The sequence below is a fragment of the Trachypithecus francoisi genome, unplaced genomic scaffold, assembly GCF_009764315.1.
Source record: "Trachypithecus francoisi isolate TF-2019V2 unplaced genomic scaffold, Tfra_2.0 Lachesis_group12, whole genome shotgun sequence".
In the NCBI taxonomy this organism is placed as follows: domain Eukaryota; kingdom Metazoa; phylum Chordata; class Mammalia; order Primates; family Cercopithecidae; genus Trachypithecus; species Trachypithecus francoisi.
Window position 1 is genome coordinate 33,019,546 of NW_022681457.1, and position 1,153,433 is coordinate 34,172,978.

The window sequence follows — 1,153,433 nt, forward strand, 5'->3', positions numbered from 1 at the left end:
CTTAAGTCTGTATCTACAAAGAACCAGCATCATCTTACACAATCATAATAAAATAATCACACTCAAAAAATTAACATTAATATGATATAGGTGACTAACACACATCCCATATTCAATATCCGTAATAGTCTCAACACTGTCCTTAATAGCTGTTTATTTTCTTCTCAATCCAGGAGCCAATCAAGGATCATACTTTACATTTAGTGTCCTTTATTCTAGAACAATTTCCAAGCCTTTAATTACCTCCCTCCCTCCGTCCCTCTCTCCCTCCCTCCTTCCCTCCTTCCCTCCTTCCCTCTTTCCCTCTTTCCTTTCTTCCTTCCTTCCTTCCTTCCTTCCTTCCTTCCTCCTTCCTTCCTTCTTTCCTTCCTTCCTTCCTTCCTTCTGTCTTTCATGTTATTCATGTTTTAAAATAGTTCAGGCCAACTGTTTTGCAAAATGGTACTCAGTTTACATTTGTCTGATTGTTGCTGAGTGATTAGATTTTGGTTGACCTTTTATTTTTTTGCATGGCTCCAACACATTAAGAGAAACATGATGTAAGTTTATTCCACTATAGATGATACTGTATTTTCTCATCTGGTGAATTCCACGTCCACCAGATTTTCCATTGTAAAGGCATCGTTTTTTTTTTTTTTCCATTGTAGTTAATAAATTATGTGGAGTGAAACTTAAAAATATGAGACTATCCTGTTCTCAAAATATTTTCTGTCACTGGTAACTATGTATTTTATCTTATATGCAATCTTTGTTCAAAACTTTACATTTACCTCGTAAATATCCTGAGTTGTTTGATTGAATCATGATCCAGACAAAGCTGAAATATTTTATTTCATTAAAACCTTCATTGATACATATTTGTACATTTTTATTGGGTACATGTGATGTGTAGCGATCAAGTAGGGTATTTAGAGTATCCATCACCTCAGTGTTTATTGTTTTTATGTGTTGGAATATTTCCATGTGTTGGGAATCCTCTTTTTTTTAAAATCAATTTTGAAATATACAATACATTATTATTAAGTATAGTCACCTTACTCTGCTATCAAACATTAGAACTTATTTCCTGTAGATAACTGTATGTTTGTACTCACTGATCAAACTCTTCATCCTCACCACCCCCTACATGCCTTTATCCACTTTCCAGCCTCTGGTAACTATCATTCTACTCTTTACTTTCATAAGACCAATTGTTTTAGCTCCCATGTATGAATAAGAACATGTGATATTTGTCTTTCGGTTCTTAGCTTATTTCATTTAACATGGCCTCCAGTTCCATCCATGTCGTTGAAAATGATAAAATTTCTTTTTTCTTTTCTTTTTATTTCTTCAACTGTTATTTTAGATTCGGGGGTACAACTACAAGTTTGTTACATGGTTATATTGCATCATGCTGAGGTTTGGGGTACAATCCATCACCCAGATAGTGAGCATAGTAGCCAATAGGTAGCTTTCAATCTCTGCTCCCTCTCTCCCTCTATCCTTTTGTATCCCCAGTGTCCATTGCTCCCATCTTTATATCCACGGTACCCAATATTTTGCTCCCATTTATAAGTGAGAACATGCAATATTTGTTTTTTTTATTTCTGTGTTAATTTGCTTAGGATAATAGCCTCCAGCTGCCTACATGTTGCTGCAAAGGACATGGTTTCATTCTTTTTTATGGCTATGCAGTATTCATGGTGTATATGTACCAGGTTTTCTTTAACCAATTCACCATTGATGGACACCTGGGTTTATTGCATGTCTTTGCTATTGTGAATAGTGTCTCAAGGAACATACAGTACATGTGTCTTTTTGGTAGAATAATTTATTTTCCTTTGGGTATATACCCAGTAATGAGATTGTTGGGTCAAATTATAGTTCTATTTTTAGTTATTTGAAAATCTTCAAACTGCTTTCCATAGTGGATAAAATAATTTAAATTCCCACCAATGGTGTATAAGTATTCCCTTTACTCCACAGCCTAACTAACATCTGTTACTTTTTTTACTTTTTAATAATAGCATTTCTGAATGGTGTGAGATGATATCTCATTGTGGTTTTGATTTGTATTGCTCTGATGATTAGTGATAATGAGCATTATCTCATGTTTGCTGGCCATTTGTATCTTCTTTTTGGAAGTGTTGGTTCATGTCCTTTGCCCACTTTCTGATGGAGTTAATTTTTTGTTTGTTTGTTGAATTGTTTATGGTTCTGACAGATTGAGGATATTAGACCTTTGTTCAATACATAGTTTGCAAATATTTTCTCCCATTCTCAGGTTGTCTATTTACTCTGTTGTAGTTTCTTTGCTGTGCAGAAGCTCTCTAGTTTAATTAGGTCTGACATGGTAATATTTTTATTGCAATTGGTTTTGAGGACCACCCATAACTTCTTTGCCAAGACAGATGTAGAAAAGGGTATTTCTCAGGTTTTCTTCTATAACTTTTATAGTTTGAGACCTTACATTTAAGTCCTTAATGCATCTTCAGTTAATTGTTGTATATAGTGATAGGGCAGGATCTAGTTTTGTTCTTCTACTTATGACTATGGCATACGGCATATGGCTAGCCAGCTATCCCAGCACCATTTGTTAAATATGGAGTCCTTTCCCCATTTTTAATTTTTATTGATTTTGTCAAAGATCAGATGGTTGTAGATATGTGGCTTTACTTCTAGGTTTTCTGTTCTGTTTCATCGGCATGTGTGTTGTATTTGTACCAGTACCATACTGTTTTGGTTGCTGCAGCTTAGTAACAGTTTGAAGTCAGTAATGTGATGCCTCTGGCTTTGTTCTTCTTGCTTAGGATTGTTTTGGATATTTGGGCTCTTCTTTGGTCCCATATGACTTTTAGAATCATTTTTTCTAAATCAGTGAAAGATGATGCTGGTAGTTTGATAAGAAATGCTTTGGGCAGTATGGCCATTTTAATGATATTGATTTTTCCAGTCCATAGACATGGAATGTTTACATCAACAAAAGACCCACAACTCCCAGGGACCCACTAGTACTCTGAGCTTGGTGGAGTCAGAGTGGATTGTGGCATATATCTGCAGGTGTTTGGTGATGCAGTGGCTCAAGGGCCACAGATGTGCAGCTGGTGTGGTGCCTACAGTCTGGGTTTTTGGGTTTTTTTCCCCAGCAGACAGTTGTGGGCTCTATCCAGTTTGCACTCTCCTGACTGGGTCTCGCTCTGGTGTCTGCCCCAGGAACAGGCCTGGCCAACTAGTTTTGTTCCAACTCTTCTGTGGTCAGATGGCTGGGCTGTTCCAGGTGCTCCAGGCAGGGTGGTTGGAGGGTTTGGGGGAAATGGGGGTATGTGGGAGGGGTGGTTTCCTCAGGTAAAAGCTGAGGCTGGTCAACAGGCTACACTCATCCCAGATCAGTCTTGTGGAGGGAGGAACATCCAGCTCCTCTGCAGGCACACGAACCTGCACTTTACTCTTAGTGAGGACTCCACTCTCACTCTCAGAAGAGCTCAGGCTACAGTACTCAGTTCAATACCCCTGGCTGGTTTGCTTAACCTCTGTGGCACTGGAACCAGGCCTGCAGCTTTGTTCATTGGTGCCTTAGGGCTGAGCACCAGCTATGCTAGGGGAGACTCCACCTGTTCCCAGGCCACCAGCAAAACATGCAGGTCAGGGAGTCGAGGTGTGCTGTGCGCGCCCTCTTGCGGGAGCAAGCAGACAAACATCTTAGGAGGGGCCCGCGGAAAAGGATGTCTGTGGATCAGGTGCTGCCCTGTTCTGGTGGTTTCAGGCAGTCCTACTTTCTTCCGGCCTGGCAGTCAGCAGGAGCTAGAGTCACTTAGAGCAAGATAGAGAGCCTTAGGAATGCGTGCTTATGCTGCAGCTGCCCCACATGTGAAACCTTCTGGGCTCCACATAGGTTTGAGCTCTGACTTCTGCCTACTCTCCAGGCAGTCCCCCTTGCCAATTCAAAAGTCTATCAGAGTGTGGGATCTCTTGTAGCTAGGATCCTAGATGTCTACACTGGGAATGTGGGGCCCCAGAGTTCCTTCGTCGTTCACCCCTGTTTTAGGACCTGTTCAGGACTGGGGACCAGTTCAGAACTTGAAACCAGTCCTGGTGCTTGGCAGCTCTGTGCACGCTTCCCAGTTTCCTTCCTTTTCAAATTTGATGTCGGCATCACCTCTCTATTGACTTTCAGTGTTTCGTTGTTGTTGTTGTTCTTTCGAAAGATCCGTTTAAAGTGTGATGGTGTACTGAATATTTTGGTTTCTCTCAGTAGGAGAGGCATTTCCTGGCTGTGGTTAGTTGGCCAATCCTTCACCTTTCAGGATTTCTTTATTCTAGTTTATTCTAGTTTTTGCTTTTTTTTTTTTTTTTTGAGACGGAGTTTCGCTCTTGTTGCCCAGGCTGGAGTGGAGTTCAATGGTGCGATCTCTGCTCACTTCAACCTCTGCCTCCCAGGTTCGAGCGATTCTCCTGCCTCAGCCTCCCGATTAGCTGGGTCTACAGGCACTCGCCACCACGCCCGGCTAATTTTTGTATTTTTAATAGAGACGGGGTTTCACCATGTTGGCCAGGATAGTCTCGATCTCCTGACCTCGTTATCTGCCCGCCTCGGCCTCCCAAAGTGCTGGGATTACAGGTGTGAGCCACTGCGCCCGGCCAGGATTTCTTTTTTCTATGGTAGAATAGCATTCCTTTGTATATATACAACATTTCCTTCATCTACTCATCTGTTAATGGACACTTAAGTTGATTTCATATCTTTACTTTCGTGAATAGTCCTGCAGTAAATGTGAGAGTACAGGTATCTCCTTAATATACCGATTTCCTTTTCTTTGGATAAATACCAGTAGTGGGATTGCTGGAGCATATGGCAGTTCTATTTTTAGTTTAGTTTTTTTTTTTTTAGAAATTTCCATACTGTTACCCATAAGGGCTGTACTAATTTGCATTCCCAACTACGGTATATAAGAGTTTCCTTTTCTCTGTATGCTCACCAACATCTGTTGGTTTTTGTCTTTTTAACAATAGCCATTCTTACTGGGATAAGATTATATCTCATTGTGGTTTTGATTTGCATTTCCCTGATGATTAGTGATGTTGAGCTTTGCTTTTAAACTTATATTTTAGTTCATGGGTACACGTGCAGGTTTGTTATATAGGTACATTGTGTGCCATAGGGGTTTGGTGTACACCTTATTTTATTTCCCAGGTAATAAGCATAGTACCCTGTAGGGAGTTTTTCGATCCTCTCCCTCCTCCCATCCTCCACCCTCAGGTAAGCCCCAGTATCTGATGTTCCCTTTTTTGTGTCCACATGTACTCAATAGTTAGCTCCCACTTATAAGTGTGAATATGCGAAGTTTGCTTTTCTATTCCTGTATTAGTACACTTAGGATAATGGCCTGCAGCTCCATCCATGTTGCTGCAAAGGATATGATCTTTGTTTTTTTGATTTATGGCTGTGTAGCATTCCATGGCATATATGTACCACATTTTCTGTATCCCATCTACTCTTGAAGGGCATTTAGGTTAATTTCATGTCTTTGCTATTGTGAAAAGTGCTGCAATGAACATGTATGTATATGTCTTTATGGTAGAATGATTTATATTCCTGTAGGTATATACCCAATACTAGAATGACTGTGTTTTATCTACCAGCGAGTTGGATACTTTTGTGTGCTTTCATGATGGTAAATATCCTTTTCCTTCCAGCTGTAAAACTCCCTTAAGCATTTTTCCATAGGGCCAAGCTTGTGGTGATGAATTCCCTCAGTTTCTGCTTGTCTGCAAAGTATTTTCTTCATTATGAAGGTTAACTTTGTTGGGGGTAGTATTTTGGCTAGCAGTTTTTTTTTGTTGTTGTTTGTTTGTTTGTTTTTTGAGCACTTCAAATATATCATCTTTTTCTCTGCTCACCTGTATGGTTTCTGCTGAGAAATTCACTGTTAGTCTGATGACGTTTCCCTTGTAAATGACTAGATGTTATCTCTTGCTGTTTTTAGAAATCTCTTTGACTTTTGACAGTTCAATTATAATGTGTTGTGGAAACCTTTTAAAATTGTACTTATTTGAGGATCTTTGAGTTTCCTGTATCTGGATATCTTAAACTTTTATTAGGCCAGAGAAGTTTTTAGCTATAAGTTAATTAAATAGGTTTCCTATTCCTTTTTTTTTTTTTGCTTTCTGAGACACCCCAAAACTTGAACATGTCATCACTTTATGGTGGCCCATATATTAAGTGGACTTTTTTCTTTTTAATTTAGTTTTTTAAAATTTTTGTGTAACTAGGTTACTTCCAAAGACTTGTCTTCAAGTTCTGAAATTATTTTATCTGCTTGATTTAGCCTGTTTCAAATGTGTTTTGTATTTTATTCAATGAATTCTTCCATTTTAGAATTTGTTTGGTTCCTCTTTATGATTATCTATCTCGTTGGTAAGTTTCTCATTCGTATCCTGACTTATTTTTCTAATTTCTTTATATTGTTTATCTATGTTTATTTTTATCTCAGTCAGTTTCTTTAATATCATGATTTTGAATTCTTTTTCTCTGGATATCATGACTTTCTTTTTCATTGGAATCTGTTGCTGGAGAATTATTGTTCCTCTGAAGGTATCATGTATTCTTGTTTTAAATTTTTTTCCCTGTGTTCTTATATTTATATTTGTGCATCTAGTGTAACAGTTGCTTCTTCCAATTTTTTGGATTGGCTTTTGTAGGGAAAGTTTTTTTTCCTGAAGATGTATCTATGGTTTTGGTTGGGTAGGGTACTTTAGCTTTGATTCTGGGTGTGTGCAGTAGTGGAGTCTTCATATAATTCCTTCAACTGTAAATAGCATCAGTGGTGTTTGTGATTTTCCCAGTGGCTTAAGCTGCAGTAGTTAGTGGTAACAACTTACAAACTGTTATGGAGGCATAGAGCTTGATGAAATTCCATTAAAAAATTTTAAAGACACATATTCATAATGATGCTGAGAACTTTCTGTCTCTTGAGTGAGAATATTAAATTTTTTGCAATTGTTTTTGTCCAACAACAGCATAATTCTGTCCAGTGACCATGAGTTCACTGCCTTTGTAGAAAATGTCATCGCTTTTACATTTTATTCTTCACTAAGTAAGTAATGGGACAAATTTTCTAGTCAATATTTTCTTACTCATAAGCATCTTACTATAGGTTACAAATATAAAATAAAGAAGAAACTAATGGAAAATGTACCTATGTATACAAGTTTAACATTAAAATTTGGAAATTCTGAGCAATAACTATCTTTGTGCTATAAAAGTCCTAGTTTCCCTGTCTACATGGCATCTGAAAGATGGAGAGAACTTTAAGATCAGGGCAAAAGGAATTTTCCAGTAAAACAGCAATGTAACGACTAAAATTATACTGCTTTCATATACACAGATATAATTCAATGGCCTTTTTTTTTTTTTTTTTCAGAATTCAAGGCTAAGGTAGTAAATTCGATTGACCACCCAGCTTTTGCTTGAATATCTCCAGTGAAGGAATGCATACTCTGTCTGAAAAAGTCTTCCCTATTGTCAAATACTTCTGTCTAAAAGTCATATTTTTTTCTTATCTTCCCTTAAAACCCATAACCCTCTAAATTCTATATTTTTACTAAGTTTTCTGTGAAAATTTACCATCTAGTTTCTCACCTATGTAACAATCTGTAAACCACTGAAAAGTATGTTCATAGATCCCCTTGTCTTTCTAGACCACACATTTTCAGAGCCTTGCTCAGGGATTTGTAACAAACTCACACATCTACACAGTCTATATTGGGGCATGAATCTGTGCATTTGGCTAGGGTAAGATGTAATAGAGAGAGATGGGACTGGGGCAAGATGGAGAATTCATACCTTATCTGAACAGGCAGCAGCTCCCAGCTTCAGTCAATTGTTGCCAAGGGGAAAATGTGGGCCTCTGTTGACAGATCTTTTAATTCCACTCCCAACCCCAAAAGCTAGAAATTTCATTTGTATGATAAATCTCCTGATTTCTAAATATTACCATCCATTGTAAAATTTGTTCAGTGCTGAACAAATAAGCCAAATAAAACACATTCAAATGGTCAGATTCTGCTCTTCAGCTGCCAGTTGTGACTTCTACTTTAATCAATCTAAAGGCCAAACTCATCCAGACCCCTTGGATTCTTCCTTTGGAAGTCCTGTATTTTCTTAAAATATAGTCCATGGAGTTGACATCAGTCATGTTATGGTGCTAATATCCTAAGACTGTCGCTACTAATAATTTAGTCCAGATTTTATTCTGTCAACTAATTTTATCATGAGTACTTCATTTCAATGTGGTTAACTAAAATATCCAAATTTTGTTCACATAATTTGCTACGTTTTAAACATAGCAAATTTCTCCCCAGTAGTACAAAATTCACTTGTTTTTGTTATTTTTAAACTTTTGCATGGCATTTGCATATTTTTAAGTAAATATATTTACCTTTGAAGAAATAAGAGTTTTTAATGAGTGAACTCTAAACTATTTAATTTTTATGGGTATAACTTACAGAAGAAAGGTTGGGTGGATCACAGCAAAATGACAAATGTGTGTATTACCCAAACATGTCATTGAGAAGAAGCAATGCTTTTCCTTTTCAGCTTTATAAGGAAGTGGAATGAACATTTTGGTAAGACAGAAACATGTTGTTTAATTTTGTATTTGGCAGGATAGACTGAATCTCAGTCTGATTATGTGATATAAGCTATTATAATATCCATTAAAAAGTCATTCTGCTAATGGCAACAAATGTGCGAATGCTGCTTCTTTTACAAATGATGAAATACTACTATAATAGTTGTTATTATCTCATTAGCTAGAATACCAAGTAGTTTTTGTTTTATGTATTTTAAGAAATCTGTTGCTAATTTAAGATCACTCTCCCCTGGATGTGAGTAAAAATTCCGAAAAATGAGTACTTTTATTTTCTTTTTGATCACAATTAATCAGTCTATTTAAGGTGTTCAATACAAATTTGTTTTTTAAGATGAAATTAATAAAACATAACATCATACCCAAACATGACTGGCTTCAATACCATTTTCTAATAGATTTTTCAGTAGTGTTTACTTTTTAGTAACACCTACCAATGAGCCCTACATTCTCATTTCATGTTGAAAACTAATTTCATTTTACATTGTATTTATTAAATATTTGGTCATGGATATTATTGCAAAGCAAAATAGTGATATTATTTCACACTCTTCCCCTTTCCCTTGTCTACTGTTAAGACTCATTGATGTTTGATATTGGGACTACAGGGGATTAAAATCTGATGATCTGGCATAATGAAATGCATGATAATGAAATTGGACAATTGCAATTCCATTTAGGTTCTGAAATTTAAATTTTACTTTCATCTGTTGATATATTCTCCTACATATAAAGAAAAGCACGTTACTCTGAAAGCAGCATAATCATCAGCTCCAACAACAGTTTTTTTTTTTTTTTTAAGTCACATTGAGTGCTATTTTCCTTTTGTCTTTATAAGTGTTCCATGTTTTGGTGAACATAATACTATGATTATTAAAGCATTTTTATGCAAATCTAAATTTCATATCAATTAGCAGTCAGGTTTATAAAAGAAAACTATGGGTCTCAAATTATGTATATAATGTTATAATTGATGTGGTATTTTTTCATATCACCTTTTCATTATGTTGGGTGTTTTTTTTAAGTGCTAATAGAAAATTGCACACAGAATGGACTTTGGGGTCTGAGTGTTTGGATTGACAAAGAAGCATATATTACTTTCCTAAACAGCAATTACTGTCAGTCCTTTGCACAAATATGTGAAAGTACTATGTCGATGATTAGAAGTGAAAACTGTTAAAGGCATAATGAGACCAAATGACAATTCCAAAGTAACAAGATTATAGGATATATTTAACAATCTTGTTTTCTATTTTTTTTTTTTAACAATCTTGTTTTCTAAAGGTTAATTTTAAGACAAAAAAAATTGTGTAATTGTTTCATTTAAAATAAAAAATGTAGGGAGTCGATTGTCCACTGCTTGAGTCAATCAAAAACATTTTTCCTGAAAAACAATATAATGACCTGGAGAGGAGGAAGCATGAAAAACAGAATATGTTGGCCATTCCAAACATTTGACTGTGTTGTTACAAAATGACTCAAAAGTTCTGAATGCTTCAGTTTACTTTTAATCAGCAGCATTTGTACAAATTGCTGAGATTTCAGAAGTTTCTAAGCATAATGACCCAGAACTTGAGAAGCTCTGACATTTTTGTAGTGTATACGTGTGCTTCTAGAAAGGAAAGCAACAAGTGATATGGCCTCCGTCAAGTTCTCTGGATATGTCCATCACAGTAAAGCCTTCTGATCTCAGTTGGTCTGAGAACGGCTTGTCATGAGTCCACAATAAGAACAGAAGTCACGTGTGAACATTTACAAACTTTTACGGCACTTTGACATTGCCGCTATATCCTAGCATGTGATCAGTGGGATTGTTTGTCAAATATAGTTATAAATAATTGAGTTCATTTTCTTTATATTTTGCTTTACTTTTTCACTTCCTTTTGTAATGCTTTATTTTTATTGCTTTCCACAAAGTGTGCAGTGGATTGGAAATTAAAACAAACATAAACGATAGCTCTTCATCACAAATAGAATGAGAAGCACTGATCTAAATGCCAACCACTTGGGGAGTTGTGTAGTCTGTTACCTTCTATTCAGAATCCATCATGAAAGTCTCTCACTTTCAGCGACTACACCGAACTACTAGATGTTGGTTTCACTAATGCCAACACTGGTTAAAATGCTAGTTATTAACTTTTTAATTCACCATTTCTTCCTGGTTTACCTCAGGTTATTTTAGGGCAATGATGGAAAGCACCCAGTGGAGTCTGGAACTAGGCTGATCTGTGTTCAATCCTGTCTTGGTTACTCATTGTGGAGCCTCGACTTTCATGTCTTTGTAATGTCCACAGTTTCTGCCTCACAGGGTTGCTCTGAGAATCAAGTGAGGTAAGTTATGCCAAGTACCTGGCATATAGTGGGTGCTCAATGATGGAGAAGGCTTTGCCTTTTATTTTCCTTTCTCCTCTGAACACAGCACACAATGGTCAAGGGTTTTAAATACATTACTGAAACTAGCTCAGATAATCCTGACCAACAGTTTTTACAAATGTTTGCTGATCTCTCGGTAACATCTTTTAAGAGGAGTACTACATTTTCTTGCTTCTATAAAGCTTTTTATAAGTGCATATTGCTATGCACACACACCAAAGGAAAGATACAAATCTGTTAGATTTTTTTTTCTCTACCTGCTGAGCCCTACTGGAAAGTTATGACAATGGACAAGGGGATAATATCATAAGCCATTATTATTATCTCATCAATGAAATGATTTACAGTGATCATGGGGTAAGCTGTGTGCTAATAATGAAGTCATCCCATACAATTTATAAAAGCCACATATGGTGATGCACCACTTCCTACTGTTTTACATCTATTTATAACTCAATTATCTGATGTTATTGTTAAACAGGTTGTTTTCAGATTGAACAGTAACAGAGCTAAGCTGATGGCAAAAGAAACGAAATATGTGAAAATGTGTTTAGTTTATTCTCTTATGTCTCTATCTACAGCCCAGTGCCTAAATCTGTATGATTTTAACTAGTAGTTTGTGTTTGGTTTACAGATTAAATACAGTATTTACTTTCATTTTATACTTGCATGTGGAAGGGTTTTTAAATCTGGTGCTATTAGTAACATGATTGTGTTGTTAGATCCAGTCGAGGAATAAATTAGGCTCATTTAATATCACTTCTTATCTGCTGCTAAGATACTGTTTCTGAAATTATCATTACGGTGAGTAATGACCACAAAAGTGTTAATGCCCTCAGCAACGTACCTCACTTACTTCCTCAGTGACTCACTGGAAACCTAGGTAGCCGTATTTTCAATTGCTATTTCTTATATTCCCTTCAGTTTGAGCACTGTTATAAATGCTAGTTTTCCTTTAAACTATAGTGTGTGTGTGCACGCGTGCACACACACTTGCATACATGTGTGATGCAATTACGTTGCATACTTTTTAATAGTATTTTAATAATAATTACTTTGAAAGTTAAGGAATTTATTTTGTTTTTTTTCTAATTTAATCCTGTTATTTTTTGTTGCCCTACCAAATTATTTGGCTTTGATGCAAAACAATTAACAGTACAGTATTTGAATGCCATGGGAATGTGCTGGATAAATATTTCCTCAAAGAACATTGTGGCATACTGAAAATAAATCAGACTAATCATTGGTGTTCTACATTCATTCTACTGTTAGGAAATTACTCCTTGTAGTAATATATGGTGTAGGTTTGGCTTTAATGTAAGTTGACTTGAGGAAATACAACCAACTTTGTTATAAAGACACATCATTACAGGTACTACAGTTTAAGCAGAAAAAAATGCCTTAGGAGAGCTTGATGCTGTTAATAACACCAGCTAAATAAAGACAATATTACAATCCTTTATACGAGATTGCATCTAACAATTTTGTGTTTGGGGAGTGTTTAATAAATTCAGTAAATGATCTGTAAGATCCTCAAAGTTTGTGTATAATCTCTCCCAAATTAAGGATGTTTACAAAGGAAAAATGTCAGTGATCTGTACCCATTTTCAAAATGAATAAATGAGTTAATTAAAAGTTTTAGTACTTTAAAAAAAAATCTGTTATGTATTTAGGCTATTTTCTGTCAAAAGCAAAGAGATAGCTATCATTTGACACTTTTTTTCCCCCCACATGCAGAGTAATGGTCGAAAAGAGTGATGTGGCCCCTGGTGTCCATGGAGTGGTCCAGATTCTCTTTATTCATCATCATAGCCGATTGGAAGCAGGTACATGGAGGGTTGTAGAATAAAGTACGGTTACCATCCCTGTAGGGAAAGGTCTCAGACCCAATGTGGAGATGGCAATGAACTTAGGCATCTCATGCTCTTTGTGGTGTGACTTCAGGAAGGCACATGGTGTGTTCACTCCCACCCTGGGAAACTTGGCAAAATACATGAGGGCCTTCTACACACCAGCTGAGCTCTGGGTCACCCTGGGCACACTTGACATGGGCTATATCAGTGGTGGTCAAGCCTGCTGCTGTCATTTTCTACATGGACCATCACAGACCTGCTTAAGACATTGTTTTAATTAATAAACTTCTTTTTTTTAGAGAAGTTTTCAGTTCACAGCAAAATTGAGCAGAAAGTACAGAGAGTTTCCATATTCCTCATGTCTCCCTACACACTCACAACCTTCCCCACAACCAACGTCTTGCATCACAGTGGTGCATTGTTCCAACAAACCTACATTGACATGAACTGGTAACCCAAACTCCATATTTGTATTAGGGTTTACTCTTGGTGTTGTACATTCTGTAGGATGGACAAGGGTGTAATGACACATATTCGTCACTGTAGTATCATACAGAATAATTTCACTGCTCTAAAACCCCATAGTGCTCTGTCTATTCATCCCTCTCTCCCCACTAACTTCTGGCAACCACTCATAGTTTTTCTGTCTCTATAGTTTTTCCTTTTCCATAACATCATGTAGTTGGAGTCATTCTGTATTTAGCTTTTTCAGATTGGCTTCTTTTACTTAGCAATGTGTATTCAAGTTTTCTTTATGTCTTCTCATGGCTTGATAGTTCATTTTATTATTTTATGGCTAGATAGTTCATTTTATTTAGTGCTGAATAATATTTTGCTGTCTGGATGTACCACCATTTACTTATCCATTCACCTACTGAAGGACGTCTTGGTTGGCAGTTATGAATAAAGTCGTAAACAGCAATGTGCTGGATTTTTGGAAACATACATTTTTTTTTTTTCAGTTCCTTTGGATAAATATCAAGGAGTGCAATTCCTGGATTTATGGTAAGAGTATGTTTAGTTTTGTAAGAAACTAACAAACTTTCTTCCAGAGTGGCTGTAACCTTTTGCATTCCAACCAGAAATTAATGAGAGTTTCTGTTGCTCCACAGTTTGATTATTTTAGGAAATATGTAGGGGTATCTCATTGTTTTAATACTTAAGATGCTTTGAAAGATTGATAATCTTCTCACAAGTTAAGACACACATGAAAAGATGAACATTTGCTAAAAGATCTCCAGGTCTAGAAAATCAAGACTTTTACCACAGTAAGATTTAATTGTTGCATTTTAAAGGAAACTGTTGTAACTACAGGGTGGTTAGAAATTATTGGGAGAAAAAAAGAAAACTGAAAATGCTAAAGTATCAACCTAACTCCGTTTCAAATGCTCAGCCCTAGAAAAAGAGGCCGTTTGGGCTCTATTTATGTGGTTGTGGCCATTGGTTACCCATATGTGTTTGCCAAAAAAAGACACCATGGGAAACAACACTGCAGAGAGTAAATCCCTAGAATGTTTAAGGCTATGTTTTATGGTAGTATGTATGGATTGTATGTTATCTTTTCAATATGATTGCAATATTATTAAAATGATAATTTAGCAGTGAAATTTTACAAATGCAAACTAGCTAACTGGATTGTTTTTGAATATGGCACACACAAAGTTGCTACAGAAATTTTAGAGGTCCTATTTTAAAAGTATCATACATGAAGACTAAGCTATGCAAATTGTGTTAACACTACTATCATTTTAAATATAACTCATATTCTTATTAATCAAACTTCCCATGTTGAATCAAAATCATCACTGTTTCAAGGTACCTGATGATAATTGAAATTTATTAAGACATTAAAAAAGCAAGATGTCCTCTTAAACTATACATAATTATCTGTTGGCTAATTATTAATTGGCTCATTATTAATTTTTCTAGAAGCAAAAGAGTGAAACTAGCATTCTTGGCTTAATTTTTTATTTATGAGAAAGGTTTATATTGGGTTAACAAAAGGAAACTACATTTTAGAGCTATAAAATTATTTCAATAGGACCGTTAATCGTCCTCAAAATAAAACAGATAAAGTTTACTGCTAGCAACAGCTTGTTTTGTAATTGTCACAAGGGAGCATTTTTCCTAAACCCTAATTTCAATAGATATTGGTTTAATTTATCAGAATGTCTTATATTTGTGTTTTCAGGTAAGACATTAAGTTATTACTGAAACACAATGGTGTCTGAGTTCTTATGTATTACAGACTGAATGAGGAGATGGAACCAAAATTATATCTCATTCTAGTGAAAATGACAGCAACATTTCCTTCTTTAATAGCATCCCAGGGGAGGCCCAAACTGATTTGCACTCTGTTCTCTATTTGTATAGTTAATTAATCCAAAAGAAGCATTTATTAACTTTAATTTTTTAGTCTATTTAACTTTAATTTTTAAAGTTCCCTATTAAGATTGCATATTACTTAGCAGATGAGAACAAAAGAAGTGGATGTGGGAACTGAACTATACTTAATAAGGACATGCATTAACATATTCTCAACTATGGAAACCTATAGCTTTTTATTCTCCCTCCTTCTGTCCCTCACTCTCCTTCTCCCTCCTTTTCTCTTTGTATGTAGATGTATGTATATAAGGGAAAGGACAGTAGAATAAAATGAAACTGGATGTTGTAATAGTTTCCTATTGCTGCTCTGTCAAATTACCACAAATGTAATGGCCCAAAACAAAGCAAATTCATTTTCTCACAGTTCTGGAGGCCAGAACTCCAAAATGGGTCTTACTGGGCTAAAATGAAGGTGTTAGCTGGGCCGTCTTCCTTTCTGGGGGCTCTGGGGTGAAAGTTTTTACTTGACTTTTAATATAGTATTAAAATGAGACTACAAAATGGAATTAACTGTTAGAATGACATTTTAATGTAATACCTTGCCTTAAAATTATCCTTTTACCAAAGGTCATGATTAAATAAGGGTTAAGATTCAAAGGTTGGACATTTGTACTGTGATTTCAAATTAAAAATCTTTTTAGATTTAATCCATTAATAAAGTTTAAAATACAAGTTATGTTATCTCAAGTTATTGATAGTAGAATAGAAACCCAGTGACCCTGCTGAACCATATTCTTCTTGCAACTAGAAGTTTTGTAAATGCAGATTCTGTATTGCCTGTATTCTCTATAGATGCTGACCTGAAAAGTCACATATAATGAGAGCATAGCAGGAGTAGTAACCTTGTCATTTTTCTCAAAGTTTCAGCCAATAGTTTCTGGATATCAGCAATAGATTCAACAGATAGAAGAACAAGTGATTCTCTTAAAATTCTGTGACCTCAATAGAGTGCAAAAGTAATGAATGCATTCCTCAAGAGAGGTGGTGCGGTTGAAGTAGCAGCAAGTTTAAATTTGTCTGGCAGCACTGGATAATAGAAATTTATTCTGATTCCATACCTAAATGAATTTATTTGCTGTCTGTTTGCAAATGTAGTACATACAACAAGTCACGTGTATGTGACAGTTGATACATAGATTTGACAGAGGGTTCATACTCTGGTATAGTTTAGTTAATTATATCAATCACTCTGTCATACTAGAATTTTTAAAATTTGCAAACATGTCATTTTAGGAATGAAATACAAGAGAGCAGCATTGAATGGTGGTTAAAAAGAACTGACTCTGGAATCAGACTGCTTATTTTAAACCTAGTTGCACCAGTTACTCATGATTATTTTGTCTCTTTATACCTGAGATTCTCCACCTGCAAAGTGGACATAATAATAGGTCTTATTTTTTAGGGTTATTGTGAGGAATATATAAGAAATAAGTGTGAACAATGTAGCAAATCTATACTTGAAAAGCAACCCAAAATATTAACTACTGTTTGCATATATAAACTGACTTATATATGTTTAATCTAGAGTTATAAGACAGGCAAATTCATGTTCAAGAAAAATAGTTAAAAGTTTTTCCAATTAAATAAGTTGCAAAACAAGAAGTAGATTTTGTTAGTTTCTTGTTTTAAGCCAACATCAACTTTTAGCATGAAAGCTTCAAAAAATAGAAAAATAACTATGATTTTGTTAACTGTAACTTGCATAAAAATACCCAAAGAATTCAGCAAAGAGACTTAAGATGTTCGAAAATTTTATTAACCAAACATGTATATTGTAGTATTTGAAATTTTTAATGTATTAAACTTTGGCTTTTATGTTAAATTTAGCTTTCATTTTTATAGAACACAAATCTAAAAAGATATTTGCTTATATAAACTGACTTTAAGTAGTGTAACTATTATATTCTTTCTGATGCCAGGCATAAATATTTTTAACACCTAGCACTGTATCCAAGTAGAAAGTGAGATTCTAGTCTCAGTTATAGTCTAGTTATAGTGTGAACACTTCCAAGTGCATGTCCTCTGCCAATTGATCACATCAGGGAGCCAAATGTACTGGGTCCAGGAAGTCAGTGAAAGGAGACATTTGTTGTAGGGATTAGACACTAATATCTGGGCACTTCAGCAGAATGTACCAGAAGATTTTTCCTGAAAAGGAGAAAATGGTCTTAGTAAAAATTATCCTCAGCTACACAATGAGTTATCTGTATATGATGCTGTACTATATACATCTTTTTCCATGTCTCTTTGACTAGGCTGTAAATAACACTTTCTTATTTGTCATGAGGATTGATTTCTCCTTTATGATTTTGTCAGTCTATGTTTTTATTTTTCTTTTCCTCATGGTATGATAATTTTTTCTATTGTTATTAATGAGTGGTTTCCTTAAAACGTACAGCAAATTTGCAGTCAGGAAAGGATAAAGTCATGGAACCAATGGAACACAATTTGGACAGAGCTCTGGATTTCAGTCCTCATGGTACATGATGATTTTGAGTTATGCTGGAGTTCCCAGACTCTGCGCCGCATGTAATATGTAGCAAGGGAGCCTGATGTTTAGATGAAGAAAATAATAAATACAATAAAATAATGTAGGAGGAAAGCCACGACAGAAATCCTTTATCATTATTTATAATAGTAAGCCATTTTACAGAGTCATACTGCTCCAAACAACAGAGAGCATGAGTGAATTATGGAGGTATTGTGATATCTCATGGTGTTGACTATGAGTTTTTACCATGGGTTGCAAAACCACATATCATGCTTTTCCTTGAAGCGTATCATTATTTTTTGTCTTCATAGGGTACAAACTGGTGTTTTTATCTTCATGGTACATGTTAACATTTGAGCTGGATGAGGAAAATATGTTCTTTGAATTGTGCATCCTCCTGATGAAACTGTGGCTGTCAGCTTAAAGTTTATGTTGTCATTATTGGTCATTTCAGTGACAAAGAAAACCTTTCTATGGAAAATTCACAGAGCTTTGGGTCTAACCAGGAAATGTGATTGCAGAATACTGAGACTGGAAGAAGTATCTTGTACATTGTGTTGATCATTGTAAAATCAGAGTTGAATTAATTATGCAGACTTGAGATGAAAATACTTTTGATGCATGAGACTTCCCAAGATGCCAGCTTTCTGTTATGTATCCGGTACTTCACTTTTTAACTTATTTAACTCTTGAAAAAAAATTCATGCCAAAACATTTCTGTTTGCCTTAACGGACCATGTCAATTTCCACCTTATCTGCAGTAATGTTCTCAAATATTAAATTTGACTGCTTAACCTGTGTCAAAATATTTCATGAATAATATTCTAACAATGTAACAAAGAAGGCTTGTTCCATTTGTTTTAAGTCTCCTTCTTCTGGATACCCCTTCAGCTCATCTCAGACTAACTTAATTATCATTTGTTTCATGTAGTTTTCTCAAGGGGTAGATTCTTTCTTTAGCTAGTGAATGCCTTCCCTCATTTACTCAATTATGCCTTCAAATGTACACTACGTAAGTCAGATCACAAATACCACTTATATTCGATAGCATGAATTGACTGGTATTTACAAATAAAATATTTATATAATGTAATTCTGTTGCAAAGCTGTGTATGTTGCATGACTTTGTTGACTTTTTGTTTTGGTACATTTTCACTATAGCTAAGGTGATCATATAATTTATTACTCCCATCAGAACACTTACAGATTTAAAGAGGGAGCTATTAATAATTGTGCCAGGTCAACAGATGCAAACTGAGACAATCCCAGGCAAATTATAACATAGAGCAAACATCTGCAAACTATGTCCCATGGACTAAATTCAAGCCACTTTCTGTTTTTCAACAGCCCACAGGCTAAGAATGATTTATGCGTTTTTAAATGGTTGGAAAAACACCAAAGAAAAATATCTCATGACATGTGAAAAATGATACCAAATTTAAATTTGAGTTTCTATCAATAAATGAAGTTTTATTGGTATACAAATATATCAAATCACTTATATATTATCTATGACTGCTTTCATACTACAATGGCAGAATTGAATAGCTGCAGCATACCATATTGTCTAAAATACTGTCAGAATCTTTACAGCAAAAGGTATACTGATCCCTGATGTAGAGTAATCCTAACCATTTCCCAAGTTAGTCTATTAGTTTCAATAAGACAAGATCCTTTCAAGCTCTTTTTTTCTAATAGTGCATGTGAAACAGCATGCTTAAAAATAATCTTGTATGTTGCTAATGCTGATGTTGATAATGATATTTCTAGTGATGTATTTATCTACTCTGTAGTTTCGTATTGAGTAGAAACTCCCCCGGTCACATTTTTTATTCCATCACAAAGTTTGCAAGATCTTTTAGTCATTTGACAACATACTTTTGCACGTAAATATTCAAGTTGTTAATTTTGATATGAATTGAAAATACGTTCTTCTTCAAGAATCGGTTTCCTAGTGTTTCTATTTTCTCTAACAATAAATTATAGTAGTGCTTTAAATCAGTTTTAGTTTTTGTCTGAATGCTTTACAAAGTGTGGGGTACAACAATATTTTAAAGTAACTTATTTCTGTGTCTCTGGTACCACATCAGAGGGGTTATAAGAATTCTTCTACCTAATTGTTCAGTAGGCCAGATGGATGTGTCCTTTAAAGTAAGTTATATTTGTTGTCTAAGTAACAGGTCAATAGCTTTCTTAATGATAGGCACTGTTGCTCTTGAGCCACTTGCAAAATTGTTGTTTATTAAATCTACTTAAACTTTGTGGTTATTGAGACTCTTCACCATCTTTCAGATTAGGTTGATTCTCTCAGCTGGCACATATGATACATTTTGAAGAGCTACAGAATATAAAACCCATGTAGTTATAAAAAGTAAATTAATTGGTGACTAAATTACCAGTTGAATAAGAACAAAGATATTGTCCTTATACATTTTGTTTACCTATTAGATATCCAAACATTGACATTTTGTGAAATATGGTACTACAGTACAGATCGGAAATGACAGTCAGTGTGATCTGGAAACATGCTAGAAATGAGGTCTGAATTAGTTTTCTTTTGGTCCTGAAAATATGCCATTTGTATCTTTTCATTTCTAACACTAATTACATATTCTTCATATTCTAACACTAAAAAAGGTTCTTTTTAGTGTTAAAAAGAACCTTTCATGTATAGGGTACTATAGAACTATTCAGTTCATATGCCAACCCTAATTAAAACCTATCTGAGAATGCATTAAAATCTGGCCCAACTGCTTAACATCTCTTAAAGCACGCACCTTTCAATGAAAAACACTGCACCCTCCATTTTTTCCTTTTTAGTTTTTGTTGTCTAATTAATGGAAACCATTAATTTGGAGGGATGAATTAAAAATGGAATGAATAGTATAGGTTTTGTGCAACTCTCTAAAGATTATCTATGCCATAATCAAGGGGAAAAATGCTTATTGCAAATGTCCTGAGATGACGGAACTATATATTTAGAATCACTAAGTCTGTGGCAACTAGTGAAAATAAAATGTATGATAAAGATAAAATTAATGAATGATAAAATCCAAGCTTCAATGATTGAAAAAAAAAAAATCCTAATTTTGGGTCCCAAGTCCATGCTAGTCAATGGAAAATAAAAGTCTTCCTTTTTTTTTTCTTTTTTTTTCCTGTTTCGGCAAGGAAAATTACTGAATTAAAATGCTTTACATTTTATCCAATTTGTAGTATGATGATGGGACTTGGTTGAAGAATAGTTCTAGTAGACATTATAAACAATATGATAGAAATACTGAGTCTTTTGCTACTCAGTGATAACCAAAAGAAAATATGACTCATTGAGTAATCGAGAAAGAAAATGTGTCTATACTTTCCATGAGGGCAGAAGTGTGAGCACTACTGTCTTTTTACATCTGTGCCAAAGTTGTTTGCCTTACATACCAGAAGATAACTTTGAGAAGGAGTCCACAGACAAAAGTCTGACCCCTGCAGATAGTAATTCTCAAGATGATTCACAAAACAAGTCATTACCTTAGCTTTGCACAGGTCCTCTATTAGAGGCTAAAACTGCAATGGTCTACGTTATTCCTTTAAAGAGAATGAACAAATTTTACTCCTTGTTGATTTGTCCTGGGAATTCTCCATCAAGGAATTTTAGAGATGTTTAGGATGGAAATACTTAGTTTCTTCTCTTGGTTCTATCTTTAGTCATAAGGAATACATTCTTTGTATGCGGAAAGTCTCTGAGTAGATTTACATTTAAATCTCTGTCCTGAAACGTCCTTTTGAAGCAGCTACATTGTCTGGAGTATGTATCCTGGGATTCGTCGTCATGCGCCAGGAAAATTTAGGACATGGACACACACAAGGAGTTTAGGAGCAAAGGTTTAATAGGCAGAAGAGAAGAGAAAGTAGAAACAGCTCTCTCCATAGAGAGAGGGATCACTGAGTGAAAAGGGCCGGTTGGTGGCAAATGCCCCAGATTTTATAGTCCAGTTTGAAGAGGTGGTGTCTGATTTACATAGGGCTCACAGATTGGTTCTATCAGGTAAGGCATTTACATAGTGCATGGGAAGGCTGGTCGCCCCACCCTAGTCTTATTAAGCAAATAGACTTTCCAGTTGATTGGTGGCACCTTGTCTGCTCCTTACAGTTATGTGGCTGACAAAGAGAGGAGAAGATGGAGCTGCCATCTTGCACATGTCTAGTTTCGAGTTCCTGCGGGCATTCACCCGTGCATGCTCCCAGCTTGCTTGTTTATGTCTGCTGCTCCACTTTACAGGCTGCTCTTCATTAGAAAGGAAAATAGTTTGGGGCTGCTTTTCCTTAAAAAGAAAAGCCTTACCGAGGACTCCCACACCCTTGCTATCTGCCTAAGTGATTTCTTAACTGCTATATCACTTTCAGCTAAAATACTATGAAGAGCTGGAACCTGAAGTGTTTTCATGGAAAACCTATCTTGGAACGTGATGCAATACACACCAACATTCTATAGTCTCTGTACTCATTCCAAGATTGCTCCTGGAACTTCTGAATAAAAAATTCTTTATACTAGTCATTTATATATAAATGGAAAAGATAATGTAACTCAATGATGTTGTACTTTCATAATGAAAAACATATTGTCACACGTTTCTTCCAATGATTAAGCATTTTATTAAAGACACAATGTTGATTTCAGTGATATTATGACTTATTAGTTAATTTTTTAAAAAATGTATGAGAATGTCTCTACATTCTCTTCTATTTCTCTGGGTCTTGAACATTTACCAAGATTGATATGGATATATAACAATGAAAACTGCTTAAGAGTGTTGTGGGGAAGGCAGACACAAAGTGAAGCTCAAATTGCACGATTCTGAACGCATGATTTAAAAAGATAGGGCAAAATGTGTTTTTACTTTTTCAAAATTATAGTATTTGCTTTCTATTTTGACTTTGGAAGTCATGCTATTAATAGGACAGCAAGAGTTTTCAGAAAATGGAATTCTCATATACATGATATATTTCACAGAAGTTAGAGACTTTCTTGTCTTCATCTTCTCTAGCATGAAACCTTGAAAAAACAAAAAACAGAAATTCACTTTACAAAATGTAATAATCCTTCAAACTTACTAGTTATGGTAGAAACTGGATGGCTGTTAATCAAGCTAGTTTTCTTTTCTGCTGGGTTCGCAGCTAGGCTTCAGTGTTGAATTATTCTTGAAGTTGGATATGACAATGGCCATGTGACTAATGTCTAGCTCACTGGTCCACATGTTGTGGGTGAAAGTGATGCATCCTACTTCTAATCCTGGCTCAATAAATCAAAGAGAATTTAAAAAGTACAAAAATTGTTGAGCTGAAAGAGTTGGAAATGTAACTGCCACTACATTTCCAAAAATAGAATGTAAAATTGAAGTAGCTTTTGAGGAACAAATGACCATGAGACCTAGCTCTATAACAAAGGTAAAATTAAGGGTGCAGATTCCTACTGAAACAGGAATCAGGATTTCAAAGCCTCTACAATAGCAAAGGAAGGACTAATCTTCCATATCAACCTCAGGTGTGTCTATAGAGGATAATGATCAAGGAAGATATTTCAATAGCCTGTAGGGAGGGGGCCAGGGAGAGCAATGGATGAGGGAGAGTTCCCAAAAACTAGACTTAGTCTAATAAAGGAATTTTCTCCTCTAGATGTGTAGGGACCCTTCAAAATGTTTCCCTGCAAGATTTTATAAATTCTTGCCACAGTCACGTGTTTTCCTCTTCTGAATGGAAGCTTTTAATGGGGTTATTATATTATTTCACTACCTTCATAAATTGAATATGTGATGTGAAAGTAAAGGGTGGAAGTGGAGTTGCCAATTAATGAAGAGCCACATTTGGACTTAATGAAGAGTTTTCACATCGCTAGAAAAGACTGGACTTTGATCTGGATGTGGTCACTGAATAGAACTTTGAGGGAGTGGAAGAATGTGTTCTTTATGTGAAAGTAAAAGAAAAAAGGATATTTAGTGACTAAAAACAGAATGTGAAGAGACTGGATACATTTAACAAAATCTCTTTTTCCTGTGTTTCTGATACACATCTTCCAGCCTTGACAATAGAAAATTTGGCCAAAAGTCTGAGTGTTGGCCTATTGAATTGATATGGTTTGACTCTGTGTCCCCACCCAAATATCATGTTGAATTGTGATTCTGAGTGTTGGAGGTAGGGTCTGCTGGGAGGTGATTAGATCATGGGGGTGGACTTCCCCCTTGCCCTTCTTGTGATAGTGAGTGAGTTCTCAGGAGATATGGATGTTTAAAAGTGTATAGCACTTCCCCTTTTGCCCTCTTTCTCCTGCTCTGCCATGGTAAGACATGTTTGCTTCCCCTTCACCGTCCGCCATGATTGTAAGCTTTTTGAGTCCTCCCAATCACACCTCCTGTACAGCTTCCAGAGCTGTGAGTCAAATATACCTGTTTTTTTTTTTTTAATATAAATTACCCACTCTCAGGTAGTTCTTTTTAGCAGTGTGAGAATAACCTAATGCAAGAATGTAGAGATGATATATGCCATATCTAAGCCTAGTCCATTAAAAACTCCCTGTATGTTTCTCTATTCTCTCCTTCTTTGCCTTTAGTTAGATTTTAAATGCCTAAGTTGACCATAGAAGCCATGTTTTGAAGATAGCAGAGGCCCCATCAGCCCGAGTCCTTGAATACTTGCATGGAGGAGGAAACCTCTCACCCCCACTGTGGTATTTGGCTTTTGTGTAAATGAGAAATGTCCATACAGATAAGCCACAGAGAGCTCAGCATTATGTGTTTTGTAAGGTAGAATACCTAAAAAATACGATAGTCAAAATATACAGTTTTTAAAAATCCAACTGAAAATAGTATTTCATAAGATAAAGAAATCCAGAACAGTTTATTGCTAATTTTAGTTGAAATTATGTTCAAAATTATAAAATTTTGCATTGTGTTATTATCTCAACAACTAAACAACTATTCTGTTTTTAATAGTATTTCTGTTATTGATGCTAAAAGCTAAGGGAATTAATTTCTTATATTTTGATGTGCTATGGTCTTGAATGTTTGTTTCCCCGCAAAATTCATATGTTGAAATCCTAACCATTAATGTGATGATATTAGGAAGTAGGGCTTTGGGGGATGATTAAGTCATGAAAGTGGATCCCTCATGAATGAGATTTGCTCCCTTATGAAAGAGGCACTAGAAAGCTCTTTCCGGCCCTTCCACCACATGAAAAGTGAGAAGTCACCACCTATGAACCAGGAAGTAGGCCTTCCTCACACATCAAATTTGATGGCACCCTGATCTTGGACTTCCCAGCCTCCAAAACTGTGAGAAATAAACTTGTGTTGTTTGTAAGCTACCCCATTTATAAACAACGGAACTGAACAAAGTAAGACACAATAGAGACATTTTGTATAAATTTCTGGAAGGAAATAGAACACGAAATTGTGGAAATTACAATATTACACATAAGGTTGACCACTTGTATGTTAGCAAATTCTTTAGTGGACTGAATAATGTCAATTAAAAATATAAAGGCAAAAAATGAGTGCTTGACAATAATTAAAATTGGGGAAGGTTTCAGAACAATTAGAAGAGTAATTGGGAAACACCTTTCTTTATGGCAAGAATGTTGGCATCTCATAAGGCTCAGCTTCAGATCTGCCACCACCTGAACATCCCAACTGAAATTTTGGCCTGAGAAGAAAGCAGTCAAGACTTTGTGACAGGTTCCATACCTTGATGTATTGCTTTTCTCCTCCTTTCAGTTTAAAGGGCCTCTGATTTGGCAAGAGCTATACATATTTCCACATTTCCTCTGTAGTAACTTCCTCAGAACCCAGCTAGTAGTGGTACTACTTTTTTTTTTTTTTTTTGATGAAGTCTCGCTCTGTTGTCCAAGCTGGAGTGCAGTGGCACAATGTCAGTTCACTGCAAGCTCCACCTCGCAGGTTCATGCCATTCTCCTGCCTCGGTCTCCTGAGTAGCTGGGACTATAGGTGCCCGCCACCATGACAGGCTAATTTTTTGTACTTTTAGTAGAGATGGGGTGTCACCGTGTTAGCTAGGATGGTCTCAATCTCCTGACCTTGTGATCCGCCCTCCTCAGCCTCCCAAAGTGCTGGGATTAAAGGCATGAGCCACCACACCTGGCCTAGTGGTACTAATTTTTATACTGCTGAATCTCTATGCTGTATTGTATCTCTATGTTTATTGATCATTTGTTATGTGTCAGGCACTGCTTCTAAATATTAAAGAAACAGTAATGAAGAAAACATACAAAAATCCCTGCCATCGTGGATCATACTCTAATGGAAAAGAGAGAAAGTGAAAAAAGATAAATAGATAAATTACACAGTGTTATAGTATTAGTTACAATTACTAAGGAGAACAATAGGGCAAGGAAGGGGGATACAAATAACCGAGATGGAAATGAAAATTTTAGAAAAAGTTTAGAAAAATTTCTAAAAAAAAAATTTTAGAAAATACAATAACATATTTCTCTGATTTCATTGAAAATGTGAAATTTGAGTAATAACCTGAAGGAAGATTTCTGTCCAAGCTGATATACACAAGGTTAATTCGAAGAAGAAGAACAGGCACAAATACCTGAGGTGGGAGCATGCCTGGCACATGTAAGGAACAGTAAGAAGGCTGGAGAGACTGGAGTCAAATGTGATAACAGAAAGACGATAGGTCACATAGGACTTTGTGATGAATAGCAAAAAGTTCCACTCAAAGTGACATGGAGAGATATTAACAAGTTCTTAGCAGGGAAACAATCTGACTTGACAAGATTGCTACAGCTCCAATGTTGAAAATAAAGTGAAGAAGCCTCAGCTAGAATTAAGGTGACAAGTTAGGAGGTTATTACACATATCTAGGCAAGATATAATGGTGGTTTAGACAAGAAAAGTGAAAGTGCCTAGAAGTTATCAAATTCCAGGTGTAATTTGAAGCTAGAGTTAACAGGGTTTTGTAATTGATAAGATGTGGCTTCTGAGAGTAAGAGAAGAATCAGAGATGGAGTCAGTCCAAAATTTTTTTTTTGTCCAGAATGACTGAAATAATTGAATTATCCCTTACCTAAGATGATGTGTCAGGCTGTTTTTGCATTGCTGCAAAAGAATACCTGAGACTGAATAATTTCTAAAGAAAAAAGTTTTAATTGGCTCACAGTTCCGTAGGTTATACAGGAAACATGGCTCTGAAATCATGCTTACCTTCCTGTGAGGCCCCAGGAAGCTTCTGATTATGGCGGAAAGTGAAAGGACTGCAGGCATGTCCCATGGCAAGAGCAGGAGAAAGAAAGTGGGGGTGAGGCCCCAGACTTTTAAACAACCAGATCTCCTGGGTGAACTGAGCACGAACTCGCTTATCATGAAGGGATGATGCTAAACCATTCATGAAGGATTTGTCCAATGATCCAGTCGCCCCCCACTAGGCCAGAATTCCCCAACGTGGGAATCACATTTCAACATGAGATTTGGAGGGGACAAATATCCAAACCGTATCAGATAGGGAAGTCTAGAGGAGGAGTCAGTTTAGAGGGAAATATGAGGAGTTCAGATTTGACATGTTTAACTGTGGGATGTTCTCTAAACATTACAAGTAGGGATGCTGAACGGGAGGGTGGGATAACTGTTTAGAGTACAGCACAGAATTTTGGGCCGTGATAAGGATGTGGAACAGCATACAGATGCTGTTTCAAGCTGAGATATTGACTGATATCACTTAGGGATTGAGTGTAGCGAGAAAAGACAAGCAGTTTGAGAACAGCACTCTGACATTTAGTTATATGAAAGAAAAGGAGGAACCATCAGAAAGAATCTGAAAAGGAGTGGTCGGAAAGATAGAAGAAAAATGAGGCACACAAGGTTTCATGGAAACCAAGTACAGAAAATGTTTCAGGGAGACATGAGTAATATATCAATCTTACCAAATGCTGCCGACAGGTCAAGTAAAACAAGGACGGAGAAATTATGTTTGAAGTTAGAAATGTGGACATTAGGAATGACACTGAGTTTTACCAAAGTGATGGGGACAAAAACCTGATTGAAGTGGAATCAACAGACATCGTAAGAATAAATAGATGGAGGAAGTGATTATCAACTTTTCATTTGATGGATACAAGTGATAGTATTTTCAGTATAAATTAAAATGAATTTTACTATCTTGACATACATTGTTGCAAATGAGGACTCAAGCTCATAGTTATCAAATATTTATTGCAATTTATAAAATCAGCATGAAACTGCCACATTGCAAGATCAAGCTTCAACGTCATCTCTTTTGTGAAATCTTTCCTGCCTCCATCAATTAATTGCTGTTTGTCGTGCTTCTCAAACACTTCATAAATACATTTGCAATACTACATTGTCTTGTAATAGTTTATGTGTCTGTCTCTTCCATTACACTGTGACTCCCTCATATTTATATAAAAGTACAGTGTTTGGGCCAGGCTCGGTGGTTCACGCCTGTAATCCCAACACTTGGGGAGGCCAAGGCAGGTGGATCACAAGGTCAGGAGTTCAAGACCAGCCTGGCCAAGAGGGTGAAACCCTGTCTCTACTAAAAATACAAAAATTAGCCAGGTAGGGTGGCAGGCGCCTGTAATCCCAACTAACTACTCAGGAGGCTGAGGAGGCAGAATCGCTTGAACTCAGGGTGGGTGCCGGAGGTTGCAGTGAGCCAAGATTGCACCACTGTATTCCGGCCTGGGTGACAGAGTGAGACTCCGTTTCCAAAAAAAGTACACTGTTTGGTAAAAGTATGCATTCAGAAATGATTGGTGAATGAACGAATGAATTTATATCACATTTTAAGTCAGTCTAAATGATATAGTGGAAACAGAAAGGAAATTTATTGTTAAGGATTACAGGTAAATGCAGAATTCTCATTCATTTTTCCCAAGATCAAAAGCCTGGTACTTCAGGAAAATGCATATTTCTCTGAGTGTAACCATGCACTGTCCCTCTTATTATAAATAAAATAAAAGATAATAAATGTGCCATCCAACTATCATAATGCTTTCATATTATTTTGTTTCATATTACCAGTTTTTAAACTCTCATTTTCTCGTGATAACATTCAGATTAGCAACCCAGTACGTACACAGATAACAGATGATCTAGGTAAAGTTTTTTCCTCTGGGACAGAAATCTGGAATTTGGTTCCCAGATTTTTTTCAGAACCTCCATGTCCTCAGAACTTACCAGTGCTCAAACTAACATTATGACAATTTTATTTTAAAAGAGAAACAGTTAGCCTGCTTTGAAATACTGGATTGTTCAGTGAAGCTACTCTCCTAAGGGTAATTAGTTTTTATATTAATTTTTAATATGACCATTTTATAGTTTGCTGTCACACATGATTATGTTAGTGGTGCTGAAATAGAGTACAAGAAAAATATCTATTAAAACTAAAATATTAACTGTGTATATAAAGTCTTTCATGTCACTCTACACAATTAATAAACAATTGTAGTGGAAGCCAAACTACTAGTAAGAAAACCCTGACTAGAACTATGTACTGGAATAAATTTATAGGTTTAAGGTAATATGCTATCTCTATTCTAAATAACATTACAGAAATATTTTTATGATGATAAATTTGTATTTGCTCATTTTTATTCTTGTTCTCAAAAAAGAAACTTAAAGCAAAGAAAATCTTTGTATATTTTTTCTACTAAGAAAGGTTGATCTTGAGGAAGAAAAGTTAAATCTGTCTATCTGTCTTTCATCTCTATCTCCCCAAGTTGAAATTTTATCTTTAAAAATATTAACTTTAAAATTTATATCAACTTCACTATAATTTTCAAGACTATATCAAATAAAATACAACATTTGGGTGAATTGTTTAATATATTTATTTTAATGAGCAGTTAGAGAATTTGGGTATAGAAGACAATAAAGCACATTCCCAGTTGTGTGTTAAATCTGTCTGTCTATGGGGTGAGACTGTTTGTTTATCTCTATGGGGTGAGTCTCCTTCTTCTTGAGAAAAGTTGAGGGACAAGTAAAGGGGACACTGTCTTTCACCTTAGTTACAAGACCAGCCACATGGAGGTAAAGCATGAAGTGGGCTATTTAAGATCCGATCGCTGATTCTAGTCCTTGGATCTTGGATGGCATTTCTGGATCTGCCCTGATGCAGAAGGGAGACTGCTATGAAGGGTGAGTCCCAGGCCAGGCAGCATTTACCACAAGCTGATTGGAGAGCCTTTAAATGTTAAAGGAACATCAGTGGTATCCTGGCAGTACTCCTCATGGGCATGTAGGAGTGGTGGCCATGGGGTGAGGCTCCTCTGCCTGTAAAAAGGAAAGGAAAGAGTGGGAAAGACTGTATCTTGTGGTTTAAGTGCCAGCTCAGCTGCAGTACAGTAGAACACGTAAGGTGACATGTAAGAACATGCCAGTAGATATGTAAGGTTTCCTGACTCAAGTTTCTGGCTCTCAGGTGGCACTTTGTGACCCATTCAGAGCCCAGGGAGCTCATCACCCTGAAGGAAGGGAAGAAGCCTGGCTGTCTTTACCACCTTCTGATTGTGGAGCTCCAGGACCTTGAATGAACATAGGCAGTAGCCAGGTAGGGGTTACAGTGGGTCTTGAGCAAGACCCACTGCTGTGCTGCCTTCAGGTCTGACCCAGTGCAGTCCCAGTGGTTGTGGCCACAGAGGTGCTTATGTCACCTCATCCTCAGCTACTGGCAACACAGAAGACAGAGACAGACTCCATTTATTTGGGAGAAAGTGAGGGAAGGGAACAAGACTATCTGCTTGGTTATCCAGAGAATTCTTCCAGTTCTTATCCATGACCACCAAGGTGGTATCTCTATGAGAATGTAAGAACCACAGTGTTACTGGGCTTAGGGTGCCCCTTAATGAAGACACAGCTTACATCACAGCACCCAAGTCCTTTTAAACATCTGAAAAATATTCCCAAGAAGGACTGGACTGCAAAGACTATAATAAATATCTGATTCTTCAATGCACAGACATAGACAAATATCCATAAGCATCAAGACCTTCCAAAAAAACATGACCTCACCAAACAAACTAAATAAGGCACCAGGGACCAATTCTGTAGAAACAGAAATAGGTGATCTTTCAGACAGATAATTCAAAATAGCTGTGTTGAGGAAACAAAGAAGTTCAAGACAACACAGAGAAAGAATTCAGAATTCTATCACATAAATTTTAAAAGGATATTGAAATAATTAAAAAGAAGCAAGCAGAAATTCTAGAGTTGAAATATGCAATTGACTTACTGAAGAATGCATCGGACCTTTTCAATAGCAAAAGTGATCAAGCAGAAGAATGAAGATAGGTTATTTGAAAATAGACTATCAGATGAGGCAAAAAAAAAAAAGAAAGAAAGAATTAAAGAAAAATCCCCAAACGATTTAGAAAATAGCCTCAAAAGAGCAAATATAAGAGTTGTTAGCCCAAAAGAGGAATTAGAGAGAGAGAGAGATAGGGATAGAGCATTTATTCAAAGGAATAATAACAGAGAACATCCATAAAATTAGAGAAAATTACCAATATTCAAGTACAAGAAGGTTATAACCAAGTATATTTAACACAAATAAGACTACCTCAAGGCATTTAATAATCAAATTCCCAAAGAACAAGGATAAGGATAAAGAAGGGATTATAAAAGCAGTAAGACAGAAAACAAAACAAGAACAACAACAATCCCATACACAAATAACATACAATGGAGCTCCAATCTGTCTGGCCACAGACTTTTCAGTGGAAACCTTACAGGCCAGAAGAGAGTAGTGTGATGTATTCAAAGTGCTGAAGGAAAAAAAAATTACCCTAGAATAGTGTATCTGGTGAAACTATCCTTCAAACATGAAGGAGATGTAAAGACTTTCTTAGACAAACAAAAGCTGAGGGATTTAATTAACACCAGACCTCTCCTACAAGAAAGGCTAAAGGAAGTTCTTCAAACTGAAAGAAAAGGATGTTAATGAGCAATACAAAATCATCTGAAGATACAAAACAAACTGCTAATAAGAAGTACACAGAAAACCCCACAGTATTATAGAACAGTAACTGAGGTGTATAAACAACTCTTAAGTAGGAAAGACTAAATGATGAACCAATCAAAATTAGTAACTATGACTACTTTCAAGATAAGGAAACATAATAATATATAAATAGAAACAACAAAAAATTAAAAAACTGGGAAGACGAAGTTAAAGTATAGACTTTTTATTAATTTACTTTCTTTTTTGTGTGTGCAGTGTCAAGTTGTTATCAGCTTAAAATAATGGGTTATAAGACAGTATTGCAAGCCTCATTGTAGCCTCAAATCAAAAAACACACAATGGCTACACAAAAATTTAAAAACAAGTAATTAAAGCACACCACCAGAGAAAATTATGTTCACTAAAAGGAAGACAGGAAGAAAGGACAGAAGGAGTAAAAGACCACAAAACAACCAGAAAACAAATAAGAAAATGGTAGTAGTAAGTCCTAACTTATCAATAATAACATTGAATGTAGATGGACAAAACTCTCCAAAAGACTTAGAGTGGTTTAATGGATAAAAAAAAAAAGGAATCAATAATCTGTTGCCTTCAAGAAACATACTTCACTTATAAGGACACACATAGGCTGAAAACAAATGGATGGAAGATGATATTGAATGCCATTAGAAAACAAAAAGAGAGAAGGAGTAGTTATATTTATATCAGACAAATAGATTTCAAGAAAAAAAACTATAAAAAGAGACAAAGAAGATCACCATGTAATGATAAATGGGTCAATACAGAAAGAGTATATAACAATTGTAAATATATATGCACCCAACATCAGAGCAAACAAATATAGGGCAAATATTATTGGAACTAAAGAAAGAGATAGACCACAATACAATAATAGCTGGAGACTTCAACACCTCACTTTTAGCATCAAAGAGATCTTCCAGACAAAAAAAAAAAAAAAAAAATCAAAGAAGAAATATTGGATTTAATCTACATATAGGCCAAATGGACAAATAAATATTTACAGAACATTTCATCCAACAGCTGAAGAATACACATTATTTAATTCAGCATGTGGATTATTTTCAAGGACAGACCATATTTTGTGTCACAAACAAGGTTTTTCCTTCTTTTTTTTTTTTAGATGGAGTTTCGCTCTTATTGCCCAGGCTGGAATGCAATGGCATGATCCCAGCTCACTGCAACCTCTGCCTCCTGGGTTTAGGTGGTTCTCCTGCCTCAGTCTCCTAAGTAGCTGGGATTGCAGGTGCCCTTCACCAAGCCCAGCTAATTATTTTATTCATTTATTTATTTTGTAATTTTAGTAGAGATAGCTTCTCCATATTGGCATGGCTGGTCCTGAACTCCTGACCTCAGGTGATCCGTCCGCCTCGGCCTCCCAAAGTGCTGGGATTACAGGCACGAGTCACTGTGCCTGGGCCACAGACAAGTCTTAAAGTATTAAAAAAAGATGAAATTGTATCACGAATTTTCACTGACCACAATGGAATAAGACTAGAAACCAATAACAAGAGAAATTTTGGAAAACCATACAAACACATGTAAATTAAACAATATGCTCCTGACGACCAGTGAGTCAATGAAGAAATTAAGAAAGAAATTGAAAAATTTCTTGTAATACATGTTAATATAATCACAACATATCAAAATCTATGGAATACAGCAGAAGCAGTATTCAAAGGGAAGTTTATGGCTGTAATTGAATACATCAAGAGAAAAGAAAAATTTCAAATAAACAATCTAATGATGCATCTTAAGGAGCTAGAAAAGCAAGAGCAAACCAAAATTAGTAGGAGGAAATAAATAATAAAGATCAGAGCAGAGGGCGGAGCAAGATGGCCGAATAGGAACAGCTCCAGTCTCCAACTCCCAGCGCGAGTAACACAGAAGACCGGTGATTTCTGCATTTTCAACTGAGGTACTGGGGTCATCTCTCTAGGGAGTGCCGGACAATCGGTGCTGGTCAGCTGCTGCAGCCTGACCAGCGTGAGCTGAAGCAGGGCGAGGCATCGCCTCACCTGGAAGCGCAAGGGGGAAGGAAATCCGTTTTCCTAGCCAGGGGAACTGAGACACATAACACCTGGAAAATCGCGTAACTCCCACCCCAATACTGCGCTTTAAGGAAACAGGCACACCAGGAGAATATATCCCACACCTGGCCGGGAGGGTCCCACGCCCACGGAGCCTCCCTCACTGCTAACACAGCCCTCTGCGGCGATCTATCCGCAAGGCAGCCTCGAGGCTGGGGGAGGGGCGCCCGCCATTGCTGAGGCTTAAGTAGATAAACAAAGCCGCTGGGAAGCTCGAACTGGGTGGAGCTCACAGCAGCTCAAGGAAACCTGCCTGTCTCTGTAGACTCCACCTCTGGGGACAGCCCACAGCTGAGGTCCAATAGGGAAAGCAGCGGGGGCGGTGCAGAGGCGAACGACTCTGTCTGACAGCTTTGGGGAGAGCCGTGGATCTCCCAACGCGGAGGTTGAGATCCGAGAACGGACAGACTGCCTGCTCAGGTGGGTCCCTGACCGCTGAGTAGCCTAGCTGGGAGACATCCCCCACTAGGGGCAGTCTGACACCCCACACCTCACAGGGTGGAGTCATCCCTGAGAGGAAACTTCCAAAGGAAGAATCAGACAGGTACACTCGCTGCTCAGCAATATTCTATCTTTGGCAACCTCTGCTGCTGATACCCAGGCAAACAGGGACTGGAGTGGACCTCAAGCAATCTCCAACAGACCAACAGACAGTCCTTCTGACTGTCAGACGGAAAACTATCAAACAGGAAGGACACCTATACCAAAACCCCATCAGTACGTCACCATCATCAAAGACCAGAGACAGATAAAACCACAAAGATGGGGAAAAAGCAGGGCAGAAAAGCTGGAAATTCAAAAAATAAGAGCGCATCTACCCCTGCAAAGGAGCGCAGCCCATCGCCAGCAACGGATCAAAGCTGGTCAGAGAATGACTTTGACGAGATGAGAGAAGAAGGCTTCAGTCCATCAAACTTCTCAGAGCTAAAGGAGGAATTACGTACCCAGCGCAAAGAAACTAAAAATCTTGAAAAAAAAGTGGAAGAATTGACAGCTAGACTAATTAATGCAGAGAAGATCATAAACGAAATGACAGAGATGAAAACCATGACACGAGAAATACGTGACAAATGCACAAGCTTCAGTAACCGACTCGATCAACTGGAAGAAAGAGTATCAGCGATTGAGGATCAAATGAATGAAATGAAGCGAGAAGAGAAACCAAAAGAAAAAAGAAGAAAAAGAAATGAACAAAGCCTGCAAGAAGTATGGGATTATGTAAAAAGACCAAATCTACGTCTGATTGGGGTGCCTGAAAGTGAGGGGGAAAATGGAACCAAGTTGGAAAACACTCTTCAGGATATCATCCAGGAGAACTTCCCCAACCTAGTAGGGCAGGCCAACATTCAAATTCAGGAAATACAGAGAACGCCACAAAGATACTCCTCCAGAAGAGCAACTCCAAGACACATAATTGCCAGATTCACCAAAGTTGAAATGAAGGAAAAAATCTTAAGGGCAGCCAGAGAGAAAGGTCGGGTTACCCACAAAGGGAAGCCCATCAGACTAACAGCAGATCTCTCGGCAGAAACTCTACAAGCCAGAAGAGAGTGGGGGCCAATATTCAACGTTCTTAAAGAAAAGAATTTTCAACCCAGAATTTCATATCCAGCCAAACTAAGTTTCATCAGTGAAGGAGAAATAAAATCCTTTACAGATAAGCAAATGCTTAGAGATTTTGTCACCACCAGGCCTGCCTTACAAGAGACCCTGAAGGAAGCCCTAAACATGGAAAGGAACAAGCGGTACCAGCCATTGCAAAAACATGCCAAAATGTAAAGACCATCGAGGCTAGGAAGAAACTGCATCAACTAATGAGCAAAATAACCAGTTAATATCATAATGACAGGATCAAGTTCACACATAACAATATTAACCTTAAATGTAAATGGACTAAATGCTCCAATTAAAAGACACAGACTGGCAAACTGGATAAAGAGTCAAGACCCATCAGTCTGCTGTATTCAGGAGACCCATCTCACATGCAGAGACATACATAGGCTCAAAATAAAGGGATGGAGAAAGATCTACCAAGCAAATGGAGAACAAAAAAAAGCAGGGGTTGCAATCCTAGTCTCTGATAAAACAGACTTTAAACCATCAAAGATCAAAAGAGACAAAGAAGGCCATTACATAATGGTAAAGGGATCAATTCAACAGGAAGAGCTAACTCTCCTAAATATATATGCACCCAATACAGGAGCACCCAGATTCATAAAGCAAGTCCTTAGAGACCTACAAAGAGACTTAGACTCCCATACAATAATAATGGGAGATTTTAACACTCCACTGTCAACATTAGACAGATCAACGAGACAGAAAGTTAACAAGGATATCCAGGAATTGAACTCATCTCTGCACCAAGCGGACCTAATAGACATCTATAGAACTCTCCACCCCAAATCAACAGAATATACATTCTTCTCAGCACCACATCGCACTTATTCCAAAATTGACCACATAATTGGAAGTAAAGCACTCCTCAGCAAATGTACAAGAACAGAAATTATAACAAACTGTCTCTCAGACCACAGTGCAATCAAACTAGAACTCAGGACTAAGAAACTCAATCAAAACCGCTCAACTACATGGAAACTGAATAACCTGCTCCTGAATGACTACTGGGTACATAACGAAATGAAAGCAGAAATAAAGATGTTCTTTGAAACCAATGAGAACAAAGATACAACATACCAGAATCTCTGGGACACATTTAAAGCAGTGTGTAGAGGGAAATTTATAGCACTAAATGCCCACAAGAGAAAGCAGGAAAGATCTAAAATTGACACTTTAACATCACAATTAAAAGAACTAGAGAGGCAAGAGCAAACACATTCAAAAGCTAGCAGAAGGCAAGAAATAACTAAGATCAGAGCAGAACTGAAGGAGATAGAGTCACAAAAAACCCTCCAAAAATCAATGAATCCAGGAGTTGGTTTTTTGAAAAGATCAACAAAATTGACAGACCGCTAGCAAGACTAATAAAGAAGAAAAGAGAGAGGAATCAAATAGACGCAATAAAAAATGATAAAGGGGATATCACCACCGACCCCACAGAAATACAAACAACCATCAGAGAATACTATAAATGCCTCTACGCAAATCGACTAGAAAATCTAGAAGAAATGGATAATTTCCTGGACACTTACACTCTCCCAAGACTGAACCAGGAAGAAGTTGAATCCCTGAATAGACCAATAACAGGCTCTGAAATTGAGGCAACAATTAATAGCCTACCCACTAAAAAAAGTCCAGGACCAGATGGATTCACAGCTGAATTCTACCAGAGGTACAAGGAGGAGCTGGTACCATTCCTTCTGAAACTATTCCAATCAATAGAAAAAGAGGGAATCCTCCCTAACTCATTTTATGAGGCCAACATCATCCTGATACCAAAGCCTGGCAGAGACACAACAAAAAAAGAGAATTTTAGACCAATATCCCTGATGAACATCGATGCAAAAATTCTCAATAAAATACTGGCAAACCGGATTCAGCAGCACATCAAAAAGCTTATCCACCATGATCAAGTGGGCTTCATCCCTGGGATGCAAGGCTGGTTCAACATTCGCAAATCAATAAACGTAATCCAGCATATAAACAGAACCAAAGACAAGAACCACATGATTATCTCAATAGAGGCAGAAAAGGCTTTTGACAAAATTCAACAGCCCTTTATGCTAAAAACGCTCAATAAATTCGGTATTGATGGAACGTACCTCAAAATAATAAGAGCTATTTACGACAAACCCACAGCTAATATCATACTGAATGGGCAAAAACTGGAAAAATTCCCTTTGAAAACTGGCACAAGACAGGGATGCCCTCTCTCACCACTCCTATTCAACATAGTGTTGGAAGTTCTGGCTAGGGCAATCAGGCAAGAGAAAGAAATCAAGGGTATCCAGTTAGGAAAAGAAGAAGTCAAATTGTCCCTGTTTGCAGATGACATGATTGTATATTTAGAAAAACCCATCGTCTCAGCCCAAAATCTCCTTAAGCTGATAAGCAACTTCAGCAAAGTCTCAGGATACAAAATTAATGTGCAAAAATCACAAGCATTCTTATACACCAGTAACAGACAAGCAGAGAGCCAAGTCAGGAATGAACTTCCATTCACAATTGCTTCAAAGAGAATAAAATACCTAGGAATCCAGCTTACAAGGGATGTAAAGGACCTCTTCAAGGAGAACTACAAACCACTGCTCAGTGAAATCAAAGAGGACACAAACAAATGGAAGAACATACCATGCTCATGGATAGGAAGAATCAATATCGTGAAAATGGCCATACTGCCCAAGGTTATTTATAGATTCAATGCCATCCCCATCAAGCTACCAATGAGTTTCTTCACAGAATTGGAAAAAACTGCTTTAAAGTTCATATGGAACCAAAAAAGAGCCCGCATTGCCAAGACAATCCTAGGTCAAAAGGACAAAGCTGGAGGCGTCACGCTACCTGACTTCAAACTATACTACAAGGCTACAGTAACCAAAACAGCATGGTACTGGTACCACAACAGAGAAATAGACCAGTGGAACAGAACAGAGTCCTCAGAAATAATACCACACATCTACAGCCATCTGATCTTTGACAAACCTGACAAAAACAAGAAATGGGGAAAGGATTCCCTATTTAATAAATGGTGCTGGGAAAATTGGCTAGCCACAAGTAGAAAGCTGAAACTGGATCCTTTCCTTACCCCTTATACGAAAATTAATTCAAGATGGATTAGAGACTTAAATGTTAGACCTAATACCATAAAAACCCTAGAAGAAAATCTAGGTAGTACCATTCAGGACATAGGCATGGGCAAGGACTTCATGTCTAAAACACCAAAAGCAACGGCAGCAAAAGCCAAAATTGACAAATGGGATCTCATTAAACTAAAGAGCTTTTGCACAGCAAAAGAAACTACCATCAGAGTGAACAGGCAACCGACAGAATGGGAGAAAATTTTTGCAACCTACTCATCTGACAAAGGGCTAATATCCAGAATCTACAAAGAACTCAAACAAATATACAAGAAAAAAACAAACAACCCCATCAAAAAGTGGGGAAAGGATATGAACAGACATTTCTCAAAAGAAGACATCCATACAGCCAACAGACACATGAAAAAATGCTCGTCATCACTGGCCATCAGAGAAATGCAAATCAAAACCACAATGAGATACCATCTCACACCACTTAGAATGGCAATCATTAAGAAGTCAGGAAACAATAGATGTTGGAGAGGATGTGGAGAAATAGGAACACTTTTACACTGTTGGTGGGATTGTAAACTAGTTCAACCATTATGGAAAACAGTATGGCGATTCCTCAAGGATCTAGAACTAGATGTACCATATGACCCAGCCATCCCACTACTGGGTATATACCCAAAGGATTATAAATTACTCTACTACAAAGACACATGCACACGTATGTTTATTGCGGCACTATTCACAATAGCAAAGACTTGGAATCAACCCAAATGTCCATCTGTGACAGACTGGATTAAGAAAATGTGGCACATATACACCATGGAATACTATGCAGCCATCAAAAAGGATGAGTTTGCGTCCTTTGTAGGGACATGGATGCAGCTGGAAACCATCATTCTTAGCAAACTATCACAAGAAGAGAAACCAAACACCGCATGTTCTCACTCATAGGTGGGAACTGAACAATGAGATCACTTGGACTCGGGAAGGGGAACATCACACACTGGGGCCTATCATGGGGAGGGGGGAGGAGGGAGGGATTGCACTGGGGAGTTATACATGATATAAACGTTATGCACATGTACCCTAGAACTTAAAGTATAATAAAAAAAAAAAAAAAAAAAAAAAAAAAAAAAAAAAAAAAAAAAAAAAAAAAGATCAGAGCAGAAATAAAAAATTTAAAATGAATACAACACCACAAAATATCAATGAAACAAAAATTATATTCTGAAAAGATAACCAATATAGACAAACCTTTAGTTGGATTGATAAGAAAAAAAGAGAAGAGCCAAATAAATAAAATCAGATATTAAAAACAGAGATATTACAACTGATAACTGATACCACACAGAAATTCAAAGGATCATTGGTGGCTAATATGAGCCACTACATGGGAATAACTTTGAAAATCTAGAAGAAATGGATAAATTTCTAGACACATAAAACCTACCAATGTTGAATCATGAAGAAATTCAAAATATAAACAGATCAATAGCAATGAGATAGAAGTTGCAATAAAATGAATTCCAGGAAGGAAAAGTCAAGGACCCCATGGCCTTACTGCTTAATTCTAACAAACATTTAAAGAACAACTAATACCAATGCTACTCAAACTACTACAAGAAAATAGAGGGGGAGGAACTACTTTTGAACTCATTCTATGAGGTCTATTTTATGCTGATACCAAAACCAGATGAAGACACATTAAAAAAAAAATTCATAAGCCAATATCACCGATGAATATTGAGGCACAAATGCTCAACAAAATACTAGCAAACTCAATTCAACAACACATTAAAAACATCATTTATCATGGCAAAGTGGGATTCATTCCATGAATGCAAAGATGGTTCAACTGACATAAATCAATCAATGTTACACATCATATCAACAGAATGAAATACAAAAACCATATGATAATCTCAGTTGATGCTGAAAAATGTGATAAAATTTAACATCCCTTCATAATAAAAAACCTCAAAAAACTGGGTGTGTAAGGAATATATGTCAACATAATAACATCCATATACAACAGACATATAGCTGGTATCATACTGAATAAGGAAAAATGGAAAGCCTTTCCCCTAAGCTCAGGAACATTATAAGGATGACTACTTTCAATTGTGTTATTCAACATAGTACTAGAAGCCTTTACTAGAGCAATCAGGCATAAGAAACTAATAAAGGCATTCAAATTGTAAAAAAGAAGTCAAATTATTTTTTGCTGATGATATGATCTCATTTTTGGAAGAACCTAAAGACTCCACCAGAAAAACTTAGAATTGATAAATATATTCAGTAAAGTTGCAGGACACAAAATCAACATACAATAATCAGTAGCATTTCTATATGCCAACAGTAAATGATCTGAAAAAAAAAATCAAGAAAGCAATTCATTTACAGTAGCTATTAATAATTGAAAATACCTTAACTTAACCGAAGAAGTAAAAGATCTCTATAATAAAACCTATAAAACATTAATATTAGAAATCAAAGAGGACACCAAAAAATGAAAAGATATTCCATTTTCATGGATTAGATAATTAATATTGTTAAAATATCTGTACTATCCAAAACAATCTGCATATTCAATGCAGTCTCTATCAAATTACCAATGAAATTCTCTACATAAATGGAAAAAAAATCCTAAAATTTATATGGAACCACCAAAGACCCAGAATAACCAAGAAATCCTAAGCAAAAGGAACAAAACTGGACGAATCACATTTCCTGACATTAAATTATGTTACAGAGCAATACACATAGGCTATACACATAGGCCAATGGAACAGAATAGAGAACCCATAGATAAATTCATACATCTATGGTGAACACATTTTTGACAAAGATATCAAGAACATACATTGGAGAAAGAATAGTATTCAATATATGGTGCTAGAAAAACTGGATATCCATATACAAAAGAACAGAACTATGCCCCATAACTTGCCATATAGAAAAATGAAATGAAAATGGATTAAAGACTTAAATCTAAGACCTCAAGCTATGAAACTACTACACAAAAACTTTGGGGGAACTCTCCAGAACACTGGACTGGGCAAAGATTTCTTGAATAATACTGCACAAGCATGGTCAGTCAAAACAAAGACAAATGTGATCATATCAAATTAAAAAGCTTCTGCACAGCAAAAGAAAAAAATCAACAAAGTGAACAGACAACCCACAGAATGGGAGAAAATATTTGCAAACTAACCACCTAATAAGGAAACATATAAGAATCGCAAAAAACTCCTTAGGGAAAAACACATTTATCTGATTTTTAAATTGGCCAGAGATCTGAATAAATATTTCTTACAAGAAGGCATACAAATGGCAAACAGGTGTGTGAAAAGGTGTTCAACATCATTAATCATTAGAGAAATGCTGATAAAAAATACAGTGAGATATTGTCCCACTCCATTTAAAATGGCTTTCATCCAAAAGTCAGGCAATGAAAAATGCTGGTGAGGATGTGGAGAAAAGGGAACTATTGTACATTGTTGGTGGAAATGTGAATTAGTGCAACCACTATGGAGAACGTTTGTTAAGTTCCTCAAACACCAAAAATGGAGCTTCCTTATGATCCAGCAATGACACTCCCAGGTTGATATGGGTTGGCTCTGTGTCCCCACCCAAATCTCATTTTGTAGCCCCCATAATTCCCACTTCTTGCAGGAGGAACCTGGTGGAAGATGAATGAATCTTGAGGGCAGGTCTTTCCCTTGTTGTTCTCATGATAGTGAATGGGTCTCATGAGATCTGATGGTTTTAAAAATGGGAGTCTCCCTACATAAGCTCTCTTTTCTTTTCATCTGCTGCCGTTTGCCAAGATGTGACTTGTCTTCTGCCATGATTTTGAGGCCTCCCCAGCCATATGGAACAGAAAGTTCAGAAATTTTCAGTCTCGAGTATGTCTTCAGCAGCAGCAAAAAAAAAAAAAAAAAAAAAAAAAAAAAAAAAAAAAAAGGACTAATATATATGGTAAATTGGTACCAGGGGTGGGGTGCTGATGAAAAGATACCCAAAAATGTGGATGTGATTTTGGAACTGGTTAACAGGCAAAGGTTGGAACAGTTTGGAGGGTTCAGAAGAAGACAGGAAAGTTAGGAACCTCCTAAAGACTTGTTGAATGGCTTTGCCCAAAATGCTGATAGTGATATGGGCAATAAAGTCTAGGCTGAGGTGGTCTCAGATGGAGATGAGGAACTTGTTGGGAACTGGTGTCTGGTGTAAGGGTGACTCTTGCTGTGTTTTAGCAAAGAGATGGGTGGCATTTTGTTCCTGCCCTAGAGATTTGTAGAACCTTAAACTTGAGAAGGATGATTTAGGGTACCTGGCAGAAAAAATTTCTAAGCAGCAAAGCATTCAAGAGGTGACTTGGGTGCTGTTAAAGGCATTCAGTTTTATAAGGGAAGCAGAGCATAAGTTTGGAAAAATTGCAGCTTGACAATGAGATAGTAAAGAAAATTCCATTTTCTGAGGAGAAACCCAAGCTGGCTGCAGAAATTGCATAATTAATGAGGAGCTGAATGTTAATCCTCAAGACAAGGAGGAAAATTTCTCCAGGGCATGTCAGAGGTCTTCACAGCAGCCCCTCCTGTCACAGGCCCAGAGGCTTAGGAGGAAAAAGTGGTTTGGGAGACTAGTCCCTATGCTGTGTACAGTCTAGTGACCTGGTGCCCTGTGTCCCAGCTGCTTTAGCCATGGCTGAAAGAGACCAACATTGAACTCAGACCATGGCTTCAGAGGGTGCAAGCCCAAAGCCTTGGCAGCTTCCACATGGTGTTGAGCCTACCTGTGCACAGAAATAAAGAATTGGGGTTTGGGAACCTCCGCCTAGATTACAGAAGATGTATGGAAACGCCTGGGTGCCCAGGCAGAAGTTTGCTCTGGAGTGGGGCACTCATGGAGAACCTCTGCTAGGGCAGTGCAAAAGAGAAATGTGGAGTTGCACATCATGGAGGCTGCATTAGAAGAAAAATTTATTTTTCTCATTATCCTTCCAGGTTACTTGGCTGAAGCCCTGTAAATTGGACTGATGAAAGACAAATTAATGAGAGAAATTATTTATAATAAAATAAAAATGTATTCTACATACATTTTATATATCATGGGAGTCTTCATAAGGAAATAAAGACCCAAAGAAACCATTAAATCTGAGTGTTTTTATATTATGTTTGATGAAGAATGAATGGTTTTGAAAAATGTGGTAGGACAAAAAGGTATATACTAAGCATAGCCAATATAATTTGAATGTTCTCTCCAACTCTCAAGTTGAGATGTTATCCAAGTGTTGGAGGTGGGGCCTGTTGGGAGGTGTTTTGATCATGGCAATGGGCTCCTCATGAATGGCACGGGCCATCTCCTTGGTGAAAAGTGAGCTCTTGTTCTGAGTTTACATGAGATATGGTTGCTTAAAAGTATGTGGGACCTCCCTCCTACTCTTTCTCTCACTTGCTCTTGCTTTCACCATGTGACATGCTTGCTTTCCTCATGTAGTGTGTCTGCCCCCACTTTGCCTTCTGCCATGATTGCAAGCTTCCTCAGCCTCTTCTAAAAGCTGAGCTGATGCCAACACATGCTTCCTGTAAAGCCTGCAGAACTGCAAGCCAATGAAAACCCTGTTTTTTACAAATTACCCAGTTTTAGATATTTCTTTAAAACAATGCAAGACTGACCAAATACAGATAATTGGTACCAAGGAGAGGGGTGCATTGCTGTAAAGATACCTGAAAATGTGGAAGTAGCTTTGGTACTCATACTGGGCAGAGGTTGGAAGAGTTTAGAGGGCTAAGAAGAAGACAGGAAGACAGGCAAAGTTTGGAAATTTTTAGAGACTGGTTAAGTGGTTGTGACCAAAATGTTGAGAGTGATATGACAGTGAAGGCAGGTTAATGAGGTCTTAGATATAAATGTGGAAATTATTGGAAACTGGAGCAAAGTCACAAGTGTTATGCCTTAGCAAAGAACTTGGCTGCAATGTGCCCCTGCCCTAGGGCTCATGGGAAGTTAGAACTTAAGAGTGATGATTTAGGGTATCTGGTAGAATTTCTGAGCAGCAAAGTGTTCAAGAAGTCATCTGGCTGCTTCTAACAACCTATGCTCAGATGTTGGAGCAAAAAAATCTTAAAGTTGGAACTTACATTTAAAAGGGAGTGGAATATCAAAGTTTGTAAATTTTGCAGCCTGATTGTGTGACAGAGAAAGAAAAGCCTTTCTGGGAGAGGAATAAAAGCAACTGCTTACCATAGATATTTGCATAACTAAAGGGAACCAAGTGTTACTATCCAAGACAATGAGATAAAGACCTTGAAGGCATTTTAGAGACCTTCATGGTAGCCCATAGTAGCCCCTCCCATGATAGCTCTGGAGGCTTAAGAGGGAAGAATAGTTTTGTGGGTCTGGCCCAGGGTCCTGCTCCCCTGTACAGCCTTGGGACACTGCTCCCCACATCCAGTCCACTTTAGCTTCAGCCTCAGCTTAGAGGATCCCAGGTATAACTTGGGCCACAGCTTCAGAAGGTGCAAACCATCAACCTTGACAGCCCCCTTGTGTTAAGCCTGTGGGCACACACAAGATACAAGAGTGAATAAGACTTGGCACCCTCTGCCAAAATTTCACAGGATTTATGGAAAAGACTGGGTGCCCAGGTAGAAGCCTGCTGCAGGGGTGGAGCCACCACAGAGAACTCCCATTAGGGCAGGGCTTAGGGATAAGAGAGGCCCCACTCAGATTCCTCACAGTGGAGCTGTGAGAAGGGGGCTATTACCCTCCCCACTGTGGCACTACCTAGTGAAGCTGTGAGAAAAGGGTCACTGCCCTCCAGACCCAAGAGTATGGGTAGTCCCACCAGCAGCTTGTACTCTGCACCTGGAAAAGCCGAAGGCCCTCAACAACCTGAGAGAGCAACCTTTGGGGCTGAACCCTACAAAGCCACAAGGGTGGAACTGACAAGGCCTTCAGAACCACCCCTTGTATCAGTGTGACCTGAATATGGGACATGGAGTCACAGGGGATTATTTTGGAGCTTTAAGATTTGTTTTGAACTTACAAGGGGTCCATAGCCCTTTTCTTTTGGCTAATTTCTCTTTTGTGGAATGAAAATGTTTACCCAATGCTTATTTGCCAATTTTATCTTGAAAACAACTAATGTATTTTTGATTTTGCAAGCTTATAGACAGAAGGGACTTACCTTGTTTCAGATGAGACTTTGGAATTTGGACTTTTGAGTTAACGCTGAAATGAGTTAAGGCTTTGAGGGACTGCTGAGAATGGATGATTGCATTTTAAAATATGGGAAGGACATGAGATTTGAGAGGCTAGGGGTAGAGTGATGTAGTTTGAATATCCCCTCCAAATATCACGTTGAGATGTAACCCTTAGTGTTGGAGGTGGAACTTGGTGGGGGGTTGTTTTGATCATGGGGAGGGGTCCCTTAAGAATGGCTTCAGCCAGTTCCTGATGGTAAGTGAGCTCTTGCTCTGAGTTCACATGAGGTCCAGCCATTTAGAAGTGTGTGGCACTTCCCTCCTACTCTTTCTATCTTGTTTGCTCCTCCTTTCACCATGTGGTGTGTCTGCTTTTGTCATGTGATGTGCTGCTCCCACTTTGCCTTCTGCCATGATTGTAAGCTTCCTGAGGCCTCCCTAGAAGCTGAGCTGATGCCAGAATTTGCTTCCTGGAATGCCTGCAGAACCATCAGCTAATAAAACCCCTTTTCTTTATAAATTGCCCATGTTCATGTAGTTCTTTATAACAGTGCAAGAATAGCCTAATACAGTAGTAAACTGGGGGAAATTTACCGAGGCCTATTTGTTCACATTCCTTTAGGCTTTTCTTGTCTTTAGAGATAAGGATGTGCCTTTCCTCTGATCATAGAGAAGGCACTTCTCATAAGAGGGTCTCATGACCCGAGGAAAAGTGGGAGGACAGAGACTCTTGCCAGCACCTACCACTTCGCAATGTATTCAGCTTAAAATCATTATGCCAAGGTGCCATATCATGAAGTAGTGTGAATCCCATCAACGTGGTGTCCTTACCTGTTTCTGTGGCATGACTTTAGCTGCACATTTGCCTACTGGCTGCATTTCCTATCTTGGTACCATCCTACTATTGAAGTTTTCCATCATTCAGAAGTTTCTCTGGAGAGCCATTCAAGAAGCTTCCAATAAATTCTTTTTTTTTCAAATTGGCCAATCTTTCTGTTGTTTGAATCCAGAACTGATAGAGTATGTTATGTGAGAATACACTGATATTACAGATTTATGAAAAATCAGGAACCCTTAAAATGAAGTTTTAGTTTTATCTATTTTTGAAAACATTTTAAAATTTTTCTGGAGGCTCAAGTTAAAAGTGTTAAATTTCCAAGACCTTTTGGACTTTTTTCTTTTTTTTAAATGTTACCCAAAGCTTGTAACTAACAATTACAGAAGATCTCAATCTTTATTTTTACGGTGCATGTTTAGAAAATGGCAACCTAATCAAATTCAGATTTTATTTTATTATTAAACAATTTCAGCAATTGACTAGGAGAATTCATTTTTAATATCAAAGTCACAGAGAAATGGAAGTTTTATCTTTTTCATTGCATTCTGTGATGCAATGGAATGTTGTCATATTTTCCTGAGAAAAGAGTATGATATACCATTGTAGAAATTTAATTTTATATGAACAATAATGAAAGTTTTAAAGAAACAGGAGGAATGACAACTTGGAAGACGTAGGATAACAGCCTTTATTCATATCACTAATTATAATATGTATTTACTAATTGTAAATGTGGAAACCGAAGCAACATTCCAGAGCTGACATTGCTTTTTATGATAGATCCAGGCAACAGGAAACACACATGCACACACACACCCATACACACAAAAGAAGCCTTTCTTAGGAGAAAATATACATTAATCTCTCTCTTTCTTTCCCTTCCTCTTTCTCTTCTTTTCCCCTCTGTTTCTTTTCTTCTTCCCTTTCCTTTCTTACTTTCAATTTAAAAGTGAAATCAGCTTCCCAGAGAAAGGCTTAGAGAAATGGGTGCCTTTTTCTTCAGTTTGGTGATGGTGTTCTAAACATCCAGATTAACTCTACCAGGTAATTCTTTTTAGACAGCTCTTTGGAGGCCACCTAAATCACATTTTATTGTCAAATAAGTGGATGGATTAATTAATGAATGAATGCCACATGAACATTTCAGGTTATCTGAGAAACGTTAAGGTCAACCACTTTTCAGTGTAAATTAAATCTGATTTTTAAAATTTCCAAAATCAACAAATAACAGGTTCTTCTTGAAATGATACTAGCCTGAGAATGTGCCTCAACATAAAAATTGAAACCATTTGATAGTGTTTGGCCGTGTCCCCACACAGTCTCATTTTGATTTCCCACATATTGTGGAAGGGACTTGGTGGGGTGTAATTGAACCGTGGGGGCAGATCTTTCCCGTGCTGTTCTCATGATAGTGAATAAGTCTCGTGAGATCTGATCATTTTATAAGGGGGAATTTTCCTTCACAAGCTCTCTTCTTTTCTCTGCTGCTATATGAGATGTGCCTTTCACTTTCCACCATGATTGTGAGGCCTCCCCAGCCATGTGGAATTGTAAGACTGATAAATCTCCTTCTTTTGTAAATTGCCCAGTCTCAGCTATGTCTTTCTTTATCAGCACTGTGAAAACTGACTAATATAGCAAATTAGTATCAGGAGTGGACTGCTGCTGAAAATTTAGCTGAAAATGTGGAAGTGACTTTGGAATTGGGAAACAGTCAGGGGTTGGAACAGTTTGGAGGGCTCAGAAGAAGACAGGAAAATGTGGGAAAGTTTGGAACTTCCTAGAGACTTGTTGAATGATTTTGACCAAAATGCTGATAATGATATGGACAATAAAATCCAGGCTGAGGTGGTCTCAGATAGAAATGAATAACTTGTTGGGAACTGGAGCAAAGGTGACTCATGTTATGTTTTAGCAAAGAGATGGGTGGCATTTTGCCCTTGCCCTAGACATGTGTGGAACTTTGAAGTTGAGAGAGGTGATTTAGGGTGTTTGGTGGAAGAAATTTCTAAGCAGCAAAGCATTCAACAGGTGGGTGACTTGGGTGTTGTTAAAGGCATTCAGTGTTTTGTTTTGTTTTGTTTTTGAGACAGAATCTCACTTTGTCACTCAGGCAGGAGTGCAGTGGCAGGATCTCAGCTCACTGCAACCTCTGCCTCCTGGGTTCAAGCAATTTTCCTGTCTCAGTTTCCCAAGTAGTTGAGATGACAGTCATGTGCCACCACGCTTTGCTAATTTTTATATTTTTAGTAGACATGGGGTTTTATCATGTTGGCCAGGCTGGTCTCAAATTCCTGACCTCAGGTGATCTGCCTGTCTCAGACTCCCAAAGTGCTGAGATTACAGGCATGAGCCACTGCACCAGGCTGGAATTCAGTTTTAAAAGGGAAACATAGTATAAAAGTTTGGAAAATTTACAGACTGAAAATGTGATAGAAAAGAAAATCCCATTTTCTGAGGAGAAATTCAAGCTGGCTACAGAAATTTGCATAAGTAATGAGGAGCTGAATGTCACCAAGACAGTGGGGAATATGTCTCCGGGGCACATCAGAGACCTTTGCAGCAGCACCTGCCACCACAGGTTTAGGAGGTTTAGGAGGAAAAAAATGGTTTTGTGGACCTGGCCCAGGGTCAATCTGCTGTGTACAGTCTAGGAACTTGGTGCTCTGCCTCCCAGTTGCTCCTGGTATGATTAAAAAGAAGCCAAGGTACAGCTTGGGCTGTTGCTTCAGACAGTGGAAGCCCCAAGCCTTGGCAGTTTCCACATGGTGTTGAGCCTGCGGGTGCACGGAAGTCAAAAATTGAGGCTTGGAAACCACCACCTAAATTTCAGAGAATGTATGGAAATGCCTAGATGCCCAGGATGAAGTTTGCTGCAGGGGTGGGGCCCTCATGGAGAACCTCTTCTAGGGCAGTGCAGAAGGAATATGTGGAGTGGAGCCCCCACACAGAATCCCTACTAGGGCACCACCTAGTGGAGCTGTGAGAAGAGGGCCACTGTCCTCCAGATCCCAGAATCGTAGATCCATCAACAGCTTGCACCATGCACCTGGAAAAGGCACAGACACTCAATGCCAGCTGGTGAAAGCAGCCAGAAGGAGGGCTATACCCTGGAAAGCTGCAGAGGCAGAGCTGCCTAACGCCATGGAAGTCCACCTCTTGCATCAGCATGACCTGGATATGAGACATGGATTCAAACGAGATCATTTTGGAGCTTTAAAACTTGACTGCCCGTGTAGCCCCTTTGTTTTGGTCAATTTCTTCCATTCGGAATGGCTATATTTACCCAATGCCTGTACTTCCATTGCATCTAGGAAGTAACTAACTCGCTTTTGATTTTACAAGCTGCTCATAGGCGGAAGAGACTTGCCTTGACTCAGATGAGACTTTAGACTGTGGACTTTTGAGTTAGTGCTGAAATGAGTTAAGACTTTGAGGGACTGTTGGGAAGGCATGATTGGTTTTGAAATGTGAGGACATGAGATTTGGGAAGGACCAGGGGTGGAATGATATGGTTTGGCTGTGTTCCCACCCAGATCTCATTTGGAATTCCCACAGATTGTGGGAGGGACTTGGTGGGAGGTAACTGAATCATGGTGGCAGGTCTTTCCCAGGTCGTTCTTGTGATAGTGAATGGGTCTCATGAGATCTGATAGTTTTATAAGGGGGAGATTATCTGCACAAGCTCTCTTCTCTTACCTGCTGCCATGTGAGACGTGCCTTTCACCCTCCACTGTGATTGTGAGGCTTCCCCAGCCACATGGAACTATAGGTCCAAAAAAACCTCTTTCTTTTGTAAATTGCCCAGTCTCGGGTATGTCTTTATCAGCAGTGTGAAAACTGACTAATATACCATTATACAAGTTCTTATGTTACCTGACGAAAGAGAGCTAATTGTCTATCATAAAACCATAAAAGCTTTGTTAATACATTTTGAAACCTGAATAATGAGAGAATAGGAATTCTGAACACACATACTAGTTTATCTATAAATTAGAAATATATGTTCCCAGGAAAAAATTGCTTATTCGAAATTAGAAAAAAAACAAAACCCAGTCTTTCTCCTTGTCAACATTTAAAGTTATTAGACAGTAAGACATTCCAAAGCATAATTTAGTTGTTTATCAACAAGAAAAATGTATTACAAGACATTAATTTTATTCCAGATTTTTAAAAAATCTGCTTTTCTCCATGTCAGTATTTAAAGCAGGTGCCATATTCTGATTAATTAAATCACAAGATGTTCCTTATGCTAACGTCTTAGCAAATAAAACTTAAACAGAAACTCTTAGTTGCACTGTTGTCATTTCTTCTACTTTAAAAAAATTATTCAGAACCCCACATGGCCAGCTTGCAAGCTTATTTTCCAGATCACTGACAGCAATGCAATTTTGTATCTGTGTGTGAGTATGTGTTTTGTTTGGAAAAAGACATCAGCTTGAAGCAGTTTCAAATCTCTGGCAATGATTTCTTAAGGAGTATGTCAAAAATGAGCTCTTGAACACATTTTTGCCAGGTCACTTGCCAAGTACTTGGTAGGGAGATGTCAAGTTTCAGGGCAACCATAATCCACATTTATAAAACTACTTAGAAAACTATGTGAGCGTTCTGTGGATCTTACTAAGTATTTTTAGAACAATCAAGAGAATTTTGTTCCTTAGTTTTAGCATATGATAGTCCTCAACGAATATTTTATAAGTTTTTTTTCTCAGATATGGTCCCCAAATTTTCTCAAGAAATCCACGTGCTTGAATACTTGTTTAAGCACAATTCAGAACTGCAGGAGGTCTAAGTCTGCAGTGGCTTAATATAAAGGTAACTTTTTTTTAATGTAAAAAGGTCAAAATTAATGAAGAAACTGGCAAATTCAAAGTTCCACCAAGGAATAGCCCAGTGCTTTTAGCAATCCATTTGAAATGAAGGAGGGAAACCACCCTCTTTAACATTTTCAAGTTTTGAAAGTCTAATGAACCATGCTACCTACTGTAGTTTCTACCAAACCAAGATGTGTGCTAGGACTGGGCTCATTAGCATTAAGGAGAAGCAGAACACTCAGTTCTGGCTATAGCTTCTTGCAATGTTTTCATCATTATAGTATTTGGTTGACAAAATACTGCTATCTCAACTGTTACTTCATTTTTCTTACTGTTTTTGATATAAAATTCCTGTTATACCATGAATTAAATGTTCCTGAGACAAAAAAAAAAAAAAAAAAAAGACTTTTTCTGTTAATTCTTTTTAACAAGTGCCCAAAATATATTATTTTTTCAACAACGTGGATTCTCGAAGCAAGGTAGTTCTTGTGACTGTTTACTTTCTCTTTCATATGTCCCAGACTATTGGATTATGGTTTGTGAGATAAGGAAGAAAAGGAGTAATTAAAACATAGATTATTAGATATATAGGTAACTTGGTCTTTTTTTTTTTTTTTTTTGAGTCATTAAAGTAGGAATTACATTATCAAAGCTCAAAATGTTAGCAATGAATTTAATTCAATGGCTTTAAAAATTTGTACATCTCGTCTGGGCGCGGTGGCTCACGCCTGTAATTCCAGCACTTTGGGAGGCCAAGGCAGGTGGATCACTTGAGGTTAGGAGTTCTAGACCAGTCTGGCCAAAATGGCGAAACCTTGCCTCTACTAAAAATACAAAACTTGGCAGGGTGTGGTGGCACGTGCCTGTAATCTCAGCTACTGGGGAGGCTGATACAGGAGAATCGCTTGAACCCAGGAGGCGGAGGTTGCAGCAAGCCGAGATCAAACCACTGCACTCCAGCCTGGGCAACCGAGCAAAACTCTGTCTAAAAAAGAAAAAAAAATTATGTCCCTTCATTGCAGAGAATAGGTTTTGCTGAAATGAAAAACCACTAATTATTTGGAACACACTTTTTCAGGTTACTGGATTCTGATTCTTTTGGAGCCTCTGTATTTTTCATTATATTTGAACTCCTTTTCAAGCTGTAAATAAATAATACTAAAGCAAAATATTTCTGGTCTACAGATATGGGAATAAATCTGACGGGTAAAGATTCCATTGAATTCTCCTCCTCACTCTGGAAGCCAGTTTTGCTTCCATTAGTACATTAATTTCAAGGTTTTTGATCTATAAATGTGTATGTTCTTTAAGTTATCCTTTTATCTGGTTGTATTATCCTATCAGGTCCTTCATTAATGAATTAACATATTCATTTCATAAGTGTATGAAAATCACACTTTGTATGTTTTTTAAACTAAGTGGTGATATCCATAGGATTTGTATTATGCTCATATTTTGAAAACAAACTACAAATGTATTTCTTAGGTTGCATATAATTTAATTTCTAGAATTAGAATCTTTCTCTTGTTCTACTGTCCCAGCACAAACAGATGTTCATGTTAGTGTTTCAATATAAATGGGCTCAAACAACATCACTCAGATTAGAATCAGTATTCTGTTGTGATTTTTTTTAAAAAGTGTGTATGTATTCTGATCTCTATTTCCCCCAAAATTCTGTTGATTGCAGATGTCTGAGGAATAGTCTTAGTGGATTATCCCAAACTTGACACATCTTTTACAAAATGCTATACAAAAAGAAGATATATGTGATTATGACAAGATTCTCCACTAGGTGTGACTGGTCTAATACAACCCAAGGCTGTGTGTCTAAAGGTAACTGCATTGTGAGTTTCACATTTCCAAAGTTTTAGATGACATGTACAATCTGATTGGCCTTTAAATCTCATATCCTCTGCAGGTATTGGAAAATACAAGGATGTCATAAATATCTATATTTATATTTAAAATGTGCTTACATTTATATAAATATATAAATAAAAATACACAAATAGTTGTTTATAAAGCTAACAATGTGATTATATGCTTTTTTTTTTCCTAGGTAGTGTGGGACTAGAAACAAATTTGGAATATTTTTCATTGCATATTTGGCTGAGATCTGCCACTTAGTTGAAGTATAATCTTCAGCAAGTGACTCAAAATTTCTGAATCTTGTTTTCATCATCAATATGTGACAATAATATTTTCTCCTTTAAGTATTTGAAAGTGTTGAGAAAACCATAATAGCAACACTTGCAAAAGTGCTCCATTGTAAAATGCAAGGTAGAGGTAGTTGTGAGCCTTTGGGCAAAACTATAGTTGCCACAGTTGTCTCTGAGATGAAGCACTTTTCTTAGACTGAAGGAAATCCCTGGGAGAGATTGGTCTAGCCTTTGGATGACTGTGGGTAGAGCTTCTGGGGAGAAGAATGAAATGTATTCCTTTTTTCCTTCTCTCTAGGAATACTGGAAAGCATTTATTTGTTTGCTAAATTGCTCTCTTTCCACCAGTGATATCAATACTTAAATACTTTTTAGTAAGTTTGGAATTCCTAGAAAAACAGTGAATGTAAAAGTGAAGGTGTATGCTTCTTGGAAAGTTCAGAGGGAGTACATTGACTGATGTTTGGATCAAATCCCTCTAACTTGAATGAATTACCTTGGAAAATTATCTCTACAAATTCTTACTTACATTTCTGACTGTCAGGTTAAAGTGAATAATTATTTTCTGTATACCTAGATGTGATTTGGAAGCATCTGTGTTTTGCCCTATTCTGTTGAGAGGGAAACTAGCTCTGTTTCATGTGCTGGTTTTCCATGTCTGATACTTGATGTTTCTGTTGCTGTGATGTAATTTATTCAAGATACATAAGATAGATGTTGAAAAGGGAAGAAGTAATGAAGCTGTGAGGGAAATCAGACATTTATTGAAACGTTTCCCGTTTTTTTTGTGGAAGGAAGGCTTTGGTGTATATGGGTTTCTCAGAATAGCAATGATACCTATATTTCAAAATATCTTATAAAACCAAGCATGAATCTTTTTTATGGTTTGTTGTTTTATCTACCACGTTGTTCTCATTTATTCAGTTGACTATCATAGAGGAACAGATATGGGCAAGAGGGCTTAAATAATTCATTTGGCGTGAGGTCTCATTTGTGTATTACGGTTCAGTATTTACAAACTAAAGGTTCTCAGTCAAATAGCATGTTTTACTTGGAAACCAAGGTATTTTTAAGGAAATTGCATCTGAATGCCTTCAGGTGTCCATTGTTTCATACCCAGCTGTCTTAAGAAATTACACTCTGCCTGGCTCTTACAAGCATTTGAGTTTTCAGTTGTTTAGCCTGTAAGATCATCAGAATTTTATCATCAGTCTCTGTTGCTAACTCTGCTGTATTTTACCTGGTAAAGGTTCTAAATAATTAATAATAAAATGTTTCCAGAAAATTTATTTTTAGTTTAGATGTAGTTCAGCTCATCAAACCTTTTAGGAATCAGCAACAGCAAGAAAGAAAATAGTGTGGAGTCCTTTGAAACTGTAGCATCTAAAAATTTTACCCTGTACTGCTTTAGAGTAAGCAGAAAGATGAATGTAATACAGGAAATAAAGAGAATAGCAGAAATATCTTCAAATTATTATTTCTTCCTTCTTTCTCTTAAACTAATAGAGTTTTAAAATGAGTCAAATACATATTTTAATTGATAAACTGAGTTTATATTCACCTATTGGAAACAGTACAACATATTTTACATCAGGTTATGAAATATGGATGTTTTACTAAAAGACAGGAAGAGCTTTTTCCAGTCTTTAAAGTAAATACATATTCAAAGAATCTTAAGGCATACCATTTATTCATATTCATATCTATTGAAATACTGTACATCCACATACTTCAATAAATAGTTAAAAACCTGACCTCTTTTTAAATCATTTCTGGATTTCAAAAAACAATTTTTATTGAAAAGATTAAATAGGTAACTTTTGGCTGTGTCACAAAGCTAAGCACAATGGATAAATTAACAATTATTCAGTAAATTTGATCATTGTAGATGATTAACTTTGATAATTCAGTTTTTCAGAGTATTTTGACTTCAAACATAGGGGTATTTATATATATATATATATATACACACACACACACACATACATATATATATATATATATTTTTTGCCCTGAATTATCTGGGTAATTTTCTCAGTTCTCCAGTCTACTTTCTAGATATAGCTTAAACGTTATGATGAAGCATTAATTTTTCGGTTAAGTTATAAACCCCCCAAAAGTGGCTTTACGTTTGAAATTGTCTCTCTCAAATCTCTTAGTGTCTCAAAAACACTCACATTACTATAACTTGGGCAATACTTTTTATTATATAATTGCTGCATAATAGGAACTTAATGGTATAATAGGATTTACGTTTCAAATGTGCTTATTGTAAAACATAATTACACCACTTGCCGTTAAACTAAGAATGCAAATGTGTAAGTTAACTACCCTAACACTCTGATTCTTCCTTCCCTCTCATCCTTTCTTTCTCCCTACCTTCTTCCCTTCCTCCCTTCCTTCCTTCATGCCTTCCACCCTTCCTTTTTTTCCTCTTTACTGCCTTTCCATTTCATTCTTTTTCTTTTCTCTCCATTCTCATTTTTAAACTGCTACTTATTTTTCTTTCTTCCTTCTTAAAAAGAAAAGGGGGCAACAAAAGGAGTCCCACAAATGGAACTTGTAGAAAATATAATCCTGAAATGAACAGCTAACAAAAATTGTTATAGATTAAAAGATAAATCAATTTATAAAACTGCTATTCTGAAATTGCAACAATCTTGTACAGTCAGGACTGATAAAATGGAGTAATCAGACATTTTATATGTCCATAAATGTAAAATCATCTACTTGAACATTATATGCAATACATTCACACAATAAAGCAAATACTGTAGCCTTATTTGACAATATTGAACTCATAAATACTCATGATTTCACTCTGTCCGAGGGCCTAAGGACGAGGAATGCTGCTGTGATACAGAAAAACATAGTGAATACCTCCTCTATTTAAAAATGTCACTCAAGAAAGTCTCTTCTAACATAAAGGCAAATACATATAGCTACTGAGCTATGACTGTACTTCTGTCACATTCTATGGTAAAAACACCAGACTCCACAAATTCGGAATCATGACAACACTTTGAACTAATTATTTGGTTCATCCATAGTTTATACCTCAATTTACCTACAAACCTTACAAAGAGGAGGTATTTTAACTCTAGGAAAGCGGTCACTGAATAATACGCATTCTTGATCTGTTTCTTTCTCCCAAACAATGGTACTGATGGTTAACATTTTCTGTGGTAGCACCACTATTTCTAGTAAGTAGATTATTATGGAGTGTGCCACTTTAAAGCTGCAATACAAAATCATATTTTGTAGTTTATTCACCAATTCCACAAAGAATATTTTTTAAAAGCAAATAAATAATATAGTTAAATGTCATATTTGTTCTGAAAACTCTTTTTTAATGTATCAACCAAAATCATGTCATACATTTATTATAGTTAGTAGACTTACTAGCTTTATGCCTTATTATTGCGATTTTGTGGAAAGATTATACTATGCCCCCTCATTTAAGATTCACTTTTCTAATTAAAATTGATTTATGGTGTACTTTGGGACAAAGTGTTACTTGAAGAAAAAAAAATCACAGTTTTTAAGCCATCCCTGCTAGGGCAACATAGTAGATATCTCAAATATGTATAACCACTGCAAAATTTCTTGTCTCTAATTTTATTGTAGGATCTTTGTTGTTATGACTTGTAAAAGGGGACTATTTGTAGAAATCTAGGTGTACTGAAATTGATAACTTCATCAAATCCGTAAAATGACTTTCAAGGTGATGGTCTTTCTTTAGTAAAGAGTGAAACCATCAAACTATTCCTGCAATTTAATGTTTATAGTAACAGCATTTTCCTTCAAAAATGTAGTTTTTGTTATTTATAGTAGAAATAATTTAACATTCATAATATTTTGATAATTAGTATATCTTAAGATATTCTCATCATTGGTGTTTTGTCTTTATTTGATCACATCTTACATATATCATGTAAGAAAAAAATAAGGGATGGTCTTTCTTGGTTTTACTTGTTTGAGCTGAAATGGCTATATAGAAAGATATTTTTGAAGAATTACCTATTTTAGTGATTGGTCTGCGACATACCGATATAGAATGTCTGTTATAATATATTTTGGAACTTTTAAAATATATAACATGCATTCCAGACTATCAACTGAGTGATACTTTCAGATGGAAAATATGCAAAATGCTCCTGTCCACAGGAGCACTGCCTCTGTCATACTAACTTAGCTGCCACAAAACAAAATTAATGATGAGTGCTTACCAACTCATGTAGTATTAGGTGATAAGACTTTGTGCCCTTTCTGACAAATCATCTTAAAATTTTTGGCTTGGAATAGTGAAAGGAAAAGATGCTGTATTGCTAGGCAATCCTTTGAGTGGACTGTGCTGTCTTTTTAAAGGAAATGGTTTCCCACGGTGGATCTAACATTTATCTACAACTAAAGAAATCATATAGTATATTTACTATACTGTTATTAAATTGTTTCTCATCACAAGAACTGAGTTAGTGTGGGGCAAAATTCACAAACCCCACTGTCAGTGCAGAAAGAGATTTTTACAGTCCAATAGCTCCTTCATTACTTAGAGATAGTGTATGGTTTAACTCTCATTTTGGTTTATTTTTGCTTTCAAATTGTAAGATTTAGCAAAACATTTTATATTAGTTGGAGACAAAGAGAAAAATATTATTTTATGAAGGCACACTCATGCTGAACTTACAGGAAAGAGAAGCAGAGCTGCACAGCCAGTTATATTACAAGGCTCATTCCTGAAACCTGAATATCATGCGAGCAGAAAAATCTAGATATGTGTTATATTTTGAAGAAATAATCTGAAGGCAATATTATTTGCTTTTTTATCAAAAACGAAAAATGCATCTTTGTAAATGTGGATTGACTCTTATTGAAACAGGGAACTGAATGCTTGTATTGCAGCCTTAAAGAATCACATATTCACTGCAATATTCGTTTTTGTAAACTACAGCCTGCAACCTAGCAGACCATGACTGAATGCTTTTTAAAAGTTGTAGATTACAAACATGAAATCACAATTAATATCCTCTAAAAGTAATTTCAGAGCTTTCACATCTTAAAAAAAGGACAATGTGTACTGCTTCACAAGGTAATGTAGCTAATCAAAAAAGAGTAGAATTAAAGTATTTACATAATGAGCAATTCTACAGAAGGCGATCATCCCCATGTAAGCACTGCTGATTATATCCCACGCTGCTTTTAACAAACTGTACCAGATTGGATCCAGCCATCAGCACTTTCAGAGAATCCTTAAAAGCCTTTTATGGGTCTTTAAATTTATTGTAGAATGGCATTCTTCAGGTAGAATATGCTGGTGAAAGAGGACAGTGTCAACACAAGGTACCAGCAGGAGAAAAGAACATCAGCGTTCCCGGTAATTCCATACTGGGCTGTACTTGGAGCTGGAAAGAAATGAAAAAGATTAAATCAAAATCTAATTTGTGTCTTCCAGGATCTTGACAATAATCAAAAGGTAGCTGGGTGCATTGGGGAAAGCACTGACATTGGAGTCAGACAGACTTAAGTTCATATCTGATTCTGCTATATGACAATGTGTGGGCTATGTGGCTAACTTCTCAGAGCTTCAGTTTTCTGAGGGCAAAATGAAAATAATAGAAATAATAGAATCCACCTCACAGGGCTGTGGTGAGAATTGGAGATGAAGCAAATACAGCATATTACATCAGCTAAACACATGCTAAGTACTTAAAAGCTACTAACATTACTATTCCTCTTATACATACTGTAAATATTTGTATTAGTGGACAACATTCATGCGTGTATATGTAGCTGTGTTTTATTAGCTAAATACTGTACTAAATGCTAGAAAAACAAGAATATTGTCCCTTCCAAGGCCTTTTTTTTTTGGTGAGAAAAGATCTTCAAACAATTATAATACAATTCTGGGAATATTCGAGTTGCATGTGCATACTGCAGTAGCACAGACAAATTGTGCTTTTAAATATGCCTGGGCAAAGGAGATTTCAAATACAGTTTTACCAAAGGAGACTATCATGTGGGTAGAAGAAACAACATATTCAAAGGCATAAGAAAAGGACAGAGCAAGGTGTATCATGTAGAATGTAAAGGTAGATTTAGTCTTGCTGGACCATGAAGTTTGAGGCCTGAAGTGGAGGGAATTGAAACTAGACCTCTAGACATGTAGAATGACCTCTACTGTAATGAAAAAGGGACTAGGTTTTTATACTGAAAGACATTTTGAAGAATTTGGAGAGTTGAATGTGTGACTACATTTACACATCAGAAAGATTACAGTCTTATATATGGGGAAGTTCACATGGTACTTGGCTAACGGTTATGTTGAATTTTCACTGAATACCTGAAGATTCATCACGTTTGGGATATTGTTGGAGTGTTCTGAAGGGGTACCACTTTGTTTATGAAAGGATAGTTGCCTATTTGTATGTAAATTATATTGTGCTCCAGAAATTAAATGTTACAGCCGTGTTTGGACTTGTTTGAGACTGATTCTCATTTACCATCATAATAATAGCAATAACAAGAAACCCACCAACATATTTTAACCACCTTTTCTTAATGAAACCTGGATTTCAAGCACTATTTCCTAGTAGAAATTGAATAATGTAGCAAAGAAATCGACTACTTCATTTCTAAATTTATAACTCAAATCCAGGAGCAGGTTTAGTCACACTGAGTTTGAATTACCAGCAGATAGTTTTAATGAAACTGTCACAAATGACTATATTACTCTGTAACAAGAAGAATAAATTGTGTTGTTTACACTTCCAAGAAATTAAAGGGGATGAAAGATACATTGGTCCCTGCAGTGGGAAGTTTCCTTGACAATGCAATTATTGATTCCAGGTGAGTGGGATTTGAGCCCTGAGACTACTATTTTCTAATAAACAGAGAGCAAAATTAACGATTTAATGTATGTATATAATTACAAATGAGTTTTTTTAAAATAAAAAGATGAAGAAAGTAAGCCTATTGTTGAACAGACAGCTTTTCAATTTCTGATGCACACAAAGTCTAATTTAAAGCTATGGAACTCCTTATTTTCCCTCTTTCAAGACCTAGAAAAAATCTTAAAAATATAAATAAATCTTTATTTAGTATATGACCTTCTCAATAACAGTTATGCTAGAATTGTTTTTCAAGAAAGCTGAGTGTAATAAAACTTGTATAATGGTAAAGGACCAATAATATGTAAAGCATATAAATGGTTTCATAAATAAGAAATAAAATTTAAAAGCTAAGCATAAAAAGCAAAGGTGAATTATTTTTGTTATGACAAATTAAGTAGTAACATTAAATGAGTAGATTATCAAGTCCTCTCAAAACTCCTTATCCATCCTTTAAAATGCATTTTTGGGCAATCTTTCCTGGATCCCCTCTCCTTCTCCAACAAACTGAGCTGACTACCCCTTTTGTGTCATGAGACCATGAAATATATATTATATGTTATGTAACATCACACTGCATTGCAAATATTTGTTTACATATTCATTTCTTCCAACAGATTTACACTCTTCTAGGTCATGTCTTATTCATCTTTGTGTTTCCAAACATAAAATCTGGCCAAGTGTGGTATATAGTGGATGCTCAAGAAATGTCTAAGTAAATGACTCAATCAAATGAATGGGTCATAATCAAAATGAGTATTTCTGTCCTACATAATGGAATCTCTTCTGCAGCAAGCCACATGATTATAGGCTAGAAAATGTACTATGTAGCATTCATTCATTCATTCATTCAGCGAGTTTTAATTGAACTAGGTACCAAGCACTCTCCTAAGTGCTGGCAATGCAGCACCTAATAAGATAGGTATGATCCTTTTATTACTTAATTCTGCCTTCCCCAATGTAGTTGTATCTTCTTCCACTCAGCCTCCTATTGTCTTAAACATAACAAAGATATTACCGATAGCATATTTTAAATTTATTACTTTACAATTAAAATAGCATACATTTTTTCACTGATGCCACAAATGTATATACTTTTTTTGTGTGAATATAATACTTATATTAGTCCTGAAATAAACTAGAAACTGGGGGATGAATTATTAGCTTGCAGTTGTTACAAGTGATAGACTGTGGAGCAAACGTGAATAATCAGTAGACCAAAACACAAAGATCTAAGTTAGTCACCATAATGTGAGATCAGATACCTAATGCCAAGTTACATGTCATCAATCATACTCTTTAACTATCTACTGAATATCTATTATGTTCATGGGGTTGAATTAAACCTCACATAGGCAAAGATGAATAAAACCCAATCCTCTCTTTCAGGAAGAGCTTATTCTAGTTGGGGATATAAATAAATAGGTAAATACAGAACATTAGGGTATATGGAACTTGAAGGATAATATACAAACTTGGGAGGACTCCCCAGGGGGTCATGGCAGATAAGTAATCTAGGCAACAGTTACAAATACAATTATTTTTTACAAAATGCAATGATATACATATGTTAGTACACACATATCTCATTTTTAAAATGGCTCTATAACATTCCATTGTTGGGGGATGCTATTGTTATGCAACCTTATTCCCATTAGCTGGCATTTATTATGTGTGGTTTGTGTGTGTTATGACTGTTTGGCTGAATTATTTGAAAAACAGTGCTAATGATACTAAAGGTAAGGGCCTCAGTATTATTTGGGTCAATAGATTTTCTTAGGTTAAATGCCAATCTACTATTTGATCTTAAGAAAATAACTATTAGCTATTAGAAATTAGCTTCAAGACTGGACTGAAATATCACTTAGAAAAAAACCTTCAGAAAATCCCATACGACAACTTAAGCATTACCGCCTTTCCCCCATATTACTTAGTAACTGGTAATATACTTACACTCTTAACCTGTTTAGGGCAAGAATGTCTTGAAGGAAAGATATATTATATATAACTTTTATCTTTGATACTGAACACAGAGTTTGGTACTTAATAGGTGTTCAGTAAATGTCTGTGCTTCACATCCATTTCCCCCAGTTACCACAAACCTAGAAGGAGACAAAATACCTTGACTTCTTTTGTCAGAGAGTATCATCTTTTCCTTTCGTATTTTTGCTGAATCTTTCTTCTTCTTTTAGTTTCAGGCTCATTATACTTTGACCTGTACAGGTCAGACTACCTCTCTTAAGTATTTTGAGCAAGAAGACAGATCATTAAGTGGATAATATGGGAACAGAGCATGTACTGAACTTTATAACATCATACTCTTGCCACAAAAGACTGTCAGCATAGGTGAACCCATAGGTCCAAGCTAGAAGCCTGAATTCCTTAGAAGACATCTCGTTGAGCCTCTGGGATGGCCAGACCTGTTGAAGGATCTCTGCCAAGTTTTTAGTTGCTTTTCAATATCATGCTGCTATTTACCTTAAGTAAAATTAGGCAGGATAGGCCGTGTGATCAGAGATGTATCTGGGCTATGGCAAGGGCTTTAGTTTCATTCTAAGTGACATGAGAAGCCATAGGAGAGTTTGATTATTTTTAAAGGATCACTTGGCTACTCAGTAGACAATAGATTGTACTAGGAAAGGCAAGAGTAAAGCCTATGCTGACCGGGTGCAGTGGCTCATGCCTGTACTCCCAGCACTTTGGGAAGCCGAAGCCGGTGGATCACCTGAGGCCAGGAGTTCGAGAATAGCTTGGCTAACATGGCGAAACCCCGCCTCTACTAAAAGTACAAAAAACTAGCTGGGCCTGGTGGCATGCACTTGTAGTCCCAGCTACTCAGGAGGCTGAGGCATGAGAATCACTTAAACCCAGGAGGTGTATGTTGCAGTGAGCCAAGATCGTGCCACTGCACTCCAGCCTGGGCGACAGAGCAAGACTCTGTCTCAAAAAAAAAAAAAAAAAAAAAGTAAAGCCTATGCTAGCTCACCTTCAAGTGTTCCCCATTGTCTGTTGAGTGAAGCCAAAACTTTACAGCCTGGCATTCAGAGACCTCTGCCATCTGGTTCTAGTCAACTTATCCAGACTCACACCACTTCTTCACTCTAGTCACACAAGCCATTTTCTGAGCACATAGAGTGTTTCATTACCCCATGTCCTTTGCACATGCTACCTCCTTAAACCTAGATAGCCTTCTTCCTATTCCTCTTTCCATATTAAAGTCCTGTTCATCCTTAAACATCAAAAATACTAGTTTTTCCATGAGGCCATCCCCAATCTAAGAAAAATTATTAGTCTTCTGCTTATACCTAACTTCAGAAATGTTTTCTTTCTTCTTAACTTATAATTAGGTATATATATGTGATATATACATATAAACATCTTGAAGTTATGGAACATTCCTCCCTATATGTGTATCTGTATCTTATATCAAATGTGTTCAACTGATGTTTATTGGATTGGATGTGAAATAATATTCCTAAATATGCATGTGTCTAATTCAAGACCATTTTGACAGACTATCCTATTTTAATAGTTGTTCCTATGATTTCTCACCCTCAAGACAAAGTGTTTAATGAAATTGTCCTATTTCTTTCTTATGACCTGCTTAATTGTTTTTGAGGAGAAGAATGAAGAAAAGAGAAGAAAAGTTTAAATTGAGAATGAGAAAGAAAGGAAGAGGATAAAAGAAACAAAAGGTTGAAGTTTTAAAACAAATACAGAGAGAATACCCAGCCCTTGAACAATGTATTAGATTGTATTATATTTACCATTTTATTGAAAAAAGAGAGAAAGAAAATAAAATGCAGTATGTAAGGGAGATTGATTCTGTTTGCAGATCAGAATTTAAAACAAACAACAGAACAGGCTGTCATTCTTTCTAGTTCTTAGTAAAGCTAAGACATTCTAGTCTTTAAATATGACATTGTATGTAATATATGAACTGTAGAGCTGGATGACATTGGTTCAAGTTCCAATTCCACGTCTTTCTAACTGTACTAACCTAGGCAAGTTTCTTAACTTTGCTGAGTTCAGTATCTTCATCTGCAAATGAGGATTGGTAGTATCTCAAAAGTTATTGCAAAGATTAAATGTGTTGTTATGTATAAACTACCCAGTACAGCACTTAACAAAGCATAAACACTCGTTCAAGGATGATCTAAACACTCCTCATTCACTTATTCCTTTAACAAATTCAGTGTGTGCTATGTGCCAGGCACTCACAGGCAATGAGCAAAGCAGAAATGGTTCCTGTTCCCCCAGAGCTTTCTGTTTAACTTGAGATGATTTGCATGGAACACGTATATTTTATTTAACTTTTTTTTTTTTTTTTTTTGAGGTGGAGTCTCGCTCTGTCGCCCAGGCTGGAGTGCAGTGGCCGGATCTCAGCTCACTGCAAGCTCCGCCTCCCGGGTTTACGCCATTCTCCTGCCTCAGCCTCCCGAGTAGCTGGGACTACAGGCGCCCGCCACCTCGCCCGGCTAGTTTTTTTGTATTTTTAGTAGAGACGGGGTTTCACTGTATTAGCCAGGAGGGTCTCGATCTCCTGACCTCATGATCCGCCTGTCTCGGCCTCCCAAAGTGCTGGGATTACAGGCTTGAGCCACCGCGCCCGGCCTTTATTTAACTTTTAATCTACACTTGGTTAAATCAGTGTTTCTCTGGTCTTGCAAAGATGTCTTTCATTTTTGCTTACAAAAATATTAATTCTTTATTTTTTCTTGACTTTGGGAGGATTTTTATTTAATGCAATTTATAGCTAGATAATTGTCCAGTCTCCTCTGATTTACAATTTCTTCAAAGTCAGAGGGTATGACCTCTTCCTTTTCTTCTCTTTAGCCAAAGAGAACAGTATGGTGAGCGAAATTTAGAGAATGGTTTCATGGCTGACCTAATGATGAGTTTGTTTTTAGAGAATCTGTCTCAGGTATGAAGCAAAAGTGCCCAGGCTGAGTGGAGTGCAAGCCTTTGAGACTTCTTCCCATTGTCAACAGGAAGATCTATTCTGGATTTTAACACATATCTTATATCTTTTCTAATTATGATTTTCACTACCAGTTACCACAGCTGCTGCATATTATTTTCTGTTTTGGCAGTTTTCCCTTGTATTGCTCTAGTTTGTATTTTGAGGCAACAGCAAATGTAACTATGAAATATTTAGTTTTGGTACAATACGAATTACTTGCCTAGAAATTTCCTTAAATTACTCAAGGTTTAACTAAACTAGCTTTAAATCATGTTTTTAAGATTTCTGTTGCAATCTTAGAGTTACTAAAGCTATATTAATTCTGCTTCTGTAAGACAAAACTGGCCTCAACTTACATTTTCCTGAGGAAGCATATACCTTAATGGGAAGCAAATGATTTACACCCAAATAACATTTCATGCAAAAGAGGGTGATTAATGTGTACTCAAAATAGAGAACACATACGTTTACTGAGAAATTAAACACCATTGATTAGATCCAATTGGCAGTGTGATCCTGTTTCATTACATACTGTGGGAGGAGTTTGCTCAAAAGATAATTAAATCCTCTCTGAAGCAATATCCACCCCTTTCCACCATCAGCAGCTGCAGGGGATATCCGGAGGCTCAGATTACACTTCCTTTTTTTTGTATCACTTAATTTTACTTAAACACTGGGTAGAGATTAGGAGAGAAAAAGAAGCAGATGGGATATGCTTTTCCACTGGCATATAACTTTGCATTATGGTATCTGGAAGAATCAAGCAGGTCTCACACAGGTGACATAATTACATTCCTTTCCATTATTTCTGGTGAAATCAAATGGTCCATATCCTAAGATGAGATATGCTGAGTTATAGATACAGCACCGACATGCTATATCTTCTCATGTATGGGAGATGGGAGATCTCCTCCCATCTGTGGCACAGCGATTTCTAGGAAGAGAGCTTTGTTTGTGTGAATATTGCATGCTCCTGTACTGTAGACCTTCTGGGGTCTTTTTCTCCCCCTCAACTTTAGGGTTGAAGAATGCTTGAGTAGCACAGTTGTCATGTTGTAGGGACCAATGTAGAGATTTTCTGTTTGTTTGTTTACTAAACACATCTTCATTGTGCCATGTCTTCAGGAGTGCAGAGAGGTAAACATTCCATGGTCCTCTTTTCAATTAGCTCTCAGTGTGGTCGAGTAACAATTTATGATTCCCTACCACAGTTACCTCCTCTTGCCTTTAGGGAAAGAATGTTAAAATTGGATAAATGGCTTCAGATTCCTGTCAGTCAGCTTTCCTGTTTGTCTTCTTTAGAAGAAATCAGGCCAACAAGTGCACACTGGTGTTCTTTTCTTGAATTAGAGGCCAAAGGTCATAGAAACATTTGTATTTAGATAATTATTCTAACTTTTTTTGTTTTTCATTTGATAAAAAAACTGAATGTCTATCTTCAGGTAGTTCCATCATTTTTGACAGACTATAACTTGATAAACATAAAAATAATCATTTTTACAGAAAATCTCTCTATATTTGTATTATAAACAATGAGGTGAATGGGTAGAGAAATCACACAATTCCTTTCTCTCTCTTTCTGACTAGTGGCATTTTCCTGCCAACTTATTCTTAGCGACTACAGAGCTATTTCTCTGGACGACCAGCGTCCTTGAGTTCCATTCTGCTTGCTCAATAACCATTTTGCCAAAGTTCACGATATACCCTCCTATCTACTCAGCATCAATTACATTAGGGATTTTAAACATATGTTTGCCTTGGTTATTACCCACATTCAGAAATCTGCCTGTTTCTAGATGAATGCTTTTATCTTCATATAGCCAGATGAAACTCTCCAAAACTATTACCTCTAATTTGAGGTAAGGAGAATAGGAAGTAATCGTCCAAATAGAAACAAATTTTGCTGTCTTTTGTTATCCTTCCTAGTTGCTGAAATAAAGTCTCAAAGCTTGAATTGTTCATCAATATCTTCTAAATGTTTTGAATTTTTTTGTTTACTCTATTTTAGAAACTCAGAAGTAATTTACATGAATATATAGTAGCTTTGAAGTGTGTTGTCAAATACAGGTAATTTTGTATAACCCTGAATTGTTCTTTGAACTTGATATGGCAACTCCTACCAGGCTGGTTTGCAAATGGGTTTCTACATAAGAGTCTTGACATATTTTGGAGTGTGTATGTGGATGTGTGGGTGTGTGGATGTGTGTTTTAAACTCTGTCTTTGTTGTGTGAAATATATTTGCACAAAATACAATACACATTGCCCTTACTATACAGACTTTAGCTTGGGCCTCTAGGGCATCATTTAGTTGAAGAAAAGAAGGTTTTACAGAAATCAAAATAGAAATCCAGCTGTGTTCTTAAGGTCACTAATAGTCACTGCCATCAGCTGTGTCTTCACTGTGACACTGCTAGTGTGGTAAAAACATGGGAGAAATTGGAAACTAGAAAACATTTTTGCAAGTTGAATGTGTTTTTAAGATCTTATACATGTGGGGATGTGGGTGTGAAATTATTTAAGTTTTTATATAGGGTGTCTAAACGAGTTTCATGATCAGGTTTTCTTGTTTACTACATTTTATTCTTCATATCTTTTGTGTTAGGAAGGTTACCTAAACTAGCTTATTTTCTGGAGTCTGCAACACTGTTCTTTTGGCATTAATTAAGGATCATGAATTTCATAAGGCTTGATCATTTCCATTTTTTGAATATTCCGTTTACCTTTAAATTTTGTCTGCCTGTTTGTTCTTCGATTTTCCAGTGAAATGAAAGCCAGTGATTATCTGGCCTTGTAGTTCTGATTTACTTACATTGTTCCACTTGTTACACTCTAGATTGATTTTGAGTTCCTCTCAATGATTCTCTAATCATTGCCATTATATTTTGGCTATTTTAAAATCCTTGATAAAATCCAAATGACTTTGCATGGAATGTAAGATCTTCTGTAAACTTTCTACAAGCTACTTTTTCAGCCTTATACCTGATACTCTGCCACACTTTGCACATGTGTCACCCCAGGCAGAAAATTCTCCATTCTCAGGACACATTGCTGCACTTGTGTATTTGCAGTTTGCCTTCATCTGAGATGGGTTTCTGTGTCTGTATGTGTTGAAACAGTACTCATATCTCAGTGCCCATCTCAGATAACACCTGCTCACAAAGTTAGAACCTGAAAAAAGTCTGAATACTGGGGATCAGTTGGTGCCATCCTTTAGTTTTACAGATGAGGAGGTGAGGCTAACAAGGAATGAATGATGGGCTTAAATTAGGTGCAAAAATAAGACAAGGACTCAGGTATTCTGATTCTCTGTACTTCCATTTCTATGTAACTTCCCTGAATTATTACCTAACTCTGGTTAAATTATCTGCCAAGTCCCCTTTTCTCCTACTGCTTCTACCTATACTTCACCTATATTTTACCTATACTTTATCACTCTCATGTGCATCTTCTTCTACAGAGTCTAAGTTTCTTGACTACTTTTGTATGACTCATAGCATTTGATCAAGTGTTCGGCACCATCAAACTATTTATTACAGAGAACTGAAGTATAGATACATTGTTTAAATTTATGCATTAGGATGAGGTTTTACTATAGAGCTCAAGAAAAAAGAGACAGGAAAGATAATATCATCAATCGAGGACTTGGAAATATTGACCACCACTGTAGAGTAACATTGGTTCTGAAAAGACGAATCTTGTCTTCTTGGACGTCTCTCAAGACATCATATAATAAATATAGAGTTATACCTTTACAAACATATAAACACACACCCAAGAGACCTGTTAAATAATTGCTGTTGTCTGTGAGTTCTATTTGAATGTGTTTTTTATGGGTGGAGGCCATATTTCTTAACAATCAAGCATAGGAGGTATTAGCTTAGCATCTTGGCACCTCAGTTTTCTCAGTTGAACAAAGGGGATAAAATTATCCCTCCTAGTGTTATGATAAGCAAATGAGACAACTAAGTGAAGTGTTTATTGAAGTGTTGATTAAATTTTCTTAAAATGGTAGCTTTAGAAAATGTATTAGTGTTTACACAAGAAGTACCAATGTAAGCCCCTACCTTGGCCCAGGAAGAAATGTTCAGTTGTTGACAGGAGAGTGTGTGTATCTCAGAGTTCTAGAAATTTGAAACAGTAACAATGACACCAACAGTATATGTCCCTTCTAAAGCATAGCTTTAAAAATGCAGATCAGAAAACTCCTCCACTAAACAAATAATGCTTAAGTATCTATACATGCCCAGCAATCACCTGCTATTCCTGCTATTCCTCATGTACTATTCTGTGTTCCAGGGTAGAGTATTTTTTTTTTTGAGGAATGCCACTGTGATGTTTTACTGGATAGTCATGTTGACTCTTGTGTTGAGATAGACCTTTCTCCTAGCAAACTGGAGAAAAGAAGCAAGTAATGTTACACAGCTTGATTAGTTGTAGTTCACAGGGGAAAAAATGTGGTAGAGAATGCAACTTTCAAAAACAGAAAGAAAAATGGTAAACCACCTGTGCCTAATTTTTTTTTTTTTTTGAGACGAGTCTCACTCTGTCGCCCAGGCTGGAGTGCAGTGGCGCCCTCTCCGCTCACTGCAACCTCCGCCTCCAGGGTTCACACCATTCTCCTGCCTCAGCCTCCCGAGTAGCTGGGACTACAGGTGCCCGCCACCACGCCCGGCTAATTTTTTGTACTTTTAATATGTAGCTCCTTTAAGATCACAATGGTCTGAACAAACCATAGCCTTTTAGCTCCTTGGGTTTACAGTCCGTGCCTCTTTTACTTGGAATTGCCTTCTTCTACTTCCTCCCAATTCTCCCACCTCTACCTGACATATTTCTCCTTAAGAAGCAAGTTCGGTGTTACATCTATAATAACCAAGATCTCTTCCTTACTTCCTCCCTCCCTGGAAGCCTCATTGTAACTCACGTTCTCTCAAGGTCTTGCTTAGGTACTTGCTTCCTCACCTAGAGTTCGAGTTTCTAAAGAGCCAGAACCATATTTTTTCATCTTTCTTTTCCTCTTATTTCTTCTTCCCCAGAGTCTATCACAGTGACTGCATATAATAAGGGCTTAATAAATAACTGCTCTTTTTATTTCCATATGAGATACATTTGCAAAATACACTTGTTTCACACAATTTTTGTATTTTGTCTTACATCTTCTCATTATGTTTCTACTTTAGCTGTTGCTATGACAACTGGTTGTGTGCAGGGCAAACAATTCTAAAGTATATTCTACAGGACTCCTCAGAGGGTCCCTAGTAGGATGGAGTCCAGTTATGCACAGTTAGTACCAGTTCAATAGTGTATTCTTGAACTGGCTTTCTCTTCTTCCCTTCCTCCCTATTTTATTTGTTCCAATCATCCACCAGTGTTCCTTGAAATTCCTTCCCAAAATAATCACCTACAAGAAAACTGCTCGTTTTAGGGGTATCCAGAGAAAGACAATAAGCTTGTACAAAGAAAAGGAAAACAATACAATTGTAAATATTGTGTCTACTGCAACTTCATATTTCCCTACATTTCATGGTGCTTTGCACATAGTAGGTGCACAGAAAATTAATTTGGATAAATAAACCTGTTGAAAGTAAACAGTTATCTATTCTCTTTGCCACTATTCTTCTTGGCTCTTGATAATTCTCTCAGTTAGTGCCACTTTTATGAGGTTTGCATTAATTATACTGTTAGCAGGCACATACTTTTAATAACAACAACAACAACAACAACAACAACCCAGGTCTTAAAATCTTAATTAAATGGTTTTTTTTTTCCTCATAGATTTTATCCCAGGAATATCACCCACTGTTTTACACTGTCATCATTTTGGTTTCTGCTATACCAGCAATACTGCTTAATGAAAGTTTTGTCTCCTCTTGTATTTCTTAAATATTTAAAGACACTCATAGTTCTTATTTTTTATTATGATTTCAACTATAAAATACTCCTCTCCTCTACAACCTTGAAATTTTCTTTCCTCAAGGCTCTATTGCTGCCTAAGATTATCCAACTTGTAAAATGGGAAAATGAGAAATACAACTGCTGTGGAAGGACTTTGGGGACAGGCACACAAAAATCAGATACTAGGGAATTCTAGTCCAAAGAAGAGTCCAGAAAAGGATGAAAAGAAAAAAAATTAAAAAACATGCACAGTGATGCCAGTACTGAGCTCAGACACTAGTCAAGATAGTGAAAAAGAGAGAGAGGCGTGCACTTTTAAAACCATTACATCAAAACACCTTACCTCTGGCTCAGTTTCATAGATATTGCAAATTTGGCCATTTACATTACTGTTTAAAATCGTTTTTGACTGTAATAAAAATAGTATTCCCTGCATTAATAAATGTTTCAGTTTATTAGCATTAAGTTTATATCCATAGTTCCTTCAGGCACAAAACATTAGGAAAAGTTTTGTTATTTCATGACACCTTTATTTTATTGAGGGATGCCTCTACTTTAGCAGTACTTTCAATTATACTTAACCTTAATATATACATTTAAACATGTGATTGGAAAATTGATCTTTGAGACTTACATTAGTCAGGAAATTATAATTTAGGAGTAACTGATTTTTAAAGCAGTAATCATATTATTTATTCAACAAGTGCTATGGAGTGCCTACTATGTGTTAGGCATTGCACTCATACATACACAAAGATGAACAATACCTAATTCTTAGCTTTTAGGACTATGAAGTCAAGTAGAAAAAACAAAAAAACATTCGGCCGGGCACGGTGGCTCATGCCTGTAATCCTAGCACTTTGGGAGACCGAGGCGGGTGGATCACGAGGTCAGGATATGAAGACCATCCTGGCTAACACGGTGAAACCCCGTCTCTACTAAAATTACAAACACTTAGCCGGACGTGGTGGCGGGCACCTGTAGTCCCAGCTACTCGGGAGGCTGAGGCAGGAGAATGGCCTGAACCCAGGAGGCGGAGCTTGCAGTGAGCCGAGATCCCGCCACCGCACTCCAGCCCGGGCGACAGGGTGAGACTCCGTCTCAAAAAAAAAACCAAAAAAAATTCTACTCCAGAAAAAAGGAAATGATCTTTACAAAATCATATGTTATTATAATTCCAGGGTTAAAAGAAATTTTGAGAGAATCTATTCTCCTTTGTCAAAGCATAACTAAATCAGAATCTATTTAGATAAAGACATTCTAGGCTTATGTCGTTTTATAGCCAGAAGACACTCAAGTCTGGAGAGGAAAGAGCTACACAGATAATTAATGCAAGTGTCCAGATTTTAAGTTTAATGCCCTTTCCAGAATATTGCACTGCTCACATGAATTTATTTAGTATTTTGTTTCATGCTTTTATAACGCTCATTGCTTATTAATATTAAAGTAGCAAATAGGAATCTTAAAATGTTTCTAAATATAATATGATCAAAATAATGCCATAGTCTAGTAAATTATCCAAACTCGAGACCCCTCTTTAATTAGACATTTCAACCAATAAAATACAAAATGAGTTTGTTCTATATACATGCTGGAAGTGATATAATTATTTCTTGAAATATTAAATGTTGGAAATAATTTCCAAGATCTATAGTCAATACATACTTTCTTCACATCTTTCATAATGTGCTCAAATTTGAACTTTTTTAGCGCCTCAAGCATATGGAGCTCATAATAAATATGTATTGATTCAATATTAGTGATATTTTAATAACCACTATATTAGAAATCTGCTATGAATGGCTAATTTATTTTTGTAAGAAGAACTTGGCCTAGAACCAAGAGTAGGCATCTACAACATTCAGTTATATGACTAGACTGTGTCTTGATTCATCAGTTGCTAAAAGGTACACATGAAATCAGAAAATTAGCATTCAGATATCTCTGCGTAAAGTTTAGTTGTTGGTTTTGGTTTTAATTTTTTTCCAGTGAAGGAGCAGCTCTGGCTTATTATTCAAGCTTCAGGTCAGGGCTCGAAAACTTGAAAAGTGGGAAAAAAATTTAAGAGAACCATATATTCCTAGAAAGCAAGGTATAGTTTAAAAACAATAAATGTGTCAATTTGGTTTTTGCAGAGTAACTTCTGTACTTCCTAGCACACTAGCATCTAGGAGTAACTGCTAATAAAATAAAAAAGCCACATTTAAATACATGTGTTCTAACATACATTTTTCCATTTCACACTACCTTTACTTATATTCACAGTTGATAGTAACATTTGACATCATTCTAATCGCCAAGAAAAATTCTAAAATTCTCTGCAAGTTTATGTGCAAGACTTAAAAAAAGCAAGCATTAAAAAGCAACCATACATTTTGATGTGTTCTTAGAAACATATCATTATAAAAAGGTTTGGGCTACATAATACATAATTGCACTTGGGTGTAATTTTTTAATCTTTAAATTAGAAAAGACAGATGATTATTTTCTCCCTTCACCAAAGGGAGAAAAAATGTTAAATGTTAATATCTCCTTGTTACACGTTTTTTTTTAAGACAAAGGGATATAAGAAGGATATAATAAGCACTGTGAATATTCCTGCTAAGCTTCCTGGAATCTCCTCCTATATTAAACTATATCTTATCTATACTATTTAAACTATTCTTCTGATATTCTTCACATGTGAACAAGATAATATTTTGCCTATAAACACCCTTCTTAAAATACATATTGCACAACTGAATTGCATGTGAGTTTGTTTTTTAAGTTATGAAACAGGTATCCTGAGTCTGTAAATACAGTTTGATTTCCTGATCACTGAAATACGAAAAGTACAGATTCAAAAAGCAATTTTTGGCTGGGCCCGGTGACTCACACCTGTAATCCTAGCACTTTGGGAGGTCAGTGCAGGAGGATCCCTAGAGGCCACGAGTTCGAGATCAGCCTGGGCAACAAAGCAAGATCCCATCTCTACAAAACATAAAAAAAAATTTAAAAATGGTATGTGTTGGCATATACCTATCACCATAGCTACTTAGGAGGCTGAGGTGAGAGGATTGTTTGAGCCCAGGAGGTCAAGACTGCTGTGAGCTCTAATTGTACTCTAGCCTGGGCAACAGAGCATTTCTTGAAATAATTTTTGGTCCCAAGAAAATAAAATGAAATTTTTTAAAAAGCTATTTTTAAAACATAAAAAAAAACCTACAAATTTGTGGAAGAGAAAAATGAGTGTCATTATTTCATAGATACTAATTAGAGACAAATGTAGTTGAATGTTGTTCATTTGAAGATATTACCTTTTCATTACTTCACTGGTAGAGATTAGAAGTCCTTTTTCAATATTTCACAAAATGTGGGAAAAACTAGTCTCTTCTACTTGCCATAGATAACTTACTATTGCAATTCCTGAGGATACATAATTCCACTGTTAAATACAAGGTGGGATAGCGATCACATTATAATTATCAAGCATTTGGGCACGGCATATAAAGAATTGGCCAGAATTATTTTTTGTTAATCTCTTCATTTAATTCTCTGACTATATCATTATGACCAACTCCTCCTCACCCACCTCACCCCCTCTTTTTTTTTTTTTTGCAAAAGTACTTGCATTTAGAGCATTTTGAGTATAAAGAATTAAGACCTTCAACAAAATACTGCAGCATTGTGAGCCTCAAATTTCTATAGAGGCTATAGTCACACTATAGACTACTGTGAATGTTAGAGGAGACAATGTTTGTGCCTGTGCTTTGCAATGTACACATCGGTTTGTAAAAGCAATTTGAGACTAAAGCATAACTCTCAGATGCTAATAGTTAGGACTTTAAAGAAAAAAAAACCTTTTAAAATTTGTTGTCATTTGATAAACAAATTCTCACCATTGAATGGTAAATCTCTCCATGGTTAATTAATTCAATCATAGACATAAAGTTAAGTATAATGACCCAAAATGAATGCATTTGGGTAAAATAAAATCATCCTCACCTACAGGCTCAGTTTTATCTATTTGTAATTTGTATGATCATATATCTGACTGACAAAATTATCTTTATTATTCATTTGTTCATACGTTTGTGGATTCATTTAATAAATGAATTTAGTATCTACTTGTGCACAGAATTACCTCAGTGTCACAGGAGATAATGCACCATGGTCAATGTGGTAGGAAGAATTCTAAAGATGTCTTTCCTCCCCAGACATTCCCACCCCCTGGTTACTCAGTCAAGCACTAATCTAAGTGCTGTAGTGAAAGATTTTGTGGATGTAATTAAAATTCTGAGTTAGTTGATCTTAAAATTTGGAGATGATCTGGGTGGGCTTACCCCAGTTACATGAGGTCTTATAAAAACAGGCAGTTTTCTTCACTGGTGGCAAAAGTCAGAGATTAAAAACCCAGACAGGGATCGGCCTTTTGTTGCTAGCTTCAAAACTGAGAGGGCCCCAGGTGTTAAGAAATGCAGGTGACTTTCAGAAGCAGAAAGCAGTCTTCTGCTGACAGCCAACAAGAAAATGAGGACCTTAGTCCCCCCACCACAAGGAACTGGATCCTAAAAACACAAATGAGCTCAAAAGTAATTCTTCCCTAGAGCCTACAGATAAGAACCCAGCTGAGCTGACACCTTGGTTTCAGCTTTGTGAGACCATATGCAGAAAACCTAGTTAAGCCATATTGCACAAGACTTACAGACCTGAAAGCAAATTTGTGTTGCTTAAAGCCACTTGATTTCTGGTAATTGTTTCATAGCAATAGAAAGCAAATGCAAGTTAACAATCTGTTTCATATTGGGGCCTGTCACATAAACTGTGGAAAGGCATGAAGGGTTAAAGAGACAAAAGTTAGAAATTAAAAAAAAAAAAAAAGACATGTCAAGATGAAATGACTGAGCAGCACACATAATATGTGCTCTTAGCTTCAAGAAGAGTATTTCACAGTGGGCTGGACTATTCTGAGAAGTTCTTCCTGGAGCAGAAAGGCTGAAAGCATGGAAGAGGTAGGCAAGGCCGAATCTTTCTTATGATTCCAAATAAATCTCCCATTAAATTGTCTATCTTTGAGTTTTTGTTTAAACTGAAAGCAGCATCAGAGATGACATTGTATGGATGACATTATATAATCCTATGCTATATCTGTTACTCATGTTTTCTACAAACCTTTCCCCAACTATTAAAAACAATAAAAGCAAAGGCTCCAATCAGAGACTCCAGGCAGGGGGTCAGTACTATTATTCCACTGAGTTGGAAGGAAATAATCATCATCCACTTATAAATCTGGGATTACTCCAATTTCATGCTGAGCCCTGAATAAGATAATACATACATATATGTAATCTCTATACAGAATACAGTAAGAAAGCTTGACCAGAAGACCTGTGTGCACCCCTCCACACACTTTTTTAATGTAAAATACCTGAGTCGGAACACTTCTCAATGAATAACTAATCCTGGAAAGCATATAACCATGCTCATTTTCTAACTCTTTTTGTGGTCAAATAATAAATACAGACGATACAGAAAACAGGAACCATGACAAATTTGGACAAATGTAATTTAGAGACAGTGACAGAAAGCTTAGTCAAGCTTAATGCTCACAATCCATAAAGCAAAAATCTGGACAAAAAACACCAAACATTCCCCTGAGGCTCATGATTACATAAGAGGGTCCCTTGGGTCCTTTGGTTTAGCACTACCTCCTCTTTTCCCAGCAATCACACTCCTACAGCTAAAAGACGTTTGGACTATGACACTCATTATTTATAGCAGTTATTGAAACTGCAAGACTACCTACATACATATACGCATACACACATAGTGTAAAAGATAATGAGTAATGCCTTAGCTCATCTTATTTCTCCAAGGTTGCAATTTAATTATGTTTCCAATGGAAGAAAAAGGCACACACCTCCCCTTAAAGAACACTTTTTTACATACAAAAAGTAAAGCGGACGTATTTATTTTACTTGTGCCATTTCTCCATTTAAGCTGCTAGTTGCTACTTATCATGCATGAAGAGAAGAATGGATGAAGTGAACAAAATGTGGATTTTTGTAGTTCTTGCCATGTAAAGTTACAGGAAATAAATTGCACAGAGAAAAGAGTAAACATAGAAATAACCTAAATCTTTTTATGTAGATGAGGTAGAAAGACAGTCTCCTTTAGAATTGCTCCTTTAGATTATATAGCAATTTATGTTAAAAGTCACGATGACAAATCAGCCTGTAATTTATTTTAAGAATCAAACTAGCAAGATCAAGTGTACTGTAGGTGGTATTTCATCTTATCATATTAAAACAGTCTTCCCAAATGTAAAAGATAATCTCAACTGCTGTGTTCTGTAAGCAAGCAGAAAATTATGTAAATCTGATTTCCTTACTGTGTGCTTGCTATCTCTTTAAAGCTTACTAAATCATATCCAGATTTGTAAACACAAAAGCACTGGATCCAAGATACATTTGCCTTTAAACACTCAGAATGAGAAAAGGTATTTTGCAGGGCGTAATTGAAAAATTCCTATCTTTTTTCAAAAGCTAACAAATCAACGGTTATGTGAGATTTAAAAAACACACAAAACATCACCCCTTAACTTATTAGGGGCTTAATTGCTTCCTCATAATGGAGTGTGACAATGTGATTGCAATAAGAATAGCACCTGCTTTGAAAATCCCATATCAAAGAAATGCCAGTAAGGGAGCAGGAAGCTCACACAGCAGCCATGTTGAAGTTCCTCTTCATCTATATTTTAGCTTTCACTGGTTCTTACCTTCTGTCCTTGAGGTCTCTTTAGGCTCATTGCCTGAATAACTGGTGTTTGCTTTGTTAGCTCACCTAAAAATGTCAGTACATGTATGAATGCTCACCTTGGCGATGTCATAAGCATAAAGGCACATATATGTAGCTGGATATTTCTCTGAGCCAAAATTTAGAAACTTCCTTCTTTTCAAACACAGAAATCTTCTACATGACTCAGACTGTAATGTGCTCTGCCTGTGTGCTAGAAGACAAACCTGTGATCCAGATTGCGCAGCATGTTAAGTCAATAGCCATGCCAATAGCACGCACAGACTGTCCTCATCCTTCCTGTATTCTGAAGAAGTAGTCCTTTGATGTCAAAGTTAAATTCATTGTTACTGTGGATTTGCATTTGCATTTACCTGCATTAATACACTCCAATCTATTTGGAAATATGTATCTAATCTTAATATACATCTTTTCACAACTAATTTCTTACTTTATATATTACAGCAAGGCAGGAAATCCTTTACTTTTTCTATGAAGAGTTAACCAATAATAAATCAACAAGTTAAAAGATATTTAAATTACTAGCTATGTTTTAGTTAAGAGAAATGTATAGTATTTTCTGCACCTTTAAAAAATGAGAGTAAGCAAAACAAACTCTTGTTCTAGTTCCTGTCCTATAGTAAGTAGTTAAATATTTGTTTATTTATTTATTTTTATTTTTATTTATTTATTTTTTTGAGACGGAGTCTCGCTCTGTCGCCCAGACTGGAGTGCAGTGGCCGGATCTCAGCTCACTGCAAGCTCCGCCTCCCGGGTTCACGCCATTCTCCTGCCTCAGCCTCCCGAGTAGCTGGGACTACAGGCGCCCGCCACCTCGTCCGGCTAGTTTTTTGTATTTTTTTTAGTAGAGACAGGGTTTCACCGTGTTTGCCAGGATAGTCTCGATCTCCTGACCTCGTGATCCACCCGTCTCGGCCTCCCAAAGTGCTGGGATTACAGGCTTGAGCCACTACGCCCGGCCTAGTTAAATATTTGTTAAGTAAGAATGCTATTCAACACATTCAGTAATCAATACAATATAAATTTTGGTTCTTTATTAAGGAATTGTGCCAACTGTAAAATAGCACAATATTCCATTTTAATTCTAGCATTCTAGAATTTTAAGTGATAGACCGAGACAATCACAGGATATGCTATGAGCCATACAAAGAGAATGACCAACAAATACAGTAGGACCAAGAATAATGAGAGATGTGCTCAAAGGAAGCTATGCACCCGGATATAAGACACACTGAGAGGCTGATAACACACACACACATGCACACAAACACACACACACTCTCCTTATGCATAGCAACATTTAGAGGCACACAAAGACACTTACTGAAAGGGCAGCGGAAGACTGAGAATTCTGATTATGGCAGAAAGTGAGGTGGACGGGAAACAGCCCCCAGTTTACATGTTTACAGGATAATAAAGACTGCGAATGCCCTTTTGTAGTTTCACAGCAGAAGGTACAAATGGCAATGCCAGCTCTGGGTGCTTGCCTTCTGGCTAGATGACATTAAGCTGAGGTGCATATGTGGCCTGTGGGCTGAAGATTTCACACTTGCTATAAAGGCAGTCTGTGTTAAGTCTCATTCTAAATAGTACCTGTGTAATAATAGTGTTCAAATCAATGTTTCACACAAACAAAAACTCATATTCATTTATCTATAAAACTGCTATGTTAAGGCACTGAGTATAAACTCTAATAATTAAATTCAGATGCTAGGGACATGATATCAATGTGCTGTCAGCAAAATGCGTAGCTGAAAGATAATGAATAATTTCGTATTTCAGGACCTCTGGAATCTAGAACAAAATAATCAGAATAGCTGATTCTTATATTCTTAGACCTACCATGTTTAAGTCTGTTTTAAAAACTTTAGCTATACAAATTTGTTACATAAATGTATTTACTCCTCACAACAGCCTATATTATTTTCTCCACTGTATAAATGGGGAAAACTGAGACACATAAATGTTGGAGCCTAGATTTAACCCAGTGAATGCGATTTTAAAATCTTTGTTCTCAGGTACTTTGCAATGCTGCCCCTCAGAGATAAGCAACAAATGTAGAGGTTTAAAAATTGTTAAAATAATATCCACCATTAAAGAAAATACACAAAGAAGCAAATTTTAAAACTCCCTTTGGATTTTCTCTAATAAAAAGGAAGAAAAGAATACTTTAAAAATCTTCATCACCTACAGGTAGCCTTTTTAAAGACTTTTCTTTCACAAACAAGTCAGTATGAAGTTAGAAGAAACCCTGGTATGATCAATACATAATTTTTTAGTTCTTTGATTAAAAGGTTACATCGGGATAATTTTAGAGTTCTTATTACATTTTTTTTTCATAAACCACATTGACTAGAACTGCTGGTGGTACTGGCAAACATACCTATATTTACTCTCAATGAACTTAAATTCCTGAAAAAGTTATTTCTAAAGAAGGAACTAGCACGTAGTATTTAAATGGATTATTTTACATGTCAGGAATTCAAATCTCTATGTACTATCAGCAGTTTTTGTTATTTTTACAAAAGGTAAAATTAAAAAAAAAAAAGTCCGAAAGATTAAGCGAAGTCTAAATTACATTTCATTTCGAATTCAAATGCTTGGTGGGGGTTGCACAGTAAAATTCTTATCGATAAAAGACTGGCTTGAATCAAACTTCTTTTTTGCTAATAGTCTGAGCCAAGTCACCCAGAGCCAGTGGTCTCTGATGCTTCCAGAGAGTCATCCATCAGAGGCTTTCTCCATCTGTTAGGTCCAGTGCACAGTGCATTCCATTTTGTTCTCACCCTGGGACCTTTCCGGCCAGTCCTAGATCCATCCATACCTCATTGTTCTGCAGTCAAATAGTGGCAATTAAAACATTGGGTAGGGATGACATACTGTGGTAATGGTTAAGAAGGCCCTTCCACTTTTAAAAATCGCTGTTTTGTGATACTTAACATTTTCTCAAAATAGTATTCATATGGAAACTTTGTGTTTGCTTTCAGTTCAAAGTGCCTCTGTAAGAGAAATATTTAAGAGATGTATTTTGTTTTAAAGTAAAAATACACTTTGTGGATTACCCACACTTATTTATGAAGGACTCACTGCAGGGTGAGAGGAAGGAGGATAATTGACACTTATTATTCAACAAATGTGTTGACTGCCTACTATGTTCAAGGCCTTTTGCCAGCCCCTGCCTCTCTTCTCAGAAAGGTAATTGCCTCCTAGGGTAGATAAGCAGAGGCAAAAATAAATGTTATATAATTGAAAAGTGCCAGCCTTCCCTCCCACTGCAGAGTCCCTGGTACTGCAGTATGGAAGATGAGAGAATCTTCTTAGAACAACTGGGCAACTCATCTTTGAATTTTTGTTTCTGTTTGGCACCGTCTGGCAAACTATAGCCATTATAGCTCCTGGATCCAGGCTCAAAGACACTTTTCCTTTCTGCTCTTGGCTCTATGGTCTCCTTTAGACCTCAGCTCCTTTCTCTGTATTGCCTCTGTAAACCTCAGTGTGACCTGGCCTCTGCTGGGTATTGCCCTAACATATCCTTCCTCTGCAATTCTCTGCTCTTTTGCTTGGGGCTCAACTAGGTGACTGCAATATGTAATGTGCCTTTTTCTCTCTTGTTTTTATGTAAAATTAAAATTCATGGTTTTGATTTTTTAATGGTACTGAATTAGTTAAAGCAGTCATACTGTATTTTCACTCAAAACCTTTAGATTATCCAGACTTTCCAACATTCTTACAGCATAGAGTTGGCTATGAGACATCCACATTTTAGCTTGGCAGTACAGAAAGTGTATAATTCACATTTTGCTAAATTTTCTGAAGTGGTATGTCTTATAGCTTTTTTTTCTTAATAGATGTGACTCTCCATATAAGAATTAAAAAAAGAACTTTTTCTTTATGATCAGGCAATAAATATGTATTCCCTGGCATTATTTAGATGTATTCAAATCCCACAAATACTGATTGAAAATCAAGTAAAAATGTATCTGGAAATACCATGAAGATATAAATCATAAATTCAGTTTATTTAACATTATAATATACAAAAAAGGACAGTTTGAATAAAGTAAAAAATGGCTATAGCTCCCAGTTTTTCTAACAAAGTGTACAATAATGGAAGAATAAAGGAGATGAAAGATGTCTATTCAGGCTAAAGCTCATCTGTAAGCCCTAAAAACAGAGTGAATATTTTGAATTGAACTCAGAAAAAGGAAAAGTCTATAGAAATTCCACACTTTTAATTTGGATTTATTTATCTGAAGGAAAGAGGATCAATATTTATTTATTTATTTATTTATCCAATCATCCATCCATCCATCCATCTGTTTATTTATTCATTCATTCATTCAACAGATGTTTATTAAATATAATGTATACTGGGTAATAACCCAGGTACTTCCTAGGAACTAGGGATATAGCAATGAGCAAACAAATTTCTTGCTATCATGGGATTTATATTTGGGGCAAACAAATGAACAAATAAAACATCAAGTAGTGATACATTCTAAAAAGACAGAATAAGGGACTAGAAAGTGAATGGGAGGGTAGGGTATTCTTTTATGTATGAAAATAAATTTAGAGACTTTTGCCTAGAGATGTAAATAAAGTAATTCTTTGCACAGAGATTTAAATAAAGTAATGAGATGAGCTATGAAAATAATTAGGGGAAACTGTGAAATTGTGGTAGGCAGAGAGCTGGTTAGTTCTAAGGCCCTGAGGTAGGAGCATGCTTGGTGTGTTCAAAAGCAACAACAAAACCAGAATGGTTGGAGCAGAGTAGGAGAGTCCACTGAGAAAGTGATTGTAAGAGATGATGTCGTAGATCAAGGGACAACATCATATAGGACCCAGAGAGAACTTTGGATTTTATTTTTAATGAGATGGGATTCTATTGAGTGGTTTTGAGCAGAGGAGTGACATGTTCTAAATATATCATTCAGGCTCTTTGTGGTAGAGAATAGATTAAGTTAAAGGAAGATGGGAAGCAAAAGAGACAAGAATCCATAGCAATGGTTCTAACAAAGAGATAATAGTGCATGTGTATTAGCAGTTGCTCTTTTTTAAAAGAAATTATTGTATTGTACAAATGTAAGGCATAGAATGTAATGTTTTGGTATACTTACACATAGTTTTTGCTATGGTTTCAGTGTTTGTGTTCCCTCCAAAACTCATGTTACAACTGAAGGAGTGCAGGAAGTTTTACACCAAAATCTGGCTCACTGGAATCATGAGTATTTTGATTTAAAAACTCTGAGAGGTCAGTAAGCTCTAGAGGGGACTTTTCGCTTATCTATGTAAAGATGAGACTGAGGCACCAAAGAGAACAATTGTTCCTCTTCCCCTCCCTGTTATTTCATTATCCATTAAAGGAACAAAGGCTAAAAAATATACCCTTTTTTAAGATAAAGACTGACTCCAAGGATCACTTCAATTCCAAAGATAACTATTTACAAGTCAATTTCTGTTCCTTGATCCAACAATTCATCCAGGCAATCAATTATTGCCACTCAATATAATTATTCTCCTCCCCCACCTTATAATCTGTTTTACCAGGATCCAAGCCCCCATTCTTGAGCAGATATATAAGCTCCTGGATGTTGTTGGAAGAATCCTCTGTGATTCTCCCCATGAATATGCTTAATAGATTTGTATGTCTTTTTTCTTATTAATCTGTCTTATTGTGAGTTGATTTATCATTGAAACTTTGGGGGGTCAAGGGCCTTGCCTCCCATAAAACTTTGTCTCCAATGCAACAATATTAAGAGGTGGAACCTTTTAGAATCTGTAATTATGAGATGGAATTCTAGTAAAGAGATTAATGACTTGTAAAAGTGCTTGGTGGCAGGTCTGTTCCCTTTTGCCCTTCTGCCTTCTGCTGTGAGAGGATACAGCAAGAAGGTACTCACCAGAAACAAAATGATAATGCCTTGATCTTCCCAGCCTCAAGAACTGGAAGAAATAGATTTCTCTCATTTATAAATTGTTCAGTCTCAAGTATTTTATTAGAGCAACATGAATGAACTAAGATAATAGTGAAATGGTTACTGTAGTCAAACAAATTAACATATCTATCATCTCACATAGCTACCCATTAGGGCATTGTTTTTAAGGAAACTTCAAACTGGACACCAGTCCCTGTGCTTCACGCTGCCCCAAAATGTCCCTGGGCAATAAAGAAATATGATTCCTGAAGCACAGTGTATTAGTTCATTTTTATGCTGCTGATAAAGACATACCTGAGACTGGGAAGAAAAAGAGGTTTAACTGGACTTACAGTTCTACATGGCTGGGGAGGCCTCAGAATCATGAAAGAAGGTGAAAGGCACTTCTTACATGGCAGCGGCAAGAGAAAATGAGGAAGATGCAAAAGCAGAAACCCTGATAAGACCAACAGATCTTCTGAGACTTAATTACTACCACGAGAACAGTATGAGAAAAACAGTCCTTATGATTCAAATTATCTCCCACCAGGTCCCACAACACGTGGCAATTATGGGAGTACAATTCAAGATGAGATTTGGGTGGGGACACAGAGCCAAACCATATCATACAGTGTGTGAGTGTGTGTGAGAGAGATTTTCTTTCTCTATAAGCTTCAAAGTTTATTGTTACTGGTAGTAAACTGGTATTTCTCTATGTTTCAAAATAATTTCATAAACAAACAGAAACAATTGGGAATATGTTTTATTAAAATATACTTTTACATATTAATAATTAAAGTCGCATTGAGGTTGTGAAATCAGTAATAAGCTAATAAGTTAGAAACAAGCTTTGTTTCAATGACTGGTCAAATTGTGTTTATATGCAGTTAACCCTTGAACAATACTCATTAGAATTATGTGGGTCCACTTACAAACAGATATTTTTTTCGATAAATATATTGAGAAACTTTTTGGAGATTTGTAACAGTTTAAAAAAACTGGCAGACAAACTGTGTAGCCTAGAAATATCAAACAAATTAAGAAAAAAGTATGTCATGAATGCACATAATATATGAAGATACTAGTCTATTTTGTTATTTACTACTATAAAATATAGACAAATGTATTATAAAAACTTAAACTTATGCAGACTGTGCATAGTGCTACTCACAGTCCAGGAAAAATAAATAAATGTAAAGATGTAGTATTAAATGTTAACTACATAAAATTAGCTGTGATACATATTGTCAAACTGTAACAATTTTGTAGCCACTTCCTGTTGCTATTGTGGTGAGCTTGAGTGATAAGCATCTGCTTAATACACTGTGTGATAGTAATCATCTTTGTGGGAGAAATTCATCTCTCCAATAAATTGTGTATTGCAGTAAAAAGTGATTTCTTGAGGTTCTTGTGTTAATTTTAACCATGTTTAGTGCAATATCATAAGCTTTGAATAACACCACTGGAGTCACAAGAAGTGCCATAGTGATGCTGGAAGTGCTTCCAAGAAGTAAACAAAAGTCATGACATTATAAAATAAAGTTGAATTGCTTGATATGTACTGTAGATTGTACTGCAACTGTGGTTGACTGCCACTTCAAAACAAACAATCCAGTGTAAGGATTTTTTGTTACTGTAGTTAAAAAGACAAGAGGGAATTATTGAAACCATTATTATATCTACATCAGCAGGGGCAAAAACATTGTACTTTTTGCAAAATACCTGTTTATGTCATATTGAAAATGTAGTTTTTATATGGGTACAAGACTTCTATAAGAAAGTCACATCTTTAGTCTCTAATATGATTAGAAAAGAATTGGAGTTATTACATCACAATTGGCAAAATGAAGGTGAAGGATCTAAACATAGAGAACTTAATACCAGCAAAGGATGGTTTGATAATTTTAGAAAGAGAGTTGGCATAAAAAATGCCAAGGTAAAGAGAGAAACAGGTTCTGCAAACCAAGAGGTAGCAGAAAAATTCTCAGATGCCGTTAAGGAAATCATTAAGGAGAAAGGATATCTGTCTGTACAGGTTTTTAATGAGCACAAAAGTGCCATATTCTGAAAACAAAAGTCACAGAGACATTTATTAGTAAGAAAGAGAATTGAGCAGCAGGATTTAAAGCAGGAAAGGATAGGCTAACTCCCTATTTTAAACGAATGCAGTTGTGCTCATGATCAGGACTGCTCTTATGTATAAAGCTGCCAACTCCTGAGCCTTAAAGAGAAAAAAAAAAAAATACCAGCTACTGCCCATCTTTTGATTGCACAAAAGAAGGCCTGGACAATGAGATCACTTTTCCTGGAAGAGGTGCATCAATGTTTTGTCCCTGAAGTCAGGAAGTACCTTGCCCATAAGCGACTACTTTTTAAAATTCTTTTGATGTTGGGCAATACCCAGAACTCCATGAGTTAAACATGGAAGGCATCAAAGTGGTCTGCTTCCTCCTCAACCCGATTCTAACTCAGTCTCTACATGTGTGGTGGGTCATGAGGACCTTTAAAACTCATTACACACAGTACTCTATGTAAAGGATTGCCAATGTTATGGAAGACAACCCCAACAGAAAGAATATCAACAAAATCTAGAAGGATTTCACCACTGAAGATGCTATCATTGTTGTAGAAAAAGCTGTGAAAGTCATCAAGTGAGAAACAACAAATTCCTGCTGGAGGAAACAGTGTCTAAATGTTGTACATGAATTCACAGGACTTAAAACAGCTGCAATCAAGGAAATAATGAAAGAGATTGTGAATATGGCAAAAAAGAAAAAAAGGTGGGGGTATGAAGAGTTTCGAGACAAAGATCTTGGAGAAATTTAAGAACAAATAGATACCACACCAGAAGAATTAGCAGAATTAGCAGAAGATGACATGATGGAGATGGGTGCTTCTGAACCAGTGCTAGACGATGAGGAACAAGATGCAGATGAATCAGTGCCAGAAAACAAACTGACACTAGACAATCTGCCAGAAGGATTTTGATTATTTAAGACTGTTTTGATTTTTGCTTGTTTGTTTGTTTTTATAATATTAACCCTTCCATGACACAATCACTGAAACTAAAGCAAATGGAGAAGAAAGCATTTGTACCATATGGAAATATTTTTAGAGAAATGAAAACAAAAAAATCAGACAGAAATTATGTTGTAGTTCTGTAAGTTACATCACGTGTCTACCTCTCTGCCTTCTCGTCTATCTCCTCCACCTCTTCTGCCTCTGCCACCCCTGAGGCATCAAGACCAACTTATTTTCCCTCCTAAGCCTGTTCAGTGTGAAGATGATGAGAATGAAGACCTTTATGATGATCCACTTCCACTAATAGTAACTATACTTTATCATTCTTATGATTTTAAAATAACATTTTATTTTCTCTAGTTTATTGGATGAATATAGTATATAATACATACATAAAATATGTGTTAGTCAACTGTTTATGTCATCAGTAAGACTTCTAGCCAATAGTAAGCTATTAGTTAAGTTTTTGGGGAGATTTTCACCTGTGTAGGGGCTTGGGGCCTCTTCATGTTGTTCAAGGACAAATGTGTATTCTTACCTATGCATTCATAGAGCTTTAAATATAAGCTATAATCATAATCCTATAAACACTACAGGCACATAACACCTGGCTCAGAAAAAAAGAATAATTTTTAAGAGTATGAAATATGTTTACTTGAATTTAGTTAATTAGTAAAAATAATTATAAAACCTAATGATTTCATTTATATGAAATATCCAGAATAATGGCTGGGCACGGTGGCTCAGGCCTGTAATCCCAGCATTTTGGGAGGCCAAGGCGGGTGGATCACGAGGTCAGGAGATCGAGACCACTCTGGCCAACACGGTGAAACCCCGTCTCTACTAAAAATGCAAAAAAAAAAAAAAAAAAAAATTGGCTGGCTGGGGTGGCAGGCGCCTGTAGTCCCAGCTACTCGGGAGGCTGAGGCAGGAGGATGGTGTGAACCCAGGAGGCAGAGCTTGCAGTGAGCCGAGATTGCACCACTACACTCCAGCCTGGGCGAAAGAGTGAGACTCCGTCTAAAAAAAAAAAAAAAAAAAAGAAATATCCAGAATAGGCAACAATATAGACACAGAAAGGTTAGTAGTTGCTTAGGAATACATGGGACGAGATGTTTTTAGGGAGTGATAGCTAAAGGGTAAAATATTTATTTTATAGGTAATATGTTCTAAAATTGGTGTGGTGATGGTTGCACAACTCTATAAATTTACTAGAAACCACTGACTTGCCTATTTTCAACGGGTAAATTGTATCGCATGTAAATTATAACTCAATACAGCTATTATTCAAACAATGATTATAAAACTAATGGATGAAGTCTTACCTATAGTAAGTAATGGTCACATTGTAAATTAATGGTGCTAAGAAAAAGCTAACATATCAGCAAGTCAAGAAATTCAGGTGCTTCTATGCTAAATTTCTTATGAAAATATTCACAAACGTTCTACTTTGCATTTAGAAATGTTTTGTTCATCTATGTTTTTATATTCTTTACTTGGAAAAATGTGAGTGCGGAAGAGGTCAGGTTAAGCATGAAATCTTTGGAAGGAAGAAAGGGTATCATTAATTGACTTCACCATGAAAATTAAATGCCTTAATTTGTATTTGTCTAAGACACATTTAGAAAATTTGTTTGAAGTGTCAGCTGTGCTCATGCTATATTTCAGGCAAGAAGATCCCTCCCAGGTCAGACATTGAGAAAGAGAAGTATGATTCTTTTCAAGCCAAAGGAAGGAGAGCTGTATTAAATATGCACTTCATGAAGCAACACTGCCTTTTAGTGGCCTCTCAAGAATTCTTATTATTAGCAGTATCTTGCAGAGATATTTTCTCACAGGGGTTGCATGGTTTGCTAGACATTGTTCTTGCATGTTTCTATTAGCTACAGCTGCTGCTCTATGGTTTAAACCAGTTACCTGCCAAATTACAATGCTTGTTGAGAGTTTTAATAGTAACAGATCAATTCATGTAAACTGTTTGGATGGCTTTGAGGATGTATATATATATATATATATTCTTTATAAGCCCTTAGTCAAACATTGTTGAGGTTGGTGGTGTACAAATGAAAAAATAACAGGCGTTCTGATATCTGGGGCTGGCTATGCTTAAGTTTGGCACCAAGAATTAATGGACCTTTTGTTTCTTGTGAAAAAGTACATTGGTACTTACATACATACTCCTAGAATCTTTCCTTATTGTAATGCAATTCTATCAAATTATAATGACACTTCAAATGTGATGAATCCCAGAATCTTCATTTTTTTGGTGTGGTGCTGAAAGTTACTTTGCATAATAATAAGCTCTCTAAACAAACATAATTGCCTTTTCATCCCACTGAAAAGAAGAAAGAAGAACCACTTTCAGGGCAATAAAGAGAGGTTTTCGGTGTTTTAGGATTTGTTTGTTTGTTTGTTTGAGGGGCATTTTTTAGGTCGAAAAAGCACTTAGGCGTAATAGCATTTTGTATTTGTTTAGAGCACCGAACAGGGAAAATGGCCTTAGTAACCTTAGTTGTGTTGTGATGAACTGGTCTTTATCCAAGCTCACAGTTTTGGTTATCAAAGAAACCTAGAAATTTTACACAGACTATCAAAAGTGAGATGGGGCCAGACATTCTTGAGAGAGAGCACCTGGCCCCATTTGATCCTATTATGGCCAGAACTTGAATATGCTGGTCTAGAAGGCTGGCAAGCCTCACTAGCCAGTGACCAAGTGGTGGAAACCTGCCCTGCTCTTGGTACACTCACAGGAGGAGCAAGCTATACTGGCCAGAGGCAAATGTGGACAGGTGCTTACTTAAGTGTCTGACTGAAGCATATTCTTTTTGCCCTATTCTGATCAGTAAATAACTGTTCACTATTCCCAGTCCAAAATTCAAAATAAAACCAAAGTTCCCCCGTGATCTTTTCTTGGTGAGTAAATTCCCCAATCCTTTTTTCTCTAATCTTCGCTTCTGATTCCACTTTCTATCACTATTTTTATTCTTCTCGAGACTACTCCAAATAATTGTGTTTTCCACACAGTATATAGGGAGGGGAGTAATAGATTCTGAATAGAGCTCTGCATATTAAAAACCAACTCATTTACAAATCCCAAAACTGAGAAAGGTGGCGGGAAAAGTAAATATTCAAGTAGGAGCAAAAGTGGAAGGTGATACTAGAACTCAAATGAAATTTCACCGTATTTCCTTTCCTTCAATAACATTTTTGTTTGTTTGTTTTTGTTTTTGAGACATCATCTGACTCTCTCACTCAGGCTGCAGTGCAGTGGTGTGATTTTGGCTGCCTGCATCCTCTGCCTCCTGGGATCAAGCAGTCCTCCTACCCTAGCCTCCGGAGTAGCTAGCACTACAGGCACATGCCACTAAACTCCGCTAATTTTTGTATTTTCTGTAGAGACAGAGTTTCACCATGTTGCCTAGGCTGGTCTTGAACTCCTGGCCTCCAGCAATCTACCTGCCGTGGCCTCCCAAAGTGCTGAGATTACAGGCATGAGGCACTGTGTCTGGCACAAATTTTAAAATACATAGAAGATAGAAAATACTTCTCGTCAAAACTGATTCCATATGCTTGCCTTACCATGCTTTATTAAAGGTTCTAGATGGGACTCTGGCTGAGGGATTCTTGTTTTCTTATTTTAATCATTCTACTGGTCTCTCTTCTCTCTTTTTCCACATATGCCTATATCTATATCTAGATATCTATCTAGATATATATACACATACAGGCTTTTGTTTCTCTCATATATACATATACATAAATTTTGGTCTGTTCTTGTTTTTCTTCAGTCTCATGTAATTTTTCCTTTCACAGACTTCCTTAGCACTTCTGTTCATTTCTTAAGGAAGATAGTACTTACTGCATTATTTTATTGTTTTATTGTATTGCTATTTCATTACCCATTTTTGTTCTCTGACTTATGAACCCATTGAGTATAAGTGTCACATATCATCATCATTGTTTTATCTTCAACTACCACCATTTGATATCCTAGCATGTATTAAATATTTTCAAATGAATAAAAGAATGAGTATCTTCACTCAAAATATATTGTATTTTATTCTCTAAGCAAATCAGTACATTATGCTAGTGGTGAACACCAAAACTGATGATTTACTGTGATGTGAGAAATACTGAATTACCAGTAAATTCTATAAATTCTCATGAGCATTGATTCAATTTACTCAGCCAGGTATAATCTGCATTCATTACCAACAACCAGAACCTGCAATAGATCAATAAAGTAATTGCTATTTGATGAATATGGTTTTATTGGGATTAGAGATCTATTTCCAACATATAAATTCTACTAATTTTCAGCACATAAAACTGGCCCGCGATATACCAACAAAATGTTATAAAAATCGACATTTTAAGGTCACTTCTTGTTACTTTTCTTAAATGCAGTTATTATATCACTTATGGATAAGGATTCTATTCAGGAAAGGATACTGTTGACTCCTTTAGACATTTGCCATTCAATTTGGTACAGGCATCAGCAGCATCAACGGCTGGGACCTTGTTAGAAAGGCCTACTCTTAGGTCTCGCTCCAGGCTACTGAGGCAAAATTTGCATTTTACCAAGATGCCCCAAGTGAACCAAATGCACATTAAAGCTTGAGAGACGCTGCCTTAGGTGTTTATTTCTGCCATCGAAATTAAAATTGTCATATTTATAGAAATGAAAGAACAAAGTCTTGTATGTCTGGTTTTAGATCAGTCCTACAGTCTCAATCATCTTAACTGATGCGAGTGAGTAGCTTAGAAAGATTTTGAATATTAATGCTTCCAAATGATCAGACCCATGAAAATGTATTGGTCACTCACAGATCAAAACAGGATAAAGCAATCAATTAAAAGATAGCATTTATAGGGTGCTCACACTGTGTAGAAATGTAGGTGAGGCTTTTGGTAGTTATAAATGACAGATGTATTTCAAGGCATGTCTAACTGAATAAGGAGACATACGTCCAAAACAATTATCAGTACAAATGAGGCCCAAATGCACTTCTCCCAGGCATAATGCGTGGCCATGTGGTGAATCACATAAACAATGTGTGGGTGGTCAACAATCACTCCAAAGTAAAGTTATCAACTAATGCGAAACATTAGTGTGGCTGGAACAGAAAATAATTTGCATATAATCTGGTGTGGTAGGTGGTTATTGGCCCCAATCCTTTGGCCGTTCCTTCTTCCATATCCTTCGCCATGTACTTTTTCAGGGTCCTCCCACTGTGGGCAGTATGTATTTCCCTGCCTCATGACTTTGAATTAGCCATGAGATTTGCTTTGCCAGATGCCATGACATAGAAATGGCAATCTGTCATTTCTGAACCTAGACCACAAAAGAACTTGGTGAACTATGATGATCAAGAATGTATCTAGTGAGGCTGGATGATGAGTGATTGGATCATTCAGAGTTTTATAGACAACAGTAATGAAGTAAAATTTTATTTTTAGTGACATGAGAAGGCATCATCAAGGGTTTTTAAAATCCCTTTCTGCTCTGTATTACTATCTGAGTAAATGTTATCACGCATATTAGATTTTCAGCTACTAGAAAACGGGAATTTATGTTATTTATCATGGAATGTTTCCTGCTAAGCCCAATTTGGTTGTTTGGTAGATACTTCAAGGGGTAACTGCGGTGGTTTCATGTATTGTTTTGTTACCAAGAACACTACATAGCCAAGCATTTACCAAAGAAGATAGTTCAATCAGGAGGGGAGAACCCTGCAAAATTATAGAAGATTAATTTTATTCTCACCATAGTTTGTACTTTTTTATTCCTTGAAGATATAAATCTACATTATCCACATTTAATACTATCCATGCTCAGCGCAATGTTGACTTCTGTAAATATATCAATTGGTAGCTGAAATAGGTGAATGTACTTTGTAAAATGATATTTAAAAAATATTGCTGGTGATTGCATCCCATAAGAACCTGAATCATAAAGGGAATACATGTTAGGAAACATATCTCTATTACTCACCCTGAAAAAAAAAACCTCTCTGTAAATGCATTTGCAAATACTAACTCCACATGTTACATGAAAATTTAAATATGCAACATTTAAAAACACAATGGTAAAGAAACATTACTTTTTTTTTTTTTTTTTACTGGATTTCAAATGTTTCTTCTTTATCATTAATGAACAACACAGGAAAATTTTTCCATCGTTAAATAATTGGACATTTTCAACCGGGTGTGGTGGCTCACGCCTGTAATACCAGCACTTTGGGAGACTGAGGTGGGTGGATCACTTGAGGTCACGAGTTTGAGACCAGCCTGGAAACAGGGTGAAACCCCAACTCTACTAAAAATACAAAAATTAGCTGGGCATAGCAGCATGCACCTATAATCTCAGCTTCTCAGGAGACTGAGGCAGGAGAATCACTTGGACCTGGATGGTGGAAATTGCAGTGAGCCGAGATTGTGCCACTGCACTCCAGCATGGGAGATAGAGTGAGACTCTGTATCAAAAATAAATAAATAAGTAAATAAATAAAATAAAAAGAGAATAAATAAATAAAATTGAACATTTTCACTTCACATGGCAAAATCCTAACAACTTTTTTAAAATGCAGGGAAACAAGAATTGGTCATATTGAAAAAGCTTAAGACAAACAGGTGAGTGTAACTCCAAGACAACAGTAGTAATCCCTCTACTAGACCTTGTTTTGAGAGAAGGTTGCTGCTGACTTTGATTGTTTTCAGAAACAAATGGAAGGTTATTGAGGACAATCGTCTTCCCAAATATTTAAGGGTCCAAATTTTCAGGGATAATCCTGTGCTCACATTGCCCCTCTGTTCTAGACTCTACTGTGCTTAGGTTACTTTGTGGATCTGTACACTCAGGCTCAGCCAGTGGTGGAGGATAAGTGGAAAGAGGGCAGAACTGATTATTCTGCCTTTGAGTAGATACTTGTTCACCTTGAACCTTCTGGTCAATCTAGGAGTAGCGTCCAGAAAGCTGGCAGTTTTACCAATTTGTGTTCTTCATTCACTTCAGCTGTCTAAACATTAGACTTATTGATGTATTTCATCATTACAGGATGATTTTATAAATTTTTTATTGCTACATAATATATGGGCATATTTTGGGGATACAATAGGTGTTTATTCACTCTTTAAGTGTCTTTATAGTTCTTTCCTCTATAAGGAAGCCTTTGTTGACCTCTCTAGAGCCCAGTGATCCTTCTGCCTCATAACTGTTGTAGCCTTTATTTCCTGTATTACTTATTTGGCACCCAACAATACATTGCTATCTAATGCCTTTTACTTTAAATGAATATTTAAACTTTTTGTTATGTTTACTTTTTTAGTTACATGTTACCTTCTCAGTGAAAGGGTTGCTGAAGGACAGAGGCACTTTCTTACATATCTTTGTGTTTTCACAGTACAAGTGTAGAATAGCCATCAAATGATTATTTCTTGATCAGATGCACAATGAATGAATGAATGAATGAATGAATGGCTTTGTAAGCACTATTCATTAATTCTTTCATTAAGTTATCAGGTACTGAGGATACAAACATACGTGTCCTCCTAAAGCTCATATTCTAATTGGAGAAAGCTCATATTGTTGTATTTTAATCAGTTGAATATGCTTTGCCTAATGTTAACAGCTTTTTTATAATTTCTGAGAAACATACTTTAGTTTTTTCTAATAAAGTAATGCTCATTTGATTTTAACAGTTTATAGAACACAATAATCTACAGCCAAGTCGTGATTAACTGAAGTCCAGATTTTCTAGATTTTTCATTAGCAATTTCCACTGCATCAGAGGATAAAAGTGAGAAGCTAATTTCCATTACATTGTAAAGAATTGTTGTAAAGTTGATAGAGAGTTGAGAAACCTAGCCTGATTGATTTATATGATTCTTTAGCATCACATGTGTGTGTCACTTATGCATCTGATTCTTGAACCAATTTTTATAGGTAACTAAGCATTGTGTTCTACATGTACAGATCTCACTGATATGCATAGAGTAACATATTTTTCTATCTTTGCTACCATTGCCATGTTATAATTTTAGGAGCCATAAGCCCCCCAAAAGTTAAGCTTTGAACTTTTATATGTTTTGAAGATATGGAGATTGTTATGACCAGAAAATGTAAAAAGAAAAAAAAAAGCCTTATCATTTCAGCCTATTTTTAAAAGGTTCTGCTCTGTAGTTTGCTTAGTATTTGCAAATACTCAACTCCACATTAGAATGCAGATGCACTTTTAGATAATACTTAAATGAATGGGCATGGCTATATTGCAATAAAATTTTATTTATTAACATGGAAATTATAATTTCCAGAAGAATAATATCCCAAGGGTGATGGGAGTGATATTCAGATTTCAGTTTCTATTTCATGTCAATATCCCACGACACGTGGGATATCATTCTTCTTTTGATATAAGAAATCCATTTAAAAATCTAAAAATTGTTTTTAGCTCAAGGGTCAAACAAAAACAAGAGGTGGGTGGGCTGGATACCTGTTTATTTACATATTTTCTGTGGCTACTTTTCTGCTACTGCTGCAAAATTAAGTCTTTGTAGCAAAGTTAAGTATTTGTCAGAGAGACTTTAATGCTTGCAAAGCCAAAACTATTTACTATTTGGCTCTTCAAGAAAAAATTTGTCAATCCCTGGTTTAGACAATAATATATTTCCATCAACAAACTATAGGTAGTCACATGACATGATATGTAAAGTGCAGTATAACACAGTTTTTGTCCAAAAGGCAACAAACTAACATTCTAACACATTAATATTCTTGAAATCATGAATATATATTTTGAGCAACTACTCTGTGCCAAGCACTATTCTAGACATTGGAGATACCACAGCTCAGGCATATAAATGGACATAATCTCTGTACTCATGGAGTTTACATTCTTGAATGGGAGCCCAATAATAATACATAAACATGCACACACATAATAAATAAATGCAATTTACAGACAAAATAACTTCTACAAATATTCTTGGCTTCTGAGCTAAACTGGAAATGACAAAGCAGTAACACTAATACACTTTTAGGGTTACCCAAGAAGGGTTCTAGCAGCCTGCTCATTGAACCTCTAGTTGGGGTTAAGACTTATCATGAGGAAAATCTTAAATCTTGTCTTCTCAGAAACTGCAATACATCAAGGAGAAAATACAAATTTAAGGTCAGAACACAAGCTCAATCCTTTTTTTTTTCTTTCTTAAAATTAGCTTACACTGTCAAAATTGTCTTAAAGCAAAGATTATAGATAGTTGGACAATATAGTTAGAAAAATTTGGAATTTTCTATGGAACCCTAGAGATAAAAATATAAAATCTCTAAATATTGTTACACTTGAAGTTAGTTGAGGATTTAAAGCTTTAGAGGAACAGATTGATGAACTATAAAAGGTTGACTTAGAAATGATGCCTGAAGATACAGTGAGTTACCTGCTTAGAGTCTGACACAACTGACACCTGAGTCTCCTAACTCTAATAAAGTTCTCAAAACAAACAAAAAAACTTTAATCTAAACTGCAGACACCTGAGAGGAAATCAGTTTATGAAGCTGGGAAAATAAGACCTAGAAAATGCATGAGACTTTAAGTAAAAATAGAAAGCCCCAATATGCGTCTTCTTACTTTCCAGCAAGCAATTGGTTGCCTGATGGAAACTTGCATGGGAGAAGGCCAGTGGTCAAGTACAATTCTGCAATCTTAGCTATGTGACCTACTGGACATTCCCAAGGACATTTAGTAAATGCTCTATTGAGTGTGATACTCTGGTGCTAAACCTCTGTCACAGAATTACCTAGCTTTCCATTATAGGAATTACAAAAAGAAAGAGGAAGAAACTATAACATGACTTTATGTTCAAATTCTTCATCATATTTCTTACATATTAAATTATCCCTTTTTAAGAAATTGTCAGAAGGGCACAAATGAAAACTATTATTGTTTTTAAAATAGTGAAGACATCTCAGAAAATAAAATTTAAATCACATTGCTGTAGAGAGTTATGAGCATGGAGGACTTCGTGTGGCCTTTCTAGTAGCCATGTTGCCTCATTTGAGATGAACTCATTGGAAGTCATTTAACAGAAAACCATGAAGAAGAGGAAATAGGAGGCATTTCAAATCAGTTGTGTACAAACAGATTTCTGTTTACTTTGTTCTGAGATAACCGTCTCAGAAAACAAAGCTAGGAGGTTTCATGTTGTTTTAGAAGAGAGAAAAAAGCTACACTTTCTTAAATGTCATGAAATAGTAAATTGTTTCATAGAATTATGAAACATGCCTTTATAATTATTTTGAGTAGGTAAGATGAATTATTTTTGACAAGATTGACTTTCAAGAATTGTACACAATACTATTGAGAAAGGGAAATAATTCAAAACTCACAATGTTTTAAATGGATTATATCCCTATGACCAATTTAAGTGGAAATTTAGTTAGCATGTCTAGATTTTAATTAAAGTTGACAATATTAGACTGTGTATGTTCATAATAGAATCTGGTTACTCATATTCTTTTACTTCATTTTTCTTTCCAATATACATTTTAAATGGAAATACATTAGAAAAGTGCATAAATTGGAACCATACAGCTTGATAAATGTTCGCAAAGGAAACCTGACCCAAGCCCCTGAAGCCACTATATCCCACTTCTAGTAACTAGCCTTATTCATGAGAATAACCACTATGTTGACTTCTATTGGTGCCAATGTTTTAAATTTAAATAAATAGACTCAAACAATACTGTAATATTATTTTGTGTCTGGTCAACTTTCATACAATATTATGTCTGTGAAATTCATTCATGATGTTGTCTGTAACTGGAGTTCATTCATTCTTATCACGGTATAAGATTCCACTGTATAAATATACCACAACTTCTTTATCTGTTCTACTGCTGACAGGTCCTGTTAGGACCTGGGCCACACAGCAGGAGGTGAGCGGCAGGAGAGGCAGCCAGCATTACCCTCTGAACTCCGCCTCCTGTCAGATCAGTGGCTGCATTAGATTCTCATAGGAGCGTGGAACCTAGGGGTCTAGGTTGAGCACTCCTCATGAGCCTCTAATGCCTCTGAACAACCTTCGCCAAGTCCATGGAAAAATTGTAAAAATTGTCTTCCACGAAACCGGTTTCTGGTGCCAAAAAAATTGGGGACCCCTCGTGTAATCCACCCAAAGAGGGCAAAGAACTGCTACCAGAGAGATCTTTACGAATGTCCATTGATATAAATCATTTCCCAAGTCAAAATATTCCAGTGTCTTAGGATATATCAAGGCTCTTAGTCCCATATGATGCTGTGAAGAATATGGTTGCTGCTTTCCATGCAATTACTTGACTTTACTTGCCTTTCTGTGAACAGCAAGGGAGTACAACCCTTCTGTACCTAGAGTGACTTTACCCTGATCTTTTCTACCTGCTGGATTCTTCTCTTCCTTTAAATCTCTATTCATACGTTAGCCATCTTTGAAAAGCCTTTCCCGACCTTCCTAAGTACAGTTAGTTTCATCGTCTGTACTGCCCAGTGTTTGAATTTATCTCCCTGTTTATACATTTTCTCCCTAAGGAACTATGAAGCATTCGCTATGCTTTCTTCATCTTTGTGTTCATAATGACTAGAACGAGCTTAACCAATTGCCCAGTATAACTTTATTGAGTGAATGAATGAATGAAATATTATTTTCTATAAATCCTCTTTCTTTTCAAAGTAGTTTAAACAACAAAAATTTTATCATGGAAATTATTTCTCCTACAATAAGAAAAAACTGAAAGAAAAAGAATAAAGGCATACATTTGTTCTGGGGACTGGAAGAGGAAACTCTTCAATATACTTGCATTTTTTATTCTTTCACAGGGTTGAATGAAATGGGAAAGAACAAACTGACTTACGAGAAAGACTGTATAAACTTTTCTTCTACCACTTGACCAAGGGAAACACTGTTTTCCAGTCATTGAAAAGTTATTTAGAAATTTTAGTGTTTGGCACCTTTGTTCAGTGTTAAAAGAAAAGGATGGAAATGAGACTTAACAGAGCTTAGAAGAAGAGGCTACTTGAAGTACTTGCTCTGAAAGAAAAAAAAAAGAGAGAAAGCGAGCATTATTGCTTGTGTCCTGACAGATAAGAGAAGTTCTTGTAAGAAGTAGCTGAGGCTGGGTGTGGTGGCTCATGCCTGTAATCCCAGCACTTTGGGAGGCCGAGGCGGGCGGATGAGTTGAGGTCAGGAGTTGGAGACCAGCCTGGCCAACACAGCGAAACCACATCTCTACTAAAAATACAAAAATTAGCCGTGTGTGGTGGCATACACCTGTGGTTCCAGCTACTTGGGAGGCTGGGGCAGGAGAATCTCTTGAGCCCAGGAGGTAGAGGTTGCAGTGAGCAGAGATTGCACCACCGCATGTCAGCCTGGGAGACAGACATAGACTCCATCTCAAAAAAAAAAAAAAAAAAAAAAAAGTGGCTGAGAGAGATTAGAGAAGATGATGCAACATTCTAGAGGCAGAAAGCTCTGAGAACAAGCAGTAGGGCAAAGTCTCCCAATAGACTCAGGGCAGGCTTACCACAAACATAGTCTGACAAAAACACAAAGGAGGTCAAGGTGCTCCTCAACTTAGATGTAATTTATACAATTAGGTCAAACTGTACCATAGCAAACATTGTAGGTCATATCAGAAAGAGCTTTCTGGAATCTTTGATTTCAGTGACAACTGCACAATAAAGGGGCATAGGATAAAATCTCATTATTTCTCATTTCTGCCTCTTTCAAGAGGCTTGTAATATGGTTTGATGCCACATCTTTGTTAAATTTACTTGAGTTGTCAAAGAGGAACCTGAGGCTGTCATTGAGATGGTATGAAAGCACAATGCTTTCATACTTTGTGTCCAACTTACTTTGAGGCATGATGACATAATCTGCGCTACTCACAGGAAGTAACAGATACTTCCTACAGTCAGTGGCTCCCTCAACTCTATGAACCCTAACCTGATCATATCAGAATTCATTTTCACTATTGCAATATCTAGGTTGAGAGACGTATAAGAGTTAGTGCAAAAGTTCATTCATATGAAGATTTTATTGTTTCACAGTAGAAGCTAGCCCAGTTAAAAGTGCTCACCTCATTTGATTTGACACTATTTACACTGACTAAAACTATATTCAGTTGTGCCTATATTTAAAGTTTTGCAATTTTTTCACAATCCACTTTTATGGAAAAGATAAAACAAAACTGCATTCAGAGCTACTATTTGGATAGAGGGGTCAGCTTATTGATGTTCAAATCTGAGCATAGATGCTACCTCTAAATTTTTTAATTTGGAAAACAGTTCTTGTTGGTAGTACTCACTTTAAGTTACATTCTGTGAACAATTACATAATGTCAGATAAAGAGAACTATAATTTCATTTTAACAACTAAATTTAAGAAATAAATTTTAGGTTCAAATTATTAAATTATGTGCTAGTGTCATTTGAGTCACACTTTAAAAGTTTAAAACAGAATTCCATGTACATTATATCACTTAACTCTCAACAAGTTTTCAAAGAAATCTTTATTGTCTTCATTTTATACATGGTAGAACTAAGCTTTGGGAAGATTCATTGATATGCTCGAGGTTATATGATCATTACATGGACTCAGGGATCAACCTCATGTCTTAGAACTCCAAATCCTAGACCACATTGTTTAGTATGTTCTTGTGAGGCTGGATTTTTATAATTTTTCTTGGTCTTCTCATTGAGTGATATAAGCCATGAATTTTTTAATGAGTAAATTTATTTTTTATGTTCATCTTTTATTTTCGCTAATTTTAAGACATTTTTGGAATTTTATATAGATTTTTTTTTTTTGAGACAGAGTCTCACTCTGTTGCCCAGACTGGAGTGCAGGGGTGCGATCTCAGCTCACTGCAGCTTCTGCCTCCTGGGTTCAAGAGATTCTCCTGCCTCAGCCTCCTGAGTAGCTGGGATTACAGGTGTGTGCCACCAGACCCGGATAATTTTTGTGTTTTTAGTAGAGACGGGGTTTCACCATGTTGGTTAGGCTGGTCTCGAACTCCTGACCTCATGATCTACCTGTCTCGGCCTTCCAAAGTGTTGGGATTATAGGTGTGAGCCACAGCGCCCGGCTTAGAATGTTATTATTTACAAGCAAACTATCTGTTATTAATCCAATGCCCAGCAAAATCTGTGGCACAGCAATGTACAGTATTACAAGGTAATTGTAACCCTCTAATGTATCATTTAAATTGTAAATACTATCTATAACTAAAACATAAGACACATCTTTTAGAGGGACTACTAATATATAATATTAAAAAGGATTTAATGTCAATAGGGTTTATCTTTGGGTGTTGAAAATAAAGGTAACTTTGGCTGGGCATGGTGGCTCATGCCTGTCATCCCAGGACTTTGGGAGGCAGAGGCGGGCAGACCACTTGAGGTCAGGAGTTTGAGACTAGCTTGGCCAACAGGGTGAAATCCTGTCCCTATTAAAAATACAAAAAAAAGTAGCCTGGCATGGTGGCACATGCCTGTAATCCCAGGTACTTGGGAAGCTAAGGCAGGAGAATCACTTGAACCCAGGAGGCGGAGGTTGCAGTGAGCCAAGATCGTGGCACTGCACTCCAGCCTGGGCAACAAGAGCAAAACTCTGACTCAAAAAAAAAAAAAAAAAAAAATCTGTAACACTACTGGGTGCCTCTTAGTTGCACTGGTTCTTTCCTGGGATCATTTTTTCACTGTAGAATTAGCTAAAATAAAAAAAATCCCAGAATTTTGTTAGAATATGCTAGAGCAGTTTAAGAACTTCTGACATTATGATATTAAAGCTTCTATTTTGAACAAACCTGTCTGTCCTCCCTAAGGGAGCACTCAAGTACTCTGGGACTCGGAGGGGCATCTTCCAAGTGTCTCATTGGTGTAATTGATTGACAAATGAAAAGTGATTACTAGTCTGGAGAAGAGGAGGTTAGAATATGACCTTTTTCTGAATTCCAGTACTCTCGAGATTACACCTGTCAAATATTTTAAAAACATAGAAGACAATGAGGAGGCTACACTATTGCTACCCAGAGTCAATGTTACCTTTTTTAAAAAATGTGTATTTTTTCACACTGTAAGTAATATTCAATCATTAATGATTATCTGGGAAGCATAGAAACAAAAGAAAAAGTTCAAGTGATTCTCCTGCCTCAGTCTCCCGAGTAGCTGGGATTACAGGTGCCCGCCACCATGCCCAGCTAATTTTTTGTATTTTTAGTAGAGACAGGGTTTGATCATGTTGGCCAGGCTGGTCTCAAACTCCTAACCTCAGGAGATCCCCCTACCTCGGCCTCCCAAAGTGCTGTGATTACAAGCATGTAAGGTGGTATCACTGCTTATTCCACAGGGACTAGCTGTTGAAATTGAGGCCAATACTGTGCATACAGCAATGGACAGAGCTCTGTTCTTTTCCTTGAGGACACTGTGTGAAAATTATGCCACCAGTTTTATAAAAGCAAGTATTTAAATTTCCTCTGAAATAGGATATTTTAAATCTGATTAGGCTCATTAAAAATATTAGAAAATCTTATTCTATATTCAAGTACATATTCCTGAAAACAATGAATCCCAAGTGGGATTTTATTTTTGTACATGTAATCTTCACTAGAGCTTAAATTCTTTTAGGACAGGGTCCATATCTCACATACTTTTGCACCCACACCTTTTCCTCCAGCACTAGTAGGGATTCAAACTTAATAGCTAAATTAGATGAATAAAATTCCACTATAACGTCATGAGACAGTCTTTCATGTTACATTGCAAATAGTTGTAATTTTACTATGAGACAAACAGTAGTTCCTGATACTTGATAAATTGTTCCATTTGTAAACTCCCCAACACACATATCCACACTCATACACATCCATTCATGATTGCCATGAATCTCCCTTTTTTTTTTATTTTTTGAGCATCTAATCTCATATCCTTAGATTTTCCTAGTGCAGAGATGCAAAGGTAATCCTCAATGAAATCACTACACATTGCATTTGACAGAATATCTTAGCGGTTTTCTTTTGCTTACAGTTTTAACAAGTTTTCTTGTTAAAGTAGCAATCTACATTGCTACAAGATTTGAAAATGATTTCTGACTTTTACAACTAAAGTGTTGAAGTTTCTTATTTAATGTTCCAGATACAGCAGGGGCTTCCATGTGTCAAGATAAAAGGATTGTTTCTAGACATGCTTAGAGTGAGAAAAGATTATGTGAAGATAGCATTCACTGGAAAAAATATGGACTTGAGTAATCATTAAATCCATGTCCTTTTCTCAAAGTCAAATAAAGTTCCTACTGTCTCCTGGGCAGTGATTTTGAAGCCTTTTTGGGTTGACATTCCCCTCATTCATTTGTCCTTACCATAAGGTTATGCTAACATTTCCAAACACCTGTGAAATTGTGAGATTTCATAGAAATAAAAGTAGTTATTAATGAACAAAAATTCAGTCAATTCACTTAAAATGACTAAAAAATGTGCATTAAAAAGTACAGTAATTGCAGAAAAAACCGCAACAGATAATAGTGCCACCTCCAACAACAATGTAACATGTACTGACAACCTTTATAAAAATACCTATAACAAATTTATTTCAGTAGCATAAACACAGAAATAGTCCTTTGACTTCCAAGAAGATGAAATAATACATAGGTCATGAATACATAAGTTTTATTTCTATAACCAAAAGTATTTCACTACTCCAAGAAGTATTTATGAGGCAAATTACTGGAAGACTATGGAATTAAATTTGGATTTATATAGCATCTTTCATACTCCAAGTGTCTCAATAGCTTTTTGAGAGTACAGCAATGCAGTGACAGTTGAAAACTGAAGAAGCTATTATACTTTTAAGGGCAGATGATGTAGGCTTGAATTCAGAGACGTGTTTTATGGATTCAGGGAGCAGAATATTCTCCAACTAATCTTCTATACTTTCTGTGTCATCTTTATGTTCTACCTGAGTTGCAACCAAGGACATGCAGTGGGGTCTCAGTGAAATAGCTCTTTTAATTATATAATAAACTGTCCCTGGCTTGCAGGGACAGGGTTGCAATATTAGGTAAACCTTGGATATAGAGTTTGAAATTCTCAAATACCTTGCCCTGTGATAAGTAAGCCATAATACTCAGCATAGCATGTTTAGTGTAAAATGTCATTCAATGCTCAAGATATAAATAATCTTGCATTTAGTTTCATAGGAAAACAACAGTGACTAGTCCAATTATTTATGCCAAGATGGGCAACAAATAGAAAAACCAGAGACCAATCAACTTATCATTGGTGGAATTACAACTTTTACCAGTCTGGAGAAAGACCTGAAATAACACCAGCAGCTTTTTCAATAAGATGTAGGGAAAAGAAATACAAGCAAGTGCTATTGCCTTCGATGATATTTTATACTGCAGAATTGTTTGTGACTGGAAAGTATCGTTTGTGTCAGAGAGAAACTCCTAGGGAAATGAAAAGCTAATAAGGATCAGCATGAACTCTGGAATGGTTCTGAGCAGATTGTTCACTGACGGGGAACAGTACTAAATGGAGAAAGCCCTACACTCAGTTGTCAAAAGATTAGAGATCAGAATTGTATACAAAAGAAATAACCTCTGCCTTTTCCTTCGCTCTAAACTGAGCCACAATTACGCTGCAAATGTTAGTTTCACATTTACCCACAAACACTGGCATCTAACTGCCCCAGTGGTTTTACATTTTTTCTTCTCTCCAGCCCTAATTCAAGAGCTCACTTTCTTATTTTTGAACTTAAATCTTTTTCCATAGACTTAATGTCTTCATTTCTCAAGAATATTCCCAGTATTAATTTATTCTCCACCCACCTTAACAGCAACTCTCTGTTCATTGGCATCAAATGACAATTTAAATTACTTTACAATAAATTAAATTAATTTAAATTAATTTAAATTTAAATTACTCTTAGTTGTTGCTAACTTGAGGCATTTCCTGTGAATTTTTGTTTTCAAGAAATTTTTACTAGAGTGGATTTTCTGCTTTTCTCCTTTTTAGAGCTTATGGTGACATTGTCTATTGTCATTAGTTCTGGATCCAACTTTTTTTCTATTTAATTCAATTCTTTGTCCCATTACTTGATGGAAAGATTCTTGGATGTCAATAATATCTTCTACATAGATACTTGTCAAAGCAATTACCTCCACTGTGACATTTTTTTTCATCTTCTGACATCCGATCATGTCACTTCTTTGAAGTGCTTCTTAATTTGCTTCTGAGACATGGATAATTTACGATTTATCCAAATATCCAGATTTCCTTGTGGATTTTTAAAAATTTCCCTTCCACTCTTACAATGTGGATCCCTATGTCCTGAGTTGGGTAGAAAACACTCAAGTGGAAGCATGGGAAATGGAAAGAGTATAACATTTGGGACCAGAAGATCCAGCTTCAGGTTTTGGCTCCATCACTTACTAATAATTATGTAAGCTTGGACAAATCACTCCTTTCTCTTGACTTGCTTAGAAAATGACTCATAAGATGTTCCTACCTATACCACAGATTGGGGGATAAAATGTAATAACAAATGCATAAAGGTTTTATAAAATACTATAGTGGACACTGGAGGTTTTATCTTGCCTAGCATCTTTCCTCAGGACACCATTATTTCCCACACATAACTTGTGGGTTGCCCCTATCCTTCTCCAGTCCCAGCTTGGGGGTTGGCATACTCCCCAGGTTTGGCCAGGCAGATCCCACGGAAATCACTTTAGGGATGGACACAGATGTAAGTGAGCAGTAAGAGTGTCTACCAAGGTCTTACATTTTGAATACTAGTTGGAAATGATTCATTGAGTCCAATTATGGCAATCTGAAGATGCTATTCATTATTTCTTCTACTTAGTCTCCAAGAACCAGTTCTTGTACAAATATGTCAATATTTCCTACAATTCTAGGAGAAACTCAGTATTTAACTAAAAATACCAATAGTGCTGAGATTTAAAAACCCCGCCCTTGAGCCTAATACATACCTATACTCCCTTACTCCTAACTCTCTGAATAAGTATTGAATGACTGAATGACTGAATGAACAAACGTAGGAGATCAGATCAAAGTCTAATATCATCAAGCAGCTTGTTCAAGTTCACCCAGTAAGCTTTAAGCAAAGGTGGGACCTGAATTAAGATCTTTTGACTGGCCAGGCACAGTGGCTCATGCCTGTAATCCTGGCACTTTAGGAGGATGAGGCGGGTGGATCACAAGATCAGGAGATCGAGACCATCCTGGCCAACATGGTAAAACTCCATCTCTACCGAAAATAAATAAATAAATAAATAAATAAAGCCAGATGTGGTGGCAGGCGCCTTTAGTCCCAGCTACTCAAGAGGCTGAGGCAGAGAAATTGCTTGAACCCAGGAGGCGGAGGTTGCAGTGAGCTGAGATCGTACCACTGCACTCCATCCTGGCCACAGAGCAAGACTCTGTCTCAAAAAAAAAAAAAAAAAAAAAAGTCTTTTGACTATCAGGCTGCTACTTTCATCAGTATTTTATTGCATTTTTATGTCTCCAAGTTAAAATTCTTAATTTGTGATTTATCACTGTCTAATTATATACTTGTTTTTTTGTCTCCTTTCCATCTTCTGTGACTCATAAGCCGAAAGACATAAGACTTCAGTTTACAGTGTATGTTTCACTGCTATATCATGTGTTGCTCCTTAGATATGCCAGTTGGTTCAGAATTTCCAAAATATATAGATAGTCGTAACATGCACTTTTTCGACAAAGTCGTGTAACTGTAATTATTTCTGAATAAATGGGAACAAAAAATGATATAGAGCTATATAACCAAAATTTCAAACTATAGTTAAATTAGATGACTTCCAAGATTTCTTTAAGGTTTAAAAATATAGTTAAGTACTTGCTTAGGTATAACAAAGAGATATGTATGTTGAGACTCTAAAAGCACTCTGAAAAACCTGGTCCACAGAAGGGAATCATTGCTAAGTTACAGTAAGGGCACTTTAAAAAAATTTATTTATTTATTTATTTTGTAGTGATGGGGTCTCACTGTATTGACCAGGCTGGTCTCAAACTCCTGGTCTCAACCAATTATTTTGCCTCAACCTCTCAAACTGCTAGTATTACCACAATGAGCCATCACACGTGGCCTCAGTAAGGGTACTTTCCCTAGAATGAAGGATTTATCCTACTGCTGTGTCCCTCTTTATTCATAGCACCAGTAGAAAGCACATTATTCAGATAACAAGGCATTCCCAGGTCTGCTCAGACTATAAGGGTCCTGACTATTTTGAAAGGCAGGTAAATGTACCTTAATCATTTTTTTCTTCCCCACAATGGGTGGCTCATGGCGAGTCATCATGACATACTTGTAGGAGAGTTCTTATGTTGTAATTACACAAACTTCTATGGAAAGTTCAGAAGCAAAGAAAATTCAAAAAAATTCACTAATTTCTCATAAGACACACATACATCAGTACAATTAGCACCAATGGATATGTTATTTTAATTTTGCCATATATCGCTACAGGGCTAAGTCAATTTCTTTTATTCTTTTTGATATTTTCTGCGCATTTCTATGCCTGCTTTTCCACAGTTTTAAAAATGTTTTTATTTTGGCATGCTGGTAATTTGAGTCCAGTTGAGTGAAATGGAATGAAGAACTAACTTGTCTCAGTTTGCCTGGGACTTTACTAGCTTTAGTCTTGAAAGTGTCCTGTTCTGGGAATATGGTTGTTGCTCACTCTATGTTGCTTCTCTGATTGGTATCTGTTGGAAATACTATTACCTTCCTCTGACTTCTGAGAGTCCTCACATCTCTTCCTTCCTTTTTCTCTCTTCATCATTCAGCCATTGGGTCCTGGGATTCTTCATTCACAAGGCTTCTCACTTCTACCCTTTCTCTACCACATTCTCCACCCCACCCCAACAGTGGTTCCACTCACATGTGGCCTAAATCCTCCTCCGTTCTCCCCACTACCTGGCTGCCAGAATAATATTCATAACGTACCACTTCATCTTGTCAATCCCCTGCTTAAGGGCTTTCAATGATGCTTTACTGCCTAAAAGGTAAAGCTAAGATCCAAAGAATAGTATCAAGCTTCTACTTCAGTTTTCAATATTTTCTCTCAGCTCTGTCCTATGTGAATTCTGTCATAAAGACAGATCTGCTCATGACACCCAAATCCACTTTTAATTCTTTCCGTCACTCACCGCTTGTTTGTCATCCTTGTATGATTCAGGGATTATGCAAGGTCCTAGGAAAAAGAGGAAGCAAGAGAGACAGCATCTCTCTCCTTATACAGATTAGTGTTTAGCAAGTTTCTGTATTGCGAATTCTCCGAGGACATTAACACTTTTATACAGAAATACTTGGACCTGACTTTTTAGAAATTATTTCTTTTTGTTCTTACAGCAACTATGTGAAATAAGACATATTTTTAGTTTTCCTATTATTATTTTTTTGAGATGGAGTCTCACTCTGTCGCCCAGGCTGGAGTGCAGTGGCACGGTCACGGCTCACTGCAAGCTCCGCCTCCCGGGTTCACGCCATTCTTCTGCCTCAGCCTCCCGAGTAGCTGGGACTACAGGCGCCCGCCACCACGCCCGGCTAATTTTTTTATATTTTTAGTAGAGACGGGGTTTCACCCTGTTAGCCAGGATGATCTCGATCTCCTGACCTCGTGATCCACCAGCCTCGGCCTCCAACAGTGCTGGGATTACAGGCATGAGCCACAGCGCCCCGCCAGTTTTCCTATGTTATAAGAAAGGTAAGGCTCAAAGAAGTTATGTCTCCAAAAAAATCACACAGATATACAAGTCTTTTATCCTAGATCTGTTTGACTGCAAAGTTTGAGCCCTTTTCCTTGTACTACATTCCAGGATAATGTGAATCTCATGGCTAGGCTGAATGCAAATTCCATTGTTCCATCAAGGTATAGCCTAAGAGCTGACTGCTCAATAAGTTATTGCTTACTGCCATTATATTCTGTAAATGCTCTAAATTCCCATAAACTCTTATTGTACATACCCTTCCTTTGTCATTAAACATTGTCCTGTTTTAACCTACTGTGTATTCGTGCCTTGCAAACTCAAATAGCTTGTAGGCTCTTTGATAACTAGCAGTAAGCTGCATATTTAACAGTAACCTATATAGTGCCTGCTATAGTTATACTTTTCACATAGCAGGTCCTAATTAAATATTTATTTTTGAATGTCAAATTGCATTGCTATTTCTGTATAATTTCATTCAGATTGTGTCTTTGCTGGTCAATTTTGATAAGGCTTTGACCATACCAGTAATCCATACGCATCTTGGAGGTTGGAATTCCGTCTTATTAACTTTGTGAGTCCAGTTCCTATCACAGTTTCTGGCATCTATGGCACATAATACATATCCATTAAGTGGATGAATGACTAAATTAAGGAATCTGACTTCTTCATGGTAACATGGGACACACTTTTCTAGGTCCTTCTCCAAATGTTAATCAAATACATCTTTGACATATAATTATATTGAACCCAAAACTTGGTCATTTGTTAGCTAAATGACTTTAACTTTTTCTTTATCAGCTTTCATGCCTCAGTATCTCCTAGCTTCCATATGTCTCTGACAAAGTTATCTCTTCTCTGCCTCTTTGATCATGTCACCCCATTCCCCAAAACCTTCCCCTGACACACAAATCAAACCAAGTTCCAGAGTTTGAGCTTCAAGTTTTTTATCAGTTCTGGCCATTAAAAATAAACAAATAAATAAATAAACAAAATAAAGTTCTTGTCTCATTTACTGCTTTCCATTGCTTTAAACATCTTTCTTTAAGTAAAAATTAAGTTCTCCCCTACCATCTTTTAGTCGATATTTTGGAAAATACTATTCCAACTTGCGGATGGCTTTTCTTGCAATAACAGCTAACTGAACTTTAAAAGAACAGCTTTAAGATTTTCTCTTCCATAAAGTCTTCTCTAATACTTTAAGGAAAAAAGAAAAAAACAAAGTCTCCCTATAGATTCCAAGATAATGTCGCAAATGGTTCACTAATCTGAGATGAAAGTAATCTCATATTTTAATTTTTATTTTCTCCTCTAATATGAGGCTTCCTGATTAAAGTTTATAGTTCTAAGTATGTCACTTCCACACTTAATAGACACCAAAGACTTTCTCCTGCTCATCAACTTGGGCTAGCATTTAAATCCTCTGATGATCTAGTCCTAACTTATTCTTTATGTCTTACCTACCATGCCATTATCCATGCAAACTTTCCTTTGTACCCATTTAAGTTTTTGTTTGTTTGTTTGTTTTTTTATCTTTATCTCTTTGCTCTTACTAATCCCTCTGCCTAGAATGGCCTCCTTGTCCCGTGTCAGTAAGTTCAAATCCTGCCCATCCACTAACATCCATGCTAAAGGCCGTAACTGTGTCCTGCCAGAACCCTCAACCTGAACACCCCAATTATTTATTTGCACAATTTACTACGTTCTGCATTGTATACTTATGCATGAGGCTATGCCTACCTGCCTCCTTGCTTAGAATTCTTTTAGTTCCTTCCCATAGTGATTTCCTCATCCTTTGAATATTAGCTCAATCATAACTTCCTCAGAATCCTTCTAAGAATACCCAAACGGGTCAAATATCAGTACTATTGACAATCACAGTACCGTGTATTTGTTCATGGTATTTGTCACAGTTGCAATTTATGTTCAGTTGTATGATTACTTCATTAATGTCTGCTTCTACTTCCATATCTTTTAGTGCTATAAAAGTCAGCACCATATCTTTTCTGTCCCTTCGATGTACATATTACTAAGTAGGCACAGAATTGTTATTATAGTAGACAACTAACATTAGTTGAATAAATGAATGAGCAACATATATTTCAGGCTGGAAATGATGTTTTCTCAAAAAATTACATATTGTGAACCATGAATTGATCAATACCAGTAGCATTTCTGTGGTGGGACAGTGTTGCTGACATCAGTCCAAGCACAAACTCTGCAGTCAGACTGGACTGCTTCAGTTGTTACAGACATTGTTTGTGTGATATGGATGACAGGGCCTGGGTTAAGGTAAGGCAAACAAGTCACCTAGGGCTAGGGTACAAAATTTAAGTGGGTTCTTACTCACAGCTCTGACAGTGACTCCCATCTTACATTTTGTACCCTAGGCAGCTACGTTTTCTCACTGTGGTCTTCAAGCCCTGATGGGAAATTTTATTAATCTCTGTATGCCTTGGTCTTCTCAATTATAAAACAAGGATTTAAAAAACTGCATCTATCTTATAAGATTGTTTTGAATATTATATGAGATAATATGATCCTTAGTGTATCTTCTGTAAAGGGCTTCTCAATAAGTATTAGATATTTCACTCACTGTCATCAAGCCTATGATAGGGTCCTGAGGTAATGAACTCTCAGGTAGGTCTAGATGGTATGATAAAGCAGGGAAAATTTTGAAGTTATCTGGAGAAAGATGTCAGAAGACACTCCATAGTTGGAAGAAATATATATGGACATCAGGTACAAGACAAAGAGGAGAAAATGCCAGAAACAAATGAATGCTTTTGCCTACTTTGCAATTTGCCTGGGCCTGAACAAAACATATTAATGATAAAAATAAAGTACAAAGGTTTTTGTTTTTCGTTTAGTTCCAGCTGTATACTTTTAACAAAAAACTTATCCCACATCATTGCCAAATAATTTATTATGAAGCTGGCTGGTCTCTGAACATAAAATGCACCTGTCTTGTGTTTGTCATGTATGGTGAACTTTCCACTCAGGGCTTACTTGGCTTCTTTATTATTGAAAAACTGTTGTTTTATTTTCAATCAATGGGTGTTCATCCAGTGTTACCTATTTGCAATATCAACTGTAAAACTCTTTAATGGATAATAAACCTAATTGTCTATTGTTATTCTCCATGAAGGGAAGCTGTTCCAAGTCTTTGGCCAAATTAACAAAAATATCATGAAAATTTTTTGCCAATCTGTCATGTCACGGAAGTTTTCTTTTTAAAACATCATACATTATCCTAATGCATACTTTTTAAAATACTACAGATCACTTCTAAATGATTGTCTTTAAGATTTGCATAATTAGCCAAACTAAATTAACACCTTGAATTTGGTCATGATTGCCAAATTTGAAGGTCTTACTTTCATTTTTGTTGAAGAAGTTTGAACTCATTTATTCTCTTTATAAAGGCTGAATGCATAATCAGTTTCTAATTTGAATAAGCAAACTGGCCGACAAAATTTTGCAAATTACTCTAATAAGTTCTCTTGGTATTTCCCACAGAAGGCTGAACAAATGTTGATAGAGGAACACACTGTTTGCTTATGTCTAATCTTCCCATCTGACTTGTATAAATGTCACAAATGAATCTCAGACATGTGCCCAATATCAAATATCCATACGATGGCCCTGGAAAGAGGCAATGTACATTTATGGCTGATGAAAAGATGGACTTTTAGCTTGAAACAAACTTATTACTGGGGAGAGGAAGTATAAATGAATGGAGAGAGCTGTGAAGAGGTTGAGAGAATACAGCCAAGGTCATTTTCTCTTTAAATGCTCTGAGGTAGGCATTGTTATAAAGGCTTTTACATAACTCTTCTTATGTAATCTTCACAGGCCCCTTAGTCCTTGAGGAAATGGGATCTTAAAGAGGTCAGTCAACAGTCCAAGTTGCCACAGTGGCAGAACAACTGGCAGAACAACTGGCAAAACAACTGGCAGAATGGGATTCGAACCCTGTTCTTTATCATCCCTGAGATTTTGATTTTAATTACTAAATCATACATGTATTTAGATAAATTAATTTATTCACCTTTATCCTTTTTAAACTAAGTGCTATAAAACTATTAGCACTATTAGAGAACTAGATAATTGCATCTACAACTTTAAATAAAATCCACTTATAAGTAAAATCAATGATGTAATCTAACGCACTGAGCGGGAAATAGTCTGAAACTTGTAATTGTTCCTTAAGTGGCAATGGCCTAAATTTGTTAGAGATGCCTTTTATTCTTCTCTCTCAGGATAGAACAACTCTTTTAAGATCAAGTAAAGATTTTAAAGCTGGTATTTGGGAAATTCAACAGACCCTTTTAGAAGAAGGGCCCTTTCATGATAGCATGCCAGGTAGAGGGCAATGGAGATGCAAAGAGGAAAATCAAGCACTAATAGGTGCTCCCAAGGTAGTTTCTTTTTGTAGTGCAAAGCAGGCCTTAGAAAGCAGGACCTTGCCCAGCAGGATGACCCCCTACCAGCCTGGTGACTGTGAGCATCAGGCCAATCATAGAAGAAGATACTTCAAATGATTTTACCTTGGGAGTGGAGGGAGAGAAGCTTTTGTAATAAAAGCCAGAGATTACACTGGAAGTGCAGTTAGAGGAGCCATTAAGATGTGTTGAAAACAATAACCCCAACAATTTCTTTATAAGAGAATATAAAGGCCACTGAAAAAAATCATTTAGATGCAGCTTCTTAAAAACAATCAGCCAGTCAAGTGATAAACATGTTTTGGTACCAAATTTCATTTATTATTGTGTTTCTCAAAAGGAATAATTAATTTGTGTTGGCAAAATTAAGAAGACTTAGAAAGATATATTACGGACGTATGTGTGCATAGTTTTGTGTTTATAGTTACATTTGATAATACATAACTGTACAAGAAAATCAGAGGAGAAAGGAATGGTAAGAAAATCAGATGCAGCTAGCTGTGAGTATGTTGTAAGAACCTGGGTATTTCTTTTGTTCTTTTGTTGGATCATGCATTTACTCAGCAACTATTTATAGAACACTACTCATGTACCTGGCACTCCTCTAGGCACTGGGGCAGTTTGGGTTGGTTGAACAAAGAAGAGATAAATGTCTGTTTTCATGTAAATTACAGCACGGGCTGGATGGGAAAGAGCAGTAAACATAATACTTAAATAAAGCATATGCATTTTATGTAAAAGGGTGACAAAAGCTATGGGCAAAATTAATCAGTAAAAAGGAGACTGGGAAATGCAGGGAGGGGGTGGAACATTTTTAAATAGGGTACTGTTCTGTTCATTAGGGAGATAACTACATTCTTGTTCATCTTCCATCTACATGACAGAATTGCTCTGTTGAAGTTTTGCAAGGTCAAATGACTCACTTTGTCTAGTGGAATGGGAGCAAACATTTTGTGTGTGTCACATTTGAACAGATACCTTTGAGAAGTTTATGATTCTCCAAGTTCTTTCTCCTACTGTGGCAACTACTGACAAGATAAATGCGTAGAGGTTCCTGAGTCCAGGGGTAAGGAAACAAGAAGCAGTGGCCTGTGCAACACTGATGTAATGTGAGCAAGAAATGCAAAACTGAAAATTCTGTTACTACACTATTACTGCCCATCCTGGTAAGTATAGAAAGTCATAGTCAATTTTAAATAGTTGCTACAACTGGGCTGCCAATTTGTTTCTTAGGTTGCAGTGAACAAGTTTCCTAGGACACTGTCTTATGCATTTCTTATTGTGAGACATTGAAAGTAAATTCATAGTTCAAAAGCAAAGCAAGTCTACATGGGGACAAAATGATGCAGCCACATATTTTGTACAAGGCTCTGTGCTAGGCTCTTATTAACCTTCTAGGAATTTAGAACCTAATTAGAGAGAAAGGACCCCAAATGATACAAAAAAAAATAATAAACAAATGGAGCTTATGCTAGATTAATTGTATCATCAGGAATCCAGAGACAAATTGATTTCTCAGGGCTGGTGCATTTCTTCATGGAAAAGGTTGGAGTTAGACTCATCTCTTTCCTGGGCTGCTGCTGTTACTTTAAAATCCCAGTTGGATTTTGTGACATCTGCAAAGACTCCATGAAGTTAACAAGATTAAAGTCTAGTTTTAGTACTCTGTCAACAGCTTGCTATCTAACCTCTTCATGAAGGAAAAGGGGGAAAAAAAAGTATCTGAAGTCAAAGTTGACTCAGTGTTGTATCATCAAGTCAGGGATGCAAAAGTGCCACATGTTGCTAGGCATGAGTAAACTCTGATTTTAAATATGCCTCACAATGAATAAGAGAATACGGCAAATCTGTTGGATTAGGAAAGACTGCAATGGTTTTTAGTTGTCATTAGTACAATGGTAAGCTTAAAAAAGAAAGTAAAGTGAACTGAAAATAAAAATAGCTAGAGAGCGTCCATCAAAGGACAGAGTTATGAGAACCATAAGAGAAGTAACAAACAATATCTAATCGAATTATAGCTTTATCCACATGAATACCATTCCATTTTGTTTTAATTTTGCCAAAATAGCTAAAGTAATAATTTAAAAATACCTGTTAAAAATGAAAAATGAAAGATTGAGTTTTTATTACAGAGTATCCTATCCTCCCAAGAATGCAGTTCTGTTGCAAAATCTGGCCATACAAAACCTAGATGTATATCAATGAAAGAAGTTTCCCCACCATAAAGCACAGAAAATGAGGAGGACCTGTGAACCAACTCGTCTGGGAAAATCCACTTTCCATAATTAAATATAACATGCTGCCTCACCCCTGTGTACATTCTTGACTAGACAGAACAATTCACACTGTGAACTGCAGCCTCTTGGTGTTGAAAGAAGTCTACACAGTGCAGTCGAATATAATAACAAACTGAAACCTTATCTCAATTAGTTGAAGTAACAAAGGCAGTGGTACACAGTTATGCAACAGTAGAGTTTGGCTGTTCATTCCTTCTTAAGAAAATCTACATCAGTTATCTTCAGAAATGTATTAAAGATTCCAGGTAGAGAATAGCATTGAAATCCTTTACTGGATTTCATCTGGAAGTCTAGGTCTGAGGATGCTTGGATGCCATTTCAGACTTTTCAGAATTTTTTTTTTTTTTTACTTTTCAGAATTTATACCATTTATTTCATTAGATATTTCAATTTCCTGCACCTTCTGCAGTGTTAATATAATTATAGTATACAGAATGGAAAACAACAATTAAAAATTAGAGTTTCAGTGAGAACAATAGAGACAAAAACAGCAGAGTCAAATATTTATTGAGTTTTACTCTGTGCCAGCCACTACACTAGATGCTGAAGATATAGCAGTGAATATGACAGTCTCTGCCCTGATGGAGTTTGCAGTTTTTTCTGTGTGGCTGCTAACTTGATTCTAATTTATCTCCTTAATTATTTCAGTATCTGAGTAGTGTTGCAACCTGCAGACAACTTGGTTCTTTGTTCTTAAATCCAGCTCTGCAGAGTGGTCTAAAGATTCAGACAGCATTTCACACAAGATTGTCAGCTCTGTAGTATAAATTGTGGGTTAACCTTGAGCCGGCTCTTACACAAATCTGGAAAGCTTTCTCATAATTTTTATGGATTTTTGTTTTATATGTCATGGCCAGAAGATTTAGTCTCTGTCCATTGCCAACATTTATGTAGCAATGTTAAAAACATATTCACATACATTATAAAGTTAAATGAATGAAAAATAAAACAAAATTGGTCCATGTTTTCTCAGAAGTCATGCATTTTGGCTCAAAGCTGAAGGTTGGATTATTTTGTGAGGTTAGTCAGTAGGTTAAATTTAGAACTGGAGTTATGTGAATGAATCCCGAGGCTGTGTTAGAAGTGGTTAAGATGTCAGGGAAATGTACCTGAAGTCTATTTGTTTGCTAAAGTAGATGTCATTGTATAGAAATGAAAAACAAGGAAAAAATGAATGTCTAGAAAGTTATATAATCTGCATTACACATGTTATCTATCATTTGTGCTTGTATTTCAAAGTCAAATTTCAAAAACGCTTTAGTAACAATATCCTAAAGGATTCCTTCATTTTTCAGTGTCATACTTTTTTAAAAAGAGGTTTTTAATATGAGAGGAAATTTTAACTAGTGAACTAATTATTTTAATTTGATAGAATTTTTCTCACTTGCATTTTTGACAATTATTTATGACTATAGATAATTAGAGGTTGTATGTCTTTCAGAATACTGTAAACAGCAGCATAGACATTAGCTGAACCACTAATTTCAGCTGAGGATGAAACACTTTATACTTTTGGCCTTTTATAAAATATTCTTCTATTTGAAGCAAATTGCTTGTCAAAATCATAGCTATCTGCCCAATTGATATCTGGCATTGCAAATGAGCTCTTGACTTATATATAGCACATTTAAATCCTAAGTATTTGGTGGTAACCATTGAAAATTGTCCTCATAAATCAAACTTCACTGGCTTTGTATATTTTAAATGGAGTCATAGAGCACATTGTAAATAATAAATTGTTATTACATTCTAGTGAAAAATCCTGTGCTTTTCAACATGCCTAATTATTGCATCTTTTAACATAGCTAAAGGTGGAAAACTTACTTTATTTTCCAAAGACAAGACAATAAAATAGAGACAGATAAAAACAGATTCAAATTATTCAAAATAATGTTATACAAAGATAATATTAACAACTTAAAATGATCCAGCAGTATCACTTGCCTTTTCCTTAAACCAAATTTAATGTCTTTGGGGAAAGAAATGGTATATATATTTATATGATTATTTTGATGCTTCATTGGTCCTTTTGATTTATTTTGTTAGTTTAGTCAGTAGTGCTGTGAGCTATGTCTTAACTCTAATTATTAACGAATTTTCTTATTCATAGGTGAGTCTTGCATACCTGATGAATCCGCCAGTATTAAAAGTACTACTACTGAAATCATGCAAATACATTTATTGAGACCTTATCAACCTTGGCATGGAATTAGATGAGCAAAAAGCTGAGTTGAATTGATGAAAAGAATCCCAAGTCATTAACTACTAATGATGGAGCTTGTAAAGTACAGCATCACTGGGGAAAGCAACTGACTTTCCTCAAACACATCATATTTTTATCTGAATTTCAATACTGCTTAAATATGTACTTCATTATAGGGCACAACTAAAATAGAAGGGCACCTGCTAAGTCAGAGCCATAAAACAGATCTACAGCCTGCTGGCATGTGAAATTTCTCTAATTTATATTTTTTATGAAACTACCCTCACATTATGTGGTTGGCAGCATAAATAATAAAGCATGTTACTTAAGCAATTTTACATTTACTGTATTAGTAAGTAAATGCAATGGCCACTCTTATTCTCAAACAATAAAAACTACCCAGCCTTTTCATGAAAGATGATTGCAATTTTCATTGGCCTGTATATGCAATAAAAAGCCATAACTCATCAAAATTTTAGCTATTTTCTCTTAAGATAGAAGAGCATTTTGCTTGAACATTGAACGTGATATTAAATATTCATGAAACTGAATAGCGTTTAAGTACTAAGTAAAACTCTCAAATTCTTTTCAACTAGATTGAAATTCTGTTTGAACCAGGTAAAAACTGCCGCTAACCTGAAGAGGTGTTCAAAAACATCGTAAAGAGGTTGTACAATATGTTCAAAGTGCTATAGTTATTTGGGATTGATTTTTCTGAAAAGCCTGTTCCTCCTTTGAAATTGATTCATGATAACAGCCTCCATTTGGGTCAAACAGTATTTAACCGCTTGTAAATTTTAATTAAATGATTTGTCACTTTGAACACATAGTTTGTCATCTTGCAACTAAACGATGTGTCTTTATCAGAAAATTACTCAGGGGGAAGGCATTCATCTAATTTGTCACTTGGACACCCATTAAGATAATTTGGTTGTTGCATAGGGATAAAGTTGAAATTTGTAAAATAGAGTGCACCACTTTTAGAAAGCAGGATCACATTGTAAACTACTAAAAAAACATAATTTTCTCTGTAATTAAATTCTAATAAGTACTTTACTTCTGGTCATTTTTCATTAACAGATGTTTAACTTTGTGAGAAGAGAAAATCTTCCAGTTGAATTTAGTATCTACAGGAAAATAGGGGGTTGCAAATGAAAAGCAATAAGCTGAATGAGAATTATCTTGGGGAAAAAGTCCTTTCATCAGAAGCACTTATATCACTGCAGATCCAGCTGAGACCTTGTCTGCAGCCTGGTTAACACAATCAGAGATAGCCTGGGGAAGAGTGAAAGGGACAACTTATGAATTACTGAGGAAATAGCAGAGATCATAGATCTTTCTCTGAAGAAGGGTATATCTGGTGAAAATGTAGATATTAAAATATATGAATTTTTGTGTCCACAAATTATCAAAAAGGTAATATGCCTCTGAGAGGCTCAAGTCAAGCATGCTAAGTTAATTCAGTAATCACTGTATATAAAAGTACGGTTGATGTTTTTCCACACTGAAATAGTGGTGACTATACTTTGTTAATATAACCCAACAAAGAGTAGATATGTTAACTAAAATTACAAAATATGGACACGTAAATTTATTTTTGAACTGAAAAGTAAAGTCTTTTTAGTCCTCCTAATCTCAGATAGTCCTGAAAGGCTTGGCCATATCAAATGTTGGCGTGAAATAAAGGGACTGTGGTCCTTACTGGTCATATCTTTTTTCCAACCAAGGTCTAAGTTTCTTGAAGTCAAGGGCCAAACATTAGATGTTAGTGTTCCTCTTTAGGCTCTATACACTCAGAATGCATCAACATCATCTGGGCAGCTTTCGACGAATTCTGAGGCTCAGACTTGATCTTTTTTTTTTTTTTCTACCATAGAAGTTATTTTATTTTTTGCATGTTTATTACAGATACTGATTTCACAAAATGCAACCCTTTTATCTGTTAAGTACTTTGTGGCTTAAGGAATGGTCACTGACAATATGCCTCTCAATGCTGACCTTTTATGTGAATGACATGAGATGCTATTAGGCTAGGACATTCCTAAAAGAGTTTTCATAAAACACTAATATAAACAATGAAAATTCAGCATCCTCCTTCTTTAATGATATTTATGAATTATATGCTTATTTTTTAGAGATAATCTAACTTAAGGATCTATCTCTTGAATGTATATTCAGACTTCATATGACTACTGCTATAGAGAGAGTTTTGGAGAGATGAGGGCCTTTACTGCCTGATCTTTGTCAGTTTTATGGCCAGGTTCAATTGTTCTGTAGTAGGGCCAGGCCTTGGTATTTCTGCATTCTGTTTTGCAGCCAAGGTTAAGAAGCATTGAACTAACATAGGCAGTGTTCAAATAATGTGTAATGAAAGGTGCAAATGTCATACAAGATGCGAGAAGGATCTGCTTCTGTTAGAAGAGTCAGCTATAGTCATTCAGATTTAAAATTCAACATCCTGAGTTTCTTTCTAACTAATACACTTTAACTTTCCCTCACCCTACCACTACCAACCCACCCAGCTGTTTATTTTACTTTGATTTCCCGTTTGTTTCTCTCCTCATTTTGTTTAATATATTCAGGCACATTTACTAATTGCTATTGCTAACAATTTTCCAGCTAATGCTGTTTTCCATCACATATCTTTTTATTCCATTCATAAATGCTGGAAAAATCTTTATAAAACACAACTCTCATCAAGTTATATTCCTGTTCAAGAATCAATTCCTACACAGCTTACTAGCTATATTAATGTGACATTACTATTCCATTGTCTTTATTAATATAAGAAGACTCTTGCCCAATAAATAAATTAAATGCTTTGTTCATTACAGGGGCTTTCTGAGAGACACATCAATTCTTCAATAAAACATCAATGGTTTATGTCCTAAGACTTTTTGAACTCCTCATCTCAAAATCCTCAAAAATATTATCTTGCTATGTTCGCCAATCTTAAATTATTATATTGTGATTTTACCTAATCCTAACCAAGTCCCACATTTAAAGATGCACTTTGGCTCACGCCTGTAATCCCAGCACTTTTGGAGGCCTAGGTGGGCAGATCACTTGAGGTCGGGAGTTCGAAATAGCCTGGCCCACATGGTGAAACACCATCTCTACTAAAAATACAAAAATTAGCCAGGTATGGTAGCATGTGCCTGTAGTCCCAGTTGCTCAGGAGCCTAAGGCCAGAGAATTATTTGAACTCAGGAAGCAGTAGATGCAGTGAGCCAAGATCACGCCACAGCACTCCAGTCTGGGCAACAGAGTGAGACTCCGTCTCAAAAAAAAAAAAAAAATAAATAAATAAATAAATAAAGATGTACTTTTAACCACATATTAAGTCTCAATAAAATCTGACCTTAACTTCCCTGCCCCTAACAATACCAAATCATTTAAGGCAGTCTCCTATGCTACCTAGAAAAGCCACAAACTCAGCACTGTCTTTATCAACAGAATGTGTCGGTGACATTTGAGGAGCCAGTATTCAACAGTCCCTTCTGCCCAACAGAACAACGTCCTGGCATTACTTCTCAGTCTGGTGTTCCTGACCTTCCAGAGGCTGAACCCCAGCTGTCTTTCTTATCTTATTCTCTATTCTTCCCCTTTACCTTCCCTGTGTTCCAGACTTTCTGGGCAAACTTCTAATCTCTGCAGTCATCTAAAGTCTTCTGATCACATGTTGTCCTCTCATACTGAAATCCCCCTTCAGTTTAGTTTTCACTAGAACCAACATTTATAGGAAACATACAACTAAACATTTGAGATTGGGTGATGTCTATGATCTCTTTGTGTCTTTTTACTTTAAGATCTATCATTGAGTCTGTACAGGCAGTGATAGAAGTAGATAGAAAATTGTCTGGCTGGCTATCATTTGCTCCTAATTTGGAGATATTTACAGACTTGAGTTTTCACTTGTACCTTTCTTCCACTGTTTATTGATAGGCCTGCCTAAATACAGCCTTACTAAAATCTCGATGTATGAACTTTTTGATTCTCCACCCTCCAGGATCATGATTTTGGTGTGAAAGATGAAATTCAATTGGGCTACTGGGACTTGTGTCTTATAAAGACATATTGATTTTTTCTTAGTACTCCAAGATATTTCAGGGACTTGAAAATTGGAAGCAACTTGATTTATCTACAGCTACATTATCTTTCCAGGCACTAGAACCAAGCTGACTGATCTATAGAAGTTCCCTTGGTCTCTATTTGTTTAGAAAAGGTGATGCATCAGAAACCTTTCCTTACACTGTATGATAGATGGTGGTGGGAAACAAAATCTATTTTTGCTTCATTCTGATATTTGCAAAGAGAGTATGTTTATATTCTCTCAGTGAGAATTCAGACCCAGGTATCACTTAGACATCCATTCAATAAAGTAAAAAGAAATTATAAAACATAAACAGACAGAAATAAAATTAAAAGTATAAATATAAAATATTACATAAAAGTATATATATAAAATATAAAATAATTGGATGTTCTAACACTAAAAATTAAAAGACTAAAGATGGGATAAAGTTAACTATGAAACAATGGGACAGAAAAAAGTGAACCATGAGAGAAATTCAGAGTGAGAGTGATAAAATAATTTAAAAAATGTATGTACCTGAATATATGTGTAGTTAAGAAAAACAGAGGGTAGTTTGAAAGGCTTCAGCAATTGTCTAAAAGAAATTTCACCAGAAGTAAATGGAATAACAAGTAAGTAATACCTGGTAAGATAACAGTTGAGACTTTCCCGGGATTAAACATATAAGTATTAAGATTGAAAGTGCACATTCAATACCAGTCAGAATAAATGAAATTAAATACTTAGATATTTTATAACATTGTAATGAACTTGCAAAGAAGTATAAGAAGAAGATCTTAAAAGCTAGCAGAAATAGGACATGTATTACCTAAAAGGGAATAACAATTTAGAGCGACAGCAAATTTCTCATTAGCAACTAGTGGATGTCAGAAGATAATGAAATTACAGCTTCAAAGTACTGAGGGAAAAATCAGCCAATGAACCTGTCAACCCAGAATTCTACATGTCATAGAACAACTGGGAGTAAAAGAGTTAATACTATACCTGCAACTTGGTCTTTTTTATGGAGGCTATCCAGGGAAAAATGAATGACCCTCAGTGTACTTCCTTCTAACCACACCAATGACCTTCAACAGACCTCTATGTAGTATAAAAATAGTATTTACTACAGACAGGGAGTCTGTATTGAGAACATATATTTTGTAGGATATATTTGTTGTAGCTAGATTTCTTATTGTCAATGAGCCTGGATGTACGGGGCATGGCTTTCTGGAGAATGGGGAGCAGTGGGTGGTAGTCATCAAAATATTCTCCTATCCTTGTAATTATCAGAGTATAAAACAAAAGAGCTCCAAATTCCTAATGGCTTCCTTTGTGACTAGTGTGCATATATTGCTTAATACTGTTCTGTGCATCAGAAATGAAAACACATCCCAAAGTAAGAAAAAAAATTTTTGGAAGCTGCATTTGGTCTTTAGTTCCTGTTGGAAATAAATGTCTTGCCTGAGCCTGCTGCTTGCCTGTACCTTTTGAATCATTAATAAAGTTTGGCACTGGGTAAGATCTATAACGTGCAGAAGTGCTCTTTGACAGTTCAACCCTTTGGGTTAACACAACTATCATTCAAAAATCCTGGACAAATTTCCAGGCATACCTAGGAAAGTTTGTCACCCACAGACTTGCACTGAAGGAAACTAAAACTACTTACTAACAGAAAGAAAAGTTAACCCAGAGGGAAGGTGAAAGAAACAATGGAGAACACAGAAAGTGGTTTATTTTTGTAAAGTTAATTAACTGTGGAGTAAATAAAGAAAACAGGAAAATGTGTGTGTGTGCATGTGCGTGTGTGTGTGTGTGATTAAAATGGCAAAATAAAAATTTAAAACAGCATGAGGGAGACTGTGTCTATATGTGACAATGAGAGAGGAAGTTGCTCAGGGCCAGGTGGAGTGGTTCATGCCTGTAATCCCAGCACTGTTGGGAGGTCGAGGTGGATGGATCAGTTGAGGTCAGGAGTTCAAGACCAGGCTGGCCAACATGGCAAAACCCCATCTCTACTAAAAATACACACACACACACACACACACACACATACACACACACACAAATTAGCCAGGTGTGGTGGCAGGTGCCTATAATCCTAGCTACCTGGGAGTCTGAGGCAGGAAAATTGCTTGAACATGATAGGCAGAGGTTGCAGTGAGCCAAAGTGTGCCACTGCACTCAAGCCTGGGTGGCGGAGTGAGACCCTATCTCAAAAAAACAAAAATAAAAACAAAAACAAAAACAATAAACAGAATAAATAAACCATACTAGGTTTTCCATCTTGCTTGGGAAGAGGTTACAGAATATTTACTTACACTTATTTAAGCTTTGTTAGAAAAATTTGTAGTTAACATTGCATGCTCAAATGTTAGAGAAACCACTAAAAGAACAGAAATATGAAATATATAGCTTCCACATTAACAGAGAAAATATTTGAAATAAAAAGTTAGAAATTCAACAAGGGTCAGGTAAGAAATAAACAGAAAAGAACATGTAAAATTTAAAAACACAGCATCTATCTTAAAATACATATTCACTATAGGTACATATAAACATGGTTAGAAAAAATACAACCTAAATTCAGGATGGGGTGGTGTAGGAGACTAGGATAACGGGCACTTCAACGCTACCAGAAAAAGAGATTGGAAGCAAATAATAGCAAACATTAACATTCATTAAGCCTGATTGGTGCAGACATGCATTTTACTATATTATTCACGGACTTCTCTGAATAATTGAATAACACGCTTTTAAAAAAATAAAGTATATTATTTTCCATACATGGCTATTGAGTATTTGAAAAATGTTATTTGAACCCCATTGAATAATAGGCACTTCCTCAAAGAAGTTAAAACATATTTGCAAAATTTTCAAAGTTTATGTCACAAAAGATATCTCTTCCAAATAAAAAGGAAATATAAAGAATTATGTTAATCTGAGATTTTCATGATAATAAAACATACTTGATATATTTATATGCTAACAATATGTCACTAATTTTTTTCATGTGTGTGCAACAAATGTTATTAATAATATTTTCCCATGTAAACTTTTGGTCAAAATTACAGAAGTTAAAAAAACAACAAAAGTTATAGCCACAATTTTAGCATATCTAAGTACAACGTTCATTTAAAAATTTTAGAAGTAGCATGAGAGATTTCACACATATTTGCTTAAGCCAGAATAAAACATTCCTGAGAATGTCTTTAAGAAAAAACAACCCCGTCTCTACTAAAAATACAAAAAAATTAGCCAGGCGAGGTGGCGGGCGCCTGTAGTCCCAGCTACTCAGGAGGCTGAGGCAGGAGAATGGCGTGAACCCGGGAGGCGGAGCTTGCAGTGAGCTGAGATCCGGCCACTGCACTCCAGCCTGGGGGCAGAGCGAGACTCCGTCTCAAAAAAAAAAAAAAGAAAAAACATTATTCTTTATTGGATTAAGGGACTAATCTCAGCTTAAAATTTAGGTCAATTAACAGCTTATATTCCTTCTTTCTCTCTGGCAAAAATTTATTATCGAACTTATTTAATTTATATTCTAATAATTTAGTGCTACATTTTATTCTCATTTTTTTCTAGAGACTATATCTTCAGTAATGATTTATTTCATTGATGTTCACTTGTATAAAGCATTTAGGCTTTGATATGCAAAACTGAACTTAGACTCCTATCATAGTAATATGTGTTTGGTGTTTATAAACTTGATTTATCTTTTGAGAGTTCTGCCCAGAGATTGTGGTAAGATGGTTTTCTGATGAGTGTTTTTTCTTCCTTTTACATTTTTCTTTAAAGAACACTTAAATACTCTTAACATGTGTCATGTTTTTTTTAAATAAAATTAATCTTATCAATCTTTCCTGATATCAGACCAGTTTATCTAAAGAAAATATGAGTTATCTGATCATATTATAACTAAACAGCAGGAAAGAAAGAAGTTGAAGAACCTACTGAAGCTTTAAAAGATTGTAGAATTGTATCTCGACTTGCATCTTTCCTTTCTACCTTCAATTGTCATTTTTGACAACAAAAATTAACATCAATAAAATAAACAATATATGACTATTCATATTTTATCAGGTGTGTAAATAATTTAACCTTTTCCAAACAGAGGTCTGACCTTTGACCTTGGCTTCTAGGAGGTAATCTTGAAGTAAGGTGTGGGGTGGGAGCTTTAAGTCACAACAACCATGTGATTTAGGCTGTGGGTTTTGAGTCACAGGGTATCAGCTGGACCTCCTGAGGGTCTGAAAACAGATCAGCCATTTAGGTGGCCAACTGTGTCTACATGATGGAGCCTCAACAAAGGCTGTGGACACCGAGGTTCAGGAGAGCTTCCCTCATCTGGCAATACTCCAAGAATGTTGTTACATATTAATACTGGGACTACATGTTACATATTAATACTGGGACCCCTGTGTAGACAATGGAAGCTCCATGTTTGGAACTTTCCTGGACTCTGCCCGTCTTCTTTTGGCTGATTTTAATGTGTACTGTTTAGCTGCAATAAAGTATAACCAGGAGTACAATGGATTTCAATTTCTTTGAGTCTTTCTAGAAAATTGCCAAAACTGAAGATGGTTTTGGGAACCATTCAAAGTTATACCAGGTAAAATAAAAATATTTAAGGCATGCTCATGCATGCAATTATAAGTTTATATTTCTTACCATAGCTTGTCTACAAAGGAAAAGTATTGTTGATTATACATTTAATATGTACATGGAGAAGAATATTGTCTACAAATCAATTTTAATTTTAATTACATATTTTGATGAATATTCCACATATTTAAAAATTGCTTAACCAGTGCAGTTTAAAGTGTTTTAAAAAAGGCAACCTTGCTTAATATTGATAACACAAGGTAACTGGTAGATATTTCAAAGACTACTTTTATATGTGTTTTAGCAGTAATTTTGTTGACTTTCACTGGAAATCCACCTTTACAGCAGAAAATTTGGCAGATGTTTTTGTTCAGCAGGGTTTTTTTTGACAACTATGTATGAAAAGCTATTTTTTCACCTTTCACAGGGACTGGTCAAAGGCTGATATTTGCTTTTGGTGACATTGCGTTAATTGTCTCCCATGAGACTGCTAGGGTGCTGAAGGCAAGTTAACATTTCCTGACTCTCACCTCCTCCTGAGTCCGTGATTCCTGCCTTACATTAGTACTGTTTATGCCTGCAGCATGGCTGCCTGCTACCTTCTCTGCTTTGCTAAGACTTCCTCTTTCACCTTTTACTTAGTCATGTCTACTGAGTTGATGAGAAAAAGCGTCCAGTTGCTTTAGTTTAGTTAGTGTGGTTGATGTTAGATGGGGAGTGGGGTGCTTTAAAGAAAGAGCGGGTTTGTAGAAGGTAAATCTCTTGCTTGAAACTCTGTGGCCCTTTTGTTTGATGCCTTATGTTCACTTAGCAGATTATTGCTGCTTCATTATAGTTGTTTTCTGTGTACATTTTGGCCTTTGATCTCAAATTACTTACAAACAGACTGAGCAGATATCTTAATAGTCAGACAAGAATACTTCACTCTTGGATTTTTTAAAAAAAGATACATAAAGCTTAAAACCTGTAGGAAGCCAGAGGGAATGAGGAATTAAAAAAACGCTATGATCTTGTACTTTTCTTGTATTACTTTATCAGTGTTTTCTTTCCCAATAAGCCAAAGATTGTCTCTATTTAATTACTTTTTCATAGATGAATGTATGTCTTTCTCTCAAGATGTCTTTCTATTTTGTTCCCTTCTACTTTGTTCTGTAGGAAATGACACTCCCTCATACCACTGATTTTGCTATTAAAAGACACAGTTACTGGTGTGTCTGTGCACACATGTGTGTACAGAATGAAGGTACTAGGACTGTTCTAAAATAGTAAAGGCTAAACATAGTATTCTCTTGATTAAAGTCCTTCAAAATCCCCAATAGCAAGTGCAAAACCTCAGATCCTTGGCATGACATTTAATGCATTTTATGGTCTGGCACTTAGACCCACTTTTCCAGCCCCATAAGAAAGAGTTCACAGTCACAATAATTATTTGTGAATACACTGACACGCTCCACTGTCATACAAAACAACATTTTTTGTAGTTGATAGGTTAAAACCCTGAAAAGGATTTTTTCTCTTTTTGCCTTCTTAGTGGCTGTCTCTTTCTCCTTTGCCCGCAACATCTTGATATTTTTATTTGGACACTGCACTCTTCTGTTACTTTGGGTAGGACTGGTCCCCTGCCTGACTTAACACATCACCATATCCTATTCCTCTGGACATAGTAAATAGTTAATGGACTTATTTAGGTCACAGAATGAAAGCAAGTCCCACAATATCTGTAGGAGAATCTAGAAGCAATACTCTTCCCCTCTTGCTTATCCCCAATGGTACTGTGTTAGAATAGGAGGACTGTAACTGGGTTATTACTTTGCTACTATGGAGAAGGAATTAGAGTTTTGTGTGTTAGTAGTGGTGCCTGAGATGAAGCTGATACCATGGACAATAGATAGGGAAAAAAATATGATTCAGTGGCACATAGAGTGACACTGTATGAGCAGTTACATCAAACTTCACCTGAATTCAGTGCCTCTGGGTCTATGCAGTTACACAGACAATATATTCCTTTTCTTAGGCATTTTAAGGTTTCATCTGACACTTAAATGTATAGTCATTACAGTCTCACAAACCACTGCTTAAAATTTATGCAATGTGCAATATAAGTATAAAAGTTACTTTATTAATAAAAGTTTTTATATGAATTAGGCAGAAATGAACATTTCACTTCACCATTATAGAAATCGCATAGATTAATGAACCTCACCGGGCTTTATGAATTTACAAATCTTAACTTATGGCAAGGGCTGATGAGCCGTGCTCAACAGTCAACGCAGCACAAATGTTTTTCATTGTGCTTTTTTGGTGGCCTGGATTCGTTTCCTACTGACTTATTCTTGTCCACTCCTTGCTTCACCTGCTGCATCTCTCTTACTCACTTATGCACTACAGCAAGATCCTGACAGGGGACTGAAAAAACAAATCAGAAAACCAGCATCCCATTTTAGCTGGTTGGATATAATCCAAATAAATTCACTATCCAGTAGAATCAATCAGTAGAATAAAGTCATTATAAAAGTATGTCCCACTTGCTTGTTTTCTCTTCCAGACAGGCTAAATATTTAATAGGCATCTAGGTGTTATTTATTCGTTTCTATTAGGTCCTTCTGACACCCAATCCTACATTGTGATGGGCAATTAAGGTAAATATACACTTAAGGGAGAAAACTTTGCTTCTGGGAAACTGTTTTCACACCAATCCCAGTTCAATTGAGTTACGGCTTAAACATCTCTTGCATAAAATCTTTATTTATAGGTATTAGATATACTTTAAACTATTTGTATTCTCTCATTCATGAGAAAATCAGAGCTTCTGGTTTGTAGGGAATCTTTTTTTCCCTGACAATATGCAATTAATACTGTTATCGATTTTGTTATCTACTGTGGTGTTGTTGCTTATTAAAGTTTCTTAGTAGTTCCGTGATTGCTTGCCTGAAATAAATCACAACTACACAATTGTTTAGTATGCTTTAAATACTTGTACTTCTTTTATGTGGTTCATATAAATTTTACTTGGTTATGAAATTTTCATGGAGGGCTCACTTGTAAACATTTTAAGGCTTTAAAACAGTGGAAATTGGATAATTAGTATAGCCTGAAAACAATGAAGTTGATAAATTACATTTTAGCCAACCCACGTAATTACAGTGGCCATGTTTCTCTAACTCCTAATAACAACAGTAATAGTAACAGCCAATACCTATTAAAAGTTTACTATGTGCCAGGCATTGCTGTATGTTCTTTACTTGGAAAAATTCATTTAAGCCTCAAAACAATCCTTTGAATTTGGCAGCATTATTTTCCCAATTTTGGAGATGAAGAAACTAAGCCATGGAGGTTAAGTAGCTTGCTTAAGGCTTGATGGTAATAAGTAACTAACAAGGAAAATTGCAAGTCCCAACTTCTTTTTTTTTTTTTTTTTTTGAGACGGAGTCTCGCTTAGTGGCCCAGGCTGGAGTGCAGTGGCCGGATCTCAGCTCACTGCAAGCTCCGCCTCCCGGGTTTACGCCATTCTCCTGCCTCAGCCTCCCGAGTAGCTGGGACTACAGGCGCCTGCCACCTCGCCCGGCTGGTTTTTTTGTATTTTTTAGTAGAGACGGGGTTTCACCATGTTAGCCAGGATGGTCTTGATCTCCTGACCTGGTGATCCGCCCGTCTCGGCCTCCCAAAGTGCTGGGATTACAGGCTTGAGCCACCGCGCCCGGCCCAACTCCCAACTTCTTACTTTGTTCTGTCCACTACTCTTCCTCCTTTCCTCTTTCTCCTTTTCTCTCTCTCTTCTTTAGATAGCATTCATAATCTTCCAAGATTCTCTATGATTTGCTTATTAATTGTGTTTATGGTTTGTCCCCTTCTGCTAGAAAGGGAGCTCCATGAGGGCATGAATCTTTGTACTACAAGTTTAGAACAGTGAGGGCAAACAGTAGATAAGCAATTCGTATTTACTGAGTGAATGAATGAAGTTATAGTATTAATATTAAAACACATGATGTCTGTTGTCAGAGACCTTACTTCTATCTATACCACTATGCTGACTCAGAATCCACTGACAGAAAAGTGGAATTGTGCGCCCCCAAGAAACAAGAGGTATTTACAATAATAACTTATTTTACAAATCTTGGCCACACTAAGAATTATGCTTAATACCTTACATACCTAATCTTTAATTCTCTCAAAGAACCCTGAAAAATAGGAATACTTGTTCCTCGTTTATAATTAATAAAACAGGGGCTCAGGGAGGTGAAATAACTCACCTAAAAATCATATCACTATTAAAGATTGGATACTGAACTGATCTGCACTTTTCACATCCGAATTGTAGTCTGATTCTGACATTAGTCCCTTTATTTTATATAATAGCTAATGCTTATTAAAAGATAAACATCTTTATAAATGCTTTGCATGCTTATTTTATATAACGATTTCATTTCATAACTCCATTATTAGGCCTTTACCAGGCAAGGAAATGAATGTATCTCTTGCTTGAGGTCACATAGCTGGTCAATGGGAAAAGCATTCTGGAAAGCTTAGGCCCAGGTCTTTCCATGCTATCCTTTCCTGCCTTCCTCCAGAAGATCCCCAAAACCTGGCATAGTGGGTGCTCAACTGGTGCTCACCTATTTGAAGGAACTGAAAAAAATATTCTGGTAGGTTTAGCTTCTATAGACAAATACTTTTAAAAACTGTAATCTCTTCTCTCTACTATAGCCATTCTCTTTACACAATGATTTTTCAGGACCTAAATTGTTTCGAGTACTGCAGCTCTTCTGTTGGCTTTGTCCACATGTATTGAGTATACATGTGAATCTCTTTCCTTCCTCATATTTTCCCCTTTAAAATGGCAACAATGGTAACATTGAACCATACCTATTGAATATTAAAATAAAACAAAATTCTTGGGTCAATTGGTGTTCTTTGGAGCATGACTTTATATGAATAGTCTAGATAGTTCCACCAATTAAGACTTTAGTAAGTATTGCATATTGATTGTATGTTCTTTCAAAATACAACCACTTGGTAAACATTTTTGGTAACAGATGATACAGAATATTTGGCACTGATTTTCTTAGTCTCTCTCTCATTTTATGACTTCAAGCATTTTTTGAGATGCTGTTTTTAAAATATGAACTTTTAGTTTAATTATTTACTTCCTCTATTTCTATTGTTTGCCTGGTGCAGAAACGCTTTTTAGTCACTTTTTAGGCTAAAGTTACATTCATGCCTTTGGTTTAAAATTTATTAATTTTCCTTTTTTTTTCTTTTTTATTCTCTGAGCTTTATTTTTCTCATTTTCTCTGTACTTCAGTTTTTGAAAACTAGCCTAATTCTGAAGACCCAGGAGCCCAATTTCTACAGCAAATCACAAACCACTGAGCTTTGGGAGTAATGTACCATCTCATTACCAGCACTAGATCTTTTGATATTGATGAAACACTGAAAAAAGAGCAATGAAGATTAAACCCCTGCTTATTTTTTAAAGCACTGTTAGCTCTTCATACTGATACCTCTCTACACTAAATAGTCAAAGACAGAAACAAAACCCACACCACAAATAGCTATTCATCTTCATTGCTGCCAAAGCAGAACTATATTAATTTTAAGTAACTAGTTTTGGAAATAGTAACAAAAACGTATTTTGGGCTGAATTGATGAGAAACAACTAGCATGTATAGAATTTTTTTTAACATGACAGAAAAAAAAATCTACCACAGATAATCTTTCTAAACAAAGTGGAACAAACTCTTAGGTGGTGGGAAAGCTTGAAGAAATATGTTTACTTGGCTCAGAAAATCTTTTCTGATTAAAAAATACACATACACTTGCCAAGAAAGCAATCACTATTTTAAACAAACCCCAGGATCAAATGATATGACTAAGATTTTTTTATGTTCTGCTTTTCCATTTTTAATTCTCATTTCTTTAATTTTCCATAAGAATTCATATCATTAGAGGGTTTTGATATTGTTTATTATGAAATAACAATGTTGTGATATTTATTACTTTTAAAAGCCTCAAAATAGCAAGTCTTCAAACTGCACAAGGCAAATAGAAGTTATTTTTATCAGGTTAATCTCAATGCCTGATTCACATATGTACTTCCCTTAGTTCCTGTGAGCCTAAGTGTTATTAATTCATTAGTATCAAATGTGCATTAATTCGGCAAATAATTGACACCTAACTATATACTGCCTGTGTTAGATGCTGGGGACAAAGTCATGGATGAAGCACTACTTTGATGAAATTTACATTTTAGTTGAGGAGGGCAAAGACAATTAAAATACAATAATTATTCTGTATAAGTGAAGTAAAGAAATGAATTAATCATTAATCAGGGACGGGAAATTAAGAGTGGTAGGTGGGATGCAGCTGGAAAGTGGATAGTCAGGATAGGGCACACCCATTGGGGACATCTTTGCAAAGACTTAAAGAAGTCAGTGAGAGGCCATGTGGATATTTGGAGGAAGTTATGTTGCAGGCAGGGGAACAGCCAGTATATTAAAGGCAACAAGACAGAGTCCACCTGGCATTGCATTTTGTAGGAATAGCACAAAGCCCAGTTTGACTGAAGAAGAGTGGCAAACAGAAAGCGAACTAGAAAATGAAGGCAGAAATGTGATGGTGCGAGACCATGTAGGATTCTGTAGACTGTTTTACTCTCAGTGAAAGGAGGAACATCTGGAGAGCTCTGAGGAAAGGAATGACATAATATAAGTTATATTATAAAAGTTAGGAATAGAGTGTATGAGGGCAAGCATAGTAACATGGGGCTCATTTAGGAAATAATGGAATAATTCACAATAGAGATGATGGTGGTGTGAGTATTACAGCTTAAGCTACAATGACTGAACTGCACTCCAATGAGGCATTTGTGTGTGTAGGCACGTGTGCATGTATGTGTATGTAGATCTATCCATACAAAGGTATCAAACTTGGAAGTCATATGTGGCTCATAGGTTTTATCTTCAATGCCAACTCTTATGCATTGGTAGTGGCTGTCAGGTGTGCCATAATGAGAGTCTAATATCATGTTTAGGCTCAGAGGGAAAGAAAGAGTTCCATAATTATGAAAGGCAGCATTGCAGCAGTGATGTCAGGTGTGTTCCATCTCTGTTCAAAGGCAACTGTCAGTAGTTGATTTTAAGTAGCTAACACTTTCTGACTTTTGGTTTCAAAACACATAAAATAAATGAAAATGCCTAGCATTTAACAGTAATTTCTATAATAGCAGTATCTAAAAAGGTTTTTAAAATGTCATTTTCACTAAGGATTTTTTTTTTCACCTAGATTCCTATTCCCTAGAAGCAAAGAGTGAAAAACGTATAGATTATTTTCTGTATTCTCTGGAAAATAACTGGTATGCCCTTGAGGAGTATAAATTTGAAAACCATATGGGTTTTTTAGGTAAACTCAACTATTACCATATTCTACTTATTTTACTTAATCTACTATGGATTTTAGGCCTTGATTGAGAACTAGTTTGCAATATCAGCTTTTCATTCTATTACAGCTTTTCAAATAGGCTTTATCTACACCAATTTTCATGGTGATTTTGAACAATCTAAAAGTGACTACATTCAGGCACACGAATAAATAGCAGCTGGATGTTAACCTCTGGTATGATTGGAATACTATTCCCCTTCATGCAAGACTTTTTAAATTTTTTTCATCTCCAGGGTCAACTAATTTTATTTATTGTTATTGCCTGTAACCCTTCCATATATAAGAATCTCCATATACATCTGTATAAAATAAAGCCTTGAAAGTGTTCCTTCAAAATAGTGATCATTTGCATTTGGTTGGCAGTACAAATTTATCTTTCTGTATAATGCTTCTACTTCTTTAAAAAGGCAATATCATAAATGAGATTATCCCCTTAGAAAACAATCTCAGACTAGAATAAATCAAGATATGGGAAACTTACAAATAGCCTTTAATTTAATGAATATTACCAGAAAGAGTGTGCAACTGAAAAGTTCTAAGACAATAATTTATTGCTGAATTCACCATGTAGGTTTTCCTTTTAAAAATGTATTATCAGCCTCCATCCAATAGTATTAATAGTCTTCCATGCTTTTGTGGCTGAGCAAATTGGCATAAGATCATATAAATCTAAGTATTCCAGTCTAACTCCTTCTTTACAGGGATGAAGAAACTGAGGCCCACAGAATGAAGGTGATACCTGCAAAATCAGTGAGTAAAATGCAAATACAAGAAAGTACTTCCAACTCACTGAGGGCTCTTTGTGATACTACACTGATTTGGTTCAAATTTTTCCAAATTTGAATAGAACATAATAAACCCCTAATATTTGGAGATGATAATTTGGGTATTGTTTTGGCTAATAAAAATATCTACAGAGTGTTTTCTAACAGCAGACACAAAAGTTACTAAATAAATAATTGTTCCCAAGCTTGAGGGTATTCCCATGAGATAATTGACCTTGATAATTTTAGTCTTTGCTTAGTTTAGATAATTGTGTGTGTGAGGAAGTGAAGAAAGGGAGAAACGCAAATTCACCCTACTTCTTATGCTCCTCATCTTTGGCCATATTGTTTTTATTATAAAACTTCGTGGGTTTTTTTGTAACTTTTCAAACATAGACTTTATTGTTTAGAAAAGCTTTAGATTCCCAACAAAATTGAATGACAGACACAGAATTTCCCATTTACCCCTTTATCCCCTATGCATAGCATCCCCCATTATCAATGTCCCCACCAGAGTGGTACATTTGTTCCAACCTATGAATCTCACTGACACATCATTGTCTCCCAGAGTCTACAGTTTACATTATTATGTTTTTATTGTTGGCTTTTAAGAGTTCTTTACACGTTTTGGGTAACATTCCTTTATCTGATGTCTTTTGCAAATATTTTCTTTTTTTTCCCCCTTATAACTTTCATGGTGAAAGAAGAGGGCAAAACTCAACCCATCTCTTTAGACTTGGGAAGAATATGAAAGGACCAGGAGGGACAGCTTTCCTAATAACCTAACTGATGGTTCACTTACTGTAAGCACATTCTCAAACAAGGTGACAATCAGATTCAAATATTGTCTTTGAAACACAAAGTAGATCTTACCCTTTTTATCCTTCTATTGCTAGGTTAGCTTCTACTGTTAGAAAGTTGATTCTTAATGTAATATTTGTCTAAGGGTCTATCATAGAAGTCCTAAACAGGTATTTCAGCCTTTTTATGTTCCTAAATGCAAACCAGGAAAGAGCTAGAGACGAAAGCAAATATGTTAATTTATGTAAAGTATTTACATGGTTCCTGGCAACAATAACAAGTCAATAAATGATATTAATAATAATACTAATACTGTAAATAGTATCTATCAAGGCTATTTTTCTTATTATTTTTAAAATTCATGCAGTCTCTAAAATCTTCAGTTACTTGTTCCCCTCACAGTGTTCCATACTACAAACTGGAGACACCGATCAAGCAGATAACTGTGTCTACTTGATTGTCTGAAACAGCAGGCCAATATAGCAGTTGCAAGCATCTTGAGCAATTCTATTCCATACAGAGAAATAAGAAACCGAGAGGAAGAGACACAATACATAGAAGATTTTTTGCACCACTTAAATTGCTTAAAAATGAAAAAAGACATATACAGTCTTCTTTTTCTTTTCAGACTACATCACATTTTTAGGACGTAATCCCTGGTAATCAACATGACAGCCCAACAGAGCCGAATCAGGAGTTCTTGCTGAAATAATCCTACACACTAACACTTTGTCTAATGTCACAATAACATCTGAAGATGCACCTTTTTCTCTATCTACTGAGGGGCCACTTTCTTTCCTCTTTCCCTCACAGCTGTCTCCCAGGCAGATGATTTTAGTATAATATCTGTAATCACTCGAGAGCTCTTTTCTGATGTGTACTTTGTTCTCTGAACCCTTTAAAGTTGTAGCCTCTCTGATTATTTTGGTCCCAGAGCTTCATGCCTTTTACACATTGTTATTCTAAATTCCACGAGTCATTTACTTGCTCATAATCCAGATCTTTCAAGCCTCTTTGAGTTTGCACACTCTGTTCCACACTATTTGTCTCCATTTTTGTAACATTAGCCAAATTGACTAATATGAAGTCTGTTCAGCATGGTTCAAAGTGAAAATAATGTGCTAGCTGAAGAGTAAATATTACTGAGCTATGAATGATGATTTGCTCAGAAATTTTGCTTATGAGTAGTTTGTTATGAAGCACACACACCCTAGCATTAAATAGATTTGTTTTTAGTAAAAAATGAGCAAATATTTTCTTTTGTATGCATAATTCACTTTTCCTTTAAATTTATGAAGTTTATTGACTTATTAATTTTCTTTACAATATAATACATTTGCAACAATTAATCCTATATTCTTCCTCTTTGAAATACACATTTTCTAAAAACATGTTGATGATGCAGTAGATAGGATAAACTAGCTTACTTGGTAGCTTTTCCAACAACCTTCTAATGTTTTTTCTTGTGCTGTAGAGGCTGGAAAGTTAAAAAATGACATTCCCAGACTCCATCGGAATTAAATGTCCAGAGGTGATTTATATTCCACAATTCCGATGTATATGCTTAAGACTTGTTTAGCAAGGAAGGATGCAGTGGTGGGTGGGTCCCTTTTGCTCATGTGAATCTTACAGGTATGGGTGTGGGTCTCGAGTTCACAGTGCTGGTTACTGCTTGCTGATCTCAAGAGTCTAAAACAGGTTTTTTTCTAGAGGCAACAGTTTTGTGATGGACTTCCTAAGTTATCCAGCTTCTTTATATTGGCCAAGGTAGTAGTTTCCTTGGTGAGAAAGTACACAATGTTCTGGGAGCTAATTCTGGTTAGCCTAGAGCCTGTTATCACAGCCCTTTCCAAAACAATTTTGTCAACTCTAATGCCTTGTAAAAAGTCATTTTCTGCTTATGAGACCAGAGCAGTTTCTGCAATTTGACTCACAACCAAACTGTTTCAAGTTTGAGATCCTGAAATCAGGTTTGAGGAACTGAATATTTTTGAATCGTCTTCAAAGTTATCATTCCACTTTCCAGAGTTCTTTTCCAAACAGTGCAATAACTTTCTACCTACATTGCCATTCAGTAACTCACAGAATCAGATTTGTTATCCAATTTTTAGCTATATTAACTAAATATCCTTGTCACCATGTAGCATGAGCTACCTATATCTCTTCTTCTATTATAGTATGAACAGACGCACCCTGACCTCACTGACTTCAAACACCATTCAGATAGCCCATCTGAGATCCTTATCTTGGACTGTCTGTTTCCTGCAACTACTAATACAAGCAGAAGTATTATACAATTCAAGACGTAATAAAATTAGAGGTTTTTCTTCTCACAAAGATGATGGTGTGGTATGATTGAAAATACTATACAATTTGGAAACAAATTGACCTAGACTTGAAAACTGGCTCCACTATTTTACTTACTATTTGTGTGGCTGGAAAATTATTTGACCTTTTAAGTCTGTTCTCTGAGATTCAAGTACCTCAAAAGGTTCTTGTGAAGATCAAATGACTTATGCTCATAAACATAGCCTGTTTTTCCTGTTGAAGAATTACTTCTTCCCCATTGTATGTAGCCTTGGTGGACGGATTAAAGATAAATAGGTTCTACCATGTAAGCCAAATGAGGCAAATATTCCCTTTCTCTGTCTCAGGCAACATAGGGAGCAGGAATAATGGCATATGTTCAGCGAATTGGGAGCTCTTTCATGAGGTTTTAAATCTCCCAGGTAGATTGGAGGTTATTTATTAAAACAACCAAGGTAGTAGCGGTGGCCCAAACAGTTTCATGCTGAGATTCCAGTTTTCTAATTCTTGGCCCTCCGGTGTTCCCTTGTTCCCTGCCCATTCTTAGGGCTGCTTCACCAGGCTCTTATTGATGTTGCAACTCCTAGGATAGTTTTCTAATAAATCCCATTTTGTATAAGTTTCTCGTGATGGTTTCTGTTGTTTCCCACACAAAAACACTGATTGATAGAGTATTTTTTCCTGTTCTAAAAAAGAGAAAACGAAACCATGAAAAGGCTGTGTTACTAATACATGGCTGTGTTAATAATCCACATAGCTAGTAACCAGTAGAGTCATGATTTAATGTCAGGTCTTTCAGACTACAAAATCTGTTTTTCTGCTTAAACAGAGCGTTTTTCTTTCTTTCTTTTTTTTTTTTTTTTCCTTCTTAAACAGAGTTGTCTCACTAAGCCCAAATTTGTCTAACTGGCCTTATTTCCCCGGAGTATACCCTGGAAGTTTCCATTCAAGCCAATCTAAGTTACTTTAAATTAGGAAAGGCAGAAAACAAAAGCTCAAACCTTTGTAAAGGAGGAGGATTTGCTACATTGTTCTCAATTCATCACAGAAGAGGATGAAACTGAGTGACTGCACTTGCTGGAGAGAAAAAAAGTCTTTCCCCTGCTCACCCCAAATAAAGCATTAACCTTATGTTAATCCATGAATTAAATTGAATTGCATTATCACTTAGTGCTAATCTATATAACCCACTTAAAATTTAATTGTATGACTCATAGTTTGAATAGATGCATGCTATGCATTATTCTTTACTTTACATTATAACATCATCTTGACATTATCAATACGATGTCTATAGAAGACACTAATTTCTTGTTCTGAAATACAGAAGTATTATTTTTATATTCTTCTGCAGGATTGTGTTCTTTTAGCTTATATTAATATCATATGAAATCCACCCAAAGGTAGCAATAACAATTACATATTTGTCTAAATTTTGAAATACAAATTTAGGACTAATATGCATTTGGTACCCACCTAACTGAATACGAAATCTCATGGCTTTGATGTAAAGAGTGCTTATGATAACATGCTACAGTGTACATGGCCAAACACATTCTTCAAAAAAACAACATAAAAGATATAAAGGCTGACATAAATAAATATTATTCCTCAGATTGTTCATTGATTTGTTTTATATTCTAACACAACATTTATAGGTACATTCTTCCTTGCTGGCAGACCCATTGATTCAAACGTAAATCCCCAACAATCTAAACCATTCTAGGTAATGCCATACCTCTTGCCTGTGATTGGTTTACAAAGGAGCATGTGACTCAGTCTTGGCAATGATTGAGTCACACCTTGGCAATGACGTGAAAGGGAAGACTGCTGAGGATTCTGGGGAATGTGTCTTCACTGATGAAAAGAAACACAGAAGAAAAAATGGCTTCTCTTCCTTTGGTCATTGATGTGTCTGCATGGAAAGCCGTTGACTGCAAAAGTCAACTGGGATTTTAAGGGCTGTTCACAAAACACAGCTGAAACACTGGACAGAACTGGTTCCTTGAGTTGCTGAATTAACCCACTCTAGAACTCATTTCTTGTTATGTGAAATAATAATGTTTCCTTTTTGCTTAAGCAAAGCATCTTAAGCATCTTAATGATACACATAGTTAAGTATTTCACAGGAGTTCTTAGCACAATTACCATGGCAAGTGCTCATCTAATGTTTATTAAATAAATACAATTGGCCCTTCATATTTTTGGGTTCTGAATCTATAGATTTAACCACCCAGAGATCAAAAATATTTTAAAAATTGCACCTGTACTAAGTGTAGACATTTTGTCATTATTCCCTAAACAATAAAACAACTATTTACATAGCATTTACATAGTGTTAGGCATTGTAAGTAGTCAAGAGATAATTTAAAGTGTACAAGAGGATGTGCAAAGGTTATATGCAAATACTATACCACTTTACATCAGGGACTTGAGCATCTTCGGGTTTTGATATCCAAGGGAGGTCTGAGAACCATTCCCCTGAGGATACCAAGGGACAATTGTACTGAATGCAAGGAGGTTAACATTAGCTGACATTATCACGGACTTCAGGACACGTGAAGGAGTATGTATTCATTTGGGCTAGAGATGAAAATAATGGAAGTGAAGCAAGTAATGGATAAAATGAAAGTAGTATGACAGAGAAGGAGGCAAGAAAAGACACATTTTGGAACCTCCAATGACCACCTCAGGGCTTGATTTTTTTTTTTTTTTTTAAATGAAAATACGACCTCACAGCAGAGCATTTATTCTCACTCTTCATGCTAGTGTGAATGTCATCCAACTTTGCCATGACCAGCCTGGCCTCTCCACATTTCCAGCCTGTGTGTACCACAGTAGCAAATGTTCTCTCATTCCCAAAGGGCTATGTCTTCAAAATGGATAAACAGAAAATAAATGTATAAAACAGAAAATAAGACAAAAGAATGTGCCTATTGGCTTTTTCTTCTATCATTTCATAGAGTGCTATGGTTTTTGAATGTATGTGTCCCTCCAAAATTCATATGCTGAAACCTAAGCACCAAGGTGATGGTATTAGAAGGTAGAACCTCTAGGAGGTGATTAAGTGATGAGGGTTCACACTTCATGAATGAGATTCATTCACTTATAAAAGAGGCATCACAGAGCTGTCTCCCGCTTTTTGCCCTTCTAAGGTACAAGGACACAGTGCCATCTTGGAAGCAGCAGTGAAGCCCCTACCAGACATTGAACTTACTGGCACCTTGCTCTTCCATAACTATGAGAAATGCATTTTTATTATTCATAAATTACCTAGTTTATATCATATGAGAGCAGTAGGGATGGACTAAGAGATAGGGCAAGGGTGAAACACAATCAAAATGCAAGTAAGAGTTTCAGGTATAAGAAAGAAGTAGAGACTCACAGGGAGGGAGCCTGTCTGCCTCTGTTACGTATCCCTTGGGCACAGGATAAATTTTCTTTATAATGGAAACTTCTGAACCATTTACAATAGTGTCAGTACCTCTTGAAAGCCATCAATTAAACGTTTATCAAAAAAAAAAAAGACCTTTTCTCCATTCTCATTATAAAGGTCTCACAGTTAGCTAGGTACTTGATCTTGAAGCCCGTATCTTCAAGAGTTTATAATAATTCACAATCTCAATTTCTCTCATTTCTTCACCATCTATGGCTCGTGGTTCAGCTCTTTTTACCTCCCTTCCCTAAACAGTAAGTAGCTTCTTGTTATTTTTTTCTCAGGTTTATCTTGAGTTTTATACACATGGATTTGACTCAGATTTTTGTCTCTAAATAACTTAGCATAAAATATTTACTGAATATGTACAAGACACAAAGATGGTTTGGTTAAATAAAAGGATGCATAAAACTTTGACTTTGTTTTCAAGAATCTCAGAATCCACTGGTAGTCAGATATTTAAACAGTTCTAAAGACAGACATACTGTTATAAGTGCCATAACAAAAATATGTAAAAAATGAAAACAAAAGTAGCTTGCCTCTCACCATAGTCTATAAGGCATCCTTTATTGGGCTTCTCCTTTTATTTCAAATTTGCTATGTTCAAGATAGAAATCACCATCTTTCCTCCAAAAATTGTTCTCCATTGTGATGATTCTATTTCTCCTAGCTGTTGCACAGTTAGCTTAGTCACTCAGGCTTGAAAGGTGGGTATTCTTTGCATTTTTCTTAGATTCATACTCCCTATCTGGCCATTTACTAAGTTCTGTTAATTTTTCTTTTGAAATATCTCTTTTATCCTTCTGTTCTACAATCGTTACCATCACCCTACTCCAAAATTGGATCACTTTATACTTATATTCCTGCAATTTCCTAGCAGATGTCTATGAATCCAGGCTCTCCCTCATCTAAATCATCCTGTGTACTTCAAAGTCCCACCGAATTCTGAAATAGGGAGACGTTGACCTCTAATGCAACAATCTCTACAAATCAACCCAAAATGTAGATGAATACCCATCTACTACCCAAATACTTATTGATGGGAAGCCAAATTTTTCAAAAAAACTTATTTTGTAGATTAATTTAATTGATAGAAAAATTCCCCTTGTATTGGTAAGTCTGTATCTTTCTTGCTCTATTTTTCTCCCTTGAATCCTTGTTTGGATTCTCTGAAATATAAAATCTCATCAAGCCATTGAAGAAAACTATTTTGGCTTTTTAAGTCCTATGTTTTAAAAACTGGTTGAACATACACTGGTTCCATAATTGAATCTGATATAAATTTTAGACCTCTATATCTTGATTTCCCTCCTATTGGTATTTTACACTTTTTAGCATTAGGTAAAATATATTGTTCAAATACAAAGACAATACTTCACAATTTCTTTACACTGATTTTTCATTATTCTGCTCGTCAACCGAATTCAAGCATCTTAAATATTTCCAGTTTTTATTGTGTCAAAGCAATACTTCGCTCCCTGACTTCTATCTGACTTTAAAAGCCATCCAGAATTTATGTGTTTTGCTCTAGTCCAACTTATTTATCTCAGCTACCTAAAGCATATCCCATATTTGCTGGGATGGGATCCTTTCCTTAGACTCCTCTTTCATTCACTCACTCACATTTCCAACTCTTTTCTTATGTTTATCCTTTTGCCTGAAGTGACTTATCTTTACCTAATTATCTTCTCTTTCCTTGAACACTCAGTTTTAGACAGTATTATAAAGAATTTCACCTCATCCAAAGAGAGGTCTGGCTTTTGCCTTCAGCTACTGGGAGGTGATCTCTAGGTTCCTGCAATGTCCTGCCTGATAGGAATGCTTTCATTTGCTAGTGTGTTTGGCTACTAGACCATTTAACAATGTGATTTATGATGGCGACTTTGAGGCCATGCTATATCACTTCTAATCTCATGAAGAACTGATGAGTAAAGGTTGCCTGACTTTTGTGAGGGGCAGGAGACTAGAGGGCAGCCAATGCCGGCACTGCGTGATTAAGCCCCAGTAAAATCTCTGGACACTGAAGGCTTGAGCCAGCTTCCCTGATTGGCAAACTCTGTGTGTATTGCCACACATTGTGGCAAGGAGGAGGTAACACCATCCACGACTCCACAGGATGAAGACAGCCAGAAGCTGTGTATTTGGACCTCTTTCAGACTCTGCCCTATGTATCTATTCCTTAGGCTGAGTTTTTGTATTCCTTGTGATAAATCATGACTATAATAGTTTTCAATTAGTTCTGTGAGTCCTTATAGTGAATTATCAAATCCAAGTTAGTCATTGGAATACATTAAATTGTAGCCAGCTGGTCTGAACTGCGAGTGGTCCTGAGGACCCAGGAACTTTATGACTTCTGTCTGAAGTGAGGACAGTCTTGTGGGGAGAATTCTCTGAAATTGCATTGTTGGTCAAACTCATTACACAGACCCACTTCCTTCTTGAAGCATCCTCTAAGTACTATTTCCCTCACTGATATTCCTTCCCTCTAAATATCTATATATTGACAGTTCACCCTTGAACAGCATGGGTTTAAGCTGCACAGGTCCACTTATATCTGCCTTTGTCACTCCTGAGACAGCAAGAGCAAATCTTTCTCTTTCTCCTCCTTTCAGCCTACTCAACACGAAGATGACAAAGATACAGACCTTTAGGATGGTTCACTTCCACTTAATAACTAGAAAATATATCTTCTTTTTCTTACGATTTGTACTAACGTTTTCTTTTCTCTAACTTACTTTGTAATCGAAATACAGTATATAACACCCATAAACTACAAAATATGTTTTAATTGGCTGTTTATATTCTTGGTAAGGCTTCTGGTCAATAGTAAGCTCTTAGTAATTAGGTTTTGGAGGAGTCAAAAGCTATACACAGGCTGGGAGTGGTGGCTCATGCCTGTAATCCTACCACTTTGGGAGGCCAAGGTGGGTGGATCACTTGAGGTCAAGAGTTTGAGACCAGCCTGGGCAACATGGTGAAACCCCGTCTCTACTGAAACACAGAATTAGCTGGGCATGGTGGCACAGGCCTGTGATCCCAGCTACTTGGGAGGCTGAGGCCAGGGAATCACTTGAACTCGGGAGGCAGAGGTTGTGGTGAGCTGAGCTCACACCACTGCACTCTGGCCTGGGCAATAGAGTGAGACTCCATTTCAAAAAAAAAAAAAAGAGAGAAAAGAAAAGTTATACACAGATTTTTGACTACACAAAGAATTGCTGTTCCTACCCCTGCATCGTTCAAGGGTCAACTGTGTACTGAATATCACAAAATTTGTCACAGACATAGATTACTGGAGGTAATGTATTAAGCTGACTTTACAATAAGTACCAACAAAGGTTTGGATTTGGGTACCATGGATATTTAGTAATCTCGTAACTTCTGACATCAGAAGACAATAAAAGAAGGAGACAGCAGACTATATAATGCTGTGAAAAAGTATAAGAAGAGAGGATGGTAGTGATACTGGCAAGAAGTCATCAATCATTTTCTTAAAGAACCACTGTATTAACAAAATAGTTCAACAGTTCTGTCAACATTTTTTAAAGCACTTGCTAGGCACTGAAAATGTGTCATCAACCCTCCAGGGATGAATAGCTGATGATGGCATTTGATCATTGTTGCATTTTTTTTTTTGATAGAAGTTTATTTCAGAGGCTTCATACCTTGGGAATGGGTATCTGCCTTTCCCACATCTTACAATTTTATGTGAGAAAGACTGTCTATATGCTCTGCCTGTGACTGGTAGTTTTCTTTTTAATTATTTTTTTTCCTATTTCTTTTTTGCATGAAAGATGCCAACAGTCAGTGTGGTGACCCTATCAAGTTTAACATAAATGGATAATTCTGAGTGATGTGAGATACTCTAAATAGACAGAGAGAAAACAGAAAGAGTGGTCATGAATAGCACATGAGTACAGCAACATGGAAGCAGGAAATAAGAAATCAGAAGGAATAGAGGAATTAAAAGGGCAGAAATGGGCTCACATTGGCTTCCAGAACTAGAAGGAATTGGAGGAAGATATTCATAGGAACTCAGAAAAGTTCTGAAATCCGAAATGGTGATGGGTTGATTCTTGGCTTGAGTACAGCAGCAGGTGGTAGAAAAGGGGATAGAAAGAAGGAAGGTAGTCATCGGCCAGAAGTTTGATATCCTTTCCTTGTGGAAAACATCTTGCCTTTTGGTTTTATTTTTACTTCTCTGAGAACTGTAAGGAGACCAAGATTCATATTTCCTTGAGCTAAGATTATGACAGATTACATTCTTTTTTTTTTTTATCCCTAGATAATGCTTTTCAGAAAGAAAAACATCTCAAATAGGCATCCTGGAGGGCCCTGAAGGACCCTAAATTGGGACAATTCTATAAAAACAGGATGTTTGATTATCTCTTGTTCTGCTAAAATCACACTACAGAGCCTGGCTGAGCCAGGGGGATGTGCAATAGATCAGTGACGAGGCAAGAATTCATGATCCTCCTGCTAGAGTTCTATGATAACCTATCAATGGGATAAATGTGTAAATCTCTACTTTTTAAGCAGTCTTCATATTCCATGAAACCCCTTTGTAGCTAGTTAAGCCACCTGCAACTTTCTTAACATCCATTTTCACTAGTGGAAAATTGATAAATCAAATTAATGCATTAGGTTTTGATGTGCTTAATCTGATTTCTGTTTGAAACATTGGCATTTATGAATCAGATATGCAAAGTATGGTGTGTCCACTTTCCATAACTTTATCCCTCTTCAGTGTACTAGAAATAATTGGGCCACGAGTTTATTAATATTGAAATTTCCAGTACAAAATGCATCTCTATTTGAAGTGATGCCAGCTAGTATTTTACTGGTAAGTGCTGATCAATTGGTGGACATTGTTTCTATTCTTGATTTTTTAAGAAAAGAGAAACTACCTTTTCTGATTAAAAGAGATGCAGTCATTCTGTAAGCAATGCACACAATCTTTACAATTTCCTGTGTTCAAGTAGTCTTTTGAAATTATAACACATGTGTGTATATCATAAATATAGATAAAAATATCAGCGTTCATTCTAAATTGCTTAAAACATGTATTTATCTGTTAAACAGAAACCTTTACTATAATTCCATAGGCTTTTTTTCAAATATGCTTTTTTTTTCTAAGACGATTTAAGGAACTTTTTGAAACAGAGTTATTGATCTCTCTTATAAGATCAGATGAATAAATTATTTCCAAGAAAATTGATTCTCAGGATAGAATTGGTACGTTGCTTCTCTAAATTGTGGTGGTTTACGAACTCATCGTGTGTGTTTTCAGCATATAATCTACAGTTTTTGAGAAGCTAAATGGAAAGAATGATGAATTTTTTCCATAAAATTCAATTTTAGAAACATAACTTAAAAGGTTTATTTAATATGCTGCAGATGTAAACATACGCAGCATATGAAAAGATGATGAGACATAGATCAAACAAATATTTCAGGTAAAATAAAACCTAACACTTGTCTTTTCTGATTAGAACTTCCCTTTCCATTTATTGATATCTATTTTAGTCAAAACAGGTTGCAAAACTATGTATCTTCTATGTTTTAGTCAGGGTAGGATGCTAAATTATATTCTTAAAAGACATCATTTAGCTTTTTCCATTGCAGACACAAATGTATGCTGAAATAAAACATAGGAACTAATAGCTTCCACAGGCTGTTGCATATCACTAAAAACTCAACATGACTTCATTAATACTTGCTGAATTGGAACTTTTTGTAAGTCTGAGCCTGTTCTGTCTAACAAAATATACAAACAAGAAAATATGAGCTCATCTAATAGTTGAAAGGTTATGGTCATCTAGTAGACTCTTTTCTTGGAATGGTTTAGCAATTCATCGCTGCATGTATTCAGATTAATTTGATAGCATTAAATTATAATATTGTAAAACATGCCTATATCTCTTTTACACACTTCCTTCTGGTTTGGGAAGGATTCTGTAGTAAGATAGTGTGATGGACTAGTTGACTTCCCAAGGCCTATTAATCTATGAAGTGGAAATTAATATCCTTTTATTCGAGAAGCCTAGTTTGCAATTATCAGTAGAGCAGATATTGTGCTTTTCTTCTGGATATAAAGAAAAGGGATGCGCATATCATGCTTCAAGAGGTGCAGCAATATAAGTAAGACTTTTTCACTCTGCTTTACTGCTACCCTGAGGGTAAATTGCTCGGGTGTGCAGCTCCATCCTGCAATTCCTCCAAATATCAGAAATGAAAAGCACAGCTATGAAAGGTCCAGGCTTGGCTCTCCTCATCATTAAGTTATGGGAATGTAACTCATACAGCTGCTATGGCTACTTGCTGTCTGCCAGATCCCCTTGTTTCCATTTCTTCTGCTCACTGGATATAGCCAGTCATTTCCAAGAGCCAATTTGCAGTTGATTATGCAATCTGCCAAGCCCAATCAATGTGCATACTCATGACCACTCATAAGATCATTTGCCTTAATCATAGGAGATCTGAAGGTCACTACTTCACTATAGGGAATATATTCAATAGAGATAGTTGTAGGGGTGCCCACTACCCAGCTGCCTGCCAGGTCTCTTGGTTTCCATCATTTTCATCTCTTGGAGGCAACCAGTTTTATCCAAAGTCGCTTCAAAGGCAAATCCATTTCCTACCAGGGAGAAATCCTCTGTTGACTACTGACTTCTGAGGCAGCAAGATACATGAAAAGACCTTGACAAAAATTCAGAATTCAACTTTCTTCGTTTTCTCTCTTTTTAAAAAAATTTAAGTGACGTTAGTTTTCAGCAAGAGTTTATAATTTTCCATGTGACAAAATGAACTCTCATTAGGTGTCTAACAGAATGGTCTTCTAAAAATCAGGCCTCTTGTTGGGATTTGTTGGACTCATTATATCTTTCCATGTGTATAAGCAAGTTTTTACATTTTACATTCTGAAGTTTCTTTTTTAAAATGGACCAGGTTACATTTCAACACATGCTTGAGGATTGTGACTTATAGATCTTGGCAGTTTACGATCACCTAGTGCAGAGAAGGCCAAGATGTACCACGTGTTCTGCCATTCTTCTTCCTCTTTTCCTTGCACATAATTATATATGTATATATTGCACATAATTATATATAAATATACATGTTATGTATAACATGTATATACAACTGTACATGTTATATATATATTATTATATATATATCTTTGTGTTTAACATATGCTGGGAATTATTATAGGCACTCAAAATGTGACAAAGAATACAAAGCTCCTGACCTCATGATTGCTTATAATCCCCTGAGGATAGAAACATTATAATCTTATCCCAGTATCATTTCTTTGTGAGCCCTGACACAGCCATGTGATCCTTCTTAACCTTTGCACCAGATGTTCACTACCAATCAATAAGACTAGGCAGGGAGAATGAGACCCATTTGTCATTCGTGATCTAGTGCAACCTATTGGTAATTGAAAAATAATTCACCCACAAAATAAAATGTGCACCACATTTTATTGAAACACCTGAATTTAAATATTTCACCATAATAAATGTAATCAATGTATAGGCCAACAACTGTTTAACCTGCTCTTACCTCAACACTGAGTCTTATCGAACTGCCAATCATAGCCATCAAAATAATGTGTGATGTGCTTCTCTTTATTGAATTAAAATTCAATTTTAGAAACACAAATTAAAAGGCTTATTGAATGGAGGGTATTTTATGAATTCAAAAAATCAAATGTAATACCAAAATAATTAGTTTGTACAGTTTCTTTATGATCTCTCTCCTGTATATATAAATATACCTCAAGAAAATTATCTATGGTTAAGTTTTGTTTAACTCACCATGTCATAAGCTAATTAGGTTACAATTATGTTGGATATATTATTGTCAATGACTGCTTCATTTAAATAAGCTTTTTTCTAGTTACAAGGGTCAGGTCAGGATCAGAATGAATAAAGCTATGTATGGCCAAATTAATGACCTATAGAATCATCTAAATGAAAAAAGGACAATAATCACTTTCTTTATTTCATCTTAGTCTGAACTTTCCACCAGGACTCTAGTTTTTATTATTTAACAAGATTTAAAAAGTAAAAATTCAGTTTTAGATAAGTGTAATATCTTGATTTTTGGAATTAATCAATTTCCTCACATTACATAAGTGATCTTCTTTGCCTGTGTAAACTTTTTGAACTTCTAAACATCAGATGAAGCGCCACTTTATCCTCAAAAGCACGTAATATTTGTAATGATAATAGTACAGTTGCCCCTCGGCATCCGTGGAGGATTGGATTGAGGACCCTTGGTAATAACAAAAATCTATGAATGCTCAAGTCCCTTATATAAAATGGTGTAGTGTATGCATATAACCAATGCATAGCCTACCATATACTTTTAATCATATCTAGATTATTTATAATATCTGATAAAATGTAAGTGTTCTTTAAATAGTTGTTATACTACATGTTTTATTTGTATTATTATAATTTGTGTATTGTTATTTTTTATTTTTTGAAAATTTTTTATCTGGGGTTGATTGAATCCACAGATGCAGAACCCACAAAGACAGAGAGCCAACTGTATGTTTAAACATGCTAATTTGAAACATTGTATTGTAACTTTCTTATGTGGTCTTTAAAATTGTCACGGGTTTTTTCTTATTTCACAATAAGATTAACATTAATATGCAAATAATACCAAATAATGAATATCAAGTTGTCAATGTATCTATTTATCGTATACACACATGTGCAGGCATGTGCGTACACATAAACATTTCCGTTAGACATTTAACAATAAGTTGATATCTGATAAAGACATAACTTTTTAATAACTTGGCATATATACACAATTGATTTATATTTCTAAATGATGGGATCTTTTCTTTAAAACTAATGCATTATTTGTTATGCATTAATTGTGATTCAGTGAATGAAATGAACTTTAAATCTTATGAAGCAATATTTTTAACATAATTTTTAAATGCAATTTGGGGTGTGAAAGATCCCACAGTTTGAAATATTGATGATAGACCCAAATATCATTTTCTTTGTTATAAAATGGATTTACCCTGAATTGGAAAATGTGAAACCTAGTTCTATAACCTGACTGCTACCAAGAGCTGCATGACCCTAGAAAAATCATTGAGATGCTGCAAATTTTAGTTTACCTATCTGTAAAATAAAGAATAGCAGATTTCTATGGGCCCTCTACAAATTAAAGGTATCAATGATTCTATGTCGATACAAGTATGTCCACTCACTGGTGACATGTCAAAGAATGACAAAATCTGCAATGATGTGAGAGTGAAAAAATAATGTTCTTAAAATTATAAGCAATAAGAAATTTCATGCAGCATAACTACAGATAAGAAGAATAAAATATATGTAAAGCTCTTTTATGTTTGCCCTCGATAGAGTTTATTACATTATTATAAATTGCACAAAATTATTTGTTGAAATAAAGCATATTACTTATATATTCAAAAGTTAAACATTGATAAACATCTTGCTGTGTGTATGGAACTCTACTGACTTTTTTGTCCAACTTTCTGAAGGCAAAATACATTGAAATAAACAAGGAGGAAATAAAATTGATTCTACTTAAACTTCAAATAATTGGAAACATGAATATATAACTAGATGTGCCCAACAGTTATTTGGTCATGTAGGAAAACATTTTAAATGGTCCATTTTCAAAGCATAATAAATCTAAGTACCAGCAGCCAGCCTGCAAATGTAACAAACTGCATGGCTCATGAACCCAGAAGATCACAATAAGCGAACAGAATGTAGAGAAGGGGTCAGCCCATAAAAGGGAAGAAAGTTTCATTATTGGGAAATTGAAACACGCAAGGAAGGGGACCTGGGTATAACCTTATGAGGGAGACCTTATAATGAAACTTAGGTGATGTCCAGGAAGATTGTAACCCGATAGTACTCGACCAGTGAGGAGCTAGGGGAGGGACTTGCATGCGAGGAGATAAATTACCTGCTGTAACTGCCTCAGGTGTGCCTGCCTACTAGACACTCGATCTTGCAAGAGCGCCATTAAAAGTCTCATTTCTACTGTTTTTCATGTCTCTGAGTACATTCTTTGGATTTGGATGGGTGAAAATGTGTTTCTCACAAATCTGGGGGCTTGTCCAGGATCTCTGTGCCTTCATGGAGTGGGACTCTGGCAGAGAGGGGAGATGCATCCCACCCGATTTAGGTGGCCCACTCTGGGCTTCCTGGCTCCCTGTGGACCCCATAGATAAACCCAAGACTGTTATTCAGGAGGCAGCAGTGGCAACACAAGGAGAAAAGCAGGCAATGTGGCAACCAGGCAACCTTGTGCATGAGCCGAAGTAAGAAAATTGGACTGTAAGCCCTGCTTGGGGGTTAGGCATGTTCATAGGTCAAGTGTGTGCATGATTGAGATGTATCCTAGACAAGAAGCAAGTGCAGAGTCCCAATCCACGGTTCTGTTCTCCCACAAGGGAAATGACCAGAGACAGACGGGGTGATTCTTGGGGTCTGCAAGAAACCTCCAGTAGGGAGGGTTGAGTACATGAGGAAAAGCTCAGACACAGAAACTGATCGAAAAAAGGAAACAGAAATTCTAGGCTTAGGGAACAATAGAAAGAGGGAATCAAACAGAATGTCTCTGACATTCCCATGTGTAGTCCATTGGGGAGAACCCTGCAGGTTTGCAGGGACAACCCTCAAACTAAGGACAAGGAAAAGTAAAAGATAACAAAGTATTGCTGTTTTATCTGGTCCAAAGACCCACTTGTAACCCTTCAGTCTTTTGGCCTGAGTTTGGCTCAAATGAGGTTTGGGTATGCCAAGCTTTAATTCTCCATGCGAATAATAAAATCCCATCCTCAAAAGAAGAGATAGGTTACACTCTCTGCTGGATCAAGGAATTAGCACCCCCATGTTCCCTGTTAAAGAAGGAGTAAAAGAGCCTAGTAAAAAGCCCTCACACAGTGAAAAGCCCTGGGACCCCCTATCATGCTTACCCCCTCCATACATCTCACAAAACAAGGAACAGGAAGATCAAGGGGCAGCAGGAGGGTTAGAGGAAGAAATACCTGGAGACCATGGGGGAGCCGAACCAACTACTTCTTTAAATCCTCATCCAAACTTAAGAAAATAATTAGAACAGTGTAAGAGGGATGTTAAGAACTTCCTTATCCCTTCCACACAGCAGGCATCTAGCATGTTTCCCCTTAGAGAAGTTCCCACAGACAGGGAGAGGTTGGCTTTGTAAGTGCTCATCTTACAAGTATTGGAATTAGAAATTTCATAAAGGATATAAAACCACTCCTTGATGATCCCCCTCAGTTTAGCAGACCAGCTGGACCAATTCCTAGGACCCAGCTTTTACATGTGGGCTGAAATGATGTCTGTCATAAATATCCTGTTCACAGGCGAAGAAAGGGAAATGATTAGGAAAGCAGCCATAACCATCTGGGAAAGGCAACACGCTCCAGGCAAGAAGTCTTGCCAGCTGAACAAAAATTTCCAGATATTGATCCTGAATGGGATAATAGTGATCCCAGGGACTGGGCCCAAATGTGGGACCTCGGGGAACTAATAATTAAAGGAATCAAAGAGCTCACTCACAGGACACAAAATGTCTCAAAGGCATTCGAGATTCAACAAGAAAAAGAGGAAACACCCTCTGCATTCCTGCAGAGGCTCAGAGATTAGATAAAAAATAAAAAATAAAAATAAAAATAAATACTCCAAATTAGATCCAGAGGACCCAGTAGGGCAAGACTTCTTAAAGGTTAACTTTGTAACTAAGAGCTGGCCTAACATTACAAAAAAATTACAAAAACAGATTGATGGATGAAATGAGAAACTGATTGAGGAATTACTGAAGGAAGCTCAGTCAGTCTTTGTAATGACAGAGGAAGAAAAGCAGAAACAAAAAGCAAAAGTCATAGTTTCTATTGCAGAAAAGGTAGTCCAAAAAAAGGCTAGATCTAGATTCCCCTCAAAGGAGACAAAGGAATGACAGATTTCAACACAGAGAAAGAAGAGAAATGCAGGGGAAAACTCCTAAGACAGTGAGTAAATGTTAAAAGTGTAGAAAGCCAGGAGTTTTAAAAGAAAATGTCCTGAATGGAAATAAGAAGAAAAGGCATCCCCCCTCATAACCATTAATGAAGACTAGGGGCTTCAGGGGTTCCTTCTGAGTGGTCCCACCAGGAACTCTTAATAAATGTGAAGATGGGACCTGAGGAAGAAGAAGTAACATTTTTGATTAATACTGGAGTGGCTTGCTCCTCCCTAATTCACCAACCAAGGGGTACAAAAGTCTCCAAGGAAAAACTGACAGTATTCAAGGTCAAAGGGGAGGGATTTTAGGTTCCGATATTCAAGAAAATGTTAATTAGATCGAGACCAGAACAAACTGGGGGGTCACTCTTATATGTTCCTGAAGCAGGAACTAGCCTCCTGGGTCAAAACCTAATTGTGAGATTGGGATTAGGATCTGGAATAGAGGAAGGACAAATAAAAGTAGTGATGGGCCTCCTAACAGAGGAGGAGGAAAAAAATTAATCCTTTTGTGTAGGTTAGGAAAGGCAAGAGAGGAGGGTTAAAAATCACACCCTTACAGATTAAACTAAAACAACCAGGACAAGTAGTTTGCAAAAAACAATGTCCCATTTCCATTAAAGGGAAAAATGGTCTCCAACCGGTAATAAGTGGATTCATTGAAGAAGGACTATTAGAACCCTGCATGTCATGATACAATAACTACAATTCTCACAGTCAAAAAGCCTAATGTGTTATAAATTGGTGCAAGATCTAAGAGCTTAGACAAATTAAATTGTCCAGACCCGCCACCCTGTGGTGCCTAGACCCTACACCCTCTTTAGTAAGATAGTCCTAAAAATGGAAGTGGTTCAGTGTATTGGATCTAAAAGACTCATTCTGGGTAGTCCCTTCTACTTTAGGAGTAGTGACGTCTTTGCTTTTAAATGTGAAAATCCTATAACTGGGAGAAAAACAACAGTATTGCCAGACTATGTTGCCACAAGGTTTCATGGAAGCCCCAAACTCATTTGGTCAGATCTTAGAAAAAGTCCTGGAGGAATTCCAACCTTCCAGGTTGTTACAATATGTAAATGATCTTTTAATTTCTGGGGAGAGGAGGGCCAAGGTATCAGAAACCACTGTAAGCTTACTTAATTTCCTAGGAGAAAGGGAATTGCAAGTCTCTAAGAACAAATTGCAATTTGTAGGGAAAGAAAAGTTAAATGTTTAGGACACCTGCTTATAGAAGGGAAGCAGAGAATAAATCCAGAGAAAATATCGGGAATAGTGGGTCTGCCTTTGCCTAAGACAAGGAGAGAACTCCAAAAATTTTTAGGTTTGACTGGCTACTGAAGGTTATGGATTGATTCATATGCTTAAAAGACAAAAATTCTGTATCTCAAGTTACTGAAAAAGGAACCAAATCCCTTGCAATGGTCCCTAGAGAAATTTCAGGCAATGAAAGAGCTAAAGCAGGCCCTCATTACAGCCCTGGTCCTGGCCCTCCCATCTTTTGAAAAACCATTCCATCTATTTGTAACAGTAGACCAGGGCATGGCCCTTGGGGGGCTCACTCAAACTCAGGGATGGAAGAGGCAACCTGTTACTTTTGTCTCCAAGCTTCTCCATCCTGTCTCTTGGGGGTGACCCAAATGTAGGCAAGCAGTAGCTGCCACAGTGCTGCCGGTAGAGGAGAGTTGAAAGCTAACCTTTGGTGGGGTCCTAATACTAAGCACCCCACACCAGGTCAGGAATATATGAAACCAAAAAGCCAGGAAGTGGTTAACAGATTCTCAGATTCTAAAATTTGAAGCCATAATAATGGAAAAAAATGATTTGGTCATACCTACAAATACTTGCCTGAATCCAGCCAGTTTCCTATGGAAAGGGCAGGGGAATGAAAAACATAAGACCGTAACTGCTTATATATGATAAAATACAAAACCAAAGTTAGACCAGGCCTTAGGGATAAGGCTGTTTGTGAGTGAGTCATCCCAAGTGATAGATTAAAAAAAAAAAAATGGTTATGCTGTCATTGATGAAAATAAACACTGCTTACATGAGAAAAGTAAATTACCTAATGGCTAGTCAGCCCAAACTTGTAAATTATATGCTCTTAACCAGGCCCTAAAGCTCCTTGAAGGTCAAGAAGATACTATATATACTGGTTCTAAATATGCCTATGGAGTGGTACACACTTAAAAAAAATCTGGACAAAGCAGGGTCTAATAAATAGCAGGGGAAAGAATTAGTACATGGGGAACTGGTCAAACAGGTCTTAAAAAGCCTCCTGCTTCCAGCAGAGGTAGCCATAGTTCATGTAAATGGTCATCAAAAAGGGAACACTATAAAAGCTATAGGAAACAGGCTTGCAAATAAAGCCGCTAAGCAAGCCTCCCTGAAGGCAAAATTTAGACTATTTAGCCTGATACCAGACATCCCTAAAGAAGTATTACGGTCCCAGTTTACCAGAGAGGAGAAGGAAGAATTAGACAGGATAGGGGTCACTCAAACTAAAGATGGGAAATGGGTACTTCCTAATGGAAAAGAAATAATAAAGAAACCCCTAATTAAAAAACCAATGTCTGTATTACACAAAGGGAGTCATTAGGGACCCTAGGCTCTGTGTAATGCAATACTTAAGAATTATGGGTGTATCGGGATTTATACTCTCACTAAACAAGTATGCAAAAGTTATATAACTTGTCAAAGGATAAACAAAAAGGTAATTAAAAAACAGGCTATGGGAGGAAGACCTCCCAAACTAAGACCATTTCAAAGCATTCAAGTAAATTTCACAGAAATGCCCAAAGTAGGAAAATTAAAGTATTTACTTTCCCCTTCCAACAGCCACTGCTGGGAATGTGGTCAAAATAATGTTAGAACAGATTGTACCTAGATTTGGCCTGGTGAAAAATACTAATTTGGACAATGGGAGTCACTTTACCTCAAGGGCATTAAGGGAAATTATAAAAAGTTTACAAATTAGATGGAATTATCACACCCTTTGGCATCCCCCTTCTTCTGGAAAGATAAAAAGAATTAATCAAACTCTCAAAAAGCATTTCACCAAACTAATCTTAGAAACTAAAATGTCTTGGACCAAATGTCTCCCAACAGCACTCCTTAGGATTAGGACAGCCCCCTCCCCCCTAAAAAAGACTTGGAATTGTCTCCCTACAAGTTATTATATGGGTTCCCATAGTTGGGCAGAGCTACAAATCTCCCTACTATGGAAACCAGTAATCAGTTCTTAATAAATTATATTCTGGCCATAACTTCCACCCTGTCATCCCTTAGGTTAAAAGGACTGCTGACTCAAATCCAGCCTCTTAAGTTTGTGGTTCACCACTTCCAGCCTGGTGACTTGGTGCTAATTAAAACTTGGAAAGAAGATGAGCTCCACCCAAGCAGGGAAGGTCCCTATTAAGTGCTCTTGGCTACTAAGAAAGCCATGCAAACAGCTGAACGTGGGTGGACTCACCATACTTGAGTCAAGGGAGTGAGAAAAGAGACCCCAGGAGGGAAGGAAAAAAACCAGTGGAAAGGGCATGGGTCACCTGAGGAACTCTTAAAGTTAACATTGAGAAAAATCTAAAAAGAAAACATGAGCTGGCCCCATTTCTGAAAGTTAATATGGCTAGGATGGGCTACTATACAAAAAGCAGCAGGTCAAAATGGAAACTGGCAGGGACTCCTCCCTACCCAATCAGGTTGGTAACTAATGTATCCAAAATGATAGCATCCCAAAGTATAAAATTTAATGCCTTCTAGGTCTTACCCTGTGGGAATTTGGAAAATCAGAGATAGCTCTGGCAGGTGGATAAATATCTTTGCCCTGTTACAGCAGGGCATCACCCTGCCCCAGCTGGGATAATGTATGGTGGACTACCCAATTTCAGGGTTGGATAGTAAACATGGGGTGGGTAACTCCAAGCTGGACACCCTTAAAGAATAAACTGCACCTGTCCAGGGGCTCCCCGCCAGATAACTGCCAGAATTTAGAATGTATTCCTACATTCATCACCTTTAACAATCCAGCCATTCTAAATCAAGAACCAAAAGTAGCATCTCGAGTATATGGGTGAGGGGCAGACATCACAGGGGAAGACTCCCTAGGGCTATTTGTTCTTAAACTAATTAAGAACTCAACCTCCCATTTGCCTGGAAATATTCCAACCCCAAACCCTAATAAATACTTTAATCCACCAAATAATAACTGTAAAAGGATAAAAATAAGGTAATGGTGAACCTTAGAAATTGAGACAGGGTAGGGGATGTGAATGCCTGAGTCAAATGGATCAAATTTTCGGTACAAGCCCTCAAGAAGAGTAACTGGTATGCATGTGCTGTGAGATGACCTCAGTCACAGGTGGTTCTGTTTCCCCTAGGATGAGATACCAATCCTAAGGGATGCATGGAGAAATCAGACTTGTAAGAGTCTGTCATTGCTCTTTCCCACATTGCAGAGGTCAGATCCCAGAGTAATCCCTTAGCTCTCTATAGGAAATACGAACCACTCCTCTTGACTTTCTAGGCAGGGAGCAGAGTTCAGTAAGTCTGTGGGATAACTCTTGACTTGTACCGACATCCGACACACCACTGGTGAGTCAGGCAATGGCAATTACTCAGCTCTCCATATACCCTGGGCTCATGTCTGGTGGTATTGTGGGAAAAGGAACCTTCATAACTTGTTACCATCCAACTGGACCAGGACTTATGCTTCAGTCCAACTGGCCATTCCCCTCACTCTGGCGTTCCATAAAATACCCAAAAATACACATGGCCGCTGAAACTGGAGAGATCTAACAAATTCTTTTGATCCCAATATATATGTGAACTCAATAGGAGTCTGTAGGAGGGTGCCTAAAAAATTTAAGGCCTGAAACCAAATAGCTGGTGGGTTTAAGTCAGCACTCTTCTGGTGGTCAACTGTTAATGAAAATGTGGATTGAATTAAATACATCTATTATAGTCAACAGAGATTCATCAGTTATACTCGGGATGCCCTCAGAGGAGTGGCTAGCCAGTTAGATGCCACCAGCCAAATGGCTTGGGAAAACAGGCTTGCGCTAGACATAATACTAGCAGAAAAAGGGGGCATATGTGTTATGTTGGGTGGGAAATGTTGCACTTTCGTTCCCAACAATACTGCCCCAGATGGGACCATCACAAAAGCTTTACAAGGTCTGACAACTCTAGTCAATGAACTGGCAGAAAATGCTGGAATTAATGACCCATTAATGGGTTGGCTAAAAGGTTAGTTTGGAAAATAAAAAGACATGGTAGCTTCAGTCCTTATATCTCTCATAATTGTGGCATGAGTCTTAACAGCAGTGGGATGTTGTCTTAGCCCTTGTGTAAGGGGACTAGCACAGAGATTAATTAAAACAGCTATTAATAAACAAATGCCCATAACTTACCAGCAAAATAACCTGCTACTATTAAAAGCCAAATTAAACTCACTCTCCTATAAGGAAAAAAGCAAATAATTTCTAGAGTGATTCAAGAACCAAAAGGGTTTAGATGAAAATGAGGCCAAAGAAAGTAAGTAGAGAAGAGGAGGGAATTTGAAAGAAACTATTTTAAATGGTTCATTTCCAAAGCATGATAAATCTAAGTAATGCCAGTCGGTCTGCAAATGTAACAAACCACATGGCTCATGCAGCTAGAAGGTCACGATAAGCGAATAAAATGTAGAGGAGGGGTCAGCCCATAAAAGGGAAAATTTCATTATTGGGAAATTGAAACTTAAGCAGAGAAGTGGATGGGGTATAACCTTACAAAGGGGATAATGAAACTCAGGTGACATCCAGGAAGATTGTAACCCCATAGTACTCGACCAATGAGGAACTGGGGGAGGGACTTGCATGCTGGGAGATAAATCACCTACTGTAACTGCCCCAGGTGTGCCTGCCTACTAGACACCTGATCTTGCAAGACTGCTATTAAAAGGCTCACTTCCGCTATTCTTTGTGTCTCCGGGTCCATTCTTTGGGTTTGGGCGGGTGAATATGTTTTTCTCATAGTCAGAGAACAAATATTTTGAAAAAGGAAGACGCACTCAGACTGGAAGGTTGGTACCTTGATGTACTCATAGTTTTCTCAGGTTGTGAACTGTCTCTCAAGGCATGATTTAGTTAGTAAAACTCTTGTGGCCTGAAACTATGTTAAAATGGTGTAAGTCCAGGGCAGACTTCCAGGGTTAGCTTGATAATTTTGCAGATCCAGGCTACAAGGAACTTTTAGAGGGTGCCTTGGAGAAGAGATGGTAAGACAGCATTTTGACTGCTTTTTGCTATTTTAACTGCAGTTGACACCAGCATTTAGTATAATATGCTCTGCAAACTGGATGTTCACTAGTAAGAAAGGAAAGGCAGTATTCCTTGCTCAAGTAAGTTTTGAGAATCCTGAATTAAACAGGTTATCATGCTCTTAACTGCAGAAGTTCTCAGAATCTCTAATATTAGTTTTTCATGTATAAATTGAATTTTTAAGACAGTGATAGCGTATTCAGGGTCTCCAAATCTAGTTGACCAACAGAACCATTTTCTTTCAAAATATGTTATAAGACCAGCATTTGCTATGAAATATATACATTCCCTTCTGTCTTCTAAAGCCTTTGTTTCACTATTACACATCATGTACATTATATTCAATTGTGCATCAGAGACTCAACTAAACATAGGGGAAAGAGTGTAGGCTTCTAAGAGCCCAGAGACTTCCTTAGAAGTTCCACAGAATTGAAGCATTATTTTTACTTATTGATTCTATGTAGATCAATGTCAGGATGTTGTGAAATGAATCATCTGATAGGAACTGCTTTTATGGCTGTGTTGAGATAAGCTGAATCAAAGAGCAATATGTTCTTTTGTTAATGTTCTGATGGTCACAAAGTATCAGCAGCTGTGTTGGCACTGAAACGATTAGTTAAAGACACACAAAGTCAATATTAAATATAACTGATCTGAATAACTATGTATTGAGAAAACATAACGAGACCCATCTTTCTTTATGTTCAAACTTAAATTGGCCAAACTCTATGTCAGAATTTTAGAATTAAAGTCAAAGAATACATCCAGTTTAGGTTCATATTATAGAACCTACAGTATAATTATATTCTGAAAACTTAGGCAGGTTTGTTAGAAATGTGTAAAAAGTTAGATATACTGAAATTTTAGATGCAAGTAAATGATACGATGCATGAGAAACTCCAGAATATCTTGTTCACTTACAGTACTATGAATAGTCTTTATTCTCAAATAAAACCAATATTACCCTCTCAACATACAAATATGTCTTTCTTTCTGTAGAATCAAGTGTTATGTTTTTAAAATAACTGTCAATTACATTCAAATGGACCTTTTCTGATATGAAAAATTCTCTGTTGGGAATATTAAATGTAAAAACAGTTGGCCCCTACAGTTTACTTAAAAAGTATATAATTTTTAAAAAAATTAATATAATGCTTTACTAAACAAAAGTGAAAATGGAAGCAGATTATCTTGTGATAACAGGACTGTACTCAAGGAAAAAGAATCTGTACTCTTTCTTGTTTTATATTTCCAACATTTTAAATGTTATGCTATCTAGTTTGAGTACAGTGTATGTATCACATTCAACTGTGCACCACAGGCTGAACTAAAGACAAAATTTGCACAACATCTGTTGACAGGAAAACTTTGCATAATATTCCTAAATTAAGTAGCACTTAGAAACAAAAGCATAAATACTAACCAAAGTTCATTTATTTATTTTTTGAGATGGAGTTTTGCTCTGTCGCCCAGGCTGGAGTGGAGGGGTGTGATCTCATCTCACTACAACCTTTGCCACTCAGGTTCAAGCAATTCTCTGCCTCAACCTCTCGAGTAGCTGGGATTGCAGATGCCCGCCACCACGCCTGACTAATTTTTGCATTTTTAGTAGAGACAGGGTTTCACCTTCTTGGTCAAGCTGATCTTGAACTCCTGACCTCGTGATCTACCCGCCTTGGCCTCCCAAAGTGCTGGGATTACAGGCGTGAGCCACCGCGCCCAGTCATACTAACCAAAGTTTTAAAATGTGTAAATAAAACAAGCTATAGGGATAAGATACAGTAGAAACTAACATATTTACCTTAATTATAAAGAAACTAACCATTTTACTACATATATAACATCAACAAGAATAATTATCGTACACTAATCAAGATGGCAGATTAAAGAATTTCTCCTGACAGAACAGTTTATGGATACAATTATAGATACAATTTAGAAAGGGTTAATTTAGATGCATCTTACAGAAGTCAATTTTAATTCCTTGTAATTATGCTACATATAATAATTCAAAAACTTAAAATACGAGATTTTTTGGTGTTAACTGGGCAGCATATTTAGTTCACCAGTTTGCTGAATATGTTTTTCTACCTATTTTCTGTTCGAAGAATACAGAAATCTACCCCTACCTCCACCTCTCAAAAAAGTGAGTTATGAGGAAAAGTATAGAGGGTGGTTTACATCTTGGAGAATGTGCCATTGTTTATGATCTGGGTCTCAGTTTTGTGGGACCAGAAACCTATTTTGTCTATGTTCTTGAGTTGATAAAATTGGATAAGGTACTCTTACTGCATAAATTCTGAACAGGCTAAAGAATACATGCTATTTCCTAAACATATAATAAAAACTCTGGTGGATCAACATCCTTCTCCTGAAGGCAAGCCAATATTAAATCTGATGTCTATGTTTATGAAATACATAGAATTTGTAGACATTTTCTTAAAATATCTCAAAGTCCTATTAGGTATATGTTTTCATCCTGCTTTATTTTTTTTTCTTTTTTTTTTTTTATTGTTTTGCTCACTTTTTTTTTTTTATTATACTTTAAGTTCTAGGGTACATGTGCATAACGTTTATATCATGTATAACTCCCCAATGCAATCCCTCCCTCCTCCCCCCTCCCCCTGATAGGCCCCAGTGTGTGATGTTCCCCTTCCCGAGTCCAAGTGATCTCATTGTTCAGTTCCCACCTATGAGTGAGAACATGCGGTGTTTGGTTTTCTCTTCTTGTGATAGTTTGCTAAGAATGATGGTTTCCGGCTGCATCCATGTCCCTACAAAGGACGCAAACTCATCCTTTTTTATGGCTGCATAGTATTCCATGGTGTATATGTGCCACATTTTCTTAATCCAGTCTGTCACAAATGGACATTTGGGTTAATTCCAAGTCTTTGCTATTGTGAATAGTGCCGCAATAAACATACGTGTGCATGTGTCTTTGTAGTAGAGTAATTTATAATCCTTTGGGTATATACCCAGTAGTGGGATGGCTGGGTCATATGGTACATCTAGTTCTAGATCCTTGAGGAATTGCCATACTGTTTTCCATAATGGTTGAACTAGTTTACAATCCCGCCAACAGCGTAAAAGTGTTCCTATTTCTCCACATCCTCTCCAACACCTATTGTTTCCTGACTTCTTAATGATTGCCATTCTAACTGGTGTGAGGTGGTATCTCATTGTGGTTTTGATTTGCATTTCTCTGATGGCGAGTGATGACGAGCATTTTTTCATGTGTCTGTTGGCTGTATGGATGTCTTCTTTTGAGAAATGTCTGTTCATATCCTTTCCCCACTTTTTGATGGGGTTGTTTGTTTTATTCTTGTATATTTGTTTGAGTTCTTTGTAGATTCTGGATATTAGCCCTTTGTCAGATGAGTAGGTTGCAAAAATTTTCTCCCATTCTGTAGGTTGCCTGTTCACTCTGATGGTAGTTTCTTTTGCTGTGCAAAAGCTCTTTAGTTTAATTAGATCCCATTTGTCAATTTTGGCTTTTGCTGCCGCTGCTTTTGGTGTTTTAGACATGAAGTCCTTGCCCATGCCTATGTCCTGAATGGTACTACCTAGATTTTCTTCTAGGGTTTTTATGGTATTAGGTCTAACATTTAAGTCTCTAATCCATCTTGAATTAATTTTCGTATAAGGGGTAAGGAAAGGATCCAGTTTCAGCTTTCTACTTATGGCTAGCCAATTTTCCCAGCACCATTTATTAAATAGGGAATCCTTTCCCCATTTCTTGTTTTTGTCAGGTTTGTCAAAGATCAGATGGCTGTAGATGTGTGGTATTATTTCTGAGGACTCTGTTCTGTTCCATTGGTCTATATCTCTGTTTTGGTACCAGTACCATGCTGTTTTGGTTACTGTAGCCTTGTAGTATAGTTTGAAGTCAGGTAGCGTGACGCCTCCAGCTTTGTCCTTTTGACCTAGGATTGTCTTGGCAATGTGGGCTCTTTTTTGGTTCCATATGAATTTTAAAGCAGTTTTTTCCAATTCTGTGAAGAAAGTCATTGGTAGCTTGATGGGGATGGCATTGAATCTATAAATAACCTTGGGCAGTATGGCCATTTTTACGATATTGATTCTTCCTATCCATGAGCATGGTATGTTTTTCCATTTGTTTGTGTCCTCTTTGATTTCACTGAGCAGTGGTTTGTAGTTCTCCTTGAAGAGGTCCTTGACATCCCTTGTAAGCTGGATTCCTAGGTATTTTATTCTCTTTGAAGCAATTGTGAATGGAAGTTCATTCCTGATTTGGCTCTCTGCTTGTCTGTTACTGGTGTATAAGAATGCTTGGGATTTTTGCACATTAATTTTGTATCCTGAGACTTTGCTGAAGTTGCTTATCATCTTAAGGAGATTTTGGGCTGAGACCATGGGGTTTTCTAAATATACAATCATGTCATCTGCAAACAGGGACAATTTGACTTCTTCTTTTCCTAACTGGATACCCTTGATTTCTTTATCTTGCCTGATTGCCCTAGCCAGAACTTCCAACACTATGTTGAATAGGAGTGGTGAGAGAGGGCATCGCTGTCCTGTGGGCTTCATCCCTGGGATGCAAGGCTGGTTCAACATTCGCAAATCAATAAACGTAATCCAGCATATAAACAGAACCAAAGACAAGAACCACATGATTATCTCAATAGATGCAGAAAAGGCTTTTGACAAAATTCAACAGCCCTTTATGCTAAAAACGCTCAATAAATTCGGTATTGATGGAACGTACCTCAAAATAATAAGAGCTATTTACGACAAACCCACAGCTAATATCATACTGAATGGGCAAAAACTCATCCTGATTTAAAAGGAGAAACTGAGATTCAGCGAAGTTAGGTAGCCTCCTTAAGATCACACAGTGAGTGAATCACAAAGTCAAATGCACACTGAGGTCTTAGGCAGCCCATTTTGATACTTTGCTTCCAAACTGAGATGTGTAGGAATATCTTTTAAAGGGAAAATATGAAAAAATTATAGACCTGAGACTAGGTATGCGTACCTGGGATTTTGAAAACTTGCTCATTATTCATAGCTAAGGAAAGGTCTTTTAAAAAATATCTAGTACAATGATTATTTAAGGATTATCTAATAAAAAAGATGAAATTTCAATTTTTTTTCACAGAACTTTTGGATCCCTAAAAATATGGGTAAGAATGTGGGGGTGGAAAACTGGCTTAATTTTTAAGTTTGTAGGAGTTGGAGTCAGATGAACTCTGATCATACTTATTAGTTCTCTCAGCTTCAGTTTCTTCTGTGAGTTGGGATGAAAATGACCAGTGTTAGGGTTGTCATGATGGTTAACTGAGAAAATGGATTTAAAATTATTTAACACAGTGTCTGTCACAGACTAATTGCGTAATAAATAGTAATGCCTTTTGTTTGGATTCCACTGCAATGCTGACATGCTGTGGAGACATGCTGACCTCCCGCCACTGTCATAAAATTGCTGCATAAGCATGGAATCAGATGTAGTCTCAAGAATCCATTGCTCTTTTCGAAGCAAACTCAGTTGCATTGTGCCTGCCAGAGAAATCTGTCTTGGACAGGGCTTAAGGGAGGGAGAGAATAAATAGTTTTGTCTCAGTGATTCCTACTGGCAGGTTATGGACTAATATATACATTCTTTAATTACAATAATTAATTAATTAATTAGATAGTAATTCAGGTCAAAAGCCTAGAACCCTCTTTTGGTTATTCAGAATTGTGTTTAAGTCTTTGCTCGTTACGCTTAAAGGGAAGACTGATGTTCCAAATAAGTAGTACCTCATTTCGGCTCCTGTGCACTACCTACTGTGAAGCCTGTCTTGTGTAAAAACATAAAATCAACTAATTTATAGCTTCTATTTAGTGTCATAGGCAAGGCTGGGTCAGGGAAAGACAACACAGGACAGCAGATGGAGAAAATGGGAAGGTGATTTCAAATATGACTTAAGAAGGTACAAGTTACCCTGCTTTTACTTGCCACCAGTTGCCTTCTGTCACTCCACCCCAATCCAGCAGGAACTGAAGGTTCATTAATCTGTGATTAGATAAACCCACTGAAAACTTCTGTGTTTGCATGAGATCCATGATTTTTGCAAGTTGCCGGAGTAAGAGACAAGTTAGCTGTGCCTTGTCACTCTAGGGAATCTTAATTAGCAGCCTGTTAATTTGGGAATTTGTAGAGTTCTTTTCTCTTACTTGAGCTTCTTTCCCAGGGACTCTTACTAGGGGTCAGAGATTTATGTCTTCCTCATTCTAAAGTCCTAGATTCAATGTAGATATTTCAAATACAAAAGCATTATATACCCAGCTGAATGGAAAACGGTCAATTTAACTAAGTTTATAAGGATACCAGAGCAATTTCACAGCTGATTCAGACCCACAGACTTTTTGTACCCTGTTTATAGGAAACTCATAGAATTTAAGAGATGAAAGCAAAGTTTAAGATTATCTAGCACAATCACTCCACTATAGAGAGTCTGTGTTACCAGTGGAATGAGATTTGTTGAGTACAGGGGCCACATCTTTTTCATCAATGTTTCCGAATGAGTTGAGACATGCCTGAAGCCCTAAACATAATTGACTTGATTTCAGACCTTTTGAATAAGTAAGAGTGTCCTAATCACACTGTACTATATTTCTTGAATACATCATCCTATCTCACTCAGTCCCAAACAAATGGAAATTTAAATACAAACAGATTGTGTGGCATAGTATGTTTCAACAACCAGGAAACAGGACTACATTTTTCATTTTTCAATTGTCAGTAGGTATGAACAGTTTCAATATGTTACTATTAAGTCTATAGGAGCAACTCTTATTTATGGGATTAGTACAAATAATAGTCTGAAGAAATGTTGCTATAAGAGGGGAGAAGATATTACAAAATTCACACACAAATCAGTCTATGGAAAGAACACTTGTGAGTCTTCAGCAGAGAATGCAGCCCAGAAGTGCCACCTAGTGACTGCATTCTGCTGGCTGTGAAAAGCATGGTTGTCAACATGGGGGATGAGATTTGTACATATTAATATTTCAAGTCATCTTTAAATACATAACATAAATATCTATTCATAATTTTCTCTGCTCTGTCAAATTCAGAAAATAAAATGAGTAATGAACTGAAAGCCTTTGAAAGCCCCAAAGTCAAAAATAAAAACATAAGTATCAAAGTGCTTTGCTCTTACAGGTGTACACACATGTCCTTGGTTCTAAATAAATATGATAAATAGAATTTCTAGTGCATGATGGTATTAAAAAGGATATAATACATTCCTGACTCCACCATTGTATTTTAGGCTTATATTCTAATATTTATTTTTATTTGAAGCCCAGTATGTAGCACATAATATACACTAGGCAAGGAATGTTGAATTAGTGAATGCAAAAATGTTATATAAATCCTTGAATTTAAGGAATTTCAAGAGAGAAGACACTGGATTAGAAAGTGGACAGTTCCAATTTGTCCTCACTCTCTACTCAACCACTTATGATGACTACCTTTGTGTCTGAGTATAATCTCATTTTAAAATCAGAGTAATCATGAAATCAAGGAAGTTTGGTGGTTTAAGTGGAGGAGAGTGGTAGCAAAAGAAGTAAGGCCAGAAAAGGGCCAAAAAAATTGCTATGAATGAAATACAAAGATTGGTGAAATGTACCATCATTTCTGCTTGGTAGCAGAAATTACTTCTAATTAAGTAAATTTTAAGTAAATAAATAATCAGAAATTACTTATTCATGGTGTGGGCCTAGTCAGGTTGCCATCATCAATTGTAAAACGGATAGATAAAATGCTGCTATCTTCCTCCCCTCTACCCTCCTTCTCTCTTACACACATACACACACAGAGGCACAATACTTTTAAAAGCCAAGCCTAACAGTAAAGGTACAGACTCACACGCTCATATGTGTGCTTGCCTAATGACTGTAATGCCCTGTTGAGCCAGATACAATAAAAAGCAGTAAGTAAACCTGATTAGTATTTCATGAATTGGAAACATTTTGATTGCCTGGCTGCATGATCAGAAGCATAAAGTCCTTATGCTCTTATGCCCATGAGCCAGCCAATGGTCATTTGAAAACCACAAAAATCTTTAAGACTCAAAGTGTGATATGAAAGATGGCATGTGTTGTTGTTTATTTAAATGAACAAAAGATGGTTGGTTCGCCTCAGGAAGAAAACTGGTTAGCATTTTACTGAATAGAAGTGCCCAAACAGGGCCTCCCTGATAATTTTCCTGGAGCCAATCAGCAGATAAGTTTGGGTTGTTGGGTTGTTGTGAGGATGGGAGAAGAACGTAAATGAAATTCACATATGCAGGAAGATCCTAACATTATGCAGGAAGATCCCTAACACAGAAAATATTTGCTGAATTTCTGGGTTGTTGGGTAAGTTGCTCAGACTCTCTGAGCTTCAAATTCCTTACCTGTTCATATATTGTAAGATTATTTTTGAGAAGCAGATGTTTGTTGAAAATACTTTTTAAACTATAACTCACTTTGAAATATGAATATGAGTATTACCACCTTCAAACAAAGCACAAAACAGCCTTGTCTATTTGCACTTGCAAAATATGTACTTAGTTTATTTAAGGTAAACAACGGGATAAGGACACAAAGTGGGCTGCTGATGCTGGCCAGATGACCAGGCAGAGTCCAAGCATTTGTATTTTTGGATTTAACAATTTATATGGCAACAGGAAGGATCTCCTGCCTACTAATATCCTCACAAGGTGCCTGTTTCGAATTTCCGTCATTAGACATAAATTAGGGTTAAATAGGAAGCTTCTTTTAAAATACAAATAGCTCTAGGAAAGTGCATATTTGCAAGCATGCATCAGTTTAGCACTGATCTACTAATAACAGCTGGATGAAATTTGCTAATTTTGAACTATAGGCATTATTTGGGATCCTCAGTATAGTGAGAAGCTCTGGGCTAGGAGGATTGACAGAGAAAAGCAAAAATCAGAGGGCTTACATTCTAAGTAATTTTACCTTATTCTTCTAAATGCAAAATATTCATTAAAATCATTTTTTTCATTTTCTGTTTGCTTTTATTTCAAAATTAAGACCAACTTAAAATATATGCATTCCTACTGAGAATAACCACAAGCAGGCATTTGCTTGTTGGCTTTTACAGGATCCTGTGTCCAGGAAAGAAGCTATTTCCTACATGTATTATTGAAAGACTAATCATTTATTAGAGCGAAACTCATTAACTCTAATTGTTTCAAGATTTACTTGCATTTATGATTCTTTCCTGTTATAGATGTCTTCGCTAACTACCAGTGGGCCAGTTGGGATTTATATTTTACATTAAGATCTTGGCATCTTCTTTTTAAATGGGTGTGTGTGTGTGTGTGTGTGTGTGTGATATCAACCAATTTGTTTGATAAAATATTGTAACATTGTTGGTAATATGGCTTGATAAATATAATCTTTTCAATGAATATCATTACCTTTTTAATAGTAAAATAGTTGCTTATAAACATTTACTATAAAATTCAATATTCTAATAGCTTGTACTCTAGACTCATTACTTGAATATTGGAACAATTCAAGGAGGCTTGGTAGGTTCTGAGGGAAAATATTAGATGTAGAAAAAAGGAAGTATTTGTTCACCTGGTATGGCTTACAGAGTGATGACCATCCAAAGATGTTTACATTCTAATTCCTGAAACCTGGGAATTTATTACATTATGTAGCTAAGGGGAATTAAGGCAGCAGATTGGATTATGATTAGCTGACCTTAAAATAGGTAGATTATCCTGGATTATCCAAGTAAATCCAGTGTAAACACATGTATTCTTAAATGCAAAAGAGGGAGACTGAAGAGTCAGTGTCACCATGATGTGACATGAGAAAGATTTGAGTGACCATTTCTGGCTTTGAAGATGGAAGAGGAACATGAGCAAAAGAACACGGACAGCTTCTAGAAGTTGGAAAATGCGGAAAATACATTTTCTCCTACAGCTCCAGAAAAGCACACAGCCCTGCTGACATCTTGATTTTAGTCAGGGAGACCGATTTTGCACTTCTGACCTCCAAAACTATAAAATAATACATTAGTGTTGCTTTAAGCCACCATATTTGTGATAATTTATTACAGCAACAAAAGGAAATTAATACACCTAGGAAATCGTTCATTCACCCATCCATTCTTTTATTCAACAAATCTTATGTGTTTCCTAAGTGCAAGACACAATCACATTCATCTTATCAGTGTTCAGCCAGTAGGGCTGTCTTTTGTCAACTTTTATTTTCTTTCTTTCCACTGGTAAACCAGAAATAATTAGGTGAGGAAGAAATTTTTCCCTTTCTCATAGGGATTTTGGGGGGAAATTCTATTTTCCATCAGCCTTTGGTTCCCTTCCTTTTATGCAGATATATTTTGGAAATGCTCTCCCATTATAAATCTGGCCTCTATGCTGGACTTGCAATTAATCAATGTTTATTTAATTTAAAATATAAATTATAAAGACATGTATTTCAATTCTTCTGATTTTGCATCCAGCTGAAATCCTCCTCACATTAACTCACTCATTCATTTATGTATTTATGTGGTGAGTTCAGTTCTTATCATGCTGCACTCACTCTTTCAGACACTGTACAGAGAACGATTTTTTTTACAAGGAACAAAAAACTTCTTTTCTGCCCTAAAGAATCTTGCAATCTAGAGTTGTGGCAAACACATACCTCCAAATATAATGTAAGGTATTAAATATTTTGGCAATTGTGATACCACTGCATAATCAGATAGTACAAGATACCTGGTATATACTTAATTAGGACTCACATTTATAAGTATATATTATTTTATGTTTATAAAGCAGAGTAATAGTAATCATCAGTCATTTTAATACTTATGCTATATAATAATCATTTGATTTAACATATTAAAGACGTGTGATTAGTACATGTAGTGCTTGACTTTGAAGCATTGATCTATATCTCTAGTGTCATGTTACTTTGAGCCCAGAGTAAATCATAAGCCAAATAGCCTAAAATAATATTTTGAGACAGAGCTGAAGATATGTTAAGGAAGAAAGAATTGAATAGTGAGAAACAGAGATTAGAAGGCACCCTACTTTTTTTTATCTTTTTAAATAATGAGCATCATATTCTAAATTGCATCATAGGTTTTCTGCTTTACTTTTATCTGAAATTTAATCAACGAATTATGGATAATTATACTTAATATCAGAATTCATTATATTCAGTCATATTAATTAGAATTTGAAATATATTCTGAGCTGTCTCACATTTTTTATACTCTAACAATCAGAGAATAATGGAAGCTTGATTATTTTAAATCAGGAAAAATCCCTACAAACCTTAAAATAAGTTTTGTAATAATACCACAAGTTTAACACCTATTTTGTAGGAGCTGATTTCCCAGGTTGTAGGGAGATGCTTGTTCTCAGGTAAACATTTCCTAAGTGATAACACCAAGCTGGTAGCTCGATACTGTGCTTTCATAGACTTTGCTTGATGTCTCCTCACTCTCATTCTTAACTTTCTTACTTTTACAGAATTATATCTGCACAATACACACAGTAATAGTACTCTCCTATTCAAAGTAAAACAAAACACTGAATCTTTTGTTCCAAACAAGAGGATAAAGTCCAAGACATTTGGCATGACATTTATGGTACTTCCCCTATCTCGGTTGGTACCCTACCATCCACAGAGAGAGGTGGGAGTCATCCTTGTTTTACTGTCTCCCTGTCCTCAGAATCAAATCAACAAGCAAGCCCTGATATGTTTGCCTTTTCAATAATTCTTGAATCAGTCCCATTCTCTCTTTCCTACTATCACTATCACATATGAAGTTTTCATCATTTCTTTCCAGGCATTATATAATAACCTTTTCTGATGCCAGTCTTATTCATGTTAATTAGTCCTTAATCCTGACTCTCAGAGTTACATAGGAAGCCTAATAATCAGCCTATGCCTACGGGTAAGTAGACCAAGCTTACAGCAAGGAACACAAGGCCCTTCAGTGGTCCAGCCTGTCTACTATCCCAGCTTCACTGCACTTTCTGCTCAGTTTACACTCCAGAAATTATTTGAAGTTTCCCTCAAACACACCATATTCTTTTATGTCTCTGTCCCTTTGTCCACATTGAACTGTTTGTCTAGAATGGCTTTTGCCTAAACTACCAAATTCATGAATCACGTCCTCTAGAAAGCCTTTTATGATATTTTTAAAGCTGTATCTGAGTTTGAAGAGTGCATTACACATATTTCTCTTATAGCACTTATTGTATTATATAAATCTGTTTTGTTTCCATGTCCCTCTCATTCATTGAAATGTGAGATTCACGAAAACAAATAGTGGTCTAATCACTTTTGCATATCTGATGCGTGGTTCAGTATCTGATACATTCAGATGCTCAATACATTTCTGAGAACTGACAGAAACTACAGAAAGTGACTTACTCCCAACTTCCACCAGTTTCCCCACTTTTCTAAAGCTCTACCTCTATGAACCACAAATAAGTGTGTCATCCATTCATCCGTCATCCATCCATCCACCCATTCATCCATCCATCCATCCATCCATCCATCCATCCATCCGTGGGTAATCAGGTATATGCATTTGGTCTAGTCATTAAGATTTTCAAATTTTGTTTAGTAAACATATAGATAAATCACCCAACCTTCTTGCTATTGAGTGATTATTTGATAGTTGAATATTTTCACCCCTCTCTATTCCCAAATGAGTTTTATTAGAGTACACTACCACAATCTATGAGATTCCTTTTATGCTCTAATTCTGTGGACTACTTATGGGTTTTCAAAAGCATTCATTCACTCATTTATTTATTCATTTATTGAGGGAAGATAACCTATTGACAACTGGACTCTTTTTTAGCATAGAACTTGGTTGTTTATTATCCTATTTCAATTAGCATAGGAAATGCTAGCATAAAAAGCATTTTTAGAAACCTCTATTATCTATAAACTGCAAGAGAGTGAATATTGGTAGTAAATTAATTTTGGTAGAAAATTAATTTTGTTTTTTATTGTATTGTCTTCTTTTTAGATGGGTTTTTTTAAATGATGAAAGTTAGACACAACCTAATGTAAAGCAAACAGTGTTATGCAGCTTTTGTCAGGAAACTAACTTCTGTATTTATTTTTTTGGCTCAAATGCTTTGCTAAGTGGTTCAGCATTTTTACTGAAATCATCTGGCATACGTGGAAGAACTGCTAAATACTAAACACTGTATTAGACAATAAAGATACAGAAATTAAATCAGTTTTTACCCCTAATCTTCTACATTCTCTACCATTTTGACTTTTTAAGTATTTCCTTTGCTTGCTGTGGTACTCCCATTTCTTGCTAACTATGCCTAATCCATGAAGATTGTGTTCATAAATGTAAATATTTCCCCCAGGCAAAATTATCTGATTTTTCTTTAGTCTGAAACTACAGAATATATTATATTAACTAATGGTTAGTTATACATATGTCTGTCTCTTTTATAGATTATAAACACCTTTAAGATAACAACCTATGCTCCTAGTACTCAGTGCCTGATACAGCTGTTACTCAATAAAACTTTGCTAAATGACAAACTATATCCTTCACAGGAAACAGGAAATGGAGCTTTCTGGGGTAAGTTAAACAAAAACATTTTCCTTTTTTAACAAAATCCAGTAAACTAGCAAAGTGAAAAGTTATTTGCTAAGTACATGAATCAGATAGCATTTATTCAATTTAAAGTGGAATTTGTTTACATAATGTGGTATCTTGTGGTGAATTTAAATAATTCAGTTTACAAACACTAAATTATGTTTTTTTCAAAAACAGTTCTGCTCTGGAAAATGAGGCAAACATTTGATGATATTATTATAGGCATTACAATATTGGTTTGGACGTATACTTGTTCAGTGACCGTTGGTAAAAAAACAATTGTTTCGGTTTTTCCCTTGACTGTCAACGGGAACTAGATTGTTTCACAGACTTAAAAATGATCTTAAAACACACATAGGTACAATTTGCTTAATAATAGCCATTTTAAAATAGTGACACTGTACAAGTCCAACTGAAGAGTCTACACTCACTTTTTTTGGTTTATTTTTAGGTATAGACTAATTGTATTTTAAAACTACTTCTCCATTTGTCTAAAGACATATAAATAAAGCATTTGTTTTACTATGAATAACAACAGCATTCAGTTAAAGATTAAATTATTTTCAGAAAAAAAATTTTTAGTTGAGGACTGCTAAAGATTATTTCTAGGGACAAAGTAAGGACAAGTGCTAGGTGGGGTATCTGTGGTGCATTAAACAAATCTTTAATTTTAATCTTCTGCCTATAGACTAAAAATGCTTAGACAAATTAATGTTTATTACATGTTTTGAATCTATATGAAGCTAAGTGAATACAGGTAGGACTACAATTTTAACTTTTTAGTTTATTAGTTTGATGCTTTAGAGATAATTATGACCTAGGAGTATAAAACCAGCATTAGGGCATTATTGTGAATTTAATCTAGATTGGGAAGTTCAGTCTTGAATTGCTGGGATCAAGGTCATAGAGTACTTGTGTAATGTATTCAGACAGACAGGCTACACAAGGCAACCCAATAAATACTTTTAGGATTAATAGTTTGTTTTATTCAGAGTAGATACCCTTAAGCTCCTTTCTACTCTTTAAAATAAAAGTCCAACATAAATATTAAAGTACACTTCAAAGATGATCACAAGAATGTATGTTTGTTTTTTCAAAAAGTAAATGGAAATTGTTTAGGTAATTTAATAAGATCATACTGGTTTATTAAGAGAGGGTAGGCATTTTTAGCTTAATGACCATTGTCCAGAATAACTTATAGTCCAGCACAGCAATTACAATAAAGGTAGTATGAATTTTCAAATTCACCGTATATCTCATTCATCGTGAAAAACGCCCCTTACCTTTCAAACTGAGACTGAGACTGATCAAATAATAGTTTTCTTTTGTTCTTATTACATGCTGTATTTCATAGCCTTTTCTTGAATAATGATGTTAATAATTCAATTTTCATTCCCTTCATTTAAAACAGATTCTGACTTGTCAAGAATATATAAAGCATAAGTTATGACTTCAGGACCTTCATTTCTTCAGAACTTATGAACATAAATGATATAAATCCACTTACTTCAATCTATTTTCAGTGTGTCCAATATTTTCATAACTATATCCACTTTATCTCTGCTTTAACTCTCTGGCAGTAATATTAGGAAATATGAGATCTGTGCTGAGTTATTTTACATTCTCTTTTTCCACTTATGTAGAAGCAGTACATGGGGTAGTTTGCAAATCTAATATTTATTATCTCCTGAATACTTTTGTGAGAATTTTCATTTACTATTGTCATTTAGATAACATTTTTTAAAGCTTTGTTTGAAACAACTGGAACTTTTAGTAGTTTGATTTTATTCATAGAGTAAATTATTTTCCCACCTGCCTTTAATGTTCTTCTGCTTAGAGTTATATATTGCCAAATCCTTCTCCTTTGTATCTTGCTCAACAGACTGCACATTCTTTTAAAAGCTTTTGTTTATCATTTATACCACTCTTTCAATCCTGCTATAACCACATACTCTTTAAATCCTTGCCTAACCAAACTGTTCCCTGGAGGCCTTTAACAAATTCACAATTAATGAAGGGTGAGTTTCATTTATAGCTGCATTTGTTTTTAATCTTTCAATTCAATTCAACACATATTTATTAAATTTTCCTACAATAATCATTTTTAAAAGTTTATATTATCTTTTCTTAAAGATTGCAGTGCTAAGAAAATCAATTTTAGACTATTTTTCACGCATTCATAGTTTCCAAACATTTAACTCTAGCAACAAATTGACCAATTTTGGGACATAATGGCTGCTGCTGGGGATTTTAGAAATCAACAATTAATAGGTCTCAGAGTGCTTGAAAGGCTAAACAGTCCACATTTTTACCTTTAAGCACATTAGTAAACTTTTTCCATATCTGGGCATCATGAGGAGGTGTGCAGTGTTTGTGTATTTTTCCCCCAAATTTAACCTACACTTCTATCATACTGTGTACTAGGAACACTTATAGTTATTTTGCCAATATTGATTTACTCAATTTTCATAATAACTCCATGTACTAGGTACTATCCTTACTGTACACCCGCCCCATTTGACAAACAAAAACCCTTGAGTATACAGTGGTTAAGTAACTTGACTTGAATTTTTTTCTAAGAAGCCCAACCATGGAAAGCTCTTTTGATATAAATAACATACTGAAAAATAATCTCACTATACCTATTATCAATAAAACTTTTTCCAAAAAATGAAGTCAGCAAATATGCTATTACTGAATGCCACCAGGTACCACTTCTTAAAATATTTTGCATTCTACTATTCTTTATTTGAGTAGATAAGAAAGGTACTGTGTCCTTTTAATTTATGAGAACTTCAACCAATAATTAGGGCAATGGCCAAAAAGGAAAGTAAGAACTTATCCAATCTTTACTTCACCCACCAGGTGACATAGATATATGGAAATTACTTAATAGCCTCATTAAAAGTGATAGAGAAAAGAAGATCAAAAAGTTTACTAGCAAGATTATGATCTCATATGAACCTGAGATTATATTAATCTATAGGGGACAAAGGCATTAGTAGGAATCACACCTAATAAGTCTTTATAAGTTAAAAGAAAAATTAGATTCACATGATGACTGGTTCTAATTATATTAATATGACACTCAACTTTGAGAGACTGTTAACTCCTATAAAATGGGAAACTGTTATTAATCACATAACTTAAACTTTGTATGCATCAACTATAAAATAATTTTAAATAGATCACTCAATATGCTTCAGTTTGAGAGGTTATGAGAAAGTATTCTATAATTTGACCAGAAAGCGTTATATTATGAGATTCTTTAAATATATAATCATAGACTTAATCAAACATGTTTCATTTTGGGGTGGGGGAAATTCATAATCATCTAAAGCAATTTAAAGCATTTTTGATTGATTACAATTTGAGATAGAATTTTTTTCATTTCTAAAACACTTAGTTTCTCAGATCAGCAAATCCTGTTTTAGACTAAAATTTAGTGCCATTTCTGGAATGAGAGGAGAAACAACTATTTAACTAACTTATACCTCTTTATGGGTAGGCAGCATCAACAAATCCTTTAACTCAGCAGTTACAAGAAATCCCTATGAACTTTTCAAAGTTGAATAACTTTAGCATTTCCACTTTCTTCTTCAAATAGCCAGCAGCCAACATTCAGAATGAACTGCTAAATTCCTATATAACGAGATAAAGGTTGTTTCTAATATCAATTGCTTTTATCTCGATTTCATGTCACTCAGAAATGTTCACAGTTGAAAACAGCTTTTAAAAACACACTTATAGCAATGGCCTATCTTTTCAGAGTATTTGTGGCAGAATTAGGAACAATCTGAAAATAAAGCCAAACAACTGAAATAAGTCCTTTGACTAGATAGTTTCAAGAGACCAAAATCTCCTACTATAATATTGAAAGAGTAGAAGTATAGGTTTTTCCCTAGCTATTGTTCCTTTTAGAAGCACTAAATGCCTTCTTGCTTCGTAATGATTTTATAACAATGTAATACCAAACCATAGTAAACAGTTTTAATAGCTACTCCAAAAACCTTGTAAACTCTCTGCAGCTCTGTTTGCAAAGGCATTGCAGAAGCGAATCACCTTGCAACTATTCTACAATGTGACACATATTTACTGCATATGCCCTACAGAATGAAGTCGAAGATGTAAACTTCAAATCAGGGTCAGATCACAAAATCCAACAGAAGGACATATCACAGATAGACGAGGACAAGTAACAGACATTAGAGCAGTACCGCAAGCAGGCGGCCCATAATCAACTTGGTTTATTTCTATAATGATGAGAAGGTCTTGTTTAATGGAAAAAGTACCCAGACATACTTTGAGAATGTATGTGGATACTGACCTGGACTTGTGACAGGACTAGAGGTAGTAGGTTCAATAATTTCTACAAAAAGGGAAAAGGAAAGAAAAGAAAAACATTTTGTGTATTAATCATACATAAAAGACAAACACTCATGAGACAATCAACAGTCATGCAACATATACACAGATGGTCTTTGATATGAAGACTTCCCTGACCGTGGACACAACTGACCAAAATCCAGTTCTGTGAAGTTTACACAACACCCCATCACTGACTTTGATATTAGGCCATCTTTCATTCTGAGGCAACATGTAGGAGTCATTTCCATATCCTAGACTACAGCTTCAAGCTCTGCTGTACTAAGGTTAAAGACATGCCCTTAGAGTTCCCAATCAACAGTTTACAAGGTTTCCTTATAGTAAACTATTAAAACCTACATGTAGAATGTCTTCCTCTTAGAGAAAGGATGTCAGTTCCTTAAAAAGTCTTTCAATCATGTTGTTTCTTAATATGTTCCAGAAATAAAAAATCATGGATAAAGCTCAAATTGCCCCAAAATAACTTTTCAAAGATAAAATCTCAAAATTTACTAATGTACCTACCAAACTTGGCCACATAGAGGACCAATTATGTCTGCTTTTATGTTTTTATGTAGAAGGTAAATATACACACACATGCATATACCCCTATACATCTCACACATATACACACAAACATGTACATGTTTTAAATTACCTGGAATATATTTGTGTGCCTACACGGTACTGTTGGCTAGGTCTCAGGCAAATCAAAGGATATCTGTGTCAGTGGAATATCAATATAATTTTCCAGCAAGTATCTAACAAATAAATTCGATGGTGTTTTAAACAATGTATATAGTTGTATTTAAGATTTCTATTTTTAAACTTATCTTTTTAAAAGAACTGTTTCTTTTGAAATGTTAAATGATGGTGGTACTGAAAGTAGTAGTGATACAAAGACTAAACACCATCACCGGCAATCCTGAAGGATATTAACAATTTCTCTGAAGGAATAAAGCAAATACCAGAAAAACATTGCATTTTTGAGAAACTCTAATGTAGTAGCCTGAGATCCTTAGTTCAGCACTCATTTCACATAGATAATCTACTTTCTAACTTAGTTGATAACGAAATTCTATAATAGTAAGAAAACCAGATTAGATTCTTAAAACTTCACACAGCAAGTGTGGCAGTGCAAGATAAAAGCAAAGAATTTTATGTAAAATCTTGCCTCTGGCACTCTCCTCTGTTCAACTATGTTCCCATGACATACAAGAGATGTTGCAGAGCAAAAAACATACAAACAAACAAAACTTCAACGCTTCCTTCTTTAAAAAAAGAATTTCCAGTCCCTTTGGAACTCTTGGTTTTTCTCTGAAAAGACAGTGGCAATGACCAATTCCAGTTAATAGTGAACTCACATTCCTTCCTTTTTTAGTCGAACTATTGGTTTGAGTAATAAAACCCTAGTTTAGCAGTGGTTATAAAATGAGCTGTACAAAAGACATCTTTTGTGGGTATGTGGGAGACTAAGTTTACATGTGTCCCATTCTGCAGGACTGATTCTTTGGACCCTTTTCTGACTGTTCTGGGCCATGGATCATGCAAGATGGCCTAGCTGACAGCTGACAGGATCATAGCCTAAGTCACAACAGATCTGGCATGAAATAATATACTTTTGAAGAAAGATATTCTCAAATGGAAAATAATTAATTGGATAACAAGCTACAATTAAAAATTCAAAAGTCCAGTCATCTATCAGACATTGTGATTTGTTGTTATTGAGAAGTAGAACCTTACTAAGGCAAGTCTGTATTAGATTACTTAACGATATGAGAATTGTTCCATTTTCCATTTGCAAGGATAGCAATTATTACATTCACAAATAATATTTAAATTCCTTGTATGTGTTAAGCAATATTCTACGAGCTGAAATCATAGGTGCTAATAAAACAGTTAGAAATGCCAGGCCTCTTGGAGCTTTCTGACTATAAAATGTCAGGTTTCAAAACATTAGAACATTCTTATCCCCACATTTCATTATTTATAAAAATTTAACAAAATTTTAAACAAAAAAATTATATCAGAGAAATGATGTTCTAATGAACACTGTTCTTTTGGTGGGCTAGCAATAGTCTCTTAAAATTTTTTTGTGACTATTATACTTTTATTTTTAAAAATGAACTTCAAAATAATTAAAATTTATGTTAAATTAGTTTAATGCTATATAATACATCTTAATTTATACTTAGAGTGTGCACTCAAATGAAAACATTTTATAATTCAAAAAAATGAAAGCATAAAGTAGCTTGACAGGTTGAAGCTTAATCAGAATATCTATTCATGGGAAAACTACATTTAATGGGACAGTGAACAGGCTTTTCTATGTTCAGTAACTTGGACATGTGATCTTCAATTTCCTCGACTGTTTCGCTCCCATTGTTTTCAATTTCTAATGCTGATTTGAGAGTTCATTGAAAAAGACGGGTGGCATACAACTACAACTTCATCTCAATAAAAGGATGGTAGAAACAAATAGCTATCCCAATGAACGAAGCTCTTCTTTGTGCTTGCTTATGTAGAGCTAAATTGCTTATGTAAAGCCACATTGTCTCATAGAAAGGCTTTTAAAAGAATACAGGAATTTACTGCATAAAAAATTATGTTGAATGCAGGATCCACTATATAATTCCAGCTTCACAGTCAAACCAAGATTTTTTCCCCACATAGGCCAAGATAAAGTAGAATTTCTGGTGAGGTAATTTTATGTAACACAAGAATTGAGAATGGAGATGTTGGTTGAATTGGAGATTCAGGGTTGCACACAGGGCTAGATGAGGATGAAGCAGAAGAGAAACCAAAGTGAGATCAAAACAAAGAGATTGGGAAAAGCTGGTGCTACGGGCATTAGATGATGAGTCAGCTAGATTGCTTGATGTGAGATAGTTCAGTGAGTTAGAAAGGACTCAGATAAAATAGGGATGAGATCTTAAACCTAACCAATTGTTTCACTGCATGGTAGAAAGGAAGTTAATTAATCTTTCCAATCCCCAGTGTCATCGTTTATCTAATTTGGATAACAGTTCCTATTACGTAGGGTTTGGAAGGATTAAAGATACTGTACTTTATATAAACAACCAAGTGACAGTGAGTAGCAGTAGTCGTTTTTTATTACTGCTTATAGAAGTGAATGGACAAATTTGCATATGAAACAATGAAGAAGAAATTAAGTAGAGTGTTAGACTCAAGGGAAAATTTAACCTTACCAAGTGGAAGCAAAGAAGAATGGCATGAGTAAGGAAACTATATAAATAACAAAATTCTACCTACGATGTAGACATTGATTTTTTCCAACTATAACATGGTGAATATATTGTGTTTTAGGGTAATTATTTGTGCCGTGGTTTGCATATGGTACGTTTTGCTTCACCAAGTTCCATGTTGAAATTTGATGTCCAGTGATGGAGGTGGAGCCTGGTGGGAAGTGTTTGGGTTATGGAAGTGGATCCCTCATGAATGACTTGATGTAATTATCTCAGGAGTGAGTGAGTTTTCGCTATTCCTACAAGAAGTGGTTGTTGAAAAGAGCCTGGAAGCTTATGCCTGCTCCCTTTTGCCACATGATCTCTTCACACACTGGGTCCCTTTTGCCTTCTGTCATGAGTGGAAGCAACTTGAGACCCTCATAAACACAGATGTTGGTACCATTCTACTTGCACAGCCTGCAGAACCATGAGCCAAATAAACCTCTTTTCTTTGTAAATTATCTAGCCACAGGTATTTCTTTACGGCAACATAAGTGGACTAGGACAATTTGGGAGTCATATTTGTTGCTAGAAGATAACTATAGAATCCAGAGTATTTTTAACAGTTCTGATTCATGTAAAAGTTTAGAGTATAAATTTATAGATCAAAATCTTAAAATTTTTGTGAAGGACAAATGTACTCCTAAAATGGGAATTTTGTGCCAAATTACAGGCAAGTATTTTTAACACATACAAGAAATATTTAAAATTAAACTTTCTCCCTTTATATCCCTAAACAGATCAGAATGATCCCACTGGCTTAATATAGTCAAGCTCTTTTGTAAAAGAAAATAATGATATTTTATTACTTAGAAAATACAGTGCAGGTAATAGTTGAAACTAACTAGAGCCAATAAATCTGCTATAGATTTCCTTACACTATTCAGAGTTCATTGATTCAGTATTTCAGAAACTACTCATTGAACATGAACAGCTGTTGTAACAAGTCATTATTATAACTACATTAATTACAATTCTGGGAATTATCAAACTCCTACCGTGTAGCAAACACAGTCCTAAATATTTTACATATGTTTTACATAACTAAATGTTTTACATAACTCACTTACTCTCCTCAGCAACTCTATGAGGTAGATACTAGCATTAATTCCCCTTTTACAAATAAGATAATGGAGCACAGAGAGGTTAAATATCTTGTCCATAGTCACACATGTAATAAGGAGTAGAGATGAGAGAAATACTATGCTAGGATGTCTCAGCATCCCATTCTCTACCTTCCAGAAAAGACATCTTATTGACATTCATTATATCTATAATTACTTAAATGGAGACATTTCTATGCAAGGGATCATATACGACTTCAATACTAGTAGCTTCCTCAATAATAGGGTCTTTTTATTAAAGGTAGCTAATAAATGAATAGTTTTTGTCACCAAAACTGGAAGAGAGGCAAATTCAATGTTAATTCCTGGAGATTTCTATCATAATGGACTTTGCAGGAGAAAAGAGTTTACACACAATTTTCCAAACTTGTTCTCACATTTTAAACCAACACCGAATATAGCTATCTGCTTCTGTATAAGCCCTGATGCCATAGAGGGACAACTCGTCTGATAGTTCAGAGGATGTTAGCGTAACAGAATTACACGATTAAATAAGCTCATCATCACTCGCCATCAGAGAAATGCAAATCAAAACCACAATGAGATACCATCTCACACCAGTTAGAATGGCAATCATTAAGAAGTCAGGAAACAATAGATGTTGGAGAGGATGTGGAGAAATAGGAACACTTTTACACTGTTGGTGGGATTGTAAACTAGTTCAACCATTATGGAAAACAGTATGGCGATTCCTCAAGGATCTAGAACTAGATGTACCATATGACCCAGCCATCCCACTACTGGGTATATACCCAAAGGATTATAAATTACTCTACTACAAAGACACATGCACACGTATGTTTATTGCGGCACTATTCACAATAGCAAAGACTTGGAATCAACCCAAATGTCCATCTGTGACAGACTGGATTAAGAAAATGTGGCACATATACACCATGGAATACTATGCAGCCATCAAAAAGGATGAGTTTGCGTCCTTTGTAGGGACATGGATGCAGCTGGAAACCATCATTCTTAGCAAACTATCACAAGAAGAGAAAACCAAACACCGCATGTTCTCACTCATAGGTGGGAACTGAACAATGAGATCACTTGGACTCGGGAAGGGGAACATCACACACTGGGGCCTATCAGGGGAAGGGGGGAGGAGGGAGGGATTGCATTGGGGAGTTATACATGATATAAACGTTATGCACATGTACCCTAGAACTTAAAGTATAATAATAAAAAAATAAAAAAACAACAACAACAAAAAAATAAGCATCATGAACTTGTAAACCTCTATTCTGTTAAAACAGTAGTTTAACCAGAAATTACTTAGCTTTCAAGAACTTTGTTGTTTTTATATTGATTGGTTTTTGAGTTCCTGTTTTGTCGTTGGAGTCACTAACTTGGAAGCAGTGAAATATTCTTCATGAGGTGCCAAGTAGGCTTTTCTGATGAGCAACAGCAAAGGTCCTCAGTGAGATTTTCTTATGGGTCTCATTATGTGGAGAGTCAGAGTGAGCATGCCAAGGCTAATGGTGGAATATATCACTGTGGGCTACTGCATTACTGTGGGGAATGGCCTTAGCAAAGGGATAGTTTTAATTGTACATAAAACAGAGGTGAAAAGAAGTTCACCAAGACAGACATTTTCAATAGTTATGTGGGAAAATAAGGTATCATGTAAAATAAGATTTTACTTCTTTAGTAAATGTAATATTGGCCAGATAGAAGGAAATTCTATTAAAACAAGATATTGAGGAAACAATGTGCTACAAGAAGGAAACATTTGTAATGGCCGTCTCTATAGACCACATTAATTATTGTTTTATAACTCTGCACACACAATATATTATTAAAATTGTTCAGTATCAAACCATTTCATTTCTATGTATTTTGGAAGGTTACATTTGGTTTCTAGGTTGTTATTTTATCTGTATGTTATTATACAGTAGAGGTGTGTGTGAGTTATCTTTTAGACCGTTGAGAGATAACATGATTGTGTTATTGAGACATAGCAGAAATTAATCCTTTTGGTTGCCACGGTTTCATCTGAAAGCTCTGACTCCCAATCATTGTGGAATGGAAGCAATGTCATTTTCACAGTAGAATGAGAGTGGGTTGCCCTGGAATGACCAAGGTTAGTGCTGATGAAGCCTCAGAAGACACGCTGTGAGCAAAGTTAGACACAGAAGGCAAAGAAGATGACCCTTACTTTTCACCTTTATGAGAAGGCCCATAAAGTAAACGTCAAGCCTCTTAGAGCACTGGAATAGCAGAGACTTTGTGCATGGAGTACAATTTAGAAATCACACTTTTGCCCTAAGCAGAAGAAATGCATGATCTGTGAGCATTCATGTATTTATAGCTAATATCAGAGGCCACAAGTTATGACTGTCTAATACAGACAGCACTGTCCTGGCAGTCAGAAGACTCAGATTCTATCCCATCTGGTGATCTTAGGTGTGTGACTCTAAGCGAAGCTCTGGATTTCACTTTTCTTATATATTATTAATAGCTTATAATAGTTGGTTCAAACACTTCACTAGGTTACTTTTGTTTCCATCACACGGTTATTGTTAAAGGATGGTTTAGCATAGTGGTTAATAATAGAGTTTCTGGAGGAAACTTACTTAGCATCACATCCTGGCTCCAATATTTAGAAGCCACTCATTTTCTCTAAGTTTGTGCATTTATTCAATGGAGATAATGATGATATCTAACACTCAACATTGTAGTGAGGTTAAATGAGACAAGGCATACAAATCACTTAGCACAGTGACTGCCTAGCAAATAAGCATCACTCTATAAATGTTAGCTTATGTTCTGTTTGAAATTACTTTAAAATCATCACAGCATTATGAATATTTCATCTTTTAAGTGACTATCATATAATTTAGCCTTAAAAGTAATTTTTTTCCTCCAGAAAACCATTTCTATTAATCTATTAAATGGATTGCAAAATAATATTTCTGAATGTTTGCAAAGGAAAGCCTACAAAGGAAAACATTAGCTGCAATCGGCCACCAAAATTTCACTGTGACTTAACAAATGTGCAAGACAGACTGCATTTATTTTGCAGAAGAAATTTTTTGCCCTACATGAAGCTATTGTTTGGAGGTGTTTGAGTAGGTGTGTGCATATGATGGAGTAAAGGAAGATTCACAGTGGGCTAAGGATTACAGTGTTCCTGTAAGTATCTCTATATGCATATACTGCCAGTATTCTTTTGAAGAAAAAGTCCAGTGTCAAAACTAAGAAAAGATGCATGTTTATTATCATCCTGGTAAGTATCCCAAGACAGTATAAATATTGCCATACTTAATAGGTCAAAACCACTTTGAATATAAAAACATCCTCTCAGTTAATCAAAAGCCAATTCTGTTTTGAGTTAGAAAAACATCATCTGTAGTAAAAAAGAAGCACTAATAACAACTGGTGCATTTCTGTGCTTGATAAAATTAATAAAATAACTTTATATTTATATTCAAAGTTGCTCCAATATATTTTCCTACCAGATGAGATTTGAAAGAACAATTTAGAAGTATTTTGGTCCAGGCTATGAATTACAGCCAACCGAAATGTTTATCCCAGACTTATAGGAATGTTTCTATCTACTTCAGTAAATAGAGCATTAAGTCAAAAGCGCATTGAAGAACTTTGGGTTTTAGTGAATATTTCATACAGCACTCTGAGGCTAAAGACTGACTTTCATCATTGTATAGATACTAATCTCTGGAAAAGATCTGATGAGAGTGTGGTATTATTTTCTTCCATTATCACAGAAGAATAAATGTCTTAGTTTTCAGCAAACTCACTTGGTTTTCTCTCTAATACAAATTAGAATGTAAATAAAAATAAAGGGAATGTGGTCGAGGATACAAGATTCCAAAAGAAACTAATAGGTTTATAAAAGTCCATTGTATTGATGCCATGCAAAGAAAGACAGGGCCTAAACACCTGGTAATTAAGAGTTGGACTGTTTATTTCCTTATATCTAGAAAACCCTCATTAATCCCAGGAACTGAATTACAACCTGTTAGCTCTTTATAATTCTTCCTCATGTATGATTATAGAGAGGAATGGCTTTTAGTTATTGCTTCTGATTTTTTTTTTGGCTAGAGTTTTGACAGATTTCCAAGGGGTTGGCAAAAGACCCGATGCTTTGAAACACCCATTCCACAGATTTAACGCATCACTCATCAATTGGACATGCTGAATCTGAAAGGGGATTTGGCAAATTCATATCGACACTCTTACTAAGACTTAGTCATGTGACGTATGTCGTTAATGCTTGGAATCTGTATCAGGCTGTTACTGTATTGTTATAAAGAAATACCTGAGACTGGGTAATTTTTAAAGAAAAGAGGTTTAATTGGCTTATGGTTCTGCAGGCTATACAGGAAGCATGGCACTGGCATCTGCTTGGATTCTAGGGAGGCCTCAAGGATCTTTTATTTAGGGTGGAAGCCAAAACAGGAGCAGACACATCACATGGTGAGAACGGGAGCAAAGGAGAGAGAGTGAAGGTCGGGGAGCCACACACTTTTTGAAGACAAGATCTCATGAGAACTCACTATTGCAAAGACAGCACCAAGCCATGAGGGATCCGCCCCCATGACCCAAACACCTCCTACCCGGCCCGACCTCCAGCATTGGGAATTACAATTCAACATGAGATTTAAGCGGGGACAAATATCCAAACTATAGCAGAATCAGGCAGACCTGGTTGTAGGTCTCTGCCATAAACTATATGTATATATAAATAGGATAATCAAGATGAGAGATCTAGCACAGTGACTGGCATACACAGGGAGATACCAATTTTTGTATCTCTCATTTGTGATCTGGGTCCACAATTTCTGACATAATAGAAGAAAGCCCTTAATTTCTAGCAGTCCTTAGGCCTTATTTGAGCAGTACATTTTAGACGACTGACAAATAAAGAAGTTGAAAATGAGTAATAAAAAGGCAGCTTGAGGGTGGAAGACAGCTATCCCTGGAGTATTGGCTTTACATTTTGGGGATATATAAATAGTAAGTTGAGCTGCTGAGCAGCATGAAATGGTCTACGATGGCAAACTCTCTGACAGCGAAGGATGCTACAGGACATGCGTTATAGGCACTAAAGGAAGTTTCATCTCATGCAGTTTCTGTAACCCAGATGAATAAGGATAGATTCCACATGGAACAGCAGGAACAGAACGGACTGTCAGAATATGTGCTACCACAATTGTCTCAGTGCTGTCCTTGAAGCAATGTAGCAACAACACAGCTTTCTGGGAAACCAATGCCAGCAGAAAACCAGGCCTGCCAAAAGTCAGCTGTACTACTGTCTCAGCTAAGAAAAAATACCAAAGGCCAGGAGCAAAGCCATGAAAGGTGACCACGGAGGCTTTCCTACAGAAGAGCTGCTTGATCATTGCCACACTGACAAATCAGATTATTCTGGACTTATTTATTCCTTTTTAAATGCACCTTTTCAGTGTATTCCATCTTCCTGACACTATTCTGAGTGCTGTTGATACAAGAGTGAATAAGAAATTCTCTGTAAAATGTACTGTAAGGGAGACCATAAATAAAAACAACAAAACAATTACATAATTGACACTATTGGTGGGAAATATGGTAGGAACTATGAAAAATAAGTTCTGATGATAGGAACTGTGAAAAATAAGTCCAAGGTACTTCTATGATAACAGTGTTGTAGGAACTATGAAAAATAAGTGCAAGGTGCTTCAGAAGCATGAAGCAGGGGAACCTCTCATGGTCAAGGTGTTGGAAAAAGCCTCTCTGAGAACAGCTGTAGTAAACCTTAGTTTCCATATTCGAATCATATGCTCTGTCCAGGCTAGTGACAGACAACACCAGAAGGGGAAGTCAGATGGATTCTTTGCTGGTACGAGCTTGTTGACAAGTTTAGCAACAGTACATTCTGTACTAGGCAATGCTGTTGAGAATATGAGATGTTGACAGGGCATGAACAGCGAGGTACTAAGGTAAATGATTCAAGCTAGAGGCAGAGGATGTTACAGCCTGATGACATTTTAGAGTGTATTCTGATTCCATCACTTCCTCTTATAGAGAAGGAAAATGAAGCTCCAGCAGATACAGTGATATGCCCAAATCATACAGTCAGTATACTGCAGGGATGGAATTAGAAGCCTGGCCTTTTCACTCCCAGTCGAGTGACAATGAAGAACAAAATCTTTGCAATGTTTCACCACAATAACATTACTCTAAATATGACAAATCAGAAAGAGCCATGTGGTTTTAGCAATATGCCAGGGCAGGTGGTATCATAATGTCACTCCCATGATAACATTTGCTCCTTATAACTCCATGATGCAATGAGAGCAAGTGAATACAGATCAAGAGCTCCACAAGCAATTTTTCCTGACCCAACCAATTCTGGAACACATTTAACTTTGGAAAATTTGCCACTCTCTCTCAGACTGACCTGAACAAGTACAACTGTGTGTACGTATATACAGCAGAACGTAAAGTGAATACATACATACACATACATATGTGTGTGTATGTCATATGAGTATGTACATATGACATGAAAAGCCACTTTTGCTTATGTAGTTCCTGTCTTTCTCACTAGACTGTAAGCTTCATAAAGTCAGGAACTGTTTTACTATTTTATTCTCAATAACTGAAACAGTCTTGGCAAATGGTAGGTGCTCAGTAAATATTTACTAGATAAATGAAAAAACACATGTACAATTGCAAATATGTACGTTTTGGTGTGGACATCTGTACATACTTACATCATGTGCTTGTAACAACCCCACAAAATCTGCTGGAACAGGAGGATTCATGGAGAGTAGTGACTCACACGTCCCAACGAAACATTTTCATAGTTGAAATCAGATCTCAAGATGGTAAGAGTTCTATTACGAAGTGCCAGTGAAAGTCTCAGCTTGATCTACATATAAAACCTTTCTTAAAAAGTTAAAGCAATTTCTATTATGCAAATTAAAATAGTAGAGTCTGACCAAGTTATGTGCTTCCCTGACCATAATTTTAAATGTTTTATTCTCCCCCATTTAGTTACAAAATGATTCCTTATCAACAGACAGAAAGATAATGTGGGAGGGCATAATGAGTTGGACATAAGTGTGTCCTAATTGCACAATTCACTGTACATACATAAAATAAATATGTGATTTCAGTAAAGTTTGATTTTAGAGAACAAACTGGTATCAAACTCAACACATCTAGGTTTTGCTTGGTCTAGATATTCCAGTAGATATTAATATAAAGACATTTAATAGTCCCCTTAAATTTATCTGTTTGAGAAAAATCTCAGTTATGACTACTTGTACCAAATTACATCTTTCAGTGAAGACAGTGATTCTTATGCACACAACATTAAACTCTTGGGAAATGAATCCAGGAAAAAGTACTAAGTGGTTAAGTTGGATAGAATGTTTAGCCTTTAAAATCATATGAGGTTTTAGGCCTTATATGAAGTCAAAACAGTTTTTTTTTTTTTTAAACCTTATTTGTTTGTTTGACTTCCCTGGTCCTCTGCAGCTGAGTATAAGGAAGATGCATTCATTGAGGCAACTGCCAGAAACCAACCTTATCTAGATATTGCCTTGCAAAATGCAGTTACTTTTGAGATTTTCTCCAATCTGTAGGCTTTCAGTTCCATCTAGCTCACTAAATATTTCAACTATTTGTTTAAATAGTATATGTTTTAAGTAATATCTGTTCATTGTTTATTTATCTAAATCATTTAAGTAGTATATATTTTTTGTTAAATTAATATTAGTTTTGCATCAAAAGTGTCTGGGGGCAAGGGTGATAGGAGAAAAAACATATTTTTGATAGAAGCTGGAAACCTTGGGTTTGGGAACAGGTACTGTCATTTACTAGTTTGGTAATTTTGGTCTAGTCACAAATGCTTTGAGTTCCACTTTGTCACTGAGAAAATCTAAGTAATATCTGCCTATTTTATCTCACAGTGGTGACATTGAGTACGTTAAATACTTTCTCTGGGCTACAGTTTACTAACCTATAAAAGAGGGAAAACAATAACTTGCCTCATGAGGTGATTGTGAAAATGAAGTAATTTTTGTAAAGATTTTAGTAATTTTAGTAAAGATTTTAGTGGCTGGCACATAAAAGACATTATAATGTTAGTAGTTATTATTAATGTAACTTCAACAGATTATATACACATTATGTATTAAACAGTACAATTATTATCTCCTGTCTGACAGCCCAGTGTAGGAGATTGTTGGGGAGATGGGGGAGAAGCAGTCTAAGTAGCTATAGATGAGATGGTATCAATGAGAAGCATTTATAATTCCACTGAGGTTCAATTTACTTTATAAGAATACAGCAGGTCCAGTGGAAAGAATGGAAACTTGGAAATCTACCCCGGTTCTGGTTCTGTGGATTGTTAATTATGCAGCCTTGAGCAACTTAACCTAAACTCTTTCTGGGCTCTTTCCTCCACTAAAACTGAGATGAGAATTCAGGTTTCCTGACTGCCTGGGCAGGTCTCTTGCTTTAGCAGCTGATTGACTGCTGGCTCAATGAAGCATCTCATTCATTATTTCATGCCAGAAAGACTATTAATTATTACATGCTGAGTGCTATGTTAGATGACTGAGAGATAACAGCCTGTCCCCAACCAAAAAAACAAAACAAAACAAAAAACAGAAAAGAAAAACAAAAACCCCAAAGAACTGCCCCAACGAAGCCCTTCATCTAGTAGTTGGGGAGTGGTGTGGGATACAAGGTCCCATGCTGGACTTAGAGAATAAGTAAGTCCCAAATTTGAAATTCAGGATCTGTTTGTCTGCCTTTGACCAGCCCCACCGAAGGAACAAGGGGTGCTTTATGCTTCTTAGATAGAGGCAACCTACATACCTCTTCTTTTTTAGGAGTTTTTCTGGCTTTCATAGCAACTTCCACATAGGTTTTGTGGGCAAGAATTGCTCTCCTGAACTTCCCTAGCTTCGAGGTGATTAAACTCCTTTGGAAGCCAATGCCTTTTGCTGATTTCAATGTGTCAATATCCTTTTAAAAATCCAGTCTTATAGGCTGCCCACCGTCTTCTATATCTTCCGTCTTTCTATCTCTGTCTATTGTGCTGTCTGACTCTGTCTCTCTCTTTCTGTCACCTTCTTGAGCCATATTCTTAACTCTTCCTTTTTTTAGCTGTGTGGGGACTGTGATGCTTTTCAGAATATGATTCATTGTGTGCCAAATCTCTCAATATTTCTATTTTCTATGGATTTGATAAGCGACAAGGAGCAGGGCAAGACTGGCAGCTGCCTCTATAGAAAGAACTCATGCCCGAGGGGAAAACTCAGGCTGTGTGTAGAGAAGTAGCCCATTGAAGCATAACTCTAGCATTGGTGAGAATGGAATTTCTCTCTAACTCCTCCTATGAACATATTTCTATATTTTGGATCCTAATTAGCTGTGTAATTTTGGCATCATTTGCTACTTTCCTCTCTGTAAAATTAGCAATCTAAATATATGATATCCATGATGTAATCCAACTTGGAAATATTATGGCTCAACCATTTGTATGGTTCAAATGGTTATATCTGTGGAAAGAAATCTGCGTCTGATAAGCAGACAAGAGGTAAACTACCAGAAGGAAAAGTAATATTTAGGGGTTTTTTTGTTTGTTTTAATTGACACAATAGCTCTTTGGTCACAAGTGTTTGTAATCACAAAGTTATATAACCAGCCTTTGGTTATAGTTAGTGTAAAGGTGATTTGATCAAACCTTTTCTTAAATCTACATACATAAGGAATATCCATGGCAAAAACAATTTCCAGAAACACTCATTTATTCAACAGAGGGTAAAATGAAAATTTGACAGTGAAGAATAAAGCAACTTGTCGTACCTATTAATTAATGCATTTATCTATTCAAAAGTTGATTGAATACACATGATATGCCAAGTATTATACAGTGTGCTAGGGTACAAAGATAAATAAGATAGCATATGCTTTCTATTGGGCACACAACTATTTAAAATAAAGATAAAAATATGATAACATAAAAACTTAACATTTTACATAAAACATTTTACATAAAATTTAACATAAAAAATAAAGAAGGCATATAGGTATTTAAAAGTGGTGATGATAGTAGTACGTGTACATTGAGTACACGCCAGATAAAATTTTAGGTGATTCAAACACATTAACCCTTTTAATCTTCACAACAATGCAGAGAAGTTGGCAGTACTATTATTATCATCATTACTAAAGAAAAGTAAACTAGGCATATGGAAATTGACTACCTGTACAAAGCGACATAGATAGTAAGTGCCATAGTCAGAGTTCAAATAAAGAGGGTCTGGACTCTGGAGCCTGTGTGCTCAACACTTAAGCAGTGATTCTTATAAGGTATTGGGTAAGGGGTGGCCCTCAGTGTAACTGAGTAGAAAAGAAAGCCTGAAGGACTTGAGGAACAAGAACAATGTAGGTTAGACCTGCATTATCTACTATCAGTTTCCTATATAAAGAGGCACCCTATTGGTTGCCACCTCTATATATCTTTTTTAGCTACCAATCAGGCCACAAATTTAGATGGACCATAACGATGTAAAAGTAGAGAGAGGCTAGCAAGTTGGTTTGAGCCGCTAATCACTGTTCAAGTTGCTTTTATTTTTAAAACAATTTTTTTTTTTTTTTTTTTGAGGCGGAGTCTCGCTCTGTCACCCGGACTGGAGTGCAGTGGCCAGATCTCAGCTCACTGCAAGCTCCGCCTCCCGGGTTGACGCCATTCTCCTGCCTCAGCCTCCCGAGTAGCTGGGACTACAGGCGCCCACCACCTCGCTCGGCTAGTTTTTTTTTTTTTGTATTTTTAGTAGAGACGGGGTTTCACCGTGTTAGCCAGGACGGTCTCGATCTCCTGACCTCGTGATCCGCCCGTCTCGGCCTCTCAAAGTGCTGGGATTACAGGCTTGAGCCACCGCGCCCAGCCTTAAAACAAATTTTCTAACACTTATGACCTTACTGAACTGGGGGGCAATTGTGTCCACCAAATTCCTTTTCTTCCAGAAAGTTTTGATGTTTTTGTTTCCATATAGTTAAAGTAGGAAGAGGAAAACCCTTTATGAATAGCTCCCTATTAACCTCTTCTAAGTTTCTTTCATTGATTTTACTGCCAATTCCAAGCAATAGTCCCTTCTCTTGCTGTCTGGTACTCCCCATCTAACTTGTTCATTTATCAAGAGACAGAGACAATAGACTGGGAAGTATTTGTTAGGGGATAATTAATTGGAAACGAGAGCATGTGTATTTTGCAATTTAGCAAAGTCACCGGAGTGGAGCAGGGGTAGGCTCTTTCCGCGACTCACAGCCTATTCTTGTGTCTTTCCTGTTGGAGAGAAGGTCTTCTAAACCCTGGGCTCACAACATTGTAGCTTTAATGTCATTTGAAGAAAATTAGAAATGAGAATAGCCCACCAAAGAAACAGAATACAAAGAGAAAGATATTTCGAGATGTCAAAAGATTTATAATATTTATTAATATCCTATTAATAAATAGGATATTCTTTCATATCAGTGTGGCCCTAGACAGAAGTGAAGATTTCATGCACATCTTGAAAATTGACCCAGCAGAGAAAAATAAGAAGGCAGGGGAGAGCACTGCTTTACCAGTTCTATGCGGCCATGACATCTGTGGTTGCCAGCTTTTGAGATGACTCCCAATGATCCTGGTTTCTTGGTATTCACATCATTGTACTGGGATCGGTGTGTCTGACCAGTGGCATGTGGCAGAGGTGCTGGTATATAGCTTTGCTCTGAATTAAAAGAGTCACTGCAATTTGTGTCTTGTGTGCTTCACCCACTGCCCACCACGTCTGATCAGTAGCCTGGAAGAAGGCTACTGTTGTGAGCAGCTCTATGAAAAAGTCCACATAGTGGGAGACTGAGGTTTCCTACCAACAACCATCCTGAGTGATCTTGGAAACAAATTATCTGGACTCATGAAACCACAGCCTTAGCCATCATGTTGATTACAGTCTCATGAGAGACCTCGAACTAGAACCACCTTGGTAAGCCACACCTGAAATCCTGACCCACAGAAACTGAGATACCATGTTTGATATTTTAAGCTGCACAATTTTGGGATACTTATTATGCATCAAAATGTAACTAATACAGCTCCATCACTTATTTTCTGGAGATGGGGCTGATGCTGTAGGCACAGTGAGCCTTTCTGTAGCTGGTAACTTCTCTGAACAGCAACATTTCTGCTGCTTTGGGCACAACACTTCTCTGTGATACCTTCACACTAAGTGAGGCACCCTCCATGCTGCCACCAAATGCAAATAATTATAATAATGGATCTCTCAGAGGTTCCGTCCCCAAGGCTAAATCTGTGCTCTACAAATTTGTCAACCTTCAGAAAAAAGGAAATGAGATCCTTTTAGGCATTGGGTTCCAATCTGGATTTGACTTCAGCTTCTTGTCGCTGTTTCAAAGACATCTTACATTCTTGGATATTCTTGACGTTTGAATCATGTGTCAAGATGTTGTTGATTCTAGTGATGGCAACGTTTCATCTCATATGCATAGCAGATTGTTAAAACATGCCGAGGCTGTGGTGCTCCTTTCCATTCTGCCGTTCCCAATTTTATTGTCACTTCAGAAATAAACTACAACATATAAAGGAGCACTGAGAAGGCGGCTTTAAGAGCCCTGGGGTAGAGCTAAAAGCAGCTCCCTTGATTTTATGTTTGAGCCATCTGGTGCTTACATCAGCTACCACTTGTTTTCAAATATATATTATTTGCGACTTTGTAGAGCTGAATAACACGAGCCCCTTTGGTACAGCAAATATTGTCAACGTACAGTGATTTAAATAAAAGAAAGAGCTAGTCATTTCATATGAGTCTGTGTGGATAGAGGTTGATAGTTTCCCTGTATTGAGAACAGGAGAGTTCTTATACTTAGAGAAGTGTCTACAACTTTATCCTTCTGGACACCAGAGTTATAAATTACACATTTTCAGAGAAACCACCTATGTCTAAGCCAAAGGCTAGCATTTATTGAGTGCTTACTATATCCTAAACATTATGCTAAGCAATTCAAGTATTTTGTCTAATCGAGGCCTATATATTAGTCAGAATACATTACACAATACTTCAGATCTTAAACAACCATAAGATCTCAGGGAATTAACATAACAAATGTTTATTTATTGCCATGCTGCATGCATATTTGTATATCCCTCTGAGACCAGATTAACCGTCTTATTAGTGTATTTTCCGGAAAGAACAAAAGTTCTCTTTGTTCAACTTGGTGGGGAAAGAGAGAGTGTTATGCACTGATTCCTCCATGCTTTGGCACAGAAGTCCCACACTCAAAATTGCTCAAAATTTCATTGGTCAGAAAAAGTCACATGATCTTGTCTAAAATCTTCCCAAGTGCTTCTGGAAGGAAAGGAGAGCCAAAACTGGCCAAGCACTAGACTCTCTAAATATTTTTTAAAAACATATTTATTTTTAGATGAGGAAACTATGGCACAGCACAGTAAAGGGATCTTCCAAGGTCATTTACCTGAAAAGTAGTGAAACTGGATGAATCTAAACCTGGATCTGTTAAACCCCAAAGTCCTATGCTCTTAAGCACTGCATAGAGAATTCCAGTAGTGATTGAAGAGAGGGGGAGAGTCACATAATATCTACCTTGCCTGAATAACATTCTTTCATGGATTGTTTTAAATATTTATTTCATATCCCCTAGGTGAGTGAGAGGAGAGACCCTGTCAGCAATTGACTGCCACTGAAAGCTCAAGCTCCTAGTATAGAGCCAGGCACATAGCAAGTGTTCAATAAACTTCAGTTGAAATCTACTGAATGCATGTCTAATCTGTGCCAGGGCTTACATACCAGGATCTGGAGTGCACAATTGAATAATAAGGATGTTTCCAATGATCTATACTTCCTTCCTCATTTATATGGTAAAATGGCAAAAGTAAGCTATATTATAAATCACCCATTCCTTCCTGAGTTTAACAGCATTGTGGGCAATCATTTCTACTGTCCAAGTCCAAATGGTGGAGTAGACAGTCTTTGAGTTTTTTTAGCCTCACTATCCTTTGCCCATCATGTGTTGTGAGGATCCCCCAAGTTCAGCACAGATTAGCTTTCCATTTATGATCATTTCATTCTCATTCTTATTGATATACCTTTCCAGCCACTCATAGATGTTTTCAGTTGTGTTGATCTATAAATGGCATAATATTTTACAGTTGACACTATGTTGTGTCCTTAAGAGTGCCTTCCCTTATTAGTTCCCAGTGCTGCCATTTCCTGGAAGCAGCATTTCTTTAAAGGATCTTTCCTAACTCACACTTGCCCCTGGCAGGGTTCAGAGTTGACTTCTTTGTTACTTACCCATTTTTTTTTTTTTTTTTTTCCTGTCTACTGCTCCAGACTTGAATCCAGCCCTTCAGGCAGGGACACTAGGATCACAGGTATAGAACATCCACACTCTCATTCAGGCTGTAAACCTGTGTAGACCCACAAATTCATACTTCCTTCCATATACTACCTTGTGGCCATGGTCAGCCCCTGCACTGGCTGCTGAGACCACAGCCTAGACTACTGTCTAAGAGTTTCCTCCTAACATCAACATTCCGCTCCTTATCTAGATCACTTAGTAAGATAAATTGAACCACAATTTTCCTTGGTGTAGGAAAATCTACCCATAGGATAAAGGCAGCAGTCAAATTGTAGGAAAGGATTTAAGGAATTTAGTTTCTTTCTACAACACTGAAAGCTGCCAAATTATGAGCAAGATAGAGTTGGGCAAGATATGAGTTAAGCCCTATGTATTCACTGTTTTAAGTGTATAATGCATCTCTTGAGAATAACGTAGAATACCTACATCATGGGCATTATGTTGTCTCCGAGACCAGCATTATAAAAAGAATTTAGTATAATATAGTATGGTACTCTACATTTTATGCTCTTAAGAATAATTTCTATAGATATTGTTTATAAGTACTTAAATAACTTTGCATATTCCATCGGGATTGCCAGTGGAATTTCTCCTACCTTAACACAAAAATGCAAGCATGATTCTTTTACAATCATCTTCATTTCATCAAAAATGTGAACATTAAAAGTTTCTGGAAAATATCAGATTCAATTAAAGACAATTATGAAAGAAAAATCAAACATACTATAGTTTTGGGGGACTTTCAATCATACTTTCTCTTACTTTTAAATAAATAATGAGACAGGAAATTGAGAAATAATGGCCTAATGAACTATTCATATGGTTAAATGTTTCGAAGGCATATTCAGACAGCCATACATGTACGTATACACACAAATGTTTCTAGTATATGAATATGTACACAAAAAATATAATCAGGTAAATTCAGTGTGATATATAAAACAAAGACTACAAATCAGGATACCTGGGGTCTTGTCTTTTCTTGCATTTATTTATTTTTAAGATCTTAGGTAACTTATTTAACTTTGTTTAGCCAGCTATACAAAGAAAAATTTAAATCAGGGAAAATAACATATTTATTAGTGTTCCCTTTCTCACCCATGCTAGACAGACTAATCAATCACAGTGCTCTTTCCTGCTGGCCAGGATGTCAGTTTCAAAACACTTTTCAGTATTAGGGCTGCACAGAGACTCCAATTGATGTGATTTTATACCTAATATAAAGTCCATTGGCCATGCTGGGAAGATGATCTTAAATATTTCTTCTGTAATTTCATTTAAAAAATACACCTCCTTTTCTATTGAAAGGGTTTGGAGCCTAAAAATAATCCATTCATATTCATGTGCATAGTAGCAAAACATGGGCCCAAAGTGTGAAAACTTCTATATCTTTAATTAAAAATAGTCTTTCTTCTTCTTCTTTTTAGAATACACTATATATTGACGAAGACTCTTTCCTTGATCTAACTAGGGTCAGGCTTCTCCTAAGCCCTATAGGCCTCGACTTTGGCATTTTTTCCTTTTTGCCCCTGAAGCACCTAGTTGTAGCAGGAATCTTGCTCAGTTAGATTGGAGAGAATCTCTCACTCTTCATATCATCATTTGATATCTGATCAAATTCCTAATTGCTTATCTTCCCCAGGTGATATGTAATCACCTGGTCTGCCTTTAGCGAGAATATTATTAGGTCTGTTTAACCAGACACCTTCCTTAACTCTAATGTTTTCGCTTAATAATTTTTCTTCTACTGATTCTTATCCTGTGGCCCTTCTATTATATATATATATATATATATATATATATATATATATACACATATATATTTATTATATATATATATATATATATATAAAATATAGGGACACTAGGATCACAGGTATAGAACAACCACATTCTCATTCAGGCTGTAAACCTGTGTAGGCCCACAAATTCATACTTCCTTCCATATATGACCTTGTGGCCATGGTCAGCCCTTGCACTAGCTCCTGAGACCACAGCCTAGACTGTAATATATTAGAAGAATATATTCTATATGTATATACAATATTCAATAGGTATATACAATATTCTATATGTATATACATATAAAATATATTCTGTATAGTCTCTCTACATAGAATTGTATATATAGTATTGTATATATGACATTATATATTCCACACTATATTCAGAATTGAGCTCAGTTCCATAATGAGGTCTCTTTTCCCTCTTGCACTAGTTCCTGAATAAAATCTGTGTTTACTGCTTTAACTACTGCCCAACTCTGGTTTTTCTTTGACTCTGTAAGTAGGCAAAAGTGTAATTTGCTTTACAGCATATTCTCAGGAGAATTCAGCAATTGAAACTGCCCAATCCCTCGACAATGCAGAGAAATGGCATTGCCAGGAAAAGACATTTCTTTGCATTTGACCTAAATAAATAGGGACATATAGAGATCTTTCTATTCTTAAAATTTTTAACACAGATTTTATTTATTTACATTCTATTTCCTTCCACAGAAAAATTGAGTCAGCTTGTAAATATGTAAAAAAGAAAAAAAGGCAATTTCCTGCTTCTTTCTTTTATCCTTCTATTATTAAAAATTCTGAGTATATACTTTCTAGAAATAAGATTATATTTGAATTACATTTCTTACTATAGTAAATGTTTATTAACAGCAAGGGCCAAAATATCTTAACTTTTGATTCATATCTATCCTCTTTTTGAATGACCAGTCTCTCTAAGTTTTTCTGTCTTTAAATAATAAGGCTATTTCAAGCATTTTAGAATGAATAATTAACTGCCGAGCCTGAAATCTGTCTGGTATCAAAGTATTAATGCCTGAATTAATTTTCAACTTATAACTGTTTTCATTTACAGCTACTTCCTTGGTAGTTATTTAAAGCAATTTTATCTTCTCCATCTGTGGCTTACATGTTAATGTATTTCATTTTAATGAACACTCTTTAAGCTGTAGAAGTAGGACAGACACTATCAGAATGTGTCATGAGTGGAGAAATCTGACTCAAAGATGAAATTTTTAGATAAAAAGGTTTAAAAAGGCTGATACAATGGAGATATTTTCAATTCATAGCTGAGAAATGATTCATCTGAAATATATTGCTCTAACAGTATCCATCCTTTTTTAGGAATTAAACACAGATAATTTCACATCTGTTTGTGCATAATTTTAAAAAATTTTACCTGAGACTGTGGTTGTTCACATGAGCCAACCTGGAAAAAAATTTGATAGGTGATGGCTTTTAAAGTAATTTGCTATTTGCCTAAACTCAAATTTGTCTGTGTGTGTAGATATAGCACTAATATTTTTATGTTATTAGCATACTTCTAATAATTACACTTAAGTACAAAATCTTTTTCTTATTTAACATATTTCCTTTTGATGATAGAAAATATCTTCATCATAGAACATTTAAAAAATGAGAGTTAATAGTAAATTATGCTTACAGAAAAGAGTTTTTTAGTGCAATAACTAAGTCAGCATCCTAAATGAAGATCCATTGCTTTAATTAATATTTTTGAGAATTAAAAGAAATAAGTTTGTTGTTTTGCTTTCATCTTTATACCTTTCAGACATATTAGATACTAGAGTAATTAAATAAAACTGGGTTTATTACTTTATAAATAAATTTACTTAACATTTTAGCCCCCAAGATTTCTATTATAGAACATTGATTGTTTTACTATTATTGGAAAACTGGGCACCAAAGAAGTGTAAATCAGACAGGTGTCAATCAAGTGCTAATCATAGATAATATTATTTGCTAATTGGATAATATTATATTGCAAATTGGAAACACCTTTTTTTAGAATGGAATATTAATATAAAAATCAAACAATGGTATTATTCTCTTAGCACTTTGGTTAGCAGGGGCCAATTAGTTCTCTATCAGTAGGCTACCTGTTCGGCCTGGGTGTATTTTTCAGTTGCCAGGATAGAGAACTTCTGCATTAAGGAAGAATGAGACACTTAATTGTTCAAGGGGTGAAGAGTTTGCAACCAGAAAGTCTTCTATTATATTGGAATTTCTCACCCTCCTGCACCCTGTTGTTGCCCTCAAGTTCCAGAAAACACAAGATAGAATATTAAGTTTCTATTCCTGAATAGGATTTCTTCACAGAACCTACTCTCCTCTTTTGTCTTGGTAGAAAAAATTGGACACTCTAGAATAAAAACTGGAGGTCTAATTTATTATTTCTCTTAATCAAAGAATACATTTTGAGCATGAAGATCTTTAATTTCTTCTCTAGATTTCACCAATTAAGTTGCTGGAATCCAGGGTGCCTTGCAGGTAGACCCTGCTGGAAGATTAGAAGGAGAACACTTAAAGGGGATGCTTTAGAGCACCAAAGGACCACAAATCCAAGAACCTTCAACTCATGATCAGTAACCCAGTGAAAAACTCCAAGAAGTGATCCCCAAAATACTCAACAGTCTTACTTTTTTTCCATCCTTTCTGAGAGTGCTCATTAAAAGGAATCTATTTTCCTCCAATAAATGGGTAGTTGGCATACCTGCCTTCCTGAGGAGCAGCCACTTGGAATTCAATTTGAGACAATGAGTTACTAGTCTTTTGAGTAACGGATTGAGAACCCCTAGTTGGCCATTGCTGCCGTGAGTCCCCCTCACTCCCAAATTAGAGATTGCCTGTGTTTTACATCAAACCCTGGTTTAAACAGCTAGCCATTCTTTTTTTTTTTTTTTTTTTGTTGAGACGGAGTCTCGCTCTGTCGCCCAGGCTGGAGTGCAGTGGCCGGATCTCAGCTCACTGCAAGCTCCGCCTCCCGGGTTTACGCCATTCTCTCGCCTCAGCCTCCCGAGTAGCTGGGACTACAGGCGCCCGCCACCTCGCCCGGCTAATTTTTTGTATTTTTTTTAGTAGAGACGGGGTTTCACCGTGTTAGCCAGGATGGTCTCGATCTCCTGACCTCGTGATCCGCCCGTCTCGGCCTCCCAAAGTACTGGGATTACAGGCTTGAGCCACCGCGCCCGGCCACAGCTAGCCATTCTTAAAGCTCTGCAGGCAGATAAGTATTCCTTACATACCAACTCTGATGAATTGATAGTAGATGTTTGGAGGCAGTAATTGGGCTAAGTAGCAAAGAATTCCAAGTAGCAATGTGTGTTGGGAGAGAGGACTGGGAAGGGGCTGCCCACGTGTCATGTTACCCTTCCTGCCCTAAAGGGTAATTTCCTTTCTGAATCTTGGTTCATGATCTTACTTGTTACCTAAAAATAGACATTTTTAGAACATTTACTACTTGCACAGGATATATAAAGATGACATGCATGTGTTCTCTGCCCATAAGGAGGAAGAAAATTAACTTACTACTCTAAAAAGTTGATAATTTGATAAGAGCACTGCTGAGTATGCATAGAGCATAGGATTGGCCAGTCTCTATCTTCAAAGTTTGACATTGTGTCAAATTATCTTTCTTTCATAAGTCACTTGAGAACATAAGGTCAGCAAAGATCCACTGAAAGATAATAAACACGCTCTAGTAAGATTGTATGTGTTCCATCTTTGAATGGTTGGAAATCACTTTTGATACCCCTTTGTTGTTTCCTGTAATCCAAGGAGTTGAGAATATCTTCAAATGTCCTTCACCCTCACTGAAGTCATTTTCCATTCACTGGTCCCCAACCTGTTACTAATATATAGGTTTGAGGAAGACATACCTGAGAATTTCCTCCAGATTTTTCTCAGGTTTCTGTTTGGTAATGTTATTACATATCAGCTAGCAAACTTAGTAAAAGGTACTTTCTATGATGTTATGTAATCTAAAAAAATATGAATATACTTGCCACTACTAGATCATAAAGGATGGTATGAACTTCTGAACTTGGCATACTTAGAGAATATTATTTAATATAGCATGATATGTCATTTACTAGACCATTCTCTTCAAATGAAAATAGTTTGAGGATGCATTCTGAGCACTCAGATTCATCAAACTTTAATGCACAATGGTAATCTCTCTGTTTTGCAAGGAAATCTGGGGTTTCCCTGCTGCCTTTTAGCATTCGAAGCATATAACTCACATTTTTATAAAATATTTCTGCAAACTTTTCTGCCCTACGTGTCTAAAACAATTGGTTCATTAGCTAGTTAAGGTACTGGCCAGACAGAAAGTAGAAAAAGTTTGCTGAAAAGAGAGGTACACACAGCTCAGTTAAAGAGAAAGAATTTCTTGAAGGTCTGAGGAATTAAAACAATGTGACCATTAAGTCAAACTGAATGTTATGGTTTACTCAGCAATTTTAGAAGCATTTGCTATGATAATGTATTTATCCTGGTGCACACATTACCTTGGATATACACAACATTCTAAGAAAATCCATCAAAGTGCAACAATTTGTTATTCATGTTGGCGACAATGTTTTCAAATGAGTTTTTACCTATTTTGTAATGACACACACACACACACACAAGTCCATGGAGACACAAAAACTCACTCACACTGCCACACTCAGAGAAAATAAAACACAAAGAAAGAGAGAGGGAGATTTATACTCCCAAAATACACCGTGACTGGGAAGGGAGTGGATATATTCTTTTTGAAGGCAGCTATAAATGTTCAATTAACCTATTTCTCATGTCTTTTATTATGACCACATATGGTGACAAATGGGTCTAACAAGAAGGGTCACAGAATAACAGATGTGTAAAATAGCAAAATGAACCACCTCAACAGAAATTTTTATTTTGCGTGAAGTGAATAGGAATGTGGAGATTGCATTTTGTGAAGTACGAAAATGCCCTTAAATTAGAAAGGCTATGAGTTGGAATGGTTTTAGAAACGTTCTATGGATTTATTTGAAGTATTCATGAAAGGCCTTTCCCACTACAGCCACCTAAATACTGTGAAGTCTGATAGTCTGTAAAGATTTAGCCCTTTACCGTAGAGATAATTCATCTTGCACATTTTGTTTTGGAACACAAATGCCTTTGGTTGGCAGAGCACATGTGAGAAACAACCACAAAATAACTGAAGGGGATTACAGGGAGATAGGAAGGCAACAGAGCCTGCCTTGAATCCTGAGTAAACTGCCATGTGAGGGCTTGGAACTGGTAATACTTAAGGAGTATGGTGAAGTCTGGGAAATTAGGCTTTCTTCCAGACAAATGTTAGCTTTGTGATAAAGGAAGTGTGGGAGAAGAAGGATGTCAACTTTATGTCAACTTTAGAATGCTTTGAAAGTTGACAATGAACATCATGCACTTGGAGAAAATAAATGTGAGGGAGAAACCAAGTATTGAGAAAACATTTCTAATATCTCTAGTTGTTTAATCTCATTGAACTAAATTAATCTGCTCACTACTTTAATAAGACAAATTCCTTATCTCAAGAGCTTTTTAACTTTTTACTTTGCAGTAAATTTAGACTTAGGGAGAAACTGCAATGATGAAGCTAAGTCCTACTGTATACCCTCCACTCAGCTTCCTTTAAGGTAAAAATCTTAAATAAACATGGGACAATTATCAAATATAAATTATGAATTATCAATGCAATTTTCAATACTAAGCAATTAACACTGGTGCAATGTCACGAACTAAACTGTGGATTTAATCAGATTTCCCAAATGTTTCCCATAATGTCTTTTCTCTATTCCAAGATCCAATCCAGGATACCGTATTGCATTTAGTTCTCATGTCTCTTGATCTCCGCTAGTCTGTAATGTTTCTTCACTGTCTTTCATTATCTTGACACTTTGAAGAGTACTGGTTGAATTTTTGCAGACAGCCCCTCTATTTGGATTTCTCTGATGTTTTCTCATGATTCGACTGAACGTATGTATTTGAGAGAGGAATACCACAGAGCTGATGTGCCCTTCTCTTTCTAGCATATTAGGGATATATTACATTAATGTGTCTTACTTCTGGTGATGCTAACCTTAATAATTTGGTTAAGCTTTTTTTTTGTCATATTTCTCCACTGTAAAGTGACTATTTTTCTTTTTCCATACTCTACTCAGTATCAGTATCTACTCAAACCAGCTCCACACTCAAAGGGATAGGAATTAAGCTCCACCTTTATAAAAATATTATCAAAGAACCTGTGAACATATTAAAATTGCCATAGTAATTAATACATATTCATCAGGGAGATACATTGGGGATATACTGATACCTTATTTCTCTTTAAAATTTTGCCTAATTTATTTGGGATATCATTATATATCAGTAAATATCACTTGCTGCAATTATTACAATGGTGTTCTGATGGTGTTTCCGTATTCCCTCACTACTATATTTATTAATTGGAATTCCTCTGGAGGACTATTCCTTCTATGTCATTCATATATGTATTCAATAGTTCATATCAGTATGGACTCATGGATATTTATTTTATTCTTTCAGTTATAATACAACACTATCAATATTTATTTTGTAGCTTAAATTGTTCCAGTTTTGTAGCTTAAATTGTTCCAGTTTTGGTCATTTGGAGCTCTTCAGATTGTGTCTGTGTCCTTTTGATATGCACCTCATCCTTTCTTTTTTTTTTTTTTCTTGAGCACTTCTTTACATCCTAGCACCACCAGATGCTCTAGGCTCATCTTGAATTTTCCCTGCCCAGACCCAGAATTAGCCATTTCTCCAAAGATTCCTGGTTTCTATTATTGAAGAATGGTAATAGAGACCAAGTTCTGGGTACTAGTTGCACTAGTCACTACTGGGGAGTCAGTGCTTCTAGACTTCTCGGTAGATAGTGTTAGGGAAGGCATGTATGTATACCAGTACATGTATACACATATATTTATGTTTATTTATGTATTTTCTCTCTCTGTGTGTATATATATGTACACACACATATGTTTATGTGTGTAAATATGTATACATATATATTCATATGTATGCATATATATGTATATAGCAACATGACTTCATATTGATATCTCCAACTCCAGTCAAACACCATATGGTTCATTCTAGCATTTTGGCTTTGCTTACTTTTAATTTCTTTCTTAGGCAGTTGGAAAGCTAATTTTTATTATCCATATTTTTCTTATTTTTCAACCCTAGTATACATGTAATATTAGTTTCAGAACTGTAAAACATAATCCAATGAGAAACGGACTTACCAATCATGATACAGTTATTTTTAATCTTTAGTCTTACATTATCAGATCAAAAGATAATTTCACAAAGTTACTTAGATCAGCTCCTTTCTTCCTCATTTTTCAGTATGGTTATGTGATTCATTTGTTACACAGATTCATTTCTCAGAGTCTGCATTCCATCTTGTGTTTCTTTAATATCCTGTTTAATTTTTTAAAGTTGTATAGAATAAAGTTCACTCTTTGTGATGCACGTTTCCATGGGTTTTGACAAATGCACACAGTTGTATATCCACTACCACAGTACCATGCGAAATAGTTCTATCACCACAAAAGTTCCCAGAAAGGTCCTTTAAAGGAAAAAAGTTTTAAATGACACTTTAAACTTTTAATCAAACTCCACTCCTAAAACATGTATGTGAAGTGCCTGCCAGGTTGGACTTTGGATTTGCTCTAGATGGAATATACTATTTACAGGCAATCTAATACTCAGCAGAACATCATCATCTGCACACACTTGTCCACACTAATATCTCTTGAATCACAATATAGTTTATATTACCATTCTGGTAAAAAAAAATCTTCAGGAATTCCAAATGCTCTGCCTATTTCTTGTTCTTTAAAAGCTTCCAAGATCTTAGTTCAGACCTGCTTTTTCAACCTTATATTCTGCTATTCTCCCTTTGCCAAGTATGTTTTATCTCAGTGGTTCTCTAAGTGTTGTTGAAAGACCAGCTACATCATCTTCACTTCAAGTCTAGTGTACATGATTGTCAACTACACAGATATTTTCCTAGTCACTAGTCCAGATCATCATCATCATCATCATGACCAGGATAATAACTATATTTGAAATGCATCATTCATGAGGAACTTTTTTGTTCCTTTTATTTGCAACTGACAATGATCCTGAGAGATATTAAAGGCACCTATTCTTATAGTTTCCACTTAAAGATGAGGAATTTCAACTTCAAAGATTATCTCAAAGTTAAAAAGCTAATAAGTAGCTAGGACTTAAACTCAGATTTTCTCCTTCAAATTTCTTACTTTTCCCAATGTCTACATTGAAATCCTTTGGTGCTATCAGGAGAAAAAACAGATAAACTAACGCCCATTATGCATGGCCTTAATATAACCCAGGCCCTGTATAATTCTCCATTATATATATTTTTCCAACTTACTGTCATTAAGTCAATTTTCTAAGAAAAATGCTATCTAATATCTAATCTAATATCCCAGATTGGGATATTAGAATTCTGAGATGCAGAACAACTTTCCCAAAGTCACCCAGCATATTTCAACTCCAAATTGTGTGAGTACAAATTCCTTCTTTCCAATAGAGTCATATTGGGTTTTGGTTAAGGTGATTAGAATTACTCTTAGCTCTCAAATAAACATTTTATATCTCATGAAAGTGATCATTTTGCATTTCTTAAAAGGCCAGCCAAGATTCTAAACGACATTAAATGAGAAAGGATGTATGATATACTTTACATAGTGTGATACTATATAAAGGATAAGCTTCATATCCATTGTCTTCCCTGAAGTAGGAAAGATTTTCCTGGAGTTCACCTTCTATCTCTCTAAGGAAAGACTAAAGGGAAAAATTCTCAAGAGCTTTAAGAAATAATGTATCTTTTTATATCTAGGTAGAATTGAGTTTCAATCAGGCTCTACTTCACACTTGCTCAGGAATTTGGACAAGTTATTTACTGTTTCTGAGACTCAATTTTATGTTCTGAAAAATTGGGAAACTATTCCATAATGTTGCATTAAGGACCAAATAATATGATGTACATAAAGTCCATAGCACATCCTAACCATGATCATGAAATCAGATATTAGAAGAGGTAACTGTCAAACTCACTAAACCATTTAGACAGTCCCAGCCTTCTGCTAGCCAATAAGGAGACCAAGGAAGTTTAAGAAGCTTATCATAAACATGATTAAAGCAAGCCTCTAACAAAGATCAATGTCTTATTAATTTTGATTTAACATTCAAATTTCAATTTTTTTATAGCCCATGTTATTATACATCTAGGTTTGCCTGCGACAATTCTCATATAATTTTAATAGGGCCTAGTTTTACTCTAAAAATTTCCACAGTTTGGATGATAAACTATGAGATCACTCTGCTTAAAAGGGATTTTTTTTGGCATTCACTAGTTCTATTGCATTTTGCTCTTTAAAGATAAGTAGACGATACTTGCTGAACTGTATAAAATTATGTACTCACTTGAATTTATGAAATGCCAATCTCAAGCCAAATTTGAAGAGATAATTCTAAAATTTTGTATCATGAAAATAAAACAGCTATTAAAACAAATAGTCATTTGAAATGGAAATGTTTAGAGTGCTAAGTATTTTATATCATTGTTTCTCCATGCATTTTGGTATTCAAACAGCTAAAGACAACCATAAATCCTGAAAGCATGAACATTCAAGAGTCCTGTATGGCCAGATAAGTTGAGTTCTAGAGTTTTTGGAGTTGAACAGATGGCTTAGGTGTCCTTTTAGTATCTGCTCTGCCTGCATCAAAAGGAGAAAAAAGGGACAAAGTATTCTTTTAAGATCTTTCTTTCATGAATATGCATAAATATAGCATTCATGAATCACTGAGATGTAGGAGACTGTTAAATTGCCTTTTTGCTACAGTTTTTTTTCTTTTTTTTTTTTGTAAAGAAAACTTATGAGTCACCATACTTTTGGCTCAATTGCAATTCCTTTTTTAGAGGTCATTTTTGAATCTCTTCCACTGCTGTTATGTAGGCTGGAATCAAATGGAAGCATGAAGATCAGCTAATAATGACTTATTAAAGTTCTTTATGTTGCCCTGTAGCCCAAACCTTTCTAATGACAATGTAGGTGTCGAGGGTTTAATTCAGATTGTCATTAATAAACAGCAAAGATTATCAGGCAAAATAATAACAATAGACAGTGAAAAGGAAAAATAAACTTTCTTAGTAGAACTTACTCTGCTCTATTACCTATTGTATCACTATCATTTGAAAGCGTGAATTTGCCCTAGAATCTAGAAATATCTTATTTCCTTCTTTAAAACACTGGACATAAATCTTCAGGTATTCCTTGGTATTTTTCCTGGTTCTAAAACATGAAGAGCAAATATATTACATTGCTTACCCTTAACCCTGTCACACACCTGACAAATCTTAATGATCTGGGCTTTTTCCTCATCTAATACCTCATCGTCATTTTCATTCCAACTTGAAAAGCAGGTACTTTCAATTAAGTGGCACTAGAATCTTGATGAAATCAGTAAGCCTTTCCTAGCACAGATTTGCTAAGGCAAAAGGAAGAATGTAATTGTTTAGTTCTCGCCTTTTAAAAATGTAGGAAATTAGTTGGACATTTAGCTTGTTTTTTTTTTTTTCTATTATTGAGGGCTTTGTTCTCCTCTCCTTTACATAATTTGTGTAGGTAAAAAGCACTGATTTAATCAGCTTTTGCTAGGTTATTCTGTTATAACAATCAAGGTCTAAGTGACTCCAACAATAAAATTTATTTCTTGCTCATGTAGACAGTTCAACTGCAGTTTTACTCCTGTTCCATGTGTCTTCCTCATTCTAGGATCAGGTTCATATCTGGCTCATGCTCTTCTCATGGCAGAAGGAAAGGCTGAGACATAATTATTAGTAGTTCTTGGAGCCTGTGCTAAGATGTGGTGCACATCACTTCTGCTATTTCATTGGCCAAAGCAAGTCAAATGACCACCAATGTCAATAGGAAGAAGGTCTTGCATATCATTTAAAAATGGGTATAAATGTGTAATCCTCTTATGGGGAAGTAAGTGGGTATTTGTGAATAATAATAGAATCTTACATGGCATATATTTGTTTGCTTATAAAAGAGTGTTTGTTCTCCATGAAATATATTGGAATAGAGAGAGAGAGGACTGACTGCCTTTTACTTAAGCGCAATAAGATAACAGTTCAGATTTCCTGCTGACTCTGGGATATACTTAATCTCCTGGAAAGACACATCTATGAATTTTGCTTGTGAGCTGGCAGATAAATGGACGGTGTGTGAACCCAAGATAGGGCTGATTTTTCCCTCAGTGTTTTTATGCTGCTTTGCACCTTGACTCCATGAGCTAGATCAGAGAAAGCCCACAGAGCGTTTTTGCAGAATAATGTCACAAATGCCCACATAATTTTAATTACAGATCAAGCTTAAATGGATAATTTAAAATATGCTCCAATCATACAGAGGGAGAGTAAATTATCATCTATTATTGACTGAAAGAACTAGAAAGACAAGTAAATGGTTGCTAGGCCCTTTGCTATCATTTAGAGAAATAGAAGAGCACAAAAATGGTAAAGCCATGAGCCTGCAGATATGCAAGAGAAAGATGTCTTTTTTTTTTGTCGTTGTTATATTTGTTTTTAACAGAAAGAAGTTTGGAACAAGTAAAAGAAAAGAGTTTCACTGGAAATCTTGCCTTTCTAGTGGGAAAGAGGGTGAAGACTTTAATAAATAAAGCTAACATTTGTGAACTGGAAGTGATGGCTGAAAAAAAATAAAGGAAGAATCACAGAGCTCTGTGAAAGTCTGGGGAACTTGTCCCAGCAAGTTGACACAATATCACTTGAAAATGATACACTGTTGGTGTCCTTTGCCCTGACTATAGGTGACAGATGACTGGAACAGAAGAGGCGTACTGATCAGGGAGGGAAAAAACAAAAACAAAAAAACCCATCCTTCCACTCTATCATTTCAAAATAAATATGTACGTATGCTTGGAAATGGAAGGATAAAGGCAAAAGGCATTCTACGTTTTTATCAAATGCCTTTACCCACGCTACACAGAGCTTTGGCATTACCTGTGAGACTGTTAGAAATGCAGACTCTCAGGCCCCAGCTCAGAAGTAGTGAATTAGAATCTGACTTACACAAGATCTCAGGTGATCTGTTTGCATTTTAGATAAGTTTGGGAAGTACTGATCTAGGATGACTAGCCCCTTGCTAGGGAATGTGTATATGTTATTTTACATTATCATCACCACATACACTCATGGTATTTGTTTCCAACATTTAAGAATTAGAGAACTTAATTTCATAAACTGGGCAAAATCATACATATGTTAAGTAGTGAATTAAGGATTTGGACCCAGTTCTGTGACTCCACAATCTTTATCTTCCCCATTCTGCTCTTTTCTTGTATTTATTTTTGTACCCATGAAAGAAGAAAAAATAAAAGCTCTGCTTCCTTTGGACCTCAATTTTTTAAAAGTCAAAACCCAGAGCTTCCTTTACTCATATTTCCGCCCTATCTCAATCTTCTCTCTTCCTTGTCTCAATCTTCTCTCTTAGTGTTGATATGTACAAAGATGTGCTATATACACTAAGAAAACATCAGAAATTTAATCACAATTCTTGTTGATAGTTCAAAGAAATAAGAAAATGTTTTATAAATGACTATGTTTTATCAATTCTGGATGCCAGTCATTTTTATAAAATTGTCAAAGCAACTAGTATATGGATACGATTGACTATTTATAATTATGTTTCACAAGGATAAAACTGGAACTCACAGATCATTTAATCACTGACTCAGAGCTATAAAAAGATTTAGAGATAATCTCATCCTGTGCCCTATGACATTAGGTTACTTTCCAAGGTCACTTATTTCAGAGACATGGTTAAAACCCAAGTATTCACATTGCCAGTGTAGGCTTCATCTTTTTCTACTATGTATCATACTGCTTCAAAGAGGAAGTTAAGAGTAACTATCAATTAGAAATCATTAAGTGAGTACACAAATTTTGCATGATATTTGAAGGCGAAGAACCAGTACTGAGATTCTCTTCCCAAACCAGTCAAAGGCCCATTTCTTGAGAGGTAACCAGATAAAATAAAATGGTTGTAAACCAAACACTCCCTGATGGTTCCTGGTAGGAAGCCATGTTTCCCCAGCTTCAAGCCTTTCTGTGAATTCTGTCCAAAACAGGGTTGGATCAGATTCTTACTGAGATCCTACTTGACTTAATCCTTGGCTTGGGGTTACTAGGGAATTAAGACATATTCAAAGGAAAAGAAAAGGAAAAAATAAGCAGCTGGAGTTTGTGTGCTTGTGTATGCTTCTGTGTATGTATACACAATAGTTTAAGCCTGGCTAAGACTTTTATGATTCATGTCATTTCTTGTAAACAGACTTCATCTCAGTTCTTAGTGGTTTTTCAGTAATAAGTTATTTGCTTAGCAGGGAAAATAAGTGTTTCTCTCTGTGATTGCCAAACTGGTGCTGGTCTTTCTGCAGAGCACATTTCCTCATCAGGAACTCAGGCCCTCTAAATAGGACAGAGCAATAAGTATTGGCATGCAGACAGGAACCTGCAGAGAGTGCCAGCTGACTCTTCAGTTTCTTCACCAGGTACAGTGCAGAGACAAAAAAAAGAAACAGCACACAGCTGAAGGAAGAAAGGGATATGAAATAAATATGATAGATGCAATGGAGGTAAGATATTGAAAAGCAGAGAATAATATCGAGGGCGTCAGTGGAGCCAGACTAGGTTGGAGAGGATAATGTTCTTAGGAACACTTTCAATAGGAGCCTTTAACAGATTTATAAAATTCTGTTAAGTTTTTCTAAATTTCTTTTTTTATTCTGAATAATTTGCTAGTCTCTTCTTGCTGATCTATGTGCACATGTAAGTCAAAGATTAAAAATACATGCCCTGATTTAAAAGAATGTCTGACACACAGAGAAGGCCATGTGAAGACAGAGACAGAGATTGGAGTTATGCTGCCATGAGCCAAGGGATACCAACAATTGCTGGCAACTACCACAGGCTGGGAAATGGGCATAGGATAGATTCCCCCTCCAAGCTTCCTGAAGGAAACTACCCTGCCAAAACCTTGTTGGATTTCTTTTAGCTCCAGAACTATAAGAAAATGCATTTCTGTTGTTTTGAGCCACCTAGTTTGTAGTAATTTTTTATGACAGCCCTAGCAAACTAATATAGATATTTAGGCGAATGGATTTCTATCAATATGTATAATTTTAAAAGTATCCTAATTTTTAATGTCATTAGAAAAATGTATCAACAAGCTAAGGTAAAACATTTTATAGTGTTTTCTGTATTTTATGTATAAGTAAACTGAGGCACAGAGAAGACAGCAACTAGAAATAAAATTCTTAGCTAACTTTTTAAAAAAGTGTTTACTTAATGTTATTCTCCATCAGGTAATTGCTATGGTGGTCTGTGTGCATCTTCTCATTTATTCATAGAAACACTGCTCTTCATGAGATAAGTATTTCAGTCTCTAGATTAAGTAACAGGCTAGTAAGTAACAGAGTTGGACCTGAAACCAGATTTGTCTATTCTAAGTCCATGCTTTTAAACATGGGTCAGCAAAATTTTCCTGTAAAGGGCCAAATAGTAAATATTTTTGGCTATGCAGGCCCAATGATCTCCTCAGCAACTTCCCATTTCTGATCATGTCATTATAGATAATACCTGAGCAAAAAATAGCAGTGTATATGGGCTGCTGTAAGAGGATACCATAGACTGGGTGGCTTATAAATAATAGAAATGTATTTCTCATAGTTCTGAAGGCTGGGAAGTCCAACATAAAGGTGAATTCAGTGACTGGTGAGGGCCCGTTCCTCATGGGTGGCACCTTCTGGCTGTGTCCTCTCACAGTGAAAGGAGTAAACAAGCTCCCTCGGGCCTCTTTTGTAAGAGTACTAATCCTATTTATGATCTATTCACCTCCCAAAGGGCCTACTCCTAATGCCGTCACCTTGGGGCTTAGGATTTCAACATATGAATTTTGAGGGAACATAAACATTTAGACCATAGCAGAAGTCTAGAATAAGATTTCTGGTTTTTCGCAGAAAATTGGAGGAGAAGAGCGAAACTGACAGAAGAAAATACATCTCGAGTTTTAGACCAATGCAGACCCACATTCTTTTCTTTTCTTTTCTTTTTCTTGTGTGTGTGTGTTTTCTTTTTATTTTTACCTCTATTTCCATCATATTCCAAAAACTATCTGCTTGAGATAAAAATGGATTAAGTATTGCAGCGTTTAAGGCAATTTTAAAGTGTATTTTTATATAGATTCTGCTATGAATGTGGTAGCTGAGTATTAGAAAAATGTCTTGAGGGAAAACTCTTCTAAAAATAATATTTCTAGCAAAAGACAGAAATGGTATAGGAATTGGTAAGCATTTTCTGTTACCTATACTTCAATCTAATAGCCTGTGCTTATTTTGAACAGTTAATTGCTTTTACTAGTAGTGGTTATTTATATGTAGTAGTGGTTATTTATACGTAGTTGCTTTCTGATTTCATGATACTTCGAATAAAATTCAGGTAAACTGCATTTGCTCTACTATTGCCTGATTTCTATATAATAGAAATATGCAGAATTGATTTTTCTCTGTTATTCATTCTAGATTTCATCTTATAACTGATTTCTGCATTGTTCAGCTCACAATAAAGTATATCAGTGCAATATATACTAAATGTTGGTGTCCCGCCCCACCCCAAATTTATATGTTGAAATTCTAAAGCCTAATGTGATGGTTATGGAACTGGGATTTTGGGGAGCCAATTAGGCCATGAGGGTGGAGATGTCACTAATGAGATTTTTTAAATAAGATGGACCCCAAGGAATTTTCTCAGCCTTTTTCTGGCATGTGAGGATACAACCAGAAGTTAGCAATCCGGAAGAGGGCCCTCACCCTAACCTGACATCTTAATCTCAGACTTTCAGCCTCTAAAACTATAAGAAGTAAATTTCTGTTGTTAATAAACTACCCAGTATATGGTACTTTTTATAGCAGCCCAAACTAAGACAATCAACCGATGCAATGTATAAGTTCAAAGATTCACAAAATGATAGCATTTATATCCCATCTATTCAATTACTCTGTGTATCAAGAGAAAAGACTTTTGTTTATTGTCAATTGAATTACTGATTTCCTTAGCTGTTTTAGTAAGGTCATTTTATTAACCCCTCTGTGAAATCGGTGTATTAGAGGCCTTTTAAAATCTCCTTGATGGGGGATATGCATTCTATATCAGAGAGCCCTATCTTAAACCACAAAATATGATGAAATCTAGTGCAGAATCATTTCTGGTAAATTTACAGACCATGTGCCACTGTTTCTGTTCTTTTACCTATGAGAGATTCTCTTGACAACCAGGGAGAGAACTTGGGAAAAGCAGGAAGAAGGCTAGGCTTCCAGGAGTCCCTGAGGACCTTGGAGGTTATCCATGGTTCCAGATGAGCAGACTCAGAAAATAACAAATTTGTTCATTACTAGTCAATCAAGTATTTATTGAAGTTACCATGTGACAAGTTCTGGCTGAGTATTAAATTTCCAGTGGTAAATAACACCAAAATATGTACAAATGTAAACATGAATAAACACCTGAAAATAAAAATATATGGAAAAAATACACATATATATATCTATATACACATATATTATGTATATATACATATGGTGGGTTATATATGTGTGTACATTATATATATGTGAGTATATATGTGTTTATGCACATATAAAACAAAATTATAAGAATTATGTATGTGTGTGTATGTGTATATATGTATACATATATACACGTGTGTGTGTGTATGTGTGTATAGGTATGTATTAAAATATCCTTGCCTCAGGGGCAATGATCCTTTTGTAATTTTTTTTTTTTTCTGTGGAGACAGAGTCTCGCTTCATTGCCAGGCTGGAGTGCAGTGTGACGATCTCGGCTCACTGCAACCTCCACTTCCCAAGTTCATACGATTCTTCTGCCTCAGCTTCCCGAGTAGCTGGGACTACAGGCGCCCGCCACCACGCCCGGCTAATTGTTTGTATTTTTAGTAGAGACAGAGTTTCACCATGTTAGCCAAGATGGTCTTGATCTCCTGACCTCGTGATCCTCCCGCCTTGGCCTCCCAAAGTGCTGGGATTACAGGTGTGAGCTGCTGAACCCGGTCAGCAAGGATCCTTTTTAAGCCTACAGAAACCTTGTCTGTTGTTAGGGATAATATATAAATTTTAGAATCTTAGATAAATAAGTGAATCACTTCACATAAGAAAGGAACCGAAAAAGAAAGAAAAAACTTATCATCTGGTAAGGAGGGGCTTGAAAGAACGGGAAAGAAGGAGTAGGAAACAGAGCCAGCACAGCTTGAGCTTAGATGGGAGAAAAAACTCTATTTGAGCAGTTAACATGAGGCTTAGTGCATTTCAGGGATAAATACATCCATTATTGTTGTTGAAATAATCTGGCATCTCTTCTGTAAAAATATCCTTTAAAAAGTTCAGTAATTAGACTACTGCTTGGGCATTGAAAGTTTTAAAGTTTATTTATTTATTTTGTAAAACAAGACAATTCAGTTTAGTTGGGGTTATACATGGTTCTTGCCCTCACTAAATGCAGAATTGAGATAATAAATATCTGGTGCTTAGACTTTATTTGGTTTGCTTCAGGAGAGAGCTGCAGTGTGACTTGCTGGCAAAAGAAGACAGAAAGTGTCATTATACGTGAAGTCATTGAGGGATTCTCTTCCTTGCTGAGTTGTAAAGGGGTGACTTGAACCATGTTTCAAATGACCTTTAGGAGAGATCAGAAACAAGTGTGGCTCACCAGTGGGGTCACTTCATTTCCCCTTTGTGACTTAAGCACTGGGCTTCTTTTCCAGTGGTAGTGGTTACAGAGTAACAATCACTGAATTATATAAAACAAGGTTCTGGCTTCATTTCTGCCACTAACTAGTTTTATGACTGTGATCTATTACTTAATTTCTTGATGCCTATTTCCTTAAAAACAACAAAAAAGTTTCAATGCAAGATAATTTGCGAGTCATTTTCTTATAATCTGTTGACACACAGAGGACTTTTCCAAGGGGAGTCCATGATTTAAAAGAATTCTAGGAGATAATCCTTTAATAAATTTTTATGTGTTTTTAAACAAGAAGCTGTTTCTAATTTGTTGTATAGGCTTGGATTTTTTTGTACATGGCATTTTCTTTGACAAGTGATGCATGGTTATACCCCAATGCCACAGATACTACTGTAGAACTATAAATTTGTGCTCCTTGCTTAAAACTATAGCTCATTGGGAGTTTTTATATACCTTAGAAAAACTGCCTATGGTACATTAACTGGACTGTTTCTGTATGATTTTAAAAGAAGTAAAATTACCCACATTTATACGTTGGAAAGTGACATACGGCTACTGCCCAATAGTCAAGTCTATCTTTTAGGTATAAGATGTAATACAAAATCACTGTATTGTAAATACTTCTCTTATTTGTTAATGCATACTTCCAGTGGTCAAATTATTTTATACTAGGTTAAATTTTTCCTTAATAGTACTTATAAACTTACAAAGTTTGTTTATACTGGGTCCTTATTATTATTATTATTACTTTCTAAGAAAAATGTTCTGAAATGTTACTGGATATCTCTAGCCATTTCTTTCCATTAACCACATGAAAGCATAACAATTAAATTTTTCCAACAAGTCATTATAGTTTATAAGAGAAAATTAATGTAAGTTTTAACCAAATTGAAAAAATGGAGAATTAACAAAGTATTTCTCTTGTAGCTTATGGCTTAGTCAAAAGCTTTTGTCACTGTTGTTGTTGTTATTGTTTGTATGGTTTTATCTTTTTAAATCGATAGAAAAAGGCACCATGACTGATGTCTATCTTTGATTCCAGGTATGTGAGCCAATTGCAAAATTAAACCGATGGTATACAAAAAAATAAAAGCAAGTTTTCACCTTGAACTCTGCATGAAACATAGATTAATGGGTAGAGAACTCAGATATGTTGTGAAAATTCGTATTAGAAAGTAGGACACATTTTAGCCATGAATAGCATTTTATCATCACTTCCTTCTTATTCATGAATATATTTTGGGACAGACATATCTAAAGTTTTCTGAGAGTAAAAATGGAGAAGCCATATGTGTTTATTTGCTTCGCAAAGCATATTCAGGAAAGGCACCATCACATTATTTAATCAGTACAGGACTATTCTCACAATTCTCTGAAGCACAAGTACATCTATTATGAATCATAGTCTGATTTACCATTTTTTAAATAAATAGCAGTTTTCTGTATGATTGACCAAATTGATTTTGCCAAGATGCAAGTCAAACAAAGTAATTGGCTAAAACATGCAAAACCAACAACAACAATATCATCACCAAAAAGTTTTTAAAATGTTCCTGGAAGTCCTGGCTCATGCCTGTAATCCTAGCACTTTGGGACGCTCAGGTGGGTGAATCGCTTTAGCTCAGGAGTTCAAGACCAGCCTGGGCAACATGGCGAAACCACGTCTCTACAAAAAATACACAAAAAAATTAGCCAGACATGGTGACATGCGCCTGCAGTCCCGGCTACCCATGGGGTTGAGGTGGGAAGATGGCTTGACCCCAGGAGGTCAAGGCTGCAGAGAACTGTCATGGTGCCACTCCAGCCTGGGTGACAGAGGGAGCCCTTGCCTCCTTTTTAAGCTAATTTTCACACAATATCAAGTATAAGACTGAAACCAGGCAGGGCTGACAGATAATTCTTTGTTCTGTAAATTTATACCATATTTAGGCCATATTTTGGAGTTTTAATTTTTCAAATTAGCTCTGAGTATTAGCCTTTGTCTTTTATATTAGAATACTGATGATTTCTGGGTTTAAATAGGCTTTATTTAGCCCTACCACAAGTTATTTATTAGAGTTTAAAACTCTAACATGCCATCTAAGCATTGCTGATCCCTCTGATCTCTGTTCCTTTTTCTTAATCACAACTACAGAAAGTACCCATTAGTCTTGCAACACATAGCAAGTCTAAACAAAGGCAGAAAGCAGGCTGTTGAGATTCGGGGAAATTCTAATTTTTCCTAGGGAAGAGGACAAGTAAACAGCTGAAATGTAAGGCTCTGTTCAGATCAAGACCACGTCATTATCATCTGTTTCACGGGGTTTCTATTTCTAAAGTGAGCACAAACTCTTAACACATACTTATTTTCAGTATTCTGAACAGAAAATAATATGCTTAACAACAGTACCCTGCACATTAACTCTTTTCTCACTATTGAGAAAAGCAAAGCATCTGGTGTTGCCAATTGCTAGGCATTTTATATCACGGCAAAGTCCTGCTTAAGCATTGATTACCAGCATAGGGGTCAGCCATGTATGCATGAGGTCTAGAGGCTTTAAATAGCAGACTTGTGGGTATATATTCATTTAAATTCATCTCTATGTGCTCAAGTTTATTTTGCAAATGCGTATAAGTGTACTAACCTGCTCCATGTTGGAGTTATTCCTATGGAAACAACACTAGTTAATAAATGCCTGATTCCACGTATCATTGTGCTAGACACTAATAACTGAATAAACATAGCACCTCTGCTTCTGGTTTGTTACATCCTTAAAGGTACCCTAGAAGACTAATCAATGAATAGTCGATACAGGGTGACCATTTAGATCGGCTTTCTAATATCATCTTGAAGGCAATTTTCAGTTATTGTGAAGACTGGCAAGGAAAGTACTCCTGGATAAGCCTAGTTTAAGAAACCTCCAGAGGCAGAACTCTTATTAGGATAAGGGTTTTGCAGAAAATCCCTTTGTGCTGGGGAGCTTCCCCTCCCACATACGAAATTACATGATGACATTGCCTCTGGTTTGGAAACACTGTGGGTATGCTTAATGTGGGTATGGCTATTTTAGGTTTGATGTTACACTAAGGGAAAGGAAGCGGAGATCTAGGATCTGGTTAGCTACACGAACAGATAAAGGGAAGTCACAGAGGAAAATTGGAGAAGGAACAGGAATGAATTTGAAGATTGATATGATGTATGTATCACTCAGAGAAATGGGAGTAAGAATTATTGAATATTATGCATATTTACTCCTATTGGCAAAATTGCCATTTTTTTGAGACAAATTAATCAATGTTGATTTTAGGCTAATGCCATTAAATGTTGGATTTCTTTATCTCCCCTTCTTCTGATTCCATGGTCACCAAGCAACCTTCTGATTGTGATCTGGTGTTCTTTACAAGTCTAACTACAGAGAAAGAATCCTACAGACTTCAACAATTTTCTGTCCTCAGACAGTGATTTATCATAATGAATTAATAAAATGACTTCTGACTTTGATGTGGCTTCTCTTGTAGTTCACTTATAATATGAATATTATAAACCAAGTCAATTTCTTATTATAAATTAATAAATTGATATTCCAGGGTCTACTCAGAATATATGTTGTAGTCTCATATATTTTTTAGACAGTGTCAGTCTGTCATCATAGTCTGCTAAGTCCCAGGCAGATGACAAGAAAGACTCTCTAGACTTTTGAAATAGAGGCCCAGAATCTAGATTTTGGTGACCTAAAAAGGCCCTTTTGGGACTCAACCAGAATTCCCCTAAAGCCTAGCTATTTAATGGAGTGTGGCCCTTGAAAGGGTACACCTACCATTTTTATCTCTATGTATCTGCAGATTATTGGGAGACACTCCTTTATGGGTCTCTCACACTGCTGCATGCTTTGCTGTACCTGTTTTGTTGGGAATGCCAAAAATGAAAGACCCAAGTAGAGGATAAAAAGTAAATGCTTTTATTCAGGCCATTTTTCTTACAGGATGAAGTCATGTCTTCCTCTGAGAAAAACAGCAGGCTTACTTAACTGGCTTCTGCAAAATACTAGATTCCCTAAACTCAATATTGTTCTCTTGTAACAGAAACTACTGCATGTACACGCATCCATAATGGCCAGCCAAGCTATCCCTATGGAAACTGAGTCTTAGGAAACTGACGCAAACATGTTGACTTTCTGCCTATTGTTTTTGCTGTGAGAAATAAAGCTTTATATCTCTGACCCAGGAGTCTTGTGTTTTCTACCAGCATCCATGAGATTGTGGCAAGCTAACAATATTAGCTTGTAAGTAGGGTATAATCTCAGATGCTTTGCAGTTATTGACTCAGATTTCTACAGTCTTTTTTAGCACAGTTGGAAAAAATACAGTATTAGGAAAACTGAGTTCTTACCAAGGCTCTGCCATTAACAAATTATGCCAAAGAATAGTTACTAACTTTTCTTTCGGGGATAATTTCTTCATGTATAAAATGAGGAGAGGAGAGAGGAATGAAGTAGGTGATGGGAGTTTATAGATTATTAGTGACTTAGAAACAGCATTCATGTCTTAGGAATTCTTTGTTATTGTCCCATCATTACAAGATACAGCACATACCAATAAATTTATGTTCTATTTTAGCCCAAGGGACTTGGGAACCTCTCAGAAGCCTTAATAATTTATTTCCCTTAGCCCATACTTATTCTACATCAAGTGATGTGCATATGTTCTGTGTTCCCTTATTCAGGGAAGACAATTAACTTCTCATTGAACTCAAAATACATAAACCATTTTGATTGTCCCTGGGTCCATTTAGTTTTGATAATTCTTAGGTCCCTATTCATTTGGGGTATTATGGAATGTGAACATCTTCAGGAGAACAACTATTTGTTTGTTGTTTGAGACAAAATAATTCTGAGACTAAATCTGTAATGTGATAATTTTCAGGGAAGAAGAAGAATAGGAGAATGTGGAACACTCATATGTGTTGCCTGCATTATGCCACTTTCACCCATAAACTCAGTATAATGCTAGCTGATCTACAGAGAGAGGAAGGAATATACACACCTCTGCTAAGGGAGGAGCTCATGCTCCCTACTATCTAAATTGATTAAGAGCCTGGTAATTTATATATTGCAACATTGAAAAAGCCAGTTGCTTCTGTCTCCAACCAAAGCAGTAGAGAAATAGTTACAAAGCATCAACCTTGACATCAAAGAAGACTAATGCACTTGCTGTGGGAAGTCAGTGAATTTTGAGGGCGGAGACAAGACTAAGGGTATTGCCTTTCCAACCAAGCACACCAGTTCAGATCTCCTCAACGTAGCTGCTCTTTGGCTGAGAGAAAACAAAGAGGATAGTAAGTGAGGCATTGGAACTATCAGCATTCAAAGCCCTTTCTACTTAAAAATCTTTCCCGGTCGGGCGCAGTGGCTGGTGCCTGTAATCCCAGCACTTTGGGAGACCACAGCAGGCGGATCACGAAGTCAGGAGCACGAAACCATCCTGGTTAACACGGTGAAACCTCGTCTCTACTAAAAATACAAAAAATTAGCCGGGCGTGGTGGCGGGGCCCTGTAGTCCCAGCTACTCGGGAGGCTGAGGTGGGAGAATGGCGTGAACCCGGGAGGCAGAGCTTGCAGTGAGCTGAGATCGCGCCACTGCACTCCAGCCTGGGCGACAGAGCGAGACTCCATCCCAAACAAACAAACAAACAAACAAAACAACAAACAAAAAAGCTTTCCCTAATGTTATTAACGAATTAAATTAACTGTATTGGAAGGCTAGCAGGTTTTTGAGCAAATTGTTTTGTCAAAGAAACCACAAGCCTTGTCTACTATTACAGATGTTCAACCTTTAAAGATGTCCCCAGTCTGCAGCAGTACAAAATGGGCCATGCAAGCTGCTCAGCCCCAGTGCTTTCTTGATAAGTGATCCTGGAGCATAGTGTCCAAGAAACAACTTCCAGAGGACACAGGCAAGAGCCACAGAGGACAAAGAACTTGAGAGTTCTTCCCAGAGCACAGAATGAGTGGCTGCCCATGAAGTTATCTAAGGAACAGATTATACTGCTGGAAAAGTGAATCTTGACTCTTTCCACTGGCAGGATCTGATCATTGGTGTGTAAGTGACTGCTGTTCTTTTTTTTTTTTTTCTCCTCCTCTTCTCAGAATGAGAGTCCTATTGCAGTTTTCTGGTTCATATTCCACCATAGTATGTTGGGCTTGTGTATGACAGAAAACACACATACATACACACACACACACACACACAACTTGTTTTAACCGAAAGATCATCAGACAGCATGTCACATTCAGGCTGATGAAGAAGAATGTGAATCACTCAGAGATTCTAGTCCTCAGTTATCTAGAATCTTGATGAAGAAAGCATGGTTTTCTATCTTTGAAAGGAATGAGTGTGTTCTATACGGACAAGGAAAGGCATGCCTAGATATTTGCATCACAAAGGGGTAGACTGTAGTAAAGACTACTGGTTTTCTTTTCATATCTATTATATCCTTTCCCTATAATAAGATAACCACAATTTTTGGCAAAGAATGCTAGCAAAGAACAAAATTTCTAACTTCCCATGCAGCTAAGTGTGGCCATGTAGGTAAAGGTTAGTGGGACATAAGTGTAAGTGATGTCTACAGATTTGGGGAAGCATTTATAAAGGGAGGGGATGAGACCTTTTCCTTCCCTCTTTTCTTCTTCCTACAGTCTAAAGTATAGGTACGATGCTTTGAACTGAAGTGGCCACCTTGGACTAAAAAATAACCCTGGGAATGAATGTTACAAACTGGAACAAAATCATAGAAGGGAGCTACGTCCTTGATACAGTGATGCTATTCCAAGTCCTGAACTGGCTATTGCGGGCTTCCATGTGAGAGAAAAATAAAGTTGTTTCAGTCATTGTTATTTTGGGTTTTGTCACTTGCTACTGTTTCTAATTCTAACTAACACAGATGCTTTAGAGAAGTTGTCTAGAAAGTTATTCACAGAATTGTAATTTTTTTTTGTCAGTTCTTTTCAAGTCCCAAAGGATTTTAATGTTAATGAATAAAAAATGATAAATTAGTTCTTGGAATATTCCTGCCTTTTGGTGGAGGGTCTCTAAGCACTTAGGTTCGATAGAATTTTAATGGTGAAGTAAAATGTAGATGAAATAATTTGCTTTGGTTTCTAGACCTTTGTTTTAGACATTAAGATTTCAGGAGTTTTCTTAAAGAAGTCAGGCTAGAATTTTATAGCTTTAAGGGATCACCTAGGAAGAAGCCGGTAACATGGCTGCAAACTTCAAAAAGCTGTCAACAATGTTGGAGGAGCAGCCAACCCACTCTGAAGTGAGAACTATAAACAGAAACCCAGACGACTATGTATCTCCTGGTCTTTTAGAAGGGGTTGGTTACAATCAATACATATAGTAGTGGCCATAAAGAACTGAAATCAATATTGGGTGATTTTTAATCTAGCTATATACATGCACATGCACTTTAAACAGTCATTTCAAAATATTATAATAGGTTCCAAATTTTTTCTGTTATCCATCTATGTGGTAATCAGACCAATTTGTAGTCTGAAAGCATCCTCTGTCTAAGCTTGTCTCTTTGCTGAACTCTCCTTTGTAAACAACGACAATAATAACAATAACATAACATAATATTTTCCAAAACTGTTAAAAGCTAGGCCTATCTCACGTTGAATTCGACTATTGTTAAATCACAAAAGATAATAATGTTGTCCTTTATATTTGAAGATAATGATTCTGAATCACCATCAGCAGAATACTCCCTTGGAGCTATTTTTTCGCCAGTACTGATACACATTCTCTCTGAACTCCTGAAGTCATGATTATCTGTATCAAGATATAGCAGTGCATTACATTCTGCCTTTCCTTATTCTCTAATTGAGCCTAGATACTAAGTCTGATATTACATGAGCCATACTAAATAAAGGCTGCTATACTTCTCTCCTAATACTTCTCTTTTCTCACACCCATCAGTTACTAGGGTATAATACACATAAACATTTTTATTATACCTGCTGATTAACAGTGATGCTGGATTTGTGCTAAGCCATCTCAGCTCTCTCGTCAGGCTCCTATTATAACCAATTTTAAGATGGTAGGCTGGGACTAGAGATATAAGTTATTAGAAATGAAAGCCAAACAAAATGAAACAAAAAACAACTAACATACAAAGGCAAGTTCTTCTTTAGAGAACTTATTTCTTCATTGATCTGGGGCTGGTGACAGTATATACTATGGCTAGTAATTCATTGGCTAGAGCAAACTGTAGCTGAATTGGTAAATTATCTTTATGGGGTGGTTTCCAGGTCACCAAAATCAGTTTTAATATTTATTAATCAGCTGTTATCATGCCATTATCAATCAGGCAATTCTCTAATCAGACGACAAGTTGTTATACATCTATATAGAGAAATTCTTTATGGATTTACTCAGGGGCAAGACTATTTAACTGTATTATTTTACTCAGAGATGAAAGATTTTGCTCATAAATGTCTTTGGGGGGCTTCTTGAAACATCTTGTATAATTTGAAGGAAAAGGAGATTAGACCAAACAAATATGGTATGAATTAATGAATAGACTAACAGTGTACTCGAAAAAAGTTAGGGAAGGTTATATTAGAAAAAGGTTAAACATTTCATTAAATAGCTCAGTACTTATTATCTTACTATTTGATCAGCTTAATAAATCAACAGTGATTTACACTTCCTTTAAGAAAAAATTGGCACAAGTATATCTGATTTTCCAGAAATATATGAGGAGAAGATAAATAAGTGCACTGTCTGTGGAGTACCAAAAGTCATAGAGAAGTTAAGGCAGGGACTAACAGTAGGCTTCATCTTAGTAACTGGGATTATTTCACATGCATTATGACACATCTTATGAACCAAAGCATTACAGTATTCTAGTAATCACTGTTCATTTGTCACTCACATTTTAAAAGCTAGCAATAGTACATGAAAATATGTTTGTGGCTCATATCATTTCTACTACATTTCCTTGCAAGTCCACTTTAGAAGCTATCATGTGCCCTTCTTTTCACCCAGCTCTGTCCACTTTACCTGTAATTGTCCTCTGTTTTCCAGCCACATGGGATTTCTATTATTCACTTATACTAGTCATTCTTTCTATCACCCCTAAGAATTAATTACATTTTGTGATAATTGCTTGTGTTGCCAACCTCCCTTTCAAAATTGACAATCTCCAAAAGGTTATGAATCAAGTTATTTTAGCTCAACTTTGTATTCCCAACATAGCATGTGACTTGGCATATAGATAATAAACTGAATAAGTAAAAAAATACTTAAGTTTTAAAGTTATGACATTACTGGTCAATCTTATGTTCCAAGCATGCAGCCTACAAATGTGTTTTTTTCCTTTAAATAACTAAGAAGTTAGGAAGAATTGAAAAATAAAACAATGCAACTACTTAAAAGATATATATATATATAGTAGCGGAGAGGATGATATAAAAGGGAACTGATTCCACCTATTTCAAAGCAGTTTGACATATAAATTCCTCCTCCCCTGACTCTGGTCAAGTTAGAGGAAAGATAACAATAGATTTGAAACCTATTGTGATGTTAATGTGCAGGCTTATACGCCCTAATATGTGAATGCTTTTTATGACCAGGTTATACGTTTTTCTCTCTTGGCTTCATAGAATAAAGACACTGCAAAATAAGCATCCTCTGAGGTCTCATACCTTAGGAATAAATGAATAATGTTGCTTAAAATCTACTGTGGAGTGGGAATGAAGCATAGTAAGAGTCAATTGTAAGAAAGAAACGGTTTGTGTTGCAGCAAATTTAAACAGGAAATGTGGCATGCATGTGACAATATTTAGGTAGGCATGAGTTTATAATAGAGACAAAATAAAATCCTAATTTTGTCAGAGGTCATTATATGGATTTGGAGATGCAGAATAGAATCATCCTTACCTCAAAATAAAGTGAAGAAAACTATATAAATAATGGGGGGGAGAGCATTGAAGTTATATAAGAGGGTAAAGAAAGGCCATAATGTATAAATCCTTACCAGGAGCCAGGCACTTTATGTCTATCTTATTTAATTATTCTACCTCTATGTGAGCTAGGTATTACTCCTTTAGCTCCATTTTACAGATGGACTAATGAAGATAAGTGAAGTTATGTAATTTGTCTAGAGTCATGTAGGTTGCATGGGGAGAAATTGTGTTCTCCTTTATAGCCACTCAAATAGATAGTGGCATGCTAAAGCTGGCTTATACCAGCTTGTAAGGCCAATTGAGAAAGTTGTAGAAATTCTGCTATTTATTTATTAAATACAGCCATTATTAAAATTAAATTCTATAAGTTTAGAATTAATAAATGATACTAAACACAAATGCAATAACTATTCAAACCTCATTACCTCCAAATTACTTTACTACAGTGTACTATTATTTATAATCTTCAGGTTACTTACATCCCTGTTTCTGTATTGTAGAATATTATACAATGGTGTGTGATATGGCACATCTCTTCCCAACTCTGCATTCAGTAACATCACTTGGTAGTTTGAAATCAGCCATGTTGGGAATGTTTATACCATGGAAACTGGCAAAAGGTCCAAGTTACAGGTTGATTTATTGCTTAGTTGATTGTAGAGACTTAAGAAAACAATGAAGTGAATGTTAACAGGGATTAAACGTAATGTGTCATGTCTGTGGCCATTACATTAATGTCGACACAAAAAATTGGGGAAATTTTCTTGGAGTATTCCAAAACTATTCTCTGATTCAGCAAAAAATTTGCACAGGTTATTTTCGTCTAACTCATTATCATAAACATATGATCTCTTACTCAAGTTAGAATAATCCTCTTAGGTAGAATACAGCTCCATGTGCAACATCATGCATGTCACATATATGGATTATAATCATAGGGTGGTTACAGATACAAGATTCTGCCAAAAATCAGTGAAAGAATCTGTGAGAAGCAACTGACTATATGGAATTTACAATAAAGATAATTGCATATTTTATTATTATTTGTAAGTCTCATTATACACATTTTTTTTTTTTTCTAAATTTGAGACCGGGTCTCACTCTGTGGTCCAGGCTGGAGTGCAGTGGCATGATCTCGGCTCACTGCAGCCTTGACCTCCTGGGCTCACGTGATCCTCCCGCCTCAGCATTCCAAGTAACTGGGATGACAGGTGTAGGCAACCACACCCAGTTAATTTTGTTTATTTTTTGTAGAGATGGGGTATTGTCATGTTGCCCAAGCTGGTCTTAAACTCCTGGGCTCAAGCAATCCACCTGCAACAGCCTCACAAACTGCTGGGATTACAGGAGCAAGGCACTATGCCCAACCTATACACATCCTTTACTTCAGTTAAATATTTAACAATTCACCACTAAATGTATCATAGTGAAGCCATAAAATATTACTTAGGAAGACTGAATAGAAATATGGAGAACTTTTTGAAAGGTATACAATTGAATCTTTTTTATAATTATGTAAAATAAACACATGGAGATGGTATGGTTATGTGAAGATGAAAGAAGTTTTGTGAGGAGGGTAGATAATGTACAATTGATATACAGTACAAAGGGAAAAACTATAGAAAATATAAGTGTTTAACATAACAATGATGCAGAAAAGCATCTTGTAATGTTTCTTCATGCCAGTCTCATAAAATATTTTAGAAAGAAAGGGAGGGATTTGTCATAGAATACAATCCTATACAGACCTACAGAGTATTATTTTGCTTCATAACCATATTTTTTTTAACTCTTGCCCCTAGAACTATAAAATGCAGTGTGTTTCTGGCCTTTCCTTCTATCTAATAGCAGCATATTATTTTGCCTTATTTTTTCTCATTAATTTTCATTTCCTCTAAATTTTAGTACACATATGGAAGGAGCAGACCTCATCTTTCCAAAGTCAGAAGAGATTCTTTGGGGGAAACAAAGTTTTCTCAAATCAAAACAAATATGAAAACAAGGAAACAAAATGCGCTTTGGGCAGCGAGTTCTGTGACTAAGATAATATTTTAAAAAAGTAATCCTGCTTTTCCCCAGAAATGTATGAGAAAATCTTTCTTCAAATTTCAAGCACAAGCAAGTTGCCTCCCAAATTGGCCATTTGCACTCCAGGGCTAAAGCTAAAAGCGCACAGAATTGCCTGAGTAATTCAATTGCAGGCAGAATCAATGCAAGTGTGAACGCTGCCCTGGTCAAAGGTTGGCCCTTAGGCTGCAACTTAAATCAATTTTGGGTAAGCTAAGTTTGATTACATTATCGGTGATGAAGCTTTCAAAAGCAATTTCAGGCTTGCCTATTCAGAGGCTGTTTGGTTCCGTTCTGAATTTATACTCCTGGTTAGAGAAGCATCTATCTGTCTCTTTTGGTGATGATTAAGTCCTGGAGTTGAGGAGAAATAAGAGGAAGAAAATAAGAGGAAAGGATACAGAAAGTAAAAATAAATAAATAAATAGCAGGTAAGAGCCTATCACTAATGTGAGTCAGTAACTTAAAATAAAAAACTTTAAAAAATATATGACCATCACCATAATAAGAGGGAGAAAAGAATTAAGGAGCATAGTAACCAGGAAACTAAAATAATAAATGGAAAGTTTCTCATGATGGTGATATGTGGCAGCCTTAGATTGTTTTAGCATGTGAGGCTCATTCTTTCAGGTGTTGCTGGCAGGAAGAATGTTAGAGAAATACAGAAATTCATTTGCAGAATGAAGCAAAATGGGTGTAAGAAAGGATGTCAAATATGGCCTCCAACAGGCACATGTTAACTTGAGAGAAATGAACCCTTTCAATGTATCCTTTTCCAGCAGAGTCAAGCCTGCAGAGTTGATGTGCATCTATCGCTTATGCAAGTTTTCCTAAAAAACGTGTTTACTTAGTTAATGTTAGTCAGTTTGATTACAGTTATTATCACAGTTTATACACAGATCATAAACTACAGTGCTCCCAAGGAGTTATAATTTTTTTGAGAAAAAACAAATTTCCCTATAGTTGTGGTCACTAATTCTTAGAGCATATGCTATTATTCTGCCAGTTACAGGAAAGCGTGTTGTTAGTCTTGTCTTAGAAAGTATTTTAGAAAACTTGGAATTCCTTCTAAGTGGACTGATTGTGACTTTAGTGGTTCTTCAACAAGAATTACGATCTGCCTCACTAATTAAGCAGCTCCACATATGCACTAATTGGATTGACTCAAAGAAAGGAACTGAAGATTGTGCAACTATCTAAAAACACATTTTAGAGCTAGGAAACTGAAGTTGCTTCATTTCTTTAAAACTGTTGGCCGGGCGCGGTGGCTCAAGCCTGTAATCCCAGCACTTTGGGAGGCCGAGACGGGCGGATCACGAGGTCAGGAGATCGAGACCATCCTGGCTAACACGGTGAAACCCCGTCTCTACTAAAAAAATACAAAAAACTAGCCGGGCGAGGTGGCGGGCGCCTGTAGTCCCAGCTACTCGGGAGGCTGAGGCAGGAGAATGGTGTAAACCCGGGAGGCGGAGCTTGCAGTGAGCTGAGATCCAGCCACTGCACTCCAGCCTGGGCGATAGAGCGAGACTCCGTCTCAAAAAAAAAAATAAATAAAAAATAAAAATAAATAAATAAATAAATAAAACTGTTGAAAGAGAAGTCTTGCTTAAATATAACCTAAAATTTGGAAAATCCAACCTACTATAAATGCCTGGCCAGGGCATAGGCGAAATAACATTTCCATGCAAGCAAGCCTTGCTTGGTTTATTCAAATCTTATTTAGCCATATACTGTGTGGATAGATAATTTGTATCTCTGCAGAGAAATCCCAATTGAATTACATTTATAAAGAAAGGAAATCCAGTCCACACTGAATAGACACATTCAATGAAGACATGCCATTTCAGTCTTTTCCCTAGCAGTTTTATGGATACTAAAACTGAATTGACAGTGCTTTGGAGAAAGAGTGGCCCATTGAAATATTATTGCTTTCACAGTTAATTCCTCCTCTTTTTACCTTAATCTGGAACATCAGAATGGCAAAAAAAAGAGCCAATTTCAATTTACTTTTTCATTTAGTGGAGCACCCTATTAACTATGTTTCACTCTAAGGAGAAATAGGAAGTTTAATCATAACGGTACTCAGAACTTCATAATAATCATTTTGTTCACACATATTCCTGGCTCTTTTATTAGGGGTCATATTTCCATTTTCAGAGAAAAATCATAGCACAGAAGTGAAGGTGATACAGTGGCCCAGACTTTGCCACCTTATTATGTGCTCAAACCATTGGCTCTCACTTTAGATGGAGTCATAGTTACAGAGAACACAGTGCATGCTGGGGAAGTATGCTACAAGAAACTTCTCAGAAGTGCTGGGAAAGAAGTATCTCACAGGACCTCCAAAAGGCTTTGTGAGAGAAACGATCAGGAAAGGCACACTGAAGAAAGACTGTTGACATGTTTTCTTTTGATTGGAAATGTTGGCATGTTTTCATTTTTACAAAGCCCTAATAGGCACAACCCCATATACTCAAGTCACATTTTGGCCTAATTAGTTACAGGATTAGAGCTGTGTGAAATAAAATAGCAAGCAAGAATGTCTATTCTAGTGCCTTTTTCATAGGTTACTGGCCAAGATTGTTGCAACTGTGAACATAAAGGAAATTTCTCTGGAGAGTAAAATTCTGTATAGAGATGACAAAATGATTAGACCGGCAGTGCTCTTGAGCTAAGTTTTATGGAAACTCACTACAGAGACAAGCACATTAAAATGCATTTTTCTGTCAAATAAAAATAATTTTGAGTTCAATAACAAAAATATACAGAAGTTGAAAGTATTGGCAGCACTTCTACTTTGTTAAAGAGTAAGTTTAACTTTAAAAAATAACAATCAATACATACATACTATGTTTTAAACACAAACAGATTTCTTAGGATCTGAAAACATTACAGCTGAAAGGTAACTTGGAGACTAGTTAGTCTAGTCTCCTCATTTTATAGATTGGTATGCTGAGGTCAGGCAGTTAATTGCTATGGAGCTCTCCAATTTAAGGCCAGTTTGACTCCAAGGGCAGGGCTTCTAGTAAAATGTTGTGATTAATTTGGAAATTCTAATTTATTTTTCTATATCTTTTTGGTACCTAATCCTCATAAGCAAGCCATATTTCAAGGCTGATCAATGACAACACCAAATACCAAAGCTTCCTTTCCCTTCTGAATTTACTGACCCTTTGTCAGCTGTGGGAAATGTATGTGCTGTACCAGTAGCTGTCAAATTGTCTCTTAACCTGGGAGAAACACATCAGTAGAGTAATTAATCTTGTACAACCTTTCCACTTTTTTTTTTTTTTTACTCATGACAAGTGAATGCTTATGTGCATGGCCGATTTAATTAATAATTCTAATAAAAAGGACAATATCATAATGATATACGTAGTGCATTAATAAATGAATCAAAGAACCGGTGCTGCTGATTTATCTATCCAGTGAAATAAAGTTACACAGTATTTCAGGTTATATAGATCTGTGCTTGCCTGTGTTTACCCTTCAACATTTGAATTATACATGAGAAGGACAGCTAAAGAAACTAGCATTTAATAGGCACTTGTTTTAGACTAGTAGTGTATTGGCGATTTTGCACGTCCTCTCATTTAATCTTCACAATAATCCTACAAAAAGAATTTATTTTCCTCTATTTTATAGGTCAGGTGACTAAAGCATCTACAATCCTTCATGAAGGATTATAGTTTTAACTCAGATCTGCTCGACTCAAAGCTTTTGGTGTTCCACCTGTGTAGTGGGACAAGCATGGGAAAAAGAGTAGTAAAAACGAAATTCTAACCCTAGTTATATTGCTTGACTTTGGACTCTGACTCATCTATTTGGGCTTCAGTTTCCTCACCTATAAAGTGAAAAAACTGGTTTAGACAAGAAGTGTTCAAAACAAATTATTTGGAACTGTATGATATCTTGGGAGGCTTCAAGGCCGCTATGTAATGTGATGGGTAGGAAAATAAGATTTGTCTCCAACTTAACCAAACTAACTCCAGTTTTATCTTTGTCATACATTAAGAGTTCGCATAGATTTTATTTGGTTTGAATAAAGGGTTCCATTGCTTAAGAAAGTTGGAAGAAAACTGACTATGTAAAATCTGAGACATCTTCTAGCTCCAATTTCTGTGCATTGACAAACATAACGTAACTAAAGCTCCACATTGACAAATGAAACGTAACTAGAGCTCTGCTAACTGATATGTGGTTTTCACTAGAGGCAATTTGGTGACTTGGAGCACCATAAACTTCAAGTCATTCTGACTGCTTCAGCCTGCTGGTTATTGTCTCTCCCATATGCCACTAAATGGCCATTTTGTGTTTATCTTCTTGAAAATACATACACGTTCCAGGTATGAGATTGGGGAGGAAAAATATTCTCTTGCTTTACTCATACTCCACTTCAGCAAATTTGTGTATATTCATGATTTGTGTGATGGTTATGTCTGTGTGTGTTATTTTGTTTGGTAGATAATGATTAGATAGGCCTGTATACCCAGATCACATTCTACCTACAACTGCAAACCTACTTTTTGTTAAATATTTATTACTAGAACATCCAGGAAAGCCTTCTCATTAACATCTCAAAGCTGCGAGGATAAAGCAGATTAGCTCACACAGCACTCTGTCTTCAATAATCACCAAGTCTAAATTTATTACCGCCTCTTTCAACCAAAATGAAAACCCTATCTCCTTTAAGTTACAAGAGGAGAGATAAATTTCTATCTAAAATATGAGTCATTCACATCTGTGGTATCACCTTTCAGGGTTCATTGTAATAGGCAAAAGTAACAGAACCCGTATCGTTGCTTACTGGCATGTGGGAACATCTGAAGCAAGCAGAGAGCTGAAATATTACTTGCAGGGACACAGCTAGTTTCATATTCAACAAATCAGTTGAAAGGTACTGTTCGCTTGCATCGGTTGAAATCTAACCAGGGAAAAACTGCTACATTACTCTCATTCTTACTTTCTTCAGTAGACTCTTCCATTTCCTTTTGGATACTAGCTACTGACTTCTTTTTTTATCTGAAAAGAAGAGATCCCCATCACATTAAACAGGCTGGGAAGAAATTTTCTCTGATATGAAAGGAGACATTCCGGAAAGTTAAAAGGCCCTGACAGCATAAAGCGTTTAAAATTAGGACTTCATTATTGTCTCCACAGGGCTGCTAAGGCAGGGAAAAGACAGTTTTGATCAGTCCTTTGAATGTTTTACGTGTAATATTTCTGAGACAAATGTTTTGTTACTTTGAATAAATGCATACATGAGTAAACACACACACACACACAGAGAGAGAGAGATCCCTATAGCATCATTAGAATCTGTAGAACCCATATTACAGTAAAGGATTTGACACTATATTTTTAGGAACACCTGAGAGGGGAGTTTAGCATCCACACATCATAGCAATATTATCATTATCTATTTTGGGACTTTAAGCAATGAGTCTTTATCGATAGTGAGACTCAATTTGTACCAAATATTTCCATGTATTAGGTCTCAGGAGAGGGTTGTATTAAACTAAGGCTGTGTGAATTCTAAGCACTTTGCTTATGCAGCTTTCTTCCACCTTAATTAATTCTCCTATTTCCCTTTAGATGGCAAGTCTTTGAATACGTGTCCTATAATAAATATTTGTACTTTTGTGGAAGTGAGAAACAAAGTGTGTACAACATGTTTTACTTACAGAAATGACTATGTTGTAGTGATTACTGAATTCCCACTTAAGTGATAGTGTACATTTGATGAATTGAACCCATAGATGGCAGGATGGGACCACTCAGTTCATAGTCTTTAAAGAACAGACTTGGAAGAAACATTTTTTTTAGTTGCTCATGTTCGGGAAGCAAAAAATGCACTGAAAAATAACAATAAAATAACAAATATCTTTGAATCTTCAATTTTTTATTTAATAAGAATTTTGCTATGAATGGTTGGCATACTGTTATCCATTATAAATTTTGTTAAAACACTTCTTTCCTGAGGGCTAATATACATTGATCTGCAGAATATTCTCTCTGTCTTTCCCTCTCTTCCTTTCCAATTTTGTACTTTTTACAATGTAGAAGAAATCTTTCAGGAATTTTTGGACAGAGAATCTAGAGGATGACAGATCTTCATTGTATACTAGCTTTCCGGTAGTTTTTCCACCATAAAGTTTGCTTTCTTTTTCTTTTAGAAAACACACATTTTTACCTTAAGTAATTTAAAGTAATTCTATTGATGAAATTACTAAAACCTCTACTTAAAATTATAGGTTATCTTACAATTACTGCCTAAAGCCTACAGGCCATGGAAGATAAAGGAGTTTAAGGTGTCTTCACGTTAAATCAAAAATTTGCTTATTTCCCTGGGACCCGAGAAAGATGTGAGAAAGAAGCGAACAAGCTGAAAATGATGGAGACTTGCAGAAAACCAGAAAACATTGCAAGTTCACTATAGTATAGTTCATCAAATGCTAGGATGTTGTATCTTTGCAGGTCAGGGAGCTGCTGATACACACACAGCCGCTAGGCCATATTAATCAGAAAGGAATACTAATCAGACCAGCAGCTAGACATCAAGGCATAACATCAGCCTTGTCTTCTCCTTTTCATAGCCTAACCTCAGAAAAGAGCAGTTTCTTATCCATGTCTCTATTTCCTCATCTATTTATTTAACCTTAATCACAGAAATCTGGCTTCTACTCTCAGTTTTACACAGAAACTGCTCTGGCAAAGGTCACCAGTAACTAACCACCCTACTGTCAGAGACAGTGGTTGACTTTCAGATGTTCCCTGAGTGGATGTAGCACAGGACAGTGCTGACTCTTCATTCTTCTTGAAATGGGCTGCTCTGACAGATTTCACAGCACTCCACAGTGCCGGCCCTCCTCTGGCATCTCCATTCACATTGAATTTGCTTGCTTCTGCAGGACGCTTCTCTTCCTAGGCTCACTCCTTGATGCTAATTTTACTTGGATTTCTGTCCTTGGTAATCTTTCCACTCTACATGGCTTCTATGAGAAGTCTCATTTACTCTCATGGCTGAAACTACTACCTCCATTCTGATAACTTTATCTATGTCTCCATTCTGGACTTTATACCCAGCTACCTATTAGACATCGCTTCAAACTAAAAATGTCTAGAAATGATCTAATTTTTTCCTTTAATTTCTACCTCCTCCTAAGATCTGAAGGCCTCAGTTCTTCTCTTATGCACTTATTCTGGCTAATTTCATGCAAACTAAACATTAGGAGTTACCTAGATCCTTGCAACTCCCTTCCTTTTTTTTTTGCCAGATTTGGTCATTAATGGCTATCTCTTAATTAGCTCTCAATTCTCTCGCCTCTGCTATTCTTTTTGGTGTTACTATTATTATTGTTATTTTGCCTTTAGCATTAAAAGTTTACTATCTGGGTTTAGCAGTTCACAATGCATAAGAGTGTCTTTTGGAAACCAAATCTGTTTGTATCATTCCCTTGTTAAAATCCTTCCGTAACTCTCCAAAACCAGGATACAGCCAAAACTCATTTCAACTCTCTCATCCTCATCCCCGCCAACTTGTCTACCCTCATCTCTCAATACTCTCCTTCTACCTTTTATTCCAGCCATATTAAAGTACTATAGTGTCTTCAAATGTATTGAATTGTTTCATATTGCCATGTCTTTACATGAACGGTTCCGCACTAGAGTGCTTGCCTCTCGGTTTCTTCCATCACCATTCCCACACCCAGGCTCAACCTAATCACCTTTACCTCAAGGGGCATCTCCTCTATATTTTTCTCTGAGTCATTGAGACTGACTGAGTTGATCATTCTCTCATTTGTGCCACTATACTTTGTGCACATGATTGTTGTTGAATGAGCTCCTGAAAAGTTCTGCCCCAGAAAACGAGATAGTCATTGCTAAGATGATGTTTTCAGTTGTACCTTAGCTATAATTCAAATAGTGGTATTGGCTATTCTACATGAAAGTTATTTCATGACCCTTAAGACTACAGTAAGAGCATCTTCTCTGCCCCATTATGATACCACTGACCATATTGCATTATAGTTGCCTGCTTGCTTGTTTCTCACCTCTCACTCATCTGAGAACTCCTTCAGGATGGGGTTCCAGTCCTACTAACCCTTTTCTTTCCAATGTCTAGTGCTGTGCTTTGCTGGTTGTAGGCATTGTAGATAAAAGCTTAGAATCTGAAGCCGGATTGTCAGGGTTTAAGGTTTTGCTTTGTCACTAACCATCTGGCTTCGGCCACATTTATATTCTCTAAGTTTCCTTTCTAGAAGAGGAGAATTACAGAATCTAGCTCTTTGGATTGTGTGAGAATTAAATGAACAAGTTCATATAAAAAATAAGAGTAGAGTCTGTTTCAGAGTAAGCTAACAATGTGCTATTTGTAATTACAGTCATATTGCCTTTTATCTGTAGAGGTTACAAGTACAAATTCTACAGCTAAAACTCATTCACTCATTTATTTATTAACTAATCCATGCATTCATTTACTCAATGTTTAATTCATTTATTCACTAAAGATTTACTAATTGCTTATTAAATAGCAGGCGCTGTGCTTGGTGATATGGGAAATAAAATAACTAATCAGACATTGATCCTGTCTTCTTAAAGAACTTATAATTTGATGGAGAGATGGAATACATATAAAAATAACTATAAGACGAAATAAAAATGCTTAGGGCAGTAAGAGCTTCAGATGAGGTCGTACAAGTGGTTCTGAATATATGGTCATTTTTCCAACCTCCCAGGGCTATGTTCATAATTACATATTTTGCCTTTGTTAACAAATTAATCAAATTGTACGTACTTAATAGCACCGCAGCATACAGCAAGTCAATGGCAGAGAGAGATGATGAGAGTCTCTTCTGAAGGCACTACGTTTAGAAGCCTTTTCAGCACTATATTATTTCCAGACATTTGTGTTAACATTGCCAGAGTAAAACAAATGTTTACACAAGTGGAATTTGTTCCTAATTTTTCACATTCATTAATGTTTCAGTTTTGAAAATCAGAATGTAATTTAAAAATTTAAATAGCAAAACTTAATATGTTATTAAGCCTTAAATTTTTCTTTACTTTGCCGTGTTAATTCATTTATTCTTTCAAGTGCTTGAATATTTAAACCATTTAAAATATTAATAATATACCAAAGAAGTATCAATATTTACATTAAATTGGAATTCACACTGCTTTATAATATTTTCAGTGGTTTATATTATTCATAATTTCACTAAATAAATCATCCTCATGGAAGGAACTTAAGCAAGCATATTATACTATAACTATTTCATGGCAAGCAATGTTTTTCTTTCAAATTGAGTACTAAAGAATATTAGGATGGGATAATAAAAGATGTGATATAAACTGATATATTTTATTTCACATCAGAATTCTTAAATTATGGTAATGTAAAGCTCATAAATCATGGAAACTTATTACAGTATATTTTTAAGTTGTAGGAACATCATATATCCCATCCCCATTTCTGCAAAATGGAAATGATAGCTATGATGAACTATATAATATTTGCATTTTTCAGAGACAGCTTACTGTAACAGGATCATAAGACAAATATACATTTGTCAAGTTACTACAAAATATTAACTATAAGAGATAAGGATAATTCAGATAACTTTGTGGCACTGAAAACACAGTATACTCTCTCTAGTCTTCTTTGAACATTTTGAGAAACATTTGATTTCAAAATTAAGAATAATTTGTGGCTGCAACAATTTGTTGGTTACTCAGCTTCTAAACAGCAGTAAAATTAATTATAGGAGGAAACATTCACGGAGGTTTCTATCCTTTTACCAGATCCTTGTGTTGTTTGTGCTTCTTTTCTAGTTTTTAGTCCTTAGGAAGTAAGATACATTAGAAATGTAGTATTTATTTGAATAAAATCTTAAGTTGTATTTTAAAATACAATTTTGAGTAAAAATATTACCTACATGGATAAAATATTTTGTCCATGATCATTTACTTGCTGTTTCATTTTATGTATGGCTTGTGAAATTCTGGCTATCCCAAGATGAATGTTTAATGAAAACCAACCAAGAGTAAATTCAAGCCATGTTAGTCTATACTTCAAGATTATGTAATACATTTAAAAAACAACAAAATCTCACCAAATCTACTGACTTCAGTCAAAGACATTTTTTCAGTTAGCCCTATTATTCATGTATTTTTTCCTTTCTCAGCTCTAACATATTTTTTATATACATGTAGACTTCCACAGGGATTATAAAATCTTTGGACAACTATATGATTTGGGGGCAAAGTTTCTATGTGTAAGGAATGTGTGACATATAAGGAAAGTGTCACATCAGGTTGAGTTTTAAAATGAATGTGCTCTATTCTTAGGTTTTATCTCTACTGATGGATAGGGGCCCAGAGGCCCCTGGGAGCATTTTGGTACCATTGCATTACTTACGGTTGAGAGGCAGGCTCGCATTGGTTGTGCCTAGCTTGTTGGCGGCCACACAAGTATAATTGCCGAAGTGCTCCTGTGTCACATTGGTAACAGTGAGAATGGACCTTGTGCTAAAATTTTGAATAATAATTCCTTGTTGGCCATTGAAGAGCCTAGAAGACAAAATAAGCTCTAGGTAAATATGTATTGTGAATATCAGTTTCATTTTTATCTTAGCTGGGGTTGCCATGGCAACCCATAGACAATTCCACCACGCTGACGTTAGCATATAACCTGATAATGGTGCAATTTACATTTCACTTACATTAGTAGATTTGGGGGAAGTGAAGTTGCATGTCAGCTGTAGACTGTTCCTGTAACAAACTGAGCTTGGATAGCTACATGTCCTATTTATGCACTGTTACATATTTTAGGAAATAAAACACACCACACCAATAATATCTCTTCTACTGCAGTCAGGAAGGAGTTTAAAGGAAATAAATATAAAGATTCCACCGAAAGTACAAACTGATGGTTTCTACGTAAGCTGGTATGTCTGGGTCATTTCAAATATTATTAGATAACTCCATTGAAAGTTAACCCTACAACTGGGATAGGATGCTTCTGAGTTCAGAGTCAACACCACTTTACTCTTGTACGACCCAGACAGATAATTTCCATTAAACCTAGAAAGAGACAGCCATATAGTATTGGAGATAGCATTTAAAGTTGAGTCCCATTACTGCCACATTTTAGTAATGTGCCAGGGAAAGTCTTTAAAACTCTCTAGGCTTCAGTATGGGATTCAGCTATACCTAAATTCACACTAATAGTCCAACAGTCTCTGGATTTACCACCAGAGGCCCTCACTCTGAAATAGGCTGGCATGTCTTCACCATTCTCAATGCATGTTGTACCTACTTCTGCTTCACCCTTTTTCTGAATCTGTAGCCTATCTCTTGTACCTTCTATTTCTGCTATTCAAATTCTTCCTTCCTCATTTAGGTCTAACCAAAGATTTATCTCTCTTTTTCTAATTTATCTTAAAGGACTCTTATCTCTCTCTTTGTATGTTTCATTTGCACTATTCTCTCTAGCAGTTTCCATGCACACAAGCCTTTTCAAAACAAATAAATTGAATAGTTTAAAATTCCTCAAAAGGAGAGGTTAAATGAACATGCTTTCTCTGATATTTGAATCCTACAAAGCACTTAATAGTGATATCCTAGGTACATGATAAATAGTACAAAGATCAATGGTGTCCAGGTGATGTTCCCCCAACATAGGCATTGGTAAGCCCGCTTCAGTGGCCTCTTCAAGAAATTCTCTCTCTAAATATAAATTTTCTTACAATGAGTATGTCAATTTGATACTAACTTCTCCACAATTTACCCATAGTTTATTGCAAAGGAGCTACACTGATCACAACATAGGCTATGTAAACTGATAGTCCAAATGACATGGTAGTTTTTTCTCTTTAATGTGTTCAAGTTTTTGTAGTTTTTAATTATGAAAATGCTAATAAATGGCATCCTCTGGGAGTTCAATTTGAACTCCTTTGCATTATACTATGTGGCTTGCACCTGAATTTAGATGAAATATACTATAGTTAAATGTAGATTAAAATGAGCAGTCATACTTGATTACTCTGGGAATTACTTGTATTTCATGTAATAGCTGAATTTGGCTTACCCCAAATGCAAACTTTAATCAGATTAATAAAACTTTGAGTTACATAAACATTGAACAAACTTTAGCTTGAGCAATAAATTTAATGATATCCAACTCTGACATAAGATAATAGGGCATAAAATATCATGGATATGGCAGTTTTTATTCTTCTGTCTCACATTTCAAACCTACCAACATTTACGCTAAATTCCCATAGTCATTATTATATATTTTTCTGCATCACATTAACAACTTTATTTTTAGCTAATCAGTGCTCTGTGAAAAAACAGTTTCATTGACTTGCAAGCTTCAGTATTATGACTTAAATCAATTCACCCACATCTTTATTATAGACACATTCTCCAGAGGACTCAGAAACTTTCCAGACTACTAAATCCCTGCTGTGTTTCATTGACCAAAACCAGGACGATTTTCCTGCTGAAGAGTTGAGAGAGAAATTAACCAGGGCCTTCAACTGGCTAGATCCAGGGGAAAGACTTGAGGAAGTAAATTCAGATACTCTATGACACTATATGCTTATGTTCCTTATGGCTGTCTTTCTGGGTGAATTAGCTTCCAGTTCCCTGCCCTTAAATGTATCTGAAGGCACAGCCACAGATGTTGCTGAATCATGCAGCACATCCATACTCCGTATGTGTGGGCCCATTTTGGGCTTCTGGCCAGCAGTACCGTGTGCATCCTTACCAGAGTGGAGCATTAATGCTCCAACACCTGCTACTCAGATCAGTCAGGCAGGTTATTATGGCCAAGAAAAAGAAAACTACATTCCCTGAGGGAATTTTCTTCCCTCTAGGGAAAGCTACTTTTCTGAAATTACTAGAGAAATCTAAAGCTTACTTTCTTCTGTAGTTGTGTGTTTTAGAAGGGCCGACTCCTCAAACACCACATGAAAACCTCTCTTCATCTGGTAGATGGTTGGAAGAAGGACTTTTGCAAAGCTGACTTTGTGAGAGAGTGACTTCTGATATGGTGTATGTGTCTATAGAGAGTGTACTTTTGTGATTTTCCTGCAGAGTTCTGGGGTATGAAGATGGGCTTTCTCAATTATTCAAATCAATTCTGAAAATATTCATTAATTTGCTTCAAAGATGAGCTCTATGCTGGCTGAGTGACTAGGGACAAGACTGGGCAACCCATGATCTCTGTGCTTGAGAAGCTCAGAGCCAAGGAGAAGAATCCAGCACATAAAAGGGTGTTGACAACCGAAGGGTGTTTTAGTCACAGTGGGGACCTTGTTAATATGAACGTATCTACCCTTCATTACTGGTTGTATACATTTGAGCCACACTTGGAAACTCCAGCCTGTATGACCCTAATGTGATTCACTCCTTGACTAAAACCAAATTATGATAAAAGAGCTCTCTAATTGATGACGTTTTTCTTTACATAATTGATTTGTTCTAATATGATTGTCTATAACTTTGTTTCTGTAAAAAGAATCATTCTTATATTGAGTTAGATTAAACAAGAAATATGCTTTCTTATAGCCTCTGTTGAAATCCGCCCCTCCCTGCCAACAAAAAACAAAAAAAGACAAACAAATTCTGTGGAGCTCAGAGTTAAATATGGCATCCATTTCCTCAGCATAGATCAGTACTATATGGTGCCTACTTGGAAATACCTGGTCATTTTTCTTCATTGCGTTTTTATCATAGGGAAGATAGTTATAAGATCCTTCTATTTCTGTGGACCCTGCTGTCCTCTACTCTCTGACACCAATGGAAGTTTGCTTCACATTGAGAACCATAACTCTCACTCCCCTTCTCCTTTCTGGCTTTTGCCAATGCCTCATAAATCTGTGAACTGCAGGCTATTTGCTTTGCTAGCAGATGCTGTCAGCTCATAAGTGACACAGCCCAACCCACTAACTAGTTCTGAATTAGCATAGTCCCTTATATTTTCTAGTGTCAGTCAGAAGTAGCACATGGAAAGCCTGCTGATAACTAGGGGTACACATATTTCTTACTCACAAAATGGACACAAACTTTACAATCATAACCTCCCTCCAGGCAGCAGCTATCTGGGACCACCAGAAGACAGCCTGCAGCAACATCACCCCAAAAAACTGACCACATAGCCATCAGTACCGATTGCTAAGATTGCAAAAATATTAGTATATGGAGCAGCCACACTGGACCTCATTCATTTTATATATAATCTAGCCTCAATCCACATTTTAAGACTATTGTTCACTCTCTGTCTTTCCAGGTCAGAATAACAACAGATATCTCTAAAGAAACCAACTTGCAGATGAAAACAGCCACAGAAAGACTTCATTCCTAATGTAGGAAATATATATTAAGAAGTATCAGACAACATTTTAAATATTAGAACAACTTAGAATAAGAGTGAGGGAGGCATTCTCAAATAATGATAAATCTTGTAGAGACTGGAATTCACTTTATATGAGTGGGCAGATTAATACGGTCTTATTAATCAATCTTTGCTATTAGATGGTGGGGGAAGTTAACCCTTGAATCATAGAAGTTTTATTTATGAAGACAAGGAATGTTAATGTCAGCAATGGACTGTAGGCTTGCAGCATTCCAAGATGTTGTGTGAACTAAAGATACAGCTCAAATTATAACAAAAGAGAAGGATTTAGAAAAAGCCATGAGTGATGCTAGAATTCTTATATGGACTTAACAGAAATGGGGTTTTATTTGGTTATCAAATTATGATTAAATGCCTTCTATGCTGAAAGAGAGTTAGGAACCATAGAGGAAAAATATGACATAGTTATTATCTCAAGGACCTTAGTTCTATCTGAAAATCTGAAGATGACATTAAGATAGCATACAGGTCCCTTCCACAACACATCTCACAATGCCTTTCCCAAGGATGGAGTTTTATATATATATATATATACACACACACCACACACACACACATATATGTCTCTCTTTCTCTCTCTCTCTTTCTGTGTGTTTGTGTGTGTGTGTGTGTGTGTGTGTGTGTGTGTAGGCTCTGAATCAGAATGTATTTCTAGACTTTTCAGTGTGACCAGCAATGCTTTATGTATGTGGGACATTTTATCTGTTCTCAATACATTTATGGTTGAAGTAATCTCACACTAAAAATTTGCAGCATTGTGGCCGGGCATGGTGGCTCACGCCTGTAATCCCAGCACTTTGGGAGGCCGAGGCGGGTGGATCACTTGAGGTCAGGAGTTTAAGACCAGCCTGGCCAACATGGTGAAATCATGCTTCTAATAAACATACAAAAATTAGCTGGGCGTGGTAATCCCAGTGGGAGCCTGTAATCCCAGCTACTTAGGAGGCTGAGACAGGAGAATTGCTTGAACCCAGGAGGCAGAGGTTGCAATGAGCCGAGATCATGCCACTTCACTCCAGCCTGGGCGACAGAGTGAGACTCCATCTCAAAAATTAAAAAAAAAATTCAGCATTGTACACAATAATGCTTGTTGTTATGAGTGAAAAATTGACATGCAGAAAACTTTAAGCATGTTGAAATGTACATATCAACAAATCTTCACAGCAATCCTAGGAGGTAGTTATTATTAGTCCCATTTTATAGATGAGAAAACAGACATTTAAGAAGATTAGGTTAATTTATCTTGCACCATCTGATAAGTGGCAGAATCAAGATTTAAGTATAGGTCCTCTGACTACTGGTGCCTTCCCAAAGAAGCAATTGACATTCAAATCGCTAAGTAGAAACCAGGATATTGTATCTAAGTTTGGAGAGACAAATCAGAAATCATGGGTACTTCAAGAAAATCGAGTCAAGTCAGGGAATGAAACCAAGGAGCTAAACAGCCAAGTGGCATGTGGCACCCATGACAGGAAAGCCAGGTTTGATCCAAGAGGTGAGTCTATGGGTAAAAAATTAGCAACAACAACAAAAATGTTATCTGGATATATCTCTGGACCAGAAGCCTCTTGACTATGTATTTGGGGCTTAGTCATGTCTTTCAGTGCAGCCTGTTAGAGCAGTTGTGTCCAGTTTCCCATAGTCAGCCTCCCAGGCTTCTTGCAGCCTGAGATGAGAAACGTACAATAGGTTCTCTCCTCCTTCCCTGCTCAAACTCTCTCCAACATACACACACTCTATCAATTACTGTTTGTTTTTCTTCCTCGAGGTTCACTAAATATTTGGACTGAAGAAAGTCCCTCCTCATAGTGTATATGCAGAATATAGTCAAGAATGGAAGAAAAATGCAACCTATCCAAATGACAAGAAAGCAGCATTTTAGAGTAATTCTAAAATTCTCTCTAAAGTTCAAGTTCTAGTGATGGTATGAGGTTACTGTATTCTGCTTGGCTTGGCCAAATCATCATCATAACATCAAATACTTCTTTTTCTAACATCATTTCAGTTTTAAGTTTTCATACATTTGTGTGATTTTTGATTAATGTCCCTCTTCCTTATTAGAGTAAAACTCTGTTAGGGCAAGGTTCCAGGTTGATTTTGTTATTCATTGTATTCTAAGCATGCACTATAGTGTTAGATAGTTAATAGGCATAGAGTAATTGTTGCGTGCTTGTCTGAATGAATTTTGTTTTTATATTTTTGTAATTCTTAGTTTTTTCATCTGTGAAATGGGAAAAATGAAGCCAATCACAAAGTGTTAATGTTAAAATGTTTTTAAAAATATTTAATGTGTAATATTTATGCACATATATGCCAAATGCAGTAGGCACTAGATTATGATAGGTGTTATTGTTCAATGATAAAGTCTGTTTCTTAGAACAGATACATTTCCTCTCAGCTGGCAGAAAAATATTAAATATTGAGCATTCAGGAAATTATTTTTAAAGAAAAGATCTAGGAGAGTGACTGAAAAGATCATGGCATCATGATTTCAAGATGTGCCAAACTCAGTATCAATTACATGTGCATCATCAATCTCATCTAAGCTTTTCACAGATTTAACAAAAAAGAAAAGTGAAAGGGAGGAGGAGGAGCAAGAACTACCAGAGAGAAATGAAAATTTATGTGCATATGCTGCTATGGCAACCTACTGGTTTATGTGCTGCTTGATACTTAAGGCTTGAAAACAATATGATATCATTTATTCCTAGGAACAGGCTGAAGAATATCATGCATCACTGTCTTAGCCCCAAGGGGTATCTATCTTTAGTTGTGTGTTTGAATAAATTAATGTTATTATAATATATTAGACACTTTAATGAATCTAGACTTTATTAAGCTATTTAAAATGTATGTCTTGTTTACTTTATCAATTTTAATGAAATTAATACTTTTAGATTAGAGACCTTTGGGCTGCTTTCCTTGTGACGGTTTGATTCGCATGGGAGGATATTCCCTTTTAACCCTACATTAAATAAACAATGGCTACAGTACAGATGTCAAGCCTCCCTGACTGCTGTGAGTTCCTGTATCCCTGACAACCTGACCTATGACTGGATTTCTCCCCACCACTTAAACTATTTTTCTAATATCAATATGCCCATGATTTTAATGTAAAATATTACCCTATAATATAACAACACAACCATTTCTCAGAAACTATATTCACAAAGAAAAAATCCTGAGAAGACAGAATTGAGCAACAGAAATAAACTTCCTTTCTCTAATCGTGTATTGGGTTTACAATGTCCTGCAATCTAAGGTGACAGGATTCATTTGTACTAATAGTCTCTCACCAATTTGAAAGTGTGTTAAAATAAGAATGGCTCTATTTTATATTTAGTAAAAGGTTATAACGCAGTCTTCCAAAAGAGTGTATCATTCATGCCAAATACCATGATAAGTGTTGGGGACATGATAGCGAACAAGGCAGAATCCTCATTTCCAGGTAGATTAGAGCTTAGCAGGAGAGATGAAAAAGTAAAATAAGTTGTGTTTAGTGTCATAAGTGCTTGTTAGATGTGAGTCCATGAGGGTACATTTGAAGAGCTCCCTCCCCAGGTAGAAAAAAGCTTGTTGTGGTAGCTTTCCGGGAGAAGGTGACATCCCCATGGAGACTAAAGGACTAGGTAGCGGAAGGCTGCCAAGCAAAGGCAACCAGGAACGGTATGTGTGTGGAAGGGGCTTACAAACGAAGGAGCCAACATTTGAAGAGTCCTGAAAGAGAGAGCTCATATCACAGTCTGGGAATGGAAATATTTCAGGATAGCTACAGCTCCTGTTGTGTGAGGGTAGAATGGCAAGATTCATAGCCAGAGAAGAATACGGGGGCCAGAACGTGAAGAAACCTATATACCACCCCCTGTTATTAGGATTTTATTCCAGGGACAGTGAGGAAACACCGACAGACTTCATACATAAAGTCTAAGATCAATTCTTTATTTTAGAAAGATCATCATGCATTTTAAAAACACGAAGTACTTCCAGCTGTTTATGGGCAGACTCTGCGTGTGCAGTACTAACTTCTTGATTCTAGTATGTCCCAAACCGAAGTAAGTGTGGGCCCTCCCAAACCTTTTTCTTGTGGTCCAGCCTCAGCCAGTGGCTTCACTTTTCTCTTGTTGTCTAGATGGAAAACAAAGAATTGTGTTCCAATTTTCCTTTCCTTATATCCAATTAGTCACTGAAATAGGCAAATATTACCTTTCTTCTCTCTTGCTTTTTAATTGCATATCCAGTACTCTAGGCCATATTTAAACTTTCCCATTCATTTCTCCCAACTACTCTAAGAAATATTTTGTGAAGACATACAAGCTGCCAGCAAGCATACACAAAATGCTCAGCTTCACTAATCATCAGGGAAATGCAGATTAAAACCACAATGAGATACCGTCTCACACCAGTCAGAATGGCTATTATTAAAAGTCGGTGGCTCAAGCCTGTAATCCCAGCACTTTGGGAGGCCGAGAAGGGCGAATCACGAGGTCAGGAGATCGAGACTATCCTGGCTAATATGGTGAAACCCCGTCTCTACTAAAAAATACAAAAAACTAGCCGGGTGAGGTGGCGGGCGCCTGTAGTCCCAGCTACTTGGGAGGCTGAGGCAGGAGAATGGCATGAACCCGGGAGGCGGAGCTTGCAATGAGCTGAGATCCGGCCACTGCACTCCAGCCTGGGCGACAGAGCGAGACTCCGTCTCAAAAAAAAAAAAAAAAAAAAAAAAAAAAAATCAAAAAAGCAACAGATGTTGGTGTGGATGTGGAGAAAAGTGTATGCTTGTACATGGCTGGTAGAAATGTAAATTAGTTCAACTTCCATGGAAAACACTATGGAGATATCTCAAATAAATAAAAACAGAGTTGCTATTTGGCCCAGCAATTCCACTACCAGAGGAAAACAAATAATGATATTAAAAAGTCTCTTGCACTTGTACGTTTATCATAGCAGTATTCACAATAGCAAAGTCATGGAATCAATTGAAGCATCCGTCAGTGGTTGATTGGATAAAGAAAATGTGGCACATATATTCAGTGAAATACTATGCAGCCATATAAAGAATAAAATCATGCCCTTTGCAGCAGCATGGATGCAGTTATACGCCATTATCCTAAGTGAAATAACTCAGAAACAGAAAATCAAATACTGCATTCTCACTTACAAGTGAGAGTTAAAAAATGGGTGCACATGAACATAAAAATGGAAACAATACACACTGAGGGTTCCAAAAGTGGGGAGGTTGGGAGAGGAGTGAGGGATGAAAAATTACTTATTGGGTACAATGTTCACTAGTTGGGTGTTGGGTACCCTAGAAACCCAAATCTCACCATAATGCAATATACACATATAACAGCCTTACACATGTACCTGCTGAATCAAAAATAAATAAATTAATTAATTAAATTAAACTGCTGCCACACACATAAAAGAGACTAGATTGTTTTAGTACTCCTGAAAATCCCTTCAATATCTTCCCAACACCTCTGGAATCCAGTCCAAATGCCTTGTAACATTTAAGACCCTCAAAGTCTTTCCCTAAGGTGCCTTTCTAGCCCTAACTCCTGTTATACCTGATTTCATATCCTGCACACCAAGACATTTAAAAGCCTCTGCATAATGCTTACGTGACATTGATCATGTTCTTCTCTTGCCCATGATTATTCTCAACTCCGTGGAATGTTTGGATATGCTACTCATCCTTTGGCATCAAGCAAAAATGCTACATTTGCCCTGAAGTATTCTGTAACCCTTTTATTTGAGTTGAATGGGCTCTTACTGTGCACTTTCTCAGGACTTGGCTTAGGGTTCCCCGAAAATTTTCTTACTTAGTACTTACTTCATTTTGTTGATTTTTATGACAAGTCCTACAATCTAAGTCACAGGATGCAAATGGAGGTGGCCCACTTTCATCTTTGTTTGACTGACCCAGTGTTTTCAATATAATAATATGTGTCTCACATGGGCATGTGCTCTTCAGTTCTCAGCAGTTGAAATGCTTTCACTTATTTCATATATTTATTTACATCTCTGGCCTTGAACGTTAAAATCATCACAAACGTGGTAAGAGTTGTACTGAGACCACATTGGTTATTAAAAGAAATATCATCAAATGAAATAAATAAAAAAACAACATAACACTACATAGCGAAATGTAATAATGAGATAACACTAGAAATGCAAGTTTATTCAATTCAGGAACTTTTCTTTCCTTTTCAATTTATCTAACAGATTAATGAAAAAGTGAAACTTTTCAGTTTATCTCACAGGTGAATGAAGAAATGAAATGTGAAGTTAGAAGAGAAGATCACTTTTAATCTGAAATAGTAATAAGGTTATTTCTAGTATTCTTCTAAATCAAAGCACATAACTGCCTACTGTGGTAAGAACCACCTTGTGAATGATAACATAAAAGCAAAAGAGAAACAGAATGTACTTCTAGTCTCTTCTGAATAATCAAAGTTGTAATATAAAATCTAGAAGAGAGATATCCTGACATAGGAGTCTGGAAATTAGGTCTGTGCTTTCCTTCAAGTCATTTCACCTTCAAAAGATACAGTTTTTATTATTATATTAATCTGGTTAGAGATATACAAAGAATTAGTAAGATAGTATGTAGTGAGTTGTAAAATATGTGTTATAAGATAGCAAAGTCAGCATATAAGGTAAAGTTGCATGTCGTTAAAATGAATCTTGAAAATTCCTTAAACTTCCTTGTTTCAAACTACTATACTTTACGATAGTTTCCAAAATGGAAAGCAAGTATCTTAAAGTAGAAATAAAATGACTAGTTGGAGTGTGAGAAAAAAATAACAGAAGGTCCATTTGTATTGTATTCTTATCTCATTTTAAAAATTTTCTCTGTCACAGGTCATTTAATACATGAATACACTAGTTCAGAAATGCATAACCATAAGTAAAAATTGGTATGGAAATATTGTTAGTTTTTGCTAAATTTTATATTTTACTCATAGGAATATATTTTTTAAAAAAATGTTGCTGACCCCTGCTTTACATCACTGTTGATGAGTGAGCACTAGATACAGTAGTTGGCTTTGTTTCAGAGCCGTGTTCCGTTAAACAAACATTTTCAACTTTGAAACCTCATTAAAAATAGAGAGACGCTCGCACCAGTTAGAATGGCGATCATTAGAAAGTCGGAAACAACAGATGCTGGAGAGGATGTGGAGAAATAGGAATGCTTTTACACTGTTGGTGGGACTGTAAACTAGTTTAATCATTGTGGAAGACAGTGTGGCAATTTCTCAAGGATCTAGAACTAGAAATACCATTTGACCTAGCCATCCCATTACTGGGTATATACCCAAAGGATTATAAATCATGCTGCTACAAAGACACATGCACACGTATGTTTATTGCTGCACTATTCACAATAGCAAAGACTTGGAATTAACCCAAATGTACATCAGTGACAGACTGGATTAAGAAAATGTGGCACATATACACCATGGAATACTATGCAGCCATAAAAAAGGATGAGTTCATGTCCTTTCTAGGGACATGGATGCAGCTGGAAATCATCATCCTCCACAAGCTATTGCAAGAACAGAAAACCAAACACCGCATGTTCTCACTCGTAGGTGGGAATTGAACAATGAGATCACTTGGACGCAGGAAGGGGAACATTACACACAGGGGCCTGTTGTGCGGTAGGGGGAGGGGAGAAGGATAGCATTAGGAGACATACCTAACGTAAATGATGAGTTAATGGGTGCAGCACAGCGACATGGCACATGCATACATATGTAACAAAGCCGCACGTTGTGCACATGTACCCTAGAACATAAAGTATAATAGAAAAGATAGAGAGATGCTCACCTTATCAGAGATATATGGGAATGAAGAAGACCAATGGAAGGAGCAGCCAGGTTCATATCTCCCATGGTATGTGTTTTTGAAGCAGTAGAGTAGCAAGTCATGCCATTTAACCATATGTGCTATCTAGCTTTTTCTCTCATCCTCTCTCTCTCATGCAGCACTCCATGCTTAAGAATTGACTCTATGTAAGTGAATTAATGTGAATATTTTGCAAAGCCACCACACATAATAAAGCCTTGAAAATCATAATCTGCTATGCAAATGTAATGTATTCATAATTTTGACATAAATAAATTGCATGAAAACAGTAAAGAAAGGGGAATCAAAATTTTCCTACATACCAAAAAATTTTAACTCATTTTGTTGGTTTCCTCAAAAATATAAGAAGGGGAGAAGTCCTGCAGCAAAGTGAATACTCGCATAAAATTTATAGCCTGCTTAGACAATCAGGTAGTAAATATTTAGAATAGAAAAGAGGAGAGGAATGGTCATTACTCTATTATGATTTCTCAAGTTCATGTTACCATTGTAAAATCCAGAATGAAACAAATCATTATCTAAAGTGAAACTTAATATTAACCTTACTGAAAAAGGTCACCATGCCTCTGTGTAAAGTGAACATGGCATATTTCTACATGGTTGACTTTAGGTATTTTCCTATCTATTCGTTGGTACCTGCATACATTTTGTACGTGTCTATGCATGCATCTTTTATGCACATAGATAACTAACCCTTCTCACCAGGGCAAAGTGATAAAGATCATCACATTTTTTTTTTCTATAGCAGCGTTACAAGGAATGACTTAAAAGTGAATAAGCTGAAGTTTGAAATATGTGCTTAAAAGTCAAGATACTATAGGCCGCACACTGCCAAATGCAAAACTTTCCATTTTTTAGGTACACAGCTTTTAAACTAATATATTTAAAATTTTAATGTTTTATTATATACTTCTTTTTCATTCCTGGGAGTAATTTATATGTACCTCATTTACAACGTTTTCATCCCTATATTAAATTACAATAGAGGAATAGGAAGGAAATACTGTTGCAGCTAAAAAATTCCAAAAAAGCATTTTTATAATTAGACCTTTGCCTAAAAACAAGAAAAGTAAAATACGATTTTTAAAATCTATTCAATTATTTAATATTTTATTTTTAATTGACTAATAACTTTATATATGTATAGGGTATAATGTGGTGTTTTCATGTATGTATACATTGTGGAATGACTAAATCAAGCTAACATATCAGTTGCCTAAAAGCCTGAGCTTTTGCCTACAGCAGTTAAAATGGTCATGAGAAATCAGAAAGTGTGTATTTCTAGACCTCAGGCTTGAATTTGAGGTAATCTAGAAAAAGAGGAGGGAATTCAAAGCTGCAGACAAAATAACAAAATTCTCATCTAAGACAAGATGGCAATACCATCTTCACAAAGTAATACAGATCCACTTTTTAGCAATACCTATTGAAATGCCAGTATATCACAATTCATGTTTGTAGCCTTAATCCTAAATGAATGTACCATTCTCAAACAATAGATTAATTGAATTTCATATCACCAAAAACATTTGCTTAATGATACTTTCGATGTTCTGAAATTGCCTTTTCACTGCATATGCATATAAAGAGTATACTTCTACTTAACAACCTTCTATATTATTAAGGAAAAATGTTTAAATATTTGACTCTGTTTATAACTCTAATTTTCTCAAGGCTTAAATAAATACATAGTAAAATTAAGCCCATTGATACTCCTCATTCCAGGTGTGCTGAAAGAAACTGTGATGTTAAAAAATGACTACCTTCTCCTAAGAGGTAATATTTTAATAACTAGTATATAACATTAGCCACTCTCATGGTGGAATAAACTAAAAACCAAATAACTAATATTTCTAATGTAAAAAATACTTAGATCATGCATGAGAGAGATAGTGTGGGAGCCGTTTTTGATGATGGCATCAGATGACTTTCACCTCTTGATATTTATGTCCCTGTGCTATCCCCTCTCACACTGACAATTTCAGGGCATCGAAAGTCCCATTAAGCAAATATTTTTGATGACATGAAATCACATTGAATAAAGTCTCCCCATGTAATTAATAATATGTTACGGATATGAAAGAGTATAACTTTTGAAACTAGGTTATAAAGGACATGGCAGCTTCTATCTAGCTCTCTCCTGGATCACTAATACTGGATGAAGCCCGTTACCTGTGGGGACATCCACGTGGCAATTAACTGAGTCCATCTGCCAATAACTAGCACTACTTGCTTGGTGTGTGGGTCAGTCATCTTGGAAGCAGACTCTCCAGCCCCAGTTAAGCCTTCAGATGAGCAGCACCAGGTGACATCTTGACTGCAATCTTATGGGAGACACTGAGTTATAACCACCAGCCAAACTGCTCCTGGATTCCTGACCCACACAGGATGCTTGAGATAGTTACTGCTTATTGGTTTTAGCTGCTAAGTTTTGGGTTAATTTGTTACCCAGCAATAGATAACTAACAGTGGCATCAGAAACAGGGGAAAGAACATGGGTCGAGAGGTTATCACATCTAAAATGTCTTGACGGTCACGCAAAGCTGAATGCTCTTCAGGTCAAGTCTCTTGTGCCTCAGTTTTTTCAACAGTAAATTGATGATAGTAAATCTTATCTCACAGAGGTCTGAACAATAAATGAGATAAAAGAATTCAAAGAAACTGGAAAGTGTTTTTTTTTCTCAGTAACTATATATTTCTTTCTTTTCTTTAAATTGTGCTTAATTTTACAGTCTTTCTTTTAAGGGGTTTTAAGCTGATTGCTGTTAGCACACAGAAATGGACTTTATAGGATGTTGAAGAACTGCAGGCAGAGATAGGGCTATGGATGTTCAGGCACTGCCTCTGTTTTTCATTTGTGTTTGTTTATGTTTATCTGGATGAAGAGCTGGTTTTGAAGATCTTGATTTAAGATAAATGAATATTTATAAACATTCTCTCACATAGAAGTAACGTGATCGTATAAGTTATTTCTGAGTATTTATGTAAGCCTCAAATAAAAGAAAAAGTCTCTAGGAAACAAAACTCTAGATCATACAGAAATAAACTCTGTTCCTCTCTGACAGGGTCTCTGACAGCTTCATGTTCCCAGTTAAAGACCTCAGAGGTCAAGAAATCAACTCTGAAACATGCTGTATCTGTTTCTCCTGTATTCCTCTTGACTCCATTTTTCTGTGTCCTTGACTAAATAAATTGGGAAATTATAAGTGAGTGTTTGTACGTGCAGTTTCTTTTTGCAGATCCGTAAACAACTTGGAATGCTTTTACTCTTGGTATTTCACATTGACATTTCAAATAAGTTTTGATAGACTCTTAAGGGCCTTGACCTACATTGGGTGCCATAGTATAGGGGTTAAACCCATGGACTCTGCATGAAGATTTATAAGACTTCCTGGATTTAAATCCCAGCTCTGCCACTAACTGCATGAACTTGTGCAAATTACTTAAAAGCATTCTATGCTTTGGTTTCCTCAGGCAAAAGTTAAGAATCATATTTACCTTATAGGTTTGTTATAAGAGTAAAATGGGTAGCCAGGCGCGATGGCTCACGCCTGCAATCCCAGCACTTTGGGAGGCCGAGGCGGGCTGATCACGAGGCCAGGAGATCGAGACCATCCTGGCTAACACGGTGAAACCCCGTCTCTACTAAAAATACAAAAAATTAGCCAGGCATGTGGTGGGCGCCTGTAATCCCAGCTGCTGGGGAGGCTGAGGTGGGAGAATGGCGTGAACCCAGGAGGCGGAGCTTGCAATGAGCTGAGATCTCTCCATTGCACTCCAGGCTGGGTGACTCCGTCTCAAAAAAAAAAAAAAAGAAAAGAAAAAAAGAGTAAAATGGGTAAATATTAGCAACTTAGAACACTACCTGTCCAACAGCAGGTGCTTGCTAAATAGATAGCTTTTTATTTATTTTTATTTTTTCATTTTTTATTTTTTTGAGACAGAGTCTTGCTCTGTCTTCTTCTTTGAGAACCACTTTTCTGGATATTTGTCCATATAGATAATTACAAACTGAAACTTCAGTTTCATTGCTGGAGTGTAGTGGCACGATCTCGGCTCACTGCAATTTCCGTCTCCTGGGTTCAAGCAATTCTCCTGCCTCAGCCTCCTGAGTAGCTTCGGGACTACAGGTGCCTGTTATCATGCCCGGCTAATTTTTTTTATTTTTAGTAGAGATGGGGTTTCACCATGTTGACCAGGGTGGTCTCAATCTCATGACCGCGTGATCCACCCGTCTTTGCCTCCCAAAGTGCTGAGATTACAGGCATAAGGCACCGTGCCTGAATAGCTTTTGATTTTGATGAAGTAAATAATTGAATGGCCTGGGCGTTTATGGTGAATCTACATAGTGAGTGCAACCATTCAGCAACCAGAATCCTTCTCTTTCCTACTCCCTACGTATACTCAACTTTGCTTTACTTTAGTTTTGAAAGGAAATTATTCATTACCACGATATTTGAGAATTTGAATATTGCCTCAAATATATCCCTAAAGATGATAAATGTATGCTTCACTCTGAACTGAAAATATGCTTGCCTTTCACAAGTGCATTTGATTTTCACAGCTGCATTTTTCTAGGTGTGTGAGTGTGTTGGGGAGGACATTGATTGGGGAAAATCAATCTACTTTTTCCTTTTTAGCAAATGGTTCTGAACTCCTTTGAAAATCTAATAAAAGCTGTAGTCCATCTCTACAGCAGGAAAAAAAAATCACTGAAGCTATGATTGTGGGTACCAATTGGCCCTTTTCTATATTTACTATAGGCCAAGAAAGTGGACCGAGGATTATTGTAGCTTTTTTTTTTTTTTTTTTTTGACAATGGTTGCTGAATTTAGAAAAGAGAAAAAGGGAGAGCAGAAAAAAAAAATCCAGGACATTGCTTCAGAAAGTATTGAAACAAAATGGCCTTTAACAAAGAAGCTCTGACTGTTAGCTTTTAAGAAATTAATGACACAAATTAAAAAGTGACTTTGAAAGGTATGTAAAATAGTCTGTCAGTGTTATTTATACAGTGTTTTGTAGAGAACCAGGGATTTGGGGGACTCCTGCAATGATGTCCTAATTTATAGGAGGGTTGTGAACAGGTAGAATTGAGACTCCATTTACCCAGCATCTACTAGAGAAGTGCTGTTTTCACAAATATTACTTCTTGGGCTTCCAAATAAGATTGTACATGAACAAAGAGTTGCATAACTTGCAAAGGACTGAGAACCACTTTTCTGGGTATTTGTCCATATAGATAATTACAAACTGAAACTTCTCAACCTGGGTTATCAAAATCTGAGAAAGGCTATATTGGCAGATGTACAATATTGTAGGGTGAAATGAGAGTGACCACAGACCAGTTTACCTAATTCTCAGTACATAAAAATATGGAGTCTTCTACTAAGCACAAAAAGGCAAATTTAGAATTGGTAAAAGCATATAAATTAGTAGAAAGAATTTAAAAATTGAACAACTCAAATTATAGAACAAGTTGCATATAAAATAGCTAAAAATTTTTTTAGGCAAAACCAGTCAGAAGAAGTGAGACAGTTCTGGGGATATTCTCCCTTATTATTAAGATTAATTGTAAAAAGGGATATTGTCTTCCACAAATCTTTTGATTCCAGTTCCAGAAAAAAATACCTGCTGGTATCACATACATTCTTATCCTTTGTGGTAATATCTAAGTCCTTATATAATTTCACCAGTTTTCTGTTCAGATATTTAGCTGAAATTTATTATGAGCCATGACATAAGTAAATGATATCATTTGGAGGTGTCCCACCCAAAATCTCATCCTGGATTTAATCTGAATTGTAATCCCCATGTGTTGGGGGAGAGAGCCATGGGCGGTGATTAGATCATGCGGGCAGTTCCCCCATCCTGTTCTCATGATAGTGAGTGAGTTCTCACAAGATCTGATGGTTTTATAAGGGGGTTTTCCCCCTTTTGCTCGGTACTTCTCTCTCCTGCCGCCTAGTGAAGAAAGACGTGTTTGCTTCCCCTTCCACTGTGACTGTAAGTTTCCTGTGGCCTCCCCAGTCGTGTGGAACTGTGAGTCAATGTAAACCTGTCTCCTTCATAAGTTACCCAGTCTTGGGCAGTTCTTTATAGCAGCATGAGAACGGGCTAATACAGTATGTAAACTCTCCCTATGTGTGTGTGTGTGTGTAAACCATATATGGTATATACACACACACATGTATGTGTATATACAGGATATATATGGTATATATGCCATATATATACACATACACACACATGTTGTACAGTATGGAATTGCCAACACTTGGCTTTTTTGACTTTGAAAGGGGGAATTCCATATGGTTTGACCTAGCATTTGCTTGAATATATTCCTCCCTAGTTTTGATGCAGAATCTATACAGTATAGATAATTCCCTCTCCTCTGTATTATAGACTCCAGTTTACCCACAGGGGTCCTGTGACTTTTTTGTTGGCTTGATAACAGCATTCGAAGAGGTCTGAATGAGCCTACTGGTTGAAAATAAGGAGAAAGTTGCCAAGTCCTGTCTTATCTTATTCAGTAGCTCTTGCCAAGATTTTTGGGTCTTCTCAAGGGAGTAATCACACAGAGTTGAAATTAGAGCAACCCTAAAATCCCATTGGTTAGTCCTTTAGGCATATATTTTATCTCCTCTACAGTCTCTTTAGTGACAGAATATCTGGAACACAGTGTCCTATACAACAACATGTTAAACTATCTTGTGGGAGAAGAAGGCAGGTGAAAGGATTGAGGCTTATCAAGGAAGCCAGGCAAAGACAGCAATTCCTATTGCTTTTGAAGTGCTCTTGTGGAAGCTGTACTGAAGTCCTTTAAGAGCTGGTTTACTTCCCAAATAAACTGAGTTGCCAGCAAGAGCAATGGTGGGGAAGAAATGAAATGCATCAGTGATGGGGGATTTGCAGGCATTTCTGAGATCACACAAACCAAAGTGGACATTTCTTCTGGATGCTATTAGCTACTCATCCCTCCCACATGGGCCCCTTCAATTTGCTTGCTGGAGAATCATTCAAGCCAGTTAAAGAAATTGCCTAAAGTAAGTATCTGAAACACAAACACATTATCTCAAAGTGCTTAGAACATAGTAATAATCACAAAGTCCTTACTTCTTCTCTCCTTTGTACCACTCAAAGGCTGGAGGCGGCACACCCGCACCTTCGCATCTTATCAGGCCACTGCGTCCGGGGGTCACGGTGCCAGATTTAATTTCCTGAATAGTAGGAGCAACTGCAAAAGAAACAAACAAACAAATATTAGTGGATAAGTACAAATAATCCTCAACAGAAATATGACACACATATATTTTTATTCCTTCTATATTTGAAGCAAACTTATGCCTGATAGACCAATGCATCATATTTTCAGTGTTTTATGCTTCAAATACAAGACTAGTCATTTTCAGCTTCATTTTTCAAGTTGAGCAATAGATGAATGTTTTCAAGGAGTGCAGAGTAAATGCAATACATTTTGGCCTTCCTTCCTATTGGAAAAATGGCATTGGTGAGGGTAACACTTCATCTGTACTCCAGTCCAACTCTACTGCAATAATAGTTCTCATCTATTGAGTGATCACAGGGAGCCAGTCACTGGGCTAGGTGCTTTACATTCTCCATTTTCTCACAAAACTACTCTAAGCTTGATGGTATTATCTCAATTTTACAAATGTAAAAACTAAAGTTCAGAGATGTTAAATGAATTGTCAAGGTCACACAACTACTTAGTTGCAGAATTTGGCTTTGAAGTCAGACATGTTAACTCAAAGCCTGGGCTCTTGACATATTCTGTGTTTTTTCCTGCCTCCTCCCTATACTTTAGTAATTTAGTGTTTTTTATCTTTAATGTAGTTTCTTCTGTCTGAATGCTGTTTTTCCCATTTCCACAGATCCAAGATCCATTTTAGGCATCAGTGTCTCCATGCTCTTCCCTATTGCTCTAGCAAGAAAAAGTTTCCCCTCCTCTGCGTATCTGGATCTCTCATATCATGAACGTTCTATCATGTATTGATAGAAATGTATTGCATTGCATCATGTACTGTATTTATGGGTATGCCAGACTTCCTTTTCAGTTCCTTGAAGGCAGGGATAAATATCTGATTCATCTTTGTATATTCCAAGATTTTTGCATAGTGCCTAGCACAGTATGATGCTTAAAAACCTTTTTTGTTGCAGCATAACTTTTTTTTTTTTATCCTTCACATAGTTATTCAGCTGTCAACATGTGCCAGCCATTTCTCAAGGAACAAAGCAGTTAATTGCCCTGAGGTGATGAAGCTTATATTCTAGATGGGGTAACAAATGGGGAGACAGACTATAAGCAGCAGATGTCGCAAATAAGTAGTTTAAATAAAATGTTAGAAGGTGATAAACAATACAGTAAAATAAAAACAAAAGCCTTATAGTTGCAGGGCAGGGTAAGAGGAATCAGAGAAAGGAATGGATTGCAGTTTTCGATAGGATAATCTGAGTAGGCCTCATCGAGATGGTAAAATTTGCACAAAAACTAGATGTGGATGAGTGAGTTAGCTACGTGGCTATTTAGAGACAGAGCCTTGTAGGAAGAGGGAAGAGCTTGCAGTAAGACACTGAGGCTGAAGCTCGCCTAGTTTGTTTAAGAAATAGCAAGATTGGTGTGACCGACACAAGAGAAAAGAGAGCAGGAGCAGATAGGAACAATTTTCAGTGGATTCCAAGTTCATATCAAAGAGAAACAAAGGATGGAAGATTGGATAGGACCTCTTGGGTCATTTCAAGGAATTGACTTTTATTCTAGGACAAATGGTGAATCTCAGCAGAGTAGAGATGAAATCTGATCGGTTTTTTGAAAAGATGACTCTGGCTGCTGTGTTGAAAAAAGACCATAGTGAGGCTAGGATAAAAGTCTAGGGATAAAGTAGGGAATGCAGTAAGCAAGGCAAATGAAGGTGGGTTGCTCACGTCAGGGTGGTAGCAGTGGAAGTGGTGGAAAGTTATTGGGCTTGTGGTCTACTGTGAAGGTGGAGCTGATAAGATTTCTAGATAGACTGAAGTGACATAGAGAAAATAAAGAGGAGTCAAGGGTGATGTAATTTGGCTTGAGTAGCTAAAAGGTTATTGACTGAGATGAAAAGGACTGTAAATAGAAGAATTTTGCAGGGGGCTGGGCACAGTAGATCACACCTGTAATCCCAGCAGGTTGACAGGCTGAGGCGGGTGGATCACCTGAGGTCAGGAGTTCGAGACCCGCCTGGCCAACATGGTGAAACCCTGCCTCTACTAAAATTACAAAAATTACTCAGGCATAGTGGTGGGCTCCTGTAATCCCAGCTACTTGGGAGGCTGAAGCAGGAGAATCGCTTTAACCCGGGAGGCAGAGGTTGCAGTGAGTTAAGACTGCCATGGCACTTCAGCCTGGGCAACAAAAGCAAAACTCCATCTCAAAAAAAAAGAAAAAAAAAAAGAATTTTGGAGAGAAACATTAGGAGTTGTATGTATGCATCTTTTCATAAATATTTCCCTTTCTACCAAGTTTTTAACATACTATAATTCATATTTCAAATAACACTATAGAAAATTATTCAACAACTAGAATCTTGAAGATACAAAAACTGCTTCATTCAGAAATATGGCCTAAGTGTGCACTGTGGATATATTTTGATTTATTTGGAAAGCAATGAAAAAAGTACAGTGTTTAATTTTTTTTTTTTTTTTTTTGAGACGGAGTCTGGCTCTGTCACCCAGGCTGGAGTGCAGTGGCGGATCTCAGCTCACTGCAAGCTCCGCCTCCCGGGTTCCGCCATTCTCCTGCCTCAGCCTCCCGAGTAGCTGGGACTACAGGCGCCGCCACCTCGCCCAGCTAGTTTTTTTTTTTTGTATTTTTAGTAGAGACGGGGTTTCACCGTGTTAGCCAGGATGGTCTCGATGTCCTGACCTCGTGATCCACCAGTCTCGGCCTCCCAAAGTGCTGGGATTACAGGCTTGAGCCACGGCGCCCAGCCAGTGTTTAATGTTTTATCAATATTCAGTGAATACTGAATATATAGTTTTCAACATATGAAAAATTATTGCACTTCTATTTCTCTGTGGTGTTTTTATTCTTATTATTTATAGTTCTAGAAAACATTGCAAGGAAAATATTTTTGTTAAAGTACTTGCTAATAAATTGGTGAAAATTAATGAAATAATATTTCCAAAAAAGTTTGCATAAGAACTGCTACAAGATAATATAGATACATACATATACACAACACACATCTAGTTTTATATATATAATATCATATATGTATAACATTTATAATGTACATATATGTATATACACCCTTATATATACATATTTATGTATACATGGGTGTATACATATATGTATATTCACAAACACAATACAATAAATCATTTCATAATTTAAAAATTATTTTGTTAAGCAAAGTTTCATGTCACCTACAAAAGTCAATGAAATATATTAAAAAATCTATAAATAAAACTTCATGTACTTGTCAATTATTAAGACACTGCTCATAACAGGTACAGGTAAGCTTGCATTTTCACTATTGTTCTCACCTGCTTTAATCTCTCTTTCCTATCACACAAACAGGCCGTAATCTTTTATGATATCTAACTATTATTGAAGATGAAATAACCATATGCAACAGGAGATCCATCACAAGCTTCTATTGATAACCTGGTTAGTTTAATTACTCTCTTGTTTGTCAAGGGGGCCATGACTCATTATAAACAAAAGCATGAAATCCGGAACATTGTGTGAAAACCCAGGCGTAATGAACCGAAATCAAAATCTAATTCATCATTAAAAGGCTTTTGTGCAGTACAGTGTACATATGGCTCAGCACGGTGCTTTACCACACAAGTTAAAGGGACATGATCCTGTTATCTAGGGTTTCGTGGGCTGCTATGATGGACACCGAAAATGGAAAGACACCTAAAATGTCATATGAAAAATATGGATAAAGAATGAATAAAAAATTAATAACATTAATAATATGCACAAGAAAAAGTCCTAAGAGCGTTTTGCAAGGTAGAGTTAAACGTCCAAGTATTGTGGAGTAATCAATGTGGGGTGAAGATTCTCATGCAGATATCCCTTTGTGGTTAAAATTATAAACTTGAACCGAAAGCCTCTATTGATTTTACTTGGAAACATAAAAATTCTTATTACATATTCATATTACTGTGCATCTTTTGGAAATAACTTATTCAAAAAGAAAAAGATTCATCCATTTATTTATTCTTCATTCCTTTGTTGATTCAACAAATATTTGTATCAGGGATCACATTAATGAAAAAAAATAATAATATTCCTGGCTTCACAGAGCTGATACGAAGTGATACAAACTAAGATGAAAACAGAGCAGGGTGAAACAAAAAGGAAGCGCAAGATATGTTATTTACTATGTTGCAGTCTAAGAGATCCTTGATGATAAGGTAATATTTGAACAAAGAATTAAGTGATGTGAGCAAAGGAATTGTTTAGCGATTTGTAGAAAATTATTATAATAAGAAACAGGAAAGGCAAAGGTCCTGAGTGGAGAGCATGCTTGAGGTGGAAACAAGTTTAACAGGATTAAGTTTAACACACTGTTTTAGAAATAGCAAAATGGCAATCATTGCTTGAGTAGAATAGGTGAGAATAATCTAGAAGAGGAGGTGGGGCAGGGGCCTGGAGCCCAGATTCTATAGGGTCTAGCAGCCCATGATAAAAGCTTGGAATTTTATTCTAAGCTGCTAAGATTTTGCAGATTTTGAGCACAGTGACATGATTTAGTTAAAATCTTATAAAGATTATTTGTCTGTTGTGTGGAACATGGTCTGCAAAGAGGCAGGAGAGGAAATGGGCAGAATAGCTATGGGGTTGTAGTAATCCTTAGGATAATGAGAAAGTCATTGGCCAATGCATAGAAAAGGCAGAAACTGAGGAGAGAATGCAATTAAATAGATCATTGCTCACACTGGACCTGAATCAACTCATTTTAGTTAACTGGCATTGACTGAGCATTTTCAGTGGATTCCAAGTTTAGAAGATTCTGAACCCTATTACTCTGTATAAATAAAAGAATTCTATGTGTACAGACATGTCTGACAATGCCCAGAGAACTCCTTTCTACAGTACTTCTTAGAAATTGTGATGTACACGTAAGTCTTATGAATCTTTTATTTCGGGGTCCCCAGTCCCTGGCCCTGTTAGGAACCGGGCTACACAGCTGGAGATGAGTGGCAGGTGAACAAATGGGGCTTCATCTGTGTTTACAAATGCTCTCCATAACTCACATTACTGCCTAAGCTCCACCTCCTGTCAGATCAATGGCAGCATTAGATCTTCATAGGAGTGTGAACCCTTTTGTGAACTGCACATGCAAGGGATGTAAGGTGCACACTCCTTATGAGAGTCTAATGACTGATGATCTGAGGTGGAGCTGAGGCACTGTTGCTAGCACTGGGGAGTGGCTGTAATACAGACTAAAGTTAGCAGAGAATTATACACAGAGACCATAACAAATCAATTGCTTGCAGACTCATATCAAAACCCTATCAGTGAGTGGTAAGCAACAATTAAGCTGCATCTGGTGGCAGGCTTTATAATGGCAAATAAGTTGAGGTATTTCAATTGCACAGCTATATCTGGTGGCAGGCTTTAAGTCAGAATCTGAGACTTTAGTCTGCATGTGGCCCACCCATTATTTTATTTACCACTTCTGTCCATGCCTCTTTCTTACACTGCATACTTGTCTCAGCCACGGTTTTGGTAAGCCCACAAGCTAACCCTAGCCAAAATGAGTAAAAACCAAACATCACTGGAGAGCTTCTTTGAAAAGGGGAAAAGACACAACAACCCTAAGACTGCCAACAAAAGAAAGCTGAATTTAAAAGAAAATACCAAGAGTCCTACTGAAATTACAGGTTCATTGTAACAGGTGATTCACATTCTCCAAGCCCACTTTGTATCATATGTGGTGACTGGCTATCCAACAAAGCCACAAAACCTTCAAAACTGCTTTACCACATGGAGACCAAGCATCCTGCATTAAGACAAGCCTTTGGAGTTTTTCAAAAGGAAAAAAATGTAAACATAAAGAACAGAAGCAATTATTGAAGGCCACCACTTCGTCAAATGTGTCTGTACTAAGAGCATGATTCTTCATGAATAACCACATTGCTAAAGCTAAGAAGCCCTTTCCTATTGGTGAAGAGTTGACCCTGCCTGCTGCTTAGGACATTTGTCGTGAACTTCTAGGAGAGGCTGCTGTTCAAAAGGTGGCACGTGTTCCTCTTTTGGCTAGCACCATAACTAGATGAAATACCAGAAGATATTAAGGCACCATTGTTAGAGAGGATTAATGAGTCACTGTGGTATGCAATCCAGGTTGATGAGTCTACTGATGTTGACAAGGCAACAATACTTGTTTATGTGGGATATATTTTTCAGGAGGATGTTCAGAAGGATGTGTTATGTGCACTTTTGTTGCCAGCCAACACCACAGCTGCAGGACTATTCAAGCCTCTGAATGATTACAAATCGGGAAAACTGAATTGGTTATTTTGTGTTGGTATATGCGTGGATGGAGTTGCCGCCATGACTTGATAGCTTTCTGGTTTCAGTATTCGGGTCAAAGAGGTCAATTCTGAATGTAAGTCTACACGTTGTGCCATCCGTAGAGAAATGCTAGCTAGCTGGAAAATGTTACCTGAACTAAAATCATTTTGCAGAATGTGATTAAAATTACCAACCACGTTAAAATACCTGCCCTCAACTCACATCTGTTTCCACAGCTCTGTGAGGAGATGGACACAGAGCACACATGCTTTCTCTTATACACAGAAGTGAGATGTCTTTCTAAAGGTGGATCACTGGCCAGAGTTTTTGAATTATGAGAGCCACTCCAGAGATTTCTTTTAGAAACACAGTCACCAATGGCAGCACATTTCAGTGACACAGAATGGCTCATAAAATTGCTTACTTGTGTGACGTATTCAACCTGCTCAATGGACTCAACATTTCATTTCAGGAGAAAATGACAACCGTGTTCAAACTGGCAGATAAAGTGGCTGCATTCAAAGCCAAACTGGAATTATAAGGGCGACAAATGAACACTGAGATTTTTGACATGTTTCAAACATCAGCAGAGATTTTGAAAGAGGCTGAGCCAGGACCTTCTTTCTTCCAACTGGTGCATGATCATCTAGCTCAGCTTTCAAAAGAATTTGAGCTTTACTTCCCAATCACAAAAGATACCCGAACTGGGAAGGAATGGATCCGTGACCCATTTGTGAATAAGCCAGGTGAATCAACTTTGTCCCTGCCAGAAGAGACTCAATTACTTGAGATTGCAAATGACCGTGGCCTTAAAAGTATGTTTGGGACAACCTCAAATCTCCATAGGTTCTGGATTAAAGTCAAGGCAGAATATCCTGGGTTGCCACAAAGGAGTGAAAAACCTGCTTCCATTTCCAACATCCTATCTTTGTGAAGCAAGGTCTTCTGCAGTCACAGCCACCAAAATGAGATCATGGAGTAGACTGGAAAAGCAACACACTTCGGGTGTTACTGTCTCCCATCACCCCCAGATGAAACTGTCTAGTTGCAAGAAAACACACTCAGGCTCTCACTGATTCTACATTATGGCGAGTTGTATAATTATTTCATTATAGATTACAATATAGTAATAATAATAGAAATGAAGTGCACAATAAATTTAATGCACTTGAATCATCCTGAAACCAACTTCCGCCCCACCCCACTGTCCGTAGAAAAATTGTCTTTCACAAAACCGGTCCCTGGTGCCAAAAAGGTTAGGGACTGCTGTCTTTGTGGACACACCCTTTTCCAAACTTACGTGACCACAGCATTCTAGAAGGTTTTATTTGAGCATTTTGTGGGTCTGATATTTCTTGGGATATATTCTGAATATTTCGAATTACTGGAATAGTGGATCTCTAAGCTGTGTTCTACATCATAGGTTATGCGGTCCATGACTTTTAAGGTGAACTGTAATTCTGGCTCAAGAGGTTTCTAAGGGCTCATGAGCTACAATATACTCACAGATTTCATGTAAGGAGAAGGCTTCAATTATTTGTGCCATAAGGATATGGTCATTTATTTCCCTGGAACAGATGTACCTGACAAAAAGTATAACTAATTAAATCTCCAACTGGAGCTGTACAGTAAAAAAATTATAAATATGTTTGGCCAAGTTGTACAAAACACTCATTTTCCACTACAATGTTCCATGTTTTAAATAATCATGTGGGCTCTTTCTTAGAAAATTGATCAAATGAAAAAATCTGAGTGATTGCTTCCAAGTCTATTTCTCCTGCCACTACACTCCCTCCATTGCTCTGTGAATTTTGGCCTGGCACCGGCAGTGTAAGCTGTTTTTACTGGGAGTAGGGCTATAAATTTATGCATCTTCATGTGTTTATGTTTCCAGAACTGTTTTTCTTTCTGTAGATATAGCCTTTTTTTCTTCTTAGATGTAATCTTTCAATAACATTAAAGTGGCAAGGAAGGTGAGTGCTAGAGTCTCTCAAATTCACCAGTAGAATAGCATCCTTTGGAGTGGACTGTGAGCTGAAGTAATTGCAGAGTGGAAATAAAATCAATTTCAGAGGAATGTTATTAGAAAGATGTGAGTAAGAGCAAGGAACAGGTGTTGGAGAAAGTCAGCAGTGAAAGGGTCAACACAAGGTATTTAATACCTGTGTAGTTAGAGGCTCACAAAGGAGGAATCTTCCTTTCTAATTTGCTCAGTGGGATTATTTCTTTGCATTGTTTAGCTAGTCATTTCAGGATGAAGATAATGAAGAGTTCTTCATCCAAAACTCCAGGCTCTGTGGGTGCAAGAAACAGAACCTCTGCACTTGGCACCCAACAAGCCTAATCAAGATTCATTTTCTTAGTTACATGACAATGGCTACAAATATCTTCTTCCTCTTGTGCCATCCTCAGTGGGAGCTTTAGTTATGTACAGGATATTGTTATCATTAAAAACGAGTAAAATCCAACAATTATTTTAATATACTTACTAAGTTGAGGTAGTTGAAAGGAAACTTTAGAGTTCCAGTGGCAAAAGAATTTGAACACCACCCTATCCCTTAAAATGATGGATGATTATGAAGATGCCATGTTAAAGAACTGCAACAATAAAAAAGGGTGCCCAGAGAAGAAGAGTAGTAACATGTTTCATGTTAAATACTGCAACAGTATAAATAACGTTGCCCATAGAGAAATGGTGAATTTAGAGTGCAGAGAAGAAATCAGTCCTACAAAACCCATATGGTCTGAAAACGCTGTGGAAAATAAGCCTGTTGACCTTAGTCTGTATTTAGGATTTACATACTACATTAAGGCAGCCTGAGTCAAATGGACAGTCTTTGGAAAAATTTTAAGATTTTCAGTATCTCACGGAGAATACATAATATAGGATGTGTTCAATATATTATTGTTTCATAGCAGGCCAATTATAGGTAGTTAAAAAATTCTTACTTGAAGATAGGTTGAAACTCAGGGTGGGGAACAGTGACAATCTTTCAAAGATTGTTATAGATCTCACAGAAACATATCACAAGGTCAAAGAGCTCTTTTCATGAAGCAAATATGTCTTTGCCTAATGAATTAATTTCACCTTAAAAGAAGTTAATATTTTAAAAAATCAAACTTCCAAAATATAGTTGAATCACAATCTTTATAACTTAAAGACTTTCACATTGAATTAAGCCTCTGGTCAGCATTCACCGGGGATGAAAGTAATCAAGTTTATAATGTACCTCCAGCTTCCCCCACACCTTAAACATTTACACAGTGGTGAAATAATGTAATAAAAAAAGCACTGCTTTTCAGTCCAACAAACGTGGCTCTAACATTTACTGTGTGAGGTACTTAACCCTTTAAAATCCCAGTTTTCTCACCTGTAAAATAGATAGCACTTACTTCAAAGGATTGCTGTATGGAGAAAATACAATAATTCAAGGAAAATGTTTCCTACTGCTTTGCACTGAGTTAGTTGTCAATAAAAACATTAGCTATTATTAAATTAGCATTATTACTGGAGAATAGAGTATTATCGTCCTGCTTCCTTTAAGTGCATGGAATCATGATAAGACATGGGCAAAAAAGAAAAATGAGTTTTTAAAAATTCATTGCCTTGGTACTGCAAGAATGTGATTAATTTAATTAAAACCTGAATGAGTATATCACATTTTACTCTCCCAGAATTCCATCCATAGCCTACCTTTATAGCATAATCAAGAAAATCTTTTCTGAAAGGCAGATGTGGTAAACCTTGCATTCCTCTTTGAACATGAAATAAGAGGCTTGGGTTCAATGTGAAAAAATGTGAAAAGCATATGTAACACAAAGGCATCCTTTCCGGGAAAATATGTAATTGTGGTGGTACACTACTTGGGCATATAAAAGATCACGTCAATTACATTAAACATATGATGAGGTCATTTTCTTTTTCACAAAAAAGACAATAAGTGAAATTTTACATGTTAACTGGACCTTAATGTTTTTTAAAAATATTTAATATCCAATGTGACAGAGTACTAAGCTGTGATCTTTGATTCCCTTGTAATTGAAAAGGTGCAGAACAAAACAAAATTATTTGGTAAAAAAATTTTCAGAGAGCAGAGATATATGATTACATACGAATTCTGATTTTAGGAGGATGAATGAAGTCTCCAGCACTAACTCCTTACACCCTCAATAACAATCTGTCCATTGTTTCAAACTACTATCCTAAGAGATTATTTTCCTAATATCAAGTTTAATGTTATTATATTTAACTTTTTCAAGGAGTTGAATTTACTAAGCTAGCATTAGTCATTTACATCGTGGTAAAAATGATCTGATATTGTGTTGATTATGAGTATGTGCATGTTAGAGGCCATTAGATGATGGATGGATGGATGAGTTACCTGTGACTTATGAAGTGAATAAAAGTGCAGTAAGAAGAGAAAGGGTTATATTATTAGTAGTTTGTTGGTGCTAAAGCAGAATTAATTCATATTGTTCTTTTGACAACGGTTAGCACTGGTTAAATTACAGCTTGAAGTAGCTGTCTCCTTGCAGTCAGCAATGCTCACTCCAGTGATGCATCCACTGTAAAATATGTGTGAAATTTATTGGGCCATCAGCTGTATCAACAGGAATTAAATGGTTCACTGTTTTCCTAGCTGTTTGCCAAACTTTCTTTCTTTCAACTTATTCATGATCTGATCTCTTCTCTGTTGTCAGTCATGCTGAAATTATAGCTATATGTGATTGATTTGGATATATTGGACAAGTTTGCAAGTATTGTAAAAGTTGGGATTCTCTGAATGTATCTCTATTCTCAGCAAGCACAGTCTTGTAAATAAAATTGCCCTGCAGTACAAACCTTACAAATCCTAAAACATTTGAATGCATTTTTTCTAATATTGAAGCTGTTACAAACTTCCTTATATAAAAAAGTATTTTTAGTGAATCTTCAAAAAATAAAGATTAGAAAAGCGCAGACTCTTTAGATCTCTGTAAAACATTAGAATATTGCTTGGAATTTATTAATGAAAATATGTTTCTACTTATATTAATCACTCAAGGTATGGTGTTAGAGCTTCCATGAAGTTTATTGTTATGTTTTAAGTCATGTTACACTGTTAAAGACTAACATTGATCTCTCAAAATGTGAATAAGCCAGGTTTGTATATACATTCGAGATAGGTGAAGTCAATCAATTGAAAAAGTAATGGCAGTAAATATACGTGGGGTAACAGATGAGGATAGCATTGGTCGGATCTTCCCTTAGGCCAGTCCTCACTAGATCATGTTTCCCTCTGCTCTCAGAGCCAGTTTCCTCCAAAGATCTAATAATAAATCCAAAGGTAGCAGGGAGCCTTGGGGTGGTATGACTTCTGCGTCTCAGAATAATAACTGGATCTGATTTCTTAGCTTACTGAATGGTTTATTATTTCTTCTTGTTACTATGGCCTTCAAAAATCTTAAAAAAGAACATTTTAAAAGTTGATTAAAATTCATTTATTAGAATTGTTTAATTATATAAATGAATAATTCATTTTGTTAATATATTCTAAAGAATTACTTTCCAAACACATTGTCTTATAAAAAGAAAAAGAAAATTTTCAGTATCTTGAAAGGAAAAGAAACAAATAAGATTTATGTCATAGAAATATAGTTGTAAACTACCCGTATCTCCGTGCCTCTACCCAGCCTTCAATTACGTGAGTGTCAGAACTTTAGCAAGACTACAGAAAATATGTTAAGCGAATGACATTTTCCAAAACTACAGATATATATTCCCTAGTAAGAAAATGAACATTAAACCACTTTCACCCCCCCCATTTATTTTGACATGGCAATTGCCTACTCAAATCTGCATCTTGGAGGATGTAACGTGATAATATTTCTGTATGGTTCAAAGACTAAAGCCACAGAGGTAGTAACTGTGCAACCAGTGTGCTTTATCCATAAACTTGCCATGAACTTACAAACAAAGAGGACAAAAAAAAAAAATCCTAGTGGGAAGTGATAGTAGTTGTAGAGTTGAGAGGTACTTGTACAGTTGTTTTTTTTCTCATTTGAAAAACATAGTTTTGGACCCTTCTATTTATGAAGAAAGAAAGCTAAATCAGAACATGCACAGTAAGTAGTAACTAAGAGCAAAAGAATGAGAAGACAAAGTAGGAGAGACATTTTACCTGTAAATAGTGTATCTTAAAGAAATCAGAAGATGTAGGAGGAGGGGTGGTAGGAAAACTGTAATTTTCAGAAAGAGTAGTATGGGTTTACTTGGGGCCAAGGATGTTTTACAAGAGAAAAAACAGTCATCCTTCCTAAAATGATTAAATAACATGGTATGAGAAAACTCTGCCTAATAGCAAAAGTAATTTGACAAGTGAAGAGAACATCAAGAAAGGAAAAGTCTCACTTACAAAACAGAAATTCCATGTCAGCAAGAGCAGCACATGAATAAATTATTAAAGAATATGTTTGGGTTCTTTCCATTTTGCTCAGGAATACATATATATTTTGCTCTGAAATGCAGCTGATACTCTCCTTATAATCTCAATCTTATTTAATGCCCTTTTAGTCAAAGTCACCAGATCCTGTCTATTACTGCTCTGATCCTGCAAAGCTTATCTGTGCATTTGATGAACAGTTACTATTACCAGTTCATCAATGTCATTAAGAAACATTTCTAAGTCTTGAGAGATGATATAATCTTGTTGGTTCTGCCTTTAAAATACATATGAAATCTTATATTTCTCATCACTCCTATAGTTATCATGCTGGTGCTAGCTAACATTACTTCTTGCTTGGAATATTTCAGTAGTCTCCTAATTGGTCCTCCTGGCTTTGGCTTTTGCTCCTGTTACAAATCATTCTCAGCACAGTAGCCATAGTGTTTCTGTTAAAACAAGACAAATCCTACATCCTTGCTACACACAACTATGCTTTACTTCCCTTGCTTTTTCAGAATAAAAGCCAAATTCATTACAATGGTTTGTAAGTCTCCAAATGATCAACCCTCTTGCCACTTCTGTGACCACACCTCTGCCCATTGTCTCCCTTGTCCAATCTGCTCTAGCAATATTGGACTGTTTCAAATTGGTGGAACACAAACCAAGAGCACCCTTACTTCAGAGTCTTTTTATCTGATACTTCCTCAGTCTGGAATAGTCATCCCTCAGATATTGACATGTCATTCTTGCATCCTCATTTCCTTCCAGTCTCTGCTCAATGTCCACCTTATTAAGGAGGTGCTCCCTGACCTCCTATATAAAATAACAATCCTACTCCCTTACTCTTCAATCCTTTCCTTCTTAACTGTCCTTATTGTTCTCCATACCAATAATCTCGATCTGACATGGTGTATATTTCCTTCTTTATTGCTAATTGCCTCTCCTATCTCATTGGAATGTACACTTCACAAGGGAATAGCCTTTGTGTTGTTGGCGATGTATTCCAAGTCCTAAGACCAGTGCCTGAAGCATAGTAGGCACTCAATAAAAAATAAAATGCTATTGTTGTTTAAAGAATAAAGTAATCATGAAATTATTTGTGTTACAGAAATGTTGCACATTTTCATGTATGCCAAAAAAGATATCATATTTTCATTCCCTTTTGCTGAGTAGAGCATTTCTGTAGCATTACCATTTCCATGTTTAAAATTCCCATTATCATGTGCCTCTAAAACAAATAATGCAATGTCTGCATATATGTTGCTTTCACATTTTTGATGTTTTTCTGTGTATAATACCTTGTATTTTTCTTTATACTTACATGAATACACAAAGACACACAGACACACACACAAACACACACACACACACACACACACAATTGACCTTTTGTATTCATGGGTTCCACATTTGTGGATTTAACCAAGGAGGGCTTAAAAAAATATTTGAACTAAAAAATAACAATACAATAATAAAGCTACAACTAAAAACAATACAGTGTAACAGCTATTTATATAGCATTTATTTAGTATTAGGTGTTATAAGTAATTTAGAGATGAGTTAAATTATATGGGAGGATGTGCATAGGTTCTATGCAAATATTATGTATGCCATTTTATATATAAGGAACTAGAGCATATACAGATTTTTATCCTTGAGGAGTTCTAGAACCAACTCTTCATGGATACCAGGGATGAATGCCTATATGTGTTTAGTTGAATATTTATTTTATGTCTTATTTTTCTATATTTTATATATACTTAAATTTAACATATTTGTTACAATACTTAGATATGATAAGGCAGGCATCCCCAAACCCCAGGCAACAGACTGCTGCTGGACATATCGTGTGCTTCTAATATGAATAATGCAATATCTGCATATATATTGCTTTCACTTTTTTGATGTTTCACTGAGTAATAATACCTTATAATTTTTTTTATACTTAAATGACTATACACACAGCTGCATAGAAGGAGGTGAGCTTCAGGGTAGCAAGCATTACCATCTGAGCTCCTCCTCCTGTCATAAGAGAAGTGGCATCATATTGTCATAGAAGTGTGAACCCTATTGTGAACTGCACATGCGAGGAATGTATGTTCCTTATGAGAATCTAATGTCTGATGATCTGAGGTGTAACAGTTCCACCATCCCCACCAACCCCTCAGTCCATAGAAAAATTGTCTTCCACAAAACCATAAACCACCCTGGTGCCAAAAAGATTGGGGACTGCTGTGATAAGGAACAGATTATCTGAAACTAAATGGTTAATGCTTAATTTTTATTTTATATGTTATGAAATATCACATGTAACACTATATAACTAGGCACTAAAATACTATATATCTGGGCATCAGAGCTCTAGAAAAAATTCAAGTAGTATTTGTCTATGGCTCCCACCAGTATATTTTGACTCAGAAAGTAATCACGGATCACTTTTATACTAATGCCATTTTTTTAGTCAGCTATATACACAGTGATATTGTGTGACAAATAAACACTACATTTTAGTGACATATAACAATTATTATCTATTTCTCACTCCTATGTCTCTGACATATCTTTAAAGCCCATTAGCCAAAGCAGCCACACGGTCAAGCCTGTCATCAATGGAGTTAAGAAATACTCTTCATCTACATTTGGAAGGGAAGGGGAGTCAGTATTTTCCAAAGAATTGTCCAGACTATTACTTAGAGGTAGAGTTTTCCAAAGTTATTCATTCTCAAAATCTCCTATGTACCAAAGCCAAAGAGGGCTCTATGGGTCTGCCTTGAAGAGAAAGTTTGTTTTATCTTCTGTTGAGAAAATAAAGTGTCTAAAATGAATTGTGGATTCCCAGTAATTCAATGTGAATAATATATGAATGAAGATAACCATAGAGAATAGAGCTGCTTGTGAAAACGAAAATGACAGCAAGTAATATACAAACCAAGAGTCTGCAAAACTAGCATCTCTGGAAGGTGTTATGAGAGCTCACAAGAGAGGGTGACGGAAACTCACCATGGGAGGACTTCCCATTTCTTCAGTGACCACACAGGGAATGTATTTGAAAATTGAAAATTACTTTCTATTTTTACATGTCATCTATTCACTCTACTTTTGTTCTGAATTATTGTCTCTTCTTTTAATAATTTATTTACTCAGTGCTCGAGGTCAAGGATAGATTAAAATGGTTCCTGCCTTAGAGAAGTTCAAGGGTTTAGTGGAATTATGAACTAGTTGATACTATGTCATAATCTTATGGGTTTCCCTAAGACTTGGTCAAGTATCAGAAACATAGGTGATACTTTAAAAATGTTTATTGAATAGGCCGGGCACGGTGGCTCAAGCCTGTAATCCCAGCACTTTGGGAGGCCAAGACGGGCGGATCACGAGGTCAGGAGATGGAGACCATCCTGGTTAACACGGTGAAAACCCGTCTCTACTTAAAAAAATACAAAAAACTAGCCGGGTGAGGTGGCGGGTGCCTGTAGTCCCAGCTATGCAGGAGGCTGAGACAGGAGAATGGCGTAAACCCGGGAGGCAGAGCTTGCAGTGAGCTGAGATCCGGCCACTGCACTCCAGCCTGGGCGACAGAGCGAGACTCCATCTCAAAAAAAAAAAAAGTTTATTGAATAAATGAACACAATAAATGCATGCATTATGTCTATAAAATATTACAGTTTTATGATCTTGTTATAATTGATCCTCTAGACTTTTTAAAATTATACTTTAAGTTCTGAGATACATGTGCAGAACATGCAGGTTTGTTACATAGGTATCCACGTGCTATGGTGGTTTGGTGCACCCATCAACCCTACATTAGGCACTTCTCCTAATGCTACCCCATCAAAACTACGTTAGATATTTCTCCTAATGCTATCTCTCCCTGAGCCCCCCGCCCCCCGACAGGCCCCAGTGTGTGATGTTCCCCTCCCTGTGTCTATGTGTTGTCATTGTTCAACTCCCACTTATGAGTGAGAACATGTGGTGTTTGGTTTTCTGTTTTTGGGTTAGTTTGCTGAGAACGATAGTTTCCAGCTTCATCCCTGTCCCTGCAAAGCACAATGAACTCATCCTTTTTTATGGCTGCATAGTATTCCATGGTGTATATGTGTCACATTTTCTTTATCCAGTCTATCATTGGTGGGTATCTGGGTTGGTTCCAAGTCTTTACTATTGTGAACAGTGCTGCAGTAAACATATATGTGCATGTGTCTTTATAGTAGAATAATTTATAATCCTTTGGGTATATACCCAGTCATGTGATTGCTAGGTCAAATGGTATTTCTAGTTCTAGATGCTTGAGGAATCAGCACACTGTTTTCCACAATGGTTGAACTAATTTACACTCCCACCAACAGTGTGAAAGTGTTCCTATTTCTCCACATCCTCTCCAGCTTCTGTTGCTTCTTGACTTTTTAGTGATTCCCATTCTAACTGGCATGAGATGGTATCTAATTGTGGTTTTGATTTGCATTTCTCTAATGACCAGCGATACTGAGCTTTTTTTCATATGTTTGTTGGCTGCATACATGTCTTCTTTTGAGAAGTGTTTGTTCACAACCTTTGCCAACTTTTTGATGGGGTTGTTAAAATAAAAAGAAAGTCAACAGCAGCTTGATGGGGATAACATTGAATCTATAAATTACTTTGGGCAGTATGGCCATTTTTATGATATTGATTCTTCCTATCCATGAACATGGAATGTTTTTCCATTTGTTTGTGTCCTCTCTTATTTCCTTGAGCAGTAGTTTGTAGTTCTCCTTGAAGAGGTCCTTCACATCCCTTGTAAGTTGTATTCCTAGGTATTTTATTCTCTTTGTAGCAATTGTGAATGAGAGTTCACTCATGATTCGACTCTCTGTTTGTCTATTACTGGTGTATACAAATGCTTGTGAATTTTCTCACCACTCCTATTCAACATAGTATTGGAAGTTCTGGCCAGAACAATCAGTCAAGAGAAAGAAATAAAAGGTATTGAAATAGGAAGATAGGAAGTCAAACCGTCTCTGTTTGCAAACAACATGATTGTATATTTAGAAAACCCCATCACCTCAGCCCAAAATCTCCTTAAACTGATAAGTAACTTTGACAAAGTCTCAGGATACAAAATCAATGTGCAAAAATCACCTCTAGACTTTTTTAAAAAATTGAATAGAGTTAAATTCCAATAAGTTAAAATTTAATGTGGATAGTCTTACAATGCTCGTGTAATACATAACTGACAAGTGACAAATACATTTCTATTATATGACCAAATATTGACATCAATGCCATTTTTCTCATAATTTCCATTTCTCAGAGCATTTTTTCAATGAATAAATTTTAATGAAAAGGCTATGGAAATAGTGTAATTTCTGTGTACATGTCACCTCTAACTTAATGTAAAGCTCTTAATTTCCCTGAAAATGTTATACCTTCTAGACATACAGAGCTATATTTTGCTCAAATAAATGGATATCCTTGTTAAGAAAATAAGCATTCATTGGACTAAAAATCTGTTATTAGCTGAATCCAAAATGTATTTAGGAGTTAAAATCATTTACTCAGTTTGAATGTAAACTGCAGGATATGATTCAGCTAGAAAGTTACTCTATGTGTACTGGGCCTATTAGAAGAAGTTTATGTGTTTGTTTATAAAAGACACAGGATGAATGATTCCTGAAAAATGTTAGAAGCAACATGTCCTGCTTCTCCTGTCATTTTGGTAAAGTGTTAAAGGGGATTCAGTGTCTTAATTTGAATTTACCATTTTAAAAAATAGAAATTGTAGAAGGAGGTATAACTATATTGTAAAAAGTGCAAAGATTGGTCAAGATGATGCTCCCCATTGGGTCTATCATCTGAAAGCGCTCTCCAATGTGTTCGGCTGTGTGCCTCATAAAATAGTGGTCCACTATGGGTTTATGTTCTTCTTCCTAAAGTAATCCGACAAACACTATGGTTTTATGTTCTTCATCCTAAAGTAATCCGACGAGGTAGCCTAGTAATAGTATTGTTTGTTTTTATGTGGGTTTTGAGTGTGTGTGTGTGTGTGTGTGTGTGTGTGTCTTGTTGGCTCTGATTCCTCCAAAATAGAAATCAGCCTGCATTTGGTAACTGAAACAAATGTTTCCAGTGTGTTTTAAATGCATAATTTATAAAAATCAAAAATTGCAAAACAATGCAAAGATTCCACTGGCATTCATTTAGCTATGGAAAATATGCAAAAACACTAGGTAGAACAGGTTTTGTCTTTTAACATTTTAATGAGCTTTGGGACTTTCATGCATATTAGTTATGTTGGCCTAATTACTCATTATCATTCTAATGTGCATTTTATATTTAATTACAATGCTTATAAAGATTTGGTATGGACAGTAAATTATTATAACTAGCATGTGCATAATGATTATGAACTGAATTTATTAACTTTTACACCAGCATTCACTGTTGGTAACTTTCAATTTCACCTTGGTGATTAACCACATTGTCTGATTATACAAATATTTGTGTGGGAATTAATTATAAATGTCAAAATGCAGTGTCCACTTTTTTGCATTTTGCCAATTTTTATCAAATTTAATTCGTTTCCACAGCTAAATTCATTACTATCTAAGCTCATTTCAAAAATATTTAAGTAAATATTATTATTTCTTTCTTAATTACTTAAAATATTATAGGTGTGTTAGCACATTCAATAGAGAGCCTGATATCAGATGATTAGAAGCTTTCTGCTAGGGTAAGTAAAGCTAAGTAGCTTTCTGAGATGTCAGCTAATTTACATTCTAAACACAAAAATATGCAGCTTTTAAAAATAATTCTCACGCTTTGTAAATATTAAGAATAGTTGTCATCTATCAACAAGAATTCTCTTCCCATCTGGCATAATGTATTTCCAAAAGTGTTAGATGTTATTTCTTTGGCGAGTTGTTTATATTAAAAACACAAATAGCTCCATATTCATTTTCCATCCTTGAAATTTACTATAATGCTTTACCAGTGGGTAATCAATACATATTTATTGATAATTCGGATGGAAATATAATACTCTTATAAAAATTCACATTCATTTAGTGAAAAACAAGACTAACTAGAATTTAAATATGAATGAAACCATAACTTTATTAGTTGAGGTCTACAGTTTTGGACCCCAGATGATCTTATTCTTGACCCAGGTAATATTAGCTTTCGGTGGACAAAAGAGGATATGAAAGACAAAGATCATACAAGAATTAACAAGAAAGATTTTTTCGAAAAAATCTTTTTGTTGGCCGGGCGCGGTGGCTCAAGCCTGTAATCCCAGCACTTTGGGAGGCCGAGACGGGCGGATCACGAGGTCAGGAGATGGAGACCATCCTGGCTAACACGGTGAAACCCCGTCTCTACTAAAAATACAAAAAACTAGCCGGGCGAGGTGGCGGGCGCCTGTGGTCCCAGCTACTCGGGAGGCTGAGGCAGGAGAATGGCGTGAACCCGGAGGCGGAGCTTGCAGTGAGCTGAGATCCGGCCACTGCACTCCAGACCGGGCGACAGAGCAAGACTCCGTCTCAAAAAAAAAAAAAAAAAAAAAAAATCTTTTTGTTTTTCGTGAATTGTGAATATGGACGTTCATACACTATAGCAATTAAGGGGTTTGCATTAAGGAGTAATTCAATTAGAATCTTAACTTATGACCAGTCACTAGCCGGATGCTGGGCAAGTATGTTAATGTTTTAATACTGTAATTCCTGCCTCTGTAATACAGGAATAACAAAATCTACTTCAAAGACTTTTTGTGGCAATTAAATGAGGTAATTTATATAAAAAATGAGTACAAGGAAGGTACAGCATATAACAAACCCTTGAAAATGAGGTGCTATTGCATAAATACTACTATCACTCTGATTCAAGTTATTGGCAGAGAACTGTAAATATGGAACCTACATCTTCCTAAAATCCTTCCGTATCAGTATAATCTCTTTCTTGATGTGTGTGTATACATATGTCATTATGTATGCATGTACATATACATTTATATATGTGTATATGTAAATATATGTGTATATTTTAATAAAATTTTTATTAAAAGCAATTAACTTGTCATCAGCTGACAATTTTGCATATCATAATCTCCAAAATAATTACATTGTTTACTATGTACCCAAATTTCTAGTTCACCTTTAACATTACTCTTATGACAACATCTATAGATGTTTATATTTTAATATGATACAAACTGATTTTATTGAACTTCTATGCTATTAGTACTATTTAACAATAAAACCATTGTATAAACTCTTGTATTATTTTATATGCATTATATTATACATTTACATAAAAATATACACTGAATATTGATTGATATAGCATATTATTACAGCACCGCTATTAATAATTACACTATTATCTCCATAAGTACATTATAGTCTCTAAGGTAAAGTTTATTTCTTAGTTATCACTTTATCCTCTAAATTACAAAACATTTATTGAGGATTTACTACACACCAGTTATACCTTAGCAGCTAGAACTATGCCTTGAACATAATAAATATTTGTCATCTGACTGAACAGATGAATGAGTTATAGTTTCCCTACTGTACAATCTGTTAACTTATGGGAAAGCATTTCCAAAATTATTTTTCTTTCATAGACTGTGTTTACAGGCTAGATAAAAACAACAAAGTGATAGGTAAAACTTCTATCAATTCATTAAGTGATTTTACGGCAAGATTTTCTGAATAATTACTGTTATGAATTAATAAGTATTTTGTTATTAAGTAGATATAACTGCATATGTCTTTAAAATATCTCTAGTAAGATTTAATTCTATATACTTTTTACTTTCAAACTGAGCTCATGCCAAATTACATATTGTTTGTGTTAATTTAATACATAACACTCCCAAGTTTTACTCCATTTCTTCGTCATCCATGAATTTCACCTAACTTGCCCAATTTCACTTATGAGCTACACACATTCACAACTAGTTTGTATGTTTTCTATACCTCCTTGCCATCAGTAGACGGCAGAGAAATTTTTTTGTCATCTCCTCAGTAATTACATATTACAGTCCGTTGGCAGTCACAGATTTAATGTTTATGGTTCTTAATTTAAACTGAGCAATTCCAAAAGCTCACTAATTGTATTGTTGGTAATTTTTCTGTGGCCTAAAGTTCCATCTTTTGTGATTATGTTCTGGGAAGAATGGAATGGAGGAGTTTGAGTCTAAAAGTGGGAAGATTGGCTCAGTTCAGTTCAGAAGTCAAGGGCTGAACTATGACAGTTTCAAAAAGACTGGAAAATCCTGAGGGAAGAGAATAACTAAACATGGAAACTGGGGAGAAATGTTTATTCACATGGAAAGTTAAAGAGAGAGGAGCGATTTTCATTCAATGTCTTTGGCTTCTCTCTACCTTCTTGCTTACTGCCATCCAAAGAAAAAACAACAACTGGTATTTGCAAGAACATGAGAGGAAATGGGTATTTATAGATTGGCCCCTTCACTTTCTTTTCTCTTGGTTCGCAAGCTGCCAGCAGGATATAACTATCTTCTCAGTGTCTCCCTGGAGGAAGTTGTACAAAAGCAGGGAGCCCATGTGGGGTTATTATGTTTTTCAGCCAAGGCTGCGATTTCCAGTTGTGTCTATGACTGGAAGATGGGTTCACTTCTACTGAGTATTACAATCCGGTGTACTGGGCCAAAAACCTTGAGACTTATAAACAAGGAGTGGAATTTAAGGAGAAAAAAATAGCATTCATAGATATAGGTTTTGGGATGGACCTGTGTTTTATGGACTTGGAGTTACAGGTACACCATGTGGATTATTTTATACTTAGGTGGCTATCTTTGAATTGCTCTGACCAAGAATGCAGCTTTAGGTCTTAGGTGTAGGCCACGTGGGATTTTCACACTAGCTTATGGGTCTTTGTTCTGGGAGAGTAACCATTATTCTACAGGTGAGCAGATAAATAATATAGAAACAGAGTCGTTTTGTACAGGTGCAGCCTGAGCAAGCAGGTGGGCCATCTCTGATATTGAGCAAAGAGCAGGTGCACCCAGTGGGTGGCTCAGCAAAATGTTATTGGCAGAATAAGCCAGGCCAACCATGGCCAAATTCAGGCAGCAGCAGGGGACCTTGGCAGGGACCAGCCAAGCTGACTTTAATGTGTAGGCTGTTGATGCTTTGCTACACATGTGTAGCCTAATGTATAGGCTGCTGATGCACATGGCCTGGTAACATAGATGAGGTAGCACTCTTCCATATTGTTATTATGTTTTTCAGCCAAGGCTATAGGATGGAACTCCAGATCCTTTTAATCAAAGTGATCCTTATTCCTAAATAGGTAGAAACTGCTAGTTCAGCTGCCACAAATTCTGTTTCTCTTTTATGCCTTGAATTGATTTTAGGACTAAAATAAGAGAGTATGAAGGGGTAACCTTAGAAACATGAGGCCTGTCCACAGGCTATTTAGAGTCCCTCCACATTATTGTGGTCTCAAGTTGGGTCTAGACTTACTAAATACATAGTCTTAGGAGATGGCTCTGCATTGCTGAAATCCAAATTGTGGCTTTATTCATAGAAGGTTCTTAGATATTATTAATAAGTAAAATTAGAGCCCTTATTATTAGAATATTCCATCTCTATGGATGAAGGTTGAGAATCAATTCAATAATACTACTGCACACTCAAAGGTTTAAGAGGCAGTTTTAAAGGTGTAGGCAGGAATAAGAAATCAGGTTTGCTCAAAAAGTCAAGAAAGAAAATGCTTGTTTCAGTCTTATAATTGAGGAACAACGATCAATGAAATAGAAGGAATCTGGGCTGATTAAATGGTAGAAGAGAGATCTGCACAAAAATGGATGAAATCTTAGTGGCCAGTACAGATAGATATTAAGGGGAACACAGGATAATGGAACCTGAAAGACAAGTATATATAGGAAGAAAATAATATGTGGTCTCCACTGTTCTAATCAGGATATAAGAAAAAGGAGATACACATTATTACTGGTTCAAAGCAAACAAAGAAGGCTCTCCCGACTTTAACCACCGCCTGCACTTCTGCCCCACAAGCAACACACACAAACACAGAAAAATAAAACTAAAACAATCTATCACTTTGGCTGCAGCTTTAATATAACATTGGAAGAGAGCCAGAAAGGATGGGGGAGAACAGTCAAGACATATTGCAGCCATTGAGGTTGAGGCATAGAAACAGTTATAGTAGCAGAGACCAAGATGAGAAGGGTTTGAGAGAAGTATTTGAGGCAAAATGGAGAGAGTTGGGGATAGACTGGATCTGAGGGAAATAAAAGATGTAGATGTTAAAAAATTCCTCTTGAATTTGTGGCTAGCACAACTGGCTGGGTGATCGTGCCAGTCCACACTGTAAGTGGTTAACAATAGCAGGTGTCTGGTAAACCTGACTTCAGTTTGAAAACATATGGAGTTTGATATGCTCTTGAGAAGAGTCAATATCAAATGAAGAGATGTGTAAGATGATCTAGGGCTTAGAGGAGAAAGCTAGCTTGGGGTTATGAATACTTGAGTCACCCATGCAAAAATGTTTAATTGAGGTCATGGGTGGGATGAGATTTCGAGATTACATGTCCTTACTTTTAATATACACCTTAAGAATGCTTCCTATTGTCTATATTTTATCATATTTTAGGCTCTAGATCTGGGATAGCTATCATTTTATAAAATCATGTTTATAAAGTTAAAAAATATCAAGTAAACACTCAAAGACAAATCAACAATAGAAGTAACTCATATTTTTAAATTACTTTAATCTTTCTCATATACATATAATAAGCTATACCATATAGCAATAGATAAATGTTGCATCCTTTTAAAATATTTTTGAATAGCAGTCGTAAGAGAGGTATTGTTAGGGTAGACCCACAAATAACTAAACATTTTGTTAAAAATGTATTACAGTAAGTCCTGATGAAGAAATACTGTTGACTTTGCCAAAATGGAAAGCAAATAATAGAAGGAATTAAAATATCTAAGAGACGTGAAGAAAGTCATTTCTATTTTAACTAGTTCCAGGGAAATTAATAATCTGATGGCTCTTTAATGAGTATTTCATATCTTCCTCGTCTTTATTAAACCACTTCATTTTTATGTTGTGTCTTTTAGTTTTAATTTTTATTCACAAAATGGCAGAAACAGTTTTTGAAGGCCAAAGATAATGAAAGGTAAATTAAATTCTATGTGATGAGAAAAACACTGAAAGTATGGAATTATTATTAGGGGCAAATTAATCGTGAATTGATAGATTGACAGGAAATAGCGCCAAATCATTACCATCCAAAGCAAGCTTCTCCACTGGAAAAGTTCCATAAGATTCTATCAGGTCCTCCTGACTGTTTTCTAACAGGCATTATCAAACAATATGCTGCAGACATTCAGGGTGTATTTGTATTCCATTTTAAGAAATGCCTGTACTATTGTGGAATGGCTGTCATATTGTTTGCCATTTTTTCATTTGCAAAATGTTTATTTTCATAACTGAATGCTATTCAGTGGAGACCTTAATAATAACCATGAATTGTGTTCCACTTAGCAACAAGCTAGATGGTGGTTTGAAATGTTCTTGGAGGTCCTTAGAGGAATCTTTTGCCACATACCCAAGGTATTGTTTTGATAATATTAATAGTAGCCCAATACTTTGAAGTCATGGAAAAGACTGGGGTAAATATGTGTAAAAATCCTTACAAGTATTTATGCATGGAATAAGAATGGTATGAAGGGACAATTTATTGTGTAAAATTTATGGTATGAAGAAGACCAACAGAGGTTTATACTAGCTCTCCCTTTTTAAGGTAGAGAGTAAAAAATAGGATTTAACATTTCCCAGAATCATGGGGTTCTAGTACGATAGTGTATGAACCTTAGCACATATCATTGATTTGAACTATTATAGTTTGGTCTTCCCTACCTTCATGTGCATGTGTCTATCACACCAAGTATGCCAGGATATTATTACATATTTTCAAGTTCCATATTTATTCAAAACAAATATTCATTAAGTAACTTATATGTCCTAGAACTTTAGGGTATTTATGGATGAATAAAACAGATTCATCTCCTTTCAAAGAGAGGCTTTTACCATGTTATTGTTTCAGTGTATGTTCAATTATATATGACCATAAAAAGCTTAATATCCTAATATAAAATTAAAGGAGGGGGGGTTAGTTTAACTGAGATGGGTTTTAAAGTGATGATTATTTTATGTATATAATTTGGTATCATGCAATCCTATTTCTATAGATAGCAAAGCAGCAATAACAGAATAAAGTCTAAATGTTCCACTGCTTAGAGGATTATAAAAAAATCTATATAAAATTTGTATATGATATGTAATTATAATTAGAAGCTAGAATAGGGAAGCAGTCACATTGATGTCATCATGGTTAATCAAAATATACTATGTATACAGTTCTCTAAAACCTTGAGGAGGAGAATAAAAGTATAAAAAGAAAAGAAAGAAAAAGAGGATGAAGATACAGAGCGTGACAAAGAAGCATCATTGGCGGTAGGCATGGAGAAGGCATGCAGAGGTCACCTAACTCACATTACTGGATATCTCTGGGCATTATGAATGCAATCTCTCCTCAATCACAGAGTCCCTAGCTGAGCACCAGTGATAATAATTAATCTATACTAAGCATATACTACATGCCAAAACAGTACTAAATTCTCTAAATGCATTATTTTATTTAAAAATCCCATATGTTTGGTGCTATATTATTTTTATCGTTTAGATGAGAAAGCTGAAGCTACAGAGGTTAAGGAATCTTCCCAAGCTCACTTAGCTGATAAGTTGGATTCAAATACATAATTGCCTCACTCAGACATTCTCATTATACTGACAAAATATGGATTCTTCCACAAGCACTTTAAACATGGCTATCTCTGCTCAATTAATTTTAGAGAAAATATTATTTTCATCTCAATTATGCCACTACCTCTTCTTTGAATGACATCCTTCCACAGAGGCATTATCATGCCCCTCAGTGTGCTCACATCATATGAACCACTTGGGACCTATTCATGGGCATCATGTCATAGCTTTGGAATGGATTTACATTCTCAGTCTTTGAGCAAGTTCTCTAGCCTCCATAAGCCTGTTTATTATTAGTAAAATGGGAATGAATTCTTCCTTGTAGAGTTGTAAAGATTAGAGAATATAAAAATAAAGCATTTTGTGAGTGTCTGGCTCAAGAAAGGAACTCAAAAATAAGAATTTCTGTTTGAAACTTGATTCTTCAAGTAGGATGTGAGCTGCACAGTGATAGGGACATGAATTGAGCACGTAGTCTATGCCAGGAACTATTCTGAGCACTTTTCATGTGCCAACACATTTAACCTTCATGACAGTTCTGTAAGTACTATTATGATTTCCATTTTACAACTAAGGCAAAGAGAAGTAAGGTGTCTAAGGTCATATTCTAAATCATTACTATCTTATGGGTAGTAAACCTTTGCATTTAATAACCTTTCACAGTCTCAGAGAAGAACAGTATTAATATACTGTGGCATCTCCCATGTTACCCATGTGTCCGCAGTGCTAGCTGTTAGTATTTTCTAAGTCCCCTTTAAAATGCCCTTTTCCCCATATTCAAAACATGTCACTAGATAATAACACAGTGTCTTAGTACTGAGAGAAAAAAGTTATTTGTAGTTTTTAACAGCTGTACTCATATTCATTTCACCTATCACAAGGAAGAAGAATAAAATAAAATAAAGTAAGAATAAAATAAAAATGAGAGTAGGCCTATACCCCAAATTCATATACTCACATGAGAGCTGCCATTGTGTCAAAGGAAACACACATTGATTTTTTTCTGTCACATATGCTGGTGGCCAGAGTACAGTGTAAGTAAACAGAAAAATAGACCATCCTTGCATAGAATATTTCTGCGTATTTGAAGATGAACAGATGTTCAGGGGAAAAAAAAAAAAACAGGACGCAAAACAAGTTCCCCATGCCCATGCCCAATCACAGGCTTTGTCAACTAGGTAAGTTTGTGCTTTCTGATTTTCATCAACTGTAAAACAGAACTGCAATTACTGAGCAGTTTTACAATTCTTCAACGTGCAGCTACAAAGAGCTGGCTCAACAAAACCGTTTCTCATCACAAAGGTTTGCTGCTCCTATCCCTCTGTTGCTGCTCTTACTGAAGATGTTTTGTCAATATTTTCTCAATCTCTGTGTTACAGGCAGCTTGTGGGTGAGTCTGCATGATGGTCTTGAAGTATAGTGGAAGAATATGTGTGTGTGCACCTCTGCACATGTTTGTAGGAAGTTTGAAGGTGAGGCATAGTCCTTGGACACCAGTATATTAAAACATTTTCTCAGAATATACACTGTGCTGCTGGTGAGGAGAGAAATTAGAGTCACCAGTCATTACTCACTTGTGTTTGGGCCCCAGGCATTTGCGACCTGCCAAGTAATGTGGTATACGCCCAACATGGGCACATGTCATTAGTGCACCTGAGTACCAGAGGCAGCATGAATGGAGATGTACATTTCATCCAGAGTGTCTTCATGATGCATTAGTAGAGGGGTGGAGGAAGGGGATGGGAAAACATGAAACCAATCAGGACTTACAAGGAGAAAAATCAGGCCACTCTTCTTGACACACACTTTCTCCTTTTACTCCCAAGGATGATTGTTACACTTTTTGCCAACAAATATCCATGGATCGAAGCACAGCTGCTCTGCTTCTTTTCTTGAATGGCTAATTTTAGCTTTATGTGTTGCCTGCTCTTGCAAGTCATATTTTCCTTGCCATAATTATGATCCTACTAAATGTTCTCTATTATTCTCTAAGAACTAGTAATATTTGCAATGTGAATGAACTGCTCTCCAACCAACAGTTTCTGGTATGGGTTATCCTGTGCAGGAACAAATTATGTGTTAAATGCATTCGACTTGGGATTCTGTTGGTTAATGTGTGGCCACACTGCTGTAAACAATAAGACAGAAAATCTTGGCCATGAAGATGGCTGTGTAGTATGCAACTTTTGGCTCTGTAGAGACTCATGGGGCACCAACCTCTCATCTGCCTGCAACATGGAGCTCCCTCGAAACTGAAACAAAGGATACCTTGATATCTCAGAGTGTTAAAGGGAATTATTCCCCTTCATACCCTTCTGTGGCCTTCCCTACTGATTCAAGCCAGGGAAATAACAAGAATGCAATATCCTGGTATCTGTGAATGATAAGAATTTCCTCTCCTAACAAAAGGAATGGAACACGATAAGCAGTTGGTAAGTGTTAAGTCTTTTTAAATGTTCTCACAAATCTAAATCTCTCCCAAGAAGACAGTCACTTGAAAAATAAAGTTCTTTATTAATAACTCAGTATCAGACTAGAGGAAATTATCTCAATAGCTGAATATAGAAGAACTTAAATATTCAACCTCAGAATGGAAAATTAAGAAATCATTTATTATTTATTAAAAATTGAGAGCTTCTGACTAGAACACAATGTCTAACCACTCTAACTTGGAGTGACCAAATATCTTCTCTATTAATAGATTGAAATGAATGGCTGAAAACAAACATTATTCTTATTTCTTTTTGTATTCCCAATACTTAGGAATTCTGGACACTGTTGAGTAAGAACTCAATAGAGGCTTATGGGATGGATGGTGAATGACTCCTCACCATTGGACAATTAACCAAAACTTCTGAAACAAAGAAATTCCTACAAAATTTTTAGAGAAAACCAGCTGTAAATTCTGCTCATGTTGATTTTGCAGAAAGCACACAACAAAGTCTGTAAATCCACTAACTCAGACCATGTTTCTGAGGACACTGCTCTTTATGACTGTATAATAAATGGGAGTGCACAAGTCACCATTAGCACAGAACAGATTGTTTGGGTAGCAAAGACAGCAGCTGTCACAGCTTGACAGCTTTCTTGTTAGTGCATCAGCTTTACTGACAGCCTATTTGATTGAAAACCACTGTTCACTGACAGTGTGTTATAGCTGATATACATATGTATCTCATGAAAAATGACACAGTTGCTGAAGATTCATGAAAGGTTGAGAAGGTACAGCTCTATGAACTACATTAAAAAAGAATGAATTTTCCATAAAGCAGGTCCCTCAGTGTATAAAAATATTTTGTGTACAGAAAAACATACACAAATGCATGAAAAAGTATGATAGTGACCCAATGGTGGGTTTTCTCTGTATTCTTTAAGCCAATCCTCCTGTCATGGAGTTCTATTTGCAACCAAATGAGACCGAGGTGAACACAGAACCCTTGGGGAGGCACATTCATTCCATTTCTTAAATCTCTAGACTGTCAAAGGATGCATACGGGTTAGGGGAGGATATCACCTTCTCAGTTTTGAATTTGGGGTAAAAATACCATAAGCAGAGTGGGAATGACATCAGTAAGCAGAACTAGTCATGCATAATGCAAGCAGGTGTGGTACACACTACCTAGCACAGACTTGACAGTTCACTTCAATGCTGAAAAGCTCCTGTTTCAGCAGCACAGGGCCCCTGTCTGAGTAGAGATGTGGAGATAAGAATAGTTCAGATATTCTAGGGTTACTTAAAGAGTGACAAGAATGACATCTTGTTGGAACAAGAAGCACCAGATTTACTCATTTGGTCTTCTCTGAAAGGTTCATTAATTTATGTTCCCTAAGCTCTTCCTTAGGATGATCCATATGCTTGGGGCCTTGGGAAGTATGGTGAGTTAGTACATTTACCTGATAGCTCTGTCCAAGTTCCCATTTGTCATCATCTCATATTTTGGCAGAGTTTCTGGCCTCTATACAAAGGAGAGACAGGATCAGAATAACCAACACGCCTGTGGGTCAGGGGAGTGACACAGCGACATTCAGACGTTCACTGGGGTAGGTTGGCAGGGCTGTGCCTCTCATCATTGCCAAACTCTCAGCTGTTTATTATGTAAGTGCTACTAATAATGAGTGTAACATGGCCAGGAGAATAAAAGTGCTTAAGCCAAGGGTAAAATGTTTAACCATGGAAAACAGATAACTTATAAAGCTGATAATGTTAGAAAGAAAGGAAGAATGAATGAAGTGTAATTCATTGAATGTGGAGAAAGAAAGAAAAGAGAAAGAGAAGGACAGAGAGAGAAGAGCAAAAGGAAGAGTGGGAGGGAGAAAAAATTGCAGGGGAGAGAGAAAGAATAGAATAAAAGAGATCAACTTTGTAAGAATAAAATATTTTAAAGGTGGTTTGAGATCACAAATCAGTGAAGGAAGCACGGTTTTTGGTGCTTTGTTTAATTCGTTTATTCATTCGTTTACTCAGTAGACTCACTAGAACTAATCAAGTAACATGTTCTTTCTTTGGTATTTAGTGTGTAGTGGGAAATCTAAAAATGTTTATTCTATCTTGGCAATTTATAAATATATGTCCTATAAAAGTTAAATGTGTATCTCCCTTATTTTTTGTGTTCTTTATTTTTCTGAGAGCTGTAGCAGTAAGAGTCTCAGGCAGGCAGTTACTCTTTTGTCTAGGATTGGGCCTGTAAGTATCACTGAGACTTTTAGGCAGGGCTAAGTATATTCAGAAGTGAATAAAGGAAGTTCATAATAAAGAAGGTGAATAAAAAGACCAGACAAAGGAGTAAAACCATGAACTTGGTGCTACCAATCACTTCAAATAGACAGAGCAGCTATTCTTGCTTTGGGCACACAGGTCAGCCTGATGAAGTAGGCAGCCTTGTCTTCAGTGTGATACAAAATGGCATAAAACCACATAAATCCCCAAATATTTACCCTTGTCCTCCTCTGATCTGAAGTTTTTCCATGCATATTCTTGCCATGATGTTAGGCTTGTCAACAAATCTATAGAACACAGTTACCAGAGTACATTAATGCAACCTGTTTGGGCAGGAGAGACTTTATGTGTCAGCCAACATCTTCTCAGTGATGGTGATGATATTGGTGATATAGTGGGAGTATTTTAGTCCAGAAAAAATGATTTGCTGGAAAATTAGTAGTTAAATTTTGGAAGACATTGCAAAGATAGGCAACAAAAGTTGCACTGGATACATAGTTCACTGACTTTTCAATTATACTAGGCTAAATTTATCTGAAATAAATATATCAGCCTTTATGTTGACTCTGTGTTTCCAAGACCCACTCTTAAGAAGCAGGATGGCTAGAGGAATTAGCCTTAAAGAGAGAAAAGGATATTGCTATTCTTAAAATTTTCACCACTCCAATCATGATCAAACACAAATGTATATTCATGTAGGTGGTTGCTGCAATTTGTAAACTCTAAGCTTCTTCAAATTCAGGCTCTGAAATATTGTAATTTTCCTAAATCCAATAAGACTTCAGAAACAATCCAGACTTTTCTGGTGGTAAATAGAATGTCTTCAGGACTAATATTTGATATGATCTGGAATATAAACAGTTAATAGAAGTCATTCATTAGCTTTCCTATGGATTTTGCAAAAACTGCATCAAATTTAAGTGAACAATAAACAATTGATGGCAGTTTTTATTACTTCTAGAAAATATGATATTAACTTCCTGAGGCAAAAATTTTACACTGCCACAGAGAAAGGTACCCAAAGTAATGGAGGAGCATTCTTTTCTTGTACAGCTAAGATCTCATTCCATTGATCTGGTAATGGAGAGGTCCTTGCTGCCCAAAAGTGTTCCACTTTTCTTTGGAAGCAAAAACTAAAACCACTACACGGGTTCCTATGGGCTGCTTCTTTGGCCTTTGTGACTCCCTGACTGACTCTTCTATTCTTTATTTGATTTTATTTCCTCTCTAGTCACACCAGCTTCACCTGTGGGTTTTGGCACTAGTTTTTCCTCAGGGTTAGAATACTAATCCCTAGATTGCCACCTAACCAGCTTCCTGCTTCCTTCTAGTCCCTGCTCACATATCACATTCTCACTGAGTCCTACACTGAAAACATCATTAAGAACATAATTCCTGGCGGGGGGCGGAGCAAGATGGCCGAATAGGAGCAGCTCCAGTCTCCAACTCCCAGCGCGAGTGACACAGAAGACCGGTGATTTCTGCGTTTTCAACTGAGGTACTGGGGTCATCTCGCTAGGGAGTGCCGGACAATCGGTGCTGGTCAGCTGCTGCAGCCTGACCAGCGTGAGCTGAAGCAGGGCGAGGCATCGCCTCACCTGGAAGCGCAAGGGGGAAAGGAATCCCTTTTTCCTAGCCAGGGGAACTGAGACACCAACACCTGGAAAATCGGGTAACTCCCACCCCAATACTGCGCTTAAAGGAAACAGGCACACCAGGAGAATATATCCCACACCTGGCCGGGAGGGTCCCACGCCCACGGAGCCTCCCTCACTGCTAACACAGCCGTCTGCGGCGATCTATCCGCAAGGCAGCAGCGAGGCTGGGGGAGGGGCGCCCGCCATTGCTGAGGCTTAAGTAGGTAAACAAAGCCGCTGGGAAGCTCGAACTGGGTGGAGCTCACAGCAGCTCAAGGAAGCCTGCCTGTCTCTGTAGACTCTACCTCTGCGGACAGCGCACAGCTGCAGTCCATTAGGGGAAGAGCGGGGGCGGTGCAGAGGCGAACGACTCTGTCTGACAGCTTTGGGGAGAGCCGTGGATCTCCTAACGCGGAGGTTGAGATCCGAGAACGGACAGACTGCCTGCTCAGGTGGGTCCCTGACCCCTGAGTAGCCTAGCTGGCAGACATCCCCCACTAGGGGCAGTCTGACACCCCACACCTCACAGGGTGGCGTCACCCCTGAGAGGAAACTTCCAAAGAAAGAATCAGACAGGTACACTCGCTGTTCAGCAATATTCTATCTTCGGCAACCTCTGCTGCTGATACCCAGGCAAACAGGGATGGAGTGGACCTCAAGCAATCTCCAACAGACCAACAGACAGTCCTTCTGACTGTCAGACGGAAAACTATCAAACAGGAAGGACACCTATACCAAAACCCCATCCGTACGTCACCATCATCAAAGTCCAGAGACAGATAAAACCACAAAGATGGGGAAGAAGCAGGGCAGAAAAGCTGGAAATTCAAAAAATAAGAGCGCATCTCCCCCTGCAAAGGAGCGCAGCCCATCGCCAGCAACGGATCAAAGCTGGTCAGAGAATGACTTTGACGAGATGAGAGAAGAAGGCTTCAGTCCATGAAACTCTCAGAGCTAAAGGAGGAATTACGTACCCAGCGCAAAGAAACTAAAAATCTTGAAAAAAAGTGGAAGAATTGACAGCTAGATTAATTAATGCAGAGAAGATCATAAACGAAATGACAGAGATGAAAACCATGACACGAGAAATACGTGACAAATGCACAAGCTTCAGTAACCGACTCGATCAACTGGAAGAAAGAGTTTCAGCGATTGAGGATCAAATGAATGAAATGAAGCGAGAAGAGAAACCAAAAGAAAAAAGAAGAAAAAGAATGAACAAAGCCTGCAAGAAGTATGGGATTATGTAAAAAGACCAAATCTACGTCTGATTGGGGTGCCTGAAAGTGAGGGGGAAAATGGAACCAAGTTGGAAAACACTCTTCAGGATATCATCCAGGAGAACTTCCCCAACCTAGTAGGGCAGGCCAACATTCAAATTCAGGAAATACAGAGAACGCCACAAAGATACTCCTCCAGAAGAGCAACTCCAAGACACATAATTGCCAGATTCACCAAAGTTGAAATGAAGGAAAAATCCTAAGGGCAGCCAGAGAGAAAGGTCGGGTTACCCACAAAGGGAAGCCCATCAGAATAACAGCAGACCTCTCGGCAGAAACTCTACAAGCCAGAAGAGAGTGGGGGCCAATATTCAACGTTCTTAAAGAAAAGAATTTTCAACCCAGAATTTCATATCCAGCCAAACTAAGCTTCATCAGTGAAGGAGAAATAAAATCCTTTACAGATAAGCAAATGCTTAGAGATTTTGTCACCACCAGGCCTGCCTTACAAGAGACCCTGAAGGAAGCCCTAAACATGGAAAGGAACAAGCGGTACCAGCCATTGCAAAAACATGCCAAAATGTAAAGACCATCGAGGCTAGGAAGAAACTGCATCAACTAACGAGCAAATAACCAGTTAATATCATAATGACAGGATCAAGTTCACACATAACAATATTAACCTTAAATGTAATGGACTAAATGCTCCAATTAAAAGACACAGACTGGCAAACTGGATCAAGAGTCAAGACCCATCAGTCTGCTGTATTCAGGAGACCCATCTCACATGCAGAGACATACATAGGCTCAAAATAAAGGGATGGAGGAAGATCTACCAAGCAAATGGAGAACAAAAAAAAGCAGGGGTTGCAATCCTAGTCTCTGATAAAACAGACTTTAAACCATCAAAGATCAAAAGAGACAAAGAAGGCCATTACATCATGGTAAAGGGATCAATTCAACAGGAAGAGCTAACTCTCCTAAATATATATGCACCCAATACAGGAGCACCCAGATTCATAAAGCAAGTCCTTAGAGACTACAAAGAGACTTAGACTCCCATACAATAATAATGGGAGACTTCAACACTCCACTGTCAACATTAGACAGATCAACGAGACAGAAAGTTAACAAGGATATCCAGGAATTGAACTCATCTCTGCACCAAGTGGACCTAATAGACATCTATAGAACTCTCCACCCCAAATCAACAGAATATACATTCTTCTCAGCACCACATCGCACTTATTCCAAAATTGACCACATAATTGGAAGTAAAGCACTCCTCAGCAAATGTACAAGAACAGAAATTACAACAAACTGTCTCTCAGACCACAGTGCAATAACTAGAACTCAGGACTAAGAAACTCAATCCAAACCGCTCAACTACATGGAAACTGAAAACCTGCTCCTGAATGACTACTGGGTACATAACGAAATGAAAGCAGAAATAAAGATGTTCTTTGAAACCAATGAGAACAAAGATACAACATACCAGAATCTCTGGGACACATTTAAAGCAGTGTGTAGAGGGAAATTTATAGCACTAAATGCCCACAAGAGAAAGCAGGAGAGATCTAAAATTGACACTCTAACATCACAATTAAAAGAACTAGAGAGGCAAGAGCAAACACATTCAAAAGCTAGCAGAAGGCAAGAAATAACTAAGATCAGAGCAGAACTGAAGGAGATAGAGACACAAAAAAACCTCCAAAAAATCAATGAATCCAGGAGTTGGTTTTTGAAAAGATCAACAAAATTGACAGACCGCTAGCTAGACTAATAAAGAAGAGAAAAGAGAGAGAATCAATAGACGCAATAAAAATGATAAAGGGGATATCACCACCGACCCCACAAATACAAACAACCATCAGAGAATACTATAAATGCCTCTACGCAAATCAACTAGAAAATCTAGAAGAAATGGATAATTCCTGGACACTTACACTCTCCCAAGACTAAACCAGGAAGAAGTTGAATCCCTGAATAGACCAATAGCAGGCTCTGAATTGAGGCAACAATTAATAGCCTACCCACCAAAAAAAGTCCAGGACCAGATGGATTCACAGCTGAATTCTACCAGAGGTACAAGGGGAGCTGGTACCATTCCTTCTGAAACTATTCAATCAATAGAAAAAGAGGGAATCCTCCCTAACTCTTTTTATGAGGCCAACATCATCCTGATACCAAAGCCTGGCAGAGACACAACAAAAAGAGAGAATTTTAGACCAATATCCCTGATGAACATCGATGCAAAATCCTCAATAAAATACTGGCAAACCGGATTCAGCAGCACATCAAAAAGCTTATCCACCATGATCAAGTGGGCTTCATCCCTGGGATGCAAGGCTGGTTCAACATTCGCAAATCAATAAACGTAATCCAGCATATAAACAGAACCAAAGACAAGAACCACATGATTATCTCAATAGATGCAGAAAAGGCTTTTGACAAAATTCAACAGCCCTTTATGCTAAAAACGCTCAATAAATTGGTATTGATGGAACGTACCTCAAAATAATAAGAGCTATTTATGACAAACCCATAGCTAATATCATACTGAATGGGCAAAAACTGGAAAAATTCCCTTTGAAAATGGCACAAGACAGGGATGCCCTCTCTCACCACTCCTATTCAACATAGTGTTGGAAGTTCTGGCTAGGGCAATCAGGCAAGAGAAAGAAATCAAGGGTATCCAGTTAGGAAAAGAAGAAGTCAAATTGTCCCTGTTTGCAGATGACATGATTGTATATTTAGAAAACCCCATTGTCTCAGCCCAAAATCTCCTTAAGCTGATAAGCAACTTCAGCAAAGTCTCAGGATACAAAATTAATGTGCAAAAATCACAAGCATTCTTATACACCAGTAACAGACAAGCAGAGAGCCAAATCAGGAATGAACTTCCATTCACAATTGCTTCAAAGAGAATAAAATACCTAGGAATCCAGCTTACAAGGGATGTAAAGGACCTCTTCAAGGAGAACTACAAACCACTGCTCAGTGAAATCAAAGAGGACACAAACAAATGGAAGAACATACCATGCTCATGGATAGGAAGAATCAATATCGTGAAAATGGCCATACTGCCCAAGGTGATTTATAGATTCAATGCCATCCCCATCAAGCTACCAATGACTTTCTTCACAGAATTGGAAAAAACGGCTTTAAAGTTCATATGGAACCAAAAAGAGCCGCATTGCCAAGACAATCCTAAGTCAAAAGGACAAAGCTGGAGGCGTCACGCTACCTGACTTCAAACTATACTACAAGGCTACAGTAACCAAAACAGCATGGTACTGGTACCACAACAGAGATATAGACCAATGGAACAGAACAGAGTCCTCAGAAATAATACCACATCTACAGCCATCTGATCTTTGACAAACCTGAGAGAAACAAGAAATGGGGAAAGGATTCCCTATTTAATAAATGGTGCTGGGAAAATTGGCTAGCCATAAGTAGAAAGCTGAAACTGGATCCTTTCCTTACCCCTTATACGAAGATTAATTCAAGATGGATTAGAGACTTAATGTTAGACCTAATACCATAAAAACCCTAGAAGAAAATCTAGGTAGTACCATTCAGGACATAGGCATGGGCAAGGACTTCATGTCTAAAACGCCAAAAGCAACGGCAGCAAAAGCAAAAATTGACACATGGGATCTAATTAAACTAAAGAGCTTTTGCACAGCTAAAGAAACTACCATCAGAGTGAACAGGCAACCTACAGAATGGGAAAAAATTTTTGCAACCTACTCATCTGACAAAGGGCTAATATCCAGAATCTACAAGAACTCAAACAAATATACAAGAAAAAAACAACAACCCCATCAAAAAGTGGGGAAAGGATATGAACAGACATTTCTCAAAAGAAGACATCCATACAGCCAACAGACACATGAAAAAATGCTCATCATCACTGGCCATCAGAGAAATGCAAATCAAAACCACAATGAGATACCATCTCACACCAGTTAGAATGGCAATCATTAAGAAGTCAGGAAACAACAGGTGTTGGAGAGGATGTGGAGAAATAGGAACACTTTTACACTGTTGGTGGATTGTAAACTAGTTCAACCATTATGGAAAACAGTATGGCGATTCCTCAAGGATCTAGAACTAGATGTACCATATGACCCAGCCATCCCACTACTGGGTATATACCCAAAGGATTATAAATTACTCTACTACAAAGATATATGCACACGTATGTTTATTGCGGCACTATTCACAATAGCAAAGACTTGGAATCAACCCAAATGTCCATCTGTGACAGACTGGATTAAGAAAATGTGGCACATATACACATGGAATACTATGCAGCCATCAAAAAGGATGAGTTTGCGTCCTTTGTAGGGACATGGATGCAGCTGGAAACCATCATTCTTAGCAAACTATCACAAGAACAGAAAACCAAACACCACATGTTCTCACTCATAGGTGGGAACTGAACAATGAGATCACTTGGACTCGGGAAGGGGAACATCACACACTGGGGCCTATCATGGGGAGGGGGGAGGAGGGAGGGATTGCATTGGGGAGTTATACATGATATAAACGTCATGCACATGTACCCTAGAACTTAAAGTATAATAAAAAAAAAAAAAAGTTAAAAAAAAAAAAAAAAAAGAACATAATTCCTAAAACCCAACCTCTCTTTACATTCTCTACGTTACTCTTTTTTCCACAATGCTTATTGTTTTCTAAAATATAATTTACCTTGTCTTGTTTTCCATTGCTTTTAATGCCAGTTGTTTATTGCCTGTCTTTGCTAAAGTGAAAGCTCCGTGAAGCCAGGGTCTGCTTTATTTATTCATGTAAGTTAAGACTGTGAGACAATGTCTGGCATATGATAAGCACTCAATACATAGTTGTTGAATAACGATAATAGGTGTGCGAGATCTTGAGAATGCTACTTAAAATACATGCTTCAATTTCTACCTATTTCAAATGAAAATGATGTCAACTATGGTAAGGATTAAATAGGAAAAATATTAAATTGCATTACAGCAAGCCTGGAACAACATTTATAAGAAGTAATTATCCTTATTATTAACCTTGAAAGGATCTTCACTGGGACCAGAAGCCTCCTGTGTCATTTCCAGTACTAGAGAGATGCTTATCCAGGGGCTTATTTCAATAACTTCCCCAGGCTACTATCTGTTCACATATTTATTATAAATGAAGTATTCTGAAGTCTGCTGGAAAGGAGTATTTTTTCCCCTCAAACAATTTCTCTCTTTACATATTTTTCTACTGGCTTTCCTACTTGCTGTCCTCACACAATTTACACATTTACACAACTCTAAACTTTTTATAATTTTGTTACCTTGACAATCTATATCAAGGTGTTCTTTTTTGCACCCTCAAACTCAAATCGGAAACCAACCTATGTAAAAAGTCAGGTTTGCATCATGCTCTTCAGTTTTGCTTTTTTCAGTTCTAGAAGAAGTCTTTGATTATGCTCTATGTGGACTTATTTTTAGAGGAACCACACATATTCTGATTTTGAATAATGCAAGTACTTTCAGAGTGCTTTGCACATAGTATGCATAGTATGTACTCACAAATTTGTTGACTGTTAGGTAAACAAAACTTTATGATACAGTTTAAGAGTGACAGCTCAATATACTAAATATTCAGGACAGCAGTAATCCTCTCAAACAGTTTAATCTTTGAATGCAGAAAGAAATATAAACACTTATATAGCACTTATATTAGTGCTATTTATCAGATACCAACATTTGTTCATATAATATAGTCTTAGAAAAACAACATACTCCTAAATAAGGGGATTTTTCTCATTCTCACAGCAGAAAAATAAAAAACTTCTCTCAATAATTATTTTTCATAATGCAGTAACGAATAAGTGAAATAAGTCATTACCTTAAGACTTTTTCTGTTTTTAAAATATTAAGTAGAACCAGTTTTGAAGTTCTTGGTAAGATTTAACATCTTTTGAAGGAAATGACTAAGTCTAAAGTTTCTGGACGTTTGAAGAATATACCGGAAGTAAGAGGCTAACATTTATCTCCACATTGTCTGTAGTTCTTTGACAGATTAGGTACAGTAGGAAAAATGAGTATTAAATTTCAATCAGAGTTAATCAGCTGACATATATTGGGCTGTAGAAAAGTTGAGTAATGATTGGGAAGTTCCATATTTAATCACTGCTTGGCTGCCTGGCACTGCATAGGTCATGGATTCTAGACAGGTATTTTTGGATTACAACATTCTTAGGGAAGAATAATTACTTCTCAGAATTTTATCCTTTCCCTCTATTGCCCCCTTACCTTACAGAAGTGGAAATACTAGTGACATTTTGCCCCGAAATGTGGAAGTTTACCATGACAATATTTTTGTCTTTCCAAACTGGGAGGGATTTTTTGCCATTTCCAGCAATATATGTAATGTGCTTGTTTATGTATACATATACACACATATATATATAGTTGAATACATATGTCCATGAATACACATATTGTTTTACACATATACACACATACATGAACATACACACACACATTCATATACATGTCTATGAATAACACAATTTTTTAAAAACAGTAGTTCATTTTCTTTTCTTTGATCTCCCAGGGGATAGTGCATATGAATTAGAAGGCCACTTGAACTGGCATAATATCTCCTCTGGGAAAAGAAGCATAGTCTAGAAATTTATAACTGGCTCTGAATATAACTGACCTGAACCTTTGTTACTTAGGAAGTCTGCCAGAAATATCCAGAAATTAACTGACTATTTTTTCCTGAAAACTATAGAACATGACAATTAAAAGAAAGATTGGTCTTAGGTTAGAACTTTTAACACATTAGTTCATCCTGGCTCCCCTAATTTAGAATGTGTACCAGAGAGCAAGACAATCTGTTTGAGGAATGAAAAAATAATTAATGAACGTCACATATTTGAAAAATGGCTTCTCTCTTTATGTTTGAAAATACATGTATTATTTCTCAGCAAGCCATAATTGAGTCTGTTTATCCTTGACCAGAGGTAATAATAATAGATAAGTCTCAGGGAGAAAACTGATCTTTTTTTTTTTTTGCTGCATTACTGAGAGGGCTCTTCAGGGACTTTACAAGAGAAATACTGAAAAGTTATCAATGACATCAAAAAAGGACAACTTATATACAATTGAATTAACAATTCTAATATAAATTATTGTCCCTGCATAGATTAATATTTCTAATAATAATTATTATTTAAGAAACAGACTATGAGTGAAAACACTAAGAAAATAGTGAACTATGGATATAGTATCTCATCTTTGGTAAAAATAATCTTCATGTTTAGAAGGTGTTGACTCGAGCCATGTCAAATTCACATTACAGAAGAAGATATGCCAATGGAATAGCTACTTTATTGGTAAAAGCAAAACCAAGAGAATCCTTTATAGTGGCCCTAAAGTGTTCGTGGCTCTTTGGACTCAATCCCACTCATTTTTCATAAACTTTATTCAGCCCTGAGCCTAACCCACAGGAAAGTTTCATTTCTCACCATTTTCATTCTTGAGAACCAGCTGGGTCCCCAAATACATTTGGTAGGGTTTCTAAATGCTCACACAAAGTAATCGGTCTTTTTTCAACTCAGGGGTCCTTAACATAGCCTTACAAATAACTGTGAGAAGTTTGATCTGCCGAAATTTTGCTCAATTCATAGAATTTGCATTGCTCTCATCTCTAGCAAGGAAGGAAAGCACTATGTCTTTCCCACATTTTTATTCATATTATTATTGGTGAAGAAATAGTCATTTGACCATAATAAACATCTGAGGCCACACATAAGTAGATGGTGTTAGTAGATGAACGATGTTAGCAGATGAACTATCTGCAAGCCATTTTCCTTTTTGCTTCCTCCTCCCTCCTGACAAGCCACAGTGACCATTCAATGATTCATGTGAGAGCTGTTGTTCATTTGTCAGTTTCCACATGGTAGAGATAGATTTATACTGAGTCTTCTACAGTTTCTCCTTTATTCACCTTTATGACTAATGTCACTATTTGTAGCTAACAGTGAAAGAAACCAGGAATTGAACACATGATCTCAATCTTATTAACACTAGACACTGAACTATAGTAGTCACTTCATACCCACAAACATTAAACAGCCTGGCTTGTGACACTGTGTAAACTTATTATAGTATACATGTGGCCACACCGCTGACATATTTCCCTGAAATCAAACTTTTATATAATAGCCCATTCAAATATTATCCACAAAAGCATAAACAGTAAGGAAAGAAGGTAAAAGTCTCTCTCTCTATATAGTGAAAAGCAATGGAGGACCCTTTCAATTCCAATGAAACATAATATTTAATATATCCTACTAGTTTTTCTTGAGCCAGAAAAATATGCAGTCAACTGGCCCTGTCCCCATTCACAGTTGTTTATAACTTTCTTAAAAGAATGCTTTGGGGTCTAAAATATCTTATAAATCATCTTGGCCTAGAAACAATTTTGCTCAGAAAATTCAATTCAATACAAAAACCAGAACAGTTTCTGAATTACCTGACCACAGGGAAGAAGAAAGCAGTTCAGCTATTTAAAAGCATATATGCAGGGAAACACAATTTTTTTTTAAAGATTAGCATGGCCCAGGAAACAAACAACTTGAGTGTGAGCTATCCACAGATGAAATCCAGTAATTCTGATAACGTCAAAGAATGTTCATGTTTATTTGGTCCTGTTCTCTCATTTTAAAGATGAGAAAACTGAGTTACACAGAAGTTAAATTATTCATTCAAAGGACAAGCATAATGTTAAAACTGCCTCAAGATGTTTCCGTCTTGTAAAATTGTACAGAGAGCATTCCAAAGGGAATTAGGAGGCCTGGATTCTATTTCTGGCTTTTCTAACAAGATGAGACCCTAGGCAAAGCACTTAACTGCTCAGTTTCCTCATGTGGAAACTGCATGTAAGGGTTAGAGCATCTCCAAGGTCCCTTCCTACTCTAAAGATCTATGGTTCAATCACAGAAATTGCTGGGTTGTTTCTTGTTCCTTTAGTTTGCTTTTCCGTGGGCCTTTAAATGATGCCCTGATCACAACTCTTCTTGCTGATTGCTCACAGGACTGGATTTGGAAACTTACTTGTGTCTCTCTGGCTCATTTGTTATATATCTCTGCTGTGTTCAGTTTTCACTATTATCTTTCCATAATGAAACCTAAGTCTTCTTTTACTTCTTCATTCATTCCATTCAGTTCCATACTTCAAAGTGATTTCCCAATGACTCCTAAAGACTAGTTAAATGCTTTCCCTGATCTTCTTGGTTAAAATTGATTATTCTTTTTCTCATCTACAATTTCTGAATTTTACCATTCTCTGTAGTTATTGATATATGCAGAAATATTCAAGAAGCATGTGTAAAAAATGTCCAGTTTTACTTTTAACAAAAGTAATGACAATTAAAATAAGATGCTATTATTTTACCTCTCAAACATGAAAGTATTAGGAAATGATAATATGCAATACTAGTTGTATGTGCAGAAAGAGCAAAACTTTCATATTCTGAGAGTATAACTTTAAACTAGCATAGCCTTTTCAGAAGGACAATTTGGCAACACATATCAGAAGACTTAAAATGTATATCTGATGACCCAAGAATTCCAATTCAAAGAATCTATCCTAAGGACACAAACAAAGATGTACAAAAGAGCAAAGTACATGGATTATCATCATAGCATTATTATATAACTAAATTGGAAACAAGCTATCTAGCAATAAAATGCTGTTTTAAATAGTGGTGCACTTCTACAAGATACCATTTAGCTATTGAAAACCATGCTCATGAGGCTTGGTTAATTACCTAGGAACAAGATAAAGTATATTAAAGCAGGAAGGGTGAAAAACAGTATGCAGAAAATGTGTGGAAACATAAAATCTAAATTTTTTAACTGTGATTCCTTTTGAATGAATATTATTTTTCTCTTTATTCTCTGATTTGTAAAACTGACAATGAACTTATATTATACAAAAAGAAGAAGTCAGACTATAAATGTGGAGAAACATTATGTTCTCTTTGGCAGAGTTTCCTAGTCTTGTCGGTCTGAAGGCTGAGATAAATGCCAGTTAAGAACTCAGAAGTCTGCAGCTTCATTCCTGTGTCTCTTACGTGTGAGCTTAAGACAAGTCAGATAACTTTTGACACTCAGTCTCTACATCTGTAAAATGATGGGATTGGCAAAAGATGAACTCTTTTATATTCTTAATTTTTAACTACATAATTCCATTAAATACCCAATTTATGGAAAAAGGAGAAAATACAAGGAATTATACCCTTTCATATGGAATATGAAACAAAATAAGTAACAAAAGTGTGCAACAAGGTGTTGGTGATAATAGAGAATATTTTATCCCTAAATCTGATACTGCAGATTTGTATGTATCTTCAAATAAAAAGAAATGAAAAGATGAACTGCAGAAAAGTCATGGTTCTCCATTTATACTCTTAGAGGTGGAAAAATTCAAAACGATTGAGTCAGCCCATATGGAAATGCTGGGATGTTCAACAGAAATTTCAGTGACCCCTGAATAACAGGAGCTGTGATTGCCAGCTCCTTTCTGGTTTGAACTGGAAGTTATAGCTTACACTATTTATGGTTTAATGACTCCATACAGATGGGGAAATCAGATCAAGTGGAATCAGAACTTTGGATTCTAATTAGATCCAGCTGTTCCATGGAAGATGAATCTTTAGGACTGAAAACTAGTAAGAACAAGTTTCACATTTTAAAAAGTACATTGAACCTGCGAAGATATAAATGCAGAAATGACCAATTTTGAAATGTAGATTGCATTTGTCTTATTATAAACAAACTCTGTGTTTTTATCGCTGCTCTCAAGAAAAGGCCGTACAAGTTTTCTCCCTGTTGTTTGCTCATAAGCGTATTTGTTTTCTTTCTTTCTTTTCTTTCTTTTTTTTTGACCTTGATTCTTTCAAGAAAACTTGCTATCCATAAAGGTTTGTTCTTTAAGTTGTATTTTTGTAAATTTTGATTAAAATAAATACAATGACATCACCATGTGCTCTAAAATGGAATTGTGATTTCGTAGTGTAAAAGATAAAACAAAATTTTAAAAGTAAGTGTCAGCCAAAATCTGCTATATGGAGATCTAATTTTGCTTTGTAATGACTTTGAGGCACCAGTGTTTTCATACTGTTATTTAGAGAAGTAGAATGATAATTAGATAACATATTAGTTTGTGCTTTTTTCTGAGGGAAATACTAACATTGTATACATACCATATACCTAACTCAGTCTCAAAAATACTTTTCTAAAAGTAAAACAAACAGAAACCCATAACTATGTTGAATATAACTTTATCTCTTTTCTTTTCTGATGTATACCATTCTTTAGTATAGTATCTGACATATATTAGGAACTCAAAAATTTTTTTAACTAAGATAAATGAAATTAAAGATATAATATTTCCGATTAGTGAATGAAATGTGAGATGTAAAATATATTTACATGATCAAAGAGTAACAATGACCTATATATGGGGGATTATGCCTTTACTAAGCTCCACTTGCTTGTAGAGAGTGTGTATGGTAGAGTGGACATTACACTTGCATTGATGGGAGAAATGATTGAAGCTCAGTTCCAGGATCAGCATGTTACTTGTATGATCTTAAGAAAAGTCATTAAGCTTTTTGTTTGTTTGTTTGTTTGTTTTGTTTTGAGACGGAGTCTTGCTCTGTCGCCCAGGCTGGAGTGCAGTGGCGCGAACTCAGCTCACTGCAAGCTCTGCTTCCCAGGTTCATGCCATTCTCCTGTCTCAGCCTCTTGAGTAGCTGTGACTACAGGCGCCCACCACCATGCCCGGCTAATATTTTGTATTTTTAGTAGAGATGGGGTTTCACCGTGTTAGCCAGGATGGTCTCGATCTCCTGACTTCATGATCTGCCCGCCTCGGCCTCCCAAAGTGCTGGGATTACAGGCGTGAGCTACCGTGCCTGGCCAAATCATTAAGTTTTTTTTGAAACCAGACTGCTTTTCCTCAAAGATGTATGATAATATCCAGCACACGGGATTGTTTTGAGGTCTGAGTAAGAAATGTAGAATCTATAAATAGTATTATATTGAGTTACTGCTCATTGCATGTACCCATTAAAACCTTGCTTCTCTTCTTTTGCTCTCATCCTTTGTTTTATCTTTAATATCTTTCAGTTGCTTTAATTAAAATAGTTTTCATTCTAGCCAGGTAGCTCAACTGTCATTTCTCTCTGAATCCTATTCTGATCCCCTAATCATATGTGACTTCAGTATCTTTGTCAAGGCATTTGTCATATTCTATCCTGGACATGTTGAACTCACTTATGAATGTATATATTCTGTATATTAGTATATTTAATAATAATAATAACAACAACAGCAGCATAAGCAGCAGCTAATATCAACTAAACATTTACTAGGTGCCGAGTACCGCACTGAGTATTTTTCATACATTATTTAATCCTTACAATTTTGTAAGGTGCCAGTATTACTTTTGTTTCAACTTTCCATATTGAAATTTATGTTACCCAACAAGTGAATAATTCCCTGTAAATTTCTTGAGTGTGTTTACTAAATTCCAGGAATTATACTAAATGCTTTATGCCCGCTCTTTTGCTTCAAGTATATAACAACTTTATGAGGTGGGATTTATTTATATTTTATAACTAGAGAAACTAAGGCTCAGCAAGGATAAGTAACATTCCCATAAAACCCGTAAATGACCAGATTAAAAACCAAGATATGCCCAATTCCAATTCTAAAATCTGCGTTCTTCCATTATCCAAAAACAGCAATGTCTATTTCTGCCAATTGCTTGAGAAATACTTCTTTAAAAAGCTGTATTACTTCTCACACAATTATTTGCATGATGTCATAATATTAATCTTTATCGTTTTTTACACTATCAACTTCTCAGTCTTTGGTAAAAAGTAATTTGTTTAGTCATTTTAGTTTGTAAACGGAATAAAATGTTTTCCAGTTAATTCCAGTCTTTTTTCTCATTTTTTAAACCAGAAGTCAGTAACATGGTCAAATCTAGCCATCTATGTTTATAAAGAAAGTTATATGGAAACACAGCATAGCCATTTTTTATAGACATGTGTGGCTACTTATATACTACAATATTAGCATTGAGTAGTTATAACAGACACCATAGGGCCAACAAAGCCTAAAATATTTACTATTTTGCCCATTATAGAAAAAGCTGGCCTCGTGGGTGGCTCACGCCTATAGCACTTTGGGAGGCTGAGGTCGGTGGATCGCTTGAGCCCAGGAGTTGGAGACTAGCCTGGGCAACACGGTGAAACTCGGTCTCTTCCAAAAATACTCAAATTAGCCAGATGTGGTGGTGTGCGCTTGTAGTCCAAGCTACATGAAAGGCTGAGGTGGGAGCATCGCTGGAACCCAGTGGGCGGAGGCTGCGATGAACGGAGATCATACTACCGCATTCCAGGCTGGGTGACAGAGTGAGACTTCATTTCAAAACAACAACAAAAAAAGTTTGCCACCCTCTGTTCTAAATCATCTTGGGTTCTTTTTTATGGTCTTATCCTTGGTAAATTATTTTCTTCTCTTTGCACTTAATACTTGAAATCATCTTGTCAGACACAGGAATTCGCTGACTCATTGACCTCCCTGCCTCCATCTCAAAGTAGATTCACTGATGCCAGGTCTGGGAACTCAAAGGTCTGACTTAGTTAATGCTTAAAAATGTTTTGTTTTCTTCAGTTTTTTTCTGTATTTAAAGCTCAAATGTTTTTCAGGCACATAATTCATTAAAATTTTAATAAAGGGATGAAGGAAGAAAGAGAAAATGGTGACTGTTAAACAGTCTATGAATCTATACCTCTTTACTTTCCTTTTAATCTACAGTCTTTACCTAAAATACTTGTTGGAATATTTATGAAGACATATACACATGCTTAGAAAACATGAAGCAATTTAAAATATTTCAAAATAGCCTAATATTCATGTGCACAAACTTTTCTTTCTTAAAACTGAAAAGTTACATCAACAACTTAAAAAGCTTTCCATTTCAGAAATTCTTAGCCATCTATGTGTAGTAAATGGGAGCTCTTTTTCCATCTCATCTCTCTTTACTTTGCTTGCTTATTTCTTTGTATTAGATTGAGGTCTTTGATTTTCATTTATTGTGTTTTTTATCAATTGACTGTACACCCTTATCTGATTACTAGTCATTGTTCTAGTCTATCTGAATTTACAAAATAAGTAATATTCATTTAATGTAGATATTTATCACTGAAAGAAAAAATCTTTGTATGCCATGCATGTTACTATTACTTCTATGACCATCACAGCTGCTGCTTCTGTTGATGCTCATGTTACTATTACTTCTATGACCATCACAGCTGCTGCTTCTGTTGATGCTGGCATGCCCAGGTACTGTGCTATGGTTTTACATGTGATTTTTTTATCATGAACATTTCAAGATATATATTAATATTTTTCATTTGAAAATCAGCAAACCCGGAAGTCTAAGATCTTTAATAAATTGCCAAACTTACATAGTCAAAACACAGAGAAGTCACCTTCAAAATCCATGGTTTCAGGCTCCAAAGTCCTATTCTTTCCACTTCATGACACCTCAGATAACTCTCTTTATTATGAGAAAACAATCATTATATAAATACGGCTGTGTATTATTCAAACTTAAAAGAGATGAGCGATGAAGGAATAAAAAGATGGGGAGGAACTTTCAAGCCATATTGATAAGTGAAAGAAGCCAGTCTGTAAAGGGTACATATTGGTATGATTCAAAGTATAAGATATTCCAGAAAAGGATAAACTATGGAGTCAGCAAAAAGGTCAGTAGCTGTCAGGGGCTCGGGGCTGGGTGTAGGGAAAGAACAGGTGGAATGTAGAGTATTTTAAGGCAACAAAACTATTCTGTATCATACTGTAATGATATATGACATTATGCATTTGTCCAAAACTGTATTATGTACAATACCAAGAGTGAACCCTAATACTTGGTTAATATTAATGTGCCTATACCGTTTGATCAACTGTTGCAAATATAGTACATGAAGACAAAATGTTAATAATACCAGAAGCTAGGGGTTGGAAGTAGAGGGAGGATATGAAGACTCTGTATGCTTCTTGCACAATTTTTTTTCCTAAAGCTGCAACTGCTCAGAAAATAAAATATGTTCAAAATAAATAAATCATAAATATGATTGTGACTTAACTCACACTGATATCATTCATCTGTTATGGGTTTTTGGAAAGTGAATATTCTGTACCCTGAACATATTCAGTGGGGTGTGGAAAGGCAGTGCCAGTGATAAGATAGAACACAAGATTTATCGTAGGTTAATATCAAATAGGTCAAGTGATAGATAATTTCTGAACTCATTCTGACAGAAACGACAAGTGATACTTTTTAAAACAAGTGGATACATTTTACAGATAAATAAAGTTTTGACATTATGGGTTGCTAGTTTTCAATGAATACATAAATTTGGGAGGTCTGTCTAATATATGGCTTTAGCAATGGAATACTAAATGTTTTCCCACTGAGAAAAAAATTTCCCTAGATGAATAATGATTGAAAAGGCAACACATTTTGTATTGAGAGAGTCAGTGGTGAAACTGAAGTAAAATCACCCAGCAGAGCCAGTGTATATACATTTGAATTTTGTGTTTGTCAGTAGAAATTTCAGTTCTGTTTTTGGCCACATCCAGTTGAAACTCCTCCTGTCGAATGAAAACTACACAGTTTTAATTCTATTTAAAGAAGAATTTATTAAGTATGCTTGTATTCATTTATTCAAAGAGATTTTATTGAGTATCTTTATTTTGGCAGAGTCTAGAACTAATTGCTGTGGAGGAAGGTCTAAAAGAAATTATATTTGTGCTCTGAACCATTAAGAAGCTTACAAAAAAGTTAAACAGCTATCTGAAGCAAGAAAAATAATAGAATATTCTAGAAAAGTGTATTTTAGAGAAGTGATCAGGTCACATGTATGAAATAGTCAGGGATACCTATGAAAATGAAACAATTTATACCTAAAGCCTTCTGATAGAGTAAAAATTAGACTCCCTATATAAAAATTACATGGACACATTTACACACAAATATTTGCATCCAATTTTAGGACATTTGTGAACTGCCTTTCTTCCTACAGTGAATGCCCCTTTAGTATTGGGAATTCCCCAGCATTAATATATGCACATGCAGAATACAAATTTTGCCGAAGGAAGAAATGAGTACCTAATCACAAAACCATCATCCTAAAGGACAGAAGTATCTGGTGAAGCACCAATTCTTGTTTTGTGACATACATTACTTGATAAGGGTGGGTTGGAGGGGGATAGATAGAATGGTAAACAGGACAAACCTGTCCTTGTTCTCATGGAGTTCTATAGGTACTCAGAATCCACAGTCTAGAAGACACTGAGAAATTTACTGTGCAAATGATTGTCTCATTCGAGTTGTGAAAGGCATCACAGAGGGAAAGTAACAGTTGCCACAACAGTCTATCACAGGACATCCTGACTTAATCTCATGCCAAGGTCTTCTAAACAGTCACCCTAGTAAGCGTCTGCTTAGTAACAATAAGTGTCATTATTATTAGGCAGATTCACATTATTACCTTTTTAAAGTGGCTAATCTATGTTGAATTCTACGCTAACCGCTCTCTGTATTTTATTAACCCTGCAAACAACCTCATAGAATTTCCCTCCATTTATAACTGAAGAAAGTGAAGCTTGCCCAACTTCAGAGTATTTAGGAGCCAGAAATGAGTTCTTACTTGGGCATAATTGACCCCAAAGTTTATCCCCACAGCCCACTTCCCAATCTGCAGTGTTAATTTTAAGTATCAGCTGCAGTGATATAAAAATGGAGTCATTATCATAAAACTCTTATGCTATAGTAAAGAAAGCAGAATTTACCAATAGAAGGAAAGACAGTTCTGGTAGCCCCTATTCTCCTTCTAACAGGAAAGAATCCCTTAACCTCTCTGAGCCTTGGTTTATCTATATAAAATGAGAGGGTTGACTAGACTCAGGCTTTCTACATTGTTAAAATTATGAAAACTTTTATTGTTAAGCTTCTACAGACCTGACACAAGGGGAACGCTCCTCAAAACGCCAAAAGAGAGAATTTGATGTTCTATATCTATGGATAATTTAAGTAAAACCTTCAGAGTCTCAATTATCTGGATGCATCTTGTTAGGCTCTTGGATCTTTTGATTTTGATTTCCTAAATAATTGCAACGTATCTCTAATTCATTTAACACATGGGTTGGGTGTCCCAAAATTGGCCCAAAGGTCATAATATTGCAGCATGGATATCTAATAATACTGTTTGGCTTCAAAAATAATAGCTAGGATTTGTCACATGGAATAAAGAAAGATGCAAGAGTATTGAGCAAGGAACCCCATGGGCCACTGTAGTTTGATAAAGGAGATCTGAAACAGCAGTCCACAAAGAATGTCTTGAAATAGCTTTACACTCAGACAGTGAATCACAATAGTATAAAGAACTAGTGAATTCTTTAAAAGGCAAACAAAACCTCATGTTTCTTCACAGGAACCATCTCTGGGAATGGGCTCTAACAATGGTTCAAAGGGATTCTATCTCGACCTTTACAAAAAGTGTAATAAGTGTTGGAAAAAAGGCTCAAGATCAAGAATAAAATAAAATTCTCTGTGAAACATCAGTTCTTTGGGGAATTAAATTCTCATTTTTGTCTCTAAGCATCACACTAATAAATAACATGAATGCTCACTTTGTCATTGAGTTATGTCCCTATGAAACCAAATCGGAAGTCACAAAGATGCTCCAAAGTTTGGTTGCTATATTTAGAAAGCAACATTTAGTTTTTTTCTCATTGGAAATATCCAACATGAACAAACTAATTTGGAAACAAAAAATCATTCAGGAAAGCATATTTTAATAATGGCAAACATAAAAGGCAAGGAAACATCGGGGTCTGGCAGGAGAAGGCAGCAGATGCCAACAAGTAGGAAAACAAACTTACAAACAGCAAGCTGGGGACGCTAGCCATGAACTTTACATATGCCAGTTTTGATGGTTTGATCCTCCCTGGTGACTGCCCTCCTTTGATAACAGATAATGAGGAAAAAGTTTGTTACAACAAACTATTTGCAATACTTAACTAGTGTTTTCATAATAGAGAAAAGAAATGTTTTCAAAATCTGTAGCTAGATTTGGAAGTAAATTAATAACTATAGCAGCACAGCAGCAAAACTGTATATCCTGGTACTCTTGTGTAGTAACATTAACCTAAATAGTTTTAGTGGCTTGTCCAAAATCCCACTGCTAAACATTCTTTTTTTCTCTCTGCCAAATGACTTATCTTTTTAATAACAATTCAAATGTCATCTCCTTCCATGATCCCTGTACAGCTCCAGCCAAACATAATTAATTGCCTCTTGCTCTATGCATTCAAAATATCATAAGCATACCTGTATTATACTGAATGTTGTTTTTACAATCTTTTATTCTACATTGGAGGGTGAGCTCCTTGGGGCAGGAATTGTTCATTTATCACTAAATCCAAAATATTCAGCATAGTGTGTGACATATAGCAATTGCCATCAGTTAAGGTTTTGTTTATTTGTTTAGTGAAAAATTGATGTATGATTATATTCTAAATAAAATGAGCTTCTTTCTGTTATCTAGATGTTTTATTATTTATTCATTAATTTGGCAATAATTATTTTCATCTTTGTGTAGAAATAAACTACATTTTTTTTAACTGGGCCAAAGAATCCAGAGATCCGCATTTTCAAGTCCGTGCCAGAATTATTTGCAAAGGTGCCAGATTTCTCAATTGCTTAATATGGGCCATGTGTTAAAGAACTGCTGAGTTGTTTATTATGGCAAATGGTGTCTATTGCACTTTCATCTCATGCATGTAATTTCTTTGTCTTTTGGGTGTGACATTTTTAACTTAAAAGTAAGTCTCTTTAAAAGTTAAATAAAGTAATACTAATAGACAATTAGAAAAGGGTACAAATAAAATTAGATGGTTTCTAGAAAGTATATACCGTTATCTTAGATATTTTAAAATATCTTCGGAGATCTCGTTGAGGAACTGCAGACTGCAGTCCTTCTTAGAATTTTTAGAATTTCTTAGAATTTTCATATTTGACAGTTATGTAAAAACATTATTGCAGGTCATAAAACTATTATTCAAACTAATTGTTGAGTAAAACTAAAATGTAAAAAAAGGAGTCTCAGTTGAAGAGGAAATACTTAAAGGTCTTGATTACTATTTTTGTGTCATAACTGTTAAGATTATGAAATCTTGGATTTTCTGTAATATGCTTGATCTGATCTGATAAACCATCATTGGAGGCAGTGGACCCCATGGAAAGACTACTGGGCTTGAGGTAGAAAGACTTTTACTGAAGTTCAGCTTTCTTACTAGTTCTTTAACCCTAGTCAAGTACTTAACTTCTCTGAGACTGGATTACAAATTGCTTTGAATCTTCAGAGGTTTTTGATTTTTTAATCTTCAGGGTTATTTCAGCAAGGCAACCATAAAGAGTTAAGTCAATTGTGTCTTGTACAGAGGCAAACAAGCAAACAAACAAACAAACAAACAGGATTGAAACTCAGTCTGCTCTTCAATAGCCAAATTGTGAGTACTGATGTTGAATGCCCCAAGATGGATTACTCTTAAGTGTAAAACACAAAACTATAAAAACTCTGGAAGACAACCTAGGCAATACCATATTGGACATAGGAGTGGGCAAAGATTTCACGACAAAGATACCGAAAGTAATCACAAACAAAAGCAAAAATTGCCAAGTGGGATTTAATTAGACCTAAGAGCTTCTACAGAGCAAAAGAAACTATCAATAGAGTAAACAACCAACCTAGAAAATGAAAGAAAGTATTTGCAAACTATGATCTGACAAAGGTCTAAAATCCAGCATCTATAAGAAACTTAAACAAATTTACAAGAACAAACGATCCCACTAAAAGGTGGGCAAAGGGTATGAATAGATACTTCTCGAAAGAAGACATGCATGTGGCAAACAAGCATATGGAAAAAAGCTCAATCTCACCGATCATTAGAGAAAGGCAAATCAAAACCACAATGAGTTGCCATCTCAAACCAGTCAACAGATGCTGATGACATTATGGAGAAAAGGGAACACTTATACACTGTTTGTGGGAGTGTAAATTAGTTCAACCATTGTGGAAAGCAGTATGGTGATTCCTCAAAGAGCTGAAAACAGAACTAACATTCAACCCAGTAATCCCATTACTGGGTGTATACCCAGAGGAATATAAATCGTTTTACCATAAAGACACGTGCACACTAATGTTCATAGTGTACTATTCACAATAGCAAAGATATGGAATCAACGTAAATGTTGATCAATGACAGATTGGATAAAGAAAATGTGGCACATAGTATCATGGAACACTATGCAGTCATAAAAAAAGAACGAGATCATGTCTTTTGTGGGAACACAGATGAAGCTGGAGGCTATTATCCTTAGCAAACTAATGCGGGAACAGAAAACCAAATACCACATGTTCTCACTTGTAAGTGAGAGCTACATGATAAGAACTTACGAACACAAAGAAGGAAACAACACACATTGGGGTCTACTTGACGGTGGGAGGGGGGTGAGAGGAGGGAGAAAAGCAGAAAAGATAGCTATTGGATAGTGAGCTAAACACCTGGGTGATGAAATCATATGTACAGCAAGCCCCTGTGACATGTTTACCTATATAACAAACCTTCACATGTACCCCTAAATATAAAATAAAAGTTTAAAAAGAAAAAACGTCTCTTTACAGAGTTTTATATCCTTAGGTCTGCACCTGCTCATAGAAATTATGTTTATGTAATTCAATCAATGTGTTCACATAAACTAGATGAGGCCCTGATTCTGACAACAAAAACAAAAACAAAACCATAAACCATAGCTGTGGAATTCTACACATGTCTAACAGATTACTAATTTTGAACATCTTGGCTTTTATTATTATTATTATTATTATTATACTTCAAGTTCTGGGATACATGTGCAAAACCTGTAGGTTTGTTACATAGGTACACACGTGCCATGGTGGTTTGCTGCACCCATCAACCCATCATCTACATTAGGTATTTCTCCGAATGCTCTCCCTCTCCGAGCCCCCTACTACGTGAAAGGCCCCGGTGTGTGATGTTCCCCTCTCAGTGCCCATATGATCTCATTGTTCAACTTCCACTTATGAATGAGAACATGCGGTGTTTGGTTTTCTGTTCCTGTTAGTTTGCTGAGAATGATGGTTTCCAGTTTCATCCATGTCCCTGCAAAGGACATGAACTCATCCTTTTTTTATGAGTGCCTAGTATTCCATGGTGTGTATGTGCCACATTTTCTTTATCCAGCCTAACATTGATGGGCATTTCGGTTGGTTCCAAGTCTTTGCTATTGTGCACAGGGCTGCAATAAACATACATTGTATGTGTCTTTATAGTAGAATGATTTATAATCTTTTGGGTGTATACCCATTAATGGGATCCCTGGGTCAAATGGTATTTCTAGTTCTAAATCCTTGAGGAATCACAAGGAAACAACAGATGCTGGAGAGGATGTAGAGATATAGGAATGCTTTTATACTGTTAGTGGGAGTCTTTTATAAGGCACATTACAGCAGCTGGATCACCACATCAGGGACAAGTTAATTATGCTTTAATTTAGCTGTATAATGTAAAGGATGAGTATTCTACATCTAGTGCAAACTCTGTTTATCCATTCTGCAAATAAACTCTAGTAGAGATGTTTATCTAAAGGACGGACAAGTGAAAATGTAATAGAAATTATTACAATTTGTTGACTTTCTACCCTATGCCACAAATATTATGTATATTTTCTCTAATCCCTTTGATAGTTTTGTCATATAAATAATATGACCCCCGTTACAAATAAGTACATGTTCAAAGTCAGATAATCAGAATGTGAAAAATGTAAATTATAACACAAATTGACCTGATGCTAGGTTCTGTGTCCCTTCTTTCCATACTACCATCTTGCCTAACTATATTAATAGAGCTGAAAATATTTCTCTCATTATTCTGTTTCTTAGTAATTCTACAGCTTCAGGCTAGGTGCTTAGAGGAAACTGTATCATGGAGGTTAGGATTTTAGCCTCAGGAACCACAAAGATGGTTTTACAAACCCAACTCTGCCACTCATCCACTGTGTGACTGGAAAATGATTTAACCTCCCTTTGTAGACTTAGACTGTTATAAAGATTAAATGAAATAATATATTTAAAGTTGTTAGCACCATGCCTGGCACATAATAAATGGTCGATGAGCTTTTTATGGGAAGCAGTATCATCTAGTACACCAGTGAGCAGGTTTTTAGAGTTTGAAGAAATTTGTGGTTTAAATCCAAGTTCTGCCATTAACTAGGTGCAATACCCTGATCAAAGTATTTGATCACTCTAAACCTCAGTTTTCCCCATTAGTAAATGGAAAGAACATCACGGACTATCTCACAATAATTGGGAAAGAATTAAAAAAACAAACATAATAACACTGCCAGTAGGGTTTTGAATTATCCACAAGCATAGATGCTTTTGTTATTATCATTCTCAGATTTAGCGGCATCTAAAGGAATTTGGAAGTAGTTAAGCACGGAGAACAGAATTGAAAAGCAGCTATTGAGAATAGCTCCTCCCTCTATTGTAAACTTGCAAGTACTGAGGCATATTCAGGCATTATCACACCTTAGATTTATAGATGAACCTTGGTTCCACCATTTATTAATAAGATATTTAAGTTTTTGAGCCTCAGTTTTTTCATCCGAAAAAGAATATTAATAATGGATATATTGCATAATTACCCTGTCCATCAGAAATGACTTTTAAAGTACTAAGCATACAGAAAATTATAACACAAATGTGATTATCTTTATAACATGTCAAAATATATATAATCAAGAATATATATATAATATTATAAAATAGAAATGGAAATGCACATTGAAAATATTTCTATAAAATTATATTGATGCAAAACCCCTCAGTATCTCATAGATTACTTTTAAAAATGCAACTAAAACTAGTTCAGTTTTATTAAAATTTATACGTACACATGACAAAATTTTCATTTATAACAGAAACACCTAAAATATATCAAAGTATTGCTATCCACTAATATCTACCCACTCTCTGGAATTAATTACTTCTACCAGTTTTGTTTTTTAGTCTCTCTCTCTCTCTCTCTCTCTCTTTCTTTTTTCAGACGGAGTCTCGCTCTGTCCCCCAGGCTGGAGTACAGTGGCACGATCTCTACGCACTGCAAGCTCCGTCTCCCGGGTTCACGCCATTCTCCTGCCTCAGCCTCCCGAATAGCTGGGACTATAGGCGCCCACCACCACGCCCCGCTGTTTTTTTGTATTTTTAGTAGAAACGGGGTTTCACCGTGTTAGCCAGGATGGTCTCTGTCTCCTGACTTTGTGATCCACCCGCCTCGGCCTCCCCAAAGTGTTGGGATTACAGGCGTGAGCCACCGTGCCCAGCGTTTTTTAGATTTTTTTTTATCGTGGTTACCTGTGCAACTTGAAATAGCATGTTATAGCAGTTTCTACATCTTAATTCTTATGTTATTATTTTATATTTTTAATATTTGTACAATGCTTATTTTTAAAACTATATTTGCTTCTTTGTCTGTATGCTGAATCTAGTAATTTAATTCAACAAACTCAATATTTGCAATTTTATGAATAAATATTCTTAATTACAAAAGAAAAAATGTGTTTTGCTATGTCATAAAACCCTTACTTCTGAAGAGACATTCCAAAATGCCAAAGTCTACTGGAATCCCATTGAATTATTTTTGCATTTCCTTTGCTTTTGTCAGTTCATTCAGTTGTCACTTTTTAATTTATCCCATGCCATCTTCTTTCTGATAGCCTTTTACAATTTTACTGGAGTACCTCTTTAGAAAATTGAACTCAATTCTGTCTTGGCCTATTTTTAAATATCTCCATGTGCCTTCATACGTGATTGATAGTTTGGTTTTATGAAATTCTAGGACCAAAAATATTGTTTTATACTTGTTCATGCATATTATTAAAGGACTAGGTTCATGAATTTGGGCAACAGTTATAGCTTTTCTCTGTAGGTGGATAAACCTGCTTCTCAGACTTCTCTCTTGGAAAGGTAGCTGTCTCTCTTGAGAGTTAATTATGGATTCTATACAATCAATATACTGACTGGTCCCTTCCATTTTAGAATGCATGAGTGTAAAACTGCCATACGTACTGGGGCCCTTAAATGTCAAAATAAGAGTCGGTTTTAGTTCAATGATGGAAACATCTAGTGTACTTCCCTCTCAAGTATAGCTGACCTCCTTTTTGTGTGTGATTTAATTTGTATTATCATTTCTTCTATTCACATATGGCAGTTTCAAAAACTACTCCTTTCTTAGATCCCCACATCTGTACCATAAGCTCACTGTATGTAGAAAATTCTCTTCTTAGAATACAATGCCTTCACACTGAGTGAAAGTATGTGGGATGAACAAATGGAGCACCACCATGGCAGCTGACCTACAAATAGTTCTTTCGTTAATTACCTCAATGTTTGCCAGAAGATTCTGAGGTTAGAACACGATGTTTCTGAATTTGGACATGATAGTTCCTATCCCTGTAATTTCTGTTATTTTCCACTTCAATCTAATTTTTTCTAATATTTTTTCTTGTAAGATATTTTACAATTTCCAGTTTTCCATGGCCTCGCTTTCCTGACCAAGACTATTATGATTTTCTTAAGTTTTTTACATATCTTTTTTTGTGTGATTTCCATGGGGATTTAGAAGAGGAGGGAGAAAAGTGTGTCGGATTTGCTATTTTGTATTAAAATAAATAATATTAAATCAATTAAATTTGTTTTTGAACAGAAATTATAATGAAACCTTGTAAAAATTCATCAGTTTCCTTTGCCTTACTATCAGTCAAAATCCTTCCAGTGCTATTTGGCCTCTTTGAGGGAAAAAAAATATATACATATATATATCTTTGGAAGCGTTAGAGTATATTTTACAAAATATCTCTTTGTGTTTCTGACACTCTTTTTCCCTTGATCTGTTTAAGTCGATCCTATTATTGCAGCAGAATAGTAGGCTGTAATTTGGACTTACTTATCTAGATAAATGTAAGTTTCTAGGATAGATAACCTTTAATAAGAAGGTATAAACATACATGTTCTATTAAACCTTTCTTTGGAATGACTATCCAAATGTGGAAATGACTTAAGTCCAACAATATCAGGCCAAAGGAAAATAATTTTCAAAAGGTTAGGTCAGCAAAAGAAAATTTAATAACAGCATATCAAATATTTACCAAAGCTATTTGCAAAGTTAAATCATTCATGAAAATATATTAAACACTTTTAAATAGATTGACTTGCATGTGAAAAATGAAGGACACTTAAAAGTGTAATATTCTGCAATAATAAAGCTAATTTTTCTAAAACTATAGTTTTCTTTACACACCATTTTCATTCATCTTAGCTGTCTGTGGATAAAAATACACTTTACTTCAGTTAAATTCTTAAGTTCAATGTACTTCCTATTGACTTTAAATTATAGAGAACTTGTGGAGTTCCTGCAAAGAAAATAGAGGTATGTGTTAAACATGGGGAAATGGGCAGGGTTACAATATCCCTGAGAGATTTCTATTAAGCCTGTGCCATATTCATTCTATAAACATGTGTTGGATCCTGCCATGTGACAAACAGGAGGATAGATGCAAGGACTACAACATGATTTCCCCACTTGAGAAACTCACCTTCAGCTTTGCTTGAATACTTGCAGTGATGTAGCACCCACAACCAATAAACAGCCTGTCCCAATATTGAACAATTCTAAATTAGAAAGATTTGTTTACCTTACATTGCGCTCCATCATTCTTCACTAAACTCTTAACCATTCATTATAATTTTTTCTTTGAAACTACACTGGTGTTTATTCCTCTTTTCATACAGTGGAGCGTCATTTATTTGGAGACTGATTATAGCTTCCTAAAGCCTTGTTTTTCTGGAATAACTATTCACAATTAATTTAATTGTATCTTATAGATAGAACATGTGTTCTAGACCTCTTATCGTTCTAGTTATCCTCCTCTAAGAGTATGCATTTTGTTTTGAACCTCAATTGGTTCTTTGGTGCCTACAAGATAAAGTCAAAATTCTTATACAGGGCTCATTTATTTCTTAAATGAGTAAATGTGTTTGTTTATTCGACAGACCCGTGCTTTATGTCTTGGATTCAATAAAAAACTAGAGATAGACTCTACCTTCAAGAAGTTAACAGTTTAGTCGACTGTCTCATTCCATGTTACCCTCCACTCATATTAAACACTATCACTGTTCCTCCATGTGAATGCACAAATGAACGTGAATACTTCAGAGAATCTGATTTTCTAAAACTTACCATCACTCAAGAGCATTATATATGACTCACTTGCAAGCGATAGTTCTAATTTTTTGCAATTTTTCTATTATGAAAATAGTTAAAACACTTTTTTAGGATTTTTCAAGACCACTCCTAACAATAGTCATCTGCATTAAAAACATGGGTCTCAAATGAAAATAATTCCTTTCTTGAAGTCGCATGCTAAGAAAGCCCTTGGTTGCAAATGTGTAAAAAAGACCCATCATGGAAATAGAACAGTCCATTGTTTTAGAAGCTAAAGCATAGGCACTCAATCAGCATTAAAAGAAAACATACAAACACCCACCCTGGATCTGTTACTGCAGATCTTTTATTTCAATTGAGGTATAGAAAAGGCAGTGTTTTTGGACTGCCTTGGTGCTTTGACTGAATGGTGCTTTGGAAACACCATTCAAGCCTTTCACAAACATTCGTACCATGTCCATCGCTAAATATTTCAAGTCTGAACTGCAATTATATTGGGATTTACTACAAATCTATCTAGCAGTATGACTACTCAGTAGTAAAAGCTCACTCTCCTTTTGTTCTGTAAATTTATTGCAAAGTATAGATCTTGTTGTTTCTTCAAAGGTTTAACATACCAGAAAAAGTTCTGCAGACAGGGCTGAATAACTCCTGGATTTCCTCATACTTTAAAGTATAATTTTGAATGATTTTTTTAAGTTTCATTGCAAACCACATTCCAACCCCAGATTTATTTTTCTACTAAAGCCATTCTATCATTTTCCAACTACAAAAACAGTCAGAAAAGTATCTCATGACCTCATACTTAGCCTATTTCCAGTTTTCTGCAAGCATCTGTCTGTATATATTAATAAATATTTTGTCTGGTATTAACATTTCTACCATTATAGTATACTTTTCTACAGGAAAAAAATTATATCTGGTCATAAAATGAAGTCCATAAGGCAAAAGAAATGTGAGCAGAGCTGTACAGAGAAGGCAGTGCGTTTCCCCCATGTTACACCTGCCCTAACAGAACAGGTAAGTAAATAGAATCTTAGCAAATGCAAAAAATCACATAATTTATTCCTTGGTAGGTGTAAGGTTAGAAACATGAGAGTTTAGTCTTCGATGTGACTCTTGTGAATCAGTTGAAAAGTAAATTCTGAATGTTTTTAGTAATTCAATACAAACTGCCACAATGACAGTCAAATCTGGTTTCTCAGAACAGTAGTGAATTAAGCTCTTCTGTGCAATTATGCAATAAAACCACGGTCTGTGAAATACACAGAAGCGAGACTGTGAGTGATAACTCTAGAAATATGACACCAGATGGAAAAATCAGTGTTGCAATCTGGTGAGATGAGGGACAGAGCACTTGATGGGATCAGGAGATCTGGGTTCTAGCTCCAATTCTACACCCTGGTGTCTGGTGAGAGACAGCTGTGTAAATGGGGAAAAATGTAGTACAGAGTTTCTGAGAGAGTCTTAAAGAAAATAGTCTTTTACTTCGTAATTTTGTTCAAGGCAAAGAGGAAGCCAGAATAATATGTCTCAACAGTGTGTTGTTTGATCAAATCTTACTAAAATTTTTAATTTACCATTGAATTTAGTATAGCAAAATTACTAAGGGCACAATCTCCAAAGCTTGACTATTGGCTTCAAATCTCTCCTTAACCTCACTAGCTTTGTGAGTATGGGCAAGCTATTTAACCACTAGTGTCAGTTTCTCACTTGTAAAATAAGGGTCATATTAGGTTGCAAAGAATTAATATTTGCTCAGTGCTTACAAAAATGTTTGACATACTTTAGGTACTGTACACATTTTAACTATTACAGATATTGTTAATACATATACATATGAAAGTAGCATATAATGCAGTCATAATACATACAAATGTATTACATCAGTTTATGTTTTTTCCCTTTTTTTGCCAAGATACTCAATTTTTTCTGTTATCTATTTTTTGTTTTTAAACACATGCTAGGAACTAAGAGTTGAAATCATTATTTTCATTTGGTTTAACTAAATATTTTCCTGATAGGAATATCTTTTGTGTGTGTCATCTGGACATGTTTGAACAACTCTCAGATTATCACAGAGGTTCATTCAGCTGGTAAATTGTCCATTACCCTTGTTCTTCTTTCTCGTAGGAGAATGCATCCATATTTGGCCAGAGGAAACTGAAATTTCTTTTATTCGAGGAAGAGCCAGGTAATTAAAGCCTGTGCCATTCCCTAGGTAGCAGTGGAAGCAGCCATTGCAAGCTAGAATGTCATTTTTTTGTTACTGCCAGGTTGATAGAGGAGGATAGAGCCCACCACTTTTTAGTACAATGATGAGCAAACAGGAGAATTAAAAGTTAAGGTTACGGCTCATTGGATAATTATTCTTTGTTTTTAATTGATAGAATATTTGCCTTTGAGAAAGAAACATCGTTAAAGGTTCATTAGTACTGAAAATAGCAATTCCACAGGTCTCAATAGTGGGAAGATACAACTTGACTGAGAGGACTTATATTCACTTCATCTTGGGGCCTAAGGTGCATCCTTTGCCTAGTGCCTGAAAACATCAGATATCTAGATGACAACTGATATTTCCTGGAAACCCAGTAAAGGAACAAAAAATGAGAATGCCTTCTGTAGAAGGGTTGTCATTTATCCCAAGGCAGGGGAGAAAGTCTTGTAGACAGACATACCTGTGATTTTGGTGAGAATATAAGGAGGGAGAGCTAGGCCGGGAATGGAGGGAATGTTCCCAAGAGCAGCCTGCTTGGTGTGAGCTAACATCTTGACATGTGTCAACATATGTTGACTGTGTTGTTTTATATCATTCCTGATTTTTTTGGTTTGCTTGTTACATCATTTATCTGCTGAGACAGGTTTGTGAAAGTCTTCCAAATGACTGTGGATTTGCCTATATCTCCTTTTACTTACATCAATTTATGCTTTATATATTGTAATATTGTGTCTTTGAGTACATGTTGATTTAGAATTATTATATATTCCTAGTTGTAGATACCTCTACACATTATGTAGACCCCTCTGCACATTTATGAAAAGAGAGGGACACATTATGAGGTGTCCCTTAAAGTCTAATTTGATACTAGTAAAATTACACCAACATTTATTGGTTCATGTTTCTTGATCTATCTCTTTCTATGCTTTTAAATTCAATGCAGGATCCTGCTATTTAAAGTGTGTCTGGACAAACGGTCTTTTAATTAGAATATATATTCTATTTACTTTTAATGTATATAATAAAATGTTTGCATATCCAGCTATCATAATTCTACTTGCTTTTTAAAATCTACTTATTTTGTGTTCGATTTTCTCTTCTTTTTACCTTCATTAGAGTAACTAAATATTTTTATTACGTTATTCTTTCTCAATAGCTTTTTTAGTTGAGAATATTTTACTGTCTTTTGATTTTTTTTTTCTGGATAGTCAAGTTTGCAGCCTTGAATTACTAAAGTTAAATTTCAATTATTACTTTTACAATTTCACCTACAATGCTAGAACCTTAGGACGCTTTAGTTTTACTATTCTTACTTTTTTGTCATTGCCACCATGTATTTTAATCCTAGGTAACTTTTTTTTGAGACAGAGTCTTGCTCTTTTACCAGGCTGGAGTGCAGTGACGCGATCTCGGCTCATTGCAACCTCCGACTCCCTGGTTCAAGCAGTTCTCCTGCCTCAGCCTCCTGAGTAGTTGGGATTACAGGTATGTGCCACCATGCCCAGCTAATTTTTTGTATTTTTAGTAGAGACAGGAGTTTCAACGAGTTGGCCAGGATGGTCTCGATTTCCTGACCTCATGATCTGCCCACCTCGGCTTCCCAAAGTGCTGGGATTACAGGCATTAGCCACCACACCCGGTCAATCCTAGTTAACATTTTAATATTCTAAAACATTATTACTAGTATTTGATATGGTCATTATTTGCTTATATATACTACATATTTACCCTTTCCATTATTCTTCATTCTTTCCTTCATTTCTCTGTTACCATTTGTGATTATTTTTCTTCTGCCTGAAGAACATTTTTAGGTTTTCTTTCAGGACTCATCTACCAGTGATGAATTATTTTGGTTTTGCTTTATCAGAGAGTATTCCTATTTGTTTTTATTTTTGAATAATCTTATATGGAGTATATAGTTCTAGTTTGTGTTTTTTAAGCAATTTAATGTTATCTTTCCATATTCTTACAGATTTCATTGATTTGTTAAAAAATTTGCTGTCTTATTAATGTTCTTTTGAAGATACTGTGTCATTTGTGTGTGTGTTTGTGTGTGTGTGTGTGTGGTTGTTTTTAAGATTTTCTCACTGTCTTTGTTTTTCAGAAGTTTGCCTATGAGGTACTTAGCATAGATGTCTGTGTATTATCTTTCTTCTGCTTCATACAATTTTTTTTGTTGTTATTGAAACTTTGAGTTCATGTTTTCCAACAATTTTGAAAAAATCTTCACTATTATTTCTTCAAGTATTTCTTCTGGACCAACATATTTCTCTGCTTAGAACTCCAATTATCCACATACAATTGCTACTGTGTGCACTATGACATATTTTTTTCTGTATTTTTTGTATTGTTTTTCTCTTTGGCTTTACTTTGAATATTTGCTATTGACTTGTCCTCCAAGTCACTAATCCTTTCTTCTGCTATGTCTGCTATGTTGTTAAAGCCACTCACTAATTTCTTAATTTCTGTTTTATATTTTTCAGTTTTAAAATTTCCACTTGATTATTTTACAGATTTCAATAAGCTGATACAATTCTCCATCATTTCATCTATTTACTTGAAACTATTCATCATAACTACTTTATACAAACTATTAGTCCAGTTTCTGTGTTATGTGTGGTTGTATAGCTACAGTCTTTCAATCTCTTGATTTTTTTCCATCTGTTTCTGTCATTCGGCATGATATTTTCTAATTGACTGCTCTACATAGTGTATGACAACTCATACATGCTTTAGATTACGTTATCTTCCTCCAAAAATAGTTCATCTTTCTCTTGCTAGAAAAATAGGGTGAGGGACTGATAACTTTAGTCAACTGTAACTAATCTTGATTAGGTTTCGGTTGAGATTTTCAACATTGTCTTTCGTTGCCTCCCACTCAAGGCCATAGTTTCTGGGTTCCAAATGAAAGCCTGACTACTTACCCTTGGTAGTTCAGAAATATAAATCTTGTCTATTTGGCATAAAAATATTGGTGAAAGCTCTATTTGGTTTCAGCCTTTCCATTTAGTTTCTTAATTTCTTGTCTTGTTCATCTTAAGAACTGGCATATGTTTAGAGGGAAAATGGTTGTGTGTCAGGCTTAATTCTTCACCAGTATTTTCTTTCTCGGATCGTGAATTTTTACACATCCATTTTGTCTCCTCAGTTCTGAAAAAATTTCAACAATTCTGTTTTTTCTGGTCCATAGATATGTCCCTGTGTTCAAATTGGTATGCTCAGGCTCCTGCCCTCAACCTCAAATCAGCAGATGCCTAGAATAAAAAAGGCTACAGAATGCTGACTCACAACACACACACACACACACACACACACACACACAATATTTGCCTCACTGGCTTTTTGATGCCTTTAAATAATTTTTTGGTGAATTTCATTTTGAGCATGAGTCTACCTCAAAGTACTTTGTCACTGTTGGACACTGAACTCAAAGAAGGTAAAATTTTAATATGTGAAATATACTTATTTGTATTGCTATATTTTGATACTTCAACTATTCAGTAAAAGAACTTTTTTTTGTTTTTTTTTTGTTTTTGTTTTTGTTTTGAGACAGAGTCTTGCTCTGTTGCCCAGGCTGGAGTGCAGTGGCCGGATCTCAGCTCACTGCAAGCTCCGCCTCCCGGTTCCCGCCATTCTCCTGTCTCAGCCTCCAGAGTAGCTGGGACTACAGGCGCCCACCACCTCGCCGGCTAGTTTTTTGTATTTTTTTATTAGAGACGGGGTTTCACCGTGTTAGCCAGGATGGTCTGGATCTCCTGACCTCGTGATCCGCCCGTCTTGGCCTCCCAAAGTGCTGGGATTACAGGCTTGAGCCACCGCACCCGGCCAAAAGAACTTTATATTATCATCACTATTAGGTTTGTTAGTCTACTTGAGGTTGATGGGACAATATGATAGGGAAAGGTGAGACTAATTCCACTTGATTTGTTGTGGTTCCAGAATATAAGAGACTGTGGTCCTGTAATGTATCACAACCTTGCTCCTGGTAGTAGAGGGCTAACTCACTTGGAGACACTGGAGAAGACCAAAGAGGAAGAAAAAGTGAAGATCAACCTTCAGACTGCCCTTGGTAAACATCATCTTTAAGAGGTAAAAAGGGTAAAATGAAGGAAACTGGCAAAACCTGGGTTATACTTTTAATAATGCACTGAAATAAGGGAAAATTGATAGAAAGAAAACATAAATGATAGAGTTTGAAAGACAAAATATGTAAACAAAGAAGAAATAACAGCAGTAAAATTATAAGGGGAAAAAACCATTTTAGGGTATTATACTCAAGTAATGATTTCCAGGTTATTGTTCATAAGCCAGCCATCTTGCCAAGTTCATCACAGTCTCAACTCCATCTTGGTCAGCCATCCTTTATCTTTCATCAGATTGCCATTACAGTGTCTGTATCTGATTGTCTGATAAATACCACGGCCAGGGTTCTTCTCACTAGTCTCTATTCTATTCAACCTTCTTTGACTGCAACTTTACTTTGGCAATCATGGGTCCCCGGTAGCAACAATTAATCATACTTTTCAGACATCATTTTCTTTAACTACTCTCACTGGGTTTTTATTATTTTTGTTTAAATTTTGAAGGCATATTTTATTTCTGTTTTCTCTCTCTCTCTCTCTCTCTCTCTCTCTCTCTCTCTCTCTCTCTCTCTAAGAGACAGCTCTCATTCTATTGCCCAGGCTGCTCTCAAACTCCTGTCCTCAAACGATCCTTCTGCCTCAGCCTCCCAAAGTGCTAGGATTAGGGTGTGAGCCTTCACACCCAGCCCTACTTCTGTTCTCTATTTCAACCATACTAAAAACTCTATTATTGAAAGTAACATTAGTGATATGGAGCATGCCAAATATCTGCAATCATAGTTAAGTATATTCAAAGATTGAAGGCTTACCAGTTCATTACTGGTTTCTGGATTTAATACATTGCTGTTGAGAAAATTTGGGGATATAAACCATAGTCACAATGTTATCACTTTTTTTCTTAAGTAAGAATGCTTTGGGTGAAGACAACATTAAATTAGTAAAATTATTGTATTCATTAAAAATTAAAACGTGACATCTTTGTAACATTTAGAAAGATAAGACACTCATGAGTAGCATTAAAAACATGCATCCCAAAAATTATCTACTCTATTAAGGCAGAGACCAAGTCAGTCTTGTTCACCACTGTATATCCAGATCGTGGCAGAGTGGTGTATTATAAATCCTCAATAAATGTTGTTAAATCAATCAATAAATGCAAGGAAAATGGTGGTGTCGGCAGGGTCAATTAATCAGTGTGCTAGACTCCAAAATATCTAAACGTCCTTAAAATGGGGATATGCTCTGTGATTACCCAATAAAGGGATGGAGTGCTCAATGTTTGCCAAACTTGAGTTTCAAAATGGCACCTTGTGGTAAGCACTTTGACAGACTTAAAAAAAAAAAAAAAAAAAAACAGTAAACCCAGGGCTATTCCTTGAAACAAAGCTAAACTGACATCAGAAACATATAGTTGGTGTCAATACATTATAAAATACTAAAACTAACAGATCATGAATGACCTAGGATGAGAGTATGTTAAATTGGAAATTACTGGAGTCCAGCATACAACACCTAACAGCTTGGCAGGACATTGAAGACATTGTGGGATTTGAACCCAACAAATGCCACTTAGAAACTGTATCCGTGGCTGGGCACGGTGGCTCACGCCTGTAATCCCAGCACTTTGGGAGGCCAAAGCAGGTGGATCATGAGGTCACGAAATCGAGGCCACCCTGACTAACACGGTGAAACCCCATCACTACTAAAAATACAAAAACAAAATTAGCCTGGCATGGTGATGGGCGCCTGTAGTCCCAGCTACTCTGGAGGCTGAGGCGGGAGAATAACATGGATGGAGTTTGCAGTGAACCAAGACTGAGCCACTGCACTCCAGTGCGTCTCCAAAAAAAAAAAAAAAAAGTATCCATATACTATGTCCAGGACATCATCCTATTATCATACTAATGGATATCTTTATAAAAAAGTTAACCAGGCATTGAAGTGTAGACAACAGAGTCCAAATATATTATCCTTTGTTCACACTTTATCAATTCAACATTCAACAGAAATATGTTTAATTCCTTTTTTATGTCTGATGCTGAAGATACAGAGAAAAATATCAATACAACTTGGTTCCTGCTTTTTTGGAGCTTATGATTTAATATAAAAGACAGCTATGAAAACAAATTACTCTAATAAAGCATTATAGGATCTAGGATGGTTTGTTCATGAATATCAGTTCCCTCAAAATTGGAAACATTATTTATCTTAAGGGAGAATATTTTTTCCCTTAAATATTGAAAGAAAAGTATACCAAAAATGCAGAAATCCTCAATCAATTTTAGTCTCAAATAATCTATGTTAGGACACTAATGGGCGTGTTACATTTAACTTGTGACGATATATGAAGCAATCAAATCAATGCTTGTAGTAATTATATAGAGCAGAAGCCCATATGCATTTATTTCTGTTAACGATATGGTTTTTTTTACTAACGAATAAATATTTGTCAAGCTTCTACTATGCTCTAAACACAGATTTATGGAGCTCAGTCTTTATGGAGAACATAGACATGTGAACAAATTACAGAGAAATTTAGAGGTTACTAAGTGTTAGAAAACACTTTTGTACATTACTTTTTTGAATTTTTACAATTAAATATTACTATTAATTTTATATTAAAATAAGAATACCATTGTTAGTATTTAATGTGAAAAATAATCTCTCAATATTTTCTTTCTTAACACTAAAAATGCAGCTTTGAAAATTGTATTTATTTATCAAAAATCATATGCTGGGTAGCATCATTTATTTCTTCTATTATCAGACAAATGAGTGACCTAGACATATTCTTCCCCGGTTGTTAATACAATATGTTTCTAAAACTATCTGGAAGTTTCACTTCTTTCCACTCAAATGCAGACATCTATATAAAATCAACATCTATCACCATTTTAAATAAGTCAAAGAATGAGTTATGTAATTTGCCACCTGCAGAAATACCTTGAGAACTGCAAAATGAGCATTAGATCAATGAATCAAATATGCGAGACAATCTCAATCCAGCACACACTGATACTTCCCACACATGTATTATTGCATTCACTGGACATTATCTTTACAGCCTACTGAACTCTTCCTTCCTCATAAGAGATGACATATATTTTGTTGCCTATGCTGTTTAGACTTTGTATTACATTAGCTATGTAACAATTCTATGTAGTGAATATTTTCATAAGCCTTTTGGCTCAATTTAAATATTCTGTAGGCTTTTGCTGGGAGGGCACACACACACACACACACACACACACACACACACACACAAACGTATACAGTACTTAGCACTGTATTCTAAAATGTGTGATGTTCCAGTTAGCCTTTTCAATGAGTTAAGAGTATAAATGTGTAGATGAGACTGGCTTCAATGAAGAATGTTCTTTCTATCACATTCTTTGATGTCACTCAAATGTAACCTTATCAGAAAGGGCTTCTCTGAACATGTTATGTAAAATAGAGTTTCTGTATCACTTTTTATCTAATTTTTACTTCTTTTCTTTGATAGTACGAATCACTACCTGGCATAGTATATATTTGTTTAACATATGTTTTCATCCAACAGAATGTAGGCACCTTGAAACCTGCCTGTTTTGTATTCTTAACTACTCTACCTAACAGTGCTTGTAACATTCCAACACTGAATAAAGAAAAACTGAATATACACAAGATGTTGTATATATTGCATACATATGTATGTGATAGATATATATGTGATATATATATGCAATAAATAAAATGTATGTTTATTCATATATACATGTATGAATTCTTAGAAGAAATATTTGAAGCAGGTATTAGCATGCCCAGTTAATAAAAAGGGAAATAGCGTTCAGTTAAGTAAACCTTCAGGTATAAAGTTAAGTGCCTTTGAACTCAGGTCTGGTCTGACACTAGACCTACCACCCACTTTGCATGAATACCCAGGAGTCCTTGCATAGAAATATCCATGGCATTCTGAGTGTTTCTATGGGAGCAGTACAAGAATAATTTCCCATTCACCACTAGATCAGCATGAAGAGAGAGAAAGGTATATATAGATGTAGGTATATAGATATAGATATACACATATATAGATAGATATAGATATATGTGTATATCTATCTCTATATATGTTTCACTCTCTCTATATACATACATAGAGAGAGACAGAGAGAGAAAGAGAGCATGCATGAGGAAAAATCTGTTCTTGGCATCTGGGTTGATGAGTTTGAACTTGGATTGTAGTTTTCAAAGGGATAGTTAGAAACTGATATGTACTACTAAGAGGAAACCTAACATGAATAGGGTATATAGAAAAAGAAACCAAATTCTTGTTCACAGGGACATAATTTCAGTCTCTCTAGTTCTTTTTTGTTGTTGTTGCTGTTGTTGTTTTTCCTTAAGAGACATGGTCTTGCTCTGTCACTCAGGCTGGAATGCAGTAGTGTAATCACAGCTCACTGTTGCCTCCAAACTCCTGGTCTAAAGTATCCTCCTGCCTTGGCCTCTCAAAGTGCTGGGATTACAGGTGGAAGCCACCTGCCTGGACCGACTTTAGTTTCAATACAGATACTAAACAGGTATTTGACTTCCAGCATGCTACCTACCAAATTTTATAGAATTCAGTTATTATGTTTGCAATATAAAATAATATTTACAATGTAGGATGACTATGAGAGTTAAAATAATCTTATTTTGTATGTGTTTTGTAAGGTCTACATTTCTTATTGAAGAAAAGTGTTCCAAGCCACTAAGGATATTTTTTGTATGTGTGAACATACTGTGAATTAGGGACCATCATTATTTTGGAAATTATTATTAAGAAAAATATTCTTCTATTATGCCTCAGAGGTTTTGTGGTTTAATTATGAAAATACGGGGAGTCAACGCCTTCTAAATTTTAATCCTCAACTAAAAACGATTATCAGCTGATAAAAAAATGATCTTGTGACCTCATTTCATATCTTCGCTAAACCTCAAACACCAGTATGGTACAAACAATAGAAATCCATACAAATATGGTAGTAGTGAAATGAAATGATTGCTGTAAGACAAGGAAACAGCAACAATAACAATGAGCTATGAGTGAGTTTCCATGCAGTAGGTTTCCTTCAACCATTGTTGGGTGTCAGAAATTTCTTCAACCATTGTTGGTTGTCCTGCTTGGTAAAAATTTTCCAGGCAGATATCTCCACCATACTGCTAATCATTATCTCTTCTCAGTGTAACCCAAAAAGTGTGTCATAAGACTTTGCTTACTACTCTTTTCTTGTCAGATACAGCTGTCTGATATAACAGATCAAAATGTAAAATAATTTACTCTCTAAGCCCCCTTTATAGAACATGGACAAAAAGAGAGAGAAGAAGGATTTGAAAAAAATTCTGAGTGAAGGAGGACATTTTAAGCAAACAGCTATTAGAATGCAAATGATAAGTGTCATGACTGGCAATCACCAAGCATATTAAGATTAAGGGTAGCTCATTTGGTAGATTTTCACTGGAAGGAGTGTAAGTTGCAGTTTAAAGCTTGGGCTTTCCAATCAGACATATCACCTCCCCATTACGAAGTGTATGACCAACTATGTGTGAGTGACTTGAACTTCATTTCTTTCATCTGTAAAATGGATATAACGATATCTACTCTCTTGGTTTATTGTAAAGATTAAATGAGATAATATATGTAGACTGTTTAGCTCCAAGCTGGTGCATTGTTGGCCTTCTATAATGATGGTCATTATTCTGTCCCACATGTTCACAGGGCAGCCCTCTGTTTCCATTTCCATCCTCCATGATTCGTTGATGGTGACAGGAGCCATTTTTCCCACAATCTGGTCTCCGGATAGGATAAAATCGTAATTTACTACCACCCAGACAGCATTATCTTTACTTCATGTTTCTTAATGATTAACAATCAATTACAATATCATCCTTTAAATCCAATTCATAGCACTGTCAAATGATTATGTACTATAATTAAATTAATGATATTGAACTTTAATTTGAGTTGCATGGCTGCTTTTATTTGATTTCTGCTATACTCACTGAGTGAACACGGGGGTCTTGTGTAAAGTTATCATATTTATTTTACAGCCACAAAAGAGCAAACCCTTAATATAATTTAAAAAGATAACCACAAATAGAAATATTTCCACATGAGCCCATTCGGAGGTTCACATTTGCTATTCATTAATTTAGGCTTTGACAATTTAACATAAATTAAAATAAAAGCCTGTTTCACAGAGCATGTGTTTCATTCTTCACTGTCTCAGCATGACCGCGCTGATTCTGGGGTTTAGTAATGTCCTTAAACATAATTTACAAATGAGAAAGTTAGTGAGGCTGGAGGAATGCATGTATAACTTGCAGTCTAGCTTCGTATGACATTAAAATCTTGTTAATCTGAGACTGGAGCCGTGAAGGAAGAATCAAGATTATCAAGCATAAATCAACATTTGCCTTATAAAATGTAATGGAAAATGCTAATAAGATTTACTATTAACAGGAAATTGGATTTAACTTATCTATTTTAAGTCAGTTTGAACAACTGCCTCAAAATTTGTGTCCTGAGATGGACTGAGCCTCAGATTCCACTACTTTATTTTTTATTTTTTTTATTTTTACAGAGCACATGCAGATACATGATGACAGATCTGTAGGGCATGGTAAAAAAAAGAAGAAGTATGTACACACCTCCAAAACAATGTACGTAAACAAATTACAAAACATGCATAATTGTACTTACACTACAAGGAAAGAAAGGAAACTCATTGTTTATATTGAGTTCAAGGTAATCAAAAGGGGGTGAAGGCAATTTTGAATCAGATAATTTTCATATATGTATTTGGAACATCGAGCAAGTATGAACATATGTAAAATCAATATATTAATAGCTTTTCTCTTTACTACATTACAATGAAGCTTAGCTCCATTAGTTTCATCACTCAATTATATGTCATGGTAAAAATGTGATTTATTCTATAATAAAACAAGTATAATGCAGTAAGTAATGAACTGTTTGTTCAGAATTTATCTTAAATGCTCACATGTGGACACTCCCTGAGTGACTGGCCATCAACACATTTAATAATAATCCCTCACTAACTTTTTGGCAGGTCCACCCAGAACAAGTCTAGTTTAAATGGCTACACCAAAGTATTCAGTTGTACATGCATATAACACCCATGAGTGGACATTTCCTTCCACTATGAACAGGCTATCAGGAATGTGCCACTTTTGTCTTATTTTTCTTTTTTTTTTTTTTTTTTTTTTTCTTTTTTTTTGAGACGGAGTCTCGCTCTGTCGCCCGGCCTGGAGTGCAGTGGCCGGATCTCAGCTCACTGCAAGCTCCGCCTCCCGGGTTTACCGCCATTCTCCTGCCTCAACCTCCCGAGTAGCTGGGACTACAGGCGCCCGCCACCTCGCCGGCTATTTTTTTCTATTTTTTAGTAGAGACGGGGTTTCACAGTGTTAGCCAGGATGGTCTCGATCTCCTGACCTCGTGATCCGCCCGTCTCGGCCTCCCAAAGTGCTGGGATTACAGGCTTGAGCCACCGCGCCCGGCCTTGTCTTATTTTTTCAACATTTTGTTCAACAGTTACTTGTTGGTTACTAGGCACAGTATTGAGAGCAGAGTAGGAATTAGCCCATTACTAGAAAGTAGAAAAAAGTCTTCAACATGATGTATTCAAGCAGAGTTTTTAAAATGGCAAATTTGCGGAACTGGGAGTACCTCTTTGGGCATGGGATACCATATTGAGAAAAGTAAGGAAATGGGAGTTTCAAAGGCAGCCGAGCAAACAGAGGCGGCATCAAGAAGAGGCTAAATGTGCCAGTTCAAAGGACTAACACTCTATCCCAAAGAATGTGGAAAACCACTGAAGATGTTTAAGCAGGACAGTGACGGTATCAGGTTTGTGTTTTGTAAAGATTGCTCTGGAAGTGACGTGGAGGAATTGGAAATGAAACAGATCTGGTTTGGAGTTTCAGCCGTAAGTTTGTCCATAATTTTGTTTCTTGTCTCTCTATTGTTCTATTTATCTTTCCTTCTGCTAACATCACATTGTATAATTATCCATTCTTCTTTAGGAATGGATAGAGTCTTCTTGAATTCTTGCTTTTTCATGTTAATTTTAGAATCAGTTTTTAAAGTTCAGCAAAATACCTGTTCAAATTTTGAATGAAATTGTATTTAATGTACAGATCAATTTGAGGATAATCAATATTTTTACTACATTTATAATGAGTTTTCATATCAAAAATATAGTATACTTTTCACTTAAAATCTCTTAAATTCATTTTAATAATCTGCTTTTTTCATAAAAGATTTGCACATTTTCTCTAAGATATAATTTTACATATATTTGCATTGTAAATTAAATGTAAAAATTATAATTTCTGTTTCTTGCTGGTTTATTCAGCATCACTGCTAAACTCTTATTAACTGAAATAATTTTTTTGATTTTACAATACACAACATGATATCATCCATAATACAGAACATAAATCATTCACACATAGAAGCGATCTGGCAGCTTTTCATTTTCCTTTTTCAGTTCTTATACTTTTTATTTATTCTTCTTTTTACTACAATGGTAAGAGCCTCTATTGAAAGGTTCAGTATGAGATGCTGATGTTCAAGTCTTTTCCTTGATCTGAAAAAGAAAGCCTATGATTTTTCAATATTAAGATGTTTAATGTAGATATTTTTATATGACGCTCATCAGGTTAAGTCCTTTTCTCTTCATAGTTTACTAAGAGATTTTATGATAAATGTTGTTTTATTAATTTTTTTCTTGAATCTATGAAATGACCTGTGGTTTCTCTCTTTTAATCTGTATTGTAACTCAACATTGTACTCCTAAGTTAAAATCAACATGATATTTTTATACATTGCTGTAATCAGTTTGCTAATATCTTGCTTAGAATTTTTGAATCAAGTTTTTAATGAATTTGGTCTATAATATTATTTCCTTCTAATCTCAAATAATTTTAGTTATCAAATTATTAGAGCCTCATAAAATTATTTGAAAGCGTTCTTTTTATTTCTTTTTTAAAATTTTTCTTGAAGAGCTTGTGTAAATTTTAACAATCCATTCCAGTAACATTAGACAGAACTGTCGTATAAGAACATCTGAGCTTTAAATCATATTTTTGGAAAGATATTTTAATCAACGATTCCATATCTTTAGTTACATAGGATCATTCTGATTTTTTATTTCTTTTTGAGACTGTTAAATAAATTATTTTGAGCATTTTTTCCATTCCATTGCAATTTCCCAATTTATTGATTGTTATTAATGACCACCTCTTCATATCTGCTTAATCTCTATAGCACCTAGAATTCTGTCTCTATTTCATTTTTAATTTTCTACTTTCACAAGATGCCACAAATAAACATTAGACTAGTATCCTCTGAAGTTTGCCTAATCTCATTTTTCTATTTTTAATATTAAAAGTAGCTTTTAATTTCTCCTTTTCCACTGTATGTTCATTTCTGTTTTAATTTTTGACCTAAGCTAGTCAATGGGTTTACCACTTTTTCCTAATGTTACAGGGCTGTTTTACTATATTTTAACACCATTGCTCTCCTTCCGTCTTCAATGTTGACTTAACACTTCAGCTCTAGCCTGCTTCATCCCAGAGATTAGACATTTTAAAATATATAATTAATATTTATTTAGGTTTACTCATTTATTTGCCAATATATTATATTTGCCTAGTATCTTTTCCTATATAACAGATTTCCATATGGCTTCCTTTTGCCAGAAGTTTATGTTTTAGGAGTGTTATAATATATATCGGTAAAAGGCAGCCAAGGCTGCAGTAAGAAACATTCCGACAATTTCTAGGTGTCAACATAACAAAAATTTACATTCCTGTAAAACAGGCTGTGGGTCCGGGTGACTCTCCCGTGCATAAGTTTTCCATGTGTTGGCACAGCACTTCAGACTAATTTAAAAACACTTGCATATTAACATACACATCTGTGATTATGGAGTCTGTGAACTCAGTGGATTTTTAGATATCAGCATTTAGGTGTTTTTATTTAAAAGTGATGTGTGTCATTAACATTTCTTTATCCAATAACATAATCAACTTCAAGGCGGTAAAAAAATACGAGGTTCTATTCCTTCTATAACAAGAAAATAAGATTTTGGTGTTCAATGAAAACATTTATGTCAAAAGGTAAAAGTCATTTTGTGACAAACTCTTATTTGTTTTTTGTCTAAAGATCTTTTCATATATTTCTACATAAAAATAAAATGACAGTTGCTTTATCCTAAAACACTAAGAGTATTACTATGATTCTGTCTTCGGGCATTCATTGTTGCTGCTGAGAAATCAACAGTCAGTATATTTGCTATTGTTTTACAGGTCATTTTTAAAAAAATTTTTATTTTAACGTGTTTTGACATTGCTTTTTCTTTGGTTTGTTTCAAATTCAGTATGATATATATTTGTGCATATCTTTTTATTTTTAATCCTGGTTGGATTTATAGGAAATCCTCAGTTTCAGAATGAGAATTTTTAAATAAATCTGGAAAACTGAGTAATTTCTTTCTTTGAATATTGCCTATTCCCCATGACCCTGTACTCTCTAGTATGCCCTAATATGTCCTTATGGAATTATACTTTATACATTTCAGACATTTACACTCTATTCTTTAAATTTCTTCACTTTCTTCCTTAAATTCTGTCTCTTGGTTTCTCTGGCTAACATTCCATTTAATTTTTTTTTTTTTTTTTAGACAGAGTCTCGCTCTGTCACCCAAGCTGGCGTGCAGTGGTGTGATTTCAGCTCACTGCAACCTTCACCTCCAGAGTTCAAGCGATTCTTATGCCACAGCTTCTCAAGAAGCTGAGATTACAGGCATGAACCACCATGCCTGGCTAACTTTTGTATTTTTAATAGAGATGGAGTTTTGCCATGTTGGCCAGGCTGGTCTCAAACTCCTGGCCTCAAGCAATCCACTCGTCTCAGCCTCCCAAAGTGCAAAATGCTGGGATTATAGGCATGAGCCACCACATCCAGCCACATTCCATCTAATTTTGTAATATCCATCTTCCAATCTGTTAATCCCCTCTTTAGCTATATCTAACACATATTTTATTTTTTCATTGTAAGCTTTTTAATTTTAATTATTCTAATTTTCACACTTGGAAGTTCTATGGAGTGGAATTTTCATTCAAAATTGCTTATTGTTTGCTCATATTCAAGGTTCACTCTGATTTCTTTAAACTTATGTCTGATAATTCTACAAAAAGTTTTTGTAAAATTTATTTTTCTTGTCTGTTGTTTTCACTGATTCCTATGCAAGTCTAAGTGTTTTGTTATATGAGACAGGGTTTTTAAGTCTTGTAATTTTTACCTCAAAGATATTCATTTTGCATGGAACTTTACCTGCAGTGTTATTTTTGAGGCCTAGATTGAAGTTGTATTTTTTCAGAGATTTATCGGGTTTTTGTTTTGTTTCTGTTTTGTGAGTTTCCTGCAGATTTCACTTATTTGGGACAAGAGTAAATTTAAATAACGCTTTCAGATTATTAAAATATGTGGATATGTGGCTATGATATAGTTTCAATGTTTGTCCTCTCCAAATCTCACACTGATATTTAATTCCCAATCTTGGAGGCAAGGCCCTAGTGGGAGGTATTTTGGTCATGGGGGCAGATCTTCCATGAAAGGCTTGGTACCTTCCTCTTGGCAATAAGTGAGTTATTGTTGCATTAGTTATCAGGAAAACTGATTGCTCAGAAGAGCCTGGCACGTCCTTCCTCTCTTTTGCTTTCTTCCTCTTTCCATTTGGTGATTGCTCTGCCATGAGTGAAAGCAATCTGAGGCCCTTACCAGAGACAGACACCAGAGCTACGATTCTTGTACAGCCTGCAGAATCATGAGCCAAATAAACTTTTCTTTTTTTTTTCTTTCTTTATAAATTATGCAATCTCAGGGATTCCTTTATGGAAACTCAAAATGGACTGAGAGAGGCTGTAGACTTATTTTGGGTAAATTGAGGTTATAGGTTTTCCAAGGAGAATTTTTCCATAAAATCAGAGCTAAACTTGAGGCAGGAAATATTCTTTGCATCTTCTTCTGAGACATGAGATGTATTTCTTGTTCATTCTTATACTAAAGGTATGGCCCTTTGTGGGGATCTTTGTTTAATGTGAAGGGATCTCCTCTAGTTTTAAAGATCCCCGGACTTTATCTTCTTCTCCTTACATCTTTCACAGTCATCAAAATGGGTGTTCAAAGACTCAAGAGTATACTAGATACTCTGAGAGAAAAATCATTTTTATACTTTCTTACGTCTTAGTGGTTCTCATTTCAATTAATTTTACAGCTCAGAACTTGTATTTTTTCTCAGCAAATTACAACGATGCCTTTAAAACATACTTTGGAAATTTTATGCAGCATTTTAGTTGTTTAAGTCCAAAGTGGTTTTCTGGGTATCTAACATATTGTACTTCAAAAGGAAAAATCTCCCTCAGGTTTAGTTTCAGTTTTTTTTAACTTCTCAGGACAAATACTTAATTTGATAGCATTCTTTCATTTTCTTCATAATAAAAGACTATTAAAATTACAAATTTGCCTCTGAGTACAGCTTTCCTTAACTCTGGGTTGTTTTGATATTCAGTGAATTTGCTTTTCCTATTTCTAAACTACCCCCACCAAAAGTTACTTAGGATTTCTTTTTTTTTTTTTTTAATTTTCAGGGGTTTGTGATCTTATTTTTGTGTTTTGAGGATTTAAACTTATACTATTAAATTTGAATAAGAAATTATGACTCATACAATTTCCGCTTTGGAAGATGTATTGAGTTCTTTGAGGTTTGGTAGATAAGCAATATAAAAATTCTGTAGATGAACAATGTTTGCTCTCTGAGGATACCAGATTTAAAATGCGGGGCCGAGGTGGGCAGATCATGAGGTCAGGAGATCGAGACCATCCTGGCTAACACGGTGAAACCCCGTCTCTACTAAAAATACAAAAAATTAGCCAGGAGTATTGGTGGGTGCCTGTAGTCCCAGACACTTGGGAGGCTGAGGCAGGAGAATGGCGTGAACCCGGGAGGCAGAGCTTGCAGTGAGCCGAGATCTTGCCACTGCACTGCCACCTGGGCGACGGAGCGAGACTCTATCTCAAAAAAAAAAAAATAAAATAAATAAATAAATAATTAAAAGATTTAAAATGCGTATTAATTAAATATTACTAATATTATTAAAATTCTTTATTTTCTCATTCTTTTCCTATTTAATCTTGCAAAGGATGAGGGTTTTTAAGTAAAACTTTCTTTAAGCATTTGTACATTTGTATATATTTTTAATGTCTTTCTAAGAAGACTTTATGTAAACACACACAACACATACTAACATATGTTTGTGTGTATGTATGTATCTATTTGTGTGTGTATGCACATTCTATATTATTACATCTATAAATGTTTACTAGTATGGATTGTTAGGGAAGAAACTTCCATTTCCCTGACCTCATAATTCTATATGTAGAGTCTCTTTCGAGAATAATCTCCCTGCCCTGTGTTGCCATTCCAGTGAGAGGAAGATGAAGTATCAGAGTGTTAAATTGGAAGAAGAAATTAGGAATGCTGCCTGGTGCTTTCCTTGTTTAGAACCATCCTTCTCAGGAGGCACCTACATGGATTCCCCTCCATTCTCCCGATAATATGGTTGGCTTTCAATTTGTCATATTCCTGCTTCTATCTTTCAGTTGGTTATAAACTCATGAGGGAAGATTACTAGGCTTTGTATTGTGTTCTCTCACACTTCACAGTTAAAAAAAAGTTTAATCTGTTTTCATTTATTTTGAATTACTACAATACATCTTTATTAATTCTTTAAGGTATTTTTTCTTCATTTTGCTTTAGGTTTGTCTGACACAAGCAATATATCATTGTTTATTATATTAGTATATAATAAATACCAATGTATTAAAGCACAAACCCAGTAATTTTTTCCTTTAGTGTTCAATTAATCATGTTAGTCTGTTATATTACGGATGTTTTCTTTCTTTCTTTTTTTTTTTTTTTGAGACGGAGTCTCGCTCTGTCGCCCAGGCTGGAGTGCAGTGGCCTGATCTCAGCTCACCGCAAGCTCTGCCTCCTGGGTTTACATTATTCTCCTGCCTCAGCCTCCCGAGTAGCTGGGACTACAGGCACCTGCCACCTCGCCCGGCTAGTTTTTTGTATTTTTTTTAGTAGAGACGGGGTTTCACCGTGTCCACCAGGATGGTCTCCATCTCCTGACCTCGTGATCTGCCTGTCTCGGCCTCCCAAAGTGCTGGGATTACAGGCTTGAGCCACCGCGCCCGGCCTGATGTTTTCATTTACTTTTCTGTTTTTGTGCGTGTTTCAACTTTTATACTTCATGGATTTCTCTCCCTTTTTGACTACAAGTAAAAAGAAACTTCTGCTAATGTTTCCTGCATTCATTTATAATAGGATTTATTTTTAGCACTTAGTGATATTATTTATGTTTCTTGGATTATCAAATTCAATAATTGATTGAGGTTACTATTTTTTTTTTTTTTTTTTTTGGGAGACGGAATTTTGCTCTTGTTGCCCGGGCTGGAGGGCAATGGCGTGATCTTGGCTCACTGCTGACTCCGCCTCCCGGGTTCAAGCAATTCTCCTGCCTCCCCAGTAGCTGGGATTACAGACATGCACCACCACACCCGGCTAATTTTGTATTTTTCGTAGAGATGGGGTTTCACCATATTGGCCAGGCTGCTCTCAAACTCCTGACCTCGTGCTCTGCCCGCATTGGCCTCCCAAAGTGCTGGGATAACAGGCATGAGCCACTGTAGGTCGAGGTTACTTTTCTTCAGCGAGTGAAAGATAACACAGAGCACGCTTTCATTGACTCTCCATGTGTGTGCCCCACTTCCCCTTCCTCCCCACACCAAATTTATTTTTCTCTCCATTCTTCTATTCACCTAAATCTGTCAGTTACTGCTGTTTAAAAAAGTATAATCTTGGATTTCATATCCAGATCGTTTGTATTCAGTTTCTAAATGTATAATATATAAATGTGAACTAAATACTTTTTTGAAGAAACTTATGAAATCTTGTTTATGCCAATTTTTTGGCATCACAACTGAACTTAACTGGTTTCAAAAACTATTGTCAAAAAAGTTTATGTCAGAGGTTAGTGGCCAGATGCTATTTTAAATCCAATTGTGTTTCTGAGCAAAATCGTAAGTAGTCTCAAAGGCATGAGACTCATAGAATTTTTTTTTCACTATGACTCACAAAGTTTGCAAACATAAATTTGGTGGGCTATGCTTCAGATAGGAGGGAAAAAAAATCCATTATCTTTCTACTCTTCTCAGGAAGCTTTTTTATCATTGCTTTCAGCCAAAAATTTTGAAGTAAGACAAGATGCAAAATTTGTTATTGTATTCATTATATCTGGGCCTATATTCTTGACTGTAGTAGTCAGAGGAGGCTGAACTCTGGGAACAAATAGACTCAAACATACAATGAGGCAACAAAAAAAAGTTTGGTTCCCACTAGCCTAAAAGTCCATAATAATTTAGTTTAGTGAAAGGTGGAGAGTGAAATGGGGTAGGAGTAAGGATATTCTGCTGCACAGAATCATTCAGGGGCTCACATAATGGCAGCTTTGTTATCTTCAACATATAGATTTCAAGGTCACCCTGAAAGCTAATGGGTTACTATTCCCATTAGCTAGAAAGTAAAATAAGCATAGCAGAGCATGCGTGGGAAGTTTTATAGGCCATGCCTGGAAGTGGCCCATGTCGCTTCTGCTTACATTTCTTGCACTAGAACTCAGTCACAGGGCCAAAGCTAACCCCAAACCAGGCTAGACAATGTAGTACAAGCAGTAGGTGCGGGAAGAAGGTGAAAACATTGTTCGATAAATTACCTTTACCCCATTGGATAATCTAGAAAATTCTATCAGGACACTGAATTCTTAGAATTACACAACTTGACTCCTAAAGAATTCACAAATCATCAGCTGTTCTCAGCACAGAACAACTCATGAGAGACTACATCCTCAAGTGAATTACATGGAGCTTCAAAGTCCTTTTGACATCCACAGAGAAAAACAGAAGGGTTTGCAAACCCAATATGCTCACAAAGATGAAACAGCATTAACAAATGTAGCATTTCTGAACTTCAGCTAATTACTGCTATACTTCCCGCCATCCTATTATGTAAATGTATACTAGCTGGTTATATGAAATGTGGAAAACACTCTCAACATCTGTTCTAGGATACAGAACACTTATTTGTTTAGACTAGGTCAAATTACGATTTATTGCAGAAAAATTAATATGCATTAGGCTACTATGTCTCATATTACTTAAAAATTTATACTTTTTATCTAAATTGCTCACCTAAACCTTTAAACAACTGGGGAGGATGCTTAAGATATTTTTTCTTTATAATTGCCACCGAACTGCTTTTAAGTTCTTGGTAGACTGAATATATATGGTTCTCAAGGCATTAAGAGTAGAGTAGTGAATCTTATAAACACGGAACACACCCACAGTGCCCTAAATAAAATTTTGTTATCGTCTTTCATTTTATCTATGAAATACACAACTGTTTAATGCCCCTGGCACAGTGGGCATTTTGTTTTGTTTTTATTTGTTTGTTTTTTGCACTGCTGTTAACTTTCTGTGTAGCAGCAAGTAGGCCAACTGCATGATGCTGGGATTTCATTATGTTCACTATTAAACAAAAGCTCTTATTTTAGACAGCATGTGAACAAACCTATTTTGGTGCAGCATCGTTCTAAAGGATTATCTATTGTGATTGTTTTCTCTATTCACTAGGAATCCTATCTTTCTTGGTTCTGCACTTTCAGTGTCAGCCATTCTGACAGCTAGCACCTGTGCACATTCTGGTTATTGAAATAGTTTCTTTTAATACACAGTGTTCCTCTCTTTTCATCCTGCAGAGTTTACTATCTTTCTAAAAGTCTCCCTAGTTTACACAGTTTGTTGAGAATAATTAGGTTCCTTTTTCAATTTATATGAAAGCAGGCTAGTACAGTGAAAGCAGCCTCAGACCTAGAATTAGGATTTTAAAGTTTCATTCTGATACCTTACATGAATTAATTTCCAAAGCTACCTAATGCAAAATATATACATCTATGAGATGAAGAAATTTGGCAATTTTGTGAACAATCTTCAACTGTAGAATTCTAGGTGTGCATATTTTATATTTATTTATTTATTCAATCAACATACATTTATTACCAGTCACTGTACTAGGTACTGGGAATAATAATTTGCACTAAGTCTTCTCTTATATTAACTCAGTTAATCTTCATGCTCTCATTTGATAGTTGAAGAAACCGGCATAAACAAAGTTTAATGACTTGACCAAGTATGCATGGTCGTAAGCGACCCAGCTTGGATCTAAAGCCAGGGTGCCCAGCTACAGGGTCTGACTTCGTAGCCACTGTATTACATAGCCTGGAGGAGTTTCCCTTTTCATATATATATATATATATATATATTTATTTTTGAGACAGAGTCTTGCTCTGTTGCCCCGAGCTGGAGTGCCATGGAGCAATCTCGGCTCACTGCAACCTCTGTCTCCCAAGTTCAAGTGAGTCTCCTGCCCCGGCCTCCCAAGTAGCTGGGATTACCGGTGCCCGCCATCACGCCCAACTAATTTTTGTATTTTTAGTAGAGACAGAGTTTCGCCAAGTTGGCCAGGCTGGTCTCGAACTAACCTCAGGTGGCCCACCTGCCTTAGCCTCCCAAGAGTTTTCCTTTTTAGAGTTCACAGGCTACAGAGGAAGGTTGATATGTAAAGAAAATGCTATTTTCTAATACTATTGATATACAAAGTCATTGGCCTTGCACCAGTCATTCCTGTTGTTTTAAATGTATTATGACGAAGCTCACAACCAATCTTTAAGGTGCTTATAATTGTCTCCAGTTTTTTTTTTATAGGAAAGCTGAGCCTCTGAGACATTAGCTAATTTTCCCAATATTCCATAGTTATAAGTGACTGAGTTAAGATTAAAACTCCTGTCTACCTGATTCCAAATCCCATTTTTGTTATCCTCTTTCACACTCCATTGCATAAACAGAATTTCTACTTTAAGGTTTTCTGAAATTTATGTCTTCATTACTGTACTTATTCTTCACATGAATTACATTTTAAAGGATGAAAAGTTTGCCCAGATTTGCCAACAATGCATAAGAGAACTAAATTATAATCCTTATTAATTTCTCAAAGAATTCACAAAGCAAAAGTCTGAGATTATCCAGAATCATTTGACACTGAAGCCTAACAGTGGCTTTAAATCTTTGCTCCCTGCCTGTTAGGTGGTGAATTCACGCAATCTCTAAAAAGCTTAAATAATTATAGGAAAAACATCAGAATGTCAGGAGTAGGTGGTACCAGAGAATGATTCCTCATTTTCTAAATGGGGAGATTGAGACCTAGATTTAAGTTTTTTGCCCAAAGTTGTACAATTAGTTAAGTAACTGAATTAAAAACAGAATTCCGATCTTCTGCCTTTCTCCTCTGTTTTATTTTCATTATCCTGTAATACCTAAACTCATAATTTTGTCATCTAGTACATTTTGAAAAAGCAGTTGTGCCCATTGACTTATAGGTAAATATAGACTGAATAATTCAGTATATTTGGTGAGTGATTATTTGGCAATCCATATATTTAAAATGTTTCCAAGGTGACTGAATAAAATTCATTACAAATCTTCAATATATAGATGTCTTTCAAAAGTTGGTTTAGTATCACTATACGTGTGAGTAGAAATAAGAGGAAAGAGAGGGGAGGAAACAATATGGCAGTCACAAATAAATTAACATTAAATAAATGTAATATAATAAATGTAATTAAATACATGTAAATAAATTAACATTAAATAAATGTAAATAAAATAATATTAAATATCATTAACATTAAATAAATGTTAATGAGGGTGAGAAAGACAAATAGAGAGAATAGATAAATAAGAAAGAAATGAGTGAAGACAAGCTAGCAAGCTTGAATGTACGAAGGATGTTTCCCCACAATTTGGATGCTTTTGTTCCAAATTTATCTGCCATAATTCTTGTACATACTGCTATTATTTATACTATTTCTACCATACTCTTCCCCTAATCATTCCACTTCTCTCCCTTCACACACATATACACATACACAAAACACGCAAACATGTGCATTGTCAGATATAAGCATATTTGGCAATTCCTCTGAAGTTTAATAATGATGATATGGCAAAGATCCAAGGGGATTAATTCAGTGTCGTTCATTCTATAAATGGCTTTCACATATTGGTTTAAAAGCATTCAATCCATAAATTATCTTGCTTAATGTACTGAAGCAACACTTTTTTTCTGGAAGCACAGAGGAAACATGCTGAAAAAGCTGGATTTAGATAAATACAGGTTATAAACTATATGTTTGTACTGACTAAAGTAATGTTTGAAACTTCTAGATCATTTTGAAGAGTATATTTGGCAAAAAGCACCCTGCAATGATTTTCAGGGTTTGGTCCTTTGACTGCTTATTAGAACATGAATCTAGAGGAATACACCATCACAAATGCACACATATGAGTTATATATATCACACACACGTGTGTGTGTGTGTATATATATATGGAGAGAGAGATTGAGATTTGTCGTTGTTTGTTCTCTCCTGACTTTGACTTTATCCCTTTTTTCAGTTTGGCATGGAGTCATTTTCAATCCAGAGTATTTTACCCTGTTAGAAATTGCTTTCTTACTGTGAGCTCATAGTCAAACTTTATTACACGTATCACTTCATGTATATTTTTTGAAGCGATGATTCCCAGCCTAAAAAGAACTACAAACAAAATAAAATAAACACAAGCTCCCACTAGCAAAATGTTTTGCTCCCGTATTAAAGGTAAGAAATTGTTTTATTTTTCACTTGTAGAAAAAGGAGAAATAATAAAAATATGCATATTTCATTACTACAGAAGCGTGTTGATGTTCCATGAACAAAAGGCAAAAGATCACTGATAGACCCTTAACACTAAAAATCCTCTTAACAAAGATAAATGTATGGGAGAATACACTTAAGTTAAACTGGGTATCAGACTCATTAACTAAAAATAATCTTGGCACACTAGTCATTAATTGAACTGTATGTCTAACATTTAAAACAAAGGTCCAATTATGTCTCCCTCAACAGAAAAAAATCATCTATTCTTTAACTGCATGTTTAATAACAGTTTTACTTCAACTGAGAGATTATAGAAATCATAAAATTAAATGTTAACTTTTTACACCATGAAAGTCCGAAGGTAAATAAAAAGTGTTTAATTCTTAGTTTTTTTTTCAATTTTGTTAAGAAGTATTTTACTTAATATTTTTCGGGCGATTATTCATGTTTCTAATATTTAATGTTCAGTTCTTTTCGGAATTTTTCTTCATATTTCTTAGCTCCTCATATCTCTTTTGGCTGGCATTGTTCTCAGTATTATCATTTTAATCTCTTCTCTTACTCTTGCCATGACAAAACAGAAATCTTCCAAGTATTCTTTGTGAATGTAAACAATACAAATATTTAAATTCAAGTGTTTAATATTCAGATAACCTCTGAGCGGTTCTATCATGTCAAATGTATTCTTTTTTCATTATGAAACACTGGATCTAAGTATGCCTATGGAGTTTCACTAACTCTCACCTCATCCGGTCCTGCTTCCCTCCACAATGCTTAACCTTCTTTTCTGTTTTGTTTCTTGGTCTAACCCAGCCCATTGTACCTGACTAAAAAAACAACATTCTGTCCCATAACTCTTATGAAGCTAAGCAAATGATGTTTCTTCTGTCTGGAAGACTGTTCTTTCCTTATTATTTTTTTTTTATAAAAAAAGAAATCTGTCAAATTCAATTTAATCCTTTAAACTCCATCACTAAGGCCTCTTAGAAGCTTTCAATGAAACCCCAAGGCCACATTTGTTGTATATCTTATATCCTTGCATAACACCTTATGATTGGTTTATCAAAGCACTTGTCACACTGTATTAAAACTATGGGTTTCTTTTGTTTTTCTCCTTTCCTGGATAGTGAATTTTGAAAAACAGTAGCTCTCGTTGTAGCACCTTGATTCTCTTATAGTAAGCAGTAAGTAAATAACTAAGTGAATATATAAATGGAGATGTACCAAAGTGTGTCATGATTAGAGATGGTATAGGAACTAATACTTTATTTAAAAGACAACTATATGCCTTTTTATGCCCTGAGTTGTTTCAAATAAGGGTTAATTAGCTTAAAAAGAAACATAAAATACAGCAGAGTATCCTACATTACAAGCAGATATGAAAGATGAAGTAAATGAAAAGTAAAGTTAGGGGCATAAAATGGATCCAGAAATAAAACACTAAGGTGATGCCTATGAATTCAAATAACACTGTTTTCTTCTAGTCCCATGATAGTATCTATGACCTACTCAAACTTTGAATACCGAGATTTTCCTTTTATTCAAGGTGATGGCCATTTGTCATCTGCAATTTCTTCTAGTCTTAAGTGTGACATATTGCCTAAATTGCCCAAGGTTTTGGAGAAAACTTTAGGAATAGCCTTAAAAAACTGGTCATTTCCCTAGAAGCCTCCTCCTCTTACTCCCTAGTGGCTTCTCATTTCAAGCTTCCATATAACTGTACTAAGTTATACTAATTGGAACATTCAATTCCACATGTTTGGAGCTAGTTATAGTGGAAGATAACGTGAATATTTGCATAAATGAATATGTAGCAGATGCAAAATAATGCACAAATATTTGCCTGTAACTTCTTGGATAAAAGATTTAGTTCACAGTACACCCAAAAATGACTTTACTATTTATTTGATCATAGGAAGAATTAATCAACTCTATTTTACTGAAAACGTGTACAAAATAATTTCTGCCACCAAATAAAATGGTCAGTATTTAGGTCTGACTTTCATGAGTAAAAATTGAAATAATGTCTAGAGCTCTTTTCACCTTAGTCTGGTTGGCTCTTTGTTTTTTTCCAATTAGCAGCTCTCTTTACTTACATCTGTTTTGTTCTTGAAAATCAGGGCAATTATTAAATGTTTTAATATCTCTGCATCTCAATTTTCTTATCTATAAAGAATGGAATTAGTGCTGCTTCTCTCTGAGTAAAAACAGTATGCAAATTTCAGGTTATCTTTATTGAATCCACCTGGAAATTTTGGGGAGAAAAAAATAGTATTAGAAGTATATTAGTCAAGACACCATTTACTAATTTTCCTGGGAGAAAAAAATTTAATTGTGAGGCAAACCTAATATCTTTTCTTGATTGTGCCTAGTAGAATGATTCACCTGGGGGACTCTAATCTGTTTAACCCTTTATTTATTCAACAACTATTTTTGGACGCCTTTCTATGGACCAGGTACTACTTGAAGTAACAGGAACGCATCAGTACATCAGTGTACAAACGACAGCAAAATCCTTTTCCACATAGAGCTGATGTTCTGGAGTCAGTTCACTTACATTCACGTATGTGTATATATTTGTAACATTTACAAATTTACAAATATATATAAATAATGTATTACTACCCTGAATTTACAGAAGTGATAACTGAAAGTCAGAGAACTAAAGTACCTCACCCAAGGTCTCAAAGGCCGAGTAAATTATGGAAGAGTAAGTTATCTGTTAATAATTATAGTAAATTATATCTGACCATAAGTCCCACATTTCCAAAACTGGCACTCTTAACTGGAAGAATACATACAAATAGAGTGGAAAACAGATGGCCTCTGTCACAAGACTAGGGAACCCCATTCATTTTACTATTATTAGTAATCTTCATATTAAAGGGGCAGGTCTTCCATTCCTTGCTGATTTCTTATCCCTCGGATTCTACTTTCCTACACAGATCTATATTACTTGATTCATCACACTTTCTAATTTTTTCAAATTCTATACTTCACTTCTAAAAATCAGCTTTTTGATTTTCATTCTGATCTTCCCTTTTCTAACCAGATTTTTCCTGTGTCTTGTTTTGTTGTTGTTTGTTTTTCAATTCAACTTAATCCATGGGCTTTCTGAGACTCATTCATTCTTTCATTTTGTAATTTACAATTACAGCTATGAACCTAGTGTCCAGTAGGCTTCTGCTAAGAGCAGAACATGAATGTAAATAAAATGGGAATCTTTCCAAGTCTAAATCCACTAGTTCCCTTTGGCTTAGCTAATCAAATGTTTCAATTTTTTTTCTCGTGTGTGTGTGTTTACATGTGTCACAAGGTTTGGTTACGATAATTTTCATGATCTCTTCTCATTATTTTAGTTTTTAAAAAGTGGACAGGAAATACACACATACACAAACACATAAGGAAAAAGTTACAGGTAAAGACATGGAGAATAAACACCTAAGATCCTACTACTTAGAAATAACCCATTGTATTAATGTTTACAAATTTCTTTCTATCTGTAGTAAGGCTTTCTGTGAATAACTCAAAATGAACTGATTTATTCAGCCAACCAAACAGTTCGATCTATATAATCAATTATATATTCAATTATATCAATTACCTCACCAAACTGCTATGTAATTAAATTGAATAAAAATCCACAGTGACAGGCATGATGTTATTTATTGTATATGCATATTTTCTATATATAGTGAATGTGGCAGATGTATTAGACAAATAATAAAACATTAAACATTTCTAACTTTCAGGGAACCTAAATCTTCTCAAATTGACTTACCACATAACTGAATCTACCAGAATTTATGAAAATGTATTATATTTCATCTTGAACCCCATTTGGGAAAAGGAACAAAGTTTTTCTTCAAATTATAACTCAGGAACCTACTGTAATTCCATGTGTACAATCAATATTGATTAATAAAGATGAAAGGAAGGGCCGTCTGAACCTGGCATGATACTATCTTTAGGGAATCTTCAGGTTATTAGGGGATGTGCAGTTCCATGCTGGTAACATAGACCACTGTGCTCAATTTTGGGCTTTGACAAACTAAAGTTTGTTCAGTAGGCTTTGGCTAATTTCCTCTGGGAAATCAGCTCAGCAAAATCTAGAAGTAGCTCTCAATTTTTGACTTTTAAAGGGCCAAATTCACAAAATTAGCACTTTGCAAACCTTATCATAATCAGAAACATTTTCAGACATACTCACGATCACATTTCCTTCACACCTGAGATATCATTTATATATGTGTGGCATCAAAATTAAATACAATTAGTAGTAAACAAAACCAGTATTAAGCACAGTTTTTCATGGAACATTTGGAAAAGGGTGAATTATCAAAGGTATGATTCAGGGAGAAGCAAACGACAAAACTGATTGTTTAAAATCATTTAAAAATCCTGTTGGGTCTACTTTCTTAATATGAGACAAGTTAATATTATGTCTGCAACAACATGTTGACTTATAACTGTACTTATCTACCTGAAATTTATTCTTAAAAACGATAGCCTGTGTCATGATTTAAAAAGCACTTCCCTACTGTTTTAAACTTTTTCCCCTTTCTCCTGCTGTTTTCCCTCTTAAGTTAAAGTGATTAACAAAGTCTTCTTCCCTACCTATTCTAGAGTCTCTGACACCCTCATAAAGCCACTAAAGCACCTTTGTTAGCTGGATGGAATGTCTTCAGGCTCTACCTCAAATGTTCCAGCTCCCATTTTGTATTAGAAGAGAATTCTGCATGGCTCTTTCACATTTCTGCACACTTTGTAAGCAGAGACACTGACAGCTTTTGCTCCTATCTTTTCAGTCTTGGAAGACAGAAGTAGTTCTCCCTATGGAGTAAAGGGCAGATTTGTTTACAATCCAGTTTAATAAGGATAATTTCTCCCTCTATGGCAAAGGGCAGGTTTGTTTGCTGACATTATATATTTTAAAAAAAGAGTTTTCTAAAGCTCAGGGTGCTTCAGCTATGACATAAACCCACCGTGTACAGTGGTCACCTAGCCCTCATCTTATCACCTTGTAGCAACTGGGTCTTAAGGAACTGATGCAAGAAAATGACACTACTCTGATTACTGCTATTGCTATGAGTAATACACTGCCTTTTGTCTTTGTCCTCTGCATCCATGAAACTGCTGTAGACTCTTCAGCATTCCTGGTATCTGGTATCCCCAGTTTCTGTTCTTTTGCTTTATGGATAGATTCTCGTCTATCTATTTAGTTCCTTACTCGTTTCTGCCTCCTTAAGTTAACTTTCTTGGTCTAAATTTCCTACTTGCCTAGGAAAAAGAGAATCTGATTAAATAAGTGGCAACAAACTAAAGTCAGAGGAATAAAAAGTGTTAATTCAGAAACAATGGTGGCTTATATATGGAGTATAAGTCCCATGCAAATCTGTACTGCAGCTGGGTTTTCAATTTCATCCCTATCAGAGACATCATTTTAAACACCTATTGGGTCTTGGAGTTCAACAGGATTGCTTGGCTGGGTGCCTTGTTTATTTGACATATTTTACTCTGCTTTTTCATTTCTTAGTGCTTGCTGCTAAAAATATTCTTTCCTTAGTAGATATATGTCTCTCTTCCCTCCCCTCAACTTCCCAAGCCCTCAACCCTCAAACAATAAAATCAGTATACACATATTCAGAAAAGCATGGCTAGTGATAAATGATCAGGAATTTTTACTTGTTTGTTACCTCTTATTTCAGAGAGTTCCAGAGGGATGAGCAGTAGCCCTCTGCAATAAGAGTCCTGAGAATCAGTGGGAACCTGTTAAAATTCAGATTTCCAGGCCATACACTCCCCACCCCAAGGATTCTGATTCAAAATGGCTGATGTGGGTTGCAGGAGTTTTCCATTTTTAATGAGTTTCTTGGGCAATTTTGCTACAATTTGTTTGCAGAACACTCCATGAGAAATCCTACTCCAAAAACTGCCTCCTGACTTGGTATCATGCACATTTGTGCAGTATAATAGAGACAGTTCAACCCCAAGTATATAGATTAGTCACTGACAAATGTTAGTTGATGACAGTGATTTGTTCTGGTGTGCAGCTCAACTGTTAGGAGTGTTTTGAAAGTTATTTTTTGGTCCATGAGACTGAAAGACTCATATTAATATGAAACAACTGCTAATTAGCTTTAACATTTCTGGATATATTTGGAACAATTTCTTCTGATCTGTGGCATAATACCACATGCACATTATTAGCAAGGACCATATACAGAAAGACAAGTAAGTAGAATTTTAAAAATGAAAACTATAGTTTGTAAATACTTTGAGTAAAACACAATTATCCCAAAGGTATTTTATTTGAAGAAGTTAAACAGTATGAACATTTTTTAGATAAAGATTTAGGGGAGATTTTTGAAAAGTAAAAAAGTAAAAACAGTCATTGCTGTTGAGATCATAAGATATACAATAGGATGTTACCGGAAAATCATCTTATATCAGTGTGGTGGGAGCATTGAGGAAAAGTGTGTAACATACTAGCACTGATGGTTCTGCAGGTATCCAATTTATATTCTAACTTCCTAACAACAATGCTTACGGAAAAATTCTTTCTTCACTTTTTTTTTTCCCAAATGAAATAGAAATAAGTCACCCAAGTAACAGAAGTATCATACTTCAGCTCTTTTCTTTGAGTACAGACCGGTACACTTCATTTTCATCAGGTTTGATTGGGAGTTACACACTTAAATTTAGTGTTAGTGCACTTCAGGTAAAGCTCATGAGGAAAACACCAGCATATGGCTACAGTGCTTTTGAGGTAAGGATACCACGGTTTAGAGTGCCAGAGACTAGGAGAATATTAAACACATTTCACTCTGTACATCAAACTTAATTATTGTGAGTTTACCTGGGACTATTGTTACATTAAACAATTTAACCAACATTTCAACATCTACCCGTCTTCAGTGTTAGTAGGTGATTTTTACCAGTAGTCCACCTCTTAAAAACAGCAACACAAATTTCAGTCAGAATTTTTCAAGGTGTTTTATCTTTTCTCAGAACTTATCTTGATAAAAGGTGATGACACTTACAGTTGACAACAACTTTTACTTTCCTCACATCTGGGAATGACACATCATTTTCCGCACTGCATTCATATTCCCCAGCCTGGTCCCTTGTAATTCCATAAATGTCCAAATATTGTCCATTTTCAAATGGTTTTGCTATAAAAAAGAATACAGCATGTTTAATTGTAGCTGCCTGAGGCTTCATTCAAGTAAAACAACAATTTCATGACTTCCTACAAGATATTGCTGACAAAACAATTCCAAATGAAACTGAGGAATTATTAAACCTTTTGTTCTTCTACGTTCAGAGGGAAACTCAGAGAAAAAAGCAGAAGCAGAACAAGGTATATTGTAACAACTATTTCCCCAGAACAGGATATACATGTGTTCTTTTTAATTGATTGTGGTCTTCTAACCTCTTCACACATCAAATAGACTCTGCACATTTCTGTAATTGAGTTCAACAACCTCTGAGCAGTGTAGATGAAATTCACTAATATGACTTGGTACATATTGACTTTTCTACTGTGTGAGCTAGCAACTTGACACTTAACCTAACTAAATGTTGCTTTTCTTTTGGGGGAAATCTCCTACCCTTATTCAAGGATTCAAGTCAGATGTCTTGAAAAAAGTATAGAGATATATTTAACCATTGCTATATTTCTGTTCCCAAAATTACTAATGCTGCCAAGAAAGGTACAGTGTCCACACTATATATAACTCACCCAATGAATCTTGGAAAAAATCATTATGACTCTCTAAGGGTTAAGTGTTCATAAAAGCAAACTAAGTTATCTTTATTTTTAAATATTCATGGGAAAACATTCTATGTGACCAAAAATAGCAGCAAAATAGAAATATAAAGATGTAATAACAGATGAAAGACTACCCACAAATGAATGAGATTTGAGAAAATAAAGTGTCCTTTGTTTAATAATGGAATTTTTGTTTATTTGAAAGCATTGGGTCATTGAGCAGGATCCTAACTATCAGAAGTATGGCAAAGGTAGAATAAGCTTTTGTGAATTTCAAGAGAGGAGACCCTTCCACCTCCTTGCATAGGCCTTGAAAAAAATCACATTTCAGTGCATATCAAAGGGAATTGTGGAATGAAGCAATGCTACTATTAAATTGTTTGTTTTCAGAGTCAATATTATTTTTATCTTCCCCTTTCTATCTCGCCAAAACCATTGTAATGATATAGAAATTGGAGAACTAGTAAGAAGGTTCATTTTAATGAAACAAACAAAATAAATTTTAGTTATGGCCCTCCAAATTTAAAGTCCATTCCAATTATTTCCCCCCAACGTTCCCCCATGCACTTCTGTGTCTGGGTCTTTATTAACTGTGGCATGGTCTGCCCTCCAGGTAACTATGAGTTTGCTAATTGAAACCTTTAGTGTTTAGAATATATATGATTACATCGTTTTTCCATTTATCTATCTAATCCTACTTGTACAGAAGGGGAACGTAAAACTTCTGAAGTGGTAGTTGGCTCTTTTTGTCTTATTTTCACTATTGTAATGAAGATACTCTAAGCTTAAATGTGTCTGTAAAACCTATTGAAATATATATATATATATATAAACTTCACATCCAAGAATTTATAAAATAAAACTTAAATTATAAAGTAAGGATGGTATGAAATATAAATTAAACTATGAGGAACACTGATATACTATATCAGGTACTTTAAGCCATTTATTACTTACATTCACCATGAATCAGCACTCCCAGAAGATGTGTTTTAAGCATTCTATTGTTTTTATACAAATAACTTTTGTTTTTTTCAGACTCTCTGATCTCACTCTGTTGCTCAAGCTGAAGTGCAGTGGTATGTTCGTGGCTCACTGCAACCTCTGCCTCCTGAGTTCAAGCGATTCTCCTGTCTCAGCCTCCTGAATAGCTGAGATTGCAGTTAGGTGCCACCAAGCCTGGCTAATTTTTGTATTTTTAGTGGAGATGGGGTTTCACCATGTTGGCCAGGCTGGTCTCAAACTCCTGACCTCAAGTGATCCTGCCACCTCTGCTTCCCAAAGTACTGGGATTACACGGGTGAGCCACCATGCCTGATGGCTCTTTTACCCGAACTCATTCTTGTCTGTTCTCATCTGATCTTACCAGACTTGAATTCCAGATTTGGAACTTAGAGTTGCTTGCCCAGGATCTAAACCCTGTAGTTTACTAGTTGTCTGTAATTTGCTTGGCTGCCTCACTGTTTTTCTTTGTTTGTTTGTTTTTGCTGTCCTTTATTCTCCTTAGAAGTAATTTAGCGTAGCTCTGAGCCAATCCTGTCTTCAGATCCCCTTACCCATCACTCCCCTCTGAAGGGGAAAGGATTTTGGCATGGTACTTTAAAATGCAAAGCAGAGCATTTCCATTTATACATGCAGTATAACTCAATTTACCCTGTCAATGGAGGAGAAAGACAAGGCTAAAGGGGTATAGAAAACTAAAGACGTAAGAATCATGACTAAAACTATGACTTTGCAATGTTTATGAGGGATAGGTACTATCTTAGATATCTATTATAAACCTAGACCTTGTGATATGTTTTTAATCCCCTAGTGTATCGCTTATAAATGTAGATGAGATATAATCACATTGTGATATGGCTGCCTTCCAGTAGTCATAGGTTTTGCCATTCTCCACCAGTGCAGCAACAGTCTCTGTTTTGCTCATCTCTGTTTCCTTAGCTCTAGTGTAATGTGTAAAACATCCTATACTTTATAAATACTTATTAAAAAAAACAAACACATTGATTAATTTAATAAAGTCCTGTAAGGATTGAGCATGGGGAATCTCAACTAAACACCTACATCTGAGGAAGTTGTCACTTGTTTTTCAAAATCATGAAGAACGAAAAGAACTTTAAGAAGAGTTGCCATTCTTACTGACATCTTTAAGTGAGAGATGGTGGCAGGAGTTAGAACAGGCTCTGGACATTACCTTAGATCCCTTTCAATATTACAAAGCCTAACAAAAACAGTGAATACAATTTTGAAGAAGAAAGATAAGTACCGCCTATAATCTGAATCACAGTTTTCCTTTGTGCATAATCTCTTCCAAGTATAGATAGAGTTTTCTCACAAAATAGAGAACTGAAGAAAGTCTACAAGCCTTCAGTGATGCCACTATTATCACCATCTTCAAAGAGGAAGCTGAGAAATAGTAAATAGCTATACTTTAAAATATCTTTCTGATACTTATTTCTGATAAGAACCCCAGCCACAAAGAGTTCTGTGTTGGCCACTAAATGATATCTAGATTTGGTTTTACGGTTTGCTAAGGCATTTAACATACTTTATGTAGCATTTAAAAACTGTTTGTGAAAGCAGCAATATTCCTCTAGAGCATCTGTGTGTTTCAGAAAAAAAATTACAAAATAAATCTATCTTTCCTTAATTTCTAGCACATGATCCTTCACTAGTTTTACTCTCACATCGCTGGCAATTTCCATTTACTTTTGCAAAACCCTTCACATCTTCACATTCCCCAAATATTGTTTCTGTTCTATGACCTCTTTCTTTTACTCAGTGCACTCTTTCAGAGGATCTTGTTCTTGTTCATTCATTTATATTTCATTACTCTCTTAATATTGACAAGTCCCTGATTGATCTATTTAGCTCATACCTATGAATTTGGGACACATATATTTGACTGAACATCCGCACTGAGATGTCCCATAGTCATCTCAAGTCATCATAACCATAACCAGATTTACCTTTCCTGCCATATCTGCAGCTGCTTTTACGTTCCAAGTATCAATGATTGTTTTGATCATGATCTAATTGCTCAAGCCAGAAATCTTGGCATTAACTTTAGTAATACTTTTGACTTTAGTCATCCGTCGGTACTGTATCCTGTCAATTTTGCCTCCTAATTCTCAAACTTATTCTAGGAGCCTCTGTGTTTCAGCCCTGAATGCACATAATCATATATGCCAATAATTGCCTACTGCTTTGTAGATCCATTTCAATCATTTTCTAAGAACTTACTCAGAAAGTCGCTCTACTTTACAAAGCTGCCCTGCAGGAAGATATACTGTTAGGGTCTCATTGCCATGTGTTACTAGATGATACTGTCTAACTGAAGATATAAAATACATTTGGGATGGTTCATTTACATTTAAAATTGTAATTATTTTCCATTAACTTGTTAACTTGTACACCAGCATATTTGGTATTAAACAAGTATCTCTTTTATGCATTGTACTATATTTATCATACTGTGTGATAAGGGATGTGGGCTTTAAAACTGGATTATGTGAGCTCAAGTCTCAGCTCTGCCATTTATTAGCTATGTGGCTTTACACCAGGTGTTTAACCTTTAGTGTACTCATCTGTAATGTGTAAGGATAATAACAGAACCTGCCTCATATGATTGTTGTGAAGAGTGAGTTAATACAAGTAAAATACGTAGAACACTGTATCATACATCATAGAAATTTAAAAATTATATTAACTATTATTACAATGTACAGGTTAGGCATGCTAGAGACTGATTCAGATAATTATTGTTTCCATGCTGACAGGTTACTATATTCAAGTATTGATGCTTCTGTCTTAACTTGGTATTTAATAGAAACCAGAAGTGAGAATAAGGAAGTCACTCAAGAAGGATTTATAGCAATGACCAGTACAGTTCTCATATCACTGTAGGAGCTCAGAAAACACATCTTTCTTACACATCTGTAGATGTACATGGTTGCTCTTATGTTTGGGAATCACTTTCTTTATGCCTGAATTCCTAAAGACAATGTAACTTCCCTGATTCACTTTTCTCCTTTCTTAAACTATGTATACACAATCCTTGAATAGTCACTGGTCCAGAAACAGCATTCAAAAATGGCTTTCAACGCTTTCAACTTTCAATTTCAATGGCTTTCAACTTTGGGTTTCAGATGAGAACTATAGCCTGAGATAAAGTCTCAGTTGATCTTGACTTCCAGTTGCTGCCTTGAACACTCTACCCTTCAATTCACTCAGCTTTCTTCTTCTCATCCTTTATGTCTCTGCTTAAACATTATCTCCTAAGAGAAACATTTTCTGATTTACTCACTACCCAGTGAAGGAGCCCCACATTACATATAATTCCAATAAATTTAGCAAAGCAAAACACAAAAGCCTGCACTAATTTTGCATGGTATGTACATACTTGCTATTACTTATTTAATTGTTAGTAACTTTTAAAACATTTATCTTTCTTGTTATAAGCTCTGTGATATAAAAGGCTATATCTTATTCCATGTCTAGTATGGCTCTACATTTGTTGACTGTATGATTAAAAACAACTGATATGGTTTGGCTGTTTTCCCACCCAAATCTCAACTTGAATTGTAACTCCCAGAATTCCCACATGTGGCAGGGACCCAGGGGGAAGTAACTGAATCATGGGGCTTGTCTTTCCTGTGCTATTCTCATGATAGTGAATAAGTCTCACGAGATCTGATGGGTTTATCAGGGGTTTCTGCTTTTGCTTTCTCCTCAGTTTTCTCTTCCTGCCAGCATGTAAGAAGTGTCTTTAGCCTCCTGCCCATAATTCTGAGGCCTTCCCAGCCACATAGAACTGTAAGTCCAATTAAACCTCTTTTTCTTCCTGGTCTCATGTATATCTTTATCAGCAGCGTAAAAATGAACTAATACAGTAAATTGGTACCAATAGAGTAGGGTATTGCTGAAAAGGTACTCAAAAATGTGGAAGCAACTTTGGAACTGGGTAACAGGCAGAGGTTGGAATAGTTTGGAGGGCTCAGAAGAAGCCAGGAAAATGTGGGAAAGTTTGGAACTTCCTAGAGACTTGTTAAATGGTTTTGAAAAAAATACTGAAAGTGATATGAATGATAAGGCCCAGGCTGAGATGGTCTCAGATGGAGATGAGGAACTTGTTGGGAACTGGAGGAAAGATGACTCTTGTTTTAGCAAAGAGACTGGTGGCATTTTGCCCCTGCCCTAGAGATTTGTGGAACTTTGAACTTGAGGGTGATGATTTAGGGTATCTGGAGGAAGAAATTTCTAAGCAGCAAAACATTCAAAAGGTGACTTGGGTGCTGTATAAAGCATTCCCTTTTAAAAGGGAAACAGAATATAAAAGATGAGAAAATTTGCAGCCTGACAATGAAGTAGAAAAGAAAAAAAAAAACAGAACAAAACATTTTTTAAGGAGAAATTCAAGCCAGCTGTAGAAATTTGCATGAATAGCAAGGAGCCGAATGTTAATCCCCAAGACAAGGGGGAAAATGTCTCCAGGTAATGTCAGAGACCTTCACTTCAGTCCCTTCCACCATAGGACTGGAAGCCCAGGAGGAAAATGTAGTTTCGTGGACTGGGCCCAGGGTCCCGTGCGGCGTGCAGCCTAGGGACTTGGTGCCCTGTGTCCCAGCCACTCCAGCTGTGGCTCAAAGAGGCCAATGTAGAGCTCAGTCTGTTGCTTCAGAGGGTGGAAGCCACAGGCCTTGGCCGCTTCCACATGATGTTGAGCCTGCAGGTGAAGAGAAGTTAAGAATTGAGGTTTGAGAACCTCCGCCTAGATTTCAGAAGGTGTATGTAAAATGCCTGGATGCCCAGGCAAAAAGTTTGCTGCAGGGGTGGGGTCCTCATGGAGAACCTCTGCTAGGGCAGTGTGGAAGGGAAATGTGGGGTCAGAGCCCCCACACAGAGTCCCTACTGGGGCACTGCCTAGTGGAGCTGTGAGAAGAGGGCCACTGTCCTCCAGACCCCAGAATGGTAGATCCACTGGCATTTTGCCCCATGGACCTGGAAAAGCCACAGACACTTAATGCCAGCCAATGAAAGCAGCCAGGAGGGAGGCTCTATCCTGCAAAGCCACAGGAGCGGAGCTGCACAAAACCATGGGAATCCACATTTTGCATCAGCATGACCTGGATGTGAGACCTGGAGTCAAAGGAGATCATCTTGAAGCTTTAAAATTTGACTGCCCCATTGGATTTCAGACTTGCATGGGCCCTGTGACCCCTTTGTTTTGGCCATTTTCTCCCATTTGGAATGGCTGTATTTACCTAATACCTGTACCCCCATTGTACCTAGGAAGTAATTAGCTTGTTTTTGATTTTAGAGGCTCATAGGTGGAAGGGACTTGCCTTGTCTCAAATAAGACTTTGGGCTGTGGACTTTTGGGTTAATGCTGAAATGAGTTAAGACCTTAGGGGACTGTTGGGAAGGTATGATTGGTTTTAAAATGTGAAGACATGAGATTTGGAGGGGCCAGGGGCAGAAGAGTATGGTGTGGCTGTGCCCCTACCTGAATCTCAACTTGAATTGTATCTCCCAGCATTCTCACTTGCTGTGGGAGGGACCTAGGGGGTAATTAAATCATGGGGGCTGGTCTTTCTCATGTTATTCTTATAATAGTGAATAAGTCTCATGAGACCTGATGGGTTTATCAGGGGTTTCCGCTTTTGCTTCCTCCTCTTTTTTCTCTTCCCACCACCATTTCGCCTCCCACCATTTTTCTGAGGCATCCTCAGCCATGTGGAACTGTACGTAGGATTAAACCTCTTTTTCTTCTCAGTCTCAGGTATGTCTTTATCAGCAGAGTGAAAACGAACTAATAAACAACATAATAGAAAATTCAGAAAATTTGACATTTCATTAGAGAAGATAGAATAATCTTTTTATTTAGCCAATGATTGATCATATCATAAATAAAAATTATATTTACTTTTAAAAAATTTTTATTATTATGTGTAAGGAACCACATACTCTCTTAAATTCTACAGTTAACCTTAAACTTATGAGGTAAATTCCATTACATAGAATACGACTATTCTATGTAATGGAAGACGTTAAAGAGATTAAATATCTTGCTAAAGAACCCAGTGACATATATGAAACCCAGAATTAACTTAAAAACCTACATGCCTGATTTGTAAAAGACTGACAGGTTACATTAATTCTCTCATTTGTGAATGGCTACTTAGCTCACTAAACTAAGTTAGAACATGTGTGTGTCATTCTTGCTCTTAGAACTATACAGCACTATATAAATGTTAACTTAATCTCTGAAAGATGCTATTTGTTCCTATATCAGTTGTCTATGACTGCCATAACAAATTACCACAAACTTACTGCTTAAAACCAGTAAATTAACCACATGTCAATTTAATATCTGAAAAATTATATTGGTACTTGTATTAGTATTTTATTGCTGCCATAACAAATTACCACAACTTTACCAACTTAAAATCCTGCAAATTTATTTCCTTACAGTTCTTTAGGTCAGAAATCCAGCAAAACCTATGGTAACTAGAAAAATGGGACCTCCAGAGTTTTACACATCCTACTCGCGAAAGTGATTAGCTTTTATGGCAATAGGAACATTGCAGATGTGAATAATGTTAAGGACCTTGAGGTAAGAAGAGTTTGGGGAGGGACAATACTAATTCCATGAATTCTTAAAAGTAGAAGAGGTAGATAGAAGAGTGAGTCAAAGAGATGAAACATGATAAAGGCTCTACCAATCATTGTTGATTTTGAATATGGAGGAAGTGGAGCATGAGCCAAGAAAAGCTGTGGCCTCTGGAAACTAAAATGTCCCTCAGCTGACAACAAAATTTAATTCTCCTTTATAACCTCCAAAAAGGGATACAGCCTATCAACACCTTGCTTTGAATCTGATGAGACCACTGCTGAACTTCTGACCTACAGAATTGAAAGATAATAAATTTTCACTCTTTTTAACCACTAAGTTTGTAGTAATTGATTATAGCAACAGTATAAAACTAATACAGCATCTCATTGAATTAAAATCAATGTGTCAGAGGTGCAGGATTCTTTTCTGGAGATCTGTTTCTTTGTTTTTCAGGCTGTAGGGAGAATTAAGTTTCCTGCTGTTGCAGCAGTGAAGTCTTCATTTTCTTGGTGGCTGTTAGCTGATGGCCATTTCCAGCTTTTAGAGGCTACAAGCATTCCCTGACTCATTTTCCCCTTTCTCCATTTTCCAAACCGGCAAATGTTGGGTCAAGTCTTTCTCCCACTTTAAATCTCTACTGCCTGTACTCCAGTCTCAACTCTCTGACCACTCTACTGTCTTCTTCTTTCACTTTTGAGGATTCATGTTATTAAACCGAGCCCACCTGCCTAATCTAAAGCAATTTCCTCATCTCTAGCTCCTAACCTTAATAACATCTGCAAAGTCTATTTTACCATGTAAGGAAACGTGGTCATATATTCCGAAGTCTACGGCATGGATATCTTTGGAAGCCATTATTCTGCACAATTTTCTATCAGTTTTCCTCAGACTTTGCAGTTCTACTTGCATATACAAATTTTAATTTAATTATAATATTTTCAAAGGCAATAGGTAAAGAAAGACATGTGGTGTAATTTTTAAATTGCTGAGGTTATTAATCTCTCTGAATAATACAAATGAAGTTCAGAAAAATACATGTAATGAAGACATTCATTTTGAAGCAAAAAAAAAAAAAAGAATTCCATGACACTATACCACAAGTCTATCAAGTAATGTAAGTCTGGGAAGTGTTGTCAGAGCACAGAAATAATGGAGTTTATGGAGCAATAAGAGGGGGTATATGGGTAGATGAAATTATGGAAGTCAACTACTGAAATGATTCTAACAGGTTTCTAAAGCAAATAACAATAACTAGTAAGAAAAACCTCAAGCTTTTGATTTGATTTTTTTTTTTTTGGTTACACATTTGTCATAATCTAGCAGAGAACACTGAAGGAAAAATTTTAAATCAGCTCAAAATCAATTGTTTCTTTTCTTCCTGCCTTCCTACCTGCCTTCTTTTCTTCCATTTATACATTCATTCAATGGATATTCTGACAAGATCTCTGACCAGTGAATCAGATTGTTTCCCTTTCAAAGTTTATTGGGAAACAAAAGTATAAGTGGGAAATTTCAATAAAGTATGATAACTACTACATTTGGGGTAAATATAGGGTGTTATGCTGTCATAATTGCACTGTCATTACTTGAAGATTTCTGAACATTTCGTTATGCCAGAATATTAATTTCATAGCATCAGACAGAAGTGACTCTGGAGCTATAAAGAGAAGTTATTGCCTAGAAGGCCTTGTATTCCATGTAAAGAATTTGGATTATAAATTGAGGAATTATTAGAATAATGTAAGTTAAAAAGTATTAGAATATTTTAAAGCATTACATTTCTAAATATTATGTATTTTTAAATATTACATTTTAAAAGATAACTCTGGCATTCAGATCACTATTATATTTAGGAACAATGGCCAGACTTACCTTCTTGCCACAAACCACTAAAGAATGAGCAAAACTTGTTTAAAAAAAAAAAAAACCCTTTCAGACATTGGACAGTGAGAAGCATAGAACTTTGATCTCTAATGGAAAATAAGTAAACACAGCGACTCCCACAATTAATATTCATGGATTTCTATCTCATGCAATTTTCAGACACCAAGCTCACATAGGTGGAAACTAGAGCCCAGTGGTCTTGCATTGTCAAGGAAAGATAGATTGGAATTCAGGTAGACCAAGGGGATGGAAGTAATGGTGCAGGTTTTAAAGAGAAGGAACTCATATAGACAAAAAGCTACGGAAATCTACATGTGTTTTCTTATCGTTGCTGAGTACTAGGCTGTACTTGCATAGGCAAAAAATCCCATAAATCTGAAAACAACAACAACAACAACAACAACAACAACAACTGGTCATTTGTAAGATAGACAATTTCTAGAGCTCAAACAAGGTAAAGAGACATTGATCTTTGATCAACAAGAATATAATCATCAGAGACCGATGGAGATTCCAAAGGGCTAATGCCTTAGTTGTATCGCTGAATAAAAGCCAGAATAAAGACTCCTTTTGGCCTACCTTTAAAGCTTAATAACAAGGTTTAATGGACCAAAATAATTTGCAGTGACACAGGAGCCTATTTAAAAAAAAAAAATCCAACACTCTTTAAAGGAACAAAACAAAATCTAAACCCTTAACAACACAATGTCCAATATCCAATTTTAAAAATGACTAAACATTTAAAGAAACAGAAATCTTTGAACTACAACTAGTGGAAAAACAGTCAATAGAAAGAGACCTAGAAATGGAAAAAATGGAAATAAGAGAAAAAAATTAAATAAGTGGCTATAATTATGTTCAAGTCTTTACTAAATAAATATAATGAAGAAAGATATGGAAGATAGAAAAAATGACACAATGAACATTATTTACAAAGCAACCCAAAATATATGATATTAAGTATTAATTGGAAGAAATTAACAGTATATTAAACACCAAAGAAAAAAATATTGTTAACTTGAAGGCACAGCAAGAGTACATAAAATTTCCAAATTGAAGCAGAGAGACAAAAATACTAAAAACCAAACAAACAAATAAAAATACAGAGCCTAGGTGATATATGGAATAATAAAAAAATCATATATAAATATTGGGGTTCCCATAAAGGGGACAGAAAAAATATATTAAGAATTAAAGGTTGAATAGTTTCTGAATTTGATGCATACAACAAAATAGCAAATATAAGAGGTTAATCATCTCAAGGAAGAGTAGACAAAAAATAATAATCATACAAAAGAACATAATAATTAAATTGCTAAAAACCAGAGGAAAAGAGAAAATCTAAAAAGCAGCCAGAGATAAAATATACATTCTACACTAAAACTAAAATAAGAATTATTGCAGATTTCTTGTTTAAAACTATGCAAGCCAAGAGAAAATATAATCTCTCTCTCTCTCTCTCCACACACCCTCACACACACGCACACACACACACACAAGATTTCAAAGCGATATTGTAAGCTTTGACCTTAACAAGTTGGAAAAGAAAGAACAAATAAAAGCTAAAGTAAATAGAGTTATGGAAATAGTAAAGATTAAAAATTATTAACATTGAAGATGAATAGTCAACAGGAAAACTCAATGAAACCAAAAGCTAATTCTTTAACAGATCACTAAAATGGATAAATCTTAACCAGCCTAATAAAGAACAAAAAGAGATGACACAAACTACCAATTATCAGAAGTGAAGGAGAAAAATATTACAGTTCCTAGAAAAATTAAATAGCTATTAAGCTAATATTAAGACAAACTACTTGTCAATTAATTTAGCAGTTTAGATTAAGTGTACAAATTTCTTGAAAAACAGAAATTTCTATATTAATTTAGAAAAAATAAAAAATCTGAATATTTAGTATACGAACGCGCCACTGCACTCCAGCCTGGGAGACAGAGTAAGACTCTGTCAAAAAGGAACGGAAAGGAAAGAAATTGATTTTGCAATTAAAAGATCACTCACAGAGAAAACTTCAAGATCACATCTCTTAAACCTTTAAGAAATAAATAATACCAAACCTACACAAATTCTTTCTGAAAATGGAGTGGGTTAATGCTCCAATTCATTTTATGTCACTATTATCACATTATTACCCTAATATCAGAACTAAAAATATGAAAAGAAAAAATAATACCTCCTAAGAACATTGACACAAAAATCTCTCAACAAATTTTTGGTATACCAATCTAGGGATATATTAATATGATAAGACACCATGATCAAGTACAGTATATTCCAAGGTTGAAAAGATGATTGTGTAACTAAAAAAAATTAAACTATATAAATCACTACATTAACAACAATAACAATATGTGGGTATATTAACATGCGGATAATTCACTGAAAAATTCAACATTTATTCAATATTTTAATTTTTTTTCATAAAAATTGAGATTGAGGAGAATTATCTCAACCTGCCAAAGACTTCTATGAAAACTTACATCTGACCTCATACTTAATGATGAAATGATGTTTTCTTACTAATATGATGATGAAGGCAAGGTTATCCACTCTAACCTATATCTCACACTGTATACATAAATTAATTCAATATGCATCATTGACTTAAATGTGAATCATATTACTATATATACAATTAGAACGAAACAAAGAAGAAAATCTTTGTGACTGGGTTGAGCTAAAGGTTTTTAGATATTATTCAGAAAGCAAAAGTATATAAGGAGATACTAATAAGTGAATTTCATCAACATTTTATAAAAACAAAAACTTTTGCTTTGGAAAAGACATCACTAATTACATAAAAGGAATGAAACATTTTTAAACTACATGTTAGACAAAGAACATGTATCCAGAATGTATAACAAATTTTGCAAGTCAGTAAAAACATACAACCCAATTAAGAAATGGGCCAGGTGGGGTGTGGTGGGTGCCTGTGGTCCCAGCTACTCAGGAGGCTGAGGTGGGAGAATGGCGTGAACCCGGGAGGCAGGACTTGCAGTGAGCCGAGAACGCGCCACTGCACTCCAGCCTGGGAGACAGAGCAAGACTCTGTCAAAAAGGAACGGAAAGGAAAGGAAAGAAAGAAGGAAGAAGGAAAGAGAGAAAGGGAGAAAGGGAGAGAAAGAGAGGGAAGGAAGGAAGGAAGGAGGGAGGGAGGGAGGGAGGGAGGGAGGGAAAGGAAGGACAGCAAGATGGTAGAATAGAAAGCTCCAGGTATCATTCCCCCAGCAAGGACACCAAGTTAACAACTATCTACACAGAAAAAAAAAAAAAAAAAAAACACTTTCATAAGAACCAAAAATCAGGTGAGTACTCTCAGTACCTGGTTTTCACTTCATATTGCTGAAAGAGGTACTGAAGAGATTTTTAAAATAGGTACTGAAGAGATTTTTAAAATAACAGTCCTAAATCACCAATACCACCCCTCCCCAACCCTCTGGATGAAGCTGTGTGGTGGACAGAGCATCTGTGGACACTGGGGGAGGGAGACCACAGCAACTGCAAGGCATTAAACTCAGTGCTGTCCTGTTAGAGCGGAAAGGAAAACCAGATCAAACTCAGCTAACGCCCATCCACCGAAGGAGGATTTAAACCAGCCCTAGCCAGAGGGGAATTGCCAATCCCAGTGGTCTGAATTTGAGTGCCCGCAGACCTCGCAGCTGACGGCCAAAATGCTTTCAGTCTCTAAGTAAATTTGAAAGGCAGTCTAGGCCATAAGGACTGCAACTCTTAGGTGAGTCCTAGGGATGAACTAGTCCCAGACACACTGGACTGGGAGGCAAATGATATATTGAGATACCAGTTGGGGTAGCCAAGAGAGTGCTGGCATCCCCATTCCCCTAATCCCAGGCTGCCACAGTTTGCTGCTCCAAAAAAAATACCCCTTCTTTCTACTTGAGGAGAAGAGAGTAAAGAGTGGAGAGGACTTTGTCTTGCACCTTGGATACCAGCTCAGCAACAGTAGAATAGGGCATGGATCAGACTCCAAAGGCCCCCATTCCAGGCCCTAGGTCCCAGATGATATTTCTAGGCACATCCTGTGTCAGAAGGAAACCCACTGCCTTACAGGAAAGGACCCAATCCTGCCAGCATTCATCACCTGCTAACTAAGGAACACTGGGCCCCGAATAACCAGCAAGGATACCCAGGTACTACACTGAGGGTCTTGGTGAGCTTCTGAGATTTGCTGGCTTCAAGTGAGACTCAGTACATTGTCAGCTGATGATTATGGGGGCAATACTGCTTCGGCTTGGGAAAAGCAAAGGATAAAAGTTAAGCGGTCTTTGTTTTGCACCTTAGGTCCCTACATTGCCACAGGGGTTGGAGCGCCAAGTGGGCTCTTGGACTCTCTGATTCTAGGAGCTCCCTCCTGAGTGGCATTTCTGGACCTGCCCTGGGCCAGAGGGGAGCTCACTGACCTCAATGGTGAGTTCCAGGTCAGGCAGCGTTCACACAAGCTGACCTAAGATACTCTAGGTCTTAAGGGGACACCAGTGGTAGGCTGAGAGTTCTCCTTGTGGCCAGGGTTGGTGGTGGCTATAGGGTGAGGCTCCTCTGCCTTTGGAAAGGGGAGGGAAGAGTGGGAAGACTGTGTCTTGCAGTTTGAGTGCCAGTTCAGCCAGAATACAATAGAAGATCAGGTACACTTCTAAGGTTTCTGATTCTAGTCCCTGACTCTCAGATGGCAGTTCTGGACCCAGCCAGGGACTGGGGGACCTTGCCACCCTGAAAGAAAGGACATGGGCCTAGCTGGCTTTTCCGCTGGCTGACTATAAAGCCCCAAGGCTGTGAGTGAACACAGGCAGTAGCCAGGGAGTCATTACAGCAGGCCTTGGGAGAAACCCAGAGCTGTGTTGACTTCAGGTCTGACCTTATGCAATCACAGTGGTAGTGGCCACAGGGGTGCTTGTGTCACTATACCCCCAGGTTCAGGTGGCTCAGGACAGAGATGGTGATTTTATGTTTGGGAGAAAGTAAAGGAAGAGAACAAGAGCTTCTCTCTGGCAGTTCAGAGAATTTTCTCGCATCTTGTCCAAGACCATCAAGGCAATTCTTCTAAGAGTCTGCAAGAACCACAGCATTACTGGGCTTGGAATGCCCATAAAGCAGGAATAGCTTAGATCACAACACTGAAGTCCTTTCAAATAACTGGAAAGCCTTTCAAAAAAGGATGGCTACAAATAAGCCCAGACAATGAAGGCTACAATAAATATAATACCTAACTTTTTAATGTCCAGACACTGAAGAACATCTACTAGAATCAACATCATCAAGGAAAATATGCACTCAGCAAATGAACTAAAAAGGCAACAGGTACCAACCCAGGAGAAACAGAGATATGTGCCCTTTCAAACAGAGGATTCAACATAGCTGTGTTGAGAAAACTTAAATAAATTCAAGATAACACAGAGAAGAAAGTCAGAATTCCATCAGATAAATTTAATTATGAGATTGAAATAATTAAAAAGAATCAAGCAATAATTATGAAGCTGAAGAATGTATTTGGTATACTGAAAAATACGTTGGAGTGCTCTAATAACAGAATGGATCAAGCAGAAGAACAAATTAGTGAGCAATCTACAAATTCAATGCAGTCCCTATCAAAATACAAATAACATTCTTCACAGAAATATAAAAACAAATCTGAAATGTATATGGAACCACACAAGATCCAGAATAGCTGAAGCTAGCCTAACCAAAGCAAACAAATTACCTGACTTCAAATTATACTATAGAGTTTTTATTTTATTTTATTTTAATTTTAAGTTCAGGGACACATATGCAGAATGTGCAGGTTTGTTACATAGGTAAATGTGTGTCATGGTAGTTTGGCACACAGATCATCCCATCACCCAGGTATTAAGCCCAGCATCCATTAGCTATTCTTCCTGATGCTCCCCCTCCCCACAGGTGCCCAGCATGTGTTGTTCCCCACTATGTATCCGTGTGTTCCCACTTTATAAGTGAGACCATGCAATGTTTGGTTTTCTGTTTCTACATTACTTTGCTGAGGTTAATGATTTCCAGCTCCTTCCATGTCCCTGCAAAGGATAAGATCTTATTTCTTTCTATGGCTGCATAGTACTCCATAGTGTATATGTACCATATTTTCTTTATTCAGATTATCACTGATGGACATTTAGGTTGATTCCATGACTTTGCTAGTATATTATAAACAGTGCTGCAATGAACATACAGGTGCATGTGTCTTTATAATACAATGGTTTATATTCCTTTGGGCATATACTCAGTAATGGGATTGCTAGGTTAAATGTATTTTTAGTTCTAGGTCTTTGAGGAATTGCCACACTCTTTTCCACAATGTTTGAACTAATTTACACTTCCAGGAAGAAAACAGGAGCCTCTTTCTGGCAATTCAGAGAATTCTCTGAGGAGTATTTTGTGGAGAAAAGCATTCCTTTTTCTCCACAACCTCACCAGCATCTGCTTTCTGACTTTTTAATAATAGCCATTCTGACTGGTGTGAGATGGCATCAACTCATTGTGTTTCTGATTTGCATTTCTCTAATGATTAGTAATGTTGAGTTTTTTTCATGTTTGTTGGCCACATGTATGTCTTCTTTTGAGAAATGTCTGTTCATTATACTACTGAGCTATAGTAACCAAAACAGTATGGCACGAGTATGAAAACAGACACATAGACCAATGGAACAGAATAGAGAACCCAGAAACAAATAAACACACCTACGGTGAACTCATTTTTGGCAAAGGTGCCAAGAACAGTGGGGAAAAGGCAGTCTCTTCAATAAAGGGTGCTGGGAAAACTGGATATTCATATGTAAAAGAATGAAACTAGACTCCTATCTCTCACCATAGAAAAAAATCAAATAAAAATGGATTAAAGACTTAAATTTAAGACCTCAAACTATGTAATTACTACAAGAATACATTGGGGAATATCTCCAGGGCATTGGTCTGGGCAAAGATTTATTTAGCAGTACCCTGCAAGCACAGGCAGCCAAATGAGATCACATCAATTTAAAAAGCTTCTGCACAACAAAGGATACAGTCAACACAGCAAAGGATACAGTCTATTAGTTGAAGAGACAACCCATAGAATGGGAGAAAATGTTTGCAAAGTACCCCTCTGACAAAGGATTAATAACCAGAATATATAAGGAGTTCAAACAACTATATAGGAAAATATCTAATAATCTGATGAAAAACTAAGCAAAAGACTTGAATAGACATTTCTCAAAAGAAGACATACAAAGAGCAAACAGGCATTTGAAAAGGCAATCAACATCACTGATCATCAGAGAAATGCAAATCAAAACTATGGTTATTACAATCTCACCCCAGTTAAAATGGCTAATATCCAAAAGAAAAATGCTGGCAAGGATATGGAGAAAAGGGAAACCTTGTACACTGTTGGTGGAAATGTAAATTAGTGCAACCACTATAAAGAACAGTTAAGAGATTCCCCTAAAACTAAAAATTGAGCTACCATATGATACAGCAATCCCGCTGCTGGGTATATACACAAAAGAACGAAAGAAAACCAGTATATCAAGGAAGTATTTGTACCCCTATGTTTGTGGCAGCACTGTTTACAATTGCTAAGACTTGGAAGCAACCTAAGTGTCCATCAGCAGATGAATGGATAAATAAAATGAGGTACATGTACACAGTGGAGTACTGTTAAGCCATAAAAAATGAGATCCTTTCATTTGCAACAACGTGGATGGAACTGGAGGTCGTTCTGTTAAGTGAAATATGCCAGGCACAGAAAGACAAACAATCACACGTTCTCACTTATTTGTAGTATCTAAAAATAATAAAAACAAAACACCAAAATTTGTGGTCATGAAGAGTAGAACGATGATTAACAGAGATTGGGAAGGGCACTGGGGAATTGGGAGAGAGGTGGGGTTAGTTAATGGGTACTAAAAATTTAGAAAGAATGAATAAGATCTACTATTTGACAGCACAATAGGGTGACTATAGCCAATAAAAACTTAATTGTGTATTTCAAATAGCTTAAAGAATGTAACTGGATTGCTTGTAACTCAAAGAATAAGTGCTTGAAGGGATGGATACCCCATTCTCCATGATATGCTTATTTTGCATTGCATGCCTGTATCAAAATATCTCATGTACTCCATAAATATGTATACCTACTCTTTACCCACAAAAAAGTTAAAAAAAAATTTAAATGGCCAAAATATTTGAACAGATACTTTATTAAAGAAGACACCCAGATGTTAAATAGGTGCATCAAAAGATGCTGCACATAAGTAGTCATTAGGAAAATTCAATGCAAATTCAGAATGACATTCCACTGTATATGTATTAGAATGGCTAAAATTTACAAAAAGAAAAAAAAAATTAGTGCTGTCAGGAAGGCAGAACAACTTAAATTCTCCTACACTGCTGGTGTGAATGTGAAATGGTGTGGTCACTTTGGAAAACAGTTTGTCAGTTTTTCATAAAACTGGACATTCATTGACCATGTCATCTAGCAATCTCACTCCTGTATAAATAAAAACTTAAAATTTCAACAACTGTGTGAATGATTATATTAGCATTACTGACAATTGCTAAAAACTGGAAACTGTCCAAATATCCTTTAATGCATGAAGGATTATGCTACATTCATTTGCCAATACATGCAATCCAATTTGCTAATAAAATTATTCATACATATAAAACATGGATGAATCTAAAACGTGTTTTATTGTTTTCAAAAATCCATAAATATTTAAATTTATTTTATGTAAACACATGCACGAAATAAAATAGATTCAAAAGGCTACATATTGTATGATTTAATTTATTTAACATTATAGAAATGGCAAAATTATCAACGTGAAGAATAGATCAGTTGTTCCAAGAGGGTGGATAAGGGGAGGCTGGTTTAGTATTGACAGATAGCTGAGGGAATTTCTTAGAATTATAAAATTGTTCTGTATCTTGGTTATGTTCATGGATACATGACTATGCATTTTCAAAAGCCATAAAACTGTATGCTAGAAATAGCCATTTTTACTTTCTGTAAATATAAAGGCAAAAGCATATTGATATACTACAACACATCTACAAAAATGATTAAATTTTAAAAGATTTACGATATCAAATGGCAATGAGGATGTGGATCACATAGAACAGTTTTTCCTAAGAAATCACATCAAAATGCTTCTCTTCCAATCCTTGTAGTTCTACAGGGAGGGAGAGAGTTTTAGGAGTATTCTAATTGGTTCTTAGTTAATCATTTATTAGAAGTTCTATAAAGGTGATGTGAATTACAACTCACTTTGCTATCTGTTTCTTTAGGATTCAGCTGAAGGTTCATTTTAACATCCTATTATATTAGCTTTGTGACTTGGGGCCCTCTTGAGCAATATATTCTGTACTCCCAGGTCTGTCCAGAGAATATAACTTTGACTTTTCTGGCATTTAATTCTTATCATAAGTTCATGTACAGAAATAATATTCATAAAAAATTAAGTGAGGAAAATTCATTTATTTCTTTAACTATTTTAAATTTTCTTTTCTGAATATATCAGTGATATGGTTTGGAATTGTGTCCCTGGCATCCCTGCCCAAATTTCATTCACATTGGAGGATGGACCTGGAGGGAGGTGACTGGATCATGAGGACAGATTTACCCTTTGCTGTTCTCATGATAGTGAGTGAGTTCTCATGAGATATGGTTGTTTCAAAATGTGTGGCCCTTCCATCTTAACTATCTCTCTCTCTTTCCTGCCTCCATGTGAAGATGTGCTTGCTTCTGCTTCAACATTCCACCATGATTGTAAGTTTCCTGAGACTTCTCAGCCATGCTTCCTATACAGCCTGTGGAACTGTGAGTCAGTTAAAAGTGTTTTCTTCATTAATTACCCAGTCACAGGTAGCTCTTTATAGCAGTGTGAGAACAGACTAATACAGCCAGTATATTATAAAATGATTCCTTTTGACTGCCTTATCTTGGCACTTCATAAAATTTTCTTTAACAACTGTTGCTTTGGTGGTATACCAGTTTTCACTGAGAAACATTATAAGAAAGGCTTTATGAAACTTCCTATTATATTTTTATCAGAAAAGTTATTGAGGTCCTTTTCTGCCATATCAATGTGTCTACTTGCTGAGGACCTATGGTAAAATTATTTGTGCATTTTAGCACTAGGAAAAGGTCTACCTTTGACATCCTGATTTCATTTTATATTATAACCCTATAAATTAGTTGTTTATAAAATCCTATAAAATAGTTGTTTCCCTTTTTGTTGTAGGCCACTAGGAAATATAAAGTCAACATGAAGGAAAATATACCTTTGATGTCTCCATCAAAGGAGTGTTTTGAGGATCATTAAGTTATATGTAGATAGATCAGGACATCATAAATAAGAATATAAAGACACAGATATTTGGAAGATATCTGTAGTATATTGTATACATGTAGTATATTGTATACAGAAAATATCTGTAGTATAAGGTAGCAGAACTATGCTAAATTTAAATCAATTAAATTATTTCCTATTAGATATTACTGTAAAATTTTGGACCTTACCTTATTTACAAGAAGAAATATTTGCTAAACAGGCAAAAAGCAAATAAGTATGGTATCTAATAGAAAAGCTATAATAATTGTCACACCACCTTGACAATTCAAGATAGCACTTAAGTAACTCTTCACAGTGAAGCTTCTAAAAACCATTTAGCACCTGAAGGAAGTATACCAAGAGGTAACACAAAATGTATTCTTATAGATGTCTTTGTAAAAAACAAAGATATTTTATAACAATATAGATAAACGAGTGATCAAGAATGTGGGCTTCAGGGTTTCATATCATCTGGGGCAAAATTTTTAACCTCTGTTAGGGTCAGTTTTATCTTTGAGTAAAGGAAACAGTACCCATTGTATTAGTTAATTCTCACACTGCTATGAAAAACTACCAGAGACTGGGTAATTTATAAAGGAAATAGGTTTAATTGACTCACAGTTCCACATGGCTGGGGAGACCTCAGGAGACTTACAATCATGGCAGAAGGCACCTCTTCATAGGGCAGAAGGAAAGAGAATGAGTACCAGGAGGGGAAATGCCAGATGCTTATAAAACCATCAGATCTCATGAGAACTCACTATCATGAGAACAGCATGGGGAAAACCATCCCCATGATTCAATTACCTCTACCTGGCACTGCCCTTTACACCTGGGGATTATTACAATTCAAGGTGAGTTTGGGGTGAGGACACAGAGCCAAATTTTATCATTCTGCCCTTAGCCCCTCCCAAATCTCATGTAGTCACATTTCAAAACAAAATCATGGCCTTCCAACAGTCTACAAAAGACATACCTAATTCCAGTACCAACACACAAGTCTAAATCCAAAATCTCATCTGAGACAAGGCAAGTCCCTTCTGCCTATGAGACTGTAAAATGAAAAGCAAGTTGGTTACTTCCTAGATACAATGGAGGTACATGCATTGGGTAAATACACCTCTACAAATGGGAGAAATTGGCCAAAACAAAGGGGTATATATCACATGCAAGTCTGAAATCCGATAGGGCAGTCATTAAACCTTAAAGTTACAAAATGATCTCCTTTGACTCCATGTCTCACATCCAGGCCACGCTAATGCAAGTGGGAAGCTCCCATGGCCTTGGCCAGCTCCAGCCCTGTGGATTTGCAGGGTACAGCCACTGTCCCAGCTGCTTTCACAACCTGGCATTTAGTATCTGTGGCTTTTCCAGGTACATGGTGCAAGCTGTTGGTGGATCTACCATTCTGGGGTCTGGAAGATGGTGGTCCTCTTCTAACAGCTACATTAGGCAGGGTCCCACTGAGGATTCTGTGTGAAAGCACTAACCCCACATTTCCCTTCTGCACTGCCCTAGCAGAGCTCTGGCCCTGCAGTAAACTCTGCCTGGACATTCAGGGGTTTCCATATATCCTCTGAAATCTAGACAGAGGTTCCCAAACCTCAGTTATTGAACTCTGTGCATCTGCAGGTCCAACACAACATGTAAGCCACCAACGATTGTGGCTTGCACCCTCTGAAGCCCCAGCCAGAGCTATAGGTTGATCCCTTTCAGCCATGGCTGGGATGCAGGACACCAAGTCCTGAGAATGCACATGACAGTAAGTCCTTGCACACAGCCCAGGAAATCCTTTTTGTCTCTCAGGCCTCTGGGCCTGTGATGGAAAGACCTGCCATGAAGACATCTGACATGCCCTGGAGATGTTTTCCTCATTGTCTTGGCAATTAACATTTGGCTCCTCATTATTTATGCAAACTTCTGCAGTGGGCTTGAATTTATCCTCAGAAATGAGTTTTTCTTCTCTGCAAATTTCCCAAACTTTTATGCTCTGCTTCCCTTTTAAACACAAGTTCCAATTCCAAACCATCTCTTTGTGAATGCATAAAACTGAATGCTTTTAAGAGCACCCAAGTCACTCCTTGAACACTTTGCTGCTAGAAACTTCTTCTGCTAGATACCTTAAATCATCTGTCTCAAGTTCAAAGTTCCACAGATTTCGAGGGCAGGGGGAAAATGTCACCAGTCTCTTTGCTAAAGCATAGCAAGAATTGCCTTTATTACAGTTTCCAACAGGTTCCTCATCTCTACTGAGACCATCTCAACCTGGACTTCATTGTTTATATCACTATTAGCATTTTGGTCAAAGCCATTCAACAAATTTCTAGGAAGTACCATACTTTCCCACATCTTCCTGTCTTGTTCTGAACCCTTCAAACTGTTCCAGCCTCTGCCTGTTACCCAGTTCCAAGGTTGCTTTCACATTTTCGGTTAACTTTATAGCACCACCCTACTCTCTGTGGTATGTATTAGACTGTACTCATGCTATTGTAAAGAAATACCAAAGACTCAGAAATGTATAAAGGAAAGAGGTTTAATTAACTCACAGTTATGCATTCCTGAGGAGGCCTCAGGAAACTTACAATCATGGTGGAAGGCACCTCTTCACAGGGCGGCAGGGAAGAGAATGAATGCCAGCAGAGGAAATGCCAGATGCTTATAAAACCATCCAATCTCATGAGAACTCACTCACTATGACAAGAATAGCATAGAGGAAAATACCCCGATGATTAAATTATCTCCACCTGGTCTCACCCTTGACACATGGGGATTATTAAAATTCAAGGTAAGATTTGGATGGGGACACAGAGCCAAACCATATCACCTATCTTCTAGGGTTATTATGAGCATCAAATGTAAAAATACGTATAAAGCACTGTGGAAAATACTAATAAAACTGAAATTTTAATTTTACCCCATCAAAGGGGGTAGAATGTAGAAAGGCCAGAAAAATAATCACAAAATCCAAACTGTATGAGAGCAGTGAGAAATTTTCATTGTTAAAAATTTATTGAAAAAATAAGATTAAAATTGTGAAACATTGTTCAGTGCCTATGGTATTTTTATTTAACAGTTAAGGATTGTGTTGTAACAACAAAACATAATTTTATTTTGTAAACCAAAACCTACAGAGCCAGAAAAGCAGTTTAATAAAGTTGGAGAAACAACACATATGTCTCATCCTATAAGGTAAAGATCATATTTATTCAATATAGCACTCACAGGTCCTTTCTCACTGCTATCATACATTTTGGATTTTGTGACTTTTTTTCTGGCCTTTCTACATTCTACCCTGTTTAGTGGTCTAAGAAGTGTTTTACCTGGATAATACATAATTCAATTTGCAATGACAAGTTTAGCCATTGTTTTTCCCTTAAAAATTTAAATTGCAAAAAAAAAGCAAAATAACATATTTATTATACTGGGGAAGAACTGCCTCTCCTCCACCATCCAACACACACACCTTGTTCAAGAGAGTAAATTATGAAAGGAAAGTGCCTGCAAAAGTACCGGCTGTTACTGCTTATATGGTTGTTAGCAGCTAGGTTCTGTTCTGACCAGGCTGAATTCATTACTAGCAATGTATTATTTACTGTCTCTGAACAGAACCATATGTTATTGGTCTGCACCATGTGAAAACCCTATTATGTTCCATTTGTAAGCATTATAACTTATCTGAATATATTTGTCTACATATGCTGTAGCCTAGTAAGATAGTTTATCTTCCTCAAGTGACAATAGTTCCAGCTACAAAAGTTTCAAATGGGTATCAGAAAATACTGTCTACATTTCCTTTACGCCTGTAACTCACTGTTACACATTGTATGTCTCACAGCATATCTGTTTTTATTGTTGCATTTGCACAATAAGAATCCTTTTGTTCTTAGTATTACTTTTGTTGAGTAAACCTCAGTCACAGACATTCCTTTTCTGCCTTATGAAAGAGCCCGGTGACTATACAGATGTGTACAGCTAATCCTATTTATGTGCCATATCTTACTGAGTGTCTGTACATTATTCACAATTTCACCAAGATCAGGAACTTAATCTACAAGTATTGTTAAGGTGTACTTAATATCTAATAGTGTTCTGCTTCTAAAAAGAAATATGATTCTTTATTAAATGCTATTTGAGTAACAATGCTTCAGATGCTGTTGTAGACTCGATTGGGTAGCCCTGAAATTCATATATTAAAGTCCTAAACCCCAGTACTTCAGAATGTAACTATATTTGCAGGTAGGGTCTTAAAAAGATAATTAAATTAAAATGAGGTTATTAAGGTGGGCTTAATCCAATATCACTGGTATATTTATAAAAAAAAGGAAAACTGAACACAGGCCATAGGCATGGAGAAAGATAGTGCTAACACACTGGAAGGAAACAGCTATCTACAAGCCAAGGAGAGAGACCTGGAGCACATTCTTCCCTCATAGCTCTCAGAAGAAATCAACATGACCAAATCTTGATCTCGGACTTATAGCCTCCGGAATTGTGAGACAATACATTTCTGTTGTTGAAGCCATCACATCTGTAGGACTCTATTTTGGTAGGCCTACCAAATCTATACAGATGTCATATGAAAAAAGTAAAAGTGAATCGTGGCTGTTAGAAGGTATTACTGACATAGTTTGGGTATTTGTCCCTGTCCCAATCTCATGTTGAATTGGAATACTCACTGCTGGCGGTGGGACCTGGTGGGAAGTATTTGCATCATGGGAAAGATCTCTCATGAGTGGGTGTTGTCTTCATTATAGTGAGTTCTCCTGAGAGCTTCTCATTTAAAAATGTCTGCACCTCTCCCTGCCCCCACCACTCTTGCTTACTCCTGCTTTCAACTGTGATGTGCCTGTTCTCCCTTTGCCTTCTGCCATGATTGAAAGCTCCTTGAGCCTTCACCAGAAGCTGAGCAGATGCCAGCAGCATGCTTCCTTTAAAGCCTGCAGAACTGTGAGCCAATGAAACCTCTTTTCTTTGTAAATTACCTAGTCTCAGGTATTTCTTTATAGCAATGCAAGAACGCCCTAACGCAACTATTGATATTTAAAATACTTGAACTAAGACATATTGCCTTATTTTATTGATTTCATTTTTTTAACATCACAGTTGTTGACTTTTTATTTTATTTTGTTTTACAAAGTTTAAATATGTATTTTTATTATTTATCCTCAAATAGCACTGAAAGTATCACAGGATATATAAAAAAGCCTGCCATTTTTTAAATACAATCAGTTTTTCTGTAGAAAAAATTTACAATATGTAAAAAATAATCATATCAGTAATTCCATCTCTTCTTCTCTCATATTTCTCTTCATCCTTATTCTTATATTTCGTTCTCTTTCCAGTAAACTAGTTATCCCTTCTGTATGCTTAAGAGTCTGCCTATTTGTACAAATCCCTTGATCCCTCTTACAAAACTTCAGCCAAGTCTAAAGAAAAATAGTATCCATAAGGTTTTCTGTTGCAAGCAAAAAAATACTGTTTTCTTCATATTTGAAGCTAGAGCTGAGGAAATGGATAAGCTAAGGGTTTGAGTTATAAGGTGTTAGGGAAGAATGTTAGAGAATAAAATTGTGTCACTCTCTGGGGAAAGAGTTCTAAAGCATTTTATATTTTTTCTCTAATACATTAACCCTTTGGTTTCTGTGAAAGAATCATTTGGGTTGGCCCTTCTCGAATTTGAACCAACATGATGATATATGAGGCTTAATAAAAAGGTCTGTTCTTAACTCTCTACACTTGCTACAGCTGATAACAGAGAAATAAAAAGTTTTGTCTTATTCATACATAACAAATGTTCATTTCATTTGTCACATGAAAGAATAAAAGATAATTAAATGAAAGAACAATAGAACAAATAAGCAAGGAATAAATATACAAAAAAATTAATTGCCTGGCCTGTCCAGAATGTAATCATTACTGCATCTGCTTCTTGCCACTCCCCCATATATCATGCCCTGTTCTTGGTAGATCTCAAATTGATGGCTAAGAATGTATGCAAAGCGATTGTTATCATTATATTCTGGTGATGTCACACTAACAGTGATAGACAGACCTTCCATGGTCAGTGAGTTTCCAGATCTTTGAAATGTTTCTGGACAGACTAGACAGATTCCAGTATTTTTTTTTATTATTATACTTTAAGTTCTGGCACACATGTGTACAACATGCAGGTTTGTTACCTAAGTATACATGTGCCATGTTAGCTTGCTACACCCATCAACTCATCATTTACATTAGGTATTTCTCCTAATGCTATCCCTCCCCCAGACCCCCACTCCCTGGCAGGCCCTAGTATGTGATGTTCCCCTCCCTGTGTCCATGTGTTCTTTTTAGATGTAAAGACCAATGTGAGATAAGCAGAAACATTAGAGTACTTAAGATTCAAAAATTTCCAGTTTTACAAAATAGTATGTTCTGATCCTGTAAGAGTGCATGTGCTCAACATAATGGATATATCTCATATAATGCCCGCCCACTCATTATGAAAAAGAAACATTAGCTGAAAAGGTAGTTGTGATAGAGGTATACAAATGGAATACAATCTAATTTTCTGTTAGACTGTTAGATACTACCAAACAATTGTAAGGAGGAAATGACAACTATATTGAAGAAAGATGAATACAGAGATGATAGCCAATAGCAATTTTTTTTAAACAAATAAAGTAAGTGTTATCAACATTTTCCATTGTACAATGTTGTGATAGGTATAGAGGAATATATTGCTTGCTGATAGGAATTCATTGGCTCCACAAGAATGAAACAAATCGATTGACTCTATCAATGCCATTTTACACACAAAAAAGTAAAAGGAAACTCCTTTGAAGCCATAAGTGCCTGTGTCTATATAGCTAAGTTAGTAGTGTACCAATGAGCCATACATATGCATGGGTGATGGGCATCAAAAGCTTCATCAGCTATCAAATACATCCACTGAGGGTTTTTCTGTGTCTAAAATTCATCTCATTATTAATTATTCTTTTAGTTGAAGGCATGTTTTCCCTAGAAACTCTTCCTTAAAATGAATATGCTCAAACGGAGAAGTAACACATATAAACCTGTTGGTACTTTTTTCCCTTGAGGCCTAAAGACAAGTCCTAGTTCCACCATTCTGTAAGCCTAAGCAAATTACTTGGCCTCATTTCAACAGGCATGAGTTTGTTTCTTTGATAAATTTGTCAGACCTCAGGAACTCACAGGGAGAGAAGCAGATATTGGGCAAAATAAAGCAAAATCAGGTTTTTAATGAGGGTTACTGAATAGACTTCCAAACTTCAAATTTCATCATAATTTGCCTAAATGGGGAGCATTATTTACAATCCTTGCTTCCTGTGGATTCTTTCACTACAGAAAATTAATAGTTAAAAACTATTACCTTTACTTGGAACAATGAGGCCAATAATCATTTCTCCAGAGAAAACATCAGCCAGCACTGCAATATCCTTTCAAACATAACAGGTACAAGCAAGTCAGGTTAGAGAAAAGTGTTAATTTATTTATAGCATGACAGACAGAAAATCAGAGATGCAATAAGTTTGCACATTTCAACACAAGTCATTGACCCTGCCAAAGATTTAAGAAAGTAGATTTATTTTATAAGCTATGAAAATAATTTTACTCTTAACACATGCTTGGCAACCCACCTACCCTGAAAATTTCTGGCATTTACACCATTTTTTTCTTTGAAAACTTAACAAAAAGTTGATCCCTTGCCCTTGATTCTCAAATCATACTCTGGGAAAAACATGCCTTCAGCTAATGATGGAGGTCAGTTGCAGAAAGACTGAACAAGTTATACAGAATGTTTTTTAATGGAAGATGTGGTTGGCATTCGGTCAGTCAGTAAATATAAACAGAATGACAAAACACTCTGTGTAGTCATTACTTTAAAGGCTGGGAATATATGGGTGAACAAGTCATCCAACGTCCCTGTTCCCATTGGTACAAAAAATAAAATGAAAAAGTAAACATAGAGTAGAATATCAGATAATTATATATGCCTTGCAGGGAAGTAAAATAGAGCAAGTTTTCTAAAATTTGGCACTACTGCTATTTTGTGTGTGTGAGTGTGGTCCTGCACAATGTAGGATGTTTAGAGTATCTGTGGCATCTACCATTAAATACCAGCAGCAGTCAACACTCACTCAATAATTTTCTAAGCATTTAAAAATAACCTGTAGGAGGCCACATTGCCTCTGATGGAGAAACGCTGAAGTAAAATGATGTGATAAAGAGTGACTGCCTGCTCACTGGATGAATGCAATTTGATGGTCACTAAAAGCCATTTAAGTGGAGACCTTAGTTTCATCAAAGAGGCTTCCAAGTTAACATAGGGAAAGAGGAATCTTGGCAAAGGGAACAGTTAGTGCAAGTCAGTCCAAGGCAGAATAAGAATAAAAAGACAGAAAGGAGGCAAGTAGAGGAAGAGAAACATGAGATAAGTGGAAAGTAGAAGTCAATTCACATGTAGATTTTAACTAGGGTAAGAAGTTTTTATTTTATTCTAAGCATAAGGAAATGACATTGGGGGACTTTTCAACAATTAAGTGCTATTATCTGGTTGTACTTTTAAAAGATCACTCCGGCTTCTCTCTGGAGAATAGATTGAGGAGGCATGAGCAGAAAATGGAAGATAAGTTAGGAGGTAGCAACTCACAAACTGAGATGATGATTGCCTCAATTATTTGCAAATAGAATATTTTCTTCCCATTCCCTTCCCTTGTACATAGGCCACTTCCTCCCTTTTCTATCCTTAGAAAAACATTTTCTTATCTTCAGAAATATGGTAAATTATTTTAATTTATTTTTATTAATTTAATTTATTCATTTATTATTTTATTTTTAAGTAAAATTAAATAGCATTAAATGATTGAAATGATATATGATCTCTGTCGTTAAGGGTATCTTATACTTTTCAATGAGCATGTTTCATATGATAATATGTCATGTATATCATTTTCATTTCCTACAGTCAAAAATAAAGTTTAGAATTTGCTAACCTTGTCTGTGTAACAGCAAGAAACAATGGGAATAAATAGCCGTTGAATTTAGATAGGTGTGGGTTTTTTGTTAATTGGCCTTGGGCAAGACTTTTTAACATTGCTTTATTTCTTTACTTAGCTACAAAATATAGGAACTATTGTGTTGTATGGGTCAGAAAAAAATTGGCATACTTTGTTTTTTTTGTTTTTTTAAAAGCTTTATTTGGAAATAGCCATAATACAATAAGCTGCACACTCTTAAATGCAATTTTGTAAGTTTTAACACAGGAATACACCCATCGACCTCACATTCAAGATCAGGAATATATTCATCACCCCTAAAGGTTTCCTTGTGTACTCTTGCAATATTTCCCTTTTGTTCCCCACTGTAAGTCCTACCTCCAGGCAACTACAGCTTCTTTCGTCATCCCACATTAGCTTGTTTTTCCTAGTATTTTATATAAATGGAATCATAGAAAATGTACTTTTCCTACATAGTTTCTGAAAAAAAAAACTGCTGTAATTTTTACCTTTGTTCTTCTGTATTATGTCTTTTTCAGCTAGCTACCATTAAGATTTTACTCCACTGGTTTTTAGTAATTTGACTGTAATGTGCCTGGTTGTGGTTGCTGTTGTTTTAATCTTTATTGGGCTTAGAATTCATTCAACATCTTTGGTCTCTTCGTGTTGTAACATAAAAATATATTTGGTCTTTGTCCCCAGTTTCTAGCACAGAGCTCCTAAAACCCTTGGAATTTTCTGAGTAATAATAGTGTCACTTGTCATAATGAGACAACTTTTGGCTGGCCCCTGATAGATTCAGGTTGGGGGCTGCTCAGCTCAATTAGAAACTTGGAACTTTCAGCTCCACCTGCCAGTCTTTGGAAAAGGGCAAGGGGCTAGAGAACGAGCTAATCATGAATGGCTAATGATTTAATCAATCATGCCTATGTAATGAAACATTCATAAACCCCCCCTATCCAACAGGGCTCATGGAGCTTCTGAAGACATCGACATGCCAGGAGTGTGGTGTACCTCAGCTCCACAGAGATGGAAGTTCCTGTGCTTGGAAGGCTTTCAGACCTCACCCTATGTACCACTCTCTCACTATTCACTCGTATTGTTTATAACAAATCGAAGTGCCTTCTTGAGTTATGTGATCCTCTCCAAGAAATCACAGAACCGGAAGAGGGGGAAGTGGTAATCCCCTATTTGTAGCCAGTTGGGCAAAAGTACACGTGTCCTCAGATTTGTAATTGTTGTGTAAAGTGGGGGCAGTCTGGTGTAACTCAACTCTAACTTGTGGTATCTGACACTAATTGCAGCTAGAGTATTAGAATTGAATTAAATCTTGGACACCCAGATGGTGTCAGATAGTTAGAAAAGTATCACTGGAAAAGATACCTATATTTGGTGTCAAGAAGGAAAAAAAGTCATCTCACCAGGCTTAAGTTTTTCATCAAATTTGGAAAATTTTCTATCTACATTTCTTATTTTAAAAAAACTTATCTCTCTTTCCTCTCCCTATGGGTCTCCACTTACATAAAAATTGCAGTGTTTGAAATTGTCCCACAGCTTACTGATGCTGGATTCGTTTTTTAAAATTCTCTTTTCTCTGTTTCATTATGGACAGTTTCTATGGCTACATTTCCAAATATATTAAATTTTTCTTATTCAATTTAATCTACCTTTAATTGTATCCAGTGCATCACACCACACATTGTAGTTTTTATCTTAAGAAGTTCATTTAGGTCCTTTTAAAAATAAGATGGATAGATAGATAGATAGATAGATAGATAGATAGATAGATAAAGATAGATAGACAGAAAGAAACATAGTTCATGTCTTTTTTTTGTATAAACAGAATATAGGTATAGAAGTGATTTTAACGGTGCTTTTAACATGTCAGTTCTGGATCAGTTTTGATTAACTGATTTATTTCCTCTTTATGGATCATATTTTCCTGCTTCTTTGTATGCCTAATGATTTTTCATTGGACGGCATATGTTGTTAGTTTTATTTGATTGGTTGATAGATACTCTTGTATTCTTACGAATATTTTTGAGCTTTGTTCTTGTTTATATTTATGTCACTTGAAAACAGTTTGATCTTTTTGAATCTTGTTTCTAAGACTTTTTCACTGGAACCAGCACAATGCTCAGTCCAGAGCTAATTATCCCCCGTTACACCAGGCACAGTTATGTTTACATCTTTTGGGTGATTCTCCAGCCTCAGGTATTTGCTTCATATGTCACGGAATACCCTCAGCATCTCTCTTTTTTTCTCTCTCTCACTCATTTTCTTCTTTCTGGTACTTTCTTGTGATCTCTAACCACCTTGCTTCCTCTGGAGTCAGCTTCACCTCCTTTCTTCAGTGAGGCTGCGAGGCTCTACTTGGGTTTCACCTCCCTAACCCACAGCCTAGTTTCTCTCTCAAAGCAGTAAGCTGAAGCAGCAGCGTGGTTCTCCCTTGTTTCCTGCCTCTGATGAATCATCATCATTCACTGCCTAATGTCCAGTGTCTTCCAAACTGTTTCATATATTCTTGTCAATTATTTGGTTATTTCATTGCGAGAGAAAATCTGGTATCTATCATATTACTCTTTGGCTAGAAACAGAAGTCAATATGTATTTTGAAGATCTGATCGATAGAAGAATTTCAATAACTAAGGATACCTAAAATTTACTATGTATCAGACTTTTATACTTGGTCTTCTAGAAACAGTAGAACTAATACTAGGTCTTTTATGTACATTGTGTTATCTCTGATGCCCTCTCACCACTCATTCTTTCCATTCCTCTCTTTCGGAAAATTTTATTGTTATATAACCCATTACCTTGATCCATCATTGCAGATACTCTTGGATTGAAATTTTTTCCATGCCAATAAGAGTCAAGGAAATGAGTTAACTGTACCATCAGCATTCATCAATTCTGGAGCTCTTTTAGTTTTCCACTTAATTTTTAGTATAAGCACATAGTTGCATCACAAATACAAAGCATATGCTGAACTTTAAGATTAATAATTTTCTATTTTAAGCAACTGCTATTTTCAAATTAAAAAATACTTTTCAAAGCAAAATGCTAGTCTTCTCAATATTTTGATAATTTATTTCCAGAATCCACCCTCAAGAAATCTCTGCAGACTGGGCTTTTGTCATTATTGTTATTATTCTCTTTGAAAACACTGATGGATCTAAACTTGCTATCCTTTTCCTCCTCTTTCTCTTTGATACACACTTGGATTATAGCATAGTTTCTAGTTTTTATTTTGAAATCTTGAATAGAATAATATTCTATGCCAAATGAAGTCAATATCACTGCTCCTCTTCAGTGATAGAAGAATTGACTTTATCTGCTCAGCATCTCTCTACTTATACATAAGTGACATTAGTTTTTGTGTCTGTCATCAATCTGGTTGAAAAAAATTAACGAAAATGCTATCTTCAGCAAGTGGACATGTGCTGAAGAATATATCAAAGATAGCTTCTTAATACTGATGCTTGGAAAGAATGCTGGATGACAAATTGCTGCTGTTGTGAGTTATTGGAGTTAGTATTTAGAAAACTTAGACAGTACTTACGTGATCCTTATTCAAGTACAGCTGTTACTGTCAAGTGTTAGCTGGAATTTGTTTTTTTTTTTTCTGTGAAACCCAGATTCTAAGTAGTTCTTTTATACTTTCTGCAAGTAATCATAAAGTATGGATTTTTTTTATCCCCACCCAGTTTTAGAGTGAGTAAGAAAAAGAGAAATTCTGAGAGAGCCTTCTGATTTTGCTCTGTGTATCACACAAATACAACTACTTCTTTGCTCTGCAGGGTGCCACATGGTAACTGCATTAGCCATGATTCTTTGCTTTCAAAATGCTAGGAACTCAGTTTAAACTAGTTAAACGAAAAGGGAAATTTGCTGTTTTAAGTACTGACGAGTCCCAAGTTAGGAGCTGGTGGTAAGAACTCAGACATTGTTATCAGAATTCACAAGCTCTACATTTCTTGATAATGCTTTCTTTTATGTTGTTTTTACTCTCAAGAAGATTCTCTCTATGTGATTGTAAAGATAGATCCCACATCACCAGGCTCATATTATTCTTAATGTCTTTAATCTCAGAAAGATTGAGGCTCTTTCTTTCCAGCATCAATATCAATTTCCCCCCCAAAGCTTTGATAGGTCCTGCAGTCACATGGCCATCTCTAGGGCAAGCAGTATAGCCAAAGGAATGAGATAATAGGATGAAGTCCCCATCTCATGTTCATCTTGGACAAGACCGAGTAGACTCAGCCTATCCTAACTACCAAGAGCAGTTCCCCAATAGATACTGACTTCCAGAGAAGAAAAAATGAATGCTACACATGTAACAAACACATACCACTAATCCTTCAGGTACGCTCCCCTGACATGTGTTACTCTATGTGGCCTAATATAGTCCATAGCCTGAACCCTCTTAGGTTCAGCAAATATGGGACCTTTACTGTGGTTAGAATGTGATGGAGAAATACAACATCAGCAAGAAGCCAGAATTCTTGATAAGTTGTTTACTTCTGTCCCTTATCAATAATCAATAGCTCCAATAAGGTACCATTTGTGAGATGAGGCTAGATTTTATTTTCTGCCTCACTCTATGAAACTTTGTCATTTTGTCCCCTATATTCCTACCTACTTCCTTTCAGATTCCTATCTGTATGCTCTTCTATTTCTTACATTTATATTTTTTGATGTTAAAAATGTTAAGGTGATTTCTAAGTGTAGGTAATTTTAATATACCATAGAAAAAAAGCAAATAAGTAATAACCATTTTGAACTAAACATCAATTAAATAAATTCAGAATATGCCAAAATATTCATAAACTGATAAGCTGAATTGCTAAAGCTTTGATAAAAGACTGCATTAGTATTCACACTTCAAACATTTATTAGGAATTACTAGTTTACTAATATATCAATAATCCATGGAGAAAAAAATCAAGAAAAGTACTTATCACTCATTTCATTTTCAAGGAGATGCAGACTGACTTGGAAGACGCACAATCACCAAAACAAGCACATATACAAGAAAGAACAGAGTCAATTTTCTTCTGTGCTGTGGTCCAAGTATAACATAGAAAATAAATTCATAAAATGGACAGAAGTCCTCAGAATGGAGTGCACTGGTAGGAAAAGCAAGACTTGTGTAGTCTGAAAGAAGAGAACTATATTCATGGAGGGCATTTCAGGCTAAGGGCAAAGGATGAAGGTATAACACAAAAGCAAAAATGATCTTATTCCACATGTGGTTAAGGACAGTCCTTAATCTGCTTAAGTGCAATACTGAGTTTATGTTAAATAACAGTGAGAAATGCCCTGAGAACTGCTGGTGGGGTGCAAAGTCTTGTAGGTATGAAAAGTTAGGAAGCAACTGGAGAGACTGGAATTAGAAAGAGCCAAAGTTTGGCACAACAAAGTTTGTCTAAGCAAGAAGTCATAAGCCTGGACCACTCAATAGGGGAAAGGTATATAAAATCCATTCAGGCAAGTCCTCATATAGGCTCGTGCTTTGCAACAAAAAGGAGCTTAGAAGAGTTTCTGATGTGAGCAGGCAGACCAGAATTACTCAGTCAAAAAGGAAGGCACTGACTGAAGTGGGTTGCTTATATAGGGAAGGATCCAAGAGACCAGGGTGGGTGGAATGTTGATTTATTTCAATTCAACTCAATCGATACACAACCAACATCCAGAAGTAAGAGACATGTGCAAAAATTTTGGAGACACAGAGGAACAAAACAACACACTGGGGTCCAGGCAGAGTAACTGGAAGGGTAAATTAGGGAGATGAGGAAACTAGAAGCAGGACTGCCCTTGCTACTGAGAAAACTACTGCTGAGGTTGTTTCCTAGTGACTGCTGTGTCATGACAAACTGAAGCTGCATGTGGGTAAGATGGAGACCACAGACTTACCCCATTAGAACAGTTCTATATTCTGACTTTCGATCTTTTCTTAAATGTTCTCAACATATTTTTACGACACTCTTTCAAAAAATCTTTCAACAAAATCTAATGTTGTTTTTCTCTTTGGATTTTCAAGTAGGAACTTTACTGGTGATGTGATTTTAAGACAATTTTCATAAGCTCTCTGAACTTCATATTACTCCTCTGTAAATAAAGGAACATTGATTGCCTCTCAGAGTTTTTAGCACTATATAATGTAAAAATATATTATAGTAAGCAGCATAGAGTTATACAAGGTATGTGCTCATTAGTGTAAGTTGTCTTCACCTCTTCACTACTCCCTTTCTTCAAAAGTTATTCTTTCTGTGGTGATGGTCCTCCTAGGAGGGAAATTTGATAGTCCACCTGGGAGAGGAGGAGAAGGATCAGGGAGCTGGGAGCAGGAATTTCTTGCAGTATTGATGTGATAGTGGATACCTACCATCCAATTCTGACAGAAGAACATGATAGAGAAGAAATGTAAACTTTTTTTTTTTTTTTTTTTACCATGGCTTAAAATCTTTTTGTGGTCTGGCCATTTCTGTGACCTCTGATTCTGCTTGCTCACACCCTCTCCTTTTTCTCCTCTGCTCCAAGCACACTGGCCTCCTCTCCTGTAGCCAAACGTAAGACTCTCCTACCCTAGGGACTTTGCACAGGTTGCTGCTGCCACCTTGCATGCTCCTTCCACCACCAGTTGAGTGCAACATTTCTCTCTGCCCTTACAGCTTTGTTCCAATAACACCTTCTCAGTGAGGCTCCTCCCAAAAAAGTTTTTAAATTGAAACATTTTCTTCCCTGCTGCACCATCCCCAATCTACTTTACCAGGTTTTATTCTTTTTCACCTAAACTAATCATAATCAAATTGAATCTAGTTTAGCCACCTATATTATATAATGTATTATTATGCTTATTATTTATCTTCTGTCTTCTTTACTGGAGTGAAAGCTCTAGAAGAAGCTTTTTTTCTATTTTGCTCACTATTTGTATCCCACGCTTTGGCACATGGTAGGCTTTTAATAAATACCTGTTGATTAATGAAGGTTGTGATTTACAGTAAAAATCTGAGAGATTAACAAAACTCATTAAAAGATGTAGCTGATTAGTTTTTGTTGTTGTCGTTGTTGTTTTTAGACAGAGTATTGCTGTTGCCCAGGCTGGAGTGCAGCAGTGCAATCTTGGCTCACTGAAAACTCTGACTGTGGGGCTCAAGCGATTCTCCCACCTCAGTCTCCCTAAGAGCTGGGACCATAGGTGAGTGCCACCATCATGCCTGGGTAATTTTTGTTTTTTTGTTTTTGGTAAAGATGGGGTTTTTCCATGTTTCCCAGGCTAGTTGAATAGTTTTAATGAGAAAATAATCTTTTTTATTGAGAGACAATAACTTATGAGAGTTCAAAACTAACTTTGAAATAAATTTGATAAAAATTAATCAAAGTAATTTCAAAGTGGGAAAATGACTGCTAAACCTGGTCACTGAAACAGGGGATCAGAAAGATTAATATGGTGACAGATACAAATTCTAATACGAAGAGGCAAAGGAGATCTCCTTTAAAAACTGGTTTTTACAAGAAGATACAAACAACCTTGAGTCATTAGTTGGAAAGATAACTAGAACATGTACAAGTGTTTTGGAGAAAATATTATTTGTTCAGACAAGTAGATGGTAAAAATAAGAGCAGCAGAGGGAGGTGCTTTGAGAGTTGATTACATGGATAGTGAAAACAACACGAAATGATTTGGAAAAAGAGACAATAATCAGATACCACAGAAATAGATCTACATGTCTAACCTGCAATTCATGCCAAAATGTTAGCAATGGTAACCATGACTTTCAAAAAATGAATTGTCTGAGTAAAACTTATAGGACTTCTGGCTTGAGCTAAGATTTCTGAATGATAGTTTTCAAGTTATATAAGATGCAAATTACTATCATAATTTTCTTGAATATATGTATTTATATATACATAATTTGACTTTTCAAATATATATATATATATATATATATAATTTGCATGGGCTGCTGCTGCTGCCTTGCATGCTCCTCATTAAAACTATTCAACTAGCCTGGGAAACACGGAGAAACCCCACATATAAAATTTGAAAAGTCTGTATGGCTTTCCATACTCTGCAAACACATTTTTGAAAGCCATTTTAAATTCACTTCCACATTTTCCAAATCAGTATCAAACAGACTATTAACTTCTACAATTAATATGAAAAGTCATAAAATATAAATAAAAGTTCTTCTCAATATTCAGAAACATCTGTTTTAATTAGCTTTAGTAGAAAAATTGTTTGGTATTTTAAATCTAATAGTATTCTTGAGACACCCCTATAGTTTTCATAGGCACATATGCTACTGTGTAGTGAAGCATTCGTGTGTGTGTGTGTGTTTGTGTGTGTGTGTGTGTGTGTAACTTGATTATACAAAGAAATTACCATGGAAAAGAGAGCTAAAGATCAATAGCAAGTAAGAAATTGTTTCATTTTGTCACTACTTGGCTTTTTACTTTTTTTGTTCCTAACAAGCATTGAGGCTCAGAAAGCAAGAATAGAAACTTGTGGGACACTCATTAAAACAGCCTGTTTCTCCAAAAAAAAAAAAAAAAAAAAAAAAAAAAAACTTGTGGGATTTTGTTCTTAAATGGATTAGTGCTTCCAACAATTTAATGAAGATAAGATCAAAGTTATCATTCTTATTAACAATATATTCTAGGTCCAGAAGGTAAATTTTACATAGTGAATTTTATGTGGTATGTATTCTACAGGTTCTCCTCTCATTTTTGAAAAATAATGACATATTTTGTAGAATAATACGTAGAAATCAACTCTGAGCACTGCTCTTCCAGAAGCTCCCTCTACTCAGAGTGGCTCTACTACCAAATGACCATTACTGTATGATTACATGATGGTGGAACTCAGCTTTTGTGATTAGCACTTAGGGTGAGGAGTATTCACCCTGGTGTCTGAAATTATACTTTTCAAAAACCATTCTAGGTCTTTTAAAAAAGGCAGAGACAATGTAAGGGATATGTTCAAAACAAACTTAACAGAACTATTGCTAATAGAGATAATTATTTTGGTTAAGAGCAGTAACCGGAAAAGGACAATTTCTTTAACATAAAGACAAGTTTTTTCTTCCTTTTTAAATACAAATTTCCTTTAAAAAGGACACATCTTTTTTCTTGGCTGTTCACCAGTAGAGCAGGCAAAACTGGACTTGCCGAAAGTGATCATTGCTATTACATTCCTCTGCAGGAGAAGATACAACACTGACATATTGTTTTCATATACAGCATCTTCTGACTCCACATATTTGCTAGTGCATAACAATTACACAGCACTGATATAAAACTATCAGGATTTAGTTTTAAGGTAGTTTAAGTTTGGGATTAGTACTTCAAAAACTTGATATCTTCCTTCATTCACCAGTGATCAAAGGGGAGAGTCAATTTAACATGGTCACTTATTAGACTTCTATTTGCACCCTTATTGTGAAGATATTAATTGATTCAAATTGAAGCCTCCAGTTTTCTTGAGACATTGGTGTTTATTATCAATGACAAAGAATTCACATTTCAGGCCGGGAGTGATGGCTTACATTTATAATCCCAGCATTTTGGGAAGCCAAGGCAGGTAGATCTCTTGAGTCGAGACCAGCCTGGACAACATGGTGAAATACCATCTCTACTAAAAATACAAAAATTAGCTAGACATGGTAGCACACGCCTATAGTCGCAGCTACTTTGGGGACTGAGGTGGGAGAATCGCTTGAGTTTGAGAAGTAGGGGCTGCAGTGAGCTGAGATTGCAGCACTGCATTCCAGCTTGGGTGACAAAGTGAGATCTTATCAAAAAAAAAAAAAAAAAAAGAAGAAGAAGAAGAAAAAATACATTTCACAAGTATATAAGAAATTGAAGATATCTTGATTTTCTATCATGGACTCAGTCTCAGCCAATGTGCTCCATTTTATACTAATCAATTAGTGCCTTAATTTGCCACATTCAACGCATTACTGAATGCCGTGTGTGTGTGTGTGTGTGCACGCACGTGTGCACATCAGCTTGTGTTCTTTTTAGAGGCATTCACGTTGACATTGATAAGATGCAGGTGTCTCCTGCTAGTTAGCTTCAAACCTCTATGAGGATGCAGTGCTTTTAGAAGAAAAAATCAAGTTTTTTTTCCTGACACTTTGCAAAGATCTGTCCATTTTATATTACTAAAAATATAAATTGATATGACTGACACATAAGTACTCAAGAATGTTCAATTTTCTATTTATGCTATTGTACTAAGAAATACAGAGCAAATCAGAGAATGTGGAATTTCACAAAATGTGTTTTTGACAATGGGAAGGATACTACAAAATACCTACCACCAATAAAACTCCATTTTATGGAAAGTTCTCTTAATAGAATTATGGACAAAATGTTTTTTGATTTTCAAATAAACCTGGGAAGTACGAATTAAACAAAAACAAACCCCACATAATTCCTTATTACTGGACTTCCAGAGCCTTTAATATGCTAATGTGCATTGTGAGTCTCCGAGACAGGTGTACTCAGCTTTTCTCAAGTCAAATATGGTCACGGGATAGCTCTTTTATTTTTCCTACAGATCATCTACTGGGATTATTATTCCAAAGAAAGCACTCTTCAAAATGCTGCACAGTGTGCTGATTTTAGCGTCAGAGATTACAGTGAGATTTAAAAGGCAAGTGTATCTACATTTTAATACTCAAACATCTGATATATCTGCTGCTCTTTGGAGAAAGAAATATTGTCTTTAGAGAAATGATAAGAATCAGTGAGGGTTTTGAGGGTGGGCGTTGCTCAGATTGTTTTTGTGGGAATAGTTTGCAGATGTGCGTTTTAGCATCTGAGTGAGAACATTCCTCCAGTAAACTTGAATTACATATATTAGCCAAATGAGAAAGAACACTCTTAGAATTTTAGTCTGTATTGTAACTGAAGTTTACTCTGTTCCAAATATTCTCTTATTTGCCATCATGCCTGCAGTTTGTTAAAATTGTAAATGTCACCTGCCCAGATTGAGTGGAAGTGATCTGATGTATTATTTATCTTCCAGCTTCATACCATACTTTCTACTGAAGAGCCCAAGGCTCTGAGAACTCCAATAAAGCAAAAAGTATAGAAGTTAGTGGGGGAGTGGAGAAGCTAGGATAAGTAGAATGAAAATGAGAGACCCAGGAAAAGTTAGAGTAAATACAGGCAAATTCATCAGAGCTCATTTGTTAAAACAGCAAAATATAATACAGTAGTGATATAATTGTAGACCAAAATAAAATGGTGCAGAATTATATATGTCATCTAACTGCATGTATAGTACTGATTCCTAAAATAATGCAAGAAACTTGATGTGCCACATCTTCCCCCCACCACCAAATGGAAAACTTGTTCACTGATTTCAACCAGTATGTTGAAACTTCTCGATATTGGAAACCATTAAATCTTTCAACACTATTCAGATCCAGACAATCTGATTATTTTTCATACTTTATTAATCATTTGAAATGCTCATAAAACACCCCAGGCTTCCTCAAATTATTGCAAGCAATTGATTCACTTATTGTAGTACAGGAAGGTTGGGACTGATGCATTCCAAACATTACCTAGGACCCTAAGGATGGGGCAGAGCACAGAATAAATAAGAAAAAGCATTTGATTTTTCTCTCATGTTCAACATTTTCACCAAAAGAATAGGACTGGCAATTATTGGCTGCAGAAGTAAGACCCGCAGAATGGTTTGTTTATAGAGCTGGTTGGCCGAAGCCACATGGTCTCAGTTCAAATTCTATCTTCATTCCTCCCTAGCAGCGACTTTGGGCAAGATATTTAACTACTCTTAAGCAAGCTTCAGTCTCCTTATTTGTAAAATGGATACAAGAATACTTACATTGACAGAATTGTTGGGAGGCTATTGACTTATTTTATATAAAGTGATTAAAATACTGCCTAGCATGTAGTAAGAGCTTAATAAATAATTGTTATCATTATTTTGATTACTCCAAGCAACTTTTCCCCTTTATTTCTCCTATGTTAAGAACTCTTCTACAATGGCTTATCCCTTTCTGTTTAATTTTACTAAAGTAAAAATAAATGTTGATTGAACTATGCTTCGAACACAATCTATCACCCTATCTTTCTTTTTTCTCCTTATTGTCACACTTCATTAAAGACCAGTCTCCCTCATTCCTCCCAAATGCATTCTGCCTTTCTACTCCTGTAATCTGACTCTTACCACTAGTGTACCACTGAAACACCTTTCATTAAATTCATTAGTGCCCTAATAATTTTAAATGCAGTGGGCCTAGTCATTGTCTTGTCATTGCAGTCTTTGATCATCTTAAATGCTTTCTTCTTGCATTGTCCTCTTCAGTTCTCTTGTCTCTGCCTGCTCTTCTTCACTCACCTTAGCTTTTTGTTTCCCCTCCATTTCCATTTAATTACAGTCATATTTCCCCAAGGCTCTACTCTCAGCATCTTTAAGTTCAATCAACACACTTTTTACCTGGAAATCTCTGTTACTCCTTTGGTTTTAACTTGCCAGCTTCCAATTTTTCTTCACTAGATGTGGCCTGTTTCTTAATTTTCAGTTACCAGTTACAGTGACACGTTCCTATGGATGCCACACTAGAACTTGTATCTCAGCGTGACTTTTCCATTTCTTGATCCTCTGATTCATCCTTTAAAAGGCTACCAGGTTTAGTATTCATCTTTCAAGACACACTTAAAATGGAACTTCCTTTACAAAACCCTAAGAGCTCCAAGATAAATTTTATGACTATCCCAAACTTTGCTTGAGTTTCTTTCTTATTCATGGTTATTTTTACCTCTATAGCGATTTTTAACCCACCACTAACTGTAAGCTATTAAGAACACAAAATATATCACGCTAATTTTCAAAGTACTTCAGAAGTGGCAGGGTGAACCTGAAATCTGGTATTTAATGAATGGTTGCTTAATTGGATGGCTGGTAAAGGGAGACATTGTCTCTTAAAATGGCAAATGACATGCAGTGATTACATGATTATACAAAAACTTATAGGGGCATAGTACAATTACAGATGCTGGAGTGAAAAAATAAACAAGATTCTAGTAGCTATGATAAGAAATGCAAAAATGAATACACATAAACACACACATATACACATATATAGTGGGTATACATATAATTAAGTATATAAAATGTAAAAGTACCTAATTATATAAAGAGTTATAAGCAATAGATAAAATAGACTTTTGAATGGTATTTCAGATATTCCATTCTCTGTGCTACTTTTGTGATGACAGGTACTAGAGGGCCACAACTGAAGGTGATGCATCCTAGAATAATATCAGGTGCTTAAGAGCATTTGAAAACAAATTAAATTGATACATATGAATTAAAGGGTTAGGAAGTACTGAGAAAGTCATCCACTTTGTAATCATGCTGTAGACTATAAAAAGTCCTTACCTTTTATTGAAATGATCAATTAATATTTAGAGAAGATTTACAGAGTTCCCAACAATATGCTTCACAACCTCCCTAGATTATTGCTTTAGTATTTTCATTACTCTCAGTGTAAAAAGCTCAAAATTATCAAGTACATTGGCCAAAGCCAGACTAGCCAATTAGCTAAAATAATTTTCTTGTTTTTGAAAAGCAAGTACTATCTTCTAATTTTTAAAATTATATTTAAAAGTTTCTTATTGATTATTGTCTATGAGTTCAGTAATACTGTTCATTTCTTCCCACTTTGATGTATTTGTTGAAAATGTTTTGATGAATTTTATGTCTAAAATGGGTCTGGAGTTTGACATTTAAAGATTTTGTATACTTTCACAAGAACTTTTTTTTTGTTTGTATATATTTAGAGATTTTGAAAATGTAAGCAGCACCTTTGATTTTAAATACCTACTTTACAGTTAATCATTAAATTACCATTTAAAATGTACTTTTCCCCCCTAAGTTAGAGCAGCAATAATGGAGAAAATTATAATGTGCTGCAGTAATTATTAATTGATTAAAGGCTTTATAATTGGCACTGAGTGCAGTTTCTTGAAAAGGCTTATTTCCTATCTGAGCCAACAAAAGCTGCCACCTTTCAGGGTTCCTCAAGTTATGAAGTAATCTGCTAGTTGCCTTCAGGAAATAGTTTGAATGGAGTCAGAAAAGTGCTCCTGGATCAGAGTTTTCCCAGGATATTACCTTGTGATGAGGAAACTCAACTGTAACTAGTTCTTCAGATTAATGCTTTCCAATATCTAGTATAATAAAAGAACTAAATATTTGCTGAAGAATTGAATGCATTTTTAGATATGCAGAAGGAGAAAAAATGTGGTTAACTATCTGCCTCTTTCACAATTAAGAAAAGCAAAATTCTGCAATTCTATTCCAACCAAACTAAAAATGCCAACTGGTATTTAACATCATGAAGGCACATTTTGGATGGGCTCTGTAAGAGGAGTCAGGAAAGAACACTTGAAAATGCAATGCAGTAAAGTTGGGTGCTTCCTAAAATTGTTCTCGAATATCTGGATGAGAAGAAATCAGAAACCATTCATGCATGTTTTAAGCAAAAAACTTTTATGTGTAAAACCAGTCTTTCAGCGATAATAAACCTCAAGCAAAAGTAGAGATGTAACCTGAATTTTAAAAGAAATCCTTTTGATTTTTCAACTTTTGAAAAGGAAAATGAAATAGATTCAACCATATTATATCCCAAAATGTCTGTTAAACTCTTACCTTTGCTCAATTAGTTTTTCAATAGTTCTAGACTTACAAATTCTGGTCTTGATTTCCGTACATATTTTACATTCAAACACCTATTGGACAGAGGTGAGAAAACAGTCTTTTTTTCTTCTTTTTTTCCCCTCAGGAGGGAATGCTAATGTTGACTGACAGTCTAGGCCTTAGTTTCATCCCTCGAAATGGAGATTAAGATGTAGACATGCTTTTGTAGCAACAAAGGAAGAAAGTAATGAGGCAGATAGGAGAACTCTCTCACTATGCAAGTTGGTCATTTACCTTGCCATTAGTTTAAAGAATTTGGAGGTATAAACATGCCAAACAAAATAGAGACTAAAACTTATTTTATATTTTTCAGTCTTTGTTCTTTCAGGCAAAGAAAAGACAAAAAAGATAGCTAATTTCCTTACATTGCTGTTTTCCTGAAAAAGGTGAAAGGTGGATCCAATAACTGTTTCTCCACGGGTAATGCCCCCTCTTTCTTCCTGACCCAATTTTGGGATCTCTCTGGCTCAGGTTTTTAGTCCTCACGGGTGGCAGGAATTACAGTCGGTTTAGGCAACTGTGTCTCTTCCCAGAGCCAGCACCTGCTGAGTACTTGAGTTCAACTTTCCTATCCATCTGCATAACTAAGGAGGAAACAGCCCATGCTGAAGTAATGAAGTGTCATCCTTCCGCCCACTCCTTCCTAGGTTGCTATTATCCCATCTCTTCGTCCCTGAAATGAACTTCTAAAAAATCTGTTCACTTCATTTTTCCTCTCTGCAAAGCATTTTATGGACCTCAGTCTCTACTTTCAGTTACTAAAAAGACCAAGCAGCCGGACTATGACCTAGAGACATTTGTGAACAAAGTGGAATCTGCTCTGGCCCAGCAAGTCCATCATTTCTCAGCCCTGACAGATGTCATCAAGGTCTTGTGCCCAGCCCTACAGCTGAAAGAGCAGGTTAGCAGACAAATAAACAAGAAGAAACGTCCCCAATGACAACTGCAAATAAAGATCTGCTTGATTGGCCAGACGCGGTGGCTCAAGCCTATAATCCCAGCACTTTGGGAGGCCGAGACGGGCGGATCACGAGGTCAGCAGATCGAGACCATCCTGACTAACACAGTGAAACCCCGACTCTACTAAAAAATACGAAAAACTAGCCGGGCGAGGGGGCGGGCGCCTGTAGTCCCAGCTACTCGGTGGGCTGAGGCAGGAGAATGGCGTAAACCCGGGAGGCGGAGCTTGCAGTGAGCCGAGATCGCGCCACTGCACTCTAGCCTGGGCGACAGAGCAAGACTCCGTCTCAAAAAAAAAAAAAAAAAAAAAAATCTGCTTGATTTGACACTCAGCCTCTTCCTCTCCCCTCCCCAGAGAACTTTGGGCAACTGGTGGGCCTAGGTAGGGTCTGAGCTGGGTCAGGCTCTGGTAAATGCCAAAATGAAGTCATCCGGGGCCAGAGCAACTGGGGATGGGGGTCAGAGTGACATGGGACACTACTTTCCTTTTCCTCAGTTGTCGCCCTCAAGGGAGGAAGGAGCTCTTAGTGAAGGAGCTCTTAGTAACCCTTTTATGTTGCCCTGCTTTCCATCAAGAAGGGAATGCTCTCTGGTGTAGAGTTTTCTCTTGGTAGCATCCTTCCTGTGTGGGCTAGCTACTAGTGGAGGGCTCCCTGGGGTTGTCCTGGCTCTGAGGGGGAGCCAAGACAACCCCAGGGAACACAGCTCTCTGCTGGCTCTAAACCTTCCACATCTTTGGTTCGAGCACTGATAGGTCTTATACTTTAAAAAATGTTTCTGGGACCTCTTTCTTCCTTGCTGTCTTCCTAGGGATCCAAGAGGATCCCTACTGTTTTCTGTTTTAAATGTTTATACATTGTATATAACAATAAAGAGAAAAAAATCTACATAGTATGAGTTCATTGTTTTCTTACTCAATTTAAATTATTACCAAATGTTTATTACTAAGGACCAAAAAGAGCCCCAAAGTGACTAAACACAAAACAAACACCCTCCAACCTCCATGATGGTTAATACTGAGTGTCAACTTGATCGAATTGAAGGATGCGATGTTCCTGGGTGTGTGTGGGGGGAGGGGTGTTGCCAAAGATGATTAACATTTGAGTCAGTGGACTGGGAAAGGCAGATCCAACCTTAATCTGGGTGGACACCATCTAATTAGCTGCCCATGTGGCCAGAAAAATGTCAGGCAGAAAAAAACGTGAAAAGACTAGTCTGGCTTAACCTCCCAACCTACATCTTTCTCCTGCGCTGGATGCTTCCTGCCCTCGAATATCAGACTCCAGGTTCTTCAGCTTTGGTACTCAGAGTGGCTTCCTCGCTCCTCAGCTTGCAAATGGCCTATTGTGGGATGTTGTGATTGTGTGAGTTAGTACACCTTAATAAGCTCTCTTCTATATATACAACAGTCTTATTAGTTCTGTCCCTCTAGAGAACCCTGACTAATACACCCCCACCAAAAAAAAAAGGAAAAAAAAAGGAAAAAAAAAAAAACCCTCTTGAATCATTTTTACTCCTTTCCAAAAAATGAGTATTTCCCTCCTATTCTATCTCTGTGCAATTGCACATTTAAAAAAAATTCTAGGAGTATCACAAACAAAAATTTACTTTCATTTCATGGCTCTCACAAAATCGGGAAATTGATTCATTAGAGCAATAAAAAGTTTATTGGGCACCTACACTGGTAAAACATACAGCTAAAAATCACTGCCTTCATGAAGTCTACAGAATTTTTTTGTCTTCCTGCTTTCTATTCCCTATAGGTTTTATCTTTATAAATCATGTCTCTACTTATACTATTAATTTGCCAAAAACATTTACTAGCTTTTAAGTTTTACTTAATGAAGTCTAGAATCCCTATCATGTACCTTAAGCATCCTCATGTTCCCAAAACACTCCTTGTACATTACCACTTCATGACACTGCACTGCAGACATTCTTCTCTTCCACAATCTCTAATAGAGAAAGATTATTACCAAGTTCAAATTCTTCATGATACCAACTTAAATGTGTTCTATTTAGATCTGGTCTTTTTCATCTGTGACTTCCCTAGAATTGTATTTATTACTTAACTTACAGAATTTATATCATTCAGTTTTACAACATAGCTATTTATATCCTTATGTTCCTAATATGTTATAAACTTTTGAAGGCAGTCAAAATATTTTGTTCTGTGTCACAATCATTCTTCTCCATTTTGGCCTCTAATGGAGAATATAGATAGTTCCCAGTAAATGGGGAATGAATTACTCCATTATTGCAACATAATATTTGCATTATTCTTTAGGTTTGCTGTGCTACTCTATATCTTTTATGGTTGTTAGATACTAAGATGAATATAAATATGATCAAAGAGAGGAATATATGGTAGTAGTGAAATTAAATACCAAGTTCACCTGAACAATATGAAGCTAAATTTTCCTAACAAATCACCACTCACATCCTAGGAATGAAGTTGTAACCTATGGAAACAAAATGAACTTCTTTATCCCACAAAGATGGTTCCTGAGGCCTGTCTGCTGAACACAGGAAACTACAGTGGGGTTTGGGTAGCTGATATGTATTCAGCTAAAACGTAATTTTCAAGATATATTATTTAACATTATTTCTGGCAAAACTCAAGGGACTATATCATTGGTTTTTCTGAAAACCAGGAGGAATGCAATTTAATGAAATTAAATAAATTAAATAATGAATATTGCAATTGTATCTGCCATCTTTTGCCAATACTGATTAGTCTACTTTTACTAGTACTTGCATTGCCTTCATAAGTAAGGAATGGGGATATTTTAAATAACAATTCTTATAATCAAGTTAGGCTTTGGAAATTTCAGAGTTGACAAGAAAATATTGATTTTCAGGTATTATTTTGTCAGGCTTCTGCTTTACTTCAGTGTGACTCTGTGGAGTGAAAGTGACACCCTGCAGAGGTTGGCTCAAGTGTCTGATTTACACTCAGAAAATGGGAATGAGTTTAGTCACCAAAAAAATTTTGATTTAGTGATTTCTTCCATTTATGGTGTCTCAGGCATTCAAGCATTTGATTTCATTTTATACCAAATCTTAGATTATTTACTACTGCTCTAAGAAGAAGACACCCAGAGTGTAGGGTTGATCTGTTTATTATCCATTTGGTCCCTCTTGAGCTGGAAGTTTGGCAATTGTAGCTGCAGAACATGGTACAAAGTTGCATTAAGAGCTTAGAGAAGATCTTAAATCATTTTAAGCAATATGGTACTCTGTGTAGCCATGGATATTGCAAAAATAATAGCAATGACAATGAATATCACAATTGTATCTGCCATCTTTTGCCAATACTGGTCAGTCTTAATGCATGTGATATGTGTTTCCTCCTATCAACCTAATTCTCCCATTCCTTTGTTTCATTTATGCTTCAGTTTGTTCAGGTGGATCTTTCTGGAAAAACTCCTTAATCTCTCCAAATATCCATTCATCTTTCCTGCTAGTATTTGCCAAGCACATACCATATACATTTTGCTATGGATTAAATGTTTATGTTCCCCCAAAATTCATACATAAAACCCTGATTCCAAATTTATGGTATTTGGGGTAAGGCCTTTGAGAAGTCTATTAGGCCATTCTTTCATTGCTATAAAGAAGTACCTCAGAGTGGATAATTTATAAAGAAAGGAGGTTTAATTGGCTCATTGTTCTGCAGGCTGTAAAGGAAGCATGATGCTGGCATCTGCTCAGCTTCCGGGGAGGCCTCAGGAAACTTTAATCATGGCAGAAGGTGAAGGAGAATCAGACACTTTACATGGCTAGAGCAGGAGCAAGAGACAGCAAGGAAACACACACTTTTAAACAGCCAGATCTCATGAGAAGTCACTCACTACTGTGAGGACAGTTCTAAGGGCATGGTGCTAAACCATTCATGAGAAACCCACCCCCATAATCCAATCACCTCTCACCAGGCCCCACCTCTAATACTGGGGATTATAATTCGACATGAGCTTTGGGTGAGGACAAGATCTAAACTATATCAAGAAGTAATTAGGTCATGGGGATGGGACTCTCATAAATAGGATTAGTGTCCTTATGGAAAGAGACAAAAGAGAGATGATCTCTCTCTTCACCAGATGAGGATTCAGCAAGAAGGCATGCATCTACAAATTGGGAAGAAGGCCCATACCAGGAACCAAATCAGCCTAAGGATCAACAGGCCAGATTGCCTCTTCCCAAAGCCTTCATGGTGGGGGCTCTTGGAGCTATAGGAGAAAGATCCCTGTCCAGTGGAACCCTGGGAATGTGACCCTCACCCAGAAAAGCTATAGAGACAGGATAACTGCCCCAGTGGGTGCAGAAAGTGGGAGTTCTGCCCCACTGGGTTTGGGAGACAGGATTTCCACTCTAGTGGGTCTGGATGGCAGGGCCACCACTTCAAGTGAGTCTGGAAAACAAATCATTGAGCTAAAGGGGACTATTCTCAAGCCTTATATCGCATGAAGTTTACATGCTAGATCTTGGCTTGCTTGGGAATTATCACCCATTTCTTTCTCATTTCTCCCTTTTGGAATGAAAATGTCTATCCTATGTCTGTCCTGCCATTGTATTTTGGAAGCCCATAACTTGTCTGTTTTCATGGGTTCATAGTTGGAGGGAAATTTTGTTTCAGGATGAATTAAACCTTCAGTCACACCCGTATCTGACTTAGATGATATTTACATGAGATTTTGGACTTTAGACTTTAGTGTTGATGTTGGAACACATCAAGACTCGGTTATTGGGATTAAATGAATGTATTTTGCAAGAGAAAAGGACATGAATTGTGGGAGGTCAGAGGCCAGATGTTATGGACACAATATTTGTGTTCCCCCAAAATTCATATGCTGAAGCCCTGACCCCAGTGTGATATAGAGACCATAAAGTCATGTGGCTGGCACTCTCATGATGGAATTTGTGCTCTTAAAAGAAGACACAAGAGAGGTTATCTCTCTCTCCACTATGTGAGGATACATCAAGATGATATCCATCTGCAACCCAAGAAGAGGGCCCTCACCAGGAACCAAAATGGCTGGGACCTTGATCTTGGACTTTCCAGCCTCTGAAACTGTGAGAAAGAAATGATTTTTATTCAAACCACCCAGTCTATGGCATTTGTAAAAGCAGTCCCAACTGACTAAGACATGTTGCTTCTTAAGCTAGGATCTATGGAGGATCAAAAAAATGTAATACAGAATTATTTTTCTCTAGGAAAGCAGAATGTAGTTTAATAGAAACATAAAATAACAGAGGTGCAGATAGTACATCAATCTAGGAAACTGCAGTTACTTGTTTTTTTCAGGAAGATTTTTATTTGGATAGTTAATGATTCAGCTGTCATTGATTTTTTTTTTTTTTCAAAGGCAGCCGGAGAAAAAATTTCCACTAAAATTTGTATAACTATATCAGCCTCTTTGTTAATAAAGAATTTTAATTTTAACTAATGCTGAATATGTTGAATATAAAAATGTCTTTCAGTATGGTATTTTTAAAAATAATCTCATCTATACCGAAAATGGAATCTTATTTATAGAGTCCCTTTAAATGCTATTGTTGTTCTCTCAGGCTCTCTAATAGGGCCCTAATAACCTTCAACATCATCTCCAAAGGGTCAAATCTTTCCCAGGGTCTCTGTGTCAGTGTGGCTGAAGATCAGCCTGCAATTATAGAGCTCTGTTGCCTTTCTGAGTGAGTTTCTGCCCTGAAATTGTGTAACATGCTTATGTTTCTCATTTACCTAATTGGTACTTAGGTCTTATGTATTGAATTGTCCTCCCTTAGTCAGATAATTGAAGCAGTAGACTGCACTCTTTGCTCCTCTTCATTCAAGCATCACCTCTATACAGGGAATTGCTTATGAAATAACTCAATGTTTTCTGACAAGAATTGGAAATATGATCTGTCTTGTAGTTACTAGCCCTCCCTTCTGGTTAATTTTGCAATTCTCTCCCACTCATGGCTTAGATGACCTGAGGATTAATTATTTAAAAAGTGCTGATAGTGTATTTTTATATCTAGGAAGACAAAGTTGTCAATTAAGCTTTAGCAGATAACATTTGACCTTATTTAGTATTATGTATTTTTTAGCCTCAGACTACATGAAGTTTAGGAGAATGAATATGATAGCTGTAAAGCTCTGGGGTCCAAATCCTTATTCTGCTCTTTAGCCATAATTTATCCTCTGTATAGGAAGGGTGATAATAGTATGTTCATGACAAATAAGACATAGATGTAAAGTGCTTGGTAAATGTAGCACACAGCAAGTACCCTGTAAATAATAATAATAATAATAATAATAATAATAAGCCATGCAGGTTTAAAAGCAATGTATCCATGTCATAATATATCCACATTCACATCTATGTATCTATCTATATCCACATATACCTATATTTCCATATCCATATATCTGTCTCAACATATATCCGTATTTGAGTCAATACTATATATTTATATCAACTATACATAGTTTTCATTAGTGCCATAAGTGCAAATTTGTCATCTTTCTGTTTTAAAACATAGGTTGGAAAAATTTTTTTGTAAGAAGCCATATAGTAAATATTTAAGGCTCTATAGGAGTATAGGACATATGCTCTTTGTTGCACCTACTCAATTCTGTTTTTTTTTTTTTTTGTCAAAACAGCCATTAACAATATATAGACAATGAGTTCCAATAAAATTTTATTTACAAAAAGACTTGACAGGCTGGATTTTCCAGCAATCCATACTTTGTTGACCTTTTTCTAAATCACTAGAAGATTTCCACAGAAATTTCCAATCCATGTATTTCCATATAATGTTCCTAGACCCAACTAGTAAAGTAACCAATGCTTGTCCATTATGAAGTTTTACTGGAGAAATGAAGGGAAATTAGAGCATTATAATGATTTTTTCCCAAAATATAGATTAATTTAAACAGATTTCCTTTATACTGACTTTCCATCCTTTCATTTGTGTTAAAACATTTACTTGAGAAATTAATGCTCACAGATGAGGTGTTTTAAGTGATTCTACTTGATTGCATAAAAATCTGGCTCTATTCACTAATATCACTACTTCTGGACAAACAGCAGAAAACATATAGTCAACTAAGGTAGTTCAGAATTATAATATTAATTTCTGAAAGAATATACATGATTATTAGATTATAGAATTGCACTTCTACATTGAGTAGGATATTTATAGCCTTTTATTCCCTTAATCTATGCATAAATTGCCACTCTGGCATACCTCATATATTCCAACAAGCAAGAGGCACTTTTTGAACACTTCTATTATCACTATTTCAAAGAAAGCCTGTATGATTTTTACCGCCCTAACAGAGAATGTTCTTTTTTACATAAAAGTAAATAATCTACCTTCCTGTAAGTTACAGAATATCAATAGCTTGTGGTCTACCATCCAGGATCACACATGAAAAATTGAAATTCTTATTCACATAACACATTTTTTGATGTCTGATAACAGCTTTCATCCACCCAACAAAACAGATCAAAATAAAAGACCTCCATTTAAAAAGATAAATTTTTTCCCAGTTCCTTTGATTTTTCTTTCAACATCCAATACCTATTTTTCATCCTTACTCCTAACCAATGACTTTATTTTGTAATTCATTGAGAAAATATAATGACTCAGTCAAGAAACATCACAAGCTCTGAGAACCACATTTGCATGCTTATCAGCATTTCTACTTCTATATTATAATGAAAATTTTAACATTTCATTAAAGATGATAAATTAAGTCATGAAAGAGGAGATATACCATGTTCATGGTTGCATTAATTGATATCAAAAACTGTCAATTCTCCCTATTTAATCCATGAACTGTTGCGGGCTTTTTGTTGTTGTTTTGTTAAAAACTTTCCAACATTTTATATATATTTAAATAAAAGAACAAAAGTACAAAAAGTGCTAAATAAACTTTTAAAAAGTAAGTAAGTGCATTATTACAGCCAAGGTATGCTACAAGGCCATGTTATTTAAAAAGTATGGTAAAAGTATGAGGGTAGAAAACTATCATAATGAAAGTGCATTATTTACTCAAAATAAGATATCACCATATAGATCAATAGACAAGAATAAAATATTATATGGTGTTTGCGAAGCTACTTTACCATATGAAGAAAAATATGTTAATTCCTCGCTTTATTTTATATACAGAGATCTTGATGGATTAAATACATAAATGTAATATATTAACACATGAAGCTAATAAAAGAAAGATACAGCAAAGAATACTTGTGATCTAAGGACAAAAAAACACAAACTATAAGGTAGGAAAGTTATGGCTTGTGTACATCAGAATTAAGGACTTTTGTTCAACAAAAGAAAATTTAAGCAAAATTATACAGATAGTAGACTCAGAGGAATTATTTCACATGTCTAAGAGAACTAAAAAATTTATATCTATCATGTACAAACAGTATCATCAAGACCTCAATTAAAATACTAAAATTAAAAACAGGGAAATCGACAAAAGTATTAAAAGAAAATCTTCAAAAGGATAAATATGAATAATTAGTACTGTATATTAACAGATGTTCAAATTGACTGGTAACTAGAGACATTTCAATTTGTAAAATGATATACAATATTATACTCATAAGTCACTGACTTTTATGTAAATTTAAAATTCCCAAATAATTCTACATGCATTATATAAATTCATTCACTCTCACAGATTTATATTAAACACATTGGAGTGGGTGGTGTGAGGCAGGTGAAGTCAAGAGGACTGAGAATAAAGGATGCAAGGGAAAGTAAAGAAGAGCCTGTGCTTGGACTAAACCAAAGACAGTGTGCTATGAACTGAGGAACAAAAAATATTACCTAAATATTGTGTACTGGCGTTTAAAAAATAATAATAGGAACTATAATAATTACAGAATTGTAGTAGGTTTTAATCACACTTTAAATTTTCCAAGAATACTTAATTATAAAATGTTTGTGAAATTAAGTTTTAGAAAAGAAAGTTTGTGCCAACAATGGTGGGAAAGATGTCTAAACTACTTTTTTTAAGGAACTAGTAAGAAACTGATTTAATTAAATCCTGGAAAGACTTTTTGTAGAACCAATGCATTCCATTCAAAACTTTAAGAATAGTTTTAGGGAAAAGAAGAGACTTTGAATATATTTTGATTTTTTGACATAGTCATTTGTGACCTTAATCCCAGGAATTTGAAGGTAAATATTACTGATATGCAAATATTACTAGCAAGAGATATTGTGATACAATCAATCAAAGATTATAGGAAAGATATGGTATCTGATTTCAAGCAATGACTAACTTTAGAGACAAGGTAGGATTGGAGGCAGACAATAAAGAAACTGGGAATGGGAAGACATGAGAAAATTAGAGTTGACTGAAAGGGACTAGAAAGTTTATAAGAAAGCAAGCTTCTTACGATTCAGGATTCGTGGTAAATAAGAGAAAATGGCTGTGAGTGAAGAAAAAAAATAACATTTTTTTAGTGTCCTAAAATAACATTACCTTGGTTTATACAGGTTAAAATTTAACACAGAAAAAAAAATTGAACATAATTTAATGGAATTCATGATTTTGTCTATAACAGCACAGTACTGTTGGGGCTCAGAAAATGAAACCGCAAAGTGAAGTCTCAAGAAGTAGCCTCAGAAGCAAAGCTTCTCTCTGACCTTCTCCTGCCTCTTTCCTCATACCTCATTCTCCCTCATCTAAGCCACAGAAACTAGAATCTTTCTTTCCCAAGGCAAGTCACAGAAACTAGGACCCCTTTTCCCCAAAGCCAGCCATAAAGTCTAAAAATACTTTAATCTTGCCCTTGTCTTTTTTTGTAACAGCTGACCATAGAGAAATTAAAATCCTCATTCCAAAGGCAGCCTACCCCAGACCTGAAAGGAAGGAATCCTGCACAGAAATGCCAAAAAGTATATGAACCGACAGGCATTGCTGAGTTTTCCCACTCAGTCTGATCATATTAGATCACTTTCTTTTTGCTCAATCACATCCCTACATGGCTATCCATAGTTCATTGAAACTAAGCATAAAGATGGATTATTTTCCTGTGTCTTTGGATCTTTACTCTGAAGGCTCCTGTGTCATGTAAAACTCTGATCAAGCACATTATGCCTCCTTTCTTGTTAACCTGTCTCTGGTATAGGGGTGTTGGCCATGACCCTTTTTATGGGGAGAAAAGGGACTACCTCCTGTCTTCCCCCACAGTTATGGTGACAAGGATGGAATGGCTGAGACATCTGACTCACTGTAGAACTTACAGATGAGGTTCTGGGACAACAGGCAAAAAGCCACCAAAAAAGGTAGGAACTTTTACCAAGGTCAAGTCTCATGGATCTCTGTCTGTTGTGCCCAGTGGAGAATGGAAGGTAAGAATTTCTCTTTCTCTGTTCCTTTACAAATTCAGGTTAGCAGGAGAAAATTATTTGTTGGGACTGTGACTCGTGAAAATTTGTTTTTGGGCACTCACTTGCTATTGATCCTCTCCCCTCCCACGGACAGCTATTGTTTACGTATTAGTCTTGTTTTGTGTCCTAAGAACATGGGTTGGCTTTTTACCTGTTGGGGACATATAGATTATTCAGTTTTCGTGTGCAGACAGCCAACCAAAAGTTTAAGGGGCCCCTGTAAAAAGATTATGCCTGGGTAGAAATGTGGGTTGGACCTCATTTGCAGCTGGCATATCTACCGCTACTAGCTATCAAAAAGATAACTAAGTCTCTTTTTTCTTTTAGTTGTCTTTGGTGGTAGCTCTGGATCTTGTGAGGACTGCTTCTTTGCACCTTTTTGGAGCTGCCTGGTATATCCTTTGTTAAGTTACAAAAGGCTTATTGGTTTGGGTTATGAGTCACTGAAAACCAAAGTGACTCAGATACCTTTGGTTTAATGGAAAATAATAAATAAAATTAAAAGAATCCAGGAGTATTTGCTGTTGTTCCAGCTAAAATATGATAATAAATCTGAAGGGATTTTTGTAAAGGGCTGTATGGTCAGAAGTTTGCTTAACTAAAAACTGATTATATAAATGTACATATAAAATATATATTTTTAAGGCCTCTTTATTTCTCTCTGTTAGATTTTGCTTCTCCCCACAGGAACTTTTCATGCAACTGAACCCCTTTTTCTAGAACCCATACTAACTATAACTTTTTTAGGAAATTCCCCAAACTCATTCCTCTATGACTCATTCTCCTATTTCCTTCTGCCCCTTCTTCCTTTTGCCACCTTTGTTATCCACTTCCATCTGTGGGCCAATGGATACAAAAGAAATGAAACAAAATATTAGAGATTTGGCTATCAATAAAAGCAATTTGGGGAGACTTCTACTAACCCTGAGACCCTTAAGAAACACAGAAAAAAGTTTCACAGATCAATTTTGGGGGTCTTCTGTTTTCCTTAAGAAGCCCCAGGAGACGTGGACAGGTTCCTCTCAGGTCTACAACTCATCTCACTTTTATATTGAAAGCCCTGAGCTCTTTGGCTCTGTAGGGTACCAAGGATTACTTTACACTGTAAGAGAACTCTTGACCTTTGGATATGTGGTATATAACAAGTCACTGAGGGGAGCCACAATTTGAAAGGTAACTAATAGCAGTTGCAATGGACCATTGTTACTACAGGAGGCAAACTCTTTGTATCATCCTCATTCTTTGCATGTTTAGAAAAGAAAAGCCTTCCATTTCTGACTGAGCCAAAAAAACACTGGCAGTAAATGGCAATTTAGTACCAGAAAGAAAATATTGGCTAAGTTGGTAAAGAGGCGCTCGGAGACAAAGACACAACAAGAAAATTGACATGGTTTTGGCACTTGGAGGCTGTTGGAGCACTCAGTACTGAGGAATGGGGATCCTGTGGGTGATGAATTAGACATGCAGTGGGCTTTGAATTATCCACCAGCCTTAAGGGGTTATCTTTACATTGAGGCACACTATGGGAAGGTAGTGCAGCCCAGCCTCATGATGTTTCCATCTTGGGCTTTTGCCTTGGCTCTGGGGGACCTGGGACTCAACATAAAAATAAGATACTTGATTTCTGGAGACCTAGGTGCTCTGCTTTACAGTTATGCTACCTTTTACATGTATAGGCCTCAGAAGTAAATCAAATTATATATAGGTCCTATTTGTTAATGGGCTCTGCCCTGAATTCAATAATCCAGTTAAGGAGCAAAATTAAAAAGCCGCATATCTAACTATATTGGTATCTAAAATAGTACTTTCTGGCATTCAGCTGTTTATTTTAAACAGGTTTCCGAATTTTCTCCTAAGTTCATCTGTATGTCTTTCTGTAAAATCCAGTAGTGAATTCTCATTATTTTATGTTGTCTGTGCACCTATTTTTGAATCTTTCTCTGTGTCTCACCTGACACACCTGAACTTAATTCTTCCCACCCCTTCACTCCCTTATCAAGGCTCCCGTAGAGAGTAGCTACCTTGATAAGCCTATGAAGTCAAGGATAGAGTTTAAGGTCACTTGAGAAAAGTCTCAGGACAAAATTATTTAAAAAATGTAACAAATCTAGTTTGAGCAGATGAATATATTGTCTGCTCAGTTGAGCTTTAGAAACATTCAAACCTAAAATTTAGTTCACAACCTCCATAAAATTGATCTGTGATAAAAGGCACTATGCTCTAAGACTTTCCTTTGAGATAAACTAAAATAGAAACTAGCCTAAATGTCTTTTAGTTTATGTGATCTGGGATAATCTTTGGTAAATAAAGCTAGTTTTAGAATAAATTGTAGAATAAACAGAAATGTCCTTAGAATTGTAAGTATGTTTTTGCCTGGGTTTGCTAGTCAGATTGAATTATGCTGTCTCTTCTAGATGCTTTAAGGTCATAAACTATAAATGCAACAGTCATAAAAATAAACATTAAAAAAGTTATTTTTGATTTCTGTGCAATTTCTAATATTTGCCTAATTTATTGGTGAACCATAGGAAAGAGCAAGCCACTGGCCTCCCCAGAGCTTTCCATGCATCTTGCTGTGAGCCAATATCTTTAGGTTTAAGCCTCTGGATTCTGGGATCTGTAAGACTGGAGACATATGTGTATCCACAGATCCAGAGACAGTAGCCGTAGGACAGAGCCAAGGCTAATATGGACCTATCCTATGTCCAGTGTGTCAGAGGCCTTGGTTGGAACAAAATTGGCTGATGCAGGGTTAGGTGATTGTGCTTTCTCAAAAATAATTTGAATGGCTAGCTTTGATTTCCATGAGCAACTAAAACATAACTGTTAAGAACAAGTAAATCAGGCAAGCGTGAATGGATAAACATTTATAAATGAACCTGTCATAGTTTCAAAAATATTTTAGTCATTTTAAATCATGTTGCTTTAAATTAATAATCATAAAATGTCTGAGTCATTTCTAAGTAAAGTAAAATACTGAAACAATTATTAAGCATAAGTTTGTTTATATATTTCAGCATCTGGTGTTTATATGGCATGAAAAAGCTAAATATATTTGGGTCTGTTAATAAACGTGAAAATTGTACTTTGTACGTGTCTGTTTTCAGAAACTGCAAAATGAGAGAACAATGGTCCAAAATTGCTTAAGATTGAAATTCAAATTTAATATATCTAAATAAAACTACTAAAAATCAGAGAATTTTGTAGAGAAGATACATGAGAAAAGCAAAATATGTTTCTGGTGAAAAAATTTATAAAAAATAAAAAATATGTGTTTCAATGAAAAAAGTAATTTACCTAGTTTAGAAGATATTTAAAGATTGACTTGAAATAAATAAATAAATTGAGGGAAAATGGTCTTGATAAAGATAAATAGATATAGAAAATTAGAAAAAGAAAAGGTAATAAGAGAGGATCTTGTATAGTTAAACTAAGACAAAATAAAATTATTATAAGTGTTTTAAAAGTAAGCCTTATATAAAAAGTACACTGATATACAAGGCTATAATTTGGTTTTCTGTTTTAAATCATTTTAGTTAACTGCAAAACAAGAGGAGAGAGAAACAAATTTGCTGTGCCTCATGTTGTCTTTATTAGCTCTTTTGTTAAATGAATGACTATTTCATAATAATCTGTGATGTTACTTGATTGTTTTGAACGTTTATTTTTGACAAACTTCTCAAAATCAAATTTCAAATTCTAAATTTAGTCTTTTTGACATTGAACTAAATTTTGGGCATTCCAGGAGCGTCTTTCAAAGTACAGAAGAGATTTATTAGGCTTATTTGCTAGGTCAAAATCATACAGAAGTAATGTCAAATAAGAAATAATGTGTAACTTTCTTTGAGTTATATTTGTATAGATATACTATTAATAAGTGTTTCAAAATTGTATGAGATTCCTAAAAATCTGATTCATCTGGGCATATGTTATCACTCTTATCTATAGCTATTTTGTTAAATTGTTTTAGCTCACAGAAAATAACCAAATTTCCTCGTCAGTTGCATTTTTAATGTTGGTCATTTTAAGTCTCATTTTCCAGAGTTAATTGGCTTATTCTGGTGTTTCTTCTAAAAGATAATTACAAACAACTATAATATTAAAGAGTAGTGCCTTCAAAAAAGATAAAGACTAACAAATATTTTAAAATATAGACCTCTGCCAATGATTTTGAGAGTATTCAATTGGACTGCTAAGAATTTCAAAAACTCCAGTGATAAAACTGGTCTCATAAAACTGCTAGCCTAACATGAGACTGAACTGATGATATATTATGATTTTTAATAAGTTTTTGTTTGAAACATTGCTGATTCTTTTTATGTTTTGTTTTTCAGAGTTAAAATAAGTTATTGTATTTTAAATTATCTATAACTTGTAGCAATTTGGTAATGTATACTTTTGGAAACACAATTGAAACATTTGGCTTTCTTTCTACCTGATCCCTCCAGAATTTGAAATCCATTTGTAAGTACTCTTATTTTATGGAAAATACAGTTATTTGCCTAAGTTCAGTAAGAATCTGTTAATTTTTGTAAGACACACACAATTGGAGACTCTGGTTAGTTTACCAAGGCTTTGACTGGAATGTCAAATTTTCAGATATGAGCAGACTACTTTGAGGGATCAAGGTTGACATTTATGGAGCCAATACAATGCCCATTAGAATAACTGGCCTGGTACCTTGTCTACATAGTTCTCTTTTGAGATCCTTGGTCTTCTAGTTAGTAAAGAAAGTCACTTTCTGATAGGCCCAGTAACCTCAGATATTTTGAGGACCTTGAGAAAGATGAAATTCACCAAATGCATACACACCCTGAGAACAAGTCAAATTCTTGGCTTAGCTTCCTAGTTTGAGAGGTTTTCACAAGTTCAATCTTATGTTTTTAAGAAAAAATTTCGGCCGGGCGCGGTGGCTCAAGCCTGTAATCCCAGCACTTTGGGAGGCCGAGACGGGCGGATCACGAGGTCAGGAGATCGAGACCATCCTGGCTAACACGGTGAAACCCCGTCTCTACTAAAATATACAAAAAATTAGCCGGGCGAGATGGCGGGCGCCTGTAGTCCCAGCTACTCGGGAGGCTGAGGCGAGAGAATGGCGTAAACCCGGGAGGCGGAGCTTGCAGTGAGCTGAGATCCGGCCACTGCACTCCAGCCTGGGCGACAGAGCGAGACTCCGTCTCAAAAAAAAATAAATAAATAAATAAATAAATAAATAAATAAAAGAAAAAATTTCATCAATGCCAACTTAAAAATAACCTATATTAAATATCATTATTCTTACTGCACTTTATGCAAATAATCAGCCCAAGCTGATTAACTAAATTTACTTTACAAAGAAATAGTTTTACCATAAATACCTTTGGTGGAAATGGGGAAATGGAAACAGAGAAAAATTATGCTGAAGAAGAAAACTATACTGCACTTATTAGATTCTAGGCACTGTTGCTGAGTGTTATCATTATTTGAACTGAATTCTGAACTTTTTGTTTTTTCCATTATATGACTGTGACTCTCTGGACCAAGGTTTATAAGTTTTATCTCATCCTTCTTCCTTGAAATCATTAAAATTAAAACTTCTCTCTTTTTTGAGGTCCTACAAACTAAGGTTAAACAATTTGATATAAACTTCAAATAAATTACCACAATGGCTTATGTATAATTAACCTTTGTGCCTACTGCTGTATTGACTACTCATAACATTTATCTGATGCAAACTATAAAGCAGGAAAACCTGTGAGATTTCCACTGTCTACTCTTGTTCCATCTATACGTGCTTCCAGTGCAACATCTAGAAATCTTGGCTGGCTGCTCTCTGGACTAAAACAAACAAACAAAAACAAACAAACAAACAAAAACCCCTGAGTTTTATAGTTTGTTCTAACCATTAAGCTTTGTGTTCTTCTTTCAGGAGAAATTCCTCTTATTAAATATTTGATTGCTCACACTATATAGAGACCTGACTTTGGTGGATGATCTACATCATCACTGCCTGAGTGAGACTCATCTGTAACTGATTTAACTGGACTAACATATTCTTGAGACTGAGAGACTGATTCAGTGGCTTATGAGACAATCTACCACCTCAGTCTCTGGACTGTAAAACTTTTTGGGAAAATTTCAAACCAGGAAATGATGGGCCTCAGAAAACAATAACTCAATGTGAAGGCTTAAAAAGCAGCCCCTAAGAAGTGAAGTCTCTCTCATCATAGAAATCATAACCTGTTGCAGTGAGCCGAGATTGTGCCACTGCACTCTAGCCTGGGTGACAGCAACACTCCATGAAAACAACAACAACAACAACAACAACAACAACAACAAAAGAGAACATAACCTGTTTTTTCCCAAAGCCAGCCATAAAGCCTAAAACTATTACTCTAACCTTGCATCCTGCCTTTCTGTGTAACAGCCGGCCATAAAGTAATTAAGATGTTCATTCCAAAGAGGTCCTACTCCAGATCTAGGAGGAAGAAATGCTCTAAAGAGAGGCCAAGAAGACCTTGCTGAGTTTCCCCAATCGGTCTGGTTGCATTAGATCATTCCCTTTCTACATGTCTGCCCGTATTTCATTGAACCTAAGCATAAAAATGGATAGTTTTCCCATATCTTTGGATCTTCATTCTGAAGGCTCCTGTGTCATATAAAAGTATGTTCATACAAATATGTTATGCTTTTCTTGCTAACCTGTCTTTGTCACACAGGTGTTGGCCATGACCCTTATGATGAGAAGGAAAGAAAACACTCTTTTCCGCTCCTGTAGATTCATGTGTCAGGCTTTATACAAATGTTTAATTAATGAATAAATAAAATAATTAAATCTGTTGTTTAAGGCTGCAAGAGGCAAGAGTTCAAGATTACCTAGAGGAAACTGTGAGATTTCTAACACAGGATAGCAAACTTAGATAGGTGTTTCAGCAAATCTGAAATACTCTTTAAGATTATCTGGTTATAACTGACAGTTATGAAAAATTCTTAAAAATCACATTTTTGAGTAAAATAAAGTGCCAATTATCTTCAACTGCTCATTATGTCGGTCCTTAAGTGACTATCATTTGAGAAAGCTTCTTTTTTTTTTCTTGTTAACTCTCCCTGGAAATTAGCTTCCAGCATCACAGCTAAATGTGTGATGTTTTCCTCAATGTATCTTCTTTTTTTCTGCCACTTCTGTCAAAATAATCACACAATGTCACCTTACTTGAAAAGAAAATTTATAAATATGTATACATATACACACACATACACACACACACACCCGCACACACACACGCACACATACACACAGATTTCTAAAGTTTCCAAAAAGAAATGTATGAATGTTTTCTACAGTTCCCGTTCTCTTTTAATTGCATGGCAAATTCCCTCTCTCAAATGCCTTTCAGGCAGCCTGGATATTAGCCATCAAAAATGGAATATTGGCTGTCTCAATTATGTAAAAAGCTTATCTGATTCTAAGGGTCACTGAAGTTTTCAGTCCTCTCCGGAAAATAAAGGATATAGCTAGTGTAAATGATTCAGTTGCATTACTGGCTTTCAAAGAACAATTAAATTGAGTGTAGGAGGGAAGCTATCTTACTTAAGACTATTTCCTCTAGTGAATAGTAAAATACATCAGCTTTTTATCATATAAAGGGGCAATTGACTTAGTGACAAATAGACACACTGGAAAAGAGCTATTCTGAAGTCAGTCATATAAATCTCATTAATAAAAAAAAAGGAATAAAGGATGAAGTATTTCCTTTATAGATATTTACTAGACAGGATCAGATATCATAGATACGCAGAACAGTCAATCTTCTTCCATTAAATCCATCTCAGTACAGCACAGGATCAATATTAAAACATAAAAATAAATGTAGAAATCACTTAGTGTTTCTTCTGAGTGAAAACAGCCATGTGGTGAAAATTTCTTTCTTTTTTTTTTTTTTTCTTTTAAGACAGTCTTGCTCTGTCACCCAGGCTGGAGCGCAGTGGCGTGATCTCAGTTCACTGCAGCTTCCACCTCCTGGGTTTGAGCGATTCTCCTGCCCCAGCCTCTCAAGTAGCTGGGACTACAGGCATGGGCCACCACGCCTGGCTAATTTCTGTAATTTTTCGTAGAGATAGAGTTTCACCATCTTGACCAGTCTAGTCTCAAACTCCTGACCTCAAATGATCCACCTGCCTCAGCCTCCCAAACTACTAGGACTACAGGTATGAGCCACCACGTCCAGCCCGTTTTTATATAATAATAGAAACAATCAAAGAGAAGAGGTAGAATGGGTGGATTTCTCATTTTTACAATAATCTTGAATTCTTCCCCACCCATATCCCATCCTTCACCTTTCTTTTTTAACATTTGTGTTTGATTAGAGTTAGAGGGATCTGGCTTCCAAAGTTTTAGAGAAAGAAAATAGAGTTAGAGAAATTAAAACTAATTTCTATCTTCCAGGTTCTTTCAAATACAACTGTATTGGACAGAGTAAGTCTACCAATATATTTTTTAAGTTTGTGGAAGACTTCTGATTTTGTAAATACTTTGATGTTGATTATTCTATTTTGTCATTAAAACAATTCAGTTGAAGAAGTGTAACTTTCCTCATTTAGATATAAGAAAACCAAATCCCAAAGATGTTAAATACTTTGCTCAGCAGTACAAGGTACAATAGAAGAAATTTGAGAGAAAATAATTATTTTGACTCCCAGTCTAGTGTTCTTTCCATTTTCCCTACTTTACCATACATACTGGCTGACAGTATATGATTACTTTCTTAAGTAAAGTCCTCTACAAACTCAGTGTTACAAAGTTTCTTGATAATTAATAATGTTAGTACACAATGTAGTTCCCGATGCTTAAATTTGAAGTTCATTTCTGATGAAACATACAAATAGGTCTGCATTAATTCACTGAGTGTGTGTGTGTGTGTGTGTGTGTGTGTGTATAGAGAGAGAGAGAGAGAATATATATTTACTCAATATATAGATATATAGATATACAGATATATATCTTCACTTTTGTTCTTTTAATTTAAAGGTAGACTGCTATATTTTCTTAGGTTTTATACAAATGTCAGCTTCCAAATAAAGGGAGAATTGTGATGATATATTCAGACCTTATTAATGACCTATGATACCTGTATCCTGAAGAAAACATATAAAAAGTTCAGAGGTTATGCCCTTTGGTTTGCATATTTACTTATAATATTTCAGTGGGCTTATTAGCTTTTAGTTAGCTAATGCCAATGACATTTATTTCTGCTTCTTAAAAAATTGTATTATAATTAGTGGAAAAAATATACCTAAGGAATATTTGGTGCTCACATGATGGCATAATTTAAAATAAATGAAATTAAATAAATTTCACTTTAGCATGAAAACATGGACAGTGTTTCTGAAGCTCTAATGCATAGAAGGACTGTGGTCTATAAAGGACCGTAATATGTTTTTTATGAGTCACACAAGAGGAACAAAAAATAATTAGAGACTGATCAAAGAAAATTATCTGAAGAAAATAGTCAAAACATTTCCACAAGGAGAATGAAGCCAAACTATGAAATAGCGCTCTTCATAAATCAAGTAAGATCATAGTATTTTTTGTTTTTCTGGAAATCATTGAGAATTTGTTAACTTAAAATAAGAATGATGCTTTCAATATGTTCTATCAAAACACACTTACATGACCAAAACTAACAAAAAATAGTGTTTATAATCACAGCATCTTGAATGGAATGTTCTGATGGAAGAGGATGGAAGAGGATGTTTAACTAAGAAACAGTTTTTCTTGTTATCACAATTACTGACGTATCACAATTATTCACTGAATCACCATTTAGTTAATGTAATCTTGAATAAAACACAGTATAGAATATTATCTCCATGTAAAAATACTCAAAATTTATTTAGGTAAACTATTCAACCATAGTGCCTCTTAATATTTTCACTTAATTTACCAAAACCTCAGTTGTTGTTGGTGAGTACAATGAACATGATAATATCAGTATATCTTTGTGTGTTATTACAAGAATATGCAGTATAGCATATCTGCAGCATTTACATCATATTTGCTCTGATAATCATACTTAGGAAATGATAGTTATTTATTTCATTAATTTTGAGCTCATGTCTCTGACATCCTGTTTTTGACAGCTGGTTGGGCCCTTTAATTTGCATTTGTGTTTTCCTTCACTGTACTTGGCCTGTCTGCCCGTCTCGCAGAAGCTACTCTCATCTTAGGTAAGAACATCCAGTTCTTGCTCCATTTCATGGAACCTGATCAGATAGTTCCAATGTCACTTTTTCATTTTTTGAAGAACAATTTCTGTTCAATATTTAGAAGAAGCAAATAGTTGTGTTGGATATTTTCTCCTCCAGCATTTTAAAGCTACATTATTTTGTTGTCAGATTACTGTAAAGTACCAAAAAAATGCTTATTTTTAACATGTAATGATGAACACAGAAGCAGTCACTATAGCCCTGTTGACTGTTTAATGTCCCGATTTACAGACACATATAAAAATGCCTCACAATGCTACAAAAATCAGTCTCTCCTGATGAAATGGTTTGCTCCCTTCTTTTGGATAATAAATCATTGTGTTATATTCTCTTTGCCCTATATACCAGCAAAGTCAGATTTTGATTTTTACTGAACGGCTACTGATTTCCCCAGAAAGTATGTATGTATTAGTGCATTTTCATGCTGCTGATAAAGACATACCCAAGACATATATAGAAAAGAGGTTTAATTGACTCACAGTTCCACATGGCTGGGGAGGCTTCACAATCGTGGCAGAAGGGAAGGAGGAGCAAGTCACATCTTACATGGTGGCAGGGAAGAGAGAACTTGTGCAGGGGAACTCCTCTTTATAAAACCATCAGCTCTTGTGAGACATATTCACCATCAAGAGACAGTGTGGGAAAAACCCACCCCCTTGATTCAATTAATTCTCACTGGGTCCCTCCCATAACATGTGGGAATTGTGGGAGATACAATTCAAGATGAGATCTGGGTGGGGACACAGCCAAACCATCTTATTGTATATTACTTAATTGTTCATATTTTTAAAGAAGCTTTAGTTTTATTTTACCCCAAAGATTTTTTAAAATGTCTTCATCAAGTCTCCACGGTTCTGTGTGTGCACATGTATATAAATTGATTTATATGTATTTTAGAACAATATAATGAGAACAAATGCTATATATTCCATCTATAGAACTTAGTTTATGACTAGATTCACAGAATTGAAGGACTTTGGAGTGCAAAATACCTTAGTGATGATCTTATACAGGTGTACTTTCATTTTAGGGGTGAGAATATCGTAAAATATTTGGTATGAATCTATCATTCTTTGTTTTGTTGTTTTTGTTCTTTCTTTAGCCTTCATTCCTTTTTTAGCCTGATATTACACAGAGTAATATCCCATATGACTGAGTAATTCAGTAGTTTCAGTTTTTATGTCCCCTTCAATAAGAGATGAACTCTTAGCTAAGGTCAGTAATGAGCATCCCAAGATATGTTATTTTAATCTGAAATTTTAAATTTATTTATACAGTTTACTTATTTCACCTCTAAAGCATATAAATAGTGCTTATGATAGTTTAGATTTCAGTATAATTTGAACACTTCAAGAAAAGTATTTGAGTCATAGAACAGTGAATGATCAACATTTAACACAATGAATCCCTGTTAAGGGCATTTAAGAGGCTCTGTTGAGGATGTCTCTGAAAATCAATACTATAAAATCACACATTTCCCCATTGTTTGACTTCCCAAATCCCAAACAGAGACCTTATTGATTTTGACAACTTTTTTTCTCCCACTGTATGTTTCTTGTGCTTTCTCTACCCATTGAATGTTGGTCAAACAGTGACTTTTACCTTACTACCCAGGAGCTATTCAGCCCAGAGCTGCTTCTCTGGCTGTCAATCAATGGAGGCCCACAGGCCTCCCAGGTAAATGTACCAATTCCAAGCTCCTTTTCCAAAAAAAAAGAAAAAAAAAAAATTGCCTGTCTGGTAAGTGACTATTGGCTCAGAGCAGCATGCTTCCTGAAGGGAAGGCCAGACGACACATTTTCTCTACCAATAGAAAAATGCAGTCAAGGATATACCCTTTCAGAATTCTGTCTAAAATTATTATTGACATAGATATGGAGGATATTATGTGAATGGAAAATTTATTGTCACATGAAAATATGAAATTTTAAAGTCACAGAATTTGTTGGAAATGTAGTGGTCATCTGGGTCTTTGGCTAATTAGATTGGCAAAATTAAGAACATATTGATATATTTAAATAATTAGTTGAAGAAGAAATGCAGAAACATTTCTCTATAGGAATTATACAATATGCTGGAAGTACTAACCAGAAAATAAAAGTATTGGCCTTCTAAGATGCAATAGGAGTCCATATTCAGTGTAATACTGAGAAGGAAATAAGTTCTTTAAATAAGAGATGGAGTCCTTTTATAATTTCTATAAGGGGTCACTAAGCTGTTTTTGTAAAATTCCTGGTAGTAAACATTTTCTTACTTGCAGGCCATAGGTTTTCCATTGCAACTACTCAACTCTGCTCTTGCCACATGAAAGAAGTCACAGACAATACAAAAACAAATGAGTGTGACTATGTTCTAATACAATTTTATACACAAAAATAGGCAGGGAAAGGAATTTTTCCCACATGTAGTTTGTTGACTCTTGATCTAGAGGAAATACACAATTTTGGTTTTACTGGCCAGCTAACTAGGCAAACAAACACATAAAGATTAATATATGATATAAGATTATCAACTATCATTTTTGCATAGGGCTATTTTTATTCTAAGTGTATGCCATGTTTGCCTCTTTTGCATGAATCTACCTTTGGTTTATGAAATAATGGTGAGAACAGATAGCAAAATTTTCTTTAATATATGTCTTGGTTAAATAAAGACCTTCTCCACATTAAAAGGAAATATCTCCCTGGTCTATAAATCAAATACCATGGAATCAATCAGTAATGTACCCTCTCACTGTCATAAATGGCAGAGTTCACTTAGGCAACATTCCTGCCTAATATTCCTGCCTATAATATTATTATAACATTTATAATAATAAAGATTATTCAGTCTTTATTACTATTTCCAGGAAAAGGGGATTCACTACTTAACATGGTTTCAGGTCTATGTTTTAGCTCTCTATGTTGGAAATTCTTCCAGAAAATCATAGTCATTTTGATGTGAAAATTATTCTACAATAGTAAGCCCATGAACTGGAGATTCTAATTCTACTTTTTTGCAAGTCCATGTAGCTAGTAATTTACATTCTCTACCTTCCTTTAGTAATGATTAATACCTTGGGTTTTGGGGTCTATCAGAATTGAGTGTGAATTACGACTTAGATACCAGTTGTAGTCCTTGGGAAAATGATAAAATACTAAGAGTCTCAGGTTCTTTCACTCAAAAATGCAAACAATACCACCTGTAATATAGGTATTTTTTGAGGTTTAATTAAGAAAATTAATATCTTGCCTGGCAGACAATAGTAGTCACACAAAGATACTGTTGATATCGTATTGCTATCAAGGGTAGTGAAAGAAGAGCTCAAATCATTACCTAAAATTACTTAATTATTCTGAGTTTTATCATTCATTCAAAAAAATACATATATATATATGTAGCATGTACTATATGTAAGTATAATGAGGATCGAGGTAGAAATACATTCACCTCTTACAGATCTTGCACTCTAGCAGAGATAAAAAATGGTGTTGACTACACCCATATGAATCCTTAGAAGTGGCAGCAGTGAGTGGTGTAATATATCTCAGGAGTCTTTTGCCCATGTCTCAATACTTAATTCAGAATGGTAATAATCGTCCTTATAATTAGTAATTATAGACCTAGACACTACTCTTTCCATCATTTGCTATAAGGAATCAGTGATACTAAGACTGTCTTCTGCCTGGGGATTCTTAACAAGATTTCTCCTCTGATTTTTCTAGTGGTTATATATTCCCTTCTTTATATTGGGAGAATGAGCTGCCACTGTATCTTTAATAGGTCCATATCACTTTTCATGGGTAGATTTCTAATTGTAAATGTCTTAGAGATGAAAAATAAAAGAATAATTTTAAAATAATAAAATCGAAGAGCAGTGTATAACTACAATTTGTGAAAGACAATTTGAATTGCACATCTTAATCTAGGCATGTTTGCTATTTAGTCTAGACATTGTGATTAAAGATGATTATGTCAGGGCGTTGAAAAGCTTAACATGTGTCCTTCTTCAATTTAGTGGGGTTTGGAGAAATCATATTCTATTCAACCCCCTCACATCTGATTAGTCCTCCATCTGTAGGAAGAAATCCTAAAAAGTATAAATTTGCAGAGCCAAATAAAGGTTGGAATCCAGTTCCACTGCCAAACTACCTATATCAGACTTTTAATTTTACCTTATCACTTTAAGATTACTTTATTAGACTAGTTGTGGACACAAAGTATCACAGAAGCAGCATTTGAGAGGTTCAATACAAATTTAAGGATCTAAGAAATTCATCAAGTATATCATACAAACATTTTTTTTTTTTAGTTATAAGCTAAAATTGTATTTGAGTATTTTTCTTATTGAGAATGAGCAAGTAAACTTGTTACAGTACAAATTGTATTCAACAGGTATGCAGACAGAAGCACTTTTTTTTTTTTTCTAACTATCTGGCAACTACACTCAATAGCTTTCTTCCTTCTTCCTGATTAACTCTGTGAATCCAACATATGCTCTGTAACATTTCAGAATGGTGATAGAAGCAGCTGGCAATATGTGACGGCTGGAGAGCAGAGGAACACCTGGGAAGAGAAATGCTGACTTTTTCGAAGACTGCACCTCCTGTTACAGACCACAAGGAAAGGAAAATGACGGTGATTTCTTTGAGCAATAAACTGCCAGGTGACAGTCCCAGTCAGCAGCAGCAGACACCTGGGGTGATGAATTGAGCATAAAGCACACACGATTTCAGGATAAAGAAATGGAACGGAACTAAGAGAGAGAGAGAGAGAGCACGTACTATCAAAAAGAGGAGACTTGAAGCTTTCCTGAAAGAGCTGCCGTTGAGGAACTTTGTGTTCCTCAGAAGTGGCAGGAAAGGCTCCAGTAGCAGAGCTGAGGAAGTGGAACCTAATGATCAGCACACAGTACCCACCTCAGAGGTGCTGGGCTCCTCATGCTCTCTGTGTTGGTCAAACAGAGTGCCTCACTGAAGGCCTCTACATCGTGGGCTTACAAAGAAAATATAAACGAGGAGAGGGAATCACTTCAAAATTGCTACTATGTCCGTTTTCTTGTATGATACATTAGAGTTTCAATGTTTTGCAATTGCTTATGGTCCATTATTAGTATGGTCCTTTTAACGTAAATATTTTTGGTGAAATAAGGAAAAATCCCCTCTTAAGTTGGGGAGGCAGTTTAGATGAACAAAATTAGCTATGCATCAATTACTGCTGAAGCCAAATGATAGCTACATTGGGTTGTCATACTATTCTCTCTCTTAGAACAGCATCCCTATCTGGAACCCTAAACAGCAGTCCAACAAATATCCTATTTTTCTTCTCTACCTCACCACAAAACTCCCCATTCCCACCTGCATTCCCTATTCAGCTCATCCAGTTTGGCTCCAGTTCCCACAGATTCACTGAAACTGCTTTTATGAAGGTCAGAAAGGATCTCCATGCTGCTAAATATAATAGACACCTTTCCATATATCTTATTACATCTTTTGTTATATTTTAACTCATTAGATCACTTTCTCATTACTAAACCCCTCTTCTTTCTGAGCTTCACTCTTCTAGGTCTTCATCTGTCACACTGGAAACTCTTTCTCAGTCTCTTGCTCTTGTCTTCAAAGTCTTCAGATACTGGCCTTGGGCTCTCTGCTGTCTGTCTACTCTGCCTGCTTGGGACAGATTTACATTCATGATTCCAAGTTTCATTTATTGTCCCGACCTCTTCCTTGAGAAAAAGCTTCATATATCCAATTATTCACTGACATTTTCACTTGAGTGTCTAACATGCCTTACAATTAACATAGCAAAACAGAAATTCTGATTTTTCTTTCAAATATCCTTCTCCTCTCCTCTATGCTGCCCCATCTCATTTAATGACATGCCTATTCTCCACATTGATGAAGCCAGAAAACTAAGAGGCATTCCCCATCTCCAATCTATCAGTCTTTTGGTTTTACCTGTACAATATTATGGGATGCCCCTAGTCCTCTTCACCTCTACTGTCATTACCCTCAAGTCAATATCTCAGCTGCTACTGTAGATTCCTAAATGATATCCCTCTTCTGCTTCATGCTTTCTCTGCAACTCATTCTCTACATAGCACTAAAAACATCTTCTAAAAATTAAAATTAAATCACATCATTTACATGCTCCAAAACTTTCTATAACTTCCTTTTGCATTTAGGCAAAAAAAAAAAATCCTAATCTCTCACCATGGTCCATTATCCATATTTGATCTGTCCAGCCCCAACTAACCTTCTCCAAGCCCAACTTAAGTTGCTCCCTTCCCCTCCTCTCAGTTTGTTCCATGACCACTGACTTCAGTCTTAGAACAAAACAACTTTTGTCTTGTCTTCAAGCAATTTAAATGTTGTTCCAATCAAGCAACTTCCTGTCCTTAAACTTCAAGGCTCACTTTAAAAGACAACTCTGCAAAAATACATCATTGTTGTATTGTTAATGTGTAATTTTTTCACTCTTCATATTATGTCTCTTCCAGCAAGATTTTAAACTCCTTGATGGTGGTAACTATATTTTTTCCTTTTATTGCTATATACTTAAATTCTTGCACAAAGTCTGACATAGTTAAGTGTTGAATAGATGAGTTTTGAAGAAAATAGATGCAAAATAAATATTTGTAATATAACTTTTATGTAATGAGTTAAGGGTATTTTATTTGAGTAATCTATTTTTACAAAACATGTTAAGTCTAGATTGAACTCCTTAAGCCTCAGATTTATTTGTCATATGATGAAATTGAGTCTCTGTGTTTTTTAATACATGAGAGATATCCAAGAAAAAGTTACACTAGCAAGGAGACTTATTGATCACCCCAGGCTGCAGAATCTAGTGAAAATAGTCAAGTTCTGGCTGAAACGTGTTGGTTCTATCATTTGTTGCCTGATGGTCACTTTTTAGTCAGTCATTGTTCCTCTTCACTTGTATCTGAAAATTCGAAAAGTGTCATCTAAGACTGTTTTGAAAGGGTAGCACTCCTTATTGCCTTATGTCACATTTTAGTAAACTAATCTGTAGGGCAACTATATAATGTGGATTAATATACTGAATAAATAGCATTGCTTTTACAACTTCCCCTTAAATCAAATGCCTCAAAAAAACCCACATCAGGCCTCTCCTGAGTTAATCAGCGAGGGTTGAGAAGCCATTTTATCTCTATAGATATGTGTTCAAAATCCATAATTATTTCTTGTCATGTCACAAAAGAAAAAATGGAATCTACTTCCATGAAATACCCAGTTGTAATCAACTCCACAGAGAATCTTGCTCTGGGCGTTCTTTCCTTCTCTTCAACTGGTTCTTTTGTACTGTAATTGAATTGAATTTGCTCCTCTCTCCTTTCCTCGCAGACAGCTTCTCATTTGAGGGCTCTGAAGATGTATTACACTAATACATCGTCAGAATGACAATGCTATGATGATGCATGGGTGTAATACATCTTCAGAGCTTCAGCACAGTCCAGAAACAATACGGCTGGTACTGAATTACATTCAAACCTAATGCAAAATGAACACTAAAAAAAAAAGAAAAAAAAAAACTGGCTAACAGGAAAGGTGAAAGAAATCCTCAAAAACAAACTGGTTTAATAAATTCCATAATCCTATATATTTTGAGGGTAAGTTCTCAAGACTTTAGAAAGGTTTGTTATTAATTTATAAATTTATGCAATAATATTCTCTATAAATTTCTGAAGATTACAGTGAAACAGAGCCTTAGACAAAAAATATACAATGAATCTAGTTTTTTAAGTCATGACCTCTTGGGAAAAATTTACATACAGCATTTATGTGAAATAAATGTTGCATTTTACCGCTTTTGTCGATCTGTCAAAATTAGTCTTTCACCATTTCGTGAGATATTTGTATTATGCTGGGAGACACTTCATGGGTGTTGACTCTCTTCTCTCTGGACAAAATTCCCTTTGAGACATTTTATAGAGAGTCAAAGTGCTGTCTTCTGATAGAGAATACTCTTCATAAAATTTTTGAAACTTTAACAGGCCAAAATTGGATGGCGTAACAACCTAAGATTAGATAATTTGCCAAATTAATAATAATAAGAAGAAAAACATGGCATCATCATTAATAGCCCTCTTGTCCTAGTATCCTTTACAACTTTTTACTTTGGCTTTGTTTAGGTTAATAGTTATATGGAAGTCTCGGAGAGACTTGGTTCCTTTATTCTGATGCCAACCGCTCAGGAATCTATAGCTGTGTGAAAGATTTTTTTCTTTTGTTCTTAATTTTGATAGGCTTTTTTCTATAGCACAGAATGAAACCAGATTTAAAAAACTCTTAAAAAATGCAACCCTTCTCTAATATATTGTGTTTCTTGTCCTCCCCTGTCATTACCCAGAGTTTATGAAATCTGAATAAGTAAAAATTTTGTTTTTAGAAGCATTCTGGTGATTGCCCAGTAAACATTCGCCTTTCATACTTTTTATATAGCAAAAACAAAATACAAAATAAAATTTCACCAGTTTAGAAGGGCAATCATTACCTTGAATTTACCCGATTTTATCACATAAGAACACAGTATTCATCACCATCTTTTATTATCTATCCTCAAACAACTTCTATGTAAAAAATGAAGAGAAATTTTAATAACAATAGCTAAAACATTAAAGCTCTTAATTTTGGATGAGTTTTTTTATTTCTAACTCTTTGCCTGTAATATCTCTTGTGTAACAACTCTGTTACGTTGCTGCTATTATTATCATCTTCATTTTGCAAATGAAGAAACTGAAGCATAGGGAGCTTAAGAAATATATTCAGGCTAACACATGCAGTGAATTGCAGAGGAGGAATCTGAAACCAGGTAACCCAAGTACTAACCATAGTCCTTTTAAGCACTATGTAATGCTGCCTTTTCAATAGGAGTTTAATAATTATAAAAATGATATTTATTCTGTAACTTCTTTAGAAAATGATCTAGTCATGTAGGTCATGAATATAAATAATTATTAGTCTTATTAATGTTTAAGATGAACCAGATACATTTATTAATCACATTAAGATTTTACAATATTCTAAAATATCTTTTCTTGTAACAAATGTTTATTAAATGCCTACAGTGTAACTGTAATTGCTTAAAACATGTAGTTTCACTTGCCGAATCTTAATGATTTAGCATACTAAAAGTGATGAATGATTATAATTAAAAGTTTAACATAATTTTACTGATATATAGTCCAAGATTATTATAATCATTATAATTTTCTACTAGTGATGATTATTCCTAATTATGGTCAAGTTAACCAAGAAAAACATAATTTTAAAATGAGCTGTTGCACAATTAATATTCCATAGCAAAATACTCATTTTGAGTGAAGAAAAAATTGATATAGTGCTCTATTACACCAGGGGTCAAAACTCTTCTAATAATAATTTACTACAAGCCAACCATGTGCTCTTTTCTATAATTGTCAAGGACACATTGGGTCTTGATTTTTAAAAAATCATTATTAAGCTATTTTCTCTTTCTTACTCATATATATTTCAATAAGGATCCAAGTACAATGCAAAATTCCAGTAGGTTTTATTTGTGTATAAAATTAGCCTTGATGAATACAACTTTACATTTATGGGTGAGAGCAATCAAATTATACCTTCATTGGCTATGGGGTTCAAATGATCAGTACAACTTGCATTCAAATTAACATCATGCTGTTTTTCTCCTGAATGTATTGCATAGTTATAATATTTCACAATAATACTAGTTAATATGTGTTAACCTATGTTAGAGCAGTGCCTGGGCTATTCTAAGTGCTAAACAAATAATACTTAATATAAGTATTAGATGGGCTCATTGTATACACTGGTAGTACCTAATGTTCCTTCTGAATACTTATAGTACCCATCTAATATTATGAATGGACTTTCCATCTGTAGAGTCCCACCTCAGCATGAATTAGTGTGAAATTTATAACCAAAGTAAAGGTTGCATTTTCCAAGATAATAGCTTTTTTTTTTTTGAGGCGGAGTCTCACTCTGTCACCTAGGCTGGAGTGCAGTGGCCCGATCTCGGCTCACCACAACCTCCTCCTCCCGGGTTCAAGCGATTCTCCAGGCTCAGCCAACCAAGTAGCTGGGATTACAGACGTGTGCCACCACCCCTGGCTAATTTTTTGTACTTTTAGTAGAGATGGGGCTTCACCCTGTTATTCAGGATGGTCTTGATCTCCTGACCTCATGATCCGCCCGCCTCAGCCTCCCAAAGTGTTGAGTTTACAGGTGTGAGCCCCCTCACTCGGGCTTTTTTTTTTTTTTTTTTTGACAGAGTCTCACTCTGTCACCCAGGCCTGAGTGCATTGGGATGATCTCAGCTCATTGCAACCTCCTCCTTCTGGGTTCATGTGATCCTCCTGTCTCGGCCTCCCAAGTAACTGGGATTACAAGCATGTGCCACCATGCCTGGCTACTTTTTGTATTTTTAGTAGAGACGGGGTTTTGGCATGTTGCCCTGGCTGGTCTTGAACTCCTGGCCTCAAGTGATCTGCCCACCTCAGCCTCCCAAAGTGCTGGGATTACAGGCGTGAGCCACCGTGCCTGGCCCAAGATAATAACTTCTAAACACGCTCCTAACTTGTTTAGATATGACCACTTATGTACTTACTACTTTCTCTATGCATGCAACATGATATGAAAATCACTAAGGGAAAGACTCTTGAAAAAATCGAATTCACAAAATGCAGACAGTCTAATGTTAAGCATTATCTGCTCTCCAGATTCAGTCCACCAAGGGGAAACATAACGTGGCATGTTATTTTTTAAATGCCCCTGCTCTCTCAGAAAATAAAATTCCATAAGAAAAAGAAAGATCTTTTGTGAAATGTTTGGTGGGTTCCCGCTTTTTGTTTTTTTATGGGTAAGCACCTTCCTTAAAGTATTGTGGATTTTTTTTTTTTTTAAATAATGATTCATCATATCATGAGGTCCATTGTTTGGCATTATATGTGTCTTAAAATACTAGAAATTTTCTTTCTTTATTCAAATCACAGGTATTAACAGCTCTGAATTTAAAAATTAACATAGCTCACCCCTTACTGGTTAGAAGTAGAGGGGACTTTGGAAACAGACAAATAAAAGTTAGATGTATAAGGGACACTCTCAGAAAAAAGAGACAATTTTAACTGCGTATATAAATTATTGGTGTGTAATCTTATGATGAAAGTTTAACTTGCCATCATTATGTAGATTCATTCATTATATAATTATCCATTATGTAAGGTCATTATGGAAATTCACAACAGCTCCACATGGGATGCAACTCTGCAATGGAACTAGAACCATAGTTTGTAATCTGAAGATCTGGTATTGTTGAAATGTCATCAGCATAAATTGCTGGTTTTACTGAATTTTTTTTTTTCTACTAACATCAAAGAGTAGAGTGTAGTGTTAGGATTGCAAACCTGAAGCAAGGTTCGTAAAGAATTACAGTGTTTGGGTGAGAGGCTGCCAGCATGGAAGAAGTACATGTACACAGTCTCTTCATAACACACTTGGTGTTGGACCAGCTCTCAGTATTTCTAAGAAGGCTTCCTTTGAATAAAGAGGAAAGGCAATAGAATTGAGAGCACTAATAAGAAATAACGCTTTCTGGTATATAACTGCAATGACTTAAACTATTTTCATAATTAATTGAAACAATAGATCCCAGCAGTGTTCATAGATTTTAGCTCATAATTTTCATGTTTTACTGTCTCCTAGTTTTTCAGATAATTAGGAATTAACATTTGCTGTCTTAAGGCTGTATTTAAGATAGCTACGGAAGTTTTAATATGCTAAATCTATTTATCTCAGCTGGGAAACAAAACTTAAGACCTAAACGTCTTTTAAAATATCTGATGCAGGAGTCAGCAAATATTTTTTAAAGGACCTGATAGTAAGTAACTTAGGCTTTGCTGTCCATATAGTCTCTGATGCAACTATTCACTTCTACTGCTGTAGAGTTAAAGCAGTAACAGACAATAAATAAAGGAATGAGCATAGTGATTTTCCAAAAAAATCTTTACTTACAAAAAAGACAGCAGGACACTTTGGCCCAAAGGCTTTAAGTTATTGATCCATTGTCTATAGACTATTTTATTTTGTTTACTCTGTTTATTCTGAAGTAAATCTCATTGAACGGTTTCAACATCTTTAAAATCTCCTACTTCAGAAACTATTTTGTATGCTTGATTGACAGTTTACAATATTAAACTTATAACTGAGGTATATCCATGGCAATACTTGTGAAAAACATAGAAAATACTGCTTCTTTATCTTTCTAAATTTCTATACTTTAATCCACATGATTTCCAAATATTGCCATATGATCCTTTTAAGCCTCCCTCAATGTTAAATAATGACTGACATCTTTTATTAAACTCGGTATTCTAACTTAACCAAAATATCCTTCAGAAATAAAGAAAAAAAATCAAAACATTCTATGATGAGGAAGACTAAGAGAATCAGTCTTCAGTTGAACTGCCATAAAAGAATGGCTATAAAAATTTTTCTAAATAGAATAAAACAATGAAAGAAGGAAACTTAGGGCATCAGGTCGGAGTAAGAAAAATGGTAAAAATAAAAAAGATAGGTCAATACAAAATACTTTCCTTCTCTTGAGTTTTCCAAATTTGCTTGACAGTTAAAAACTATAGTACATTATCATCATAAAAATACTTGATCATGTATGCAGAGAAAATATTTAAGATGCATATATTTTAAATGGGGTAAAGGAATGTAAAAGGCACTAAGTTTTCTATACTTTGCTGGAACTAGTAAAGGTTGGACATCCTTAGACTACGGTAAGTAATGTGTTTGTAAGGCAACACATAGAGCAATTACTAAAAAAGCTGTACAGAGATATATTCAAAAACTCTAGCGATAAGATAGAGTTCTAAAAACTGCTCAAGTAACCCACAGGAATGCAAGAAAAAGAAAATACAGAAACAAAAATGAGAGGCAACAAAAAGAAAAAAAGAAAAAGAAAACGTCAGACTTAAGTCCTAATTAATCAATAATTAAATTACATGTAAATGGTTTAAATACATCAATCAAAATAGGTTGGCAAAGCAGATTAAGGAATGTATATGTTGTATCAACTATAGGCTGTCTTCAAGAGACTCACTTAAAATATGACAATATCTTTAGGCTGAAAAATAAAAAGATGGAAAAGAAACATGATTATTCATAGCAGCTTTATTTGTTATAAACAAAAACTGAAAGCAATCAAAATATTCCATAATATTTGAATGGGTTAGAAAATTGTGATGCATTCATATAATGAGATACTATTCTGCAATAAAAAAGAATAAACTTGATATACACTATAACTGGGAAAGATCTCAAGGACATTATGCTGAATATAAAAAGCTAATTTTAAAGGTTATGTACTGTATGGCAGTACATAACCTTTGTACACTTACATGTAAGTGCCACTTACATGGCATTCTATAAATGACAAAATTACAAAATTGTAAAATAGAATGTTAAATAATGAGTGACATCTTTGATTGAACTCAGTATTCTATCCTAAGCCAAAACATCATTTGGCAATAAAGGAGAAATCAAAACATTCTCTAATGAAGAAAACTAAGTTTGTCTTTAGTTGACCTGCCATAAAAGAATTGCCAAAAAAAATTCTGTACACAGAAATAAAGCAATAAAAGAATGAACCTTAGAACACCAGGAAGGAAGAAACAAAAATGGTAAAAATAAAAAGGGGATTAGACATGGTGCATGGGGGAGGGATGCATGCAACTATAAAGAGAGAATACAAGAAAGATCTTTGTGCTGAGGGGATAGCCCTGTACCTAGATTTTGGTTCTGGCTACATGAATTAACTCGTGATAAAATGGTATAGAACTATACACAAACATTGCACTAATGACCATTTCCTAGTTTGATGTCACACATGTTGTACAAAAATTGGGGGGTCCTCCTTCCACAGTTGCATAGTACTTTATGCCACAACTTGTGTGGAGTTGACCCCCTGAAGAGTAGTAACTGGCTTTATTTGTCTTTGGTCTCATGGGACAGGGGACTCCTTGTGACGAGATATCTGTTCATCTTCATGCCCCATTGGGAAAAACTGGGTGAAGGGTACATGGAAACTCTTTGTACTAATTTTGGAACTTCTTGTGAGCCTGTAATTATTTCAAAGTAGAAGGTAAAACATAATTTATATTTATTTGGGTTAATTTATGTAAACACTCTGAGTATCATGTCCATCTGTACAAGGAGTTTGGTTTTGAGGGTTAAGTAAGATAAGTACACGAAAATAACTCCCTCACTGCGTATGGCATGGAAGGTAAAGAAAAAGTTAGTTGAACCATATTGGCTAAAATTGATTGGTGTGAGCTTTATGTTAATGGGGTGTAGCCATATTAAAGCTATGGATGTGAGAAAACATCAGGAAAAAAAAAAAAATACCTGCTTGTGTGAATACCTCATTATCTCCATCTCAATTTTTATCTCTAGTTCCTAGAAGCCATGTAGGAATCAAAGACAAAGAGGCGCATTCATTGGTTCAGCAAAGTTTACAGATTCCCTGCTTTGTGCCAAGCCTTGTGCTAAGCCGTGTAGTATAAAGAAGAACAGATTATTTCTGAACAAAAGGAGTCCTCTGGCCCATGAGATCAAAGACAAATAAAGTTAATTATTACAATTCAGAAAGTTAATTCCACACAAGTGGTGACATGAAGTACTATATAACCATGGAAGAAGGAACACACAATTTTTCCTGGAATGTTTAGGAATGATTTTTTGAAAAACTGAAGAATAAATAGGAATTTGTCAATTGAATAAAAGGACAAATATATTCTTAGTAGAAGAAACAACATATTGAAAGGTAGAAAAATCAAATTTCTACCTTGACTAGTAGGATGCATATTTATTTTAGGTGAGCGCAAAAGTAATTGTGGTTTTTGCATTGTTGGAAGTTGCTGTTTGATACTGGAATACAAGCTTAAATAAATGTGGTTATGTTATAAATAATTTTAATAAAAATTCTTTTTTTTTTTTTTTTACTAATGACTTATTACTTGGTCCAGGAACTGCTAACGAATGTACAGCGCAGTGGTGGTTCAAGAAGTTTTGCAAAGGAGATGAGAGCCTTGAAGATGAGGAGTGTCGTGGCCGGCCATTGGAAGTTGACAAGGACCAATTGAGAGCAATCATAAAAGCTGATCCTCTCACAACCACATGAGAAGTTGCCGAATAATTCCACATTGACTATTCTATGGTCATTTTGCATTCGAAGCAAATTGGAAAGGTAAAAAAAGCTTGATAATGGGTGCCTCATGAGCTGACCGAAAATCAGAAAAATATAGTTGTTTTGAAGTGTCATCTTCTCTTATTCTATGCAACAACAACAAATCATTTCTCAATTGGATTGTGATGTGCAATGAAAAGTGGATTGCATACAAAATCCGGTGATGACAAGCTCAGTGGTTGGACTGAGAAGAAGCTCCAAAGTACTTCCCAAAGCCAAACTTGCTCCAAAAAAAAAGGGCATGATCACTGGTGGTCGGCTGCCGGTCTGATTCACTACAGTTTTCTGAATCCCGGCGAAACCATTGCAACTGAGAACTATGCTCAGCCAATCAATGAGATGCACTGAAAACTGCAACACCTGGAGCCAGCATTGGTCAACAGAACTGGCCCAATCCTCTGCGACAACACCTAACTGCACATTGCCCAACCAGTGCTTCAAAACTTGAATGAATTGGGCTACACAATTTTGCCTCATTTGCCATATGTACCTGACCTCTTGCTAACTGACTACCACTACTTCAAACATCTCAACAACTTTTTGCAGGGAAAACACTTCCACAACAAGCAGGATGCAGAAAATGCTTTCCAATAGCTTGTTGACTCCCAAAGCAAGGATTTTTCTTATTTTATGCTGCAGAATAAACAAGCTTATTTTTCATTGGCAAAAGTGTATTGATTTTAATGGTTCCAATTTTGATTAATAAAGGTGTGTTTGAGCCTAGTTATAATGATTTAAAATTCACGATCTGAAACCACAATTACTTTTGCACCAAGCTAATATGCCTCCACATCTAAGTTCTTCATTTACTCCAATCTTCCATATTGTTTATCTCCCATTATGACACTGAATTGCCTCACTGACCATGAAAATACTTACCCCAGAGGTATCTATATTGTTTGTATCTTATTTGACCTGATTGACATTATTCACTACTCACTATTCCTAAAAAGGTTTTCATCTTTTGGGTCCTTAAAATCATGGCATTCTGATTCTGTCCCTATGCCTTAGATCACTTGTTTGAAGTCTCCTTTATAAGTGAACAATGACTGTTTATTAAACAAAAGTGAGCAGTGTCGAGTGATTTATTTAAGAAATAAGAGACCTGAGTCTTTCTAAATGTGAGCAGGATAGGGTCAGTAGAAAGGAAAAAGTTAAAAACATAAGAAAAAGAGAATATTTAATAAAATAAGGATCTGCCAAATAGGAAGAAAAGGAATCTCAAACATGGCAGGAGAAAAAGAACATAAATTGAGCATCCTTTATCTTGAGTTAGGCAATAGCCTTAATGCCTATGATAACGTAGTAATGCCTTATCAAAACATTAAGCATATGGAAATTAGACAAAAGAGTTTGAGACATATAGCTTAGTGTTGTGCTCACATGTTTAGCTTCAGAGCCAATAACACCTTTGTCAATTAATAAAAGCCACCAGGCTAAAGGATGAACATGTCTGGATATTCCAGTTACCAAAGAATAGAAAGAAATGAACTTGGAAATAGACATCAAAATAAATAGCCACAAATAAGTGAATATTTTTAAACGGCTTTCACCATGCTTCTAGATATTTTATCTCCTTGATATGGTTTTGATCTGCATCCCCACCCACATATGAAATTATAATCCTCAATGTTGGAGGTGGACCTAGTGGGAGGTAACCGGATCATGGGGGGAGTTTTTCATAAACAACTTAGCACCATCCCTTTAGTGCTGTTCTCATGACAGAGTTCTCATGACATCTTCTTGTTTAAAAGAGTGGAGAACCTCCCCCTTCTTTCTCTTGCTCTTGCTTTGTCCTTGTAACATGTGCAGGCCTTCCCTTTGCCTTCTGTCATGATTGTAAGTTTCCTAAAGCCTCTTCAGAAGCAGAAATTGCTATGCTTACTGTACAGCCTACAAAATAAGGAGCCAATTAAACTTCTTTCTTTATAAATTATGCAGTCTTGGGTATTTCCTTATAGCAGTGCAAGAATGGACTAATATAGAAAATTTGTACTGAGGAGGAGGGCATTGCTATAATGATACCTGAAAATGTAGAATTGACTTTGGAACTGGGTAATGGGAAGAGGTTGGAAGAGTTTGGAGGGCTCAAAAGAAGACAGGAAGATGAGGGAAAATTTGGAACTTCATAGAGACTTGTTGAATGGTTGTGCTGATAGTGATCTGGACAACAAAATCCAGGCTGATGGGGTCTCAGATAGAAATGAGGAACATATTGGGAACTGGGGTAAAGGTCACTTTTGCTACACTTTAGCAAAGAGCCAGGCTCTAGGGATCTGTGGAACTTTTAACTTGAGAATGATGATTTAGGGTATTTGGCAAAAGAAAGTTTAAAGTAGCCAAGTGTTCAAGAAGGAGCCTGGCTGCTTCTAACAATATATGCTTCTATGTGTGGGCAAAGAGATGACCTGAAACTGGAACTTGTATATTTTAAACGGAAGCAGAGCATAAAAGTTTGGAAAATTTTCAGCTTGGCTATGTGGTAAAAAACTAAAGCCCATTTCAGAGGAGCAATTCAAGATGGCTGCAGAAATTTGCATAATTAAAAAGAAGGCAAAGTCTGATAGAAAAATGAGGAACACACCTCAAAGGCATTTCAGAGAAGTTCATGACAGCCCCTCCCATCACAGACCTGGAGGCCTACCAAGGAAGAATGGTTTTGTGGGCCACCAGGGCCCAGCTGCCTTATGCAGTCCTAGGACATAGCTTCCGGCATCCCAGCCACTCCAGCTCCAGACATGGCTCAAAGGGGCCCATATAAAGCTCAGGTCGCTGCTTCAGAGGCTGCAAGCCATAACCCTTGGCAGCTTTGATGTGGTGTTAAGCCTGTGGGTGCACAGAGTACAAGAGTTGAGGCTTGGAAGCTTCTGCTTAGATTTCAAAGGATGAATGGAAAAGCCTGGATATCCAGGCATCTAGGCAGACGCCCACAACAGGGGTGGAACCTTCATGAATAACTCTATTGGGGCAGTATGGAGGGCAAATGTGGGGTCAGAGCCGCCACACAGAGTCCCCACTGGGGCATTACCTAGTGGAGTTGTGAGAAGAGGGCCCCAGAATGGTAGATCTACCAACAGCTTGTACCTTACACCTGGAAAAGCAGCAAGTACTCAACATCAGCCCATGAGAGCAGCCATAAGGACTGACCCCTACAAAGCCATAGGGACAGAGCTGCCCAAGGCCTTGGGAACTCAGCCCTTGCATCAGTGTGTCCTGACTGTGAGACATAGAGTCAAAGGAGATTACTTTGAAATTTTAAGGTTTAATGACTGCAGTGCTGGGTTTCAGAAAAGCATAGGGCCTGTATCCTCCCATTTTTTTTTTTGGGGGGGAGGCTGATTTCTCCCTTTTGGAATGGGAGTATTTACCCAATGCCTATACCCCATTGTATCTTGGAAGTAACCAACTTCTTTTTGACTTTACAAGTGCATAGGCAGAAGGGACTTGCCTTGTCTCAGATGAAACTTTGAACTTTGGACTTTTAAGTTAATGATGCAATAAGGTTAAGACTCTGGGGGACTGTTGAGAAGGCATTATTGCATTTTAAAACGTGAGTAGGACATGAGATTTTTAGGAGGTGTCAGTGTAGGAATGATATGGTTTGAACCTGTGTCTTTGCTCAAGTCACACGTGAATTGTAATCCCTAATGTTGGAGGTGGAGCCTAGTGGAACTGGTGGGATCAAGTGGGTGAGTTTTCATAAACGGTTTAGCACCATTGCCCTAGTCCTGCTCTCATGATAGAATTCTCAGGAGATCTGTGTGCTTAAAAGAGTGTAGAACCTCCCCTGACCCCCTTTCTCCTGCTCCAGCATTGTAAGACATGCCTGCTTCCCCTTCACTTTCCACCATGACTATGAGTTTCCAGAGGCCTCCCCAGAAGTAGAAACTGTTATGCCTCCTGTACAGCTTACAGAACTGTGATTAACATTTTTAACAATATAACTTATTTTATTTTATTTTATTTACAAATTACCCAGTCTCTGGTATTTTATAGCAATGGGAGAACGGACTAATACTACCCTCCTATATTTTCCTTGAGATAAATATTTTTCTTATTAGTTCTAGCACTCTTTGCATACACACAGATTACAAGCTCCGTGCCAGGCTTCTTGTTAGATAAAGCCAGACAAAATATCGTTTCTATCCCTCACCCTGAAGTTATTTAAGGTCTTACTGTGGTTTAGCGGAGTATCATAGGATGTAGCCTAGACTTCTGAGTCTTTGATAATTTTACTATAAAGTAGTTAAGTAAAGTTACATTTTTAAAGCAAAAAAATAATGATTCTAACTCCAAGTGTATGGTATAAAATCAATTGAAGTTAAATGAAATGGTTGTTTCCAGAAGTAAGGCAGAAAAGATAAGCCTATTGTATTTTCTTATGCCAGAAAGCATAGAAGTAAAGAAAATGATGGGTTAACGTCATAAAGACACAGGAGACAGATTTAGTGTGACTCCTACTGGTCAAACTAGGGACAATTTGACCAAGAAAAACATTAAAGATTTTCAAAAATGCAAATCAAAACCACAATGAGATACCATCTCATGCCAGTTAGAATAGCGATCATTAAAAAGTCAGGAAATAACAGATGCTGGAGAGGATGTGGAGAAACAGGAACACTTTTACACTGTTGGTGGGACTGTAAATTAGTTCAACCATTGTGGAAGACAATTTGGCAATTCCTCAAGGATCTAGAACCAGAAATACCATTTGACCCAGCAATCCCATTACTGGCCATATACCCAAAGGATTATAAATCATTCTACTATAAAGACACTTGTACAGGTATGTTTATTGTGGCACTATTCACAATAGCAAAGACTTGGAACCAACCCACATGTCCATCAATGATAGACTGGATAAAGAAAATGTGCACATATACACCACGGAACACTATGAAGCCATAAAAAAGATGAATTCATGTCCTTTGCAGGGACATAGATGAAGCTGGAAACCATCATTCTCAGCAAATTAACACAAGAACAGAAAACCAAACACCGCATATTCTCAATCATAATTGGGAGTTGAACAATGAGAACACATGGACACAGGGAGGAGAACATCACACACTGGGGCCTGTCAGGGGCTGGGGACTAGGGGAGGGATAGTATTAGGGGAAATACGGGTTGATGGGTGCAGCAAACCACCATGGCATGTGTATACCTATGTAACAAAATTGCATGTTCTGCACATGTACCCCAGAACTTAAAGTATAATAAAACAAAAATGGGAGGCCAAGGTGGGTGGATCATCTGAGGTCAGGAGATGGAGACCAGCCTGGCCAACATGGAGAAACCCTCTGTCTAGTAAAAGTACAAAATTAGCCAGGCATGGTGGCACATGCCTGTAATCCCAGCTACCCGGGAGGCTGAGGCAGGAGAATCATTTGAAACTGGGAGGCGGAGGTTGTGGTGAGCCGGAATTGTGCCATTGCACTCCAGCCTGGGGGGCAAAAGTGAGACTTCGTCTCAAAAAAAAATAAATAAATAACAAATAAAATAAATAAATAAATAAATTGTGAATCCACGAGTTCATGCCACAAAAATAAACAAACAAATAATAAATAGGAGAAAGGGGAATTCTACAGTAGAATGTCAAGTGCTAACTAGTAAAAGCAGAAGGACTGCCCCATCTAGAAAAAATCATCAGTTTGATCATCAGAGTGAAGGTTGAGTGCAAAAGAATCATCAACAATGTCAAATCTAAGGGCAGAGTTGACATAGAGCAGATATTTGGATGTCATGGTCTTAAAATCTCTCCCAGACTGTTTATTGGTAGCATAAGGAAGAAAAAGGAATAAACTCTATGGTGTGGAAAGCAGACAACACACTGATTAATTGAAATTAACATCACAAATGAGGGACACATGAATATTATGTGACGCCGGATCTGATTCCCTGAGAAGGATACAACTTCACTTACTTCTGTACCGACATAACTAGAAATCTCATGAGAAAATATGAGACAACCCACCAAAGAGAAATATTCTATTTAAAAAGGGGTCAATGTGGTGAAACCCCATCTCCACTCAGAATACAAAAATCAGCTGGGCATGGTGGCGTACGCTTGCGATCCCAGCTAGTTGGGAGACTGAGGCAGGAGTATCACTTAAACCCAGGAGGTGGAGGTCGCAAGGAGCCAAGATGACACCACTGCACTCCAGCCTGGGCGACAGAGTGAGATGTCATCTCCAAAAAACAAGGAAGGGTGAGGAGTATATACATTGCTGAAAAAAAAAAAAAAAAGTCTATGTTCAGTAATGACGACTGAAAAATATATTAGAGGAGCCTAAACTGATATGTCAACTACATGTAATACAGAGTTCTGGGTTGGATTCTGTACTAGACAAAAAAGCATTCTATAAAAAAGACTATTGTATCAGTTGACCAAATTGGAATATGGATGATTAATTGAATAAAAGTATGATACCAATGTTAAATTTACTGAAATTAAAAATTACTATGGCTATGTAAAGAAAATGTCTGTTCTTCAGAAATGAATGCTGAAATATCTAGAGATAAAAATATCTAGAGATAAAAAAGGCCAAGATGTATGCAACTTGCTTTCAACTGATTCAGTGAAATATCTACATGTTAATATACTTAGTCTAGCCACAGAGGAAGTGATGAAGCAAATTGACAAAATCTCGATGAATCTAACTGGGTAAAGGATACAGAATATTCTGTTTGATTTCTGTAACCTTTTAAAATATAAATTTGAATTTAATTCTCAAATATAGAATAGAAAAAAGAAATAATCGTTGATAAGGTGAACTGTAAGGAAGCTCACATATCCAGAAACATCTCAGGAAAGGTGGGTTTTTTGTTTTTGGTGAAAGTATAGTTGAGCTGCAAGAGTTAAACAGTAGAATGGCAACTCTAGCTGGCTCCAGTGATGTTTGTGATGTGGTTGAACACACAGCCTCATTTTCTGTAAATTAGGGTGAAGCTCTATGGAGCTGATTTTTAAAACTGGAACTGACCATGAGTGAGTCAGCAAGAATTACCATAGGCCCTGGTAAAAACCCTAAATCAATCAGACACATACAAAAACTAGTCATTACTTCTCATATTGACATGAGGCATATCTATATGTTTTCATTTATTTATGTATTTATTTTTACATCTGCTTTTAACACTAAACATGTTCACATGTTAACTGCTGTTTTGGGACACATTTTCTTTCATGATACAGCAAAAGAAGAGCTGAGAACATGCAAAATATTAATGTTTCTTATGCAAAATACAAAGAGATCAATGAAGTTCATAATTTTGAATTTTGCTTTTAAATATAAATTAATAAGTCAAAAAAGCTAATAGAATCATCGGACATGTTCCTTAAAGCAGGAACTCCAGTGTTGTGGGTTTTTTTCTTTTTCCTTTAGGTGCTGTGCATTTGAATGTAGATCATTAATCAATTATAATTTGAAATGATTGTAAGTGTTTATAAAAATATCTTCCAAGTCTAGTTATTCATTGGATAATCGTTAATATTTATGTTAATTTTACTCATTTGCTCAGCATGGCAGGATCAGAAAAACAAATCTATGCACAGTTTAACTTATAAACCCAATCTGTCTTCTTTCAGTTTCATGATGTTATCCATTATCATTATTCTAATAACTTCACTAACCAACATTCCTATTTAATTAAACTAAAATGTATCCAACCACTTTATAAAAGAAGAATGTGCATAATAACAAGCACTGCAAAGCAGGACAGTTAAATCCATAATATTAATCTTAAATTATATGAAGATAGAGATTATGTGTTTCCCTCTTACAAAAATTATATTACCATATCAGATTTAAACTCCTGGAAAGATGATTAAGAATCAGCTTCACATTTACATATTAAGTTTTACTTTTTAAAACACATTTATGCCTATTGTACTTTTTGAGTCTCACATTAGTTGAGGATTATTTTCATGCAATTTTTGAAAGTAAGAAACTAGCTGGTGGTAACCACAGCTAAGAGATGTGCACAAGGATTGGCAGATTTGATGAATAAGGAACTTGTCTTAAGAACACACGTATATAACTCCTTGTTCTGAATTTGCTGCACTTATACCCCATGGAGAGTCCTGCCATGAATTTAGCACTCACATATCAGTTTCATGTTTTTTCAGCGGTTCTAGAGAGTTAAGTGTTGGCAGTCAAGAGCGCACTCATACTTCAGATATATTGTAGGGGACATAATGCATATTATATAAACATATATTGCAGATATATTGATTCTTTTCTCACATAATACCAATACTAAGCATGTGGTGTGGGTAAGATTCATTAGACACATTGCACAAATGAGTAAACTGAAAATCACTTAAGGGTAAGTAATAGTAAGAAAACATTAGCAGATAAATTACATGTTTCAATTGTGCTCGTTCTACACCTATATAAAATATGCCTTTCTGATTTCATTAAAAGCAGCTTCATTGCACCAGCCTTGCTCAAGCTATTTTCACAAAAAAATGTGAAACTAATAAAATCTAATTTCATTCATCTGAAATGAAGTGGGGTCTTATTTATTAAAAATACCACGCTGACTTCAGGGTGCACCAAAAGCTATGTAGTTCAAAGTTAAATTTCACACAACTTGATAATTCTGTTAGCATTGTGACTTTGAAAACAGACCTGTTTTGATAATGACTCTGATCAACTTCCTAAAATTGACTTATAATCTCTGTGGGAGGATGTGTACTATAGCAGAAGTACTGGAAACCTATAAACATGTTATATATTTCATTTCAACTAGCTATGCAGTTCTGCACAAGCTATATAAACTCTTGGATTTTTAGATCCCTCATCACTAAAATTTAATTCTAACTCCAAAATCTTTGATTGGAAGCTGCAGTTTGAAATCAGACCCAGCAAACTCATAATTTGATTAACTTTATTCTCCCCTGATTACTTTAGCAGTTCATGCTGACCTATCAACATGTGAATGCTGATCGAATAAATCCCTTACACATTTAAATGATGATATTTCTCTTGTGATATTTCCATTTGATCCTTTTGTCTATTTATTGGTGATTATCCAGGATACAAAAGTGAAAATAACCTTGACTAAGAATCAAGAGACATAGGTTCTATTCTGGACTCTGACCGAAAAGTATTCATTTAGCTTTGTTGTTGCTGTTGTTTTTTGGTTTTTTGTTTTTTTTTTGTTTTTGAGACAGGGTCTTGCTCTGTGCCCAGGCTGGAGTGCAGTGGTGCGATCTTGGCTTACTACAACCTCCATCTTCCAGGTTCAAATGATTCTCCTGCCTCAGCCTCCCGAGTAGTTGGGATTATAGGCATGCACCACCACACACAGCTAATTTTTGTGTTTTTAGTGGAGATGGGGTTTCGCCATCTTGGCCAGGCAGGTCTTGAGCTCCTGACCTCAGATGAGCTGCCCACCTCGGCCTCCTAAAGTTCTGAGATTACAGGAGTGAGCCACTGTGCCCAGCCCTTTTAACTTTTATGAACTGCAGTGCCTTTAGGTATGAAGGGTAAGTATAAAAATATACATTTTGGCCAGGTGCGATGGCTCATGCCTGTAATTCCAGCACTCTGGGAGGCCAAGTTGGGCAGATCACTTGAGGCCAAGATCTCGAGACCAACCTGGCCAACATGGTAAACCTCATCTATACTAAAAATACAAAAAAAAAAAAAAAGTAGCCAGATGTGGTGGTGCAATCCTGTAATCCCAGCTACTCAGGAGGCTGAGGCAGGAGAATTGCTTGAACCTGGGAGGCGGAGGTTGCAGTGAGAATGGATTGCACCACTGAGCTGCAGCCTGGGTGACAGAGTAAGACTCTGTCTCATAAATAAATAAATAAATAAATGTATTTTCCCTACCACAAGAATAAAACACAAAAAATTAAATTGACTGTTAAGTTCTGAACAAGTGAGGTTACAAGAGAAAAATGAACAACCCAAACAACACCAATGCCTTCCTACTTTACCTGATGGGGAGATGTGTCGCCAAGAAATGGAAGGCTCTGGTTTCCCAGTGGCCAAACAAGTAAGAGTGACGTTGGTGCCTTCATTGATGGTCATATCACTTGAGATGTCATATATCTTAGGAGGAACTGAAATGACAAAATATGCAGTGGTTAGAAAAAAATATATAACATTTTGTTGAAGTACATATGATTAATTCCATAATATCATGCAAGAAAGGTATGACGGTGAAATGTATTTATGGCCTATGGTCCTCACCTGAAAGATGGATTCTCTAGAACCTCAAGACTTTCTAGGTGTTTTTTGTTTACTTTTTTTTTTCTCTAATTTTTTAGAAGTTAAATACCTCAGGATAAATGGAACATTTAATAACAAAAATGTTTAAACATTGATTAAATTAAATATGTATTATGAGTAATTTGTATTAAATAAACTAGAATATAACCAATCAATTTATCCATGGATCCTCACTGTATGATGTTTTCCTTGTTGAAATGGTTAAATAAGAGTGAATATAGAAGAAGCTTGAAATAGCAGAACGGTTATTCCTACATACTGATTTAAAAGCTGGGTGAGTTAGGACATGTACATGATTGGGAGGTAAGATTTCATGGTCACAAAGGTATTTTTGGGTTTAATTTTCTATCTGCCAGGTAGTAGGGCTAGATTTTCTCAAAATTTGTGTTCTAAGGAACACAAATTCTAAGGACTGTGAAAGGTGGATACAAATAAAGATTTCTCATCAGTAATGACTGGCAAATACTGATTGAAACAGATCACTTCAAGACTTCTCATCCTTTGTTATGCCCTTTTGCACTGTAAATCCATGAGTCAAGGGGGAAATATTATATTGCATTTTCTCTGATGTATTAGACTATTAAAGTTTTTATCGCAGAATTTAATCACATAATACATTTGGGAAAAGTTGGAGAGAAAAGTCTCTAAACTAACTTCCAGGATTAAATTTCTATATTCTCTGAGAAATCAAATGTCTCATTGAATCCTCAAACAGCATGAGTATAAATCTCTATTGGCTAACTGCATTATTTAGAGTAAGTTATTTAATTTATCTTAGCCTCAGTGTCTTTATCTGAGAGCTGGAACAATAATAGTACATGTCCTATCCGGCTGCTATGGAGACTAAGTAAGTCAGTACATGTTAAAGGACTTAGAAAAGTGTCTGACATTAGTGTTAGTTATTATTATTAGATGCCATTAAACACACATACGGTGTTTGAATTTTGTTTTAGTAGTGCTCTTTTCCTATGCCTTAAAATTGCTCTCAGAAATTCTTCACTTTTGTAGTGTGTATTAGTGACCTATGCCATAAATAAGTTTGGGTTACTTTATACAATTTATACTATGTTACTATTCCAGCTCAAATATAAATAAATGGCAATTACACACCTTGGTAATTATTAGAAAAATAAGATTTTTACTGAAATCTTTTAAATTGTTCCCTTCTTTGGTTTCTTTATGCAAGAGATATATTTTCATAGTTCCTTTTAAAGCTAGTAACTAAAATCTATTGTGACGATATATTAAATTACCCATACTTTGAATTTTTTTTGACTCTTTATGGAACCAAAACTCAGCCGCAAGAAAATCAAGGATGATATAATTACAAATATTAAGTATTTGATTATGTGTAACTGTTGATATGATTGAGGAGAAGGCTTGTTCCTAAGTAATATACCACTGTAACTGTTTCTAAATGACATAGTTTAATTGGCATTTAAAACACATTATCATCAAACTCTTCAGTGAGCTTTTCTCAGGCAAATAATGAAAATTTTGAAACCATCCCAAACAGAGGGGTCTTTTCAGCTTAACTAAAACAGAACAAAAATTAAAAACATTAAAATACCGTAGAAGGAAAGTACAAAAAACTGCATTACACTGGTAAATAGGAGAGTTAATAATAATACATTTACAACATTAACCTAAAAGTATACTTTAGATATTTAGTTGTAGACATAGGTTTGATTTAATAAACTGTAAAGCACATGTGGACATATATATATATATATATATATGCATATGGACAGATATACATATATAGATGGTCACTGACTTACGATGCTTCAATTATAATGTTTTTACTTTATAATGGTGTGAAAATAATATCCATTCAGTAGAAACCCTATTTTGAGTACCCATACAACCATTTTGTTTTCACTTTCAGTATAGTATTTGATAATCTACATGAAATATTCAACATTTTATTATAAAACAGGCTTTTTGTCACATTATTCTGACCAACTGTGGTTAAGTGTCTGAGTACGTTTAACGAAGATTAGGTTACGTTACAATGTTCAATAGTTTAAGTGTATTAATTGCATTTTCAATTTACAATGGGTTTATTTGGATGTAACCTTATCACAACATGAGGAGCATCTGTATTCATAAACATACATACAGTGCATAGCAGTGCCCGCTATTAAAAAAATGTAGTACCTTTTTCCTTTATATGCAATATACTATGTAGGGCTCTTAGTCTCGCCTAGTGACTTTACTTATTTATTAAAAATATAATTGATTTAAGGTTAGACAGCGATATGTATATCAAGAGAAATAATGAAATGCCATAGGAACATTAATTCTATCCTCGAAATACCATTATTTTGTCAATATTGTCTGATCATAAAATAGTTTAGTTGGATCTTTACACATCTACATATATTTAAAGTGCTAAACATTATGCTAAACTAATATTCAGCACTAGTATTTGACTATATAGAGAAACAAGTCCCTTAGAAATAAACTTAGATTTGACATTTAACTATAAGAGATTGTGTAGTTATGGGGAGAGTGGTAAATTCCAGGTGTGACATGTCATTCTCAGCGATTGCAATTGCCTTCCAGGACCTCATAATTCAGGACATACAGGGAATACACATCTGGAAAGAGGATGTTAGTAAGAGAAAATCCCTCTGGCAAGGCTGCTCTCCCCAGAAATGCATCACCTGTTGACAGCAGATGCTGTGTGTAAGAGGGCCAGTGAAATCCTTCACATGCATGGTGGTTTGTGGAGACAAAAACAGGTGTTGCTTTGCTGAATATCCAAAACTATTGCATATTCAGTTTAAAACTTCCAACTTTTACTGACTATCATGAAGGGAATAATTCTCGACCCAAAGTAAATGCAAAAGTTTAAAGGCATATTACTTGCCATCAATAAATTTAAATTAAAAGAGGGAAGCGGATAGGTAGTGCCTAAGAGAGGGCAAATATTTTCCACATTTTCCTTTCCCATTTTACAGGAGTAAAACAAGTTCAATAGGTATACCTTCTGGGTTCAAATCAGTAGATATTAATTTTGTGTTGGCTTATTTTAAAGTCAATTACGTAGAATAGTTTAAGCACAAGGTTATTGAGTGCAGACTATTTATAATAGAGAAAAACTTTCTTTCTTTTTTTTTTTTTTTCGACACAGTCTCTCACTCTGTCTCCCAGGCTACAGTGCAATGGCTCAATCTTTGCTTGCTGCAACTTCCACCTCTTGGGTTCAAGCAATTCTCCTGCCTCAGCCTCCGGAGTAGCTGGGATAACAGACGCCTGCCACCGCACCCAGCTAATTTTTGTATTTTTTAATAGAGATGGGGTTTTGCCATGTTGGCCAGGCTGCTCTCGAATTCCTGACTTCAGGTGATCCACCTGCCTCTGCCTCCCAAAGTGCTTGGTTTCCAGGAGTGAGCCCCCACACACCAGGCCAGGAAAACTATTAATAACCTTAAGGTAGGACTGCAGAAATGGTGGTATAGAGAATTGGTCAACTGGATGATGATAACAATTGTCAGCTCAGTTGCCAGAATAAGGTGTGGTATTGAGGAGGGTTTCGGATGGTCCCAGAGCACATCAGCACATCAAGCTAAGCACTTGCATAGAAAACACCCCCCCCCAAAAAAGGAGAGTTAAAAATAATGTACTATTCTAGATGTGTGCCGCTTTTCTATATATCTTATTTCAGACTCACTCACATACCTTTCTAAATACTTAAAATAATTTATGCAAAAAGAAGCAGATGTATTTTATCAATTCAACCATTTTTTAAGCTATTAAATAACTACAGATTTTAAGAAGTATTTTGAATTGTCATGTACTTTAAGTATTTATGACCTAGGACAGAGTTATAAAGAAATATATTAATGAGTGTAAACTCATTTACTATGCTGGAAATAATTATTATAATATCATCCTCACTATCTTCATTATATGACACCATAGAAAATGAAAAGGCAGAAGTCCTAGATTTCGTACTAAATCACAGAATATCTCCTAGTGAAACTCTAATAAGGGGTATACAAAACTTTACAACTGTGTTCATAATTAATTGTTGTGTATTACCAGTTAGAGAGATCTGAGAACACTGGAAGCTTTCTAAGCAACAGAGGTTGAAAGTAGATTTAAAGGTTGTGTTGGGTGAAACATATTTTAAAACCTCCATATCCATTTAAATGAACCACTCTTGGTCCCTTACATTCATAACATGCTTTGCCTTTAATTGTTCACTGGCCTAAAATTCATCTACTACTTAGCACCTGGTCTTCAACTTTTATTTAGTTGCTTCCACAGTGAGGAGATAATGCATATTTAGATGTATCTACATATTTAGATTCTCTAAAGATAACTTATGTCTCTTGTTAGTTTCATTTTCACCAAAAAATGTAGGCAATTTGACTTGCTCCACACACCTTCCTTCTTCTGAGCCCATCTGTGGGTGTCTTCAGGCCAGGTATGAGTCACCTTCAGTAAGAAAAATCTTAGAATGCATATCCAAACCAGATTCTAATGACCTTCACACAGGCTACCATTTTGGAGTATTCCCCACTGTTTGTATGATAATGAGCAACTGAGTTTGTGAGTGCATGGCATTATTTTCTTTTAATGTGTACATATTTTCTGATGTATAGAAATAAATTATTTTGTTTGTTTAATGAGCGGTCTTCAAAGATAAAACTTTCTTTCAAGAATTCATTATGCTGCCTGCAACATGACCATTAACAAACTGAGAAGCCAGCATCAGGGTGACTAATCTGGATATCATAGGAATCATATAAGCACAGGGTATTTTATTGTATTAAAAGTTTTTATCTAAAAAAAAATCTGTGCAGATGATTTTAGAAAGAATAAATAAAATAGCACCTGAACTAATATTAACTTGCATGACCGTGAGGTCATGATGATATTAAAATCCCTTACAGGATGCATTTGACAGTTATTTTAACTGCAAATACAAGGCATAAACTATTTGGATCTGGACAGTTGCACTGACTCACTGGAATCAATTAAATGCCCTATCGAGCTTTTAAGCTGTAAGAGTCCGTGAAAGACCACAGTGCATACAAATCCATTTGGAGGCCTTCTTTGGGCTGCCAGGGCTAAAAGGTAGATGGAATATTTATTTAATCTGGCTCACAAACACTCACAGATTACTGAAAAACATCACTTCAGCATTTATTGTTACCACGATATTCTGGCACAAAAAACACCTGTTTCCTCAGTCAGGATATGAAATCAAAGCAGTGTTTTATAGGAGAATGCCCTGAATGTCCTCTCATTCATACTCTGAAGTTGTAGGCTCATTACCAAAAACCTTTAAAAGTTGTTACGTATCTATTTAATTATGCACATGATTATGAGATCTATTCTCCAAATATGTTCACTAGGACAAATAAGTAAAATAAAAGTGATGCCAACTCTTTGATGTCCTCTTCAATCCACCTCTCCCCACGGTGACTTCTCATACCTCAAAAATTTACCACAAAGAAGAAACAGTGAAATGTACATTACTGAGTGAATTTTCAAAGATCAAAATTTGATCTTAAAAAATTGTATCACTGATGACTTTGATGATCTTAAAGCAAAATAGATGTTCCTGGGTCTGCTCTGTGGCCAATGTTTGTGTCCCTCCCAAATTCATTCATTAAAAATCTTAACCCCCCAGGTGATACTCTTAGGAGGTGGGGCCTTGGAAAGGTGATTAGAGCATGAAGGGATTAGTGCCCTTATAAAATGGACCCCACGAGCTAGGTCACCTCTTCCACTATGTAAGGACTCAGTGAGAAAGTGTCATCCATGAGAAAACAGGCCCTCTCCAGTGCCTGGATTTTGGACTTCCCAGTCTCCAGAACTGTGAGAAATAAATTTCTATTGATTATAAGCCATCTAGTTTATGGCATTTTGTTATAGCTGCCTGAATGCACTAGGACAGTATGTGTCTTGTTGAAATAACTATTTGCATCCCTAACTCTCTGCCCCTTTCCACTCCTCTACTCATTTCTTGTGATAGTTTTCTTTGCAATCCATCATTATCATTGGTATTTATTTCTTTACTTGTTTATTATCTGTATCTCTTCATAGAACCTAAGTAGAGACCTAGGGTAGGGAAATTGTTTGCTTTATTCAACAGCATATTGCCAGAACCTGAGAGAGGGCCTGATACATACAGTTTATTCAACAAATATTTCATTGTCCTTTCAGGTGCTAAGCTAATACTTTGATGTCTCAGTGAAGAGATCCTATAAAATTATATACCATTACAAGAAAGACATAATATAAATTCTGAGAATACGGTGAATATATAATTATAATTTCAAGGGTCCTGTGTGACTTTTTCATGAATTCTCTGAGTTTAGGGATGAAATATTCCTTCTAAGTCATTTAGAAGCATAATATTTTCTTAGTCCTTTGCCTACTATAGTTTTTGCCATGCAAACCCAGAGAAGTAACTGGACAGTAATCATACACATTTATTTTTAACAGAATGGTCTGTCACATCTTAGGTAGTCCTATGTATGTTGGTCACAGTATTTTTTTTTTTTTTGAATCTTTGTAAATTTAGAATCAAAAGAATTTGTCTCTAATAGTATATATGTGCATATTATTTCTACCTTTTTTTTTCCTTCACAGAGTTGGAGTCTGGGTTAGTTTGGATGAACTATATTTCTGAAGTTTTCCAAACTGCTTGAGTCAACAAGCTAGACATAACTATAAATCTTGGGAGAATTGGCTTTTTTTGCACTCCCATATCTGGTAATGGCTGGCAATATCAAAAGAACATTCTTCCTTTCCCTGGGCTGGCACTTCCCTTTTCAGTCTTGGCCGGCCCCCAAAAAGTGAAAGCAGATCTACATTACATAACAAACCTCCTGGAAAAGGTGTTGTTCTCAAACTGAGATAAGAAATTGTTTCATGCTTTTTTCTCTAAATTGGTTTGCTTGTGGGTTCTTGATGGTTTCATGGTCTGCATCTCACCAGCAACATTATTTTCTCCAACTGATAGACTATGACTGACTTGTCATAGTTTATGACATTTCAGAGATTTCTATGGCTTCTCCCCTCATTCCCTCACTCAGAAATGGTGATAACAGGAAAAAGATACCAAGCATGAGTTTTAAATTCAAACTTGCCAATTTCATGAAATACCTAGTGATAAAATATGCCACAATAACTTAGGGGTAAAGAATATGTATAAGAAAAATGTATCTGTCAAACTTCAGTTCAAACTTTGAATTATGTTGCTTACCTTAGTGTTTTCTCTCATTTAGGATACCTGTACATGAGTTTTTCTCAATCTATTGTGTCTTTCATGGGGTCAGCTATAAAAAAAAACTGGCAAAATAGGCAGTGAACTATTTTAATTCATCCATCCATCCATCTATCTACCCATCCATCCATCCATCCATCCATCCATCCAATAGACATTTATTAAGCACCAACTCGGGGTGACTAATCTTACATCCATCCATCTATCCAATAGACATTTATTAAGCACCAACTCAGGGTGACTAATCTTAAGGAGTCCATGTCTAAAGAGTTAGAAGGATACAACATTTCTAATCACAATGCAGAGTCATTAGTCCTACAAAGACTTACTCCCAAGGTGTATTGGAAACACAGATTTGTAACTCTAAGTCTTCCTTATGGAGACAGAATTGAGGGGATGCTGATATTGGATAAGACTTTTGGAAACAGGTGGAATTTGAACAGAATTTGGTGGTTTAAGACAGTAGTTTGCACACACAGCTAATCATCAGGGATAACCAGATGAGTTTTTCATCATTCTGGGATGGGAGAAAGGTTGATTCAGGATACTGTAGACCAATAGTATGTAGCAAGTTCTATAGATTTTGGAATCGCTGATTTACAGAACACCAGAAAGAACTCTCCTTAAAATTATCTCTCCTATATTTAAAATCTGCACTCTAATTAGGAAGGCCTTTTTTTTTTTTTTTTTGTGATCCTCAGAACATTTATTTGCCTTCAAGGAACTAATGTTAAAATGTAACTATCCCTACAAGAGATAATGACTTATTAACTGGCATCCATTTTCAAACTCACTGAGAACAGCACAGTGGGTGCAGAGGGGCACCATACTGGAAGTAGGGAGATGCAATAGGCAACATTTTACCATTGTGTTCTTTTCCCTTGAAAAGGTCAGGAATGGTTCTAAACGACAGTGATCAAGACGATCAACAATAGAGAGAAGAAAGTAAGACTCTGAGAGGAATGAACCTTACAGGTTATGGAATTATAGAGAAATTAAAGTGGAAATTACTTTCTTCTATTTTCTATTTCTCTCCATCTCCTCTGAACTCTCTAATACATGGATTATGCAAAGGCATAATAATTTGCCAGTAGCAAATAAAAACATACACTTACACATGAAACACACGTGAAGTAGGTCTAGTATACATGAAAATTAAATGTGATAAAACGAACTTTTAAAAGGCTACTGGTTTTAGAGAGCTTAACATTTATGTAATGATTTTAACATTTTTGGTTGCAGGCAAATTTCCCACATACTGTACAAACATTTTATTTTGAAGACAAAAACACAACATGGTTACACAAGAGTTTCAATATTTTGGACTGTAAATATTTTTATTTATTTTTTATTCGTTTTGGCGAGACAATAACTAGCTAGCCTCTGCACATGAGTGTTTATACACCAGAGTTCAAATCCCTGCTGTACCTCAGGCTAGCTTCAGCTTCACTTGCTTGGATGATTCAAAGATATAAAACACTGCTTAAAATCAGGACCATAATAGCAGCTACCCCCTCAGGCAACAACAGCAGCATCAAGAAGACCGAAGTACACTTATAGTCGTGTTGTATATCACAGGGAATCTACAATGCCTGCATAATTCAGTCTCCTCCTTAGTAGAAAATGGTCACAAAATAGGTAGGAAGAACACCGCAATTGAAATACCTTACAGCACACTAACGTGGGTAGCCTAGTGAAGTATAATTCTTAAGGCATCAACTATATAACTTCAAAATCTTCAGTGATGGTAACATTTTATTAAGAATTAATAATGAGGTTTCTTTTTTTTTTCCTGGAAACACTTTGGCAGTATATTTTAAGAACTTAAAAAATTTCTATTCCATTGAGCCAAGGACTCCCCTTCCAGGAATTTATATTAAGGAAAGCAAGTACCTTCTTTCAGTGTAGTTACTATTCCCATAAACCTGGTGGCCAGCTCCATTTGGAAATGTGCCAACCAATACCCTCTGGAATGGCCCAAGTGAACTTTTTTCTTGCCTCATCCTTGGCAGTGAACTATTTTCCATATAAACCAGAGGAAATAGCCCAGCTGTGTCAAACTAGAACCCAGCTGCCTTCTTTGCAAACATTTCCCATAGCTAAAAGCTTGCTTTAGGGTTTTTGAAAACATGAGAGAATCCAATGTCTACCCTTGGAGTCACAGAGTTATAATGTAACACCTGGCTCCTGGTTTCATAAGGTAAGCCTGCTCAGGTTCAGTATACATATTCCTTGTTAGACTCAGGTTTCTCAAAATGTGTTTTAGCAGATTTTTATATCTAAAAGCTGCTCTGGTGTTTTATGCATTTGCGGAGGAGATGTGTCATTTTAGCACCATTAGAAAAATAATTCCTTCTTTGAAATACTCTGATTTCTTTGTTCTTTGTAAATAATATTTATTTTTCTAATCATGAAGATAATATAAATTCACTGAAAAGAATGTAGACAAATACATAAATAGTAAGGAAGAAAAAAGTAGCGTATTAGGTTGTAATATCTAAAACTGCTCTTTAGTTAAAAACAAGTGGATATTGGCAATTTCATATAGTTCAATTTAATATAATGCCACCATTTAACAAGAATTTTGATATATTTTACTTTTTGTCTTTGTGTTCATATGTTTATATAGATCCTAGAGATTTCCGTAAGATCCAATAAGCTCACCAGGGAATTGGTGCTGAAACCTTGGCTGGAAATAAATAGTGTGCCCTTCTCAACACTATTTATAGTGACCCCTTCTCAACACTGTGATCTAGAAAGGGAGTGAGAAGGTAGTTGGATAGGTATTCAAAATAGGACACTGTGGCTTTCTGCCTTTCTTACTGGAAACATGTCTAAAAAATGTTACGCACAGCAAGGGTTAGTATTTTTCGAACATTTACTGTGAGTAATATACTGAGAGACTAATCACTTATTTGGAGGGGGCAGGTGTGGTTTTGTCTTAGGGCAAAGTTCTACATGTCCAGGCCAATTCTTCCTTCCACCCAACCATCTACTTTTGTGATAGCTGGTTCGTGTGGTGGTTCTATCAACACGGCCATACATTTTTAACACTCCACTAAAAATAGGATCTCTCCCCTTCCCTACCTCATATTCAATTGGAGTAGGCTCTTGGCTGCTTCAAACAATAGAGTTGTGGAAGAAATAATGCTATTTGATTTCCAAACTGGGAAAACAAAACAAAACAAAACAAACAAACAAAAAAACATTTGTTTCCTGTACTGTTCTCTGAGAATACTCACTCTTGGAGCTTTGGCCCACTATGGTGTCACCACCTTGGGGCCACCACGCTGGAGAGAACATGTGGAGACACCACATGTGGTCGCCATATGGAGAGACTGTGATAACAGAAACAGAGAGAGAGCAAGCCTGGGAAGCACTTCAGCTCATCTAAGCCCTGACTGCCTAAGTCATCCCAGTGAGGCCTCAAATATCCTGTCTAAATTGCACAAATTGCAGTCTTCTGAGTAAAACAAATAATTGTAGTTGTTAAAAGCAACCACTTTTGGGCACAGTGTTTAAAAGAATAAAGAAAACTGGAGAACTTATGTGACTTCACAACTTATCTTAAAGCTACTACAAACCCAGTGTGGTGTTGGTATCAAATAGACAATGGAACAAAATAGAGACTCCAGAAATAGATGATACAACTTCCCATGACGGTCAAGTTCCTGATTACTTATGTTAAAAACAAAAATACCTAATGTTATGGATAAGTAACATACATGAGTAATGTGAGTCAAGACAAAGTATACATACATATTGTGATAGATGGGGCCAGTAGAGAGCACTTGTCTAAAGAGAGCGGCTACCACTGATAATTTCCATCCTAAAAATAGAAAAGTCTAGGCTTGCTAGATCTTAAGACCTGAAATTTTAAATTTTTTTATACCTTCCAATCTCATCAAAATATCTGTGGATTAACCTGGCACTAACCCAAATGACACCTTTATAGGAATTAGAAAAACATGAAGACATTTTATCATTACATGTTGGACAATTTTCTTGATATAAAAGTCTACATGGTTTATGAAAGGAAAGAGTGCCTGCAGATTTGTGTGTGTACAAAATTTCATCATATGCTGAAAGCCCTGCATGGTCTGGATTCGGCTAGAGAGCCACAATCTTGCCATCTTTGCCTCACATCTTGGCAAGGCCTTCAGACTATTTTGGCTTTGAAAGACTCAAGGAATTCATTTTCACATTATGTTGTTGGTTTTATTATAAAAGTTGTACATGATCACACTAGTGTGTGGTTTCTCACCTGTCACGAACTAACCATGATTATATTTACAGAGTAACTGCCTTAGAAAGGTCTAGAGTCTTGCCTTAGAAAACATTCTGAGAATAGGTTTTAACCAGAAACTTAATGAGAAAACCATGATTCATGTTAATATTCTGCTTGCAAAAAAATAATTAGCATCTATACTTTTAACTCTCATGTTACCTTATCGACTTTTCACAAAAAGAACCCTTTCCTTAGTTTTTAAAAAATAATACAAACAAAGGTTATCATGCAGTTATGTGCCAAGAGATAGTAGAGTCCTATGGTTACATGTGACAGTTCTCTCTGAAATTGGATTAAAAGATAATTTGCCATGTGTTGGCCCCTAGATCATTAGTCACAGTGGTCTAAGTGCATTCTCTTATAATTCAATATCAAAGACATTGCTTTTACGGCATTAACTATATTATATTCAAAATTATATAAATTATTGAAATGCTATGCCTACTGCCAAGATATAAGACAGTTCACATGGAAAAAAAGGTTGTGTTCTAAATTATTCATTAGAAAAAAAGGCAGTCTTTTGACAGAAATTGTTTTATACTGGGGCTAGCTTCTGGGACTTATATTTAAATATAAATCACAACAACCCAAAATTTCAGATATTCTTAATTCTCTTTAACGCCTTGATTTCCAGCAAGAGGATTAAATGTTATATATTATCTTAGATCTACAGTTAGATATGTATTGTATTGAATACATGTGCGTGTGTGGGGGTGTGTGTGTGTGTGTGTCTAGTAACATCATTATGTGCCTTTGTTTATACTGAGACATGATAATAATGGGGAAAGTCTAATTATAGGAAGGTTAATCTCAGAAGATCTCTCTCTTACAGATTTATATATTATTCATTTGGTTAGAAAATGTTTATCATTTGCTATGCACCAGGGACTGAGATAGGTGCTATTGATTTAAAATGTAATAAAAGAGTTGTTTTCCAGTAGCTTATATGTTATGGAAGAAAATAAACATTAAAATAGATTAAAAATACAATTATATCAAGTTATATGAGAAACATATACATAAAATATGTATATCTAAGGAAAATTCACCCAACTCAAATAAAGATAGAAAGATGGCAATGGCAATACAAAGATTTTTTTGGAATATATTGTAACTATCCAAATGGACAAAAACATTCCAGGTTGAGTTATACACATATGAAGACTGGATAAGATGAGGGCCCATTCGGAGACCCTGTATTCATCCTTGTGGCTGTAATTGAACTACTTAGCTAGTCACACCTAAAATTATTTCCTTTATTCACTTTCAAGATATGAACAAATGTATCTTTTTGTAGATATTTCTGGAGAAGCCAGATGAATGCGGGAACTATTTTATATTGGTCTCTGAGTAGTTTACAAGATCATAATTAGTACACAGTAAGTGCTCAGAATGTGTTTAATGGGAATATTTTTGTCAACTCTAAATGTTCCTTGTTTGGAGATTTAGTCTTTAACACATTCATGTAAAAAGTAATTCTCCCTCATATTAATTACTACTTTTCGAGGAACAGAAATACTTTGCCACATCTCCCTTTTGACTAAAAATATTCATATATTGAAAGTGAACTAGTCTCTTGGGTATTACGTAAGGAACACTAACATGCTTTAGCTTCTCTCAAGTACTAAGTGTGTAACATATGTTCATACCCCAGATAAAAAGTATCATGTATTTTTATTTTTGTTTTCTTGATGCTATCTGATTCTGTTTTTAGAAACTTTAAAAAAATGTGGTTAAGACTGAAAAGTGTATTTTCTTGGGCACTCGTGCTTTGTAGCTACCTCTCCAACCTTCTGAACTTCCTTGTTTTGAACACTCCAGTCTCATCACTTGATAAATCCACCAAAAATAAGCCAAACCAACCCCTTCTTGTTTCCGAAAGGTGGAAAACCGAAATATACTGGTAAAAAGTTAGTTATTTTATTCTGTATTTTTGCATATGCCTGTCATTAAAACCTTTTATTCACAGATATTACTATAGTGGAAGGATGGAAAAGTATAAATTATATCTCAATATTTGGTTTTTAAGGGTTGAGGGGAATGAACATCAGGGATTAGCTATGTCAAAAATAACCCAATTTACCTTTTGAGTAGGTTAATTACTTACCAAGAAAGAAAATTATATGAACATATTGAGTGTTTGACAATTGTTGACAGTTTAAGCAATAAAATAGAGTAGTGTGGACAAGTTGCTCACATAGGCTGACAGAGACCTAACTGGTTACGCCACTACAACTTGTATTGGTGGTGGATTCACGTCTATATGGAAGGAGAATGTCAGCAGTGCTCAATAAGAATCTGTATTTGGCTGTTTTGTTTTCTCAATTTTAAATAACTTGGATGGATCTCTGGGAGACACGTTTACTGATAAAACTATACCAGAGGTCAGGTGTTCAGTTTCAGTCATTACAACGTGCTAGTGACACACAGATGTTATTTTGCCATTAGAGGCCAGACAGAATAGTAAAGTGCATAAATGCAGTACTATGTTAGGACACTGATGATGGAACCAGGAGTGTTTACATAAATATAAAAAATGTAAGGAAGGAGAAGAATGTTTGCATTTGCTTGTGAATTTGTTCTCAGTTGATCTAGTAGAAAAAATAAATAAATATGGTAGACTTTAGGTGATTATAATAAAATATCTTAAACAAGAAGTCTCCTAACAATAAAAGAGACTATTTTATGAGAATATAAGTTCCTTGTCATCAGAAGGTTTCCAGAGACTATGGAAGAACAGTAGGATTAGAAATGGGATTACTACACTGAATGGATGCTTGAGTCAAACAATACTGTTGGGATTTTTCAACTGTGCATTCTTTGAGTATTTGCTGCAATACATACCTTTGTGTATGAGGAAGTAAACTCAAGGAAAATGTCATTAGAGGGCCTGGTTTTTAGCAACTGAAAAATGAGATCTGAGGGAGGTAAGTGATGAACAAAAAGCATTTGTTGTTCAGGACTGGCAATAGGACTGGTAGACAACTGCGGAAAAGGAGGAGAAAAATAAGAGGGGAGGCAACAAAAATGTAGATAAAATGAACAAGTCCATAAGAGGAGAGAAATGGAATTTCTTCTTACATTTCATGTATAGTTTTTCCCTTTCTTGAAGTATTTTTAAACAAAACTGTATAAATACAAAGTATGCACCAACAATGTCAACGTCGGGTGCGCTTGTGGAAGGTAAAGGTTGGATTTTCAGGAATTTTGTGAGTTGCATTTTAAACATATTCATTATTTAAATTAAATCATATTAAAGTTAAATTATATTAAAAGCAAAAATTTTAGAAACTCAAAATGTCACTTTCTCAATATTTTATTACATTTTACTGCTATGTGTTATCTTGGATTATTTGCATGTATTGAATCTATATGGTAGAAATGGTCTGCTACTGCATATCTCTCCTCAACTTTGTATTTAGTGATATCAATCTGAAAGTGGCCACAGTGGCAGTATTTACAGCATGGAAATTGGCAAATGCTATAAATTATGGCTTTTCTTTTGAGATATTTATCAGCAGCCTACCAACCTTTACCTATACAGAAGATACATTTAAAGTTATTCATTTCATAAATACTGAAATATTTCATAATAATAGAATATTTCATAGTGTTCCCATCAGATATTGAGACCATGAAGAGGAATCAAAGGCAGGTCTTGCCCTAAAAAAGTCTAGAATGTAGTTAAGAGAGAAAATGAGAACATCAGTAACTATAAAGTGGAACATCCTAAGAGTCATAAGAAAGGTTCAGAGAAAAAGATCATGGTACTTCAGGTGAGAGAATGACTAACTTTAACTGGAAGTAGGTAGAAGAGGGGCAGGTGGAGAGGAGAATCAGAAAATACTTGATGAGAAGAAATTTGAACTTGGCTTTGAATAAAGGAACAAATGTGGACTTGGGAGGATGAATAGAGAATTGTGAGATCAGCATTTGGAAATAAACAGTTATGTAAACATATAGGACATATTTGCCGATCAGGCAGTTTAGCTTTACAGCTAAACTTGGTAGAAACAAGATTAAAATGTTAGGATGAGAATAAATTATAGAGCACTTTGAGTTAAAACATTGCTAAAATAATGGACACAAAAACAAACATGTAGTAAATGGCTAGTTAGTGTATTCCCTCTGAGAGCCTGAAGTTTCAAAGGCCTAAATCAGTTCTTGTTTAATTCTTGGAATGGAAAGAACATTTGATTAATATCTTTGTGGGAGGGAAAAAAGAGACTACTTTTTGCAATTGGAAAACTCCACGGCTGGTTTTATATTGGTTTCTCTCTCTATGATATGAATATCCTATCAAGTGTTTATACCTAAGTAAATTTTTATGAGTTTGTCTGCATTACAGAAGTCACAGTGTATGCATCCAGACTGATTTGTTAGTATAAATAGATGGAAATATGTTTCTCAGTTGATGAGTAACATAAGAGTCCTTCTCATCCTGTTTCGCCAAACAGCTAAACCCACACACTTTCTTCCACACTTCCTCTTTTTTTCCCACATTTATCTCTGTATTGTTTTTAATCCCCAGAGATAGGATGACCACCTGCCTTTCCAACATATTGCAAAAACAACAGTGACTATGGTTGTTTTTTTCTAGTTATTTTATTGAAAAATAAAAATGTACCAAATGGCAGCAGAGTCACCAGCTGATAAGGTTTTTGTGTATATAACACTGTGCTTTTGATAGGGAGTTGGCAATACTGTTCTAGGATTTTAATATCAAACTGTTTCCATCAGGCTGGAAGCTGTAACACTCAAATGGTACCTTCAGGAATTGAGTTGTATGCTTGCTACTGTAAGGTACTTTTTGAAACGGGACGTTAAACACAATTTATAGAAGAAAAAAGAATTTTTCTTAAGTAGTAGAGAAATATCTTATTTATTTCTAGGTGTTGCAAAGTGGCTAATTGATTACCAAGCTCACTTTCCTCTTCTTGGCATACAACTAAATTATGATTCCCAGATAAAGTTACTTATGATTGAGTTTTAAGCAGTGGAATATGAGAAGTGTGTGCTCTTTCCAGGATTGGCTCACATAAACCTCCCAGGAGTTATCCTCCTTGCTATTTCCTTAGAAATTGGAAATCACATATTGAAGATGGCATAAATGCGAAGTAAAACAGAACTAGTCTCTAGAGAATATGGGCTGCCTGTAGGAACAATTGATTGGGATTTTTTTTTTTTTTTTTTTTTTAGACGGAGTCTCGATCTGGAGTGCAGTGGTGCGATCTTGGCTCACTGCAACCTCTGCCTCCCGGGTTCAAGCGATTCTTCTATCTCAGGCACCTGAGTAGCTAGGACAACAGGTGCCTGACACCACACCCGGCTAATTTTTTTTGTGTGTGTATTTTTAGTAGAGATGGGATTTCATGATATTGGCCAGGCTAGTCTTGAACTCCTGACCTTGTGATCCGCCTGCCTAAGCCTCCAAAAGTGCTGGGATTACAGGCGTGAGCCACCGCGCCCAGCCTGGGATGTTTTATTAGCAACAATAAATAATAGGCCTACACCGTTTTATAAAAGATATCTACCAATAGTTAGAGAACTAATTTCGATGCTATATAGCCTACTCAAGAGAAGACTCAAGATACAAAATTTCTTAACAAAAATAAAAGGAGGAAAATATTGCCAATTCATTTCATGAAACTGACATAATGTGACATTAAATATAGGCAAGAACTGTACAAGAAAAGCAATTTCACTTATAAACACAGAAAATTTTTAATTGCAACATTGGATTCATCAAGTGAATCCAGTAATATTTATAAAAATGTTGCCTAAGCAAGTGTTCTTATCCTAGGAATGAGGAAATTATTTAACAGCTTGTAAATTTAATACTTCAATTCAGATTTAAGGGGTGTGTGTGTGTGTGTGTATATATATATAAAGTCATGTCAATAGACATAGAAAAAGCATTATATAAAAATACTATAATTTATAACAAAAAGTTGCAAGCTAGGGATAGTTTCTTTCAAAATATGACTAAAAAGATACAACAAAATTCACAATGCTCATTATCTGTAATTGTGAAATGTTAGGCATATTTCATTAAAACTGAAACAAGGTAAGGAAGTTCACTTTTTCTGTTTCACATTATAGTAGAGATCCTAATCAGTTCAGTAAGATTTAGAAATAAGTTAAAAGGATAAGTATTAAAAGCAAAGGTGCAAACAAGTCATTGCTAATAGATAACTTGTCTTTTTAGAATATTCAAGAGAAGATACGTACTATTGGAGTTGATAGGACAATTCAACTGGATTACAGAAAATATGTTAACTCTTCCTCCCATAAATCTATAAATGTGATACAATTACATGAAATTCCATTTTATTTAGATAATTAACAAATTCAACCTTTTATTCATATTGAAGAGTAAAGGATCAAGAGTAGTCAAGAACAATCCTAACAAAGAAAAGTAAAAGAGAATAACTTATCCTTTCAAATTCTCAGTGCTAATTATAAAACCCCGGGAAAAAATACAGCCTAGAATAAAACTGGCACCCACAAGAAAATTCACAGCACTTACAGAACAGACACACACAGGTTTTGAATATGATAGCGGAGTATTACAAATCAGTGTAGAAAGATTCAGTCAATGGTGCTAGGCAATTGGCTATGCTTTGGGAAAAAAAAAAAAAAAAACAAATGAATTTGGACCTCATATCATATACATAAATAAGTTATGCATAGATTAAAAGTCCAAATATTAAAATCAAAATTTTTAAATATTTTAATTATATAGAATTACCTTATAGTACTGAAGTAGGAAAAAGAGTAAGACATAAAACACAAGCCAGATGAAAAAGATTGGTAAATGTGACTATCTTAAACGCAAACAGGCAAACTTTGGTATATGTGAGATACCATAAACTGATTTAAATAAAGCCACACTGCAGGAGATATTCCCACAGAATTTAAACAAACAAAGATTAGTATTCTGAATATATAAATAATTTCAACAAGTCAAAATGTTAAAAAAAATCTACTAATAGAAAAATGGATAAAGAATATGAATGCAAATTTCAAAAAAGGGGAAACTTTAATGGCCAATTATTTGAATTATTTGACAAGAAGTGTACCTTTACTTTTAGTCAGAAAAATTTAAATTAAAATGTCACAGCTTGAAATTCATCATATTGGTGACATTTAAAAAATTAGGTAATACCAAGTTGATGAGAAAATGAAAAATCGGCCGGGCGCGGTGGCTCAAGCCTGTAATCCCAGCACTTTGGGAGGCCGAGACGGGCGGATCACGAGGTCAGGAGATCGAGACCATCCTGGTTAACACTGTGAAACCTCGTCTCTACTAAAAAGTACAAAAAACTAGCCGGGCGAGGTGGCGGGCGCCTGTAGTCCCAGCTACTCGGGAGGCTGAGGCAGGAGAATGGCGTGAACCCGGGAGGCAGAGCTTGCAGTGAGCTGAGATGGGGCCACTGCACTCCAGCCCTGGCGACAGAGTGAGACTCCGTCTCAAAAAAAAAAAAAAAAAAGAAAATGAAAAATCATTACTGAAAACAATATAAATCTGCAAATAATTTGAAAACAGCAAATAACACTGAAGATACACATATATCTGTACAATTTCACTTCTAAGTATTTGAATACCCTAGAGGAAATATTTAGAAATGAAATTGTAGAGATTTGAAAGTGTGGTCCTGAATCACTGGGGAGCTTTTTACAAATACAGATGCACTCAGATTAACTAAATAAAAAGATGCAACTTAACAAGATCTGTAGATAATTTATATCTACATTAAATTTGAGAAGCATTGCCCTGGACTAAAGCAGTGGTTCTCAATATTGAATGCACATTAGGACCACCTGAGATTTTCTCAAAATATATCAATTCATTGGCCCCACTGCTGAAAAAATAGAATTTCCATCTATACTGAAGAACTTCCCAAATGATCCATTTCATTGTTTATCCATGGAATCTCTGTACTAGAGAAAATCTCACATATGTACAAGGAAATACATGAAAGATTATGTAGTTTCCAAAAGCAAAAATCTGAACAAATCCTAATTGACTATGTGTTTATAAAATGTTAGGTTGTATAATATAACCTTCAACTGCAGACATTCTCAAAATATATCAATTCATGGGCCCCACTCCTGAAAAAATAGAATTTCCATCTATACTGAAGAACTTCCCAAATGATCCATTTCATTGTTCAACCATGGAATCCCTGTACTAGAGAAAATCTCACATATGCACAAGGAAATACATGAAAGATTATGTAGTTTCCAAAAGCAAAAATCTGAACAAATCCTAATTGACCATGTGTTTATAAAATGTTAGGTTGTATAATATAATCTTCAACTGCAGACAAAATGAGTTTACTGGGTCCCTGTGTATCAATATCAACTATTCTGAAAAATAAAATGCTGAGTGCAAAAAGACAGTTGGGAAAGAATTGTGCGGTATGAAATTACGATACCATTTATGAAAATATATGTCAATTCTGTACTATTATTTAAAAACTAAAAGTTCAATCCTTTCGGAAAGGAGCAGTGTTTTGTTTAAAATATACTGTGAAATGCAGAGCTGCCTCAATTTAGACCAGGTTGAACTTTGGGGATCATTTCAAAGGCCTCATTTGGTCCCAAAGAAATAGTGCATTTCTGGGTGTACATGTAGGTCACAGATAAGCCAATCTTATGGTCATTAAAATCTAGCTTTTGCAGCAATGCTGATGCTAATGTTGCTCTCCTAACTGGATATTAACATAGTTCTATATTCTAATTTTTAACATTCAGCTGACCTGAATTCCCATCCAATCTCCTGCCATCTCTACCACCACACATATTCATACGATTTTCCTTCCAAGCATACAGAAGTCCCCTCTGTGTACTTTCCACTCCCATCTCAGGAGGCACTACAGAGCCTGGGTCATGTTTCAGCCATTGCAAAATGAGTCATCCTATTTACATACCTGGACTGGAAGAGTACAAGGTGCTTTTTAGAAAAAGATAGTCTGTTAATGTGCAGCACTATCATCAACTAGGTCTTTTGTGTGTGTAATTTTGGAGGTAGTGATAGACAAAGTCATTTCTCTCTTTAGGAAAAAGAACTCAGAAACAGGTTTTGATTTTGTGCATTTTCATTAAATTCAAATAATCTAGAAAATTGAGTGAGATCAAAAGCTACAAGAAAGGCTCAAGCAAGCTGGATGCGGCATAGCTTGTGGTGACCAAGATTTTTTTGTTGTTGTTATTTTGTTTTTGTTTTCTTCACAGTGAAGAATGACTTACAATTAAGTGAAATAATTTTTCAAAGTGAATTCTGCAGCAAAAACTCCTTAATTTTATCCAACGGAAAGTTTACAAATGCCTATCATCTACAGGTATTATGTTCCCTTAAGGCAGGAGTCATACTTCTTTACAATCTCTTTAGAGAGCCAGGGGTATAGAAGTACAAAAAGACATCACAAAAGAGGGAGGTAAATTGCTTAGTACCAAATAAGGGGATAAAACTTCACTTCTGGAGGTGTCAAGAGAAGCAATTTGGCCTACAGTGCTCAGAAAGACTTTTTAAAAGTTTTAAGTTTTATATAGGGGCCTGATAAAGATTACTAGGGACTTAACGGTAGGAACTATGGGTTGGTCATTTTTACAGCACATACTTACATAACTGAAGCTCATTAAATATTTGCAGATGGTGAGAGACAGGATTTATATCATTAAAGAGGAGAAGAACTTCAGACAAGCCAGTATTGCTTGCAGAAATACAGATGGGAATGCCAAAGGAGAGCAGGAAATATTTCTTGAATACTTAATATGTGTGAAACACTGTGCTACATACTTCATATCTATTACCTCATTTAGCAGTGCTTCGCAGTACCACACAGTCATGCTATGAATTAGGAATTATTAACATAATTGTAAGAGAAGAAAAATCCGAGACCAAACCGACCATAAGCGGCAAGACTGGATCTCAACCCAATACTGTTTTTCCCTAAATCTTATAGTCGGTATATTAAACATGCTGCCTGCTCACAAGGATCTAAGCTATTGAGTCATGGTAAGAAGATTCAAAATGAAAATATCCAATATGAAATCTAAGGCCACGGTGTTTGGATTTAGGCTGCTTTGAAATTCTGGTGCTTACTGTTTGTTTGACATTGAACAAACGACTTAAATTTTATGATCCTCTATTTCCTTCTGTAAAATTTGGATAGTTAGAGAAAATACATCATAGTGATTTGGAGGAGAGTGCATAAGGTAATAAGTATACAGAAATAGCACATTACCTGACATAAATTATGTACTTGATAAATGTGTGCTTTATAGAACTAACATTAAATGCTGTTGGATTGAAGAACTTAAGCAGTCTTTCCTGTTTTCTTTTTTTAAGTTTCAGAATGGTTCTGAATAATATATACATTTCTCTTAATTTATTTAGTTGTCTTTGTTTCCTTCTAAATAACATTCTCTGAGCACTGACTCCTTTTCTATGGTTAGGTAGACTGCATCATTAACTTAGTCACAAATTCTCTATTTCTGCAGATCATTTTTATTGAATATCTTTAGAAAAAACAAACAGAGCTTATATTGTTTAACCTGCATCACTGTAGTATCTAGTTGCAGAAGGTACTCAAGCATAAAATCTGTATGTTTTTATCAGAGGTATCATTCCTTGTCATTAAAAACGTTTATGAGTCTTTAACATTGGCCAATAGATGGCTGATATTAAAGGACACAAAGAGCCAAATATTCTCACCCTTCCAGACCAGATACTCTCTCCTCATACAAGACGAACAGAGCATAGCCAGGTGAGAGAACGTGCTGTAGAGAGCCAGCTCTCCTGAAGCTATGACTGGCTTTTTGAGAGTATCACTGATCCAGACCTTTTAGAGAGTAATATCAGACTTGATGAAGCAGAGAGTCCCTACATTTAGCCTAAAGACAAACAGCAACTGAAGAAATACAGAAAAAATCTTCAAGAGAAAGTTCACGGTGAATATACTCTTAAATGATAAATAAAAGATACAGAGGCTAAATTTTAAAAAATGACTAAAGAGTACACAAAGAAAGTATACAAAAAAGAAAAGTGACAAAGCTAAGACATTAGGTGAAAGTAAAAAGTACAATTGCATGTAATAAAAGAACAGGATAAATAATAACTAGCATTAATTATATCTTCATTATGTACCAAGAACTATTCTAAGTACTTATACATATTAAAGAATTACATCTTCACAATATATGTGAAACATTTTCACTCCTATTTTGCTGATGGGAAGACCAAGGCAAACTCATTAACTTGCTCAGATCACTTAATTGTTAACTAGAGATCTAGGATTCAAACTGAGCTGATCTGAGTCTGAAATCTAATATTCTTTTCCTCCAAGGCTCTACAGGCAGAAAACAAAAACAGTTGAGCTTTATAAAACAAATCTTGGATTGAAGAGGAACATATTTCTTGGAGAAACCTTAGCTTCTCACAGAGCTGAGGAAGAGTGTTGATACTTTACTTACCCTCATAATCCCTTTAATCCCCTGTTTTGTGAGGGCACCTATGAATGCATTCAAAGACTGGGGTGTAAACAATTTATATAAGTAGCCAAAGCTACTATATGAAGACATTTACCCCTCTGAATTATTAAAATTATATCCTCACATATCTGCCTTATTAGACTGTGAGCCTTTTGAGGGTAGAGGAAAAGATCTTGTATTGAATGGTGTGTTTTTCTTTTTTTTTTTTTTTTTGTTATACTTTAAGTTCTGGGATACATGTGCAGAACGTGCAGATTTATTATATACGTATACATGTGCCATGGTGGTTTGCTGCACTCATCAACCTGTCATCTATGTTAGGTATTTCTCCTAATGCTATCCCTTCCCTAGCACTCCACCCCCCGACAGGCCCTGGTGTGTGATATTCCCCTCCCTGTGTCCATGTATTCTCATTGTTCAACTCCCACTCATGAGTGAGACTATATGGTGTTCGGTTTTCTGTTCCTGTATTAGTTTGCTGAGAATGATGGTTTCCAGCTTCATCCATGTTCCTGCAAAGGACATGAACTCATCCTTTCTAACGGTTAAATAGTATTCCATGGTGCATATGTGCCACATTTTCTTTATCCAATCTATCATTGATGGGCATTTGGGTTGGTTCCAAGTCTTTGCTAGTGTGAACAGTGCCACAGTAAACATAAGTGAGCATGTGTCTTTTTGGTAGAATGATTTATAATCCTTTGGGTATGTACCCAGTAATGGGGTTCCTGGATCAAATGGTATTTCTGGTTCTAGATCCTTGAGAAATCGCCACACTGTCTTCCACAATGGTTGAAATAACTTATACTCCCACCAACAGTGTAAAAGTGTTCCTATTTCTCCGCATCCTCTCCAGCATCTGTTGTTTCCTATTTATTTATTTATTTATTTGAGAGAGACTCTCACTCAGTCACCCAGGCTGGAGTGCAATGACACGATCTCGGCTCACTGCAAGTTCCGCCTCCCGGGTTCACGTCATTCTCCTGCCTCAGGCTCCCGAGTAGCTGGGACTACACGTGCCCACCACCACTCCTGGTTAATTTTTTGCATGTTTTTAGTAAAACGGGGTTTCACCGTGTTAGTCAGGATGGTCTCGATCTCCTGACCTCGTGATCCGCCCGCCTCGGCCTCCCAAAGTGCTGGGATTACAGGCGTGGGCCACCGCGCCCAGCCACAGAAGCTCTTTAGTTTAATTAGATCCCATTTGTCAGTTTTGGCTTTTGCTGTCATTGCTTTTAGTGTTTTGATCATGAAGTCTTTGCCCATGCGTATGTGCTGAATGGTATTGCCCAAGTTTTTTTCTAGGGTTTGTATGGTTTTAGTTCTTAAGTTTATTATTTGCAGAACGTCTGACATACTGTAAGTGCTCAAAAATCCTAGTTTGACGCTCTCTCCATCCCTCTTCCTTATCCCTGTAACATACTGTTCATGTCCTCATATTCCACTTTCAATCAAAATTATTTGTTTTCTTTCTACATGATAGCCTCTGTGCACTTATGTTTTGCCTTCCTCTTTATTAAGAGAGGCCTCTGTTCCTATCCAGCCTCATCCCTTCACTTGAACACTAAGCCCATTCACTTTAACTACTCAAGGGCTTCATTTCACTACTCCTCCCATTCTCTCCCACATTATCCAGTGTTTCACCTTTATTAGATCATTCCCATAGCATGTGTTATAGTTCCTCAATCTTTAATAAAAAATAATCAGAAACAGAAAAACAACAAAAGACTTCTTGAGCAATCTTTTCTGTTTACTGCCTCATTTTACAATGAAATGCCTCAAAATAGTGTTTGTAGTCATCATATAATTTTCTCTTGATTTCTTTCTAATTACACTTTCACCACTACTACTTCCTGCAACTACCTTCTTTCCTACCATCCCACAATGAAGCACATTACTTAACCCAGTGACCGGTTCTCAGCTCTCATCTTACTTAGTGTATTACTCAACGTTCAGAGTAATTGATCACTTTGTTCCCCTTGAAACTTTTTCTCCGCTTTTCTGGACATCACACTCTCCTGGTTTTCTACTAACCTTTACTGGCCTCTCTTTGCCAGTCAGCTCTGATGGTTTTTTCCCCTTGTCTCCCTAGTGTCCTGATGTTAGAGCATCTCAAGCATAGATTGTTGGACCTCTTTTTATCTACATTACTGCTTTAGTGAGTCCATCACATTTTATGGTCTGAAATACCAACTAAAAAGTCAACAACTCTTCTCTGAATTGTAGACACAGATCTCCCTCATTTCTTTTCTTTGGGTTCAAGATTAGATGTACAATTCCCTGCTCAGTATATTCACGTGGTTGTCTGGTACATATCTCAACATGTCTAATGAAAACGCTTGTTATTTCCACTTAAGCTATCTATCATGGTCAGCTTTTCTTATCTCAGTTAATCATAACTAGTTTTTCCAATTTGCTCAAACCAAAATCCTTGAAATCACCCTTGGTTTCCCTCTTATTCTCACACTCCACATCTATTATCAGAAAATCTATTTGCCTCTAACTTTAGAGCCTCCCAACTTCTCCTGCTGTTGTCCATGTCCCAGGCAATCAGTTCTCAACACAGAAGTCACAGTAATTCTAATAAAATAAATCAGATTGCATTGCTTTTCTGCCCAAACACTCCAATAGTTTCTTATCTGTTATGTCCTGCATTCTGTTGTTAGCAGAAATAAGGACATTAAAGGTGATTCTGATGAGGGTTCTGAAAGAAAAAAAGGAAGACAGTAGTGCAAGCTATCATTATTTTAGAAAACATATATATCATTAACATAATGTTAGTAGAAATATGAACACTAAAGACGCTCTGGTAGGGTCTCAGATGAAAATGAGGAACATGTTATCAGAGACTGAAAGAAACACGGTCCATGCTACGGAGTGGTAAAAACTTGGCTGAATTGCGTTCTAGTGTTTTGTGGAAGGTAGAACTTAAAAACAATAAACTTAGATATTTAGCTGAAAAGATTGCTAAGCAAAATGTTGAAGGTACAGCTTGGATTTTCCTTACTGCTTATGATAAAATGAGAAAGGAGAGAAATAAACAGAAGAAGAAATTATTAACAGAAAAAAAAATAACAGAACTTAAAGATTTAGAGAATTATCAGTTTACACATACTGCAAAAAAATGAGAAAGTGTGTTCTGGAAGGGACAACAAAGGTATGGCTAAACAAGTACTCCATAAAGAGATTGCCCCTGGATTTAATCAGCTGTCTCTCCAGTACCCAGCACAGGAAAACAGGACTATTCATATGTGAACATGCTTCATCCTTCAAAAAAAGAAAGCATGACCTTGAAGGTAATTCAGACATCATCAGAGCTTCCACTTGCACCACAGGCCCACGGCATACATACCCAGGAAGCAAGACTGTTTACTTCTCAGAGAGGGTGGGGCCACCTTCTAGATTTCAGTAGCCAAACTGCGCCTTAAAGAGTCATGGGCACTTTGGGAGGCCGAGACGGGCGGATCACGAGGTCAGGAGATCGAGACCCTCCTGGCTAATACAGTGAAACCCCGTCTCTACTAAAAATACAAAAACTAGCCGGGCGAGGGTAGTCCCAGCTACTCGGGAGGCTGAGGCAGGAGAATGGGGTAAACCCGGGAGGCGGAGCTTGCAGTGAGCTGAGATCCGGCCACTGCACTCCAGCCTGGGCGACAGAGCAAGACTCCGCCTCAAAAAAAAAAAAAACAAAACAAAAACAAAACAAACAAAAAAAAAGAGTCATGGGGGCAGGATAATGCTTAAGGCTATGGAGGTGATGCTGCTGCCTTGTTCGGCCTGGAGAGCAGAGCATCTGGCCAAAGAGGAGTATTCTTAAGCCTTAAGATCTAATAAAATGCCTTGATAGGTTTTAGAATGGCTTAGGACTCATCATGTCTTTCTTCTTTCTGATTTCTCTCTCTCGGAATGGGAATGTTTATCTTATTCCGAATCCACTGTTGTAATTTTAACACACATAACTAGTCTTGTTTCACAGGTTCATAGCTGGCAAGGAACTTTGCCTCAGGATGAGGCATACCTCTTGACTCACCTATATTCTATTTAGATGATATTCAGATGAAATTTTGGACTTGAAATTTATGCCCAAATGGGTTAAGACTTTTGGTGCTGTTAGCACAGGATGAATATATTGCAAGTGAGGACATGAATTTGGGGAAGTGGGACAGAGGTAAGAATTTTGTGGGCCAAATTGTGTTCCCCTAAATTTATATGTTGGAATCCTAACCTCCAATGTGACTTTGAGGGTTTGTAGACAGGGCCTTTAAGGAGGTCTTCATGGCTGGCCCGTAATCTAATGTGACTGATGTCCTTATAATAAGAGGCAGAGACATCAGACCTCTCTTTCTTTCTGCATACACACAGAAAAATGGCCACGTAAGGACAGAACCAGAATGTGGCTATATATGAGTCAGGAAGAAAGATACCACCAGAAACCATCCCTGATAGCACCTTGATCATGAAGTTTCATAAAAATAAATATATTTTGTTAAGTCGCTCAGTCTTTGGTATTCTGTTATGGCAGCTCAAGCAGAATAACATACCGTCACACTCAGAGCCAGCGGTATAGTCTGTCCAATGGCTGACAATGGCCTTCCTCTCTACATCCTGTTGCTTTTCCAGTATAATCTATTACTATTTTTCTACCAGCTCCATTGGTTCCTTACTCTTTGGCATTCCCATGGCTCAGGGGCTATAACTTGCAGTTCCATTTATCTGGACTCTCCCTTCAGATATATGCATAGCTTTTTCCCTGTACTTCTTTTAATTCTTTGTCCGAATATAACCTTGTCAAAAATGATTTCCTTGAACATTCTGTTTACAAATTTTACCTTCCTACCTTCCTTGATAAAAAAAAAGTCTTCATGGAACGTGCCACCTTCTGACATATTATATAAATTACTTACATATTTTGTTTCTTGTCCCTTCTTACTAAAATCAAAGTTCCTTGAATAGAAATTTTTGTCCATCTTGGTCACTGTTCACTTCAGTGCCTAGAATAGATTCTGTCAGATAATAAATGTTTAATAAGCATTTGGTAAATTAATGGAAATGTATTTATATTTTCTTCTCTGCTAGTCAAAGAATAATGACCTTCATATTTGTACTTCTAAGGCCTATATGGTAAATATAAAATATTTAATACTTTCATTAAATATTTTTATTAAATATGAATAGAATAATAACAAAATAATAAATCAAGGTTGATAACAGGGAGAGGAATCAGGGGTCTAGTATACAACCCTACTATTTCTTTCATTTCTGACATTTATATAAAGTTGTTATTCTGTGTAATATTTGGAGATAATTGCTAGGAATATGACATTTATCTTAGGTTGTGTTTGTTTTTTCATGTGTTATAAACTTGATAATAAACAGCAATAACAGGTCCTGTTGCCAAGCTTGCCAACTAATGTGAATGTTGCAAGGTGAATTAATTAGTAAGAACAGATGTCATGCATGCAATACAGTTCTAAGAGATCCGCTGGCCATGGTCCAGTAGCTGGCCTCTAAGTACAGACTGCATACATAGACATCATCCAGTTTAGGTTCACATGTGGAATCACCGAGATGTCTTTGCACTGTTTTTGAATATCACTTTCAAGGATAATAACACACCAATATAATTTTTGAGATAATTGTAATGTTGTATTCAGCTAGGTATTTCATTGCAAGCTCATTACAGTTTGCAAACAATATTTACAGTTTCTTATATTTCTTTTGTTAAATGCTTAACTACTTGCCTGCTGTAATGTATAATAGGCAAAGAACTGAAATGCAAGTGCACCTGGTTTATTTTAATAGCAAATTTTTATTCATGATCTCAGTAATAGGCATAGGAAAAGTAAACAGAAATTAAGTGGTTAATGAAAAAATAATGACTATGGAAAATTTGCTTTTGCAAACTGCTTAAGTTCTCATTATCCAAATAAAAATGATTGAAAATAGTCTCAAAATGAAGTAAGGATTTCAATCTATTACCTTTCTTAACATCTGCCACACGTTTACCAAAAAATTCCCATTATTATTTCTAAAATTAAGCAATATCTAACTCAAGAATCTGAATATTGCAGTGGGCAATAAATGCAAAGTGTATTATGAAAACCATGTCACAATAAACAAAACCTCTGCTTTTTCCATTGGACAGGTTAGTTCCCTGGCCAATACCTTTTTAATCAACTGTTGATTTGGTCTGACCATGAAGATATATTAAAGTTATATTAACATTTTTAAGAAAATATACTACAAAATATTACAAAATCTAGCTCCTGAAGTTAAGCACCATTTGAATTTTAAAAATATCTTAAAGTTCTGTCTTTCATACTGTAGTTGAAATCCTTGTAAAGCCCTATGATAACAAAGATTTTTAATACTGTAGTATAAAAAGTATCAAATGAGTGTGTAGGTCTATAAAAAGTAAGAAATAATTTCAATTCAAAATCCTTTTGAAAATTCCTCCTACCCACCATTGTAAAAAAAAAAAAAATCTAGCATGTATTTTTCTTACTTTACCTACAGGTTATTGATGTCAGAGTCATAAACTGGTTCAGGAAATTGTTATAATATAGGCAAAACTTCACATTAATAAAGAAATTATTATTTTCCCAAAATTGTGGTAAGCTATTTGTATACATTATTCCATCTAATACTTACAGTGGCCTTATAAGGCAATAATCTTATCTCTAATAAAATGTTAAAAAGTGGGTAATCTCCCCAAGTGTTGAGACCAGTACATGTCAGATAAGGCCTCAGACTTATCTGAAATGAAATTGTCTTTTGGCACTAAAAACTTTTAATCCCCATCCTACATCCTAGCATACCACACAAACTTAAATACTGAACAGCATGTCCATCTGTTTTTAAAATAAATGCTGTATGGGACATTTTAAGAGTAATCAGAAAGAATTTCATATTGTTTTTGTGCAATAAAGCACTGAAATATCACTAAAAAGACTTACAGTTTAAAATGCAAACCTTCCATCATTTATGGACAGAGAAACTGAACATTTTATGTAACAGATAAAAGAGAAGTCAATCAAATAAATAACAACAAAAAATAACAGTGAAACACCCTGAAAAAAGACTGATCAAAAGTGTATACAGATAGAAATTACAATGGCCAAAAGTAGAAATAGAAGAAAGTGATACTACATTCCAAATCTAATGATTTAATGAATTCCTCTTGAAGAGGAACTGAGGTTAATGGAAATTGTTCATGCTTAATTTAGCTGCATACAATGCTCTGATTTTTTATTTTATTTGGATTTAGCCTCACTTTATGCTTTTTCTGCATTTATAAAGTCTAAGGTAACAAACCATTTCAGATTTTTTTAAAAAATCAACATTTCAACCCAGGAGATACAACTGAGGACTGAAAATACAATTCCAAAATTTGGAGGGGACAAATCCAGTAAGGAGTTTCTTACTGAAGTTTTTTCTTACTTCCTACCTGAGTAACTTTCACACTACAACAGCTCATCTGCAACTGAGAGGGAAACAGTGAGTACCTCCAAAAAAGCTTTCTAAGCAGATTCTTTTGTATTTACTTCTGTTTTCATAAATATAAAAACGCATAAAAAAGAGATTGGTCATATATTTTCCACTCTCCAAGAAAATATCTACTATCTCATTCTTATACCTACACACATATTTTACCCTTTAAAAGATTTTTAAAATATCATTTATGTCCATCAGTAAATAACTGAAATGAGAGGATAATAAGAACAGTTATTGGTCCCTAATGTATAAAACGGCACATGATATCATACAACTTTTTGCAGGAAAAAGTAAAACATACCAATCCCTCCCCCAGGATCACCACCACCAAACACCAAAAAGTTGTAACTCTTAGGAGGGAAAAATCACTCTGAAATCATTTTAAACATGAGGAACTGAATCCAATGAAAAGAGAAGAAATAAACGTTCCATGAGTTTTCAAACTTTATGAATTTCACTATCACTTTAAATTATTCAGTAGCTACTATGGATTTTTTAGGTTCTGTTTTGAATAACTCAAAATTGTCTCTCACCCTCCTATAGGTATGCATGGTGGAGATGAAAACAAATATTTTTGAGTACTAACTGTGATTTAAATATATTATTCAGGCCGGGCGCGGTGGCTCAAGCCTGTAATCCTAGCACTTTGGGAGGCCAAGACGGGTGGATCACAAGGTCAGGAGATCGAGACCATCCTGGCTAACACGGTGAAACCCCGTCTCTACTAAAAAATACAAAAAACTAGCCGGGCGAGGGTGGCGGGCGCCTGTAGTCCCAGCTCCTCGGGAGGCTGAGGCAGGAGAATGGCGTAAACCCGGGAGGCGGAGCTTGCAGTGAGCTGAGATCCGGCCCCTGCACTCCAGCCTGGGCGACAGAGCAAGACTCCGTCTCAAAAAAACACAATAAATAAATAAATAAATAAATAAATATATTATTCATTTCTCACAGTCATAAATAAATAAATAAATATATTATTCATTTCTCACAGTCATTATGCCAGGTAAATATTTTCCCTGTTTTATAGATGAAGTAAGCCTGAGAAGAGAGGTTTGGGAGCCTATCAGTCCCACAGCTGGTTCAGGCCTACAAGTATATTCCACATATGGAGCTCAAAAGAGTCTTTATTATACGTTTTACTGTAGCTGCATGATTTTTGAATAAACAAAAGAACGTACTTCACCTGCTCTGCAATCCAAGGTAATACTAGTTCTGAACTTCTAAAAGCAGTAAAGTGAAAAGGAATAGGATTTGTTGCATAAAATCTTCCCTCAGCTCCTTGTTACATATTATTTCAGAAAAAAAAAAAAACAATAGAAAATGAGAGATTTTTTTTCACAGTGGTAGACACCCAAAAAAGAATATGTGATTTTCCTCCTCTTAAACTATCTAAAGCTTCTAAATCAACGCATACCAACATAGCTCAAAGTAAACATAAATGACACTAACAAGACCTGTCTATCTGTAGCTTGTTTTCTATATATGCCAATTCATTACTGGCTAGCAAAACCTAATAAGAGTGTGTGTATTTGGTTTTATTTTTCCATTTACATGATTAGATCCTTAGTTGCATTGTGATTGAGAAGCATCCTTTTAAAGTGCTTTTCCTATTGCTTATTAAACATACATCTCCATGTGTGCAAAAGCAGCATGGAGGGGGCACTGATAAGTGATGGATACACAGGAAAGAAAATGACTATCCCTCCATTCATTGCTTCCAATTAATTCGTGTTGCAAAAGAGTGTGTGCCCTTGTGGAAAGTGGTGCTTCTCTGAGGTTTTGATTAACCTGCATCATAACACTTCTCCCATCATTATTACACAAGGCAGTTAAGTAAACAGACATAATAGGCCTTGGTCTCGTCTTTAGAAATTTACTGCCGTGGAAATTCAGCTAGCTATCTCCTTTATCTTGCTTTTCAAAGAGTGATTTAAGTGCCACCCACATGGTGAAACAACAGTAAGCTAAGTTGCCACAATCATTTATTCACAAAATATTTCTTGTGTGTCATCTATTTCTTAGGCTTTGTATTAGGCACTGGGGTTATAAAAGTAAATCAAGTATGCCCTTCAAGTTTTTGCAAAGTAATGAATACAGATGATCAAAAAGGACTAATTAAACAACCACAATCTAAAAATTCTTTACTTTATCAAAGGTATCCATAGAAATAGTGGATAAAAGTAAACAAATAAGAATGTCTCTACTAACTATTCTCTGAGTTCATAGTATTATTATATAGGGCATATAACTTCCTGACAAAATGAAGCTAACATGTCCTGTGTGTGTGTGTGTGTGGGCGTGCACATGCGCATGTGTGTGTGCATGTGCACACATAGTAATTCACATGCTCAACATTCTAAAGTGACTCCAGTGTCACTTGGTTACAAGTACATGAAATTAATATATGATTTCTGAAAGTCTTACCAACCTGTAATCCTAACAGACAAATTGCTTTAAGTGAGTCAAAGAAAAAACATAAAAGTTTTGCATGCAGGGAAACTAAACCATCTCAGACAAATAGTAATTATCTCTTAAAAGATTTTCAAAAGATTTTTATTATCAGTGAACTGCAATGGTTGATCCAGATGAAGTTGATTATAAACCATGAGCTGCTTATGTTGGAGGAAATAATATATTATCATTTATTCAAGCTAGCAATCTCTGGGTGCACAATCTGCACTCTGAATTAACTAGCAATGGCAGACAGCAGAGCAGCTTTGGGGTAAGGAAGGGGTTAAGCTAGACTTAATTTATGCTTTGGTTAAGCTTTCCTTTGTGTTCCAGGACTTAATGGCTACTTTCCTACTCATTTCAAATTATTTAAAAAGTGCCTAATTATACAGTAATGACATTTTTGAAATCATGGTTTTTCTTTTACACAGAGAATGGAATTGACAGGATGGTGTACTTCCCCTACACGATCTACAGTATTCATTTGAGCCACTAACCTTACAGTAAATCTTGCAATTTTCCAGTCAGATAATCTAATCATCACCATGAATAGAACTGAAAGAGTATTAATACTGTATGCCATATCAAATGTACAATATTGAAACACACTAAAAGCTTTTTAATGAGTTTACTGAAAGGCAATATTGTTTAAGATTTGTCAAATTTGTTGATATGGTTTGGATTTGTCTCTCCTCCCAAACCTCATGTCGAATTATAATCCCCACTGTTGGAGGAGAAACTTGGTGGGAGGTTATTCCCCTCCCTGTGTCCATGTGTTCTCATTGTTTAGCTCCCATTTGTAACTGAGAACATGCAGTGTTTGGTTTTCTGTTTCTGTGTTAGTTTGCTGACAATAATGGCTTTCAGCTCCATCCATGCCCCTGCAAAGGACATGAATTTATTCTTTTTTATGGCTGTACAATATTCCATGGGGTATATGTACCACATTTTCTTTATCCAGTCTACCATCGATGGGCATTTGGGTTGATTCCATGCCTTTGCTATTGTGAATAGTGCTGCAGTGAGCATACATGTGCATGTATCTTTATAAAAGAATCATTTATATTCCTTTGGGTATATACCCAGTAATGGGATTGCTGGGTCAAATGGTATTTCTGGTTCTAGGTCTTTGAGGAATTGTTACACTGTCTTCCACAATGGCTGAACTAATTTACATTCCCACCAACAGTGTAAAAGCGTTCCTATTTCTCCACAGCCTTGCCAGCAGCTGTTTTTTCTTTACTTTTTAATAATCACCTTTCTGACTGGTGTCAGATGGTATCTTATTGTGGTTTTGATTTGCATTTTTCTAATGATTGGTGATGTTGCACTTCTTTTCAATGTTTGTGGGCTGCATGAACGTCTTCTTTTGAGAAGTGTCTACTCACGTCCTTTGCTCACTTTTTAATGGAGTTGTGTTTTGTTGTGCTTTTTCTTGTAAATTTGTTTAAAATCCTCATAGATCCCAGATATTAGATCTTTGTCAGATGGAGAAATTGCAAAAATTTTCTCCCATTCTGTAGATTGTCTGTTCACTCTGATGATAGTTTATTTTGTTGGGCTCTTTAGTTTAATCAGATCCCATTTGCTGAGCTCTTTAGTGTAATTATATCACGTGTCAATTTTTGCTTTTGTTGCAATTGCCTTAGGCGTTTTCGTAATGAAATCTTTGCCATACCTATGTCCTGAATTGTATTGCCTAGATTTACTTCTAGGATTTTTATAAATTTGGACTTTACATTTAAGTCTTTAATCCATCTTGAGTTAATTTTTGTATAAGGTGTATGGAAGGAGTCCAGTTTCACTTTTCTGTATATGGCTAGCCAATTTTCCCAGCATCACTAATTAAATAGAGAATCCTTTTCCCATTGCTTCTTTTTGTTAGGTTTGTTGAAGATCAGATGGTCATAGATGTGCAGTCTTCTTTCTAAGTTCTCTATTCTGTTGCATTGGTCTATGTGTCTGTTTTTGTACCAGTACTATGCTGTTTTGGTTACTGTAGCCTTATAGGATAGTTTGAAGTCAAATAGCATGACGCTTCTAGCTTTTTTACTTTTTGTTCAGGGTTGTCGTCCCTATATGAGCTCTTTTTTGGGTTCCATAAGAATTTTAAAGTACTTTTTTTTTTTCTAAATCTGTGAAGAATGTCAATGGTAGTTTAATGGGAATGGCATTGAATCTATAAATTCTTTTGGAAACTATGGCCATTTTCATGATATTGATTCTTCCTATACATGAGCATGGAATGTTCTTCCATTTGTTTGTGTCCTCTCTGATTTCCTTGAGAAGCAGTTTGTAGTCCTTGAAGAAGTCCTTCACTTCTCTTGTTAGCTGTATTCCTAGGTATTTCATTCTCTTTACAGCAATTGTGAATGGGAGTTCATTCAAGATCTGACTTTCTCCTTGACTATTGTTGGTGCATAGGGATGCTTGTGATTTTTGCACATTGATTTTGTATCTTGAAATTTGCTGAATCTGCTTATCAGCTTAAAAAGCTTCCAGGCTGAGATTATGTGGTTTTTACATACAGCATCATGTGATCTGCAAACAGAGACCATTTGACTCCCTCCCTTCCTATTTGAATACACTTTATTTCCTTCTCTTGCCTGATTGCCCTCACCAGAACTTCCAATACTATGTGGTGGAGTGGTGAGAGAGGACATTCTTGTCTTGTGCCAGTCTTCAAGGGGAATATTTCTAGCTTTTGCCCATTCAGTATGATATTGGCTGTGGATTTGTCATAAATGGCTCTTACTATTTTGAGGACTATTCCATCAATATCTAGATTACTGAGAGTTTTTAACTTGAAGAGATGTTGAATTTTATCAAAGGTCTGTCCTGGGTCTATTGAGATAATCATGTGGTTTTTGTCTTTAGTTCTGTTTATTGATTTGTGTGTGCCGAAACAGCCTTGTGTCCTGGGGAGGAAGCTGACTTGATCATGGTGAATAAGCTTTTTTATGTGTTGCTGGATTCAGTTTGCAAGTATTTTATTGAGGATTTTTGCATTGATGTTCATCAGAGATATTGGTCTGAAGTTTTCTTTTTTTGTTGTGTCTCTGTCAGGTTTTGGTATCAGAGTGATGCTGGCCTCATAAAATGAGTTAGAGAGAAATCCCTTCTTTTCAATTTTTTGGAATAGTTTCAGAAAAAATGGTACCAGCTCCTCTTTGTACCTCTGGTAGAATTCAGCCATAAATCTGTCTGGTCCAGGACTTTATTTGGTTGGCAGGCTATTTATTACTGTCTGAATTTCAGAACTTACTGTTGGTTTATTCAGGGATTCAACTTCTTTCTGGTTAGGCCTTGGGAGGGTGTATGTATCCAGCAATTTATCAATTTCTTCTAGATTTTCCAGTTTATTTGCATAGAAGTGTTTATAGTATTATCGGACGGTTGTTTGCATTTCTTTGGGGTCAGTGGTGATATCTCCTTTATCACTTTTTATTGCATCTATTTGATGCTTCTCTTTTTTCTTCTTTAGTAGTCTAGCTAGCAGTCTATTTTATTAATTTTTTCAAACAACTAGCTCCTGGCTTCACTGATTTTTTTGAAAGATTTTTGTGTCACTGTCTCCTTCAGTTCCCCTCTGATCTTGGTTATTTCTTGTCTTCCGCTAGCTTTGAAGTTTGTTTGCTCTTGGTTCTCTAGTTATTTTAGTTGTAACATCAGGGTGTCAATTTGAGATCTTTCTAGTTTTTTGATGTGGGCAGTTAGTGCTATTAATTTCCGTCTTAACACTGCTTTAGCTGCACATGAGAGATTCCAATATGTTGTCTCTTTGCTTTCATTGGTTTCAAAGAACTTACTGATTTCTGCCTTAATATCATTATTTACCCAGGAGTCATTCAGGAGTAGGTTGTTCAATTTCCCTGTAGTTGTGTGGTTTTGAGTAAGTTTCTTAATCGTGAGTTCTAATTTGATTGTGCTGTGGTCTGAGAAACTGTTTGTTGTGATTTCAGTTCTTTTGCATTTGCTGAGGAGTGTTTTACTTCCGCTTATGTGATTGATTTTAGAGTAAGTGCCATGTGTTGATGAGAAGAACGTATATTCTGTTGTTTTTGGGTGGACAGTTCTGTAGATCTGTATCAGGTCCACTTGATCCAGGGCTGAGGTCAAGTCCTAAATATCTTTGTTAATTTTCTGTCTCAATTATTTGTCTAATATTGGCATTAGTGTGTTAAAATCTCCCACTATTGTTGTGTGGGAATCTAAGTCTCTTTTTAGGGCTCTAAAACCTTGTTTTATGAAACTGGGTGCTGCTATATTGAGTGTATATATATTTAGGTTACTTAGTTCTTCTTGTTGAATTGATCTCTTTATCATTTATGTATTGCCCTTCCCAAAGTTCTTTTTACTATATAACACTGACTGCCAAATATTCTAAGTTTTAAGATTCTGATTAGTATCATCTGCCTTCCTTTCAGGTACAGAGGAAACAATTCTCTAGTCAAATGTGTTCTTGGTAAAATCCATCATGAACATCCTCTTCCATCCTCTTCCTCCCCTTTTTTCACTTCTAATTTTCCCTATCCATTTAAGTGAGTCAGTGATCACTGATAAATTGGATCATGGTTGAAGTGATAAAAGGTTTAACATATTACTCTTTCATAGAACTTAGCTACTTTTCCACTATCAGTAAATAACCACCCGTTATGTCCTTAACTTGCTTTTTACACAAATTGAATTTCCAGGTGCATCAATAAAATCAATTCCTTTCAAACACCCTAAGTTTTTTATTCCAAATATCCGCTGTCTTACTTATTTAGGAAATGAAGAAAACACAGTAAAATTTAAGTATTTGTTTATGTACTTGCTGTTTGGTCGGAATTCAAATTCTTGACCAGAAAACTCAAAGAGAACTCAATATGTGAAATCCTAATTTGCTTTCTTATTATGCTGGCTTTTGTATGCTCAACAATGGCGTGCCTTCTTTTCCCTCAAACGTTCTATATGATTCCCCTCCTTTTACACCAGCACACATGCACTTTCACCATCTTAGCAGAAAACCTTGTGTATTAGTCCATTTTCATACTGCTATGAAGAAATAACTGAGACTGGGTAATTTATTTTAAAAGGGGGCTTAATGGACTCACAGTGCCACATGGCTAGGGAGGCCTCACAATCATGACAGAAGGTAAAGGAGGAGCAAAGGCATGTCTTAGGTGGCAGCAGGCAAGAGAGCGTGTGCAGGGGAACTGCCCTTTATAAAACCATCAGATCTCATAAGACTTATTTACTATCATGAGAACAGCATGAGAAATACCACCCCCATGATTCAATTACCTGCCTCCTGGTCCCTCCCATGACAGGTGGGGATTATGGGAGCTACAATTCAAGATGAGATTTGGGTGGGGGCACAGATAAACCATATCACCTTGTTTCATACAGTCAAGTAGGAAATTGCTCCTCTTCCCATTCCACAATCTACCAATTAATCTGCATCTGTGCCCACACTCTCTGCCTTCTTGACTATTGCCATGAATAAAATATTCCTGGTTCTATCAAAGGCCAACTCTTCAAACTGTGTTTGTATTACATCCCTTATGGCCTCTCAAAAACTTTCCCGTTAATATTATCTATTTTTAATCAATAGTGTCACTTCTTTTTTTTTTTTCTGCTATCTCTTACTAGAAAAAAAATGACAAAAACTATCCTGACTCCAATCCCTCTTCACTTAGCACCCATTCTTTTATTTGCCTCCACAGCAAGTCAACTTGCCAAGTTTTTAATAGTTGCATTCTTTCCTCAGCCCGCTCCAATCAGGTTTCTGCCTCTGACATTCTGGCAGAGTTTCTACGGCTGAAGTTTACCAATGGCCTCTGTGTAGAAATTGAGATGTGCTGCGCTTACTCCTTTTAAAGAAAAGACTTACTCATGAAGTTTCCAGGGGATGTGGTGAGCAGACTGCATCCAGCTATCAGCTTCTCCAAGTTTGGTCTCAGTCACCTGGCTCAAACAGCCTATGTTCAATGGTTAAGCAAGATGGTAGTACAAAGTGATGGCCATTTTGCTGACATGGGCTAATTCTGGTGGGCATTTTAGCCTGAGAACTTCCCCACCAGGTTGGAAAAGCTTAGTTAGACGTTCATCACAACTTAACATTTTCCTCTGATCAGTCTTACTTCCTTCCTCCTTTCCTTTCACAGGCGCTATTCACTAATAAATATCTTACATGCACACCCAGCATTTGCTTCCAGAAAATCCAACCTGGACAGTCAATACCAGGACTAGATCAAGAAAGCAGGCTGGAAGATGGGGTTTAGATTTTGGAGCTAGATTATTCGCCACCTGCAGGCAATGATGACTCATCACTAGTAAGGAGGAACACAGACTGTGCCTGGCAAAAAGTGGCATCCAAAGGAAACTTTCACCTAGTAACCTGGTAGAGTGTGAGGATATATTGATAGAAACAGCAGATGTTGCTGCTGTTATTGAAATGTATGAAAAATATACATAAAACTTTATCAGGATTGGATGGCTATGGCTAAGCACTGCTGGTGTTCTACAGTCATGTTGCCAAATACAGTAGCCACTAGCATGCATTACTATTGTGTATTTGAATTGTGGCTAGTTTAACCTATATGTATTGGGGCCAATAGGCATATGAAAAAATGCTCAGCATCACTAATCATTAGAGAAATGCAAATCAAAACCACAGTGAGATACCATCTCACACCAGTCAGAATAGCTATTATTAAAAACTCAAAAAATAACAGACACTAGCAAGGTTGTAAAAAAAGGGGAACACTTATGTACTGGTAATTGGGGTGCAAATTAGTTCAGCAATTGTGAAAAGCAATGTGGCAATTCCTCAAAGAACTTAGAATTACCATTCGACCCAGCAATCTCATTACTGAGTATATACCCACAGGAATATAAATCTTTCTACCATAAAGACATATATACATGAGTATATTCACCACAGAACTATGCACAACTGCAAAGACATGGAATCAACCTGAATGTCCACCAACAGTAGATTAGATCAAGAAAATGTGGTACATATACACCTTGGAATACTATGCTGCCATTAAAAAAAATAATGAGCTCATGTCTTTGCAGCAGCAACAAGGAGGCCATTATCTAACTAAGCAAACAAATGCAGGAATGGAAAACCAAATACCACGTGTTCTCACTTATAGATGGGAGCTAAAATTACAAGAACACATAGACACAAAGAAGGGAACAACAGACATTTGGGCTTACTTGAGGATGGAGGTTGGGAGGAGGGAGATGTTCTGAAAAACTACCTGTAGGTACTATGCTTATTACTTGGATGACAAAATAATCTGTACACCCAACTTCTGTAAAGCGCATTTTACCTATATAATGAACCTGCACATGTGACTCTGAATCTAAAATAAAACAAAAGCTTTATAAAAAGAATAATAAATAAATAAAAATAAACTGTATGTATGAAATCGAAGCAGATTAATTTTTTAAATAATAAAAGCTCTAGAAGAGTGACAGTCAAAGAATCCTGACCCACAGATGGTTACAGAGATGTTAATAAAACACGGCATCCATAGGAGCAAAACAAAAAATGTTTTGTTTTGCTTTACATTTTAATATGTTACTACTAGAAGTATTTGAAAGTACCTATGTGGCTCACATTATATTTCTATTGTACAATCGAGCATTATAGAACAAAGCATTTGGATTAGGTATAGGCAATTGAAAGCTAGATGTAGAAGCCAGTGGGCCTTTTATATTTTATATAAAGAAATCAGCATCTGTTCTAGTGAGGGGCTAAAGAAAGCTGAGGCACAATTCTGAAACTAGGATGACTCCTAGAAATACAAAAAAATGATGTTGGTGCCAGTAACAGCTTATTATCTTCTCATGATAATAGAATTCTGCCAAGCAACAAGTCCCACCATATGCATAGAACTATTCAGCTTTTCTATTCTTGGAAAAGACCTAGTAATTAGATGATGGGAAAAGAGATGTCCAACAGTAAAGACTGTAACATCAGTGGCACTGAAAAATGAATCCAGTTATGCATCAGCTATGATTGGAGAGAAAGAAAAAGAAAACTAGTAACATAAAAATAAATGCCATGATAGACCAACTAGAACAGTAATCCTCTATTTAGTATCCTTGGAGAGATTCAAGAAGGGTTTGTATTTGTAAAATAAGAACAGTATGTTATGAAAAAGGAATGATCATAGAATAAGAAAGAGCTCTTGGAAATTAAGCAAGTATTTACTAAAACTAAAAATTGAAATGAAGAATTGAAAGATAAAGTTGAGGACATTTTCTATAACATGAAAATAAAGAACAAAGAGATAGAAAAGAAAAGAGAATCGTCTTGGGAAGTATAATATTTTACTAATTCCATAAAATGCTCCAGAAATAGATGCCAGTGTATGCACAACTCATTCTAGAAATAAGTTAATGCAAATCTATGTCAAAGGGGGAAAAAAGGTGAAATTGAAATGCCAGAATTGCCCTGGTAGACTCTGGAGGAAGGGGATAACAGGGTCAGGAAAATGCTAGGATGAATATTCAATGTACAGTTGAAAGACCCTGTGGATGAAGGCCAGAAGACACCAAGGCTATTTTCTATGTGCTAAAAGGATGACACAGCATCAATAAAAATTCCCCGATAGCTCTCTGGGCAAGAACCAGAAGGGGAACAGGCTGTTACAGATTGTGTCCCACTGATGCCAGTGTGGATAATAAGATTTCAAAATATTAGGAACAAAGGGGCAATGTTTCATTCTCAGAATCTAATGGGGTTGCACTTTTATTTTTTGGTAATGAAAGCTATATCAGAGTGATAAACAAGAAATTGTGACCCACAGATGGTTATGGAGATGTTAATAAAACACGACACCCGTAGAGACAAAATAAACAGACTGCCAACATGAGCACTACTCAGATTTTAGCAGCAAAAGAACTCAAAGTTAGATGACCAGGAGATTGAGGGCAGTCACAGCAATAAACATTCATGATCTCTTTCCCAGTTTCCAGACCCGAGCCAGTTTTCAGACAAAGAACCCATTCAATGCAGATGTGGCGCTGACTAGGAGTAAGGAGCCTACAATTATACGGCAAATGTACATGATAATGATTCCTCCAGTCCTTCCCTACAGGGATTATGGTCATTTGATTGGGGAAATTAAATGCCTAGGTAATTTGATGGCTGTTGGACATAAGATTTAAGTTGAAGTTGATACCCAGAGCCTATCATCATGGTCTCCTTGTTGGAGTAGGACAATATAGGGGTCATATGACAGACGATTAAATGAAGTTGAAGTTAGGGTCCACCTTATAGGGTATCTACTAACAGTCATCTCTCTTGTCCTCAAATATACAATCAAGAATGACACTTGGGAGTTGGATCTTTGGTCACTTGGGTCAGAGCTATCACACAGCATGAGGCCAAGTGAATATCCCTGAACTTGCTCCTTCCATCCTTCAGCAAGGAGAATAAATCAAAATCACTATTTAATCCTGGGAGTGGGAGATGGGGTTAGAAATTAGTGCCACCCTTATGGATTTCACGAATGTAGAGGTATTTGTTCTCATAATATTATCATTTAATTTACTAGTCTGAACCCTGGAAAAACAAGATGGATTCTGAAAGATAACTACAAGCTTAACCCAGAAATAGTCCCTTTTTGCATCTGCCATGCCAGATGTAGTATATTGCTAGAGCAGATTAATATGGCCTAAGGAACTTGGTATAAAGCCTTTATTCTGGAAAATGTGTTCTTTTCTATCTCAATCAGAAAAGACAATCAGAAACAGTTCACATTTACATGGATTGAGCAACAATATTAATTTATAGTTTTGCCTCAGGGCTATGTTAACTCTTCTGCCCTCTGCTATAATATAGTCTAAAGAGATCTGCACCATCTGGATAACCCACAGTACTTCACATTAATCCATTATATCAATGATATTATATTGATGATGCCAGATGAGCAAGAGGTAGCTAACATTCTGAAGGCCTTGGAATAACACATGCATTCCAGAGGGTGTGAAATAGAACTTGTGAAGTTTAAGAGGTCAGGCTGTTCAAAACTATTTGAAGAGTCCTAAGTGAAGAATAAATACTGCATTTTGTACCTTCTAACACAAAGAAGGGAATACAATGTCCTAGTGGGTATTTGCATTCTAAAAGGTAAGCTATTCATTTAATACTTAGAAGTGTACTGGTTGACACAAAAGGTTGAACAATATTTGAGTGAAACCAGAGCAGAAAGGGCTCTGAAGAGGTTCAGGCTAAGGTGCAACAGCCCCACCACTTGGGCCACATAATTTGGTGAAGCCTACAGTGTTGGAGCTATCAGTGATGGGAAAAAAAATACCATATGATATCTGTGGCAAGTCCTAGTGAAAAAAAAAATCACAACACAGGCCTCTAGGGACTCGAAGATATCATGACATTTGCAGCAAAACTGTATGCCCTTTGAAAACTATGTCCTGGTAGAAATGGAGCACCTGACCATGCAACACCATGCTTTGTTCCACCATATCCATGATAACCTTGTTACACCCTTTCTTTCATTCTGGGTAGAAGCAACTGTGAAAAGAAATTGAAGAGATAAATAAACTTTCAATGTTTAGAGAATATTTGCTTTTCTATGTAAAAAAGAAAACATGTTTTGCATTTCCAGGGTGATCCTTGCTGCCAAAACTGATAAAAATTAACTTGGCAATTTTGATATATTTTATCCTCTATTCTTAGCACACTTTTTTCTTACTTCACAGTATCTCAGACCTGAGCCTATAATCTACGGACAGGTTACCTAAATTTCAAGAAACTTACAGCTTCACACCAGAGTTTCCAGTCCGTATTTTGTTTCTTCTTCCATATTTCCTGAATTTTTATATCCTTAAGAAAAGGCTGTACAGATAAAGTGTTGAGAAAACAGTAGCAATGATAGCAGATTTACCACCTGCCCATTTACTGCCTGCAGATTTATGGCCAACACAGCCTATTTTGCCATCTGGGTCAAAGTCATATTTTCAGTGGAAATATTTTGGTAAGTTATTGCTGGCATTTTTTACATGCAGGTGGTGATCACACAGGTTTTATGGCACTTTCATAACTGTGCATCTGACTGAAGTGCACAGAAGCTGATCTTTTGTGAATGTCTACAGAAGCAATTCAATGAAATAAAATGCAGTCTATTCATTACATTTACCAGTGTGGGAGGAACTCCTTACACATGAAATATAATCCTGAGAAAGGTGCCAAGTCATCTACCCTGTTTGTTTCCAGAGGATACACTGTGGTACCCAGGAAAAAAAAAATAATTGGCTACTCTTGCACACTGAGGCTAGTGATACCAAGAGAGTTTCAGAGTTGATGGTGGATATTTGTTCAGAACAGGACAAAAACTGGTTAATTTTGATACATTAGCCACTACCATTATCTCATTTTTTTATTGAAAGCACGGGGCAGTTCATTTGTTTCTTTTGCTAAACATATAAAAATATTGTGAAGGAGAGAAAAGATCAAAAAAACAACTGGAGAGTGAAAGAGGCATGGGACTCAAAATCAGAAGACCTGGATTCTTATGAAAATTATATAATGTGAGAGCCATATAATCTTACCCATTTTATTGAGCCTCACTTTTCTCTTTTGCAAATGGAGAAAGGAGGTGATGATATGAACTACATACTTTTTAAAATTTAAGTATAATTTACATGCACCAATTCAGCCTTAAGTGTTCAAAGCAATGAGTCTTGACAACTGTAAACTATTGTGTAATCATCATCCAAAAGAAGTTATAGAACATTTCCATTCACTCCAGTGCCCCTTTCCAGTCCATCTGTTCCTCTCCACACATAGAAGAAGCAAGGACTTCTGATTTCTGTTATATTAAATAGTTTGGACTATTTTGTACTTCATACATGGAATCATCTAACTTCTTTTGCCCACCAGAATGTCTGTAAGATTTGTCCACATTGCATGTGTCATTGATTTATTCTTAGTTATTACTGATTATATACCTGAATAATCAACAATTTACCCATCTATTCTCTTATTTATGGATATTTGAGTTGTTTTTAGCTTTTGATTTTTATGAATTAGACTGCTTTTGTTATTCATGTACAAGTTTTTGTGGATATGTTTTCATTTATCTGGGGTAAATATCTGGGTGTGGAATTTCTAGGTCATAATGCAGCTGTTTTTAACTTTGTAAGAAACTACCAAAAAATTATCCGAACGTATGGTACCATTTTAAACACTCACCAGCAGCTCTAATTGTTCCACATCTCTGCCAACACTTGGTATTATCAGTCTTTTTGATTTTAGTCATTCTGGGGGATGTAAAATAGTATTTCATTGTGGTTTCAATTTGCATTTTCTAGATGGCTAATGAGGTAGAACTTCTTTTCATATGTAAATCACAAAGAATTTAGATGTGGTTTAAATCTCCTTCAGAAAACAGTCTGAGTTCTATTCTCCTCCTCTGTTTTCAATAGGCATTTATAACTCATCTGTGTAGCTTTTAAAATCTCTGCATGCTTTGATCCCACTTCTACACATTTTCATTCGGAAGATCTAGCATGAACCTCTTTAAAATATGATTCTGATTCACAAAGGAACCACTGGGTTATGCTCCAGGTATCTGACAGGTTTTTAATACTACTAACACATTTATTATAGCATAAAAGGGCAATATAAAAATAATTAAGAACATCAACTTTATGATAAACAAGACTAGATACTGAATCCTTGTCTACACTTCCTCTCTATGGAATTTTGTGCAAGGTGTGGGATCTCTCTAAATCTCAGCTTCTTAATCTATAAATTGAGAGAAATTACAATACTTACATATCTATGAAAAGGATCAAATGTGATTATGCATGTAAAATGGTTACCATTCTAGCTCATAATAAACACTCAATCCATATTCGAAAGAAGAAAATATGTATAGATAGATAGATAGATAGATAGATAGATAGATAGATTATATAGTAAAAAACTAGCTAAACAAGTTAGAATGCCTAATTTTAGTATTTTGACATGTATCCCTTTTACTACTATTATTTAGCCTATCATTCACTTCAGATTATCTCCCAAAACACCTTTCTTACATTGTTTTACCTTGCTCTCACATAGAGAATTTTCATTGCCCCAGCTATTGGCATTCTCAGCTTTCATATGCCACAAAGAAGACACATGATAGAAGACGTGCCTCTATTGGCTGTTTGATTTACCAGTGCCAGGTCTTCTGGATACTCTCTGGTTTCTTCCCACAGTTCCCTCTTTCCATCTGATGTTCTGATCTAAAATTGTTTGGCCCTAGTTTCTGGATTCTCAGTTTTCTTTTCCCTTCCCTATATACATTGAATGAACATATGCAATCAAGTGTGTTCTCTGTCACTCTGCTCTGTCTTTCCCTATTTTTTCAACTATGAATCCATATATCTCTACTCTAGTAGCACTCTCATGATGATATAGTTTTGATTATCAAAATAAAGTTTACTTTTCTTACCACAATAACCATGATTCCACCTGCTGATCACTCCTTTCACTGAATCTTCTCTCTCTCTTTTAATGAAAACATCTGTCATTCAAGACTCATTCTGGCTTTGCATTTCGTTTGTTTTGTTTTACAATCAGCTGCTGCTTGCCACTTAAATAGGTCTTTTTTCCTTTACCTGAACAATTTGCAAATAACATGATGTACACTTTCTGAAAAGAGATGTAAGTAGATTTCCATTTCCTTAATATTAATGTGAGCCTATGGAAGTAAGGAAGAAAGATTCTTCCCCTTTTTACTGTGAAAAGAAGTGTGTTTGCACTGACTTGGTTTGAACCTCACAACAAAGTTTTTGTCATTCATTTGTACTAAAATATACATTCCAAGAAAAAAATTGTTTTTGAATTGTTAAATTTTTGCTTACTGACAAGGGCAGGGATGGCTAGTTACCTACATAATTACATTTCTAAAATGTTAAAATGCAATGACTCCTTTTATGGAATACTTTTTAACGCATTTGTGAGGCCTAGGGATAATGACAAAGGTAAAAAGAACATCCATTAAACTAACAGGGGAGTGATGTGCAAATAACATTTTATTAATGATGAGAATCAACATTTCTTTAGTAAAGAAAGGTGAAAACAACTAGTGTTAAATCATAGGGCCTTTACCAAGCTATTGCTTTTAAGCTTATACTTTTGCTTAGAGCAGTTGCCACTATTGGCTTTTCTCCTTTCACAGTGGTTTCCCAAAACATGAGACTTGTGATAAAATCTAGTTTGGTATGGCTTCCCAGTAAATAGCCAATGACTTGGCAGAAAAAAGAAAAAAAAAAAAAAAAAAGCTTTTTTTTTTCTACTCTATTGTGTTCTGTTTTATGAAAAAAAGAGCAGAGAGAAAAATAAAAAGTCTTTCCTTTTAAAAAAATAAAGCTTTTTACTACAGATAGAAACAATCTCATTCACCATTGGTGGGTAAAATTTGATAGATTGCTGATAATTCTCAAAAGAATGACTAGCTTTCCATTTGCCAAAGAATTAAAGGGTCTACAACTCTTACCAACAGGAATCTCGTCACGTAACTCTATTCAATCAATGAAAAAGCTGAAAGACTCTTGGTAGATAATCATTCTTTAATCTCTAATGCCTTAGATTTTTCCTTACAGTTTGTGACTCAGTGTTTTCATGGAAAATACCAAAAAAGAGAAGAATAGGACTGGTATTTGCTGAATCCCTTTCCTCAGTGTCTCATATTTTTTATTACTGTTCTCAACTCGGAAAATACGGAAATTACAAATAAACAGAGCAACAACACAGTTGCTTTCTAAAACATTTGTTTCCAAAATTAACTAGATAAGGACAAGAATGTGTAACACAGAATTTTTGTTTTTTTTGTTTTTTTTTCTAAAATTATGCTCCCTCCTTGGATCAGAATTTTATGTAACTATACCAAGAGAGAGAGACAGGCATGAAAAAACAGCATGATATCTTCAAGGTTTTTTTCTTTATCCCAATTGACCCAGATAAAAAATACAAATCCTATGTCAATGATAAAGATGTAAAAAAGAGAAGGAAAAAAAGAAAATGGAACCAAATGAAAGGTCAGGTGAACAGTTAAGTAAATAAATATTTTATTTCTCATAGATTCTGAAAGAATTCAATAATTTCTTTATAACACATCTAAAATCTCAGAATCAACTAAAGAGTAGCATTTGCTTTTAAAGCCAGAAGAATATTTAAATTACAGCATTATCCCACATAATAATGTGTAATAAGTGGTATAGTAAAGATAAGAACTGAATATTTTGGGGTAATGGGAATAGAATAACTAATTAGTTGCTCTTGCTCTGTATTGTAATTCTTTACCTCTATTATTCTGCAACGAAGCTGTGAATTTCAGAGAAGGAATGTTTTTCTTGATGTCCAAAGTGTTTAGTTCAGTTCTCTGCTCAATGTTAGTATTTAATAAATGTTTAAAAATTGTTTTTAGCCCTGAATTAATTCTACTCTTCATCCCTTCATATGGCAAGCAGGGGTAGGAATAGGAAAAATTAAGGAAAAGGATATAATAAAGAAAAAATAGCACATGTATTTTAGGTTCCCGGGAGTAAGTCAGAAACACACCCTGTTGTTGCTACATAGGTTTTTGACCTTTTGTTTTTCTCCCATGACAAAAATATAGGTTCTCTTTCCTTTCTCATTTTTTCTTTGTCTCCCTCTCTTTTTCTTTCTTTCATGTTCACTCTACAATCCACACAGCTCCTCACAATTTCACTGTCTTTTCACTCTACTTCTAATAAGTATGTTGGTCATGTCTGTGGGATACAAGTCCACATTGCTTCGTCTTTCCTAGTAACCTATGCCTATTGCCATCAGAGACCAAATTCTTGAGTTTCTCACTTTCTAGCAAGGTACACCTGCTGTCCTGCACTCCACAGGAGCTGCTGTTTGTTCTGATTCTGTGTCGTTATTTACTGCCTGCAGTGTGAGCTGTGCTCCTTCAAGGAAAAAAAGGTTTGGCTTATGTTTTCCTCCCAATCAATGCACAGTGAACACTACTGACGGCTGAGCCATGAGACAAGGCTGAGGGCAGAGAGTCAAGGGCCTGTGTATGTGTTTCAGGGCAGGTTCATTTCCCAGGGAAAAAAGAGGAAAACACTATCACGTTTGGAATTTGTGTAACATTCGTATAGTTTAACCCTCCTTTTTCATCTCACAGTCTCTTGCTACTGTCTAAAGTCTGAATCCAAATTAAGTTGGCAGGGAACCTTCAATATACTTTGTGATTTTTTAATAGGTCTTGAGTTTGCAGGATACAGGAGTTTTTCTGGAGTTGGCTATTATATGAAATCAAACTGAAATTAATTAGTATTAAATCCTCAATAGCTTTTTGTTGTATCATACGTTCCTTTGAGTTTTTTCCTTGAAAAATTAAACTGAAATCTTCATTTCTTTTGAGATTTAACAGATATTGGATGCAGCATATCTCTGGCATCACCAACCAGTAAGTAAAAGTCTGTTCCATTTCCAGCAATACTCCAAATCTCAATGCAATAAGCTCCTATCAAATTGATGAGGCAGACAACCAGTCTTTTTCAGAGACACCACACTCCAACTGTTTCCAACAGGGGGTTCTGATATATAATCAGAGTTGCTGCCTACAGCTCGGCGATATCTCAGGCCTAGACTCTAAGGTCCCGAACACCCGTTTGGTTTCTTGACCGCGTAGTAGTCCAGCCCAAAATTTAGTGCTCACTTTTATCAAAATTGAAACGATCAAAGCTTTCCTCTCTCTTTAGTCAGCTAAGAAAAAAAAAAAAAAAATACAACACAACCACGAAATCAAAAAACGCTGTACCCTTTAACAAGCTCTTTCAGGATTTTCACAGCATACTCTTAGGGTCCACAGTGAAATGTATAGTTCCATCCCAAATATTGCAGCACAATCCTTCTCAATGTGATTTGGCCAGGGAAATGTTAGGCACAGCCTTTTATTACTTAAAATAACTACCTCCCCCAAGTAGTTTGCATGTATAGTCTGCCTACCTTTAACAGATCTCCTTACTCACTGGGAATTTTTTTCCAGTAACCTCATTAATCTTTTCCTCTGGTCTAATCTTCTTTAGGGACACTAGCCCACGACAAAAGAGTTACATAAATCAGACCCCAATTGTGGGTTAAATTCAAATTTTCTTCCACAGGACTCTGGGGCCCCTATAGATCAAGAAATAGGACTTTTCACCTTTATCAGGGTCTCCAAACATTTCAAAACATCAAAAGACCTCTGGGGCAGGGATGGTAAAGTGTTACTGCAGTGTTACTTTTATATCTGACTCATTTATTTATTATTTCATTCATTCATATAGCAGGTAGTTCCTTAATATCTACTTGGTGTCCAGCATTGCTCTAGACTAAGTTGAAAAGTTTTCTATAAAAGGGGCTAATAGTAAAGATTTTCAGCTTTGTGAACCATTATATCTGTCACAACTATTCAATTCTGCTATTGTTATAAAGAAACAGTCATAGACAATATGTAAATTAACACACAGGAGTGGCTGTGTTGAATAAAACTTTAATTAAAAAAAAAAATAGACCTTGTATCAGACTTGGCCTATGAATGGTACTTTGCATTCTTGATACTGGTGATAAACCAACAACAACAAAAAGAAACATAAACCTCTGCTGTATTGTAACTTACATACCAGATATGTAAGTAAAGCAGTTAGTTCAATGTTAATAAGAGTCAAAGAAAAAAAACAGAGCCACAAAGAAGGATACGGAATAAACAGGTAGGTCTGAAAACACCCATTTCATTAGGACACTACTCGACTTTGCTCCACATTGAAATTTCCATCTCTCAGCCACTTTGTAAACTTCGTCAAGTTTAGCTGTTGGTTGTTATAATTCAATCATTTGTTCAGCAGATATTCACTTAGTATTTATTACATGCCATAAATATTAGTATTTATTTCACGCAATACATAACACCATGTGTACCATTTGGAGATAGGAATTCTGGGAATATGTTAACCTGTTAGATTAGAAAACGTTTCTAAAGACTGACTCCCACATTTCTCAATGTAGCCTTCGACATGAGTCCATTGCATGAACTAATGAAAATAGAAACTATAGTAGCCTTTTTGACTGGATGGGTCTATGTATAAAGATGTAAACAGAAAAACAGTATGCTGTCCTTTAGGACAGTGTGTTTTAGGATGGCCAATTGTTGCTGGGACAGACACTGGAAATTGTATGCTCCTTCAAATCACCAAGTACTCAGTATCACTGTGCTTGGCACTATCAAAGGATGAAGGTGGGAATGTGATGTGGTGTCTGCGCCTAGGGAGTTTTTAGAGAAAAAAATTGCAAATAAAGCTGTTAGATTCTTTGAGTGGATAAAAGCTATCCTAGTCTGGGGTCATTCATGTTACTCATTACATTCCTCATCTTTACATACACAATGTATTGTTAAACTTCTATTCTGGATTAGAGTTCAGCATTTTAAAAAGGGAGAAAGTTATACCTGACATATTTTCATGGAGAACCTACTGTGAGTCAAATACTTCTGGGCACATGGGGTTATAAGGTCGAGCAAGAAAAATTGTTTTCTGTCATCAGAGGGCTCATTATTGTATGTGAGACACAATCCTGTAAGCAGACAATTACAGCACGATGCAACAGGTGCTGTGACATACTATTACTGGATGCTACAAAAGCACAAAGGGTGTGAATGTCGGCTACAAGACAGTGGGAAGATCGAACTCATGTTGGTCCCTGCAGATATAGGAGGATTTCTATAGAGAGGAAAGACCAAGAATATTTTGGGTTGTGACAAAATAATAATAATAATAATAATAACAACAACAACAACAACAACAAAAGCAATGAGGCAAGAATGAGCATACTGCTTTTAAGTGTGGTGTCCATGGAGTGTTGTGGGCTGAGTGGGAGCCCTGGTTTGAAGGAAGTAGGAAGTACTGACTAGAATGCATTTTTTTTTAGATGGTAAGAGGAAACAACTCTGGGTTTCAAACGGGGAGTAACAGAATGAAAGTAGGACTTTAGGAGCACTGGACTGATGTAAGTACGCAAGACGGATTAGAGATGGTAGAAGCTTGACTGAGAAAAATCAACTGAGCACCCCTGCGATAATCATAAGCCTAGATTAGTGAGAGAGTAATGGAAAAGGAGAGAAGGGCAGAAGCTGAAAGACAGTTCAAAGGAGGAAATGACAGGACTCAACGACAGACTGAATACTAGGTTTGAATGAGAGGGAAGAATAAAAGATAGCCTGGAAGAATAGTGATACCGGTGACAGAATCAACATAGCACTATGAACTGACAACCAGACGATCAAAGTGACACACCACTTGTGCCATACATCTGAAAGCTCTTCATCAGAGATACAAAGCTGAAAGGAAGGTTGTCTCTAGATTTTTCTTGCTTGGGAGTATACGGGTAAATGATGAACTCTTACAAAAAGAAGCCCTCTAAGGCACTAGCTGATGTGACCTCATGTGTCAGACCAAATTAAAGGCCCATAGAGTGAGGGTCAGCTCTGATGTCTGTACAATTTAGAACAGCAAATAGACATCAGATTCTCCTTGTGAAGTCTCATCCAGGTCACCTATAAACCATAACAAAACATCAAATAATAATAGTTGGTAGGTCCTCAATAAAGATTTGTTGAATTGGTCTGAGGATAAGGGAATTAACAAGTCAGTGATGAGCTGATTTACCTCTTTAACATTGGACAGAGTGGAGAAATAACAACTTTAGCAAATCACACAGTCAAGTCCCAATTAGGCAAAACAGAATGGCCTCTTCTGAAATTCAGGTGTAAAGTGCATTGCAATGATTACATAAAGAATCATGGAGAATTTCAAACAGGGAAGCCTGTTTTATACAGAATTTGTTTCTCTACTTAAATGGTTAGCTTTGACTGTATAGTGTTGACTACAAACCACATGTTAAGAACAGATAGTATTATTAAACATCTATGTATGTATATATTTGGGAACTCAAAATGGAAAGAATCAGTTATCTGTGATGTCCTGAAGTAGCACTGATACATAGAAAGAAAAACATCATGAAAAATAGATCCACAAATCTAAAGTTGTGATACAGAGAGAATGCATTTTTATTACTTCATTCAACCAATAAGGAAAAATTACATTTTATTCAATATGGGCTACTATTTTTTGAGATCATCAGAAAATAAAATTGCTACTTTTTGTTATGTATTTACTCACAGTAATATAAATATAAGTCAAATGCATTATGAACATCATTTTTTAAGTGAGAAAAGTACTTTTTGCACCTGGCATAACAAGATGTTAGGACTTTGCTTTGCAACAGTAAAATAAAAAAAGATTTTGTAAAATTCTGAGTTAGACTATCAATGGTCTCTTCTCAGGAGTTAGAAAGAAAAAATTATACACTGTGAAAGAAGAGAAAATTTATTTCTCCATGGCTGGTCAAGCCTAGAATTCTCTACAGAGAGAATCTTTCTAGGGGAAAAAAAGTATTTTTATGAGCTGGAGGCAATGGAGAAGGAAGCAGAGCAGCAAACAAAACCAATGACAAATGCATTTTGAGTTGGTGGTTCTAGCAGGCTGGTACTTAGTGTGGTTCCCTATTCTGTCTCCAGCAATACATAAAGCTGGGTCAGTCTTTCAGCACTTGACTCGGGCTTCTGACTGCACTAGACCTGATGTTACAAACCAGATGCACCAAATGTATACTGTGTTTTCTATAGAGTGAGCTGAAGCGATTTGGTTCCAAGTGCCATTTTTCATATGCTTAATTATTTTGACATTATTTTCAGAACTTTATGTTCATTTCCCTTTAGAACCATAGCACTCTCACTGCAGCATAAGCATAGCATTTAAACTAGGTTTCCAATTAGTCTGCATCTTTATGAATAACTTGTCTTGCTCTGCCTAAATTATTCAGCTTAGAGTTGTTTCTGAAATCATGGATTATTTTTAAATTAATTGCATAATAGTGCCAAGCACAGGGCCTAGCATATGGCAACAATTCATAAATGTTTGTTGAATAAATAAATGAGTTTCACTTCAGTCATGGATTTTGGCCTACCTTTTCATAATGTTAACCAAATAAACTGCATTGTATTGGAATGTGAACCCACCTACATTAATACTGGTATTTGCTTCATAAAACTTGCTTTGATTCATGGTTTAAGGATTTGAATTGGGAGTAAGAAGAAATTGTTATCTAGATCTTCACTTACTGGTATGACAGTTATTTTTACTTGTCAACTTCACTGGGCCATGGGGTCCCCAAATTAAATATTATCTCTGGATGTGTCTTAGAAAGATATTTCCAGATGAGATTAGCATTTGGATCAATGAACTGAGCAAAATAAATTGACCTCCCCAGTGTGGGTGGGCACCATCCAATCCATGGAGGATCTGAATAGATATAAAGGTGGAGGAAAGAGGAATTCACCACCCCCTCATTTTTTTTTTCCTCCCTCAATGGTTAAGCTGGGACATTTAATCTCATTTACTCCTGCCCTCAGACTGGGTTTTATACCATTGGCTCCACTGGATATCATACTTTCAGAATCAGACTGACTTATACAACTGGCTTTCCTGGGCCCCCACTTTCAGAAAACATATTGTGGAAATTCTCAGCCTCCATAATTGTGTGGGCCAGTTCCTACTGGTTGCGCTTCTCAGGAGAATCGTGACCAATACAGCTAACAACTGTTTATTTTACTCCCTTCTGAACAGGAGAAGACCTGGGCTTAAAGTTATACAACTTGGGAGTAAATATTGGCTTCTAGCATTGCTGTGTTACAATAACAGAGTTCTGTTATCTTTGAAATCGTAATAATGCCTACCAAACACTGTTGTTTCAAGATTTTAGGAGATCACACACACCCACACACACCCCCCCACACACACACCCCCCCACACACAGCAGTTATCTGTTGCTGTATATGAAAACACCCAACACTTAGTGACTTACTCATTTTTGCTCGCAAGTTTATGGAACAGCTGGGCAGTTCTGCCAATCTGGACCAGGCTTGACTGATGGCAGCTAGGCTTTTTTCCATGGTCTTTGCCTGGTTGTTGGCTTACTCACGTGCCTCACAGTTGGCTGGCTGCCAGCTACAGTGATGGGGTTAATAGGGTTATGTGTTTCTATCTGTCTTTCTACTTATCTCATAGTATGGCAGAGTTCAAGACAGAGAACAAATAAATGTCCCCAGTTCTCTTCAAAACTCTGAACTGACATCATGTTGTTTCTGCCATGTTCTATTGGTAAAAGCAAGTCACAAGGGCAGCCAAGATTTGCAGAATGGGAAAACAGACTCTAACTCTTATCCGGAAGAACTGCAAAGTCACGAGGATGAAGGGAGCAGTAGAAAAATTGCACTCATTTTTGCAATCTACCATAACAAAAATTGTTACTATATGCATACGTTGCAATAAATCAGATTTTTTGTTATTATTGTCTGCAACCTCTCTCCTTCCTTATTATACTTTTTATTTCACTCTCTCCTTCATTTTATGTTTGCAATTTCATGGTTCTAACAAAAGAGGATGCTCAGTATTGATTAACGAAATGACTCTAGTTATTTCCTGTCAGTCCCCCAACCTATGTATATCAAGAAGTAATCGCAAGGGATTGCTCTTGCAAATTTCTTGAATCTTGCAGTTTCTGAATCTTTCAGTATCCTACTGCAACCAAGGAAGGTATAGTAGCATCATGGTTAAAGAGACAGTCTCTAGACTATTTTGTTTTGAATTATAACTCTATCAATTTGGAACTATGTGACTTTGTGCTAGGAGGTTTATCACTTTGGTACCTCGGTTTTCTTGTCTGTGAAATGGAGTTAGTGAGGTACTAAAAAGATTAAATGAGATTGTACACTATATATACATATATATGCCTAGTCTATAGTATGTGTGTGCACATATGTGTCTTTTATATTAAATAATTAATTTGTTTCAGTGAGACATAAAATCATAAGAATTCTGGCCTCTCCGGTGATTAGCAGACAACAAGGCAAAGCTATTGCAGGGTGACTGATGAGGCTCCCTTATTATCTCATGCTGCCTCTACCCCCTAATCTCTGACTATGTACTGTATGTTATTGACTTTGGAGTTAAACTCAAATAGACAAAATCCAGGCAAGTTAAATCTACATGTTATTTTAAAGAAAAGTTTAGACATATGAGAGGCATTTGGGAGGCTGAGGAGGGTAGATCACCTGAGGTCAGGAATTTGAGACCAGCCCGGCCAACAAGGTGAAATCTGGTCTCTACCAATAATACAAAAATTTGCTGGGCATGGTGCTGGGTGCCTGTAGACAGAAGAACTGCTTGAACCTGTGAAGCAGAGGTTGAAGTAAGCCGAGATCACATCACTGCACTCCAGTCTGGGCAACAGAGTAAGGCTGTCTCAAAAAAAAAAAAAAAAAAAAAAAAATATATATATATATATATACACACATATATTTGAAGTCAGTACTCTTAGTCTTAGCACAAGCACAGCTTGGGGAAACAATGAAAGCTGGTGGAACATCATTTCTTCTTGTATATATTAAGACTATCTAAGAAAGAATTGGGACTATGGAGATTTCAGTTTTAAAACAGAAAGAAAAGATAATTTGTATAAAAAAAAAAAACTCACTCTAACTCACTCTAAACAAAATTACACTTATATTTTGCCAACATTTTATGTATGCGGTACTCCTTGCTATTGTTAAACAAAGAACAATAAACAAAACCTAACCATGATTCCTCACCTGCCATATATTTTTACCTGCTACTACACTTCTGAGAAAAAGCATATGGCAAAGTCAGACCTCATGACTAAATACCCTTCAGAGGCACATAACTACATTTAAAGACATTTCTAAGAAAGAAAGAAGGAAGGAAGAGAAGCAGGGAGCAAGAGAGGAACGACAGGAGAAAGGGAGGAAGAAAACAAAAAATCAGAAACAGAAATCGTACCTCCATGTATTCGGCAAAATTTGAATTCTGCCAAACTCATCCTTGTATTAGTAGTATGTTAACAACTAACTGATCTAATGCTGTTTATGGTCAAGTCACCTTTTCCTCTCACTTTGCATCTTGGACAAATACTAGCCTATTCGCAAGTAACTCCATGATTAGCAATTTCAAGAGAGCCCTGTGACTCTGTTTTCAGATGGCTTTTGAAGAGTAGCTGATAAAAATAGTAGAAATAATAACTATCATTTCCTAAAGGACTTCTCTATATGCATGACACTATTCTAGGCATGTTACTTATATCATCCTCTTTCCTAACAACTGTCTGACAAAGTAGATATTATTCCTACTTTGCATATAGGAAAGGTTCAAGTTGGCAGCTGTTAAGAGGAGGATCTAGGATTCAAATATAGATCCCTCTCATTCCAGACCTTGTGCTTTCAATGTGAAAATAACTTGAACACTGACATTGTATTTCTCTGTAGACTTTTTTTGTTGCTGTTAAAATACACTTTGTTGATGTTAAATACATTCATTCTTTGTCCTATCCAGAACATTCAGTCACGTTTGTTGTCCTCTTTAACTCTCTCCACATTCTCTGCACCACTCTTTTAATAACTGAACTCTGATTGAACACAGCACTCTATCTACCCTATAATAAATAAAGAGTAGATAACCTTATGTTTCCAACATGAAATGTTCTTTCAATATTCCTCCATTTACAATAGCAATCCCACCTCCCAAACCCCCATTAGCACAACCTTAATTAACGTCTATTTAAAGCAATAAAGCAAGGTCCATGAAATAGATATTGAGCTATTGTTAATAGCTCACAATTGGGTACTCACCTAATTAGAACAAATACTAAAATATATAATCTAGTTCCCTTATTTCTTTGCTGGAAAAATCAATGAAAAGTACATTTTAAAAGTAAGATAAATTTGTATTCTTCCTGCTGTTCTAACTATATTAATGCCAGATCTAAGACTATTAATTAAGAGTGAAAAAATGTATTTTTCTAAAAGTTTTATAATCCCCGATAACACCCCATTTGTCCACATTATTTGAAGTACATTGAAAAAAATAAGATCTTATTATCCCAGTTTCTAGGGTCCATTTTTTAATTTTCATCCAAATACAGTATATAATTAAATAACGGATTTTGACTAAAAGTTATTTAGAAAATCATAAGTATATGCTTTTGAGAAAAATTTCACTTTTCAAGAAAATAAAATTGGATAATACAAAAAATCAAGAGGTTAGACACCAAAGGCAAAATGGCACTGCTCTGCCACACCGCTCAAATGCAGCATAAAATATGTTTTCAATATAACCATGTAAGAAATCACATCCTTATATAATTTTGGAGCTATATATACTCTTTTGGAAATGAATTATCAAACTATAAATGATCTCTTTCTATAGAAAGATGCATTTAAACATACATTTTTAAAATGATTAGGGAAAATCACTACTTGTGCCAAGCAAAGAACTCCTAGTTTTGACTAAGGTAAAAGTCATTGATACATTAAGATGTTGATAATCCCATTAGAAAGTTCTTAAGTTTTAAAATAGAAGGTTACATCTAGTTTACTGATTAGCTAAGTAGGAAATATAAAGGCATAATGCAAATCTTTGGCAGTGGGTGTGAAGTGTTTTGTTTCATTCAGAGTAGTCTTGAACTCTACTCTGTTAAACATCTTCAAAATGACATGCAGTTGGTTGTTAATAACATTAATTAAATTCTCAGATGAGAGAGTATATCAAGCAATGAGACATCACATAATAGTACAAAAAGCCTAGAAAAAATGGCCTGAAATTAATCAAATGAGATTTAATCTTCAACTGCAAAGGCCAATATTTGATTAAAAAACAGATCCAATAAAAGTTGAAGTAAAATTAAAAATCAGTTTCAATAAAGAGATATTTTGAACAGTTAATATAAAGTTGATTTGATATTCTGTAATGGAGTTTGAGAAAATGTAAGCTGTTTTTAAAACAGAAATGAACTTGAAGTTCTTATAGTAATCATCATCTAAAAAATTTCAGTGCCTAGCTGACCACATTGGGCAAGTTGAAAAGTTATGTGCATATTTGTGCCTTAACAAAACTTCTATGATCATCAGACACTCATCCAATAGAAGGAGAAAGGGGTCTCATGAGGAATCCTTGAAGATAATTGAAAAAAAAAAAAGAAGTATAGCTGGATGAAAAGAGACCAGCATTTTTTTTTTTTTTTTTTTTTGACAGAGTCTCACTCTGTCACCCAGGATGGAGTACAGTGGCATGATCTCAGCTCACTACATTGCAACCTCCACCTCCTGGGTTCAAGCAATTCTCCTGCCTCAGCCTCCCAAGCAGCTGGGATTACAGGCATGAGACACCATACCCAGCTAATTTTTTTTTTTTTTTTTTTAGTAGAGATGAGGTTTCACCATGTTGACCAGGCTGGGCTTGAACTCCTGGCCTCAGGTGATCCACCAACCTTAGCCTCCCAACGTGCTGGGATTACAGGCGTGAGCCACCACTCTTGGCCGAGACCAGACTTACAATGAATTTCAACACATCCTTCAAAGGTACCAGGGCTTTCTAAAGAAATAATAAAAATTAAAATTATGGAAAGTAAAATCAAGAGAGCAAAAAGAAGTGGCTTAGATAGAGGAATATAATTTTGATTACGATAAAACAGACTGCTTCTTCATTTGCAAAGTTGGGCATATTATTTGCAAATATTCCAGAGGATTTTATTTTAACCAGGACATTTAAACTACTCTCCACAAAGCAATCTCCATCCTTATTTCTAAAAAGATTTTACTATGTTTTTGGAGAAAATCTATTCACTTCAAAGTGCTTCTTTTGCAATAGTCTTAGAGCTTTCACATTGTTATTCTTTGAAGGACATGCTGAAACTCGAGTTATATAATTACAGCTTTACAAAATAAGTCCTCTATTTTGAGATTCTTAGTGGCGATTTCTTCTTACTAGTATTAGAATAATGGAAACAGAACATAGCTGCAGGTGACGATGTAAAATAGATACCAAACAAGAATGTAATAAGGCGTTTCCGTTTTTATCAAATGTGATTATATGCATTATCTCCAGAGCGGATTTATCTTTTTCTGTAAATATAATTCCTGGAAGTGCTTGCTTTACAGGACTATGGAAGTGGGCTCAGTTTGAGTTTCCCTATCATACCTGATTTAAGTGAATCAGGAAACATTGTACATCAAAAACATCTGTAGGATTATGAACAGTGAGCAAAATATAGTTCAACAGCTGCAAATATGCTTAGAATTGTGCTGCCATAAACACTCTAAAGTGTTCAGAATTACCACATCATTAGAGATATGTTAAAAGTCAGTATTTGTATATGTTCCAAAGTTATCTTTTATTTCATCTCTAGAATTGAAAAAAAATAAGATACATCCAATAAGTAGATTCACCCAATTATTGTGGTTCCTTCAAGGGACTTGTCCTTTTTCTACATCATTAATAAGTTTCTGTGGTATATCAGATGTGGAAACAAAAGCTTTATTCTCTTTCCTCATTGTTATACTACAAATAAATGATTTCATATTCTTAGCTTAATTTTTACTTTAAAAATGTAGACTTCACTCTACTATATAAAAGTTATAATACTCAGAGTAATCAAAACCTAAAAAATTCCAGTGGATAAATGACCATGTGGGAAACTTGGAATGCTATAAATAGTTTTGTGTCACAACAAAACCTGTGTCACGACTAATTTTACGAGTCAGGTTGGCTGGACCATGGCACCCAAATATTTGGTCAAACATTATTCTAGCTGTTTCTGTGAGAGTGTTTTGAAACGAAAATAACATTTAATTGGAAAAATTTTAAGTAAAGTAGATTGCCTTTTATAGTATGGGTGGGCCCCATCCAATCAGCTGAAGGCCAGAACAGAACAAAAGATTAACCTCTCCATGCAAGACAGAACTCATTGGCACCAGCCTTTCATCTTGAACTACAACATTGCTCTTTCCTGAGTCTCCAGCCTAGCAGGCTACCTGAAGATTTTGGACTTACCAACCTCCACAATCACATGAACCAATTTCTTAAGGTAAATCTCTTTCTCTATATATACATACACATCCTATTAGTTCTATTCCTCTGGAGAACCTTGACTAATAAAAACTGCAGGACCATCAGGCAGTCACCCAATAGAAGGATCAAGAGATCACATGAAGAATCCTATGAGAAGAGGATTATATAAAATATAAATGTCTCTTCAATTTCTGCATAATAAAGTAATTTTCAAATATAAATTTACATATAAATCTATTTTATTTTCAGATGAAGTTAGGTCTCCTAGGCATGGGAAAATATAGTTACTTGTTATAATTCCAGTATTCAATAAACAGCTTTTTAAAGTATATAACCAAAAATTAAATTCGATTTACTAGTTCATTGCACATCATGTTGTCAAACCCCAAATTTGAAAGACTGAGGCATAGAAGCATTTATCCTGTGTATAGCAACAATTATCCAGTCACTTCCTGCCTTTTCAGTTATGTTTGTACATATCTTTGCCACTGGGGACAAATACACTGTCGTGTCAGTCTAATGTGGTGGTTATGAGTACCCATTCTGCAGCCACGCTGCTAGAAACGTTAGGTAGCCTCTCAAACCTTCCATTTCCCCATCTTCAGAATGAAAAGGAAAATCTCCACTTCACAGGGTCATTATAAGGATAATGTATGCAATGTTCTTAGCACAACATAGAAATACAATTCTTGCTTTTAGTCTCTTTAAAAGGCAAGGATAGTGTCTTAAAAGGCAAGAATACATTTTCTTCCCATAGATGACCTGGTTTAGTGCTTTTTATATTGTCAATTAGTTGGTAACTTTTGGCAGTAGTTCCCAATTATTGTATGTTGGTGATATGCTAGATTGAATTTTTAAAATTCGCTCAAAATTCCTTCAATGTAAGTATCTTCATTTTTGGGTGAGGAAGCTGAGGCTCTGATCACACACCGCTACTTAGCAGTAGAGGCGGCATTTAATTCAGTTCTAAATAAAAACTGTGCTCATTCTGCCTTGCAACTCATTGTCATTGCCTATTAGATTATTGGTAATAGACATTTGTTAGCTCAGAAATCACATGGGAAGTTCCCCTTGACCACGATATTCTGTTCTTTTATTTCCTTTTCATGCTGCTTGACGATCTGGCTTTGTCACACTTTGGGAGCTAGAAGCCTGGCTATTCTGGCTTGTTAGACAGTGGAACAGAAAGAAAGGGAAGGTTATAAAAGTGTCTTCCCTGGTGATTCTTTTGAAGGGGAAATCCACTACCCATCCATTGAGCTTAATTTTTAGATTCATCATGCTTAGACAAGATATAAACTCAACATGGACAGCATCTATCTTTCAGTGTCTGTTTCCAGGAAGCTGGAGATGTATTTTGTTTGTTCTGAAGATTCTTTAAGCTCCTTAAGTCTAGGATCTTAGCCAAATAAGGAGCTACTAAGAAATTCCTCTAAATCTTTAAAATGTTTTTCATTATAGTTAGTAAATAAACAGTATAGATGGAGAAATGTCTCGATCTATACTGTTAAAGCTGTCTTTCAACTTTTCATAGAACACTTTCTTGCAGGCATTTTAGTTACAGCATTGCTACAGATTTTGTGTGAAAGGAAATCTTGAAAACATTATTCTAGTTCTAAATAGCAATTCCAGTGGGCAGTGAATTCCTCTACTATCAAACACCTTTCAAATTCAAGGAAGTAAACCATTTGATTTCTAAGATGTGCCTAACAACGTTATTATTAAATTATCATCATTATCTTGTATCTTAACTTAGCAAACTCTGTTATGGAGTCTATAAACATCTTTTGTAACCAACGAATATGTTTTTCTCCAATACAGAATGTTGTCACCAAGTTAAAAGTGAGATGACCCTATTATCATTGGGGAGATAGAGGATTATAACACTTTCTCATATTCAGAATAACAGCACTATTTTTTTAAACTTAACTTCTTTGGGTAATATTTCTGCCTTTTTTATTTTGTAAAATTATTTTACATTTTTAAGGGAAAGTAATCACGGCATTGCCTCAAGTGTCACATCAGGTACATCCAAATGGCAAATGAATGTCGTTATAGTGCCCATTAGGGAACTCACTTTGATTAAAGAGGACATCCATGCCCAAGGACAGCTGCTGTCATCAGTTTCCAGGCTGCAGCAACATTCTATCTGTGGCAGGGGATGGAGAAAGGCTTGTCCTATTGCACAAAAACACGGGCTCTCTAGATCTTTGGAGATAAATAGACTTAGCGATGGAAACAGAACATTAAATGGAAAGGCAAGCCAATAAAAACAAAATAACCTGAAGTATATCTGGGTGAATTTAAAATAAGCCCATTTCCCGTTAGGCAATAAGAGAACAGAAGTCGAGGATATTGACTCTTGTGCACTGAAATGGTATCACACAAGGTGATTTTCCTACTTACATGCTGACTGAGACAAGTCCACTAAGCAAGGGGTTGTCAAAGGCCGGGTCTGTATCCTCTATCCGTTCCTAGTGTTAGAAGGGCTTTATCTCAGAACAAAATAGATTCTGAAACTTAAGTTACATTTTGTTATCACAAGAGACAGCTTATAACAATCAGGGGTAGTAAAACATTTGTAACAGTTTTAAAGAGGAAATGAGAAGAAAATAGTCTCATCAGTGAGATCCAAAATCAACTCCAAAGCAAGGACTTATGAATATAAATTTTAGTTTAGCATTTAAAAAATTTGAAATTGGCCTATTTTTATATCTCATTGTTTTTCTAATTAAAAAGGCATGAAATTCATTATCTATTATGAACAGAATCACTCCATTAATTCAATATTCTAGTGAAATCTTAACATGTCTAATTGGCAGGAAATGTAAAGTTCAAAATTTGTGGAGGTGACAGCGTGCTAGGGATATAAAATAGCTCTCTGCCTAGATTTGCTTCAGTTTCTCCAGAAAGCCAGGCTAGCCTTCTTTTAATTGAACTGGAGAGGGAGGGAGAGAGAGGATGTCAGACCAATCCCAATGATAAGTGTCACATCCAATTGCCACCCTTACCAGAGGGAATAAAATTAGGTTAAGGGGACAGGTTGTGTATTTTTAAAAATTACCTGCCATGCATTTTTCCCCAAATGTCAGGTAGCAGCCTCTATTAGAGGTATACCATTAATCAAACTAATGAGAACTATGGATGTAACCATCCCTTAACAAAGACATAATGCCTCAATGGGGAAAAGAATAGAATGGAAGAATTTTATGCAGTGGGCCTTCTTTCATAAACATTTGTGTTTGAATCACACCACGGTGGCCAAATCAGGACCTCCTGATCCTTACAACAGTTTAATGTTCCCTAACAGAGAGGGTCATCACACTGAATCAAAATCAGTTTTACTTACAGTTTAGGGGAAAAAATAACATTTGATTTGCCACAGTAAGGCATTTCAAAGCCATTCTTAATGACCTAAATCTTACTGGTGATCCTTCAGGTTTTGAAGAAGCTGCTAAAGAGACAGGAAGTATTTGTAGGAAACTACGATCCTGCCAACAGTGTTAACATGGAAGCTGTCCTTGACCCGTTTGCACATGTTGAAACCACTCAGAGTTCTCCTGCCTTATTGTTCAATCTAGACTAGCAGGTATGGCTAAAATCAGGATACTACGCTTCAGGCTTCATAAGAAATAAGTTTCTCACCAGCCCTTTCAAACAGCTCAGGGTGACTTCAGTAGAAGAGAGAAGTCAGATCACTAATACATGGTGACTGGCCTTGGCCCAACCCTTGGACAGAGATTGTCTTGTCTTCGTAGACATCCTGGTGGACATCCTTAAACAGACAGGACTGCCCAGGGGGACTATCCAGGATATAGTCAAGAAAGTGCCTTCTACAGGACTTCAGATTTGCAGACAGAAATTATTTCAGGTTTTGAACACATATATTAAAATATTTTCTTAGTATGAGTTAATCCGAGGTCAAGCCAAATAGAGGTTTAATGTTAGGTTTAATGTTAGGAATAATAGACAATGATTCTTTTTCAAACTAATCAGAAATTGTTCTTCATAAATAATGACTTACATCATTTTAATTGCACAGTATGCAGTCACAAGGAAACATTTCCTGTGTTAATTTCTACATAATGCTCAGAAAGTATAGATTAATTTTTGTCTTTATTTTTGATAATTAACTATAGAATTCTATATATCTACATAGAATATATTTCATGAATAAGTGCATAAATATGAAGGCATAAATAGTAATCAATATGTGCATAAATAAGAAGGCATAAATCACAATAAATTTAGTAAGTAATTAAAATTATTATTATATCTAAAAAATCATATCTTGAGATGGGTAGGAGAAGGTAAGAAAAAAGAAACAAAGCCCCACATAATGGACTCCATGAAGACTTTTTTTCTCAGGGGAAATCAGGCTGCCCCAATTTCTTCACCAAGTATCACCAAAATTAAGTAATACTAATGAAACTAAGTACTTAGAAATAGTATTTATTGAGCACTGACTATCATGCCTTAAACATTTAACATTCAGCTCAATTTTCACAACAACCCTACAAAGAGGCAATCTTCTTACCTCCACGTTTAAGAAAATGAGAAAACTAAGGTAGAAAGAGTAAGTTGATTCAATTCACAGAGCAAAAAGGACAACAGAATCAGATCTATCTATCTGTCATCTATCTATCTATCTATCTATCTATCTACTTATTTATTTTGAGATGGGTTCTTGCTGTGTCACTCATGCTGAAGTGCAATGGCACAATCACAGCTCACTGCAGCCTCAAACTCCTGGGCTCAGGGGATCCTCCCATGTCAGTCTTTCATGTAGCTGAGATTACAAGTGCATGCCATGGCACCTGGCTTTTTTTTTCCTTTTTTAGAGATGGGGGTCTCACTATGATGTCCATGCTGGTCTCAAACTCCTAGGCTTAAGCTATTTTCCCACCACGGGCTTCCAAAGCCCTAGTATTACAGGCATGGGCCACCACCCCCAGCCAAGACCCAGATTTAAATCATGTGGTCTAACCCCAGGGCCTCTGTTATTCTCTCTCCTGTCAACCTGCAAGCCAGAAATGTTATTTTTCTCTTCCTTTCTCTAGGGCTGCCCTCTGAAGTTGAGCTGAATGGAAAGCAAGTTTCCACCCCAACCTAATCAAAATTCTGGTCATAGAGAAGTGTTTAAATCTTATTCCTTTTATAATACCAAGTACCTAGGAGTCCTATCAGCCACACCTATCTAACTCAACAAGGGGTCTTAACTACTTGTATGATTGTTTCCTTTGTTCTTCAGCACTACAAATACACACACACACACAGACACAAACACACACACACATGCAGGTTATGGAAGTTAAAAGATTGCTGACATATTTTCTAGGAATTGTTTTCCCGGAGAAAAAAAAATGTGAGTAAATAGTAAAGCTGACTCTCTCATCCTCAGGTTTCACTGCATCCCAAACCCCTGAAGAACCCAGAAATTCCACATATATTACTTTCTAGCTGTTCTCTCTTTTCTTTACCACCCTATATATCGTCCTAGTCCATTCAGGCTGCTGTAACAAAATGCCTTAAAATGGGTAACTTAGAAATTTATCACAATTCTGGAGCCTGGGAACTGCAAGATCAAAGTGACAGCAGATTCTGTGCCCAGTGAGGGCCTGTTCCTCATAGACAGCGCCTTCTTGCTGCATCTTCACAGTGTGGAAGAGGCAAACAAGCTCCCTTGTGTCTCATTGATAAAGGGGCTAATCTAAACCATGAGGGCTCTACCCTCATGACCTAACAACCTCCTAAAAGACCCATCTCTTGATGCCATTACATTTGGTATTAGGTTTCAACTCATGAATTTGCTAGGGACACAACTTTCAGATTATAGCATATATTTAAACATTCAAGCATTGAAATGTTTTCTTTTCCCACAGTACTTACTCTCCAAAATGAATTTTTCTCTTTCCTTCCACATTACTACTCTCTACATCACTCCAATCAAATCTCCCCATCTCCCAGTATAGACCATTTGACTCAAGTAGGCTTGGGATATCAAGTCAGAAGCACTGAAGTCAAGAATATTTTACTATACTGGGGAAAAACACCTCATTTCATCCCCTCTGGTGTGTTGAGATGAACTGTTAGGACTGTTTATTGATATTTATTTAATGACAAATAGAAATTGCATATATTTACAGTGTACAACATAGTGTTTTGAAATGCAGGCACACCTCATTTTATTGCCTTCCTTTCATTGCACTTTACAGATAATGCATTTGCTACAAATTGAAGGTTTATGGCAATACGGTGTCCAGTGAGTCTATCAGCACCATTTTTCCAAAAGCATGAGCTTATTTCACGTCTCTGTGTCCCATTTTGGTAGTTCTCATAATGTTTTAAACATTTTCATAATTATTATATGTGTTATGGTGATTTGTAATCAGTGATCTTTGAAGTTACTCTTGTAATTGTTTTAATTGTTTTGGGGCACCAAAAGCAGTGCCCATGTAGGATGGCAAGCTTAATCAATGAATGTTGTGTGTGTTCTGACTGCTTCACTGACTAACCATTCCCGAATCTCTCTCCTCCTCAGGACTTCCTATTTCTTGAGACACAAAAATATTGAAATTAGTCCACTTAATACCCTACACTGACCTCTGAGTATTCAAGTAAAAGGAAGAGTCACATGCTTTAATCAGAAACTAGATTGACTGAATCAGATTAAATCACTTTAAATTAGAAACTAGAAATGATTGAGGTTAGTGAGGAAGACATGTGTAAAGCCAAGATAGGCTGAAAGCTAGGCCTCTTGCACCAAAGAATTAATCAAGTTGTAAATGCCAAGGAAACATTCTTGAAGAAAATTACAAGTGCTACTGAAATGAATACACAAATGATAAGAAAGCAAAACAGGCTTATTGCTGATATGGAGAAATTTTAGTGGTCTGGATAGATCAAACAGCCACAACAGTCCCTTAAGCCAAAGCCTAATCCACAGAAAGGCCCTAACCCTTATTAACTCTATGAATGCTGAGAAAGGTGAGGAAGCTACAGAGAAAAAGTTGGAAGCTAACAGAGGTTGGTTCAAGAGGTTGGTTCAAGAAGCTGTTTCCATAACATAAAATTGCAAGGTACAACAGCAAGTGCTAATGTAGAAGCTGCAGCAAATAATCCAGATGAACTAAATAACATCGTTGATGGAGATGGCTACACCAAAAACCAGATATTAAATGTAGATGAAATAGCCTTATATTGGAAGATGTCATCTAGGATATTCATAGCCAGAGAGGTCAAAACCTGGCTTCTGTGCTTCAAAGGAGAAGCTGACTCTCTTGTCAGGGTCCAATGCAGCTGGTGACTTTATGTTAAAGACAATGCCCATTTACCATTCTGAAAATCCGAGGGCCCTTAAGAATTATGTTAAATCTACACCACCTATGCTCCATAAAGGAAACGACAAAGCCTGGATGACAGCACATCTGTTTACTGTATGGTTTACTAAGTATTTAAGCCCACTGTTGAAGCCTACTGTTCAGAAATAAAATTATTTTAGAAATATTACTGCTCTTTAGCAGTGTACCTGGTCATTTAAGTGCTTTGATGGACATACACAAGGAGATTAATGTTGCTTTCAGGCCTACTAACAAAACATCCTTTCTGTAGCCCATGGATCACGATGTAATTTCAACTTTCAAGACTTATTATTTAAGAAATACATTTCATGGCCGGGCGCGGTGACTCACACCTGTAACCCCAGCACTTTGGGAGGCTGAGGCGGGTAGATCATGTGGTTAGGAGTTTCAGACTAGCCTGACCAACATGGTGAAACCCCGTCTCTACTAAAAATACAAAAATTATTTGTATTACAGGTGTGGTGGTGCACACCTGTAATCCTAGCTAGTCAGGTGGCTGAGGCAGGAGAATTGCTTGAATCTGGGAGGTGGAGGTTGCAGTGAGCCAAGATCGTGCCACAGTACACCAGCCTGAGTGACAGAGTGAGACTCTGTCTAAAAAAAAAAAAAAATTCATAATGCTATAGCTGCCATAGACAGTGATTTCTCTGATGGATCTGGGTAAAGGAAATTGAATACCTTCTGGAAAATATTCACCAATTTAGATATCATTAAGGGCATTCGTGATTCATGAAAGAAGGTCAAAACATCAACATTAACCAGAGTTTGGAAGAAGTTGATTCCCCCCTCATGGATGACTTTGAGGAGTTCAAGACTTCAGTGGAGAAAGTAACTGCAGATGTGGTGCTAATTGTAAAAGTACTGGAATTCGAAGATGTGATTGAATTGCTGTAATCTCACGATAAACCCGAAAGATGAGTTTACTCTTATGGATGAATAAAGAAAATGGTTTCTTGAGATGGAATCTACTCCTGGTGTAGATCTTGAGAACACTGTTGAAATCACAGTAAATAATTTAGAGTATTACATACACTTATTTGCTAAAATGGTACCAGAATTTGGAATTAACTCTAATTCTAAAACAATTTATATTGGCAAAATGCTATCAAATAGTATTGAATACTATAGAGAAATATGTTGTGAAAGGAGGAAGAGTCAATCTATGTGGCAAACTTCCTTGTTTTATTTTAAAAAATTACCACAGCCACCTCAACCTTCAGCAACCACCCCCCAACAACATGGAGGCAAGATCCTCCACCAGCAAAACGGCTGCAACCTGATGAAGGCTCAGATGATTCTTAACATTCTTAGCAATATAGTATTTTTAAATTAAGATGTGTACCTTTTTTAAGATACAATGGTACTACACACTTAAATGCTACAATATAGTATAAATATAACTTTTATATGCACTGGTAAACCCACAAAAATGTGCCACCAATTTATTGCAATATTCACTTTATTGCAGTGGTCTGGAACCAAACTGGCAATATCTCCCAAATATGCCTGTATGTATACTTTGTGGAATGTCTAAATAAACTAATTGACATATCTATTACTTACACACCATTTGTGTGTGTGTGATAAGAACATTTAAAATCTATTCTCTCTCTCTTTTTCTCTTTTCTTTTCTTTTTTTTTGAGATGGGTTTTTGCTCTGTCACCCAGACTGGAGTGCAGTGGTTTGATTTTGACTCACTGCAACCTCGACCTTTTGGGCTCAAGCAATCCTCCCACCTCAGCCTCCTGAGTAGCTGGGACTATAGGCATGAGCCACCATGCCTGGCAAATTTTTATATTTTTGTTAGAGATGGTGTTTTGCTATGTTTCCCAGGCTGGTCCTGAGCTCCTGGGCTCAAGCAATTCTCCTTCCTCAGCCTCCCAAAGTGCTTGGATTATAGCATGAGCCACCATGCCCAGCCAAATCTACTGTCTTATCAAGAAAATTTCTTAATTGTAGGGCAAAATAAACTCCTACACAGCCCTTTTGGAACATTTTATGCTATACAAATTAGAATTTCTGCTAAGTTAATAAGCATGTATCAGTGTCTGTATGTTATTCATTTATCTCATTTATTTTGGGCAGAATGATGAGAAATTATTTCTACATACTTTTGCTTTTTATTTTGTAATGCTTTTGTTTTTCTTTTTAACTTGGGAGGAGCAGTTCAGTGGAAAAGATTTGGAATTACATCATTCAGATGCTCCAATATTTAAGCAATAAAGTGTCTAGAGAATACAATCTTATTTATTATTTTGAGGTGCCATTATCTATAAAGACTTCAACACTGGTTTTTGGAAATTTCCTCAGTAAATTAATGCTTAAAAATAATCCCAATCCTGAAGCACTCAAGGCAGAGACTTTTTTTGTGCACTAAGAATATAGTTTACAGTCACTTCTGATTCAGGATTTAGAAAAGGGTAGTCTCATGGACCATGTGCCATCAGACTACCTGTATTTATCAAAATCATTCACCTCTGATGGTTTCAAGATGAGCATCTGTTTCCTGTGGGCCTTTGAAAGTGCTGAGTCGGGCTCTTTGAGTAGAGATGGAGTTTTCCTAACAGATAGCTTTGGCTATCTACATGACAGCAAAGGAACATTTTGGCAGGAAACCACACAACACAGCAGAATACCCTGGTTTGAACAAAATGTTTTTATGCAATGTGTTACCAGGGGAATTGCTTTGCATGTTGATATTACCACCCACATAAATGATCCCTAATTTATTTCCTAACCAGATGATATTTTTCTTCCTAATATTTTACAAATACATCCTAGGCCTACTTTCTAAATAATTTAATAAACAGTTTTGATGCCTTATACTGAACCAAGATTTTTGAGCACTGCCAGCAGGAGGTGTGCTAAAAAATGCAAATTTTCTTTTAAAACTTATTTTATTTTTTAAATTATATTTACTATAGTTATGCAAAGCACACTCGTATTAGGAAATAAATAACACATTTTAATTCATGTATTTATAATTTCATTCAACACAATTTTATAAGCTCCAACTATGCACAGGGATCTTCACAATGAGCAACACATTGATCTTGCTTAGTAAAAGAGATTTTAATGCAAGGTTAGACAAGAGAAATATGGGTAATATACCACAGTAGCTGATTGGAGGAAGAGATTACGTCTCATGAAGAGGGGCAAGAGAATAGTTATAGAAACTGTAGCATTTGAGTTGGATTTTAAATTCTATTTACATCTTTGTTTGCTCATTAAAACATTATGCAGTTATAGTAAACAGTTTTATAAGATAGCAGACTCTGTAGTTAAACTGTGGATTTATACTCTTAAGTTTACTGATTAATTAACAGTTTTCTGAGTTTAGACAACTCATGTAATTCACTTCCCTTACTTGTAACATTAAGGTAAAAATAGTTCCTTTTACACAAGGTTCTTGGGAAGATATATATCCTGTTTACACATGTATTCAGGAAATAGGATAGCAAAGTATAAAGGGCATAGACTTTGGAATCAGAAAATGCTATATTTGAATTATAAAGCTGTCCTTTACCATGTAGCTACTGACAAATATTTAAACTTTTTCATCTTTTAGGCGAATATAATAATTCTTACTTCCATAAATTGTTGCAAGGAGTAAATACTAGGTATATGTGCCCTTAAAAAAACAGGCACAAAGTCAATGCTAGATAATAAGAGATTATGCTGGAGACAGACAATGGGCCTACATGTCACAGGACCTTGAAATCCAGGTAACGTAAAATGGTCTAACTCTATAGACCAGAGTTCACAAGCTGGCAGTTTGCTTTTCTTATTCTGTCAGAACTGTGTGAGAACAGCAGATACAAATATATTTTATTTGGCCCATACAGTATCTTAAAAAATAGAAAATTTAGTATATTTTTTCGTCAAACATTAAAAAAACCCATATTTCAATATGAAAAATATGAAAACAATCAGCTATACCTAAGTACCTTGTAAGCCTTATCTGGAGCCTATGCATGCCACAATCTCTAGCACTCCTGATTGTCTTATTCTATTCACTTTACTTATTTTGTTACTGACCTGGCCTTTTTAGGAACTTCAGTGTGCAACATTTCCAGACAATAGACCACAACTGTTTTGCTTTGTTTTGTTTTAACAGAGAATGGTTTGTACAGATATTTTCAGGAGTATTACACCTTTGCAGTTTGCAGATTTCAATTAAAAAAAGACAAGATTGGAGGCAAGTGAAGGTTCTCAGTAATATAGATGAGGGATAAGTAGGTTTGAAGTTAATGCAGAAATGGCCAGGAAAAAAAAGCTGATATGAAAGTTATTCCAAAGGAATAATCAGAAGGAATCTGCTAACTGACCAGAAAGCAAAATGTACAAAGAGGACAAAAAAAAAAAAAAAAAGAAAGAAAGAAAGACGTATATCTAAAGAATGGAAAATGCACATAATAGAAACAGGACAGACCAAAATATGTCTGGAGATCACAGAGATTTAAATGTGTAGTATACCGAATTTGGATATTTCAAGTTAAAGAAATTCATAGTCATGAATCATAGGGAAAATCCATGTTGACCCTCAGAAATATTTGCAGATTCTAATCAGTGACAATAAACTGTGAATTTTCAGGGAAAGGATTGGAATATTATATTAATATATCTATTTGTATAATTTCAGAGCTTGGTAAAGAGTATGTCCTCAGTAAGTGTTCCTTGAATTAAATTACAGGGAATATGCATAAGTTTTTATCAATCTTGAGAATGTTGGTATATTTTTATAGATGCTACTCATAATTTGTTATAACTAAAAGGTAATAATTTGTCATTTTCAAATGTACAGCATAACAAATTTTCAGATACAACTGTGCTCGTTAATTATTCCATGTAAAGAGATGATATATAGGATTTAATGTGACATTGCTTAATAATTAGGTGATTTATAAACTATGTTTAGAAGTTCATTAAAATATATATGTTAGTGTTGACATTTTACGAAGACAATTGTGTCCAGTATAATGGAGCAGAATTCTTCCAAATCACGTCTTTGTCTTGAAAAATGCCATGGGCTATGTAGCACACTAAGGATTTGCTTCATTCAGAGTAGTTAAAAAAGGCAGAAATTAGAGACTCTCATTAGAGAAAATTGAGGCTAACTGGATGTATATTGATTCTCTTTAATTCATCCTTCTATGACTATGAATTTGCAGGCTTTCTGTCCTCAATAGACAGATCCAGAAAGGGTCAAGAGACAGTGGAAGAAAGCAGCCATAAAGTTTTTGTTATAAAGTTTCTGATATTTATTTACAAAATTTTCAAAAGTTGTTTGTGCTGTTATTTGGGCAGGATTACATTTATAAAGCAGTTCTCACTTTGGTTATTAGCATTGCTCGACGTCTGTTTTAATATGAATGTGTTTAGTTCAGAGCAAAACGGATCAACTATGAAATGTGCAAAACAAATTTTAGGCTTGAGTTGAAACTGGTGGTTTTCAGCCCTCAGCACAAAGAGCAGAATAATTTCCAGGTGAGATGTTGTTGATTCTATATTCTTGTTTGTTGAGGATTTGATTTTTATTAAGCATGTTTCATTTAAAAAGTTAATCTAATGTCATGTATATTTACTTTTACACATTTTGTTTGTTTTGCTTTGCCCTATACCTTGCCAACCAGGCAAACTCCTACTCATCCATTAGAACCTGTCTCAGGCCCTATGTTCTCTTTGAAACTTTCCTTAAATCCTCTTCCATCAAAATATTTTGGGTACCTTTCACATACTTCTATTTATACATTTAGAACACTAACTGTAAATTACTTCCCCTGTGAGCTCTCAAATTACTTTCCCTAACTGTGTGCTCTTATACTTCGGGCCCAATTACATTAATCTCTATATATTCCCATAATCTAGTACAGTGACTAAAATACAGTAGGTCCTCAATAAATAAATTTTAAGTAAATTAGTGAATAAATAAAAACATATTTTTGTACCCCACATCTAATATAGTACCTGATATTTAGAAGAGATTAAAAAAAATAAACAGATGAACTCAATACTGTAAATCAATTGGCCAGCCAAAAGGTGATGATATTATAACTGTATTAGTGCACTCTGATGCTGCTATGAAGAATATTTGCGACTGGGTGATTTATAAAGAAAAGGGGTTGAACTGACCCACAGTTCCGCACTGCTGGGGGGGCAGCCTCAGGAAACTTACAATCACAGAAAGCAAAGGAGAAGCATACACCTTCTTCACAAGGCAGCAGGACAGACAGAGAATCACTGCTGAGCAAAGGGGGAAAAGTCCCTTATAAAACCGTTAGATTGTGCGAGATCTCACTCACTATCATGAGAACACCATGGAGGTAACCACCCCCATGATTCAATTACCTTCCACCAGGTCCTTCCCAGGACACATGGGGATTATGGGAACTAGAATTCAAGATGAGATTTGGGTTAGGACACAGCCAAATCGTATCAATAATCTTAGGTATCAAAACAATGTCCATCCATACCAAGACTCAAGCAATTGTGGGACATTCTGTAACAGCACAAGGTCAACTATATAAGTCTCTGAGTTCACCTTTTTGTTGACCTGTGAGTTTTGATGCTTGAATTTAAGATCCTCTACACTTCTTATCCTTAAATACTCCCCAGTGAGTATAAAGTTTAGGTATGTAGAAGTTCTATAAATCACTTTCATTGCCCAAAGTCCCTCTAGAAAAGTCTAACTCTGTTGTATATTTCCCCATAAGCAGTCTGTCAGGTCAAACTGCAACCCGTTTTATTTTCTTCCAATAAACTCAAATCCCTGACCTGCCAAGTTCCTTGTAAGGAAATGTGGCAATTAGAAAGCAAAACAACTTTTATTCAATCGATATGCATTTGCTGACAAATAACTTTGTATAATCTATGGTTTTCCCTGATGAACCATGAGGAAACTTTTTTTTTTTTCACCAGTGAGGTTATTTGGAAAACCCTTAACAATTTTTTTTCTTACAAAAGGGAATAAATGAATCTGAAGTCTCCCTTCGTCCTAGGAGAAAAGCAGTTGATTTATGAAGTGGAAATAGGTAACTCAACTCTGGAGGAGGCTGCCATAGCCATTTAACCTCTGAAGAAAAATAGGAATGTATATAGGACATGTATATTGGCATTTGGAAGATGTTGAAAAATTAATTGAAAAAGAGGTTTCATATCGAGACCTGGAAAGTATTGAGAACAATAAGCTTATTATTTTGATTATGCTTAATTATTTTTATGGTACAGTAACCATAGCTTTGAATTATGCATTCTTAACAGTCTTAAAATTAATAATGTTCTGTTGAATTTGCATTACACTTTTCTTTTAAGGTACTCAGAGCATTTTAGAGGATATTTATGTCACCATGAAAAAAATCATTGTTTTAATAGATGATTTGGGTGGCAATAAGGTAAAATTATTTCTATTAGGAAAGGTTGAATTTAGAAAAAAATATATTCTCAGCACCTTATGTTGGAATTTGTTAGAAATTTCAGACTTAAATATATAATTACGGACTGTGATTCTAGTAAGCATACAAATAATTGCATTCTAATCTACAGCCGTACCACACCACTCCTCTGCCTGCCTTCAAAAATGCCTTCTTACAGTTCTGTGTCTCAGCATGCTTTATTTGCTATGTAGACTTTACTTCTTAATCTCACTCCCATGAGCCCTTCTGACTGAGATCAAGAATGGGGCAGGAAAAAATGCAGATATTTATTAAGGGCCTATGTTCAAAATATGGAGGCCAAAATAATTAGTGAAAAATAGTGTCTATTTTCAAGGAGTAGATGGTCTACTGAGAAGACAGTCATCTACCCAAATAAGGGCCCTACCAGTCGATAGATACATAAGGAAACACAAGTTTATAAGGAGCCGTCTGTACAGAATTGATAAATTATGAGAGGCAGACTCTGCTTGAGAAGGTGCCATAAAGGAAATCTTCATGAAAGAGTGAGTTATCCTATGAGTAAGCACATGATGGCAGATGGAAGTGTTATACCATTTACTTATTTATCCATTAATTTCATCCATTTTATTTATTCATTTATTTGACAAACGTGTTCTCTATTGTATGTCAGACACAGTGACTAGAAAGATATAATTCCTTGTTTAAAGGAATTGCAGTCTAATATACCTCACAATATGGAAACAGAGGATTTTTATCTAACAGCTCTTGGCATAGGTAGGAGAATGTTTTGAACAGGAAGTGAAGCAATAGTGAGATAAACAGAATTCCAGCGTTATTACAAATGTCATCTGTCTACCCATCCATTTATTCTTTTGTCCATGTTAACATTTATTGTCTGTCATTATGCTCATTGTTGCATAAAAATACTCTACAAACCCCCAAGTTCTAGCTCAAATTTCAGCTGTTCTATGAAACATTCAGGATCTAAGGAAACCCTTACTGCCATATGAATTATTTTCTTTTTTAACAGTGTCAACCTCACTAGGATCTGCTGGCATGTGGTTCACATTATCATGAGTTAACTCAAGATATATATGTTTTCATGTATCGTGTTTATGTTATAATAGAAGAAGCAAAGGACTTTGGTGTTCAAAGAGATGGATTTCCATTCTCATTCCTGTATTTGCAGGCCCTTTCAGTTTGGGCAGGTGTCCCAGACTTAGTTCCTTTGTATGTAAAATGTAAAGAGCAAATGATATTGCACTGGGATGACTTGCAAACAGGAAATCATACTGAAAATGACAGTGGTTAGTGATTCTTTCCATCCAACTTCTGAGTGACTCTAAATGTCTAATGTTGAATTTGAATACAATATAGATTTCATTGATGTGAAAGATAACATGAGTATTGGGAAGATTTCTATGTTAGCACTCAAAAGAACTACACTATAATCTTGGTTCCAAAAGTGTTTATCACTGTTTGTTGTAATTTTCCTGAGCCACCCTTTTCTTACCTGAAAAATCTGACCCGTGAATAGAACAGGCGCTGTGGCTCAGGCCTGTATTCCTAGCACTTTGGGAAGCCAAGGCAGGAGGAGTGCTTGAGCTCAGGAGTTTGAGACCAACCTGAGCGATATGGTGAAATCCCATCTCTACAAAAAATACAAAAAAAATGTGGCACACATCATAGTACCAGCTACTTGAGGGTCTGAAGTGGGAAGATCATTTGAGCCCAGGAAGTCAGGTTGCAGTGAGTCAAGATCACACCACTGCATTCCAGCCTAGGTGACAAAGTGAGATCCTGTTTAAAAAAAAAAAAATTGAACCACAATCCTCCTTGGATTCATAAGAGAATGTATGTGAAAAATGCTTCATCAATAATAAAGCTCTATAGAAATATATGGTGCTGTTATTATCTTTTGACTATGATACATTAATTCTATTTAGCTTGGCTTCAACAAAATATACATTTTCTTTCTATCTCAAATATTGTATAAATTCTATACAACCCTACAATTTCTAGAGAATCTAACTGATGGGATTTTTTTGAAAGACTTGCTATAGAAAGCCTTTCTTCTTTCCTTTTTGCAAAGCTAAAGAATCTTGCACGATTTCCTTTCCCTGGGGATATTCTCCAGGGCATTCAATTTGGCAGGCTTCACTTTTCTTTTCAACTCTCTAACACCAAGTGTTGTAATTTGGCTTTCACTTTTTTCTACCCTAATTTCCATTTTCCTAAACATATTTTCCCTGGTGTTCTATTGAAGCAGTGATCATCACTGGTCACTCTGCAACAACACAAACACATTTTTGACTACTTCATCCTTTGGGTTTATAGCCTAGACAGCTACTATTGAGACAGCCTTCTCCTACACTTATCCAAAGCTCACAGTGAAATATGCTGTTCTCATTTTTGTTCTTCTTTTTAAATATTCCTTTCTAAAACTCAGATCTCTATCATTCAGAATGCTGTTTCTAGCTATTCTTGCAGGTAAGTTTTAAAAGCCACTGTGGCTTTTGCATTAGATTAAACAGACTGCCTACAGAACAATGCATTTGTGTAGCCGTTTCTGAACTCATCATGTACAACTTGAACTTCATGGGTTTTAATGGGAAATTATTACAGTGGAACCTTGCTAATTTATGATAGTGATGGAGAGTCCTATTTTAAATTGCCAAATTTCTCAGTGATAATTGAAGAAACTAAAGAGAATCTAAAGGAACTTAGCTGACATTTTCCCCCTTTTTCAGGCTTCCTACTTATTCTCAATGGGACATCAAATGCAGGCTCCTTATGGAAAACAAATGAACAAACAAAAACACATTTAAATCTTAATTATTAAATACCTAATGGTTCTCCCAGCAGACGGTTATTGGGTAACAGTTATATAACACAAATATACTTTCATGAAAATAAAAAAATATATTTTGTTACATTTCAAAATATCATTTAATTGCCGTAAACTAAATACAGGCAGTATTTAATTGAAGATCAGCCCTCTATTACAATTTTTGTGGGTTTTTGAAACCAAAAACTGTACCTAAATACAGCATTCCCCACCAATGCTGCTCCTATTTTCCAAGTCCCCATTATCTCATGCCTGGTTCCCTGTAACTCTTACTAGAAGGTCATTCCTCCCTGATTTTGGCTTTGTTCCACATTGGTGTGTTATCAAATCAACAGTGGAAGAAAATCCTATTAAATCATATGTCCTATGTCACTTGGTCATCACCCTCCAATGGATCCCCAACTCACTTAGAATACAAATAAAAAACTTCTGACGGCCTGCAAGGCCTTGTATGACTTCTTGATACCTCTTGCCCTCATTCTTTGATCTCCTACTTCTCTCTTCCTCACTCTGCTCCAGGACATTGGTCTCTCGGCAGTTTCCAGAACATTCTGAGCATGCGCCTATCTCAGAGCCTGGAAACTTGCTGTTCTGCTGGTCTAGTATGTTCTTTCCTTAAACGCTGCATGGCTTGCTCTCTCACCACCTCTGTGCTTTACACAAAAGTTACTTTCTCAATCAATTGTCCTCTGGCCATTCTTTCTAAAACACATCCTAGTCCTCTTCTACTTCCTGCATTTACTTTTATTCATAGTAATTTCTAGCATCTAACCCAGAAGTCTGCAGACTTTTTCTGGACAGACACACACTATAGAGTTTTGGTTGCAACTGCTCTGCCATTGTCTTTAGGTAAAGCTAATTTACCTAAAGGTAAATTACCTAAAAGTAAAGCTAATTTACTTAATTTAGGTAAAGCCATTGTAGGGCTTTAGGTAGGGCTGCCATTGTAGCACTAAAGCAGCCATAGACAATAGGTAAATGAAAGAACATGACGGTGTTCCGATAAAACTTTGTTTAAAAAAGCAAACAGTAGGGTAAATTCGGCCTACAGACTGAATTTGCTGCCCCTAGATCCAACATATTACGCATTTTACTTATTTTACCTCCTGTCAGCTTTTTGCCACAATTGGGGATGTCAGCTCCACTAAGACAAGGGTTTTTAGTTCACTGCTTTATCACCACTGTCTATAACCATACCTGGAACACAGAAGACGCTCAACAAAATTTTGTTTAATTGTTCAGTAAAAACTTTTTATTCATCCGTCTAAATATCAAAGTAACAGTTCCTGAATGAGGACAATAGCATTAGAGAACCTCTCATTGCACCTGAGAGAGAGTGAGAACTTCTCTTGGAGAATAACCCAAGGACCATCTGCCATACTCATAATGATTAATAAAAGAAGAAGAGCTGCCAACAGTCTATTTCCAGATCCCTACTGCTCTGCAAATTCTTGCAATATGACTGAGCATTCCATTCCAAATTCTGCCAATCCAGGTGATACGTGACCCTGTTATCCTTACAAATGCACCAAGAAACTCATAGTTTTATGGTATATGTATTCTTGTGTGACTGGTGCAGGGCAGTCAAAATTCTCATCATTAAAAGAAAAAAAAAAAACTGTTCACAAAAGGGGAGTTTTTAAGAGACAATATACGCTTGCTTGCTTGTTTTATAGCATTTCTGAAAACATGACTGTGCAAATACCTTACAAGGTAGGAGAGATCATTTCACAGCACAGCCATACTTTTTATTACTATCTCTTTACAGTGTGTTTTTCAGCAATCTATTCACAATCGTTGCCCAGTAGATCCTGTGAATCAGTTGATATTGTCCAAATATAGTGGGAGGTCATTTTTAGACCACTTTATGTTTTAGGAAACTATAATCCAAATTTATTGTGTGTTTCATTAGAGTGATTCTGTAACTCCAAAGTCAAATAAAATTATGTTTGAAAAATCATTATATTAGAAGTCAGATTATCACAAAATACAATGATAGATAGGAAGACTTACTTTAAATTTACTGTGCGTAAAACAATGAGCTTAGTTTGCTGGGGCTGATAAATACTAAAAGCAAAACAATATGAAGCTTAAATCCCATTCTTAAGGAATTACAGAAGGATAAGTTTTAGAGTTAAAAAATCTTTAGAGATTTAAATTACATCTCGTCTCTTATGTACATATGAAAAAATAAATCCTTAACCAGAAAGGATAAGCAATTTCCCAAGTCATAAAGCATTTCTGTGATCGGGAAAAGTGAACATATGGCCATGAAAAAATTGGAGATTATTTTTATAGAATAGCATATCTACATAATCAAGTTAAAATAGTATAATTGGGCATCCAATGAAACCAGCAGTGAGAAGAGGCCATTGAGATGACAATTACTAGTTTGCTAATGATTAAAAGCTAAGAAGTTACTCTCTTTTAACTACTGCTTATTTTCATCTCACCATAGGGAAACAGTGATTACCTGTAAATGATAGAATATTTTATTGGATTTGTATATTGAGAATAGTGTTTCATATCACAGTCTCTGGAGCTAGCAGCCTGGCTTTGCAACACATCTAATAACTGTATGATCTTGGGCAAGTTCCTTCATCTCTTTGTGACTCATACAAAATGTGAATAATGATGGCATCTACCTCCTGGAGTTGCCATGAGAACTAAATGTAAAACACTTAGAAGAGTGACTGGCATAAAGTAAACACCATACACTATTATTACAGTCTAAGATAGGTGGACTGCACATCTCTTTGGAAGAGTTCAGAGTACTTCTGTACTTTTTCCCTAGGGATAGTTTTGGTCTCTTTCATGGGAAAGGCTAGGAGATATTGAAGTGCCTATATGCACTGCAAACAACCAAGACTAGAATAAGATTCCTAGACTCTGCAAACAACTAAGACTAGAATAAGATTCCTAGACCCAAAATGCAGTTGTCTTCAGACTTATTTCTTTCTCTTGCAGCCTCTTCAACACCAAAGAATGCAGGAGAAATAAATCTGCATGCATCTCCAGCCTTGGTTTCATTAGCACAATTCAGTAAGTAATGAAAAAGGAATAACTTGTGCTAAGAAAGATGGCTAACCTTTATAAATAAACTGATTATTTGCAAGCATAAAATGAAATTAATTTTGGATTATTACAGGGGAGACATGAGTAAACTACAGTTATTAGGAGCATAATGCAGTCACATTAATTCAAGTTAGTGAGTAATTATGACTGTTTCCATTTTTCTTTTTAACCATTTAAGAGGTCTTACTCAACACAGTAGAACAGAATGAAACAGATTTCACTCTATGAAAAGAAAAACCATTTTTTTTAGATAGGTGACCCCTGCCAGGAGACATTTATAAAAAAAAATCCCACCATCTCTTTGAGGACATTATGTACTTTTTGCACACACAGGAGTAAAAATCTGAAGAAATAATTTCATTGTTTATGACAGAAGACACAGTATTTCTTAATATGTTAGATAATTTTTTTACATTTTTTGTTTATTTTTCTTAAGTTGTGTGTAATCCATATTGTTTTGCTTTTTTTACAATGTGAATAATAATCATGTTTCTGAATGCTTATTATAGGGAGATTTCCGTATCATTAAAAACAAACTCTTTAATCTTCACAACATGCTGGCAAATTTATTAGAAGAGGAAATTTGAACAAAAAGAAATTAAGGACATAACAAAAAAGGGGCAACAAAGGGAAGTGAACCTAGGTTTTCTGACCCCATAGCTGACACTCCTAACACTTTGTATTACAAAGCTGTTCTCAAGTTATCATCCCATTGCCATTTCTAATAATGTCATCATTCTCCCATTTTCAAAAAACATCATGAGATAACTACCTCACTCACTCCCTATTTCCCTAGATGTCTCTTACCCAAATCTGTTCTGGACTATTAGATATTACAAAAACATCATAATTACTTCCTGAGGTAAATCTTGGCATTACCTGTAAGTTCCTTTGCTCTGCATTTGTATTAAGGAGTTGGTGGCTTTCCTCTCCATTCTGTGTATTGTCTCTTACTCTCGATTTTATTGCATCAAAATTAATTTGCTGATGTAATTCTCTGGCTCTAAAGGAGGAGTATATCTTTTCGAGTGCAATGCTGGGCACATCACATGCCATCAAAAATATATTTGAGGGCTAATATCCAGAATCTACAGGGGACTTAAACAAATTTATAACAAAAAACAACTCCATTAAGAAGTGGATAAATGCATGAACAGACACTTCTCAAAAGAAGACATTCATGCAGCCAACACACATATGAAAAGAAGGTTAATATTACTGATCATTAGAAAAACGCAAATCAAAACCACAATGAGATACTATCTCACACCAGTCAGAATGCTGATTATTAAAAAGTCAAGAAACAACAGGTGCTGGTGAGGTTGCAAAGAAAAAGGAATGCTTTTACACTGTTGGTGGGAATGTAAATTAGTTTAACCATTGTGGAAGAGAGTGTGGCGATTCTTCAAAGGTCTAGGAGCAGAAATACCATTCGTTCCAGCCACCTCACTACTGCATATATACCCAGAGGAACAGGAATCATTCTGTTATAAAGATACATGCATGCATATGTTCATTGCAGCATTATTCACAGCGGCAAAGGCATGGAATCACTCCAAATGCCCATCAATAATAGACTGGATAAAGAAAACTTGGTACATATACACCATGAAACACTATGCAGCCACAGAAAGGAACAAGATCATGTCCTCTGCAGGGACATGGATGGAGCTGGAAGCCATTATTGTCAGCAAAGTAATACAGGAACAGAAGACCAAACACTACATGTCCTCATATAAGTGGGAGATGACTGATGAGAACCCGTGGACACAGGGAGGGGAACAACACACACTGGAACCTACTGGGGGAGTCATGGGAAAGAAGAACATCAGGAAGAATAGCTAATGGATGCTGGGCTTAAGACCTAGGTGATGGGTTGATCTGTACACCAAACCACCATGGCACGTGTTTACGTATGTAACAAAATCGCACATCCTGAATACATACCCTGGAACTTTAAATAAAAGTTGAAGAAAAAAAATATGTGAATACATAAGTAATTAAAAGAGTTAATACTGGACACACTTCTCTTTGTTTCAATTAGCGTTCCTACACACAGTTATTAAGTTTCAAAAGCAGATGGCTCCTCTTCATTTGGGAATAGAAAGTACCAGTGTTCCTGAGCCCCTTAGGGAATATAACTTTGAGTGGTCTGGCAACCACCCAAAGTGTTGATTATACATAATGAACAAGAGGACTGTCCCTTATTAATAAGATATTAAAATATCATTTCTTAACATTTAGTAGGTATTAATTAGTTTATACATATTATCTTATTGAATCTTTCCACAACATTTTAAGTTGGTATTTTTTCATGCTTTACAGATTTAAAAAAACTGAAGCTTACCAAAGTAAGCAAATTGCCCAAAGTCACATATCAGAATTCATGTACTATGTCACATCTCTGTGACTAGAAAATTTGTTTATGTGGCAGTAAATTATATTTTCTCCCTTAGAGATGATGGGCACTCATTGGTGAATCCCCCACATGGTTGTCAGGGGACTATCTTAGGGAGAGGTCACCTGGGTCCACAGGTTTCATGGTATCACCTCTTGGTATCACTCATGCTAAGTGATCTGCAGTTGCTAAAACTGTACAGCTTATTCCACTGTGGAGCACACAGGCATGCGGTTCTTGGTCACTGATGAACCCTGCAAGGAAGGTTTGTCCCGATCCCCACTGAATCTCAACAATGTCCCACGGTCTGAATGGTCTAGCAGTGGCTAGAGTTTAAACTTAATAATAGCATGTGTAATTTACTGGCTTTCACTGCAATCTGATTACATCTAAAAATTAGAAGGTCGTCAGAGAAAAACAAGAAAATAAATTTCTCTGTAAGAGAATTGTGACTAAAGTGATTTTTTCTGATACATTGATAAATGTTGTATAGTAGGTGAAAAGGTGGCAGATGGCATTTTTTATATCCTTAATTTATTGACATTAAGGGCCCTGCAGCCTTCAAAGCACCTTCATCTGACAGAAATTAAACAAAATTCCAAAGAAAAGGGCAACACAAGACAGGAGCTATTTCCAGGGCCAAAATAGAACAGGAACCACAATAATAGACAGAAAAATCCTTCCAATAAGCACACAATAAATAAAACATCAAAAAGACAAACAGAAGAACTCAATTAAAGCAGAAAAGTTTTCAGTCTTCCCTGAAGGACATAAATATTATTATTCATTATTTATACAATGCTCTAGATGCACATGGCTTTATATAGCAGGTTGAATATCATATGAGAAACAAAAAACAGTGTCCTTTGAGGTTTCTGATTTAGGCACAAATGGAGAAGAAGGGGAATGTATAGGCTATTTTGAAAGAAGAGAAGCACACACTAAGAACAGTTCAGTGAGGCATTTTTTTAGAGAGGACAGTTTCTAACAAGTTTTTCAATGAAAAGAAGTTCAAGGTCAGATCACATGCTGATTAAAATACAGAAATCAGTGGTAAGGATAAAATGATTAGAACTTTCCAGTGGCCTCCTGATTGCCATCTTACTTATTTAACTATAAAGTAGATCACATCAGAAATATTTTCTTAGCCATACCTGAAGGCCTTCAGTAGAGCTTTTCTAACAATTGTGTAATCACCTAATTCCCTGTATAAAAATATACTTGGGTAGGCACATGCACACATATGTATATTGCAGCACTATTCACAACAGCAAAGACTTGGAACCAGCCCCAATGCCCATCAATGACAGACTGGATAAAGAAAATGTGGCACTTATACATCATGGAATACTATGCGGTCATAAAAAAGGATGAGTTCATGTCCTTTGCAGGGACATGGATGAAGCTGGAAACCATCATTCTCAACAAACTAACGCAGGAACAAAAAACCAAACACTGCATGTTCTCACTCATAAGTGGGAGCTGAACAATGAGAACACATAGACACAGGGAGGGGAACATCACACACTGGAACTTGTCAGGGGGTGGGGGGCTAGGGGAGGGATAGCATTAGGAGAAATATCTAATGTAGATGACAGGTTGATGGGTGCAGCAAACTACCATGGCACGTGTATACTTATGTAACAAACCTGCACGTTCTGCACATGTATCCCAGAACTTAAGTATATAAAAAAAGAGTAGAATGCCATTGAATTCTATGAATATCATATTAATATTTTGTGTATGCTTTTCTTGTTTCCAATTTGTGACTCACACATAGCAATAAAGAACTATCCTTGCTAATAAAAAAAATCTATTTGTATTTAAAATATCTTGAGTGGGTTCTGTTTCCTGCATTAAAAAAAGACATATACATCTTAGATATGTCTTATGAATAGCATTATTATAGTCCATTGTTCTTCTGTGTTGATTGTGTTATTTTCAAAATGCCAAATTTAAAGTATACTATACTTTTCCCAATTCTGGTTTGAAATACCTTCCCTTTCAACCATATGAACAAACACACAAAAAAGGCTGTAACAAAAGACACCTTTCCCTTTACTTAAAGGAAAGGAAAATGAGGAAAGAAAAAAGGCAAGTAAAATGTCCATAGTACTCTTTCACGGGTTACAAAAAAATCTACCTGAATAATTTAAAAATCTCTAATTGAATAATTGCAACTAAGAAACACAAGAAGAATAGTAAAATATCTCCTAAGTAGACCATTAGCAATTTAGTAAAAGAAATCCTGGTTTCAGAGGAAGTATTGGAATTGTTTTTGACATGATGTTCCATAACATATCATATTAATCCATTATAATGTCAGTAAGAATATCCTATTCAAAGCATAATGAAGACCAGCCACTTTCCCAACCATTTAATTCTTTTAGTTTCAATATTCAAAAAATGATAAAAGGCGATAGTTATTGTGAATAATGTAAGCTGTACTTTAAATAATGACATAAATATCTGACCCTACAAAGTTTTTCACATTTTAATTAAAATGACTGATATTAAATTGTTTCAGCAAAAATTTTTCCCAATATTTTGATCCTTTAAACATGCTACTGTGTAGTAATTCCATCAAAATTACTGGTAGTTATAGATTCTTTCTGAGAGGACAGGGTAACTTTTATGTTTAGCTTGTAGTTGGTTTTATGGTCAATAAATAATATTTATAAGGGAAAACCTAGCATATCTTAACAGCTGTGTATGTTTTATAAATAAATGTGGTAAGAAGTGATAGTATAATGTGATGCTCTCTGAATTCAGTGTGAGACGATAAGAAAGGTTCTATACCAAGAGCTATGAATTTATTAAGTTATTTAACCTCTCCAAACTGCAGTTTTTATCTCTGAAAAGTGGGAATATCCCTACTTCCTTTTTGTTATTGTGATTAAATGCAACAATGTAGAAGAACATAATTTGTGAGGCGTAAAGATTATCATATAAGTACGAATATTATTGTGCCTTCGAAAGGGAAATTACTGAAAAGAAAGATACATTATCCTGGTCGGGTACTGTGGCTCATGCCTGTAATCCCAGCACTCTGGGAGGCTGAGGCAGGTGGATCACTTGAGGTCAGGAGTTTGAGACTTGAGTTCAGGAGTTTGAAACCAGCCTGGTCAACATGGTGAAACTCCATCTCTACTAAAAATACAAAAATTAGCTGGGTGTGGTGGCCCGTGCCTATAATCCCAGCTACTCAGGAGGCTGAGGCAGGAGAATTGCTTGAACCCAGGAGGCGGAGGTTGCAGTGAGCCAAGATTATACCACTGATCCACCACTCTGGGCGAAAGAGTGAGACTCCGTCTCAAAAAAACAAACAACAACAACAAAATGAAAAAATAGATACATTATCCCCTTTACCAGGGAGAGATACTGGAATGGATAGCATTAACCTAAATTGTTTCATTATTATGTTGTGTAGCAAATAATGGAGGAATTGGGGTTGTTTACATTACAGAAATAAATACTAAAAAGGTAATTAATAGCTGTCCTATAATATTTAAAAATTTGGTCAAATTGAATAAGGGGTAAGCTTCTCTTTTGGTGTCTGAGAGAATGATATGTCAACTAAGACTATCATGATTATAACTGCCGTACTATGAAATAGATTCCTGACCAAAATCAAATACAAAATTTAAAAATCTGACCAATATCAGAAATGTCAAAAATACAAAATATTATATTGTATGTTTATTAATTAACTGGCTCAACCACCTCTACAATATTTATTTTCTATGAAGTAACTAGGTATTCTTTGCCTAGTCCTTTACTTCATAATGTCATTTTCTATAGAAAGAACATAAAGATTTTGTTCCATTTTCTCTTAGCAACACTGTTCAAATTTAATTTTATTATTATTAATTTTGGAAAATACATTACTGCACACCAACTTATCATTGATTTTGTCCAGAAATTATTTTAGGATTATTATCAATTTTTGAAAAAGCTCTATTAGTTTACTATCAAATATGACCTGTTTGATATCAAGTCTTTACTCTTTGAATTGAGGACACCATTAAACAATTTGTGGTCAATGTCTTTCTTTTAGTGGCACATATACGTTTTATATAATATTTGTCAATGTCAGTATACCATGTCTAATCAGAAAGAAATATAAATCTCTCTAGTGTGTTTTTTAAATCTGCTACTCCTCATTACTTAGCATAATATTCCTGGAAAATATTCTCTTGGCAATAACTGAAAGTAACTACTATACATAGAACCAAGTGAATTACATTTAAAAATCCCATTAAACCTCAATCAAATGAATCCCCAAATCAATTTCCTTTTAAGTGGCCACTCCAATATCTTCCAACACAAGGGAAAAGGTAGAAAGAAAGAGCCATCTTAAACACTTGAGGTAACATACTTTACCTTAAATTAGACAGATAGATGATAGATAGATATAGATAGATAGATAGATAGATAGATAGATAGATAGATAGATGGATAGAATACATACATATATACATACATGGATTTATATTCATATAAATACTTTGCTAAAGTCACTTCCAGGAACTTGCAAGCTGTTCATACAAAAACGGGCCTCTGAATCTTAACTTTAATTACTTAATGGAAAATGCACTTTCTGTTACCAACTACCTTTCTAGGTATTTTCTAACCTCTTAGTCATATCAAACTGCTTCTAGTATATTGAAAGCTATATCCTATTTCTGAAACACACTTCTACTCCTCCCTCTCGCTTACATCTGCACTTTATATTCCTTCTTTCCTTTCTCACTGACCTAATACTCTCTCTCCCCATCCCACTTCCCACCTTCTCCCTCTTGCCACTCTCCCTGTGAATATCCCTTACCCCCAATATGTATGTACATACTGGAAGACAGGCCCTTTGTAAGGCTCCTTCCTCTTCAACCTCCATGATTTACAATGACCTCAATTTCTCTTAGGAATAGATAATCAATTCCATATCCTAGTTAGGAACACCTCCTCCCGAGTGCTCTCAAACATGCTCTGTGTTCACTACACTACACCAAAAATTATAATTTGTTTATCTGCATCTTTTACCTATTTATTTTCTATGAAGGCAGAATCCTTTCATGACTTATTCATAGATTAATATTCAGTATCAAGTATCTGGATTAAATCTGTTGTTAGGTAAGTATTTGGTAATGGATGAATAGATTAGAGGGAGGAATTCTAGATGAATTAAGTAAATGAGTTATTTAAGTCAACTAATACAAGTCTTCAAAACTTTGATTATATATAGAGCTAAACTGATAAATATAGACAAATATGGTGAGCCTATAAATTAAAGCTATACTAGAAAATAAATGAATAATTGTGAAATAGCCCAAAATACTAAAATATAGCTATAAGGTTTAAAATAAATCTTAATAAAAAATGTAGCAGGGAAAAGTGATTATCTTACCAAAATTCTGGAAAACAGACGGATAGTCCATAAGGGAAATGCAATTAGTCTCACATTTATTTAGTGTGATGGATACTGATTGCTAGATAACGTTGACAGTGCTACACAAGGCTTGTTATTTTGAGGTAACAGAATATTACGGAAAAAGAAGCTAAACAGAGTAGAAGTTGGAAATTTGCCCAAACAATATTTGTATAGATAAATATTAAAACATAGTAACAACCATATGGAGTATATATTCAAGTCATAAGAAAATGATTGCTCTAAAGAATAATTATTATTTTGACTTCTTATTTTTCACTTTCACTTAATACGGAAAATACTAACATTTTTCTGATAATCTGTGATATTTAACAGTGTTCTTAATATATAGTAATGAGTTGCTTAAACATGTTTGAATAGCTTTTTTTTCCCTTTTTTTTTTTTTTTTTTTGACAGAGCCTCCCTCTGTCACCCAGGCTGGAGTGCAGTGGCACACTTTGGCTCACTGCAACCTCCGCCTCAACAGTTCAAGTGATTCTCCTGCCTTGGCCTTCCAAGCAGCTGGGATTACAGGTACAGGTTACCACAGCTGGCTAATTTTTGTATTTTAAGTAGAGATGGGGTTTCGCTGTGTTGGCCAGGCTGGTCTTGAACTCCTGACCTCAGGTGATCAACACACCTCAACCTCCCAAAGTGCTAGGATTACAGGCGTGAGCCACCACACCCAATAGCTTTTATGAAGTGTTTATAAATTGAGTATCCTGAAACTATTAGGACAGTCAAACCAAATCACTTGCTTTAAATATTTTCAGCTATTAGAATGTAATATTGATGAAGACCTGCTACAAAAAGCTATAATTTATAAAATATCTATTAATTTTTATCTAAGGAATTAAAATAATGCATAATTATGTTAGGTTATGCAATTTATAATTATAGAAATGATCGGTGGGCTCTTCCCTGGATACTGACAAAGTCTAACAGATACTAGTTTGAAAAGAATGATCTCTGCTCAAAGAAAAACATCTTAAAATTTAGAAATTGGTTGATGACATTGAAAAAACTGGCCTATATCAAATTTATACTTTACTTGCACTATAATTACAGCTTGAAGGTGGGGAGTGCAGTTAAGTATAGCTGACTCATATTCCTAATTCCAGAATTTGGTATTGTAATGTATTAAAGATTAGGTAATAGTTTTATTATTCATTCTGTTACACTGTGTGAAATTACGTTGGCCTAGGGCTAGGTTGAAAAATCACGGACCTATGAATGTGACCATTATCTGGCTCTGTAAGTGTCTTTTTATTCATTCAAATCTGTGTGCTCAAATTTGAGTTCATATCACATTCATGAGATGTATTTTTAATGAATGTGCTAACCTGAAGGGGTGAATGTTCAAAACACTGCAGAGCCAACATACACCCACAATGAAATAAACTGAAAGATTTTATATGTGCCTTGCCTTAGCAGTTTTGAAAATTCACCCTGAAGGCTAGAATACCTTGTTTGTAAGAATTTCAGCTTTTATACGAATACCTGGGGATAAGAGAGCTGTGAGAAGCAAGTCTAATGGAAGTTAAATTCTGTTGCAGGATTACATTAAGAAGAGGAGCCGAGCAGAAGTTCTCCTCTGTTTTTGAGATTTGTCTCCATCGTGTATTAAGAATATCAAATGCCCTATTTATCATCAAAGTTTCAGCAACTTGGGAGTGCAGAATATATCTTGTAAAGAGACACTTATGTAGGCTTACTAATGCAGGTGACATATTATATGCTGAGATGTAAAAAGACATAGCCCTAGGGGTGATCTCAGAAGCGAGTGACCTATTCATTCTGGAAAGTCTCATCTCTGAAATTCCAGTACTTCTTCAGATTCAAAATTGATAGAACAGCATTTCTAGCAGACTGTTTGTGTGGACTACAATGTTTCGGATAATATTTTCTTGTCAGATCACCTCTTATCACACCATTTTAAATATCATGAGAAAAGTAAACAAAAAAAGTGATTTTGAGCCACTTTTTCATGTGGCATCCCAGTTGTGGTAGTGACATAATGTTCATTCCAAGCTCAAAATGTATATTAGGCAGCCCTGTCAGTTGCATACATCCTATACACATTGTACATTTGCTGTTAGTCATTAAACAGCATGCTTTATCTTGGCATATCAATACATGACAAGTTAAACTGATTTGCACTAGACAAATTGATTCTGAAACAGGTAATGAAAGTTTAAATCAAATTGTTTTCACCTTCTTTACTGTTAACAAAATAGTTTTTATTGAGGCACAGATATATTGTTCTTTTATTTGTTTCAGAAGAAACTTAACTCTCTGTACTATTTACCTAGGGTTCTTTGTTCTATTAGAGCTCATTCATGAATTGAGGTTTCCAGTAACTTGAACACAAATAATCAATTTCTATTTGAGATTAACTGAAATATCAATTTCTCCTTTCTGAGAAGAATTATGGGAAGTATTATTCACAGAGCCCCTCTTAATATTGCTTGCATAGAATCAAATACTTTCAGCAGACCAACCTTGGACTTTTAGGCTGTTCAATCTATAAAATTTAGTACTCTGGCCAACTAAATAATACAATGGAAATAAAAATAAATGATGACAACATAGGAAATGTCATAAAATTGGTGAACAACTATAGTCCATTCAATTGCTTAAAAGCTTCCAAAGTAATCTTATGATAATATTATGGTTAAATACTGTCTAAAACTTGCTTTGAAGAGGTGTTACATGCAGGAAGACAATGATGTTTCTCTCTAAGTACACCTAAGTGGTAGGCTGTGATTTTCTGAGGTGGTTTTGATACATTCTGCTGAATTAACTTTCAGTCTTTAGTTTCCTTTTCTTTTTTTTTTTCTTTCTTTCTTTTTTTTTTTTTTTTGAGACGGAGTCTCCCTCTGTCCACCAGGCTGGAGTGCAGTGGCGCGATCTCTGCTCACTGCAAGCTCCGCCTCCCGGGTTCCCGCCATTCTCCTGCCTCAGCCTCCCGAGTAGCTGGGACTACAGGCGCCCGCCACGGCGCCCGGCTTCTTTTTATATTTTTAGTAGAGACGGGGTTTCACCGTGGTCTGGATCTCCTGACCTTGTGATCCGCCCACCTCGGCCTCCCAAAGTGCTGGGATTACAGGCGTGAGCCACCGCGCCCGGCCCCAGTCTTTAGTTTTCTAAGCCATGGTTCTACAGACTATTCTAAGAATTAAAGGAGCAGTATTGTGTCGTAGACATTAACTCTGTTCACTGCGTATTTCTGTGACAAGCCAGTTACAAGGGGCCATGGAGGTATTATGGGCAAGGAGGTGTTGTGAGCAGAACTGATGCATGCCACTCCCTGTTTAGGTGGAGAGCCTCTAAACTGCTCTCACTTTTCCCTCCAGCAAAGCAAAATGTGGCTGCTCTGTCATCCTGCATCTCTCAGTTACCATGATGAGCAAAGCTCCTCTATTCACCATGTTGGACAAGCAACATGAGCAAGAAATAAAACTTGCTTATTTGAAGTCACTGAAAATTAGAAGTGTCTTAAAACCACCATGTAGTTTAGCACATTTTGACAGATACAGGTTGGATTCGTTTCAAATTCCAAGAGTATGCTCCTGGCCATACTGCTGAGAAGAGCAGTTTGTGTGGAACTCAAAAGAAGTAGGCAATAATTTATGGCAGTTAAGATTTTAATGGTACAGTAGCCAACATTACCACAAACACTCATTCTTGTGTGTTGCCATGAGGACATTGTTGTTCTCTCTCTTTTTTTACTTCATTTCTTGTTTATTTTTCCTAGTGAAAATGACATAGGAAGCTAGTGGAACCCATACTACCCTTAGACTTCACTGATGTTTCACATTCAAAAACAAAATGACCTATATTTTATGACTCAGGCATACTCTTTCTTGTTCTACCACTCAGTTCCTAAACTGGAAAATGGCAGAAATTGGGAGGTAAGTTGAAATTGAATCCCTAAAGGTGTAGCAAAAAAAAAAAAAAGACAAATAGGATATTTTGAGGTTTTTGTTTGATTCTAATAGAAAAGTTCATTTATCTACGTGAATAACATTTATGTTTGCAAAGTAATTTGAGTTTTGGGATTGGAAAACATTTAAATATATAAATACTTACATGAAATATATAAAGTACGTGGAAGAACATTATCTCTAAGGCTTGTTTTGCAGTATGAAGTAGCTAAAATATTGGTTAACAAAACAAAATGTTTAAAAGGAGAAATTTTATTGTGGCATGAGATAGTAAAAACGTTTTGGAATAAAAATATTAGGTTAAGTTCCTGACCTGCAAATGGCTCACTATATGACCCTGGACCAGTTAATGTATAGAAAGTATTCTTTCCTTTCTTTAAAACATAGGAAAATGGCATCTTCTCTAATTCAGAATGTAATGATATAAAATTAAAATAATGCACATAAAAACAATGTGCATTCTAAATAATCTATGTGCAAATATGCTAGAATATTCATACTTTATTGTTGTTAGTAACTTTTTCTAGTTTTCCTCTCGATTTACTCACATCCCTCCTTCTTTCTTTTTTTTTTTTTTTTTTTTGAGACGGAGTCTTGCTCTTTCGCCCGGGCTGGAGTGCTGGAGTGCAGTGGCCGGATCTCAGCTCACTGCAAGCTCCGCCTCCCGGGTTTTACGCCATTCTCCTGCCTCAGCCTCCGGAGTAGCTGGGACTACAGGCGCCCGCCACCTCGCCCGGCTAGTTTTTTGTATTTTTAGTAGAGACGGGGTTTCACCCTGTTAGCCAGGATGGTCTCGATCTCCTGACCTCGTGATCCGCCCGTCTCGGCCTCCCAAAGTGCTGGGATTACAGCCCTCCTTCTTTCTAAATAAATGGAAAAACATTAGTAGACTATGATGGGTAATGCCACCAGTGAGTCAAGCTGCAGTGGGTGTTACTGTAATAGTTCACATTCATCATTGCTATGGTTGAAAATGTGCATTTGGATGTGGTTGAATAGTTCACATCAAAACAAAATCTCATCTGTATGACAGAAACTCTGTTGTGTTGGACTTTGAACATAATCCAAAATACTCAAGACAGTAGCAAAATTAGGCATTTGGAAAAATCAGAGTAAGAAAGGCATTTTTCATGCTTATTTGCTTCAAAGGATGCTCTGATTTTGTTAATTGCCTCAAAGAGTGCTTCGATTTGCTATTTTCTACAAACAGTATTCTAATCTAGTTTATCCTCTGAGTTGCAGCTGTGTTCAAGTATCCTAATAGGTTTGGTGCATGCTGAACTATTCTTCTGCAATTAATTCACTTGGTTCTTCATGCGAAATGATTTACACCTATTTAGAACTAAATTGGAAGCCATTCCACTCTTGCTTGAGAAGTTATTAAGACAGCTTTTAGATGACATTAATTTGCACTTAGACAGTACCTTTTATCTAAGGATCTCAAAGCACTCTATGAAAGTGCATTATCATTAATGAAGAAAAATAGAAGAATTGAACACTGTATTTAGGAGTGATTTGCAAGGTAGGACATAAAATAAAAATGCATTCTTATTTTTAGTTGTAAAATAGTAATGGTACATATTATCTTCATACTCAACAACACAACTTCTTATTTTCTCTCCCTGTCTAGCAAGGTTTGTGGGTCTCTATCTTCTTCAGCTACAAACTGCCATGGTCATTCTCATACATACAAAGCAACATCGCCTGGGTTTTCTACTTTATGGTGTATCTTCTTCTCTATTATTTACTCCTGATTTTTAAATATCCCAGCCTTATATTATTATTAGTCTGCTCTGAAAAGCAGATAGGATGTGAATTTACTTTCATTAAAATGGGTTGAAGCCAGGTCTGATTCTTAGATGTGTTAGCATCCTTAGATATTCAAGTGTCTTCAAATAAAAGACAGTCACTCAAGACACTAAGACTTGAGTTTTCATTTAGTATCATGATATCACAAGTAAATATTCCGTAGACATTGATTGCTGAGGAAACTTTTTGGTTTCCACAGCAAGCTCTTTTTCTTTTTGAGACAGGGCCTTGCTCTATCACCCTGGCTTGAATGCAGTGGCGTAATCATGCTTCACTGCAGCTTCAAACATCCCAGGCTCAATCAATCCTCCCTCCTCAGCCTCTTGAGTAGCTGGGACAACAGATGTTCCCCACTACACCTGGCTAATATTTTTTAAATTTTTTCTAGAGATGGGATTTTGCCGTATTGCCCAAGCTGGTCTCAAAATCCTAGGCTCAAGCAATCAGCCCATCTCGGCCTTCCAAAGTACTGGGATTACATGTGTGAGTCATTGTGCATGGCCAAGTTTTTCATTTCTATAAAAGTATACTTTTATTACATCACAATTGCAAATACAAATAAGATGATACACCTTTAAAAATACCAATATTGTACATACAATTTTATGAGTTTCAAGAAAAATAAGTCCTGGACCCAATTTGTCCATTTTCTCTCTGCAGTGTTTATTTGCTTTAATTGTGCTGGAAAGTAGGTCTCTGCTTAATACAAATCTCTTGAACTAAACTTATAACTTGGGTACAGAATGGTCTTGCTTCTCTCTATAAAAGCAGATGTCTGGTCATTCTGAGTTTTTGGAATTTATCCAATTAATGTTGTCAGTAGCAGTGGCATTTGATGATCAGGGCAGTTGAAGCCTTGCCTTTAACAGGTATACTGAAACTGCTAAAAAGTCTTCATGTGAATCAGAAAAGGTGCAGCTCAGTGATAGAGATTACAGTTTGATGTGAAGATAGGGGCTAGATTTAAGATGTTACCCTACTCTTTCAGCCAGGCATCCCTGTGAAGCAAACAACCTGAACAATGGAATGTTTCAGTCCTGGTTTCGATCCTAGAGACTGAAAATATCTGTATTTCAGAGGTCCTGTTTAACTACTTGAAACACTAAGCCTCAAGATTTTAATAAAGGATATACTCAAACATCCAAGCTAACTAGGATCCTTCTCTGGAAAATGACTTCTTGCTTGAGTATTGTCTCTATCTTTTTCTATTCCAAGTCAGAAGGAAAAAAATGGAAAGACTCAATGAAGGTAGACCATTTTATACAACTTTCATGGGGTTGTTCTTAAACCTGAGCTGTTTCCCATCAAATAAAGGTATAGTTATACTTCCAAACAAGTGATTTTCCTTATTTAGTCTTAATCTCTCCTCTACTCAGCTTCTATACTCTGTTTCTCCACTGAAATTGGTACTATATATGGTTCTCATTTTTTTAAGCTAATGAAGACAACAAGGAGCTTGGATTTCCTTTGGGAGGGTAGTCTTAAATTTTTTAACATATTGACTCTAAAAAACACATAGTTCTCGTATATATTATAGAATGCTTTTCTTTGGAAAAGTCCAGTATAGTTCTATAATGTGCTAATTTCATGATTCTAAGCTAACAATATAAGAAACATGGGCACTTTGGGAGGCCCAGGAAGGTGGATCACTTGAGCTCAGGAGTTCAAGACAAGCCTGGGCAACATGGCAAAACGCTGTCTCCACTACAAATATACATAAAAATTATCTGGCCATGGTTGCACGCTCTGGTTGTCCCAGATAATCTAGGGGCCCAGGCAGGGGGATCGCTTAGGTTGAGGCTCCAGTAAGCCATGATGAAGCCACCACACTCTATTCTGAGCGACAGAGTGAGACCCTGTCTGAAAAAGAAAGGAAGAAAGAAGAGAGAGAGGAGACAGAGAGAGAGGAGAAGGAAGGAAGGAAGGAAGGAAGGAAGGAAGGAAGGAAGGAAGGAAGGAAGGAAGGAAGGAAGGAAGGAAGGAAACCAGTCCACTATTGAGTATTAACAGTGTTAAGTGAATTCTTTCAGTTGGAGAGGAAAACTCATAGATTGGAGTTGCCTGAGCATGTATGTAGCATGTCAGGGAGTGGAAGAAACTGAAGTTTTTTATATTCTGATCCCATATTAGGGCATTTGGAATCATAATATGTTCATTGATGGAGAAACATTGCTTCTAAACTAAACTCTGAAATAGGAAGGATGAGTGATGGAATGAGATAAATCAGACCTCTGTTTTAGAATTCCCATGCTACCTGAATTTTGGAGGCCGGTTCAGAATTAGAAGATACTTAGAGAAAGTATAACCTATAGGATGATGATTACAATAGTTTTTTTAAAAATAGCAGCAATGGTGTGGATAGAAATAAAGTTAAAAATAACAGCAGTAATGGTGTGGATGGAAATAAAATGTAAAACCTGAGCAACAAAGACTGTACAGATTAGGAGGTAAAATGTGAGGATTGGGAGTGGGAGCAAAGGATCAAAGAGCATTCAAAGCAAAGGTAGGTAGCACGCAGGCAGCTCCATCTGAAAGAAAAATCCACCAAGGAACCAGAATTAGCCATGTATGGTCTTAGAAGGAGGAGCTATACTAAACTATAGGGAAGCTAGAGTTGGCTAGAGTTGCCATAACAAAGTTGCATGTACTTAAACAATAGAAATTTTTTTTTTTTCACAGTACTGAAGGGTGGAAGCCTGAGATCAAGGCATGGGCAGGTTTGGTTTCTTCTGAGGGCTCCCTCCTTGGCTTATAGATGGCCACCTTCTCCCTCTGTCTTCACATATTCTTCCCTCTGTGTTTGTGTCTGACCTGATCTCCTCCTCCAATAAGAACACCAGTCATACTGGACTATGACCCACTCTTATGATCTAACCTTAATTATCTTTTTAAAGATGCTGTCTCGAAAATACAGTTACATTTTGAGGTACTGAAGGTTAGGACTTTAATGTATGAATTTTTAGGGGACAAAAATATACTGCCTATGATAAAAAAAAAGAATAGACAAAGAGTAAAATTAGCTGTGGTTTTAGTCTTATTATTTATACGTTTTATAATAAATACACATTACTTTTATAAAATGAAAACAATAAAAAATTACTTTGAGTTCATTTGCTACTTACTGCAGACGTCCATATCTCAAAAATGTGAACATTTTGTTGAGCCACTCCAGCTCTAAGGTCTGAATGCTTAGTCCTTGATGGAGGTGTTCTTGTAAATTTTATATTATAATTGAAGGACTACAGTAAAATATACCATGGCATGTCACGGCCTGAACTTTGTTTAGACTTCATTTAGTGATATCAGGCTAATGCTTTATTGTCTTTGGTCTTCCTAAGGTTAGAAATGACTTCAAAACCATCCTCTCCTGGTAATAATTTCAAACATGGAAAATGCTGACTCTTACTATTTTACATTTGTATGGTGCGTGGAGGGGAAAATCTTTGAGTAATTTGAAATCAATAAATAATATCAAATCAAATCTGGCCAGTTTCAGTGCTCAATTTATTCTTTAACCTTTTTTGCAAGTTTTATTACAACATACCTGTATAAATTTGCTTCCCTCATGAAATTTTTTTAGAAAAGATTATCCATTTCTGAATTAAGTGCTTTCATTATCTTTCCCAGCAGTGATTCTTACACTTTGGCATTAATTAGAATCACCTGAAGGGCTTGTTAAACCAGATTGCTGGGCCCCACCCCTAGAGTTTCTTATTCATAGTCTGGTGTGGACTCCACTATTTTTGCATTGTTAACAAGTACTCAGGAATGTTGTTATTGCTGGTTCAGCGACACTGAAAACTGCTCTGCAATAATGTTTGTAACAACAAAATCAGATTATTCCATTTTACTTTGAAAAAGTATTTTTCATCATAAAAATAGATAGTTTTAATTAAACGTATTTGTCACCATTATGAAAAATAATAAATAGCTGGAAATCATCCTGATATGCATGGTATCTCAGAAGATATGAAATTAGTTGCAGTTACCATGACCAAAAACCAAATCATGGAATTAACAGCTCTACAAAGTCAATGAGTATTTAAAATATTTGTTATGCACCTATGTGTCACCTTGGTCTTAGCCACACTAGTGTGGGAACAATAAAAAGAAACATAGAGCTGTATAATATCTATCAGTGAATTTCTTTAATAAGTGATATATGTGGGTCGATGAAATAAATATCTGTTCCCAGGTTGCAGTGTATGGGATTTAGATCACAAAGCTGAAAGCTTAAAAATAGCAACAAGGACCAGCCTGACCAACATAGAGAAACCCTGTCTCTACCCAAAATACAAAATTAGCCAGGCATGGTGACACATGCCTATAATCCCAGCTACTCAGGAGGCTGAGTCAGGAGAATCACTTGAACCCGGGCGGCGGAGGTTTTGGTGAGCTGAGATCGCGCCATTGCACTCCAGCCTGGATAACAAGAGCAAAATTCTTCCTCGAAAAAAAAAAAAAAAAAAGCAACAAGGATAATGCATGCAAATCCTATCTATTTGCCATCAAAAAAATTATGCAAATGTGTAAAGGATCATGCATAGGGAGAAGTATTTCTTTTTGCTTTTGCCTTAGAATTGAGGCTAAGGACCAAATTGAGGATAAAAGATGCTACTCCCCACCCCTATTTACCATTATAAGAAGAGGACTAAAGGAAATGGATTAGTAGCCTGCAGATAATTCGGTATTTAAGACAAGATAATACTTTTTAAAAACTAAGGTTACCTTCAAGAAAACAAGACATGCCAGCATAGTGGCTCAAGCCCAGTTACTTTTAGGGAGGCAAATCAACCACATATTTTTGGAAATGTGGACTTTGCTGTTGACCCTAATACTGATAATTTAGGTGGAAAGCAGAATGAATATGCGATGATAATTACACAATGAATTCCCTCAATCAAGAGTTTGTTAAGACCTCTAAACATGCAAAAAAGTTGTAGTTCACCCACACATTACAGATAATTTTTCTCTACGAAAAACAACATAACTTTCTTGCTCTTTACTAAAGCGTTTCACAAAAATCTTAGAAATGCCAGGTTTTTAACATGGCATTCACAACATTTCTTAGGACTGAATAATTTTTTTTTCCTGTATGTTCAGATGGAACACTAAATAATACTTAGTTTTTTTGAAATTAAAGATCTATTTACAGACAAAGTGTAAAAGGACTAAAACTCTTCTGATGGCCCAATTTAGAAACATTAAACCAGCTAATGTAAACCTCAGTATGAAGTTATTTCCAACTCTTGCTTCAGAAATTGAAGCTTTCATATAAGTTCTATAGTAAGACATATCTTTTCATAGCAGTCAAATATGTTAACCTTAGTATTTCTTGTCATGAAATATTTTCAAATTACCAAGATAGCTAATAATCTAAAATTGATTTCCTTTCTGGTACTATTTTCAGAAGTATGTTAACTGTAAATTTTAAGATTTCATAATGGAGAGACATTTAAGGCCTTTTATTTCAAAATGCCCCAGGAATCATAGTGGAAAGTTTTGAGGATAGGTTTTCACAACAAAAAATGATAATTTTATTGCAGAGAGGCATATAATTTAAATATTTTATTTATATGCTTCCTATATATTAGATTTATTACTCGTATTTCAAAGAAGCATGATGGCATCATAAAGTACAATTTTACTATCCTCTTAGGATTAAAATAATATTTTTATACACTAAAAATTATATTTCTAGAGACAAAATTATGATGCCCCCAATTACTTACAAAAACAATTCCTCTAAGAATATATGCAAGCCAGCGTTAGCAGGAACAAAGATTCTTTGTTGATTTTTTAATTTGTTGCTCTCTGTTCAAATTTAAGACAACCTTTGGTTCTAGATGAATTGTCTTTCTGAAAACATTTATTTTTTTTAACTCCTTTGAAATGAACTCCAAACACTTCGACACAGATAGAAAACCTTGCAGTTTCAATGAAGCTTTTCAAAGTACTCGTTTACCCTCTGGCAAAATATGATTTTGCCGCTTCCTACCAAGATAACCTACTGCCTTCAATTCTGACTGTATGCATATTTCTCTTTCTACCCTTAAATGCCTTTCGTCAAAAGAGTAAGAGCTTTAGACCAAAGCTCTATGATTATAGCTATGAGCATTTTCTTAGAGCTCACATTTACTTGCCACAATACAGAATATAGAGTGGATAGGAGGTTAATATTTAATCATTAATATCGATTAATATTCAGACTCAATTTCTGATGTGAAATTTGGCTTTTTGAAGTTTCATGAAAATGATAGGCAACATATTCAATAAATGTAATAATAATGGCAAATACTAAAAATGGCAAAAGATGAGTGGCGTATATGCTTTTATATAAAAGCAATTTATTTTATTGACTCATCTTACGTTGGTATCTCTCTCCTACTTTTTACCTACACAGGATTCTCAAGAAAGTTGTGGTCAATCAAAATCCTTCCTACAGTGTAGTATGTTTCGAGCTTAAAGGAAATTCTTCTAGAAATTACAAAGATCATAGGATCCCCAAATATACAAATGTTTTATGACCGACTTTTTTCTGAGACAGTGTCTGATGCAGAAAGAAATCAGAAAAAAAGGAGAATGGTAATTAGAAGAAGACACTCTGTTTCATAGCAAATTCAACTTCTAATAAGAATAATACTGATAGGTTTTTCCTTATGTACCGGTAACATCACCAAGACTTTTGACACTTGCGTGCAAGCTCCCTAAAGTGTCGGAAATCTCAGTTTAAAATAAATTGCAATTGTTAATTGTTTGGCAAGGATCAACTCAATTAGGCTTTTGTACAGATTTCTGCATCTATATTTTCCTAACGTATCTGTTAGTGTGCCTATTTTAAAATACAGATTATTTAAGCCAAAATTTATACATAAACCATTTTAAATAAAGATTCTGCAAGGTACATTTGCTCAATTTGTTTTCATTTGATTATTGACTGTTAAATTTGAAGAAAAAAGTCTTAACGATAAAAATGTAAGTAGGAGAGAATATTGCTATAAATGTTTCCTGATTATGAGTATCACATGACTTTCCCCTATTGTAGTCATGTGGCAGACCACAAGTGAGTTTCCAACTGAATTATTTGAGGCATAATATATTCTTTCTGAATGTCTTTCCTCTTCAACCAACTGCTTTTTGCTTGTGGTTTTAAGGGTATGCACTTAGTCTTGCTATTTCAGCTACATCTGTGTACTATAGAAAGCAGCCAGTTCTTAGAATGGTTGATAAACTGGTTGACCTCTGTAATTTACATTTTAGAGAAATACATTTGAGCTGCAGATGTTTCCAAAGGTAGAAAATCTGTGAAGAAAATTAATCTGTAACTGACAGATGTTTTCATATTAATACAGTTTGGGAATATTCTCTTCCAAACATGTTGCCTTCCTGTGAAATTCAAGAGTGCTGTTATCTCACGTTTCTAGGCTCTTGAATCCTACAGCATGGCACCAAAATGGACTGTCATCTAAATAAACAGACACAAAACCTGCTTTGCAGTTAGAAGGTGCAATTTAAATTTGTTGACTTTTATAATTGCTCCATTCCATTTAATTCAGTTAGTTGTATAACTGCTGATAAAATTTTCCTTAGTCCTGTGGAAGGCAGAGTGAGTTACTTATATCAAAACTCAAAGTCAGTATAAACGTTGGCAGAAGATTTCATCCTGTTTGGGCATTTTATAGCATCTTAGGAAGTTATCTTTCCCCTAAGGGTTTTATTATTAATGGGAACTGCCCACGTGGTTTGAGGGAAGAATGGACTTCCTCAATTAGAAGACCTTTTAAGAGAGTTAACAGAAAATTTATTTTTTCATTTAAGGGAGAGAATGTTTCCCATAAGAACACTGAATCTTTCATGGCTGACTGTCTTGCAAACACAATGTGTAAAATTTTTAGTTCCTTAAAAATTAAACGGACACTTTGAAATTTAATAAGGCTTAAAAGGGACCCATCTTTAGTATTCCTGTTTTCTCACCACCCAGTACTCGTGATAACAGATTATCAGCACTACCTACTAAAAAAATCTTCATCTCCTTCAGACTAAAAAAAAAAAAAAAAAAAGCATGTTGAGGTCTTCCCAAGGATTCAATTTAAGTAGTTTTCACTCTATATCTGGAGGAGTTTCCTACCATTTACTGGCTATGTGATTATGAGTAATTTCCTTTGCCTTCTGAAGCTTGGCTATTTCATTTGAGAGTCATGTTACCTACTTTGAAGGTGGTACAGACTGGAGAAAATATATGTAAAATATCTGGTATGGAGTAGGTATTTAAAATGATCCTTTGAAACCATTTGTTTATTGCCACAATATTTACTTTTGCTTAACTCAATTCAACATACGTAAACTTCAAAAGTATAATTTCCACTTTGTGGCTGTTTGGCCATAACATATAAATCGTTTGGGGCCTCAGCTTCTTCTATCAAAGCATTGCTTCAACGATTGTAAATTATACACATTAGCTTGCTCATCAATACCACTATTATAAGATTTATTCATAATAAAATATATTTCCTCTATTATATTCCATTCAGACCATAAAACTGCCACCTTAATTCTATAATTCTATACATTATATACAATGATAAAATGACTTCAATAATTTCCTCTAGATTGAAATACCTGTTTTACTATATAATCATTATATACATCAAACTTCCACTGTTGTTTGATATGTTGTCATGTTGGCTAATTTTAGAAGCTTTGTTAAATAAATAGAAAAATAAAAGGCCTGATTTTCTTGCTCAATAAGAAGTTATGTTACAGCTAAATAACTGAATACAAAAATTTGACCATTTGAGAAACTCCCCCAAAAGAGATAGTCTAATATAGTGAAAATTATAGATTATTACACTAAAATATACTTTTTCATGAGAAAAATTAAAGGAGCTATTTTCTTTTGTTTTTATTATTATACTTTAAGTTCTAGGGTACATGTGCACAACATGCAGATTTGTTACATATGCATACATGTGCCACGTTTGTATGCTGCACCCATTAACTGGTCATTTACATTAGGTATATCTCGTAATGCTATCGTTCCCCCCTCCCCCCACCGCATGGCAGGCCCTGGTGTGTGATGTTTCCCACCCTGTGTCCAAGTGCTCTCACTGTTCAATTCCCACCTATGAATGAGAACATGCGGTGTTTGCTTTTCTGTCTAAAGGAGCTATTTTCTTAAAGTTAGTATTGACTCAGCTTGAAAACCATACAAAACACGAATTGTCATTGTTGTTAGAAACAAAAATATTTAAACAAGATAAAATTTCTGATATGAATAAATGGAAAAGTTAACTACAGCCTTATTAACATGATTATTTTTTACTTTCCTAGATAGTATGACTTTTTTGCATCCTTAACCATAACACTATCCTACCTTTATGCTTTTTCTCCCCGGCGCCCTTTAAAGTCTACTGAAAGCAGTTCAGCTCATTCCCTCCTTACTCCATCTCTTTCCTGACACTGTGTTTAACTGGTTATTGTTTCCTCCACTTGGGTTGTAAGCAGTTCCTTGTGTTTGTTTTTTTCCTTTATTTCAAGAGTGATATTTTGCCTCATTTCTTGGGTGGGATATGAACATTGTTCAAGGCATTTCCATTGTTCTCCAAACCATATATCATTCACTGTAATTAGACCATATCCCCGTACATACACACAGACTCATCCACAGTCTAAATTCATACCTTATCACTGTACATGTAGATCATTCAAATATCAGTTCATTTGATTGTTTTATAAAGCTTCTTAACTGATAATTCTGTTATTTGATAGACCAACAAAAGCAAATGCACAAATTACTAAAATTATAGAATTTGAAAACTGAAGGGATGTCTTAAAATTCATCTAACTGAAACTCAAATATCGTATGCTCCTTTATCCCCAATAAGAGACAAATTTCTCATTAAACATCTGTGATATACCAAAACCTGTATTTGGCATGCGGGGAATTGAGAACTAGATGACATACTTGCCACTTTCATGAACCAAGTACATGAAGAAAAGTTACACTAAAAAAGGTAGTTTAATGATTCCTCAGAATGAGACAAGAAAACCTATCAACAGGCAATTGCATCAAACAAATCAAAGCTGTTGCCTGCTAGTTGCTTTAAATTCACACGGACAAAGGCTGTACTTGTTTTTGATCTTATTTCTTCTTGTAAACACTTTTCTCTATGTATTTTTTCTAGGTGTATGAAATAATCTGAAATAATGTCTAAGGGTTCCACATTTACAAGCTAAAATCAGTGCCAGGTGTTTTCTTAATCCTATTCATAAACCTCAGAATGACTTTGAATCCTTCTGCTTTGACTAAAATGGACTTAAACTATAGAATTGTGAGTTTTTCTTAGCACAGATAATGGTAACTTTAGTATGACATCTCCCCACCTGGGTGATTCTAAGGATGTCACAGAATAATAAGCACAGTAAACAATTAGCATCATCCAACAAACAGCCCTCAAATGGTCTGTGGCATCTATTTGTCCTTAGCTCGAAAGCTAATAAGAGCCAGGACTCTCCAAGGTACCTTCCTTTTCAGCTTCAAAACTAATTACACTTTCTGCATTTTAAAGCATTGAAGTACTTATGGCTAGAGAGAACACTCACATTATTTTATAATAGAACAAATTAAGAAACTCTGCATAAGTGGGCAGGATGCCAGCTTGCAATTCTCCCAGAAGTCTTGACTCACACATCAATGTTTCTTGCAGGGTATCTACTTTTTTTTTTTTTTTATAGTTTTTATTATAAGGAAAATTTGCCCGTTAGCTGTTTTTTAAACTTCTGTAACAAAACACAAAATTAGCCATGCTAATTTTGTAAGAGGATCTGGGTGAATTAAAAAAACACATGAAGTTTATACATAAAAGTTGAAAGGAGGCAATACAAATTACCCTGGAAAAAGGTTCACAAGTCATTGATTAATCACATTGAGCACAATATTTAATGTGCACAGAAACATTAGAAAATAGAGAAGTACTCAATATTTTAGAGAATAAATTTTCCTTGATTATACACATCAGCATTATTATGATTTATCCAAATATTTGGTAAAGTATTATAAGTTTTTCTTTAGATAGTTATGTGTTCTAGGTTTACCTGGATATTTTTCACAACAAAACAAATGGGGTATTTATAATCAGTATGGAAATTTATGAAATGTATTTTCCCAAAAATGTCTTTATACTGTAAATTGAGTAATATATAGAAATGCTTTTAATAAGCAGGCAGAAGGCTTGGTTTAAAAGTGTTATCCTTAGAAAGCTAATTATATCTTGCAATGAAGTTTCTATATCAAAAGACGACAGCTTTTTCACTTATGCACTTCTGGGAAAAGACTATCAACCATTAATAGTCCTTATGACAAGCCTGAACGCTAATATTTGTAAGCTTTGAAAGGAGTTGCTAATTATACACAAAGGAACAGAAGGTGTTGAAAACTATAACAAAAGGGCTTAGGTTGGTCCAGTGAAGTTTCCTGAATTCAAAACCTGCTAAACATGTTCTCCTTTGAGAATTATGGTTATTAGTTGTTCCTTAATAAAAATGGCAAATGAAGATATTAGTGTTTGCTTTAGAAATACTAATTTAAGAACAGTAAAACCTAAAATTTCTATTGTATTCTTCTTCCATAGTTTTAACTTAGGTATTCCATGAGAATGGTAATAGTATGTTACCCTTCATGACTTCAGATTATATATTAAATACTTGGCTGGGCGCGGTGGCTCAAGCCTGTAATCCCAGCACTTTGGGAGGCCGAGACGGGCGGATCACGAGGTCAGGAGATCGAGACCATCCTGGCTAACACGGTGAAACCCCGTCTCTACTAAAAATACAAAAAAAAAAAAACTAGCCGGGCGAGGTGGCGGGCGCCTGTAGTCCCAGCTACTTGGGAGGCTGAGGCAGGAGAATGGCGTAAACCTGGGAGACGGAGCTTGCAGTGAGCTGAGATCCGGCCACTGCACTCCAGTCTGGGCGACAGAGCGAGACTCCGCCTCAAAAAAAAAAAAAAAAAAAAAAAAAATAAAAGCTTAACAACTTTTCAAAATGTGAATATTTTTATTTTCTTTCTTATTCTCTGTCCCAGTCATGAAGTCAGGGACAAATATCTAGTCTCTTTCCTTGTACTAGGATTTTTTAACCTTAATTTTTATTTTTTAATTTATTTTTTCTTTATTTAATAAATGGTAATTGTACATATTCATGGGATACAGAGTGATGCTGCAATACGTATAATGTGTAGTGATCAGATTAGGGTAATTAGCATATCCATCATCTCAAACATTCATCATTTCCTTTTGTTGGGAGTGTTCAATATTCTCCATCTAGCTTTTTAAAACTGTATTATTATTGCTAACTGAAGTCATTTTACAGTGGTATAGGACACTGGAACTTATTCTATTTTGTTGTTGTTTTTACTGCAGTGTTTCTCGCCCCCAATTTGAGCTCCATGCTTTCTCTTTGTTATTAAAGGATAAGCAATATATAGTCTCCTGAAAGATCAAGTGGAAACATCCTTCTCCATTTGGAATTACTGCAGGCTAATCTCCCCTACTCCCACCTGGAGTCCTGCTTGCATGTCTTTTATTCCTACAATCCTGCAGCAATGGATAGTACCAAAGAAAGCCAGTGGAGCTCAAACTTTTTAAAGGATACACACACACACACACACACACACACACACACACCCCTTTAGAATAACTAGCTCATGTCTGAATGGCTTGTCTCTGAATGGCTCCATAATTTATTCTTCAACTTGCCACTCTCCTATAGTAGAGGTTAGATGACTCTATTATCATTAATTTTTCTTCTAGCCTATCTCTGAATAGAAAAAGAAACTAATTTAGAATGGGGAAGTCAAGAACACAAGACTTTTTGGTATGTGCTTGAATACTACAATTCATTTCAAAAGAAAACATCCGTAATAGTTCAAGAATAAGGGGAACCACATTGAAACAGGAATAGGGGTTCTTTGAAGCACTCTTCTAAAATGAGTAACAATTCATAATGACAATATTTCCATTTATTAAGCAGTTACTAGGCAAAAAGCACTATAACAAACACTTTACATGGATAATATCACTTCCTTTTAAAACACCACTGAGATACATGTGTTATTTTCCCCATTTGACAGATAAGGAAAATAAGACCAAAGAAGTTAAGTAACTATTAAAATATTGTTTGACAAATTCAATCAAGACTCCAGGCTACCAATTACCAAAGTTAGCTAACTTATTAAATACAGGTTTAACTTGCTAACTTGTTAACTTCATAACACGCTAACTTGTTAATCCTTCTTTAACAAAACTTGAAGTCTTTCAATAAGTTTTATTTTTAAAAAAAGTGAGAGAGAGCTGGGCACGAGGTGGCTCACACCTGTATTCTAAGCCACTTGGGAGGCTGAGGCGGGAGGATTGCTTGAGCCCAAAACTGAGGATATAGTGTGCTATAATCATGCCTGTGAATAGCCACTGCACTTCAGCCTGGGCCACATAGTGAGACTGCATCTTCAAAAAATTAAAAAAAAAAAAAAAAAAAAAAAAAGGAAGGAAGGAAAAGAAAGAATCCACGCTATGAAATAATCTATACACAATTTACTAACATTTATAGAAAATATCTATGAGTAGTCTGTAGGTATACCCATGGCATGATTCTATTGTTAACTACCATGTGTCCTCAATAGGACATTTTAGAAGCCTTGGATAGGAGTGACTAGAGTAATAGCTACCTTTAAGTTTTAATTTAGGAGCTATTTTATTCTCTACTCATGTGCCTCAATTGTTCCAAGTTTTTGTCATTTTTGTCATTATCATTATCATCTAACCTTAATGAGTGCTTACTATTTCCTAGGTACAGAGCTTTTCAAATATTATCTCATTTTATTCTCATAACCATCCTTTTAAGTAGGTTATTTTTCATTTTTATTGAGATTATCCAAGCACCACAAAATTTACCATTTTGGGTGCACAATTCAAAAGGTTTTAGCATATCCACAGTTTTGTAAGCATCATATTTTCACCACCCCCAAAAGAAATGCCATTCCCATTAGCACCTACTCCTCATTCTTCCCTTCCTCTTGCCCCTGGTAACCACTAATTTCTTTTCTATCTTTATAGATTATCTTATTGTAGACATTTCATATAAATGGAATCATACAATGTGTGGTCTTGGTGTCTGGCTTCTTTCACTTAGTGCTATATTTTCAAGATTCAGCTATATTGTAGCATATCAGTACATTTTTTTCTTGAGGCCAAATAATATTCCATTGTATGGCTCTATCACATTTGTTTAACCCTTTATCAGCTGATGAACACTTGGATTGTTTTCACTTTCTGCCTGTTATCAGTAACACTACTAAGAGCATTCATGTACAAGTTCTTGTGTGAACATATATTTTCAATTTACCTAGAAGTGAAACTGCTGAATTACATACTAGCTGTGTTTTTTTGAGAATTTGGCCACTTTTCTTTCACAAGAGCTACAGTATTTTATATATTAGGGTACCAGTTTTTCCGCCTTTTTGCTAATACTTCTTATTGTTCAACACTTATTGTTATAGATATCATACTGCATGTTAAGTGGTATCTCTTTGTGGTTTCAACTTTTATTTCTCTATTAATGATAACGTCTAACTTTTTTTCTTTTTCTTTTTCTTTTTTTTTTTTTTTGAGACAGTCTGACTCCATGGCCCAGACTGAAGTGCAGTGGCACAATCTCGACTCACTGCAACTTCCTCCTCCCAAGCTCAAGTTATTCTCCTGCCTCAGCCTCTGGAATAGCTGGGATTACAGGTGCATGCCACCATGCCTGGCTAATTTTTTGTGTTTTTAGTAGAGATGGGGTTTTGCTATGTTGGCCAAGCTGGTCTGGAACTCCTGACTTCAAGTCATCCACCTGCCTGGGCCTCCCAAATGTGTTTAACATATTTTTATGTGATGCTTGACTATTTACATAGTTTATTTGGGGAATTTTCTATTCAAATTATTTGACCCTTTTCTAATTGAGTTATTCATCATTTTATTGTTGAGTTGTAAGATTTCTTTATATATTTTTAGATACCAATGCCTTATCTAAGATATTGATACAAATATTTTCTCCCATTCTGTGTGTTATTTCACTTTCTTAAGAGGATCCTTTGAAATATAATTGTTTTAAATTTTGGTTAAGTTTAATTTATCTATTTTTTTTTTCTTTGACACTTGTGCTTTTGTTGTCAAATCTAAGAAACCATTGCCTAAACTAAGGTACTGAAGATATACTCCTATTTTTTCTTGTAACAGTTTTAGAGTTGTAGCTCATACCTTCAGATTTTTCATCATTTTGAGTTAATATTTTTTATATGGTATGATATAGGGGTCTGATTTTATTTTATTTTTCCATTTGGAAATCCAGTGGTTCCCAGCATCATTAGTTGAAAAGGCTATCTTTCCCCCATTGAAAGTCTTTCCACTCTTGTCAAAAATCAATTGACCATAAATACGAGGGTCTGTTTTTGGATTTTCCATTTAGATTATTATATCTGTTTTACAAATGAAAAAAATGAAGCTTGGAGAGGCCAAGTAACTTGCTAAAGATGACAATCTAATAAGCTGGGATTCAAAGTTGGTTACCCCATCTGCTGTATTCGTAAGCACTGTGCTGTAATGCCATGTTACAGGTATAATCTTCACTGATATACACTGCATTGATTCTTTTTTTAATCTCACAGGTAATAAAGTAGTTGCTGAGTATTCGTCTCTGTTCACATTTAAAGTATATATACATATATCTGTTATAGAAGATATATATACTACAACTCAAAGTATTACTGTCCCTGTTTTCCATTTCAAAACATGTCTGTTTGACAGAACATCAGATTCTCCATTTCCGGACAAGACTATCTAGTAAAGACTAGGTTCGTTATAACACAAATCTCAGATAAACCAGGACAAGAAGCAATGTTCTACATTGCATTTAGAATCTAAGGATACTTCTCTGATTTTTGCTGTGTAGCTAGTTAGTTACCTATCCCTTGAAAAACTCCTCAACTTCTCTGTTGTCACGTCTTTTCCTGAAAAAGGAGAAGTGTGAAATTCTAGTCTGATATATCTAAAGTCACTTCTATATTTATAACCCAAGTTTGAGAGGTATTCTTCAGGGCTTATGACAAATGAAATTGTATGTTTGTATTTCATATTTGTACAAAAGAAAGAGAAAAACGTAGTAGACCCACAATTTTAGAGATTAACTCATACTTTACAATATAGAATGAATTCACTGCCTAGTGTGAAAATTTGCTAATGGTGTAAAAATCAAGATGATTCCACAATAAAGGCATAAAACATACATAAAAATTTAAGGTTTTTTTCTGTGTTTGTGTTGTTTGTTTTTACTTAAAGTTTGGTCAATACTTATGGTACCAGATCTCTGGAAAAATTTTGAGGAGTGCTTATCTAGAAGTGTAGATATAACAACATTTATCCAATAATTTTAATACTGAATTTTAAAGACTTGGACAGAACATTTTCACAAATTCAGAAGAAAATTATTTCCAACTTAGACATTTTAAGCTAACAGTTTTGGTTCCTTTACAAAGTCAACAGATAATTTTAGTTTAGGGATAGTATTTTTTGAAGGAACACATTTTTAAGTTCTCCAGTATCACAGTATTGTGCTGTGGCTAATAATGAAAGAAGACTCATTACCTAGGAATTACTGGGAGTCTATAAAGAGTTTATCTTTCTTCTGAAATTGCCTAAAAGTACTCAGTGACATTACTGAAGTCAGTCTGGTAGGTATTTAAAATTTCCGTCATTGAGGAGGCTAATACATTCTTTCTCAGAAAGAGAAGAAGGCTGTGTCTTTTTATTTTTTCATATTAATACATTTTTATCATCCATATCTAAGAAACGCTCATTCCATAAAATGCTTACAGACATTAAACACTGCTTTGTTGGCCGGGTGTGGTGGCTCACGCCTGCAATCCCAGCACTTTGGGAGGCCGAGGCGGGCCTATCACAAGGTCAGAAGATCGAGACGATCCTGGCTAACACAGTGAAACCCCGTCTCTACTAAAAATACGAAAAATTAGCCGGGCGTGGTGGCGGGCGCCTGTAGTCTCAGCTACTCAAGAGGCTGAGGCAGGAAAATGGCGTGAACCTGGGATCCGGAGCTTGCAGTGAGCCGTGATTGCGTCACTGCACTCCAGCCTGGGCTACAGAGCAAGACTCCCGTCTCACAAAAAAAAAAAAAAAAGCTCTGCCTTTTTTTGTTTGTTTTGTTTTGTTTTGATTTAATGTTTAAATAAACGTTTGGACGTTCAAAACATATCTTGCAATAATTGAGATCCAATTAAAAGAAGAAAGAGCAAATATATACACACACACATATATACACACACACATATAGAGAGAGAGAGAGAGAGAGGGAGAGACAGCAACCAATATATGTGTGTGTGTGTGTGGTGTGTGTGTGTGTATGCCTAGGACTTCCATGGAAAAGATTCCTGGAACGGCAAAAGTCTTTTGGGGAAGAATCCACTTTTGCAATGTCTTTCAGAAAAGTGAGAAATTCAGCCTTTGTCCACTCCACTGATGCCTGCTGAAATGCTGAATGTATTTTTCATTGGTTTTTGAACTCCCTACACAGATATATAAGAATCCAGAATGCAGATCTTAGATTTAGAAGCTGGGAAAGAAGTGGGTTCATGGTTAGAGAGTGGCACTAAACTGAATTTCAGGCTATGGAGAAAGGGTATGGAGGATGATCCAAAAGACAGTGAGTAGGAAGATGCAGATGGGAAAGCAGATGGGAAGGCACTATACCAGGTTAAGAAGGCTGGGGGAAAAAGTTAGGGATTTGAACTAGACAGATTTTTTGAGTTGGGGTATTATCACAATGGAAAGGAAGAAGTACAGAGGAAGAAACTGTTAAGAGCACGAATACACTAAGAAATTCAAATCCTTGAAATGGTTAAAAAGTTACACAATTGCATTTCAGTTTTCCAGTATCTGCGCATAAGTCCATTTACTGAAATTAAACCCTATATTTATTATTCTAATTAAATATGGTATCATTTATTTTATACAAACATTTTTGATTAGATTTGCAATTTCTTTAACCCAAAGTCTTCCTATTCATAGTTGGGAATGACTCTGTTTTTATCAGAAACCATTTGATTTCTTCTCATGGCAGGCTTATTTAAGATATTCCATATTTGCCTTTAGTTTCATCCAGATCTCATCAAACATGAACTATTGTTTTCTTCTCCAAGTGTCCAAAGGGTCAGTACCATTGGTCAAGGGTCCTCTCTAAATGCTCTGGCCCTGCAGCCACCCTTAAGACCTTTTGATAATATTTGCATTGGAGTATTTGGGAATCTTCCCCAAGGGTTATAAAGAAAACACGGCTAGTGAAGAAAAACATTTGAAGTATATACAATCAATAAAACTCTAATCCAAAGCACAGCTGCTTAAGTAGTTTCCATTTCTCTACCTCCAGCCAAAAAAATACAGTATACCACTAAGTTGGAAATCCTGCTTAAGGAAGGTCCTATGCAGTTTATTTGGTCTGTTTTATGAAGATTTCCTCACATGATAAACGGGAAGAGATTAAGAACTCTTATAAGGGATGCTATAGTGGAGTTAGGCCAACTCAACCATAGTAAAGTGTAATAACTTATGAACTACAGGTTTAAAAGTATAATAATCTATGCTTCTCCCTATTAGTCTCTGTTTAGTATTTACACAATCCATTCTTTATCCTAGTCATGCAAATAAGCATATTACTTATTGTTATTATGAATTAAAATTATTTATTTATTGCATTCACTTTATTATATTGTGTTGCCCAATTATTTTTGAGGCAATTTAACAATGTAAAAATCCCTAAGCATATTTATTTAGTTTTTTGAAAAAAGAAATAGTTCATTTTCATTTAATAATATTCAAATCATCTTAATTGACTTCACTGATACATGTAATGTTTTGAATCTTAATAATTAGAGTTATTTAACTTGCAGGGTAGCCAACTATGTACTGGAAAATGAGGGCAGGGCTCCAATTAACGTAGGAAAATAATGTTTGCATGTTTTAATAACTTTTAAGAGGAAACATAAGATTTGAACTGTAACCACAATTACAGATGCTAGAAATGGAAAACATTTGTTTGCTTAACTCATTTCTAAATATGTACAAAATTATTCCATGGAAAATGTAGATTTGTTTAATTAATATTAATTTGATTGTACTTGGAAAGATACATTGAAGGAAAGAGATTGAAGCAGAGAAACAAGATCTGTTAGTAGGCTACCGATGTGTCTAGGTACAAGATAAAAGAGTAATAGAAAATACATAATCACCATCACCATCATCATCATAGCCAAGCAGTGTTAAAACTGTTTCAAAATAATTCCTGTTTAATCTTCATGCAATGCATAAGTAAATGATTTGAACACAGATCCATCTAACCTTTTTTTTTTTTTTTTTTTTTTTTTTTGAGACGGAGTCTCGCTCTGTCACCCAGGCTGGAGTGCAGTGGCCGGATCTCAGCTCACTGCAAGCTCCGCCTCCCGGGTTTACACCATTCTCTCGCCTCAGCCTCCCGAGTAGCTGGGACTACAGGCGCCCGCCATCTCGCCCGGCTAATTTTTTGTATTCTTTTAGTAGAGATGGGGTTTCACCGTGTTAGCCAGGATGGTCTCGATCTCCTGACCTCGTGATCCGCCCGTCTCGGCCTCCCAAAGTGCTGGGATTACAGGCTTGAGCCACCGCGCCCGGCCCAGATCCATCTAACCTTAAAGCTCATTTTTCTCTACTTTAAAATCATCTGATGATGACATTAATCTTATTTCTGTGATTTGTTGAAGTGTCAATGAAGCAGCCATATAGAAATGTCAAAAACATTTTATCAATGCATGATTAAAGTATGAAAATGAAGTTTGCATTCTATATAGTTAGTATAAACAAAATAATCCAAAAATTAGAACTAGCTTTCATATCTATTAACCTAAGAACCTACCATAACAACTACTATTTCTACTACTGCTAATAATAGCAAATACCAGTTATTAACTATTTCTGGCACATTTGTACAATTATTACTATCTGGTACATTTCTTATTTATCATGCATCTTTCTTCACTAGAATGTAGGCCCCATGAGAGCAGCCTCTTGGGGCTATTTTGTATATTGCTGAATCTCTAGTTTTTACATTACATATAGTTCAAAGTGCTGAAAACACTATTATTGAACGAACGATCAATTTCATTGATCTAGGGTGTAAGTAATTGGCTTAGAGAGGATAAAACAACCATTAAAATGGGCCCCTGGGGTTAGAGTTCCCTCCTAACCACACAATGTGACATTGTGATACCGATGAGCCGTTTTTCTAAAGACCATTTTTCTAAAAAATGAGATAGAAACTTTTAAATTTATTTTTGTTTTTTATTTATTTATTTTTTTGAGACAGAGTCATGCTCTGTTACACAGGCTGGAGTGCAATGGTGCAATCTCAGCTCACTGCAACTTCCGCCTCCTGGGCTCAAGCGATTCTCCTGCCTCAGTCTCCTGAGTAGCTGGGATTATAGGCATGCGCCACCACACCTGGCTAATTTTTGTATTTTTAGTAGAGATGGGATTTCACCATGTTGGTCAGGCTGGTCTTGAACTCCTGACCTTGTGATCCGCCCACTTCGGCCTCCCAAAGTGCTGAGATTACAGGTGTGAGCCACCGCACCTGGCCAAGATAGAAAAGTCTTATATTTGATTTAAACCATAACACCACAAAAGTGAAAAATAAAGCATAATGATAATACCAATTATTTTTCTGCAAAATCATAAATATTCACTAATTAATTGCAAGCAGTCTGGGGAAATTAAGGAAGAAAAGGTCTTCTTATTCCTATTTCACAGACTTAGAAATTGAAAGAGGTAGGTGAAGTGGCACACAGAAGTTTAAGGATGCAGCAGTAATGAAAAGATCATCACCCAGTGTCCACTGTCTCTGTTTATTCACTAGATGATAAGATAAGAGTGCAGCACGTGATTAGTGTGCTTTTAGTCTAAAGACATGTATTCATTAAAGCTTGCTTAATACAAGGGCATTTGTCAGTTTATGCATTTTATTATCCAAAAAACCTGCTAGAGATTAATAGAAGTTGAGGAATTTTGCATAAAGGTTACTTCTTAAATATTATATTTTAATTCATTTTTACTTATAATATATTTAGACTCATACATTTTTATGAGGAGTTAAAACCTGTTATATCTACTGTATTTGTGGTAACTGTCTTCAGTGTGATGACCTGCTGGGTCAGATATTGTCAATTTCTGTAACTCAAGACTTCAGTGCCATTTAGTATTCATCCGATTTATCATTTCACATTTGAATTAAACACCTTTTAACCCATTATTTTGCCTCAATGATAAATCAGTTACTTCAGGACATACTTAATTTCTCCTTTTCATGCTCTAATTAAATATTTGTAAGGTCACCACAAGTTGAATAATTTTTGAAATTTTTATTTTTTACAATTGTAAGGAATATACAATTCGTAAAATATTTTAGCAAATTTATTTGGAAAATAAATACAATATGGGCACAAGATGTCACTGCTAATTCTAAAGTATACTTACATTATAAATCAAATTATAAAAAGTTTTTACTTTGGATGAGCCTCATTTATTAATTATATTTTCATATATTCATTAGCTGTATAATTATAATAGAAAAAACTATTTGAGACTAGAATATGCCAGTGATTTATTGAAATACTATTAACACTCTTTTATTAATTTCCCACTTTAAAGTTTTTAATCTATAAAATTTAGTTTTGTTTAGCATAGAGATTTTTAGATCAGATACAAAGGAAGAAACTTGATCTAAAATATGTAAACATAAACCTCCAGAGGTCCTAATTAAAATCAGAAAAATTACCTCACATTTCCATTATTATGATTCAAGCTCTCATCCACCTTTGTACCCTGTTCTGGCTTTGTGGACTTTTGATGTCATTGTGATGGTATCTAAACATTTATTTTATGTCTGCTCATATTATATTTAATCAATAAATAAATTTTTACTAAGTAAATAAATTTTGTTTATGCAATAAGTAAATTTTATCCAAAGTTCTTCTGCTGTCAGCAAAATTAATGCAGAAATTTTACTTTCAATTCTATTTCTATGCCCTTCATTCTATAAATATTAACCAAACTTGACAAAAGAGTTGTATGTAATGAGAGCATTTTAACTAAGATATTTATATGTCTGATGTTGCTAGTTTTAAATCAAGACCACCAGTGTGACCTCAATCTTTCATCCAGAAATATCCTATAAGTCCCGTGAATAAGGTGATACATCTAATCATGTGATAAGAGTGATTAACTATGGATTTTGGTGTGTCCAAATAAATTTCCATTACATACTTCCTTCATTTGTACTAAATAAATACATTTATTTCATACATATACATATATCTGTTGTATCTCTCTCTCTCCATATATATGTATATATATATACACACACACACATCACTAATACATAGCCCTTTTGTTACTATAGCTATATCTATATCATCTTCCTTATATATCACCCCTATTCTCTCTTCATATATATATAGAATTATGTATCTTTCCATTAATCAGGCAGATGAATGGATGTTATACATGCTATTACTTACTGACTTTAATGTTAGTGTACATAAACAGATTTTTGGCCTTCTAATTTGCATGAGTCTTATTTCTTCATTCAATAACAATTGATTTATTACTTTCTTTCCCCTATTTTGATGATATGAGAACTTATAGTGATGACTCCATGTAATCACTCTGTTACATATTACATGAAAATACTTTAGTGCATCTTTTAGCTAACCAAAATGAAATTCAGTGTGAAGCAGTGCCTTAGGAAACAAAAGCAGTTGTGATGGCATTGCTAAGGAGAGCAACTGTATGTATCAGCAAACATAAAGGGAAAAAGAGGGACTTGTGTATATTTGGTAATAAGTGGATTTCAAACAGATATTACTTAATAAAAGCAATTTATATTATTAATCAAGAAGTTACATTGTAAATTATAAAATGCCATTACTAATAACTATTATGTGCCAATTCCACACAAGTGGACATAATTATTTGATATTTATAATAGGATCACCAAAAAATAATCAGTTTGCTTTATGATACTATACATCACTATCATTCTTAAATGAAAGATAATATAATTTCCATAATAGAGACAGAATGTCTGATAAAGTAATATACACTTAATGCAGTAGCACCAATCCTTAAACTTTTAAACACTATCATTCAAGTTTTATCTCTATTTGTCATCCAATATAGGTTTGGCAAAAGTAGGAGTCTCTTATTAGGAAGTAAAGAGAAAGTTTGTCATCATAAAGTGGCTGAGAACAAATTCAAACTAGAATTTGCATAATAAGTCAATTGCTTACACAACTGCCTGTTTCTGCAAACAAGCTCAGTAAATAATGGTCACATTTATTAGAATTTCTGCTTATTTAGTATCCACCCACTCAATCTGTTGTCCAGAAAGAACTCAAAATCCAAAACAATGATGGCATCTGGCAATTTTACTACTGATGCATACATTTCACAGAAGATCAAAGTTGTATGATTTGACAGTCAGCAGTGTGGATTTTAATACATTTAATATCCAAGATGGCAGCTTGCATGGGAGTCTCTTGCTACATACAAAGCTTCCAATACAGACACGTTAATCCAATTCAAACATAATACTCCCTATGAATGAATGCTACAGCAGCCACCTTAATTCTCTCTATATTTAGAGTATTCCCCCAAAAAATGTGAAAGATTTTTCTTCTTTAATCAGGGCATTTTTTTCCCCCTCACTATGTTGCTCTGTCTTAAGCATAAAGATATTCAACCCACTATTTTGGTTGAGATATCTAGAAAAATACTTGACGTGTCAATTATAATAATATTATTTGACCAAGTGTTTCAATTCAGTTTTTAACACACACAAAATAAGCTAACTTTTTTCAACAGTTATGCATAGAAATATTCTATTAGTTTTTAAATCACAATATTTTTGATGTTTCAAATAAATTAAAAAGTAATTTATTTTAATTAAAATGTGTTTTATTTGAAACAAATTGTATATTTTTCTAATCTTATATTTTTATCTAATCTCACATTTTTAGATAAATGCTTTTATTTACATTTATATTCTATTCACATCAAGAAAATTCATTATTTAGTTGGATTTTCCCTCTTATACAGAGTCTAATCCTTAGAACAATGTAAATATAATCAATAAAAATAAAACATTATGAAGATTATTCAGTGAAGTTAGGCAATATCTGATCCATTGGTCACTATTTAGTCCTTCAGAATCCTTCTGTTGCAAATAAAGTGAAATTTAGCTTTTTGATTTAACAATATCTTGAATAATCTTTCCGACCTATGAAGAGATATAAAGCTAGCAGAAATAAGATACATTTAAAACAGAATCCACTGATAAAACTGCTTTCCAAAGAATTGAAGCTACATGTGTTAAGAGGTTTAACACATTATTCTTATAGTTCAATAGGACAGGAACATTAAAATTCACTCATAATTTAGTAAAATGAAATTTTAGAGGTTGGTAAGTTAATTGGGAGGTTGTTACAAAAAAAAAAATAGTCTGAGAAAGTTCTAGTGCTTTAATTGCCTCTTAGTTGCCTATGTAAGCAAACAGAAGTGTAATGTAAACAGTAAAATACAATTTAAACTTAACCAAATCGGAAACTGCCAACTAATCTCTAATTAGGGACTTTCCACCATATCATACCAAAATAAGGCAAATGGCTAGCTGTAACAAATTGAGTAATTTCTTTGCTTTGCTTCTGGATTCAGCTGATAAAGTCCTCTGCTCATGCTGCTAAAACGGAGCACTCTAAAACTCTTCCAATTCTGGGTGCTGCCCAATTCATGAGCCATTCTTTGTTCAAATAAACACTATCAAATTTAATTTGTCTAAAGTTTTTCTTTTAACAGCGTTCACGAGAAGCATATGTCCTATTAACTCATTCACTTCATCAAAATAAAAACAACACACAAAAAACAATAAAATACAGTATAAGGTGAAGTGTATAATTCACATCTGCTAACTTAGATTTCAGAAGGTGGCTCTGGAGCTAAAATCAGCTGCTGACGCTTAGCTACACCTAGCACTTAACCTAGCCCGAGGGGCAATTTGAAAAGACAGTCTTGAGGAAATCAACTGAATTTCAGGAGACTCTCTCTTATTTTTACCTGCAGGATTTTCTTGCTTTAATTGCTACTGTCACCAGTCGACTGGTTGACTCCAGTTAACCCTAGGGAAAATGTTATGAATTAAGTATTTTGTCTTAGTTCTGCCACAGTCTGTTCTCTTCCCCTCTCTCTATACTTGGTTTCATTTGTAAAAAACATAAGCAAAAAGTGATTATCGATATGTACAAGAGAAAAATATCATTTCAAATTTAGCATGGGTTAAACTCATGCTTCCAAGAGAGAACTTGTTTAAAGACATAAAAATAATTGCTAGGTCTAGCCTCTGTTTCTATTACTGTATCTCCATAGTGGTTGTCTAGAAACTACATGGCACTGATTGACACCAACTTAATGAGGTAATATAATTGCTCAAAACACTGAATGTAACTATGGTTGGAAACATCAAATAACTTATTTGGAACAGATGTAAGATTATCAGAGAGAGAATTTGAAAAAGACACCAGTTAAGTCCATATGGAATAGTCACTGGGAAATGCAAATCAAAACAACAATGAAATACCATCTCACACCAATCAGGATGGCTACTAGTAAAAAGTGAAAAAACAGATGGCAACTATTAAAAAGTGAAAAAAACAACAGAGGCTGGTGAGGCTGTGGAGGAAAGGAAACACTAATATATTGTTGGTGAAAATGTAAATTAGTTCAGCAACTGTGGAAAGCACTTTGGAAATTTCTCAAAAAATAGAACTACATTCCACCCAGCAATCCTATTACCAAGTTTATATCCCAAAGAAAATAAATTGCAGTACCAGAAAGATGCATGACTTGTATGTTCATTGCAGCACTACTCATCATAGAGAAGACACGAAATCAACCTAGGTGCCCATCAATGGTGGACTGCATAAAGAAAATATGATACATATACCCCCATGGAATACTATGCAGTTATGAAAAGAACAAAATCATGTCCTTGGCAGCAACATGGATGCAGCTGGAGGCCATTGTCCTAAGCACATTAACACAGGAACAGAAAACCAAATACTACATGTTCTCACTTACAAGTGGGAGCTAAATATTTGGTACTCATGGACATGAAGATGGCAACAATAGACACTGGGGTCTAGTAGAGGTGGGAAGAAAGGAGTGGGGCAAGGTTAGAAAAATTAACTATTGGGTACTATGCTCACTACCTGGCTGACAAGATCACTCATATCCCAAACCTCAGCATCACACAATAAATCCATATTACAAGCCTGCACATGTACCTCATGAATCTAAAATAGAAGTTGAAATTATTTATAAAAATGATATAAAATAGAACCACAATGAAAAGCCACTACAAAAAAAGGGGGGGGGCGGATATTGTTTGGTTCATCTCAGCAAATAGGAATGTTCTATACAATATTTTTGAATCTTCTCCAGCACAGTTTTCATTCTAATTTAATGCAGACATTGCCAAAAGTTTAATCACAATTACAAATCTGGATTATGGCAATGTTTGAATCCAAACACTGAACAAAATCTAACAAATGTTCTGTCATTTAAAGAACTCCAGACAGAGAGAAGAGTAGGAAAGGAAGGGACCCAGCATGAGCTAAACACTTCATGTGTTCCAGGAACACAGGCAGGTGCACCTATCCAACGTCAGAAGGCAGACCACTCATATCAAAAGGTTGAAGAAAGGAGGCTCTGAGGCGTCCTCCAACTGGGACAAAAATATATTTTAAACTTAGATTCACTCGACTCTTTCTGTTACTTGCTCTATGAGTTACCAAAGTCATTAACTTCAGGTGGATCTTGTTGTCCTTACCTGTAAACTGAGAACACTGATTGCTAAATCCTCTTCCACATCCAAACTATATTATTTTAAATATATGCAGTCAATTTTTTTTTTCAATAATTCAGAGGAACGTCTCAGTCATTATTACTCTCAATTCTAAATGAATTCCCATGTTATTTTTTGTTACTAAAATATATATTAAATAAATTTTAAACTATTTATATTTTCTCTCTTTTCTTAAATTTAGGGAAACGAGCTGACTTATTTTCTCTTATTTCTTAAATACACATGTATTTTTACATGGTGTCAAGTTTAACACTGTTGACAAAAGACAAATCATTTGAAACCACTCAGGTTTTTAAACGTGCAACTCCCAACAGTATTAATTGAAGTGTAAGGACTCTAGCTGCTGAGATACTTGGAGAACTCCCTTTGGATTGCTTGTGAGGCTTACAAAACAATTAAGTATTTGCTTCAGTTCTCTGTGGGCGCAATCCTAAAGATGAAAGATGCAATGGTCTATTTACAGAGAGTACTTTTAAGAGAAGGCATTGCTTCCTGCTGCCACATAGCAGGGCATATCAGCAGGAGTTCATTTGAAATGGCTAGTGTTTTTTCTCTCATCAAGTATTCCACATGTCAGACAACATAGGACTGGAAAAGCAAAGTATAGAAAAACTGGGCATGATTCTAAAAATTCTATTTTATAATTCTTCAAAGATAAACCCTGGACTAAACCATAGCTTTTTAATGTTTCTGATGTTCGTTGAATGTGATTGCTTTGTTATTGTTTAGTTAATCTCAGCAAACCACTTCTAAATTCAAGAGAAATTTCTTCAATCCTGCTCTTTTTGTCCTGAGCTAAGACAGGATGATAACAGTGGCTGGCATTAGTGAGTAAATTTTACAACCAAAACTGACATCTCACTCAAGTACCCACAATTTAAAAGAGTAATGAATTGTCAGTTTTAACTGGAAAGGGGTTTTTATGTGATTTTAGAAGTCTTTTGAATATTTATTTTGTTCCACTTTACACAAATCTGTCTAAGATTTATCTTGTTACTTCCAAATGTAAGTCTCTCTTGGCCAGATTTGGAAAATAAATTAGACTTTACAAACATTATGAAGACCGCATCAATACATTAATATTGAGGAGATGTTTGAAAGATTTATTAACCACAAAAGATAGCAAATATTACATCAGAAATATTAAACATGTATAATCAAAGTCATCAATTGTAGTTATGCATAGACTCTATAAATAATATAGAGATTTACTTAAATATGCTACAGATTCAATCCAGTCTATCATATGATTATAGCTTACAGGAAGAAAAGCAAGAAATTAAAACTGAAATTGACAGATGGAGTAAGACAGTACATCTTTTTGTATGTTTTATTCCCTCATCACTGATTTTTAAAAGTAATGCCACAAACTTGGACATTAAAAGTCAGCCAAGTAATATTCAGTGAAGGTTTTCATTCAGTCAATAAATATTTAATGAGCACCTATTACAGGCCAGAACACATGCTTAATGTTGGTGATAAACTTTGAATAAGACATCATCTCAACCAATAAGAGACTTAGAATCCAATGTATAAGCTTGTGAGCAAGCAACTGTTGTAAAAATATGGACACTTAAAAACGGGAATACTTTGGAAAGGACCTTAGTACAAACTAGTTTAGAAAATTTGCAGGTAATGAAATACCTGGATACTCTATAAGTACCAACAACCCTCAAACACTGGCATGATTATTCTCATTTTACAGAGACGCAAACCAACCCTGATTGATTATACAACTTGATATTGTTCGCTAAAGGTAACAATGCTGATCCTGCTAGAGTGCAAATTTAAGTCCAGATAATTTGACTTGAAAATCCATTCCATTTTTGTTTTACAACTCTGCCTACCATAATTGTTAATTAATAAATAAAATTACATTCAAAGTTACATTCATTTATCTGGCAAAATCTTAACCTTTTAAAGTAGGTTGAGTGACCACGTATGAGGCTCTTCTAGAGCCTTAGGTTGTTGTTTTTGTTTTTGAGACAGGGTCTCATTCTGTTGCCCAGGCTGGAGTGCAGTGGGACAATCTTGGCTCACTGCAGCCTTGGCTTCCCAGGCCCGGGTGGTTCTCCCACCTCAGCCTCTGAAGTAGCTTAGCCTACAGGCACACAATACCAAGCCCAGATAATTATCGTATTTTTTGTAGAGGGTAGGTTTCACCATGTTGCCCAGGCTGGTTTCAAACTCCTGAGCTCAAGCGATTCATCCACTTCAGCTTCTCAAAGTTCTAGGATTACAGACATGAGCCACCACTTCCAGCCTAGAGTCTTAGATTTTAACCATAATTTCCTGTAGTACTTTAAAAAAATAAAAGAGCTTGCGCGCCACCCTAGTGAGAGAAATATAATTCTATTTTTCATTGAAATCACTGTCTAGATATAAGTCTATCAAGCATTATACAGAGGAAAATTAAGACAATATATTATTTATTAGTCAATGACATTTCTTCAGTATATTTGATTAAAGTGTATTCAAATGGTAATATATTAATTGTATCGAGGCTTAATTAGGTTGGTATAAAAATAAAGCAATATGTAAGAATTTTGTAATGTGATTTTTATTAAAATATGATTAAGTGTAGTACTGTGGAAAGAGCTCTGGTCAGGAATGAGATGACATCCATTTAAAACTTGGCTCTACTATTACTGCGTTTTTGATCTGCAGTGAAAAACTCAACTACTCTGTATTTTAATTTTATTTTCTCTAAAATGGGATTAATATACCTATTCATTGGTCCTGAGGGAGTTGTAAATAATGCAGAACACATTTAGCAGGTATGAATAATGCTAAGGCATGGATTCTAAGCCCCATGAGAGCAGGAGCTGTTTTGAGAGCACCAATACCAGAAAGCATAGTAGCCAAGAAATACAAGATTGTTTTACTAAGGTTATGTGAGTAGTTAGGAACAAAGTTGGAATTAGGATCTTAGTCTCTGAAGTGCAGTTACTTTCCACTACATTAGTGTTTCCCAAAATAAACAGGTATATTGAGAAAGAAAGAAAGGGCTGTTGTGTCAAGAAAGTTTGATAGAAGATTGACTGAACAGTAAGAAACTTAAAGCATAAACTTTGTAATTAGTCTTTAACTTGAGCCTTGGTTTTGGTACTTTCTATTGGTATCATTATGCAAAATTTGCTAACCTACAAGAGTTTACCACCATGCCCCATATCCTCGTTCATAAAATACAGAGGAGAATAATGTTTATAATTTGTTGCTTTTTGGGTTGACTAATATGTTAATGGGTCTCAAGAATGTACCCTGGTGTCTGGCAGGTAGTAACCACTACAACAGCCATAGCATATATATTAGATGTCTGTGGCTGTTGTAACAAATTATCAGATACTTTCCCACATAAAAGAACAAAAAATGCATTATCTTGCAATTACATATGTTAGAAGTCCAATACTAATCCTACAGGGCTAAGATCAAGGTGTGGGCAGCGTTGCTTTCTTCTGTGGGGGCTGTAGGAGAGAATGTATTTTCTAGTCTTTTCCAACTTTTAAAGACTGACCACCATCTCCTGGTCTCTTCCTCCATCTTCTAAGTTAGCAATAGGGAGTAAGTCCTTCTCACATCTCATAACTCTGATCTGTTTTTCTATATTTTTCTTCTACTTATAATAACCCCTCATTATTACATTGGGCATAACTAGTTAATAAAGGATAATGTCTCTATTTTCAATTCGACTGATGAGAAATGTTCATTTCATCCATGACCTTAAATCCCTTCACCACAAAAGGGAGCATATTCACAGGTTATAGGAATTAGGGCATGACATCTTTGAAGACAGTTATTCTGTCTACTATAGCTATGCTGATAAAAGTCATTCTTACAGGATCCTGTCTGCATTTATGATTTGTATGTCTTATAGGAGTGTAGTATTCAGAGTTTCAAAACTTAATTTGAATCCCTTTTATTGTAGATCATTTTTTGGAATTATTACTCCAAAGAATACACTGGAAGCAATAGAAGAATAATGTATTCTACCATATTCTCTCAAATATATTTGTTAATAAATGGACTGTGTGAAAGGATGGAGAGGTAGATAGATGTATGTATATCTATATATGTATAAGTACATGTATATATGTATTTATGTATGTACACATGTGTATAAATTTCTTATTTGAATATTTCATGCATTTTGTAATAATTTCAATTTAATTTTGCAAAATAACTTTCTCTTTTATCTGACTTTTAAGCAGTCATTTTAAATTGTTGGACATGTGTGATTCAGTGCAATTCTCTGAAGAAAATTCTTAACAGTTTGAGTAGGTTCAAAAGTGCAAAATAAATCCTAAATTCATGTTATTTCTAGCTTCACATATTTATTAAAATATGGAAGCAATCATTTTTAATTTAATTAATTAATTAATTTTGAGATGGAGTTTCACTCTGTCATCCAGGCTTGAGTGCAGTGGCGCGATCTCAGCTCCCTGCAACCTCGGCCTCCTAGGTTCAGCCTCCTGAGTAACTGGGATTATAGGCGCCTGCCACCACGCCCAGTTAATTTTTGTATTTTTAGTAGAGATGGAGTTTTACCACATTGGTCAGGTTGGTTTCGAACTCCTGACCTCAGATAATTTGCCCACCTCAGCCTCCTAAAGTGCTGGGATTACAGGCATGAGCCACTGTGCGCAGCCGGAAGCAATCCTTTTTTACATTACATTTCTACCCTTACTTAATACAAACAAGACAAGAAAGAAGGCTGCATAATGTCACTTCTAAACCCATATTTTGCATGTGACGTTCCCATGTTCTTGTTTTTGGATGCCTCAGTCTTAGCAATTCGATTTTGAAGGATGAGGAAATATGTTAATACTGAAAGAAGATTCAATGACAAATGATATGCTTTCATCAACTGATCAGAATTTTCTTTCTATTCATTTTACCCTGATTTAATTTCTAATTATTTCTTTCTAGTTGCTCAGCATTTTTAATCTTTTATGACAAAAGAATGGATGGCACATAGACACAAAAGAAAAAGAAATAGAGCTTCCATTTCTGAATTCTATTATTTTACAGTTATTTACACATGGTTGCAAACTCTAGTAACAGAAAGTGTTTCCTCTGAAGAAAAGAAAAAAAAAAAAAACAAAACAGAAGAAAACAGTGATAACTAAGTATACTCCTTAGTGTATGCAAGACAATATTTTTCCCAGCATGTCTCTAATCCCTCAGTGGTATAAGCTTCTCTGTGAAGAGCTGATCACAATACCAACATTCTCTCCATTAACATAACAATTGCTAAATTTAAAACAAAGACATTCTAATTTGAACAATATAAGAAGATTGTGAGATATTTCTGGTCCTTGAGATCAGAGCTTATGGTCAATTTAGGATATGATTTTGAGATGCCAAACCTGAACAGGAATTAACTCTTTCTTAGCCAATACATACCACTACCTATATTCTAAGAAGACACTGGCAGTGCACCCATGAGGACAGGAATAAATTATTTTCCTTACTTCAGTGTCTGTTTCATCTTGGGGCCAGCTTCACTATAGACAGAATTTGTCCATCCTTTACTTCAACAATCAAAACGTAGGTAATTGTTACATTAATGCCAGATCAAACTTATCCTTTGTGGATTTTTTTCCCACATTTCCCAGAAGAAGTAAATGAGGTACAAAGCTGTGCTCTGAATGGATAAGTTAACTGGAAATAAGTCTGAGTCTAGGTAATGAAAACCAGATACTCTAAATTCTTTCCATTCATTTGATCATCCCACTTTTCATATGATTTTGAGTTTGGTGCTATCATTTGCTGTTGTCATTCCCATTTACCGGAAAGTGGTGTAAGCCCCTTCTCTCTTTCCTAGAGAAATGTAGGGGTGTTGGTTTTGTCTTCTCATAGTTTACACAAAGTATCCATGTACTACAGTATTCAGTCCTATGGAAAGATACCGTTTTTTGCTTGAGAATAATTTTTGCATAGCCTCCTGATGGGAGGATTGAGAGCTACCACAGTTCATGCAGTCAGTATCTCTCACTGTCTCTGTCTCTGTGTTTCTTGATTGTGTCATAATATCAAAGAAGTTAGGAAACAATGTTGTTTCCCTTTTCAGTGTTTCCATACTCATGATGCCATCATTTTTCCATAATCACTGCCTACTATTACCTATTTTAACTAGGTGGATTTCTTTGCTCTTGTGTCCTCATTTTTGCTATTGCTAATGACCATCATTTTGTTTATAAAGTGTTTTGGGATGCTATTAAGTCTTTCCTCTTCCTTTAGTTAAAACCAAAAGTTTTTCCAATTTGGGCTACAATTACTCTGTCATTACTACTCTTAGAAGTTATATAATGAAGTCTTCTTTTTTTTATGCTTTGTCAGGCTAGGAGATGATTGGACTAAAAAATAAAAAGGTTAGCAAGAATCTCATTAATTCTGATTTTAAAAAGTGACTAAGTGGCATTTGAACATATTTAGATACGATAAGAAGCCTTTTTGTCATTATAAAGTTGAAAAATGGCTTGGCATATGCATTTATCTATGTTGTGCTGTCATCACTAAGAATAGAAAAAACATAAAGTTGGAGAAATAGGCAGCTAATATTTATAACAATGCTGTTTGACACATCTATTAAATAAGAAGTTAGAGTAATAAAGGAGAAATTGAGGAGCAAAAACAAATAACTGACCTTTTCATCGGGTTATGAACACACATACAAACCTCTTGAACGGTATTTATTACATATAATAATAATAGTGTCATTTATTGAGTGCTGACTTTGTGTCCAGATGTTATCACATTTCATTTCTTAATTTTGAAGGTAATTCTATAATGTGGGTTTCATTCTCCACAAAGCTACCCATAGACTGAGGGTCTCAGTCCTGAGTTAATATCGCTCCTAAGTGGCAGAGCCAAAGTCCACGTTCAGATGAGTCTTACTCTAGCACTTTCATCCTTTCCAATGTGTATGACTGTGTAATATCGGAATTTAGGAGAAGCCATTTTCTCTACAGAACATGGTTCCATTAGTTGATTCATATTGGCTATAATAATACAAGTTAATTCATTAAGAAATCATATGTTGAGAAGTATAAATAAGCATATTACTTGCCCTCATGTGGTTTACCTTTAGTGAGAAACACAGATACTTTAACAAGTAACAGACTATGATAGGAGAGCCAAAAGGATGCTTAGAGATATTCAGAGAAGAAATGATTAATCCTATTTAGAGGGAAGGAAGAGTGTTTAGGAAAGAACAGAAACACAGAGGTGTGACACATCAGGTTCTCTAAGGGAAGAGCAACATGTTCAGTATTCCCAGAGGGCAAGGGTGTGCCAAAGAGAGAAGAGAGCAGCAGAAGGACTGCTGCCCAGGGGGAAGCAGGGAGTGGGGGTTTCCCTGCCATTCTGGCTACACTTTTTCCTACAGAGATATCCTTAAACTCATATCATTTATTTAAATGTTTATTTTATAGTATCTGATGCTGCAATATCTATTAATATTGTAATTTTAAAAGTTAAATAAAGTATAAAGCATAAAGTGAAAAGTATGATGAGTCTTATCGGAAACAAAATGTCTTATGTTCTTCCTTAGTAATCATCAGGATAGTAAGCAATAGACAGCAAAGTTTAAGCAAAGTTCTGCATAATATAAAGACCCTTAAAAAATACTCATTCATCATGAAACACTGAAAATGTAAAGAATATATTTAGAATTATTAGATCAAAATACCAGTCCGGGTGCCGTGGCTCAACGCCTGTAATCCCAACACTTTCAGAAGACAGAGCGGGTGGATCACCTGAGGTCAGAAGTATGAGACAAGCCTGGCCAACTTGTGTTTCAACTGGTGAAACCCCATCTCTACTAAAAAAAAAAACACAAAATTTAGCCAGGCATAAGGGTGTACACCTGCAATGCCAGCTACTCAGGAGGCTGAGGCAGGAGAATTGCTTGAACCTGGGAGGTGGAGGTTGCAGTGAGCTGAGATTGCATAATTGCACTCCAGCCTGGACAGCAAGAGTGAAACTCTGTAAAAAAGACAAAACAAAACAAAAACCCAGAGATCTTTCCATTCCAAGTGTACAGTACTCTAACTTATCATTAGACTATTCCCAATGAAAGTCCTCATTTTTTAGTCAACCATACATAATGTTTTTATTCTGAGCTCAGCAAAAGAGGTCCACGGGGCTATGTGTAATGGGCAATTTCTGATTATTTGATTGACAACGGAAGTCTGGGAAAAAGAGAAAGGCAGAGGTCAGTGTCACATTTTCTTCTCAATGTTTCCTGTGTGTGTATATGACTTCTATAGTTCCATATGTGTCAATGCTCATTGTTTTATGTAATAGAGAGGGCTGAGGCCATGCTCGGCACAGCAGCCTGTGCACTCGGCACCAATGGCTACTCATAAATGTCACGTTATAGTGATGCTATGAAATGTTAAATACTGCACTGGGACAAGGAGAGAGCTGGAAAACTACGAAACATACCAAATTAAACTGTTTTATTTACTTATCTTTGAATAGTAATACAAAATTTTAATAATATATATAACAACCCCTATTCTTTCAGAAGGTGATGTACTAGAAGTCTGACCTCTTTACTTATCTTGAAGAAACAAACCAGAAGATAAATTTGTGCCTGAAATATATAGCTTTCTATTTGATTAACTCTGTATTTTAAGGCTTTAGTATGTTCCACGAAGTCCCTGTGAATTTGAAGAGTCCAGAGATTAAAACATTCTTTCTGTTTGATCTTGATAAGGCCATACCAATTTTTTTAACTACATGCAAATGTAAAAAGTAAGTTATACATATTTTGGAAGCAGCCAAATTGAACAGCAAACCGCTCTTCAAAAAGCAAAAATTGAGTTAGGTTGCCTTTAAGAACAACCTCACTGCCGTGTGCTCTACTGTAAAGTTAAAAGAGGAACACATCATACTGTCAAAAACAAGTGTATGAACTGCGAGCTCAAAAGCCCTGCAGTAATCCCAACCACATGTTAAGTCTCAGAAAGTGGGACAGTTTCTCCTTTGGAGTTGGGAAACAAAAAAACACTCCAAGGTGTGCAAAGCCAGCAGCTCTCCATGAGAGATGGATGAGCCGTGCAATGGTTTCTGCTTTCAAATAATTGTTCAAATGGTCTGCAAGGCATCTTCATTAGCTAAATAAATACCTTTGAGAGCAATTTTTGATTTGTTCAGAGCAGACTTAAAGTAACTATTCCATGAGTCTTTACTAAGTCAGAGGCTTCAAGGGTAAATTTATGTTACCTTGAAAACACACATAGCTTTTTGGGTAAAATGCTCTTTTTAAATGAGAGTATGGTATGCTCTGTCAAAAAAAAAAAAAAATCAAGTAAGTTGAACCTAAAAAAATGAGTTTTCTTCTTTGTGTTGTTATCCTGACATTTCATTCTTGGTCACTCAGGCCCCAATTCACTAATATACTCAAAGTCTGACTCACTTCACATCATTTCATTGTTTGCTCAGAACAGATTGTATAACCGGCCAAGTTAGAAGGTCAAGTTTATCGATTAAAACCCACAGCAATGAAATATCTGTTAAGCCAGGGTAACTGATTCCCATGTGGCTTAATCTACATAGAATTTTTCCAGATGGAGTGATTTTGATAAAAATTTGCAGTACTATGAGATTCCAACAAAACAAAAATATAACCAGATGCATTATTATTTTAAAATTACAGTGTTCACATTCACGAGTTGAATGAATACCTCCACCTCCACATTCTTCCTTCCGTTTCTACAGGATCCACACTAGTTTTCAGCTCTCACTCAAAGGTGGACTAACACAATAATTTCCAGCTGGATTATCTTTCTCAAGTTTTTACATCACAATTGTGTTTTACTCAAATAAAGTGTCTACTATGCTGCTTCCGTCTCCCTCCATAATCAAACCCAAGCTGATCCAAAAAGATGCAGAAGGGATCACTAATATACCAAGGTTTGTTATCCTGAACAATATCTGAAGAGGACAGCCTCATAGTAATGCCAGAAAGTGTTCAATGTGATGATTACCTGAATTCATCGCACTGTTATACAACAGCATCTTTTGTGGATAAGTTGATAATAGATGTTACCAAATTCTCTATTAGCTAGAAAAAAAAAGTCTTCCTAATACAGTCTTAACCTTTTTTAATTAGCATCAGGAACTCTGAGAACAGGATAAAAACTCTTTCCAGGGGAGAAATATCAAAAAATACCAAATTTTGCATATACTCTCGTTGATTTTTTGGTTAGTGAATCCTTCACTTTAAAATCAAGTCTCCTTGTTTTGGCCAATGTAACAGCTATTTTTTGGGGTAAAATTGTTCCTCAATAAACAAACAACAACCAAAAGTAATACCACATTACCCAAGGAAGCCTACGTCTGAGTTTGAGGAAAGTTGTATTTAAAAATCTCAAACATATTTTGTCGATCTTATCAATATTTCACCATTTCTTCATATATATAAGACACTGTGTTTCAACCATTTCCAGCTGCAGAGATGGTGGAACTGGATGGATAACTTCGAACTTTCCATACAATGACACACATAACTGCTTCTCCCCCTGGCATCTTCTTAATCTGGGGACGCTCCAACTGTGGCTCTCCAGGGTTCCCTGCTTAAGCTCTCTGCAGCTGCTCCTCTCAGTATTGAATGGTTCCAGTCAGCAGTTGAGCTCAGCAATTATAGCCTCCTACAACTGCTCCCCAGTGTCCTCCATTGCTCCCCATTGCTTCTATATTCTCAAACCACCTTCAAGCCATCTCCAACTCCGAGGAGCTGTACCTTTGAGCATCTCTTTGTCAGTACCACTTCTAAAGGCTATCCTATGACAATGCTCTCTGATTGAGCCATTCCTCTCATCTTGTCCTGTTCCTACTCCTTCTCTACAGTTCTTATTCCATTTTATGAAACAAGACAATGTGAATTTATACATCTAATTGTTTATTCAGTACTTGCTGAGACTTGAAGTAGCTCCTCATTGAGCTCTGAATGACTTACTATACACTCTAAAAGTAACTTCCAAGTAGTATACTATGGCTATCGCTTCATGTCTTGTAATTAAACCTCAAGCCTCTCCACTACTTCACCCCAAAAGTTGGGTATGATCCTCCAGAAAAAGAAGACCTTCCTTATGTGCCCTATATATACATCTGTCCTAGCCCCTACCTAACTTGAGCGCACTCGTTTGGCTCCAAGTCGGTAACCCCCAGCTGCTAGGCAATTTCCTTGAAAAAAAAAAAAACCTAATTTTTATTTGCAGATCTTTCTTTTCCAATACTTACAACAATGCTTAGCACAAAGCAAATGCTCAAAGAATGTGGCTAAGTTGCTTTAGCGTTAGTGTCCAAACTCAGTTAACTGGTTTACTGAAGAGGCTCACATTGCTTTTCATTAGTTTCTCCACCTGGCACAGGTGCAGCTGTAAAAATCAAAGCTCAGAATACTTCTAGACAGCTCATAGCTCCCAGGGTAAATATACAATCACAGCTCTACAGCCTCTCTGTAAGTTATTTTTCTTAAAGTTTCAGTCTGTGTGGTAATGAAAGACTCCTATTCTCACTCATGCCATTGTGTATTTGTAGCTCTAATATTCATTAAGGATGCAACTGAAATGTTAATGATAATTGCACCCAAAAAGCTAATAAAGAGAAGCCCAAGGCTCACATAAATGCCAGCATTTAATAATTATGCATACTTTTAGCTTTTCCCCAATTTATCTTACTTTCTAATAATTAGTTTAATAAATCTGAGATCCCAATATATGTGTAATTAATTTTAAAATTTGTTTTTAAATTTGCTTTTGATATTCAGGAATGAGACATATTTTTCCTGGAATGTAAGGCAGTAATTATCATTACATAAAATGGTTAACTATATAAAGGATAGAGCTTAAACACTTGCCTTTTGGGAATATTTACAACTCAAAACCACTTGAAGTTTTAAGAAAAAGCTGTGTCAGTCTGGATACAGTCAGGAAAATAGAAACCACTCTAGGTTCATTTGACCCTGAACAATGCAGGTTTAAACTTCAAGAGTCCATGTACACTTGGACTTTCCTCCACCTCTGCCACCAGACACAGCAGGACCAATCCCTCTTCTTTCTCCTCTGCTTCAGCCTACTCAATGTGAAGATGAGCATAACGAACTTCATGATGTTCCACTTTTATTTAATGAATACTAAATATATTTTCTTTCTCTATGATTTTCTTAATAACATTTTCTTCCCCTTAGCTTACTGTATTGTAGGAATACAGTATAGAATACACATATATATATTCTCATACATACAGTATAATAGATACAGATACCATTGCATGGTTCATACATATACATATTTATATATGTATTAACATAAAATATGTGTTAATTGACTATGTATGTTATTGGTAAGGCTTCCAGTCAATAGTAGGCTACTAATAAAGTTTTGGGGGAGTCAAAGGTTATGTAAAGATTTTTGATTCCGTAGGAGGTCACTGCCCCTAACCCTCATGTTGTTCAAGTGTCAACTGTATTTCAGAAAAAGGATGGACTAATACAGTAAAGTTTTTACATAAGCGATGAAAGTCTAAGAAGCCAGAGCACATGAAGGAGAGGACATCAGAGATGTGTAACAAGAAGAAGTCACTAATACTTTTGCAAACAGGTCTCATTGCCAGAGCCCAAAGGTCAGGACTGTTCAATAGCAGCTAGGCCCATGACATGGGGTTTCCCAGTGTGAGCTATGCCAGCAGGAGGATGGACTGTCCAGCTGAACCTGGAGCCAAGGAAATAAAAGGCTTTGCAGGAGACACCACTGCCTGTGGCAATAAGAGAGAGGAAAATAGCTTGATTTCTCTCTTCCCCCAGTCTACAATCACTCGCTTGCCAGTGTCTCTCATTGAGTGAACCCTGCCAGAAACCAAAAAACATAGAGGGATGGGAATGCACCTTCTGGTGTGAGGGTGACATACAGTATAGCAAGAGAGGTGCAGAGAATAGCTTTGGGATCAAATAGGCAAAAATGAATGCATAATATCTTTCCATTAATTTTAGGTAGAAGTTTTCCAAAAAATGTAAGATTATTTTCAATTATGTTAGTTCAAAACCTTAACGTTGATATAAATTTATTGTATCTTTTTCACATAGAATTTATCCAGGAGAAGAAAGAGTAATCAATTTTATTAATATTTTACAGTCTAACTTTGTTGTCTCAATTCTTAGTAAAGATCACTTGGAATCAGTGAGAGCAATATCAATTGCATTCTAATTCAAAGGGAGAAAGAAGAAAGGACCTATATGCACACTATTAGCTCTTTGGAAAAAGAAAGATTATAACTCAGATTGAGTACCTGCTCTGAGTCAGACACCTCAAGAAATATGTATCTAATTGTTTTTTAGATTTTTACAGCAAACCAGAGAGCTGGGGATTACTTTTTACTTCTCAGAGGATGGAGGTGAGTGTTAAACAGATGAAGACACTTGACCAAGTTTATACACTTTATAAATATTAAAAGTGAATGTGACTTGAGGTCAATCTAATACTTAAGCCATGCCAAACTACTTAGGAGAAAGAATACTGATCTTCACTAGTGTCAACAGGGGAAACAGATCAGCGAGAAAAAAATTCAGAAGAATTTTCTCTGGTCATTGGCTGTTTATACTCTAAGAGACTTCACTCCTTCATTCTATCATCCGTTAAATATTTATTTCAGCCCCTTTTATATGCCAGCCCCTGTTATACTCACTCATGTTACGTCAGTAAGATGGATATGATCTATATTTTCACGGAGCTTGTCACAACCTACCATGCATTTGAAAATTAAAGCAGTGTCTTCCATTCCATCAGTGGTTCTCAACCAGGGGTGATTATTGCCCCAGCAGACATTTAAGTGTTACAACCAGAGAATGTTGCTAGTGTCCATATGTTGAGGCCAGGACATCCTACACTTGTACAGCAATATTCTCTCTCTCTCTCTCTCTCTCACACACACACACACACACACACACACATACTCATATGGCCCAAAATGTCAGTAGTACTGAGGTTAAGAAACTTATTCTAGATAGATATAAAGGTACCTTTATTTTAAAGTGTGTATATGTGTGAATGTGCATGTGTAGTGTATTAGTTTTCCTATTGGCTGCCATAACAAAGTATCACAAATCTAGTGGTTTAACACAACACAAATGTATCTTACATGTCTGTTAGGCTAGACATGTCTCACTCAGCTATACTCAAGGTGTTGGCGGGGCTGAATTCCCTTCTGAAGTTTCCAAAGGAGAATCCATTTCCTTGACTTGTCTGGCTTCTAAAGTCTATCCATATTGCTTGGCTCAGGGTCCCCTTCGTCTATCATTAAATCCAGCCATTGTAGGTTGAGTCCTTCTTCAGCACATCAATCTGGTCTTCATCAGCAGTCAGCTCCCTCTGACCATTCTTTTGCCTTCCTCTTCCACTTTTAAGGGCCCATGTGATTTCACTGGGCCTGAGTGGGTAATCTAAGTTAATAGGCACTTGTTTTTTTTTTTGTTTGTTTGTTGTTGATGTTTTGTTTTGTTTTTTTCTGAGACAAGGTCTCGCTCTGTCACCCAGGCTGGAGTGCAGTGGCATGATCACCACTCACTATAGCCTCCACTTTCTGTGCCCAAGCAATCCTCCCACCTCAGCCTCCAAAGTAGCTGGGACCACAGCAGCTATTTAAATTTTTTTTTTTTTTTTTTTTTTTTTTGCAGAAAAAGGCTGTCCCTCTGTTGTACAAGATGGTCTCAAGTGATCCTCCTGCTTCGTTCTCCCAAAGTGCTAGGATTATAGGATAGCCCTGTCTTAAGATCGGATTACATTTTTCCTTGCCACTTAACAAATTCTTTGGTTCTGGAGATGAAGATGTAGTCATATTTGGAGACTGTATCATTCGGCCTCCCACAAGGGGTAATGAATGAATGCATGTGCAAAGTTATTTGCATACAGTTGGTATTGAATTTAAGTGAGACTTCATAAGTCTTTATTGATTTAAACTGAAGTCATCCTACCTGCTCTTTTAAAATGGGCTCACTTAAAATGAACAAGTCCTAAGCAAAGTGAATAACAACACATCTCACTTTATTCTGCACTAATAAATAGCTGCAAAATCTGTCCCTCCTCAAGTCTTCAATATTTCATTTTAAAAAGTGTCCATCCACCTATAATTGTGTAACTGTTGGCTCTTTTTAAATGTTAAACTCTTGTTTGGATTTGGCATTAGAAACATTTGGCTACGGTCTTTGTAGCTAACTCTGTCCCATGTAAAGTATATTTTTTCTCAAAATAACGCCTGTAATCCCAGCACTTTGGGAGGCCAAGATGGGCAGATCACGAGGTCAGGAGATAGAGACTATCCTGGCTAACACGGTGACACCCCGTCTCTACTAAAAAATACAAAAAAAAGAAAAAAAAATTAGCCGGGCGTGGTGGCAAGTGCGGTCCCAGCTACATGGGAGGCTGAGGCAGGAGAATGCCGAGAATCCAGGGGGCGGAGCTTGCAGTGAGCCGAGATCGCGTCACTGCACTCCAGCCTGGGCGACAGAGTGAGACTCCGTCTCAAAAAAAAAAAAAAAAAAAAAAAAAAAAAAAAAATTACTAGGGTAGAATATATTTTGTAGAAGAAGGCTGGTGTCTTATTTGTTACTTTTTACCACAACATGCATTCACTATTCTACATTTGTGAAAATATGGAAATTAGCAGAAGATAAGAAGGTTTTAGCCTCAAATAAAAATAAGCAATCTAAGACATGAATGTTTAACTAACCCTTTTAATTTATTTATGTTTCTTATTATGTCAGCATTCATGGTCTTATGTCCTAAAGATAACATCAACATACTAAGTCACAGTTTAAGAAAAGTGACTGGCATGAAGCTAGGCAGAAAGAAATACGTGCATTTATAAAAGCAATAAAACTCTACTGAGTTTCTAACATTTGTCAGACACCATCCTGTTGAGAGTCAAAAAATAAAATAAAATAAAATAAAATAAGACCTAGTCATCATGCTCAAGAAGCTGACTTGAGACCTTACTTGGAGTCCACAGATAGATTTAGGGAGTTCATAAGCCTGTGCTCATATAAAGAAGTATGCTAAAGGTATGTGTATTTTTCCAGAGAAGGGGTCTACAAATTTCATCAGATTTTCAAATGGGTTCATGACCACAAACTGTTTAAGGGCCACTTGTCTAAACGCAAACCTACCAATGTGGGTTAGAAAACTGACAACTTGGTGCAGGTGCATGGTCCCTGTTTCCCAAGTCTTTCTATTACTCTTGCTAGATTACTAACCAGAAGATGCTGAAGGGATGGGGGATGAAGTATGGGGAAGAGAGATATTGGAACATAACCTCCCTCTAATTCTGCAAACTAAGCTTTGCCACCAGTTTTAATTGTGTCCATTTTCCTGTTGGTGCTATATATGATTAATTCTTATTTTTCTACTACAGATAATACAGTAAACAGTATTAGCAGATTCAAATTTTCTCCTCTGAAATTGTATCTTTGCTTTACATAAAGGTTACAAGAAGTATTGTCAGTTGGCATTTAACTAATGAAAACAGTAAATTCATAATTGTCTTTATAGTGATATCTTAATTATGTACGTGATTTGGGGAAGAAAAAAAAACACACACACAAAAAAAACAGAAAAAATATTTCATATATCAAATCCCATTACAATGACTCCAAGAACATAAGTTACTTCACCAGACATAGGTTTTATTTGCAGTGTTTCTTAAAATAAATAGGCCAGCTAGAGGCTGGTAATCTTTTATTTATAGAGAGATTTTCATAGTGATAGTGTACATTGCACTGGGATTTGACATGTATTACTTACACAGTTATTTTCTTTGTTTTTTTAAAACAAAATGAATATACTCCAAGACAGGCAACAAATATAACCATTCTCCAATACAGATTGCACAGGCAAAACTAAGAATTACTACCAAGAATATGAAAATGGGATCAGTCTGCTGAGCTCTGACATACTTTTTAAACTCTGTGCTTCAGGAATTGTAAGAAATATCCATTAATCATTAAATGAACTTTTAAAGGCAGCAAATCTTGCTTAAAGGGATAATTACTTTAAATTATTTTCAAATGGTATTTTGGACTGTGTGTTATCAAAAACAGAAATACTGCCTTAGTCTCCAAATGAATAATACATAATATTCTTCTTCTTTCTTATATATCCTATACCCACATACGTTTTTATGGAATACTTGCCACTGTGATTCAAGCTTAAAACTTGAAAAAAAAAAAAAAAAAGGATAAAGTAGGGCAACAATTCTCCTCATCAACACTGACCACAAGCTGTATAATTATCTGATTTTTGCCCCTCTTCTACCACCCTCTCAACGTATTACTCATCTCATGAGTAGATTCAAGGCAGTGAAGTAGAATCTTCCTTGCTGGTATAATTTCCTAGTTAGCAAAGATGCTTATTTAAATCCCAATAGTGCTCCTTCCTTCCTTCTGCTCTGAACTCACAAAGTTCCTTCTATAGAAACGAAAAAGAGATGACTCAGATGGAAGCCGACAATGTGCAGTGGCTATCAATATGATTTTTTTTTTTTTTTTTTTTTTTTGCTTTTCTCTACCTGTCTTTCCTTGGCAAATCACAACAAATTGAAAATGTGTAAGACAATATTATTAACTTAGTAATTCCCTTTGTGTAGAGTAAGAAGTGCATTATGAATTTTGGCACAGTTTTGATCTACAGCATTGTTCCAATATCAGACCTTACGTTAGGCAATATATAAACCTTCATGTGATCATTTTGCTTAGGAAAATATTATCCATATATTTACATAGAAAATCTTTTGGAAGCAAAATACTATTTACTGAAATGTACTTTCTCTTTCTGCTACTTCTTTATTCCCAACTGTAGAAAAGTAATGTTTGATAATTCTGAATATTAGAATATTTAGAAGAAAAAATGTGTATTCTGGAAGACAAGCTTGTATTAAAACAAGAATTTTTTAGGCTGGGCGTGGTGGCTCACGCCTGTAATCCCAGCACTTTGGGAGGCTGAGGCGAGTGGATCACGAGGTCAGGAGATCGAGACTACCCTGGCTAACACGGTGAAACCCCGTCTCTACTGAAAATACAAAAAAATTAGCCGGGCGTGGTGGCGGGTGCCTATAGTCCCAGCTACTCGGGAGGCTGAGGCAGGAGAATCGCTTGAACCCGGGAGGTGGAGCTTGCAGTGAGCCGAGATCGCGCCACTGCACTCCAGCCTGGGCGACAGAGCGAGACTCTGTTTCAAAAAAAAAAAAAAGAATTTTACTAAAAGTAGCTCAATTCACCTTATATCTTATAAATCATAGTAGCTAAACCCATAACCTAATGAATGTCAGTATATTCACAGAAAAGTGAGGTAATAAATTCCTAGAATCTGGTCTGATATATCCTGCCATGTAACTATAGCAATTCTAGCCAGAAGGGATTGTGTGAAAAGAAAGCTGAAAATGTCCACCTGCAAAATGCATTAATTTTTTTAATTGTTATGCAATATTTCCTTGCCTAAAAAAGCTTACCCCACATAAGCACAGATGGTGAACCTGAGTTTTTCTGTGAAGGTATATTTGGGGAAATAATCTTAGATCTGAATTTGTCTGTGAAGGTACATTTGGGAAAATAACCTTCATTCTGAATTTGTCTGTGAAGGCATATTTGTGGAAATAATCTTGCTGAAGTCTAAGATCACAAATGACACCTGAAAAACTTATTTTTCCCAAGTTTCTCAAATTAGGTATAACTATTCTAAATTGTTTAGAAATCAGACCATTGTCTCTCTAGACCTCAATAATACTGCTTCATATATTTCAACAGATTAAATATTTCCCACTGGATAAAGTACTCAGGGAATATAATGATAGTCCTGGCCAGGCGTAGGGGCTCATGTCGGTAATCCCACCACTTTGGGAGGTTGGCCAAGGTGGGTAGATCACCTGAGCCCAGGCGTTTGAGATCTGCATGGGCAACATGGCAAGATCCAATCTCTACAAAAAAAAAAAAGAAAAGAAAAGAAAAAAAAAAGGAAAAAAAAAGAAAAAAATTCCAGGCAGAGTGGTGTGCACCTATAGTCCCAGCTACATGAGAGGCTGAGGTGGGAGGATCACCTGAGGCCAGGGAGGTTGAGGCTGCAGTAGGCCAAGACTGAGCCACTATGCTCCAGCCTGGACAGAGTGAGATACTGTCTCAGAAAAAACAAAACAGAACATTATCTATCTATCTATCTATCTATCTATCTATCTATCTATCTAATCATCATCCTATTAACTAATGAAGCATATCTTCCAAAATGCTAATAAGATCCTGTCTTCATAAGTTGCAAAACTGGCCATTTCAGATAAATAGAAATAGAAAAAACAATAGAATGTTCTTAGGCCTGGTTCCATCATTACTACTTCATTGTGGGGAAAATCTGTAGGGAGTAATACAATCTTATTTTCATCAGTAACTGAACTTATTTGGTCTTTCACCCTGTGATCAGTAGTCAGGTATTGATTAGTCCGCCTGAGCTCAGTATAATTTGACTTCCATTGGACCTGCACTATAATGTAAATTGGGTAAGTAAAGAATGATTTATGGTAGAACAGGTCGGAATCCCCTGCAAAGGGAATGAGAATGAACATGTACACCCTTATACATGTAACTTTTATCTTAAATATTTGAGATCACTTTTAGCCAAATTTTAGAGAGCAAATAATAAGCATTTTCTTACAAGCAGATAAATAACACGTATTTATCATATATGTTCTTAGAAATGTAGCTCTGTTATGTAGTTAATGATATAAAGAAGCTATAGATCATGTACAAAAAACATGGACAATTTTGGGAGACCTACTCCTAGTTTTAACTGGTAGTAGCTCCACTAACAAGTTATCTTTTTTCATTTACCTAAGATTATGTTTTGTAAGTATGAAGGTGCATTCCTTAAAGATAAAGATATTTTGGGTAGGGTAACATTATGTAACAGGTAATTAAGCCATTTTTATTTCAATGGGTTATTATTTGTTTCCATGCTAAAAATATTAACAGCATGTGGTTTGACTCTTTGTCCATCTGTTTGTGTTTTAGAGCATGTCCAAGATTGGGTTCCCATGTATAATTTTGATCTCCTCCACAGGCAAAAATAGATTCTGAACAAAACAGACTAGGATCCAATGCAAGAGTCTTGTTGTGAGCCATTATTGCATCCAGACAATGACTGTTTCAACATCTGTAGCTTTGTAAAATTTTTGTTAGTGGAGATAATTTTTCTTTGGTTTCATTTTTTGACTTGTTGAAAATTTTGAAATTTTCACTGTTGCAGGACAATGGCTTGAATTGTCTAATGTATGTATTCTTTCATGCTTTTCTCACCACTACTGGTTTTTTTTTTCCTCCTTTCGGTCTTTCAGTAAAAAGCAGGCCCATGTCCTGTGATGCTGTTTATCCCATCAGCTCAAACTGGAACAGAGTGTGATGTTCTTCTCTTTCAGTGTGTATCTTGTCAAGGCCTTACTATTCATTAAAAGGACTTTTTTTTTTTTTTTTTTTTTTTTGTTGAGATGGAGTCTCGCTCTGTCGCCCAGGCTGGAGTGCAGTGGCCGGATCTCAGCTCACTGCAAGCTCCGCCTCCCGGGTTTACGCCATTCTCCTGCCTCAGCCTCCCGAGAAGCTGGGACTACAGGCGCCCGCCACCTCGCCCGGCTAGTTTTTTTTTTGTATTTTTAGTAGAGACGGGGTTTCACTGTGTTCGCCAGGATGGTCTCGATCTCCTGACCTCGTGATCCGCCCGTCTCGGCCTCCCAAAGTGCTGGGATTACAGGCTTGAGCCACCGCGCCCGGCCTTTTTTTTTTTTTTTTTTTTTTTGAGACGGAGTCTCGCTCTGTCGCCCAGGCTGGAGTGCAGTGGCCGGATCTCATCTCACTGCAAGCTCTGCCTCCCGGGTTCACGCCATTGTCCTGCCTCAGCCTCCCGAGTAGCTGGGACTACAGGTGCCCGCCACCTCGCCCGGCTAGTTTTTTTGTATTTTTTTAGTAGAGATGGGGTTTCACCGTGTTAGCCAGGATGGTCTTGATCTCCTGACCTCATGATCCACCCGTCTCAGCCTCCCAGAGTGCTGGGATTACAGGCTTGAGCCACTGTGCCAGGCCAAGGATGTTAACATTAGACAAAGATGTACTAATCTTTGGAGACTATGGCTTTATACTTGTGGCCACATAGAGTAGTTGCTCTCCAGATAATCATTGGTAAGTATAACTCTGAAGTATCTGCACTTGAATTACTATTCAACGACTAATTGGGAAAAATATTATCTGTGGAGTTTTGCCTAAGAAGGATAGGTTCTAAAATTCATTTGTAGATTAAGGTGGTAATCAAAAAGCTATCTCCCTGTTATTGGAATGGCATCTTATTGAATTTATTTTTAAATTTATTTTTTTACTTCCCTGCACTTCAGGTTACAAGTAAACTTATAAGTATAAGTTATAAGTATAACTTATACTTATATACTTACATAAGTTTATAAACTTATATAATGAAAGCTGTTACAAGTAAAAGCCTTATGAATGAATGCTATGGGTACCAAAGAGATGTTCCTTATACCTCACTGTGTTGCTCCGAGATAGCTCACAGCAGAAATGCTACTTTATTCTGAAAAACAGGATCAGAGTACTGAGAAAAATAAGTTTTAACCTATGAACTATGAAATGAATAACTGATTCTGTTTCTCTGTATATATTGGCTTTCAGAAATCTTAGAACTAAATTTTTGCCATGCTCTGAAAGTATATGGAAATCATATTACAAATTTTGTGATCTAACCTCACCTCTGACTGCATCCTACTCTTCTCTTGTTTATTTTGTTCCTCCTATCTATCTTGGTGTTCTGAATACTTCTCCATAAGCCACTTCAAATCCCTTTTAACATAAAATAGAATATTAATAATAAATGATGTTTGAATGTCTTTTCACTTTATAAAGGCTTTCTCAAAATAATGACTAAGCAAGAGATAAGGATCTGATATTGTCATAGTTTAGGATCTTTGTGAAATGAATTCAAACAAGATAGAGTTTAGAGTGCAGGATGTTTATTAGGCAATATCCTTGTGATCAGCCCCTGGGGATGGAAGAAGAAGGAAATGGGTTTGAATATAGTAAGAAGTAGAGCTGCAATGGAGTCTGGACAATAGCCTCAGCTGCCCATGTGGAGCTCTGAACCTAAAATGGCCCATCAAAGCTCTCCTACATTGGGCTAAAAGGAAAAGTTCTTTATACTTCTTGCCTCAAGCAGTCACTGGATGTTAGCTACTCTAGGCAGGCCTTGACTTCGGCAAGGAACCTCTCTGCAGCTGAGACTATCCTCAAAAGGGCCCTGAATATTGTCTTCTAATTACACTCCCAGTATCTAGAGAAAGAAGTCCACCCTTGATAAGGGAAGTGTAGCACCCCACCTATTGCAAATACTGTAGGTGAGTTATGTACCCTAAGGAAATTACAATACCCTGGAGAAGTTAAATATCTTTGAGAAGTTATTTTGATTATAGAGTTATGTGCTAGTCAAATCTCCTTCTACTCTGACCACAGAAAACATAGAGTATATTTCCTTGAAAGGGAATGAGTTGAGCAATAAATATTTCATATGTGCTTATTTAATACACAATCTCTATGAGTGTTTAATTTGTGCTCTATACAACCTAGACTTTAAATGTCATGGAGAACTAAAAGTAGGAACCATGTCTTAGTCCATTTTATGCTGTTATACCAGAATATCCCCAATTGGGTAATTTATAATGAACAGAAATTTATTTGGCTCACATTTCTGGGGGCTGAGAAGTCCAAGAGCATAGTGCCAGCGTCTTCCAAGGGTTTTTGTGCTGCATCATCCCATGACAGAAAACAGATGGACAAGAACAAGAAAGCAAGAGGGGGCCTAACTCACTTTTATAAGGAACCTACTCTCACAACAACTAATCCAATCCCATGACAGCAATATTAACCCATTAATGAGAGCTCTCATGAATGAATAATCAGCTTTTATTTGACTGCACCTCAGACACTGTTCCTTTCAAGATTAATTTTCCAACACATGAACTTTGGGGGACACATTCTAACCATAGCACAATTCCTGACATACATTTAGGTGGGCAGTGTTTATATTTCATGTTTCTTATCATTACAGTATTATAATAGGGAGCCCTGGCTTCATAACAAGTCCTCCAGCCTCACACTTTTACACTTATAAACAAAGAAATGAGTTCTTTGTAAATATATCACATAGTTCGAAACAGGGAATAATAGGTCATTTGATTTATCAAAACCATGTTATATATAGGTAATGAAAAATTTTATTTTATTATTAAGTCTATTAGCCAGTTTCCACCCTTTTAAAGCCAGGCTCCAACTTATCACATTCTTCAAATTTCATAAATACATAGATTACTCAGCTCCATTGGATAAAGAAAAAATATAAAGAAAAATGAAATGTACTTGTGGAGTAAGTAGTAACAGGGGCTATATGTAAACATTAGTTTGCATGGTGTTCGATAAAGTTATAAAATATTTTTCTTTTTTGACTTAAATACATTTTTTCCTATTAAATCAAAGCAAATAATTGAAGTGGGATTTTTATTACTGTTTTTTATTTGTTTTGTTTTTGTTTGTTTTTATCATTTGCCTTTTTTTGACTGGTATGGACCTTAAACATCTTCTTGTCTTATGTCCCTTTTGAAATGAGAAAGCCAGAGTTCAGAAACTTAATAATTGCCTATTTCCAGATTAGAATTCTGGTTTTCCTATTCCTACTTCAGTGGTTTTCCTCCTCCATTGCTCCATTTATTTATATTCATAGCTCTAAGAAGTCAAGCACTCATAAATTTCTCAAACATAGTGTCTGTGTTGACAATATATCCACTTTTTATCCCTTTTCAAAATGATTAGAAAAAAATAGTTCCCTGGAGTACATGCAACAATTGAAGGTGAGCTTTGTTTTTACCAGCCAATGTATGTTTGACATCAGTGATTAATACAGTTTTCCCTCAGTTGCTAAGCTTCTTTATCTTGGTGCATAAAGGACTGACAGATTGTTAGGCAAAGAGCATAAGCTTCAAAACTATGCTGATACCCCTGGGCATCAGACAGTCTAACAAATTTAGGGACTGAAGAGGTGTACACATCAGTTTATTTTTGTTCATTGAGAAGAAATGTAGTGGGGCTGACTTTTTATGACATTTATGTAGTACTTGAATTGACTGACAAGCCTATTAATGTATTCTCTGAACTTCATTAATGTAATATGAAAAACGCCTACATGTCAATCAACTTCTAATAAGTAATTACGTTTATAAATACTGTAAAATTATTAGCTTTTAATTTTATCCAATCTTATACTTTCAAAACAGTAACATAGATTTTTCTTTTTCTGAAGGAATAAAATATTATACTGAAGGAACATTCAATAAGTACATTCCTAACTGCTCAAAAGTTCACCATCATCTAATGACCAGCAAAAAAGAGTATATAATAAGACGTGTAGCAATTTTAAAAATGTGAACAATATCAAATAACGTAAGTGATATAAAGTTAGATTAAAAATCCTATGAGAATTAAACGTGTACCTAGGCTGGTCTTAAATACTGATAGTCTGATTATTTAAAATATAGGCCTAATATGGAATAAGAGAGAATGGAAAAAGGAAAATGGGATATATTTATTCTTCAGAAATGTATCATTTAAATCTACAAGTTTAAAATGTACAAGCAAAATGTCTGTGTTTTAACTAACTTGAACATATTATTGTTCAAGCATACTTTCTTTTTTCACATAATGAAAATCTTTTATACTCTTTGAGCTAGAAACTCAAGTCAAAGGGCAGAGAATTGAACAAGAGAACAGGATTAGGCTTGAATAACATAAGAAATGTGTTTTGTCTTACAATCTCATGTCAGTTTCTGAAGCTGGATTAACTCCCACCCTCTGGAGTCCCTGAATAATCTCTGATTAAAAATGGACTTTTGTGAAAATGTTATTATATTGGGATATACCACTTTTAAATAATGAACATCATCACAGTCTGCAATAATCTGCAAAAAAAAGAAAAATCATTGAGGAAATTCATTGACTTATTTTTCAATTTTTACTTTGCTCCTTAAAGTTAATTGTTTAAGAAGTTTAACCTTATCACAAAGTTAAAATATTTACTGTACTAACAATTGAAGCTGTGTTTGAATTCAAGTTTACCTGTACATAAGGAAATAAAGCTCAGTTAATAAGGCTATAGATTAGTAATCTTTTTCAGACTTAAGCTATGCACCTAAATTAATTTTCAGCCTTGACTTATTGAAGGGTAAACTCAAAGAGAGTACAACTGACTTGCTCACTCAATTTTCCTACTAGGAATAAAACATGCATGCTCTGGTACCACATTATCACATAATTTGTTATTAATTTTACTTAGAAATATAGCAACATCAGTTTCAGTTCCACAGAGCATAATATTTCTAAACAATGAACACATGATTAATTTATAAAGCAGAAGGAAATAATGTAAAAGGGTAAAAAATAAACGTTTTCCATTCTCCTAGCATAATAATTGCATTTTTCTTGAAAGTCGTTTGTATTTTAGGGTACCTATGCTCTTACATTTTAGTATGCAAGAGAAATAAAATAATTTGATGCTTCTGTTTGTATCTGGAGATTGAAAGTTAGCTAGCATGCTTTATGATCTACTGAAAGTAAATCAAATATAAACCATTGTGTACATGTTTTCTCAATTACTTCATATTTAAATAAAGAAATCCTAGAAGGGTGCTACTTTTCATTGTGACTTGAATCAAAGTAAACAGAGGTTGGATTGAGACAGAGTATTTGAATGGTTGGCGGACTGCATTTAAAGAGTTATTATGCATATTTCAAAAAGTTCTAATATTTCCATGTATCTATTGTAGGTTTCAAATATTTAATGTATCAATCATGGGCTCTCAAAGATATATTGAAGGGATGAATCAAAGGAAGATACAAGGTGAATCATTTACAAATGTCATAATGTGGTGTTAATGGGTATTTCTTTATCTTTGTAAGTAGGGATTTGTATGCCCATAATGGTCATTACACTTCTTAATGACTACAATACTTGCATACATTTTTTAAAGTGTGTGTTTGTGTGTGTGTGTGTGTGTCTTTCAATTCAAAGTCAGTCAGAAGACTTTTTCATTTTGTCTGTATATCTAGGAATGTAAATTCTGATATCTAGGAACGTAAATTCCTAAAAGCAATGACAATATACTTCAACAAATATTTCAATGACAAAGAATATTTCAGCTGAATATTTCAGCATTGTTAATTGTTTCCTAGTCATTTTGATACCTAAATATTAAGCAGTTCTAAGCATAGTCTTTCACAATATAGCAGTTCTGAAAATACATACCTTGCACAGTTAGATGCACCTGCATTGTTCTGGGTGTATGTTGAGTCTGAACAGAACATGTGTATGGGCCATCATCTGTCACATCTACATTCTGTATCTGGAGGCTGTAGTCCCTTTTATTCAATGTTGAAATTGAAACTCGAGGATCCACTGACCACTTATCACCTCCCGCAAAAATAATACTTGACCGGTTCAGCCAGGCACCCTTTGAAGCTCCATCTTCCAAAAAGCACCTAAAAATTACAAGAGATAGAACACTATTAATCAAAATAAAAATGAGAGACAACATTATTTTGTTCTGAGTGTTATTTTCTTTTGCTGAATAATAGCACAGCATCAATTGCAAATATCAGACATTAACTCAGGAAACACGAACATACTGATACATCTTCCATTCCCAATGCAAATGTAAAACAATACTTGCATACAATTTTTTAAGTGTGTAGTGTGTGTGTTTCTGTGTGTGTGTTTCAACTGAAAGTTAGCCAAAAGTCTTTTTCATTCTGTCTGGATGACAAATTTAAATAAAGTTAAATTAGTTTAAACAATTTTCTATGTTAAAGCCTATTTCTTCGTTTGAAATTAAGAGAAGCAGTAAAGGTCTATGATTTAGACTGACCTGACCCAATCTGACACTGAATATAATGTGCCAGATGCAGAAATCATAGAACCATATAAGGGTGGGTTTATTTATTTATTTATTTATTTGCGGCAGGGTCTTACTCTGTCACCCAGGGTGGAGTGGCACAATCTTGGCTCACTGCAACTTCCATCTGCTGGGTTCAAGCAATTCTCCTGCCTCAGCCTCCCTAGTAGCTGGGATTACAAGCGCCTGACACTGGGACTGGCTAATTTTTGTATTTATAGTGGAGACAGGGTTTCACTATGTTGGCCAGACTGGTCTTGAACTCCTGACCTCAGGCGATCCCCCTGCCTCAGCCTCCCAAAGTGCTGGTTTTACATGCTTGAGCCACCATGCCTGGCCTATAAGGATTTACTTCTAAAATAGCTTGGATTTGCACAGTGGGAAGCTTGTACACTGAAACTATAAACTACGTTTCACTGATAAAACTATAAACTGTGTTTACTGAATGCTGTAGTCATTAGATATAACAAAGCTAATATAACACTTTTATTAATAATGTTGCTTGTTTTTGCAATTTATTGATCAAAGCCTTTTTTTTTTTTTTTGAGAGGGAGTCTTGCTCTGTTGCCCAGGCTGGAGTGTAGTGGTGCGATCTCGGCTCACTGCAAACTCCACCTCCCGGGTTCATGCCATTCTCCTGCCTCAGCCTCCCGAGTAGCTGGGACTACAGGTGCCCACCACCACGCCCAGTTACTTTTTTTTTTTGTATTTTTGGTAGAGACGGGGTTTCACCGTGTTAGCCAGGATGGTCTCAATCTCCTGACCTTGTGATCCGCCTGCCTTGGCCTCCCAAAGTGCTGGGATTACAGGCATGAGCCACCGCGCCCAGCCGATCAATATTTTTTTTTTATAAAGCATTCGTTTAGCCAGCAAACATTTATAAGGTATCTATGGATTTAAATAGGTATTGTCTCTTGCTGTCTTAAAGTTTTAGTCTAGCAAGGAAGACACAAGAGCAAACCAATTATTACTATACAGAAAGGAAAATATTTTTATGAAATCACACACAGGATGAATGAGAGATCAAAGAGAGTTACTTGAATCAGGGCATTGAAGGCATAGAGAAAGGCCTTCTGAAATAGGCAATGTCTGAGATAAAGAGGTCAGTATTGTAAGATATGGCATTCTAGACAGAGATGCTATGCTATATATAGGCAGCACCAGGCAAACATGAGAGAAATAGGCATTTCAAGGAATGACAAATAGCCATGAGATATATGGTAAAAGGCATGAGAGATGGAATTGGAAAAATAAAGCCAGAGCCACATGATAATGACAAGCGTAATAATGTTACTAGATTTTAAGGCCAAATTTGCAGCCTTATATTTAGTCATATTCTGTAACAGGTTTCGAAAATACAGCATTATGTTTAATAGTAGTCAGGCACATCAAGCTTTAGAACAGAAGAAGGCTGTGGTCATATACCAGTAATTTTGCTGAGGCCTGAAATTCTGTTTCATCTTGAAAATGTTCTGTTACAAATTAAAGACTGGTTTTCTTAAATGAGTACAAAGCACAGCTACAGAACGAAAACACACATACATAGAAATAGTTTGACAGCATTTCCACAGAGCACCTTGGGGGATTGAACACAGTGTTTTGAGATTGCTACAAAATTGCAAACTGAAAGCAACAGGGTGGGCTGTTGTCAACTGTATGAAACTAATCAGTGGGTGAAAAAGTAAGGAACAAGGTACATTGCAGAATCTAATTTGCAGTCAGCTTTACCATCTACAGAATCCAAAACGGAAGTCGTAAAGGTCAGTGTTAATTGAAAAGCTTGTCCTTATATATTTACTAAAGAAAATAAAACCCCCTTTAATGATGTAATTAAATAATTCCAGCATATTGTCATTCTTAATAATATGCAGAAAGAAGATACAGGGGACATATTTCCCATTTCACAAGATCACATTTGTGCTGGTACAGGACAGAACTCTGAAAAACCACTGCTAGGACTGTGACAATTCTAGTGTGTCATTTAGTATCTGCATTCATCAAGTGTTTCTGCGTAACCTCTGCATCTATGTCCTTCGCATGTTTTTCTGTTGCGTGTTCATAACAACTCTTTCAGGGTATAGACTGCAACACTCTCAATCACTAGAAAATAAATGGAGATGTTTAGGTTAAATGACTAGCCTAAGCCACGATATTAGTGGGTGCCAATGTTGAATTCATAATCAAGTCTTCTCTTTCCACATTCAATGTCCTTTCCACTGTAATGCAGATCAAAGACTTTTAAAATAGGTTTCCGAAATGGGAAAATGATTAGAATGTTGCAGAAATTACTGCAAGTAATTTCTTATTTACTGAATGTGACCAACTGCTTAACCTGTCCTAGTCTAAAGGAAGCAGAAAATTAATTATTAGTGGATGTTTTACCATGAAAGTCTGATTTAGAATGCTCTGTTGGGCATTTCCATTTCCCTAGAGGCAGTAGCAGCTTTACCTTTATTTTGGGGGTATTAGGGAAGACTGCAGAGATTAACCAGTAGTCTTAGCATAAGCACTGTTCCTCAATTCTGGCATGACATTGGCTGCCACAGAAGAATAGAATTCAACTTCTTCATGATGAAAAAGATGGAAAAAAAAAAAAAAACATCATTTATGTCTCCTTGGCTTCAATAACTATATTTTGTAATAGTCATTGTTCACAACTCAAAGTTTTTCAAGATACATGTTAGTAATACTCTTGAATGACAATCAGAAAAAAAAAATCCTTTTGGAAATGTTTTTGAATTTTGTAGAATTATTCTCAAACTACACTATTAGGTTAGAACATAAATAACCCAAATTATGCCATACATGGAATTTTATAAATTTTGAATGGCAAGTCTATGTAGGCGTGGTTATGTTATGAAATCATATAGAGAATACATGTAGTTTAAAGATCCAGTATGAGATGACTATAAAGAGTATGTGAATAGGCCAAATATATACACATACGGCTGTATGCATGTGTGGGTGTTGTTTTTTTGGTCATTATAAAGATTCTTTGAGAACAAGAACCGTGTCTTCTTCCTATATACTTCCTTTTTGTTCTCCACTTTACATCCTATTTTTTTCCTTTACAATATAAAGAGATATTGCTTGACATGTGCATGTTGTATTAAGAAATTTTGTAAGGAGGGAAGCTATGTAGGGTACAATGGGGTGGAGGGTGAGGGCCAAGTAGAGAAGCATGATACCAATTTATGTTTGTACTCTTTGGGTACCAACATTTTTTTTCTTGGTTTAAAAAGTCTAGTGTCTACAAATATAAATTTGTTGGAATCCTGGCCCATACGGAATTTAAAATTTAGCAAGGATGATAAAGCATGTGCATGAATAGCCATCATGCAGAACAGGAAGTCAAAAATGTAGTAATTAAATTGTCATTATAATTGGATTATTGAGATTCTCTGAGAGTCTCTGGCTTCTGCCCTTGACCCTTGTAGCCAGATCCATTCTTCCCACAATAAGCAGAATGAACATGTTAGAGTTTAAATCAGATTATCAACAACTCCAAGCCTTCTATTTAATTCATAAGAAAATTTATAATTCTGATAGTAGTCAACACAGTCCTATAGAATCTGGTCCCCTGATGCTTTTCTGATTTTACCTCACACCCCTCTTTTCCACTTTGCTCTACGTTGTGATCCTTTAGCTGTGCTTCCAACAAGCCAGGCATTCTCTTACCTCGGTTAGTTTATATTTGCTATTTCTTCCTTGAAACATTTTTCCCCTAAAGTTCTACATAACTTGTTAACTATCTTCCTTAGGTCTTCATTAAATGACCTAATGTATTAAATAGCAAAAACAGCATGACTGTTCCAACACTCCCTGTAGACATATTATCCATTTACTTGATTGATTGTTGTCTCTCTCTTTCCACTAGAAGCAAGATCCAGAAATTTTGTCTATTTGGTTGCTTCTATATATTCCAAGGGCCTAAACATAATGAATGATAAATATTAGTGTGTGTTGAGTGGATAAATGAAGGTAAAAATTAGGAAAATTTTGGAGAAAGGAATAATATGGTAAAGTGTATCAAAATTCCCAAAGTGCAGCATAGTTGGAAAAGCAAAATCACACCCATGTAAACTATAACATGTAATTAAATGCAAATATATATAGTACAGACAATAACTGGTGAATGATACAGAGGATGTGCTAAGCAATCTAAATCAGTAAGTGAAGAACTGAGCTAAGAATTCAGTGATCAGAAAAAAGGCAAGTCGGGGCAGAGGTGGGCAGGGTGCAGGTGGCAGATCAAGCAAATCATCCATACACATAGACACTTGAAATAAGAAAGAACTACAGCATTTGACTCTACACTTCAGAAGCCCTTGTAAACCATTAGACATTCTGCTTAGTATGTGCTAGGAGTTTTGCTAGGCATTTTACATTTATTATACCATTTAAACCTAGCATAACACTGTGAGCCAGATACTACTATTATATTCATTTTTTTAGATGAAGAAGTAAAGGTACTGGCAGGTTGTAATTGGACAAAGCAAGTCGGCTTGCATTCATAACCACAGTGACAGACTATGCTAGTATTTTTAGAGTCAGGCAGCAGCAAGTCAGGGGGTCTCCCTGCTTAGAAGGGCGGAATTAAGGGGTAAGGGAGAGTTCAGGGAAGTGAGGGTGGTCAGATCAGTAATGGGACAGCATGAAGTAACACTTCTCTGGTCACAAATTCAGATCTTTTTTCTTTGGACTTCAAAATGGAACATTTTACCAGCAAGTGATCTTAGGATCCCTTTGAAAGACAGACAACGACATAATCTGAATAAAAATGTACAAAAATAAATATATCCTCTAATCGAGTATGGCATAGCTTTCCTTGATAGTGGTTTTTATCTTTCACTTAAAAAATCTGCTAGACTACCTATTTTGCAAGGAGATGAATAAAATAGTTCCAAAAATATAGTCTTCAGCATATGCTCTGTTGACACTATACCAAATATCATGACAAATACTTAAATTTTCAGTCAATCATCTGGATATTTTGTACACATAGTTCCAAACATCTGGCTATTGGAAAATATATGCGAAAAACCTTGAACATTTCTTTTTGCTTCATGGTTGTTAATTATACAAACCCAGGCTCACAATATTTAATTCTTTTCGAATAAGGATGGCACTGCTGCCTAAATTCTTTAAAGAACCCCTTAAAGGATGATACAATAGTAATATGTTAACATTACTATGAACCAGATACATTTTAAGCATGTTATGTATATTTTTCATTCAATCCTCAAAACAAGCCTTTGAGGTAGGTTCTATCCAGTACTATTATTATTATCATCATTATACCCATTTTACAACGAAGACACTGAGATACATCTGTTAGTTAAGTAACTAGCAGATGACTTGCTTATTGACATTTGTATTATATGAGAAAAACATTATTATGAAATAATTGCAGTAAATCTTCAGGCCTTAGAACCAAAGTAATATCAATAAAACATGTACATTTATTTTCAAAATGGGAGTTATGCCATGTTGGGTATATTTTACCTCTTGTGTAATAGCAAAAAAGAAAAAGAAAAATCACAAGTAGCATTGATTTCTTATTTTGTTGGAAAAAGAATTCTATTTTCTATGTATTTCACTCTAGCAATTTGGGATAATAAGCTTATTTTTAAAATATTTTGGATAAAAAATTGAAAGCTATCAGCCACTATCAATTATAAGACCAAATCCTCAAACATCTTAAACATTTTTACATTGTAAATTAGATAGGAAAAAAAACTGAAAACTAAACTTTGTGAATTTTTCTTGCTTTTTTCATGCAGAACTATACTTAATGTCTCCCTGAAATCTGTGAAGTTTAATGTAACCAAGTGATAGTATTAATTCATATAGTTTAGTTTTACTTTAATGCACAACTTAAAATTCTTTAAATCTGTATTTCTTAAGAGACAGATTCTTGCTCTGTCACCCAGGCTTGAGTACAGTGGAATGATCATACCTCACTGAAGCCTCAAACTCCTGGAGTTAAGCAATCCTCCTGCCTCAGTCTCCCAAATATGAGTCACTATGCCTGGCCCTAAGTTTGTTTTAAATACACACACACACACACACACACACACACACATTTATATGTATAGTTTGTTTATAAATATACATATATATAGTTGTTTGTTTTATATATATATACACAAACATACACACATACATACACATGTATCATACACATATATACACGTATGTGTATAAAATACAAATTTAGAGCCATTTATATATGTGTATATATAACATTTTCAATGCCTGGGAAATCGTTCAAATTTGGTTACGATTAAGTCGCATTTTCAAACATTAAAATCACTCATTTTAACTCATAATTAAACTATGTTTTTCTGCAATACCACAAATTGCTTTATCTTATTCTTTCCATTAACTCATTTAAGTCAAGCTTCCAAGTAAGAATATACCTCTGTGTTAGGAGGGGCAATGCCAAATGATTTTTACATATAAAGGGTGCTTCAATACATTATTTGTAAACAATTTAACATACAAATTAGCATTTATGAAGTAAAATAAGCATGACTAGAGTAAGAGAGATCTTGTACATTATAATTAAAGAAACTAGCAAAGTCTGAATAGCAAAATATCCTCATTTTTGGCCTGTTACTAATTATTATCATCTTATCCCAATAATAACAAATTTCATTTGCAGAATGATTACTATGGATTAACAGGCATAGAAACATTTTTTTAAATGTATGATCTCATTTAACACTCACAAAAACAATCTGAGAAGTAGATAGGTCTTATTATCTCTGCCCTAAGATTACTGAATGCATGCATGCAAAATTGATAAATGAAGCAAAGAATGTAAAAGTCCTCAAAAAAAAAAAAAAAAGGTGTCATAAATTTGAGCGGTTTAAGGCTAGCTTTGTTCCAATGGCTTTAAACATGAATCAAGTTGAAAATTTCTTTGTCATCTCTACTTTTTAATTTTTGAATTTCAACAAAATCAGCCTGCTTTCTCCCACATGGACTTGATTGAATGTGAGATATTTGTATCTGGAAGGGCTTCAAGATTTTTGATAACTGGCAGGTGCTCTGAACCGCTGTGGGGAAAGTTCTGTCTGCAGTGCTGTCTCCTTGGCAGCTGCTTCCTGGAGAAGTTGGACTTTCACCTCAGGAGATATAAAGGGAATGGAAACTACATTCAAAATGCATGCAGGAGGTGTTTAAAATAGCAGTATCAAAGACAGAGAATGCAATCAGGTCCAGAGAAATGACTGAGATAAAGCTCTAGGCTCCAGGCAAGCCTTTCTATTCCAGCCTCTTTGGGACAGAGCTAGGTACATACGCCTCATCCCTAAATCAAGGGAATAAAGGACATGGACTTCCCTAGTAAGAACAGTATCAGCAATTGCACCTCATCTCCCTTCCGTCAGCCATCTTTGTGTCAAAGTCATTAAAAGTATTATATTTGCATATATTAATAAATAAAGATGATAAAATAAGAAATATAACATGGATATACAGAAAGGTTCTAAATTCGTCTGTTTTGTAAAAATAATAAACTATATGCTACTTTACGGTATCAGCAAATACAGACACTTATAAAGCAAAATGAATTCTGTTCCCCACCTTCCCAACCTGTCTGCTTATGTTGATCTTTAAGCATCTTGCCAGTCACTGCTGTATTTTTCTTATTGCATTTTTTTCCTAATAAAAAATATTCTGAACACAAATTTTGTTTTATGAATAAAGAACTGTCACACAGTCAACTAATTAAAGCTAGCCTTGCAATCAGTTACTAAAGTAGCCATTAACCCATATTTATCTGTCTTCTCTTCAGAAAATGGACTAAACCACAATTCAGTATCAACAATGCCTTAAAATATAAATTAAGGAGTGTACCCAAGAAGAAAAAAATTAATGTATTTTTTAAACAGCTTCCTGTAAAAAAATTAAACTTTTTATTTTTTGAAAGATGTTAAGTTAAACATTTTCTCAAAGTTGAGTCTTTGCTAGATCTTATTTTTTATTATTATAACTTTTCCTTAAACTGTGTAGTGTAATTATACTTAATATTGGGTTCAAATGTCATCTTTCTTGTGTACTAGGCCTAGAACCTGGGCCAAGTTAATTTACCTTAGTTTTCTCACCTGTAAGATGGGGTTAGTAAAAGTATTTACTTGACAAAATTGTTATGAGGATTAAATTAATTAGTTTGTTTAACGCATTTAATACAGAACAAGGTGCATGATAAGTATGTAATTCAGGTTAACTATTATTACCCTACATCCCTGTGGTTAACTTTGATTTTGAAAACAATAGTGCTGCCAATAACAATAACAAAAACCCTATGTTTTAAAATATAATTAGAAGAAGGAAAAAAATAAAGAATTCATAGTGTCTGGCTTGATGTAGCAAAACTTTATTTTTCTATATTGTCAGAGCACAGAGCTGGTTCACAGAATTAATTTTACAGGTAGCTAAATGTCATATGTTAAAGTACTTCATTCATTTACCCCGCCTTGAACTGCCACAAAAGTTTTTTTGTTTTGTTTTGTTTTTTAATATACTTCCCCATCTTATAAGCAGAACATGTAGAATAACACAGCCTTGGTGTTATATTTTAAAAAGTTATAAAAGTTACACTGGGACTGAAAACTTATGTTCAGAAACCGTATTCCTAGTTTACTAGCAACTGCTTTGGGCAAGTAATTCAACTTCTATAAAGACTTTAATAGTTGCAAAATTGAGATAATATCACCTGTGTTAAGTAGCTTCTATTTTGATATAACATCAAAGAGGCTGTGCATGGGACAGAGGTTTATAAAGTTATAAAGTGAATTATAAATGTAAATATTTTATAATTATTACAATGTTTTATAGGTTAATGCTCTTCATAACTCTAGGTTATGATTATGAATTTCTATATAGAGACTGCATAAGCACAGTGACCTTCCCAAGCCCATTAATGTAAAGCAAAGGGTTACCAATTCTTTTCTTGTCTTTTTTTTGTGGGAGTGATAGGGTCTCACGCTGTCACTGAGGCTGGAGTGCAGTGGTGCAATCATAGCTCAATGCAGACTTGACCTCCTGGGTTCAAGCAATCAACTTGCCTTAGCCTCCCTCCACATGTCCTACACTCCCCAGTATCTGGGGCTATAGGTGTATGCCACCATGCCTGGTTAAATTATTTTTTTTATTTTTATATTTTGCAGAGACAGGGTCTATTATGTTGCCCTATTATCTCAACTTCAGTTTCTTTTTCTTCTTCCTTGTATGGTTCATAAAACAATTTTGTAAATTATGTACACCTTTGAACTTTCAAAAATTGCCACCTAAAATTTTCATCATAATCCAAGGTCTTTGCCAACCTATAATTTCTTACTACTATCAATATTGCTATTTTAAAATAAAACTATAAGTTCTCAATTTTAAATGTGTCCAAAGAAATCAAAACAAGAGTGACGTGATGTTCATTAACAGCCATTTAAAATAAGATGAACAAACCCTACTTTAAAATAAACGCTATGTTGCTTTTTCTCCTTAAACTGATATTACTATACTTATGCCTCATAATTTGATCCTAATTTGTCATTCTTTAAAGCCTTTTATTGATACCCTATCTTTTCTACTGTAAAATGCTATATATAAATTAGCATTAATATAGGTATTGTGAACATACAAATCTAATTGAAAAAATATTCAAAAATAGTTACTTTTATAATTATTAATAGCATATAATTGAAAATATATATATATATATCCCACATTTTAATAAACATTTGTTCAGCACTTTGGAAGGCTGAGCTTGAGCTCAAGAGTTCAAGACCAGCCTGGTCAACATAACAAAACCCCATCTCTACAAAAAAATTGTATAACTTAGCTAGACATGGTGGTGTGCTCCTGTAGTCCTAGCTACTTAAGAGGCTAAGATGAAGGATGGCTTGAGTCTTGAGTCTGGGAGGTGGAAGTTGCAGTGAGCCGAGATCATACCACTGGACTCCAGCCTGGGCAACAGACCCAGACCCTGTCTCATGTGTGTGTGTGTGTGTGTGTGCGCGCACACATAACTTTATATAGTTAATAATATATATTATATATCTCTAACTAATATATTACTTCATATAGTTAATAATAGAGGTGTTAATGAAATGCTTTTATCTAGATATATGGACAAACTTTCTTACTCAAATGGCAAAACTTTTTACTTACAGGAAATAAAGTCCAGAATGAATTCTTCTTAGATTTTGTTGGAATGGATTTTATGGGCAGAAACCGTGAGAAAACCTGTTTTCATAGATCAGTCTATGGGAATGGAAGATGTCCTATTTAACCAGTACTACTAATTATTCCATTTGATGAGAGGGATACAACAAAAAATTACAGTACTCTGTCACCCAAAATCATTCCTAATGCTTTATCAGTTGATGATGATATTATACACCCTGTAGATGTATAGAAAGCAAACTGTAATCTAACTCTATTGCAAAAGAATTTAGCAACATGTAGATATTCATTGTTTTAACATCAACATTTTAAATAGCCTCTTTGTTTACTATCTGCAAGTTGTAAACTTTGGGCCATGGCCCATGGTATGATTCTGCATGTTCAACAGGTTTTGTGAGAGGTGACAGTAAAAGCAGGAGGTAGGAACCAGAACCAGTCCAAATACAAACATTCTCCAGCGGGTTGGTCACTTAAAAAAAAAGATATGGAAATTAATGATTTCTTAGAACTATCTAAGAAATTTCTTAGAACTATCTGTCCCTGTGTAGTCCTTGGAAAGTCACCATGAACCTAAGTGTATTTATGTCCGAAATGCTGTATTTGGTATTTTTTTCTAATGGTAACCTACCAACATATTTGAATTTTATTTCTCCACTTCTAATCTTCCCTTTCTATCTTCCTAGAGGTTGGGAAAGGAGACAACTGAATATATGTGAGAGTTATTATAATATAAGTTTACACATTGAAGATAGTGTACCAAAGACAATCTTTCTGAAGAACATGGACTTTTAAAAAAACAGTTGCTTAAAAAGTCTTTTCACTTCGTTCTTTCTTGTCTAGATTTAAAGTTGCTTAAATTCTTTTAAAACAGCAACAACAATTGGAATGTAGCACACTATATTATAATTTCCATGAATCAGTAAATTAAAATACTTATGTTCTCTCTTGAAAATAAAAATTGTGCCCTATTCTGCTAAATTCTATGGGCTTGAATATCGTTGGTATTTAGTCAATATTCATATATTCAGAAAAACTGAAGCTGATATCCATATATTCTAAATTTTTATTTTTAAATATATGTGTTAGTAGTCTAGGGTTTCATTTTGAGAAATTTAAAAATATGTCTTTATGATCAACTCTGTTATTGTTAAATATTTGCTACTTCAAGGGATATGTGTGCTTCAAAAGGGGTGTGTGTGTGTGAGAGAGAGAGAGAGAGAGAGAGAGAGAGACAGGAGATATTTGGTACAAAAATGGACAAGACGGCCGGGCGCGGTGGCTCAAGCCTGTAATCCCAGCACTTTGGGAGGCCGAGACGGGCGGATCACGAGGTCAAGAGATCGAGACCATCCTGGCTAATACGGTGAAACCCCGTCTCTACTAAAAAAAAAAAAAAAAAAAAATACAAAAAAAAATGGACAAGACATGAAAAATGAGTATTGATTATTACATGTATAGTTAAAAAAGGTGACACACTTTGAATATGAAAGCAATATATAATTTAAGTTAATTTCACCTGAGTTCTTTCTTACAGAAAGTACCAGAATCTCCCCACATATCAATGCCTCTCTTGCTAGAGGATCCATCCAACAGCAGCATTCAGTGGGCAGCTGGACCTGTCATATCTCACTGCATTCCTGGCTCAGAAATGCAAGTACCTCCAAGGGATGTAAAATTCCACTGCGATTTAGGAAAAGCATAAATGTCAACCATGACTTTCTGGCTGGCCCTTTCTTTACTAGATTGCTGCGATTGCTGCATATTTCCGAGCCCCATGACTATCATCTCTCAAGGTCAGAATTTTGTGATATTAGTCATTGCTTCCTTGAGTCACTCTAAAAAGTTAACTTGAAGAAGAAAACAAACAAACAAACAAACAAACAAAAACACTATCACTCTAAACACAGGTGAACTGGAATCTGGGGGAAATACTGATATGGCTTCTTCAAGGATATTGTAACTTGGGTTCAGGGTAACACAGGATAGAATCATAACTCTTCCTGTGATGTCTAGCCTGAGGAATTTGGGAACTAAATTTTTCTCAACCTTCACATTTGCTTCTTTAAAATGGGGATATGAATATGTACTTGAAAGGGCTATTTTGTGAGATGGACTGAAATGTCTCATGTGATAAGATCTAAGCACCTAACCTCAGATGTCATGTCTTTGGGAAGCTCTCCCTGACATTTCTACTCAATGGCCTCAGACAGGTGTAATGGACCCTCCCTAAGGTTTGCACTGCCCTAGCACATTAGGCATCATTCTTTATTGCCCTGCACTGTTCAGTCTCTCATTTAATCAATTATTGTCCTGCTAAACTGTAGAAGACTCTAGCTTATTCTTCATTTTGAAGTGTAGTAAGAAGTTCAGTGCCTGTCACGTAGTTGGTACTTAAGAAATAGTTTTTTGAATACTATGAGAACTCCAAATTAAATACTATGTGTCTAGTGCATAAAGAAAGATGACATATTCTACTGGGAAAAAAAAACAGGGTAAGAATAGGTCAGGGCAGGTTTAGTAGGAGAGGTAGCATTGACACCAGCCTTACTGTATTGTATTTCAGAACTTTTGTTCCAAATTATCCTAAATTGAAGCACACACAGCAATCTCTGGATTTCCTCTATGGTTCAAAAATTGAAGATATAATTTGGAACAAATGGAACTGCCCATTGTCTACAGAGTCTTCTTTTATCTTCTTGTTCATTTTACTTTAAAAATAACTTAGTGACACTAAATTCTAGCCTTGACACACTGAAAGGAGAACAAACTGCTTTCTGTCTTAGAAAAACAAATGGAATGACACCACTCCTATGGTGTCATTTTAGAAAAACAAATGACACCACTCCTATGGTGTCATTTTCTTTCCTATGTTTCTGGAACGTGTAAGAAAACCTCAGAGGCTAGGTAAAATAGATAAAGAATGGGTAAGGAGACCATATAAAGAAAATCTACATAAGATAACAAATATTTTATTAAACTGAAGAAACCTTACTCATTTGGTTTTAATTCGACTCAAACAACATAATATTGTAATTATTGTTCTTACAAATTCAAAGATGGGTTTTTTACATTTTTCTTTCATGATCCAAAAATGATCTTGGCGAAATATCATTCCTATTTATGTAGTTCAGAGTTCCTACTGTGAGGCAGTAACTCCTTCATTTCTTAGCAAATGATATATATTTGTCATTCATTGTTCTTACATTTTCCTGCATTTGCTGGATAAACACACTGGTAATCACTTTTAGTATAATTTGTAGTGAGCATAACACATAAGTAACATTATTAAATGTAACAACTGCATGGTAATTATAAATTAGAGAAGAAGGAAAGAAAAAAGAATGAAAATTGAGTGCTTTTTGAAATTAAAAGTCTAAAGTGCACTGCTCCCTAAAATTCTATTTTACTTGAAATATTTTCATCCTCAAATACGGTTTCATTCTTGAACTGATTTCCTATGTAAAGAACTCCTTACTGCTTTCTCTACAATTCTCTACTTTAGCCATTAATCTCTCACGTGAAGCTGTCAAAATCTTTTATGAAAATCGAAACCTACTATATCCACTTTTCTTATCTTTCATAGTTCATTATTTTCAAGCAGCCAAGCAAGTTAGTTAAGCACAAACTGCCTTGTAAAAGCCATGTTAGGAATACAGACACACTTTCCTCAGCTTTTATTCTGTTACCAGTATTTCACAATTGTCTTTGCAGTCAATACTAAACACAGAAGTCTATTGTTTCTGGCTTGGCTTGTCTCCTCAGCTCCTTAATTCCTGCACGCTTCTGATTCAAAAGGATCCATGGATGCCATACTATATATACACTTGCACCTTTTCTGTCTCTCTAATTGGACTCTCTAATTACGAACCTTTGAAAGAAGCTATCACATTTTTCTTTTTGATTTATCTAAATCATTAATTTATCATATGTGTGTCTTCAGGATTTCAAATCAACAGTGTACAATTATTTGATGTCCTCCTTTATGTTTCATGGACTTAGTACAAAAAATAGGCTATACAATAAATATAAGATTTTATGGACAACCAATAGATTTTAAACTGGCATTTAGGTAAATGAATGAATTTTTTTTTTTTTTTTTTGAAATGCACACTGCTTCAATAATTAGAGAAAACCATTTTGGGCAAAGTATACTTTTGACTCAGCCAAACACCAAATTGCCTTACACATAATGAGAAACAGTCGCCTTTCATCTCTAGCAATGGCTGAAAGCCACCATTACCTAACAGATGCTCAGTGGCTCTTGTGAAATGAATTGGTCATCCCAATCAGCTATTAATGGGCAGGCAACTACAACAGGAAAATCATAAATATTACCACTAATTAAACTCGAGGTTTGCATTTACACAGACAGAACAAAGTGAAATTGAGATATACCTATCTAATTTTGTGAAGAAATAACAATACTTCAAAATGAATTCAAGATTGCTATCCTGAGATAGAGTCTCATTCAACTTCCCTTTCAATTTCTCCAACCATTTCTTTTTGATTTTTGACTATGCAAGTAGAATAGAAAATTTAAAAATATAAATAAAAGCTTCTTTTAATAAGCTTACAATCTAGAAGACAGAATAAGCAAAGTGTTTACACTATAATCATCATGATAGACATGATAGAAGTACAGGCATACCTCATTTTATTGCACTTCATAGATATTCTACATTTTACAAGGTTAAGCTTTGTGATGATTCTGTGTCAAGCAAGTCTATTGGTGTCATTTTTCCAACACAAAGACACTTCATGTCTTTGTGTCATATTGGTAAATCTTGCAATATTGCAAATTTTTCGTTGTTATTATATGTTTTATGGTGGTCCATAATCAGTTGTCTTTGATGTTACCAGTATAACTTTTAGGGAGGAATTACAAACTATGCCCACACAAGACTGCTAAGTTAATAAATGTTGTCTGTGTTCTGACTTCTCCAACTACCAGTCATTCCCCATCTCTTTTTCTCTCCTTGGGCCTTGCTATTCCCCAAGATAAAACAATTTTGCAATGAGACCAATTAAAAACCCTACAGTGATCTCTAAAGGTTCAAGTGAAAGGAAGAGTCGCAAATCTCTCAATTTAAATCAGAAGCTAGAAATGATTAAGATTAGTGAGGAAGGTGTGTCAAAAGACAAGATAGGTTAAAAGTGAGGTTTCTTGTCCCAAACAGCCAAATAGTGAATGTAAAAGGAAAGTTTTTAAAGGAAATTAACATTGCTAATTCAGTGAACATGTGAATGATAAGAAAGTTAAACAGCCTTGCCGGACACGGTGGCTCACCCCTGTAATCCCAGCACTTTGGGAGGCCGAGGTGGGCGGATCATGAGGTCAGAGATCGAGACCATCCTGGCTAACACGGTGAAACCACGTCTCTACTAAAAATGCAAAAAATTAGCCGGGCATGGCAGCGGGCGCCTATAGTCCCAGCTACTTGGGAGGCTGAGGCAGGAGAATGGTGGGAACCCGGGAGGTGGAGCTTGCAGTTAGCCGAGATGGGGCCACTGCACTCCAGACTGGGCGACTGAGCAAGACTCTGTCTCAAAAAAAAAAAAAAAAAAAAGAAAGTTAAACAGCCTTTTTGCTGATATGAGGAAATTTTTAGTGGTCTGGATAGAAGACCAAACTAGCTACAAAAGGCTCTTAAACCAAAGCTTAATCCAGAGTATGGCTCTATCTTCAGTTCTATAAAGGCTGAGAAACGTGAGGAAGCTATAGAAGAAAAGTTTGAAGCTAGAACAGCTTGGCTCATTAGCTTTAAGAAAAGAAGCTGTCTCTATAACATAAAAGTGAAAGATAAGGCAGCAAATGCTGATACAGAAGCTGTAGCAAGTTATCCAGAAGATTTAGCTAAAATAATTGATGAAGATGTCTACATTAACATCAGATTTTTCAATGTAGATAAAACTGCCTTTTATTGGAAGAAGGTGCCATCCTGGACTTTCAGGGCTAGAGAAGTGAAGTTAATACCTGGCTTCAAAGATTCAAAGGACAGGCTGACTCTCTTGTTGGGGACTAGTGTAACTGATGACTTTAAGTTGAAGCCAATGCTCATTTACCATACCAAAAATGCTAGGGACCTTAAGAATTATGTTAAATCTACTCTACCAGTGATTTATAAATTGGACAACAAATCCTGGATGGCAGCACATTTTTTTACAGCTTGATGCACTGAATATTTTAAGTCCATAGTTAAGACCTACTGCTAAAAAAAAAAAAAAAAAAAAAAAAATTCTTTTCAAAATACTACTGCTTACTGACAATGCACCTAGTTACTCAAGAGCTCTCATGGAGAATGTACAAGAAGATTAATGATGTTTTCATGCCTAGTAACACAACATCTATAACATCCATTCTGCACCTCATGATCAAGGAGTAATTTCAACTTTCAAGCCTTATTACTTAAGAAATACATTTTATAAAGCTATTGTTTCCACAGATAGTGATTTCTCTTATGAATATGGGCAAAATAAGTTAAACCATCTGGAAATGATTCACCATTCCAGATATCATTGAGAATATCTGTAATTCATGAGAAGAGCTCAAAATATCAAGTGAATGGAGATGTGATGGAAATAGTAAGAGAACTATAATTAGAAGTGGAACCTAAAGATGAGCCTGAATTGATGCAATCTCATGATAAAGCTTGAACAATGAGGAATTGCTCTTACGGATGTGCAAAGAAAGTGGTTACTTGAGGCCGGGTGCAGTGGCTCATGCCTGTAATCCCAGTACTTTGGGAGGCTGAGGTGGGCGGATCACAAGGTCAGAAGATCGAGACCATCCTGGCTAACATGGTGAAATCCCATTGTAGTCTCAGCTACTCCGGAGGCTGAGGCAGGAGAATGGTGTGAACCCAGGAGGCAGAGCTTGCACTGAGCCAAGATCACGCCACTGCACTCCAGTCAGGGTGACAGAGCGAGACTCTGTCTCAAAAAAAAAAAAAAGAAAAAAAAGAAAAAAAAAAAAAAAAAAAAGTGGTTTCTTGAAATGGTATCTACCCCTGGGGTAATTGCTGTGAATATTGTTGAAATGACAACAAAGGATTTAGACTATTACAAAAACTTATTTGCTAAAACAACAGCAGGGTTTGAGAGGGTTGACTCCAATTTTGAAAGTTCTATTTTGGGTACAATGCTGTCAAACAGTATTGGATGGAATAAGGCAATCTTTCATGTCAGAAAGAGCCAATCGATGTAGGCAGCTTCATTGCTGTCATATTTTAAGAAATTGTCCAAGTCACCCTATCCTTCTGCAACCACCACTCTGATCAGTCAGTAGGCCCTTCACAAGCAGAACAAAGGACTTGTTGAAGGTTCAAATGATAATTAGCATTTTTAATAAGAAAGTATTTCATAATAAGTGATGTACATTTTTTAGACATAATGCTATTGCACACTTAATAGATGACATAATGTAAACACAACTTTTGTTTATTGGGAAATTGAAAAAATAATGTGACTCAATTGAGATACCCACTTTATTGCAGTGGTCTGGATCTAATCCACAATATCTCCCAGGTAAGCCTATACCATAAGAAACATAATGGTTTATAGGACTTCCAGAAAGAAGAGATCATATTTCACTGCATTAGAATTTATAAAATTAGCTGGGGAAATAGGAAAGTGAGATGGCTCTTTACTGACAGGAATCATTTAGCATTAGAAAAGAGGATGAATAAGAGCTATCGACATTACAGTTCTCAGCAGGGGACACCAAGAGAAACACAGATAAAGAGATACAAAATAAGGAGTAAGGTTGTGGACTAGCACACAATCTCATTTGATTGAATAGAGTGTATGAAAGAAGTGGGAATGAAAAGTTCTCTAATTCACTTGGAGGTAAATGATAGATGATTTTAGACGTCAACCTGTGAATTTCAGAATAATTTCAGTTGGCAAAAAGATGTTTCAGAGTAGATAAGGCATATGATTAAAAAAACAAGTTTAGGAGAAAGGCTTTTTTGATCATATCTTAAGAACTGGATAGTAGGCAATGATTCTATATATACTAAGGGAGGAGACTACCCTCCATATCGTCTTATGCCCAATTTCTGCCTCCAAAGAAAGAAGTAAAAACTAAAAGGCAGAAACGAAATCCACAGGCAGACAGCCTGGTGCCGCATCCTGGGCCTGGTAGTTAAACATTGACCCCTGACCTAATTGGTTCTGTTATCTATAGATTACAGACATTGTATAGGAATGCACTGTGAAAATCCCTATCTTGTTTTGTTCCGATCTAATTACTGGTGCACACAGCCCCCAGTCACGTACCCTCTGCTTGCTCAATCAATCACAACCCTCTCGAACGTGCACCCCCTTACAGTTGTGAGCCCTTAAAAGGGACAAGAATTGCTCACTCGGGGAGCTCGGCTCTTGAGACAGAAGTCTTGCCAATGCCCCCGGCCAAATAAACCCCTTCCTTCTGTAACTCGGTGCCTGAGGAGTTTTGTCTGCCACTGGTCCTGCTACAATACTGTGGAATTTAAATTATCATAGTAACCCTCTGAAGTATATATTATTATCCCATTCATATACCTGAAGAAAGGAGGCTCCAGAGTTATCAATATGTTTTCCAAGATAGGAGAATCAGAAAAAAAGAGTTCAGGATAATTCAAATACGTTATAAACTCAGATAATGAACTTTAACCTGAAGATGAGGAAAGTGTTGGAATAATTATCATTATTTCTAATGATCAATGCTTTTCTGACTTCCAAAAAGGAAACTGGAGAAATCAAGAAATTAAAAACACAAATCCATATAAGCACATTGCCAAAAATACAAGTACAATCATACAATCAATCCTAATAAAAAGTATTGCAGTCTTGTGGTTGTCAGCCACACATAGCTATGACCAAATAACAATTACCATAATCACTGCCATCATTTATTTTATAAAAACATATATGGCGATATACTAGATATTAATAAAATATGCAAAAGTACTTTATAGAGTTAATGTTGATAAATTTTACATAAGGAATACATTTTACATGCATCTCTAGAAAATTAACAGTTTAAAGCAACAAATTACATACAGGTAGATTTGGGTTTTAACCTCAGTTACAACTGAATCCAAATTCTTGGCCCTTTCTACCAAACTTTACAGATTACTACAGAAGTACAATTCTAAGATATACTTCAAATTATCCATATGCCACTGGGAAATATTTTTGTGCTGGTATGTTAGACTGAATTGTCTAAATGAGTCCAGGAAAAAAAAATAATATACTTTGGTAGGCCATAGATTCTGTGTGGGCCTACAATCTAATGTGGCCTACCAAAAAATATTAATGACACATTAATAATTTTAATATTAAAATATTAAAATTAATATTTTAATAATAAAAATATTGATGATCTGTTCTATTAATGAATAGAACAGGAAGTCAAATAAGTTAATGCAGAGAGGAATTCTACTATGTGGTAGTGGATCAATTCTTGAATTTTAATATTGTCGCTTTCCTACTTTACACATATAAATGGCAATGAACTCAGGATTCTGAATCCTCTGATATGAGAGACTGCAAACTCTCTGAAGGCAACCTTGACCACCAAAAGTGAAGCAGGCCTCTCTGAGGAACAAAGAAATAGTACAGTGCATCTTTTCACTTATACACTCATATAACCTTCAAATTCTTGTTTGCATCAGCCATTTGTGATTTGCCATATAGATCAGTTTCTATCTCAGCATTAAAGTAGCAAATTTTACTAGTTTTGTACTTTGTAGTTTTGCGTTTCCTTTTCCCAAAAGAGTTTAACATTGGGAATTATTACAGTGATATCTTTAAAAATATCCAGATTTCAGTTATAATTCAGCAGTGACACTGACCAGGAGACACATCTTTGTTGTCAGTTCCCCGTGTGCTTTTCTGGCTGATAGCATGAAATTAAGTTTTCACAGACCATCCTGTTTCAGTTAACTATACTGTTGCAGAAGAAAAGAAAGGGCTTATAAACAAAACATAGTTCTGTGTGGAGGTTTATGTTCACACAGTGTCTATACAAAACATTTGCTCTGTTTTAAAAATGAAGATGTTTTGAAGACAGCATTAATATGGATAAATTCAATTTCTTTTCATTTGTGTTTAACAGTAAACCAGGTATATTTCAAGTACATAAAATAATTATTTTTAAAAGGCAAGGCTAACATTGATTAGTTTGGGCAACCATATGCTATTCCAACAAACTGATTTTTTTTTTCTGATTTATTACAGTACTAAACATAGCTTCAATCTGTCAACTTGATTACAGAAACCTTGAGTATGAGGATTTTCTTGATGCCAATATATTCACAGAGCCTAGCACAGTGTCTGACATTTACCAAGTGCTCAATGATTACTGGTTGAATGTATTAATAGTTGAATAAATTATCTTCTACCATGATTATTAATGACACAAATTAGAAATATATTCAACTTTATTACAGGAAATTTAAAAAATCATCAAACCAAGAGAACAATAATGAAGTAGCGTTCTCTCACAAAACTAAATTCCAACTTTTAGATCTGCTCTTTTAAGTACATTTATTGCAAAAGTTGCAGGTAATTTTGTGGAGAGAGAACACTTTCCATATATAATAAAAATAATAAGAAATAAGTAACCTGAGACATTATTGGTAAAATTTTGTCATCAAAGTCAAGGTGAGAAACAAAAATCAATGTTTTTAGAACTGATATTTTAAGTGATTTCACATTTCTGAAATTATATGTCAATACATATCAAGTCATGTCAGCAGGAAATATTTTTATTTTACCTTCTGTGAATTTTAATGGCCATGTAAGTACACTCGGTCTAAAGTCTAACTACAGAGCATGTGAGATTTTTGGTAACACAGCCAGGATAAAGAGTACAAAAATAGAATCTGAAGACTTGTACTCTAATTCTTATTCTGCCACCAACTAACTGCTATTCCAGACGTAGTGTCTGTAGACTTAAGTTCCCTTATCTGTAAAACAGAATCAGCATTTCCCAAAGGGACTTCCATGAAACTACTTCCCTGGGATGTTAACAAGCATCTCTTCAAATTCTACTTCCATGTGCATATAAATGAATTAAAATGAGTACATGTCCTCATCGCAGGAATACTCAGACCATTTAGTATGTTAATGTCCACGAGGACTCTCAAAGAGACAGATATAATACACAAGTATTCCCAAATTTATGTATCTCTGAATATGATATCCAAGATTAATCTTCCAGAATTAGTATTCCATAGAGCAAAAAAGATGCCAAACTGAAAGTCATGTCTATATCCCAGTGGAAGTCTTCAGAGAGTTTCACTTTGTCCATTCTGGCTCATTTAGAGATTTAGTCTATAAAGCAGAAGACTAAATGCCAGTAGCTACAGCACCAGAATTAAATTCAAGAGTAAGCCTGGTATTATCAGGTATTTGCTTCTATCCAGGTAAAAGTGAAGCTCTAAAATCCAGTTTTATGAGCACTAAAGTTATTCAAGCCAATCTGAGGCAGAGAACTAGTCATTCTTTATAAAAATGAACTGAACTAATTGATATATACTTGGTATTTTTTTGGATAAATAAAAACCAATATAGTGACTCATGATCAGTAAATATAATTTTTTTTAAAATTTATAGGAGGAAAATGTATATTTCTGCAGTTGAGAGGAATATAGCATATACCAATTAAGTCTTTGTAAAAGATTAACTTTTTTGGGAGTAAAATATTTCTCAATAATAGTCTTTAGTAATCACATTAAAATATCAATTGGGTTTGGAACCAATTTAACATATCTACTACCATTCTACCCACTTTTATCCGATTAATTGTCCTGAAATTCTAGTGATTATATAATTTCTGCTCAGTACCATCACATAATTCCTCGTGACCCAAAGAATTAAGCACAAAGGCATTATCCTAGAATTAATGATATTTTATAATCTGACCTCTTTCGGCTTTCCAACCATTTCTCCTAGAATTTTCCAATATGACCTTTGCATAGTAGGTAACTTGGTCTATTTTCTCTTTCCCCTCAAATTTTTATTACACTGAGCCCTTAATGATAGAGTTGCCTGAAATGTCCTCATTGCATTTTTGTTTAAAACCCCCACGGCCGGGCGCGGTGGCTCAAGCCTGTAATCCCAGCACTTTGGGAGGCCGAGACGGGCGGATCACGAGGTCAGGAGATCGAGACCATCCTGGCTAACACGGTGAAACCCCGTCTCTACTAAAAAAATACAAAAAACTAGCCGGGCGAGGTGGCGGGCGCCTGTAGTCCCAGCTACTCGGGAGGCTGAGGCAGGAGAATGGCGTGAACCCGGGAGGCGGAGCTTGCAGTGAGCTGAGATCCGGCCACTGCACTCCAGCCCGGGCGACAGAGCGAGACTCCGTCTCAAAAAAAAAAAAAAAAAAAAAAACCCACCATCCTTTAATGTCCATTATAAATTACCTCTTTGAAGTTCCCCTTTCTTATCACCCCACATGAATAGAGTTTCCACTGAAGTATGTGCAATTTGTGTAGGTCATAAAGGACCTTTTTAAACATTTCCTATTTTCCCACTTCCACTGAGTATAGTTATAGCATTTTCACGACAAAACGAGAGATGAAATTTAATGCCTTGTAGCCTTCCCTTTCTTCTACGTTTTCCCTTTTAGGGACATTTATTTCCTTAGCATGCACATCTTTCAATTTCCAACCCCTTTCTCCAAAGTAGGAGTGAACGGATTTCAAAATATATATTCATCTGCATCAGTATGTTAACTTAACCAGACATTTGCCATTTAAGCCTAATTTATAACTGGAAATAAAACTTTTGTCTCTACATAAAAGAATCCAGATAAAAACTATGAAATATAAAAGGAAAGGACGAAGAGGACACTTTCCCATACTCCACGGAATCCTACTACTCCCAAGACTGACTCTGAATATAATATTGATGTATTATTTTTAATATTTTGATGAGTAAGGTACTTACTCTGCCCCCAAAAAATCCATGGGCACCAACTCCTAGAATATCTTCTCTTCTTTCAGTGTTACTCTACAGATGACAAGAACTGTTTCTTGTTTAAAGACCAAACTTCTCAGGCCGGATGTGGTGGCTCAGGCCTGTAATCCCAGCACATTGGGAGGCCGAGGAGGGTGGATGACGAGGTCAGGAGTTTGAGGCCAGCCTGGCCAACCTAGTGAAATCACGTCTCTACTAAAAATACAAAAAAACTAGCTGGGTGTGGTGGCAGGTGCCTGTAATCCCAACTACCTGGGAGGCTGAGGCAGGAGAATCGTTTGATCACTTGAACCCGGGACGGGGAGCTTTCAGTGTGCTGAGATCGTGCCACCACACTCCAGCCCGGGGGACAGTGTGGGACTCCACTTCAAAAAAAAAAAAAAAAATCCTAAATCTTAATGTTGTTGTCTACGTGGTATCTTCCATAATCTCTCCCAAACAGAGTCATCTTTTGCTGATATTATCTCACAGTATTTTTTGTTTATACCATTATAATCTCATTAATTACAGCAACACAAATGACAAAAGAGAACTGATTTTTCCCTTTGGACAATCTAATTCACTTTCACTCTTCCATTGTCACTTATAACATGATGATTCTCAAATTCATATACCTAAAATCTATATATAAAAACCCCTTCCTGAATTCCAGATCCTTGGAGATAAACACCCACATCTAAAACCAAATTTGTTTAACACTGGGCCAGTCATCCTGTATGTCTTTCCATTTTGTCACTGTTTTGTCAGCTGGTATACCAATATCCACCCAGTTAAACAATACTTCCTTGTTTTTTCTGGTATATACACAAATAAATTACAAACATCAATAAAATTAAAATTCTAAAATAACCCACTTTCTCTATATATCTCCTTCTTTGATGATGCTCCTCATTTGCTGGAAAAATGGGTTAGGTTAGTTCTTTTAAAAACATGAAGGATAAATTGTACTAAAGACAATATTCAGGTCTGGACATACTAGGTATAATTTTCTGAGTCTCTGGGGTCTTACCTATTTGGGGTCAAAATAAACTTAAGTTTATTAAGCTTATTAATATTTAATTTCATCATCCTCTTTCACAATTATGTTCCCTGGTAGGTTCACTGCCAATAATTTATTTGTCAGGTTGCCAGGTACTTCTAGATTTCTATGTATTTTTTTATATCCAATTTCACTTTAAATATTTTTATGAAAAGAAGTCAGTTAAATTTCCTAATAATTATTATATTATTATTTTTTCACTGACACTTTGTGAATTGAAAACCCTTAAACGTATGAAATCATTTTTTCCCAATATGTACCACAGACAATTTTGTTACATAAATAAGAAGACAGAAATAGGGTATTATCAAGAGATAAATACTCAATATACCTTATATTTCTGTCACACTTTTTTTTTTTTTTTTTTTTTTGAGACGGAGTCTCGCTCTGTCGCCCAGGCTGGAGGGCAGTGGCTGGATCTCAGCTCACTGCAAGCTCTGCCTCCCAGGTTTACGCCATTCTCCTGCCTCAGCCTGCCGAGTAGCTGGGACTACAGGCGCCCGCCACCTCGCCCGGCTGGTTTTTTGTATTTTTTAGTAGAGACGGGGTTTCACCATGTTAGCCAGGATGGTCTCGATCTCCTGACCTCGTGATCCGCCCGTCTCGGCCTCCCAAAGTGCAAGGATTACAGGCTTGAGCCACCGCGCCGGGCCTCTGTCACACATTTTTATACCAACTGTGCCAAAAATTGTATATCATATAAATGGTAACAAATTTATAGAAGCTTTCTTCTATCCCTTAACTCTCAAATTAAAACCTTTCATAGGTAGGCAGTAGGACAAGCATATATTCCCTTTCAAAGGGGCAAGAAAATGTCATTGGCATTCACACATGGTATTCTTAAAGCTTAAAAAAAATGGACTGCAAAATACTTACAAACATAGGCTACTTATTGGGTACCTTTATGTTTACATAAATATTGAAGATATCTCACTTATATTTTTCAATGAAATAATCTCACTGACATTTATTGACCACTTTCTATGGGGAAAAAAAAAAATTGTGTTTGCCCTAGAAAGTTTCTTTGGAACTCACTTCTTGAATAAAAATGTTCTCCTATTTCCTAGTTTTCTGTGCTTTGTTTTATATTCTACGGCCAAGATATAACAAGGTATTTGATAATAAAGTCAGGCCTTTAAATGAAGGTTTACTGCCACACATACTTGAATCTGATAAAAGCAACTGCATATAATTTTACAAAGGTTCTATAATATCTAGAAAATTATCATAGCAGAAAATGAAGATGTAAGTTTTCTTTATTTTCTATTAAAGTTGAATCTTTAATGGCCAGAGCAGAGTTTCAAATTAATTATTTTACTGTTATTAGGTTTTTCATTTCTTGTATCCATCCTAAACTCTGTCCAGCATTCCCATGAACATTAGTGGCTCATTAGGAGGCTCACAGTTAATCCGCAGGGCAAAACATTTGTTCCATCATTAAGACCTGCTTTCCTGGGAGTTAGAAATAAGCAGAAATCTAATTTTGGTTAATTTCATTGCTTAAGTCATAGTAGTAAATTCAACTCAGTCAGCTCTTATAAAATTATCTCTTATTAAAATGAACTATAAGTTTTGTAGAAATGCAAAAATGTCTCCACTGAGACAAAATTCCTTAGATGACAAAATACAAAATAAAATTATGCTTATTTTCCTCAGTAAACATTTAGTATAATATTAACTCTATGGTTTGTATAATTTGATAATTTCTAATTTTTCAACAAATAAATTATTATAGCACCTACATATTAGACTTTTAACAAATACACTCATGGGAATTTTACCATGTTCTTTTATTGCCTGTCCAATTTCCTGATCATATTTTAGGCTCACTAAGAAGCATCATTCACTATTAAGTTACCAACCTGAACTAAACTCTGGCTGTGAGTGGGCCAAAGGCTAAGTTAAGTGCCCATCAGTAACTACTTTCATTCCCAGAGATTGTGTCTGATTCTAAGTAAGCATTTCCTTTTCCTGTCTCTTAAGGTACAATGCTGGAATCAACTCGGATACATGTTCTATTGAACATTATTTATCGCTGACTTGCAAGCAGGGCTACAAAGTAAAATTCTACATTTATAGATGACACTAATTTTGCTGAGTAAAATGCCAAGAGGATAAGTCTTAACTAAGAGGCAGTCAGGTGAGAAGTAATTTTGGAGTCCGTAGACATGAGATCCAGCCTCTAGTGCTGCCACTTATTATTTCTAGTTTGTAACTTCCCAAAACATCAGGTTTTCTCTACTGTAAACTCAAGATTTATGAAGTCCTTGACTACACAGGTGGTAGTGAGAAACGGTGTAAAACAATTAACACAGGTGAAGCACAATAAAAAGAGTCATGGGAATCAAGAGATCTGTCTTCAAATTCCAGGGCTATCGCTTTTTAATTCTGTCATCCTGGGCAACTCACTTTATTTCTCAATCTTTCATCTTATACCTCTGTAAAATATCAATATTAACAACTAGCTTCTGGAGCTATTTTATTTCTAAATAAGATACATCATCTCATTAAGAACACAGGTTCAGGGTCAAATAGACTTAGGTTGGAATTCCATTTTTCCACTTACGAGTTATATGAGTTGAGAAAATCACATAACTTCTCTAAGCTCCATTTTTTTTCCTTTATAAAACTGTGATAAATCTGACATTAGTTTGTGTAAGGCTTAACGAAATAATCAAGTTTGAGAGCTACATTAAATGTGCCATTTGTATTATTCTTAAGAAATCCTTGTGAATGGTGAAAATGACTAACAAAGTTGACTGTTGACAAGTATAAAGTAATGCTTTCACGAAAAAAAAAAATCCAACACAGTCTTAAAAAGTGATGAATGCCAAAATGTCAGATGAGACAGAAGGAAAAGGATCTATTATTACACCCTATTTCCCGAAGACAAGAGTCCAACGTGCACTTGTCAACACAAAAGGTCAAAACAATCGCAGGCATCATTTAAAAGGTTATTGGAAACAAATCAAAAAACATGATGTCCTTTCGGTTTTACACAGATATGTCAGGGGATGATGGTAAAGGGAAGTACATAATTATTGTGACAAAAATCCACAGCATTTGCTTTTGCATATTCTTCCTTTAAAAATAATTTATTCTCTTATTAAACTACCATTTTACTTGCTCTCAAGTAAAATGAGCAGGAATGAACATTTACAAAAGAAATTAAACTCTCTTGATCTAGCATGGTCAGTGGTCAGATTGTATAAGTGGGGAATTAGCCTGCAATCATGGGTATAATGATATCACATTATAATGAAAATCTGCCCTAGTTGGCTCTATTCAATATGCTTAAGAATCCTTTAGAAATTAAGACACACCTATCTCTTGGATAATGATATGTTAAAGCATATCTCATTACAGCATTTACAAATGCTAATTTAGAAGAATAAAAAATGTCTTCCATTGATTTCTCTCAAAAAATACACTGTTCAAAAATTTGGACTTAGACTTCACTCTGTCTAAATTTTCCAAGTATTTTTTTATTTTTTATTTTTCTGTAAGTGTATCTTTTGTTCTTCCTCTCACCTGAAAAAAAGATGAGTCACATAAGAGACAGTTTTTCTCAACCCTGAATGGACATCAGATTCACCTTTGCAGCATTTTAAACAACAACAACAAAAACAAAAATATTCTACCTTTTGTCTTAAAAACAATGCATGCTCATGATTAAAAAAAAAATACAGAAATACTCACACTTTGTTATAAATCTCCCAGTGCCACTCCCTAACAAAATTGTTTTCTATGTCTTTTCAGAAATTATATAAGCCAGATATTTTTCCGTATGTATATCTATTTTTTAAAAAAAAGTTAACAGAAATAAGGTAACCCTATACATAATATACTAAAAAATAACTTGTTTGCCTTTACAATACAATATATCTGGACATTTTTCTGTAATGCCTACATGTAGGTACATCCTCTTTCTTTTTAAGTACCTGAAGATTCATTCACAAGTTATTTACAGGAGAAGACCTAGTTGATCCATTAATCACAGTCAGGTTGTACTAAAAAGGAAGGAGCCTACTACCTCTAAGTGGTCATCAGCAGTTATTCTATGTTATAGAGATAATACAGAGAACTGTTACTATTCATGTCTTTTAGGTGGAGGTTGGTTGGTTTTCTCCCAGTATTTCTCCTCTAATACAATGCTGCCATGAGTAGCTGTTAAATGTAACAATGTAGGTACAGCTAAAGAATAAACTCATAGAGGTAGAATTGCTGCTTCAAAGCCTATGTGCCTCTTTAATTTTCCCAAATTGTTTTCTAAAATGTCATGTTAATTAACACGCTCACCATTCTTTTGCTCATGGGAACATTTGTATATATTTTAATGAATATGTATGATTATTTAAATATATAGAGAGAGTGTGAAAGATATTGTACTGCAAACAAACTTTATTAAAATGTCTACGATTAGGCCGGGCGCAGTGGCTCAAGCCTGTAATCCCAGCACTTTGGGAGGCCGAGACGGGCGGATCACGAGGTCAGGAGATCGAGACCATCCTAGCGAACACGGTGAAATCCCGTCTCTACTAAAAATACAAAAACTAGCCGGGCGAGGTGGCGGGCGCCTGTAGTCCCAGCTACTCGGGAGGCTGAGGCAGGAGAATGGCGTAAACCTGGGAGGCGGAGCTTGCAGTGAGCTGAGATCTGGCCACTGTACTCCAGTCCGGGGGACAGAGCGAGACTCCATCTCAAAAAAAAAAAAAATGTCTACGATTGGCTCTGGAGGCTCAGACATACTTTTCTTAAAATCTCCCAAAGAGGCCGGGCGCGGTGGCTCAAGCCTGTAATCCCAGCACTTTGGGAGGCAGAGACGGGCGGATCACGAGGTCAGGAGATCGAGACCATCCTGGCTAACACGGTGAAACACCGTCTCTACTAAAAATACAAAAAACTAGTCGGGCGAGGTGGCGGGCGCCTGTAGTCCCAGCTACTCGGGAGGCTGAGGCAGGAGAATGGCGTAAACCCGGGAGGCGGCGCTTGCAGTGAGCTGAGATCCGGCCACTGCACTCCAGCCCCGGCGACAGAGCAAGACTCCGTCTCAAAAAAAAAAAAAAAAAGAAAAAAAAAATCTCCCAAAGATAATCCCATTGATTAAGCATATTTAGTAATCATTTTCTCATTTTTTTGACAGTAGAGATTTGTTATACAAATATTAATTTTGGAAACTTATCACTAGAATTTGTGATGCAAGAAATACGAGTCCAAATCTGTAAAACTATACATTGTAAATCTTTGGGGTGATTTATACTTCTATCCTCAGGAATCGTTTTCCTACATTACCTCAGACTCTATCCTACATATAGTTTCACAGAAAATCAAAATGATGAGGAGTGGTGCTCCCTTTTCTCCTCAAAATACACCTTGAATTGAAAGTTCAAGTTCTACAACCGTGACAGCTGAAAAATTTTAAATAACCTAAATCATACTGTCATTACCAATTCTATCCCAGTTCTGTCTGACCTCATTTTACTACTTGTGGCAGACTGTATTTTACAAAATGACCGCATTTCCCATGCCACGGTTGCTTTTGTGTGATGACCTTGACATCCCCATCAAACGGCAGAGTTTAAGAACTCTTCTTCAATCTGGGCTGGCCTTAGTGATTATCTCGTAACCATTAGAATGTGGTTGAAATGACGAGGCGGGAATTCTCAGGGTAGGCTCAAGAAGGCCCTGGGAATTCCACTTTGGTAATGTTCACTCTCCCCATTATTCCTCTCAAGATGGTTCTGTTTTTTGAATCCAGTCAGTTGCCAAGGAGAGGCCATGTGTAGATGACCTAATCCACAGTCCTAAACTGAGGCTTTGATTCCTACCAGTAGAGGTGCCACACACATGAGTGAAGAGGCCTCCAGATAATTTTAACCCTCAGCCATTCGAGTCATGCCCCTTGCCCTTTGATTCTTCTCAGCTTAGGCCCCAGACATTTCTAAGCAGACATAAGCCAACCTCATTGTGTTCTCTGCATGAGTTTATGACCCAGAGTATCCATGAGCAAATATGAAATGGTTGCTTTTTATAACACTACGTTTGTGGTGGTTATGCAGTAATGTAAATGAGTACATAGCTACACCACTGGAACACTATTTTATATTTTTTAAAACGAAGAAAGAATGTCTGCTGATTTTATTTACATATAATCGCATAAAAACAAAACAAAATACTCCCTAAAGTGTCTTTAAGGGTTATGGGTTTGGGAAAGAGGATTTCATGTTCAACTGGAGGAAACACTGGGTACAGTTGGCACTCTTCTTTACCTAAAAATTTCCAGATGATAATCAATAATTGTTCAAGTTTAGCATGGTAATCCTATTCCTTTTTTAGTTATTGGATTAGTGGCAGGCTTGTATACAAGTTCTGGCCAATAAAAGCTGATCCAGACCCAATGGAAGCATTCTGGGAAATATTTTTCCTTCTTTGATAAAATAATCAAGGGTCACACAAATAGTTATTTTGCAATGTTCTAGCCATCACCACTTTCGTGCTTTTACAATTTCTCATATGAAGACTTGATCCTGGAAGCAGAGGTAACTAACTTGTGAATATAAAGATAGGACCAAGGCACAAAAGACAGGCATAAAATCAGTCAACCAGGGAATAAAACCTGAAAACACTCATTTCTCATCATAAACAAGACAATGCATGTCTATATTACTTAATAACTTCAGTGAAGTTTTCTGTTACTTGCAGCTGAATATATGATAAACACTACACTATGTTTAGACAAAATTAGCATCCACATATGGCCACTTAAGAAATACTTCATAGTCTATGTCATCAATGATACTACTGGATTTGTGGAATGCACTGGCCCTGTCAATATGCATTCTAAATCTTCCTAGACCTAGGCGTTTTGCTTTGAATGGAAGTTTGGTGAGGATCAAACTGATGTGCTTTATTTATTCATGGAAAAGGGCTAAAGAAAAACTGGGTTGCACCTCTACCAATTTTCTCTTGTAACTTAGAATATTAAATATCATTTTCTATGTTAGAATGTAATGGTTCACTTTTGATTATGAAAATACTAACTTTCCTAACAGAATCCAATATAATAAATTAACATTTAGCAAGTTACAATTGGGAAATGAATAGGAACTCAGATCTAAATCACCCGAAGAATATTTTAAGAGATTAATCATTATGTCCTCCTTAGATATCAGCTTCATTTGATCCTAATAACAAAGTAGAAAAAGAAAAAAAATCATTTAGTAAGTTTAGAGAGTAAAAGATTATAACTGCATCAATATTTTGTCAAACTTGTGGAGTGTGCCATATGATAAAAGTGGCCTAAATAGGAAAAATTATATTATTGCATCTGTTGATTCATTCACTAATTCAATAACAATGTGCAAAATATTGATGTAGAATGCTAATAACTATGTTATCCAAAGTTCAATAATTCATCGTGCTCATTTAAATAATATTTGTTACTAGTAGATTCTAGGGATAATGTTATAAGGTCAAAATTTTTAGGAGAACCTCTGGGTTTTTTAGTTTAAAAATAACTGCAGCTCAGATTCATAACACTTCATCAAATGTAGATACCTCTTGTTTAATTACAACACAGCTACTTCTTCAAATGACAGCTAATCTGACAAACTTATTCAAGTTACAGCTTTAAATATTAACTTAACACATGTGCTATGTCCAAAGCATCAATTTTATTTTAATATGTGCATGGATTGAAAAGTATTTTAAGTGTTAGAAATTTCAGATACCATGCCAAAACGGTAGAATAGGCCTCAACGCTCCTTCAACCACACCGGATAGATAGCTACTTTCAGGTTTGACATATTTGAGTTACATGCTCTTTTTTCTACACCTGCTGATGATTGTCCTCTGCAAAGCTCCTCAAAAGTTTCAAAATGTGAGTCTTACGCTTGGTTTTCTAAGTGTTTTCTGCAAGTGATAAATTTCTAATTGTTTCTAACTTATATAATAGAATCAAATGATCTTTTAAAGAGTGAAGTGCATAGAAGATCTCAAACTGAATTTTCGGTGACACAAAGGCATCTTTTGCAGCATGCTGAAAATCAACATGCCTCAATCACATCAGCAGGCAAGTCAAAAATTCCTGCAGGTGATGACAGCCAATGCAGATGGTAACTTCTCCCCTCTGATTTTCTGCTCTGTGACAAACAGAAAACAAAGGAGTTAAAAGTAACATAAGGTTTGAGACTCTAGAAAAGTGGCTGATCATGCCCAAAGGACAAGAAAATAAGCAACTTTCATAATTTTTCACATTATTTAATATGTTCACAACTTAGAAGAAGGGTGTAACTCAATTTTACTCTAATTTTATATTCAGTAGGCTAAATCTACCCACAACCAGCTGGGTTGTTAATACAGGTCAAGGAATAATTAGCTACATTTGTTTCCATTTTAGAAAACCTAAATGAGCTCTGAGTGTGTTTGAGGCTAAGAAAGAAACAAAGATTTCTTCACTGATGTAATAGATTCTGACAAAAACATGAGAGCAGAGAACAGAGGATTATTATACTAAGATGCACTTATGAAAAAATAATGAATGAAGAACTGATATTATACTTGCAAAATTCAAATAAATGCCACAGCTCTGTAATAAATGGATTATGATGGTGGGAAAAGTCCATGCTGGGTGTTCCTCCTCATAGTAAGTAGTCAGGGAAAGAAAATAGAGCAATTCAGTCCAACAACCATCCAAAGGCACCAATCATTTTTCTTCCATGGCACTCTGAGACAATAGTGCATATAAAGTTTATATCACCATAAGCTTTTGGGGGAAAGACAAATTACAAGCTTGAATTTTAAAGAATACGATCATATGTTGTTTGGAATCTATTTAAAATATGAACACATTGAGTAACTAGAGGACATACATGATTATAATTTTTATAGAGTTTTATCTCAAAGCAAATTAATCTGCTCTTAAAATTATACATATAATAAATTTAAAAATATCTCCATATAATCAACAACTGTGGCTTGGTAAATTCCCAAGAAACACGTCCACACAAATAAAATTAAGTGAATGCATCCAGGGGATAATACTGCCAATTATTTATCTTTCATTTACATGTTTTATTTCAAATGTAAATAATCTGGAAGCACTACCTTTTGTCACAGAGTAAATATAGCAAATGTTGGATGCTACATTATATTATTTTCTTAAAGTCACATGACTGGAGAAATGGTTGCACAGACTTATGCCCAGTGCGAATATGCAGTATTCTCTGTATTATATCAACTTTCTCTTTTGCTCAAACATTCTGGTGCTGAGGTGGGAAAACATTTTATAGTAATGTGTGATGATTAGACACATAAAGCACTTGATAAATATCCAGACCACACCTTGCTACAACTATGGAAGAAAAACTTCAAGAAGCCATATGAATGTCTCATAATGTTGTGTCTTTAAAAATATGCTATCAAGAAAATCACTGACTCTATTATTTATCTCTCTAATGTCTCTGGGGCTGTATCAATATTCCCTTCAGAAATGTAAATCTGTACAATTATAAGAAAATGTGCAAATTGCACTGGAAAGAGGAGACACAGAAAGGATCCACTCAACCAATGAGAAACACAACCAGCAAGACACAGTACCCTGCCAATGTGCATAAAGATGATTTAATAGAAAACAAAACATTCTGAAGTTGATATGAAAAACAAAGCACTACAAAACGACTTTGGGATATCAGATTTGTTGTGGTTAGTTAGTGAGTTTAAGTTACAGTACATTTATTTTCTATTTGTTTATTTATTCAAACTATTTATTGAATTTCTATTGCATACTGGTTCTAGAAACTGAGGATGCATCAGTGAACAAAACACATAAAAGTCCTATAAAACTAACATTCAATTCACAAAATCCTAGTTTACTTTAAAGGGAAAATAATATTTACTGTGCTACTGTGCCTAACAATGCTATGAGGAAGACAGATTTACCAAATTTTGTATAGAGAAGGTTTTACAAATTAAAGTGTTAATGATAATCAAATGTTCTATAGGTACTTTTCTGAAATGTAGTTTGCTCCTCTATAACTCTCATCTATTATTTTCTAATTGGAAACATCTAGGTTTCATTACGTGTAAAATTGCACATTAAATCTATAGGCACTTTACATGATGGCAAATGATTTTTTAAACAACAGACACATTGATCGGAGGCCTTGTTTTTAGGCAGTAATGCTTTTCTCATGGAAAACCAGCTTGCTGTACAGAAAACATGATATTTCAAAATGTTCCACTCTGCTATAGGGGAACATGGCTTCCTGGTAAAATCGTTTGCATGAATTTAAATAACAGCTACCATGCTGTGAGGATGCAGCTCAACCCCTACATCTAATATATATACATATATATATATATATATTTTGAGACGGAGTTTTGTTCTTGTTGCCCAGACTGGAGTGCAGTAGTGCGATCTTGGTTCACTGCAACCTCCGCCTCCCAGGTTCAAGTGATTCTCATGCCTCAGCCTCCCAAGTAGCTGGGATTACAGGGATCCACCACCACGCCCAGCTAATTTTTGTATTTTTAGTAGAGATGAGGTTTCACCATGTTGGCCAGGCTGGTCTCAAACACCTGACCTCAGGTGATCTGCCTGCCTCAGCCTCCCAAAGTGCTGGGATTACAGGCGTGAGCCACCGTGCCTGGCCTAACCCCTACATCTAATACTGTAGGTAGTGTGCATATACCATCATGTTCTAAGAACTAAGATTCTTCTATTGGAATCCTGTTATACAGTATTGCCTTGCTTCTGTCATCATGTGAGTTTAGTGAGCTCTAGAAAAAGCATATGAGTAAATTTAGGTTCTGTGCAACCCCAGGATGCATGCAGTCAAAGGCTGTGACCAAGCAACCCAGTCAATCACGTTATCTGCCATGACAGCCCTACCATGCAGATCTATTACTTGCCTCCATACTTTCCTCAGTGTGCTTCCACATTTACCATAGGGGGCAGGTATGGTAAGAAAATATCACTATTCTATCATAATTATTACAGCATGATTAGGAAGTTCTAGATTCATGAAGAAAATAACAGCAGTAAATGAAACTATGGACATATTATTTGATTCCCAGCTGCTTGCAGGAAACCCAAATGTGTTTTTCTCCTTGAGAAGCAGTGCACTGACAAGTCAGAATAAGCCTTTTGGAAATAAGATGATGACACCAAGTCATGAACTACTGGCAGTTTTCTGCCTTTGCTTTATCATGCCTACAGACATTCTGGCTTCATTTTTTGAGTTTTTCTTTCAATAGATATTTGAGTGTCAGTCATTATAGTCTTGTGTATACATTATAGTCTTGTGTATACTTTGCATAGCTGTATTGAAATTGCAGCTGAGAATTCAAAATTGTGATGCTTGTCCCACAAATGACTGTAAGGTTAGGTGCTACTTAGATTATTATAGAAGCCCATAGCAGGTTCACCAAACCTACTCAGGGGTATCAGAAGAAACGGCCCAGCAGAAGTGGCAGGTGAGACCAGAAGAGCAGGTAGAAGAAATAGCCTGTCAGAAAGGTGTTGTCAGCAGAGGGAACAACTAGGAGAAAGCCGGGAGGCCAGGACGGGTAGGGAATGTACACCTATTGGGTGGGGAGAGAGACGTGAGCTGGAGACGCAGGGAAAGGCCAGATCTTGGTGGACCCTAAACGTTACTTCAAGGAATTTGGGTTTTATTTTAAAGGTAATTATAATGCATCAAGAACATTTTAAGCAGGAGAATGCACATTTTGTGTTTTGGAAAAAAAAAAATCACTCAATTTAGCCCAGGTCTGGGGGCGCACGCCTGTAATCCCAGCACTTTGGGAGGTTGAGGCAGATGGATCACTAGAGGCCAGGAGTTCAAGACCAACTTGGCCAACTTGTTGAAAACCCATCTCTACAAAAGATAGAAAAATTAGCCAGGCGTGGTGGTGCGTGCCTATAGACCCAGCTACTCGGGAGGACGAGGGAGGAGAAATGCTTGAACCTGGGAGGCAGAGGTTTCAGTGAGCCAAGATAGTGCCACTGCACTCCAGGGGCAACAGAGTGAGACTCCATCTTAAAGAAAACAAACAACAACAAAAACAAACAAACAAAAAAACCCAAACACTTAAATAATGCTGCCCTGTGTCACATGACCTTGGACATTCTTATATGTAAAAAAGAGAACAGGTACTCAGAGGGTTGGAATGGTTATTAAATTAAATATGTACCAAACATTATGTCTGGGACAATCATACACATTCAAGGGGACAGACTCTAGAGTATGTTTGTGTTTGAATAGAGCATTCAGCTCCACCATTGTACTGGTAGGAAAAGTGTTTCCCAAAATTTAATTTGACTCAAAACCTGAGAATTTTACCTTATTAGGAAATAGGGTCTTTACAGATGTAATCAGTTAAGAATCTTGACATGAAATTATCCTGAACTCAGAGTGCCCCTAAATTTAATGACTGGTGCCATTATAAGAAAAGGAAGGGGCAGAGAGACACACAGAGAAGGACACAAGAAGACAAAGGCAGAGATTCGATGCTACAAACCAAAAAGTGTGTGAAGCCACCAGAACCTGGAAGAACCAAGAATGATTTTTTTCCAGAGGTGTCAGAGTTAGTGTGGTGCTGTCGGCACCCTGATTTCTGATTTCTAGCCTCCAGAACTTCAAGAGAACATTTAATGTTTTTGTTTTGTTTTGTTTTTGTTTTATGGTCCATGCTTTGTTATGACAGCCCAAGGAAATGAATTCATCCATGTCGTCTTGGTAAGCTACTGAGTAAGCTGGTAAGTACTGGTAAGCTTCTGAGTAAGCTACCCAACTTTCTGTGCCTAATTGCTTCTTTGTAAAATTGATGTACTAACACTCCATGTATTGATTGGGTTGTCACATGAATTACATGAGATTATACACATGAAATATGTAGAGCAGTGCTTTGCTTACCACAAAGTAAATAATGAACGTTAGTTCGTGTAAGTACTATTATAAGTTAAAGTACTAGGTAGATAAAAAAAAATGAACATATTTCAACAATTAAAAATATGTTGGTTTTTAATGCATCACATCCAAATTGATCATTACTTTGTAAGTTTTACAAATATCCATGACACGTTCCACAATATTTGATGTTAAAATATTTGCTTTTATGACCAAATAACTACACATATTATTTTCAGTCTTTAATCAAAATATGGTCACGTATTTTTAAAGAAAAATTCATAGTCTGTTCTTAAATTTCCCTATTTCACTTTTATCATCATATTTTCAGATGTATTTGCTAGTGTTATCTGCTTCTTTCTCTGAATGCAGTTTTCCTCTCTTGTAGGAACAGCGTTGATTCTATATTCTTAATTTCAAAAGGTACTCACATTTCAATATAATTCTCTTGAGACTGTTTTTAGGAAAATAATAGAGTAAATGACAGAAATGAACTATCCATTGCAGTAAAATTTATCATGGAGTGTTGCATACCATTATCTCAAAAACATGCAGTGTAGTAATCACTTGGAGTAGTGATAACACATAATTGTATGCTAGTCATAAATTATAGGTGAATGGCAGTTTCAGCTAATGAGTGCCAAACAGCAGTGCAGGCACTGTAGTGATTACGGAAGATGTGGTTATGAATCCATTTATTACTGGTGTATTACAAACCTTTACAAATTAAAAATGGCAGATCTATAAATAGACACCATACTGGGACACCTATATCCAAAAGTAAAAGACCTAAAGAAATTTCACTATCCCCACCTCCCATATCAGTTTAATGTTGTGGGATGGGGGGACATAGAAGGGAATACAAATTAATGAAAAGTAGAAACTAAAAACAAAAATAATATAAATCTTTCTACATATATGTCCTTTCTTCAAAAATACTTCTGTCAGGTTAAATTCATTTTATATTACTTGAGGAAGAGCTTAGATATACTTAACCTCAGCTATGTTTTTTGTTCCCTTTTACATCTTAAATTTTATTTATGTTGCTTCTCTGATGTGTGAAAAAGGTCACTCTTCACTGACTGGTAGTATTTGTCTCTCTAGAGGTGACTTCAAAATCTTACCAAATAGCTATGATTTTATTTCTTGCCCCACAGATACTATATATTCCACTAGTTGCTATTTATGCTTGAGATGCTATGAAATTTCTATTTATTTTGATACAGCTGAACTCAAAGGTAATTTATGAGGTAGAACTGAGTATAGATGATTGCAGTAATAACATTTCTTCCCCAGTTGATTCTTCACTTTAAGATATATTGTATATGTTAGTTTTACTGTAGCCCTTTGGTTGGAAATCTGAGATGCAATAAACACAGTTTTAAATAGTAAGACTTAAATAATGTTGTTTACCCCTGAAGTCCCATCTTAAGTGTTATTACAAGATTCCCTTGCAGAGGTAAGTGAACATATAAATGCATATTGAAAAATTTAGAAATACAGAAGTTTTAAAATATAAATTATGTCATTTTCTCTCAAATTATAGTAAAATTCATAAGGCACTCAGTTAATATTTTAGTCATTCTAATTTGCCTATCTTTGCCTTACCATTCCTGCTTTGCATCTTGTAAGCTGTCTTTCTGTTAGATTTCTGTGAGTAGGTTTGGTTACTATTTGGACAAAAATAAATAGATAACTACCAAAGTAAAAATGGCTTTTCCTGGGAAAGATTTTTACTTCTGCAAATTAACTTTAAAATTTATTTTCAGGAAATCAACTGTTGGCACAAAAGTCATCACATTTTAAAGACTTATCTGAAAGCACTTGCAATTTTCATCGCTAATTAAAACAAAATTTAGGCATATTCTTTTTGGTGAATTCAATATCTCTTTGCTCACAAAATACATAAAAATTCTACAGTACGTTAATTGATTTTTAAATATTTTCATTTCTAGAAACTATTTAAAAAGGCTTGAGAAATTACGTATACAGTATATCTATGGCACAAATCATGTTTTACTCTAGTCTGACTACATTCACGCATCTTATTTGTCATAAGCTATGTGAGGGCAGGGACTATGTCTCATCTGCTTTTGTATCTCTCATATTTTAAACACAGTATCTTCAATGGTAGGTGTTTCCTAATTATTTGTAAAATGAATAATTTAATACATATTTAACACCTAAGGAACGGAGCTTTGTCAAAATCTAACATTTCAAGAGGTAGAAATCTGTACTATATTTGCATTTTCTAGCTGATTTGGTTGATTTTCAATATCTGATAAACAAATACTGATAATTTTCTCTTTATCAAGGTAAATGTGAGAGAATATCAATATGTCAGCAGCAAATACTCAATCATGTATTATTTTAAATGGTTCGGTTGAAATTAAAATAGTAATACTACCAGGTTTTTAGCACTGTAATATTGCTACATATATGTTTTACTGAGTACTTTTGTGCCTAGACTTGGTACAAACAGCTTTGCATTATTTCATTTAATTTTTAAATTTCCATGACTTAAGATAAAGAACTAAGCCAACAACAGGCCTATTCTCAGGCAGGTCACATTTAGATAACATATATATGAAAACTTAAGATCAAGAAATTGCTTAAAACAACTTGTGCCTGCACAGACTTAGAAAACCATCATATGCACTAAGGGTATTTGCACTAACGTATACGTATAAAAGTCTTCAGACTTTTCTTGATTCCTGCAGTGCTATATTTTGTTATCTTTTTTTTACTCTTGAAATTATTTACATGATTCCACACAGCTAGTGAATGATGGATTCTGTAATTCAAACCCAGGTCCATTTGAGTCTGAAATTGATGTTTTCTGTCCGTTTGCTATACTGCCTCTCATGGTTATATTAATTACATCTCACTGGGCTAGCTAGATAAGGAAGATTTTTAAATAACAAAAACAAAATCTGGCCACCAAAAAGATGTGTTCACATACTAATTCCTGGAACATAGGAATGTTACATTATATGAAAAAAATGCAGATATAATTAAGTTAAAGACTTTGAGATAAAGAGATCATCCTTGGTTATGCAGGTAGGCTCTACATCCAGTGATAGCGGTCCTTATAAGAAACCCACAGGGAAGATCTGACAGAAGAAAAGGAAGCAATGGGATCACGGAGGCAGAGGTTGGAGTGATGTTGTCACAAGCCAGAAACACCCGGGGCCACCAGGAGGTGGAAGAAGCAAGAAATAGAATCTTCTGAAGAGCCTACGGCGGGAACACAGTCCTGGCAGCACCTTGATTTTGGACTTTTGTCCTCCAGGCTGTGAGAGAACAAAGAGTAAATATCTGTTCTTTTAAGCCACCACACTTTTGTCCATTTGTTATAAAAGCTCTAGAAATCTAATAGAGATTTTAATTTTCATCCAGAAACCATTGGGATTTTTAATCTCCATGCAGAATAGAAGGGACAAAAATATTTCATTAAAATATTTATCTTTAAGCAAGTTTTGAAAATTATTTGATTATATAATTTAATAAAATTATATCATTCACTCTTTTTTTCTCTTAGCAAAATAAATCTCACAGGAGATGATAAAAACAGATATTAAATCTGTGCTAAAATGTGAATGAAATAACTTCCACCTTTATTTGGAAGCATATGCACAGAATATAACAACAGAGAATTGGAACCAAAGAGGATGTCCTCAAAAGGCTGCCTGGCTTCAGTGTTAGTGCCTTGGTTTGTGGCGTCTTGTGCCTGCACTGTTACAAGGATGATTCCTTTTTTTTTCATTTATTTCTCTTGTTCTTTTCTTTATTTTTCTTTTTTCTTTTCTTTAGCACCTTAGGAGTCCTTCTGATTTTCATGCTGTATTTCCGTTTGATTCATTCATTGTGCAAAAGAAATTTTACTAGAGGAATTCAGCTTTTTACAGAATTCAGTCAAGGAAGTAGATTACTTACAAAGCCATCATCACCATTCACCTTGTGCTTTTTATCTTCTCACTGCAGATACTCACACCATTGCCTCAGGAATCCAGTCTAAAGGACATGGGCCATGCACATTAGCCACATTACTTCAGGACATCCACAACTGTTCATTGGACATGCTGATTTTCCCTATTAAATTACTCACTATTTCTGCAGGGATTCAAAGTAAGCTTGAGATTCTCCTATCTTGTTAATATTTCAGCCAAATCAGATTAGGTTCACATTAATAATATGTATTGTTATGAAAATAAACAAAATGAATAAAATAGTAATTATGCTTTTACACTTAAGGATGTTAAGTAAATTTCTATTTAGTTTCTAAATTACATTATTAAATTTGTTTTTTCTTTGAGCTTCTGATAGACTATTAAACTATTTTGATAATAGCATTATTTAAAAAACTATTCTACAAATTGGTATATAAAGTTGTAATTAAACAGCACTTAGTTTTGAATAGAGCACTAATGAAATAGTCATTAAAATTAATACAAGTAATAGCGGTATATCCTAATCTGCTAGAAATATTTAAAAATTTAAGGGAGAGATATTTCTGAATCCTATACAAATAACAGTTCTTTTCATTTTAAAATTAGTCTGTTTTATATTCAGTGGCATATTAATTATTTCTGCAAATGCCTACATCTGAATTCATTTACTCAGTATCAGAGATTAGCACCTCTTCTCTTTTCCATAAATATGACAGACTAATGTAGGTGATCTGTGAAAAGGTGTATACCTTAATCATGATGTTACATTATCTTTATTCAGTTTCCTACTGATATTAATAGAAGCTTTAACTAACTCAAGAATAGCACAATACTGAAAATAAATACATATTCCTTTATGTTAATGTTTCCTACACTAATGTACAGTAAGTCAGTTTGGGACTCACAGAAAAGACATCATGGTAATCAAATTCTGGTGAGAAAAACATAACATTAGGAGAAGACATATCAACTTTTTTTCTTCAGTCAATGTTTTTTATTCCAGAAAGAACTGTTTTTGCATGTTGAATCACTTATTGTGAAAAAGGAATTCAGACTTTTCCAAAGAAGTACATAAAGGATTTCAAATGCATTCCTATGGTAAGGTGGAATATAGTCCACTTAATTTTAGAAAAGCAATATATGCTTAATGGGAAGTAGGTAGGCGAGGCAGGTGGGGCATTGATAGTGGCTATTTTCTTTCTAGTGTATTTCTTCTGATTTCCTTTGACTTCCTGTATTTATTTACTCATCTTTTACAGTCTTCTGAAAGTGTGTCTAATATACCAAGGCTATGTCTAAGGATATTAAAAAATACTACAACCTAAAGAGGTATAGATAATTAGATTAGGAAGGATATGATAGGCGGAGAATTATGGACTAAAACTGGAGCTCTGCCACTTCAATGGAATGCTCTTCTGACCCATTTCTCATGCAAAATTTAGAAATCTGTAGCATTTTAAAAGTGAGGCCTGATACTACTTTTACAGATGCTGCAAGATCTGTGTAATGACATCAACACAGGCATTAACCAATTTTAGATTAGTGTTCATAATCTTCCTTAAAACATAATCTGTAGAATAGAAAATATGCTTGACTCTGCATCCCATACCCTCTTCACGATACTGAGCTGAGTCCTAGCTGCAGATGTGCTAGCCATTAGCCATGCGACTGAAGGCAGGTTCTCTGTGGCTGAGTTTGTTCTCCAGATAACAAAAACTTTAGATAAAATAGATAATTTCCGAGATCCCTCCCAGTTCAAAACTTTTAATTATTAGATTTGTTTTTACCATGTAGTCAAATTCACTTACCATTTTGGGAAGAGATTATCATTGAATTCAAGCACCAGTTATTTGGAAAGAGAAAACTACTTATTTCTGATTTCTCCTAAGTGCAGGGCTTTAGACTGTATTGTGTGGTTATCATCAAGCCCAATGCTTCACATTTCATAAATCCACAGCAAATACGCTTTTTTTTTTTTTTTTAACAAATTGAGACCCTATTAATGTTCTAGTGTTGGTCTCTATAATCACATTTATTTATTATCAAAATGGAACAATATACACATAAGACTCATGCAAAATCACAAAATCTAGAATGAATTAATCTAAAACTCCCATAAGGAAAGTTTACATTTTTTTGTTTTTCTTCTTTTGTTTTTGCTTCACTTCAAGAACTCACATCGTCATATCATAACCTTGAAATACAGTTAAGAATTTCCATTCAAATATAGATCATTGAAGCAATGCAGATCCCATCAGCTTATGCAATATGTACGTGAACCAAGAGATAAAAGAGTAATGAGGTGGGTGTCCTGGATATTACTCTGAAATTTCAGTGCTATTGTTTTATTTTATGATTTACTGGAAGATTTCCTGTGGATATGCAAACTTGGAATACATTGGATTCAGAAGCAGGGTTTCCATTCCATTTATTTTTAACACCTGATAAGTGAATCTGATTGAGGGAGACTGGCTCCCGGCTATAGGAGCTGGCAGAATTTTTTTGCATGATCTCAACTGCAGATAATAATTATCTTTTTGTATTTGGGATTTGGATAGCTTTTTAAAAAAATTCCTTTTAAAAATGCTTTCCGAGTTTACAAATGAAATAAAAATAAATTTTATTGTGCATTTTCTCTTACAACCTCCTTTTGTCTTTGCACTAAGGGTTTTGAAGAGAAATATTTATTTCCAACGACTTTAATCTCACTGACTCTAAAAGTAATAGATAGGTTTTGAGTGAAATGTCAACAAGAAAAAAAAGTATATTTTTAGTATATTCTTCAATGGATTTAAATTACAGAGCTCACAAAAATAAATAATTTAAAAATAGTGAGACATTTAATGTGATAGTTTTGGCTTTAGTTTGTATTTCTTTCATCTCTTGGAGATTTTTTAAGGCAAATACCACCTGGAAATTGTAGATAATAGATAATAGTTATAGAATGCTAGGTAACATAATATATAAAAGATAAAACCAGAAAGTGGCCAGGAATGGTCGCTCACGGCTGTAATCTCAGGACTTTGGGAGGCCGAGGCAGGTGAATTGCTTGAGGTCAGGAGTTCGAGACCAATCTGGTCAACATGGTGAAACCCTGTCTCCACTAAAAATACAAAAAAAAAAATTAGCTGGGCATGGTGGTGTGCGCCTGTAATCCAAACTACTCGGGAGGCTGAGGCAGGGGAATTGCTTGAACCAGGGAGTTGGAGGTTGCAGTGCGCCGAGATCGTGCCACTGCACTCCAGCCTGGATGACAGAGCAAGACTCCATCTCAAAAAACAAAACAAAACAAAAACAAAACAAAACAAACAAAAAACTAGAAAGTGCTTGCTTGTCCTTGGATTTCAAAAGATTATAAATAACTAAGATGCTATTTGTTATTGTTCAGATAAATTATCTGCTTGAAGAAAATCTAGATGAGTGTATCTCAACAATGATTTTTTAGCTGACCACTTTAAAGGTTTTGTAAAAACTGAATCTAGAATATTTTCATTTTTTGTACCTACTTTTATTTTTTGTAACAGAAAAGATATTAAAGTTGTTATTTTCCAAAAAAATATATAAGCAACGCAGAGAACACACCAGATTACATACTTTTACTGTCTTGTCATTATGAAATTTTTTACAAGAATATTTTCCTTTCTAAAACTTATAATGGGCAACGTTCCAGGGAAAATAGTAGAAAGGTAGAAGCCAAAAAAAAAAAAAAAGGAACCCCAACAAAGAGACTAAAGTGCAAAACAACAACAAAAAAAAAGTAAAAGAAAGAAAATAACAGCACCCTTGGAAGGTACAATTCAATACCTAATTCCACTCTCTGGCAGAATAAATTTCTTTCCAACCTGTGTCTCCTCAGTTGCTGCTAATACTATTCCAAGTAAGATGGGACATGTTTGAAGAGTAAGTTACCAATAGTCCAGGTGAGCTATCTAAACTGATTGTATTGGTGATGAGTTTTTCTCAAATTGCAAGAGCTGCATCATCAAAGGTATGTTTAGAGAGAATGAGGCCTCTCTAGAGTCTTTTTTTGTGAGCTCTAGCATTGAAGATAAAATAACCTTTTATTTCAGCCTTTATAGTGGTGGGAGAGAAGCAAATTAGATGAGATTGAGCAAAAACTATCACCTTGTTTAAACATGAAAAGTCCTCTCTGAGTGAACAAGAGTTAAGGGTAAAAATTTAATGAAGTGAATAGATCTTTTGACATTTAAGAAGTCTTTTCTTTATGTCATGATGCTAAAGTGTATTTCTTTATTTCTTAAATTTATTTAATTCTGAAGTTCCAATGTTTTCATGTTTTCTACCCTGGATTTTGTGACACACTAGAAAGATCACTGAAAATAAATACAAATTATGGCCCTGAAATTCCTACCTAACAGCTACCAAACTCAACTCAAAAAGCAAACCCATGAAAAAGTGGGCAAAGGACATAAACAGACACTTTTCAAAGGAAGACATACATGTGGCATCAAGCATATGAAAACAAAGTTCAATATCACCGATCGTTAGATAAATGCAAATCAAAACCACAATGAGATACCATCTCACACCAGTCAGAAAGGTTATTATTAAAAATTTAAAAAATAACATGCTGGCAAGGTTGCAGAGAAACTGGAACACTCATACACTCTTGGTGGGAGTATATATTAGTTCAACCTTTGTGGAATGAAGTTCAGTTATTCCTCAAAGAGCTAAGAACAGAACTGCCATTCAACCCACCAATCCCATTACATAACCTGGGATAACGCAAAGGAATGTAAGTCATTGTACCATAAGAACATATGCACATTTATGTTTCTTGCACTAGTCCCAATAGTGAAGACATGGAATCAACCTAAATGTCCATCAATGCTAGACTCGATAAAGAAAATATGGTACATATACACTATAGAGTACTAAACAGTGATTAAAAAAAGAATGAAATCATGTCCTCTGCAGGAACATGAATGGAGCTGGAGGCCATCATCCTTAGCAAACTAACACAGAAATAGAAAACCAAATACTGCATGTTCTCACTTATAAGCTGGAGCTAAATAAAGAGAACACACGGACACAAAGAAGGGAACAACAGACACTGGGGCCTACTTGAAGGTAAAGGGTGGGAGGAAGGAGAGGAACAGAAAAAATAGCTATTGGGTACTAGGCTTAGTACCTGGGTGATGAAATAATCTGTACAATGAACCCCCATGACAGGAGTTTACCTGTGTAACAAACCTGCACATGTATTCCTGAACCTAAAGTGAAAGTTAGAAATAAAAATAATAATAGAAAGTAAAAAAGAAACTGTTTCTACAACGTATAAAATAGAAATAATACCACTTCCATCTGTGAAAAATTCCAGATTGTGGTGAGAAGCAAATCAGATGGTCAATAGAAAAGCATTTTGAAACTTTCTAATGTGGGTTAAAGTTCCAGACTGATTGTATTTACGTCTTCAATTCATCCTCCAATCACACTAAAATGTCAATAAAGAAGAACAAAGAACAACCCACAAGGACAATGGAAATAAATCTGGACATGAGAGTAAATGAAAAGTTTTTGATGATAGGAAACTGATGCATGACTACTCACAAAAAAAGAAGCATGAAAATGCAGTTTCTTCTGAGGTGGTGAGCAAAAGAAGCAGGTCAATCTAAGCCACAGAAACTTACAAGGGCTAAAAAAATCAGACACCAGCTAACTTAGAAAGTGGGAATGAGGGGTGTGGCTGAAAAAAAAGACAAATGGTTAAAGTCGTGTATAACTTTGATCATTCTCCACCTTATGCAACCAGAGAAATTTCAAAGACACTAATGTCAAGGGTGCCTGCCCCAATACTGGATAAAACATTATGGTGATAATGAAACAAAACAAAACAAAGAATATTGTTAATCGTTTCAGAGTGGTAAAAGTGAATACTGCAACTATGAAGAAAATGCAAATGAGAAAAAAGAGTTCCTGCATAATGACAATATTTAAGTGCCCAAATAACAGAACATGCATGCTATTTAGAAAAATGGAGATATGTGCAGACAGAAATAGCCACAAGAGTTACAAGAGGTTACTTCCGAGGAGCCAGAAATAGTAGTGGGAAGGCCTGTGTTAATCTCTGAGTTTTAAACTATGCATGTATATTACTTTCATAAAAATAAAAATTCAACCTAAAAATAAAACAAATAAAAAATTCAAATGTAAGTCATTATTTTTTGGCAACACAGTGCAACATTGGATCCATTCTCTTATGCATAGCATTGTGGTATATTCAACAAATATTATTGTATATTTTCCATGTGCCAGGATTTATTCTAAGCAATAGGGAAAAAGATAATATCTAATATTCAAAGAATGTTATGCCACCATTTATTTTCATTTAATTCTTCTAGAGTCAGTTAAATATGACTCTATACATTTTACAGATAAGAAACATCTCCCTATCCCTACTGGAACACAGCATGTGGGAAAGTTGGGAACATAAATATGCATCTGCTTTAAAAGCCCCTTTAATATAACCAGCTCCCACCTTTCCATGGCTTCTTCTCATCTACAAAATAAAGTCTAAGCCCCTTAGCATATAACCTAATATCACAAGGCTCAACCTCAGTATCACAAATATGCAGTGTTATGATCACATATTATCAGTGCAAGGCTCAAACTCTCTAGGTTGTGGTGTGCCACTTCCTGCCCTATATGTCTTAATTTTGCTAATACCAAACTATCTCTACTGGAGTATCAGGCCTCAGTTATCCTGTGTTCCCATGTTATTCCCTCTCCTTAAAATGTTCTCACCATCCTTCTTTATTTGGCTTCCTCTTTTCATTCTTTATCAAGTCTATCGTTGTGTGATCCCTTCAAAAAAGTTTCCCAAACTCTGAAATCGAGTTATATTTCTTTCTTCTGTGCATCTGTAGTAAGAGTGTCTTCATCTACTTCACTAGTTACAAACCAAATGCTTAATATTTTATCTGTAAGACATTGTAAAATTCATCATTGTACCCCAAGAGCTACTAGGTGTAAGAATGACAATGTTCCCTAAAATGAATCTAATAGTAGAGAGAGCAATATTACATGGAAAGCTATAATTCTAGGCAGACATTGAGAAGTACTAGGATAAATGAGAGTCTCCCATTCTTTGAGAGTTGGTAGAAAGAAGATATTACAGAGAGTTTGTTGCCTGAGGAAAACTTTGATTAGGTTCATCTCATGATTAAAGCAGAGGATACAATGCCCAGTAAGAGGATGCTAGAAGGTCTTACACAAGGCCATCAGAAAGCAGAAGTCTCCTTCTAAGGAAGACTAGCTCCATTTTACTAATGTGCTCGGTGGAAAGCTGTGTTCCAACACTTGAAGGAACTTGAACATCATGAACAGGACTGGGTATTAGAAGAAGTATTTTGAGATGTGTATAGTGGATGGGAATGGTGGAAGTGGTGGAAGTGAAGCTTGACAAGATTATTTAAAAGATATTCATGAAAGTACCATGAAAGAAGCTGCAGAGAACAACAGAGGAGAAAGATTATGGGAGACTTATCAGGTGATAGGCTTTACAAGGTTTAGTGGAAGGCATAAGGGCAGTGACAAGGAGGTGTCATTATGGATTCAAGGTTTTGAACCTCAGTGTAAGAATACAGCACCGTAACAAGAATGTTATGTCTAATGGCCCCAGCCTTACCAGTAACTAGAAGGTGAGATTTGGAAGGGTTAGAAGGGTTAGAGGCTTCATGCATAACAGTGAAAAAGATGAAACTTTCCCTACAGTTTATATTCATGATGTGAACTATTAAAATATTTCAAATGCACATCTAGATTAGAACCATTTGTTTCTTATTTGGAAACATAACTCATATTGTTTAGCACTGTATACATTGTGGAGGTTGCAATAATGTTTAATGTCTTGTTTGATATATATATATATATATATATATATTTATTTATTATTATTATTATTTTTTGCATCCAGTGAGCAATGTCCTATAAACAAGTAATTTGTGACATTGTTACTATCTGGTTCTTTCAATTTACAAAAAGGAATAAGAATGTCAAGATACGCCAGTTAAGGATATACAATGGTAAATGAAAACCTAATTTTCAAAAAAGGAAATCTCTCTTTTTTCAGGCTTAACAAATCCAAACTAAAGCCCAATGTAAATATGGGCTTATCTTGGTCCTTAAACTTTTAAGTTCGGTATTAAACCCATGTACTTTTATATAACTTGTTTCCTCATAAGTAACTTTCAGCATAACAGAAAAGAACTTCTCAATCTTCACCGTCTCCTCGTCTCCTGTCCCAAAAGGGTTAGCTTTCTTTGGTCTAACTATTATTTGGCATAGCACAGTGGACACAGCATCTTTTTTTTTTTTTTTTTTTTTTTGAGGCGGAGTCTCGCTCTGTCGCCCGGACTGGAGTGCAGTGGCCGGATCTCAGCTCACTGCAAGCTCCGCCTCCCGGGTTTACGCCATTCTCCTGCCTCAGCCTCCCGAGTAGCTGGGACTACAGGCGCCCGCCACCTCGCCCGGCTAGTTTTTTTGTATTTTTAGTAGAGACGGGGTTTCACTGTGTTAGCCAGGATGGTCTCGATCTCCTGACCTCGTGATCCGCCCGTCTCGGCCTCCCAAAGTGCTGGGATTACAGGCTTGAGCCACCGCGCCCGGCCGGACACAGCATCTTGATGATACAGTACAGACAGCCTAGAATTCCAGCTTGTTTAATTTTTGTCAACACTCTTTTCATAAAAGAAATGATGTAGCTATTGATTTCAAAATGTCTGAATACGTTTTTTCATTTGCTTTCCCAATTGCATAGAGTTAGCGGCTACATATATTATTTCCTTCAAACAATTCTACAATGCTTATTTTATTACAGTGCATCCAGCAGGGGTTCAATAAATGCTAACTGATTAACTTGGAACAGACAGCACAGTGTTTGCATACATGTAAAACTCCAATTGGATTCAGACACTCAAATAGAGGGCTAGCAAAAACAAAGCAAAATTACTTCATTGAACTTAGTTTAATTAGAAAATGCCTGCCACAAACATTAATTTAGGAAGATATCAACAAGTATAAATGAAATATAATGTATAAAACTCTATTTCAAAGAGGAGAAATACCTGAAGGGCTAACCATGCAAAAACAAGAAAATGGTGAGGTTCCTTTTATCAATACAGATGGAAAGATAAGTGCATTCTACTTCATATATGTGGAATTATCTGAGAATACCTTCCTCGGGTGTTGATGTAATCATTGTAGTTCTTATGAATCCTGTACATAAAACAAAACCCCTGCACATGCTACCTGGATTTAACACATTTAAAATAATAAATGTTCTTTTAAACTATGTTTAATAGTTTAATCATACAGAAAACAACATGGGTCATAAACATTTGTCAGTCATTTAGAACACTTTGCAGTTGAAATTATTTTACCCGTTTGTTGTGGGTGATATTTGTAAAAAGTAAGAAAAATGCTGATTCAAAGCTAACCTTCAAATTACTGAAACTATTAACTATTATGAAACTTAATAAATAAGTCAAACATAGCATTTTCACTTCAATACATTGATGAAGCTGTAAGTACTTCTACACAGCATTATTTGGAAAATGAAATAACAGAAAGTGCATATTTCTTTTCCTGAGAAAAAATCAGATTAAATAGCTTTTTATCTAGGGTCAAACACAAATACATTTTTTTTTTTTCTGACAGAATTTACTCCTATGGACCACATAATGGAAGGAGATACTTGCTGCATTTGTAGAGCAAAGCATAATTCACTATCTTCCAAAAATTTTTGCCTATTCCACAGGGGCTTCAACTTCCGTAGGTTTTACTTTGAGCAAATACAATCAAATTAAGTGCACTTCAGTCCTTTTCAACTGCTAAGTCTTTGTAAGTTCAGACTGCTTTGTGGACAGCTAAAGTCTCAGAAATGAAAGATGTATAAAGAACAAATGTCTGGGAGTCTCACAAATAGAGATTGGACAAAGGGATGCATACATGTACAACTGTGCATCTGTATTCAACAACATGTGGCAATTGAATCAAAATAGCAAGTAAATACACAGGATCATACTCCACTTTATTTGTAATTGATTAACTTATTTTTTTCTATTCATAACTTGAAAAAGTACTCAACATATTTTTTACTAAAAATAATCATCTATTCTTCAAATAATTGTGAATTAAAACATTCATGAAATTGTTCTACCAGTCATATAATCAGAAGGCCAAAAGAGTCTCAAAACTTTAATTAATCAAACTATGAAATTAATAAATTTGTGTCTCTGAAAGATGTTGTGCCATTCCATTTTACAATGTAAAGCTAGCCCCCAGTAAAAGGAGTTCAAGTTTGCCATTTCAGTTATCTCTATGCTATCCTTTGATTCATTTTTTTCTCCCTCATTCCCATTTCCTCTTTACTGCCTCCTGCCCACCCATAGCCTTATAATCCTAATTTACGACTAAACCATTTAGTCATCACCTATTGTGTACAATTACTTCAGAGTCCTATTGCACAACAAAATATTTATTCTGTTGAAATAACTTGTTTAAAAATTAAAAAAAAAAAAGATGTGTAGATACAGGGTCTCATCATGTTGCCTAAACTGGTCTCAAACTCCTGGTCTCAAGTGTTCTTCTCACCTCGGTCCCCCAAAGTGCTGAGATTACAGGTATGAACCACTGTGCCTAGCCTTGAAATAACTTTTAATGTCCATTTTTCCACTTGTAAAACCAACACACGTCTAGTATGAAAAACTTAAAAATTATAGAGAAAAACAATACAATTTAAATTTGTATGTTATGCTGACTCTGGGATTAGGCTACATGTTTTCAAATTTTGGGACCGTTGGCAAATAATTTAATCTCATTCTCATTGAATCATGTGTAAAGTAAGCCTAATAATAAGTCCTATCTTATATAGGTTGTAGTGAGAAATAATTTTTTAAAGTTATGGAAAATGAATATAAGAATACTTGGGATACAGTAAGAGTACAGTAAATATCTTAATATTATTTTTCAGAGGAATTGTTGATACATTAATACCAATACAAATATTTCCAGTCACAAGGCCAGAATTCTAGGTCTGTCTTTACTTCTTTTTAACTGTATAAACTTAAGCATGCTTTTATTAATAAGAATAATGATATAATATAATAACTAATGCTTAAATGAACCAAGCATAATTATAAGCCTTTTGCATATATTATAAATAAAGTAATTCTCCTAACAACCATAGAAAATAAATGCTATTATTATCCCTATTTCTCAGATTAGGAACTTGAGGCAAAAAGACGTTAATCATCCACGATTACCCAGCTTGTAAATAGTAAGGCCAGAATTTGAACCCAGGCAATTTGTCTCCAGGATCTGGGCTCTTATCCTCTACATCACACTGCATTAATCTCTGTGAGCTTTGAATTCTCATTCTATATTACAAGAATTAATAATCTCTTCTTCACAGGCAAAATCATAATCATAAATAAAAAGCAGCCAAAAGTATAGTAGTGTGTGAAGTAGCTCATATGTTAAAGTGTTTGAAATACTATAAAAATATGAAGATATGCTGGCTATTTCTTGAATTTGCTCCCTTCTCTGTATCTTTTAAGTCAGGAAAACATTTCCCTGTAACTCTGCATAATAAAATATGTTCAAATCACTGTGGTAAGCACTTTATGTGTAATAGCTCATTTAATCTTCATAGGGTTGTGATATGAGAAAACTGGGGTGTATAAAGGTTAAGTAATTTGCCCAAGATTATACCACAGATAAATCCCTCAACTGGGATTTGAATGTGGGAAGCCTCATACTGAGGTCTACATACTTGTATGTTATATTTTATACATTTTCTAGGGGAAAGAGGAAGGATATATTTATGTCCTTGGTTTTCTATGTAATGACTTTGAAAGTGTATGGAAAAATCTATTAAATTACATATGTACACAATTTTATGATTTCTAGAAATGGTAACCATAGAGTAATGCACAGAAAAGACGTAAAAGTACTTTATCTCCTTGAATCCATTAAGAATATCATTTATTTTACATCAGTGGCTTCCCTTCCCAACTATCTAGAAAATTAGGATATTTAATAGGCTCATTCTCTAATTGGTAGACAAATTTTACTTCACCATACTTGGAAGCACACTTTAGTTGATGAAATAATTTTCTTCAACCACCAGGGTTTCTTGTGTTTGAAAAGAGGAAAACTTTGCTCATGGGAAGGAAACCGGAAAAGAGAGCACTTGAAGTACATTTAGCTGAGAAAATATGTAAGAAAATACTGTAAAAGGAAAAGGAAGGAAAATCTTGAGGACATATTAAGTGGAAAACACTCATATATATTTATTTGTTTCCCAATCTCATCTGGAAAGACATAGCTAATTAAATTTGGTTTCAGTGTGTGAAAATTCTATATGTGGTAGAGTAATTGTTTTCATCACTTTATAAAATATAGCTCAGCTACAAAAACATTTAATCCTCTAAACCCAGGATATTTATCACTAGCTTAAAATTGGGCACCAGGCCTTTACCACAGCTGGTCATTAATCTGCCAGATATGTTCCACACAATAGTGCATTATGAGACTTTAAAAGAAACATTTGTCTTGGCTGAGTGAATGTTTAAGTTTTCTTTTCTACTTCTTTGGACTCTGCAACTCAGTAACACTGAGATGTCCGTCTGGCACGTCTGGTCTGGCCCTATAGATTGACCTTCATCCTCGGCTTCTTCCCAACCCCTTCTGCAACTATGCTGCTATCCCACTCAGTCCTGCTCCCATCTTTCCCCTTCTGCTCTCTCCCTTTTTCTGCCTTCCTCCAAGAATACATACCATGAAGGGATTCCAAATCTCAGAACATGCAGAGGGGCCCCATGATGTTGATCAACAGAATCAAAGTAGTCTAGAAATATGGTTGGTGTTTCAAAATAATTTTCAAGTATCTGGTCTCTCTGGGCTACCCATAATAAGACAGACCTTTCCATGAAATTCTGACCAGCTCCAGGTGCCTTCATCGGAATGTGTCAGATTTGCAGATTCTCAGAGTCCATTCTCATCAGCGTATTTGCTGCTTTCTAGCAATTCTCCTGTCGGAGATTTCTCAGAGTTCTTCTGTCCCTTTTCCCCAGTACAAAAGTCTTAAGTGCTAAAAAGAAATGACAATTTTGCAGCAGGGAACTGTAGAACCTACAGGTCAGTATGATAATCTACAAAAGTGAAAAATCGCAATATATGCCTTGATACTGGTATTTTGAGGCAGAAACAGTTAACTCAAAAATTTGGTGCTCTAAAAGCAGAATTTTGAGTGTTTTCTGAGCAAGAAATTTCCAGGGAAAAACTTTTTTTTTTTTCTGTCTCTGGAATCACACTGCTTAGGAAATACCTAACCAGTCTACTTTTTCAACAGTATACCTTTATTAGCCACACTAGAATTCCTAAAGAGTTAATGTCCAATTCCCTCCCAGAGTTGCTTAATCCTGTATGTTTTATAACCTTAACTTACTGAATCCAGATAAAAGTAACACGATGTAGGAATAGCAAGTAATGAAAGAAGTACTCGAGGGTTTCAATCAAGGCCTGGTGTCAGCTTCACATCTGACACACAAAAAAAGGATAAAGAGACAGGCGGGAGAGAGAGTGAGAAGCAATAGCTACCAGGGAGAAATACAAACCACTCACATGGTACTGATCTATGGAAGGGGTAGGCGAAGGGGGAGACAGTGCGGATGTAAGACTAAATAATGCTGACCAAATAGTACACTGCTGAGCAAACAAAGAAAGGGGCAGAAACAGAATGCAAGACATTGACCTTCTCACTCACTACTGCTGGAACGTGAAGGCGCCTAGTGGTCTTCAATGATCCAATTTATTTGATTACATGGGGTTAGAGCATATTGGAGAAGATATCACAGAAGCACATTCCCCACAGCATTTCAGCTACCATTCAGCAATAGGAAACAAACACCCCCATCTGTGCCACAAAGGGGAAAATTACATTCATTTCTGGCCAGGGGAAAATGTTTGGAATAGTATGATGATTTGAAGAAATCAAAGGATTTTTTATAAAATCTCCTTTATCAAAGCCATTTATTTTCTGAGTCTCTTCTTAGTTCCTTTTCTACACAATTAACTCTAAAAGGATTTGTGTAAACCAATCAGCTTTGACACAAGGAATTTGAAAGAGGAGCCCTTCATTCAAAAAGGATGCTTTGGGGACTGTTCAACAAAACATCTTAAGAAATGATTTTCCAGTTCTAAGTCTCTAATGACGAAGAGTCTGTTTCTTGTTCCCTAAGACCACTCACAGGCCATAGATGAAGAGCACGTACAGAAGGGTCCCCTGGCTCTTGTGGCCACTGTACCTATTAATAGAATTGTGAACAATTCTGTTAATTCTGCTGACACCGCATGCCAGTCAGGCCATGTATCATTTGTCTTTTGGTCACTAAACTACCCTAAGGAAGTGAGTCCTCCCCTCCAATCATGCCAAGAACAGAGGCCAGAGATGACCATGTAAAAGGGAGGAAGAAAAAAGAAGGTGTCATGGGGATGCTATGAAGAGTAAAGGAGAGAAATAAGACAGAAAATAGAAACATACATTTTTCAGGTGAGGAAAACATAAAACAGGAAGGAGGGAATAAAAACTGAAGATGCTAAATCTAAAGGGGCACAAGGTACTCAGTTAAATACATGTATAGGTTTTACAGTGGAACACACATAAAACATGTCTATTATAAAGAACCACATGACTAGAGAAATCACAGAGAACAAACACCTGCTATGGCGACATATGATTTAATAAAAAATAAAATAGCTGTGGTTACACAGCTAAACATCCATTATCTGGAATGCAAGGAAAAGCCACATATCCATGCCATGATGTCAAGGCAATGAACTCTATCATACTGGATGTAAAAAAAAAAAAAAAAAAAAAAAAGAATGCTTTCTATGTTCTGAAGTAGACTTAGGGAGGTACACAAAACTAAGAAATCAAAAGAATGTTATTACAAAGTTTTTCACCTCAAGCATCCAAAATTATTTATATTTTTTCCACTGAGACTACCAAGTGAAAGCAAAAGCAAAAACTAAATGCCTCGGGGTTGGTGCTAAAGTGGAATGAAAAGAGGTGAAATGCTGAAGACCTGTTTTGCAATCTAAACAAATTTGCCTAAGCTGATCCTGCAGGAGTGTACACAGAGGTGATATGAGTCCCAAAGTACATGTAAACCTAAACACTTGTTTACCAGCCTTCCACTCCCACAGATGTTCAATGAGAACAAAATAAATTAGATCAACATTTTAAAAATGCATCCAGTAGCTATTTGCCCAGGGAAAGAAGACAAGTGGCTATTTCAAAAGCTGATGTACCAGGTCAGAATACTCAATATATGATAAAAATTAATGAGCCAGTAAGTGATCCAGCTGCAGATCTGATCAATCCAGCAACTGCATTTTGTGTTGCCTAAGTAGAACAAATGAGTAATGGCATTTTATGGCTAGAGCTTACATAACTGAAAATGTTATTAATAATTTTAATCCATCTTTAAAAATGACCCAAGTCCATTAAAAAAAAAAATCCTGCCAGCAGCTTATTCTGTAACTTTTGGGAAAATAAAGCATACGTGTGGCCATAAATTGCACCAGTGAGTACAGTACAGAAACCACAACTAATTATTTCTATTAAATTGGTCAGTATATTTCTAACCTCTAAAAAAACTTTTTTTAATAAAATATGAAACAGAATAAATAAGATATCAGAGTTGTTTTCTATCATAGCTTTCCCATTTGTGACTCTCTCAGTCAAAACTCCTTGTCTAGATTTTCTCATTTATATACCATTGCAATTAATGTTTTTTTAATCACTCATCATATGTAAATCCCAATGTACTTCTAACTCTCCTGGCTGTTTTCTCTAAATCTTTTTGATCTCTGATATACATCTTAAAATGATATAATTGAAACTGGACCATGTACAACAAGGATGCATGATCTGATATGAAGTCATTATGTTATTTTACTATTAAAGGTTTTACTTCTCCTTCTGTATAAAATACTTTTATTATCAACTATGAAAATGCAGCTGAAATTTGTCTTCTCTGTGTATCATGCTACTTTTCTCATAGAATCCAAAATGTGCAATAGTGTGATCTACAAAGAGCATGTCAGCTTTCCAAAAGTTGTTGATCTTACGTAGAGAAGTTGAATTTCATCTGTCACAGCTACCTGATTCTCCAGAATGCTTCAAGTTTGCTGAAGCGCCTCGACAATTATGAGTTCTTCAATAACATTATTATTTAATATTGGTAAACAAGAATACTGCTCTTTTCTATTATACTATAAACATTATTTTTATTCAAAGACTTTAGTAAATTATCATTGAAAGTGATATATTTTGGTAACCTTTCCAAGATCCAAGATCACGTCCTCTCTTCCCAGTCAGCTTTAAGTGGAATCTTAATATTTGATGCTGATATAATTTATGATATTCTGGAAAAAATGTTGGTCATAGCTATGAAATGCATGCCAAGTAATATATTTTTATATTTCATTTACATAAGTTTGAATAATAGTGTGGTTTCCATCATTTATTCCTGGTAAAATGATGATAATTGAGGGAAATTATAAAACATCTGTTTCTTAGAATAGTCCTAGTCTACCAAAGCCACAGATTACATTAGTAATTCTGAAAAATACATGACACAAAGTGTCTCTGGATACATCTCTAATACTTTCTAATTTTCATCAAAACTCTAGTTAGTCCTTGGCTCTCTGTTCTTTTCACTCTGCATTTTGTTTCTGAGAAAGCTCAATCCATAAACACATTAATAAAATTATTTCTTAATAATGACTCTCCCAATCTATATCTGTAGGCATATATATATATATATAATATATACACACACATATACACACACACACACACACACACACACTCACATTTAATGACTAGAAGACATTCACAGATACCACAAATTCACTGTGTTCAATTGAACAGTCTTTCCTTGCATCAATCCTGCTTGTTTCCTTATATTCCCGTTCTTTTAATAAATATCCTGTATTTCAGAACAGAAAACTGAGTGGTATTCTAGAAGCCATCATTTTCTTTATTCCCTGCTCAACTTCTCAAAAATACAGACTTCTTTGCTCAAGTGGTCATAAATGCTTACCAGGACTATTGCAGTTACTTCCTAATTAATTTATTCACACCTACTCTTTTCTCTCTGAGATCCACCTCTAGTCCTCTGTTACAGTTAGCTCTCAAGTTTCATATTCCTCCTTTATAATCTTCTTAATATTATGTAATCGATGTCATATTTTTAAAATCACATTATTTTAGTAACATCTGACTCAGTCTCAGCTCTTATGATTTACTCTCTCCCCTTTCAATCACTACTCCCTCCCACCAATAGCAAATATATCTTTTGTTTATGCTATAGAAAACACATTTACATTTTAAACAGATCACTTTTCCTGCTTCTGTATTTTGGCTAATGCTGTACCTGGAATGTTCTTACCTCTTCTTCATCTGAAGAGCATTAAGTGGTCCACAGAGCTACTAAAACTTAGCTTCAACACCTCTGGGAAGACTCGTGATCTCTGCACTCTCATACAACTTATATTTACTTCTACCAAAATACACTTCTCTATACTCTAACGGATATCTACTTACCTACTTAATCCACTAGGTTGCAAATTATTCCCAACCTAACCTATTATAGGTAGTCATGTGTAGTTTTTTTTTTTGTTTTTTTTTTTTTTTGAGACAGAGCCTCACGCTGTGGCCCAGGCTGGAGTGCAGTGGCATGATCTCAGCTCACTGTAACCTTCGCCTCCTGGGTTCAAGCAATTCTCCTGCCTCAGCCTCCCAAGTAGTTGAGACTACAGGTGCACACTGCCACACCCGGATAATTTTTTTTGTATTTTAGTAGAGACAGGTTTCACCATGTTGCCCAGGCTGGTTATGAACTCCTGAGCTCAGGCTATCTGCCTGCCTTGGCCTCCCAAAATGCTGGGATTACAGGCGTGAGCCACTGTGCCCCGGCATGAGTTTACTATTAAATATATAACATCATAGTCTACTACCAATATAGATGACTTAAGTGACATTTTTGAAGAATAACTTTAATACCCCTAGGGGTATTATTTAAAAATTGTATGTGTATTTTATATACATTATATTCATTTTAGCATAGAAATTAAATTATGGTAATATTTCAGGGATAATTAAAAATAAGTATAAAAATTAAAAATGGGAATTTATATGTAAATTACTACAAGATTACAAATATTGCAGCACTAAAACTGTCAAATATTTGAAGGACTCAGTACTGTATGGTATTCTTATGATATCCACAATTATATAGCTAGAATGGCACTACCTAGTTGAAATAGAATGTAAGCCACATATGTAGTTTTAAAATTTCTAGTGGTCAACTTAAAAAAAAAAGTAATAAAAAGATAAGGTGAAATAAATATTAGTAATGTAATTTATTTATCTCAATATATCCAAGCCACTATTTCAACATGTAATCAGTATAAATTTATTCAGATATTATGCAACCCTTTTTATACGCAGTCTTTGAAATCTGTCACGAATTTTATAGTTATAGCAAAGTCCAATTCAGAACAGCTACATATTAAGTGTTCAGTAGCCATACATGGCTAGTGCCTACTGTACTGGGAAGTTCACAAAGATGGGTGGCTCAAATCTATTCCATAATAAACAGCAGCTCTGAATGAAATCTTAGTTGCAGCTAGAAAACTGAGTTTTTAAAATCTGTTTGCGTGTTTGTTTGTTTTTTGAATACCAAAAACAATGACCAAAGTAAAGTTTAAATTATTTTAAAAGAATTAACCTTGATACACGTCTCCAATATAAAATAAAGATGACTAAGGAAATATGGGTTTTCCCTGTCACATTATCATGCTATACTAAATGAGTATATATACTGATTGCAGATTTCCAGACAAATTAAAAGAGAGACATCATCTCCTTTCAGAGGTTTCCTGAGGCAGTTTTAAAATACAGTACATGGCATATTCTATGAGGCTAATTGCTCAGCAAGTTGCTTCACTGCCAAATTTGGAGAGGATAACTTTGACAATTCATATTCTCCTCAACTGAAGATTAATACTTTCCATACCCTAGTCAGGGAACTAAGTCAAGTTATAAAATTTCAGAATAGTATATATTCCCTTAATATCTTTCTTTGAATATCTAAAAGAACTTTGAAGGCAGCAAAGCAATTTTTAAGCAAGCAAACATGATGTAACGGACAAAGAACAGAGATGAGACTTAAGAGGGCCATCTTCTAGCTGGAGTTAGCCACTGACTGGCAGTGTAGGTAAGCCATTTACACTCTCCATGTCTCTCTCTATGCATAACTAAGCTTGAGAAAATAATACCTCATCTATGTAGCTGACAAAATTTGCTTGTAAAAATAATGGAACCTCTAAGGCTCAAATTTCTGAAAAGGGAAACATTATGTAAAACTGAATTGTTTTACTAAAATGATTATATTATCTCTTCCTGTAAGAAAATAAAAGTTGGAGAATAGCTGAGAAATAATAACAGTGACAATGATAATAGCTAACCATTACATGCTCAGGGTATGCCACAAAATGTGTTAAATGTATTATCTTAGTTTTCTATATAGTCATACTATAAAGCAGGAATTAATGTATCTACTGTAGAGATGACTAAATTAAACTAAGGAAGAATAAAGAATTCCCCTCAAGTCAGGCAGTTATCAAGTGGTAGATGTGAAATTTTAACTAACTCCGATGTTAACCACTGGATGGTTAACCAATGTGGTTAAGCAATCTTAACCACAGTTGCTATTTGAGTTACCCATGGAGATACTCTCCAAATTCTACCATTTCTTAGTTCTTTTTTTTTTAGGCATGTCCAACCAGGGCCCCAGGAATAACTTATAATTTCTCCATTCTTCTTACCACCTACAAAGTTAATAAGTCTGTAAGTAGTAGAGAGCCTGCCTTCTTATCCCCAAGAGCTAATAGAACATCCAGCACAACTCTGTTGTTTAAGGAATGTACGAAAAAAATGAATTCACGAGGCCTGCCTTTTAGATTACTTCCCAAATGTCAATTACTTCCTAAACGGCAGCCTTCTGATTTGCTATTGTGGAAAAGCAACCATGTCTTTTAGAATTATGAGACTAAAGGTGATAAGATATTAAATATGAGGTATAAAACTCATCACAACAGCCGGGCGCGGTGGCTCATGCCTGTGATCCCAGCACTTTGGGAGGCCGAGGCGGGCAGATCACGAGGTCAGGCAATCAAAACCATCCTGGCTAACACGGTGAAACCCTGTCTCTACTAAAACTAAAAAAAATTAGCCGGGTGTGGTAGCGGGCACCTATAGTCCCAGCTACTCAGGAAGCTGAAGCAGGTGAATGGCGTGAACCCGGGAGGTGGAGCTTGCAGTGAGCTGAGATCACGCCACTGCACTCCAGCCTGGGCGACAGAGGAAGACTATGTAAAAAATAATAATAATGATAATAATAATAATAATAAACTAATCACAAAAATTTAAATCCCAAATATCGTATATATTAAAAACATACATAAAAAAAGTAGAACAGTCAAATATTATTATATACAAGTTTGGTGTGTCACTGTTTATTTTCCACATGGTTTTGTCTATACCTCTTGGAGGGAAGAAAAGCGAGTTATTCAATAAAATGTCCACATCATGCAAACTTAGACTGAGTATGCATTTCAGTGTTCAAGACCTAGAACCATAATATTGCTTTGTGAACTTCCTGTATGGCAGTCTAGGAGTTCCTCAGAGACATAAGGACTCATGAATAATTTTTTTCACTCTTACCTTGACTTCTGTAGCAGCATCTGCAGCTGGCACTTAACATCAAACTCCCTGCCAGGCATCAGTATGCCAGGATGTATGGCAATGGAATATAAGCATTAGGGAGACCTAAAACTCCAAACTTACAGGAAAAAACAGCCTTTCAACTGACGGAATCTCCTAAAAGAGTTATTTTATGAAAGAACACTATCTAAGATCAAACCTCTTTGTGAGCTCAATGTATAAGCAAGTACCATGAATGCCTTTATCCACACAGAAAATTTTCCATGGTAATAGTTAAATCACACTCTAATGAGAAGATTTCAGAGCTGGCATTTATCCATAGTTGGAAAGAGTGATTACAGATGTTAAAGGCTTCAGTTGGTTATCTTCCCTTGTCTTTAGCTCAACTCAATTAGTGGGAGAATTGACAACTTAAACCCCTTCATGCCATGTCTTCAAGAAATAGCCTATGAAGGATGTGTGAAAAAACAGTTCTATGTATTTTGATTATACCATGAATAACATTGCTATTCTACACATATATAGGGGGTCACTATCAGAGAAAGGGCTTTTGGGAAAAAATATCAGATACAGGTATATATATTAGATAAATATCAAAAGGCTAAATAAACATGGATCTGAAGAATGATAGAGATTCTTGTAGTTTCAACATTTGTCCATATTCATCTTCATTGTACTTAAAGATTAATTGAAATTAGTCTATTCAGAAGTATCACTACAATAATTAAATACATCTCGATTCACTTTCATTATTTTACAACATCACTCAGGCCTCAAACATTTTCAAGAAAATGCTGAAAAGATAAAACTTATGATTTCCATGTATGAATAATTATAGCAAGAAAGCTAAACCAATTTTTTAATGCCAAAGGCAATCAACATTTTCTTTTTCTGATCACTCCATCAGTCACCAATTACAATACAAACATGATATTCTAGAACAATTTTCTAAATGAAATTAATTGAAGTTTTGTTTTTAATGATATTCATGAAATTCTAAAAAATCACTTTTACTCTTCCTAGTAGCTAGCTTTGTTAATTTTTTTAATCATTTGGAATTATTTTAGAGAATGAATATTCTTCAGAATTAGGGATATCTATTTATGTAAATTTGTTAACTCTGAAATTACAAAAAGAGGAATAAGCATTAACTCAGTGAAAAAAGAGTAATAGTACACACCACACTGGAAACTTCCTGGAGAAAAAAGTATTTTCTGTGTAGCCCCTTGTAGATTATTTTGCACCATTGGATATATAATACATATGAAATAACATTTACAACATTATAAAAATATGGATGTATGTAAAAATCAAGCCAATTTGCTCATACTTCTTAGATAAAACATACTTTCTATCTCTTTATGTAATAAATAAATATACACATTCACCTACTTGCAGCCAAGTATAGCTATAAGAAGTCACACAATTATTTTTATTGAGACAAGTTAGGATCATGCTATCCTACCGGAAATAAACACTTGCTATGTCTTCTGCCTATTCATTTGTGCCTATTATTTCCTTGCAGTGATGTTTCAAACCTTTCCTAAAACCCCTGAGGACCTAATCAGTTCCATCGTTTTTTAATATATGACTTTCCTTTCTATGCCATTGAAAAGATCGAAGTCATTAAGTTGGATACTCTCACAGTCTTTCTTTCTCACCACCTCAAAACTATTTCTGATTTTTTACTCAACTATCCCGCCAGGGAGCTTTCCTTGCTGTCAAGGCTACTTCCTCAACATATGATCTTGATCCCATTCCTTCCTGCCTGCTCTCATCAATGCTCACCTGGGAAAATCTGTAATCTTTCATGCCTACAAAGTTCCAGGCACTATAAAAGGATCACAAGACATAACAATAAATAAAATGATCTTTGCTTTCAAGAACATTCTTTGTCATACACACCTTTCACTTTTGACCTTTGACCTTTATATTCTGAGTAATGCTCTTTCTAAAGTTACCAATGATCTCTCAATTGACCTTTTCCCAGTCTTTGTTTTCCCTGATTCTCTTTGAAACATATTCCTCCTTTTGTTTCTATTACACTATATGGCCCCAAACTTCCTCCAGTTTGCTCCCTCCACCTCCTTACTATAATTTACTAAGACAGCTATGCTCTACTTCTCCTTTTTTCAATCTGTTTCTAGATTATATAATTGTATATAATGTCAAATCTACTTGATGCGTTCCCAACTAAATATCAAGGCTTTGTTTCTATTCTCAGCTTCAGTTTTATGTATCAAACTACCTGTTGAATTACCTGCCATTATTCAAAATTCAACATAACTAAAATTGAAGTTCTCATTTTACTTATAAATTTCTCCAGTTCAAGTTAGGTCTCTGTAAGTCAATTCTTAGGCTACTATTCCAGGCTTTCCATGATTTCACTTCCAATTTACTTTTCCAAGTTTAAATTCCACTACTATCTCCTCATTATTCTTCCTAAATTGTAGATACAATAGACTACTTGTTGTAGTCCAAAGTGTAAACATGTCATAGTACTAATTATACTGCAATGCCCTTTCCCCAAAATGTCCAAGTACAGATCTTATTTTTCATTTAAATGCAAATATCCCATCCCCATGAAGCATCATCTAATACATCTAAAATATTGTTCTCATTTTTCAAATAATGCTTACAATTTTCTGCCCTATAGTCTAGCTCTTTGGTGGTTCAGTCCAATATTCAACTCTCCTGTGAACTTCCTGGTGACAGAAACGACACTATTTTTGTGTCTCCCTGATAATCTATTATAGTAACTTGTATAACTAAGGCTCCAATAAATATTTATTGGATGTTTTCTTTCTGAAAAAATAACCTGACATCCTAATTCATATTTTAATAACCTGTTTATGTCTCTGTTACATCTTCTTTCCATTTGCATAAGTTACTTATTTCTTCATTTAATTGGTAATATTCAATGAGCTAAGCCAGCTTTCCAGCTATAAAATTAGATGTTTAGTCTAAATAACCTCTAACATTTTTGTCAATCATAAATTTCTAAAACGTACATGAGGTTTGACACCATACTACCTTCTACCTATAGTCATACTAGGTAAAATTAACATTTTTAGACTTTGCATTAATAGTCATTAACACTAATAGATTTATCTTTTGTAAAAATTAACAATTCTGAAACAACTTCTTAATTTTCCCTGACTAAGAAGAAAATTCCCAGGAGTTGTAATTGTGGTTGGTAAGTCTAAGAGGCTCTACATAAAGGATAAACACTAGGACTTTTAATTCGACAACCTGATTTTGCAATTTACATAAATTCCCTAAATTTCTGTGAACCCAACTGCTAAATGAGGCTAATCATAATACTTATCTCAAAGGTTTTGTGAAGATTAAACCAAACAATGCATATAAAGTGATTTTTGTGATCCCTGGCATATAGCTCAATAATTAATGTGTATTTTATTAATTAATTGTGTTCCTCCCTATATTTTAGGCTGGAGGCTTTTTCAATGAAAGTAATTCTCTCATATACCTGTGTCCTGTATATACTGCTCACAAAATAAATTCCACAATCCCTGGCATAGTTTTCAAGACCTTTCATAACAGAAGTCTAATTTTTCATTCCAGCTTTATAATGCTATTGTTTATCTCACACACAGTACACTAAGGCCAAATAAAAGATACTTCATGCACCTTTAAGCCTCATGTTTTTCCTTCTTATAATGTGTTCCTGCCTCCCACCCACCTTCTCTTGCACACAGATTCTTACTCATATCGCAAAGCACTGCTTAAAGGAAGGTCAAAGTCATAACCTCCACATTTTCATTTACTACATTCATATACACTTGCATTTACATTTTATACAGAGATATACATATATTCATATATATTTTAATTCTTTTATATATAAGTATATAGTAAATAGTGTAATCTCAACTATGTATTGGATATATTATATAATATTTACATATAATATAGATATACAAAATGAATATTATTTATCTACATATACACATACTTGGGATACTATACATAGTTACATATACTATATATATACTATGTGCTGTATATAACACACACACACACTTGGGATTATAAATTTAGGTACATAACATTCTCTTCTAAGATCTGTGAGACATCTATCTTAGCACATCATCTGGCACATATTAAATGATCAATGTAGTTTTTCTTAAATGTGTGAATATGTAATTGAATGAATTGGCTTCTATTCCATCGTCTATGAAACACACAAATGCCAGGCTTTACTCTGGTTTTAGGTTTGCCTCACTGACAGATATCAATTTCTGAAATGTACTTTCTGAGTCTCAATTATTTTGACATCACAAAATTATAGGGCTGAAAAGGAATATAAGAAAGCCCACTCCAGGCTTCAATGAGGCCATCATTACTTGAAAAATATCTTCTATTTTAAAAGAGTTCAACTTCGAATAGGATTTCATAACCTGCCTTGTTCACTCAACCCTTTCATGTTTAATAATGTCCACTATTTGTTCCCACAGATACTCTTGAGATTATTTTTCAAGGTAATTGAACCACTACCTTTCCCCACCCATTTTTTTTTCCTGTCTGGGAAGATGACAAATACCAGAAGTTTTAAGAAAGTTAAATATATCAGAATAAGTAAGGACTATGACAGATGTATCTATGCATCAGAACTGAAGTTATTCATCTATTTTCACTCAGGTTTGTTAATTCTGTCTTCTGAAAATTGTTAAGATACTGTACATTCCTTTTCATTCCCAAGATTCTTGTGTATTTGCATCTTGATCAAAGCAAACACACACACACACACACACACACACACACACACACATTTTTGTCTGATCTCTGAGCCTTGACTTTACATGGAGTCTCTTATAGTCACCAAACATACATACATTTTATTTTGTTTACATACTATCAATAATGCTACTGAGATTTTAAGGCATTGCACTTAAAACCCAGCCTTAGGTTTAGTACTTTATTTACTTTGTCACAGAACATTTTGCTTCTGTTTTCCTTTGTTCTAATTGGCCTGTTTTGTCTGAAGACTTGGAATATAATAGTATAGCCATATTTGAGCCACGCATATCCATATTACAATAGTAATATCCATATTTGAGCCTCTATTTTGTGTATATCATTGTACTGTGAACTAAATGTGCATTATGTTGTTTGGTTCCCAGAATAACACTATGAGAGGTATGCTAAAACCAAGATTCAAATTAGACTTCAAATACTATACTTTTAAATCTCCAACTTATTCTGAAAACTGGTATATCATGGTGATGAATATTTCAGAAAAGTCATCATGCATGATTTTTTTTTATAAGCTTCCTTTAATGTTTCTTAAATTTGAACTTGGGACAAAGGTAACATTTATGGGTATAATTAAAAACAATATTATTAATCTAGCATTTATTGACTGATAAGCACATTACACATATGATCACATTTAATACTGTTTCCACACAGTATTAAATTTCCACATTACACACACAATGTTAATACACATTTAATATCTGTAAAATACTCTGTAAAATTCCTCATGATGAGGAAATAGAGTTGAGATAAAATATTTTAAAAAGTAGTGCAGTTTAAGCATTAATAACTTCAAAAATATAAATGCTATACTCTTTATGAAAAATATAATTTGAAAAATGAATTATTTAAATTTTTAATAATATATTTAGCTTTGTGAATTTAAAATACATTTTTGTATTTTTAGTCAATGTTTATTATCTTATATCAGAGGAAATGAATACATTCACTTTCATCACGTCATGTTTGTAAAGGCGGTTTATTAATTCTTTTTCTACACTCTTAGGTTACAAAGTTCTTTTATTTAAATTGTATCTAACAGTGAACCAATTGGCAATTTATCAAACCATCTCAAAGTGAGAGTGTTTCGCAGGACGTGTTGTTTATTTTACTGTATCCTTGCCATTTATTTTATATTCTCAGGATCTAGATAGTCACAATAAAAGAGGAAAGAAAAAACCTGTCAGGCAGGTAGGTAGGGTGGGTCCTTGGATGAGTTCTTTCAAAGGAAAGGACAGCTTGAAGGGACAGATAAGGTAACTTGCAAAGGAGAGCTTGTCTGAGACAGGCCCACAGCCCCATAGATAAGAAAGGCTACCCAAGAGACTTGCTCAGATATGCCCACAACGGAAAATTCCATCCCCTAACACATGTGCAGTAAGAGGAACAAAGCAATGTGGAGTAACTCAAGGTAGGGGCCCGCATGTGCACTAGGAGGACAGGGTGGAGTTACCAGAAATTTGTGCTTTATGCAAATGAGATGCCCAGTCCTCATCGGCTTCTTACAAAAGCTTCTGTATTCAACTGTGAAATAGTAACACTTTTTTTTCAGGACCCCTCTCTGCAGCAGAGAGCTTTCTCTCTTTCTTTCCCTTATTAAACTTCTGCTCTAACCTCACACTTCGTGTGACCATGTCCTTGATTTCCTCAGCCATGAGACAAAGAACTTCAGGTGGCACTGTAGACAACCAGGCCATTTCAAAAATATTAATCACTTTGAACCTTATTTGAAATGTAGAATCTCAGGCTTTATTCTAGACCCATTGAATCAAATCTGCATTTTAATAAACTCCCCAAGTTTCACATGTATATTAACATTAAGAAGCACTCTTTTGGGTCAAATTTGACTTCTAATCACAAGGTCATGAGAATATTTTGTGAATATTTTGTCCTTGCTACAAAGAAAAAAAATATTAAATATTAAAATAGAAACACTAACAATGGGCACTAAGAAAGGCAGAAGAAAACAAAATAAATGACAGATGGGCAACTAGATACCAGTTAAGTTCTTTGAAATTAAGGAGGGCATTATGAACATCACATGTAATCTTATGGATAGTATAATAACTAGAATAACCTAACCCAGTGGTAAGTTAGAACTTCAAGGGGTTTGAAGAGAATGGAAAAGTGATTGCCAATACAATGTATTAAAAATGCATCTTCATAGAGGCTACCCTAAAATAAGTACATGTATACTCTTGATTCACTTAAGAGTGTCATATCAAGAAAATCATCCTGTTGTACTACACAGACCATAGACATGCATTTTTTCCAGTCTCCCTGAAAAAAAAAAAAAATCAATCTGAAAACTCATTTTAAAGTTTTCCCAGTGGTTGACATGAATTTGCAGTTTTCTTAAATCAATTTTTTGTTTTTGAAATTTTGGGTTTTAATAAAATTCTAGTCATCTGTTGTTCTTTTTGATACTGCTTCTCAGAGTTTAATATCAGTGTTTTTGTCTGTTTGTTTGTTTTTTGATTATATGTGAACATTCTTAAACTGCTTTGGAAGAACATTAATTTGGGCCCGGACTTACACTCATTTCCTTCCTGCCTTTACATTGTGTTATAATGCAATAGGGGGAGAAAATAAGTTGAGAACCTGGTAATAAAGTTGCTTTTATTGATTATTATTATCTTAATAAATGTTTTACAAGTGTGGGAAATTTGTTATAAAATCAAAAAGAATCCGCAATAAATAATTCTAAAGTATAGCAATGTGATGACTATTGTGCCTTTTCCAATTACTTTTTAGTTCTCCCATTGAATTTCCAATAGTCCTTAGACTATAGAGAATGGGTAAAGCACAATTCAACCGTGTTTTCTGAGAAAGTAGTATGATGACTCTAAAATCAACTAAGCAGGAACTGTTCCGTACCTGGTCCACAATTATGATAGAATCTACAGCCTATTGTCCAGTGAAGTGATAGATATAACCATTAGAGAACAGTAAAAGAGAATTATAATTGTTTGGTAGAATTTTATTATAAAGCCTGTAGGGTAAATGTTCAACAGGAGTTTAAAGAATTAGGTGGTAGAGTATTAAAATAACAAAACCATATAACATGGGGAAATTACATTAAAAATTTAGTATTCATATTACTAATCAATAATGTCACATCGATTGTTTACTCTTAAATGTAAATCAATACTAACTTTCAAAAATGCAATTCGGCAATTCATTAATTATTCTTTACAAATTGCACCAAGGAATTTACCACATATCTCTCATGGATTCTTTAAATCAATGCAAAGGACACATCAAAGGTAAAATGTTGCATGTTTCTACTCTTACTAAAAATAAGTGCCGCTAATGGGTTACAATTTAGATAGCATATGAATAAAAACATTTGGGGAGGTTACGACTGTTATTAACATGTAAAGTGACTTCAACATAGCGCTTAAAACTGGGAGATATTCAGATAGGCACTTTCAAGGTTAGTAAATTAAAACCAAAAAACAGTGATTTAAAGAAAAGATGGAAGGAAATTCAATTCTGTGTTCAGATATTCACTTCCTTAGTAACTTTCTCTGATTCAGGAATAACCTGAAGTACGTGTCCCAGTGCTTGAGGTTTCCTTTAAGCCTTGATGCTTTTAAGTCCTATCTGAGTGTTGGGTCGGAGGTTAGGCTTGACAACTTAGAGGCTATTCTGCTCTGGTGGTACAATATTGACTTTTACAAGATGCTTTGTAAATATCAACATTTTTGTACCTGAGCTCAAGCTGAAACAGCACAGCAAACTGCAGCCTGCCAACAAACATGCAATGCCACTCTAAAGGGATTTTGGCAGGATTTAATTAAAAAGTTAAATAAGCAAGGAGAAAATATTGGTGGAAAAGGAAAACACAAGACATAGGTGCAGGATGGCATAGCAAGTAACATTAAAGACCTTAACAAAATAAAAAGCTCAGATTTGGATACTTTTAAGTAGAGAGAAAATGGGGAACTTAGAAAAGAAAAAGGCCTAAATGGAGGAATCCATGAAGTTATCAGAAGATAGGATTAAATTTTGTTTTTAGACCACATTAACTGAACTTGTTTATCCTAATAGACTTTCCTCATCATGGTGAGCTTATGTAAATAAGCATGGTGTAAAAATGATATAAAATCTTATATAGAAAAAGCAATTTGATAGGATTTACACTGCAGTCTTTGCCCCAGAGCCAATTCAATGTACAGAAAACCTGATATTGAAATGAACAGAACTAAAATGTTTTACTCTAATTCAGAATCATTATAAATCATTTAATTTATTATTTTTGTTATAGCATTATACTGTTAACCTGGTACCACAGATTGATAGTTCATTTACATGAGCGACTTTCTATGGAGTAAGGGAAAGATTAATGGATAGACGAATGAGAGATTAACGAGTAGAAAAATAAAGATACACATTTTTTCTCCCATTTATTTTATTTTGTGTGATCAATATGCCACATTAGTCGAGGAGAAAAGAAGTGTGGCTCACACCTGTAATCGCAGCACTTTCGGAGGCCGAGGCGGGCAGATCACAAGGTCAGGAGATCGAGACCATCCTGGCTTACATGGTGAAACCCTGTCTCTACTAAAAATACAAAAAAGTAACCAGGTGTGGTAACCAGCACCTGTAGTCCCAGCTACTCGGGCGGCTAAGGCAGGAGAATGGTGTGAACCCGAGAGGCAGAGCTTGCAGTGAGCCGAGATCACGCCACTGCACTCCAGCCTGGGTGACAGAGCAAGATTCTGTCTCAAAAAAAAAAAAAAAAAAAGAAGTGTGGAGAGAATGGAATGGGGGCAATTGAACTTCCCATAATCAACAACTGCTTTAAGCCACTATTCTTTCTTTTTCTCTTCCCTTTGTCCAATTATATATTTATTTTCATATATAATTAAAAGGTATATATATACACATATACACACACACGCAAACATATATATATTCGTTAAATATACATGCATAAGTATTTATATGTAGAGAGAAAGAATAACATGTTTCTTCTCTGGAATACAATAAACAAAACATTTTTGTTTGTTTTAGTTTGTTTTGAGAGAGTTTCCCTGTGATGTCCAGGCTGGAGTGCAATGGCACAATCTCCGCTCACTGAAACCCCTGCCTCCTGGGTTCTAACTTCAGCCTCCTGAGTATCTGGGATTACAGGCATGCACCACCACTCACAGCTAATTTTTGTAATTTTAGTACACCATGTTTGTCAGGCTGGTCTCAGACACCTGGCTTCAAGTGATTTGCCCACCTCGGCCTCCCAAAGTTCTGGGATCGTAGGCATGAACAACTGTGCCTGGCCTAGAATATCAAACGTTTAACAACAAAGTCTACACAAAAAATTATGCATTACATTTTTACGTAGACAGTGGTCACACTCCCACACATATATACCATAACATCCTTGGTACGGCAAAATAAAAATAAAATAAAATAACCATTATCTCAGTTTTTAACATTTAGAAAAAATCACAAAACAGTGCTTTGACTTAGAATCTGATATTTAGGGAACCACTGCCTAATACATTTCAATATCCTGGAAAGTCAGGCTTCATTAGTCTGAAAATTCACAATGTTTGAAAAGTAAGAAGCAAAACAAAGGCAAAAGAATTGAAATCGTACAATTCAATTTAATAGTTATCTATTGAGCACCTCCAAATAGATTTTATGGTAGTCATGTTACACATCACTATATTAATCTCCTTCTACTTTATGGGTGATTAGGTATACCTTCATGCCATTTAACTGACTTCCTATTGTACTTGCTTTGACAGTTTGCATTTTTGTTAGAGCCTGGTTAAGCACTAGCCTGGCATTTTGAAATTAAGGGCATACAAACATACATGAGTGAAGATGGAAAATTGAAAATAACATATTTGGCACCTAAGCTCTGTTTATTATGTTTATTTTTGGCTACGATATTTCTACTATTACACACTGAGAACTAAGTGGGGATAGCAGGTGGTGGAGGCAAAATAACGACATAGTGAATGCAAAACACCCAATCTACCATCAAGCCCAAATAAAAAATAGTTTAATGCCAGGATATATATAAACAAACTCAAGAAGTCAATCACTAAGATGTATGTATGAATCTAAGCCACAATTACAAACCCTAAAGATAGCACACTCATTATTAGAAGTGACTTCCATCTATATATTCTCTTTCTCCTTACAAATTATCATTTTTGAAGAATATGGTAAAATAACAAAGCTGTTCATAATTATTTTGAAATTGAGCATTCATGTTCTATAATTATACATATCTAGATTTGTATTTATTTGACATTTGTAAAAGAGTATTTTAAAAATTTCGGTCCAAATAGCTTCTGTGCATTTTAACTGAGTTAGCTCTCCAAATCTTGGCAATAATAAATGCATGTTTGTTTGTTTATTCATAAATCAAGTTTCCTTTTTTTTTTTTTTTTTTAGGTTCAAGTGATTCTCCTGCCTCAGCCTCCTTAGTAGCTGGGATTATAGACGCCCGCCACCACATCCGGCTTTTTTTGTTTGTTTGTTTGAGGCGTAGTCTCGCTCTGTCGCCCAGGCTGGAGTGCACTGGCGGGATCTCAGCTCACTGCAAGCTCCGCCTCCTGGGTTTACGCCATTCTCCTGCCTCAGCCTCCCAAGCAGCTGGGACTACAGGCTCCGCCACCTCGCCCCGCTAGTTTTTTGTATTTTTTAGTAGAGACGGGGTTTCACCGTGTTAGCCAGGATGGTCTCGATGTCCTGACCTCGTGATCCGCCCGTCTCGGCCTCCAAAGTGCTGGGATTACAGGCTTGAGCCACTGCGCCCGGCCCATATTTCTTTTATTTAAATAGTAAGATCACCTGTATACTTTTCCTAGTGTCTGCAATATTTCAAGATATCTAGCAGAAGACAATCATGTACAGATTCAGGAAAGAATATTTAGAAAAAGAAAAATCAATTTTGGTATAAAACACCTATATTTTCATTCTATTAATCTTTTAATTATCCTCATGTATTAATAATGTACACAATAATGTTAAACATGCTTTTCAGCTGACCAAACTTTTCTAATACAATTTTACTCATTTTTATAAAATACGTATCTTTTTCACCAAAAAGTAACAAAGGCTCGAATTCCTATGAAAAGGAGAATTCATGATGGGCTACCAGATTTGCCATTGTTATATCTGTCATTTAATAATGGCATTTATTAAATTTAAAACCTCTTTCACTGTAACCCACATATATTTGAAATAAAAATATGCAAATAAATTCAGTCTCTGGAGAAGGGTAAATTCAACCGTGAAGCAGAATAGATTTCTATTTTCCTAATGCACTTTGGCACTTCTGTGTGTCCACTTACATTAGCCTATGAAAGTATTTCCAGCTCTGTCAGCCCCCAAGAATGTGTTAAAATGACATGGTAAATTTGGAGTTCTGGGAGTAAATAAGCCTAGGATAGAAAAGGCCTTCTGGACCACGTAGGTATACCAGAAACATTCCATGCATTTTAAATGCCTATAATCATAATTCTCCACCACACAATGTAATATATGTTCTATCAGAAGAATTATTTTCCTCTATAAGTGCCAGTGCCACCAAACCAACTGTCCTATTCACATTTTCTCATGGTCAGTACACAGCATAATGCTGCTTAGGGTATTCAGAAAGGAAGAAAGGAAGAGAGGTTCCACACTACAGATCCATTATGAATTTTGACATTAAACACCCAGTAATTAACCAAATACCTAATTGAATTATGTGATGAGGGAAAACATCACAATTACATTAAAAGAAAAGTGTTTCCAAAAAGTTCCACTAAAAATAAGAATACCAGCAAAATAAATAATGTGGAGGTAAATCTCTACTGCTAATATATTCTCATGACTTACTGCAGGAAAAACTAGGGGAAAAAAACCATCTTGCAAAGACAAGGTTAGACTACCCTTAACAAGTCCCTTTGACCCAGAGTTGAATATTCTCTGCAGCATCCTTACCTTTCTCACAGAGCACAGTGGGAATAAGTATATTGTTAACCACATTTTGATGAGGGTGTAAAGTGAGAGATCATGGTCAAAATTAATAGTGTATTTTTTTGTTGTTGTTTTTGTATGTTTTAATAAAGTTGTATTTCTTTACACATCTCTTTCCTGTTAGTAAGGTCTAATATCGTTCCTTCCAAAAGTCAAACTTTTTCATCTAAAATAAATAATCACTTCCTTTCATAAAATAGTGGAGTACATATTAACACTGGAGCAATTCGTGTTTTCAAAAAAGGAGGTGTCGTTTCAATTCCTGGGTTCATCCCAGAAGCAAACATGCTAAGCATTCAATTGCACTAGTAAATGTCCTTGGGCGTATTAATAAGCTTGACCATTTCATTTTTAATTTTTTCTTTCTCCCAGTTTAAGTTCTTTTTTGAAATTAACATTCAAGAGGAAATTTAGGCTTAAATTCTTTTAAAACTTTCTTCTCCTTCTAAGCCCAAGGTCTGAAAAATACATATTTGAAAGAAAGGGGGAAAAAAAAGGAAGACATTTTCTGCTTTCTTTTTTAATCTGACCAATTTTCTGGGTCAAACTCAGTGTGAGCTCAGTTGATTTGGCAGCAGGGGAAGCCAGGGTGCCCCTGAAGAAGGTCATTTCTGACTTTTCTCTGCCACTGCTATGCTACATTACTCACTGTCTTATGGCCACCAGTTAAAAAATGCATATAAGCAATCAAGTTTTGGAAAGAGTATGGAGAAAAGAGAAAGCCAGAATTAAAAATAAATCCTAAATTTAAAAGTGAACTAGTTAAAAAAAAGCATTTACTATAATTCATTCTGCTCAAATGCTACAGAAGTATGAAGTTTGAAGGCTAGAGTAAACCTAATTTAATTCTTCACAATATACTCTAAAGATATAGGCCATTTTCTGTCATTTGCAAATAATTTTAGTTCTTTCTTCATTAAGTACATTAATACAATACTTTGCCTAGGGCCCAAATCTTTTTATTTTCCTTGCTCCTCAAAGAAAATATGTCAAGTTAGCCATTTTATGGCTGGGTAATAATGAGGCATATGAAAAAGGAGGGGCTAAGTCTGAACTATGAGGAAGTATTAGAAGAGATATAACAAAATCTGAATTTTAAAAAATTAATCCTGTGTGTCTAAATATTAACATTTTTTGTTTGAATATTTTTTTCTCCCTGCAATTTTACTTAACAAGAACAAATACCACTTTTGGATATGTGAGGATATGATGATGTGGATACACGTGTTCGTTGGTGTATTTAATGGGTGTCAGTTGTTACTTTGCACATTTTAGAGAATAGGAAATTGAGTATAGAAGTCATCATGTGCCCAAGGTCACATAGTTAATAAATAGATTAATCAAAGAGGGTTAGAATTTTCCTTCTAGCAGCTCTACTCCAGACATCTAACTCCCATGGTGCTGCTCTCTCCATCATTAAAAAGAAAGGTTTTTCTATCTAATAAAATGTACTTTTTTTTCTCTTTGTGACCTTACTAGTACACACCATTACATTTTTCTGACCCTACATTCTAAGTGACTATACATAATTCAAGAATACAGGACAAGTTGTTTACATGAAGCTCAAATTTCTCATCTGCAAACAGCAATAGAAACAGTACCTATCTGGTGGGCTGTTTTAAGAATTAAATGAGATAGTCTATGTAAAGAGCTTGCTACAGGGCCTGACACACTTAATTGCTCATAAATTTTAAATATTATTATTCTGAACTTCTATAACCACCTGCGATTGTAAACTCACTGAAAGTTTAGCCTTGGCCTATGAAATTATCTTGGTACAACACCTTGAATAGTCCCATGATTAATGAAGTGCTTAATGTAACTTGTCACTTGTCCTGAATAACAGGTGACTGATGATAATACAAAAGATAAGTCAAAATATAAGGGCAGTATTTCACTTTTAGACCACTTTCACTAGAATGACCCATAGTGTGTTAATTGCATACTCCTAGATTATACCACTGATATTTTTGAAAACTCCTTCAGAAATTACTTTAGTGGGAAGAGTGAAGTCAAAAAGCTTCCATTAAAATCTGGTTCTAGTCCATACCAGTATTAACTATTAAACTTACCTAACCACCACCTCTCATCACTCAAGAAAAAAAAAAAAAGGAAAGAAAGAAGGGGGAGTGTTCATATCTCATATTACATATTATGATCTAATATGTAATGGCTACTAATATGTAATGGTGCTTATATTACTATTACAGAATGCTAATATGGATGAAATAATATGTTTGTCAAAATATTTTATATGATATCATCATGTAGCAGACGATCAACAAATTTAATATTTTGTTGCTAAATTCTTTTCTTTATGTTCCATAACAGAAATAATTGGAGCTCAAACATATGGTTCCTTTATTGTCAACTACAGCAAGTGGGATTCACCAAGCCATCCCTTTTCCCTCCACGCTTCAGGGACAGTTCCTCTTCTAAGTTCTCCCCGTCTTTGTGAAGGTTAACATATGGATTCTTACGCAATATTCTAATTTTGATTTCATTTAAATCCAAAATTAGCATAGTTTCCCCCAACTTGTGTTTTTCTTCTTTCTTTTTTAAATCTTTCTCCTTTTAAATGCAGAGTTTTTTTTAATTGTATTTATAAAAAGCACAATCTGAAGATTAAAAAAAAACAAAAAAAAACTCTTTGTACAAAGCAGTCTTCAAAGACCCTACCTACTATCATCTGGAAACGTACAAGGAACATCCTAAGTCTTAGGGCAGGACATATTATGTGACAGTTTACATGTAACCTAAAGGATTATCCATTCACGATTTACAGTTTTGTCTCTTGGCATCTCTCCATAGTCAAATGTTTTGTGTCTAGCTGGGTATTATACACTGATCTATTCAATATACAGGAGCCATGTGTTATTCATATCTTTGGCCCCAACATCTGGCAGCATTGGCATGTTATGGAAATTTATGTTCCTAGAGAATGAATGAAATCCAATGTAGATATTTGTAACTATGGGGAAATAGCTAAATGCAGGGGTCAGACATAGTCATCCTACTGCTAGTTAAATCTGGGAGGTGGAAACAACAACAACAACAACAAAAACATAGCTATTACAAAGCAGAGACTGGAATGTGGAATAAAAATAATCTCAGCTGTCAAAAACATACATAGAGGAAATGACAGGAAGAAAAACCACTGGTAAAAAGGAGATTTAAAAATAATTGGACTGAAAACTAAGTCCCCTCTGCCACTGTCCAGCCAGCTTGTCAATTTAATTTGCTACTGGAGAAAAGGAAGGGACAAGAGTCAAAACAGGTGTTTGTTTGTTTGTTTTTTCTTTTTAATGGGGGGGAAATCAAGTGAAAGCGTGACTTTACCAGTTGTGAAGAGCTGCTGACACCTGTGGTTGCCACATCTCATGACTGTGAGATAGGTCAGAGGCAGTTCAAGACAGCTGATAAAATGAGGTGAGGGAGGGGAAGAAACCAGAAGAAAAGCAGTGCTGGATAAAAACAGAAAGGAAAGAGAGAACAAATGGTGCCCATAAAATGTCCAATTTCAAAATGTCTATTTTTATCTTTATTTTTCTAATTAGTACAAAGTCATACTCTCTCTTTTTCCTCCTTCTGTTCAGTAAAGAAAATGTGACAAAAATGGATAAAAATGAAATTTCTGCCTTATGTGCAGTATACAACTCTTCATACCTGCCAGGCTCAACTAAAGCATTGCAATATTCTCTCCTGGGTATTTATATTCCTCCTCCTCCCCCCAGCCCCTTTCTCCACTCTCCTACCCCCTCCAGGACTGTAGAAAGAAAGAAAAAAAAATTATTCCTGAATGCAGAATTGTGTGCAACTCAAGGGAAACTTGACTTTGGCTACAAATCTGATGGGGCACACTGCACAAGCGTAGGAAGATATGAGCATTTGTTTGCTGGTAGAAGCCTGGAATATGACTGGGTGGATGGAAGTGACTTCTTTAAGCACAAGACGTCATCATTTCCATAGTTAGATATTTAAAGATAATTAAAATACACAGGACAATTCATGACAACATGTGCCCTAGCCTTCACTGATATCTTCAACCTGAGATCCCTTGTTATAAAGAGACTCTAGAAATAGAATTTTAGCACAATTAACAATGGGAAATGGAAAGGTGATGCCATAAGAATAACTGACTCAGATTAAGGAATAAAGTAACAGGATAAAAATTTAGTGCATATTAAAAACTAAATATTCCTTTCAACTTCCTGTTTTTTTTCTTAATTATCTAATATAGTACCCTCTGCATGATTTTTGTCATGTCAATGAAGATCAATTTGATCACTGTGGGGGCTGATGAACATTCTGAGACTCTACCCAGAAAGGGGGCTTAGAGAGAACATAAGAATTCAAAAGATATTAGTGGGCTCAGCATGTCTGAGAAGTTCATTACCAGCAAGAGACTGAATAAGTTGCAGTTGGTATTAGAATAATTCAGAAAATCAGTGGGTGAGCTAATATCTTTGGGAAAGGGAAGGTTAGGATTTGAAAGGACAATCTCTCAATGTTATATAATGGCATTCACATAGAAATACTGACTTAGCAGATCAAACACTCTTAGATATTACAAGGGAAACTTGGAGGGTTCAAAGATTTTTAAGGTTAAACCACCTAATGGAAATATTTCCAACACTTAGTGAGGTCAATCACAAGTAATCGCCATAGATCAAGCAAGATACCAAAGGGATGCCAGGAATTAATGAGGCACAATATTTGCCCTCAAAAAGCCGACATTTTTGGGAACAAAAAGGCACTCAAACAGATCATTAGAATACAGCATGTTCACTTCAAGTAACAGAAGTAATAGTGTTAAAAGGGAACATAGGTGAATAACACTAAGTCCAGCTTGTGATTCAGTGGTTAAAGAAGGCTTCTAGAACAGGTGATGTCTAAGCAGAATCTTAAACAACGAGTTGGAGTAGCTGCCTATAAGAACACTACACAAAAGCACAAAGGCAAACAAATAAAATAACCTAAAGTGTGCAGGGATCTATAAAAACCTAAGCAATGACAGCATTAGGTGATGAAGTACATGGAAGCTTTGGAGGTGTAGATGGAGAGTGGCCATTTGCAAGGCCGTGAAGAGTCTTACATTTTGTTAAAGAGCCAGGAGTTACACCGAAGACAAAGGGAAGTTAGCTTTGTATGGATTCCTCTTGTACAATGTGGAAGGTGTATTTTCCAAAACTGTGGACAGGCAGAACAATTAGAATAAGCATATGAAATGATTGATATATTAAATTAGTATGTTAGAATAAATATAACACAAGGTGAAGACAGTATTTGAGATTCCAAGGCTTAAATTTCAAGCTTATACACAATATCTAATGATCGTTGTCAACAGTCTGCTTTTATAATGAATATGTTAGTGTCGAAACATGCCCCAGACCAATAGACAAAATGGACTCCCCCATGGCTAACTAAAGGGCTCAAGGTTAAAGCAAACCCAGGCAGCCATAGCTGGGTGAGACAGGGGTAACACACTCTGTGTTCTCAGAAAGATATTGTAAAAGTGTTACAGGACCTCCCTTTCCACAGCCGAGCCAAATCAGTTTCTATTGTTGGCGCCAAAGTGAATTGTGGCTGGATTGTGGATTGTGAACCTGGGCAAGAACTTCCCCTGATTAAGCCAGACCCTCTTTTTATTCTTCAGAGAGCACACTTTCACTTGTGCTAAAGACTGTGCGTCCCCAATCTGCAGATACGTTTTTCCAGAAAATAAAGTTCTCCTTTTGCCTCCACAGATCTCATTGATATTTTGTTAACATTAGTAATGTATATATACATTTTTTTTTTTTTTTTTTTTTTGTAGAGCAAGATAATAGTTGTAGGGGCTAAGAAAAAACTTTCCCTTTAGCCTCTGAAGGTTTGCTGAAAAAACAACTGGAAAAAAAAGTAGATTAATAGGAGATAAGTCATATAACATTTATGTTAATATGCATAGCATAATGAAATAACAGGAGAATCATTATCTAATGTATAGAAGCTTATAAACCCTTCAGGGGAGGGAGGAGATGGGGAATATAGACAATTCTTTCTAGGGGCAATAAATGATAATAAGGGAGAATGAATGGACCCCAGAGACAAAAATTAACTTGTAAATAATTCTCTTTGGAATTTGAATGAGTCCCAGAGGCAGCATTATTTTGTGGTAAAAAATCCATCCAGATGTGGTTACATTCCTCATTCTTCTGTTCTGTGATAGATAATGACATTTCAGGGAGGGAAAGCAACGACATTTGTGTTCTTCCTTGCGTTTCTGGTTTCTAGGTAGATAAGGGAACCTTGGAGAACAGTCTCATCCAGTGCTCTCGGAGCGACCAAGGGTTCTGGGAGAGGAGATCAGAGAGAACTTGAGGTGGCTTCTAACTTCAGACACTAATATTAGGGGTAAAATATTCTGGTTTTCTTGATAGCCATCTTGCCACTTCTCAGTTTGTATAATTCTTTTATTACAAGCTTATACACAATTAAAATTATGAGCATAAGCACTATAATTTGTAATATAAATCAACTGTAAATAAATAAACCTCCATTATTAACAAATAATTACTAATATTGGAAAGTATTAATTGAATATTATGCTCTGATGCTTATGAGCACTTCTAGAATGGAAATATCAATTTTGATGTAGTTAGAAAACTTTATTCTGGTTAGCTAGCTGATTGTCATGTCCACGAACAAAGTTTTTTAAACATTCGCTACTCTGACATTTGATGTTTAGTACTTAATTTAAAAAAGTTGAACGCCTAAGCAATATAAATTCTGCATGCGTTATGATTAATAGGTAGGTGTTTACCTAAGAAATCATTTAAGAAAGTGTGTAGGAAGAATACAAGTCCCAAGAGATGCTCTGTGGGGGGTTGGGGGGTGGGGGGGAAGGAGGATGGGGAAGAGCTGGTTAATTAATCTAGAAATTGTAGAATTTCAAAAGATTCACAATGCACATTAGCGTTTAAAAAGCTCTGCGGAAGGTTAAAGAAAAAAAGCTGTTCAACTTTTTTTGTATGCAGATTTCCAAAAATTCTTTATCGTACAAGTTCTCCTGTTTTAAAGTTATACTTATTAACATTATTACCTAGTATTGTTTATTGAGTGCTTATTCTATGCCTAGGATATTGCAGTACAAACATTATCTTGATTATTTAGAAATGATTGTACCTTTTCTCATTTGAGAAATTCTCAGCTTATATAAGGAACTGCCTGAAGTCACATAAGTGATAAGTGATATTGAATCTAGGACTGTTGAATTCAACAGCTGTATTTTTAGACATTAAGTGATAACATGTACAAATAATTTGTTTTTAACTCACTTGAAAAATGCTTTCTTAGATACTTAATGTAAAATTCCCTGGTTATTTTATTATTATTTTTACTACTAACTTCACTTTATAATTCAGGTTTTTGAATGGTTTTCTAAGTTATATTAGTCAACCAATATTCATGTATGTAGTATAATATGTAAAAGTTATTTAAATATGCACTAAACCTTTAAAAATGAATTTCCATAAAATAATATTATATTCATATACCAAGATTGTGATATATAACACATTCAAATAATTATTTCAAGCCTATAAAGGCAATATTAACATATATTCTCATTAAACCAATGTGGACATTGGGTTTTTAAAGGCGGTTCTTCATTTAACTAAGATCTCCTCATTAAACCAGAAATACCTGCTATTTATTTACCCATAAACAACAAAGATGGTCTTCAGTGTAACAATTATTATCAAATCTTAGTTGAGGATAAATGTGACAATTAAGAGGTCTCTGAAATATGCCCCAAGAAAGTATTCTTTCATACAGTAATGCACGAAAGTTCAGGCATTTGGTTGTCATTAAAATTGTATTACAGAGTTTTTTCTAAGGATCAATTATTTTGGGTAACTTAAGTAAATAAGACTGTGTTCAATATAATACTATGGCTAATACATTATTTCTTCCAATTATTGCTGATATTAAGAAAAAAATTCTTTTGAGAGTCATACTAATATGAGTTAAACAAGAAAATACAATTTTCAAAAATATGTAATTTAATATGTTAAGAAAAAGTATCCCTGAATTTGTCATATAAGCATATTTCTTGGAAGGAACATACTGAATGAAAGGCCTTATTGCTGGTGTGATATTTTTATAAGCATAAATGAAATTGGTTATTCAGCTTTGTCTTTTTTAAAAAGTTTAAAGTATTAGCGTGGCACTTCTTCTTCTAAAACAAATCATATGTATAAAATTTTGTGGCCATAAAAATGCATCTTTTATTGTTCTTTAGGCCTGCGTATCTATAACCATGCTATTCAACTAAAATTATTGTGGAGACTAACAGTAAATCTACAAGTTATGTACAACTTTCCTCTTTAGCTTTTTACCATAAATAAAATGACCATTATTATTTTTCAAGGCCAGGCACCATGGCTAAGGCCTATAATCCCAGCACTTTGGGAGGCCAAGGCAGGAGGATTGCTTGAGCCCAGGAGGTCGAGGCTGTACTGAGCTGTGTTTTCACCACTGAACTCCAGCATGAGCAACAAAGTGAGACCCTGTCTCAAAATAAATAAATAAATAAATAAAAGCAGGTATTTTGCTAGTTGTTGGAAAAAGCTGAGACAGGGCTTGCATGTCTGACATAATGTAGAAGAGTCTTGGAACATGTCTTGGGTCCAGGGTCTAAAACCCCTCACGGCCTGGTTTTGGGTCTGGCCACCCCAACACTAGTAGCTCTTAAGTTCATTACCCAAATAATCTCAAAGAATATCAGAATAAAAACAAGCCACTAAAGATACCTAGTCAGTCCTAAACATGAATGCAAATCTAGGCTAACATTTTGTTTGATCCAAAGAGAAATGAGAAGAGCAAACATAGTGTAGTGACTTCTATTTTAAGTTAATTTTCTCAATATAAGAAATTGTCCTTCATTCTGAGATCATGTCAGTCTCACATTTTTGCATTTAAATGCCCTTTTAAACTTAAATAAGTTTTTTTTTTTTTTTTTTGTTCAATCACTGATATGTTTGAATCACAATTTAGAGAAGCAATAACCTAAACTGACCAAAAGAGAATAGGAGATTAAATACAAAATAATAGATGAAATGTGTTAAAAACAAACAAACAAACAAAAGTGTAAGAGGAAAGTGACATTTTTAAATCTATCATCCTTTACAAGGAATTTCTAATGTAATCATTAAAAAAGCCATGTAAGATACAGAGTGTGTCCCTATTTCACAGACAGAGAAACAAAGGATTAGTGACGTTAACTCTTTCAAGGTGGTACAATTGTGAGTGGGAGAACCAGGTTTCAAATTGAGTCCTGCGTGCCTTTGGAATCCACACTCTAGCTCCTACACTCATCTTCCTCCCAAAATTAAAAGAACCACACAACCACTCAAGAGTTGTAAAGATGGGAAATAGATGAGAAAGTTTTTAAAGTTCCTGGAATTTCCCCTAAATACTTGCAAGATGAAGGTAACCAGGCCGAACTGAAGGTGCTTGACCCTTAAATGCTGAGATATTGCTTTCATGTATTGGAAAAACACTAACTTGTAAGACTAAAAGATGCACAGCAACTTGTGAAAGCCTACATTCCAAAAGCTGAGGTGTTTGGGTTCACTCTAAAAACCTCTGTGCTGCTCTTATCTCAGAGAGAAGTTGCAGGGTTTACCAAATGTAATGAGCAGTCACTACTTGCTATAGACACTTTGACCTTTCTAGAGATTTCAGTGTTGAATCCAGTTAATTACAATTTCTGCATCATTTTATATTATACTTGAATTATAACCAGCGTTACTCATTTGAATTTATTTAGCTTCTTTGGCAACCTTTGAGCGTGATGTTATACATTTGGATTTATTGCATTTGGTTTTAGAGATTTGTAAGAATGACTATAACCTTTACACTCATTTTAATTCTTACTGTATAATTTGATAAAATATATGTATTGGAGTGAATGTGGTAGGCAATGTAACGTGCATACATATACAAATAAGAATATACAAAGAATATACACGCACATATATATACATATGTATTTATATATGTGTGTGTATGAAAACCAAAGGGAGCTTAAAGGACTATATAACATGAGTAGATAAGTAACCAGAATAAAGGTAAACGGTGTCAGTTGACAAAAAAAAAAAAAAAAAGCAAGATGAATGCTACAGCATGTCAAAAGAAGGAGAAATTCTGGCAGTTTAAGAGTAGGAGCTAGCTTCAATATTATATGCTTCTTTGCAGTAGTTGTCTTACATTACTTTTGACATATTTGACATTATTTCTTTACAAAATTAGGCCTCTATCATAAAGTAAACTTAATAGCAGAGAACAAGTATTCTAATCTTAGGACTTGGCAAAATATCTGGTAATTTATTGCACCCACAGATATTTGTTGAATGAAAGGATTAAAAAAAATAAATGAGTGTTTGTACAAAATTCAAATGAACCTTTAAATGATCAAACATGACTGCCCGGGATATCCCAAAGCTATCACTCCAGCTGGCATTATACTGCAGAATCAGAGCTTTTCTTAAGACAGATGTAGTTGGTCTTTCTTGTAAATCTGTTACAATCCAATTATTATTATTATTATTATTGCAGAAAATTGGTTTTCTTTTAATTAGTCATAGTTTAAGAAAAAAAAACCTTCTGAAATTACTTTGAAAAGTTGTTTTATACATCAGCACAAAAATAACAGCTTCAGTTAAATTGAATTAAAGGAGAAGCATTCTTTAAAAAAATTTTAAGACTGGTCTCAATAAGGGGCTATTCTTGAAGATAATATACCATACAATACAAAATTATTTAAAGAACTTATATTTTCTAATTTCCAAAATTACAATCATCTACAGAAATTTACCACCAGGATTATTAGAATATAAGCTCCATGAGGGCAGATATTTATGTATTTATTTCAATCTTGATCTCCAAGAGTCTAGAATTTTATCTGGCTCATTGAAGGCACTGAATAAATATTTTTTAAATGAGTGAACAGGTTGATGAATGAATTAGAGGTATAGGGTTTACAGAATTACATACGGTCAATATCAGTGGTTCATATTTGTTTATATATTCTATAAGAGAAAGACTAAGGAATTTTAAAAGTTATGAATGTATATTTATTGAAAGTCTACTATGATCTGATATTTTCCTAAGGACTAGAAATACTGCAGTGAACAAAATAGATAATGCCCTGGCTTTTAATAAACTTATAGCCTATTGAGTGGAGAAAGAAACAAAACAAATATTGCTTTTCAGGGATTTTTAACTCTGACTAAAGAACTTTTAAGAACTACCAGTGACTAGGATTCCCCTATCCCTACTGTACCTACAGAATGTTACTGAATTTTTTGAAAAATATATACAAAAACAGCATCTTGGAACATACATATTATATACGTTTTATAATGTCTTAGGTGATTCTAATGTGTATAATTTTTAATAACTTCTCAGGTAATTCTGCTGGGACACTAGGGTAAAGAATATCCAAACTGAACAAACAGACATAAAATTATGAAATATAATATCATGTAATCAGTGCCACAAAGTAAAATGAAGCAAGCCTAGGGAAAAGAAACTGGCAGGAGCTGAAAGAAAGAAGTGCATACTCTAGGGGCAAGCATTCCAGCAGCAGCCACAGGGCCAGTATGGCTGCAGTGAGCTCAGGGCAGGAGGGGAGGAGAAGGAGGATTTTTTTCAGTTGAATAGTCAGAGGCCACTGCAAGGATTCTGTGCTTTTATTGAAGTGTGATAGGAGGATATTGGGGAAGTGTTGGCATAAGGCAACATGATCTAGCATAGGTTTCAAATACATTCCTTGGGCTGCTCTTCAGAGAATATGCTATGGAAGAGCAAGAGTGAAAGCAGCAAGACCTACCAAGAAATGTGAGGGAATATGAGGGCTTTGGGGGGATGGCCACACTGGAAATCAAGACGTATGATTCGATATGTATTTTGGTGTTAGAGAGGAGAATATGACTTCACGGGCTGGACACGATGTAAGGAACAAGGGGAGAAGTCAAGGATGATTCTAGGGTTATTAAGCTTAAGCAATGGAGCGAATGGCAGTCCTTGCTCATAAATAGGAGTTACACGCTTATGTATTTTTATCTAACTGAAGAGACAGAAGATAGATCTTACTGACTTAAAATAGTATGGTAAAGTAGTCTATTCAGAGTTCTCTTTCTCGTTCACATGTATATATAGTGTTAATCATATGGACACAGCACACAAGCATATTTGCATAATCACATGCACAACTATAAAATGCTCTGAAGTCTAAAGAGTCTTTTCTTAGTTTACACTAGAAAAATAGTGACAGAAAAAAATAGAAGACAATACTGTATTATAATGCAGCTGTACCATATGCTGAGTTTCATCAGTATGTACCTGAAGATTCTTTAAGGGTAATAAAAGCGATGAAGAACTAAAGAATGAAAGTACCACTGAAGACAGGAATGAACCCTTGATCAGATCGATGCATTAATTTCAACCAAGTAGAAACTTTGAGACAGTAAAAGCATTTCAAAATTGGCTTTGTCTTAATTTTAAAGTTGCCACTTCTCTTTTTATAAAAGCTGAATAGTGGTTGAGCTTCATTACTGTGCCTAATTTGCCATACAATATCACATTTCTTCATTTTGTTCAATGCATCACTGTAAATTTGAAACTATATATTTTAAGCTAAAATCATTCCCAGTGTCATTAACAGTTTGTTTCATTACCTGTACTTCCTTTTTAAAGGCATTCTTCACTTAAATACTCAATAAAAATAAAACTTTATGACTATTAATTTACATTTATGGAGCGCCTATGTGGCTAAGTATGAGCCAAGGGCTTCACATATTCTAGTTATAATGAAAAAACTAACGTTGCAAAGCAGATTTTAGAATTCCTGTTTTTCAGATGAGGAAACTGAGGGCCTACGTAAATTAAAAGGTGGGTGGATTATTTTTAAAATTACTTCTGAGTCTAAGATTTAAACACTGCATGCTTTATTATTATTCCCTTTGGCTTCTGGCAATAAAGCATCATTGATTTTGAGAAAGATAGTTCCAATATAGATCACCTAAAAATATTCGATATATGGGTTAGCCAGCAGGAAATTAAGGGTAACAAAATCCTCAGGAGCCAAAATTACAAGAATGCCTGAAGCGCGAGACATAAATCCTGAACACTTGCTTATCTGGAGCACCCTAGTTTGAATCCTCAAGCCGATCTTGAAGGCAACAGACACAATCTGGGACCCAGGAAAGGGGAAAGATTGAAAAAACTTGTCTTCCATAACGTCAGGATTCTAAAAAGTAGCACTTTTGGTAAGGAAATCAGGAAAAAGTATTTTCCCTGAAAAAGGAGTAGTGGGGATGCTTACTAGGTTGGGTCCTATAAAGAGACCAAACAAAAATTGTCAAGACTAGATAAAGCAAAACGCAGATCAGCCTTATGCGATTTACAAGAAAAAAACCTGAAACATACGAATGAACCCTGGAAGTTAAAAGTCAAACAGCAGAAAAAGAGGTGTCAGGCAAATTCTAAAAAAAATCCATCTGACATAGAAATAACAAGGTAAATTACCAGGTAAAATACCAAAACAGATGACGACGACAACAACCACCACCAAAACAGTAGAAAAAAGTAGAGACAAGCACTAGATATTCATTTAAGATTCAATTCTGCAGAAAAGATATAAAATGCTTAATTTTGGAGGGACTTTTATACAGCTTCAATATATTTAAATGATGTAGCTATTATACTAACATACAAATATATAATTATAGTGGGAGATATCAACACAACACTTTTGGTAATTGTTAGATTAAGCAGATTTAAAGAAAAAATGTCAGGAAAGCAGTATGTAAACAAGGTAGGTTATTAACGAGATTAACTCAATAGTCATAAATGAGCTGTGTTATGGAGAGTTGGAAGTAGCACATTTTTCCAAGAACCACTGAAACATTTACAAAAACCTAACACATACTAAAAGTCCTGACAAATTTGATAATGGCCACATTCTGACTACAAATGCATTTGAAATCAAAAATAAAATACTACATTTTGAAAATTTCAATTGCTTGGAAATTTAATAACATCTAAATAACATGTGGGACAAAAAAGAAATCACAATGGTTAAGAGAAAAAAAAAATGAACACTATTGGCAATTAGATATACTCCCCTGTCAAAGTTTGAAGACTATATATATGCAACTTAGGAAAAAATTATAATCATATTATATCATAACAGACTGAATATTCATGCACTAAGCATCCAAGTTTATAAGTTAAAATGACAAAAGAATAAATGCAAAGGATGTAAAGTGAGTAAATTTGAAAAGCAGAAATTAATGTATTTGAAATTCTGGTATAACAGGATCATAACATTCCAAACCTCAAGAAAATTAACAAATAGTTGGCAAAGTTAATAAATGGGAGATAAGTCATAAAAACCATATTGTGAATGAAAAAAGAAACATAATTAGAGATGTGATAGAAATTAAAAGAAAAGCAAAATGATATTTTGAAAAACTTTTTGACAATATATTTTAGGACCTAGGCAAAATGCTCACTGTCAGAAAAATTTACTCAAAAACTTACTCAAAAAGTGGAAGGAGAACATTGAAAATTTTTATGTAACTACTAAATAAATGAAATAATTAATAAAATGTCATGCTTTAAAAAACAACATGTCTGGTTTTGACAGGCAAATTCTATAAGTCATTTGGGGAGCTGATAATCCAAAGTTAAAAGTTTTTCAAAGAATAGAAATAAGAGAAAGATTCTGTACTGATTTTTTAGGAGAATTCTAAGTTGGATATCAAAACCAGACCAGGAAGCTATGGCAATAGAAAATTATAAACAATTTTCTCATATATATATATATACACACATATATATATGAATATATACATGAATATATATTATACATATGAATATATATTATAAATATAATATATGAATATACATATATAAATATCCTAAAGCAAGCAATCCAGAAGTTTATAAAGATAATAATACCATTTAAACACATTGTGCCTATTAAGTGATATGGTACTTTAGTAATGGATTAAGCAATAAGTATATAATCATCTCAATGAATGCAGAAAATACATCCAATAAAATTTATATTTATAAAAAGCATAGTAAATCAATAAACATATATATAATACACATATACACACACATATCATACATGTATGTATAAATTATACATTAAGGACATAAACTAAGAGACTACAATAGATATTGTCAATAGTAAAAACTAAATGCATTTTCTTTGGAACATGACCCAGTATTTGCTACCATCACTTATTTTAAAAGTTTACAAGAATTTTAGCTAGTACAATCTGACAAGAAAAAGAAATTAGGACTCTATAGACTTGTAAGTATCCAAGTTGCCATTATTCACAGACAATATGATTATCTACATGTAGGCACCAAAAGAATCTACAAATTCATAATTAAATTCAATAATTGTTTAGCAAGGTTGCTGTATATAAAATCCTATAATATTTTTGTAATGTTTAAAAGGTGACAAGGACCCATAATATCTAGCAAAAGAAACAACCAAAGTAGTAAGAATAAAATATCACATATCCTTCTCCACTCATTAAATATTATTTCATTTCTACAAATCACTGCATTTCAGTGAACTGAAATGCCATGAAAGAATACAAACACCTGATAAAGTATGAATAAAATCTGCATGTATCCAACTCATCTCATTAAACAGTATTTTGTTTCCTCAATTCACTGTACTCCAGTGTTCTCCTCATTGTCATTTTTGTGGCAGAAGTTGTTAAAGAAAGCAGACATAACTCCTAACTACTTTCCCGTTTTTGCCCTTGAAGAAGTGATTGTATTTTCATTGTTGTGGTGGTGGTGACGGTGGTGGTATTGTACCCTGAGCACAGCCTTCCACAGTTCTTTGATTCAAATTAAGCCCAAACCCTTTACACAAATAAAATTACCTCATTTTTAATTGCTCATGTATCTGTAACCACTTAGCTAAGTGTTTACAGTTTCTCCCCACACCTATTTGCTGGATGAATCCTAAAAGCTGATTTATCAGGGGAATATTAAAAAGGCTTAGTGCTTTAAAATGCAGATGCAAATTTTCCCACATAGAGAGCCCAACCAGCCTGTTTTTGTGTAAATGAGAGTTATGCTGCTAAATCCCCCTTAATGAGATTAGAAAATGTCTTGTAAATTAAAGCAAGGGATTTTTAAAGTTAATATAATTCTTCCATAATAGATTACAATCCATGTTTAAAACATTTTAATGAAAAAAAACAAACTTAACAAATAACACAAGAACAATAATTACTGAAATAACAAATTAAAGAGTTGAGCTATGGAAAGGCTTTCATATACACTGGGGATCCATGAACATTAAAGTGAAAGAGAAAACCGTTTAACGAACTAACAAAATAACATAGTAGGAGTATGAGGGACTAGTAAATGTCATTATATTTTATTATATTCTCCTATCAAATTATGCTATGCTCTCCTGCCTTGACACACTGTACTGTTTAAACAAAAGAATAATCACAGTTATAGACAGAGGCATGGTGACCCATTTGATAGCTTACAACTGGAGTGTATATCTCTTATCATCATTATATTAAGAATAATCTTTAGAAGCATTATATAAGCTATCATATTTCCAAAGAAAATCACCATTTATAACTTAGCTCTAATATAAAATGTATTAATTTTCTTTAACTCAAGGCTACACCCTTGCTCAAACTTAGATTAGAATGTTTGATTTACACAGTGATTTCTCACATATAGCCATCTGGCTACCTGATTTATCACTGATTAACATATCAGAAATTATTTGAGAAAAAAAATCTATGTATTAAAGTTTTTCCAACAAATAATTTATTTGTTTCTCCATCTAAAATTAAAATTGAAAAGTCTATCATACATATGCTTTCATTTTTTTGTTTGTTTGTTTAAGCAAGAGATGTTTAGAGCATCCTAGGGTTTATAAGGTGCCTATATAAGATAGGATCATTAACAGCATTTATTGTTGTTTACTCAATTTTAAAGAAAATTATTCATATTAAACTATCTGGTGAGCTATAAAATAAAATAAATCAAATAAAAATCCTTGATAAATGGCATCACAAAAGCACCACAACCTTTTAGACCATAAACTACATGCCCTAGAAAAATTATGTATCCACTAGTTTATTTTCATTTTATTAGGCAATGCAAACAAAATGCTTTTCTGCTAAGCTCTTAATGAGAAAATTTCCAAATAATTTCCCTCTGGTTGTTATGAACTTCATATAAAGATACAAAAACCGTTTTCCAGAATGTTTCCACAGCCATGTAATACTTAATCAAGGTTATCACTGCAGTCAGCTTTGTATTTACTGTCAAAGGAAAGATTCAGTCATTATTATGAAATGTAAGAATGCTTCAAGCTTCCTAAACCTGACAATTACAAATCTTTAAAACCTCTCTTTATGCAGAACTTGACAGCTATAAGCTTACCTCTTTAAAAAGACAATATACATTGATGTACTAGAATGGTAAATTCAGATTTCTGAGCATAATATGCACATTAGCATAATATAATTGGTTCTGCCTTTAGGGTAGCCAATCAGATTGTGCAAATGTACCTATTCATAGAACTCCTGAAATGATTTTCCACTTCGGAATTATAGTGAAACAATTCAATTTCAATTTTCTACAAATGAATTATAGTCCAAAAACTGAAAAAGTCTATTAAACTTTTAAGGAATACTTTTCAGTCTAGACTCCAAAACATATAGCTATAGCTAAGCTTTTATGTCTTATATAGTATAACGTTTACATTGACTCCACCAAAAAAAGCCAGAAGCCGCTCAAATTCAATGTATTCATGACATTTAAAAAATAGTACTTCGGGCCGGGCGCGGTGGCTCAAGCCTGTAATCCCAGCACTTTGGGAGGCCGAGACGGGCGGATCACGAGGTCAGGAGATCGAGACCATCCTGGCTAATACGGTGAAACCCCGTCTCTACTAAAAAAAAAAATACAAAAAACTAGCCGGGCGAGGAGGCGGGCGCCTGTAGTCCCAGCTACTCGGGAGGCTGAGACAGGAGAATGGCGTGAACCCGGGAGGCGGAGCTTGCAGTGAGCTGAGAGCCGGCCACTGCACTCCAGCCTGGGCGGCAGAGCAGGACTCCGTCTCAAAAAAAAAAAAAAAAAAAAAAATAGTACTTCGAAGAAAAGGCCTACATAGACACTGAGTGAGTTTTATTATGAACCCAAATGACCTTATATAATTATAACGACCTACCATATTAGAGCATAGGTGTTTCCAAAATACCTGTTGGCCATGAAAAACTTGTTCATAAAAATGGACAATTTTAACTAGTTTAGTACTAATCTCTTATAGTCTAAAAGCATTTATTAATAAAATAATTCATTGATTGATTCAATAACTATGTAGGGAACATCATCCATGTTCTCAGGCACATAGTGCCTGGAAATCAAGGGTTACCAAAATATCATTTACACTGAGCTTAAAATCAATAGCAGCCTAGGCAGTAGCACCAACATAGAAAAAGTTACTGAAGAAGTTAAACAAGTGCATGAACAAATAGGGAAAATAAAGCAGAGTTTTAATTTCTACAGTCTACCTGAAAGCATCTGTTGAATTCAGATTTTCATTTAGCAGCATTTAAATATATTGCTGATGAGAGACAGAGTAATTTTTGTCTGTCTTTATACTTTCTGCCAAAAACTAAGTTGCAGTTCTGGAGAAAGCAGCCTTACTTTTAAGAAATGACATAATTAAAGCAGATGGCTCATTGGATCAAATAAAGTCTTATCCCTGCTCTACCTGTGAAGTGGTTCTCATCTCAACTGATTCACTGTTAAAAAAGGAAAGATGAGGAATAAATGGAAATACAAAATTTAGACTTGGTGACTTTAGCAGTCATTTTCTAGTTCGATTAAATGGATTATTAACGGCAAATCAAAAACTAAAACCCTTGTCTCTATTTCCAAGCTACCTTTTTTCCCCCTCCTAAGGAGTTGGAGTCTCCCACACCTCACAAAAGAGAGTAAAACTAATTGACCTCAAAGTTGAATATACTGAAATTAAAATATAATTCTTAAAATTAGACTCCACGAATTGACCCTTTTGCTGTTGCACGGTTCAAAATGACATCCCTTAAAAAAACAAACAAAACCCTCATTCCTTCTAATTCCTTATCTCCAATATAGTCTTCAAGCCACAGTGATTTGGCTTCTTCTGACCGTCTCTCTCTACTGAAATTGCCCTGGAAATGGCCACCAACTGTATAACTACAAAACTTCTAAGTGCAATGATTTTGGACCCATCTTACTTTCATTGACTTGGATTATGCTGTTTACAAACTCCTCCCTGAAACCCTTTTTCCCTTTTTTTGCATTAACTTGGTGAATTCCATAATTATTTCTACCCTCTCCAGCAATCCTTAACTTGCATAGCTAGCTTGGCTTTTTCTCCTAGCCTCTATTTCAAATGTCTTCACTCCAAAGATAACAGTCCTAAGACTCATGTTTTTTGTTTGTTTGTTTGTTTGTTTTTTGTGGGGGGGAGGACGGAGTCTCGCTTTGTCGCCCAGGCTGTCATGCAGTGGCGTCAACTCTGCTTAGTGCAAGCCCCGCCTCCCACGTTCACGCCATTCTCCTACCTCAGCCTCTCCAGTAGCTGGGACTACAGGCACCGCTCACCATGGCTGGCTAATTTTTTTGCATTTTTTAGTAGAGACGGGGTTTCACGGTGTTAACCAGGATGGTCTTGATCTCCTGACCTCGTGACCTACCGGTCTAGGCCTCCCAGAGTGCTGGGATTACAGGCGTGAGCCACCGCGCCCGGCCCAAGACTCATGTTTTATGTTCTCATTTCATGTTCTTTTCATGGGTTAAAGTACTACCGGTATGAATGTTTGGGCTCCCTCACTTGCCAATCTGTTTTCATCATATTTTGAGAAAGGTTTCATCTATTTGGTAAAGGAATGATATATTTCTTACTTACAAAGGATTTAGGCTTCACTGGTTTCATATGACAGATCTATTAGCTTACTAGATTCCATGTAAAATACATACAGGTTTCTCTCAAAAAACAAAACAAAACAAAACAAACAAACAAACAAAAATCCTGTAAATAAGAGTGTTTCTGGTTGATAGGATAAATGAGAACCAGGTAGAAATAATGAAAAAAATACTATATACAAAATATTAAATCTGTCAGAACGACATAATTTGCAACTTTTTATTAGTCTTTCAAATTTTGGCTTTATAGGAAAGAAATTTGTTTTCAATGTTAAAACTATATAAATAATCATTAGTCTGGCTTCAGTTGCCACCAATATGCTGAGAACTTATGAATGTGTATCTCCAGCTCTTTATCTTTTTGCTGAGTATTACATCTGACTATCTCTAAATCCTTGCTACTCAAAGGGTGATCCCTGGACAGATAGCATGGCCATATCCCAAGGGTGGTTGTCATAACTGCAGAATCTCAGGTCAACCTCATATTTAGTGTACAAAAATGTGCACATGAATAGGATCCCCAGGTGATATGTATGCACATTAAACTTCGAGAAACACTGTACTAGATTTTTCCACCTGGATTTTCCATCAATACCATAACTAAACTCACAATACCCTACCTCCCGCAGATTCTACCTTTTAGCACTGGTCCTATCTCCAATGTATTCCATTTTGTGAAATTTCTATCCTAATAATTGACTTCCCAAATCAACCCAGGTATCTTAACCAATTATCTTGAAGTCTTTCTCATTTTACACTTCCAGTCACTGAATCTTATTGAATCAATGGTTTAAACAGTCCTCAGCCTGTTTCTTCCTCTTCTTACTCCAACATAGCAGTAATCCATGCCTCACTATCTTTCATAGTGGCCACTGCAACAACTTTCAAGTGGACTCTGTGTCATCCTTGCTTTAATCTTTTACTCTATACTTAACATTATTTTTCAAAAGCATGAATTGTACTTATACTCCGCTGATGAAAGGCTTTCACACAAAATATCTATTTTTAGATAGGCTTGCATAGAACATACATAAAAGTATGTTACTAATATACCAGGACATCTGATATATGAATGTAATTAATGTATGCAATTATTATTTCTCTCTGTCTCCAGAATAAAGATAAAACAACCCTCTATCTTCTCACCCCTACCTACCTCTCTGACCACTTCACCTACAAATTGTAGTTGCCTCAGCACATCACACTGAGTTCAAAGCACTAAGTGATTTCATGTCACTGTCCTTGTACACACTAATACCTTTACCTAGTATAACTTCTCACATCCTTTTAAATCTGGAATATGTCTACTTAACCTTCAAGATTCTACTGAAATACTTCTGCCTTTGCCAACTACTCTGACCTTCTTCAAATAAACTTCACCACTTTCTGTTTTATATTCCCACCATATCCTACATATGTTTTTATTATAGCAATTTGAAAACTGCAAGAATTTCAATGTTTATTTCCCTTATTAGACCAAGAGCTCTTTGAAGGTAAGAACTATGTCTTATATCCCTAACTCAGGGCTTGATTCTCAATATAAGGTTTAGTAAATGAATGACATAAAATATGCAAAAGAATTGAGCACTTGTAAAAATGAAAATTTAAGAATGTTAGTGTGAATATATCTAAAATGCTAAAGGAAAAAGTGTAATGGGTCAAATGACTGGTTAAACAAGATACCAGATCAATCAGTTATTTAGATTAATACATAAAGAATGATTCTTAGAGTACAAAAATACAATTTGAAAATATGGAAACTAAACTAGTGCAAAGAATAAGGGAACAAAATAACAAAGGCATTTATTTAGAAGTAGAAGAAGGCTGGACACAGTGGCTTGCGCTTGTAATCCTGTACTTTGTGAAGCTAAGGTGGGAGAATCACTTGAGCCCAGGAGTTCAAGACCAGCCTGAGCAACATAGTGAGACCCGCATCTCTAAAAAAAAAATAAAGATGGAAATTGAAGAAAGAAAAGGGAAGAGGCAGAGACAACCTCAGTATTGCTTTGTATAATATCAAGATATAAGAAAAAGCAAGCAAGGGGCTTGTCTAGTCAACAGCTAAAATAGCTATATGAATCGTCCACTCTGGATCATTAAGTGTGACACTCATAGAATGGCTCATTAACAATCTATCCAGTATTGTGTGCCTATAACGGAGTCATTTTGATGTGTTTATTGACAAATAATGCTGTCTCCTACAGAATGTAAGCATATTTCATTGAAAATCATGGACTTTTAAACAGAAAACAATGTGCTGAATTGAAAAAATTATTTGAACTTTTACATTGTGCTCCAAAAGTTATATGCAACAAAATGAAAAAGAAAAAAAAAGTACTTGAATGTCATCAAGTAATTCTAAGGATAAACTATATTCCAAGAGTTCTTCAATAACCTGCAGAAAATCATGTTTATATATAATCTGGTTAAAGGAATAAAAATCTCTAAAAAAGAAATGTTAGAAAGCCAACATATAATAATACTATTCAGATTTTAGGCCCTGTCTAATTTGGGAATTGAAGTAGGTTTATGAATTAAAATTATGTGAATAAAATATAAATACTGAAAACATAAACCTGCTATAAAAATTGTTACTGATTTCTTTCTTTCTCCCAAGAATTGAAGTGTTAAGAAATATTTAAAAGGAGTGAAATATGAAAAAAAAAAAAAAAAACTTACAGCTTTGCAAACAGGTAGTAAAAAATGTAAAGCCAGTTCTCATGTAGTTGCAAAATATGTCAAACCAATGTTCTCTGATGCTCACTTGACAAAAGTGACAATGTAGAATGTAAAATTATCACATGTAAGGTCACAACTAGGGACACTCTTTCTCTTTTTTTTTTTTTTTTCTCTTTTTGAGATGGAGTCATGCTCTATCGCCCAAGCTTCAGTGCAGTGGTGCAATCTTGGCTTGCTGCAACCTCTGCCTCCCGGGATTCCCCCGGGTTTAAATGATTCTCATGCCTCAGTCTCTGGAGTAGCTGGGATTACCGGTGCCCACCACCATGTCCGGCTAATAAGTACAGATACTACTGAAGTAGTATTATTTGGTTGAAGCTTAAGAAATATTATTGACAGTAGTCTATGGGTAGGCATATTTAAAATCAAATACCATACATTGGTACCTGGTATGTAAGAGTCTCATTAGAAGAAACACAATTTTATACTTGAAATTATAATAATATATGTGTGATTATTTTCACTCATAAAGTAATCCTATCAACTGTATAAGTAAGATAAAGCAAGCGGGGCTTCTCTGAAATATAGTCATCACATTGATCGACACTAAAAAGTATTTCATTTCAAAGCAGAAAGATTTTAAAAAGTACACTATATATAATTGAAATTGCATGAGAACATTATATGAAGCAAATGTTACAGTCATTGAAATTTTCAAGTCATCAGGATTAATGCGCAATATCCTTGGAAAAGATGACAGAAATATTTGATTGTTTACAAGGATCATACAAAAATATTGGCTGAGAATTCTATACACTTTTCTAGGAAAGACGAAATTCAACTTACATACAGAAAGAAAACCAACTGAAGGAAAGAGGCTCTTCATGTAGCATTCTTAAAACAATCATGTTTTGCGCATAGTTTCTTAAAATTAAGTCGTAAGAGTTTCTTTTACATGTTGTGTTTCCTTTGTTGCTTCCACTGGGCAACTGGAGTTAGACTATCCTTGAAGGCTTTCATATTAACTAACGGGACACCTAGTTCATTGAGAAGAAAAAGAGAGAAACATAGCAGCCTGCAGCTGGTTTGAAATTGGACCTTTCCTGGATCTTATGCAGCCGCAGAAAAAGTAGCTTACATCAGCTTGCTGGAGAGATGGAAAGGCTCACCATAAGAGGCATGACTTGGATTAAAGCAGTGGTTTTAGAATTGTTTCATGTAATTCAGTTTCTGTGGAGCTTCTTCAAGGGCACTGGAGATAGGGAGGAGGTGGATGTGAGATGGATCTGAGGAGGCCAATCAGGCAGGACTTCTCTTTATCCAGCCCCACTTTACTCAGGTGCCATTCCACTTTTACTTATTTTGGATATTAAAATTTTGCTGGACATTTTGTTTGAAAATTAAGTGCATTTCCTATCTTAAACATCATCATCATCATTATCTTCTTAAAATTGACCCCTTTCAAATGACAAGCCTGAGAGAGAAAAAATACATGCTAGCTGTTATTAGTTTCACAGTTAGCGAGTAGCAAAATAGGAGATATTTAAATCTGAGAGTATCATAAAGCATTATTGAATTTTATAGATGAAAAGAGTTTGAAAAGTATCTGACGTGAGATCCTTTTATTTACCAGTGAGAACACTGAACACGGAGGTCCAGAGAGGTTCTGGTACTTGCATGGGGTTACATGAGTTAGAGGCCCAGATGTACTCAGAGGGGAACCAGGACATTGAAGAAAGGGTCTGAAAGGAGGAAGGTTTGAGCCTAAAATAAGGGGCATTCTATGGAATGAACTGCCTGATGTGATACATTCTGTACCACTGGGAATATTCAAGAAGAGGAAGGGGGTGCTTTACTTGTGGAATATCCAAGATATGCCAAGTACTCTACATGCATTTTGAAAAAAATAATCTCCACAGCCTTGTGAGGTAGGTATTATTTTCTCCAGATTTAATGATAAGAAACAGACTAGAATTGAGGAAGTAGCTTACCCAAACTCACAGAGCTAAAAATTAGAAGAGCTAGAAAATAAACTCAAGTTCGTCTGACTCAAAAACACTTGTTTGCCTGCATTAACAACAAACATTCCACATGTGGAAGATGACTTACTTCTCGTATATGTGTTTATAAGTGATTCAAGCATTGTAAGGTAGCTGGGTATGATCACCCTAAAACCTCTAACACCTAGATTCTGTGAGGGATAATTTAGGATTTCCCATCATAAGCATCCTATGTAATTGACATGTAAATGAAGAAGACAGGAAGTTTTGGAACAGAGGGGCAGGAAACAAGGAGAATCTAGTGCACAGAACAATGGGCAGAGTAGGAAGGTAATAGGAACACCTGAGGATTTAAAAATTACACTGGAGCTGTCCCTGCTTATAATCTAATCTTGCAATGGCATACAGAAAGCTAGAGTTAACGGACTTCAGGTAAATTCTTCAGCTATTCTGTACTCTTCTCAGTATTAATTAGCCATTTTTAGACTATACTGTTCTAAAATGGGATACCAGGACCCAAATTAATAGTTGAATTTCATCAGTTTCCTTCAGTTTATTCACACTCAAAATAAAGAAGCCATTTCACACACAAAATGTTTTTACAGAATGTTATTCACACAGTTCTTACATTCATACATGTGTATATTTTCCTTTTAAAAAAAATCTTGCTTGTCTAACATACATCTTCATCATATACATTTTATCACATAGCAGCACAGACAGAGAAACCTGACCATATTGATTAGAATTTTGGTTAGGTCACTTCCTAGGTGAGTAGACTCCAGCAGTTTAGTTAAACAATTTGAGACCCTGTTTCCTCATTTAAAAAATGGGAATAATGACAGAGCCTATCTTATAGGCTTATTACAAAGATTAAAGGATTCACTCTCTGAAAGTACTTGGAACAGAGCCTAGCATAGAATAATTGCCATATAAGTGTTAGATATTATTACTATTTATGAAGCTCTTCTTAAAAATTATATCAGTTTCTAGAAATTAAAAAAAATTTACAAAGTTTCAGTAATTAAATTGTTACTCACAGAATCAAAATTTTCCACTAGAAAAGTTCAAATATAATAGCAAGAACACTTCTAAAAACACAAAATTAAACTTTAGGCTTTGCCACTATTATAAATTAATATATTTACTTAACTTAAGCAACTATAAAATCTTTTAATATATGTATGGGATATGCCTGGCATGATAAAAGAAACTGCACTATTTCAGTAATCATATGTTTTATTGAAGAGCCTTTGGGCTATTTTAATATTCAAATCAGCTGAATATTTAGCAGTAATAATGTAAGATTAATATTTGTACAGGCACTTGTTCCTTTAACAGCAGACATTACAGTCAAGCGATTACCCTGCAATAATGGAAAGATTTTTTAAAGCACTGTCAAAAAGGAGGCTTTTATACAGGTTAGAATTTTATTCCAATACTATGTATTTCCATAAAAGATGCTGTTTCTTAAAGTATGAAACATTAATCATTGGCTTTCACACTACTTCACTTTCAAGTAAATTCACGTACATTTTAAACATATTAACATATGCAACCATCTTATGATAGACTGTTTAATTTTAAGCACTTAATTAATTTAAAGAAGTACACCACACTTTAGTGACATCAACAGTATGAGACATCTAACTGGGTTTATGAACAAAACAGCTTTTAAGGACCTGCATGTTTAGACTCTGCTATTTTTTTCCACGGTGTATAATGCCTAGTAAAGGCACGGATCTACATGATTTCCTTTGTATTTATGAATTCCATTCTATAATATTAATACAACACTCCAGGCAATGCATTTCAGGGGGATTATTTCATGTCCCTGAAGTGGATAAAGTCACTCGGACTCAAGCTGTAAAACACCCCCTATGGTGTGCTATCTTTACCCAGAAACGTTGGTCTGCCATGAGTTATTGCTTAATATTAATATTTCTACTTTATATAAGAAAACCAACAAAATTCTATCCTCTTTTTAAATAATTCATATCTCAATTACTGCAGGTATTTCAGGAAGGTGAAACAGGAACTCACTGTTTTCTTGTATTCTTTCTTATTTGTTAGTACAGAAGCCATGTAGCACAATCAACTCACGTTAAATGTGTAGAATGATTTTGTTTGTTTGCTTTTTATAAAATTAGCTTCAGAATCTTCTTATTTGTAAACATTTGGCCAGTTACAATACATAGTGTCCTAGCCAAAATCACACAGGTGTGTTAGTTCCTCGTAGTACTGTTTTATTTCTCTAGCCCTTGGAAAACACCAGAAGGGGATCTATTGTGCATGCAGGTGTGATCACCCACTGTTGAGCATAAATTGTATATCCTTTTAGATGAGCAGGAAAGGGAAGGGAAGAATGTTTTTGAGTATTTACTTTTTTGCTTGCTACTAATTAATTCGGTGGTCTAACTTGGGGAAAATTACAAGTTTTACATGTCTCGGTTTCTCTCGTCTGATAAAGGTATTCCATTTCTTTTTCATCCACAGGACCTTATTTTGTGATAATATATTAAACTGAATGCCAAACAGATAAAGCAGGTAAAAAATATCTTTTGTCCATAAGAACTTGAAATATTAGTGGACAATTGCTGCCACTTCCCTGACTCAAAAGGCCCATTAATAGGTCACAAAAGGCCTTTGCATTCTCTGAACCTTATTGCAAAGTGAACAGTGAGAAATCAGAGTAGGTGATGATAGTTTACGAATGATTTTCACAACATGATCATAATACAGTAGTTACTAAGAAATTATTTTTAGTCAGCTTGAAAGGATACAAGTTATCGGTGGAATTTTCCTTTAATAAAAGGCAGCCCCAAACCATTTCTTCTCTAACAGGAAGCAGCCTGATAGATATGCAAACTAGGAGCTTTTATACGTAAATACCGGCAGGTGACTTGGAAGCCAAGTATATTCAATATGGCGGTTCTCACTCTCTTCCTTGTCACCATGTTTATGGTGTCATGGCAGTCTCCAGGGAAAACCACTGGTACAGGAATTATGGCCACGCCTGGTAGAGGCCATATTTGCATAATAAAAGACTAGGATGGGAGGGCCAGTCTTTTCTCGGCTTTATAAATGGCATACCTGGTCAAACCAATCCCCTGGGACTTATGTAAATCAATCACTGCCTCCTCAAGCCTCTGTACAAATTCGATTGCGGTCTGCCACAAACCGGAGACCCTCTCTCGGCGACCAGCTTTCTCTGCATGAGGAAGACTTTTCTCTCCCTTCTTTTGGTCTATTAAACTTTCTGCTCCTAAACCCACTCTTCCTGTGTGTCCATGTCCTGAATTCTTTCTCAACTATGACAAAGAACCAGGGTATATGCCTCAGACAATGGAGCCGTTTCAACAGGATTGGAATTACATCCCCCATGATTTCACTAAATTAAGTATCATTTCCCTTTGTTTAAGCATAAAGACTGAGGGCTCAGAAAGCTTGACTGTTTGCTTAAATTCAAACAGCTACTAAACATGGCATTCAGACTCAAAAGCTTAAGTTTTAGACTTTGTGTCTCGAGTTATTTCTACAGTATATGACATAGAAGGAGGCTGAGGCAGAATGGCGGGAACCCGGGAGGCGGAGCTTGCAGTGAGCTGAGATCCGGCCACTGCACTCTAGCCTGAGCGACAGAGCGAGACTCTACCTCAAAAAAAAAAAAAAAAAAAAAAGTGAGTATGAATGTATAATCATACGTGGTTAAGTGGAGAGGCAGGGATCTCAGTGGTATCTTTGGGTGAAGAATACTCAGAAGAAAATGTTTACATGGTGTAAAGCCTTCCATAAAAATGAAAATCCCTATCATGAATTGATGATGTCTATGCAGTAGATCTTGTGCCTGGCAGCTTATTATTTCATTAAATCTGCACAAAAACTCAATGAGTTTAGGTTTTTTTTTTTACAACCTCAATTTTACGTATGAGTAAACAGAAGATCAGAAGTTAAAATGCTTTGGAAAAGTTCACGTGGCTCTTGAGAAGGTAGAATTAAGATCATTTCATATTTCCCCTTTCAGTTAGGAGAGTTCTTCCCACATCCCACTTGTTGTATTGTAATAGTTTCACAAATCACAGATAGAGACATTTAGAAATAGCTTTGAACATAAATAATTGCATTATAGTTGAAACGTGTAAAGGCACGTGATTCAAAATTTATCTTCTCAGATACCAGAACTATTTGATTCTTTCAAATACCATGCCTAAAATTCACAATTTTTAGAACTGCACTGTGATTTAGCGTAAGTACATTTTAGTAAATATGAGGCAATGCCTTTAGAAGAGAACTGTTTACAGCAATCTATTTTCCCAGACTGATTGCCTAGATATTTCATATAATTTATTTATATAGATGTGAATTTAGTTTTGAAATGTAAAATCCCATGGGGCTTTACATTTGTGTAAAATCTTCCCAGGTTATAGTAGGAAAAAATGTGCACACGTCAGAGGCACAATTAGAAGCAATATTGGCTGGGCACAGTGGCTCATGCCCATAATCCCAGCACTTTGAGAGCCGAGGTGGGCGGATCACCTAAGGTCAGGAGTTCGAGACCAGCCAGGCCAACATGGTGAAATCCCGTCTTTACTAAAAATACAAAAATTAGCCAGGCATGGTGGTACACACCTGTAATCCCAGCTACTAGGGAGACTGAGGCAGGAGAATCACTTGAACCCGGGAGGTGGAGGTTGCAGTGAGCTGACATTGCACTACTGAACTCCAGCCTGGGAGACAGAGCGAGGCTCCATCTCAAAAAAAAAAAAAAAAGCAATATTAAATTACACAAATGGAAAATTAAAGATTTGTATTCATTTGAAGAACACCTTCTATTATGTTATACAGTAAGATGTTTTTATTAGTCTTTAACTTTATGCATATATGAACTATATATGGAAGAAAAGGACACCATAAACATGCCACAATAACTGCAAATAATCAATATGGTTAATTTCTTTTTGTTTTTGCAACAAGGTGAGATATAACTAAATATATATATCAATGTAAAATATGTGGCACAAGGTAGAGAAAAACACAGTAAAATAAGAGCTTTTAAAAATGGATGATGTAAACCTTGTATTTCTTAGTAACCTACACAATCATTAGTATCTTAAACACTTGTCAGATCTATTTGATGGAACAAAGTTAATTGTACTTGGGATTTTGCTCTCACCTATGAGAACATCCTGCGACTTCTGCATTTATCACTGTTGTAAATAAATTTGCATCTGGATTTTCACCTTAAATATGTTATTCCTCCTTTGATTTTTAAGTACAAAATTTAGGAAACAAACAGTGAGACTGACTCTGTACTATAGATTTTAAAGAGATGTAGGAATAGATATTTAGTAGAAAAATTAAAAATAAAGCTTAAGATCATGTTACAAAAGATAATTGCTACATTGCATTGACGGTTTACTATATTCCTGGTACTGCTAACAATTTATAGTCATCTCATTTAATCTGTACAACATTATGAAGTCAATACTATTGTTATTCTTACTTCACAGATGAGGAAATGTGGCACTTAAGCTACATAACTAATAACTAATACAGCCAGGAAATAAACGTGGGCAATTAGAAATTAGAGACAGAGTTCTTTTTATCCATCATTAACCAACCAACTGTGCTGTAGAAACTCTTTGGGAAGCACTCTGCCTTTCCAAGTTAAACTATAACTGCCTTGGTTGTCATTCTTTGTCATGCTTTCCTTCATCATTAACATGTAGAGAGAAAATAATAGAATTAAATAATTTTATATTCAGAATTAGGCCATAAACTATTCCATGAATATCTGTTTACAAGTTTTGACTTAATCTGCATCATTGCAAACATCTGAATCTATTTCCATTAGGTGTGACAAATATTTCATTTTTTATTTAATATTATGCAACATGTAAAAATGTAATGCAACTGTAATAGTAGAAGTACTTCCAGGATATACTATTAGCCAGGTCACTTATTTTTATTACCTTCTGTAATTAACAGAGCACCATTCTTGGTGTTTACGACCATCACCCAAAGTTGCTGCCACCTGCTGGTGGTATTCCTTACACTCATAAAAGAGCTAAAGTTTCTGTTGCTAAGCGTATTTTCTAGCATTAATGATTCTTAACTATGTTGTCTCATATATCAGGGCTTAGTAAAAGTGTCACATAATTTGTAAGAGGTGTAGCAAGGCTTAAAATGTTTAAAGCCCAAATCTAACCAAAGATGTTAGCCACTATGTTACAATGGCTTCCTCCTTAGAAACATCTTTAAATAAGTCTGTTATATCCATGCTTTTGAATGTTCTGCAGTGGTAAATAGGATTAAGTGATTTTACATGCACTGGTAAAGATAAATATCTACAATGTAATATTTAAAAAACCAGTGGCAAGAAACATGCCTAAATACGATTACACTTACTAAAACAAGTTAAAGATTAATATGTTTATTGGGGTTGGATATATTCCCATAGGAAGTTCATATTTCTTCCACTAAACCACGATGTTTCAATAAAAAATAGTTTTCAAGATCAAGGAAGTTACTCAGTAAGAAAGGTGACTTAGCTGAGATACTTACTGTGTTCTGTCAGTGAGTACGCAAACTCGAGCATATTATTTTTAAAATCTCATCTGCATAATAACTCCATTTGCAAATGATTTCTTTTTTTTTTTTTTTTTTTTTTTTTTTTTTTTTTGAGACGGAGTCTCGCTCTGTCGCCCAGGCTGAAGTGCAGTGGCCGGATCTCAGCTCACTGCAAGCTCCGCCTCCCGGGTTTACGCCATTCTCTCGCCTCAGCCTCCCGAGTAGCTGGGACTACAGGCGCCCGCCATCTCGCCCGGCTAATTTTTTGTATATTTTAGTAGAGACGGGGTTTCACCGTGTTAGCCAGGAGGGTCTCGATCTCCTGACCTCGTGATCCGCCCGTCTCGGCCTCCCAAAGTGCTGGGATTACAGGCTTGAGCCACCGCGCCCGGCCGCAAATGATTTCTGTTCTAAAAACAGTGTACAAAGATAAGAGATCATTTCTGTCTTCAAAAAGCTTATAATCTTTTAAAATAATCACTTCATGACTTCACAGTGATGGTAATTGAAGCTAAGCATACAAAGATCTCTGTGTTCCAAGAAACAACATTAGAAAGAAATAGAAAAGATGTTAATATGGATGCTCCATGAGTCACCATATTTTAATAAAATAAATGAATTCCAGTGCAACACTGAGTACAAAGTACTGAGTACAAGACACTGATAGATTCCTAAGGGATCCATCATTCAGGTCATCAAAGAACTCACTACTGAGCAAAGGAGAACACTCACATCTAACAATGATATCATTCAGACTGTGATAAATTCTGTAATATGAATATAAACAAAATAAAATGTGAGTACATGAAAAAGGAAAATTTCGCAGAAAGAAAGAATGAGGGCAGTAGAAGCTGACTTGGATTTTGAAGAATGACTAAGGTCTCTTTAGGTAGCAAGGTAGGAAATGGTCATTTTAAACCAACAGAGCAGAATGAATCAAGTCATGGAGGTAGAACAGATTGTGAAAAGCTCAGGAAAACAGCAGATTATGCAACATAATTATAGTTAAATGTGTATTAAGAGGACAATATAATAAAATAATGTCTATTTGATGCTGAAGGAATGTGAATATTGTGCTAAGGACATTACTTTCTTCCTGTAAGCACTGGGAAGCCATTGAAATTTCTGATCAGGAGATTATGTGGGCATATAAGTGTTTTAAAATTATCATGTAAGCACAATAAGGAATAGATTAGTAGGTGTGGAGATGCCACTAAAGAAGTCCAGGCAAGGGATCCTGCTAGTAACAATAGACAAGTAAGCAGGAGAACATGTATTTCAGTAGTCTCTTGGTAAAGTAAAAAAATTAATAATTACATTTCTTCAGATTTCTAATATTCCAGCATTAACCATTTTGCATTTAACAGTAAGAACCCTCCAAGTGTTGGAAAGAAAAAGACAACAAAATTATCTGTATTCCCCGATACCAACTCAATATTGTGATTAAGAAGATGTTGTAGTTTTTACTATGCAGAATCCCTGATGAATATAAAGGATAAAAGAGAAACCTTCAGGAATTTGATAAGAGGAATGAATATGATATCAAATAATAAATACTCAAGGACTAGTTTCTTGTATTAAGTGCAAATACCAATAGCATGCCAAGAATGTAGCAAGAAGGGCTGCAGAAATCTGGAATTTTTCATGATCAGAGGGGTCTAAACATTTATTCGGTTTAACTTACACTGATAATCATTGATATTTTTGTCAATCTATTTGAGAAGTGTTTCTGGTGAGGTAGAACGCTGGTTGTAGGCACTTAACTCAAAAATGGATTTTCTATATATTCTGAAGGAAAAGTGTACTATAAAATGTACACGACTGTGATAAAAAATACGGGTCTAATGTGAGCCTGAGAATAAACAATATACTGACATATACAAAACCTTTAATAATTATCCTTCCTGAAAAATTAAATACTTAAACCACATATCATTACATTTAGCCGTGTGTTATGTACATGATTCTCTATTATGTATTACAATTCTCAAGCCCCAAATATATTTGGAGTTTCTTGATGGCAAAGTTTTGTCATAGTCTTCTCCCGAATCCCACATCGTAACTTAAAAGTGCTAGAGAACAATAAAAGCCAGATAAACACTTGTTACATTAGAAGAAAGAAAATTCTGTGTTGAATCTGCAGTAGAAATAGACAAGAGCATCACAGTAGCTTGGAATCACAAAGAATGAACCATTCTACAGTATTATTCCCTATGAGAACTGCATTCACAGAGCACAGAAGCCAGCACTTAAGCACCACTTAAATAAAAGCACCTTCTTGAATGAATTGGCAACAATAGACCTTGAGTATAAAATGGAAATGGAATAGATGCTGATTATGATGAACTTATCTGCCTGCTAACCCTCAGCAGTTAGAGCACCAACTGCAGTAAGAGCACTGACAAAAAAAAGAGAAAGAGAGAGGAAGTCCATCAACTGTGAACCTTACTGAAAGAAAAGGAATTGGGTTTGTGTGTGTACGTGTATGCAGGAAAGAAGGAAGACCTAATGACTATTTCAAGGTTCTTGAAATGAAATATGTGACTAAAGATGTGCAGATTATGATAAATATAAAAGAAATCTCCAATTGAAGTTGTAAAAAATAGCACTTTAAATTTGGTTAAAAATTAAATCCAATTCAAATATTGTCTTGCCACCATTTCCAGGGCATCAATTTTTTAATCTTCAACATTCCTCTGTCCACCAAAAACTATGAGTTAAGGTAGATCCAATCAGAAGCACTCTATCCCTCTCTAGACATCAACCTAATTATCTGTTTTCTGTTTAGGTTCATCCATATGTCAGTGTAAGTAATCAATGTCAATAGTTCTTAATTTGAATTGTAACAAAAGACAAATTTGAGAATATAAATTTCCCTAGAGACAAATTACTATTAATTTAATCTAAAAGTTAAATTAAGCATAAAACATTTAAAAATATACTACATGTATGCCAATTTAGGGCTGGCCATCATTTCTTTGTATATTTGTTATTTGTAGTAAATTGATTCCCAGTCCTATTGTCCCAATCATTTGTCCTGTTTCCCTCTTCTATTTCTTTAGTCCTCTTCCAATAGATTTTACACGGATTTACAAATTTCCTTTACATGGGTTTAATGCTCTGTTAATATATAGCTGTGATATTTTGGTGTCTTTATTATAAATATTCAGGATTTTACAATTTTAAAAATATTATTTCTAATCCATTCCTTCTCTTTTCTTCTGTAGGCGTTTTTTTTGTTTGTTTGTTTGTCTGTTTGTTTTGTCTCCTGAAGTTGCACATTCCATTAAAGTGGAAGTTTTCTGTACTGGATTGTTTGTGTACTCAAGGACTTAGGACTAAACAGTGGGTGAACAACTGCACCCCCACAAAGTGACGGGGTAAGTCACCTATGTGGTAGTACTTTCAAGAGAATAGTCAAATATGGTTTGGTGAACCCCCTTACCCCAAATCCCACTTGTGGGTATAACATGATTTTTGTTGAAATGATTTATGCTATGTTAAAATTATTTATGTTAAAATGATTTATGTTGAAAAGACTAGATGTATATATATATACACACACACACAGCCATGGCATGAGGTGGAGATGCACCCCATAGGCTTGCAAGTATTTCTCAAATATATATGTAATATTTAAAATATACATTTTATATATAATGCATAAATATATATTAACCTTAAAATATATAAATATATAAATATATGTTATAATATAAAATAATGTATAAATATATTATATATAAACAAATAAAATATATTATATAAAATAATATATAAAATGTATAATACAAAATAATATATAAATATATTATCCCTAAAATATATAAATATATATTATATATAATATATATCTTTATATATTTTATAAAACATAATTTTTATATATTATATAAAATTTTTTTATATTTACAAATACAAAAATATATAGCTAATATTTAAAAAAACAGCAGCAAGACATATGCCTAAATATGATTACACTTATTAAAACAAGTTATAGATTAATATGTTTAAGCTGAGATTGGGGCTGGATATATTCCCGTAAGTTCATATTTCTTCCACTAAACCATGATGTTTCATATATATATATTTGAATTTTAAATATATATATTTGAGTTTTAATATATATGAGTTTTAAACATATATTTAATATATAATATAAATTATATAAATAAATAAATATATATGTGTGTGTGTATATATATATTTGAGAATTACTTGCAAGCCTATGGATGAATCACCACCTCATGCCAAATAAAAGACCCTTCAACACTAACAACATGTAGGGTCTTTCAGGCACAGAAAGAAAGAAGAGAGATGGTATCTATTCTATTCTTCAAACAGCAGGTGGTGGCAAGGTGGTCATGTTAGAATTGTCCTGCGCTTCCTTTAGTTGTCAGAGCAAGGGATCGTAAGTGTTTCACTTGGACCGCTGATGGTCCATAATGGATAGAAAGCCAGCCTGGGATGACTTAGAGGCACTGCACCTTAGAAAACTACTGGTTGGGTCATGGAGAACCCACAGAAACTATAGGATGAGGGAAAGTCAGAATAATTTAGCAAGAGAATGCACATCCTGCATACAAGAAAACACAGTTGGTTACTCCCCAGGCAGAATTGTACAAGGAAAACAATCAAGAAAGTATTAGTTTTGAACATCTGCCAAGCACAGGAACCCCCAATGTCAGATCACAATAGCAAAAATCAAAGAATACTCTTTTTTTTTTTTTTTTTTTTTTTTTTGAGACGGAGTCTCGCTCTGCCGCCCAGGCTGGAGTGCAGTGGCCGGATCTCGGCTCACTGCAAGCTCCGCCTCCCGGGTTTACGCCATTCTCCTGCCTCAGCCTCCCGAGTAGCTGGGACTACAGGCGCCCGCCACGTCGCCCGGCTAGTTTTTTGTATTTTTAGTAGAGACGGGGTTTCACCATGTTAGCCAGGATGGTCTCGATCTCCTGACCTCGTGATCCGCCCGTCTCGGCCTCCCAAAGTGCTGGGATTACAGGCTTGAGCCACCGCGCCCGGCCAAAGAATACTCTTTGCTTTTTATGTCGTTTCAACCCACCTTCTTCCCCATCAACTCTGGAAAGTTCAGAAACCACATAAGCACTAGACAAGGAAATAGCGAAACCCAAGTAACTTACCAATCCTTACACTACCTCACAGAGACTACAAGTTTGAAAGAGCCCAAAGCTAGGGGAACGCAATTTGGAATTTTGTATATTACACATGCCTAGATGTAGTAGGACACATTAGCTGTGAACATATACATGATTTCTGACTAAATATTACTGGGATGCTTTTATTACCTTAGACCATTTAGAAAATTTAAAGTATCTAAACTAGGTATAACTCAATATTTCTGCTTCCTGCAGCAGTTTTAAACAGATATGGGGGATACAGATGGGGCTAAAAGTGTTTTGTGCTACACTCTATATAGAGTTCCATGTTTTCAAAGTATGCTTAGTGATATACACATTCATCTGTACTCATTGCATTTGTCTTTCTTGCTGAGGGGTGAGAGTGGCAGAGCATACCAGGCCACATACCCTTAAAAGCAAATATCAGCTGTACAGTCCACGAATTACCTGTATAGTCCATGAATTACCTAACCTGGCCTAGTCCATGACGCCTCCTCCTCCGAAGTCCGGAAGTAGGCTCAGCTCTCCTAAGTTCACACCTGAACTGTCTTTAAGATTTTTTCTTCTCACAGAATTAGTAATCTCTACATTTTCTCTTACTTGCCTTTCTCCTCTTCTAGATTTCTAATACTTTTGTAAATCATTTCCTTTATCAAATCTTTTCTGTTTGAAACAACCAGCATTGCCTTTGTTTTCCCAACTGGGTCCTGACTGATACACTCACTCACTCTGTAGTACATATCATATAAGAATATATTAATATAAATATAAATGTTTGAGGATACAGTTGAAGTAAATGCTTATGTATAAATTTTTCTTGTACCTGTACATTATTCACAAATAATTTTAAAATGACTTTAGAATGAATATCAAAAATTTAACTCCACTTAGAATAGTAAAAGTCACATTAGATTAAAAGTAAAAGAACATTGGGTTCTCTAAAATGAACTGTATGTTCCATAATGAAAAGCTAGCAGAATTGTGTTGACATTGGTCAGAATCATATTGCCACATGTCTGCAATCACATGCTATTTGAAGTTTTTGAGTTTTCCACCATGATCGAAAATGCTCTGAATGACTTTGATGAAGTGTGTCACATGTTGAATTCATGGGCAAAAGCACCTGAAACAGTACAGTGAAATTTACTCTATTCTGCAACCCATTTTGTATTAGCACATGCAAGGACAATACAATACTCCTGGATATTTTGGTTGGACTTCCAGAACTTCTGTTGGATAACAATATCCAACAGAAAAACATATCAGAATAAATGCTTTTTATTTCTCAATGATACAGAAAATATAAAATGGAAATAAAAAAATAAAAAGGGAATATTTAAAACATTATCTTAAAATAATGTTTTAAACACTGTTTAAACAGGGCTTGTTTAAACAAGCTTTTATCATCGTGTATTTTAAAGGCCTCCCATACCAATCTGTATGCAGATGCTGTTTCTATCACTGAAGCCTCAAAAATACTTAATTCTTGGAGTTTCAGTTAATGTTTATAAAGTACTGAACACAGTGCTTGACATATAATAGCTTCTCAAAATATGATGTTTAATTTAATCATTAAGACTTGATTACTGGTAAGTAATTTGAGAAAACTGAGAAATTCCTACCAAAGAAAAAGCCTCAATATTCTGTAAGTTCAATGATAAATGCAATAAAACAAAGTTAGCACAAAGGTCTAAGTTAAAAAAAAAAAAAAAAGAAGAGAAAATGAAAGACTAGTATCCTCAGATAATAAAGAAGAAACTATTTTTTTCTGGGATATTGGCCTTTGCACAATTGTATTATTATTATTTGAATAAATAGAAAATTTGAATGCCATGTGAACAGCAAATTGGCACACACTATCTTTGCAACTATATTCTAAATGTAGAATTTCATATATATCCAGATTTTATTCAAGAAGTTTATAAGCACAATTAGATTGGACTGAATCATTAAAAGTATTGCACTGACAAACCAAAAATAGAGTATCATAAACTCATACTTTCATTAAATGAAAAATTATGAACTCTTATATGATAAATTGTTCTATAAGCAAATGCCTAACATTCCCTTGGGAAGTGTTCACCTTACTTTGGTGCTAAGGATTAATCATAAATAAAGAATAGCATTGTTTGGTGGCAAAGGAAAATTATCAGATGTATGTTGTTTCTTTTACTACTTTGATAAATGGCTTACGAATAGAGTTAATACTTACCTCTGGGTTTCCTTATTTTCCACCAGAAAGAATAGAGGAAATTCAGCATTACTTCATAATAATACATATCCAAGGTCATGCTTGTGGTACTTAAGAACAGGGATCAGAAACAGATTTTGTAGAATTAGAGGGCTTTTTCCCTCTGACATGAAAGATGGTGTTCAAGAACTAACTTAATTTTTATGTCTCCATAATCCTTCATACTCACAAGGAATTACTAGCCCTATCTTCTCTATATAATTCTGACCTCATCCACATAACATAGCTGCATTAGAATTTTGCAAGATTCAAATCTCTGATTCTTTTCATAATTGGAGCAAGAAAGCTAATCAAAATTTCTTTACTGTTTGAAAGTAAAATACTCTAATGAGAATTGAAAAGTGCATACTAGTAGCATAAAGTATTATGAGACAACCTTTAGCATTACATCAAATCATCAGTTGGAAACTAGAAACAAACAAGTTAGATAGGTCTGCATCTGATCCTCATGTACTTTTTAGGACATCCAAATATTCACTGATACTGTTTGGCTCTGTGTCCCCACCCAGATTTCATCTTGTAGCTCCCATCATTCTCATGTGTTGTGGGAGAGACCCAGTGGGAGATGATTGAATTATGGGGGTTAGTGTTTCTTGTGCTGTTCTCCAGATAGTGACTGCGTCTCATGAGATCTGACACTTTTAAAAATGAGAGTTTCCCTGCACAAGCTCTCTTTTTTCCTGGTGCCATTCACATAAGATGTGACTTGCTTCTCCTTGCCTTCCGCTATGATTGTGAGCCCTCCTCAGCCACGTGGAACTGTAAATTCAATAAACCTCTTTCTTTAGAAATTGCCCAATCTTGGGTATGTCTTTTCAGCAGTGTGAAAATAGAACTAATACATCCACATGTCATGTTTCTTTATTGGTAACAATATATCAAATTCAATAAGCAAAATGAAAGATCCTGAGGAGACTACCATAGGAAAAATTAGAAAAAAATTTATGTAGTTTTATATGGAGGTATCTACAGAAATTTTGAAATAATATCTTTAAATGACATGAGTCCAGGTGGATTTTGTAAAACTGTTAGGAAATACAGTTTTGTCAAATGTTGTGAATTCCTCTGCTAAATGAATGAAATCTGTTCAAATCTGAAATAAGACCCTTGAGTGGAAATAAAGTAATTAACGGAAAATATAATAATCTAATAGGGCAATGGAGACAGAAAGATTTAAAATATCCCCCAAAGGGAAGATTAATGAGAAAAACCCTGTATTTCTGATTGTAAAACAAGTCATTCAACCACAAAGTTCATTTGTACATAGTCTTAGTCCTAAAAAAAATGAATGTCCTATAATAGAGCAAAAACGGAAGAAAAGGTAAAGTTTGAGAAAGAGTAAATATTGGAACTTTAGGAAAATGGATTTGACACTTACAGGATGAAATGATACGAATTAAATATCTTGAATGAGCATGAAGAAAAACAAAGCCAAGTAAACAAAGAACACATTGAGAATAATTGGTGTTTATAATTTTAAAATATTTTTTGAAGAAAAGTACACAAAGAAAAATAAATTGGCTCCAGAGAGACGAGACCTCTATTCAATTCAAAGACATTTAGTTTAGGGCACTGCAACCCTTCAAAATGATAAACAAATTATAGCTTCATGATTATAGCCAGATAAATGACCTGAAGCAACAGATATCTATGTTAGAATACATAAAAGCAGGTACAAGATTCAACTGAGCAGCAAATGAAATAATCTTTAAGACAAACAAATCTAAGGACACTGAAAAGTAAACCTATTTCCAATTGGAATGAAAGGTACTTTTACAGAATTTTCACTGAGTTCTAGATTTTGTTTTATTACAACAGAATAAAAATAGCTCAAATATACAAGATATAAGACAAAGAAAATACTAATTCAAAGTATGTAAATTTGTCAGAAGAAACTTAATGTATAAAAAATTAACACAGATAAGATGATCAAAGGTCTACAACAAGAAACAAATAAAAATATTGCAAGCAAATATATTAGAATGCTATTTCACAGGCTGTTGGGGAAGTAATCTGTGTGACCTATAAATATCCATCCTCTTCCAACATCCTTAATTTTCAAATATGCAGAATGGTATACAGATTAAAAGAAAAGATTAACCACCCTCTCCACACTTACTGTTGAAAAACCTTCAGATTCTTACATTGAACATTCTTGTCTTCCTAGCTTCTTCCCAAGTTCATTTAAAAGATTAGTTTTGCGTTTTATTTTTTTTCATACAGCAATCTGTTCTTAGCCTTTTAAATATCTGCTCATCCATTTCAGCAAGCAATTCAAGCATACAAGGGAAAGATGAGATTTAATATTAATAAGTGATCCAAAGTTAAATCCCTAGAAAACCATTTCAATATTTATTTCTGAGAGTCTCCTGTCATGCACTATGTAAGTAAAAGAAAAAGCAGAGCAGAAAGAGTTAAAATCCAAAGAAAGGTCACTCAGTTTTAGTGAGTAACTATGCTAGATGATCCTGTTTCCCAAAATTGTACTTAATAGATGATATTTAAATAATATAAGCTGATAATTTTTAAAATATGCAAATGTTAATATAAAAATTAATATTAGCTTAATATGCATCATTCACATACTAGTAAACATGAATTTCATAAATTATAAGGAATTCACTAAAATTTTTTAAAGATTTAAAATCTTTTATGATTCAAAAATAGATTTCAGAATTTTTTTTTGAAAGGTTAAGTTTGATCAGTATGTATTTTCAATTCACAAGAAATATTCCTATTATAAGCAATCACTCTACTCTTAGGCACTGAAGCCATGAAAAATCCAAAAATTAAATTTTTAAATGTAAGAAATTATATTCAAGGATTAAGAAATTATTATCAAGGATTATTAGTACTAGTGACATCCTAACAAGCATTTGGTTTATTAATTAACACTCAATACTTTTAATGATTACTATACACTGGTAGATATTAAGTCTTCCTTTTTTTTCCTCAAGCAGATGAAATATTCCATATAGAAGCAAATAGCACCACATATACAAATATTCTTCACTTGCACAGAAGGAAAGTAAAAACTACTCATTCAGGCACACACGGCCTTCCAGAGTCTAGCTTTATGTAAAGTAGGAGCCAGCCAAAATGGACCAACTACTCTTTTGACTCATTTCTGCTTTTCCTCTCTGGGCACTTTTATCTGTCTCCAATACCCTTTTTATTTCTTGCCTTCCACTTCTACCTCTAATTGTTCAAAATCTAGCCATCCTATGCATCCCTGAAGACCCTACCCAAACTCAAATTTTCTTTTTTGCAGCTTTTCTTTATTATCCTCTACTAGAAGTGATAAGGACAGCACTTAATTCCCATGGAACTCTTTCTTCATTAAACTAATATTACCTTACAGAATGTTAGAATTGGAAGCAACTTTAGAGTTTGTTTCAATCACAACTCCTTTTTAATTTTTGTACCTCAGAAAGCTGAAGTCTCTACTAAATAAATTGCTTAACAGTACATCATTAGAAACAAATTGTATCCCTTCTACTTGCTTGCTCCCTTTCTATCTTGTTCTTTAAACAGGTTTGCAAGTGGTTTATAACCCCTTTAAATGTGTAAGCTCCTTCAAGTTTCATAAATTCTTAATACATATTTACCCAGCATTTTTTTCCCCAAAAGGGAACCACTAAATAATTGATAAATGGGGTGGAATAATGGGGGTGAGGTGAGTGGGTGGGGACAGGAACAAGCCTTCCATCTACTAGCAAATAGAAATTAAAAATTTCTCTAGGGATCTAATAAGGAATAATATTACTTTTAAAATGCTCTTCTAGCCGTCCTCAACCTGTGGTGATTAATCCTATATCATCTTCAAAGAGAAGAAACACACATTAAGGAGCTTAGTTCTTTTCTGCCTTTACCATATTTTTGACACATTCTTAATAATAAAATCAATTAACTGGACATTTTTTTTGTTCTGAAACAAAAAAGGATATCCTATAGATAGTCTCCTATTACAATCCTTGTATCACTTGCCCAAAGTCATATGGGCTGATTTTCCATTCTAATGAAGGAGTCAGAGAAGTAATCAGAAATATACAAAAAGTTATGCATAGTTGTATTAAGGAAATACATAGTATAATACAAAATTTGGGTGCCCACTTTAGAGTGGCTACCAAAATTTCTCTGAGGAAGTGACATATAAACAGAAATTAAAAGGGCTGAGGCAGGAGGATAGCTTGAGGCCAGGAGTTCAAGACACCATCCTAGGCAACATAGCAAGACATCGCTAAAGAAATAAAAATAAATAATAATAATACAAAAAATTAGCCAGGTGTAGTGGCATACACCTGTGGTCTCAGCTGTTCAGGAGGCTGAGGCAGGAGTATTCCTTGAGCCTAGGAGTCCACGCTTTCAGTGAGGTATTCACTACTACACTCTAGCCTGGGCAAAAGCGTGAGAGTCCCTATCTCTAAAAATACTTAATAATAAGCATAAAACTGACGATAAAAATGAAGCAGCCTTAGAAAGAATCTGAGGATGTTTATCCAAGGCAGATAAAATAGTAAGTACAAAGAGGTATTTCAGTGACCACAAGTGGTAGCATGGCTTATTGATCAGAAACTGAATTTCCCCATGGCTTAAAACGAAACAAATTAAGCATATAAAATTGTAGCACCAACAGTTGTTTGCACAAATTTTTATTTGGATACACAGCTCTACAGCACAGAGAATTTAGCCTCAACGCATATAACCTTAAGCCAGGAAGCAAGCTGAACAAAAACATGTCAATCTCTTCTACTAAAAGGTGAGTGTTTTGTGAATAAGTACCATCTTTTACTCATATTTGTATCCCAATTCTTGGCATACTATAGGGCATAAATAAAAACTAAATTGTTGGTGCATTATTATTTCACTCTATAAATTAGGCTAAACACCAAAATGGTGGAAACTTTCAAAGCAGCCATTTTGAATGGTGAAGGTAATGCATATCAGGCTCTGGCAAATGTGAAGAAAAGTACCTGTATTTTTGTGCTGCTACATCTGGTGCAGTTTTTGCTATAACATCTTTTGTTGATTTGTAGTTGAAGTATTTCACATTGTGATGTAGAAAAATGGCTCTTATATGGGATTTTAAAAAGTCAATGATGTTACAATGTTTGATTCTGTTAAAGCCCACTGCTTTTCTACATAAAGAAATCTTTATATTGTAAAAAAGGTCCAAAAGTTTAAGAAAACCACAATTTAAAAAATTAATTATATATAGTATATAAAGTTAAATTTAATGATTAATGTTAAAAATATCTTGGGAAAGTGAATTAAAATCTTTAACATAAATATTGTAAACAAATTAGTTATATGCTCACTGTTATTAAAAGGCATTTATACAATGTAGATAAATAATAAATTCCATTTACATTTATTTTTAAATCACAAATTGGGAACAACAATTATAAAATTGTGTAGCCCACACAATTTTAAATGAAGAATTGATTATTTTTAGTGTGACTATGCAAATTTCACTGAAAGCACATTGCTGGGCCTATTAGCCAACTTATTAAAATACCTTAAAGAAATGCTTTATTCTCTAAGTGTTTGTCTACTTCAATTCTAACTAATATGCAAAAAATAATAGTTATTTTTTATTCCTGTCTATATATTCTACTTGTGTGACAACAGTAGTTGTTTATTATTGGATGTGGTAGCCAGCCTTCAAAATAGCTCTCAAGAGTCTTTGACTTCCGGCATTCACAACCTTGTGTAGTTCCCTATCTCACTGAATAAACCTGACAGTGTTTACAATAGGATATTAGGGAAATGACTACATGTGACTTCTGAGGTTAGGCCATAACGACATTGAGGCTCCTATCTTCCTCTACTGGACTGCTTACTCTGGGAGAAGCTAATGTCATGAGGATACACTAGCAATTGTATAAAGAAGCCCACTTAGAGTAGAAAGGAAGTTTCCTTAATAGTGCCAATTTGCCTGCCAAATAGGTTAGCCATCTTGGAATCAGATTCTCCAGTCCAATCAAGCCTTCAGATTTGTACCTAAGTAATTCTTCTTTCCCTGTTGCCCCAATAAGCTAAACTTCGACCCCACTAAACTTTCCACCATCTTTAAAATCTTACATGCACTTTCCATATTTTAGCTTTGCTTGTTATGTTCCCAATGCATTTAAGCCCAGCCCTTCTCTAAATGGCTGACATTTATCCATTCATATGTAAATTTCAGAGACATATAATTAGTGTGTGATGTACATCAAGATTATGCTGAAAGGTCACAATTTTTGATAAGGTACCTTACATTTGTTCATCACTAAAATACATATTACAACCAAGATTACCATCATGAGATGATAACTTGATGATGGTAATCTTGTACCTCAATCTGGATTTCTCCAATATAATATATATATTTTTTAAGCATTACATTACCAAGCAAAAAGAAGAAACACTTCTTTTGGAGTAATCATCGTGATGGCATGGACCCTGGAATGAATCCAGCTCACTTATGGTTTGGAGCAAAATAAAATATTGCCAGTGACTATATCTACAAAATTGTTGGCATTTCTATTATGAGATATTATTTTGTTGCATCAACAAAAATTTCTTATTTCCTGGGCCCGGTTTGAAAACTACAAGGGCCACACCGACATCCTTGAAAGTGTGAAAAGTTTATTTGCCAAGAAAAACTTAGCTTGGAAGGGAAGGGTTGGTAAATTTGTGCACAGACGGAGCACCTGTGAGGATTGGCAGCATAGTTTTGCTGCTTTGGTGAAGAAAGAAGCTCCCCACAAGACTGTGACTCACTACTTTCTAAGCTGTCATATAATGGCAGTAAAGACACGGCCAGTAATCCTGAGAGAATTTTTGTCTACTGCCCGAAAATTGTCAAGTTTATCAGAGCCAGGGTCTTGAATCACTGCCTTTTTAAGAAATATGTCAAGAGAATAGAAAGAGAATATGAAGTTTGTTTGTCCTATGTAGAAGTTTGTCAACTTTCCAGAGCACTAGTTCCAAAGACCATGATTGAACTTTCAGTAAAAAAAAAATTCAAGAGATAGAAAACTCATCCTCAAAACAAGCTGACAGAGTTTCTTGGTATCTTGACTAACTTGGTGGGTATTTCTCTATTTCAGAGAGAACCCTGCGACACTGTTCTTGAGAATGAAGATAAACTAAGAGGTATTTTATCCAAGCTGCTATTAATAATTGGGGAGAGAAATTAGCAGGTGGACAACTATGTGAACATTCAAATACCATAGAAAGTGCTTCATCAGGATTAAGTTGATAGTGACAAAGCCTTGCCAAATTATTCCAGGAAAATGCCTTTGGACCCTGGAATCCAACACAACTTTTGATTATTGCTTTTGCTGATTTGGCTTCAAAATTGAACACAGGCTGCATAATTTTGATATAGAAAACACTAGTGAAGCAGTCCTGGCCAAATCTGACTGCAAAATTTGCTCACATGAATTTAAATGAAGAATCTTGGAGAATTTTGGTGTTCTAGAAAATAGTTAACTTCTCCTGGACAGAGCTGACAAAAGGAGCCCTGATGCCACTTGGTACTATTGTCAAGATTTGCATATTTCCAATCAAAAACAGGACAATTTCAATCGAGGTCAAAGGTGATGTATACATAACCACATTTCATAAAAATGCACAAATTTAAATTCATATTCAAGCAGGTGTCTTATCAAATTAATTTTGAACAAAGTTAAAATTTCACTTACTTTAATTTGCACAAGTTTGATTCTTGCTCTTTTACTTGTTTTTTGAATTGGGCTATTAACTTTTGCATAAAAATAGTGAAACATTTTATAAAAGTTTAACTTGGCATATGAATAAAATGCATGCTAATTCATTACACAGACTTTATGAACAATTTTCATTTCAGGCCCTCCCTTGATTCCATTAGATTCTCAATGGATTTGGTGACTGTACTAATTCAGAGCCAGGCATCTCACCTCTTAGGAAAGCTTGCTTTGATTTTCCAAGCCTGAGTCAACACTGCTTCGCTTTGCATTCCTACTACTCTCTGTTTCTATTACTATAATAATGCTTATCAAGTTTTATTATAGTTTCTTCATGTCACTAGATTATGATGTTATTCAGGATAGGAGCATATATTCAAATTTGTAGTCAGGACACCTTAGTGTCATGCAAACAGTAGGTGCTCACAAAAGTTTCAGGAATTAATAAATGAAAATAAACACATCCTTTTCTTTGTTTCGATTTTTTTTTTTTTCTTTAGGAGCCTGTGTTTTTAGGGCTCCCAGAAATGTGGAAAGATATTGTCATCTTCTTCATTGTTTAGCAAAAGAAAACTGGTAACTGGGTATGGTAAAAGATATATCAACAAATTACATGTAATAATTTAGGTTTTATTTTTTTCACCTAACACCAAGTAAACTGTCACCTTTAAATTACAAAAATATACTTTATACAATATTTCCACTAGAATCGTAGCCTATATATAGGACAAATCATAATTATACTCTTGCCAGTTAAATTAAGAATGTATATAGCATAACGATGTTTTTAAAAATGACCTTTTATTTTTTTCACATCACGTAAGTCATGCTTAGCTCTAGATACAATTCACTTGATCCATTTCTTTAAAATTAATTGCAAGGAACCATAGTAAGGTAATTAACATTAAACTCAAAGGCCACATATCCTCAGCCAAATTATATCTATAATTAGCTAACTTATACAGATAAATTAAAGAAAAATGAGAAATGCTTAATTATTTAGATACTGAACTTGTTTTCCACCCCTTTTTGCCCTTTAGAGACTTACCTAATAGTACACTAGTTTCATGTTTTGAATTGACAACAGAATATTAATTGCAGAAGATTAAGTATCTCAAAAAAGGAACTTTTTTTGTATTTTAATTTTAAGATAAAAAAACTCACACATATCAGAACCTCAACTAGATGTTTGTTGAACTTAATTTAATACTCCAAATATTCAGAATGAAGCCATCTCTTGTGACAGAAAGCATTGCTCAAGCAATTAGAAGAGAATAAAGCCATAAGGTGAGATGATAGGATCTAAACCTGTTAGAGTTAATTAGCTCTGGGGAATAATTTTAAAATAATAGGTACATTAGCTAGAGAAAATTACAGCAAAATATCTCCTGCATAAAAATAGAGCATGTGGCAAAAATAAAATTCTAAAGGAAATGTCTTTTCCACCCTAGTAAAAAGTAAATCATCAGAGCTTTTTCACCTTAAACCAGAAACCCTTCAGCATGCAGGGACACCCCTTAGGAAGTTCTCTGTTGCTGAGCAAATGACTGCTGCATTTGACTCTGTGCATTTTTAATCTATACCTGTATCTTAGCATTTTCCATCTGTCTTTGTCTTCTATCTGTCTTTCCTTTGACTTTTTACAACTACTTTCTGAAACTTCAGGGTTAGACTGTAGATTCTTTGGAACAGATTTTTATTCTACTTCCCTATCTCAAGTCTATAAGCTACAGTGCATAGTTTCAAAAAACTAACGTTTGAAAATAAATTTTATTTTAAAATATTGCACCAAACACATTCAATTTATATCTACAAATACTAGAGTACTCTGGTTAGCAGTAGATATGTATTTAATTGTTTTGACGACAGACTTATTTTGTAGAATTGCTCTTTTAATCTTTGCAATCTCAGGGTAGTATTCACCAAAAGCACATGGCATCTCATTACAAATTTGCTGTTGACTTAATCCAATATTTGACTTTCCATTTATCTTATCTATACAATTAAAATACTACATTTAACACATTGCCTTTTTTATACATAAATTTTTCTTCCCAATAGCCATATATTTGCATATTTGCATATATGGATATTGGGAAGAAATAAATATATCTATTTCTTTCTCTGCATTAGTAGTCTGTGTTTTTAATATAAACTTTGAGAAGTTATGATTTATAATTTTAGAAGAAGGCAGAAACTGCTAATTATCCTGGGGGATCAAAGGGATGATATTTCATGTGCAAGCACATTTAATTTATGGAGACTATAGTACTTGAATAATAATATTAACACATATAGCACTTCTCATCTTCAAAGCTTTTTCCAAATATTAAGTAATTAGCAAGTTAACACATTCAATAGGTGACATGTGGACCACGTGTTTTTCCTTAAAAATCATTCATTTATAATAAAGTTTTAAAATATTTTTTCATTACTGATGCCAAATACTATATGTTTTTATCTCTACTACTATCGTGAATGTTTTTTGAGGATCCCCTAATGTATAAGAATATTTAACAAAGTTTGAAGGTTTACACTGAAGACTAAGTTTACATCATCTCTGTCCTTAATTCCATAGGCCTGTCCTTTTGAACAAGGCATTTATGTTAGTTTTAATAACCTGAAACTAATTTCAATAAAATTACTCCCTTATACTGAACAAAGAATTATCTTCTTTTAATTTGGTATCTATCTGCACTGTGACTTACAATGTGGCTTAACTTGATGTAAAATTTACTGTCATTTAAATGTGTTCTTTCCTTTGACTTTTTGGAGATAAAGTGTAATTTTTTTTAACTTAATTAACAAGTTAATGGGAAATGAAATATGCCTGAACACGCGGGTACACAGATTATTCCCTGATTATAACATTTAGAAACATCTGAAAGTATTTATTGACAAAATTTTATTCGGAAAAAGAGCACTATCCTATTCACAAATACATAATATTATAGGATATATTAAATATATCCTATTCACAAATATATAAAATATATTATATTCACAAATATCCTATTCACAAATATATGCTTATGTCAAAAATATAACAATTTGGAAAAATAAAGGGCAATTCAGATGTATCTAGAAAAATATAAAATATAGTTTGGTCAAAACCCTTTTGCAAAATAACAGTCACACTATACTATATATAATCTATAATATATTGTATATACATATACATATATATATATAATCTGTACAACTCATTTATTTAACTCTTTCAAGATAAAAAGCACAAAGAAACAAACAAAAATTAGGCACCTGGAAATCTGGCTTCTAGATACTAGTTCTTAAAATAATTACAATTACCTGTGTCACCTTAAATAAACTACTCAATCTCTCTGGTTTGCACTTGATCATTCCTAAAATTCTGTTATTAATTCTATAATTTAATATTTTGAATGTGTGTATTTCTCTTCTCAATTTATTTCCTATTTATTATTCTTGCCAAATTGGTAAATCAGTTAGCTCTCTGAGAGATCTAAGTACTACATATGATGTGGAATTTGAATCACCCACAGTTCCAGAAAGTATAATTACGTATAAGAAATTCAATAATACTTGATGTTCTTGTTTTAGCTAATAACTTACTACTCTCAAGAAGTTAACCAAAGCTTTCTTTTTCTCTTTGTGTGTTTCTCACCCAGTTCAGGAGAGAGACTTTGTGAAGAGAGAGAACTTAATTTTGTACATCACAAATGAGAAATGAAAAATTTATTTATTCATTATTTATTGCATTTTTTTCTGGCAATACAAGGAGGGTTACTTTGTTAATGATTGCATAGAGGACCAAAGAGAGATTCCTGACTGGATTTGGTTAGGATTATAAGAGAATAGCTTTTTCTTCTAAACCTTTCAGAGTTAGTGCTGTTAGTATATTTCCAGATTCTGTAATGAAAATTGAAATTACAATAATCTATCTAGTAAGTGAAGTTCTTGCTGAAATTATAGTGATTTACTTGAGAGGCTCATCAAAGGGATATGAATATCAATAGATTCTCACTGTTACTATTTTAAGAAACAAATGTGTCCTTACACCCATTTATAATATTATTTTCACTAATCTATGTCCTCTAATTACATTTAAAATGTAGTACAGTAGCCAGTAATTCATTTTTATTGAATTAGTTCCTTTTCATTACACACAACAGTGTTCTAAGTAATAACTAATAGAACATGAAAGTTAACTTTTGTTTTGAAGTCTATTCATATCATAGTTTCTCTGCTTTCCCACTGAAGCATCCAATTAATCACTGATGTCTACTAAGTCTACCTCTGAACTGCTTGTCTAATTCCACATAGTTAAATTACACATGGATCCTTCCATCCTCATTACTTGTTGGTCATGAGGTACAGTCTTTGCCAAACTTTCCTGCACTGATGCAAGGCCATTTCTCTGTCCTTTGTGTCCCCAAAGTACTTGATAAATTTCAACTGTTTTCTCTCTTTTATGAGCTCTTTCTTTCCCACAACTGCTGAGAGTTCTTGAAAGTGGTGGCAGTGCCTTATTAGTTCTCCAAGTGCCTGGCATTATAGATGGTTCATAATGTTATTATTGACTGAATGGAAGAATAAACAGATGGATAAAATAATGAATTACACAAATTAATTACAACAGTCCAAACTTAAGGAGGAAGGAAACTCCTTGTTAAATGTTTTGGTTACAAAATTTGGATTGTGCGTTATTGTGGAACATTTAAATCCAATCTTAATTTTTTTTTGCATTTATTTAGTTTTCTGTACCTTAGATTGGCATGTATAATAGTCTGTACAAGTCCATGTAGCTGGATTCTCATACATTTAAATGCTCATATCAATCATAATTGCAGTTTTCTTACATCACAGTGACAAGTATGGAATAGCCCTATGATTCAATTACTTTATGATTTGCCAGAAAATAAAAGAAAAGAGACTTTCTATTCCCAGCTTCCTACCCACCAGGTATGACTGACAACTTGCAGGACATAAGGAGCATGAGGCATCTTTCTCAGTTCTACACAACTCTAGACGAGGGGCCCCTCCAGCCCCTCAACACACACTGTATTAGTCTTTTTGGACTGTCATAATAAAATGCCATGAATTGAATGGCTTACACATACAAATTTGTTTTCTTACAGTTCTGGAGACTAGAAGTTCAAGATTAATGTGCCAGCATGGTTGGTGTCTGGTGAGGTCTCTCCTTGGATTGCAGATGGATAACTTCTTCCTGTGTTCTTACATGGCAGAGACAGAAAGCTCTGGTGTCTGTTTTCTCTTCTTGTAAGGGCACCAGTCTATGGGATTAGGACCTCATCTTTATGACCTCATTTAACCTTAACTACTTCCTAAAGAGCCTATCCGCAAACACAGTCACATTGGGGTTTGTAGCTTCAAGATATGAGATTTAAAGGATCACAATTAGGTCCCTGGCACACCCTCTGATTTTTTCCTACTTTTTTTTTTCGATTATTTACTGACTTAGTTGGGACATATCTAAAGAACACTGACCTAACAGGACCCACATTCAAGTTCCGCGTACTACAGTGTCTTTGAGGCTCAGGGTCTGGGCTCTCCCTTCACATGAAACTTCACTATGACCAATATGAGATGGAACTTTGCATATGATATAACTCAGTCAAGTAATTTGGAAATAAATGAAATAAATATTCTAAATGGATCTAACAAGATTTTTTTTTTTTGTACTTGAAGGTCTCAAAGGTAGAGAAAATTGACAGAGTATCAAAAGAAAGACTCACTTAATAATCTTTAATATTAGAACTCAAAGTATGTTCCCATTAGTTATTATGGTATCTGGCAGATTAGCTGGTTAGCAGCAAGTCAAAGGGTTCTATGAGGTTGTCGAAATTCTGTTAGAGGTTTCTAAGAATTTAAGTGTTCTCTAAATAAACATAGCAGTACATTTTGAAATATAGTGAAGAGGTAGAAGGAAAATTTAAGCCATAGGTTTAGCTGTGTCTCGTTTGTTTCATGTATACCTTTCAAATAACAACTACTAGGGTCATGTCATTACACCAATATTATCTTGGTGAGCTAGGCATCTGCTACAGTTGTCTTTGAAGTTTTGTGTTATTAGGTAGGCAAATTGTTTCATTTATGCAAGGTAAGCTTTACACTTTACTGCCATTGCCTATTTATTGCTGTGAAAAAAAATCAATATGTATTTTAAATTACACATATAATTGTTTTGTGTTTTGGTGCCTAATTCCTCCCCTTGAAATGCATGAAAAGAATTAAAATGTTCAAATTGTTTCTTTTAATTCCTTTCATGCACTTTTGTGAGGAGAATTAACCTCCACACTGTAAAATGATTGTAAGTGTAATATTAAAAATGGAACATCTCATTTCCTCTTTATTTCTATTGTGGGGATTGTAAACACCAGAGGTATCTAATGAAGACTTTACTTTCACAACATCACAAAATGGAAAAGGCACATTGGAAATAAAACTAGAACCTTGTCTTTCAGATTGTTCCCCAGATCCACTACAACACATTGATTTCTTTTTGTTTCCATTTTTTCTGGTTGCTTTTCTCTTACTTTTAACTTCTACTGAATTTAATGTGACAAGGTGTCAATAAAGCAGCTGCATAGGACAGCATCTAGTTACAACTTGAGCCTTACATATTAGTGTCCTTGATTTTCACAGTTTTAAGCCCCAGGATTAAGGATTATGTGCATCCAACGCCACAAAGTTCTGTGTGTAATGCAAGTCCACACTCAATGGTGTGATCACCCCTCCTCATGCTGCAGACCCTCCATCTTTCAAAAAAAAATCTCTTCTGTAGATACATAGACCATTTATTCTTTTTGGGGGGGTGTGGGAAGTGCAAAATTTCTTTGCCTTGACATGTCAAGCTGTGACTTACCAGATCCAGATACCCTTTCAAGTGAAATCCTATTTACTCATTCTGCCTTATGATTAATAATTGTTTGAAGTTTAAAACTTTGTTTTTTGCACTGTTGACTTTAACTAGCTATCCAATATACGATTATAAATACATGGACAACCCTGACAACAATTTTTAAAATAGTAAAGAGATTTTAATAGTTTAATGATCATATTTACAAGTAACAAAATAAAACAGTAATTTCCTCTATTTTGGTTGGTGTTGCCCTTATATTAGGCAGAATTCTCAGCTTTAGTCTACTGCATATTAATATTATCCATGAATCTCCATCCAATAAACATGTTTTAATAATTATACAATCAATTACTTTTAATAGATATATACACTATGCATGTTAAATCTTAAATCATATTTTCACTAATAACTATTACAAACATAAAACAGGCCGCAAAAGTAACACTTGGAAAACAAAGGAAACATCCCTGCTTGATTTGTAATCCTTGTTTCACACATAGACCAAATGCCCATCTATGACAGTGCCTGAAGCCTTTCAGTTTAACATGATTTAGATGGAAACTCAGGTTTTAAAGAATCCATCTTGCAGTCCTCTGACAAAGTAATTGGCTGGAAAAATTATAATAAAATTTTCATAAAGCTCATATTCATGAAGTGGCAAAATTGCTTTTAGGAAATTACGATATTAATAATTTACACCCGTGTCAATAGCATTTCCAAAATAACTCAAGCTTTCTACCTCCAAGATTATGAACCTACCTTGATTTTTTTCCCTCACATACACACAGTTAAATATGCTGAGACACATTGAGATCTAGATACAGATTATTCATTTAAGAAGATAGCTCCTTGTTTAATTAGAGATTTATCATCTTAACTAGCCGTACTATTGCTCTGAATTAGTTTTCCAAGGTTTGCAGAATTAAAGATGGTAAAAATTGATGAACCTTAGCTGTATTTCCCCCCCAAAGGGTACAAACTTTTATTACATTTCAGATGCAAAACACAATTAGCCTCTAACCTAACCATGTTAATCTCCTTGAGTTAAGCTTATGTGTTTCTGCTTGTCGAGAAACTTTTAATGAAAGATCTATGTCTTTTACAGCCAATTTTAATAATCTCTTTATTTGCATCTCTGCCCTTGTTTAGAGGAGGAGTTAATAGGATAAGCTCTGGATTACAGAATGCTCTTTTAAAATTGAGGATATATAAAATTCTGTGACATTCAATTTGAGTGGTACTCAGCAGGAGACAGACACCAACAATAAACATTACTCAAGTTCCAAAAGTTTCCATGTAATTAACTAAGATGGATACATTAGTGTCATCCATTATGTTCCATTCTGTAAACTCCAGACTTCAGGTCATTAAGCAGGACTATTTGACAAGACTGGATTTAAAAAAATTGATTTACTTTCTGGATAGGTAGTTTTTTAGAGGTAGATTATTTTTCCCCTCAGCAACAGAGCAGGTGCAACTTACCATAACATTTTCCATAACATATTCTGAAATATTCTAACTACTCCCAAACTGTGTTTTCTGCTGAGCACAAGTTTTAGCTGTGTGAATATATCCTGTCTCAAAATGGGAAATAAAGGGACACTTGTGGATTTCCTCACTCAGGGCTAGAATCTATGACATAACTAATTCCTCACTCTCAGTTAAATGTTTAATACCTAGAGAGAGCATTCTAGCTTTACATCTTAGAAAAGATTTACGTCAAAAAGGAAAATATAATAATCTCTGTTTTCAAACTGAACTACACGTAAAAACTATCTTCTCTGTTCCAAATTAGCAAAAACAAAAGAGCACAGTGACCTGATTAACATCTGACTGTATTGATGGCCTAGTACAATATCATCTGCTTCATTATCAGTAGTGTGCGATTTTCCCACCCAATATATAGGGAATGCATCCTAAAATTACATTTAAAAATATATTTATTTTAGATATTTAATGGGATTTTTTTTCCTGAAATGCCAATTTCCAAACACAGAATCATTACATTTTCTGATATATAGTATTATTTTCATCCACTTAACAGTGAGATGCCCATAGATAAAGGTTGTGTCTAATTCAACATCCAGCACTTAGCATAATATCTAACACATGCAGATAATCCATACAGATTTATTGAATGAAGAGCATGTAAATGATTGAATAAGTAGAATTTTATCTACCAAACAACATGCAGCTGGAACAAGAAGGAAGGAAGAATAACTTTTAAAAACATAATTTTCAAAAAATGTTCTCAGAAATTTCAGCCCCCTCCAAGTCATGTATCTAAAAACATTTCTACTGTTGATGTAAATTTTCTTGCCTCATGATGATTCTTAATAACTTACAGTCAATAAATTGTATTCTATGAAGCAAAAGTCACTCCATTATGCCACTGAATTGTGAACAATGCCCACCCTGTTGTGTTCCTTTCTCAGATTATTTTATGATTTTTATAACGGGCTCCCTGCCTGCAGTCTCCACCTCGCCAATAATCCAACCCCAGGCTTCTTCCCACATTGATACCAGAGATAATTTCCCACCATGTGGATTTATCCTTGTCTTTCCCTAATGACAGTTTCCAAATAGCCAGCACTTTACTGTATCGGGAATAAAGTCTAAGTTACTTAGAATGTCATTCAAGATCCTTCCAAATTGGCGTGGGCTTTGTGTTCCTAAATCTAAACAAGATCCACTGTCTGCGTGCACGGGTATACCTAAGAAGTATGAAATTTCCTTCCTCTCCACCACTGTTTATTTTGTCTCCTCCCCTTGGAAAATTTTTCCTAGTTTCTAAGCACCTTTCTTCAATTGGTAAGCTTCCTTCCAATATCACCCATTCTTTGAAGCCTTCGAGAATACTCCAGGCAGAATTAATCACTCCTCATTCTGAGATGCCATAATATTTACTATGTACTTTTATGAGGGCACCTACCACACGCAATATTAGCAATATTCCTTAGGTGCTGTATCTTGTACGACATGAATTTATATCTACTTCTCTTCGAAGAGGAAAAAGACTTCTTGTTATCTTTAAATGCCCAGCCTCTAGAACAGTGTGAAGAAGCAGGATGAGTTCAGTAAACATAAATAGAGCATGAAATAAAGTAGTTAAAAAGAATTTTGAGGACACACATATACTGCTTGGTAACCAAAATGATGAATTCCCAAAATATATGTGTTATCTTCCTGTAGTCTGAGGACTCTGTGCATGGTTCAGTAGCCTCTTGGTTGCATATAGCTTTCTAATCTAAGGAAAGTAGACTAGCTGCTACTCCAGCATCTGGGGCTGGAGCTAACGTCTTACTGAGCTGACTGTGGTGATCTGTGCCTGTCAAACATGAAGTGGGTGTTTCCCAAGATAGCTTGTCTTGCAAAGGAAACCAGGGCCTGCCCACATGGTATTATTAACCAATTAAGAAATGGAGAGCCACTTTCAAAGAGAGTTTTTCAGCTTCAGTCTTCTTTCTCTGTTCAGAAGGTAACATGTTAGTATATAAATTGAGTGAATCTTTATTAATCAATGACACTAAAACTAATGGGAGGAAAGGAAAAGAAGGCAGTTCTTACTATATGTTGTATTTTTAAAGAAGTGTTGGTTTTAGAAGTCTCTAGTAGATTATGATATAATATTTATTTTGAAAAAATATCTGTTCAGGTCCAGTTTATTTCTGAAACTGTAGCAGTAAAAATCATTTTATAAGATCAATTTATATATTTTGAAATTAAATATTTTTCCTGGATAGTCTATCATTGCACTGAGCTAGTAAACACTATTTTACACATGCATTTTCTAATTCTCTAAATTTCCTTGCAAGGTAAGATGAGGACTCGGGTTCAGACAATATAATTGACTTGCCCTAGGTCACACCTCTTAGGTTGGTGAAAAATGGTGGGCTTTGCCATTGGAAGTAATGGCAAAAACAACAATTACTTTTGCACCAACTTATAATTATGTACAGTGTACTGGAAATAATAGTGAAGTCACACCTATTAGGTCAGTGCAAAAGTAATTGCGGTTTTGCCACTGAAAGTAATGGCAAAAACAGCAATTACTTTTGCACCTACCTATAGTTATGCACAGTGTGTTGGAAATAAAAGTGACTTTAGAATAAGTCCTTATTTTGACTCTGCCAGAATGTGAACCTGAATCTCATTTATTCTAAAGTCACTTTTATTTCCAGTACACTGTGCATGTAGAGTGTGTTTTCTATGATTTGTGACCAGGCGGACTTAAATATGTAGATTAAAATTTTTAGCAGGTCACAAAACTATCTCGCATGCCATCCTAAAAGCCGAATCCAGAGAGTCACACACCATACACATTTTTAATCATGACTATTAAGTCTCAATGCTGTAACAAGCTACAAAGTCGAGATTGGAGTGCTTGATCACGGTGGCTATGTGCTTCCTCTAAGACTTAATACTCACAGAACCTCCCTGTTAGACGTAGTTGGCCAAGTGTTAGCTTTAATGTAGTTTTTGACAGCTGCCATCCCATAAAATAATGCTCAGTGATGGAATGGCTTACAGTCTCAATTTCAGTTTAAAGAACAACTGAAGTGGTGCATTTTATAAATTATTCTATATTAGAACAAAAAGAAATGTGTAAAAGTTATTTAAAAAGGGGGAAAAAATTTTCTTCTTGCATTTGTTTTACTCAGGATCAAACTAGCCAGAAGAATGGGGCTTTAAGTTGAATGCAGAGAAGTGATGGGTAATTAAGTCTGTGTCATTTATTTTGTAGAAAAAAGGAGGCTTTATCACAAATCATATTGCCTTTCCAGTCTCTCAGAAAGAATACTTCACTTCACCTTTTTCTCTTCAGTTATTAAAAATAAGCCCTCCAAATGCTGAAACCAGACAGTTACCTAAAGAAAAGAAAGCCTCTAATCCTCTCCCTAGGCATGTAGAGGAGCTGAGGATCCTTTACCTCTGCAGCTTTGTTAGTGCACCAATAACTGAAACATGATAAATTCTTATTGAACAAGCAATATGTTGATAGTGTCTGTGCAAAAGCTCCTGTGGTTCGGCCAGCTGAGATCAAACCAGAACACAGTGGCCCTGAGCACCAATGGCTTTCACTATGCTGGCCCTATTCTTTCACCAGTGGTGTCCAAATACAGTCCTTGTTGCCAGTTTATGAAGCATTTAGTTTAAATTTTTTCCCAGAGTGGACTTTTTATGTTTCAAAAGGAAATGCTCTATAGAAAAGCAAACTGTACACTGTAACCATTAATCATCTAGAATGAGAATCAATATTATTATTTTACTTATTGCTACCAACACTGATACCTGACATTTAAATTTTTCTTTCAGCATGGCAAAGTGTTTTTATGTTTTTCACCTCATATGATTTCTACAGCAAACCTTAAGATAGAGGAAGTACTTTTTTTTTTTTATTTTATTAAATGAGGAAACTTAAGAAACACAGTGTATGTGACATGGCCTAGGGTCATGACATTTAGTTGCAGTGTCTCAATTATAAATTACTGTTAACTCCAGTTCTGTTTTATTATTATTATTTTCACATCTAACTGTAATTCAAATATCAAATATTCCTGAGTAAAACAAATTCCAAGTATTACAAGAAAACCACTGTTATTTTGATATGTAAAGGTGTGGATGTTTACAAAGGTATATCTTTTCATACACATACATAGTAAAAGTAAAAATACAAATAAGTGTAATCATACAAGGCTATAAACAACTTTTCATATTTTTACTGGACATCTTTATTCATAGGTACAGTTAGCACACTGTATTATTACTTTCTAAGGATAAATTATAAAATGTTTGACTTCAAGTCTATCTCCCTGCTTCTGAATCTCCCGATTTCTTCTTAAAATGTATGTATTCTTAGAAATCTTTCCTCTACTGGCCCCATAATTTACTGTCAGGTCCTAAATGGGGTAACTTTGATTTGTTTTGTCACAATTTATGGTAGCCACTGACCCATTTCTCCACAGATTTAGATGTGAAACACTGGCATTGCTAATTATCTGCCCAAACTTGAACTAGACAAACAAATAAACAAATAAAATCAATCTGCCAAGGTTTCTCTGGGAACAGAGCACCTTCTCTACATGTCTACTCAGAGCTGTGTGGAAAAGTAGGAGAAAGGACTTGAACTGCAGCAATAGTAATTGGGACAAGTTTGCCTTACTGTTCTGTTAAGATGTGACTGACTTCAAACAAAATAAAATTAAATATGAAGAGTACTTTTAGCAAAACGTTAAATTGAAGGTTGGTCATCATCATATTAATATTTATATACCTAAAAATAGCAAGCGTAAGAATTCTTGTTTTGCATCAAGCAATGCTCTAGGAGCTTCATTTACATTACTGCATTTAATGCTCATGGCACCACTATGAGGCCCTACTTTTAATTCTAATTTTGCCCATAAGCAAAATTAAGCTACCAGAGGTTATTAAATGACGTGTTATTGGGCATCAAGCCAGGAAGAGATATAGCCAAATACACAAACCAAGACAGTCCGAGAAGAGTCCATACATTTAACCAACTTGCAATTAAAAACACTAATTTTAAAAATGCCCCTTCACTTTAAAAAGCAATCCAATTACAACTATAAATACTCAGAATATATAGAAATATACACTCAATAATAAAAGTAGTTAATAACTTATAAGGCATTTCCTAGTTGTCAAAGGTTTTTCTAATACATCATGAATTGCATTTAAAGGTATTTATAGCAATTATACACATAAGAAGACTGAGGCATAGGAAGGTTGAGTTAGTTTGCCATGATCTCTTAGCCAATAAGTGGTGGAGCTGGGATACAAATCCAGGCAGCGTGGCCTAGATCCATAGATTTAACAAAGCTACACTACTCATTAACATTCACTTCAACTTACACATTTTCTGAGAACATCATAATTGTGTAAAATAAAGTCTAAATACACAGAATTAGTCTCCTACTTCTAGAGGCCTGAAATTAAGACCACATGTTAACTTTTATAGTAACAAGGGAAATAATAAATAATGATTGACTGTTATGAACTGATTTGTGTCCTTCTGAAATTCATGTGGAAGCCCTAAACCTCAATGTGACTTTATTTGGAGATAGATTCTCTAAGGAGGTAATTAAGGTTAAATGAGTTCATATGCTTGGGCTGTAATCCAGTATGCCTGGTGTCCTTACACGAAGACAGAGAGACACCAGGAATGCACATTCATAGAGAAAAGGCCTTGTGAGGACATAATGTGAATGCCGCCATCTACAAGCTAGGAGAGGCCTCCAGAGAAGTCACCACTGCCGGCACCTTGATCTTAGACTACCAGCCTCCAGAACTACGAGAAAATAAAGTTAATCTGTTTAAGACACCCAGTCTGTGGCATTTTGTTATGGCGGTCCTATCAGACAAAGACATTGACCACATCAAAAATTTGGTAACTAAAGATTGAAAGAGAAGGTCTGACAAATTTAAAAGCCAGTTAGAATGCTAATGAAATAGTTTCAGAGCAGGAAAGTGTACGTTTTGGGTTCTCCCAGTGCCCATTCAATTTTTTTGCCATAAAATTTTTGCCATAAGTTTCTAGTATGATCCATTTGCATAAATTTACCTTACATTTATTCCATGTTATGTGTATTGCACGTAGTTAAAGCAGTAAAGATCTACCTTTCTAGTTGTAGCAACATTTGGTGACAAAATAGCAAGTACTATAAACATGGAAAAGATCGATTTGATTTGTAAACCAAATTATATACCTTTTAATTTTAAGATCCCAACACAGCTCATGAATCTTTCATGTTCAGTAATAGCCTGTACATTAGAGATTTAAATTTTGTTGTGGTGTAACAGTGTCTGTATATGTTCAATTTCCATTACCCTTAATGAGTGCTCTGCTCAAACCGGTTTGTAAAAAGTTCACAATGTGAACTGAATTTTGATTTTATGTAAAGATAAGATTCATCTCGTTATACCTTGAGCAGCTAACAGAAGATAAAATGCATCTTTTAAACAGTATACCCATTTTTTACTACAGAAAAAAAATGACTAGATATCTACTCCAGTTTTAGGAAGTACAACTTATTCAATTTATAAAACTTTGGAGATAAGGTACAATAATTTATAGACAATTTACTTGATCCAAATCTTGCTTGAACTGTAGTTTTACACTGAGTGATTTTCCTAATCTGTGCTCTAGCTTGTCAATTTTGTTGTCCACTCTAACAAGAAACATAGTCAGTGATGCATAATAATACCAGGTTTGTGGATTTGAATAGGTTTAACATACTGGGGGAAAAAACCCAAACTGTTCTTAAAGTATATCATTTAAATAAACTTGTTTAACTGATTTATTTTTCTTAAGACATAGGAATAAATAGCTGGTGACCATTTCTAAATTTGGCTCAACCATGTATGCTTCCTATCATTACTGAAGGTTATATTCATTATAAAATATTTGGTGGACACTTTCCAACTGGAATGTACCAAAATATTGTTCCTTTGTATCTTATTTATAGGCTTTGGTATTCAGCTGTGAAATGTATATTGTCAAGCTCTCCTTTAACAGCATACTGCAAAGGAAAATAAGCTCTAAAAGAGAGGAGCATCTCTTTTTTTTATCTGTAGCTTCACAAAATAAAATTAGAGGTTCATTGATTATAGTTTAAAACACTATATTACTGGAACTGTTCCAGACAGATCTGTAACAATGTTGAGTCGTTATTCAGTTATTGTGGACCCCCAGGTTGAAGGTCACATAATCTAAGCATGCCCAGATGAACCAAGTGTGCAATCACAGGTGGAACCTAAGTGCTTGAATCAAGAAACGGAACTAAGAAGTGGACATCCCATGGCAGGATCCAGGATCCAATCCAGTTGAGCCCTGGCATTGTCCCATGAGGTGATACAATCAGATCATGCCTGCCGGCATCCCTTCATTGCAAGATCCAATCAGATCACACCTCATTACCATATGCTTATAAAACCTGACATAGCCCCTAGCTCTGGATGACCATTTCCTCTGACTACTTGCCAGTGGACTCAATAAACCTTTCTCCCGCAAAAATCGCAAAAATCCAGTGCTTCGGTGTTTGGCTTTCATGTACAAACAGATGCAGTTTATTTAGGTAACATTATGTGGATGGGTGGATGGACAGACAGGAGAAAGATGGAATTGATAATTCATGAATTTTAGCATGTGTGCTTCTACCTCAGTGTTTTAAAAAGGTCACATAAGGCAACAAAACTTCTTGAAGTAAACAGAATGTTATATAATCAGAATCTATTTTAATAGAATAGAGTACCAGCCATTTAAATACTTTACTTGAATTAATAACTATTGGTGGTTTTGTGTTAGCAAGTATATAAAATTGTCTCTGAATGCCAGTTAGGAATTATTCTTGAGGAATTTTCTAGATGTAAGGATATAGTGGCAGCTAAATATCTAATCATTTAAATTTAAGAAAACACATGTTTATCATGAATATATCATTAGTCAGAAGAAAAATTAATGATATATATTAAACAAGTAAAATGTTGGTCAATTAACACTTGGAAAAGTAATTATAAATCATTGTGTTTTCTGGTTACCCTCTTGTCTAATAAACTTTCAGACTTTAATCAATAATTGAATATCAACCTAAAAGGACTCCTTTATATCATGTATCTTTTGTGTCAGTTTAAGTATGTAAACTATGGCTGGGTGTGGCGGCTCATGTGTGTAATCCCAGCACTTTGGGAGGCCAAGGTGGGCCGACTGTTTGAGCTCAAGAGTTCAAGATCAGCCTGGGCAATGTGGAGAAACTCTGTCTCTACTAAAAATACAAAAAACAAAAACAAACTAACAAATAAACAAACAAACGACCCATAGCCAGGCGTGGAGGCACACTCCTGTAGTACCAACTACTGTGGAGGCTGAGGTGGGAGTATCGCTTGAGCCCAAGAGGCAGAGGTTTAGTGTACCAGGATTGCGCCTCTGCACTCCAGCCTGGGTGACAGAGCAAGACTCTGTTTCAAAACACAACAAAACAAAAAAGTAAGTATGTAAACTATTTACTTATTATAAGTAAGAATTTTGATTAAGATGGTAGATGGTTTATATCATATTGTATATAGAGGTCATAAACCTACTTTTGACACCTGTGAAATGAATATCTACTATCTCTCTTTTACACACAAACACAAAACACACACACAGTCTTTTTATCTCTCTATTCAGTATTCCTTTGCAGAAATTCCCACTGAAATAACATTCTATAGGCCAAGGAAATTGGTATCCAATTAAGATGAATTCATTTTGTATTTAAAATTGAGTCCTATTGTGTTAACACTGAAACGGCTTTAGAAATAAATTTTGAATATTCCACTAATCGTACATAAAAGAATACCTGTGGCACATTAATGATCTAGTCTTCTCAGAATGACATTATATGCAATTCTTGTTTCTTGGCAGTTTTGACACTGTAATTCTCTTTCTTCATGGACATCCAAGTTCAGAAGATAATTTTAAGTATTTCTATCTGTTTTTTGGTTCCATCAAAATAAATTGTATTAACTTCTCACATGACCATGCATGGTTCTTAGTGATGTGATGATTTATTTATACCACAATCTATAACCCAGGATAATTAATAGTGGACCTCATGTTACAGACATAAATTTAAGATTTTGTTTTAAAAATAATAACACGGAAAATAAAAATATATTTAATATTTAAAATGTTATATCAGTGAATTATATAAACTGAAAGCTGATCCTCAGATTACTGATTTTTTAAATATAACCTACAAAGGAAAGTAGATTGGCTGCATTAATTAAATTTGCTTCAAGGTTTCTGGAGGTATTCAGTAACTTTTTAAAAAACTATAGCTTAATGTTTCTTTCCTGCACTTGCAAAATTGAAATTTCTCTCCTAATTGCTTTCTTGTACCTGTTCTCTCTTTTCTCGTAAAGAGTTGTAGGAGTAGAAGGATTCTAATTTAACATCGTGTCAATATTAGATATCAACAGTGATTTGGTCAAAAAAGTTTTCATGTTTAATATTATAATTTCTCATGTTTTAATTTTATTGTTTAATGTAGTAGAAGTTTTGGAAATGATAAAATATAGAGAGTTATATTTATGAAGTAATAAAAAATGTATAGATTCTAAAGTCATCTTTTTCATAAAAACACTAAAATATAAGGTTTTAAAAATAAGTTCTATGACAGCATGACATTAACACCCAGACTAATGCCATGTATGTGAACATCAGTATTGGTAATCCCTGACTCCACCATAAAGTCAAAGAAAACACATAACATGTCATATAAACTCATTCGACTACACTGTGGTTGTGTTTCTTTGCTACTTGTTATCTACTAAGTATATTAAACAGAAGCCTAGTTGACTTTATGGCATGGGGGATAGCATATTAGAAAATTAAGATGTTTCAAAAATTAAGTTATATTGGTTTATAATAAAGGTATTTGATATAAAATGTATGCTATCTCCACCTTTAGAATGCTTTTTTCATTTTATGTAAACATGTCTATCCTTGAAACTTCTAAAAACCCATGACCTAAAGCCCAATCTCTGTTTGCATTTCTTTTATGTAGTCCCATAAGAGTAACTGGAACATTGTTTTTATTAACAACTAGACAACAGCACCTAAAAATTAAACGTAAGATTCAATTCTCAAAGTTCTCATCAGCAACATAAGAAATGAAAAATAGAACTACAGGCACATATGAAAAAAATCCAAATGGAACTGCTAGAAAAGTGTTTATTGAAATGAGAAAAAAATTCAGACATGTTGAATACTCTATTAGACTAAGATGAAGAAACAATATATGAAATGAAAGCTAAATCAAAAGAAATCTTCTAGTGAACAGCAAGAAAAAAACAGAAAATATTAAAAATAAGTTAATATATATTCTACTAATTCTACTAATATTGCCATTAATTTGAATATATATTCCAGCCTAATAACTTATTCAATTTGATGGCATTACTAGTAAAATAACAAGTGTCCCAAGTTAGGTCAGTGCATATATACTTTTTTTCAATAATCATATTTCAAATGTCAATAATCTAGAAATGTAAATCAATGTTCATCTAGGCAAACTCTTAGTTGTTGTTTTGGCCTACCTGTCACCAGCCCTATTAGAGTTTGCCAGTATACGCCTGCTGCCATTGATGAGCCCTTATAAAATATTCTTCTTTATCATCCAAAAAAAAAAATCTTAGTGCCAGTGTGGAATGTCCCTTCTCTCATCCCACTTTTGCACTATATTTGATAAGTCTCCTATTTCTTTTGAGTCTACACTGAAATGTCTTTCAAAAGGGTCTTTTCCTGTTTCCACAACTACTTCCTAAATTGGAAACCCTAACCTTCTTTCTATGTAAGCATTTCAAACATTATCCTTAATATTCGTGTCTTCTGCACTCTCTAGTCTTTCTTTCCCCCAGTATTCCTCTATGTCACAAGCTTTGCTTTCTGAAACAAATGTAAATATTGTGCTCTCTTGCTTACAAAGTTTTCAATAGCTCCTACAGATTTTAGAAAAAGTCCAAACTCCTCAGTTAGTCTTATTTCTTGTCAGTCCCTTATGCAAAAAGCAAACTCTTAATATGAATGTCTTGTATGTGTTCTAGCCTCTCTGACTTAGTATTAAAATAGACTTTCCCACTTCCATACATGGCACATTCCTATTTCTGTTTTACAGTCCAGCTCTAATATGATCTCCTTAGTTATAAGGATACCGAACATAACAGTCTGAGTTTATTATATCTTTTGTAATCTTATTACATTTTGCTTTTTGTACATCCCTCAAGTATACCTTTAAAATACTGTGCTGTAAGTAGATTACATTATTCATCTCCATCACCAGAGGTTTGAATATTGTGAGTACTGGAGATGTCTTACTCATCACTGAATTTCTAATACTTCGTATAGTGACAGAAACATAGGTGATTAAATAGGGAATATTTTTCTCATGCTGGGGTACAGCTCTTAAAATACTTATGCTAATAAAATAGTGTTTGAAATCAACACAATATGCAATTTACAAATAAAGTTTATTTGCAGACAGACCTGCATGAAAAGTGGATCTAATATATTTTTCCTATAGCCATCAATTATTTGGGTGAAGAGTTTCACAAACAAAATCCTAGAGAAATAAAAGCAATTATCTTTCAATATAATATTTCCCTCAGAATAAAAGCTGAGAAAAAAATAATGGGTTTGATCTAGCCTCTGAAGGCACTGGATCTGAACTCTCTGTGTTACACAAAGGCTGTGAGTCTTCACTTGGTGTTTTTCACTTCAGAGTCCTTTATCCATCTGGCTAGCAAAGGCATCAATCTGAGCTTGATTCTCAGCACTCCCTGCCCTTTGGTTTATAGAAAGAGAATTCCCTTTGTGTTGCTAATAGCATGATCTGCCAGTGTGGTCTCATTCAATTATTCTTAAATAATTGGTGGGGAAATATGCCTACAGCCTCCATCCACATACAGATAATAGCCACAAATTAATCACCATCTTGTATCTTGTACTACTTTATGAATAAATATATTTATGTACTTTATTTATAAATTTAGTTTAGCTGCTGTCCAACCTGTTCCCTTAGACACAGACTTCAAGATAGAGATTTGTATATAGGACATTTATTGGGGAATGTTCCCAGCATTAAACACCTAAGCAAGGAAGGAAAAGGATTGAGTCAAGGGAGAATGTGAGCAGTGATACAGTCCAAAGAAGACCTTAAGCTAACTTCATGGGGAGCCATGGAGTCAGGATAGGCCTTCATAGTTATTCTCATTTGGGTCAAGGGCACTAGGCCTTTATATGACTTCTGAGGATCAATAAATAGATGAAGACTTTCACAGAAGGGTGTCTGACCCCGAGCAAGGCAGCTTTGTGGGCCGACACTGAGGGCCATCTTTCAACAGGAGTTAGAGGAGTATGTTTCATTCCTAAAACTGATCTAGGTAGTGCATCAATTGTAGTCACTAAATTTTTATTTGCTTGTGCTCTGTGATTATTCCCTCTATTATCTCTGTATCTGTGCAATGATCTATTTTAAAGTATTAAGGGGAGATAAGGAGACGTCTATAGCTAAGAAAACTTAGCAACACTGCAAGGACTTTGTAATTATAATTACAAGAAATGCACAATATGATACATAAATTTAAAATAATATTTACATTTTTAACAAACAACACTTTTATTTCATGTTCAATACTACAGATATACTTTCTTAAACTATGTCAATAATAATATAGTGTTCAAATAAACCAGCTCATGGTCAAAGTTTTTTTAAAAAATAGATGGACTCAAGATTACTTAAGTTACAGCTTAGAAAGAGATATTCTTAAGATTCATTAAGTGGCTACTGCAGTAAATAATTTTTTTCAAAAAAAAAAAAAGAAGAGACATAACAAAGAAAAATGGAAAATCATGACATGGCTGTAGGATTTTATATGATACTGAGCCAAAAGAAAGACAAAATAATATCACTGAATGACAAATGATACTGGATGCAGGGATATAGAAATATAAAAGTTTTGAGACTCAAAAATGGAAGCTTAAATATATCAGGTACCATATTAAGAAAATAAAATATTTCATCAATTCTATGATACGCCATTTTATATTTTATCACCTCTGAAATTAGGATTGAATTTAGAATTAAGGGTCATTTAATTGGACCTTTTGTTTTCTTTTCATGGTGATACATAAAACAATATGTCTTATAATAGATAACATCTTGGATTTGATGAAATACGTTATTAGCTCCAAAAGTGATAGAGGAAAAAACAGACTGAATGGGTCTGATAAATGTATGAATGGCTATGTTTATACTCCTAATGTTTGTCTGTTGGTCAGTTGATTATAATTCAGGATACAGTTTTCCACATAATAATTGTTACACAGTAATTGTTACGTTTCCACATGCCTCAAATATTAATAGGGTTTAGCTATACTTACATTAAGATTGTTCTTTATCATCATTTTTATGTGCAAATATATCATATATATCAGTTGAGAAAGGAAAGAATATGTATCTCTGCCCACTGCTGTTCCAGGTTTTAGAGGCACTATACCATTTTTCCCTCTGGGTCATGGCACTGAAAAAGGATTTTGCTATACCCCTACTTCTACGCCATTAAAAGAGCATTGGCTTTTTGATGTAAGTGAAAGTTATGAATTTGACAAGTATTATTAACACCTATTCAAAACTGTGATTAAGCATAATTTTATTAAAATTATTAATGCCTCATGAACTTTCCCAATGTGCTTTTATTTTTATTTCATTATATATTTTCAAATATGCCCCTAGACAGTATGGAATTTGCAAAACAGATTATCACTTATATTGTAGAACCAAAGAAAATGATGTTTTCTCCCTTTTTTGGTCTTGCAATGTTTTATTTTAAATTTATAGGTATGATTTCAAACAAGTCTTTTTCTTCTCTTAATGTTTCTAATATAAATAGGTGGGGATCCTTTTCAGCATCTGGTACACATAGTACATATTTTACCTGACATTTCTAAATGCGATTTTAAGGACATAAATAAAGACAACCTTTAGCTTAAAATATTGTAGCTTTTATTAATTTTATTCCTAACTGATCTGACACTAGAATCATGGAATAAAATAAGTTAGCAATTTTCCTAATAAATTGATTTTAAACAATTTTAGATCTTTTTGGAAACATTACAATATTTCAAATCACCACACAGATATAGAGAAGCTTAGTAAATATTTATTTTTACAAGTTATTTTGTAATTAAAGTTTTAAAAATATACAGGGAGCAAATAAATGGTATAGTTTTTACAATTTCTTGAAGGAAGGTTGATTTTTCTCTGTTTTGTTTAAAGGCATGCTTACCCATCGTGTTACAGGAAACAGGCAAGTCAGTCTAGTGAGGTAGAGTACTTTTACTCTAAATTCTCATTTACTAAAAACAGCTTAAAATTGTCCTTCAAACATTACACAATGTAGATATTAAGACTATGTACTGGAATGAAAACTATTAATATGTAAACTGGTTTCTATGTTTCAAAACAAGAAAAATTCTGAGCTCTCAGGCACATTAAAAAAAATATTTCAGTAGTGTCAAGCTGTGAAGCATCTACAGCTCATCTGCATATCCTAATTTTCATCCAAATTTTTATGGTGCTGACCATCTGGATGAATGAATGCTGCAGAAGACTACCCAGGTCCTTTCAACAGAAGCTAAAGTTATGCCTGCTGCTATGAAAAAATACATTTTGGTTTAGCCTTAGGAAGTCCATTTGTCAACATGCTGGAAAGTGGAAATGTGCCTGGGTATGTTGAATATAGAATTTCTCCTCTACATATTAACTTATGTTTTCTTTAGCCCTGTGAACAAGAGCATCAGTTCCTGATAATCGTTGAAAAAATTACAGAACTAAGATCGGAGTAAGAGTTCTTGGATTGGTTGAGAACTTAACACTTCTCTGGGTGGTGGTTGTTGATTTTTGCAAATCTCAAACTCTCCGAACTCCAATGTCTTCACATTTCACGGGGATAACAATAGTTAACAAGATTGTTATACAAATCAAACCAAATAATATAACTAAAACAGAAGCAGAAGCTGTTTATAAATATTGATAACCTTAATACACTCTTATAAGCCTGATCAAGAAAACAGAGAAGCATTTCTTACAACTAGATGTAGCCATATGAAATGGACTGAATATTTGTGTCCCTCCCAAATTCATATGTTGGAATCTTAATGTGACAGTATTAGGGGCTTTGGGGAGGTGATTGTGTCATAAGGGTGGAGTCCTCATGATAGGAATTAGTGCCCTTATAAAAGAGACCCTAGAGAGCTAGCTTCTTTCGCACAATGAGAATACAGCCATTTACGAACAAGGAAACAGAGCCTCGCAAGACATCAAATTTGCCTACACCTTGATCTTGGGCTTCCCAGTCTCCAGAACTATGAGAAATAAATTTCTGTTGCTTATAAGCTACCCCGTTTATGGTATTTTGTCGTAACAGCTTGAAAAGAGTACAACAGAAACAACTTCTCCCTCTACCACCAACCTAATTCTCAGATCTGAATTACACCACTGGTTATCCTATTCTCCAGCTGGCTGACAGTATATCTTGACCTTCCATAACAAGTGAGCCAATTTCTACGATAATATAATCAGTCTCCATATATATGTGTGTCTGTGTGTGCATATGTGTGTGTATGTATATGTGTGTATATACATATATACACACACACACGACGTGCCCATGCCCACACACACGTAATGTATCCATCTGCTATCGGCTCTGTTTCTCTGAAGAATCTTGACTAATACGTTATATAACAAAGTTTGTCAATGGGAGGTAAGCAAAACTGGTATTTAATGTCTACAACAATGAACACAAGAAAATGTGTGTTTTTCTCATTTATCTTTTTTTTTTTTCTTTTGAAAACGGAGTCTCGCTCTGTCTGTTGCCAGGTTGGAGTGCAGTGGCACAAACTCAGCTCACTGCAACCTCCGCCTCCCGGTTCAAGTGATTCTCCTGCCTCAGCCTCCTGAATAGCTGAGTCTACAGGCGCGGGCCACCACTCCCGGCTAATTATTTTATTTTTAGTAGAGACAGGGTTTCTACCATGTTGGCCAGGATGGTCTCCATCTCTTAACCTCGTGATCCATCCGCCTCGGCTTCCCAAAGTGCTGGAATTACAGGCATGAGCCACCGTGCCCAGCCCTCATTTATCTCTTTTTATGTTAAAGGAACACGAATGTGATGTATGCAACTGGAGCACTCACGCTGAACAATGGGATGTCATCAATGTGTTGAAGATAGTGGAACAAGATGGAATGAGACAGTTTTTTAGAGGTGGAGGGGACTTTCTATCACTTTCAGCTAGACCCAGTGCTAACGTTCTGAACCACGTCACTTAAGCTCCCTTTTTCTCGTCATAAAGTTTCTACCAAAAGACGTTATAAGGGGGGGAAAAAATCAAACCTTTGCCATCTCAGAGTAAATCTGACTTATTGAATAATTACTTTAAAATTGTATTTTTGCTGGGTGCAGTAGCTCGTGCTTGTAATCCCAGCACTTCAGGGGGCTGAAGTTGGGGTATGGCTTGTGCCCAAGAGTTTGAGACCAGCCTGGGCAACACAGTGAAACTCTGTCTCTACAAAAAATAAAAAAAAATAAAAATAAAAATAAAAATAAAAAAGGTCGGTGCAGTCGTGCATGCCTGTAGTCCCAGGTCCTAGGGAGGCTGAGGTGGGAGGAACATTTGATCCTTGAAGGTTGAGGCTGCAGTAAGCCCTGAACATGCTACTGCACTCCAGCCTGAGTGACAGAGAAAGGACTTGTCTCAAACAAAAAAAGAAAAAGAGAAAAAAAAATTCCCAAATCAAGCACAAAGAATTAAAAGTGAAATTACCAGAAAAGAACACTGAACAACCCCTAGAAATCAGGATAAAGCATCAATTGATTTGTATTTCTGTATAGTTGTAGTATAGCAAATAATTACAAATAATCAGAACACAGTAGAATATGGAACAACGAATGACTACCCTGCTGAAAAGATGCATATTCTTTCTGTATTAGGTTGGAACTAACATTGTCTTAGTTCAAGAAAACATAATTCTGATATTGTTGTCCATTAGTCAGCCTGTTTTTTCATCCATGATCAACTAGCAGTACTAATTTATTACTCCCTAAATTAACCCAAAGAATTATCTAAGTCAAATAGTAAAAAATCAGACACAGCAGAGATGTCAAGTGTAGTTTCTTTGCATGTAAACACCAAAACCAGAAAAAACAGCTACAGCATCATAGTATGTCAGTGAGTTCACTTTACCATAAGGTCACAAAAATTACTAAAAACATTCTGAACACACTATCTTTCAACCTTTTATCTTTGAGCTAAAAAATTTCATTAAAATTCATATATGACTTTTGAAAAGCACATGCATACAAACTAAATGTTCACACACACATACAAACACTCTAACCTTGAAGTCTAAACTTCTCTGAATCTAGTTTTGCTGTTAGATATGTGTTTACAGATTCTACTGATATCAGTAGGAAGAATATGTATGGATTACATGTAAAAATTTACCAACTGTCATTACAAATTAAAAATGATATAAATATATGTATATTAATTATTATCACATACACTAATATATTTATTGATTTTTTAATTTTTTTTTTGAGATGGAGTTTCCTTCTTGTTGCCCAGGCTGGAGTGCAATGGCACGATCTCGGCTCACTGCAACCTCCGCCTCCTGGGTTCAAGTGATTCTCCTGCCTCAGGCTACCAAATAGCTGGGATTACAGGTGCCCACCACCATGCCCAGCCAATTTTTTTGTGTTTTAGTAGAGAGGAGTCTCACCATGTTGCCCAGGCTGGTCTTGAACTCCTGACCTCAGGTAATCTGGCCACCTCCGCCTCCCAAAATGCTGGGATTATAGGCGTGAGTCACCACGCCCAGCCTATTTATTGATATTTTAACTATCTCCATTTCAAAATATAACTCCTATTACTGAATATACCATTTAATCAAATGATAAATGAGGTTATTTAGATTTTAAACAAATGAGCACATTTAATAGATACATATCAATGGTTACATTTAACAGAATATTATATATGTAATATTACATACATAATCTCTCCAAATTAAATGACTGCCAAATTTCTATGACTAAAATACTAATTTAAATTAAAAAGTGAAAGTAATGTCAGCATTCTTAATACTCATTAGTTTATTTAAAAATATAGCTGAAAGAGTTCTGAGTGACATATAGTTGCTTGATAATCAGATTTAAGTCATATTATAAACAACTATCCATCGCATTAATACTTTATTACAGTAAATCTCACCTAATTAGTATGCCAGTGAGAACAGAAATATAACAATGAAGTCATTGCTCTACTTACCAAAAGTCCATAGGAAAACATTATGTTAGCTGGTAATCACTTTTCTCCTGATTTTCTTAGAAAATAAAAAGCAGTATTAGATATAAAAAGAAATCAGTCTTAGTACAAAAGAAAAAATGAACTGAAAAGAATTCTACACTTTTTTTTTAAGAAGATGACAAGTAAAACAATACCAGTCATTATAATAAATATGTATGAATACAAAACAGGTAAGATGTGCCATTTGTGAATTACTTTTAAATGATCAAAACTTGGGCCAATTTTCTTTTGAATTCAGAGGAATTAAGGAATGAAGATGAAATACATCTCCACAATGTTCTACTGTATGCAAGAGAATCGCATTACACTTACACTTCTGAATACTAAAATAAGTTTCCAAGTATTTAAAAGTGTTCTTTAATAGTTTCAAGTGAAAAATGTTTTACTCATTTTAATTCTATTTAATATGTATTTGCTATATTAAAAAATTTGGAGATCCCTGAACCAGAAAAAGGTTTTCACATATTAAATGGCTTAACAGAATCCAAGATTGTATTTGCCTATCTGAATAAATAACTCTCAGTAATTGCTATGGTTTCTTTCACCAGACGAAGAACCATTAGTTAGTTCATTTAAGTCAATAACCCTCGAAATACTTTATTTAGAAGCCTAACATTAAAACGGCTTCCTTTTTTTTGACAATGTGTAATCTCCATAATATTCATATTTTGGTGCGTTGTTGTTGGTCTTTGCAACTGATATTTGATGTTATGAATAGAATATATCCCTTTAACAATCTAGAGTTTATTATCAGGGTGACTTTGAAGTTTAAATAAAATATTTCATATCATGATATATTGAAAATAATCTTGCATCTTTATGTTTAGTTTTTTTAATATATTAACCATTTATTTACAAGCATCCAGATAGTTTCCTATTGAGACAAAAGTTTCACTCCAGAAATATATCTTCCAAATGTATTTTATTATTTAATGATTTTTAAGGTCTTGGATAACATACAAGATGTATTAATTTATACATTCAAAAACATATTTTTCTAGGTACTGTGAATATTAAAAAGAACATATGTAATATGGAGACTGTTGATAACAATTTCATATTTAAATATGAAAGCTATATTTAAATTTTCTAAAAGTATAGTGACACTACTAAAAGTATAGTAGGCACTACACTAAGATAATGAATCAAATATTATGCAAATGAAGAAAGGAAGTATGCTGGTTAAGATAAAATTATAGTATTATACACCTGGAGTTGTATTCTGTTCTGTCCATCTGACCATATACCAGCTATGGGCTGCAATTTTCTCATTTGTGAAATAAAAACAATAAGAGAAACCACCTCATAGGGCTGTTGGAAGCTTTCAATGAGATGAAGGCATGCAAGTGCTTATCACAGAGACCTTTAAAGAAAAAAGCTAAATAAATGCTATTTATATTTATAATCAAATTTTCCTGGGTGAATGAAGAAAGGCTTCCTAAAAGTCTCAGCATATGACTTGGGCTCTAGCTCTTGCACTATGACTGGAATGAATGAATGAAGGAATGAAGGAAGGAAGGAAGGAAGGAATGAATGAATGTACGTGCCTCTGGCTGAGAGAGGGTATTTCAGCCTAAGGGACTGGTTAAACCAAAAAGGACAGAAACATAAAAAATCAGGGAAACAATCAGAAGTTTTGTGAGGTTGTAATATAGAAGGAAAACTGCACTGTGGATAGGTTCTAGTCATTTACGTACTTTCAGTAGCACTGGTCAGAAAAACATGGGCAGGACTTGAGCTCAATTTAGGAGAGACTAGGAAATAACTAGAGAAGGCAGTGTAATCATACGTTCTAAATTCAGTACATCCTAGAGAAATCAAATGAAACTACAGAACATGCCTTCCTCAAGTCTTGCCCTATCTAATGGCAAAAGATAAGATTGTCTGAAGAATGGAATAAAAGGAGCTTGATAAAGTTTCCCCACTCCCACTTACTGTATAAATCTCTCTCTCTCTCTGAATCAAAGATTCTACAGTTATTATTCCACAAAATTTTACATCTGAAAGAAACTTCGTAAGTTATATAACCCCAAATTACACATGATTTTCAGTTACAGTTCCCTGTAATTTTCCTTCTCCGCACTTGCCACATTTTAAGGTTATATGTTTGTGTGTAATTTATTAATCTCCATCTCGGCCTACTAGACTATGAGCATCATGAGTGTAAGTAATGTGTCCTCGAAATCTTCCTGTGTTCTGCCTGTTCCTCCAGCTTCTCTACTAACTCCTGGCACCTACTGATCTTTTCATTGTCTTCATAGTTTTGTTTTTTTTTTTTTTTTTTTCTTTTACAGGAAGTAACATATTTGAAATCATAGAGCATATAGCCTTTAGAGCAATATTTTTAACTCTCCTTTGAAAGATTTAGCCATCCCCATTTTCAGCCATAGGATGCAGAAAGAACTGACTTATACCTTCAGCTCTACAAAATAGGCCTCTGATGTTCTAAGCAAATGAGTCTGTCACATACCCTGGGCACAGATGCACAACTTATCGCCTTCTCCGCTCATCAGCGTGGCTCCCTTCTCAGGGTTTTATTTAAATCTTACCTTCTTGTTGCAGCATTCTCTGAACATTGCACTTCAAATTCTAAAATTGCAAACGTTTCTCTATAACCCTTAATGCTCTTTCCTTAATCATTTTTCAATTGTAGTTGTTCACCAATCAAAATACTTTATGTTTTACTTATTTTTGATTTTTTGCTATGTATGCCTATGTTAGATAGCATGTTCCATGAGCACTGGGATTTTTGTCTAGTTTTTTCATGGCTGTACCCCAGAGCCTCTTTTACTGCCTGGAACATGATATTTGCTTAAAACTGATGTGTTGATTAAAGGAATTACATATTTACAAAAATGTTTACTGTGGTTCTAATAGTATTCGCAAGGACTAATATAATTTAAGAACCTTTTCTAAATTAGTGACCAGGAAATAACACCTATCTTGAGAGAAACTCATATTGGATTATTTGAATGGAAAAATGAAAAGAAAAACTGATTGTATCTGAACTAAAATATCTGTTAAAAGCCCCATGCTACTAAGATTACAAAGTGATAATGCAGCACTTGGAATGATGGAAAGCAATTATAAAAGTGAGTATTAAATTAAAAGAAAGCAACATAATGATATAGGTTAGGACCGTTTTGGGAATGGTCTGACAGATTTATAGACAAAATGAAAACGTGAGACACTTGTGGACTGAACACATTTTCAGAGCTCAAGTTTTCATAAAGCTCATTTTAGGCATCTTCCAGCTGATTGCCCAAAAAGGTTAAAAAAATCCAACTGATTACATCAGATTATTTTGTATTAGCAAGACTGTTTCAATAAAGGTGATATGTTTTTTATAAGACATAAATGCATGCAATGCATAATTATGGGTATACGCATATATATATATATATATATATATATATACACACACACACACATACACACACACACGTAAGTATATAGATAAATACACAAAGATAAGTATTTGTTATAACAGTGTCTGAGAAGGTTTAGTTCTGCAGGAAAAAGTCTGCAATATTTGTAGCACTAGCCTTGAAAATGTTTAAAATAATATACCAGAGTTAACATTGTTGTCCCTGGTATGTGCAGGAGTATTTGTTATCATAGCCAATTACTGAGTCTGCTTAGTTTGTAGTTTTTGTTTTGAAAATGGCTTAAACAAGCTTTTCTTAATGCCCTCAGTTGCAATTGTCAAACTAGGTGTGTTCTGCATATTTCTTTGTTCTTTTAATCAATTCTCTGAGGTACAGCATCTGCTTTCTTTCCATATGCCCTATTATATACTGCTACTGAACACTACAAATAATCAGGAACTAAAATAAATTATAAATATTAGTATTTCTCCCTTAAATTTTATGTTTCTTAAGAAATGTGATTCCATCTGGGCGCTGTGGCTCACACCTGTAATCCCAGCACTTTGGGAGGCTGAGGCGGGTGGATTATCTGAGGTCGGGAGTTTGAAAGCAGCCTGGCCAACATGGAGAAACCACGTCTCCACTAAAAAAAAAAAAAAAAAAAAAAAAAAAAAAAATAGCTGGGCATGGTGGTGTGCTCCTGTAGACCCAGCTACTCGGGAGGCTGAGGGAGGAGAATCGCTTGAACCCAGGAGGCAGAGGTTACAGTGAGCCAAGATTGCGTCACTGTCCTCCAGCCTGGCGACAGAGAGAGACTCTGTCTCAAAAAAATAAAAATAAAAAAATAAGAAAGAAAGAAATGTAATTCCTAGAAACAGGACCTCCAATCAAGAGCCTACACCTGCAACACTGAAAGCTTACTAGAGCAAAATGTCCTCACTGGTAACTTCAACAGCATTAATTTATCATGAATCACCTACAAAAATAGTGTATGATCATCAACCATATGATATTTATAGTAATTTCGATATTATAATGAACATACTTGAATTAGCAGTTACATGTTAGTGACACTAATCATGACTCATTATCGCCAAAACTATCAATTAATGTGCTTTGTCAAGAGGGTGATATGATTTCTGTGGATGAGCACAAGACAGACTGTATGACACCAGCCTCTCCTGAATTTGTAAGGGCATACATGGCATTGCTCTGAATTTTTACACTATCTACTGTTTTGCACATTGTTTGTTTCTTAAAGATTTCTGTTAAGTATCCTTAAAGTGCTTTATAAAATTAAAAATGAGAGACAACAAAAGAAAAAGGTAAAGGTGAACCTGATTCTTTTCTAGATCACTCCCTTATGTAGAATATTGAGAGCCCAAATTTATTCACAACATGAATGAATATTTTGTTTACCACAGGAACTCAGATAACCTGTTAGACTTACTGCAATCAGCACTTGTGCTGCAATTTTTGTTTTGCTATAATTTTGGTTATTTGATTTGGTGTTTGGTTTCCTTTATAATAAGTGTTGTTCAGGTTGATTTGATATTTCATGCATCTTGAATTTGTTAATTGATTTATTTAAAATTACATGAGTCATTTTGGGATGTGAGGTCGTGTTATTATGATACATTTTAAAAATTGTATTTTTACTTTTTAAAATATTTATTAATCATCCAATCTAAAATATTCAAATTTTTATTTCAATGCATATGTCATAACTTTTAATGTAAAGATAGTTGCAAAAGCTTCATGGCATCATAAACAAATCATTCAGTACACTGAATTACAAAGTGATTAAAAAAACACATGGTTAGAGACTAGAAAATTTGAGTTAGAGTTATTGCATTTTACTTCAACAATGTGCTGGATGAGCTGTGTGGTTCTTAGTAAGATTCTCTTTATATCTTACTCATCTTAAACATAAACAGGATAGATAAATTCTAAGGTTCTCCAAATTCTATAACTCTACAATTACTTAGAACATTATGACTTGGTTGGGTGCAGTGGCTTACACCTGTAATCCCAGCACTTTGGGAGGCTGAGGTGGGGAATCGTGAGTTCAGGAGTTTGAGGCCAGCCTGACCAACATGGCCAAACCCCATCTCTACTAAAAATACAACAACAACAACAAAATTAGCCAGGCAAGGTGGCACGGACCCATAATCCCAGCTACTCAGGAGGCTGAGGCAGGAGAATCACTTGAACCCGGGAGGCAGAGGTTGCAGTGAGCTGAGATCATGCCACTGCATTCCAGCTTGGGCAACAGAGTGAGATGCTGTCTCAAAACAAACAAACAAACAAAAAAAACTATTACTTAACCTCAGTATAGTAAAACCATAGGCAGGATGCAGGAGTTATGTTCAAAACATGAAATAATAGAATGACATCTACCCATCAGAACCACAGTGATAGAAACAACAGTATAACTCTACAAGAACATACTTGTGTTCTTTTACTGATTGATTGATTGAGACAAAATCCCCCTGTGTTGCCCAGGCTAGAGCGCAGTGACACCATAACTCATAACTCAGTGATCCTCCCACCTCAGCCTCCTAAGTAGCTGGGACTACAGGTGTGTGCCATCGCGCTTTTTTTTTTTTTTTCTTTTAATGTAGAGACAGGCTCTCACTATGTTGCCCATGCTGGTTTTGAACTCCTGCGCTCAAGTGATCCTCCTGCCTTGGCCTCCCAAAGTGCTGAGATTAGGCGTGAGCCACTGCACCCTGCCAGAGCATAATTGCATAATATGGAAGAAATGCCCTTTATGGCAGAATAAACAAAATGGCACAATGAAAAGAAACAGTGAATATCTCTTTCCAAAATATTAGGGGATTCTCAAACTCGTAGAAAGTTTTCACCAGGTGAAGTATAAATCTAACCAGTTTTGGACAATCTTTTCACTAACTTTCTATACTCAGAGCTGTTTTACATAAGAGATTAGTGTAACCTGGGGCCTTCTTTGGTGGCCAATTAAATTAATTTGGAGATACTGCTATTAATCATCATGGATGAAATCAGAGAGCAGGAAGGTGACCTGTTAGTGTGTTCCCTAGTTCAGCAGTAAGAGCATCACCTACAACTTGTTAGAAAGGCAAAGTGTCAGATCTTACCCCAGACCTACTGAAATCAGAAACTTTGGGGGAGTGAAGCAATAATCTATGGTTCAAGAAGATCTACAGGTGATTTTCAAGAAGATCTACAGGTGATTTTCATAAAAACTACACTAAAAAATTTACTATTCGGGCTATCACAGTAGACCATCATTACGAGTGATTAAGAGGGTAGGTGCTCATATGGTGCATTTCAGAAATAAAGAGCCTTATTCACCTCAGATTTTGTACAATAGAAAACAAAATGTAAGTAACTTTGTTCAATCAGCAAGTAAGAAGTAGAGCCAGGGGAGCTCAGATCCAACTTAAATAGGAGTTCAAATTCATACTCACCATTCTTCGTGTTAAAATAGCAAAATCAAGGATATTAGAATGATGTATATGTTCAACACTAAATCGTACCTTCAAATTTATATACAGTTTTAAAGACACTGACCCTAAGGAGATTTTGCTGGCTTTAAAAAAATGGAAACATACAATTATCAGTTAAGAGTGTAAAACAATGTATAATGTAGTTCTCTCTCTCTCTCCTTTTTTTTTTTTTTTTTTTTTTGAGATGAAAGGAGTCTCACTCTGGAGTGAGTTGAGTGGTGCGAACTCAAACTGGAGTTGAGTGGTGCAATCTCAGCTCCACATCCCGGGTTCAAGTGATTCTCCCTTCTCAGCCTCCCAAACTGCTGGGATTACAAGCGTGAGCCACAGTGCCCAGCCTATGCAATGCAGTTTTAAAAGGAATGCTTTACCAAGAAGTAGTATTAACAGAGCCGTGCTTCTCAAACTTTGATGAATCCCTCAGTAAATCTTCAAAACTGCAATTGTTGAATCATTAGGCAGAGGTGGGGCACAGATTCTGCTTTTCTAACAAGCTCTTAGAGGATGCTGATCATCCAATGGACTATCCAATGTTTTGCCAAGACCCATACTTGTATAAAAAGCTTGAGATGGCCACCTCTGGAGACACAATAGAACCACTAGCTACCACTTATAACAACCCGAGTTTGAGTTAGCACCTCTCTCCGAGCTCCATCTGTAAAATGAGGATAAGAATAGTGCCATCTTACAAGGGGTGGCAGACTAAATGAGTTAATACGTTCAATATGCTTAGAACAATGGCTGACATATGATAAGCATATAATGATTTTTAGCTAATAATGTTTTTTAAAACATTACCTATTAATACAAAGCTTATCAGTCATTTCCAAGCATGATCATAACTGTGATTAATTCATATAAAATAACACCAATATTGTATTTGAAGCAACACATCCTGTAGAAAAAAAGATTTAATTTTTAAATTAGTAAAATAATAATATTTATTCTTTTATGAAATATTGTTTGATTTCTGGGTCAAATAACGTATCTTGGTACTTACATTTGTCCTCATCAATGATAACACCAATAACTTCTATATAAACCTTTTATTTTTCCTGAGAGTCTTCTTTCTTTGATTTAATTCCGTCTCATTAATTACAGCCTATGTCTACTTGGGGCACTTTAAATAATTTCTTGCCTTGCAGACAAAAGATTAAATTATGGACTATTAAATATATGTAACTAATTAATCAGTGATTAATTTTAAATTTTGTTGAGATAAGAAATATTGAGTCACACCTCACTTCAGGGATTTGTGGTATGGAGATTCGTATAATTTCTTAAATAGGAAAATGATTATATTTTATGAGCCTTTTAATCATGTAAGTGGTCAGAATGGAAATAAAGATTGGAAGTTAGGGATTTGCCAGATGACTAACAGCTTGCTGTTAGCTTTTAGTCTTTGTCAAAAAGATTAGATAAAAATGTGAGCTTATTTCTGATTTTTCCAAATAACTAATTCACATTGTCTTAGTAAGATGCTAGTTGTGTATTTATTTCTTAAATATACTTAAGAGCAGAAGTTCCTATAGATTTAATCATTTCTCCTGGGATATTGACACTTACAGTCCTTTAGGTATATTATAATCATTATATTAATGGAATGACTTCAGGCAAAAAGTTCACCAAAGAGTATTTCTATACCTAGGTGATGGGAGCCAGAGAGGATCAAAACCGAAAAATATCTAAAATTTTCCAACTTCAGTTTATAAAACAATTCTTTTTTTCTTAAAAAAAAAAAAAAAAAAGAGCTCCCACTGTAGAAATAAAGACTAAAGTAGTGAAGATTTCTTTTGTAATTAATATGCATGGGAATTTACACAGTTAATTTACATTTACATTTACAAGAATTACCTCTAACCTACATATTGACAGAAAAAAACTCTTTAATTTTATGAGTCCAAGAAACCTATCTAAGTGCCTAATTTTTTTCTCCATTGCCTTTAATTAAAATAACTCCAGGATCATCTACCTGATAATTTGGATAATTTTTTTTTAACAGGAAGCAAGTTTGCTCACTGAACACATTTGCTAAGCTTCCCTAATGACAACTCTAGATTCATGAAAATTAAAATGAACACAGTCTCAGCAGGCATTAGGCCTACTCACATGAAGTTGGGACACCTGCCTGCTTGTTTTCTCTCTGGGTAAACTAGAGAGCTGTGGGGTTTTGGGTAAGTCATGTGCCCTCTAGACCTAGTTTTCATATCTGAAAAATAAGGGACTAGGCCAATCTCCAAAGTGCTGTTAAGCAAATATTCCATAAAATACCATAATATCTCTGAAAACATTTCAGGGATTCTTTTTGGGGGTATTTAATAGCTTGCAGCATACATGCAGTTGCAATCGCCAGCTATGAAGCTTTCTGTGAAAACATATATCATCACCTGCATCTGATAAATTAATATATTTCAAATTTATTAGATAATTCCACTCCCCCCAAATTGCAAAAGATGGGTTCAGTCAGAGTTTTCCAACCCTCTAGACATTCAGACTCATTTTACTAAGGACTAGGGATGAGCATGAAGCTACTGCCTGTCCAGTAAGGAAACATGGCACTCTTCAGTGTTTGAAATGATATGCACTCAGATATGTTATGACATACTTGGTCAGACTTCTTATTTATCAGATTCTGTCTTTCTTTTTTCTTCCTCCACCCCTCTTTTTCTCTCCCTCAGTTTCCCCCCCTCCCTCGGTTTCCCTCCCTTCCTCCCCTTCTCCCTTCCTTCCCTTCTTCCCTCCTTCCCTCCCTCCCTAACTCCATCCCTAACTCCCTCCCTCCCTTCCTTCTCCCTTTATGAGACTATGAGCTTGATGTCTTCAAGTACATCACAGCCCCATAGGAGAGCCAGGAATGAATACATACTTAGTCATAATAGACAAGGCATGCTCATACTATAGTTGCATTCAAGTGCCATGGGAGTGCAGAGCAGGGAGAATGGATTTTGCTTGGATGGAAGGTGGGGAGGACTCCAGAAGCTTTACAGAGGGAGTTTAATTATCTTATTCTTAAAGAATAACGAGACCTAAGGTCTGTTTGGGTTGCCACAAAATACCCGGGGGATTTAAACAATAGAAACTTAATATCTCATAGCTCTGGAAGCAGAGAAGTCCAATATCAAGATGCCAGTAAGGTAGGTTTATTTCTGAAGTCTCTTCTCTGGGCTTATAAGAAGGTGCCATCTCACTGTGTCCTCACATAATATGTGTGTGTGTGTGTGTGTGTGTGTGTGTGTGTGTGTGTGTGTGTCTTATTATAAGGACACTAATCCCATTGGATCAAGGCCCTACTTTTTTGACCTCATTTAACATTGCTTCTTTACAATCTTATCTCCAAATACAATCACACCAAGGGTTAGGGAATCAACATATGAATTTTGGGAAGACACAAACATTCAGCCCATAAAACTGATTAAAAGGTAGACATCGAATCAGTGTGAGTAGTGGTGGGGTGGGTGGGTTCTGTTTTTTGCATAATAAAATTAAGTTCCGTACAACTAAGCTGCAGGTGGTATGTCTGGAAGTGTCAGATAAAAGACAGGAAAGGTATAGAGTAGCCTGAACCGTCCTTCTTAGGAGGCTGGAGGGCATCCTGCACCTGCTAGAATCCTTGGCAAAGACTAACAGCAACTTTCAGTCTAGTCAATGTTCTCTCTCTACCAAATAAGAAAAAATGCTTCTGAGTAAATGTGTTCCACCTCCTGTAAACAACACACTAGGAGGTGGAGATGCATTTGGGGAAAATTCCTAACTGAACCAGAAATATATCTATTTATAGACTTTTTTTCTGGAAGGAAACATGTCTTTAAAAAGCATGTTGCACTGTGATTTTCACCTATCTAGCAAAATTTTACTTAATACAAATGACATAATCCACTAGTCAAAGGTAATCATGCTGCTTCTCATTTTCAATCCATAATGAATATATTAGAGATGAGCTGCTCTTCATTGTTGTACTACAGTGTACCATTTCCTTAACTTCTATTTCTTTTTCTTTTTCTTTTTTTGGAGGCAGGGTCTCACACTTTTGCCCAGGCTGGAGTGCAGTAGTATGATTTTGGCTCACTTACAGCCTCGACCTCCCCAGGCTTGGGTGATCCTACCACCTCAGCCTCCCAAGTGTCTGGGACTACAGATGTGCACCGCCAGTCCCAGCTAAGTTTTTGTATTTTTTGTAGAGAATGGGTTTAACCATTGTGTCCAGGCTGGTCTCAAACTTCGGGGCTCAAACAATCTGCCTGTCTTGGCCTCCCAAAGTGTAAGGATTAGAAGCGTGAACCACCGTACCTGGCCTCCTTGACTTCTTAAGGAGGAGTCCTTACTGATTACTGATGAATCTAATTTTACTTTGAATATTTTACAAGCCTTGTACCTACTACAAAAGTTCCTTAAAAATAGAGACTCAAGGCTGGGCATGGTGGCTTACACCTATAATCTCAGCACTTTGGGAGACCAAGGTGGGCAGATCACCAGGTCAGGAGACCGACGTCATCCTGGTCAACAGGGTGAAACTCCGTCTCTTCTAAAAATACAAAAATTAGCTGAGCATGGTGGCACATGCCTGTAGTCTCAGCTAGTTGGGAGGCTGAGGCAGAAGAATTGCTTGAACCCAGGAGGCGGAGGTTGCAGTGAGCAAAGATTGCACCACTATACTCCAGTCTAGCACCAGAGCTAGACTCTATCTCAGACAAAGAAAGAGACATGCTCAAATGTTAGAACAAACAGCAATACAAGTTCTAGTTGTGAGACTAACAATTTCACATACAAATATTCTCTTAAAAACGTATGTAATTCACTTCTGAGTTCTCACAGATATGGGGAAGAAATTATTTGCAAGTCATTAATGCTCACCAATAGTTTCAAATGTGGAAAAGCAAGAATATTCTGTGGTCATTATGTTCCTGTAATGTCAGGTATTTATTATTCTAAATGCAACCTATATGTGTGTGTGTGTGTGTGTGTGTGTGTGTGTTGTTTTATTTTTTTTTCCTAGAAAGATGTTCATAAAACAGTGAGTCTCATTTAGGCCATTACTTATAAGCCAGCATTTTACTAACACTTCAGCTTGTTTAGATGGGATTTATAAATATCAGTAAATATTCTCAACTTAATGTTCTGACTTCTTAATAAACTTTTTGCAATAGAAAAGGTTAGTTAATTAGTATGCTGTTGTTCAGCCAGCAAACATTTTAGCACTTCTGGGAAGATGAACGTCTAGCTTCAAAACAGATAGGAAATCACAGATGTGATTAATTAATTTTTAAAAAGAATTGAACAGCATAATACATTTTGTAGAATATGTTGCTTAATGGTCAATAATAATAAGGCATCCAGAAGTAAGTATTTTGACTTATTTCATCCCTTTTCTTTACAATTTCATAATTAGTGGTGTCTCTTCTTACTGAAGTAAAAGATCAGACATGGTCTTACACAATTTCTAATAGTATGTGTTGGGCGCTCTAATGCTTTCCTAATGCTCACATGTAGGGAAAACCGACTTAAAAAATAAGCTCACAAATGAATTCCTAATTGCACAATTAGAAAAGGGTTGTAAAGAAAATTATCAGAGAACTATGTCATAAAAGAAAATGAAAGATAACACATTTATATTTGGTGGGGGAGCTATGAAGAAATCTAAGATCTCAAAGAACAAAAAGTAGGAGTCGGAGAAAGAGTGGGACAGCGTATGGCTTGCAGAGGAAATAACTTGTTCAAAGGCCCTGAACTAGGTCAGTAATGAAGTCCCTGTTCTCTGTGTTCTTGAAAACTGTTGCAAAACATGTTTTTCTGTAACCAAGTTCAAGAACAGTGCCTGGTCTTTCAACGTCAAAAACAACTGCAGATGGAAATTCCACAACTGATCACTAACAGATTGTCCACCTGGAACCCTCCAATTCAGAGAGACTGGTGATTTGGGGTATAATGATCATCCCAGTTAAGTCCCTTCTCTTTATTCCTTACCACTGCCCTATGTTTTGCCTTTATCTTCATTAACTCTCCAACCTCTGCTTGGAGCACACTTTTGTTTTTCAAAGAAACCCGCTGTCTACCCAATCTGCAGATTGTTTTTAGAAAATAAAGTTCTCCTTTTGCCTCTGTAGATCTCATTGGTCTTTTGTTAGCACTAATTACAGTGAGTAGACCAAAAGTAATATGCACAAATTGATCCAACAAGCAAAATGTTGGATGTATACACCTTAGACATTCCAGTTCATAAATAGCAAATGTATCAAAACTCCCAAATGGTTACATAAGAATGTAATATAACTTCAACTGGTGATTTTCCTTTTTAATATAGCAAATTCCACTATTCTCCCACCCACTACAGTACACAAAAGAAATTATTCTACAAGGGAAGATGCGTGAAAGCTAAAACTTACAACTTAAAAATAATGAAATCTTATTGCCTAAACATGAAGATGAAATATGATGATATGCCTAATTTTTTAACCTTGGCTTCTTATATTATCTATATAAATCTCCATTAAAATTAACATTTTAGGATACACACATACATTAGTGGTAACTTTTTGATTAAAATACTGCATTTCAAATAGTTTAGTAATAGCTCATATGTTTATTTTGCACTCAAATATGAATATTACTTTGAAAATCTAAAAGGATACCTATTACCTGCTGCCTATTATGAGAGTACAGTCATATTTTCCTTATTTTATCAATCATTTCTTATTTGATAATTATTTTGGACAAATTTATATTACCTTCAAGAGTGTAACTCTTTAAGAATCAAGTAGACTATGTAGAAACACTTCTAATTGATTAGTGTGATATATTTTACATGCCAAGTTTCCCATACTGGTTACATTTTTGAAAGTTGAAACCTCTCCTTCCCCATGTCATTCATATATATTATATATATATATAATATATATGAACTTAAAAAGAAACTACTAGATATTTTATGTAATTATCTATTATTTCAAATATTTCCTGTGTAAGTAATTGATAAACTAAAATTTTGGAATTCACTAACTTCAAAGCTACTGTCATTTTGATTGCAAGCCTTAACCCAAGCCAATCTCAGGTTAGGAATACCTACGAGGGTGAATTATGATGAAATTGGAATGGCTCTTCTTTCTCTTCCAGCTAGCCAAGAAAGTATTTTCCTTTCTCTTTTCCTTTCCACTTTTAATCTCTGCCTCCCTCACTCCCACATTCAATTTTCCAAATAATGGATTAGATATTTCCTTTTTTTTAAAGCTTTGATCTAAAGGGTATTATTCTTAAAGTATGATGAAGTATCTTGTTAAGACTTTACAAGGCCTCAAACCCAGTTTGTAGTACTTTTGTTCTCTCTGTGGAACACATTTTTTTACACTTCAAATACAAATCTTTAGGTGATCAATTTTCCAATTAAAGTTGAAAATACACCAAATAACTAGAAATGGTATTTGATGTTTCAAGGTGAACTTGAACTTCATTTCATTTTAAATGTTTTTTAAAAGGCAAATGCTTTATTTATTCAATTCTTTGGTTTATGGAGCCCTTAGAATTCGCATAAACTATAATCTGAGCAGAGAAGATAGTAAAGTAAGTGATTATTTATTATTTTATAACATAAGAATTTCAATAAAGAATAAGTTAAATTAATAGAATAATTCAGTGAAATTTGGTGTGACTCTTCTAAAGTTAACTGTCAAGTGTTATCTTTGTTTCGTTTTAACATTAAAGGAAGGCAAAACAAATGTAATCTAATATAAAATTTCTTATTAAAATATACTTTTGTATATACATCAGAAAATCATAGTCACTAAATAACTATTAATTACACCTTCATCATTTTTACAGTTTGACATTTCAAAAAATAACTCATTCATGTAAAAGAAAAATCCAGATTTTCTTGCAGTTGTATCTATTCTATTCTATTCTATTCTATTCTATTCTATTCTATTCTATTCTATTTATTTCTGAGACGGAGTCTCGCTCTGTCGCCCAGGCTGGAGCACAGTGGCGCGATCTCGGCTCACTGCAAGCTCTGCCTCCCGGGTTCACGCCATTCTCTGGCCTCAGCCTCCCGAGTAGCGGGGACAACAGGAGCCTGCCAACATTTATTTTTTTGGTAGAGATGGGGTTTCACCATGTTAGCCAGGATGATCTTGATCTCCTGACGTTGTGATCCGCTGCCCCAGCCTCCAAAAGTGCTGGGATTACAGGCGTGAGCCACTGCGCCCGGCCGTAGTTGTATCTTTTAAAAGTCCCTATAACTAGGTAAATACTTTGCACTTTCAATTTTAAATTTTCAGGCAAAATAAAATTTTACAAAGTCTTACACAGTTTGTTTAGTTTTAATTTTTATTTTCTCTTAAAGTCTTACTGACTTTAAGAAGTGGTATTTTATAATGATTAAAAGTAAAGACTCCAGAAGTTGGGTTTGAAACCCACTGCCACCACCATCTACTAGCTAATTAATATTTTAAGTTGTCTAATCTCACTGTGTCTCAGTAAGGCATGGACTGTAACAATACCTATCTTCTAAGGTTGTTGTGAAAATTAGTTGAGTAATACACGAAAAGTAGCTACGAAATATCTGATACACATGTAAAGTATTAACTATTATTGTCAAACTATCCAGATTATTTGATAATGTAAATTGCCTAGGAAAGACTGACAGACTTTCCCAGTCCTGCCTCACTATTTTCCTCTATGGCACAGGACTCTGATTTGAACTTCATAATATTATCCAGGGTCAACTTTGCCCCTCAAAATTTCCTTTCTTGAAAAAGAGATCTAAAATGGACTAATAGAAAATAATATAATCTGGGCCTTAAGCTCAAAAACGTTAACCACTAAGCAAAATTTTAGACTGTTTTCTTCTGCCCCCATGCTTTCCCATTTCATGCTTTACAAAAGATTCATATAGTGGGAAGAATATTAAATGCTGTGGTTCAGAGAAAAGCAGGAAAATCATACAATTTCTCTAAGAACTGGCAATGACTTGGCTGAGAGTTTCTTGAAATTAGACAAGCTGCTTTACATATAATATTGGCCTCACGTGTTGACTCATTCTTAGGGGAAGAATGTTGTACTTACACATTACAGAGATCTCTGGGATCATTAAAATGTTTGAAAATGATCAAAGAAATCAAGAAAGTTTAAGTAATTTGGCTGATACTCCCTTATCTCTTTCTGTGTGCCCTTTGCACTGGAAATTAAATCTGTTCTCTTTGTTTACACTGAAGCAAATCTGGCTCCTGGCTTAAAAACTCTGATCATAATTCTTCTCTTAATATTTGTCTGTGTTGTAGGGTCAAGAGTGACCTCCAGAGGTTTAAACACAGCTGCATATCCACTGTCCTGTGAAATGATGGAATAATTGACCTTTTAACAGGAAAAAGAACAAGAAGCAGTGAGGGGAGAGCGAACATCCTTAGAAAATCTATCTATGACCATGTCAAATCAAACAACTGTACATAGACCTGGACTGATCATGTCTCCAGATCATAATGGTTTATTTTCCACTTTAGGCTGAGGAATGATGAGAAAAAAAAAAAAAAAAAAAAGGATTGAGAATGAAAACAACATAATTCCCTCTGCCTGTAGGAAGCAATACTGGAAACTGTCATATTCTCCCAGCATTACGTTAAATAATACAGGGTGCAGGCCTATTTTTCTGTCCTTCTGCTAAATACGAAGACCATATTTTAAAAATTATAGATGCCGGCTCTAGGAAATGCTTGTTTCTTGGAGATAAAACACAATGCTTATCAAGAATCATTTCAAGATCCTGTCACTCTCTGTTCACCCATATAAAACTATTATGTCATGACTCTGCCCTGTCCCAACCAATTACCTACTTTGCAAGACCTACTTGAAAATCACCCACTGCAGACAGTAAAATCTCTAGATATTCTTTCTCATTTTCCTATTTTGAGTATCTACAAAGAATGTGTGAACTTAATTTTCTTCCTTACTAAACTAAATCTTAGCTTTACTTGATCAGCAAATTATTCTAGTAGCCTTGGGAAGTCTATAGTTAATAACATCTAATAACAGGTAAACTGTGAGTAAAGATAACTGGTTTTTGGACTATAAAACTTCCTCAAAAATTTACATCTGTGTTAAACTTCAGCTTTTCTGGATGAAGTGGCATTTCCCTCAAAAACATACAAAACTAAATAAAAAATAAAACTAAAATAAACGTTTGAGTATGATTAAGCTTATTAACAGATTTTATGCTAAAATTAGCAGCAATGTAAAATTTGGAATTTTAAATATTATAATTATATTCAACTCTTGACTTTTAATAATTCATTTAAATTGTTAATTTTAAAATCAAATTTTATTATTAACATTTATTCTGAATAAGATAATTCATAATTATTAGAGAGTATCTCTAATTTTATTTCAAAATTTATGTTTTAAAGTTTCATAAGAAAATTTCCAAGAATATAGGATTATTTGAATAATAAATTTTCATAGCATTTTAGAAATTCCTTGTTAATTATCACTCAGATTTTAAAATTTCTTGGTTATGTCTAAGAGTGAAGATGATTTTATTTCAAAGAATACAATTGCTTTTCCTATCTTAGCTTACATTCATTGCATATTTCAGTGTATTTTATTTCTTAAATATAAGTGAGATGCTTAAAATAATATGTATTCTTTATTACTTAGGAATTGTAATAGTTTTGAGCTTCTGAATTTTCTTCTTAAACGGAAAATGCAAAAATACACGTGGTATTCTAGCCTTTGGCCTGCTTATTTTCTAACTTAATAATATAAAAACATTTTTAAATGAATAAAACAGTTTTATACTCATAAATTTTATTCTTTAGTAGTACAGAGTAAATGACTTATCACTTGCTCTGGTCCTGGTAAGTAAACTTGGTGAAAACTTTTCTCCTCACAGGTCTAATATTTATTTTGCACAGTAATTTCCCATTTCATATATATTATAACTTTGATTTTTCCCACCAATTTAATTATTTCTGATGTAGTTAAATAATAAAAGAGATTTTATTTTAAACATGTTCTATGTAAATTTATTATTTTCATCTGCAAATGGTACATAAAGTACTTTTAGTTGATATAACCTTAACAAATAAAAATTTGAATTATATATACTCTCTCTATATATATATACACACACACATATACATATACATATATAGAATCCAATCTTAAGTGGCAAACATTCTTATATTTAACCATTGCATGACAACTGAAATATAAATAAAACAGAAATAGTGATTTTGGTATTGCCAACAGAGAAGCCTGAAATTTAAATAACATAATGTCAAAAATAGTTTGATTCTTTTAAGGACTAAAGTAACTTTTTAAAATGCACTTATAAATTCTGTCTGATTGTTTTTCTGTTTCTGAAGAATAAAAACACAGACATGGAATTGTAGCTATCACCTAAGGATCCAAGACTGTAACTAAAAACCAAATCAATACTTAATTTTAAAACATCCACAAGGAAAGTTTTAGAAATATAACATAAACTAGCCCCTGCTGAGAAAACCACATACATGTATGTCCTTGTTTTTGCTTAAAATTGATTTTATCTGATTTCAGTGCTTCCTCCTTTTTTCACTATTGCAAACACCCAAGACTATCAACTCATGTATCTCAACTAATAAAAATGAGTGAGCACAAGACTTTGTTAACAATGTATTTACTCAGTGTATTACAAAGTTCAAAGTTTTGATGCTACTCTGGAACACAGATGTTTTAGTACATAGTTCATCTGGACTAACAGTGACCACATGAATGTAACTGCAATTCATTCAGTCGTTCCAGTTTTATGGAAGTAATGTGGCATAGTTTTCATAACATGCACATAAAACAGTTCTAAATTATTTGTTTATTATTTAGCAATTATTTGGTGAGTGTCTCATATGATAGGGAATCTCGTCTTCTGAGGGCCAAACAAGCGACGAGTTAAATCTTATCAATTGTGTGTATACTGTATACCTGTATTAGTTTGCTTGGGCTTCCATAACAAAATCCACAGATTGGGTGGCTTAACAACAGAAATGTATTTTCTCACAGTTCTGGAGGCTGGAAGTACATGATCAAGATGCTGGCAAATTAGGTCTCTGGTGAGGGCTCTATTCCTGGCTTGCAGATGGCTGCCTTCCCTCTGTGTCCTCACATGGCCTTTTCTTCATGTGCAAGTGAGCTCCAGTGTCTCTTCCTCTTTTGTAAGGACAATAATCCCATCAGACCAGAGCCTCACGCACATGACCTCATCTAACCCTACTTATCTTTCAAAAGTCCCATCTCCATTGACCATTACACTGGGAGTTAGGGCTTGGACATAGGAATTTTCACAGAGGACATATTGTAGTCCACAACCATTTGAAACACAGCATAGAAATTTGACTGCGTCTTTTTCTTTGTCTCTTATAAAACGTCTTTATGAGCAAGAATTCAGTAGAAGTCATCTGTGTAGTTTTCTAACAAAATCAATAACAAAATAAAAACCTAAGATTCATCACAGTGAAACTAGTTAAGAAATAAACATATATACTGAATAATTACTCAGCAGGAAAAGAACTATTGAACTGCAAAAATTATCTCAACACAGACCATAATATACTCAACATGAAGAATGCAAAGGAAAGGTTTTAAAATATTGTTTAATGGTAAATGTGGAATGTAAAAACTGTATCAAGTGAAGTTTGGCAAATTAAAATAAAACCAAATTACTAGGTATGTATTCCTATTTCAGGGTACAATTTTGCACCAAATAAAATAATCTCATACAGTTTGAATTCATCAAGATTTCAGGACAGTTGTTAGGAGACATCTTTTTTTTTTTTTTTCCCAGAAACTAAGAAGACTGTAGATTTTTTCTTAATGGCCGAAGGAGTAAGAGATAGGGTTAATTCGGAATGAACAATCACATAACTAACACTTTTGTCTCAGATTGTGTCAGAAACAGCAAATGCTGGCTTCAAACAGCCAAGAACTGGCACCTCTTCCTCTAGGGCCGTATGTAAACGACCAGGTTCAAGGACCTCCTAATACAGAGGTCCATTCAAATGAATGCTAGAAGTCAAATTAGAAATTGCTACCAGTTTTATAGCGGGTTTTCATTCTCTTTTTATATTAGTTGGCTTAATGAGATATAACAACATTATATTGTGGCTTTAAATACATGTTAGATCTTTACATACATTTTAATATCTGTCTATCCATCTGCCTATCTATTTTCTCATGATCTCTTATCTAATCCTAAGGCTCCCACCTAAATTGCTATGCTGATTCTGCAACTCTAATAAGCAGTATTTGATCACTAGAAGAGATGTGCTACTCTAAAGAAAACTAAAGACACATTTAAGTTTCTCAACAACTCTCAATCAAACCTGCCTTGAGAAGAACCCTATAGGAGATTTAGGAAAGAAGCATACTTATAAAATGTTTTATTTGTATGACGAAAAAATTTGGTTAAGTTACATGATAAATTAAATGATATAGCTGGTATTGTATCCACTCCCCCCATAATTCAATTATACTCTAAAAAATTCAGAAGTCCAATGATCAGAAAGCTCCATGGCCTTTACGAGTGTGACGTTCAACATTAAAACGCTACATTAAAAAATGTGCCAATTTAGCATAAATACTGTAGTTTTGCTATTTTACAAGAAACTTAGCAACAGGCAATAACATATGCTATAACTCTGACCATGTGCCTATAAAATGGGAGAAAATAGCATTTAAATTCAATGAACTACTCATACTGGGAAGATACTAAAAACAGCCTAGGTCGGTAATCATGCTGGCTTTGTAACTTTTTGCTAATGATGGTGTAACTGAAAAGCTTTCAAAGTAAGGTTTTTGCTATCTGCATACTTATGAAAGCAAACTAAAGTGTCACATCTTATTAAGGTAGAAACAGATAAAATATTATGTGCATATACACATATATATTTTTACATTCATATTTAGTATCATGATACATTTATATTTACTTCTAAAGTTATTTTTACTTAATTATTTCTCATTTTATTGCTGAAAGAATAATACAGAAAATCAAATGAATCCAAATCTCTCTCAATAAATGCTAGAAATATTTAACAGGCAAGCAACTTCAGCAGTAAAGTAGTATATGAAATGGTTTTCAAAAGAAAGTTTTGCTATGTTAGCTGAATGGCAATTGCTTTTGATCAAAGCAAAGTCAATATATATAAGGGGGATAAAGATACATGTCATAAGCAACCACCCTTATGCAAATTACCATATTTTTGTTCTATTGTGCAATTCTTATCATTTGTCACTCTGTTTTTATTTGTATTTATCTTTTGTCTTCCCTTTAAAAGTACTTTTCTATAAGTATACAACATCATACCATGTGCTTTGTATTTGCCACAAGGTGAAATAAAGTTGTTTAATTAGCTCTATTGATCATGGACATTTGGCCATTACAGTCTTAAGACTCCACAGGCTTGTTCTTTATTTGGTACTATGCTCCACTGAGGCTATTTGAGTAAAGACTATTACTGAAGAACATCTTAAAATGAAATATAAATCCTTCTTTTGTTTGTTGGGGCCAATCCTCTTTTTAGAATATAGTATGTTGACAGAACATAATTAATGATTTAATAAAAGGCAATTCAGGATGTGATGAAGATTCAACTTTACATTCTGTCTCCCACCAATTCCTTCTAACTTTATTTAGTGAGGAAAATCTTCCCCTGCTACTGGATAAAATATACAGTATGCTTCTTGACTTCTCTGCTCATTCATAGAAAATAGGGAATCATTGTGTCACCCTCTCAATTCACTAAGAAAGATTGATCATGTCTACAATATTAACTAAAGATTTGGATTTAATTTTGTGTTAAGCCACGTTTTCCCTGGAATCAGACCTGTTTCAAGCTGGAATGTTTACAGTAAGACATGAGAGGAAAGAGTGGTTAGTTTCTATTTCTCAGGTTTATATTTTCTCTTTCTCCCACTTTTCCTGCCACCCTTCGACAAGCAGAGTCTGATCCATCTCTGGTACGGAAGTGGGATGCTGACAGGAGTGACAAAGTAGCAGGAAAACTCTTAGGGAAGTATTTTAAAGATCATTCACTGTCTCTGGATCTAGTAGATTATTATAAGTCAACAAGGAATGATGCTATACAGATAAAATTTTTAGAAGATCAGAAAGATTATAAAGTAACACATTTGATTTTAAATTATAAAATACATATGTTTTGGTATAGAACCAATGACTCTGAGGCTTCTGACAGTGCTCCAAGAATTGAAATTTGGTTCCTTCCTTCCTTCCTATAAACCACATTCATTATGTGCTTTTGGATCTGGTTTCTTCCATGGAGAACATAAAGTTTTGAGTGCAGGATGCTTATAGATTTTGTTTTTCATCCTCTTGGTATGCTGAAAGCCCCTCCCAAAGATGTCTATGTCCTAATCCCCAGAACTTTCCATTTGTTACCTTACATGGCAAAAGTAACTCTGTAGATGTGATTAAGTTAAGGGTTGTGATACTGGGAGATAATCTTGGATTATGTGGTTGGGCCCAATGTAATCATAAAAGTCTTTATAAAATAAAAGCAGTAAGGTCAGAGTCATTCATAGAAGGAGATGTGACCATGGAAGGCAGAGGCCGAAATGATGTGATTGCTGGATTTTATGATGGAAGAGAGCTGCAAGCCAAAAAATATGGAAAGCCTTCAGCAGTTGGAAAAGGCAAGTAGAAAATTCTATCCGTGAGCTTCCTGAAGGAATATGGTCCTTTGACACCTTAATTTTAGCCCTTTGAGCCTGATTTTGAACCTCTGATCTCCATAACTTTAAGATAATGACTTATTTTTTATTTTAAAAGAAAAAGTAATTGTAGTAATATGTACTACATATTACTACAGGAGTGATAAAGAAGTAGGAAATATGTAGTAATATGCTACACAACAGCAGGAATCAATATATCTTTCTGTCCAATCTTTTCAACAATGATCACATCTACAACTAATTTGATAGACTCTTGTAGGAGCCTTGAATTTGTTTTTTTAAATTGCCCAATTTAGTTTTATCAAACAACAATACTTTTTTCTCTTTTGCCTTTGTATCTCATTGCTTAGCACAATATTAAATTTTCTAATTATAAAAACAATTAAATTGTCATTTGTAAACAAACACAACTACTCTCTGTGAGAATGTAACTTTAAAAGTACAAAGAAAAATGGCTGGACTTATCAGAGTATATAGTCTGTTCACCAGGTACTTTTTTTGTTCTACGACATAACCTAGTATGTTTTTTCAAACAAATGGAGTCAGATCCCCATTCACAGCAGAAATGGCATAAAGGAAGGTTTGATGTAAGACTCTTTATTGTAAATTCAAAATAACGAGACAAAACTGTATATCTCTGTCTATCTGTCTGATCTGTTTTCATCACAATAGTTAAAGACAATAAATTCAATCTTTCCTGCCTCCAAACTATTCTCTATACTACAGCCAGAATCATCTTTCTAAAACATATATCTGATTTTACATCATTCCCATCCTTAAACCCTTCAACTAATCCACTTTGAGAATAAAAACTGGATTGTTTGATGCAGACATACATGAATTTTTAAGAGGTGTTTCTTCCTTCACACTTCAGTAGAAGTAAAAGGCAATAGTCTGATTCTAGGAAGTGAGAAATGAGAAAATCTTATCAAAATGCATAGATTATTTTATTAAAAATGTCAGTGTTTCAGTGTGATGGCTCAAGCCTGCAATTCCTGCACTTTGGTGGGAGGCTGAGGCAGGAGGATTGCTTGGGCCCAGGAGTTTGAGAAAAGTCTGGGAAACAAAGCGATACCTCATTTCTCCACAATAAATAAATAAATAAATAGATTTTGAAATGAAGAAAAAAAATTGACAGAAAAATAAAAACAATGTTAGGCATCAACAATGTTTACTGAAGTCTTCCTTAGGATGTGGAAAACCTGAAGAGAGTTCTAAGCATGGCGAGAGAGAGATTCAATCACACAAGCAATAATGGCAGATGATCATCAAAGGCATTCATAGGGAAAAGAAGGAGGAAAGATGGAATCCAATGTTTCATAGTCAAGAAAGGGAAATACTAAGCAAGTTTATTTGAAGGTCTTTAACTAACTTAGTAAAGAAAGTTGCCTTTCATAACAGAAGAGAGGGCAGTGTTAAGTTTACTGAGAGCAGAAGATTTTTGGAAACATTTAATGGAAAACAAAATACAACATTCATAAGAGATGCCAGATGGCAGTGAAAACCTAGTTATAACTAAGATAAATATGACTTTGCCCTAGAATAAGTAAGATCTAAACTTAATTTTTTGAGGAGGAGAAACAATTAGATAACTTTTCTAAAGTTATTGCATTCAGTTGAAGAAAGCATAAAGAAATGTGAAACTAAGTACAAGAAAACAATAATGGCAAAGTTAAAGAACATTTAAGAACAGTAACACTAACACAGAGTCAAAGACTCATTACTTGTAAGCTATATCAAAAACGTTACAAGACAAAAGGATTGGGAGCTTGGTCTCAGTGGTATATTTGAAGTCTCACAGTTAATTTTTCCTACTTTTCCTCTTACACTAGAGCACAGTGAAAAGCTGAGATATGTTTGAACCCTCAAATTCAACTGGAAAAAGCAGTGACCCAAGAACATGCAAAATGAAAATTTCACTGTCTACTTCCCCAAAGTTCTTTGTTCACAGGCATGCCTCATTACATAGGAAAAACTTCAGTAGATATTGCTAACTCTCTTAGCTTAAGTTATGCATACTAAATTTCAGATATAAATTTTCAATCCCAACTATGAAATAAAAAGGCTGGGAGAAAAAAGATGAACTTAAATTATAAGGGTTTAATTTCAAGGATGATTGGATTATGCCTCAAAAATGACAGATTATAAATTTCTTCCCATTGCCTTGAATGAAAAACTAATACAGAAATTTGACTAAGGAAGATGACAATACATTTAGAAGAAGTCCATCAAACGTTTCAACAAAGAATAATTGGCTGACCCAGAGCAATGGTAGATTAGAGATTAACTTACTAATTCCAAAGTTTGGATAAATCTTTTAGACAAAATTGTGAATGAAATTCCATTAAAATTTTCAGTGTTCCCTCTATATCAAAGACAAAATGTGTCATTTAAATATAGATATAGATACAGATTCAGATATATGACAGTTTCCTGTTTCATGTTATGAATTCAAGTAAAAGACATTTAGCTACTTAATACAAATACAAGAAAATTTAGAATTGTAAAAGGTTCAGGCTTGATTTATATAACTTCTTTGAGAAACCAATTTTTCAGATAAGAAAATTTCCCTTCTTACTAGGTTTGTATACAATGATTTAAATGAAATATCTTTAGGGTGAGAAATAATCATACATAATCTTAAAAGTAGGTTACAATGAATCAACTGATTGAAAGACTACATTGAAATGATAACAAAGGAGAGAAATGAACTTATATTGAGAATATTATAAATTTTATCATGTAAAATTATCACACTGAAGGTTTCTGAAACCATACTTAAAAATAGAATTTTTATTATACAAACTTCATGGTAAGTCCTACTTATACCATGCAGCCTATCTAACTACTGGAGTATAAGGTCTTACTTTGGAAAAAACATTGCATTGAACAACATGAAAAAAAAATTAGCCTGGGAAAAGTATGATAGATGTATAAAATTTTTTTCAGAAACTTTTTACGGGCCGGGCGCGGTGGCTCAAGCCTGTAATCCCAGCACTTTGGGAGGCCGAGACGGGCGGATCACGAGGTCAGGAGATCGAGACCATCCTGGCTAACACGGTGAAACCCCGTCTCTACTAAAAATACAAAAAACTAGCCGGGCGAGGTGGCGGGCGCCTGTAGTCCCAGCTACTCCGGAGGCTGAGACAGGAGAATGGCGTAAACCCGTGAGGCGGAGCTTGCAGTGAGCTGAGATCCGGCCACTGCACTCCAGCCTGGGTGGCAGAGCAAGACTCCGTCTCAAAAAAAAAAAAAAAAAAAAAGAAACTTTTTACATTAAATTTTAAAATATGCTAAACACTTTTACCTACTTAAACCCAAGTTTGATATGTTTCTTTTGGCTGGATTTCTAGTCTCATTTCAAAGAAAACCTAATTTTGGAATTTTTTTAGGCAAAAAGATGTCATATCTATTGTGCTTTGGATTAAAAACTGTTTTGTTATCCATAAAAGCTCTAAAATGAATCTTTCTTCTCAAAAACTAATTTGTTTATTTAAATAAATTATTTTATCAACAGAATCTTATAAATATTTTATATATTAGAAAAATGACTATGTAGAATGACATAGACTTAAGTGGATATATGTATATATGTACACCATATGTACATCCACCATATGTGTGTGTATATATCTGCATATATACATCCACTATATGTATATATGCACATATATGTAAATGTATATATGTACAAATAAACACATATACATGGACATATACATATAACCACTTAATAAGTCTGTGCCATTCTACATGGTTGCTTTTCTTCATAGCTAAAAAAATACATTTGGCTAAGCCTTTATTCTATTCTATGTATTTCCTGAAATCTGTAGTTATGTTTGCCAAAGTCTATGTCTAATAATTTTTTTAAGTGCAGCCAGGTTTTCTAGACAGTATAATCTTCAGTAAAAATAAAAGCTTTCAGGACAAAAAATGTGAAATTTGCAGATGAACATTTTCTAGAATATCTTAATGGGTAAGTAAAGTAACTGAATGGGTCATTACAAATAATATTTTTGAAAGTCACCCTGCATGACTTTATGAGTACCTGTGCCCTCAGGTACTCAAAGATCCATAAGATGGGATATTTTAGGACAAAAAGATCCAGATTTTCTGATTTTTACCACCAAATATGGTGCTCATTATTTAGGTGATTATTTCAATGTCATTAACTCTTAATATTCTCTCCTAAGTTCATTAGAGTCATCTTCCATGAGACATTTCCTCTAGTTGTAATTTTTCACATTTTGTCTCAGGGTCATTAGAGTACTTTCAGGATAATACCATTACACTGGCAAATATGACATACATGCAATATGATTAATTGGTTTGGAGGTAGATAAAAAACAAACCATTTATAATTCATAACTAATCCTAGACTCTGAGAATGTATCAAAATGACTCAACATAATTCATTTCTATTTATATTAATAAAATAAATATATCATTGCAATGATATATGACATGTTTAGCAGAAGAAATAGATGATAATTTAGAGAAGTTGCTTTACAGAATTCATGAATATATAAAGAATTATTAGTAAAGGAAAGCATAATTTATGGGAGATTACAATAGACCTTAGGAATCAGATATCTTGACCTCCTTAGGAATTTGGAGAGGTATTCAAAGCCCCAGAACTGGATGCAAACAGAACAATGAACCCAGTCTCCTAATTCTGCACACATTGCTCTTTTCTATAACACCTTGAAGCCCTCTAAGCTAGGTATTAATTTTAATCCAAGTTTGTCACAGGTAAACAATTTCTAACTTTTTTTAAACTTTAGACTTTTACTTCCTCCTCCTACTTAAAACACAACATTACTTAATAGATTCTAATATTAAAGTCTTCTCCTGGCTGCAGTGAGTAAATAACTTCCCAGGTAAGCAAGTGACATTATCACACAAGGTTATCAAGTGTAGAAAACAGGTGTAATTCTATTACCTTAATCTCATTTCCACATAAATACATTTTCAACTAAACAAAGTATAAAATTATTTAAAGACCTAGTTATATAGACAAATTTCTCAATATGACAGCAGCAAGCCTAGAATAACAAGCTTATAGAAAAGTAGAGGTGATATTAAACTTTAAAACTGTGTTAAATATTAAAATACAGCTCCAAGAAGATAAAGAAAAAATATATAGTATTTGCTGTTGCTTCTCTCCATTTTATCTGAGAGTTCTTCTTTTTGTTCCAAAGAAAATTGAGGCTAATGGTTCAGAGGAAGAGAAAGAAGAGTCATAAATAAAAACTACTTCATCTAATTCTAAAGGTGTGATAAGTACAACGGACTCATACCTTAAGCTTTTTCTTTCAACACCTACAGAGATGAGTATTGTTAAAAATTTTTCCTAAAACACGTCTACAGGGACTTATTAACTTTCAACTGATTCTATGGTGTCTTTTTGAGACAAATGTTATAATAATTGTTTCTCCTGCAGATCCTTTTCGTATTCCAAAAGTATAAACATATATTATTATTTTTTCATCTTTCTATTTGCTTCAGAAATTTCATTTGTTCTTAGTATGAAGGCAGACACTTGAGATTTTCTTTATTTCCTTCTCAAGATCAAGACCACTGGGAGAAAATTAAAACTCACAAACTTCAGTGATCAGCTCCTAACTGGCTTTACATAATCCACGAACATTTGCATTGACAAAGAACAATGCATTTATTGTTATGTTTTAAAAATGAACAAAAAATAGAACAATGGTAAAAATTGGGGCTGGTTTATATATGTAAAAGGCTGCATATATCATTGGAGATTCTTCAAATAAAATTATTAAACCTTACTCAATTTGTTTCCCCCATCAAGCATATAGATACCAGAAAGAAACCCGGATGTTCTTACTTAGGAATCCACAGTGTAGAATTTTCAGTATTTATCCTGATAGAAAAGCAGAAATTTAAAAATGAAAACTTTTAGAACTTGTCCCGGATGGGGAAACATGAGGGATAATGCAACTGTAAAACATTAGATTAGTTTTCAGTCCAATGTGGAGACAAAAAGGAAGTATTATACACACATAATTTCCACCAGCAATGTAAAGAATCATGTGTATAGAAATTATATACAACACACACATACCTTGTTTCCTGTGATGGGCAAGATTGTAGCTACATGACTGACTGTGACTCTTGGGAATAATTCTCTTAATTTTAGATGTATAGTCACTAAAGTGAATGCACTTGACAACTTGATAGCTTTAAGTAAAAACAAAGTATTAAACTGATGGAAAAGTAAGAAAGAATCTTTCTTAGCTTTGCCTGTTTATTTTATTGTAGCCGTGGTAATTAACTGCTGTCTATGGAAGAAAATGATTTTCCAGCATTAGCAACTTTTCAATACTGAATTATTATTTTTTAAAACTTCAATTTATTCATAAATTAAAAATATTATAAACCTGAAACAATTTTCTTCTCTAAAAGAGCTATATAATTAACCCTTAATTACTTCAAAGTAACTAATTCCACTGATTTTGAAATTTAGAAGGGTGTTGTTTAACCTCTGAATGAACATACTTAGAAATAAGACACACTTGAAAAATGTAAAGAACCCGCACTCCTCGTTTTCACAACTTTTTACCAAATTTTCACTTTTCCTGGACATTTTTACATTGTAAAGATAAGATTTGTGATTTTCCACACATAAATTCCCACAATTTATTATTTACAAATAGAAACTTACATTCATAATCAAGGTACAGTCAGTCACAAAATACAGGTGGTTATCTTTGGGAACATGAATACAAATTGAAAAAAAAGAACTTATAAAATAGTTATTACATCCTACTACATACATTACTTGGTTTTCTGGCTTTAGTTTTGTCTTATGGAGTAGGAGAAAAAGGTAATTACACTAAATTGTTTATATATATATATATATGGATTTCTCAGGTTCTCGTGGATACTAAACATGTGTTCCATGATTTGGGGTTGGCTATTCAACCTTTCTAAGCTTTAGTCTTCTCCTCTTTACAACGGAGGTAACACTAGTGCCCATGCCACTGAAATGTTGTGAGGATTAAGTCAGATAACCAATAAAAAGCAGCTAGAGATAAAGAGTATTAGATATTACAATTTTAATATTTATTTTAGCATCTCATTCTAGGTTTAGAAAAATTAACCATTTGGCTTCATTTCGTTTTTCTCTTCTCAAAGCACAACAGAAAAGTATATGAATATCATGAAAAAAGATTCATTAATACAATTATACTAACATGCATAAAGTGCTGCTTATTAAATCAATTCATTTTAAATTTTAGTAAGTATTAGGCACAGTGTGAGACAGTATGACATTTAAAGATGATAAGATACAACATGGGTTCACAAAGATATCAGAGTTTAATGGTGACTAAGATAAAAAACACATGACAGATAAAATAATGAATATTAATTGCTTTCCTTTTGCAGTATAAAATTTTGAAATTCTCATAGTTTGCAGTCATGGAAATGTTTTGTTCCATAAAAACCCTTTCTTGATATGAGTAAGAGATTTACTGACTTTGCAACTAAGGTTCTGGGTGTCATGAAAAGAGGAAATGAAGAAAATGGAAAAGATGATTGTCCAACTTCCTTAAATATTTGTGGCAGGAATTTGCATGTGCATACATCCTTGTCCTCCTACACAAGAGATAATTAACAAGAAGGTAACAGATGCTTCCTGAGTACCTTACCATGTGCTAAGTTGTTTCCACTTAGGTGATGATCATTAATTTCTTACAGTAATTGTGTGAAGAGAGATTATTTCACAGACAAAAAAATAGGATTCAGAGTTGTTAATATGAAGAAGACCACAGAGTGACTAAGTAGCTGAGTGGAATTTTAAATTCATTTATGTTTTATTCCATGTTCCATGGTCTATTCATAACATAAATAAACTTATTTAATTTCTCCATTTTCATTCTCCAACATAAGCATTAGCAAAATAGACCTAATTTTCCTCACTTTTAAAAAATCTAGAATATTGATGGCTCAGAGTTGTACACTTACTTTTTTTTTATTTAAATCCACCCCTTTGGCTTATTTTTCTCTTACATAATTATCTGAAAATGTAAAGTAGTAATAATCAGAGTTCTTCATTTACACTATTCTTCATTATAACATTTCATTTTTTCCAAAATTCATTTTTTCCATAATATATCGTTTTCACGTTTTATTTGATAATATCCTACTTTTTCTTCTTCCCATCATGTTTTCTGATCTCAAATTATTCTGAAACAATATATTATTTGTATGACTTGACTATTATTATGATACATTTATAATTGTTAGGTTTCTTCTTCCTTGTATTGAAGCAGATAGTCAAATCTATGTTGACTGATTCAAAGAATCATGGGTCTTGGTCACAAGACCTAAGGAAAATACTTTTTGCAAACTAAAAAGATAATTTCCCCAGACTGGAGGAAGGGGGAAATAAAAAATGAAGAAAGAGTGATCTGAAGGTTACCAGTAGGCTTCAACAATGTTCCTATCAAAAATCATCATCCCTTATCCACTCCACCTCCCTCATTACTGCCATTAGCCATACCATAGATTGTTCTTCTCTGGGCTCTCCCCTGACATGGGTTTTGGGGGAGGAATCTGGTGTTTTGCAAAATCTTTTCCCTGACTTTTATTAAGCATTGCTTTTTATTTTTCCTTCCCCTCAAATTTCTCTTTTTAACACCACCTCCATGTTCACCTGTCAGCTATTTGTTTACTAGTTCTTTGTGGCAAGAAGTCTCTGATTTCCTTAACTTGGTGTTTTGGATTTAAATTCATTTATTCTCCAGCGACCTGGGAAATCAGTATTGCATATTCAAGGTAGGTACAGAGTTAAGAGTTCAACCTGACACATAGAAGCACAGTGAGAACTAGATCCAAGGGTTTTTCATGATGGCCAGTATTATGAATTTATGAATGAACTAGCAAACTATGTGGACCAAAGACCTAAGTCTTGGTGCTACATGAGACTCTAAAACTGTGAATCAACTTTGGAGTTTGGGAAAGCCAGAAGCAAAACTGGCTTTATTGACAACCAAGGTGAATGGAGACTCAAAATCAGAAAATCAAATACAGTGGAGAAAGTAAAGAAAGTATATTCATTGCACACCTGAATTTGTATTATAGCTGTTATCCTTGGAAAATGGGGGTTGGAAGTGAGTAACTTTTTATACAAAAAATATACATGTGTTTAGAAAAAAAATAGGTTTAGAAATATAAACATGCTTAGAAATATATATGTTTAGAAATATGTGTTTGTGTGTATGTGTGTATGTGTTTAGAAAGGAAGAATATCAGAAGCGCTGTCAGGAAGAGGAAAATAGAAAGTAAATAGAAAAGCAGAAAAGAGCACAAGGAAAGGGTGGTGAAGGATGGGTAAGGCTGAGGAATTGTACCTACTTTATTACAGTATTTCAAATTACTCTTTCTAAGCAGATTCAAACTGTGATCTTTCTCTCCTTAATCCTGGATTTTCTGTAGAGTTTGTTCTCACAGGTGGCTTTCATTTTCCACAAGTACTGTCAGGCTGTCAGTTTCTCAGTCATTGCCACCTAACATAACACTTAGGACTTAATTTAACTCTTGTGTGTGACAGCATCACACAGACTGCTTTATCAATCAGGGCACTGTTGCTGTTGCTTATACTTTTACCATAGAGCCTATTGAAACCACATCCTCTACTTTTCTATGTATAAGCACTTGTGTAATGTTATGCTATCATCTACTAATCATAAAGCAAAATAGCTTGTATTTTTAAAATGCAGGTACTTGAGTGTTTTCAAAATTGATGAACGTATTGAGTGTGATGGTTAATTGTATGCGTTAACTTAGCTGGGCTATGGTACCTGGATATTTGGTCAAACACGATATTGGATGTTTCTGTGAAGGTATTTTTTTTTAGATGAGATTGATATTTAAATCAGTAGACTTTAAGTAAAGCATATTACCCTCCATAATATGGTCAACCTCATTCAATGGGTTAAAGGCCTTAATAAAACAAAGACTGATCTCCCTCCCCATCACCCCACACCTCTGCCCAGCCTAAGCAAGAAGAAATTCTGCCAGTAGACCACCTTCGGACTCAAATTGCCTATCCTGTAAATATTGGACCGACCAAGCCTCCACAATCACATGAGACATTTTCTTAAAATAAATCTTTCTCTCTCTTACTTCATAGGATAGATGATAATGATAGATAGATAGATAGATAGATAGATAGATAGATAGACAGATAAACAGATCTAGATAGATCTACCTCTCTCATACTTTTTCTCATCTACCTATCAATCTGAGATATAAAGATGTTTGTTTCTGTTTCTCTGAAGAAACCTGACTCATACACTGAGCATTAAAATTAGGACTTGAAATAACCACATAAGCAAAAATAGATGCATCATTTGGAAGAAGCTTTCCACTTCCTTGTACTATTTCACATGGTGTCGGAACAACACATTCTGGGAACCCTAATTTTTTTGGTTTTAAACAGAAAGCAAGACAGGTTTGAGAGCACCCTTTATTTCTAATTGATTATATTTCCTTCCATCCTCAAGAACAAAGCACACATTCCTTTGGAGCAAACTGCTTACATAGGAGTTACGCTTTTAGTTTACTGAACTTGCAATTAATTGAAAGTAAAAAGAAGTTAGTGTAATCACAAAAAGTTTGTCTTTTGGAACAAAGTTGATTATTGTAACAAGACACCATCTTTCATTTGTCACTATTGCTTTTTATGCCAAAATGGAATCCATTGAACCTTGAAAAATCTGGCTTTCTAAACCTGGAAGCTGATTTTGTTTTGGGAAAGATAGAGACTGAAACTTTGGTTCAGAATTTTGCTATGTTAAACTTCCTGAGTAAGCCTTTTATTTACGTCAGTGTGAGGTGAAGAGTATTTTCAGGAATGCAAGTGCCTGAGAAGCTGTGAAAAATGTGTTAATTGTGGCCTTTTATATTTTAATGTTTTTTTTTTTTTCATTTAGCATATAAAATAACGTCATAATGCACTGGGTGGAGATACCTATTTCTCTAGATCTGCAAACCATAACAAAGTTAGGCATGGAGGCATTCCGAACAGACCTAAGAAAATGTGGCTGGCATTAGTTTTCATACTGTTTAATAGCAAGTTTTAAGTTTATTAGTGTTATATTTCTCTTTTTAATCCCTAGAATTGTCTAGACAGTCTTATTCAGTGTTTCAGCCTGGCCTCAGCAGTGGGGCTCTGTAATCCTGTTAAGGCCATTGGAACACTAATTCCAGTGATTCAAAAGACATTACTTGCACTAGAAAATCTGGTATCAGCAGTAGCTTCTGGACAGAACAGACATGAGTACTATAAGCCTGACAAAAGAGTCTGAAATGGGAGCTACTCCTTTAATATGTGTATGGAAAAGTAGGGAAAGGTCGTGTTTTTAATTGACTTGGCTAGAGAGCTCTCCAGGCGTTTAGTGGGTATATGGGAAGTATCCTGGTGACAATATACTGACTGCCCTAAAATCAAGCATGGGACACCCATTAAAAGGAAGGGAATTTCAAATTTGGAGTATGAGTGTTGAGGGTGTAAGTCTTTTATCTTGCCTCTTCTGTGGTACCATCCTTATGGTGGGGTGGGTGCCAAAGCAGTTCTGATAACATTAATGCAGGCCCATGAAATGAAGAAAGTAATTTGGGTTCAACCAGCAATAGGAGTTGACTTAAGAGTATCTGGGTCACATTTCAACATTAGGTGTACTTTTATGTGGAGGCTAAATTTAAAATTATGCAAACATTAATTAGCCTCTTTAAAACAAAAGGTGAATATTATGTCAGCAAGGAGATTACCCTAGACAGCATTACTGTATTATTATCAGTGTGGAGATTCAGTAGAAGGACAATGGAGATTTTCATTCTTAAAAGAGATACAGTAAAAGTTCCATTCTGGGGAGTGCAATGAGTTGAGTCATGATATATGACTTTTACTTTTTATATACTAGCATTCTGTACTTCTAATTTTTTGTTTAACTTTGTGCACATTAAAAGATACTTAGAAAGTTAAGCCATAAACTTTAAGTTAAAATGAATCCATCCAATCTCCTTGAAAAGTAACTATGATCTGTAAAGTAGCAAATGCACTAGAGATGGCATTTTAAAATAATTGCTTTGTGAAGCAGAGATCCCTTTGAATTGTGAACAGTAACACCCAATCTGCAAACTTACATTTAGCACTTTGCATTTCCTTAGTCATATGCAGACTTAATGAATTAACTAATCATTAGTTCATTGTTCTACCTATAGAAGATAATCAATTAGTTGAATGAAAATCGTCATGGTTTGAAGTTCATTACAGTTCACTTAATCCCTACTTCATGAAAATAAAATATCCCAGCATGATTTCTACCCTCTCCCTCTTAAAAAGTAGTTTCAATTTGCTTTATGTGGATATTTATTCTGACTTACAGGTAACTTAAAACTTAAAAACACATTTCAACTATATAAATAAGTAGCATTTAACACTTAAAGTTTTATTTCAAATGAAATAGTCTGCAAAAGTGTTTACATTATTTATTTTCACCTATTTTTTAGAAACAGTTTGCTAACACTAAAATGCCCTCCAATATTCACATCTATATGAATTTTTATGTAAGTTTTTCACTGAGTTTGATAACAAGAATATGAATTGAAATGTTTTATTATGTGACATTAAAATAGTTCATTAATAGCTTACTGCCATATACTTCTGAGAATGTATTTTATCTGAGTTTATTATTGCTGATCTGAAAGCTCAAATGAAAGTTTAAGTAGTTTTCTGTGAGCTTTGGCTCAGAAAAAAGTGATGGCATTGCAAGCCATTTTAAGTTTAATCTAGCTCTTCCCTCTATCTTCTTGGCTTCGTCTCCATCATATCTAATTGATGAGTTTTACTAATACATGTTAAAATACAGTAGAGAAACAAAGGTCCATTCTTCTCATATGTTTTAATGCATACTCCTGCAATATATTATTTATGATTTTAGGTATTTGTTTAATTAAATTTGTTACTTTTATTTAAACGAGAGATGTTTATGCATGACTTTTTTTTTTTTGTCCTCAATGATCCTTAAGCACAAGCCTCACTGGCTGCATTAGTTTCTCTATCATTCATACCAGCAGTGTTCTGAACACAGCAGTGAATTGTCTGTTTGAGAATACAGATATAAGGTAAATCAGAATTTAGCAACACTGACACCAATTTCTGTGCTTTAATCTGCCAGCATTCTAGGCACATATAAAACATCCAGAATGAGATATCTAACTATGTTCTCTGAAGAGGGGAAAACAAATCCAATGGTGCCTGGACAAATATCATGCTACAGTAATACCATGGAATTGGGACAACCTGTCCACTTACACACACTATGACCCTAGCATTGCTAATATTTCAGGAACCTTACTCTGTTTACCAATCCCCCAGAGTCAGACATATATTCCGCAATGGAACATAAATATCTCTTTTTGGTTTGTAGGCAGAATGCGTCTGGGGGTGGACACCTGCTAGTTTAACATTCTTTATATAGGCCAGACTGTAAGCAGAGGGATGTTCACTTGCCTCAAGGTATTTTTTATTCTCAAGTGCCACCTGCTCTAGAAACTGCAGCCAAATGTTATTTAAGAGAAGTGGTGAAAAGTATGGCAAAGAAATTCTGTGATTAGAGAGGACTATCTAAACACTGCAGCTACTCACTACAGAAAGTCATCTGTATCACTTTGCTGGGGATGAAATGGAAGGAAGTCATTGAGCACTGCTGGAATTCTCTTTGGGCAAGAAATTACTGTGTTCCTTCTACTTCTCAAAGCTAGATACAATTTTTGAGGACATGAGATTATTCTTATGTGTGCCCCAAGATTTGTGTCCCACTATAACACTGAACTGCGTGGCTAGTGCATAATAATATGTGGACTTGACTAAGGAGATATAGCATAGTCTTTGAAATATTCCTTATTAGTTGTGCTATATAACACTGATCCTGAAGTAACACTACTTGTGACCAAACCCCAACTCTGGCACCTATAAGCTATAGCACATCTGGAAGACTAGTTTCCACAGTCTTTCTTCCAATTTCCTTTTTGTACTATTTTGTACTGTGCAGATGTGGAGAGTTTTTTAAATCCCATTATTTCTTACAGCGAAGACTCCAGCAGTGACTTAGAAACTGAGTTAAATGGGAAGACAGATGGTGGGCCATACTTTATTCATTTGGGTTGTGAGGCTCTAACAGGTGTTTTGTGGCTCAAGTGGCAATAATTCTGGCAACAGCTAAGGTGGTGTGATCCTGGAAGATAGTCAGTAAAGCTGTGTCCTGTGTTCCTGGCTTTCTGATTGTTGTACACTGGTCGTTCTGCAATGGTGTGATGCTGGAAGATAGTCAGTAAAGCTGTATCCTGTGTTCCTGGCTTTCTGATTGTTGCACACTGGTCATTCTGCAATGGTGTGATCCTGGAAGATAGTCAGTAAAGCTGCGTCCTGTGTTCCTGGCTTTCTGATTGTTGTACACTGGTTGTTCTGCAATGGTGTGATCCTGGAAGATAGTCAGTAAAGCTGCGTCCTATTTTCCTGGCTTTCTGATTGTTGTACACTAGTCGTTCTGCAATGGTGTGATCCTGGAAGACAGTCAGCAAAGCTGTGTCCTGTTTTCCTGGCTTTCTGATTGTTGTACACTGGTCGTTCTGCAATATTGCTCTAGGAGTCATTTCTGGGGGGTCTTCCTAGAGTCTGATTCTCTGGCCCTTCCAGTACTTTTAAGTACCCAGTTTCCTAAATTAAATCAATTTCTGCTTAAAATGGTTATAGTAGTTTCTATTACTTTAGCAGAACCCTGACTGGAATGTATTTATGTTTATTTAAATAACTTCTATAAACAATTTTCTATTGTTTATTTTCTATGCTCTATTTTGGGCACTATTTTCAACCAAATTTTAAATAAATGTAGTTGTTAACAAGAAATATATTATTTCTTAAGCAAGTATCTTAAATTTCCATTCCCCAAACTATAAAAAGAATCTTGAATTTTTCTGGACATTGGTGAAAAATTTTAATGCAGATATTATATACTTATATAATTGATTTTATTATATCAATCTATTTAGATATCCAACCTTTTCCAAGATAAAAATATTAACTGTTACTTTACTTATTCTGATTATCCTATTCATCATGTTTCATACTTTACATATGACTTACAGTAACATTTCTTACGTTACTACTATGTCAGACATTAAGCTAGGTGTTTCCAGTCTGACAATGTTTAATCCTCAGGAAGAAAGCGAGCATTAACATATAAATTCATATGCTAATAGTTGATGATGATAAGAGAAGTTAAGGGCTTTCCTAATGTCACACAGTGAGTGAGCTGAATAGCAAATTGAGGAATTAGTGATATTTCCACTAGAACACACTGCTTTTTCTTTTATTTCTGATTGAGTAGTATATGGTCTGTATGAGACAAAACTGGAAATTAACATGATATTTTATTTAGCACAAATTTACTTTATGAGGCTATAATGCCTTAGTATAATTAAAAGAGGGGAAGGTATAAGAATAAAAAAGCATCGTGAGGTAGAAGAAAGCCACATTACTTGTATGATACACGATACTGCATAGGTTATCATATTGGCAGAAATAAGTCAAAAGGTAGTATTTATATTGTCGTCCATATCAGACGATCTCAGTACTTCTCAAATGGGGATGATTTAACCCCCACTCTCCTCACATGAGGCATCTAGAGATATTTTTAGTTGCCACAGCTGGCAGGGGGTTGTTCTTGGCATGTACTGGATACTGTTAAATGTCCCACAATGACCAGGACAGCCTCCCAAAACAAATAATTATTCAGCCCAAAATGTCAATAGTGTTGAGGTTGAAAAGTCCTAGAATATCTTCAAAGAAGGCTTTTCATAGTGAATTTGTAGATAATAGACACGGTTACACTCACATCTTCTGAAATGTCTGGTTATGCTGGAGGAGACAAGCTTCCTTTAACTGGGTCTTACAGTGAGTTTAAAATAAATCATGTATAAATGATTAATTAAGAAGAATGACTCAAATGAATATGAAATCTTGAGGCATAAACTGGCAAGGGCAGAACCTTTTGGGTTTTACATAATTTTAATCAAATAAGCCTTTAGGTTATCTCATAGCTAACCTACTTTCAGAATAGTATTGATAGCAAACACACAGAGTCTATGTCAGTGAATCTTTGGGAAATGTGAGAATTTGAAAAATTTTTCATACATATGTGATGGTAAAAAGCATATTAGATTAGGAGTTAAACATGTTTTACTTACATCCAAAAATTATTTGACTGCATTGCAAAGAGGAAAGGGTCAATCTACAAAATACGTTTTATAATAGAAAGAATTATTTGCTACTGAAGTAGAATCTTTTTAAAATTTATGAATTATTGAAGAGTGTAGCTGAAAAAGATGGAAAACTGCAATGGTACCATGTATTCTGTAAATAAACTCAGCAATTAAGGATGAAATTAGCCACCCAATACAAATATCCATCCTATTAATGTTTTATATGTATGCATAATTTAACACTTCTTAAGATGCTCATTTAACAAACACTATTTTTAAAAGATGAAATTGAAGTCTATTATAAATTCATTCTTTTTTTGCTTATGCTTTGCAATTTTTAGTGAACGATATATCATTCTGAAGCTGTATTATTTAAAATAACTTGCTTTCACATACAATGTTGTCATATAAAATTTTGTTAAAAAAATGATCAGTAATGGAGGTGCCAACACTAACACACAATTCACTATGGAAAGTTACAACAAATGTTTGTACTTCTATGTATATCAACTCTATTTAAACATTGAATTTTGGGGTGTACAGAGGTGATTTTTCTTTCATACTATAGTCATTTTCTTACAGTTCTTTTTCATACTTTTTGTATAAAACACCTTACCCCAAATTTTACTTTTATTGTGTTACATCTTTTACAATATTTGCAAACAACCCTTACCTGCTGCATACACAACCCAAAGCCAAAGTCAATCTTTTTGTCACCTATCAAATATTTAAACCTCCACTGTTACTTTTTAATATCATTGAACATTTTAAAAATTAATTGCATATAATTCTGAGTCCATATTTTCAAGAAGACAATACTATAAGTATATAAGTTTGCCATGGGATATTCGAACTTCTACTTTAGATATATAATACACCTATAACAAATGTATCACACCTAAGCATAGGATTTATTTTTCTATCTGTGAGAAGATAGAAATAAAACTGTAACTAAACTTTCCCTAATGTCATTAGTCAACATCTCTTAAGAAGTAAATGTCTCAGAATTGTGATATAGGCAAGAGTGTAAAGGTACAGAAAGAAAAATATGTCAGCAGGCAAAGTAGAATAGACTATTTTACCCTCCCTCCTTGTTACAGAAAAATGGTTATTTACTAGAAATTTGTTTAAAATTCATCAAGATAGATGTATAAAAATATGATGAGTCTATCAATTGATCTGTAAGAACTGTAAGAAAATGACTATACTGTGAAAGAAAAATCACCCCTTACACACCAAAATTAAATGTTTAAATAGAGTCAATATACATAAAAGTACAAACATTTGTTGTAACTTTCCATGGTAAATTGCGTCACATTAAGCGTTAGCACCTCCATTACTCATCATTTCTTAAAGCAAAATTTTATATGACAACATATCAATTAAAAAATTACAACTTTAGCTCTTTTCGTGGGGCACTGCAGATAATTTAATAACTTTATAATATTTTGTGTAAATACTGTTTACCCAGATATCAAACTAAATAGTGACTGTTTCCCTAAAAAGAGATTTACCCTAAAATATGCATAATTACAACTTTAGGAAGAATTTGTAATTATCAAGGATAGTACTGCAAGAATATACTTTCTATGCTGGTTCAAATAAAAAACACCATAACTCCCATACTCAGTAAGTTCCTAACTGGATTTTGCTACAGATAAATCAGAACATGTTGTCTTCATCTATTTCCAGAAAACATTAAACCACACTCTCAACAAGCTGTTCTCATTTATAATACAATGCATTTGTTGTGTTGGCAAATGGGAAATCCCAGAATGAGTGAATAAACAGGAAGCTTCATCAAGTGTTAACAATCCCCCAGGACCCTATTTGTAAAGAAATGGCCTTTGCAAGAACATGTACAAATGTGCAATTTCATATTTGGCACACACGCAAAAAAAAACTTGTGAATTTTATTCCCAATCCATTAAGTAACTTTACGCTTTTTCACATACACAAACTTGTGATCCTGGGTACATTTATGAGGATTATATAGAAAATGTATGTGATATATGTGTATATATGCATCTATTTGATTATATTATATATGTGTGAATATTAATCATGTATTATTTGTATGTTTATTACATAAATAAGGGATTCAACAGCAGTTCTTAGGGACTGCACAATGAGCTGTTTATAGAGAATATCAGCATGTCATAAAATGGAGTGAAACTAAGGAGGGTGGAGTGGTTCACTGCCATGGTAGCAATTTTTAAAGAATACTAACATTTGCAATACTATTTAAATAACAAAAAAACAATATTTATCAGTTTGGAATGCAGTTCTCTGTAATTCCCCCACCACCCTAACATAAAACAATAAGGTCTAGCAGCAGTGTTAGATCACGATTAAGCTGGAACACAGTATTTTCAAAATACAAAATAAAACAACTCTATATTCCATAATGGCACCATGCAGGTTCTAGACATACTGTGAATATGTCTAAATAATGGAATATATTGAAAACACGTAACATTCCTGGAATACTTTTTTAAAATATTTGTTCATTGTTGTCCATGTCATTAAATTTGTTTCATGCCAGAAATTTTATTTATTTCATGCCAGAAATTTTATTTAGGGAGCACTAGTCAGTCTCCATGTGAAGTTTCTTAAGTCGATAAGAATTTCTTTATTTAAAATCACAGACCCGCAGATCTTCTGTTTTAATTGTTTCTGTCTCTGTTCATTTTCATGCAAATTTGGCTATAATGAAATAATGGTTTAAAAACCAAATTTGACCATTATAAATGAAAAACTCCTTATGAATAAAATCATTTCCATATCAGTTTAAATGAATAGTAGATAACCTTGAGATTGTATTAGTATAATTCACGTAGGTGTATATAACATGTAGAAAGAAAACAAAATCCCTCTAGGACCACATGAGCATACTGAGAAATATATTTTGTTTTAAACCGCATAATTAAAATTGCTTTAAAAATGTTCCGGGATCATAAAGATGAGAAATTGCAACTACAGGTGGTTATTCATATGGAGATAAAGGCAAATGTTTTGGGCATGATGAAGAATTCAATACTAGATAATAAGTTTTCAAAAAGTTACAAAGAAACATAAAATTTTAAAAATATAATAGCTTTTCACAGGTTTTAGACAATAGAATAGATCTGTGGGAGGACAAGGCATAGGTAAAGAAGCCTTACCCCATTTGTATTCTCAGCTTACAATAATTAGTCTTAAGTATGAACAAATCATCAGAAAGGATGAGGTAACATATTCTTTTATATAATTGATTTAAAAGATGGAATTCTGGTCGGACGCGGTGGGTCATGCCTGCAATCCCAGCACTTTGCCAGGCCGAGGCGGGAGGATCACAAGGTCAGGAGATTGAGACCATCCTAGCTAACATGGTGAAACCCGTCTCTACTAAAAAAAAAAAAAAAAGAAAGAAAAAAATTAGCTGGGCGTAGTGGTGAGCGCCTCTAGTCCCAGCTACTCGGGAGGCTGAGGCAGGAGAATGGCACGAGCTTGCAGTGAGCCGAGATCCTGCCACTGCACTCCAGCCTGCATGACAGAGCGAGACTCTGTCTCACAAAAAAAAAAAAAAAAAAAAAGAGGGAATTCAATAGCTTCTTTATTACAATGTCTGTATTCAAGTTTCTGAGCATTGAACACTTATAAAAGCAAAAGGGAAAATTGATTTATTTGGTATTAACTGCAAATGAAAAATTAGAGAAGTGAAGTACAACCGTTGGCCTGGGGGATGATTCTGTTTCAGTTAGCACTGGTGCTGCTTCAGTCACTTTAAGAAATAATGTTCTTGGCCGGGCGCGGTGGCTCAAGCCTGTAATCCCAGCACTTTGGGAGGCCGAGACGGGCGGATCACGAGGTCAGGAGATCGAGACCATCCTGGCTAACACGGTGAAACCCCGTCTCTACTAAAAATACAAAAACTAGCCGGGCGAGGTGGCGGGCGCCTGTAGTCCCAGCTACTCGGGAGGCTGAGGCAGGAGAATGGCGGGAACCCGGGAGGCGGAGCTTGCAGTGAGCTGAGATCTGGCCACTGCACTCCAGTCCGGGCGACAGAGCGAGACTCCGCCTCAAAAAAAAAAAAAAAAAAAAAAAAAAAAAGAAATAATGTTCTTTTATACTTATGTATAAAGCACCTTTTTGAAACTAGAAATCTATCATGTATTTTGTTTATATAATCTGAGAGGTAATGTTTGAAGAATGGAAAGGGATTGAAAACATATTTCTTCCTTCAACCTCAGAAGTTGCTGGCTTGTTCATCTCTTGCCTTGAGGTTTCTTGATGATTAGCACTAAGAAAGTAAGAAAATAAGAGTATTTCCAAGCCATCACCAAAGAGGTTTCCATCTCCCCTATCATCTCCATGACCCTCTCCAGTCCTAAGTAAACATATATTTAAGTAAATACAGTGTGTGTCTTCTATGCTAACTTCAGAGTCAAGCTAAATTCCCTAGGTAGACTTCTCCTACTATTATGGTCCTGCCTACTCACAAAGATTTTGGAAAAATCCCCAGAGTTAAAGAGAATTGAAAAAAAGATCAGCACAGAGCAAAACCTAAGACATTAAGACTGGGGTAGAAAAAATATACAAGCCAACAAAACAGTCAAATAACGAGAGCAACAAACACTTGAGCAATACGGCAAATAAGGAAAGATTCCTGGGACCCAATAATTGCAGGCACATATTACTGGAAAGTGAAGACCAAATGGCTCACAAATTTGAGATTATTTGAACTAAAATTAATCTGGGATGCCTGTATAAAGATAAAAAATTAGCAGGCACCTAATTCTATCATCCACACTGTGTTAGGTTAATAACTATGTTATGTATGCTAGTGGTGGGAATTGCAGGTGTTGGCTGTTCGGCATTGGATACTTTTCATTTGCAGAGTTTGGATTTTATAGAAGAATTGCTAATAAAAGAATGAGGATGACTGTCAAATTAATTTCAGGACAGCATTTTCATCATAAAAATATTGGTAAAACAATTTCATTTGAAATTATAAAGTCATCTCTGATTTTAAAAGACTTTAACTTCTCATTTGATAACATACACATTGAGTTTTAAAGTGAGTCATATCTTTTTCCTTAAAAATATTTACTAATGATGATAAAAATTTTATGGCTTCTATAAAAGTCAAAAGTTACTCCAACTTACTTAGTTCTTAAGTCTTTTATCACCACTATATGTCACTCAAAAACAACTTCAGTAAGGAATCAGTTAGGTTGTAAAGAGTGACATCTAGGAAAACATCAAAGTTATGAAAACTTTATGAAAATGGTATTGCTAGAAGAACTCTTATGATCACACCTCATTCAAATTTCATATCTAAGAAAAATAAACAAATATTATTGTGCAAGAAATAGAAAAAGCTTCATCCTTACTGACAAAAATTGAACATATCAAATAAAAGGCTACATGGGCACATGTATTTCAGTTCTGCCTTTCAAAATTAAAAATATTTTGATTTTAAAATGATTCACATACTCTAAAACAGCAATAACAGAAAAATGCAATTTGCATAACACTCTATCATTACTTATAGTATGCCACGATATGTACAGTTATAAAATATTATAGAAAATGTGGCCAAATTAAAACAAATTTAGTCCATAAGCTATATATTGAATTGCATAGGCTTATTATTTGTAAGTAATTTGTAAATCACATTATTATGAAATTTCAGTCTTAAAATACAATGGAACTTTCATTATATTTATAAAGATAATAAGGAAATATTATTACTGTAAACGGATATACACAAAGCACAGATAGGGTATTAAATGGACCAAATATAGCAGCTCACGCTTACTATATTCAAAGTATGAAGTAATGAAGTAAGATAATAAGGACTATCTTAATTTTGAACGTTTTTGTATTTCTCACATAAAAAATTAGATTTTTGAATTGGACAGACCCTCTTAAATTATTGAAAGTAATTAATTATTTTTCCCACCAGAACAAGGTAAGAAACAACAAGCTTAGGAGATTTAACAGTGGTCATACGGCTAGTGATACAGGAGAGAACAGAAGCCAGGTGTCCAGACTCTCAATTCAGAATTTTTATTACATTCCGGTGTCCCTCAAAGACCGCTTTCCCAACAAAATAAATAAGTCTGGTTTGCGAATAGCAGTAACACTAAATTCTTTGAAAAATCTACCAAGACTGCTAGGGATAGTCTACCATGTGATGTGATTCCCTAATGAGTCATTAGAGAAAGGTGTGTATGTGTGTGTGTGTGTGTGTGTGAGAGAGACAGAGAGAGAGAGAGAGAGAAATTGAGAGAGAGAGAGAGAGAGAGAAATTGAGAGAGAGAGAGAGACGGAGAGAGGAACAGAGAGAGGGAGAGAGAATGCCTTTTATGAAGAGACAGTGTTAGAAATGGCAATTTTTCTATTACTATTTCTATATTATTCCCTGACCTTTGCAAACTCCAAGAACATCTTTTTTTTTGCATTAAACTACAATTACAAAACAAAATTTGCAAAAATATGAACAGTTGTATTAACTTTCTTAAAAAGTTTTTAGCTTGTTATATTGAAGATGTAATGGAATCTAGATGGATACATATTATTTATTACTGATTATGTATTTACTACTAAAACAAAAAGTTCTAACTACATTTGGCTTCTATTATTTCCAGGAGGTAAATTTAATATTTTTTGGCAGAAAGTACACTCAGTAGAAGCACCATCATACTATGACACAAACGTAAAACCAGATTTCAGGTTCTACCTCCTTGGTCACTAAGGCATTGAGACAGTTTTTCACCATCCCTGAACCATTTCCTCCATAAATTGTGAGTAGTGTCAAGAATTCTGAAGGGTCAGAGATGTTTATCCTACTTTAAAGCTATCATGTCAGCCTGTCACATTTTCCTAAAGACTGACAGTAGACGCAAGACTCTTTAGTCAGACACAAAGAACTTCATTATTTATTGCATGAGCTTCATGTCCTCATAAGTTCTCCTTCTAACCCATGAAGGAGTAAGATGATCCCAAAAGGCCCAGAGGGATGCTGCTGTAGGCTTGTCTCATAACTGAGGATTCCAGAACTTAGAAAACCCCATCTTATAAGAGGTATTTCTCCTCAACATTTGCCCCAAAGGGAGACTTTATTTTGATTATACTGGTCTGCACACAAATCTTTTTCCCTGGAGGGAGACACTGTCTGTCTCTCCTCCAAGGCCGTTTGCTTTAGAACATTCTTGAAAATACAGGGACAAAAGCTGTTGCAAGATATGTAGAAATGACAATGAAAACTGCCCCACAACAGGGTAGTAGCACCATCTCGGTGAATACTGACAGCAATAATGTATAAATAATTGCACTTACAGTGAGTATTGCGGCCCGGCGCGGTGGCTCCTGCCTGTAATCCCAGCACTTTGGGAGACCGAGGCGGGCGGATCACAGGTCAGGATATCGAGACCATTCTGGCTAACACGGTGAAACCCTGTCTCTACTAAAAATACAAAAAATTAGCCGGGCGAGGTGGCGGGCGCCTGTAGTCCCAGCTACTCGGGAGGCTGAGGCAGGAAAATGGCGTGAACCCGGGAGGCGGAGCTTACTACAGTGAGCCGAGATTGCGCCACTGCACTCCAGCCTGGAGGACAGAGCAAGACTCCGTCTCACAAAAAAATAAATAAAGGGAAAATCGCAATTTGTTATATAATATTAGTTATCACCTCTATAAACTTTAAAAAAAGCTTTCATATAATGACATGCTAAAAATTAAAAGCATCTAAAATAGATGTAAAAGCCTAATTTACTAAGTAATTCTCAGTAAAGCCTGACACCTTAAACATAAGTGTTTCATTTATAAAACAAATAGATCAACAAGCAGTGGTTGACTGTCTTCAGCGCATCTACATCTTTGATAAAAAGACTCTGGAAGACACACAGTTCATCATAAGTCATCATAATTTATATAAGTCAGATATAAATTGACTCACAATGTTTCTAATTCTAAAAGGGAAAGCCAGTACCTTCATATACAACTATTTGTTCATAATCTTTTGTCATCTTTTTCAAAGTCTGAAAGAGAAGACAGACATAAACATTCTAATTGGTTGTAGAAAAAAACAAAACAAGCAAACAAAAATAGAAAATAAATGTTCATATGTTAGGATCATATTGTAGGAAGAAGGAAGATGACATGAGAATACACAGTCTATCAGTAAAATGAATGCAACTAATATAACTAAGTCTCTAAAATGAAAATAATGATCTGACACACTCAGCAAACTATTAAAGAATTATTTAATCTGACCTTACAATTATCTGGATAAGAATCATATTTCCTTTGATGAGCACAGTAAGTAAACCATGAAATATTTCCCATTTGCTACAAGACACAGGTTTTTAAAAACTCAGGAGTGTAAAAATATAAAAAAAACTAAGATTGTATTATACAATATAATCACTTTGGATCATGATAATGCATTCCATTAAATATTTGCAATGATGTTAAATCCCTTTAAAGATAGCATATATTGGCAAAGAGCAGGTGTGGAACATTTGGGAAAGCAAGACAGAAAGTATTAAAGCACAGCAATAAATTATGAAACTTGTATATCTGAAAAATGAATTGCTGTCCCCAGAGTGTGAAGTATAATAAACAGAAGTGCTATCTAACAGTAATAATTTGAAATTGAAACACAATAATAATCAATATTCACAAGTTGTATGAAATAAGATTTCCAGAGTTATGAATAAATATGGTAGTTACATAAAAATGACTAAGCTAAATCTGGAATAGGTTTGGAAATTCTATATATGTTTAAATAACATTATTTTACAAAGAGTTATAAATGTATTATACTAATTTTATTAATATTACTCTAAATTCACTATTATAATGGTTAATGTAATGTGTCAACTTCATCAAACTAAGGGGTGCCCAAATATTTGAGTGCCCAATATTTGGGTAACATTGTCCAAATATTTTGGGTAAACATTATTTCTGGGTATGCCTCTGATGGTGTTTCTCAATTAGATTAACATTTAAATTGGTACACAGATATCCCTCCTAAATATGAGTGGGTATCATTCAATATATTAATAGCCTAAATGGAACAAAAAAGGGAAGGAAGGGAGAACTGGTTCAATCTGCCTGACTGCCTGAGCTGAGACATAGACCTCCTGTCTTCAGATTCAGACTTAAACCACCAAGTGCTCCAGGTTCTCTGGCTTTTGGATTTGAGACACCCTGTTTTCAGGCTTTTGGACTAGGACTTGAACTACACCACCGGCTTTCCTACGTTTCCAGTTCACAGACATCAGACTGTGGAACTTTTTAGCCCCCTTAACAGTGTGAGACAATTCCTTATAATAAAGGTATTTATATATATATATGCACATATATGTTACTGGTTCTGTTACTCTACAGAAACCCAAGTAATACAAGCATATTCAGTCCTTTTACATGCTATTGTTAAACTTCATTAATAAATCTGGTTCCAAAGTCACATTTATGTTATTGACTAATCTAAAATTTAGTTGCTTGACCAAAATGTATTTACTTTTCTCTATTTAATCATGCTAATGACAATATACACCCTAGAGCAAAATAAAATAAGCTACATCTAGTTAATACAAAAGTTACAATATCCTTATTCCTTAATAGGTATACAGCTTTGTTAATTGCTTCTTATATACCGGAGTTAGTAGCAGTGGAACCACAAGTGGAGAGTAAGAATAAAATATGAAGAAAAGAGTTTTTGGACAAACAAGATAAAAACAGTAATCTTGAAGTTTAGGGAGAAAAGAGTTTCCAAGAAGATGAACAGATTAAAGTAATAAAATGTTGCAAGGAAGGCAAGTAGGGAGATGTTTAGAGGTCTAATGTATGTATTTGGGATTAATTCCAAATGACAAGGTCTAAATGAATGAATGAGAAGGAATGGAAATAGGTAGTTAATGACATTTCTATTCCATTCAAAGTTGCTCAGAAGAAATAGCTTTGGGTCATCCTTCACTGCTTTTGTTCTCATACTCTATTCAATTTAAGAAAATATTGTCACATCTGCCTTCAAAATATATTCAAAATACATCCACTTTTCACTATCTGCACTGTTAATAACCTGTACTAATTCACCATTGCCTTTGCCCAGATTAAAGTAATACCCTGCTATTCAGAAACCTTGCTTTGAGAGTTTCACCCCTTCGATCCACTTCTGAACCCAGGTTCCAAAATATTACTGTTAATAAATAACCCAGATACTGTCACTCCTCTGCTAAGTCTCTTAATGCTTCATATTTTCACTTTGAGTCAAATTCCCGTCCTTACTATGGTGGACAGATAGCCCAAATACTTCCTCCAATTGCTTCCACTTTTGTCTTCGTCCTGCCCGAGCAAACACAGAATTGCCTAACCACTCAGTGATCCAGCCAGCTGCATGTTTTAATTACAGGCTTGAACTCAACCCAGAGCCTTGAACATTCTCAGGCACAGATAAAGTTGTTTAGGCCTTTTGCCCCAAACACTGAATTATCAACCAGGTTGCTAAACAAGTATAAACAAGCCCCTGCCCTGAGGCAAAATCATTAAACCCTTATATAACTTCCATTCTTTTATATAACAACCCTCTCCTTCCAGATATACTGGAGTACAACGTCACTTTTCTTACATCTGTCATGAGGAAGCTGAAGCCCTCTGTATGTTAAGTTTCCCTAACAAATGCTTTAAACTGATCAACCTGGCATTTAGTGCTTTTTTGGAATCAAAACTGGCCCATCTCCAGACAATTTGGTGCAGTCCCTTGCAGAAACTCCCTTGCTACTGTTTTTAGGGTGACTCCAGTCAAGCACTTGGACAATCAGAACATTTCAACTGATTCTCCTCAGTCCCCATTACCTCTGAGACCTCATCTCCTATTAATTTCCTGCTTATTCTAGTCATTCTAACCTCCTCAGTCATCACAAAATATTCCTAATTCCCTGCCTCATATCCCCAACAGAATATAAGCTCCACGAGGGCATGAATGTTTATGCTATCTCTATAGCATCTATAATCAATCCTGTTAATGAGTACACACTTTAAAAATATTTGTTGGATGAAAGGAGGAAGAAAATAAGGAAACACAAATGGAGGAAGATTTAATAGATGAGGAATAGAATTAGGAAAAAGAGAGAAAAGATAGGGGAATTGCTTAATAGGGAAATGTGTCTACAGGGATCTAGTTATTATAACACAAAATTTCTATTGCTCATGTTGTAAGGTCATATTTATATCCACTTAATTGGCAAATACTATTACATTTTAAGTTCTGTCTTCTAAGTCTCCTGATCAACTTGTTAAAATATTTCCCTTTTTCTTGATCAAGCTTATAGATAAGATTAACTTTGCATAATTTAACATCTAGAAACCACCCACTGCATGTACCTAACTTTTAATATATCTGATAATACACATCCAACAACTATACATCCAATACTTATTAAGTTGTGTCAAGTATTTTGATATTTTAGAAATAAGTCAAGAAAAAAATGCTTTTCTAAAGGATCTTATAATATTATAATAGGAGAACAAGATATGCACACATACATCAAGGTAGAATACAATAATGTACAAATTAAGATAAAGAAAAAAATAAATTCCAGCAAAGGTGAGATTAGGGGTTTCTAAACAAAGAGAAACAAGGGCATAATATTCTCACAAATATCTTATTCTCAAATAAAACCATTTGTAGATTTGGGACAACTTGAAAAGTTAATTTTCAGTAGTCTATTTTTCTCAGAGAGGACTGTTTAAATCAAGCATAAAAATACATCTAATAAATAGATTTTTCAAGATAGCCTTATAATGTTAAATGTAAATTAGGTGATAAACCTAGGAATGTATTATATATGAATTTACAGGTTATGACTACATTAGTGAACCAATATATACAATATTAGTTATCCTTAAGAGTATTTTACTCCCAGTATTGGCTGGATATGGTGGCTCACACCTGTAATCCCAGCACTTTGGGAGGTTGAGATGGGAGGATCACTTGAGGCCACGAGTTTGAGACCAGGCTGGCCAACATGGTGAAACGCTGTCTCTACTAAAAATTCAAAAAAATTAGCTGGGCACATGCCTATAGAGCCAGCTACTTGGGGGCCTGAGGCAGGAGAATCACTTTAACTTGGGAGGTAGAGGTTGCAGTGAGCCTAGATCCTACCACTGTACTCCAGCCTGGGTGAAAGAGTAAGACTCTGTCTCAAAACAATAAAATTTTAAAAATGATAAAAATCTTATTTTATTCCCAGTATACACACACATAAATAGGACACAACTGGAACACTAAACTAACGTGATCTCCACAATATCTTGATAACGTTATTAGGAAGTTAGAAATTCATATTTATTTACTTTGTCCATAGAGAATTAAATTTGATTGCATAGGTCATTCTGCCCACAGTGTCATGAAGTAGCCCAGTTTAGAAGAGAGAAAACTTGAGGTCAGAAAAAAGGGAGTAGGCAAGGATATCTTCTAACAAGTTCAGGAGGAGCCTGAGCCTTGGAAAAATCCCTGAAAATAAGCATGTTGAAAGTTGAATCCTTATGGAGTTTTTGCAACTAAGCCTTCAAGCCATTCATGAAAACAAGCAAACAAAACAAACAAACAAAAAAAAAAAACTTGGGTTTGAATGAAGGATGTGACGGTGAAGATGTGATGGTAATTTTTTGAAATGACATTTCTTTAATTAATATGATACTACTATTTGTGCATTTTACTATTACCATAGGGTGAATTGTAACTACAATAAGTGAGAAGAGCGATACCTACTTTTCTCTGATTTTATAATAATCAAGTATAAAAATAAGACACATGGTATGTTAAGCCAATTTTGATCTTCCAGATAAGTAATTTATGGTGAATGTAAAATTAAAATAGGATTATTTTAAAACTGAAAATGGAATCTAAAGTGCATAATGCAAGGACTAGAGAATTTTAAAGATCTATGAGCAAAGTTATGACTAATATAGAGTGGAGTAGAGCTGAATGATTTTTTTTCCATATTAAACAGTTGCATTGTTTTCTTCAAGTTGTTCTTGAGATGCTATTTATCTCTGAAGCAAAGAGACAGGGTAGCTAATTTCTCTTGTAGCTTCTTTTTTTCTGGAAAAATAATAAGACATTAAAACAATTCTAGCTTCTACAATGGTTAGCTACCACTCCTTTAAAATGTGACAATCATTTTGTCATAACATTACTCATTTAAGAATAGAGACTTATAACCAGTGTTACTAATCAATCTATACCTGTAAATCAATTCATATCTGTAAATTATCTGCTTTGGCACTGATATAATATATGTAGAAAAAAATTACCATAAATTAAATTACATTTAAATGTAGTGTTCCTACAACCTAATTTGTTGCCTAGAAACAAAATCTTGAAAACAAAATTTTGATATGCACTGATCAATTGCTAAATTTCTTTTGTACATGCAGAATATATTTTTAACATACTACTGCCCATTTAATGAGAAAATATTTAATGCAACGGGAAATATATGTTTTCTGTAAGAAATTCTCTTTTATGAATGAAGGAAAGGAAAGGGAAAAATAGGAAAACCTGTTTTGTTCTATGTAGTAAAATATAATTTTGGTTTGTATTAAGCAATGGAAACACTTCCTTTCACTCAGATCTATGTTATCAAACTTGCACAAACGTACTATATAAGCTTTGATACTCAATAGTAACTTGTTAATTAAAAAAGTGACATTGTGGTTGAAATTCCCTCATATTTGATCTAAAATCAATGTTTAAATAAGTCAACTTTTTAAAAGGCAAAGGAATATGAACCAAATATTTGTAGGTAAAAACTGAAAATATTTTAGCAGAGATTCATTAGCACATAAGTAACAAAAAAAAAAAAAAGAATGTCATCAGCTTAAACTTTTGTAGTTAATATAGAAAAAAGAATTAATTATATATTATATTTCAGTCATATAGTATCCATTTAAATAAAATAAATTATAAAAGTAAATTTCATATGCATATTTTAATAGTTGAGTTTTAAAGTACTATTCAATGTCTGCATATTTTGAAATTCTGCACAAAGAATGTTTTAATTTTTAAATTTGATGAAAAATCATATGTTTCATAAAACCGTAACTTTGTTATATAAAATCTATTGAAATATCTTCTAGGAAAAAAAATTAAGATGGTATTCAGCACTTTAAGTACTAAATAATTTTTGCCATCACAATTTATCAATTGCATTTAAATACTTGTTAATTCATCACCTATTCCTGTTTCTTTTTATTGAAATATGCATTTAAGTATTACTGAAAACCATGGCAACCACATCAATGCCAATGATGATTATTAGTTTTGGGGGAATTTTATTTTATTTTATTTTATTTGAGATGGAGTCTTGCTCTGTCGCTCAGGCTGGAGTGCAGTGACTGGATCTCGGCTCACTGCAAGCTCTGCCTCCCGGGTTCACGCCATTTTCCTGCCTCAGCCTCCCGAGTAGCTGGGACTACAGGCACCCATCACCATGCGTGGCTAATTTTTTGTATTTTTAGTAGAGATGTGGTTTCACAGCATTAGCCAGGATGGTCTTGATCTCCTGACCTCGTGATCCACCCGCCTTGGCCTCCCAAAATGCTGGGATTACAGACATGAGCCACCGCGCCTGGCCTACTATTTGGGGAAATATGACAAATTTAATCAGACTCAATATATAACATTGACATTGTATATATACAATGGCAATTTAATGCCTAAGCCAACATTTATACTAGTTTTTATTTTATATAAGATCTATATAAGATTAGAGGGGTTTTTTTGTTTTTTTTTTAACTACTCAAAAAATAAATGAGGATTTCCTTCAAGCCAAGATGAAGTAAAAGACATTTAACTAATTTATTTATTTATTTATTTATTGAGTTGGAATTTTGCTTTTGTTGCCCAGGATGGAGTGCAACAGCACGATCTCGGCTGACTGCAACCCCTCCGCCTCCTGGGTTCAAGCGATTCTCCTGCCTTAGCCTCCCAAGTAGCTGAGATCACAGGCATGCTCCTCCATGCCCGGCTAATTTTGTATTTTTAGTACAGATGGGGTTTCTCCATGTTGGTCAGGCTGATCTCGAACTCCCGACCTCAGGTAATCTGCCTACCTCAGGATCCTAACGTGCTGGGATTATAGGCGTGAGTCACCACGACGAGTCCGAGATTGAATTTATAAAGCAACCAAAACAATCAGACAGTATATAAGAAATAACTTTCTTCAAGAATGAGATTTAGGGACTGAAGGACAGTGATCCCTGAGAGATGGAAAACAAATGAGTTAGATCTATGAATGCATCAGTTATTGCCTTTGAAAGTTTCCAGGCTGTAGCACAGGAAAAGTAAACCCAGACAGAGCTCAGCAAACTTCCTTTATTGAGAAGAAAGAACTGTGAGACTGGGATTCTGATGTAGTTTGCAAGACAGTATCAGAGACAACAGAATTTCACAGAGAAAAAAACCTAATATTTGCAACAGAGTCTCCTAAAGTATTCATCAAAGTACTGATCAGTCCAGGAATTTCAGGTAACTAACCAAGGAAGAGAAAATAACTATCTAAAAAAAGTTAAAAACCTTAATATCTGGTATCGCATCTACATGTAACAGAGTGACTACTTTTACTAGCTAGACTTGAAATCTCATAATTTACAAGGCACCTACATATAATGTTCACAATAGATTTGCCTTAGTGTTGGAGAATAATTTGCCCAAGATTGAACATGGCTCTAATGTGTCTAACAGACTTTAAAAGATCATAAATGATGAAACAATTTCCAAGCAACTAAAGTACTTCTAATAAGAAAGGACAAAAATATTATAGGATTAAAAATGTCAGGCAAACAACAACATAAAATTCACACTGTCTAACATCCATTCAGTAAACACATTACACAGAAAAAAAAGCAATAAAATAAAAACCTCAATGAAGGAAAATATATCAATCAAAATTGACTCTGAAATAAAATTTTAGAATTAGAAAGCACATATATTAAACACAATAATCATTGTATTTCAGATGTTCAATAAATAAAGAGATATAGAGGATATACAATTATTATATTAGAATACAAAAGCTGAAAAATGCACAAAATAAGATTAGCAGTTGACTGTACTTTTAAGTAAAAAGGATCAATGTCTTGAAGACACAGTAATAAAAACCATCCAAAATGAAATATACAGAGAAGAAATAATTTAAAATAATGAAAAAGTATAAATGAGCTTGGGAACAACTTCAACAGCCCTAATATAATTGTAAGTAGGATCTCCAAAATAGGAGTGGGAGAAAAAAAAAAAAAATTACTTCCAGAAATAATGAGTAAAAATGGCCAAACTTTATAAAACTTTAACTCCACAGGTCTTAGCCAGCAAAACAAATTAACTGAAACAATTAAAAACAAACAAAAAAACAAACAAGCAAACCAACCAACAAACAAAAAAACTACTTAATTTGTCCAAAAAGAGACCAAAAAAAAAAAAAATCCAAGCACAAGATGGGCAAAGACTTCATGACTAAAACACCAAAAGCAATGGCAACAAAAGCCAAAATAGACAAATGGGATCTAATTAAACTAAAGAGCTTCTGCACAGCAAAAGAAACTATCAGCAGAGTGAATAGACAACCTACAGAATGGGAGAAAAATTTTTGCAATCTACCCATCTGACAAAGGGCTAATATCCAGAATCTACAAAGAACTTAAACAATACAAGAAAAAACCAAACAACTCCATCATAAAGTGGACGAAGGATATGAACAGACACTTCTCAAAAGAAGACATTTATGCAGCCAACAAACTTATGAAAAAATGCTCATCATCACTGGTCATCAGATAAATGCAAATGAAAACCACAATGAGATACCACCTCACACTAATTAGAATGGCAATCATTAAAAGTCAGGAAACAACAGATGCTAGAGAGGATGTGAAGAAACAGGAACACTTTTATACTGTTGACGGGAGTGTAAATTAGTTCAACCATTGTGGAAGACAGTGTGACAACTCCCCAAGGATCTAGAACTAGAAATACCATTTGACCCAGCAATCCCATTACTGGGTATATGCCCAAAGGATCATAAATCATTCTACTGTAAAGACACATGCACAGTATGTTTATTGCAGCATTGTTCACAATAGTGAAGTCTTGGAACCAACCCAAATGCCCATCAATGACAGATTGGATAAAGTGTGGCACACATACATGGAATACTATGCAGCCATAAAAAGGATGAGTTTATGTCCTTTGCAGGGATATGAGTGAAACTGGAAACCATTATTCTCAGCAAAGTAACACAAGAAGAGAAAACCAAACACTGCATGTTGTCTGTCACTCATAAGTGGGAGTTGAAGAATGAGAACATGTACACAGAGAGGGTGGGGGTCTGGGGGAGGGATAGCATTAGGATAAATATCTAATGTAAATGACAAGATGATGGGTGCAGCAAAATAACATGGCATATGTAGACCTATGTAACAAACTTGCATGTTGTGCAAATGTACCCCAGAACTTAAAGTATAATAAAAAAATAAAAAAGAATACTGCATTAAGGTACATTATAAACATATTTATCAAAACTAGTGATAAAGAAAAACTTTTTTAAAAAACCAGAGAAAAACAGCACATTGCCTACAGAAGACCACTTGTGTTACAAATGATAGCAGATTTCTTGTCAAAACTACATAAGGCAGAAGATAGTGGAGCAAGATCTTTAAAATACTGAAAGAAAATCAACCTAGAGTTCTATAACCATTTAAAACATACATTAGAAACAAAGACAAAATTAAGAGTTCTTCAGGCACAGAAAGGCTGAAAGAATTCACCACTGGCAGACTCAAGATATGCTGAAAAAAAGTACTTCAGGCATAGGGAATATTATAACAAATGGAAATACAGATATACATAAAGGAATAAGGAGGAGTAGAAAGGGTAACATGGTGGGGTATATGTAAGATTTTTCTCATACATATGTTATGACTTTTACAATGCACATTTTATTTTAGTTCAAACAACTAATTATTTTTTTAAAAACAATTAAAATGTAACATTAAAAAAACACTCCAGTAGTCAAAAAGAAGGCAGTAAAAGAGTAAAAGGGAGATAAAGAATAGGACAAATAAAAACTACAAAGCAGGGTGATAAACCTAAATGTAATTATATCAGTAATCACACTAATTATAAGTGTTCTAAATACCTTGATTCAGAGGCAAAGACTGTCAAATTTGATTTAAAAAGCAAGGCCAAATATGTGCTGCCAAGAAGAAGTCTACTTTAAATAGAAAGACATAAATAAGTTAAAAGTAAAAGAATGAGAAAACATATGCTATGAATACTAATCAAAAGAAAGTTGGAATGACTGTATTAATCACAGAAAAAAAGGTTATTTCAGAGCAAAGAAAAAACGAGATAAAAAAGGTGATTTCATAATTATAAAGTGGCCACTGAAGATTACATAACAGTTCAATCTTAAACTGTTTCACTTAGGAACAAATGTTCAAAACACATGAAGCAAAAACTGCTAAAACTGCAAGCATAAACAGGAAAATCCACAATTATAGTTGGAGATGTAAATGTCCATCTCTCAATTAGATAAAATATCAGCAAGGATATGAAAAACTCAAACTCAACCAACTTTATATAATTTCACATTTATAGAATACCCTACCAAACAGCAGCATAGTATACATTCTTTCAAGTACACATGAATTATGTATCAAGATACACCTTATTTTGGGTCATAAAAATGTCTCAAAAAATTAGAATAAATTCAAGTCATAGAAAGTATGTTCTCATTCCACAATAAAATTAAATAACCATTCAATTAAAGAAAGGTATCTGAAAAATTCTTAAATATTAGAAACAGGATAGCACGTATCTAAATACTTCATGAGTCAAAAAAAAAATCAGAGGTGAATTACAAATTTTTCTGATGTTGCTCAAGCAGTAGGGAAATTTTATAGCATTAATGGCCAAGATTAGTAATTTTTTAGAAAGAGTCTGAACCAAATGACTTCAACCTCCCCCTTAAGAAACTGGAAAAATAGAAAAAAAAAAAAGAAACTCGAATTAAACAGAAGATAGGAAATAATACAGATCAGCATAGAAATCAATGAAATAGATAATAGAAAAAACAACAAACAAAATTTAGTGATGCAAGAAAATTAACACAACTGTTAAATTTCTAATCATATTGATTAGAAAAAATAAAAATATTTGATTATCAAGAATGAATATAAGTAATATTACTCAGATTCTATAGATTTTAAATGTATAACTAGGCAAAATTAAGAACAAATTTATGCCAACAAATTTAACAAGCTTGATGAAATGAATAAACTATTTAAAAGAAACAAAATATGAAAGCACACTCATAGGCAGACACCTGAATATCCCTATATCTAACAAAGCACATACTGTAAAAAATCATTTATGTAAAATTCTAGAAAATGAAAACCAATCTATCAACAAAAAGTCCATCAGTGTTTAACTGGAAACATGTAAGTGTAGAAGGGAGGGATGAAAGGGTGAAATTAACAGGGAGCCTAAGAAAGCATTTGAGGATGATGGATATGTTTACTATCTTGATTGTATGACGGATTCATGGTTGTTTTATACATAATATATTGCAAGTCATCTCAATTGTGGTATTTCTTCTGTTTTTTCTGCCTCTTTTGACAACAGCCAGGTGTGAACTGGGAGAAGCAGCAGCTACTCCACTTTCTTTGGTACTTGGGATCCAGTCATTAGATGACTTTCCCACTCCATCCTTGCTTGCTCGTGCCTGGAAGAATCACATTACAATTCCATATCCAAATATAAAAGATTAAATGGTGAGATCATTTTGAGAGAACACCTCTAGTTCTCATGAAACTATCAACATAACACACATAGAGAATCTGGTTGAAGAGGCTGGAATTAATTTCTGAATCCTTATGTCACTCTATCAATTTCCTTAATTTCTTTTCTGGCCTATTCTTCAGGACTTAAGATGACTGTTTTGTTATTGTTGTTGTTTTTAAAGGAGTATGTGTTAGTTTATTTTTGATGCTATAACAGAATATCTAAGAATGGGTAATTTATAATGAAAATAAATTTACTGGCTCTCAGTTCTGGAGGCTAGGAAGTCCAATATCAAGATGTGGGCATCTGGTGAGGGCCTTCTTGCTAAGTCATCACATGGCAGACAGCAAGAGGGCAAGAAAGAGCAAGAAGGATCCAAACTCTCTTTTTCGTAATGACAGTGATCCCACCCATGAAGATGAAGCCCAGATGGCCTAATCACCTCTTAAGGGTCCCAGTGACAAATAAATGTCAACATGAGTTTTGGAGGGGACAAACATTCAAACCATGCAAAGCAGTATGAGCAATATAAAAACTTCTTCTCTAGTCAGTTGTTTTTCAATCCAAATAGAAAATTTTCTTTCATGTAAACTAAAATATATTTTGCTAAATGTTAGTGAAGAAATAATATAGCCAAAATTATACATACGTAATTTTTAGACATCATTAATTGGAATTGATATATTATTCATAATTATTATATTTAATTAAGGAAGAACTTTTTCACCTATTCACTCATTCAGGATTACTTTCCAAAGGGAATTTATATTTAGATATGAAAAGGGAGTTAAAGTTACTCGTTTTTTCTAGAAAATTTATATAGCATACCTAATATGTGTCAGATAATTTGCTGAGTGATATGGATGTAAAGATTAGAGATGTAAACCCTGTCATTGTGTACACCAAAATGATATGATATAACATAGTAAATCCTAAAACAGAAAAATGCACAAAGTGTTGGGGAACATATTAGATTAAGAATGGTATATGAGAAAAGGGAAAGGAAAGAAGCATTTTAAGAAGAGACTCAGTGTGTAATATGGTGGACTTAGGGAGCCATGAGTGGTTTAGCGTTATTATAATATAGGCCATAAACAGCAAAGATGCAAGAGGAAACACCTGGACCCATCCTGTGAAGATGTAAGAACACTTTGTGAAAGAGGCAAAACGTATGCATATGTCATTTCTAAGAAATTATAAAAATACAAATGCTATATTTTGTCCAGATTTTCTAGTCATGACATGGTATGAATTTATACCAGGGAACTAGAATAAAAAAATACCAAAATCATACATTCAATAAATAGAATCAAGCATCCAACCTTATAGTGTATATTATCCTGAACTATATTTGGAAGTTGATTACTGGAATTTGAATGAGTTGTTATCTTCTTAAAATATTATGCAATCAAATGGGAGCACCACTCAATTTTTTTTTATTTTAGCAAATCGGTGACAATAATATTGGTCAAAGAGTGACAGTCTGATTAAAGCAATGTATTTCTTTAAGATTTGATTGATGGAATTCTTTGTTTAAATGATGGTAAATACACCTCCATGATAAAATATACAGGACCACAATAGACAGGTTCTTTATAAAGCTGGAAACATACAAATTACATTGGTCTGAAGGACAAAAGCAGAAAGTCTTTTCTCTAATGCACTGTGCCTTGTGGTTTATGACTGTCTAGAATGGTAGGGGGTTTAGCAAAAGTAAATCTCCATAACTGCTAGTCAAACAATGACAGTTAATAGAAGTTTTACCCAGTGTCATCAAGGTAATAATTAACAATTTATAGCAAAAAGGAAAAGCATGATAATAAAAAAGTCAGCAGCTAATAAAGAAAAAGAATGAAGTAGCTGCATGAACACTGTACCCAGGCAATCATCATAAATAAACCAATAGACTAACTATCCCTTTAACAAAGCTTCTCTGTATCAGAGAATCAGACTGCAGAAGCTGGAGGAGGCCTGTACTTCATCATTCATTCTACCTCACTAGACTCCAACTCCATGCCCTCCCAACCAAGGAGGTAATTGGTACTTAGATTTTATAATTTAATGCTTCGTTAAGGAGGTTGTACTTTGTCAGAGTGTGATTTTTTTTTTTATTTCTTACTAAGAAAAAGGCAATTCTGAATGATTATCTGAGGCACATGCAAATAAAGATACATGGACATGAAAAATGTGAGACTGATCTTTCACATAAGTAAATCAATTTTCAACAATTGAATATAATTTTAAGATATAATGAACTTCATGCTACCAAAACATTTGTCTCATATTTCATCATAAAAGACAGATTTTCTCATGACCAAGGCCACTTAAGTTAGGCAACAAGACAAGCCAATTACTAGCCACAATAATCTGATACCTAGATAGATGATAGATGATTGATTGATAGATAGATAGATAGAGAAAAAATATCACTGTGTAGTATAAACATACCCTCATATATTTTGTCTCATTTAAGCAAAATAACCAATTTGATAATATCTATTATCTTCCAGGTTACCTTACACTGAAACCCTGACTCAAGATCACCTATTAGAATGTACCTAACACATTCAAATTAATTACATTATTCTGATTATATATTTGCTTTGGAAGGTACATTTTGCCACAGCATGAAGGAATGTGTAAGGTCATTCATAACATCTGTTGTGTGCGTGTGTGCGTGTATGTGTGTGGCACCTGTGTTTCTGTTGAGAGAAAGTACGATGAGTAGATAAGGAATGTTAGAAAAAGCACTGGTGAACAGAGAATGAATCGGTGACAGGTAACTCAGATGGCTGGTGTGGTTAGACTCAGTAGAGACAAGGGCTATGTCTATCTTTTAATGGTTGTTTTATTTCCACACCTGGCACAGTAATGGATAATAGGTACCCCATAAATATTTGTTTAATGAATGATAGAGAAGTCACAATGAAGGCTACTACATGAAATATACTTTACTAATTTCACTATCTCTGCATCGTATGAAATCAGACTACAGATATGCCATTTTGTTTTAATGTTATTTAGCTTTTAATAATAAATGAAAACCTCATTCTCTGTCTATACCTTAGCTCTGAAGGTACTCAAACCCAAGCAGCCTTCCTCTTGTGCCCAATGCACAGAATAAACACCAACACACAGGAGGCACTCAGTAAATAAGATAGCAAAAAATACATTAAAAATACAGTCTGAAGAACATGAATGCTGAAACATTCAAATATGTCTCATTATTTTAAAACAAGTACTTCCTCACTACCTATTAGAGAATGACAAAAAACCCACACAAACAGATAAGAAAGTAAAATGATGAAAATCATTACTCACCCACGATCACAATCACGTGTTTATAAAAGTCTTTTCAGAAAAGCACTATTCCCGTTTGTTACGATAATAGACTACAGAGCCATACTGCATGGATTCATATTCTAGTTCCAACATTAGTGTCATTTATGTAACATGTGTCAACTCACTAAACTCTATGTGTCTCCTTTTCTCTTGTGTACAATGAGGATGATAATAATGTCATTTAATGGGATTACAGTGAGGATTAAATTAACATTATGCAGGATTTATATTTGGCCAAAGAAATAAACATTGATTCACATTAAATAAAAATAAAGTAATATCTACAAAGGGTAAAAAAGTATAGAATTTTATTTGTAGATCTACAATTCTATGAACCTTACTAAGTTCTTTAGTTTTCTTGAAAGTTATTAGTAACATGTCAATTTCAGCTTAACTAAATTGCCTACACACTTAAATGCAGACCTAAGTAAAGAAAACATAGTATTTGAAAATCAAGGAACAAAAGTGAAAATGCAAAAGAAATAGCTATAGCAAACTCTATTGTCTTTACTTTTAGGTTTGCCCAACTGTTAATTAGATAAATATATTTTCATCTCACATATACTTACCCATAAAATTCTCATAGTTTAAAAAATGTGTTTAGTTTACAGTTTATTCATTCATTAATTCAATAAGTACATTACTAAAGACTTATGATGGGCCTATAACATAGAAGACATGTTGTCAGCATTTTAAATATGCTTTGCAAAACTTTTTTTCAGCCCTGCTAGTTATTAACATGATGAGAAAATATGTTATCATGTATGTACTCTTTGTGATGAAGAATATGGTCTGGTGTGGGGTAAAGCCAGGAAGTCATAGAAAGGTAAACTTTATTGAGCCATATTATTTCAAAATACCTTTGCCATTTCTCATTGGCCAATTGAATGATGAGCATTCTGACACCTAGATGGCACATACACTTGTATATATGTATACACACACATAAACTCACACATGGGCACCACACAAACCATGTTCGTGTGTGTATATTTTTCCTTGAAATCAAAGGAGAAATTTCTATAAAAGTTTAATGAAAATCTGTAGAAAGCTGATTGAAGTCAATTTACTAAAATTTGTGAGCAATATTGTTCTGATTAAAAAACTCAAAACGAAATCTTCCGTTTCTCTTTTAAAATAAATTATTTCTCTTTTTTGGCAGTAAAAATGTTGGAAGCCGAGAGGCTTGAAAATTATTATTTCTCTCTCTCTTTCTTGCTTCAGTTCTAAATTATTTAAAAAAATAAGTCAAAGAGAAATCTTTAAAGTTGATTATGAAGAACTTTGTTTATATATGCCACCAATTAGGTTTACTAAGTCCGAACCCCAGAATATTATAAAGTTTTAAAACTAGATTTCCCCAGGATTAGCCTGAGCCAATCATGCCTAAATATTCCTTCCATGTTCACAAATCAAGATGGTCATGATGCACCTAAGGCAAAGAGTGAGTGAGAGAGTTAGGAGAGGATAAAGATACATAAACTGATGTCCTTTAATCCTGAAGGAAATATCCAGAGTGGGAAATAAGGAATCAAGGTAGCTAAACATTAAAAGACTCTGTGGACTCAATGGAAATTCCTAATAAAATATAAATAATTTTGGATTTTTAAATGTAATTTGCAAAAATTATATTAATTCATTATTTTTCTGATTAACATTTTTGCAGATGGTGCATCTCATGATTAAATATCCACTTTTTCTGATTCACTTAAGGATGTCATCTAAAGCAGATACTTTCCACCCAATAGTGAGTATAATTTAAATAATTATTAAATGAGAAAATTTTGATCTACGTACACATTTTATTGAATATGGATTTTTTAGGATCTCATATTTTAAATTGAGCTGTGTCTTCAATTCAGGAAAATGCACTGATAACAAAGAAGATGGTTCTAAATACATCATATATATGTATATATGAGACACATATATCATATATTCATATATATATCATATATTCATATATATATCATATATTCATATTTATATTCATCAGTTCAGTATTTTCAACTGAGGAGGGATTTGTAAGAAAGAGCTGAGATTGTCTCAATGCCTTTTCCTTTTTTGCATCAATTATATTATTGATGAAGAGGTATTATATCCCTCAACTGCTATGAGGTAAGATTTTTTTTATAAAAGGAAAATTACTGCTTAATTGAATAAGATTCTAGAAAACAAGTGCATCACCAATTGTGAGTAGAATGTTACAAAAACATACAAGATCTTTATGTTTATTCTAAATTACTTAAAACATAAAGGTCTTGCAGGCACTCCCAATTATATCTCATTCATTCATTCATTCATTCACTTTGTAAACAGACATTTATTGATTGGCCAGGTTTGTACTAGACTATGAGTATACATAAGGGGATACAATAGTGAGTGAAAAAACATAATCATCTAATATTATCATAATTTTCCAATCCTATTTGCCTTTGTGGTATATTCTACTAATGTAAAGAGGATGCAATCATAAAACTATAAGAAACACTATTAAAACAGATAAACAACAAACTACATATATGCACATAAATTGTAAATGCTATGGGACATGAATTTAAATTCAGGACATATAATTAATATGTGCATGGAGCATACATTCATTATTAGAGAGACATATATATTTCACGTGAAGAAGCAAAACAACATTGTTTTTAGAGTTTCACCACTGATGTTCCTTAAATGTCCATCATTTATAGCTAAGCTGTTTAGATTTTGAACACTTTCCCCAAACACAGAGTATCACTTCTCTAATGAGTGTCCAAATTTCAGAGACAAGAAAGAAGGAAATGTAGTATGGAACAGGGTCTAGTAGAACTCCATACTTTAAAGGGAGAAATCTGTTTTCTTTTGAAATATCTTCTTGCTTCCCTGACTGTACCCCCGTGTATCTTAAAACCAACATAAAGATTTTTCTCTGATGTCCTTGTAATATCTCTCCCTTTAGAAAATTACAAGAGAAGATTTGATCTTGGTCTTTCATCCAAATATAGATATGCAACTCAGTCTCCAGGGCTTGCATCGTCCATCCATATTCTGGATACCTTACCTATGTACTTACAAAAGGAACACTTGTTAAAAGCGTGTCAGTCATGCAGTTGTCAGATTTAACAAGGAACTGTTTGGAAGATATCTGAAGTATTTCTTTAATAATAATGAATCTGGAGTTTTATAAAGAGAGAGGTTTTAAAAAAATGTCTACATGGCCTTCAAAGGGAAAAGAAAAATTCAGTGAAATTACCTACTATGAGACTTCCTTAAATATCTGGGATAAGATAACACTAATACATGTCAATTATCTGAATAGTAAGTAGAAAGACATGCTCAAAAAAATGCATCCTCAGAGTCAACTATAATTTGCATTGTGTGTGTTCTTCTGACTTCATTAAAGTATGCCCATGTAATTTTATTTTTATTCCAAGTACATTAATCATTTAGAGTTTACTTCAAGTGAATCGAGTTGTTGAACAGCATTTTTGTTACTTGTGAATGCTAAATGTAATAGAAGAAAATAGAGTTTGCAAGATGGTGTGAAACAGAATTTTGTTTAGGGCACTGAAGCAATCATGTGCAAACTTAAAGCTGACAAGTGAATGTGCATGCAGCCTGCTTTTCTATATTGTTTTTGCCCGCTCGATGAAGTGGGTTGTTTTGGTGTTAAGTTTGGTTGGGCTAGTGGGTAGAGATTGCATTTTTGCCCCTCCATAGGTAAGCGGGCATGTAGTGGTATAAGACACATCTCACAAGACAGTTGATATCCTAGGATAATTCTGTTTTGACACTCTTTCTCTGCATGATTCCACTCTAATCTTTATCTCTACCTTCATTATTTTTCCTTATTTTTTTTACTCAGAATTATCATAAAGCAATATTACTAACATGTTGTTCTATTTATTTTCTTAAAATACTTTTTTCTTGAAGATTGACACTCCAATTAGGGCTTCTTTTTACTAACTCCATCCATATGGAAGAACTCCATCTGCTGTGACTTATTGTTCTGGACCTGAATTACATACAGTTTTTCTTTAAAAGTTAAAAACATTACTGAGCAGAATTCTCAGAGTTTCCTCTGTTTTCACATGCTATGTGATTTCCCTCCTCTTTTCTTTTGGCTGTTTTGGTGATGGGGGCAGGGGGGAGCGAGATGTCTTCACAATACTATATTTTCAGTATACTATATTTTTGGGCAAAAGCATGTTCTTTCACTATGTCAATAGCAATACAGGTTGAGCTTATTCAATGCAAAAGTTAAAATCTGAAATGCCCCAAATGCACTGAAATAATGCCACAAGTGTACAACATCTTAAATGGAGATAGAAACACAACATCTTAAATGGGGATAGAAAGCCTGCCATCATCTGTTGTTGTTTAAGAGCTGATACAGGTATTCTGGTGATGCTGCTGTGCTGCTCCATTACCCTGAACACATTATTTTTCACTCTATTAATGCCATGTCGTACTTTTTTTTACTGTTAAGTACTATATATGAGTAAGTGAAAGAAAATGATTGCTTCTCCACAGACAGTAAATTTAGAGTTAGAAATGATGTGATGCCAACCAATCACAGATTGCCCACATGGGGGGCTGGATGATGACACCTTCACTTTGTGATGGTCCAATATACACAAACTTTGTCTCACACACAAGTTAATTTTTAATATTGTGTAAAATTATATTCAGGCCATATTTATAAGATATATATGAAACATAAATAAATTCTGTGTTTAGACTTGGGTTCCATCCCCAAGATATCTCATTATATATATATGCAAATATACAAAAATCTGAAAAGAGTCAAAATCAGATACATTTCAGGTCTTAAGTATTTTGGATAAGGGTTACTCAACGTCTATTATATCTGTAAAGCTGATTTGCTGTTTTAACACTACAGTAGGTTGCCTAAGTGCACATAGCAAATGCCATTTACAGGCAATCACATAATTAATTGGCTACAATAATAAGTAGAATCTATAGTGAAATTTTTGGGAAGGTTGCATTTCCTACTATGTCTTGACGTACAATTGCTTTCAAAATCATAGGGACTATATTATCTTCATTGACCTACATATACTTATAATAAATGAATTTTGGTTGTGGCTGACTTAGCCCATCTCTTTTACTATAAGGAAACAGCACAATGTGTATTTGTTGTGTATGCACATATGTGCATGTTTGAGTTTGAATGTATCATGCATAAATCATACCAGGCAATAAAAACTTTATTTTAAAAGTAAAAATTTAGATGTATATGTGTTAATTTATTAGTTTGTTTTCACGCTGCTGATAAAGACATACCCGAAACTGGGAACAAAATGAGATTTAATTGGACTTACAGTTCCACATGGCTGGAGAGACCTCAGAATCATGGCAGGCAGTGAAAGGCACTTCTTACATGACAGTGACAAGAGAAAAATGAGGAAAAAGCAAAAGTAGAACCCCTGATAAACCCATCAGACTTTGTGAGACTTATTTACTATCACAACAGTAGGAAGGAAAAGGCCAGCCCCCATGATTCAATTACCTACCCCTGGGTCCCTCCCACAACACATGAGAATTCTGGGACATACAATGCAAGTTGATATTTAGGTGGGAACATAGACAAACCATATCATTTCACTCCTGGCCCCTCCAAATCTCATGTGCTCATATTTCAAAACCAATCATGCCTTCCTAACAGTCCCCTAAAGTCTTAATTAATTTCAGCATTAACCTAAATGTCCAGAGTCCAAAGTCTCATCTGAGACAAGGCAAGTCCCTTCCGCCTATGAGCCTGTGAAATCAAAAGCAAGCTACTTACTTCCTAGATACAATGGAGGTACAGGCATTGGGTAAATACAGCAGTTCCAAATGGGAGAAACTGGCCAAAACAAAGAGGTTACAGGGCCCATGCAAGTCTGAAATCCAGTGGGGCAGTCAAATTTTAGATCCCAAAATGATTTCCTTTGAGTCCAGGTCTCACATCCATGTCACACTGACGCAAGAGGTGGGTTCCCATGGTCTTGGGTGGCTCCACCTCTGTGGCTTAGCAGGGTACAGCCTCCCACCTGGTTGCTTTCATGGCCTGGCATTAAGTGTCTGCGGCTTTTCCAGGTGCATGGTGTAAGTTGTTGGTGGATCTACCATTCTGGGGTTTGGAGGATGGTGGCCCTCTTCTCACAGTTCCACTAGGCAGTACCATAGTAGAGACTCTGTGTTGGGGCTCAGACTCCACATTTCCCTTCTGCACTGTCCTAGCAGAGTTTCTCCATGAGGACCCCACCCCTGCAGCAAATTTTTGCCTGGGCATCCAGGCGTTTCCATACATCTCTTGAAATCTAGATGGAGGTTCCCAAACCTCCAGTTCTTGACTTCTGTGCACCCGCAGGCTCAACACCACATGGAAGGTGCCAAGGCTTGGGGCTTCTACCCTCTGAAGCCACAGCCTGAGCTCTACGTTGGCCCCTTTCAGTGATGGCTGGAGTGGCTGGGACACAAGGGACCAAGTCCTTAGGTCATGAAGTTCTCTGATATAGCCTAGAGACATTTTCCCCATGGTGTTGGGGATTAACAATAGATTCCTTGCCAGTTATGCAAGTTTCTGCAGCTGGCTTGAATTTCCCCTCAAAAAAATGGGTTTTTCGTTTCTACTGCATCATCAGTCTGCAAATTTTCTGAAATTTTATGCTCTGTACCCCTTTTAAAATGGAATGCTTTTAACAGCACCCAAGTCACCTTTCGAATGCTTTGATCCTTAGAAATTCTTCTGCCAGATACCCTAAATCATCTCTCTCAAGTTCAAGGTTTCACAATTCTCTAGGGCAGGGACAAAATGCCACCAGTCTCTTTGATAAAACATAACAAGAATCACCTTTGCTCCGTTTCCCAACAAGTTCCTCAGCTCCATCTGAGACCACCTCAGGCTGGACCTTATTGTTTTTTATCACTTTCAGCATTTTTGTCAAAGACATTCAACAAGTCTCTAGGAGATTCCAAAGTTTCCCAAATTTTTCTGTCTTCTTCTGAGCCCTCCAAACTGTTCCAGACTCTGCCTGTTATCCAGTTCCAAAGTCACTTCCACAGTTTCAGTTATCTTTACAGCAACCCCCCCATTTTACTGGTACCAATTTACTGTATTAGTTCATTTTCATGCTGCTGATAAAGACATACCTAAAACTGGGAACAAAAAGATGTTTAACTGGACTTACATTTCCACATGGCTGGGGAGGCCTCAGAATCATGGCGGGTCACGAAATGCTCTTCTTACATGGGGGCAGCAAGAAAAAAATGAGGAAGAAGCAAAAGTGGAAACGCCTGATAAAGCCATCAGATCTCGTGAGACTTATTCACTATCATGAGAATAGTATGGGAAAGAATGGTCCCCATGATTCAATTACCTCCCGCTGGATCCCTCCCACAAAACGTGGGAATTCTGGGAGATATAATTCAAGTTGAGATTTGGATGGGGACACAGTCAAATCCTGTCAGTTCATGAAAGGAATCTGCATTGAGATTTTTGAAATTTTAAGGCAGATGAAGAAGGTTCTTAAAATCTTCCGTTCTATGTCATATGCTATTACATACTAAATTTAAAATAGACATTGAGATATAGTCTATTTTAACACATACATTTCTCAAGGAACCGTGAAGCACAATGAATTAATTCAATCTACAAAGTTAATATATTAAATCCACCAAGTAGGCCAGGCGTGGTGGCTCACGCCTGTAATCCTAGAACTTCAGGAGGCTGAGGAGGGCGGATCACCTGAAGTCGGGAATTCGAGACCAGCCTGACCAACATGAAGAATCCCTGCCACTACTAAAAATACAAAATTAGCCGGGCATGGTGGCTCATGCCTGTAATGCCAGGTACTCAGGAGGCTGAGGCAGAAGAATCGCTTGAACCCCAGAGGCAGATGTTGTGGTGAGCCAAGATGTTGCCATTGCACTCCAGCCTGGGCAATAAGAGCAAAACTATCAAAAAAAAAAAAAAAGAAAGAAAAAGAAAAAGAAAAAATTCCACCAAGTACAAATAATCCTTATATAGTAAGTTTAAGAGGAGACCAGTTTATAATTTGAATATCAGACTTATAAAGGATTATAAATCATGCTGCTATAAAGACACATGCACACGTATGTTTATTGCAGCACTATTCACAACAGCAAAGACTTGGAATCAACCCAAATGTCCATCAGTGATAGACTGGATTAAGAAAATGTGGCACATATACACCATGGAATACTATGCAGCCATGAAAAAGGATGAGTTCATGTCCTTTGTAGGGACATGGATGCAGCTGGAAACCATCATTCTCAGCAAACTATCACAAGAACAGAAAACCAAACACCGCATGTTCTCACTCATAGGTGGGAATTGATCAGTGAGATCACTTGGACTCTGGAAGGGGAACATCACACACTGGGGCCTATTATGGGGAGGGGGGAGGGGGGAGGGATGGCATTGGGAGTTAATACCTGATGTAAATGACGAGTTGATGGGTGCTAATGAGTTGATGGGTGCAGCACACCAACATGGAACACGTATACATATGTAACAAACCTGTACGTTGTGCACATGTACCCTAGAACTTAAAGTACAATAAAAAGAAAAAGAAAAAGAAAAAGCCTGTCACACATACCTTTATGTTGTCCTCTTCACATATCACTATTCTGAATCCCTTTGTAATTTGCCTAGTAGTAATTCATTTTATGGGCATTACATTTCCAAAGCTGAGTGTCTTAAGACAGATATTTTGCAGACTTTCTCTGCCATTCATTTATTATTCTTTAGTATTAATTTGAATCACCACCAATCCTGTCACCTGTCATGAAGCACAGTCTTTCAAACTACAAAGATACTATGAATTTGTAACTGACACACATTGACTTAGAAAGTAGAGTCATTTATCACTTCTTTTAAAAAGGAATATTTAATAAAAGAGAAAATCTGGTTGAGATTTCCTCTTGAAGATGTAAAGGTTAAGGGGCTACTGTAGGAATTGTTGCTTCTATAATAAATAAACACAACCATTGAAAAAGTAAACTGAAATGAATTTGAGGAAGATATTTCTGATGACTCTTTGATGGTTTTCAAAACAAACTAAACGAGTTTACCTGGGATCTTAGCAAATGTCAAAGATGACACATGAAAATACAGCATCTGTGTCAAATCTTAAATTTTGAACAGTGACTTTTTTTATGGTATTTGACTAGCAGCCATTTTGTAAAATGAATGGATCTACAATATAACTGATTATAATTTATGGAAAAGCCTGGACTTCTGTAGCCACACTAACCAGAAAGCTATCAACTGTGAAGATTTGCTGGTGATTTTTAGGTTTTTAAAATATACACATTTACATTACAGTCTATAATATGAGATTCCAACATTATACAAAGCCCAAAATGGTAATTTTACTTATTCACATATTTTTTGCAATGTCATTCTACAACTTGAAAAACAAAAAAATAATAATAACACCACAAAGCTTACATAATCACAATCTTCCTGACTCATCTGTCTTTTGGTTGCTTGTTTTAGGTAATGGCCCAACAACAACTCCTTGGACTCCCTTAGCAATTGCTATTAAAAATAAACAAACAATAGAAAGGAAAAACAAAAAAAAAGAAAAATAACAGCCAAAACCATCTAACCGATCAACCAAACATCTTCCTCATAGAACAATAATTTTAACCAATTTAGAGAAGGAATTTGTTACAATATAGACAGACAAACAACAATATGAAGAACAAAAGATTTGCACAATGGTTTTCTCCTTATTTATTCTTTGATGCCAAAATGTTTGCTTCTGGCAGTACATATTTATTGATTTACTCTTTTTTTTTTTTTTTTTTTTTTTTTTTTTGAGACCGAGTCTCGCTCTGTCGCCCAGGCTGGAGTGCAGTGGCGGGATCTCAGCTCACTGCAAGCTCCGCCTCCCGAGTTCACGCCATTCTCCTGCCTCAGCCTCCCGAGTAGCTGGGACTACAGGCGCCCGCCACCTCATCTGGCTAGTTTTTTGTATTTTTTAGTAGAGACGGGGTTTCACCGTGTTAGCCAGGATGGTCTCGATCTGCCGACCTCGTGATCCGCCCGTCTCGGCCTCCCAAAGTGCTGGGATTACAGGCGTGAGCCACCGTGCCTGGCCGATTTACTCATTTTTAATTTAATAAATATAACTTGCTTTAACAAATACTTTAACAAATTATTAAATATATTTAATACACATAATATATTTTAGTCATTACATTAATTTTAGGCATTATACTAAGCAATGGAGATATAATGTTGTTTGTTTTCGATTTTTTAAAGCAGATTTCCCTTTAAGGAATTCACACTCAATAGGTTTTTGGACAGATAAACAAGAAATGATAATACAATAGGCTGCAAAATTATGTATAGATACACCCCCACATACATACACACATATACATGACAATCAATAATAAAATATTAAAAACCCTTTAAAGCTAATGATAAACACTTTTAAAAGAGTAAGGACACTTTACTCTCATTATTACTATGCAAAATTTACTGGAAGTTTCAGTCAGTGCAATAAGAGAAGTTAATGGGAGATATAATAATGGTAAAAGACAAACAAAATTGCCATTTTCTCTGACAATATAAAAAATACTTCTATGATCTAAGGAAAAGAACTGACTTCTTTAAAAGATAAAAATCAAGCAAATCATAAAAATTTTATAAATGTTTCTACATCAGGAGTGTCTTTATATAACAATAAAAGGATCAATTCATTCAGAATATATAGTAATCCCAAAAATGTATACAACTAATAGAATAGCCAAAATTTTATACATAAAATTAACAGAACAAGGTGAATTTTACATAGTAATATTAAAGTAGAATATTTGGATTTGTTTCTCGTACTATGGATGCCCTATTAAAACAATATAGATACAGAATTTTTGTAGAACACAATAGAATAGATTTGATGAACATATATGGAATGCTGCATACAACAGACAAGGATTACACATCCTATGCAAGCTTATATGAAGCAATTATAAATGATTACATATTAGAACTTAAGCATAAAATGAATCTAAAGAAAGAGCAAAAATCATATTCTGTGACCATAATCTAATTAAATAAAAAAGTAAACAAATAAAAAGAATATTAAAATAATTATATATTTGAAAATTAAAATAGTAAGGAATAATATTTCTCTAAAGAAGAAATCATAATGGGGTTTTTCAAACACTTGTAATTAAATAACAAAAATACTACACATAGAATGCTAATAAATTTAGTGAAAGTGATATTTGAAGAGACATTTATTGCTTTAAGTAAGTATACTGGAATAAATACAAATCAAAACCACAGTGAGATATCTTCTCACACCAGTCAGAATGGCTATCATTAAAAAGTCAAAAAACAAGAGGTGTTGTTGATAAAGCTTCAGAGAAAAAGGAATGCTTATAGACTGTTGTTGGAAATGTAAATTAGTCCACCACTGTGGAAAGCAATCTGAAGATTTCTCAAAGAACTTAAAACAGAGCTAACATTCAACCCAGCAATCCTACTGGGAGTTATATACCCAAAGGAAAAGTATTCTACCAAAAATAAACATGTATTCATATGTTCATAGCTGTTCTATTCAAATAGCAAAGATGTGGAATCAACCCAGGTGCCCATCAATGGTAGAAAGGATAAAGAAAATGTGATACATTTACACCATGGAATAGAACCATAAAACATCTTTTCATAAAAAAAGAATGAAATTATGTCCTTTGCAGAAACATGGATGGAGTCAGAGGTCAAATCCTAAGTAAATTAACGCAGGAAGAGAAAACCAAATACCATGTGTTCTCACTTGTAAGTGTGAGCTAAACATTAGGCACACATGGACATCAATATGGAAACAATAGACACTGGGAATTACTGAGAGAAAGGGAAGTATGGTTTGAAAAACTACATAGTCGGTACTATATTACTGCCTTGGTAATAGGATCCATACCCTAAACCTCAGCATCATGCATTGTTCCCATGCACCAAACCTGCACACGTACCCCCTGTATCTAAAATAAAAGTTCAATTAAAAAGTTAAAGAACAAAAAAGCATCCAACTTAAGAAGTAAGAAAACGCAGTAGTATCTACCTAAGAAAACTAGTATGCAACTAGTGTCCAACTGAAGTATCCAATTAGTATCCAACCTAAGAAGAAAACAAAGTAAAGCTACAAAGAAATAATTAATGAAATAGTAAACAAAGACATGATAGAGATGATCAATTATGCCCACAGATGGCTTCTTGAAAAGACTAATTCAGTGGAATAAAACTATAGTGAGATTTTTCAGGAAAAAGGAGAAAAGGCATACACATATACCAAAGCACATACAATTTAGAATGCAAAGTCTAAAATAACACAGATATATCATTTCCAAACTGTATCATGATAGCAGTATTTTTTTAAATAAAAAGACCCAAGTTAAAAACTAATGTTTGGAGAAATATTATTATTATTATAAGTTTGAATATATACAAATTGATATTGTGAATCTGGATGAAGATTTCAAAAAAAGCAGTTAAGTACATAGAACTGAAGGTCAGAATTTAGGTAAGTGGTGCTGATGATACATGATGGAGTTAAATAATATATATCTATTATCTGTCTGTCTCTCTACATTAGTGTATAAATAGTGATTGAAACCACTCACATGAAAGAAATTATTCATAGACTCATTTAGAGTGAGAAGAAAATCAGACCTAAAAACAGAACCTAGATGAATAATAGCTTTTAAAAGATAAGTGAGTAAAGATACTGAAGTAGACTAAGAGGAAAAAGGCAGAAGAATGGAATAAAAACTACTAACGCACGTAGCATGGAAACAAGAATAAAGGAATTCCAAGAAGAAAGGAGGTCTTGCACTATGAAATTCTTATAATCCAAATAAATCAAGGGCTGCAAGTTGCTCATTGATTAGTATAGTAGAAAACAGATGGTAATCTCAGTGAAGTAAGTTTCTGGGTAGTGATGAAAGTGTATGTCATCTTGTAAAAAATTGACAAACAAATGAGTGTTGAATGAGTGGAGATAGCAAATGTGAGCATCTCATTCCAGATGTGTGGGGAGATGTAGTAACCTGGATAGATTTGGGGCTCAGAGAAAATTGTTTTGTGAATTTGGTTGTGTTTACTTTTGACAGGGCTAAGCATGCATACATGTCAACAGGTTTGATACAATGAAGAGGGAGACAATTAAGACACAGAAGTCAACATTTTAAGGGATGAGGTGAAGTTCCTGAGATGTCAGGAATGTATTTCAACTGAATTCACTAGCCGTTCAAATCAAGACCTCTCCACAAGTTTTCATTTTTTGTTTTATATTATTCTGGTCTCTGCTCCATGACTGGCTAATTGTTGTTGAGCCAGTGTTCTCAGAATCTCTTCCAAAATAAATTTCTGTTATCAGTGTAACTCGGAAAGCTCTCACTTTCCTTCATGTCACAATGGAATGGGCTACATAAATTTCTAGAAGAAAAGCATTAAAAAAGCCCTTCTAATGAGAGATTCTAGGAATGCTCAATGCAAGTACAAACTCACCAAATATGAAATATTTTAGCTGGTTCAAACATTAACAAAGTGTAGAGACTGTACAGTTCATGAAAAAAATTACTTCACTCAGAATATGAACATGTGAATTCAAAGTTTATATAGCACTTTATAATGACATTTTCTTATTGCATCCCAAGATCATACATATCTTTAGGGTAATATTCTTTACACATGACTCACAGGACAAATCTGAGCCTTGCTGCTTTGGAAGTTACTAAATGTCTACAGGTCACTGAGTGCATTAATACATTAATACATTATCATTCAGGATGAATGTCAGAAGTTACATTTGAACAGGATAGATAAAAGATGAGACTATCAGTAGAGGAATGTCTATGAGTAACCTTATTGTTTGAATACAATAGTAAATATAAATTATAATATACACAATGATACATATTATAGAATAACTCTGCAAATTCCTGTCCCCTAGGAAACCATACATGGTAGAAAATAGCAATCCTTAAATGAACTCTGTATTTAATTTTTTTATATAATTCTGATTCTACCTTTTTTGCAACCATTTAAAACAGTTTCATGATGTACCAGAAGTTCATACATCTCAATTACGCCTTGAGTACTTGCTAATTGTTCTAACCTTTTCATCATTGATAAAACCACTATGACTTTTATTCCACTAGTGGTTTCAAAAGTATCTCTCTTTAGTAATAAAACTGTTCACTTCAAATGTTAGCAGTTAAAGGACAATGAAAAATTAACTATTAACTTCAGAGGAAGAATCCCATCCTTCATAATATGTCCAAATCACAAGTTAAGGAAAGCAATGTCATGAGTAGCCAAATCACAACACCTAGTGGCTTAGTCAATTATCCTAAGAACAATCAGATTTCAATTTTGAAATAATTAACATTTTGGCAAGGATGGTATCTCTTTACAGCTAGTAATTTAATCACTACGCAAATTCTCAAAAAAAGATACATTAATTACATTGGATTTATAAGATATTTGGGTATTTTCACTTCTCAGGTTATTAATTGAAAATAAAATATGTATCTTCATTGTCCTATGATATAAAATATTTTTAACATTTACTGAACCATGCAGAATCAATTCCAATATTTATAAAGCCAATTTTAGGCTTTCAAGATCTTTATAGGTCAAATGATGTATTGACTTTAAGAGAACAGAACTCAGACAAATCCCTTATCTAAAATAAGCCTAGGTTTCCTTATCTGCAAAATGGGGATAATGACAAGTACTTCACAGACACTGAATGTGATCATAAAGCCAGTGTGACATTGGTGTCTAACACACAGATGTTCAATCGTGAGTAGCTATTAACATGATACAACAAACATTAAATTGACAGGAAAAACGGAGAAAAAGTAAGGAAGCAGGTCTCAATGAAATGTCCCATTTGATTTATCCAAGACACAGGGTGGTCTGCAACAATACAAAGTAGTTGAAGTGTGCTTTTGATACTTCAGTTTCACATACAAGAAAATGATCTAAGCCATAACATTTGAAAAAGACCTACAACCTCTTACAAGTTAACATGATTCTTCTGGAAGAATGGTGCTATATTATAGATGTATGCAATAGTATAGGAATAAAAGATTTTGGGAACTTTCACAGATGTAGTGTATTCTGACTCTATCTGTTTGAATAATCATTTTTATGCTCTTTATGTAATATTATGAATGATCCTTCAGATTCCTGTTGTAAATTTTCAATTACTGAAATATAAAATCACTCTTCAGCTCTCAGCACTATTTTGGGGTTTGGGAGTCAATAAGGCTACCAGCTCCATTTCACAAGGTTTCAAAAAAATGTCTCAAAATACGTCTTGAACTAGAACACAAACTACATTTTTGAAAGCAGTAGAAAGAATCATCTAATTTCTGGTAAATAGTTTTACACTTCAAATGAACTTTACTATTAAGCAAAACATTCTTTTTCTACAGTGAGAGATTGACTTTTGTTGACAGAATTGTACTGTCTATAACAGATGCTACACATACAAAATATTTCTTCAATAAATGCAAAGTTACATTTGTATTGCTATTTTTTGTCATTGCTGTTGCTACCATAGTCTTTTTAATTCCTCAAACCAAGGAACTACAGTGTTTCTGTGATGGTCCTGCTTTCATTTTGTAATTTCTGCCCAATGCAAATCAGTTAGCAGAATTAATAGACTAAAATACATGGAAGGAGATAAAGTTTCACACAAATACATAAATAGATTGATAAATGTTTTTTTCTTGTTTAATTTGAACACAAATTTTTTTGTATTACTGTTTTTTTAAAGATAACAAAGAAATTATTCATACCTCAATGTGAAATTTCCTACCTTACAGATTAGTCATTCTATTTCATATATTAACAAAACAGGGCTTGCTTGTATGTTTTTTGCTGTTGTTGTAGTTTGTTTTTGAGACAGTGTCCCTCTCTTATCCAGGCTGGAGGGCAGAGGTACAATCCTAGCTCACAAGAGCCTCTACCTCCTCAGTTTAAGCAATCCTCCCACCTCAGCTTCCTGAGTAGCTGGGACTACAGGCATATGCCACCTTGCCCGGCTACGTTTTTGTTTTGTTTTGTTTTTGTAGAGATGGGGTCTCACTACGTTGCTCAGGCTGGTCTCAAACTCCTGGCCTCAAGTGATCCTCCTGCTTTGGCCTCCCAAAGTGTTGGGATTACAAGTGTGAGCCACCATGTCTGGCCTTTCTGTTTGTGTGTTTTACATTGTATTGGAGATTAAAACAAATGCTTCATTTCACTTCCAAAATATAAAAGTATTTTTATTCATACATCAATGATAGACATTATGATAAAGGACACATTTAATATAAATGTTAATTCATCCCTAATTTCAGCATTTTGATGACTTGTTTTTATGACATTGGGTTCCAGATTCTGCATTTTGTAACTCTCACATATATTTCCTACAGACAGATAAGTATGTAAGACTGGGAGTTTAACCATGGTGCCCCTTGTAAGGCTGTCTTCACACTTACAGCTGGTGCATGATTATAAAAGCACTGTTCTTAATATGAAGAGGTTATTTTTTAAATCTGAGCCAGGCTAGATTAAACATCCTATCTGGTATGAGAGTATCATTTCCGAATAAAGACAAAGAAAACCTGCTGGGGTCATAACCATAGCGACTGCTCACTATGAATCAAAGGCAATACCACTTAATCATGTGAGGACTGCAATTCATTACACTGACATACAGGTTATTTAATTCCCTTTCAAGACGTTTCCATTTCTTGTACAGACCAAGAACAGAAGTCAACCTGATAGACAAAATTACTGCTGCAAGCCTACTTAAGAATAAAACTACACACCATGACCCTGTCTATCAGGACAGGTGGTAGCCATTGTCAGCACAAATATCAGGGATTATTTGCTTCAGCAAATCTCTCCCATTTTCACCATTTGATTCGTGGAAGTACTGGAAGATAGAGCCAGGGACTCCCTAAAGCTACAATACAGGTCTATACAGGAAAAAGCATGCTGAGATTAGCCATGGAAGGGATCAGTAATTTTGAAATTTCCTCCAGCAGGATATGTGAGAAGCTCTACATGAGAGCCAGGCATTCTCTGCCACCTGAGATAGTGGCATGCTGTCACTTGTGAAAGATGGGCAGGTAACATGTCTGAAATGTAGGCTTTAGTTCAAAAGACATCTTGTGGAATATTCTATGAATATAATATTCTGTAATATTGGCAAGCTGTAATGTCTCTTCAATGACCCAATACAGAAAAGAGGATATTCTATGGAATGGTACCTTTTAGTGTAGCTCTCAAGTGCTGGCGTAGCTCTTGCCCAGTTGCCCTATGGCAGGCTCACAGGCAGCAGGGTCCACTTTGCTACAGATGCAGTGGAAGGCGCTACTGCTTCAAACAGCCTTACACTTTTCATGTGACACAGTGGCCCAACCAGCTCCACCAGTTTATATACAGACAACTCGATGTTCCCTGCCATCCTCTGTACTTACTTTCCTTCTCCTCTGTCTGAGCCAGATGCATTTGCTTCTTAAATTTTGGATGCAATTTTAAGTCAGACAGAACTGGAACAGAGCTATCTATATAGACATGAAAATAAAGCCCTTTTTCTAGGTCACCATATATCAGATTGAAAGACAATTTGTACAATAAACTGAGCTATCATGTGAAAATGAATAATAAAACTTATGATCTAAAGCACATCTTCGTTGAGCTAGTGACCCAAGGCCATTACGTTGTTGGACTTTAAAAATACGATGACTATAATTGAAATGAAGATATTGCTGATCTTTTAAATCATTAACACTTTGGAAGAATTCAGTTGAATTTGTAAGAATTCAGTTGATAAAGATCAGACCTAAGAAAATCTAATTCAACATGTTAAACTGAACCTGAAATGAAATCAAACACAGTTCTTCGATCCTTGTGAGGCTGAATACAACATCTGCTGAGACTGCTGGTGGTGAGTACTTTGCCTCAATAATGTGAAATTAGTGTACTAGATCCTAGGTATCTACTGAAGTTTAGACATGAGCATTTTCTCCTCTGCTTGTATATGTCCGCTGCTCTTCTGATTTTGATACTTTGGTTTTAAAATCTATGCAGGTTATATTTTCAGCTGTAAACTTTTATTTCTGCCAGAGAAGCAGAGTATTTAAGAGTAAGAAGAGTCTTTGCAATAGTCTCCTTGCTGTTCCGTGACCTCTATCCTCATAAGTTAGTAGAAACTGTCACCTATGAGAAAACAATAGGCCAAACCACATAAGTCTTGGTTGATTAAACACAACACCCTGAATATCACTCAGAGGTAAAATAGGCACTGCAGAACATAGGTACAACATTGGATTCACATTGGTGAGTAAATGGGTCACTAGATTCTGCACAATGTAAAACCTCCCTGTGGTCTTCAAGGACAACCCCAAGTATAAGGTATTATGAAACTTCAGTAAAGAGGAAAATCACTAGCTAACTTTAAATATTACATATAGCAAGCAATGTCACATACCTATTCTACACAAATTAAAATATTTGGTTTCCATGAACTTAAAGAACATAGAAAAAATGCAAAGCTTTGCTTAGGCATTAAGTATTCCAACTTTCTTTGTGTCTGATACCACATATTGTATTTGGATACAATTTATTTGCTGCTGTGATTATTTTCTAAGAACTTTTGGGGGATAGGATTACTCATATTTAAATAAGATGTGAAATGATATGGTTGAATAAACACACAAATCTGATGTATAGAAGAACACTTTAGGGTTCACATTTTGTATCTTTTAGTTACTTTAGCTTTTAAATAAAAACAAACACACAAACTACACATATTATAAATTGATCTAAAATTAAGGTGTATTATAACTGTTTCTTGACTCTGATACAAAAATAATTTGTAGCCAAAGTTAAATTAAATAGATTTTATAAACTGGTTCATTCCATATATATTTTTGAAAATGTGTCTGCATACTTTTGATAACTATTGGGTTTTTAGCAAATAACCAAAGTTTCTGCAAGCAATATCTCACTTTCCTCTAAAATATAAGTAGGATATTCAGAAGCTGGCTTAGCTCATTATACAGTAGAACTGAGTGTGAAACTATCAAGGTTTCATTCCTTTTTCCAACTCAAACAGCTGCTACCATCTCGGAAGAAGCAGGTGTTGATGCGTGAACAATATCAGCACTAAAAAGAACAGACCATTTGGTGATGACTTTTCTCACTGGAATAGTATATCAAAATACTTTTAAATTCCCTAAACTGTCCAGGTGGGAAGGCAAATTAAACATTAAGAAAACTAAAAATATCTCAATAGTTTCATTAGTTCTTCTTCCCCTTACAAATCCAATATGCAAGTATTAGAATCACAACTTTAAAAGGATACTGTATTTCAGGAATTTTATGGTTTATGTGACTCAACATAAAAATATTTTTTAAAAGTTTGGTTTCAATTACAGAAAGACCAAAGGAGCAGCAGAAATACGTCAAATAGTTCAAATATTGAAATCCAAATTTGGAACTTTATAATAATTCCCATTTCCAATACTATATACATAAATTCCATCATGATTCTTGCTCCTGAAAATACCAACAAAGGGGATTATATTTGCATTGTTTTTCTGGAAAGATCATCAGTAAGGCTTTTATATAAATGGAGCTTTATCAGAATGCTAAAAATTACCACTTTATGTAACAGGGCACTCCTTTCGAGGCTACAATTTAAGATTACCTGAAGGCAGAAAAATGCCTTATAAAAATGTACAAGCAGGTTCTGCTTTCAAGGGCTAAGATTTGGATTTTAATTTTTGTTGTCAATCCTTTGGTTCTTAGAGAAACATAAATAAAACCTATTTAGGTTATTACGTAGCAAGGACCTATCCATGTTTCCTGGCAGATTGAATTCTGTGAAATAACCAAGAACTTCTGTGTTTAATAGGGGCAATTAGGTGGATTCTTTAATTACATATTTACTGAGTTGTATGTTATCACTTTGAGCAGTTGTTTCAGGAACTCCAGAACTTGAAAGGAAATAATTACTGCCAAAGAGAACAGCAGCTCTGACAGTTCCTTCATCATAATCTAGGACAGATTTTTAAAGAAACTGCTTTTAGAGAGCACAAGCATACTCCCAGCTATATGGAAAAAGGCCATTCCTGGGGCACTGAAGATGATACCAGGTAGTGGACAGTTGTGAGATGAACTTCTCTAATATTCTTTGTAGAAGTGTGCATCTAGATTTAGGTTTGTGGTGGCTTGGAGTATTTCTGGTGTTAGAAGTTAGCTGGTCCATTTTACCCTAGGTGAGTTCAAAATCTCCATGGTACATTTCAACCATGGAGATTTTGCACCCCCACCCCCGCCCCCCACCCAGGGGGCATTCGGCAATGTATGGAGGCATTGTTGATTGTCATTATTAGAAGAGTGTTATAGTCATGTAGTGAGTAGAAGCCAGAGATGCTGTTATACATCCTACAATGTACAAGTAGAATTATTAAAAGACTATCCTCCAAAATGTCAATAGGATAGATGTGAAACCCTGCCCTAGATGTAAGCCAGGTATTTTACCTATCTGTGTTTTGTGAGTCATTCTGTTGTTGTTGTTGTTGTTGTTGTTATTTATTTTCTTTTCTTTTCTTTTCTTTTTTTGAGATGTAGTCTTCCTCTGTTGCCCAGGTTGGTGTGCAGTGGCAGATCTAGGCTCACTGCAACCTCTGCTTCCTGGGTTCAAGCGATCCTCCTGCCTCAGCCTCCCAAGTAGCTGGGACTACAGGTATGTCAGCACGCCTGGCTGATTTTTGTTTTGTTTTGTTTTGTTTTTTAATGGAGGTGAGTTTTCACTGTGTTGGCCAGGCTGATCTCTAACAACTGACCTCAAGTGATCTGCCCGCCTCTGCCTCCCAAAGCGCTGGGATTACAGGCATAAGTCACCACGCCTGGCCATGGGTTGTTCTAAATTTTTCACTCAACCAATGTTAAAAGTTACAGATTAGGTGTGGTTGTGCTGTTAGAAATTATGGAAAAGGTAATTACCTTAACCAATTTTAGATAATTTAATTCAGTTTAACTAACTATATATTAATTGAGTGCACAAGACAATGACATTAAAACAACAGAAATTACAGGTGCAGTGGCTCACGCCTTTAATCTCAGCACTTTGAGAGGCCAAGGTGGGTGGATCACCTGAGGTCGGGAGTTCGAGACCAGCCTAGCCAACATGGTGAAACCCTGTCTCTACTAAAAATAAATAAATAAATAAATAAAAATTAGCTGGGTGTGGTGACGGGTGCCTATAATCCCAGCTGCTTGGGAGGCTGAGGCAGGAGAATTGTTTGAACCCAGGAGGCAGAGGTTGCAGTAAGCCAGCCGAGATCATGCCACTGCACACCAGCCTGGGCAACAGAGCAAGACAAATAAACAAAAAACAAAACAAAATAAAACAGGAAGACATTACACCATTGCCCTAAGTCCAGAGTGACAGTCATCATTAAAACTACCATACTTAGTAAAGCAGTGACATCTTTGTGTGACACATATAGCAGACACAACATAGCCAAGAAAACAGGGTTCCAGAGTAGAACAACAAATGACAAATTTGTTATTGAAAATACATGAAACGAGCCCCCAAACCTCCAGAAATCCCCTGCAGACAAGCTGATGCAGTTAGATCAATGGAGTCTTGACTTGGACATAAGAACAATCATGGTCTTATTATGTGATTTCATGAAGACTGCAGAGGATAGCAGCATTTAAGTGACTGTTCATTAAACAACAAATACTTTTTTACATATATCTATAATATAATAAGCAATGTTCTGAGCCCTAGGAACATGGTGGTTTAAAGTGAAAAAGTTCCTGCTCTCTTGAAGGTAACATTGAAAACAATTGCAATAATATACACAAGTAATAATGCATATATGCATAATAATATATGCATATGTGTATATTGTTTCTGACATTTAATTAGAAAATTATAAACAGAAATTTATTGTTGCTTGGAAGAGATAGTTTCATTATAAGATAGGAATGCTGTGTTCTAGACAATTTTCTAGGGATGTTACAAATTGCTGGTGTTTAGAAAAAATAGATTTAGGTTATCTTTCATTCATTTTGTATTTATTAAATAAAACCATGTCATAACATTTATTAAATGCCTGTTTTTCTTGGAAAAGGGATTATAAAGATAGTGTAAGATTCACCAAATTGTTGCAGTGCAGTTATTTAACAGTATCCTATCCTGCTACCATCCTGAATTTAATCATGCTATTTAGTTTTCCAGATTACATTTCTTTTACAATAAGTAATACATAACCTAAATAAGGTGATCAATGTAGTAAGTGATAAAGTACACATCCAAACCTACACCTCCAGAGTCTATTCTGCTAACCTATGATGTGAAGTTAACAATAAAATCTTTTTGTTAACTACTATATACATTAAAAGTATTACTGATGTTATTTTTTGCTTCTTTTTCTTTTACTTGCTTTCTTTCTACCATGCACTACATGATAAACACAAAAATATAATTAGAAAGGATTAACTACTAAATGTAGTCAAGCTATAAATCTGAAGAACAAGTAAACCAAATGGAGACATGACAATGTAATTTTAGAACAATTTAGCTAAACTAGCCTCAGTATAGATTTAGTATATGTTATTTAATTTAATTAAATTATCTGAAGGTGCCTCCACATAGAAGCCAGGTCAAAACTTCTAAACATTAATATTGTCCTTTTCTGAAATAATGTCAAGGCAAATAATATGTGCCTAGATAGATAGATAGATCAGATTAGATAGATAGATAGATAGATAGATAGATTTAGATTTAGATATACTTAAGTTCTTAACATTAGAAAGTAGAAATATAATATTAAATTATGGCACATAGGTCATATTTTCCATTAGTAACTGAAAATAATTATAAAATACAAAATAAGAATGGTATCAAATAAAGTGAATATTTTCTTGCAAGTAAAATTACACTTGAAATTAAGAGACACCATGAAAGTGTCTCTTTCATGAAACTAATTTTAGTTTGCATACATCTTCAGACAATTTTTTTTTTTTTTTTAAGTAAAGGTAAAAGCAGAAACAAGAAGGTTGGATGGGAAAGTAGGCTTCCATCGGTAAGTGTTCGGGGCACCGAGAAAAGTATGCAGGCTATGGAAACAAAAGTTCCTTCAGCTTCGGGAGGAAATTATTATTTTCTTCAAGCTGCAGTTTGCCTTGTTGTGAACAACTGCTCTGAACCTTTAACGACCATTGAAAAGGCCTTAGTCTTTCTTAAAAGAAGGTAGCTTATGTTTAGTATGTAACCCACTGACTTGAAAACTGTTTTTTTAAATTTTTATTTACTGATTTTTTTGTGATAGAAGCAGGAATACAGTCTAAGGCCAGGCATTGCTATCTGTTTATCAAGTTTCTACCTGCTCTTCAACCTTAAGGTCAACCAGTCTCAAGCACTGTCACACAAACATCTGAATTAGCTTTAATATTCCCCAAATTTTCACTTTATGCTTTGTATCTGCACTTCAAATAATATCCGACCTTTATTTTCAGCTTCCAAATATTTGTCATTTTAGTAATAAAAGTGTTTTTAAATTAAACTAAAAATCTAACCATTTGTACTCTTTAAATATTTTCCTTGCTTTCAGAATTTTTACACTTCTTCTGTAGAGGACCTAACACATAATTTTCTAGACCATCAGTGTCTTGAATATTTACATTCACAGCTCTCTGTTTTTGTTTTGTTTTCCTCACTTTTTTTTCTTGCTTCTTTTATCATTATAGAAAGAAAATTAAGGTGGAGGAACCAAATAAAGTGTATATATTTGGGATTTTTAAATAATGCAGTGGTTAGATTAACAGGTATAACTGAACAATCAGATGGGACAGAGGAAGATTTTTAAAATGTCATTTTTGTATGCTAAGTATCACCATAGCTAACTTCCAAATCAAATGTTTGCTTTCAAGTCTTACAAATACCCTTTAGAGTATCCTTTAAAATATGACCCTTGATAATTTTTTTTCATGAGCATTTCCTTTTTTTCTCCTTGGGGCTGCTGCAGCAGAAGGTATGAGCCTTGACATAGTTCATTATGTTGGGTCTATTATCATTACTATTATATTAAACAATTATGATTTATCGGAACAATATCTGTGTAGAAAATTACAATTAGTGAAAGAATATTGGAGAGGAGAAGAGCATAACATCAACATCAGCTTTCTCTGTTACATGAAATATAGCATTAGAAATTTTAATTAGAAAGGTCACAAATGTTCAGAACATAGCTTGGTGGTGAAACATATTTTGATATACAGAAGATATATTATTTAGCTAGAAGCAAAATCGTTGGTCGAACAACATTTTAAACAAATATGTTAACATTAACTAATACAATTATTTCATAAAGATAAGCCAAAAAGAGGATATGCACAACTTGCTATCGGCAGTTTCAGAACTGATGATTCTACTGAAGCTATGACACCTGGTTTCCTAGATCATTAATCCAACAGCACATCCAGGGAATTCTGGAGGGGATGAAGCATTACAAATAGTGTTTCCTTAAGGTGTTATTTGTGCTTGCAGCAGGAAAAGAAGCATTTCCACTTCTTTGTTTCTTCTATTGCCATACTCTTTCCTTCTCCCCTCTCATTCAATCCATCAAGTGCTCCTTCTTACCAACTAGCTTACTGAATCTTGAAATCGATTTTGTAGCAAGGCATGGTGCCCACTCTCAGCATCTAAATACTTACAAAACTGTCCATCAAACTATGGTCGTTGAGTAAAATATCTTCTCTAATCTGGAAAGTATGCTTTCCACTATTCTTAAACTATAAGTGCTACTAGTTTAGGTAGCAAAAAGGAAAGGAGGACTATGAATAATTTCTAAGTGTCTATCTCCTCCTCTATCACATTGGTTTTTTATTAGGTATGAAAGAATATGTTATATTTTCATTTGGGTGTCTTAGAACTCTTTTGATTGCAGCGTCGGAAATTCAACTTGAACTATATTAGCCAATAAGAGTTTATATAATAGGAAAGGGCAATGTATAGGTAGAAAGGACTGGAATCAGAGACAAGGCACCTCTTTGTCTATTTATCTCCTTTAATCTATGTGCTTTTATCTTTCAAGCAAGAAATCTCAAAATACATATACTTTTCCAAAACATAGAGCTAGGGAACCTTTGAGCGCACATCTTTAATTTTACTACGAAAAATAAAAGAGACTTTTACTGCCAAGTTTCAAGTTACAAAAATATCACCTCATACCTGCCAAAATGGCTATTATCAAAAAGATGAAAGATAAGGGTTGACGAGGATGTGAAGAAAAGAGAACCCTTGTACATTGTTGGTAGACATGTAAATGAGCCAATATGAAAAACTGTATGGAGGTTCCTTAGAAACTAAAAATAGAACTACCATCTGATCCAGCAATCCTACTGCTGAGTATATATCCAAAGAAAATGAAATCAGTATTTCAAAGAGATGTCTTCACTCTCAAGTTCATTGCAGTGCTATTCACAATAGCCAAGATATGGACTCAACCTTAGTGTCCACCAGCAGATGAATGGATAAAGAAAATGTGGTAATATGCACAATGGAATACCATTCAGCCTTAAAGAAGAAGGAAATTCTTTCCTTTCCTGCAGGACATTATGTTAAGTGAATTAAGGCAGGCAAGGGAGGACAAATACTGCATGATCTCACTTAAGCTGAACTTAAAAGAGTTGCTCTCATAAAACAGAGAGTATTATTGTGGTTACCAGAGGCCAGGAACTGGGGAAGAAGAATGGGTGTGTTAAATAGCTTGACAGCATTATTTTAAATTTATACATAATCATAATATCATAGTGTATCTTATACATACATATAGTATTTCTGTGTATATATACACAGTTATAATTTACCACTTAAAAACAAAAATAAATTATAAAATAATATTCCAGAGAAGACTTAAATGGCTTGATTGAAGTGAGATACACCTGAGTTAATCTTTATGGCCAGTAGTGACCAAGTGAAATGATTTGCCTAGCCTGAGCCTGAAGCTAACACCTAGGCCAATCCCTGAAGGTACAGAGATAAAAGTTTATAAAAGAATGGCCACTACCACTCAGACAGTATCCTTAGCTTGAGATGGGATGCAAATTCTTAAAACAAGATGCTGTTCCAAAAATAAGAAAAAAACATTTTGTTAGGGTAAACAATAACGTTTCACTACACAACCTGTATTATTATCAAAGCCACCTTCTGGTCATTTCCTTTGTTCATGATTTCCTTAAGCTTACCTCTTTAGAGTATAAAGAATAAGAAAAAGCTCATAGAATGTAAACAAATTATTTAACATACTCCTATTTATGTGTAAGATAGAGATTTTTTTTTTTTTTTTTTATTATACTTTAAGTTCTAGGGTACATGTGCATGACGTTTATATCATGTATAACTCCCCCATGCAATCCCTCCCTCCTCCCCCCTCCCCATGATAGGCCCCAGTGTGTGATGTTCCCCTTCCGAGTCCAAGTGATCTCATTGTTCAGTTCCCACCTATGAGTGAGAACATGCGGTGTTTGGTTTTCTCTTCTTGTGATAGTTTGCTAAGAATGATGGTTTCCAGCTGCATCCATGTCCCTACAAAGGATGCAAACTCATCCTTTTTTATGGCTGCATAGTATTCCATGGTGTATATGTGCCACATTTTCTTAATCCAGTCTGTCACAGATGGACATTTGGGTTGATTCCAAGTCTTTGCTATTGTGAATAGTGCCGCAATAAAGATAGAGATTTTAAAACTCAGAAAACACAAATTTAAATAACCGAATGATAAGTAATTGAGAATTTATTAATTCTCATATTACCATATTTTCTAAGTAAATATATCTTTTATAAACTTAATAAAATACAATTGTTTTTATTTGTAAAACGAAATCATATGTAGTGTTATATGAGAACTTGTACAAATAAAATGACTACATTAATCTATCTGAATAACTGGGGTAAAGCAAAATGATATTTTTATTTCTATTATTTCTTATTGTCACTGTAGAACTGCCCTCTAATTTGGGATTTCTTACATATTTTCAACAACAACAAAAACAGTTCAACAAAACTGTCCTTTTTTTCCCCCAAAGTTATAGTTGTTTTTAGTTGAGCTTTCTTTGTGAAACTAAATTTAGACAGGCCCTGAGAGATGTTCACTTAATATCTTTCTGTAAAATGTTTAGGATTACATGTTACTCTGAGTTTTGGATCAATCACTTCAACTAATGTGTCATTCATTCTACATTTATTAGTTTATAAAACTCATCTCTAAAGCATTAATTATTCCAAATTACAAATGAGACTTTGTAAAAATTTTACAATAACTCTGTGCCAGAAATAGACAAATAATATCATAATTAATAAGGTAGTTATATTATTATTATTTTTTTTTTTTTTTTTTTTTTTTTTGCTGAGACAAGAGTCTCACTCTTTCACCCAGACTGGAGTGCAGTGGCGTGATCTCTGCTAACTGCAACTTCCACCTCCCAGGTTCAAGGGTTCAAGTGATTCTCCTGTCTCAGCCTACCAAGTTGCTGGGACTACAGGCATGTGCTGCCACTCCCAACTACAGGCATGTGCTGCCATACCTAGCTAATTTTTGTATTTTTAGTGAGATGGGGTTTCGCCATGTTGACCAGGCTGGTCTGACCTCAGGTGATTCACCCTCCTCAGTCTTTGCTGGGATTATAGGCGTCAGCCACAAAACCTGGACAGGTGTTTACATTAAAATTTTAAGAGAAACTTGTTAGAGCAGAGCCTTTTTTTTTTTTTTTTACTCCCCCTTCGACGTTCTCTTTCTTTCTTCTTTTTCCTCTTCTGTCTAAACCCACACACACAAGTATGTACACAGGAACAATTCTGAATGTGAAGAAAATGAAGATTTTCTGGTGTGTTTTCTTCAAGTTAACATTTTTAAGTGGAATTAGTGGGAATATCTTTTTCAGGCCAAAGGAAAACAAAATCCCACTCTACTATGTAATAGCCATGAAAGTAACTTCGGTCTATAGAGCACTGACAGGCTGGGAGCAGTGGCTCATGTCTGTAATCCCAGGCCTTTGGGAAGTCAAGGCAGGCAGATCGTTTGAGCCCAGGTGTTCAAGACAAGCCTGGGTAACAAGGCAAAAACCTGTCTCTACAAAAAATAAAAAAATAAAATAAATAAAAATTAATTAGCCAGGTATGGTGGCTTGCGCCTGTAGTCCTAGCTACTTAGGAGGCTGAGGTGGGAGGATCACTTAAGTTCGGGAGGCAGAGGCTGCAGTGAGCTGAGATCATCCCACTGCACTCCAGCCTGGGAGACAGAGAGAGACCTTGTCGTCAAAAAAGAGAAAACAAACAAAAACTTAGAAACTAGAATGTGCAGTAGAAAAAGTAACTGCAAATTTGGTGAAGGTTCTGGAAACTTTATCAAATGCATAGTAGCTAAAATAGAGTGAACCAGAGAATGACGGGAGACAAACATGAGACAGAGGATATAACAATTTTTAAATTTAATATCATAAGAAAAATGTATTAATTATTTTCTCCATACAAAAAATCAGGAAAATCAGTTGGAAACTTCAAGGAGTCAGATATTCATACATATTCAATAGCTCATTATCAACAAAGGATATTAAATGTTGTTGAACAAAATTCTTACAATGTCTGTATTAGGAAAGCATTAGATGTAAATCAGGTCTTTCAAAATCATATTAATATTTTTATGTCACTTTTAGCTATCTTTTAGTGAAAAATCAGCAAGGTGTAACTTTCAGCGTATTCTATTAGATATCAACCTACTGGTCTTTAAAAGCTTAATAAACAATTTATTACATTATATATTAATTTAATAGTGGCTATATTGCTCTATAGCATTTCAATTCTGATTTTAAGTTAATTGTCTATTATAAGATATTTTGCCTCAGGCTGAAGTTAGTGTGTAATCTTATAATTTAGGAATTAAGTATATTGTCTCTACTGAATTCTTCTTTAAGGTTTGGAATATTATTTCTGCTTCTGACATTTTACAAGATTCAACAGGTTAATGAAGTATAAATTCTCCAATGGTTCTCTTTATGCAAATAGTGCTTTTTCTGCAAAGATTTTTATGTGATCCAGAATTTATGCCAAACTCTCCATTAAATGGATCTATACTGATGAGCCTTTCCTCTGACCCACTGTTTTTAACACAAAATTATGTCTGATACTTCCTAATCCTTGAGAATCTTTTCCAAATTTAGTGCACTTTAATAAATGTCAGTTAAAGGTTCACTGACAAATTGGAGGTGAGTAGAAAGACAAATGAAAGGCTTAGCACACTTATGTTCAGTGGAAAAGGAGTAAGATACCGCTTGAAACCACCATATTGAAAGAAGCAATAAAAGTGTGTGACTATTAATATCAGTTTTGGTAGTTTACAGTTAATCAGGAAATTTCAATCTAGAATTCCTTATACTCAGTACTACATATTACTTCAATTAGATGCATATAGAAAACATGTACCTCTTTAAAACGTCTTTTATAAAATTCTAAGTATATTTCCCAAGTGTTCAGAAACCTTTCTCCTGTTTTACATAGTTCTGTGTTCCTCCATAGTGCTCAGGGCTTATACCTGCACTCAAATATTTTTTGAATGAAGGAATAAATGCTTCTTTTATATCCGTTACTTTTTAATTGACATGAATCTATATTTCAGGACTTTCCTTAAATATCACCTTTTCAATGATAATATTTGAAGTTTTGCCAACTCATTATTATTTTCCCTGATTTATTTTATAGCAATTATTATTTAACACACTATAAGCTTTTCTTATTTGTCCATTGTTTGCCTCCTTCAGCTGGAATGTAAAAGTTCCATATAGGCAGGGATTTGTGTTGTATTGTCTGCAGTAATACTAGTGTCTGGCACATGATAGGTATTCAAAACGCAATCTGGAATGAGCAGCTAAATATAAGCTTTATTATTCTTGAAATTCAGAAGCTTTTGTAGTGATGCTAAGCCAGAAAAAGAGGTAATCATTCAAATGCTGGTCCTTGCAAGTCCTATGTTTATTTTCAATAAGCAACAGAGAAAATTCATTTGTTTACAATTGTACCTGAAGCAACCAAGTTTGTTTATGTGATATATTTACCGTTTGATGTAACTGTAGATATCAGAGGCTAACATTTCTTCTGTAGTCCTTGTTTTTGTATTCACTGCTGTTTTTGGGTTTCCCTAAGGACTTCTTCCTAAATAAAGTCTTAGAGGTGTAGTCCTTTAAATTCCATTAACCTGTTATTGTACGAGACCCCTATTAATTTGAGTGTAAGGTGTGGGATAGCATTAGGATTTGTTCTCAGTCTTTTAGTTAGTCTGTGTTCCTGGGCTTTGACCTTCATAAATGCTTCTCAGTGCCCTCTTTTCCTCACCGTTAGATGAGTCAGAAAGGTTACAGCAGACTATTGGTATTTCCTTTTCCCTTTGGTCTTGGATAAAACTCCACAAGGTAGGCTCTGGCAAAATAGGCTATGAGGGTAGGCCTTGTTAAGAAGAACACAATGCTCTGTGTGTATATTCAGAATGGCTGTTTTTCCCTCCTCTTTCCAGAGCAGAAGGGAATTTTTCTCTGAGCTAATTTGATGTGGAAGAATCAAAAATTTAAAGAACAACCATCCAATACAAACAATCTAATAGTAGCTATAAATATTACTAAGAGTTACATGAATCTCAGTATAAAGATATTAGAATGCTATATCTCTCTAAATTTGTGTGCGTACATGGAACATCAAAAATCTACAGACGCTCATGGTGTAAGAACACACAAAAGTATCCCTTTGCCCTTTCTGGCACCTATTGGGATTCTATCAAAGAAACATGGAGAAAAGATAAGTTTAGAAGCTGCTGTCAAGTAGAAATATCACTGATAGTTACATGTTTGCATACAAGAACCTTCGACTGAGATTCTAGGGGCTTTTGAAGTTTAGTCATTTTATTTTTTGCTCTGAATTCTTTGCTGTTATTTTAAATGATTTCCTTCCAATGCTTTGTCTTTTGTGCCATAAACACTACATTGTCATAATTTTCTTTAGAAATATTAGTAATACCTGACCTATATGAAAAATAAAAGTAAGTTATTTACAAAAACTTTAATGCTTGAATTTTGAGAAAATTATTCAGAATCAACTTCAGTACCCCTCTTTAACCAAGAGAAAAATCAATATATTTCTAGGAACAGTTATGGAAACGTTATTGTTTTGTGAAGTTTTATGAGAAAATGCCAAATAATATTTTTAAATGCATATAAAAATCTTAAACTATTCCTTCAACAACTAAACATTTTTATCAGGTCATTAAAAAGTTGGTATGCTTGGGAACGCAGTATTTTCTATAATTACAGTTTTGTAATGTCAAATGACTCTTCTAGAAAGTCAATTGGAGACCTTCCTTGTCAGGTCATTAATTTTAAAGGAAAGTTGTCTTAACAGGAAATTGAAGGAAAAAAGCAGTGGGTTGAAACTAAACATTTTGATATTATGAATCATCAGTAGTAGGTGGAAGAATGGAGAGGTCCAAGATATAAAATTATAGAATATTAATGATGCAGTATTTTCTTTTTTTATTAAACCAATATGATTGCTTTTTCAATAAAATAGCCCTAAATAGAATTTTTTCCACCGTAGGCAGGTATAATAAAATATTTCTACTAGTTTCTTTTCTACCTTAAGTATTTCAATTATTTTGCCATTATAACCAAACACCATTGTTGCAGCTACTTCCATCTGCCATAATTTATTCTTCTTCAAAAAACAGGGGATAGCACTAGCATACCAACATGCAACTTGAAAAGACACTTTTAAAAACTTCATATCCAAATAGAATTCATAAATGTAATATTAATAATGAGGATATGATTGTCTTCTCCATTAAGGGCCCATCATATGTCATCATAAAAAATGTATTTCAAAAAAAAGGTACATTCTTTCCTTGTCAAGTGAAACATATTGTATTAGTTGCCTGTTGTTGCTGTTAACAATTTACCACAAATTTAGTGTCTTAAAACAACACAAACATTGCAGTTATGAAGTCACAAGTCTGAAATGGGTCTCACTGGGCTAAAATCAAGGTGTTGGCTGATTTGCATTCCTTCTGGAGGCTCTGAGATGGAATCTGTTTGTGTTTTTCAGCTTTTAGAGGCTGCCCACCTTATTTGGCTCATGACCCTTCCTCCCCTTTTAAAGTCAGAAATGTTGAACCAAGTCTTTCTATATTGCCATCTCTCTGGTTCTCTCTGGTTCTTTCTCTTCAATGTCCCTCTTCCTTTGTGATTACCTTGTGCCCACCTGAATAATCCAGGATAATTCACAGAGCATCTCAAGGTCAAGTTTTTTCATTTTAATTTTATTTATTTATTTTATTTTTTATTGAGATAGGGTCTCATTTTGTCACCCAGGCTGGAGTGCAGTGGTGTGGTCTTGGCTGACTGCAGCCTGGACCTCCTGCACTCAAGCAATCCTCTCACCTCAGCCTCACAAGTAACTGGGTCTACAGGTGTGTGCCAGCACACCTGGCTAATTTTTTGAATTTTTTGTAGAGACAGGGTTTCGCCATGTTTCCCAGGCTGGTCTCAAACTCCTGAGTTCAAGCGATCTGCTAGCTTGGGCCTTCTGGAGTGCTAGGATTACAGGCATGAGCCACCACACCAGCCTCAAGGTCAAATTTTTAGCAATGCTATTTTCATCTGCTGCTTTTGCTAGGAAAATTAATATATTCACATGTTCCAGGGATTAAATTCATTTTGATGCAATACAATTTAATGTTGGATTATTATCTGAAATGAAACTCTCATAAACATGTTCTTTAGAATAAGCATTTGAAAAGTTAATTTTTTAAAGAAAAAGTTTACAGCAATGAACTAGACTTCCCCTCCTCACTTTTTAAGCTATCTAATTTCTGATGACTTAATCTCCAGATCTTGCTTACACATCTCCTTACATCTTTTCATTGTTATTCCTGCTCTACTAAGAAAGTATAGATAAAAATAATATGGAGACATGGTGGCTCACACCTGTAATCCCAGAACTTTGGGAGGCTGGGGCACTGATCACCTGAGGTCAGGAGTTTGAGATAAGCCTGGCCAACATGGTGAAACCCAGTCTCTACTAAAAAATACAAAAAATTAGCTGGGCATGGTGGCAGGTGCCTGTAATCCCAGCTACTTGGGAGGTTGAGGCAGGAGAATTGCTTGAACTCGGTAGGTGGAGACTGTAGTGAGCCAAGATCATGACACTGCACTCCAGCCTGGGCGACAGAGTGAGACTTTATCTAAATAACAATAATAATAATAATAATAATAATAACAATAATAGTGGCAATGCTAATAAAGTTGTAACTTCCTGGAATGCTTATAGTAATCAAAGTACTTTCTCATTTTGTTTCACAACAATCTTCTAACATGGGCATCCTAATCATCTGTTTTTGTATAAAAAAAGTCAATTTTATTTATGTCTTTAAATTTACGGGTATAAAGATGTAAATTTCATTATCCTGCAACTTTTTTGACGTAGACTGTTTTTTAGAGAAGTTTTAGGTTCACAGCCAAATTGAGTGGAAAGTATAGAAGTCACATACGCTGCTTTCCCCTATACATGCACAGTCTCTTCCACTATCAATACTCCCCACCAGAGTGGTGCATTTGCTACAATGAATGGACCTACATTGACCTACCATTATCACCAAAAGTTCACAATTTATATTAGGGCTTGCTCTTGGTGTTGGAGATTCTATATGTTTGGATCAATGTATAATGACATATATCCATCATTATAGTATTATAGAGCAGGGAAACTGCTTTAAAATTCCTCTGTGTGCTGTCTATTCGTCTCTTTCTCTCCTCTAACTCCTAGTAACCATTGATCCTTTTACTGTCTCGAGTTTTGCTACATTAGGCATTTTAAAATTCTGTTTTACATGTAAGTTAACTGAGACCCGAGTGATTCACTGATATTCATCAAGTCACTTAGCCAGCCACATGTCTGGATTTGAATTAGAACAAAGATCCCACATTACTCTTTCTAAATAATGTTATAAGCTTGCATCCTAATGTCAATAGGTCAAAAGAGCAGGAAATTCTTCCCTGTAAAATTAAAAAAAAAAAAAATTGGCTTTATGCTTCTATAATATTGCATTATCACAATCTAAGGGAGGCAATGAGGGATAGTTTTAAAAAAAAAAAGCACAAAATTAGAAGTCAAGTGTTCATTCAGCTTTGACAAGTTGTTTAAACTCTCTGAGACTTACTCATTTTATCTACAATGTGTATGATATTTTCAATCAACCAGAACTGTGTAGACTAGATATAGATATCGTGCATTTTAAATTACCTTGAAAATTACAGTGTTCTTTTAAATATAACAGATCATTAGATTATTAGCTGTGGATGCTCATCTACCCATCGACAACAGATGAATATAGTTTATGAGTTGATTCAGGTCATGCTTACAAATTTTCCAGAAGCTATCATTATCCAGAATTAACCTACAGAGAAGGGAAGTCATATCTGGAAGTTATCACTGGTCTCCAGATTCCAATGAATGTTCTATCAATCCCGATATTTCCTCTACTTATGATAGTGATAAATTAAATAGTCTAATTGGGCTTTCAGATGTGGCTTTCAAAAGTCATGTAAATGCAAAATGTTCACCCTTCCTCTTTAAAAACATCTAAAATTACTACTAGTGCAATTACTACAATGGCATCATGATTGCATTGAGGTGTCTAGGAAACAGTCCCCTTAGTCAAAGAGTTAAGGTAAAAGTGATGATTTATGCTGGAAAATAAAATTAGGTGTATGTTTCAAGTATATGCTTAAACTAGGGGTAAATTTAAAAAAACATATGTGAACATAAGTACTAATATTCTTCATCTATAAGAAAATTATTAATAATAATTTTAGAAGTATGATAGAACCAGACATTGAAATTTGGAATCATAGCTGCTTTTCTACAAACAGGTTTTCAAGTTTTTAAAATTGGCAATGTATTCCACAAACTCCACAGCTTAAACTAGCCTTGCATTGAGGCATGGACATTATAAATAAAACTATTTTATGTCAGTGGTTTGAATGTATCTATGTAACTTTTAAATCTGCATAATGTCAGGGAAGTAAAGACTTATAAAACACTGTAAGATACCTTGCAAGCCTTACAAGACAGCTAAAATTCAGAACTGAATGATTCTTTTATGCAGATTTTATCAGAAAGCAATATAAATTGCACTAGTACTGAACTACAAATATTAATTGGAAAGTTAATACAAAACATTTCCATAAGTCAATCATCTTTTTCCCTATGATACTTTTGCACAGTTCTAGCAATGATATGTAGAATTTTATACAAAATTTAGTGTCTTGATTTTTATTACCTCATGTCACAAACTTTTCTCTGTGACTATATACCTTTTCATAACTATTTTTTAAATGTTTACAATTATATTAATTTAACATTTATTTGTTCAAAGCATTCATAGACCAATCATTGTGCAAATGTTGTACCAGGAGCCAGAGATACATAATCTTAAGACTTCGCTATCAATATATTCAAACTCTAATGGAGAAGAATACCAAAATGAAAAATTAAAATGAAAGGTAGTTGATGAAATATAAAGATAGACACACATTATTATGAGGGTCCAGAGAAGGACTAAATCTAACTAAATCTACCTCCAGAAGGATGTCACACTCACTGATCTAATTGCTCATGGATGAGTAAAAGTTAATCAGTGTTAGTACTGGGTGAGTATTCTCAGGTACAGGAGACTTGGATAATGAAAATGGCTTAAGGAAAACAGCCTGGAATTGTATGAGGGGAAGAAAAAGAAAAAAACAACAACAACCCACTGTGGGATGGCTAGGACACAAAATGGAAGGCAGAGTGGTGAGAAATGAGCTTGCATTTGTAAGCAGGAACAAATCATGGGAATCCTCTATGCCTTAATAACATATATATGCCCAGGGGAGATCAATGCCCGGTTTTAATTAGGGAAATGAAATGGCCAGATGTAGATAGCTTATATTAGTGGCTGCAAAAGAGGAGCTGGATTTCAGTGGAAAGGAATCAAAATCTGAGAATAGTAAGGGGTCAGTTTCAAGGTAAATTCAGATGAGATCGGGTGCATTCAGGGTGGTATGGCCATAGACTCAGGATGAATTCAATGAATATTTTCATATAAAATGGAATGACTAAAGAAATAATTACATCATAATCTTCACAATAGTGAAAATCTAATGTTCATTGTGGATCTATTATTTGCCAGAAATCTATCTAAGTGTTGTAGTAGTTATATGATCTTGGTTAACCAAGTAAGATAGATACCACTGTTACTACTATTTCACAAATGAAGAAACTGAGGCAAGGAGAAGGTATGTAACTTTACTCATGGTACATTTTTAGCAAGTGACAGAGTAAGGATTCAAAGCTAGGCATAGGTGATATGATGTGATGAGTAAGGAAGTGGGAGGAATCATGCAAAATGCCTAGTTTCTAGCTAAATTTATCAAAATGCAGTGGCTCCGAGAATCACATATGAGTGGTTTAATATGTATCACAGTTTAAACATTTTCCTATTACTTAATATTATTTCATTTTTCTAATAATTTATTATAACTAATAGTACATTGAACATCATTGTACATATACAATTCCATGTTTTGAATTATCTTCTTTTTATGGAAATTAATACATGTAATTTAAGTCTTCAACAACATATATCAAAGTTCCTCCAAAAAACTTACTCATATTGGCGATTTTTAAATTTTCTTATAGAAAGCATTCATATTCTGACCTTTTAGAAAAACAACAACACCATTTAAATGTAATTGTAGATCACATCTTTTTGTTACTATTGTTCAAGCCTTCTAAAAATTCCAAAATGCCATTTAAACGTAATTACAGAACACATATTTTGGGTTTTTTTGTTGTTGTTCAAGCCTTCTAAAAATTTCAATGCACTCACAGGTTATTTTTACAATGACTAGGGAACACCTCCAACACAGACAGCACAAGGAAGGGCCAATAAGGTCTCCATTGAGAAGCACAGAACGACTCAGAGATGAAGCACAGCTGGCTGCTTTTTAGATCCTAAATATGGGTTTTGAAAAAGTCATATGTGTCTAGAATCTCAAGGTCTTACAAATAGAGGACAATATTAACCTAGTTCTCAGATGTCTTTAAAAGGAGTGTTTATTTAACAGACTACAAAGAATTCATTTTATACAGTAAATCTGGCAGTCAAGGATATTAAATTGCACATTTTTCCTTATTTTGTTTTTGTTCTTTTTTTTTTTTTTTTAAGCACGATGAGTTTATACTCAAAGGGACAATCTGTCATGTTTAATTAAAATAATGACCATTGCATTCCCTTTTATTGATAGTTAATTATAAAGAATCACACATGCTGAATTTGTGACCAATAGCCAGTTGCATTCTGTGAGTTTTACAGTCAGTCCCTAAACAGAGTATACTACATTTACTGGTCCACTTCTTCTCTGAATGTCACACATTCGTTGGCTTGCAGAATTCCAATTAACTCTGTTCTTAGTGGTACACTGTCACAGCAATTCCCTTGCCCTCTACCTATTCTGCTTGACAGCTTGCATAAAAAACTAGGCTAAATCAGGACACCAATGACTCACAGAGACTTGAGAGGCCTTTTACAGCTCTTCTTGCTTAGACTGTATCTAGCAATTCTATGACACTTCTTTTTCTCCCCTTTAGTTAGGAGAATCCCTAGCTCTAATAATTATTTCAATTAAATGTGACTAACAAACTTGCATTCCCACCAGCAGTGTATAAGCTTTCCCTTTTCTGTAATCTTGTCAGCATCTGGTTTTTTTGGTTTGTTTGTTTGTTTTTAATGTAATAGTAGCCTTTCTGACTGGTATGAGATGGTATCTTATTTTGGTTTTCATTTGCATTTCCCTAATATTTAGTGAGATTGAGCTTTTCTTCATATGCTTGTTGGCTGTGTGTATGTCTTCTTGTGAGAATTGTCTGTTCATGCCCTTTGCTCATTTTTTAATGGGGTTGTTTCTGCATGTTAATTTGTTTGAGTTTCTTATAGATTCTGAATATTAGACATTTATCAGACACATAGTTCGCAAATGTCTTCTCCCATTTTATAGGTTGTCTGTTTTCTCTGGTGATAGTTCCCAATTTTTGAGTTTTTTTCATAATTGCTTTTGGAATCTTCATCATGAAGTCTCTGCCTGAGCCGATGTCCAGAATGGTATTTCCTAGATTTTCTTCTAAGGTATTTATAGTGTTAGGTTTTATATTTAAGTCTTTAATCCATCTTGAGTTGATTTTTGTATACAGTGAAAGGTAGGAGTTCACTTTCAATCTTCTGCATATGGCTAGTCAGTCATCCCAGCAGCATTTATTGAATAGGGTGTCCTTTCCCCATTGCTTGTTTTTGTCAGCTTCGTTGAAAATCAGATGGTTGTAGGTGTGCAGCTTTATTTCTGGGTTCTCTCACCTGTTCCATTGGTTTATGCGTCTGGTATTTTTCTAATACCATGGTGTTTTGAATGTTTTTGAGATTATACAGTTATTTGTTACATAGTATTTTTGTGGCAATCACTAACTGATGCAGGGTGGTAAGGAGAAAATTCATTAGTTAACGTGAAATGCTCAGAACAGTGCCTAGCACATTATGTGTTCTCAGTAAGTATTAAGTAATTATTTAGTTATTTGCATTTGCACTTTCAGAATTCTAAGAACTGTGTTTTCCAAGGAAAGTTTAATAAATATCTGTAAGCATATTGATTAACTTGGTATAAAGTACTAGGCATTTTATTCTTTTTTTTAATCATAAGATGAGATTGCAGTTTACAAAACTAATAGACAAAAAAAGTAGCATTTTTATACATAAATAATGACCTAACTGTAAAATAAATCAAGAAAACAATATTAATAATTAACCGATTATTAAACAATAAAAAATTAACATATTAAATATTAATAATTAACATAATAAAACAATATTAAATATTAACCTATCAAAAATAGCTTTTAAAAAAACCCTAGGAATAAATTTAATCAAGGAAGTGAAATACCTGCACACTTAAAACTACAAAGGCATAGAAGAAGAAATATATAAGTGGGAAGATATCCCTTGCTCATGTATCAAAAAATTAGTATTGTTAAAATGTCAATACTAGGCAAAGTAATCTGCAGATTCAATGGAATCTCTATCAAAATCCAAATGGCATTTATAACAGAAATAGACAAAACCCTAAAATTTGCATAGAACCATAAAAGACTCCAAAGAGCCAAAACAATTCTAAGAAGAAAGAAAAAACAAAGTTGGAGGCATCACACTTACTGATTTAAAATTATATTACAAAGAGATAGTATTCAAAACAGTATTTTACTGGCACAAAATAGAAACCAGTAGAAACGAATGAAGAGCCAAGAAACAAATCTAAACCTACATGGTTAACTAATTATTGAGAAAGGCACAAAAAGGATGTAAAGTGAATGAAATCATATGCTTATCTTACACCATGCACAAATATCATTTAAAATGGATAAAATACCTAAATATAAAACCAAAAACTATAATACTCCTAAAAGAGAATGCATGGGAAAAACTTCCCAGCGTTGGCCTTGGAAGTGATTTTTTTAAAAAAATACCAAAATCTCAGGCCACAAAAGCAAAAATAAATAAATGGAACGACAAAAACTAAAAATCTTCTGCATAGTAAAGGAAACAATCAACAAAATGAAATGGAAGTATGGATGGGGAAAAACTATTTATAAACAATATATCTGATAAGGAGTTAATGTTCAAAATTTATGAAGAATTCATACAATTCAATAGTGAAAAATAATCACCCAACTAAAAAATGAGCAAATTTCCCAAACAGATATTTCTCCGAACAAGACATAAATATGGCCAAAAGATATACGAAAAAGTGCTTATCGTTACTCATGAGGGAAATACTACTCAAAACCACTATGAGATACCACCTCACACCCATTAGAATGGCCACTAACAAAATGTTAAAAGAGCCCTAGGATTTAAAACTGTCTCAGGGAGGCTCTGCTTTGTTTTCTGTTCTAGATTCTGACTTCCTCCTCTGAATCCTTGCAGCAGTTAGTTTGGGATTTTTTTTTCTATAGCTTTCTCCTCAAACAGCTGTTTCTTTGAGCTAAATGGTGAGTGTGGTGCTGATGGTGCACCATGTCTGCTGGGAACAACTTTAGTGGTATCAACTGACCAAATGATGGTGTTGAGTTTAGTGTTCTTGAGACAAAGCAATAAATGAAGAGGAGGAAGGACAGTGGTAAAGAATACACTAGAACATAGACATGGCCTTTAAGGTTTTAGAATGACTGATGTTTTAGATGAGTTTATTTGACATTGAATGTCCTTGGGCTTCTGAGCAGGGTTTCAGTTTGAGTAACAGTTGCAACAACATGGGGCAGCTGTTTTGCTCTTTATCTTCATAACAACTGTACTTAAGATAACAGCCCTGAAGCACAAGATAAGTTTGGGCAGCATGCTGCTAGAGAGGACAACCTGGATGGTCTTTATTCTCCTCTTCAATGTCCCTCTACATCATCTGGAAGTCATCTCTTGGTGTCACTCTTGCACTTTGTCCACACTGTAGCTGCTCACAAAAAACTAGTGAGTGTGTGGAGAAGAGGGAATATGTATACTCTTGGGGTGGAAGATTGGTATAGCTATTATAAAAAACACTATGGAATGTTCTAAAAATAAATAAACAAACAAACACAGAACCATCACAGAAATCTCACTTTAAGGCATATACCCACCCTACTCCCCAGAATGAAATCACCATCTCATAAAGATAACTGCATTAGTATGTTCATTCCAGCATAATTCACAACAGCCTAGTGAGGGAAGCAACCTAGGTGTCTGTGGATAGATGAATGGGTAAGGAATGTGAAAGAGATCTTGCCATTTGTCACAAGGTGGATGCACCCAGAGGACATTATGCTAAGGGAAATAAGCCAACCACTGAGGGAAAAATAGAGCATGATATTACTTATATGTGGAGTCTTCAAAAAATTCAAATATACAAAGACAAATAATGAAACAGCAGTTACCAGGGGTTGGGAGAGGAGAGGGGGAGAAAATAAAATGGAGAGGTGTATCTCAGAGGATACCAAGTAGTAGATATGTAGAATGAATAAGTCTAGAGATGTAATGTACAATATAAGGACTAGAGGTAATAAAATCGTACTGTATATGGAATTCATACTAATTTAGTAGAAGTTTTGCTGTCATTGCTACAAAAGCAAACACAAAAATATGGTTAATTATGTGACATAATGGATATATTAACTTGCTTTAGTATAGTAAGCTTTTTACTATATATGTATCCCACAACATCCTGTTGTATATCTTAAATATACAAAATTTGTCTTTTAAAAATGTTCGTGTCAGCTGGGTGCAACGGCTCATGCCTGTAATCCCAGCACTTTGGGAGACCCAGGCAGATGAGTCACTTGAGGCCAGGAGTTCAAAACTAGCCTGGCCAACATGATGAAACCTTGTATCTACCGAAAGTACAAAAATTAGCTGGCCATGGAGGCATATGCCTGTTAGTCGGAGCTACTTAGGAGGATGAGCCAGGGGAATCACTTGAACCCGGGAGGTGGAGGTTGCAGTGAGCCGAGATTATGCCACTGCGTTCCAGGTTGAGTGACAGAGCAAGACTCTGTCTCAAAATAAAATAAATAAATGCAAATAGAAGTTCAGGTTATAATTTATATTTCCATTTTGGGTCTTCCAGTAAAAAAAAAAAAAAAAAATGCATTCTTAATGAAGCAACTTCCCAAGGAAGTACATACCCAAATATATAATAAGTTTAGTACATAGTTCTTAAACCTGGCTCTGTAAGGTCTAAATTGAAAGACATTTTGAAATAACAATTATATAATTATAATTGTGTTATATATGATGAAATTAAAATTGCATAATTATATTGACTGAAATATATGTATGTGTGTGTATATATATGTTTGTATGTGTGTATATATATGTGTGTGTGTATATATATATATAGTTAATAAAAGGAAAGGACCCATCCCGTAGGTTTGCTTTTTAGCAAGTTCTATTTGTGACACTTCATATTTTCCTTAAAATGGAAACAAAAAAATTTCAAATAATATTATACAGAATGAAATTCACACATACAAGGGTGACATGAAGAAGTCATTCATCTAAGTACTAAAACTAAGGCTAAAATCTAGATCTCTTGTCTTCTTATTCAGTATTACTAGCTGAATGATTTTAATGGTAAGCCCCCTTCCTCCAGTACATTGACTTAATGAGATTGAAAAGAGAAGTATACTGACTAAAGCACTGCATGGTGCTGAGGAAGGTGGACCATTGAAACCTCTCTTTAAGAGATCCTTCTTCAGGGAGCATAGCTGACTGTCAACCTCCAGCTGTGCACTTTCACATCCAACACAGTGTCTATGTCAAGGCCAGACTTTCCCAGGCTTCTTACAGTGATTGAGCATAGGGGTACCAGAATTGAGACATTTCTTACTGTTGGGGGTTTCTTCTGATCCTTGCTCAGGAACTTCACATCAGTGAGGCAAAGACTGTCTAAGAACTATACTGTATTTTGAAGGTCTTCTTCAATCCTCCTTCCTCTGTCTCTCCTTCCACTGATGTCAGATGAGTATAAGTGCCTAAAGTCGCTTCCTGTGTATTCTGCTCCATCCCTTTCATCTTTCTTGTTTCCCCTATAAATATTATAATCCAATTCCATATCGATGACTGCTTCTTGGAAAATCTAAACTGAAACACTATAAATAAACGATTCAAAAGTCTGCTGATCATCCACTGTGACTATCTAATGCCAGGTGTGGAGAATATTATTAGCTATAAGAAAAACTTCCCTAACTTGAAGAGCTCAATATTTAGTATTGGTAATTATTGTTTGTATTACTTTCAGTACAATTTGCTAAATCCTATAACCCAGAGGTCTACAAAATGTATAAGAACTTGAGAGGATGTTATATCTTCTGTTGGAGGAGCTATAAAATATTTCACAAATGAGCTGATATTTGAGATTGGCCTTCAAGTATGAGTAATATTTTTTAACGGAAAATACTGATGGGAAAGCAGGTTGGAAGAGAACATTCCAAACAGAAAGATCAGTATGAATATAGACAAAGCTGCTTGAATATAAATGACATGTTAAAGGCAAATCCAACAAGTTTAACTTATTGTACAGCTGTAATTGAATAGCCATATATAAGATGTTTCCAAGGGCGCATCATAGTTTTTCTTAGTTGTCTTGACAGATAAATGTACCTTCTCTGCAGAATCCCAGACTTTATGGGAAAGGGAAGTTTGGGGACTGATGTTGGAAGGAGCTTTGAGGGAAGTCAGAGTTATATATGCCATAAGCATGAATAAAAAGAAACAGAGAGAGTAAGTTTAGCATAGTGATTCTTCTCTGTGCTAAGTCAGTAGCAACAACAGCAACATTATTGGCAACAAAGAGGGTGTTCAGAATGCAGAACACAGAAGATACTTGCAAGTAGGCAGCAGAAAGACATTTTGCAAAGGAGGTACCAAATAAGGTAGCTAGAGAGAAAGAATCAAAGGAAAAATGTGCAAGAGCTTTTCACAGGAAAATAAAAATAAAAATAAAAATAAGCTCCATTAACTAAGAAAGAGTATAATGAATTATAGCTCTGAAAAGGAAATCACACATGATAGAGAACAGTAAGTGGTTGGGGCCAGAGTAAATGAGCTTCATGCAATGCACTAAGAATGACAGAAGAAGATGATTAGATGAAAAACACGTTAGTTGTGTACAATTCACTCAAATTTTTAGGTCTATAATAATATAGTTTTATCTGGCTAACTTCAGTACATATCCTGAAATGTTTGGTTGATCCTTATGAACCATCCGGTCACAGTGCTAGCTACTGAATCCAAGTTCCAGTTCTGACTTCCTGCTGAATTACTTATTAGTTTGTCAATCCTGGCAATTATTTACATTTTCTATGTGGTAGCTTCTTAACCTCTACAGGTGGATAAAAACAATGCCTACCTTTTTAAAAAAATTAATTTATTTTTTAATATACTTTAAGTTCTAGGGTACATGAGCACAACGTGCAGGTTTGTTACATATGTATACATGTGCCATATTGGTGTGCTGCACCCATTAACTCGTCATTTACATGAGGTATATCTCCTAATGCTATCCTTCCCCTTTCTCCCCACCCCACTACAGGCCCCTGTGTGTGATGTTCCCCTTCCTGTATCCAAGTGATCTCATTGTTGAATTCCCACCTATGAGTGAGAACACGCGGTGTTTGGTTTTCTGTTCTTGTGATAGTTTGCTGAGAATGACGGTTTCCAGCTGCATTCATGTCCCTACAAAGGACATGAACAATGCCTACCTTATAGGGTTATTCTAAGGATTAAATGAGAGAACATGAAAAAGTGTTTTAGCTCAGTTATAGCATATAGGACATTCTCAACAAATGTTAGCTACTATTAATATTTTAGATATCACTAGTAAGTTACTTAACCTCTGTAAACCTCAGACATCTTATTTTTAAAATGAGGATAAGCAACACTATTTTAATGCTGTAAAGATGATAGACAATGAGTATAAAGCAATTGGCCTGGCACCTGGAACATGGCAGGATTTCCATACATGCTTTTCTTCTTTCTTCTAATCCCTCACTCTTCCCTTTTCTCCCTCAATTATTGCTATTATTATTATCATTATTATTTTGTAACTAGATTAATCTTATATATGCAATTATTAAAGAAGAGACCATAATTTGAAGTGTTTAGAATAAGAGCAATTAAATTATGCAGTCTTTTTTATATTTCCCTTTGCTATAAAGAACTATGAGTAAAGTGAAGACTGTGCATAATAGTTCAACAAAATATGACATAATCCAAGAGCTGAACTCTCCAAACAATCCATTAAATATGAATATACCTCTTGTGACTGACTTCATAAACTTAGCAATTCCTTGTGCAGAGTCTGAAAATTGAGAAACAATAAGGGCTGCCTTTTCCCAGGAGAGCTGTAGAATGTCTGAGCGATAATGCTGAGAAAAAAGCTACACAAATGAAAATGGAATTCACTGAGATGTTTCCATGCATTAAATAGGGCTTTCTACCATTAAAATTATATTTACTATTTGAGGTCACCAACATGGGGGAGAGACTAGATGACAAAAGTTAAAATATATCTAATATTTTATTACATCAGAACCTGAGTTGAAAAGCAGTGTCTTGTGGAAATTGTTCTCAAGTTACTGTTTGGATTTTTAATATGATGCTCAGGTCTATAACAAATGTAGAGGCAACAAACATCCACATTTATGTTAAGTCGTCCTGCATCCAATGCAAATAAGATGGTAAATAAAACCTTTGTATTGCTGGTCAACTTAAAGGCTACACAAATACTATATTCACCCATATGGGGGGGGGGAACAAATGCTCTATTTTGGCATTGCATGTCTTTATTCTTTAGATCTAATTTACTGTGAAATATAGAAAATATTATAAAATGAGTTTCCAGATTTAAAAATCTAGTAAACACTAGTTTCAACTTTCAAGATCATCCAAGTAGTTAGGTATTACTCATTCTGTAATTTATCAACCCTCAAATTTATAAAGGAAATAGACCACTCTCTAGTAGTAGCCACTCTTGTCCATATGTAACTTGGAAAATACCATGTAACAAAGTTTACATCATTTGCCACCTGTTGATTTGTCCCAGGTCAGCTGAAATTTAACATGCCATTTGGCAACTTTCAATATGATTTGCAAAATGTCTACTTCCCACTCTTTCTGTTTTCTTCCCTACTCAATATAAGTGGATCTCATTAGAGAGTTTATATCCTTAATTATGATGCATCTTGGACATTGCACTAAGTCATGACTAAAGTAATGCATATCATAATCCATTCAAGAGGGGCAGCCCCGGGAGAAAAGAGGACTGGGCCAGATGATATGGTACCAATGCTAAAGTCTCAGTTTAACTACTTACTAGATATAAAACAGAAAAGCTGACATAACTTCATAATTCTAACAGGTCTTAAGATACTACCCAGACTATTCTACCTCATTTACATAAGCTCAAAAAACTCAGAAAGCTAATTACTATTAAAATCTGGTCTCAATCTGAGGCTTCCCAATTCTCAATGTATTAATGTCAGAATTGCATTGTGTTCTGTGTTAAGAATCTACTACTATCATTCTTAAAACAGGAATGATAAATTCTCATAGAGTACTTTGAGAATTCAATGAAATAAAACATTCAGAAGAACTCTGAAAACCATAAATTTTCTGCAAATGATTGCCGTCAGTCTTCTGACAGGATACTCCATGGTGTGCTTTGTGGGATCTGAATTCGCCACTAGAGGGAAGTGATACCCATATTGTTATTTTTCTCTCCCTTGAAAGTCAAATGTTTGCTAATTTTTCTCTTCAAAAGGGGGAAAACACCTTGGTCATTTTTTTTTTCCTTTGCTTCAAAGACAATCTTTTGGGATGTCAAAATTTTAGGTGGCCAATCTCAAAATGCACTGATAATATACTTTCTCTTTTTATCAGAGAAGGGATGCTATGCTTTCTTGTGCTTTTCTCTTTAGCTGGAAGAGACTTTTCTTTATTTAGGGTTTATCTTCATTCTTAGCAAGTTACCAGTTGATATTTCTTCACTCTATAAAGCTCAGCCTTTAATATCAAAATTTCTTTTTTTTTTTTTTTTTTTTTTTTTTTTTTTTTGTTGAGACGGAGTCTCGCTCTGTCGCCCAGGCTGGAGTGCAGTGGCCAGATCTCAGCTCACTGCAAGCTCCGCCTCCCGGGTTTACGCCATTCTCTCGCCTCAGCCTCCCGAGTAGCTGGGACTACAGGCGCCCGCCATCTCGCCCGGCTAATTTTTTGTATTTTTTTTTAGTAGAGACGGGGTTTCACTGTGTTCGCCAGGATGGTCTCGATCTCCTGACCTCGTGATCCGCCCATCTCGGCCTCCCAAAGTGCTGGGATTACAGGCTTGAGCCACCGCGCCAAAAGTTTATCAGTAAACTTCATAATTTTTTTCACATTTATTGTTTAATTTGTATTAGACATTTTTCCTAGAAAATATTTATTGAAACAACATAGGAAATATCCTAACACAATATTCAAAATATGTTTAGTATTAAATATTTATTTAGTCTTAATTTATTTGATTAATTAAACTGAGTATTTCGCCTCAGCACCTCTTTGAATGCTACTCATAATAACGGATCACTGAAACTTCAAACTAATCTGTTTTGCTTTTTTCCTGGGCTCAGCCTATAAGATTTTGAGCAGCTTCTACTTTCTTTTTCTTTTGTATTGAATGCCCAGGATGAAAACAAACAAACAAACTACTCTAAATCTTAAAAATATTTCTTTCTAAACATGCCATGTTGAAACAGACAATCCAAACTTGGTATTTTTTTAGGTATAACATTGATAATAATAATAATATAGCAGCTATCATGTACTGGACCACAGGCCAAGAAAAGTGCTATATCGATGCATGATCTTTATTGATCTTCACAACAACCCTGTTAGGTTAGGCACTATTTTTATCCTTTTTTGAAGGATACATAAATGACACTTAAAGAAATTCAGTGGTAGTAGAGCCACTATTCAAATTCAGGAGTGTCTGGCTCTAGCACACAATCTTAATTACTATGATACACTTTCTTTTTTTTTTTTTTTTTTTTTGTATTTTTTAGTAGAGACGGGGTTTCACCGTGTTCGCCAGGATGGTCTCGATCTCTTGACCTCGTGATCCGCCCGTCTCGGCCTCCCAAAGTGCTGGGATTACAGGCTTGAGCCACCGCGCCCGGCCGATACACTTTCTTAACTTACATATATGGTTCATGCAATGATCCTTCTCACCACTCCACTCTGGGGAATTTAATCAATGCATAAGGAAGAGTTTAATATTCTCACCCATATTCAAATCATTGTAAGGATTAGAATAGTTTTGGCTCCTTAAGCAAAAGGAATATTAAACTGATGTTAAATGCTGATCTCTTTACTCTCATGAGACGGACATGAAGGGACTCAACCTAGCAACTCTATGCCATCCTCTAGTTGTAGCTGTGCTTGAAAACACCATAATTAAATTTCAAAGCTAGAATATTTTTGAAAGATGAACCTTTCAAAAGGTTCAGTTTTATCAGTACATTATAAACCTGTAGAGATAAAGAAGGTTGGGGTTTTACCCAGAATTTATGAATGTAAATTTTTCTTTTAATGTGCCTACCGATGACACTTCTTTTCAATCTTCATATTCTGTGTATTTAATACTTTAGGTGCCTGCAGGTTAATTCACACTTGTAGAAATGGCACTGTTTAATTCTTGGCAACAGCTCATTAATTGGAAAAAATTATACATATTCTTTTAGAGCCTATACTTTTAAAAATGTGTTTGCTTCACAATATTTGATTTAAAGTCAGAAGAACTGATTTCTGTTTTATATCTCAGATAGTGCTTATAACCTTCTGCTTAAACAAGAAGAGTCCTTTACAATTATTACTACTCATCCTAGATGTTTGTAAATTGTACTGTTTGCAATTGGTGCACAAACATCTCAAGTGACAACTGTTAGTTGACATATTAAACTGAATCATCTCCTTATCTGCTTCACAGTGATATTAAATTTAGATTTACAAACAATTCCGTTAGTTCTACATTACTACTGTTCTAATAATAATTACATAATTATTGTGATCTTATTTAAACTATAGTAAGGCCATCAAGTTAGGAAGGTCACTTCAATTTTGAATGACATACAGCCAGCTCTGGATAGCAGATAAAAACAAAACAAGAAAGGAATTAATTCTTAACATTTACTGTTTCTTCAATATCTATTCTTATATCCATAAATATATGCCCATTAGGAAGAATCTTTTCTTTAAAATCTAATGTGAAAGTAGCATTTTGTAAAAGTAACACATTTACACATTCACTTTCAATAGTTTGTAAACAGCCAGCTTGATGCCCACTGTCTCATTTTTTCACTGTAGGAAGACAGTCTCCCTATTCAAATGATAAACTGTACTTTTGGCACATAATAAAAATCTCTTATTTCATTTTCCTTTTAAATATGTAATTATGTTTTTGAGCTATGTACTCATTCTTGGAATGTTCTCTCCCAAAAATCAAGCAAAAATCAAGCAATATAGCAATTATTTTCTTACCTCTCTGTGAAACTTAGTTTACTATAAAGTACAACTGATGTACTTGAAATTTCAGACTACTTCTCACTTCTTTCAGTTTACTCATATTAATCTTATACTCTTTCCCACAAGAAGCTGGAAAATTTCAATGTATCTCTCAAACCCAGCTCAGCTGAGTAGATGTCAGATATCTGAAAATGTCTTCTTGACTTTCCATGCTGTGGTACATACCTTTGTTCTAAGCTCCCCAAATCATGTTGTCTCTTCTCACTATATATATGTCTTTCATTCTTGATAAGGAACTCTTAAATGCTTGGATGCATTTTATTCGTTTCCATATCCTGAGTGACTAGTACTATGAGGTCCAAAGTAGGCCCTTAGAAATGTTGTTTGTTTAATGATTGGCTAATGAAACCATAAATTATCCCCTGTATAAGAAGGTAGAGGTTACATTGCTTGAGAGATATTTCTGTGTTATACATTTCTTCCTACAAAGCAAGTAGATATAGTAATAAAGAGGCACACAATAAGACAACTGGTATTATATTGTTCATGATACAAGATTGTTATTTTCAAGTCATTTGCTGAAGAACACAGATTTTTAAAAGAAATAGAAGAAATTCAAATGTAGGTCTGTGTGACCTAATGACTTGACCTTGATCATTAGTGTCAAGTGGTAAAATGTACCATGCACATCTTTCATTTCTTTCCTACTTTTCCTATTCTCTTTTCCCAATCCTCATTTACTTATTTATTTAATTAATAGCACTAAGAAGTCATTGGCCTAGAATCTCTAAATTCAATATGTTAAAATATTTTAGTAACAAGGAAAAATATTGGCATACTGGCCACGTACACATGAATGAAAAATTTTAATTCCATTGGTCATATATAGCTATATTAATCACAACTTGACAAGTAGTCAGAATATATCCATCCATACATGTCGCAACTATACTAAATGCCGCACATATTTTCTGAAGAAAGTTAATTTAACCCCTTCATTTCTCAGTTATTTGTATTTGTATGTGTGTATACACACATGTACTTGTATGTATATATGTTTACTTCTATAGAAAATGTTTAGCATAATAATTGTATACAGGTATTTGTGAGCATCTAGAATCTGATTTACTTGAAATCCCTTGATAATTGTAAAATGTATGAAAAATGCTTACTGATAATTGGCAATGAATTACATAGAACTGAGCAAACATGGGTTTAGATACCTATATGGAAGGAAGATATTTAATTTTAGTGTTCCACTTTTATTGAAACAGTTGTTTATCAATCCATAATGCACACAGATAATCACACAATTTTACTTTCTGTCAACAAAGAAATGGTATTCCTAAACATTCATTTCAATTTAATTTTGTTTCCATTTTATTAATATGTGAATCAAATTGCTATGTCTATGACATTAACATTTTGATGAAATTTTTTCTAGAGACAAGAGAGTATACATTTGTTAATGTGCCTGAATAGCTAACAATTATGTATGAGAAAACTAGGACCACTAAACTGCTCTTTGGAAATAAATGACTCCCATTAAGGAATATAACTATTTAATAATTTTTGATATGTATGCAAAAATTAATTTACAATACTGACATAAAACAACATACATGCTATGTAATGTTGAAAGAACTTCAACCCATTAACTAGTCTGTGTTTACTCTTTAGTTTTTATTTCACATGGATTCTGCTACTTATTTTTTGTCATTTTGCTGGTTTTTGACACTCCCAACCATGTGTAAACAGTGGTTTAATTACTTTTATAGCTTTTTTATGTTAGTAAAAAGTTTACTTATAGTAAAGGTTTACATAATGATTCAGTATTGCTGAATCCCTAAGCCTACAGATCATTTGATGAGATCCCTAAGACTCCCATCATACATACAGGATACTGAATGCACAATGTTCTAGTAACATTCCCAAAAAACTAAAGAACACACTGCTCTTCCAATTGATTCATTGAGTATTAGTCAATATGTACACATCATGAGAGTGTGGATTGATTCTTTCTCCATAAAGTTTTAGGTTGCTTTTGATCTCAACATCGTTTCTATGTGGTTAAAAGTTCCATGAATAGTTCCTAAAGTAAATCTTTACCATTATGAGGCAACATCTGATAGTCTATGCTGAGACCATAATACGCACACATACACACAAAGGGAGAAAGAGATAGATAGAGAAAGAAGAGAAATTTATAGCATCAGATGCTCATTTCAATCAGTTTTTGTTAATAATCCCATAATAATCTGTTTTCTTAGACTTCAGGATATGTTTCTTATGATAATAAACATCCATAGAGTATATGTATACATCATCATAAATAATTCCCTGTTAGAGACTGTTTTTATTCATTCTAGAATTCCTTTTTCTCTCATTTACCCTATCCAAATTGATACATTTATTTTATGAATAAATTTTTCAAAATGCAAATCAAAGTCCACCTTTAAACTGTGATTACAAATGAGGCAGCAAGCAACCTAAACAGAGCATCACAGGAGAAGGTAATCTTTTGTAAGGCCATTCATATCAACTGTATCTATCTTGTCTAGGCCATGGGGTAGAGGGAAACAGGGTGGGTTGATCCAACACTTATAAGGACTTTTAGTACCAGTTGACAGTGCTATCTTCCTCTCACAAATCAATACTCAGAAGCAAATGTCTGTTCCCCAAGGTGACTCAGGTAATCCTCCCTGAAGATCTCTACTTATCACTGAGTATCAATACTGTTTTATCTCATATAAAATTATAGGCTTTACTTGTTTTATTTTAGGAAAGTACATTTATAAAATAGTTTTGGAACATTATAAATATTTTATTTAAATGGGTGACTCAAGCATGCTGGTTTAAATTAAACCACATGTTTGGGATATTCATAGCGCTATGTAAGGACTATATTTTATGAAAATGCAGGGTGCTGAGCAGCAAAATTTAATCTGGAGGGCACTTGTCCTCAGTCATGCGTGACAAGATGTATTAGCCATGAATGAATTGCAGTAGTGCTACTTGAGTTTCTTTAATTTTCTAAACCAAGATTGTAAAAAGAATCAGTGGTATTGAATCCCACTGGCTATGGCAAAAAGGCACTGCTCAGAGATAAAGAACAATTTATCTTCTGCTGTAAAAGAGAGCAGTTTTGGCAGATAGTAAAATACATCAGTGTATAATATACTCCAGGAACAACATCAGAAAATATGGATTTTTTCTTAAAATTTTAAGAATACTGATTCCATATACCTTCCCAAATAAAAGGTAATGACAGTGCTAATTGCAAAGTATAAATATTAAAAAATGTAAATTACAGGCTAGGATGGAATATGCATATGACTTTATGAGATGTATTTTTAGCAATGATACAGTAAGAATAATATTTCACTTAGGTAACTAAAATACTAATTAAGTTTCCAATATTTCATGTATTACCACTATTATATCAAATTGAATATTGCCAGATTAGAATGGTGGGGTTCTTCTAGATGTTATTTTACCTACCAGATTATAGTTTATGGATTAAAGAGTTTATCATATCCAGATATTTATAAATACCATTAAATGATAGGATGGTTCCCCCTTTTTGAGATTCTGCTTTTTATGGTCTATTTTTCTATGTGTAGTACTTATAAGCAATTAGGTTATTGATGGCCTGATCATGTCTTGTTTGTTTCTTTTTCTTATTCAGTACACCAATAATATTTAACACACTTTTAAAAGAAAGCAGCATTTAATTCTGAGCTCTGATTTTTGAATACCAGGACAAAGGAGAGAAATACTAGTAAATGATGGAGCCACTCACTAATTTGGATTTTAAGTATATAATTATATACTTAAATATAATATTTTCTGCTCCTTGGATAAAAGGAGCAATTACCTCCATAAGACAGTAGAAAAATCAATATAATTAATATTTGTTCAGATTTTGCAGATGATTGAATGTGTACAGCTATTGTTTTGTCCATGTCACCAAGGTAACACTGATGCTTTATAATTGAAAAGCAAAACAAGTTTTTCCTTTTCTATCTTTGCAATAATTTCATACAGAATAATCAAGAAAGTTCCAGTACAGAAAAAAAATCTATTAATCAGTACTAATATAATGTGCATAAAGTATCAATAAAACAAGCACACAATCAGGAATATCTCTTTAATATAATTGGTATGATAGTCATTCAAAATGGAAAATTTAGGGAATATATGAATCTGTCAAAAGTGTTGTTATGCCTTATAAAGCTAATTATATAACAAGATTAAAGTAAGTGTTAGCTCCTGATGTCAACACCATCACTCTCTTAAGCACTCATCTTGCTGGGATGACTTGGAACAAAGAATTAGAAACAAAGGATCCTCAAAAGCTCAAAATACATTTTAAGGCCAGAGATATCATTTAATTTTCTAACTCAGTATAAGAAATATAATTTTTTCTTGGGAGACCGAGACGGGTGGATCACGAGGTCAGGAGATCGAGACCATCCTGGCTAACACAGTGAAACCCCCGTCTCTACTAAAAAATACAAAAAACTAGCCGGGCGAGGTGGCAGGCGCCTGTAGCCCCAGCTACTTGGGAGGCTGAGGCAGGAAAATGGCATAAACCCAGGAGGCGGAGCTTGCAGTGAGCTGAGATCCGGCCACTGCACTCCAGCCTGGGCGACAGAGCGAGACTCCGTCTCAAAAAAAAAAAAAAAAGAAATATAATTTTTTCATATTATATATTCCTTTATTTTTAATTATATGCTATTATTTTCTATATACTCTTATACACATACATATAATCTGTAGGTATTACATATATATTTTTAAAAATATAAAAATAATATTTTTAAAGTATTCATTTTTAATCATATTAAAGTGTATCCCAGGTCAAATTATAACCCTGAAAGCCTGCCTCCCATACACCATTTAAATTTCCTAGGACTTAGCCCTATAAATTAACCTCAAGGTTTCATATTCATAATATATACACATAGTTAGAGATAAAATATAGGGATGACCTGCAAATTCTTAATGATACTGATCTAAGGTATCATTACTGTCATTCAATGAGCAACACCTTTATACAAAATTTTAAAAATCCTGAAGGTAAATTTTTTAGAATTATTAAAACTTAAAGAGTATATAATTGGCAAATCTACAAAAGTCACATGAAAATTAAAAATCTGAATTTACAGAAAGGATTTGAACACAATAAATGGCATTAATATTTGACCAAATGTTTGTCTTACAACTTTTCTGTATATGTGAAAACAGTGACCCTGAGATAGATAGATAGATAGACAGACAGACAGACAGACAGATAGATAGATAGATAGATAGACAGACAGACAGACAGATCTCAGAATGAGAAAGGGAAAAGGGAGCTAATATTTTTGCAAGTATACTTTGTATAAGGTATTACTCAGAAGGCGGAAACAAATGAGAAGTTTTTATTTTTAGTAGTATCATGGTGCACCATATAAATATTTTATTTGCCATCAAACGTTGACTCTCAAAAGTAAGACCATTTTTATCAGGAAGTAATCGCTGTTAGAGTCAAAGTCCACAGCAAACATGCTCGGGAAAGTTGCCAAGATTCCCTAGCTGTTTCTCTCAAAAACATGAAAATCAATTATTTCACTCCGAAATAGGCTTAAATATTTTACCTTCTGGGGGATAGTAAAAACTGAAAATGACGAGGAAGCTCCCTAACCTCACAGAAAACACTGTTTTCCACAGCCCACTGGAGATGACGATATCATGAAAGCATCTGATAAATGTGAAGATCTGGGAAGGATTTTGGGAAACCGACTTTGCTTTTCACAAATGGGATTTTATATTTCTCCTCCTTCTGTCTATTTATTTAAAGATCCTTAATTCATGAACACATGTCACATGAAAGGCAAAAGTAGCTTTTCAGAGTTTCTAATTGGACATTCGTGTTGTATCAGATGTTTTCACTGGCCTCAGCTCTTCCCCACATCTTGAAAGGCCATGCAAGATGGGTTTCAAATGGGGATGATGCCTACTGTGTCATCTGCCATGCATGGTGACTTACATATGCATACAACTCAAGCACAGTATGTGCACAGCATGTTGTATCTTGAACATGAAAGAGGCTTCTCCGTCATGCATGTGTCTGTTGGCATCTTTCTGTCAATCTTACCATTATGCATCATGACAATGAGGCACAAGGATTAATGAAAGATACATAGCTCTACATTCAATATCCATGCTTAGCCATTGAAACAAGTCAATAACCTAACTGAAGGACGTTCATTATTGTAATATTTTTTAAAAACCATAACAAAAGTACATTAGAAAAGCTAGTGTATTACTTGAGGGTGAAGAGTTACTGCTCTTGGTGTTGTTTGTTTAATACTTTCCCAATAATTTCAGGTTTTATCACTCATGACTCTACCAATGCATTCTTAATAGGCAGTACATAGTTCGAATAAATTATTTTTCTATTAAGTGTTAGGCCTAAACTGCTTCTACATTTTTGTTGCCAAACATAAAATTCTTTTAAAAATCCACGTTAATTTTAATTGAAATTATTCTTCTAAAATGTAATAACTCAGAATTTTTTCTTATTATGTAATATGATGTCTTCATTTAAAAAATAGCAATTTGATAATGATACACCAATATTTTTTTCTTAGACATAAACATGATGTATTTTCACAGACATATGAAAAAACCACAAAATATTTATTTGTATGTTTCTGCAGAGCCCTACTAGATATGGTCAGGAAGTTACTTTTTTTTTTTTTTTTTTTTTTTTTTTTGGCTTAACAGCCACACAGCTTTATTATTGTATATCATATCCAGGGACCATATCCAATGTGAAATTCCTGAAAGTACAAACAGATTTAGGAAAGATTGATATCTTTTATATACACCCTGTAAGATACTGCATGCCTTGCATGGCCATTACATTATAAGGTGTTATAGTGTTCTAAAAATTAACACCAAACTGCAATTTTTCTTGTTGTTGTTGTGATGGTGCTGATGTAAGTTTGCGGAAAACTGAGAGCATTTGTGTAGACTCAACCCAAAGGTATTTCCTGCATTAACTAGGTAAATTAGTGCCTTCTCCCTCCCTCGGGTTCACTCACTCCCTTCTTTTTTCTTCCTTTGAATGAGTTAGGTATTACTAGAAGCTATATAAAATATTTAAAAAATTTGTTTTACAACAATGAAAGAAGTATATTGTGAAGAAGTAAAAAGTACCACAGGACATTCCTAATAACGCTAAATAAGTTGAACACCTAAAATCTGAAAAGCCAAAATCTGAAATGTTCCAACTTTCAAAACTTTTTGAACACCAACATGATGCTCAAAGAAAATGCTCACTGGAGCATTTTGGACTTGGGATTTTTAAATTAGGGACGTTCAACCTGTATATTGCAAATATTTCAAAATCTGAAAGAAAACTCTCAATCAAAAACATATCTGTGCCAAGCGTTTCAGATAAGAGATTCAATATGAATTTGTTTTAGGTTAGAACTTCATTTTTTATTTGCTTTTGTCTTAACTCACACTAAAATGCTTACTAAAATATGTACCTATTAGAAAATTATAGGAAAAAATGCAATTTTGTACTTAGAAAAATGATCACTGGCTGGGCACAGTGACCCCTGCCTATAATCCCAACACTTTGGGAGTCCGAGGTGGGAACTCCTGACTTGAGGTCAGGAGTTCAAGACCAGCCTAGCCAATAGGTTGAAACCCCATCTCTACTAAAAATAACAAAATTAGCCAGGCGTGGTGGCACATGCCTATAATCCCAGCTACTTGGGAGGCTGAGGCAGGATGATCGCTTGAACCTGGGAGGCAGAGATTGCAGTGAGCCAAGATCATGCCGCTGCACTCTAGCCTTGGAGTGCAAAGAGAGACTCCATTAAAAAAAAAAATCACTGCAAGAGCAAAAATGACATACATGTAACTACAATAAAAGGATTTCTGGCCAATTGAGATAATAAGGCATAATGCCACAAAAAGTCATCTTAATAATTGAGAATGAAATTAAAATTTTAATAATCGTTTTCTAATTTTCCTGTGTGCCATGTGGTGGCAGGTAGATTTAGCACAACTTATGATATAATTTGAGACAACTAATCAGGTAATACAGCTAGCCTCTGATTTCTATTTCAGTAGAATATTCCAAAATATTATTTAGCATATGGGGTTAAAATTATCTGAAAATTTTAGTGATGTTACCTAAGCCATAGGAAATTGAAGAATACACAATTATGTATCATGGATTTTTTATGTTCTACTAGAAGTCAATGTTTTATAATTCCTACCCTCAAAGAGATATGATGGCAAAATACAAAGAAATAAATCCTAAAAATTAATTTTAATCATTACAGTGACCGTTAGAAAATTTTATTCTTCAGTATTTACAAATGAATATCAGAACATTGCGTAGATGTCTATCATTTATTCAGTCTTAATTTTGCAAAGCAGAATGGTTGTAAACATAGCTTTAATTAATAGAAGCACTACTTTTGTCATTTTGCCTTTAGACTTCAATATAGTATATTTTATATATTGAACTTTGCAAAAATAACTGTTTTAGTCTATCACGTAACTTGATAGCCAATGAGCTATCTCTATAATAAATGAACTAGACTATTGTATACTGGAGATAAAATATTTAAAAATGAGTTTTTAAAAGGCAATCACTCATACATTGGTTAACAACACAGAATTATAAACAAGCCACTTCATTCACTAGCACAGGCACAGCCAACAGTTCAATGCTTGACAATATATACTTCCAAATGCTGAAACCTTCACCATTTTCATTTGTAAGATAAATTGTCTTTCATATAATATTACAACCAGGGAAAGCATTTATATTCCCAACCTACAGACCTAAAAATAGAAGACCCCAGCAAAGGAACAAATTAAAATGTATTGCCAAAAAATGGAGCAAGCCACTTCCACATTTGCTAAGATTCTATGATTTAAAAACAAAATAAGGCATTCATTAGCCCTGGGTTAAGAAACAGTCAATTTAGATTTTTTGTATTAAAAACAGATTCTGATGAACCCAGTTAAAATTTAGTTCAGTATTTTCCTTTGCATTTTTTGTTGTATATGTCATGGCCACTGTATTGCACAGCTCCGTCAGTTTTTCAGAGAGAAAAAGGCTTCCATCTTTGGACAGCATAATGTTCCATTGCTCTCTCCTGGTTGCTGAAAGATGTATATTGGTGGGAGAATAGGCGGAGGCTGCTGGTATTTCCCCAAGTAGTTTTCTTCCTGTGGAACTGAAAAGGTACCTTCACTTTTTAGATGGTTGCCCAAAATAAAGACCATATTTCTAGCCTCCTTGAGAGTTAGGAGCATACATATAACTAAATTCTGGCCAAAAGACTGGAGGTAGAAGAAAGGAAAAAGATCGTTTGTCTGGCAAACATTTTACAAGAAGACTGTATGACTTTGTCTTTTCCTGTTGTCTTTCCTGTTCCTAGTAGCTGAAATGAGATGTAATATGGGAACTGAAAAGACTTAAGCCATGAGACAACTTTGAGGATACGGAAGATGCACCTTGTTCTAGCAACAAGTTGGAAGGAGCCTGACTTTGTGATAGGAAAACTGTATTAGCTATGGATTATTAACCTCTGGAAGATAATGTGTGAAAGAAAAAAAGAGAATTTCTATGTTATTTTAACAACTGTTATTTAGTTGTTTTCTTTTTTAACTTACAGCCATATCTACTCCTGATATAAGGAGAATGCTGAATTTGATTGTCCTGATACTGTTTTTTTCTGATTTATCATATTCTTCTTTAATCTTTTTAAATTGTATGCTCTCTTTGATTATAATAACAACTAGAAAAAATTACACATCATTCCAATACAGAAAATAATCTGATAAATTTGGAGAAATTGCTGGTAAGCAAGAGTAACAGAGAATGACATTTTATACTTAAATAAGAACGTAATATGAATTAAAGATCACCTCAAATACTTATTTTTTAAAATGTTTTCCTTGTTTTTACTTTATTTCTTTAATTGACAAATATCAATTGAATATATTTATTGAATATATTTAAAAATTGAATGTAGCACTTTGGGAGGCCGAGACGGGCGGATCACGAGGTCAGGAGATCGAGACCATCCTGGCTAACACGGTGAAACCCCATCTCTACTAAAAATACAAAAACTAGCCGGGCGAGGTGGCGGGCGCCTGTAGTCCCAGCTACTCGGGAGGCTGAGGCAGGAGAATGGCGTAAACCCGGGAGGCGGAGCTTGCAGTGAGCTGAGATCTGGCCACTGCACTCCAGTCCCGGCGACAGAGCGAGACTCCGCCTCAAAAAAAAAAAAAAAAAAATTGAATGTGATGTTTTGTTCTATGTTTAAGTTCCTCTTATATCCCTCATCCAGTCTCCCCTAATGTTAACATCATATATCAACACAGTACATTTTTAAAAATTATGAAAATAACATTGGTGCATTACTATTAACTAAGCCCCAGAATTTATCTGGATGTCACTTGTTTTCCAACTAATGTCCTTTTGCCCTTCAAGGATCCGATCCAGAATATCATATAGTACTTATTACACTGGAGATCTATCTAGATAAAGAGAGAGAGAGAGAGACTGCATAACTTGTATATTGAGGGCGCTGCATAACATGTATACTGTCAAGGTGCTGCATAACATGTATACTGCGCTACTCTGGGGGTTGCCATGTACATTGTTGTGCCAGGTACTATTCATATGCTTATCTATCAACTTGTTTAATTATCACAACATCTCTAGAAGGTAGACAGTATAAGTATCCCTTTTAAAAATATGGACATTGGCCGGGCGCGGTGGCTCAAGCCTGTAATCCCAGCACTTTGGGAGGCCGAGGCGGGCGGATCACGAGGTCAGGAGATCAAGACCATCCTGGCTAACACGGTGAAACCCCGTCTCTACTAAAAAATACAAAAAACTAGCCGGGCGAGGTGGCGGGCGCCTGTAGTCCCAGCTACTCGGGAGACTGAGGCAGGAGAATAGCGTAAACCCGGGAGGCGGAGCTTGCCGTGAGCTGAGATCCGGCCACTGCACTCCAGCCCAGGCCACAGAGCGAGACTCCGTCTCAAAAAAAAAAAAAAAAAAAAAAAATATGGACATTGAGGACAAAGAGTTTAAGTAACCTTAAAAGAGCACAAAGCTAGTAAGTGGAGAAATTTAGATTGTAGCTACAGGGACTGTGCAGTTAGAGACACTTCAAATTTGCAGGTTTCCTATCCCATTTAACCAGCTATGAGACAACATTTCTCATCCCAACAAACTGGGTGATCGACATTAAGTAAGTTAATCTCCTGGACCTCTTTTTGTGTATCATGAAATCATAGAAGTGGATTACATAATCTATACATGTTCCTACCTTAAAAACAAATCTATGAAATTGAAATATGCATCTTTAAGTTTAATTTCTAGCTCAGAGACCTACTGCATTTTTTACTATTTTCATTCCACTTTTTAAACACAAAATGTTCATTAAAACAGAAACTCCACATCTAACAAATGTCTAATATCTAAAATCTATGAGGAACTTAAATAAATCAGCACACAGAAAACAACCCCATTTAAAAATGGGCAAAGGACATGAGCAGGCACTTCTCAAAACACATACATGCAGCCAACAAATATGTGAAAAAATGCTCATCATTACTAATCATTAGAGAAGTGCAAATCAAAACCACAATGAGACACCATCTCACACCAGTCAGAATGGCTATAATTAAAACATCAAAAAGTGACAGAGGCAGCTGAAGTTGCCAAGAAAATTGAATGCTTATACAGTGCTGGTAGGAATATAAATTAGTTCAGTCATTGTAGAACACAATGTGGAAGTTTCTCAAATAACTTAAAAGAGAACTATCATTTGACCTAGCAATCCTACTACTGGGTATTCATGCAAAGGAAAATAAATTGTTCTACCAAAAAGTCACATGCACTATGTGTATCGCAGTGCTATTCACAATAGCAAAGTCATAGAATCAACCTAGGTGCCCATCAACAGTGGGCTGGATAAAGAAAATTTAGTATATGTACACCATGAAATACTATGCAGCCATAAAAAAGAATGAAATCATGTCCTCTGCAGCTGCATGGATGTTGCTGGGAGCCATTATCCAAGCAAACTAGGGCAACAGCAGAAAACTAAAGATTGCATGGTCTCACTTGTAAGTGGGAGCTAAACATTGAATACACATGGACACAAAGATGGAAACAAAAGATACTGCAGACTCATTGAGCAGGGAAGGCTACATATTGAGCATTATGCTCACTATCTTTGTGAAGGGATCATTAATACACCAAGCCTCAGGGATATGAAATTTACCTGTGTAAAAATCCTGTACATGTACCCCCAAACCTAAAACGTAGAAAAGAAAAAAAAGTGTCTAAATATGACATGTAGATTTTCCTTAAAAATACAATTGGAATTTTAATAAGCAATAGTCCCACTCCAAATATTTAGGAATTAAAAGCAGCTAAGGATTTCCACTCCAATGTAAGATTGAGCACTACTTTGAGTTATGACACTTTTTCAACCTAACTTTTCAATGAAGAATGTGTTCAGAGTGTGATTTTATTTTAGCACTTACATGTATTTGCTAGATTATATACTTTACTAATAATATGCTGTCTTTAACTGTAAGATGCACCTTTATATATGATGTGGCAAAAATTATGTACTATTAGTGATAAAAATTCTCCTTATTACTATTATACAATGACTTAATAAAAGTTGTATTGATATATGAATTGGGTAATATAGGCTCTACTTACTTGAAAATCTCTCTCATTTAGTCCAAAGGATTGGAAAATTTCTAATGTCTTGATTTTACATTGTGTGAAAATGACAGATAATTATATTACATATATTTTAGCAACAAAACAACACATTTCATTTAAAAGTATCTTCCTTTGTTAGGTCTTATAAAGTACTTGGTTACAGCTTTTAAAGAAAGTATATTAATTCATCCAACATTAAATATTTGCTTCACTAGTATCATTTTTATATTTTATTTTATTTTATTTTATTTTATATTTTATTTTACATCATATTCACATAAAACTATACTGATACAAAATATCAGTATTTTATTTTTCTCAGTTTCTGAGAGCATAATATTCATAATTTCACTTTTACATCACATATTAGTGTAATAATAGTTGAACATATTTTAATGGTAAGTAAATTACACGCTTGTACTCTTAATAATGCATGTAACTCAAGTAAAGTGAGAAAAATATGGACAGCTTGGATGACATTTGTACAGACACATGCAAGGACAACTGTGTTGTTTCTCCTGCTTACAAACCACAAAGGCTAAGATCACACGAATTTTAGGGTGTATTATAATTTCAAAGATGTTAAAATGTGGGGGGCGGTGGAAGTGTCTTAGAATCAGTGAAATTCAGGGTATGTGTTTTTACCAAACAGCTGTCCTATTTCATATCTAAAAGTTGATTCAATCTATCTTAACAAAACATTTAATTTTAGTAAAAAGGTATGAGAATATAAAATTGGAATGGTCCTAATAACTAGATCCACCAACCTTAATATGACTGCCTTGATCCTACCAAATATTTATACAAGCACACAGAATTTTATTGTACTTTTCTTTGTTATGCTTTGCAGATGCTGCATTTTTCACAAATTGAAGTTTTGTGGCATCCTTGCTTTGAATAAGTCTTTTGGTACCATTTTTCCAACATCATGTACTTACTTCATGTCTCTGGGTCATGAGTTACCCAGATTACCAAAATTACCCATTTTGGTAATTACTGCAGTATTTCAAACGTTTTAATTATCATTATATCTGTTACAGTAATCTGTGGTTAGTGATATTTTATGTTACTATTGTAACTTTTACAGAACCACGAATCATGCTCATGTAATACAGAAAACTTAATTGATAAAAGATGTGTATGTTCTGCCTGCTCCCCCTATCAGCCATTCCTTCATACCTATCTTTCCCCTCAGTCTTCCCTACTCCCTGAGACACAACAATATTGAAATTAGGCCAGTTAATAACCCAACAACAGCCTCTAAGTGTTAAAGTAAAAAAAAAATCACATATCTCTTCAAATCAAAAGCTAGAAATGATTAAGCTTAATGAGGAAGACATGTCCAAAACTGAGACTGTAAAAACTAGAGCTCTTGAGCAAAATAGCCAAGTTGTAATAGAAAGGATAAGCTCCTGAAGAAAATTAAAAGTGCTAGCCCAGTGAACACAAATGATAAGAAAGCGCAATAGCCTCATTATGGATACAAAGAGTGTTTTAGTGGTCTGGTTAGAAGGTTAAGCCAACCACAGCATTCCCTTAAACCAAAGCTTTATCTGAAGCAAGGGCTTATCTCTTCAATTCAGTGAAGGGCAGGAGAGGTGAAAAATCCTATCTAGAATTTTCATAGCTAGAGAAGAGAAGTCAATGCCAGGCAACAAAACTTCAAAGGACAGGCTGACTCTGTTAGCTTAGTGGCTAATGCAGCTGGTGACATTAAGTTGAAGCCAATGCTCATTTATCATTCTGAAAATTTTAAAGCCTTTAAGAATTATGCTCAATCTACTCTGCTTGTGCCCTATCAATAGAACAAAGCCTGGATGACAGCACATCTGTTTACAGTAAGATTTACTGATATTTAAGCCCACAATTGAGACTACCGCTCAGAAAAAAAAAAAAAAAAAAAAATTGTTTTAAATATTAATGCTCAATGACAATATACTTAGTCACACCAGAGTTCTGATGGATATGTACAAAGAGAGTAATGTTGTTTACTTGCCTATTAACACAGCATCCACTCTGCATCCCATAGATGAAAGAGTGATTTTGACTTTCAAATCTTACAATTTAAGAAATACATTTTGCAAAGCTATGGATGTCATAGACAGTGATTCCACTGATGGATCTGAGTAAAGGAAATTGAAAACTTTCTGGAAAATATTCACTATTTCAGCTGTAATTAAGGACATTTGTAATTCATTGGGGGGAAGTCAAATTATCAGTGCGAATAGGAGTTTAGAAGAAGTTGTCTCTAACTCTTACAGATGACTTTGAGCAGTTCAAATCTCCACTGGAGGAAGTAAATGCAGAAGTGGTGGAAATCACAAGATAACTAGAAATAGGAGTGGAGGCTGAAGGTATGACTGAATTGCTGCAATCTTATAATAAAACTTGAATGAATGATAAGTTGCTTCTTATAGATGAGCAAAGATAGTGGTTTCTTGAGATGGAAGAAACCTGGGGATGATGTGTGAACATGATTGAAATTACAACAAAGGTTTTAGAATGTTTACATAAAACTTAGTTGATACAGCAGTGGCACAGTTTGAGAAAAATGACTCCAATGTGGAAGAAGTGCTAATGTGGGTAAAATGCTATCAAACACCATCACATGCTGTGGAAAAATATTTGGTGAGAGTCAATTAATGTGTCAAACCTCATTATCCTCTTATTTGAAGAAATTTCCCCAGCCATTTCTAGATTAAGTAAACACTACCCTTTTTCAATGAGCAGCCATTAACATCAAGGCCAGACCCTCCAACAGAAAAACGGTGATGACTTATTGAAGGCTCAGATGATCGTTAGCATCTTTTTAGCAATAAAGCAATTAATAAATATTCAAGTATTTTTAAATTAAGGTGTGAGCTTTTTCTAGACATAATACCATTGTACACTTAATAGACTTTGGTGTAGTATAAACGTAAGTTTTGTGGGCACTGGGAAACCAAAATGTCACTAGCAGTATTGTGATATTTGCTTTATTGTGGTGATCTAGAACCATACCGACAATATTTCCAAGGTAAGCTTCTAGAGTGAAATGTTTCAACAAGAACCAAAATGCTAGGAGCTTGAAATTGCATCAAACAAAGTTACACCGTGACAACTTTGTGATAGCTTGAATTAAATGTGTGACTATGTAATATATTTCTTGACTATAATCACAAAGATTATTCAATTGGTTCCTTGTAATCATCTTTAGATCTACTGAACTCCCTAATTAATGAGAAAAAAAAAATCCATCTCCTCTTTCCTCACCATTTTTCCCTCTCCATCATTTGCACTCCAAATAAGATTAAAATTGATTTTAGGAATAAAAGAATTTTTAGAGAGGTAGGCCATCAGCCAATAAATGATAACAAGTACAGCCATTTCAGTCAATAATCATCATATCAGTAGAACGTCTGTGTTTCTCAGTTCCCCAAGCTGTGATGTTTGAAAAGTCAAGAATGTTGAGCTTTAAGGGAGAAATAGTGTTGGTGCTTTGCTCTCCTTCACAGTATTGTGGATCACTCATAGTTCACAGCATGTGAAACAATGTAATCTGTTGTTCATATATCCAGACTAATTACATGCTGACTTCCTTCAAGTATTCTTATAGTTTTGGTTATAAGGAAACAAAAAAACTCTATTAAAATAATCAAGGCAGTGTTAATGAGCCTTAAACATAAATAATATACATGATTACTCACATCTACTTCAAATCCATTATACAGAACAATTAAGACCCTATGTTTAATTTCCAAATGAGAATAAAATGTTTTGTAATTAAAGATGTTAATAGGTTAAAGCCTCCAATTCTGAATTGTGAGCAACACTGAAACTGTTTCCAGTTTCCTTCCACAACTCGTCATGGAAAACCTAAATCACTTTGTTAGATACGGAAGGCCATACAACAATGATTAAATAAAATCACATGCCCTGTGGAATACATATAAAACAAAAGCAAACACGAAACTCTACTGATGGAATCAAAGCTAAGTGCTTACAGGTATGAAAAACTGTATTAATGTAGGATTTCCTGTCACAGGATTACAACTGGAAATAAAACAAACAAACAAACAAAATCTTATTTAGGGAAAAAAGCACCTTGATTAAATTGCTCATATGGAATTTAAAAGTGGTTTTATATTATCCAGGGTCAATCTGTAGTGACTAGGTTCTTCTGACTTCCTGTTACTCCTCCATTCTTACCCAATCCACATACAAATATCAGAGAGTCTCTTAACTCTATGGCCACTACTTGAAGCTTAAAGTATGGAAAAACCAAATTGGGTTTTCATAGCAAGGCTCTAAGAGTCAGAGGAGTAAGAGACTGATTCTCTGGTCTTTATCTAGAGATTGCCTTGATAGTAACACTGGACCAAGCAGAATAAAACTGCATATTCAAGCCTACCTGTACTTATATTAGACTGGAATTAGAACATGAAACTTGTTATAGTTTTCTAAGATTTTTTCCACTCCCAATGCCTTGCTACTATTTTTTTTTTAATCAACTTAAACTTTATACTCACGTTTAACAGGTAATAGAGATATTTTGTTAGCTATATATATATATATATATATATATATATACACACACACACACACACACACACACACTTCTACTGGACATGATGGCTCATGCCTATAATCCTAGCACATTGGGAGGCCGAGGAGCGTGGGTGGGTGGATTGAGCCCAAGAGTTCAAGACCAGCCTGGGCAAATGGCAAAACCCTGTCTCTACAAAAAAATACAAAAATTAGTTAGATATGGTGGCGCAAGCCTGTAGGCCTGACTACTCAGGAGGCTAAGTTGGGAGAATTGCTTGGGCCAGGGAGGTCGAGGACGCAATGAGCGAAGATTACACCACCACACTTCAGCTTGGGCAAAAGAGCAAGATACTTGCTTAGAGAATATCTAGTATGTGACAAACATGTAACAAGTGGCTGAGGATACAGAAATGAATAAGATATCTATTATCTGGGGTACATGGTTTGGTGGAGAAAGCAAAGAGATACACAGCTAACTCTAATATAATGCAATGTGCTAAATATTATATTAGAAATTTGGTTAAATATGATGTGAGTACAGATGGCATGATTAATTATTTGGAAGAGGAAGGTCAGGAAATTGTGTGAATGTGCAAGGGAAATGCTATTTTTAAAAACATCAAATACACATTATTATCAGATGATTGTATTTGAGCCTTGGCACAAATATATTTCTGAAAATGTGACTTACTGTGAGAAAAAAACACAAATAACTTTAACATTTATGAAAATACCTGAACTAACAGCAAACAGGAATATCCAAGAAATACCATGCCCTAAAGTTCATTGTAAGTAAGTATTCAGTGATATTAATTTTGCATAGGATGTTAAAGTGTTTCATAATTTGATGCAGGTATTTATACAACTATCTGTGTTTCTACATTTACAATCTTGATCTTATTTAATGGCCACTTCTTCCAATGAACTAACCTTGACACTGTACTTTGCTCTCACTCTATAAAGTGATTTTTTCAGAACATAGGAATGACTAATAAATTAGAGACCAAAGAGGCTGGGTTCTCATAGTCAAGACCATTAAACAAATGCAGAGGGAAACAAGTCATGTTTCATTTTATGACCTCAAGTCGCATTTCATTTTCACCCATGAAAGACCATGGCTAGAGATGTAGATATGCTAAACATCAACATAAAGGTGAACTCTAAAATAGCTAAAATTTCAGAAAGTCCAAAAGAAGGCTAAAGATGGGTATTTGAGTATAAATCTAATTTTACTATAGGGAGGGAGCAGAAAAAACAAACAGTACAAATATCAAAGAGATTGCAGTGATATGAAAAGTAAGAGAACCAGTAGAATGAATCACAAAGACTAACAAAGAAGATAAATTTACATAAGAAGGGGTACTTTTGAAAGTATAAATATTAGAGACATAAGCTTTTCCTAGCAAGTGGCAGGCCCATGAGGAATTCGAAATAAGTGTTTGAAGAAGACGTTTAGTATAAAAAAAAAAAAAGCATGGAATGAAAAATGCTATTCTGATACAACAGGCTACAAAGAAAGATATGTTTGCCAAAAAAGAAAAGTTAAAACAAAACAAAAGTCAATATATATGTACCTCAAACATGTTTATAGTAAAGTAGATATGGAAACAATTATTTCAAGAAGCAAATATCAGATAAGGAAAATCTTATCCTACTTCATAGGATTAAGTGCATTCTCAAAGAATTTAATATCAGATAAACAGAAGAAAGGGGCTAGGGCAAAGATCGAACATACAGTAAAGAAGTTTAGGGCAATGTATGTGCTCTCACTTTGAACTTCTAATTAAAATAAAAATCAAACTCTTCTTTTTATATATAGAAAGAATGGAGAAAAATTTGGGAACTTGGAGAACTAAAATTTAGAGGAGCCTTTGTGGATAAAACAATGAGAAATAGAAAATAAGTTTTCCTGAAAGCAAATCATTGTTAAACTATAGTTAGTAAGAATTCATTACTGTTCATATACTATGTATAATATTTTCACACTTATTTAACAAACATTACAGATACATGGAGTCTCACAAAATATTAATCTTATATTTCGTTTGGGAAATTTGTTTGTTGGAAAAATGGTGAGACATACTGGATTTAATGTATCATCGTGCTCAGTATCTGGCTATGGTCATTTTGAGATAAATATTTGTTTGAATAAATGCCAATTAAAATTCATGAGATTAAAAAACGCATTTTTTACCAAGTACAACTAGTTAGTTTTTACCCAATAATTTACACGTACTCACATATTTTAGACAAATGTTCTATTAATTTATAGCACTAAAGATAGAGCAAATTGAACAGTCTGCTTTATAAAAATTTTTCAATAATTTTATTGACTATATTGATAAAAGTGACAATTTAACAAGACAATCAAAATAAGGTGAATTATAAGTAAACTGACACAATTTCATTCTACATGATTGTAAAAATAATTCTGCATGTTCTAGAAAAAAAAAAGTTGATCTGTTTTTCTTCATCTGTAAAAGAGAGATCCTAACTGTCATCTGGGCATTTAGTACACGTTAAAGAACATATGGCTAGCAGTAATAGAATAGAATGAATATACATATGCATGTGTGTGCCTGTGTGCCTGCATGCATGTGTGCGTGTCTGCATGTGATTAAATAATGTGGCAAACTATAAAACAGTGATATAAATTTCAAAAATTAGTTTATGTAATTTAAATATCAAAGTACAGATAAACCAGATCAAGTATACTGCTAGTTTTATGCCAATGCATTTCTGTCAAATTATGAAAATACTTTGTTATTAACTCTGTGAATTGAAATGGGACTCAGTTTTACTGCACATTAGATTTATTCACTCAAATAATAAACTAGAGTTACATATTTTTGGCTCTCCAAAGAAATCTGCAGATAGTTTTTCTTCCAATATATATATTTTTTTTAATGTAGAAGAACTTAAATATCTATACTGGCCTCTCTAATAAGGCTTCTTTAAATTAAAAATTAGTGATTTAGACACACCTGTAAAAACATGGCTCACGTTAGCACTGAGAAAACATTTTTCCCTACAGTCTACACTAGTTTCCTAAAGGTAACCTTATTTCAAATACAAATATTATTATTTCCTTTTGATAATGCTGCAATGATTTAAATAGTTTCTTTATTTAGGCTACTTTGTTTAAACATCTTAACAAAGTGCTAGATATTTTACATTCAACGACTCTAGGAAATAATTTGATACTTTTGATTACAGACAGAAATCAAACAGTCAAGTTACATCTTTAAGGAAATGTATTGCCAGAATTTTAAAAAGAATGGGTGATTCATCAGTTAAAAAAAAAATAGAAAAAAAAAAAACAAAAAGTATTGAAAGTATTGTAAGTTTCTTGTTTGTCTCTTCTTTTCTAGAGTTTTTGCAAATTTTACCTTTGCATTTATCTTGTGAAGATACAAAGCCAAACAAACAACAGATGCAATTATGCTGAAGTAGCTGCACACTTTTTTTTTCAGGCAAGTATATGGAGATACTCCTTTTCAACACCAAGAGATTTAGAATTTTTTTCTTCTTATTAAAGTCCTGTAATTTTACTAATCATTATTTAACATTCCATCGAGACAATGTACAAAAATTGTGAATTAGAAAAATAGTACATGATCTCATTTATAACAGATACACAACGTTTCTTTGAACCTATACTCAAAACCTGAAAATATATTTAACTCTTTATCTCTCAAATATTTATCATATCTTTCGGATCTTTGTTGTATCTCCTTGATTCACCAAATTATATTTCTAATATCACTGCCATTTTTCAGACCCCAGTAATAGGATTCTAATTGGTCTCTTGCTTTCTCTCTTCCCTCCAATACATTTGTTGGATAAATCTACTAAAATTATGTCCCATATCATGGGAATACCTTAAACAAACAAACAAGCAAACAAAATTCTAGCACTCTGAATACCTATCCCACTCATTCAGTGAAGATTTCCTTGACCATTTCAGCCATAATTTTTAAAAAATTTTCTAAATTTTGACAATTTTTATTTTTGTACTACCCATATGACATTTCTATGATAAATATATGTATACATTTAAAAATCTTAAATATATGGCTAAATATTTACTTCTTTTAACATTGTCTTTCAAAGTAAATATTGAATTCATAGACTCTGGAGATACAGGCATTTATCTTAAACACCTCAGTTTATTTATCTGTAACAGAGGGACAACTGTGGTACTAATTTGATAGGCAGTAATAAGGAGTCAATAAATTTTATAGCATCTGGATCTATGTGCCAGATATACCCACTAAATATTCAGTAATTATAGCTATAAATATAATAATAGCAACTATTATTTCAGGGTATTTTCCTATACTAATTAAACTATGGACATTTAATATTTATTGAATTGCATTTGAGTTTTTAGACTCATTATTCACTTGTATAAAATAAAATGCAGATGATAAAGGAATAAATTAGGCTTTGGAAGATATTCTTGAACTTACAATAACAAAGTTTGTTTTATTGTGTTTAGCTTAGCAGTTCTCCAACTGTGCTCCATGGCGTGACACCTAGGGGTCTCTGAATTTCATTTACTCCATAAATAAAAACTATTTTCATAAATAGTTTGAGATCTGGTCCTTTTTACTATTATGACATTTGCACTGACATTGCAGAAGCAATGGTGGATAAAACATTAGGCATTTTAGCAAAAATCAACTCGGTGGCATAGTGCGACATCACTGAGTTGAAAAGACTACTGAAAGCCTGGAGTACACACATTTTTAATATTCTAGGTGTTGAAATAAAACAAACACATAAAACACTTCTGTTGCATTTCTAAGTACAATTGCTGTCTCAAATAAAACACTTGGGTGATTGAAATGCAAGCAGAATGTGCTACATTTCTCATGGAACACCATTATTACTTTAAGGAATAACTGACGGAAAAAATCGAAGTTAAACAGAGACAGGCATTTGGCAGACATCTGCTTGAAAATAAATCACTCAGACTTCACGACAATTTTTGTTGCAAAGTTGAAGATTTGAATTTCTGACATCTTCATTCTGCTGCTATGAACTTGAAAGCTTTCTAGCTCTCATAGTATTTTTAAAGAATATGTGTGGTGATATTAATAAATGTGAATCTTTTATGATATGGTTAATGGAGTTATGGAATATCTGCATAACCAGTGAACCAATATTTTCTAATTCAAATCATACATGGTGAAAGATATATTCAAAGTGCAATATAAACCAATGTGTTTTAATGTAACAGAGCAAGAAACAAAGTTCACTGAAACAGTTTGAGATTCTATACTGTAATTAACCATTTAGATATTACCAGTTGTCAAGTTTTGGTGTAGTACAAAAGAATAATGGTGGATGTGTTTATTACCTTGATGATGGTAATGGTATCAAGGGTATATGAATATCCCCAAACTCATGAAATTATACATAATAAATACGTATAGTTTTTTGCATAATAATTATACCTCCACAAAGGTGTTTTAAAAAGAATATTCACAATTTTCCGAAAGAGCTATTGACATGCTCGTCCTCTTTCATCTTATACATGATGAGCCAAGATTTTCTTTCTGTATTCAACCAAATATATAGTCACAGGTTGAATGCAGAGTCAGACTACAATCCAGCTATCTTCTATTAATTCATTCCTTAAGTAGATATGCAAAAAATGTAAGACAATGCCATTCATTTTATTTTAAATATATATAGTATTTTTATTATACATTAATATGTAATGGGTTTGTTGTTTATTTATAAATGAATAATAAATGTTTTAAAGTTCTCAATTTTAATTTCCAATAAGATAAATATTGATAGACATAACTACATAAATAGAATCTGTTTGACGTTCTAAATATTTTTTTAAGAATGTAAAGGTGAGGACACCAAAAATGCCTGAGAGCTGCCGCTGTACCTCACTCTATAAAATCGTCACTCTAGGAAGAGATAAACCATAGACACTGCCTTATAAAAATATCTCTTAGTTCCTCACTGCCTCCTTTACAAAGACTTTTTTCTAAGACTCACCTGAAATGCAAAATGGTAAATGAACCAGATTTTGGAAAATGTTTTTAATATAAAATATGTAACTATAGAATACAAAAACAGAGTTATCAGAGGAAATGCCTACTCCTAAAGGAATATGCTCATGATAGATGTGTTCTGATTCCTGCCAATCACCTTGTGATGATATTGGCAAAGATGTTTATACTGTTTTGATTCACTCAGCATTAGGATTTAAGTAAACTAAAAGAATCAGGTTTATAATTTTGCAGAAAAACAAGATAAATTGTGTTAAACTTTATCAATTTATGTTGTAAAATTACAATCAATAAACTTTATTAAATGATCTTTTTGCCTATATAATACTGAAAAGGTCATATTCTCCTTTGTCATGTTATGCTTTGTAATCATTTTTTCTCAGTCTTTCTTATATCCAGGGTGGCAGATGGCTCATTGGTTAAATGTTATCCTGAAATGGACAGGACCAAATTAAAACATTGGCTGGAATTTGTTTCAAGAAGCCAAAGTTGGTGGTGGGCAGCAGGACACCAAATTTATCAAAAGCCCAACAACAATCAAAGCCAAGATTATCTGGAAAGACACAAATGTACAATTTCTGAGGAGATTCTTATAATCCAAGGCACTGCTTATAGTCGCCCTTAGATGTCACTTACATTTTGATAATTTAATTGTTCATAAACTATTCTGTCTAACCATGTGGTAAAAAAACAATAAAGAAGTAATAATCCAAATAGTAACCACATGGAAACTATGTGGAAGATAACAAATAGGAATTTAGAAAAGATCAAACAGTTATTCTAAAATTTTTCCTCTTATTCAGTAGGATTGGCAAACAGAAATTGCCATGAGCTAGATAAAAAGAAATATAAAGTACTGCACTTCAAAAGCCAGCAACATTTCAACAGAAATGAGGCTGACAAAGTTGATATAAAAATGCAAAAAAAAAAGTCTTTAAAGAGGAGACCGTCCTATGTGTCAAGTGTATGATAAAGATGAAGTACTATGAGAGAGCAGTCAGAGAAGAATATGTAAGCAAGACAAGCCATTTGAGGTAGGTACGTAGGAAGGTTATGGAGTAGGGGTGAGAAGGAGTGGAGGGAGGGTATTTGAGGTGAAAGGCATAGTTAAAGGCATGAAAATAAGCATAAAATCAGCATTCTTTCTCTGATGAAAAAGAATAAATATTGCATCTTTCAGATTACTCTGCTGAAGAAGTCAAGGACATATAAAATTATAAAGTTATTAATCTTCATATTAATTTAGGAGCAGAAGACAAGGTGGGAATATTATGAATGCAAGGTGCAGTCCGCAGATATGAATGGGGATTAATGCAGTGTTTTACAACCAGATATAAACTTTTGGAAAACTGACTCAGACTTTCCATATGCTTAGAAGATTTTTTTGTTTTACTTTTTGTTCTTCTCAACAAATTCCACGTGGATTTGACATAGTGATAAATTATGCAGTTGAAAAAATTTTTAATAAAAAGTTTCATATTAGATATTATGAAAAAACTCATCCAGGTAATTTATAAAAGAAACACTTCTACTTTCAATCATATCTTTAGTGATTATGACCAGTAAAATAACTCTTCTACCAGAAAGTGTCAGCTATATTATATTATGGGGAGAAAGGGAATATAAAAAGTAAAATGTTTCAAACACCAATAAATGTGGTCAACAGAGAAGTCCCAAAATATTGCTATTTACTCTCTCAAGAATAAACCAGGTAAAGTCAAATCCCTGAATACAAGTTCTGAAATTGAGGCTGTAATTAATAAGACTACTAACCAAAAAAAGCCCAAGACCAGACGGATTCACAGCTGAATTATACCAGAGGTACAAAGGGGAGCTGATACCATTCCTTCTGAAACTATCTTAAACAACAGAAAAAGAGGAATTCCTCCCTAATTCATTTTATGAGGCCAGCATCATCCTGATACCAAATCCTGGCAGAGACACAACAAAAAAAGAAAATTTCAGGCCAATATCCCTGAAGAACATCGATGATAAAATCCCCAATAAAACACTGGCAAAATGAATCTAGTGGCACATCAAAAAGCTTATCCACCACAATCAAGTCAGCTTCATCCATTGGAGGCAAGGCTAGTTCAACATACACAAATCAATAAACGTAATTCATCACATCAATAGAAGCAATGACAAAAACAAAACAATTATCTCAGTAGATTCAGAAATGGCCTTCAATAAAATTCAATACCCCTTCATGATAAAAACTCTCAATACACTATGTGTTGATGGAATGTATCTCAAAATAATAAGAGCTATTTATGACACACACACATAGCCAATACCATACTGAATGGGGAAACGTTGGAAGCATTCCCTTTGAAAACCGGCACAAGACAAGGATGTCCTCTCTCACCACTCTATTCAACATATTATTGGAAGTTCTGGCCAGGGCAATCAGGCAAGAGAATGAAATAAAGGTATTCAAACAGTAAGAGAGGAAGTCAAATTGTCTCTATTTGCAGATAACATGATTGTATATTTAGAAGAACTCCATTGTCTCAGCACAAAAACTCCTTAAGCTGATAAGCAACTTCAGCAAAGTCTCAGGATACAAAATTGATGTGGAAAAATCACAAGCATTCCTATACACCAACAATAGACAAATAAGAGAGCCAAATCATGAAGGAACTCCCATTCACAATTGCTACAAAGAGAATAAAATACCTAGGAATACAACTTACAAGGGACATGAAGGATATCTTCAAGAAGAACTATAAGCCACTGCTGAAGGAAATGAGAGGACACAAACAGAAAAAAATTCCACGCTCAATGGAAGAATCAATATCATGTAAATGGCCATACTGACCAAAGTAATTTATAGATTCAATGCTATTCCCATCAAGCTACCACTGAATTTCTTCTCAGAATTAGAAAAAAAAACTACTGTAAATTTCATATGGAACCAAAAAAGAGTCTGTATAGCCAATACAATCCTAAGTAAAAAGAACAAAGCTGGAGACATCACGCTACCTGAATTCAAACTATACTACAAAGTTACAGTATGCAAAACAGCATGGTACTCATACCAAAACAGATATAGAGAACAATGAAACTGAACAGAGACCTCAGAAAGAACACCACACATCTACCACCAATTGATCTTCAACAAACCTGACAAAAACAAGTAACGGGGAAAGGATTCCCTATTAAATAAATGTTGCTGCAAAAGCTGGCTAGCCAGTTGGATGCAGAATATAGAAACAGAACCCCTTCCTTAGACCTCATACAAAAAATAACTCAAGATGGATTAAAGACTTAAATGTAAAACCCCAAACCATAAAAGTCCTAGAAGAAAACCTAGGCAATACCATTCAGGACATAGGCATGGGCAAATACTTCATAACTAAAACACCAAAAGCAATGGCAACAAAAGCCAAAATTGAAAAATGGTATTTAATTAAACTAAAGAGCTTCTGCACAGTAACAGAAACTATCATCAGAGTGGACAGGCAACCTACAGATTGGGAGAAAATTTTTGCAATCTACCCATCAGACAGAGGTCTAACATCCAGAATCTACAAGGAACTTAAATTTACAAGAATAAAACAAACAACTCCATCAAAAAGTGGGCAAAGGATATGAACAGACACTTCTCAAAAGAAGATATTTATGTGGCCAACAAACATGCAAAAAATTTCATCATCACTGGTCATTAGAGAAACACAAATCAAAACTACAATGAGATACCATCTCTTGCCAGTCAGAATGGCCATTATTAAAAACTGAGGAAACAACAGATGCTGGCAAGGCTGTGGAGAAATAGGAATACTTTTACACTGTTGGAAGGACTGTAAATTAGTTCAACCATTGTAGAACACAGTGTGGTGATTCCTCAAGGATCTAGAACCAGAAATACCATTTGACCCAGCAATCCCATTACTGGGTATATACCCAAAATATTATAAATCTCTGTACTATAAAGACCCATGCACACATGTGTTTATTGCAGCACTGTTCACAATAGCAAAGACCTGGAACCAACCCAAATGTCCATCAATGACAGACGGGATTAGGAAACGTGGCACAATATATACCATGGAATACAATGCAGCTATAAAAAAGGATGAGTTAATGTCGTTTGCAGGGACATGGATGAATCTGGAAGCCATCATTCTCAGCAAACTAACACAGGAACAGAAAACCAAACACCACATGTTCTCACTTGTAAGTGGGAGCTGAACAATGAGAACACATGGACACAGGGAAGGTAACATCACCCACCAGGGTATGGTGGGGGTGGAGGACCAGGGGAGGGAGATCATTAGTTAAGGGGTGGCCTGCCCCTCCACACCTGTGGGCATTTCTCGTTAGGTGGAACGAGAGACTTGAGAAAAGAAATGAGACACAGAGACAAAGTAAAAAGAAAGAAAAAGTGGGCCCAGGGGACCGACGCTCAGCATATAGAGGATCCACGCCTGCACCGGTCTCTGAGTTCTGGCAGTATTTATTGATTATTATCTTTACCATCTTAGAAAAAGGGAAGTGGCAGGATAATAGGATCGTCTTAGGGAGAAGGTCAGCAGTAAGACATATGAATAAAGATCTCTGTGACATGAATAAGTTTAAGGAAAAATGCTGTGCCTTGATATGCATATGCAAACATCTCCATAAACCTTTTCAGTGCAGAAAGAGCAGCATTGCCGCTAGCATGTCCCACCTTCAGCCCTAAGGCAGTTTTCTCCTTTCTCCATAAACAGAACACACAATCGAGTTTTACACTGAGATGTTCCATTGCCCAGGGAGAGGCAGGAGACAGATGCATTTCTCTATCTCAACTGCCAAGAGGCCTTCTTTCCTCTTATACTAGTCCTCAGCACAGACCCTTCACGGGTGTCAGGCTGGGGGACGATCAGGTCTTTCCCTTCCCACGAGGCCATATTTCAGACTATCACATGGGGGAGAAACGTTGGACAATACCTAGCTTTCCTAGGCAGAGGTCTCTGCGACTTTTGGCAGTGTATGTGTCCCTGGGTACTTGAGATTAAGAGAATGGTGATGACTTTTCACAAGCATACTGCCTTCAGGTACTTGTTTAACAAAGCACACCCTGCACAGCCCAAAATCCGTTAAACCTTGAGTCACCACAGCACATGTCTCTTGCAAGCACAAGGTTAGGGGTAGGGTCACAGATTAACAGCATCTCAAATACAGAACAAAATGGAGTCTCTTATGTCTACTTCTTTCTATATAGACACAGTAGTAGTCTGATCTCTTTTTCTTTTCTCTACACATTAGGACAAATACCTAATGCATGTGGGGCTTAAAACCTCGATGATGGGTTAATAGGCTCAGCAAACCACCATGACACATGTATACCTATGTAACAAGCCTGTACGTTCTAGAACTTAAAAGTCATATATAAATACACACACACACACACACACACACACACACAGCTAGTGAAAATATAAAATATATTTTCATCTATGAATACTCATTTTTAAAGATGCAATTATTATTTCCAAATAGATAATAATGACAAAGTAACTTGAATAGTTTTACCTGATTATCAAATATTGTGGCCAATTAGGATTTACCACATATAAATTATTAACTGTGAAAACATAAAATTAAAATAAAGTTCAAAACAATTTTTACATTTCTGAAATTTTAGAATACTCTTTAATCACTATGCCAGTGAGTCACAGAATTTCTAAAGCACTTCTGAATAATAAATTAATGTGATTCTTGAGAGGGTTAAACGAAATGTATACATTTAGGGTATTTATAAGAATGTCTAGAACATAATGGAAGTTAGTTATTATTATGATGACGATTATAGAATCTACCATATATATAACTTAAAGTGATTTAAAGTGCTATAAAAATATTAACCAGATTTTTATTAGATAGTTCTTGTTGTTCTTTATATACTTAATTTATTCAGTATTTATATATTTAATATTGATATTTACAATTGACTTTTCTAATGCTGCTTTGTTTAAACACTTTTATTAAGCCTCTCTATTTGTAAGGTTTCAACTATATCTTCTATAAATTATATTAGCATCCAGATTAAATAATAGTATCCCCAATTTAAAATCTTGAATTTACTTAGTTTGTATTTTTCTGAAAGTCATTGTTAAGAATAATCTTTTTAGGCACTATGGAATTGAGTTATAGTAAGTGTATGGTAAAAATTAATATAGCCCTTTGTTTATAACAACAGAATAAATTGTTAGATGAAATATCAGATTATGATATTTCAATTATGCAAATAAACATTTTAAACCCAAGGCATAATAAAAACATTCTATATTTAAAATTGAACTTTTTCAACAAAAATAGTTGTAGTCTTTCCAGAGCCTCTATTATATCAATGTTAAACAAATCAACCTTTTAATCTTGAGTGGCTTTTTTAAGCAATAAAGTTAATTTAATAATAAGTAAGGACTTTCTGAGATAAGGTTAATGCCAATATGATGTCTTTTGGCAAAAATATTAATACTTGGTAGCAATGGGAAAAAAATAGCATTACTTGGTAATAATTGTATTAGATATTTTTAAGTGCCAATAAAGTTACCACAAAATGTGAAATAATCATATATTCCATATAAATAAGGTTACATCAGAAATAATCATGTATCTTGTGTAACATATGGAGACTGAGGTAGAAAAATATCAATTTGGTTACATTTAAATAATGATTTGTCTTTGTGCAAAACAGTGAAACAGCCCTAACAATGGAAGTAAATGAATTGTGCCTAAGACAAAGTAGTTTTAAAACTTTAATGATTTGATAAATTTGTAAAAATAAGTACAAACTTGATTTTATAAAGTGTTAGCTACCAAAGTTTATATAATAAGAAAAGTTTTCTGTTAGGCCATTTTAGTCTTCTATATCTCCAACTAAGAAAGATGGTATTATAATAGAAAAGATAATATGTAGTTGGGCATGTTATCATTTAGGTGAGTAATTTATAGTTTTAATTAATAATATTTTAATTGAAGAAATTCTTTATACAATAAAACTTTGGAATTTTTCCTGAACCAACAGACTAATATGCAGTAATATATCACTGTCAATGTTTCCTTTAAAAATTTTCTTTACCTTTAAAATAAAAAGGGAAATCTGAGAATGCTGTTTTTACTAAAACTACTTAAATTCCATAAGTTCACTAGGATGACCTATTGTGACAAATTTGAGGGTAGTGTTATGAATTTGTTCTTATTTAGAAGATACAAATTGTCATTAGCCAGATCTATACATATGTATAATATATTGGGTCTAAAATTAAGTTCCAACGAGGATTTTATAAAATCTTTACTTGTAGGTTATGACCTAACTACTTTTAATTGAAGTCAAGTAAGAAAAAAAAGTTAAGATTCTCAAAATAAAATAAGCTCAATAAATAAAATAAGCTCAATAAAATTATTTTATGAACAACTCACTATTGTGTTTATCATATACGTTTACCATCAAATGTTTTCTGCACTGCACTATTCTATGCTAAATAAAAATAGTGTATCTTTCTTAAATGGACAAAATGTATGTAGTAAATAAAAATTGAATTTACATATACATTCAAATAGAATCAATCAATATATATTTCCGGAGTTATAAGGAGTTATTTTTTTTCCTACGAGACGTTATAACGGAGATCGAGATGCCAGATTCATCACAACACACAGTAGAGTACTGATTCTCCTCTGACTCTTCAAGGGTTAAGAGAATGAAAGGAAAAATATTAAAAAGACAGGTGTGAAAGAAGCAGCTTAGTACTGTGTAGGATAAGGGGAGGATGTGACAGTTAAAAGAATTTAAAATATAAAGAGAGTCCTCTTTGTTGCAGTCTTGAAATGCACATGTAAAGCCTCAAAAAACTTCCACAAATCTACCACAAAAAGAAAATGTTGCTGTTTGCACAGAGAGGAAATCCAGTTGCAATGACCACTGAATTCACAAATGCACAGAAAAACAAACGTCAGGACTGGACAGGACACTCTCTCCTCAGTGAAGCTTCATCTTTTCCATATAATGACATGTCTTTCCTCATATAAAGTGCCCAGATACTCATACAAAGTGCCCAGATATGTTTTCTAATACATCATCCATCATACTGAAGTTGCCTGAGTATAGGTTTGTTTTCTCACACCATGATGGTCTTGATGGTGACATTTAGATTTTTCTTTGGCAGTAGGTGGTCAACAACTTTTTGTTGATGGATGCATAACAAGCATTGCTGGCCATAAAATCATAACCAAAAAATCATCTCAAAGCAAATAAAATATATCTAACTTTGACTTGTTGCCATTAATAATAAACAGTGATGGTAAAGGGCTTGTCATTTTTGGATGTTCTTAGAGTATTAATTAAAATTGATATTTATCATAATGGTCACATTATGCAATGTTTTGAAATTTTTATGTAACTACTCATATGTAACAATAATATTATACATAATGAGTATTTACTTTATAGTGCCAAGGCAAGCTTGGCATTTTAAAACTATTTTATTTTTAATTTGAAATTTTTAAGCAATTCCACTCTCAGTTATATCCATGTCTGCCATGGGAAAAATACTAGCTTGTGATATATATTTAAACATATTAAATTTTTAGAAAGTTGTCTATAACTAATACATGATTTGATTTATTACATAGCACTATTACCTCCAAACACCATACATGCATAAGCTATAGACACGTTTATAATTAAATTAAAAGGATCTTACATATAGCCACAATATTATCAACCCCAAATTTGACTATTATGATTAGGTTAACGCTGAAAATAGTGCATGCACGTAAGTACTTTCAATTTTAAAGTTACAAACCAGCTAACAATCACTTTTCACATAGTGAAGATTGCATCTATTATGTATGCAGTTTGTAACAAGTTATTTATTTTGGTTGTACAAATAGAAAACAATATTAATGGTTGTTACCTACAGTTCCTTGCTCTACAGATACACTATTTTTATTATTTCTTCAGGTAAGATCTACCTATTGTCCAAAATATCACTGAATATATACTTACTGAATCCCCGTTGTGCACACAGATTCATCCTGGAAACTATTTCCCATGTTAATATTAATAGTCATTTTAACTGCCTACTGCTTGATTTTACTAATAAACTTACATTATTTTAAAACATGTAACAATTCTCTATAGTTATAATTACCAATTAAATCTCAGAAAAAAAGGAATACAATATTATGCTTTTGTGAAAAATACTTTTTAAGATAAAAAATTCACTACTCTACCCAGTTTAACTAAGTAAAATTCTCTCTCTCTCCCTCCCCCCTTTTATTGTGAAAAACACAGGGATATCTCTCAGAATCCAAAGGGAGAAATGTAAAACTAAGTTTTATTGAAGAATCAGAATCTCTGTAGTTATCGGGGACGATATGAATTGTCCCCTTCCCTGCCATCCCTGTCCTCTCCTCTTCTCTTCCCTCTTCCTTTCTGATACAAAGTAAATGTATTTTTCTCCATTAATTGACCAAAATCAGTAGATTACTTATAACATTGCTCTTCTAATATTTGTAGTACTATATCAAAGAAAGAATGGGAAAATTCTATGCATATCGGTAATATGAATTGGCCCGAATTGTAACCAAATTTGTGATATGGTACTTACTAACTGAATTTCTATATAATTTACAAATTTTTCAACATTCCTGTAACAGAATTAAGATATTCAGAATATAAAGGTTATTGAATAATAAATTAAATGGGCCAGTTATTTAGGACTTTGTAGCAGCTAGTTTGGAAACGAACTATTTAAACTGTAAAAGTAAAATACTCTGAGCGCTGAAAGAACACATTAAAACTAAAGAATAAGCTTAATTTGTTATAACACTTCAATGTAAAAAGAATTTTTCTTATAATTATCTTTTAGATTTTTGATAAAAAGTTATTTCTACCTACCTAAAGTTATTTTTTTTAATAACAAGGAACAATGCATTTGTTTGCTAGAGCTGACATATAAAATTACCACAATCTATGTGGCTTGAAACATGACAAATTTATACTTTCAGACTTCTGGAAGTTAGAAATGTGAAATAAAGATGTCAGCATGGTTGGTTCTTTCTTAAGGCTCCAAGAATTAATCTGTTCTACGCCTTTCTCATATCTTCCTATGACTGGCATTCCTTGGCTTGCAGCTATAACTCTTTCTATCATCACATGGCCTTCTTTCCTCTATGTATCCTTTATATTCCTATGTCCAAATTTATCTTTTAATATTACTGTACACTTTAATCCAGGACAGCCTTATCATAACTTGATTACTGGAAAACTCTTATTTCTAAATGAGGTCCCATTCACCAGTTCAGGTGGACAAGAATATTGGGAAAACACTGTTCAATCAAGTAGAATAAATAATTGTATTTATCTAAATCTCGGATAACTATCAATTAATTTTAATTCAAATAACATAAAAGTTTATGTATTAAATAGACTTCTTCGGGAAGCATGAGCAATAACGGAATCACAGGATTTTAGAAATTAACAGAAACTCAGTCCAGCATTTCCTAAATCTTTTCTGTGGAACTTTAATACTACCAGATATGAAGAAGTGATAATTTAATAAAATGTGCCATGATAAAATACAGTTGGTAAACATGGCATACAATACCACCTCAGAAAGTAGCCTTGAACATTAGTTGACTAAAATCCTTTAAAAATCCTGAAGTCCTATTAATTTTTTTTACACCAAGTCTTCTTTGTTTGATCACTTGGTCTTTTTCCATCATGTTTATAGTTTTCTAAAGCATCAATTATTACAAGATTTAGTCTTGTGGATTTACAAGTTTTTAAACCATAGTCATAAGATCTTTGATATTTCTCCCACTTAGAGGTAGGATCTAACACAGCACAACCAGCCTCAAGCTTCAGGCTGCTCCAACATAAAGCCAAGACCCACAGATGTAGGTTCTAGGCCCACCCCCAAGACTCAGTCCCTAGGCCCACCAAGAAGCAAGGGTGGACCTACTGGCCCTAGTCTCCAGACTGACCCTGGCACTGCACTGGTAGTCATCAGGCCAGCACCTGTGAACCCAACCTACAGGCTGGCCCCTGTAGACACAGAGAACAGGTCTATCCCAGCACCTGGATTGACCCTTGCAGATCAAAAGCCTTCCTTAGCACCATGTCAGCCCCTATGGAAATAGGCTTCAGGCCAGCCCCTGTGGATACAGGCTGCAGGCTCGTACTTGCAAACCCAGGCCTAAGGCCCACCCCTGCAAACCTGAAAAACAGGTCTACCCCAGTGGGCACTGGCAAAAGGCCAGCTTGCACGAGAACTCTAGCTGCAAGCCCGCTCATGGACCACATTAGCCAACCTACTCAAAGTCTCTGTGAAGGGCTTTCCCAAACAAGCCAGTGTGCAAAGACTAGAATAAATCTCTACTTCTTCAGATTCATGGACACCAACAACTGGCCACAAAGATTAAGAACAATCAGAGAAACATGAAATCACCAAAGAAATAAAATAAAACATCAGTAACCAGTAACCAATCATAAAGAAATAGGGATGTATAAACTTCCTGACCAACAATGTAAAATCATTGTTTTAAGGAAACTCAGCAAGCTTCTAGAGGTAGAGAGGTTCTCTATCCTCACACCGGAAATCTGGGTAACTATGCTAATGGTGGGTAGGCTCACTATTGTCCAATAAGCTGTGCTGAGATAATCCTATGTGACTTCAGAAGCTGAGGCAAAAAGACCGAACAGTTTCTGCCTGGTTCTCTTGGAATGCATGCTCTTGCAAATCTTCCTCTTAGAATTCAGCTTCCATGATCTAAGAAACCCTAATGGAAATGCTGCATCTACACACTTACATCAATAATCCCAGTTGTTCTAGACCTGAATCATTCCCAACCCAGGTGTTAGACATGTTAGTGAAGATGTCTCTAGATGAGTCGAGTTTAAAGAGTTTCCTATGATGTTGGAAATGTCCTCTATATCCAAACTCTCTAATTGGGAGCCACTATGTTATGCCTATTGGACATTTAAAATATGGCTAATGTGACCAAATAATTCAATTATTAATTGTATTTCATTTTAATTAATGATATTTAAAAATGAATAGTGACTACTCTATTGAGTAGTGGGCAAATAATTCTAGCCCCTAACCATCGTTTGCATTACCCTCTGATGACTTCCCAGAAATCATGGAGCAAAAGACAAGTCATCCTGTTTTACCAGTTCCAAATTCATGACCTATAGATTCCATGAGCATTTTTGCATAACTCCACAAAGTTTGGAGTAATTTGGTAGGCAGCAATATAACTGAAACCAAATTCCAATCTCTTAATATAAGCAAACTGAGCCCCCAAAATTGTGCTTTGCACAAAATTCTGTGTCTGATTTGCAGAAAAACTTAGAGTATAATACAGGACAAAGACTTCTGAAAATCCTACCATAAATGGACTCTTCAGATGATGACAACCTGAAAATCTATGATGAGTGAGACAGTTCTCTTCTACAGGAAGCATTCTTGAAGCATGATGTTTAAGTGGCCATGACTATAATTCCACTAGTCAAGAGAGAGAATGTCCTGCCTATTTTATATTGTCTCTCCTTATAAATGCAAAAAGTTGAAATAAAATTACTCATATAAAAGTTATAACGCTAAATAGCAAGTGATGCTATTTGCTAAACACTGACCAAAATAAATTACAATAATTCTGATAATCCTTCCTCCTGTCCTCTCAAAAAAGGTCATGATTAGGTGATCAAATAAGGCTTAAATACTATTAAGTCAAACATGTTTTTTTGGATTTTATGTATTCAGTATTTAAATGTAAAATATCAGAGAATAAATTAGCAACACAAATAAGCAACATCCCCATCTCCCAGCAGCTTGACAGCTTTGTTATGGTTTAGATTCCCCAAGGAAAGTCTCAGCACCAAGATACTGATTTGCACCACTGCACTTTTCTGACTAATTATTACCAATGCAGTCCCTCCAGCTAATCAACTCATCCTCACAGTAAGAGTGGCCTTCAGTTTAAATTCATTATGCTGATAAGTGACAACATCACAGTTGCATGACAATTGCTTTAATTAAAAATATTTTTGAAGATTAGAAAAGTATTGTATGCTGACGTATACCAAAATGACTACAGAAGTGCCTGTCCCCCAAGAACTCAGGCTTTCAGTGATGTATGACATTCAACGTTTTCTGTCTAAGTTCTAAAAAGAAGATTCCTCTTTATTAAAATTTATCTTGAGAACTATGTCAGTAGGAATGACCCTGTAAGAAACTGTTTAGGAAAGCTGACAGGTTCTTTGACTTTTTTTTTTTTTTTCCCCCTAATGCATGACCATGTTATCTGAGATGTGATGAGGGGAGGTAAGAAAGTGAAGGATGCTATTTAAAATGGGGTTAGGAAAATTCTTTCTGAGGAAGGGCCTTGCACGTTTGTGGGAAAAGAGTTCCATGCACAAGATACACAAATGCAAATACACTGAATTATTTGCTCTTTACATGCAATATTTTATGTAATTCTCATAACTTCTATATGAGGTGGGTCCTATTATTATTCTTATTCATTGTAAGCTTGCATGTCCAAATGCATGCCAAGCTTAAATAAATAACTTGCAACTTATCCAAGGTTACTCAGGTAGAGTATTGCAGAGTCTGGATTTTTTAAAAGTAGCTTTTCTTTTACTTTTTTTTTTTTTTTAACTGACTTCATGTTATTAGTCACAAAACAATAGTACCTCTAATTTTGGATCAAAACTGAGAAACTCACTAGTTTATTCAAAATATACTTGAAATTTTTTGTCTGATCTATAGACAGTTTGTTTCTAGGTTTAAGCTAGTGTATACAAGATTAGTTAAGCAAAGTGTATTATGCAAAGATACACATAATTCTTACAATTATTAATTTAATTAACACCATGAATTATGTTATAGGTTATAGTTATTTCAAGGCTTTACAAACTATGTATTTCAATTTATTTTGGACTTTCCTAATAGTCTTGAATAAGGAAGTGAATGAAGACATCTGAACATCAAGGGAGAACAGATTGCAAAGCTGAGTCTTTTTGCTCCTTCTATCTCCATTAGACCTCAGGAATCCAAAAGACATGAATGGAATCAGTGAATGCCCATGTTTTTTCTTTCAACACATGTAGCTGAGGACTTCAGACCAGAATCTATATCATATAGTCCAGAGAATCAGAGAAGTAACTTATTCTAGTGAGTAAAAAAATGACAATTTTATTTGAATTCAGGTCCTTTTGATTATCTGTAAATTATTACCCACATAACAATATCTCTCATTTCTCATCAGATTTGAATTAAATGAGGTAAGATCATGGTATATCTTTTATAATAAAGTTAGTTATTGTCAAAAACTAAAATATAAAACAAACTATTTTATTTTCTTTAAATATGAGTTTTGCATTAGTAATATACTTATAAAGTATCTTAATATTCATATTTTTATACAAAAATTACTTTTCAATGTATTTAAAATGAATAATGATTTTATGAAGTATTGACTTTATCAATATGTACCAAAATTCTTCTAGCATTCATAATTGTGCAGTTGATATAGGGCTAAAACTAAGAAAAATATATATTTAAGTAACTAAGACTATTCTAAATAGTTCCCATTCATGAATAGATATATTAGGCATATATCCAACATCATTAATGGGCATTTAGTACATTTTTTTAAACTGATACTTGAACTAAATTTTAATACTCTATTCTGATAAGTAAATTTAATTTATTTTTAGTAGTGATCATTTCTAAATTAGCCTCATGTAAGACAGAAAGAGAAATCAAATTCAACTACTTTGGGCAAGACTACTATTATTCACAAGAATCACAATTACATTTAGTACAAATCTATCACTTTTGATGAAAATGAATTTTTTTTTAAAGATAATATGTTTTTAAAGACTAATGGGGTATATTACTATGTAAATATATGTTATGAGGAGGTAACTTAGCAAGAAAAATTATGTCATAGACGGAAAAAAACCTCCGAAGATGAAGTTCAGAAATAAATAAATTTACAGTTTAAATGAATTGTAATCAAAATAGCCATATATATTGTTTGAGTGGAAGTGAAATAATAACATATCTTCGAAAAATCTACTGGCTAAAATCAAGATCTAAACTTTTTGGAAACATGTATTACTTATATTGCTAAAATACATTTATACAGTCTGGAATTCTTATTACTCAAGAGGAAATTTATTTATAGAAAAGGGAAGTCATAATCATATTATACAATGTTACTTTAATAACACAGGTCTTTTAAAATATAAGAATATCAAGAATCAATGACTATATGAGTGTGAGATCAATTGGAAATCTTATTCAAAAGTTATGTTTTATGAATGACATATGTGTGCCATCTTTGTTTTCAAAGTCAGTACGTTACAGAGGGCATATACCTGCTTTCTGAATCATCAGTGTCACGGGGCATAGACTTTATTAAATATCTAGAAAATAATTATCTTAATGGCAAATATTATACATAGCCTTCAATTCCTAACTGTCCAAGGAGAACTTACATTTGACTTCATGTATAAATATATACATTCAAAACTTGCAAGTTACATTAAAAGTTTGATTCTGCCTTTGGTGATAACCATCACTTACAGCTATCAGAAGTAAATATTTACCAGTATATTCCCAGTATGTTCCTCAAATATTATTTATCGATAAAAATGGTATTCCCATCCATAATGCTCTTTTGAAACTCAGAAAAGTGATGCAGAAAACAAATTATTTTATATGTATATTTACTTTTATTTTTCTGAGTTTAATAGGAGACAAAGCAAAACATTCTCCTTTCCATTACACTTGTATTCTGCAACTTTAAAAACGGTACAAAGAAATGTGATAGTTCAATTATTGTCATATTTGAGTAGGAAAAATGACCATCCATTCCATTTTCACAGCATAGCTACCAAGCTGATCTATTTAGAAGAAAACGGAACCTGTAATACATGCAAAACATTTAATCATTAAATACTATGCTTACATAATGAATTTAAGAATATCCGCAATATAAATTAGAAAGTACCATTGGAAAAATATGGACTTTGGAATCAGAGCTGGGATGTGCTCTCTTGCATTTAATGTCTTTGAATCCACACAAAAATGAGTTAATTTTCTTGGAACTTAGTTTCCTCATCTCTAAAATGGTAATGATAAAAATCGACCTCGTGGGAAAGTCATGAGAATTAAAGGTAATGTTATGAAACATAATGGCCTCATAAATAATGAGCATCAAATAGGCGGTAGGGAAAGGAGTTTAAAATTGTATCATCCTGGCTGCTATTCCTAGAGTCCTCTAGGGTGGGAAGTGCTTGCCTGGGAAAATACTTTAAGGGTAGGTGGACTGAGACAACAGATGTGATCTAAAAGCAAGAACGGTCCATGAAGAAAACGGTTGCAAAGAAACTGCTTTGCAAGAGGCGGGGAGAGAACCATTTTGCCTCAAAGAGGAAAGAACTGAGAAAATCAGGATGATATAAAACAGCAGACTGTGAGGAAGAACAGGGCTGAGTATTATCAGGAGTAAGGGAGTTTAAAAAATCTGAGAATGGGAATGTTTATATTTCATTTGAAGTGTTTGGCTTTTGCTAAGCTTAGACTCTTCCTTTACCATATACAGAAACTTTTTTGTAAAGCAGTTTTTTTTTTCCCTTTTGAAAACCAAGTAAAAGACACTGGTTGCATGTGGTATACATAAGTGGTTGCATGTTTGCAAAGGAGTCAAGATGACCATAAAAAGGAGCATTATTGGCAATTCACAAAGTATTAGAGAAAGCTTTGAATTCCACAGAATGCAGTTCTGGAATTTCAGCTAGTGTTACCCAGAGCTCAAGTGAGTAATATTCCAAACACTGGAGCCAGAGTGCCTGAATTAGAACATTGCCTTCTTCTGTTATTGTGTTTCCCTGGGCAAGTTATTTACCTTCTCTGCTCAGTTTCCTCATCATAATAAAAGCAATAATGGCACCTGACTAATAACGTTATTGGTATTAACAAGTTAATACATTCAATGCCCCTAGAAAGATGCCTTGCACATACATAGATCTTTAAATGCAGGCTACTGTTAGGAAAGCTCCTGCTGAGCCTTCATGTAATGGTGAATTTTCTGTGTCAACTTGACTTTGCCACAGGGTGCCCAGATAAAGCATTATTTCTGGGTGTGTTTGTGAGTGTGTTTCTGGACAAGATACACATTTGAATTGTGGACTCAGAAAAACAGACTGACATTCCCAACATGGGTGGGTATCATCCCATCTGTTTGAGGGCCTTAAGAGAACAAAAGTTGGAGGAAGGAGAAATGTGTCCCTTTTGCTTCCCGCTTACCTGCTTGAGCTGGATCATCAGTCTATTCTTACCTTGGACTGAGATTTACACCATTGTCTACCCTGGTTTTCACACCTTCAGGCTCAAACTGCAATCACACCGCTGGCTTTCCTCTGTTTCCAGCTAACAGAAGGCAGATTGTGGGACTTCTCAGGCCCGATAACTGAATGAGCCAATTTCCTCATGATAAATCTCTTCATATGTATCTCCTATTGGTTCTGTTTCTATGGAGAACCCTAATTCATACATATTTTGGCACAAGGAATGGTAGCTGTTATTATGACATAAGTAAGACAAACTAACTAGCCTAGAGCTCTCTGATACATCAAAAAGAAGTTTGAATACATCTACTGACCAAAAGATGACCAGGGACTTTTGAATGGTAATGTGCTCATGTTTTCATTCAGCTGGATTTCTTTGAGGAAAATGAAAGTTAAATAGTCTAATTCTGTGGCATTTTAATATAAAGTTTTGCTTCTTCCAATTTAGCTTCTTAAAGGGGGAGGTCAGAATTAGAGCAATGGAAAATAGAGCAAGGGAATCATGACAAAACTTCATTTTCCTGAGAATACTGCTATCTCTATGTTACTAATAACTCTCTACTACCAGAATTTTTAAAAATATCAAAGAAGGGTCTGAGTATTATTCAGCTTTAATCCATCCTGTTCCAAGCCTCTCTCTCTCACCCAAGTCACAACGCAGGCATTCAGTAAAAATTAAATTCCAAATTGAATGAAAAAATGTTGAGGCTGGCATTTCAATATATGTAGGTTACTAAATCATCAATCTTATATTATTGGAAACTATTACTAAAATTATTTTCCCAACTCCATTTGTAGATAAGTCTATATGGGGTCTTGATACAAATAGTAACATCACATTCTACTATAATGATTAGGTTGATCCTGGAATCCATATATTACCTCTAATTGATCTTTCTGGTTTACAGTACTATAATTACACACAGATAAGTACAAATTATATTAAAATATAATATTTAAGATATAATATAATAAAATATAATATTTTGATTATAAATGATATTTTAGGTATTGATAGCAGTTTCTATCATTTAAATTTTTAAATAAATAATTATATAATACACTTCAAAATTTTCTAAAGTTAATCTAATTTAAACATTTATACATTATGTTTTAAATTTTTACTGCAAAAACAGCATTCAAGTCTGGACAAAGTAAGATTATAATCTGGAAAATATACCTAAAATAATTGTTAAGTCCTTGAGTGTCATGCATATGGTAATCAATATAACTTTCCATTCTGTTTTCTTTTTTTTGGTAAGTTCATTTTATTATAAAGAGTTCTAAAGAAACAACCCCATCAAAAAGTGGGCAAAGGATATGAATAGACATTTCTTAAAAGAAGACATTCATACAGCCAACAGATACATGAAAAAATGCTCATCATCACTCGCCATCAGAGAAATGCAAACCAAAACCACAATGAGATACCATCTCACACCAGTTAGAATGGCAATCATTAAAAAATCAGAAAACAACAGGTGCTGGAGAGGATGTGGAGAAATAGGAACACTTTTACACTGTTGGTGGGACTGTAAACTAGTTCAACCATCGTGGAAAACAGTGTGGCAATTCCTCAAGGATCTAGAATTAGAAATACCATTTGACCCAGCTATCCCATTACTGGGTATACACCCAAAGGATTATAACTCATGCTGCTATAAAGACACACGCACACGTATGTTTATTGCAGCACTATTCACAACAGCAAAGACTTGGAATCAACCCAAATGTCCATCAGTGACAGACTGGATTAAGAAAATGTGGCACATATACACCATGGAATACTATGCAGCCATAAAAAAGGATGAGTTCGTGTCCTTTGTAGGGACATGGATGCAGCTGGAAACCATCATTCTCAGCAAACTATCGCAAGAACAGAAAACCAAACACCGCATGTTCTCACTCATAGGTGGGAAATGAACAATAAGATCACTTGGACACAGGAAGGGGAACATCACACACCATGGCCTATTGTGGGGAAGGGGGAAGGGGAAGGGATAGCATTAGGAGATATACCTAATGTAAATGACAAGTTAATGGGTGCAGCACACCAACATGGCACATGTATACATATGTAACAAACCTGTACATTGTGCATATGTACCCTAGAACTTAAAGTACAATAATTAAAAAAAAAAGATGTTCTCTCCAAATAAGAAAATCTGTTCCAACAAGTAATGAAAATGATGTTTCTAAATTCCACATTCTGCTTTTATCAAAAAGCAGATTTAGTACAATGAACAGTGCACTGTATAATTTTTCCACTCAATCCCTTTAAGAAGTTAGTAAAATGAACAATCAATCCACATGATCTTTACACAGTTGCTCAGTACATTAGAATATATCATACAGATAATCACTGGTTCAGTGGGAGTTCTATGATTGCACAGGATTTAACTGTTTAAGCAACCACATTGGGTAGGATACTTTGCAGATTTTACTGCTGGAAATATCACATGAATCATCTGCCAATGTAATTCTAGCAAAGCAAGCAGTCCAAAGTTCATGCCAAAAGTTAAATTCTGCTCCTTCAGAATGGAATTACCTATCTCCCTCGCAAATTCTAAATTCACCGAGTATATGCTACATTTTAATCCACTTAAGTTAGTACATTCTCCTTCCTTAAAGAGGGGGTTATGTAGAAAAATTATCTTTGGTCTAATGTAATAATTGATTATAAAAATTAGTTTTAACTAATATCTAACTTTTTACAAAGTTATGCTGATTAGTACAAATGGAATCTATACAGTTATTTTTACAGCTTTGTTGCTAGAAACTGATTTACTGATATAAGATAAACCTGGACAGGTATCAAATTCATTTCACAAGTCCTCCGAAATGTAAATCAAATTATGCTGTTCTTCATTATAAACAGAAAACTAGACTTTGCTGAATGAATATAAAGAAAGCACTACGCCCTTTAGCTAGTCCTTGTGCCTCAAATGTCTTTCTCAAATACTACTCTTAGCCAGCAACTTTCCATCTTTTAATTTATCTTATAACCAAAGTACACTCTGAATTGGTCCTATGCAGCTAATATAAATCTGACTATTTCTCTGATTTGTCAAAGTTCATTTGAATTCTAATCCTATTATATCCAAAATTCTATCAACCATGTCCAACAACCTGTCATCCAAAACTTAATAAGCACACTCTTGTTTTAGCCTCCCAAATAATAAATTATATGAAATAATACTGATTCTGGAACTACATCCTGCCATTCATGATTCAAATGGCCTTTTAAGTCAACATTGAGTCATTCACAAATATACATTACTAAGCTCGTCTAAAAAGATGTGCACTTTTCTAACAATCATCAGTATTTCTAAAAATTTTTATGTGATTTCTAAAGGTCATGGAAGGACTCCAAAGACGTCCAGGAGTGTCCACATCAATGATTCATGTCTTGCCCAGATTAACATGGCAAGTGCATGATAAATGAATGCATGAAAGTTGTTGGCTACAGAAGCAACATAAACAAGTAGGCAGATGGAAGAAAGTGATAGATTGTCATTGTACTTTTCCTTGTTTCACATCAACTCCTTCAGACTGACTCTTGAAGATTGCTGTCAATAGCTTCCATAGCTTCTTTGCCACAACATTTGCCTTGCCATTCATCTTTTTTTTTCATTCTGTGAAATGATTTTTCCTCCTCTTTACAACCTTTTAAAAGTTGCCTCCTCTATTAATTATTTTAGGAGCACAAGCTCTGAATCAAGAATGCCTGGATATGAACCTTACTCCATCATTCAAGAACCATGATCTGGGACAAGTACGTGACATTGTTTTGTATCAGATTCCTCATATTTATTATGGGGACAATGATAGTACCTATCTCAGAATTACTCTGAATATTAGATAAGTTAATATAAGAAATTTACTTACAACTATAGTATTATGTTTGATATTAATTTTCTTTTATTATTGATGTCATGATTTATCTTGCCCACGTTAACAGAAGTGATTATCTCTGTTTTTCCCCATTGACTCTGTAATGATCTATTCCAGAATATACACCTTTATAATAATTTTGTTTGTTAATTTGTGTGGTTCTCTATTTATACTGTAAATAACGTGAAAACAGGAGCCATGTTACATTATCACATGATTTTCTGCATATAGATGGTGCTTACATAATTAATTAGTTAATTTTACCTTTGGGAAAAATGAAAAATAGAAGAAATGAAGAAATAAATCAGAGAAATGCAAATCAAAACCACAATGAGATACCATCTCACACCAGTTAGAATGGCAATCATTAAGAAGTCAGGAAACAACAGGTGTTGGAGAGGATGTGGAGAAATAGGAACACTTTTACACTGTTGGTGGGATTGTAAACTAGTTCAACCATTATGGAAAACAGTATGGCGATTCCTCAAGGATCTAGAACTAGATGTACCATATGACCCAGCCATCCCACTACTGGGTATATACCCAAAGGATTATAAATTACTCTACTACAAAGACACATGCACACGTATGTTTATTGCGGCACTATTCACAATAGCAAAGACTTGGAATCAACCCAAATGTCCATCTGTGACAGACTGGATTAAGAAAATGTGGCACATATACACCATGGAATACTATGCAGCCATAAAAAAGGATGAGTTTGCGTCCTTTGTAGGGACATGGATGCAGCTGGAATCCATCATTCTTAGCAAACTATCACAAGAAGAGAAAACCAAACACCGCATGTTCTCACTCATAGGTGGGAACTGAACAATGAGATCACTGGACTCGGGAAGGGGAACATCACACACTGGGGCCTATCATGGGGAGGGGGGAGGAGGGAGGGATTGCATTGGGGAGTTATACATGATATAAACGTCATGCACATGTACCCTAGAACTTAAAGTATAATAAAAAAAAAAAAAAAGAAAAAAAAAAAAAAAGAAATAAATAGGGTAGAGCTTCATAAAGAAAGTAAGATTTTGGTTTTGCTTTTAGCATAAATTTGGTAAGGTCGTCAGAAAATTCGCCAATATACAATCTCACTCATACAGATGCAGAGGAAATATATAACATACTGGTTTACGAATTGCCTGCATTTAGCTCATATGGGGACATTTTTAAAAAATCAACTCACAGCTACTGAATTAGGATTTCTTAGAGTAGCCTTGGAATCTTTATTTTAAAAAGCTTTAGGGCCGGGTACAGTAGCTCACAAATGTAATCCCAGCACTTTGGGAGGCCGAGGTGGGTGGATCACAAGGTCACGAGTTCGAGATCAGCCTGGCCAATACGGTGAAACACCATCTCTACCAAAAATACAACAGAAAAAAATATATATATATATATGGGCTGGTGGTGTCCTCCTTGGGAGGATAAGGCAGGAGAATCACTTGAACCCGGGAGGCGGAGATTGCAGTGAGCCGAGATCACACCACTGACTGTGTCCTGGGTGACAGAGCGAGATTCTGTCAAAAATAAAACAAAACAAAGAAAAAAAAAAAGAAGAAGAAGAAAAAAAAGCAGCAGCTTTGACTGGTAAGTTAATTTACAGTCAGGCATACAAAAGAAGTATATGCTACATTTTAATCCATTTAATTTAGTACATTCTCCTTCCTTAAAGAGGGTAGATAGAAAATATCCTCAGGTAGCAGAACGAGCCAAGTTAACAACTATTACCATGGACATAACTTGCCATAGTCTGGCCTTGATAAAGGATACCGAAAAATCTTTGTTGTGACAGGTTAAGTAATTTTTTTTTTCTTTCAGTGTATTAGAAATCATTTTAATTGTATCATAGGGCCCATTATTTTCATTTTTATCAAGTGTTTTTTGTGTATCTGGAAGGACGGGTAAAATGCACTCCATTCTGTTGACTTGGGCAGAGGATAATTATAGAGAAAATAGGTGATTAAAACAATATAGGTCATTACCCATCCTGGTATTTCCAGGAATTTCATTGTTAACACACAAGTTTGAAGTTAATTATCTAACTTCCTCAGAGTCTCTTTTTTCTGACCTCTAGGGTAGACAACAAAGGACATGAGACATCTAAAATGGCAGGAAGATGAAAGTGAATGGAAAGATGCACACAGTAAAGTCTTGAAAAATAGCCAGCTGGCTAGAGAGCTATGTTTTCATCTCACAATCCAGACAGTTATTGGGTAAAGATACCTCTGTCCTATTTTTTCACTCAATTTTAGCAAGCACTTATAAGCTGACTACATACAGAAAAATGTAGATACACTGAAATACAGAAAAAGGTAATATAGCTTCTATCCCTAAGGAAATGAACATATACAATAAGAAAACACACATACACACCTATATATCAAGGTGTGGTTCCTGTTAAGAACAATACATAAAAGCTAAGACAGTCTTGAGGAGGGAGTAGCAACCCACTATGGCTGCCCTTCCCAGAGAAACTTTATGATTTTTTTAAGTTTTATAATTTCAACTTTTATTTTAGATTAATGGGGTGCATATGCAGGTTTGTTGCAAGGTTATAGCGTATAACACTGAAGTTTTGGGTGTGAATGATATTGTCAATCAGGTAGTGAGCATAGTACACAATAGGAAGTTTTTCAGCCCTGCCTTCTCTCCCTCCATCCTTCTGGAGTCCCCAGGGTCTAGTCCCGTCATTATGTCTATATGTACCCAATGCTTACCTCACTAATAAGTGAAAAAATATGGTATTGAGTTTTCTGCTTCTGCTTTAATTCATTCAGGATAATGGCCTCCAGCTGCAAGTATGGTGCTGCGAAGGACATGATTTCATTCTTTTTATGGCTACATAGTATTCTAGGATGTATACGTACCACATTTCCTATATCCAATCCATTACTGATGAGCACCTAGGTTGATTTTGTGTCTTTGCTATTGTGAATAGTATTTGAATGACCATATAACTGTGAGTGTCTTTTTGGTAGAATGACTTTTTAGTTCCCCTTAGGTATACACCCAGTAATAGTGTTGCTGGGCTAAATGGTACTTCTGGTTTTAGTGGTTTGAGAAATCTCCAAACTTCCTTCCAAAGTGGCTGATCTAATTTACATTCTCACCAAATGTGTATAAGTTTTCCCTTTCCTCTGCAGCCACAGCCTCCCCAAAATCTGTTATTTTTTACTTTAAACAAATGTTTAACTTTTATTTTAAGTTCGGGGTATAGGTACAGGTTTGTTGCATAGGTCAACTTGTGTCATGTGGTTTGTTGTACAAAGTATTTGCTTACCCAGGTATTAAGCCTAGTACACATTAATTATTTTTCCTGATCCTCTCTCACCTTTCACTCTCTACACTCTGATAGACATCAGTGTGTGTTGTTCCCCTCCGTATGTTCATGTATTCTCATCATTTAGCTCCCACTAATAAGCGAGAACATGGGGTATTCGGTTTTCTCTTCCTATGTTAGTTTGCTAAAGATAATGGTCTCCAGCTCCATCCATGTTCCTGCAAAGGATATCATCTTGTTATTTTTTATGGCTACATAGTATTCCATTCTGGACACATGAACTCACAAAAATTTCATGAGGCAGATGCCAAAAGCAATTGCAACAACAGCAAAAATTGAGAAATGGGACCTAATTAAAGAGCTTCTGTACAGCAAAGAAAACTATCAACAAAGTGAACCAACAACCTACAGATGGGAGAAAATTTTTGCAAGCTATGCATCTGACAAAGGTCTTATATCCAGTATGTATAAGGAACTTAAACAAATTGACAAGAAAAAAAAAAACCATTAAAAACTGGGCAAAGGCAAAGGACATGAACAGATACTTTTCAAAAGAAGACACCCATCTGGCCAACTATCATATTAATAAAAGATCAATATTACAGATCATTAGAGAAATGTAAACCAAAACCACAATGAGATACCATCTCACACACATTAGAATAGTTATTATTAAAAAGTCAAAAAAATAGATGCTAGTCAGGTTATAGAGAAAAAGGAACACTTATACACTGTTAGTAGGAGTTTAAATTAGTTCTACCATTGTGGAAGACAGAGTGGCAATTCCTCAAATACCTAAAATCAGAAATCCCATTACTGGGTATATACCCAAAGGAATATAATTCAGTCTATTATGAAGACACATGTATGTGTATGTTCACTGCAACACTATTTACAATAGCAAAGACATGGATTAACCTGCCCAATAATGATGGACTGGATAAAGAAAATATGTTACATATACACTCTGGGAGATACTACGCAGGAAAACTTTCATAAAGGAGGGTGATTTTCCTCTCGGCCTAAAACAACATGTTGAATATGAAAGAACAGGAAAAATAAATGGTGGGAGAAAGATACCATCGCACATTTCAGAAGACAGAAGACTGTGAGTTAAAGAGCAAGCATCAGGAAAACACAAACATCCTTGGGGTACAATAACATGTAATGTGGTTACAACACAGAGTGCTTTCGTGAAGGGTGGTGGGTGAAGATTAACCTGGAGGGGCATTTTAAGGGGAATTGTGGTAGAAATTTGAAACTTCACAGTAAGAAATCAGGCAATGGAAATTCACTGATGGTTTTCAAATAGGGAAAACGGCAGAAAGATTTGCATTCTCAAATACAGGTAAATGGAATACAGGATGAACCTGAGGGTAGCAAGGGTATATGAAATTAAATCATACCTATAAAAGCATTTTGTGAAATAGGAAATATAAACAATGTGCAAAACAATTCTAAAATTTTCAGTAAGAAGAAACAAAAATGAGTAAAATCTGGAAGCAGGAAACATGTTATTTAAAATAGTAAAGAAAACACTTATTGAAAGTAGAATTGACTTAAAGAACAATGGGAAAAGTGACAAAAAAAAAAGTGAGTTCTAAAGTGTCCACTACTAATTTTATTGTTAATAGGAAGCCATTCTAGGATCTTGTGCAGGAAGTAACATGATTTAAATTGTGTGTTGAGATGTAACATTTGAAACAGTTAAGAATTTGGAGAATTACCAGAAAATTAGGGTTGTTAGCAAGGCATACGATTTTAAGAGAATGTAAACCAACATAATCTTAAGCAAAATGTATTTATGAAAGTGAATTTTTTAAAGTGAGGTAGTAAAACTCAAAAAGCCCAAAGGATTATAATCATTCTACTATAAAGGCACATGCACACGTATGTTTATTGCAGCACTATTCACAATAGCAACGACTTGGACCCAACCCAAATGTCCATCAGTGATAGACTGGATAAAGAAAATGTAGGACATATACACCATGGAATACTATGCAGCCATAAAAAGGATGAGTTCATGTCGTTTGCAGGGACATGGAAGAAGCTGGAAATTATCATTCTCAGCAAACTAACACAGGAACAGAAATCCAAACACCACATATTATCACTCATAAGTGGAAGTTGAACAATGAGTACACATGGACAAAGGGAGGGAAACATCACACACCAGGCCTGTCAGGGGGTGGAGAGACAGAGAAGAGATACCTTTAGGAGAAATACCTAATGCAGATAACAAGTTGATGGGTGCAGCAAACCACCATGACACTTGTATACCTATGTAACAAACCTGCACGTTCTGCAAAAGTATCCCAGAACTTAAAGTATAATTTAAAAAAAGAAGAAGAAGAAGAAAGAAAGAAAGAAAAAAAACTCAAAAAGCCAAATGTGAAAACTTTGAATCGAAGCAATTTTGAAGTGCCCATATTGATGTCTAGTTCATCACTGGAAATAAACAATAGTTGGTCCTCCTTCGTGACTCAATCACGTGTAAATTGTTACTCTTATCATTTCAGTATTACTTACTAGTTGTGGACTATTTCTTATCGTAAAGGTACTTTCTATTCTGTAAAGGAGGAATAACAAGAATAAAGGGTATTAACACCTTTATATTTGGGGTCTCTTTTATTGAAATACTTGAATGTCTGAACAAATCACTTTAGTTGCCTTGGCTGTTTTTGATGATATAAGATTCATTTTTCTTGTAGTTCACAGTAAAATTTTCCTTTAGATATATAAAATAATCTAGAGAGATTTCTGTTATGCAGATAGAGCTGTTAAGAGTCAAGTGACTGTGTGTGCTAGGATTCTAACCCAGGGTTAAAATATTTTGTGTTAATTTCATTTTGTATTATTATTGAGCATAGTCAGAAAACATTTTCAATATTATGCTGATTTTTCAAATAACAAATACATTCTTGACTTTAGAAAGTGAAAAATGTATGCCTTTATTATCAGAATTTTATTTATTATTTACCATATTATCTTTCAAGACTTTTTAAAAATATGTTCACATATTCTGAAGGTTAAAGTAGAGAAAAGTTCCTATCACCATGTAGATTTATTATAGACCTATTCCAGGTATATTCCAGAATTAAAAACCATACAAAGCAAGTTTAATTTAATAATTTACTAAGGGATTCCTGCTTGCTTAAAATAGTGAAGTACCCTACTACATTTGAAGTTCATTTATAGATTAGCAGGAACCTGATATGATTCTTAAACCAGAGAATCATACATTTTAAATCAAAACTAATTGTCTTAGTCAATAATACAAAACTCCAAATACCATAAACTGGGTAGCTTAGAAAAACACTTATTTCTCACAGTTTTGGAGCCTGCGAAGTCCAACATAAAGGCACCAACAGATTTGTTATCTGGTTGGGGGTTTGTTTCCTAGTTCATAGACCATTACTTCTCCCAAAATGCTCCACCTTCTAATACTGTCATCTTCAGGTTTAAGATTTCAACATAAGAATTTTGGACAGCATACAAATATTCAGACCATAGCCAATTAAATATCAACAATTAAATGTCAATTGGATGAAAGAAACTTGATATGCACATATTCCAGAGCATTATAAAATGAGAGGCACCTGTAACTCTGTTTCCAACAACTAAAAGTTGGATAACAAAATGTCTGTGATTTTCTTTTATTAGACCCTTTCTTTGCAGATTACTTTATTAGGGAAGCTGAGTGGTATAGAAAAATTTGGGAGGCCTACAGAATTGTGTTCTCTTTTAGTTTTGACATACAGTAGTCACAAGGCCTTAGACAAGTTACATCACAAATAACACATATATACAATGGAGTTATTAACTTCATCCTGTTATGCAGGGTTTTTGCGAACATTAAATCAGATAACTTAGTAAAGTTGCAATACAGCCGTAGAGGCATAGTGGGTTTTCACTACATATGGTTCTCCCTACTTCCTTCTTTCCCTCCCACCTTGAAAACCATATTTCATTTCTTGTCTTACTACATAAAATTAGGTTTTATATGATATAAATGTCTGATAATCTGTAACTGATTAACTTTCATCAATTTCTATGACAAATATCAAATCCCTACCTTTACTATGCAACCCATCCAGTAAGAACACTGTGAGGATTTTTTCATATCTTCTTCTTTCCTCCTTTATCAAATAACAGTGATCCCTTTGGCACTGTGATGAGTGTTAACAATACCAAGCCCTACCCTTAAGAATCTCAGTTTCTAGAAGGAGAGATAGGCATATAAATAAATAAAATATGATTGAATAACGGTAATAATTAAAATACATGTAAAGTTTTAAATCTTCCTTAATTTTACAATGTATTCTGTAAACTATGTAAAATATACATATTGGATTGATTCAGGAAATATTTACTTATTACCTTCTATGTGTTAGGCTTACAACATTTTTTAAAAGACACAGATCCTACAAGGCCATTAGGTTTCAGGGACTTTAATGACAGCCCACTACTCTAATAGTCATTAATTCAAACCTCTTGACTAAATGCAGCACTTGACTCAAAAATGTGAGTACCATCCTCCTGAGGCACCTTCAACCTGGCACTGGAAATCTAGCAAAGTGACTTGTGATAGATATCCTTGGATCCTACGGTCCTCTTTCCTTTGTGTAATCCTATTATATAACCCTATTGGATTTCAACTGGAATAATCACTCATGGGCTTCTCTGGGTCCTCCTTCCATCTTCCTATAAAGCTTCATGCTAGTACAGTTCAGAAAGATACTTGATTTCCCAAACCTACAGAAAATGCAAAGAATGCATAGAAGAGGAATTTAAAATACCAAAATTGGACAATATGAAACCTGTGGAGCAGAACAACTTTGAATGTGCCTCATACCAGGGAACCTAGGGATAATACTTATAGAAAAAAAGACACATCACAATAAGATACTTTTTCTGAGAGTCTTCATTGCATTTTTCCTTCCTATTTTTCACGGGTGTCACATTCTATACTCAACGTCTTCCAAACTGTTGAGAGATATCTTACTTCACATGACTTTTGGGTCAAAGAAGAGGTCCATTCAAGAATAACTGCCCCATTTTTCAAAGAAAAAATAACAATAAATTCAAAGATGCCAATGTCAACCAACCACTTTTTGAAACAGAAACTACAGTTTTGATATAAGGAGAACAGACTTCTGAACTTTTTGGTATTTTTTCATGATCAAAGACGCTTTGTCCCTAAGTTTATCAAACTGCAAATAAAGGCAATCAACTCTGCAGTCAGGAAAACAAGACATAATCTTCAATTAATCATCAAATTCTGTTTAGTTGATTTTTTTCCTAAAATTCTTTCTTGAAACAATTATCCACTGTTCTGATTTTGTTTGTATTTTACTTGTTTTGTTTGAATACATAAAAATAATATAAACAGTGTTTTAAGTATTTCAACCAAATGATTTATTAATCATTTGTTTATGCTACTTAATTTTGTTTCTCACAGAGTATTTATTGTTTGGAGTAGCTACATAATATTCTGAAATTGAAATCTAAAAATGCAATTTGAAGTGAAAATACAAAATGTTCATTTTATGAAAATTGCGAAGTTTCTCAATATAATGATAAAAATATACTATGGGATAAATCATTTAAATTAAGGATAGTATTTACCTAAAAATTGCCTAACAGCCTTCCATCGTTTTGTGCTAGAAGGAAGACCAGAAAGTAATTAGAATTTACTTTTCATTCAGTAAAACTTCCAAAAAAAATTGAATGAGAAAAGTCTGACTCCTTCCCCACATAAATACTGTATTAAAAGAATTGAAATGCAAATTGAACTCCAATGATTTTATTTAAAAAATTGATTTTTAATATGAGGAACAGTCTATAACATGGAACCAAGGGTCCTCAAAAAGGTCATGGAAAATGTGTATTATGAAAAAACTACACAAAAACCCCAAAATTTTTGCACCAAAGTAATCATACTCTGAACAGGTCTAGTGTGAGGCAGTTAGAAGGTAAAGACTTCACCTTGAAAAGAGTCCCTCTCATGGCAACATGGATTCTGCTAAACTTGAAGCAAGAACAAACATTAAAATTGAGTGGAATAATGGTGACATCACTAATGCTTAAAAAATGTTTATGGGAAAAATTATCCAAAGAAATCAGCAGTTTACAGATAAATAACTTGTGTTAAGAAGGGATGAGACAATGTTGAAGATGAAGTCCATAACAGCAGACCATCCACATCAATTTGCAAGGAAAAAAAAGTGTCTAGCTTGTGTCCTACTTAAAGAGGACCAACAATCAACAGCATAAAAAATAGCTAACACCTTAGATATCTCAAATGGTTCAGTTTACAGAGTTTTGACTGAAAAGTTAAAGTTGAGCAAACTTCCCATTTAATGGATGCCAAAACTACTGCATCCAGATCAGCTACAGACAAGAGCAGAGCTCTCAATGAAAATTTTAAACAAGATCCCAAGCATTTCTTCAAAGAATTGTAACAGGAAATAAAACTTGGCTTTGCCAGTATGATCCTAAAGATAAAACACAATCAAAGCAATGGCTACCAAGAGGAGGAAGTGGCCCAATCAAAGCAAACTGGACCAGTCAAGAGCAAAGATCATGACAACAGTGTTTTGGGATGCTCAAGTGTTTTGCTTGTTGACATTTCAAAGGGCCAAAAAATGGTAACATTTGTTTGGTTTTGAGAAAGTTAGCCAAAGCTTTTGTAGAAAAACTCCTGGGACGGCTTCACCAGAGAGTTCTTTTCCAACATGACAATGCTCCTGATCATTATTCTCACTAAACAAGGGCAACCACGTGAGTTTTGATGATAAATCTGGAGGTATTAATCTTATTGTACTGATTAGCCTCCTGATTTCTTATTGTTTCCTAATTTTAAACAATCTTTAAAAGACATCTGCTTTTCTTCGGTTAATAATGTAAAAAATAAAATTTAAAAAAAACACTGCATTGACAGCATTAAAGTCTCAGGATGCTCAGTTCTTTAGAGATGGACTAAATGGCTGGTATCATTGTTTACAAAAGTGGTTTAACTTAATGGAGCTTATGTTGACAAGTTTATATTTTAATTTTTATCTGTTAATTTCATTTTTCAATGGTATTTCCAAAGTCTCCTTGTAGTTTTATTTGGAAGTTAGATAATAACTTATTGCTATATTTAAGGGATCATTATGAATATAGCTTTAGAAATAAGAACTTGTTTGTTTTGAGAAATAAAAAAACAGTCCCAGAGATTGTTAATTAAATTTAAATAAAATTAAATAGTAAATATTCAGAAGGGTCCAGATTTTTGGATACCTGATATTCCCTGTCTACTATAGCTATAAAGTTGCTAACATGGTTTTAGTTAGTTAATTCTCTGTGAGAACTTTAGAAAGAGCTTTGTTTTTCCTTTTGACTGCTAATGGTCAAAAGAAAATGGCAATATGAGTACCATAAGTTAACTACTCATGTTTTGTAAAAAGTATGGCACAGAGCCCACAAATCATTTTCTTCTTACACAATAACTGTAACTAATGGCTAGAGTCTGTCTAGGTGTTGTGTTGAGAAAGATCCTGAAACCATTCTACGGTTAGACAATCAGCAATCAATAGCTGCATGATCACATGAAGAAGTACAGTGATATTATATATTCCAGGTATTTTACAACCTTCAACTTCTTTATTTTTTTCTGAGCAGTTACCTAAAAAGCAACCAAATTACAAATCACTTTCATCATAAACTGGAAAAAGAAGTGACAGCACAGATCTAACATACTTTTAGATTTTATATTAATTAATACTTGTACATAGCTGTTGAATTAACTAATGAATAGTCAGTATAATAACTTCTAAATCTACAAGATAAGTCTATCTAGTGAAAATTATTTAAACAATCTGTGAAATGGGTGAATGGTTGTTACCATACCCTACAGTTGGAAACATGTATCTGCTTTCCTTTTCCAAAAGACAAAGAAGGATGGAAACAATAATTATGTGTTTTTCTAACATAAACTATTAATAAGGAAGTGATGACAAATACAATAATGGTAAAATTATGATATCATTATCATAGAATATCCTTGATGCTAAATTAGGATCTTTGTTATGTTGCATTAGTATTTTTCAAAGTGAATTACAAATTAAATAATTATCCTCTTGAATATCATTGCTCTGAAAGCAATTTCTACACTTTTATTTTGGCAGTGTAATGAGTTGAGATGCTGAAACTTTGACCTGTAATAGGAAAAAGTTAAACTATAAAAAATGTATTAATAGTCACATAAAACAAATGTAATATTTGCATGTATATGTGTGTGTCTGTCCATACTTCATTATTAGAACTTTAGTACTCATATTTAGATGGCAGAGACCATATCTGCCCTGTGCACTGAGCTATTTTCAGGCCTCAGTTATGTATAGCCACTCAATAAATATCTCTTGACTGATTTTAGGTCCATATGCTAGGTAAGCGCTTTCATTCATTTATTCATTAAACAGCGCTTTAGTGAACATCTGAGGGGTTTAACAAATTCTGTTACTATAAACCAGTAATTTACTCATGATATTATATATAAAGTATACTTATATTAATAATAATTGCTAACATTTATCAGGCACTTACGTGCCAGAGACTTAGTACTTTACATGTGTTCTTTAATTTAATCCCAGCACAAAGCTATGTAATACTTTATTATTTTCATTTGTCTGATGAGTAAATCAAAGCACAGATGGCTTAACTATATTATGCAAAGTCACTAATTAATAAATTAGAAAGCTGAGATTTGAGTTCAGTCTCATTGTTGAGTCGGCCCTGCATTACAGCATAGTGTTAGCTAAAGAGAATAGGGGAAAACTTGCTTTTTATTAATTTCATATTTGGAAATCATGTAATATGTTTAATAAAAGTAATATTAATTGTACTCATATCAATTATGACTGTATTACAGATACATTCATTGAAGACAGAACAAAAATAAAAAGTAAATAACATCTGCTATCATTTCTGTATTATTTATGTAACAAAATATTTTTAATAACATATTTTAAATCGTTTTAATTATGGTCTAGATAATATTTAGAAAAAATATTTAATAATTCAATTATATTAATCAGGATAAATAATACAACTCTCTCAAATAATTATTTGTACACCATGAAGGTACACTTCTCATCTCAATTAAAATCACTAAATGTGTTCATAGGAATACTAAACTTAAAAGAGCTATTTTAGTTCCTTAGAAGGATAAGCCTCTTAGGTAGGAGGATAAATAATCTTCAATTTCCTCTTCTATATAAATGAGAAGCAAAAATAGTTATCTATTTCATAGGTTTGTTTTGAGGATTAAATAGTACATAATCAGGAATTTTAGGAATGGTTTATACCCTGTGACACGCAATTTACCCATGTAACAAATCTGCACACGTACCCCTTGAATATAAAATAAAAGTTGGAAATAAAAAGAATGATTTATATGTCTGTTTTTACCACTGGACTTTGCAGCAGAGTCTGTCACAGTCACATTTCTGTGCTCCTGTCCAAGCAGTCTTGATATTGAGTATATTTAAGTTCATTAATAAAGTTATTTTCCCTATAGTGAGTGAAAAAACAAAAACCACAAATTGATTACAATTATGACAAATTATAAAACCAAAGTTTGTGATGTGAATACATTTGCTGGATTATGTCAACTATCATTATTAACTCTCATTACCTAATTATATGCATTAAAGCCTCATATGCATTACTTACAGTGCCTGTTTTATGACACTTCATATTATTTCTAAAAATAAGTATATTAATTTCTTTATGGCATGAAGTTTTGATACATAGCAATCTGCTATTAGAATACGCTTGATCAAAGTTTTCAATTTAAACTTGAAAATTAAATTCCTTTTGTTTTAGGTTAATAGGTGATTTATAGAGAAAGCTAGATTTATCCTTCCAGGTTTATCTAAGTATAGCATCTTAATCTGATTTTCTAGTGCAGCATATTTAGTTCCTGATCCACAGTTAATTCTGCCTCATTATTTATTTATTTATTGTATTCAGCATTCTTCTTTTGTTCTGTATTGATGATATATGGCAGAGAACATCTTTTAGTGTACATGTGATTTCCTTATTTATACATATTAAACATATATATTCCATCATAAAAAAGTATTACTGGATCTAGGCTGCTACTAATGCCTTGGCTTTTTAGTTATTAATTGTAAGACTTACACCTTTTGGAATTTTCTGTCTCTTAAATAACCTATTTTAGGTTAACTATCCAAGAAATTAAGAAATGTTAGATCTGTTAGATTTTGTAAATCTTTCCTATCTATACAGGATGGTACATAAATCAGGATATTTCTACCCAACAATATGAACTCATACATGTTTTTCAATATTAACATACATATGTATGTAAATGTTGAAAAATATGTATATATGCATGTAAACACACATATATACATATTGTTTATGCATCTTTTATTTAGTATTACCAAAACTCACATTTGATAATTGTAAATACAGTCAATTCTTATTATTCATGGTAGTTATGTTCTATGAAGTCACTGCAACACTACATCAGTGAAAACTACACCATTGTTCCCTGGGGGACATATAGGGTTAGAGTCCTGTATCTCCTGTTAGGTTCCTATGAGTCTGTGGTCACATATCTATCAATCAACTAATATATAACATTATTCTATATGTCTTTAAAGATGTCTTATTTAATATATATATAATTGTTCATTAACATTGAAAGTAATGGTCAACAGCACTACAACTCATGCCTGAAGCTTACCTAACACATGCATTTTCTCTGTAAGATACATCAAAGCCTTTTTGTGCTGAGGAACACCAGATAGTGCTTCTGTGTAATGTTTGGGGCCACTGTAAACAGTGAAATCACCAGCGAAAAGCACAAAAATACAAAAACCTGGCACTAGTTAGACCATAAAGAGTATGTATTTGTAGTATGAGAATTGAAACAAGAAGAGGGAGCACTGACTTTTTTGACCTAAGACAGGAACAACAGTATTGATCAACGTAAAATTTTGCAGCTCTTTATATTTCCATGAAATTGTCACAAGTACAGATCTGGGTGATCATAAAAAATTACGGTGACTTTGCAAATACAAAACCTACAAATAATGAGGATTGGCTGTATGTTGTGAGCATTTCCATGCTGGAATGATCATTTAGCTCAACAAAATGTAATTGGTTGAGACATTACTAGACTAATTTTTAAATAATTTATTCAGTATGTCAACTAATATCAATTAAAGATATGTATAAGTCCAAAAGAATTACAATACTATTTCTACTGAAGTAGTCTAAGTACCCTCAGGAAAAGTTTCTTCCACTTGCATATTCTATTCAACTTTTGAATCAGTGGCATGGTCATGGCACAATTAGTGATTCCTGAAAGCATGCAGCACACTTTAAGATATTATGGCATCAATTCATGTTTTAATAATTCAGATATATTTTGCAAATTCTCAACTAGGCATCAACTTTTAAGTCACATCATTTCAAACTAATATAGAAGAATAATATTCTTGGCTATAAGAAAATAAAAATGTTTTGCTATTCATTTAGAAGATTCAAAAACTAAATTTAAACATAAGAGAAATGTATTTAAATGAGAGAAACATTCAAACTTGGCATAAAATTCTTTCTATAAAGAGTAATGAAATATAATAATGATTTATTTCAACAAAATTACTAAGTAAATATTCCACTAATCTAAAACCAACTACATATTTCACACTTTTAATACACGCTTCAAAAATTAAGTTTTGCAATCTAGTACTCTTAACAAAAGTTCCAAAAACTTAATGATATAAAACTATATGTGATAATTAACTAACTCCTAAGTGCAGATAATTCAATATGCCATGCAAATTAAACACATTTTTAAAAATATCTAAATATTAATTATTTTATACTCTATTAATGTTCTTACCAGTATTTGTCTTCTCTTGAAATTTTTGAGTTCCATTGTTAGAATGACTTGAATTACAGTTATCTTATTGCAGAAAGTGTTTCATCCCATTCAAAAAACAAAAGGTATTTTATCTGTTCATTGCCTACTTGAAATAACCTAAACTAATAATTTTACTTCTAGTCTTTTTTCTCTCTCTTTCCATCAATTACTTTTCTAACATATAATCCTGACTAGATGGTGAAAACAATTTATGGCCAACAAAATAAAATCCAAATTATTGCCATTTATATTGTATTCCCATTGTATTGTATAAGCGAATCTTAAACATCCTTTTATGATAACATCTTTGTCTAGTTTTCAAGCCTTACCTTCTGATTTGCCTCCTCTATGCATTGTGCTCTAACAATAATTTAGTAAATTTAATTCACTCCAAATCATGCTGGTTTTTATGCCTCCATGCCATGCATCCACTTTAAAATTACTTGTCCTTTAGCCTGCCTAAAGATTGTCTATTTAAAAATCAGCTTAAGTATTTTCTTCTCTATCAACTTTGACCACCTTAAGAAATATGTTGATCATTTTTCACTTCAGAACTTTTAACATCTATTTGCCATTGCCTTTATTATACAGGAATACATTTCCAAATGACTTAAGAGTATCTTATTGTAATAAGTCTTGCAAGCTGCCGATGGCTCTATCATTCTGCAATCTGGCGGGCAGCAGTCCCATGCCCACAGCTCCACTAGGCAGTGGCCCACTGAGGACTCTGTATGGGAGCTTCAACCTCCCATTTCCCCTTGGCACTGCCCTAGTACACAGCCATCTATGAGGGCTCTGCCCCTACAGAAGGCTTCTGTCTGGACACCCAGGCTTTCTCATACATCCTCTGAAATCTAGGCAAAGGCTGCCAAGTGTTCTTCATTCTTACATTCTGCACACATACAGGCTTATCATCACTTGGAAGCTGCCAAGTCTTATGTCTTTCATTCCAAAGTAGCAGCCTGAGCTGTACCTGGGCTTCTTTGAGCCGTGGATAGAATGGGAATAGCTGGGATGTAGGGAGCAGTGTCTCAAGGCTACACAGGGCAGCAGACCCTGAGGCTGGCCTATAAAACCATTCTGTCTTCCTAGGCCTCTGGGCCTGTGATGAGATGGGCTGTCATTAAGGTCTCTAAAATGCCTTTGAGGCCTTTCCCCATTCTCTTGGGTTTTCACACCTTGCTCCCCTTTAGTTATGTGAACATCTCTGACAAGCGGTTGCTCCAAAGCCTGCTTAAATTTCTCTCCCAAAAATAACATTTTCTTTCCTTGACACATGGCCATGCTGCTAATTTTCCAAACGTTTATGCTTTGCTTTCTGTTTAAATATAAAATCCAAATTTAAGTCACTTCTTTGCTCCTTCATTTGAGCACAGGTTGTTGGAAGCAGCCAAGCCACATCTTGAACCCTTTGCTGCTCAAAATTTCTTTGACCAGATACCTTAAATCATCACTCTGACCTTCGAACATCCACAGATCTCTAGGGCAGGGGCACAGTGCTGCCAAGTCCTTCGCTAAGGCTAACAAACATGACCTTTACTACAGTTCCCAATAACTTCCTCATTTCTGAGACCTCACCATCTTGGTCTTCAAGTCCATATTTCTATCAGCATTTTGGTCACAACCACGTAACAAGTCTCTAAGAAGTTCCAAACTTTCCCTTGTCTTCCTGTCTTCTTCTGAGCCCTCCAAACTCTTCCAACCTCTGCCCATTCCACATTTTCAGGTGTCTTTAGATCAAGGTCCTACCTACAGTACCAATTTCCTATATTAGGCCATTCTTGTGTTGCTAGAAAGAAATACCTGAGACTGAGTAATTTATAAAGAAGAGGGGCTTAATTGGCCTACAGTTGTGCAGGCTTTATAAGAAGCATGGTGCCAACATCTGCTTGGATTCTGGGGAGGCCTCAGAAAGCTTACAATCATTGTGGAAGGCAAAAGGTAGCAGGTGCATCACATGGTGAAAGCAGGAGCGAGAGAGAGTGTGCGTTGGCAGGGAGAGGTATCGCAGACTTAAATGACTAGATTTTGTGAGAAGTCACTCACTACTGTGAAGACAGCACCAAGCCATGAGAGATCCACCTGCATGACCCCAACACCTCTCACCAGGCCCACCTCTAGCATTGAGGATTATAATTCAATAGGAGACATGGGCAGGAACAAATATACAAACTATATCTCATTAAGAGAACTAATTAACTGATAAATATTCAATATTTGACTTTCTTATCTAAGACTGGTATTTTATTCATTTTTTGACATGGAGTCTCACTCTGTCCCCCAGGCTAGAGTGCAGTGGCACAATCTTGGCTCACTGCAACCTTCGCCTTCCTGGTTCAAGCAATTCTCCTCTCTCAGCCTCCCGAGTAGCTAGGATTATTGGTGCTTGCCACCACACCTGGCTAATATTTGTATTTTTAAGAGAGATGGGGTTTTGCCATGTTGGCCAGGCTGGTCCCGAACCCCTGACCTCAGGTAATCCACCCGTCTCAGCTTCGCACAGTGCTGGGATTATAGGTGTGAGCCACCACGCCTAGCCTGAAACTTCTATTTTTATGTATTTATTTATGTATTATTAATTTTTTTTTTTTTTTTTTTTTAGACAGAGTCTCACTCTGTTACCAGGCTGGAGTGTAGTGGTGCGATCTTGGCTCACTGCAACCTCTGCCTCCTGGATTCATGTGATCCTCCTATCTCAGCCTCCCTAGTAGCTGGGACAACAGGTAAGTGCCACCACACCTGGCTGATTTTTGTCTTTTTAGTAGAAACACGGTTTCACCGTGTTGGCCAGGCTGGTCTTGAACTCCTGACCTCAGGTGATCCACCCACCGTGGCCCCACAAAGTGTGGGATTACAAGTATGAACCACTTCTTATTATTACATAACCCTACAAGAGTTTAAATGTATTATTTTATTCTATACTTTTTAACCATAGTATTTGGAAAGTTAGACTTGATTGCTACTCCATTATTCATTTTTACAACTTCAAATTAAATATGACATATTACTAGGGTTGTAATGATTGTGTCCCCCAAAATTCTTATCTTGAAACCCATCATTTATGTGAGGATATTAGGAAGTTGAACCATTGGAAGGTAATTATGTTATGACAGCAGAGCCTTCATGAACGGCATCAGTGCCTTTATAAAAAAAAAAAAGGCTCAAGAGAAACCCTTTGCCCCTTCCACCATGTGAGAACACAGCTAGAAGGTATTATTTATGAACCAGAAAATGTATCATCACTAGACACTCCGATGTGCTGGAATCTTGATAGTGAACTTCTCAGCTTCCAAAACTGTTAGAAATAAATTTCTGCTATTTAAAATCTATCCAGTTCATGGTATTTTTGTTATGGCAGCACAGATGGGCTAAAAGATGTTTATTCTTCTTAAGATTTGTCTCATCAGCCTCAGTAGCTATGTAAAATTATGATATGAACTAAGTAATTCCACAAATATTTCCCGGTAGCTAATTATGAGCTTAATATGAGCAAGGAACTATATATATGGGCCAGAGAGGAAACGTGAAGTAAAGTTCCTGACTCAAAGAAATTCAGATGCTAACACATGAAAGATAAGATAAAAAACAAAGCAAATGACAATTAAAGACTCAGCCATGTGGCCAAGATTATAGGTACTAAAGGATTTCACAAAAAGGGAGATGAATGTGAGAACAGAATATCAAATAAAACTTAACATTTGTTATGAAATTTAAACTTGATTGAGTTTTTGAAAGGAGAAAGAGGGAGAGATGCAGTTCCCGGCAAAGAAGAACAGGGAAAGAAAAGAGAATAACATGCACATTGCCTGGAAAGAAGTTATTCTGATATCTTTCTCAACAAATATAAAGCAACTATTATTTTGTACATGACTCCTTTTTGTTACAAATGCCTCAGATCTTCAAGCAACATTTGATAGATCTGTATTGGTATCAGTAATGACAAAAACCTCCCTTTTACTATATGGGATGGTTAGTTTTATGTTTTAACTTGGCTAGGCAGTCTAGATTTTGCTGCGAAGAAACTTTTAGGATGTGATTAACATTTAAATCAATAAATTTTGTGTAAAGCATAATGTGGGTAGGTCACATTGGCCTCTTACACAGTTCCACCAATTGAAGACTATCAGAGCAATTATTGAGTTTTCCCAAAGAAGAAGAAATCCTTCTCAATACTGCAACATACAAACCCAGCCTGAGTCTCCAGTCCCACAATATAATAAGACAATTCCTTAAATTTCTCTCTTGCTTGCTCTCACTTCTTCTCTCCCTTCCCACCATACCCCTCCAAGCCTCACCCACATCTTCAATTGATTCTCTTCCTCTGAGGAACTCTGACTAATATACTACCCTTACCTTTCTAACATTACTGTTTTCCCTACCTAGTCAGATAAAACTATTTTAAGCTTAACATATACAAGCATATTATGATATGTTAGGAAAAAAATGACTGTTTGTAAAAGGAGCTGCTAATTTGTGTAACTAGGAACAAACAATGAAATATTTCCTTCAAATAGTAAATAATGAATTTTAAAAGAAATATGAAAAACTATTAAGTCAATCTACTTTCATTTGCCACTATGGCTAAGAATAGAGCATACATGGCATAGAATATTGTTTAAAAATCCCAGAATCCTGTAATATCTTCATACATTAAAGGGGCTTTAATAAGAAAATGATACAGTTAACTGTGAAATTCTTTGTCCATTTTTTATCAATATCTTAAGGGTGATTATATGTGCTCTTTTTGACATAATTAAAATCTCAGCCACTGATACATATTCAAAGCAATATGGAAACCAAGAAGAATGTGATTTTCCCTGCCAGCAGCAATCCGCAATAGGGCTGTATCTATACAGCTTAAACAGCTCACCCCCACTGGGAAATAGCAACCTCCCCATTATGGAGATGGCATTATTTTTCAAGATGATCTGCTCTATGTACTGCTACCCAGCATGCTATCCATAACTCTCCAGATAAATTGAAGGGACTGAAAAATTTATGAACTCATGAATTCTTTTCTTGTAGGGAACCCCCAGTCGAATTCACCAGAGGATTTCTTATGCCTATGTGAAGATCCTTTGGCAAAACAGAAAATGTGTGGGGAGAGTAATGGGACATTAACATTGACTCCCATTTACTAGAAATTCTCTTGTGACTCTGTATGAGAAAAAGTAGACTATGATCATATTACAGCTTTCTAGGCTGTAGTACACCTTAAAGATATCATATAATATGGTTAATCCACTATGTGTTTTTCTTTAGTAGTTTTACACTGATTTTTGAAGTAATTATTTTAAACAAAAATATGTTTAATGTATTATGTAGATATTTTTCCAACGTATCATATCCATTATAAAAATTAAATTAGTATAAACATTAATAGATAATAGTTACAAAGTATTTCAGAAACAGTCTTACTCAAAATCACATAAAGTAAAGGACAAACACAAATTACGTCATCCCTCGGTATCCATAAGGGGTTAGTTTCAGAAACTCCTGGAGACAGCAAAATCTGATGCTCAAGTCTCTATATAAAATGGCATAATATTCACATATAACCTACCCTCATCCTTTCATGTACTTCATCTCTAGATTACTTATTATACCTAATCCAATGTAAATGCTATGTCAATCACTGTCATACTGTATTGTTTAGGGAATAAAGGCAAGGAAAAAAGTCTGTACATACTAAGTACATACATAATCCTTGATTTTTTTGCCAGATATTTTAGATCCATGGTTGAATTTGCAGATGAGGAACCCACAAAGGACTGATTGTATACATTATTTTGTTTGATTTCATTATAACTTTACAATAAAATATTTTTCTTAGATTTCTTCAAAGCAATTTTCATTTGTTCTAAAGGGTGCATTTGGCCAAACTTCCTTGTTTACTCCCTCAGAAAAACCACTGATAAGAGAAAACAGTTTTCTTTAGAAAACTTTCAGCATATTACTTTTTAATGTGTGGCTATCACAGCATCTTGGTTACAAATAATTGACTATATGAGTACATTTCTTCATTAACCATATTTTATTTGAATCTTCCTAGAGCATCCATTTGTGAATTTTTACATGAAAATGTATGCAACCTAACTTTTTTTGCTGTTTTTTGAAACAGAGTTTTGCTCTTGTTTTCCAGGCTGGAGTGCAATGGTGCGATCTCAGCTCACTGCAACCTCCATCTCCCGGGTTCAAGCAATTCTCCTGTCTCAGTCTCCCAAGTAGCTGGGATTACAGGCATGTGCCACCATGCCCAGCTAATTTGGTATTTTTAGTAGAGACAGGGTTTCTCCATGTGGGTCAGGCTGGTCTCAAACTCCTGACTTCAGGTGATCCACCCGCCTCAGCCTCCCAAAATGCTGGGATTACAGGAGTGAGCCACTGCACCCAGCCTTCAGCCTTACTTCTTAAAGGTTTGTCTAGGGAAGTTAGGGAGTTTATTCAAGAAATAGTATTTTATGCCTCTGTGGACTTAATGTTAAATCCCTCCCAGAGCTCAAAAAATATTTCAAATTACAGTATATCAAGTCTTAAAACCACAAATTTGGTTTGATAAACTCACATCTCAACGTCCTACTACAGATCTGTAACACAGTTGTTGATTTCTCTTCCTCTGTAACTAAGTTATATTACTTGAGTGGACTCTATAGTACATATATTAACTTTAGAAACATTTATAAAGAAGGTGAGGAATATTTGTGCATGTATACATGAGAGAGAAAATGAGGGAGAGAGACAGAGAGAGTAAGCGAGGAGATACTTTCAATGTAGTGTTTCTTGGGCATTCCAAATTCATCAGGATGTGTGTCCATTTGGGGATATAGACTCTCTGAAAGTAGTATATTATTTATACTATTTAACATATAAATTTATGGATCTGATAGTATATATCTCCATATCATTCTGTTCACACCTCTGAACAGGGCAAGGTGAAATTTTTGAAGTTTAGAAAGCAATTACATTGCGAAGAACAATGAATTGGTGTTGCTTACTTAGATATATAAATTTGCAGATTGTTTTGTTGCTGCTGCTGCTGTTGTTTTCATTTAAAGGATCTTTAGCCTCAAGAAATAGTTTGGTAAGTATAGACACTGAGAAGACTTCCTTTAGTTGAGTGCATTCGCTCTTATAGAGCTGAAGATGTGGAAATTGTTCAAATTATTTGAAAATGTGGCTTCAGAATTTACACTGATTTGATGGACAGAGAGTTTTTTAAGATATTGGACAACATAATGTTCCATTGCCTCATTTGTCATCTGTTCCTATTGTCAACAAAGAATCTCTAATAGTTCTATTTTCATTCTATCTCTTTTGGAAATACTTGAAGAATTGAAAAGTTCACATTAAGATGCTTTTGGGACTCTCTAGGAAATCTTTCCATCTCATTAGGCTAGATGCCCAGAAGCTCAGGCAGGGAAGTCAGACAGTGAATTTCAGATCAAATCACAGAATCACAATACTTTTATGGAGTGACAATAAGCCTGAAGAGGGATTAAATAATAAATCAACACTCATCATTACTTCAATATATTATTATTTCTGCCAAATCCTGGAGCATAGCCAATATGGGTCTTTTCCATTCAACTACAGAAAAAGAGAGTATGAAGAAAGAAATAGGAAAATAAGCTAGGAATATATAAGTGTTCATGCAGAAAGTGGTAAGTACTGGAACACTGTTACTAGTAGAAATGAAAATGAGGAATCTGCAAGACATTTCAAAGGCAATGCTAATCAAATAGGTATAAGAAATAAAGTATAGGAAAAACTAATCCAATGATATATGCATTTAATTGAAATCAATATAAATATTACTTGAATTACAATATTTTAGAAGAGATTAGCAATACTGCATCACTGATATTAAAGTGGATATTTCAAGGAACTGAAATTGGATCTTGGATGTGTTGCTAGAAGAAAAGATGATCAGCAAATACACACTAACTGAAGCTGAACCGCAAAGATTAATTTAATAAGTCATAGAATTTTTTAAATCCCACCAATTTACAGGTAATAAAATAAAATGTTAAGTGATTACAAATGGTTTTCCCCAGGCCAATGAATACACTGTCCAAAGCCGAGTTGGATGACATCCTCTAACAGTAACTAGAATGGCCTACATTATCTCCTAACCCAAATTCTATATATAACCCAAGATCCAATTCAAATTTCATCACACTTCTATGTTTCTAAATCACATGTACTACTTCTCAGGATTGAAGTATTATGTATTGTCTTTGTAATGTGTTTATTATGTAGTACACTAATATCTCTTTCATAGGTGTATTTATGGCTGATACAATTTGTACTAGCAGAACTGTACGTATTTAGGAGGTGGTCCAAAAATGCTTGCAGCCTAGATGCAATAATTGAAGGAGGCGCTTTCCTGCTTTTGATGTCAAGTTAAAGTTCTGAAAGACTGTTGTGCTTTCAAAAATGACACCATGGCTCCCACTTCATGTACACATTAAGAAAAAGCACTGGGCCAGGCGTGGTGGCTCACACCTGTGATCCCAGCACTTCGGGAGGCTGAGGTGGGTGGATCACGAGGTCAGGAGATCGAGACCATCCTGGTTAACACGGTGAAACTTCGTCTCTACTAAAAATACAAAAAATCAGCTGGACTTGGTGGCAAGCACCTGTAGTCCCAGTTACTTGGGAGGCTGAGGCGGGAGACTGGCATGAGCCCAGGAGACAGAGCTTGCAATGAGGTGAGATCACGCCACTGCACTCTAGCCTGGGTGACAGAGTGAGATGCCATCGCAAAAATATATCTATATATACACACACACGCATATATGCACACACACCACATATATACAAACACACACACACACACACACACACATATTTCAATAGCCAGGACAATGCTGACATTTTACACGAAATGCTTTGTCTTTTTCTTTCCATATACTTCCAAGATAAGTTAAATCCAGTCTTTGTTTAAAAACTTCTCTTTCATATTATTTATAGCTGATTTTTTTTCCCCGGAAACCTTACAGCTATTCTTATTTCTTCATATACCCCTTTAGAATATTTACACACCCAGCTCAATAGATGTATTAAAAATGTATAAATGTCTATCTACATTTTAATATATTTGTTTTTGATATGTTTTCCACCCATTATCCATATTAGATTTTCTATTTTCTCAAATGCTCAGACAATATTTCATTATGTCAGCCTGTCAATTCTATTTATGGTTCATCACAATTACTATGCCTTGAAATGAAGTTGATGTATTATGAAAAATGAACCTGTGAACAGGGACATTTTTAACTAGGAAGTACAGATAAGTTAAATGTTCTCCTTGTGTGTTAATCTATTATGCACACCATTGCTAATAGAATTTCATTTACTGCAGAGTATTCTATTTTACTTTCAAATAGTTGAAATAAAAATAATAGCACAAATCTTAATTCAGAATTCATGAACGTCTATTATTTTATGTTCAGCAACATTAAATGATAGTTGACACAGCTATCATTTAAATGATAGTTGTTGAATAGATATTTACTGAATGAATGAATGAATGAATGAACGCAGATTCACAATGCAAGAAAGCAAGCACGAAAGTATCTTCATTCGCTTTGGGGGTTAATATACTCTGACTCTTGTGTGGTACTTAAGATTTACTTATTTAAGAATGCCTACTCTGGTTTATCAAAAATAATTTTTTTTTTTTTTTTTTGAGATGGAGTCTTGCTCTGTTGCCCAGACTGGAGTGCAGTGGCATGATCTCAGCTCACTGCAACCACTGCCTCCCGGGTTCAAGCAATTCTCCTGCCTCAGCCTCCCTCGGTACCTGGGACTATAGGCACGCACCACCACACCCAACTATTTTTTTGTATTTTAGTATAGATGGGGTTTCACCATGTTGGCCAGGATGGTCTCGATCTCCTGACCTCGTGATCCACAGGCCTCAGCCTCCCAAAGTGCTGGGATTACAGGCATGAGCCACTGTGCCCGGCCAATACATCTTAATTTTAAACCACTAAAGCTTACATGTCATGCTTTTATTATGCAGTACACTAATATCTCCTTCATAGGTGTATTTATGGCTGATAAAATTTGTCCTAGTAGAACTGTATGTATTTAGGAGATGCTCCAAAAACGCTTGCAGCCTAGATGCAATAATTGAAGGAGGAGCTTTCCTGCCTTTGAAGTCAAGTTAAAGTTCTGAAAGACTGTTTCTACATGAAAATGTAGAAAACATTATATTTGCTCCAAATTAAGTGATAGCTTAAAATGATATTGAAGTCCCAATCTAGAAGTTTGTATGACATGTTTTGTTTTTCTTTGTTTGTTTGTTTTTGTCTTTTTTGAGACAGAGTCTAGCTCTGTTGCCCGGGCTGGAGTGCAGTGGCCGGATCTCAGCTCACTGCAAGCTCCGCCTCCCGGGTTCACGCCATTCTCCTGCCTCAGCCTCCCGAGTAGCTGGGACTACAGGCGCCCGCCACCTCGCCCGGCTAGTTTTTTGTATTTTTTAGTACAGAAAGGGTTTCACCGTGTTAGCCAGGATGGTCTCCATCTCCTGACCTCGTGATCCGCCCGTCTCGGCCTCCCAAAGTGCTGGGATTACAGGCTTGAGCCACCGCGCCCGTCCTGTATGACATGTTCTACATGGTGGTTGTACAATAAAACGATCAGCAACAAATAGAGCTAAATTATTTAATGCACTCATTAATAAAAATATTAGAAACTGGAAACAATTGCTTGGTAACATATACTTTATAGAACAATACACAGCATCTGTTTCCTTTACACCTTACATGAACACCAAAACATTAAGTCTTAGTAGCTTGCAGTTTAGTTTGACAACTGAGCATGCATTGCACATACTGAATAGATTTTCACCTTTTCAACTGAAGAGTGTTCACCAGATGATAATTAATATCTGCTAAGTGCTCTTCAGACTAACATGATATCATCAAGAAATACCACAAAAGTGTTGACACAATGCTCATCCAGCTGGAGATTCCAAACAAGTCTGTTTTCACTGCCATTTATTGAAAATTGTATCTATGCACCAGCTGGCCAGATCCTTTTCCTCTACCCCACTCTCAACAGAAGAAAACAAGATTGTGCTTTGTGTTTGTTTGTGTATTGAGTTTATCTAGTTTAAATTGATGAGGTGGTAGAAAATACACATTTGAAATTAAAATTGAATTATAAATTATAATCACCCTAACCATGTAAGCTCATTACTTTACATATACCAAACATAATTTGTTTCCTAACATGTAATTCATTATTGCAGTTCAGAGAAGAAGAAAATTAATGAGCTAAAATATAGGTAAAAACCCAAATATATATTCTGTGCATAAACAAAAATGTTAGTGCTATTTGCTGTTATTTTACCAAATTTTTGCTTACCTTATTAGAGAAATAATACAGCTTAACTATATAAATTTGAACCTATATTAAATGAGAAATAAAAATAGAATGTGCATATAAAATCCACGTAATGACGTGGTAAACAGAATAATTTCTAAAGTAACACAAACTCTAATTTAAACCCAAATGAGGATCTGTGGTTTAACTTGGAATGTGCATATAAAATCCATGTAACAGCGTGGTTAACAGAATAGTTTCTAGAGTAACACAAACACTAATTTAAACCCACATTAAGATCTGTGATTTAACTTCTTAATCTGCATTTTCTTTGGCCAAACCATTAAGAATAGCACATAACATTTCTTATTTAACAAGGCTGGATGAGAACTGAGGGGGAAAAAAATGTGTGAGTTGATTTACACTGTTCTTAGCAAATAGGAAGCACTTTAAAAAGGGGTAACTTATTATTAATATCATCACTGATTTTTATAAAAATAAACATATGTAACATGTTTGTTGATATGTATGTCCTCTGTCTCAAATGCTCCTCCTCCATATATTTAAATATCTACTTATATTTATTTCCTTTTTACAATTAGTAATTTTTTACAACACAAATAAAGTGAAGGGGCAAAAGGAGAAGGCAACTTAATGGCCACCTTTGCCGGAGTATTTACTTTTTATTCACTGCTTTGGGGGTACACGTCTCTTTTGTGCCCTATTTTATCTTCCCAGTCCTGAGAAATGTTAACTGTAATCTGAGGCTACATCAATTACTTACTTGATCATTCTTCCCTTGGAATCAAACCCTGTAAAGACCAGATATCTTAAATTCATAAAGAATGAAAATCCAAATATTATATACTTAAGAGTCACTTCCCCCAGATAAATCTCTGAACATTTTGTGGAAAAAAAAAAAAAAAATCATCTAAACTTTTCTAACTTGGAAAAGGTTTATTTTAGTCATTGTTTTACGGCAAATATGAGATAAGAAGCTTGAACTGTCCTAAGTTGAGGATGACAATAGATCTACTGCCAAAAGGATCACAAACAGATATTCCCTAATATTATCAATCCTTCCCTAATCTCCATTCATGCAGGTATTTTTAATTTGTGTTCCATGAATCAAGGGCCACTGGGCCATGACTCGGTAGTTCTCAACTCAGGGTGATTTTGTCTACTTGGGGACATTTGACAATAACTAGATTCCTTTTTTGGTTTTCAAAACTCAAGGAGGTAGTAGGTGCTACTGGTACCAAGTGGGTAGAGGCCAAGGATACTGCTAAATATCATCAACACACAGGAGAGATCCCACAACTAAGAATTATATGGCTAGAAATATCAATAGCCCTGAAATTCAGAAACTATGCAATGGGCGTTTAGAGGTACATGATGGTCGTGTGTGTGAGAGTGAACATTTAGCAACCCCTAGCAGGGCATTGTTTCATTAAGATTATTGAGGAAAAAATATGTCCCCAAATGTTTAATTAATGCTGACTTACAGTGAAAAATGCTGTAGAAAATAGAGCAGAGACAAAGAAGAAATACATTATACATAAATAAGCTATTGACAATTAGAAAATAAAATTAGCTAGACGTTGGATTCCACAGGGCAATTAAATAACTAAATTATTATATGTAAGTCTGTAATGAATGTCATGCATATATACAGAATGTAAGTCCTCAATTTTTTTGAAACGCTAACTTAAAAATTCAAAATGATAATGAGTACTGAGAAATAGCTTATAACTGAAAACTAATCTATTTATAAATTCTCTATAAATCTACCTATAAATATACCAGTGTATTTTTACACATTAAAATTCACCAATAACTTTTTTATTTTCATGAAAGGAACAATATATAGGAGCCAATAAAATCTTATTTTAGTTTGTTTACTAAATAGCAACATGACATTGGTTATTTTATCTTTTAATTTATGATTCTCCATACCTTCATTAAGCAATTCATTAAGAACAGGAAGAAAAAAATATGGAAGGTCTTCAAAAAGGCACCTCAATATAAAATATGGTTTTCTGCTGACTTCCAAGCCTTTTACACATTTTTAAATTATCATATGTTTGCATCATGTGATCTGAACTATGACAAGACCAAACAAAATGTTTTATGACTAGGTCCTACGAAGCCAAAATTTACAGTGCAAGATATGTCAGTAGTTACTAAGTATATAATATCAATATTTAAAAGTTACATTAAAAACAAGGAGCTATAGATTGTAACTCAATTCAATTCAATTGACATGAATTCAGGCACTGTGCTAGGTGCCAAGGACACAACAGGCTTCCTGAAGAGATGTTTAATGGATAAGGATAAATCGGGCATGAGTCTAGGTGCCACCTAAGGTGGATAATCTCCTTTATACACTCTTTTACTCCTCTTCTTCTATACATTGAAATTTACTATATGTTCTTCAAACTCCCTTTTTCCTGTACACAATAATGACTCTTTGTGATAACTGAAGACATATTTTTTATTAATAAGCCATCATCTAAATTATGATAGTGATTTTTAGTATTTAAAAGCTACCTCTCAAAATTAGAGGGAAAGTTTTTTGCACTTGTAATCAGAGAAAAAAGTTTTACTAGTGTATCATATTCCACAGCAACACAGTGCATGTTCTCAATGAATCAAAGCTATTACGGAAAGGGAGCTTATACATGGAGAAAATACATCTCATTACATCCTTCTAAAGGGGATCATGTCCAGTTAATAGACCCTTACAAGACTATGAACATGGGGAAGCCTAACAAGTGTTCTTTGACAATAATGAGGTACACATAAAACTATTCTTGTATATGGTTCTATCTCAGGCAAAATCGCTATGCAGGTAAAGTTTATCTTTTGTTAATGCTCAACTTTTTTTTTTTTTTTTAACTATTCTTATTCCTCTATTTCAGTAGTAATTACTCCAGTTTTTATCAGATGACTTTTGTTTGTACATTTGTTTATTTTTCTCAAAGTGGATTCTAAAATAATCAGTTGAAATATAACTTTAAAACAATAATAAAAACTTAATCATTTACTATGTATTGTACACTGCACTAAGTGCTTTATATAAATTTCCTTTTCTGCTTCTTAGAGTAACCCTAAGAAGTATGGAATCATTCTCATTTTAGCATTTTGAACCATGACTTTGAGAGGTAAACTTGCCTAAAGTCACAATAGGAAGTGAAAGAATCTAGATTACTCTCACTTTGAAATCTGTGAACTTAAAAATTTTAGCTTCCCACAAAGGGTTTTTATATAGTGTAAAGACATCCTCCATCCTTGGTTTCAGCCAAAATCAAGATTTTATTCTCTACTGATAAGCCCAATGTTTACAAAGGATATTTCGAACAGAAACTTTCTTCTCATTCATTAAATTATACAATCTATATTCGTAAACAACATAAAATAATTTACTCGCGCTTACTAAGCGCTTACTATGAGTCAGGCACTGTTTTTAGAATGCACACGTTTTATAAAAATAAGTCCTCACAACCATTCTATAAAATATGCACTATTGGCACATGGGGTTAAGCACTTCGTCCAAAAGGTGGTAGCAACATTATGATTTAAAATGAAGCAGTTAACTCTAGAGATGACACTACACATCAGTATGTTCCACTATTACTCTGTCAGATACTTTTCAAACTGACTAACTTGCCCTGGTAAAATGAACTATGAATGAAACACAAATTTTCTAAATAGTTGCTCAAATTAGAATATAATAGTTTAAATGAATTCCAGTTGAAATTCAATACAAATTCACACTTGATTCAGTATTTTATCCTACAGTAAGGGAATCATATTCTTAAAAAGTGACATTTACATGCAGATTGCATAATTACATTTCTTTCTGAAAAGTGAACGAATTACAAAAATTAGTCCAGAAGCAAAATATAATTAAAACAATTATTGAAGATTAAAAATAAGCAGAAATGCAAACATAAAATGTTTGACCACATTAATACAGGTATTTCTGAAATTTCTAGATATAGTTATAAGATTATGGCTTTTGTTTATATTATACAGTGAGTTGCATTTTAGAAGGATCACAAATGAGCATGTTATAAAAAATCATTTTAACATTTTTATTCTAGGAGGAAAAAATCATGCTTTACAGTAATAGCAAAGTAAACAACAGTCAGAATATGAGCGTAAATAGATGGCCAAAGAATAAGCTGACATTAAGTTGGTACTATAAATGATGAGAGACAGAGCTTTTTCACTACCCTTTCAGATGTTTAAATTTATTGTCACTTAAGTTCATAACCAATTTGGAGACCAATAGTGTGGTTTTAACACCTAGCATAAGGTATTATAAATATTTTCAATTCCCTCACATTTTAAAATAGAAATTTAATAGGCAAATCTTCTAATAAATGTATAAGCATGTTTCTCAAACTGTATTATGAAGAACACTGGTTTAAAGAGATATTTCTCAGAAAAAAAAATCCAAAATAGTTTTATTAAAACTATATATTTGTTAAAACTATAGATTTGCCAAAATAGATATTTAACATTGTCATATTAAATATTGAAAGGCTTTGTAGTTAAAAAATTACATCTAAAATTTTTTTTCTACGAACAAAATTTCATTGAGTACCAATTATGGGGTCCGGCACCACTTTGGCAATGCTTGGCAAGAAGTATGCAAGGTCCCTGTTCTTATAAGCAAAAGTAGTGGGATACTACTCAGCCACAAAAATAATGAAATCATGTCTTTACAACATGGATGAAACTGGAGGCCATTATCCTAAGTGAAATAATTCAGAAACAGAAAGTTAAATGCCACATGTTCTCATTTAGACGTGACAGCTAAACAATGTGTAACATGAATATAAAGAGTGGAATGATAGATATTGGAGATCCCAAAAGGTGTAAGGATAGGAGCAGGTGAGAAATACAAAATTACCTATTGGGTACAATGTACTTTATTTAGGTGATGTATACACTAAATGCCCAGACTTTGCCATTACACAATATCTCTATGTAACAAAATTGCACTTGCACCCTCTAAATCTATTAGCTTTAAAAAGAAGGGCAGAAAGACAATAAATACAGTATCATGAAAGAGCATATGATGTCGGGGAAAACGGGCATCTTAACATTTGAATGGGAAGCTATCCTAGATTGGATAATTGGGTGGCAGGGCACACTTGCTGAGAAAGAACCTTTTACATGGAAACACGAGTGGCAACAAAGCCAGAACGGTATTTCCCTTACTTACATAAGGTTGGGAAAGTGAAGTGTAATACTATATGTAGAAATTATGATTTCTATAAAGGGAGTGGATTGGGAGAGGAAGTGGTACCCTGCCTGAGTTCTGGAAGTCCTGCCTGAGTTCTGGAAGCTTTCTCCTGAAGTGAAAGCTCAAATAGCAGTGGTTTCCTTCATAGTAACAAAAGAAATCTAATTGGAACACAATGGGAGAAGAATACACAGAGTTCATTATTTTTGTCCTTATTAAAAAAACTATTTTCTTCTGTTGCTGTCTGTTTTTCCTGTTTCCACTTGTTTACCTGTCGTATATAATAAGCTTTTTGAGGACAAGAGATTTTTTGCTTTTGTTTTTTCTAGTGGATTCCAGTCATCTAATAGAATACTCTCATATACTAAATGCTTAAGCACTATTAGTTGTATCAATGAATGAATCATTATTATCTCCTTCACACAAAAAGCAAAGATGTCTATAAATATCAAATTATATTTAAATTTCTCTCCATGAATGTGCAATAAAGGTACATATATGCTTAATTAGTGGTATATTATTTGAAGATGTGTCTTCTAAAATTATTTGCAACCGCATACAATGTTTTTTAAAGCAATCTTATAAAAAAATCTGAAGATCATGTTGGTCAGTTAAACAAAAAGTACTTTATTATGTGCATACCATAAATATTTTATTTTTACTTAAAATACGTAAGTGTATATTTATGTACCAGTCTTAAAACATCAGGTCAGCGTCTTTTCTTAGTAACTAAGGGACTAAAATTCCACACTGTATTTCTTCTATCACATACCGCTTCCACTAAGACTACCACATTTTCAGTTCCTTGTTTTTCAAAGAGGAATGACAACTTAAAGACATTTGTGAAGCATTCTGAGAAGTCATCTAGGTTTTAATTATTTTCCTCCAATTTTTTTTAGTTACCCCATCTACATATACTTAAATATTATTAAAAAGTTATTTTAAACAATTACTTTTATCTAGTATTTTCAAATAATTCAACTTTGTAGAAACAAAAGTCTTTCTCAACACATTCATATTTAACCGACTCTGCTAATCTCAAAAGGCAACTGACAAGAAAAGTTTATAGTCATATTAAAGAGAAGTTTACTTACATGCTGTAGGCATCAGATTTTTTTAGAAGATAAAGAATGCTGATCATATATGTCAGCTGAAGGAGTTTTTTTAAACATGTTGATTAACATCTTGTAGATGGATTAGCATTCCCATTAGCAGTCCCCAAAAAACACCATTTGGAGAAATGTTCATCGAGAGTGATCAAAGAGCTCTACTTCTTCATTCTTTGAAATTACCTATGCAAGTTGGATGTTTTAGTTCTCTGAAGTGAATAAAATCTGCTATTGAAGTTAAATATATGCTTAATAAAAGCAACCTTAAAATTGCTTCCTAAAACTTGTGATGAATGTAGTCAGTCAAAACAAAACAAAGAGAATGTTTAGAATGTAAAGTTATCTATACTTGAATAGTTTCCATTCTAACTTTCTTGATTTACTGCTATGTAAGTATATCTTTTGGCACACACACACAGACAGAACAACTCTCTCTCACCTCTTATGCCCAAATTAAGTGAAGTGATAAACAAACAAACAAAAAATTAAAAATGGCAATGAAAAAAGATAATGGTGATGTTATGTGGTGGGAAAATAATTTTCAATATATCATCCTTTTCCTGATTTTCTTATCCCTATGTAAATCCACTTCCTCTTAGATGTTTCCATTATTTATGTAATACATATATTCACTGGAAAGAGTAAAATATGATGGGGAATGGAGCACAGAAGGGGAAACGATGTTTTCTGGAAATTAGAGGTATCCCTAACTATGACAGGCATATTCAATACAGAGGGTAAATAAAATCAAAAGCTGTTCTGGAGTCCACTGAAAATAAAATAAAATCTGTAACTCTCAGTAGTTTATGTCTGTGTAATCATTAATATGAAGACAAGAAATCAGAACAAGAAATACAGAACAAGAAATCAGACTGAGGTCCAATCCAAGCTTTGATATTTACAAGATATATTTATTATTCATAAAAAAAGAGGTCTTTAAACATCTAAGCCTGTGTTTATTCATTTGTAAAACTGGAATTTTCACACTTGTTCTGCTTCCCTCATAAGGCTGTTGTGATATTTAAGATAATATATGAGCAATATAACATTTTAAGATACAAATATTATTTCAAAGATATGAAAGAAATGTTTAAATCTTAATTTAAAAGTTGTAAGAAATATTTATAATTATATCTTGATGCTATTTTAGTGGGATTATTTACTTGCACTAAATAGCTATTCTATATTAACATTTTAAATATAGAAATTAGTCATTATAAATGATTAATTATATTTTGAATAATAAAGTCATATTTCTTTTTTGACATCTCTTATGCTAAAATGTATTTTATTATTTGTTATCCAAATTAAAATAACATATATATGGAAACTAAATAATTCTATAGTAGTATTTTAGTTCTTAAAAACTTTTAAAATATTTTATGATATTTAAATGAATCAATTACTTTTAATGACAGAAAATACAGCCCCTACTAACACATATAAAACGTTTAATAATGAATAGACTTTCTCAGTAATAAAGTAACGAACCTGCACATTGTGCACATGTACTCTAGAACTTAAAGTACAATAAAAATAAATAAATAAATAATCACTTACAATGATAATGTTATATTTCTTTGTAGAAAACTACTATTTTGAAAATAAAGAGAAATCTAAAAAATGTACCAAAGTTTAAGTTTTCTACAGATGGAAAACACATTAACAGGAAATTATTTTATTTATCTTTGTCACTTTGAAGATTGTGTTAATGTAATAAATTTGTAATTATTATAAATTACTGTACTGAATAACTTTTAGATTATTTAACTGTCATTTCTTCATAAAATAGTTCAATAGTTGCAAATAATTTAACATTTTCTAATTAATCAAAGTTGAATAACTACACACTACTAATTTCTGTATATCTTACATAGCAGATTTCTTTTCTCTAGGCTACATTTACTCTAAACTCTTGGATAATCTTTTTGTTTTAATTATGCATGACTGCTGATAGCTGTTTGCCTGTTTAACCACCAACCTATCTGACGATGCCAAAAGAAAATCATTCAAAATAATTTGAATATTTTGAATAATATGTTAATCTTATATATCATATATGATATCTTATATTTACATATAAGATTATAATCTTATATATAAATAAGATAATAAATTGACCCTTTCATTAAGAAGATAGTTTTGTTAGCCTTTAATTTTAATTAATTTTGTGATACTAAGGTTAATCAGCTTCAATATTTCCATTAATCTTTGAGTATATCAAAATCCCTCTTTTACATTTTTTCTCTAAGAAAAATAACTGAAATGTAAGCATCCAATTTAATTAAACAACTAGGCATTAATTTGAGCCTAAAGTATGTAACTTACATACTACAGAATAATAAGTCAGTTGTTAAGTGTATTTTAAGCTTTCAAGAAAATGAAAATATATTCAATCAATAAACTATTGAATGCCCCACTAAATGGTAATATACCCTGTAGGCACCAGAAACTAAAAGTTTTTATCTTTAAAATCAAACTAAGAATTATTTGTTTCTTAAATCTCTAAGGCATGCAGTATTAAGCATACCTGCTAAGAACTTAAAAGATATTTGAAAAATCTTCAATGAGCTTCCTATTTTTATAAATTTGAAAAACGATTTTCTTAATAGATTATATACATCATAGGACTATCATCATTATAACAGAATATTCAAAATAATTTTCCAACTCTGAATGATTAGTCCTATCAGATAGGACTTAATTCTTCTTCCTCACTTATGATGTCCTATTTTATAATCCCCTATTCAAAAAAATACTACGGTATGTACTCTAGAATTCAAGTGGTTTTATTAAGTAAAATTCCAAAAATAATCTTACTTTGAGATAGCATTACATTTTTTAAATATAGCACCTTACTCAACTCCTAAGATAATCTTTTGTGAGAAGATTTCCCATCCATGTTATTACATCATCATAATGTTATTGATATTAACATTTTCTGGGAGCATGGCAGCTATATTTACAGAAAAGTGTGCCCTTGGCCTCACAAAACTTCTGGTGAGTAACTGACATAACATTGCAATGAACGCTAAAAAATGGAGATGCCAATACATATTTACCTCAACATATATTCCAAATGGATCTATGTAAACCATGTTAAATAATAACAAACTTTAATAACTTAATAAATTAAAAATGCATATGTACCATAAGCACATACACTGTCAGAAACTAAACATGGTAAAGGATTCTACTGAGAGAATTACGTTTTTTATAGATTCACTTACTTATTTCTACACACCAAGCCTGTTAAAGGCCTTAAGTGATACTAAGGCAATTAAGGTAACAGTTCTTTCTTCACCAGGTCTATAGCTGGGTAAAAGTCTTTTATAAAATATGTATATAATTAACTACAATACAAGAAAGGAATTTCTTTATCTTGACCAAACACATTTTATCAAATCTTGTATTAAATGCAGGGCAAACACATTCACTATGTAAATACATTCATAAATGTGTGTATGTATGTATATACATACATAAAAATCTAAAAAATGTACCAAGTGTATATAAATAGAGACAGATACACACACACAAATACAAATTTGGGAATGAGAAAAAAATACCATTGAGCTAAATTTAGAGAATAAATAGAACCTGAAAATTATTAAAACTCTTTTTTTAGAAAATTAATTGATGAGAAGGAGAATGTCCCACACAAGAGAGGGCAATAGCAAAAGGACCTATCTGAAATAAAGAATAATTAGTAAGTCCCTAAAGCATACTGGAGGGTAAAGAAGTAATCATGCTATCAGAAAACTTTGATGTTGATTGCTATCAGCTAATTCCCTATAATATCGATGAAGATTTATTGTTAATATTTAGAAAAATCATACTAGCAACATTTGTTTATTTCGTACCAGGCATGATGTTGAGGAGCTTACAATGTTTATCTCGTTGAATTCTTAGAACCTATTGGTTAGGCATTATTATTAACCCATTTTACAGTGAGGTAACCGATCGGAATCAGTTTCCTCACCCAATTTTCAAAATAATTCATAGAAATATGCCACTATTTGCAAGGACCCCATCTCACATACACATGCATACGTAACTGTAAGTAGAAAAATGATGAGGCTATTAAAGGGTTTTATGAGAATTTTGAAATAGTAAGAATAATATATTCTTATATAGAAGAAAGGTGAATAGGAATTTTAATGTGAAAAAAGAATATTACCAAGAATTTTCATTTTAGTGATGTCCCCATAGTAATATTATATACACTGTGTCATACTTAAAGCTGGACAATATGGAAAAGTCTAGATATTGTCTGTAAGAAACTAGTTATACGTATCAAATATGAAGAGAATATTTGAATGCCACAAGAAAATTCAGAAAATCAACTCACCAATTACTGAAATTGCTAGACAGAAGGGTCATCCATCGTGCGCAGGCATGTTAAAATAATTGATAAAATAAAATCACAAAAGCATGAACGTGCTATTTCAATGAAGAATTACTTGCCAAAGAATTAAAAATATTGTTTGCTTTGTTGGTAAAATAAAGCATCAGGTATCCCTTACACATATCATTTCAACCAAGAAAAAGGAAAATACAAGTCTATTGAAAAAAGTGTAGTATAGTAGAAGAAACACACAATGATGGTAAAAAGATTATGATGCTAACAGAAGAAATAATGAAGAAAATAAACCTTCAGAGACTTTCAGAATATGTCAAAAACTGATGATAAATTTAGAGGAAAATCCATGTATAAAAGTCTTACAGAGAAAACAGTATGAAGGAAAAGCGTCTCAGATGAAGAAAAAAATAAGTCCAAGAAGTAGAAACAATATGTGTGAGATGGTCACCATGTCTTCAGATACACTCTACTCTTCACAGTATCAGAAAGCTGCCTTGAATTTAAAATAGGTGAACCTCAGAAGTTATTAGCAAACAGAATACACCAAGTACAATATAACACGTAACAATTTCTTTAACTAGATTTTTCTGGCCATAAATTATAGCTGTATTAAAGGAAGAGAAGGAAGGTAGCATAAGAAAGAAAACTGATAACAAAAGAACATGAACTGTGTCTGACACTGCTTTCGGCATATTCACAAACGTTACTATAGTGTTCACAATAAGCACGGGAGTAGCTTTGAGTATTTCCATTTTACAGACAAGAAAACTGAGTCTCAGAAAAACCGAATAACTTGCTGTGGCCACTGAGCTAAAAGTCAGTGAAACAGAGATCCACATGTAAGTTTTTTATAACACACAACAGTGTTTGAGAATATAGACTGAATTACAATGTAAATTCAATAGATAGGAACTTATCTCTTATCATCATTGGATCTTAAACTCACAGAAAGTGGATAGCATACTACAGTGACTCAATGCATAAATGTGGAAATTGAGTGAATGAACTCCTGAAATAACAAATTGCCTATGGGAAAAACTATACAATGAATGGAAAAATATACATTTTCAAAGAAAGAAAGAAAAATTAAAAACCAATTCAAGGATTCTAGAATTTAGAAAACATTCTACACAAATAGCAACATATAGGATTAATAATTTTAAATAATATAAATCAATGCTGTTGACTATGTCTGTTATATTCTTATGTACAGCCAAATGAGATAACAGACTAATATAAAATTGATAGAATAAACAATATAAAATGGAAGGGTGTAAGAATGCGAAGAAAGAGCTAGAACTGGGTTATAAAGGTTTGAAAGCATTTTTTAACAATATGAGACAAAAATAGTACTTTACTGGAAAAGCTTTTGATATGTAAAGCAGCCGCAGCCATCATAAAATTTACACTTCTCTTGGGTACACATGCAAAGTCTCTAGAAGACGGATATATAAGCACATTTTAAAAGATTCTTAAATTATGTACTACTGGATACAAACAAGTTTTCAATTAGGCTATAAACTATAGAAACTACTTCTACCAGCTAGCAGAGAAAGGCAACATATCTAATATGCTTGGTATTTTTCATTGATGGCAATTAAACATAAGACTCTATAACTTATTACTGACATGTTATTGAAATTGGAGTACAAGGAACTTTTATAGGTCTCTGAATCTTTGGATCTTCCTATCTTGGGAAATAATGGTGCTTAAAATTATTGGCTGCCTAACCCCTTTCAAAGGAGTGAATCAAGGTGATTCAGCTGTTCAGGGTTATATCAGGATGGGCATTCAGATGATTAAACTAGGGACTTGGAATACTATAACAAGGAACTACTGATTTTCATTTCTTTTAAAGACTAGAGTATACAAAAAAGCTTCAGGACATTTTGTGGCTTTTGAAAGGAAATGAGCATGAGCCTTGGAGACACACAGGCCTAGGATCAAATCATGGTAATGCATTAATCGCTGTAATAAAGTTCGGAAAATTACTCAGCTTCTATGAGGTTGTTTCCCCATTTGTAAAGTAGAAGAAGTATAGTTTGTTGTAAAGATTCATTGCAGTGATCAATACATAATACCTAACGAGGTGTGATGTTCAATAGCTGTTTTTTCTGTTATGTTATCAATAGCTTGTAATCATTAGGGGTGGAATCATTTATGGATGAGAGATTTTCCTTCAGAATATCTAGTTTTAAAAATTCACAATTTTCCTATCTAGTAAATGCGTGTGACCATTTAATATATATGCTATATATTAAATATATATGCATATACATTTAATATGCCAAATATGTAATCTCATTTAAACAATTTCACGTTTCCTCAACTATAGAACATACTCTCTTGATGTTTTTAATCACTGTAGACTTAGAAGCTAAAAGGCAGTTGGTGCTCAGTAAATGCATAATAAATGAATAACTAATAAATTTTTTATCATTGTTTTGATTTCTTTTAGTAAGAGGTACAAGATAATGAGCAAGGCACTGGGCTTGGGATAAAGGACTTGGATTGTAATTGTGGCTCCACCACTTCCTAACTGCTCCACCTGGTTCAAGTTACCTTCCCTTGCCAATCTACTTGGCTATAAGAGTGGGAAAGAAATAGTTTATTGTACATAGTTGAGAATGTATGTTATATATGGTAGATGTTCTAGGACTGTGATTTCAATCTGAATCATGATGTTGATGATGGCTCCACCATCATGACTATAAAACACTATGCTGTGCATTTTGCAAATATGCAGAATTAGGGCAAGCATTCATACATAATTTCAAGATTTAATTCAGTATATTGCCTCTGGCAACAATGGCAATGTATAGGGAAAGTTCTTGCCCATACCTACTGCTTCTGAACTGCATTGCCTTCAGCATAACCTACAGATGCCCCGAGGAACCATAAGAAAATATCGAATCCTCAATAATTATTTGCTACACTATCCAGAATCCAGAGTTTGCTAATTTTTTAATGCTCGTCCTCTTATCAACTATTTCAGTGTTATCACGAGCTGTCATATCTTCCATTCTAAACTGTCACAAATGTTCATCTTCATCCTCCGACTCTTTCACTGTCATTACATATTTCTAATTACTCTTACTTCTTTTCTTCTGTTTCTTTCCATTTCTCACTTAAGTCCTCATTGCTTCATGTGACCACCCAATTATAGTGCTCTCTCACTTCTGGTAAGTGAATCAAATCACCATCAGTCTGTTGAGCATAAAATTTGTGATTCCATTTCTTTTGAGTGCTCTGGGTCTGCACCCTAAGAGCTAAAACATTTTTTAGTGTGTTTCTACTTCCAGATGTGAAGCCAAGTGCCAACAGATTTCAAAGTGAGATTAGCAGAAAAAAAGCAGCATAAAAGTATTAGCTAATGTACTTTTAGTACTTACTATGTGTTATGTACTGCCAGCATTTTACATGTAATATCTCATTTAACCCATCTACTTCTGTTGTGGAGACAAGGCTTTTGTTCAAGGTCACATAGCCAGTAAGTACAGAAGCAGGAACTCAAGCTCTGATTACTTCCATTCTGGTTGCCTCAAAGCATGAACAATTTCAATAAAACTAAGCAATTATGATAAATGATAAACTGTGCAAATAAGCAAAAGTAACTTCACATCTAGAATAATTTGTGAACAAAAATAAGTAACATAAGTGTAAGAAAGAGATGCAGAAGATTTTTCAAAGATGTATTATAATCCCTCAATGGTGTGAATAGATTCTTGGAAGTTGCAACTTTAAGTAAAACAACATACAGCAGGTGATTGAGTAACATCATTTTGTTCCATGTTGTTTTCTTATAATGTTGAGGAAGGAAGAAAAGTTACTTTCATTATACATCATTTTACTCAAGTCAGAGTTTCTAAAAACTTATCAACAACACTAAATGAGCACTTACTGTATATCTAATTTCCTTTTGTGAATACATTCCAAAAAATGGCCTCTGACCCAATTACAGGCCAAGGTATAAAGCTGCTATCTATGTTCTAAAATAAATATAGACTAGTAACTAAGAAGGAAGACATACACCTGGATGAAAAATATAATTTTCAAACTTCAATATGTACAGTGTATGTTACTTCATCATGGAAAGGTGATACGATTCAGCTGTGCACCCACCCAAATCTCAACTTGAGTTGTATATCCTAGAAGTCCCACATGTTGTAGGAGGGACCTAGGGAGAAGTAACTGAATCATGAGGGGCTGTCTTTCCCATGCTATTCTCATGATAATGAATAAGTCTCACAAGATCTGATGGGTTGATCAGGGGCTTCTGTTTTAGTTTCTTCCTCATTTTCTCTTGCTGCCACCATGTAAGAAGTGCTTTTTGCCTCCCGCCATGATTCTGAGGCCTCACCAGCCATGTGGAACTGTAAGTCCAATTAAACCTCTTTTTCTTCCCGGTCTCATGTATGTCTTTATCAGCAGTATGAAAACAGACTAATACAGAAAATTAAGGGCTTAGAATTATTTCAGTTATTTAATAAATTATATGAAATTAAATATATTTTCTCTTATTATACTTCTACATAATGAAATGTCTGGGCTTAATTCTAAGTCATCCCAAGGGATCTAAAGTTTAAGGTAATTTGATGAAAAGTCACTAATACAGCTTAAAAGGCTTTCCTCCCTCCCTTTCTTCCTCTTCCCTTCCTCCCCATCTCTTCTCCCATTCTTTCACTCAACATTCAGGTTTGGAATACTAATAATCTACCAAGCACTACACTAAGTAGTCCACAAGCCATTTTCTATTCAACTGATCAACAGCCAAATATACTAATTTGAAAATACTTACAAATCAAATATTAGGTATCTAAATATATTCTACTGTAAGAAATATTCTATTTATAAAATTAGAAAAACTTTATGATCTCTTTATTAGATACCCTTATATTACAGGATAAATGTTATTAAAGAAAATACATAAAATATCTTCTGATTACAGCTCTTATATTCACAGTATCTCTTAAATTCATTAATACCTCTAAATGTAACTTAGTTGCATGAAAAGAAAGGGGTTTCTGAAGACAATGGAACACATATTTTCCATGGCCCTTTAAGTTATCTAAAACCTTTACATACTTTATGGCAGTAGCCACAGCTTTAAACATACACTAATACGCACACAAACTCTATCAATAGCATGAGCATGGGCATTGGACCTATGTCCAAACGACTCAGAAAAATTCAGTAAAGAACAACTTTGTTCTGGACTGAAAAGGGTTATAAACATCTTCCTTAAATCGAGTAAATTACCAGCTATCTGGAAAGTACAATGTATTGGCTTTTATTCAAAAGAGCAACATTTAATGCTGGCAACACTGCCAAATTCCTCCTTTCCTCTATTCTTCTTTTCTTAGAGAAAGTGATTAAGAGACCAATTCCCATGCCAGCTGAATGCTTATAAGAGCATCAAAGGTCCTCTGTCAGGATTCAGAACTTGATATGGCTTAGAAACCACTACATCAATAGATAACATCCTCAACATTATAAATCAAAGCCATATGACCACATTAAAATTCTATCAGCTAGTACCAATACACTGTGGTTTATAAAGTACTGTTGACCTACCTCTAGGAGATGGTTAAAATGATACAAAAGTTCTGCTCTGGTTTGGGGCGCATAGCTACTTTTTACAATTCAGTAAAATTGTAGCAATAGCTAATTCTTTCTACCTTTGTATCCTTATTGATTTCATTTAATTAAAGCTTTAGGAGAAAGGAAGAGAAGGCTCCCTAAGTTGAAGTAGAAACAGAAATAAACGTTAGGAGGCCACAATAGAGATTTTGCTATTTTGAACTGTTCCTGCTATCTGTTGATTATAATTGTCAAGGGCAAAAGCCTTCCTATATAACTTAAAATCTGGGATCTTCTTAAAATTATAACTACATTTCAAAATCTTACAACTAGATCATTACATTTCAAACTTTTCTGCTTAAACCTACAGTAAGAATACCCTTGAAATCTTAACATAGTACATACACACACACACATGAAAATACACACAAAATAGAAGTTAATCAAAGAACACTTTACCTTTGTTATATAAAATGTCTTACATTTTAGTACATTTTATTTAATAATACCTTTAGCAAGAAGTATATTTCCTTCAAAGTAGACTGTGTCCTGTAATTTAAAGACACTAAATATTTCCAATGTATATCTCTTAAACCACTAAGACTTCTGCAGGAATTATTTAAGGGAGGGATTGTTGATATATGGATTTAACAAAAAAACACTTAAATACATTCATTTCTTCACTTATCCTTCCATTTACTCATTAATTCAAAAATTAGTGGATATTGGCCTGATACATGAAAGCTTCTGTGCTAAGGCCCTACAGATAGCTGAATGAGGGTATTACCACTACAAACCCATGTGTTTTTCTAATCAAAATTAAAATAGCAAAGAAAAACAGAAAATACATATTTGCAAAATATCAATTTCTACTATTTATTCATAAAGATCTTATAAGTTATACCACTTTTTTCTGTAATATATACAGCAGAGTAATTAAAACTCAATTTGATAACGATTATGACTGTGTAGAAAAATCTAAGATTTTAGTCTCCAGTCATACGGGAAGTTTTTGTTTCTGCTGGTTAATTTGAAACACATAAAATATCTGACAAAATAAAATGTGAACCAATTTAACATTTCCTTTAGAAAAGCAAAATGACAAGTAATAGGATACTCCTAGAAAAAAACACAATAAATTTTATTTTTTCATATGCATAGAAAGTGACAATGACAATCTTTAATCTATCAGTGAGCTTCCAGAGAAATGCAATGAATGATATCAAGAAATTCAACTTCTTTCCAAATTCAGAAATCCTCTCTAGAGCATCCCTGAGAAAGAGTCATTTAATAACAGTCTTAAATCATCATTTCTCCTGAATAATTACAGAAAAATGTACCAATAGTAGGACTCAATGACAATTGTTTATTTATATATGAACCAGACACCTATATAAGTGTCTTTTAGAAAGTGTTTTGCAGGAGCAAATGAGAAGGTCACTACATCATCTGATATACAGTTAAGAGGGGGTTTTCATCTATAACTCTAGCTACTTGATAGTTTGAGGCATAAGGATGGCTTGAGGTCAGGAGTTTGAGACCAGTCTGGGCAACACAGTAAGACTCCATCTCTAAAAATAAAAATAAAAATAAATTAGCCAGGTATGTTAGCACACACCTGTAGTCCCAGCTACTCAGAAGGCTAAGAAGGCAGGAGGATTACTTGAGCCCAAGGATTTAGAGGCTACACTGAGCTATGATTGTGCCACTTCACTCCAGCTTGGGGGACAGAGCGAGACTCCATCTCAAAAAAAAAAAAAGTGTTTAAGTCATGTGATATCAATAATGTCTTAATTTCTGCAATTTTGAAACAAGATATAGTAGAAAAATGACCTGAGTTTTAATCAAAAGATTCCACTTGTTTGAGACTAATTCCTACAATAGTCAAATAGTTCAATTAGCAATATTGTTATGGTCATATACTTCGTAAAAACTAGAAACTTTTATTGTCACCTCAGATGTTATTCTATATAAAGAAAGACCTTTAATTTTTATTGAATTCAATAGGCAACACTCTATGAATTGTCTTAGCATTCTGATCACATATCTACAAGCAGGGTTTAATCATAGTTATTTTTGGCTCAGTCAAAAAATATAACACTGTTATTGAATCTCATCAATATATGTTCATCAATTGATTTTCCACACATAGCAACATTATATATTTTCCTACTGAAATTATTAAATGTTATATTAATTCAATATTTATTCATTTGGTTTATTATTAATATAATCTGTGTATGGATTAAAAAGCCTCTTCTTTTTTCTTTGTAATATGCCTCAATATTCTTATGGCTTAACTTCTATGCACGTTTCCTTTAAAAACTACTACATCCAGTGCTAGTAAGCAACACTTATAGTGCCACAGTCACTCAATCAAATATAATTAAAATCACAAAAACTATCACTTTTCACTATGTATCTATCAAGATTCTACAAACAACACCATTCTGTATATTAAAAATGGGAGAATTTAATGTTGGAAATGTATTTTAAAGGGGATAGAATACCTGGGAAGCCAAATAGAAAGTGATAAGATAACTCAGTGGTTAGTAACATCAGGAAGCCACTACTACTCCTAGGTTGAAGGAATAAAGGGATAAAGCAGTAAAGAGAAACACAGGAGCTAGTTTTATCAGTTGGCAGTTGAAACAAAAAAGGTTCCCGTGGGAGATGAATACAGTGCTGTACACTGCCCAAAACAATTAAAGAGGGGAGAAATGCCCTAGCCCCTCACTTCATGATGTTGTCCCTTCACCAAAAACTACTTTCCATTGGCTAATGACAGCCTGAAGATAGCATGGAAGACTGGGAAATGCAGCTTTAGGGATTAGCTCCAGCCTCCACCCGAAGACACCACCACCACCCCATAGCACAGAATAGCAGATGGACAAAGGATGGGTCTGGTCAATCAGGCCCAGAACTCACACAGACCATGATGGGAACATTTCTGTAAATTCTTTAGAAGTCAGGTATTGCAGTATTAACTTATTCCATGTAGCGATTTAATTGTACAGCCTATCTATTTAAAATAAGTAGTTCATTAACATGCTTGTGTTCAAAGATCTATACAACTACATGGTTTTTGAATTCTTCTGAACTAAAAAGATTGGACAAAATGCATTTATCTAGAAAATTAAAAACATTATCTTATACTTTTATTAATAGTTGTGTACTAAAGTATCAAGTAATATACCTTGCCAATAGAACAGTTCTGCAAATCAATATAAGTAACATTTAACATTTATTACATATTCTAGAACATATTTTTCCAGATTGACCATTCTGATAATCCATTATCCCTCCTCTTTTAAAAAAAAAAAAAAAAAAAAAAAAAAACCTCAGTATTTTAAAAATATTTCTTCATAATACTATTTAATAGACATACAGGTTTTAAAATAGTGCCTTAATGTCCTAAATTGAAAATATTTGTAAAGTTGAACTGAGCATTTGGAAGGTATAATGCATCAACGTGTAGGAATAACTCAATAGAAAATGTGAGACTCCCAAATACTATTCCAAAAGTACACCATAATTGATTTTTACTGCTATTGGTAATTCTGTATTCTCATACAGAAATCATTTATTTTATTGTAACAGCATGCATTTCAAATCATAACCAGTTAATGTAGTCTAATAAAAAGGCAAAGGTAGTGAACAAATAGGATAAGCAATAATAAATACTTGTCATATTCATTCATTTATTTACTTGCAAAAGTTTTGTGGTTTCCAATAGTGTAGAAATATGCCCTAAGCAAAAACCTTCTTCCATATTACAAAATCATAGTAGGATATCACATAACTTTCATTCAAATCTATTGCATTAAAATGACAAGAGTTGTGTTCAACTTTGCTAAGGTAAAAGAAGATATTACAATTAAGGAAAGAATCTTACTTTTTTCGATTAAAGCATGATAAGCAGATAATAGGATATTTTGAATTCATATCAGAAAGGCGGCTAAAAAAGTACAAACTTCATACAGAAGGGCTGAATAAGAAACAGATTGAAAAAATTAGCTTAAAAATAACATGTGTTTTAAAAATGTACAGGCACTGGGAGGATGTAAATAAGGATGTTCATAGTATTGTTTCCAAGGAGTATTAAACATTTTTGACATGCTTACATAACAGTATTTATTACTAAGGTAAGAGTAAAGCAACTGGTTCATATTAAAGTGACTGCAAAATGATTTTTTTAAGTCTCCTGAAATTTATGTATTGTTCTAGAGCAGAGTTATATTCCCCTGGATTCTCCAGTTCCAGAAACACTGGGTCCTGAAGCATAACCAATATGGTTCTAGCATTCCTGTTCTCTACTAGGTCAGCCCATGACGCATTAACTCAGATTTTCCATGTACTACAAAATGCAACTCAAAAAATGGAAAAACAGTTAATGTCTCCATACAAGATTAACAAGTTCTGTTAAGAATAAAATACTGTATATATTAAATGTAGTAGCAATTAAAGTCTATATTTAATAACGTAATGGAAACAGCTTGTGTTTATAGCAAATTACAATGCATTTTAGACACCATATATTTTTTAAATACAAAGTTTAAGAAAGGGAAATATCAAACATTACTCTATTGAATATCTGTATCATTAAATACTTTATCAAGAAGGTCCAAATAATTCAAGTGAATCATTCAGAAATTTAGCACTGAATAATATTATTAAAAGTAAGAAACATCTTTACACTTCATATATATGGCTTCACTAACCCTAAGAGACAAAGGTAAAATGATAAAAATATTAAAATTATTAAGTGGAATGTCATCATAAATCCTGTATTTAAGCTAAACAGAAAAGATGATTTATAAAATGACAGATAACAGTTAGATAACAGAATGAATTTCCCTTGTGTATTATAACTGCACTTAAGGAAAGTTTTGTTTTTCATGATCCTCTTCTCAAAAACAGACATTCTGGCACTTAGGAAACAGAAATGTATCATTTGACCTTTAAACTTCTGTTTCATTAGTGTAACCACAAGCAACAGAGTCACTGACTGACATGTTTGCACTTTCAGGCCTTTAGCACTTAAAATTATTTGATAACTGTTATGCCACTATTTGTGTTTTATTAAAGACACTGTGAGGAATATGTTACATTAAAAATAGAATATACTGTGCTAAGTTTGATGAATGATATCATGTAATTCGGTTAAGTGTTCTCCTGAGCGCTTCATTCATGTATTTTGATGGGACAAGGGCGTATGTTTGAAGGGTAGAATTTTGTTTTGTGTTCTAATGAGTTTGAGAATAACAACAGATATGGTTTTAAGTATACAAAGAAAAAACAAAATATAACTGTGACATTACTCTTGATTTAAAAAAAAATGCATCACCTGAGTTGCCTATACTCAGTTAGTCCTTAAGCTCTATCTGTATTGGTCCATGAGCAGAGAAAATTATCAGCTGTAGAGAAGTCAAGAAAAAAATAACTGACAATATTTAACGTTTTCTAATGGAGAGAGAATTTCTTATAAATGGATACGTTAAATTAGTTTAAAACCTACAGACAATGTAAGAAGTTCAACAACTAGATACTTCTTTGAGAATTTCAGAATTACTATAAGCAAATTGCTTTGAGTAAAAAGTAATGTAGTTCAAATTTCTATTTCATATGATAAAAAATACTTAAAAACTAAAATCTAATTTGTTAGAAACATTATTGAGAAGACACAGAGACTCTGTTCTCTTCAAGAAGTTTGAAAGTCAAAAGTTCCCTCAATATCACAAAATGCAGGATATAGCATCTAAATGGATGAGGTACGGAGCACACAAAGTAAACAAGGATTGCACCAAACCAACAACACTGGAAATATATGGTCCCCACATATTAGGGAAGCTTCACTATTGGAAGCAATGGGTGAACTAAACATGAGTCTCCTGGAAGCAGAATGTGGGTCCAGCTATTTTCATTAACCATAGTATTTATTAAATTGTTGTTTGTTTGGTAAACCAAATGCCAGGATATATTATTGAAAGAAAAGCAGTCTTATAAATCCTTTAGGGTGAAAATGGTAATGCTCACTACAAATAAGCAATATGTTGCTTACTACAAAAATACATATTGCAGCTCCCATGATATATGTTTGCAATCTCTGAAGATAGTGTTTTGCCCTTATCACTGTTGTTCAAACTTCTAAAACAAACTTAACATAAAGAGTAAATACAGGCTTAATTTATATCCTCTCTGTGACAAAGAGTTTATCACTGTTACCAACAAAGTTTTTCTTTTTACTGTGTAATAACAAAGATATTAGTTACTTTTGTATACAGTGGCATTTTTAATTCAAAACAGAAATTATTAAAAACATATGCATTCGTGTATATTAAAAAATATGATAGTATTCCAAATTTGAACTCATAGGCATGTTCCAAAAGGTGTAAGTCATATACCACACCCACATCATTAAATTTAAATATGTTGCATGATTCAAACTGAAACATTTCCCACTCTCTTTCACCTTAGACATGTCATGTACACTGATGTTGTGCAAGCCACACTTATAAGCCAACTACCACCCAGTGGAGAGAAAGAAGATCTTTCAGGGAAATGTGAGGTGGGGTGGCAAGGGAAGAAGGGAGGGTGATGGGAAAGAAATGAAGGAATAGGGCGTTTAGCTTTGTTTAGATCTAAGCTTTGCTGATCATCCATTTATATTTTCATAGGAAATATTTCCAGACTCCCTCTCTGCACTGTTGCTTAGGGGTAAAACCAGGGTATGGATGTTCATTAACGACAAACCACCTCAGAGATCAAGCTTAGGGGAAAGAAGGGAAAAAGGAAAAATGAGAAAAAGAAGTAAAACTGAAGACTGAAGGAAGGAGGAAGGTGGGAAGAAAGAGGGGACAGAAAGACCCAGAAAGAGAAAAAGAGAGAAGGAGAGCCACAGTGAGAGCGAGTGAGAGAGGCAGTGTGTACACATGTGTGAGTGACAATGTGGAACAGAGAAGGAGAGTATGCCTTTTAAACAGTGAGAGAGGATCTGAATGTGGAAGTGTTTTTAGAGCATGCAAGTGCCAGCGCATGTGAGGATGTGAGAGTATGTGAAGTAGTATGTTTATAGAAATAAGATTTATGAGGGTGAGTAAACGGTACTGGAGGGGAAGAGTGACCATGCCTGTGTTTGCCACAGGGGTGGGAAACGGTATTGGGAGAGGGACGAGAAATGGGAGTCAAAAGCACAGGATAGGAACATTAAGGAGGAATTAAAAAAAAAATGAACTAAAAGGAAAAGGGTAAAAGAGAGGAGGAAAGGGGATTGAATGTGAAGAACAGAAATTAAAGTCGTGGAGTTAAAAATGAGAAAATATGCGAACAAATTTTAAAAAGGAGGGAAAAAACCGAAAATAGAAAAGGTATGAAAAGAGATATTGGAGGGAAAAAGAGTTTCAAGGAGGTGGGGAAAATGGTATAAGAGAAGGAGGAAGGAGAAAAGAAAGAAAAGAGAAAGAGGTAAAAGGAAAGAAAGATAAAGACCAAGAAACCGAGCCTAAGAGTCCAAGTGAGGGGGAAAATAAATGGGAACAGAGAATCAGCAGTTTGAAAGAGCCGCTTATGCTGGAGTAAAATAGAAACAAACCTTATAAACTTGTCAGACTCTCCAAGAGTACCCCATGACAGTAAAACAGAGACCTTGTGCATTGAGTTTCAAAGTGGCACCTGCCCCTCCTTCTAAACCTGACAGTTCACTCATCCCCAGGCTACTCGGCGTTCCGGCAAAGTGCTTTAGCATCACAAGTCCAGCTTGCTACCTGCCCCAGCATAAACGGGCCGGGGCTCCGGGAAGAATCTGCACCTGGAATTCTTGAGATGTGGTCTTTCGATGATGAGCACCACCAGCATTATTGCTTGTGTTATAAAGAAGGCAGAGAGGGTTCAAAGAGAGACAGAAAGATAGACCGAGACAAGTACGAAAAGCACGCCGTTCTTCCTACCTAAGTACCGCCGTGTCCCCTTTTCTGACCATCATGTTGTCCACGGCAGCCCAGGGGAAGTCCACACTCTGTCCAGCCGGGAGGCAGGAGGGTAGCAGGCAGCACAGGCTGAGGAGCACCGCCGCCAGCCACTGGTTCGAGCAACAAGCACCCTGCACCAACATCATCATGTCCATCCCTGCTAGGGCTGCTCACTCTCCAGCAGCTTTCAGCTCGCACTCCCCCACCCCCTGGTGCTGGCGAGTCTTCCCGGGAACCAGGCGGCGCGCCACAGTTTTTTTTTTTTTTTTTTTTTTTTGGTGGGTGGGTGGGTTTCTTTTCTTTCTTTCTTCCCCCCCCCTCCTGGTTGTTGGGTGTTGTTTCTCTCTTTTTGTTTTTCGGTGTTTTCGCCTCCCCTCCTCCTCTTCGCTTTCCCTCCCTCCCTCCCCTCCCTCCCCCTGGCACCACACTACACCTCCTCCCGGTTGCTTTTGGCCGCGTCCGGAGTGTGTCTAATTCTCGGGCGGCTCGCACACCATCTAGCGAGGAGGCGAGCGCGCCGGAGAGTGAGGGAGGAGGCGCGGCGGCAGCGGAGGAGGCAGGGCGAGCGGCGGCGGCGGCTGCAATCGCAGCAGCAGCAGCAACAGCAGCAGCAGAAGCAGCGCGGGGCGCTGCGCCGGCCGCCGGCCCCCGGGCTCGCGCGCGTTGCCAAGCGGCCGTTTCCTTAGCAACCCCGCCCGGGGATTGGGGATGGAGACGGGGGGGGGTGGATTTAAAAAAAAAAAGAAAGAAAAAAGAAAGCAAGAAAAAAAGAAAAGAAAAACAACGAAAAAAATAATTAGGAGGAACTGTATCACAGTTATGCAAACCGAGGGGGAAAGAGAGCCACCGTAGAATGAAGGCTTTCCTTACTGTCGTAAGCGCTAGAGGGATGCTTTGCTAGAAAAGTCTGCGTGTCGGGGCTGGGGTGAAGAGAGCTGAGGGGCGCTTTCCCTTCCCTCACCGGTGCGTTTTACCTCTCGAGGCACCGTAAGTTTGAAGTCCTCCAAGTTGTGGTCGGCGCCATCATGACGCCGGCGACTGTGAGTTGTTTTTTTGTTTTTTATTTTCTTCTAATCTCGCCTGGGTGGCTACGCTGCAGTTAACGAGCAGCCAACTAGTTCTCTCTTTGCCTTTTCTCGGGAATAGGTAGGGAATGGTGGCGGGGCGCTGCTTTTTTGCGGGGACACGAGGAGGTGCAAGGCCTTACGGTAGAGCAGCTTGCGTGACTGTGGGGGTCGGCCAGTATGGATTGCAGGACGCCCTCTTTCATCTGTGCGTGTTGACACTAAGTTGTGTGTGTGAGTAGGGGATTGTTTATGGTCAACATGGAGTGTGTGTGTGATGGAGAGTGTGTAGTACGCGCGGAGGCCAGCGTGCGCGCGGGGGCCTGTGCACGCGCGGCACGCAGGCGCGCTGGGAGGCACGGGGCGGGTCGTGCTGGGATGCAGAGTCGGGAAAAGACTGCAATCAAGTGTTTTAATTGTGTAGAGCCAGGCAGTACCGTTATGTAAGAGGCAGTTTAACCCATTTGAGCCTATCAGATCGGCGCATCTGAGTCAAGGCAGGGTAGAGTTAAGGGGTTTAACGAGTCGCAGGGTTGTACTTCTTAACAATCCCCAAATCAGGTTGAACAGGCTTGCTCCTCCGCGGTGCGGAACGGTAACCTCCGCTTCCCCATGCAGCAGCCCCTCCGCAGCTCGCCGGGCTGTTTTCAGCCCTGCCCTGGCCCTAGGCAGAAGGAGATACTAGGCATGGGGCCACCCCCTACTCTTTTTTTTCTTCTTTCCTTCTTGAACTCATTTCCAGATTCAAGATCCCTAAGCTTTTCCGGGCCATTTGCAAATCAATGCGAGAATCGAGGTTGAGTCGTTAGCAGTTACACCAATCAATCTTGTTCAGCGAAGAGTTGGGGAAGCAGAGCGGGGAAGTGATAGTGGGAAATAAGTAATTAAAAAATAAGCTCCCTCCCCGTCACCCCCAACTTTTTCCCTTCCTTCACCCCATCCCCCTTTAGCAGTCTTTGAAGAGGATTTTCTTTGCCAGATCCCAGTTCTTCTTCCTTTGGAGGAAATAAAGCAAAACCTCACAAGTACCTAACTCGTTTTCCATAATGCTAGCAGGGTCCTTTGGCAAAGCGCACCGAAGCAATACTCTCTGCAGGGGTCAGCATCCGGCTGCCTCCCCAGACTAAGCTCTTTACGAGGCAGGCAGGGAGTCGTTTTGCCTGGTGGTAGCAGTGTTCAGAGTGATTTTTATCGCCATGCACGGGGATATATGGGGAAAGGGAAGGGTTCCCATCACCTGTGACCACCCAGACTCGCTTATCGAAGAATCCTTAACTAGCAACACCTCCCTGCTGAATTGACACTCCAAGGCTGGGCACTTAACGGAGACATTTGAGGCAGGAGTTACTGATATTAGTATTCTGCCCTAACTCTCAAAACCGACTCGGAAATTGAGAGTGCAATAGTTTCAACCGCATTTTGCAAAATCAATAAAATGTTAGTCATTTGCGGATGAATGAAAACATTTTCTTTACCGTCTGGTACGCTAGGGAAATAATTGTCAAATGACAGACTTTCACTAATATCGATGCCAAATACCTAGCTAACACTGTCATCTTGTTAACTGCATTTTTCTATCTTGTGTGGCATGCTGATGGATAAAGCGTAAAATTATCTAGGGCAAACGGGGGATTAGAAGAATTGACATGTCACGTACATAGGCAAAGCTATGCAGTATTATTTAGCATTTCACTAGAAACGAGCTAGATTCTATTGAAGAGACACAGAAGGTATAGCTTCCTGCATTGTGACTCAGTTTAGTGCTATTTTAAGCAGGGATGGGGGTGCCAGCGTTTTCTAGTACAAGCTATGAAAAGCATCCTTTTTCTAACTGCTGTTTCCCAGAGATCTGACATCTTCAGTGTCCACGGGGGTGGGGTGGGGGTGTTAGGAGGAGGGATTTCTTTGACCAGGGATGGAGCTATGCAGCAGTTTTAATATGTACAACAACCCTTCAGGCTTGTAAACGGAAACTCGAGACACTTCTTTTAAAGACAGTTTCTTTTCCTTATTTCTAGTTATTATCTCAACTACCATTCACAGATCACACTTAACTCTTAGGGAACCCATCTAAAGAAAGCAATGACTGAACTTAGTGCATAGATGTCTGGATTATGGGGGAAATTATTTACAGGTAGGTCACTATTGTTTACAGCAAGTGCAAGAATGTCAGGTAGGGCAGCCTCTCTTGACCCTTGTACTTCTAGTCTTCTGACTAACGAAAATGGATTTAAAAGCTCTTATAACTTCCTATTCCCTAAACCTTTCTAAGGGCAAAAAATCTGACAGGCTTTTACATGGTTTCTAATATTTGCTTTTGAGGTCCTGGAATTCTTCCAAACAGAGACTTAAATTCGGGCTGTCTTGACTCTTTTTGAGGAAAAATCGGAACAAAACCAAACAACAACAAAATGAGGAAAAAAGAAAAAAAAAACTTAAATAGCAAATAGTTCCTTAGTAGAATTTTTTTGAAGTAGAAGAATTGGTAATAGCATTGTGTAGAACGTTTTAGAAGCAAATATTGGAGTGGGTTATAATGGGTTACTCCTTTGGTTAGAATTTTAAGGAAATGACATTGGAATTAATTATTATTTCTTTATAATGATGTACCTTTTTTCGTTTTAAAAGCTCAACTTCTAGTATTTCAATAAATGTAATAATCAATAGGGAGTTAATATAAAAGGAGGAAGATGGAGCCTGATTGTGATAGCAGATTATTTCATTATCTAGATTGATTTCACTCCTGCCTTTCATGCCCTATGACCTGCATTTTGAATCCCTAAGGATGTTGGAAAGAGTAATGTTATAAGGAACCTTCTTAAGCTTGTTTACTTTAATAAACTCAATTTTTATTCAACAGTGTAATTGTGATTGTTAGGATGGAAAAAGAATATAAGTTTACATTTGTTTATTGGTAGTAAATGAGTAAAGCCTGCTTCATCTTTCATGTGTTTTTTTTTAATTCATTAAGTTCTAGGGTACATGTGCACGACGTGCAGGTTTGATACATATATATACATGTGCCATGTTGGTGTGCTGCACCCATTAACTCATCATTTACATTAGGTATATCTCCTAATGCTATCCGTCCCCCCTCCCCCCACCCAGCAACAGGCCATGATATTACTGTGTGGGCATGAGAAGTTTTAGCCAAGACAGGTCCCAGGATCTAATGGAAAGAGCTAATGAGATAACTTTGTATTTCCTGAAGGAGTCAGTCAGGAAGCCCTTATAAATTGTACCTATGAATAACAGCTCTCTAACTTGGTCCATAGTTGATTCTCTGTTTGAATTAAGTTGCTTTAAGTTTGGAGTACCTTGCTGACTAAAACTGACGTATACTGATGAATTTCAGATCAGGGTGAGAAATACGAACTTCCAGAAATTTGTTGGTAGAGGGGGAATCTTCCACTACAGAAGTGTTTCTCAATCTAGGCCCTTTTGACATTTTGGTGCAGGTAATTATTTTTTTGTGTGGAGCGTGGGGACTTCTGGGTGCATTGGAAAATGTTTATCAGCATCCCTGGCCTCTATCCAGTAGATGTCAATAGCTGTGATACCCAGAATATCTCCAGGCATTGTTAAATGTCCTGTGGATTGGGAAGGGGATTACTCCAAGTTGAGAACCACTTCACTGTAAGTTATATTTCTAAAATATATACCATCTTGTGTTTTCAAATAAAATAATAAAGCAGATTTTTGGTCAAAAGTATCTCATTTGAATTCTTTTTTTTTTTTTTTTTTTTTTTTTTTGTTGTTGTTGTTGAGACGGAGTCTCGCTCTGTCGCCCAGGCTGGAGTGCAGTGGCCGGATCTCAGCTCACTGCAAGCTCCGCCTCCCGGGTTTACGCCATTCTCTCGCCTCAGCCTCCCCAGTAGCTGGGATTACAGGCGCCCGCCATCTCGCCCGGCTAATTTTTTGTATTTTTTTTTTTAGTAGAGACGGGGTTTCACCGTGTTAGCCAGGATGGTCTCGATCTCCTGACCTCGTGATCCGCCCGTCTTGGCCCTCATTTGAATTCTATAGCTAAAAAAAGAGCTCCTTCTCATCAGTTCAATCCCTACATTTACCTGCCATGTGATTTAGTAGCCCAGCTTACCACAGATGCAATGAATTTAATGGGTGACCACAACAAAATATCTTTCTATGATTTCTTCCTAGATTGTAGGAGATTCGCTCAAATAACATTACAATTATACACTAACAAATGTCTTCTGTATTCTTGTATAGTTTGGTTATATATGTTATTGTAAAGTAGGCGGGAAGGGGTCTTTTATTTAAGCAAGTGTTGAACTAATAGTTCTTTGAAAGGAAATCATCATTTTGTGTTTTTTTTTCCCCCAAATAAAAGTATAAGTAAATGGTGAACTTATTTTGGGCAATAACCCATATAAATCTTTGCATTCTTTATGTTGTGACAGCTACAGATTATTCACTCTGGAAATGGCTACTGCATAAAGAAGTGGAAAACAGCAAAAAGTTATTTGCCTATTGGGTCACTCTATTTAAATATCATATATTTATTCAGTTATAATTTATCATCTTATCTAGTCACCATCAGCATTGAGGGTAAGCAAAGAAGTTAGAAGTATATATGTGTGTTTGTTTGGAGGAGTGTGGAGATACTCTACTTTCAACGTTCTTCAAACCATTTCGATAGATGGCCCTGAAAATTGCACCTAAGTAGTTAAACAAGAAAGAACAGTGTTACAATGGGTGTGGGTAGAGATCATTTTTAAATAACTGAAATTTCTACTCCTTCTGCTTGTATGATAACAAGTACAGCTTTTACTACATTTCATTACATAATTTACAGTGGGTTCCAGGAAAACCAATAATTACTATTTATTTAAGATTTTTTCTCACATATTTCTAAAAAACTCAAGCATCTCTATTCAAAAATAAACATCAAATTTGATACTTTATAGTGGACTATGATGAATGTAAAATCTTCTCCCAAGCAGTTATTCTGTTTTATTTTATTATGTAATTTCTTTAATTTCCTAAAAGATTCTGATTTTTATTGCAGAGGTGTTTATCTTGTATATTTTCAAACTCTACTATGACTTGTTAATTTTGTCCCTTTAGCATTTTATATTTTTTTTCTATAATTGATACATGTGTGTCTGTGTGTATGTGTGCCTGTATAGACGGGAAGTACCTCACTGTGTAAACTTATGAAGACATCTTGACTGGAACTGGTAACTTTTAATTTGGGATAATTTTTACTACTAATATAATTTTCTTAACACAAGATTGTGAAAACATAGATTTAAAACATAGCCCTAAGCAGAAAGAAAATAACTATTGCCACTTCGCTCCATGTTCACTTCTAGCAACTATTGAGACTTTTATTGCTCTTGTTGTAAGTTATGATATTCATGGATAAGTAAACCATTGGTTTTTCTTAAGATGAGAAAGAGTCAATCGGGTTTGAAGTGGAATAATTTTAAGGACTATATCAAATACCTTTCCATATTTATAACAGCTACCCATGTTTATGATATTTTTTTTTTGTTCTGAAATACACATTTTTAACAATATACTTTTAGAAAAGTGCATAGAATATGAAGTTACCGATTAGGGAAGCATTATTTTAAAGTTAACATCCATTTCATTCCACACTGATTAAGAAACAGAAAATTACCAACACCTCAAATGCCTTCTGCAAGCCTTTTTAAAATTATAACCCCAATTTTCTTCCTTAAAAGTAACCCCTGTAATTATTTCACCATCATCATTTCCTCATTTTCTTTACATTTTTACCATTTAGCTTTATATCCCTCTGAAAGAATGACTGGCTTTTATATGTACTTATACAAAGCCATAATACATCATACAACATGTAATTATAGCATACGCTTTTTTGTTTCTGGCTTCTTTTGCTTTACATCATATGTTAGAATTCCTCTGTGCTGTTGTGCAGCTGTTGTTCCTTCATTTCTTGAATCCATATAGCATTTCATATCTATAGGATTATATATTTATTCATTAAATTTTTGGCAGATATGTTTTATATTACTTGTCTATTACAGACAGTGATGCTATAAACATTCCTGGATATCAGTACAGAAAACTTCTAGATTGCACAAAGCTGAGCTGCAAGTTTTTGAGAACACTGACTATGTCAGTCAGGGTTTGCCACAGAAACAGAACCAATAGGAAGTATGTCTGTGTGCATATACATATATGCACACATTTTATATATTATATGCATTATATATATACACACACACACACGGAGAGACAGAGACAGACAGACAGCGACAAAGAGAGAGATTATTTTAAAGAATTGTCTCATAACTGGAGAAGCTGACAAGCCCAGAAGTCCAAAATCAGCAGAGTGGGCTGGGAGACTAGAGACCCAGGGCAAAGTTGATGTTACAGCTGGTGTCTGAAGGCAATCCAGGGTTAGAATTCTCTCTTCCTCAGGGAACCACAATCTTTTGTTCTATTAAGATCTTCTACTGATTAAATGAGCTCCACCCACATTATGGAGGGTAACCTACTTTACTCAATGTCTGCAGATTTAAATGTTACTCTCTTCTAGTAAGTATTCTGCATAGCAACATCTATACTGGTATTTGATCAAAAATCTGAGTAGCATAGCCTAGTCAAGTTGACAGATAAAATCAGCCTTCACATTGGTTTGCTTCCAGTTCACCAGTATGCATGATGGGTATGTCTTCCTCATCGCAGCTTAAAGAAGGTTTTTTAAGATACCAAGACTGGGGTGCCCCTGTACTGTATTTTTTGTCACCTCAACTCTTTGAAACTGATAAAATTTCAGATCATGGTTATACTATAAATTGTCTTTTATTTAGATAGAACCAAATGCAGAACATTAATAAGGCTTTTTTTTTTTCTTAAATCATGACAGCAAAAACTGTAGAAAAGGCTTGGTTTTACTGTTGATAATATTGTTTGTGTTTGTTTTCATCATAGACGTTGAAAAATGTTGCTATTTGAAACTATATGTAAACTATAATGTGGGGAAAACCGGTGTGGAATTAGGACAGATTACAATGTTGAAGCATTCCTGCTTAGAATCAACTTCTGCTAGAGTCAGTTGAATCCTATGAACTGAACGTAATGCTCACAAGAAATATTGTTGAGAAATATTATTGGTTCAAATCTAGGACTCTTGCCCAGCAAGTTTTCTGAGTTCAGGTTTAGTTTTGAATTGGCCTTATAATCTTATCAATACCAGTCTCTCTCTCAAAAGAAAAAAAAAAAAAGGCTTTCAGTCACCTCTAGGATTTGAACAACCACTAATTTGTTCTTCATCACTATTATTTTGTCATTTTGATAATGTTATATAAGTGAAATCATATAGTGTATGACACTTTGAAGTCGGCTTTTATTCACTCAGCATATTGCCCTTGAGATCCATGGAGGTTATTTCTTATATCAATATATTTTAGATTTTTTTCTTTTTTTATTGTTGAGTAGTCTGTGGAATGGATATATGATAGTTTGTTTAACCATGCACCTATTTTAGGACATTTTGATATTTCCAGTTTGGAGCACGTACAAATAAAGCTGCTATGAACAATCATGTACAGGTTTTGGTGTGGACCTGTTTTTATTTGTCTGGAATAAATACAACGAGGTATGATTGTGATGTTGTATGATAAATGCATGTTGACTTTTTAAAAAAGAAACTGCCAAGCTATTTTGCCATGACTGTACCATGTTACATCCCAACAGCAATGCATGAGAAATCCAGCTTCTCTACATCCTCACAGCTTTTCCTATTGTAACTGGTTTTTATTTTATCTCTTCTAATAGGTTTGTAGTGGTTCTTAATTTTGATTTTAATTTGCATTTCCCAAATGACTGCTAATGTTGAACATCTTTTTTTGTGTGCTTTTTTACAATCCATGTATCTTTGTCAGAGAAGTGTCTCTTTGTTTTGCCCATTTTCTAATTGGATTGTTATTTTTTCTCACTGTTCAGTTTTGAAAGGTTTTTTTTAAATATATATTTTAGCTCTGAGTCCTCTTTCAGATATGTGATGGTAAATATATTCATCCAGTCTGTAACTTTTCTTTTCATCTTCTTAACAATATATTTCATAAAGCAGAAGTTTTAAATTTCAATGAAGTCTAGTTTACTTTTTTTTTCCTTTTATGAATTATGCTTTTGGTGTCATATCTAAAAAGTTTCACTAGGCACAGTTTTCTGAAGATTTTCTATGATTTTTTGTAAAGGTTTTTATAGTTTTCTGTTTAAATCTGTGATTCATTTTGAGTCAATTTTTTTACAAGGTATGAAGTTCAGATAAAGTTGCTATTTGTTGCTTTGTTTTGATTGTAGATACTCAATTGCTCCAACACCATTTTAGCACCATTTTTTTTTTGAAATGGCTATATTTCCTCCATTGAATTGTTTTGCATCTTTGTCAAAAATTAGTTATGTAGGACTATTTCTGAGTTCTCTATTCTGTTCAGTTAATCTATGTATCTATCCCGCCACCATTCCTGGTTATTTTAACTATATATAAGTCTTCAAATGAGGTAGTATAGTTCCTCCCACTTTACTTTTATCAAAATTATTTTAGTTCTTCAAGTTCGTTTATATTGCTATATATATACAGTTAGAATAAGTTTGTGTATGTCTAAAATATTGCTAGGATTTTGACAGGAATTGTGTTTAAAATATATATCAATTTTGGGATAATTGGGATAATATTTATTGAGACTTTCAATCCATGAGCATGGCACATTTCCTATGTACTTTGAACTTCTTTAATTTCTTGAAACAACATTGTATAATTTTCAACATACTAGTTTAAGTTTTGTAAAATTTATACCTATTTCACTTTTTTAACCATTCCGAATATATGGAAATAGAATAGCTTATTATATGTTAATCTTGTATTATCTAACTAAATTCATTTATTCTAAGTTTACTTTTATATTTCTTGGGATTTTTGACATATATCATTGTTTCATATATGCGTAAGATTAGTATTCAGTTTTTTTTCCTGTTCAATTGATACATCTTTTATTTCCTCATTTCTTTTTTTAAAAATTTATATGGCTTTATTGTTATGACTAGAACTTCCAATACTGTGTTGGATAGCTGTAGTGAGTGTAGCCACCCTTGCTTTTTTTTTCCTGATCTTTAAGGAAAAACACTCTGTCTTTCATTATTAATTACGGTATTAGCTGTGGAGGTTTTTTGTTGGTGGTGGTTTTTTGTTTCGTTTTGTTTTGTTTTGTTTTGTTTTTGGTAAATGTTCTTTATAAAATTGAGAAACTTCTATATTCTTAGTTTTCTGAAAACTTTTTTTGAAAATCACGAATGGTATTGAATTTTCTTAAATGCTTTTCCTGCATCAGTTGATATCATGTGTTTGTTTGTTTGTTTGTTTTTTGTTTTTTAATTTTGTAGTCTGTTGCTATGAAGGATAACATTGACTGTTTATGAAATACTGACTCAGCCATTTTTTAGTTGTTCTATCAATTATTATCAGGGGAGTGTTGTAGTTTCCAACTATGATTTTAGATCCATCTATTTTCCCTTTTAATTTTATCAGGTTTGGTTCACACATGTTGCAGCTCTCTGGTTTGGTAGTGTACGTTTGGGATTGCTATACTTTCCTGACAGATTGACTCCTTTCTCCTTAAGTAATGGTAATCTCAGCCCTCAGCAATTTTCTATGAAGTGTAAGATATCTAATGTGAATTGAGCCTCATCTGCTTTCATTTGATTCATGTTTGCAATGGTGTATATTTCTATGTTTTTTTTTTTTTTAATAATTTCTCAACCTACATATATTGTTAAATTTGAAGTGAGTTTCTTGTAGTCATCATATACCTAGGTCATATTTTCAATCTACTTTACCAAATGTACATTGTTTAATTGGCAGATTTCATTTACTTACTGATGTGTTGGAGATTAATTCACTGTTTTAATTTTTTGTTTTCTCTTTGTTCTCCTTGTTTTATTTTTCTTCTCTGTTTTCTGTTTTCCTGACTCCCAGTGGGTTATTTGAACAATTTTAACAATTGTATTTTGATTTATTTTAGCATTTTTTAGTGTGTGTCTTTGTATAGGATTTTTAGTGGTTATTGTACTACCAACTTGTCACAGTCTACTAGTGTCAACACCTTACTTTATGAGCTAAGTGTAGAAATATCACTACCCTTTGAATCTCTTTTGCTTCCCAATTTAAAATTGGCTTCAGTATTTCTTCTGCATACATTGAGAATCACATCAGAGCATTATACATTTTGCTTCAACCGTCAAACATAATTTAGCCCACTCAAGTCTAGGATGGTATATTCTGTTTACCTATACTTTTGCTCTTTGTGTCTTCTTTGTTCTTTCCTCATTGAAATAAAGTTTCTAAGTTTCACTGAGAATTCCTTGAAATTTTTATCCCTGAACTGTATTTTTGCTCAATACAGAATTTTGAGTTGACAGTTCTTTGCTTTTAGCGCTTGAAAAACATGCAACACCTTTTTGAAATTTATAGTTTCTGATAACTCTTGTCATTCAAAAATTTTTCCCCTGTAGGTTAAGTTTCATTTCATATGTGCTACTTTCTCTTGTTTTTTTCTGTATTGAGTGTTCAGAAGTTTTACTGTGTTTTCTCTATTATTAATTTCTTTGGGTTCAACCTGTTCTAGGTTTGCTGAATTTTTTTTTTTTTTTTTTTTTGAGACGGAGTTTTGCTCTTGTTGTCCAGGCTGGAGTGCAATGGCACTATCTCGGCTCATCGCAACCTCTTGCCTCCTGGGTTCAAGCGATTCTCCTTCCTCAACCTCCCGAGTAGCTGGGAATACAGGCATGTGCCACCACGCCCAGCTAATTTTGTATTTTCAGTAGACACAGGGTTTCTCCATGTTGTTTAGGCTGGTCTTAAACTCCTGACCTCTGGTGATTTGCCTGCTTCTGCCTCCCCAAGTACTGGGATTATAGGTGTGAGCCACCACACCTGGCCTAAACTTCTTGAATCTGTAGATTTATGTCTTACAGTAAATTTTTGGATATTATTCATCATTTTTTTCAAATACTGTTTCAATTGCACCTCATTTTGTTTTTGAAACTCCGATGACACAAATGTTAGATCTTTTGTTATAGTCTCACATGTCCCTGAGGATTTATTTTATTTTAGTCTACTTTCTCTTTGTGGTTCACCCTAAGTAATTTCTGTTCTTCTGTCTTCAGATTTACTGATTCTTTATTCTATCTACTGTTGAGCCCATTCATTGCATTTTAAATTATGGTTATTTTATTTTTCTGTTCTAAATTTTTTTTTTTTTGCATCTTTTATTTTTTGACTGAGACTCTTTTGCTTTGCTGAGTCTCTTTGTCCACACTATTTTTTCATTTCTTTTGAGCATATTTATTTATTGTTTATTAAAGCCTTTTTGTAGTACTCCTTGTTTGATAATTCTAATATCTGTGTAATTTTGATGTTGGCATCCATCTATTCATTTTTTTGCAAGTAGAAATGTTTTTGGTTCTTAGTATAGTAAATAATTTTTATTAAAAACTAGATATTTGGGTATTATAAGACTCCAGAAATTATTTAAATCATCTGTTTTAGCAGTTTTCCTCTGATACCTTTCCAAGGGGAAAGAGGTCACCACTTATGAATGCCAGACTGGAGTGAAAGTCTAGGTCTCCGGCTCAACTTTCCTCGACACCTGGGGAGAAAGAACTCCATGTCACTGATGAGCTGCTGTGGAAATTCAGGTTCCTTGCTAGGCCTACTCCACTGAAATTCAGGTTCCTTGCTAGGCCTACTCTACTCTAGCTGGAAGGGGAATTACTGCTCATTATTGCTTCCTACATGACCTCTATTAATACTATAGTGGAGTAGGGGAAGGGAAGTAGCCTTTTTACTTATGAGTGGTAGTTAAATTTCTGGCTCTCTACTAGGTGCCCTCTGACACCACCTCAGTAAGGAAGGAGAGACACGTACCATTATTGCCTGGTGTGAAAGGAAGTCCTGATTCTTCAAATCAGCCTTCTCTAACACTTTCGTGGCAGGGAGGGAGGTTTACAGAGCCTTGTTGCAGCCTGGTGAGAGTGGAAATCCAGTCTCCTCATGGTCCTTTGCTGGCAGGGATGGGGTGGGGCTGCCAATATTCTTTGTGGTATTTGACTGAAGTAGATCCATTATTGTCTAAAAGCTTTTTATCTCTTTAGGTTGCCCCTTTATTAGTATTTGTTAGAGAGGGCATGCTTTTGTTTTGGACTTTTAAATCTATACTGTTGCGGTTTCTGAGTTACCAGCTTCTTTAGCACCTAGTCTGGAATACATGAGGCAAAAAGGAAACCCCAGGAACTCGCCATTATATTTTCTCAGGTCCTCAGGTTCCTAACCAGACTGCCTTCTATTCTCTACCTTTCAAAGTCATTCTATATGTGTTTTATATGTTATGTCAGTGTTTGTAGTGTACTTAATGGAAAGAATAAGGAAGCATACATCTAATCCATCCTTCCAAATTCAAACCCCTCTTTAACAGTCTTTAAATTATAAATTAATCTTTTTCTAATATGCTCAACCCAGGCTTTCATCTATCTGAGAGTGTTACTTCAGCTGAGCTTGTTCATTATCATTATAGAATACAATGTAAGTGATGTCTACAAAGGAAACATTACAATTAAAGGACAAAAACTTTGTGTGTGATGAACTTTATCACAGAACTCTGACCGAGTATTTTAAAACACCCAGGCTGTGTTTTTAGGCCCCAAAATGGCTATATTTCTATCATATCATATCAAAATGGCTATATTTCTACATAAAAATATCTATATATTTTTATGTTTCTGTCACCACTGATGATTGTCCCTGTCGATCAGAAAAACTTTGTGGCAATATACATAAATTGTGAAGATGACCACATTTAGTGGAAAGACATCATGGTTAGAAATGAATGAAAAGTAAAATTTTTTATGAATGTAGTTGAAGTTTAAACTAGCAATTTTAGGTTAAATAATAGCTAAAACTGGAGAGAAAGCTGAAATAAATAATAGTAGACCTAAATCCTTGTGAGGTTTTGGCTAGTAAATGGTGAAGAACCAAAGACAAATCTGTTTCTTTGGATTCTATTTTAGCTCTTGCAAGATAAAGGGATTGAAATAATAAGTAATCTCTAAGGTTCCTTTCTGAATAATTGGATGGAATATGTATATTTAGTGGTTCAGTTGTGTGAAATACTGCTCCTTGGTCATGGGACATCTCAGTCCTTATCAGAGGAGATTTACTTTTGTGTACTCAATGCTTACTCTCCATTTCTCAGTTCCTCTGGATATGATTGGATGAGCTAGCCCGACAATTGGTTTCAGTTTTATTGTTATTACTATTATTGATAAAATAAGATATAATTAAACATGACAACTAAATTCAGTTTGTTTGTGACTTGTTTTTCTAAGACCACCAGAGCGGGCACAAAAGAACCAGTGACTAGGCAAGTGTAGGAGCAAAACTGCAAGTTTATTTTGGTCACCTAGCTTCAGGGGAAGAAGGTGGGTGGGGAGAGATCTGTGGGCCTCCGGCAAGTGAGGCCCACAGAGTCCCCCGTGTAGCTCTCGGACAGAGTTCCGACAGTCCCGACCGCAGTGGGGAAGCTGGGAAGTCCGTGCGTGGCATTCGTCCGGAGCGGCTTTTCTAGGAGTGGGAGGGCAGTAGGCGGGGCACGGGTGTGTCGGGGGCGTTCCGCAGGTGCGACCAGGTAAATCTTGGTCTCTTCGGATTGACATCACCTGGCGCATGCTTAGTTGGTCTGCACCTTCCCGGGTCGCCGGCTGCATTTTCGCGTGCGCGGGAAAAGTTGGGAGGGGGATGAAGAACCCGGAAGTGCACCATCTTGCCTCCGTTCATCCAAACAGTTTGTTTGTTTGTTTTTCTTAGATATTAAGCCTGAAATGTATTTGGACCACAAGATAGGGATATGCCCTCATGCATAAATCATAAATAACAACAAAGTATCAAAGCTAAATATACAAGATTAATTAGAATTTCTAGATGTAATTTTGGTAGAAAAGTAAATATTTTTATTGTACACTGGTACATATTCTTTCTTGGCATTAGCATGCAAATGCTTCTGCAGGTGTAAGTGCACACACACAGGCACACAAATCCACACACATTTTTACATGTATTAAAAGATATTTAAGACACTGGCATTAGGTTTAAAAAATACTTGAATGGAACATGTTCCAATATTCTATAATTGGGACAAGTCTGCAGTCTAAAGAATATTTGCCCAGCTCCTACAGTTTCTACATGAGGCATGTAAATGGTTAGGTCTTAGAACAAACAAAATTATGCTCTTTTGCAGTCATTATAATCTAGGAGTTACACTTACATGGATCTGTCAGTTTTAATTGGATTTATAAGGTAAGATTTATCTGTGATCATTTATGGATGATCTAATTTTCCATTACTCAAAGAGCAAATCCAGATGCTATCAGGAACTCTTAATGCTTTTATTCCTGTCTCCTCTGAGAAAGGAGAGAAGGATTGTGGCGAGACAATAGCAAGTTTTAAATATTTTTATTAGCTTATTTTTTCCAAATTTTTTTTCTGTTGGCCATATCAACGTTCAGAAACCAACTTTGTCATTCCCAAATGACTCACTTATCTTGATTATTCATGTATAATGGTTGTGTTATTTTTCAGTGTGGGATCAAATGGCTTTTCAAAAGTGAACTCAGCTTATTTCATTATGACCGATTTTCTGATGTTCCGTACAATTTTCTCTGTAGAATGAAAGCAGCAGCATGAAAGTAATGATGGATTAATATTTAATATAATAATTTCTCAAATGATTGTTATTTATATTAATTATGATTCCACCTCAGACATGAATTTACTTCAAAAATAGTTTGTTCTAGAGGAGTCAGGATTTTTCTAAATTATCTTGTGACCTGGGACACACTGTCAAGTTTTAGAAGAGATTAAGAGAACTAAATACACATGCCAAGTCAAGATTTAAGGCAAAACAGATAAAATGTGTAAAAAAATCAGATCTGCCACAAACATTCACTGATTAACTATGTGCCAAACATTGATTTTATTAACTCATTTTGTGTAATAGTGTTTATTTGTATATTACATATATTTTATTTTGGAAAATAGAGATAACTTACATTTATTTAAATATATTTATCTGTAATTACATAACTCTAATGTAAAGGATTATATTATAAAGCAGTTTAATCAACTTTTTTGTTTTAACAGTATTCCAAGCCTGTACTAATTTATTCTGACTCTGCTGATAAAGACATACCCCTGGGCAATTTGCAAAAGAAAGAGGTTTCATTGGACTTACGGTTCCACGTTGCTGGGAAGGCCTCACAACAGTGGTGGAAGCAAGGAGGAGCAAGTCACATCTTACTTGGATGGTAATGGGCAAAAAGAGAGCTTGTGCAGCACGTCTCCCATTTTTTAAAACCATCAGATCTTGTGAGACACATTTGCTATCACAAAAAGAGCACAGGAAAGACCTGCCCCCATAGCTCAATCATTTCCCACTGGGTTCCTCCCACAACACATGGGAATTACGGGAGCTACAAGATGAAATTTGGGTGGGGACACAGAGCCAAACCATATAAAATCCTATTATTTTTCCCTTTTTCTAGCTAAGTATAATAACTCAATCATTTGATTTTTCATCAGTAAGACCCTTAATATATCTCAAAATTATTATTCTAAGTATTGTTTAAAATTATTTTTATTGAGCCTATATTAAGCCCTGAGTCTGTTTTTTCTTCAGAAAAATAGTACTTAATAAGCCCTGTTTGTTGTTTGCCATTTGTAGGCTAAAATTAATTGAACATTTTTTGTTTATTTTAACTATATAGCTGCACTGATCTTCAACAGTTTTTCTTGCTTACCTACCACTTAGTCTTTCAGTGTTATATTTTCAGACCACAAAAATGATCATGTTTCCCCTCTAAAACTTTTTTATGGCTTCATATAACACTGTGAAGAATACTTGAAATCCTTAACATATTTTGTTGACTACAGGACCTGGTTTTTCTCCTACTTAGCAACCTCTTCATAATGGTTCATGTGTTAGTTTGCTAAGACTGCCATAACAAAATACGACAGAACAGGGACTTAAACAACAGAAATTTATTTTTTCATAGTTTTGTCAGCTGGAAGTCCAAGATCAATGTGCTTACAAGTTTGGTTTCTCCTGAGGCCTCTTCCTTTGGCTTTTGGATGGCCACTTTCTCACTGTGTCTGCACATGGTCTTTCCTCTGTGAAGGTATCCGTGGTTTCTTCTTTGCTCTTATAAGGACACCTGTTATATGGAAGTGAATACCTACTTTTATGATTCAGTTTAACCTTACCTCTTTATTGTTCCTATCTGCAAATAGTCACTTTGGTGGTAAGGGGTTCAACATAGAAATTTGGGGTAGATAAAATATAGTTCATACTAGTCCATCCTCCATGAAATCTCTGTTTTGGCTTGCTGTTTTATCCCCAAGGTCTGTCATCATACCTACATATAGCAGAGGCTCAAGAAATATTTGCTGAAAGAATTAAAGAATTAGAGAACTGGCCGGGCATGGTGGCTCGTGCCTGTAATGCCAGCACTTTGGGAGGCTCAGGCGGGCAGATCATTGGAGGTCAGGAGTTCGAGACCAGCCTGGCCAACATAATGAAACCTCGTCACTACTAAAAACACAAAAATTAGCCAGGCGTGGTGGTGGGCGCCTGTAATCCCAGCTGCTTGGGAGGCTCAGGCAGGAGAATCGCTTGAACCGGGGAGGTGGAGGTTGCAGTGAACAGAGATTGTGCTACTGCATGACAGAGCAAGACTCCATCTCAATAATAATAATAATAACAACAACAATTAGTAAACCTAAATATTCGTCGTATAATATGCATGCTTAAGCACTCTACAAGACATTAGAAATAAAGAGATGAATTACATAAGGAACCTATTTTCACAGAGCTAAAATAGGCACACACATACAGATACACTCAAACCCCTAAATAAAATAGTATATAAAGTTATGCTCTTTAGTTCTTTAGTTACAATTTGTTTTACCTTTAAGATGGTGATATGTTTATATTTAGAGGAGGTGCCCCACACATACAAAGAGCTGAACATAAACAGTGACTGCCCATTGAGAGTAATTTTGTAACAACTGCACTCCCACTCCAGTTCCTGTGCACTATGCCTTGGGCAGCTGTTCCAGTTTTGACCCAGGCGGACTTAGAAAGTGTAACTGCCTCATTCATTCTTGTCTCTTTGTAAGAGTTTACTGCAATGGTGGCAGAAATAAAGTGCTATGGCATACAGAGGAATTTGCAATTAACAGTCTTCACATTGGAGAAGACATTGAGGTCCGTGTGAAAGAATATATCAGTAAGAAGAGCATAAATAAGTCTTCTAAAAAGAAGAAACAGCATGAGAAAAAATGAACCTAGGAATGTGAGCCTGGAAAAGCAGCTTTGTTAGGCTTGACTATATAATCAGTGTTGAAATAAGAAGTGATACACATTGATGCACAAAAAAATTAGTTTGGGAAAGATTGGGAAAATTCATGAATGTTTTCTGAATAAATTATAACCATATATTGTAAGTCTGGGAATATCATGATCACCTTTGTGTTTTAGAAAGATAATATGGCCACAATGTGAAAGATAGACTAGAATGAAAGGAATGGTGGAAAAGGAAATGAGGGGATTGATGCAGTTAATCCGTATTTTTAACTGAAAAGACCTATATGCTAGTTTTGTACACAGGTGATAGCATAGAGCCTTGAATATTCTAATTGAAACCATAAACTGACTTCTGTACTTATAAGCTGCCATTATGTGATATGATAATGTTTACTGGTCAATATTTTCATTAAAACTATTTGGTAGTCCTAGTCAAAGAGACAGTCAACAAATACTAGTCTAGAAAGATACTTCTCTTTGAATAAATACGTGAGGGAGACAATATAAAAAAAAAAGCTCACATGGAGCATACATTAATAAAATACTGCAGAAGCAAAAAACCGAATCATTCAAAAATGAAAAGGATATAAGACAAAAATAAAAGTTAAAGAAAAAACAAATGCAGTAGTAGAATTAAAATTCATATTCTAAATATTAAAACATAAAACATACAAGTAGTATTGACATTTCAGCAAATTGGATCAGTGATATGGAGAAAAAACACGAAGAAATCTCCAGATGCCTGAGGAAAAAAAAATGTGATGCATGATTAAATGTGTTTGATAAATTTGACACAAGTAAATAAGAGAAGGAAAGGTTAGTTAAAAACTAATAATAAGAAAATTTGTTAACTACTTGGAAAAAATTAAAATTAGACCCTCATCTGATATCATGCTCTAGAGGAAACTAAAGTCGGCCAGGAAAATGGGAGAGGGTAATATTTTACTGATCTCAGGATGGGGGATTACTGATCTCACGATGGGGGATTACATTAAAGTATACATAATATAAAATATCAAAAGAGAAAAAAATGAAAAATTTAAGGCCATGTTCATCTTTGTAATTCATAATGTACTATATACATTTTTAAAACATGAAAAACCATGAATAATTATATAAAACATTGTAATAAACTTAATGATAGCCTCTCACTTCTAATATTACATAATTTAATCCTCACACACAACCCTTTTAGGTAGGTACCGTAGTTAGCCCCATGGCACAGGAGGAAGAAACTGGGGCACAGAGTGGGTCAATAACTTCAGATTGCAGGAATGCCAGGTGTATAACTGGAATCTGAAATAAGGTAGTCTTTCAATTCTTCATTTTCATCCTCTCCACAATTCTGCCTCTGTAATTTCTGTGTGAGCTAAGATTTGGTTCAAGTTACAGAAAACAACTAGTGAAAGATTTAAAACAAAAAGGTAGGATATTGCTTCCTTTCCAACTTGGACCCGGCAAAATGACTCCCACAAAGAAGGGTGGCAGGAAGAAAAAAGGTCCATTCTGCCAGCAACGAGGTGGTGACCTGAGAATACACCATCAACATTCACAAGCACATCCACGGAGTGGGCTTCAAGAAGCATGCCCCTCAGGCACTCCAAGAGATTCAGAAATTTGCCATGAAGGAGATGGGAACTCCAGATGTGAGCTTTGATACCAGGCTTAGCAAAGCTGTCTGGGCCCAAGGAATAAGGAATGTCTCACACCGAATCTGTGTGTGGTTGTCGAAAAAACGTAATGAGAATGAAGATTCACCAAATAAACTCTACACTTTGGTTACCTATGTGCCTGTTGCCGCTTTCCAAAATCTACAGACAGTCAATGTGGATAAGAACTAATCGCTGATTGTCAAATACATCAAAGAAACTTATAAAATTGCAACAAAAAAAAAAAAGAAAAGAAAAAAGTAAAAGGTAGGGTATTATGTGGACATTGGGTCATTCTTTTCAACTCTTCCTCTTCCAACATTTTCAGTTCCATGCTGTTACATATGATATTATTAGATCTGTTCCTACAAAGTTCTATCTTGGAACACACATATGCACAGCATTCCCTAATCCAGAAATCAAAGGAAACTTTAGATATACAAATCTAGTTTTCTTAGCAGCAAAGGGAAATTATAACTATTTCTTTCTATCTGTCCATCTATCTTCCCCTTTTTTCCTCCTTTCCCTCTTCTCCTCCTCCTCCTTTCTCTTCATTATTGTCATCACGACCATTTATATATCTGTGTCTTATATATATAACATATCTTTTATATTCCAAAATAATAGCAAATCTTATCTTTCAGTGATGCAGTTAGATTTTTTTTTTTAATTTTTAACTTTTGGTATTCTGTATTTTCCAACTCTCCTATAAGAAATGAGAATTTCCGTAAGTTTTAGATGTTTCACATATTTTTTGATACTGTTTGAATGTGTATTTTGTCCAAATCTCATATTGAAATGTAATCTCCAGTGTTGGGGTTGGGGCCCGATGGAATTGATTGGACAATTGGAGTGGTCTTCTCATGAATGGTTTAGCACCATCCCACTTGTTACTCTCCTCATGATTGTGAGTGACTTTTCATTAGATGTGATGTGGACATTTAAAAGTATATAGCACCATAGCACCTCCCCCTCTGTTTCTTGCTCCTTCTCTGGGCATATGATGTACCAGCTTCACCTTCACGTTCCGCCATGATTGTAAGTTTCCTGAGGCCTCCCCAAAAGCCCACTAGATGCCAGCATCATGCTTCCTGTATAGTCTGCATAACCATGAGCCAATTAAACCTCTTTTCTGTATAAATTACCCAGTCTCAGGTATTTCTTTATGGCAATGTGAGACATTTTAAAAATTTAAATAAGGCCAAGCACAGTGGCCCACGCCTGTAATCCCAGCACTTTGGGAGGCCGAGGCGGGCGGATCACAAATTCAGGAGATCAAGACCATCCTAGCTAACATGGTGAAACGCCGTCTCTACTAAAAATACAAAAAATTAGATGGGCATGGTGGCAGGCGCCTGTAGTCCCAGCTATTAGGGAGGCTGAGGCAGAAGAATGGTGTGAACCTGGGAGGCGGAGCTTGCAGTGAGCAGAGATCATGCCACTGCACTCCAGCCTGGGCGACAGAGGGAGACTCTGTCTCCAAAACAAAACAAAAAAAAAATTAAATAAAAGTGATGATTCACCTGGGCATCAACATGCCGTGGTCAAACAAAAATGCTAATGATGATTCAGTAAAAGTTAAATGTTTGCAACACTGAAACCTAAAGCTGACAATCTGATATGAACCTCTGAAAGGTACCTCTAAAATTATAAGATATATAAGTCTAAATTAAAAATAAACAAAAAAATTCCTGGGTTCTGTCTCCTGAAATAAGACATTTATAAAAAAAAAAAAAAGTGTTGACACTTCTCTTTCGCTTTGAAAACCATAGATCTTAGAAACTTATATCTTTATTAACCAGCAAGATAGATAGCAATTTTGCTAGTTCATGAGTTCTCATTTTAAAGCATCTTTAAAAATCATTTTAACCATAAAAAATGTCATCATCGTAAAATAAAAGCCAGGAAAAACTCCAATAATTCACCTATCATCTGATGACATTTTAGTCTATATTCTTTCAGTATTTTCTCTAGGCATGTATGTGTTTATTAGTTATCAAGTGTGTAAAGTAAAAATAGTCATTTATAATTGTTTGGTTTCTATGGGTCAGGGATTTGAAAGTGGTTTGGCTGGATATTTTTGACTAATCTCTCTAATGAGTTTACCATCAGATGTTGGCTGGGGTTTTAGTCATTTAAAGGCCTTCCTGAAATGGGAAAAATCATTTCCTAGGTAGTCAATCACATGGCTGTCAGGTTGGTACTAGCTGTTGGTTTGAAGCCTCAGTTCCTTTCCATAAGGGCCTCTTCACTTGGTTAGGTTAGTATTCATCTACCTTTATGACTATTTCTTCAGCGAGCGATCTATGAGAACTAGAGGTGGGTATTTTTATGATCTAGCCCTGGAAGTCATGTGCCATAAATCTACCATATACAAATGGTTGTCTCTGTGAGACAACATGGAAGGGCAGTACACAAATATGTGAATAACAGGAGTCAAGTTTATTCTGAGTGCCATATTGGGGGTTGGCTCCTACAGGTATTTATTATAATGCATAAATTTGGGATTTACAAGTATAGCTTTTATTTTTTATTTTATTTATTTGTTTATTTTGAGACGGGGTCTCGCTTTGTCGCCCAGCAGGCTGGAGTGCAATGGCGCGATCTAGGTTCACTGCAACCTCCTATTCCCGAGTTTAAGCAATTCTCCTGCTTCAGCCTCCAAAGAACCTGGGATTACAGATGCCCACCATCATACCTAGCTAATTTTTGTGTGTGTGTATGTGTATTTTTTTTTTTTTTTTTTTTTAGTAGAGAAGGATTTTGACCATGTTGGCCAGGCTGGTCTCAAACTCCTGACCTCAGGTGATCTGCCTGCCTCAGCCTCCCAAAGTGCTGGGATGGCAGGCATGAGACTCCACGCCTGGCCAGTTTTAAATATTTTAATTTTTTAAAATTTAGTCGACGTTTCAAGTCATTAATAAACTTTGAAACATTGTGTTTAATTTTAAAATAATGTTTCATTATGTAGCTATGTGCAATTGTGTAGCCATAATTTATTTAACCTATATTCTGTTATTGGAACAATTAGGTTCTTTTGTTTGTTATCATTTTAAAACAACTGCTGAGAACATTTAGTGCTAAATTTTTAGACAGAAAATAATTAATATAGATATTTGAACTGGATCCAATGATACAAGTCGGATTGATAAACTTTATATTGCCTGCTGTTCTCATAAAAAGTTATTTCAATTTACTTTCCCTTTATTTGAGTTATTATTTTTTTCCAATTTGACAATCAAAGTGTAGTTTCTTATTTTTGTTTTAATTAATATTTCTTTGATTGTTAATTCTTATGTTTTGGCTCTATTGAGGTGTAATTGACAATAGAAATTGTATAGACCTAAGACGAAAACATGATTATTTCACATATACAGTGAAATTATTATTACAATTAAGCTAATTAAACATTCATCATCTCACATAGTTACCATTTTAAATATTTTTTATGAGAGCACTGATGATCTATCTTATTAATTTTAAAGTATTCAATACCATATTATTAACTATAGTTACTGTGAGCTACATTAGATCCTCAGAACATATTCATCTTATAACTGAAAATGTTTACTCTTTGACCAGCATCTCCCCAATTACCCCACTCCCAGTTCCTGAAAACTATTTTACTCCCTACTTCTATGAATTCAGTATTTTTAGATTCTACATATACATGAGATTATCTATTTGTCTTTCTCTGTCTGGATTATTTCATTTAGCATAATGCATAATGTCCTCTAGGGCCATCTGTGTTGTCACAAATAGCAAGATTTCCCCTTTTTAATGCTGAATAGTATTTTATTATGTGTATTATGTATAGTACAATTTCTTTTTCTATGTATCTGTTGATCACTAAGGTTGTTTCTATGTTTTGGCAATTGTGATTAATTCTACAATGAAGATAGGGGATGCAGTTATCTCTTTGAGATACTGATTTTATTTCTTATGGATGTATACCCAGAAGTAGGAATGCTGGATCATATGATTGTTCTCTTATTTGAGAAACCACTGTATTTTCAAAATGGCTATATTAATTTACATTTCTACCAATGATGTACACGGATTCTTTTTTCTCCATGCCATTGCCAACCCATGATGTCTCTTGTCCTTCTGATAATAGCCATCCTAACAGGTATGAAGTGATATTTCATTGTGATTTTAATTTGCATTTCCCTGATAATTAGTAATGTCGATCACCTTTTAGTGAAGCTGAGCAACTGTTCATATACCTTTTGATCATTTCAGTGTCTTATCTTTGAAAAAGTATCTATTCAGTTCACATGCCCATTTTTCAAATTATGTTATCTATCTATGTACGTATGTATGTATGTATATATGTATTTACTATCTATCATCCATCTATTGAGTTACATGAGAATGTTTGTCCATCGTTTAATGGTACTTCTTTATTCATTTACATGTGAATATCCAGTTCTTTCAACACTATTATGAAACATTCCTTTCTCCATTGTGTATTCTTACCAACCTTGAAAATGGTTATCTGACCATATATCTGTGAGCTTCTTTCTGTACTCTTTTCTCTTCCATTGGTCTGTGTATCTGTTTTTATGCCAGTACCATACTGTTTTGATTACTGTATTTTTGTTACAGTTTGGCAACAGGAAGTATGATGCTTCTAGCTTTGTTTTCCTTTCTAAAGATTGATTTGGATAGTCTCAGTCTTGTGTGGTTCAAATATGAATTTTAAGATTTCTTTCTCTTTCTCAAATAATGCCATTGAGATTTTGATAGGGATTGAATCTGTAGATAGCTTTGGGTAGAATGGACATTTTAGCAATATTAACACTTCCAAACCTTGAATATGAGATATCTTCTCATTTATTTGGGTCTTCTTTCATTTTTTTTGTCAGTGCTTTACAGTTTACAGTGTAGAGATCTTTCACTTTCTTAATTAAATTTATTGTTATTTTATTCTTTTGGATGCTATTATGAATGGGATTGCTTTCTTAATTGTTTTTAGATAGTTATTGTTAGGGTATAGAAATACAGGTGATTTTTCTATGTTTACTTAGTATTTTGCAAATTTACTAAATGCATTTATTCTAACAGTTTTTTGGTGGTGTGCTTAGGGACTTCAGTGTATAAGACTATGTAATCTGCAAAGAAAGACAATTTTACTTTTTTTTTTTTTTTTTCCAGTTTGGATGTGTTTCGTTTTTCTTGCTCAATTTCCCTGACTAGGGCTTCCAGTACTGTGTGGAACAGAAGTAGGGAGGGTAGCATCCCTGTTTTGTATCTGATCTTAGAGGAAACGCTTTTGACTTTTTACCATTGAGTGTTATGTTAGCTGTGTGCTTGTTATATGCTGCCTTTATTATGATGAGATACATTCCTTCCTTAACTAATTTGTTGAGAGATTTTGTTGTTGTTGTTTAATTACAAAAGGACGCTAAATGTTGTCAAATATTTTTCTGTTCTGCTGAGATTATCCTGTTTTTTATTCTTCATTCTGTTAATGCAGCATGTCACATTTGCTGATTTGTAGATATTGAACCATCCTTGCATCCCACATATAAATCTCACTTGGTCATGATGTATTATTCTTTTAATGTGCTGTTGAATTCTGTTTGCTAGTATTTTTTTAAGATGTTTTCATGTATATTCTTCTGAGATATTGGCCTGTAATTTTCCTTTTTTTGAGTGTCCTTATCTGGCTCTAGTATGAGGGTAATGCTGGCTGGGTAAAATAAGTTTGGAAGTGTTCCCACCTCTTCAAATTTTTGGAAGAGTTTGAGAACTATTGGCATTAATTCACTTCTGAAAGTCTGGTAGAATTCATCCATGAAGCCATCTGGCTCTGCGTTTGTTTTTAACGTGGTTTTTATTGGGAGGATTTTAAATACTGCTTAAATCTCCTAACTGATTATCAGGTTGGTTCAGCTTTTTTATTTTTTTCATGATTCAGTCTTGGTAGGTTGTATGTTTCTGGAAAATTATCCATTTCTTCTAGGTTATCCAATTTGTGGTCTTTCATTGTTCATAGTAGTTGCATTTTTTTATTACTAATTCTGCTAAAATTTATTCACAAGATTATTGATGATTCATCTTTTGGGAATTGCATAATACATACACACACTTACAAATATATATTGATTTTCTTTTCTGTCTCACATTTTTCTTTAAAATTCTTAGAGCACATCACATGTTAACACTGTAAATCTTTTTTACTAGAGTTTACATTAACAACTTAGAATTATAGAACTATTGAGAAGATAATAGTTTTCTTAATGTTAACACCTTGTATTAGTATAGTACATTTGTTAAAGAACCACTATTAATATGCTATCTGCAAATAAAGTCTACACTTGATTCTGAGTTTCTTAGTTTTTCTCCCGTGTACTTTTTCTGTTTCAGGACTCCATCTAGGATACCATATCACCTTTAGTTGTCATTTCCTTAGACTCATCTTGGCTGTGATAATTTCTCAGATTTTCCTTGTTTTTGATGACCTTGCCGTTTTTAAGAAGTACTGAGCTGGTGTTTTGTAGAATGTCCCTCAATTGAATTTTGTCTGATGTCTGTTTTATAGTTAGACTGGGGTTATGGGTTTTTGGAAAATAACCTCAGAGATAAACTACCATTTTTATCACATTGTGTCAAGGGTGCCTACTATCAAAATGATTTATCACTGTTGATGTTGACCTTGATCACCTGACAAAAGTGCTACTTGTCAGGACTCTCCAGTATAATGTTTTATATATAGATACGGATATATGTAATCTTTTATACCTTGTGCAACCCGTACATAAAGAATAGGAAATTGTGCTCCTTTTCTTTGTGGGTGAAATATTCACATAAAACATTTGAAGTCCTTCTGCATGGAAGATTTGATTCATCTCTCATATGTATTTTCTTATTTAATCATTATGTTATTTTGAGTACATTGATATTTATTTTATACTTTGGGTTATAATCCAATATCATTTTGTCTTATTGCTAAAATTCTTTGAGCTTTGACCATTGGGAACTCTTTCAGGGTTCCTTTTGACATAACCCCATCACTGAAGGGTTTCTGTTTTTGAGTTTTGAAACCTCTCTTATTTTTTGCACTGTAAGATGCTTCAGGACTACAGGCTCATCTTTTACATTTCCTGTTTCAGTCCTACAGCAGGCATTTCTTCATAGAAACTTTTGTTGTTGTTACTGTTGTTGTCTTTCTTATCTTTAAATTTCCATTCCAATTAGTGAGATAGTTAGATCCCACTATCTGCCATTCAGTTATATAAGTTCTAGTTTACATGCACAGCAGTATCAGAATTATTAGCCTATACCTCCATGGTTAACTACTTCATCAACGAGAATACAGGGCTTATATGCTATTTTCTTGTCCTTAGGCTTACAACTTCATTTGTTTCCAAAGTTACTTAGGTCAATACTTGTTTCTCCAAGTCACTTCAGTGAAGTTTTTTCATACATTTGAAATAGTACATCCTCTTGTCACCATTTGCTTTCATTTCTAGAGTCCTTAGACCTCCTAACTTACTTTTTTTAAAAAAAATTGCATATACTGAGACTCACTCTTTATGCTGAAAATCAATGTTTTGATCAATGTGCAATGCCATATATCCATTACAGTGTCATAGAAAATAATTTTACTACTCTGCATTTCCCATTTTTCTACTATTGAGCCCCCTTCTAAACTCCTGGCAACCACTGATCTGTTTAGTGTCTCTATAGTTTTGCTCTTTCCAATATGTTCTTTAATTGGAGTCATACAAAATGTTTCTTTTTCATATGTCTTCTTTCATGTAGCAATGTGCTAAAGTGTGCTATAATCATGGTACATTCGTACAGTGCTATATGTATGAATTCAAGGTTCATACATGTCCTTATTGTGGCTTGACAGCTTAAATATTTTTATTGTTGAATAATATTTTATATGGATGCAGCACAGTTTGTTCTTTCATTATTGAAGGACATCTTGGTTGCTTTTAAGTTATTTTGAATAAAGCTATTATAAAGTTTTGTTTGCAGGTTTTTCTGTGGACATAAAGTTTCAATTAATTTTAGTAAATACCTAGGAGCTAGACTGCTGGTTTATACTTTAAGACCATGTGTAAATTGTAAATAACTGTCAAACTTTCTTCCAAAGTAGGTGCACCGTTTTGCATTCCCACCATAAACGAACTAAAGTTTCTGTAGTTTGGCATCCTCATCAGCATTTGATATTGTTAAGTTTTACATTTTAGCTATTCTAATAAACCTAAACAGGTATTTCATTGTTCTTTTGATTTCCAGTTCACAGATTACAAATAGTATTGAGCATCTTTTCATATGCTTATTTGCATTTGTGTATTTTCTTTGGTGGAGTGTATGTTTACACCATTTTGCCAATTTTTTAATTGGGTTGTTTTCTTATTGCTGAGTGTCAAGTGATTTTTGTATCATTTGAATACAATTTTTTCTTATATAATGATATAATAAATATATTATTATATTTGAGTTTGCAAATGTTTTCACCCAGTATGTGACTTATATTTTAATTCTCTTTATAGGGTATTTTGCAAACAGAAGTGTTTAATGAAGTGTAACCTAATTATTTTTTTCTTGCATGGATCATACTTTTGATGTTGTAACTAAAACACTCATACCAAACCCAAAGTCATCTAGATTTTCTCCCATGTTAACTTATAAAATGTTACAGTTTTTCATTTTATATATTTACAAATAGGTCTATGATCCATTTTGAGTTAATTTTTGAAGAAGGTGTAAAGTTTGTGTCTTATTCTTATTTCTTCTCTTACTTTTCCTCTTTCTCTCCTTCTCTTCTTCTTCCTCTTCTTCCTCCTCCTCCTCCTTTTCCTCCTCCTTCCTTTTCCTCTTTCTGCTCCCTCTCCTTTCTTCCTCCTTCTTCTTCTCTTTCCTGTTAATAGATTTCTGACAACTTCATCACCATTTGTTCAAAAGACTTTTTTTAATCTATTGCTTTTCCTTTGTCCCTTTGTCAAAGATCAGTTTGCCTATATTTGTGATGGCCACTTTCGGGGACTCTATGTTGTAACAACAATGTCTGTTTCCTTTTTTTCACCAATACTACACTCTAACTTTGTAGTAAGTCATGAAATCACAGTGTGAGTCTTCCATTGTTGTTCCTTTTCCTCAGTATTGTGTTGATTCTTCCATATCTTTTTTTTCCACATAAACTTGAAAATCTGTTTGTCAACATCTACCAGATAGCTTATTGGGAGTTTCATTGGAATTTTATTGAGCCTATGCCTTAATTTTGAGAGATTCATCATTTTAACAGTAAACCCCTTCCAGTAAATGAACACTTAATATAAAAATAACACATTAGATTGTCTGTCTTCAGTACATGAAATAATTATGAATTAAAATTTATGTTATACTTTATGCAATTTGAGTTTGGATCTGTCAGTAGATAAATATACGAAGAAATTATTTTGGTTTATGAATTGATGCAAGAGTAAGTTGCTTTTTCTTTTTTTTTTTTTTTTTTTTTTGAGACGGAGTCTCGCTCTGCCGCCCAGGCTGGAGTGCAGTGGCCGGGTCTCAGCTCACTGCAAGCTCCGCCTCCTGGGTTCACGCCATTCTCCTGCCTCAGCCTCCCAAGCAGCTGGGACTACAGGCGCCCGCCATGTCGCCCGGCTAGTTTTTTGTATTTTTTAGTAGAGACGGGGTTTCACCATGTTAGCCAGGATGGTCTCGATCTCCTGACCTCGTGATCCGCCCGTCTCGGCCTCCCAAAGTGCTGGGATTACAGGCTTGAGCCACCGCGCCCGGCCTGCTTTTTCTTTATTCTCTGATCTGTGAATTCTTATTTATCAAGCACTAATTTTTATACAAGAAAGATCTACTTTTCCATTTCTAACACTGTGCAAGTATCATATGGTTCTATTAATTATGGTTTTGTTATACTTTTTGATGTTTAACAGGACTGATACATTGTTACCCTTTCCCATCCAAAGTATTCTTGCCTAATTTTATAAAGGCTTACTAAAATGTTAAAATACACAGGTTTCATTTTATGACAGTTATAAAAGTACTCTACTTATCTCCAGAATTTCTGCCTCTCTTTGACCTCAATCCTAATTCCCATATTCAGTGAAAGAAAGTGATTTCTGGGAGTGGGGAAGGATGAAAGAAAAATAAATAGAGTATTATAAATTGGTTACAATATATTCCATTTATTGTCTCCAAAATTAGATCTTTGATGTTTGAAGTAATATTAACAGAAAGAAGATTATTATAGAACTTCTTTCTGGGAAATATAGTTTCTGTCAATTTTATGGGTTTACTAAATTAAGCACTGAAATGCTTCTGTAAATCAAAGTGGTATCATAGGAATTTCAGGAAATAAAGTTGAATTGAATTGGTAGTTGTCCTTGCAAATCAACTCTTGTTCTGTAATTCTGAGGAGATTGACTAGTAGTCCTAAAGCTATCATATAAATTTAAAATAACAACATACATGCAGACAAACAAAAACAACTATAACATCTTCTTCTTGAGAAGAAGATTTTTGGATACTCTAGGCATTCCTCAAAAAAAAAAGTGGTAGTAATCAATACTTATAAGAAACAGAGTCCGAGTTTCCTAAAGAAGGATTATGCTAGGATGTGTGTAAACAAAACAAAGCAAGATTATATGGAAAGAGAAATAAGAGAATTATCCTGAATGATATTAAGGAAAGTTTTTAAGAAGTTGTAAAATACGAATTTACATTTAAGATGTTATATATTGAAACTGAGACTGTATCAGTGTTGTGTTAGTTAAGGTTCTCTAGAAGGACAGAACTAAGAGGATATATATATGTATCATCATCATATGTATATATTCTCATATATATCCTCATATATATATATAAGTTTATTAAATATTAACTTACATGATCACAATGTCCCACAATAGGCTGTCTGCAAGCTTGAGGAGCAAGGAGAGCCAATCTGAGTCTCAAAACTGATGAACTTGGGGTCCAGTGTTGAAGGGCAGGAAGCATCCAGCATGGGAGAAAGATGTAGGCTGGGAGGCTAGGCCAGTCTCACCTTTTCACATTTTTCTGCCTGCCTTATATTCACTGGAAGCTGATTAGATGGTGCCTACCCGATTAAGCATGAGTCTGCCTTCCCCAGTCCACCGACTCAAATGTTAATTTCCTTTGGCAACACCCTCACAGATACTCCCAGGATCAATATGTTGCATCCTTCAATCCAATCAAGTTGACAGTATTAACCATCACAAGTCCACCCCTTGTCAATTTGAACCCATACACATCTCCTTAGATCATACATAATCTTCAAATAAAGATAATAATAAGGTCATAATTATGCCTAACATAATACGACTATCCTTTGTACAACTGGAAACTCACCAATCCTCAGCCCAAATACTATTACATAGAGTTAACAATACTTAAATGCCAATATGAAGTCACTAAATCTTATGTCACATGATGAACAAAAAGGAAATAAAATGAAGATATTTTCTTAGTATAAGTACATACAGGCACCAACATGTTTTTCATAAAAGAAGGAGAAAATACTCATGACAGTTACAGTACTCATTTCTGCAGCTGATCATGTGCTTGTAGCTGGTATTGATAACTACCTTCTTTTACTACCATTCTTTATCCCCTTTGCCTTCAGCAAGCACTTCAGCGGGTCATGTTTTTTTATCCTAGTGGAGTGACCCAAAGCGTCATTCCTGAGGGGTCTGTACCATTTGTATTCCTGCCAGGATTGGGCTGTTATTTCCCATTGACCTTAGTAATCACAAGGCATGGTAATACTAAGAGATACCCTAATGGATCTCCTGTATTCCATGCATACTCTTACTTACCTCCATAACGGAGTAATAGACTGATTGCATCTTGATAGTCTGGGTCAGTCACTCCAGCAAACTCTGTAACTCCCTTCTTAGCCTGTTGATTTAAAAGTAGGAGGACCCCTAAGTGTCCAGGTGGCAATCTTAACTTCCAGTTTAATGGAATCATTGTTGTGTCTCCTGGTGGCAGCATTCCTCCTTCTGGAACTAAGACCTCTAGGCAAGCAGAACATAATGTCGTGGGAACAGGAAGCAAAAAATTTGCTAGTGGATCACTGGGGTGATGGTGAGGGGTGCCACTTCCACTTCCACCCCTTGATTACTGGACCTGTGAATCCTGGCTATGGGAGAAACTGTACCATATATTGGATGCTGATTCAGAGCATGCGTAGCCTTCTGGAGATCTTTGCCCCAGCCCTGCAAAGTTTTGTCACCTAGTGGCATTGTAATTGTGACTTCAAATGGCTATTCTACCATTCTATCAATGCAGCAGCATCAAGATAATGGGTAAGATGGTAAGACCAGTGAATTCCATGAGCATGAGCCCATTGCCGCACTTCTTTAGCTGTCAAGCGAGTGCCTTGGTCAGAGGAAATGCTGTGTGGAATACCATGATGATGGATAAGGCATTCTGTGAGTCCACAGATGGTAGTCTTGGTGGAAGCATTGTGTGCAGGATAGGCAAACCTATATCGGGAGTAAGTGTCTATTCCAGTTAGGACAAACCTCTGCCCTTTCCATGATGGAAGAGGTCCTATATAATCAACCTGCCACCAAGTAGCTGGCTGATCATCCTTAGGAATGGTGCCATATCTAGGACTCAGTTGTGGTCACTGCTGCTGGCAAATTGGGCACTCAGCAGTCGCCGTAGCCAGGTCAGCCTTGATAAGTGGAAGTCCATGTTGCTGAGCCCATGCATAACCTCCATCCCTGCCACCGTAGCCACTTTGTCCATGGGCCCATTAGGCAATGACAGGGGTGGCTGGGGAAAGAGGCTGAGTGGTGTCCACAGAATGGGTCATCCTATCCTCTTGATTATTAAAATCCTCCTCTGCTGAGGTCACCTATTGGTGAGCACTCACACAGGATACAAATATCTTCACGGTTTTTGATCACTCAGAGAGGCCCATCCATATGCCTCTTCCCCAAATTTCTTTGTCACCAATTTTCCAATCATGCTTCTTCCAATTTCCTGACCATCCAGTCAAACCATTGGCTATAGCCCATAAATCAGTATATTTTCATACACCTGGCCATTTCTCCTTCCAGCAAACTGCACAACCATGGGCACTGCTCAAAATTCTGCCCACTGGGAAGATTTTCCTTCACTGCTGTTCTTCAGGGATGTCCTGGAAAGGTGCTATAGTGCTGCAAATGTCCACTTTCGGGTGGTGCCTGTATATCGTGTAGAACCATCTGTGAACCAGGCCCTAGTCTTCTCTTTCTCTGTCTGCTGATTGTAGGGAACTCCCCATGTGGCCATCAGTGCAGGCTAGAGAAGAGAAGGCAGAGTGGCAGGAATGGAGACCATGGGTATTTGAACCACTTCCTCATGTAACTTACTTGTGCCTTTAGGACCTGCTCGAGCCTGATCACATATATGCCACTTCCATTTGATGATGGAATGCTGCTGTGCATGACCTTCTTTATGGCTAGATGGTTCAGAAAGCACCAGTTCATGATGCATAATTCAAGTTGCATGGCGACTTTATGACCCATAGTCAAGCATTCAGTTTCCACCAAAGCCCAGTAACATGCCAAGAGCCATCTCGAAAGGAGAGTAGTTATCTGCAGAAGATGGCAGGGCCTTGCTCTTAAATTCTAGAGGCCTCCGCTGTGATTCACCTATGGTGGCCTGCCAAAGGCTCCAAACAGCATCCCTACCTGCCCCTGACACCTCAAGCACCATTGGATCTGCTGGGTCATGTGGCCCAAGTGGTAGAGCAACTTGTCCAGCAGCCTGGACCTGTTGCAGAGCCTTCTCCTGTTCTGGACCCCACTCAAAACTGCCAGCTTTTTCAGTCACTTGATAAATGGGCCAGAGTAACACACCCAAATGAGGAATGTGTTGCCTCCAAAATCCAAATAGGCCCACTGGCTGTTGTGTCCCTTCCTTGGTTGTAGGAGGGGCCAAATGCAGCAACTTATCCTTCACCTTAGAAGGAATATCTTGACAAACCTCGCACCACTGGACCCCTAGAAATTTTACTGAGGTATAGGATCCCTGAATTTTAGTCGGATTTATTTCCCATCCTCTGGTATATAATTGTCTCACCAATAAATCCAGTGTGTTTGCTACTTCTTGCTCACTGGATTCAATCAACATAATGTCTTCAATGTAGTGGACCAGTGTGATATCTTGCAGAAGCGAAAAGCAATCAGGTTCTCTCCAAATAAGATTATGACACAAAGCCAGAGGGTTGACATACCCCTGAGGTAGGCCAGTAAAATTATACTGCTGGCCTTGCCAGCTGAAGGCAGATAGGCAGATAGCTTCAGGACAGGAATGGAGAAAAAGGCATTTGCCAAGTCAATGACTGCATACCAGGTACCAGGAGATGTGTTAATTTCCTCAAGCAATGAAACCAAATTTGGTACAGCAGCTGGAATTGAAGTCATCACTTAGTTAAACTTATGATAATCCACTCTCATTCTCCAGGATCTGTCTCTCTTCTGCATAGGCTGCATAGGAGATTTGAAAGGGGACATGATGAGAATCACCACCCCTGCATCTTTCAAGTCGTTGACAGTGGCACTAATCTCCCCAATCCCTCCAGGGATGTGATTTTTTTTTTTTTTATTTACTATTTTTCTAGGTAGAGGCAGCTCTAATGGCTTCCATTTGGCTTTTCCCACCATAATGGCCTTCACCCTACCAGTCAGAGAGCTAATGTGGAGGTTTTGCTAGCTGCTAAGTATGTCTATGCCAACTATGCATTCTGGAACTGGGGAAATGACCACAGGATGAGTCTGGGGATCCACTGGACCCACTGTAAGTTGGACCTGAGCGAAAACTCCATTAATTACCTGACCTTCCTAAGCTACTACTTTAACTGGAGCACCACAGTGATGTTTTGATATTTTGGGTCCCTGGAACCAATGTCAGCTCAGAACCAGTGTCCAGTAGTCCCTGAAATGTCTGATCATTTGCCTTTCCCAGTGCACAGTTACTCTGATAAAAGACCGGAGGTCTCCTTGGGGAAGGATGGGAGAAAGATTCACTGTATAAATTGTCCGTAATGTAGTTGGGTCCTTCCTCAAGGGGACCCTGCCTCCCCTTCATTCAAGGGGTTCTGGGTCTGTAAACTGGCTCAAGTCTGGAAATTGATTGAGAGGCCGTGACTCTGTTTTTATAATTCAAATTAGTCTTTTGTCCATTCGACCTAGAAGTTTTCTCTTTATATAAATTAGGTAGGAATGCAGTAGGCTTCCTATCAGTTTCACTTCTAGTAACATCGTGATTAATTAGCCAATGCCAGAGCTCTACACTAGTCAGACTATTCTGATTGTTGCCTTGTCTCTGCTGTCAACTATGATAGCTGCGCCTACCTTGCCTTTGACAGTTGAGTACTGCCACGTGGCCCCTGCCGCCTTGGGATTCAGTTATTCCCATTGCATTTAAATTTTGTGGTCTAGTGACTGTGGTTCCCACTGTTAGATCTGACATACAGATAAGAGCAGTTATAGGGCTCTTTAAAGATGTAGGTGCTGCCCTCACACATCTATTTCACAAGGCATTAGTGAAGGGTATATCCCCTCGACCCCTCCCAGCCAGAATGAGTAGCTCTAAAGGGATTAATCCACTCCAACATCCCAATCTCCCTAAGCCTTTGGATTCCTTCCTCTACATTAAACCAAGAAAGAGCAGGCATTTCCAGCTCATTCGCGGTGGGCCATCTTTTAATACATATTTCAGCCAACTAAGCAAATAAACTAAAAACCTTATTAAACTCTTGAGCTTCAACTTTAAATGCAGAGTTCCTACTTAGTGGGTCCAAATCAATAAATTCAGCCTGATCCAACTCTGCATTCCTTCCACCATTATCCCATACCCTTAATATCCATTCCCGTGCCTGTTCTCCAGATTGCTGTTTATATAGAGAACTCAAACAGTTCTTTTTGAGTGTAGCACACCTCCTCATGGGTCACACTCTCAAACTCACCCCCAGGGGCCCGCCGGGACTTTAATCATAGGTGTAAAAGCAAACAGGGGTGTTAGGGGTGGCTACTGAGGAGAATCATTTTCTTGCCTGACAACCACCTGGAGGTAGTCCATCTCTGTTGCCTCAGGCAGCACAGGGTTTATCACCTCAGACAAAAGTGGAAAGGCTGATGGCAGCCTGGGTCAGGGAGGGAGTGTTGCCACTACTGGGGATGGCGAAGCTGTTCCTTCTGGCCAAAAAGTTCATCAAAGTTTACAAACTCAGCATCCCCAGCTTCATCAGGGTCCTTCCGCACATTCCCATTCCAAGTTGCAGGGTTCCATTCTTTTCCAGTCAATGTCCCTACTTTAACAGTAGACACCTGGTGAGGCTGTGTATGCATCTTTCATTTGCAGGTCAGCCCCTCGCATGATAAGAGCTTCTGTCTCTGTCTTTCCAGAATTTCAGCTCTTTCTCTACAGGAGATAAAACTCTCACACAGGGTAATATAAGCAGATTTGAGGCTCAGTATTTGATTTTGAAGCCAGGAGACAGAATCCCTGAGTTCATCATCACTTTGTCCACTGAATTTAGGAACAACCAACCAGCTTCATTATGCTCCCTAGTTCTCCACATTTGACCAAAGGTATTATATATGGGGACACTAAACTTGCCTTTCACAAGTGGTGAATCAGGAGTGTCAAATGCATTTATTTTGCATAGCTTAGGCCAAGGTCTCTCAGTGTTCTCCATACTATTACAAGTAAAGTCCTTAGCATTTTGGGGTCTAATCCTATTAAGCAGCCAACTCCAGCAACCCCAAAACCAGTGAAAGAACTCCATCCTTAGTATTCTGTTCCTCCAGAACCACTCCTGGTGCCAAAATCTGTATTAGTCAGGGTTCTCTAGAGGGACAGACCTAATAGGATAGATAGATATATATGTATAAAGGTGAGTTTAATTATTAATTTACATGTTCACAAGGTCCGACAATAGGCTGTCTTGAGGAGCAAGGGGAACCAGTCCAAGTCTGAAAACTGAAGAACTTGTAGTCCGATGCTCCACGGCAGAAAGCATCCAGTATGGAAGGAAGATGTAGGCTGGGAGGCTAGGCCAGTCTCGCCTTTTCATGTTTTTCTGCCTGCTTTGTATTCGCTGGCAGCTGATTAGATGGTGCCCAACTAATTAAGGGTGGGTCTGCCTTCCCAAGTCCACTAACTCAAATGTTAATCTCCTGTGGCAACACCCTCACAGACACACCCAAGATCAATACTTTGCATCCATTAACCATCACAAGTGACATGAGCAAATTAGAAATGCTCCTCAAGAAAACAGAAAAAAATGACATAGTTTTATAAAAACAATACCCAAGATTATTTTGTGAATACAACATGCTAGTATTAAGAAATTAGTATTTGGCTGGGCATGGTGGCTCAGGCCTGTATTCCCAGCACTTTGGGAGACTGAGGCAGGTGGAACACTCGAGCCCAAGAATTTGAGACCAGTCTGGGCAACATTGTGAGACCCTGCCTCTACAAAATGTACAAAAATTAGCTGGGGGTGTTGGCCTTCATCTATTGTTCCAGCTATGTAGGAGGCTGAGACAGGAAGATTGCTTGAGCCTAGGAGTTCAAGGCTGCAGTGAGCCATGATGACACCACTGCACTCCAGCCTGGGCAACAGAGTCAGAACCTGTCTCAATTTTTTTAAAAAAGGAAGTTAGTATTCATTATTTTATTTTAATATATCTTTTACTAAATATTCATGTTTTTTGCTTTCTTCAGAGTATCAATGATTACAAAAGCTGAGGACAAATGTTGTTTATATAGAGCTCTCTCTAATAATAAAAACATACTATAAGCTGTGTTGCCAAAAATGCTGTCCACATACATGTGGTTACTGAACATTTAAAATGTGGCTGTAGCAACTGAGGATCTAAATATTTATTTTTCTATAATTTTAACTAATTTAAAGTTAAATAGCCACACATGGCTAGTGGCTATGTATTGGACAGGGCCGGAGAGAGGACAGATTAGGGATGTTGTAATTTTACTGATTAAATATTTTGTTTTCACAATACAATTTCTATAGACTTTATCTAATCATCTACCTCCTGTCAATTATCTGTTTTTGAGGTACATTTTACAAATGGCAAGTTCACAAATTTAATGTGTACAGCTATTTTTTTTTACTTATGTCAGTACTTATGTAACCACCATGCAGATTAAAATTTAGAATGCTGCTGAGGCAGGAGAATGGTGTGAACCCGGGAGGCGGAGCTTGCAGTGAGCTGAGATGCAAGTGAGCTGGAGAGCCACTGCACTCCAGCCTGGGCGACAAAGTGAGACTCCGTCTCAAAAAAAAAAAAAAAAATTTAGAATGCTTTCAACATTCCAGAATGTTTTCTTGTGTCCCTTTCCAGTCAGTATCTCCTTCAAAGGGTAATTACTAGTCTGACAACTATCATCAGAAGTTAATTTGGGTTGTTTGGAAATAAGATAAATAAAGTAATGATTTTTACTGTTTGTATCTATCTTCTCACTATGATCGAGATGCATCCATCCTATATTTATTACTGTATTGTTTTCTTTTGCTGTTTACTGTTCTATTTTATAAATATTCTGCATTTTTTAACTTACTTCAGTAGTGATTATACTTAGAATGATTTAACTATTATTCTATCATAAATGAAGCTCTTATGAACATTCTTCTGAATATGTATATACACACACACACACACATTCTGACTTTGTACCACATAAGAACATTTTCATGAACAGTGGACCACATATGCACAGGTGGCCACATAAGCTTGCAATGGAGCTAAGAAATTCCATTGCCTAGTGATGTAGCATTACCTTTTGTATATTTACATACAAAATTATTTACCATTGTGTTACAATTACCTACAGTATTTAGTACAGTATCATACTGGATGAGGTTGTACCATAGGAGCAATTGATTATACCACATAGCCTGGACATGTAGTAGGCTGCACTATCTAGGTTTGTGTAAGTACATTCTATGATGTTTACACAATGATGAAATTGCCTAATGACACATTCCTCAGAATCAATCCCTATCATTAAGTAAAGCATGTGTGTGTGTGTGTATATATATATATAAAATAACATATACATGTATACATGTCTGTAATTTTAGTTGAGTTTTAGCAAGCTATAAAAAGGTTTGATAAAGTGTTTTGTACAGTATACATTCCTACCAGCAATGTAAGAGAGAACATATTTTAGATTTACTGATCATAGAACAGTTAAATATGTTGACCAATATCATACAGCTAATAAATGGCAGAACTCAGATTTAAACAAGGGAATTTACATTTAGACTCTCTTCTTAGACACCAAGTTAACCCACAAACAACTAAACAAATAAAAAGCTATCAGACTGAAACAAAAAGAAACAAACTTGAATAATCCTAATAATAAAATACACTGAAGTAATGTTTTAAAAGTACATAAATAAACTACCAGAATTAGACTTCAACTTTGATTCATTCTACCAATAATTAAGGGAATACATATTTTAAAGTTCATGGAAACTTTTTCTGATAGTTGGAAAGAAACAATACTCCAATTAATGTCATTAGCCTACTGTAATTTTGCTACAAAACTCAAAAAGATAATTTGAAAGGAAAACAAAGCCCATTCACACAAAGTAATATATAATAAAAAATACTACTCAAGGTTTTTTTTTTTTTTTTTTTCCAGGATAGCTGACTAGAAGCATTTCAAACACACCTCATCTACTTAGAAAAACCAATACAGTGTGTGCACAATCATACTTTGAATGCATTATCCAAGAGGGAACATAGGAGTTCAACAGAAAATAGACCAGAAAGATGAAAAGGTAGGAAGGAGAAAGAAAACTGGAGACTTGCCTGGCCCGTACTGGCTGGGAACTAAGAGTGGCTCCCCATTGTGGGAGAAGGTGAGTCAGAGTTTTTCTGCAGTCTACTTTTCCAATGGGGAATCTTGCAATCCAGGCTACCAGAGAGAACCTTGACCCTCCCAAATCCTGAATCTAATTTAGAATGTGACCAAGAGACTATGAGTAGGAACTGCTCCAGGGAAGGAAGATGGCATGGATCCCATGCCTTTTCTGAAACCTAAGTTGCTACAGCAAGATGCCATTCTTCATCCTAGCTTTTAATAGACTATTTGTGGTCCTGGAAACCAACAGCACCAGCCCTAAGCATTGGGAAAACTCAGGCTGCTGCTTGCAGAACTGAGCCATGTGTGTGGGGTGTGATCCTTCAACTAGGACTGAGAAGTGAACATGGTGTGGACTGTGGCTGGTGACCCTGAAAGGAGGTAGCGCCCCTGTGACTTGAATGGGATGAGAGTTGCCATGGAGGCTTGGTGTTGAGATTGGCAAGAGGTCCTATGGTCTGGGGCTGAGTTGTGGGCTAAGCATAAGCTGTTGGGTCTCATGGAAGAGCTGGATTGCCTGTGGCAGTCAGACTGGGGAGTGAACCCCTCCAGGACAAGGGCATGAGAAGGATGCAAGGCCCCTACACACTGGCCAATCCTGTGACCCTTTGGACTGGTCCTACCCTCCCAATTGCAAGATCCTAGCACAGTGGTTGTTGCCAATCACCCAGTAATTCTGCCAGGGGCCTGAGCATTTCCCCATCCCCACCCCTCATGGCTGGTGCATGCACTTGCCACTGGGGGACCTGGGTGCAGGATTGCCCAGTAGGCTGTAAGCAGATTCACCTCATACCCCAAGACACAATGTAGGTTCCAGGGTCCTGAGGGGTATACAACCCAATCTATTACCTGGTTCACACAAGCATTCCTCCCAAAGGCCTGAACTTGGGAATTAACACCCTACCAATACCTCCTCAGGCGCCTTCTACCTGCAAATGCCACCTGCTGGTCTGTAAGTTGGCCTACGCAGCTCATTGCAAACACTGCCAATACAAGTGCATAGTACTTAGGAACCAAAAAAGCCTCTCATCCTTCTACTGCCATCATCATGCCACATTTGCTGCCCAAAGGCTTGGGAACTTTCTCATCAACCTGGTACACACTACTACAAACAACATCCAAGAAAGCTACCCAAAGACCAATAATTGACTTGCCTGGAACCAGCAACATATGTGCCAGTGTACACTGACCCAGGGTACCATAATATACGTGCTTATCTACAACTGCCACTACTAAAACCTGAAGATAGATCCATCTGGCATTTCAGTCCTCAGCACAGCTTCACCAGAGCCTCTACCAGTAGCCACACCCTAACACACCGAGGAAACCATAGATTTCATGCTGTATATAGCTTTTACAAAAAGCAAACACAGACTCCATCACTGCATTCACAGAAGCAAAGCCAACAGGGCGTCATAGTCATAACATGATCGTCACATCTTCAAGAAACAGGGCCCCCCAAAACAAAACTAAATTTAAAACTAGGAAGAAGTTTTGAATGTGGTTTTGACTAAATGCCAGACTAATAGAAAAATAAAGATACAGGAAATGTGAAAAAATAAGATGAGATGACACCCTCAAAGAGCACAGTAATTCTCCGGCAACATATCTTAACCAAAAGGACACTCTCAGCATTCCAGATAAATAATTCAAAATATTGATTTTAAATAAACTCAATGAGAAATGTGTGGAATCTAAAACCAGTTCAAAGAAATTAGAAAAATGATTCAATGTATGAATGAGAAATTTACTAAAGAGATAGATTTAAAAATACGCAGCGAATTATGGAACTTAGTAATTCATTGTGGGAAATACAAAATAGATTTGAAAGGTTGAACAACGCACCGCAGAATAAAGATTTACAGAATTTGAATATAGACCTCTGAAATGATAAAGTTAGGCAAAAAAAAAGAACAAAGAATGAAAATGTACAAAGCATTTGAGACATTTGGGACAACATAATACAACTAAATGTATGAATTATCAGTATCTCCAAGGGCAAAGAAATCAAAACCTTTAGCAAACCTATTTAACAAATTAATAGATGAAAACCTTTTTAAGTCTAGCAAAAGATTTAGACATCCAGATAGAGGAGGCTAAGTGATGCCATGAAAATAAAATACAAATAGGACTTTACTAAGACACATTATAATTAGACTTTCTAAAGAGCAAATTTGAAAAACAAAACAAAACAAAAACATGTCCAGTCACTTGAAAAGGAAGTCTTATCAGACTACACAACTTGAAGACAAGAAGAGACTGTGATGATATATTCAAAGTGCTGAAAAGGAAAAAAAAAAAAAAAAAAAAGTCAGCCATTAATTTTATATCTGCTAAGATTAAGCCTCACAAATGAAGAAGAAAGAATGGCTTTCCTAGACAAGAAATTACTGAATTTGCCACCATAAAAGAAGTTCTCTATGGAGTCTTTTTATTTATTTATTATTTTTCGATACAGAGTTTCACTCTTGTCACCCAGAATGGAGTACAGTGGCACGATCTTGGTTCACTGCAACCTCCGTCTCCTGGGTTCAAGCAATTCTCCTCCCTCAGCCTCCCAAGTATCTGGGATTACAGGTGCCCGCCATCACACCCAGCTAATTTTTGTATTTTTAGTAAAGATGGGGTTTCACCATGTTGGCCAGGCTGGTCTCAAACTCCTGACTGCAGGTGACCCACCTGCCTTGGCCTCCCAAAGTGGTGGGATTACAGACATGAGCCTGGCCTCAATGGAGTCTTAAACTGGTACACCAAAGGAAAATTTTACTATAATGAGAAAATATGAAAGTATAAAACTATTTGGTAAAGCTATCACACAAAGGAGGAAATGATAGGAATCAAATGGCACCACTACTGAATTTTACCAAACCACAATGACAAATACAGAAAAAATAACAAAGATTTTATAAAACAGCTGGGAAACAGTTAATAATAAGACAGAAACAAAATCTCACGTATAAATACTAACCCTGAATGTCAATTGATTAAATGTCCTACTTTAAAGATATAGACTACCTGGATGGATTAAAACACATAATCCAACTCTATGCTGCATTTAAGAAACTCACCTTACTTGTAAAATATAGAAAGAGAAATTTAAGGAAAAGGGAGGGGGGGAAGATATTCTTTCCACACAGAAACTAAAAGTGAGTAGGAGTAGCTATACTTATATCAGATAATACAAACTTTAACTCAAAAAAAGTGAAAAAAGACAAAAACGTCATTATATAATGATAAAAGGATAAATTCAATAAGAGGATATTAATGATTCTAAATATATATGCATCCAAGATTGCAGGACCTGGATTTATAAATATTACCAAAGAATGAGATAGACAAAAAAATAGTAATAGTTGTAGGGGAATTTAACGCCCTACTCACAGCATTAGACAGATTATATAGACAGAAAAAACATTGAACTTAAATTGGACTTTAGACCAAATGGACCTAAGATATATTTGCAGAACATTATACACCTTGTCATCAGCATGTGGAACATTCTACAAGATGGACCATATGTTAGGACACAAAACAAGTCTCAGTAGATTAAAAAAACAAAATCATGTCAAATATCTTCTCAGACCACAGTGAAATAAAACTGGAAATTAATACCAAAAGAAACTGGAAACTATACAAGCACATGGAAATAAAATAACATGCTTCTGAATGATCATTGAGTCAACAAAGAAATTACCATGGAAGCCGGGCGCGGTGGCTCAAGCCTGTAATCCCAGCACTTTGGGAGGCCGAGACGGGCGGATCACGAGGTCAGGAGATCGAGACCATCCTGGCTAACACGGTGAAACCCCGTCTCTACTAAAAATACAAAAACTAGCCAGGCGAAGTGGCGGGCGCCTGTAGTCGCAGCTCCTCGGGAGGCTGAGGCAGGAGAATGGCGTAAACCCGGGAGGCGGAGCTTGCAGTGAGCTGAGATCCGGCCACTGCACTCCAGCCTGGGCGACAGAGTGAGACTCTGCCTCAAAAAAAAAAAAAAAAAGAAGAAGAAGAAATTAGGATGGAAATAAAATTTTGAAAATAAATGAAAATGGAAACACAATACATCGAAACTGTAGGATATAGCAAAACCAATGCTAAGTGAGAAGTTTATAGTGTTAAATGCCTATATCAAAAAAGTAGAAAGATTACAAATTAACAATGTAATGATGCACTTCTTTACAAGGAACTAGAAAAGCAAGAACAAATCAAACAAAATTTGCAGAAGAAATAACAGAAATCAGAGAGGAGAACTATATGAAATAGAGAATGCAAAGGGTTAATGAAATGAAAAATTGGCTCCTCAGAAAGATAAACAAAATTAATAAATTCTTAGGTAGTATAACCAAGTACAACCAAAGAAGAGGACATTCTCCCTTACTAATTCTATGAAGCCAGTATCATTCTGATGCCAAAATCAGTGAAGAACACATCAAGAAAGAAATCTACAGCCTAATAAATCTGGTTAACATATATGCAAAAATCCTCAACAAAATAGTAGCAAACCAAATTTAACAGCACATTAAAAAGATAATACAGTTTTAAATTGAGTAACATGATAACTTAAACTTTGTTCTTTTTTCTTAGGATTGCCTGGGCCATTGGGGCTCTTTTTTGGTTCCCTATGAATTTTGAAATGTTTTTCTCTAGATCTGTGAAGAGTATCATTGGTAGTTTGATAGGAATAGCATTGAATCTGTGAATTACTTTGGGCAATATGGCCATTTTAATATTTATTCTTATCCATGAGCATGGAATGTTTTTCTATTTGTTTGTGTAATCTGTGATTTCTTTGAGCAATGTTTTGCAGTTGTCACTGTAGAGATCTTTCACCTCCCTTGTTAGCTGTATTCTTAGATATTTTATTCTTTTTGCAGCAATTATAAATGGGATTACATTCCTGATTTGGCTTTCAGCTTGGCTGTTGGTGTATAGGAGTGCCGGTGATTTTTGTATACTGATATTGTGTCCTGAAACTTTGCTGCAAGTTGTTTATCAACTGAAGAAGCTTTTGGGCCAAAACTATGGAATTTTCTAGATATAGAATTATGTAATCTACAAAGAGGGACAATTTGACTTTCTGTCTTCCTATTTTGATTTCCATTATGTTTTTCTCTTGCCTGATTGCTCTGGCCAGGACTTCCAATATTATGTTGAATAGGACTGGTGAGAGAGGACATTCTTGTCTTGTGCCAGTTTTTAAGGAGATTGCTTCTAGCTTTTGCCCATTCAGTATGATGTTTGCTGTTGGCTTGTCATAGATGGTTCTTATTATTTTGAGTTATGTTCCTTCAGTACATACTTTATTGAGCATTTTTAATGTGAAGGGATTTTGGATTTTATTGAAAGCCTTTTCTGTATCTATTGACAGAATCATGTGGTTTTGTATTTGGTTCTGTTTATGTGATAAATCACATTTATTGTTTTGTTCATGTTGAATCAAATTTGCACCCTGGGGATGAAGCCTACTTATCATGATGGATTAGCTTTTTGATGTGCTGCTGGGTTTGGTTTGCCAGTATTTTGTTGAGGATTTTTGCATCAAGGCTCGTCAAGGATATTGGTCTGAAGGTTGCTGGGTTTTTTTTTGTTTTGTTTTGTTTTGTTTTTTGTTTTTCCCCCCCCCCCCCCCGATGTATCTCTGCCACATTGGTATCAGGATGATTCTGGCCTCATAGAGTAAGTTGGGAATGAGTGCCTCCTCCTTACTTTTCAGAATAGTTTCAGTAGGAATGGCGCCAGTTCTGTGTACATTGGTAGAATTCCACTGTCTTTTTATCTGGCCCGGGGCTTTTATTTCTATTTATTACTGATGGATCTCATTGCCAGTCTGGTCCAGAATCTTCATAGTTCAGTCTTGGGAGGGTGTATTATTCCAGAAATTTATCCATGTCTTCTAGTTTGTTTGTTTTTGTTTGTTTGTTTGTGCATAGAAGTGTTTGTGGTAGTTTCTGATGGTTGTTTTTATTTTTGTGGAGTCAGTGGTTATATCCTTTTTGTCACTTCTAATTGTGTTTATTTGAATCTTCTCTTTTTTCATGTGTATTAGTCTAGCTAGTGGCCTATCTTGTTAATTTTTTCGAAGAAACAAATTCCTGGATTTGTTGATGTTTTGAATGGTTTTTGTGTCTTAATTTCCTTCAGTTCAGCTCTGATTTTATTTATTTCTTTTCTGCTAACTTTGGGGTTGTTTTTTTCTTGCTTCTGTAACTCTTTCAGTTGTGATGTTAGCTTGTTAATTTGAGATCTTTCTAACTTTCTGATGTGGGTTTTTACTGCCATAATTTTTCCTCTTAATGCTGCCTTTGTTGTATCCCAGTGATTCTAGTATGTTGTATCTTTGTTCTTATTAGTTTCAAAGAACTTCTTGATTTCTGGATTAATTTTACTACTTACCCAGAAGTGATTCAGGAGCATGTTATATTGTCTTTTTTATTTGTTGCATAGGCAACTCTTAAAAAAATCTTTTATTTTAGGTTCAGAGGTACATGTGCAGGTTTGTTACATGGGTAAACTTGTGTCATGAGGGTTTGTCCACAGAATCAAACATAAAACCATCATCAGCAAATGCAAAAGAGCCGAAATCATATTAAACACATTCTTAGACCACAGCACCATAAATATGGAAATCAAGATGTTAAAAATCACTGAAAACCATGCTGTTACATGGACTCAAAACTCTGGCACCGGTCACAGACTGCGGGGATGCCTGCCTGATTATTCACTCACACTCCATTGGTGTCTGATCACCGCGGGGAAGCCCGCCTTAGTCATTCACCCACATTCCCTTGGTGGCAAGTCAACTGTGGGGATGCCTGCTTTGGCTGCTCACCCACATTGCAGCCCAGAGCTGCTCACTACCCTCCCTTCTCTGTGTCTCTAGCCTCTCTTTTCTCTGGGCTTGCCTCCTTCACTGTGGGCAACCTTCCACCCTCCATTCACCCTTCTCCCTTAGCCTGTGTTCTCAAAAATTTAAAACCTCTTTAACTCTCACCTGACCTAAAACCTAAGCGTCTTATTTTCTTCTGCAACACCGCTTGGCCCCAATACAAACTCGATAATGGTTCTAGATAGCCAGAAAACGGCACTTTTGATTTCTCCATTTTACAAGACCTGGATGTTTTTTGTCAAAAACTGGGCAAATGGTCTGAGATGTCTCACGTCAAGGCATTCTTTTACAAATTGGTCCCTCCCTAGTCTCTGCTCCCAATGCGACTCATCCCAAATATTTCCTCTTTCTCTCCTGTCTGTTCCTTCAGTCTCTGCCCCAAGCTCTGAGTCCTTTGAATCTTCCTTCTCTACAGACCCATCTGAACTCTCCTCCCCAGGCTGCTCCTCGCCAGGCCTAGCCAGGTCCCAATTCTTCCTCAGCCTCCGCTCCCCTACCCTATAATCCTTTTATCAACTCCCCTCCTCACACCCAGTCTGGCTTACAGTTTCCTTCTGTGACTAGCCCTCCCCCACCTGCCCAACAATTTCCTCTTAAAAAGGTGGCTGGAGGCCGGGTGCAGTGGCTCACACCTGTAATCCCAGCACTCCCTTGGGAGGCCGAGATGGGGGACTCACGAGGTCAGGAGATCGAGACCATCCTGGCTAACACGGTGAAACCCCGTCTCTACTAAAAAATACAAAAAACTAGCCGGGCCAGGTGGCGGGTGCCTGTAGTCCCAGCTACTCGGGAGGCTGAGGCAGGAGAATGGTGTAAACCCAGGAGGCGGAGCTTGCAGTGAGCTGCAATCCGGCCACTGCACTCCAGCCTGGGCTATAGAGAAAGACTCTGTCTCAAAAAATAAAAAAAAAAATAGAAAAAGAAAACAAAAAGGTGGCTGGAGCTGAAGCCATAGCCAAGGTTAATGCTCCTTTTTCTTTATCCGACCTCTCCCAAATCAGTTAGCGTTTAGGCACTTTTTCATCAAATATAAAAACTCAACGCAGTTCATGTCCCATTTGGCAACAACCCTTAGACGTTTACCACCTTTGACCCAGAAAGCCGTCTTATTCTCAATATGCATTTTATTACCCAATCTGCTCCCGACATTAAATAAAGCTCCAAAAATTAGATTCCGGCCCTCAAACCCCACAACAGGACTTAATTAACCCCGCTGTCAAGGTGTAAAATAATAGAGTAGAGGCAGCCAAGTAGCAATGTATTTCTGAATTGCAATTACTTGCCTCCACTGTGAGAGAAACCCCAGTCACATCTCCAGGACACAAGAACTACAAACGCCTGAAGCGCAACTGCCAGAGGTTCCTCTAGGACCGCCTCCCTCAGGAGCTTGCTTCAAGTGCTGGAAATCTGGCCACTGGGCCAAGGAATGCCCGTAGCCCGGGATTCCTCCTAAACCATGTGCGGGACCCCACTGGAAATCGTACTCTCCAACTCACCTGGCAGCCACTCCCAGAGCCGCTGGAACTCTGGCCCAAGGTTCTCTGACTCCTTCCCAGATCCTTTCGGCTTAGCGACTGAAGATTGACGCTGCCTGATCACCTTGGAAGTCCCCTAGACATCACAGATGCCAAGCTTCAGATAACTCTCACCGTGGAGGATAAATCTGTCCCCTTCTTAAGCAACATGGAGTCTACCCACTCCATATTACCTTCTTTTCAAGGGCCTGTTTCCTTTGCCTCCATAACTGTTGTGGGTATTGACGGCCAGGCTTCTAGACCCCTTAAAACTCCCCAACTCTGGTGCCAACTTAAACAATATTCTTTTTTATACTCCTTTTTAGTTATCCCCACCAGTCCAGTTTCCTTATTAGGTCAAGGCATATTAAGTAAATTATCTGCTTCCCTTACTATTCCTAGGCTACAGCCACACCTCATTGCTGCCCTTTTCCCCAGTTCAAAGTCTCCTTCACATCCTTACTTTGTGTCTCCCCACCTTGATTCACAAGTATAGGACACCTCTTCTCCCTCCTTGATGACTGCTCATACACCCCTTATCATCCCATTAAAACCTAATCATCCTTACACTGCTCAACACCAATATCCCATCCCACAGCAGGCTTTAAAAAGGTTAAAGCTGTTATCACCCACCTGTTACAACATGGCCTCTTAAAGCCTATAAACTCCCCTTACAATTCCCCCATTTTACCTGTCCAAAAACTGGTCAAGTATTACAAGTTAGTTCAGGATTTGCGCCTTATCAACCAAATTATTTTACTTATCCATCTGGTAGTGCCAAACCTATATACTCTCCTATTCTCAATAACTCCCTCCACAACCCCTCCACAACCCATTATTCTGTTCTAGATCTCAAACATGCTTATTTACTATTCCTTTGCACCCTTCATCCCAGCCTCTCTTTGCTTTCACTTAGACTGACCCTGACACCCATCAGTCTCAGCAACTTACTTGGACTGTACTGCCACAAGGCTTAATGGACAGCCCCCATTACTTCAGTCAAGACCTTTCTCATAATTTACTTTATTTCCATGCATCTGCTTCTCACCTTATTAAATATTTTGATGACCTTCTACTTTATAGCACCTCCTACAAATCTTCCCAACAGGAAACCCTCCTGTTCCTCCAACATCTATTCTCAAAAATACATCTCATATACCCCTCCAAAGCTCAAATTTCTTCTCCATTCATTACCTACCTTGGCATAATTCTTCATGAAAACACACATGCTCTCTCTGCCGATCATGTCCAACTGATCTCTCAAACCCCAACCCCTTCTACAAAACAACAACTGCTTTCCTTCCTGGGCATGGTTAAATACTTTCACGTTTAGATACCTGCTTTTGCCATCGTAACAAAATTGTTATATAAACTCACAAAAAGAAACCTAGCTGAATCCTTAGATCCTAAATCCTTTCCCCACTCTTCTTTCCATTATTTAAAGACAGCTTTAGAGGCTGCTCCCACACTAGCTCTCCCTGACTCATCCCAGTGCTTTTCATCACACACAGCCGAAGTGCAGGTTTTGCAGTCGAAATTCTTACACAAGGACCAGGATCGCACCCTGTAGTCTTATTGTCCAAACAACTTGACTTTAATGTTTTAGGCTGGTCATCATGTCTCCATGCAGTGGCTGCTGCCGCCTTAATACTTCTAGAGGCCCTCAAAATCACAAATGATGCTCAACTCACTCTCTACAGTTCTCATAACTTCCAAAATCTATTTTCTTCCTCCCACCTGACGCATATACTTTCTGCTTCCCTGCTCCTTCAGCTATACTAACTCTTTGTTGAGTCTCCCACAATTACCATTGTTCCTGGTCCAGACTTCAATCTGGCCTCCCACATTATTCCTGATACCACACCTGACCCCCATGACTGTATCTCTCTGATCCACCTGACATTCATTCAATTTCCCCATATTTTCTTCTTTCCTCTTCCTCACCGTGATCATACTTGGTTTATTGATGGCAGTTCCACCAGGCCTAATCGCCACTCACCAGAAAAGGCAGGCTATGCTATAGTATCTTCCACATTCATCATTGAGGCCATTGCTCTGCCCCCATCCACTACCTCTCAGTAAGCCAAAATCATTGCCTTAACTCGACCCCTCACTCTTGCAAAGGGACTGCGTGCCAATATTTATACTGACTCTAAATATGCCTTCCATATTATGTACCACCATGCTGTTATATAGGTTGAAAGAGGTTTCCTCACTACACAAGGGTCCTCCATCATTAATGCCTCTTTAATAAAAACTCATCTCAAGGCCACTTTACTTCCAAAGGAAGCTGGAGTCATTCATTGCAAGGGCCATCAAAAGGCATCAGATCCTCTCACTCAGGGTAGCACTTATACTGATAAGGTAGCTAAAGAAGCAGCTAGCATTCCAACTTCTGTCCCTCATGGCCAGTTTTTCTCCTTCTCATTGGTCACTCCCACCTGATCTCCCACTGAAACTTCCACCTATCAGTCTCTTCCCACACAAGGCAAATGTTTCTTGAACCAAGGATCTCCTTCCAACCTCACAGGCCCATTGTATTCTCTCGTCATTTCATAACCTTTTGCATGTAGGTTACAAGCCACTAGACTGCCTCATAGAACCTCTCATTTTCTTTCCATCGTGGAAACCTGTCCTCAAGGAAATCACTTCTCAGTGTTCCATCTGCTATTCTTCTACTCCTCAGGGATTGTTTAGGCCCCCTCCCTTCCCTACACACAATGCTCGGGGATTTGCCCCTGCCCAGGACTGGCCAATTGGCTTTACTCACATGTCCCAAGTCAGGAAACTAAAATACCTCTTGGTCTGACTAGACACTTTCACTGGATGGATAGAGGCCTTTCTCACAGGATCTGAGAAGGACACCACAGTCATTCCTTCCCTTCTGTCAGACATAATTCCTTGGTTTGGCCTTCCCACGTCTATTCAGTCTGATAACAGACTGGCCTTTACTAGTCAAATAACCCAAGCAGTTTCTCAGGCTCTTGGAATTCAGTGAAACCTTCATACCCCTTACCACCCTCAATCTTCAGGAAAGGTAGAACAGACTAATGGTCTTTGAAAAACACACCTCACCAAGCTCAGCCTACAACTTAACAAAAAGGACTCTGTCAAGAATAGAGCCCCCAAACTCACCAACCAAGCAAGTAATTACACTGAACCCCCTTGGACACTCTAATTGGATGTCCTGGGTCCTCCCAGTTCTTAGTCCTTTAATACCTGTTTTTCTCTTTCTCTTATTTGGACCTTGTGTCTTCCATTTAGTTTCTCAATTCATAGAAAACCACATCCAGGCCTTCACCAATCGTTCTGTATGACAAATGCTCTTTTTAACAACCCCACAATATCGCACCTTACCACAAATTCTTCCTTCAGCTTAATCTCTCCTACTCTAGGTTCCCACCCCACCCCAATCCTGCTCGAAGCAGCCCTGAGAGACATTGCCCATTATCTCTCCATACCACCCCACGAAAATTTTTGCTGCCCCAACACTTCAACACTATTTTATGTTATTTTTCTTATTAATAAATAAGAAGACAGGAATGTCAGGCCACTGAGCCCACGCTAAGCGATCATATCCCCTGTGACCTGCACGTATACATCCAGATGACCTGAAGTAACTGAAGAATCACAAAAGAAGTGAAAATGGGCTGGGTGCGGTGGCTCATGCCTGTAATCCCAGCACTCTGGGAGGCCAAGGCAGGAGGCTCACCTGAGGTGGGGAGTTCGAGACCAGCCTGACTAACATGAAGAAACCCCGTTTCTACTAAAAATACAAAATTAGTCAGGCATGGTGGCACATGCCTGTAATCCCAGCTACTAGGGAGGCTGAGGCAGGAGAATTGCTTGAACCTGGGTGGTGGAGGTTGCGGTGAGCCGAGATTGCACCATTGCACTCCAGCCTGGGCAACAAGAGCAAAATTCTGCCTCCAAAAAAAAAAAAAAAAAAAAGTGAAAATGGCCGGTTCCTGCCTTAACTGATGACATTACCTTGTGAAATTCCTTCTCCTGGCTCAGAAGCTCCCCCACTGACCACCTTGTGACCCCTGCCCCTGCCCACCAGAGAACAACCCCCTTTGACTGTAATTTTCCACTACCTACCCAAATCCTATAAAACGGCCCCACCCCTATCTCACTTCACTGACTCTCTTTTTGGAGTCAGCCCACCTGCATCCAGGTGATTAAAAAGCTTTATTGCTCACACAAAGCCTGTTTGGTGGTCTCTTCACATGGACGCGCGTGACACTATTTAGTGCACAATAAGATACACTTATTAATTCAGGCAATTAATGCACAAGACTTTCAGGAGGAAATTTGTAGAAGTTTAAAGTTAATAGTAGCCAAGAAATTCTAGTAGGGTAATAGGAAGTGTGGATTATCCAGAACATATATGAAGACTTAAAATATAGTAATTAACATATGTGGTAATGCTTTGAGGTTGATATTTTTTATTAAAATGATGTAACAGTTAAGATAACATAATGCTTTGAGTTAGATAAACCAATAGAAAAGATACTATCCAGAAAGTTATGCAGACATGTAAGGATGCTTGATGTATTCCAGGGACACATACTTCCAGATAATTAAGAAAAGTCCTGACTTTTCAACAAAGGGTACTGTCTGTTAGATGACTACTGACTACAGGTTTCTCACGTTTTTCTTCATGACTTTTAAACAGAGGCACTGACTTCCTTTGTTTTAGAATACCTTTTCAAACAGACATGAAAGCTAGAGATACTGTCTCCATTCTGCCACCACCGCCTAACAAAAGAAAGGTTTGTTTGCTTTCCCATATATTCATGATAATGTCTTCTGGGACAAAAATCAGGCATACTTGCCTGTAATGCACTCACTGCAGGTGTGAATGTCATCTGGCCCTCTTTGAGTGCCCGTGTGGATAAAGGAACTTAGGAAACTTGTGCAAATGTTAATTTTCTGGCTATTGTTATTGCTGTGATTAATAAATTATCCTTTGTCTCTGACCCAGAAGTCTTGGGTTTTGTGCTAGCATCCATGAAATTATGGCATTCTAACTTAGATTGCAAATAAGATAAAATCTCCAATTATTCACTATTCTTGGCACTGGACTTATTGTATATCCATAAGGAAATAAAAATATGAGGGAAAAGCAAGGAAGTTGCTATCTCTGGGAGAAGAGAAGTGAGAAGAATCTGATGAGGGAGAGGTATTTAGTGAAGTTTCTGGGATGTGATCCATATTCTACTTTTTTACTTGGATGGTAGTTATTAAATGAATGTTATATTTATAATTTTTGTTTAAGCTGTGCATATGATTTATGCACTTTTATTATCCCCCATAATAAAAATTGGTAAAGTAATAGGTTAGGACTCACTGTGGGTAATGTATATTTAAGCACTTAGGACTTTGCTTTTAAGTAAATGCTAGGTAAATTTAAAAAAGAAAGCAGTAGGCCCATACTTTATACTTCTTAGAATACAGAATTATATACAAAGTAAAGCAAGAAGCCTCGAAGAAATTAAAACCAAATGCTAACAATCTTTATCTCTGAGTAGTTTGAATACAGGTTGTTTCTTTTATCTTATACTTCTACAGATAATTTTGCAATTTTTCTATAATTAGCATATACTTTAAGTGGAATGAAAAGATATCCTTAAGAAGATAAATAAAACATTTTTTTAACCATATGTACTACGAAACTGTTACCCCTCATAAAAGTTTACTGATGTTACTGATTTATAGATTTAGATACTAGGAGTCACACATGATTACTCACACTAGAAGATAAAAGCATTCAAGAACCACAAGAGAAAATTCAGTCTAGAAGTCTGAATTCTAAACCCCCAGAAAGGGCAAGACTGGCTGAAGTCTAGGTAAAGCAAAATATATACCTGCCACAGAATGCTGATTGAAATAATCTTTCACTTGCATTCATACTAATAATGATGGATAAATAAAATAATAGTTTTAACATATAGAAAAATATCAAAAGGAAACATGTATTGAGTGTTTACTTTGTGAGGAACACTGTGCCAACAATTCACACACATCATCTCATTTAATTCTCTGCACAATTCAATGAAGACAGAACAACTCTTAGTTCCATGTTACAAATATGAAGCCACTCAGATTAAAGGATTTTAAGTAACTAGTCTCAGGTCACACAGGTAGTATGTGAGGAGTTATGACAGCTGCTCGGACTATTTAAATCCAGAGCCAACACTTAGCCAAATATGAAATAAAACTTTAAAATGACAGGAAATACTGACATATTTTAAAAAATCATTTAAATTGAAGATATCCAAAATCTTTGAAACCCTATTTCTACTCTTTTCCATTCTCACCTTCTGTAGCATGACTTCACCTTTTGTTATTAGTTTAGAAAGAAAAAAATAAAAATTCTTTCTAGGAAACACTGCATGTAATATATTGTAATAATAATATTTCCCAATATTTGGCCATTGATAGATTATGCCTTCTAAAGTCAGACACAATAGACTAATGGAATCCTGCTTCTGCCTCAAAATCATTGTTTAAATTATAACAGCTCATTGAGACTTAACTTCTTCATGTGTAAGAATTACATAATTCATAAGGTTGTTATGAATATTAACGTAGATCATTTAAATGAAAAATTCTGGTTTTATAAATAATTAGTGATATATTTTTTCAGTTTGGTAGACAGAAGTGACAGGGTAAAGAGAACTGAAGGGAAAAATCCTTATGTTTTGGAGGTCCTTTGAATCTCTATGCATTTTCTACCTATAATACTGTCTAATAAATTCATCTCTCCTTCTAAAACTCTGAAAAACTATTGTTTGTGATGCTAAATTGTTTTATGTGAGAATTATAAAGTGAAACAGTTACTTGTATTAGTAACTATATCTACTAACACATATATGTAGATTTTGCATATGTGTGTATGTATGTGTATTTTTTCTAATTACTTATGTAAAATTCACGAGAGCATTTTAGAGAAGAATGTTAGCTCAAAATGTTAAGTTTAATTGTCTGAAAATACATTAAAAATATCTGCGTTGCTAACCAAAAAAAGTTTGTAAAGGCAGCAGACCCAGAGAATGAAGAGGAATGATGAAGAGTCCTCCAATTCTAATGAGGGAGAACAGCATCCTCACCCCGGTTGTAGGTTTAGAAACCTGGGATGTAGAATATAGGCTCCTGTATAGTACGTTATATATTACAGTAAAACCAAGTGAGAACTAAACACCTTGAGCAATTAATTCTTAAGCGAAGAAGGTTTGGCAGCAAAAATCACCTCTGAATTCCCCAAAGGACTCACTTGGCTCAATAGCTAACCTAGAAAACTTGCCAGATTGCCCTGGTTTCTGTAATAATATGCCGGGTACTACATATTTTGTTCATGAAACAGAATTGAACATTATATTCCCTGTAAATCTTCAGACAAATTTCTTCTTTTTTGTTACTTCCAAGAGAGTTGTCATGGTGTTTGTGGTGTGTATGTGTGCATGTGTACATGTGTGTTTTGCTTATGTTTTTATAAGATATGGGATTTCTGCTTGTGTAAAATATAGGTGGTATTAGTGGGGAGATACAAAAATTTGTGAAGTCTTTCACTTTTGTTCTTCAGATCAACACTAAGTAATACTGGGGCAACCCTATCTTTACAAATGCTATGATTCTGATCCTAAATTTGTTTTTAAATTCAAACCCAACAAAAATAAATGCATTACTAATAGTAAGAGTAACAAAATGGGCTTTATAATTTTACATTAATTTATATCATTAGCATAATATTAATACATAACTCAAAATTAACTAGTGATTTTAAAACACTGGTTTTGGTAACATGTCAAAAACCTTAAACATGTTGAGTTATGTTTACTAAACAGCTCAGTAAACTGCTGCTGAAGCCATAGGTTATGGTAATCCTTATTTTAGTTTATTATACTGGAAACACCATAGGAGATAGTCTTATAAATGCTGTTGTGGAGGGTAACATAACTTATAAGAAAATTACTGAATTGCTTAAATGTGAACCATTTTTTCAAAATGTTTTGAGACTTTTTCACTATAAATCAGGAAGCGAGTAAAATCAAATGGAGAAACAAAAGTTACATTATAAGACATCCTGGAATATCAACATTGCTGGCTTTGTTCATGCACCATCACTCGGGTAGTGGACAGAAACATGCAACCCTTAGCTATAGATTGCTTTCCTGAATATTTCAAACACCTGAAGGTAAAGTAGTTTGAGTAAAGAATCACGTGGTTTGAGAATGAAAGAATGTAAAGCAGAAATTTAAAGCAGCTGAGATTATAAAGTGAAAAAAAGAAGAAAGAAAAAAGTCTCCTGCATAGGCATGGGCAAGGACTTCATGTCTAAAACACCAAAAGCAACAGCAGCAAAAGCCAAAATCGACAAATGGGATCTCATTAAACTAAAGAGCTTCTGCACAGCAAAAGAAACTACCATCAGAGTGAACAGGCAACCTACAGAATGGGAGAAAATTTTTGCAACCTACTCATCTGACAAAGGGCTAATATCCAGAATCTACAAAGAACTCAAACAAATATACAAGAAAAAAACAAACAATCCCATCAAAAAGTGGGGAAAGGATATGAACAGACCTTTCTCAAAAGAAGACATTCATACAGCCAACAGACACATGAAAAAATGCTCATCATCACTCGCCATCAGAGAAATGCAAATCAAAACCACAATGAGATACCATCTCACACCAGTTAGAATGGCGATCATTAAGAAGTCAGGAAACAACAGGTGTTGGAGAGGATGTGGAGAAATAGGAACACTTTTACACTGTTGGTGGGATTGTAAACTAGTTCAACCATTATGGAAAACAGTATGGCAATTCCTCAAGGATCTAGAACTAGTTGTACCATATGACCCAGCCATCCCACTACTGGGTATATACCCAAAGGATTATAAATTATTCTACTACAAAGACACATGCACACGTATGTTTATTGCGGCACTATTCACAAGAGCAAAGACTTGGAATCAACCCAAATGTCCATCTGTGGCAGACTGGATTAAGAAAATGTGGCACATATACACCATGGAATACTATGCAGCCATAAAAAAGGATGAGTTTGCGTCCTTTGTAGGGACATGGATGCAGCTGGAAACCATCATTCTTAGCAAACTATCACAAGAAGAGAAAACCAAACACCGCATGTTCTTACTCATAGGTGGGAACTGAACAATGAGATCACTTGGACTCGGGAAGGGGAACATCACTCACTGGGGCCTATCATGGGGAGGGGGGAGGAGGGAGGGATTGCACTGGGGAGTTATACATGATATAAATGATGACTTGATGGGTGCTAACGAGTTGATGGGTGCAGCACACCAACATGGCATAAGTATACATATGTAACAAACCTGCACGTTATGCACATGTACCCTAGAACTTAAAGTATAATAAAAAATAAAAATAAAAAAAAAGAAAGAAAGAAAAAATAAATAAATCATTGAGAAATCTTAAAAAAAAAAAAGAAAAAGAAAAAAGTCTCCTGGAAGACTACAAATTCCTGATAAATTGAAAGTGATTCAATTTACAGAATTAGAAAATAGATTGTAAGTAAGGTGTTTGATACGTAGCTTGTAGGAAATTGGGAAACAACAGAAGCTAGCATGTAACTGTTTTTAGGAGTAGGTCCTCCAACAAGGGCTGTATTTTTTAGTGAGTATTAGGAGGGGTGCAGGGATTTAAGAAGTGAAAGGGAGATGTTTTATGATGAATGGATAAATTATCCAGGTTGTCATCTCAAAATCATTTTTCTTGCTCAAAGTTAGAAATTATATACAACCTAGAAAAAAATATAATAATATTGCTGACTATAAAGAACTCTGAAGAGACTTACTTGCCAGCTTGAAAGGTATATTGCCATATTTTCATGAGTGCTAGAAGGCATGGGACTTGTGGGTCAGATACAGCAGAGTTTACTACTCACAGCATTCGTAGCAGCCAGAATACCAATATTTCCTTGCACCTATTCTTCAAGCCCCAATTCCCGTGTGAAAAAAACAGAAAGGGCCAGATTATATCTGCATTCACAGTGTATTTGCATTGCAACTGAAGAACCCCAGTCTAAGGGAACCCAGTCTTCATAATGAGCTTCAGCAAGCCTGCTGAAGCTTTGCTCTACATGGAGACATTGTCTTTATTTTATAGGCAGTAAAGAAATCTGCCCCTTTTTCAGGATGGAGAAGATATCTTCCAGGACTGTTTACTCTACAAATATTCTTGAAAAACAGTAGTCTGGAAGAAAACTGTGTTTCTGCTCACAGATGTGTAGAAACAAGAGATCTTTGTTGAGTTGTCTCCCAACATTAACCTTTTACTGCATGTCTATCACCATTATAAAAATTTTATTTTCATTAACTGACTTTACCCTCAAGACAACTGAGGATCTCAACTCTCTGTGAGGTGGGAGCCTTCATCCTTTTAGTGAAGATGAAAATGACATGCAAAGAGATTAAGTGTTTATCAATTGGTAAGTGCCAATCTGGCTTCAAACACATGTTTGTTGTTTGTTTGTTTGTTTGTTTTTGAGACAGGGTCTCACTCTGTCACCCAGGCTGGAGTGCAGTGGCGCGATCTTGGCTCATTGCAAGCTCAGCCTCCTGGATTCACGCCATTCTCCTGCCTCAACCTCCTGAGTAGCTGGGACCACAGGCATCCACCCCAATGCCTGGCTAGTTTTTTGTATTTTTAGTAGAGACGGGGTTCCACCCAAACACATACTCTTAATATCGATGTGGCAGGAATGTTGTTGGAAGAAGCTTTGGGTAAGTGTGTGTGTGTGTGTATATATATATTTATTTATATTCATATATATCATGTGATGCAAACATATATATGTTTCTCAAAGTATCAGGAAAATACACATCATGAGAGTCACTTTTTCCATATTTTTGGAGTGACAAATGTGTGAAACAAGGAAAAAATCAACAAACTTCTTATAAATCAGGATATCTGTGTGCCTTAAATATATTGGCCAATAATAAAATGCAAGATTGAAAATAACAGAAAGATGATGGGAATTTGGATTGACACATGGTAAAAGAGACATTTTAATGAGTAACATATAACCAAGAAACAAAAAAGAAAATAGATGGAGACCAGCACAATTCCCACTCTTTTTCAGTTCCCACTAAGGGAATAATAGGAGTTATTAACAGAAGGACAATATACTATGACAGTGTATTTGTTGTGATTTTTCATTTATAATTAAACTGATGATTAATCAGTTTCATATCTTTTTTAAACAAAATGACTTCAATATTTGTAGCTAGATTGTTTGCTATATTTTAATAATGAAGATTCATTTAGTCACTTATAGTGCCAGCCAGTATTCTAACTGCTGGGGTGTACAGTGGTGAATAAGATAAAGCAGTTGCAACTTGAATTTTAGAGGGGAAGAATGACAATAAACAGATGACCAGAAAATAAATATAATTTCAAATAATTAAAGTACTATGAAGAAAAATACAGCAAGGTAATGGAAAGTACAGTAAATAATTGATATTTTAAATAGTGTGTTCATGAAAAGCCCACACAAGAGAATGCTTTTTGGCAACAATTTGAATAAAATGTCTTTCTAACATAGTTAATTATTAAGTTGATTCAAGAAATGTAAGGGAGAAGTACCTATATTAGATGCGCTATATAACCATTGCTACAAAATTGTGCTTTGGTGGGTCATCTCTTTTAGAAACAATGCCAAGAAAACAGAGCAATCAGTGTGAAAATTAGTAGTAAAGATTGGGGGTTATTGTTTTAAGTAGAAATAAACCTTTTTTTTTTTTTTTCCCCAGATAGCATGGATTATGTGATTGGTTAGTTTGGGATTGCTTGGTTTTGTTTTGTTCTAAGCCACAGACCCTACTCATGCATCTTCTGAGTTGCCTTGTCATTACACATAAGGTCAAGTCCTTACAGCCCTTCCTTTGTGCAGTGTCAGAATTGAATATCTCCTTATCTGTAATGTAGTCTATATGCTCTTGGAAATACTGCTTCCTAAATGCTATACAACCTTCAGAAAACTTCTTATGTCTCATTAGATGATTCAGAATAATAAGAATTGTACCCAGACATATATCCCTTGATATGCATATGGTCCCGCAGCCTTGTGGAAGAGAACTTGAATTCACTCTCCATTGGGTTCCCACAGAAGTTGAGATGGCAGAGAAAGACAGTAGGGGGTCCTTAGTGAACACCACAATGTTTATGACAGAGTAGGCCAGACTGCCCAAGAAGGCCTATATAAAGAAACCAAATTGGTATGAAGCTGGCCTAATCATCCTTTGGACTCAACCCACTCACTATAGGGTCGTAGCATGATTTTTTTTTTTTTTAATAATGTTGTTCATTCCCTTATAGAATTATAGATTTATTTGCTTATTGTTCATTTTGCCCTTAGGGCAGGAACTTTTTTTGTATTATTGCATTTCTAATATTCAGCAAAACCTGACGAAAGGAGACATTAAATTAATATCTGCTAAATACATTATTTAATTTTGTAAATTTTTAATATTTAATAAATAAATCAATTTTAAACAGTATTCTAATTTATTCTCCACTTTCTTTATAATTTCTTTTATTTTAGTTTCAGAGGTACATGTGCTGATTTGTTACATGGGTATATTATGTGATGCTAAAATTTGAGGTATGAATGATGTAATTACCCAGGTAGTGAGCATAGTACCTACTAGGTAGTTTTTTAGCTCTTGCCTCTCTCCCTCTCTCCCTACTCTGGTAGTCCCCATTTTTATGTCCAGGTGTATCCAATGCCTAGCTTATACTTGTAAGTAAGAATATGTGGTATTTGGTTTTCTGTCCCTGCATTAATTTGCTTAGGATAATGGTCTGCAGCTTCATTCATGTTGCTGCAGAGGATATGATTTCATTATTTCTTATACTACTGTGTAGTAGTCCATGGTGTATATGCACCACATGTTATTTATTCAATCCACTACTGATGGGCACCTAGATTGATTCCATGTCTTTGTTCTTAGGAATAGTGCTGTAATGAACATATGAGTATATGTGTCTTTTTGGTAGAATGATTTGTTTTCTTTTGAGTATATATATAGTCATAAGAATGCTGACTCGAATGACAGTTCTCTTTTAAGTTCTTTGAGATATCTCCAAACTGCTTTCCACCGTGCCTGAGCTAGTTTGCATCCCCACTGACAGTGGATAAGAATTCCCTTTTCTCTTCGGCCTTGCCGGCATCCGTTAATTTTTGACTTTTTAGTAATAGCCATTCTGACTGGTAGAAGATAGTATCTGGTTGTGGTTTTGATTTGCATTTCTCTGGTGATTAATGATGTTGAGCATTTTTTCATGTGAGTATTAGCTACTTGTATGTTTTCTGTTAAAAAGTGTCTGTGTTCGTATCTTTTGCCCACTTTTTAATAGAGTTACTTTTGTGATTGTTGAATTGTCTAAGGTCTAAATTTCCTTCTTCCTTTTTTTTTTTTTTTTTTTTTTTTTGAGACGGAATTCCACTCTTGTTGTCCAGGCTGGTGTGCAGTGACACAACCTCAGCTCACTGCAATCTCCACCTCCTGGGTTCAAGCGATTCTTCTGCCTCAGCCTCTGGAGTAGCTGGGATTGTAAGCAGCCACCACCATGCCTGGCTAATTTTTTGTATTTTTAGTAGAGACAGGGTTTCACCATGTTGGCCAGGAGGGTGTTGAACTCCTGACCTCAGGTGATCCGCCCACCTAGGCCTCTCAAAGTGCTGGGATTACAGGTATGAGCTACCATGCCCAGCCTAATTGTCTAAGTTTCTTATAGATTTCTGGGTATTAGACTTTTATCAGATGCATAATTTGTGAATATATTTTTCCCATGCTGTAGTTGTCTGTTTGCTCTATTGAGGATTTCTTTTGCTGTGTAGAAACTCTTTCGTTTAAGTAGGCCTCTCTTGTCTATTTTTCATTTTGTTGCAGTTGCTTTTGAGGGCTTAGCATATATTCTTTTCCAAGGAATGCCCAGAATGATATTCCCTTTGCTTTTTTCTAGAATTCTTAGTTTCTAGAGGTCTTATATTTACATCTTTAATCCATCTTGTATTATCTACCTTTTTTATGATTAAATAAAATAAAATTGCAAACCTATTCTATTTCCTTTGCTCAAAGAGATTTAAAAATCGCTATAAAGGCCAGGCGCGGTGGCTCACGCCTGTAATCCCAGCACTTTGGGAGGTCGAGGCGGGCGGATCACTAGGTCAGGAGATCGAGACCATCCTGGCTAACATGGTGAAACCCCGTCTCTACTAAAAATACAAAAAATTAGCTGGGCGTGGTGGCGGGCGCCTGTAGTCCCAGCTACTCCAGAGGCTGAGGCAGGAGAATGGCGTGAACCCCAGAGGCGGAGCTTGCAGTGAGCCCAGATCGCCCCATTGCACTCCAGCCTGGGCGACAGAGCAAGACTCTGTCTCAAAAAAAAAAAAAAATTGCTATAAAAAGGAAGAAAGGAATGAGATATAATTAAACTTAAGAGCTTGTGTACAGCAAAAGAAACTATAGAGTTAGCAAGCAACCTACAGAATGGGAGAAAATTTTTGCAAACTATGCACCTGACAGAGTTCTAATATTCAACATCAATAAAGAACTTAAACAAATTTACAAGAAAAAAAAAGAACCCCATTAAAAAGTGGGCAAAGGACATGAACAGACACTTCTCAAAAGAAGACATACATAAGGCTAACAAGCAATAAGACAAAAGCTCCGTATCACTGATCATTAGAGAAATGCAAATCAAAACCACAGTGAGATACCATCTCACACCATTTTGAATGGCTATTAAAAAAAGTAAAAAAAAAAATTCTGTTGAGGTTGTACAGAAAAGGGAACCCTTATGCACTGTTGGTGGGAGTTTAAATTAGTTCAACTGTTGTGGAAAGTAGTATGGCAATTCCTCGAAGATCTAAATGCAGAACTACCATTTGACCCAGCAATCCCATTACTGGGTATATACCAGAAGGAATATAAAGCATTCTTTCACAAAGACACATGCATGTGAATGTTCATTGCAGCACTGTTCATACTAGCAAGGGCATGGAATCAACCTAATAAATGCCCATCAATGACAGACTAGATAAATAAAATGTGGTACATATACACGATGGAATATTATGCAGCCATAAAAAAGAATGAGCTCATGTCTTTTCTGACAACATGAATGGAGCTAGAGGCCATCATCCTTAGCAAATGAATGCAGGAACAGAAAAGCTAATACAGCATGTTCTCACTTGTATGTGGGACCTAAATGATATAAACTTATGAACGCAAAGAAGGAAAAAAAAGACACTAGGGTCTACTTCACAGGGGAGGGCAGGAGGCAGAAAAGATAACTCTTGGGTACTGGGCCGAATGCCTGGGTGACGTAATGTTATGTACAACAAACCCCTGTGACACGCTTTTATCTTTGTAGCGAACTTTCACATGTACCCCCAAACCTAAAATACATTTTTGTTTTAGAGAAAGGAAGCAAGGAGGCATAACAAACAAAACAAGAATAATTCAGCATAGAAGCACAAGCTTAAAAAACTAAGAATGATAAGCAAAATCAAATTCAAATGACTGTTGGTACAAATTCAAAATTGGAAAACATGTCACAAAATGGCATTATACAGTAATAGTTGAGAAAAAGTGAGTATATGAACTGAATTTTTATTTTAAAATACTGGTGGTAGAATCACCTACTTCTCTTTCACCCATTACTCTCCTGGATTCCTATCAAATACAGAAAAGTTAGGGCACCATTACTTTAATGGTCTAGATATAAAGGATTTGGGTTATAATATTGACTTTGGAGCCAGACAAAGTTGGTTTTGAATTCTGACTCTGACACTTTCTTGCTGATGGCTTTGGACAGTAAACTTAAATTCTCTAAGCCTCAGATTTCATGGTTTTAAAAATGATGATAGTAATAGCTAACTTACAATGTTACTGTGAATATTAAATGTGATAAATCATATAATGCTTAGCAGTTACTACCTAGATAGTCATCAATAACTGGCATTTACTACTATTAGAGGGAATGTTCTATACAGATACATAAGGACAATTGATTCTAGGATGAATAAAATAGTTTTTCATCATGGATGTCAATAGCACCTAAAGACTATTGGGGCCTATGAGAAAAGTAGATTAGGTAACACTAATTTGGGGGGTCCTCTGTCATCACTGCCCAGCCTTATTAAGTTGAATGTATTAGCAAGAAATCCTGAGTTCAACCTATAGGTTATCAAATGTGGGTGCAGGACAAGTGCTATTTTATTTATTTCTCATACTGATCCATTTGCCCTGCTTTTCAGAGGAAGAAAATGTAACTCAGAGTGATAAAGTAACTTGCCCAAAATCACACAGGATTTGGGATTTGAAGCTGAAACTATCTATTTCAAAAGTGTATTGTCTTTTCATTCTGAGATGCTGACTTCTTTTATGCCTTGGATTCATTGGATTTTTCTCTACTTCTGAGACATCTCCTTTATAGATGAGAAATCAAGTGGAACTGATTGTTTTATGTCCAGAAAGCAGCAAAATACATATGGTGAAATTCAGATGTGGTCCAATTCCCAAAAAGTCATTTTTACCTCAGTAAATTTGTGTATTTTTAATATCTTATATTGAGTGTATGTATTTATTTTAATAGGGAGGCCTTATCATTTTTCCTTTATAGGGAACACCAGAGATTTATTCTGTTCTTTGAGGCTAAGGAAGCTGTCTTCCAGGCATTGCCTAGTGGACTGGAAGTAATGTAATACCCCAAAGCCAGAGAAATATCCTTGCAGGGTTTTAAAAGTGGCTTATAGACTCAAAACAATGGCCTCTCATATCTGCCATCTTAAAATAATACAGATTTTATGACCCTTTGTATATAACTAAAACAATAGGAGGTAGCTTAAGGATATGATGACTTTGTTTATTATATATTGGAGCATCTCACAGAACTAAAGTGTAAGAATGAAACTAGGCCTCAACCAGAGACACTCAATTAAAATATGGAAAGTGGTCAGGAATTTACTCTTTTATTATTGATTTTGTAAATAACTTTCTCTGTTTCTCTGTTTACCTAGTGAAATATGGCTGCATAAAAGCATATAATTTTTTTTTTAAAACACGTTACATTTTGATGTTACATTTTGAAACAAATAAACCTCTAACCACTCACTCAATGTCTCCGAATCCCAATTGCAAATTACTGGAAAAGGGAATCTGATTAGTATAGTTTAGGTGAAGAATTCAGTCATACTACAATTAACAGTAATCATGGGGCAGGGATAATGTACAAATGTAGCATGTGGAGCTCATTCCTGTGTGTAGAGGAATGTTCTCTTGGAAGGCAAGAGACTTATATGAAAAGAAGTTGTCTAGCTTGTCTACAACATATGTATGTATCAAATATTATACATATAATTTCAATCAACTCACTACCCATTCATAGTCTTACACTTTAAAATCCTTAAAAAAAAAAAAAAGTTCTAGATTAAAAAAATCTGCTCCCAGCCCTAGCCAATGTTTTAAGTGCTTGTGCAGTGTGTGTGTCTGTGCACGCACATGCATGTATGTGCACGTGTCAGTACACATGCACACGTACCATTGGTACAGAATAATTTTCCATCATTTTGCAAAATGTGGATATATTCCTTTAAACAACAGCTGGATCATTTTTTGTGTGTAAACATAGAGTCAATTTACTGGAGTAAAGAGATTATGGGCTAGACAAGAGAAAGGGGAGGCAAAGAGTATGTCCAGGAGGATATATTTTATGTAATCACTGGAGATGTACTGGCAGATGGGGGCTCAGTAAACGATAATGCTTTAATAATATTTGCACCTTGTGCAGTTTCACTCTGGTTTCATCCTGCCTTTGCCTTTGCTGTGGTCAGCACGTGTTTGCCTTTGCAATGGGAAGTCAGAGGTGCCAGCTCTATTGAAAGGGAAACTGTGGTGTAGATGCCTCTCTATTAAAAACCAAGCAATGACACACTATTTGTGTATGCTTGAGGACAGGCATTTATGATAATGACTTGCAAGGTTTGCTGACCCTGGTTTGATTCAACCTGTTGATTTCTGATTCATACATTTCTGTTAGAATGCTTGTAGATGGATGCAAATATTATTGTTAGAACAGAAATACTTTAAAATGTATTTATTTTTGCAAAATAAATTCCTAACAAATGCTAGATTTGAGGGGATCAATAAATTTTTATTTTCTTATAAAATGATTCTGTCGACCTTACATCTAAATACTATTACCAAAAAATACAATTTTTCACATTAAATGCCAACAAGTCTTGCTTTTTATTATGTTTATAATCACAGCAAGACTAATTTTATGGGAAGTAATGCCCTTAGTTTGTTGAAGCAAAAAAGTTTCCTAATCCATAGGTTATATATATACACACACAAACATATATGTATATATGTGTATATATATAATTTAGTTTACAGCTTTTATACACAAAAATTAGATTTCTTATGTCTTCTAAAGAAATACATTTAGTAAAACTTGCAATGAAGATTTATATAATGTATAGTAGGAACATAAAATAATAAAATAGGACTTAGGCCTTGGGGTAAGACTATCAGGGTTTCACTCTTTAACTCTGTACTTCCTCCTGTAAGTCATTTAAATATTTTTGCCTAATTTTTTCCAGTCGTAAAATAGCAAGTAGAGTTTTATGAGAACTTTAGCACAGTGCCAACAAAAAATAATGACCCTATACATTTTGTATGTGATCATTAATATTAACAATGATTATAGTGATAATAGAAACTTAAGAATAGTATTAACCAATAATTAGTGATACATTAATAATACTGGTAATAAACTAAACAAAAAAGTAAAGAGATGATGAATTTTAGAAAGTAATGCTATTTCAGTAAATATATTCATTTATAAATATATCTTATTGCCCACCTGCTATTCCAGAATTAAACTGATTTTTTTTACTAATGCAATGATATGCCTAGAATCTGAAATAAGAACTTCTGTCTTTTGTTAATAGCAATGTATATAGTTTGAATAAACAAAAATTCACTTTTAGAACATAGTTTATTTACCTGGAAATTATAAAAAATAGCTTACAAGAGGTGAGAATACCAAAAAATTAATTTGGTCTTATATAAGCCTAGAGATTTCTGAAAGAAAAAAAAACAGACTTAATATTTTGATTTACACATTAAAAATACCATTTAAAACGGATTTCTCACATCCAGAAAGTATGTAACAGTTACCTTAAATAAGATCTGTTTTTTAAATAATTGAAAAAAAAGTCAAAAGAGAAGGCCATATTTTAGAGAAAAGATAAAAATAAACTTAAAAAAATTTTAAGGATGGAGTCTCACTATGTTGCCCATGCTGGACTGCAATGGATATTTACAGGCCGATCACGACGAACCCCTGAGCTCAAGTAGTCCTCCCATCTCAACCTCCCAAGTTGCTGGGTCTACAAACATTCACCACTTCACCTGGTGATATATTCCTGAAATGGAAAGGAGTAACAACATCATTTAGGAATAACTATAGCACTGACATGGTATATTTTAGCAATGGTAAATTGGTATAAAACTTTAAGGTCCACAATTCTAGTGACCAGATTAATAAATATGTTGTGATGTTTGCTTTGTTGCGTCAACTTGACTGGGCTAAGGGATGACAGGATAGTAAAACATTACTTCTCTGTCTATGAAGTTGTTTCCAGAAGATATTAGTATTTGCATCAGTAAACTGAGTAAGAAAAATATACACTGACCAATGTTGGTGGGCATCCACAAATCCATTGAGGACCCAGATAGAACAAAAAGTCAGAGGAAGGGTGAATTTGTTATTTCTTTTCTTGATTTGGGATGGCGAGGTTCTCCCACCCTAGATGTTGAAGCTCTTGGTCTTAGACATTCTTGACTTTAGGACTCGTACCATCCTCCCACCCAGTGCCCTCTCTTGCCTCAGGTTCTCAGGTCTTTAGCCTTAGAATGGAAGTTACACCGTCGGCTCTCTGGGTTCTCAGACCTTCAGACTCTGACTGAATTACATATCTGGCTTTACTGGTCCACCAGCTTTCACGTGACATATTAGGGGACTGCTCTGCCTCCATAATCATGTGAGCCAGTTTCTATAGTAAATCCCCCCCCCATCTCTGCCTCCTCTCTTTCCCTCCTCTTCCTTCTCTCCATCGCCATTCTTCCTTGCAGGGGCCATTAAAAACAATATGCTAAGAATAGATAGGGCTCAGGGACAGTATCTCCAGTTGAACTTTTAATGAACTCCAGTAGGCGCCAAGAAGGCGGACAAATAAGGGAGAGCCTAGAGACAAGGAACTAAGCAGAAGGTTACATCTGGGCAGAGAAAGTTTGTTTTACATTGTGTTATTTCTGCTGACGTGGGGTTTATGGAGTATAAATAAAGTGAGGGGAGGCTCTGGGCGCGGCCGCCATGTTCTCTGTTTGTCTTTGTCTATTGTGTCTGTTCATTCTCCACCATCCCCGGTGCGGTCCCCAATACTTCCTGTTGGTTCTGTTTCTTTGGAGAACCCTGACTGAACCATATGTATTTGAAAAAAATATTATAAAATAAAATTCAGAAATTCTTGATTTTCTTTCCAGCATTTTTTGGACTCTGGGAAACCTTTCAGATTTACTATAGCAGCGTATTGTAGTATTTACTACTATGCTGAATAGTATATGCTGAATAAAATAATTTTGATACAATCTGGAGCTTTCAAAAAATAAGAAAATGTTTAAAAACCACCCTGCATACACAAATAAACAAGAAACACTATGAATACTAAATACAGACCTGCAGGCAAAAATCTGTAATGAAATAGAAGATTTGGGATCACCATAAATGGTATTTAAAAATAGTAGCATTTTTCTCCGTATAGAAATACTAAGTCTTGGGCCATCAGTAAGTAGAAGTATTTAAAACAGAGAACATGTTTAAAGTAGACACTTTGAGAGAATTAGAGTCTAGCATAAGAAGGGGCAAATATTCCTGCAGGAAATCTTCCCAAATTTAGGCCTGGAGGACAGTCACAATTAGGATAATACAAGAGGAATTTCACAATTTTCCAATCAAGTATCAGTAATTACAAAAAAGAATAAGCCAACATGTGTAGAAGTCATCAGAAACAATGAATAATATCTTTGAGATACCGAAGTCTTTAGTGTTTATAATTGGCGAAGCAATAGCTAAAATGAAAAATAGAGATCTACTGTACCAGATACTGCCTATATTAGATAATACTGTATCATATATGTAAAAGTTTAAGAGGTTAGATCCCATGTTAAGTGTCCTTATCACAAAATAAATAAATACATACATAAAGAGGTCAAGAGAAAGCTTTTGGAGGTGACGGTGATGGTTTCATGATATATACTTATTTTGAAACACATCAAGTATTATACATTAAATATGTATATATTTTATATGTCAATTATAGCTCAACCCTGTGGTTAAAAAAATAAATGATGGAAAAAATGAACTCATATAGAAAGACAAAAAGCTTTTTAAAGATGTCGGAATGACTGGCAAATCTGAAATACCAAAATAAACTCCTAGGGAAAAGAGACATAATTTATTAAAAGTAAACTTTCAAATATCAGTAGAAAAACAAATTAGACACAGTTAAAGATAAAATAGAAGACTTGAAGAAAAACCTGAAGAAATTATCTGAAATGCATCATAGAGAGACATAGAACCAGATATGTAAAAACAAAGTAATGGAGGGGAAGAATAACTTTGTTTACATAGTTTCCTAGAAAGAGAGAATAGAGTTGATACTTTAAAATCAGAGAGATTTGACAGATAACAAATATAGGATATGGCCTCATATAAGAAAATTAGGCTGGGTGTGGTGGCTCAAGCCTGTAATCCCAGCACTTTGGGAGGCCGAGATGGGCAGATCACGAGGTCAGGAGATCGAGACCATCCTGGCTAACACGGTGAAACCCCGTCTCGGTGGCGGGCGCCTGTAGTCCCAGCTACTCGGGAGGCTAAGGCAGGAGAATGGCGTACACCTGGGAGGAGGAGCTTGCAGTGAGCTGAGATCCGGCCACTGCACTCCAGCATGGGGGACAGAGCCAGACTCTGTCTCAAAAAAAAAAAAAAAGAAAAAAAATTAGACTGGCAGTTTTCAATATTAATGTACCCAATAAATGGAAGCATATATGTAAATCTAAAGAGCCATTGTATATAAAAATCTGTATCTAATTTATGGGATTGCTCTATGGAAAAATAGTAGCATATACATCTGGAAGTGTGTAATAAGAGGTGAATTATTCTAGGGTTTTTGAATTATTCAGAAAGAGTAAGGTATTATTTTCCTTCAGGTTATATTAAGATAATATGGCCGGGCGCAGTGGCTGAAGCCTGTAATCCCAGCACTTTGGGAGGCCGAGACGGGCAGATCACGAGGTCAGGAGATCGAGACCATCCCGGCTAACAAGGTGAAATCCCCTCTCTACTAAAAAATACAAAAATCTAGCCGGACGACGTGGCGGGCTCCTGTAGTCCCAGCTACTTGGGAGGCTGAGGCACGAGAATGGCGTGAACCCGGGAGGCGGAGCTTACAGTGAGCTGAGATCCGACCACTGCAGTCCAGCCCGGGCGACAGAGCGAGACTCGGTCTAAAAAAACAAAACAAAACAAAAAAAAGTCTCTACTAAAAAAATACAAAAAATTAGCCGGGCGTGGTGGCGGCGCCTGTAGTCCCAGCTACTCGGGAGGCTGAGACAGGAGAATGGCGGGAACCCGGGAGGTGGAGCTTGCAGTGAGCTGAGATCTGGCCACTGCACTCCAGCCTGGGCGACAGAGCAAGGCTCCGTCTCAAAAAAAAAAAAAAAAAAAAAAGATAATATGCACAGCTAAATTTCAAGCATAACTTCCATAAGAATAGAATAAATGTGTAATTCCCAAACCAGTAAAGGGGAAACAATGGAAAAGGAGAAAAAGAAGGACACAAACAAATTATACCAATCAAATATGGAGGATAGGGAGAGAGGGCAGGCGTTAGGGAAGAAGTGTAAGTAAAACATGTATGAATTGAATAAAAAGATCATTACTTCCAATTCCACTTGTAAGAAGTTTGGAAGTTACCACTACTAACAAGATGTATAAAGCTTTACAAACTGAAAAATCTGTAACAGCTCTTAGATTCATAAGAAAAGTGAGGTTACAGGGTCAACCACTGTCTCCAAATTAGGAAGGACAGACAGGTGCCTACAGAGAATCACAACTTATCAGGGAATAAATTCATGACCTTACACTCCTGTAGGAGTCAGTGCTGAGTTCATCATATCCAGTTATCAAGAAAAATTTGAAAGCATACCAAATAACAAAAAAGATAGTTTCAAGAGACAGAGCAAACATCAGAACCAGACATGGCCAGGATGTTGGAATTGTCATACTGGGAACTTAAAACAGCTATGAATAATTTGCTAAGGACTCTAATGGATGAAGGAGACAATGCACGGAAGGAAGGAAGGAAGGAAGGAAGGAAGGAGGGAGGGAGGGAGGAGGGAGGGAGGGAGGGAAGGAAGGAAGGAAGGAAGGAAGAAGGAAGGAAGGAAGGAAGGAGGAAGGAAGGAAGGAAATGTAAGCAGATAAGTGAAAATCTTAACAACAAACCAAAAAGAAATGCTAGAGGTAACAATCCCTGTAACAAGATAGGAGAATGCCTTTGATGTGTTTTTAGTAGACTGGATTCAGCTAAGAAAAGAATCCTCAAGCTTAAGATATCTCAATAAAAAACTCCAGAACTTAAAAGCAAAGACAACAAAGAACAATAACAACCAAATAACAGAGTATTCAAGAATTGTGGGTAGGGAGCTGTGGCTCACACCTGTAATCCCAGCACTTTGGGATTACAAGGTGTGCAGATCTTATAATCTTTGGGAGATTTTGGGAGGCCGAGGTGTGCAGATCACTGAGGCCAGGCATTCAAGACCAACCTTGCCAACATAGTGAAACCCCATCTCTACTAAGAAAAAATATAAAAATTGGCCGGGCATGGTGGCAGGTGCTTGTAATCCCAGCTACTCAGGAGGCTGAGGCAGAAGAATCGCTTGAACCCAGGAGCCAGAGGTTGCAGTGAGCCGAGATCATGCCTATACTCTAGCCTGAGTGACGGAGTGAGACTCCATCTCAAATAAGGAAAAAAAAATGTAGAATAAGTACACCAGAAAGACAAGAAAGAGAGAAAGGAACATAAAAATATTTGAAAGGATAATAAAGAATCTCCCCAAATTAATGTCAGACACCAAACTGCAGATCCAAAAAGATAAGAGAATAACAAACAGGATAAATGCCAACAAACACATAACGACAACAACAACAACACAAAAGACAAAAAAAATACAAGTAGACATATCATTTCAAAGCTAAAATTATGAAAGAATCAAAGATAAAATTATGAAAGAAGCAGAGGGAATAAAACACCTTACATATAGATAAACAAAAGGAAAATTTGCATCTGACTTCTCCTCAGAAACTGGACATTCAAGAAGAGAGTAAAATATTTAGTGTTGAAAACAACAACAACAACAACAGAAAAACGAAAACTCACCAACCTAGAATTCTGTAACTTGCAAAATTATCTTCAAAACTTAAAAAGAATTAAGCCCACATTTTCCCTAAAGATGTCTGCTCTCAAAGAGCAACTGAGACACTGAACAGTTTTCAATGGCCTCATGGTGATGAGCTTGTTAATAGTCAAACTGCTGATAAATAAAGACATTTAGAAAATCATTAAAGCAGCCTGAGGAAAACACAGTAACTCTATAAAAACAACAAGGAGGATAAAAACAAACTTACCTCCTGAAAAAAAGTGAAAGGAAAAATAAAACGTGTTCAAAACAAAGAAAAAATGTTAATTTACAATTTTATAACCAGTGAAAACAAGTTTTATAAAAAGAAGACAATGCATTTTTAGTCACCACTAGTCTCTCACTATTGTGCATTGTGTGCTTGTATTCAAAGGTACCTTATAAAAGGCCGGGTGTGGTGGCTCATGCCTGTAATCCCAGCACTTTGGGAGGCAGAGGCGAGTGGATCACCTGAGGTCAGGAGTTCGAGACCAGTGTGACCAACATGGAGAAACTCCGTTTTTACTAAAAATACATAATTAGCTAGGTGTGGAGGAGCATGCCTGCAATCCCAGCTACTTAGAAGGCTGAGGCAGCCATAAAAAATGAAATCATGTCCTTTGCAGTGACTTGAATCAAGCTGGAGGTCATTATCCTAAACACTATTGCAGGAACAGAAAACCAAGTACTACATGTTCTCACGTGTAAGTGGGAGCTAGATGATGAGAACACATGGACATAGAGAAGAGAAAAATACGCACTGGGACCTATCGGAGGGTGGAGGGTGGGAAGGGGGAGAATATCGAAGAAATAACTAATGGGCACTAGGCATAATGAAATAATCTGTGCAGCAAACATCCATGACACAAGTTTACCTATTTAACAAACTTGCACATGTACCCCTTAACTTAAAACAAAAGTTAAAAACATTATTTAGCCAGCATTTTTAAAAAATGAAAAAAGAAAGAAGCTAGAAGAAAACAGTCACAAACTGCATATTTCAATCTATACGAAACCTTCAGGATAGTGAAAGACATAGATAATGAAATAGGTTAGTGGTTTCCAGGGGCTTTGTGGTTTCCAGGTACATCAATGTCCCAGGTCATTGATGGACATTATGTTGGTGGTTAATTCCATGTCTTTGCTATTGTGAATAGTGCTGCAATGAACATATGTATGCATGTGTCTTTGCAATAGAATGATTTATATTCCTTTGGATATATATCCAGTAATGGGATTGCCGGGTCGAATGGTATTTCTATGGTCTTTCCGGTGTTTGAGGAATTACCACACTGTTCTTCCACAATGGCTGAACTAATTTACACTCTCACCAACAGGTAAAACATTCCTGGATTGACATAATGTCCTAAAAGTTCATTTTGTAGCAAATACTAGTACTCTATTTTTTATGGCTAAAAAGTATTCCACTGTAAAGATATGCCATGTTTTGTACGTGCATTCATTTGGAGCTAGACATTTAGGTTATTTCCAGTTTTGAGCTATAATGAATAATAGTGTTGGGACCATTCATGCACAAGTTTTTGTGTAAACATATTTCAAATTTTCTTGTTATATACCTACAAGTATAATTTCTGTGTCATATAGTAACTCTGTGTTTAAGTTTTTTGTGTTTTTCTTGTTGTTGTTTTATTTGTTTGAGACACAGTCTCTCTCTGTCACCCAGGCTGGAGTTCAATGGCATGATCTGGACTCACTGCAACCTCCACCTTCTGGGTTCAAGCGATTCTTGTGCCTCACCCTCCGAAGTATCTGGGATTACAAGGGTGTATCACCACGCCCAGCTAATTTTTGTATTTTTAGTAGAGACAGGGTTTCACCATGTTGGCCAGGCTGGTCTCAAACCCTTGACCTCAGGTGATCCACCTGCCTTAGCTTCCCAAAGTGCTGGGATTACAGGTGTGACCCACTGTGCCTAGCCTATATTCAAGTTTTTAAGGAACTTGCAAATGACTTTTCACAGCACCCAAATAATTTCACATTCTTACCATCAATGTACAAGGGTTCAAATTCCTCCACATTTCCCCAGCATTTTTGTTAATTTCTGTTTTGTTACTATTATTATTGCTGCTCTAGTTGGTGTGAACTGGTATCTTATTGCGACTTTGTTTTGCATTCAGCTAATTATTTTAATAATATTTTCATGTGCTTGTTATCCATTTGTGTATCTTTTCTGGGAAACTATTCAAATATTTTGCTTATTTTAAAAAATATTGAGTTATTTGTTAATTTTTTGTGCGGTTGTAAGAGTCCTTTTTATATTCTAAATAGTACATCATTACATTTGTGATTTTCAGATATTTTCTCCCATCCCCCATATTGCCTTTTTACTCTAATAATGCCCTTTGACGAACGGTGGTTTTTAATATTTATAAAATCTAATTTATTTTTTCTTTTGTTGCTTGTGCTTTGTCTGTCATATCTGAGAAAATATTGCCTAGTTCAGGTCATGAAGTTTTACACCTATGTTTTTTTGCAAGAGTTTTATAGCTTTAGCTTTTACATTTTAGGTCTTCAATCCATTTTAAGTTAAGTTTTTGTATATACTATGAAGAGGGAGTCTAATTTCACTCTTATACATGTCAATATCCTGATGTTCCTATACTATTTATTGAAAAATTATTCTTTTTCCTATAACCTTGTTGAAAATAAACTGACCTTAGATATATAAGTTTATGTCTAGATTTTCATTTTTATAACCTTGATCTAAATATCTGTCCTTAAGCCATTACCTCACCATCTCGATTACTGTAGCTGTGCATTAAGCTTTGAAATTGGAAAGTATGTGTCCACCAACTTTGCTCTTTTTCATAATTTTTGTCCATTTTTGGCACCTTGTATTTCCATGGAATTTTAAGATCAGATTTTCCTTTTTCTGCAATAAAAATGGTAGTTGGAATTTTAATAAGAATGGTGTTGAATGTGTAGATAAATTTGGGGAGTATTTTTGCCAACTTAGTGATATTAAACCTTCCAGTCAATGAACAAGAGATGACTTTCCATTTATTTAGGCCTTCTTTAGTTTCTTTCAGGTAAATGTAATACAGCCTCATCCTTGCCCTGCTCTCACCCATCACAAAATGTTACACAAGTGCTAATGTTCTTGGAATCATATTCCTTACCCTCTGTTCGTATTGCTTTTGGAAACTTCTTATATCAACTTGCTTTCCTACTTTTAAGTGGCCTTCCCTGACCATTCTGACTAGTTCATCTCTCCCTATAAAAGAATTTCATAAGCACATCTCTTACTTATAACATGGAGTATAATGATTTAAAATATTTAATTAGTACCTCTTTCTACTTTGGACTGTAGGCAACATGAAGGTAGTAATTGGGTCTACTTTTTGCCCCACATCCACTTTCTTTAGGAAATGCTCTATTGCTGTTTCACCAAAATTTGTTGGCACTTCAGTAAAGGAAACGGCCTCTCATAGACATAGTCTTGTGATACATCATGGACTTTGTGGACAAGCAAATTGCTATTTCCTTGAGTACAGTGAATAAAAGTTCATTTTGTGCATATAATCCAAGCTGTGCTCATTAACATCTTTTTGTCAACAGGAAGTTTAGGTCCTGAAAAGGAGAGGTTCTCTTCTAAGATAGTAAAAATTGTGTAAAACTGGACTTTTCAAATGTATTGTTTGTTCACAATGAAAGATCTCTCTGATAAGGTACTTAACATAGAAAACACAAAACAGAGTGATACACACTCATAATCCTGAGGACATTGTTTCAATATTTCTTTAGCCAGCTCTACACTTTTGACATGTGAGTTAAGGAGTCAATACATTGTTTAACTTTTTTTTTGTCTTAAGGTGGATTGAATAGAGCATTTGTTATATGAAACTAAGAAAACTAAGTGATATAACTGTTTACCAGGTATATACTCCTGAATTTGAATTTTGAAGATGTCTCTATAATGTTATCTTCTTCCCCGTCTTTTTCATCTTATTTGCTCTGTACTCATGTATGACTCTAACATTAACTGTTCCCCTTGATTCTTTTTTCTTTACCTTTTTTGGAAATGATTAAGATCCTTTAAGAGAAAAGATAAAGTCATTATTTCGGAAAATAATCAAGAAGTGTTCAGTGTAAATCTTTACATAGTTGTAACAACATTAACAACCTCATTGACTGAGTGTGTACAATTCACAGGGAATGCAGTTAGACACTTTACACCCACCATTACTTCATCTAATCGTGATAAAATCCGCAAAGTTTGTATTAATGAAATAGTTGCTGACATTTTACAGAGAAACAATGTGAAACTCATACAGATTACAAAATATTGGCAAGTTTTCCTGTTTATTAAATCACAAAGAAAAGATTCAAACCAGGTCAGTCTGATTCCAAAGGCAATGTTACTCCCATTAGGCTCTGCTACTGATGAGAAAGTTACAGTAATCTGGAAATAGTGGTATTTTATGAAGAGCATTTAACATTGCACAGATATTAAAAGTACAATTCTTTAAAACACTCAATGTCTTCACATACAATGTTGTGAGATTTAGCCAAGGCAGAGAAAAGGGCAGTTTTTCCATGCTGCTTATATTGAGTATTAAATGAAGATATGGCTATGAATGAATATGGTGTAAAGGATTTCTCATTAAAACAGAATTTGTCATATCTGCATCTGCATAGCAATTTGGGGTGAATTATATACCATATGGGTACTAACCTCACAATGCAGAACAGGATAATTTAATACTTGCTAAATATAATTTTGTCTATGCTAGGATTTTTCCAATGTGCATTACTGAATCCAACAAAACTATCTCTATTCTATGTTTGTGTATATTGAATATGATAAAAACAAATAATAAGAGTAGATGTTTATATTCCAGTAGTGATTGCTACAAAGAAAGCATATCAATCACATATAATTAAGCTGTCAGTTCCTAATTTAGGAAAAACTATTCCGTTCTAAACCTGGAAATGTAAATATCAAAATGAAGTTTTAGAAAGTGAAACATAATTCAACTACCTTCTATTTCTATTGTCACTCTGATATTAGGGTTACTATTGTCTTTATTTTCTCTGCATAATAAATGGATATTTTATTTGCTACAAGAATCAACATGTTTCAAGCAAAACATTTTACACTGAATCTGGATTAGAATTGTGCACTTACCTGAAAAGGTTTATAAATTCCCCCCAGTATAAATATAAATTTGATACTTGAAGGAAAATTTATGGTTAATCTCAGTCATGTCCTTCAGCTGTCTTCTGCTACATAGGCATGAACTAAGCAAATGAAAGGCATATGTACATGTATAAAGTTTGACATGGGACTTATTGGAGTCCTCAGATTTATGGGATAACTTTTATTGGGCTATTTTCCATTTACAGCTCTGAGATAAAGCATTTCCTCCATATAAGGTTAGTAATTAGCTTACACAAGACTATTTATGTCACCCACACCTAAAATGACAGGAACAGTCAAGAAGCTTTACTAAAGATCTTCTCATGAATACGTGACATAAAATTTAGGAACCTTAAAAATGTTTTTTTTCCTCCGTGATTACTTTTTATGTATTCGTTAATTTATTTTTGGAATTATTTACTGATAAAGGAAGAGAGCCAAAGCAAATGTTCATTTCTCTACATGAAGAGAATAATATAATATTGCCCAATATGTTTTAACCTATAGTCTAGAAAGAGGCAAGATGAGAGATATGCAAATATCCATAAAATATACAGATTTCCCTATAAAAATGAACATGTATTAATGAACACACCAATAATAACTATAAAATTTTTATCTCTGTATTCCATTTGCTTGTTGGAAAAATACAAGGATTCAAGGGAGGTGGAAGGCAATTTATGAAAGACTGAGGCATAGCCATTTGTTAAGAGCAAAGTAGCCAGAATGCTGAATGATCTTGATGAAGAAGGGAAAGTTTAAGTAGGACTAAAAGGACACAGTGAAGAAAACTTTGTGAAAGACATTGAAAATTATGACATTTTATTCCTTCTCACAAGTGTCTTTCCCCTTCAAAGAGAAGGAAATGCCCTGAACATTCTGAAATAATGGTGATCATAGAGATTAGGTGGAAATGAAGTCTGTTTGTGACCTTTCAATATTGCAGAAACTGAGGCTAAATATTTTTAGGTTGTGTATAATTTCCTTCAGTATCGGTGGTACTAAGAAGATATAACAAATTCTGATAAATTTATGTGGTATATAAATATACTAATCCTGCAGGGGAATATGAAAGAAGGGCTATGAGTTCAGTACTTTCTAACTAGTTTCATTTTGTAGGATATCATTTTTTCTATAAATTGGTAAATCTTGACCACCAGGAAAAAGAATTTTCCAGTCTTTACAAGTTTCATTTCAACTGTCTAACCATGGATAGAGTTGTGGGGAGAGGGAATCATAAAGCAAACCTTTGGTCTTTCTCCTTCAAAACGTGTATCGTTGACTGATAGTTGTTTCAGAGAAGAAAGTACCCCATCATTGCTATATGACACTTTCTAGGACAACATTTTTATGACAAAAATTCATCTGGTAGGCATATAAAAATAATGATGGGAGAAATCTGTGCATGGCATAAAGATGTAAGTGTCTTCATAAATCTATGCAAAGTATAAGTATGTTTGAACAGTAATGAAAGAAGCAATGTACTTTCAGAATAAGCATAGAAATAAGGTCTTGTACTCATATTTCTAAATCTGAGTTTGATCATCTTTAAAAAGAAGCTGTCTGAGCCTTGAATTTTTTTATAGTTTTGTGTTCATGAGTACAAACGCTTATTTATATATTTTATTTATTTTATTTTATTCAGGACATACTTATTTGAACATTAACTGTATATTAGAAAAAGTGAAGGATTTTAAAACGTCTAAGTTCCTGCTATCAAAAATTTTAGTAGTAATGAAGACAAAGACACCTACTCAAGTATAGAATAACGTATTACCTCTTAAGTGTCATAGGATGTCAAAGTACTGTGAGTTTCAGTTTGTGGTTCTTAATAGAGCAGAGTATGTTGGGATGAAGAAAGTCAGGGAGAAAGACTGAACATGAGTAATTAAAATAATTAAAAAATATAGACATTTGTGTAAATGTTTAACCTACCCTCCTTTTCTTCACACTGTACATGTGGTATTGTGTTTCCAAAATTTTGATTGTGAAGTAGGGCATATAAATGTGTAGAGACTGTATAAAAATAAAATGGTGTGATGAAAAACTAGAGAGGTCAAATTCAAATTCAATCTCAAAAATCAGTTTTAGCTGTATAGAAGATACTCTTTGTTCAAACACAACAAGTCTATTGACCACATTTGACCCAGTGTTCAACATTTTGTGACTATATTTAGACATCTCATTCCCTCACCATTTGATTGATATTTAAATTTTCTAATTCTAATATATTGTTATTGAAAACATAGTTATTGGCACATACTCTGTATTGTCTTCTGTGGAAGACGTCAAACAGGAGAGGTCAAGCAGATATAGTCCCTGTACTTTTGGAGTTTGAAACCTAGCAGTGACAAATAATAAATGAGTAAACTAAAAAATAATCATTACAAATGATGACACATGTTATGAAGGGAATCAAGATGACACAATGATAGAATATAATAAGGCAGTACCTAATTAGGAAGTGTGGTCAGATAAAGCTCTTAGGCTGAGATAAAATATAAGAAAAGATGTCTGCCATGTGGCTGCTTATAAGGTTGAGTTTGAGGCTGAGGCTGTTGATGTTCGAGTCAGAAGCAACTACCTGGGAAAATCTATGAGGAGTAAAAGAGCTTGTCTGCTTTGAGAACTGAATGGAAGGCTGTATTGAGACCACATCATTTAAGGTGCAGTAAGAAGCCATTGAATGTAAAAACCACCACCACTTACTCTATGAAAGTTCCTTTCTTGCCTACTGATAATAGTTTGGTTCTCTTGACTTAAAATATAGCTTTATTTTCAAATATTTAAAACATAAAATACTATAAAAAATCATTTCAACTCCTGGTTGATTCTTCTTTCCACCTCATTGCTAGGATGGTGTAGGCTGTTTGAGGCTATCTGAGGTCGTGCAGTAAAAAGTGGAGTATGGTAGGCAGAATACTAAGATGGCCTGTCAAGGTTTCCAGACCCTGTTGTTCATTAAAACATTAATCTAGGTGCTATTGTGAAGAGATTTTGCTGATTTAAATTAAGTCCCAACTTGGTAGACTTTAAGACTGAGAGATTATCTCAGTAGATCTGACTTAATCTCTTGAACCACTGTTTAAAAAGGGTTTTCTTTGGCTAGTTGCAGAAAAGAAAATCAGAGTTTCAAAGCGTGAAGGGGATTCAATGTGCCATTGATGACTTGTAGGTGGAGGGGGACATATGAAAAGCACTTCAGAAAGGCCTCCAGGAGTTAGGAGCAGCCACCAGTCAACAGCCAGCCAGAAACAGAGGTCTTGGTCCTCTAAACACAAGAATATGGATTCTGCCAACAAGAAGATTTCGCTGAGCATGATAATGATTTTTTTCCTATAGCCTCCAGATGAAGACTCAGTCGTCAGACACCCAGATTATAGCCCTGCGACACCCTAGTTAAAGTTTTGACAAACAGTACTGTAGGCTGATAAGTAAGTGTGACTGTAGGCTGTTAAGTTTGTGGCCGTTTGCTATGAAGCAATAGAAAACAGGCAGCACACTCTGTTTTTTCTACTCTTGCTTCACCTTAGTCTTTCTGTCCTCCTCCACCCATTAATAAATAAATTCTGGTTCTTCTAGGTACTAGACTGTGGATAGGGGAAGGTTGGAAGGTTGAGAAGAAAGGTGGGGTGTTTTTAAAATGACCTAAGTTCAGCTGTCTTCCAAGTTCATGGGAAAATAAGCCATTCTTTTTCTGCCAAACGGTGATATTAAAGCTTGCAGGATGAAATATTTTGCTTCTGACTTCTCCAGGTGAGAAGCAGGCATCGTTTTCTGTGATTATTAATACTGCAACCTCTAGAAAATGCAAGCTAGCCTTCCCAGAAATTTTCTCACTGCTCTACACTCTGATTGCCCTAAGGGAAATAGAGGATTAAAACTGTCTTTCCTTCTCAGAGGCACTCCCAATTTCTATGAGTGATTCTCTTGGGTCACCCTCATGTCACCAAGGAATGAAATATTCCGCATCTTACTCCATGCAGAAAGGAGGAGAAAAGCCAGGACATGCTCTGTATTCCTATGAATTCCCATTAACCACTAGCTTTTTCTTACATAGGTTCATTAGGGGATGAGTAAGACTACTGGAAAGATTGGTTTAGGTACCTCTTAAAATCTTGTAGGGACATTTCTAGATGATTTCTATGATTGTTTGGGGATATTTGCAATCTGTTCTTAGTTTTGAAGATTCCTCTGTGAGTCAAGGTAAAATTCCCATTTAAAATACTGTTACAAATTCTACTTTATGAAAGTAGAAACCACCACCTGTGATCTATGAAAGTTCCTTTCTTGCCTACTGATAATAGTTTGGTTCTGTCAAGTTAAAATATAGCTTTATTTTCATATATTTAAAATACCTGCTTTGTATATTCTAAAAATTACTCTAACTACTTGGTGGAGAGTAGACTGCAGGAGGATGAAATTGGACCCTGCAATACAAGTACCCTTGAGGTAATCGAGACCTTGCTGTTTAATGGGTGATCCATGGAATAGCAGTATCAATGTCACTTGGGAGCCTGTAAGAAAAGATGAGTCTCTGGCCTTTCTTCAGACCTACTAAAGTAGAATATACACTTTAACAAAATCCCCAGGTAATTTGTATGCTTATTAGAAATTGTGAAGGACTTGTCTAGGTGAGATATGATGCTTGCTTATCTAGGGTGATGTATGTGGAAATGGGGATAAGGGAATGGATACCAGATGTATTTTTGAGGTACAAATGACAGAATTTTAGGATGACTTGATGTCAGAAATGAGGAAAAGGAAGAAATCCAGTGTGATAAGTTAGGTTTCTAGCTTGAGTAACATGGTGGTGGTTTATGAAGTTTGGGAGAGGAATATGTTTGATGGAAAAAAAAAAAAGAAGGTTCCAATTTGACCACATAATTTTCAGGAGAATATATATGTTTTTTGAGATGGAGTTTCACTTTTGTTGCCCAGACTGGAGTGCAGTGGCACGATCTTGGCTCACTGCGACCTTTGACTCCCAAGTGATTCTCCTGCCTCAGCCTGCCAAGTAGCTGGGATTACAGGCACACGCCACTACATCCAGCTATTTTTTTTTTTTTTCTTTTTTAGTAGAGGTCGTGTTTCACCATGTTGACCAGGATCGTCTTGATCTCCTGACCTCATGATCCGCCCGCCTCGGCCTACCAAAGTTCTGGGATTACAGGCGTGAGCCACCGCACCCAGCTGAGTATATTTTAATAGTTATAATCAAGAGTCATGCTTGCTCCTTATTCCTATTGCCCCTTTTCTGTTTCTACTCCATTCTAACTCCTTAGTTGAAAAATTATAGTCAGTCTAGTCAGTAGCAATCTAGAGTAGATAATTTCTACAGTTTTAAAAAAAATTATGAGGACAGAAATTACAAGGGCCCTTTCCCTGAAAATGTCTGCTTCATTTATGCCAATTCTATCCTGATAGTCAAAATTTAGCTAATGTTAAATCTTTCCTCAATTGATTTTTCTACCTATTGTGAAATAAAATTATCCCTAAAATATGATAAAACTGGTTCAGATCCTCAATTGAGTATTAGAATTTTGAAAGAAAAATAACCAATAGCTTATTCAGAAAAAGAAAATAAAAACAAAAGAAAATGCAAAAAAAATCCTCTTCTGTGTCTAACAATCATTTTCTTTTGCACAGCTTTCAAAATCAGTGGTAATAATACAAAATCAGGTATATTTTTGAAAGGGTTAGTAGGTAATTTGTGAATACCCATTGGTAGTTGTGAGTAATCATCTTTAATTGAAATATATTAGACTGTACATCTTTTTAATTGCTATGTGTTTTCTGGCTTCCTGGTCAACAAAGAAGAGACACTAATCTAACATCTAAAGAACACAATACTTCATCATTGCCAGGGCAACGTCACTGGGAGTAAATCCCGAGGCAGAGCATCATAAAGATTTTGTAATGTTCATGGTGGTTATGGGGCAATTTAAAAAATGATTCTCTAAGGTGAGCCACAGAAAACTGCTATTACATACTCCTTTTGGTGTGCACTATTTTATTAATACTGTGTATTTAATGAGTTTTTCTCTATAGGGCTTTTTCCCCCTTGTTTTTAGCTGCATAAATAACATGGGTGGGAAAATCGACTCAAACAAAATGGCCGTAGTGTTTTTTTTTAATTTAAAAATAATCTCTAGTAAAAATAAATTTTAGGCCTAGTGCTAAATACTGAAGTATCCAGCATTTATATTTCAATTTAAAGATAAGGAAATAAAGGTAAAAGGGGGCTAAATAACTCACTCAAAATCATTCCGTGGGTAAGTAGTATAGCTGGAATTTAAACACGAGTAGTTGGGCTCCTAAACTATATTCTTAACCTTATGTTAAAGATACTGGAACTGTATAGGGAGGAAAACACACACACACACCACACACACACACACACACACACACACACCCCTTTCTCCCCCTCAACAACAAAGAAGGAAGAAGGTATTAAATTATTTCACTGATGTCACAAAAATATGTTCTCTCTTTTCAAAACATAAAGAGTGATTTTTATATCACATTAGATAAATTGCCATGATTATATGTCTATCAATCTCTCTCCGTTGCAAGAAACATGTAAACACATACAGTTGCATGCTTTGAATTATATAGTCTGACTCTGAGTGTACTGCCTATGAGTTAGCTCTGCTCCATAAGGAGCAGTAATAAAAATAAGTAAGTAATATAAAGGAGCATCTTTGAACATAATTTAATAATTGCAAATAATACTTACAGCCATTTCCCTGGAATTTTATCTCTTGATTAGAGATAATAAAAAATCTTTGCAAATATCTTTATTGAATAATTTTTCCTAGGGTAATTTGCTGGTGTTGGGATGGCAATAGGAAGACATAGTAATCTTTAATAGAGTTGATGACAATTTTTATTTTTTCTAATTAACATTTTGTTTACTAGAACTCCAAAAGGCACAAAGTACAGCTGGCTTATTGATATTAAACAAATCTATTTCCCCCAATATTTACTAAACCTGAGTTCTGGTTTTCTCCTCCAATCCCTTTCTAAATATGTTGTGCTTCTAAATAGGATCTCTATTAGCCCTTTCTCTGGGAAAATTATTTGCATAGCTCTCATACATATTTCAGGACATTTAGTGTCTGTGTCCCCTGGTCATTGCAAGCTGGTGATAACCAAAACTCCCCCTACATTTCCAAATCACCCTGATTGAGAACAATGGAAAAAATCAGGAGAAAACAGTAAGTAGACATTCCTACCACTTATTTACCTTCTCCTCTCCTTCTCTTGATGAACAACAGACCAATGTGATCACCCAATAAGAGGCTCTTTAGAAAAGAGAGTTTCATTAGGTATGGTATAACAGGGAAAACAATGAAGAGAAGCAAGTGATACAACCTCCTCTCAGGAAAATCACTCATCATCCAGACGTTCTCCCTCATGATGGGTGTGACTAGAAAGGAACAGCCCATTAATGGCTATTTTGGGGACATGACTTGATGGCTAATCTTCTTTTCCAGCAGTTTGTTTCTACAAGTGAATGTCATAGAGAAGGTGTACTGTCTTAGAGTCTTATGCAAATAAACAAGTTGTACAGCTGTATTACTGCTTCTTGTCAAGGCTTCAGTCCTATCATAGTCCTCTTAGCATGTTTCCTTGTGTCACATTGCTTGTGTTCATCCCAGCTAGATCTGGTGGTCACAACTAACTCTGCCCTAGGATTTGGAAGCTATTCTTGCTAATTGATTTTCTTCACCATAATTAGAGCATAGCAATACTTAGGAATGTAAATATTTGTATTTGCACTCTGAGAGGTATAAATATCTCTAATTCAATGTCTATTTGAAACCCAAACCTTACATTCTGCACATTAGCTAATCTAATCTGACCTTAAACTTACTCAATGTAATTCACAATTTGACATTCCTTAATGTGAAATCATCATGTATAGAGCATTTAATGCAATTATTGTCTGCATAGTTCATATTAATAATAGGACAATTTGTAAAATGTTTATTATATTTAATATTTATTGGAAGTTACTTATGTTTTCATATATTACAAGTTCTTAGAAATCAGGAACTTTGCTTTATTCCTCGTTGGATAATAAAGCCCTGGAGCAAGGCTGGGAAGAGAGGATGCGCCCAACAAAATTTTTATTTGAAATATTTGTATTTATCTTCAGCTTTTAGACATGATATGCAAGAACTATCTTCTGTGAAATCACTTCACTCCTTTGCACTCATCTGAAGCCAATTATTAAGACATCTATGCTCAATGTCAATGAGATGTATAGCATTGTGATTTACCAGCTGACTTCATTACTGGCTTTGGCATTGTCAGTTTTTTAACAAACTGCTAACAGATAAAGTAATAAGAGTACTAGCAAACATATTCCCTGTAGGAGCTGTTGTTACTGAGGGCAAAAGGGAAGACAGTATATACATTTCTCAGAAATATGAATAATTAAAGATTCCTTTAAATTAGAGTCACCTTGCTGCTGAAGCCACATCTTACAAGAAACAAAAAGTTTTGCTATGGCTTCTACTTGAAACTTTATTATAAAACTGTATCATAAGTACTGTGCCAATGTAAGTGTTTAATATGTATTTATTGTGATGAGTTGATACGTGGTCATTTTTCAATTACATTAATTCATTTATAGTGCTGATAATGTTAATGACAACAAAACTTCATCTTTTATGTATAAATCAACTAAATCTTTACTCTAGAAAGTGCTTACTTAAAAATCAGTATCATTAGTTTGCATGAGAGTACTTTTTGTTAACATTGCCTCATTATTTTATTTTTTAAAGAATGAAAATTGTTTCCTGAATATTGAGTAAATAAAATGAAATTTATACTGCTGGCTATTAGCACTTGATGCTTAAGCAAAATTATGAACACATTAGAAAGGCCAAAAGGCACTGGTTGTCATTATGAAAGCATATGCTTTGGCTCTAAGGTATACTCAAAAATAGTTCCTTTTCTTGGGCCGTTTTCTTTGGCTTATATGTTCTATTTTTATCTGTTTCCACATATCAAAACTACCCTGTCAGGTGTTATATCTACCCAGAGTCCTTCTCCCTTAGCAGACTAATGTAATAAACATTTGCATTATTTAAGAGTTTCACACATAAATCCATTACCCCTTTCCAGAAGCCATATTTACTCTATCATAAAGGCTTATTAGAAGTCTAACTATTTGCCCTCACTTTCCTGTGGGCACTAAAGTAGATATTAGGAAACACTAAGGGCTTGGCATATTCAATGCCCCTTATGAAAGAAGTTACCAGATCAGGGTCCTTTCCACAAGTGGCCAGGCTTTCTGTCATCTGATTGGGCTACCATGGCATGATGTATTGTACTGGGATATGCACCCTTGCCAAGACAGACATTTCTATGCTGGCTTGAAACAAGACCATTGCCCAGTAGTGTTGTCTCAAACTATAGAATTACCTACTACTGAGCCATTTAGATGGTATCTCTTAGGGAGATTGAATATGAAGCAGAGAGAGAAAGAGGAAATCATAGTAGAAGATAGTAGATGGGAATACAGTAGGCATAAAGGCCAAAAAGTAGAAAGGAGAAGAGTGACTTATTGTGTTATAGAGTACCTAGACAGTATGTATTAGATGCTCTCTGTTGAGGGAAAGACAAGCTGAGAAGTTCAACAGGCTGATATTGCTGCTGCAGAGCCACTACTGCATCCTGAATGGCAAAGTCTACTTATCACATTTTTCTGCTGTAATACTTTCTTGAATTCCCTCTTTCATGTAGCTTTACAAGTAAAACTTCCTCATATGAGGTAACCCCTACATCTCTATTCTACTATAATCTGTAAAATCTAAACTAATGAAATTTCTCCACGTGCTCCTTTCACCATTGCACAAGATTTTGTAGCATTATCCCTGCAAATACAGGTGATTTCATGCAGAGCTCAGCAGAGTCTCTCTAGATAACTCTGGTTGCCTCTACTCATTTCATTTATATCACAGGTAACCTCTAATTTGTAGTTTCAAAGTCCTGGTACTTTGGATTAAGAATTGTGCTTGTTTGTTTTAACTTAGTCTTTTTTCTTTCTTTCTTTTTTAATTATACTTTAAGTTCGGGATACGTGTGCAGAACATGCAGGTTTGTTACATAGGTGTACATGTGCATGGTGCTTTGCTGCACCTGTCAACCCATTATCTAGGTTTTAAGCCCCGCATGCATTAGGTATTTGTCCTAATGCTCTCCCTCCCCTTGCCCCCGACCCCTCGACAGGCCTTGGTGTGTGATATTCCCCTCCCTGTGTCCATATGTTCTCATTATTCAACTCCCACTTACGAGTGAGAACACGTGGTGTTTGCATTTCTGTTTCTGTTAGTTTGCTGAGAATGATGGTTTCCAGATACATCCATGTCCCTGCAAAGGACATGAACTCATTCTTGTTTATTGCTGCATAGTACCTCATGGTGTATATGTGCCACATTTTATTTATCCAGTCTATTGTTGATGGATATTTGGGTTGGTTCCAAGTCTGTGCTATTGTGAATAGTGCTGCAGTAAACATACGCATGCTTTATGGTAGAATGATTTAAAATCCTTTGGATAAATACCTAGTAATGGGATTGCTGAGTCAAATGGTATCTCTGGTTCTAGATCCTTGAGGACCTAGAACATGTAATTTCTAATTTAAATTATAATCTGTAGAAGAAATATCCCGGCAGGATAATGGGCTTTTCTAGGCCCACTTTCACTATGTATCAGGTACCTTAAAATATATAGTTTCAAAGTCTTAGAGATTTTTATTGAGGATTTGTAAATTTCAAAATGCCAATGTATTCTCTCTCTATATATATATTTATGTAAGACAAATATATATTGAAAGAGAATACATAAATCTAGAATATGTTATACTTGTTTATAATGATGATCTTAAAACAATTCTGAAGTACATGGTGATGAATATAGCTAATATAACTTGTGAATATATTTTACAAGTTTATTGATGAATAAGTGGCATACAATAAGCTGCATGTATTTCAAGTATAAAATTCGATAGTTTTTATACAGGTATATAACTATGAGTCCAGAACTACATCTAAAACATGAACATACCTGTCACTTCTAAATTTCTTTCTGCTGCTGTGCCATCTCTCTCTCCTTCTCCTCCCATCCCCAAGCATACACTAATCTGCTTTCTTGACACTACAGATTACTTTGAATTTTGTCTAAATAAAATGTGTACATTTTGTCTGTTTTATTTTACTTGAAATAATTATATTAAGGTTTATCCATGTTGTATCAATAGTTCATTACATTTATTACTTTTTTATTACTTTTATTGCTGAGTAGTATTGCATTATATGACTTGTTTATCCATTCACTTTTTGGCATTTGGGTTGTTACCACTTTTTTTAGTAAGCAGCTATTAACAGTCATATATGTCAATTGTAAGAACGTATGTCTTATTAATCTTGAGCAATAGCTAGGAGAAGAATGAATGGGTCATATAGTACTTATCTGGTTTTCTCATTTCTTTACTTACAAAAATGCCAAGCTGATTCCCAGTCACTTTGCGTTTCCAGTTCTTCTATTTCCTCATGAACATGTAGTATGTTCAGCCTATTTTTTTTTAATTTTAGCTATTCTAATATGTATGTAGTAATATTTCATTGTGTTTATTTTATTTAACAGATATCCAGGCCAGGCATGGTGGCTCAATCCTGTAATCCCAGCACTTTGAGAGGCCAAGTTGGGAGGATTGCTTGGGGCAAGGAGTTCTAGACCAGTCTGGGGAACATAGCAAGACACCATCTGTACAAAAAGTAAAAAAATAAAAGATTAGCTGGGTATGGTGCTGTGCACCTGTAGTCCCAGCTATTCAGGAGTCTGAAGGTGGAAGGATTACTTGAGCCTAGGAGTTCAAGGTTGCAGTGAGCTGTAATCACACTATTGTACTCCAGCCTGGGCAAGAGTGAAACCCTGCCTCTAAAAAACAAACAAACAAACAAACAACAACAACAACAAACTAATCAAGTTGCATGACTCTTTCTGAACTCAGTTATTATCTACTTTTGTATTTTTCTATTTTTACTGTTGTTGAGGTGCCTGTTTACATCTTTTACTCACTTTTTAAAAATGGGTTTGTTTTATTATTGGGTTTTGCAGTACTATATATTCTAGATAAAAGTAATTTATTATTATTTTAGTTATAAATGTTTTTTCCAGTCTGTGACTTCTCTTTACATTCTTCTAACATTACTTTTTAAAGAGCAGAAGTTTTTAATTTGATGATGTCAAAGTTAATTTTTTTGCATTTTACAGATTATGATTTGTTGTCATATTTTTAAAATCCTCTATAACTGGAAATCATAAATGTTCTCCTATACTTATTCAATAATTCTCCAAGTTTTCAATTTTATATTAAAGTTGGTGTTCTATTTCATTTATTTTTGTATGATGTGGTATGAATGTTACTTTTTGTGTAAGTATCCAGTTGCTGAAATGACTATCAATTCTCTGTTGAATTGCTGGCACCTTTGTCAAATACCAACTGTCTGTATGTGTTTAGGTCCATTTCTTAATTCTTCATATTCTTCTTTTGATTTAATTGTCATACCAAATGAGACACCATACATTCTTGCTTACGTAGTTTCTTAGGCAGACCTGAAATAGGAAGTATTCATTTTGCCTTTCCAAAATTGTACTTTGTATTTTGATATGCATTTTAGGAATAGTTTTAACTTTCTACAAAGTGACGCCTGCTGCATTTTAGATTGGAATTGCATTAAATCTGTAGATCAATTTGAAGAAAACTGACATCTTAAAAATATTCAATCTTCTGACCTTTAAGCCAACTGTATCTCTCTATAAGGTTGTCTTAGTCTGTTTCTACTGACATAACAAAATACCACAGTCTAATTTATAAAGAACATAAATATATTTCTCCAAGAACAAAAATATAGTTCTGGAGATTGAGAAGTCCATGATCAAGATGCCTCCAGGTTCAGTGTTTGTTGAGGACCCCACTTTCTGTTTTCAAGATGGTGCCTTTTTCCTGCATTCCGGAGGGTATGAACAGTGTGTCCTCACATAGCTGAAGGCTGGAGGGAAAAAAAATTAAGTGCTTCTCTCCAATCTTTTTACAAGGCACAAATCCATTGGTTAGAGTGAAGTCCTCATGACTTATTTACTTCCTCAAATGCCCACCTTTTTATATTACCAGAATGGGGATTAAGTTTGGGCATGAGTTTTGGAGGGGACATACTTTTAAAACATAGCAGCATTAAATTTTCTGAACAATATTGTGTAGTTTTTACTCTACGAGTCTTTCAGTTTTTGTTATTTTTTATCTCTTTGTATTTCATATTTCTGTCACTACATTAAATAGTAATGTTTTTAGATTGTATTATCTGACTGAAATGGGTTAGTATGTGAACATGTAATTAATTTTTTGTTGATCTCCTGTTTTGGTACCTTATTAAGCTGTCAGTTGTAGTAGAATACTTTTTTTAAAAAGAGCCCTTTAGATTTTCTACATAGATGGTTTCGTTTTCCATACACAGAGTTTTATCTCTTCCATTTTAATCTTAATACTTCACTTACTCTTTCTCTTATTGCACTGGATATGAGTTCAAATATAATGTTGTGCAGACATTTCTTGTATTTTTACTAATTTCTGGTGGAACTTGTCTTTCACCATTAAATAAGATGTTAGCTGAGAGAGTGACATAAGTAAGATGGAGGAAAAGGAAGTCCTAGATTCCCCTTCCCAGTACAGATATGCAAAACATACAGATTGATTCAATGGTATTTCATGGGAACATTTTATTTTTAAAAAATCAGAACCTAATTAAAAAGGCCCTTGCATCCTGGGAGAATGAAAACTTGGAATCATGGAAGCAGACAGGATATTATAAGGCACCTTCTTGTCAGAGATCCTGTACTTGGCCTAGCAGTGTATAATCAAGAAGCACCCCACTAGATCCCAGATTTACCCAGGGGAAAGATAGGGTTGGTTCACATGTCCAACACCCAAACTTTTTGAGGGTCCTCCTCCAGAAAAGTGACTACAGACTAGTCATTCCTTAACCTTTGATGGGTCTGGCATAGTCTGTCCACCCATGAGAAAATAAAGACAGCATCTTGGGCTGATGGATGCCAGAAATTTTATTCACTGTTTGGTATAAAATGAGTCAATGAAAAATTTCAGCTTTCACCTTGCCCCTGGAGAGAGAAAGTTGATCCATGCTTCCAGTACCCGAAATTCTCTAGAAATGTTTAAAAATCTAGCACCTGTCTCACCAATCCTGGTGCTTTAATGAGTCTGGCATTATTTTGCAAGCTGTGAGAGAAAGTGGCAACTGGGGTTGTTGGATTGCATAGTTCCTCCATTCCCCATCTCCTGTCTCAGCACAGAGTGAGTAGACAAAAAACACAGATACTTGACTTTCTCTAGATTGAGAAAGAGTTGGAAGAGACCCCAGAATCTCTGACTGGACTGATCTGTAAGATTTTTTTCCTATACAAGGCCAAGATGTGAAGACTGGAAGAGGTACCTGATTTTTCCAGTGCACAGACTCAAACACAAAGAGTCAAGGAAAATGAAGAATCTGGCAAAGATAATTCAATAAATGAAACAAAATTCAGAACTGGCCTTAATAAATGGAGTTATATGATTCATCTGATAATGCAGAATTAAAATAACTCTTATAAAGATGCTCACCCAGGTAAAGAGAATAATGTATGAATAGTCAGAGCATTTTAACAAAGAAATAGAAAACATTAAGAAGTATCAATTAAAAATGGTGAGGCTGAAGGACATAATAACTGAATTTAAAAATTCACTAGAGTGTTGAATAGCAGACTAAAGAATACAAACGGATCACAGACCACAAAGTCTGGTGACTAGAAATAATTCAGTGAGAGGAGAAAAAAGACAAAGAAACTTATAAAACAGAGTAAAGAAACTTTATGAGAATTATGGGATACCATCAAGCATACTGATACATGCATATAAGGGTCCCAGAAAATGTAAAGAAAAAGAAGGGAGTAGAAAGCTTATTCAAAGAAATAATAGCTAAAAGCTTCCCAAATCTGGGTAAGAAAATGGACATACAGATTCAAGAAGCACAAAGGGCACCACATAGGCTGTATCTACCCAAGTACACACCCAGGCATATTATAATCAAATCATCAAAACTCAAAGACAAATAATTTTGAAAACAACAGGTAAAAAGTGATTTGTAACATACAAGGCAACTTTCATAAGACCATCAGTGGTTTGTTTTCACTATAGCCTTGCAGACCAGAAGGGAGTGGGATGATAGATTCAAAGTGCTGAAAGAAAATAAACGCCAACCGAGAATACTACAACTAGCAAAACTCTTCTTCAAAAATGAAAGTGAGATATTTTCTCAAATGAAAGCCTATAACTCTACTACACCTATGTGTAAGAAATACTAAAGAGAGTTCTTCAAGTTGAAACAAAAGACCCTAAAGAGCCACACTATTGCTGTAATGATGGTGACTAAGTCACTTTATGATATAAAAGTTAAAAGACAAAAGTATTAAGAATATGTTAAATTTTCACAATATGAATGGATGCAAATTTTGACAATAATAACAAAATATCTGTGTGTTGGGAAGAGAAATTATTTTGCATGTGATTGAACTTAAGTTATTATCAGCTTAAATAAACTATTATAACTGTAAGATATTTTATGTAAGTCCCAAGAAAACCACAATAAAATACCCATAACATTTCATGACAGAAAAAGAGGAATATGTGAAAGCATATTAATACAAAAATAATCAAAACAACATAAAGAAAGACATTGAGAGAGGAAAAGACAGACAAAAGAATTGCAAGACTAATCTGATGCCACTAAAAATGGCAATACTAAATCTTTTGCGAATAGTAGTATCATGTAAATGTAAATGGATTAAATCTTCCTAATAAAAAAACACGGGGTAACTGAATAAACTTTCAAAACTGAAAAATATGCTGTTTACTAGAAATTCACTTTAGATTTAAGTACACACATAGGCTGAAAGTGAAGTTAAAAGATATTCCATGCAAATGATAACCAGAAAAGAGCAGTAGCTATACTTAAATATTAGACAAATAGACTTTTAGTCAAAAACTGCCACAAAGTAAAAGGACAGACATTTTATAATAATAAACTATTCAATCAACCAGAAAGAGATAATGATTATAGATATATGTGCATTCAACATGACAGTCCTTAAATATATAAAACAAATATTGAAAGATTTGAAGGAAAGAACAGACAGTAATGCAATAATAGTAGGAGATTTTATTCCCCTATTTTCAATAATGTACAGAACATAAAGATAGGAGATTAATAAGGAAGTAGAAAATTTAAATAACACTCTAGACTAGCTGAACCTAACAGTCATATACAAAATATTCTCTTAAACAGTGGCAGAATTCACATTTTTCTCAAGCACACATGGATCTTCCTCCAGGATAGATCATAAGTTAGGTCACAAAACAAGTCTTAAAAGAATAAGATGATCTTTTCTGGTCATAATGGAATAAAACTACAAATCAATAGTTAACAGACAACTGGAAAAATCAGAAATATATGGATATTAGCAACACACTCTTAACTATGATGTCAAAGATAAAGTTTAAAGAGAAATTATAAAATAGCTTGAGACAAATAGACAAACACAATATTATTATATTTATTGGATGCAGCAAAAGCAAGACTAAGAGAGAGGTTCATAGAAATTAAAAAAAAAAAAAAAAAACTCGAGTGATCACGGTGGCTCACGCCTGTAATCCCAATAGTTTGGGAGGCTGAGGAGGGTAGATCACCTGAGGTCAGGAGTTCGAGACCAGCCTGACCAACATGGTGAAACCTCGTCTCTACTAAAAATACCAAAAAAAAAAAAAATAGCTGGGCATGGTGGTGGGCGCCTGTAATTCCAGCTACTCAGGAGACTGAGGCATGAGAATCACTTGAACCTGGGCAGCAGAGGTTGCAGTGAGCCCAAGATTGCACCACTGCATTCTAGTCTGGATGACAGGGCGAGACTCTTTCTCAAAACAACAACAACAAACAACAGAAGACCTCAAACTACCACGCTTTATACCTTTATACCTCAAGAAACTACAAAACAAAAATGAACTGAGCCCAAATTAGTAGGAAAGAAATAACAAAATTATAACAGAAATAAATGAAATAGAAAATAAAATACAATAGAAAAAATCAACGAAACTTAGAGTTGGTTTTTTTCAGTGATAAAACCGACAAAGCCTTTGCTAGATTAACTAAGAACAACAGAGAAGATTCATATAAAGAAAATCAGAAAAGAAAGAGGAGGCATTACAACTGATACCATAGAATTAAAAAGGATCATAAACCACTGCTATAAACAAGTATTTGCCAACAATCTAAGTAACCTAGATGAAATAGATGACTTCCTAGATATATACAACCTACTAAGAGTAAATCATGAAGAAATAAAAAGTCTTAATTACCTACAGCTAATATGTTAATTGAATCAGTAATCAAAAACCTCCCAACACAAAAGCCAGAACTAAGTATATTCACTGGTAAATGCTACCAAGGACTTAAGGAAGAATTAATGATATCCCTTATCACTATCCTCCAAAAAATTTAAGAGACTAGAACCTTTCCAGACTCATTTTATAAGGTCTGAATTACCTTCATAACAAAGCCAGAAAGACACTGCAAGAAAAGAAAACCGTAGGACAATATCCTTGATGAATATGGATCCAAAAAAATCTTCAACAAAATACTTCAACGAAATCTAACAGCACATTGACAGTATAAGTTATACCCAATGACTAATGGGATGCATGGATAATTAAACATAGGAAAATCAATGTGATAAGCCACATTAACAGAATAAAGGTTTAAAATCACATGATTATCTTAGTGATGAAGATAAAGGATTTGACAAAATCCAACAAACTAGCAATAGATGGAATGTACCTTAACATAACGGAGATATATATAACAGTCCCACAGCTAACATCATACTGAGTAGTAAAATGCTGAAAGTTTTTTTTTTTTTTTTGCAGTTGTGAACAAAGCAATGATGTCCACCCCTGCCCCTTAACATTGTACTTGAAGTTGTAGCCAGAATACTCAGGGAAGGGTAAAAAAATGCTTCCAAATTAGAATAAAAGAATAATTATTGTTCATATTTTCAAATGACCTGATCTAATATGTAGAATAGCTTACAGACTACATAAAAAACTGTTAGGACTAATAAAATTCAGTAATGTTGCAAGATGCAAAATCAATTTTATTTCTATACACAAACAAAGAAGTATTTGAGAAGAGAATTAGAAAAACTATAGCATTTGCAATAGCACCAAAAAGAATAAAATGCTTAAAGGTAAACAACTAAGGAGGTATACTTGTATACTGAAAACTGAAAATATTTAAGGAGAAAAACTAGGACACAAACACGTGGAAAGACATTTCATGTTCATACATTGGAAGACTTAGGTACTACCCAAATGATCTACAGATTCAATGCAAACCCTATCAAAATTGCAGAAGTAGAAAAAAATTCTACAACTTATATGGAATTACAAAAGACCAAAATAGTCAAAGTAATTTAGAGAAAGAAGAAAAATGGTAAAGGCATCATATTTTCTGGATTTGAAATATGTTATAAAGTCATAGTAATCAAAATAGTATGGACTGACATGAAAACAAACATATAGACCAATGGAACAGAGTAGAGAGATAATAAATCAGTCCACACATAGACAGTCAACTGATCTTCAAAAAAGATGCTAAGGAAACACAATAGGGAAAAGATAACCTTTTCAACAAATGTTATTGGGAAAACTGTATATCCACATGCAAGATAATGAAATTGGATAATTATCTTATTCCATATACAAAAGTCAACTTAAATTAGATAAAATAACTGTAAGATAAGGCAACTATTATTCGCACTTCACAATAAACTTATTGTTTATTAAAAGTTTTAAATGAATTTGTATTTTGCATATAATTATAATATTGATATTGTTAGGTTTAAATCTTACTGTGAAAAAATATTCTTTGATAGTTTTTTTTCTTAATTCTCATTTTCTTTTTTAGGTTTGACTTTCAGAAACATAACTTGTGATTAAGGAAATACAACAAGTAAAATTTTCTGAGATTGTGAATCATTTTCTCATAACAATATACTCCTATAATTAAAAAATACATGTTAACTACATATAATATATGTACTAAAACACGCATTGACCAAAAAAGGAGATGAAAATTTACATTTAATTCTATTGACAACTTGCATTTAACTCAAGTCTTTGTTAATGTTGTTTTCATAATAGTAATAACTGCTTTATTAATAATTATTATGTTTAATATATGCAGAGGAATGCTAATAGTAAGGACTTCCCTTTCAACATCTCATGCCAGAGGTAAAATATGAATACTTTATTAGCTGTTGACGGGCTTATAGACATGTGCCTGTGTTTCTTGTTTAAAACATTATGTCTCCCAGAAACGTATTTGCTAGCTAGAGGCAGTTTGACATGTGCACGTCTCTTGCTGCCTGCAGTAATAAGCAACACCAAATGTAGAGAGGTAAAATGTGACATCACAACAGCAGAATATGAAAATGTGTATTCTAAGGCAAATATCACATTCATGTCTCTTGTTTCTATTAACAAATAATGTCAACGGCAAGCTCAATTATTTTGCTCAAATTTAAAAACACAAAGTGAATACATACCTTTAAAAATAGCCTTATTTGGGAAACAATATTGCCTATAACTGAAAACTGAAGGCAGATGTCAAATTTTGACAGCATATTTTTAATATATCTCTTCAAACATGAAATCCAATCATGTTCACCCTCTCGCATGCCATTTAATCCCTCTCCTTGAGACATTCCGCTTCCCAAAATGCTATAATGAAAGCCAGAGTTCATGGCAAAACTCTAAGCTCCCTTACCTCTCATTAGTTGAATCCAGCTTTGTCAAATTTTATTTCAGCTCTTTCCTGTGGCTCAAGTGAAATTCAGACATCTATTGATATAAAAAATGTAAAGGAAGTAGCAGGGTAATTTATTCCCAAAGGAAATATAGTTCAGTTTAATAATGTATTGGGAAGATGTGGCCAGGTCAGCCTGTTATTTATCCTTTTGGCTATGCTATTTTATTTTGAAGTCAGCAGAAATGAAACAACAACATTCTATATAAAATAGTTCACTTACTATTTACTTCTGTGTTTAAAAAAAAAGTACTGAAGAAAATTCTTCTACATTTTCCCCCATTTGATTTGTATTTGCTCGAAATTCACCTGATAAGGAGGATTAGGAATATAATAGAAAATATTTTGAAAAGTACTGAAGTCAGTTTTCACATGGAATAACATAATTTTTAATATTTAGACTTCAAAAACAGAATGGGCTGCTTTATGAGTCAGTGACAAAGCTGGCGAAAGAAAATTTTAAAGCACCTGTCATGTATTCTGTGGAACGAAGGACTTCTGTCTTAAGAAATGTCTACCGGTTCATAGAACTTTTCTTTGGAATTTATCATCACATTCTTTGTTTATATTGTGTGGATATATTTCTTAATTTTCTTACCTGGATGTAAGTAATGGAAGAGTTGGTTACATGTTTTATTCATTGTTTTCTTCATCACAGAGTCTTGCTCAGACTATATTTTAATTAAAAAATTTAATTTAGTAATAATAGTAGTATATAACATTTGTAAGATAGTATGTAGATACTTATTACTGATTATCTCATTGAATATTTATAAAAACACTATGAGACAAGTATTATATTCCCTATTTTCATCCAAGAAAATAAACATTAGAGATTTTAAGTAAATGCATGAATGAGTGAATATATAAATTAATTAGTAAATAAACATATGAATAAATATATACCTGAGAACCTGAACTAGATACTATGAAAATGTAATCTGTCTATGAATATAAGAGCATTCTATTCTGTTTATAACAGCTATGTATTAAAATTTAATTGAAAAGATTGTATATATTACCATCACCACCCTTTTAACTTCTTTTTTAGGCATCTTTTATACTACTTCTCAAAGGTAGCATATATCAATAGTTTCATTTTTGGTGCTACAAAAATGAAGGAGAGTGCAGAGTACAGAGATTAATTATGTAGAACTTCATATAGCATCTACAAATTCACATTTATCAACAGACTTCTGGCTTTATTCCCAATTAAATTCTTTTCAGTAAACATTTAATGAGCCTCTGCAAAGTACTGAATAATACAATGAAACATTCTTATTACTTAGAGATGTAGGTTGTAGACTCATTGAAATGGTCTCTCTTGGAGCAATATGTGACATCAAATACTCCTGCTGATTTGTTTTTTATTGGATTACTAGTTGCTTGGTATTTTTAAACAGCTAGAAAATGATTCTCTACTGAAGACCAGTGTGATACCCTTTGACAAAATGGAAAAAAATTCAACATTATAGTAATGTTGATGTACCCCTGAGGAGGATTTAGATATTTATATTTTTCCTGTGTTATTAAGCTTGTGGTTTTATAGTTTTATACTTAGGGGATAAGTTACATATTATTTTGCAAGGTTGAATTTTTGGTCTTGCAGTGTTTTTATTTCTTTTTTCTATCGCTGAAAGGACAAAAAGATTATTGGAAGGGAAATAAAATATTTAGACATATCAGTTATAATTCAATTAAGGCATGAGTAAGTAGGACACTGAAATTTATCAGAAAATTGACTTTTTATTAAGCAAATGCCTTGATGTAATATCAGTAAAACTAATAAATGTTGGTTCAGATTATCTGTAAAAACTATGACAGTCTAAAATAAAGCTAAAAATTGAGTCCCTCTTCTAACCTTATAACAAACGTCTGTTTTAACCTTCAGTGGTATGGTGAGAATATCATAGCTTTATACTATGAATTTGGTCTTATTTTTTAGAATTTTTAATCTCTGATTTTTCATCTCTAAATTGGAAAACATTTTGCAATGAAATGGGGTTAGCATAATATTCAGATAAAAATGTAAAAATTTTAGCACAGTACTACACATATAGCTAATATTCATAAATAAGTTTTTTATTTTTCTTTTTTCATCATTCAAATCTTCCACAACTTGCTAGTTCAACACTCCATGAGTCTTTTTCTTTTTATTAGGCCAATACAGAATGATGGTACTATCTTCTAATCATTCTTGTAATTTAAAATCTGTGCCTCATATATTTAATTATTACAGTCAGATTTCTCATGAACTATTTGTAACTCATATGCACTAAACTTATTAGTAGAAAGTGCATAATTCTAGGGGAAAGAAATACTTGGCCAAAATTTCTTAGGCTTATGATCACTGACATGTTTTTTAACTTCAGTTTACTCATCAGTGAAATGAGAGTTGACATACTGCTCCATGAGGTTTTTTTGTGACAACATTAAATATAACAATAGTAAACCCCTCATGTAAATTGCATGACCTAGTGTAAATCTTCAGTGTTTGTTAGTTTCTTTCCCCTCCCAACCCCTTCCTTTCCTTTCTCAACCGTGCAGTTTGCTCCTTAGAGATAATAATCAGGTCTTGCTTGCCAAGGGAGTATTCAACAAATTTAATTTTATCTTTGTGCACATCTCAAAGTTAACCACCTTTATCTAAAATAGTGTTGTTGTTTTTAACTTCATTGTATATGGAAATCATCTGGCGATCTTGATAAAATGCAGAGCAGGCCGGGCGCGGTGGCTCAAGCCTGTAATCCCAGCACTTTGGGAGGCTGAGACAGGCGGATCACGAGGTCAGGAGATCGAGACCCTCCTGGCTAACACGGTGAAACCCCGTCTCTACTAAAAAATACAAAAAACTAGCCGGGCGAGGTGGCGGGCGCCTGTAGCCCCAGCTACTCGGGAGGCTGAGGCAGGAGAATGGCTTAAACCCGGGAGGCAGAGCTTGCAGTGAGCTGAGATCCGGCCACTGCACTTCAGCCTGGGCGACAGAGCGAGACTCCGTCTCAAAAAAAAAAAAAAAAAAAAAATGCAGAGCAAATTCAGCAGATCTGAAGAGGGACCAGAAATTCTGCATTTCTAGCAAGATCGCAGGTAATATCAGTGATGCTGCTCACAGACTACACTTTCAGTACCAAGCTTTAAACTATTATAAATTTAGCTAGAAATCTGTTGTAGCTATAAAAGCCATCTAATAGAGTAAGTAGGAACAAAGCTAAAACAGAGTAGTGGTACTGAGGAGAGCAAAAGTGTGTTTTGCACAGTGATTTCAAACATTGTGTGATCTGTGTTGTTCCAAAGACTGCATTACTTTTTTTGTTTGTTTGTTTCTTTAACCCTGCTCTCACTTTTGTCTAACAGTGACTTAAAGTACCTGTTGAATTTCCGGATCCCTCTCCTGGGTTCATTAAAAAAAAAAAAATCTAGTTAACTAGAAACCTGGCCGGGCGCGGTGGCTCAAGCCTGTAATCCCAGCACTTTGGGAGGCCGAGACGGGCGGATCACGAGGTCAGGAGTTTGAGACCACCCTGGCTAACACGGTGAAACCCCGTCTCTACTAAAAAAATACAAAAAGCTAGCCGGGCGAGGTGGCTGGCGCCTGTAGTCCCAGCTACTCGGGAGGCTGAGGCAGGAGAATGGAGTAAACCCGGGAGGCGGAGCTTGCAGTGAGCTGAGATCCGGCCACTGCACTCCAGCCTGGGCGACAGAGCAAGACTCCGTCTCAAAAAAAAAACAAACAAACAAAAAAAAAGAAACCTGTGCTAGCCGTGAATCCCTAGAAAACGCAGTTTGGTGACAGCCTGTGTATAAATATCTTATCTGCATATGCACCTCCAGAAATGAAGAATAAGGAAAAAGATGAATAAGACAAGGAAAGAGGGAGAAAGAGTAAAATGAAGTGTGTTTCCTAGCTGGCCACAAGTCTGTATAACTAGCATAATTCAATTTAATTCATTCAATTTGTGGGGAGCCTTCAAATAGGCTGTGTGCACTATTTGTCCTTTCACAGGCCATAGGCAATAGGTTTGCCTCCTTTGGTCTCTTAACCACCCCTGTTCCTCCCTCCAAAAGTAAAAGATATAACAACATATATAATTTTATGATTGAATTTTCATCTCAGACAATATATAACAAATTGCGGCCAGGCGCGGTGGCTCAAGCCTGTAATCCCAGCACTTTGGGAGGCCGAGACGGGCGGATCACGAGGTCAGGAGATCGAGACCGTCCTGGCTAACACGGTGAAACCCCGTCTCTACTAAAAAAAAATACAAAAACTAGCCAGGTGAGGTGGCAGGCGCCTGTAGTCCCAGCTCCTCGGGAGGCTGAGGCAGGAGAATGGCGTAAACCCGGGAGGCAGAGCTTGCAGTGAGCTGAGATCCGGCCACTGCACTCCAGTCCAGGCGACAGAGCGAGACTCCGCCTCAAAAAAAAAGAAAAAAAACAAAACAAAAAACAAATTGCTTACATGCATGAACTGTGATATTTTGATAACAAATTAATTCTTATGTGTTTTATGAGGTGGCATGAAAGCAGCTTTCAACATATACCTTATAAAAAATCGAGAATATTTCATAAAACCATTAAAAAACACATACAATCAAAGGGTACATAGAAGATGCACTTATTTTTGTTTCTAAAAGACTGTAGTCACAGCCACAACTACTTTTTCCTAGGATATAATAATTATACTCTATTCTTATGCTTTTGATTGCAGAGTTGAATTGATGAAATGCATAAAATTATTTAATTGGATAATATGGTGTTTGGTTAGATTATTATATTAATTTTGATAATGATAATTCTAATGTCTCTCATTAGTGATAAGTATTGGTTTTAAAATGATTCTAAAGGAACTTTATATAGCCACTTAATTTAGTGACTAAGCAGTGCTTGGCATGGAGCGCACAAACACAAATTGTTAGAAAATTGGAAGTTTTACTTTATTCTCGTTTGTCAGTGGTGTAGATTGTGGTTATTTATTTCTTATGTATCAATATTGTTTAGGAAGAAACTTTTTTTCTATTAAATTATTGCATACATCTTAACACCTTTCTAGTTCTTCAAATATAAAGGGGTATGTAATCTTTTCTATCCAAAGTTTAGTCGAACTGTATGGAATCAAGGTGGCAAATTCATTTTCTACTTTTTAAAAAAAAATTTTGAAAGATAAAGGTTTGTTGATAATAATAACATAAAATAGATACACAATATCCGGTGAATGAAAGAATTGGTCCACAAATGAACTGACCTCATAGAATGGGTTAGGAAGTCCCTCCTCCTTAATTTTTCAGAATAGTTTCAGTAAAAGTAGTTTTCTTATTTCTTTACATCTGATAAAATTTGGCTAAGAATCTGTCTCCTGGGATTTTTCTGGTTGGTAGGCTTTTTATTAGTGATTCACTTTGGAGTTCATTATTGGTCTTTTCATGGATTCAGTTTTTTCCTGGTTCAATCTTGGTAGATTGTAGTTTTCCAGGAATTGATCCCTTTCTTCCAGGTTTTGTAATTTGTGTGCATAGAGGTGTTTGTAGTAGTTTCTGAGGGTTTTTGTTGTTGTTGTTGTTTTGGTATTTCTGTGTGGCTCATGGTAATGTCCATTTTGTCATTTCTGATTGTGTTTATTCAGATCTTCTCTGTTTTTTAATTTATTATTCTAGCTAGCTAGCATTCTATGAATCTTATTTATTTATTTTTTTCAAAGAGCCAACCACACAATCCATTGATCTTTTGTATGGTTTTTTACATCTCAGTTTCCTCCAGTTCAACTCTGATTTTGGTGATTTCTTATCTTCTACTACCTTTGGGGTTGGTTTGCTGTTGTTTCTCTAGTTCCCCTTGGTGTGGTATTAAACTGTTAATTTGCAATCTTTCTAACTTTATGATTCAGGTTTTAGTGCTATAAACTTCCCTTTTGACACAGCTATAGCTGTGTCCCACATATTCTGGTAAGTTGTATCTTTGTTCTCATTAGTTTCAAAGAATTTCTTGATTTCTGCCTTAATTTCTTTTTTTTTATTATTATTATACTTTAAGTTCTAGGGTACATGTGCATAACGCACAGGTTTGTTACATATGTATACTTGTGCCATGTTGGTGTGCTGCACCCATCAACTCGTCAGCACCCATCAATTCATCATTTATATCATGTATAACTCCCCAGTGCAATCCCTCCCTCCTCCCCGCTCCCCATGATAGGCCCCGGTGTGTGATGTTCCCCTTCCCGAGTCCAAGTGATCTCATTGTTCAGTTCCCACCTATGAGTGAGAACATGCGGTGTTTGGTTTTCTGTTCTTGTGATAGTTTGCTAAGAATGATGGTTTCCAGCTGCATCCATGTCCCTACAAAGGACGCAAACTCATCCTTTTTGATGGCTGCATAGTATTCCATGGTGTATATGTGCCACATTTTCTTAATCCAGTCTGTCACAGATGGACATTTGGGTTGATTCCAAGTCTTTGCTATTGTGAATAGTGCCGCAATAAACATAGTGTGCATGTGTCTTTATAGCAGCATGATTTATAATCCTTTGGGTATATACCCAGTAGTGGGATGGCTGGGTCATATGGTACATCTAGTTCTAGATCCTTGAGGAATTGCCATACTGTTTTCCATAATGGTTGAACTAGTTTACAATCCCACCAACAGTGTAAAAGTGTTCCGATTTCTCCACATCCTCTCCAGCACCTGTTGTTTCCTGACTTTTTAATGATTGCCATTCTAACTGGTGTGAGATGGTATCTCATTGTGGTTTTGATTTGCATTTCTCTGATGGCGAGTGATGATGAGCATTTTTTCATGTGTCTGTTGGCTGTATGAATGTCTTCTTTTGAGAAATGTCTGTTCATATCCTTTGCCCACTTTTTGATGGGGTTGTTTGTTTTTTTGTAAATTTGTTTGAGTTCTTTGTAGGTTCTGGATATTAGCCCTTTGTCAGATGAGTAGATTGCAAAAATTTTCTCCCATTCTGTAGGTTGCCTGTTCACTCTGATGGTAGTTTCTTTTGCTGTGCAGAAGCTCTTTAGTTTAATTAGATCCCATTTGTCAATTTTGGCTTTTGCTGCCGTTGCTTTTGGTGTTTTAGACATGAAGTCCTTGCCCATGCCTATGTCCTGAATGGTACTACCTAGGTTTTCTTCTAGGGTTTTTATGGTATTAGGTGTAACATTTAAGTCTCTAATCCATCTTGAATTAATTTTCGTATAAGGAGTAAGGAAAGGATCCAGTTTCAGCTTTCTACTTATGGCTAGCCAATTTTCCCAGGACCATTTATTAAATAGGGAATCCTTTCCCCATTTCTTGTTTCTCTCAGGTTTGTCAAAGATCAGATGGCTGTAGATGTGTGGTATTTCTGGTAAGTTGTATCTTTGTTCTCATTAGTTTCAAAGAATTTCTTGATTTCTGCCTTAATTTCATTGTTTATCCAAAAGTCATTCAGGAGCAAGTTGCTTAATTTCCATGTAATGTATGGTTTTGAACAATGTTCTTATTATTGATTTCTACCTTTCAGGTGCTGTGGTCTGAGAGTATGTTTAGTATGATTTTGGTTTCTATGAATTTGCTGAGGATTGTTTTGTGGTTCATTGTGTGGTCAGTTTTAGATTATCTGTCATGTGCTGATGAGAAGAATGTATGTCCTGTAATTTTAGGGTAGAAAGTTCTGTAGATGTCTTTTAGGCCCATTTGGTCAAACGTTGAGTTTAGGTCTCAAATATTTTAGTTCATTTTCCGCCATGATGATCTGTCCAGTACTGTCAGTATGGTGTTGAAGTGTCCCACCATTATTGTGTCATTATCTACATCTCTTTGTAGGTCTCTTAGAACTTGCTTTATGAATATGGGTGCTCCTGTATTGAGTGCATATATATTTTGAGTAGCTAGGTTTTCTTGTTGAATTGGAACCTTTACCATTATATAATGGTCTTCTTTGTCTTTTTTTAATCTTTGTTTGTTTAAAGTCTGTTTTGAGTCTGTTTTGTCTGAAATTAGGATAGCAACCCCTGTGTTTTTCTGTTATTCATCTGCTTGGTAGATTTTTCTCCATCTTTTTACTTTGAGCTTAAAGTTGTCATTACATGTAAGATGGGTCTTTTTTTATGCAGTATGCAGTTGGGTCTTCCTTCTTTATCTAACTTGCCATACTGTGCCTTTAAAATGCAGCATTTAGCCTGTTTACATTCAAAGTTAATATTGATTTGTGTGGATTTGATCCTGTCAACAGGTTGTTAGCTGGTCATTATGCAGATTTGATTTTTGTGGTTTCTTTATACTGTCAATGGCTTATGTACTTAAGTCTGTGTTTGTGGTGGCGAGTAATGGCCTTTCCTTTCCATATTTAGCACTCCCTTAAGGACCTCTTGTGTGGTGTTAACAAATTCCCTTAACATTTGCTTATTTGAAAAGGATATTATTTCTCCTTCACTTATGAAGCTTGGTTTGGCTGGATATGACATTCTTGGTTGGAATTTCTTTGCTTTAAGAATGTTGAATATAGGTCCTCAATTTCTTCTGTTTATAAAGTTTCTCCTGAAAGATCCACTGTTAGCCTGTTGAGGTTCCCTTTGTATGTGACCTGTCTCTTCTCTCTAGCTGCCTTTTTCTTTCACTTAAACTTTTACTTTCATTTCAACCTAGAAGAATCTGATAACTGTGTGTCTTGGAGATGGTTATCTTGTATAGTATCTTGCAGGGGTTCCCTGCATTTCCTAAATTTGAATGTTTGCCTCTATAGTGAGGTTGGGGAAATTTTCATGGATGATAACCTCAAATATGTTTTCCAACTTGCTTGCTTTCTCTCCTCTTTCAGGGATGTCAGTAAATCACAGATTTGATCTCTTTATGTAATCTTATATTTCTCAGAGGTTTTTTTTTTCATTCTTCTTTACTGTTTTTTCTTTATTGTTGTCTGAGTTATTTTGGAGAACTGATCTTCAAACTTTGAAATTCTTTCCGCAGCTTGGTTGATTCTACTGGTAATACTTCTGATTGTATTATGAAATTCTTGAATTGAGTTTCTCACCTCTATCGGATCAGTTTGGTAATTTCTGAAAGTAGCCCTTTTGTTTCTTATCTCCTATATCATTTTATTGTATCCCTTAGATTCCTTGGATTGAATTTTGAATTTCTCCTGTGGTTGATGATCTTCATTCTTATTCATAGTCTGAATTCTATTTCTGACATTTCAGCCATTTTAGCCTGGTTTAGAACCATTGCTGGAGAACTAATATGATCTTCTAGAGGTCAGAAGACACTCTGGCTTTTTGAGTTGCCAGAGTTCTTGTGCGGGTTCGTTCTCTTCTGTATGGGCTGATGTTCCTTCAGCCTTTCAAATTGCTGTTTTTGAATAGGTGTTTTTTGTTTGTTTGTTTGTTTCTGCTTTTATCTTCTCAGATGCCCTTGTGGGTTTGATTGTGGTTTAAGGTAGACTCAGTTGACTGGCTTCAATTCTATTCTGCTTCTGGGTCTTGAAGGAGTCCCTCTTTGGTCAGGTGTTCTGGTGCATGGGGCTCCTTCATGCAGCGGCCACAGTTGGCAGCCAGGCTGTGTTCTTACTGTGTCAACCAGAATCTGCTCTCCCAGTGCTCCCCAGGAGAAAACAGAGTTGTGCCTGCTCACAGAGTTCCAGCAGAAGTGAGACTACTGGGTTTGAAACTCTGGCAGGTGTGGACCATCTGGTTACAGGTGGCAAGGATAGGTAGAGTTGTCCACCCTCCCATCTATGTGTTTCCAGGGCAACAGGAGGCTGTAGCTGTGATGGTTAATACTGACTGTCAACTTGACTGGATATTGTTCCTGGGTATGTCTATGAAAGTTTTGCCAAAGGAAATGAACATTTGAGTCAGTACGGGGAAAAGCAGACTCACCCTCATTCTGGATAGGCACCATCTACTCAGCTGCCAGTGTGGCTAGGATAAAAGCAGGCAGAGGAATGTGGAAAGACTAGACTGTCTGAATCTTTTGGCCTCCACATTTCTCCCATGCTGGATGCTTTCTGCCCTTAAACATCAGACTCCAAGTACTTCAGCTTTTGGACTATCTGCTTTTCTACTTTTGAGGTTTTGGGACTTGGACTGGCTTCCTGGCTCCTCAGCTTGCAGATGGCCTGTTGTGGGACTTCACCTTGTGATTGTGTGAATCAATTCTCCTAATAAGCTCCTCTTCATATATTCATCTGTCCTGGTAGTTCTGTCCCTTTAGAGAACCCTGACTAACATAGTACCCTTTGCAAATTCAGGCAAAATTGGCTCACTTGGCTGGAAGCTACCAGTGGAAGGGGTAGGTTGAGTTGTCTGCTCTGCCATCTGGATGCTTCCCAGAATGACAAGAAGCTCAGTGGTTACTAGTGGTGGGGGTGGGTGGGGTTGCCCACCCTGCTGTTTGGATGCTTTCCTTTCCCAGACAACAGGAGGCTGTGGCCACTGGCTGAGTTCACAGAGAAGTTGTCCTGCTGGACCAGAAGCCAGCACTGAGCCTTGTCCAGGGAGGGGACAATCTTACTGCCCCCAGACACTGCAACTGCAGACTCTGTTGGGGTATGGTGCTGGTGTTGGTCTGTTCCAGGGGCCAAGGCTTGTAGAAGTCACCTTGGACTTGAGGGGGTTTGCATCTGCAAAATGTTTGAGGGGCTCTCTGCCTCATTCTAGAAGTGGGGTTGGATATATGAGAGGGCCAGGGGTATTCTCCCATTTCTAGTCTTGCACAGGTACCTGTTTAGAGTATGAATCACCCAGGGGGCTCTTAGTCACTTACCCTTTCCCATGTTGGAGATATTCTCCTGGAGCTGCACTGATCACAGTCAGGCTGGTGCCCAGCTTCACTCCTGTGTGCTCTCTGTGTCCCCCTCCTGCTTTGATGGATCCTGACCTTCTTTCTGAGATGATTGGCATTCAGGGTCAGTGTTCACTAGCCTTTTTGTTTCCTCCCCCTGAGAGCAGCATACATGAGCTTTCTTCTAGTTTGCTGTCTTGACCTAACCCCCGCATTCAGTGATATTGAAGTGGAAGGGACAGGCCTTTTGGAGTCCTCAACAACTATTCTGACTATCTCTTTCACTTTGTTTTTGAGCATTCTGTGAGAAAAGACTCTCTTTCTTTTACTTCCCAGATACTATCTTACCTAGTTTTACAAAGATGAAAATTAAACCTTACAATTATACATTTATAGATAGAATATTTGTCTCCATTGTAAACTATTTTTACCATTTTTTACATCAGTCTTAGTTGGGAACATGAATTGTCCCTTGGAATAAAAGTGAGAGAGCTGAAGAGAAAGAATGTATACAAAAAGCACATTAATACTTTCAGATATAATCCTCTCACAGGGTTATGTTTTCCTTCCAACAAAAGAGCAATCCATGGCAATCCCCTTAAATCTGTCTTTTTCCACTCCTTTAGTTTTAAAAGGTCAGAATGCGGCGGGGCATGGTGGTTCACGTCTGTAATCCCAGCACTTTGGGAGGCCGAAATGGGTGGATCACCTGAGGTCAGGAGTCTGAGACCAGCCTGGCCAACATGGTGAAACCCCGTCTCTACTAAAAAGATAGAAAAAATTAGCCAGGTTCAGTGGTGTGCCTGTAGTCCCAGCTACTGGGGCGGCTGAGGCAGGGTAATCGCTTGAACCCAGCAGATGGAGGTTGTGGTGAGCTGAGATCACGCCACTGCACTCTGGCGTAGGTGGAATCTCAAATGTTTACTACCGATTTGGACCTTTTGTCTGAATTTCAGATGCGTATTAAAACATCTTCCATATCTCCATTTGAATATGCAAAGGAAATATCTTATATGAACTGAATTCCTGATTCTTCATATCTGCCAACCACCATGACAACCAAATTTGCTCAAATTTGTTTCTTTTGCATAATTATAAATTTTAATAAACAAGAACTGTTTCTTCCAATTGTCATGCCAAATCTCTAGTCTCAAGGCCATTTTTGGCCTGTACTTTTATTTATCCATCATGTACACACATTCTAATTGATTTGTTTATAGATAAGGTAATAGAATAAGAATCTATTTTTAAATTATTATGACTTAGTAAAAACTCTGGTTTGCTAACTTAAATCTGACTTATTTAGTGTATGTATGTTTGAACATGTGTTTGTATAAAAGTGTTCATTGATGAAAACATTTTTCAAATTTTGTTGTTTAGAATTTTTCTGAAGTTTCTAACTTAAGTGAAAAGAAATATACTATTCTTTTCACTTCTAGGCTAAATTTGGTGAATGAGAATGTACTGACATAGATTTATATTGAACTCTAAATACATATACATTTCTACTACAGGAAAAGCAAAAATGTTAAAATTATAATGTATTGTTTAAGTACTGGAGATTTTTATTAATAAAACTGAACATTTGCTCTTGTTTATTAGTATTTTCTCAAGAAGCCAAGTTATAAGATGACATCAAGGTGTCTTTGGTTCAACACAGGTTTTAAAAGTGAGTAAAGCTGTATTTAATATAAAAAGGAAAAATAAAATACATAAAATAATGGGCTGTAAGATAAGGAAAAACTGTAACCAAATTTTCCACATCTACTGCCTATGGAGAGAGAAGTCAATGTTGCTTTATATTAATCATATTTTGTAATAGTAGCACATCATGGGTGAGACCACTATTCCTGGTTAGTAGATCTGGCCTCATTTTCAGATGATCCCATGAGGCTGCCAGAGTGCTTACAAATGTGATTTTGACCCTATAAAATAATCTCATATTGTCCTTGTCTCTCTTTTTCTTTCTTTACTTTGCCATTGGTGAAGCCCTGGCTATTATTCTCTATTTCCCATTCCATTTTCTCTTAACTCTATGCCAAAGAAGGCTTTGATGGGCAGATGAATTATCTTCTGCTATAGGCATTGAGAAAATAATAGGCTATTTGCTTACTGCTTCTCTTTCTGATATCATTGGTGGGTTTTCACTTAATTGGTCCTCTCTTCCATCTGTGTTAAGGTGTAAAATTGAGGTATAGGCTCATTAATTTGGTGTTATGGAACATACAGAGTCCAGACTAGCTTGCAAGAATTCTACATTTAGGGACAAAATCCAAACAAAGATAAGTGATATTTGGTCAACAGTTACAAATGTCATGCAGAAAGTGATGTTTGATTAAGAGTCGGATGTGACCAGGAGTTCGAGACCAGCCTGGCCAAGCTGGTGAAACCCCGTCTCTACCAAAAATACAAAAATTAGCTGGACGTGGTAGTGGGTGCCTGTAATCCCAACTACTTGGGAGGCTAAGGCAGGAGAATCACTTGAACCTAGCAGGTGGAGGTTGCAGTGAGCCTGGATTGCGCCATTGCACTCCAGCCTAGGCGACAGAGCAAGACTCCATCTCAAAAAAAGAGAAGAGAAGAGAAGAGGGTATATGTTTTCTGTCATCTAAATAATAGAGCAGATATTTTATTGCTATTAACCTATTTATATATTGAATATACACAATACTAGAGACATCAGTAGCAGATTTTTCAAAAGTGTATCTATACTGTTTTCTAACTTTAGAGATAGATGATATTATAGAAACAGTAAGATTGTGAAACATTTATTGGAATAAAAATGCATTGAGTATTTGGAGAGTTTCAGGTTATACGGAAAGAAATTTAATGGAAAAAATGGTCATGAAATGAAAAATTAATTATTAAGTCTTCAAAGAGATTTTAATTTAAATATGTTTCAACTAAACTACTGTTGAATATAAGCAGTTAACTTTAGTGCTTAAAGTTGGTAAAAATTTAGGAAAGGGTAATTCAAAAATGCAGTTCAGTATTTGATTCATAAACCACTTTAGCTAATGTTTGTTCATCAGCTACTTGGTGTTCAGTGAACAGCTGTACAGAACTTATTGAAATTCAGAAGCCAAGACTACTCCCATTATGCATGATCTTATGAACGGAAACAATATGTGATAATCTAAATGAGCCAGTTAATGTGAAGCAGCAAAAACCCACTTAGAAGGAGTGTTTTAATTAAATGCCACTTAATTATTATAATCAGATTCCAAACAATTTTATAGAATAAATCAGTGTGAATTCAGTTATTTTTGGACAATATATGCAACAATCAAATAAGGTAGTAAAATAAAGATTTCCTTAGAAATGTACACATGACCATCATTTCAAAATGATCATTCCATAGTGTTCCATATTCCATTTTTTAATTTAAAATTATTTACATATATAAGAAAGAAATCAAGTACAATATTTGAACGTATTGCAATGTATAAAATATAGTTTTGTATTTCTTGGTAGTGTTATTTTGCAAAGTTTTCCTTCCTTAAAAACATTTTTAATGTAAGTCCAAAAAGTGCTTTTATGACTGACATAGTTTTTTTTTAAATGACCTTAAAAATGTTTACAAATAAATCACAAAGCAATTGGGAATTGTTAGACATAACTAAATATCAATAGGCTTAAAGTTCAGAAAACTGTTCTCTGGGAACGTTCAAATTTAGGCAAATGTATGCCAACAACTTCAACAGGCTGATTTTTTTTTTTTTTTTTAACCTAACTTTCATGTTTCTGACATTCATGAGATGGATTGTTAACTGCTGATATCAATCCCTAAGCATGGGCTAAAAATGATATAAAATCAGAGCAAGAGTGAGAATAGCTCAAAAAGGACTTAAAAAGAAGAAAAGAAGAAAAGTTGGAATGCAGACTATAAACTAAGTTTAGGAAAAATATGAGAAATAGAAAGCAGTCTTCCATCTAAATATTTTACCTTAGTTAGCTTAGAATGTATTGCTATAAATAAAACTGGGACAAAAATTTGATTAAAAACACATGTCTAAACCCTAGCAACTGGCCTAATTCAAATAAAGAAGGAGTACTCTTATTTTGTAAAAATGACTTTAACATTTACATTTTCTTTCCATTTTCTTCTCCGTTTAGAATCCCCTTTATACAACGCTATGTATCCTTTGCCTTTCTGTTGCTGTAGCCATTATTCATCCAAATGGATTGGTGGAGGGGTAGCTTCCCAAATATATAATTTTACTGGCCATGTTTCAGGTACTCTGCTGGCACTGAAAATGATTTCTTAATAAATCTTTAGTGGAAGATGGGGATATTCTAAAACAAAAGCTTTTATGATCTGTGCTAACTCACCCTCTCCTTTTCTCTCTCACCTCCTTCCTTCCTTCCCTTCTTTATTATAGTCCTTACATTTCCTTTTCCTACATGCATTCTGCCTCTTTCTTCTACTTTTAAGGACTTCTATGATAACATTAGCCCATTTGAATGATCAAGGGTAATTTCTCTATTGGTCATCTTGATTTCCCTTTGTCATATAACAAGGTTTTCACAGGTAATGGATATCTTGGGAAAGGGCATGCTGCCCACCTTAATGAATACTACATTATACTTATTTTCTATATACTTCCACCAATCCTTATATGATATAGAGTAGAAAGTAATTTTCTAAAACCAAGAAGATGGAATGTTTTTCTTTTTTTTCTTTTTTTTTTTTTTTGAGACGGAGTCTCACTCTGTCACCCAGGCTGGAGTGCAGTGGCGCGATCTCAGCTCACTGCAAGCTCCGCCTCCCGGGTTCACGCCATTCTCCTGCCTCAGTCTCCTGAGTAGCTGGGACTACAGGCGCCCGCCACCACGCCTGGCTAATTTTTTTGTATTTTTTTAGTGGAGACGGGGTTTCACCATGTTAGCCAGGATGGTCTCGATCTCCTGACCTCGTGATCCGCCCGCCTGGGCCTCCGAAAGTGCTATTACAGGCATGAGCCACCGCACCCGGCTGTTTTTCTTTGTTTTTAAAAAAATGTATTTATGAATTACTTAAAATATATTAAAGACAGATGCCATTTCCTGGGTTTATAAAATAAAATTATTTGTGAGATATAACCATTAATGTGAGCACATGACTAGAAGAGGTAAATCATCACTGAAAATTACTGGACAACAAGCCTGATAGAAGTCAACTACTGAATCTGAACTTGTACTCTGTGCCAAGTTAACTGGTTTTCTTTGACAGCAGATGCATTATATTATTTGTTTGGCAGTACTTCAGTCATAGTAGATCCTTAAATAATATGACCTAAATCATAGTAGGTGCTTAAATATAGTTACTTAATAAGTAACTTCTCTTTATTTAAGTTCTATTTTAGAAATAAATTTCTACAAAAATTATTATAACTTCTTGTTATAATAACTATCACATTATTGTTCTCCTCAGGTGTCCATTAGGATGTTTGAGGGAAAGGTACTGTATTTTATTCCCTTTTGTATTCTCAACACTTAGAACAAGCATAGGTAGGTATTTTGCAGGCCCTCAATACATTTAAATTGGATTAACATTAAAATGATAATCAGATTTTTATCTCATGATTATTGCTGCATTCTTTTAGAGAGTTTTTTGTTGTCACATTTAGTAAGAATAGGTCAAAATAGTTTAAATATTATTTGATAGATGTGAAATGTTTTAAGAGTACACTTTCAAATAGGTAGGGACCAGTGAAATGTTTTAAGAATACACTTTTAAATAGGTAGGGGCCATTTTGAATCAAGGATATCTTGGCATTAGGAAAGCAAAAACCGTGGCTCTTACGTTCACAATGACTGCAGAAATGCAGTTAACGTATATAGGAGATAAGTAAATACTAATTAGCTTTGTCCATCAGTCAACTGTTCCTATGAATGCAAACTCATCACAATATCTTGACAATGTGTCTTCTTGAAAGCATAAATTGGTTTAAAATATAATCAAACAAAAATTTTAATTTTACAAAATATGCCTATACATTAATACAAAATATTTTAAAATGGTGACATTTATCTCATGGAGAAAGTCCTGAGTGCATCCAAAGTTAAATTACTTCCTGAGCTCTGCTTGGTGGGCCAAGCTGAATTATTGGAAAGCTCCTAATTGTTATTCTGCAAAGAACCATGCATCTCTCTTCCTTTTGCATTTGTTATAAGCAGATAATGAACTAAAATTGCTATTAAGCAAAAAATTATGCCTAATGTCTCATCCAGTGATTTTTTAATCCAAATTTTGCTTTTTCTTTGATTATGTTTCCTGAGACTGAGTGATGAGTATATAACTTTCAACATTGGGACCACTGTGCTCATTTATGAGCAAAGATTTCATCTTATTTTCTATTTTACAAATAAAAAGTGCTTTTTGTACTGTATAAGTAATATTAACACTCAAAGATATTTGAAACCCTAAAATGAATTAAAAAGAAGATAGCAAAAATGATTACTAAATTATATTATCTAAATACTTTTAAATATTTTCCTGTATGTATATAGCATTTATGAAATAAACATATTATTATTATTTATTGTTATTATTTTTTGAGATGGAGTCTCGCTCTGTCCCCCAGGCCGGAGTGCAGTGGCGTGATCTCAGCTCACTGCAACCTTTACTTCCCAGGTTCAAGCAATTCTGCCTCAGCCTCCCGAGTAGCTGGGCCTACAGGTGCATGCCACCATGCCTGGCTAATTTTTTGTATTTTTAGTAGAGACGGGGTTTTACAGTGTTAGACAGGATGGTCTCAATCTCCTGTCCTCGTGATCCACCCAGCTCAACCTCCCAAGTGCTAGGATTACAGGCGGTGAGTCACCATGCCTGGTCATATTATTATTATTATTATTATTTTGAGACAGAATCTTGCCCTTGTCACCCAGGCTGGAGTGCAGTGGCGTAATCTTGCCTTACTGTAACCTCCGCCTCCCCAGTTCAAGCAAGTCTCCTACCTCAGCCTCCCAAGTAGCTGGGGTTACAGGTGCCCACCACACCATGCTAATTTTTCTAGTTTTAGTAGAGATGGAGGTTTCACCATGTTGGCAAGGCTTGTCTCAAACTCTTGACCTCAGATGATCCGCCTCCCTTGGCCTCCCAAAGTGCTGGGATTACAAGCATGAGACATGTCACCCGGTCCTGAAATAATCATATTTTGCAAGACATTTGGTACCCTGTCAACTTACCAAAAAATGTGTGGATATTTTCCCCTTATAATAATTGTAGATATATGTCACATGTTTCATTGTATGGCTATGACATCACTATTTTAATCATCCCCAACCACTAGACATGTACTTAGATTGTTTCCAAAATTTTTAATTATGGAGACTCCTGACAAACCACACATCTGCCCAGATTGTCCAGTTGCCAGTTAGCATTAATGCCTAGAAATGTAATTAATTGACTAGCAGGTAGGATCTTGTAAAATCTGGTTGTGTATCAGGCTTATAACAGTTTATTTATTTCATTACACTTGCCAAAAAAACTACCTTTGTTTTGCTGAGCTTTTCTATTTTTTTCTCATTTATGAATTTCAGTTTTGAAATTTATTATTTACCTTACCCTAGATTCTTATGTTCTGTTTCTAATTCACCTCCACCTTCCTTCCCCTGGCGTATTAGTCCATTCTCATGCTGCTAATAAAGACATACCTAAGACTGGATAGGAGGTTTAATTGACGCACGGTTCTACATGGTTGGGGAGGCCTCAGGAAACTTACAATCATGGCAGAAGGGAAAGCAAACACTTCCTTCTTCGCATGATGGTAGGAAGGAGAAGAACAAATGGGTAGGTGGGAAAGCTCCTTATACAACCATCAGATCTCATGAGAAGTCATTCACTATCATGAGAACTGCATGAAGGTGACCACCCCGATGATTCAATTGCCTCCCACCAGGCCCCTCCCATGACGCACAGGGATTATAGTAACTATAATTCAAGGTGCAATTTGGGTGGGGACACAGCCATACCATGTCATTCCATCCCTGCCCCTCCCAAATCTCATGTCCTTAAAAACACAATCATACCCTTCCAGCAGCTCCCCCAAAATCTTAACTCATCCCACCATTAATCAAGAGTCCAAGTCTAAAGTCTCATCTGAGACAGTCAAGTTCCTTCTGCCTATGAGCCTGTAAAATAAAAAGCCGATTAGTTATTTCCTGGATACAATGGGGGTACAGGCATTGGGTAAATACTCCCATTTGAAATGGGAGAAAGTGGCCAAAACAAAGGGACTACAGGCCGCATACAAGTTCAAAATCAAATAAGGCAGTCATTAAACCTTAAAGTTCCAAATGATCTCCTTTGACTCCATGTCTCACATCCAGGGCACGATAATGGATGGGCTCCCACAGCACTGGGCAGCTCCACCCTTTGGCTTTGCACGGCATAGCCCCATCCCACCCCAAGGCTGCTTTCATGGGCTGGTGTTGAGTATCTGTGGCTTTTCCAGATGCACAGTGCAACGTGTGGGTGGGTCTGTCATTCTCAGGTCTGGAGAACAGTGGCCATCTTCTCACAGCTCCACTAGGCAGTACCCCACTGGAGACTGCATTGGGGTTCCAACCCCACATTTCCCTTCTGCACTGCCCTCGCAGAGGTTCCCCAGGGGGGCCCCACCCCTGCAGCAAACTTCTGAGTGGATATCCATACATCCTCTGAAATCTAGCTGGACATTCTCAAACCTCAATTTTTGACTTTTATGCAACTACAGGTCCAACACCACATGTAAGGCTTGGGGCTTGCACCCTCTGAAGCAACAGCCTGAGCTGTACATTGGCCCCTTTTAGCCATGGCTAGAGCTTAAGCAGCTGGGAGGCAGGGCACCATGTCCTGATGGTGCATAGAGCAGGAAGACCCTGTGCCTGGCCCAGGAAACCATTGTTCCCTCCTAGACCTCCAGGTCTTTGATGGCAGGGTCTGCCATGAAGGTCTCTGACATGCTCTGGAGATATTTTCCCCATTTTCTTGATGATTAACATTTGACTCGTCATTACTTGTGCAAATTTCTGAAGTCAGCTTGAATTTCTCCCCAGAAAATAGGGTTTACTTTTCTATCACATCGTCAGGCTTTAACTTTTTTGCTCTGGTTCCTCTTGAGTGTTGTGCTACTTAGGAATGTCTTCTGCTAGATACCCTAAATTATCTCTCTCAAGTTGAAAGTTCCACAGATCTCTAGGGCAGGGACAAAATGTTGCCAGTCTCTTGGCTAAAAACGTAGCAAGACTGACATTTATTCCAGTTCCCAATAAGTTCCTCATCTCCATCTGAGAACACCTCAGCCTGGACTTCATTGTCTATATCACTATCACCATTTTGGTCAAACCCATTCAACAAGTCTCTAGGAAGTTCCAAACTTTCCCACATTTTTCTGTCTTCTTCTGAACCCTCCAAACTGTTCCAGCCTCTGCTTGTTATCCAGTTCTAAAGTTGCTTCCACATTTCCTGGATCTTTACAGCAATGTCCCACTCTCTGCAGTAGCATTTTACAGTATTAGTCCATTCTCATTCTGCTAACAAAGACATACCAGGGATTGGATAATATATAAGGAAAAAAGGTTTAATTGATTCACAGTTCAGCATGGCTCGAGAGGTCTCAGGAAACTTACAATCATGGCAGAAGGGGAAGCAAACATGTCCTTCCTCTCATAATGGCAGGAAAGAGAAGTGCAGAGCAAAGGGAGGTGGGAAAGCCCCTTATAAAACCATCAGATATAGTGAGAACTCACTATTATGAGGACAGCATAGAAATAACTGCCCCATGATTCAGTTTCTTCCCACCAGGTTACTCCCATGATATGTGGGGATTATGGTAGCTACAATTCAAGATGAGTTTTGGGTGGGACACAGCCAAACCATATCACATAGTTCTCAAGATTAATATTTACTGTAGCATAATATTTATGAATGTGGACTCCAGAGCAGGACAACCTGAATCTGAATGCTGGTTTTGCCATTTGGTAACTCTGTAATAGTGGATATGTTTTTAAACTTCTATTTGCTTCAATTTCTTTATCTGTACAATGGGAATAATACTATTTACCTCAGATTTGTGATAAGAGTTAATAATATTTATAAGTTCTTAGATCAATATCTAACACAGTAAATATGTGGTACATGTTAGCTATTGATATAGTTTGACTGTGTCCCCATCCAAATCTCAATTTAAATTGTATCTCCCCGAATTCCCATATGTTGTGGGAGGGACCCAGGGGGAAGTAATTGAATCATGGGGGCCGGTTTTCCTGTGCTATTCTTGTGATAGTGAATAAGTCTAACAAGATCTGATGGGTTTATCAGGGGTTTCCACTTTTGCTTCTTCCTCATTTTCTCTTGCTGCCACCCTGTAAGAAATGCCTTTCACCCCCTGCCATGATCCTGAGGCCTCCCAAGCCATGTGGACCTTTAAGTTCAATTAAACTTCTTTTTATTCCCAGTCTTGAGTAAGTCTTTATCAGCAACATGATAAACAGACTAATACAGCTATTATCTTTGTATTTTATCTGAGTAAAGAAAACATTTAAAGTTTGTGTTCTATTTTGAGTACTACTCTAAATCTTATAGCTTTTTCTTCAAACTGTATATTTTTAGTAACTTTCTAATTGTTATAATTTTATTTTGTTCTCATTAAAGAATGATTTTTTGAAGTTGAACTCTTTGGGTCGCATTTTAATAATTTATTGCAACTTTATGTGTTATCAAAGAGTATAGACTATGAGTTCTGTATTTTAAAAATGTTGCTTATTAAGTCAAGTAGCTTGTTTGTCTATTTGTTTAGGGATGGGGTCTCGCTTTGTTACTGAGGCTGAACTCAAACTCCTGGGCTCAAGTGATCCTCCCACCCCACCCTCCCAAGTAGCTGGGACTACAGGCATGGGCTGCCACACCTGACAAATGTTTTATTGCTTATGGATATAAACATTTATTATTCCATGGACATAATAAGTTATTTTGTGGATACAAAAATTATTCCATTTATGAAAATATTTACGTTTCTTCATAGTGATTAGAACATTCAAATCCCCTATAGGTGTTATATTTTGGTAAACAAGATTTATAAAATTCAGAAAGAGACATGGTGAATTCTTCCAGTTATAATTACTTTTCAGAAATAAATTTACTTTAGGCAAAGCAATCCTAAGCAAGAAGAATAAAGCCGGAAGCATCATACCATGAACTTCAAACTACGCTACAAAGCCAAAGTAACCCAGACAGCATAGTATGGGCACAAAAACAGACACATAGGGGCCAGGCGCTGTGGCTCACGCATGTAATCCCAGCACTGTGGGAGGCCAAGGCGGGCAGATCACGAGGTCAAGAGATCGAGACCATCCAGGCCAACATGATGAAATCCTGTCTCTACTAACTGGGCATGGTGGTGCACGCCTGTAGTCCCAGCTACTCGGGAGGCTGAGGCAGGAGAATCACTTGAACCTGGAAGGTGGAGGGTTCTGTGAGCTGAGATCACACCACTGCACTCCAGCCTGGTGACAGGGTGAGACTCCACCTCAAAAAATAAAGCAAAACAAAGCAAAACAAACAGACACATAGACTAATGGAACAAAATAGAGAACTCAGAAATAAAACTGCACGCCTACAACCATCTCATCTTTGACAAAGCTGTTGAAAACAAGCAATGGGAAATGGACTACCTATTTAATAAACAGTGCTGGAATAACTGGCTAGTCATATGCAGAAGATTGAAGCTGGAATCCTACCTTTCACCCAATATCAAAATTAACTCTAAATATATGAAACATTTTAAATATAAGACTGCAAACTATAAAAATTCTGAAACACAACTTAGGAAATTAGGAAATACACCTTTTGACATCAGCTTGGCAAAGAATTTTTGGCCAAGTCCCTAAAAGCAGTTGCAACAGAAGCAAAAATAAGTAAGTGGGACCTAATTAAACTCTAAAACTTCTATACAGCAAAAGAAAATACAGAAAATACTAACAAAGCAAATGGAATGGAAGAATATATTCAGAAACCATACATCCAACAAAGGCCTAATATCCAGAATGAATGGGGACTTAAACAAATCAGCAAGCAAAAAGCAACTCCATTAAAAATGGGCATAGGACATGAACAGATATTTCTTAAAAGAAAACATACAAGCAGCCAACAAACATATGAAAAAGTGCTAATCATCACAAATCACCAGAGAAATGCAAATCAAAATCACAATGCAATACCATCTCACACTAGTCAGAATGGCTATTATTTTATTATAATTATTTTATTTTATCTTTTTTAAGTTCCAGGGTACATGTGCAGGATGTGCAGGTTTGTGACACAGCTAAACGTGTGCCATGGTGGTTTGCTGCATCTATCAACCCATCACCTAGGTATGAAGCCCAGCATGCATTAGCTCTTTTCCCTCATGCTCTTCCTACCCCACCCCACGACATGCCCTGGTAAGTGTTGTTCCCCTTCCTGTGTCCATGTGATCTCATTGTTCAGCTCCCACTTATAAGTGAGATCATGCAGTTTTTGGTTTTCTGTCCCTATGTTAGTTTTCTGAGAATAATGGCTTCCAGCTTCATCCATGTCCCTGCAAAGGACATGATCTCATTCCTTTTTATGGATGCATAGTATTTCATGGTGTATATATGCCACATTTTCTTTATCCAGTCTGTCATTGATGGGCATTTGGGTTGATTCCATGTCTTTGCTATTGTGAATAGTGCTGCAGTGAACATACACATGCATGTATTGTTATAATAGAATGATTTATATTTATATTCATTTGGGTATATACCCAATAATGGCATTGCTGGGTCAAATGGTATTTCTGGTTCTAAGTCTTTGAGGAATTGCCACATTGTCTTCCACAATGGTTGAACTAACTTACATTCCCACCAACAGCATAAAAGCGTTCCAATTTCTCTGGAACCTTGCCAGCATTTGTTGTTTCTTGATTTTTTAATAATCACCATTCTGACTGGCATGAGATGGAATCTTATTATGCTTTTGATTTGCATTTTTCAAATGACCATTGATGTTGAGCTATTTTTTGTATGTTTGTTGGCTCCATGTATGTCTTTTTTTTTTTTTTTTTTTTTTTTGAGAAGTGTCTGTTCATATCCATTGCCCACATTTTAATGGGGATGTTTCTTGTAAATTTGCCTAAGTTTCTTGTAGATTCTTATCAGCTTTCTTGTAGCTTTTTATCAGATGGATAGATTGCAAAAATTCTCTCTTATTCTCTAGGTTGTCTGTTTGCTCTGATTACAGTTTCATTTGGTGTGCAGAAGCTCTTTAGTTTAATTAGATCCCTTTTGTCAATTTTTGATTTTGTTGCAATTGCTTTTGATGATTTCATCATAAATTCTTTGCCCATGCCTATGTCCTGAATGGTATTGCCTATATGTTCTTATAGGGTTTTTATAGTTTTAGGTTTTACATTTTATTGTTCAATCCATTTGAGTTAAGCTTTGCATAAGGTGTAAGGAAGGGATCCATTTTCAATTTTCTGCATATGGTTAGCCAGTTCTCCCAGCACCATTTATTACATTTATTTTTAAATAGGGGATCCTTTCTCTATTGCTTGTTTTTGTTGGCTTTGTCAAATATCAGATAGTTGTAGATGTGCAGTTTTATTTCTGAGTTCTCTGTTTTGTTCCATTGGTCTATGTGCCTGTTTTTGTACCAGTACCATGCTGTTTTGGTTACTGTGGCCTTGTAGTATAGTTTGAGGTTGGGTAATGTGAAGCCACCAGCTTTTCTTTTTTCTTAGGACTGGCTGGCTATGAGAGCTACTTTTTGGTTTATATGAATTTTAAATTATTTTTTTCTAATTCTGTGAAGAATATCAATAGTAGTTTATTGAGAATAGCATTGATTATATAAATTGTTTTGGGCAGTACAGCCATATTCATGATACTAATACTTTCTATCCATGAGCATGGAATGTTTTTCTGATTTCTTTGAGTACTAGTTTGTAGTTCTCCCTGAAAAGGTCCTTCACTTCCCTTGCTGGTTGTATTCCTAGGTATTTTATTCTCTTTGTAGCAATTGTGAATGGGAGTTTATTCATGATTTGATTTTTTGTTTGTCTGTTGTTGTATAGGAATGCTTGTGATTTCTACACATTGATTTTGTATCCTGAGACTTTGCTAAAGTTGTCTATCAGCTTAAGAAGCTTTTGGGCTGAAATGATGTGTTTTTCTAGATATAGGATTATGTCATCTGCAAACAAAGACACTTGGACTTCCTCTCTTCCTATTTTAATATGCTTTACTTCTCTCTCTTACCTAATTGGTCTGGCCAGAACTTCCAATGCTATGTTGAATAACAGTGGGGAGAGATGGCATCCTTGTCTTGTGCCAGTTTTCAAGGGGAATGCTTCCAGGTTTTGCCCATTCAGTATGATGTTGACTGTGTGTTTGTCATAAATGACTCTTATTATTTTGAGGTACGTTCCTTAAGTATCTAGTTTATTGAGAGTTTTTAACATGAAGGGATGCTGAATGTTGTTGAAGGCCTTTTATGTATCTATTGAGATAATCATGTGTTTTATGTCTTTAGTTCTGTTTTTGTGATGAATTACGTTTATTGATTTGTGTATGTTGAACCAACCTTGCATCCTAGGGATGAAGCCGACTTGATTGTGGTGGGTAAGTTTTTTTATGTGCTGCTGGATTTGGTTTGCCAGTATTTTATTGAGGATTTTTACATCGATGTTCATCAGATATATTAGCCTAAAGTTTACTTTTTTTGTTGTATCTCTCCCAGGTTTTGGTATTAGGATGAGTGCTGGCCTCATAAAATGAGTTAGGGAGCAGTCCCTCCTTTTCAATTGCTTGGAATAGTTTCAGAAGAAATGGTACCAGCTCCTCTTTGTTCTTCTGGTAGAATTCAGCTGTAACTCCATCTAGATCTGGGCTTTCGTTTTTTGGTTGGCAGGCTATTTATTACTTCCTCAATTTCAGAGCTTGTTTTTGGTGTATTCAGAGATTCAACTTCTTTCTGTTTCAGTCTTGGGAGGGTGTATGTGTCCAGGAATGTATCCATTTCTTGTAGATTTTCCAGCTTATTTGCATAGATGTGTTTATAGTGTTCTCTGATATGTTTTGTATTTCTGTGGAATCAGTGGTGGTATCCCCCTTATCTTTTCTGATTGTATTTATTTGAATCTTCTCTCTTTTCTTGCTTATTCATCTTGCTAGTGATCTGTCCATTTTACTGATTTTTTTCAAAAAAGCAGCTCCTGGATTTGTTGATTTTTCGAAGGGTTTTTTATGTCTCTGTCTCCTTCAGTTCCACTCTGAGCTTGATTATTTCTTGTCTTCTGCTAGCTCTGGGGTTTGTTTGCTCTTAGTTCTCTAGTTCTTTTAGTTGTGATGTTGGAGTGTTGTTTTGAGATCTTCCTTTTTGATGAGGACATTTAGTGCTACAAATTTCCGTCTTAACACTGCTTTAGCTGCATCCCAGAGATTCTGATACGTTGTCTCTTTGTTCTTACTGGTTTCAAATAACTTCTTGATTTGTGCCTTTATTTCCATATGTACCAAAGAGTCATTTAGGAGCAGGTTGTTCAATTTCCATGTACTTGTGTAGTTTTCAGTGGGCTTCTTATTTGTGAGTTTTAATTTGTTTGCACTGTGGTCTGAGAGACTGTTTGTTATTATTTCAGTTCTTTTGCATTTGCTGAGGAGTTTACTTCTAATTATGTGATTGATTTTAGCGTTAAGTGTCATGTGGCACCGAAGAAAAAAGTGTATATTCTGTTGGTTCTGCGTGGAGATTTCTGTAAATATCTATCACGTCCACATGATTTAGAGATGAGTTCAAGTCCTGAATATCTTTGTTAATTTTCTGTCTTGATGATGTGTCTAATACTGACAGTGGGGTATTAAAGTCTCTCACTATTATTGTGTGGAGGTCTAAGTCTCTTTGTAGATCTCTAAGAATTTGTTTTATGAATCTGGGTGCTCCTATATTGTGTGCATATATATTTTAGGATAGTTAGCTCTTCTTTTCTAATTGAACCCTTTCACATTATTTGTCTTGCCCTTCTTTGTCTTTTTGGACCTTTGTTGGTTTAAAGTCTATTTTGTCAGAAACTAGGATTGCAACCACTGCTTTTTTCCTGCTTTCCATTTGCTTGGTAATCTTTCCTCCATCCCTTTATTTTGAGTTTATGTGCATCTTTGCACGTATGATGTGTCTTTTAAATACAGTGCACCGATGGGTCTTGTCTTTGTATCCAGCTGGTCACAGAATGACTGTTATTAAGAAGACAAAATAACAAAAACAAACAAACAAAAAAACAGACGCTGGCGAGGCTGCAGGAAAAAGGGGGAAAAGAGAATGCTTATATATTGTTGTTGGGAATGTAAATTAGTTCAGCCACTTTGGAAAGCAGTTTGAAGATTTGTCAAAGAATTTAAAACAGAACTACCATATGACCCAGCAATCCCATTAGTGGGCATACACTTAAAGGAAATTAAATCATTCTGCCAAGAAGATACATCCACTTAGATGTGCATCCCACTGCTATTCACAACAGCAAAGACATGGAATCAATGCAGGTGCCCATCAGTGGTAGACTGGATAAAGAAAATGTGGTACATATACACTGTGGAATACTATGCAGCCATAAGAAAGAATGAATCATGTCCTTTGCAGCAACATGGACGTAGCTGGAGGCCATAATCCTAAGCAAATTAATGCAGGAGCAGAAAATCAAATACCACATGTTCTCACTTACAAGTGGGAGCTAACACATGAACCTAAATATAGGAAGAAGGTACTACTGACTACTAGAGAGTGGAGGGAGGTGGGGTGGGTTGAAAAACAACCTGCTGGATACTACGCTCACTACCTGGGTGATGGGATCTGTACCTCAAATCTCAGCATCATGTAACATTCCCATGTAACAAACCTGTACATATACCCTCTGTATCTAAAATATAAGTTGAAATTAAATGAAAATAACTGGCCGGGCGCGGTGGCTCACACCTGTAATCCCAGCACTTTGGGAGGCCGAGGCGGGCGGATCACAAGGTCAGGAGATCGAGACCATGGTGAAACCCCGTCTCTACTAAAAATACAAAAAATTAGCCGGGCGCGGTGGCGGGTGCCTGTAGTCCCAGCTACTCGGGAGGCTGAGGCAGGAGAATGGCGTGAACCTGGGAGGCGGAGCTTGCAGTGAGCCGAGATCGCGCCACTGCACTCCAGCCTGGGCAACAAAGCGAGACACCGCCTCAAAAAAAAAAAAAAAAAAAGAAAAAAAAAAAAGAAAATAACTAAGCTTAGAAAAAATACCTTTGGGAGGTTTTCTTTATATTGTTATTTGCTATCTTGTTCAATGTATAAAGGTTTAGATCTATTACATTTTCTCAAAAATTTATACTTTTGGGATCATTATGTATTGTGTCTCTTCCCCTTATTAAATTTTTTTCATAGATTTCCCTACACTGTAATATTTCCATTTTTCATAGATTTCCTTGCACTGTCATATTTCTAAGACTTTTTTCTGTTGTTCATAGTTGCCTAGGAATCTATTCACCATCTCTTATTTCCAACTTACTTTTATCATTTTATATTTTTTGTATACAACATATGTATATATTTTGTTTTTACCCATCCTAACAATTATCTATTTCTAATTGGGAAATCCAGTCTGCTCACATTGCATATAATACATGATTTAATTGTTTTTATTACTTGCATTTTATTTTATGTTGGCTATTTATTTTACTTTGTTATTGTTTTCTTTTTCCTTTCTATTATTTTTCTGCCTTTAGTATACTTGTATCATTCTTTTTTGCTTGATAATTATGTTCTACTCTGCTTTTCAGTATGGTGGTACTTATCTTTCATTCTGAAAAATCAAAATGTAATACATTGTTTTCTTTATTATATTAATAAAAGCAAATGACATAGCTTTGATCACAATCCAGGATAAAAGTTCAGAAAGCATTAACTGTCCATTTCCCCTATCTTTGTCTCATACTATTCAGGATAAACTAGGACATGCTAGAAGGGAAAAATCCACAACAGTTATTTAGAATATGAGAGTTTATTTTTCACTTATGCAAAGTCTTATGCAGATAATTCTTTCTCTGTCCCTTACAGCCACCAAAGTGACTGAGCCCATCCCAAAGTGGGTATGGTTAGTAGATAGTTAGTAGAGAGAGTCAGAAATTGTTTGTAAATACTTGTCCTATTTATTTACACACAATCCCTGTCTCTCTCTCTCTCTCTCTCTGACACACACACACACACACACACACACACACACACGCACAGACACACGCAGAAAATCTGCAGGACGTTTATCAGCTCGGAAAAGAAGCTTCCTCTGTTGGAATTCAGTGATCTCTGGTGTTTGGATCTTTTGATTCTATCACCTTAATATATGGAACCTTCTGTTGTTATGGAAGAAGAAGGCAGCCAAATCTTCAAAGAATGTATTCATATGCTGTACTTTCACTCACATTGCATTGTCCTGAACAGTCGCATGGCCTCACCTAATGCAATGACATCTGTGAAATACTCTATTTGCAAAAACAAAATGATATGAACATGTAGTATTGTCTCCGTTTACCTTCTCATGCTTCTAAATTCTGGGTTTCTTGAAATAGTTTAAAACTTAATTTTAGTTAGTATTGTTCTCCATATATCTCTATGGTTTCTAAATAGTTGGAAAACATTTTTGATAAGGAAATCACAATCAGAAGGAAAGCTATTCTTCTTATGGAGACAAAAATACAAAAAAAGAAAAAAACAAAAAAAAACCAGGATTCTTTATTAGAGATAATGAGACTTAGGAAAAACAGGCAATTACTGGGGGAGATACAACAGTTGGTGTATAACTTTCACCTGTAAAAGTGATGGGTGAACAACAGAGTTCAATCAAATGAAACAGGAATTGCAAGTGCAGATCCCACTCCCTGCGGCTTTGGTTGCAGGCTCTTCCTCAAGTCAATGATGGTTTGTTAAGAAAAGTTCCATGCAAAAAGTTAAAACAGGCTGTAGGCATGCTCAATTGGTGGTCTAGCTGCTTTAGAATAATTCCAATGAGAAGTGTGAGAGAACTTCAGGCAAAGCATAAAGCTTCAGGCAAAGATAAAGTTTCAGGCAATGCTTTGGGGTTATAAGAGGGATTTTTGAATCTGTGATCTTGGGAACTTCTTGGTTGTTCCTGAACTATTTTTTCACATAGTGTGGTTCATGTCAGTGTAAATGAACAACTTCTAGTGAACTTAGCCATATGTAAGGACACTCTGGGACTAAGAGTAGTAGTTTTTTTTTGTTTTTGTTTTTTTTTTTTAATTTAGCTTGCTGTTTTAGCATGTGGCTGTTTGCTTCTTGGAATTCTTTCTCTGTTCCTTACTGCTACCAAGGTGACTGACCCCATCCCAAAGTGATCAGATAGTACCGAGAGTCAAAAATTGTTTCCAAATATTTGTCCTATTTATTTACACACACACACACACACACACACACAGAGAGTCTCATGTACATATGTACATAGGTATAGATGGTTGAGTATTCTGCATTTTTTAAAACAATGTTCTTATTCCATTTTTATTTCATTTAAAAATCTATCCAATATGCTATAGCAATCTAAAAATTGCTTAGTGATATATTTCTTTTTGATGGGGAAATGATATTTTGTCTGGCTATAGGACTCTTGAACACCAAATACTTTTCTCTTAGTTGACTGTGATTACTAGTAGAACAATTGTAATAAACTAGTAGATGTTATTTGATCATCTTATTTCTGTACAGATATACATATATATACACATATATACACACACACACATATATATATATATGTTTGTTTTTTTTGTGTGTGTGTGACAATGTCTCATTATGTTGCCCAGGCTTGTCTCCAACCCCTGGGCTCAGGCAGTCTTCCTGCCTCAGCCTTTTCGGTAGCTGGGATTACAGGTACTACACCTGGCTTTGGTCTATTTTTTAAAAAATATTCTCACTTGAATCTCAATGAGGCTTTTCATGTTAAACACTGCAGCCTTCTTCTAATTATAAAGAAAAGTAATCTTCTGTTATTTGTTTAGTTGTTGTTCTTCTTCTATTACTTTGGCTCATTCTACAGCGTCCAAATTTTCTGAAGCTATTCTCCAAATCTCTCATTTTTCCCTTTATTAGTTTATTTTTTTATTTCTTTTGTCACATTTTGGCATTGCACTTGACAGTCTAATCCACTAATTATCAATGTGGATCTTCTTTTTTGTGTGTTAATTTTAAATTATTAACATATTGTGTAGCCTTGGTTTGCAAGGCAGGCCTTTAGTGATTAATGGCAAGCAGAATTGTTTCTATACTTGTGGAATGATGGTAAGCTAGAGATACTGAGGGCAATTGAACCAGTGACTTGCCTTCAGGTGTTCGCAAGTCACCAGAGATAGGCCTTTTTAGAATCATATATGAGCATGCCAGGGAAACCTCCCCAAGATAACTGACAGAACTCGGTTGTCTCCTGAATTCTTTCAATGAATGCATGATCAGGAACATCATCTATGGTTTTGTAGTTATCCTCGCATAAGAATGATGACTGAGTGGGTAAGTAGGAGCTGAAAACCAGCTCATGCTCCTGTAAGTCATGTGCCCAAGAAGAAGAGAGTGCAGCCAGAATTTTTCTAATTGGCAGGAAGATATCAAATGGATCAGTAATGGTCCTTTTGAAAGTTTTGCAGGTAATGAATGGTCTCACTCCAGAGAAGGGAGAAAAAGCAGTGAGGAAGAATTCAGAAACATCTGTCTGTGTTGTCCTCTTGCTAGAATCTGCACCTTTTACTGCTTTCAAAAACACGATTTTAGGCAAAGAAATTATCTCTCAGAAATTCTGAAAATACATTCATCACAATTAGTCACATCTTATTTCTGTGTGTTCATTTAATCTTTCTTTGTGGAGAGAGTTTGATGTTATATGAGTGTGTTTGTGTTTACTACTTTATGTTACTTTTAAATGTTGAAATGGTAAAATATGCTATTAGTTTATTTTATATCTTCTGAATCTCACAAAAAAATGAGTTTATATTATACCGACAAATGTTCATATATACAATAGTCATACCTAATTCTTTTTAATTATTATATAATATTTCAGTATATTATAAAAATTTAATATCTTATTGGCTTATATCTTGATTATTCCCAACAGTTTATTTTTTTCAATAATGTTGTACTGAGCCTTGTATAAACACATCTTTTAGCAAAAAGGGTCAACAACTATTTATTGAATGTCTACCAGGGTTTGTGGAGTACCCAAGGATCCATGGATCAGAAAGTAAAGTATTTATACAAATATCTAAAAAGGAAATTTCTGGGTCAAACTGCATATTACTTGAAAGTTTCTAAAATATTGTCAAATTATTCACAAATTAGTATCTAAGTTAGCAACTGATATGGTTTGGCACTGTGTCCCCACCCAAATATCATTTTGTAGCTCCCATAATTCCCATGTGTTGTGGGAGGGACCCCATGGGAGATGATTGAATTATAGGGGCAGGTCTTTCCTATGCTGTTCTCCTGATAGTGAATAGCTCTCAAGAGATCTGATTGTTTGAAATACGGGAGTTCCCCCATAACAAGCTCTCTTTTTGCCTGCTGCACCACTAAGATGTGACTTGCTCCTCATGCCTTCTGCCATGATTGTGAGGTCTCTCCAGCATGTGACTGTAAGTCCATACCTTGTTTCTTTTGTAATTACCTGTTCTCAGGTATGTCTTTCTCAGCAGTGTGAAAATGGACTAATATACCACAGTATAACATATTGCTTGTTTCTTCACACCTTTACTCGTAATGAATAGTATCCCTCTTTTTAATGTTGCCAGTTTAAAAGGTAAAAAATGTAATAAATTATTGCTTTGTTTTGATTTTTTAAGTGTGATTGAGCATCGCATATGCTAAACTGTTATAAATATATGTTTTTAAGTAAATTGCTCTTTTCAAGTAGAGCATTTGTATTTTGCTCATTGACTTACACAATTTCTTATACATTCAAAATATTAACTTTCTGTCATTGAATTATACATTATGTTTTCCCAGTAGATAACTTGGAATTCAATAGCAGAAAGAGAATCAATACTAGATAAAGGAAGAAAAGTTGGTTGTGGGTTCCTATGTGGTTTATATAATCTGTGCCAGGGCTGAGAAACAACGCAGTCTGATCTGTGAATGACTTCAAGAAGCATGCTACCAAACTCTGGACTGCCTTACATGCTACTATTGTGTAATCTGAAACTCACTTGCTGGATTGGCAAGTAGCCACTCCACAGCTCAATCCAGAACCATACTGTCCCTGATACCACTCTGTGTTAAACTGGGAGCTTGAGTTCTTCCTTCAGTTCAATTGCAAAATGAAACCGAAATTCTACCCATTGCAAGGGAGAAGCTAGTAAATACAAAGGCACTAGGTAGACAAAAACATGAGAAGCAGGTTGTAATTTTATTCATTTATTTAAATTTATTTTTAGTGTCCTAGGCACAGAGGAATTTTAAATATTTAAATCACTATTGTTTTCCTAGTAGAAACATTTTGTCCTATTTTCAGAAAATAATCACACATTCCAAAACAATAGAAATATTTACTTTAGTATTGCTTTAAAATATTTTTAAGTATTTGAAGATGCTTGAATTTTTCTAGGTTTACAAAAACAGTATACAGACCATAATGAACTCTATGTACTGTCCTCTTGTTTCATTAATTCACTAAGATTCTTATGGACTTGGTATAAAAATATTAATTAGCTTTATTGAGGTATAATTCACATAGAATCTACTTGATTTCATAAGCAATGAAATATTTTTAGTAAATTCACAGAGTTGTGCAAGGAATACCACAATCCAATTTTATAACATTTTTATCACCCATTTGCAGTCACTCCCCATTAGATACATAAGACATTTAGGAATTCTTACCTCTAGAACTATAAGATAATAAATTTGTATTGTTTTAAGACACTAAATTTGTGGCAATTTGTTACAGTAGTAATAGGAGACAAATACATTAGATTATGCAATAAATTTATGTGTGACTTTATAAGAAATTGTCAACCTGTTTCTCCAAGTGGCTGCACCATTTTCTATATCCATCAACAAAGAGTTAGGGCTCTTGTTACTTCACATTCTTAATAATACTTTTTATATCCTGTCTCTTCTATTATAATCCTTCTAGTGTGTTTTCAGTGGTATTGCACTGTGGATTTTATATGCATTTTCATATTGACAAATTGACATTAGTTGTATTTTTTATTTTTTATTTTTATGGATACATAATAATTGTACATATTTATGGGGTGCATGTCATAGTTTCATAAAAGCAAACAGTGTGTAATGATCAAATAGGATATCCATCACTGCAAACATTTATAATTTCTTTGTGTTGGGGATATTTTTAATCTACTTTCCTAGCTATTTTGAAATATACAATAAATTATTTGTTAACTATAGTCACCCTATTGTGCTACCAAACGTTAGAACTTCTTTCTTCTATCTAACTCTGTTTTTGTACTTATTAATCAATCTCTCTCTATCTCCCACCCAACTACCCTTCCCAGACTCTGGTAACCACCATTCTATTTACATTTTGTTATGCTTATTAGATATATGTGTACTTGTTTGATAAAATGTTTATTCATTATTTTGAATATTTATTTATTAAGTTGTAAGAGTCACATATTCTGGAAATATGATTTACAAATATTTTATCTCAGCCTGGGGTTTGTCTTTTCATCTTCTTAGTGGTCTTTTCGAAGCATGAGCATTTTGAATTTTGATAAACAATTTATTATATTTTTGCTTACCTCTTTGGCTTTAAAAGTCATATCTAAGAAACCACTGCCTAACACAAGGTCACAAATATGTACTTTCATGTTTTCTTCTAACTGTTTTTATTTTGCTTTTATATTTAAATCTATGATCCATTTTAGGTTAATTTTTCTATGTGATATGAGGTAAAAGTGTAAATTCATATTCTGAAATATGGATTTCTGATGTTCTAATTATACTCCCTTGTACTCTAAAACTACCCTTTGTTAGTCACTCTATCTCTCTCTCTCTTTTTTTTTTTTTTTTGATTAAATTTTTCTTATTTTTTAGAGACAAGGTCTTGCTCTGATGTCCAGGCTGGAGTGCAGTGGTATAATCTTACCTAACTGTAACTTGGAATTACTGGTCTCAATTTGCCAGCAATGACCAAGTGATCCTTCACCTCAGCATTCTGAGGAGTAAGGACTACAAGCGCACATCACCACACCCAGCTATTATTTATTTATTTTTATTTAATTTGTTTATTTTCTTGTAGAGATGGAGTCTTGCTGTGTTTCCCAGGCTGGTTTCAAACTCCTGGCCTCAAGCAGTTCTCCCGCATTCGCCTCCCAAAGTGCTGGGATTACAGGCATGAACCACAGCACCTCCCTTTCTTCACTATTACCTCTATAGTTGAGTTTTGAAATTATGAAGGGTATATCCTCCAGCTTTATTCTTCTATTCAATAATGTTTTGGCATTTTCAGATGATTTTCATTTCCATATAAATTTTAGAATGGCTTGTCAATTTTTTCAAAAGATTTATTCAAAAGAGCCAGTTGGGATTTTGATAGAGTTGGTGTTGAATCTGTAGATCAAGCTGGGAAGTATCACCTTAAAAATATTTGTCCCTATCCATAATCATGGAACATCCTTCTATATACTTAGATCATTTAGAATGTCTTTGGAGAATATTCATTTTCAAAACATAAATTTCGACTTTTTTCTTAAATGTGTTCCTACCTATTTTATTGGTATATGTAGAACTGCAACTAATATTGTTTAATGATCTTATACCCTATGACTTCGCTGAATTTGTTTACTAGTTCTAGTAGTTTATTTGTGTATTTCTTTGATTTCATTTATACAGGATTATGTCATGTGTGAATATGACAATTTTATTCTTTTTATTCTTTATTTTCAGTTTGATGCTTTTGTTTTTATTTCTTCTCTGATTGCACTAATTAGAATCCTCAATGCAGTGCTGAATAAATGTTATGAGACATATGCTTATATACTTCCCAATTAAGGGGAAAACATGCAGTCTCTCAACAGTAAGTAGAAAGCTAATTTTGGGGTTTTTCATAGATACCCTTTATTAGGTTGAGGTAGTTCTATTTTATTTTGAGTTTTTAAGCTTTGTTTTTTTTTTTAAAGCTAATATAACTGGATGGTAGATATCATGAAGTGATTTTCTGCATCTGTCAAAAAGATCTTGTGGCTCTTGTCCTTTAATTTATTAATATGATGTTTCACATTAACTAACTTGAAGCTATTAATTCTATGTTGCATTTCTATGATACTCCTGCTTGGTCATGGTTTCTCATTCTTTTTGGTTTCGCTAGATTTCGTTGAGAATTTTTGTTTTCAAAATAATTATTTTAGGTTCAATGGTACATGAGAAAGTTTGTTACACAGGTCAACTCATGTCAAGGGGGTTTATTGTACAGATTATTTCATCACTCAAGATTAAGTCCAGTACCCAATAGTTATCTATGTTGCTCCTCTCCCTCCGCCCAGCCTCAGCCATCAAAAAGATGCTGGTGTATGTTGTTTCCTTCTTTGTGTTCATTATTTTTCATAATTTAGCTCCCATTTGTAAGACCATGTGGTATTTGGTTTTCTGTTCCTCCTTTAGTTTGCTAAGGATGATGGCCTCCAGGTCCATCCATGTTCCTGCAAAAGACACAATCTTGTTCTTTTTTATGGAGGCATAGTATTCTATGGTATATATGTGTCACATTTATTTTTTACTCAATCTTTCATTGATGAGCATTTAAGTTGATTCCATGTCTTTGCTATTGTGAATAATCCTGTAGTGAACATTTGCCTGCCTGTGTCTTTATAGTATAATAATTTGTATTCCTGTGAGTACATACCCAATAATGGGATTGCTGGGTCAAATGGTAGTTTTGCTTTTAACTCTTTGAGGAAATGCCACGCTGCTTTCCACAATGGTTGAATTCATTACACTCCCACCAGCATTATATAAGTGTTCCCTTTTCTCCGCAACCTTGCCAGCAACTGTTAATGTTTTGACTTTTTAATAGTAGCCATTCTGCATTTGTATTCATGAGGAATACTGATACATAGTTTACCTTAGGGATGTGTTTGTATGGTTTTGGTATCAAGGTAATACTGACCTCAAATAACACATTGGGAAATGTTCATTCCTCCTCAGATTTCTGAAAAAAAAAAAAAAAAAAAAAAGAGAGAGAGAGAGAAAGACTAATAATATTTCTGCTTTCAGTTTCTGTTAAAATTAACCTACAGACCCTGTATTTTGCCAATAGAAAAATTTTCAATTACTGATTTTTAATTACTAATTTAAATTCTTTATTATTTTACTTATATTGAACTTTTCAAATTTCTTTTGACCTGGTTTAAAGTTTGTTAACCCTTTCCTCTTTTATACTCAATCTGTTGTTAAGCCTATGAAATACATTTTTGATTGCATATATAGTACCTTTCAGGTTTTTTTCTGATGGTTATGAATTTGTCTATTTCTTTTTTTAATATTTATTTCATCTTTTTAAGGGTATTTTTGTTATTTACCGAAATCAATTTGAAGGTTTTGTTTATTCCACACCTTAAAGATGTTGCTCCATTATTTTCCACCTCTCACAGTCTGTATTGAAACGTTATCCACAATCTAATTTGTTTTTGAAGGAACAATGTCATATATCCTCTGACTGCTATTAAGACTTTTTTTTCTTTCTCTATGAGATCTTTGCATTTTGACTGTGATGTGTCTTGATGTGATTTCTTTTTCTTAGTATGGAGTTCATTAAGGTTCTTCATTGTGTAAGCTGTCTTAATTACCTGTAGAAAATTTTCAGCTTTGTATATTCTGATTATTTTCCTGCGATCTCCTTTTCATTTCCTTCCACCATTTTCAATTACATGTACTTATTTCTTTGACCATGTTTCTCATTATGTTGTTACTTTTTCTCCCATAGGTTTTCCTCTTGTTGCTTTAGGTTGTGTTTTCCTTCACCCTGAATTTGGATTCACTGGTTTTTCCACTGTTAAGTCTGCCCTTAGATCTGTCTAATAAATTCCTAATTTCAGATATCATGTAGATCTGGAATATAAACACAATTTTTATAAATTCCAGTTTCTATTGACATTTTCCATCTCTTCATCTAGTTTGTCATTTTTTTAAAGTGCTAAAACATAGTAATCTTATAATTATTAAGTTCATATCTGATATCTTCAATAAATGAATGAATCATTGGTAGTCTCTTTATTTTATCTTTTTCTTGGTGGAGTTGGAGACCTTATGTAATAGATACTATTTTTAGCATGCCTTAAATTTTGTTTAGTAAATTGTGGTATTATGTTCCTACAAATAGGATTAACTTTTCTGTTAGCAGGCAGACAGAACACTGATGGGTTATCTTTGTAAGTCCTGGTTGTAGGGTTTGTTAGAGCTATTCTTGAGTTCTGTTACCCTGGTGACATACTTATTGTTCTTAGGGTATAGCCCTTACTTGTTGAATGTATGCTCCTTTTGGTTTCTTGACTAAAAGTGTAAGGTGTTTTCCTTCATCTTGGAGTGATTTGAATTCAGCCTCTCTCCCCTTGTGTCAGGGGGCTACTCTGATCCCCACTCAACTTTTTAGTCTCCCTTCCGCAAAGATTTGTTGGATTTCATAGAGCTCATTCCTGTGAATATGCAGTTTAGAAGCTGGACAATGACATAGTGGGAAACTGTACTCAAAATATCAGACTTCGTGTGTGTGTGTGTGTGTGTGTGTGTGTGTGTATTTTTATTACCTTTCCAAGATCCTTAGGACTCCACAAGTTTAGTTATCCCAGACTTCGATTTTCAGTTCTCCAGTTGTGTAAGAATGCTAGTTAATCCACTGCACTGCAAGTTGAAAAACGGCTTTAAGGAAGAAGCAAAGGTGACTAAATCTCACCATGTAAGTTCCCCTTCTCTCCCTTTCTCTCAGGTTCTAACTCCTCAAGCCTATCTGCACTGGATGATCTCTATGACCTTCAGAAAGTTTTGTTTTCATACATATTTTTTTTATCAAGGGTTATGGTTTTAGTTGACAAGATTAGTGCTGTCTCCTCTCTTATGGCTGGAACTAGAATTCTGTTTTCTTTAGTATTATTATATTTCTATTTATTGTATATATGTGGCCATATATCATTTCCCATTCCTAATGGTAGCTATTTCAGATATTGCATATTTTATGTTTCTAACAATAACCTTCATTGAAATTTGTGCATATTATCATTCTTGTCAAAAACCCTGCTCTAAGTCCCATTTATATAAACTTTTTTATTTCATTATTGTATAGATTTATATTAATTGGTGCCTAATTCAATTTTATCTAGTTATAATTTCCTTTTTCTGGACCTTTTTTTGTTTATATTTTTATTTTAAAACAGTATTTATAAATACAAATATAATGTTTTAATGTTTATATAATTTTACTTGCCTTTTAAAAGTTTAATGTTTAATATTGTTATTGTCACACTTTTAAACATAATACATAGTTTTAAAAATATATTTGTCTAAAGCATTACGAAAAGAATTTTTTGTAGGTTACCTATGGAGAAAATTTTTGCAGTCTATCCATCTGAATAAAAGGCTAATATCCAGAATCTACAAGGAACTTAAACAAATTCACAAGAAAATAAACAAACAACCTCATGAAAAAGTGGGTAAAAGATGTGAACAAACACTTCTCAAAAAAAGACATTTATGCAGCCAACAAACATGAAGAAAAGCTCATCGTTACTGGCCATGACAGAAATGCAAATCAAAACCACAATGAGATACCACCTCACACCAGTTAGAATGGCAATCATTAAAAACTCAGGAAACAAGCCAGGCACAGTGGCTCACGCCTGTAATCCCAACACTTTGGGAGGCCGAGGCAGGTGGATCACCTACGGTCAGGAGTTGGAGACCAGCCTGACCTACATGAAGAAACCCCATCTCTACTAAAAATACAAAATTAGCTGGGCGTAGTGGCACATACCTGTAATCCAGCTACTCAGGAGGCTAAGGCAGGAGAATCAGTTGAGCCCAGGAGATGGCAGTTGTGGTGAGCCAATATCATGCCATTGCACTCAAGCCTGGACAACAAGAACAAAACTCCATCTCAAAGGAAAAAAAAAAAAAAGGGCGGGAAACAACAGATGCTGGAGAGGGTGTGGAGAAATAGGAACGATTTTACACTGTTGGTAGGAGTGTAAATTAGTTCAACCATTGTGGAAGACAGTGTGGTGATTCCTCAAAAATCTAGAACCAGAAATACCATTTGAGCCAAGAATCCCATTACTGGGTATATACCTAAAGGAGTATAAATCATACTGCTCTAAAGACATGTGCACATGTATGTTTATTGCAGCACTATTCACAATAACAAAGGCTTGGAACCAACCCAAATGACCATCAATGATAGACTGGATAAAGAAAATGTGGCATATATATACCAGGGAATACTATGCATCCATAAAAAAGGAAGAATTCATGTCCTTTGCAGAGACATGGATAAAGCTGGAAGCCATCATTCTCAGCAAACTAACACAGGAATAGAAAACCAAACACCACATATTCTTATTCATAAATGGGAGTTGAACAATGAGAACACATGGACACAGGGAGGGGGATATCACACCAGGCTGTGTCAGGGGATGGGGGACTAGGGGAGGGATAGCATTAGGAGAAATACCTGGTGTAGATGACAGGTTGATGGGTGCAGCAAACCACCATGGCATGTGTATACCTATGTAACAAACCTGCACGTTCTGCACGTGTATCCCAGAACTTAAAGTATAATTTAAAAAAAAAGAATTTATAAAATAATTTCTTATAATCAGATTATTTCTATTTGTTTGCATTTATTTTCTCCATATCACTCATTATAGTACAAAAAAAAAAAAAACAGGCCTAAACAATGAGCAATTTTGTAAATTATTCAGATTTCCCAGCACTTGATCAATCCTGCACAGTGTTCAATAGATAATAAATTGTGGTCCAAATCTACAATGTCATTCATTTTATCTAATGATTCTGTCCAATTCTTAGAAAGGCACATTGCGTTGACTTTAATTTGCAAGCATGATGCATATTTAGTAATTTTTATTATATATTTCAGTACAATATTTTTTATTCTATGAATTCATATATTCATAGTGACTTTTAACATTTTAAAAGTAAGAGAATGTGCACCAAGATGGCCGAATACGAACAGCTCCAGCCTCCAGCTCCCAGCATGAGCGACATAGAAGATGGGTGATTTCTGCATTTCCAACTGAGGTACCGGGTTCATCCCTCACTGGGGTGTGTCAGACAGTGGGGGCAGGACAGTGGGTGCAGCCCAGTGAGCGAGAGCCGAAGCAGGGTGAGGCATCGCCTCACCTGGGAAGCGCAAGGGGGAAGGTAATTCCCTTTCCTAGCCAAGGGAAACCCTGACACACAACATCTGGAAAATCAGGTCACTCCCACCCTAATACTGTGCTTTACCAACGGTCTTAGCAAAGGCACACCAGGATATTATATCCTACACCCGGCTTGGAGGCTCCCACGCCCACAGAGCCTCCCTCATTGCTATCACAGCAGTCTGAGATCTAACTGCAAGGCAGTAGCGAGGCTGGGGGAGGGGTGCCTGCCATTGCTGAGGCTTGAGTAGGTAAACAAAGCAGCCGGGAAGCTTGAACTGGGTGGAGCCCACAGAAGCTCAAGGAGGCCTGCCTGCCTCTGTAGACTCCACCTCTGGGGACAGGGCATAGCCAAATAAAAGGCAGCAGAAACCTCCGCAGATGTAAATGTCCCCATCTGACAGCTTTGAGGAGAGTAGCGGTTTTTCCAGCACAGAGTTTGAGATCTGAGAATGGACAGATTGTCTGCTCAAGTGGGTCCCAGACTCCCGAGTAGCCTAACTGGGAGACATCCCCCACTAGGGGCAGACTGACACCTCACACCTCCCACGGCCGGGTACACCTCTGAGACAAAACTTCCAGAGGAACAATCAGACAACAACATTTGCTGTTCTGCAATATTCACTCTTCTGCAGCCTCCGCTGCTGATACCCAGGCAAACAGGGTCTGAAGTGGACCTTGAGCAGACTCCAACAGACCTGCAGCTGAGAGTCCCGACTGTTAGAAGGAAAAATAACAAACAGAAAGGACATCCACACCAAAACTCCATCTGTATGTCACCATCATCAAAGACCAAAGGTAGATAAAACCACAAAGATGGGGAAAAAGCTGTACAGAAAAGCTGGAAATTCTAAAAATCAGGCACCTCTCCCCCTCCAAAGGAATGCAGTTCCTCACCAGCAATGGAGCAAAGCTGGACAGAGAATGACTTTGACAAGCTGAGAGAAGACTTCAGATAATCAAACTTCTCTGAGCTGAAGGAGGAATTATGAACCCAGCACAAAGAACTAAAAAACCTTAAAAGAAATTTGATGAATGGCTAACTAGAATAATCAATGCAGAGAACTCCATAAACGAACTGATAGAGATGAAAACCATGACCCAAGAACTATGTGACGAATGCACAAGCTTCAGTAACCGACTCAATCAACTGGAAGAAAAGGTATCAGTGATTGAAGATCAAATGAATGAAATGAAGTGAGAAGAGAAGGTTAGAGATAAAAGAGTAAAAATAAATGAACAAAGTCTCCAAGAAATATGGGAATATGTGAAAAGACAAAATCTACGTCTGATTGGTGTACCTGAAAGTTATGGGGAGAATGAAACCAAGTTGGAAAACACTCTGCAGGATATTATCCAGAAGAACTTCCCCAACCTAGCAAGGCAGGTCAACATTCAAATTCAGGAAATACAGAGAACACCACAAAGATACTCCTCAAGAAGAGCAACTCCAAGACACGTAATTGTCAGATTCACCAAAGTTTAAATGAAGGAAAAAATGTTAAGGGCAGCCAGAGAGAAAGGTCGGGTTACCAACAAAGGGAAGCCCGTCAGACTAACAGCGGATCTCTTGGCAGAAACTCTACAGGCCAGAAGAGAGTGGGGGCCAATATTGAATATTCTTAAAGAAAAGAAATTTCAACCCAGAATTTCGTATCCAGCCAAACTAAGTTTCATCAGTGAAGGAGAAATTAAATCCTTTACAGACAAGCAAATGCTGAGAGATTTTGTCACCACCAGGCCTGCCCTGCAAGAGCTCCCAAAGGAAGCACTACACATGGAAAGGAACAACCAGTACCAGACACTGCAAAACCATGCCAAAATGTAAAGACCATCAATGCTGGGAAGAAACTGCATCAACTAATGAGCAAAGTAAACAGCTAACATCATAATGACAGGATCAAGTTCACACATAACAATATTAACCTTAAACGTAAATGGGCTAAATATTCCAATTAAAAGACACAGACTGGCAAGTTGGATAAAGATTCAAGACCCATCAATTTACTGTATCCAGGAGACCCATGTCACGTGCAGAGACACACATAAGCTCAAAATAAAGGGATGGAGGAAGATCTACCAAGCAAATGGGAAACAAAAAAAGGCAGGGGTTGCAATCCTAGTCTCTGACAAAGCAGACTTTAAAACAACAAAGATCAAAAGAGACAAAGAAGGCCATTACATAATGGTAAAGGGATCAATTCAACAAGAAGAGCTAACCTAAATATATATGCACCCAATACAGTAGCACCTTGATTCATAAAACAAGTCCTTAGCGATTAATGAAGAGACTTCGACTCCCACACAATAATAATAGGAGATTTTAACACCCCACTGTCAACATTAGACAGATCAACGAGACAGAAATTTAACAAGGATATCCAGTAATTGAACTCAACTCTGCAGCAAGCAGACCTAATAGACATCTACAGAACTCTCCACCCCAAATCAACAGAATATACCTTCTTCTCAGAACCACATTGCACTTATTCCAAAATGGACCACATAGTTGGAAGTAAAGCACTCCTCAGCAAATGTAAAAGAACAGAAATTATAACAAAGTATCTCTCAGATCACAGTGCAATCATACTAGAACTCAGGATTAAGAAACTATATCAAAACCGCTCAACTACGTGGAAACTGAACAACCTGTTCCTGAGTGACTACTGGGTACATAACGAACTGAAGGCAGAAATAAAGATGTTCTTTGAAACCAATGAGAACAGAGATACAACATACCAGAATCTCTGGGACACATTTAAAGCAGTGTGTAGAGGGAAATTTATAACACTAAATGCCCACAAGAGAAAGCAGGAAAGATCTAAAATTGACACCCTAACATCACAATTAAAAGAACTAGAGAAGCAAGAGCAAACACATTCAAAAGCTAGCAGAAGGCAAGAAATAACTAAGATCAGAGCAGAACGGAAGGAGATAGAGACACAAAAAACCCTTCAAAAAATCAATGAATCCAGGAGCTGGTTTTTTGAAAAGATCAACAAAATTGATAGACCACTAGCAAGACTAATAAAGAAGAAAAGAGAGAAGAATCAAATAGACGCAATAAAAAATGATAAAGGGGATATCACTGCCAACCCCACAGAAATACAAACTACCATCAGGGAATGCTATAAACACCTCTATGCAAATAAACTAGAAAACCTAGAAAAAATGGATAAATTCCTGGACACTTACACTCTCCTAAGACTAAACCAGGAAGAAGTTGAATCCCTGAATAGATCAATAACAGGCTCTGAAATTGAGGCAATAATTAATAGCCTACCCACCAAAAAAAGTCCAGGACCAGACGGATTCACAGCCTAATTCTACCAGAGGTACAAGGAGGAGCTGGTGCCATTCCTTCTGAAATTATTCCAATCAACAGAAAAAGAGGGAATCCTCCTTAACTCATTTTATGAGGCCAACATCATCCTGATACCAAAGCCTGGCAGAGATACAAAAAAAAAAAAAAGAGAATTTTAGACCAATATCCCTGATGAACATCGATGCAAAAATCCTCAATAAAATGCTGACAAATCGAATCCAGCAGCACATCAAAAAATTATCCACCATGATCAAGTGGACTTCATCCCTGGGATGCAAGGCTGGTTCAACATATACAAATCAATAAATGTAATACAGCAAATAAACAGAACCAAAGACAAAACCCACATGATTATCTCAATAGATGCAGAAAAGACCTTTAACAAAATTCAAAAGCCCTTCATGACAAAGACTCTCAATAAATTCAGAATTGATGGAACATATCTCAAAATAATAAGAGCTATTTATGACAAACCCACAGCCAATATCATACTGAATGGGCATAAAACTGGAAGCATTCCCCTTGAAAACTGGCACAAGACAGGGATGCCCTCTCTCACCACTCCTATTCAACATAATGTTAGAAGTTCTGGCCAGGGCAATCAGGCAGGAGAAAGAAATTAAGGGTATTCAATTAGGAAAAGAAGATGTCAAATTGTCCCTGTTTGCAGATGACATGATTGTATATTTAGAAAACCCCATCGTCTCAGCCCAAAATCTCCTTAAGCTGATAAGCAAGTTCAGCAAAGTCTCCGGATACAAAATCAATGTGCAAAAGTCACTAGCATTCTTATACACCAATAACAGACAAACAGAGAGCCAAATCATGAGTGAAATCCCATTCACAATCGCTTCAAAAAGAATAAAATACCTAGGACTCCAACTTACAAGGACTGTGAAGGACGTCTTCAAGAACTACAAACCACTGCTCAATGAAGTAAAAGAGGACACAAACAAATGGAAGAACATTCCATGCTCATGGATAGGAAGAATCATATTGTGAAAATGGCCATACTGCCCAAGTAATTTATAGATTCAATGCCATCCCCATTAAGCTACCAACGACTTTCTTCACAGAATTGGAAAAAATCTACTTTAAAGTTCATATGGAACCAAAAAAGAGCCCGCATTGCCAAGACAGTCCTAAGCCAAAAGAACAAAGCTGGAGGCATCACACTACCTGACTTCAAAGTATACTGCAAGGCTACAGTAACCAAAACAACGTGGTACTGGTACCAGAACAGAGATATAGACCAATGGAACAGAACAGAGTCCTCAGAAATCATACCACACATCTACAACCATCTGATCTTTGACAAACCTGACAAAAACAAGAAATGGGGAAAGGATTCCCTATTTAATAAATGGTGCTGGGAAAACTGGCTAGCCATAAGTAGAAAGCTGAAACTGGGTCCCTTCCTTACACCTTATACAAAAAATAATTCAAGATGGATTAGAGACTTAAATGTTAGACCTAAAACCATAAAAACCCTAGAAGAAAACCTAGGCAATACCATTCAGGACATAGGCATGGGCAAGGACCTCATGTCTAAAACACCAAAAGCAATGACAACAAAAGCCAAAATAGACAAATGGGATCTAATTAAACTAAAGACTTTCTGCACAGCAAAAGAAACTACCATCAGAGTGAATAGGCAACCTAGAGAAGGGGAGAAAATTTTTGCAATCTACTCATCTGACAAAGGGCTAATATCCAGAACCTACAAAGAACTCAAACAAATTTACAAGAAAAAAACAACCCCATCAAAAACTGTGCAAAGGATATGAACAGACACTTCCCAAAAGAAGACATTTATGCAGCCAACAGACACATGAAAAAATGCTCATCATCACTAGCCATCAGAGAAATGCAAATCAAAACCACCATGAGATACCATCTCACACTAGTTAGAATGGCGATCATTAAAAAGTCAGGAAACAACAGGTGCTGTAGAGGATGTGGAAAAATAGGAACACTTTTACACTGTTGGTGGTACTGTAAAGTAGTGCAACCATTCTGGAAGACAGTGTGGCGGTTCCTCAAGGATCTAGAACTAGAAATACCATTTGACCCAACCATCCCATTACTGGGTATATAGTCAAAGGATTATAAATCATGCTGCTATAAAGACACATGCACATGTATGTTTATTGTGGCATTATTCACAATAGCAAAGACTTGGAACCAACCCAAATGTCCATCAATGACAAACCGGATTAAGAAAAGGTGGCATATATACACCATGGAATACTATGCAGCCATAAAAAAGGATGAGTTCGTGTCCTTTGTAGGGACATGGATGCAGCTGGAAACCATCATTCTCAGCAAACTATTGCAAGAACAGAAAACCAAACACCACATGTTCTCACTCATAGGTGGGAAATGAACAATGAGAACACTTGAACAAAGGAAGGGGAACATCACACACCATGGCCTGTTGTGGGGTGGAGAGACGGGGGAGGGATAGCATTAGGAGATACACCTAATGTAAATGATGAGTTAATGGATGCAGCACACCAACATGGCACATGTATACATATGTAACAAACCTGCACGTTGTGCACATGTACCCTATAACTTAAAGTATAATAAAAAAGAAAAAAGCAAAACATTTTAAAAGTAAGAATAGGTGAGATCTCATTGAGTGTTCTTGCTAGGCACTATATGATTTTTTCTTGTATTACCTCATCCAAGTTGCATTATATCTAGAAGAGTCTCTTTAGACTCTGTGGGATCTTTGTCTAATTACAAAAAGATAAAGTTTTATTTATTTGGGCTCCTTTGTTTGCATTTTGAAGAACTTCAGGAAAGTGAAATGTAAAACTATAAATTTTTGTACCAATCATTTTGAAGTTTTAGTTGTGTTCATATTGACATGCCACATTGTCCTTGTTACATGGTAGGCTTTTAATGTATATTTAGATTGGCTAACTTTACTAGTCTATTGTTATCTTGTGTTATTGCTTTCTAAATTATATTTATATGCTTTAGAGGTCATACATTATTTTTCTGGATTAGTTTTGGAATGTAATTTTAAAATAGGCATGAAAACAATAATTAATACTATTTTATTATGTCTAATTTATGCTAGGCACTGTGCTAAATATTTGACTGAATAATTCACATTTCATTCTTATAGTGGTCTTGAAATTATTTTTATCATATTTATTTTTATTTTACCAACAGAAAAACTGAAAATCAGAGAGGATATATATGTTAATTAATTTCTACAACTTTCAGGTAGTGAATTCAAATTAAGTTTGCCTGTCTCGAGAGCCCATACTCTTAGTCATTATGCTATCTAATTGGTTAGAATTCATGCTTTTTAGCCATTCCAGGTCCATTATGTGTAATTTGAAAATCTGTTTACAAGATAGTTGTGAACTAGAGAGTAGTGTTTTATGTAAATTTCTTGATTTAGAGAATCAAGAGTGACTGAAAACATGTCTATGTGACTTCATTCATTCATCCATTCAACCAATAATTTTATCTTCTGTCTCTTGCTCTGAAAGGCAATAGTCCGGGTGCTTGAAATAATATAAAATCATGTTATACTCAGAATTTGCTTTTAGAAGCTTATAGTTTATTACAGGAACTCCTGTATAGCATAATTCAACTCTAAAATATAATATGAAGTTGTTAGTTTATGGAAGAGAGGGACACTTTTAATTTTAATCACCTGCAAACTTTTTTATATGTGCGGTTTAAGTTTCACTCATGTTTTGCTTTATAATTGTTTTCTAGATTGCTGGTAATCTATTACTGTCAGTTAAGCAGTTCCCCATCATGATTTGTATTTTTGCTACCATTGTGTCTTCATTATTTAACCAGTTAATATTGTCCACTGTCTTCTCATTTTTACATACATTAGAGCAGTACAGCCTTTTAAAAATTTTATTTCATTTCAAAATGTGTTATTTATAATTTGTATTTTTTATAATTCGACTTTTTATTTACAATATGTTACTATTGGATTTTATAGGTTTCTGTCTTCAAAGCAGTCAGATACATACATACACACACATACACACACACACAAACATATATGTATGTTTTGTTTTTCAAGTCACTGATCTTAATCTACTTGCAAAATCTGGAAGATTCACATTGCTGAGGTTTGCCACCTGGGCAAGGAGAAAATAGTCTTCTGGGAAAATCATAATACCCATTAAAGATTCTATTCCGTTTTATTTCTTTTCTTTAGCTTTAGAGAGCATCTCCTTTATGTCATTATACTCTTTTTTAAATACCTGTAATAGCCATACTATCTTCACTTTTGTCAAATTTTGAGAAGCATCTTGTGCTAACTCTTGAGGTGGCAAAAATAACTGATTAGGTCTAGCTACAAGAGATACATATTAAATACAAATTAATATGCCTTCAATTTTATCATCCCCAAAATATAAATATTTGATTTTAAGAATATTATATTTTCATAGCCAAATTCAATGTACAAGGGAAAAGCACATGATAAAATAGCATAAGAGAGATGAATGCCAATTACCACCCAAAGGATCAAACACAAATTTTCAGAAAGAGTATAATATACAATCAGGAAACTAGAACCAAATTGTGTTTTCATTGTAGAGAAACAATTTAAATCTTGCTACATTTACACATGTTTATGGAAAAACACGTAGCTGAATGACTGTCAGTACAGATGGATTTGTCTATAAATGGGTAAATTTTGGAAGGATTTTAATGATCCACTCTACTTTCTTTTTAATGAGCTACATCAACGTGTTTACCTCAACAATGTAATGAATTCAGAGAATCTTGAACTTGAATCCTTATTTTGGGCTCTTGTGCTTATGTGTAAAATTATATCCGTTATATATCTACAGGAAAATGATACATTTTCCTACCGTTTTTTTCATGAGTATATTAGAGTAAATAAAAACATGATGAATATTATGAAAATAAATTATTAACTTTATATCTATTATGCTGGTCATAACACTTCAGGATATTAAAATATAAAATATCGAGACCAAAGTAGTTTAGTGTAAATGACTTTCTTCACATATGTTAAATATTTATAAAATTTTGAAATTAAAAATCTACAATTGAACATGAAGAGTCATTAAAAAACCAAGTTATCCTAATGATTGGTTACATAAACTGTACAAAGATTTGGAGCATGGAGATCTGCAATGCACAAGTCAATTTATACAGAAACTCCAGATATTCTACATTTTAACAGCTTGAATTTCTGATCCACAATGATGCTGCCTATACTACTAAATAACAGTATTTACTAATTTAATACTTTTTTTGAAGTGCTCAGGGACAAACGTAATGGGCAATATAAACACAGTTTATCAGTGAAACCTGAAAAACTGGACGAAAAGAAGGTTTAGGATTATAAAACTCATTTGTTATTTTGTGTGTGTATGTGTCTTAGGTGCATGATTTTAGGTGTTTTTAAATGTCCACTAGGGTCATTCAGCTTTATACAGTATTTTATTTCTATAGTAGTGTGTGAACGGATGAGGGTTTCAATAACATCAAGTAATTTACTACAGACAGCAACTATTGCTATGGATAAATGGCTGAAAATTCAAAATTGTAGTCTGAATGATGAGTTTAATGAGATTTCCTGTCAGAGAGTGAGTAAAGACTAAGCTTACTTCCAGAACCTGTGGGCATGGAAGTATCCCTGTTTGACCCATATCTGTATCATTGTTAGATACTATCACATGCATCTTCAAGGAGTGTGAAACAAATTATTGTTACTTCATCCAAAGATAGAGGAAATGAGTAGGTTATTTTCAACTTTCTCTCAGTTTCTGACACTTACACAGTGGCCTGAAAACGGAAAATATATCTCAAATTACAATTCCATGCTAGAGACATAAGAAAGCGAAATGACTCATCAAAGCATGCAAAGTTCCTAGTTCAGTTCTCTGGAAAGGAGAGGGTGGCAAGTAGACAGATTTTCTGTCACTCTGATCTAATGGTAACTAACTGTCATAGAAAATGTGTTAGGTATCAGTCCAAAAGGCTTTTTAGATAACACCTGAAGCCTCAACTTATAGCCAGTATCTTAGCATTCATAAATACACACCTCTCATTTCTGTATATTTTCCTCTTGTACATAGGCAGACTTATTTTTCCCTTTTTTTCTCATTCATGAAATACACCTTCATTGCTCAAACCATCATTTTTTATCAGTGGACTCTCATGGCATACTATCTGCAAGTCAACAAGCCATAAACTGAGCAAATCTATCCATTAAAAAAATCATGCAATGACTCAAATTGATGATCCAGTTTAATTTGTCAAGCATCCTCATTGATCTCATCTGACTGTGAATCAATTTGCTGCCAAATATGTATGTGTGCGTTTCAGTTTCACTGCAAGTTAAAGACTCATTTTTTCAAAGAGATTTTATGTTCAATAAACCATCCCACTTGACTCGAAGAGATTCTTCCTGAGATACTGGTAAGTAAATAGAAGTTTTGGAAATTTGCTTACAATCTTATTTGAAATAAAGGCAAAGCTTTAAGTTGTCATTTGGATTGAGGATTAGGAGAAATAGTATTAATATTATGGTGAAGATAATTTCTAGCATATTTAATTACAATATGTGGCTAAAGTAACACAAATAGGCAATGACAACAAATTACATACTTATTGGTACAAAAGAGAAATATTCAATTATTAGAATTTTTGTTAAAATATTAACATTATGATCAGTGACTAATGTTTAACATCATAAGTTCAGGTTTTTATTAAATTTTGGAACTAATTTTATAATGTTAACATTAATTCTACAGAACTCACCAATACAGCAGGGATTCAGTTTTTATATCTACATTGCATTTTTATCTACCTCCAAATTTTACTGATTCCATCCAGGAATAATTTGCCTTTCTTCTGACCACTGTAGACATGTTTTGGTTGCACCCTGCAATTTGGAGAAAAAAAAAAAAAAAAAAAAACTAAACTAAATACTCAGTTTACCTCATGATATTCAGTTTACCTCATCATCCTACATGTGTATATCTTGTCCCTTCAAATTATCTGGTCCCAATAAACATGAATCATGCCATCAAAGAACATATTAGTTTTTTCTTAAAGCTGGAAGATATTACCACTGACTTGGTAGCTTAGAAAACACACATTTATTTTATTATAATTACAGAGGCCTGAAGTCACACTGGGCTAAGATCAAGGTGTCAGCAGAACTGTGTTTTATTCTAGAAATGATAAGAGATAATCTATTTTCCCAGCTTCTAGAGGATGCTTGCATTCCTTTGCTCCTGGCCTCATTTCAGTAGTTACGTCATTCTGACCTCTGCCTCCACTGTCCCACATCCCCTTCTCTGATTCTTATTTTCCTGCTTCCTATAAGGACTCCTGCAATTATTTTGAGCTCACCCAGGTTGTCCAGAGTAATCTCAGGAGCCTTAAATTAGCTACATCTACAAACTCCCTGTTGCCATGTAAGGTAAATTATTCACAGGCTCCACAGGGTTTGAGAGCCATTATCTGCTTAACCAAAAAAGCCATGTAGGAAGGGTTTCAGATATTTTTTTAAAAGAATTGAATAAAAGATTTTCAGTTTTATGCATATATATAGATTTCCTATTTTATAAATTGATTTTACAATGTACATTTGAACTTTTGTTTTTTCCTGGCTCGTTTTCTCATTTCTTTATATTGCTATGCACTTATTTGTTGTTTTTTGTTTTTGTACATCTTCTCTAGAACCCAGAATTTATTTATTTGTTTGGGGAAAGAAACAACAAAGTTAGTCAAAAATTTTTAACATTAGAAGAATAGAATAAACTATCCACAAACATTTTGAACATTAATCACATTTTACATGATTTGCACAATTAGTCTTTGGAAAATGTGGATGAGAAATGGGAAGCACATGTATTTTTTTATACATTTTTTCGTAAGAAATTACTCTGAGTTTCAGCACTTAGGTGGTGACCTTATTTTTCTTTTGTTTGGGAAGATATGGCTATTTATTAAATGGTCATTTTCCCCTACACTGAAAGCCATAAAATCCTGTGAAAGTTGTATATTGTCCACAGTGTCATTTTAGTGGAGGTTCCTCTAAAGGTTTATAGTAACAAACCGAAGAAAGATATTTAACCCAGTGACTGTTTCATCCTTTATATAGATGAGAAAGGTAACTAAGTCCTCATCTGCTTCCTCAATGGATATAATTTTTGCATTTCAATGTGTTTTTATCATATTCGGTCCTAATAAACTATGAGAGTTATGAATGATTATGAGAGATACAAGTTACTTTCTCTTTGGAAAATATACAATTCTTTGTAGTTTATCCTTCATTTATATAACTTTTATACATGTTATATCTTTGCATATAAAGATGGGAAGAAATAAGCAAGTGATACTTTATTTTTGTGACTATTGTTATAATAGATAATACATACTGAGCTCCTCCTCTGTGCTAGGCACTTAGTACCTCATAATATCTACCCATTTAATCCTCAAAACAACCCCATGACATAGATACTTTTAATACCCCCTAGTCTACAATTGTGGAAACGTGGAGACACAAAGCTTAAACAGCTTTCCCAAAATTATATTAATGGCCACTAATGTGGAGGAGTTTTGTGCACTTAAGCCAACTGTCTTGGAAGTCCACATTCTTAGCTGAAAGGGAAATCTACCTTTATTAAAGGTATGAGATGGAGCTAAGTTCCTTCATCTGTATTCTGTAAGTTGGTCATTATAATAAACATTATAGGATTCTCAGTTCTCAAAAACTAACAAAAACTAAGGGGGGCAGAAGGACAGCCTGTGATGTAAAATGTAAATGTGCCAAGTAGTTTACAACCACAGACTTTCGAGGATTTAGTCAAGCTTACAATCATTCCAAAGTACTCATGAACAAAGTTCTGAATGATATAAAGGTGAATTAGAGACTGCCATTGCCATTGTTGTTGCCTCAAAGGAGCCCTAGCAGGTCTGGTATGACTTATAGTAAATCTCCATACAGTCTATGAAATAGTGTTAATAAAATTTTCAACCCTTTTGTGCCCACAAAAAACAAACTCATTCTGACAAATTTCTATGGCAAATCCTAATCTGAGACAAATGCCTCAGAGAGATCTGTTCCAAACCTGCAGGATGCATCACAAAGCAGTCCTTGCTGCTAGTATAGCCTTTACTTCATTGGTATTTTGGAAACTTAAAATTCACCTTATTTATTTGTATTTGAGTCATTTTACTAATATTCTTGATTCATCATTCCTACTGAATAGGAGTCATCTTCAGTATTCCAGCATCCAATCCCAAGAGCAGTGATTCTAATTTGTGATTACTACCTGGTGACTGGGACCTGACTACTTGCTGAAAGAATCTGGCTATGCTGTCTCCCTGCTTACTCATGCTTTGTGAGTAGCATCCAGTCTATTTCTTAGTGACTGATACCCTTTGACTAGCACAGTTGAACTTAGTTAAACAAAAATTTATTGAGTGTAAAGTGATTTAATATCCAATCTCTGGAATCAAATATTGGCTCCATCGTTTACTAGCTGTGTGGCTGTGAGGCAGTTACTAACTTTTGTGATTCCAGTTTACTTGCCTCTAAATAAAATAACAAAAACAAACCAACAAAAACAAAAGCAACAAAAATATTTGGACTTTTGTATGTATACAAACTTGAGAAAAAATAAGAGAATTAATACTCGAAATGACAAAATCAACAATTGTGTCATAACTCATGAGAATATGGAGGAGGAAAAGCAGTAAATTTATGCATATCACCTTCCTATCATCTCTATCCAGGATTTTATATTGGAAGTATCATGTCTGGCATGACATGGGATCTAGTAAGACTGAAATTAGACAGAAGTACAAAGAACTGAGTGAATGCAGGAATCTAAGAGACATAGTTGTAGGGAAAAAGCATGGGCAAGTGTGGTTTGGTCAAGTGACTTGTCAAAAAAGGAGCCAGCATGAGAGTCTAAGTTGAGTTGCCCAGAAAAAGCAGGCGAGATGACTGGAACTGCACCTGGGGGAAGCCATGAGTAGAGCCATTTAATTATGCAGGTTGATGTCTCTTCCCTCAAGTCAGTTTTAATGAGCTGGGAGTCTGAAGTGGCTGAGATTCCTTTGACAGCAGTGTGGTTCAGGTTCTGCCCAGCACCTAACAGGAGAAGCAAGGTCTCTAAAATCCTGCATCCACTGAAAGTCACAAAATCACAGAAAATTATCTCATTTTCTTTTTACATTAGAAGACCAATGTCTATGCTGTTGGGGTACTTTTCTTTCTGAACGTTTCTAATATTTCAAGGATTCTATTGTGCAACATGGATAAAGCGGAAAACATTCTTAGTGTGTCACCTCTTTGTTGAGATATATACTCTCATCAAACCAAATTTTATATTCACATTGGTCACAAATGAGAAGAAAGGTAAATTTCTAATTTTTTTCTTGTTAAAATTTAGAAATTGCTGAAACATCAGTTGAGATCATGATTTTACACATATGCTGCAGTGGCTTTGATTTCAGTTTGTGGAAACAGTTAACAATTTTATTTATACTGGGAAGATAAAACATTCTATTCTTTCTCAAATGAACAAGATATCAATTTTAAACTGTGGGCTTATGGTCATATCCTCTTTTCCTAACATATAGGAGATATTAGAATGTTGGTGTGGGCACTCACACGTGACACATGGGGGTTGGACTAGAGTGGGGCAGTGGGAGTATAAGTAAGAGTCTCCTAAAGTCCTTATCAACTGTAATCAGGAGTAAACTCAAACCGGCTTTTATGTACAACTCTCACTATTCCTGAAGCCTGTTCTGGATTATATAATTCAGTGAGATTCCTTCAGGGCCATAGCTTCATCAAAAAATCAAGGAAAATTTCAATTCAGTGGCAGGATTAGTGTACATATTAGAAGTGATTAGCTGCATTCATGAATCCATAATCACACCTGCAAATGAGAAATGAATCTATAGAAATAGGAAGCATTTCAAAGCCATGAATATGCATGGAGTGTGTGTTGCCAGAAATATCATAATAAAAATAGTTTGTAAGTATCCAGGATCCAGCAATACTGCTGTTATTTTCCAGATGTCAGAACTCAGCCATTTTGACCAAAACAGATATACCTGAAGTTCAATATTGAGAAGTTACCATGCATGTGCTCATTTCAGAAAAGCCAGTTTTATGTGTGTTAGAGACACATTGCTACTCTGAAGTAGCTCCAGGGGTACCAAGAAAGCTCAATCAATACTTCATTCACCCTGTCTATATATCCTCTCCCTCAAAATAATATTTATGTGTTGGCTGGTGCCTGGACTTTTCTTTATTAAAACTTTACTTTTAGTTTATTAAGGCTATGTTTATAATTTTTAAATGGTAGAAAATACCCCATGCCCACAAATTTAAAACAAACCATGCCATCAGCCTGTTAGCCTTAAAAAATATGAATTACAGATGATCTCTTAAGGGACATTTTGATAGAGAATATTGGAGATAGCATGAGGTGTTTGAGGTTTGGGAACTTGGGTTATATGTTTGTAATATTGCAATTAAGTCCAGATGAATATATTATATACACCTGAAGACACACAGTACTTTCTGATTTTCTAACCCTCCATTCATAAGATTGCCTTTACACTTTCATTACTTTCTGAATAATGGCAACTGAGAATTATGGATGTATAAAAATGAGGCTTATTCAGAAGCAAACAACACCACACTAAAACTACAGAGGCATTGGGAAGTTAATTTTCCTTTATTCTAATTACATTGGCTTCTTCTCTCTAGATTTAGAGCTTAAATTACCAACTTCTTTGTGAATCATATATTGATGTCATCAATACTCATTAGTGTTACAAACCTCTTGGGGGAAAGCAACGGTGAAGCCTTAGAAACATGTAGTTTTATGGAACACTGATTAACCCTATAAATATGTGCCAAAGAGGAGAATCCTTGGGAAATGCCTGTTTCATTAAAATCCTCACTTTGTATTCTAATAGATCACCTTGCTGTCTGGAGAAGACAAACTAATTAAAATAACAAGAGCTATTTCTTTCTTTTAACCAGTTAGGTGTCTTTTTTGAAAGATAGATTTTCTGTTGGTAAACCTTCACTTTATTTTGCCTAATTTAATTAGGATCTGAATTGAGTGATGATGCAATATGATCATAACAATGCAAATATTGAGATATTTGTTGAGTCTTAGAATCAGAATATCATATAATATGATATGAATATAAGAAGCAAATTTAAATAAATAAATACGTATTTTTAAGGACTATTCTGGGCCAATTACTATTCAATGATGAAGGTAAGGAAAGCTCTCCCCTTTTAGATTCCACAATATAGGAAATGAAAGCAATTAATAACCAGGTAACACACAATATTATATGGTGCTTAATATAGTCTGAATCTGTGTCCCTGCCCCAATCTCATGTTTAATTGTAATCCCCAGTGTTGGAGCTGGGGACTGGTGGGAGGTGACTGGATCAAAGGGCAGTTTCTTATGGTTTAACAGCATCCCCCAGTGTTGCTCTTGTGACAGAGTTATCATGAGATATGGTTGTTTAAGAATGTGTAGCACCTCCCTGTCTCTTGGTCCTGCTCCTGCCACGTAAGATGCCTACTTGTGCTTTGCCTTCTGCCACAAGTAAAAGTTCCCTGAGGTCTCCCCAGAAGCAGATGCTGTCCAGCTTCCTATACAGCCTGTGGAACCATGAGTCAATTACCTCTTTTCTTTATAAATTATCCAGTCACAATGATTTCTTTATAGCAGTGTGAGAATGGACTTATATAGAAAATTGGTACTGAGGAATGAGACATTGCTATAAAAATATCTGAAAATGTGGAAGCAGCTTTGGTAATGGCTAATGGGCAGAGGTTTGAAGAGTATGGAGGGGTCATATGAAGACAGGAAGATGAGGCAAACTTGGAACTTCCTAGAGATTTTTTGAATGGTTGTGAACAAAATTATGATAGTCATATGGACAGTGAAGTTCAATCTGAGGAGATCATAGATGGAGATGAGGAACTTATTGGAAACCGGAATAAAGTTAACTTTTGCTATGCTTAACAAAGAGCCTGGCTGTGGTATGTCCCTGCTCTAGGGATCTGTAGAAATTTGAACTTGAAAGTGATGATTCAGGGTTTCTGGTGGAAAAAATATCTATGTAGCAAAGAATTCAATATGTGACCTGGCTACTTCTAACAACCTACTCATATGCATGAGCAAAGAAATGAGCTAAAACTCAAACTTATATTTAAAAAGGAAGGAGAGTGTAAAATTTTGAAAAATTTGCAGCCTGGTCTTGTGGCCATGTGAAAAAAGAAAAAAAAAAAAATTCAGTGGAAGATTTCAAGCAGTTCAAGCCGGCTGCAGAATTTTGCATAACTAAAGAGGAGCCAAATGTTAATAGCCAAGATAATGAGGAAGCCGCAAAGGCATTCTAGAAATGTCCTGACAGTGCTTCCCATCACAGACCCAGAGGCATGGTTTCATGGACTAGAACCAGGAGTCAGCTGCTCTGCACAGCCTTGGGACATTGCTCCCCACATCCCAGTTGCGCCAGCTCCAGCCATGGCTCAATGGGTTCCAGACAGAGCTCAGGCCACTGCTTCAGTCACTGTAAGCCATAAGCCTTGGCAACTTTCACATGGTGTTAAGTCAGTGGGCACACAGAATGCAATTGTTAATGTTTGAGAACCTCCACCTAGAACTCAGAGTATGTATGGAAAAGCCTGAATGTCCAGGCAAAACCTGCTTCAGGGACAGAGTCCTTCTGGAAAACCTCTACTAATACGGTGCAGAGGGGAAATGTGAAGTTGGAGCCCCTACACAGATTCCCCACTGGGGCACTGCCTAGTGGAGCTGTGGGAAGAGGGCCATCATCTTCCAGACACTAGAATGGTAGATCCACCAGCAGTTTGCACCTTGCCTTTGGAAAAATGCAAGCACTTAAAGCCACTCTTTGAGAGTAACTGCATGGGCTGAAGCCAGGAAAGTCATGGGGCAGAGTTGCCCTTGGCAGACCACTCCTCACACCAGTGTGTCCTGGATGTGGGACATGGAGTCAAAGGTGATTGTTTGAGATCTTTAGGATTTAATGACTGTCCTGTTGGATTTTGGACTTGAATGAGGCCTGTAGCTTCTTTCTTTTGTTGGATTCTCCTATTTGGGATGGAGTATTTACCCAATGCCTGTACTCCCATTGTACCTTGGGAATAGCTTACTTCTCTTTTATTTTACAGGCTCATAGGTAGAAGGAACTTGCCTTGTCTCAGATGAGAATTTGAACTTTGGACTTTTGAGTTAATGTTGGAATGAATTAAGACTTTGGGGGTTATTGAGAAGGCATAACTGTATTTCAAAATATGAGAAGAACCTGAGATTTAGGAGGTGCCATGGGCTAAATAATGTGGTTTGGATCTGTGTACCTCCCCAGATATCATGTTCAATTATAATCCCCAGTGTTAGAGGTGGGGACTGATGGGTGGTGATTGGATCATGGGGGCAGTTTCTAATGGTTTAACACCATCCTCCTAGTGCTGTTCTTGTGATAAAGCTCTCACAAGATCTGGTTGTTTTAAAGTGTGTGGCACTTCCCCCTACCTTGGTCCAGCTCTTGCTGTGTTAAGACAAGCCTGCTTGTGCTTTGCCTTCTGTCATCAATAAAACCTCCCTGGAGCCTCCCCAGAAGCAGATGCTGCCATGCTTCTTGATATGGTTTGGCTCTGTGTCCTCACCCAAATCTCATCTTGAACTGACTCCCATAATTCCCGTTGTTGTGGGATGGACCTGGTGGGAGATCACTGAATCATGGCAGTTTCCCCCATACTCTTCTCATGGTAATGAGTAAGTCTCATATGATGTACAACCATATGATGGTTGTACAGTTAGAAACTCCTTTTGCTTGGCTCTCACTCTCTCGTTGCCTGCCTCCATAAGTGCAAGACTTGACTTGCTCCTCCTTGCCTTCCATCATGATAGTGAAGGCTTCCCTAGCCATGAGGAACTGTTAAGTCCAATTAAACCTCTTTCTTTTGTAAATTGCCCAGTCTTGGGTATGTCTTTATCAGCAGCATGAAAATGGACTACTACATTTCCTGTTCAGCCTGTGGGACTGCGAGCCTATTAAACCTCTTTTCTTTGTAAATTACCCAGTCTCAGGTATTTATTTATAGCAGTATAAATGGACTAATACAGTTCTTAATATCATAAGGAAAATGCAACAACTCACAGGATGCAACAATTGTGGTGACATATACTGGGGACATATAAATCAGTCTTTTGAGTAGAGAGTGGTAAGGGACAGTTTTCCAAAGAAAAGTTTTTAAAGCTGTGAGCAGTGGGGTAAATAGAAAACATCAAAACATCAACAGAATATTCTAAGAATGTTCGAAGTAAAGAATTGTTGTGTGAAAAATGGTATTTCATTAGGGAGACTCAAGTGTACTCTTTACTGAGGAGAAGAGAAGCAGAGCACAGTCTGAAGAAAAAAAAAGGGACTATATAATGCACATCTTTTTAAGGCATATACAAGGCTTGAATCTCATCTTTAAACTAGTGGAGAACATTGTATAATTTTAAACCAAAACTATATGTGCTTCCTCAGGTACTCTGAGACCAAAGGTAAGAGTTCTGTCAGTAGTTAGTTTAGCAGTCAATACTCAGTAGCAAATAGATATTTTCTTTTGCTATCTCTCTCTCTGATTCTATTTCTCTCTTTCCGCTTCCTTCCTCCATTCCTTATTCTCTCTTCATGTTTTTGGATTCTCTTGATAGCTCTTTCTGTCTCACACACTTATAAATGTTTCTTAATGAATAAGTTTTTAAAAAGTGAGTACATATTAGCACTCATTGACTTACATTCAAAGTTTTGAAAGAAAAAAGAATGTCAGTCAAGAATCTATTTTTAAAACTTTTTTTCTATTCTCCTTCTTAAGTCCATCAAACAAGAATCTTATATTCAGCAAGACTGTATTTCAAAACTTAACGTGAAATAAATAACTTCACAGATAAACAAAAACTGAAAGAATTATTGATAGCCTGTTCACTTTATAGCAAATATTAAAAGGGAATCTTCAGACTGTAAGCAAGTGACTTCCAACTATAATTTGAATCCACATAAAGAAACAGCACTAATACAGGTAATTTTGTAATTATAATAATCAGAATAAATGCCAACTTATTTTTCTTTCTTCTCCAATATGATTTAATAAGCAGCCAAATGAAACAATGTGTATGTAATTGTATAGTCATACATATAATATAGAAATGTACGATATTTGACAAAATACTGCAAAAGAGATGGATTGAGAGTAAACCTCAGTTACCATAGGGCAATGACACCTGGTGATAACTCAAATCCACAGGAACAAATGAGAGAACTAGAAATGATAAATGTTAATATAATATACCTTCTAATTATGTACCGGTTCTTTTTTCTTCTCTTTATTTAAAATACATAAAAATAAAAGACATTATTTATAAAACAACCTAATACAGGGCAGCAGGATACATTACTTGAAAGTGAACATGGAACATTAGTCAGTATAGTCTATATTGTAGGCAAAACAACAAGCCAAATCATATCTAAAACAATTAAATCTCTAAAAATATTTTCTGTAATCATAATGCAATAAATTTACAAATCAAAAACAGAAACAATTTTGGAAATTTGCAAATATATGAAAAATTTTAAAACTAATAGCCAATGGGCCAAAAACATAAATCACAAGGAATATTTAGAAAATATTTTCAGATGAAAGAAAAAGAAGACACAACATACTAAAACTTATAGGCTGCAACAAAAGCAGTACCTTGTGGATAATTTATGGCTGTAAACATATATATTAAAATTTAACAGAAAGATTCACCTGCCACCCTAACATACTATCAAAATAAGAGTAAACTAACCAAAGCAAGTAGAAAATAGAAAATAATAAAAATTAGAGTGAAAATTAATGAAATAAAAAAACAAATGGAGAACATCAATGAAAGTAAAAGTTGGTCATTTTCTCTGAAATACCAAAAAAAAAAAAAAAAAAAAAAAAAAAAACAAGGAAAGGACAAATCTTTTGCCTGAATGACCTGGGAAAAAAATAGGCAATACTGAAACCACCAATATCAACAATGAAAGAGGGGACATTACTAATATATACCTTACTGAAATAAAAATATGTACAAGAAAATACAATAAGAAATAGTACGCCAATTAATTAAGATAGCTTAGAGAAAATTGAGAAATTCCTAAAAGACATAGACTCCCCAAAATGTCTCAAAAGATACAAAAAAAATCTAAAGATCTAAAGGGAACTACAACTATCATAAGGCTAGAATTAGTAATTTTAAAAACTTTCCAAGAAGACTCCAGGCTCAGGTGACTTCAGTAGTGGAGTTTGTCTAGCATTTAAAGAAGAATTTATACCAGTAATTTAGACAGCAATCCTCAAAATAATAAAAGGGAAAGAATGCTTCGCAACTAATTATATTAGTCACCCAATAGCAAAGCAAGAGAAAAATGTCACAAGGAAACTACAGACCCATAACTATTATGAGTATAAACATAATAATTCTCAGCACAAACTAGCATATGAAATCTGGCAATATATGTAGGGGATTTATACATCATAGCCAAATAGGATTTATCCCAGGATTGCAAAATTAGTTCAACATTTGAAAGTCAATGTAAATGGCTAAGAAAACACTTGATCATTTTTACGCAGAGAAAGTATTTGACACAATCTAATATCCTTTCATAATAAAAACACTCAATAGATTAAGAATAGAAGTAGTCTTTCTCAATTTGATGAAGGGAATATATTAAAACCCTACACTTAACATAATAATGACTTTCTTAAAGACTGAGTGCTTCTCCTCTAAGATCAGGAATAAGACAAGTTTATCTGCCCTCACCACTTCAGCATCACACTAGATGTTCCAGCCAGGACCATTATGCGAGAAAAAGAAGTAAAAGGCAGGTTGCAACGACGGAGCAAAACTATCTCTGTGAAGTGGCCATAATCTTGTATGTGGGTAGAGAAGCCAAAGGAATCCACTAAATAATAATAGAATTTATAATAGATGAATTCAGCAGTTACAGGATGCAGGCTTGATTTACAAAAAGAAAAAAAAATCTTATTTATATGCTTTAGAAATAAAAAATCCAAAAATGAAATGAAGAAAATAATTGTTGAGCGGGGGGCGAGGGGTGTAGGGTGTGGGTGGCGGGCAGCGACTCAGAGGAGCTACTGCGCCAGGGAAGGAAGCACATCGAATTTTTGCAGTCTTGCCATTCTATGTGGAAGGCCTTCTTGGCCAGCGTGGAGTGCAGAGCTGCTGTCTCTTTGCCTGGCATGGCCGTGGCGGGGCCCAGTTGGTCCCGATCGCCGGCCCATTCCTACCTTCAGGCACTTCAGAGAAAGACTAGCGACAGCCTCGGGACGGTGGACACTGTCTTAGTCCTCACCTGCGCCAACTCCCCAAGTCTGACCAGAGAAGCCGCGAAAGGCAGGGCCGCCTACGCCTCTCTGTTTCCGTGGATTTGTGTGTTTCATTCTCCTTCAGCTGTCTTGGTTGTAGCCTCTCGTTTCCCAAAAAAGAAAAGGAAATAAATATCCAAATTCATCTCTCACCAAGATGCAGTTTCGCTGGAAAGAAAAACGTGACTCTAACTCTATGGGATCTGGAGGTAACCCCGCCTTGAGATGGGTGGAGAGGAATAGCATTGAGTAGGTTCTGCAGCAGGATGTAGGACAAGTTAACCAGTTAACAAAACTGACAGCCTAAAGGGCAAAATTGATAAGCACAAGTTTTTTTTTTTTTTTTTTTTTTTTTTGAAGACAGAAACCTTTCGGCATTGCTAACTTTCAACATTAAGATTTTCAAAGCTGTTGGGTTTTTTTCCTTATTTCAGGAGACATTTTGCATGAGGTGTTTGAAATTCAGGAACGTTTTGATTCTCCTTGAAGTGTGGGATAATAGGCTCCCTTAAAAAAAATTAAGAGCGTCACCCTCAGAAACTCTTAGAAAATGGAATCCAGCAGACGTTTCCCGTGATAGTCAGGAGAAAGACCCACACGTCAAACGTGGTACCTGAATAAGCACCAATTAGCTCCCCAAAACAACAAAACCCGCAACCGCCATCCCCCTACTAATACATAACTCAAAGGGAGTCAGAACTCCAGTGCAGTAAAGAAAGCTTAGGAAAAGATTTAAGTTCTGGGGAGTCCAAATATTAATTAAGAGCAAATCAGGGACCCCTTGCCCTCCCGCTACCACAAAATATAAGACCTTTCAGCTTCGAGCCAGGGGCTGGGGATCCTGAGCAAAAGACTTCCTTGGACATCAAGGGCTTCCTTGGTCGCAAGGACTCCCAGGGCAAACCTAGTTCCCCCCAAAACTTGAAGTCAAGGAAGCTGTGGCTACTCATTCCACAAAGTGCTGGCACTTACACCCACGACCTGGAAGGCTGTGGACCAATTCCTCTAGGGTGGTGACCTCCCATCAGCAAAAGGTGTCATGGTTTGGAATGTTCATTGTCACTGAGGACTTAGAGGCATAAAGACCTTTTTTCATCGTTACCTAATTTTTCTTCCCCCTCTCAAGATTTTTTTTTTTTTGGTGTGTTGTACAGCAGTATATTTTTTTCACTTATTTATTCCATTAGTAGATATAGTTTGTACAACGTACAATGGTTTCATTTCAGAAAATAAAAAAATTTCAAACCATGAAAAAAATTGTATTTATAATGACCTAAAATAAAATTGTATTTATAATGACCTAAAAATAATAAAATACCTAGGTATAAGTTTAAATATGGAAGTACAAAGCTTACATAAAACAATAATTATATAGTTTTATGTTTTATAAAACTATAAAACATTGTTCAAGTAAATTAAAGAAGACCTAAATAAATAGACATTCCATGTCCATAGATCAGAAGACTTACTATTAACAAGGTTAATATTCCCCAGGTTGATGTATAGATTCAATAAAATTATATAAAATCTCATCTTGCTCTTTTGAAGAAATTCATAACATGATCTTAAAATTTATACCAAATTCAAGGGATCCAGACTAGCCCAAATAATTTTGGAAATGAAATGATTTTAGAGCACTCATGATTTCCAATTTCAAAACACACTACAAAGTTACAGTAATCAAAATTATTCAATACTGACGAAAGAATGGACATACAGATTAATGGAAGATAACTGAGAGTCCAGAAATAAAATAAACTTTATATATCTATGGTAAATTGGTTTTCAACTAGGAAACCAAGACAATGCACTAGGAAAGAATACTCTTTTCAACAAATGATAGGACAACTGCATGCCCATTTGAAAACAGTGAAATTGGACTTCTTATTTCTAGCACATACAAATAAATATTCAAAAGAGATAACTAGGCCGGGTGCAGTGGCTCACGACTCTAATCCCAGCACTTTGGGAGGCCAAGACAGGTGGATCACAAGGTCAGGACTTTGAGACCAGCCTGGCCAATATGGTGAAACCCTGTCTTTACTAAAAATACAAAAATTAGCCGGTGTGCTGGCAGGAGCCTGTAGTCCCAGCTACTCAGGAAGCCGAGGCAGGAGAATCACTTGATCCTGGGAGGCAGAGGTTGCAGTGAGCTGAGATCATGCTACTGCACTCCAGTCTGGGCTACAGAGCAAGATTCTGTCTCAAAAAAAAAAAAAAAAAAAACACCAAACCACCAAACACACACACACACACACACACACACACACACACACGAGAGATAACTGACCTAAATGTAAGAGCTAGAAGTTGAAAAATTGTATATGTAGATACAGGAGTAAATACTACATATGTGATGTTGGGTTACACAAAGTCTTCTTAGAAGTGACACCAAAAAAATAGATGATAAAAGGAAAAATATGTAAATTGGGCTTCCTCAAACTTTTGTGCTTCAAAATAAATGATCAAGAAAGTGAGAAGATATCCTATAAAACTTGGAGAAACATTAGTAACCTATATATCATATAAGGGAATTATATTTGGAATATATACAATATCTTAAAACTCAATAATAAAAACAAATAGCACAATCAAAAATAAGTAAAGAATCTATATAAATGTTTTTAAAAAGTAGATTTAAAAATAACCAAAATTCACATAAAAAAAATCTCAACATCATTAGCTATCAGGGAAATGCAAATCAAAAGCACTATGAGATATCACTGAAGACCAACTGGGATTACTTCATTCAAAAAGAACAGACATTAACAAATGTTAGTGTAGCTGTAGAAAAATTAAATCCTTCATACATAACTTGTGGAAATGTAAAACGGTGCAGTTCCTTTGGAACATAGCATGGCTGTTCCTCCAAAAGTTGAACATACAGTAATCATCTAATATAGTAATTTCACTACTTATGGAAGATAAATGAACATATATCAACACAAAAATGTGTGGACAAATATTCATATCATCTTTATATAGCCAAAATTTGCAAATAATCCAAATATCTATCAGTTGACTAATAGATAAAATGTAGTAAATTTTTACAATGCAATAATGCTCAGCTATAAAAATGATTAAATACTGATATACGCTACATCAAGAATGAATCTTGAAACATTAGGCTGAGCTCTATATTCGGTTTCATTGGTTTATGTGCCTGTGTTTGTACTAGTACCAAGTTTTTTGGATTATTTTAGCCTTGTAGTATAGTTTGAAGATGGGAAACATGATACATCCAGCTTTGTTCCTTTTTCTTAGGGTTGTTTTGCTTAGGACTGTTGCTATTCAGGATTGTTTTTGGTTCCATATGAATTTTAAAGTTTTTTTGTTTGTTTGTTTGTTTTCCGCTAGTTTCATGAAGAACGTTATTGGTAGATTGATAGGAATAGCAATGTATCTGTAAATTGCTTTGGGAAGTATGGCCATTTTGACAATATTGATTCTTCCTATCCATGAGCATGGGATATTTTTCCATTTGATTGTGTCATCTCTGATTTCTTTTGAGAAGTTTTTTATAATTCTTGCTGTAGAGATCTTTCCCCTTTCTGGTTAGCTGTATTTCTGTTATCTTATTCTTTTTGTGGCGATTGTGAATGGGATTACATTCTTGATTTGGCTCTCAGCTTGGATGTTGTTGATGTATAAGAATGCTACTGATTTTTGTGCATTGATTTTTTTATCCTGCAACTTTGGTGAAGTTGTTTGCCAGATCAAGGAGCTTTTGGGCAGAGACAATTGAGTTGTCTACGTATAGAATCATATCATCTGCAAGCAGTCATAGTTTGAATTTCTCTCTTCCCATCTGGATGCCTTTTATTACTTTCTCTTCCCTGATTTCTCTAGGCAGTACTTCCAGTAGTATGTTGAACAGGAGTGGTGAGAGAGGGCATCCTTGCCTTGTTCTTGTTTTCAAGGGAAATACGTCCAGTTTTAGCCAATTTAGTATGATCTTGGCTGTGGTTTTGTCAAGGATGCATCTACAACCATCTGATTTTCAGCAAAGTAGACAAAAATGAGCAATATCAAAAGGACTCACTATTCAATAAATGGTGCTAGGATAACTGGCTAGCCATATATAGAAGATTGAAACTGGACCCCTTCCATACACCATACACAAAAATTGATTGAAGATGGATTAAAGACCTAAATGTACAACTGAAAACTATAAAAACTCTGGAAATTAACTTAGGAAATATCATTCTGGACATTGGATCTGGCAAATAATTAATGATGAAGACACCAAAAGCAATTAAAACATAATAAAAGTTGACAGTTGGGACCTAATTAAACTGAAGAGCTTCTGCACAGCAAAAGAAACTATCAACCGAGTAAACAGACAACTTGCAGAACAAGAGAAAATATTTGTGAACTGTGCATCTGACAAAGGACAACATCCAGAATCTATAAGGAACTTAAAAAAATCAACTAGCAAAATGCAAACAGCCTAATTAAAAAGTGGACAAAGGACATGAACAGACACTTTTCAAAAGAAGACATACACATGGCCAAAAAGCACATGAAAATGCTCAACAGTGTAGACTAGATAAAGAAAATGTGATACATATTCACCATGAAATACTATGCAGTCATAAAAAGAACAAGCTCATGTCATTTGCAGCTACATGGATGGAGATGGAAGCCATTATCCTAAGTGAACTAAAACAAGAACAGAAAACCAAATGCCACATGTTCTCACTTATAAGTGGGAGCTAAATATCAAGTACATATGAACACAAAGAAGGTAACAAGAGACACTGGGGCCTACTTGAGGATGGAAGGAGGAAGGAGGGTGAGGATCAAAAACCTGTCCATCAGTTGCCATGCTTATTACCTGGGTGGTGAAATAGTCTGTACACCAAACCCCTGTGACATGCAACTTGCCTATATAACAAACTTGCACATGGACCTCCGAATGTAAAGTCAAAAGAAAAGTACATTAGGCCGAATGAAAGAAGTCAGTTACAAAAGACCATATATTGTACATTTATATTTATATTGAATGTCCACAGTAGGTAAATCTATACAGATAAAAGTAGATTACTGATTGGCTGGTGCTCATGGAGTTTTAAAAAATGGGGGAGTAATTGCAAATGAATAGAGTATTTCTTTTTCTTTTTCTTTTTTTTTCTTTTGTTATACTTTAAGTTCTGGGATACATGAGCAGAATGATCAGGTTTCTTACATAGGTATGCATGTGCCATGGTGGTTTGCTGCACCCATCAACCCGTCATCTACATTAGGTATTTCTCCTAATGCTATCCCTCCCCTATCCCCCATCCCCCTAACAGGCCCCTGTATGTGATATTCCCCTCCCCATGTCCATGTGTTCTCATTGTTCACCTCCCACTTATGAGTGAGAACATGCAGTGTTTGATTTTCTGTTCTTGTGTAGTTTGCTGAGAATGATGGTCTCTAGCTTCATCCATGTCCCTGCAAAGGACATGAACTCATCCATTTTTATGGCTGCATAGTATTCCATGGTGTATATGTGCCACATTTTCTTTATCCAGTTTATCATTGATGGGCATTTGGGTTGATTCCAAGTCTTTGCTATTGTTTAACAGTGCCACAATAAACATATGTGTGCAAGTATCTTTATAGTACAATGATTTATAATCATTTGGGTATATACCCAGTAATGGGATTGCTGAGTTAAATGGTATTTCTGCTTCTATATCCTTGAAGAATCAGCACACTGTCTTCCACAATGGTTGAACTAATTTACACTCCTACCAACAATGTAAAAGCATTCCTATTTTTCCACATCCTCTCCAGCATCTGTTGTTTCCTGACTTTTTAATGATTGCCATTCTACTTGGCATGAGATGGTATCTCACTGTGGTTTTGATTTTCATTTCTCTAATGACCAGTGATGAAGAGCTCTTTTTCATATGTTTGTTGGCCACCTAAATGTCTTCTTTTGAGAGAAGTGTCTGTTCATAAGTTGTCTTCTTTTGAGAAGTGTCTGTTCACATCCCTCACCCACTTTTTGATGTTTTTTTTTTTGTTTTTTGTTTTCTTGTAAATTTGTTTAAGTTCTTTGTAGATTCTGGATATTAGCCCTTTGTCAGATGGATAGAGTACAAAAATTGTCTCCCATTCTGTAGGTTGCCTTCACTCTAATGATAGTTTCTTTTGCTGTGCGGAAACTCTTTAATTAGATGTCATTTGTCAATTTTGGCTTTTGTTGCCATTGCTTTTGGTGTTTTAGTCATGAAATCTTTACCCACGCCTATGTCCTGAATGGTATTGCCTAGGTTTTCTTCTAGGGTTTTTATGGTTTTAGGTCTGACATTTAAGTCTTTAATCCATTTTGAGTTAATTTTTGTTTCAGGTGTAGGAAGGGGTCCAGTTTCCATTTTCTGCGTATGGCTAACCAGTTTTCCCAACACCATTCATTAAATAGGGAATCCTTTCTCCATCACTTGTTTTTGTCAGGTTTGTCAAAGATCATATGGTTTTAGATGTGTGGTGTTATTTCTGAGGCCTCTGTTTGGTTCCATTGGCCTATATATCTGTTTTGGTACCAGTACCATGCTCTTTTGGTTACTCTAGCCTTGTAGTATAGTTTGAAGTCAGGTAGTGTGATGCCTCCAGCTTTGTTCTTTCTGCTTAGGATTATATTGGCTACACGGTTCTTTTTTGGTACCTTATGAAATTTAAAGTAGTTTTTTCTAATTCTATGAAGAAAGTCAGTGGTAGCTTGATGGGGATAGCATTGAATCTATGAATTATTTTGGGCAGTATGGCCATTTTCACGATATTAATTCTTCCTATCCATGAGCATGGAATCATTTTCCCTTTGTTTGTGTCCTCTCTTATTTCCTAGAGCAGTGGTTTGTAGTTCTCCTTGAAGAGATCCTTCACATCCCTTGTAAGTTGTATTCCTAGGTATTCAATTCTCTTTGTAGCAATTGTGAATGGGAGTTCACTAATGATTTGGCTGTTTGTCTATTATTGCTGTATAGGAATGCTTGTAATTTTTGCTCATTTACTTTTTATCCTGAGACTTTGCTGAAGTTGCTTATCAGCTTATGGAGATTTTGGGCTGAGACAATGGGGTTTTCTAAATATACAATCATGTCATCTGCAAACAGGGACAATTTGACTTCCTCTCTTCCTATTTGAATACGCTTTATTTCTTTCTCTTGTCTGATTGCCCTGGACAGAACTTCCAATACTATGTTGAATAGGAGCGGTGAGAGAGGGCATCCTTGGCTTGTGCCAGTTTTCAAAGGGAATGCTTCTAGCTTTTGTCCATTCAGTATGATATTGGCTGTGTGTTTGTCATAAATAGCTCATATTATTTTGAGATAACGTTCTATCAATACCTTGTTTATTGACAGTTTTTAGCATGAAGGGGTGTTGAATTTTATCAAAGGCTTTTTCTGCATTTATTGAGATAACCATGTGGTTTTTATCATTGGTTCTGTTTATGTGATGGATTACATTTATTGATTTACCTATATTCAACCAGCCTTGCATCCCAGGGATAAAGCCAACTTGATAATGGTGGGTAAGGTTTTTGATGTGCCATTGGATTCAGTTTGCCAGTATTTTATTGAGGATTTTTGCATCGATGTTCATCAGGGATACTGGCCTAAAATTTTCTTTTTTGTTATGTCTCTGCCAGGTTTTGGTATCAGGATAGTGCTGGCCTCGTAAAATGAGTTGGTGGGGGAGGTCCCTCTTTTTCTATTGTTTGGAATAGTTTGGAATAGTTTCAGAAGGAATGGTATCAGCTGCTCTTTGTATCTCTGGTAGAATTCGACTATGAATCCGTCTGGTCCTGGGCTTTTTTTGGTTAATAGACTATTAACTACTGCCTCAAATTCAGAACTTATTGGTCTATCCAGGAATTCAACTTCTTTTTGGTTTATTCTTGGGACGGTGTATGTGTCTAGGAATTTATGAATTTCTTCTAGATTTTCTAGTTTATTTGCTAGAGGTGTTTATAGTATTCCCTGATGGTAGTTTGTATTTCTGTGGGATCAGTGGTAATATCCCCTTTATCATTTTTTACTGTGTCTCTTTGATTCTTCTCTCTTTTCTTCATGAGTCTGGCTAGCAGTCTATCTATTTTGTTGATCTTTTCAAAAAACTTCCTGGATTCATTGGATTTTTGAAGGGTTTTTGTGTGTGTGTGTGTGTGTGTCTATCTCCTGCAGTTTTGCTCTGATCTTAGTTATTTCTTGCCTTCTGCTAGCTTTTGAATTTGTTTGCTCTTGCTTCTCTAGTTCTTTTACTTGTGATGTTAGGGTGTCAATTTTAGATTTTCCCTGCTTTCTCCTGTGGGCATTTAGTGCTATAAATTTCCCTGTACACACAGCTTTAGTCATGTCCCAGAGGTCCTGGTACATTGTGTCTTTGTTCTCATTGGTATCAAAAACTTATTTATTTCTCCCTTAATTTCTTTATTACCCAGTAGTCATTCAGGAGCAGGTTGTTCAGTTTCCTTGTAGTTGTGCAGTTTTGAGTGAGTTTCTTAATCCTGAGTTCTAATTTGATTGCACTGTGATCTGAGAGACTGTTTGTTATGATTTCTGTTCTTTTGCATTTGCTGAGGAGTGTTTTAATTCCAATTATGTGGTTAATTTTAGAATAAGTACGATATGGTACTGAGAAGAATGACTCTGCAGAAACCCTACAAGTCAGAAGAGAGTGGGGGGCCAATATTCAATTTTTTTTTTTTTTTTTTTTGAGACGGAATTCTGCTCTTCTTGCTGAGGCTGGAGTACAATGGTGTGATCTCGGGTCACCACAACCTCCACCTCCCAGGTTCAAACAATTCTCTTGCCTCAGCCTCCCGAGTAGCTGGGATTACAGGCATGCACAACCATGCCCAGCTAATTTTTTGTATTTTTAGTAGAGACAGGGTTTCTCCATGTTCAGGCTGATCTCGAACTCCCGACCTCAGCTGATCCACTCACCTCGGCCTTCCAAAGTGCTGGGATTATAGGCATGAGCCACTGCGCCTGACCTCAACATTCTTAGAGAAAAGAATTTTCAACCCAGAATTTTATATCCAGCCAAATGAAGCTTCATAAGTGAAGGAGAAAGAAAATCCTTTACAGACAAGCATATGTTGAGAGATTTTATCACTACTGGGTTTGCCGTATAAGAGCTCCTGAAGGAAGCACTAAACACGGAAAGGAAAAACCAGTAACAGCCACTGCAAAAACATACCAAATTGTAAAGGACATTGACACTCTGAGGAAACCATCTGAATTAAAGGGGAAAATAACCAGCTAGCATCATAATGATAGGATCAAATTCACATATAACAATATTAACCTTAAATGTAAATGGGCTAAATCCCTCAATTAAAATAACAGACTGGCAAATTGGGTAGTATCAAGACCCATGGGTGTGCTGTATTCAGGAGACCCATCTAATGTGCAAAGACACACATAGGCTTAAAATAAAGGAATGGAGGAATATTTACCAAGCAAATGGAAAGAAAAAAAAAAAAAGCAGGGGTTGCAATCCTAGTCTCTGATAAAACAGACTTTAAACCAACTAAGATGAAAAAAGACAAAGGTTATTACATAATGGTAAAGGGATAAATGCAACAAGAAGAGCTAACTATCTTAAATATATATGCACCTAACACAGGAGCACCCAGATTCATAAAGCAAGTTCTTAGAGACCTACAAAGAGACTTAGACTCCCACATAATAACAGTGGGAGGCTTTAACACCCCTCTGTCAATATTAGACAGGTCAACAAGACAGAAAATTAACAAGGATATTCAGAACTTGAACTCAGCTCTTGAGCAAGTGGACCTAATAGACATCTACAGAACTCTCCACCCAAAATCAACAGAATATACAACATTTCTAAATGTCACTGAATTGCATTATTTAAGTTGGTGGATGTTATGTGCATTATATTCTAAAAAGCCATTATTTAAAATATAATTTGTCATATTTAGCAAACTGTAAATAAAGCATAGTATCATCTCAATAGATGCAGAAAAAGCATTTGAGAGAATCAAACATCCATTTCTGGTAAAATATTTCAACAAATGAGTTATAGTGATGATATGGTTTAGCTCTGTGTTCCCACCCACATCTCACCTTGAATTGTAATAATCTCCACATGTCAGGGGTGGGACCAGGTGGAGGTAATTGAATCATGGGGGTGGTTCCTCCCATACTGTTCTTGTGATAGTGAGTTCTCATGTGATCTAATGGATTTATAAGGGGCTTTTACTTAAAACCCTTTTGCTTGGCACTTCTCCTTGATGCCACCACGTGAAGAGGACTTGTTTGCTTCCCCTTCCACCATGATTGTAAGTTTCCTGAAACCCCCAGCCATGCTGAACTCTGAGTCAATTAAGGCTCTTTCCTTTGTAAATTACCCAGTCTTGGGTATGTCTTTATTAGCAGCATTAGAATGGACTAATACAAGCAGTGAACTTTTTCAATCTACAAATCTACAGCTAAATTTATACTTTATAGTGAAATTATATGTGTTTTATTATAATGTCAGGAATAAGAAAAGACTGCCTGTTCTTGAAGTTTCTATTCAACATGGAACCATATATTCTAGCCAATGTAGTAAGGCAAGAAAAATATATAAAAGTCATCTAATGGAAAAGAAGTAAAAGTAGCTTCATTGCAAACAACTTGGCGATATGTGTAAGGCATCCAATAAAATGTACAAAAGTCTGCCACAGCTAATAAGACTAGTAAGTGAGTTTAGAAAGACTGTTGGAAAAAATAAATTATGTCTATATACTAACAGTAAATAGTCAGAATTTGAAATAAAAAATACCAATCCTAATCAAAATTCCAGCAGATTTTTATTCCTGGAAATTGACAAATAAATGCTAAAATGTGTACAGATATTCAGCAATTTTTGGATAGACAAAACAGATTTATAATAAGCTCTTTAGAGAAGGATTAAGCACACACAATTTCAATAATTATTTTAAATTAATCACCACATGAAATGATGGTGAGAATATGGAAGAACTGGAACTCTCATATGCTGCCATTGAGAATGAAAATAATACTACCACTTTAAAAAATGGAGCAGTTTCTCATAAAGTTAAATATACTATCACCATAAAATCGAGTTATTTCATTTTGAAGTATTTACCCAAGATAATTGAAAGCATATGACCATATCAAGACTTGTATATGAATATTGGTAGCAATTTTATTTGTAATAGCCAAATTTGTAACAACTCAAATGGTCAAAAACAGAGGAATGGAAAAGTTATAGTAAATTCATACAATGGACTATCAGCCAGAAATGAAAAGGAATAAAATATTGTTACATACAATAGGATATATGCATCCCAAAATATTTATGTTTTATGAAAGTAGCACAGTATATAATCCCATTCATGTAAAATTTGAGAGAATTAAAACTAATCTAGAATGGCATAAAATAAATCTATGGTTGTCATGCCATGGTGTGGGGTGAATGGTGAGAGCAGAGATACATTGTGAGTTTCGGATTCTAAAGAGGCATGAAGAAATTATTGGGTATGATATATATGTTGAATACACATTGATTTTTGAGATGGTTTCACAGACATACACATGTCAAACATACCAAATTATACACATTAAATATGTGCAGTTTATTATATATCAACTATTACCTCAATAAAGATATTTTAAAAGTATTTATTTTAAACCTTCCGTACCAGGAAAACAATGGAATCAAAATATTAACAATGTAAAATTTGCAGGTTTAAATAGATACTGAATGATTACTGAAGGAGTGGAGTGGCATAGTGATTTACAATTTAAAGAGATTTTCCTGGATTTAAGCCAATACTAGTTATAATGAAATCCCTTTAACGTTTTTTTCCCTACAATTTAAATGAGAAATGATGGTTAATTGAACTAGTGGTGTTCTTGGATATTTAGAGAGATGTGAGTGGTATATGGATATATTTAGGAGGGACTTTGTGATTAATGTGTGTGTAAAGGATGTGAGGAGGTAAGGGTTCCTAGAATTCTCATTTGGGAAACTGAGTAGATGGTGCTAAGCATTAAAAAGTTTTGTTTTTATAGAAAATTATTTCATTTTAGTCAAATAAATGGAAAGGATTCTGTGACAGATTTAGAGAATCATTGTGAAGCTGTATGAGATTGTAGGACATATCCATCAGTAGAAAGACTGAAACAGATGAGGAACGCTAGTCATAAATACTCATAGTCTGGATTGTGAATAGGATACCAAAGTGATGAGATGTAGGGTTTGTTCATTACAAGACTTTTCTTCATTCCATTTCAGTTGTCCCCTGTAGTGCTGGAGTGGGGAGTCAAGGAGTTGGCTTTCTGGTTTCTAGGTACATATTCCTCATCTAATATACCTCTTATCAAGTGTTGGCATCTACTCTCCAATATCCTAGTAAATAATTATTATGCCTCTGCTTGAAACTATATTGTGACAAGAACAATTCTCTGGCAAGAACTGTCTCAATCAGCCATTAAAATTATTGAAAGATTCCTTTTTATGTTAAATTCAGAATCTACCCCTTATTAATTCAATTAGCATATTTTTGAAGGCCTATGACAGTGAAGTACTGCATAAAACACTATCATTAGATAGAAAAGGAATTTTAAAATGTACCTGTCCTTTACTGACTCATAGCCTACTGAATTCATAGCTTACTGAATTCCAAATATTTTTCTTTGTTCATCAGACCACCAAATATGAGGTGCATGTATTCCACAACAATGCTCAAATCCATCCTAATTCTACTTAGGCTAAATCTCTTCACTTTCCCAGATTTTCTTCAAACGCTATGTCTTGAGTTCAGTGTGGTAGTTGTTGCATGGATATCCTTCGTTGTATTAATGCTGTCTTAAAAGTGTGTCACAAAGGTATGATAATCAATTCAAATACAATGTGCAAATATTAATGCAGTCTAACATGGCTTTAGATCTTGTGGCAAGCAAAATCACTGTTGTATCACATTCAGCCCCTAGACAAATGAGTACAGAGAGATGGAAAAACAACTAATTTATGGTTTAGTGTTGCTACTTCTAGTCAGCAGAATCAGCTCTAATTTAAGCTGAAAGGAGATTATTTAGGGATATATAGATAAGTCACTGTACCCTTGGGAGGACTGAAGAAACAAACAAACTCTAGACTGAGCCTCCTGGGATGATTATTAGCCATCCATACTGTAGCACAAGTCCTCCAAAGGAGCGACAGCAATTACACAATCAGGAAGCACTAAGTCAGTAGGCTGCCACAGAACTGCCACAGCTCCTAGTGACAGAAGTACATAATTTCTGCCATAGTTCAGATAGTGCTGAATTAGGAACTGCCACACCAGCTGCCAGTTTCAGGATACGCTCTTACTGCCACAATCAGCATGAGAAAAGTGGATGGCCCATTGTGTATGTCTTTCCCTGTGTAATTCAGCCAAAATCAATGTCATAAACAGGGACATATGATTTCCAAGACCCAAATCACTAAAACGCATCCTACAGCAGGTGAGCCAGACAAGGCAGCTTGACAGATTTCACTCTGTAATGATGAGATTTACACTTTGCAAAACAATCAATATGGGAAGAGAGTGACAAACAGATGTGGGGTAAACTGATATCCATTATTATCTGTTCATAATTTTTCAACATCAAGATGCATATATGTATATGTCTATATCTCTATATCTTTATCTGTCAATATCTATGAAATTCAGATAAAAAAAAAACACATTCCCACCTATATTGGCCTCAGGTAAATCCCATGACTCTTCTCTCCGGCCTTCCCCAGAGGGACCTGTGGTCATGTCCCAGAGTGACTATACACTGGGCAAAGGGTAGTAATCAGAACTTCCAGGACTTATAAGATATTGAATCTTAAATTCATATTAATCTCCAGAGATCTGGAAAACCACTTCAGTTTGAGCACTTAAGTGATCAATGGAACTGTGATTCAAGTCAGTCTTACTGTGGTTCAGTGTGCCACAGACCAATCCTATGGTTATGTTTCCATTTTTAGCCTTTAGGGTGGTAATAACTGGCAGAAAGCCACATGGGTTTCCCCAACCAGTGTGGAGATTTTATGTTACGAAGGGTCAAGTAGAAGTCTCTGAAACAGTCTCTGTCTCCCTTTCTACTTTCTAAGATGTCAGTGATTCATTCCTTGAAGAAAATAACAGATTTAAGTACCAAAATTAGACAATGAAAAAATGCAGATGTGATGATCCCTCTCCTATTTTTTCTCTATATTTGACCCATGAATAAGCCAGGTATGTTATGAATAAGGAATGGTGTCTCAAATGCAGTCTGATAGTAATGCCAATCACAGCTCCAGTTCTAGATATGATGTCTTTATAGTAGCAGATAAACAAGGGCCTTGGTGTCCATTATCCAGTTATTGACCCAGAAAAAAATGTTTTTGTTTCCATCCTTATGAGAATAGTCAAAAGAAATTTGCCTGAATGACAGGGAAAAGCAACTTGCCTTAACGCTATGTCAAAGGTACCATTCTCTGTCATAACATAGTCTAGAGAGATGCTGATCACCTGGATATCTTACAGAGCATCGTGCTCACTCATTACATGGATGACAGTATACTGATATGACCTAGTAAATGGGAAATAGTAAGAACTCTAGGTGCACTAGGATTGTGCCCCATAGATGAGGTTTCAAATTGAATTCAAGTGTTTAATAAGATATCATATATGTTATGAAGTGTTTAAGCATCTTTCAACACATTCTTATACAGGTTAAAGTTTAGCTGTGAACAGTGTTATTTCAGTGATTCAATGAGGGTATGTAGGGCCATTTACTTTAAAGCATGAAATACATTGCTGTACCTTGCATCTCTGACACAAACAAAGAGACACAAGCTTTGTGTGCCTCACATTTGGAATAAAAACCACATTTGAAAATCTGCTTTGATTCATTTGCTGGTTTACCTACAAGGTTCATCGCTGAAACCAAAAAAAAAAAAAAAAAAAAACTCAGCTTTAATTCTGAGCTAATGTTCATATTGCCAGCCACTTGTGCTTTGTGGTCTAGTAGATCCAATGGTATTGGAAGTATTGTGATAAACAGAGAAGTTGCATAGAACTTCTGGAGAGCCATCACAAAAGGATAACAGCACAGATTTTTAAGGTTCTGAAGTAAAGCCATATCTTCTCCCAATAACTATTCTCTATTTGAAATGCAGCCCTGCCTTGTTATTGGGAGTTTGTAGAATGAACACCTGTTCATGGGACACCACAACTATACAACTTGTATTGTACATCATGAATTATTGTGGGTGATCTGATCCACTGAACCATAAAATTGGATGTGCATAGCAGCATTCCATTGTGAAATGAAAATGGTATATATTATGCTTGGCCACATAGGTTTGGGAAGGCACAAATAAACTCTATGAACAGATGGCTCAGAGTCCCGTGGTACTTGCTCCTGCTGCTTCACTGCCTCTCCCTCAGCTACTCATATGACCTCACAGGGAGTTTCCCATGATCAGTTAATGGAGTAACAAAAAAACTGAGGCTGGTTTACTGTTAGATTTCCAAGATATACTGGTACTAGCTGGAAGGAGACTGCTAATGCATACATCTGTACTCCATAAAAGCCCTTGAACACAGTGGTAAAGAAAAATCGTTTTGATAGTTCACTTCCTAGGGAAGGAGAGATGCCCTGATTAATGCATCTACAGTGATTGATTAGGGGCAGCTAACGAATTGGCTGCTATCTAAGTTTCCAATCATATTGGGAAAAAAAGAGAAGAATATTATCCAAGGATTTATTGGAAATAGGAATAGAGATATAGCTTTTAGAATGGACACAGTGTGAAGATATTTATATCGTATCTAAATTCCCACTAGGAAAACGTCCACTTTGGTGCAAAGTGTCAGTAATCTGGTAGATAAGATGAGCCATCCTGTGGGTAACAGTATATATTTTCCCCTAGTCATATTGCTTTTTTTAATTTTAGTTTTTAATTTTTGTGGGTGCATAGTAGGTATGTATACTTACAGGGTACCTGAGATACTTTGATACAGGCATGTAATGTGAAATAAGCACATCACGGAGAATGGACTATCTATCCCTTCAAGCATTTATTTGTTCAGTTATCAACAATCCAGCCACACTCTTTAAGTTATTTTAAAATATACAATTAAGTCACTATTGACTATAGTCACCCTGTTGTGCTATCAAATCGTAGGTCCTATTCATTCTTCTATTTTTTTGACCCATTAATCATCCCCACCTCCCCTCCATCCTATCACTATTCTTCCCAGTTCTGGTCACAACCTTCTGCTCTCTATGTTCATGAGTTCAATTGTGTTAATTTTTAGATCCCACAAATAAATGAAAACATGTGATGTTCGTCTTTCTATGCCTGCTTATTTCACTTAACATAATGATCTCCAGTTGCATCCCTGTTGTTGCAAATGGCTGGATCATATTCTTTTTATGACTGACTAGTACTCCATTGTGTATATGTACCACATTTTCTTTATCTATTCATCTGGTGATGGATATTTAGGTTGCTTCCATATCTTAGCTACTGTAAACAGTGCTGCAACTAAGATAGGAATGTAGATATCTCTTCCATATATTGATTTTCTTTCGTTTAGGTATATATCCAGCCATGGATTGCTGGATCATGTGCTAGCTCAACTTTTAGTTTTATGAGGAACCTCCAAACTGTTCTCTATAGTAGTTGTTCTAATTTATATTCCCAGCAACAGTATACAAGGTTTCCCTTTCCTCTATAACCTTACCAGCATTTGTTATTGCCTGTCTTTTTGAATATAAGCCATTTTAACTGGGGTGAATGATATATAATTGCAGTTTTTATTTGCATTCCTCTGATGATCAACGATATTGAGCACCTTTTCATATGCTCTTTTACCATTTGTATGTCTTTTTTTGAGACATGTCTAATCAAATCTTTTGCCCATTTTTTGATCAGATTATTAGATTTTTTTTCCTATAGAATTGTTTGAGCTCCTTATGTATTCTGGTTATAAACCCCTTGTCAGATGGATAGTTTGCAAATATTCTCTCCCATTTTGTGCATTGCCTTTTCACATTGTTGATTGTATGCTTTGCTGTGCAGAAGCTTTTTAACGTGATGTAATCCCTTTGTCTATATTTGCTTTGATTGTCTGTGCTTGTTGTATATTGCTGAAGACATTTTTGTCCAGACTGATGTCCTGGAGATTTCTCCCAATATTTTCTTGTAGTAGTTTCATAGTTTGAAGTCTTAGAATCAAATCTTTAAGTCACTTTTATTTTATTTTTGTATATGTCAAGAAACAGGTATCTAGTTTCATTCTTCTGCAAATGGATATCCAGTTTTCCCAGCACCATTTATTGAAGGGACTGTCTTCCCCAGTGTATATTCTTGGCACCTTTGTCAAAAATGGGTTCACTGTGGGTGTGTAGATTTGTTTCTGGGTTCTCTATTCTGTTCCATTGGTCTATGTGTCTGTTTTTATGCCAGTACCATGCTGTTTGGGTTTGTTTGCCCTGTAGTATAATTTGAAATCAGGTAATGTGATTTCTCCAGTTTTGTTCTTTTTGCTTGGGACAGTTTTGGCTATTCTAGGTTATCTGTGGTTCCATACAAATTTTAGAATTTTTTTCCTGTTTCTGTTAAGAATGTAATTGGTATTTTGACAGGGATTGCACTGAATCTGTAGATTACTTTGGATCATATGGGCATTTTAACAATATTGATTATTCTAATCCATGAACATAGAATAATTTTTCATTTTTTGTTGTCTTCTTCAACTTCATTCATTAGTGTTTTACAGTTTTCATTATAGTGATCTCTCATTTATTTGGTTAATTTCCAGGTATTTAATTTTATGTATGGCTATTGTAAATGGGGGATTTTTTAATTTCTTTTTTACATTATTCATTGTTGGCATATAGAAATGCTACTGATCGGCCGGGCGCGGTGGCTCAAGCCTGTAATCCCAGCACTTTGGGAGGCCGAGACGGGCGGATCATGAGGTCAGGAGATCGAGACCCTCCTGGCTAACACGGTGAAACCCCGTCTCTACTAAAAATACAAAAACTAGCCGGGCGAGGTGGCGGGCGCCTGTAGTCCCAGCTACTCGGGAGGCTGAGGCAGGAGAATGGCGTAAACCCGGGAGGCGGAGCTTGCAGTGAGCTGAGATCCGGCCACTGCACTCCAGCCGGGGCGACAGAGCGAGACTCCGCCTCAAAAAAAAAAAAAAAAAAAAAGAAATGCTACTGATTTTTGTATGTTGATTTTGTATCCTGAAACTTTACTGAATTTGTTTGTCAGTTCTAATAGTTTTCTTATAGAGTATTTAGGTTTTTCAAAATATAAGATCATACTATTTGCAAAAAAATTGATAATTTGACTTCTTCCTTTCCAATGTGGATACCATTTATATCTCTCTTGTATGACTGCTCTAGCTAGGATTTCCAGTACAATGTTGAATAACAGTGTTGACAGTGGGCATTCTTGTGATGTTACAGATGCTAGAGGAAAGACTTTCAGTTTTTCCCCATTCAGTATAATACTAGCTGTGGGTCTGTCATATCTGGCTTTTATTATGATTAGGCATGTTCCTCTTATCTCTAGGTTTTTGATGGTTTTTATCATGAATTTTATCATGTATGTTGAATTTTGTCAAATGCTCTTTCAGCATCAGTTGAAATGACCATAACATTTTTGTCTTTTATTCTATTAATATGATGTGTCACATTTATTGATCTACATATGTTGAACCATGTTGCATCCCAGAAATAAGTCTCACTTGGTTATGATGAACGATCTTTCCACCATATTGGTGAATTCAATTTGCTAGTATTTTGTTAAGGATTTTTGCATCAATATTCATCAGAGATATGGCCTGTAGTATTTATTTATTTATTTATTTATTTATTTATTTATTTATTTATATGTGTGTGTGTGTGTGTGTGTGTGTGTGTGTGTGTCTTTGGTCTCATAGAATGAGTTTGGAAGAATCCCCTCCTCCTCTACTTTTTGGAATAGTTTTAGTAGGATTGGCATTAGTTCTTTAAATGTTTGGTAGAATTCAGCTGTGAAGCCATCATGTCCCTGACTTTTTTTACTGGGAGACTTTTTATTATGGCTTTGATTTCATTATGTGTTACTACTCTGTTCAGGTTTTGGATTTCCTTTTGGTTCAATCTTGGTAGGTTTTATGCATCTAGGAATTTTTCCATTTCTTCCATATTTTCCAATTTATTGGAATATATTTGCTCATTGTAGCCACTAATGATGCTTTGAATTTCTGCAATATTAGCTGTAAAGTCTCCTTTTTCATTTCTGGTTTTATTTATTTGGATCCTCTCTGTTTATTTCTTAGTTAGCCTGTCTAAAGGTTTGTCAACTTTCTTTAACTTTTCAAAAAAATCCAGTTTTTGTTTGATTGACCTTTTGTATTATTTTCTTCATTTCACTTTCATTTACTTCTGCTCTGATCTTTATTATTTCTTTTCTTCTAGTAATTTGGGATTTGTTTTACACTTTTCTAGTTTTTTAAGATGCATCATTAGATTGTTTATTTGAATTTTTCCTCTTTTTTGAGGTAGGCATTTATAACTACAAACTTCCCTCTTAGTACAGCCTTTGCTGTATCCCACAGGCTTTGGTGTGTTGTGTTCCCATTACCATTTGTTTTAAAACCTTTTTTTCAATTTTTTTCTTAATTTCTTTATTGACTTACTGGTCATTCAGGAGCTTATTATTATTATTATTATTATTATTATTATTATTTTGTGACAAAGTCTTCCTCTGTCACCTAGGCTAGAGAGCAGTGGCACAATCTCAGCTTACTGCAACTGCCACATCCCGGGTTCAAGCGATTCTCCTGCCTCAGTCTCCCGAGTATCTGGGACTACAGGCAAATAACCCCATGCCTGGCTAATTTTTGTACTTTCAGTAGAGATGGGGTTTCAACATGTTGGCCAGGCTGATCTTGAACTCCTGACCTCAAATGATCCGCCTGCCTCGGCCTCCCAAATTGCTGGGATTACAGGCATGGGCCACCAGGCGCAGCTCAGGAGCATATTATTTAACTGACATATATTTGTATAGTTTCTAAAATTTCTCTTGTTCTTAATTTCTAGTTTTATTCCACTGTGATAGAGAAGATGTTTGATATTATTTCCATTTTTGATTGGTTTAAGACTTGTTGTGTGATCTAACATATGTTCTATCTTTGAGAATTATCCATACTCTGAAGAAAAGAATGTGTATTCTCCAGCTCTTGTATAAAATGTACTGTAAATTTCTGTTAGATACATTTGGTCTATAGTGCAGATTAAGTCTTATGTTTCTTTGTTGATCTGCTGTCTGGAAGCTCTCTCCAACGCTGAAAGTGGGGTGTTGATGTTTCCAGCCATTATTCTATTGGGGCCTATTTCTCCCTTGGCTCAAATAATATTTGCTTTATATTTATGGGTACTCCCATGTTGGGTATATATATTTTATTTAAAAGTGTTATGTCCTCTTGCTAAATTGACCCCTTTATCATTATATCATGATCTTATTTGTCTTTTCTTAAAGTTTTTGTCTTGAAATCTGTTTTGTCTAATAGAAGTATCCTGCTCCTTTTTTGGTTTCTATTGGCATGGAATATCTTTTTCCATTCCTTTATTTTTAGTCTACCTGTGTCTTTATAGGTGAAGTGTATTTCTTGTAGGCCAAAGATCAATGTGTCTTGTTTTTTTATCCATTCAGCCAGTCTTTTGATTGGAAAGTTTAGTCTATTTACATGCAATGTTATTATAGATAAGTGAGGACTTACTCCTGCCATTTTGTTACTTGTTTTCGTGTTGTTTTGTGGTCTTCTTTTCCTTCTCTCTTTCCTTCTTGTCTTCCTTTAATGAAGGGTTGGTTTGATTGGTTCATTGTTTACTCTTTTTACTTAGGATAAGAGTAGTTTACACCCAACAGTTACAGTGTTACAATATTATGTGTTTTTCTGTGTACTTATTATTGCCAGTGAGTTTGAGTTTTGTACTTTCGGGTGATAAATTATTGCTCATTAATGTCCTTTTATTTCTGATTGACATACTCCCTTTTGTACTTCTTGTAGGGCAGGTCTGGTATTCAAGGATATTTCCCCTGGATATACTATTCTAAGGTAAAAAAATTTTCCCCCTTCAGCACTTTAAATAGGTCATACCACTCTCTCCTGGACTATAAAGTTGCCTCTGAAAAGTCTGCTGCCAGATATATTACAGCTCCATTTTATGTTATTTGGTTCTTTTCTCCTGCTTCTTTTAGAATCTGTTCTTTATCCTTGATCTTTGGGAGTCTGATTAGTAAACACCTGAAGGTAGTCTTTTTGGATTAAATCTACTTTGTGTTCTAGAACCTTCTTGTACTTAGATACTGATATTTTTCTTTAAGCTTGGGAAAGTGTCTGTTGTTATTCCCTTGAATAACATTCTATGCCCATCTCTTTCTCAATCTCCTCTTAAAGGAAAATAACTCTTAGATTTGCCTTTTTTGAAGCTGTTTTCTAGATCCTGTAGGCATGATTCATGTTTTTATTCTTTTTTATTTTGTCTTCTCTGACTGCGTATTTTTAAATAGCCTATTTCAAGCTCACTAATTCTTTCTTCTGCTTGATCCATTCTGCTAGTAAAGAACACTGATGCCTTCTTCAGTATGCCAATTGCATTTATCAGCTGCAGAATTTCTGTTTGATTCTTTTAATCATTTCAATCTCTTTGTTAAATTTATCTGATAGAATCCTGAATTTCTTCTCTGTGGTTATCTTGAATTTATTTGAGTTTCCTCCACACAGCTATTCTGAAAGGTCACACATCTGTTTCTGCAGGACTGGTGCCTGGTTTCTTACTCAGTTCATTTGGTGAGGTCGTGTTTTCCTGGATGGTGTTGACGCTAGTAGATGTTCTTCAGGGTCTGGGTATTGAAGAGTTGGATACGTATCGTAGTCTTTACTGTCTGAGCTAATTTGTAGCTGTCCTACTTGAGAAGGCTTTCCAGATATTTGAAAGGACTTGAGTGTTGTGATCAAAGCTGTAGTCACTTTAGGGGCCACCACAAACCCAGTAACACTGTGGTACTTTCAGACTCATGAGGTATCTGCCTTGATGGTCTTAACAAGATTCAGGAGAATTTTCTAGATTACCAGACAGAGACTCTTGTACTCTTCCCTTACTTTCTCCCAGAGCCTTTCTCTCTGTTCTGCATCACCTAAAGCTGCAGGTGAAGTGATACAATCACCCCTGTGGCCACAACTACTATGACTGCACTGGGTCAGACCTGAAGCCAGCACAGCACTGGGTGTCTCCCAAGGCCTGCTGTAACCACTCCCTGGCTACTGCCCGTGTTTGCTCAAAGCCCTGGAACTCTACAATGAGCAGGTGGAAAAGCAAGCCAGGCTTGTCTCCTTTCCTCCATGGAAGTGAGGCCTCCCAGGCCCTGAAGAATCCAGAGGTGCTTTTTAGGAGTCAGAGACTACAGTTAAAAACTTTAGATGTCTACCTGGTGTTCTACTGTGTTGCAGATAAGGTGGCACCCAAACCACATGACACAGTCCTTCCCACTCTTCCTTCCCCTTTCCAAAGGCAAAAGAGCCTCACTCAGTAGTTACCAGCCAATGTTCCCTTAGGCCCAAGATCCCTTAAGTTAGCTTGTGGTGAATGCTGCCTGGTCTGGGACTCACCTTTTAAGGCAGTGGGCTCCTGTTTGACCCAGGGCAGGTGCAGAAATGTCATTCAAGAGTCAAGTCTTGGATTCTCCAAGAGCTTGCTTAGTGCTCTGCCCCCTGTGACAGTGCTGGTATCTAAGGTGCAAGACAAGGGTCCCTTTACTTTTCCCTCTGATTTCCTCAAGCTAAAGAAGTTTTGCCCCATAGCCACTACAGCTGAAAATGTGCTGAGTCTCACCTGAAGCCAGCAAGTCTCAGAAGCTCACCAAAGTTCTCCATATAGTACCTGAGTATTGCTGCTTTTTATACAGGGCCCAAGGACTCTTTGGTTAGCAGGTAATAAATGCTGCCAAGACTAGGTTCTTTCATTCAAGGCAGCAGGTTAGGTTCCCTTCTGGCCCTGGGTGTTTTTAGAAATGTCATCTGAGAGCTAGGGCATGGAACAGGGGCCTCACAAATCTGTCTGGTCCCCTATCCTGCTTGGCTGAGTTCGTATCCAAGATGCAAGACAAAGTCATCTCCACTCTGCCCTCTCCTCTTCCCAAGCAGAAGGAAGGGGTCTCATTTGGACCACCTGGGGTTAGAGGAGGGATGTTGCCAGCATACCCTTGGCTGCCCCAGCTGGTGTTTCAGTATGTCATGTGTCCACAAGTCCACTGTCTCCTGGCCTAGTTCAGCACTAGGACTCACCTAAGAGTTGCAGTCCTAATGACCTGGACAACCTTACAAGTCTACTTAGAGATGCAGAGAACTTTAGCCCTCTGTGGTGAGATTTGTGGACCCTCAAGTTTGGACCACTGGATCAGCGATTCCTCTCTGCTATGACTGGCTTTAAATGCTCCATCTGTGGGTGGGCACCAGCTAGTTTGCTCCAGCTTTCCTTTCTGCTCAAACAGGCCAGTACTGAGTTCAGTGTCTCACAACTGCCGTGTTCTCTCTCCTCCAGGGCCCAGAGATGCACTCGATACCACACTACTGTTGCCGGGAGTGCACTGGGGATTCTGGACTGTTTTTTCTATCTCTTTAGTACCTCTTTCAGCGATATGAAGTTGAAACCAGGTACTATGAATGCTCACCTGAATTTTGGTTCTTATGAAAATGGTTTTATTTTGTTTTGTGTTTCTGTGTAGATGGTTGTTAACTTAGTGTCCTGGCTGGGGGTGGAGGATGATCAGCAGAGCCTTCTATTCCACTGTCTTGCTCCACCTCCATATGGCTTTTTAAATGAGCCCATGAACAAAATGACCATGGTGGAGACTGCATACACTTGACAATGTAGACTTTCTGTCGGCAAGGCTAATCTGAATGCCTAGTCTGTCAAAAGCAGAGATTAATGAGTTTTCAATATTTCATTATTCCTAGGAGTCTAGGCAGCCACCTGCCATTCCTAGGAGTCTAGGCAGTCTAGGGTTGATTATTTTCAACCCATTTTGTCACAGTTGGAGCTGTATATTGTATTTTTACAAGAACTTGAAGCACATCTATCAACACCAACATTCATAGATTTAGATTCTCTCGTGTGTTACTATTTCATCTCACATGTATCCTACCTGATTAGAGGATACACTACAGGAAAGGCAGTTGGTCAAGAGACACATGCCAAGGGTATTCACTAGTCTTAACACATTCCCTGTGACTCCAAATTAGTTGAGTCGATAGAATGATGGAATGATCTGCTGAAAGGTCAGTTATGATGTCAGATTAGAACTAACTGACCCAGGTGACAAATGTATTATTATTTTCCTCATTTTAACTGAGAAAGTAAAGTTCATAAAGGTTGTTTCATGATATATCCATTAGATGCCATAACTGCAATATTAATTAAAATCTAAAATTTTAAATTTATAATCCTTGGCCTTTAAAATATCTCTCCAAATTTTACCCATCTGTCTATTGAACTTTATCTTCCATGACCACTTTCAAAAGATTCTGTGTTTTGTTTCATTAAAGTACTTAATTATTCTGCAAAAAGTATTTATTATACACCTGTTGTGCTTCAAACAGCCTGTGAGTTGCCAAGGATACAGAAATAAAATATGTGGTTCCTACCTTCAAGGAACACACACTTTAGTGTGTAAATTGTCAGCCTGTACGAATGTAAGCATACTATTACTTGCTTCATTCAACAAATATTTACCTAACTTTGGCAGTGTGAAGATATTGTTATAACCTATAGACATAAACCATAATTTTATGAGCTAACATTAAGAGATAAACAGGAAACATATATGGTAGGATATGATAAATGACCAAGAGTAACACAATGTGAAAATATGTAAATTATATCAAGCTATGTCATGTTGTCAGTTTCTGACTATTTTGGATGAAATGTATCTTTTATGTTAAGAAAGGGCATTTGATATGTGTCCATTTGATATGTCATACCTATCAGTTATAAATGGCAAAATGGGACTGCGAAGAAGACTAACACACTATTTTTAAATTTTAACCTGTTGACATCTGTCAAATAACTTATCATTTAACCCAGTTTATATATAGAGTGATTGCTTGTTTTCTCCTGATGTTTTTTTCTTTTTAAATTGATAAAATAGTAATAATGATTGATGACTTTTTCTTTCCAAATGATAGAAAATGAAGAAACCGCAATATAACTTTCAAGTCTTAATGCAACATAAATGCTTAAGTTATTAATATAGCTCAGCTGGATTTCTTTTTAAGTATTCTGAAAATAGAATTTGATGGAAAAGATGTAGGAGACAAAAGGGAATTTCCATGATCCAGGGAGAAACTTTGTCCTAATGGTGGGAAAAATAATGAGCATATTTATACTATTGAGTCATTGTGGGTGGAGTTGTGGAGGAGGAATTGGAAAGTAATGTTTTCTGTATAAGCTCTAAATTGGAAGGACTATGTGTGAACATTTATTACTTATACTTTGAACATTAATACCATTAGAATTAGAATGGAAAATGCTAACTTAAAATGTACATTAGGAAACATGTAGTATGCACAACAGGCAATAGTTAAAGCTTTCATTCTTTTGGAAAAACTTACTATAGGCCATGTACTTTTCTATGTGTTTATATGTATGAATTCATACATTATGCACAACTTTGTAAGAAAATTGACATTATTATCTTCACTTAATAGAAGAAAAAATTAAAGCACAAAGAGATTAAATAACTTGTCCAAAATGTCAAAGCCAGATAATTTGGCCACAGAGCCAAGATCTTAGCACTAATGCTATAGTATAGAAACACTTCATGATGAATCTTGGATTTGATGACTGAGTTCTCTCTCTCTCCATGTTTTTATTGTTACTGAGATTATAAAACCATAGCAGTTATCTGATTTAACATTATACGTTGCAAACTGTTTTACTCTGTATATTAAACTAATCTATTTCACAGTCTTATGACACACTATGAAATACTTTTATGCCTCTGCAAGTTTCCTATAAACCATTTGAGTCTTTGGCAATTTTATTTGAGTATTTTAAGATTTTTTAAAATAGATGCTAACATCTGACTTGACATTTTCTTTCTCACTTTTCTGTAATTAACCTCTGTAAAAGTAACTAATAATTTCTAAGAATCTGTTTTCTGGACACTGTGCTGAATACTTTAGTGAACTACTTAGTTTGAATCTCAATGCCATTTCTTTATTATCTCATTTAATTTATTTATTCATGCACAAAGTGATTACACTAACATTAAGTTGTGGAGCCTCTACTTTGCCAAAGCACTTATCTTCATTCTATTTCTATTCTTACTATTTGTCTTCTGCATTTTAGTGTTTTATTGAAACTTTCCTATTATCTTTATTTGTTTCTCATTTGACTAGGCTATATTTCTTTTTTATTTTCAGATCTCATACGTTCAAGCCTATTATACTTCTACAACAATTTTCTTATCTATTGAGAATTTTTTGTTGGGTATCATCGTATTAATTTTGCATTTCTAGCACTTAGCACACAAACATTTGTGAATTTAAATCATGGATGTTATACCACTGAAAAATGAGAAGTTAAATATGTTAACTTTATGTTATATGTTAATATAACATATAACAAAAGTTCAATTGATCATTTTTTTTAAACAGAACTATCTTCAACTTCTCTATTTTTGTAATGTACCAACAACCAAAATCAACTATTAATCTTCTAGTTTTACTTTCTATTCAAATACGGTCATTTGAATTTATATTTATATTTTCATTTACCAATGTTTATATATATTTTATTATATTGTATATAATCATATATAATTTATATATAATACATAATTTTGCTGTTTGGAATCTAGTTTTGAGATCCTCATTATTTCCAACACTAACTTTATCCTGCATATACTTATATTTATCTTTATGATTCCAGATTCTCTTCCATTTAACTTATTTTGCATACTTATATCAGATAAATCTCCACCAAGTATGAAAATGTCAAACACTTACTCAAAAAGCTTAAAAAATTCTAGTTCCTTTCCTGGGCTATGCCAGGAAAAGAATCAGCAAGGCATTTGTAATGAAAAACAATTTTTTATCTTTTATTTCAGTAAGGAATTTCAGAGCCTTTCAGGAAATACTGTCTTGACAATTCCCAAATGGTGATAGTTATAAACATAGTTTTACTAATTTTAAATACATTAGCTAATAAGAAGAAATTTATTTCAAAGATAATTAGATGCGTGCTATTAGACATCAAAGTCAAAGTCAAGCTTTTAAAATAAACACTCATGATAAAAACTGGACAACATTGTTTTATGAGCTGGTTTCATCATGATTGGTATGAAAAATAAAAAGTTAAATATGTGGAGAACTGAAATAATCTTTCCTTTCTAGACAGAACTGTCTAACTTCTCTATTTTTGTAACTTATACCAATACTGTTTTTGTATAACTGTGGAAGCTATATTTAACCAATAATTTATTATGACACAAGGCACCTATATTTGCTTATTCACTTATAAAGCTTATGTGTGATATGAAAACATACCAATTAAAATAATCTCTGCAAACTCTTTTTATTTACCAATTAAATTAACAGAATAGGAAGGAAAAAATTGATTATCATGTATAATAGAACTTAAACTAAATAGAGTGGAGATAACATTCTTAACTTGCTAAATACATGAAATATAAAAATTATTTAATATATGTCACTTTAAGGTAACTTACATCTTGACTTATAGTATAATTTCTATTAATAATTGATTGGACACATGGTATTTGTTTTCTCAAAATGGAGATATGAAATTCTATAAAGCAGGACAATCCTCATTATGGAAGTTTTCATGGAACACACAACTAGTCTCATGCTTATATATGGGTTACATTATAAAAGTTTATTTTTGTAGTAGATCTTGGATGTAATCATGCTTTGCATGAAGGAAAGATATTGTATTTTCCGAACTAAACCACAGACAACTGAAATTTATATTCACATGTGACAGGATTTCCAGCAGTGGCCTGGGAAAATGAGAAAGAAATCCTATTCAGCAAATGGGATTGGCAAGAACTGTCTCACTCAAATAATCCAGGCTCACTCTCTGGATTTGGAGCAAGGTGTATTTGGACAATATTTGTTTAGTTACACCTCAGGAGGAAAACCGTACCTCCCCACCCATTTAAAAATTGACACAAACAACTAAATTAAGAGCTAAAGATTTAAATGCTACCGTGTCAATGTTCTCGATGTCACAGAGGACAACACTGAATTGAAAAAACATCAATTTAAAAACTATGAGCTGAGGCCGAGGCTGGGCGCAGTGGCTCACGCCTGTAATCCTAACACTTTGGGAGGCCGAGGCGGGCAGATCACGAGGTCAGGAGATCGAGACCATCCTGGCTAATACGGTGAAACCCAGCCTCTACTAAAAACACAAAAAAATTACCCGGGCATGGTGGCGGGCTCCTGTAGTCCTAGCTACTCTGGAGGCTGAGGCAGGAGAATAGCATGAACCTGGGAGTCGGAGCTTGCAGTGAGCCGAGACCACGCCACTGCACTCCAGCCTGGGCGACAGAGCGGGACTCCATCTCAAAAAAAAAAGTATGAGCTTAAAAAATGACTCAGAAGAGTCATACTGTAAATATGAAGATGATATAGAAATTCCGTAAGCAATTGTTTTTTAATATATTTTTATACACAAGAGTGAACTATGATAAAATATGTATAACATACTAAGTTAAAATATCTCAGTAAGTATAAATATTCTAGATGATTAGAATAGATTGTATGGTAGTTTCGTTGGCAGCCTGTATTTCATGTTATTGGTGCTTCATAATTAATGGGCTGATTTGTAATCTAGGGCATTTTAGATGTTATGAAATAGACACTTCCCTCGAGTAGCTGTTCAAGGGATAGACTTGAGAGGCTGACCTAAATTGGATATTTTAAAAATTCAAATAAAGAACTCTTGTAATAGTCTAGGTGAGAGATTATGGTAAGCCAAAATTAGGGGCAGTGGGGGCTACAGGGATTTGGATGAATAGAACAAGGCGCATCTGAGAGAGCTATGAAGGAAGTAAAATGCTACAAAAAAAAAATAGTGATATACTTATGTGTCATAAGAGAGATAAAAAAGATGGAAGAAAAACTTCCTGGACCATTAATACTTCTTGGTATATTGTTACAATAGCATATTATGTTTAAAGTATTAAATATGTATCCATAAATAGTAAAAGAGAAAGTCTATAATGAGAAAATGAAAACTAAACAGAAAATTGTATGTGATACTGATTATAGTAATGCTTATTCGAAGACAGGCATAAGAGGAGTCATGGAGATCAATACAACAGTGTGTTTTGGCAAGGAATTTCTTTGTATTTTTGTTCTTCTTTTACTTTTCAGGCAGTTAATCATGTGCAAAGCATGTTCACCAAGGGCAATATTGGAATAAGCCTATGGGATATGTTAAGAAAACATCTAAATATTAATCTAACTTCATTCACCTGTAGGTTACTACTGTAGTCTTTTATTTGGAAATAAATAATGAACACTCTTTAAGGATCTCTTGTTACATGATCTAAATAATACCAGTAAGCTTTGCCTATTTGTAAATGGAAAATGTTAAAATAAAAATAAGTTAAAAGAAAGCTACGTTCTCTAATCATTTTCTTGTAACCTGAGTTTTTATAACATGTTTAATTTAAATTTTTAATTATTTTGTAATAGACATGTTTCTAAGTCCTAGTTTGATGTTTACAGCCTTGTTTCATTAGACTGAGGAGTATCCCTCTAGCTAAAATGACATGCATGGTTTGCTTTGTTGGGATGACACTTTATTCCCACATTGTACTAAGTCATATTGATCAACTGGGTATTCTTCCGGCTGGGGCATTAGCCGTTGTTTCCTAATGAGCAGTATAAACTGCCAACGCTCTGTACATTGTTAAAAATTTCCCAGTCCTTTGATGAAAATGTAATATGATTTACTCACTGTACACATCTGGCTAAGAGAAAATATCTTGAATTGGCTATTAACAAGCACTACGGGAACTAAATGTGGTGCAAGTCATAGAAAGCACCGAAGACAAAACTATGGCATATTATCCATTTTTCTTAAGAAGGTCAAATATGTAGTAACAAGCTTCTTTTTTCCCCAAAGATAAAATATTAGAGTATATGAAGTATATAAAGAAATCAGGCCCATTTCTTTGGGCCTGAAACTCACTCATCATTGCTACGTTAGTTTGTGTAATAACTCACTTTTCTTTTCTCATAGAGTTTCTTATGCTGTAAAGTAAGAAACATTTAAACAGTTACAGTAAGTTTTATAAGCTAAATAATCGATAGTGCAGTAATATGTGAATTAAGCACTGTTATTCTGAGAGAACTTATACAATTTAATAGAAAATGAGGACTCCTCATTTAAAAACACATGTTTTTTTCTGAGGTATAAAAATATGAGTATGGTCTGAATGGCCATGAGAATGGAACCATATCACTTAGAAAAATTTGGGGGCTGGTTTCAATTCAGCCCTTTATTGTCAAATCTTGTCTTTTTTTTTTTTTTTTTGGCAAAGATTCACATTACTAACACCTGTTAGGGTTATTATTTTCTTTTCATATACTCTAATATTTTATCTTTGGGGAAAAAAGAAGCTTGTTACTACATATTTGACCTTCTTAAGAAAAATGGATAATATGCCATAGTTTTGTCTTCGGTGCTTTCTATGACTTGCACCACATTTAGTTCCCGTAGTGCTTGTTAATAGCCAATTCAAGATATTTTCACATTCAAAGTAGATGGATAATTCTTAATAATCTCGAAAGTACTTGCATAGTCACAAATAGTAATGTTCTTTCAATAAGGGTACCATTTTGATAGACTTATTGACAGAAAAAAATACAACAGAGAAGATAAAAATTTATCAAATTTTGCTTTTTCTTTTAGATACAAATCAATGTTTTAAAACTTCTGCTTTCATAAGAGCTATTAATACACAGTGGTTTTTTTTTTTCTTCTAAGCATGGGTCTTAATTTTGATTGAAAACTTTGAGAATTTTGAATATAATGGGAGAAGCAATTACACATATGGAAAATAAGACTGTATTAGTCCATTTCATGCTGCTGATAAAGACATACCCGAAACTGGGCAATTTACAAAATAAAGAGGTTTATTGGACTTACAGTTCCACATGGCTGGGGAGGCCTCGCAATCACGATGGAAAGCAAGGAAAAGCCAGTCACGTCTTATGTGGATGGCAGCAGGCAAAGAGAACTTGTGCAGGGAAACTTCTGTCTTTAAAACCATCAGATCTCCTGAGACCCATTCACTATCACGAGGACAGCACAGGGAAGACCCACCCAATGATTCAATCATCTCCCACTGGGTCCCTCCCACAACACATGGGAATTATGGGAGCCACAAGATAAGATTTGGGTGGGGACACAGAACCAAGCAATATCAGAGACCAAAATTCAAGAATTAATGTTAAAAATGTGTAATTTTCTAATGCTACATACAAGAAGGAATGAAGGGGACACAAGCAAAATTTGGATGCTTATTACACCTCAGATTTTTTTTTTTTGAGATGATGATGATGCTTCAATATTTTGAAATATTTTGTAATATTGACTATGATTGATCCATTGTTTAGCAAACTGAATTATATATCAAATATGTTAATACTGTAAAGGGTATCAAATATTTTTCTAAAATGTAAAAAAATAGTTTTACTCAATTTGTTGCAAATTTAGAATGTCTCTGTGACAGTCAGAGGAGGCTTCAAGATGGCTGAGTAGAAGCACCTGGTACTTGCCTCCTCCCCAAAAAAGGAGCAAAACAGCAAATAGATAAATACACATTGAATAGAGTATCTAAGAGAGAACACAAGAATTCAGCAGGGAAGTGACAAACTACCTCTAAGGCACAGAAGTGGGCAGAAGCAAAGCAACCAGCCCTGTGGGAATTAATCAGAGACAGGAGAAACTACCTAGTGTGTGAAAAAGGTAAGTGAGAAGTCATCAGTGTTCCACATTCCTACTGAGAAGTGCTGCAATCCTAGCCATGGGAGAGCCCCTTGTTGGGAGCTGTCCAGAGTTCACATGATAACATTGGTCCAGAGAGGGAGTCTACACTAGGTTCCAAACACCGACTGAGACCAAAAACAGCTGCAGCCTTGTGTTATTTTGAGATCACAACCCCCACCTGACTATATCCTGCCCTTGGGCCCAACAGCCTCTGCATCTCCAAATCCCTGGAGACCCACTAACATCCCCTTATGTTCACCTAGAAGGCTACAACTTTATAACAACAGCTGGACCTAGCAGTGTTGCCAGGTCCCCAACACTGCAATCTACATAGTGTCCTACATCCTAGGGAATGGTTAATGAAGTGAACTGGGGAGGCTATCCCTGGGACAAAGGGAACTGAAGCGTATTGTCTTCAGAGCCTGAGAGCCACCTTCCTGGGGCCACTGGCACTGACAGCAACCCTCCTAACAGGAGGACCACTACACACCTGCACAGTCCTTCAGAAAGCCTGGGGACTAGTCCACCCAAGTGCCCTCCCAGGCCTAAAGATATGTCTTCCATGCTCACTGCCACTAGTGCCACCATGCCATCTAGGGGTCTGGGGATCAATCCATCCACCTGCTACAGTTGGTACCCACACACACCATCAGGTAGACTATCACCACCTCCAGAAGTGTCTGCACATGTAGTCTAGGGGGTAGGGGATCTACCCAGTCTACCCACCACAGCCTGTGTTTATGTGCACCATCAGAGACCTGAGGACAGGCCCACCCCACCCAATACCCCTCTCTCCAGGGACCTGTGCACAATGTCTGAGAGTCTGGTGACTGACACATTCTGGTTGTCATTGTGGACATGTGCAAGCAGACTCATCCATCACCAGTGGTCAATTGCACCATACAGAAGTCTGAGGAAACACACACCCTACTTGGCACTGCCCCTACCAGTCTTTGTACATGTCATCTAGTAGCCTGGTAATGTATTCTCCCTGCCTGCTGCTACTGGTTATAACACACACCTTCTACCTCTTTAGGTCCTGATGATGAGACTTCCCTGTGTGATGTTACCTGCATACATTACCAGGGGCCTGAGTATTGACTAGTGCTGTCTGTTGAGGCCTGCACCCATGAACCATCAAAGAACCTGATAAGGCCAGGCACAGTGGCTCATGCCTCTAATCCCAGCATTTTGGGAGCCAAGGTGGGTGGATCACCTGAGGTCAGGAGTTCGAGACCAGCCTGGCCAACATGATGAAACCCCATTTCTACTAAAAATACAAAAATTGGGTAGGGTAGTGGGCACCTGTAATCCCAGCTACTCGGGATGCTGAGGCAGGAGTATAGCTTGAACCCAGGAGGCAGAGGTTGCAGTGAGCCGAGATTGCACCACCACACTTCAGCCTGGGTGACAGAGTGAGACTCCATCTCAAAAACAAACAAATAAAAAAGAACCTGATGACAGCTCTGCTCTGCTTCATCCCCCTCTGCTAGTACCCACATTCATCTTCCAGGGACCTAGGGAATGACCCACATCAGCCACCACTGCTAACACTCATGCATGCCTTCCAGGGACTTGCTTGCTTCCAGGGATAAACTTCCAGGATGGACTTGCCCAGCATGCTACAATCAACACAGTCAGCACCCACCCATACACACACACACACTGCGTGTGTGCCTGGGTACTAGGCTGTACAGCTTGCTGTTATAACCACTGGTGCCCATGCATGTCATCTGGGAGACGAAAGGTTGGCTCACCACTGCTACTGCCATCACTGATATGACATACTCCCTCCAGAGGCCTCAGGATCTGCCCATCTACCTGGCTAACTACTGCCAGTGCCAACATCTGAGCAAGCTGTCTGGAGGCCCAAGGATTAACCTGCCTGGACCTGCTATCACTGGTTTGTTTGTATGATGTCCAGTGGCCCAAGAGCCTCAGTCCACTGCCACACTCAGTCCACTGCCACCACCACTGGGACCTGAGGATTGGCTCACCTGGCATCCCCATCCCCAGCAAAACCACATCATGGCCTCCACTAACAACCACACCCTAAGCTACTGAAGAACTCACAGACACCACTAGCACTGATTACAGCTGAAGAAATTGTAACACTGCTATACTACTCTCTATGCATATGCATATGACACTACTCTATTCACTGAGAATCAAAGTGAAATCACCCTACCAAAACAATACTATAGATACATCTATAGGAAAACATCTTATCCTATGAAAGCCAGTCCGTAAAACTGGAAGAAATGACTGTTAAACCAGATGTGCTGATATCTCAAAAACATAACAAACATATAAAAGCAAGGAAACATGACACCTTCAGAAGAACACAGTAATTATTCAGCAACAGATTCCAACGGGAAATAAATCTATGAAATGTCTGAAATGGAATTCAAATTAGTAATATTAAGATCAGTGAAGTACAAGAGAACATAGAAAAATATAAAAGAAATGAGAAAATCCATTCATGATCTGAGTAAGAAATTCACTAGCAAAATGGATATTCTAAAAAAGAACCAAACAGAAATCCTGGAAATGAAAAATTCAATGAGTGAAAAAAAAATCAAGAGCTTCAATCATAAACTAAATAAGCAGAAGGAAAAATTTTTGAACTTAAAGACAGGTGTTTAGAGATAACCTTGTCAGATAAAACCAACCAATCAACAAACAAAAAAACTAAAAAAGAGAGAGTAGAGCCTGTGTGACATGTGGGACACCATAAGCTGACCAAATATTGGAATTTGGGGCATTAGAGAAGGAAAAGAGATTGGCAAAGGAACAGAAAATCAATCAAACAAAACAGTAAGTGAAAACTTCTTCAATCTTGGAGTAAATATAGAAATCCAGATACAGGAAGCTCACAGAACACCAAATAAATTAACCCCACAAGGTCTTCTTCGAGGTATATTATAGTCAAACTGTCAAAAGTCAAAGACAAAGAGAGAATTATAATAAGAGCAAGAGAAAAGTGTCAGGTCACATGCAAGGGCAGCTCCATCAGACTAACAGTAGATTTTTAACAGAAAGTATACAGGACAGGATAGAATGTCGTGATATTTCAAATTGCTGAAAGAAACATAAATTGTGTCAGGCAAGAATACTTTACCCAGCACAGCTATCCTTCAAATATGAAAAAGAAATAAAGTCTTTCAAAGGTAAGTAAAAAAATGAAGGAATGCATCACCAATAGATCAGCCCTACAGTAAATGATTAGGGGACTCCTACATCTAGTAGTGAATGAAAAAATGTATCATTATGTAAACATAGCCATGAAACTTACTGATGGAGAAGACACAGAAATGAGAAAGTGAAAGAACTCAAATGTTACTACTACAGAAAACCACCAATCTCTAATAATATACAAGAGATAAATAAATTAATTAAGGATATACAAAACAACCAGAAACAATTAACAAAATGACAGGAATAGGTCCTCACCTATCAATAATAGCTTTCAGTATACATGGATGAAATTCACCAATTAGAAGATGTAGATTGGCTGAAATGATTAAAAAAGAAGACCCAGATATATGCTATGAGAAACTCACTTCACTTGTAAAAGACGCATGCAGACTGAAAGTAAATAAATGGAAAATAATATTCCATGAAACAGAAAGCAAAAGTGAGTAAAACTAGCTAGAGTTACAGCACATAAAACAAGATTTGAGTCAAAAAGAGTGAGAAGAGACAAAGAAATTCATTAAATAATGATAAAGGGATAAATTCAGCAGGGGAATATAACAATTCTAAATATATACATCCAACAGTGGAATACCCAGATATATAAAACAAATATTATTAGATTGAAAGGGATTTATATACTCTTACACAGTAATATTAGGGACTTCAATGCCCTGCTCTCAGCAATAAACAGGATAGCTAGGCAGAATATCAACAAAATACTTTGGATCTAAACTGAACTTTAGAACAAAATGGACCCAACAATACTTACAACACATTTTATGCAACAGCTGCAGAAAACATATTCTTGGATACATGGAACATTCTCCAAAATAGACTCAGAAGTTAGCCTACAAAACAAGTTTTTACACATTTTTTTAAGTCAAAATTATATCAAGTGTCTTCTTGAATGACAATGGAATAAACCTTGAAATCAGTAACAAACTTTGCAAACTGTATGAATATGTGAAAATTAAATAACATGCTCCTGAATGACTACTGGGTCAATGCTGACATTAAGAAAATAAAAAGTTTTCTTAAAACAAATGAAAATGAAAACACAATATATCAAAACATATGATATACAGCAAAAGCAGTGGTAAGAGGGAAGTTTGTAGCAATAAACGCATATGTCAAAAAAGCAGTAACATTGCAAATAAACTACATAATGAAGCACTTTCAGGAAATAGAAGTGCAAGGAAAAACAGAACCCCAAATTAGCAGAAGTAAAGAAGTAATAAATATCAGAGCAGAACTAAATGAAATAAAAAGCATAAAAACAATACAAAGTATCAGTGAAATGAAAAATTAGTTTTTTGAAAAGATAAACAAAATTGATAAACTGCTTAATTGACTAACAGAAAAAAGACTCAGATAAATGAAATTAAAATGAAAAAATATTCATCAAAACAACAGTGGATCATCAGAGACTATTATAAAAAATTATATATGAACAAACTGGAAAACTTGGAGGAAATGGATAAATTCCTGTACACATACAATCTACCATTACCATTATTGGTCTCCTCAGGTTTTGTATTTCTTTCTAAAAATTCAAATAGAATTTGAATATTTAGAAAAACTACCTTTGAGGAATCAGTTTTATATCTCCTTTTTTATTTTGATTTCATTTGAGTCTTATTTTTTTCTTAGTCAATTTGGCAGTTTATTAATTATCTTATCTTTCTAAACAAGAAAGAAATACAAGAATAGAAGAGACCAACAATGATCATAGGAATGGGTAATGATATTGAATGAATAACAAAAATTGTCCCAACAAAGAAAAAGCCCAGATGTCTTTACCATTGAATACTACCAAGCTTTAAAATATGATTAACATAATTTTGCTCAAACTTTCTCAACAATTTAAGGAGAAGGTAATACTTCCAAACTCATGCTACAAGACTGCATTACTCTGATGCCAAAAACAGACAAGGACACAGCAACAACAACAAAAACCTGCAGACCAATATCCCTGATGAACACAGATGCAAAAATCCTCAACAAAATACTAGCAAATTGAATCCAAGAACACATCAAAAATATACTACATTATGATCCCATAGGATTTATCACAGGAATTAAAATATAGTTTGACATAGTGCAAATCAATAAATGAGATATATCAACAAAAGGAGGAACACAAATCATATAATTATCTCAACAGATGCAAAACCCACTTTATAAAATTAACTCTTCATGATAAAACTCTCAACAAATTAGGCATAGAACAAACATATCTCAACATTATAAAAAACGTATATGACAAACACACAGCTAACATTATACTGAATGAGAAAAAATTAAAAAGAGAAACATGACAATGATGCCAACTTTTACCATTCATATTCAGCATAGTACTAGAAGTCCTAGCCAGAGCCATCAAGCAAGAGAAAGAAATGGAAGTATCATATTGGAAGAGAAACTAAAAGTATCCTTCTTGCAAATGACATCATATTTGAGAAAAACGTAGACTACACCACAAAAAAGTCTTGAAACTAAAAGGTAAAATTGCAGGATACAAAATCAATATACAAAAAAATCTAGTGCTTCTATACCAATCATAAAGTAGCTGAGGGAAATCAAGAAAACAATATCGCTTACAATAAGTAAAAAACATATAAAATACCTAGTAATAAATTTAGTCAAGGAGGTGAAAGCCCTCTTCAAGGAAATCTACAAACCCCTGATGAAAGAAATTAAAGGACGCAAATAAATAGAAAGATGTTTCTTGCTTATGGACTGAAATAATTAATATCATTTAAATGACCATACAACCCAAAACAATCTATAGATTCAATGCAACTCTTTCAACATTCCGATGACATTCTTCACAGAAATAAATAGAAAAAAACTATCCTGAAACTCCTATGAAACCCCCAAAAAAGCCAGGTAGCCGAAGTAACACTCAGCAAAAAGAGCAAAGTTGGAGCATGACAAAACCAAACTTCAAAATGTACTACAAAGATATAGTAACCAAAATAGCACGGTATTGTAATAAAAACAAACACAGAAACTAGTGGAGTATTTATACTGGTTTATAGATAACCCAGAAATAAATCCATATATTTAAAGCCAACTGATTTTCAACAAATGGGCAAAGAGCTTAAATTTGGAATAGGACACCCTGTTTAATAAACAGTACTGGGAAAACTGGATATCTACATGCAGAGGGATGAAAACAGTTCCCTACCTCTCACTGAATACAAAAATCAACTTAAAATGGATTAAACACTGTAATGTAAAATCCAGAACTATAAAATTACAAGACAGTATCATAGGGTAAATACCTCAAAACATTAAGCTAGAGATTTTATGGCTAAGACCTCAAAATCACAGGCAACAGTAACAGAAATAGACAAATGAGGCCATTTAAAAATGTATACAAAGTTTCTTCACAGCAAAGGAAAGAACAGAGTCATGATAAAACTTGTAGGATGGGAGAAAACATTTGCAAACTATTCATCTGACAAGGGACTAATATTCAGAATACAGAAGGAAGTTAATAACAACAAAATAATAACAATAAGTTTAAAGTGAGCAAATAATATAAGTAGACGTTTCTCAAAAGAAGGCATACAAATGGCCAGTAAGTATATGGAAAAAAAGCTAAATATCAGTAATCATCAGGGAAATGCAAGTCAAAACCACAATTAGATGTAATTTTACCTCAGTTAAAATGTCTCTTATCAAAAAGACAAAAATAAATGCTGGCAATGATGTAGAAAAAAGATAGCTCTTGTATACTGTTGGTAGGAATGTAAATTAGTAGAGCCTTTATGGAAAACAGTATGTAGGTTTCTCAAAAAACTAAAAATGTAATTATCATATGATCCAGCTATCTCACTACTGTATATTTATCTAAAGGAAATCAAATCAGTATATTCACAATAGCTAAGGTATGGAATCAACTAAAAGTCTGTCAATGCATGAATGGATAAATAAAATGTGGTATATATACACAATGAAATATTATTCAGACATAATAAAGAATGAAATTTTGCCATTTGCAGCAACATGGGTGGAACTAGAAGTCATTATGTTAAGTGAAATAAGCCAAGCACAGAAAGAAAGAATTGTATGTTCTCACTCATATGTGAAAGCTAGAAAAAATGATCTCATGGAGGTAGAGAATAGAAGGATACTTACCAGAGGCTGAGACTGCTGGGGGTAGGAAGGTGAAGCGAGGTTTGCAAATGGCTACACACATACAGTCAGACAGAAGGAATAAATTCTAGTGTTCTGTAGCACAGTAGAGGCACTATAGTTATCAACAATATATTGTCTATTTCAAAATAGTAAGTAGAGAGTGTTTGAAATCTTCCCAACACTAAGGAGTAATAAATGTTTGTAGTGTGGAATCCTAAATACTGTGATTTGAGTATTACACATGGTATTCATGTTTCAAAATATCACATGCGCCTCATAAATAAATTTTTATGCATCAATAAAAATTGTTTAGAAAATAATATCTTTAACTGGCAGTTTTTATAAATGTGGTATTGTCTATTAGGGCCTTTGAGTTCTTCAAAGATGTTCAATTTATTACAATTTGTAATCAAACTATCTATTAATATAAGATAGTTATCTTGAAATGTATTGCTATTTTATTTTCTTTCCAGATTTTCTTCTTTTATAAGAAATTTGATTGAAACATTTTAATAAGTGTCATATTTTCAGTATCATATCAGTGGTGTGAGTGAGTGCATGGTTGTGGGTATAGGACTAAAGGTGGACAGGGTTAGACTAGGATGGTGATTTATTGGTAATAGATTGTATAGGAAAACATGATTCATGTAATACAATAGTAAAGAAAACCAAAATGTCAAAATAGTGACTAACATATATAAGTTGGGTTATTGAATGGGGTTTGGGAAAATCTAATAAGTTTCATTTTGTGCCTTATGAATTGGAGGCAAAGGCACCCTATCAGCATAGGAAGAGTCTATTCAATGAAAACATTGATTGAACAGGCATTTAGACTAGAACTTGAATGCAGATGTGGAATTACAGTTTCATTTTTAAAAATTGAGAGAAAGAGAATACAAATAAATATTTAAAGAATTAGAATTCTTGAAATGTCTTAGGAAAGCCATGCACATCTAAAAAGAAAGAGCATAAAGAATCAGGTTTTAAAAAAACCCTTCAGATTATTAGAGAAGAAAAACAGAAACTGATATAGAAGTCATTGGTTAAATAGGAAAATAACTTAAATAATGTATTGCTAGAAGTGAAATAGAATTAGGATATTTTCTTTAGTAATGCCTCTCTATTTTCTTTCTTTTTTTTTAAATCTTGTGTTTTTTTTTTTTTTAAAATAAGGCTATAAAGAAATGAATAGGGAGTTTGTCCTTTATTCTTCCCTTTCTCCCTCCCTCTCCCTTCCTCTCCCTTCCTCTCTCTCTCTCACTCTCTCTCTCTCTGTCTCTCTCTCTCTGATGGTATTATCTTCTTTCCATTTGTGCCACGCTTCTTACAACCTCTTTTCTCATGGTGCTTTTGATTTGCATCTCCCTGGTGGTTAGTGATGTTGAGCATTTTATCATATACCAGTTTGCCATTTATATGTCTTCTTTTGAGGAATGTCTGTTTAGATTCTTTGCTCACTTTTTAATGGGTTTATTCGTTTTTTGACTGTTGATTTTTTTGAGTTTCTTATATATTCTGATTATTAATCATCTTTTGAATGGATAGTCTGTAAGTATTTTCTCTCTTTCAACAGGTTGCCTTTTTATTTTTGGTTGTTCCCTTTGCTGTGAGGAAACTTTTTACTGTGATATAATACTGTTTCTCTATTTTTATATTGGTTGCCTGTGCATTTGGAGTTTTACCCAATCAAATTTTTTCCCAGGCCAATGTCCTAAAGCATTTCCCCAATGTTTTCTTTGAGTAGTTTTATAAGTTTGGTCTTACATTTAAGTCTTAAATCTATTTTAAGTCGATGTCTGTATATGGTAGATAGAGGTATACATTTATTCTTCTACATACAGCTATCGAGTTTTCCCAGCACCATTTGTTAAAGATGGTGCCCTTCCACCAGTGTACATTCTTGCAGACAGGCTTAGCCAGTCACCTTATTGTCTCTTACAGCACTACTTCACATCAAGATTCCTACATTTGAATCTCTGGTCCTGGCCAGGAATTTTGTTTTCAGCTATCTAAACGCTTTGAATTAATTCATTGCCATCTATCTCATGCACCATTCCTAATGTTTCTATACCTCACTGACCTTATTATGTTTTCAAACTCTCATAACATTGTATTTATTTTTTAAATTTAGGAATTGCTTAGAAACTTTCTTGTGTGCTTTCATGTATATATAAATATGTATGCATATGTATGTATGTATATATGTATACAAATATATAGGAATATACAAATATGTATGTGTATGTATGTGTGTATATGGATATAGAGTTGATCTTCTTGGTCTATGTATATGTATACTGGGGTGCACATGGACATACCGATGAAAGTAATAATCACTGGGGACTCCAAAATGGGGGTGGTTGAGCAGGGTGCAGGTTGAGAAATTACTTACTAGGTACAGTTTCCAATATTTGGTGATGGTACACTAGAAACCCAACCCCCACCATTACATATATAATACTCATGTACCAAAAAAGTACATGTACCCCTCGATGTAAAATAAAAGTTAAAAAAGAAGTGTCATTTATATATTTACCCAAATGTATAACTTAAATCAATGGATTAAAATTATTTTTACTTGTCCAAATTTACTCGATCAATATAAACAAAGCATTTTTTTTTTAAATTTATGTCCATTGAGTCGATTAATTCACTGGGTAAAAATGTCTTGGTTACCATTCACAACCTTCCATTCAAATGGCTTCTTGGCCACCACTAAAAGGGAGAAAGACTGAGACTCAAATTAAGAAAGAATTCATATTCTAATAAAGCTTTTCCTATTTTATATGATATTTTGATGCACTTTAAAAGAGTGAATCTCAAGCCTACTCTAAAGTGGTTAATTTTAAAGATGGATATCTGAAGCCAGCTCTAAAATAGAATTATGGCAATGAAATAATAAGGCAATTATACACTGGCTGTGTGCATATGTCTACATGTTCTTCACAAAAGTGTTTCTTCTAGAAAAATAGGCACTTAATGGAATTCTTAGCTTAGTCCACAATAGCTTCATTGACAGAGTGGAGCTGTTAGAAAGACATAAGCATAGCCATTATAAGAAGCTGATGATTAATACCAACTTCTGATGAATACATAGTAGCTATTTATTGTGGTGCTAGCAGATGATTACATACTAAGCATATTGTAGGATGCTTCAGTATAAATTAGATGAATGGTTTTCTTGTTAAGAATTTTAAAGGGCAAATAACATTGACTATATTTATATAGCTAGAGGCCAATAAAACAGATATTTTTTGTTATTCAAACCAAAAGCTAAGAAGATATTTTAAATGCACTGCATTTTTAGATGAACGTACAAATTTGGGGTCGAATTTCCTTTCATTAAGGCACCAGTAGACTTAACTTTTATGGCATGATATATTTCTGTCATAAACAACACAACTCACAAAATCTCTATATACATATTTAATAGGTCAGGCATGTGCTATACAAACCTACAAAATACCTTTCCATTTTCATTTTTTTAAGTGATAGTCTTTTCTTATCCTCCAAGAAAATGTTCCTTAATATAAACTTACAACAAACCAGTCTGGCCAATGTGGTGAAATCCCGTCTCTACTAAAAATACACATGCAGGCGTGGTGGTACACGCTTGTAATCCCAGCTACTTTGGAAGCTGAGGCACGAGAATCACTTGAACACTGGAGGCAGAGGTTGCAGTGAGCCAAGATCGCACTACTGTCCTCCAGTCTGGGTGACAGAGTGAGACACTGTCCCAAAAATAAAAAACAAACAAACAAACAAAACTTATAACATAAATGGAGTGATGTATGCAACCACAAGCATTGATGTTTCCTTATAGGCAAAATAATAGAAATGTTTTTCATTTGTTTTGACAACTAAAGGCAAATGCTTTACAGACACTTTCTTTGTAAAGAGAAAAATAAAAACGTTGAAAGATTTTATTAAAATGTATTAACTCAACCTAATAACAAATTATTGTTAACTTTTAAATGCCCTGCATTCTCTTTTGATTATAAAATCCTTACCATTTTGAAGGATTTTAACGTGCTTTAAAATTCTCTTAAGGAAATCTTACTAGTAAAAACTTCACAGGAAAAGCACACATTAATCCACAGAGTCGGCCCTATGAAAAACTATGACATACACTAAAAAAAAAAAAAAAAAAGGATAATTTATTTTTTAAATCAGCCTTCGCTGCCTTCCTATTTACCAATTGGTTCTCCCATTTATTTTCCCATTTTTCACACATAGAGTACAATTTTTTTAAGATCAATTCCCTATTGTTAGGAAGGCCTGACATCCTAACAACCCTATTTGTAGGACTTCCACTGAGAACTGGCCTATTCTGAAGCACTTCAGGCTCTAGACCAATCTCTTCACATGAGGTCACTGAATCTGGTTCTAGGTTGTATAGATTGTCCCTTGAATCGGGCAGTCAGCGAAGAGGTCAATTATGGGCAGAAATCCATCCAAGCTTCCAGTGCCAAGTCAGTGGTGCCCTGTTTTCATCCTCCTTCTGTTTCCTACTTCTTTTTTTCTAAGTAATATCTCTCATACTTTTCTGAAATTTAATTTCTATAAAGTAACCATGTTTTGTGATCACTTAAGCTATGACCCTGCTGAAAGCAGCAGCATTTTAATAGTAACTTCTGAAAACTTACTTTAATAATCCAGAGAATCAAACCTACAAATAGTAAAATTTAAATAAAATTTTACTTAAAATTTTAAGTAAACTACCATGGCCACTTTTATATAGCTGTGGATACTGTAGAGTTACTGGTTATAGGTTACTATTTAAACATATATAGACATACTGAACATATATTAATTATTTCATGTAGTATGAAAGAAAATTACTAAACTTTTTATTTTGGCTTTAAGATAAAAGAAATAAAGGCCGGATGCTGTGGCTCACGCCTGTAATCTCAGCACTTTGGGAGGCTGAGGCAGGTGGATCACCTGAGGTCAGGAGTTTGAGACCAGCCCGGCCAACATGGTGAAACCCCCTCTGCACTAAAAACACAAACATTAGAAGGGTGTGGTGGCGCGTGCCTGTAATCCTAGCTACTCTGGAGGCTGAGGCAGGAGAATCACTTGAACCCGGGGGGCGGGGTGGGGAGCGGAAGTTGCAGTGAGCTGAGATCCTGCCACTGCACTCTAGCCTGGGCGACAGAGTGAAACTCTGTCTCAAAAAAAAAAAAAAAAAAAAAAAAGGCGGGGTGAATAGAGGGAATAAAATCATGAAAAATTAAAATAACCTGAGATGTTTAAATTCTTCCATGGAAAAATATATATCTGTGTTAATAAAGCATAAAGCATGACCATCCTAACTGCTTTCACGCTAATTGTTTTTTTTCTGTTTCCTTAAACTAATAACCAATGTTTCCAAACATAGAGAGGAGAAACAATTCCTAAGTGAGGGGTCAAATTCCACCAATATGTAGAAATGATACAGAAATTTTATTATGTTTACAAACCAAACAGAAAATTCATCTACTGCTTAATATTATCCTTACCAAATTGGATGGAACTTAATTGTTGTAAGAGTAGGTACGCTGTGTACTTCTTTTCAATCTCACTAATGACCAATATTTAAATTGCTGAAATAGCTCCTGTCATTTTCCTGTTTATTTCTAATCTACTTTTCCTCTTATTACCGTTAGAACACATATTGTTTAATTGAGTCTACTTTACTGCTTGGTTCACCTTTGCCTTATGAGTTCCTTAGAAGGAGAAAACACTCTGTATTTTTGAACAGATGCTTCATTATGGGAGGTGAGTAGCTCAGTTACATTGCCATTTCACCTTTTTCCCCATGTCTGGCAGTTGTTGTGGGCTGTTAAACAGCTTTAATAGAAGATGAGACCAGCCTCTTGCTCTAAGGGCATGAAAACTTTTTTATTGGTCTTACTATCTTCATGGTCCGTTAAGTACAACATAGAATCATTTTACTGCAGCTAGTGGACCCCAAAAGGACCTGACAGTTAAATGAAAGTTGTCAGTCTTCCTTCTGTTTTAGCTAGATTGGGTAATAAAAGGGCAGACCCTGGAAGTGAAAACCAAAACTGAGATCATGTGCCAAATAAAATAAACATAATGAGTTCTTGCAAAATGCAACAGAAGAAGGCAGGGGTATTTAACTGTCTGGACAAATAGAGGCCAGTGGTAATAAATCTATAATGAATGGCTTTAAGAAATACAACCATGTTTTGCATAATAGATAAGTGGAAAGCTTGTGGTCTAAAATTTACCAAGATTTCTTATAAGGTGCAATGGAAAAAATAGCATTT

The 1,153,433-nt window shown here is 35.4% G+C and overlaps 1 protein-coding gene and 1 long non-coding RNA gene across 2 annotated transcripts; both read right to left on the reverse strand.

Annotated features, from left to right (window-relative positions):
• Window positions 1–54,292: 54,292 nt before the first annotated feature.
• Window positions 54,293–946,982, reverse strand: NEGR1 (neuronal growth regulator 1). Its single transcript, XM_033225297.1, has 7 exons — window positions 946,604–946,982; window positions 591,424–591,656; window positions 442,453–442,578; window positions 351,309–351,440; window positions 257,394–257,514; window positions 238,404–238,555; window positions 54,293–58,947 (listed from the first exon to the last, which is right to left on the reverse strand). Exons 1-7 carry the CDS (start codon window positions 946,777–946,779, stop codon window positions 58,823–58,825), a joined length of 1,065 nt encoding a protein of 354 aa, XP_033081188.1. The 5' UTR covers window positions 946,780–946,982; the 3' UTR covers window positions 54,293–58,822.
• LOC117092098 lies at window positions 460,601–479,548 on the reverse strand. The gene is made up of 3 exons (XR_004440626.1): window positions 479,538–479,548; window positions 465,011–465,227; window positions 460,601–460,908 (listed from the first exon to the last, which is right to left on the reverse strand). It is a non-coding gene; the product is annotated as an uncharacterized LOC117092098 (long non-coding RNA).
• Window positions 946,983–1,153,433: the final 206,451 nt, after the last annotated feature.

Bases quoted from the DNA above. Each gene is read 5' to 3' on its own strand.
- NEGR1 (XM_033225297.1), bottom strand. From the start codon at position 946,779: ATGGACATGATGATGTTGGTGCAGGGTGCTTGTTGCTCGAACCAGTGG. The intron at 351,441-442,452 runs GTAAAGTAGGAA...TCTTTTTTATAG, and splicing joins GCGACACATCTCCCCATCAG to CAAAACCATTTGAAAATGGA. The intron at 257,515-351,308 runs GTAAGTGTCATC...TTTCTTTTGCAG, and splicing joins AGTAAAAGTTGTTGTCAACT to TTGCTCCTACTATTCAGGAA.